This window comes from Vipera ursinii (genome assembly GCF_947247035.1).
Source record: "Vipera ursinii genome assembly, chromosome: 1".
NCBI classification, from domain to species: domain Eukaryota; kingdom Metazoa; phylum Chordata; class Lepidosauria; order Squamata; family Viperidae; genus Vipera; species Vipera ursinii.
This window is the reverse complement of record NC_139512.1, coordinates 84,402,102-85,475,836: the sequence shown is the minus strand read 5'-3', so window position 1 is coordinate 85,475,836 and position 1,073,735 is coordinate 84,402,102. Positions and strand designations below refer to the sequence as shown.

At 39.0% G+C, this 1,073,735-nt stretch overlaps 14 protein-coding genes and 1 long non-coding RNA gene across 34 annotated transcripts in view; 7 read left to right on the top strand and 8 right to left on the bottom strand.

Moving 5' to 3' along the window:
* ANO1 (anoctamin 1) overlaps positions 1 to 116,919 on the top strand; it is a 177,473-nt gene extending 60,554 nt beyond the window's left edge. For 3 of the 5 annotated variants that reach the window (XM_083355209.1, XM_083355212.1, XM_083355210.1), the window contains exons 2-26: positions 30,437 to 30,618; positions 37,505 to 37,831; positions 46,347 to 46,445; positions 49,206 to 49,357; positions 50,915 to 50,969; positions 56,722 to 56,773; positions 61,175 to 61,240; positions 61,742 to 61,797; positions 63,924 to 63,965; positions 70,254 to 70,318; positions 71,328 to 71,462; positions 74,526 to 74,686; positions 85,569 to 85,651; positions 88,988 to 89,059; positions 93,738 to 93,812; positions 95,747 to 95,948; positions 96,863 to 96,974; positions 97,947 to 98,004; positions 98,110 to 98,210; positions 99,276 to 99,421; positions 100,805 to 100,957; positions 102,491 to 102,543; positions 103,998 to 104,182; positions 105,185 to 105,290; positions 111,306 to 116,919. In XM_083355209.1, the coding sequence (XP_083211335.1) occupies positions 30,511 to 30,618; positions 37,505 to 37,831; positions 46,347 to 46,445; positions 49,206 to 49,357; positions 50,915 to 50,969; positions 56,722 to 56,773; positions 61,175 to 61,240; positions 61,742 to 61,797; positions 63,924 to 63,965; positions 70,254 to 70,318; positions 71,328 to 71,462; positions 74,526 to 74,686; positions 85,569 to 85,651; positions 88,988 to 89,059; positions 93,738 to 93,812; positions 95,747 to 95,948; positions 96,863 to 96,974; positions 97,947 to 98,004; positions 98,110 to 98,210; positions 99,276 to 99,421; positions 100,805 to 100,957; positions 102,491 to 102,543; positions 103,998 to 104,182; positions 105,185 to 105,290; positions 111,306 to 111,566 (2,925 nt within the window). In that variant the 5' untranslated portion in view covers positions 30,437 to 30,510 and the 3' untranslated portion in view covers positions 111,567 to 116,919. Of the gene's footprint in view, positions 1 to 30,436; positions 30,619 to 37,504; positions 37,832 to 46,346; positions 46,446 to 49,205; positions 49,358 to 50,914; positions 50,970 to 56,721; positions 56,774 to 61,174; positions 61,241 to 61,741; positions 61,798 to 63,923; positions 63,966 to 70,253; positions 70,319 to 71,327; positions 71,463 to 74,525; positions 74,687 to 85,568; positions 85,652 to 88,987; positions 89,060 to 93,737; positions 93,813 to 95,746; positions 95,949 to 96,862; positions 96,975 to 97,946; positions 98,005 to 98,109; positions 98,211 to 99,275; positions 99,422 to 100,804; positions 100,958 to 102,490; positions 102,544 to 103,997; positions 104,183 to 105,184; positions 105,291 to 105,432; positions 105,488 to 111,305 lie in introns of all 5 variants that reach the window. The other 2 variants (XM_083355213.1, XM_083355211.1) reach the window with 2 other exon arrangements.
* A 14,323-nt stretch (positions 116,920 to 131,242) lies between these two features.
* Positions 131,243 to 223,770, top strand: PPFIA1 (PTPRF interacting protein alpha 1). 5 transcript variants are annotated; one of them, XM_083355161.1, is made up of 33 exons: positions 131,243 to 132,416; positions 153,473 to 153,624; positions 156,822 to 157,085; positions 178,105 to 178,206; positions 180,638 to 180,802; positions 184,063 to 184,137; positions 184,871 to 184,972; positions 186,174 to 186,395; positions 186,636 to 186,782; positions 188,357 to 188,491; positions 188,846 to 188,920; positions 189,308 to 189,391; positions 189,906 to 190,037; positions 190,529 to 190,591; positions 191,117 to 191,196; positions 191,326 to 191,473; positions 194,146 to 194,369; positions 199,163 to 199,397; positions 201,754 to 201,783; positions 202,880 to 203,031; positions 206,780 to 206,952; positions 207,734 to 207,827; positions 208,035 to 208,116; positions 208,211 to 208,411; positions 210,789 to 210,851; positions 211,805 to 211,831; positions 212,390 to 212,565; positions 212,653 to 212,750; positions 214,631 to 214,806; positions 215,441 to 215,509; positions 216,729 to 216,894; positions 220,883 to 220,953; positions 222,345 to 223,770. In XM_083355161.1, exons 3-32 carry the CDS (start codon positions 156,822 to 156,824, stop codon positions 220,939 to 220,941), a joined length of 3,819 nt encoding a protein of 1,272 aa, XP_083211287.1. In that variant the 5' UTR covers positions 131,243 to 132,416; positions 153,473 to 153,624; the 3' UTR covers positions 220,942 to 220,953; positions 222,345 to 223,770. The 5 variants fall into 5 exon arrangements, with proteins under 5 accessions (XP_083211287.1, XP_083211288.1, XP_083211290.1 ...); XM_083355162.1 differs by lacking the exons at positions 131,243 to 132,416; positions 188,846 to 188,920; positions 201,754 to 201,783 and having other exon boundaries at positions 153,391 to 153,624; XM_083355163.1 differs by lacking the exons at positions 131,243 to 132,416; positions 153,473 to 153,624; positions 156,822 to 157,085 and having other exon boundaries at positions 178,134 to 178,222.
* On the top strand, positions 132,352 to 140,643 carry FADD (Fas associated via death domain). Its single transcript, XM_083355434.1, has 3 exons — positions 132,352 to 132,550; positions 134,596 to 134,903; positions 139,671 to 140,643. Exons 2-3 carry the CDS (start codon positions 134,606 to 134,608, stop codon positions 139,949 to 139,951), a joined length of 579 nt encoding a protein of 192 aa, XP_083211560.1. The 5' UTR covers positions 132,352 to 132,550; positions 134,596 to 134,605; the 3' UTR covers positions 139,952 to 140,643.
* A 4,545-nt stretch (positions 223,771 to 228,315) lies between the features above and the next one.
* On the top strand, positions 228,316 to 267,836 carry CTTN (cortactin). 3 transcript variants are annotated; one of them, XM_083352516.1, is made up of 16 exons: positions 228,316 to 228,498; positions 234,298 to 234,381; positions 235,451 to 235,524; positions 237,608 to 237,737; positions 241,394 to 241,504; positions 248,930 to 248,984; positions 249,918 to 250,028; positions 252,112 to 252,222; positions 254,019 to 254,129; positions 256,539 to 256,594; positions 258,180 to 258,249; positions 259,210 to 259,358; positions 262,266 to 262,355; positions 263,337 to 263,520; positions 264,196 to 264,264; positions 265,767 to 267,835. In XM_083352516.1, the coding sequence occupies exons 1-16, from the start codon at positions 228,463 to 228,465 to the stop codon at positions 265,901 to 265,903; spliced, it is 1,578 nt and encodes a 525-aa protein (XP_083208642.1). In that variant the 5' UTR covers positions 228,316 to 228,462; the 3' UTR covers positions 265,904 to 267,835. The 3 variants fall into 3 exon arrangements, with proteins under 3 accessions (XP_083208642.1, XP_083208643.1, XP_083208644.1); XM_083352517.1 differs by lacking the exon at positions 228,316 to 228,498 and adding an exon at positions 228,671 to 229,052; XM_083352518.1 differs by lacking the exons at positions 228,316 to 228,498; positions 234,298 to 234,381; positions 235,451 to 235,524 and adding an exon at positions 236,663 to 236,738 and having other exon boundaries at positions 265,767 to 267,836.
* A 6,231-nt stretch (positions 267,837 to 274,067) lies between these two features.
* Positions 274,068 to 668,256, bottom strand: SHANK2 (SH3 and multiple ankyrin repeat domains 2). Of its 5 annotated transcripts, XM_083374125.1 has the most exons (24): positions 668,071 to 668,256; positions 664,652 to 664,825; positions 634,429 to 634,654; positions 630,764 to 630,967; positions 626,805 to 626,876; positions 621,995 to 622,103; positions 621,702 to 621,853; positions 620,395 to 620,562; positions 615,443 to 615,559; positions 609,201 to 609,278; positions 579,293 to 579,359; positions 523,241 to 523,547; positions 520,697 to 520,866; positions 509,407 to 509,520; positions 464,400 to 464,475; positions 429,885 to 429,967; positions 428,185 to 428,309; positions 329,834 to 329,969; positions 327,832 to 327,912; positions 303,214 to 303,344; positions 298,343 to 298,454; positions 295,204 to 297,613; positions 278,045 to 278,623; positions 274,068 to 276,957 (listed from the first exon to the last, which is right to left on the bottom strand). In XM_083374125.1, the coding sequence occupies exons 3-23, from the start codon at positions 634,639 to 634,641 to the stop codon at positions 278,050 to 278,052; spliced, it is 5,499 nt and encodes a 1,832-aa protein (XP_083230251.1). In that variant the 5' UTR covers positions 634,642 to 634,654; positions 664,652 to 664,825; positions 668,071 to 668,256; the 3' UTR covers positions 274,068 to 276,957; positions 278,045 to 278,049. The 5 variants fall into 5 exon arrangements, with proteins under 5 accessions (XP_083230251.1, XP_083230248.1, XP_083230252.1 ...); XM_083374122.1 differs by having other exon boundaries at positions 274,068 to 278,623; XM_083374126.1 differs by lacking the exon at positions 327,832 to 327,912 and having other exon boundaries at positions 274,068 to 278,623.
* On the bottom strand, positions 636,206 to 637,840 carry LOC310631729 (uncharacterized protein). The gene is made up of 2 exons (XM_083348396.1): positions 636,792 to 637,840; positions 636,206 to 636,481 (listed from the first exon to the last, which is right to left on the bottom strand). Exons 1-2 carry the CDS (start codon positions 637,677 to 637,679, stop codon positions 636,452 to 636,454), a joined length of 918 nt encoding a protein of 305 aa, XP_083204522.1. The 5' UTR covers positions 637,680 to 637,840; the 3' UTR covers positions 636,206 to 636,451.
* A 39,613-nt stretch (positions 668,257 to 707,869) lies between the features above and the next one.
* LOC310632679 (actin, alpha skeletal muscle B-like) lies at positions 707,870 to 730,045 on the bottom strand. Of its 2 annotated transcripts, XM_083350026.1 has the most exons (9): positions 729,790 to 730,045; positions 723,775 to 723,917; positions 721,601 to 721,729; positions 716,548 to 716,658; positions 714,945 to 715,029; positions 714,295 to 714,456; positions 713,798 to 713,989; positions 712,863 to 713,044; positions 707,870 to 711,162 (listed from the first exon to the last, which is right to left on the bottom strand). In XM_083350026.1, the coding sequence occupies exons 2-9, from the start codon at positions 723,901 to 723,903 to the stop codon at positions 711,019 to 711,021; spliced, it is 1,134 nt and encodes a 377-aa protein (XP_083206152.1). In that variant the 5' UTR covers positions 723,904 to 723,917; positions 729,790 to 730,045; the 3' UTR covers positions 707,870 to 711,018. The 2 variants fall into 2 exon arrangements, with proteins under 2 accessions (XP_083206152.1, XP_083206153.1); XM_083350027.1 differs by lacking the exon at positions 729,790 to 730,045 and having other exon boundaries at positions 723,775 to 726,320.
* Positions 730,046 to 730,696: 651 nt separating this feature from the next.
* On the bottom strand, positions 730,697 to 787,436 carry LOC310632680 (uncharacterized protein). Its single transcript, XM_083350028.1, has 30 exons — positions 787,054 to 787,436; positions 782,069 to 782,126; positions 781,112 to 781,255; positions 779,854 to 780,000; positions 777,835 to 777,945; positions 775,180 to 775,347; positions 774,822 to 775,007; positions 774,357 to 774,479; positions 773,702 to 773,815; positions 771,828 to 772,149; positions 770,813 to 770,922; positions 770,364 to 770,481; positions 769,274 to 769,365; positions 767,822 to 767,972; positions 757,870 to 757,979; positions 757,496 to 757,619; positions 756,551 to 756,681; positions 754,706 to 754,753; positions 753,956 to 754,065; positions 753,376 to 753,544; positions 752,459 to 752,563; positions 741,121 to 751,740; positions 740,732 to 740,883; positions 739,983 to 740,139; positions 737,261 to 737,413; positions 736,675 to 736,839; positions 735,207 to 735,304; positions 734,835 to 734,969; positions 732,013 to 732,127; positions 730,697 to 731,218 (listed from the first exon to the last, which is right to left on the bottom strand). Exons 2-30 carry the CDS (start codon positions 782,111 to 782,113, stop codon positions 731,060 to 731,062), a joined length of 14,382 nt encoding a protein of 4,793 aa, XP_083206154.1. The 5' UTR covers positions 782,114 to 782,126; positions 787,054 to 787,436; the 3' UTR covers positions 730,697 to 731,059.
* Positions 787,437 to 816,622: 29,186 nt separating this feature from the next.
* On the bottom strand, positions 816,623 to 844,638 carry LOC310636835 (uncharacterized protein). The gene is made up of 7 exons (XM_083356946.1): positions 844,488 to 844,638; positions 841,455 to 841,541; positions 840,786 to 840,881; positions 838,325 to 838,530; positions 828,508 to 828,835; positions 820,106 to 820,201; positions 816,623 to 816,950 (listed from the first exon to the last, which is right to left on the bottom strand). The coding sequence occupies exons 2-7, from the start codon at positions 841,516 to 841,518 to the stop codon at positions 816,742 to 816,744; spliced, it is 999 nt and encodes a 332-aa protein (XP_083213072.1). The 5' UTR covers positions 841,519 to 841,541; positions 844,488 to 844,638; the 3' UTR covers positions 816,623 to 816,741.
* Positions 844,639 to 855,518: 10,880 nt separating this feature from the next.
* On the bottom strand, positions 855,519 to 871,023 carry CD59 (CD59 molecule (CD59 blood group)). Its single transcript, XM_083367999.1, has 5 exons — positions 870,416 to 871,023; positions 869,840 to 870,010; positions 865,466 to 865,531; positions 863,158 to 863,259; positions 855,519 to 857,433 (listed from the first exon to the last, which is right to left on the bottom strand). The coding sequence occupies exons 1-5, from the start codon at positions 870,429 to 870,431 to the stop codon at positions 857,240 to 857,242; spliced, it is 549 nt and encodes a 182-aa protein (XP_083224125.1). The 5' UTR covers positions 870,432 to 871,023; the 3' UTR covers positions 855,519 to 857,239.
* A 3,810-nt stretch (positions 871,024 to 874,833) lies between these two features.
* On the bottom strand, positions 874,834 to 888,317 carry FBXO3 (F-box protein 3). The gene is made up of 11 exons (XM_083374395.1): positions 888,190 to 888,317; positions 885,037 to 885,126; positions 884,015 to 884,178; positions 883,261 to 883,375; positions 882,940 to 883,144; positions 881,512 to 881,557; positions 880,780 to 880,864; positions 878,934 to 879,056; positions 877,714 to 877,829; positions 877,150 to 877,340; positions 874,834 to 875,371 (listed from the first exon to the last, which is right to left on the bottom strand). The coding sequence occupies exons 1-11, from the start codon at positions 888,294 to 888,296 to the stop codon at positions 875,246 to 875,248; spliced, it is 1,368 nt and encodes a 455-aa protein (XP_083230521.1). The 5' UTR covers positions 888,297 to 888,317; the 3' UTR covers positions 874,834 to 875,245.
* Positions 887,516 to 953,729, top strand: LOC310647290. The gene is made up of 3 exons (XR_014493854.1): positions 887,516 to 887,587; positions 950,234 to 950,281; positions 953,315 to 953,729. It is a non-coding gene; the product is annotated as an uncharacterized lncRNA (long non-coding RNA).
* LMO2 (LIM domain only 2) lies at positions 899,279 to 912,643 on the bottom strand. The gene is made up of 3 exons (XM_083374412.1): positions 912,464 to 912,643; positions 905,748 to 905,963; positions 899,279 to 901,317 (listed from the first exon to the last, which is right to left on the bottom strand). Exons 1-3 carry the CDS (start codon positions 912,505 to 912,507, stop codon positions 901,098 to 901,100), a joined length of 480 nt encoding a protein of 159 aa, XP_083230538.1. The 5' UTR covers positions 912,508 to 912,643; the 3' UTR covers positions 899,279 to 901,097.
* A 28,164-nt stretch (positions 953,730 to 981,893) lies between the features above and the next one.
* Positions 981,894 to 1,031,678, top strand: CAPRIN1 (cell cycle associated protein 1). Of its 5 annotated transcripts, none has more exons than XR_014493015.1 (20): positions 981,894 to 982,116; positions 982,592 to 982,795; positions 998,140 to 998,202; positions 999,699 to 999,785; positions 1,002,037 to 1,002,275; positions 1,002,394 to 1,002,476; positions 1,012,191 to 1,012,328; positions 1,013,300 to 1,013,352; positions 1,013,437 to 1,013,523; positions 1,015,282 to 1,015,437; positions 1,015,642 to 1,015,747; positions 1,016,380 to 1,016,441; positions 1,021,072 to 1,021,182; positions 1,021,670 to 1,021,816; positions 1,022,363 to 1,022,516; positions 1,023,032 to 1,023,079; positions 1,024,021 to 1,024,121; positions 1,024,365 to 1,024,485; positions 1,024,692 to 1,024,755; positions 1,025,375 to 1,031,678. XR_014493015.1 is itself a non-coding variant. In XM_083367205.1 (20 exons), the coding sequence occupies exons 2-20, from the start codon at positions 982,598 to 982,600 to the stop codon at positions 1,030,538 to 1,030,540; spliced, it is 1,968 nt and encodes a 655-aa protein (XP_083223331.1). In that variant the 5' UTR covers positions 981,894 to 982,116; positions 982,592 to 982,597; the 3' UTR covers positions 1,030,541 to 1,031,678. The 5 variants fall into 5 exon arrangements, 3 of the variants coding, with proteins under 3 accessions (XP_083223331.1, XP_083223329.1, XP_083223330.1); XR_014493016.1 differs by having other exon boundaries at positions 1,023,032 to 1,023,226; XM_083367205.1 differs by lacking the exon at positions 1,024,365 to 1,024,485 and having other exon boundaries at positions 1,025,375 to 1,025,430; positions 1,030,526 to 1,031,678.
* Positions 1,031,679 to 1,034,514: 2,836 nt separating this feature from the next.
* Positions 1,034,515 to 1,065,706, top strand: NAT10 (N-acetyltransferase 10). The gene is made up of 29 exons (XM_083361391.1): positions 1,034,515 to 1,034,894; positions 1,035,926 to 1,036,048; positions 1,038,465 to 1,038,556; positions 1,039,984 to 1,040,155; positions 1,040,940 to 1,041,062; positions 1,041,866 to 1,041,927; positions 1,042,786 to 1,042,900; positions 1,043,953 to 1,044,060; positions 1,044,530 to 1,044,663; positions 1,045,477 to 1,045,570; positions 1,048,179 to 1,048,277; positions 1,048,720 to 1,048,856; positions 1,050,288 to 1,050,412; positions 1,051,450 to 1,051,600; positions 1,052,333 to 1,052,429; positions 1,053,603 to 1,053,719; positions 1,054,382 to 1,054,483; positions 1,054,936 to 1,055,010; positions 1,055,874 to 1,055,990; positions 1,056,240 to 1,056,373; positions 1,056,987 to 1,057,035; positions 1,059,027 to 1,059,123; positions 1,059,433 to 1,059,543; positions 1,060,299 to 1,060,471; positions 1,062,195 to 1,062,314; positions 1,062,586 to 1,062,684; positions 1,063,461 to 1,063,534; positions 1,064,286 to 1,064,369; positions 1,065,043 to 1,065,706. Exons 2-29 carry the CDS (start codon positions 1,035,941 to 1,035,943, stop codon positions 1,065,131 to 1,065,133), a joined length of 3,060 nt encoding a protein of 1,019 aa, XP_083217517.1. The 5' UTR covers positions 1,034,515 to 1,034,894; positions 1,035,926 to 1,035,940; the 3' UTR covers positions 1,065,134 to 1,065,706.
* The last annotated feature ends 8,029 nt before the right edge of the window (positions 1,065,707 to 1,073,735 follow it).

The following is a 1,073,735-nucleotide window of genomic DNA, read 5'->3' as shown; positions in this document are numbered from 1 at the left end:
GGACAATTTTGTGATTATAAATTTCAGAAGGAGATCCATAAAAGAATATAGCTCCTAGAACATCCTTTCCAGGACCATAATGTACATGCTAAGAGACCTATTACCACACCATATGTTTCTGTTATATTCATAAGCAGAGACTAATAATGTGGGGAAAATAAATGCTTTGTTTTTCATGGTTCATGATTTACTAAAGAAAACGTGACTCACACAGAAATTGAAATTAGATGCCCCCCCATCCAGATAATCTCTCAATCTCTGTTGACACAGATGAAGTTGCTCTGTAGCATTCTTCTGCTTGTAAAGCTTTCATAAGATAAGATAAGATAAGATGATAAGATAAGATAAGATAAGATAAGGTAGGATAGGATAGCCTTTATTGTCATTTTTTTACTGTGGGCACAACGGCACACATCAAAAATGAAATTTAGTTACTCTCAAAGTGAAACACATACATGGCACACACCTAAAACATACTATATACAACATATGTATAGATCACCGGGGACCTGTCGTGTGTCAGATTCCAAGCTCAAGTCTTTATGATCCAAAATCATCAAGTATAAAAAGGAATAGCCAGAATATATTCTAAGTCAGGGCCCCCAACCCCTGATCTGTGGACTGGCACTGGGATGTGGCATGCCAGAAACCGGGCTGCACAAACAAGCAAAGCACCATCTGTGGGATGCAGGCAGCACATGAAACCACGCCGTCTCTGGTCCGTGGAAAAACTCTCCATGGAACCAGTCCCTGGTGCCCAAAAGGTTGGGGGCCACTGTTCTAAGTTACTACCATGGGCTTCCTTTTACCCTATACCCATGAAGTCCTATCACTGTCAAAGAAGAGAGATAGCAGATGCTATGGAGAAGCTGAAAAGGTTAAAAGATAAATTTAGTAACTACCCCTTCATCACCCCATGAGGTTTTTGAAAAAAATCAATTATTTTTTTAAAAGTAAGGTAACTAATAATAGCCCTGATTCTAATTGGTTATTAGGTGGATGGCTATTGACTAGGGCTGAAATTACCATAACACTTCTTGTGAAAGATTTTTGTATTTAATAGAAATAAAGGGAGTGATTTCTTGAAACTCCAGTAAAGAAGGAATGCCTCTCTTCCCAGCTATGATCCTAAATAAATCTCATCCTTTCATAACTGTAACCTTAAGAAATAAGTTCAGATGGTGCCAATAGGACATTTCTTTTACTATGTCCAAGTATTGTCAAATTGCCACAGAGGATAATTGACTTAAACCCTGCCTCTGTCCACCCCGCAGCCTTATGTTTGCGATTCCATTAAAAATAAAGCTGATCTTGTTTTTAATAGTGTGTTCAGCATCATGTCTACTTTGCTCTTTTTTCATCAGTGAATGTGCTTAATATAGCCATTGGCACAAGAGTTTCTCTTTGACCTAAACAAAGTGAAGGATTTTCTGTAGTCTGTATTTCAGTGTGCAGCCAAAGAAATACAACACTAATTAATGGCAATAAATGTTTATTTTCCATAACTTATGCTCTCCTTATGCCTGAGTTGGACTACAGGCTTTAGAGTTCCCAGCCAGAAGGACCAAGGTATGGGAATGTCAAAAGTTGGAGTTCACAAATGGAGAATGCCAAATTAGGAAACTTTATTTTTTTTTAATTAGGTCAAATAGAATAAGCATACCAGTGCAGTAGACTAGGGGTTCTCAAAATGATAGTTGCAACTTCCTCTAGACAGCTGAGAAGGATGCTCAGCAAACAGCTGAGAAGGATGCTCAAATATTTATGTATTTGCTTGTTGAATTTATATGGCTGGCCATCTCACATGCATGACTCTGAGTAGGTCGCAGCATTAGAAACAAAATCAGTATAAAAATAAACAAAATTGTAACAACAAAAAATAGTAAAACAGTAAAACCTATTTAAAGGCACGTTTAAAAAATCTGCAATCCAACATGCTAACAATATAAGCACTGCACTTCAGGCCTTTCCAGAAGGCCAGTAAGGACAAGGCCGAAGTGGGTACTGTGGCAAAAGCCCTCCTCTTCGGTGCTGTCTGATGACATTCCTTACTGGATGGGACACCTAGCACACCCCTTCTCATTGACCTGATAGGTTTGTCCTGTCTTGGAAATATTCATATAACTTTGAATTCTTGTCACATGATGTATAGTGATATATATCTTACATCTCTGGAGTGTCTGGTACAGGATGTGTGTTAGTGATGTTAGTGAATTTGTTTGATGCTAAACTCATATTTGGCATATTCCAGTTGTATCTGTAACATCCTGATTATGTAATATTAGAGTTGCTGTGGAGAAATGGTACAGATTTGTTCTTTATCTCCCATTCTGTAAATTGAAATAAACATAAAAGCATACATGTATCTCTGCTAATTCCAAGACCAGATCATAGGGCTAGTAAACAAGAATATGGCTTTTTCCACATTCCACGCTTAGATAAATTTTAAAGCGAGGTTCTCACCCACCTTTGACCAGCAGGAAAAATGGAAACTTAATGGCATTCTCTTCTTAGAGTAATACCTGAAATCAAATCATATTAATAATTTTATCTAATAGATGCACAATAGAATGCAAAGGTACACAAAATCAGAGCAATAAGTCAACATAAAATTAGAAATAAATATAATTAATATGGAGTAGAATTTTTATGTGCTTAATGGAAAGATCATTAACACAAATTAATTGTGAAGGATGTATCAAATATTATGACATATCTGTCTGAAACAATACATGCTGTACTTCACTTCTGGGGTAACTAAATAGTAACTATTTCCACAGGAGAAAAGTAAATTATAAATAAAATAATAATGTAGAATAAATGAAAGCCTAAATTAATTGTTTTAGAAGTTATTTTCTTAATGGTATTTCTAAGAAATAACTGTTAAATACTCATATAGCAGTTCAATCTTGTTTTTGTGAGCTATTTCATACAACGAAGAATTCTAAAGTCTAGGTAACCATGCAGGTTTACAACTGCTGTTCCTGTACTTGTTTTATGAAATCCATAAAAAAACATAATTGACTCCAGCTGATCATGCTCGCAGTAAGACTTTTTTTTCAGCTTAAGAAAACTCATGCTTCACAATACATGAAGTATATAATAGGGAACAGGTTTCTCCTTAAATTAATAAAAACTTTTTTCTCATTTTTACTTTTCTCATGTTGCAGTTGCTGCTCTGAAGGAAGGAAGTATCTGAAATTTGCAGTTCTCCAATCAATTTGTAATGATAGGAAAGGAAAAAAAATGATCTTACAATTAGGGAAGTTAGTCATAACTAGTTGGCAGATCTCTGGACCCAAGTATAGCTCTTTCAGATGAAATGTCCATAGCATATTGCCCCCAACAATCTGGGTCCTCATTTTACTGACCTCAGAAGAATGAAAGGCTGAGTCAACCTGGAGTCAGGATCGAACTCCAGACTGTGGTCAAAGTTAGCCTGCTGGAGAACCTCTGATAACCATAAAACTATAGGATAAATGAAAATGGATTACCTTATATATGGTTTCACTTTTAAAGGTACACAGTTTCAAATATTCTTTTGAGTAGAATAGTTTAGACAGAATTACAGAACAAGACACTGATGTAAAATAGTTATTGAATGGTCCAAAGAAATAGCTTCCCATAGCTTTGATTATCATCTTAATATTATAGAGAACTCAGGAATCTCCTGTATACAGTCAGGGTATTAAAGAATTTTCATCCATCTCCCTTAGAAGTATATACAGCCTTCCTGTGCTCCCTCTGACCTTGTGTGTCTTATGAGATAAATAAGATTTTTTATCCTTTCCATCCATGCATTCCTTTATGGACTGTCTGCAATATAGACCCTTCAGGTTATCTGGTACGAATGGCATGCACTGTGTCTGTGTAATTCAGTCTGTTAAAATCTCTGTTTAGGCATCTGTTTCTTATGAAATAACTACATTAACATTTTCTTTGCATAACCATAATGTTGGCCGGGGACCTATAGCTGGGTTATCTCATTTTCCAAAGACAGCTTTTGCAGAGAAACAAATTATTTATTTAAGAATAATTTTGGGGAGTACAGATGAGCTGGAAAAATAACTCATTGAAGAAAATTGAGAAAGTTTCAGTGTGGATTGACTGCTTCAGTGTGGATTGACTATACTGCTTATTCCTTCTTCTGAATTTGGTTTGTTTTCCTACTTTCCCTTTCTGTGACAAGTTCCAGGCCAATGCTTTATTGTTTTTTGTTTTCTTTAGGAGGAATGAGAGCTTGAGGATTATGACTTATTTTTAGTTTATGTTTATTTAAGTCTTTATATTTCAAATCTCTGCCCCACAATATAGAGTAGCTAATGGAGTATAATTTTATTTATATCAAACTTTAAATGAATGCTGTGAAACCAGTGTATAGTATCAAGCTTCACATTGTGTAACAAATAGCAACATTGCTTAGTAAATGAAGAGGATTTTAAACCAATACCTTTGTGTATCTATTTTGCTAGTTTTCCCTTCCATCCTAAAGCCAATATCTTAAATGTTGCTACCCACTCAAGATAATCCTTGTTGCACAGTTGGAATAAGTTTCTGCTCAGCTGCTTCCATAAAGTTTTAGCATATACCATTTTAAGGGTGATGATTGTTGGGTCCCTCAGTAAAAATCCAGACCCATCCAGATGCTATCCAGCATGTGAAAAGCCTCCTTCATTTGTCAGGCACAATTTTCTGATTATACTACAGACTGCATTTTTATTTTTATTTCTAAAAAAGGACTGAGTTTTCTGTAGGTCAATCAATGGAACTTTTTTTAAAAAAAAGTTACTTAAAAGTGTTGGTTGACAAGTCAATTGTTCGACCTACTGGCTTCAGGGTGGCAGCAATGAGTTCAGTTTTTTATTGCTTGGCTGCCATCTGGTGGGTGTCAGGATCTGACTAGCCAAGGTTCAGCCACTGGGGGAGTCCTGTAGAAGAATTGGAAGTTGTGGATTGGTGTGGGACTGAAGACCACCCTAAGAATGTAATATGAGGTTAAGTAGTGATCAAGTAGCTCCTTCCTGGGAACAATAGGAATGGAAAGGAATTCTACCTGGCAGGTTACAAAACTAGAGGAGCTAAGTACTATTATACTTTCAGTTGTACACATTAAATGAGGCATGGGCTGGTCATTTTCAAGGCTTTAATCAGTCAACCAACCCATTCAAAAGGGGGGAAAATGGCTGTGGAGACTGGAATTCTGGTGTCCCAAGCAGCCAAAAGTGGACTAAGAAATGGATGAAGAGATGAGCAATCAGTTTGAAGGTTGAAACCCACAAGAAACCAGCAAAATTAGAATCACAGAATTGCCAGCACAGAGGACATCATATCAGGCTGTCCATCAGTGTGCTTTCTGCTGCCCGCCATATTTTGAGACAGAATATTAGGGTAAACGTCACTTTTTGGGTCTGGCCTTTTTACCCATCCTTGAGTGGTCTCAGCTGTAGAAAGACACTGAGCTATATAGATAGAGATATGCAGACTCGTGTTCAGGAAGCAGAAGCCTGGGTGGGTTTGCTTTTAACTAGTTGTTGAAATATTAACAGAAAGGAAGTAAAATTAGGCTTCTTAAGACCTGCATATGCATTTCTGTCGATTTTAGAATAGCACTTCCCTAGTAGAAATCCTGGTAGAATCAGATGGGATTTAGGGCTTTAAAGCATTTTATGTTTTGCACTTCTTAAAATGTGCTTGAATGAAAATATACTCAAAGCTACGAGTCCACATTTGGTCTTCACAGAGACTCTACGCTCTTCAAGTAACAATCTACTTTCTCTTTTTTTTCTGTGAAAGATTTTTAAAAGTGGGGGGGGACAGTAAATTCCCCAGGCATTCTTAGTTTGTTTGTTTGTTTTAATGTAGAGGAATATTTTCAGCTAACTCCTAGTTATTAATTCTTAACAGGCCACTCTGCGTTAAGAACCAATAGTCTTCCTAATGAAAGCAGGTTAGCACACTTATTTAGCGTTGCACCCAAATTTGAAAAAAAAATGTTTAGGATTCCTTTTTCCTTAGGTTCACAACTTAAAAAAGAGAAATATTTTCTAGAAATTTTCAAGTTTCCATTAACTAAATAACATTACATATGTTAGAGGTATGTAAGTATGGAGGTAAAAGGTATGAACTAATCTTTCAAAATAAGTTCTGTGAACCTTTGAGTTCAGTGCTAAGTAATCAGTATGCAAAAATATACTCTAGGCCTTAACACTTAATAATGTTGCAACCTCCCACAGCATTTTAATGTAAAAAGAGATATGGCTTATTAACAGGCAAGCAGAATGTCTAATCTGTTTTCTAGGGATTTGTGCTGATGTCAGCATGGGAGAAGATTTACGCATTACTTTACTTTACGTTTGTTACCCTTATCAATAATGATATTTGGCAAAGGTTTAGGCCTGAGCTTAATGCATTTTACCATGAGAGGTGAGTCAAAGCACTTCATTTGGAAGATGATGTAAGCTAAAGTCAGTCTCTCTCTCTCTCTCTCTCTCTCTCTCTCTCTCTCTCTCTCTCTCCCTCTCTCCCTCTCTCTCTCCACACCAACTGAAAGACAAGATTACCATTCATCTTTGACAAAAAGATATTTCAAAAAATTGAATCAAAAGTGCAATGTTCTGCAAACCATAATGACAGCTGTCACAGGCCGCATTTACGCGGCCGCACTGACAGCTGTCAAATCTGACACATGCGTTACACCCGCGGCCGTTTGACAGCTGTCAAACGGCGCGCATGCGCACACAGCCGCAAGCTGTCAAAATCGCGGCTTCCCCCACAACGGCAGCCGCAAGCTGTCAAAACTAACGCATGCGCACTCTCGTCTCAACTGTCAAACTCGCGGCAACCCCGGCGGCCGCCGCGAGCTGTCAAAATTGGCGCATGCGCAGTCGCGGCGACGAGCTGTCAAACGCCGGCCGCCCGCCAAAACCAGCTGACAGGATTCCCTGCCTAAACACCTACTAAGCGCTGTCGCTGGGGGTGAATTCTGCCCTACAGCTGTCTGATTGGCCCCCTATTCTTGGAGGGAAATTGCGCCCAGGTGATTTGCTGCCCCTAATTGACGGCCGCCTATATAAGCATGTTGTTCTCTGTTCCCGGCGTTCGGGCTGACTAATAAACCTGTTTCAAGGAAGACGCGTCTCCCTTGTCCTTCCTGCTGATATTTCACTTGGCGACGAGGATGGGATCCCGGTACTAGCTGAAGTCACGGGCCAGGAGTGTTGCTGTCCGGTCAACCGCTGAAGTCACTCGCTAAGTCACCGACCGGACAAGTCAACCTACCAGGCGCCCGAGTACCGCGGACCCAGAATGGCAGCCCTAGGACACATAAGGGAGTTCGACGTCCGGCACCCCGAAGGATGGGAGTCGCATTTGGGCCAGGTCGAGGGGTACCTCCTCGTGAATAAGATCACGGAGGACCGCCACAAGGCCGCCGCGCTCCTATGCCTGAGCGGGCCAGCGGTGTACGACATCGCCGTTGGCCTCTGCAGCCCGGACCCGGTCACCACCATTCCGTTTGCTGAGCTCACGGACCGCCTCAGCAAACACTTCGTGCCAAGGCGGTCCGAACTGTACTGGCGGCTCTCGTTTGCCCGTCGGAAGCAGCAGCCGGGGGAGACCACCACCGCGTTCATCGCGACCGTCAGGCACGCCGCCCGCAAATGCCATTTCCCCGACCTGGAGGACCGGATCCGCGATCAAGTCATCGCCGGTCTCCAGAACCCGCGCCTGCAGAGGAAACTTGTGGCAAAGCCCACAATGGACCTCGCAGAGCTCACGCTAGAAATAATGGCATACGAAGATAGCCACCGCGAAGAGGCCGAGTCTTTTGGCGAAAACCCGGGCAACTCTGTCCATCAGGCCAGAGAACTCGACCAGGGGCCGCCGGAGCCCGAATCCGGGGTCGACGCAATTCTCTCCCGCTTCAACCGGATGACCGCCGGCCGGGAAAGAAGCCGCAACCAAGACCGACAATCGGGCCCCAACTCGAAGAAGCCGCAGACCAACGCCAGGGCAAAGTGTGCCAGTTGCGGCGGAAGCCATGCCCGAGCCACCTGCAGGTTTAGGAACGCGAAGTGCCACGGCTGTGGCAAGACCGGCCACATCCGATCAGCATGTCGCAGCCTAAACCGGGAGACCCTCCACGACCTTGACGAGGTCCCCGCAGGTAGGACAGTCCCACCCCGCCCTCAACCAAGAGTTATAGGGTCCATATGTTCCTTAACAAAAACCCCCGCTAACAACATCCCCAGAGCCAAAGTTAGGACGTGGGTCAAAATACAAGGAATCCCCTGCGAAATGGAGGTCGACTCTGGATCCTCCGTGTCAATCCTGTCAGGAGACACCCTCCAAAAGATAGCCACCAAAACAAATCACCGCATCCCTATCCAGCCCTCCAGGGTCTTGCTGGCAGATTTTCAAGGGGCGCAAATAGATTTAAAGGGACAAGCCGTCCTAAAAGTAGACTTTAAAAAATTCTCTGGCCATTTAACAGCCCAAATAACCAAGCAACCAAGAACTAGTCTGATAGGGTTAGATTGGTTTGAGGCATTAGGCATTCGCCTCGAAGGAACTAACCGCATCCAAACCGACTCTTTAGATAATATCTGCAAAAAATTTGCGGATGTTTTCGACGGCTCACTGGGCAAATATAATGGCCCCCCCATCGACCTCAAGTTTAAACCAGAGGTCGGACCAATTAGAATAAAAGCCAGGAAAGTTCCTTTCGCCCTAAAACCGAAAATAGACAAGGAATTAGACCGGTTGCTCAAGCTAGGAGTCCTAGAACCAACAGACAGCGGAACTTGGGAAACCCCCATAGTGACACCTGTCAAACCCAATGGTGACGTCAGAATCTGCGCAGACTATAAGGCAACCCTCAACCGCGCACTCAACCCGCATGCGTACCCAGTCCCGTCAGTAAGAGACGTTCTAACAGAAATAGGGTCCGGCTCCATTTTCGCCAAACTAGATTTGGCACATGCCTTCCTGCAACTCCCAGTAACCAGGGAAACTGCAGAAGCCCAAACCATAGTGACGCACAGAGGGGCGTTCAAAGTAAACCGCCTCCAATTTGGCATCTCAGTGGCACCTGGAATATTCCAGGAAGTCATGGAGCGCACCCTCAAAGGCATCCCCGGAGTCTGCCCGTATTTCGATGACGTCCTCATCGCGGGCGATTCCACCCAGTCCCTAGCAACCAGGCTGCACGAAGTCCTCTCGAGATTCCGCGCAGCTGGCTTAAAATTAAAACGAGAGAAGTGCTCAATCGGAGTACCCTCCGCAGAATTCCTGGGGTACAAGATAGACAGCAAAGGCATTCACCCCACCAACGCAAAAATCCAGGCAATACAAGCCGCACCCCCCCCCCAAAAATAAAACGGAGCTCCAGGCATTCCTAGGGCTCCTAAATTTCTACCATTCATTTCTACCTGCAAAAGCCACTATAGCAGAACCCCTGCATAGGCTTCTGGACAAGGGGGCCCCCTGGAAGTGGACTCCACTTCACAATGACAGTTTCAAACAACTGAAACAAATACTTTCCAGCGATACAACCATATCGCACTACAACGAGACCAAACCTCTATGCATCGCCTGCGATGCTTCACCTTATGGCATCGGGGCAGTTCTCAGCCATTCCCTTAACGATGGCACGCAAGCCCCAATCGCTTACTATTCAAGGACTCTTTCAAAGGCCGAGCGCAATTACGCGCAAATAGATAAGGAAGCCCTGGCTATCGTAGCTGGAATTAAAAAATTCCACGATTACCTCTACGGCAGACCATTCACAATCTATACAGATCACAAACCCCTCCTAGGCATTTTCACATGGGACCGCCAGACCCCGCAAATTCTATCCCCGCGAATGCTTCGCTGGACGACCTTCCTCTCAGCTTACTCCTATCAGTTAAATTACAAGCCTGGAAAGGAAATGTCCCACGCAGACGGCCTTAGCAGGCTCCCACTGCCCCACATAGACCCCGACCCAGCCCCAGCCGGCCAGGTCCTGGCCATCCAAGAACTAACAGAATGCCCAGTAACAGCCAAGGACATTGCAACCGCCACAGCCAGAGACCCCACCCTCAGCAGGGTACTCTCATGGGTCACATCGGGTTGGCAATCAACCTGCCCCTCTCCCTCCATTCAACCCTATTTCACAAAGAGACAAGAGCTTTCAACTCACTTAGGCTGCATTCTTTGGGGCTGCAGAGTAATAATCCCCTCTTGCCACAGAGCAAGAGTTCTCCAAACACTTCATGAGGGCCACCCTGGCATTTCAAAAATGAAGGCCCTGGCACGCAGCTACATTTGGTGGCCTTCCTTAGACAGGGACATCGAGCAGCATGTAGCCGGCTGCTATCTCTGCCAGCAAACCAGACCCTCCCCTCCGCACGCACCAGTCCACAAATGGGAAACCACTTCCAACCCTTGGTCCCGTATCCACCTCGATTACGCAGGACCATTCCAGGGACAAACATTTTTAATTATTGTAGATAGTTACTCTAAATGGCTGGAGGTTCTCCCGGTTTCAAGCACCACCTCAGAGGCCACTATTCAAGCCTTAAGGGGAGTTTTTGCAACCCACGGTTTACCAGATGTCATAATCACTGACAACGGACCTCAATTTACCTCCCGTGATTTCCAGATCTTCACGAGGAGGAACTGTATTAGACACGCAACATCGGCTCCGTTCCACCCGTCCAGTAATGGCCTCGCAGAGGTCATGGTAAAAACCACCAAAGACTCTCTGCGCAGAATGATCGTCGGAAACTGGCACCGTCGACTCGCCCGCTTCCTCCTCGCCCACCACTCCACCCCTGTATCCACCACCGGTAAATCCCCAGCAGAACTGAGATGGGGTCGCCGACTGGTCACTCGACTTGACAGACTGCACCCAGACAGGCCAGCGGCCGAAAAACCCAACAAATTGCCACACAAAACATTCTCTAAGGGACAAAATGTATGGGCCCGAAATTATGGGGGAAGGGATAAATGGACCCAGGGGGTGGTTCTCGATCAAACCGGCCCCTTGTCATACACCATCAATGCTGGCTCGGGACTCACACTACGGAGACATGCCGACCAACTCCGGCCCAGGTCACCCCCAAACCCCCCCACACCAGAAACAGCGGCAGAAGATCCTGCACCCCCCAGCACCATTCACCCAGAGAACGTTTCCGCTCCAGCCGACCTTCCTCCCGAGGAAGCCCCCGCAACAACGGAGAAACCGTCGCCTCGCAGATCCACGCGACCGAAAAGACCGCCAGCGTATTTACTGGACTTCGAATGGGCCGGGAACGCGCCAACAAGTTCTAACACTGTTAAAAGTTAAAATTAATTTACCTTGTTCAGTTCAAGGGGGGGGGAAAGGGGTGCAATGTTCTGCAAACCATAATGACAGCTGTCACAGGCCGCATTTACGCGGCCGCACTGACAGCTGTCAAATCTGACACATGCGCTACACCCGCGGCCGTTTGACAGCTGTCAAACGGCGCGCATGCGCACACAGCCGCAAGCTGTCAAAATCGCGGCTTCCCCCACAACGGCAGCCGCAAGCTGTCAAAACTAACGCATGCGCACTCTCGTCTCAACTGTCAAACTCGCGGCAACCCCGGCGGCCGCCGCGAGCTGTCAAAATTGGCGCATGCGCAGTCGCGGCGACGAGCTGTCAAACGCCGGCCGCCCGCCAAAACCAGCTGACAGGATTCCCTGCCTAAACACCTACTAAGCGCTGTCGCTGGGGGTGAATTCTGCCCTACAGCTGTCTGATTGGCCCCCTATTCTTGGAGGGAAATTGCGCCCAGGTGATTTGCTGCCCCTAATTGACGGCCGCCTATATAAGCATGTTGTTCTCTGTTCCCGGCGTTCGGGCTGACTAATAAACCTGTTTCAAGGAAGACGCGTCTCCCTTGTCCTTCCTGCTGATATTTCAAAAAGATGTTAGGGATAGTACAATTGCAGAAAAAATATTATATGCATGTTGAGTTATGAGAATACAAAGCAACTTGGAACTCTATGTATTAACCATTAGAAAAAATAAAGTACAAGTGAAAGCATATATCATAAATTTGTGATGATTTAAATCTGTCCACTTTTCAATTTTTTTATTTTTTTAATTTATTTTTTTTATTTATTTGGAAAATACATTTTTTCAGTAATAAATTATAGAGCATTTGACACATATGCATGGTACCATTATTTCCTGTATCTCTCTGCTGCTATCTAGTGTTTATCCAGATTTGTGCAACCTAGGTTTGTCAGATTTATTACTGTAGATATCCTTCTACGAATAGGATATTGATGAAAACAAGCAATTGCTAGATTGCCAGGGAAAAAGCAATGTGCTAGATATTCATAAGAATCAAGATAAAAATTATCACCTGATTTGAAGGCCTGATTCCAACTAATAACTGCTTTAATGACAGACTGTGCTTAATAGGAGATGGCAATACTTTTGAAGTTGTATTTTAAAAGCAATCCCATTTAGCATTCATTATTTCTTACAAAATACGAGGAGTGTCATGGCAAGAAAAATCTCCTTTTTTTAAAGGGAACAGTTTAAATAAAAGAATATGTTGCAGATACTTAGAAAAATGATTTTAAGCCACCCTACCCCCATTTCTCTATTATTGATACCTGCTAATTCAGGAGCAAGCTGGTGTCCAGAAGACCATTGAGTTCTTGATTCTTGATATGATCAAAAAAAGATGTTCCCCCTCCATCTGTCTCAGGAAGCATCATTCCCTATTCATCTTCAGTAGATTTGATTTCAACTCTTTACATTCACTTCAGCTGTGCTTCAGTTCAGGAGTTAAGATGCTAGATGAAACTAGCAGAAGTTTTGGAAGATGGAATCACCTTCTGTATTTTTGAATAGCATCCTTTGCCACTTTTTACCTTGACCAGGTTTTTAATAAGTTAACATGTTTGGTATCTTTCTCTCTTTACGATTAGGTTTTAGCACCTTTGAAGAGGACTATCATCTGAATAATAGAGAAAAGAAAGTACCTAAATATTCTCTGCCATAACCTCACATCTTTGAAATAGTTATTTGTTTCCTTAACTTTGTTTGTTAGTTTCCCTAGCTCTTCATTATTTGTTCATTCCTTCTGTTACTTAATTCCAACAAGGATATATAAGAAGAGGCATCCTTCCATGAAATCCAGGATTCATGAAATCCAGGATTCAGTGTCTCACAGTGGCCAAACAAAGGCGCTTGGAAAGCTGACCAGCCTGGACCAGAGGATAGGAATTCTGCTTTAATGTCTCTTCCCAACAACCAATGTGTTTGGCAAGCTGTCTATGATTCAGGAGGTGGTAAAGAGTGATTGACATTCATAGCCTAATCCCCTTCAACATCTTTAATCTTTTAAAGTCATCCAGTTGGGACACAATTATTAGAAATTCAAACCCTGTGAATGAGGAACTTTCCATTATCAATGCCTTCTGTTATGTCTTCCATTTCCTCCTTCATTTCAAACTAAAAAGTTATAATTGTTGTAGCTATTTTTAATAGAGAAATTGTTCCAAGCACCTAATAATGTTGATTTCATCTTTATTATTTTTTACTGCTGTATAATATGTATAACTTTTTAAAGATGTGGTGACCAGAATTTACGCTATATTCCAAATACGGTCAGACCATAGATTTATATAAGGGTATCATATCAACAGTTATATTTCCAGTTCCTGGTAATACCAAACATGCAAATTGCATTTAAAAAAATAAAATAAAATAAATAGCTACCATATGTACTATATTGGTATTTTCATAAACCTGTCTACCATGACTGCAACAATTTGCATTAATGTATATACTGCCATATACTTACAGCAAAATCAGAGTAGGTACAATTCAACTTGGAGCCCTCTCTTTTTTTAATCTGAAAGGTATAAGGTAAAACTCAGGAAAGGGGGTTGTCTCATTTTTCCAATTGCAGATATTGAAATTCATACTAGTTTTTCAATGGACATCTTCAATTGAGCCTTGATCTTTTAACTCTGCCTTTAACTCTGTTACGTACAACCATCTTGGCAGTACATTGAATATTGTGCATCCTCTTCACTGTTTTCTTCACTGGCTTAGTTTCTTGGCATAACTTAATGATTTATTTTATGGTATTAAAATGCATTTATCCTCTTCCTGTATCTTAAGTCCCACAAAGAGACAAATGGAATTTTTTAAAAATAGACATATTTAAAATAACAAATATAACAGAAAATATTGGCAGCCACCAATAAATGCAAAATGTTAACGAGGTACATCTTGAGCTGCTGCGGGCAGGAGATTCCAAATGTAAGATGTCATCATTGAAATGGCTAAGCTAAATGTTACCAACCAGTATATTTCTGAAGATAATAACCCTTTCATCTGTCACGAGTTTTCAGTTTGTTCACAAGATTCAGTAAAAGCAAAAAGCAAAACAAAAAACCAACAACCCTGAATTTTCTGGTATAGTCTTTCCCAAGCTCGTGTCTCCAGATATGTTGGATTACACTTTGCAGAATTCTCTGATAACATGACTGGATTGCCTGCAGGATATTACTTTGGAGAGATCTGCCCATATCAGACTAATTTTAGTTGAAAACATATTCAGGCTTTTTTCTCCTAAATAACAGGTTTATTAATTAATTGATTGATTCTTTGCTTTAGACATGCATGCTTTTCACTCTTACTTCTTAACTTCATGTAAAAGTACAGCTATTTCCGTGTTTTCTATTCTTTTCCTTACAACTACTTTGGAAGACCTCATATTTTATTTTTAACAGAAATGGAGATAAAACAGTGACATATGCTCAAGAAGGATATGCATGTTTGTATAAACAGGGGACTGGAAGTTTGCAGTCTATCCGGAACATGAATAAGATTTCGAGAAGTTTCATTATTTTAGTGCATCTGCTTCCCTGCTTGGCTGGAATGAACTTTTCTAAAGAAAACTAAAAAGCCAGACATTAAAATGATAGAATACAGTACTATATACAATTTATATGTGTTGATTGTGTGCGCCTGCCATGTAGAGTTAAAGAAAGAAAACATTGTAAAGTAGGCTGCCCTGGCCAAAGGTGCCAGCTAATGTGTTAAGTCAATTTTTAGCCCATGTATTCCATCACTTCTCTTACCCTGATTTTCAGGACTTCTGCTGAAAAATCAATTTATGTAAGGATCAATATTCTGAGAATTCAGAATTTGCTTTTAAAACCAAGTGTAGCTCGATATGCATTAATATTCTGAATAGTGATTCTAGATATGTGAAAATGGTTGTGAATAATGTAGACATGAATATTTGTGAATCTTTTTAGGCAATATAGTAAGCAGAGAAGTATATATTACTAGGTGTACCTAGTATTAGTTGTAGTATGCCTGATTCACAAGAGCTGCACTTGTTTAAAAAGTGCTCAGTTAAATATGGCAATTAGATCAGGCAGTTTTATGGTGATAAGTCGTGGTGGCTTAGAGGTTAGAATGCAGTATTGCAGGGTAATTCTGCCGACTGCCGGAAGTTTGATCCTGATCGGTTCAAGGTGGACTCAGCCTTCTATCCTTCCAAGGTAAGTAAAAGGAGGACCCAGATTTTAGGGGGCAATATGCTGATTCTGTAAACAGAGAGGGCCGTAAAGCACTATGAAGCAGTATATAAGTCTAAGTGCTATTGCTATTGTGCAAATGAATAATGTTTGGGATCAATCATTTCACTGATTTTTATAACAATTATGCATAGTTTTGTTTCATAATGTTGTAAGATGGGCATACTTATTTTAAATATTAATAGACAATGATAATGTAATTCTTGCATTTGAACAGTCAGCTGGTTTTTTTCTGTTCTGCTTTTATGCTGATATACTTTAACCCAAGTTTTAGCTCAAAGCCAAATACTTAGATCTAGCTTAGAACATAATATCAAACTAAGAATTAAGACTATATGAATGAGTCTTAAGAATCCTTTAGGTTGCATTTTACTGTTCACCGCCTTGGTTTCTATCAAACATAATTTATCCATTTATTGATTTGCATTTGCCTTGTGTTGTGTCAGTAGCTTAATTGCAAAAGGTTTCTTTGAAGCGGGAAGTTTGGGTGCATTTATTAGTTAATGTTTTAATGGCGGGAAATTCCGGGCTGCGGATTGGATACAGTTCAAACGGCCCGAGTATATAAGCCGGAATTATTCTGACAGTTGACAGTTGACATATGTGTATTAATAAACCTACTTACTGTTAAAACCTCACTGAGTCATTCGTCTGTCTGAACTTAACACCTTGTGAATCAGGATTGGAAGGCACTGTTCAATAATTTATAATTCAGATTTTAAGGAACTCAGAATTTGTTCATGTAAAATTGTGAACTGTGGTTTGTTTTAGAACTAAAGTGGAGAGAGAAAATAATGAACTACTTGTACAAGAGGAAATGAGTTAAAAAAGGGAAATTACAAATTTAAGAGTGTGTTTACATATCACCAAAATATGATTTTGGTGGGAGATTTAAATTTATTCTCACAGTTTCCTGATCTGTTTATTATAAGAACTGAAATAATAGCTATTTTTTGTCTTTTCTCTTCTTTACTATACCATAACAATGACTTAACCTAGTATCTGAATAGCGTAGCTATAGATGTTAAAAATAAATTTACTTATGTGTTTCTTGAAGTAGTCCTCAATATTGTGAGGAAAGTTTGTTATGTCAGTAGATAGTTGCAAACATGTAAATAGCAGGTTGCAAAGAAGGTTCTTTGAAGCGGGAGATTCTGGTGCAACTATTGGTTAACGTGTAAAGAAGCGGGAAAATAGTGACTGATGATTGGATACAGTTTAAACAGTTCTAGTATAAAAGCCTGAAACATTTGACAGTTGTCAGTTGACTTATGTGCATTGAATAAACTCTTTTTCGTTGTGAACCACTCTGAGTCATTGTCCACCTGAACCAAACAACTGGCGACGAGGGTGGGATAGATGGAGGACCAGAGAAGGTTCGGCAGAACAGCTGCGCATAGGCAGCAAATTTGAAAAGAAGTCACAGTCAACCACAAGCGGCCGCGGCGGAATCAACAATCCTCCGAATGGCGCAAATCGGGTCCTTGAAAGAATTCGACCCAAACTTCCCAGAGGACTGGGAAGAATATGTTGGACAGGTCGAAGGGTTCCTGCTTGTTAACGGGATAACAGATGACCGAAAAAAGGCGGCAGCTTTACTGACCATATGCGGCACACCGGTGTATCGGATCGCTGTAGGACTTTGTCAACCACAGCCGGTCTCAAGCGTTCCATATGCCGATCTGTTAGCCAAATTAAAAGTGCATTTCACGCCCAGGAGATCAGAACTCTTTTGGCGTCGCATTTTCGAAAAAAGGAATCAGAGACCAGGCGAATCGATCCAAAGATTCGTCGCTGCAGTCAGAGAAGCCGCAGTACGATGCAAATATGACAACTTGGAAATAAGAATCAGGGACCGAGTGGTACTAGGCTTGCGAAATGAGCAACTACAAAATAGAATTATCGCCAAGCCCACCGGCGATTTGCAAGAAGTACTGGACGAACTCTTGACTTATGAATCCACCGGGTATCGCGACCCCCCCCCCCGCAATAGCATGGCTGCGTCTGCCGAAATTAATCAAGAAGGCCTTGTGGACTGCGGGAGGTGGACCAGCAATGGGAAGCTGACATCGCCGAAGTCACCAGACGGTTTGGAAAAATGGCGGCAAAACCATCCCGAAGCGACGGCCCTGAACCGAACCGCCGATTCCAAACCACAACACCGCAACGACAAGCAACCGCAATCCAACGACAACTGAGAGACACTGCAACGAGACCGCGCGACAACGACAACCGATGTGGCAGCTGCGGGGGCAATCATCCCCGTGCAACTTGCAGATTCCGTACCGCCAGATGCAGATTGTGTGGGAAGACCGGCCACATTCAAGCCATATGCAGGGGTCGTGCACGCGACAATCGCTTACATGAAGTCGACGTTTGGCCCGAAGGTAAGGTAACCCCTTACTATAGTGGCAAAGAGACCCCTAGACCTAGGGTTAATTTCCCGAACCGCGGGGAGGTGGCGTGAGTCAATCATACTAGGAAGGAAAAAATTAACAATTTTCCGGGTGAAAAACTAAAAATTATAGTCCAATTGCAAGGGATTCCTTGCAAAATGGAAATTGATTCTGGGGCCTCAGTGTCCATAATATCTAGTGAAACCCTTAAAAAAATTGAACAAAAAAGTGGCAGAAAGATTCCACTTAGTTCAACCAAAATCCAATTGACCGACTTCCAAAAAACCCCAATAAAAATTAAAGGGAAAATTACCCTTAGTGTTAAATATAAGGGGTTTAAGGGAGCATTAGATTTAATAGTTACTGAAGGCCATAGGACTAGTTTAATAGGCCTTAACTGGTTCCCTGCCCTGGGAATTTGGATAGGGGGAATAAACACAGTTATTAAAAATAAGACCCTCGAATCAGTCTGCAATGAATTCGCAGACGTATTCGATGGGTCTTTAGGTAAATACAAAGGGCCCCCAATTAAATTTAATTTAGATCCATCGGTTAAACCCATCAGGCTTAAGGCCCGAAGGGTGCCTTTCGCCCTTAAGCAAAAAATCGAGGCCGAGCTCGATAAGCTTGTAGGCCAAGGCGTCCTAGAACCAGTCGAGGGTGGTTTGTGGGAAACGCCGATCGTCACACCCCTTAAACCTAATGGGGATGTGAGGATCTGCACTGACTACAAAGCCACCCTGAACCTTGGAATGAAAAAACACGCTTACCCGGTCCCGACGGTGAAGCAGGTCCTCGCCACGATACAGGACGGCGCCATATTTGCCAAGTTAGACTTGGCGCAGGCGTATTTGCAATTAACTGTTTCTGAAGAGGCTGCTGAAGCTCAGACTATAGTTACCCACAAGGGGGCGTTCCGAGTCCACAGACTGCAATTTGGTATTGCAGCAGCTCCAGGCATCTTCCAAGAGGTGATGGAGAGGACCTTAAAGGGCATACCTGGTGTATGCCCTTATTTTGATGATGTTCTTATAGCTGGAAGAAATGAAGAAATATTAGCTGAGCGTCTGGAACAGGTATTGGAAAGGTTTAGGAGGGCTGGACTAAAATTAAAAAAGGAGAAATGCTGTATTGGGGTTAAATCTACTGAATTTTTAGGATTTAGGATAGACAAGAATGGAATTCATCCTACCCCTGATAAAATCAAGGCAATTAAATTGGCACCAGAACCAAAAAACAAGGCTGAATTACAAGCCTTCCTTGGATTAGTTAATTTTTACCACACATTCATGCCACACAAAGCTGCTATAGCAGAACCTCTACATAGACTTTTAGATAAAAAAACCCCGTGGCAGTGGCTTGACAAACATAGAGTTAGTTTCCAAACATTAAAAAATATTCTTTCTAGCCAATCAACAGTAACCCATTTTATTGAGAATAAACCATTTATTTAGCATGCGATGCTTCACCTTATGGTGTGGGGGCTGTTATCAGCCACTTGGACAGTCATGGTATTCAAAGGCAAATTGCATATTATTCCAGGACGCTTACTAAAGCAGAGCGGAATTATGCACAGATCGATAGGGAAGCATTAGCAATTGTGGCAGGAGTAAAAAAGTTCCATGATTACCTTTATGGTAGGAACTTTACCATACTCACTGACCATAAACCATTATTGGGACTGTTTACCACTGATAAACAGACACCCCAAATAATGTCGCCCAGGATGCTGAGGTGGTAAATTTTCCTCTCAGCATATTCATTTTCCCTTCAACACAGACCTGGCAAGGAAATGGGACATGCAGATGCCCTTAGCAGACTGCCATTAAACAACACTGAGGAAGACCCTGCTCCTGTGGGACAAATCATGTCTTTACAAGACATTCCTGAATGCCCCTTAACTGCTAAAGAGATAGCTGAGGCCACCAATAAAGACAATATCCTAAAAAGAATCATGGCCTGGGTCCTTAGTGGGTGGCCAAGTACTAACCCGGATGCCAAGTACGTTCCATATTTTAGAAGGAAGGATGAACTATCATCCCATTTGGGATGTATTCTCTGGGGCAACCGTGTTGTCATTCCTGAAATCCACAGATCTACAATTTTATTAGAGTTACATGAGGGCCACCCTGGAATAGTACGTATGAAGGCATTGGCTAGAAGTCACTTATGGTGGCCTGGACTTGACAAGGACATAGAAGAATGTGTTTCTGGATGTTATTTGTGTCAGCGTTCTAGACCTGAGCTGCAACACACACATACTCATAAGTGGGAATTGGCCAGGAATCCTTGGTCTAGGATTCATATTGATTTTGCGGGACCCTTCCAAGGGTTAACCTTTCTAGTAGTGGTGGACAGTTTCTCTAGATGGCTAGAGGTAATTCCTGTCAGTTCAATGACTTCGGGTAAAACAATACAAGTCTTAAGGGGCCTCTTTGCCACTCATGGGTTACCTGATGTAATTGTGTCAGATAATGGGCCCCAATTCACCTCTGTTGAATTCCAGGATTTCCTCAGGGCCAAGTCGATTAGGCACGCAACATCAGCACCCTTCCACCCGTCCACCAACGGCTTGGCTGAACGAAACGTGAGAACCACCAAAGATGCATTAAAGAGAATCATCCGTGGCGATTGGCACCAAAGACTGGCAGAATTCTTGCTGACCCAACATACGACCCCTTGCACGGCTACCGGAAAAAGCCCGGCGGAGATGAGGTGGGGAAAAAGGCTAACCACCAAACTGGACAGGTTACATCCTGACAGACTACCATCAAGTGCTGAACCGGACATTCCCATCAGATCATTCAAAATTGGAGATCTAGTCTGGGCCAGGAATTATGCACAGGGGGACAAATGGGTCCCAGGGGTGGTCACTGATATAATGGGGCCTTTGTCTTACACTATTGAGGGGGAAGGGAATAGGGTAAGCAAAAGACATATAGATCAGCTAAGGAAGAGAACTATTGGCAGCATGCCAGTTGAGGGGGATCAAAGTATACACGGGGGAACATTGCATCACGGTTTAATTATAACAACCTGCCAGGTAGTGGGGAAGCAGAAATTCAAACCAGTGCGTCCACAGCTAACCAACAACACAGTCAAATTGACTGGGAGCTGCCCCCTTTAAGCAGGCCCGCATTAGCTGAACTTCAACATCAATCACAACAACAGTCACAACTCGTTAGCAGAGAAGCATCTGAGCCAACAATTCTAGAGTCCAGATCCACCAGTGTAAGCCAGCCAAGCAGACAATCTGACAGCAATGACTTAGGTATTCAAAGCAGTAGATATCCTTCAAGGGTCCACAGGCCACCCAAATACTATGTCAATAAGAGACTGTGTCAATAAATAACAACAACTGGGGGGTAAGGGGTGTTATGTCAGTAGATAGTTGCAAACATGTAAATAGCAGGTTGCAAAGAAGGTTCTTTGAAGCGGGAGATTCTGGTGCAACTATTGGTTAACGTGTAAAGAAGCGGGAAAATAGTGACTGATGATTGGATACAGTTTAAACAGTTCTAGTATAAAAGCCTGAAACATTTGACAGTTGTCAGTTGACTTATGTGCATTGAATAAACTCTTTTTCGTTGTGAACCACTCTGAGTCATTGTCTACCTGAACCAAACAAAGTTAATTTGTGAAAAGAGAAAAAGGAAAAGATTTGCCATTTTCAAATATTTTGCAAATTTTAGTGAAGCCTATTTTTTCAGTTTATTTTCTGCCTCAATGGCATGGATAGCAAAATCCTGTTTATTATTATTATTATCATCCTGTTGATTCACTTGAATTCTTTTGAAGTGGAATAGATATGAATATGCCAAGTTCTCTGCTTATTCTAACAATTCCATTCAGATCTTATTTTTCCTGTCTTTAAAAAATATGGATTCTTAAAAACTTTATGCTTGGTTACCAAATTGTAGGAGCTTTGTAAAAGAATTTTCACAATTGAGGTCAGTCCCATGAGGAATTTGAAAAACATTTCTCCTCCAGTAAACTTTTCATTTGGCACAGTTTTGTTTTTAATTATAGTACAAAACAACTTCATTTCATAGTCTTCCCATGTTCAGATATTTTCTGTTTACCAGATACGTTATATGTTTAGCTTTTTTTTTCTTCTGTTCAATCGTGTCTAGTTCTTGGAGACTGTCTGAACAAGTCCCTGCAGGTTTTTTTGCAAGGTTTTTCAGGAGTAATTTGCCTCATTCCTAAGAGAAAGTGTTTGGACCAAGGTTACCCAATTGGCTTTGTACCTAAGGTGGGACTAGAATTCACCGAATCCTGGTTCCTGGTCTGGTAGCTTAACCACTACACCAAACTGGCTACATCAAATCCTTACGCACAGTTTAGATGAGGATTGTTATTCCCATAAGATGCAAAACTATTAGGACTTTGAGTACATTTCTCTGTCAGTAATTTTAGAGCAAACAAATTGAACTTACAGGGGAGTGTTTATTCACTATGGTAGTTCCAAGGGTTCTTTTTCAAGAGACAACTGGACTTTCTTGATTTTCTTTGAAGATTTTTCACTTCTCATCCAAGAAGCTTCTTCAGCTCTGACTGTATAGTGGGGAATGGAAGGAATCCACCATCCAGTCAGAACTGAAGAAGCTTCTTGAGTGAGAAGCGAAATATCTTCAAAGAAAAACAAGGAAGTCCAGTTGCCTCTTGAAAACGCACCTTTAGGACAACCATCACCTGGATGACTGAGAATCTCCAAAGATATTCACTCTCCATAGATATTCATTCATTTCAAAATCAATCAAATTTTGATTACACAGTTGTGGGTACAATCAAAAGAGCACCTCCATCATTCCTTGCTAGACTATATAGCTAGCTGCTGTTAGAAACAAAATGCTGTGATTTGTCCCTCCTGATTTCCTGGAGATCTGGTGGGTTTCATCTCATATAATTCCCAGCCAATATGAGAGTTGAAGCCAAAACAGCTGACAGGCTATTTAGTTGGCGAAGGTTGATCTAATTAACAAATAGTGTTTCTTATAGATCAGGGGTCTTCAAACCTGGCCCTTTTATGACTTGTGGACTTCAACTCCCAGAATTCCTCAGCCAGGAATTCTGGGAGTTGAAGTCCACAAGTTATAAAAGGACCAAGTTTGAAGAGCCCTGTTGTAGATGGTTCAGTGCCATGGAGGAGGTAAAATACTAGTTTATCCTTTGCAGGATTGGTATTTATATTGGAAAACTTGAGAATTTTTCCTTTACCACCAATATTTTATGGCTGCCTTCACTGTTACATGGGTGCAACTGTTTGATCAGTAGTTTTACTTACCTACTTTAAGAATAACTACTTTAGGCATATCAATCAAACATTTTAATTTTAGATGAAACAATCCTATTTTTGTATATATTGATTTGCAAGGCCTTATTGACTTTAGCTTTTGTGCAAAAGGAAGAAAAATGTAAGGAGACTGGTTTTAGTTTAAGAGCTTACTCTTTTGTAATCTGGATAAACAAAAGACTGTAATCTGCAGGGGCTCGAATTTAGGTACTGGAAAGCCATGTTATTTCCTTCAGCAAATAAATCACTGTTCTGTACAATGCACTAGATTTATACAAATATAAAAGGATGTGTATATTAAGAATAAGCAGACCTATCAACAGAGGGAAATCACTGACAGGCTTTAAATATGTCCTATGTACAAGTGATGTCTTTTTGCAGACAAGTCTGTCATACTTGTTCCTTAATAACTTTTGACAAGAGGCAGGCCTTATTACAGTTTTACTGGTAGTTTATCTTTAGGAGATTGTTTAATTTTTTTTGGCTACTTTATTATTTTTTAAACAAAGAAAAACTTGCATTTGTGGATAAAGTTGCATTTAAATGAGGCAAGTTGCTGGTTACATTAGGAAAGCAAGCAAAGGACAAAGAGGACATCTGGATATGTGTGTGTGTGTATGTATACACACACACATAGACACACACACTTTAACAAATGTTCCTGAAAGTCCATAGTTTTGTGTTTACTGCCATTGAAATGAAGCAATCTACTCTGCACTCCATAACTGTTCATCCTAATTATATATCCTGGATTGTTTATTGTTCTCTTGTATGTGTTTGTATTTACTTGTTGGAAGGTAGAAAAATACACATTTACTTTAATGTTTTAATAGAACATTTTTTCATCCATCCTTTAAATTCAGAATTCTCTTCAGATTTTAAAACAGACCTACATTCCCATACTCAGTTTAAGGCAGTCTTCCAGATGTTTGAAATTATAATTTTTACACTACCCGCCAATACAGTTGATGGCTATTCTGGCATGGATTTCTGGAGAGATGCAAGTTGGGAAAGACTATTCAGTGAAAATGGAACATTTTAAGGACCACAAACTTATATAAGAAGTTAATTAGAGCAACTAAGGACCACAAACTTATATAAGAAGTTAATAAGAGCAACTAACATGAGCTCTATATAATGTGAACTAGAAAAAGCAAATTGGAAAAGGTAGGTGATGGACAGAATAGAAAGACACATGTTCCCTCAAGAAAGAAAAGTTTAGAGCCTAATATTTTAGGCCAGTGGATACAATTGGAATTTTGAGAGCATTGTGTGGGTCATTGTTGCCAGGAACATCAAGAGACAGATGTGTATCGTAGATGATTTGGTGCAAGGAGCACCAAGTTCAGACCATGCTACTGATGCTTTTATGTCTCCCCAGTTTCAGAGGCATTTGTTAAGACTGAAAAGTGTGCATTTGTTGGATTGCAACTCTTAAGAATAATTATTGAAGTGAGCAACTATATAAATTGATTGAATAAACTTTTATAATCCTTTAATCATGTTGTTGTTGTTGTTGTTGTTGTTTGGACAGATATGTTCAAATCTGATGGATATCAGTTTGGCAAACTTCAATTCAGACATTACCATATTGGTGAAGAACTGAAGCAAAATCTTTTGGAAGTCTAAAGAAATTACATGCATAGGTGTAACTTAATAGGAAACAGAAATTATTCTACATCATCTGTGTTTTATTCCCTGATGTTTAAATTCAAGGTGCATCATAGTCTAAGCATCAAAGTTTTTCCAGCATATGCTTGAAGAAAACTTACAATCTCTTACCTGCTTCAGGATAAAGCCTGGAGTTGAAGGGTCCAGTTATTTATTTATAGAATTTAGAGGCCACCTTACTGAAAAGCAACTTTCTTTAAAAGCAAAGAATCATAAAAATTATGGAACACATCATAGGTGTCCAGAAGGGAAAGCTATACATAACAATGAAAACAATCTACAGGAGCTCAACAACCACTTTACCTCAAAGTCTGGAAGACCAGCAAGGTTTTCAAAGATTTTTTGGAACATCATTATGGTGGGTGTACTATAAATCTCTGGAGAGATACTACTCCACTTCCAACTTAATGTAATTTCTCTTGTTTCTTCATAGGATATTTAAAAATGTTTGCAAATATTTATAAATAATGCATTACTTGGTACATTTGTATATTAAACGTAATACAGTTTATATTCAATGGACAATATGATTGGTTTTCTATCAGCTTTCTGCAGTCAAGCTGATTGAGGAGAGCTGTTCTAATCTCTGTTCCTATGTCTTAACGATGAGGACATTTATAAAATGGTAGCCACGCCAGAGTTCATATATCTTTGTTATTTTTCTTTTCATAAGGCCTTCACATGCTTGCTTATGACTTCCTACTTTTTATTATGTAAAAAAAATTAAGATGCTCAATCATGAATTATAATTCAGAAGTTGTTATTATTTCTGAGTGACCTCTGAGCAGGATACTATGCCAACTCATCATTTATATTAGTGGGGAGTCTCTTTTCTCTGTCTTAGGACTCACAGTAGTAATTTCTTGCCGCTGTTTTCCCTACCTAGTGAGCTACACTTATTGAAGTTGCCAAACTAAAGCTAAGGATGGGGAACCTCTAGCCTGTAGGCTTAATCAAGCTCACCAGGTTAGTCATCTTTCTTTCTGGGTCTCAACAAACTTCTTTCTTCTTCTCATCATCAACCATACACTTTGTCCTACTGAAACACTTGTGAGAACCAATTCCTAACAGGAAAATTGAATGACAACTGAATCACTTAATACAGAGCAAGAATGATGTCTCTTCATTTTGTCACATACAGATGATGAATAACAAAAGGATTTTTGTCGAGTATATAAATACCGCTTCTTTTAAGGCCTACTTTCTGAGTAATGTGGCTCAGGCTATTTAAATAAGCATAAGAAAGATCACTTCAATATTACTTGAAACCAAGATTGCCAAACAGAGGCTGTCGTACTTTGGTCATGTCATGTAAGCTGACTCACTCAAAAAGTCGATCATGCTGGGAATGATCAGCAGAAAAAGGAGAAGGGTCCACCTTAGTACCCATTGGCTAGACACTATAAAGGATTTATTTATTTATTTATTTATTTATTTATTTATTTATTTATTTATTTATTTATTTATTTATGACACTGAGATGACCATGGCAGATTTGAAGGTGGCAGTGGGAGACAAAGAGGCACAGAGAGTGCTGATCCATAGATTGGCCAAGGATTGGACATGACTGAATGGCTGACAATGATGAGGAAAGATCAACTATTAGCATCTTTAGTTACTTTTGATGGAGCAAACACATAAGTCCAAACTATACCAATTATTTTACAATATTTATGATATTTATGGAACATAAAGCAAGTGAGAAAAGGGGAAATGATGGATTTAGTGTTCGCGGATTGAGCAAATTCTTGCCTCTAACAAAATTTCCTGTGTGGTTCCAGAAATTCACTTAATCTTATTGTGCTTCAGTTTACAATAATTGAATGAAAGGTTTATAGTTTACTTCCTTGCATCTACTCTTTGTATAATTTTACCTATTAAGAATACTAAAGAATGTTAAGAATCTGTATACAGTGTGTGTGTGTGTGCGCGCGCGCACATTTATAGATAGATAGACAGCAACTACTGGTTGTGATCTCTTTGCCACTGTTGTACTCTAAAAGTAACACTTCAAATGTGTTACTTGATTGAGAAAAATGATTGTGGTAGATATTTTAGAAAGATGTTTTATACATAAGATAATAATTTGCTGGTAAGATTTCTTAAGTCTTCAGTGGTAGATAGGGAAGCAACAATGAAAACACTTCTTACTTTTTTTTGTCTAATGTCTGAACTTTCAGTATAGATGACCTTATTAAAAGATTATTTTTGTTAAATGAAGTGATTAATATTCTAAACGTACCAGTTGGAAGTGATAGCTCTTCAGGTATGTAGAATTCTTGAAACTGTCCTAAACTTTGTTGTCTGCTTGCATACATTTCATTACCTGATTAGGTAGCATCTAATGATGCTATCTAGTTGAGGTAAGGAAACATCTGCAAGCAAATAACAAAGCTAAGAGAACACCAAGGACTCTTTAGTTCAATCCTGAGCTACAGGATTGATATTACAGATATTATAATCTCTTCAAACATAGGTAGGATAGCAGTCAAGCAATTCAATTATATGTTCTTATTCCCAAGTGAACATTTAAGTTTGATAACACCAAACATTTCAATTTGAATTGATGCCATGGGTGCTTGAACCAAAAGATCAGAGCACGAACATCAAAAGCAATGGGTGACCTGTCATGTATACGTAGGGCAGATGGCTATGGCCAATGGAATCTGTCAACAGCATGCTATTGATATATGAAACATAATTTGATATAGAGAGCATGAACAGAGTACAGTTTGTCATGCTGTTAACACATAGGAGTCACCGTGTGAGAGTTGGGCAGCCCTATAAATCTGTTTAATAAATAATAAATAAATATATGCCTGGGCCATCATCCATCATGTTGTTTGCATGTTCATTGGAATGAGGGAGAACTGTAGACCTCTCAGTTTAACCCAACAATAACCCACCAATGTTACACCACATAAAGTTTGGAGGCAAGAATGTGCAAAGGTAGCTGTCTGTTTACATCTTTACATGTTTCCAACGGGAGTCACAGGTCAACTTTTACATTTGTTTTATGGAACCAATCCCCAAAGCATTTGTAACTGAATTTTTTCTGTTGGCGATAAGAACGAGGGAGGGAGGGAGGGGGAGAGAGAGAGAGAGAGAGAGAGAGAGAGAGAGAGAACTGTCACTGTCAGAAATACCTATCTCTTTCAAGCCAAAGTATAATGGATCTAGAAGAAGAAATAGTTTGGTTTCTCTGCCAGAGGCTGAACTTGCTTGGTTCACAGTTTAGTTCCAGAGTTATCTAAGCAAATTACCAGTAGGGAAAATCTATATATTTTATTATCAGTTTATTTAAATAAAGTATTGCTCCAGTGCAAAATAATTATGGATACAAATGTTGAATAGCTTCCTGCACCTACAAAACAGCAAATTATTCAGTTAATTTGTTTTATATATTCATATTACTAAAAGTATGAACTCAAGGAAATAAGCTGATTACTTCTGCAGACCTGGGAATATTTAGAATAAAGTTTCTTCTTTTTTAAGAATTAAACAAACATTCCTTCTTATAAAATTGTCTAAATCTCCAGTATTTAATTCAAAAGGCTAGTGCATAAGAAGGAGCATTTCTTGAGCTATGTTGGCCCCAAGCCACTCAGTTCTTTAAAAACTAGCACTACAATCTTAAATTGGGCCTAGGGGGGAAAAAGTGACAAGGAAGCCAAAGCAGCTGGCAGAGCACTGACTTAATATCATAATATGGATTAGAGCAGCTCCAGTTAATAATATTACAACTCTATTTTAGACTATCTGAAGTTTCCAAAACTTCCAAAATAGCCCCACATATAACACATGGCAGAAATCCAGCCAAGAGGTTACTAGAGCACATAGAACTGATGTCAGGCTATCCCTGCCTAGAAGGTTTTGCAACTAGCCTTGGTACCCAACTTTTAGAGGGTTGGTCCTACCTGCTTTTCAAAGTGGGCTTAGATACAACATGCAGAGAGTTACCTTTTTCAACTGGGAGAGGGGGAAAAACATATCCTTGAACTGATCGTCTATGATTTTATTAATTGTTGAGCCATTATTATCAAGCTTAGCAAGATCTCTTGAGATAGTTGGGAACAGCTCAACTTCAAAAAGTGACTGTGTTTTATGTACGGTAATAGTTTGCTCAAGCAATATTTCCCCCCAGTTTTTTAAAACTATAATAAGTGCTGATTCAACAGTACACATCAGCTCCAGTCAGTCTTAATTTAAGAAAAGTTTCAATTAGTGTTCTAGTCATATTTTTTTTTACTTGTTCAGTTTGTTATGATTTTTTTAATGTTGCATCAATTCAACAGGTGTTATAATGAAGGTTGCCCTCTTCTGCAGAGCATTCTATCGTGTGCCTACAAGAAGGTCCCAAATATAGTTCCTCAGAGCATTTCATATAGCAGAGTTGGAGATATGTTGGCAATAGTTGCATGATAGTTAACTTTGTCTGGCAGTCACCCAAACATTGTGCTTCATGGGGAAAAATAATTTGAGAAGCAAGTTATGCATCTCTAATCTTCTCTGCATCTTTTAAAATTCCATCTTCATCAGACCATCTCATTCTTTATGTAAGATTCAGGATTATAGATTACTTGAGGTGCGAAGAGCCTTGAATCACCCTGTTATCCTCACATAGTGACTAAAGGAGTGATGACAATCTCAAAAAAAAGGCCACTATAGAGTTATTGTTTTAGTGTACCATGCTGACAATAGAGAAAAATGCACTGTATTATAATGCATCCCTATTAGACTTTGGTAAGTAAATCAGCACCTATCTAATGTACTGGTGATAACAAAAGTTGGGATTTAAATTATACTTATCCTGGAATTTACTAGAAGTTCATTTTTACTTTACAGGTTACAGCTTTATATTAGCGGAATCATATTTTTATGATTTCCAGTTCATTATGCGATAGGCTTGTTCTGCCTTACATCTTACATTGTTAACACTTGTATCAGTAGGGGCTCAGATATACACACTGATAGACTGTCATTGTTTAAAATTTCATAATTCTTATAAAATGGACAGAAGCGACTCAATTCATGTTCTGACTATAACATTATTTATACGGTACGGCTGTGTAGGTGAGTTAGCATGCAGCATATTCCGTGTGGGTCTCTGTTTTGTTCTGTTTATGTGCTACTATTATTTGTTTGTGTGTTGAGGACAATGAATTTGTAATGGGCTGTTTGTGAAACAATTAATTAGACATTCAACTCATTCAGCTGCTACTGCAGTCTAAAGAGTCTGGCAGCATCTATATTGTGACACAGAATCTTTTCTACAGTGCTGATTAGCTGAGCCAACGCCAAGAAGGAACCTGGGCAAAGCACACAAGTGTTCAGAGTAGAGCCGGGGAGCATAAAGGAGAGGAGACAGGGGAGGAGGTCCTTTCAAAGAGCAGAAAACAAAAGACAGGAGGAGAGGCAGACCTGGGCATGTTCCAGCTGGAAAGGAGATGCCACGGAAAGCTCTAGGCTAAGCTGTTTCCCTTTTCTTTAGACCCTGACGGTGGTTCGTTTCATGGGGTGGAGTTTCTCCCAGAAAATTTCAGAGATGCTTCTAGTGAAACAACAATGAGGATGAATGAGAAATACTCCACATTGCCTGCCGAGGAGAAGGGAATCCACATCATCAACATCCGAGCTATTGAAGACATCGGCTATGTTCGGACAGAAAGTACGGTAAGTAGAAGAGCCACTTTCTCACCTGGTCTGTGGATTAAGTGGGCATCCAGGTACTACAGGTTAGCTTCCCTAGTGCTGGCATTGCACAGCTCATAGTACTCTCCTTCCTTCGAAATGCAGGGCTATTTCAAGTGTTAGTCACTAAAAACATGGCATAGCTTTTGGGTCTTATAAAAAATTAAGAATGAAAAGTTTCTCTTTGGAACAGCATCATTCTGAAGAATCATGTGGGGAAAAAGATAGACACTCTGTGTGTGTGTCTGTGTCTGTGTACAATTGTTCTGTATACACGCACACATGTATAAACACACAAATATGTAGGTAAGTATTTTGCATCTAATTGCATTACAGAAATAATACGGAGTTTCTGATTTTTTCCACTTGTATCTTTAAGTGCCCATGTCGTATAACTTTTCAAAGTAAGATTAATCTTACTGATTTTTATATTTATATCAATACAATCCTCAAAGGTATGCGACTGTTTATCAGAATTAAAGTGTTAGTGGTATTTAACCTACACACGTGCAAGTCTAATTTTGAATTTTTAAATTAAGCTGTGTTGCTTTAAAGATTGAAAATATCAAAGGCTATGACTTTTATTGGCACATATAGTTTGTGATAGTAATAGTGGCAGAGTTTAACCTGTTCACCTCTGCTTATTTTGCAACTTAAGATCAGAAACAAAGTGACAATCTTAACATAATTTTCAAAGCTCACTGTTTCAACTATTTAAAAGAAAAATCAAATCTATGATTTTAAAATATCAAATAGGACAGCAAAAGCTGTTAAGAAATAGCAATTAAAGTATTGCAGCATGCCAGAGGAACCAAGTGCCAAACCTATGGATAGCTACTTAAATTTGAGGGATGATTTTGAATTGCACAGAATTGTTGTTCTGGAAAAAAGCTGGAGGAAGGTGTCCAGTATAGTTCTGAAAAAAAAATGAAGACATAAATCTAACAAACAAATACAAATAAAAGAATGAAGTTAATAGGCTTAGAAATCCATATATGTAGAGAAGACAAAGTTATAACAGTACAAATGGCATGGTTAAAAAAACCTTACTAATAAATAGGACAAGGTCTTGTGATTGGGTGAACTAATAAAGTTAAGAATAAAAAAGAAAGTAGGTTAAGAAAATTGGAACCCAATGTTTTGTTTCTTGATAGATAATAATAATAATAATAATAATAATAATAATAATAATAATAATAATAATAATAAGTAGTAGTAGTAGTAGTAGTAGTAGTAGTAGTAGTAGTTGGAAGGGACCTTGGTGGTCATCTAGTCCAATCCCCTGCTCAGGCGGAAACCCTATACCATTTCATACAAATGGCTGTCCAGTCTCTTCTTCAAAGCTTCCAGTTTTGGAGCATTCACCACTTCTGGAGGCAGGTTGTTCCACTGGTTAATTGTTCTAACTGTCAGGAAGTTTCTCCTTAGTTCTAAGTTGCTTCTCTCCTTGACAAATTTCCATCCGTTGCTTCTTGTCCTGCCTTCAGGTGCTTTGGAGAATAGCTTGGCTCCCTCTTCTTTGTGGCTGCTCCTGAGATATTGGAACACTGCTATCATGTCACTCCTCACCCTTCTCTTCCTTAAACTACACATACCCAATTCCAGCAACCGTTCCCTATATGTTTTAGCCTCCAGTCCCCCAATCATCTTTGTTGCTCTTCTCTGTGCTCTTTCTAGAGTCTCAACATCTTTTTTTTACATCGTGGTGACCAAAACTGGATGCAGTATTCCAGGTGTGGCCTTACCAAGGCATTGTAAAGTGGTATTAATACTTCACGTGATCTTGATTCTATCCCTCTGTTAATGCAGCCTAGCACTGTGTTACCCCCACTTAGAGAGGAAATTAGAAGAACTATGACTTGAAAAGTTCTAGAACCTGAATTGCCTTTCAGAAATGGTGAAGAGTAAAATATTTGTACCCTTTCCATTAATAATTACTTATTGGTTAGAGAATTTATATGGCATTTGGTAGGAATAACTGAATGCATACACATTTAGGCTTTGTATGTTTCTTATAAAATTTAACTCTGGGGTTGCCAGTGAAAATTTGAAATCAGTATAACAATAACATAATGTAATAGTGTAATGACATGGAAATAGTACTTTTAGATGCACATGTTGCAATTAGGTGTGTAATTGCACACTTCCGTGTATCTCTCCTACTATGTAAATATTAAAGGGGAAAGAATATATTCCTGCATCTGCATGATTTGGTCAGAATGGGAGGTCTATATAAGCAATGGAATTATGGTACCATGGTCATTCATAACTGCGATAGTGTGAGGAGCATTTTGAAAGGGTTGCATTAAGGATTCATTGAGCCAAATATGAAAGCAGCATTTTTATACTGATTCAAAATATCTGGAAGTTCCAATTATACTGTGGTATGCTAGTTAGGGACATAAAAGTTAATAACAATTAATATACTCCATTGTGGGTGGGGTACAATGATTGTTAAATTCTATTTTTATATACCCCTAGACAATTCCGGCAAGTAATGGGGAATTGAATGAAGCAACGTAGCTAAAAAGGAACCCCCTTTGCATTCAATAGAATCTTGTGTCTTTATTTAATTTCTTAAATTGCAAAACTATGAATCAAACACAAGAATGATTGAGTGCTTTGAAAGAATATTAGAGGACTTAAAACAGCCATGTTTTTCCAGTGGAGAAATCTGCTAGGTTTCTTACTGTTATAAATAAATAAGTAAACATGACATGAAAGCAATACAAACACATGTAACAAGAAACTAATTAGACATTGTCAGTGATAATGAATGGAAAAGTAAATTGTGTTTATGTGCGTGTGTGTGTGCGTGTGTGTGCGTGTGTATACAGACAGATAAACAAACACACACCCTGAATAAAAAGATTGAAATTCTTTAAAAACTGCTCTATACCGTATTTTCTGGCGTATAAGACGACTTTTTAACCCATGAAAATCACCTCAAAAGTTGGGGGGTCGTCTTATATGCCCAGTCGTCTTATACGCCGGAAAATCAGCGGTCGGGCGGGAGCTGGCAGGACTGCCCTGCGCACGCGTGCACTCCCCAGCTGTTAAGGAGCACTCCTTAGCAGCTGGGGAGTGCGCGCGTGTGCAGGACTGTCCTGCCGGCTCCCGCCCAATGCTCTTCCCTCATGAGGCAGCATCCCTGAGGACTCCTTAGGAGCCAGGGAGCGAGCGAGCGGGAGAGCCAGCCAGCCAGCGAGCGAGCGCGCGGACAGGCGGGTGAGCAGCACCTGCTTTCGTGCCGCGCTGGAATTTCTCCCATGCTCGCGCGCCAGCCTCCCAGATGCCCCTCGCGCAAGCTCCAGATGCTGCCACCCGCTGCCCGCCTTTCTAGCGCGGCTTCATCTCTTTCGCGCTGTCTTGCGAGCGCCGCTGCCGCCGCCCCTCAACACACGTTCCCCCCACCGCAAGAGGGTGTCATTTGTCACAAAAAAAAAAATTGGAAGGGGAGGAAGCACCCGACGTACGTGTGGACTATAGGTAACCCAACCCTAGACTGTGGTAGCAGGCGACGTTGGGATAGGGGAGGCGAGGCGCGCATTCTTCCTTCCCTCTGAAGAGGCAGCCCCGGCAGTTCTTCCACTGGGCTTACTCCGTTTGCTGAATCTTTGTAGTTACTTAAGTAAGTGCTAGGCATTTTTAATAGGTCGCATCCTTTCTTTTCTCCACGTATTGGCACCTCGCCTTTCTACACTCTTACCTCTCTGGCTTTGTGTTTGAATACACCTACATGCTGCATGCACCGGTAACTTTAACAAGCCAAGATGACATCAAAATGATTGTACCACTGATACAACAAAATCATTGTACCACTGATATGAGGGTTTGGTCATTAGCATGCCTCCACATGCCTCCCTTTCCCCGACCCGTGAATCCTTTGCAAACACACATGATAACCATCAAAATCCCTTTTCAGGGCAAACCATATTATGAATTCTCTTTTTTCCCCCCAGCATTTTCTTACATGAGAGATTATAAATTAGTCCTAAGGAGTGCTCGTTAACAGCTGGGGAGCGCGCACGTGCGCAGGACTGCCCTGCCGGCTCCCGCCAGACGCTCTTCCCTCTTGAGGCAGCATCACTCCCCGGCTCCTAAGGAGTCCTCGGAGATGCTGCCTCAAGAGGGAAGAGCGTCGGGCGGTAGCCGGCAGGACAGTCCTGCACACGCGTGCACTCCCCAGCTGCTAAGGAGTGCTCCTTAACAGCTGGGGAGCGCGTGCATGCGCAGGACTGCCCTGCCGGCTCCCGCCAGACGCCAGCCTGCCCTGTTTCTTCCACAGTGAGAGGGGAGGGCGTGCCTTCCCGGGCTCGCTGATTTTCCGGCGTATAAGATGAAAAATCTTGAAAATCATCTCAAAAGCTGGGGGGTCATCTTATACGCCCAGTCGTCTTATACCCCGGAAAATACGGTATGTCCCCTACTGTAAATGTAGATACTACAAAAAGAAGAAATAAAAATATAGCAAAGAAGCAGAGTTGAAATCTATATTAGACTTAATAGATCAGGGCTTTTCAACCAGTGGTTACAGGTACCACCTGTGGTACATTGGCACCTGGCAGGTGGTACGTGACCATCCTAGAAAAGTGGTAGCGGGGGAGGGGAATGAGCTGAACCAGTGGCAGCACAACACAAGCCTGAGCAAGAGATGGCTGGAGCTGCAGGGCTGTCAGGGCTCAGCAAAAGGTCCAGGATCAGCACTTCTTTGGGGCTGTCAGGGCTCAGTGGAAGCTCCAGGCTCCAGCTGGAGCTCGGCTTTGATCCTGGTGCTTTTGAGCCCAGAAGAAGCACCGATCAGCTGGAATGTTGCAGCATCTCCAGGGTCTTATGATTTACATTCAGATGCTTGGCAACTGATTCATATTTATGATGGTCACAGTGTCCCAGGGTCATATAAAGTGATCAAAACCTGCTGCAACCACCCAGCAGACGGGGGGAATAAAAACCAAACACCCTCCACCCTATCCCCTGCTGCCAATCCTCAACAGAAATGCTCACAACAATGAAAACCTCGGACAGGAGGAAGAGCGCAGGCAGGCAGGTGTCTTGCTCGGCTGTGGCTTGGGGAGGGGACACTTTTTTCAGTGCTATTGTAACTTCAAACAGTCACTAAGCAAACTGTTGTAAGTCGAGGACTACCTGTACTTCATCTTTTTTTTCTTTTTTTTTGGTCATCAAGTTTTTGACACCTTGCTAGGTGACTGGTGGTACTTGGATGTTGCCATATCCTAAAAGTGGTACAATGGGTGAAAAGGTTGAAAAGCCTTGTAATAGATCACTAAAAAATTAAATTGTCTATATGCAATTTTCTATAGTGGACCAGCCAATTCTTAAAAAGCAGTTAATTCTATTACTCCAGATTGTAAAGACATTTAGTCACTTTAGCTAGAATTTATATTCTAAAACTTACTAAACTTCTTAAACAAAAACACTTCACAAATTCAAAAGATCAGGGTATCGTTGTCAAAAAGCACCAAAAATGGATTAAACTTATTTTTCCCTTTAAAAAGGAAGCATCTTTTTTTATGCCTCAGTCCAAGATATAAAAAAATGGTCTCTGGAGAAAGGCCACACATGCAAACTTGGAAGCATGGATAGTTTTCTTTCTTCTTACAGTCCAATAAAGTAATGATTTGAAATACGGTACTTTGTTTAATTAAGGATAAGTAGGTTTATAAGTGGCATTCCCAATCTGAAACATCAGCATGAATTTTCACTGCTCAAAGTAACTCAATCTTTTTAGTCATATGGTGATGCTAAGGTATCAAATTTTCCTAATGCAGTGAGTTGCAAAAGTCTTTACAGGTGCATCTATTTATGTAGCACTTGATAGTCAGCATTTTGAAAGCTAACTTCTGTTTAGAAGTTCTGTCCTATGACCTACATTTTAGTCTGTGAGTTTGAGGGGATAAAATAACAATCCTAAGTGTTGTGATTGTTTTAGGAATTGTAAATCAGATGCACCTCCTTCTATACATCTCTGAGTAAACTTGGTTTATCCACACTAAATGTGCCCTCATATTATATTAAGCCATGGTTTCCTTAATCATGATCTACAAATAAGCAACAAATACTTTTAATGAAAGATAAATTAGGAGTCATAAGCCTTACATTTTTTACTTAGAAACTTATTTTTTAAAATTATGTATCTTTTGGGAAAAAAAGCAACTTTAATTGCAATACTACTTCCAGTTATCACGAAACTGCAGGGGGTAGAATGACAGTTATATTTCCATTTTAATTTTCCATGAGAAAGAATCACAAATGAAGCAAAAACTGAACTGGCTGAAGTCCATGGACCTTTTTTTGGCTGGGCGATATGACCAGCTGGTTTCTTTCAGTCTCTGTTAAAACTGATCTCTTTTTCAGATGATGAAGAAAAATGACAAATATTTGAATATAACATTAATCTATTTGTCAATAGTTAAAAAGACAAATATCCCTTGTAGAGTAAAGCACGTGATCTCAACCCATGTTTAAGACAGTATTAAACAAAAAGAAAAATCTCAAAACACTCAACACGATCTGTATCCTTAGTAGAAAATCAGCTAATGATTTTCAAGATGTAGTAACTTGAGATCTTAACATACAGAGATTTCACAAAGCCAGTGTACTGTGCAAAACAAATGAGCGAAGTCATCTGTTACGTCAGATGGCTTGTTATTTGTTTGTTCTTTGTTTACCATTTCAGACCCCTGACCCATCAACAAAGTTTTAAATATTAAAGTGCAGTGTTTTGTAAGTTTACTGTCTGGCAAGTTTATTCATGATCTTTGCTATGCCTTAAAATAATGATTTAATCCTTAACTATTTTCATTTTTAATGTCAACATTTATTTCAATCTCTTTCATTTCATTTACAGCTATTAAATTCATTCTCACAAGATCCAGATGCCAACTGCAAATATGGACTTTTTTTTAGAGATGGGAAAAGAAAAGTGGATTATATTCTGGTTTACCACTACAAGAAATCCTCATTTAGTAGGACACTCACTCGGCGAATCCATTTCAATGATTTGGCGCCTCGAAGTGTTAAGCAAGATAAACCACTTCCAGGAAAAGGAGGGCAGCTTAGCATGGATGAAAGTGCACCTCACATGGATTATCATGAAGATGACAAGAGATTCCGCAGAGAAGAATATGAAAGCAACCTTATGCAGGCTGGTCTTGAGCTGGAAAGAGATGAAGATGTAATTACCCTTGTTCCTTTTATTTTACTGTGCATATAAAAATAATTACTATATTGATTAGTTGCTGAAAAGTTCTTGAGAATTTCAAACCCTTCATAGATTCCCATGCAATTAAGCATTTTTTTCTAACGTACTTGGAAACTAGTCTTTAATATAATGTATCTTTCATGTGGTCCTGGGCATCCATATTTTATATTTATCAAGATACAAGAAGAAACATTTGCATTGCATGGACGCTCTTTATCATATAGAGATAGTTTTCTATGGGATAATATTTGCTGACAGTGCAGTTTTTTCATCTATCTATCTACATCTACATATATGCATATACATATACATACACATATACATACATACATAATATGAATACTATGTTAAAACTCTGCATATAAATGCGGACGTATAACCTTTATTCACACAAAATATTATACATTATGTTTGGTGCATTTATTGACAACTTTATTTATATAATGGACTTCCTCTTAAAAGTGATTGTACAAAAATGCAAATTGAACACTTTTATTAGAGACATTATATTTTAAAAACCTGAATAAGGGCACCTGAATATGACTTTCTCAAGTGACCTTTTTAAAATGAAAAATGGATGGATTTCCTTAAGGTGAAATTGATGGGCTTTCCTTAAGCTTTTTTCAGGGTCTTCTATCGAAACATGATGGTAGAATATATACTATCCAGTTATTGAATGTTATTAGCATTCAGCCAACAATGGACCAGGTGGCAGCAGCTAGAAAACCTTGACTGATCTGGAAAAGGGTAATAGGGCAAAGTTGGCTAAAGTTTGATGGGAAAATCCCAAGGGAAGCACGAAAAAGTTCCTGACAATTTGTCTTTTATTGTCAAAATATGTACATAGACTGGTACATGTAGTTACCAAGAATTAGTCTCAATATCTTTTATGACACTTAGCTCTGTAGCATTTAGACACACAAATTTTTAAAGCCTGAGCAATGATTTTAGAAATTTTGAAAAATTAAGGGTACCTCCTAAACTCCTTAAAGAAATTAGGCAAAATGTGGTATATCAGTTAACAAGAAGAAAAAAGAGCAAAATAATAGTAATAAAGCAGCATTTTTCTCAAATGGCAGGAATTTCTGGTGGTACAACTAAATTCACGTGTCATGCGAGAGATGAAATTATGATGAACAGGATAGAATAGAGCTGGAAGGGACCTTGGAAGTCTTCTAGCAGGAGAACCTATACCGTCTCAGATAGATTCAGTCTCTTTTTAAAAACCTCCAGTGACGGAGCGCCCACGATTTCTGTGGGTAAGCTGTTCTACTGGTTGATTCTCCTCACTGTCAGGAAGTTTCTTCTTAATTCCAGGTTGTTTCTCTCTTTGATCAGTTCAGGCATAATCTGTGTATATCTGGGACAACTAACGGGCAGATGGTGGTTATAATTTTTTAATAGAATCTTTAATTCAAATAAATATAATGCTTCATAATGTTGAGGAATACTGTACTGCTTTTCAATGGAAACCGATATTAACCCCAATATATAAGAAGACACAATCTAATCTAATTTGCAAGGTCATATTATTCATTTACAATATTTTTATTTTGCCTATCATGTTATGCACATCCCCACATTATATAATATTAACATTTCCTATATAGAATTTAAAATGCAAGTTATGTACTAAAGCAATACAAAAATATATCAAAACATATGCATACAAGTTAGTCTGCCAGAGTGCCATTGCTAAAATAAATAACAATGTTTTCAGCTTGCTTACAAAAGAAGCATTGGGGATAGAAGGAAGCAGAAACAATACATGTGGTCCATATCCAGATGGAACAGTAAAACGTAGTAGTGATAGTGTCTTGTGCATCGTTCATGGTATGTAGTACTACATACCTTTCATAATACATTTAATAAACTTGGGAAAAGAAACAATACTAAATTTACTGAACTTAGATTCTCATATTCCCATTACATTCAGGTTTTGCAACAATTCACTGGGTTATACTGGGTAGAAAATATAAAAGGTTCTAAATAGGCTATAAAATGTATTTAAAATCTTTCTTATATTACATATTCTAAGTTCCGAATTTAAAGAGATAGGAACATAGGAAAGACACACGTAGATCAAATTGTAGACCCAGGTCATCTAATGTCCCAGGCCACACCATAGCCAACTAGATGCATTTGAAAAGCTCAAGGCTGAACTGGAGTATACAGAACCCCATCATTTCTCAACCACCATGGATATAGTAAATTGTCTATAATTCATGAGGTGGTAAAGAGTCAATCAGTGTGAGTAGCCATTCACAGGTTATTCTTCCATCAACCTCTTCTGTCCACTTTTAAAATGGCAGAAATTGGCTACCATTACAACTACTGGTAGCCAATTCCACAGTTTTGTGCTGTGGTATTCTCTTTTGTTGGTCCTGAAACTGATGATATTTAATTTTGGTGGATACCTTAAACTTCTAACTTTGTAAGAATGAGGAAAGTTTCCTCTCTGCCTATTATCTCTGGACATGAATTAATTTATATACAATTATCGTGTTCTTACCTTCTTTTTCCCCCTTCTATTCAATTGTGTCTAATTCTCAGAAACTGCCTGGACAAGTCCCTGTAGTTTTCTTGGCAAGGTTTTTCAGAAGTGGTTTTTGCCATTGCCTCCTTCCTAGGGCTGAAGAAAGTGACTGGCCCAAGGTCACTCAGTTAGCTTTGTACCTAAGCCAGGACTAAAACTCATGGTTTCTAGCCTAGAACCACTATACCAACTAGCTCTTACTTCCAGCTAAGGAGGCTCAGTTAGTGGAGTCTTTCTTCATAGGAGGACAATTTAACACATTCAGAAAAAAAGTATTTTCTTCTGTTGGTCCTGAATACCCGTGCATTTAGTTTCACCGGGAAACTTTGAATTTGGAGACAAAACCACAACTTACAGCGATGTGATGATATAATATTTTAAGATAGATGACCTTTTTTTTAAAATCCCATTTATATCCCGCCCTTCTCCGAAGACTCAGGGTGGCTTACAATCGAAAGCACAAATCAATGTGCTTAGCAATTTTGATGGAATTACTATTCTATCTGTGCAATGATTTTAGTTCTGAAAGAATAATTCACACAAATAAAGGACAGTATTGCAGACGTCTAATGTGTTCAAATGAATTTACCTTAGCTCATAGTCATTTCAGCCCATGTATGAATCTGTACAATAGAGAGATAAATAGGTGGGGAGAATATGCTTTTCTTCAAGGGGCAGAGTTCCAAAACAAACAAGCAGAGAGATTCCCACGGAAGTATATTTTGACTTAACAATATTATTCCCCAAAGGGATGTGTCCCTCTCTGCCAGTGGCCTTTTGCAAGGATAGTTACGCAAGGGTGAAGATGAGTAACTAAAAAACAAGAGTCATATTTACTAAAATAAGATAAAATTAAGGGTTTTGTAAAAATATCCCAGTACACTCTAATCCCAGTAGAATGCCTGTAGAAATACACACTTTTACAAGTTTTCTCTGAAAATCTGCTTAACGTTGCCAGATTTGTTTTCTTTCCTTTAGGACCCCAACTAAGTCAGACTACTATAAATTCTCTTATAATAAACTATGATGCTATTCCTATAGAATTTCCCTATTTTATACAAGCCTTGATATAATCCAAAACAACTAGTCCATTCATGTGGCCATATGCATACAGTGATAATGCTCTGTCAAAAGTTTGGTATGTGTCCAGATGTGACTCTCTCTGTGTGTGTGTGAGAGAGAGAGGGGGGGGGGAGGGAGGGAGGGAAAGAGAATCATTCCATCATTGATAGAAATGCCTTTACATTAAATATGTTTGTTGTCATTTCACGATGAAAGCTGTGTCTTTAAAAGCTGTATTACTGGCAAAAATTCAAACACATATTGATGGTTAAGTCCTATGTTCTTAATCCACGATCTTAAGCTTACTCAAACCATATCCCCGAATTAGTGATGTTGATCATATGATCAGGCCTTATATGGAAGATATAAAATGAACCTCATTATTTTGTCCTGTGCATCATTGAATTAAATCTTATGGGTTGAAAAAAAATTTAGTTTTAAACATGCAGGGCTGAAAATTTGTTTACCTCTAACACTTAAATCGTTCTTAGAAAATGGCATTTAATTAAAATGCTTTCTTTTAAATATAGTTTAAAAAGCTAATGCTGTTGCAGATATAAATCTATCCTACCAGGTTATTTGAGGGATGGTCTCACCCCACTGGGATTGACCTGTCCCACTCGTGGAGGCATGCTGTGGGTCTCATCAGCCTGATTATTTCAGCTGGTGGACTCCAGGAGAAGGGCCTTCTCTGCTGTGGCTGCTGCCCTCTGGGCCTGAAAACGTAGCTCTGCCAGTTGGCTTGGGGCCCCAATGGGGGAACAGCCCAGTAAAGATCGAATAACAACAGATCCCACCTCCTCCCACTCCACCTCCATCCTCCCCACATGTCCTTAGATTTTAATGTTTAATTTTAATTTATTTATATTTCAATGTATATGTATAGACATACTTTAATGTCTGTTAACCTCCCAGAGTTACCTTATGGTAAAATAGGCACCCAATAAATGTTATAAATAAATGTAAAGTATAAATAATCTTAGAAGTATGATAAGAACTCCAAAGGTATTTAGAATCACATCTTAATTTCCACAAATTTAGAAAAAGATTATCCCATGTCAAACTTTATTGAAAGGCAGAGAATGAGGAAATTTAAGTTATATTTTCCAACCCAAACCAATAAGTGATTGGTTTTGTAACATACTGTATCTGTTCAACAGTATAAGTTTTCACAGATGAAAGGTGCTGATGGACATTCTGCATCCTTTAAGCAACATATTTGTATTATGTTACATACAGAAATATGGCAGACAATTTTAAACAAAAAGATTCATCTGTATTTAAAATTTTGTAGTAACACTTTCCTATGTTTAAGGAAAACTGTTCAAAAGGACCAGAGACTACTCATGTCATTGTTTCTAAAGATTATAGGAATTCCAAGTTTCTGTGAAAAAGAAATATTGATGCTACTATTTTAACTTCTAACTTCATTCATGGGAACTTTTTAGCAGTTATTCTAAATTAAATGCTGGGCTCCAAAATGCAATTAGGTTGTGATTAGAAATTGGTAGTACAGTATAGCTGTTAAATAAAACATCTTGAATAATAATTGAGATATAAATGAAATAATGCCAGGATAATTAAAACAGAAAACCTTAGGCATATGCATTTCAACAGGAGTAACTCTAATTAACCTGATATTGGAATAATTATCATGCCAGACCTCCCATGTACTAAGGGAAAAGTGAGTAGTAAAGGAGTTTTCATTTTATATTGGGTGAAAGTTATATGAATCTTTGATTATTCAGTGTGGTATATCCATTTTAGAAAAAAAGTATATTTGGAACACAGTATGTTTGCTGGCCTAATATATCTGCTAGCTAAATTAAAACATCCATCAATAATCAATTATCTATTTTGGTCTAGCTGACTATAAGCATCAAGACTTTCAAATACATTAGCAGGTTGTTGGTGTAACTTAGAGATATCCTCTACCTTAGTTCAATTAACTTGCTCTTGAGTAGCCAAAATCAAGCCTTCAGTTTCTTTTTTTTAATGGTTTAGTTGTTTGCTATTGCCAGGTGTTATCTCAATTCACTTTCCCCTTAATCTTTTGTATTGACCATGTAATACCTTTCCTTGCCAGCATTCTATTTGTGTTTTTATTATATTATTTTGATATTTGTGTTTTGTTTCCTGCACATTCAATGTGTTCCAATTTTTAACTTGCATCATTCTTGGCTGTTTTTTATGTAATTAGTGCATGCATTTCTTCTTTGGAAGTTTATTTGACTTGAAGGAAACCTTGCCTCCATTTCTGCAGGCAGGTGTAATATGTCGATATCACTATGGGGATTTAATGTATAATGAATTGATATCAGTTTTCTTGTTTTTCAGTCCAAACTGTCTAGTTCAACTTGCATCTAGTTAGTAATTCTAGCAGTGTATTGTATCACAGGTACGGACCAGGTATTGGTTACTGTTTGTCAGTAGCTTGACTTGGTGCCAGATTTTTGTTTTTACTGCTTATAATTTAAATAGTTTCAATATGGTTTTTATGTTATTTTAATTCTTGATTGGGAGCTGCCCAGAGTTTGATATAAAATAGGCAGCTATATAAATGTTTTAAATTAATTAATTAATTAAAAGCTTTGAAGGTGTTTCTACCATTTAATTTTGTCTTTAGCAATGTTCTTACTCTTTGGAGGTATGCTTTACTAATCACATTTTTAACTTGTCCATGCTTGATGTTACCTAAGCGTAAATGGCCTAGATACTTGTAGGCTCCATCCTGATGGCTGATGATGATTTAGCCATTCAGTATTTAAATTCCATTACTATTCATGATTTTACCTCCATTTATTGCTACTGCACATTTCTCTAGGCCAAATACCATTGTGCTAAAAATTCTTATAGTGCTTGTTAATAACTGTATTTCATAAAGCTTCAGATCATTTATATAAAGCAAATATGAGATTTTATTAGTTTTTACAATTCGATAACCAAGATTTGTTTGCTTCAAAAATCACTGAAAGTAGGACTATAGCAATCATAAATAATAAGGGAGATAATGGGTCACCATGGAAGATGTTTCTCCTAATATTGACAAGCTTGTCTTTTTCACTTCCAACCATCAATTCTGACTTTCATTGTTTCATTTCTTTTTCTATAAACATTCAAATGTTTTTATTGATATTGGTTGTTTCCAAACATATGATGATTCAATAGTATAACAATGAATCAGTGAATCAAATACCTTTTTATAATCAATCCAGACCTTATGTAAATCACTATCTCAGCCCCAGGAATATGAAAAACCAGTTTTGTAAAACCTTGTTAAGAAAACTGCAGGTATTTCTCCAGGCAGTCACGTGGAATCAAAAGTTGGCTTGAAGGCAATACTAATAATATTTAATAAATAAAGGATTATGACAATGGTTTAAAAAGAAATAACCCACTTCTTTGAATATAATATTAAGAGATTATTTATAATGTTACATTTATTTTATAAATGCTTACATGGAAAGAAGCTTCAGTGAATTCAGTGTGACATATGAGCAGTCATCTTTAATAATGTATTATGACTTTTTAAAATCTCAGTGTATAATTGGAACTGCACAGTCTTAATTGTTAGTTAACTACAATTTATATTTACTGTAACTCATTTTAAATAAATAGTTTGTTTCAAGTCATTTTGATATACCAGTTATACAACTGAATACATATATGCATGTAAGCCCTACTGTATTCTATAGGACCTAATCCCAGGAAAAACTTAGAGCATTAGAGTTCAGTACTGTAATTCTATAATAACTTCAGAGTATAAGTCTGAATCTATAAGACTGAATTGAGTCATTTAATTAAATCATTGAATTCAATGAGATTGTCTTCCAAGTAAGCATGAATCAAATTATATGATAAGACATTACTCAGCAACATGTGACATCAGAAACATAAGCAAATGTCTGGTGATGTTCACAGGAAAATAAAATGACATATGTGGCAAAAGAATTCCTTGCAATTCTGTGGTTGGCTGTCACTGAAACCTTATCGCTGATCTTAAAAGTAAAAGTAAAAGCTTGTTTCAAGGAAAGCATATATTAAATTGATTAAATTCTCCTTCATGAAGTAAGTTAATACCATACATGTTTTTGAAGCTCTGCCACATTGAGATTGGCAGCTACTTATGTCTCTTGGGTAATGTATTTCTAGTAAGCAGGTGTTCAGGGCAGCAGTACAAAAACAAGTTTTTATGCTTGTGTAAACTACCACAGGAGTAATGGCAATCAAATCGAAGACAGAAAAGAGATCTTAGCTCTGGAACATGTCTACTTAGAAGAGTTAACTTGCACAGACTTTGGTTAATTGTCTCAAAAACAAAAATCTGTAGGATTGTCAAAGTGGATTGCCCAAGAAATCCATTAGCACTAATACGTTGGATGATAAAAGAGCCTGGTGTATCTGAAATGATTAATATTAAAACAGTCATCTTGTCAATTAGACAAGGAATTTGAAGATGTTAATTAATTTGAGCATAAAGTGAAATTTTAATTACAGTGAGTGGAACCCCTGAAAAGGGTAAACAAGTAATAAATTGTAGCCAAATGTTTCTGGTGAATTGTCATATTGCAATGTTCAACTGATAGATTTAGGTTAGTAACTTTTTATAGTGGCAATATTTCATTTGAAAAGGGTACCATGTAATGTTAGTGTTGATTTCGAGAGCTTTATTTAAGACATATTATTTAGACTGGGTTTTGCTTATTTCTGCCAAAATGCGTTACCTGGTCCATATATCTACCGTCAGTCTTCCTTTATTTGCCCCATAATCATTATTTTCTCCTTTTAAAGGAAAAAAAACATGCAGCACAATATAAATGAAATTGAACAAATGGTGCTTTTATGTTTATTTGGTTTAAAGGTTTATTTTTTCTGTCTGTTTTTTTAAAGACAAAAATACATGGTCTTGGATTTATAAAAATTCATGCTCCTTGGAATGTTTTGTGCCGTGAAGCAGAGTTTATGAAACTGAAGATGCCCACAAAAAAGGTTAGTTTTAGTATTCTTTAACATCAGGAGGTCTAAACATTTAAATGACATGACATTAACTTCTTTTCATAGTCTCCTCATAAATTAAAATTGTCTGCCTGTAAGAGAACCAGGTTATTTAACTAAACCTCTTGGTACAGTTTGTGACACAATTTATAGAGCAATGTATGAATTGTAATGCTGCAAGATATAAATGTTTATGCATGTTCATTGCACTGCATTGCAGAAATTTGTTCCTTAAAAGATATGTAGACATAGTTGGTGCCATTTTGTAGTTAATCTTATAAATATTTATCACATGCCTTTCCAAAAATCATGCATAAGACAGGCTGCCTGTGTTGCTTTTGATTCAGCTGCAGGTTTTTTTTTCTGTTGCCATCAGCCATCCCACTCAGCCCATCCAAGAGTGCTAATTTCACTGATATTAACAATATGCAAGCTGATGCTCTTCAGTCAGAACTGGAATTCTCTCTGACTATTGACCATATTGGATATGATATATAGAATAATAAGGGACGCGGTGGCTCAGTGGGTTAGGACACTGAGCTTGTCGATCAGAAGGTCGGCAGTTTGGTGGATCAAATCCCGAGTGCTGCGTAACAGAGTGAGCGCCTGTTACTCATCCCAGCTTCTGCCCACCTAGCAGTTCAAAAGCATGTAAAAATGCAAGTAGAAAAATAGGGACCACTACGGTGGGAAGGTAACAGCGTTCTGTGCGCCTTTGGCATCTAGTCATGCTGGCCACATGACCACGGAGACGTCCTTGGACAAGCGCTGGCTCTTCGGCTTTGAAACGGAGATGAGCACCGGCCCCTAGAGTCGGAAACGACTAGCACGCATGTGCGGGGGAACCTTTACCTTTTTACTTTATATAGAATAATAGTCCAGAATATTTGGGAAGTATAAGGTAGCCAGGGGGTCTTCTGCAATTAAGTGTTTGTTATCTTTTTCTGATCTCACACCACAAATAAAACCACTGTTGTCTTCAGTGTGGATGCAAGTTGAGATGTAAAATGTTAGATTTTATGTCGGACCCTCAGCATTCAAGACAGGCTTTAGAATGGCAATTCGACATATGGTACATAAAGAAAGAGCACTTGCTTGAGAAAAATTTCAACATGATAAATAAAGCAGATTTAAAAAATATGACTACACTAAAGCAAACAAGGCCATTAGTTATTCTACAGACATAAATCTGTGTAGCTGGCATGCCTTAACTTTGCTAAATTTCTTCTTTCCTAGACATAGTTTAGGAAACTACAAGTCTAGAGGATCCTGTGAGAGGATGGGATGGATCATCATAGTAAGAATAAATTTACTGAAATCATGACTAACATATCATCACTTAAGTCCTATTGATTTCAGTGAGTTTACTTAATGCCCTAGTTCAGACATGTCAAACTTGCGACGTCACATAACGCCGCGTGATATATCGGAACTTTTTCCCCATTGCCGGCAATGGAGTGGGCATGGTTTACTTGTGACATGTCTGGCCCATGGGCCGGCAGTTTGACACCCCTGCCCTAGTTCAAACATAATAGGTTTGGGGCTTTGTGTAATGAATGAACCTATTTATTATAGCTTTGTGTTACAACTATGACCACTAGGTGCAACAAACTTGTTTAAAACATTCTATTCTATGTCTCTACTGTGGAAATTTTAATGTATATCTATATCAGGGGTGTCAAACTGCCGACCCACGGGCCTGATGAGTCATAGCGAAACCATGCCCACCCCATTGCCGGCAATGGAAAAAAAGTCGTGATACATCACGACACATCGTGTGATGTTGCATGTTTGACACCACTGGTCTATATAAATAAGATTATTTCTGTATTTTCAGTCAAATATTTCTTTCATTACAGAAAGTTTGCAAAGTGAATTATTTTAATGGCTATATTATGGTGAAATTATGATTCTATATATAGACATGGATATGTGAATTACAAGAATAAAAGAATGGTAGAATCTAGCTTTAATTTCTAATGAATATTTGAAGTACAATTCTAAAAGCCCATTGTCACCATAGAATATTATATGATTGAATATTAGGCTTTTGAAAGATGTGTCTGTACCTGTTCAGGGTGCAAAATTGAAAAATGGATCAATATTTAATAACATACTAAGTGCAGAACCCAGACACTGGAGGGAAATATCTCTAATGGAAGAAGAGACAGCCTTAGAGTACAAAGTAATTTATTTTAAGTAAAACTAAAATTAAACATTAGGCTTGAATTTTGTAACAGTTTCTGATCAAGTTCTATTTATCATGTTATTTATTTTAATTATATTTCCAAATTTAAAGTAACCCATCCATCATTTTTAGAAAATTTGAATTAAACAAATCAGAAGGAATTGAGGCTCCTTGGCCAGAAAAATGAAAGTAATATGATCCATACCAGCAAGGACAAGGTGCTGGAAGCAGAACTTTGTATAATGTAATAGGGGCTACATTATAAACAAAAAGATGCTTTGTTTTTGCTCACAGAAAGTTTATATAATATGGAAATTATCCTCCAATTTCTGTTGTTGGAAGCCACTCTGTCATGATTAGAACTGTAATTGCATAAAATTCGTGTACCTATGATTCCACCTTTATATGACTCTTCATTTCAACATTTGGACACCACTACCCATAATAATTGTTTTAATTTTAATTATCCTGTTTAAAAGTTTTACTTCTTTTAAGACTTGGTATGATCTACAAATGATTTAAATTAAGTATGATTTTTTTTTTAAAAACTTCTTTTCAATCCTTAGGTGTATCAAATTCATCAACCTCATGGCCTTTTGAAAAAGATCAATTCTGTAATCCAAAAAATAACAGAACCCATTCAACCTAAAGTAGCAGAACATAAGCATCAGACAGTGAAACGACTTTCCTATCCTTTCTCAAGGGAGAAGCAACACTTGTAAGTCAAAGTTCATTGGTTTTAATTAATGTCATTTACAACCGAATTGGCCCCTGGGAATAGCATTAGGCTCAAATATGTGAATATTAATAGAAATGTGTAGGGTTGTGTTTGAATACAATTTGCACTAAATTTATCATTTTTCCAAATAAACAGGATCTTGTCTAGGTCATGGAAGATTTTTGTCATGATGAATTTCCTTAAGGACTTATGGAATAATCCTATACTCATGTGCAAGTTAAATCCCACTGAGTTCAAGAAACACCCCAAGTAAACAGATACAGGATTCCAATTCCAGGCTGTAGTTCTGTCCAGAATGATTGGGAAATAAGCCAACTGAATCCAATCAGGCTTACTTCTAAAGACATACAAGTAGCTGGATACAAATAGTTGAACTCCCAAAGCTAAGACTAATAAAAGAATGATAGATAGCTTATGTGGCTGCTTTTTCTTTTTTCTTTATTAAAAACACATTAGTATGTATGCCACACTTTCCCAAAAGTGGTTCAAGAAAGAAAACATCCAAGCGGCATCCCATTCTATGGCCAAGTTGTCTTGTAATAATCTTTACCACAAGCAGAATACAATCCAAATCATGAGAAAATCAACCATAAGTTCAAAAAAGTTGTATTACAAGGAAAAACAGCATGCAGTCAATTAAAGGGTATGAACTTCTACTGAGAGACTAGTGGGCTTCTTTGTGCAGATGTCCAGATAGACTACTGGACTAGATGGGCCAAGGATCTGATCAAGCAGGATATTTCTTATGTTCTAATTTGGCCTCCATGTAACAGTATTCAGTTTAGCAATCATTACAGGATATTTCTCATAAAGTCATAAAGAGTGTGACTTTTAGTTTATAGAAATATAGCTATATGTAAAAGGTAAAAGTAAAGGTTCCCCCGCACATGCGTGCTAGTCGTTTCTGACTCTAGGGGCCGGTGCTCATGTCCATTTCAAAGCCGAAGAGCCAGCGCTTGTCCAAGGATGTCTCCGTGGTCATGTGGCCGGCATGACCAGACGCCAAAGGCACATGGAATGCTGTTACCTTCCCACCGTAGTGGTCCCTATTTTTCTACTTGCACTTTTACGTGGTTTTGAACTGCTAGGTTGGCAGAAGCTGGGACGAGTAACAGGCGCTCACTCACCAAACTGCCGACCTTCTGATCGACAAGCTCAGTGTCCTAACCCACTGAGCCACCGCATCCCTTATAGCTATATGTACCCCCTTATGATTCTACTGTGCATTTTTTCTTGCAAAGCAATGTTTTGATATCATCCGAATTGTAGGCTCAAGCAACATATCTATACATTATCTAGAAAGCAGCAAGAATAGTTGAGATTAAACATAATATCCTACGTGCAATGGGTTGGGCATACATTAATAGCTGAAAGCCTTTGAACTCTGAGGCATCAAAAGAAGAGTAGCAACTTTCTGAAGACTTTGTTGAAATAAAGTTTTGAGCAATCAATATGTTTCTGTTGTATATTGCTTTACATTTATTCATTTTTTTCATTTTTTCCATTTTTTCTTTTCCTTCTCTAATATTTTCATAGGTTTGACCTCTCTGATAAAGACTTCTTTTTTGATAGCAAAACTAGGAGTACCATAGTAAGTATGTATTTATAAAATATTAGAGTAATACAATGTTCCTCTTTAGCTGTTTTCATGATTTCTATATAATTCTCTATATGAAAAATCTATATCAGAAGTAAATCTGACTCATGCATCTCTCCATCGTATCTTAATTTTTAATCTGATAGAAGAGGAAACTCATTAAACGTGAGTATAGAGTAGAATACTGTTCAGTGTTAATTAAATGTAAATGAAATAAAATAAAATTGAGTTCTTGTCCCAGCCCACTATTCTTTTTGAATTATGACTCTCAATTCAGAAAAAGTTCTCCATATCTACTAGTCAATCTAAAATATACATTTTATTTTTTTAATCTTAAAAAAAGAAAATAATCAATTGCAAAGATAAATAATAATACAAAAAATAAAACAAACCAAAAAATAACTAGAGGAACAAAAATCCAAACCAAACATAGTGTGTTAGTTAATGGCTTTATATCGTGGCTGAAGACACAGTGACAGCTCTAACTGTGGTTTGTTCCTAGCTTGCCTCTTAACTTTCTACAAGCAGAGTCAAAGGTGAAGCTGCTAGGAAAGGTTAGAAATCATTCCTGCCACTTTTTCTCCCAAGGAGTCCCCTACAGAGTACAAGATTCTAGGGATCTTGTAATCTGCAGACATTTGTGTGGCACTGCAGCAACCCTTCTCCAACCCAAATACACTTGCGGGAGCCTCCTTTGCCTCAGTCTAGTAATCGCCCACCCTCCACCTGCTTGCAAGCTGCCCAGAATTTGCAACTTCCAGCCAGCTTCTTCATTTTATTTTATTGATTTTGTGGGAAGTCAACAAGAAGTAGCAAGTTGAAGTCACACGAGGTTCACACTTAATAAGCCATGATTTTTAGTTAATGATGGCAATGATGACTGCCAGGATTGCCAATGCTGAGCAATGCAAGCATGTGAAGTCGGCTTTACAGCTGTATTGCTTAGCGATGGAATTGTTAAGTCCCAATTACCATTTTGTTAAGTAACCCATAGTTTATACCAAGTAGAAATACACAGAAAGGCTCAAGAGTGAGATTTTAATATCTACTATCAATATCAAATTGAACTGCAAACAATTGCTGATCATGTGAGTCCAGTGCAAGAGATAGAGTCTAAAGCCTCTATCTTGGGTCACAGAATGGCATTGGAGATACTGTTTGGGATTTGAAAGGCTGCTCTTAAAATTTGTGATTAAGGTTCAGTGGGGCAAATTAGAAAATGAATCCAGTTGTAAAGAAACTGTAATTGTCTGACTCTTCAGACAATTTAGGAGCTATGGATATGTATTACTACCTCTTGTCCTAAGTTATTTAGGAATGGCAGATGAGCTCCTCTGTGCACTGTAAGCAATATAATCTCCATGAGTTTCCTATTACTGGTAAAGTGAAAAACTATCTCAAAATAGTTGAAGTATGACACTGCCTTAGGCTTGTGACCATCTGCCTTCTATTAATGGGTCTTGGGGCGCAGCAAAAAGGCCATGATTTTGGTTTTCTGATACTTAAGTTTGAGCAAGTCTTCCTTACAGTCCTGAGTTAGGGCCCTCAGCACTCTTTGAAAGCCAGTAGGAATCCTTGAGGAGTATCGCTGTATCATCTGCATATAACAGGGCAGAAAATTATCCCCCAAAAAGTTTTAGGAATTGAAAAACTGTGTGGTTGAGCTGGCCTACCTTAAAATTAAAATGAACGTTGATTAAGAATGGGTTTAGTATGGAGTCTTGCTTGATCCTCTTCTGTGGTCACTAGTCTTAGTGATAGCCCTGAAAATTAAGCCTTACCTTAAAGGGCATGACTTGAAGGGATCAGAACAGGCAAGATGATGAAAGTGGCACTCTAATCCAATACATGAAGAAGGGATGGTGCTTGGATCATAATGCCTTACCTTGCCTGATTTAATTCCCTCTCTCCTCAGGGTTTTTCACCATCTTTAACAAAGATGTAACCCTTAAGAACTGTAATATAGAGGCTGTACTATTGGAAAGTCTTGCATTCTTAAATTCTGTAAATGCTTCTGAAGTGCCAGGTGTATGATATAGCAGCAACTGCTCTCAGTAAATAAGTAAAAATCTTGCAGAAAGACTAATTTTTTCCTTTATTATCTTTTTAAAACACATTTTGGAAGTTGTGTGTTATGGGTGTTATGTTTACCTTATATGCAGCTCTATCATTCATCTCTATTGTATTTTTCCTGTGTTACTCCACATGAAACATTGTGGAAATTTGATAATGTGCAATGATACTAATAATTCCAGTATTAGTTGTTTACAGAGGGGAACATAGGAAGGGTCTTCAATCTATGGTTGTGCAAATTATTTTAGCCCCTTCCCCTCTTGTTACAAATGTCTCTGCTTTACATCATCACGGTGACTCCCTGAAAACGTTGTGATATCATGGCATACCAGTTCAACTGTAAAATGTTTGCCCAGAATTCCTCTTAATAACTCCTGTCTGAACTACTGCTTAACATTAACATTCCTTAGGGCATTCCTGTGCATGCTTTACAAGGAATAAGCTTCGGTGTATTTCATGAATCTTCTGTAGTAAGTGATTTAGGGATGCAACTAAAGGCTTTTTATTTCTCAGATCCTCACCTGAAAATTAAGTGTACTTTTATATGTTTTATATTCTCTCTCTCTCTCTCTCTCTCTCTCTCTCTCTCTCTCTCTTTCTCTCTCTCTCTCTCTCTTTCTTTCTCTCTCTCTCTCTCTCTCTCTCTAATGCGCTGTCTCGTATATATGAGCTCACAATTCTGGATATATATAATTGCTACAGTTTCATTAGAAATCACTGCAAACATTTGACAGTTCCTGCCCTGACATAGGCCAACACCAACTTTTAAATGCCTTGGAGAACAGCTCTGAAAGGATGCCAGATTTTGTAGCAGTCTGACTCTTTCTCGGCATTTTGGGTATCTCGCTTTAAAGGGGTAGAGTTTATATTTAACTGGAGTTTATATTTAACATATATTTGCATTATGAAGACGTTCCAATACCCAGAGCTAACTACAAGTTGCTGTGGATTAGTATTCAGCTTGTACTAGATTCCTTTTGTCAGTTTTATAGCACCGAGTCTGTATAAATTGCACGAGGAATGTTATTGCCTTTGTGTACTTCCTCCATCTTCCTCCATATTCTAATCTGTCACCAGTAATCCTATACCAAATACCATAATAAATTCTGCTTCCAACTCCCACTTTTCTTATCTGAAGAACATATAATGCCCCAAGACTATTTCATTATTCTGTTGCTGGTTTGTTTTGTCCCCTGTTTTCCTCCCATTTATTTTGACAAAAATAGGCCAGCTAATATTATTAACACATGTATTTTAATAAAATCTATGGTTAAAAAGTTTTTTTAGTTTAGCTATGAAGAGTTTAAATTGTTAATGAATGGCAGTTGCTACCATATAGAATTTATGAGAATTGATTTTTCCATAAATCCCTCCACAATTATTTCTTCATAGATTTTATTTCATTTAACTCAGAAAACCCCCTAAGATATATCAAGGAATAGCATATAAATTTCAGGAAGGGAAGGAAAAGGAAGAAAATGTAAATATGTTATTTTAATTTTTTAAGAAAGAGAAAGTGGAGGATGGACAAAGTGTTGCTACTCAGATATTTTGAATTACAATCACAGGTTGTACAGGAGTACAGTCAATCTACAATTGATAATGACACTCCCAGCCCAGCAGGATATAAGATATCTATCAAAAAAAATATCTATAGACATCAGGTTTCTTCTGCTTCTTTTGTAAAGCAGATAGATAGATAGATGATAGATAGATAGATAGATAGATAGATAGATAGATAGATAGATAGATAGACAGACAGACAGACACGTATGTATAAAGGCATCTATATACACATATACATACATAGCTATGACCCAATAAGAATAAACTTTTGTCACTGTCTAATGCGACATGTTAACATGTTCGTAGTTATACAATTTCATATATTTTTTTACAATTCTGCATTCCAAAAGACCTCTGGGGAATGCAACGCTATCCATTGTTAACTGGGAATTGTTAAAGATACATTAATTGGGTTATGCTATCAATATTGTTTTTGTCCAGAATGCTTTCTCCCCACCCTCCACAAAATAAAAAGGTAAGGAAAGGTGGTAAGTCTTTTTAATTGGTTTCCATGACTTGGGAACACAGCTGTGTAAGAGCTAATTACTAGGTATGGCTACTATTGTCTTATTCACCACCATCCATAAGACCTAATTAAGCAAAACAAAATAGGAAAAAGATATGATTGTTTCTACAGGCGTGCCTAGCCCTGGAGATTGTATACGCCACTTTGGTGACTCATTAGACTGGAAAGGTCTTGAAGTTTTATAATAATTTTAACATTTATTTCAGAAAGGTTGCAATCATAAATATATGAATGAATTACACATGCCATATGGGGCTTGTACCAACTGTATCTTATTAGTCAATACTTTCATTTATATTGAAAGTAGTTATTACAGGCAGTTGTCCAATGTATACTTGATTCAATTTGCTGTGCCTGGCAAACATGACATTTCCTGATTACATTATGTTTATACTGAACAAAAGGTATCGGATATTTCCCATATTAGAATTTTAAAAAATGCCCCCCTTTTAAAGTCATTTTTAAAATCCCACTATTATTCTTGAATGTTTGTTTGGAGATATATGTGTTTATATAAGTTGATTCCTTGATGACTGATTTCCATGTTAAGACCAATGATGTATTTTTCAAAATCTTTACTTGATCTTTATTTGATCTTTACTTGTTGAAAGCATACGTTTACTTACCTGAACTCAAAGGGATTTGCTTTGTTGTAATAATGTATTACAAAGATACTAATAAATGTGGCAGACTTTCTGCAGGACAGAATTCACTGCTGATACAAAAGCTCACCACTTGGATTGTCTTGGAAATCAACTAACTTCCCCCAAAATAATACGACTTATTTCTGAAATTATTTCAATTTTTCTTGGAAATAAATTTTTACTCCACCCAATACTAGCATCTAATCTAATTGATAAATGGGTGATGTTTGCTTTATGTGTTGAGACGAGCACTATCAGCCTCTGAAACCTATAGTCAGAGATAAAAGTCACAACAATGCATAAACTTGTTTTGAATAAGGTTGATAGGATGCTTCCACAATATGAACAAGTAATCAAAGGGATTGGTTTAATAATAAATAATAGCCCATTTAATTATTTTATTTTATTTTTATTTTTATTCCATTTATATCCCGCCCTTCTCCGAAGACTCAGGGCGGCTTACAAGCTTAGCAGTAGCCTTCATTCTATGTATATGCCTGCTTGTTAGGGCTTTCATACACCCCCCAAGCGGCATTATTACAAAGTCAGCTTAATCGCCCCCAACAATCTGGGTCCTCATTTTACCTACCTCGGAAGGATGGAAGGCTGAGTCAACCTTGAGCCTGGTGGGACGCGAACCTGCACTAATTGCAGGCAGCTGGTGTTACTTAAGGAGGCATTAGCCCACTGCTCCACCAATTACTCACTGATACTGTGGAAACATCCTATTTTCTAACCTTGGGAAAAAGCAGTACCTGATAGTAATGGTATTTCTCGATGTTGTGCAAAATAATTGTTTTTCATAGTAGGACTTTCACATTTTTAATATTTTGCATTGCAGTTGTTAGTCTTTGAAGCGGTATACAAAGAAAATACTATTTCCCATTTCCCAAGGAGCTACTTGTTCTCTGATGTTTATGTAACATTTTCCCTATAGGTTTATGAAATACTGAAAAGAACTACGTGCACCAAAGCCAAGTATAGCATGGGTAAGAAAATGTATTTACATTTCAAATTAGTCTATATACCCTAGCTTTCAGAATGTTTTTAGTTTACACTTCAAGAGATTGCAAGTTTTTGCACCTTTCCATAAGATGCTGAATGCAATATATTGTAGATGATGACCTGCTTCAAGACGTTTTGTGCAATGATTTTTAGCTCACAATATATGTGCAAGATTTGGATAACTAAAAGAATTTCTTATAGATATAATCATTGTCTGAATGTGTATGTGTATTTTATTTATAAGAACCATAGCCCAAGACTGTTGGATTTGGCCCTGTTGTACAAATACATGTGTTGTATTCCTTTCCATGTTTACTTAGAAACAAATGTCATTTGTTTTCACTAAACCTAGAAAGTATGGGAAAAGCTTCTAGATCTAACCTGTAAAATTTACCTGATGGAAGCAAAGATTCATTTATTCTAATACAGTGGCTCTGTGGATTTTTGCAACCCAGATTTTGTGACTGTAATTTAGCTCCCGTATGTGACTTTTCTTTTTTAAATTTCAGTATTACATTATTTTAATTTGCACTATGTAAAAGAGCTCTTTATGAGTAAATAATTAAATGAAAACAAGGGAAACTGAATTAATGTGATTTGTATATGAAGGCATGTATAGGCAGAAAAACAGGGATCCACTGTGTTGTTTTTTTTTTGAAAACGAAAGGCAATTCAAGTTGATTGTATTAATTCTGGTGTAAAGTATATCATGTCATCAACCTATATCACTACTGCTTGTATATTTGGATATATATGGACTGATCCTTAAAAGATATTTTGAAACAGTTTATTGTTTAACATAAAAAGAAGAAATATAATAAAAAAAATCTTTTAAACTAAGAGCATAATGAATTAGCAAAGAAAAAACTTAAATCTGATGTCACGCATGCTGAATTTTAATCATATATTTACATCTCATCCAAGAACATTGTGTCAGCTCTATTCCTTGCATTCTGTAGAGTTTATTAATTATGTGGCCCATTAAACAATGTTTTTAATTCAATATATTGTTGTGAGAATAAAGACCATGCAACACTTCAGAGTCAAAGCAAAAGGCATTTAAGAACTTGAGGAACCTGTCTGTAGCTCTTTAAAGCAGATGCAGCTTTTCCAAGGGCTGCGTGACTGCCCTCTTCAGCTTTAGTATGATCCCAGTAGAAGTCATTTCTGCTTTAAACAGAACATTTAAACATTTCCTGACTGGGTTTCGTAACTTCAAGGCATTGTGTTCTGATTTTCTGTATGTACACCAGCTTTTCTTCCATATTAAGTTGCTGTGAACACTTTGCAGGAGATACCTAGAGACATGTCTCTGTATAAATTCATATCGTATTAGATATGTTATTAAGGGAAGCTGTAGAATTGAATTTTTATTTTATTTATTTATTTGTATCCCTCCTTTATTATTTTGACAAATAACTCAAGGCGGCAGACATATCCAGCACAGCTTTCTCTTCCTCTTTTCCCCACAACAATAATCTTGTGAGGTGGGTTGAACTGAGAGAGAATGACTAGACCAAAGTCATCTAACTGGTTTTCATGGCTAAGGTGAGACCAGTGGCGTAGCGTGGGGAGTGCAGGGGGGGGCGGCTGCACCGGGCGCAACATCTGGGGGGGCGCATTAGATGCATTTTACTTTAATTACATCAGTATTTTCATAACAAACAATACATGTGCTTAGGGGGTAAGGGTTTCTTTAACTAATCTAGTGGAAGAGACTCGAGTGCTAAAATCCACGGGTTAGGGGGCGCAAATTACTTGCCCCGGGTGCTGACAACCCATGCTACGCCACTGGGTGAGACTTGAACTCACAATCTCCTCCTTTTTATCCTGGTGCCTTAACACTAGATCAACTTGGCTTTCCATTGTTGTGTTGATCTATTGCAGTAAAAGCTATAAAGATTTTAATGAGTTGAAGGCAAGTGCTGTGCAGCAATTTAGATTCAAAGGACCAAATGTGTGTATTTGTTGAGAGCACTTTAAGCCAAACACAGTTTTTCTACCATGTTCCTCTTTTCCTGATAGGTGTGATGTGTGTCCACATATGCTCCAAATTACATTTTATACGTATCACATCGGATTGCTACAGGCATGTGTTGAAGTAGTTTGGTTCATCTAGGACTAAGATATCATTCCTCAACCTGGTGCTCTCCAGATTTTTTGGATTATACCCAAATACCACACAGACTATGAAATACGGCAATCATAATTTTGAGTTATGTAATAGATCACTTTCTAAAATCATTGTAGTCATTTACTGAACCTGTTGAATATGAGAATCAACCCATACTTTTTTAACCTTGGATGGTATCTTTGAAAAAGGATATTTTCTGCAGCATGAAAAATCAAGATCAAGGAGATCATGCCTTTTTAGCACAGAGCTGTTTCGTAGCATTTACCAAGCAGTTTGTGATTATGATTATAAGCTAAGCTAATAGGTATGGTTACATTAATAAAGGAACTCCTTTCTCCAGATTTGTATACAGGAAAAACTCTAATTTTTTTAAAAAGTAGCTTGCATGTAAATGGATCTTGCATCTCCTGGAATGTATTTGTATCAAAAAGTATGAATGCTTGCAGTCTGTTAACATAAATAGTAATAGTAGTTATTGGTTAAAAGTAATGATAAACTATTTTGAATGTGCCAAGATACAGATGTGAAATGGGGTCTGTAAAGCTTTTTATCTCCAAACTGACTTAAGACACCTCAAGATTTCTGCTTACCCATAATTAGTATTTTGCCCTCAAATGAATGGACTAGCAGCTTCAGTATGGGAGGAGGAAGATTATACATGTTTCCTGCCATTTGTTTGGACTGTTGTTGGTACTTAGACAATCTGTAGGTCAAAATGTAAATGTATGGTTTTAAGACTCAGTGGAAGAATTTAGTTATAGCCTCTGTGTGCTGCAGGTAGGATTATTATGCTCATGATGTTTAACAAATGAGCAAGGTTGGCTTTTCTATTTTTTTATTTTTTTACAACAGGATCTAGACTTCTGAGAATTACCTTGTTTAAAAAGGGAGCAGCTAAGATCCAGTTTTATATTTGCCACTTAGAGTCACAAACGGCAGGATATTCCAGTACGCTTGAGAAAATAAAACTGATTATCTTACGGCTAGATAGTTCTGTATGACTTTGCTATTTTAAATAGTATAAATATATATTGGCAGATGATTTAGAGCAGACATGTCAAACACAAGGCCCGGGGGCCGGATCCGGCCCGCAAAGTGGTTTCATGTGGCCCGCGAAGCCATCCTGGAAACAGTGAGGGAACGGCCCACACTGCCTTGGCCCTTGGCCCAGAGGCCCTCCTTCTGCCAGAGACCCTCAGATCTGTCCCACTCCTGCCCAGGCCCCCATAGGCACCCTTGATGTGAATGATGTAGAGCTGGCCATGGCCACCCAGTAGGCCATACGCACTCTAGCCACGCCCACCCAGTAGACCACACCCACCCTGGCCATACCCACCCAGCCCCCTGAGGGAAACCGCAATGCTGATGCGGCCCTCAATGAAATTGAGTTTGACACCCCTGATTTAGAGAGAGAAATTCACTTAAGGTTGCTGCTAATGTTGATAATAGACTAGTTTGTGCATGGATTAGTGCTCCTTTTTATATTGCAATTCTGTAAATAATTTCAAAATCAGTTGCGCTGATCATTTCAATTTCTTAAAAAAGCAAAGGCAAAGTTTTGGTATTCCTAGTAATTTTTTTGTGGAATGTCACAATTGTCTGATAGATTATCAGGAGAACATAAATGTCTTCTAGAACATTTGGCAACAATAATGAATAGAAAGCTACACAAAATACAACTGGAAATGTTACAATGCTGCATTCAGAATAAATAATTATAGTGAAGTTACTTGTTTGTTAAGACAAATTTTGGGTTTTAAGGAAACTGAAAACATTTTCTCAAAATAGTATTTAACAAACAATAGTATATACCTTTTTGTATTCCTGTCCAGTGCTTTGTTTTATTCTTTTTTATATGGTTTTACTGATTAGATTAAATACAGTGTTCGAAATAGGCTATCAGGAACCTCAAGCATGTATTCCTAGGTAACATAATCCCTTCAAAGTTTGTTAGGATTCCCATATTAGAAAGCTGCTATTTTAATGTTAGCTGCTGTAATGGAAAAAAAAACACATTTAGGAATAAAATAGAGCTTTCAAAAATTTATAGACAGCTGAACTATGATCAGCTTTATCAAGGCACATTCTTCATTCACTACAAAATCTCAGCATCTCCCAGTGTGTCTAATTTTATTTAATTCCAAACTAAAGATGATTCCTCTGAAGGAATAATATACATTTCCCAGAGTCTCCCGTCGCACAAGCCTTGTAATTGCTCAATTATATAACTAATAGACAAATGTGTAAACAGGGAAAGGAGAGGGAAGAAAGAAGGACACTACCCTTTTAAATAAAAGACGAAAATGTGATAAATATGGTAAGTATGATGCCAAGGCCTTTCCAAGGGCTTTCCAAATAGCTTCTCTAATCAAGCTTAAATCTGATTTTAAAACTCTTCTGTGCGAGTGTGTGCCTACGGTTTGCATGAGGATATGAGTGGGGATGTGCTCAATCCAAGCTTTCTCTTTCTTACAATCTCGCCTTTTGCTACTCTTTCAAATCTGTGGGCTTGCTTTTCAAATCCAATTTAAAGATTCAAGGTAGGTAAGTTATTATACTGATTAATTTGAAGTTCATTGGCTTCCTCTCTTGATTTGAAATTCATGATTTCTGATTCTCTCTAGATTTCCTTTTCTAGATATCAACCCCACTTTATAGTCCATAGTTAAAAGATATGGAATCAAATGAGATTCATGCTTTAATAAAAAAAAATTAGTGAAGTTTTGAGAGGCAAATCTCCACAAATGGAAAGTGAGGGAATTACTTGAGAGAATTCAATTGTGAGGATATAAATAGGTATTTCTTCTTGTTTTTTCAGGGATCACCAGTCTACTTGCCAATAGTGTTTACAGTGCTGCATATCCCTTGCATGATGTAAGTAGTCTTGAAATATATTTGGTGTTTCTAGAAGATGATACGAAGAATCCCTAATGCATTAGGTATGAATGACGCTATTCTAAACATCTTCAATATTTCATGAGACCTCATAGCCAGCTGTACACTTAGATTAAAAATTAGCAGTTTGTTTAAGAATCTGCCAACTTGTTATGGATTTAGTCCCAAACTGAATTTCTTTTCATTTTACATGAAACAGAACTTTATAATCGACTCAGCAAATAACCAACTCAGCAAATATTCACTTTGATTTTCTGCCTTCAAGAAGTACCGTGTTTTCCCCAAAATAAGCCCTACCCCCAAAATAAGCCCTAGTTAAGACTCCACCTGTCTCTTCCCTTTCACTCTCCTTTCGAGCCAGACTGCTGGCGCTTTCGGCCCCATGGCCCCCTTTGCAGCTCTGCCCACGGACCCACCACAGCTGCTGAGACGGACCCCTTTCAGCATCTGGCACCCTTGGGGGGTTTGCCTTGCCACCTGCTTTTCAGCTCCATCACATTTCTCTGTCGCTGCGGACTTGGAGAGCTTGCCGCACCACCGCCCAGATGCCCTCGCTTCCCCCAAGCATTTTTCGCTAATTTGATTTTCAGCTCCATCACATTTCTCCATTGTGTTTCTCCTCTGCTGTGTGCAGGGAAACAAAGGAAGTTTGTGGGACAAAAAAAAAAGTTCAATAAGACCTTCCAACTACTCGCAAAAAAAACCTTCATGAAGTTGGAAGGTCTGATTGAACTTTTTTTTTAGTCCCACAAACTTTTGTTTCCCTATATGTGGCAATGGAGAAACACAGTCGTGGAGAAATGTGATGGAGAAGGAGTTGGAAATCAGGTTAGCGAAAAAATGCTTGGGGGAAGCGAGGACATCTGGGCAGTAGTGTGGTAAGCTCTCCAGCTCCACGGCGGCAGAGAAATGTGATGGAGCTGGAAAGCAGGTGGCATGTGGGGCAGATCGGGGGGATCTGCCAAGCCTGACAGCGGCATTGATGTGCGCAATGCGCAACGTGGCATCCTGCCATAAGTGGCCGCAGAACAAGTGGGGTTTTCATGGCAAGCCTGGCTAGAGGAGCCTGCAGCACAGTAAGCAGGGCACGTGGGACAGATCCCCCCTCACCTGCCAAACGTCATGGCAGTGGCACCATGCTGCCATTAGCAGTGGTCGTAGAAGAAGTGGGCGGCATCCATGTGGGACACCACCGTGAGTCGAGACAGGTGTGAGAGGAAAAATATAAGGCATCCCCTGAAAATAAGACCTAGTGCCTCTTTTGGAGGCAAAAAAATAAAATAAAAGACCCGGTCTTATTTTAGGGGAAACAGGATATATATCCTACCTACCTATCTATCTTCTGATTTAAATATATCTGATATCTTTTTATGCTTATAAAGGTGATAGACTAGGAAGATATGTTAACCATTCAATTTATTTTCTATTCTGGCTACATATTAAATGAAGTTTATATTTTTTGCACGCATAGCACTCTTTTGTGACTTTTTATATACAAAATATAATATAAAAATGCAGTTAGTTTTCAATTCTGGCAAATTCTTAGTCATTAATAATATGCATTTATATGGTGGATGTTTTATGATGATAATTTAACACCCAGAGTCACTTTATAGGGGAGATGGGCAGTATTAAAATTTAAATAAATAAATAAGCAAATAAATAAAATGTTTTCTTTAAAAGTGACAGTTTAGTCCAGGGGTAGGCAACCTCGGCTCTTTTATGACTCATGGATTTCAACTCCCAGAATTCCTGAGCCAGCCAAGCTGGCTCAGGAATTCTGGGAGTTGAAGTCCATGAGTCATAAAAGAGCCGAGGTTGCCTACCCCTGGTTTAGTCAATCTCGTGCTTGAAAAATGAATGTCAATGCAAACTTTTAAAAAATAACTGCTATGGTTTAATAACACAAATCTTATGTTCTTCGGGCTACATCTAGTCAATCATAAGATTTAGAATAAAATATTCTGAAGGAGATATATTTTTCACTCCTTTTGGACCTTTGGATTATTATTAGCTTTTTGTGGGAAACACTGCTAGATACAAATAGAATATATTCCACCTTTAGGTACTCCTTGTGAAATAACATCATTTTTCTTTTCTTAAAGGGTGATTATGAAGGTGAATATGTTGAGCCTAATGACAGAAAAGTAAGTTGATGTAGGGAAGTACAAACATGTTCAAGTGTCAACTTTAAGAATCGTGTTGTGATATAGACAATTGCCAATATTTTACAGAAAGGCAGAGATGTTTAGAAGTGCTCTTTTAAACTCTTGTATTAACTATGGCAGGACATCCTCTGTAGATGCAGGCAGACATCAGTTATTGAAGAATTTAAAATCACAGACCAAAAAGAAAAAAAAGGAAAACCAACATGCAGTCTATCCCATATGTAAACTTATTCACAGCAAAAACTAAGTATGCCTCTGTAGTGTTCAGCTCCAACGGGTTCTGACCGCCATTGCTGTGGCAAGAATTTGGTCACTTTCTTAGAGACTTCACATTATTGGGTATTTAATATGAATCACATAGTTGCCTGTTGGGACTGATTTGATCATTTGATAGGTGAGGATAGATTATCTCCATCTCCCAAGGAATGGCTTTTCAAAGGAGTGCATGCAACTGTCTGATTTTAGCCATAAGCATTTTGAAGAGGTGTATTATTGAATCTCCTGGTGAATACTATTGAAGGCAGAGCACTTAAGTGTGACAGTGTGAGTACCCACCTCTATAACGGCACAAGCATATCAAAAAGTATGTGGTGAAAGGTGATACCTGAGCTCATAGTAGTAAAGGTGCAAGGCTTACTGTAAATCTATCCCTTTGTATATCATTTAGAATCATATCATAGGGCCAGAAGGGACCTTGGAGGTCTTTTAATCCAACTCTTGCCCAAAGCAGGATACCTTTATACCAACCCAGACAAATGAGTGTCTAATCTTTTCTTGAAAACCTCCAGTGATGGAGCATTCACAATACCAGAAGGCAAGCTATTCCACTGATTAATTGCTGTCACTGTAAGGAAATTTCTCCTTAGTCCCAGGTTGTATCTGTCTTTAATGAGCTTCCACCTGTTGCTTCTTGTCCTGCCCTCTGGTGCAATCAACCCTGTTGATTACCTTTCAAGTACTGGAAGACAGCTATCATTACATCAATATGTCAAATATTTATCATATATATATATCTCATATATATATTTAAGTCAGATGAATAAACATGACACACAAACTAATAAATGTGATTTAAAATAAGCTTCATGAAATAAATATACAAACACATAGATTAATTTATGGCCTCAGACAGCAATGGGCATGATGTTAAGATTGAACATTCTCTGGTTGATCTTACTCCAGGCTTTGGCTAAGCTCAGCATAGATAAGGATTGTGAGGATAAGCACATAACAGACTACACTAGATGCTACCTACTTCTTCAGTGGGGAATTGTACTAGTACAAGTTGGATTAGAACTTGTTGATAGGTTTGTTTAAGCCAGAACTTTAAATGGGAGAGCCTCAAGTGCATTTGCAACAATAAGAGGAATTCAGAGCAGAGACCTCACGAATTTGGACTAAACTGCTCCTGGCACAACCCTGTTCATAGCAGAACTCCATGTGCTATACAAGCAGAAGAGTTAGCACTTTAGTTTTAAAAGGTTGAAGTGCTGCAGGCACATAATAGTTTCCTTTAGAGCTTGTGTATCTGGTTGTGTTTACTAAGAGGCACAATAATAACTCCCCTAATATTTGGATAATCAGTAATATCCAAGTTGAGTAGTCAAAGCTTTTATGAAAACCGAGATAACTATTTCCAGTTGCACACTTCCTAGAAGCTTCAGTCGTCAAACTTGACATTCTGCACATGCATACTGTCAATCACACAATAAGCGGATGGCAAAAGCAAAAAAGAAACCTGGCCATTTTAATAAAATAGACCTGGAGACTGGTGAATTAAACAAAACTCAAGTAACTTAAGGCCACTTCTCAACAAAACTCAAGTAACTTAAGGCCACTTCTCCTGTCATGGTACTTATCACAACAGTGTCATCCTTACCATTATATGAAATAGTGGTCCCTCATACAAATGATTATTTTTGTTACAAAAGCTAGCAAATTGCTTATTACATTATACACACACACACACACACACACACACACACACACACACACACACACCAAAGGCGCACGGAATGCTGTTACCTTCCCACCGTAGTGGTCCCTATTTTTCTACTTGCATTTTTACGTGCTTTCGAACTGCTAGGTTGGCAGAAGCTGGGACGAGTAACAGGTGCTCACTCTGTTACGCGGCACTCGGAATTCGACCCGCCAAACTGCCGACCTTCTGATCGACAAGCTCAGCGTCTTAGCCCACTGAGCTTCACTAAACTTTCTCCTTTTTGCTACCATTTTTATCAATACTAATGGAAAAGAAATGGATTTATTTTATTTTGGGGGGGTTGCTTTCCAAGGGAAATCCTGATAAATAAAGTATAGAGCACTGTCACTTGATTTAGTTCCGTGTGAATAAGTGGTGCAAACGGGTGTCCTGTTTTGCAACATATAATTATCTCTACAGCAATCTGCTACCTGGTGTTCAATTCCAAAGAAAGGCAGGTACCCAGGGAAATTGCAGGATGGTGGAGAGGTGCAGAACAGAAAAACAACATCAGGAACACCTGCCATCTCATGACAATAAAATAAGCTCAGATTGCAAAGCACTTGAATAAGAAGGCAGAAATCTGGATCTACTCAAAAACATTGGGAAAATCATATTTCAATACAAATTTATCTGTTTTTATTCTAAAAGACAAATGGATTTTTTTTTAAAAAAAAAAAAGCTTGGCCACCCTTACTATTATGGAAATTTATTGGAGAGGGGATCATTTTCTATTCCACCTCAGTCCAGTCTAGAGGGGTTTTGTCTTAAATATGTGACCATGTGTATTCCTGATCTCATGGTTAGCAACTACACCTTCTTTTTTTTTTATTGAAAAGTTTTAAAATACAATTTTCCTTTAAAAAAAAACCCCCTTCCCCCTCCCTCCTCCCCCCCTACCTCCCCTCCTCCCCCCTCCCTCCTCCCCCCCTACCTCCCCCCTCCCCCCCCTACTTCCCAGAGCTGAATACAAGGTATATATATATATAAAAAAAAGCAAACCTAAGCAACCATATACTAACAACTATAAATTCTAAAATCCATCACTCTCTAGCTTATATAGGATAAAACAAACCTTAACAATATTAAATATATGTATAAAAAAAAACCTAGAATAAGAAAAGGACACTCTCTAGCTTATATAGAATGGAACAAACCTTAATAGTATTAAATATATATTAAAGACAAAAAAAAAAGGAAAAAGAAGAAAAAAACCCCTTCTCAACCCTATACTTATCCTAAATAAACTCCATCCATTTTATCCATTCCATGATATAACATTCTTACAAATAATTTTCCAAATTAACCAAGGATCCCAAATCAAAAAACTTTAAAGTCAACTCTTCTGTAATCGGCCGTTCCTCTTCCAGTACCACAATCCAAAAAAGCTCACCCTTTCCACAGAACCACCAAATATAAAAATATATTGCGTCTACACCCAAATCTTTTCCCCCCTCCCCTACTTGACTACTTGACTATATCGTAAAAGTTCCATAGACTTCTGCAATTCCTGCTACTTTCTCTTCTTAGATCGTTTTGCAGCAGCACGCGTCACCCTCTGTTTTATAGATTCATCCGACGAGGTTGTATCTTGATCTCCTCCAACACCGTTGTCTTCTATCTGACCATCTTCGGCCTCTTGATGCACTCCTTCTCCAGATCCCTTTCCAGCTTCCAAAAGTGTTAATGGCGTTGCATTTAAAACATTATTGTAGAAATCACGCGCTTGCATCACAGTAACCAAACGGTACTTTTTACCTTCGTGCGTCACCATCAACCCCACTGGGATCTCCCATCTGAACCTTATATCTCGCTGCTTGAGCTCTTGCACAAGAAATGTAAAATCCTTCCTTCTCCTTAGAATCTTTGGAGGAATTTCTTTTAAAACCAAAACTTTTTGATTAGCAATCATAACTTTAGTATCATAAGCAGCTTGTATAACTTCATCTCTAGTTTCCCTTTTTGCAAAATATACCACCACATCTCTAGGCAACTTTCTCTGTCTGGCAATCCATGAATTCACACGAAACACTTTGTCCATGCCTCCTTTTATTTCAGATGCTGGCTGTTTCAACACTATTTCAAAAGCCTCAGAAACCAGCTGCTTTAGATCTTCCTTAGTATTCTCCTTTAAGCCTCTAATTCTAATGGCAAACTGCATCTGGAAATATTGAGCAAGACACAGTTCCCTTTCCATTTTATTTTCATTCTCCAATAGTTTTGCTTCTAATATAGCATTCTTTTGAGACAAGTCTTCTAGCTTTTCCTCCAATTCTTCCACACACCGAGCCACTTTAAACACTGAAGTCAAGATGTCTACCCTCATCGCTTTGAGCTTCTGTTCCATCCTCTCCTCCATTCTCTCCTCCAATTTCTCCAATTTCTCCTCCATCTGTGCAAATCTAATATTAATTGATTCCAAAATTACCTGGGTATGTTTTTCAAGAGCATCTTGTAAGTCCTTTGATGTCAATACATCAGGAGGATGCAGCGCCTGCAATAATGATTGTTGCACGGGAGAAGTTCCAGCACTCCGAAGAGTTTTAGGGGGTGGTTTAGCCGCCATCTTTTACCAAATATGACGCACTTTCACTTCAGATTTGTAATCCAAAAAAGTCCATCAAGCTGGAGAGTAAAACATAGTAATCCTCTTTACCATTTCCTCTTGTATCGCTCTGCCTGCTCCTTTAAATCATAGTCATTCCTTCAGGCAGGGGTGGTCGCAGACGGCTGGCTCTGCTCCAAGAAGTCAGGAGCAGAGGCGACGGCCAGCTGGGAGCAGCCCAGGCTACGGGGGAGTTCAATCCTTCAGCCGCCCAAGCCATAAGCTCAGGCGGCCCTGGAGAACTCTACCCCTACCTGGGAGCTCGCCCCCTCCTCTTCTCCCGAGGAGGGGGCTTCGGATTCGCCCGAACAGCTGATCGGCGCTGTTTCGGGCGAAAAAACAACAGCTGAGCCGCGGGCAGCCCGGGAAGGCTCCCTCCGTCGCCGCGGAGCCACCGGAAGTCCAGCAACTACACCTTCTTATGGGGGAATGACGCAGACCTGGACCATTTAATGCAGCAGCTTCGTTTGCACATGTTCCAAGTGGCATCAGAACATGTACAGCTACATTAGGTACAAGATTTCATATAATCATAATTGCCTTTTAAGATCCTAATCCCTAGTCACTTTCACACACACCCCTCAGAAAAGTTATCATATTCCTTTTCCTTTCTTGTTTTCCCTGACTATATTCATCATTCAGGGATTTTTCATGTATCAGTTGTTAATTCCATGTTCCATACCGTTTTTCATATTATAGAAAATTCAGTTCAGCTGTCATGAAAGAATGCTGTAAATGAAAATAGAGTTGCTGTTGGATAAATAGTCCAACATGCATATTGTTATCAGTACAAATGTTTAAATGAAACCAGTTCTAAAATTAAAAGGATTTTTTAAAATGTATGAGTTATTGAATCTAGAATTAAGTATGCTGGCCTCAGCTCAGAATTCAAAGGTTATTTGGTGGCATATAAAATTCTGACCATAATCTCTGGAGAAGGACTGGGGTGAGTTATCCATGAAGGAGACTTTGATCTAAGTTCAGAACTGTCGTGCTGGCTCCTCACTTTCTTTAAAAGAGGTACCAATCCTAATGTAAAATTAAGACTTCCTGTAGCCTCTGAAGAATAACATTATCTCAGATGGTTTTACTGGATGTATTTAATCATTAATAGTTAACATAATGTCAGAAACATTCTAACTATATGGCCCAAATTTCTTCTTTTTGTGACAATGCACTGAAGAAAGTAAATAGCAAAGTAGCGCCTTAATCTAACTTAATTTCTTGGCAAGATTTTGGCAAAGTTTTTCAGAAGTGGTTTGTACTTGGCTGTTTCCTAGAGCTGAGAGAATGTGACTGGCCCAAGGTCATCCAGCTGGTTACACCAAAATGAATCTCATACTAGTTTAGTAACTGCATATGTTCTGGCTCATACAGATTCATGAATAAAAGAATGAGCACATCCTCCAGATCTATCAAGAGTTTTTCTGGTATTTGCATTTTTACCCATCCCAGCTGCATCTCACTACCCTCTGTTTATTAGTTCCTCTATAAATGAATACAAAAATATGACAGTGAGCCAAACCGTAGGCATATTCATTTTTTAATGCAAGCTGTATATATTGGTGGACCATAAAACTAAAATATAATAACACCAAAGACACTGAGAACTATGCAGTAGTGTTGAAATAAGAAATTATTTGCTTCCGGTTTTCATTTTCTGTTTAAATTTCTTTTCTAGCTCCTGTGTGAAGAATGGGCAAGTTACGGAGTATTTTATAAATATCAACCAATTGACTTAGTTAGGTAAGAAACAGTGATAACTCCTTACTTGTCCTTTACTCTAAGAGCATATGTGTTTGTATATGTGCATTAATAGTGATAGCCTACGGCTTTTGGGTAACAGTTGTGGCCTGCTACAGTACTCAGAAAGCTGTATCTTTCATAGAGCTAGTCATCAGTTTATGAAAAGTGGCCTTTGAAAAAGAAATCCAAAGAAATAAAGTATTCTTACGTTTAGGATAAAAATTCACATTCCATAGGCCATATTATAGGCCCCTGTTTTTCCCCAGATTTACAAGCAATAATCTTAAAACTAGCTCTCCTGAATTTAATCATCTGTAAATGTATTGGGTCTTCTAGTCGCAAAATTCCAGAATAGTTTTCCCAACACAACTGGAGGGTACCAAGTTCAGGAAGACTAGTATACACTGAACCACAGGAAGTGTCTAAAATTGCAGATAGCTCTTTCCCAATGCCATGAAGAGATTCAATCTGGAATTTTTTGTCTGCAGATCTTTTGCTCTACTAATAAAGAAGTTACAACTGATTTGCAGAAGCTCATGTAATAATGGATACACTAAATTACGCCCTTGTAGCACATGTGGCGCTAACTCCCGATAGGCTTCCAGGTACAATTCAAGGTGATGGCTACCACTTATAAAGCCATTCAAGGCACTAGACCAGAAAGGTTGTTTATGGGATCATAAACCCAATATCCAATTTCTTCCTGTCCCACGTTTCACAAAGTGAGGGTGCTCCTGGTTCCCTTTATGAAACAGTGCCAAATACAACTATAGAAATAAAAAGATAAAGCTACTTAATAAGCAAGAGTGGATTACTTACTTGGTTTTTGAACTGGATCTGTTCCAAATGGCATGTGGACATGAATTCTCCAAGAGGAAATGCATTTTGGCTAATCAACAGGATTTATTTTCCCATTCAAAGTCAGCCCTGCTGTCTAATTCATAAATTTAGCCACGATACATTTGTCATGATACATTATATAGTGTTTTCCTCCTATAATTTATTTCAGGAAGTACTTTGGTGAAAAGATTGGACTATACTTTGCCTGGCTGGGAGTTTATACACAAATGCTCATTCCAGCTTCTATTGTGGGAATTATCGTGTTCCTTTATGGTTGTGCAACTGTTGATGAGAATATACCAAGGTAAAATATACATGCACAATTATCTGTGCTTTGTACAAAGCCATCATTTTCACTTGTGTTCAGTATGCTGAAAAGTATCCTAAATGATTTTGACTAAAGCTAATGATTTAGGTTCTGTAGCCATACTCTTATATATATCACAACTTAACAACATTGATTTCTGAAATCAGGATGTTATTGTTACAACCATGAGTTTTGCTTATAAATAATGAGAAGTTAATTGTCAGCATTTCCTCAGGATTCAGTTTTCTTGGTCACAGGGATTTAATTAAGTTTCTGAGATATAAGGCTGATTAATGCAAATAAGCACAATCAAAAACTAAATGGTTTATAACATTTATGCTCCAATAAATTCCCACTTCTCAGTATACTCAGAGCCACAAAATGACTTGGGGTGGTGGTGGCAAGTGCTTCTTCTTAACTGTATGAAAACATGGGCATTCACTGTATAGTTTACTGTATAGTGGACCTGTATGTACAGCCTCTCCCATTTATGAGATTTTAGTGTATAGAAACAGAGCACAGTCTGCCATTTTTCCCCAGAATTGTATTGATGTTTTTATGATGTAAAATACAAATGAAAATAAAGAAAATAGGAAAATGGGGAAGAGAAAGAAAGGGAAAAAAGAAATATAAGGGAAAGTGGGGAAAAACCATTGCTTTCCAACTCTTTTTAGCACAATAAAGCACAAAATACAATTACAGCTTCAACTTTTTACTTTACCAATTTAACAAGTACTAGCCATTTCTATGATAACAAATTATGTTAATCAGCAAAACTCAAAGTCGAAAGTTCATTTTTTTCAGTCTTGACTATAGAGTCCAAAAGTGGTTTCCAAGTAAAAACAAAACTGAACATATTCTTTTCTATAATTAAAATAATCAATTTTGCCATCTCTGCTAGCTCCATCATATTTTCTATCCATTCTTCTGTTGTCAGGACTGACATATCCCTAGTTGCCCTTTTCATGTATAATTTAGTGTTGTGTCTTCAGTATGCTTAGTTGGCATCTATGGAGCCCAAATGATCAACAATAAAGACCCACATATCGGCGATTTCTCTTTCCAAAAACTATTTGCATGATTATTTGTTGCAGTAAAGCTGCATCATATGAAGTTATCCATTGCTGTTGCTCTGACTACATAAGGAAGCACAAGCCACCAGAATAGTCAAATAGCTTTTATGGGAAGGGACAATGACAGATTAGATAGATAGATAGATAGATAGATAGATAGATAGATAGATAGATAGATAGATAGATAGATAGATAGATAGATTAGAGAGAGAGAGAGATTGCTGTTTCCTTGCAACATTTTCAGAAGTGGTTTGACATTGCTTTCTTCTTCGGGCTAAGAGAGGGTGACTGGCTCAAAGTCAGCTAGCTTTGCCCCTGAGGCAAGCTTGCTGGAAACCATCATGAAACTCTGTGATCAAAAGTTACAAGCAAACTCTAGGCAGAAAGCCTTAAGAATTTTTTTGTGTTTAACCTAGATAGAAAAAGGAGTGGATTAAGTGCTTGCATTCCAAAATTATTGAAAAATATGTGAGGGGAAAGGAATTCTGTTTTCCAATAAACAGAATTCAGGACTACATTATTTTAAATTATTTAATTTTACCAACTCCTACAATCCAGACTTACTCCCAAAGCTCAGAACAATATAAGTGGGGTTGTTCTGTGATGTTCTGCTGTTACATCTTTTGAATTTTGGGAAACCCTTGTAACAACTACCTTAAAAGAAGAATGGCAAGCTGTGGTCACTGATCCCAGTTTTTGCAGCCCCCAGAGACACCTATGACTGCTAATGTTGAAATGTGGTAGTACAATTCCTGATCATTGTGACACATGGAAACTGTGACATATGTCGTGCAATAAGCTTAACATAAATTTAAAAAGTTTCTTCAAGGTCCCCTGCATCCCACCCAAAAACAAGTCCCACCTTGTTTGCGTAACTACCTAAACCATTGTAGCCAAAAATGTTAACAAAGCCATAAAGTATAAAATTCATAAAGTACACAGTCATACAAATGTCCTAAAATAATAATATATTAATGTAATAGTCATATAGATTTGGAGGAAATACATTGATGTGTTCAGTCCTGTTAAAATTTCAGTCTGAGGCCTATATTCAATGTCACAAAAAGTTAAATTCATTAAAATAGAATTACACAACTCTGAAATATATTTAATTAAAGACTCCCTTTGAAACAAATTTTTATTCCTGATTATTAATGGACATGTTCCATGTGGTATTAACCAGATTTGGCCCTGCTAAGTTTTTTTTAATGTTAATCATGATCAGATAAGTACCATCTGATAAGGAAAATGATATATAAATTCATTAAATAAATAAATGGTTGTAACTGGAAGTGATTTCATGGTGAAAACATCAATTGATGGATTGGATAAACAAAGGCAGTGGACCTACCATTCGCATTTGTCTGGATAAATGACAATTTTAACTTACATTTTATTCATATTGTCTAAAACTTGTTACAAACCACGAGAAAGATCAAGGAGAATCCAGGAATGCATGATTCTGCAGCCTGCTTCAAATCACTCTGTCACGGTTGGATAGTGATCCTTTGATACAGTATTAGACCACTATATTTCTGTGATTAGAAGACTGGATTATATTTCAAAAGATCTGAGTAGACAGTCTTAGTGCACTGTACTATTGCAGTCTCGTGGAGTAATAGAAAATAAAAAACATAGCCCAAGTGATTATATCAATATAAAAGTACTCAGAAGGGCCACAGTGTTAAGTGCAGCAGAATTTACCAGAGTAATAAGCCCAAATGTTTAATCTGGTTTTTCCAATTGTCAGGAATCCCTGATGCCAGTTGGCTCCTGTCCTTTCGAATTTAACTTACATTTATAATGTTCATGCCATGCAGCTTACACTGTTAATACAATGCATCTGAAATGGGGGGGAGAGTTAAGATTGGATAAATATGCTTAGCATCAAATCATATTCAGTGCATGTATTTCACAACTCAGGGATTCAGTAGAAAGCAAAGGGACAGATATGTTCACCTTTAATTTACTGCTTGCCTTCCCTTAGCATGGAGATGTGTGACCAGAGAAACAATATCACCATGTGCCCCTTATGTGACAGAACATGTAGCTATTGGAAATTGAGCTCTGCTTGTGCCACTGCTCGGGCTAGCCATCTTTTTGATAATCCAGCCACTGTCTTCTTCTCAGTCTTCATGGCTCTCTGGGGTAAGAATGCTTATATAATTTTGGAGTATGCTTGGAGTTTTCATTTGACTTTGAGTTTAACTTTCCTTACATAGAGAACAAGTAGGACAATATGTCATCAACAGTTAATTATCTGTACTGTCCCTTTTTGGTCCTTCTGTTATAAAACTGTCACATTTACATTTATGTTCTGTACTGAAAGTTAAAATTCAGAAGGTTGCTTGGATGAATACAAAGTGAAGCATTTGGCACAAAACTGCTTAGGGATTATATAGCATGTCAACAATATCTATTTGCGGACCTGGTCTTGATCTGATCAGAAGACTGATCATAGTTAAACTACTTAAGTGCATTAATGTTACCAGTAGGATGCTGTTTATATCACTCAAGGTGCCATTTCAATTTTGAAGGCATCTCATGTTTGTGAAGAACCTACATAATTCACATATTGAGAGGCTATAGCAATAGAAAACCATGCAAAATGATTTATGGAAAACAACAATGTAAGACTTTAGTTTTAAAAAAAATTAATTTTCTTCACTTATGAATTTGGGACCCTTAAATTCTGGTAAAACGTCCTAGTATTTCAGCAGTGGATGCCTGCATATGACTTAGATGTAAGAAGTTCTGGGATGTCGATGTTTGTACATAGTAAAGGCACATTCCAACTCTGCCCATGGCTACTCTGTCATGATGGTTGTTTATTATTTCCAGCATCAAGTCATATGGTTCTGCATACCAATTATGAGGAAGTAGGAGTCGGAAGGTTCTGCAGTACTTTCTGATTTTGTGCTTCTCATATTGGTCTGATTGCTTTCCATGACAGTTCTGCTAGGCCATTGGTGGCGAACCTTTTTGAGACCGAGTGCCCAAACTGCAACCTGAAACCCACTTATGCATCGCTGGGTGCCGGGGGTGTGGCCACTGAGTGGGCAATGCTCCAGCGACCCGATGCGGATTTCGGAGGCCTGCAAAATCGGCCTTGGGGGGGGAGTGAAATCACTCTGCAGCCCTAGATCTGGGCAGCAGAAGCATTTTGCAGGCCTCCGATGCCCGGATCGGGCCTCTGGAGCATCGTAAAATCACCCCACGGCCATGGATGCGAACTCCAGAAGCTTTGAAAATGCTTTTGCTGCCCAGATCAGCTCTGGGGTGGAGCAAAATCACTCTGCAGCCCTAGATCTGGGCAGCAGAAGCATTCTGCAGGCCTCCAATGTCTGGATCAGGCCGCCGGAGCATCATAAAATGATCGGCCGGGAGGCGTGAAATCGCTCCAGAGGCTTACCTGGACTCATGCTGCAGCTGCCTCCACCATCCAGCCCGGATCCGCCCAGCTCTTGCAGCTGCTCCCTGACTCTCAGTGCAAAGAGAAAGAGAGCAAGAGCGTAGGAGCATGTGGAGAGGGGGTGGGGCAGCCTGGTCCCACCTCCCTCTTGGGTGATGGTGCGCGTGCCTACAGGGATGGCTCCGCGTGCTGCCTGTGGCACGCGTGCCATAGGTTTGCCACCCCTGTGCTAGGCCATCCCTACACCATAACATGGAACTCTTCAGCTGTGTGTTGAGATTGAGTATTGGCCATATTTGGAGGGGTTTCTGTGAACTACAATCTCAACATGTCTGGAAGTTGCCAAATTGGAGGAAAAAGAGATAAAACTCTGGAGGACATGTTTAATGTAGTTCCTATGCAGAATACTTTCATATAATTATTTATGAATTTTGGTTTGTATTATATTTGTCCATGATGCTTGAAGACATGTTTGATAGCTGTATAATCTTTGCCTTTATGGTTGTGTTTTAGCCTGGTATCATCATATACATATACAGAAAGTAGTTAATCCTTACAAAGAGAGAGAAGACAGTTCTGGTTGTTTTGAAGGAAGTAGGTTTTTGAAATTATTTCAAATGTTGTCTTTGGATTTTAAGTTTAATATTTCATCTAATATCAGTTGTAGTTAAATGTAGTCTCTCTTTGCTTAAATCAGAAGGAAGAGATTATCTCCAGATACTCTTATGGATCCATTTCTGTCTTATTTTCAACTCTGTTTTGGGTGAAAACTTGCTGGGTTTTTTTAACTCTTAATTTTTGCTCCCCAAACCTTTGTCAGTGTTTTTTTTTTACAGAGGGGCAGTGCAGACTGACTAAAGATAGCAAATGTAATTCTTAAGGGCCAGAAGAGGGAAATATGAGTGATACAATCAGGCAAATGTTCAGATACCAGAAGGTAGCTGGCTAGCAGAAACACTGTAAAACGACTATTTGTCTCTGACCTTGCTCACCAGCAATTATATATACACTGAGCCTAGCTAATTATTGGAAACTGAAATATTTCTTATGATGTTCCTCACCAAAAACCAGTACAGGAGGAAAATCTTTCTTCTGTTCTTATTGTGGGACAAAGTTTTCTCTTCTCCTTTGACAAATAGTTAAAACTGTGGGTGGACACAAGTCATGTCTTTCTCTTGCTGGAAAGTATCAGTCACAGGAAATGATATAAGGTCTACAGAGGAGATTACTGGAAATTATTGTCCTCCCTTTCCTGAGGAGGGACGCCTATTCAAGATCACCCCTTATTTGTTTCTAAGATAAACAAGGAGAGAGGGAGAGAGATTTCTCTTTAGATTCTTCACCTGATTACTGTTTTTATGTTTTATATATTCAACTTTCAGAAAAAGACACTGTAAGATAATTGCTTACAGATGTACGCACCTCAAAATCAAATGTGTCATTCAGGCCTACTTTGGGCATGAGATTTTGTAAAACGTGTATGTAAATCATAGGAGGTAAATTGGGCAAGCTTCTGTTTCACCATATGCACAAAACCAACATCAATGCAGCTCTCTACAATTTTACTTACCTCAGGAATTCTGGTATAAAGTTAGGCCAAGGAAGTAAGTTATAATTTCAGAAAAGGGAATCCACTGCAGAGAATTTCAGCAGAGTGACTCATGCCGGCTCCTACATAGCTCATGGCAGAAATCCATGTCTTCAAATTTGCACTAAGCTGATTGTAAGGAACAGAATCTCTGCATAAAATCATTGTACGAAACACCATTGCCAAATATGGCATATTAAAGCTGAATTTATAAAAATGAAACCAGAAATACTTTTCTATACTATGCACTACAATTTCTACATAGGTGATCTTCACATATTACCTGAAGCACATGTTTTTCCTAAGAAAAGCATCACTGTATGTGAGGCAGCCTTCCTATGCTATTCATGGTCTCCTGTTTCATGTATTTATATACGTTATTAGTCATAGGTATGACTTGGGTTGAAACTTAACATTAAGAAAACCAAGATCATGGCATCCGGCCCTCTCAATTCCTGGCAAATAGATGGGGAAGAAATGGAGGTAGTGACAGATTTTATTTTCCTGGGCTCCAAGATCACTGCAGATGGGGACTGTAGCCAAGAAATTAAAAGACGCTTGCTCCTGGTGAGGAAAGCCATGGCAAATCTAGATAGCACACTAAAAAGCAGAGACATCACCCTGTCAACAAAAGTGCGTATAGTCAAGGCTATGGTCTTCCCAGTTGCAACGTATGGCAGTGAAAGCTGGACCATAAAAAAGGCTGAGCGCCAAAGAATTGAGGCCTTTGAACTATGGTGCTGGAGAAGACTCCTGCGAGTCCCTTGGACTGCAAGGCAATCAAACCGATCAGTCCTAGAGGAGATCAGCCCTGACTGCTCTTTAGAAGGCCAGATCCTGAAGCTAAAACTCAAATACTTTGGCCACCTAATGAGAAGGAAGGACTCACTGGAGAAGAGCCTAATGCTGGGAAAGATTGAGGGCAATAGAAGAAGGGGACGACAGAGAATGAGGTGGCTGGATGGAGTCACTGAAGCAGTAGGCATGAGCTTAAATGGACTCCAGAAGATGGTAGAGGACAGGAAAGCCTGGAGGAATGTTGTCCATAGGGTCACGATGGGTCAGACACGACTTTGCAGCTAACAACAACAAAAATGACTTGAAAAAGGATGTTTCTGTAACATACGGTAGTTATAAGCTCCATTGTGTCCAAATACAATTCAGAAAAAGCTGCTGAAGCCTTGGAAGGCAACTACTACTCATCATAAAGGCAGTGCTGATCCAGTCTGACTCATACCAATTTACCCTGATCTTGTATAGTGGTTTATTATGTCATAAAACCATTGCTGTGGCTAAAAAGACCCTACTGATTACAGATATATTTGCATGTTAATAACTTGATGATACTAAAAGACATTATAATTCTTGTGAAAATGGACTTAATTCTAAATCTGGGAACAAATGTGAACATCATTTTGTGAATTTTTAATGCTGAAATTACCTTAGCACAGACTGTCTCGGCCTTGTACTTTCCATAGTCTTTGGCCTATAATTACCCATTTTGGCCTATAATTATCCATTTTTTTCTATTAGAATTTCAGTACAGAAAGCCTTAGTGACAGTTCAGTAAAAGATTTCATTTTCTATAAAACACCAATTTCCATAAGTTGTAAAGCTAATCAAAGACATATACCCTAGTTGAGAAAATGGTGAGTGGATGTATCTGTAGATTTTTGTAATAATGACAGATGAAAATTCAATGTGATTTAATATCTCTGCTGTAGGGAACGCCAGGGAAGCCCAAAAGGAAAAAAAGATGAGTCTGAAAAAAACAACCTATGCCTCTGATTTAGATGAGTTGTTATCATGTAGAGGAGTTTGTGACATTATGTGTAGTTGAAATATATGATAAGGTAAAAGAGAATATCATGGCTTTAAATAGTCTCATTCCCCAACCCAGCCCAGACAAAGAGCTATTCCATTCCTTTAAACTTCCCCACAAACTTTTTTCCTTCAGTATTTAAGTACGTGATGCAATTAAAAGAATAACCCTGTTGCCAAAATAGCTTAGTTTCTAGTTATTGCCTGAAATGATTTGGTAAGCTCCTTTTTCATAAATATATATCAAAACATTTTCCAAAATACATTATCCCATGGGTCAGGGGAACGCAATCTGCAATCACTACAGTCCCCTGCCTTTAGATACTGTATGTTATCTGGGAATGAAATCCAAGATAGCTGAAGGAAACAAGGTTACCTATTTCTTTTGTTAGTGGTCTCACTTCTTGGCATAGTCTAGTTCCAAGCCTAGAAACGTGTGGCTTCTATGTCTTTCAGAAGTCCTGATCAGAGTAGCCAATGTTGTAAAAATCTAGGAAGTCAGCTTGAGAATTCTGTTGGCTATAGGTTCCCCAATCTTAGTCCCTTTTAGTACAGCTATCAGAAGACCAAGATGGTTGAACAAATTCTGGATAAAACATCAACCAATATAAAACAAGAGGCTCCTGACCTTTAATAAATCCATAAAGGGAGGGGAGGCTCAGAAGGTGCAATTTGTTAATGTAGGCTACGCACATTGAAATTCCCTCATCAACCCAATTATTAAGAATAGAATAAAACCCCTACATTATTCTCTGTTACAGCTGGTCATCCATCATAGATGAAGGATACATTACAAATCTCGTTGCTGGATGAATTCAGATATTATATCAAGTTAATAATGACAAGGTATTATGCCTGGGACTGCTATTGTCTCAACATCATCATGTAAAACTGTAGAAAATATTATTTGTATTCTGTCTGATTTCAGTCCTATGGCTCTGAGCTATTGGACATCATCCATTCAATCATACAGATATTCACTCAGGCATATAGCCTATTTAGTTGAATGAGGCTTACCCTCAGTAAATGGTTGTAAAGTTACAGCTTCAACATCAGCCTAGTGTTTGGATTTACTTCCAAATAATATGTGCCAAGTCTTTTAAAAAATCCTGTCTTTGCTGTGTACAGATGTACATTTGACATAAGTGCCTAAAACAATGAAATGCTGAAGAAACACAGGTTGAGCTCAGCACAAATTGATTGATTATTATTATGTGTCATTAATTATTTTGACTCTTAGAAACTGCATAAATATATATTTTTTGCAGGTTGATTTGTCCCTAACCTAGTTCTTCAGGTACTCATAGCTGCTGTAATTAAATTCATCTCCCTTGCCACTGTCATCCTCTTTTCTCTTTTCTTCTACCTTTCTCAGCATTACAGACTTCTCAAGAGAGCTAGGTCTTCACATAATGTGCTCAAAATATGATAATTTCAATTTGATGATTGGTGAGAATTCTGATTGATTTGTTGTATGATCCATATGTTTGTTTCCTTACAGCACAGATTTTATAAATACAGTGTTAAATGATATGGAGCAAATACATAGTCTATTCCTAGTTTAGTATATAGAACCCAGTTTGATTCTTTTGAAAACATTTTGCTCCAGCAAAATAATGAATGTCTCAGGCTTGTACTGCAAAACCCCTACATTCTGCAGTTTTTAAAAAAATCTCATGTTACGCTTCAATAGAATATTAACGTGAAGTCACATGATTTTAATTGTATTAACTTGATAGGGATGCTGTTTTTTTCCTCATTAGCTTTGGGTAATTTTTTCCCCTTTAAGTGTCGTGACCAGCAGTACCTTTTACATATTATGTGTGTCTGCATAGGTGCTAAGTTACTAGTGTATATTACAGAAGTTGTCATCCTGCTGAACATCATTTTAAAGACTGTTGCCTTTTGATTGTGGAATAAAGTTTGCAAATTTATGAGCACAACACAGAAAATGACTTCACAGAAATCCAGTGGCCAAGAGCAGAGACTAGAATCTCATAGTCCCCTATCAGTCTGGCTGACAACAGGATGGTGTGCAGGGCTTGGTTCCAAAAACTGTGGAAATGTGTGCCTCTGTTTCTGTGTGCATGCACACATGCAAAAAAAAATGCAAAATGGGAGAGGGAAAATGGTGATGGTAGCTATGAGCCAACTTATAGAAAATGAAAATAGAGCACCAGTTCATGTTCAGTTTTGGATAAAATGAATCAACTATTACTTTTCTCTGTTAAAAATATCAGCTAGCTGGGAGAAAGAACTAAATCATTTGAAGCAGTTTGCTTTGTACCTAGAATCTGCTCCTGAAGAGTTCTGTTTTTTTAATAGATCATATCCTTCCCATTTCTTTTTTCCCCCTTTAAATACATTTCCAAAACGTTCCTAATGGACCCACAAACTTTTTGTTTGGCTCTTTTTTCCGGAACAAATTGTGAGCCAAGGCATCTGGGCAATGTCCAAGGAAAATGCAGGCACAAGCTTTGTGTAATCAGAGAAATAATACTTCTAAGCTTATTTTGAACAACTGGTACACATAAAGGCATCTCTGTGCTCTGTGTTTAGTGTTTATCATGATGGTTTGGCTTCATACATGATGTGAAGCCTGTCAAAAGCAAAGTACAAATTCACTGTCTTACTAAACTGTCAAGCCCAAGAACAAAACAGTTCTAATTATTACACAGATACTTATTCCCTTGAGTACAGATAGTCCTCATACAGCAAACACAATTGTGTCCAGCAACTCAGTCATTAAGTTAAGTGGTTTTTCTAAGTAGAACAGCAGTTGTGCTTATGAGCTTGCTTCATCTTTCCTTTGCTTTACAAACATGAGAAGGTCATAAATGTGAGGTTTAATCACAAAGTTAGTCTTTCATCACTATCATAATTGTATATTTTGAGATAAAGTGGAACTATAGGTTGAACTAGACGATTAGGATCAAAACTAGATTAAAAGATAGTGCCACATATCTTGCCATAAACATGCTTGTAAAGTTATTAACATAAGTAAAGGAATGGAACAGGAAATGATACTTCTTACCCCGTCTTCTTTCCTCACTCCCTTCTTTTCAATCTATTGTTTACTAGACCAATTTGTTCCTTTATATTACGGTTAATAAATAAATCATATTACATATTTTATTTTTATTTATTTATTTATTGACTCTTGCTTATTATGGTCACTCATGCCTTGGTCATCTCCCAATTGGATTACTATAATGTGCTGTACATGGGGCAGCCCTTGAAGAGTATCTGGAAATTTCAGCTGATGCAAAATGCAGGGGCACAGGCAGTTATGGGTATGTTTCTAGAACAATGCACATTTCAGCTGTGCTCCATGTGCTGTATCAATATATTTCCAGATTCAGTTCAGAACTGCTGGAAGATGAATTATGACATGCACAATAAGCCCCACAAGTTCTAAAGAAACAGGAGGCCAACAGGAGTACTGTGCAATAAATGGTTAAATGGTCAAGGCTATAGCTAAACACCATTCTGAATGCATACGGTATATTTCCCCAATATTGATTGGCAGAGCTAAGGCAAAAAAAATGCTGACCAGTGGGGGATTACAGTCTGGTCTGAACTGGTCAGTCCATCCAGACTTTCTTTTGTGGTGCAGTTACCAGAATGAGAGATAACCAGACAACAGGGAGCATGGAGTAAACAGAATGGAAAAGGCAGGCAGGAAAATAGAATTGCTAAAGAGGGAGGCCTGGAAGCATATTGTCAAGACATTGACAATATCCTGACATTGCAATGGTAAGCAGACATAGAATACTGTCTTATACACCTCAGGCTGTTCCACCTATCAAATCCAAGCAGGACTCTGTCCGATGGCTTGGAAAGCAAATTTTATATTACTGAGTTATCTAGCAGAAGTTTCAGACTGTGATCTGAAGGTAAGTTGAAGAATGGTCTAAGAAATGTTACAAGATGGTGCACAACTTTTGGCCTCCAATTGTTTCACATCTTAGCCATATTTTCCTGCTGCCTGAGGCGTTCCTGTAAGCATGGGAAATAATGCTGCATTTTTCCTTGTTTTATAAATGGATGGCATTGATAGGAATTTTGATAGACTAGGAGCAGGAAGTGGGGCAGGTAGTTTGTTATTTACAGCATACAATAAGTAGGCATAGAAGAAAAAAATAACTTGCAAACTGTATAGTTACTTCAGAGAAGTTTATACTGTACATCATATTAATATTGTGAAGGAATATTTAAACTTACATACTGGATATATAAAACTGATTAAGAATACTGGATGAGAGCAAAACAGAAATTATTAATACTAAAAAAAACCAAATTGCAAACTCTCATTAAGATATATGGAGTTGCCACACAGTTAAGATACATGGAGACCTTGTCTGATTCCTCTGATTTTCCAAGTCTCTGGTGGTTTGTTGAAGACCACAGTACAGTGTGTTGATCACATCTATTCATAGTTACTTCAGAAGTACTTTCATGAGATTGGTTAGCTTTTTTCCATGTACTTATTTCTTTTACATTCATTTACTGTATAGTGTGGGTTTCTCCCATTATTCACATCCATGCCCCAAAGTCATTCTATAATGTTGGGTAGAGTGTTTATTAAACAAGCTGTGTTTATTGTAATTTGTCACCATTTCCTGTTTTATAATTGTTTTCCTGCTGAAAATTAAAATTAAAATATAGCTGCTTTCTGGACCCCATTCCAGTTACCAGCTTCAACTCCTCATGCCCTGTATCTAATAGCCCTAACTGAACTGAAGTGCAATGATTTGTACTTATAAGTTTGCTGAAGCAGATCTCCTAGCAAGAGTTGGAGAAGAGTTTCAGGTACAAATAACCCAAGGCCCCCAAATAATATTGTAGCTTCTGATTCACTGTATTCTTCTTTCAACTGCTCAGTTCCAAAGGGGATTTTTACCCAAGAAAATAAATTTTAATTGGCTTTTTCAAGGAAACTGGGGGTGGGTGGGTATTCCAAGAATATAAACCATGGTGAGGGTTTTTAGCACGATACTACCTGATTTGTGTAAGATAACTGAATAATCTTCAAAACTGCTGTAAATAAAAAACTTATAGCAGTATTCTACTGAAACACTGCACAGGCTCTTCTCATGTCGTGGCTCAGCAGGAGGTTCACTTAAGCTTCTGATTTTTAGTCCAAATTCTAATATTCACTTTGTTGTTGTTGTTTTTTATCATTAGCTAATTTGTTGGTTGATGGTTTTGGAAAGGCATTTTCCCGCTGGTAATTCCTCATTATAGATATGGAAGGGTATATTGCAGTTACAAGTTGGTAAACACATCAGGAAATTTCAGACAAATCAAAGCCATGCTTTCCTTGAGTATTTAACCAAAAAGATAAAGTAGATGAGGGTCGGACATCTGTGAAACAACCATTCATGTTTCTTTAAGTCAAAAGCATTTGGTAGTGACTGATTCAGATCTAGCTGAAACTCTCCAAAGTTTTATTCTTCAGAGGAATAGTTTCTGAGAGTAGACCCAATGAAAAAGCAATGCAGTACTAAGGGTCTCCTATATAAGGCTCTTTTTGGAATGTCCTCTCCAGAGAAACTCTGGTAACACAACTGTATTGATATTTCAAGTTATACAAGCCAATTTTATTTCTTTTTGTTTTCATTTCTGTGTCCATTTTTTGTATTATGTTTGCTTTATGGTTTTATGTTGGGATATAGACTTTTTTCTTATTTTGTTTTGTTTGTGGTTTAAATTTTTTGTAACCATCTTAAGGATCTTTGAAGGGCAAATTATAAATGGGATGAATAAAAAAATCAATTTCCTCAGTGTCAGGATCTCAATCCTAATGGACTTCTTCTGTTCCAAAATTGCATTTTAATCTTTAAACAAAACAGAGCACTCTAATTATTGATTTCTCATCCTGTCATTTATTTCTGCCCTTATATTAAAGCCAAATAAGCTATAAGCAGCTGTCGTAAAATTGCCTGCAGTGTTTTGGTTTTTTTTTACATTTGTAGATGTGCAAAAATCTGATGCCTGGGTCATTTTTAAAATTTCTAATAACTTACTCAAATCAATTATTAATATTTTGCATTCTCTTAAAATTGGCAGAGTTATAAGTATTTCACTTTGGGTTGTATATTTCACAGTGCAATGCACAGTGCAGATTAAGATCAGTAGTAGCAACTAAATGATGGATAGAGATAATTTCCTTCTTTCTTTTTTTTTCTTTCCTTCCAACTATGCAGCTGCTACCTTTATGGAACACTGGAAGAGAAAACAGATGCGTCTGAATTACAAATGGGATCTTACTGGCTTTGAAGAAGAAGAAGTATGTTAATTCTTTTTATACGCTGTTATATTGGTTGTTACGTTAGCTAAATGATCTTTAATTTTCAGCTAGTGACCCATTGGAATGGAAAATCCTGCACATAATCATTTCTAAATTTGGGAAGGGTGTGTTAGTAACAGTCTTGTTACTATGGAAGCCTGAAGCCTTGGCAGGAGAATGAAGGTTACTCCTAGTAATGTGGGCATTAAAACATACATAGCTCGAGAATTTTTCCCTTGGTGGAGAAACTATAAAATGTGAACATATTCCTAATTCATTCAGTTTTGAAGATACAGTTGCCATGATTACAGAAGTTTGCAATTAGCAAATATGTTTGCTATATGAGTTCAAAATTAAATATTGCTTCTGTGTAGCCTATTGAGTGGAGACTGGAGCTATTAACATATATTTTTTAAAAAGAGACATGTTTGTCTTTACATTTTAAACATGTTTTTTTTCTCAGTTCTATTTGATATTTAAGATTACCAGGAAATAGTTTGTGGATGTTTGTGTTTACAATACCATTTAAATGAAAAGTAGGTTAATGAGCCATTTAGTTCCAATTGTAATATTTTATTTACAAAGTAATGTATTGTCCTGACAAATTTAAAATATCCTATCAGATGTCTAGTTCTGTGTTATCCAATTCAGTATTCAACCAAATAAATGTCTTACTAACTGTAAGTAGAAAACACTGGATATCTTTGAGAGATTAGGTGGATTTTTCTCATATTCAATCTTAGGGCTATACAACTTATTTATTAAACAGGACACTATGAGTAGTACTGTTATAGGAAAAGAAGACTAGATAGAGTCCAATTTTATTTGGAGACAACATAGCCACAAGGAAAAAGGAAATTGCTAACCTCTCAAGCTGTCAACAGAAACTGCTTCTTCTATCAGAAGCTCTAACAGTGATGAATAGGCAATCCTGTTTTGCTTATAAAAACCTGTGGCAAAGATGACCTGTCCATTCAGCCTCTCTTCTTACAATATTATTTATGTATTTGTTTTGTATCGAACTTTTATTACTTTATTAGTAACTTAAGGTGGCGAACATACATAATACTCCTTCCTCTTCCTATTTCCCCCACAACAACAACCCTGTGAGGTGGATTGGGTTGAGAGAGAGTGATTGGCTCAAAGTTACTCTCATGCCTAAGGTGGGACTCGAATTTACAGTCTCACAGTTTTTAGCCTAGCATCTTAACTACTGTGCCAAATTGGCTATAAGTATAAATCATATAAGTCATAGCTAATTATATTGAATTAATATTATTTACTTTTAATGGATTAATAAGTTAATTTTGAATATTTTCATAAAAACATCCCGGAGAAAATTAAGCTGTTCACTTTTTAATGATACACATGTATGTGTCGGTAGAAGAGACCTCCCCCTTTTTCAGTGAGGATTATCATGTGCATTTTTAAAGTCACTTTACAAATATATATAATTAGTTATGAAGAATGTTACTCAATTAATTAAAACATTATTTTTCTCAAGCAGATATATAGTAAATAATACATGTGTCTCATTGCTATATTAAATTTTACAACTGATTTCATAAAAAAGTCTTCACTAGCAATTAATTGGTCTAAGTCTATGGTTTCATTTGATCTTTGACCCAAAGTATTAACACAAATGACATGTTAAAGGTGAAATCTCAGTGCTAGGATGGTATCATAGACACTGTTCTTTTATTTTTGGTAAGTTGTCGTTAGCTGTTGGAAGGATTAACTGTATCCTTGTAGTAGGAAATATCTTTTAGGATTATGTTCAGTGTTCCCTGTAGTAGCAGTGACCTGAGATAACTGCTGATAATGGAATGTATTTTATGCTTCACTTAACATATTTATCTTAATTCAGTCATGTGATCAAAGCATTTGAGTATGCACTCAAATCCTATTAAAGAAATGAATCTCTAATATGTCAAAATACTGCCACACAAGTGTTATTTGAAGTTGTTATTCCAATAAAATTATGTAAGAGGACAATGCGCCCCATGCGTTCAGTTGCTTGATACCATCAGAGTTCTGGGCCATAATACTATTCAGTCTTTCTGTATGTTGAGTAACTGTGTGTTTTCATGCTGACACTTCAACAAAATAAATACAGAGGAAGACCACCCCATGGATGTACCCCTATGTACCCCCTAATTCTTATACAGTGCCTACATTCACACAAATAAAAATAATTGTATCAAGAATTCAGTTTGGAACAGTGAAGTAATTTTAATTTTTATGTTTTTTGTGTTTTTTATGGTTTCCTGAAGGAGGCAGTCAAGGTTTGGCATTTTTGTTTTGTTTTATTTTTTTATAATTTCTTTAACTTTTTCTCTCTCTGGTAGTGAAAGATGCATTTTGATCTCCCCTCATTTTCCCCCAGCATCTATCTGTCTTTAGAATTTCCAGTGCAAATTATACTTTCCTCTTTTATAATAATCTCAAATAGGGCTTTTTCATATCCATCTAGTCTCAGTCCAATGCATTTTAAAAAATAATCTCTAAATCTTTCATCTATTTCATTCTTTTCATTTCTGATTCTTTTCCACACATTTTCTCTGTATGTCTGACTAAACTGAAATTACAAATTATTAATCTTAATTAATGAAACTGAAATTTTTTGTTAAGACAGATCAAATTAATATATAGAGGAGAATCTCTTAATTGCACATTTAAACTCAGAACAACATAGTGTCAACCTTTTGCCCCGTATATGACAGGCTGACTGTTCAAATAAGGCCTTTTTCCAATGCCCAGAAAGAGCTATTCAGGTTTAAAACCAGATTACAAAATAAAACTTCCTTTCAGTTAATAGTTGATAACTTCATGAACATGTCCATGTAGTTTTCTTAGCAACAGTAACTACAGGGTTTGCCTTTGTCTTCTAGAAAGTTTTCTTCAATCTCATGGTCTAGCTCTGTCCAAAAGTTCCCTTGTTACCCATACAAACACTAAACAGGCCTGATCCTGCTTAGCTTCCAAACTTAGACAAGATCAGCCATATGCTGTCACCTGCTAATATTTAAAACATATACGAACAATGCAAACCAACATATTGTGAATCTGAAGTCCTTTGCTGCTATAGAAAATGGGTACAAGGCTATGACACTACCAAAATTACTATGCCTATTGGTGAAAGAACAACTTCAATCTAGCAGCATCTTCACCATTAAAGAGAGCACATAGTATTAAACTATAATATTTTCAGACAGCTAGTGACAAAGGAATACTTTTAAATTAAGTTACAGCAGAACTTTACTCAGATTTGTTGTAATAATTTCAAGTGATATCCAATAGGTCTCATAGTTCGCTGTATGTGTGACTTATTTACAGGATCACCCAAGAGCTGAATATGAAGCAAAAGTATTAGAAAAATCTCTCAAGAAAGAATACAAAAATAAAGAGGTAAGATAGCAAAAAAATATTTTAAAAATTTATGTAATAAAAATTAAGTATATTTTGTTTTAAAAATCATAGCAAGGGGTCTTCATCCTTATACTATCCATTGAAAGCGATTTCTATTTTAATCCTGTTACAGTTGCTGAATACAAGGAAATATCAAGAAAAAAGAAATGCAATTAGCTTCAAAAGTGCTATGGAATAATTCAGAGTACTCAGTCATTTATTCAAAGTCAGTGCAATTGTGAAAATACCAGGGACTAACTTAAAAAAAAATATCAATGTGCATAATTACCCTGACTTTGAATAAATGACTGGAGTCACTGAAGCAGTAGGCATGAGCTTAAATGGACTCCAGAAGATGGTAGAGGACAGGAAGGCCTGGAGGAACGTTGTCCATAGGGTCACGATGGGTTGGACACGACTTCACAGCTAACAACAACAACAAAAAACTCTGTGTTACTCTAATTTTAGAGCCATAATTTAGATTTTTACAGTGAGAATGTAAAAGTATTTAGAATTACCTACCACAAAGAGCCCATCGCTTATGATCCTGGTGAAGGTTCAGGAGCAGCTACCCAATGATACAGTGGGCATCTTCTTTGAACAAGGTGATTATATAACTTTTAGTTATTGAACTGAATTCCTTTTTATAGCACAGGAGCACAAAACACTTGGCAATTATTATTCTGAACCATGTTTCTAAGGTACTAAACTTACCGGTAATCACATCTAGAAACAGGAGAGAATGTTTCATCAGACAGAAACCAACATAGTCCAATATTTGCTCTTTTAGTAGTTTAATAGGTGACTGCAACAACCTTCTTCAGTCTGGCCCCTCTCCAGATAAATGGACTTCAACTCTCAGATTCGTCAGAAATGGCCAGACTAGCTGAGGATTTCTGGAAACCGAAGTTGATATCTCTCCATCTGGATATCTTCAATTTTCTAAAAGCTAAATTAGAGGAAGCTTCTATTCAGAAGCATATCGTCTCTGATTAGGATCATGTGAATTTATCTCTTTCAGTTTTTCAGGCACTAGTTTGTTCGGTCCCATTCCTATATCAATTTGCAAATACTTAAAAAAAACCTCTGAATGAAAATGTATATTCATGGTTGTGAATAAAGTGTAGGCATATTAAAAAAATTGGAAAATTATATGATAATATTCAGAGAATGCAAAATCTGAAGGATTATAGTATAATAATCTGTTCATTCATAGTTTTGGAAAGTGCAAATTAGGTCAAATTTCTCCACCAGTTCTCAATGGTGATAACCATTGTAACTATTAACTGTGGTTGTCCTGAATAGATTTGTCTTGGATTGCTCTGTTGAAATCATCCAAGTTGAGAATCATCATAATTACATTTTCTGATAGGATATGTTATAATTTGGCTCTTTGAGGATAAATGAAATAAAATGTTTTTCAATCTCCCACCAATCTTTCACTCAGCAACCTTGAGTTCTAATTATTTGTTGTTAGTTGCGAAGTCATGTCCAACCCATCGCGACCCTATGGACAATGTTCCTCCAGGCCTTCCTGTCCTCTAATAGGTTGAAGCAAAATAGCCATTTTGTCTCCAATTTTCTGTATAACACATGCTTTTATATATTTCTGTTGTTTTCTCCCTTATTGCTATGTAAGATATATCTAATGTTGAAACTTTTCCTCAGTTGCTCTGAGCTTTTAATTATTTTGTTTGCATTTGTCTGAATCTTTTTCAGTCCATAATATCATTTTTAAAGTGTGCTAAGCAGAATTTCTATAAATTTCTATAAAGCACTGCAGTGTCAGCAATTTTATTTTAGATTCGGCTTCCTAGATAAAAATACACAGAACTAAATTGGCTATCCCATGAAGAGTTAGAGGCTTGAAAGAGCAATCAGTAGGATCTACTACTAAGTAAATATAAGGAAGAACCCAGTACAACCAAGACAGGTCGATATTTTTAGACAAAAATGCTATCCAAATGCTCTAGTGTAAATATAGAAAGTTGTGCTGTGTTGTAAAAGGAAAGTTCTTCCAAATAAATAAGAAGGAAGTAGAAAGTAATAGGAAAGCAGCTGAGTTTGTGGGTTTTCCCAGACTACATAGGATGAAATCCAAAAGGATATTTCCAAACATAGGAATGGGCAACAAACTGGTAAATAAAAATATTTGTGATGTTGAGTAAAAAAAATGTAAATACATTATTGACTGAGGTGGACTGGACTGATGCAAATAATCAGGTAGCAAATAAAAATAAAAACAACAGTGGGCAAAAATGTTAAAATAGTTCAATCAATCTTAAAAATTTATATAGAAAATCCTTTTTAAAAAGCCAGTGTTGTTATTGGTTGGGTTGTTCGATTAGAGTATACTAAATTCAGTGTATCTCAAAAGGAATAGGGGGCAGGAAGAGGAAATAGGCTTGTACTAAATAATTTGTTTCACCTGCAAACAGTCATCCCATTTTTAACCCAGATCACTGCTGAAAAAAATTAAATACTTTCTATTGTTTTTGTGCCATCCAGTCCTTTTTTAACTCTTAGCAATCAGATAGATTTTTTCCCATGACGATCTAGCATCTGTTTTAAATAATCATGTAGATACAAAATGCTTACAGATATGTAACCACTATTGTTTTTAATTTGCCAGTTAGCTGTGGCTATTTTTCTCTGGTTTTACTTTGACATTCCTCTTTTATAGTGACTTATATTGTGTCAGAAAATTTAACATCTGCACATAGGCATCTTTTATTTGTTTTTAAATTCTACCATGTCCATATTCTATTCAGGGATTGATTGATTTACATATGGGTCAGTGCTTTGTAACAGCCATACTGGATTATCCTTTTCTGTTTCCTTTAAATGCCATCAGAAGGGCCAGCAATTGCCAGAAGAGGCAGCTAACAAATGGCGGCAAAGAGTTAAGAGAGTCATGGCTGGGGTGAAATTGGTACATTTCATTACCATTTGTGGAAACTTTCTGAACTCTGAATATCTATAAAACACAATTTTCTCTTGTTTGTTTATTTTGTAATATTCACATATATGGCTTTCCCCTTCTCCTGTCTTTATCACTCTTGTTGAGATGGGTTTTTGCCTTTGTTTGGAATGACACTGCATGGTTCATCTTTCATACTGGTTGATGTGCAGCTTTTACAACACTGCACATGCCTTATGCTTGACGGGGTTTCCTGGCTTCTTTCCTTCTTTTTTTTAAGAGAGAGAGAGAGAGAATGAGAAAGAGAAAAAAAACATGCATGTGATGCGCATGTAACATTAAGTGCTTATTTTCCTTATAGGAGCCTTATGGAATTGTACATGATCATTTCCTAATCCTTAATTTTACATATAAAGTGATCCTGAAGGCAGTATATAAAACTAAATTGATCACCCAATGACCGTGAACATATTTATTTAGCAAATTTAGATAGCCGCCCATCTCATAAAAAGGGTTTTGAGTGGTGTGGAAATATAATAAAAATTAAAAACAGTTGATGATCACATGGAATACTAATACTGTACTCAGAAGTGATTCCTACATATACACAACTACTCGGGTTCCAACTCTTTCCCCTCTTCTCATTGTCATTCATTTAAGTTTACAATAGGATAATGGGATGAAGAAGAGAATCAACAGGGTGCCCGTATTCCCTCCTTTTATAACCCCTTAAAAGTACAGAAGCAAATCTGAATTGAGATCAGACAAAACCATGTGGCAGACAACTCCGGTTTAGAAAGCATGAAATCCACTATACTATTACTTCAGGTTTCATATCATTGGCATCTTTTCTTCTTTGTGACTTTGTAAATACAGTTCCATATGTACATACCCATCATCATATTTTATGTGGTTGCAATCCATGCTCTTTAGCCCATATGTCTTCTGAAAAATACATAATACAATATGTGCCACATTTCATGCTTGCCAGACTCGGGCGTCCCTAAACTTTACTATCCTTGAGAGAACAGCTACTCTGTGTTCACATGGGAAAAGCAGAGGGATGCTGCTAATAATTTGCTTGCATTTACTGTCATTCTGCCATTCCTGTAAGCGATGACTTGGACATAAATTAAGCTTTCAGGAAATATTCTAATAATACTTTATTCTAAATGGAAAATTACATTTTGAAAAACAATTTAAACAATGTCTGAAGGAAAACCGGATCACTTTCCAAAATTAGATTGGGCTAAATATGCTTTGACAGCCTTTCCAGAGAACTGTTTTGAAGGAGCTGCCTAATTTTAAGACTGGGTCTATCCCACGTAAAAAAAATATGTGTTAGCAAATGTTCCCTTATCCCTTTTCCCTCTACTTGCCCTTGCATTTCCCCCCTACACGAAAGAGCTGAGAAAACTCCACAGTCGATGATGGGTCTGCAAAATGAAAAAGAATAAATAAGAATACCATTGCCCAAATTGTTATTAGTACTACATATAGCCTCATACACAATTTCATTCTGTTTGAAATAATTTGCAAACTGTCTGACCTAGCAGTAGCTTGTTGAAAGGCTCTCAATTGACTGATGCTCTTGTGATGTTTCCTCTTTTTAGAATATTTACTTCTGTTTACATGTCTTTGCACTTTAATTGTGGTCTTGCCTGCCTAAATTTAGATAACAAGCAAGAATCAAAAAGGCAACTTATTTAATTGCTATAATGAATTGCTTTGTGTTATGTTTTTTTGTGTGTGTGCTAGACTGAAAAAGAAAAACTGACATGGAAAGATCGTTTCCCAGCATACTTCACAAATTTTGTCAGCATTATTTTCATGGTAAGCGGTATCTTGGAAACATTTACAGTTATTTTCTTGGGCCAATCGTCTTCTCAAAAATAGGGAATATTTTCTTAAAGGAAGGAACAAATCTTTTCTTTATCTATCCAGTTTTTGGGTTATATTTAACTTTTCCTAACTTCCCTAACTTTCCCATCTTCTGTGTTGGAAGTGCAAATTTCAGAATTTCCAGTACATTTGCATTGTGCCAGTTTAGGGAGGGTTCCATTAAATGGTGCAAAAATTAAGTAATTGACTTATGTTTTTCATTTAATGCACTTAAACATTTTAGTTTTATAATAACTAATAATAAAGCTTGCAATGTTCTACTTGTATTTTCTTTCTGATATCTGTGCCCTACAACTATGCTATTTAACACCATATTTTGAACATCATAATCTCTGAAGAAGAGTTTAGAGTCCACAAAAAAGTTATCACATTACTGAACTTTCACAAGAATTTAAAACTAATTAAGGGGAATAACATGACACGTTACATTGCTATGTTGAATTGACATTAAGTTCCTGGGAAAATCATAAGTCAGATCATCAAACAGTGGGTTTGCAAGAAGGTGATTACTGGAGACCATCAAGGGTTTATTAAAATAGGTTATGTCAGACTTTAAAAATTATACTGCTTTTTTAAATTAAAAAAAACACAAAACCACTAGATTAGTAGACCAAGAGAATGATGTGGATGTGGTGTACCTAAACTTCATAAGGCATTCGATAAAATTGACCATAACCTCCTTCCTCGTAAAATGGAATAATGTGGGATGGATGGTACCATCACCATATGAATTTGCAGTTGGTTGCACAACTGTACCCACTGCATGGTCTCTGTTCATTTTTATAAATGAGTTCAGTGAAAGAAGAGATGCTCAGCAAATTTGCAGATGACACAAATCTGGGAGGACTGCTAACATCTCAGAAGACCGGTTGAAAAGACAGGCTCAAGACTTAAACATTTTTCCAACAAATATAGTTCTATATCAAGAAACATAGGATTCTGCATTTAGGTAGGGGGAAAAATGTACGTGTACAAGATAAGCTCAACAGTAGTACTTGGGAGAAAAAGCTGATTTAACATCAGCCAGCAACATGCTGCTGCTACCAAAAAAGCTAATATAATCTTGGGTGCATCAGCAAAAGTATAATGTGAAGATTACAAGAAGTGTAGTGCCATTTTATACTGCATTGGTCATACCACACATAGAATATTTCATTCGGTTTTGATCATCACAATGCAAGAATGATACTGAGGAGCTGGAAGAAGTGTAGTGAAGAGCAAACAAAGATGGTGGGGATCTGCAGTCTTAACCATATGAACATTTAGATATTATTTAGTCTGAAGAAGAAAAGCCTAAAGGATACTTGATAGGAGCCTTCCAATACTTGAAGGACTGTCACAGGAAGATAGTGTGGTTCTAAGAACAAATAGGTGGAAGCATAATCATGGGTACTCTATCACTAAAGTGTTTCAAATAAAGATTGGCAACCAATTGGCTGGAATGGTCTGAAGGTGAAGATCCCTGCCTTAGGTAGAACATTGAATTAGGAGAGCTCCAAGTTTCCTTCCTACTCTATAAGTGTATGAATATAATTGCAGGGTTTTTACTAAATGGATAGTTATGAATGAAAGCATAAGCAGAATTCATAATCATTATTTTATGATATTTTCTTTATTATTCTAATTATATTGTGTTTAACTTCATAGCTGGTATTTTTCTTTGGTAGTATAGCATAACTACTATACTACTATATAGCAATGTTTAGTTTTATCCACATGGAGCTGGAATATAACTGTTTCCCTGTAAACCAGATGGGAGCATGCAGCTTTTGTAGTATTACAATTGGCACAAGTGATTGAAACATTTCCATATGAACTATGTCAGGCACAGTAATATTGTGAACCTAATCTTGTGTCCTTTTCAGATTGGACTGACATTTGCTATTGTTTTTGGGGTTATTATATACCGAATCTCCACTGCAGCAGCTTTAGCCATCAGCTCCTCTCCAGGAGGCAGGTCGAATGTTAGAGTGACTGTCACAGCAACTGCAGTAATTATTAATTTGGTGGTGATAATAATCTTGGATGAAGTATATGGCTGCATAGCTAGATGGCTGACTCAAATTGGTAGGTACATATGTTCCCATTATTTGACTTAGAAATATGACTTCATTAAATGATCTGTCTAATGATTTAACTTTGACTTTGCAAGCAAAATTACATAGGGACAAATCTTGAGATAATAACAAAAGGATTCTTGGCATTAAGGCATTCACATCTTTCAGTAACTAATGTTCAGTTTAACTTTAAGTGTGGAAATTATTTAAATTTGTTTATAGTCTTGTCACCTTGGTGAACCAATTTTTTTTAAAAAACCCAAATAAAACGATTTATCTTCATTTCCAGTCATCACTTACTTCAAGAGGAATATAAATCAAGAAGTAAAAAATAGAGGGGTCCAGACATTTCTCAATTTATTGAAAGCAGGAAAAAAAATCTGAAATACTTTTCTAGTAATCTTGTAATCAAACCAGATTGACATTATAGATACCATATTGTAAGGACAACTGTAATGTATAAGCTTGTACAGCAGTTATCAACTTGCAACTATTTGTTTAGCAACTCTTTGAAGTTACAATGGCACTGAAAAAGTGGCTTATGACCATTTTTTACACTTATGATTGTTGCAGCATCCCCGTGATTACTTGATCAAAATTTAGACACTTGGCAATTAGCATGTGTTTATGATGGTTGCAATGTCCCAGGGTCAGATATTGCGACATTCTGACAAGCAAAGTCAATGGGGAGGTCAGATTCACTTAAAAATTGTGTTACTAACTTAACAACTGCAGTGATTTACTTAACAATTTTGGCATTTTATGTGTTCACATAAAATGGGGCAAAATTCACTTAACAACGATCTTGCTTAGGAACAGAAATTTTGGACTCAATTGTGATCCTAAGTCAAGGACTATCTGTATAATATTTAGTAACTTAGATTAATCTTTCAGTCACATTTACATTAATCTTATTTATCTCAGAGGTACCAAAAACAGACAAAAGTTTTGAAGAACGACTTATCTTCAAGGCCTTCCTTCTGAAATTTGTTAATGCTTACACTCCCATTTTCTACGTTGCTTTCTTCAAGGGCCGGTAAGTTGCATAAATTAAATTATTGCTTCACTAGTATTTTATGCTGTTCCAGAGCCCTTCTTCAAACAAGAACTTTTAGAGGGATTGTCACTTGGGTTTCCCAGGCTACATCTGCCTCCAAGTATTAAGTTCATAAAGACTAATTGAATCAATTACACTAGCATGGTAATTTCCCAATGTATAGCATTGGTTATGTTTCTGTTAGGAGCATTTTTTTCTGCACAACAGAAGCGTGGTTGCCTTATGGGTGTACATTAAGAAGGGATATTGCTAAATTTTGAGGCAAAATACGCTTCCATCAGTTAAAATTTGAGTGTTTACTCAGCAGATAGATATTCGTGCTGTTGTAAGCTGTTACACATAGAAGCATTTACAGAAATAAATGGCAGTCAACAACTTTACTGTTTAAGATTATCAAGTTGAGGAGTATTCTTGAAAATACCACAGTAGAAAGTTTCCACAAGCAAAGAAAAGGCTTGGGAAAACAGTCTTACCGATACAGACCTTTGCATTGCTTCTCTTGAAATTCCAAGGGCTTTTCGGTTAGCTACTAAAGCAGTGTCCAGAACTACAATCAGATACTGGGAATAGCAAATTCAGCCTTTTTTGAACTCCATTCATTGACAGAAAGGATTTCATCCAATAAATTAATTAATTGGATTTTCCTTACCTTATCCGCAAGATGTTTAATATTCTTTCCTTTAATCATGTTTATCATTGATAAACCCAGCTGAAAGGCAAATAACTTCTTTGAAAAATGTCACTGATAACTTTTGTGTTGATGAAAGTGAATATATCTCTAGTAGCTAGGTTTGCTTTTCTGTTATTTTTTTCTCTGAAACTAAACTAATCATTCATTGTATAATGTGTATCTGTGTAGAATGTTTTTAGAGGTACATAAAATATTGCAGGAAGTGTCTGAAAGTTTGTGTCTGTAACACAAAGTCTAACTATTATTTCCAAATTGTGTAGATTTGTTGGACGCCCAGGAGATTATGTCTACATTTTTCATTCTTTTCGAATGGAAGAGGTAACAGTACCTTATTTTGTTCATGGGCCTAGAAAACAGCTATGCACACTCTGTTGGGGTATACTGATGTCTCCAGGTTTCTTTATTTGGTTTTTCCTTTTTTAGTGTGCTCCTGGTGGTTGCCTGATGGAATTGTGTATACAACTTAGCATTATAATGTTGGGCAAACAGCTGATTCAGAATAATCTTTTTGAAATTGGCATCCCGTAAGTAGTTAGAAATAAGAAAATATTAACTATCTTCTCAAACTGCTTGCATAACATCTCTTGATAAATTAAATACGTTTTTTCTCGTTTGACATCAATGCAGTGCAAGGAAATGTTAGACTGAGGATATACCAAAGTTTAAAATAGCGTGCATTTGTTTTGTTACTTTATTATTTGTTTTGTTAGTTCAATACATTTTGTTCTTATCTGAAGGACTATTTTTTCCCTGCAATTTATTTCTAAAACAATTAAGCCTATATTAGATTGATTGAGAATATTATAAAGAGGCAAGTAAGGGAATTTTTTTTTTGCTTTGTTTTATTTGATTTTTCTTGGGGAGAAAGGTGAATTGCCTTAAATTCAATATTCTTTTCCTTATCAGTAAATCTTGCAGTCTGCATGTCAACAGTGGTTTCCCAAAGTATTGTATCACTTAATAAATAAGAATTATGAGCTACAGTGAGGCCAAGTTCAACCAACTTGGTAGATAAATAGAATAGGACAATATACTCAAACTAGTATCAAGTATATAGAATAAAAGTCTTCATGATTACTCAGTGGCCACATTTTTGAACAGTTCTGATCAGGACTGTAGAGGCTGATAGGGATTATAATAGACCAGTAATTAAGACTTCTTGTCTCTTTAGGAGACAGTAAAGAAATTTGTTTAGTCTTTTTCATTTATTTTGCCAGAATCTTTCAGACATTTGGAGCTCTTATTTTCCCAATAAAACTAGAACGCCTACTGGTCCTGTGAACTAACATAATTTGCTTTAAACAGAAAGGACCTTCAGGAAAAACCCTTTCTTATAGTGGAGATGACATAAAAACATAGATGGGGTGCATATGAAATGTTTTGGTCATTTTCTCAGGATTCTTCGGATGCCATTTCAGATCCTAGAGAACTCAAAATAGAAGACTGTCATTCAGCTACAAATAATTTGGGGATTTGCTTTACCTCTCAAAGAACTTGATAAAATATTTAAAATGGAAAAGCAGACCTCAACATGTTTTCACAAAATATATAAGACATCTAAAGCAATTACTTTTCCTCATTCTTCTTAGGAAAATGAAAAAATTTATAAGATACTTGAAGCTGAAAAGACAAAGACCTGTAGATCATGAAGAGTATATGAAGAAAAACCAACGTTATGAAGTAGATTATAATCTGGAACCTTTTGCTGGACTTACTCCAGAATACATGGAAATGAGTAAGTCTTAAACTATTTAAAGTGGGGTTTCCTAGCTGATTACCTGTTCTGCAATGCACCAGAGTTTTATCCATTTCAATATTTTATTATCCATTCAAAATTGGTTTATTTATCAGCCTGACTGTTCCTATGTTTTCCAGTTTTCTAGTTCTTTTTTTGAGTTCTTTTTTAATACAATATATGATTCAATAGCAAAACACATGTTATCCCTTTAAGAAGTTTCTATTATTTGAAGTTTAATACATACAATTTCCAGAGGTATAACCTTGATCAGAAAATTCAGCTCTCACATACTCAATCCAATCCTGAGTGGATTCCAGTAATGCTCTATAAGCAGCCCTTGAAGAGCATCTAGAAGTTTCAAGTGCTGCAAAATGCAGCAGCCTGGGCATTTATTTGTGCCACTAGATTAGTACATGTTACACCTGTGCTCTGAGAGCTACATTGGCTGCCAGTTTGCTTTTGAGTTCAATTCAAAGTACTGGTTATGAACTTTAAAGCCCTACATGGCATGGGGACGGGTTGTTTGAGGGACTGTCTCTTCCCAGTTACATCTACCCATCTCATCAGACCTGGCATAAGGAACATATTATGGGTCCCACTTGCTAAGGAGCTTGACCTGAGCAGAACTAGGAAGAGAACCATGGCACCCACTCTTTGGAACATCTTCTCCCCTGAAGTGAGATTGACCCCAATCCTATTGGCCTTCTGAAAATTGGGTTTTGTCATAGGGCCTGGGGGATTCCATAGGAATATGGATCCCACAAAACAGCTGCATCGTGTGTAAGATTTTGATTGAATCTCCCATGTTTTCTGCTTATGGCTTTTAATTGCTCTAATTGTTTTTAATGGTTTTGTTGTTTTGATAATTTTTATTTTTGCTATTTTAATTGTATGGGCTACCCAGAGTCATGTATGCGAGATGGGCAATTATATGAATTAAACAAAATAAATAAATATATAAATAAATTGAGTTTATTTATTAAAGCAAAGACAACAAAGAGGCTTGTAGATGATTAAAAGTAAAAAATGTACTAGGTTTCACCCTTTCATGGACTTACATCCACTACATGAAATACATTATTTTATCTTGTGTTAGGAATTTATGTAGATTCATAGTTAAGTGGAGGTTTGGGTGGGAGAATTGTAAAAAATGAGAGCAGCATGCAGTTTAAATAAAAAATTGTTGTCCAGAAATGCTCACACAATATGTACAGTTATATAAAACAGCCAGTAGCAAATAGTGTAACAGATCATATATAAGAAATACATATAATTTGTGCATAGTACACATTCACTGATTTGTGGGCAGGTTGTGTTTTGGAAAGCAAATTCTACAGAGTAAAATTTGCAATTGACAGTAGATTCTTTTTAAATTTTCAGTAATCCAGTTTGGATTTGTAACCCTGTTTGTTGCATCCTTCCCATTGGCTCCCTTGTTTGCATTGCTAAACAATATCATCGAGATACGTCTGGATGCAAAGAAATTTGTTACTGAGCTTAGGAGGCCAGTTGCAGTGAGAGCTAAAGATATAGGTAAGTTATTTAATTATTTATACAAGTATCTATCATTTATAAATATTGGTTAGAAAACAGAAAATTGAGTGCCCTGATTTGTGCAAGATAGCCACTTTCTGCTAAAGCAGAACCTCCACTGAATACCAGCTAACGTTCTTTATTTGTAGCAGTCTGACCTCAGTAGCTAGGAAAGCTATGTTATTCTTCTCTTGATTTCTGTCCTGCTTTTATTTTTCACTAAAGGAATGCAAGTAATTATAGCTATTTGAATAATCAATGTAAACGGCATGAAAAATTAAACTTTGTTTCTCCTTAAGGGTTACACTTCATGCCAGGAGGCATAGAGAGAAGGGGCCATCTGGACATCTTTAGAAAAAGCATTCTAAATTTCACTATAACTACCAAGGAATCTCTGTTCCTTGGTTCTACTTCCAGCCCCTTCAATAGGCTAGGGACTTAAATGAAAAGGACAAATATAGGGTTGTATCAAATGCATCATTTACCAGCAGAACTGAATCATCCTTCTATGTATCCACTAACCCAAAAAAGCAGAACTAGAATTCAGAAAAGAGAAGGGGGAAAAATGACAAGAAGTTCCATGTTACCCCATAGAATGGAATGTAGAAATGAGGGAATATAATCTAGAAATAAGGCAACTCACAAACTGAATAGATATTAAAGGAAATATCTTCCACTTCAAACTTTGTACTATGCATTGGTGATGTATGCATTAACAGCCCAGATCCTAGGAAGTAATTATTCCATTCTACTTTGCCCTGGTCAGACCCACTTTTAGAGTATTATATAGTTGTGGGCACCATTGTTCAAAAAAGGCAATGACAAATTGGAGACAGTTCAAAGGAGGCTACAAGATAACGAGTGATTTAGAAACCAAGCCCAATTAGGATTAAATTATTATGCCAATTTAAAAGATATAAATATGTGTATCCTATTAAAGAGACAGCTGAAGAGAGATATGATATCACTTTTCAAATATCTGGGTTGTTACATTGGAGAAGGAGTGGGCATATTACCTACTGTCCAAAAAACAGAAACAGAACCAATGAGCTAAGGCTACAAGAAAGGAGATTCAGGCTAGATATGAAGAGAAAACTCTTGACTATACAAGTTATCAGTCAGTTAAAAAGACTCCAATATGACGTGGTGAATTGTCCTGTTTAAATGGTTTTGAAACAGAAGCGGGACCTTCATCTGTTCAGAGATGCTTTGGTAGAACCTGCACTTAACAGAGGACTGAACTAAATCAGGAGTTTTCAAACTTTTTCAGGCTGTGGGAAAAAATACTGGAACCTCTGATCAAAGGAAAAAGTTATAAGGTTAGAAAACTAGCTGTATTCAAGTATAATTTTATTTTTGCCTCTACTCTCTCACAGAACCCCAAATTCTCTTGCAACTTTAGGGGTTCTGCGAAACAAGGTTTGAAAACCTCTGGCCTAGATATCCTTGAGAGTTCCTTCCAAATCTGTGATTCTATTATCAGTGTTTGTGATAAATACTCTTGAATAGCTTGCTTGGTTTTTTCCCCCCCAGGAATATGGTATAATATCCTCAGAGGGGTAGGAAAATTGGCTGTGATTATAAATGTAAGTATTTTTTTTTCTGTAAATAGTATTTGACGACAAAATTCTCATTTCTATTCAACTATTTTAAAGGTTTGCTCTGATATTGAGTATGCTGCAATGGCTAAAGTAGGAAAGTGTGAATGTGCCTGGAAAAGCAGCCATAAAGATGGGCTGACACTTGGGCTAACCTCAGCTCCATTTCCCAGATGGTTCTACCTCCATCTTTTATTTTTCCTCCCAGATGGCTCCAGCTTCCTCTCTTTTATTAAGAGGCCCATCTTTTCTATCCATTTCCTCCTTTTCCTTTACCCGTTGACTTCATTTCCTATTTCCTGTATGGTCTAGAGCAGCTCTGTGGCAATATGTCTGCAAGATCTGCCGATTCTTCACTATCTGTCCATTGTGTTTCTGGACTGTAGCTTTCTCACTTCTGAATGCCAACATTAATTCTTCTCTTCTTTTGCTCCCAGGCTTGTTAAGCATGGCATTCTTTGTCCTTTTTTCTATTAGGTCAAAAGAGAAAGTTGGAATTGGGTTTTGAGTGTTTATGTCATAAAGACATTCCCTAAAAAGTGAGCAACTAGCAGGAACCTAATCTGTAGCTCTGAGATCACCCCACAGAAAATGACAGAGAAGCAAAATGGCCAAATTTTGGCCGCACAATTTTCAGCTAAAAAAAAAGAAAAAAGAGAAAATGAAACTCCCAAATTACCTTAAGCATCACTGGAAAACCTGCTGCCCGGCAGTCTGGCCCACAGGTTAAGAAAAAGTTGTGTACACTAAAGCCAAAGAAAATAGTGCAATTCTATGGTTCCGTATGGGAAAAAATCCACCATAATTCTAAATATTAAGCTTTCTACTGTCTTCTGAGATGGCACCTGCCCTGCGAACAGCACCTAAACATTTCATGTAAGATTTATTTTAATTGTGAAGGACAAAAATATTAAATTGCTGGATCCAAATCAGTTCCACTGCATCAGGTGTTTGTGCATTTGATAAAACATCTAAATGGAGCATTTGCACAAAAAATTCAAAACAATGAATGCAAAGTGATTCAAAATTGCTCCCAAAGTGCAGGATAACGAAGCAACATCAGTCCCCCTGACAGTATTTGTTTATTGATAGTAGACAAGAAAAGGCATGTGTGAATGGCAACATGGCAAACTTTGTGCTGTTATCTGAAAGAATTTTGCAGTTCAAAAGATGTCAGTGTTGAAATACCTATAACCGGTTTTCCACCTGATGTTAGCTTCCCAGTCAATTGCAGCTACTCATTCTCAATTTGCTGCACTTTTAGAGCTTGAATATCAAACCACCAAGGTGCAAAGAAAGCCATTAGCCTGCAGATCCGATGATATGGTTTGAACCATCCTGATTCATGGTGGTCCTTGCTGGGGGAGGAAACAATTGAGTCTGCTTATGTAATTAAGCAAGTGTGGCCTGAATAGCGCTCATTCTTTACTTTTATGGCTTAGGCATTTGTGATCTCATTCACATCTGACTTCATTCCACGCCTCGTGTACCTGTATATGTACAGTGAGAGTGGCACCATGCATGGCTTCGTGAACCATACACTATCCTATTTTAATGTCAGCGATTTTCAAGAAGCAACTGCTCCAAAAGATGATATGGAGCTTGGCTATCCAGTGAAAATATGCAGGTATATAATGTCATTTCTTTGAAACAGCTTTCCCTAGACCTCGCCTAGGATATTTATTTGTCATGCATCTCATCAAGTCTCTTTTAATTTTCGGTGTGTTTATTCTAGGCAGCATATACTGGAAAGAGCCATGTTTCTGTACATAAGGCTGCCTTTCCCCCTTCTGCTTCTATGCCAACACCATTCCCCCAACCAACTGCCACGTCAAAGGCACAAAATGTAGAACCCTGCTTTTGAAAAGAGAAATTATTCTCCTTGATAGTTTTATGAGCTACTGTAATTGTCTAGACCAGGAGTCTCCAAACTTGGCAACTTTTAAGACTTGAGGACTTCAACTCCCAGAATTCCTCAGCTAGCATGATTGGCTGAGGAATTCTGGAAAGTGAAATCCACAAGTTTTAAAAGTTGCCAGGTTTGGAGACCTCTCATCTAGAACCACAAAAGTACCTCTCTGTAAGGGTCCATTATAATTAGTTTGGATCTATTCTCTGCCAACATATATCTATTTCTCTCACAAACATACACATACATACACAAATTAAAATAAAGCCATCCTAAATCACCTCATTAATGAATCAAGCATATTAGCAGACATGAATATTTAAAAATCCTGTAGCCATATGCTCCTTAGTCTAATATTCTTTTGACCCTTTCTAGACTGAGACAGCTTGCTTAATATAATTTCACATTGTTCTCAAATATGTTATGCAAAACACATAGAGCATCCTATCTCTTTGACAAAATGCATGGAAATACAACAATTCACTAACATGTTATTATGATAAAGCAAAAGAAATGAGGATAACAATATTTTCAAAATATCAGCAGTAACTCAATGTAGCAACTGACACACTGACTTCAGTTAGAGATGAAGATAGATAGATAGATAGATAGATAGATAGATAGATAGATAGATAGATAGATAGATAGATAGTGTTTGATATGAACTCTAATTATTCTCAGAACCTTCTGATTCTCAATTCTAATCTTGTTTTTTTTTAGATACAAAGATTATAGAGAACCTCCATGGTCTGAAAATAAATATGACATTGCAAAAGATTTTTGGGCTGTGCTTGCAGCAAGATTAGCATTCGTAATAGTGTTTCAGGTAAAGTACAATCAAAATTTGTCTTTTTCCCAGAAATAAATAATTTATCCACAATAAAATGAATGCATGAAAAAGTGTTTTTAGGAGAGTATGATATCTAACAGTATTTGAAAAATATCATGTCCATATCACATTTGTTTAGGAGGTGTCAACAACTTTTTCAAATTCCAGATACTCTTACACAAAAAGCATTTTCAGTAAGTAAAAATTATATTGTAAATTTTATGACAATACTGCACTTCAAGATTTGTACTGTGGCAGAAATCGTTGCATTGCACAGAGAGACTCTCAAATGAGTATAACAGAATACCAGCAACTCAGTGAAGAATCAGCTGTTTCCTTTTGTTTTCTCTTGTAACAGTATGTGGGAATGATCTTCCTCAGCCAGTGTGCCTGGCTGAGGAATTCTGGGAGTTGAAGTCCATGAGTCATAAAAGGGCCGAGTTTGAAGACCCCTGATCTCGAATGATGAGAAGAGATGCTGCCCAGGGAATGATCAAATAAAAAGGGGGGAGAAGCTGCCCCTGAATAATGGGCAGAGAAAAGAAACATGGAAGGGATCCACCCTGACACCAGGTGGTAAAAAGAGATGGCGGGAAATTTATGCTTTCAGAGCTGCAAGATTCTGTGAATGTAGCTTTACAATAAAGTAGAATTGTCATGTTTCCTATCTAGTCTATTTGGTGCCCAACCTCTGTTTTTGTTGTTGTCACAAAGGTCATCTAAGTTAAGTAGCTCATTCTCTTGTCTGGCTGAGCAGAAGGTTAACGTTTGTCCTCAGCATCATTGGTTGTGTGGCTGGGCAGCAAGGTGAAGCCAGCACTGCCAAAATTGAGAGCCCCATGGGTAATAAGAAAGGTTATCTGGGGATGCTCACTATGGCATCACTTGCTGTGCAACACAGGCCATTTTTCTATCATCAATATAGTATCTGTTGGATGGCTACCCGGACTTCTCACCTCCTGCTTACAACAGGGTGTTCTTCTCTGCAATGCCACCATTATCCCCGGGCTTTACTGCGTTCCAAATGGCATGTGTCCTTGTACAGCTTAGGCTTAGTTATGCTTCAGCTCCTTCAGTACTTTTTCTTTTTTTTTACAAAAGGAATCATATTATGAAATGTTGCCACTCGTCACTCTAATTTTATATACCTTTCCTATCAATTCAACCCTCTTAGCCTTTTCCTACTAAGTGATGTTATTGATAAATAAAACAAAATTACAGTATAGTTGTTGAGAGATGATTAAAACCATAGAATACAATGGTTAGTATATTTCATTGCCCATAAGTGAGATTAGCAGAAACAAATTGCGTTAGGTTTGAAGTATTCCCACTTTTATTCCATCTGGGAATGAAACTTGCCCACCTGTGTGGTTACTTAATTCAGTTTGATTTCTTGTCCTTGTTTTTAAATTTCCTCCTATTAGTTTTGGAGGAGAGAGAAATCTTTATCTTAGCTCCCTGCCTGATTAATAATAATAATAATAATAATAATAATAATAATAATAATAATAATATAATAACAACAACAACAATAATAACAATAATAAGTTGGAAGGGACCTTGGAGGTCATCTAGTCCAACCCCCTGCTCAGGCAGGAAACCCTATACCATTTCAGGCAAATGGCTGTCCAGTCTCTTCTTAAAAACCTCCAGTGTTGGAGCATTCACAACTTCTGGAGGCAGGTTGTTCCACTGGTTAATTGATCTAACTGTCAGGAAGTTTCTCCTTAGTTCTAGGTTGCTTCTCTCCTTGACTAGTTTCCATCCTTTGCTTCTTGTCCTGCTTTCAGGTGCTTTGGAGAATAGCTTGACTCCCTCTTCTTTGTGGCAGCCCCTGAGATATTGGAACACTGCTGTCATGTCACCCCTCACTCTTCTCTTCGTTAAACTACACATACCCAATTCCAGCAACTGTTCCCTATTTATATGTGTACTATTGAGGAATCATTTACAGAACTTTGCAGAATTTGCAATCCCCTCTTAGGATGCTTCCTCGGGTGGCTAATTTCTGATGGTAAATAAGAATTGGCTTTGGATAATTATATGGCAGATAGGAAGATATTTTAAAGTCAGGTATTTAATTTTTTAATTTTTTAATTTTAATTCCATTTATATCCCGCCCTTCTCCGAAGACTCAGGGCGGCTTACAAGCTTAGCAGTAGCCTTCATTCTATGTATATGCCTGCTTGTTAGGGCTTTCACACACACACACCAGCGGCATTATTACAAAGTCAGCTTATTGCCCCCAACAATCTGGGTCCTCATTTTACCTACCTCGGAAGGATGGAAGGCTGAGTCAACCTTGAGCCTGGTGGGATGCGAACCTGCACTAGTTGCAGGCAGCTGGTGTTACTTAAGGAGGCATTAGCCCACTGCTCCACCAAGGCTCTTTTAGGTATTCCCCATTTTAAAGAAACTTCCCTCCTCTTCTCTCTTGCTGGGATGCATCTAATATAGCTGGAATGCCCTCTCAAGGATTGCATTTCAGAAGTATATTCCTAGATACACAGAATGTTATGGGATTTATTTCTGAGTAGACTTATAGGGTTGCATTCAAGAAGAGCTGCTGTGATACTTTTTTAAATCTTTGAATCTTCCTACACAAAGTGTTTACTTCATTTATCTATAATTGCATTAGCTCTCAGATAAAAAAAAATCATAGTTGACTGTTATGCTTTTCACAAGCTTTTAGTATAACTTTAGTAATATTTTACATTAAAAAGTTGTTTACAGCAAAGCAGATTAATTTTAGAGTTGACCTCAGGCAATTCCATTCACTGTTGCTTTGTCAGTGATTAAGTACATTATGAAGATAAATCATGTATTAATTTCATGAAGCAGTGTATAGTTAATGCTCATTATCTTTCAGTTCTAATCTTGGGATCAGTTCGACTACTGTGGAACATATTTTCAAGCTTCACAGCTATATAGTTTATTTAGATTGGGATTATGTATATATTTGGGACACAATTTCTAGTTAAAGTTAAGTGCGCCTTAAATTCTGTTGAATTTCTATGAGACAAATCCATGTGCATTCATATATACATATTCATTACACTGTCCCATTTCAGGGTAAACTGTTATACAGAGTATAGAAAAAGATGTAAAAAATAGTAGGGTTGAAATAAGAAAAAGGAAAGGAAATATATTTGAAATAACTCACTAGACTTTTCCACCCACTTTAGTTTTGCAAATCATTCTTGTTTCTGCCTTGCTGTACATCACTTCATATATAGTTGTCAAGTATTTCAAGAATGATAGATTCAGGAAACATGGCCCATTTGGACATCTGGAATTATATTTTATTTTAGTAGGTTAATGTAACAGAACCTTGTCCAATGCTGCTACCTTCATCTTTGATATATAAATGTTTGGATCCTCACTGTTTCATACAATCTATCAGATACTCTCTGCCAAGTATATTGGCAAGATATATTGGCAAGCCAACTTATTCTCCTGTATTTTTGTACAATATTTACTGTTTCTTCAGGTTTTTTGCCCAAGAAAACAATTGTGGCATTTTCCCCAGTCATTAGACATAGATATTAAAGAAATTTTATAGCCACTCTATATGCAAACCACATTTGTATATTAATGTTTCTTCCTTTATACAATCTTACACCTACAGCCATACCAATTTTCACCACTCAAAACATTTATGACTTCTTTTTCATTATTTTTCTCTAACACTAACATTTATACCATTTGTTTCAATTGTGTTCTTCAACATGTCACTAGCATTCCCATACAAATCTCTGAAATTCTCCTTGTAGCATTCTATCCATTCAATTCTATCCCAATTCATTTCACTGCTTTTATATTTAGCTCCATTTGCCCTGCTGAAGGTTTTGTTCTTTTTGCCCAAATTTCAAAATGTTTTCATATCCATCAAAATTAATTTGTATTTTCTCATCCTCTTTTAATTTAAACCATTCCTTGCTGCTTTACTACTTTCTTTGCAATTATCATTTTCTCTCTATATATATATATTTATTAGACTGTATGCATTATTTTCTCTTCAGCCTTTTTCACTTTGTTGTTCCATCAAGTATCTTCCTATCAGCTTTCCTCTAGTTACTTTGCGGCACTCGGTAACTTCTAATTCAAGAAGCTTCTATGTCCTCGATCCTTTCATCCACTTTCAATTGGAGCTTGGTCTGTCTTTCAATATTTCTTTTTACACACGTCTTGATTTTTTTTTCCTAGAGTCATTCCACCATCATTCACATTTCTTTCATTTCTTCATCTGTCCTTAACTACCAAAAAAGGATTCATTCTTCATTCTTCTCTACGAAGATGCCACTTTGGGTTTCCCCGCAAGAAGCCTTTTTTTTTTTAAGAAAAGAGATGGTGATGAGGCCAAATTGGTGAACTTATGGTAAAATAACATCTTTCAACCTGGGTGAGCCTACCCTCAAATCCAAGGAGGAGCTAGAATGAGAAGGTCGTGTCTGCCATTGACTTACATATATATGCAACTGAAAGAAAGAATCAAGTTAGATAAAAAGAATCATGGGTTTGATTTTGTTAAAAATGAATTGGAAAGCCTACTGAAAGGTAGTGTTGAACATATTGCTAAAGTTTACAAAATATTATTGAATTTAAATTGGAAAATGAAGAAGTAAAACATTGTATGATTCAGTGGGCAAGGAATTTGGGGTATAATATAATGCTTGAACAATGGGAAAATATGTGGAATAAAGGATTAAAATTTACATTAAATTATAATCTAAAAGAAAACTTTTACAAGATGATGTAAAATTGGTACATAACACCAGATAAGTTATCAAAAAATGTATAAAGGTATTTCAAATGACGGTTGGAAATGTAAAGGCAAGAGGGGATGTTTTACCATTTATGGTGGATGTGTGATAAAGCAAGAAAGTATTGGAGTAGGATTCATATGTTAATACAGAAAATTCATAAATACAGAAACAAGGATTCATCCCACATTCATATAATTTGTCATTGTTTCTTTCACTAAGGCTCACTAAGGTTAGTATTTCCTACTAACACTAAGAACACACGGGTCTCTATTGGCACATTTATTCAGCATACCAGAGTGCAGTCAAAGCCATTTTCCCTCAGATAGAAAATTTTCTGTGAAAACTAGAGATTGTAGCTAGATGCTGTCTTGCAAGCCAACATGTTGTTTACAATGCTCGACTTAATGACGGTTCACTTGGTAATAGTTATGATAGGTACTGAAAAAGCAACTTACAGGATCCAATCTGGGTCAGCCACCGGGACCAGAGGTTTAGTCTTCCAAGCTTTTCGACTTGTGCTGGAGCCCATCCTCAGGGAACTTGTCCAAAAGCTCAAAAGACAAAACCTTTGGTCCTGGTGACTGAGCCCAATTAGATCCTGCAGCATTATCCTTGGACACGTATATTCGCCTTCATTCGTGAGCAACTTACAACCTGTATTCAGTATTCTGACATTTGTGGTGGGGCCCTGCCCTCCCCATGGTTATGTGATCACATTTTGGGTGCTCAGCAACCAACCCACATTTATGGCCATTTGTAGCATCCCAAGCTCATGTGGCTATAATTTACATTTTTTCCAGGAAGAGATGTTTACTTCCAATTTCCAGCAAAAAAACACCTCATAATAAACAATGGTTTGTTTAACAACCATGAAATTTACTTTATGATCCCTGCATTCACTTTACAACCAGCATGTTTGCTTAATAACTGCTGCAAAAAAGGTTGTGAAATTGGCATGGTTGTGTGATCACCGAGTTTATGACTGTCACAACTTATGACCAAAATTTCTGGCTCAGTTATGGTTATAAATTGAGGACTACTGTACAATTATGGTTATACCGGTAAATTGAGGACTACTGATCTCTGGAATTAAGCCTATGTCTATGCATTGTACTGATGCATACTTAGGAATCACAAATATAGATGAATCTTTAATAAGCTACATATAAATTCTGTAAAAAAAACTTTTTAGCCAGGCCATAATTTTGACTTGATTAATATTGTCTCTTTCATTTTTATTTTTCAGAATTTGGTTATGTTTATGAGTGACTTTGTTGACTGGATTATTCCAGACATTCCCAAGGACATTAGTCAGCAGATTCACAAGGAGAAAGTTCTCATGGTAGAAGTTTTCATGAAAGAAGAGCAAGGAAAGCTGCAGCTGCTAGAAAACTGGAGGGACAAGGATCAAAGGAGAGGTGAAAACTGTAACAGTCACAGTCCCAGGTCATCAATGAGCCATAGAGGGAGTGTGTCTTCCTGTCACTCATGCCATGTTGAGGTATAGAAGAAGACATTGTTTTACACTGGGGCATTCCATTCATAAAGCAGCCAATATTTACATGATAGAACTTCATACAACCTGGTGCATGTTTAAGCATATGTGACAGTTTTGCTTTTATCTATGTGAGAAATAATGTTCTTACGAACAGGGAGGACCATATTCTATTTCTGACAAGTTTTCTTTTTTATTTTCTTTCCTTTTTTGCACAAAAATAATGCAGGGATTTTTTTATATATATAAATAGATAGGTAACTTGCATAGTTAGCTTAGAGCTATCACTGTTTTATTTTTTAAAAGGAAATAGGATTCTGTAGACTCTTCTCTCAGAATTTTATATTAGCGTATTTATTAAAATAGGATAAAATGTATGAACCAAACTACAAGTATTGGAATAGTAATAAGTTCCCCATTCCTGAGAAGCTACATCTGGGGTCTTGCAATATGCTAATAATAACAATAATAATAAATATAATGGGGAATGCTTTTTGCAAGGCTGTGGCAACAAAGTTTTGACTTGAATCTGCCGACTTTTTTACAAGCAGAAATCCTGTTGAGTTTCCTTGATGATAGGCTGAATACCCTGCATTTTCTCCCAAGTGAATGCAGGAGCAAAAGTATTTTGTTTTCCATTTGAGATTCTTGCCTCAGTTCATCACCTCCACCTTCATTTCATTTACTCTAGTGAAAAGAATGGTCAGACTCAAATCACTGTAATCTTAGTCTCAACACTAACGAAAGCAAATCACTCTATTGTCTTTCATATCTTCTTCTATGAGAGATGAACTATTTGTGCAAGGACATTTAGTTTAGTAATTCAAAGTGTCTAGTGCACATTCCAGAGGGGACCCCCAGAGAACAAGAAGAATATTAGCATCAACACAATTTCCCCAAACACTGAGGGACCTTTGAAGAAAAAGTGTCCTAAGTCAAGAGCATGCACGCATGCACGCACGCACACACAAAATACTAGCAAATTGCACTGCTCACCACTTACCTAGAATCTTTGTTGCTGAAGGAACGTATTAAATAAATGTGCTCCCAATTATGGTTCTATGTCACCTCTGCTCAGTAATGCCACAATACTATATTTAAGGACATTACATCTTTCTAAAACAATGTGATCCTGTCACTTCACTGATGAGAGGGCTGTTGTAGCTCATAATCTCTTATATATTAAGTAATTTGGCCCAGCAGCTCATTTCTATTATTCCTTTCCATATCTACAACTTCTCTGCCTTTGGCAAGTCTGATTCATTTGTCTTGCTCTCTTTCACATTGAAATGTTCAAAGAATTTATTTGAGCACCATTCCAGTGAAATATGGGCCTTTTTCCTCTCTTAGTAGATATATATTATAGAGGTTATAAGGTTTGAGTATCATGGAGCCAGTATAGAGATGTGCAATTTTGTCCTTTCATAATACTAGACTCGTTTTATGAAAATTGGATCACGATTCTTCAGAACAGAAAAAAGTAAATATGGTGCCATACAATTCACAAGTACCAAGTTATGTCTTTAAAAAGAGATTATATCATCTACTGAGAATAGATTAACAAATGAAAAGTAGAATATTAATTAATTGGTGCAATTGTTCAGAGGCAACACAGGAAATTAATGTAGCAGATATACAACCATGTAAAGTTATTACTTTTATGCAATGCTAGTAAATTGCATGGAAGTATCTTGAAGGTGCTAGGTGTATCTACTAGTGATAACATTAAATTATAGTGACAGTAGATAAGTGGCATTTTATTCTTGTTTCTTTTTACATTATATTTTTTAAAAGATATTCATATAAGATTAAAAATAAGAAAGTGAAAGGGGTTAGCAGAATTAAGAAGCATTTCAGTAAGCTTCAAAGGAAAGTTCTCCTATGCCCATCACTAGTCACTGGGCATCCAAAAATGACCATGAAAAGTTGAATAGTATGGACTTCTAATGGACCCCAGCTTTATTTTTCCTCTTCAAATAGCTAAATATTTTAATTAGCACTAAGCCTGCTTTGGAAGGGTAATGGAGGAGCAGTTTATAATCCTTGCAATCTTAGAAAGCAATAGAACAATTCAAGGAGAAGGAAGGTAGAAATGAATGTTATAGAAAACCAGCAAGCCAAATTGGTGAATAGAAAAAAACAAATACATTACAGATTTTGATATAACAAAGTTTTTCCTGGAAATTCATGGAACCTATGAATAGCAATCCAATTACTGTGTGTCATTGAATCCTAAGACTTGCCACAACATCATATTGTAATGCAGTTCTGTGCATATCAAAGTCCTTAAAGCCAATTTTCACTTTAAAAGTTGCCTTTATATCAGCAAACCAAGGTAGAAGAAGGAATGCACAGGGCCTTACCTGTTGATATGGATGGCAAGTATGAACAAATCTATACATGGCTCTCATCAGGTCTGAAGGTCATGTTTGTACATTTCATAGTTTGTCCTTGTCTCTTTAAAATAGTTCCAACTGGGAACCTGTATGATTTTCATTATGTATAAAAGTATATATCATGGACAAATATATAAAAGATGTTCAACCTTCATTGTCTTCCTGATAAAAATCAGCATGCAGTATTTGCTTCTTTATTCATGTTGAAGACCCAGCAGTATCATTAGACTCTTGACAGCAAGCGTCTGATTTGAGAAATGAAGGAATAGGAAAAATAAATTAATTGTCTCTACGCAATCTTCACATACTTCGGTTCTGCCAAACTTTTGAAGACAAACAGCATTGTTGACAGGGTCTAGGCAGCCAAGGAACACGACAACATTCCTTTCAAGGTAATCCAAGAGACAGATCTGGATTATAAATTCAAAACCTGGAAGACCTTTGCCAAGATTCAGTTACAATTAGTATATCAATCCTTTTACTTAGGATAAAAAGCAGAGCATTCTTGGAGTCACACTCAATGTCTAGTGATGGTTTTGACCCTATGTGGCTTTGTTGCAGCAGTACTGAAGTGGGTTGCCATTGCCATCTTCTGGGATGATTTTTGAATTTGGGCTTTTTCAACATTCAAGTCTAGGTTGTAGCCCTAGTATTTGTGGACACTCTCCCATCAAGGAACTGATTGACCACGTACCTAGAAGCAGGGTAATTAACTGCTGAAAACATATGGTTTAAAGAGAGATAAGCCAATGAAGGTGTGAAATCAAAATCAGAATTATAGGTACCGGCACAATATGTGTGTTCCTTGACAATCCATCTATTCAGTCTTACCTACATTGTCCAAAAGGTAAAACCTGCGCAAGAGTCTAATACTTTAGCCATGCAGATTTCATGAATGCATGATTTTACATAACAGTTTGCCTCATTATAAGGACATCATAAAATATACCAAATTAGTCATGTAGTATAGATGACTAATCTAGTTTGATAATATATTGCAAGTAAGCCTACTGTGTGGTTTATTCAAAAAGCAAATGCCCAAGACTGTTATATTTCAATTTTAAAAATTTGTTGCAAATTTATTTAATGTAAAATCACAATTTTGCCATATTTATTAGTTTTAATATAAATTATAAATGAATTCAGTTCTTTTTAAATATAATTTATCCAAGATTCTCTGTAAGTGAAAATGTATTATGTTAATGAAATTTTGTCCAAACATAATACTCTTGCCAAAGATTATTCTAAATAAAGGGCTTATCTTTTGTTTATAACTGCTTCTTGTAAACTGAACTGCAGGAATGTCATTTATTTTAAAATCATATTAGTCTTTTATTATAAAGGTAATTAGCCTTATCTTTCTTGACATAGAATCCATGGAAGAAAATATTTGATATAATCCAATAAATGTGTTTTAGCTATGCTAAGAGCCTTATACAAAGTAAAACAATTTATGTTTATATACTGACCTATATGCATGAATTTGGATTTAAATATGCAAGCATTCAACGAATTTCAGATGCCAAAGTGTCCTATCCAAAGATACTTTGGATACATTTCTTTTTGTTACTTGATGCAGATGGAGGTTTGTTTCCTCTTGCAATAGTTAAAAAATGTTTTGTATTAGATGTGATGCCACACAGTAGGATTTAAAGCTTAATCTGTTCCAACCTTCAGTAAGTTCATATATTTCCTAATGTAAATAAACATTTATGCATACAGATATAGATCCATAACTTACAGTTTCTGTCACTGCATTTTGAGCGCCTGTTCAATCTCCCCTAGCACCAAACATACTCATAGACTCACTAATCACAATATCAGGATAAGTTTATTTTCAACAAAAGCCAATTTTGCACCAATTATATAATTATGAATTCAATTACCCAACTTTTTTGAAGCAATTTATAAAAAAAAGTACTACTGAGAATTATTAATTACAATAATTAACCCAATTTTTTTTTAGCAGAGCAGACTACTGAATAATAGTAGCACTTAGCATTTGAAAGGGATAGGGTTCATAAGAGCCTGCAAAGCATGCATGTAGCCCTTATCCGCAAAATCTACTTCTCCAATAAATTTTGAATTGCATTGCAATAGTAGTGGGCAACTACACAATCCCAGGAAAGACATAGCTGCTTTAAGAAGTTACAGATGTGGGTACATAAGCATTCACACTTTTTTTTTTCTCCTTCATATCTGAAGCACTGTTGCAGCTCTACTTATGAATGTTCTTTGAACAGGAAAGATGAAAATCAGAACTCGCTCTTATCAGGAATTTTGTCACAAATTCTGTTTGTAAATACAGCTTTATGCAACATTACAGCAGCTAAGAACATTCAGTATTAAGATAGAGGCTGGTTTCATTTTCCTTAATTAGCCAAAACAAAAATTAAAAACATTGAGGAAAACAAGTTACAGTTGTAAACAGATTGTGGTTGTAAATGGGCATGACTATAAGGGAATCAAGAAAATAATAAGGTAGGATGTAATTTACTTCTTTTCAAAATCAACAGTTAATCCTTCTCTAGTTTTTCTATTACTGTTAGTCTTCCTAGCTAATATAAATTCAGGTATAATTTATACTGAACTATTATATCTCAATTAGTTTTACTAGAAATTAGGAAAAATGTACTGTACAAAAAATGTTAAGTTCATTTCATAGGTTATGAACATGAAGTTGACATAGATAGCCCAAATTAGTCAGGGGGAGAGTCTGAAACTAAAAGAAACGTAAAATGTAATCTTAAAATGTTGGCATAATACTGACATTCCTATAAATATAAGAACTATATACTTAGAAATGTTCATTTTTGAGATCATAAAAAATAATGACTGCTTATGATTGTTTTATAGTTTCTTTTGTACTGCATTTTTTGAAAAAGGTTTTGTATATAATGCTGTATCTAGAAAATTATATAATGTTCCTTTTCATGGACTCTTTTTTTTTAAAGAAAAGTAAATGCATACTAAAGCTCTCTAGTTTTTTGTTGAATATTTATTTGTATAACTAATATTCGTTTAAACTTTCTCACAAAATGCCATTCTGTGCCATTCTGCATTCATTTGAAGAAGAGAGAATGGTGTGGAAGATATGTAATATGTCAATTGAAAAAGGTTTTATGTTTCAGTATTTCAATAAGTGTTGAGAACACTTACTTCTGAGACAGCTTGGAAGAGAAAATCTCTGGTCCTGGTGATCGACTCAAATTCGATTTCGCACCATTGTCCTGGGACACACATTCACTGTTACTTCTTTTCATCTGGAAGATCTTCCTATATACAATGATTTTCAAAATTGAGGTTTGGGGTGCTTCCAGATAAGGCTTTCCTTGTCTGATCTTTGCCCAGAATTGAATGGGTGGTCCAAGAAATATTTTCCATATATAATTATTCTATATTTCGTCACTTCTTCCATCTAATTCCTTTTCATAAAAACAATTCAGATTGGAAGTAGTAAGAATCATTAACGGTGGGTGACACTTGTCAGGGGAAAATAGTTTGTGATGAATAAAAGAGAATGAGACATCATCTAATCAAGTAAGCATAATAGAGTTTTATGCAGTAGAAATTGGTGTCGAGTCCCATAATTATTATTATCAAATTTATTTGCCTCCTATCTCACCATGAAGTACTCTAGGCGGCTCACCACTATAAAAAAAACCCAAAGAAATAAAGAGAAAGTTTAAACAAGTGAAAGTAAAATAATAGAACAAGGAAACAAATAAGGAAAAAGAAAACAGAAAATACATCAATATGACTGGTTAAAAAGGGGGGTTATGTGGGGAGCAGACAGGGGGAGTCTGCTGTCAATTTAGCAGCCACTTCCTAAGTTGAATTCACCCATTGGATCCTCAGGTCAATTTGCAGAGCCAATTACAGAGAGATAGGATGTTGGGGTTAGATCTTACCCTGGAGGGCTAAAGGATAGACGCTGCGGCAGAAAACTCAAGTAATTTCCCCATCTAGCAAGATAGAAATGAGCCAATATATCTGGAGAGCCACGTGCTGATAAATTTAACTAACTGTACCACCACCTTACTTGAAATGCTATTGCTATATCCATGACGAACATGAACATGGCAATATATACAGTAGAGTTCCTGGTATTGTCCTAAAAATGCATCACAAGTACCAAACACACACACACACAACAGAAAGGCAGTGTTCAGGCTCTTTCAGATTGCCATGATTTCACAGACAGAGATATTTTTTATTTATTTATTTATTTTAATTCCATTTATATCCCGCCCTTCTCCGAAGACTCAGGGCAGCTTACAAGCTTAGCCCTGAATCCAGTCTTTTGGGTTCATACCCATTCAGAGTTTACTGCTGTGTTTAGCCTTATTTTATAACTTTGCGGAATATACAGAAGCTATTTTTCTTCCATATAACTTTCTTAAGTTAACACAATACGTACAGGGTTCGTCTATATTGTATCATGGTTTTCTTGATCACCAGTTTGCTTTGATTTAGTCGAACATACATACATACATACATAACTGCTCCTTCTACTTTAATGCATTCCTCTAGAAAGCCTGCAGCACCTAACCTCAAGATGTTTTAAGTCTTTGAAAATTTGGCTTTACTCCCAGGCCTGGGTGTAAGGTTGAGTCCCTGTCAGTTTTTCCTTGGCGTGTTCTGTTTGTTGCTTCCAGACGTTCATGATCTTTTTGTCTTGTTTTATTGCTCTTACTTTTTTAAAATTGTAAGGTGCCTAACAGCAGCAGCAGAAAAATATACTGAAATCAGCTCCACTTACATGCAGTGGTTCCAAAAGAAGATCATACTGTCAAGCCGCCCTCTGCTGTGACATAGAATGGTATTATCTCTATTAGAGTATCAAGTGTAGCAAATCCTGAACTCCATGCAGGGACCCCGGAGCCGGTTAACACTGCAAGTAGCTCTTCACCCCACCTAGAAAAATAAGGCATCAAATCTATAGCTTTCTAAATTCAGAACATATAATCTATTTTGCTCTATAGCTATTTTATAGATAAGGGTTAGAAAAACATAGGAAACTGTCTCATACAAAAATCTTCCACTGAGTAGCCAAGCTCCTTGCACAAACCTCCTTGCAAAACCAGACAAACTGGTTTGAACTGAGATTAAAACTGAATTTATTAAACGGGAAAGATGAGAGTTATTGGTTGTTGATAAAGCAATTGTTAAACAGGATTGAAAATAGAATATGGCTGAAAAAATCTTGCTGAAACATTTGATTTAACATCTATTTGCCCCTGCATGTTTATATGTACACACACAAACATAAGATGTAAGAATTCAAATCTCAGATCTGGAAAAATCTAACAATAGATATGCATAAACAAGAAATGTTTGCATATACAATACATGTAATGGACTACATATAGTCCCAATAAAAAGATTTTGCGAGATTTGAATGGCTTCAAATTTTAAACTGTAACTTCATGCTTAACACGGTTTACAAAGGGAACTTAGCACTTGGCCACTTCTATGGAAGGGACAAATGTTTGCACAAACATCTCCAGATTGGTTCAAACCAAAATATACAATTTAGAGCTGATAGTGCAATAATAATGTATTGAATGGCTGGGATAAATAAGGAAAATAAATATATTCAGCATTTTCCCCCATTGCTTTATTATTAAAGGTTTATTTTATGAAGAGGAAAGCATAAAGACATTTGCTCAGTGAAAAGATAATGATTAGATTGCAAGATTTATTATTAATAAAAAAAGAAAATATTTTGAGACTCCTACTTTACAATGACTTAATCTATGTGACTAGTTTCAATATTTTCAATTAAGTACAGAATTAAAAGAATTGGAGAAATAAGGGGGGGACTTAACACGTGACTGAATTTAAAATCATATATGTAACCCAAGTATCTTCTGGGAATCTGGGTCTTATTTATAAATTGCTGAAGAAGTATGATCCAGAAACTGGATAAGTCAAAGATCATATGATTATTAGATACAGAATGTAAATGCAGTAATAATCATGCAACAATGGGAATTTCAGTTGAAGATTAAATTCACACTGAATATTATTATACTAAGAATAAATTGATGTAAGCTGTATGATTTGTTACACCCAAAACATAGTTTTAGCAATAACACGGTTGAACTTACCTGCAACAAGAAAACTTCTCAAATTGCATAACAAAGAAATACTGTTGCTACACTAACTTCATGGCTGACCTTGGATTGGGGTGCTGGCTGGAATGGATGGGATTTTGAAGCCTACTCTGAAGTAATTTACCTCTTTTTATGGCTGACCAGATGCAGTGCTCTTTAAAATAGATAAAAGTTAATGAAGAGAAAAGAAAATCAGCTATACTGATCTAAATGTTACCTGTCATTAGGTAAGGCAGGATGTACAAAATAAAGCTAAGCAATAAAAGTTACTCATTTGGCTTATCTAGTGTTGTAACTTTCACCTAGTAATGCATTCCCATGCCAATGCTTCAAAGTTGTGTGAATAGTCATACTGCACTATTGGTAATATTAGTAGGTGACATGTATATTTTGAGAATTTGGCAAATGGCAATACATGCTTGGCATGCATTTTGTATACAGGATGCTTATATTTGAGCTTCAATATGAAAGATGGAATTGCTAAAACAGCAATAATTTCCATTTTAAAAGGTAGGGAGAATGGGACAGACGTATACTATTAATTTTAATGTATTAACCTGGATAAGTATGAATAATCATGACGTCATATCCTGTACAATGTATTGATAGAACTGAAGATAACACACACTCTGGGAATGGGCAGGGCTTATACACAGAATGTTAACAAAGCAAAATTGTTTGCTCTTCCTGAGACGGGGAGATGACTCATGACAGTGAAAGCATACCAAGTCAGAATAAGAATTTGATCACATAACAGCATACAGCAGAACCAACCATGTATTCAGAATTAGGGTTTTTTTCCAGACTTTTAGTTCAGTAGTAACTGATTTCTTTACATATATTGCTATACCTGGGGAAATACGGGTGCCTGTGGCTTCCTCCTTTGTTGTTTTGCACAAAGGGAAGATTAAAGCAGCAGCCGGTACATAAATCTCAGCATATCTCAATTTATTACTGAGGATTTTATCATTTAAACTTGCATTTGTGTTTGTCTGTCTCATACATGAGCTTGTGTGTGTGTGTGTGTGTGAGAGAGAGAGAGATTCCTGTCATTTCTAACTTGATGAGCTCCCTCTCCTGGATTTCAGCAGATACCACTTTATATAAGGACAGACTACTTTTCTTGCAAACCAAACTTACTTTCACCGTTTAAAATCCCCTTCATTATATCCAGTTTACTTTCTCCAGCAATGCAAGTGCTCTTTAACAAGTACATCTTACATATTCTTGTCAGATGAAGCAGCCTTAGGTGCATTGCTTCTTAAATTATTTATCCTTATATATAGTTTCTGGCTGAGCTGCCCAGCAATGCCAGTGGGAGGAATTCTGTAAATTGCAATTCTTCAACATCTGGAACATGACCAGTTTCCCATTTGGGGGAAGGGTATTCATTTTGCTCTGAGCTGAATTTGGAATCTGGAGTCAAATGTTCTTTCTTCATCCACTGTATTCTAACAATCCTTTAGAGTCAAATTATAATAAATATTTACAAGCTAAGATAAGGGTAGGTAAATACTATGGAGATCAATTTGAATTTAGCCTAAAAGAGACTTAACTGAAATACTGGAAATCTGGTAAATAAGCAGCTAAAGTAGCATCAAAACGATATCGTGGAAATTATATCAGATAATTAGATCATGGCCTATTAGCCCAGAAACTTATCACCATTGGACTGGCACTCACTGTGAAAGTCTGCACCAGTACTTTCCTTCTAGGAGAACAGGAATATAATAGCCACAGCATAATTTGTAGAGATAATTCTTCATGCAGCTGAGAAGATGCCTGCAATAGCCTCATTTTTTTTGTTTTGAAATATGCTTGGGGATCCTGTGTTAATACCTACTACATTTCTAATGTAGAATGAATTAGGATTACACATCTTGGATGGTAACAATTGTTAGTACCTCAAGGTCCCATGATACTATCGCAAATACTGAAATAAATATTGAATAAACAAACAGAATGTACCTAATCTAAAAAAATACCTGGTTTATACTTCAACACCACAAGGTTTTTGAAGTTCCTTGACTGACAAGGGTTCCCTTGTGTTCTTAAGTCCAAGGGGGACGTCAAGGGAGCCCCAGGGCTGCGAGCTAGACCAGTTGTGGTTCAACCTCACCAACTTGAATTTGTATGCTGGCTGCAGAATTCTGAGAGTTGAAGTCCACAAAACTTCAGCTTGCTGGGGTTGACAAGCAGTGTGCTAGACTAGGAAATTCAGAAAACCAGAAAGACTCCAATGGCACCATTACCGTCCTGATGCTGTATACTGCTGATACTGATGGTACATGTGTGGGTCCACAGTCCCCAAGAATTAAGCTCAGCTTAAGAAAACTTCAACCTTTGCCTTGTGTTCTGGCTGAGAATACTAGAAGCTCCCAAAGGGTGGCATTTTGTACCCAATACTACCATCACCATTTCCTCCTCAAAACTCACCTGGAAACGTCTGTCGAGCTCCAGTAAAGGCAGAGCTGAATCTTTAAGTAAAAATCAACGCAAAGTAAGAACTAACTAAGACAAACAGTGAATTCTTTGAAGATTCATTACAGTAACTGATGAATTAATGCGGGCTCTTTAATAAAACAGAAATACTTTTAGATCAGCAGGCAGGTGATATCAGCCCTCTTTAAAACATGCTAATGCTAGGTAAGGTAAAGGTAAAGGTTCCCCCGCACACACGTGCTAGTTGTTTCCAACTCTAGGGGCCAGTGCTCATCTCCGTTTCAATGCTGAAGAGCCAGTCTTGTCCGAGGACATCTCCATGGTCATGTGGCCGTCATGACTAGACACCAAAGGCGCATGAAACGCTGTTACCTTCCCACCGTAGTGGTCCCTATTTTTCTTACGTGCTTTCAAACTACTAGGTTGGCAGAAGCTGGGACGAGTAACAGGCGCTCACTCTGCTATGCGGCACTCGGGATTTGACCCGCCAAACTGCCGACCTTCTGATCAACAAGCTCAGCATCCTAACCCACTGAGCCACCACTATTATATAGCTATTAAAAGCAATCAATTTATCTCCACTCTTCTGTACGCCTGCAACGCCTTCAACACCTACAGAATCAAACAGTGCGCAGATTTAACATGTTGGTGGTAAAAGATGGGCAGCACTGCCACCATCCAGAGAGACCCCTTCAGAAAGTTCCGGAGCAGAGGAGCGTCCTCCGGGCAACCTCTTCCTTTTGTGAAGGCAAAGTCATGGAAGCAGGAAGCAAGTTGCAAGGTTTTGCTTTTTCTTTTTAAAAATCCAGATTTTTAAAAGAGCATATCTCTGGATCGCGCAAAAGCTTAGCTGGAACACTTTAAGAAAAGTCAAAAAATATATCATTAAGGATCGAACCGGATGCATTGTGAAAATAGAAATCTGCAGGCTAGTTGGCTGGAGGGAAAGACGCATTTCGCCTGAAGAAATAGACAGGGAGACGTTTTTCAAGATCTTGTAGTTTTCGTTTTAGGATTCTGCTTTGCCAAGAGTTCTGATAATTAGAAGTTGCGTACTTCGGAAAAGAGGAAATTGGCATTCAAGAGAGAATGTTTGTTTTTTTAACTGTGCCTGAAGTTTGACTCTCAACAAAACCTTCTGAACCTTCCCTGTATTCTTTATAGGTTTCCGGGAATGGATCCCTTTTTGGATTTCTGAATTCATTTTCAAGGGCCTTGTCGCCCACAGAGCTTGAAGATCTTAAATTTCTTTGCCGGAGCTATATTGACAAAAAAACCCTTGAGGATGTGAACAGTGTGAGCTCTTCGTCATTCTCATGGAACAGGAAAAAATTGCATCCAATGATGTAGGGGTTTTAAGACAGCTGCTCAAAACCCTGAAAAGAGAAGATCTACTAACCCAACTGGAGCAGTATGTCAAAACAGAAGATGGTGATCCAGGTCGTCAACCAGATGATGAACAGAAATGTAGGTTGCTTTTTTTCTTTTTGATCTGAAAAAAAAGGTCCTTTGGTCCTTGAGGGGCAGGACTGCAATCCTCCACACACTGGTTTGCAATGCATCCCACTAGTTATGAGGAGATTTACTTTTTGGTAAATATTCAGGCCATTAGGGTTGGTCTATAGGTGCTATAAGACACTTTGGGATTATTTTTGTGAAATAATTAGTTATAGAAATATTCCGTGGAGGTCTAAGGTGTCTTGTTCAAAAGGCAAGTTGCTTCTATCCAGGCAAGCTGCTCCAGATTAACTGTTGGTTCTTGGCATCAAGAAACTCTGGGAGCAATAGATTTCAGCTTTCGAAGGGAGCAACCACCAGTATATGGGCATTCCTTGAAGGAAGGGCGGTATATAAATCCAATAAAATAAATAAATAAAATAAATGTAGCGACCATTGAGAGTTATGATGGATCTCCCTGGGGGCACTTACGACTTGAGTTAGACAGTCCAATGGTCACTGCCCCCCTGCAGTCATGTGATCACACCAGGTGCTCATCAACCAGGCTGCATTGTCCCATGGTCATATTACCACATTTTACGACAGTTTTACTGAAAAACGGCATTTACTTCCAGTTTTTGGCAAAACCTTGCCCATTGCAAACTATTGCTTTCCTTAACAACACATCTGGGCTGCAGAAATGAATGATCATTAGATGGCAGCAAAGTGCAACAAAACATTTAATATTATGCTTTCACATAATAGTTTACAATTTTTTTGTAGCCAAATTTGCAAAGTTCTGCTTCAATTATAAGATTTTCCTAATTTTGCTTGTCTTTACGTTTGCTGTTTCTATAAAGATGTAGACAGTTTCTTCATGAGCTTATTAAGATGAACACAAGGCATGTGCCTGTATGTGATAACCCTATCCATGGATACTGATGTAGCCATGGGTATTTTCCAGTAAATTAGCATACAATGGCCTGTAACAGTTGAAACTTCAATAGTGAAAAGTAATAATAAAAAGAAATAATACTGACTCCTTTCAAACTACAGTAGCATATGCTAATAGTTAACAGTGGGACACGACCTTAAGCTGTTTCCTCATGAAAACATAAGTCATTTAGGTGAGGGACTGTAGAAATCTGATGAATCAATACAAATAAACCTAGGAAGCAACTTTGCTCCACTAAATTGATGTACCAAACTTTGCATAATCCCACATGGGATAGAGTTGCAGGTTCCAAGTAGAGTGAAATGGGTACAATCTTGAAGTGGTTGTATTATTCCTTCAATTATCCGAAGAATCCTGTAAAATATCAAACAAATGGCCAACGTTTTTGGACTTACCCACTTTGGACCACACTGGAGAAACAAAAAGATTCTCTGGGGCTTTGACTCACATTATAACTTCCAACCTGGGACTTTGTGCAGTTATCAAATATTCCAGGACCCTGCTTTATGTCTGTATAGCTTAGATCAAACAGCATACTGTATTTTATCTGCAGCATGCTATATTCGGTATCTCAATGTCTTCATTTTATCCAAAGCAATCTTACCACTGCCTCCTCCCAATTAATAATGTTTTTGAGACAGATTTTTAAAAAAACACAGCTGCGTTATAATTACATTTATGATAACCTGTAATTGGACTTAGGAGTGTCTTTGGAGATGAGCCAAAAAAAGGAAAAAAAGGAAGTCAGCAGCCACAACCATGAAATCAATCTTCTGCTCCTATTTACATGCATTGCACAAAGGTAATAAAAAGGAATGAATTTTTGACCTCATGGTCATGTTGTCTTGACTATTTTGACCTTCTCTCACCAGGGATATCCCTGACTGGACTTGGTAATACAAAACCAGCCCCTTGGAATTGTGCTTCCACAGCCAAATATTTCCACTGAAAATTTTAAAACAAACGAAGTTATGGAGCCTCAGGCAATGTGTGTTTCTTCTGCAAAAGCCACATCCCTCCATGCTAGCACAGACAAGTATAATCCTTGCCAACTGCTTTGTGTTTTTTTAAAAAAGAGCAACACAGAATTTTGGAAATTTAGAAATACAGAATAAGCCAGGTAAGAATTTTTTTTAAAAAAAAACTAATAAAAAACTCCTTGAATATATGATGTAATACCATTGAGAAAACTTTTAAAAAATAAAACAATTCAATATTTTTACCCAAAAGGCACTTGAACGAACAAAAGCAAACTATTAGGATCTACTTAATATCACTAAAGAAATTAAAATATCCTTGTATAAAGAAAGTATGGGCTAGAAGGGTCTACAAGGCTGTTCTATTAATTTTCCATCAGTACGTTCAAGTACTAAAGTCTTAAAAGTTACTTCAGCAAGGTCCCACTCCCCATCTGCAGGAAAAGGGAGCTGTACAGCAACTGTAGATTCTTCCCTTTCATCCACTGTCCCCATCTGTGTAGATTCCTGAAATCTTAGGTGGGGGGATTTCTTTTTCTCCTGATGCTCTCAGGCCCAGTGCTGGGATTCTCTGTGGAAAACAGTTCTTATTTCTTACTGCAAAACTAGAACAATTGAGTGGCTCTTTTTTTTCTTCTAAGTTTCCAGGGCAGAAATGTTAGCCTTTAAGTATATCAAGTATTTAACATCTTGGGAGGCTTCCGGTTGGCACACGCATGGTGCTTCTGGACATGCAGGAAGAGTCCGCTCCCTGCCGTCCGATCTTTCTTTCTTGGAGGACCCTGAAAAGGGTCAAAAAACACCCTGGAGGGGCGACTACTGCGAGGAGGCCCTCCCTGTGATCATGGAAGGGTGACAGCCCTCCACCTGAATCCGGAGCAGCTCCTTTGGCCTGAAGAAGAGACCTGCCATGAAGATGGCCGATCATTAAGCCACTCCCTGCCGAAAGCCAAAAGCACTACCTAGCACTAAGAAGCAATCTGGAGGACCTGGGTGAGACTTTACCTTTCTCATTCCCCTAATCACCTTCCTGTGAAAGTTTTCCGAAAATTGCCGCCCCCTCCTTTGAAAGAAAGGCAATTATATACTTGGGGAACAAATTTTAAAGCCTTAAAGCCTTAAAAGAAAATCAAGTAATTCAGCAAAGAAATTAAGCAATTTTATCTCTACTTACTAAAAAGCTCCTAATTTTGGTGGGGATCTACTACCCTATTTTCTCTTTAAGCTGTGAATTAAGGAAAAAATATGGACTAATGCTATAAAAGTTTTATATTAATTTGGGGGGAAAATTACATTGTATTGACGACATCTTGTGGTGAAACTTGGTACAGCAAGTATTTTTTTTCTACTGTGAAAGCTGACTGAATAACAGAGCTGTCCTTGACATCACTTTTAAAGATAAGTGTGAGAACACCTGGCACTGAAAACAACTCTTTTAGAGGTGGATAACCTTTGACTCTTATTACACTAGCCTCCATGGAAGATTTAGCTGCAAACAACAATGAAATGGATGGATATATCCCACCACTTAACTACAAAGTGATACTAGACATGATTTTGGCAATGACAGAGCAAATTAAAGCCAAACTGCAAGAAAAATCCGACAATTTAAAGCCACCAAATCAAACTATGACCTTAAATGAGGAACTGACAATCCAAAAACAAATAGAAGTGGAAACTAACACTAAAATAGGAGACTTCAAAGAACAACAAATGCAACCTACAGAGAACCTTAATGTCCAAATTTCAATGTTAACTACAAAACTTACAACTCAAAAAGCAATAGCACCTGAAAAAAGCAACATTAGGAGTGAAGACATTAAAGGCCTTCAAATACACTATATTGAGAATTCAGCTAATCAAATGACAACCACAACACCAGCTACTACTTTCTACCTAACCCAAATGGAATTGGAAGAAGAAAAAGACCTGACTGATCTAATGACAACTATATTACATCAATCATCAAAAACTGAACTGTTAAAGCAAAACTTCAATGGTTACAAAGGGGACACTTTCTTTGCAAAACTGACATTTGGATGCTCTGCCTGGATTCAAATAAGGGGTATAGGAAGAAAGGGAGATACATTTGAGAATTTAAAGATGCCAAAAGGGAAGCCTGATTGGCACAAAAGGAAGGCAAGAGTTAGATTTAAAAAACTGAACTTGTTTCTTTTTTGGGATTCCTAAGGATAGAGTTTTAAAATACCTTTTAATGGATTAAGGGGAATCTCTAAACAAAATCTAACTGATTTTATATTTAGATTTTAGATCTGTAAGGGAAAACAAAATTAAGCTTCTAGAATATAATTTGAAACTATATTATAGAATTTGGAATGATATAATGAAAGATAGTATTTTAACAATTGATGAATGGTTAAGATGACATATAGAATATATTAGTTGTAATAATATAGACAGAAACTCATCTTGTATTTAACTTTTAAAGGAAAGTTGGTAATTACAATCAATATATATTATAGAATTTGGAAAGATATAACATATTTTGTTATAAGTGGTGAATTATTAAGATAATAAATAGACGTTATTGGAAAAAATAAGAATGTTTTTAAATGAACAATGTAAGTTTTGTAGACAGGATAATTATTCTTTATTGAAATAGGGAAATGTGGGTTACCCAAAAAGTAAGCTTTCTTCTATTTATTAAAGGCTACTCTAGATTATTTTATTGCAATTAGGTAAAACCTAAGAGCAGGATATGTATTAGTGAAAATATATTGAAAATTCTTTTAATTGACTAGGTCACAATTTAGGTCACAATTAGAAATGTATTAATTTGACTATGTTATAACTAAGGGAAGCGGAGAAGGAATTTTTGTTGATGTAACCTGAGCTATGTACAAATAACTTATTTTATTGTCTACTTTTGATTACCCAACCACCGTATTGTTTCATAAATATATGAATGTAAATAGTATAAAATTAATAAAACTTATAATAATAAAAAAGTATTTAACATCTTGGCACTGTGATCTCAATCCAAGAACTTTCATCTCCTTCAAAGTACTTTTTTTCATATCCCCAATAATTATATACGAAAAATAGAGGGATACATTCATGCCTTTTTTAAAACTACGAGCCTCACTGGTTGCATCATAAAAGCTCATGTTTTATTTAACTGATGCAATTAGGATATTGTTACTCTTTTACTCATATTTCCTCATATAGCCATCTAGTACCAATGGGCCATCTCTCCCATTCAGGAGTCTGACTGCCAATTCCAGTTTTCATGGGGTCTTTGAGCAAGATCCGCTACTCTTCACTCTAGTCTCTCATCACCTCTTTATCAGCATTGGCAGCTTCCGCACATCCTTGCTGCATTTTGAGCTGCAAGGGTAAGATCAGTGTCCAAATAAAAAATACCAAATAAATAATATATAGTATTTCTTGCTAAGAACTAATTTTGGCTGTGACTATTTGCTTGTAGCCCTAAAGAACATACATTCTATGAAGAATTCTTGGGACCCTTTTTGGAGATGCATTCTGATCAGACAAAGCTTTAATTGGGCCTATTATGCATGAACACCTTCATGGTGTGCAACACCATAATCATAGAATCACAGGGCTGGAAGAGGCCTTGGAAGTCTTCCATTCAACCCTCTGCCCTTGGCTGGAGTTCTTATTCACCCTGGATAAATGATTGCCCAATGTTTTCTTGTAAACCACCAGAGATGGAACTGTCACAGCTCCAGGAGGCAAGCTGTTCCACTGATTATTTGTTCTGTCAGGAAATTTCTCCTTAATTCCAGGCTGCATCTCTCTCTGACTAGTCTCCTCCCATTGCTGCAGAAGGAAGCTGCTCCTTTGGCCCTAGAGGTGGACCTGCTGGGTGGGGCTGTCGGCGCTGGAGGTAAGACATCCCCTGAAAATAAGACCTGGTGCCTCTTTTGGAGGAGAAAAATAAAAGACCGTGTCTTATTTTTGGGGAAATACAGTATTAATGTTGGCTAATGTTGAGCTTTAGAGTTATTGATTGTAGTTTAGACAGAATTCCTGACATTTTGCCAGCAACAGCAGCTGGCATTTTCAGAGGCAAGGTTGTCCACTATGTAAATCACAAGCAACTGAATTTGGTTGGGCTCCTGTATTTATAGCTACGTATCTGAAAATTTATTGGTCTTTAGTCAAGCTAGTTTCCAGTTGGTGCAGGTTGGTGAGAGCTGGTCTCTGATTGGTTGGATATGCCTAAACATGATTGAAGCTCAATATCGAGCAGATTCGACTGTAAAAGCTTCTACTGGAAAATTATTATGTTCTTTAACATTGGCATAAAATATAGCTATTATTTTGTACATAAGTAAAAATATGTTTACGATCTTCTTATACATTTACATTAGCATGTATTTGGTTCTATTTAGATTTTATAGTTTTGTCTGAATTGTTTTCATCAGTTTATTATTTTTTATTGTTATTTCCACTCTTCCTAAAGACAAGGATGTCCCCATCTAAAAGAAAAAACTGTCTACCAGACTTTAAAAATGCTGAAGTTGAACGCAATGTTAAAACATAAACTGTATGCAGTTTAATTAATGTGTATCCATTCCTTGGTACTTGGTGCATGAAAGCCATGTGGTAACTGGGAGCTCAAGGGGGGCTAATTTTGCACAAAGCTATGGCCTAAAATACACTGCATCCACTGAGCCATTTTAAGTCACTCAGTTTTCTGTTTCATCACTCATTTCTTATTTTTTTTCTCATCTGAAAGACTTCTGGCTTTCATGTGTTCTCTCATGCTGCTAATGCCTGGGATACCTTCTCTTGGTTTGTTAAATTTTTATTTCTTTAGTAGAAGTACCCACCCTTTCATTTTCTCTTCTAATCCATACCAAAGCCCCCTGGCACGCTAGATAGTACTTAGCATAATACAATCTATATTTGCTACTTAGCAAGCAGTAGCAGCAGGGATTTATACAAATATCCTGTTCGTGGATTCAATAAAAGTTTAGGATGAGGATTAGGATTTATTAAATTTATATGCCGCCCTTCTCCCTCAGGACTCAGGGCGGCTAGTTTATTTTCCCCAAAGAGCAAAGGAAAAAATGTGTTTGTGAATAATAAAACTATTAGTTGAAAGCTAGCTACTACATTTACTCAGAAATATGTCCACTTTGCTTCTCGCATTCCACTTTCCTACAGTGATACATATGAATTGTCAATACTTTTTTTGGAATTCTTTGACACTTGATTGACAAAGTACACCATCCGTGCATTCACCAGGATGAACAAATTCATCGGTAAGGATCCCTTGGGATCGTTGAAGACGGGAAGGGGGGGGGAAATGTGGCCTTCAATTACTACTGCACACGTGTTGATTGGAGGACCTCCGTGTTTGACGGACCTACTCCCAGCTATGCCCTCACGGGGCTGTTCTTTTTCTCTTGTTCCCTCAGAGAGAGACCGCGGCCAGCTTTGTCTTCCAGCTCTCAGGAGGAGACAAAAGCCTTCCCGCCGGTGCCCTGAAACCAACTCCTCGCCCCCCACAAAAAAAACAACCCCACTCGGGCTTCGCTGACGGGGTAACCTCCCCTCCCTCTTCCAGGGCGAGACGAAGGCCCCGCCGCGCTGCATTGTGGTCCACGCCGTTGTAGGTCGGAGGCGCGGAGGCTGCCGGGAATCCCAGGAGGCGGCGGCCCAACTCCGAGCGGCGGCGGCGGCCCGGGGCTCGGCTGGAAGCAGGCAGCGATCGCCTCCCGGAGCTCCTCGCCTTCCCCGCAGCGCTCTCCCGGGCCCGCCTCGCCGCCGCTGCCCCCGCCGCCGGCCGCCGTGGGGAGGCGGAAGAGCCTTCGGGAGCATCTCCGAATCGGCTGCCTCGGATGGGGATGTGGAGGCAGGAGGCGGAGCTACCTGGGCAGAGAAGGCCGAAGTTGCGAGCCAGAAGCGGAGCGCAGAAGTCCGCCCTGGCGCTCCGGCTCCCCTGAGGCCTCCAGAGAAGCAGCCCTCCAGCCTGGAAAGCCGCGCAGGGGAGAAAGCCGGGAGAGCGGATCCCCTCGGGGCTCTCCAGCCCAGTCCTGCAACTTTCCCCCGCTTGCTGCTCCCTTCACTCCCCTCCTGCCTGGCGAAGGTGGCGGTGCGGAGAGCTCCTGCCTCCCCGCGGAAGAGCGGAGGGATAATGGGTGGCAGCCCCATCCCACGGCTGGTCTTTGGAAGAGAGGAAGTATAAATGCCCGGGGAAGACACGGAAACAGAGGCGGAAGAGAGGAGTGTCTGCTTGTGCCTCCGGGGGAACCGCGGCAGCCTCGGCTGCTGTCTGCTTTTTTGTGGTCGAAGTAACGCCGTCCTGACCTAAAGGAAGGTTTCTACATGGTGCCCAATTTGCCGGCCCAAAGACGCTGAGAAAGCATTCGGTCTTTTTGCACATAACCTCTGGCCTTTGAAAAAGACTTGTGGACCGGCCTTTGAATAAAGGCTTAAATACGGAATAAAGGCTTCCGTAACAACGTTGTTTTAACCATTTGCTTACTGCGGAAAACTAGATTAATTGATCCTCCTGTTATTGCCTTGTGTGACTACCCAAGGTGCGGATTATTTAATGAATGAACATTGTAGTCGGGGTGGATGGCTGCTCTACTATTTCAATTGCTATTGGAAATCATTATGCAAACTTGCTGATAAAAGCTGATATCTCTTGACAAATCTCTTATCAAACAAGGTAAGTGGATCAATTGAAGCTTGCACAATAAACACTTTTTATGATCACGAGGTGTGATGGATTACTAGAATACAATAACCAAGGAGTCCATTCTGAGCATGTTAGTTCAGTGCTGTTTACGTGGTTTAATTTAAAATGACTAAACTCATTCTCATTTGATTATGTAGCTTGTAAAATATTAGAACTAAAATTGGAATGGAGAAAATTGTTTTATGTTTAGCTCAATAGTTACAAACTTGTAAAGGGGAAAAAAGTTTGAAACGAATTTGGTGGCCTTTAATAAAGAGGAACTGTTTCCCTTTTTTATGACTCACTTCAAGAAACTTACTAAAGCTTTTTCTAATGCTGAACCAAAGAGTTTAGAACCCTATAGTCTTAATTCAAGCTCTGAAAGTTATAGAATCACAGAAAAGCTTATAATTTATTAATAACATCCAGCATTTACTTGGGATGGAAGAATTCAGTTTCAAAGCTATGTTTATTCAGGTCTTCATGATTTATTTGTGATAATACTTGATAATTACAATACTTGTGATAATTTGTTCTTTTGAACTTTTTAAATATAGTATTTCCTAAGAAGTTCCTTTTTCTTAGTTAATAGCACCCAATTTCAGACAGGCACTTGTACTATTTCTGTATCAATTTATTTCTTAAAAAGAAATTGTGTGACCATGTCCAACCCCAAACCTAGAGAAATGGAAGTAGATAGTAAAAATTTAAAAATTAATTAAAGCAGTTATGTCTTCTAGATACCCATTTTGTTCCAATAGACTATGATGGTTTATTAATAGTCACATGAACAACTAAGTTTGCTTTATTCCTGTTGTGTCTTTTGCTGAATGCATTCATTTCAAATTAGTCTATCTGCAATAATCAATGCTACTAATGCATTTTCTGTACTAGCAATTATTAATGCAAATTAGAATGTTGGTACTTACCCATAAACATATGCTGGAATCAGATAAAGGTCTATCCCTATACTTTTCTTTAGCAACTACTAAGGTAAGTTAGAATTTCAAACGATTACCCATGTCAAGTGAACTTTAGCATGGGCAATTATAGATAAGTTTTATCAAGTCATATGTTGTGCACATGTCTAATACATATCTAATACATGTGTAGCCTTGAGGAGACCAGTCAGATGGAGGTGCACCAAAGAGAAAAGGGCGGAGACGATATATAAAAAGGGAGAGAAGAGAGGATATAAAAGAAGGAGGGGGAGAGAAGAGAGGATATAAAAGGAGGGGTAATAAATTTGTTAAATGAGTTTTGCCCCATTTTATGACATTGCCACATTTGTTAAGTGATTCACTGTAGTTGTTAAATTAGTAACACGGTTGTTAAGTGAATCTGGTTTCCACATTGACTTTGCTTGTCAAAAGGTTGCAAAAGGGGATCACATGACCCTGGGACAATGTGATCATCATAAATATGAATCAGTTGCCAAGCATTCGAATGTAAATCACATGACTCTGGGGATGCTGCAATGGTCATAAGTGTGAAAAATGATCATAAATCACTTTTTCCGGTGCCATTGTAACACCATCCAGAGCAACCCCTTGAGAAAGATGCAGGTCAGAGGAGCTTCCTTTGGGCAGTCTTTTTCTCTTGTGACGCCTGGAGTTGGCAAAATCAGGGAAGCAGGAAGCAAGTCCCAAGGTTTTGCTTTTTCTTTTTAAAAATCCAGATTTTTAAATGAGCATATCTCAGGATCACGCAAAAGCTTAGCTGGAACACTTTAAGAAAAGTAAAAAAAATATTATTAAGGATCAAACCGGATGCATTGTGAAAATAGAAATCTGCAGGCTAGTTGGCTGGAGGGAAAGATGCGTTTCACCTGAAGAATTAGATGTGGAGATGTTTTTCAAGATCTTGTAGTTTTCATTTTAGGATTCTGCTTGGCCAGGAGTTCTGATAACTAGAAGTTGCATATTTCGGAAAAGAGGAAATCAGCATTAAAGAGAGAGAGAATGTTTGGTTTTTTAACTATGCCTGAAGTTTGACTCTCAACAAAACCTTCTGAACCTTCCCTGTATTCTTTATAGGTTTCCAGGAATGGATCCCTTTTTGGATTTGCTGAACTCAATTTCAAGGGCCTTGTCGCCCGCGGAGCTTGAAGATCTTAAATTTCTTTGCCGGAGCCACATTGGTAAAAAAAAACTTGAGGCTGTGAGCCGTGGCAATGAGCTCTTCGCGATTCTCCTGGAACAGGAAAAAATTGCGTCCAATGATGTAGGGTTTTTGAGACAGCTGCTCAAAACCTTGAAAAGAGAAGATCTACTAACCCAACTGGAGCAGTATGTCAAAACAGAAGATGGTGATCCAGGTCGTCAGCCAGATGATGAACAGAAATGTAGGTTGCTCTTTTTTTTCTTTTTGATCTGAAAAAAAAAGTTCCTTTGATCCTTGAAAGACAGGATGGCAATCCTCCACACACTGGTTTGCAATGCATCCCACTAGTTATATGGGGATTTACGTTTTGGTAAATCTTCAAGGCCATTAAGGTTGATCTACAGGTGCTATAAGACACTTTTTGGTTATTTTTGTGAAATAATTAAGAGTTATAGGAATACTCCGTGGAAGTCTAAGGTGTCTTGTTCAAAAGGCAAGTTGCTTCTATCCAGGCAAGATGCTCCAGATTAACTGTTGGTTCTTGGCATCTCATCCCACCTTCCTTTGCCCAGAGATCTTTTTCCCCTCAGACAACTTCAGGGAAGAAGAGAGACATATGAGAAAGATGATTACTAAGTAACTGCAGCCCTTGCATCTTGCCCAGTCCTACCCAGCAGTTTTATATTAAAAAAATGTAACTGAAAACTCTGGGAGCAATAGATTTCAGCTTTCAGAGGGAGCAATTACCGGTATATGAGCATTCCTTGACTTAATGTAGGCTATGTAGCGACCATTGATAGTTATAATGGATCTCCCTGGGGGCACTTACGACTCGAGTTAGAAGTTCCGATGGTCACTGCCGTCCTGCAGTCATGTGATCACACCAGGTGCTCATCAACCAGGTCTTATTACCACATTTTACGACAATTTTACTGAAAAACGGCATTTACTTCCAGTTTTTGGCAAAACCGGGCACATTGCAAACCACTGCTGTCCTTAACAACTGGAGCATTTGCTTAATGGGTGCCACAGAAAAAGTCATAAAATCAGATTAATCACATGGGTGACCCAACTTACGACTGACATTAATTTTGACTACTCATAACTCAAGGACCACCTGTAATAAATTTAAAATTATTATTAATCTGTAGTAGTTCTTTAATGAATCTCACTTGTTTAATTTGGACTACTCTCCCAGGAGGGTGCCAAGTCAGGAAACATAATTGAAGGGTGTTGATTAAGAACAAAATTTCTGAGATTCCCAGAAAGCTTGTAGAAAAGGACATGACTATTGTTGTTAGCTGCGAAGTCGTGTCCGACCCATCGCAACACCATGAACAACATTCCTCCAGGCCTTCCTGTCCTCTACCATCTTCTGGAATCCATTTAAGCTCACACCTCCTGCTTCAGTGACTCCATCCAGCCGCATCATTCTCTGTCGTCCCCTTCTTCTCTTGCCCTCAGTCTTTCCCAGCATTAGGCTCTTCTCCAGTGAGTACTTCCTTCTTATTAGGTGGTCAAAGTATTTGAGTTTCAACTTCAGGATCTGGCCTTCTAAAGAGCAGTCAGGGTTGATCTCTAGGACTGACCGGTTTGATGGCCTTGCAGTCCAAGGGACTCGCAGGAGTCTTCTCTAGCACCATAGTTCAAAGGCCTAGATTCTTTGTCGCTCAGCCTTTCTTATGGTCCAACTTTCACTGCCATACATTGCAACTGAGAAGACCATAGCCTTGAGTATATGCACTTTTGTTGGCAGGGTGATGTCTCTGCTTTTTAGCGTGCTGTCTAGATTTGCCATGGCTTTCCTCCCCAGGAGCAAGCGTCTTTTAATTTCTTGACTGCAGTCCCTGTCTGCGGTGATCTTGGAGCCCAGGAAAATAAAATCTGTTGCTACCTCCATTTCTTTCCATCTATTTGCCAGGAATTGAGAGGGCCGGATGCCATGATCTTGGTTTTCTTAATGTTAAGTTTCAAGCCCACTTTTGCACTCTCCTTCACCCGGAACAAGAGGCTCTTTAGTTCCTCTTCACTTTCTGCCATTAGAGTGGTATCATCTGCATATCTTAGGTTGTTGATATTTCTTCCGGCAATCTTAATTCCAACTTTTGATTCATCTAGCCCTTCCTTTCTCATGATGTGCTCTGCATATAAGTTAAATAGGCAGGGTGACAGTATACAGCCTTGCCGGACTCCTTTCCCAATTTTGAACCAATCAGTGGTTCCGTGTCCAGTTCTCATTGTTGCTTCTTGACCCACATATAAGTTTCTCAAGAGACAAATAAGATGGTGTAGTACTCCCATCTCTTTAAGAACTTGCCAGTTTGTTGTGATCCACACAATCAAATGCTTTAGCATAGTCAGTGAAGCAGAAGTACATGTTTTTCTGGAACTCTCTAGCTTTCTCCATGATCCAGCGTATGTTGGCAATTTGATGTCTAGTTCCTCTGCCTCTTCGAAATCCTGCCTGTACCTCTAGTAGTTCTCGATCCACATACTGCTGGAGTCTAGCTTGTAGGATTTTAAGCATAACTTTACTAGCATGAGAAATGAGTGCAATGGTGCAATAGTTTGAACATTCTTTGGCACTGCCTTTCTTTGGAATTGGAATGTAAACTGATCTTTTCCAACCCTGTGGCCACTGTTGTGGTTTCCAAATTTGCTGGCAAATTGAGTGTAGCATTTTACTGCATTGTCTTTTAAGATTTTGAATAGCTCAGCTGGAATACCGTCACCTCCACTAGCTTTGTGGTTGCTCAGCTTTTCTAAGGCCCACTTCACTTCACATTCTAGGATGTCTGGCTCGAGGTCAGTGACCACCTCATTGTGATTATCAGGGACGTTAAGCACATTCTTGTATAGTTCTTCTGTGTAATTTTGTCACCTCTTCTTAATCTCTTCTGCCTCTGTTAGGTCCCTGCCGTTTTGGTCCTTTATCGTGCCCATTTTTGCATTAAACGTTCCCTTCATCTCTCCAATTTTCTTGAAAAGATCTCTGGTCCTCCCTATTCTAGGTAGTCTCTGGAATTCTGCATAGTTGGGCGTATCTTTTTTTCCTCCTTTCCTCATCTATTTGCAAAGCTTCCTCAGACAGCCATTTTGCTTTCTTGCATTTCTTTTTCTTTGGGATGGTTTTAGTTGCTACCTATTGTACAATGTTGCGAACCTCTGTCCATAGTTCTTCAGGCACTCTGTCTATCAGATCTAATTCCTTAAATCTATTTGTCACCTCTACTGTATATTCAACAGGGATATGATTTAAGTCATACCTGACTGGCCTAGCGCTTTTCCCTACTTTCTTCAGTTTAAGCCTAAACTTTGCAACGAGAAGCTCATGGTCTGAGCCACAGTCAGCTCCTGGTCTTGTTTTTACTGACTGTATAGAGCTTCTCCATCTTTGGCTGCAGAGCACATAGTCAATCTGATTTCTGTGTTGACCATCTGGTGAGGTCCATGTGTAAAGCTGTCTCTTGGGTTGTTGGAAAAGAGTGTTTGCTATGACCATCGTATTCTCTTGACAAAATTCTATCAGCCTGTGCCCTGCTTCATTTTGTACTCCAAGGCCAAACTTGCCTGTTATTCCGGTTATCTTTTGGCTTCCTACTTTAGCATTCCAATCCCCCATGATGATAAGGACATCATTTTTTGGTGTTAGTTCTATAAGGTGCTGTAGGGCTTCATAGAACCGGTCAATTTCATCCTCTTCAGCATCGGTGGGTGGGGCGTAGACTTGGACTACTGTGATATTGAATGGTTTGCCTTGGATTCGAATTGAGATCATTCTGTCATTTTGGGGATTGTATCCCAGTATTGCTTTACCTACTCTTTTATTGACTATGAAGGCTACCCCATTTCTTCTGAGAGATTCTTGCCCACAGTAGTATACGTGATGGTCATCTGAATTAAATTCGCCCATTCCTGTCCATTTTAGTTCGCTGATTCCTAAGATGTCGATGTTCAGTCTTGTCATCTCTTGTTTGACCATATCTAGCTTTCCTTGATTCATGGATCTTACATTCCAGGTTCCTATGGAGAAAAAATCTTTACAGCATCGGACTTTCCTTTCACCACCAGACACATCCACAGCTGAGTGTCCTTTCGGCTTTGGCCCAGTCGCTTCATTCTTTCTGGTGCTACTAGTACTAGCCCTCTGCTCTTCCCCAGTAGCATATTGGACGCCTTCCGACCTGAGGGGCTCATCTTCCAGCGTCATATCGTTTTGCCTTTTGGTACTGTCTATAGGGTTTTCATGGTAAAGATACTGGAGTGGGTTGCCATTTCCTTCTCCAGTGGATCATGTTTTTTCAGAATTCTCTGCTATGACCTGTCCGTCTTAGGTGGCCAAGCACGGCATAGCTCATAGCTTTATTGAATTATGCAAGCCCCTTCGCCACTACAAGGCAGTAATCCATGAAGGGGAGGACATGACTAGCCCCATATTAATGTTTCTGATATCCATGCCCCACTCAAGGGAGCCAGTTTTGTCTTAAAGACATTTATATGGTGATGTGGCCTTCATGACTATAGCCAGATGTACACAAAATGCTGTTATGTTACCAACAAAGTGGTACCTATTTATCTACTTGCATTTCCATGCTTTTGAACTGCAAGGTGGGCAGGAACTGGAGCAAGTAATTTGGGTTATAGTTATTGATATTTACTATATTAGAAATTAAAACTGAGAACTTTAAAAATATGTATTTATTTGAATTCACAGACCCCCTGAAAAGGTGTTGGAGATTCCTAGGGATCCCCAGAACACACTTTAAAAACTGCTGTCTTAGAATACGACACTGAGACTGTCAAAAATTAAGCAGAATTTGTATATCATACTTCATTTGGATGGTAATGGGTAGGATGGACCTTATTCCAATCTGAGTAAATATTGAACCCTAAGCAGCTAATGTTTCAGAGAAAGACAAGGAAGGGATAAAACTGATGCATAATAGATGATGCAGAGGTGTCCCACAGCAATTCATCGATTTGATTTGCATTATGCTTTTCTTTCTAGATAAACTGAAGAGAGCTTTTGAAATCATATGTGAACATGTTGGAAGGAACTGGAAAATGCTCGCTCGAAAACTTGGAATTTCAGATGCCAAGATGGATAAGATTGTGGCTGCTAATCCCTACAATTTGGAAGAACAACTGATGCAGTCCCTTGTAGAATGGCAAAAATCAAAAGGAAAGGAAGCAAAGGTGGAGGATATAATAAAAGCTCTCAGGGACTGTCGAATGAATCTAGCAGCAGATTATGTTGAAGAAGCTGTGAAAGAAACTGAAACTCAGTAGGATCAGTCAGAAGAGACACGACTGGCATTGAACTAAAAATTCACAAGAGAAGATTAGGGGTGCCACATCTGGGCTGCAGAAATGAATGATCATTAAATGGCAGCAAAGTGACATAGAAAATGTTTGACATTTTGTTTTTACATAATAGTTTACAAAATTTTTGTAGCCAAATTTGCAAAGTTCTGCTTCAATCAAAAGATTTTCCTAATTTCGCTTTCCTTTACGTTTGCTGTTTCTATATAGACATAGTTTATTCATGAGCCTATTAAGATGAACACAAGGGATGTGCCTGTATGTGATAATCCTATCCATGGATACTGATGTAGCCATGAGCTGTATTTTCCAGTAACTCAGCATAAAATGGCCTGTAACAGCTTAAATTTCAATTGTGAAAAGTAATAATAAAAAGAAATAATACTGACTCCTTTCAAACTACAGTAGCATATGCTAATAGTTAACAGTGGGACACGACCTTAAGCTGTTTCCTCATGAAAACATAAGTCATTTAGGTGAGGGACTGTAGAAATCTGATGAATCAATACAAATAAACCTAGAAAGCAACTTTGCTCCACTAAATTGATGTACCAAACTTTGCATACCGTAATCCCAAATGGGATAGAGTTGGGGCCTCCCAATAGAGTAAAATGGGTACAAATTTCAAGCGGTTGTGTTATTCCTTCAATTATCCGAAGAATCCTGTAAAATACCAAACAAATGGCCAGCCTTAACCACTTTGGATCACACTGGAGCAGCAAAAAGATTCTCTGGGGCTTTGACTCATGTTATAACTTCCAACCTGGGACTTTCTCTGTGCAGTTATCAAATGTTCCAGGACCCTGCTTTATGTCTGTATATCTTAGATCAAACAGCATACTGTATTTTATGTGCCGCATGCTATATTCGGTATCTCAATGTCTTCATTTTATCCAAAAGCAATCTTACAACTGCATTTTCCCAATTAGTAATGTTCTTTGAGTCAGATTTAAAAAAAACACAGTTACATTATAATTACATATATGATCACCTGTAATTGGACTTAGGACTGTCTTTGGAGGTGAACCAAAAAAAGGAAGATAGCAGCCACAAACATGGAGTTCTGCCCCTATTTACATGCATTGCACATAGGTAATAAAAGGGTGAATTTTTTACCTCATGGTCATGTTGTCTTGACCATTTTGACCTCCTCTCACCAGGGGTATCCCTGATTGTACTTGGTAATACAAAACCAGCCCCTTCGAATTGTGCTTCCACAGCTAAATATTTCCATTGAAAATTTTAAAACAAACTTAAGGAGCCTCAGGAAATGTGTGTTTCTTCTGCCAAAGTCACATCTCTCCATGCTAGCACAGACAAGTATAACCCTTGCCAACTGTTTTGTGTTTTTTTTTAAAGAGCAATACAAAATCTTGGAAATTTAGAAATACAGGATAAGCCAGGTAAGAATTTTTTTTATAAAACTAATAAACTCATTGAATATATCATGTAACCCCATGGAGAAACCTCCTTTAAAAAAATCAATTATATTCAACATTTTTACCCAAAAGGCACTTGAACAGACAAAAGTAAAGTATTAGGATCTACTTAATATCACTAAAGAAATTAAAATATATTTGTATAAAGAAAATTATGGGCTAGAAGGGTCTACAAGGCTGTTCTATTAATTTTCCAGCTGTACTTTCAAGTACTAAAGTCTTAAAAATTACTTCAGCAAGGTCCCACTCCCCATCTGCAGGAAAAGGGAGCTACTTCTACCCTCCTACAAGATTTAGAACTAACCCATTTCCAAACTGCCAAAAGCTGAGAAATGCCCAACAGTAGCTGTAGTGCAACAGATCTGCGGGGAGGGTCCATGTTGGGAAAACTAGGTGCTGGCTTTAGGTCCTAGTCCAAGTAAAAACATAGTAGGAGGTACCTGAAATATAAATCATTTGTATGTGGTTGCCATATCATCATGAGACCAAGTTTGGATATTCTGGTATTGTTTGAGAGCCTGGATGGGGAAATAGTTGAGATGGCAGACTAATAATAGGGTGATCCTAATCTGGAATGACTTTCATCCCAATATCCCAAAGGGACTTTCATCCCTTTGAAGACTGGAGATGGAGGTTGCTCTGTGCCCCTGCTTTGAGCGCCTAGAGAAAAGGTAGCATATAAAATGAACAAATCATCATTATTATAATTTATTCAATTTCTAGGCTGCCTGATCAGTTACAGGAACCACCTCTTCATACAGCTTCTGAGAACTAAACAAGAGATTCAGAATTATTAGACTAAACTAAAATGGCACTAATTAACAACTGAAAACTTCTGTCACCCAGGAGGATGAATGAAGCTTGGATGTCCACACAAAAATGCACTTATTTCCAGTATTGTTGACTGTAGTTCTAAGCCTGCACTGCTCACCTTTCTTAGGGAGAAGCTTGGCAATATTTTCACAGTCATGATATGTTCTTCCAGTAAGAACAGGAAGCAATTTCTCCAGTTATACTATAGCAATTTAAATCACAGAAATTCTACCAAGAGGAAAAAGTCACAGTTCTGAACTGGAAGGCTGGAATCCTTTAAAAAAAACCCTGTCACAACCCACACCTAACTGCAATATCTGCAATAGGAAACTAATTTAAAAATCCCTATATGATGGAACACTACTAATTATTTATTGCCACTGCCACCTTCTATACCTCTCACATTTCAATGGATGGGGTTTTTTTTATATTATGTGTTATGTTACACAAAATTCCTGCTTAAACCAGTTTTTATGTAATTAGACAATTAACATACTTTAGCTCCTCATTGTGCTCCCCTCCTTTTCTTAAGGCAAAGCTTTGATTGCTAATGAAGCACACAGAAATCCAAACATGGCAAAGTATCTTTCCATGTTTTGTGACAGCCCAGATACAAAGAGCTCTAAGTTGTAAACCTTCCCCCACATCCATATATTGAAAAATACATCGTTTATGTATGTCCAAGTATTTTAAATACACTTCAGGTATAGGTTTCTGATTCTATCTGATTGGTGTAGTGGAGCATTAGCAACGACATTTTAAAGGCCTGGGATTATTTATTTTTTCATTGCATTTATGTCTTGTTTTTTCTCTTGAGAAATCAAGTCAGCTTTACATGGGGGGGGTCTCCTCAAATTGTATCCAAACAAGGTACAAAGTGAGGTTGGCTGAGAGAGAATGACTAATAAAAAATCATCCCACTGAGCTCCACAATTTAGTTAGCCTTAAAATTTTACAATGTGTTAACCACTGTACATTATTGTCTCTCCATAGAGCAGGGGTCTTCAAACTTGGCCCTTTTATGACTTGTGGACTACAACTCCCAGAATTCCTCAGCCAGCGTCATAAAAGGGCCAAGTTTGAAGACCCCTGCCATAGAGTAATGGCATTCATTTTGGGTGCAATTCAACAATCCACCTTTCAAATAAGACTACATTTTCTTACAGACCCATCAAAAACTCCACTGTGAATCTGAAATCTCTTTCAGAGCAAATCTGATAAGTACGTGAAGGACTGTAGAGGGAGGACTCACTATCCCATTCCAGTTCCTCTGAGAGAAACAATTTCAGAAGTGAAAAAAAACAATACACTGATAAAAACAATAATACATGTAATACATTTATTAATACTGTCAGAGCATGCACAGTCTTATTGCACTGAGGCCACGGTTGGCATACTGCATCCACAGTTGGTCACCACGAACTAAAAAAAATGTTGAGATTCTAGAAAGAGTAAAGAGAAGAGCAACAAAGATGATTAGGGGACTGGAGGCTAAAACATACAAGGAATGGCTGCTGGAATTGGGCATGTCTAGTTTAATGAAGAGAAGGTCGAGGAGGGACATGATAGCAGTGTTCCAATATCTCAGGGGCTGCCACAAAGAAGAGGGAGTCAAGCTATTCTCCAAAGTGCCCAAAGGCAGGACAAGAAGCAAGGGATGGAAACTAATTAAGGAGAGAAACAACCTAGAACTAAGGAGAAACTTCCTGACAGTTAGAACAATTAACCAGTAGAACAACCTGCTTCCAGAAGCTGTGAATGTTCCAGCACAGGAAGTCTTTAAGGAAAGACTGGACAGCAATTTGTCCGAAATTGTACAGGGTTTCCTGCCTGAGCAGGGGGTTGGACTAGATATCCTCCAAGGTTCCTTCCAACTATTATTATTATTATTATTATTATTATTATTATTATTCAGTAAACAGTGTATTAAATTGTGCTTTATAGTACACTATATCTACAAATATACACTAGAAAAAATACATGCACATGGTAATTCAGCAAACTCTAACATACAGCAATTACAGCAGGAAACAGATAAGAAAGACTCCAGCAATGCCTTCCCTTTTATACTCAGACTCTTAAAGAGATACACACACCTGCTGAGTCTTTCCTATTATTGCGCCATCCACCTTACATTACATTACATTATTACATAAGGTGTTTAGCTATTAAATTATTAAATTATTATCCTGACAAATACATTTATTACATCATCGTAAATATTTATTTAGGTAGCGTGATTAAATTTTGGGGTGCATTGATGTTTGACTTTGCTTCAAGTCTAATTGTCTCAGATCTGTGATATTTAAACCAAATGCTGTGCTTTTATAACAGTTTTCACCGGAAAGGTAATAACATGCCAGTCCTTATTTACTGTGACCGTTGTAGCTCTGAAAAGATGCACTTTGGGATTTTTAAAATGACAAGCAATATGTAAATATTTTAAATAAATAAATAATAGTTATTCAATAATTAAAAGAAATATTAAATATAGAATTCAACAAACATACCACCATTATATCCATAAATTGTGTAGGTTGTAATTAAAGTTATACATATACTATATACTTATAACTGCTGCTTGTAAGTCTCATTGGGGAGGTCCTAGGGGAAAAAGGGTGTCAACTTTAGTGGGGAGGAAGACTATGATCTATTCTGTAAGGAGACAAAGACAATGAATATGGCTCGGATCATGGCTTAGTTTCCCTTCACGTACTGTATGTAAATGAAAATATTGGCAGTGAGGTCAGCTCCTCCTAATGGTGCCACTGGATACTGCCCAGCTGCTAGGGAGGTGCTGAGCTGAACACAGCACAATGCAGCACTATCCTTTACTGCATCCATGCCTGGGTATTCTGAAACAGATCCTACTGGGCTGAAACCAATGGTACTCTTCGGTTTTTGAAAAACACTTAACAAAAACAAATACCACTGCAAATACACCAATTGCAGTGAGGCAAATAGCTTTGCAAGAGCTCACTCATCTTGTCCCTACTTAAAAGGAGCCTTCTAGTTAGTGGTGGGATTCAAATACGTGAACAACTGGTTCTCTGTGTGGATGCCGCTTCCGGAACTCCATTCTGGGTCTGGGCAACAAAAAATTAGCCAACGGTTCTGCCAAAGTGGTGCGAACTGGCTGAATCCCACCACTGCTTCCAGTCATCTATCCTAATATTACAATTAGATTTAAAATAAAATGATTTACTATATACTGAAGAGTGGATCTTTGTTTTTCAACTGTAACTTGTAACTGCACTTGTCAACAATACCTCATTTCAGAACCAGAGATTTAAAAAGAAAATTCCTGCCTCCACGTTATCCTAAAAAAGTAAGAGGAACACTCTGAAATGCTCCATAATTATCCCACAACCTGCTAGAATCTGGTGGCATTAATTTGACTCTCCAAAATATACTGATCAAAATCAAATTAGTGCAGGCTTCTGTCTCTTTTTATGATTTGACATGATTGTTGTTGTTAGCTGCGAAGTCGTGTCCGACCCATCGCGACCCTATGGACAACGTTCCTCCAGGCCTTCCTATCCTTTACCATCTTCTGGAGTCCATTTAAGCTCACACCTACTGCTTCAGTGACTCCATCCAGCCACCTCATTCTCTGTCGTCCCCTTCTTCTATTGCCCTCAATCTTTCCCAGCATTAGGCTCTTCTCCAGTGAGTCCTTCCTTCTCATTAGGTGGCCAAAGTATTTGAGTTTTAGCTTCAGGATCTGGCCTTCTAAAGAGCAGTCAGGGTTGATCTCCTCTAGGACTGACCGGTTTGATCGCCTTGCAGTCCAAGGGACTCGCAGGAGTCTTCTCCAGCACCATAGTTCAAAGGCTGAGATTCTTTGGTGCTCAGCCTTTCTTATGGTCCAACTTTCACTGCCATACATTGCAACTGGGAAGACCATAGCCTTGACTATACGCACTTTTGTTGGCAGGGTGATGTCTCTGCTTTTTAGTGTGCTGTCTAGATTTGCCATGGCTTTCCTCCCCAGGAGCAAGCGTCTTTTAATTTCTTGGCTACAGTCCCCATCTGCAGTGATCTTGGAGCCCAGGAAAATAAAATCTGTCACTACCACCATTTCTTCCCTATCTATTTGCCAGGAATTGAGAGGGCCGTATGCCACGATCTTTGACATGATAGAAGTTAATAAAAGCTGTTTTGTGAGATGGGCAGCTATTTTAATTTAACAAATAAATAAATAAAACACTTACTTGCTATTATAAAATGCTTCTGGATCTGCTTGTACCTATGCACTGTTTCTAGCCAGAGATCCATATTGCTTCCACCTTGTTGACTTTCTGCAAATTATTAATGACCTGGTTGTCCTCCCATATCTTGAGCTAGGTTGACCCTGTTTGGTTTCTGGTTCTGATCAGCTGTATTCTTTCTTAGATATGTAGGTTGATCTCTTTTAAATTCCATTTACATTTTTAAATTGTAAGACGACCAGAGTCCTTACAGAGTCAGGCAGCTTCAAAACTGAAATAATTAATTTCTCCAGTAATGGCATATAGAGAATAAGAAAGATGAACTCTGAATTTTGCAGGAGTCATGAGCGGGTAAAATTTACACAAGTAAAATGTCCAGTAAAATTATTTTAAAAAGCCTTTTGTTATAGACTTTAGTAATCGTATATCCTGCTGTTTCCTGTACACTTCCTTTTTGGTTTTCAGGACATCCGACAGTTCCTTATTCACCCTGCTGGCTTTTTTATGAGCTCTCTTTATCTTGCCTTTGGATCACAATAGCCTGAAGTTGTTCCTTCTGATGTCATCTTGTTCTGAACAGCAACGGTAGATTCATCCCTTTCATCCACTGTCCCCATGTGTGTAGATTCCTGAAATCTCGGGGTGGGGTGTAATTTCTTCTTCTCCTGATGCTCTCAGGCCCATATGTAGGTTGATTTCTTACAATTTTTAAATTCTAAGACACCCAGAGTCGGTATGGAGTCAGTCAGCTTCAAAACTGAAATAACTAATTAATTTTTCCAGTAAATATTGGCATATAAAGGCTAAGAAAGATGAACTCTTTTTCAATTTTGCCGGAGTCGCGAACAAGTAAATGTACACAAGTAAAATTTCAAGTGGAATTATAACAAAAGCCTTTCCTCATAGATTTTGGTAATTGTATCTCTTACTGTTTCCTGTATACTTCCTTATTCACCCTGCTGGCTTTTTTATGAGCTCTCTTTATCTTGCCTTTGGATCACAATAGCCTGAAGTTGTTCTTCTGATAAAATCTTGTTCTGTACAGCAACGGTAGATTCATCCCTTTCATCCACTGTCCCCATGGGTGCAGATTCCTGAAATCTCGGGTGGGGGTGGGGGGTGTAATTTCTTCTTCTCCTGATGCTCTCAGGCCCACTTTCTTTCAGGAGTGCTGTGATTCTCTGTGGGAAAACAGTTCTTATTTCTTACTGCAAAAGTAGAACAACTGAGTGGTTCTTTTTTTCTTCTTCTAAGTTTCCAGTGCAAAAATGTTGGCCTTTCAAGTATATCAAGTATTTAACATCTTGGCACTGTGATCTCAATACAAGAACTTTCACCTGCTTCAAAGCACCTTTTTTTTACATATCCCCACTAATAATATACAAATAATAGAGGGATACTTTCATGCGGTTTTTAAAACTAAGAGCCTCACTGGTTGCATCATAAAAGTTCACTTTTTATTTAACTGATGCAATTAGGATATTGTTACTCTTTTACTCATATTTACTCATATAGGACCAGTGGGCCATCTCTCCCATTCAGGAGTCTGACCGCCAATTCCAGTTTTCATGGTGTCTTTGAGCAAGATCTGCTACTCTTCACTCTAGTCTCTCATTACCTCTTTATCGGCATTGGCAGCTCCCGCACATCCTTGCTGCATTTTGAGCTGCAAGGATAAGATCAGTGTCCAAATAAAAAATACCTGTCAGTAATTGATATGTCTCCATTTAGCTTGTTATTTGATATTGTCTACTTTTGATTACCCAACCACTGTATTGCTTCATACAGTAAATATATGAATGTAAATAGTATAAAATTAAGAAAACTTATAATAAAAAAAGTATTTAACATCTTGGCACTGTGATCTCAATCTCTTTCATCTCCTTCAAAGCACTTTTTTTCATATCCCCAATAATTATATATGAATAATAGAGGGATACATTCATACCTTTTTTAAAACTACGAGCCTCACTGGTTGCATCATAAAAGCTTGTGTTTTATTTAACTGATGCAATTAGGATATTGTTACTCTTTTACTCATATTTACTCATATAGGACCAGTGGGCCATCTCTCCCATTCAGGAGTCTGACTGCCAATTCCAGTTTTCATTGGGTCTTTGAGCAAGATCTGCTACTCTTCACTCTAGTCTCTCATTACCTCTTTATCAGCACTGGCAGCTTCCGCACATCCTTGCTGCATTTTGAGCTGCAAGGATAAGATCAGTGTCCAAATAAAAAATAGCTGTCAGTAATTGATGTCTCCGTTTATCAGTTCCCTTTCACAAAGGAGTGGAAAGCGTGTCTGAGTAAGCAAGCGATGACATCATTACTATAGGCCTGTTGTTGTTTTTCCAGAGCAGTAATGAGAATTGGGTCCTAAGTTCAAACTCCACTATTATCCAGAAGGTGGGAGGCAACAACTGAGCAGTTCATGGCTATTCCTGCTATTAGTTCTTATTGCTATCAGTTCTTGCTTTCTGACATTTTTTAGCAAGGCAGGCCGACCACAGTGAGGAAAAGGAACAGTATTTCTTACTAAGGACTAATTCTGGGCTGTGACTAAATAACTACCTGCTTGTAGCCCTAAAGAACATATACGTTCTATGAAGAATTCTTGGGACCCTTTTTGGAGAAGCACTCTGATCAAACAACGCTGTAATTGGCCCTATTATGCATTAAGAAGTACAGGGTGGGCAATGCCAGAATCATAGAATCACCAGGCTGGAAGAGACCTTGGAAGTCTTCTATTCAACCTTCTGCCCTCGGCTGAAGTTCTTATTCCACCCTGGACAATGATTGCCCATCTTTTCATGTAAACCACCAGAGGTGGAACAGTCACAACTCCAGGAAGCAAGCTGTTCCATTGACTATTTGTTCTGTCCGGAAATTTCTCCTTATTTCCAGGCTGGCTCTCTCTCTGACTAGTCTCCTCCCATTGCTTCTTGTCCTGCCCTCAGGTGCTTTGAATAAACCCTTCAAGTATTGGAAGACAGATCTTACCTCACGCCAAGCCTTCAGTCTGTTAGACTAAACATACCCAATTCCCTTAGCTGTTCATCAAGTGGTTTAGCCCATTCAGACCTGTCATCTAGGTCATTTATGAAGATGTTCAAGAGCACTGGGCCCAAGACAGAATCTTGAGGTACCACGGAGTACCGTGATCTGAGCATGGCTGGTAACGAGCAGCAAATCCACAACACTATTGCAACTGAACTGGCTCTTTTCCATTATCCATGACAGTATTCAAGTAGTAACAGCTATCCAATTTCGCAGTGATTTTTTCCCCTCCTCTGTTCTAGTTTTTGTACATTTTTTATTAATGAGCATCGAATATTTAAGGTACAGTAATTACAAATGCCATTTCCCAAATAGCAAGGTTTAAAAAAATTAATATGGTGTTAAACTATACTCTAGTCATGTAGAATTATCCATTTACAAACAGGGTTAAATACTGGATTATTTTTTCCCTGGATTATTCAAAAAGAGTGATTATGAATTTGTAGGAGATTATGTTCTTTCAATAGGAAGACAGGATAGTAAGTTTCTGTCAGAGTTCAGTTTGTTCTTTAAAAATAATTACCTGGGTTTCCTCAAAAGTAAGGTCTACCCCGAAAATAAGCTCTAGTTTGGGGCGAGGCACACACTTAAAAATCTAGCTGGGGTGTGGATCAGCCCCATCTGCCCCGCACCCACTTACCTTGCAGCCAGGCCTCTCCTCGCCGGCCCACTTCTGTGGCGTCTTCTGCAGCCAGGCCTGCATTTCTCAGTCACAGGTCTTTCCGGAAGGCCTGTGCAGCCAAGAACCGAGCTATGCATTCAATCCATAGCTTTGTTCTGCAAGACCTCTGCAGCTGAGGACCAAGTTATGGATTGAATCCATAGCTCAGTACTCAGCTGCATTGGTTTTCCGGAAAGGCCTGGCTGCTAAATGCAGGCGAGAATGCAGCTGCAAAATGCAGCTGCTCCTTCGGCCCCAGAAGTAGACCTGCTGGGTGATGCTGTCGGCGCTGGAGGTAAGACATCGCCTGAAAATAAGACCTGGTGTCTCTTTTGGAGGGAAAGAAAAGACCCAGTCTTATATTTGGGGAAACACGGTATTAATGTTGACCAATGCTGAGCTTTAGAGTTAGTGACTATAGTCTCTAGACTCTAGAACAGAATTCCTGACATTTTTCCAGCACTAGCAGCTGGCACCTTCAGAGATAAGATTGTCCATATGCAGATCACAAGCAACTGCATAAGGATTGATTTGGCTCCTGTATTTATAGCCAGGTATCTGACAATTTATTGGTTTTTAATCAAGCTAGTTTCCAATTGGTGCAGGTTTGTGAGAGCTGGTCTCTGCTTGGTTGGTTGTGCCTGAACCTGACTGAAGCTTAGTAATATCCATCAGATTCTGGCTGTGAAAGCTTCTACTGGTAAATTATTATGTTCTTTAACATTGGCATAAAATACAGCTATTATTTTGTACAAGTAAAATATTTTTATATCTTCTTATACATTTACATTAGCATGCATTTGGTTCTATTTAGATTTTAGTCTTGTCTGAATTGTATTCATCAGTTTTATATTATTTTTTATTCTTATTTTTATTCTTCCTAATGACATGGGTGGTACCCAATTAAAAGAAAAAACTGTCTACCAGACTTTAAAAATGCTGAAGGTGAACACAATGTTCAAACATATACTGTATGCAGTTTAATTAATGTGTATCCATTCCTTGGTACTTGGTGCGTAAAAGCCATGTGGTAATTGGGAGCTCAAGGGGGGCTAATTTTGCACAAAGCTATGGCCTAAAATACACTGCATCCAATGAGCCATTTTAAGTCACTCAGTTTTCTGTTCCATCACTCATTTCTTTTTTTTCCCTCTTCTGAAAGACTTCTGGCTTTCATGTGTTCTCTCATGCTGCTAATGCCTGGGATACCTTCTCTTAGTTTGTTAAATTTTTATTTCTTTAGTAGAAGTACTATTCTCCCACCCCTTCATTTTCTCATCTTATTGTTAGCTGTGAAGTCGTGTCCGACCCATCGCGACCCTATGGACATTCTTATCTAATACATACCAAAGCCCTCTGGCAGCCTAGTTAGTACCTAGTATATATTCCCTTAATACAATCTATACTTGCTACTTAGAAAGCAGCAGTAGCAGCAGGGATTTCTACAAATATTTTTTGTGGACTCAATAAAAATGTATTTTCCCAAAGGACAAAAAAGTTAAGGAAAAATACTGTGTTTATGAGATAAGACTTATTAGTTAAAAGCTAGCTACATTTACTCAAAAATAGGTGCACTTTGCTTCTCTTTCCACTTTTCTACAGAGATACATATGAATTGTCAGTCCTTCTTTTTGGAATTCTTTGACACTTGATTGATAAAGTACACCATCTGTGCATTCACCAGTGTGAACAAATTCATCCAAAGGTGACTTTTTAAGGCTCCCGATTTAAGGCTATTTGTTAAGTAACTGAAAACAACCTAACCCTTGCTGACTCTGTAACTCATGAACTGGTGGAGTAACCTCTCCTCCTTGCCTTTCCAGAAATTGCGAAACTGCAGAGGTCAGAAAGCGCAGTTCTCTTCGCAGATGCTCCCGAGTTTCTGGTCCCACCCTTCGTTTGCGCTCCCCACTAGCCTTTTTACACGGACAGAAGTATTATTTGGAAGCTATTCCCCTTACAATTGGCAAGAAGCCAAGAGTCAAGCCTCCAGGGGCAGCTTTCGGTGAGGACTCCCTTGGGATCGTTGAAGACAGGGAGGGGTGTGTGTGTGAAATGTGGCCTTCAATTACTACTGCACACGTGTTGATTGGAGGACCTCCGTGTTTGACGGACCTACTCCCAGCTATGCCCTCACGGGGCTGTTCTTTTTCTCTTGTTCCCTCAGAGAGAGACCGCGGCCAGCCTCGTCTTCCAGCTCTCAGGAGGAGACAAAAGCCTTCCCGCCGGTGCCCTGAAACCAACTCCTCGCCCCCCACAAAAAAAACAACCCCACTCGGGCTTCGCTGACGGGGTAACCTCCCCTCCCTCTTCCAGGGCGAGACGAAGGCCCCGCCGCGCTGCATTGTGGTCCACGCCGTTGTAGGTCGGAGGCGCGGAGGCTGCCGGGAATCCCAGGAGGCGGCGGCCCAACTCCGAGCGGCGGCGGCGGCCCGGGGCTCGGCTGGAAGCAGGCAGCGATCGCCTCCCGGAGCTCCTCGCCTTCCCCGCAGCGCTCTCCCGGGCCCGCCTCGCCGCCGCTGCCCCCGCCGCCGGCCGCCGTGGGGAGGCGGAAGAGCCTTCGGGAGCATCTCCGAATCGGCTGCCTCGGATGGGGATGTGGAGGCAGGAGGCGGAGCTACCTGGGCAGAGAAGGCCGAAGTTGCGAGCCAGAAGCGGAGCGCAGAAGTCCGCCCTGGCGCTCCGGCTCCCCTGAGGCCTCCAGAGAAGCAGCCCTCCAGCCTGGAAAGCCGCGCAGGGGAGAAAGCCGGGAGAGCGGATCCCCTCGGGGCTCTCCAGCCCAGTCCTGCAACTTTCCCCCGCTTGCTGCTCCCTTCACTCCCCTCCTGCCTGGCGAAGGTGGCGGTGCGGAGAGCTCCTGCCTCCCCGCGGAAGAGCGGAGGGATAATGGGTGGCAGCCCCATCCCACGGCTGGTCTTTGGAAGAGAGGAAGTATAAATGCCCGGGGAAGACACGGAAACAGAGGCGGAAGAGAGGAGTGTCTGCTTGTGCCTCCGGGGGAACCGCGGCAGCCTCGGCTGCTGTCTGCTTTTTTGTGGTCGAAGTAACGCCGTCGTGACCTAAAGGAAGATTTCTACATGGTGCCCAATTTGCCGGCCCAAAGACGCTGAGAAAGCATTCGGTCTTTTTGCACATAACCTCTGGCCTTTGAAAAAGACTTGTGGACCGGCCTTTGAATAAGGGAGCTTAGTTCCGTAACAACGTTGTTTTAACCGTTTGCTTAGTGCGAGAAACTAGATTAATTGATCCTCCTGTTGGCTTAGCGTTTGTTAGGAAGATTACTTATTGCCTTGTGCGACTACCCAAGGTGCGGATTATTTAATGAATGAACATTGTAGTCGGGGTGGATGGCTGCTCTACTATTTCAAATGCTTTTGGAAATCATTATGCAAACTTGCTGAAAAAAGCTGATATCGTTGGGAAAAATTGGTCTCTGACAAATCTCTTTTATCAAACAAGGTAAGTGGATCAATTGAAGCTTGCACAATAAACACTTGATGATCACGAGGTGTGATGGATTACTAGAATAAAATAACCAAAGAGTCCATTCTGAACATTTTAGTTTAGTGCTGTTTACGTGGTTTAATTTAAAATGATTAAACACGTTCTCATTTGCTTATGTAGCTTTTAAAATACTAGAATTCAAATTGGAATGGAGAAAATTGTTTATGTTTAGCTCAATCGTTAGAAACTTGTAAAGGGTAAAAAAGTTTGAAATGAATTTGGTGGCCTTTAATAAAGAGGAACTGTTTCCCTTTTTATGACTCACTTCAAGAAACTTATTGAAGCTTTTTCTAATGCTGAACCAAAGAGTTTAAATCCCTACACATCTTAATTCAAGCTCTGAAAGTTCTTTTGAACTTTTTAAATATAGTATTTCCTAAGAAGTTTTTTCTTAATAGCATCCGATTGGAAAAAGTTACCTTTACTGTTTCTGTATCAATGTATTTGTTTAAAAAGAAATTGTGTGAGCATCTCCCCCTCCCAAGTTTAGAGAAATGGAAGTTGTTAGTTGTGAAGTTGCAACGTTCCTCCAGGCCTTCCTGTCCTCTACTGTCTTCTGGAGTCCATTTAGGCTCATGCCTACTACTTCAGTGACTCCATCCAGTCACCTCATTCTCTGTCGTCCCCTTCTTCTATTGCCTTCAATCTTTCTCAGCATTAGGCTCTTCTCCAGTGAGTCCTTCCTTCTCATTAGGTGGCCAAAGTATTTCAGTTTCACCTTCAGGATCTGGCCTTCTAAAGAGCAGTCAGGGTTGATCTCCTTTAGGACTGACCAGTTTGATAGCCTTGCAGTCCAAGGGACTCGCAGGAGTCTTCTCCAGTACCATAGGACTCACAGGAGTCTTCTCCAGTACCATAGTTCAAACGCCTCAATTCTTTGCTGCTCAGCCTTTCTTATGGTCCAACTTTCACTGCCATACATTGCAACTTGGAAGACCATAGCCTTGAGTATATGCACTTTTGTTGGCAGGGTGATGTCTCTGCTTTTTAGTGTGCTGTCTAGATTTGCCATGGCTTTCCTCCCCAGGAGCAAGTATCTTTTAATTTCTTGACTGCAGTCCCTGTCTGCGCTGATCTTGGAGCCCAGGAAAATAAAATCTGTTGCTACCTCCATTTCTTCCCATCTATTTGCCAGGAATTGAGAGGGCCGGATGCCATGATCTTGGTTTTCTTAATGTTAAGTTTCAAACCAACCTTTGCACTCTCCTTCACCCGGAATAAGAGGCTCTTTAGTTCCTCTTCACTTTCTGCCTTTAGAGTGGTATCATCTGCATATCTTAGGTTGTTGATATTTCTCCCGGCAATCTTAATTCCAACTTTTGATTCATCTAGCCCTGCCTTTCTCATGATGTGCTCTGCATATAAGTTAAACAGACAGGGCGACAGTATACAGCCTTGCCGGACTCCTTTCCCAATTTTGAACCAATCAGTGGTTCTGTGTCCAGTTCTGAGTGTTGCTTCTTGACCCACATATAAGTTTCTCAAGAGACAAATAAGATGGTGTAGTACTCCCATCTCTTTAAGAACTTGCCAGAGTTTGTTGTGATCCACACAATCAAATGCTTTAGCATAGTCAGTGAAGCAGAAGTAGATGTTTTTCTGGAACTCCCTAGCTTTCTCCATGATCCAGTGTATGTTGGCAATTTGATCTCTAGTTCCTCTGCCTCTTTGAAATCCTGCCTGTACTTCTGGTAGTTCTGGTAGGACATCATTTTTTGGTGTTAGTTCTATAAGGTGGTGTAGGGCTTCGTAGAACGGGTCAATTTCATCCTCTTCAGCACCGGTGGTTGGGGCATAGACTTGGTCTATTGTGATATTGAATGGTTTGCCTTGGATTCGAATTGAGATCATTTTCTCATTTAGGGGATTGTATCCCAGTATTGCTTTTCCTACTCTTTTATTGACTATGAAGGCTACTCCATTTTTTCTGAGAGATTGTTGCCTGCAGTAGTATACCTGATGGTCATCTGAATTAAATTCACCCATTCCTGTCCATTTTAGTTCGCTGATACCTAAGATGTCGATGTTCAGTCTTGTCATCTCTTGTTTGACCACGTCCAGTTTGCCTTGATTCATGGATCTTACATTCCAGGTTCCTATGGAGAAAAAATCTTTACAGCATCAGACTTTCCTTTCACCACCAGACACATCCACAGCTGAGCGTCCTTTTGGCTTTGGCCCAGTCGCTTCATTCTTTCTGGCGCTACTAGTACTAGCCCTTTGCTCTTCCCCAGTAGCATATTGGATGCCTTCCGACCTGAGCGGTTCATCTTCCAGCGTCATACCTTTTTGCCTTTTGGTACTGTTCATAGGGTTTTCATGGCAAAGAAAAGCAGTGGGTTGCCATTTCCTTCTCCAGTGGATCACGTTTTGTCAGAACTCTCTGCTATGACCTTTCCGTCTTAGGTGGCCCTGCACTGCATAGCTCATAGCTTCATTGAATTACGTAAGTCCCTTCACCACGACAAGGCAGTAATCCGTGAAGGGGAAAATGGAAGTAGATTGTAAAAATTTAAAAATTAAAGTAGTTATAAGTGTCTTCTCGATATCCCATTTTGTTCTAGTAGGCAGGGATGTCAAATTGCCATGCCCACCCCAGGTTAGGCAATCGGAAAAAAAGTTGTGATATGTCATGACACATCACGTGACGCGGCAATTTTGACACCCGTGCTGTAGGCTATGATAGTTAATTAATAGTCACATGAGCAAATAAGTTTGCTTTAATCCTGTTATGTCTTTTGCTGAATGCATTTATTTCAAATTAATCTATTTGGAATTATCAGTGCAACTGATGTATTTTCTGTACTAGCAATTATTTATGTAAATTAGGATGTCTCTACTTTCTCTTTACCATATGCTGGAATCAGATAAAGGTCTACCCCTATACTTTTCTTTAGCACCTAGTAAGGTAAGTTAGAATTTTAAACAATTATTCATGTCAAGTGAACTTTTGGACGGGCAATTATTGGTAAGTTTTATCAAGTTATATGTTGCGCACAGATGCCCGATACTGTAAAATTGTAAAGAAAGTGTGACAAATTCAGATAAATATAATTGGATGCTTGTAGCTAGACAACACTGTAGCATCTTACTTTTGCTACTTAACTTGGTCTTTTTATGGTTTTATAACTAATCTTTACATTAATTTTAAGATGATGTGTGAAGTGATGCCGACCATCAACGAGGCAGAGATTCCCTCTGGGGGAAGTGGAAACCGTGGTTCAGGTTCTCCCCTACAGTCGGATGCTGATTCCCATTTTGAGCAATTAATGGTATCCATGTTGGAAGAGCGTGATCGCCTCTTGGACACACTGCGAGAAACTCAAGAGACACTTGCATTGACCCAGGGTAAACTACATGAAGTTGGTCATGAGAGGGATTCTCTACAACGACAACTTAATACTGCACTTCCTCAGGTATTTATTTAAATGAAAACATTTTTAAATTTTAAAATGTTAAAATCAATATTTTAAGCTTAGATTCATTTTCCTAATGGGTTATTGGCAAGAAATAATAAACCTCCAAGGAGATTGTGTTTTTTTCAACAATTAACTTAGTAAAATAAAGCACTGTTCTAGAGATTAGTTCTTAGTTCTAGGAATGATGAAACAAAATATTTAATATGAGTGACAAGAGTTTGAAAGGTTGCTTTATTGTCATTACCCATTTAATTTAAAAATTCTAGATTTTTTTTAAATTCTGAAGTTGTGAGCAACTAAATCGTAAGTGTTATTAAAGTGAAACATTTCTTGGACAATACTGTAGTGAAGATAAAAATGTACTTGCCGTGTAAGAAGATGTAATAAAGATATCTAATGATCTAATGAACCTAACATTAAACCAATGTTTGAAAAGAACTGTAGCTTTTTAAGAACTAGAGTAGAATGACAATTCTGGTTAGAGGAAAAATAAAAGGTATTTACATGATTAGCAGGTCTAGCATCCTGCTGTTCTGACTCCAAGTAATGCTTTGTCATCATAATCTGTCCCTTTATCAGGAAAGACATTAAGTTTCAACTTTAACTTATGGTTGTGGATCTGAAAAATGAAATTATGCAGCATATTGTGACTTAGCCAGCTTTTGTCTCTGAAATTTCATATAAATAGCTTCAATATATTGTTTTGTTAGTCTGGCTGATTAAGAACATACAGTATTTTTTAAGGAAAAGTCTGAGCTTTCTTTAAGAATGACTTGTCCAATGGCATCTATAGAACTTTACATCTGAGTGAAAATTTCATGTTTCCTCCATAGTAATAGCAGCAGCACAACATATTTTTTCAGCAATATAACACTTCCCCAATATTTTGGTTGTCATCATAAATATATTGTGGAAGACGATCTTCACATATTAAAAGATAGGAAAATCAAAGATCATATGAATAGGATCCTTTATATAGATTCGTAATAGCCATAGCTTGATTCCACTGGATAACATATATATGAAGTATTATATTGTAAGCTACTCAGAGTCATTGACTAAGATAGCTGGCCATAGGAATTGAACAAATAAATAAATTATAAAGTTGTTCAGATGAGCATATTTCTGTATGCATACCTGGTATATATTTGTATGTATATATGTATATCTATTTATACAAGCATACATATTTGAATATCATTTAGGAAATCCAAAGCTCTATGCTTCCTGTTAACAATTACTGGAAATTGTAATAAATTGTCACTCATTTTTCTCTCTGCTTCACTAAATTAGATAAACTGTAAATGATTAGAAGTCCCTTATGTGATATGTGGTAAAGATTCCATTTTTTAAAATGGTTTTTATGGTAATTGTATTAAATATTACAATAAGAAAAGACAAGAACTAATACAAACTAAAAAATAGAAAGTACATTGAAGTAAGAAGAAAAGAATATAGTAAAATATATAAACAAATGATTTCCCCCCTTCATTATAACAAGCATAAACAATTTTAGTAAATCATCACTTTCTCTTTAAAATACAATAGATTATTTCTTCTTCCCATATTTTATCTCTTGTCTATAAATAAATCTTTAAAACGTAATTGTTTAGTCTTGCTTAAGTCCATTAAGGGTCCAGAGATAACTGCGTTTTAACCTTGATCAAATAAATCAACTTGTTAATTTAAATGTTTTTAAATTATCTTTTTATCATTTTGTAAGCTGCCCAGAGTTGTTTCAGCAGCAGAGTGGGTGGCATCTTAAGTTAACTAAAGAAAAAAATTATATTACTTTCTTTTTACAGTGTTGATTTTTAATCTCTTCTAAGACTATTTCTTTTCATTTTTTCTTTGGCCCTTGTCACAAAGTCATTTAAGTTTTTAACAAGTCTCTTTTGTAAATCCAATTTAAGAAAATTATCCAGATCATTCTTTTGGTTTGTTATTTGTATACTCTTTTAATTATTAAGACACCAACCGGTTTTATTTGAATATCTGGTTTAGCGTCTTTTTCCATATCAATCTTGTAGCCTCTCATTTTTAAAGTCATTTTCAAATCAGGAATGTCTTCTCTGGTAAAACTTGTTCTTCAGCCATAACATCTTTTAAACATAGTCTATCTCTATTGCCAGACATGTTTAAAATTAAGTTCTGGGTCCATTGTTCACAAGTATCTTTAAATGTGTCCAGTTAATGTATTTTGCTCCATTCTATTAGTGACATTTAAGTATTTTTCTTCTTTAATTGTAATCTTTAGTTTTTTCTAGTTCTCTCTAGTAATCAACTTTCAAAATGCTTTCCTCTCTTTTTTTAAAAGAATTCAAAACATCATTTTCTCACATTCTTATAAGAGCTCTTAAAATTATTTTCAAAATCTTATTTTGAATCATATCTAGACCTTAATCCATTTGTAACTTTCCAAAATCAACATTCTAATCATCTGTTTTCTGTTTATTCCAAAAGAAAAAAATGAGGTCCTTAAACTTGCATTTAAAACTTTTGCTAAAGATTGAAGGAAACTCACCCAGTGGTCTAAAACCTGTCACTGGAACGGTTCCTAATACCTGAAAGCAGTTAAGCAGTTTCCAACAGTGATTAAGAAATGAGACTTGGCAAATCTTAGATCCATATAGGCTGCATTATGTCTGTGAGCTGTTTGAAATGGTTGGCTCCCAGCCCCTCAACTTACAAGATGACCACAAAAACCGCAGTTTCTGCAGTCTGTTCATGAGAAACAGCTGTCTGGAGAACAAGTGGTTGATTTCATGATCTCTGCTTTTCCTGAAGAGACTTTGCAGTCTAGCCACTGATCTCTGATGCAGTTCTGATCCTGCTCCTTCAGGAATTTCTAGTTCACTATGAATCCTCACTAGAAGTCATCCCAGATTTTTTTAAAAAAATAAATTGAAAATTGGTGCCTGTTTTATATTTACTCTGGGTGTGGTCCATTTAACACCCCTCCCCCCCTCTAAATATAACCTTTGTGTTCCTTAGTGATTTTGGAGGAAATTTGCAGACAAAAGTATTTCTTCTGAGATTAATATTAATATTAAATCTTATTAGATAAATAGATTTAGGTTATCTTGTGCTTAAGGGTTCCACCTACCCCCTTCCAAAGAGCATGTTTATATCCCTTTTTGTTTTGTTTTAATGGCAATTAATAGGAAAATGAAGGAATTTGTTTACCCTTCATTCTTTCTGGATTTTTTTTTAAATTTGTAAGAAAATACATCATTCATAAACACTGAGAAATAACATGTAAAATATCTTTAAAGGGTAGATTTAGGGAAGGTGCTAAAAATTAATAAACTGCTCAGTCATAATCATAGAAATGAAGGACTTGAACCTTACAGTTTTTGCCTAATAAGATAGATATAATTTTGTTTTGAAACTGAATCTGTTTTTGAAGTAAATTCATATATTTGGCTAATATTTATATTTAAAGAATTTAAGCTGCAGAGCCACATACTTTTAGAGTAACACTTTTAATAATAGCAGGCCTAATTAAGCATCTTGGTTTGACAATGTATTGCATTTAATTTGTACCGGTATTTGAAACACATCTAGTTAAAAATTGTCTTGTGAAAATTGAAATTAAGAGAAGAATAGAGTACAGACTTAATGAGTCATTTTATTTTGGAGTTAGACTTAGAAGATTTAGAAGAAAGAATGCATTTAATCCTGCTATGTCAAAAGAATATTAAAGATAAATAGCTACTACACCAAAGCAAAGTGCGGAGTAGACTGACTAAATGTAGTCAGAAACTGTTTAAGGGACATATTTGATAATCTAGGTTAAATTTGCAGCATTTGCTTAAAAGGTAGCTACAGCTTTTGAATGCCTAAAAGCATAATGGAGAAGTATATTGGTAACTAAATACATTTATATTATGAAATTTAATATTAACTTTAAGAGAATGAGAAATATAAACCCTAGAGTTGATGATCTGGTGCTTTTTAAAGTTAATGGTAACTTTTTGTATTTAGAGACAATATTTGAAAGGAGGCAATAGATTCTTTCAGAATGGCTGCCATGATGCATATGACCCCTTAAAAATCACTTGTTTTTCAGAAGAAACTAATCTTAAGACAGAATACTTTTTACATTTGCTAGTCAGCTCAGTCATTCGCTAGTCAAGTCAGATGCAACAGATTTCTGATGAGAATTTGAGAAAAATCTTTTGTGTACACCTAATACATAACTAGCTTTTAATTAAACAAGAGCAATATTGTTACATATAGCTTTTGCCTGTAATTTCTTATTGTTTAAGTCTGCTTGAAGTAATATACCGTGGTATATTTGCTCTATATACCTATATATTTGTTCATGGTTTAATCCATATCCAAATAAATTGAATTATTTAAGATTTGGCCATAAAAATGATTTGTAAGTCATTCATGGTAGCTTAAAATGTTGAGCCATAATATGATTTGCTAGGTTTTGATTTAGTCTGTGGCATGTATCTGCCAAATTGTAGTTTTTTCAAACCTATACAAACCTAGTTGAGATCAGAACTTAATGAACCAAATTCACAGTTAACCTACATTGTATATTGGAGTTAAAAAAAGATACAATGAGTATCTTTACTGGGAAAGATGGCCTTGGAAATGGTATGGTTGCATGCTGCAATCTTAAGCAGAGCAGAAATCTACCTACTATCAATATAGAATATTCACGATATCTATTTGGCTTGTTTTATTAGATGTACAGTGAGGGAAAATAATATTTGATCCCCTGCTGATTTTGTACGTTTGCCCACTGACAAAGAAGTGATCAGTCTATAATTTTAACGGTAGGTTTATTTTAACAATGACAGACAGAATAACAACAAATAATCCAGAAAAATGCATTTCAGAAAAGTTATAAATTGATTTGCATTTTAATGAGTGAAACAAGTATTTGACCTCTTCACAAAACATGACTTAGTACTTGCTGGCAAAACCCTTGTTGGCAATCACAGAAGTCAGACATTTCTTGTAGTTGGCCATCATCAGGTTTGCACACATCTCAGGAGGGATTTTGTCCCACTCCTCTTTGCAGATCCTCTCCAAGTCATTAAGGTTTCGAGGTTGATGTTTGGCAGCTCAAACCTTCAGCTCCCTCCACATATGTTCTATGGGACTAAGGTCTGGAGACTGGCTAGGCCATTCTAGGACCTTAATGTGCTTCTTCTTGAGCCACTCCTTTGTTGCCTTGGCCATGTGTTTTGGGTCATTGCCATGCTAGAATACCCATCCATGACCCATTTTCGATGCCCTGGCTGAGGGAAGGAGGTTCTCACTCAAGATTTGACAGTACATGGCCTGTCCATCATCCCTTTGATGTGGTGAAGTTGTCCTGTCCCCTTAGCAGAAAAACATCCCCAAAGCATGTTTCCAACTCCATGTTTGACGATGGAGATGGTGTTCTTGGGGTCATAGGCAGCATTCCTTCTCCTCCAAACACGGCAAGTTGAGTTGATGCCAAAGAGCTCGATTTAGGTCTCATCTGGCCACAACACTTTCACCCAGTTCTCCTCTGAGTCATTCAGATGTTCATTGGCAAACTTGAGACTGGCCTGTACATGTGCTTTCTTGAGCAGGGGGACCTTGCGGGCGCTGCAGGATACTTCGTGGCATAGTGTGTTACCAATTGTTTTCTTGATAACTATGGTCGCTGCTGCCTTGAGATCATTGACAAGATCCACCCTTGTAGTTCTAGGCTGATTCCTCATCGTTCTCATGATCATTGAAACTCCATGGGGTGAGATCTTGCATGGAGCCACAGACTGAGGGAGATTGACAGTTATTTTGTGTTTCTTCCATTTGCGAATAATCGAATTAACTGTTGTTACCTTCTAACCAAGATGCTTGGCAATAATCTTGTAGCCCATTCCAGGCTTGTGTAGGTCTACAATCTTGTCTCTGACACCCTTGGACAGCTCTTTGGTCTTGGCCACGGTGGAGAGTTTGGAATCTGATTGATTGATTGCTTCTGTGAACAGGTGTCTTTAATACAGGTAACAAGCTGAGACTAGAAGCACTGCCTTTAAGAGAGTGTTCCTAATCTTAACTCATTACCTGTATAAAAGACACCTGGGGGCCAGAAATCTTGCTGATTGATAGGAGATCAAATACTTAATTCATTCATTAAAATGCAAACCAATTTATAACTTTTTTGAAAAGCGTCTTTCTGGATTTTTTGTTGTTATTCTGTCTCTCACTATTAAACCTACCATTAAAATTATAGACTGATCATTTCTTTGTCAGTGGGCAAACATACAAAATCAGCAGAGGATCAAATAATTTTCCCCCCTCACTGTAGGAACTCATTGTGTTTAAGCAATTAGCTTAATCCACACATCCTTTTATTTTTAATATTTATTTATTTTTTATTTTATTAATTTAATTTGTATACCGCCCTTCTCCCGAAGGACTCAGGGCGGTGAACAGGGCAATACATAATAAAAAACAAGATACAAAAATTAAAAAATAATTAAACAGCAATGCCCGTAATAAATTAATACAGATTAAAAAGTTAAGATCAATTTATAAAACCCAACCCCATCCCATCAGGCCAGGCCAGCTTGTTCAAAAAAGTAGGTTTTAAGATCGCGCCGGAAGGAGCGGAGATCAGGCGCCATCCGGAGCTCGACCGGAAGATGGTTCCATAAATCCGGCGCGCCCACAGAGAATGCCCTCCCCCTAGGGGCCACCAGTCGGCATTCTTTGACCGGTGGCACCCTGAGGAGGCCCTCTCTGTGGGAGCGTACTAGGCGGAGGGAAGTTGACGCCGGCCACAGGTGCTCCCCAAGGTATTCCGGACCCATGCCATGTAGGGCTTTGTAGGTCATTACTAACACCTTGAATCTCACCCAGAAGACAACTGGTAGCCAATGCAGCTCGCGGAGCAGAGGTGTGACATGGGAGTGTCGGGAAACTCCCAACACAACTCTTGCGGCTGCATTCTGTACCAGTTGGAGCCTCCGAGTGGTCTTCAAGGGTAGCCCCATGTAGAGAGCGTTGCAGTAGTCAAGACGAGAGGTCACGAGCGCGTGAGTGACCGTACGTAGGGCATCCCGGTCTAGATAGGGCCGCAACTGGCGCACCAGGCGAACCTGGGCGAAGGCCCCCCTAGTCACAGCTACTATATGGTCTTCTAGGGAAAGCTGTGAATCTAGGAGGACTCCCAAGTTGCGAGCCCTATCTACGGGGGGGTAAGAACTCACCCCCCATAAAGAGGGGTGGAATATCCTGAATGTCCCGAGATGCCAGTACGCACAGCCACTCAGTCTTGTCAGGGTTGAGTCGAAGCCTGTTCCTCCCCATCCAGACCCGAACCGCCTCCAGGCAACGGGACATCACGTCGAGGGCATCACTGGGGTGGTTTGGGGTCGAAATGAAAAGCTGGGTATCATCAGCATACTGATGATACCCAACTCCAAAACCACGAATTTATTTATTTATTTAGTTATATTTATATACCGCCCTATTCCCTGAGGACTCAGGGCGGTTTACAGGGAATTAAAAATCCAAAATACAAAAATTAAGAACAAATTAAAAAATATTAAATTAACCCTGTAGTCAGTTAAAAAGAACCCCAAAATTAAAAATTCCTCCTCAGTCTGGGCCCGAGAGCTGAAAGAGCCAGGTCTTCAGGCCCCGGCGGAATGATCGGAGGTCGGGGGCAGTCCTCAGCTCCACCGGCAGCTGGTTCCAGAGGGCAGGCGCTCCCACTGAGAAGGCCCTATCCCTGGGTGTCACCCGCCGGCAATCTCTCACCGGCGGAACCCTGAGCAGACCCTCCCTGTGGGAGCGCACTGGGCGAAGGGCGTTTGATGCCGGCAGCAGGTGTTCCCTCAAATATCCCGGACCCAGGCCATGTAGGGCTTTATAGGTGATAACCAGCACCTTGAATTTCACCCGGAGGGCAACCGGAAGCCAATGCAGCTCGCGGAGTAGAGGTGTTACATGGGAGTATCGGGAAACCCCCATTACAACTCGCGCGGCCGCATTCTGCACCAGTTGAAGCCTCCGAGTGGTCTTCAAGGGCAGCCCCATGTAGAGAGCGTTACAGTAGTCCAAACGGGAGGTCACAAGCGCATGAGTGACTGTGCGTAGGGCGTCCCGGTCCAGATAGGGACGCAACTGGCGCACCAGGCGAACCTGTGCAAAAGCCCCCCTGGTCACGGCTCCTATGTGATCTTCAAAATTGAGCCGTGAATCCAGGAGGACGCCCAAGTTGCGAGCCCTATCAACGGGGGGTAACACCTCACCCCCCATCATTAGAGGTGGAATAACATGGTTAACCCGAGACGCCGATATGCACAGCCACTCGGTCTTGGCGGGATTGAGACGAAGCCTGAATGATCTCACCCAGTGGTTTCATGTAGATGTTGAACAGGAGAGGCGAGAGGACCAACCCCTGAGGGACTCCACAAACGAGAGGCCTCGCGGTCGACCTCTGCCCCCCTGCCAACACCGACTGCGAGCGTCCCAGGAGATAGGAGGAGAACCACTGAAGGACCGTGCCTCGGACTCCCAATCCCCTGAGGCGCCGCAGCAGGATACCATGGTCAATGGTATCGAAAGCCGCTGAGAGGTCTAATATGACTAGGACAGAGGAATATCCCCTATCCCGAGCCCTCCAGAGATCATTCACCAGAGCGACCAATGCCGTCTCCGTGCTGTACCCGGGCCTGAAGCCCGATTGGTACGGGTCTAGATAATCCGCTTCATCCAGAACTAGAGGGAGCTGATGCGCCACCACACTCTCAACAACCTTCGCAAGAAAGCGAAGGTTGGAGACCGGACGAAAGTTATTCAACACAGCTGGGTCCAAGGCAGGCTTCTTGAGGAGAGGTCTCACCACCGCCTCTTTCAAGGCGGCGGGGAAACTATCCTCACTCAAAGAGGCAGATATAACCGCCTGGAACCAGCCTCGTGTCCCCCCCGGGCTGCATAAACCAGCCAGGAAGGGCACGGGTCCAATAAACATGTGGTGGAGCTCAGCCTCCTTTATTGATTGCATTTTCATTATGTTTTGTATAAACATAATAAAACTAATAAAACGAGAGGGTATTTTTCAAAACAGAAATACAGATGTGACTGATTCTTGATTAGTTGAGAGCCAGACTAAGAATGGTGAGATTCAGGTTTGAGTCTACCCAGGATGTGATGCTGGGCCAGTCACTTACTCTGAGCTAAACAGGGCTGCTGTTTTGGGAATAGAATGGAAAACCCATGTAAGTGGCTTTGAGCTCTTGAAGAAAAGGTAAAATGTAAGTCTCTCAAATCATACTTATTTCAACCAAATAATAAGTATTTGTTGTTAGCTGCGAAGTCGTGTCCGACCCATCGCGACCCTATGGACAACGTTCCTCCAGGCCTTCCTGTCCTCTACCATCTTCTGGAGTCCATTTAAGCTCACGCCTACTGCTTCAGTGACTCCATCCAGCCACCTCATTCTCTGTCGTCCCCTTCTTCTATTGCCCTCGATCTTTCCCAGCATTAGGCTCTTCTCCAGTGAGTCCTTCCTTCTCATTAGGTGGCCAAAGTATTTGAGTTTTAGCTTCAGGATCTGGCCTTCTAAAGAGCAGTCAGGATTGATCTCCTCTAGGACTGACCGGTTTGATCGCCTTGCAGTCCAAGTGACTCGCAGGAGTCTTCTCCAGCACCATAGTTCAAAGGCCTCAATTCTTTGGCGCTCAGCCTTTCTTATGGTCCAACTTTCACTGCCATATATTGCAACTGGGAAGACCATAGCCTTGACTATACGCACTTTTGTTGACAGGGTGATGTCTCTGCTTTTTAGTGTGCTGTCTAGATTTGCCATGGCTTTTCTCCCCAGGAGCAAGCGTCTTTTAATTTCTTGGCTACAGTCCCCATCTGCAGTGATCTTGGAGCCCAGGAAAATAAAATCTGTCACTACTTCCATTTCTTCCCCATCTATTTGCCAGGAATTGAGAGGGCCAGATGCTATGATCTTGGTTTTCTTAATGTTAAGTTTCAACCCAAGTTTTGCACTCTCCTTCTTCACCCGCAACAAGAGGCTCTTTAGTTCTTCTTCACTTTCTGCCATTAGAGTGGTATCATCTGCGTATCTTAGGTTGTTGATATTTCTTCCGGCAATCTTAATTCCAACTTTTGATTCATCTAGCCCTGCCTTTCTCATGATGTGCTCTGCATATAAGTTAAATAGGCAGGGCGACAGTATACAGCCTTGCCGGACTCCTTTCCCAATTTTGAACCAATCAGTGGTTCCGTGTCCAGTTCTCACTGTTGCTTCTTGACCCGCATATAGGTTTCTCAAGAGACAAATAAGATGGTCTGGTACTCCCATCTCTTTAAGAACTTGCCACAGTTTGTTATGATCCACACAATCAAAGGCTTTAGCATAGTCAATGAAGCAGAAGTAGATGTTTTTCTGGAACTCCCTAGCTTTCTCCATGATCCAGCGTATGTTGGCAATTTGATCTCTAGTTCCTCTGCCTCTTCGAAATCCTGCCTGTACTTCTGGTAGTTCTCGATCCACATACTGCTGGAGTCTAGCTTGTAGGATTTTAAGCATGACTTTACTAGCATGAGAAATGAGTGCAATGGTGCGATAGTTTGAACATTCTTTGGCACTGCCTTTCTTTGGAATTGGAATGTAAACTGATCTTTTCCAATCCTGTGGCCACTGTTGAGTTTTCCAAATTTGCTGGCAAATTGAGTGTAGCACTTTTACTGCACTGTCTTTTAAGATTTTGAATAGCTCAGCTGGAATACTGTCACCTCCACTAGCTTTGTTGTTGCTCAGCTTTTCTAAGGCCCACTTCACTTCACATTCTAGGATGTCTGGCTCGAGGTCAGTGACCACCTCATTGTGATTATCAGGGACGTTAAGCTCATTCTTGTATAGTTCTTCTGTGTAATTTTGCCACCTCTTCTTAATCTCTTCTGCCTCTGTTAGGTCCCTGCCATTTTGGTCCTTTATCATGCCCATTTTTGCATTAAACGTTCCCTTCATCTCTCCAATTTTCTTGAAAAGATCTCTGGTCCTCCCTATTCTATTGTTTTCTTCTATTTCTTTGCACTGTTCATTTAAGAAGGCATTCTTATCTCTTCTAGCTATTCTCTGGAATTCTGCATTCAATTGGGCATATCTATGTTTTTCTCCCTTGCCTTTCGCTTCCCTCCTTTCCTCAGCTATTTGCAAAGCTTCCTCAGACAGCCATTTTGCTTTCTTGCATTTCTTTTTCTTTGGGATGGTTTTGGTTGCTACCTGTTGTACAATGTCACGAACCTCTGTCCATAGTTCTTCAGGCACTCTGTCTATCAGATCTAATTCCTTAAATCTATTTGTCACCTCTACTGTATATTCAACAGGGATATGATTTAATTCATACCTGAGTGGCCTAGTGCTTTTCCCTACTTTCTTCAGTTTGAGCCTAAACTTTGCAAGGAGAAGCTCATGGTCTGAGCCACAGTCAGCTCCTGGTCTTGTTTTTACTGACTGTATAGAGCTTCTCCATCTTTGGCTGCAGAGCATATAGTCAATCTGATTTCTGTGTTGACCGTCTGGTGATGTCCATGTGTAGAGCCGTCTCTTGGGTTGTTGGAAAAGAGTGTTTGCTATGACCATCGTATTCTCTTGACAAAATTCTATCAGCCTGTGCCCTGCTTCATTTTGTACTCCAAGGCCAAACTTGCCTGTTATTCCAGTTATCTTTTGGCTTCCTACTTTAGCATTCCAATCCCCCATGATGATAAGGACATCATTTTTTGGTGTTAGTTCTATAAGGTGCTGTAGGGCTTCGTAGAACCGGTCAATTTCATCCTCTTCAGCACTGGTGGTTGGGGCATAGACTTGAACTACTGTGATATTGAATGGTTTGCCTTGGATTCGAACTGAGATCATTCTGTCATTTTGAGGATTGTATCCCAGTATTGCTTTTCCTACTCTTTTATTGACTATGAAGGCTACTCCATTTCTTCTGAGGGATTCTTGTCCGCAGTAGTATACCTGATGGTCATCTGAATTAAATTCACCCATTCCTGTCCATTTTAGTTCGCTGATACCTAAGATGTCGATGTTCAGTCTTGTCATCTCTTGTTTGACCACGTCCAGCTTTCCTTGATTCATGGATCTTACATTCCAGGTTCCTATGGAGAAAAAATCTTTACAGCATCGGACTTTCCTTTCACCACCAGACACATCCACAGCTGAGCGTCCTTTCGGCTTTGGCCCAGTCGCTTCATTCTTTCTGGCGCTACTAGTACTAGCCCTCTGCTCTTCCCCAGTAGCATATTGGACGCCTTCCGACCTGAGGGGCTCATCTTCCAGCGTCATATCGTTTTGCCTTTTGGTACTGTCCATAGGGTTTTCATGGCAAAGATACTGGAGTGGGTTGCCATTTCCTTCTCCAGTGGATCACGTTTTGTCAGAACTCTCGACTATGACCTGTCCGTCTTGGGTAGCCCTGCACGGCATAGCTCATAGCTTCATTGAATTACGCAAGCCCCTTCGCCACGACAAGGCAGTAATCCATGAAGGGGATAATAAGTATGGCTGAATAAAAAATCATATGAACTTATAAACATAATACCTAATGAGAGTAGAATACTCAGATGTTTAAATTTTAAATAATTTAAGTTATTTTAATTGACAGTTGGAAATGAAACTAGTATTATATATAAATACTTTGATGCCGTCCTGAAATTCTTAAATTAGAGCCTTATGTTTTTAGAATTATGAACTGAATATTTAAAATTCAGTAAAATATGCAGAAAATTTGTTAGTTTCTAAATAACTTGTAACACTTAAAACTCCAACTTGTTAAAAATTTGAATTTAGTACAAATCTAACCTGTGTTTTAAAAAATGCTACATCAGATTTTTCTGACCTTTATATTGGTTGACTGATTTTTTTAATCAGTGTAGAATTATGCAGTCTTAAATTGATTTTGTGTGGTGTAATTCTTGGAGTACATACAGTTTATTAAATCTCATGGCACATGGTAAAATACTTTTTGCTTCAAATGAATGAAAATTTGATATATTAACACAAATCTGGTATATATTTTCATAGCGATAAATCCTGTTTTTCCTCATGGAATGTTGTAGTTGTAGAATAAGACATTATTTCAATATATTTGTGATATATAGTTTGATGTATTCTGATGTATTTGGGGTACACAATAGTTTAATTGTAATATAGTGTCAGTCATATGCTTTCAGTATACAGGTAGTTTTTGCTTAGCAACTGCCTCATTCAGCAACCATTCAGTTTTGATGGGACTGAAAAAAATAATGAATAGTGCCCTCATTTACATCCTTCACAGCATCCCTCAGTCACTTGATTGCCATTACAGTCAGTACACATGTTCTTTGCCTGATCTTTTATTTTTTCCTTTTTCCCCCTGTGCAGAACAGAGAGATCTGATGGGAAGGGATTACAAGAAAATAAGTGGGCACACAGTGCGGAATAGACCAAGCTGTTTGCTGGCTTACTCTCTTGTAATCCCTTCCTCTCCAATGTAAATACAAGCATTAATTCCTTTCCTGCTAATTATAACAGGGGAGGGTGCATTCCAAAGAGTGGGGGAGTAATTAGGAGACAAACAAAACTGGAAGCTGTGAAATTAATTAGTTTTTTTACTTTCAAGTTTGTTATCCCAGTGCCTCAGTTAATTTTCCAAAGGGTGGGAAAGTGGGGAAAAGGGAAACATAGTTGTGGTCATGTGTTTTCTCACTTACTGGCGACTGCACTTAATGATAGTGGTGCTGGTTCCAAGTGTGGTTGCTAAATGAGGACTACTTGTAATTTATACAATCACTTCATTTGCATGCTAGCTAGGGCTGATAGGAATTGAAGTTCAAAACTTGGTGACACTATGCTACTTATATAAAATTTGAATCCTTTTACATATGTAGCAGGATTTATTTGGTTCTTCTCACCCATTCATCTTGATTGTACATACTTCTACTTTCCTCACCAAATGGCAGCGCCTGCTGATCTTGTCTAATTATAGAGGCTAAGCAGGCCTGAACTTATTTGGTTCTTGACTAGAGAACTAGCAAAGGATAACAAGGGTGTATATTAGACTAAGATGTCTGAAAACATTCAGGAATGAAGCAATGGCAAGCTCCTTCTATATTGTTGCCAAGAATATTGTCTTATGGTAGTCACCACAAATCAGGCTTATGTAGGTCTGGAGAATTCCCCCCGATGTGTAGAGCACATTTCAGGAGATGGTTAGAAGGAGGAAGATACAATTGTTCTACTAGTAGATATATCTTAATATTTTAATATTAAAACATTTTGCAATAATAAACTAGCATTTGGATATATAGTATTTGAAATTGTAGCCTTTATGTTGCAACATTTAATTGATCATTGGGAAAAAATATACACCATGAGAAACACATGCAAATACTGATTAAGATATTAAAAGTTGTAGTTGGAATTGCATGGTGAATTATAGTTATTTAGTTTGTGAAATGTAGAAGGCATTTTGCAAGGAAAAACCTTGAAATAATAAAATTGTATTCTCAAAATTCCTTCGTGGTAACATAAGATAGGCAGTAGTTTTGTCTAATTAAATGTTCTGCTTTACAATATATTATGTTGTATAATACTGAAAGCAGAGTGTAATAGAAACAGGCAAAATTAAAAATATAGTATAAACATTTTTAGCAACTGATTTGTTTTCCAGGTTGCTGGATTTAAAATTCTGGATTTTGCTGTGAATTTTAGTTACTAAACAGAAGAAAAGAAAATTAAACATTTAAAATATTAACGTTCATTTTGTATTGATGGCATAAAACACTTAAATGTTTAATTTTCTTTATTTCTAGTTAAACATGTTCTGATGATGTAAGTAACAGAAAGCTCTTCTCACCACATTTACACTTCAGTAAATTCTTAAAGCCTCTTAAGTCAAGTCTACCATTTCTGTCTGCTTGCATTCCAATATGATGACCCAAGTACGCAGAAAAGCTTAGTTGCTTTTGTTGTGAAATATGTTTCTTGATTCTGCTACTGCTAAAAAGCCAAATTAGAAATAGATTTGAAATAGCATTCCATTCTTTTTTATTCAAGAAATAACTCTTGTAGGCTTTTATTCTTTTATGTTCTTTATTTTAATTAGGATATGTAAGAATAGTAAAACGTAAACAGTGGTACCTCACAAAAATTTCTTTCTACCCTTTTCTCTGTGCAAAATCATTTTCAAAGTGACAATATAATAATGTTCATCAGTATGCATACCATTTGTCAAAATAAAAATTTAGTTCTTACGCTTAAGATTCTGATAGTTATCATTGTTCAGTAATATTTTCATTAATTTTTAATATCATTTATCTTTTAATGTGAGCTGTTAGCAAAACTGAAAATTCTAATTTTCTAAGTGTACAATATAAAAATGGTGTAAGACGCAATTAATACTTTTAAGATTTATTGAATAAAGGTTCTTTTTCTCGTGTTACAAACTTGTTGAACTAGAATTACTGGATTATTCAATTATTTTAAAACATATTTTTATCCTTTGCATTATGCATTAAAAAAGAGGTGATTCAGAGAAATGCTTTTCCTCTCTCTCCTCAAATGCTGCAGATAAAAAAGGATAACAGAATATTAAACTACGACTGCCAACTTTAAATGCACAAAGACAATTTTCATATAAAATACTGCTAAATTTTCTTTTTAGGTAAATTAAACATAGGGTTGCATTAGAAAAAAAAAGTTGAGTAGTTATAGTTGCTTAAAATGTAAGCTATTGCCATATACTTCTTTTACACGTTATTGCAGATGGGGACAAAATCCATAAAGGCAATAGGTTCATTATGAAGTTATACAGTACCATAACAAGTTTGATTCTCCAATCCCTGTTTTAAAAAGGGAAAAAAGAACTATTATTTGCTGTAAGCTTTCCCCTAATTTAAAATGGCAGTAATTGGATTTCTAAAAGTTATCCCTGACTGTTAAAAAGATACATGTATCTTTCTGTTGATCAGTTGGTTATTTTTTCCCCATTAGTCAAATAGTCAAGTATTTTAAAGATATTAACATGATAAAAGCAAAACCATCATAATAAATAACTGCTGTCCAGAGCAATCTGTTTTGTTTGTTCAGAATTATTAATCATTGCATAAAACACTTAATAATGAACTTCATTATATTTGTATTCTAAACTGTATTAAAGCAGGTTTTCCTGCCTTTCCCACACATTCTGTAAGTAGATTAGTGTATTTCATTCCCAAATAAGGATTAGAGATTGAATTTCTGGAGGGAGCAGCAACAGAAAGAAGCTAAACAGTTTTAAATCACCTGTTTCCGTATTCTTAGAAAGAGGTGAACATGGAATTGTAATCTATTTTAGTTTCATAGCAATAAAATGTTTTTAAATTTTGCTCTGGTGATTGTGGGGACTTTTCCTCAGGCAATGTGACAGAATTCACGAACTTAATCAAATTCTCAGGTGTTTGGAAGGACTGTCAGTGGAGTAGTAGAAAACTAACCTTTCACATATCCATGAATCTTTTTATTTATTTATTTAATTTATTTTATTGAATTTATATACCGCCCTTTCCCGAAGGACTCAGGGCGGTTTACAGGGTACTTAAAACATTGATACAAAAATTAAAAACAATTAAAAAGATTAAATTTAATCCCTGAAAAAAATATAAAAAACCCCAATTAAAAACTCTCAGCCTGGGCCGGAAAGCTCGAAGAGCCAGGTCTTCAGGTCCCAGTGAAATGAACGAAGGTCGGGGGCGGTCCTAAGCTCTGCGGGCAGCTGGTTCCAGAGGGCAGGCGCACCCACAGAGAAGGCTATTTTGTTTCTTCAATTCTACACTGTGGATAATACCTAGACATGAAAGATTACATGGCATAAGGAAGAAAAATTTACATTGAGTCTTACATGGAGGGATAAGAGTGAGCTTCTTGATCCTCACCATCACCTGCTTTACTCAGGTCATGAAACAAACCAAGCAGTGCCGTGTGGGTGTTTGTGTGCACATGGGTGCATATTCATTATATCATAAGCAAACTAATGAAGTCTTGCTTGTCTATGTTGAAGAAAGGGGAAATGTAGTAGGCAATTTCTGGCCATTCAGGGAGAGGCTTTGGAGAACAACTATAATAGTCCAATGTATTAAGAGGAAAGTAAGAACCTTCAGCAAAATTATCTCTGTCCTATACTGCTTAAGATGTATCAGAAACTTCAATATCAGATTTTCTGGAATTAGGAGATGGGACTGACTGTCTTTATATTAACTGAAATGCAAATAATTGTTATTGTTTAAATCATCATTGTTGGATTTCCCTTAATAGCTTATTATTTTGCTCAGTTCACCTGACTACAGATGGTTCATAAAGTAAAGAACATACAAGCAACTGGTAAAAAATAATACAGTAAAATCAATCCCAGAAGAATTACATTGATGAGTACTTTAAGTGCCAGTGTCTTTAAAAATACTGTAATGAAATATTTTTGGGCATAATACTATGATAGTGTAAGAATGCATGCCAAAAAGCGATATAAACATCGAACATAAACTGTGTGGCTGGAAAATTTTAGAAAGATTGTTTGAATATATAATATTTTCTGGAGTTATCCAAACTATATTTAATAGTCTTATTAATAGCATTACAGTAGTTGCTACCCCTTTCTAAAATACTCAAACATGGATATATAGACATATACAAGTTATATTCCTGTGTTCTGAGAATAGTTTAAGAGATGTGTTTATTTTTGTCTCTAAGGGTAAAGCTAGAAGTTTAACTGAAGAAAAATATGTAAAGCATCTGCAAATTGTAGACTGGTGCATCTGGTGTAAATATAAGTACTCTCAGACAGATTATTGTCTCCAATATGGTGTCACCAGACAGTGGGAAGTTTATTTAAACTCATTCACATAGAAGTAGTATAGTATGCCAATAATTTACCGGTATATCAAGCTTTTGGGATAATATTTGGATCAGATACTTCATTTGAGCGTCATAGTGAACTGATGTCTTGCTGGCATTTGCTGGTTAGCAAGACAGCTTTTGTAAGGGAAATTGTTACTGGATACAGGATCCAAACTGGTGTAATTCTCTGTAGTAAAGGAGAATTCATTGAGATCATCCATGTGTCTCCAGATACCTGGTCCTTGTGAGTAGACCACAGAAACTGCGTTTACAGTCAGCTTATATGTGGAGTGGCTGGAGACAGGTTTACATCAAGCTCATGTTTGCAAAGCAGGCTTTCAGTTCAACCACGTCTTATATTTTTAACAAATGTTTGATTCTTTTTAATTTTTTTGTATATTGGAGAGATTTAAAATCTTTCAAACTGGCAAGATTTTACTACTATGAGTGAGTTTCCACCTCCTTAAAAGATGATGGAGTAAATTTGATTTAAATAGTTTTAAAAGTATATGATTGTTTGGACTATGTAGCAAAATGGTGCCTAGTATGTGGATTTTGGAAAGTTGATAGCAGATTAAGGAGGCAGAGGGATTTGGAATTACAGTTTTGAATTATTTAGAAGATAATTTTCTAATGGGGAAAATTACTTTGATTTTGATGTTGTTTTTATAATGAGACCTTGAAGCTAGAAACTGGAGCCAAAGGATAAAGAAAACAGAGCACAGAATCCTTAATGCAAACTTTTGAATACCTCTCAGCCAAGGTTTTGGATAGAATAGATCAAACGTTTGATAAAAATTGACAAATTTTGTCCTAATAAATTGTAACACAAAAATGAGCTATAATGAATGCCTATGAAATTAATTTGATGGAGAATTTAAATGTAAAACACACGAACCTTATAGATGACCCAAAGGAAGTGAACTGATATATTCAACCCAGAAATTGATTTGGATATTCCCTAACACCCCCCCCCCCCCCCCCCGATGTACAAAAGAGCTGTGCTAAGATTTGGAGCGATACTTAGCAGTGACAAACAAAAGGGCAAATTTTACTCGTTGATAGAAAAGAAATCTGTTAAAGTTCTGAAGGAATTTTGCTTTGAAACAGATGATCATCAAATTACCTCTGGAACTTTTTTTTGAAGTTAATAATAATTTTGGGGTTAAAGAATAATTTTAAAGACTCAGGGAAGTTTTCTAAGATTGGCTTGTTTGACCAGAGTTAAATAAAGAGATCTGGTTGTCCTAATTGGACTTCTGCTGACAATACTGATTCATGCTGGATTTGGATTTTGTTTTCTTTACCTAAGAAATGAGCTGTGAGGTGAAGAGAGATTTAAGTTTTGTATAGAAATAGTGATCACCTACTAAAATAGTTTTTACCTGCTGGTGACAGAGGAAGTTACTTTTTTGCTTTCTTTCTCTTTTTCCTTTCTTTTTCCCACTCCCTCCTTTTTCTTTCTTTTTCTTGCAGTTTTCTTTTGTGGTTTGTATTGATTTTTATTCTTTTCACATATAATTCTGAATACAAATTATTTTAAGAAAAGGAAAATAATTTATCTTGAAGGACTCCTGCTTTTTAGAGGAACTTACTGAAATCCCAGTAATTTGAAATTTATTTGTTAAAACCATCAGTCAATGAAATATGTTTTATGTAGATTTCATAAATGTTAGTTACAGCAATGAGAAACTTAAAAAATATTGGGTTCACTTATTGCTATAATTAACTTTTTTTACACACACACACACACACACACACACACACTCATCATATACATTATTAGCAAATATTTAGAAGAATGTCATTTTACATCATAAATACATTTTATTAGGAAATACTTGTATTTACATATCTCTTCATATTTATTTGCATAGCAATTATATTTCACAGAAAAATCTCTGCAGTCACAGTACTTCAAAGATAAACATCTCAATTTAAACTGAACACAATATGTAAATGGACTTGCATGTATATGTTACAGTACTCTGATGATAACCATGGGAGTAAAATTACATAATAAATGTGAAGTTTATAGATGCCTTTGCTTAAGAATGGACATACATTTTTATTTTTGTTATGAGGATTGTGGTAGCTTGGGTAGATTGAATATGCATTTTGTGTAGAAGAAAAATTGTATGTTATGCAATACTGTTGTACTTTAAGTGGTATTGTGACAATCATATGAATTATGTTTTAGTTAATGTTCTTACTTCCTTAGCTGGTGGAAGTTTATGCAAAACTAGAATTTGTTGAGCCAGATAGATTAATTTCAAAAGTAATTGATAAATTAATTTTACTCCAACCTTGTAGAAAACTATTTAAGAGCCTTGTTTCTCCGAAGCTGTTTTTGTTCTTAAAGTTTAAAAGCATCTAAAAGCATGTAATATTTTATGGAGAATCTCTTATAAGCGATATCAGGCTTAGTTTTGCCAACTATTGCCACAAATGGATTATTAGTTCTGCCTTGGTGCATTTATCATCAAATTTATTTTATCCTGGCTACAATAGGTCATTGTATGAATTGGGGCCAATCGCTGATTTTTTTTTTTAGGAGAAATTTTTCTCATTGACATCCAGTTCCCGTTTCTTCCTGAATTTGTGTGAGAAGATGTTGATACAAACTATGTAATTTCTGGCACTATTTCTTTGTCAGAAGTCATACTCTGTTCTAAACCAGAAAACGTAGCTAAGTCTTATAGAAGAGATAGAACATATAACATATAATTATAATATTTGTGTATGCCAGAATGATCCAACTTCATATAATAGAATCCAGTTTACATACTTAAAATAAGGTGTGGATTTAATATTAGCATTACTATTCTTTAAAAAAAACCATGCCCTTGAGTTGAGATAGTCTCCAGGTAATAACATAAACAGAACTATGCTGTTTTCTTGACATTAATGCAGAACATCCAACATTGGAAATAGAAGGCTTTGGATGAAATAGAATGGCTAGTGTTGAGTATTGCTCTATAAAGAATAATCATGATTGCTAGAAGTGATATTAAGATACCCTGCATGGTATTTGGTTTTAGTATAACTTCAGTCAAAGTTATATATAGCCTATAATTTATGTGCTGTATATAATGCATATCACTGTAAATGTTCATAATGATTTGCTTATATTTTCAGGAGTTTGCAGCACTTACTAAAGAGCTCAATGTATGCAGAGAGCAACTCCTTGAAAGGGAAGAAGAAATTGCAGAATTGAAAGCAGAAAGAAACAATACAAGAGTCAGTTCATCTTCTGGTATCATTTGTTTCTATTTTGTGCTAGGAATTTTTCTTGAAATGGAATCTTCCATGTAATTTTGTGTTTTTTCCCCCATAAGTGAATAAAATTATTAATTTTATTTATCTGCCTTAATTTCAAAAATGACTATTTCCACTGGTAAGAAAAACATTTCATGTATCAAGACTATATTTTATCTTGCATAATAATACTGTAGGATAATTTGTTCTCTTGTTATTAAATATGCTTTTCATACACCAAAACTGTTAACTTTCTGACTGTGGATCATTAACACATAGTCCCTCCGGGATCCTTTAACTGAGTTTTCTGAAGAGACTAAAAGCTAATCCTTTCAGTCATTAGCTTAACCTATTAATCCAGGCTTTTATTACACCATATGTATATCAGAAAGGCAAACTCAACTGGCTGTCATGAACTTACACTTCATTACATGCATCACTATTTAATGAATGCAAAATCATTCAAAGCAAGTATTAGCAATCCATGATTTACATGCACTCTTGTGAAACCTGAAATCTGTCAAGTACAAAATTTGCTGATAAATCTTTTCTGAACAATTTCTACTTCTTTAAAGGGATTAAAGTTAGATATATATTTTTGAAAGAAAAGTGTTCAAGATGGTATAAATAGTTTAGAGTTTATAACATATTTAAATAGCACTCTTTCCTTCTTTTGAAATGGCCTACTTTTAAAAGAGTGTAGGTGAACAAGCTACTTCAAATTAAAACAATGAGAATGTAGAAGTGTGCATGATTATATGTTTCCCTAACAAAGTTTCAGTGTGTTTGTGTAATTAGTTTTGTAGTAATTTAAGCTTTAAAATCTCCCCAATATCATTCACATTAAAGTGATGCAACGAAGTTCTTTTGTAAGGATTATTATGACATGGAGAAATGCCTGCTATATTTATATGTTCTATAGCAGTTGTCTTCAGACTTGGCCCTTTTATGACTTGTGGACTTCAACTCCCAGAATTCCTCAGCCAGTGTGCCTGGCTGAGGAATTCTGGGAGTTGAAGTCCACAAGTCATAAAAGGGCAAGTTTGAAGACCCCTGTTCTATAGAGCATTAAAAAATGTAGATGATATGGACATCTCTAAGTCTATAAAACTAATGCTTATACTATTACACTTATATTGTTCCTAGTTTTAAGGTAACTTACAGGTAGCTCTTGTTTTACATCCATGAGTGCACCCACAATTTCGGTCATAAGTAGTGATGGTCATAAAGTGGGTTGCCCCATGACAGACCCAATTTTATGACCTTTTTGTGATCTTTAAGCAAATGCTGCAGTTATTAAGCAGATGCCACAGTCATTAACTGAATGTCATGATTGTTAAACAGACCTCTTTTGCTATGGGGTGGTTTTTGTCAGAAATCAGAAGTAAACACTGGTTTCTGGCAAAAACATTATAAATCACAGATGTGGGGTGCTACAAATGGCGTAAAGGTAAAGGTTCCCCCGCACATGCGTGCTAGTCGTTTCCGACTCTAGGGGCCGGTGCTCATCTCCGTTTCAAAGCCGAAGAGCCAGCGCTTGTCTGAGGACGTCTCCGTGGTCATGTGGCTGGCATGACTAGACGCCAAAGGCGCACGGAACGCTGTTACCTTCCCACCGTAGTGGTCCCTATTTTTCTACTTGCATTTTTACATGCTTTCGAACTGCTAGGTTGGCAGAAGCTGGGACGAGTAACAGGCGCTCACTCTGCTACGCAGCACTCAGGATTCGACCCGCCAAACTGCCGACCTTCTGATCGACAAGCTCAGCGTCCTAACCCACTGAGCCACCGCATCCCTCCACAAATGGCATAAATACAGGCAGTTGCTGAGAGTCCAAAATGTGATCACATACTGTGTGGGATGGACATCAGAACTTCAAAACTGTCATAAATCCCATGCTTGTGGTCTGTCAGAACTTGGAACAGTTGCTAAGGGACTGGTCATAAGTCATGTACTACCTGATTAAATCAGAAACATTTAACATGTTCTCCATTATATAGCTCAAGAAGATAAACATAGTTATATTGTTATTTTTTTCTTTGCATTACTTTGGTTCAGTGTTAGATGAATATTTTTTGTGTACTTAGTCTTTAGGTACCAATTAATAAGAATTAAGGGCTAGACTAAGATGATATTGTTTTTAAAAAATAGAGGGGAGAAAAGAAAGCTTAGTTTTTCATAGTTTTGAATAATGAGTAGATTGCTGTGTACATTATGGAAGTGCATTTCTGCACGTTATGTTCAGCTTCAAAAATGATAATATATAATACCTGGATATAACTTGCATATCTTTACAGAGAAGCAGAAACAAAATGATACTTCTGTCTCACTGGTAATGAAATATGTTTGAATATCATCTTCTTCAGTTCAATTTATCTTGCTTTTTTCTCATATAATTGCATTTGATTTTCAGTTACTACTAGAACATTTGGAATGCCTCGTCTCCCGGCATGAAAGATCTTTAAGAATGACTGTAGTAAAAAGACAAGCTCAATCACCAGCTGGTGTTTCTAGTGAAGTTGAAGTTCTCAAAGCACTAAAGTCTCTATTTGAACATCACAAAGCCCTTGATGAAAAGGTAAATGTTTACTGATGTTTTTTCTTATTCATTCATTCATTCATTCATTCATTTATTTTATGTGATTCATTAAGGCTGCCCAGTTCCAAGAAAATTCTGGGCAACGTACAATAACTCCCAATATAAATGTTAAAAACATACAGTAACTATTAATTTATTAGTATAAAAATAGTTCTTTCATTTTTTTATTTAAGAGAAATCTGGTTTTTTTTAAAAAAAATTGAGAATATAGACTAAACATCTATTGGTGTTTGTACATCAACAGACCATAGTTCAGAATGACTGTGGTAAGTTGGTCTAAATCAGAGGTTCCCAACATTTTGGGCACCAGGGACCGGTGCCTTGGAGAGAGGTTTTTCCACGGACTGGAGGGTGCATGGTTTTGTGCGCTGCCTGCATCTCGCAGATGGGGCTTTGCTTGTTTGTGTGGACCGGTTGCTGGCATGCCACGGCCCGATACTGGTCCATGGGGACCCCTGGTCTAAATCATAAAGTAAAGCAAAAATAAATATTGCCTTTCCATCTTTATTCAGGCAAAGCTTATTATTACTGTTGCCTCAGCTCTGGTACATGACATAAATCACAACTACTATAGCAGTATTGGCATTAATTTAAATTTCTGCTCCTGACAATTCATTTAACTTATGAAGTTTGGGGGGGGGGGGTAGTCCAGCACCTCCATGGATGGACTACAGTTCGTAATACTTCATAGTCATTTCCATAATTATTGGTCATATGACTAGTCTGAAAGGAAACCCGATTGTCTGCCCCATTCTGCCTTTCTGTTTCAGAAACATTTTGCCTTTCCCGACAAACCTAGCAGACAACTTGTCTCCCAAAAAGTAGAGAAGGGAACTAGCGGATCAGCCATATTGGACTTAATTCTCACTAACAGAGATGAAATGATAGAAGGTGTTGAAACCACAGGAACCTTGGGTGGGAGTGATCATGCAATATTGGAATTCAACATAATGCAAGCACAAAAATGGAACATAGTCAAACTAGAGTCTTGGACTTTAAGACAGCTAATTTCAATAAACTTGGAGAGAGCTTAGGAAGGATTCCATGAATGAGAATCCTCAAGGGGAAAGCAACTCAAGAAGCTTGGGAAATTTTGAAAAGTGAGATTATAAAAGCCCAGTCTAGCCCAATACCAACGAAGAAAAAATAACAGCTGTCAAAAGAAACTAGTGTGGCTGCATCAAGAACTCTGATAAATTGAAAGACAAAAAGGACAAGTATAAAAAGTGGAAAGAGGGGCACATAACTAAGGCAAAATATCAGCAAATAGTCCGAGCCTGCAAAGATGAGGTGAGGAAAGCTAAGGCTCAAAATAAACTAAGGCTTGCAACAACAGTCAAAAATAACAAAAAAGCCGCTTTTAACATGTAAAAAAACAAGAAAAACATTAAAAAAATGATTGGTCCATTAGTGGGAGAAAGTGGCAAGAACGTGACAAGCAACAGAGAGAGAGCAGAACTATTTAACTTGTTTTTTGCATCTGTCTTTACACAAAGGGGAAAAAAACAGTCCAACCTATCTAAAACAGTACTATAAAAACAGATTAGAAACACAAGTTAAGATAGGCAAGAAAATGGTAAGCACCTATCCATCCTAGACGAGTTCAGATCACCAGGACCAGATGGATTACACCCCAAGGTTCTGAAGAAAGATGTGATCTTAGAACCACTGAACTATATCTTTCAAAGATCCTGGAGCACTGGGGAACTGCCAGAGGACTGGAAAAGAGCTGATGTAGTTCCCATCTTCAAAAAAGAAAAAAAAAATGGATCCAGGAAACTACAGACCTATCAGCCTAACCTCAATACCTGGGAAGATTCTGAAAAAGATAACCAGGCAACGCATCAACGAACCCCCAGAGGCAAACAAAGTCATTACCAAAAGCCAACATGGGTTTGTCAAAAACAGATTATGCCAGATAAATCTTATTGCATTCTTTGGCCAGGTGACAAAATTAGGGGACCAGAGGAATGCTGTGGATATAATTTACTTGGACTTCAGAAAGGCATTTGATAAAGTAGACCACAACCTACTTCTTGATAAGATAGAAAAATGTGGGTTAGACAGCATCACCACTAGATGGATTTGTAGCTGGCTGACCGGCCTTACTCAGGGTATGATCCTCAATGGAACTGCATCTACATGGAGGGAAGTGCATAATGGGGTGCCCTAGGGCTCTGTTCTGGCCCCAGAGCTCTTGAACATCTTCATCAATGATTTGGATGAGGGGATAACTGGGGAACTCATCAAATTTGCAGATGACACCAAGCTGGCAGGAATAGCCAAACACTCCAGAAGATAGGCTTAAAATACAGAAGGATCTGGACAGACTTGAACACTGGGCGCTATCTAATAAAATGAAATTCAATGGTGAAAAAAGTAAGGTTCTAACTTTAGGCAAGAAAAACCAAATGCACAGGTACAGTATAGGTCAGGGGTCAGCAACCTGAAACAGTGAAAGAGCCACTCGGAACCGGTTCCCTCACAAAAGGAAAAACTGGCAGCCGCAAAAAATGTGTGCGCATGCACATACATGCCCGCATGAGCAGAACAGGGTTTGACTGAAGAGTGGAGCCAAGGCGAGATATGCACCTACCCTGCATATTTGAATTGATTGGTTGAACTTTTTTAGTCCCACTTTTTTTTTTGGACTGCACATGGCAGAGGACTGGGAGCCGCAGGAGACGGCTGAAAGAGCCGCATGCGGCTCTGGAGCCGTGGGTTGCATACCTGTGTTATAGGTGGTACCTTGCTCAATAATAGTAACAGAGGGATCTCAGAGTCCTAGTGGACAATCACTTACATCTGAGCCAGCAGTGTGCTGCAGCTGCCAAAAAAGTCAACACAGTGTTAGGCTGCATTAATAGAAGGATAGAATCAAGATCACATGAAGTGTTAATACTACTTTGTAATGCCTTTGTAAGGCCACACTTGGAATACTGCATCCAGTTTTGGTCAACAAAGTGTAAAAAAGATGTTGAGACTAGAAAGTACAGAGAAGACTAACAAAGATGATTAGGGACTGGAAGCAAAAGCAATAGGAAATGCATAATGGCATTATTAGATTTGCTTAATCACTTGATGGTTTCAGTCATAGGAATTAATAATTTGTATTTTTAAGATTTATCCCCATTCACCAACATTATTGATACAAGTTTATTATTGTTAGTTACTGAATATTTCAGCATCTAATACTAGCTGAATTGTTTGGTGTTTATATTTTAACTTTAATCTCCTAGGTAAGAGAAAGATTACGAGTAGCACTTGAACGATGTAGCTTGTTGGAGGAAGAACTAGGTACTACACATAAAGAGGTAAGTTATTTCCAAAAAACTAAGTCAGACTACTGGTTCTGAAAAATGTCAGGTTTACATAGGACCTATCAAGAGAAGGAAAATCTTTCTTGTAACCAGGGGCTGTTTGGCAATTTCTTTGGCATTGAGAAATTTGGCTAGTGATATAACGTAGCTGAAATGGGTGGGTCCAAATCTGGGGGTTTTGGGGGAGTGCGTGAGAGAGATTTCATGGGTAAAATTAATACCTTGCTGGAAAATCAAATTTCAAGGTAGATATACCTCAGTCAGGTGACGAGTGAAATAAAACAGATTTAACTTGTTTATGGAATTAAAATTGCAATTGCAGTACAGTTGGAACCACATGTAGTTATCAAGGGAGGATAATGCACAGGAATATCAAGGAATGAGTTTTCACTAGCAGATACCTAAAATGTTGTAGCTTACCTTAAAAATCAGTTGACCAATCTTCTTTACTCGTTAAATATAAAACAATTGCTGATTTATTGTTAGAAATTTTTTTGGTATTATGTTTTAAATGCAGGCTTGTTACTTGATAAATATCTTCTAAATAGATTATAAGAATTGGTCATAATTCTTTAAAATCAAGGGCATTAATATATCTATCACTGTTATCCATACATGAATATATTTTGTGAATATTATCACTGCAAATAATATTTGCTAAATGTTCCTTTTTCTATTTGAAATATAGCAGGTCAATTAATATATTTTATTTTTTTTTTTATTCCAGTTAATGATTTTGAAAGAACAAAACAATCAAAAAAGAACACAAGCTGATGGAATGCCTGATATTAATCATGATCAGGAGAATATACCTAGCACTAATGGGAAGGTATGTTTAAAGCATCTTTTCATTTGCCTTTTCATTCAGTTTCTGAGAGGACAAAATTTGTTTATGATACAGCAATCTCACTTATTTCTCCAAATCATTCCAGTGAAAAAAAGAGCAAGTAAGCTATTTTAATGTGTTATTTTCTTGATCATTTGATCCATATACACTTGACTCAACTTGCCAACTGAGCCTCAAATTTTTGTTGTTAAGTGAAACATTTGTTAAGTGAGTTTTGCCCCATTTTATGACCTTTCTTGCCACAGTTGTTAAGTGAATCACTGCAGCTGATAAATTTGTAACCTGGTTGTTAAGTGAATCTGGCTTCCCCATTGACTTTGCTTGCCACAAGGTTGCAAAAGGTGATCACATGATCTCGGGACACAGTAATAGTCATAAACATGAACCACTTGCCAAGTATCTGCATTTTGATCACATGATCATGGGGATTCTGAAGTTTGTAACTCTGAAAAACAGTCATAAGTCACTTTTTCCAGTGCTGTTGTAGCTTTGCATGGTCACTAAATAAAGTATTGTAAGTCGAGGGCTAACTGTACCATTCTTTTGTAGGGGATGTTCAAGTAATAAGAGAAATAACATTTTCAGGCAAAAAATTGTTTTGAACTGGTTCTTGAATTTCTGAGGACCAGAAGTCCACAGTGAAAAAAATCCTGAAAAGTAGTAAGAACAAGCTATTAGTTCTTTTGTTCTCATTTGAATCAGTGGTTTAGTACAGGGGTCCCTAGCCCCTGGGCTGTGGGTCACTAACAGAAGGCCAGTTTGGAACCGGGCCGTGCAAGCAGTGTAGCTTGCACGGATGCATGCATGTGTAGTTCCACTTGTGTGCACAGCTCCCCTCACACGAGCAGAGCTTCGCAAGTGCCCGTTGCTCACCGGAGCGGATCTACGCACGTGTGTAGCATACGAGTGCGTGGGCACATGCAGCTCTACTCTTGAGTGGAGCTTCACAAGCGCTCACCGCTTGCATGAGTGGAGCTGTGAGTGGCAGGAGCTTGTGTTTGTGCAAATGGAGCTCTGCCACTCGCATAGAATCATCTCCCCTCCCCCCCTTGTGCCAGGCCGCCAAGCCAGAAAGATTGGGGACCTCTGGTTTAGTATAAAAAATTATATGGCACATATTTATGCTTTCATGGTGTTAAAGGTTTTTTTTAACTTAACAGTGGCCTTTTCCTCCTCTGATTAGAGATCTTCCATTGGCTCTTTAAATCATGATGAAGATCTTGCTAAAGTAATAGAACTTCAAGATATCATAGAAAAGCAAACTCAAGAACAGTCACAAATGAAAGAAAGAATTACTGCCCTTTCTAATAGAGTAGCAGAACTGGAAGAAGATCTTGATACTGCTAGAAAAGATCTAATCAAATCTGAGGAAATGAACACTAAGTTGCAAAGAGACGTACGAGAGGTAAGAATAAATCACTTTTTAATATGATTTAAATTAATCAATTATATTCACTTTTCTGTATATTTGTTTTCCCCATGAGTTAAAGCATATCTTGTGGTCTGATGTAAGCACTCGGTTTGGGATCATTCCCTTGGTTTGCTATAATAAAAGCTATTAAATTTTGTTTTAAGACAACCTGTTAAACATAATGGAGGGAGAATATATATCTATTTCCGTAATTTTCTGACAATGTTAATTTAGGCAATGGCTCAGAAGGAAGATATGGAAGAAAGAATTACAACTCTTGAAAAACGCTACCTCGCTGCACAACGTGAAGCTACATCTGTGCACGATCTTAATGATAAACTTGAAAATGAAATTGCTAACAAAGATTCATTGCATCGACAGGTAAACTTATTATTTAAATAATACTTTAAGGTTTCTATAAATTAATACTAAAAGTTTGGGATTGGGACAGGGGTATCTAATAATTCAAGCTAATTTGACATGGATAAAATTTATGCAAATTTGTTAACCATCTTTTTAAAAAAAAATAAAATTATGAATGAAATGCCCTGTGGAAAGGAAAGGGGAAGATTTTAAATCTGAAAACCCAGAAAAAGTGCAGATTGTCTCAGGTTTTGTAGCTATAAGGAGGTTGCATCCTTTCCATAATTTTATATTTTTCCCTCAACAAAAATGCTTCTTTCTGTGGAGATCTTCAGGGAATGGCTATTTCTTGGGTTTTTCAGAATGGAATTTGCAGGCGTCCTAAGCTTGAGAGAGGAAAAAAAAAGTTGGTTGCTTGCATCAGTTGCAGTGCTGTCACAATCGTAGATGGTTTTGGGATGAAGGAGATAAAGCATCATCATTTTCATGAACAGGAATTTAAATATTTTGCAGTGGCATCCATAGCACTTTTGCAAAAGTTCAGTTTTACCCAATAAAATTGAATCCCAGTATTCAATTAGGGCAGACAGGAGGTTTTTTACACAATGTGTAATTCAACTTTGGAATTCACCATGATGAGATGTGCTGGTTACCAGCTTGATTAGCTTTAAAAAAAGGTTTTTTTAAAAAAAATTCCATTTATATCCCGCCCTTGTCCAAAGACTCAGGGCGGCTTACAAGATTAGCAGTTGGACCAATTCATGGAAATCATGGGGATCAGTAGCTATAGCCTGGATGGTAGTGTGACAGCTTCCGAAAGCCATTTGTTAGGAGACAAGTACGGTAAGCTTCTTTGTGCAGTTGTTGGGCGCTGTGACAACAGACTGCTGAATTAGATGGGCCAGGGGTCTGATCCAACAGGGGACTGCTTATTTTCTTAAAATTCCAAACATATTCACTGTGAACCAAAAATATTAGTGAATGAATATGACCTGGGATACCATATCATGTGTTTTGTAAATATTTTAAATTATTTACCTCAGAAGAGTTATAGTCAGTTCAAAAATTCAGTTTATAGCTAATACTGGATATTTAGTGTACACTGTGGCCTACGTGATAACTTTTGTACCCTGAGAATGTATAGTAGAAAGAAATCCCTTCTAAAATAAGCCCTATATCCTTGTTGTGATACCCTCAAATCCATCCAAATTAGTTCCAGAGACTTACCACAAATTTTAATATGTGTATAGGGAGATACCAAAGGAAGTATTTTTGTGCCACATTTTATATGTAACAGTTACTCTTTAAGTTTTTTAGGTAATTAGTAATATATCTGGAAAAAATATATTAAAGGAAACTTTAATTTGTTGTGGAATTTTAGTTTTTATTCCCTACTAAATGAGAAATCAAATATTTTTAATAACAAACCTACCGTACTTTTGAGTGTTGTGTTGCATATAATTTCAGTGATTGCAAAGGACCTGCTCTGTATGATTTCCCACCTCAATTTGCTCACAAGTTTCTTTTGCTAATGAAATGTCACACAGTATGTCTGCAGCTGTTGCTACAAGCAACTTTATTTTTGCTTCTAGAGCGAAGACAAGAATAGGCAGTTACAAGAACGATTGGAACTGGCTGAACAAAAATTGCAGCAAACTCTGAGAAAAGCTGAAACTCTGCCAGAAGTAGAGGCTGAATTGGCTCAGAGAGTTGCTGCACTTACTAAGGTAGGCTAGGGGTTATGATATATATTTAGTAGAAATAGTTGGTTCTTGATCATTTGGATTTTCTTGTATTTACAATTCATTTTTAAATCAGGTAATTAAAATTGCCTGATCCAGTCTCTATGCTTATCTTGCTTTCTAATTCTTTGATATAGCAGTTCATTGTTTTTAATTGCTTTGAAGATGTTAAAATAGCCTTTTGTGCCTGATTTGAATACTGACATAAATTCTTTTTCCAGTTCTTAATAGGATAAATTAAGTACTCCAGCAATTTTGTACCCAATATTTAAAAGTAAATTCTTGATGTCATTTCATTTCATTTTTTTCTTGCTACCATTCTATTCCTTATTTTTGTAGTTTGACTGTTTACCTTCTCGGAATTCTGCAACTAAAGATGTTAATCTGTTCGAATATACTTCCCAGTCTAGGAAGGTAGAATTTACACAAAGGACTTAAGTCCTTATTTCTGCTTGCTACTGCTTGTTTTTGTTTTTGTTTTTGTTTTTAAAAAACTTCACACATTAAAATGAATGTGGGGAAGATAATAGAGATTTTTTTTCTGAGATGCATAATGCAAAGGTATCTCTTTTGTCAAGACTTCCTGTTGCTTCAGTCATCATAGCAAGATGTTATGGGGTGAGAAAATAAATTGCTCATTTGATGCATGAATTCATCCAGCCTTGGCAGTAATATATCTTGAACATCTTGCAGTGTGTGAACAAAAATAGCAGTCTCATACAGCATGATATGCTTGTTTGCTAATATTTTTCTTCTGATGCATTCTTAGATTTTAATTACCAGTATTATTTAAAATGGCAGGCTGAAGAAAGACATGGAAACATTGAAGAACGATTGAGACAAATGGAAACACAGCTAGAAGAGAAAAATCAAGAACTATTAAGGGTATGTCATTACAGTGAGGACATTGTGTCTCTTTTCTCTGGCATAAAAAAAATGATGAATTTCAGGTTGGCAGAGGAAAGCATATTTTACTAATCTACATGAAGTTGAAATAAGATGGGTAAAACTTGTTTAGGAGTATACATGTAATACCGGTAAAAAACAAATTAGGTAGCACTAAAGGGTAAGTTGGAACAGAATTAGCTGCCTATAATTAAATATTAATGTTAAAATCACAAAACTCTTTTCAGTTGAGTCAGGATTGGCATCTAGTGACTATATGAACAAATGCCCATCATTTCCACCAATCTTCATGTGGCTTTTCAAAAGAGTTAATTTAGATGTCATGATATAAAATTTATGAGCTATCATGTTTGGAAAGACAAAGATAAATCCTATTAGTAAATGATAAAAATCCAGGGTTGACAGAGTTTATACATTAAATATGCAAAAGATAGTGGTGCTCATTCTTCTTATTTATTTTTTACCGACCTTTCCTCCTATTCCTCTTATTTAGGCTCGTCAAAGAGAAAAGATGAATGAAGAACATAATAAACGTTTATCTGATACAGTTGATAAACTTTTATCTGAATCTAATGAGAGACTTCAGCTTCACCTTAAAGAAAGAATGGCAGCTCTGGAAGATAAAGTAAGTTTAAATATGAATGAATATTACTTCAAGTGTAGTAGATGCTTGATAAATTGATAAAACATATTTATAAAAACTATAAACATATAAAGTTCTATCTATCTACCTACCTACCTACCTATCTCCCCAGCTTAATAAATATAAGTGATGACAATCTATTATGACAATCTCTCCTTCATTGACAACAAAAAGCAATTATATCTACTTATAGAATGCACTGAATTAATTATTATGCAACCTCCTATCCTGAAACTTAGCATCTGGAGATCAAGAAATAAATATCTATATCACTTTTAAATAAGTATAAAGCATAGGACCGTGTTTAGCAGAATCAGTGCAAAGAGTGTGTATATCAACTAGAATGAGTGGCAGAATTAAGTATGTTATAATCATAAAAGTAAAATAGTAAAAAGGCATTCTTTAAAAAATGCAGACCCAAATCTTATCAGCTCTTTGTAATAACTAACTTTTGTATTAAATTTAATATCCAGAATTCCCTTCTTCGTGAAATTGAAAGTACCAAGAAACAAGTGGAGGAGCTTCAAAATGAAAAGGTATTAGATGAAAATAAAAATGTTGTCTTAAGTTGTAATGAAAAAAATAAAAATGAGACTCTTACTTTTGTGAGGTTTTAAAATATTATGCCTTTTTTGTTGCAGTAATTTCTGCACTAGCAATAATATTTCACTTTCCATAATTTTAAAGGTTTCATGCGAAGTATAATGTAGTAGCCCAAAGATAATAGTCCTTCTGCACAATTTGTGGATTTTTTATTTTTTATTATTGTACGTTTTTTTAAAAAAAATGTTATCAAAACTATAGCTGATTGTGGATCTTAACTGTTTTGCTTCACTAATCTTTTTTCCAAATCCTGTGTTTGATAAACCAGTAGATTATTTACAGCTATACTAGCAATAATGAAAGAATAAAGAGTATTTGGGTGATAACACAATATGTTTTAATTTTTATTCAAAAGACATTCAAATTTAAAATTTAGAATTATCTAAACTATTAGGATATGTTCGGAAAAGTATGCACCTGTAACGTTAAGCTATGTGAATAATCTTTTTTCCCCACAGGATCAGTTGGTAGTAAACGTTGAAGCAATAAGGGCTGAAAATGACCAGTTGAGGATCAGAGGCCCTGCTCTTCATCATAGGTATAATTATTAGTGAAAATAGTTCTGCGTTCAAGATGTGCTAAATTAATCCATTTCATTGTCAACAACTAACTGAAACCTTTACGAGAGTAATTATTAATGCTAAATCTGCCTCTGTTTTAATTTCAGTAGGCCACATTTAGGTAGTGTACCAGATTTTAGATATCCACTGGCACCTTCAGTTATAGCAGACAATCAGACAGATTCCTACAGCACCTCAGTTCTAAGACGTCCACAGAAAGGACGTTTAGCAGCTCTGCGAGATGAGCCTTCAAGGGTAAGTTGGAATTTAAGCAAATAATTTTTAAAATAGCTTAAGCTAGTGCACCATTTTAAAAATGCCTATTTATTAGTTTCCCTTCAAGTCACTCTCGATCCCTATCGACTACATGTTTTCAGAAGTTATTTTTTGCTATTGTTTATCTTCTTAGGGCTGAGAGAAAGTGACTGGCTCAGGATCACCAAGCTGGTTTCTTTGCCTAAAGCAGAACTAGGTTTCCCTGCTCCCAGTCTATTCCATTAACCATTAGACAAAACTGATTCAGTTTATTGATATAAGTCTTCAAAGATTTGCTCGCTTTTTATCTGGTCTAAAACTGTACTAATATCTTAATGTATAGTTGGTTTGGGCTGTGCCATTGTTGCTTTTATTGTTTTATATTGGGGAGGACTTTTTGCCCTAAAACTTCTTTATTTTATTTTATTTTATTTTATTTTATTTTATTTTATTTTATTTTAAAGTAAACAACATTCCATGTAGCTTGTCCTGCTACATGATTAAGTACTATGTATCTCAGGTTCTGCATTTAAAACATGCATTTGAAGCAGCTGTTATGTGCAAGTCTTGATGCATGAGGCAGATAAGAATATGAATTGCAAAATATAACCTTAACAAAGGGAAATTTGTGCCGACTTCAGTGCATGTGTACATTTATATTCATACATCAATAATAAGGCTATTCATTACTGACAATACTTGAATAACTCAAAATGATTTGTACTAAGTATGCAAAATTAATCTTCCCTCAACCCACCTACAGAAGTAAGATTTGGGTGGAATGTTTGCTTGATAATTTATCATAGATTACTGCACCCAGCTCCCAAAGTTGGGCAGCTGGTTTTAAATGTTTGATTGGCACTTTGTAGCATTAAACAGATAAGACAGTTGATTTCAACATTGCTTACTGGGAAACTAGAATCAGAGATATGTTAATGTACGATGGTTCTCCTCCATCTGCTGTTTTGATGCTTTCATTTATATCCTGCCTTTTCTCCAGGAGCTCAAGGCGGCTTACACAGCACTTTCCCCTACTTTTATTCTACAGACATGTCAAACACAAGGCCCGGGGGCCGGATCCGGCCCGCGAAGTGGGTTCATGCGGCCCGCGAAGCCATCCTGGAAAGAGTGAGGGAATGGCCCCTGCTGCCTTGGCCCTGGCCCAGAGACCCTCCTCCTGCCAGAGACCCCCAGATCTGTCCCACTCCTGCCCAGGCCCCCATAGGCACCCTTGATGCGAACGATGTAGGGCTGGCCATGCCCACCCAGTAGACCAGGGGTCTTCAAACTCGGCCCTTTTATGACTCATGGACTTCAACTCCCAGAATTCATCAGCCAGCATGCCTGGCTGAGAAATTCTGGGAGTTGAAGTCCATGAGTCATAAAAGGGCCGAGTTTGAAGACCTCTGCAGTAGACCATATGCACTCTAGCCACGCCCACCCAGTAGGCCACACCCACCCTGGCCACACCCACCCGGCCCTCTGAGGGCAACCGCAATGCTGATGCGGCCCTCAATGAAATTGAGTTTGACACCCCTGATTCTACAAGAACAGCCCATTTGTGTAAGTTGGGCTGAGACACATAGTGATTGGCCCAAAATCACCCAGTGAGCTTCGATGACTCTGGATAGACTTGAATCTGATCTCCTAGGTCGAGGTAGGCAACCTTGGCTCTTTTATGACTCGTGGACTTCAACTCCCAGATTTCCTGAGCCAGCTGGCTCAGGAATTCTGGGAGTTGAAGTCCATGAGTCATAAAAGAGCCAAGGTTGCCTACCCCTGTCCTAGGTACTAATCCAGCAGCTTCACCACTGCATCACAAAGCATTTGCATAGAGGCTGGATCTAGACTTACTATTTCATAACTTAAAACTATTTCCCTTTGTGGAGTCAGATCCAGCCTTGACTCCTGCAGCTAGATGATAGAAAAGGGTTGATACTTGCACATTCCACAGCACCTCCCACATTGTTTTTTGAAGACCAGCCCATTTTCAAGTGTCATAGAAAGCATTGGATGAATTAAAAATGTCCCCTGCTTCTATTGCTCTTAAGTGAAATTTTGATTGGGGAAATCTGGATCCAGCCTGTATGCTGTATATCATATACACTGGGATTCTAATGGATCCTGGTTTATCAAGACCAAGTTGTATGTGTGGTTTATTGAGTAAATTATCTAATCCTGTTTTGTTCCTTCTTTACAAGCCTGGGTTATAAATTAAAGCTTGTGTTTGTCTATGAATTCTGCCTGATAAAGGAGAAAAAAACAGGATTGGGGCAATGGTTGACGCACTAAGTATTTCTTAACGGAACTAACCAAAAGGACAGTTTCCACTGGTACATGATTCATTTTCAGTTAAAGATTCTCTAGAATCCTTCGCTATTAGTCTGTATAGATTGTTTTTCTGTTTTTAAAAACTACATATACAGAAGTTTTTAAATAAGTCTTGTTTATTGTTATTTTGTAATGTTGTATTTATATACTTAATTTCTTAGTTTCTAATCATAAAGTATGTCCTGTGAATATAATCTAATGTTTCTTTTGCTTTTACCGCATTCTAAATACTACTGTTGTGATTGATTTCTGCAGCATGTAAGTGAAGTTATACAGACTTTATATTTTTTTAAATGGAAGAGATATTTAAACTTACAGCTGAAATCATGTATTTTAAATAGGTTCAGACTCTTAATGAGCAAGATTGGGAACGTGCACAACAAGCAAGTGTGTTGGCAAATGTTGCACAAGCCTTTGAGAGTGATGCTGATATCTCAGATGGTGAAGAGGACAGAGAAACTATATTCAGCTCAGTTGATCTCTTGTCACCTAGTGGACAGGCAGATGCCCAGACCTTAGCCATGATGCTTCAGGAGCAATTGGATGCCATCAATAAAGAAATTAGGTACAGGATTAATTTTTGTCATTGTTTTCCAGTATTACATTTGAAGCTCACTAATGTTCTTTTATTCTCGTAACATTAGAAGTCTGGCTTCCTTTCAGTGGCTTGACCTGTAGGCGCAGCTAAGAATATTAGTACTTCATTCTGTGTCAGCCAGAGTTTAGTTACTTTTGTTAGTGTTAAATAGGGAACAAGAAACTTGACATTATTTAAACCTAGCGAATAAGCATGACTAAATATAGACAGAAAGATGAAACAATACAGGAGAATATTTGTAGCTCACGGTTGAAATAAGGGGTCCTTGATGTTCTCTGAGCTTGGTTGTTTTCTTGTAGCAATGTTACCTAGTTTGGTAATAAAACATCTGCAAGAAAACAACTAAACTCAGAGAGCACCAACAATCCTCCATAATGGAATGTGAAAGTGACTCTGGGTAGCGTACAACACTTAGTTAAAAACCAGTAAATAAGTAAAAGTCACAATTAAAAAAAATAACTTAAAAAAGGCACACAAAACAGGAGACGATATTAAATACAGTAAGTGAATCATCATAAAACCTCTCTAGGGAGGGATGGAGTCACTCTGGGTACGAGATGAGTGGCATATAAATATAATAAAATGGAATTAATCACACTCCGGGATGAGGGGTGGGGAGAAGATTCCAGAAGAGAGGTGCTAGGTCAAAGAATTCTTGTCTCTAGGGACTTGCCAAATGTAATTCACTGAAGGACATGATTATAGTGTGCCTTCTTTGCCAGATCTGATGGGGTGAGCAGATGTAATTGAGGATGGTGTGTGTGTGTGTGTGTTTTCCCTCAGATAACCCAGCCCACACCATGAGTTTTATCAGAAATCTACAAAATTAATATTTTATGGGTTGAAATCCATGAGATGAGTTAGTTAGCAATAACTTTTGTTTTTTGCTTTCCAATTCATTGTACCTAGCAGTGGCTCAGTGGGTTAGGACGCTGAGCTTGTCAATCAGAAGGTCGGCAGTTTGGCGGGTCGAATCCCGAGTGCAGCGTAACAGAGTGAGCGCCTGCTACTCGTCTCAGCTTCTGCCAACCTAGCAGTTCGAAAGCACGTAAAAATGCAAGTAGAAAAATAGGGACCACTACGGTGGGAAGGTAACAGCGTTCTGTGCGCCTTTGGCGTCTAGTCATGCCGGCCACATGACCACGGAGACCGGACAAACGCTGGCTCTTCAGCTTTGAAATGGAGATGAGCATAGGCCCCTAGAGTTGGAAACGACTAGCACACATGTGCGGGGGAACCTTTACCTTTACCTTTTAACATATTGGAAAAAAACAGGAAGATCAAAGTTTTTAGCATCTTTTTCATTTCCCCCCAAATAGCACTGCTCTTATTGTAAGAATGAATCTAAATAAGCATTTCTTCAGTGATGTGTTATTAAAAAACAGAATATTAGTTGGTTAGCTTTCATTATGATTTGTAATAGAGCATATACTGTATAAGCAGCTACTACAACTTACTTATCCCAACTAATTGTATTGTCAGTGAATCTTTAAGGAAAGTACTTGTTAAGTTGCAACAATTATAAATTATTTTTGATTGTAATTGATAATTGTATTTATTTATTTAAATGTATTGGCCACGTAACTCCAATGGACTGGAGTTTGTACAGAATGGAATAATTTCAGTGGTCCTTATTTAGGTTTAGGTTTAGGTTTAGGTTTATTTGATTTGTATACCGCCCTTCTCCCTAGGGACTCAGGGCGTTTCACAGGGCATACATAAACAATAATACAAAAGTTAAAAGAAAATTAAGCCAGTGCCCAGTTAAAACAACCATAATAAATACTAAAAAACCAATTTAAAAACCCATATTCCCCCATCAGGCCAGACCAGCTAATTCAAATAAGTGGGTCTTCAACCCGCGGCGGAAGGATCGGAGGTCAGATGCCATCCGGAGCTCAACCGGCAGTTGATTCCATAATGCCGGAGCGCCCACAGAGAAGGCCCTCCCCCTGGGGACCACCAGTCGACATTCCCTGACCGGAGGCACCCTGAGGAGGCCCTCTCTGTGGGCACGCACAGGGCGGAGGGAAGTTGACGCCGGCAGCAGGTGGTCCCCAAGGTAACCCGGACCCATGCCATGTAAGGACTTAAAGATCATAACTAGGACCTTGAACCTCACCCGGAAGACAACTGGTAACCAATGCAGCTCGCGGAGCAAAGGTGTAACATGGGAGTATCGGGAAACTCCCAAGACAACTCTCGCGGCCGCATTCTGTACCAGTTGGAGCCTCCGAGCGGTCTTCAAGGGAAGCCCCATGTAGAGAGCGTTATAGTAGTCTAGGTAAGTCGTGAATCTAGGAGGACTCCCAAGTTGCGAGCCCTATCCACGGGGGGTAACAGCTCACCCCCCATAGAAAGAGATGGAACATTTTGAATGTCCCGGGATGCCGGAATGTACAGCCACTCAGTCTTGTCAGGGTTGAGTTGAAGTCTGTTCCTCCCCATCCAGACCCGAACCGCCTCCAGGCAACGGGACATCACAGCGGTTTGGGGTCGAAATAAAAAGTTGGGTATCATCAGCATATTGATGATACCCAACTCCAAAACCACGAATGATCTCACCCAGCGGTTTCATGTAGATGTTGAACAGGAGAGGCGAGAGAACCGACCCCTGAGGAACTCCACAAACGAGAGACCTAGGGGCCGATCTCTGCCCCCCTGCCAACACCGACTGCGAGCGTCCCAGGAGATAGGAGGAGAACCACTGAAGAACTGTGCCTCCCACTCCCAATCCCCTGAGACGCCACAGCAAGATACCATGGTCGATGGTATCGAAAGCCGCTGAGAGGTCTAATAGGAGTAGGACAGAGGAATGTCCCCTATCCCGAGCCCTCCAGAGATCATTCACCAGAGCGACCAATGCCGTCTCCGTGCTGTACCCGGGCCTGAAACCCGATTGGTAAGTGTCCAGATAATCCGCTTCCTCCAGGACCAGAGGGAGCTGACGCACCACCACACTCTCAACAACCTTCGCAAGAAAGCGAAGGTTGGAGACTGGACGAAAGTTGTTCAATACAGCTGGGTCCAAGGCAGGCTTCTTGAGGAGAGGTCTCACCACCGCCTCCTTCAAGGTGGTGGGGAAATAACCCTCACTCAAAGAAGCAGATATAACCGCCTGGAGCCAGCCTCGTGTCCTCTCCCTAGCTGCATAAACCAGCCAGGAAGGGCACGGATCCAATAAACATGTGGAGCTCAGCTTCCCCATAATCCTGTCCACTTCATCAGGGGTCACAGAATCAAACTCTTCCCAGATAACGTTGACAAGACCGCCCGTGTCCTGATCGCCAGACTCTGCCCAGCTGGAGTCCAAACCGGTCCGAATCCGAGCGATTTTATCCGACAGATGTTGACTAAATTCCTCGGCACGACCCTGCAAGGGATCCTCCCTCACCTCCTGATTAAGAAGGGAGCGAGTCACCCTAAACAGGGCGGCCGGGCGATTATCTGCGGACGCGATGAGGGTGGAGAAGTAATTACACCTCGCCACCCTCATCGCTGCGAGAAAAGACCTAATATAGGTTCTTAACCGCAACCAGTCGGATTCAGTTTGGCTAGACCTCCAGCAGCTCTCTAGGCCCCGTTTCCGACGCTTCATCTCCCGGAGCTCCGCGGAGAACCATGGAACTCGCTGGGATCTGCACCGGGTCAGGGGCCGCAAGGGTACAACCCTGTCAAGTGCCTCAGTGGCTGCCCTTTCCCAGGCTTCCACTAAGGCATCCGCCGAGTTGTGAGCAATGGAGGCAGGTGGGGACCTCAGCGCTGCTTGGAATCTATCAGGATCCATTAAGCGTCTGGGGCGGAACCATCTAATTGGCTCCATACCCCCACGGCTGGGGGTGGCAAAACGGAAGACCATCCGCAGGAGGTGATGATCGGTCCATGACAGGGGCATAATAAATGGAGAGCCCCCACCAAGATCATCCAACCACCGTCCAGATAAAAAAATCAGGTCAAGGGTGTGGCCTCCCTCATGAGTTGGTTCAGAAATTACTTGCGTCAGTTCCATGGCCGTCATGGTAGCCATGAACTCCCGAGCTAGTTCAGATGAACCTCCCAGGGATGGTAGATTGAAGTCTCCCAAAACTATAAGTTTGGGAAACTCAACCACCAACCCCGAGAGGGTATCGAGCAGCTCGGGCAGGGCTGCTGCTGCGTGACTAGGCAAAATGTACACCAGCAGCAAGCCCAACTGCACCCCAGAACCAAATCTCACAAAGAGAGACTCACACCCGACTATCTGAGAAACGGTGGTCTCCCGCGGACATAAGGTCTCCCTAATAATCACCGCCACTCCCCCACCCCTACCATGAGCTCGTGGCCGATGTAGCACCCGGAAGCCTGGTGGGCAGAGGTCAACCAAAGGGACCCCACCCTCTGGGCCCAACCAAGTCTCCGTGATGCAAGCCAGGTCCGCGTGCTCACCCTCAACTAAATCCCTAACGAGGGGAGCTTTATTAACCAAAGTATGGTTCTAATTTATTCCTACAACTGTATCAAGCACTTCTACACTAAGATTAATCCTGTAATTAAATAATTTAATATTACGTGAAAGTATACTTTAAAAGTAATACAAGAGATATTGATAAACAAATTCAGTATGTAGGTTGCAGTTACTTACTTTTGTTCTACCTGGTGTTTAAATGTGTTTCCCAAATTTGCATTGGGCTGTAGATACATTCTATATATGCCATCTGTTGTATTTGTTGGTTGTAGTGTTGCTTTGGTTTTATGAATTGCATCATTTCTTAATTCTTTAGATTGATCCAAGAAGAAAAGGAAAACACTGAGCAAAGAGCAGAGGAGATAGAAAGTCGTGTTGATAGTGGGAGTTTAGACAATCCTGGTCGATTTCGATCAATGAACTCTATCCCACCTCCCTTTCCTAGTGGAAACCTTTCTGGCTCCTCTCCACCAGGAAGTGGGCTTTCTACTCCTCGAAGAATGCCACACAGTCCTGCTCGAGAAGTGGACAGACTAGGAATTATGACATTAGTAAGTATTACCTGTGTCATCTTTTCTCTTTCCTTTCCCCTGTAAGAAAATACATCTCTAATATTTTCCCCATTTTACATGGTGTTCATGGCACTATTTGTGAAGGGAACTCCTTGATTTATGCCTTAGCTATAAATAAAAAAACAGGAATCTCCTAACCATGATTTCCTGTCTTATAAGAAAGTAGTCCTGAAGCTAGTAACCTTATGACTTCTTTAATCATATTTTATGCAAAAGAGCAAAGAAATTATGTCTTGATTATGAAAGTAAAAAAAAATTTTTTCATTATGAGTTATTGATAGGACTTTAACCTTAGATTTAGCTTATGTCTGGAACTTGTAGCGAATTATATCTAATGAAATGTAGTTTATTTTCTTTGACATTATTAGCAGCTTTCCTGCAATATATTTGGGTTGGTTTGGTTTTGTTTTTAAATAATTATTAAATCTTTAAGAATTGAATTCCAACAGGTAGGGAGTGATGGAACTTAGTAACTTAAATGGCCTTATCAAGTTCTGAATTGTAGACTTAGCTGTGTTTTGCAAAATGCAACTTGTCCTAAATTCTTTTTCCCTCTTGACTGGGCATGAAAGCTAAGCAAGGTTGGACCTGTGTAGTACAAGCAGTCCTCGACTTATCACTACAGTTGAGCCTAAGAGTTCAGTTGCTAAGCGAGACAGTTGTTAAGTGAGTGTTGCCCTATTTTACAACCTTTCTGACCACAGTTGTTGAGTGAATCACTGCAGTTGTTACATTAGTAACTCAGTTAAATGAAGTGGCATCCCCATTGACTGCTGTTCAGAAGATCTCAAAAAGTAATCACATGACCCTGAGACATGCAGCCATCATAAATGTAAGTCAGTTGCCAAGCATCTAAATTTTGATCACATGACCTTGGGGATGGTTTAGTTTAGTTTAGTTTAGTTTAGTTTAGTTTTATTATATTTGTATACCGCCCTTCTCCCGAAGGACTCAGGGCGGTGAACAGGGCACATATAAAAAATACAGGATACAAAAATTAAAAAGAATTAAATAGTAGCCCAGCTAAAACAATCGATAACAATATAAAAATCCCCATTAAAACCCCAACATATCCCCATCAGGCCAGGCCAGCTTGTTCAAATAAATGGGTCTTCAGACCGCGTCGGAAGGAGCGAAGGTCGGGTGCCATCCGGAGCTCGACCGGCAGCTGATTCCATAAAGCCGGAGCGCCCACAGGGAAGGCCCTCCCCCTGGGGGCCACCAGCCGACATTCTCTGACTGGAGGCACCCTGAGGAGGCCCTCTCTGCGGGAACGCACAGGGCGGAGGGAAGTTGACGCCAGCAGCAGGTGGTCCCCGAGGTACTCCGGACCCATGCCATGTAGGGCCTTAAAAACCATTACCAAAACCTTGAATCTCACCCGGAAGACATCTGGTAACCAATGCAGCTCGCGGAGCAAAGGTGTAACATGGGAGTACCGGGAGACTCCCAAGACAACTCGCGCGGCTGCATTCTGTACCAGCTGGAGCCTCCGAGTGGTCTTCAAGGGAAGCCCCATGTAGAGAGCATTGCAGTAGTCCAGACGAGAGGTCACGAGCGCATGAGTGACCGTACACAGGGCATCCCGGTCTAGATGGTGCAATGGAAGTGTGAAAAACAGTCATGAGTCACTTTTTTCAGTGCCACTGTAATTTTGAACGGTCACTAAAAAAATTGTTACAACTCGAGGTCTACCTGTACTCATATGGAAGGCCCCCAAAATACCAGGAAAATAGGATAGGGATCTTGGAAAGCAATAGGGGAACACTTCCTCTTTGATTTCAAGAAAGTTACATAAACGTCTCTATGAAGTTACCAAGAGTTAAACTTAATTTGATGGAAACTTTATAACCATTGATTCTGTTGTAAGAGAAATCATAACTCTTCTTTTTTCCCCTGTATATAAGAATTAGAACAATATCTTTGCTTCGGTCTTTATTCTTACAAGATCCCTAAGAATCCTCATAAATATGTATTTTCATTGAAATGTTTAGTTATTAAGGATCCAAGTGTTTTTAGGGTAAAAATATACTTGTGCTCCTTATAGCTAGTTAAAAGATTTATTTCTATTGTTTACTAGCCCTTAAGACTGACCTCCAAGATAGATTATATTTAAACTGGTCTGCAAAGGGGGCAAAAACCCCTACAAATCATAGCCATGCTTTTAGGACAAGGGTATTTTCTGCTTAATATAACGATTTAATCAAAAGGCTTACTTGGCATTTTACTTCACTTTTCCCAAATAATCGTAGAATTATGTTTATTCTTTTAAAATTGAAATATCTACCAATCTGCTTTTTTATTTTATTTTCTTTTCTTTGCATGCATCTGTCAGCCTAGTGATTTAAGGAAACACCATAGAAAGGTAAAGCTTCAAAAGCAGACTTATGTTGAATCTAGTATTATACAATTATTTGTATGCATGTGTGTGTGTCTGTGTTTGTGAAATGCCTTGGTCAACTTGACCTCTCCTAATTATGCAAATTATTTCGATATATCCATCTTTGCTGTTTGCTTATTCTCCAGATACATACATTCCACTAAGCCTTTCTTCATTGAAAAGTAGAGATAGAAACTGAGTAGTTTACTTACATACTTGTTCGTCAAAGAACAAAATAATTTAAAAGGTACAGTGTAGGCTGAAACCCTATATGTAGAGTAAGGGTTTTCGTACATCCAATTTCTCTGCTTTAGATTTCTTTAAAAGAACAATGGCAGCATCATGTTATCTAACTTCTACCCAAATCAGATTTCAGTAAGTATTACTAAAATGAAATGGAAATCACTTTGACCTTTAGATGTAGCTATGTTTAGATTCAATGTAGAGAATGATTGGTAGTTAAAGGTCTGCATTTCTGATTGTAGTACATTTCACCTTAACTCTTCTTTTTCTGATTTCTTTGGGCCAGCTTGCTGTGGAAACATGGGATCTAATTTTGTATCCCTTCTTATTGTATGCTACATTGAAAATGTCTTGTCTTTTGGGCTGCATAAACCTTCAGATCACTTGCATTCCCAAAAGATTAGAAATAAATGTAGTAGTGATGCTTGTCCATGGTTACTGAAAAATTAGTATACATATTACAACATTATTTCCTTAAAAAGACCTTACTTCAAATCTCTACATTTCTGTTTTTTGGAAAGTTATAAGAAAAAAAAAGAAATCTGGTAAAACGCTCTTTTGAATTCTACCTATTAATTTCAGGAAGTCACTTTAGATCTTCCAAAAGCAATTTCAAATTAATATAGTTCAGTTGCAAGATACATTGTTCCTTGTGCATTATCATACCTACTTATGATAAAAAATTATAAACACATCTTATTTGTATAGCTTTATTGAGAGATACTTTATCTATGAAAAGAGCAATTTCTAAGAGAAAAAAATTGTAGTTAAAATTTGTTCTCTGTTTTCATATCTTAATTTAAGATGCAAGAGATACTTAAGTTGCATTCATTCTTAGTCTCCAGTTTCTAGAGAAGAAGTTAGAGATGACAAGGCTACAATAAAATGTGAGACCTCACCACCTTCTTCACCTCGATCACTGCATTTGGATAAATCTTATAAAGGAGCTTTGCATACAATGAGCCAGGAAGATATAAGAGATCTTCGAAAGTAAGTGTTTTGAATAAAGATAGAGCTCTGTATCACAAACAACTTTGTATGGTTATATTATTTGTTCCTTTGGCCTCCAAAGACCAGTTTGCATTGCAGCCTGTTTTCTAAATGTTTTCCCCATTTGTGCAAGCCTTTACTTTTGTTGGCAGTTTGTCTTCTAGACTATTTGAGATAATTCTTGGAGGGGTTATACCCTCTTCCCTTTTCTGTACTAATACAATATTTTGCCCTCACATTCTTTGATAAGGTGGAAAACAGGTGCTTTCTATTTGTGGCAAATTTCATAATTTCCATGACTTTCAGATATCAAACTAGGCTTCCGGTTTGTGTGAGTGGCACTTCCGGACACGCAGGAACAGTCCGCTTCCTGCCGTCTGTTCTTTCTTTTTTGGAGGACTCTGAAAAGGGTCAAAAATTGCCCTGGAAGGGCGACTACCGCGAGGAGGCCTTCCCTGTGATCGTGGAAGGGCGACAGCCCTCCGCTTGAATCCGGGACAGCTCCTTTGACCTGAAGAAGAAGAGACCGGCCATAAAGATGGCCGATCATTAAGCCGCTCCCTGCTAAAAGCCAAAAGCACCACCTAGCACTAAGAAGCAATCTGGAGGACCTGGGTGAGACTTTACCTTTCTTACTCCCCTAACTATTTTCCTGTGGGACTTTCCTGAAAATTTCTTTCCCCACTTTTTGAAAAAACGACGAATATTTACTCTGGGAACAAATCTTAAAGCCTTAAAGAAAATCAAGTAATTCAGCAAAGAAATTAAGTAATTTATCTGTATTTACCAAAAAGCTCCTATTTTTGGTGGGGATCTACTACCCTGTTTCCTCTCTTAGCTGTGAATTAAGGAAAAAAAATTGGACTAATGCTACAAAAGTTTTATATTAATTTGGAAAAAAAGAAAATTTTTACATTGCATTTATGCTATTGGTGACATCTTGTGGCGAAACGTGGTACAGCAAGTAAATTTTTCTCCTGTTGTGAGAGCTGACTGAATAACAGAGCTGTCCTTGACATTACTTTTAAAGCTAAGTGTGGGAACACCTGGCCATGAAAACAACTCTTGGAGGTGGATAATCTTTGACTATTATTAAAATAGCCTCCATGGAAGATTTAGCTGCAAACAACAACAAAATGGATTAATATATCCCACCACTTGATTATAAACTGATACTGGACATGATTTTGGCAATGACAGAGCAAATTAAAGCCAAACTGCAAGAAAAATCTGACAGCTTAAAGCCACCAAATCAAATTCTGACCTTAAATGAGGAAATGGTAGTCCAAGAGCAAATAGAAGAAGTGGAAACTAACACTAAAATAGGAGATTTCAAAGAACAACAAATGCAGCCTACAGAGAACCTTAAAGTCCAAATTTCAATGTTAACTACAAAACTTACAACTCAAAAAGCAATAGCACTGAAGAAAGCAATATTAAGAGTGAAGACACTAAAGGCCTTCAAATATACTATATTGAGAATTCAACTAATCAAATGATAACCATATCACCAGCTTCTACTTTCTACCTAATCCAGATGGAATTGCAAGAAAAAAAGATGTGACTGATTTAATGACAACTATATTACATCAATCATCAAAAACTGAATTATTAAAGCAAACCTTCAATGGTTACAAAGGGGACACTTTCTTTGCAAAACTGACATTTGGATACTCTCCCTGGATTCATATAAGGGGTATAGGAAGAAAGGGAGATACATTTGAGAATTTAAAGATGCCAAAAGGGAAGCCTGATTTGCACAAAAGGAAGGCAAGAGTTAGATTTAAAAAACTGAACTTGTTTCTTTTTTGGGATTCCTAAAGATAGAGTATAAAAATGCCTTTTAATGGATTAAGGGGAATCTCTAAAAATATAACTGATTTTACATTTAGGTTTTAGATCTGTAAGGGAAAACAAAAGTAAACTTTTAGAATATAATTTTGAAATATATTGTAGAATTTGGAATGATATATCAAAAGATAGTATTTTAACGATGTACGGTTAAGAAGACTTATAGAATATATTAGTTGTTACTTTAGAACTATATTATAGAATCTAGAATTTTATATACATGAAGCCACCAGCCTGACGATGACGGATGGGATTCCGTCGAAATGTTGCTCCTACACCTTCAATTCTATGCGGGGGAAAACCCGAAAACACTCCTTTTCCACCTGGCTGACCTGGACTGACAGGGATTTTAATTATGTTTTTAATTTTTAACTCTAATTTTTAATTTATTTTAATTTTAATTTTAATTTATTGTACAGGGGCCTTTAATTTTAATTTTAACTTCTGTATTTATTGTATGTTATTGTTGTTAGCCGCCCTGAGTCCTTCGGGAGATAGGGCGGCATATAAGTCCCAATAATAAATAAATAAAAATAGTATTTTAATAATTGTTGAACGGTTAAGACAAAAAATATCTTTCTAATAATTGGTGATTTGTTAAGATGAAAACTAGATTATGTTTTGTAATGAACAATGTAAGTTTTGTAGACAAGAGAATTATTCTTTATTGAAATAGGGAATTGTGGGTTACCCAAAAATTAAGCTTTCTTTCATATATTATAGGCTATTCTAGAATATTTTATTGCAATTAGATAAAATTTAAAAACAGGATATTGATATGTATTAGTGAAAATATATTGAAAATTTTGTTAACTGACTAGGTTACAACTAGAAATGTATTAACTTGACTATTTTGACTATCTGTTTTGACTAAGGGAATCAGGGAATCCCTGTTGATACAACCTGAATTATTTACAACATGTACCCAACCACCGTATTGCTTCACAAATACATGCATATGTAAATATTAAAAAAATCAATAAAACTTGTATATTAAAAAAAGCTATCAAACTAAAGCTGCAATGGTAAACAGAGTTCTAGGGAAAAAATCCCATTCAATTTCATGCTGACTTGGTGCATTTCTGTTTATTTAAAATTAATCATAAGATCTAAATGGATTTTTAATTAAAATAAATAAATAAATTTATCACCTAAGATTTTAAACAGCTTTTGGACTGAATAGTTGCAACACTGCTTCCTTTTGAATTAATGTCCCATTTTTATGGCTTTACCAGTTCAAAAACAGTAAAAAAATAATTTTAGAACCATTTGCTTAATTCACATATTGAGGTTGATACCTGGCAGCTTCTCTGGGGGTTGTTTTTGTGTTAGTATAATTCTGTTTAATAGTATTCTAGTAAATAGATTGGGTTTGATTATATTATAAATTAATTGGGGTCTTTGTTAACACCAAAACAGTCTAGAAATGTTTCAATAATAGCAGTAGTAAACTACAGTGGAATAACAAAATGTGTCAAATAATTAATTTCCTATAACTATTTAAAATACAATTAACTGAAAGAATCTACAGTAATTATAGTTATTTATATTAACGGATTCTTTATGTATTTCTATTGGATTTTAAAAATGATAAAAATGATAGAAGTTCAGGTGATGTTATAACCGGTTGCTTTCAAATTTACGTGGAAATTTCCTTAAAAAATTTCTGTTTCGATGGTTTTAATAAACATCAAGTCAAAAATTTACTATAAAATCAACTTAAGTAATTAATTAAAAACATATGGTCTTTATTTTGCCCTCAAACCTTTTAGGCTGAATGTGTACTGTGTCATTAAAATATATTTGTATTTATTACTTATTAACTGAATCATCCTGGATCAAAATAGGCATGAGTAATGAATACTTTAGAAATGGCTTAACAATTTCTTTCCTACAGTTCCACAGGCTCTCAAGATGGACAAGTAAGCAATCCCAGTAGCAGTAATAGCAGTCAAGATTCCCTCCACAAAGCTCCTAAAAAGAAGGGGATCAAATCCTCAATTGGTCGCCTATTTGGTAAGAAAGAAAAAGGTCGATCTGGACAGATGAATAAAGAGATCCTGGGACAAGGTTGGTATATTACTAACCCAAAATATAAAAGTTGAATAAATGCTAGGATAACTATTATGCAAAGTACTTATTGGTAATATTTGAAGTAAAAAATCTAGTCAATTTCCGGCAAAAGACAGTTGTCTTATAAAGTCTACATTATTCAAATTAGCAGAACCTAACGTAAATAATACAGTTAACTCTCCTACACATACTGATAATTACAAAGGCCATTTCTCAGGTATGTACCAAAGTCATGGATCACAGGAAGTTAATAACTATATAATTTTGTGTGAAAGTGCTAATTTTTGTATTTTTTGGATATAGATTTTTTTAATGGTCTGGATGTTCATAAACATTTTATACTTGAGCTGCTACAATTCAAGAGTCCTCTCATATAAGCAATACTCCCACCAAAGCTGCCTCCTATATTTGCGTGTATTTGTAAGGATGATTAGGGAAGACCTTCCAAGTGGCCATGCTAGACCTTTAGGAGGATGCAATTACTTTAGTTTCAAGGGCTGCATTTCATTTACTGTTCCTAAAATGAATTATGTCTTTGAATTTAATTACTTCAGTGACACCCCCCCAACAATATACGTAGCATCAGTAGTTAACATATGAATTAAATTCATTAATAATATGAATTTAAAGTCACTAAGTAACTAGGATAGCAGTGCATTGATTGCTGGACAGCAGACATAATGATAGGAGATTTCCCTTCCCCTTTTTAGGCATATCTAATGCTAATTCAGAAACATTGGAGAAGATATTTTATCACTGTAATTACTGTTTCTTACAGTTAGTGTATTAGAAGCAGAAAGTTCAACTCAGGATGGTTTGGGGCTTGGAAAACTTGGAGGACAAGCAGAAAAGAATAGAAAACTGCAAAAAAAGTAAGTTCCAATATATTAAGAAAACTTTTAGGTTAGTAACGTCTCCTTCATGACTTATTTGGCTTTTAGAGGGACAAAAGTTACAGTTCTACTCAACTTGGGGGCAATTTGCAGCTTCCGATAATGTGTAATACAATTAATGGGGGGGAAAGATTATAGAGGGAGGAGTGAAACAAATATATTAATGTACATTGCTGATTTTCTTAGGCATGAACTTCTTGAAGAAGCTCGGAGGCAGAGTCTGCCTTTTGCTCAATGGGATGGCCCCACAGTGGTTGTCTGGCTAGAGGTAAGAAATCTTTTCAATTTCAAATAATAATTCCTTTAATTTGCAACTTTTAAGTATTTATATACCTTTTTTATTTTTTATTTTTATTTTTCAGTTATGGGTTGGGATGCCAGCTTGGTATGTGGCTGCTTGCCGTGCAAATGTGAAAAGTGGTGCTATAATGTCAGCCTTATCTGATACTGAAATACAGCGTGAAATTGGAATCAGTAATCCTTTACATAGGTTAAAACTGAGACTTGCCATACAAGAAATTATGTCACTAACAAGTCCATCGGCTCCTCCTACATCAAGAACGGTAAGAGAACTTGGACAATGACATGAAGAGACTGATGAGAAAATCAGATTTTCTACTCATTCACGTTTGTTATGGGCATAAGCTATTCTCTTCAACAAGATGATGCTCTTGAGAGAAAAAATAGTGTTGTGAGAACATTAAGAAGAAAGTGACAAGAAATAAACTACTTAAATAGGTCTGTAATAGCTTGTTACTTTTTTTTCTTAAGCTACTTATAATTTAAAAGCTGACCTACGATTTCTCTGGTGAGCAAGGCCATTGAAATACTTTGAAAGTGAAGCAGCAGATGGTCCTCCAACTTAGCTCTAAAGAAAGGATTGCAAACTGGTTTGTCTTACTACAATGTTTAGAGTAGGTTGCAGGGAAGAGAGGTTTGTTTTAAAAACATGATAATACAGTGAAGGAAAAAAGCATGGTATGAAGCTTATTTTTGGCTACTGAGACCAACCAGTGTTTACGGACCTTAACTTTAAATTTGTACTGACCTGAATCCAAAAAAGACTGGATTCAATGGAACTGTGTCCATAGTTTTTCTGTCATGTGTTCATCTTCTTTGCCACAAATCTGTTCCTGAGGATCAGTAGGCTTTCTACAATGATGCAGGATGAGATATGCAGGACAGAAAAAAAGTGAGAGAAATTTAGCAGGCTTTCTTAGGAAATTAAAAGTTCCTTTCCTGCTCATGCAAGACATGTGGATTAGCCAAACTCACCTAGATGCCAAATACTTTACATATGGGTACTTCGATAAAGCAAATAGTACTATAGTTCTATCCAAGTAATGTTGTAGTAAGCGAGGGGCCACCATTGGTAAATTTCAATTAGATACATTTCATAGTGCATTTAGTCTAGTATATTTTTTCTGTACCAGCCTGCTACCGGCCTTGCAGAAAAGGCAACCCCTTTATAAACGGCAAGAGGCTGGAATACGTCTGCCAAATTTATTACAAAAACAAACAAAACAAGATACAGGAGCTTTGAAACACTATCGGAGCGGGTGCCTTCAGCAAACCAGCCCTCCCCCAAACATTCCCTTTATAAAGAGTTCAGGGCGTGGCCTCTCTTTGCCTCCTTCTGAGAAGTCCCACAGCCTTCCTCTGCTTGCTCCTACTTGACTGCCTCCTGCGTCGGGCGTCCTTGAACAGGGCCAGCTGTGGGTCATCTTCATCCACACTGTCAGGCTCACACAGCTGGGTCTCCACCAGGTAGGAGGGGCCTGGCTGGGGGCTCTGCGGAGCCTCAAAGCCATCATCAGCAAGTTCTTCAACACCCCCCTCCTCCCCCTCATCTGAGTCATCCGACCCAACTGCTGAACCCACAGGCTGACCCTGAATCACAACAATATTTTGTCCAGTACATTTTAATTTCATTTTATTTGTAGTGATAACTGTGTGATTAGCATCAGCAAATTCAATGGGAACTAGATGAAAACTGTAACATGGCTATGCATCCAGATCTGAATTGAAATTTATTCTGGCTGCGTATGTGCATCTCCCAGCAATTAAGAATTAGCATAGCTTTCCCTAATTTTATTTCTTCCAAAATTGTTGGACTACAATTTCTTCATTTCCCAGTTAACATTGCCAACAGTTAGACTGACTGGATATTTTGTGAACTGCAATTTTAAAACATTTGGATGACAGGATTTAAGATGACTGTTCCTCTTATGAAAATAACTGTGGAAAAAAGACTGATTTAAAAGAAAATTGGGGCAATTAAAGAATAATTGGATCTTAAAAGCCAACCTCTCAGTTCCCTGGGGAGGTGAATGTAAAGTGCCAAATAATGGCTTACTGGTACATAATTAAATCTTGAACTTGCATGTTATACTTACTATCTAATTTGTAATATAAAATATGTTATGCTTGTGTTCTATTAGTAAAATGTAGTTTTCAAATCAGTTTGAAAATGGTTTGCAATCCTAGTCTAGAGAAGTGCAAACCACAATTTTGTTGTTAATTACCATAAGCTAGAAAATGTGGGATGAATGTGCACAAGAGGACCTGATTTGCTAAAGTACTGTATATTATATTTTCGGAACAGAAAATAGATGTTTGGCAAATAACTTAAAAGCAACTGAAGCACTCTCCAAAACATAATTGAAATACTCAGTGTAAATATTATGTCTGGAAACCATAATGTAGCAATTTTATTTATTACACTTTTTAAAAAATAGAGTTTTGCATTTAATAGAGATGAATGTATTTACCTGTGGGGCTTGCTTTTCACATCAGCTTATACTTAATGGTCTTGAAACTTGCTTTCGCCCATGCCTGCTCCTTAAACACATCTGTTGCTTATATATTCTGCAACCTTTCCTCTTTTGTTACTGCTTTCCTTTCATTGGATGTGATTGTTTCACTATGGGGTCATTTTAGACTACAGGAAATGTCTGGGTAACGCACGAAGAAATGGAAAATCTTACATCTACACCACAAACGGTTAGTTGTGGAAGTGCTCCTACTTCTTGATTGCTTGAATCATATACATCTGGAAAAATAAAAATATTAATATAACTAGATTCTTAATTATGATTGATTTTAATGACTAACCCATTTGAAATTTATCAGCCATGCTGTAAAATGTTTTTCCACCAAGATCGTTGTGTAGCTGAGAGGAGAATAGAATATTTGTCTGTGTATATTTCAAAGAAGATCAGTGCATTAATTTTGTTTGAGATGCCACTTCTTAAAATTTTCCTTGAGTTTTTATATAGAGGCTGCTTCTTGTGTGGAAAAATAAAGCAGTATGTGGTCTCTCAGTCTTCCTGAAGATATAAATATATACAGAAAGATGCATATATGCACAATTTCGGATGCATGGTTCTTTTATCTTGAAATAGCATGTTGCTTTTTCACTATTGAAATATGACCACAATCCAGGAGAATAATTTTACGCTCTAAAATATTTACTGTTTGGGGATAGATAAATACAATTGGTAAATCATGCAGCAATAAAATTCAGGGACTTAATTTAATCTCAGTTTTAATTGATTTTAACTTTGTATGTTATGTATTTTAATTTTTCCCTGTAAACCGCCCTGAGTCCTATGGGAATAGGGCGGTATATAAATTTAAATAAAGCCCTAATAAGCAGGCATATACATAGAATGAAGGCTACTGCTAAGTTTGTAAGCCGCCCTGAGTCTTCGGAGAAGGGCGGGATATAAATGGAAATAAATAAATAAATAAATAAATAAATAAATAAATAAATAAATAAATAAATAAATAAATAAATAAATTGTCTATTGAGAAAAACTTAATATGGATTTACAGGGTGATTTATCTCCCTTGCACCCTGGATTGTGGCCATTAGCTTGAATTTACTTAAATTACTAAACTTACAATACTAACATTTGTATGTCCTTTTACTTTTTCTAATTACCTAACGTCAGGAAGATGAGGAAGGAAGCTGGGCTCAGGTTGGAGACTTTTTCTTTTACATGTTTAAACTTTGGCTAAAATTTATTAAATCATAAAATCTAATTTTCAGTGCTTATTTTTATATTTAACAGAAACACATCCATTAATTTTTCCTCAGAATAATTCTTATTTAAATATTCATATTCTGAATAATTTTTGAAATATTAAAAGACTTTAGAAATTGACATTTATTCATTAAATTTGTTTGCCACCCATCTCGCTGCAAGGTGATTCTGGTCGGCTTCCCATATTATTTATTAAAAACAATAAAATTTAAATGTTTAAATATATATTTATATTTTATGGCTTTAGTGTTTAGTGTTGTAAGCCGCCCAGAGTCACCTCGCAGCAAGACAGTCTCCTGATGGTTAACTGACAGGATGCTAGGCGCTATAGGTGATTAAAAACTAGAACAGTTAACATCTTTTATTCTGTCAGAAAAAGAAGACTCTGCTTAGAGCAGTTCCTATCAGTAGAGAAAAATGTTGGATTCAATCCCCGATTTATATGTAAAAGTTCCTTATTTCAAATAATCCCTTGCTGTATTTTTTTTATAGACTTTAGCCTATGGTGATATGAACCACGAATGGATTGGCAATGAATGGCTTCCTAGTTTGGGGCTTCCTCAGTATCGCAGTTATTTCATGGAATGTCTTGTTGATGCGAGAATGTTGGACCATTTAACTAAAAAAGATCTTCGTGGTCAACTTAAAATGGTAGACAGTTTTCACAGGTAAATATATTTAAAACAGTAATTAATAATAAACATTTCAGTTGCAGTGCTTAATCTCTTATTTTCTTTATTAAAACACTTTTAAAGAAATAGCTTCCAGTGTGGCATTATGTGTCTCCGAAGATTGAATTATGACCGAAAAGAACTTGAAAGAAGAAGAGAAGGAAGCCTGAATGAAATTAAAGGTAGACTTTTGCTTCTCTGGCTTTGATACTGTTAATAATTTATTAAATATACAACTTCAGGACCAAGCCAGTTTGGCTTAGCAGTTAAGGCACTGCACTAGAGAACAAGAGACTGAATTCTAATCTTTTCTTAGGCATAGAAACTGGTTGAGTGTCCCTGGACTAGTGCCCAACTCATCTCACAGAATGGTTGTTGTGGGGATAGCAATATGTATGCTGCCCTGAGTCATTTTAAAAAAGGATAGGAAATAAATGTGATAAATATAATAAATAATACCATTATCTTAATTGTTTTCCATTGATTAAAAGACTGCATAGTTGTAAATATTCTCAAAGATGCTTCTTGGGTTTTATGCAGGATTACCATAAAATGCCCAACTTCTTACTGACCCTATGTTCAATTTTTTTAACCAAGCAATAGGTAAAGGTAAAGGTTCCCACGCACATGCGTGCTAGTCGTTTCCAACTCTAGGGGCTGGTGCTCATCTCCGTTTCAAAGCCGAAGAGCCAGCACTTGTCCGAGGACGTCTCCGTGGTCATGTGGCCGGCATGACTAGACGCCAAAGGCGCACGGAACGCTGTTACCTTCCCACCGTAGTGGTCCCTATTTTTCTACTTGCATTTTTATGTGCTTTCGAACTGCTAGGTTGGCAGAAGCTGGGATGAGTAACAGGCGCTCACTCTGTTATGCGGCACTCGGGATTCGACCCGCCAAACTGCCGACCTTCTGATCGACAAGCTCAGCGTCCTAACCCACTGAGCCACCGTGTCCCTTAACCAAGCAATAGCATTATATAATGTCTTTGTTCTTAAGATGTTTATATTAAGCAGATTGAGAGACAATAAACTATAAAGTAAGTAAAACTATTCAGGCTTATTAATTGTGTATAATCATCCTGAACAATGAAACTTGCCTTCCTTAACTCTGCGCCAGCTTTGAGAAAGCTTTTTATGGAGCAATCAGTGCAGCTCAGGTATACAGCCAGAAAGGGGAATTAATAAGTCCATGGAGCTTCTATCTTTTAAATATCCTTCCCTTCCCTTATGCTTTACTTAATGGCTTCATTCATATAGTCTACAAAGCTAGGATTTTATTTATATGCATAATAATAATCCACAAAAGCTGGCTTCACACATTATGCTAAGCCCAAACTAGGCTTAGCATGATTGATAAAACAGGATCTAATGTATGTTAAATGAGCATAAGCTGAATTCTTTTAAAAGATGTAGTCTATGAAAACTGTATTAGCAATACTATACTGCAGTTAATGAAACTTGGAGAATTTATCAGTTATAACTGTTTTTGTCATCTATTGTTAAAATGCAAGTCTATAATAAATACTGGGGAAAAAATAAAATAGCTATAATGTACTAACACCAAAATATGTAACTGACTTCATTCCTTAAGTAATTTCACTCCTATTTGAACTACAAACTGTGGTTAATATGAAAATACTACATCAAATAAATTGCACATCTTGTGAGCACAAAGTAAAAATGTGCAAAAATATTTTTTCTGAACTTTGATGTTCAGTAGGACAATAACCCAACTATCTATTCTATCAGCCCCCCCTCCCCCCCAGTAAATGTTGGGCTTTCATTCAGATTACTGGTGAAACTATTAAGACTGTTCCACTGGAAAAATTAGAACAACAAGTTTTGCTATTTCTTCCTTCTATGTGCTTTTACAGACTTACTTTGGAGGTTGAAGGAAGTTTCTGCAACAGTGTGGGAGGTACTGGAAGGGGAAATCAATGAAGGCAGTTGGAGATTCCACTGAATCTTAGATCATTGAATAGTATAGAAATCATCCTTTAATCTTTGGCAAATACACATTATCAATTATTTTATGACTTAAATATTTATTTTTCCTTATATAGATGTCCTTGTTTGGAGCAATGACAGGATGATTCACTGGGTGGTATCAATTGGCCTTAAAGAATATGCAAATAACCTTATAGAAAGTGGAGTTCATGGTGCACTTCTGGCCTTAGATGAAACTTTTGATCACAATGCGTTAGCTCTGTCTTTACAAATACCCACTCAGAATACACAGGTAATTATAATAACATCACTTGATGGGTATGTTTTTATTCACAAGGTATGTTTGGAACTTTATAAGATTTAACATTGAAGCAATGAGAATTTTTTTGATTAACTATTTCAAGAAGACTTTTCATACTTCAATCTGACATGCCTGAATTTTATTTTTGTTACTGTGTTTAATCTGAGAGCTGTGACAGTCAAAAATCAAAGCAGATTCACTGGTGGTAATAGAATCAGAGTTGCAAGCAGACATTTTGGTTCTCATGGTGAATACCTGCTCAATGCAAAAAACCCAATTCAATAGTCTAGTTAGATGTCTGGCTAGTTTCTTGCCTTGTATTCAGTGAAGGGAAGCTTACTAACTTTTGGCTAATTGGTTGCACTTGTCAAAAGTAATTGTTAGTTATTTTTGCAGTCTGCAATTTAAACCCATTATTCTGAGTTTGGCATTCTGAAAAGAGAAAACTAGTTTTGACTTTTTATATGAGATTCTTTGAAGTATTTGAAGAATGGTATCATAAACCTAGGAAAATACTATTTTGTTTGGACATTATTTAAATTATGTAAATTTTGTAAATCTAAATTCTGAAACTGTAGCTCAAATGTTTGAAATATTTTTAAGTTTTGTAATTATTTTTAATTAGGCTCGTGCTGTCTTGGAAAGGGAATTTAATAATCTTCTTGTGATGGGTACAGACAGAAAGTTTGAAGAGGTAAGTTTAATTTTATGAGTCTATCCAGCCTATTATTATTTATATGGGCAGCCAAAATAATCTGCATCAAATATTTCTTTACAGAAAGATTTTGAAGTATGTGACACCACATTCACTGCAGAAAGATATATTAATAAGGTTTTCATATAACTAATGGCCCATCTTTGTTCTTTCTGCTATTATAGAACCCAGAATTAATAGTACCTACTAATGCAGACAAAATGACTCACTGTGTTCAAAGATAGTTTAGATAACTTGTTTCCTTAATTTTAATGTAATATCCTTTCTCCACTACATGTTCAGTATCACTTTATCTTCAAGATTTTTCATTGTTCTGTTCTTTCTATACATGAGCGAAGAAAACAAGCAGCAGTAGTTCCTGTTGTAAATGGTATCAAGATTTCATATTGTATATCTCATACTGTTTTGACTAAGTGTTACTGATCAAAATCTGGTGTCATGCTTTAGATTCAGCCGTAAGAGTATTATCAGTTCTATAATATTCTAAGAAGGTGAGAGACCACTGAAAAAAATGTCACACAAGTGGCATAAAATAAAAATGAATATGAAGAACCAAGCAAAACTCTTCTTCAAACTTAATCTGTGGTGATTCTGGTAGCAAAATTTACTTTGTTTTTTTAACCACCATAAAATCCACATCTTCCTTAGTTGAGCTATTTACAAATGTTGAGGAACCTATTGAATCTGAGTAGAAATCTCAAACAATTGCAGTAACCAGTTTTGCAGATAAAATGAATCATAACATCAACATCATGATTGTTGATTCCATAATTTTTAAAAGAAGCAGATGCAGAATACTTCATTATCCCTTCTGTGAGAATGTAAGTGCTGGTATACCACCCATAGAGATCAAGTTTGGTAGTAAAAACCAGCAAACTGATTTACCATGTGATCTGGTAATTCTATTTTTGGTAACAGCTTATGAGACTTTATAAGAAAAATGTGTTTACTTTAAGTACTAAGATATAGGGAAGTAAGGTATTATATTTATAAAAAGAAAGAGGGATATTAGGATTTGGGGGGGAAAAATCCTAACCGTAAATTCTTGTAAAAATGCCAGTAAAATGTAAATGTATATTTAAAGGATACAGCTATGGTACCTGTCATAATCTTCTGTAACATATTACAAATATGGAAATTTTGTAGCGTCTTGTTCATTTTCTAGTATGATTTTTCAGCATGCTTGTTAATTTGACAGGATGATGATAAAAGCTTTAGACGTGCACCGTCATGGAGAAAAAAGTTCAGACCAAAGGACATAAGGGGTTTAGCTGCTGGATCAGCAGAGACCCTCCCTGCAAATTTTAGGGTTACCACTTCAATGTCTTCACCTTCTATGCAACCAAAGAAGATGCAGATTGATGGTAAAACATTAATTATTTAAGCATATTTATTTCTGAATTAATTTGTAAGTCAACTGAAAAGCATTTGTTTTGTGTAGAAAACTCACTCTGCATGGACTGCTTTACTGGATTGCTTTAATTTCTAGTGAATGATTGTGGTATTTGTATTTTGTGCTCCTTTAGTATTAATAACTAGCTATCCATGTACTCTGTTTAATGACATCTTCAGTTGTCTATCATTTAAAAATCCCTTTCACAAAAGAAAAAGTAAAAAGAAATGGAAATGTTTTATCAGCTTACTGTTGTATTAAGATAATGTACAAATAAGTATTTTTTTAAAAAAATACTAAGAGACAATAATGATCACAGTAATATTAACAGAAGAAATTTAAGGGACAGAAGCCATGGCCAGCCTGTGGACACTATATCTTCAGTGAGGGAGTAAAAAGCAAGGTCCTTATCTGACATTAAGGGATGTGGTGGCTCAGTGGGTTAGGATGCTGAGCTTGACGATCAGAAGGTCGGCAGTTTGGCGGGTTGAATCCCAAGTGCCGCATAACAGAGTGAGCGCCTGTTACTCGTCCCAGCTTCTGCCCACCTAGCAGTTCGAAAGCATGTAAAAATGCAAGTGGAAAAATAGGGACCACTACGGTGGGAAGGTAACAGCGTTCTGTGCGCCTTTGGCGTCTAGTCATGCCAGCCACACGACCACGGAGACATCCTCGGCCAAGCACTGGCTCTTCGGCTTTGAAACGGAGATGAGCACTGGCCCCTAGAGTTGGAAACGACTAGCACGCATGTGCGGGGGAACCTTTACCTTTATCTGACATTGAAAGATAGATATCAGTGTCTAGGGATGAGTTGTTCAACTGGGAGCCATGACAAAGAAAAACCCTTCTAGCACAACATGCCTCTTCAAAATTTGGACAGGTTCATAATCCTTCAGGTATCAGAGTCTAAACTATGAAGGGCCTTAACATTACAACAACCTTGAACTTCAACCAGCAAAATAAAAGTACTCCGTGCAATTCTTGTAAGACCAGTATTAGATGGCCTCTGAAGGGTCTTCTGGATAACATCCTTGTTACTGCACTCTACACTAACTTCAACATCTGAATGATATGCAAGGACAGGTCAACAGAGAGCAAGCACATTGTAATAATCCAAATGGGAGAATACCAGAGCACAGGCTACATGTTCCTAGCATTTAGCAGCATGTTAAAATGTTATTTTAAAATTCTGATCTGTAGTATTTTCTTGTTGATAGCCCTATTTTGTTGATCTTCATTTTACTTGCTTGTTATCTTGCTTCTTGATTCTGATCTTGATAATTTGCAGTTCTTTTCATTTTGCCCCAGCTACCTGAGGTCATTCAGCCCCAAATAAAAAAAAAGTTTTATCTTTCAAAAGTTAGTCATTAATTTTTAAAGAGTGAAAATTTCAAAATATATTTGATTATTTTCTATATATCCTGATCTCCAGTTTATCAGGGCAAAGCATTAAAGAAAGGTCATAAACATACACATAGATACTGTCCTCAAGTTTTCTAATGCTAAAGAAATCAAAGAATTTTTAAGATCAAAAAGTTTATATGAAATAAAAATGAAAGGAAATGATTTAAAAACTATAGTACATATTACCTTATTCAGTGCATTGTTATCATCCTAGAGACTGCTTTTTGCAGGTAGTGATTAAATGTCTATTGGTTGATGAGGGGCTACAGAATATGCCTGGTAATTTGAATTTTTAAGTACCTGTCTTTTTATAAGGGACGCGGTGGCTCAGTGGGTTAGGACGCTGAGGCGGCAGTTTGGCGGGTCGAATCCCGAGTGCCGCGTAACAGAGTGAGCGCCTGTTACTCATCCCAGCTTCTGCCAACCTAGCAGTTCTAAAGCACGTAAAAATGCAAGTAGAAAAATAGGGACCACTACGGTGGGAAGGTAACAGCGTTCCGTGCGCCTTTGGCGTCTAGTCATGCCAGCCACATGACCATGGAGACGTCCTCAGACAAGCGCTGGCTCTTTGGCTTTGAAACGGAGATGAGCACCGGCCCCTAGAGTTGGAAATGACTAGCATGCATTTGTGGGGGAACCTTCACCTTTACTTATTTATTTATTTTATTTATTTTATTGAATTTATATACCGCCCTTTCCCGAAGGACTCAGGGCGGTTTACAGGGTACTTAAAACATTGATACAAAAAATAAAAACAATTAAAAGAATTAAATTTAATCCCTGAAAAATATATAAAAAACCCCAATTAAAAACTCTCAGCCTGGGCCAGAAAGCTCGAAGAGCCAGGTCTTCAGGTCCTGGCGAAATGAACGAAGGTTAGAGGCGGTCCTAAGCTCCACAGGCAGCTGGTTCCAGAGGGCAGGCGCACCCACAGAGAAGGCCCTCCCCCTGGGTGTTACCTGCCGGCAATCTTTAACCTCCGGCACCCTGAGAAGGCCCTCCCTGTGGGAGCGCACTGGACGAAGGGAACTTGATGCTGGCAGCAGGTGTTCCCTCAGATATCCCAGACCCAAGCCATTAAGGGCTTTATAGGTCATCACCAGCACCTTGAATCTCACCCGGAGGGCAACCGGAAGCCAATGCAGCTCGCAGAGTAGAGGTGTTACATGGGAGTGTTGGGAAACCCCCATCACAACTCGTGCGGCCGCATTCTGCACCAGCTGAAGCCTCTGAGTGGTCCTCAAGGGCAGCCCCATGTAGAGAGCGTTGCAGTAGTCTAAACGGGAGGTCACGAGCGCATGAGTGACTGTGTGTAGAGCATCTCGGTCCAGGTAGGGTCGCAACTGGTGCACCAGGCGAACCTGGGCAAAAGCCCCCCTGGCCACGGCTCCTATGTGATCTTCAAAATTGAGCCGTGAATCCAGGAGGACGCCCAAGTTGCGAACCCTATCAACGGGGGGGTAACACCTCACCCCCCATCATTAAAGATGGAATAGTCTGGTTAACCCGAGATGCCAGTATGCACAGCCACTCAGTCTTGGCAGGATTGAGACAAAGCCTGTTTCTCCCCATCCAGACCCGGACCGCCTCCAGGCAACGGGACATCACGGCGAGGGCATCTCTGGGTTGGTTCGGGATGGAGAAAAAAAGTTGGGTATCATCAGCATACTGATGATACCCCACCCCGAAACCCTGAATGATCTCACCCAGCGGCTTCATATACTTCATATACTTCAGTTTTTGTTTACTAGCATCAGAATTGTAAGCTTTATTTTTTATATATAAATAAAGGTAAAGGTTCCCCCGCACTCAGGATTTGACCCGCCAAACTACCGACCTTCTGATCGACAAGCTCAGCGTCCTAACCCACTGAGCCAGTGCATCCCTTTTTTAATATATAAAAATATATAAAAAATAAATACCATACTATATATTATAGTGTATTAGTATAAATGCATTAGTGGGCAAATTTGGCTGATTCAAAATTATGGTTAATGTTTTAACTACACTCTTCGCCAGAATAATTTTATTAATTATATTTCATGTTATCTTATCTTAGTGAACATATTTAGGGAATACAGATAAAAGATAAAATAATAGAAAGGTTGCTTGTGCCTTAACAGAATGGATGGTTCTTCTCCTTCTCTGAATGTTGTTAAAAAGCTACTGCTTATTATAGGGACTTAATAATTGTCTTCAACTAGAAATACAAGATTTCAAACAGCAGTCTTTCCCAGCCTGGAGAGCTGCCTTTTAGTTGTGGCTTTTTATACTGTGATGAGAAACTAAGTTATTTTTAGCTTGCTTAGATGAATGTGGATGATGTATAGCTCAGTCAGTAAAACCCATTTAATAGTCATGCATTCATGATTATTAAGTATGTTCAAAATCTACCTGCTATATTAAGGAGTGATTTCAAATATATACTGAAGCTTGCAAAAATGAAGATATAACCAGGAATGCTACATTCTGTGTAGCTAACATTTTGTAACTTTCTTGTGTAATACTAACTGCATGCTGTATTCTGCATGTCTTCTTGATTGTTGTTGAAATAGGCAATGTATCAGCAACACAAAGATTGGATTCTGCTACAGTAAGAACTTATTCATGTTAAAGACTTTCATTGGTAAGTAAAAGTGATACACTGATGAACATTATGCATTTATTGTATTCAAGGTTTTACTCTAGTGACTATGGCATATTGAAGATTAGGGCAACTGGAATTCATTGTGTAGTATTCAGAGTTATGAATTTATAAATCAGTTTGCAGGTTACGTGAACTAGTAGTCCTGTCATAGAATCATAAGACTGAAAGGGACCTTGAAGGTCCATCCCACCTAAATGGCTGTTCCAGTCTTTTCTTCAAAACTTCAGTGCCGGTGTTCTCATGACTTAGGAGGCAAGATGTTCCATAACTTAATAGCTCTCACAGTCAGGAATTGCCTCCTTCTTTCAAATTTGGATCTCTCTCTATAAAGCTTCCATCCTCCTTGGCCTTATCTTACCCTGTGGTGCTACGGAGAAGAAATCCAGACCACCTTCCTTGTCACACCCCTTCATGCCCAGCCTAGTCTGGACTATGGAAATTAAAATATTGTGTGCAATGTAACCATTGATATGTTTAATATAAATGCATTTGGCAGAATTTAGCTTTTGAAAGAGACAAGATGAGGTGATGGCTTTCACCAATTTCTTTCTAAAAGTATCCTGGATAACTACTCCGGTGGCAGAAAGAAGGGGGAAGAATAGAAATCTACATAGAAATGACCTCTAGATAGAAAACTTCCCCCACTCCATGAGCTGAAGTGGTTTGTCATTCTGAGAACAAACCCAGTTCAGTCCATTCTAGTTATATGTAAAATACAACAAGTATATATTTGTTGCATATTTTATTGTTAATTGAGCTAATGAGCAAAGGGCTATAAATTGTATTGTTCATTAAAATTTTTGGTTTAGAGAAATACTATCTTAAGTAGATCAAGTTCAGTAAATAAAACGTCTTTTTGGTACAGCTAACTATATTTGCTAGTTCTAAATATATTTTACTAGAGGTAGCAAGTCTAGGAAGGTAGCCACATACACAGTTTATATTGTGTATGCTTTTGTTATTAAGATATTCTAATCCAAGCAATATATTGTCAAACTTCCATGGAATATTCTTCGATCATCCTAAAAGAGGCATTACATCTAATTCTTTCTGTGTCATATTTACAGTTGATTTTGAGAGGTTGAAGCTAGTTATATAATGTGTAGCCCATTCTTGTAGCTTGCAAGTGTTGTCACCCCTAAGTGAAGACTTTCACATTGCTAGCTATCATGGGAATGGGTGTGAGGATTAAATTTGGTCATCTTATTTCCCACTTTCCTTTGGTAAGTAATCAGATTGTGGGAGCGTTTTATTCCTCTCTTGATTGAAATTTGGCAGATAAAGGTTATTATCTTTTTTCATACTTGCTGTTCCTTGTTTCATTGTACTGAGGGCAGTTTCTGAAATTAATATGTTTATTTTACTTTCAGTTTATCCCCACTATTTCTACAGATGAACTGAACCATTTTGAACTCAATGACCATATTTTGGAAACAGCTGAAATCTTTAATCTGTTAATACTTGTTAAATCAACACTTTGAAATATTTTATTACAGAGTTTTTAATTAGGTGAATTTGTGAGTACTATAAAAAGTATTTTAGATTAAATGTTTCTTATACTTATGTGGGTGTATGTGTGTCCCATTACTTAATTTTCTATTAAAATTGTCTGTCAATCAAGTTATTACTTTATGTTAATTTTACTATTTTCATCTGAATGTACTGTAATGCTTGTATGTATCTGTCCCTATAAGTAATATAGGGCTTTATTGTAAATTATGCAGTTATTGTAATTACCAATAATGAATTTAATAAAGTGAAGGTGAAATTTTTTTTACAATCTTTGTAAAGACATCATGACACCAAGCAATATCAATATATATCAATATATATATTGCTGTTTGAAAACTGCTAGCTATCTCTAAAAATTGAAATAATTCCCTTTTTTCAGAGAGGCATATGTTTGTTAACAAAGCAGGCAAGGTACCTGATTCCATTTCCGTTAGAAACTGTACCTTTAAAACTTTTAACACTTGTTTATTTAGTGTGTATTCTTATTTAAGGCTTTTGTTTAGTATAATTTGCTTTACATTCATAAATGTGGGAATTTTTAGAACATTATGAAACATATGAGACCTAATGAGGTCATTTATAACTACTTTTTGTGGCTGTATTTGTACAGTCTATGTTCATTGATTGAGCATAAGCAAGCCATAAGTGGAAATATTTTCTGTTAAGCAAGAATAGCTACTACGTAAGAGTACTTGATAGGCAACATGGAGTGCTCCGTTTCTGGGTTTTGATGTGAAAATGTTTGTGAAAAGATATCAATGCAGTTCTTTTAATGGACCAATCATGATGCACTGCTGCCTCATGACAAAGATGCTAAGAGCATAACATATGGAGGCATGTGGTAGTGCAACTATTAAAAAGGCCTTACTTTTCTTATGTCATCTTTTAGATATATTTATAAGCTTGTTTTTAAATCCAGGCAGACTTTAGTTGTTAATAGTTTGAGTCATTGCAAACAGTATAAGTAGAAAATGCATCATTCATTTTTAAATAGCATCTTATGAAGCCAGCAAGGAGGAGATTCAGATCATGGTGCATTATTTATTATACAATAATATACATGGCATGTCTTTTTTCTGTATTTGGTTTTGGCTCTTTTTAAATTGTACAACTTGAATTCATTGTTACTATTTTTTCTATTAACCTTATGTGTACTTTGAATAATGTAACAAATTATGTACAGTCTAAGTACTTTGAACTATTTTTATCACAGTATTATTTATTGCTTTCTTTCAATAAATTTCTGAAGCATTTTTCCACTGCCAATAAAATGTTATTATCTTGTGATGAGGCTTGAGATGTTTTAAAATAGTAATTGAGATATTAATGCAAATGAAGTATCTTGTGACATATTAATGCTTCCTTTGGCAAAGACAGTTTTATAAGATGTTTCACCTTAGATATCACACTCTGCATATACGTAAGATATACTATTACTATATAAACTTATCAAAATGATTTGTGCAAGAAATTTAAAATCTGAATGTTAATACTGTAGTTGTTCTTCTCTGCTATAATGATAGGTACCAAGGAATGATTGTATGCTTTAAATAAGACATGTCAAACACAAGGCCCGGGGGCCAGATCCGGCCCGCGAAGTGGTTTCATGCGGCCCATGAAGCCATCCTGGAAACAGTGAGGGAACAGCCCCCACTGCCTTGGCCCTGGCCCAGAGACCCTCCTTCTGCCAGAGACCCTCAGATCTGTCTCACTCCTGCCCAGGCCCCCATAGGCACCCTTGATGCGAACGATGTAGAACTGGCCATGCCCACCCAGTAGGCCATACGCACTCTAGCCACGCCCACCCAGTAGGCCACGCCCACCCAGCCCCCTAAGGGTAACTGCAATGCTGATGCGGCCCTCAATGAAATTGAGTTTGACACCCCTGCTTTAAATCTACCAGATCTCGGGTCCACAAATCCAGATAAGACTATCAGATAGCAGCAAAGAAATGTGGAAGACTCAATTTTTTTTTTTACTGCTCAGTACTTGTGGATTATATGCGTGCATATTTTAATCTGAATTTTAGATACTGAGACTAAGGAATTTATGATTATACTGAAGCTATATATAAAATGAACAGATTCACTTTATGGTAACATCTTTTCGTCATCATTGAAGGTGGAATTTTGCTTCTGCCGATCCCTAATCTGTATTTATGGCACAGCAGCAAGTAGAATACTTACTCTGAGCAAAATGGTTTGTGAGCTATATAAAATAATATTTTACTTTTACTGCCTTTCCTCCTGACCCAAAGCAATAAACAGAAGTAAAATAAACAATATTCAATAAAACAATTCAGTAAAATGGCCTACTATATTTATTTATTTATTTATTTATTTTTGGACTTATATGCTGCCCTATCTCCCAAAGGACTCAGGGCGGCTTACAACAATAAAAAAACAACAATACAAAAATTAAAAACGAATTAAATAACAGCCCCAAAATAAATTAACTACAGTTAAAAATGTTTAATGTTAAATTTATTTGATAAATCAATAAAAATAACTGTGCAGCAGTTTAAAATATAGTACATTGTATATGTCAATATAACTATTCACATTTACCCAGACAGGATAAGCCACAATGAGAAGGCTTATATACAAATTTTAGAGAATAGCTTTTAGTTTATTAGTTTCTTTTCTTTTTTTAATATTTTATTTTTTATTCTTTACACACATACGTTAATTTTCCAAACAACGTGCGAAGTAAGTTCATAATTCATTAATACATATACAAATTTCACTCTTTGGTTCTTTTTTTATAAAATAAATTCCAGCTTTCATAATATTCTGTTTCTTCTTTGTCTTTTAGTCTCATAGTTAGTCTGTCCATCTCTGTGCATTTCAGTATCTTCTTTATTAGCTATTCTTCTGATGGTACTTGTTCATTTTTCCAGCATTGTGCATAGCTTATTCTTGCTGCAGTTATGATATGCAGAACCAAGTATGTATTTTGTTTATCAGTCTTTTCTGGTAATATACCTAATAAAAATAATTCGGGATTAAATGCTACATGTTCTCCTAATATATTTTCTAGCCAAGCATGTATTTTTCTCCAATAAGTTTTTACTTTATCACATGTCCACCAAATATGATAATATGTACCTATATTATGTTTACATTTCCAACATTTGCCTGATACATTTTTAAACATTTTTGCTAATCTGGCTGGAGGTAAATGCCATCTATAAAACATTTTATACCAATTTTCTTTATATGCAGTTGACATTGTCAATTTGTAATTTCTCTCCCATAATTTTTGCCATTCTTCTAACTCTATAGTATAACCAAAATTCTCTGCCCCCATCTTGTCATTGTCCCCTTAATTTGTTCACTTTCCATCTCTAAAGTTAACAAAAATTTATACAATTTTTTATTTAATTTCTCATCAGAAGTAATATCTTATCAAACACATTTTGTTCTTTATAAAATCCATACATTTTCATATCTTTTTCATATCTATTTTGTATTTGTAAACGTACCCACCATGACATGTTGATACCCTGATGTTCTAGTTTATTAGTTTCATCTTAACTCTGAAGATTTATGCTAACTGTAAACCTATCTAGCTGTGCAAATCAAGACTTGGGGAATTATTTTTAGTTTCTTTTGATCATCCAATCAGTAAATAAGAAATGGTTGTGCCTGGAACAAATTATTAATAGGCAGGCTGCCTGCCTGCCTGCCTGTGAATTTTGTGAAATTCATCAGAGAACAATTTTGTTCTTCATTTGCATGTCATTTTTCATTACGCTACAAAGGCCTACCCCGACATTTAATTTGTTAACAGGAGAGGCAGACATAAGATCATGAAATCCCTTTATCCCCAGGGTGAAGCCAATTGTAGTTCATGTAATTAGTAATAAACTCATACCAGCTATCAATCTTAAAAATTATTTCTATATCACTTCGCATTGCATAGAATCCATGAGCAATTTACAATTCCTCAAAGTATTTTAAAATAAAAATGAAATCAAATTTAGTGTAAAATCAAAGAATATGTTAAAGAAACATTTATAGCAAAATAAATGGCTGAGAAGTTTATAAAAAATGCTTCAAACTCGTTAGCATTATGTGTAGGGTAATTTTTCTATATGATGGGTCTTTTTCCTGCCCAGAATTATTTCAGCTACTAGCTTTTTCTTCATGGATAGAATTCTAGATTCACACACTATGCTAATCACTACAGTTCATTTGTTCTGGTATGTGGCTATGCAATTTGGCAATGTCTGCTACTTATAATATTGTTGAGACTTCAAGTTAGATTTCTAGCCACAAAATATATGCTGTATCAGTTTAGCTGTAAATCAGTTCCTCCTATTACGAACCTGATGTAGATAGCTGCTAATCTCATTAACTTTCCTTTTTGATGTCTTCGGCAGCAACACTTGAACTACTGTGTTATAAATTGGCAGTTTGGGAGTTAATGGTGCCTTGCCCAGTGGAGACAGGAAGTTCCTAATACCCCATCTAGTCTTTGCACCGCAAGAATACTGGCAATGCTACACAATATGTGACTCATTAAGCAGGCAGCAATGGATGGGGGAGAGGGAAAGGATTAAAAAGTCTTGGAGAACTTCCTACAACACGTAGGACACTTTCCCTTGGAATCCTTATTCTGCTAGCAAACCCTTATATTAATCCATGTAGCTTAGTAGCAAATTGAGGGCAACTAGGAGAGTATGTACACAAGGAGAAAGGTAGTTGGAAATTTCATGTGTGGCCATGACATCACATACTCTTAGAAATTGAATGGTCATAATGAGGAACACACCGTGGCTCATCATCTGAGGGTGGGAACCCCCATGTGCAACATCACAGACCTTTCAAAGACAAGTGTTGATGTCACACCTGACCACCCTCGCTAGGTGGTGGTTCCATCAGCTAATCCAACCCCCTGCTCAGGCAGGAAACCCTATACCATTTCAGACAAATGGCTGTTCAGTCTCTTCTTAAAAACTTCCAGTGTTGGAGAATTCACAGCTTCTGGAGGCAGGTTGTTCCACTTATATAAATGTGATAAATGTACACATTATATTATATATCACTCTTCCTTAGCCCACTTCAACTCACAGGATTGTTGTGGGCAAAATAAGAGAAGGAATGAATACTATGTATGCCACTGCCTTGAGTGATTTATAAAAATGATAAATGCGGGATAAAAATAAATGCCACATGCCAAATCCTATCAATCCTAGAATAAAATCAGATGGCTTTTCTCAAATTTTCTGCATATTTTTTTATTTGCAGAAATCATGTTTCATGAGTCCTAATTGCTTAATATTGTAAATTAAGGCTAAATTAACATTTGGCAAATCTTGCATTTTATTCACGATTTTCTTTAACATCAGTGACTTCTCGTAGGGGAGCACATTATTTCTAATGTTTAAACAAAGTCATTGTCAAGGCGCAATTTCAAACACATTTTAACTTCTTCAACCTTGAGATGAATGCAGGTGACTTAAATAAAAGCGACATTGATCCAAAACGACGCCCCTTCTCCCCCCCTCCCCGAATCGGAAACATTTCTGCGCATGCTCGGCATAATCCACAGCAGCGCTTCACTCTTCCAGAAACTTGGCGCAGAAAGCGGGAGATTCGCAGGAGGGGCATCGACCAAAGTAGTAGCTCTCCCGCTTCGGCCTGATCCTGCTGAAGTTTAACTCTTTGCTTAAGACGGAGTCTTCCGAGCCGCTGCGCCGGCGGATAGCCAGAAATGCGCCGGCAATTAGCACCTATTGACAGGGTCGACCCGGCGACCTCCCTCCCTCCCCCTCTCCTCAGCTCTTGCTTTGCATGCCTCCCCGCTCCGGCAAGCCAACCCGACGTCGAAGGTTGGGAGACGGAGTCGAAGGGCCTTTTTGTCCTTCGTGGGGTTGCGTTCTTTTCGGCTACTTGTTAAAAAAGCGTTGGGACTACAAAACTTCGGGGCATCTGGCAGCATCTGGTTGCTCATTCGCAAAGGTCTCGCTCGATGCGCAGAGACGGGCTGGCAACTCTCCGGCCGGAGGTGCGCCTTGAGGGGGGGCGCGCGGGGGGGGGGGAGAAAGGCAACCCGTGGAAGAGTCGCAAGGGTCATCGGAAGTCAAAGCCAACCACCCCTCCCCCGTGCCATTTATAGTATTAATTGGGGGGGGGGGGAAGGCGCAGGCGCTCTCGCTTCTTTCGAGGCAAAAGGCTTCTTTAAGTCGCGCGGGAGGGCAAAAGCAGACGCTCCGCTGGGCGAGCCGGCAGACAGGCCGCCGTCTTTGCAGACGGGAGCGGGCCCGCCGAAAACCCCCGGGATCTTTTATTTTTTTTCCCCCCAAGGAAACGGACTGATGCGGAAACCGCGTCTTTTCGCCTCCCGCAAGCCCGCAGCGGAGGCCGAGCAACCGATGGGGGCGCCGTGGCCATATCCCACCGGATGACGCGCCGTGCTGAAAAACAGGAAACGGGATCCTGGGAGAGGCGGAAATTGCAGTGCTAAGCAGAGCTCGGAAGGTGCCAGCAGGCTAAAGGAGGAGCGGGCGTTGCGTCGGGAAGGAAGGCGCCTGGGCAGCGGGGAAGTGGGCTGGCCGCAAAGTAAGTAGTGACAGGAACCCGGGTCCTTGCCGGGGGCTCCGCGGTCCCTCCGCAGGGGGAGAGAGAGAGAAAGAGAGCAGCGTGGACCGGCCGGCTCTTTGGTTCCTCTTCGCCGGCGGGATTGAATGGCGCGGCCGAGATCGGAGGGGGGTTGTTTGAAAGGAAAAATAAAAGAATATAGATATAGATATAGATCTTTGGTCATTCGGGTTTTTCCCCACGTAGAATTGAAGGTATAAGAGCAACGTTTCTTATACCTTCAATTCTACGTGGGGAAAAACTCGAATGACCAAAGATCTACATACAAACACCCGCGAAAACCTATATATATTAAAAAAAAGGGGGGAAGGGGAAAAGAATAAGCTCGGCCTGGCGTTATTCTGGTGCGGAGCTCATTCGCCACTCCGCGATCGGAATCTGGGCAGAGGCGGCGCTGATGCGGAGCCCGAGGTGGGGCCGCTCCTGCGATTTTGGCTGGAGGCAGCACAGTCCTCTTGCCAGCGAGCCTGGATGGGGCGGCGGGGGCGCCGCTTGCCATCCTGGTGGGCTGCCTGGCTTCCTTGCTTTGAGGGCTCTTTGTTCTCCAGCAGCGAGGCCGCTGATCAAAGGGGTGGTGGTGGTGGTGGTTTTGTCGAATCTGCCTTCCCTCCCTGCCCGATCGGGAGGATGCGATTTGGCTGATTCCTGGCTCGCTCCCCGCACCTCCCTGCTTCTTTAATGCAGGACGGAGAGGACGGTGGCGGTTCCCTCTTTCGCCCGTCTTGATCAGCACGAGGTAGGGTGGGCATGGTAGGAGAGAAGCCGGGTCGGGTCTGCAGGCTCGTGACTAACGCTTCCCCGGCTGGATCTGCGGGGTAGAGGAATTGGTTGGCTTCCTTCCTAAAAAATCCCTTTGGAAGTACAGTCAGGCAGGACACCCTTTTTAAAAGCTGGAAATTGTGAAAAGTGGGAACCCTTTTCTCCCCCCCCCCCTTGAAAGTAAAAACCAGTTTTAAAAAGGATGCGAGTTCTAGGGTAAGGGCAATAGTTGTATTAGGACAACTCACAAGGTCTCGTGTTTTATCTGCTGCGTGATTTTAGAAGACTAGGAGAGGATCTTAACTGGGAGCCAAGATGCTTTTTGATTATTTGAAGTAGGGCCTCCCTGTCTGTATTCACCAAAAAATGGCAAGAAGTGGGCCGGTAAATCATGGAGCCAGCCATTCAATTAAATGTGATCACTATTGATTAGGATGCATATTTGCATATGTCAAGTCTACATTGAGAGTTGTGGGTTTTTTTGTTGCTTCTGGGGACATAAATGCAGAAGTAGATTTGGTATCAGACCTGATTTTGGGAATGGGATTGGAATGGAATTTTGAGGGTGGAATGTTCATTGCTTGTGATTCAGCAAGTCACACAAAATCTTACTCATGGGCTACTGGCAAGGAGATATTTGATTCATCCAGGCTGAGAACAGTATAACAGTAGGTTAGCCATGCTTTAAATATCTATGGGGTGTTCATTTAATTATCTGTACATTGATTTCTTTTCAAGATCAAAGTAATATTAATCTTAGTGTCTTAGGATTTTAATGCAAACTCTACATTAATTTCATTTCAAGATCAAAGTAATCTTGGTTTCTTAGGGTTTTAGTGCAAAGTATGTATCTGCAAAAATTGAATTCAAATTTCTGTGTTTCATTTAAGATATACTTTAGTGCAAAGTATGTATCTGCAAAAATTGAATTCAAATTTCTGTGTTTCATTTAAGATATACTGCTTAGTATTTTCGGCTGCTTTTAACAGTTTTTTCCTCCAATTGTTCCTTTTTACTCTGATAGCAGTAATTGCACCTAGACTAGAGGGTTGTGACCTTCACATATGTTTTCTTGGTTTGTCATTTGCTTTCTCTACTCTGACCTCATGACCAAACTGAGTTTGCAAAAGCCCTGCAGGAATGTACATTCTTTGTTCTTGCCCTGATGCTCCTCTGTTTTTCAGTTTTGAAGACGATGTTACATTCTTGCTAAAGAATTATGGAAGGCAGAGTACATTTCAAAACTATGATCAGAAAAGAGATTGTGAAATGTACGTTTTTGAAGGAGAAAAGCAGGCTAAGCTAGAAGGCTAGGTTAATAGAAAAACAGAATAACAGAGTTGGAAGGGACCTTGGAAGTCTTCTAGTCCAACACCCTGTGCAAGCAAGAAACCCTATATACCATTTCAGACAAATTATTGTCTAATGTATTTTTAAAAGCTTCCAATTTTGGAGCACCCACAATTTCTGGAGACAGTCATTCCACTTATTAATTGTTCTAACTGTCAGAAAATTTCTCCTTAGTTCTAGATTGGTTCTGTCCTTGATTAGTTTCCATCCATTGCTTCTTGTTCTGCCTTCAGGTGCTCTGGAGGGGCTTTGTGGCAGTCTTAAATGTTGGAATACTGCTATCATGGTCGCTCCCAGTCCTTTTTATTAAACGTGTCATCAGTTTGGAGTCCTTGTGTTGTTGCCACAAGAGACCCAAGTCCAGCCCCCCAATTCCCCACCCAAATTCTGTGGACCCTCATCTAGCGCCAATTTAGCTTTGACTGTTGGTTGATTAAATTCTTCTGCAAAGGTAGCAATAATAATAATCTGTGCTTTGAATTTAACAAATGTGCCTGGTTATTTGCGCTGGACAGTTTGGGTTGTTAGAAATGCTGGCCAAACTGGGAAGGGATTGAGAGAAAGTGTTTGTAAAAGAGGAGGAGGAGGCAGCAAGGTTTTGAGTTTGGGCAATTTTTTGTTCAATTTGTATCTGGCCTTTTGTTTAGGAGCTGCAGCTCACAACAGTGTAGGCTCCTGTCCTTGCCTTCTTTCCTTTCATGATCCCTCTGAGGTGGGTTGGTTAAGAGAGAGTATTAGCTGGTCTAATATTACCCAGTGAACTTCTGCGGCTGAACATAAAACCCCTGGTTTCAGTTCCACGCTGTTAACCGTTACCCGTTAGCACACATTCAGGTTAATTGTAGTTAAGACTGCTTTACTTCTGAAATTTTCACACTGCCTAGATCTGAGGAAATTTTCTTAATAAGTAATTTATGTCAGTATACATTATTTAGTTTTTATCTGCTTCAGTGTGTATGCCAGGCTGCTTTAAAAGCGCAGCTTAGCCATAAAATCATTGCATACCTTAGACTCAAATGATTAACTCAAATGATACCTGTAATACCTGCAGCAACATGTCACGCTGACCATTATCAAGGTGAGTTTACTGAGAAAGATTAAATTTATCTTGGAATCCTTTCCTTAAATATGGGGATTCCTGTACAAAGGCAGTGACTTCTTCTCTTATATTACAGATCTTTTAGGAATTACAACTGCTAGGTAATTTGGATTAATTTGCTTACGCTGTTTATCTATTTCCCCAAATATAACTCTACAAACCACAGTGCTATTCTCCTTTCTTTGTGGGAGTTCTTGGTGCTTTCTGAGCATGATTCAGTCCTCTGCCCTGTCAGTGTTTTGTTCCTCTTGGTAGTTCCTTGATTAGGCTGTTTTTTACTGTTTGATTGTCTGAGTTGATAATTTCTTGATTGGGATATTTATTGCTTGATTGTTGGACTAGTATTAGTCTCTGTGTATAAACAGAGAGCAAACCCCACTCCCTTCTGGCACTGAAGAAATTACCTGGTTGGGTAATGAAATAGCGTAAACCAGGGGTGTCAAACTCAATTTTATTGAGGGCCGCATCAGCATTGCGGTTGCCCTCAGGGGGCCGGGTGGGTGTGGCCAGGGTGGGCGTGGCCTACTGGGTAGGCGTGGCTAGAATGCGTATGGCCTACTGGGTGGGCATGGCTCTACATCGTTCACATCAAGGGTGCCTATGGGGGCCTGGGCAGGAGTGGGACAGATCTGAGGGTCTCTGGCAGGAGGAGGGTCTCTGGGCCAGGGCCAAGGCAGTGGGGGCCGTTCCCTCACTGTTTCTAGGATGGCTTCGCGGGCCACATGAAACCACTTCGTGGGCCGGCTCCGGCTCCCGGGCCTTGTGTTTGACATGTCTGGCGTAAACTAAGAGAGCACTAAGGACTCCATAGTTCAACCCCGACCTACAAATAATCTCTTAATTAAAATTAAATCTTCTATTGGCCGCCTTTCTTTGCTATGGTATGAATAGAATCTAAATTTCTTTGGCTGTTAGCAGTCAGAGTAATACCAGTAGTAGCAGCTCTTGGGTTGTCTGAGCTTTCCATTCTGCCCCCCCTCCCACCTCCCCCAAATTGCTATGTCATTGCTGACTTGAGTGATGTGGACAGGCTCTGTCCAGCCTACGTATAGTAATGGTAAAGAAATTTACAATTTATAATGGAAAAACAAAGGGCACAGTAAAGGAAATGTAAGCCTCTGCACTGCTAACCACATCTGGTGTGGAACATTGGAAATGCTGTTGTTGGAGCAGAACCTTCAGCCTTCCTGAAACCGAAGCCTAGAATGGAAGATAAGCTGAAAATACTTGCTACAGTTCAGCATTTCTGATTTGGCTGAATCTCTGAAGGTTACATTTTAATTTGCTGCAGCTTAATTCAGCGATTTTTTTTCCCTTTGAAATAATCTGCAGAGAATTCACTGGGATTTTCTCTTGGGTAAAATACAGGAAAGGCCACAACCTTATTTTGGTTGATTATACTTGTGAGATGTCATAAATCAACTTTATGGGATTTTGGCTGCATCGTCAGTTATCTTGAGTAGAAAGATTGTATTACTGTACTTGTTAAAGCTTTGCTTAATAGTATGATAGCTTCTGTTGCAGTGGAAGTTCATTAGTATAAAATGTGCACAATATCTGACCTAATCACTTTTTTAGACTTGGAATGGTAGAAATGAAAATTGTCCAGCAGTAAATATTCAGAAATGAATTAGCTAAACAAGAATGCCTATAAAGTGTTTCTTTGGATAAATATCTTTTTATATTCACAATGTGCATTTAAAAAGTGAGTGAATTGCACAGTATTGATGTTCCTTGAAGTGCTGGCAGGAATTATGCTTACAAGTCGAATAATAGCTAAAGAAAATCATTTCCTCTTTCCGAAATTAGTCTGAGAATTTTCTTGCAATAATTTGGCATCAGTTAAATCTATCGGAGCTAACCTTATTGGTTGCATTCAATCAATAAAAAACATTGTGATTCTATGGAACTAAAAGCCATTCTGTATAGTGGTAAATAGGTGATTTTTTAAAAAAGAACCTTTATTAAATATTGTTCATGCATGTTCTGATATTACAGATGTGGAAAGCATCGGCAGGCCACAGCATCACTCTGAGCCAGGATGATGGTGCTGATGATTGGGAGACAGATCCTGACTTTGTGGTACAATTTTGAATTAAATTTAAGAATTATCTTAAAAAGTTTATTTTTACAGTTAAAAGTGGGAAAATCTAATGAACTTATTAATTCCGAATTTTAAGAGCTGTTGGGAGGATGTGTGTGTGTCCCAGACTATGGGAATTCTGCTTTAAGTTTTCTTAAATATGGATGTGGCTACAACATGAAGTACTTAGTCTAATACAGGGCTTTTCAACCTTTTCACCCACTGTACCACTTTTAGGATATGGCAACATCCGAGTACCACCAGTCGCCTAGCAAGGTGTCAAAAACTTGATGACCAAAAAAAAAGGAAAAAAGTGATGAAGTACAGGTAGTCCTCGACTTACAACAGTTTGCTTAGTGACTGTTCGAAGTTACAATGGCACTGAAAAAAGTGCCCCCCAAGCCACAGCCGAGCAAGATGCCTGCTTGCCCACCAGGTGGCACTCTTCCTCCTGTCCAAGGTTTTCATAGTTGTGAGCATTTCTGTTGAGGATTGGCAGCGGGGGTGGGGGGGTGTTTGTTTTTATTTCCCCCGTCTGCTGGGTGGTTGCAACAGGTTTTGGTCACTTCACATGACCCTGGGACACTGACTGTCATAAATATGAATCAGTTGCCAAGCATCTGAATGTAAATCACAAGACCCTGGAGATGCTGCAACATTCCAGCTGATCGGTGCTTCTTCTGGGTTCAGAAGCAACAGGATCAGCGCCAGGCTCCAGCTGGAGCCTGGCTCTGATCCTGGTGCTTCCACTGAGCCCTGACAGCCCCGAAGAAGTGCTGATCCTAGCAGTTTCGCTAAGCACTGACAGCCCTGCAGCTCCAGCCAGGCTTGTGCGGTGCTGCCACCAGTTCAGCTCATTCTTCTCCCCCGCTACCACTTTTCTAGGATGGTCGCGTACCACCTGCCAGGTGCCAATGTACCACAGGTGGTACCCGTACCACTGGTTTGAAAAGCCCTGGTCTAATGAACTGACCAAATTTAGTAATGGCAGGGACATAGAATGATGGAGCTTGCTTAAAGCCTGGGTTCAACTGTTGCAATAAAACCTTTTTCCAATGTACTTTACAGAATGATGTAAGTGAAAAAGAACAGCGCTGGGGTGCTAAAACTGTCCAAGGATCTGGTCACCAGGAACATATCAAGTAAAATATATATTTTTTACTATATTTACTATATTTCGCTGATCTCCAGGGGTAGTTTTAGGTATAATTTCTAGAGCAATTGGTGGGCAAGGATGGCTATGAGTTTGTGAAGTGGCAGTCCCAGTGTATTTCAAAGGTCTGGTTAGGGAATACTATTCCTCTTGAGCTGAGACCTCTGAATTTGGGCTTGATGATGGTCAAGAATTGTTGAGTATAGAGTTAGCAATAACTACAGGAAAAGTCACTACTCTCATGTCTTAGCTTTGAATAAGGCATGACAGAAAACCTGTTTTATCTACCGAAGAAATACATGTCTTGAAACCTATTCATGACGGATGATTCATGACTGAACTTGCCCCTATATTTGCTATAGATATTTCTCAACTGTTATTATAATTATCCTATTTAGTTGTGAGCTCTTTCTTGGATGAGAGAAAAAGCACTTCCATGAGAAGTGTGCAAAATAATCCATTCCAGAAATGAAATTTTGGGGGGAGCTGTAGAACCTTTGGTTCCTCTGAATGATACCACCAGCCCAGCTGTTCCCTGAGTGGTCTTGCAGGTTTTTTTTTGTAGATAAAGCCAGCCCCACAATATTGGTACATCACTTCAGGAATGACTGAACTGCAGTTGTCCAGAGCAGTGTTTCTTAACCTCAGCAATTTAAAGATGTGTGTCTTGGAATTCTGGGAGGGGAAGTCCACACATTTTAAAGATTCTGAGGTTGAGAAACCTGGCCCTTTCAAGATGTGTAGACTTCAAATCCCAGAATACTGCCATCAGCAAACCCATTGATGAAAATTCTGGGAGTTTGAGTCAGCACACCTAGAAGCAGTCAAGCTTAGGAAACAGTTCTAGAGGAAGACCAACATAACTAAGCTGGTAAAATTCAAAGGGGTTTTCAAATAACCACTTTTGAATGTCAGCCTAAGAATTATGAAAGCATTTGTAATTGTTTCTTGAACTTTTAACATAAAGTTCAGGAATGTGACAAGTTAACCTTGTTTTCCACACTGTACTTACTTCAAAACATATGTTGGAAAATTTTGTAGCAGTTACCTGATTCTAACAATATATGAAAAACACAGATTTTTAAATGTTTTAACTGTCATGGTATCTCTGTTCTAGTTAAGAAAAACTCCTTGGAATAATACAGCTGCATTTCATATTCTTGGGAGTTGGGAGAAAACCAAAATGCTTGTGGATTTTTTAAAGTCAGTAGTTTGAAATTCCTTTCTGAGTATCTATGTCCTCATTGTCAAATGTGATGCGTCTGCAAAGAAAGTAATTTATTATTAGATTTATTAGGTATGAATAGTAGAACAGAGGTCTCCTTTACATATTTACATGGAAACTTTTGATAGTAGAAACATTAATAGAAAAGGGCCTAGATATATTAAATCAGTAACTGAATAACTTTTATATGATTGGGAATTGTTTTGAGAAATAAATACAGAAGAGTTGTAGAAAGCGGGAGAGACACTGAACACATCTCTGGAGGGTCTATATCAGATTTTGCCCTATTTCTCTCAATCCTCTTCTTTCTCCTCCTTGTATTAGAGCATTAAGACTCTGATAGGTTATTTTATTTCCCAGCGATAATTGTTCTGCTTTCCCTTTGGAGCTTGCTATTGAATTTTGGGAGAGAGTTATTTTCGGGAGAGGGGGATTCCAAAGGCCAAGTAAAAGAATTCAGGTGTTGGTTGCATATTGCCCACCTTGTACTGTGCCATGCTTCTATGTAACAAGAATAAATATAGCCTCTGCTTCCCACTCAAAACATACAATATATATGGTCCCTTTCCTTCAGGGAAATATCCAAATTTTCCATTTTATTTCTAAAGAACTTTAGCCCAGTGTTTCAACAGTTTGAACTAACTGTGGTAAGACTTCAAATTATGGTAAATTAATATGTGAGGTTGGTTTGTCTTTACTAAAGCTGGTTCACATTCACCACAGTTTAGAGTTTGGGAAGATGTAAAGCTCTAGTAGTTAATTTAGAGATTTTAAAAAAAAAGTTTCTGGAGGTGAGAATTAGGATTATTCTTGTGATGCTCTTTGTTTGTTTGCTTCCTTTCCAAAGCATTCATCAGCTTCGAGAAAACGTGTTCCAAGAGCATCAGTCCCTCAAGGAGAAAGAGCTTGAATCGGGACCCCAAGCTTCCCATGGCTATGGAGGGAAGTTTGGTGTGGAACAGGACCGCATGGACAAAGTAAAATTTCAAGGAATTGGCTTGGTTGCTACTCTTGGGGATAGGATATGTTGATTTCAGTTATTGTCCTACATTTTTGAGACCTACTACCTGTGCTTTCTTTTCATTCAGATTTTGACGGAGAAAGTTGGCCCAACTTAACTTGACCCTAATCTCGCTGTCTCTCAAGATTATCGTTAAATATTAGAAAGGGGGAGCGTATTTGTTTCTTCTCATGCTTATTTTTGCAGATTCCTGGGAGCCTTTTGCAGTACAGAGTTCACTCTGCCTTCTAAAGTTATGACTCATTTAACAAAACAATTATAATCTTGTTTGGATAAAAATGCTGAACTGCAAGAAGTGAATCCACCCTGAATGAAAATGAAACAATTCGCATTGTGGCTTAGTGCCATAGTGTAAACACAGCCTTTGAGTAAATGCTATAATGATTTTTCTCTTGATGTAATGCATTCTCCTCAAACAAGTCTTGAGAAGTGAAGGCTACGGGAATTTATTTTCTTGTATTTCTACTTTTTTAAAATATAGATTTTTATCCCACTGCTTCCTCCTATTTTCCCCACAACAACAGTCTTGTGAGGAGAATTGGGCTGAGAGATAGTGATTGGCCCAAAGTCCCCCAGCTGGTTCTTTGTACCAATTTATACTCTTTTCTATAATGGTTCATAACACGGCTGGGACAATACAATGAGGGGAAAAAAGTTTATCCCCTGCTGATTTTGTATGTTTGCCCACTGACAAAGAAATGCTCAGTCTATAATTTTAATGATAGGTGTATTTTAACAATGAGAGACAGAAAAAAAATCCAGAATTTTTTTTCCAAAAAAAGTTATAAATTGATTTGCGTTTTAATGAGTGAAATAAATATTTGATCCCCTATCAGCAAGATTTCTGGCTGCCGGGTGTTTTTCACATAGGTAATGAGTTAAGAATAGGAGCACTCTCTTAAAGGGGGTGCTCCTAATTTCAGCTTGTTACCTGTATAAAAGACACCTGTCCACAGAAGCAATCAATTAGATTCCAAACTCCACCATGGCCAAGACCAAAGAGCTGTTCAAGGATGTCAGAGACGAGATTGTAGACATACATAAGGCTGGAATGGGCTACAAGACTGTCGCCAAGCAGCTTGTTGAGAAGGTGACAACAATTGGCGTGATTATTTGCAAATGGAAGAAACACAAAATAACTTAATCCCCCTCGGACTGGGGCTCCATTTAAAATCTCACCTCATGGAGTTTCAAAGATCATGAGAATGGTGAGGAAGAGCTACACGGGAGGATCTTGTTAATGATCTCAAGGCAGCTGGGACGATAAGTCACCAAGAAAACAATTGGTAACACACTACGCTGTGAAGGACTGAAATCCTGCAGCACCTGCAAGGTCCCCCTGCTCAAGAAAGCACATCTACAGGCCCACCTGAAGTTTGTCAATGAACATCTGAATGATTCAGAGGAGATCTGGGTGAAAGTGTTGCGATCAGATGAGACCAAAATCGAGCTCTTTGGCATCAACTCAACTTGCTGTGTTAGGAGGAGGTGGAGGAATGCTGCCTGTGACCACATGTCAAACATGAAGGTAGAAACATTATGCTCTGGGAGTTTTCTTCTGCTATGGGGACAGGACAACCTCACTGCATCAAAGGGACGATGGACGGGGCCATGTACCATCAAATCTTGGGTGAGAACCTCCTTCCCTCAGCCAGGGCATTGAAAATGGGTCGTGGATGGGTATTCCAGCATGACGACGACCCAAAACACAAACGGCCAAGGCAACAAAGGAGTGGCTCAAGAAGAAGCACATTAAGATCCTGGAGTGGCCTAGAAAATCTGTGGAGGGAGCTGAAGGTTCGAGCGGCCAAACGTCAGCCTCGAAACCTTAATGACTTGGAGAGGATCTGCAAAGAGGAGTGGGATAAAATCCCTCCTGAGATGTGTGCAAACCTGGTGGCCAACTGCAAGAAACGTCTGAACTCTGTGATTGCCAATAAGGGTTTTGCCAAGAAGTACTAAGTCGTGTTTTGTGAAATACTTAGTCATTAAAACGCAGATCAATTTATAACTTTTTTGAAATGTGTTTTTCTGAATTTTTGTTGTTGTTATTCTGTCTGTCACTGTTAAAATAAACCTACCATTAAAATTATAGACTGATCATTTCTTTCTCGGTGGGCAAATGTACAAAATCAGCAGGGGATAAAATACTTTTTTCCTTCACTGTACATAAACAATAGAATGAAATAGGCTGTGTTTCCTAGCATGAAGTTTGAAAATGCCTGTGTGTTTTTAATCTGATGCGCATATTGATCCCAGCCAGGTGAAATGTAATGTCACTGTGTCTAAGTCAAATTCACTTTTCCCCAGCTGTACTGGGAATATAATTCCAAAAAATGTCCATGGTGGTTGAGAATTCTGTCAGATACTTTTGACATAGCTGAAGGGCACCCATTTACATAGATTATATATTTTGTTTTGAAAAATAAAGATGGGAAATCATAGAACATATGCTTCAGAAGTTGCTGCATCATAAGAATTTAATCTTTGGATTAGTGTGTGGTCAGACCCCTGTAAGAAAGGAGATGGAGTGAATAATGTTTGGATTTGCATATTCTAGGTGACTGCTCTCTCTTTTTTTAATACCGTATTTTTTTTATTGCGAAGTTACTCAGAGTTTTGTGTGGTTGATGTGGCTTAGAAATTTGATAAATGAACAAATGCTCCAACTGCTTTGTTACTGGAGTCAGTTTAAATGCAGCATTGACCCTAAAAGCTGGAGAACATTGTAGCTAAAGGAGACTAATTATTGCTGTCATTTATTACATTAATATGCTGCTTTGCTATAGTTTCTTTCAATTGCATATTTAAAAAGTCAATAAAACTTCCATGGTAAGAAAGTAACATCCATAGCAAAGAAAAAACAAAACTTATAATCAGTAATAATAGAAAATGTACCTTCTTGACAGTGGCTTGCTTGTAGTCATTCCAAATGTGCATATGACTTGTGGGAGAAAGGGGAAGAATTTAAAGTGCTTAGATCAAAGTGCTGGTATGAAGGGCTTAATGAACCCCAAAATGTAGGTACTGAGATAGTTAGCAACAAGAATTCTAATTTGTGTATGGCCAGCATGTGGTCTGGTTGGCAGGCTGTCTGCAGTCCCAATCATCTAGAGTTGAGCATTGCGTGTGAGGACTTTTTTTTTGTAAACAGCTATGCTCAATGTGCAGCTGCCAGATACCTGAAACATGGCATTTGAGTGGAACTGAAAGGAAGGTTTCAGCCTGCTGCAACACATTCACATGTACTAGTAATATGTGGAGTGGTGGGTTTCAAATACCTGAACAACCAGTTCTCTTATTTGATGCAGGCCTGGGCCTCCGAGGCCTAGAACAAACTTCTGGAAGTGGCATCCATGCGCTTCTGGCAGGCCGTTCTAGGCCTGGGAGGCCTCCTCCAGGCCTCCGATGCCTAGAACAGACTTCTTGAAGCAGTGTTCATTCAGCCGGTTCTCCGAAGTCAGCAAAATTTAGCTACCGGCTTTGCTGAACCATTCTGAACCGGCTGAATCCCACCACTGAATATGTGGCTACGGCTAGTTTAGGAAGACTGTTTGAGTCCAGTCATTAGGAATAACATAATAAATGCTGTCTTCTATTTTCCCCTTTCAGTCAGCTGTTGGTCATGAATATCAATCCAAGCTTTCTAAGCATTGTTCCCAGGTGGATTCGGTTAAAGGCTTTGGTGGCAAGTTTGGTGTACAAGTTGACAGGGTTGACCAGGTAACAGATCTTCTCTGCTTTTAGCATTGTGCACAGTGCACTGTGATCTTGTTGGCTGTTATATTTTTATGCTGCATGTTTTCAGCTTTGCTTGGATAACTTTTACAGCCATTCCCTTTCTGAAAAATTTGTCTAATACTTTATTCCAATTGCTTGGGTTTATGTTTGCACAAAATAAAGGAAAGAGAGCAGCGAGAAATTTATTGACTAATCATCTTAAAGCATGATTATAAAATATACTGAATTGTACATGAAAGACTGATTTGTGGCAGTTGTATTGCAAGCTGAACCAAGAATGTGTAAATATTTTGTTTTATTTATTTCTGCATTATAGCTATATCCCACTATGATCAGAATCCACTCTATATAGTATAGTGAAATTTGGGAGTGGGGAGATTTAAATTTGTAACATATGTTATATTTACACAGGGAATCAGATATCCTGACAAAGAGAATTTGGAATGGGGCAGGGCCAGCGCCATGGCGGGACGACACATTCCTTGGGGGCTCCCAAAGGATTGTCGCTTTTCAGCTGTTTGGGGGGTCTGTCTGAGTTCCAGATAGACCAGAGCCATCCTGTAGGGATGGTGAAGAAGGGAAGCACAGTTTGGCAGCACAGGAGGGATCGCAACCTCCTGGAGAGCCGACAGAAGCTTCCTGGACCAGCAGCTGTCAGACAGCCATTGCAAGACGTCACAAGCTGGGGTGGTCACTTGGAAGATTTTGAAAGTAAATTTGGAGGATTGCCTGGGTGAGACGATTGAGAGACCTTAAATGCTGGAAATTGTGTGTGTGGGAGGAAGTAAGAAGAATTTGAAGCCGGGGGGGGGAGCGGACTTTTAAGCTGCTCCTCTTCCGGAATTGTAGCGGCGGAAAACAATGGAAGGCAAAAGAAGGCAATGAATCAAGTATCTCGGCTGAGAATACTTTTGAAGCTGCAGTGCTACTTAGAGGCACCTGGGTGTTAGTAGACTTGGTAGGCTTATTATAAAAAAAAAATAAGGGAGAGTAAGTGACCTTGAATGACATCTGCTGGACTTACTGATAAGAAAGTTACAGAGTCTGTATTTTGGTTTGGTGAATGGTGGATTGTTTTTTTACTTTGGAGACCTTATTTTTGATCTTCTCTTCTTTTGGATTAAGGCACGGAGAGCCTGAAACAAACAAAGAAGTATAACCTGTATGGATTAATTTTTTTCCCTTATTCAGATATAAGTATATTTGGCTTTTTCCTTTTTTTTCCTTCCTCTTTCCTTTGTTCTCCCCTTTTCCTGTCATTGAAATTTTTTGCGGTTTTTTTCTTTCTTTTCCTTTCTTTTTTGGAGCACATTTGGATTATAATATCCCATTGATTGAGCTTAAATGGACTCCAGAAGATGGTAGAAGACAGGAAGGCCTGGAGGAATGTTGTCCATAGGGTCGCGATGGGTCGGACACGACTTCGCAGCTAACAACAACAACAACAACAATCCCATTGACATTTGGATTATAAATTACTGGAGAAGATGAAGACTACAACACACTTAGCAACAGCTGCCCCTATATCACAGAGTCCTGTGGCACAGAAAACACTGGACACTACAACGCAGCAAGATAGATCTAACATGGATTTGAAAAACATGATACTGGCACTACACACAGACTTCAAGGAAGGGATAGGCCAGGAGTCAGCAACCTAAAACAGTGAAAGAGCCACTCGGAACCGGTTCCCTCACAAAAGGAAAAACTGGGAGCCGCAAAAAATGTGTGCGTACATGTGCGCATGCGCAGAACAGGGTTTGACTGAAGAGTGGAGCCAAGGCGAGATATGCACCTACCCTGCATATTTGAATTGATTGGTTGAACCTTTTTTAGTCCCACTTTTTTTTTTTGGACTGCACATGGCAGAGGACTGGGAGCCGCAGGAGACGGCTGAAAGAGCCGCATGCGGCTCCGGAGCCGCGGGTTGCAGACCTGTGGGATAGGCAAACTAGAATAGGACCTAAAAGAGGTCAAATAACTGATGGAGAAAAATGAACAAAGACTGCAACAAGCTGAAGAAAGAATTGAATCAACAGATAAGAGACTAGAGGAGATTGATAACCGACTTACATCAACAGACAGGAACCAGGAAAAAAAATATTTCTTTAGAGATGGATAGAGCTGCTTATTACTTAAGATTCCAGAATGTTGAAGAAGGAAAGGGAGAGAACCTAGCAGATGTAATGGCAGGAATATTAGCAGAAGCATTGGAGGAAAGCAAGGAAAAGATAATTAATGATATAGATGAGATATTTAGAATACATACTAGATATGCAACGAGAAATACTTTCCCCAGAGAGGTGCATATAAGATTTACTAAAAAAGCATTAAGGGCAGATATATTACAGAAGCTGAGAAATGCTACAATAAAATACAAAGGAAGAGAGATAGTGATATTAAAACAGATCCCAAGAAGAGTGAGAGACCTGAGAAAGGAATATCAATTTTTGACGAAATGCTTAATTAAAAAAGGGATAAATTTTAGATGGTCAATACCAGAAGGAGTAATGATAAATTGGCAAGAACAGAGACATAGACTGGACACATTAGAGAAAGCAGAACTTTTCTATGATCAATACTTTGGGCAGCAAGAAGAAGAAAGGCTGAGAGGGGAGAGAGTAATCAGACATCAGGGAGACGAGACAGAGAAGGGACGGAGTAAACATAGCATAGAAGAGGAGGAAAGGGTGTTGAGAGAAGGGACAAGAGCAAAAGGCAAAAGAGCAAAGAGATGAGAATGACGAGAGCAGCTAAAACTTCAAATAAATAATGGAAGAAGAGATAAAAGCAATTTCGATAAATGTAAATGGACTAAATTCAGCTATAAAAAGGAAAAGAACACTAAATAAACTGGGGAAATTAAAAATGGACATAATTTGTTTGCAAGAAGCTCATATTAGGAAATAACATAAAAATCTATTAGAATATCCAAAATTGGGAGAATTATACACTTCACTTGCAGATCAGTGTAAAAGTGGTGTGCCATTATATATTCAGAAAGCAATACAAACTACATTGATATATTCAGACGAAGAAGGGCAAATTTTAATGGTGGAAGTAATTATGAATCGTAAAAAAACATTATTGGTAGTGATTTACGCCCGAAATGAAAACCAAGAAAATTTCTATTCAAAATTACACCAGAAAATAATAGAATTGGAATTTGAAAGCATATGTATGATTGGAGATTTCAGTGCTATTGTAAAGGCCGAGCTGATTTATAATACGACAAAAAAAACCAACAAGACCCTAAGGAGAACACTTCCAAAATCTTTTCATAATATGGTGGACAAATTAAATAGATGTTTGGAGAGAAAAATATCCGGAAAAGAAGCAATATACATTCTACTCTAACAGACACCTGTCCTGGTCGAGAATAGATATGATATGGATGTCAATAGACTTATTCATAAATACACAAAATATAACCATAGAAACAAACACATGGGCGGATCACAACCCTTTCACAATTATATGGAAAGGACAAAAAAAAGAGAACAAGATAGACATTAAACCAAACTATTGAATGAAAAAGACTTTCAGCAATATATGGAGAAAGAAATGACTTTCTTCTTCAAGGAAAACAAAAAAGAAGATACCTCACTTCAAAATGTCTGGGACACAGCGAAAGCGTACATGAGAGGACTTGCTATAAGACTTATTTGGGGAAAAAGAATGAACAGAAAAGACAAAATAGGGAAAAACTAGAGGAAGAATATAAGACACTTGAGAAAGAATTACAGAAAGATACACAAAACAAAAAGATTAAAAATTTAATGGAGTTGAACAAGCATAAAATGAACTTAATAGAAAATGAAGAAGTGGCAATGAAAATAAAGGCAGCTAAACAAACCTTTTTTGAACATGCAAACAAACCAGGGAGATGGTTGACATATAAAATTAAAAAGGAGAAAGAGAAGAGATGGGTTAAACAACTGGAAGATGCTGAGGGGACTTTACAACACCGGAATGAAGAAAAGAAAAAATAGCTTGGGAATATTATGAGAATTTATATAAGCAACAAACAGTTTCAGATGATAGGATAAAACAATTCTTGGAAAAAACAGAGATACCTAAAGTACCAGAGAAATTTAAAAAGCTATTAGAAGGGAAAATAACAATGATGGAATTAACAGAAGCAATTAAAAAACAAAAGAATGGCAAAACACCAGGACCAGATGGGCTACCAGCGGAACTATATAGAACATTACAGGAATTGTTAGGCAATGTAATGCTGGAACTCTGTAATAAACTCCTCTCTGAAGCTAAGATACCAGATTCGTGGTCGGATGCACTTATTACCCTGATACCAAAGGAAGAAATGGAAATACAGAAAATAAAGAACTATAGACCGATTTCCTTGCTGAATGTGGACTACAAAATGTTCACATCAATCATGGCCGAAAGACTTAAAAAGTTCTTAAACGAATTTATACATTTGGATCAAAATAGTTTTATGTCTAAAAGACAGATTAGAGACAATATGTGAATTGTATTAAGCACATTAGAATACTATGAAACACATCCTGAAAAACAGATGGCATTGATGTTTTTGGATGCGCAGAAAGCATTCGATAATGTGAATTGGCAATTCATGATAAGACAACAACAGACTATGGATTTTGGGGAGAAATTTATAAGTGTAATTAAAACAATTTACAATAAGCAAGTAGCCAAAGTAATGATTAATGGAGATATGACTGAAAAGATTAATATTATGAAGAGAACAAGGCAGGGATGTCCTCTATCTCCATTATTGTTTGTCTTGACACTAGAGATACTAAATAGAACTATAAGACAGAAAAAGGATACTGTATAAAGGTATGAAAGTTAAGAGAGAAGAATATAAGCTACAAGCTTTTGCAGATGATCTAGTATTTATCTTGGAGGAGCCACTAGAGACAGGACCTGTATTAATAGAACAAACAGAAAAATATGGTGAGGTAGCAGGTTTTAAGATCAATAAAGATAAAACAAAAATGTTAGTGAAAAATATTACTGAAAAACAAAAAAAAAGAATTGATGTGAAAGATATACAGATTGTAAAGAAGGTAAAATATCTGGGGATTCACCTGACAGCAAGATGCATAACAATTAAAGAAGATAACTATCACAAATTGAAAAGACAAATCGAAGTAGATTTGGATAAATGGGAAAAGGTACAACTATCATTAATGGGTAGGATTGCAATAATCAAAATGAATATACTACCACGATTGTTGTTTTTGTTTTCAACAACACCAATAAGATTGGAAAAGAAATATTTTGAGGGGCTAAATAAAATAATTTTGAAATATATTTGGCAGGGAAAAAAGGCAAGGATTAATTTAAAAATGTTACAGAATGCAAGACTCAGAGGTGGGTTTGGTTTACCTAACTGGGAATTATATTATCAGGCTGCAGCATTATCATGGATGAGAGAATAAATCTTACTGAGGAATAGTAGATTATTGACATTAGAGGGACATGATTTACAGTTGGGATGGCATGCTTTCATATGGTATGGGAAAAATAGAATGCATAGCTATTTCGAGAGACATCATATCAGGAATTCTTTATTGATAGTTTGGGAGAAAATAAGGAGAAAGCATTAGTTGAGGATTCCTGATTGGCTCTCAACTATGGAAGCGTTAATACACCCCAACATGGGAAACATTATAAGATGTAAAGACCTAGTAACAGACACGGGGGAGCTGAAAACCAAACAACAATTAGAGGAACAAGGAATAAAGATGGATTAGTACATGAGAACGCAAATACAATCTAGATATGAAAAAGATGCTAAAATAGATGGTTTTAATTTGGGGAGAAGAGAGTTAGATGAAATACGGGAACTGAAGAAAAATGGATTAAAAAATTTATAGCTACTTACTATATAGGGAATTAGAGAAGGAGCAAGTAAAGGAGTCAATGATAAAATGGACATGAAACTTTGGATATACGATTGAATTAGATAGATGGCAGCAATTATGGGAAAGAAACTATAAACTGATAATGGCGACAGCGTATAAAGAAAATATGTACAAGATGTTCTATAGATGGCGTATGTCTTCAGAAAGACTAGCTAAAATGTTTAAGGACAGATCTATGAAATGTTGGGAATGTCATCAAATACCAGGCTCTTTCTATCATATGTGGTGGACGTGTGCAGAAGCTAAAACCTATTGGAATATAATCAGAACATGGATAGAAAAGATGATACAACAACGTATAGAACTAAGACCAGAAATATTCCTGTTGGGTATTTTACCAGAGAAATATAATATAGAGAAAACATATTTGATTATTCATATAACCACTGCAACTAGGATTGTGTCTGCACAAAACTGGAAGGCACTGAAAGCTCCTCCAGAAGAAGAGGTGGTCGGGAAAATAATGGAATGTGCGGAAATGAATAGATTAACAATGATAATTAAAGATAAGACAGGGTCAGAGTATTATGAAATCTGGGGAAAATTTTATGAGTGGGTGAAAAAGAGAATATGCCTAAAAGATAGCTAACGCTAATTTAGATGGAAGAAAAAGGAGGAGATAAGGAGGGAGACTCAGGCGACACAGTATTGCATAACCGGAAGTAGTATAAAAATTTATAGAAGTGTATACCGAGAAGGCCAGATTTATAGAAATATTGATGTAATAGAAAATTAATGTTATCATACCTAATATAGATATTGAAAATCTAAGGAGAGGAGCTGCTCGGACATTACCCCTGAATTGTATCGGAAGAGGAACGGGAGGGAAGAAAGGAGAGGAGAGAGGGAAGAGAGTAGAGGAGGGGGAAGGAAGTAGGAAGATTGGAGGAAAAGAGGAGGAGAAGTGGGGAGAAACGGGAGGGGAGTGGTGAGGGAAAGAGGAGAGGAAGAAGAGGGAAGTAGGAAAGAAAGGAGAAAGCGAGAAAGAAGGTAGAGAAGAGGAAAGAGAGAAGGAGTGTGGATACAGTGAAAAGGGAAATGGACGAGCAGCACCCAAACTTACGAGTATGTATTTATGTATTGCAGTATATTTGTTGATTTGTTTGTGGGAGAAATGGAAAAATAAAAATAAAAATTTTAAATTAAAAAAAGAAAATTTGTGAAATACATTTTCATAAATCCTTAATGCTTATATATTGATTAGAAACAATAGCTATCACTTTTAAAAAGGTTTGAAGAACTGGAGTTGGCAACAGGGTCTGTAGGTGCCAGGGCATGACTGGGGTCCCAAACAGTGTCCTCCCATCTAAGCTACAATAATATGATGAGGTAAAAATGGCAGAAAAACACATGTGAATGCTGGGCGCATTTGAAAATGGGGAAGGCCTCAACCATTGTGCACGTTTGCCCCAAATTAAAGCTATCTCCTGAAAAGATGCCAGTTCTAGCTTTTATAAATTTGAACTTATTGTTGAATTATTTTTCTCTGCAGTCTGCTGTGGGATTTGAATATCAAGGAAAAACGGAGAAACATGCTTCTCAGAAAGGTAATTCTCACTGAGAAATAATTTGTTCAAAGCATATAAAAGATTTGACAAAATCTGCTCTGAAAATTATTTTATTAACACATGTACATATCCATTCCACATGTAGAATAAAAAATTACAACAACACACTGAATAAGATACTTTATCATTATTTTCTTACCTTAATTAATAAAGCCTAGTAAAACACATCCCAATTTTCAGCAAAATAACCTGGAATTAAGGAGAAACTTCCTGACAGTGAGGACAATTAACCAGTGGAACAGCTTGCCTTCAGAAGTTGCAGGTGCTTCAATGCTGGAGGCTTTTAAGAAAAAGGCTGGAGAGACACCTGTCTGAAATGTTATAGGGTCTCCTGCTTGAGCTGGGGGTTGGACTAGAAGACCTCCAAGGTCCCTGCCAGCTGTATTCTGATTGATAGATGACACTTACATGGATGCTTACAGTAAATGTGTGAGCCTATAGAGTGATAGAGCAACAGCAGTTACATGTCTAAAAAAACTAAGTATTCCTGAATGATATCCTTTTGGAATTAATGTTTGGATTGATCACAGTGATACTTAGAATAATAAATCACTGCTTCCTGCATTTTGAAAAGTAGAGCACTAAGGCAGGAAGTGATAAAATGAGCAGAAATTGTGTTGACTTGTTAAGGAGTTTGTTATTGGCAATGTAGGTCACAATCCAGATTGGTGATACAAATATAAAGACCTTTAATACTGGCAGAAATTCTGAAGGCATCGGGAGAGTCTCCAAATTCTAGGAGAGTTTACGTATAGTACTTAGTGGTGCTATCAAATAACGGGATTCAATGGGGATATGGAGCATTTATCAGTGAACTTGGTCATAACTCACTAATCGGCAGTGATATCCATTCTTTTGTTCTGCTGCTCCTACAGTAATTTCTGATACATGGTGTATTTTGTTCTTTCTCAGACTACTCAAGTGGATTTGGTGGGAAGTATGGTGTGCAGGCTGACAGAGTAGACAAGAGTGCCATGGGATTTGATTACCAAGGAAAAACAGAGAAACATGAATCCCAGAAAGGTTTGTTGCTAAGATGATCTTAGCAAGGTCCTAAATAATTCCTTCTCTTTACAAGACTACAAAGATTCTTCTTGTCTTTATATCTTCTTTATCACTTCATTTCTGATAAGTTAGTTGATGTGGAGATTATTTCTAGCCCCATGTTTTCTGTCTTCGTGGATGCTTATGGAACAGAAGATATTAAAATACAGTGAGTTCAGTGGATACCTGAATTTAATCACCCCAAAGTCCATTTGACTCTTAACAACATATCGTAAGATATAGTCCTGATGTAAACCTAACTTGAGAAATAATCAGCCCATCCTAGTGGGTTTAGGGCAGGGGTAAGCAACCTTGGCTTGTTTATGACTCGTGGACTTCAACTCCCAGAATTCTTGAGCCAGCATGGCTGGCTCAGGAATTCTGGGAGTTGAAATCCACGAGTCATAAACGAGCCAAGGTTGCCTATCCCTGGTTTAGGGATACTCCTTTCTAATGTATTCTGCTCTTGTTTGACAAAAATAATGGTAATTAACACTGTTGTGTGTGCTATCTATAATATTTACTGGAAGAGTCAAATGAGAAAATGCTATGCAGTTAAAAATATCCCTGTTCTGCCTCTGCAGGAAATATATTTCAAATTTCATCTTTATCCTAGAGAGAGCATTGAATTATAAAAATTTCATTGAATCCATTGATATTTGATGTCTAAAGTAAACATTTTCAGATTTGCACTGAAAAAAATCCTCTCTTCTCTAAATGAAGTAAGATTTTCCTAACAGATATGAATCTATACTCTATCAGTTTTCTGCTTCCTTCCTAATTTTGTCTGCATTTCTGTCAAAAAAGTGGGAGTTCCACAAGAATTTGAATCATTTTTGCAATCATCTCTCACTTTCTGTTCTTGTGTGTGGGGAAAGTTGTGATTCTTAGATTGCGGCATATGGTTTACTGCATTCCATTTAGGCAGTTGTCTCCAGAGCATAGACAGTATGCATTTATTGAAGTCGGGTTCTCAATTTTTCTGCCCAACATGATTTTTATTGCTTTATTATTGTTACACTAGTTTTGAATTAAGCTGAATAGGTAGCTCGTATGCATTTGTGTATTTTCTGCATGGTTTTTTCAAAACATTTTTTAAGGCAAACTTCGAAAAAATGCATCTTAAGACCGCTTTTCAAAGACCAAGAATATTGTGTTCCAGCCTTTCTATTTTCCTTTAGTTGTTTGTTAGGTTAAATGTTAAAGGAAGCATAACTTCATTCCTGTGAGGTAGTTTGGGCTGAAAAATAGTGACTTTCCTGAAGTCACTCAAATTTATATGACTGAGGGTAGGCTTAGCACGTATCTCTCCATTTCTACTTAGGCACAATGGTAATTATTTTTTTTTTCCAAATAGCATTTTCCCCACAAAATAAATCCTATAACTTGTTCTGAATTCTGACACTTCTCAAGCCGAATCATTGGAGCTTGGTACCAGAAATGGGTAGTCTTTTTGCAAACTTATTGGAAGGAATGACAAACCTCTCTACTATGGTGAAACAGGTTTCAAATCATAGAATAGGTTCCTTACTTCTTTCTACTCACTACAAAGGTTCACTTGGAACATGTATTGTTGACTTACCTGTGGTATAGAACTGATCCTACGCACATCACCACCCTTCCTTATATGGCAGCCAGTTTACAAGACTGTATTCAGTTTACAAAACCATGTTCATACCCCCTCTTTAGCTGCTCTAGCTTTACTGCATGTATTTCCTTGTTGGACAAGTGCACTTAACTGCTACATTGAAAGCAAAGATAGCTACTGTATAGTTAAGGGGAAACCAAGTTCTGGGTTAATCAGTCTTTAAAATGAGCTTCCTCTATCTTCCTCCATATGATCCTCAGTCTCATCTCTTGGTGACTCACAGCTGAACCTTTTCTCTTTTCCATTAAAAATACAATTGGATAAATGATTCTGAGGTTTTTATGGTAATTTTTTTTATCCATTGCCAAGAGTCAGTAAAAGTGAACTGAATCAAGTAGCTATAAATGGTAAAAAGTCTAGTGTCTTTAGTCTGTACTATTACGAATGACTATATTTTTTTACTCCCATCTCCAGATTATTCTAAAGGCTTTGGTGGTAAATATGGTGTGGACAAAGAGAAAGTGGATAAAAGTGCTGTTGGCTTTGAATACCAGGGCAAAACTGAAAAACACGAATCACAGAAAGGTTTTTACTTTTATTTTATTCTGTGAAATTGTTTATGAGTTGACCTTCTTTAAACCTGAAATTGTAATATATCTGCATAAACCAAGGCTTTCGAGTAGTAAATCTACAAACTATTTTATGAAAATCTTTTCCTTCCTTTTTTCTGTCGTAAAAACGTATTTAAGAGATTGTTTGTTGCTATCTGCCTCTCCATTAAAAAAAGTCTCCGAGATGACTTAGGACAAGAAAGTCCAGTCAGTTTCTTAAGTAGGGATTGTAGGATAATAAAAATAATGCTAAAACCAGAGAACCTTTCAGCTAACTTCATGATGGATCAGAGCCTTCATTTATTGCACATAGTTCAGACTGATATTTTGCTGTCTAGAACAGAGGTCACCAATCCTTTGGGCACCAGGGACCGGTTCCGTGGAGAGAGGTTTTTCCGTGGACCTGAGGGTGCGTGGTTTTATGTGCTGCCTGCATCCTGTGGATGGGGCTTTGCTTGTTTGTGCAGACCAGTTGTTGGCATGCTGCAGCCCGGTACTGGTCCGTGGACCGGGGTTGGGGACCCCTGGTCTAGAACAAGGGTGCGGAACCTTGGCTCTTTTATGACTTGTGGACTTCAACTCCCAGAATTCCCCAGCCAGCATGCCTGGCTCAGGAATTCTGGGAGTGGAAGTCCACGAGTCATAAAAGAGCCAAGGTTCCCCACCCCTGGTCTAAAAGAACATTGAGACTATATGTTTCATAATTCGATGTAGCAAATGCCTGCTGGTCTTTGACATCCAGCATAAAGAGCAGCTACTAACAAGTTTGGTTGCTTTGATTTACAAGAACCTGCCTTTATGGATTACTGATTTAAGTTAAACAATTAACTGTATTTAGACATCATACTAAGCCATAGTTTGTTAAATAAGCCAGAGTCTTGCAAAGTCACCATGGTTTGTTTAGATAATTCTTGGGAGGAGGGGGGTTGTTGGTCTCCCTCCCTTTTTTAGCTGTATCTGCCTTGAGCTTCTGTAATTGGACAGACCTGTACAAGACCCAAAAGCCAACTGAGCCAGGAAATCAAAAGCAAACCAAGTGCCCGGGCTTGCATATTATGTTCAACCTTCATTGAAGTTATTAGGTTATTAATGGACCGTAGTTTCAGGTTATAGTTTTCTTTCTAAAACATCTTGTGGCTTATTCATTGATTCCATTCACTCATCCTATTCATGCCAAGCTACTGTATATATGGTTTAGCTTTATATGTAAACCAAACAATTACTTTGTAAATATGCTCTAATTATACTTTTGTATACTTGGGCTTTTTGTTAATTAACATCTATTAATAACCTTGACCACCATTATTTGGTTGAAAAAACAAATTAGGATTGATTATATGATCTAATTACTCGTAAGCCTTTCAAAGGCAACATTGTAGATTGAAATTGCAAAATTGCTAGGGATGTATATTCAATAGTTAAGTCTGAATCCAGTGAATGCTTAGGATTACAACCTTAGCATATAACTTTTTTTAGTAATTTCTTTCTTTCTCTCTTGTTTCTAGATGTTATCCATATATATTTTTTTACTTTTATCCTGCCTTTATTGCTTTATAAGTAACTGAAGGTGGCAAACATATATAATATTCCTTCCCACAACAACCTTGTGAGGTGGGTTGGGGTGTGATTTAGTGACTGGTCCAACGGCTTTGGATTTCTTGCTATTTTCTTTTAGGTTAAAAGCAACAGCAAAAAAACAACAACACTTAAAATGACTTCTTAGACAAAAATCAGATCCAAATAACATCTTGTAATGTTTTCTTTACATAGACTATACAAAAGGTTTTGGTGGAAAGTTTGGCATACAGACTGACAGACAGGATAAATGTGCGCTTGGCTGGGACCACCAGGAAAAAGTGCAATTGCACGAATCTCAAAAAGGTACATTTATTTATAAGCTTTGCATGCATCATTGGGCTTTAGTCTTCCTGGAATTCTAGAATGGGGGAGTAGGATTGTAAACAGAAAGGGGAAATTTAATCTTAATTTGTTTAAAACAGAAGGGGAGAGCTGTTCAGTTGTTGAATTATCTTTCCCAGCCTTTATTTAAAGATGTGAAAATAGGGCTTCCCTCCTCATTTGGCAATAGAGTAGTATCAACAGTAAGAACTGAGTACGCCTATTTTACACAAAATGTAGCTTGTTCATGAGCAGCTATTAACAGGTAATCCACAACAAAAAGATCATACATTAGGTGCAACTCACTTAATGGCTGCCTCACTTAGCGACAGAATTTCCAGTACCTTTACAGTGCAGACAGTTTAATCTGACAGGGATTGTGTGTATTTTAAATTTGCACCGAACCATGATTAAAAGTGAGTAGTCTGAAATAAACTCTAATTTGTTTGCTGTATCTGGCATATTACATTGATTAAATGTGTTTGTGTCTCTTGTGTTATATTCCACGCCTGAATATAAATGCAGAATTTATATTCAGGTTTGTAACTACCATATATTGTGTGTGAAGGTAACCTTTTCGTGTCAAGACTGCATGATTCTTAACGTTTTGAGGGACTGTTAAACTTCAGATGATGGTAAAGTGGAGTGGGGAGTAATTGCATGTCTGAATGCTTTCCTCTTTCACAATGTGCCTATGGGAAATGAGCATATGAGAGAAAGTTCAGAAAACATCTCCTGCTCTGCTGGATGTGTGAGTGTTATATGTATACTTAATAGCAAGAAACACTTCAATTTGCAATTACTGTAAGCTCCAACATGAAATTATACAATCCAAAAACAGTCTATACTTTAGGATATTTTCAAAATTTTAACATCTAGAGGTAACAACCTCTTTTTTTAGACAAACCTTTCCCTACCTCTTACCACAACTGTTTTTAACAAGTTTTTTAGCTCATGTATTTTGCGTCTAAACCTGTTCCTCTTTTCCCCGTCCCCTTCCTTCCCTTGGCTTCCCCCCCCCTTATCTTTATATACTGAATTTCTCAGATTATAAGAGTGGTTTCGGAGGGAAATTTGGTGTTCAAACCGAAAGGCAGGACCCATCAGCTGTGGGGTTTGACTACAAGGAGAAACTAGCGAAGCACGAGTCACAACAAGGCAGAGTTTCCACTTCTAACTCTTATCCAGTAACTAACCCAGACCTAAGCTGCTCATTGCAAAACCCTATACAATGCATGGCAACTTTAATTTCTTCTTCCTTTGCAAATACAGCAGGGAAATAATTGACCTTCAGTTGCCTTAATCTTGTATGTCCTGAATGACAGTGCATCATCCCATCTAACTGTGCTGCTTGGTGTACATTCTAGCAAACTTTGGGGGTGCTCAACAGCGTGTATATTTTTAATCACAGCACTTACTTCCTTTCCATATCCTGGCCAGTAAATCCTTTGCCTCCTGTTTCTTTAGCACACAATTCCAGATTTCTTTACTAATTAACAGAAAATTATTATAAAAAATGGTTTCAAAATGAAAATACAAAATCCCTTTGCCAAAGTTAGTACTGAAGTTGATGATATAGCTATATATAATATGATAATGATTATAGAATGATTTTAACTTTTTTCCAATAGAAATATACGTGAGGTGCCAGCTAGATAAGAACTTTCTGTTTGAGTAATAACTTGCTTCATGCAGTGTATTCGTTAACACGAACGCATCTGGAATTATGATAACATTAACATTTTAGGTAAATACACTTAATTCCAGTTTTTCACATTTCCCTCACAAAAGCGTTGTATCTATGTAATATATATGTGCATTGCGTCTGTCTGCAAAATTAGCCAAAATAAGCAGGAGATAAAAACTTTTAATACTTGATTCATCCTTGTGTTTTTTCTGTTGTATGTCCAGCACAAACATGTTTGTCCAGCATTTAAATGAATTCTTCTTGGCAGTCTTTAAAAATACAACATGGCCATTATTTTTAAATCCTTAAAACATTCACAATACTTGTTCTTCTTAAAGAAGTAGCATGTAATACCTTGACATAGTGGCCTTCATGAAGATGCAGAATGTCTGACTTAAATCTCTCCTCTAACAATGTGACGATCTGCACTCCAGATATGGCTTGAGGGAGGGAGAGCACCTCTGTCTTTGCTTGGATCTGATGTCATTTGAGCCAGTGGTTGCGGAAGTATGTTTTATCCTGCTGTCACTTGTGTACTAGCCGATGCTTTGGGACCCTCAGAGTATATACGCTTTTTTTTTTTGCATCTACTTATTTTGTATTGTGGCTTGGCTGCAATCACTGTGTCCTTTGTGCATGAACACCTTTTTGATAACCACTGAGAGAGAAGCATTTACAATAAATCATTTTTGTTCTCTTTTTAGATTATTCTAAAGGATTTGGTGGAAAGTACGGTGTGCAGAAAGATCGGATGGACAAGGTATTGAATTAAATGAGTTACGGGATTAGAATTCTTCCAAAAATCACTCTGCTATCATTAAAGCGTACTTTCTCTGAAGACATTCTTGTCTTGTTAAGGAGGACTGTACAGTCTACAGTCTGCTGCCGGCGTCAACTCCCCTCCGCCCTGTGCGTTCCCACAGAGAGGGCCTCCTCAGGGGGCCTCCGGTCAGAGAATGCCGGCTGGTGGCCCCCAGGGGGAGGGCCTTCTCTGTGGGCGCCCCGGCTCTGTGGAATCAACTGCCGGTTGAGCTCCGGATGGCACCGGATCTCCGCTCCTTCCGGCGCGGGTTAAAGACCCACCTATTCGAACAAGCTGGCCTGGCCTGATGGGGAGTTAATTTAGGGTTTTAAATATTTGTATATTTTATTGTTTTATTTTGGGCATTAATTTAATTCTATTTTAACTTTTGTATTTTTGTATTTTTATTATATGCCCTGTTCACCGCCCTGAGTCCTTCGGGAGAAGGGCGGTATAAAAATTTAATAAAACTAAACTAAACTAAACTACAGAAAAGATTGCAAAGAAGTGCTTCAGACCTCACATAGGGCCAGCTCCTCTCTACTGTTCAATAAATCGTGCAAGTTTTTTTTTAAAAAAATTCCTGTGTTCAAAACTAAAAAAAAAGACACAGCTGCTTTAATGAACCAAATGAGTATAGCAGCCTATTTAATATTGACCACAAAGCAGCAAACCCTTTAGGTACATGGGCAAGAATGAAAAAGTCAGGCTGCTTTAATGAGTAGCAGTTAGTTGCTCTGGTTCTGAACCCTGGCATGTCATTTTTGAAGTGTGCACAGCCCTTTTACACGATTTATTAAGATTTTTGTGTCATAGCAGAAACCTGGACAGTTTAGTGCAAGTGTGAAAAGAAAAGGGAATAATTGGCTAGCAGGAATCATAGAATAACAGAGTTGGAATAGGCCATGGAGTCCTGTTCCTGTTCAAAGCACAAATTCAGGTAAAACATTTCCAATAGCATGTGGTATGTAGGTGTGGTTATATGTGTGTATGTATATATGTGTAGGGCAAGAGAATATGTGGATGGAAACTAATGAAGGAGAGAAGCACCCTAGAACTAAGGAGAAATTTCCTGACAGTGATAACAATTAACCAGTGGCAGAGCTTGCCTTTAGAAGTCGTGGTTCCTACTTTATTGGCTTTTAATAAGAGACTGGACAGCCACTTATCTGGAATGGTATAGGCCTGTTATGTGTCTGCATATATACAGTATATACATATTACAGCTTTAGTGCAGCTTTCCCAGTTAAGAGAAAGATTGGAATATGTACCTCTTTCTGTCTTGTATAAATTCATTTCAGAATGTCTGAGAATAACTTACGTATCTGAGTTACCTATGATGTAGAAGTAAATGTGGTTTGTCTAAGGAATTTATTTTTGTTCCTTTATGTCAGTGTTTCTCACACTTAGCAAGTTTAAGATGTGTGAACTTGGAATTCTAAAACTCAGCAACCAGCAAGTTGGAGGTCAATACATCTTAAAGTTGCCAATGTCGAGGAACACTGCTTTATATGAATTGGGTTCCGTTGTCTTGTATTGATAGAATGCATCATCTTTCGAAGATATTGAGAAATTGTCTTCAACATACCAGAAGACCAAACCAGTGGAAGCTGGTAAGATCCCCCCTTTCATGCTTTTTTAAATTATATGATTGAGTTTACTTTAACATTTTAAAAATCTCAGGGTTCTCATATCAGCAAAGAGCTGAAATGTCTAGCTTTTAAAGTTTGGGTGAAAAAAACAGAAGTCAGGTAGCCATCTAATGTAATTGTTTTCTGCCTACAATCCCTAGAGAGAAGGGCTATTTGTTTAAACCAAATGTGCCAGCCTATCTTTAGTCATATATTTGGAGCTATCTGTCATTTTCTAATTTAAATCAGTAACTAGGCAACCCGTGGCCCTTTGGCTCATCATTTCAGAGACACTTCCTTACCTAAACAAAGAAACAAAATGACCATGGGCAAAAAAATCAGTGGGATGGGAGTAACTTTGGCTTCCTGTTGGGATTCCCCATTGAATTTCCTTGTGAGAAACCGGCAGTGAGCATCAGAAATCCCCCCCTCTCCCCTCACCTTCCTAGTAGGCAGGGTAGGGGGGAAGTGAGAGGTTGGGCAAGTGTCCATGAAGCCGTCATTGAAAATGAGGGTCACATGACTGCAAAAGCGCAGTGGCGGCATTGAAGCAGCCTGACCCCTCTGAAGCAAATTATTCTCCAAATTTGAGAATAATAGGTCCCAGCAGTCTGTAAGATAGCCTCTTTGAGTCACCTTTGTGGACAAAGTTTCCCCCAATTGAAGGTTGCAGGATACAAGCGCTTCAGTAATATATAGATGGACTCAGTTTAAGTTCCCAGCTGATCGTATTTTGTGGCAGATGTTTCTGTCAGGAGGTTGAATGAGTTACTTTCCTTAGCAACTTGTGATCTTTTATAAACACAAATAATTTCTAGTCTGACCAGTGCACAAAATAATGAGTCTAGATTTGGAGAGTAAGCGATTGGGAATCGTTTCTGAAGATTTGTGGGGAAAAATGGCTTATCAGATAATCTTTTTTCATATTGTGACCCATTACAGCAAATGCGAAAACAAGCAACATCAGAGCTAACTTTGAAAATCTAGCTAAGGACAAAGAACAAGAAGATAGAAGAAAGGCGGAAATTGAAAGAGCTCAAAGGATGGCCCAGGACAAGGAAGAACAAGAAGAGGCTCGGAGGGCTCTTGAAGTTGGTGAAATTCATACTTTTGTTTTTCTATCTCACCATCTCTTCCTCCCTTCCCCCCTTCATTGGTTGCACCATTGCAAGGGTAGATTCTGAGAGAATAAAATCAAGATAAATACATGTGTATGGTACGTGTCAGCTTTCTCTAAAAGTTCCCTTATGTAACTAAGTAGTAATTATTCTAAGACTCTTCAGTTATGGATTGTAGAAGAGTTACGAGAATGCAGTAGTCCGTGACTTACAAAAGGTTGTTTAGTGACCTTTTGAAGTTACAATGGCATCGGAAAAAGTTATTTATGATCAGTTTTCACTCTTACAATCATTGCAGCATCCCCATGGTCACATTATCAGATTCAGGTGCTAATTAGTCTGGATTTTGAGAGTAAATGATTAGGAATCATTTCTGAAGATTGGTGAAAATCTAATGTATGGCCAGCCCATGTCCAGCTCTCCGAATATGACATTGAGGGTAGATTCAGTCAGAGATGCTATTTCATGTTAGATAAATGAACCTTTATTTTTTGCTTGAGTCTTGTATAAATGCTATAATAATGCTTTGTTAAATTCCACTTTTATACGAGGGAGAATTTTACAGTAACATCTTGAGGAGAGGGAAACCTTTGCAATGCAAGCATTAGATCTGTTCGCTTTCAACAAGTGTCTGCCTTCAACACTGGCCTTCCTGTTATGAACAAAGAAAAGCAGTTTTGCTGCCTATGTGGATAGCATGATCTGTCATAGAGACAGATCTGTAGCCTGCAGGAAAGATGTTCATATTTCTAACTATAGCTCTAGTGGCATTTATTTGCTTATTTGTTTGAATCCTGCCTTTGTTGTTATTATAAATAATTCACGGCAGAAAATGTGTCCAATACACCTTCTATTTTCCCCACAACAACCACCATGTGAGATGAACTGGGTGAGAAAGAGTGACTGGCCCAAAGTAACCCAACTGGCTTTCATGCCTGCAGTGAGATTCGAACTCATGGTCTCTGGTTTCTAATCTGGTATCTTAACCCCCTTAGACCAAACTGGCTATTATATATAATATTATATTCGTTATGGACTTTTATATTATTGTACTCCTGTTGGATTCTGTTAAATTGTTGACCCCAGAAAGTGTCATAAGACTAGTCCTCACAGGTAAAGGTAGCGGAAGAATTAGCTGCACTCCAGTAAAATATGGTGACCTTTGATATTTTGTGTTACATGCCTGGTAATATTCTGAGGTATATTAACTGTAAAATATGTGGAGTCTGCTGGAAAAGATGTACTAAATTTGTTGAAGGGAGATGAATGCTATCTTCTCTGTAGTAATTTTGCTTCTTGAAAAATAACATGGCTTTGTACTTCCCCCAAATTGGCACTTTTATTTATTTATTTACATGCTGAGCAGGAAAAAAGTTGTTTCAATCAAAGAAATAGAAAAGCAACCTGTTAGCTCCATGTATAGTTTTAATTAAGAAATATTTTAAATTATTGCTCCTCAATGGCTACCTCTTTAGAATGTATTTAAGACATCAAAGGCATCCTAAAGATAATCTGAAGGAAATTGCAGGCAGTCTTTTGCAGCATGGACTGTAATGCGCTACCCACACTTGTCTCTTTGAGATATTAAGGTAAAAAGAAATTCCCTGTCTGCTGTATATTATATGCACTCTGTGTAACAATGCACAAGTACTCTAATGGCTTAATTTACCTCACACATTCCCTGATAAAGGTAGAAAATAATAATCCTCAACTCTGATGTCAACAAGACAGGAGGAAGATTTATAGACTTGATTCATAAAATGTTTACATGAGCTTATGTGTTATGTTTATTGTCTGCCTTCTCATCCAAGAGGTTGGGTCCGTGGGCAGTTTATCAGTACTTAAATGTGTGATGTTCCATGGACATATGTTAAATTACAGGTAGTCCTTGACTTATGACCATAACTGTGACTGCAGTTTCAATTGCTAAACAGTATGTTCCTTTGACAAGTGATCAGACCTGATTTTACTACATTTTTACCACATTAAATGAAACACTGCTGTTAAGTAACTGACATGGTCATTAAGCGAATCACATGGCCATTAAGTAAATCCAGCTTCCCCAATTGACTTTGTCAGAAGCCAGCTGGGAAGGTGGCAAATCACAATCACAGCGCAAGACATGCAGTTCTTGTAAATGCGAGCCAGTTGCCAAGTACCTGAATTTCAACCCCATGAGTGTGGCGGTGGTTGTAACTTTGAGGCCATCATAACTTGGAATCGTCACTTAATGAACAGTTGTAAGTTGAGGACTACTTGTATGAGCTTGAAGTTTGATTTTTGATTTCTAGCAAAGCAGTAGAACATCCTTGGTTTCAGAAAAAGGAATAAAAAAGGAGATACTCCCAATACACTTACATGTTATGGAGTCCTCAGAGAAAGGCCGTGGTGGAGGAAGAAATGCATGAGCCATCTCATTCCAAGTGACAGAATTGGGATGGAAAGCCCAATAATGGCATCTCATGAGCAACCTAGGCACCTATAAGAAGCCATGATGATGTCATTGTACAAATAACATAAATTACAATGACCTCTCCCCCTCATTCCCAGCTTGATGATTGTAGCTCTCGAGGTGGTATCCCTGCCTCAGATATTTCTTCTCCCCACTGTAGTCCTATCATGAAGAACTGAAAATCACTTGCAGCAGTAACCTGGGTAATCATAATCCAAGGTAAAATACTTCCTGCACATTGGTTACTTTCAATTTTAGTCTTCTGCACCATGAGCGCGTATCCTCAAATAGCTATGGTGAAGTTGGGCCCTCTGCAGCCAGTTGGTTTTTCATAATCTCTACCTACCTTGTGCATATTGATGTATGTTTAAACTACATAATAGCGTTTGCAAATCATACCTTGGTTTTCCCCCCCTTTTTTTGAAAAGGAGAAAGCCAAATCCAAGAAAGAGAATCCTCCTGAATCTCTAGCTCCGCAACCAGTGGAAGAAAAAGTGCCATCAAGTGTGATCTACGAGGTTGGTTTGGTTATGCCAGTGTCGGAGTCCTTTTTCCAATGCATTTTGTCTAGTATATTGACAGTATTCCCTCCTGCCAGTAAAATAATAAACAAAACGGCTAAATCCATTTTAACAGATTGCCCCTGATACCATTGTGAGTTGGAAAAGCTACAATTGTTAGATAATTTAACCATGTTGTAACAGATATCAGTCAATATGTGTCGGGCTTGACTGGTTATACATAACGATATGGTAAGAGAAGCCCGTAATGCAGATGGGGTAAAGTAGGGTGTGCATTTTGTATGCGGGATATCAGGCGAGAATAGGAAAAAAACTTTCCTGAGCCCTCAAATGTGCTACTAATCAGGTTGGGTACTCCTGCATGAAATGCTCAAACCATCTCCGTTACTTATTTATTTATATCTGTTAGGCAGCCCAGTAAGAGTTTCCCTTCAAGTACTCTGAAGCCCAACCCTGTTTTGAGTACCTTCCTAAAGACTGAAGGCAGACCCAGAGAAGTCGTGTTATTGTTTCTCTCCCCCCCCCCAGCTCCAAACCCATTCACATAGTGTAGGGGCTCTCAGCACATTTTGCTGTATCTGAGAGACCCACTTGGAGACCCCATAAAACTCCCTAAAATCTTTCTGGGTGGGCCTCCAAGATGTGTCCACAGTGGCCAAACAGTAATTTTTTAAAAGTGACAGAAGGGAAAGAACTATGAAAAGCGGTCTTAACGTTTAAAGTGAATAAATGTTACATTCCAGATGAAATCAAATGTAGTTCTTTGCCCCAGCTTACCCAGCTTTGGGGAATAGTGCATGGTGCCCTATTATTGTGTTTTAATAGATCACAGTGGGTCATGTTCCTAATCCAGTGCTTTCAAGAATGGTGAATTGCAAGGTGACATATCATAGAAAGTAGCTCACTTCAGGAGCAGCAGGGAACTTCTTGATGAATTCTTCTTGATGTCTCGCCTAATGCTTGCTTTTATTTGTGTAGGATGCTGCTTCCTTCGAATCTGGTTATAAGAGTTCCAGTGCAAATCCTTCCAATGCACACGAGCCAGAACAGGAGAGCAAAGCTGAAGAATCTGACTATCAAGAAGCAGTTAGTCAGAGAGAGCCAGCCTATGAATCGGGAGCCGTGTATGAAGAGGCTGCAGTAGGAAATCAGTATCAAGCAGGTTAAACAGCTTCTCTTTCACTTCTGAATCTTTAGATAACTCCATTTTGCTCTAGGATGTGATCACATGGGTTTGGCCAGTATAAGGCAAACTCAGCATGCTGGGTTAAACTGCTTGGCGGCTAGGGGCAAGATAGATACGGTAAGAAGCCTGAGGGGGGATTGGTGGGGTTTTTTACTATTTTTATTGGGGTTTTTTACCATGTATCAATTGTATTTTAATCGGGCATGCATTTAATTATCTTTTAGTTTTTGTAAATTTCTGTGTTTTATTCTTGCCCTGTACACCGCCCTGAGTCCTCTGGGAGAAGGGCGGTATAGAAATATTAATAAATTAAATTAAATTAAAATAGGCTGGGGGGAAAACTTACTCTCAATTTTTCACTTGGTTGCTGGCTCAATATAGGTGAATCAATGCTTCTAAAGTCATTAGCAACACAAATAAGTGGTTGGAAGTAAGCCTCTCTAAGGAGCATGGAACTTAACAAAGAGTAAATTGTTGAGGGTGTTGCTTAACTAGCAGTTCCCAATGGGTGCAATAAAAATGCCAATATTATATTGATGACTCCTCAGCATTCAGTCTAATTGTACCACTAAGGAGACCTTCATAAATGCCAGATCATGTACAAAGTAGATGATTTGAAAGTCCTATAGTGAAACATATCTTTTTTTTTAGATGAAACTGCTTATGAATATGAAAATGAGCTTGGAATAACAGCTATAGCCCTTTATGATTATCAGGCTGGTAAGTAACACAATAGCTAGTTTGAGTTCTAGTTCAGAACATAATTAGCCTCTGATTTCTACAGAATTGTCTGAATTTATTCTGTGAGCTAGAAGTCTGCACTCTCCCAAATAACCTTTTCTGGATTTTGGGGGAAAAATTACAATAGTAGCAGCAACACTATTATTGGCACCAGTTGACTTTGGGATGTGCTGCATATATCCTCCTGGGCTACTTGCTAATTGGAATCAAGGAAAGGTCTGTTTAATTGCAGTGTTCATGTCCATTCATCATGCTTTCATTAAGAGCTCCTTCTGTAGCATTTTTAATAGGTAATCCTTGACTTAACAACCATTCATTTAGCAACCATTCAAAGTTAAAACATCACTGGGAAAAGTGACTTGCAACCAGCCCTCGCACTTAGGACTGTTGCAGCATCCCCACGGTCATGTGATCCAAATTTGGGAATTTGGCAACCAGTTTGTATTTATGATGACCACAGCCTCTTGAGGGCCACATGAGCCCCACTTATGACCTTCCCAGCCAGCTTCCCACAAGCAGAGTCAGTGGGGGGGGAGGCTAAGATTTGCCTAATTACTACATAATCTACCTAACTGCAGTGAGTCGCTTAACAATCATGTCAAGAAAGAAAGAAATCAGGCATGATTTAACATTAGTCTTGCTTAGCAACGGAAATTCTGGACCCAATTGTGGTTGTAGGTCGAGGACTACCTAATGTAGAATGAGGTACAGAGTGGGCTCTTCTAGAAGCTGCTATCTAGGTATAAAGTCTCCATCAGGGCTGATGCGTTAAATCAGATGCTCTGCGTGTGCATCTCTGTAGAGAAGGCTACTCCGAGTAAGAAGGCCACTGCTGCAAGTTCCGAGCAACCCTTGTTCTCACTTTTCTGCCTTGTGCGTTTTCTGTTGACCTTGTCAGATCACCTGTGAATGCCAAAAGTGCTTTTTAAACTATAACCTACCTGGAAGAAGGTGGTATAAATTCCGACTTTCAGGTGCTGGAAAAAGTCAGAATGTAAGATGCTTCCAGTCTGTTTCTCAGCACCTGCTATCTGTGAAACACAAATGTATATTTTGCTTGAGACCCTCTGAAAACGTGGTTTCCTCTTTGAGCCACGTCTATGGAGTTTCTTGGCGTGGGCTGCTCTGTATCCACAAGGCAGTGCCCAGAGAAAGGGGTGTAGCCAGTGACTAGTCTCAAACTCTGGAATTCCTTCCTGATAGAGGCAAGACTTGCTCGGTGGGACTTGTTCTACTGACCACAATTGAAAGACATATTTTGTAATTCACAAAGATATAGGCTACCACCCTGTCTCTTGCTAGATTCGTTTTCTGTCTGGTGGAGTTGATTTCCTTTTTTATTCAGGTGTTTATCTCTGGGTTTCAATTGTTGAGCTTTAAAATTATTTTGTCCATGCCTATGATGGTTAGTTTTAGGATGGGGTGGGGGTTGAAATGTCCTTAGTCCTTCTGCTAATCTAACATTTCTGTTTTTTCCACAGCTGGGGATGATGAGATTTCCTTTGATCCAGATGATATCATTACCAATATTGAAATGATAGATGATGGCTGGTGGAGAGGAGTCTGCAAAGGCAGATATGGGCTTTTCCCAGCTAATTATGTTGAGCTGAGACAATAGAAACGAATGTCTACCATTTATGCCTTAATATACCACGATCATTCATCTGACTTATTACACTACAAATCATGTGGGGCTTTGTTTTGGTGCAGGAGAAGAGATTGAAAGGATCTATTCATACCCCTTTTATATTTAAAATACTTTGCTGATGCTTTTATAAATGTTTATGGGTCCAGAAATTGCTAATATATTGTGACTCTATGTTGCCCTGCAGCCTGTTATCATACTTTTTAATGCATTTTGAAAAAGGTTTTCTTGATTCCTTTGCCAAATTGTTGATGTTGATTTTCCCCCCTAGTTTTTTTAGTTCTTTCTGACAGTAGTACATGTTTCATTTGTACCGTACAAATTATATCCAAGTGTTCTTGTACTGAACATGGTCAGTTTTCCAGCTCCCAACTGTTGTATCTAGGTCACATTTCCACTTGCTGGGAACATTGCAGGTATGAACAGAGGAAAATACTAGCTGGCTTTCAGTTAGTGGCAAATATTCATGAGAGGTTATTCTATATTAACCTGAGAAAGGACCCAGTATAGAAACCTATACTTATTTTTCATTCATATTCTTGGGAAGTGCACAGTCCAGTCAAAAGCTCTGTCATGTGACTTTAGTTGAACTTTTCCTGAGGTTCTGATAAGGAACTGATGTAAGCCTCACCTGGCTTTGCAATGTAAGTTTTGTTTATGCTGCTTTTTCTCTCGTGCACCTAGAACACTGTGAAATTTTTGGTCTTGGAGATTAGAAGTTTCCATTACATGCCCCCTCTAGCTCTCTCAGCCTGTCACCCTGATGATAAAACAGGAAGGATATGCAGCACTAATTCCAGTTTGTATGATTTGCAAAGAGGACAATGGGATGAGATGGCTTCCTCCATAGTAAATCTGGGTTTTTTGGGCTATATTTCACTAAAGTAATATTGCTCTTATGAGTATGTTTAAACCCTTGGAGGAAATTGCCATTTTTAATCAATGACTTACTCTACATATTCAGCGTTGACTGCCAGTAACACTCAAATAAACTGTAAAGATCTCTCTGTCTTTTGCCAAATGTAATGCTGAATTTCTTGCCGTAACTTCTATAAAATAGAGAATTACTGATTTTAACCACATAAGCATCCCTACCAAAGACAGCATATATGTGTCTTGTTCATTTCTGTTTGGGAAGAGAAATTCAGGGATCAATCGGTCAAAGAAAGAAGTGAATGAAAAAATTAGCAATTAAGTTCAATAAAATATAAAAAAAATATTTCTATCAAGTGCATTGTATATAAGGAAACATGGAATGTAGAGAGAAGTGATCTTGGATGGGATTGGCTACTTGGACAGTCTCGAAGAAGAATGTATGTAATGTTTATTTTCTATTATCTTCTCTACCAGTTCCTTGCTTTCTCAAAATTACATTGATAATAGTATGTTAAGTGGGCATGTATTTTATATGCAGTTTTAGCTTACCCAGCTTGCATAGGACAGCAGCTAGGATATACGATTCCTGTTTTCTTTCCTTCCTTCCTTCCTTCCTTCCTTCCTTCCTTCCTTCCTTCCTTCCTTCCTTTCTTCTTTCTTTCTTTCTTTCTTTCTTTCTTTCTTTCTTTCTTTCTTTCTTTCTTTCTTTCTTTCTTTCTCTTTCTTTCTCTTTCTTTCTTTCTTTCTTTCTTTCTTTCTTTCTTTCTTTCTTTCTTTCTTTCTTTCTTTCTTTTCTTCTTTTTGTAAATTAAGTATTCAAATAAACTTTTGGAACCACTTCCACAGGATATTTTTGTGTCTAAACTGTTCTAAGATCTGGCACAGTTCCAGCCACCAGCTAAATGTTAACATATTGCATTCTGCTGGGTCAAATGCCTTCCACTTCCTTATCTTCAGCTAGTGAAGCTGAGTCCCAGTAGGAAAAGCATGACACGGATATTCTTACCCTGGTTTTTAAATTATCTGTGACTGAAAGGAGCATTTGTCCCAGTTATTCCAAGAGATAGTTGATTTAATAGTCCTGCGCATTGAGGACAAATGTTCTCCAAATGAACATATCAGCCCCTCTTTTGTAATTTTGGCACAGTCCCAAAGAGAGAAGAGGTGGAAATGTTAGTTGAGGACTGGTCTCTTCAAAATTCCAGTTGTTTTGGTGTTCTGAAAAATAGGAGTTTAGCAGAAGGGGAAAAATTGTTCATTGAATGCAGGTAGTCCTCGTCTTACAACCACTGATTTAATGACTGTTCAAGGTTATAACAGCACTGAAAAAAAGTGACTTACAACCAGTTCTTGCTTATGACAGTTGCAGCATCCACACACACAGTCACATGATCAGGCTTTGAGTGCCTTGCAAGCAGCGTGTATTTGTGATGGCTGCAACATCCCAGGGTCCTGGGAATGTCATTTGCAACCTTCCTAGCGAGCTTCTGACAAGCAAAGCGAATGGGGGGAAGGCAGATTTGCTTAACTGCATGATTTCACTTAACAACCATGGCAAAAAGAAAGTTGTAAAATGGGGCACAACTCCAGCGAGGGCTGGGCAGCACAAGCAAACGACAACTAATTACTTAAAAAACAGCCATCAACACATCCCAATCAATAACTAAAAAGCCACATATAACAGGCACCATAAATACCACACATAAAACAGCGCACACTCCGCTAGAGAGAGATTCCCTGAAGGTGTGCTCCAGCACAAGTCCGAAAGCTTCTGGTCCCAATGACAGATCCAGACTGGATCCTAAATAACTAAATGCCTGGAGCAGAGAAGGTTTACATAAAATAGGAGATGATCCTGTTCCACAGAAGCTGTTGATTGGATAGAATTTCAACCAAGGAAGTATTTTGTGTTCCCACTGTAAAAAAATAGAATTGCAGGGCTTTTCATAGTTCAGCTTCTTTCAGTGGGAGATGCCATCCAAAATGCAATCCAGAATGGAAGTGGTTGTGTTGCTTGTAGTCTCTGTTGTAGTGCAGTGATTTGTTCCATAATTTGAAAGTATCATTGTCTGTTACCTAGACTTGACAGCTCATGTGTGGAATTTAAACAGTTATGTTATGCCTGTCACAGTTCCAATTGGAATTGGAAGCTATTTGAAAATCAGAATTATATACTGTAAAATGCTAGTCACCTTTGAAGCCAGGTGCTGCTTCTGGGCTACTCAGTGAGAATGGCTGGGACAATTTGCAAGAGAGATATGGTAAAAAATGAAGATCCTTGCTAGCTTCTTTCTTGCTAAGGATTCTAAGTAACATGCTTGGTTGAGAATTGTAGGAAGGATGGCTACAATCTCTTGGAGTTATTTCTAAGGGTAAATGCATTCACACTTATCAGAATAATATAATGATGATGATGATAATGATAATGATAATAATAGTTGGAAGGAACCTTGAAGGTCATCTAGCCCAACCGCCTGCTCAGGCAGGAAACCCTATACCATTTTGGACAAACGGCTGGCCAGTCTTTTCTTAAAAACTTCCAGTGTTGGAGCATTCACCACTTCTGGAGGCAGGTTGTTCCACTGGTTAATTGTTCTAACTGTCAGGAAGTTTCTCTTTAGTTCTAGGTTGCTTCTCTCCTTGATTAGTTTCCATCCGTTGCTTCTTGTCCTGCTTTCAGGTGCTTTGGAGAATAGCTTGGCTCCCTCTTCTTTGTGGCAGCCCCTGAGATATTGGAACACTGCTATCATGTCACCCCTCACCCTTCTCTTCATTAAACTAGACATACCCATTTCCAGCAACCGCTCCTTATATGTTTTAGCCTCCAGTAATCATCTTTGTTGCTCTTGTCTGTACTCTTTCTAGAGTCTCAACATCTTTTTTACATTGTGGTGACCAAAACTGGATGCAGTATTCCAGGTGTGGCCTTACCAAGGCATTGTAAAGTGGTATTAATACTTCACGTGATCTTGATTCTATCCCTCTGTTAATGCAGCCTAGCAGTGTGTTGGCTTTTTTTGGAAGCTGCAGCACATTGCTGGCATATATTTTAGTGATTGTCCACTAGGACTCCGAGATCCCTTTCACAGTTACTACTATTCAGCAAGATACCCCCTATACTATACCTGTCCAGTTGGTTTTTCTTGCCTAAATGTAGAACCTTACTTTTTTCACCATTGAATTTCATTTTGTTAGATAGCGCCCAGTGTTCGAGTCTGTCCAGATCCTCCTGTATCTTAAGCCTATCTTCCTGAGTGTTGGCTATTCCTGCCAGCTTGGTGTCATCTGCAAATTTGATGAGTTCCCCATCTATCCCGTCATCCAAATAGTTGATGAAGATGTTGAAGAGCACTGGGCCCAGAACAGAGCCCTGGGGCACCTCACTACACACTTCCCTCCATGTAGATGCGGTTCCATTGAGGATCACATGCTGAGTACGGCTGGTCAGCCAGCTATGAATCCATCTGGTGGTGATGCTGTCTAACCCACATTTTTTAATCTTATCAAGTAGTAGTTTGTGATCTACTTTATCAAATGCCTTACTGAAGTCCAAGTAAAGTATATCCACAGCGTTCCTATGATCCACTAATTTTGTCACTTGATCAAAGAATGCAATAAGATTTGTGTGCCATGATCTGTTTTTGACAAACCCATGTTGGCTTTTAGTAATGACTTTGTTTGCCTCTAGGTGCTGGCTGAATCGTTTATTTTTTCCAGAATCTTCCCAGGTATTGAGGTCAGGCTGATAGGTCTGTAATTTCCTGGATCCATTTTTTTTCCTTTTTTGAAGATGGGAACTACATCAGCTCTTTTCCAGTCCTCTGGTAGTTCCCTAGTTCTCCAGGATCTTTGAAAAATATAGTTCAGTGGTTCTGAGATCACATCTGCCAGTTCCTTGAGAACCTTGAGGTGTAATCCATCTGATCCTGGTGATTTGAACTCGTCTAGGCTGCACAAATGCTCACCATTTTGTTGCCTATCTTGTGTTTCTATTCTGTTTTTTATGGCACTATTTTTGATAGGTTGGTCTGTTTTTTTTTTCCCTTTGTGTAAAGACAGAAGCAAAAAACGAGTTAAATAGTTCTGCTTTCTCCCTGTTGCTTGTCACCTTCTTGCCACTTTCCCCCACTAATGGACCAATGATTTCCTTCAATTTTTTCTTGTTTTTTACATGTTGAAAGAAGCTTTTTTTGTTATTGTTTACTTAGTTCATTTTGAGCCTTAGCTTTCCTCACTTCGTCTTTGCAGGCTCAGGCTATTTGCTGATATTCTGCCTTAATTATGTGCCCCTCTTTCCACTTTTTATACTTGTCCTTTTTGTCTTTCAATTTATCAGAGAGTTCTTTATGAAGCCATGCCACTTAAAACTATGAACTAAGATGCAGAAAACTAACAATTATCAGAAATAACTGCAGCAACTCCCTCTGGTGTTTGAGTTCTGCTACAATCGCTTGTTCATCTGGACAAATACAGTACAAATATAAACATTTCAGTACTCTGAAGATAAACTAGGACGTGTCTTGCTTGCAGTTTTCTGCATCAGGGTACATTGGAATAACCTTTTTTTAAGTGCAATCAATTGAAAAAGATTTCTCTGCTGACTTGGACAAAGCCTTGCTTCATATTCCTAGTTCACTGAAATAGCCAACCTTCTAAACCATACATAGCTGGCTTGCTTCATCTGCCAACACCCTTTTGGATTCATGAAAAATGTTCACTTCATTAATTCTACAAAAACTATGTGCTGCTCTCCTGCTAAGCAAGGATGTGGTTTTAGGTAGAAGGCGAGGCTTGGAATTCCCATTTGTAAATTTTCTACCATCCTGAACAGAACTTCATTGGTAGATTTCAGTGTTCTAGCAAAGAACCAAAGTCCTGTGAAGCTGAAATATGTGGATATTTACATACAACTTATGTCTATTTAATATTTCACAATCCTATTTATTGCTTATTTTGATCATGAAATTACAAATTAAAACTTGTCTAGAGACAGCTCTATTCATTCAGCGATTTAAGCTGGAGATTTACAATAACATGCTCAACTTGCCAATACAGGTAGTCCTCAACATACAAGAGTTTGTTTAGTGACCATTCAAGGTTACAATGGCACTTTTTCACATGACCATTGCAGCATCCTCCTGGTCACGTGATTGAAATTCAGATGCTTGGCAACTAGCTTGTATTTATGGCAGTTGCAGTGTCCTGGGGGCATGTGACCCCCTCTTGTGACCTTCTGACAAGCAAAGTCAATGGGGAAGCCAAATTCACTTAACAACCTTGTTACTAACTTAATTGCAGTGATTCACTTAACAGATGTGGCAAGAAAGGTCGTAAAATGGGGCAAATGTCACTTAACTAATGACTCACTTAACAACAAAAATTTTGGGCTCAATTCTGGTCATAAGCCCCACTGTACATTCTACTTCCCTAACATTAAATAACTTCATTAAGTACATGTTTTAAAAAATAATAAATAAGAAAAATAACTAAATAAAAAAGATTTTTAAAGAAACATACTACCTTTATATACATTCTTCAGTTAATGCAATTAAGAGTGAGTATAATTAAGATCTGTGGCAGCATTTTTCAAACTTGATACTTTTAAAATGTTGGCTTGGAAATTCTGGGAGTTGAAATCATTTCAAAATTACCAAATTTTTTAAAAAAATGATCTATGGCTTGCTACATGTCAGACAAACTATTGCATTTCTGTCATCAAAATACACAAATTAGGCCTTGCACACTGCAAGGTATAAACATTTATTAATGTGAACCCTATGAATTTATTATATCAAAATGCTTTGATGATTCATCAAATCATTGTTTTAATACTGAAAGGGTTGAAAGCTTTTTCCAAACATGAAACAATTTGGACCTTTTTATAAAGATGTTCACTGACAGAATCCATTGATAAAAAAGAACAAGGTGCTATTACTAGGATACACTGATGCTAAATTGGCCCTTTTAATTAAAAAGTACATTTTTGTTACATTATTTCTTACAATTCAGTTCAAAACACCTGAGAGTTACCCTGGGTACTTTGGCTTGTTTTTTCTGTTATAGTTATACAACTTAACCAAATTGCTTTTGAGAACCCTCTTGACGTAACTCTTGTCCTCTTGAAAGAGAAGAACTAGAAGAAACAAATAGTTTAAATCAGGTTTATTTCAGGAAAGTTATTAAATTTGAAGTGCACATAGCCCTGATGGTTTCAGAAGAGGGTAGCTGTGGATATTTATAAAAAAACAACAGTGAAAGTATATCTCTAACTATATAAAGATAATAATACCTCTCCATGGTAAGGGTACCTGAATCAAACATTAACAAGAAAGAAGATATGCAGTTCTCATCTGTTATTCCAGATATTCAAATGCATTGGAAAACTATTTGGAAACTACGCTAAGCTCAAATTAAAGCTCCTCTGTTCACGGAAAGTGATGCAACTAAGAAGGATCTTCTGACAGGATCATTTAGCACATAAACCATTTAGAGCTGGAGAAAGGATTGGATAATGGTAAAAATTAAATATGCTTTTATAGTTCGAAGGAAATTTGAAGCCTTGCTTAAGTATTGAAACAGAACCTAAATTACCTACAAATCAGATGTGTAACTTACTTTCATAAAAAAAAAATCCTAACAGCAAGTACAGCCTTAACAACTCCTTCACATGATAAGTAAGCCCATCTGTCAAAAGATAATGGCAAAGAAGGGGAGCAGGAATTAAGTCCATTCAGTCTTGTAGGAATATATTATGCTTGCATGTGGGGAAGTAACTGATCAAATGGGTCAATTTTGATAGCTTTCAGGCAATGTTTTCTTTCTCAAGCTGGAGACTGACTTATCAGGGAGCCATCTCTGGTGGTGATACATTGGTGGTATCCATTATTATTGGTTAGGCTTATAAATGAAATACATTTTAAATAAAAAAATTCTGGGTCAAGGTCTTTTTTCCCCTCCCTTAACCTGTTCTTTCAATCAATGTTTCACCAGTTCACTGTATTAATGATCACTTGAAATGATAATAATCATTTCAAGTTCAGAATCCTGTTGAATTTTTTTTCTGATAAAACAAAACAAATCAGTCCAAGATATATAAATGTTTTCTATCATGCGCTTTATACTGCATTTCTCATTTTGGAGTAGGAATTCATTCAGGATCAATTTCAGAGAGCTTTAACTCTAAATTCCATGGAAATCACAAACTTTAAAAAAGGAACTTTAAACAGTTTAATGTTAAATGGAAAGTCTGGCAACTCTTTTTAGAAATAAAAAAATTCAGACTGGATTTGCTCTTTGTAATCAGAATCACAACCTTAGTGCAATATGATATTTATTTCTTACAGTAATTTTGGTTGCCATACAAGAGTAGTAAGGATTAGGGAAAGTGCAAGTTACAGGAGCTTGATTTGTTTTAATCAGTTGGAAATTGGAGGAATTAAAGCACAAAAAATTACAGCAACATAGATAACGTGAACATAGTTGTTTCACAAACCATAGCAAAAACATTACTCTCTAAAAAAAGAAAAAGAAAAAGATGTAATGAGAAAATTACCATTATTTTAGGCTCATACATGGAGTCATTGCCAGATCAACTGGATAATGCTTATTTGTAAAGGAACTCAGAAAAATCACTTTTATTAACTTAGGTACCACAAAGAGCTAGCTTCTGTGATATGTAAATTCTGTAAATCAACAGTCACATATAGTCATTTTATAATATATGAATCAAAACTAGACACCTAGGGAAAGGAGTCTGTAGTTATACACAATTTACATCTTGTGTGATTTTGGTATTGTATACACAAATATTACAGAAACTAAGCATGTAAATGCAATTTATTAAATTACAGTATATAAACAAAAGTTGTTCCTAAAACCTGGAATATCATAACAAGATTATTTTTATCACTGTATTTTGCACCATCAAAGTAGCATAACATTAAAAGGGCCAATCTACTCCTGACAGTTCCAGTATTGACCAAAATGCTAGGAGACAATTCTGCATCCTTTGCTATTGCTTTCTATTATAAAGCCATCAAACAAAGCTATTTCAGCTTGCCAAAGGTGTTTTTTCTTCTTGATACAAAGCAATTCCTTGCACGCCCTATTACTCTAAATCATACATTATTTAAAAAATAAATCATTTCATTAGCTCTTTGATGTTTAAAATCTTCTCTAATAATTATATTGTACTCACTATTTAAGTGCCTGAAAAGATACATGGGCAAGAGATCCCTTTTAAGAAAGAGGGTACCATCACATATCATATATTAAACAATAGAATATTATGACAGCTTGAAAGTAATTTCCCCCTTTTTTCCCTTCTTCTATCAATTGTCCTGATGCATTTTCTGGCACATTATAGAGGTAACACCAACTGCACTCAGAGAAATAAAAAGGAGCATGGCATCATGGTTTATTTACCGATTTCTGCATTATCACCAAATGGAAGACAATGATGTCAAAATCATCTTACTTTTACACCCTTCCCTTGCCCCATCAAAATAAAAATTGTGTTGCTATCAAATATGTGAAGATTGTCCTCTAGATTGTCCTCTAGATACAACGTTGTATCAATATTTCAATCTTTTTGCACTGAAACTTGATTTTAATTACAAATCCATTTGAAGTATGCAAGTGTTGAAAGAAATCTGAAAAGGTTCTAAGTGACAATAACGTAAAGGACCAGTTTTGATAGCAGCAGGAGGAGGTGACTATATTTTTTAATAATTACCCATGGTATTGTTGATTGCTACCATGTCTGAGGAGAGACATCATCTGAAGAAGTTTTAGTAAAGATAGAAAATATAACACAGCTCTGCTGGTTCAGATGCATCCAAATGATATTGATTTAAAAAGGTCAAGACTTAATACTTATTCCACAGAAATAGTAGTAAACCACATTTTTTTCAAATTTCTAGCACTGAAGTGGCACAAAGGCTGCCCAGTAGACCAGCCACTTATATTCTTAAAATATTGTGCTTATAAACTATCTGTACAACTATTTAAACTTGCAGTAAAGAAAAGTATTGAAATTGCTGAACTTTATGTACTAATCCCAGGGCTATTGTGGGCCCCTAATTAGACATTCAGTTGTGAAAAAATAAAATTATAATTAGAGATAGGCTGGGACATATTAAAAAATGAACTGAGATGCCTTCCAATTAAATTATTAAGCAACCACACATGTACAGGCTAAATTATTCATGACACTATGAACCAACAACATTGTTAATGTGGATTATTTATGGCGGGAGAGAAAGTACAATATTCTAAATTTCATAGAAGCTACCAAATCAGAAAATATATGTCTGCCAAAGGACTATGCCTTTAAAAATCCACTCAATTTTCTTTTTCATGAACAGTTCTGAATGTGATTTTGTCTCAACCTTCTCTTTTCTTTAATTTGCAAGCTAAGTGGGTTCTAAAACACATCAGTTTGTATGGGAAGGAAGCACAGAACAATCCTGTATTTCAATTTTAAGCAAAACATTATTATTAGGATGAAACTCTTGATCTCCATTTTTAGAAAAATTGTCCCTTGCATATATAATAGGTACCTACTGTTTTCATAAAACTACTTCTGTAACATGTACTTTTGTTAATATTTTCATTTCATATTTCTTATAGACACCAGGCAACATCTTCCTAATACAATCAGAAGTAAAGATTTAAATCCATTTCCATAAAGTAAACAGGCTTGTGCCACGTAGATTCATCAAGAGCTGGTTTTCTTAAGCAGGAAAGAATAAGGAGGTCAAAGATCCAAAGACTCTCTTGAAAGTGAAGAAGCCACCTCTGTGCTGTGACTGTCAACTGCAGCTTGTGCATTGATTTGTGCATCCACATACAAAATTGCAGAAGGAAAATTCAATATTCTTTCTATGATACTATGGGGATCACAATGGTAATAAAATCCACTATCACATGTGATCACTTTGATCCAGCAAAAGTAACCCTTTATGTAAAGCAAAGTTCTTTAAAAAAGTAGAACTTAACTCTCTTTGGGAAGCCAAAGCATCACTCTCCCCCCCCCCAAAAAAAATTCCACACTCGCAGATGCGCTTGTAAAAAGAGAAGACATCTAATCTTGATACCTGTTTCCACCTCAAAGAAAAGGTCTTGTGCAATATTGTCCAAACAACTCAATACTATATAAGAGAAATTAAAACAGGCTTGATGAATGCTTGTTATTTTGAAAATATAACCCTGAAATTACTTACCTATCATCCCAGTCCATCACAAAGAAATGTGGAAAAGATCTTAATTTGAACTACTGTTTTTCTGTGCACAGATATCTTCAATTCCAATTTCTTACAAATATTTTTACTTTTATTTTAGGCAGCTAAGATCTCTTACATATCTTTCACACATTATACTGCATTATAAATGAAAAAAGCATGCCTAATAACTATCTGGCAATTTGGAAAGGCACTAAACATAAATAGGAAAATAAAGCCTTAAAGTCAAATAACAGAATTACACTGGATGACAAAAAAAAAACTAATTTCACTTCCAAAGAAATCAACATCATAATTAGCCAAAAACATCTGACACTTTTTTTAAAAAAAAAATTCTGGCAATGCTGTGAATGTATGGAAGTTTTTTAAAAAATCAGTAAATACATCATGAAAAAAATGAATGTTAGCAGAAAAATTAAGTGGCAGAAATAACCAAGAATCAGTTTAGAAAAACTGAAAGGAGAAACTGTCTGACCACAGCAATGGGACGGAGTCCAACAATCATATGAAAATGTTAGTCATATGAAAGCAGATTGCAAAAAGAGCTGGACACAACATGTTAATAGTACATGGAGAAATATCTGTGGCTTTTAACCAAAAAGAGGTGACACATTATTTTTCAATCAGAAGGGCATTTCTAACAGAAAAACCAATCCATACATTGAAAAAGGAGTGATAGTTTTGTGTGTGTGTGTGTGTGTGTGTGTGTGTGTACCAGCAATTAAAGTATAAACTTTTGAGATAATATCAATAGGGTCGGAGCTTACAAATTTGTTCTTTTTTTTTAGTTCACAATTATTTCCATTCTCTCTTATTTGCCCCATCCGTTTTTAGAATATTTGGTCCCATTAATGTGGATTGACATGGAATTGACATAAGTTTGCAATCTAATGGATGCTTTTTAATTTGGTGCTACTCTTGGGGAGCCAAGGCATTTGGGGTGTTTTGATACCAGCCTATCTCTATTTATAACAAAGGTTTGTGAGGCAAGACCAACCATTCTTATCTGTCCAATAGCTGTTTCAAGGCTCTTTCTATGTTCATTCTGTGACCAACTCTAGTCACTCCAAGGTCTATCAAGTCTTCCTTCTGAAGGTTTGGTAAATGAGTGCCATCTATTTCGTTATCCATAAAGGTCTCTTTATGTTCACCTAAGTTTAAACTTTCTAACCAATCTGCCACGTCTGGTTTAGTCCACAGGTGGACAGGTTTAGTTGTAAAAGGCTTATTTGAGATTGGCTGTTGCAATATTGAGGGAGAAGGAGACCTGCTGCGCCCTGTATTCAAAGCAAAGAGGTCCCCGGAAGGAGGCTGGCTGGGTAGGCTATAAACATCAGAAGGAGTTGGAGAAGGAGATGCAGCCGGAACAGCAGCAGTCAGAGGAGCAGGCAGGATGTCTTTACTTATCTCTGTTGGTGAAACCACTGGGCTTGGAGCATGTCTGGCTCCTGATGTCCTGCTATCATAGTCTGGGACTCTGCTCTGAAGTGTGATGGGCTGGCTAGTTCCTGGCCGAACGGTAAAAGTGATGGTTGAACTCCGAGTACCTGAGACTGTGCTCATGACTTCTGTGCTCCTGAAATGAAAATGAACAAAAAATATTTAGGCTTTTAATTCACACAGATTACTCTCCTTATGCTACTCCATATTAAAAGTAATAACACACACATTATAAGCACGCACAACTTTATAAAAACAACAACAGTATCAATATCATGAACAACTTTTAAACATTTTAAAAACTAAAGGCTGTTATCTTAAATATATTATTAGCTTCCTGATTAAATCAAACAGAAGCCAGGCAATAGTTCGTTTAGAAGTTCTTCAGAAACAATAAGACACAATCACCAGAATTGAATGACACTTTTGTTATTCTAATGTAATTTTTGTTTACTGCGCATGTGTCGTAGGCAGGAACCTGCAATATGTATAAGAGATTACTGCAAGATATAAATTAAAAAGTAATTATAAAATACATGGCGCATGATTTGTAAAAATACAGAATAGCAGCATTGGCATATTAAAGCCTGTTTTTAGAAAGCGAGTACTAATATTTTGTCCCAGTTGAACATACTGGATATGAGACAGAGAAAACAGCGGGGTTTGAAGCCTTAAGGTAGTAAAGCATATGGGTTATTTGAAGGAAATTTAAAAATTGCTTTGGAAGGGGTTGAAAGAGGACTAGATCAAAAGCCTCCAACGGGATAAATGGAACTTTTTTTTAAAAAAAAGGTATAGTGTGAGATGACACCGAAGGGAGGGAATTTTATAAGGACTACTTTCAAAATTTACATGGGAATTCTAGATACTTTGAACAGTAGAATTCAAATGTATCTAGAAATGTTAATGTCCAAGAAAAATGTCAATTAAAAGGAAAACCTAAATATTATAAGAATAGTGGGAAATGGTGAGATTCAGTTGGCATAACCAAAGGAATCTAAAAATATATCATTTCCTTGTGGAAGAGCTATGTGTCTTGTTTAATATTTAACAGAATGCTGTTAGTAAAATTTAAAAGAATGTGGTTAGTGCTTCCCATTTAAAGGGAAAGATAACAAGACTGAATGCAAAAACTACAGTGGGATTAAGTTATTAACTGTCTCTGGGAAGGTGCTTGGCAGAATTCTCACCAAAAGGATACCAAAGGGAAAAATGAGCAAAATCTGATAAGTTCAGGGGAGATTTATGTTGGGCTGCATAGGTATGTGATGTCCAGCTGGCTGCATTTATAAATAACTACTGTATAAAAGATGACTTGTAGTGATGTGTTGCTTGCATTCTGATTATGCCATGTTATTGGTTGAAAGCCTGAATGTTTTACAGTTAATATAAAAATATGATGCAACAAGGAAAAGAGATAAAATAATTACAAATTATTATAAAAAATTAAAAGCTATAGCAAGAAAATGGAAACAAGATAGTCCTCACCTTGTTTAATGACTATCAAAAATTACAATGGTGCTGTAAAAATAACTTGATGACTGGGTCTTTCACTTATGACTATCACAGAATCCCTGTGGTGACATGATCCAATTTTGGGCACTGTAAGGACCCACCTCAATCAGTCCTCCCAAGAAAGCAGAACTCTTGAGACGGCGTCATTTCAAAAGGAAATTTATTGGGAGATGATGTCAGCAGGAATAGAAGGCAGGATCTGAGGGTTTCCCGCACAAATCAAGTAATCAAAAGTGTCCATAGTAACCCCACCCCAACTGTCCATCTGGACGGTTCAAACAGGCCAATCTGCAGGTGTGAAAGCTCTGTGAGATCAGAATTATTAGGCGCCACTTCCAAGGCTGTTAGGTGTCTGTGCCATTTCTTCCATGGCTGGAGATAAGGCAGATGGCTGGAGGCACATTCCATTCTCATCCCGTTAGAGAAACATCAAAGAGGATAGAGCAGAAAACAAAGCAAAGGAAATACACACCAGCACCCCTAGCTTCCCCCTCCCTCCCTGGAGTTTGGCAGAACCCGGAAAAGATAAGAAAACCCATGCCCATAGAAAGAGAGGGTTTTGACATGCCACCGCCCCTTAAAAAAACGAGAGATCCACCTGGAGAAAAACAAAACAACAATAGGGAGAGAAAATTACAAATAGATTAGTCGAGTTTCTCAGGATACTGAGAGTGGAACTTTTTAAAAAAACTTAGGGGCTCTGACATGTCATTTAAGGACCCACTCGTTTGAGAAGAGGGGAGATTCTTCCAAGCTATCAGGTACTGGGTGGACCCATGATGTTTTCTGAAATCTAGGATCTCTCTGATCTAAAAATGCTGTTCTCACTCTACCATAATAGGTGAAGGAGGAACTGCAGCTGGCCTTAGAGGCGAGTTCAACTCATGTTTGAGCAGGCTACAATGAAAGACCAGGTGAACTTGTCTCAATATTTTTAGCAGGTCTAATTCTATGGTCACTGGGTTGATAATTCTTTTTATAGGGAATGGTCCTACAAATTTTGGTAATAATTTCTTTGATGGCTGTAATGATTTTAAGTATTTTGTGGGCAAGTATACTTTCTCTCCCACTTTAAATGGCTTAGGTTCAACCCGCTTCTTATCTGCTTGCACTTTATATGCTTCCCTAGCCTTGTCTAATGCTTTTCTCACTACTGGCCATGTATTCTGAAATTATGTAATCCACTCCTTTACGGAAGGGATGGTGAGTTCATTGACAGGCAGTTCGGGCATTGGGTTGAAACTTTTTTCCATTGCCACTTGGAATGGGGTGTAGCCTGTGCTGGAATGAACCACGTTGTTGTAAGCCACTTCCATGAAAGGAAGTAGATCGGTCCAATTGTCTTGTTGATAATTAATAAAACATCTTAAGTACTGTTCCAATACTGAGTTTGAACGTTCTGTCCCACCATTTCTTTGCGGATGATGACTAGATGACAGGCCCTGGGCAGTCCCCAGGAGGACCAAAACCATCCTCCAGAACTCTGAAGTGAATTACAACCTCCTATCTGAGATTATGTGTTGCGGGGTCCTATGTAGCCGGTAGATATGTTGTACAAACATCTTGGCTAGAGCCTTGGCCATAGGAATCTTGGTGCACAGGATGAAATGCATTTGTTTAGAGAGCAGGTCAGTTACCACCCAAATGACTGTGTTCCCTGCACTCTCTGGCAACTCCACTATAAAGTCCTTGGAAATTTCCCGCCAAGGTGTTGATGGGCTTGCTACCACTTGTAACAGTCCCGGTGTTCTGCCCTGTCTCCATTTTGTCAATGCACAGATGTGGCAGCTAGTCACATAGCTTTAAATGTCTTTCTTTATGGACAACCACCAAAATTGCCTCTTTATTAGATGGAGCATTTTTATGAATCCAAAATGTCCAGCCATCTTTGAGTCATGACATAGTTGCATAAATTTCAGTCTCTGGGCTTTGCACACATATAGTTCCCCCCCCATCCAAGGCAGTCCATCATTCATTGAGCAGAGATTTTTGTAACTCAGGAACCTTTCATCCATTTCCAGACCCTGTCTGAATTCCACTCCTGCTTCACCATCCAGGGGCTTTGGTTTCCTTGCTTGCAAGTGTGTGGTTACTGGGGCCTCTAATTGTTTAGATGGCGTTATGGGGTCTACTACTTCTGTTTTGGTACTGTTATAGTGTGGCAACCTTGATAAAATGTCCACTAAGAAATTCTTTCCCCCAGGTAAGTATTTGATAGTGAAGTTGAATCAGTGGAAATGTTGAGACTACCTCGCTTGTTTTGGTGACAAATTTCTGGGGTTTTTTTAAAGGCTTCAAGGTTCTTGTGGTCAGTCCATATCTGGAAGGGGATTTTACTCTCTTCCAAGAAGTGCCTCCATGTGAGGAGGGCCCAGCGCACTGCTTAGTTTCTTTCTTCCACACTGCCCACCTCTGTTCCATTTCTGTGAGCTTTCTGGATGTGTAAGCACAAGGCTGCAGTTTACCCTCTTGGTTTTCTTGGAGCAGCACTGCGACTACTGCTACATCGCTCCCATCCACTTGTATGACAAAAAGCTTCTCTGTGTCTGGGTGTTTCAGGACCGACTCAGCTGCAAAAAGTCTTTTCAGCTTTTTGAATGCGGCTTGACATTCCATGGTCCATTTTAGTGGTTGGCTAGGTTTTGGTTTTCTCTACCCTCTCATTTTTAGCAAGTTCGTAATAGGAAGCACGATCTGGGCAAAAGAGGGGATGAATTGATGGTAGAAATTAGCGAATCCCAGGAAACTTTGTAATTGTTTCCTTGTGCATGGTGGTGCCCATTCCAGCACTGTCCTGACTTTTCTCTGGATCCATTTCTATCCCATTATGAGATATGCGGTATCCTAGTCAATTTTTTCTTTATGGAATTCACACTTTGACAGCTTGATGTAAAATTGTGTGGCCCGCAATTTATTCAGCACCACCCTGACTAGTTTTACGTGCTCCTCTCTCATGTTGGTGAAAATTAAGATGTCATCCAGGTACACAAGGACCCCCTTGTAGAGGTATTCCTGGAGGACTTCATTAATCAGTTGCATGAAGATTGCTGGCGCTCCCTGTAGTCCAAATGGGAGTACTTTAAATTGGAATTAGCCCATGGGGTAGTTAAATGCCATCTTCCATTTGTCCCCTTCTTTAATTCTAACCCAGTAATATGCCACACTTAGGACTAATTTTGAGAATATTTTCCCCTTTGCTAGGTGGGCCAGCATATCCTTCATTAGTGCTCACTGCGTTTAAGGACCTGTAATCCATTCAGAGGTGAATAGACCCATCTTTCTTTCCCCAGAATAATACTGGAGCCACCATTTTCGGTCTTGCTGGCTGTATGAAACCCTACACTAAATTTTTTTTCTATGAATTTCTGCAACTCTTCTAGTTCCTTGGTTGTCATCGAATACATTTTTGGCTTAGGTAATTTGGCCTCTGGTAGGATTTTGATGGCGCAGTCAGTGGGCCAATGGTGAGGTAATTCGTCAGATCGCTCTTCACTGAACACCTTGGCTAAATCTTGGTATTCCTCGGGTAGTGCTTCCAACCCCCGATCCTTCATTGCTGCTACCACCTCTGGGGTCTTTTCTCTTTGTGTTTCTGCCTCCTCCCCAGGTGGTGGGCTTTTGCTTTGGGAACCTCAACTCTCCGTTCCTCCAGTCCACCCTTGGGCTCCATTTCCTCAACCACGTCATCCCCAAGATTAGGGGCCATTCTATCCCTGGGGTCACAATAAAAGTCAAAGTCTCTGTGTCATCCCCCAGTGTTAGTTGGATGGGCTAGGTAGCAAGGGTGGCTGGGATCTGCCCACCAATGGACCCATCTAACTGGCCAAATGAAATTGGTTTCTTCAGCCTCCTCACAGGGATTCATAAGTTCCCCACCAGGGTTGGGCTTATGAGGCACTGGGTGCAACCCGAGTCCATTAGGACATTCAGGGATACCTTCCTCAGCAACCCTGGACTCAACAATTTTATGGGTCCACTTACCAGGGGTTCATCTTCCAAGTCGCTGTCAGAGGATTCGGATGGTTTTCCAGATGAAGCTGGTTCCCTTGGGATTCTGGGGGGTTGGATCTCAAGACCTCAGTGCTCTTCATGGTGGTCTCCTTGGGTTGCTGCAGAGTCTCCCCAGGCTTCCCTCCACTGGCTCGGTCGGGTTTTCACACAGGAGTCTTCGAGCGGCATACCACAGCTCGGTGCCCCTCCTTGCCGCACTTGAAGCAAGCCATTGAGCGTGGCATTGTGGGGGGTGGCCTTGCTGCATCTTGTTTTCCACCAGAGGGGGAGCATCTCCAGATTTGCCCCAGACATCTCTGCCTTCAGGCTTGGTCAATCTTGACTTCTTTGGCTAGGATACACCAGTCATGGAGTCAGTCTGGATCTCCTTTAGGGATATAGGCATGATACAGATCATCGTTCAGCCCGTCTTTGAAATGGCACAGTAGGACATCCTCTGGCCAGTTGAGTCGACTTGCTAGGTCTCTAAATTCCTCTGTATACTCAGCTACCAGGCGATGACCTTGTCTCACTGTTTTGATGTGTTCCCTAGCCTTCCAGCCAGCTAAAGGATCCTCGAACCTCCTCCGCAAGGCAGCCATGAAGTGGTTGAAGTTCCATAGCTTGGGAGTGTTGGCATTGTGCAGGGGCACCATCCACCAGGTGGCTGCTCCCTCCAGGGCCATGGTTACAAGCCTCACCCATCCATTATCACTGGTGATGTCTCGGCCATATTCCTCCATGTAACTCAAGACATTGGCTAGGAAACCCCCAGTTGTTGAGGCGTCCCACTGTATTTCACTCCCAAGAGTGAGAATTTCTGGCTGGGTCAGTGGGTTCTCCTCCATCTGGCCCAGTGCCAGCTAGGATGGCTCATCTTGGGGTGGCAACTGCTACCATGGCTTCCACAGCCTCCAATGTGCTGGTAGAGGGGCCTGGGTTTGCCAACTCACTCTCCTGACACTCATCTTCTGTGATCCCTGCGGCTATTGAGCCCTGACATGGGTCTTCCTCCTCCTCTTTTAGGGAGTTGAAAGCTTCCACCATCAGGTTGATGGCTTGCTTGAGGAAGCGATCAGATCAGGCCGTTCTCTCATCATCCTTCTCGCTGAGGTTGAATGACCTGTCCATCTCTCACTTCCACACTGCCTGGTGACTGCGTAAGGGTTACCTTCCTGGCTTTTGCCGCCCGGTCTTCTTTCTTTCGAACGCCCATCAAATATCTCGGTTTCTCCCAGGTTTCTCTGGTTACGGTCTCATCAGGTGAACCAGAGGAGTCAGAGCTGCTCTCGCTCAGTCCAGTCTGGGGTGGAGCTTCCCCTCCCAAGATTGCTTTCTACTCTCTCACCACCATGGTTCAACATTTTTTGCACGGTCCCCACAATAGAGGTTTTCCCTCCGGGTTGACCACTTTACAGATCCTGCCTAATGTAAGGACCCGCCTCAATTAGTCCTCCCAAGAAAGCAGAACTCTTGAAATGGCATCATTTCAAAAGGAACTTTTATTGGAAGATGTTGACAGCAGGAATAGAAGGCAGGATCTGAGGGTTTCCCGCGCAAATCAAGTAATCAAAAATTTTCAGAGTAACCCCACCCCAACTGTCCTTCTGTATGGTTCAAACAGGCCAATCTGCAGGTGTGAAAGCGCTGTGGGAACAGAATGATAAGGCGCCGCTTCCAAGGCTGTTAGGTGTCTGTGCCGTTTCTTCCACCACCGGAGATAAGGCAGATTGCCAGAGGCGCATTCCATTCTCATCCCGTTAGAGAAACATCAAAGAAGATAGAGCAGAAAACAAAGCAAAGGAAATATACATCAACACCCCAAGCTTCCCCCTCTCTCCCCGGAGTTTGGCAGAACCTGGAAAGGATAAGAAAACCCATGCCCATAGAAAGGATTCTGACAGGTATTTTGCAATTGACAGTGTTTACAACCATCATAGTAGACTGTGATCATGTGATCACCATTTGGTGTAAGGGAATCTGAATCTTTGGTCATATATTTAATAAAGATGGGGAAATTTATTTGATTTCTATAGCTGCCCATCCCCAGAGGACTTTGGACTGTGTACATCATAAAACATAAAAACAAATTAAAAGTAGTTAAAACAATACAAAATAAATATATGTGGTCATGGAATTAATATAACCAATAACAGTGAGAAGGATCCTGGAATCCTAGTGGACAATCAGTTAAATATGAGCCAGCAGTGTGTGACTGCAGCCAAAAAAGCCAATTCAATCCTAGACTGCATTAACAGGGGGATAGAATCAAGATCATATGAAGTGTTAATACCACTTTATAAAGCCTTAGTAAGACCACACTTGCATCCAGTTTTGGTTACCAGATTATTAAAAAGATGTTGAGACTCTGGAAAGAGTGCAGAAAAAAGCAACAAAGACTGGAGGCTAAAACATACAAAGAACCGTTGCAGGAATTGGGTATGTCTAGTCTGGTGAAAAGAAAGACTAGGGGTGACATGATAGCAATATTCCAATATTTGAGAGGCTGCCATAAAGGAGGGGATCAGCCTATTATCCAAAGCATCAAAAGGCAAGACAAGAAAAAATGGATGGAAACTAATCAAGGACAGAAGCAACCTAGAATTAAGGAGAATTTTCCTAACAGCGAGAACAATTAACCAGTGGAACAGCTTGCCTTCAGAAATTGTAGCTGCCTCATTACTGGAGACTTACCACTGCCACCACGCCCACCCAGCACCCAACGATACATAAGTGGGTTTTGGGTTGCAGTTTGGGCACTCAGTCTCTAAAAGGTTCGCCATCACTGGTATAGAGTCTCCTACTTGAGCAGGAAGTTGGACTAGAAGATCCCTTCCAACTCTGTTATTCTGTTACCTACCTAGATAACTAAAATTTTAAACCATAGAGATTTCTGAGTAGCTTATGAGTCTTATAATCATTAGAGTGAAATGCTGAGTAAATAGAATCTCAACAGCGATACAGAAACAGCATCTGAGTAGCTATATTGATTTGCTATTATTTGTTCCTCTGAGATATGACATTTTTGTCAGCTGCAATAATATTTCATATTAATTACGTGGGCTCATTAACATAGATTCTGCCAGATTTTCCTGTTATTTTTCTCAAGTGCAAAAAGCACATTTGTAAATCGGGAAGGATGTAAACAAGAAGCCATTTTCAGTATCAGACAAAGGCATACATTATGTGATACAGTTTTTTTTTAAAGGGTTGCTGGACCTTTCTTCTACAGCTGCAGAAGCAGATGAACACAGCCCCAAGGATCAGGCAAACAATTCCACTGGCCTACAGCCAGTTTGCACATCAAGGAGGCTGTTCCTCTCAAACGTTCAGTGCTGCTGCTTGGGAGTCTTCCCAAGTCTTTGCTGATCCAGGCACACCAAGCCATGCACAAATGCCGCCCTTGCTGCCTCAAGCACTGGATCTGAAAGATTGCTTTATGAAACCCCCATCATACTCATTCACATCAGAAGCTGTAAGAAGACTGTAAAATTATGAAATGATACATCCCCTATGTCAAAATTCCAAGAATTCTTTCTCAGAAGAATTTAAGAGCAAATTACCTTTCTAGTGGTCACACTAGCTAGGAATTTGAGAAACTATAATCTCAATATATCTGGAGTGTACCAGTTTGGGAAGAGCTCTGTTCCCGTTAACTGCATGGCCTTCAGTTCTCTGTCTGGGATATCTCTGGACTTTTGTCATCCTTAAACAGTTAATTTCCTTGCTGCTAATCTGTATATAGGGACGCACGCAGTGGCTCAGTAGGTTAGGACGCTGAGCTTGTCTATCAGAAGATCAGCAGTTTGGCGGGTCGAATCCTGAGTGCTGTGTAACAGAGTGAGTACCTGTTACTCGTCCCAGCTTCTGCCAACCTAGCAGTTCGAAAGCACGTAAAAATGCAAGTAGAAAAATAGGGACTACTATGGTGGGAAGGTAACAGCGTTCCGTGCACCTTTGGCATCCAGTCATACCGGCCACATGACCACGGAGACGTCCTCGGACAAACACTGGCTCTTTGGCTTTGAAACGGAGATGAGCACCGGCCCCTAGAGTCGGAAATGACTAGCACACATGTGCGGGGGAACCTTTACCTTTACCTTTAATCTGTACATCCCTCCTATTCCTTTGATTCAAATTGCTTTCATTTCTTCACTACTATATATAAAGCATGTATCTATCACTCAATATTTCTTAAAAACCATTTTCACTGCAGGTTCCTATTCATTTACACAGAACGCTATATGTCAAAAGCACTCCATTAATGGCCCTGGGTTGCTTTCAGTAACAGCAAGGCATTTATAAAAACATTAAAACGTAACAGCGATGAAACAGAAACATTAAAGCAGAAATATTTATAGGGAAAAAATATGTTTGAGTCCCTTTCTAAACTCCAGTGGAGAGAGGGCTTGCTTGAACCCTAGTGATATGTATTCTACAATGTGGGTCCTATGCCATCTCATGGGCCTGCTCACTTAATGGTTGATGCCAAATGCAACTAAGGCAGGATAGTCAAAGTAGTGTCCTACCTCTGGTCAAAGATAGTAGAAGACTAGGCAGACTTCTACTTGGTTGTGGCCATGTAAGACTGTACACTATTTAGTTAATTGTTTGTTAGACTTGTGGCTGCAAAATTGGAAAGACTTACCAGAACACAAGCAATATTAAATTATGTTTTGGGAAAGTATATTACAATACTGAAATGGTATAGGGTTTCCTGCCTGAGCAGGGGGTTGGACTAGATGACCTCCAAGGACCCTTCCAACTTTATTATTATTATAAACGTCTTAGCACTGGCAGCAAGCAGCAAGCACTAAAGCTGTTTTATCTTGGAGTAAAGTATTAAAGTAAGTATCTTTGCCACCAATGTTTTAGTGACTGTCCAGCATCACCACTCTACTAGGATGCAAATCTGTTCCTAATAGGTGACTGCAATCCCATTCATGTGTTTTGAATAACTTTTTATTTCCCGGTGAATCAAAGAGCTGTGTCTGAAGATTTTATCAAGTTTTAGATATTTCATTAGCTTGTTCCAGATTGATATAACTTAATCCTTTGCAGCAAACATATACTTTTTTCCCAACTTCATGCTATATTTCTTCCTGATTTGATTATTTTTAGTATATTAATCTTTAGTTGAAGGGATAGATAAAAGCTGTAGTAGCTCTATTGCAATAATTGTTCATCTGGCAGAATTTTTTTCAATTACTATAAGAAAAAGTAATTGTAATTATTCAAGATGGCATTTAGATACGTCATGATTAAAATAACAATTTTTATAAAACAGATGAAGAGAGATATTAAGTCACTTCTCAGTACATATAAAACTATCTACACAATAATTATACAGTGCTTCATGTCAGTTAAACAGGAATCCAAATCCCTTTCTATACTTAGTACTGAAAAACAGAGAATTTAGAATGAGTAGAAGGATCTGGTAAATTATTGGATTCTTGATTGAAACAACAAAACAATGTTATTTCTATTATCAAGGATGCTCAAGATGAAGTATACAATGATTATGATTTAATAAATCCCTATATTTTGATTTTTTTACATTCTACTTCAGATACTAGCAACTAAGAAATTATTATTTTTATACAATATTTCCCATTCTGGCTTAAACATATGAATTTGACCTTGAAATCCAAATCCAAAAGTGGAATATAAATATATAGAAATATAAATATAAAGAATGAAGGATTTACCAAGCATGGGGTTAGGAGAAAATGTTTTATGATGGAAAGAATGCCACCCTGAATTTACAATCCTGAATTGATGAAATGTATCAAGCTGGGCATCAAAGTAATATTATTTCATGTGGTCGCACTGTAATGCTGTGTTTAAGAAACATATTGCTTTCTATGTATTATAGACATTTTCTTGTTTTTTTTAAACATTTTTATTCTTTTAGAGTCTTCTTTCTTTCCTTAAAGCAATTCCTATCATAGCAAAAACAATTCAAGTTTTCTAAAACATGTAAACTCTTATTTTCCTGTTTCAGGTTTTTTGTTTTGTTTTGTTTTTTAAAAATTAGGATGTAACTGTGTAATTATAAGTTGCAGGTTAAATCTGCCACAAGCTGCAGACTATGTTACATAAATATACTGTATATCACAGGAAACACTCTAGAAGAATGCATCCCCTCACTATATTGAAAAGTACAGTGAAGTACAGCTGGAACCAGTGGCGTAGCGTAGGGGGTGCAGGGGGGGGCGGCCGCAGCGGCCGCAACATCTGGGGGGGGCGCGCTCGCACTCGTAGCTCTCTGCCCCTGACTGGCTCACTCACTCTCTCTCACTGCAGTGCTGGCTGTGCGAATCCGATCTGAGCCGCCGGGTTGCCGCTCACTGTGGAGGGGGGGGGTGCCAGGCGTGCGGTGCGGGTTAGGGGGTGCAAATTACTTGCCTTGCCCCGGGTGCTGACAACCCACGCTACGCCACTGGCTGGAACTGATGCCATTAAAAATTGTGACCTCCACCCTACTTCGTAAAGGAACTCTTGCAAAACTTCAGCAATTGCACTTCTAGGCTCCCTTTAGGTTAGGGTATTTCTATAAGATGTACAGGAAACTGGACAAGCATCTGTGCCGCTTCTCTGTCACTTAATGTTTGGCACCATCTGGTAAAAGACTCAGGTGGGACACCATAAATAAGTCACCTTTGGATGCAGAATTTTTGTTTTCATATATTAATTCCTGTGTCTTGGATTATGCATTCTCTACATTTTGATGCTAGTCATCACCAAGTGAATGGGCCCCTCCAAAGTCTCTAGAAATTTTGTAACTTCAGTAAGCTTTGTTATACGAAATAAAAATCCATAAAATAAAATGTTCAGAAATAGAGCTGATTCCAATCTGTCTGACAAGTTCCATCTAGCAAATGTTTACCCTCTTAACAATAGGCCAGTTTATAAAAGCCTCAGTGTCAGATTTCACAGGTAGTCCTATCCAAACAGTTCAAGCCAACTAATTCAACTCCCTTTATATATATTCATGTCTCTGAACTATTGTATATATTATACCAACTGAACTGGATAAACTTATACAATGCCTTAACAAATAAGCAAACAAGCAGCTCTAAATACCATACCCGGTATTTCAAACAAGTTAATTTGTAGTGGGTAGCATAGCTAAAATATAAATGTTCTTTATAAAAAATGGATGAAACCGTCCCAGGTATGATTAGAAAACATTTCTACGTGCTCATGTAGGATTATAATTTCTTTTCCTATTATTTGTTTTACATCACTCCATGCTATGCCAAAGAGCACTTAGATTTTCAGGATCAGGTTCTGGATTGTAGTAGGAATCAGGAAAAAAACACTGATTTATGCATAGAATTAAACCTTAGGATCTCAGCCTCTCCTTTCATATTTTATATCTCTAGCTGTATTTACAGTGGATTCAGAAAGTATTCAGACTCCTTTCACTTTTGTCAATTTTGTTATGCTGCAGGCTGATTCTACAGTTGTTGAAATCCATTCTTTTTCTCATTAATCTACACTCAGTACCCGTAAGGACAAAGTGAAAACAGAATGTTAGAAATATCTGTAAATTTATTAAAAAGAAAAAAAACTGAAATATCATACTGGCATTGAGTATTCAGACCCTTTGCAACAACACTTGAAATTTAGTTCAGCTACCTCCCATTTCTCTCGATCCCTGCTGACATGTTTCTACACCTTGACTGGAGTCAACCTGTTTAAAGTGATTGGACATTAAAGTGATTGGACATGATTTGGAAAGACACACAACTCTCTACGGAAGGCCTCAAAGCTGACAATGCATACTGTAGCAGAGCAAAAGCCATGAGGTCAAAGCTTGTCATATCATACCGCAAAAGACTTGAGGCTGTAATTGCTGCCAAAGGCGCTTCAACAAAGTACTGAGTGAAGGGTCTGAATACTTATGCCAATATATTTCAGTTTTTTTTTCTTTTTAATAGATTTACAGACATTTCTAACATTCTGTTTTCACTTTGTCATTATGGGGTACTGAGTATAGATTAATGAGAAAAAAAAGAATTTCAACAACTGTAGAATCAGGCTGCACCATAACAAAATTGACTGTATCTACATTCATAAGGGAGAAGGTAAGCTTATTATGCATTTAATTTTTCAATAGATTGGAATGGAAAAAGTGAACATATTGGAATTACTATATTTAAATATGATTTAACAGAATTACATCTCTGTGTGCCATAAAAACAAGGTAAGTTCACTTCCGGTAGCGCTGCCGCGCCGAATGGCGGCGTTTTGAAGCCGCCCAATCCTGGGAAGCGTCAAAGCACTCGGAGGCAGCGAAAATCAGCTGTCCCGCGGCGCTGGAGCCTCTCCCTCGGGAGAAGAGGGAGAGGCGAGCTTGCCTGGGTAGAGGTAGAGCTCCCCTGCGATTCTCTCAAGTAGTTTGGGGGATAACAGGGTGAGCCCCCTCGGAGCCCAGGCTCTCTCCGCTCTCAGGACGTTTTCGCTCCAAAAGGAGTGGAACCAGACGCGACAACTGCACCTGCTGCTTAGATGGGACTGTGAGTATTTTGTTTTTTTGAGAAGCAGGCAGAGCAAAGCAGGAAGATCTGAATTTTCAAGTTGGATTTTAACTTTAACTCAGACTCATTATCTTCTTCAAGTTTTAAGTTTGAAATGGAGTAAAAATGGCGCTGGAATATTTCTTTCCTGTGTGAAGTGACTGCGTTGGAAAACTGTTATATTTTGTTACATAGCAAGAGATACAATTTGCAACTGACTTTACCCAGTACCGGATTTTGTTTATTTGAAAGCTTGTTCCCTTTTTTTCTTATTGAACGTTAAGGAACTTTGGGAGAATTTTTATTTTTTCTTTCCTTTCCCTTCTTTCCCCCTTTTTTTTTCTGAACTTTGATTCTGCTGGGTGAAAGAGGAAATTGAAACCTAAGAGATGGCTGCGAGATGTGGGGGAGGGCCTCCAATTTCTAAGAATGTTATTTCTTCACCTTTACCACAAGCTGTAGGGCAGACTTCGATGAAACCTACAGTACAACCACCCTCCCCCCCACCTCTGCATTTACACTGACATTCAGCGAGTTGTGATGCAGTCAACACAAGTTTTGCAGCAAGAAATAAAGGAAACAAGGGAAGAATTTGTTAACCAAAACAACCAGATGAGGGAAGATATACTGCTTGCACTCCAGGGTTTGGCTGCACATATAGAACGCCTGGATGTTCGTGTGGACTCAGTTATGGAGTATGTGGAGAATTTGGAAAATAAAATCATTGATGCTGAACAGAAGATTGATAGAGCAGAGGCTAAGATTGACAGAACAGAGGATGAAGTTATTATATCACAATATAAGAACATGGAGTTTGCATTGCGTATCAGAGGCCTTAAAGAGAATCCTAAAGAAGATTTGGAATGGGAAGTAGCATGAGCAGTGGCTCCTGTTTTGAAATGTGAACCTGAAGAACTACTTAAAGAAATGGGTTTTAGGGTTAACTCCTGGATTGCTAGGCAAAAATTTTTACCTAGAGATGTAGTGATTTATTTTTCCAGGAGATCAACCAGAAATTCTATTATCCAGGCCTTTTATCGGGAAAGATTTCAAATTGCAGGCCAAGACATTATAATCTTAAAGGAGATACCTCCAAAAATTCTTAGAAAAAGGAAAGATTTTGCCTTTCTGTCCAATGAGCTTAAGAAGCGACAAAGCCAGATGGGAAATACCTAATGGAATTGTGGTAAATTATGCAGGGACCAGATACAGATTGGATACAATTTTAAAAGCAAAAGATTTCTACACTAAGGTCCTGAAAGCAGGCTCATCACTGTCTCCTCGAATCAAAAGACAAGAAGATAAACAATTGAGTGAAGGGGCAATGTCATTGCCTCTTGAGGAGATACGGCAGGCGAAGGTTATGGAGCAGAGTTTGGCATTAAAGGAAGACCCAAAAGAACAGAGGATGACAAGAGCTGCATATAAGCGTATGGAAAAAGAGCAAAAACAGAAGCCTGTATCTGGTCCAACTACGCAAGACGCGGCTGTCTCAGAGCCTGTGGGAGGAGCACGTCCGAAGAGAGCAACAGCTGATCTTCAGGCTATGTTCCAAAGGCTCATGGTCACAAGAGATGGTGAAGTTCCTGACATGGAATGTTAATGGCTTAAATTCACCACAGAAAAGAAAGAAAGTATTTTTTTATCTGAAACAACATAAAAATGACATTGTTTGCTTACAAGAGACACATATTGCATTAAAAGACCAAAAGTATCTGATTAATTCCTGATTGGGAACACATTTTGCATCTTCTGCTCCGGACAAGAAGGCTGGAGTGGTCATTTATTTAAGAAAAGATTTTTCGGCAAGATTGATTGAATCGGATAAACAAGGGAGATATGTTAGTATTGAATTAATATTACAAGGAAAGAAAGTTCTTCTTATTGGATTATATGCTCCAAATCAACAACAGCAAAAATTCTTCAAATTTTTACATCAGAGACTAATCGAATTGGATTATAAATCTGTTATCATGATGGAGGACTGGAATGGAGTTTTGGTCCCATCTGAAGACAAGAAGGGATCCTCCAAAAACTTTTTTAATTCGAAATTGCCTAAAGCTTTTTTTGATTTGAAGGAGGATCTGGAATTAAGAGATGTATGGCTGTTGTAGACTGTGATGTTAAAGAAACCAATTTGATGCTGAATATGATAACAGCAGCACGGTTACTGGTGGGACAATATTGGAAGAAGGATAGTTTGCCTACTATAGAAGAATGGGTGTTTAAAGTTTCGAATCTTGTAGAAATGTCTAAGATTTCTGCTTACTTGAAAGATCATTCACAGGAAAGATATATTTCAGTTTGGAGGAGATGGATAGATTATATTCAGAATAAATATGGGACTAAGTTCCATTTAGCTTATGAGTAGATTTTAGAGGGATATTGTTATTGATCTTAGTGTTGGTACTTTGTATGTATTTATGTTAAAGGGGAGTTAAAGCACATTATAAATTTGGTTAATTGTATATTATGTATAATTTTTATTTAGAATATGATTATTATAACTATAATCCTGTATTTAGCTCTGGGAAGTGGGGGGGGGAAGTGGGCGGGTTTGGAGTGGGGGGGATTTGGGGATATATTGTAAAATCTTGTTTTTGTAAAACTCTTTAAATAAAAAAAACAAGGTAAGTTCAAACTGACAAGCAATAGAAACGCTTTAAAAACTTGAAGTTGCATTTACCTTGTACTAAGACTGGCAACTTTTGTCCCTGGAGGGGACTCCAATCCTTCTCCTGGCTTTGAGGATTTTTCTCTGTTCATCTGCTGCAGTATTGAGTTCAGTTCACTAATAACATTTGCCTTTGGGCCTGAGAGAGCTGGGCTTTTAATTTCTGTGACATCGCCCCAGAGCTTAGAGGTCCTTTGCTGTACAACTGTAGCCATACTGGGCTGTGCGCTGATTGGAGGAGGAGGCGGGGCTGGGGGAGGAATAACAAAACTATCCACAGTTTCTTCAATGAGTGCATCTTTATAAAGTGCATTGCTTTTGTGGATTATGGGCTTCATTTTTGGCTTAGGAGGTACTGGGGGTTTGTCCACCAGAAATGTTTGCCCATCTGCATAGACTGTACAAGTATCCAAGTTCTCACCACCTTCAGAGGACAAGGTAGAGATGCTGGACACAGTTGAGATAGTGCTGGTTGTCTCTAGTTGATGGTCACTACTACTACGACTGTCCACCTCTTCAATCCCAGAGTCAGGGACATTGTCAAAATTTTCAGGGGGTGGCAAAATTGAGGGAGGCAAACAGTTTGAAAGACCCCCTGACTTCTTACTGTCTAATGAATCTGAGGGCTGAATAGGATTAAATGAAGCAGGCAGAGTTCCATTTTTTCTCTGTTTGACCAAGTCTGTTAGGGCTGAGACAGAGGCTGGGACTGAGTTGTCATCAGGAATATCAAAACTGTTAGCAAACTCTAAAGGGGGAGGTAATGGCTCAGTAAAGATAAAGTCTTCATCAAGATCAACTGAAGCTAAAGGAGGAGGGGGAATACGAAATGGCAAAATGATCGGATCATCGATGGAACTAACAGCTACAATTGTTTTGCAGGACGGGGACGGTGGCGGAAGCATGCCGGGATCATCCAATCCACTTTCTGCTGCTTCTGTCTCTTCCTGCATCTCCGATGGAGGCTTTTCAACATTCACCTCCATCTCAGCACTTTTCTCTTCTTTCTCGGGTTTATCGCTGGCTTGTGCCGTGTCCACCGTATGAACCATGAGCAAACCAGCTGACTTTTGTTGTGAGGTATCCACAATATTTATTAGCATGTTCTTTTTCTCTTCAGACCTCCTTTCTTTTGCAGCATCCATCTCATATTTATTCTCCGTCTCCTGGCGCCTTAGTGGACCACGTGTATTTTGCCTAGCAATGGTAGCTGTTGCTGGAAATGGAGCTTCAATGATGGGTTTCATCTTTGTGTCGATGTAAAGGGGTTTGTTAAGATCTGCTTTGCTAGAGTCTCCTTTCCCTAGAATCGGCTGGCTTTGCTCTTTCATGGCTCTGTCTCTGGCAGAGAGGGCAAGGGCTAAAGGGGAATTGGGGTCCAGTATTTTCCCTGTCAGGGGATGAACATAATTATCTAAACCAGTATTTTGGGCTGTCAATGCGTTGTTCTCAGAGCTTGCTGTGGTTTGGACTGAAGAGTTTGGTGTCCTTGCGTCATTTTGGTTATTTGATTCGCTGCCATTGAAAATATTTTCGGTCTCTCTAGGTGCTGGGATAGGAGATGGCGATACAAGCTGCCGGAAGCCCTCTTCATTACCAAAGAGCCCTTCATCGCTAAACTTAGACTGTCTCATACGTGGAGTTGGAGGGGTTAGTCCAATATCCTCATCTCCCAAATCTGTGGAAAGGAAAGCTGGAGAATTGCGCCTAGCTTCTAATCTTTTCTCTCTATCCCTCACTGCTCCAGCAATGGCGGCTGCAAAGGGGCTACTGACTGTCAAGCCATCTTCGGGTCGCAGCTGTCCTGGTTGCTCTGAAGACTGGGGGTCAATTTCCATGCTGCTTCCTTGACTGCTTTTCCCACTGCTGCTGGTGGATGGCTCTTTCACGATAATGGTCGGAATGGGAATGGAGCAAGTTTTTTCTGGACTGTCCTCAACATTAGATTGTTTCACTAGCATTCCCTTCCGTCGGGCTGGCTTGGCTGGAACATACATCGCTTTGCTGGCTAATTTTCCAACTTCTGAATAAGGATTCTCTGGCATCTGACCTCTCTTGTTTCTGAAGTTGGCCTGAGTTGCGGCATTTCTGCTGTATAAGTCCTCAGAATCTAGAGAATAACGGTCCATTTCTCTCCGGTAATATATGCCTTTGTCTCTGATCACGGTCCCCATGTTTTCAGGCCTACCTGAAACAACTGTCTTTGAACCTGAATTCTGATTAAAAGCAGGCTTAATTGTGCCATACATTCTAGATACTGGAGATTTGGGAGAGTTGTAAAGAGAAGGAGAAGGAGGTGGGGGTGATGGAGGTAAAGCCTGTGGTGGAGGGGGAATATCTTCTGAAGTATCCGGCATTGATAGACTTCTAGTAAACTTGAGCATGGGAGGAGCCAAAAATTGCCGTTCTTCTTCTGTTACCCCTTAAAAAAAAAAGCTACAATGTTTAAATTGTCATTTCTTTTCAATTCAGCATAATCATATATAAAATAAATGTAATATTATTTACACTGTGCATCATACAGTTTTATAATATGTCTATTGTAGTATTTCCCTGTGTTAGAACTTGATTCAGGGACTTTTCATTTATCTTTTGTGTACTGAACCTTGTAAATTCCTGCAGACAGTTGTTCTTTTTCTAAAGCGTGCATAAAAAGAGATCATGAAAAAATTAAAAAGAAAATGAAGCACTCAAAAAAACATGTATTTATGCACTGCGGCCATTAAGGAACAGGTTGCTATGCATGAAAGAAAATAAAAATTCATAATGCATGGCCAAAAGGATAATTTAGAGGAATTGTGAAATGTTTATCCAAATATTATAAGGACTGATGCATTAAGGCTGCTAAATGTTGAATGAGATTCTAAACTTCATGCTGGAAACTTAGAAGTTAAGTATTAATCAGGAAAAGAGGTTGCATAGCATGTTGTTTAAAATTTTCCAGCAGAACACCAAAAACTAGTTCTTTCATTGTATTAACTAAAGTACTAATCATCACAATCCATTATGACATTTTTAAAAAAATATTAGTTCCAGCTAATAATCAGTCAGGGTTATAGATAAAGATAATAATAAACTGATATTCTCGTGTAATAGCAATTTATTATAAAAGAAGATAGTATCCCTTACTGATATGTATGTAATATCTTACCTATTGATTTTTGTCTTCTTACTGTACCTCGTGGCACACCCAGAAACGGGCCTTGAGAACTTCCGGGTACTGTTGGTGGCATCACAGCAATCCCTTGTCTTTCATACATGGACTAGAAAAATCAAAGAAATAATGTTAAAATATTTAACACATAATATTTAAATTGTGCTTTGACATTTAGCATTTATTTTACATGAAACCATCTATATTTCTTCTCTGCTTTGCTTGGCTGAGTCCAACCTGTCCCATCCTGCTGAGCTATAACAGGAGTGAGGAGCTGAATTCTCCCCAATGGCTAGATCAGGGGTAGGCAACCTTGGCTCTTTTATGACTTGTGGACTTCAACTCCCAGAATTCAACTCCCAGCTGGCTCAGGAATTCTGGGAGTTGAAGTCTATGAGTCATAAAAGAGCCAAGGTTGTCTACCCCTGGGCTAGATAGTTGACTGAACTATGTCAGGGATAAAGTTTCAGAGAAGAAAAGCCCATCATACAAAGCCTTGCTACTTTGGCCCCAAAAGTTTCATCCTTCTGGAATGTTCTACCCTTGCATAAACCTTTATGGTGCATGGAAGGAAGAAGTAAACAATAAATTGTTTCAATCCATGTGTGAAGAACCAAATCACTTTTTTTTAATTCAGAAAAAAGTGAGGAATTCTCTGATTCTTCTTTCATAGTGAAAAAGCACCCTTTAAGTGTCTGAAGAAGGAAAAGCTACTCGAACTGTGAATGATTTACTCTAGTATTCCCATTTTGCAGGGGAGTGGGTAAGGGAAAACACATTGCGCTCTATTGTCAGCTTAATGAGAACCGTCAATGCTATGCCTTCTAAAAAGATCCAGAAACTAGGTTAGAACACAGGAAGATCTTTATAGATGTTTAGCCCTGCTATATGTTAACCTGGTAAGCTTTTTTTGTGGCCGTGAGAGTATTGAAAGGTGTGAGTCATTAACTGCCATAAAAGTTTGGTGCTTTTTAAGCAATTTGAAAAATCTGAGCCACGGTTTCTTTGTGTCTTGCTTTTAGCACTCTGCTACCACTTATAATGGTGGACTTGCAAGATATCTAGAAGAAACTCGTTCCCTATGAGAGGAGGAAGAGAAAAAGTGGTAGAATACAGGATGCAATCTTCTATCTCCCACCCTTAGGTATTTATCATTCTTTCCCTTTTGCAAAGCATTTCATACTCTGTTCGGCTAGCTGAAGCAGAATATTGGAATAACAGAGTTGGAAGGGACCTTGTAGATCTTTTTTTTAAAATTTATTTTATTTTTCACAATTCCTTTAATATACCACAAACTAACCAATGAAATATAAACATTTTTTCAGGTATTTAACATTTGTTATATCAGTAATGCTGTAAGTATTATATATTGCCATACATAAATACATACACGTAAGTTTGGGTGCTGCTCGTCCATTTCCCCTTTCACTGTATCCACCCTCCTTCTCTCTCTTCCCTCTTCTCTACTTTCTTTCTCCCTTTCTCCTTTCTTTCCTACTTCCCTCTTCTTCCTCTCCTCTCCTCTTTCCCTCGCCACTCCCCTCCCATTTCTCCCCACTTCTCCTCCTCTTTCCCTCCAACCTTCCCACTTCCTTCCCCCTCCTCTACTCTCTTCCCTCTCTCCTCTCCTTTCTTCCCTCCCATTCCTCTTCCGACACAATTCAGGGGTGATGTCTGAGCAGCTCCTCTCCTTAGATTTTCAATGTCTATATTAGGTATGATAATATCCTTATCTCCTCATTTTTCTTCCATCTAAATTAGTGTTATTTGTCTTTTAAGCGTATTCTCTTTTTCACCCACTCATAAAATGTTCCCCAAATTTCATAATACTCTGACTCTGTCTTATCTTTAATTATCATTGTTAATCTATTCATTTCTGCACATTCTATTATTTTCCTGATGACCTCTTCTTCTGGAGGAGCTTTCAGTGCCTTCCAGTTTTGTGCAAACACAATCCTAGCTGCAGTGGTTATATGAATAATCAAATATATGTTCTCTTTACTATATTTCTCTGGTAAAATACCCAAGGACCTTGTAGATCTTTCAGTCCAACCTCCTGCTCAAGGAGGAAACCCTATACCATTTCAGACAAATTGTTGTTCAGTCTCTTCTTTAAAAACTCCAGTGTTGGAGCACCTGCAATGTCTGGAGGCAACTCATTCCACTGATTAATTAATTGTCAACCCCAAACTTTAATACTATTTGAAGATAGTATTATCTTCAAATAATACTATTCAGAGAGATTCAGAGGCAGGAATTTAATGCTTTTTGTTTCCTACTATGTTGGAGATGACAGACTTCTCACTGATTCTGAATAATTTTCCATATTTAAATAAGAAATTTCCATTTAAGTAATTTAAAATTCATATATACTCATATTTTAGTAATGCACAACAAGAATCTACTTAGGCACAGTATTATGAATAGTAGAAGAGCAGCAAGGGCACAAAGAATTGGGCACTGTTTTTCTGACCTTTCTCTATACTTTTTTGATTAGCCCTATAATCGTTGTCATACAGCAATATTTTGCTGATAATACTGACAGATATCTTTGGGAGCAATGCTATAAAACAGCACAGCCATAGTTATCCTACCAGTACTTGTATTGTTGAATCTGCACACATTTTCCGTTGGAAGTGCAACTTGTCTCATCAAAGCTACATAAGAAGTCAGCGGGGAAATACGTTTCATGGCTTTCTGACAGGGAAGAACTGTCCTGAAAACAGTTCACTTTTGGGGTTTTAATTTTGAAGGTTTCGTGGCTGTCCTCTTGTCCAGACACAAAACTCATTTTTCCCCTTAAAGGCAATTATCAACATCTGTTCATTTTATGATGTAATACATGTAAAGAAAGTGCAAAGTACTCTGGAGAGAAGAAAAAATAGGCCATATGTACTTGTACATACAACCAAAAGCAAAGGACCCACACTGTGGCTAATAGCAAGTATCATGTCATAAGAAAAAAAAGTCAGTTTCAAAATAAATAGAATTGGTAGTAGAAGAGGAGGAGGAAGAGGAGGAAGAGGAAAAGGGAGAGATGCATCACGTTAACCATCAGTGAGATATTCAAACAAAAATAGGGCACTACCCAGAAGTGACTTGAAAATTACTCAAGAAATCAAAGTCCACCTCCCACCCATCCGTTAATGAAATGTTTCTATTCTATTTCTATTCTAACCCTATTTCTGTTGCTGTGATAGCCAAGGTTTAGTGGTAAAATTGAAGCCAAATAATTCTGCGGAAACTCAAGTTCATTGTAATTATATTATAAAAGACATTCCTAAAGGATGTTATCATACTAATTATTACTGAGATCCAAGAGACTGACAAGTGATAATGAGATGGGATTACCAAAAATAGCAACTTCTATTTTCCTCATGCCAAATCTAAATTCTCTTTTGCTTTATTAATGTATTCCTCTCTAAATGCACTTTGATTCTACATATTTATACTAAAAACAGCAGAGAGAATTCAGGTAATTTTCTGTGGCTTTTTCTAGGTGTCAAATCCTGCCACAATAATCAAACATCGCGTTTAGTAATAGAATCCTTCCCAATCTTAGTATTTATTGAAATGTAGGAATCCAGGGTGGACCCAGAATCCATGTACTTAATTTTAAGGAAAGAGAATGGATATAACTGGATGCTATGCATTGTAAGAGTCCCCCACCCCCCGTTGCTTAGATTTAATTCTCAACAGCAACACAAATCCCTTGTATGTGCTGATGAAGGAAAACTGAAGTGGTCTGACAATCTTGCATCAGCTCTTGGCCCTAAAAATTATTTCATTACAGCCTGAGACTGAGTGCATTATGGGAGTCATACTTTCTAGTCACCCGTAGTTCACATGGATAATTAATCTTTTTGGCAGCATACATAACTAGAAATGTAAAACTCTGACCACAGTAACAGGATGGAACTACATGTCCAAATATGCTTTTTAATTCAGTTCTTAAAAAAGTGTTGGGAAAATTGAAGACAGAAAAGAAAAACTACAAATATACTTTTCTAAAGATAGTACTATATAAATCTTTCTGATCTGTTCTGAAAGAGGACATTGTGTATGATAAATACACATTAATGATCTCTTAGTAGCCTCATTAATGACTTCATAATTAAAACATTTTTATACTCACAAATAAACTAATTGGTATCAACTACTTAGCAAATTGCTTTATACCAGGTCAGACTATGAATCCAACATATTCAATATTTCTAATGCTGATTTCTTGTGATTATCTAGATTTTGAAATAAGGCTATTTCTGGATATGCATGGAGGTACTATGGATTTTTATTACTGATATATAGTACTTCTAGAGTGTTTTGTATTTGTTTTTGCTCCAATTTTTCACTGCACAACAGATTCATATTTTCTAGGGAGATAGCAGTTGAATTCAATCTTAATAACAAGTGGCATAAAATTATTATACACCAATAAATAAATCTCTAAAAAGATGACTTCAATATAGTTTGAGAGGAAATAATATGACATCAATGTATGAAAAAAGATATTTTATGTTATATTATTGTATACTCATGAGTTTATCTCATGCAAATATTAATAAATACCATTGAATTGAAAGTTACACATATAGAAATATTTTTAATATGGAAAGATGAATATGTCCCTTAAAATTATTTCTGCTATTTAGTGCCAGTTATGTTGTTATGTTCTTTATCTTAATATTGTATAAAATACGGTGAATTTATGTGGGATAAGCTTAGGTGTGAGTGCATATTGAGTAGACATTAGAGAACCCCCAGAATAATTAAAATCAGAGCATTTTTTTCTATTAGGAATTTGGAAACATTCTTACTTCATCAAAGCCGCTGTAATTTAAAGGAAACTTAATATAGACACCACTCACATTCATATCTGTAGCTGAGGGAAAACATCTACTAGAAGGTCGTTGTTTAATTGTTGCCACTCTTGAGTCCAAAACTGCATTTTCTGGAATTCTCGATGGCTTGGAAACTGGCACTATTTCATCAGCTTTATCTGTAACACAGAAATGTATGCTAAAATAAATTTAATTTGTCCAAAGACTGAAAAAGTAAATGTTGCAATGTAAAATATAATTTAACTTTTTTAAAGATGCAAAGAAAAAGGGGATTTTGGCATTTTAACAAGGCAATGCTTGAACATTGTAAGTCGTGCAAGCCGAGCAATTTTATTGCTGCTGCGTAACATGCATGCTTTAGTTTTAAGCCTGCATGCATTTAATGTTTACTTAGTGTGACTTGAAAAACAATCCTCTTCTTCAAACCTTCAAAATGTGAAGGGAAAATATCTATACAGAAATGGAAAGAAAACCTTTAGAAATAGTATACCTGCAGAGAGCTGTTCCACACAGTAGTCATGAGAATGTTACTGAATTTTTAAAGAAAAGTAGGCATTTTAAATGCCCTATATATTACTGCTTTATTGTCAACTACGGATGTCAGGCTATTTGGCACTTCTGTAGTGAGCATTAATGATTTTACAGATTTCTGAATATTAAAATGATTTTATTTAGGTCCAATGTGGGGACTTTGAAAGCTTGCATGAGAATTTTCCTATGAGCCTGACAATCTCTTACAATGAATTCTCATATCCATACTGCTATTTATGAACCGTTTTATTTCAGGCTGAATTATAACTGTGCGTTTGTCCATCAGGGAGCAGTCATGCAAGAATGACCATCGAATCAGATTCAATTACTGAATGCAACAAATCTTTAAAGTGTGTGCTGAGTACTGCTATCAAATTATAATTTGAGACCAAGACAGTAGTCACAGTATGAAGACTTCATAATGGACAAAAAGTGGAAAAACTGATCTGGGCTGGAGAAAAGAAAAGAGACTATAATAGACAAATTGTCATGAATGTTAGCCTTCAGTTTTAAATACAAAATAGATCTCAACCACATAAAATTTATCTACCCTTTTTGCAATGTGGTAAATTTGGATCTTGTAGTACTGTCAAGGTATACCTAGTTATATCCATATATCAAAACAAAGAGAACTGCTGTGAGAGTTATTTTTAAAGATACAAGGGAAATGCTTAAATCAAGAGTTAGACTACAGTTGAAATATAGCATTGCAGTTGTGTGCAACCATTCCTTTACACTAATAATAAAACCAGCCTATTTACAGACTAGGATTCAACCTATACTACCATATTTTCCGGCGTATAAGATGACTTTTTAACCCATGAAAATCACCTCAAAAGTTGGGGGGTCGTCTTATACGCCCAGTCGTCTTATACGCCGGAAAATCAGCATCTGGCGGGAGCCGGCAGGGCAGTCCTGCGCACGTGCGCACTCCCCAGCTGCTCCTTAGCAGCTGGGGAGTGCGCGCGTGTGCAGGACTGCCCTGCCAGCTCCCGCCCGACGCTCTTCCCTCTTGAGGCAGCATCGCTCCCAGGCTCCTAAGGAGTCTTCGGGGATGCTGCCTCAAGAGGGAAGAGCGTCGGATGGGAACCGGCAGGGAAGTCCTGCACACGCGTGCGCACGCAGGACTTCCCTGCTGGCTCCCGTCCGACGCTCTTCCCTCTTGAGGCAGCATTGCTCCCAGGCTCCTAAGGAGTCCTCGGGGATGCTGCCTCAAGAGGGAAGAGCGTCGGACGGGAGCCGGGAGGGAAGTCCTGCACACGCGCACGCACACAGGACTTCCCTGCCGGCTCCCGTCCGATGCTCTTCCCTCTTGAGGCAGCATCGCTCCCAGGCTCCTAAGGAGTCCTCGGGGATGCTGCCTCAAGAGGGAAGAGCGTCGGGCGGGAGCCGGCAGGGCAGTCCTGCACACACGCGCACTACCCGGCTGCTAAGGAGTGCTCCTTAACAGCCGGGGAGCGCACGCGTGCGCAGGACTGCCCTGCCGGCTCCCGCCAGACGCCAGCTTGCCCTGCTTCCTCCACAGTGAGAGGGGAGGGCGTGCCTTCCCGGGATCGCTGATTTTCTGGCGTATAAGATGACTTTTAACCCATGAAAATCACCTCAAAAGTTGTGGGGTCGTCTTATACGCCCAGTCATCTTATACGCCGGAAAATACGGTAATAATATTTTTCTTTGCAATATCTTTTATATTAACATTCACAGACAGATTAAATTACAAGCACCATTTATGGACATCCATTTTGAAAAAAATCTAGGAAATGGTAATAAAACTAACACACAACTCTTCTTAACCTAGGATTTGTATACACAAAAAATATGTATACATAAAAAATTCAATAACAGCTAGAAAAAAACTTTATAGCTTATAAAATTTCTTACTTCTACCTCATTAGCAAAATGAATTTAAAATGTAAGTTTTTCTGACCATTCCTCTTTCTTTCAGTGAAAATTAGAATAACTGCACTACAAATTACTTTATGGGAAAGAAAAAATGGCACCTTAATGCTTAAAACAGCTATCTTAATTTTTAATGGCTGTTTCACCCATGCAAAGTACAGGCATTATCATAGTGTTTGCAATGTTTGCATACAAATTCACTCCCTAAACATTTGGATTAGAGTAGGATAAGGAAAATAGATTTTAATGTACCATTTCTAGTTAACTCGAATGGTTGGAGGTGGTCTGTGAACATTTTTTCATATAATACCAACAATATTTAACTATCCCTTAACTACTGAAATAAATAGGGAAGATCTTGTGCTAGTTGAGTTTGGTGTGTGTATTATAGTCCATATGCCCATAGGACTAACTGGATCAAGTCAGGGGTATTTTAATGAAGTTAGTTTTCTTAGCACTGGAAAACTGCTCTGGAAAAGGAGCCTCTTAAGTTGCTGATGGTTCCGGCAATGTTATTATAACATTGATAGAACCGTTAACAAGTATCATGCCAGTATTTACATCTTTGTACGTCTTGTTTACCTCCTTCAAACAAGATTAAAAGATACATTTGCATTCAATTTAGAAATAATCCAGTCTGTGTTTTTCAAACTAGGATAAGCCCTTGGATATGATGTAAACCGTAATATCTAATAACTTCATTTAAACATTTTAAACATTTGGGTATGCCGGCACATCCACCACCAAGAATTTCAAGAAGGAAGATTTCATGTTATGTCTCTCCAGCCCTATCAGTGATCCATAAAATACTTTAGGGATCAAGTTAGAATTATTTTGAAAATTGAAATTATCTGTCACTTAAAGTCTATAAATCATCTGTAAATGTCACAAAACAATTCATTGTTTTTAAAACTAAACAGACAGACATAACCCTATAACTAGTCAGATAATGAGAGCTACAGGAAAATGATGTAGAGGCTTTGAAGACACTTGAAAAAGCATGGATATATCCAGTGCAAAATTATGAGAACCATGCTACTGATTTTGCAAGACTGTACTGAAAGTCTGACCAAAGCAATAGATTTGACTACAATAAAAGTTTGCAAAAATTTTCTAATACATTCATGTATTGCAGCCACACATTATATCATTGGCATCTATCTTTTGTTGATCTTACAGCCTCTGTTCTCAATTTATTTTCCCTTGTCCAACAATTTCTTTCATTCAGTGGATGTATTATGTACCTTTCCAATTGTAGATCAGAATAGCTGGAACTTAAAACTGGAATGGGACAAGTAAATTGGCTTCCAGACAGCATGAAAAAAAATGTCTGGATACTTTGGCTGAGTAGAAACTCCAACAGCAGTTCTGATAGCATTGCTAGGTGATAAATGGCTTACAACTGTGTGCTTCTTTGTTTTTAAAAAAGTCACCACAGTAAAGTAATACAGGTAGTCCTCAACATCTGACCACAATTGAGCCCCAAATTTATGTTGCTAAGTGAGACACTTGTTAAGTGAGTTTTGTCCCATTTTACGACTTTTCTCGTCACAGTTGTTAAGTGAATCTTTGCAGTGGTTAAATTAGTAATACAGCTGTTAAGTGAACCTGGCTTCCTCCATTGACTTTGCTTGTCAGAAGGTCTCGGAAGGTAATCATGTGACTCTGGGACACTGCAACCGTCATAAATATGAGTCAGTTGCTAAACATCTGAATTTTGAACACGTGACCATGGGGATGCTGTAGTGTGAAGTGAAGTATGAGAAATGGTCATAAATCACTTTTTTCAGGGCTGTTGTAACTTTGAACGATCACTAATGAACTGTTGTAAGTCGAGGGCTACCTGTACAACAGGATGAACTAAATCCCTAGAAGAAATGTGTTAAATTCAGAAAGAAGGTCATTCTTTCAAATAAAAATATATATGTTTCATTGAAGAAACTGAAAAATAATTACAATTTGGAACCACACTTCATTGGTACTGTAAAATTTGCATAATTTCCTTTTTTTTACATAATTCTCAGCTTCTATCACACTTTTAAAGTGACATAAGGCAAATTTAAAAAAATGTAACATTGCATAGCTGAAATAGTCTTCCAGGTGTTTCTGAAATTTTATGTCATTTCCCATTAAGATCTGTGTATCTTGTCTCTATGTAAGACTTTGAACACTAAACCTTAAAACACTTGTCAAAGTGGAATTTTTTATCACACTCATTAATATAATGACATTTCTGCAAGAAAGTAGGTTCCTGTATCAGTGAGAATGAGTCTTAACATGCTTCAGTTTAAAAGAGTTTATTTACGAAAGTTTCTGTTAACATGTTAAAGAAACAAAAATAAATAAAAACAGGCACAGATGGGGCGCAAGTCAAACAGGTGTGAAAAGCCACACCTGCTAAGTAAGATGCATTTGAGTACATGGTCAAGACAGAACACACATGGAAGTGTCCTCTTCATCTGAGAGCTACTGGGTCTAGGTTCTCTCAGGACAAGGCTTTGACTGAAAAGTTGCGCCTGCAAAGTGCCTGCAGTCAGAAGGTTAGCTTACACCAGCTGCATTTCATCATTAGCTCAGTCATTTAGCAAAAAGCAGCTACAAGCATTTCTTTCACTTGGGAACACACACGGCTTGTTTGTACTGCAGCAAAATGCTTCTTGACTATTTCCTTTCAGACTCAAAATGAAAGGGAGCAGAGAGGGGATCATTGATATATGCACACAGAACACTGATATATGCACAAACTTGGTTTTAGTTATGGGTTTGACGATATATTCTGGTGACTCTAAGAAAGTCAATTTAAACATTGAGGTCAAAGGTCAACTATTCAGGGCCTGTACACAGTGGTATCACTCAATGTTCAATTTACTCCTGAAAAGGGGACCTTTAAACAATAATATACCACTTTGAGGGCCATCTTGTATTCTTCTTCTATGTAAGAGAAGATTTGGAGTTCCAGCCCAGTCCCAACCACATTAACTGGTTTTCTGCCCCTACTGTATTGCTCATCTGCCTAGAGCTCCCTGGCCTGAAGGGAGAGGAGAGAGATTTTTATTACAATGCATCCACTATGATGCTGAGCTATTTTTCAGACATTGTGGCACAGTACTCAACAGCATGTCATGACTCTTACATTCTGACGAGGTCTGGCTGTAAGGAGAGTGACGATCAATATCTATGATCTTATCAAATATAGTTTCTCCTACAAATACTATCACTGCTGAAAGGGTGTAAGCACATATTATTTTTCCTATTTTTAAATATTCAAACTTAGAGGATAACTATGTTACCCGCAAAAGATGTGGCAAGAAACGTCTGAAAATGTCATTCCTGTGCCTAAAAAGGTTTGCTGGCACATTTTTGTATAAGTCACAAATGCTGTAATTGAGTCCTGGCATGTTGTAGACTGCATAACTAAGCCAAGATAGGCTTGGTTATGGGCTAGAGATCAATCTGGTCAGACCTACAGAGGATAAGAATGATCATGATCCAAAAAGGCACTTACAGGTTAACCTCAGGCCAGCATGCCAGAAACACCAGGCAAGAGACTACTCAAACACAATTTCTAAGGTGGGGATTGTCAATATCCACATACTTACCAAGAACGTCAGTATGCTTGCTCAGAGGGAAGGGGATCATGGAAAAAGAAAACTCAAAAAACAGCTGTGTCCAGAAATGATTTGTATTTGTAAGAAAAGCAATGAATGTCTGGCACAGTGTAAAAAAATGTTCTCGTGTAGCTAAAGTAAAAGAACAGAAGCAAATGTTCTTCAAATACCAGCAGCAAACATTGTTAACAATGCAAATAGAAACTACAAAATGTTAGACTAATCTAGTCAGCCAGAATATAACGTTAGCCAAATGTAGAAATGGTCAAGTTCTGCCATTCATGGCCGTATGGCTAAGAATTAAAAGGACAGGCACATTAAAAAAAAATCTCTTAAAAATACTATCCCTCATGTGATAATTTATTTTTTCTTCCCTCCCTCTTTTGCCTGACGCATGGGCATGGGCAAAGATGCCCTCTCGATTATGGCTCTCTGCATTCGGCCACTGCGACGAGGCACTGTGGCTTGCGGTGTTTCTTGAGAGTCATTAATCCCTTCATCTCTTGGTAAGTACACAGTGGACATTGCCACTGCATCCTCACCAGTCCACGTTGAGGCACTGGTTAACTCAACATGAGGGGTGGCTCTTTGGGAGATACGAGTTTCAAGGACCTGTGTCCTTGGTTGTTTGAGGAAAGCTAAAATCTCAGACAGGTAGTTATGAATGGCTCTTGTGGATGTTGCCACAATGCCTAGCTGCAACTCCATCCGGCCCATGGACTGTGACATGAGACCCATGGACTGTGCATGCTCTCTCTTTATGTTCTCCAGCAGCTGCACAATCCTACTGTTGGTTTCCATCAATAGCTTTTCCCCCTCTGTCAGCTGTGCTTGCCCTCTCCAACCCTGATCCCTAGAGACAGCCTGAACACCATGGCGATCTTCATTCATTTCAATATTCCCCTCCTCAAGAGAGTCACTTTCATATTGAGTTCTACTGAGAGATTGATCGCCAGGAGATTGCATGTCCATTGTACACTGTGGAGTCCGCTCTGGTGTTGGAAATCCCTCAAAATCTTCCCCAACATTGCTGGGTGTTTCAGATGATGACAGTGGCCATGGCCAACTCTCCGTAGTTCTGGCTGGTGAATCTTCATCTGAAGCAGGCACTGAGGACTCTTGTTCTTCTGCAGGTGTAGACGGTGAGCTTCCTCTCTGGTGCCTGGGTTGCCCCGAAGATCCAGGAACCTCCCCATCTTGTTCCCCAGTGACATCTGGCAATCAAATAGAGGAGCAACAACCACTGTATCTGAGGCCAGGAAGATGGAGGAATCTACATACATTGGACAACACACAAAAAGAAGCCAGTTGGGAAACCAGAGTGTTTGTGTTAGGGCTGTGTAAAATGTAGAGACTGAGAAGTGCAGGGAGTGCTGAAATTATTAAAATATCATAAAAAGCACACTGCCTTACACCCATAACACATACAACTAAGCTGGATCCCAAGGCACAACTTTCAATACACTTTTTTTGTGATTGTGACATAAATGTCTGTGAACCTATCAAAAAGCTCACCTATGCACTGTAGTGATGTTCACAGTCAGAAATCTCTGTGATGAACTTTGGGTCAATTGTCCAAGCGACCTGAGCTTCCTGTGGTGTCAGATGTGCTCCACCACCGGATTGTATGGCAGCCTTTGAAGCACTGGTTGCTATCTTCTCTTTTGTCCGTCGTTTCATCTCACCCCTAAATCCCTTGCAGAATTATTGTCACAAAATCACTGTGACTATTAATCAAATTTATCCTGTGAACAATGTCTCTTAGGCTCTCATTGTCTGTATACATTTATTTCCTTTCTGTTGCTTGTAATAAAAGCTAGTTATACCAAGGGCATTGTTCATCAGGATACTTTTTCTTTCTTTGAAGGTATTATTTGACTTGTGCTTCTCCTGATTCCTCACTTGAGTAATTTTGTAAGGAAAATATTAAACATTTTTTCCACGTTTGACAAACTTTATGAAGAAGGTTTAGATACTAAATTAAGGCCATATAAGTGGAACCCTTACACATGATGTCAATTCACATCTGCACTAAATCAAATGTATTCCTTGCAAATAGTTATATAATTCATGCAATTCATAGTTAGACTATTATGGTCTGTACAGTAGTTCTTTAGCATATCCATACTAGCAAAGAATGAGAAAATATCTTGTTTTGGAAAAATAAAGTAAGCCTTCTGCCTCAGGGACAATTCAGCCATTTACAATTTTCTGAGAAGTCCGCTGGAATGATCATAATAATCACTGCTTTAAATTATCACACTTCCCACTTTTAAGAAGAGTTGGGTGTGAATATCGATTTTATTAGCTTCTTCTTCTGATCATTCCTAGTGAACTTTGTAGTTGGTGCAAATACCAATTTGTATGATTTTTCAAACATTTGAATTTTGTTAGGTGTAACTCCTGCTCATTGAAACACACCACATGCTGCTCTTATCAATTTTATTTGGAGTTATGTGTTTGCGCTAGGGGGCATGGGTGTATGTATGTGTCATATTAAAAAGGATGACTTTATATATTATTCCTTAAAATAATCCCTTGTAATTTCAAATAAGGAAAGGATTACTATTATGATTATGGGCAATTTCCAAATGTTATTGTAATTTACCACCCAAGATCTTATATCCATGTATTTTTAAGGAACACTGTGTACTTCATCATGCAAGAAAAATGAAGATTTAATCTCAACAATAAATGTTACTGTAAAAACTAATTATTTCTCCATTTTGAAATTAAAATATTCATATTTGGTTTGTGTTTGGGTAGACTGTCCAGTTGCATGTTTCATGAAAACTGAGGATGAAGTTGTGTTTATATAAGAAGTATGAGAAAACACTGATGAAAATGGAAGGGGTGGGGGTACATACAATCCTTGGAGGTTTGACTGCATGGAAATTTTTTTAAAAGGGCCATTGTGGGTGAATTCGATATAATATCTGCTGCTTTTTCATTTTTATCCCCACCTTTACTTCACTAGTACATCAGCTGTGACCAGTGACTCCAATTTTCCTCAGAGAAATGGGCCACAAAATTCATGCATAAAAAACTAGGATCCTTTTAATCAAATGAGTAAATCGGTTTTTTTTAAAAAAAATGTTTCTGCTCAGACCACATTGGTCTACTATATTTTAATCATTCATAAAGTTTGAAATGCAAAAGAAATGTGTTTTTTAAAAAAATGTATTAGATGACTTCCTTTTTTTTAAATTTTGTGCTTTCAGTCTTGCTTTACCATATGCATACTGTAAATATAAAGTATTGGGTCATGTTGAACATAACATCCTACCAATGATAAACTGTCAAATGAAACATCAAAATATTCTCTGGATGCTTAGAATAGTTTGGAGCCAGAGTTGTCCCTTACAATATGGAAATTGGTAATTGTTGTTCCAAACAAGGCATTTCATTATTAATATCTTTTGTCATATATTGTCAGACATTCTTCATGTTTGAAAATTGTGGGTTTTGGTTTTGTTGTTTAGAGTGAACCTACCCCAAATGGAAAGTGGTAGAACTTACATAATAATCTAAAAGTCTGAATTGTGTGATTAAAATATTCTGATCACATAATTACTGGGGGAAACCTGTTATTTGTGTTTGTGGTTCATCTGCCATGAATCAATTTCATAAAATTGAAACAACTATTTACCACAAATATATGTATTTGTTGCAATATCTGTAAAATATCTATCCTCCTAATCAGAAAGAGAAGACACATTGCTACATGGCATATGTGACCACTCACATAAATAACCACCAGGGTGAACAGAATCTACAAATTCTACATGGATTTAAGTTCTAATGTCACTCTTGAATATTTAAGATCCATGAATACATTCAAGATGATTTGTAAAACTGCCTATTAGCCAGGAAAGGGCTGAATCAAGAGATAACATTAACAATAAATAGTAAAAGCAACTACAATGAACAGGATTGTAGTATTAATTTACTATTAATATGAGATACAAAAAACAAAAATAGTATTGCAAGAATGACTTTAGACTGTTTTTCATTCAGTGATCATGGCAACTTACGATAACTATGAGCAATATTGCACTGAATTCATCAGATTTTTTTGATAGATTTTTTCCCTGCTGTTAACACATTGGTGTGATTAAAATCAGGATTTCAATCTGTTAAAATGATGATACTAGCTGCTTTGTTGGTGGTGTGGAAAAAGTATATTTAACAGAATGGAGGCAATGGAAATTTTGTGTGCCTAATAATTTTGCTGTCCAATGGCAGAAGTGGATGACCGCATGGCTTGCTCCTCTGGGCTTCATGATTAGGAAACCCACTTCCAATATTTATTTATTTGCCTAAGTGAATATGCTTCAGTTTCAAATCTATGACTTGGCTCTTGACCAGAAGCAAGACTCAAACTTTTAAGTGCTGCATTTAATTTTGTGTGTCTCAGAATTGTTAATTACAAGAAATGAACATTAACATGCCAACACATTATGTGGCATGTAGAGAGTATGCTGAAGTGATCATTCATGTTTAGTGCAGATTCAACACTACTGATGCCTTAACTATAGTTAACAAATAAGGAACAATGTATAGGCATATGAGCCTCTTCAACCTCCTCTCTTACTTTGTCAATCTATGCATGGTTTATTGATATATCTGCAAATAGATCACCATGGCTAAAGCTAAAGAACTTCACTGTCAAATAGACTCAACTTCCAAACCCAATTAAAACTAATTTTAATAACCTATTTTACAGCCATGGTTAATAGCACTGCAGATAATCACTGCACATAATCATTATTTTTTAAATTCACATTCCATAGGGAACAGAGTTTAGAACAGTTTACTTTCTATATAAAAAGTACTTTCTATTAAAAAGGTACATAGATACCAACTGCCAACAAAACATAGACCTTTAAAATGAATTAAAATCATAAACATTAGAAAAAAGCAAACAAAACCAAGTGAAATGATAAAACATGCTTAAAGCTGACAAAGGGGTAAAAGAAAATTACCATGCCTGAGACAAAAGGAAAGAGAGGATAGAGTTTATAAGTCCATGATCAATCCCTTTTAACTATAGTTAAAAAATCAGCAGCTGAATATATCTGCACTCTGCCTCAATATATTTTCGCAGTGTTTCTATCTCGAGAGCCTGTTTTAGACATATAATAATGAATCAGCATCTGGATACCCGATTCCTAAAGATCTGATAAACTCATAAACGTTCCTTAGTTTCAGTTTATCTCAACATACATTTCAGAATGCTTAACTATACAGAAGTATATGAAGTAGATTGGGAATAGGTAAAGGGGGGAAAAGGATGGGCCAAAGATCTGACAACTTGGACTCCTTATTCACTATTTTTCATCTGATGTTGTGTTTAATGTAAAAATAAAACAAAACAAAATCTGGAGTGTTCAGATTATATAACAATAAATTACTCTATAAGGGCATGTTAAGACTGTTCCTTCTTCTACCTGATCAGATGCCCTTTTCTTTTCTATAATGACATAAACAATTGGATTTATACTTGGGAATATTGTTCAGAAAGATTGCATCTCAAGATTCTCGGCTTCAAGAGTCATAAGCGTCTGGTAAAAAGAGTGACAACCTTGACATATCTTATGTGCATGTGTTGATTATTCTCCTTCCCTATGAAAGGACTCGGTTTTGGCTAAAATGTCTGTCAAATGCTGCCAGAAGTCAGGACTACACCACCTCCATAGTTGCATGGGTAGAATCATGGGTGTTGGAATACTGCTGGCTCCTTGCATCACAGAAGTCATTATCAGAATAGTCTTTTTTCCCCCTGAGTTTCTAAGTAAATGCAGGACACTGTGTATAATTTATTTATGATTTAAAATTCACACAAAAAATTAGCACAGACAACCTAGCTGTAGAAAGTCTGTAGATACAGTAGACTCCAAAGTACATTTTTACAATAATTAGAGGCTTTAGTTTAAAAGAAAACCTAATAGGTTTCACTGAGAATAGTAGACTCTTATGCCCATCTTGAGTCTTACCTGCCACTTGTATTGGCAGCTGATCCCTCCCCTGAGATGCGCTGCTCTCAGAGTCCCTCCTTTTGAGATCCCACCAGATTTTTCATCTCTATTGGATTGCTTTCTTTTCCTTATATATTCTTCCCTTTCCCCCCATATGAACATCGGGATTGTAGAAGTAGGTTTGATCTTCTTGCTGCGAGATACATGGAAAGTTCTTTGGATACAATAAATACAGCTAGCAATGCAACAGCCGTAGTAGTACACTTGAGGATTGTCTTGAAGACCCAGTTTCTTGCTCTGTATTTGAGCATCATGCCCCTTCTTCTTACACTATTCAAGATGCTCCAGATATGGCAGAAGGTTTTGAAAACCTAAGACAGATACAGATAAAAACTACCAACAAAATAATTAATACAAAATTGGGTGCAATTTACATTGCACCTTTATATGATGACTTCTGGCAGATACAATACACAATTGGGGGTAGTTTTGCAAATATTGTTCCTTCTGCATGTGGTTGCTTTCAAATGCTGTATGATAAGAACCATGTAAACATAAACCTTGGGAGGGGATGTGATTTCACATGCTGGCCTATGAATCTGTACGTGTTAGGATTTATGTTTGCACATATACAGACATTAGAAAACCACCATCAGTAGTGTAAAATATGTCTGCAGTGAGAAATTATATAAGTAATTTCTAGACATGAAGTCTCATGCCATAAAATTCACAGCAATTGTTTCATTAGTATGTGTTTCCTAATTCATTAATGCAAAATAAACATGTCTACTATTATTAAATATGCACCTGTGATAATCTAAATTTAAAGACAGTATATAACTCAAAACTCACATGCTATTAATAATGTAATGAATTACATTTAAAGTAAAACTCATCTTAACATTTTTGCGTATCTGACTCTGAAAACATTGATTTAATTGTCCTTAGACTTTGGAAAACAGTATGTAGGGATAGTTGCATACTTCAAGAGGTTCAGTATGAAAAAGGGGAACAAAGAATGGAAGAAGAAATGAGATCATATATTTACCTGCCTCAGTTAAATCTGAAAAATTTAACCCTCACTTATTTTAGTAATGGCAGCATGTAGCCCAGTGATTCATGATTTCTTGATATAAGTTTCACCAAATTTAAAGTTTTCAAAAAAATTATGATATACTAGTTTAATTATCCTCTTGGTATATTACTTATGTTTTAAATATTTATTAATTTAAAATCACATGTTGCATTTTAGAGATTTATTAATTAAATATACTCAGTTATGTTTAGTCAATAATTATTTGATGTAAATGCAGTGTGTATCTATATGCACATGTGCTGTATAGAGTTTTGGATTTAATTATGAAGCTCTTTGTAGTATCTCAATACAGCCACTCCTTACAACAGCTGCTTTTTTTCCCCTGGTGAACACATGCCTGCTCTCTTAGGAAAAGACATGGCTACTTTAAAAAGTTGCAAACAGATGCTATAACTGTGCCCCTATGATCTGAATGTAAGATGATAAAAAGAGACAATGTTTATTTTTAATTAAATTTTTTAAAAAACCATTCTTTGCATATTTATTTAGTAGGATGTTATGATTCTGAGTGCATCTAACTGTGTGTGAAGAGGGAAATGAACACCAATGACAAGTTGCTTTCTGCCCCCACCCCCATGTTTTCTCCAACTGTTGATTCAATATATTGAGGGTATCTCTAGGACACATTTTAAGGCATAGAGAAAGGCATACATGTGTCCAGGTGCACTTCTGCACATAGGTCCATGCAATTTGAAAGATAGTAAGAGAAATTCGTGAATAAATGAGTCCTTTCTTTGTAAAATATAGTCAATAAATTAAGAATATTTATGAGTAGGTGAATAATCTTGTAGAATCAAAACAAATTTAAAGCTAGAATCAGACATCACACAAAATTAAAATCCACTTAATATATGGCTTGGAATAATATTTGAACTATTATAATAGAAAGTATAGCCGGAGCTTGCACTATAAATAATAGTTTGTGGTATTAAAATTTAGCATGTTGTGTAAATTAGATAAATCATAGTTAGGATTTTGTTCTGCCTACCCAAGCCACAAAGTACTGATCTACTAGCATCTACTTCAAGTAATGATGGCTCAACCATCATTATTCAAAATTCAAGACTAATAAAGTTAATAAATGACTTGGTGTAATGTCTAAATATATTTTGCAGATTATGGCTTGCATTATTATGATTACAGATGATGTGTAAGTTGACAAACCAGCTATATTGTATACATTTCTTACATTTGTAAAAAAAAAGCACCATGCTTTACATTCTAAACTATATTTGGTAAAAATACATTTAGTATGATGAATGGAGATGTATTACAACACTGTTAGCAATACCTTATCAATTATGTGACCACCTAGAACAGCCATCAAAAAGTGAGTCCCAAGGGTCACACATGTTAGCATTTCTTTGGTGGTTTCCAATCGTCCCCTTAAAATGGGTAAAGTCAAAAATGTTGATTCTTTTTTTGTACTTTTTAAGTTTTAAAGAGGGTTCAGGTGTAAATGGATGCCTTAAGAACTGCAAATGCTCAAGGCACAATTTCACAAAGCTCTACTCAGTTTTGATGTGCAGCTAAGCAAATTGTGGAACAGCCCTGAAGTCAAGGAAATTTTTGACATCTTTCAGCTTGTCCAACCCAGGTTGCTGAGAGGATACCATAACATCCAAATTGTACCTTGAGTTTAAAAGAAGAAACTATATATGAATTTTATATCATAGCATAGTATAGAAATATATTGTATATGGAAGCTAAATCCTAATATCAAAATAACATATGTTTTAATCCTGTAGTCTTCCACTAGAATTTCTAGAATATCACATGAATTATTTTGAAGATCTGCATACTAACAGTTATCAGGGTACTTTTTAAATTTAATGTTATGCCAATGTACAAATATCACATATTAGTTAAAAATCTTATCATTAAAAATCTACAATGGATTAGGGGAGGATGTGTATATGAATCTTTTTAATAAACTAGTTCTACATAAGATTTAACAATAATAATGAAACTCAAAACAGTAATTTATCCCTTTTTAGCAGCTCCTTTGATGGCTAAATATAAACTCATCTACTTTTTGGAAATAACTACTAATATTTCCTGTTGCTTCTATTCTGATGAAAAAAAAAGACATTATTCACATACAATCCTCTCAAACCCTTCTTAAATGTCCATTAAGGGGAATAGAAATATTTTTAACAGCATTATTCCTGGAATACAAGAAATATTATTCGAATTGCTTTTTAAATTTAACCATATCCTTTTAGGCTCAAAAGAAAAAAAATGCTTTTCCATTCTGAAATTAAGATTGGCTGAATTTTTGTTGGGAGTTGAAAGAGATGAAATTTAAAAATACAGATCACTTTTCAAAAAAAACACCAGTAAATTTGGCACGATACCATGGGAAATAAAAACAAGCCACAAGTTTCCTAAAAGCATTTATTTTATAAATTCCATCAGAAAAGAACATGGAATAGTTAACAACTGAAGAAAAAAATGAATTCTAATGAAAAATGACTCATAGTGAATTTTACAGCGTGGCAGCAGCTAGACCACAATGTACCATGGAATCTGAAAGACACAAAGAGATTAAAAGCTTTGAAAAGACATTCCATAGAAATCTTTATACCTGGAAAATCTTAATGAATCCATTGCATCAATTGACTTACTCCTTTTTGTGAAGCAGTTCAAGAGTTTTTGCTCAGTAAAGTACCGCTATGTAGAGTAGTCATAGAACTGTGATCCTCATGAGTATTTATGATTCCATTGTTCATTTCCTGCAATGCTTTTTTCACCAGGACTGGAAAATCACCCTCAATTATTTTTCTGTAGTGAAGAAAGACAACTAAGTACTTTATGTATTGGGGTGAATTATATGTTAAAACCATATGAATGTTTTGTTCACACATGGTGTGCATTTATAACTGCTAAGAAACTGAGAAATGTTTCTGAAAATGGCACTGGATGTCGCTGTTTTAATGATACTCAGCATTTGACAATTATTTCTTTGAACAGAACAAGGAATTCTCCCAAAAAGTATCTGGATAGATTTGAAAATCTTACTACCCAGTGAAATCAGAAAGAGAGCTAGATGGGCATTTGGTTTAAAAGAGAGCTTTAACTTTAGACAGTTATTTAATCAATGTTGGGTTTTCATGGTTTAACCTTTATTATGGTCAAGAGCAGCAAAAGCTAGAAATATCACATGCCTCTCTAGGAAGCCCTGGTGATATAACATTTTCTTTTGTTACATTATTTTTCTATATGTTAAAAAGAGTAAAATACATTCACTGCATAACTAATAAATTCACCATTTACCTAGTAAGAAAAACAAAAAAATTAAAAATGAGGTCAGAAGATAGTAGCCTAACTGCTTATCTACAAGAATATTAAATAAATACTATAATTTAATTAAATAATACAATTTTAATTGAAGGTTGATTATTTTGTTTCAACCAATGAACACTTACACAAATATCTTTCAGAAATTCCATGTTAGACTTTTTAGCTTCAAAAATATTTATTGGTATCTTCCATTAGACAATATTATGATGGCTTGAAGACTTCTGTTCAAAATATCTTCCAAAATTATCCATATAATTGAAGATGTCTGGTTTAGCTGGTTGTATTATAGTTGTGTTGTTAACAGTTCCATAATGATGAAATAACAAGGGCTATATTATACAGTTTATTCAGGGCCTCTACAGTGCCACGTCTGAGTCCCAGTTTCATTAAAAATTCAAAGATAGCATTTGTTTTGACTTAATTTTTTTTTTAAAAAAATTCAAACGTTTTCTTGAAGAAAAAGAAAAAGAAATTGACATTGAAAAAGGAATAGGCTATAAACGTTATCTCTTTTGGATGACACATAGCAATTTTTTTCTTTAAAAAAAACCCCACACTCTAGATTGCTGCATCTTTGATTGAATTAATATTTGTAATTTCAAGGGCAAGATCAACAAAAATAGAAATATTTCTAATGTGAAATAGGCTAATAATTCCTACTTCAAGTCTACAAGTGTGTATATATCAATTTAGAACTTCATAAAAGTCAATAAATTAATGACATGTACTTGTGTCACATATCATTTTGAGAAGACTTATGATTTACGAACTTTATTCAATATAGAAGTGACACAGTAAGATTTTTTATTTCCAATATTTAACTGAAGTGTTGAAGTATTATCGAATAAAGTAAATTACCTGGTAGAATAAAGTCTGGTGCTGATGAAGTGACTTCAGAAAACAAAATATAAATAATTAAACTACTTAACTATGCAGAAAATAAACAGTTCTATGGCTAAAATCAGGGATCTATTGAAATAATGTGTGCTCTGGTTTATTTTAGGAATTAATATTTTTAAATCAGTCAGGTGGTTATTTTATTTTATTGTTTTGTGTTTTAAAAATAATATTAATTAATAATATTTTTAAACAATCTATTCACATTAATGTTACTATCAGTAAATAATTAAATTACTTAATTTATTTGGAATTTGTTCATAATTTCACAAATATATAGTTGCTACACTGCTACACTTGTAAGATTATTTACTCGGATATGAGCATAGAATTCCCCATTCATTTCTGTATAGTTACTTTATCCACACGCTCACTTTCATGTATGTCAGTTGGGTCTGTGCACTAGTTTTAACAGTTAGCACACTACGTACCCGTACATGTATACAAAACTTGCAATGGTATTATCATTTCTGAAGCAGGGCACAGCTGTTCACACATTATATACAGTAAACAATAATATGCAATTTATTCTTCTTGAATTACTGGAGATACACAACATACACAAATGTTTTATATCAATTATATCAAAATGTTTTGCTTTATATTTATGTTACATTGCTCCTTTTCCAGCATTTTTAGCATGACCCTGGAGAATCTGACTTACTCATTTCACTTAGTTGTGGCTTGTATAAAAGGTCGCTGCAATACAGAAGTATTGATGATGTGTGAATTCTAAATTATTTTTTCTAAATATTGTTAGACTTATAATAATTATTTTTTTCTAAATATAGTTATTATTCATGAGGAAACTATTTTTAGATAACAGGTACTTATTTCCAAAGCTAATAGTATATTTCTGAGTTCATCAAAGAAAGTATGAACATTGAGAAGTTATTACAGAAGTTGTATAAGGTGCAAAAAAAAGTTAAAAGCAATGCAAAATTGTGTGCTATATTTTAATGTTTTATGGCTTTAATTTTCCAATAAAAATATTATTGACCAAATCATAGTCCTTATCTGGTAGCTCTACTCTATGTAAGGAGCTGCAATTCAGAGGCACAAAGTTCACTGAATGAATTAACCCTCTCAATACCATGGAAATTTCAGTGTGGAGAATGGATGCCAATAAAGCTATGCCTGCTATTGAACTGAATGGAACAGTCTCTACATAAAGTACATGAAAAGCTTCTTTGATATATCATAGGGCACACCTGTTTTTTAAAATACGGTTGCACAAAGAACAGTGAATTTATTCATTCTTAGTATGAGCAATTGATTTTTATATGCATCTTTCAAAGCAGACGTTCTAAGGTTAAACTTCATATATGTAGTGAATGCTACACACGTGAAATAAGTCTGAGCCTATATGGTCAAATATTAACCTTGAATATCAATAGGATCTACGTTTTCTTCAGGAAAAGAAGAATAAGCAGGCGCACATTATACGTACTGGATAATTCAATTCAATTCCAGTACACAGTCAAACTTCTTAGGAGCTCTCAGCTAGTCAAGGGCTTTTGTAGCTACACAGATAGTTTTGGTAGACAAATTGGAATGCCACTATACTAAGGAAATACTGAATTTGGAACTTTTGGCCGAGGATCAACACAGAAGGTGAATGTACTGGCAAAATATTAATGTAAATAATGAAAGCAAAATTAAGCAAATCTTATTTCAGTCATTTCAATTACTGTTGTTAAGACACTAGTATTATAAACAAGTTTGTAATGTATATGCCACTGGTCTGTAATGTATTTCATCTTTATGATACATAAAGGATTAGCAATGTGCTGTGTAATCACATATACCAAACTCAAGTACCCTGCCATGAAGAAAACAGGTGACATAAAAAAGCTAGGGAAGAAACAGGATGCAACTAAATATATGCAAACTTTATGTGCATACATTTAATCTTACTACCAAATGTCCATTAATCCCCATTAGTCCTTTCATTTAGTAATCGGTTATTGCAAGTTGCACAATAAACTAGTATGCTTTGCAGCAGAGGTGGGTCTCAAGGAGATAAAGGAGAGGAGAGTTGTGACCTTATGGATTAGTTAAAGGGACAGCATTCCATGCACACGGGACAGTGTGGAATATGCTACATTAAACCTGAAATTATGCAGAGCAGCAGTACTCCAGGTATAGTCTCAAAGTGTGTGTGAGGTGCCTATTTTTTTGAGACAGAGGCAGTGTGGTTCTGTGAATAATAACTGGCCATTAAGCAGGCAAGTTAAATAAGTGATGCAGGACTACACCAAACTCCTGTTACTTGCCACTGTTTCTCATAGGGCTGCTTCACACATGACATGCCAACATGAAGGGAACCGTAGTGTAGGAAAAAATGATGGAGGTGATCATTTTCCCAGAGTCTGTTTTGACTCTGTTGCACACCTTCTGAAGTGCAGCAGGTTCCAAATACACAGTAGAAGAGACAAACAACACAACACGTGTGTGCATATTTTTCCATGCAAGGAGGCTCCCGTTTCTAAGAAGAATATTATGTATGAAACAGTCCTAATTAGTTGCCAGTTAGCACAGTAACCTTGTGGTAATGACTGGGGAACAACCAGAAACGGTCTCAAACATATAAAGGGAAAGAGAGTTGGGATGAAGGAGGCAAGGCAAAAGAAAAAAAAACATGGGATCATTTATGTCAAACAAGATTTCTCAAGGGATATAATTATTTTATACCTTTGCAAACCATTTTCTAAATGACTAAAACCATACTGATTTATTATTTTGTGACTGATAATTTGAACCACTGACAACTGTGTATTCTGCTTTAGTATAAGATGATGCAGGAAAAAAATTAAAAAAATAAAGAGACAAAAATGCTTCCCCTTACCCTTCTTCTTCCGTACTGAAGCTTGGAAATAGAAAGGGAATGAAAATAAATCAAAATCTGAAGAGAATAGTCTTCTAATAAATGCTAAGGCTTAAGTACCAACATTGAGCATTAGGCACTCCTAGTACTGGATGAACTGTATTTAAGAGGCAGTGTTTGCATTAAAAAGTGACATATGTTGGCTATTTCTAAAATCAATATCTCATTTCAAAAGTTAAACAGCATAGATGGGATGTTTTTTGGGGGGGAAATGCAATTTGAAAAAGACATTCTCAAAATACTTAGAATTTAAAAAGAAATGAACTGTAACCTTCTGATTATCGATTCCTGATTACTTTTCTGCAAATGTTAAAATGATTTATGAATGAAATTGAGGGTGTCTAATAAACATTGAGAATACAAAAACTTAACAGAATAAGAGGCTCCCATATAATCCAGCATTGGGATGCCACACGACAACTGGAGGCAGATATCTACTCTAAAAAACTAGCAACATGACTGATAAAATCTCAGCACATGTTCATGGTTTCACACAGAATTACCTGAAGTTCTTTCATTAATACCTACAAAGTTATTTGTGCTATTATGTCCTATTATTTACACAAGAATAAATTACTCCTCAAACCTGTGGCATATTTGAACCAGTTTTAGATGAAATAAAAAGAGAACGGGAGGGAAAATAATGTTTTAAAAGAAGCATAACAGGAATACATTGGAAATAACATATCATAAGCAAATGCTTTGCACCTAATCTAATTTCTAGCATTTCCACAGGGTAGAAAATGACCAATCTGTGTAGATAATTCATTGACAACAGACAGATATTCTAAGATGGAAAAAGTTAACTTATTTTCTTAAGCATTTTTTTAAAAATAGTAAGATATAAAATATTTATTTACAATAGTTTACTTAAGAAAGCATACTATTTTGATTAAATGATCTTTATTAATTACATTAGGGTGTAGCTATGCTAATTGAAGAAGATAAAAAATAAAAGCCAATCTCTCTGATAAAAGAGCATTTTTCTTCAATTGCAATCATCTTATTTTCATATTATTATTATTATTATTATTATTATTATTATTATTATTATTATTATTATTGTTGTTGTTGTTGTTGTTGTTGTTGTTTTGTTGTTGTTATTCTGAACTTGGGAATTTACTACAGGTAGTTAGCATACATTTCATTGTGTTTTAACATATTCCATTAATTGACATACAAACAGATAAACTTTCAAAGCAACAAAGTCCTGAAAGCTTCTTAGAAAACATATAGATCAGAACATGAACCTTATGCAAAATCAACTCTACAATTAATAGTGCTGTGCTTTAAGGGAAATTAGGAAACATCCATTTGAATGAACAGGATGCAATTTTCAATTCCCTTTGCTATGCAAGGCGAAGGTCTCTTAAGAACAGGAGGTGGTCTACTAAACAGCACCGATTGCTCCTATAGCATTTATTTATTAAACATACACCTACATACACATGTACATTTTCTCAGAAATATACTCAACTTGCTTTAGTGATACATACAAAGTAGCAAGTAAGTGTGCACAGGATTGTATGTTGCATGTATACATTCAAATTCTTTACTGCAGATAAGTAATCCAGACTACATTTTAGTGCTATCAGATCTGGGTTACAAAAATGTACAGAACCATTAAGTAGCAGCAAAGAAATGCGGAAATGTTTAACTCATTCCATTTTTAAAAATATCTGGTAGTTCTAATGTATTTAGCGCTATTGGCAGATGCACATGAACAGTGTACATTTTGTGTATTCTTCTACAGCTCAATAAGAAGTACCTAAATTCCATACTGTAAAGTGCCTACATATCAATAAAACTTTCTCACTTGCAATTAGTTGAATTTGAAGTGGATAAGTAGTTTTAATGATATGTGGGAAACAACTTGGGAGATGAGAACAAAGAAAAGTTGTCTAGAGATGGTCAAATAAGAAACAGCATAGCCTGCAGCTAGATAATGGGTGAGGCAAGAAGTTTAGAAGATACCCTCCTTATTTCTTGGGTTATAAAGAGAATGGAAATTGGTGAGAGAATTGTAAGATTTTAAGACTTGCAAGTTTCTGTTAATGTAGTTTTACAGGAAAGTAGAGTTAGCTTATCAGCTCATATTTCCTGTCTGGTCTACCTGGTAAGGCTGACAGTACCTTTATTCACTTCAAACCTGTGCACTTCTACTGAATTTTGAATAAAACAAAACTAGATTTAAAACTAGAAACAATAAGACAAGATTTTATCACACTGAAGCATCTTTTGTATATAAAGACCGTTCTTTTATATGACAATGGTTATTTTTGTATTGCTTTATCTTAAGAAAAGTATTCAATGCTAGATTTTTCAAAAAATAATATGTAACAAAAAAAATCTTAAAAGTCTTAGTTGACTTTATATAGGAAAAATAAGTTGATTTGAATCAGACTGATCCATTTGAAGTAGCAATAAGTGCAGTGGTTAGAGTTACCTTTATAAATCTTCACATTCTATACTACTTAGTCTTTGAAAAACAATGAACTATTTTCCTCAATCCAGTTTGCATCTTTATATTAAACTCATTTTATCCTCCCAGAAAGCCTCAAAATACTATAGATAGATCATCTACAATGATCCATATTGAAGAATATTGGAAGATTTCAACATATAGCAAAACAGGGAGAGGGGATTGCTATAGATTGTACAAATTTGATGGAAAACAATGTATGAAGAAAGTATAGGGATGGCGAGTGGCATTCACAGAAGGTACAAACAAGCAAGCTGATGGGAGTTACATCACAGTTCAGTCTAGTGTTTAAGGCACCAGGAAAGAAAGGGGGAGATTGTGAGTTCTAATCCTCCCTTAGGCATGAAAGCCGACTGGGTGACTTTGGGTCAGTCACACATTCTCAGCCCAATTCCCCTCACAGGATCGTTGTTGTGGGGAAAATAGGAGGAGGAAGTTGTCTTGGATATGTTCGCCACCTTGAGTTATTTGTAAAAATAATAAAAATGCTGGATGCAAATAAATAATTAAAATAAAATGATCATAATGAATGAAAAGAGGGTATGCTATGTTACCAACTCTTGAGAAGGATAATTAAACAATATTCTCAATAATCAGGAACCTTGATGTTGACAAAATTAAAACACATCAACACTAGCACGTACATAGAGATTCCCTTATTTTCCTCAAATAGGTTAAAAAATCCAGATCCAAAACTAAATTAAAAACCAATAATATTTTTTCCCTTTTGTAGCATAAGAATGGTGCTTCTGTGAAGAAAATGTTAATAAATTTTATAGTAAAGAAAATAAATTCATAGAAAATGTTGTACACCTAGTAGTTTTATATTTGACAAATCCCTGAAATATTTTCAATTGAACTTTTTAGTTTTGTTTGAATATAATTAAATACAAAAAGCTTTTTTTAATACAGAGATTTACATATAACTTCTTTATAATTAATTGTGATGATTAAAAACTGCACCTGTTTTATTTATGTATGTTCATATTAAAAGATTATGTTATTTTTTCCAAGTATTTGGCTGGTAAGAGAGATCAAGACTTTCAAACTGTGAGTTGAGTGGCATATTAATTTAATAAATAAAATAAATAAGATTATGAAGGAGGTTATTAGGAATCAACCAACTTCTCAATAACTTTCATTGTATTTCATAATTAGGATAACTAAATCAATTACCATGCAATTATTAAAAACTGGAAAATACTTTTTCTTGTTAATACAAATTCCTCAAAAGTTTAGCAATAAATAAGCAGTTATGATTGGTTCAGATCCAGAAAAATAATGATAGAAAGTGTGCAGATGCTGCATTTCTGGAAGGATCCTTTCCTTTACTTAATGGATTTTCTTTCTTTGTCAGTTATTAAACGATCAGCAGAGGGGGAAAGGCTACAAAAAAAAAAACCCTCATAAAGCAATTTCCCTTTTTCTACCTTACAAGCAAATAAATGTATCTGTCAGAGATGATAACATTGATAATTTCCTGTTAAATTTGTGCATAAATGGGCTTTGAACTGCTGATAGAGGGGATCTCAGAGCAGAAATCTGTTTCTATCCACTAATTGCAGAGAACCCCAACGGGAGCAAAAGGTACAGGTTTTTTTGGTCAGCTTTTTAAAACAAGCACTAACAGCTTACCTTTATCCACTAATGAGAGGCCACAGAAATTTAAAATAAAACAATATTAGATGAACTGATTAATCAAAAATACAATAAAATAAACTACAGTTTTATTTAATGTTAAATCAATGAAGCACGTAAAGGATAAATACATTCTCTTGCAGAGCTGGAAACAAGGTAGGATTTTTCATGCTCATCATGCAAACATGGAGCCTCCAGAAATGCAACATTCCTATGTAATCATTGCAAACCAATGTTCGGTACAAGGTGCAGTTCACTTTCAAACGGTATAACATTGGCTTTACATCTCCATTATTGCAGCATGCTCTTTAAAAACACTTTCTTACCAAGCTCTTCAAGCTCTGAGGTCATTGACTTAGACCGCAAGGTCAGTGCAGTGGTTGGAGCCCGTTTTGGAGGTGGTGGGGCTTTGCATTAAACAGAAGGATATAGATAATAAGTAAAAACATTTCAGAATACATTGTTCAGATTCAATCCAAAATTACATTACTATTTAAATGATAATTAAATTGCTTGCCCCAGTGCCCAAAAGATAAAGTTGTCTGATCTCTACCAATACTTATGAGATGCATACAGAAATCTTCACAGGTAGAAATATAACACATGGATACTAATTTTGCTCAATGAAAGATCTCTTAGATACAACAGTGTTCGAAACAAGAGTATTACTTTCTGGCTATACAAAAACTGTATGGTACTTGAGTTTTTAAACAATACATTTGCTATGTTGAAGTCACAGTTGTATACTATTCTAGAATCATGAGATAAAAATGCATAAATGAATCATCATAAGCATAGCATGCTGAGGGCAAAATTGGGTTATCATAAGAAGGTTTTGCTATGTTATTGAAGCTCACATATATAAAACTGGAAATTATATGGAAAAATAAAGAGATTTATGAATCATGTACTTTCATTCCTCCATTTAATCCTGCTCCAAAAAGTAGATAGTGAACTATAATTCTGATCAGGTATATTTGTAACATAAATACAGATCAATAAATTATAAACCACATTGAAAAGGGAACAAATAACTAAAAGGCACTAACCAACATTCAATGGCCAAAATGCATGGCAGTTGGCTGCAGGATTTCCTTATACAAATTACTGTCACCACTAACTTTGAGAACTGAAAATGGAAAAGTCTTAGAAAAGCAGGCAAAGTGCCAACACCTAGGCAAAAAATAATATAAATTAATATGGAGATGCTGTTGTTTTTAATACTGCTATCTCCATAATCAATTAATAAACAACATTGGAAGACAGCACTACATAAGAACTCCAACTTTATTCTAGCATGAAACATGTCATTTCCAGTTCATTCTTCATATTATTTTATGATTATCTCTATTACTACATACAATTATATCATACTTTCATTAAATAGAAACTCCCAATAATCAATTTTTGATTTATTACCAGGATTAGTTATTCTTGATAAATGTATGTGCATGATTTAAAACATGTTGAGTTACTGATTGGAGACATAAAACCATAAAAGCAAATGCCATATAAAGATGGTAACATGCATGTGTATTTCACAGCAATGGGACAGTTGCAAGTTAGATGTATTAATAAGAAAAAGACATCAAAAATACATAGTGCCTTTATTTACCATAAAATAATTGTTTTAATATGGTTATTATTGATTAAAAATCTGAATATATAAAAATTAAAAGTATATTTCATGATTGAATCAATCAATCACAATTTTCCAGGTCAGAAACATCTTGAAGGATTGTGATTTATTATTTATAACAAATCAAATAGCTAACAATTATCCCTCTTTCATGATCCCTAGAAAATATGCTACCACATTTTGCCCAACAATAGGAATGGCCATTAACGTAGAGAATCATGTACATGAAAATAGATTAGCACATGCTTTTGACAGATTATAGCAAAACCTAATTGGATTCAGACATAAATGTATAACTCTCCTTTATCTCTCAGAAAGATACTTAGTGCTGGAATTACTTCCTTGTGGAACAATTTCATAGCAACCCTGGCAATGTGTGTAAATTGTTTCATTCATGTAGAATGTAACAGCACATTGCAGGAGGATAATAATCAATTATAAAATTAGTCTCCTCCACCCAATTATTTCACATACGAATACAGAGGCACTTCAGGAGCACCGATAGCACCAGAAGTCCCAGTGTCCATACCATTGGAAACTTATCTTAAAAGAATCCTTGCATTTTTGAATGTGGACATTCATTCTTTTCCTTTAGTTAACAATTACCTGAATATCAGAAAATGGAATGGCATACCAGATTCTTTTATGAAGAAGCACCTGAAACAATTAAAATAATGAAAAGACAGTACCTTTCTTTCTGGCTGTGTCATCTGGATCTAGATTTCTGGTTACTGTGACAACTTTAAGAACTAAGTGATTGCCTCCTTGCCGGATCATGTTCACCACCTGCCTGTGGCCAACCTTGACTACATTTTCACTGTTAACCTGTAGAGAAAAAAGAATGGGATGGAATTAAAGTGAACAAAATAATTCACATCAAATTGATAAGGAAAAAGACTGTTTTGATTTTTTGTGAATTCTCATATAAATTAATCCAATCCTTGACTAATGCAAGAATCAAAACTTATTATGCGACTTGTCCTCTCGTATGGTATTATGGTTTGGTATGCTGGTCTGACAGCCATGGACAGGAAAGTATTACAGAGGGTGGTGAGCACAGCACAAGACATTGTGGGCTGTCCCCTGACACCACTGGATGACATCGCCAGGGCTCGCTGCCTTGGAAGAGTGAGGAAAATTCTCAGGATGACTCACACCCTGGACGGTATCTCTTTACTCTCCTACCATCGGGTAGGAGATATAGGAGTATAGCCAGCCGTACTAACAGGGTGAAGAACAGCTTTTATCCATGGGCTGTTAGGCTTTTGAATGGGAAATAATTTAATATAATATAATATAAACTTAATAATATAAACTTTATGCATAATTGACTTGCGAGGCCGGTACATTGTGCAATTAGCTCACAGGGTGTAATAAGATGGAGAGTTTGTGTCACTGTAAGTTGGGGGTGGGGGCACGAAGGGAGGCTCAGCCAATCTCAATGTATACATGGTTGTACTTTGACAATAAAGGTTCATTCATTCATTCTTGTCAAATTGTCCTATGAAATTATCATTTCAAAATTATTCTGAGAAGAAAGATATGCTAAAATACATCTGTGAGGAATACACTGAATTGAAAAAGTAAAGGACAAGAAAAAGCATACACACAAATGTTTCATCTAAAAGAACTTTTCTTTTTTAAAAATCATATTAATATTCTGTGTTAATCCCGGTTAATTTAATTGTGCAATGAGGAAGCTGACTGGTGGGATGCAGGGAGGGGGTCAACAATTAATGTCCAATCTTATTCCGTTTTATCACAAAAAGAGAGATTCAACTCCTTCTATCGACAATAGCATCCATTTGTCCCACAGGCAATGTGGGCCTGACGCTGAGCTATAATATATCAAATGTTCATAATTACAGGTAACTGTGGAGTAAGGAGCTGGAGTACGAAATAAACAAAAATCAATCAAACATTCTGACATCTGTAAATCACATCATACAATAATTTATGATTATTTTAACAGAATAGTACTTGCTGTATAAGAGACACCTTTGCATATTTTCTGGAATTTACTGACTTTGAATTTGCTGGATTCATTTAATGGTTGGAAATATGGGCCTCAAAATATAACATTAATTTAAATGATGTGGCTTTATGTATAGCAGTTTCCTTCCTAACACAAATTTTATATATTGATTTTGGTCTGGAAGACTCATTGGTTTTTAAAGATATTTAAAGTTCTCTGACTTACATGCCAAGCAAGAAGGAAATTAACTGAAGGCCAACAGAAATATTTTTATGAAAAAAAGATATTATATTATTGGAAGAATACCTATTCTCCATCCCTTACACCGTGGTGTCATTTTATATTTGAATACAGGTAGTCCTTGCTTAACAACTATTTATTCATCAAACTTCAAAGTTGCAGCAGTGCTGAATGAATGATAGTTGCAGCCAGTCCTCAAATTTATGGCCGTTGTACTGCCCTGTGGTCATATGATCAAACTTCTGGTGCTTGGTAGCTTGCAACTACCTTGGCCAGCCGTTCTTCATCAACAGTAGGAGGAAGAAGCTGGTGAAGGTCAGCTGGGGGTGACAAGTATAGGCAACAGAGTACAGGTGGCTAAAAGGGAAGGAATTAGAGGGAGGGATACGTGAGGGAGTTGAAGTGGGGAGCATGATAGGATAGAGAAAGTATGAGGTCTTCACCTAACAACTGCAACTGGGATGACCACAACTGCTGTTGCTAAGTGGTGTGGTCACTGTTGGCTAAGCAATCAGGGCCAGCAGTTGCAGGAGTATTGGAAGAAAAGTTGTGTACCCATTGCAAATTTACAAAGATTGAAAACAAAGAAATAATTATCTGCTATTACAAATCAAATTCAACAAGAAAAGTATATTTGAAAAGAATGAAGCAGTTTTTTGATGGAAAGATCATCATCCAGAATCAGAAGAACAGGTGTTCCCCAACTTACAACCACAACTGGGTCAATAATTTTGGTCATAAGTCATTGCAGTCATTAACAATGGTGGGGGGAGTTGCCTTGCTCAATGATTGCAATCCCAGCCTTCCCACTTGCAGTTGCTAAGTGACCACAGAAGTAGGGAAAGAACTCTGTGCCACTGGAGGGCAAGTGGCTCCTCTCTGTGTACAGAAGGGAATTCTTGTGCTGGGCCAGAGAAACTTCTTCTGTATGGAGGGATACCAGCACATTGGGCTTGAGAATGGAAGTTTGGATTCAGAAGAGTTTGGACTGATTACAAGAAGGCATTCAACTCTGTTCCACATAATCTGGATAATCAAGTGCCTAGAAATTATAGGAGTCACTAGACACATCAGAAACTTTGTGCAAAGATCAATGGCATAACTGAAGACCTAGTCTATCAATGGTGATAGACTGGGAGAGGTTAATATCAAGAGTGAGGATAAGGCTATCAAGTATCAAAATATCTGTCATGCTATCCCACCTCCTTTACCTCTAGACAGTCTGAAGCTGAATGGAAATATACTATATGAAAGAATCATTGCTCAACACTATCCATATATACAGCCAAGATATTGCAATGAAATTTGGACTGGACAAATGTGCTACCATCACCACCAAGGAGAAAAATGGTGAACACCGAAGGAATCAAAATGCCTTAGGGAAATAGCATCAAGAGTCTGGATGAAATCACTACCAATTCCTGGACATCCTTCAAGCTGCCAACATCAAGCACACTGAAGAAAAGGTTAGAATTGAATACTTCATGAGAGTGAAGATGATCTTAAAATCCAAACTCAGTGGTGGAAATACCATCAAGGCAATTAACACCTGGGAAATTTCAATCACTAGATACAGACCTGGAACTGGACTCAAGCAGAACTAAAAATCCCGGATAAGAAGACCAGATAAATGATAATGAATCATGAGGCACACAACAATGCTGATAGACTCCATTTACCAAAGAATATATGTGGGTGTGGCATGTTGGAAGTATACCAGACTGTTAAAAATGAAAAAAGGCATTGGAAGAATATCTAAAGGACAGTGAAAAAGATGCACTAAAGCTAGTATACCATGAAGGTTCACTGAATACCAAAGAAACTCCTTGCCATTAGCCTATAAGAAAGACAGATTGAAGAATAAAAAAGTCATGCCAAGACAAAGTATTATATAATAAATAAATAAATAAATAAATAAATAAATAAATAAATAAATAAATAAATAAATAAGCAAGCAAGCAAGCAAGCAAGCAAGCAGGCAAGCAGGCAAAGCAGATAACAGTAGGACCTGGCAACGACTAATAGCAGAAAAGTTGAAGACTTTTGAGGGACTAATTCTGTCTGTACAAAACCAAGCCTTCAGAACAAATGCATAAAAAGCCAAAATTGAGACAAGGGCAGACAAGTAAATGCCACCTTTGAAAAGAAGCTGAAGAAACAGTGGACCACCTAGTCAGCTTCTGCAAGAAAAACTCACATACTGATTACAAACAACAGCATGGCCAAATAACACAATGGCGCATTGGAATATCTGCAAGAAATACCAATTGCCTACAAGCAAGAACTAGTAGGATCACAAAATAGACAAAGTGATAGAAAATAACAAAGTTAAAGTGCTCTGGGACTGTAGAATTCAAGCAGACAAGCAGTGCCACATGATACCCTAGACTTAACAATTGTTCATAAGAAAGACAAAAAAGTCTTGATATTGAATGTTGCAGTGTCTGGAGATAGCAAAATAGAAGAGAAAGAACTGGAGAAAATCACAAAATATTAAGATCTGCAAAGAAAATGGTAAAAGAAAGCAAATATTGTACTAATAGTAATAGATATTTTGTGTGTAGGCTTAAGCTACAGAAGAATCTTGACAGAATTGAACATTGGGCGCTATCTAACAAAATGAAATTCAGTAGTGAAAAAAGTAAGGTTCTACATTTAGGCAAGAAAAACCTCAAACGCACAGGTAAAATATAGGTGGTACATTGTTCAATAGTAGTAATTGTGAGAGGGATCTCAGAGTCCTACTGGACAATCACCTAAATATGAGCCAGCAGTGTGCTGCAACTGCCCCAAAACCCAACACAGTGCTAGGCTGCATTAACAGAGAGATAGAATCAAGATCATGTGAAGTATTAATACTACTTTATAATGCCTTGATAAGGCCACACTTGGAATACTGCATTCAGTTTTGGTCACCAGATGTAAAAAAGATGTTGAGCCTCTAGAAAGAGTACAGAGAAGCAATGGATGGAAACTAATCAAGGAGAGAAGCAACCTAGAACTAAGGAGAAGCTTCCTGACAATTAGAACAATTAATCAGTGGAACAACCTGCCTCCAGAAGTTGTGAATGCTCCAAAACTAGAAGTTTTAAAGAAGAAACTGGACAACCATTTGTCTGAAATGGTATAGAGTTTGCTGCCTGAGCAAAGGGTTGGACTAGAAGACCTCAAAGGTCCCTTCCAACTCTACTATTATATTATAATTATTATTATAATCCCAGAACAACAGAAGCACCACCTGAATTCCATTAGCACTGACAAAATCATTACCAGTCAATTGCAAAAGACAGCTTTACTTGGAAAAGCTTACAATCTGCAACAATACATTCACCACCATCAAACAACATATACTTATCCCAGGTCCTTGGGAAGGACTTGGTTAAGTGGATATAGGTGGATATGCATAAAAATGCTAAATCCATTATATAAATGTCTTGCTAACTGTGCAATCAACTACAATAACACATTTTTAAATCTTTCCTGGTAGCTTTGCCTTCCCTTCCTGTTGCCTCCTTTCTCTTCCTTTTCCAACAGACAGCAAAATGGCTGTTGCTGGGGAGGGAGTGGGGATTGCGAGACTGGCTGGGAAATTGTCACAGAATGTTGAAAATGAGGATCATGTGATTAAAGCAACAACCCAGCAGGGCAGCAGCAGACAGAACACTAAAACAACCACAATTTTCCCACATTTCATTTCGTTGGGAGTCATGAAATCCTGACTTTGGATGCATTCTGTCCATTTGAGGGACAAATTGTTTTCCTATGATGTACCATTTTATCCAGTTGAAGGTAATGACAACAAGAGTTTTAATAGTATATACTGTACACTAGATAGGTGATCTGATTTTTAGATAGATACACTTAACTATTCATCCTGGTCGAAGATTTTTATTAGACTGAGCTTGATTTGGTTTTTAAGTGCTAAATCAATAAAAGATCATTTTTTTATATACAGTATTATTTGGAAAAAATATTCAATTTAAAAACAAGTTTCTAGCTCTCAGACTCAAACATGCATAGTTATAATGTTAATTAACAGGCATAACAGAAAATGAACAAACTTCCAACTAAAAAAAACATTTTAACTATGTAACATAAAATGAATATAAAAGGAGAGCTTTTTAGACTTAACCCAAATTTAAAGGCAGAATTGCACTTTTTACATTTTCTGAACATGGAATGCAAACACCTAACTTTGAAGCACAACCTGAGTTTCAACAGCATTCTCTATTGCTTCTGCATATAAGATTTGACCAGAAGAAAAAAAGTTATCAAGAATTTATGGTTTCCATGACTTCAGTTTATACCAGCATTTTCCCAAATTTTGGTCTGTTCTCAGTATTATTCTTCATACTTTGGCTCTCTGTATTACCTCAATTATTTTGATTGTTGAACAAGATTTTTTTTAATTAACCTTGCAATCTTCTTACCATGTTAAGAGTCTCTTGAATTTCTTTGTTGGCAGTACACTGTATAACTTTTGTTTCTTTTGACAGTACACTGTATATTTGTATTTTTTTATTTTTTTTTATTTTAATTCTATTTATATCCCGCCCTTCTCCGAAGACTCAGGGCGGCTTACAAGCTTGTTTTATTTAGTCAAGATGGAAGGTATTTACATTCTTAATAAGGTAGCTTGTCTGTCTGTCTGCCCTTCCAGCTGTCCATCCTTGAAAGATCATTCTTTCTTCTTGAGGAAAACATTACAAAATCCACTAATCCTTAAACTGCTGTTTTATTATTTAATCTGCTTGATCAACAAAAAATAGAACCATGGAGGTTAGGTATCTGAAATAAATTATTCTAATTACCACTACTATTCAAGTACCTGATCAAACAATGCAGGTAGTCTATGTTTAGTGACCACAATTGGCATTTCTGTCATTAAATGAAGTAGTCACTAAGTGGGGAATCACATGACTTCCGTTTTCCCATTCCCCTGCCTTTTGGAAAGCTCACTCCAGTGACAGAATAGCTGGCTCAAAACTGTGCCACACCTTCAGTTTTTGTTGGCCTCTTAATGGTTTTACTTTAGCTTCTCTTTCCGTCCACTCCTCTGCCCTTCAGAATGTTCACTAGGATAATTAGCAAGAAGGAAATTAATGATTATTTTTGCATTCATTGGAAAGGAAAGGATTATAAGAGAGTGAGCAGGCATACAATGGAGAATACACATGTAAAAGGAAACATCGGGTGGCACTGTCAGCCTTGAGCATGCTACACAAACAGTCTGGTGTATTTCCCCAAAGGCAAAGATGACTTGTACAACATGGTGTTGAAAGAAATTGCTGACACTATTTCAGGAAAATGATCCAAAACTTTAAAAATGCTTGAAAAATGGAGGAGAAAATGGACTAGAAAATCAGAGCCCAAAAAATGCTGCCGACACCTTTGCACCAATTTTATTGAAGATTATATTATATAGATAAAACTAGTGCAATCTATGAAATATAAAATATATAAAAAAGGAAAAAGTTCCCTCAAAGCCCTAATATCTGCTTTCTTATACTCTGTCTCTTCTCTCTGAATTGTTGGAGTCTTTAAAAATCCCTTTTGTAATTCCACTATAAAATGGAATATTCGTTTTGTAATATCCACATCATGGTTCATATTCTCACTGTCTCTTCTCACAAAATCTTTGACAGCTTCAACAAGTTCCTTTTGTAAATCCATTGAAGAGAAGTTATTCACAACACTTTTCTGAAATATTTCTGCATCTTTTAAAATTATTAAGTAATTACTCATTATTTCATTTGTAGATCATTGAACTATGGTGCTGGAGAAGACTCCTGCGAGTCCCTTGGACTGCAAGGTGATCAAATCAGTCAGTCCTAGAGGAGATCAACCCTGACTGCTCTTTAGAAGGTCAGATCCTGAATTTGAAACTCAAATACTTTGGCCATCTAATGAGAAGGAAGAACTCACTGGAAAGAGCCTAATGCTGGGAAAGGTTGAGGGCAAGAGAAGGGGACAACAGAGAATGAGGTGGCTGGATGGAGTCACTGAAGCAGTAGGTGTGAGCTTAAAGGGAGTTCAAAAGATGGTAGAGGACAGGAAGGCCTGGAGGAACATTGTCCATGGGGTTGCGAGGGGTCGGACACAACTTCGCAACTAACAACAACAAGATCATTATTTCCTATAAAGTATCATTTTTAAATCCACATTCAAATTAATTTCAATTGTATTCAATGGGACTTGTTCCTCTTCAGCAACACCTTCTCATTTTTCCATAATAGTAGGTACCTTTATTATTTCCTGAGCACATTCATCATAGATCTCTCTTAAAGAAACCATTGATGCATTTATTTCTTCTAATGCACTCTAGTGTCTAATCTTCAAGTTGTCTTAATAGTTGTTCCCAAATATAAACATGATTTCCCACAAGAAATATTACTTTAATTAACTTCAAAGTCTCAAATCAAGTTCATTTGACCTTTTAAATCTTTTAAACCTTTCTAAAACCAACATTAATCATCCTTTTGCTATGTTATTCCAAAAATATTTTAAAACAACACTTTAAACTTATAATCAGCATGTCAATAGTCTAGTCTGATCTTGGAACACTTTTAAAAAGTTTCTACAGTAAGTCTTTTAGATAAATGCCTTAGAGCAAGAGTACCTAACCCCAGGTCCATGGACCGGTACCAGTCTGCAGCATGCCAGCAAGCGGGCCACACAAATAAGCAAAGCTCCAACCTCAGGATCCAGGCAGTATTCCAAACCAAACACACCCTGGTTCATGGAAAAATCCTTCTCCATGGCACTGGTCTCTGGTGCTCAAAAGGTTGGGGACCTCTGCCTTAGAGTTATGTTGTAACATGACAAAGTTGCTGTAGTTTTGCTTATTTTCCCATTTGGTTTTATTTGTTATAATAAGAACAGGAAAAATAAAGTAGAAAACAGCCTTCTAGCTACATAGTTTACAATATAGAAATACTGATCTGTACTTAATTCTTTTGTCCTATGAAAAGGACACATATAAACCCAATGTTGTATATTGCCATATAGATATAAAAAAACCCTGAATCCCACTTTAAATCTGTCTGTGGTTATACTACATGATAGCTGTAAGACTGCGTGGTCACACATAAAAGGAACACTCAGGTGGGTGTGAAGGACTCTTTATTGAAGTCAAGACTCGCAAGCTTACAAGGGGTTTACCTGGCGTGCTTTTATACCTGCCCAGGTGAATGCCAACCAATAACTTCAAACCTGGGCTTCCCGCCAGTGCAGGTAGCCAATCGTTTTAAACCCTGGCTTCCCGCCAGGTCTGTCTATAGCCCAGGGCTGTCAAACCTGTTTAAACCAGGCTTTCCCGCCAAATGCGGTTATAGCCTGGAGCTGTCCAGCCCCGCGCCTCCTGCTGTGCTGACAGTTCTTGTATGCTGGAACTGCATACACTACAATAGCAAAGCATTTTTTAAAAAACATGGCAGAGATCATTATAAATGCAGTTAACAACTGAAACTACTGTATGTCAGCTACTTAGACAAGATATTAATTGCTGTGGCATAAAAATAATGGCAGCAGATGGCTGCAACCCCTTGCAGCTTAGGCAATGATACTCTTAGTCAACTAATGAAACAAGGAATTTGGGGAAGCCTGTGAAAAATATTGCAAAACATTGCCATTAAACTTCCACACATTTTTATTTCCAACAGAGTAACTTATTAACAGTGATTTTTTGGATATGGATCATATACAGATTCATAGTCACCAAATGAAGTCCTTTCACTTTACCTACCTCTACATAGAAAAGTAATTTAACACTAATAAAAACTAAAATTAATCACATTTGCTTTACCAAATTGGATTGCTTGATAGAATTCCCCAATTTTTAAATTCTATATGACATACAGCTAAGGATTTCCTAATTAATAAACACTTCTGCAAAACAGTATTTTTGCAGAACCACATGGACAAAATCATTCATTTGGATCCTCTGTTACTCTCAGATATTTTCAAAGTTTCTTCTTCTATGTCACCTGCCACCACAGTTATTATCTTCTCACTTCCAACATTCTCCTTTATTTGATTCTCCATTCCTACTTCTTTCTTTTTCTCTATTTCTATGTTATTTTCCTTTTCTACATTTCATCACTTTCTCATCTGTTACCTACAAATGTCCATTTGATTTCTTTCATTTCTGATTCCATCACAATTCTTCCTTAGCCTATCTTCAAACATTCCTGCATTACTTCATTCATTCAAAACTTTTTTTTGGGGGGGTGGTATTAAAAAAAACTGTAGTGGAGCTGAAGGGATGAAGTTGTTAGGCCAAAGGTCCCCAACCTTTTGGGCACCAGGGACCAGTTTTTCCATGGACTGGAGGGTGCATAGTTTTGTGTGCTACCTTCATCCCCTGGATGGGGCTTTGCTTGTTTGTGCGAACCAGTTGCTGGTATGCTGCGGCCCAGTACTGGTCCATGGACCAGAGGACCCCTGTGTTGGGCAAACAAAAAATTTCTTGGAATAATCTATTTCTTGGAATAATCTATTTTGCTATTCTATACAAACCATACTCAGGAAAACTCAATAGTTCAAATATTATAATTACATAACTGTACAAAATTTTAAAGATCTTATTTAAGCAACTCTTGATATGTGTATTTTTATTATACACTGTCCCTATACAATAAAAATTCTTGAATTTTTTTATTTTTAGTTTAAATTGCATAGGTAAAGGAAGGAAAAGTTACTAAACAGAGGTATTAATTTATTAAACAGATTTATATGGCTACCAAAATCACAAATGGTGACTTCAGGTGGGATACAACATTACAAATTAACAATATAAATTAACATATAATTAACAATATAAAACCCCCAGAAACCCTAGTCCTCATGGTGGCAACAAAGATAATCTCAAAAATCTTATTTCTGAGGTAGTTTTATTTCTTCTATAGGTCAGCAGAATAACAGAAGTAAGTCATTGTGTCTTTTGAAGTGAATTATTTTCATTTTGCCCAACATTTAACATTTTACTCCTGTCTTTAAACAGTGATTTAGTAAAGCCTAGAACTCCCCCCCTTGGCCACCAGTCTCAGAAAAGGAGATACAGTCCATCATTAAAAGCTTAAAGAGCAATAAAGCCCCAGGTGAGGATTTTTTACCAGCAGAATTATTCAAGAAATTTCCCTATTGGTGGGGCCTGTATTAGCAGGTCTTTTTACACACATAAATAACACCTTCTGTATACCAGATGGGTGGAAGATGGCAATAGTTGTCCACATATATAAAAAAGGTAATAAAAAGGATCCTAGTAATTACAGTCCCATCAGCCTGATTGACATTGTAGCAAAAATATGCTGTATGCTAGGTACCTTTTGAACAGACTTGAAATCTGGATAAAGGAAAACAATATCCTCACAGAAGAACAAGCAGGTTTTAGACAAAACAGAACTACTATTGATAACTGCTTGTCTTGAACCATCTAATTGCCAAATAAGAGGAGACCCGTTTGCTGCTTTCATAGACCTTACAGCAGCATTTGATATGGTAAATAGAGAAGTACTATGGAGTAAATTGACATCTCTTAAAATAGAACCCAGACTCCTGGCTTTGATTAAAGCCCTTTACACAAGTAATAATGGGGCTCTGACTAACAGGATTCACACAAATAAAGGGATACGGCAAGGGTGTATCCTGGCCCCATTATTATTTAGTTTATACATCAATGACTTGCCAGGGTTAATGAAGGATACTATGGTACACATGCCGATGATCCTAAATACTTACTGTAACAGCTTGCTTTATGCTGATGATATGATTTTATTATCATACTCACAAGTAGGATTATGTAGGCTATTAAGAAGATTCAGCTCTTATTGCCAGGATAACTCCCTAATCATTAGCAAATCTAAATAAAAAATAATGGTGTTTGGAAGACAACATCAGGGACATAAGTGGCAATTAGATGGTGAACCAATTGAACAGGTTAACACCTTTGTATATTTGGTCATAACTTTTTCCAAGACTGGATCTTGGGCCTGCCATCATCAATGAAGTACATTTAGAGCAAAAGCCCGTTTGAATTTACTGCTCAAACTAAAGAACCATAGTTACCCAGGGTCCCTAGCCCCATTAATTAAGGTTTATAAGGCTAAGGTTACCACAATGCTCTTGTATGGAGCAGAAATTTGGGGTCTTTACTCAACCACAGTCCTAGAACAAACACAGTCCCAGCATTTGAAATGTATTTTGGGTGTAGATCCAAGAACATCTGCTGCAGCAGTTAGAGCTGAATTGGGAATTCATACAATTCATGCATTATGTAAAATTAGAGCTTATAACTACTGGTGCAAAGTTAATGAAATGGAGACTAATAGACTTCCCAAGTTATGCCTACTAGAGCAAATAAAACTACAATCACAAATCTCCTGGATCACCAAACTAACAAATTTTATAAGAAGCTGTGGCCTTCCTGTCTCTTGCATAATAGAAGAACAATCCAAAAAAAGAGTTGCCCAAAAAATTAAGGATATAGAAGCTCAAACTGATATAGCTATCCTTAGTAAGGTGGGTAACTTGAAATGGCTGAGTAAATACAAACATACTTTTCAAGTAGACAGTTATTTGAAGTTACAACTGCCAAAGCATCTTAGGGAGATATTTACGTGAGCAAAATTCGAACAGCTTGACACAATGGTCAGATATGGGAGATTTCATGCTATACCCTACAACGAGCATCTCTGCATTTCTGGAGGGACAGAGGTAGAAGACCTGGCTCACATCCTATTTGACTATTGCCTGAATAAGAGGGTGAGAGACAGGTATCTTGGTCTATATACCAAACAAATGACCCATTGAGATCCCCATATCAAAATAACTTACCTAATGTCCATCCAGAACTTGAAAATAACATTTGGCGCAGCACAGTACTTAAACAAAATGGTTTGGTTGAGATCTGCATAATGTGGGACTGATTGGGGTAGATTGCAAGGGCGACTCCAAAATATAATTTTATCATATTTTATCTATACCTTAAATTATTGTACACTATTACAATTTCACTTTAGATTGTATTTTATTCCCATTTCATTTTAAATCGTATTTTATTCTAATTCCATTTTAAATTGTATTTTATCAAATTCCATTTTAAATTGCTTTTATCAAATTTTAGTAACAATTTGTTGCTGGAACTTTGCACTTTGATATGGCCCAAGGGCTAATCAATAAAGACTTATGATTAACATTTTTACTTGCATGACACAAGTTTTAAAAATAGAACAATTATGCTGCAATATTATGAAATCTGTCCCCTTGGAACTACAAAAACAATTCTTAATTCCACATACAATTTCTATTCTATTGCTGGTATTTCTAAGCTATGGTATATTCTGCTCAAATATAAGGTAGCAGTCTGATTTCAAAAAATAAATTAAAAACACAAGAAAACAAAACCCTCAATGGGCTCAGCATGTATACATGACAAGTTGGAAAAATCTTGCTAAGGCAAATATGGGTTATATCATGAAGTACTATGCCACTTCCAAAATCTTGCCAAGAAAACTGTGGGGACTAATCTAGGCAGTTGCCAGGAATCCCTTGAAGGCACGAAAAACAAAAACAAATCAACCATATAGAATTCTAATATTCTTGTTTTTTTGTCTAGAGACAGGAATCTTACATGTATTGCCCCCTTTTTTTGAGGAAGACTTCCTAGATATATGATCAACTGATTTTTCTAATATATACTGATATTAAATAATAATAATGTGTGTGTGTGTGTGTGTGTGTGTGTGTGTGTGTGTGTGTTAAAAATCATGCAAGAGGAGAGGGAAGTATGGGAGAATCCAAAGAAAGGGTCAGATTATTGATAATTGTATTTAGTTTAGAGGAGGGGTTGGCTGTTTTGAGAATTGATACTAAATTATTTAGCAATTAGGAATCATCTTTTCCCTAAGTAAGGCCAGCATTGGCTTTTAATTAAATGTTTTTCTAGTATATGGATAGTTCTTTAAAAAGTACAAAAAATCATTAAAGAAAACAGATGGTTGCAGTGATATTACATATTACATCAAGATCTTTTGGTTAGCATGTTTTATATTTTCATACAACTTGCTTCCTTATTCTAATCTGTGAGCGTCTGTGTTCCATTGGCAGTCCTATTTTAACTCACAAGTTAGAACCAGAGCTTGTCAAGCAAAGATTACTTCTGCAGCCATAGGAATATGCAACATTGAAGCTTATTTGAGGAGACATACTCAAAACTTAATAATAATAATAATAATAATAATAATAATAATAATAATAATAATAATAATAATAATAATAATAATAATAATAATAATAAATAAGTTGGAAGGGACCTTGGAGGTCATCTAGTCCAACCCCCTGCTAAGGCAGGAAACCCTATACCATTTCAGACAAATGGCTCTCCAGTCTCTTCTTAAAAACTTCCAGTGTTGGAGCATTCACCACTTCTGGAGGCAGGTTGTTCCACTGGTTAGTTGTTCTAACTGTCAGGAAGTTTCTCCTTAGTTCTAGTTTGCTTCTCTCCTTGACTAGTTTCCATCCGTTGCTTCTTGCCCTGCTTTCAGGTGCTTTGGAGAATAGCTTGGCTCCCTCTTCTTTGTGGCAGCCCCTGAGATATTGGAACACTGCTATCATGTCACCCCTCACCCTTCTCTTCATTAAACTACACATACCCAATTCCAGCAACCGTTCCCTATATGTTTTAGCCTCCAGTCCCCCAATCATCTTTGTTGCTCTTCTCTGTACTCTTTCTAGAGTCTCAACATCTTTTTTACATCGTGGTGACCAAAACTGGATGCAGTATTCCAGGTGTGGCCTTACCAAGGCATTGTAAAGTGGCATAAGTACTTCACGTGATCTTGATTCTATTCCTCTGTTAACGCAGCCTAGCACTGTGTTGGCTTTTTTGGCAGCTGCAGCACACTGCTGGCTCATATTTAAATGATTGTCTACTAGGACTCCAAGATCCCTCTCACAGTTATATGTATATGTTATCTATTTTATATGCTCTTTCAACTGCAGCAAATGGGTAACAACAATAATAACAATGCCATGGCCTTTCTCAGTCTTTCTACACTTTAGATTTTGAGCTGCATAGGACCTTTTTTACTGAGATCAGTAAATCTATTGGCTTAATTGAGACTGCAATGTTTTAAAACTTGGATATTTCATAAAATTTGCTCTTTATTAAATATTTTTGAGGTAAAATTTAGTTTTTGCTACAGATAACAAAAAATTGTTGTCAACAGATCCAGCTTATTCCTGCCGTCACTCACTACAAAGCCATTGTATTACATGTTTTTAAATGTAATACGGTGAGGGGGTTGGAGTGCCGCGACCGTCTTGGTACGGTGACTATGGCTGGGTGGAGTATGGACTTTTATGCCTGGACATCTGGAGGCATGGACTATTATGCCTGGACATCTGGAGGCATGGACTATTATAGTTCACTGGACCATATCCTTGAGCCCCACTCCGTGACTTTATGGGTTTTTACCCTAATCCATCTCGCTGACTGGTTTCGCCTATTGTCCTCCCTTTTTCCTTTCCCCCTGGGCTGTGGAAGGTGCCGGGTGTATAACCACTGTGAGAGAGTGGTTAAGAGTTAAGAGCTCCATCTTTTCCGTCTTAGAGGTGAGAGCTCTAGGCGGTATCTCTCTCCCCGGCTGTATATCTCAGGCTGCTCCCCGGTTCTGACCGTTGTGAGAGAACGGGGATTGTCCCGGGGTTACCCTGCTCTAGTGGCAGAAGAGCTGGGTTTGCAGTCTGGATACTCCCCTTCCATTTTTAAGATCCTCCCTTTTTATTTATTCGATCTGGGTCTGTTTTTGCTGTATTACCCAATTTTACCATGGCTTTGAGGTACTCCAGCACGGTTTTACTCGCTCTCAGAGGTGCCCCCCCATCCTGGGAGCGACCCGCCTTACCTTTTAATTTACCTCTTGATGACGGGTCCGACTGTTGGGACCCTGAGAGATGGCCGGGCAGAAACAGGGGCCTAAGATATAAATTTAACAAGAGGCCCCTGATTACTTTTTTATCTAAATTTTTTGTAGGGTTAGGGAGGGGGGAGGGTTGTGGTTGGTTGGAGAGGGGGGGCACTCTGCCAACTGCTGTTCAGACCAGGCCTAGTAGAGATCGCGTTGAGAGGGAGCCGGGGTCGGTCATCTCTGGAGCTCTGGAGCGGGTCGTGGGAATGCCAATTCCCACGACGATAGGGAATGGCTGCAGGTGTAAGATCAGAGGGCCGTATCGACCTCCGGGAGGGCCTCTCCGCTATCTGCAAGCGGTGAGGCGCTCCGACCCTCTGCCTTCGACCCAAGGCTCTGGGAGCGGGGATGCGCAGCCACCTGAGCTCCGACTGGTGTACCTAAATGCCAGGTCCGTTGCTAATAAGGCTCCCCTCGTCCGGGATTTAGTCGAGGGTGAGCAAGCGGACCTGGCTTGCATTACGGAAACCTGGTTGGGCCCAGAGGGTGGTATCCCCCTGGTGGATCTCTGCCCACCAGGCTTCCGGGTGCTACACCGGCCTCGGACTCAGGGTAGGGGTGGGGGAGTGGCTGTAGTTATGAGGGAGACCTTATGTCCGCAGGAGGCCACCGTTCCTCAGATAGTCAGGTGTGAATCTCTCTTATTGAGGTTTGGTCCTAGGGCGCAGTTGGGCTTGCTGCTCGCGTACCTTTCGCCTAGTTGCGTAGCAGCAGCCCTGCCTGAGCTTCTCGATATCCTCTCAGGGCTGGTGATTGAGTTTCCTAAACTAATGGTTTTGGGAGACTTCAATCTACCATCCCTGGGAGGAGTATCTGAGTTAGCTCGGGAGTTCATGGCTTCCATGACGGCCATGGACCTGACGCAGGTAATTCATGGACCAACCCATGAGGGAGGCCACACCCTTGACTTGGTTTTCTTATCTGGTCGGTGGTTAGATGATCTTGGTGGGGGCTCCCCAATTGTTATGCCCCTGTCATGGACCGATCATCATCTCCTGCGGCTGGTCTTCCGTTTTGCCACTCCCCACCGTGGGGTTGTTGAGCCAACTAGATGGTTCCGCCCCAGGCGCTTAATGGACCCTGAGAGGTTTCAGGCAGCGCTGGGGGCCCCACCTGCCTCCCCAGCTCACAGCTCGGCGGATGCCTTAGTGGAGGCCTGGGAAAGGACGGCCACGGAGGCACTTGACCGAGTTGTACCCTTGCGGCCCCTGACCCGGCGCAGATCCCAATGGGCTCCATGGTTTTCCGCGGAGCTCCGGGAGATGAAGCGTCGGAGACGGGGCCTAGAGAGCGTCTGGAGGTCCACCCGATCTGAATCCAACCGATTGCGACTAAGAACCCATATTAGGTCTTATCTCGCTGCGATGAGGGTAGCGAGATCTAACTATTTCGCTGCCCTCATCGCGTCCGCAGATAATCGCCCGGCCGCCCTGTTTAGGGTGACCCGCTCCCTCCTCAACCAGGAGGTTAGTGGGGATCCCTTGCAGGGGCGTGCCGAGGAATTTAGTCAACATCTGTTGGACAAAATCGCTCGGATTCGGACCGGTTTGGACTCCGACTGGGCAGTATCGGACGATCAGGACACGAGTGATCTTGTCGATGTCATCTGGGAGGAGTTCGATCCTGTGACTCCGAAGGAAGTGGACAGGATCATGGGGAGGCTGAGCTCCACCACATGTTTATTGGACCCGTGCCCTTCCTGGCTGGTTTATGCAGCCCGGGAGGGGACACGAGGCTGGTTCCAGGCGGTTATAGCTGCTTCTTTGAGTGAGGGCAGTTTTCCCGCCGCCTTGAAGGAGGCGGTGGTGAGACCTCTCCTCAAGAAGCCTACCTTGGATCCGGCTGTTTTGAATAACTTTCGTCCGGTCTCCAACCTTCGCTTTCTTGCGAAGGTTGTTGAGAGTGTGGTGGCGCACCAGCTCCCTCTGGTCCTGGATGAAGCGGATTATCTAGACCCGTACCAATCGGGCTTCAGGCCTGGGTACAGCACGGAGACGGCATTGGTCGCGCTGGTGAATGATCTCTGGAGGGCTCGGGACAGAGGATACTCCTCTGTTCTAGTCCTATTAGACCTCTCAGCGGCTTTCGATACCATCGACCATGGTATCTTGCTGCGGCGTTTCAGGGGATTGGGAGTGGGAAGCACGGTTCTTCAGTGGTTCTCCTCCTATCTCCTGGGACGTTCGCAGTCGGTGTTGACGGGGGGCAGAGGTCGACCGCGAGGCCTCTCGCTTGTGGAGTCCCTCAGGGGTCGGTCCTCTCGCCCCTTCTGTTCAACATCTACATGAAACCGCTGGGTGAGATCATTCGTGGTTTTGGAGTTGGGTATCATCAGTATGCTGATGATACCCAACTTTTCATTTCGACCCCAAAACATCCCAGTGATGCCCTCGACATGATGTCCCGGTGCCTGGAGGTGGTCCGGGTCTGGATGGGGAGGAACAGGCTTCGTCTCAACCCCGACAAGACGGAGTGGCTGTGCGTACCGGCATCCCGGGATATTCAGGATATCCCACCCCTCATTATGGGGGGTGAGTCATTACCTCCTGTAGATAGGGCTCGCAACTTGGGAGTCCTCCTAGATTCACAGCTCTCTTTAGAAGACCATATTGTAGCTGTAACTAGGGGGGCGTTCGCCCAGGTTCACCTGGTGCGCCAGTTGCGGCCCTATCTAGACCGGGATGCCTTGCGCACGGTCACTCATGCGCTTGTGACCTCTCGTCTTGATTACTGCAACGCTCTGTACATGGGGCTACCCTTGAAGACCACTCGGAGGCTCCAGCTGGCACAGAATGCAGCCGCGAGAGTTGTGTCGGGGGTCTCCCGATACTCCTGTGTTACACCTTTGCTCCGCGAGCTGCATTGGTTGCCAGTTGTCTTCCGGGTGAGGTTCAAGGTGTTGGTAATGACCTACAAAGCCCTCCATGGCATGGGTCCAGAATACCTTGGGGAGCACCTGCAGCCGGCGTCAACTTCCCTCCGCCCAGTACGCTCCCACAGAGAGGGCCTCCTCAGGGTGCCGCCGGTCAAAGAATGCCGACTGGTGGCCCCCAGGGGGAGAGCGTTCTCTGTGGGTGCACCGGACCTATGGAACCATCTTCCGGTAGAGCTCCGGATGGCGCCCGACCTCCGCTCCTTCCGGCGCGACCTTAAAACCCATCTCTTTAAGGAAGCGGGCCTGGCCTGATGGGACGGGGTGGGTTTGTTATTATGACTTTAATTTTAAATTTGTACTATGGGCATTGTTTAATCATGTTTTAATAATTTTAACTTTTGTATCTGTCTTTTACGTATTGCCCTGTTAACCACCCTGAGTCTCTTGAGAGAAGGGCGGTATATAAATTAAATAAATAAATAAATAAATAAATAAATAAATAAATAAATAAATAAATAAATGTACTTGGTATTGTGCAAAATTCATTAATCACATGTATATTCTCAAGGCAGTGTGGTTTTTGGTTTGTTCCTACAAAAATATCCCTATCCTTTTTAATCTATTTTATGTCTAAAAAGAAAGAAAAAGGAAGAAAAGAAAGGAAAAAGAGGAGTAAAAAGAGAAAAAATAGACATATGTAAGAACTCTATGGTCAAGGTCTGTGGAGATTCCCAATCATCCAGGTCATAGTTGTGTCAAAGGTGCTCTTCCCCCCCCAAAAAAAGTGCTTTTTTTTCTTCAAAAGGCAGCTGGACTGTTTTTTTCCTTGAGGAGGAAGAAGAAAACGTTTTGCTTCTCATCCAAGAAGCTTCATCACTTCTGATGGTGGGAGGAGTGGAAGGACAGGTACTGAAAGTTGAGACTGGATAGTGGTGGGGGATAGGAGGATAGGTTCTGAAAGGATAGTGGTAGGAGATGGATACAATGGATACAAAATACAATCCTTTCATCCAATCCCATCCTATCAGAATCTATCCTTCCATTCCCCCCATCCCCCCGCCATCAGAACTGATGAAGCTTCTTGGATGAAAAGCTAAACAACTTCTTCTTCTTCTTCTTCTTCTTCTTCTTCTTCTTCTTCTTCTTCTTCTTCTTCTTCTTCTTCTTCTTCTTCTTCTTCTTCTTCTTCTTCTTCTTCTTCTTCTTCTTCTTCTTCTTCTTCTTCAAGGAAAGAACAGCCCAGTTGCCTTTTGAAGAAAAAAAGCACCTTTGAGAGCATCTATGGTAAAGGAAGAATTTGAACCTGGGTTTCTCTTATCTAAAATAATTAACAATTAACAATAAAGCGGCAGAATAGCTTGCCTTAAGAAGTTGTGGGTGCTCCATCACTGGAGGTTTTTAAGAAAAGACTGGACAGCCATTTGTCTGGAATGGTATAGGGCAGGGGTAGGCAACCTCGGCTCTTTTATGACTCATGGACTTCAACTCCCAGAATTCCTGAGCCAGCCAAGCTTACTTGGGAATTCTGGGAGTTGAAGTCCATGAGTCATAAAATAGTTGAGGTTGCCTACCCCTGGTAGAGTCTCTCCTGCTTGAGCAGGGGTTTGGACTAGAAGAACTTCAAGGTCCCTTCCAGCTCTATTCTGATTGATTGAACATTCTATCCTGGCTTTATACTAAAACTTACCAAATTTCATAAGTGCCTACATTCATGTACTCAACTACTGTTCATAGGAACAGTGAAACCTCATTTTCTTTCACTGGAGAAAGAGTGTCCATATTATTAACAACTATCCATTGAAAGGAAAAATCATCATCATGGAGATATGCCATTTGCAACATCTTACGTTCTTCTTTTGATGACTTCATTATGCAAATTACATAAATTGATGCAAATTAAATTGTTTGCAGCTAAATCCTGAGCACAACTACTATATGGAAATCAACTAGGACCACATAATAACATGGCTGTCTCAGTAAGAGTCCAAACTAAATGCTTAAGAAACATCTTCTACGTCATCCACTGTCAGCCCTTTGAGTAATTTATACAGGAAATCAAAACCAGTAAACTTCTGGGACATTCTGATAATTTCTATTTACATGGTCTGGTAGACAATCAAGATAACTGTATCTTCAAAAGTATCAAAATTCTGTTAGGTCTGTTTAAACTTCACCCACAAATGGCCGATAACAGCAACTGACACAAGTGCTATTTCTATTTTTCTAAACAATATGCCATTTTATACAGTATGTCACACCTATTTGCCACAATTTACACTCTTAGGCATTGGTCCCATCAGGATGATTAAGGCTATGACTATTCAATTTTTAGATTCCCCCTCACCCTGTTTATGCCTGACCTAAATTTTTCCTCCATAATGTTGCAGTCACATCACTAATGCTCAGTTTGAAATACCTGTAGATTTTAGTAATTCAGTGATTCTATATCTTCTCTAGCTATTTGTATTGTCATTTTAGCATTATATATTGTTTTATAAAATAGGATACTTTTTACATAGATTTATATAATTGTATTTATCACTGACTTTGAAATCATATGTCTGTCTGTCTGCCTGCCTGTCTACTGTATCTGTCTATGTATCTCCTTAATGGTATTGGTACTATGTTTATATATTTGTGATAGCATTTTAAATCCTACTTATTCTTTATTGTGGAGGGAGGGAGGGAGGGAGGGAGGGAGGGAAGGAAGGAAGGAAGGAAGGAAGGAAGGAAGGAAGGAAGGAAGGAAGGAAGGAAGGAAGGAAGGAAGGAAGGAATTAAAATATTGGATAATAAAATGGCTTTAATTTTAATACTGAACATAAAGTTTGATGATCAGTGATCAAAACAGGACTACTACAACACAATGAAATTGTATCAAGGTTCAGTACACTGAGGTTTTATTGTCCTTGGAAGCTGCTTACATACATCACAAGATTACTTCAGTTGATTATATTGAATTGATTACATTGACTTGCAGTTCACAGAATTAAACTTTTCATGCATGTCACAGCGAGGCTCACTCACAGGGAAACTCCCCTTATTCTTTATTCCAGATTTTATTTGTAAACCGTTTGAAAATAAAATGCTATCTTAAATGAAATGTCATGAACTATAAAACATGATGAATTGGGATGACATCTGTTGCCTAACTTGCTTGTAATTTTACAAGCAAAACTGAGACATGAAGTAGTCTACATAATGTTCATTTTATGCTTGATCTCCTTGGGGTATATGAATCTATTGCCTCACTTAACAGTACCAAAAAGATATTGCTGTTTGCCCTTGGAAAAATTTGTTCCATAGCAAAGTATTCAAATTCTGCACTCAGTAAAGCTAGTGCATTAAGAAAACCTTCTACCTCCAAAAACCTTCTCCTTACAATAAATTCCTTCTTGCCAATATACCGTCAGAATGCAAGCTGCTGAACTGCTTGTCATACAAAAGACCACGTAATTTCATACAATCCAATATAATATTAACATGCATTGACAACTCACTTTGGATGTAGAAAATCACAGAGAACTCAGATGCATATCATGATTGCTCAGGATGTTGATCCATTTATAGATCAATAAAACAAAACAAAGAAAAGGATGTAATTCAGACCACGGTTGTTCCTAACTGTGATACTTGAGTCATTCTTTTCCCACTTAGTAGGTTCATTTGATTTTCTTTGCTTTTCAGGAAAAAAATACTCATTTTCCTGACCTAGCATGGAAACCAAATGATCTGTTGAGCAGGAGGAGAACACTATTTTTCTCTGGCACCTCAAATGAGTGTGAGAGGAGTGGAGGAGTGACATGAAGGGTAGTTGAAGTTCTTATAGGCAACATCACGCAGCCCAGTGATTTTTCTCTCTCTGATATCATGAACTTCAAACAAGAAAAAAATAAGCACACTTTTGTATTTCTTCTATTTATGTATATAAAATAATAAAGCACATTTTCTAAAATCATAGCTTTTGCTAGTATGATAGGATTTTCTGCTCATCTATCCTCTTTTCAGCCTTTGATTGCTCTCTAAATTGAGTTTGGACAATTCAAAAGCACTTGATAGCATGATTTTGCAGGAAGATTGAAGAGTACTCTAGAGCAGTTTCCATTAGCAGAAATATTTTCTACTAACAAAAGGGTGCCATACATTAAACAATACTAAACAGTCCATTTAATTATAAACAATGTAAGTAATTAAATTATGAATAGAAAGAAATGAAAATCAAGATAGAGTAAAATTATGATCCATCCAGATTACATTTTTATGCACTAGGTTTGATGAAATGTGTCTGTACCTGACACCTAAAACAAAATATTTCCATATATTTATAAATAAATAATTTTATAATAAATTATAAATTAGTTATCTGACAAAGTAGGTTTATCTCTTTCAGCAATATATTATAAAATAAACTTTCAATAAAATTCTTATTGAAAATGTTTTCAAGTTCATATATTATGTTCAAATACAATAAATTATAATAAGTTATAAATGAGATCTAACACTGTAAATTTCTCTTTTCCATCAACATATTATGCAAAAAAAATTCATTTTAAAAAACTTCCTTACTGGAAACATTTTCAATATTTTTATAAAGACATTTTACAGATTAAAAAAATACACTATCTTTCTGAGGCTATTTCTAAAAACCTAAAATATACAAATAACAGTTATAATTTAATTTAAAATATATTTTATACCATCCTAAAGTAATTATTGAGAGAAAATGTAATGTTGAAGGCAATGGGCTAGAACTCAGGAGATTGTGAGTTCTAGTGTTGTCTTGAACACAAATTCACACAGCTAAGTAATTTTTTTGCATGTCTCTCTCTCTCTCAGCCCTTGGAAAAGGGCAATGGCAAACTATAGGCAGTCCTCAACTTATGACCACAATTGAGCTAAGTGTGACCACAATTGTTGCTAAGTGAGAAATTTGTAAAGTGGGTTTTGCCCCATTTTACAACTTTTCTTGCCACATTTGTTAAGTGAATCACTGCAATTGTTAAATTTGTAACAGGGTTGTCAAGTGAATCTGGCTTCCCCCTTGACTTTGCTTGTCAGAAGGTCACAGAAGGTACACACATAATTCTAGGACATTGCAACCATCATAAATATGAACCAGTTGTCCATCATCTGAATGTAAATCACGATAAAAAAACCAGTTCTTTTTTTTATTCTTCCAAAACATTTATCATTTCAAAATGCATGTTCTAAAGTTGAGCTCCACAACCTTTCTGGGTTGGCAGCCCAGAAGGAAAGGGAGGAGCAGGGAAATGTGTGCATGCACATGTGCAAACGAGCACATGCACAGCTAGTGCCCATGTGTGTGTGCAAACGGGCCGCTAGTACCTGCATGATGCAGCGGTGGTATTAGCGCAAGTGGGGAGGTACACGTATATATGCGTGCACTTGCCAGCCATTCCCGTGGCCCAGTGGTCAATAGGCTCAGTACCAAGCCACAGACCACAGGTTGGAGACCCCTGTTTTATAGTGAAGATTTTTTTTCCTAATGAAGACTGTTGACTTCCTTTACATTTTCCATTTGCCTGTACTAGTCTATTTATTTTAGATATACATCTGTTCAAGAGCCAGTTTGGTTTAGCAGTGAAGGCGTCAAGCTAGGAAACCAGGAGTCCATGAATATGTTTTCATAGATTTTCATGGGTATAGGTATGTAGGTCTTGGCGTAATCGGGTCTTTTCCTGTGTAGGATTGAGGGTGTCTTGGCGACATTTCGATGAGGTCTCGGGTTTTAGCATTGTAACACAGGGCCAGACTGCAAACTCGAAGCCAAACCAAAGCCCGGGATGCCTTCTGCTCGGGACATTACATAACAGAATTCAGGAGGTTACAATGCTAAAACCCGGGATATCACAACACAGCAAACCACCCAGGATATTTCAACACAGAACTCAGGAAATCACTACAATAGAGCTCAGGATGTCATCACACAGCCCATTACCCAGGCCGTTACAACACAAAGGACTAACGAGCACATAGCCAGCACCTCAGCCACACAGGATGTTACAAATCATCCAACTAATCCCCTAACAATAACCCCATCAACCAATCATGATGTAACATCACAGCCAACCAATCCGCTTATAGCAACAACGCCAGCACCCCACACATCCCCACCAGTATTTATAGAGAGACGTCAGCTCCGATCACGCTTCGCTCGCACAAGCACGAAACCGAAGACACCAGCATGAAGATGACGCATGGGACCTTGTCGAAACGTCGCCAAGACACCCTCAATCCTACACAAGAAAAGATCCAAATACACCAAGACCTACACACACACAAACACACACACACATGTGTGTGTGTGTGTGTGCGCGCGCACATAGGTATGCTGATGTAAATTAAGCCAGCTGGAATTAATATTCAAATAAAGTAATAAAAAAACAGAATGGATGAATGAAGTTCAAGATGCAGATAGCTTTTCTGTTGCTCAAATGTTAAGAAAACTTTGTTTTGTTTACAGATTAAAATTAATTACTAGTGGTTCCCTACAAAGAAATATCAACAGAATTGTTTAATTCAAGATTTTAAAAATACTAGTTATGTGGAAATAAATCATGTCAATTAGAATATCAATGGATTCGAAAATCAATTAATTATATTCCATTCAGTTAAATGGAAGAGACCAACATGCTTGGTAAAATCAGCATTTATTCAGTACCGATGGCTAAAGCTATCATCATTAATTATAAATCAATATTCAGAAGCTTCCTTTCATTCTTTATTCACGTAGATCTATCCATTATTATCTCTCTAATCATCCAACATTCCAGTTTTTCTACTATTGCTTCCAAATCAGCATATGTTACTGTGCATACAAGTTAGTGATATTTTAGCAGAATTACAAAACTGGTTTCTTCCAATAAAATACTGATACAAAATATGCTTTTACTCAAAATGTGTTCCTTACACTTATCATGAACAGGATTACTGATAATATGAATATTACAACATTACTTGATTGATGTCTTTATTATTTTCATCTCATAAACTAGCAAATTTCCACTGGCACACCAATAAGCCTTTTCCCAAGAAATCACATTTGTTTGTTTACATAATTAACTGCTTATATAATGGCATCAACTCAGAATTCTCTCTCCAAGCACAGAGAGCAGCTTAAACTGTCCTACTTTTGACACTTTATATTCTACAAAAATCTAGCTCTATGGAGAAGGCTGTAATACTGAGAAAAATAGGAGTAAAAAGAGGAAGACAACAACCATCAGCAAGGTGGATGGACTCAGTTACAGTGGTGATGGGTGCACTCTTGGACAATTGAAAGATCAGGTTGGGGACCAATCATCATGAAGAAAAACTATGTGGATGCTAGAGGTTGAAAATGACTTGATGGCACACAATCAATAAAAAAATCATGGAAACTTCTTAGAAAACAATTCTATTTTCTACTACTTAAAAGAGGGATCCCCAACCCCCAACCCCAGTCTGGGTGCACCACAAACCGGGCCACACAAATGAGCGAAGCCCCATCTGCGCACATGCAGGATGCAGGCAGCATGCAAATCCACCCCCTTCTGCTCCATAGAAAAACTTCTCTCCACAGAACCGGTCCCTGGCGCCCAAAACGTTGGGGTTTCTGACTTAAAGCCATTCTGTATTTCCTTTTCACATTAGCATACTATTCACTCACAGTTACTTTTCTTTTGTCTTATATAAAATGTATGTAGTTCTGTTACTGACAAATATTTAGCTTTGTTACCTACACAACATATTCATACTAGAATGAGTATATACATTCACTGACGTTTATTTTCCTATACACCATGCCAAACAAGCAGACGTCATCTACCAACACATTCCAAATGACATATTTTTAAAAATGTTACAAGTCCCCCTCTTAAAAACAAGTTATCTTAAGTTTCAAGGTCACAAGTATTTTTGTTAAATTGTCATTCAGGAAGAATGACTGAGGATATATGCTATTTCAATTTTGGTGGAAAAATTAGAGAACAATAATTAATGAGTCAGAATATAAAAAAGAAATTATTTTAGTTATTGATTGCACAGTTTTTGAAGACATGAGCAGCATTATAAAACTAACTGGAAGATATTTAATTCCCTGCCAACTGTAAAGGTGAAAGTGTGGCAAAAAGGTGTTTGCAATTTACATCCCATAGTATTAACAAAAATCTGTAAGTTCCAACATGGCTGGTGATTTAATGGAGGGCTGGGAAGAATTTATCAACCCAATACTTTCCAGTCTCTTCCCTAAACCTTATTAAGAACCTTCTTTTACTACTTCACTTACAATCAAAAGTTTATAATGACACAGAGAGATGACCTTGAATGCTGAAATGGGAGACAAGGAAAATCCAGTATCCTCATCTGATATTATAACTCTTCATTGGATGTTGGACGGAATATTCTGAATTTGAGTCATTTATGCATTCTGGAATATTTATAAAACAAAGGAAAGCAATGCTAGCTGTTTATTTGAACATCTGAACGGGAAATAACTTTATGTACGATTGACTTGTGAGGCCGGTGTGTTGTGCAATTAGCTCACATGGTGTAACAAGATGGTGGGTTTGTTGTCACTGTGAGTTGGGGTGGGCACAAAGGGAGGCTCAGCCAATCTCAATGTATACATGGTTGTACTTTGACAATAAAGGTTCATTCATTTATTCATTAAGAGTTGCCTCAGAATCTGTAGATAACTTGTACTGCAAAATTTATTCAGTTCACTCAATAGGAAGGGCTGCTGTGAGCTGCTGAGTTGAGGGCAACATAGAAGAGGTATGAAATAAATAAAATACATATTTAAAAGGTCAAATATCATAGCTGAGCTCAACTCCTTTAGATTTCAGAGATACATAGTGTAGTTTCTTCTATAACTCTACAGAAGTGGTCTGCCATTGCCTCTTTTCAATAAAAATCTAGACAACACTTATTTTTCCAGCCAACAAGAAGAAACACTTGTACAATAGTCTTGATATTTTAATATTATATAAATTTAATTATTCAGGTGGAAGAGGGAAAAAAAACTAGTGAAGTTTGATCAAGCCTTTTTCAGAGGTTTTACCAGTGTATAAGGAACAAAATGGAAAAGGCCAGCGTATAGCAGAATTCAATATGTGGCTAAAGGACTGGTGTAAGGGGGAAGGTTTTGGTTATATTAGTCACGAAGTCTGCAGCTGGTCCAATGGAAAACTGTATAAAAGAGATGGTTTTCATCCAGCAAAGAAAGGGACCGAGTTACCTGGCATTAAATGCACAGATTTTCTGGAGAAATATTTAAACTGAACTGAACAGCAGTGAGTTAATTGATATAGAACATTCCTGTCCCCGACAATCTAAAACTAATAGGGTTATCAGTTCATATAACATAGATGTGTGTATGGATAAGAATATCAATCTTGCTGTCAAGCAAAATCAAACTTTTAATAGTGAGTGCCACCCCGTGGACTAATCAAACAGGTGGTAAGGAAATGGGGAACTCAGGCACCACACAACTTATGTAGAAAGTAAACAGTCATAAAGGACTCAAATGTCTATACACAAATGCACAGAGTATGAGCAATAAACAGGGTAGATTAGAAATTAAGATAAATGAGAGCAGATATGATATTGTTACCATTACAGAAACTTGGTGGGATGAAACCCACAAATGGAAGGCTCACGCCTACTGCTTCAGTGACTCCATCCAGCCACTTCTTCACCCACAACAAAAGGCTCTTTAGTTCTTTTCACTTTCTGCCATTAGAGTGGTATCATCTACATATCTTAGGTTGTTGATATTTCTCCCCGGCAATCTTAATTCCAACTTTTGATTCATCTAGCCCTGCCTTTCTCATGATGTGCTCTGCATATAAGTTAAATAGGCAGGGTGACAGTATACAGCCTTGCCAGACTTCTTTCCCAATTTTGAACCAATCAGTGGTTCCGTGTCCAGTTCTCACTGTTGCTTCTTGACCTGCATATAGGTTTCTCAAGATGGTTTGGTACTCCCATCTCTTTAAGAACTTGCCACAGTTTGTTGTGATCCACACAATCAAAGGCTTTAGCATAGTCAATGAAGCAGAAATAGATGTTTTTCTGAAACTCCCTAGCTTCCTCCATGATCCAGCGTATGTTGGCAATTTGATCTCTAGTTCCTCTGCCTCTTCGAAATCCTGCCTGTACCTCTAGTAGTTCTCGATCCACATACTGCTGGAGTCTAGCTTGTAGGATTTTAAGCATAACTTTACTAGCATGTGAAATGAGTACAATGGTGCAATAGTTTGAACATTCTTTGGCACTGCCTTTCTTTGGAATTGGAATGTAAACTGATCTTTTCCAATCCCATGGCTACTGTTGAGTTTTCCAGATTTGCTGGCAAATTGAGTGTAGCACTTTTACTGCATCGTCTTTTAAGATTTTGAATAGCTTGGCTGGAATACTGTCACCTCCACTAGCTTTGTTGTTGCTCAGCTTTTCTAAGGCCAACTTCACTTCACATTCTAGGATGTCTGGCTTGAGGTCAGTGACCACCTCATTGTGATTATCAGGGACGTTAAGCTCATTTTTGTATAGTTCTTCTGTGTAATTTTGCCACCTCTTCTTAATCTCTTCTGCCTCTGTTAGGTCCCTGCCATTTTGGTCTTTTATCATGTCCATTTTTGCATGAAAGGTTCCCTTCATCTCTCCAATTTTCTTGAAAAGATCTCTGGTCCTCCCTATTCTATTGTTTTCTTCTATTTCTTTGCACTGTTCAATTAAGAAGGCATTCTTATCTTTTAGCTATTCTCTGGAATTCTGCATTCAATTGGGCGTATCTTTCTTTTTCTCCCTTGCCATTTGCTTCCCTCCTTTCCTCAGCTATTTGCAAAGCTTCCTCAGACAGCCATTTTGCTTTCTTGCATTTCTTTTTCTTTGGGATGGCTTTAGTTGCTACCTGTTGTACAATGTTGCGAACCTCTGTCCATAGTTCTTCAGGCACTCTGTCTATCAGATCTAATACCTTAAATCTATTTGTCACCTCTACTGTATATTTAACAGGGATATAATTTAATTCATACCTAAGTGGCCTACTGCTTTTCCCTACTTTCTACAGTTTAAGCCTAAACTTTGCAATGAGAAGCTCATGGTCTGAGCCACAGTCAGCTCCTGGTCTTGTTTTTACGGACTGTATAGAGCTTCTCCATCTTTGGCTGCAGAGCATATAGTCAATCTGATTCCTGTGTTGACCGTCTGGTGATGTCCATGTGTAGAGCCATCTCTTGGGTTGTTGGAAAAGAGTGTTTGCTATGACCATCATATTCTCTTGACAAAATTCTATCAGCCTGTGCCCTGTTTCATTTTGTACTCCAAGGCCAAACTTGCCTGTTATTCCGGTTAACTTTTAGCTTCCTACATTAGCATTCCAATCCCCCATGATGATAAGGACATTGTTTTTTGGTGTTAGCTCTATAAATGTTGTAGGGCTTCATAGAACCGGTCAATTTCATCCTCTTCAGCACCAGTGGTTGGGGCATAGACTTGGACTACTGTGATATTGAATGTTTTGCCTTGGATTCGAAGTGAGATCATTCTGTCATTTTGGGGATTGTATCCCAGTATTGCTTTTCCTACTCTTTTATTGACTCTGAAGGCTACTCCATTTCTTCTGAGGGATTCTTGCCCGCAGTAGTATACCTGATGGTCATCTGAACTAAATTCACCCAATCCTGTCCATTTTAGTTTGTGAACTAAAGAAGTGAACTATGACACAGCTAGAGTGATTTAAATTATTTAAAAGAAACAGACCAAATAAAAGAGGAGGTGGAGTTGCTTTCTATATAAGAAATAACTACATCTCTACAGAAATAAAACACAACAAAGATGAAAACTGTCTTGAATGCATTTGGGTCAATATAAAAGGGGGGGAAATGACATTGTCATAGGTGTATACTATAGGCCATCCAGTTAAACAGAGGAAATAGATGAACTTTTTGCTAGTCAGTTAACTAAGGTATGTAGGAAGCACATCACAATAGTAATGGGGGACTTTAATTACCCTGACATTAACTGGGAGACAAACTGCACCAAGTGGAAGATTAAACAGATTCCCGACAAACCTAGCAGACAACTTTGTCTTCCAAAAAGTAGAGAAGGGAACAAGGGGATCAGTCATATTGGACTTAATTCTCACTAACAGTGATGAAAGGATAGAAGGTGTTGAAGTCACAGGAATGTTAGAGGGGAGTGAACATGCAATATCAGAATTTAACATTATGCAAGCACTAGAGTCTCGGATTTTAAGAGAACTAATTTCAATAAACTTAGAGAGAGCTTGGGAAGCATTCCATGGATGAGAATCCTCAAGGGGAAAACAACTCAAAAAGCTTGAGAAATTTTGAAAAGTGAGATTATAAAAGTCCAGTCTAGCCCAATACCAACGCAGAAGAAAAATAACAGCTCTCAAAAGAAACCAGCATGGCTGTATAAAGAACTCTCTGATAAATTGAAAGACAAAAAGGAGAAGTATAAAAAGTGGAAAGAGGGGAACATAACTAAAGCAGAATATCGGTAAATAGCCCAAGCCTGCAAAGATGAAGTGAGGAAAGCTAAGGCTCAAAATGAACTAAGGCTCACGACAAAAGTCAAACTTAAAAAAGCTTCTTTCAACATGTAAAAAACAAGAAAAAAGTTAAGGAAATGATTGGTCCATTAGTGGGAGAAAGTGGCAAGAAGGTGACAAGCAACAGGGAGAAAGCAGAACTACTTAATTTGTTTTTTCCATCCGTCTTTACTATATAAGAGAAAAAAGAGTCCAAACTGGAACCGCATCTACATGGAGGGAAGTGTGTACTGGGTTGCCCTAGGACTGTGTTCTGCGCCCAGTGCTCTTCAACATCTTCATCAATGATTTGGATGAGGGGATAGATAGGGAACTCATCAAATTTGCAGATGACACCAAACTGGCAGGAATAGCCAACACTCCAGAAGATAGGCTTAGATACAGAAGGATCTTGACAAACCTGAACATTGGGCACTATCAAACAAAATGAAATTCAGTGGTGAAAGTTTCTACATTTAGGCAAGAAAAACCAAATGCATATGTGGTACCTTGCTCAACAGTAGTAACTATGAGAGGGATCTTGGAGTCCTAGTGGACAATCATTTAAATATGAGCCAGCAGTGTGCTGCGGTGCCAAAAAAGCCAACAGAGTGCTAGGCTGCATTAACAGAGGGATAGAATCAAGGTCACATGAAGTGTTAATGCCACTTTATAATGCCTTGGTAAGGCTACACTTGGAATACTGCATCCAGTTTTGGTCATCACAATGTAAAAAGATGTTGAGACTGGACAACCATTTGTCCAAAATGGTATAGGGTTACCTGCCTGAGCAGGGGGTAGGACTAGAAGACCTCAAAGTTCCCTTCCAACTCTATTATTGTTATTATTGGTTATACCAGAAACATTGCAGTTTTAACCATCAGTATATTTCATTAAATCCAACGTTACTTCCTAGGGAAGGATTTCTTGCAGAATTGAATCTTATGAGCTACTACATGGAATCTTCCAAAGGAGAGCTGGACACTAAGTTGATGTTGAATTTAATTACGGCAGCAAGACTTTTAGTAGGGCAATATTGGAAGAAGGAAGAACTGCCGACTATAGAAGAATGGACTTTAAAAGTTTCCAACCTGGCAGAAATGGCAAAGATCTCAGCGTACTTGAAAGACCATTCGCAACAGAGATATATTGTGGAGTGGAAAAAATGGATTGATTATATCCAGAATAAATATGGGACTAAAAAGTTTCATCTAGCATTTGAATAAGTATTGATGTGATATTTATATTGCTTGTAGTCATTTTATAAGAGTTAAAGTGCGATAGATTTAATAGTTTATTGTTGTTTGCATAAGGTAGATTATGATTGTTTGTATTTTTATACCCTGTATTTAGCTCTGGAAAGTTGGGGAGGGGGGAGGGGGAAGGGAGGGAGGTGCTGGGGAGGGTTGGGGAGAGGGGAGGGGGTTGGGAGGGGTTTTGTTTTGTTAAAAAAATGTATTGTAAAACTTTTCAATAAAAAAAAAGAAGCCTGCCTTGGACCCGGCCATTTTGAACAACTATCGTCCGGTCTCCAACCTTCACTTTTTAGCGAAGGTTGTTGAGAGTGTGGTGGCACATCAGCTTCCTCTGTTCCTGGAGGTAGCGGATTATCTGGACCCCTACCAATCGGGCTTTAGGCCCGGGTACAGCATGGAGACGGCATTGGTTGCACTGGTGAATGATCTTTGGCGGGCTCGGGACAGGGGTTGCTCCTCTATCCTAGTCTTATTAGACCTCTCAGCAGCTTTTGATACCATCGACCATGGTATCCTACTGTGGCGCCTCAGGGGGTTGGGAGTGGGTGGCACTGTTTTACAGTGGTTCTCCTCCTACCTCCTGGGTCGTTCGCAGTCGGTGTTGGCAGGGGGGCAGAGGTTGGCCTCGAGGCCTCTCGTTTGTGGAGTCCCTCAGGGGTTGGTCCTTTCGCCCCTTCTGTTCAACATCTATATGAAGACGCTGGGTGAGATCATTCATGGTTTTGGGGTGGGGTATCATCAGTACGCTAATGATACCCAGCTTTTTATTTCCACCCCAGATCAACCCGGTGATGCCCTCGATGTGATGTCCCGTTGCCTGGAGGCGGTGAGGGTCTGGATGGGGAGGAACAGGCTTCGTCTAAATCCCAACAAGACCGAGTGGCTGTGCATACCGGCATCTCGGGTTGTCCACTCTATTCCATCTTTATCTATAGGGGGTGAGGTGTTACCCCCTGTAGATAGGGCTCGCAACTTGGGTGTCCTCCTTGACTCACAGCTCAGTTTAGAAGATCATATAGGAACTGTGACCAGGGGGGCTTTTGCCCAGGTTCGCCTGGTGCGCCAGTTGCGGTCCTATTTGGACCGAGATGCCCTACACACAGTCACTCATGCGCTCGTGACCTCTTGGATAGACTACTGCAACGCTCTCTACATGGGGCTGCCCTTGAATACCACTCGGAGGCTCCAGCTGGTGCAGAATGCGGCCATGCAAGTTGTGATGGGGGTCTTCCGATACTCCCATGTAACACCTCTGCTCTGCGAGCTGCATTGGCTTCCAGTTGTCTTCCGGGTGAGATTCAAGGTGCTGGTGATGACCTATAAAGCCCTAAATGGCATGGGTCCGGATTATTTATGGGAGTACCTTTTGCCGGCGTTAACTTCCCATCGTCCTGTGTGCTCCCACAGAGAGGGCCTCCTCAGGGTGCCATTGGTCAGGGAATGTCGACTGGCGGCCCCCGGGGGGAGAGCATTCTCTGTGGGTGCGCTTGCCCTCTGGAATCAGCTCCCTGTTGAGCTCCGGATGGCTCCCGACCTTCGCTCTTTCCGCCACGACCTGAAGACTTGGCTATTTGAACTTGCCGGCCTGGACTGAGATTTTAGATTTTAAATTTTACATTTTAGAACGGGTTTTATTGTTTAGGGCTACTTGGTTTAATTTATTTTAATTTTTGTATATTATGTGTTGTATATAGTGTTTTAATTGCCCTGTACACCGCCCCGAGTCCTTCGGGAGAGGGGCGGTATATAAATCCAAATAATAAATAAATAAATAAAATAAACATTGGCCCATTTCACCTGTTCAGGCAGGGAAGGTGTGCTGCAGATCCTGTCAGTCCAAGAATTCCGACTGGAGGATGTGTGTGTCCAGGAAGAGAGCCTTCTGTGTCACTGGCCCCATTCTATGGCATATTATTCTCCCAGAGGTGAGACAGGCCCCCATTCTCTTGGCCTTCCAAAAAAGACTTAAAACGTGTCTCTGTGACCTTGTGTGGGGAGCCCAGAGGAACATGCAGCCAAGGGGCTGGCTAGTGCCCTGAAAGCTCCCTACACCTTTAAATTAATTTTATCTATGTTTTATCATTCTAGCATCTTTCTATTTTTTTTTCTTTTATATACTATTTTTATGTTCTAACTTTCTTATACACCGCCCAGAGTTCCCCTCTGAGGGAAATAGGCAGTTCAGAAATGTGGAAATTTTGATTCAACAAGAGGATGTCTTCAAACATAGGACTGTCCTCTTAAGTCTTTCAACTAGAGCTCATTCTTTTGCAAAGTGCATTGTATTTGTATCAGTGGCCAGCTGGTGACCAATAAATCCTATGATTTAAAGAGAGTAGATTCATGGTAGGTGAATGCCAGTTTTTATTATGTACAGAGATCAAGAGAGTTGCACAGAAAAAAGAAAGTATACTAGCTAGTCAGAAACCCCCAAAACAATGGCAGATGTATTCTGGATGAATGATGCCTAGCACCTGTCTGAGATTCAAAATTTCTTCCATGGTGCCATCTCACTGTCACTATGAAAAGTCATCTTATAGTTTTTAAGATACATTTAAATTATATCTATTTTTATGTTCTAACTTTCTTATACACCGCCCAGAGTTCCCCTCTGAGGGAAATAGGCAGTTCAGAAATGTGGAAATTTTGATTCAACAAGAGGATGTCTTCAAACATAGGACTGTCCTCTTAAGTCTTTCAACTAGAGCTCATTCTTTTGCAAAGTGCATTGTATTTGTATCAGTGGCCAGCTGGTGACCAATAAATCCTATGATTTAAAGAGAGTAGATTCATGGTAGGTGAATGCCAGTTTTTATTATGTACAGAGATCAAGAGAGTTGCACAGAAAAAACAAAGTATACTAGCTAGTCAGAAACCCCCAAAACAATGGCAGATGTATTCTGGATGAATGATGCCTAGCACCTGTCTGAGATTCAAAATTTCTTCCATGGTGCCATCTCACTGTCACTATGAAAAGTCATCTTATAGTTTTTAAGATACATTTAAATTATATCTACTCTATTATCCATGTCCTCATGCCTTTGACCTGTTTCTGATTATTTCTAGTGCTAAATTATACAGTCAAGTTAAATTGTCTGGAATGACCATTATCACGTTTTAAATAGAGCTTTAGCACTAGGGAGCACAAATGGCTGTTCCTTCAAGCATAAAAGTCTCTCCTGAACTAAGCTCACTTAAATAGGACTTCATACAAACATCAGTACAGGAGTTTTTTGCAACTGTATGGAAATGGCCTAGCATAAGGTATCACAAACAAGTGACATGAAATCTAATCACAGATTAAATTGCGGCATCAATAATAAATAGAAAAGCAAAACAGACCCCATCCTTCAATACCCTGTATAGAACAGAATATAACAAAATGCACCTCAAAAAAAAAACCTAATGAAATAAAGTTATGGAACATTTCTTCTTCTAGAAGCAAAGCAAAGAAATATATAAGGGACAAGTGTTTAGTTTTGGCTGCTATACTGCGTAAATGAATTCTGTAAATAGGATTTTCTTCCATCAAGAGTTTGCAAAATAAAATGACTTTGTGGCAGAGAACATGTGTAGGAGAAAGTGCTAAGGTTTCTTTGTGTGGGATCAGCTAGGTGCTAGCAACATCACAGTAAGTAGAAACGAAATACTGAAAAAATCAGGCATACTGCTGTACTCGTAACATAAAATACAACATACTCATTCATATGATATTTATTGAATGAAGTCACAGAAAGGACAAAGCATTCTTGACAGAGAGGAAGCTAGAAAAAAAGAGATTTCACATCAATATTTTATGAAGAATAGATTTCATATATATTTATAAATAATATGTAATTTATACTTTAAAAATGTGTGTGTGTATGTATGTATGTATGTATATATGTATATGTATATGTATATGTATATGTATATGTATATGTATATGTATATGTATATGTATATGTATACTTTGGTAGCAAGCCAAAAAAAATATTACACAAATATGAGCTGCCACTGCTGTGGCTACTGCCTGTGGATGGTCTTGGGCTAGGCTGAAACAGGAAATAAGATTTGTCCCGTGTCTGGGACTAAGCAAGTGTATTCTGAATGCTTAACAAACATTTAACATTGGCACCCCAGAAATTTTTCCAGAAAATCAAGTATTTCTCACAGAAAAGTATTGCAGGAACACATGTTTTGCTATACACAGGTTTATTCCCTTTGTGTGTATTGGAACACAACAAAAAAGGGAGGAAAAAAAGCAAATTGGACATAATGTCAAACAAAACTCCAAAAATGGGCTGGACAAAATTATTGGCACCCTTTCAAAATTGTGGATAAATAAGATTGTTTCAAGCATGTGATGCTCCTTTAAACTCACCTGGGGCAAGTAAAAGGTGTGGGCAATATAAAAATCACACCTGAAAGCAAATAAAAAGGAGAGAAGTTTACTTAGTCTTTGCATTGTGTGTCTGTGTGTGCCACACGAAGCATGGACAACAGAAAGAGGAGAAGAGAACTGTCTGAGGATTTTGAGAACCAAAATTGTGGACAAATATCAACAATCTCAAGGTTACAAGTCCATCTCCAATGATCTAGATTTGCCTTTGTCCACAGTGCGCAACATTATCAAGAAGTTTGCAACCCATGGCACTGTAGCTAATCTCCCTGGTTGTGGACGGAAGAGAAAAATTGATGAAAGGTTGCAACACAGGATAGTCCGGATGGTGGATAAGCAGCCCCAAACAAGTTCCAAAGGAATGCAAGCTGTCCTAAAGGCTCAGGGAGCATCAGTGTCAGCGCGAACTATCCATCGACATTTAAATGAAATGAAACGCTATGGCAGGAGACTCAGGAGGACCCCACTGCTGACACAGAGACATAAAAAAGCAAGATTACAGTTTGCCAAAATGTACTTTAGTAAGCCAAAATCCTTCTGGGAAAACGTCTTGTGACAGATGAGACCAAGACAGAGCTTTTTGGTAAAGCACATCATTCTACTGTTTACCGAAAACAAAATGAGGCCTACAAAGAAAAGAACACAGTACCTACAGTGAAATATGGTGGAGGTTCAATGATGTTTTGGGGTTGTTTTGCTGCCGCTGGCACTGGGTGCCTTGAATGTGTGCAAGGCATCATGAAATCTGAGGATTACCAAAGGATTTTGGGTCGCACTGTAGAGCCCAGTGTCAGAAAGCTGGGTTTGCATCCAAGATCTTGGGTCTTCCAGCAGGACAATGACCCCAAACATACGTCAAAAAGCACCCAGAAATGGATGACAAGAAAGTGCTGGAGAGTTCTGAAGTGGCCAGCAATGAGTCCAGATCTGAATCCCATTGAACACCTGTGGAGAGATCTTAAAATTGCTGTTGGGAAAAGGCGCCCTTCCAATAAGAGAGACCTGGAGCAGTTTGCAAAGGAAGAGTGGTCCAAAATTCTGGGTGAGAGGTGTAAGAAGCTTATTGATGGTTATAGGAAGCGACTGATTTCAGTTATTTTTTCCAAAGGGTGTGCAACCAAATATTAAGTTAAGGGTGCCAATAATTTTGTCCAGCCCATTTTTGGAGTTTTGTTTGACATTATGTCCAATTTGCTTTTTTTCCTCCCTTTTTTGTTGTGTTCCAATACACACAAAGGGAATAAACCTGTGTATAGCAAAACATGTGTTCCTGCAATACTTTTCTGTGAGAAATACTTGATTTTCTGGAAAAATTTCTGGGGTGCCAACAATTTTGCCCATGACTGTATATATAAACAAAATAACAAACGAACACTGGGATGGAATTAAAAACTAAAACAGTTTTTATTGCTAAAAAATCAAGCTTTCGTTGGCCAACTGTCAACGTCGTCAGGATGTCATACGCCCTAAAGATCCACTCCCCAATGAAGAAAAAGCCTTGGTCGTATACAAGATATCATGCCAGAATTGCAATTGCAATTACATTGGGGAGACAACAAAATGACTGAGGACTAGGGTGCATGAACAAAAGCTTGCTACTAGAAGACAAGAACAACATTCACAGGTGTGGACACACATGGCTATACACAACCATACCTTTAATCTAGCAGGGACTGAGGTAATTGCCAGCGACAACACTAAAGGCGGCCGCTTGTTTAAGGAAGCTTGGTTTTCAAACCACTCTTCCATCAACCAGCATATAGACCTCCCCCCTGCATACCAGGCACTAAAAAATTGGGAAGAGGAACGATGTGCGCGACATGAAGACAAACAGCACAAGCATTCAAAAATTACCTCATTGCATCAAATCCAAGATTGCACCAGCACACAACCACTCTGCAATGTTGAACACAAGGAAGAAGAGCAACAACCATTTAAGACCCCTGGCATGAGAACACGGACAATGACCAGAGTTATGGCTACAACACATGGAGCTATAAACAATTCACTTTTAACAACAGATACCCAGAGACAAATACATCCCCAAAAACGGATGTGCGACAACTCAAAGAAATATGGCTGACTTCAACAAACAGATCTGAGCGCGCTCCATGAGCAGAGTGCAGACACCAACAGTATAAACGGAATCTCCCCACCCCAGCATCTCCATCCTGACGACATTGGCAGTTGGCCAACGAAAGCTTGATTTTTTAGCAATAAAAACTGTTTTAGTTTTTAATTCCATCCCAGTGTTCGTTTGTTTGTTAATCTTAACATGCCTGGGATTCGTATTTATATATATATATATATATATATATATATATATATATATATATATATATATATATATATATATATATATATATATATATATATATATTTCAACGGAAACGTTGCACCTACACCTTTAGTTCTACGTGGGAAGAAACCCGAATGACTGAAGATCCACATATAAACACCCGCGAAAACCTCAGAAAACACACACACACATATATATATATGTATGTAGAGAGAAAGAAACAAAAGTGGATCATATTTCATCATTTATTTAGATCTCTTTCCATATTTCTATTAGCCAAAATTCCTGCCTCACAAACAATACAAATATGTTTTTGGACATAGTCATATTTCCATAGGAACTTTCAGTGAAATATGTCATTATGTTGGACAATTCAATACATTTAGTTTTAGCATGATTTGGAAAGTAAGAGATTTCTTTCACAATTCACTTTATCTTATGTACAAAACAAAGAAATACAGGAGAATAGACCACTGCACATATTAATAAATAAGAGGACTGAATTATGCACCAATAACAGTTTCAGCAGAATTTTGGTGCAGAACAAAAGACTAAATATTTTCCCTCTTGATTCTGTTCCTGATTCCTTCCATTTATACCTTAAATTGGTAAATTAATGTGATATTGTTCCCCAGTAAATAAACAATTGAATTCATGGGTGTTGGGACTGGTGTTCAATATAAAGAATTAAATTTTAATCTATTTATCACAGGAATTTTCAAACCCTGTGGTACCATAACTACCTACTCTGGCCATGTGTCACCAGTGTAGAACAAAACTCACAATGCTTTTTAACAGCACTATAGCGCTATAACATAGGTGTGCTGTTTAAACTCCGTCCCATTTTGGCTAGATAAGTACACAAATAGCTTGTACTGACAAAGAGGGGTAACAAAACCTAAGGCCTTCTTGGAGCTCTTTTTCCTGTGCAAACCTTGCTGTATTTTATTCCAATATTCCCATCCTAATTGCTCATGACCTGCACACCTTTTTTGACTTTGATCACTCCTGCTATAAATGATTTTTAATTATACATCTAGTTTCAAAAGTAGCCTGGTACTTGGCAAAAAAGGCGAAACATAAAAATCCAACCCATGGATTTTGTTTGATAGTATGGATCCTAACCAAGTTGAACTGAATAATGCACTGGACAGAAACAGAAAAAAAAGTTACAACAGATTTCTGTTTTTCCATATTACATAATTTTGTTGTCATATAGCAAAATAGTTAAACAATTGCAGTTACAGAGAGAAAGACTAGACCTATGGATCAATTTCTTTGCCTCACATTCATACATTCCAATAGGTGATGCAAGATCCCTCTTGGACACTAGAAGTGTCACGTGAAGTACTAATACCACTTTACAATGCCTTGGTAAGGCCACACCTGGAATACTGCATCCAGTTTTGGTCACCACAATGTAAAAAAGATGTTGAGACTCTAGAAAGGGTACAGAGAAGAGCAACAAAGATGATTGGGGGACTGGAGGCTAAAACATATAGGGAACGGTTGCTGGAATTGGGTATGTGTAGTTTAATGAAGAGAAGGGTGAGGGGTGACATGATAGCAGTGTTCCAATATCTCAGGGGCTGCCACAAAGAAGAGGGAGCCAAGCTATTCTCCAAAGCACCTGAAAGCAGGACAAGAAGCAACGGATGGAAACTAGTCAAGGAGAGAAGCAACCTAGAACTAAGGAGAAACTTCCTGACAGTTACAACCTGCTTCCAGAAGTGGTGAATGCTCCAACACTGGAAGTTTTTAAGAAGAGACTGGACAGCCATTTGTCTGAAATGGTATAGGGTTTCCTGCCTTAGCAGGGGGTTGGACTAGATGACCTCCAAGGTCCCTTCCAACTTCTTCTTCTTCTTCTTCTTCTTCTTCTTCTTCTTCTTCTTCTTCTTCTTCTTCTTCTTCTTCTTCTTCTTCTTCTACGTCTTCTTCTTCTTCTTCTTCTTCTTCTTCTTCTTCTTCTTCTTCTTCTTCTACGTCTTCTTCTTCTTCTTCTTCTTCTTCTTCTTCTTCTTCTTATTATTATTATTATTATTATTATTATTATTATTAAGTTTTGAGTATGTCTCCTCAAATAAGCTTCAATGTTGCATATTCCTATGGCTGCAGAAGTAATCTTTGCTTGACAAGCTCTGGTTCTAACTTGTGAGTTAAAATAGGACTGCCAATGGAACACAGACGCTCACAGATTAGAATAAGGAAGGAAGTTGTATGAAAATATAAAACATGCTAACCAAAAGATCTTGATGTAATATGTAATATCACTGCAACCATCTGTTTTCTTTAATGATTTTTTGTACTTTTTAAAGAACTATCCATATACCAGAAAAACATTTAATTAAAAGCCAATGCTGGCCTTACTTAGGGAAAAGATGATTCCTGATTGCTAAATAATTTAATATCAATTCTCAAAACAGCCAACCCCTCCTCTAAACTAAATACAATTATCAATAATCTGACCCTTTCTTTGGATTCTCCCATACTTCCCTCTCCTCTTGCATGACTTTTAACACACACACACACACACACACACACACACACAGAGAGAGAGAGAGAGAGAGAGAGAGAGAGAGAGAGAGAGAGAGAGAGAAAGAAACCAAATCTACAAGGTAAGAGGGAAACCATGGTCTTACTATGGAAATAATTTTGCCAGATATATACTGTAATGACAACCCTGAAAGCAGTCTTACATACGGTAGTTAAAAAGTGTTAAAGTAGTTCAATAAAAGTCCTCTTCAAATATTCTCTGCATCCAGAACCCTTGCAGTTTCCCTGGTTCACTGATAACAGTATTCATATTCACTGAATGCAATTGTAGTTTATCTTCAAGAGTTTTATAAAAAGCTACCCCTTTTCTACAATAAACACTTTTGAACACTTCAATAAAATTAAAGTATCAAATATGTATGTAATAACAATATTTGAAATATCTAAAGGGTATGAAAAGGCACCTGTCCTTAAAAGGTATGGTGATGATCAACATGGATTAGAAGGCTTGGGAAAAGGTCATGAAAATACACCATACGATATGCAAATATTTTCAAAAGTGAAATAATATTCTGATCCAATATTTGTTTGCAAATCATCCAATTCTTTAATAACACCCGTTGAGAGCTGAGCTGTTTTAAAAAATTAGCAATGCTCTAATTTATTATCTGGATTCAGATTTCAAGATAATCAGTACTTGTTTTTCTTGTTAATTCTTGTAATTTTCGACTTATAACCATTTGTTTAATAACAGTTACCTAGAACTAAGGAGAAACTTCCTGACAGTTAGAACAACTAACCAGTGGAACAACCTGCCTCCAGAAGTGGTGAATGCCCCAACACTGGAAGTTTTTAAGAAGAGACTGGACAGCCATTTGTCTGAAATGGTATAGGGTTTCCTGCCTTAGCAGGGGGTTGGACTAGATAACCTCCAAGGTTGTTGTTGTTGTTGTTGTTGTTGTTGTTGTTCAAAGTTACAATGGTACTGACCATTTTTCACATACCACCATTGCAACATCCCCACTGTCATGTGATCAAAATTCAGACGTGTATGGCATGTATTTATAATGGTTGGGTGTCCTGGGGTCATGTGATCATCTTTTGCAACCTTCTGACAAGCAAAGTCAACAGGGAAGCCAGACTCATTTAGCAACCATGTTGCTAACTAACAATTGCAGTGATTCACTTAACAATTGTGGCAAGAAAAATTGTAAAATAGGGCACAACTTACTTAACAATTGTCTTGCTTAGCAATGAAATTTGGGGCTCAATTGTGGTTGTAAATTGAGGATTATCTGTACTACATCATTCCTTGACAAAATATCTATACTCAAACAGAAAAACATCCCATACAAAATGTGCACATGCAAATATATGTGTGAGTGATTAGTTAAAACAGAAACTTGCCCACATGTTACTATACGTCACTCATATGAAAAATGGAATTACGCTTAACCTGAGGTAAAGCACCAGTGTCGTAGCAGAAGCATTTCTAGACACTGGCTTTTTTTTTCTAGTCTGGGCAATTTTAATTTTAATATCTTAAATCACTTTATCAAACACTGTTATTCAGGAGTTTCTTCAAATCTTGACGTTATGCCAGTCTCTAATGACAGATCTGTGGTTGAATTTTGTGCACATTTTGATCCTATCAGATTTAATTTTGTTCCATCACAGTAAAATTAAACAACATTTTTACCTGCAATCAAAGGAAATCCGAGGGATTTTGCCTTATGTCTTGACAGATTTTATAAGACAGACGGTTAAAAACAACAACAACAGAATCTCTCTGTAGAAGAATTGCTGCAAGGTGCTTCTGAGAGGTTATCTGATGTTTCAAAATTGAACCCAGCTATGCAGAAAAAGGAAGGAAACCCTTTGCAATTGATTGGACCTCTCCTCTGCTTCAGTTTCTGTGCTTGGTAGCAATGCTTCTGATTTTATTTCAGAAAAGAGGTAAACTTGTTAAGGAAAGGAGTGATAATCTCTTTCCAGTTGTATTGGCACTATCATCTCCAGTTGGAAGCATAATGTTAAATGGATGCCTCTTTTTAAGAATATGACACAAAGCCATACAACACTGTCACTGCAGTATCTGTATTGATAAATTTAACAATGTTACATTGTTCTAAATGTAGTTATTCAATGTTTTGGGAAATGATATGGAAGCCAAGCCACACAGTTGCTTTTTCCACCTAATTCATTCTTATCTTCACAAAAAGAAGGGGAAAAACTTGTTTGTATCTTGGGAGTAAAATCACTCTTTCTCTCTGTCTCTCTGTCTGTCGGTCTGTCCATTTATCATCCCTGACAGACAGGGTTTGTCTTTGGTTAACTAATTGGGACCTGGAACTCCACTGCTAAGCAAGGCATAAATATCACATAAGGAGAAGCATTAGATGGTTGGTTTTTTTAAAAAAAATGTTTTGCAATACCTTAGAAGCCAATTGGTTTAAGTTCTGCAACCTGGGCATTCAATTTTGCTTACTTTTTGCAGATAAGCAAAAAATATCTGTTGACATTTATCATTGTCCAGTGCTGATTTGTTGTTTTAGGACTGTTTAAAATTAGATGTAAGTAGATTTTATTGGTCAGTAAAGGACAACAATTTCAAATATACAAAAGCAAGCATATTTTTTATTATCCCAGTGTAGCATGGAAGAAGTATCTGTCACCGGGAACAACAAACGCCTGCCAGATCCTTATGTAAGATTTACACCAACCTATTCCCTCTTTCTGAATTCTAGGATGCCTTGGTGTAATTAAGATATCATAGGATGCTAATGGACCTAAAACCATATTCCTGAAAGGGGATGTAGAATTTGAATGCTAAAACTAAAAAAAACATATTCCAACTTTCTCACCAGGCCCAAGCAGTTTTTGTAGTACGTGGAACTAGTACAAATCCACTTCTGGAGAAAATTGGAGGCAAAATCTCTTAATATCCAGATCCAGACCATAGCAATTTCTTATTGTCCTGTTGATGATTAAAGAGGGCAGCAGTGTTGATCCAGTGTAAAAAGTAAGTGGATGACTGAGTCTCAGAAAACTGCCCCAGTTAATAAGATGCACCAAATGGAATTAAGGTATGCCCAATCATTTTATCTCAGACAGAGAAAATAAATCCACAGCCTCTTTTTTTTTTGGGGGGGGGCTCATTCCCAAGTTTTGGATTTATATACCACCATTGCCTGCAAAATGATCAGGCAAAGAAGACCAGTGTTACCCTGGATCAATACTTCTGTTTTGTAAACTACTAGCAAGGAAGCTGAATTGCATATAATAAACTTCATTCTTCTATTTGCATGTCATTTTTTCACTTAATGTCAACCTGACCAAGTAGACAAGAAGCATGATCAGATAAGCTAATGCTACATTATTGTAATGCTACATTAGCATAATCTTAAAAGCTTAAAGTACAATTCTCTCCCCATTTCCTTTACAGCCTGAGGGATCGTATCTTCTGAGCTTCTGCTATGTTGTCTCTTATCTAACTATTTACTAGGCAGCATCTCTTCACCCCATCTCCCAAAGTCTTTTCCACATACAATTATACTTAATAACTCTCATCCTCATCTATTGTCTGCATCATAGTCATCTATCTCCAAGGTTTCTAATTTCCTCAGGAATTTCAGAGTTCATTTTACTATTTTACTGAAAGCAACATCTAAACAACCATTAAGTAATCAATGACAACTCAAGTATGGTATTTCTTGGTGAACTCCCATTCAAGTACTAATAAGGTCTTACCCTGCTTAACTTTTTCAAGAATAGCCAAGTTAACCTGATACTGTATTTGTTCTGATAGTCTATTGTGCAACTGCACAAATCTAAGTAAACTAAATGTTTATTGAGCAAATACTAAGCTGAACCTGCTACAAAGGTAGCCCTTGTTTAGCAACTGCTTTATTTAGCAAACATTCATAGGTCTGTAGAGCAGAAGAAAAGTTAAAGATGATCATAAGCAGTCATGGTTTCATTTAGTGACCACTTAACAACAAAGTTGCTGGTCCCAATTGTGATTGCTAAATGAGAAATACTTGTCTTGAATTTTAATAAAGAAGGCATAATTCTTTTTACTCATTAGATAATTTCAATTAACACAAATCTGTATTGTTTTGCACATATAAATGGGCAATTTTCACTCTCCCTCAGCTCAATCTAAATGTTGGAGGGAAAATAGGAGGAAGAAATATTAGGTATGTTGGCCACCTTGAGTTATTTATTAAAATATTTTTTATTTATTAAAAAATTATATGGCTGCCCAATTCACATCCCGGTGACTCTGGGTTGCTTACAACATTAAAAACTACAACATAAAACCATGCCTCACCCATGCTAACAACAACACAGATCAATTACTTTATTGGTTCCATCTCTATTCAGGGTTCCCAGAGCAGCTGACAAAACCATGTCTTCAGGGCCTTTTGAAAAGCAACAAGGTGAAGGGGAATTGTACTTTGGGGAAAATGATGTTCCATAAGGAAGGGGCCACCACTGAGAAGGCCCTTTTTCATGGATGCATAAGGGTGTAACAATAAAGGAGGGGTTAAAAAAATCTTAAAAAATATACAGATTGAATATGAAAAATTAAAAACACCCAATATTTTATGAAAACCCACATTAAAAATGTAGAGCCCACATTGTTTTAAGTTTCCATGCTATTATCAATATACAGGATTACAGTTTTAAGAATCCAATTCAGAAATTAACCAATGAATTCTTGGTTTTAGTACAATGATGGTTTCAGAATATATTCTTAAATTCATTAGATAATGTGCACACTTTTTGTTGTTTCATGCATGTACTGTTATTATATACTAACCTGCCACATGGTGTTCTAATTAAGGCTTGCATTATAATCTTATCAACAGTCTAATAACAAAATAAGGCACAGCAGCACAAATCTCTGTATTTTTTCATTTCCACACAAGGCTTCTGTGTCAATAAAAAGAGCTCTGTATCTCTCTAATCCCACAACATCAATGCCTCTGGAGAGCTGAGTTGATTTATGCCAGGCTTTCCACGGTGCAATTGAAACTTTGGTTTTTGTTTGTGAATATGTTGGATTGGCTCCATTCCCCCATCGAACAGCTTCATGTAATCCCTTTTGCTGGCTTCTATATCATTTTCCATAAGAAGTTGAGGGCTATGCAGTTTTTCCACAATAAGGTAGATAGAATGAAATTGCAGAATGCTAGCAGTGCCCTCTTTTTCTCAAGCGGGGAAAAGCCAGCATACAAATAGGATACATGGCTTACTTTTAATGGCCACAATGGAGCCTGGAACTTTGGTCATAAGTTGTTGTAGTCGCTAAGGGAGTCACCACATGACCTGACTCAATCTACTCATAAAGTGATTCATTGCATGAATCATGTGGTTGTTAAATGAATCCATTCTCCTGAATGTCGCAAATCATGGTCATGTGACTATGAGACGCTGCAACCACTCATAAATGCAAGCTGGTTGTCAAGTGCCTGAAATGTGATTATGTAACTGTAGGGAGACAGTGCAGCAGTTCATGGCTTGTAAATAACATTTTTGGGGTTGTAATTTACAGTTGTTAAGTGACTGGTCATTACAGTAAGTGAAAAGTATGTGTATTCAATTTTTTCACTTTTCTTCCTTTGGGATGAGCTTGAGTGAATAGCAATAGCAATAGCACTTGGACTTATAGACTGCTTCACAGTGCTTCACAGCCTTCTCTAAGCAGCTTACAGAGTCAGCATATTGCCCGCAACAATCTGGGTCCTCATTTTACCAACCTTGGAAGAATGGAAGGCTGAGTCAACCTTGAGCTGCTGAACTGCTGGCAGCTGGCAGAAATCACCTGCAATACTGCATTCTAACCACTGCACTATCGTGGCTCTTTACTGGAATGAATTCTTTTCTTTGCAGCAGGTTAAGGCAGGACAGTGATATTTACTGCTTGTTCTCTGGATTTCAATCAATAGAATTCCCCTTCAAACTGCTCCTGGGGGTAGGCATTATTCAGATCCAAAGTGGACAAGGGTGCTTCAAATCCAATATGGGACCCTCTTTGGACTTGCTGGCACCTCCTTAGGGAAACCTATCTTTGCCTAGCTTGCATGGAAGCCACACAGGCTTAGAAAAATATATATTTGAATTTTATTTATATATTTTTATCAAATTTATACAGCCACAATGTCACCAAAGTGACTCTGGGTGGTGCACAACAATATTTCTAATTGCTAATGAGCCATTAAGGAGGCTGTGTTACAGTGCTACTGTGAAAAGTCCATGTGCATTGAAGCAGGCCATTCGTCTAATAAATAAATGGTTGCAACTTCTATTGCCTGACTAGTTCAAATGCAAATCAAATCAAAGCTTTACTATGCTCAGAGACCAGCATCAGAAGGGTGGAGTAGAGTCAGTTAGAAAGCATAGAAAAAAACATCAGTCTATAAATAATAATTATTATAAAAAACTAAGAAATATAAAACAGAAAGCATATTAAAAACAAAAGTCTAAAAGAAATCTAAATGGAGGGATAAGAGCATTAGATGGATGTAGGGGAGCATAAAGGCTAGTAGGTGACAAACTAAATCTGTCATAGAGCACTCTAATATGAGGAGCTGGATGCTCATTGAGTGTAGTTTATAGCACATTTCATCAACTGAGAGATTTTAAGCGCTGCTATGCAGAACCTGGCAACCTTATTTTTATAGCAGGATTAGTATCTGAACGCAGCAGGGAGATATAGAATTGCCTTGAGCACCCTGGTTGTATAGGCAACAATGCTAAGAGGGAAGCTAATACAAATGTATCTGTAGTACAGGCCATTAAAATGGGTCATCATATTACCTGATTCAATTTTACAACCATTTTTGGAAAATCACATGGTCTGTTGTTCCTGTGTATCCAGAGTCACGGGGGCATTGTCTTTCCAGTTAAGGAAACTTCCTTTATTAGCCTTCAAGGACAGCTAAAAAGAGGACATGACATAGCATAGCACTTAGACTTATATACCGCTTCGCAGTGCTTTATAGCCCTCTCTAAGCGGTTTACAGAGTCAGCCTATTGCCCCCAACAATCTGGTTCCTCATTTTACCCATTTCGGAAGGATGAAAGGCTGAGTCAACCATGAGCTGGTGAGAATCGAACTGCTGGAGTGAGCAGGGAGTTAGCCTGAAATACAATACTGCATTCTAACCACTGCGCCACCACAGCTCTTCATTCCAAAGTAAAGGTTATCCAGTGGTTAGGTTTTTAGACTTCAGTTTAGTATGCCACAGAGAACCCGTTTGATTCCCTGGCAAAAAGGGACCTGGCTAGGTCCAGTTGGCACTCTGTCTGCTACACATTGTTTAATGAATGCTTAGCTCAAATGCATATTTTTTCCAAGCCTGCATGGCTGTCATACATGCACAGGACATAAAAAAGTGGCTTCTAAAGGAGCAACTGGCAGGGCAGTGATGCAACTCTCTCTCTCTCTCTCTCTCTCTCTCTCTCTCTCTCTGTGTGTGTGTGTGTGTGTGTGTGTGTGTGTGAGAGAGAGAGAGAGAGAGAGAGAGAGACTGTGTCCAGCCATAGCATCTTTTGCAGAGAGAATTTTTTAAAATACAGCTGTTAAGGGGATAATTTTCCAGATGTTAAGCAGATACTATCACACTTCCATCCTCTGTTATAAAGATAAATCAGATGGAAAGAATGAAAGAGAACCCACCCAGTTTTGATGATTATATCTTTTTTAATCCAGTCAAGCCATTTGCATCTCATAAACCCTGTTAATCACCCACTTTTCACTGGATTTAAGTCCATCAGAAACGGAGAAATCAAAATTAGAGGCTAGTGTATAACAAAGCTGCTATCGATATCAGGTTTAAGCATGCTGAGAAAAGTCATCTTTTATTCTGTCGATTTTGCTCAAGTGCATGTTACTAGGCTACACAAAAATACCAAGCCAAACAGATACAACACCAAAAGACACAGGTTTCTCCCCCTGTAATCATAATGTGATAAAGAGACAGAAGACGATGCCCACACATTAAGTGCTATAGCACAGTGCCGAACTACAGAGTGTACTTAGAAATGTATTTTTGATGAAGCAGGTGAAGAGCAAGCAGCTCCAAAATGTTATGAAATGGTAGAATTAACATAAATTGACAACAAAGCATCCATGAATGGAGGAAAATTACAAGGCTCTTAAAACATTCGAATGTAAAATTTGCAGCATTTATACTTAGCATGTAAATTTACTTTTTTCAGAAACCAAAGAGCTTTTCTGAATGCATGATATGCCAGACATTTCACTCCCCCAATATTCCTTATCTTTCATGTTTAATAAGCCTGGAAAAATGGCTTTATTATTGAAAAAGCACCTACACCCAATCCTAGTGTATTACTTTAGAATCAGGAAGACCACTTTTGAAATTTACAGTGTCAGGGGATCTAGTAACCTACATATACTGTCTATTTGAAAGAGCTTGCATCAATTCTGCTTGTTTCAGAACTGATCGTCGTTTTAGTTTGTTATTCTTGTATTCGCACTGAAATAGGGTTCCACTGTAGATGTTGATAGTCAGGGCTTCTGATTCTGACACAAGACATGGCCCTATATCTCACTCTGTGATTTTCCTCCTGTCATGAAGCATCCTAGCCTCGCAGAAAGCTGCATGTAGCTATACTGTATTATTCTCTCAGAGATTTCAAGAGTTTTTGCTGATTAGAAATGAAGCATAAATTATTGGAATTGATTGAAGGCAGAACAGAATAAATGACACCAAGCTGGCAGGAATAGCCAACACCCTAGAAGATAGGTTCACGATCCAGAAGCCTTGAAAACTGGGCCCTATCTAACAAAATGAAATTCAGTGGTGAGAACAGTAAGGTTTTTTTATACTTAGGCAAGAAAAACCAAATGTACAGATGTACAGAATAGGTGGAACCTAGTTCAATAGCAGTGTTTACCGGAGGAATCTTGGAGTCCAAGTGGACAATTGCTTAAATATGAGCCTGCAGAGTGCTGCAGCACCCAAAAAAGCCAATGCAATCTTAGGCTGCATTAACAGAGGGATAGAACCAAGATCATGTGAAATGTCAGTACCGCTTTATAATGACTTGGTAAGACCGCAGTTGGAATATTGCATCCAGTTTGGTCGCTACAATAATAAAAAAGCTGTTGAAACTCTGGAAAGAGTGCAGACAAGACCAACAAAGATTATTTAGGGGGATTTGAAAGAACAATCGCAACAGAGATATACTGTGGAATGGAGAAGATGGATTGAATATATTCAGAATAAATATGGGACTAAAAAGTTTCATTTAGCATTTGAATAAGTAGTGGTTTTATATGATGTATTATTAGTTATTTGTTAGTAATATAATTATGACTAAGGAGAGTTAAAGTGCGATAGAATTTAATGTTTCATTTTTGTTGTTAGCATATTTTAGCTTATGTTTGCAAGTCTATACCCTGTATTTAGCTCTGGGAAGTCGGGGAGGGGGAGGGGAGGGTTGGGGAGAGGGGAGGGGGAGGAGGGAGTTTTTTTATTTAAAAAATGTATTGTAAAACTTTTCAATTAAAAAAAAGATTATTTAGGGGGCTGGAGGTTAAACATATGAAGAATGGTTGCAGGAATTGGGTATGTCTAGTCTAGTGAAAAGGAGGACTAAAGGTGACATGATAGCAGGGTTCTAATATTTGAGGGGCTCCCACGAACAAGAGGGGTCTACCTATTTTCCAAAGCACCCGAAAGCAGGACATGAAGCAACGGATGGAAACTAATCAAGGAGAGAAGCAATCTGGAACTAAGGAGAAATTTCCTGACAGTGAGAACAATTAACCAGTGGAATGGATTGCCTTCAGAAGTTGTGGGTGCTCTGTTTTAAGAACAGACTGGGCAGCCATTTGTCTAGAATGATACAGGATCTCCTGCCTGAGCAGGGGGTTGGACTAGAAGACTTCTAAGGTCCCTTTCAACTCTGTTATTCTGGCTCTTTTCTCAACTTAGAGAAGACCTTGCTGATCTTCTGAACAGGTGAACATCTGAACAAAGTGACTTCTCAAATTTTAGTTACAATTATCAACTACACCACTAACCTTTATTCAAATATTTATTTCCCAGAAGGGAATTAAGTTGAAGTCTTATGGGTGAAGAACAGTGTTTTCATGCTTAGTTACGATGATGCCATGTGAATATCCTTCATTGTTTAATATCTCAAAATCAGTCTTTAATCTGTTTCATACCCATATTTGAATTAAATCTCAAGAAGACTATGGAGAATGGATCTGTTTCCATTAACATTTTCTTCATTGGCATATCTAGAGAGACTTCAGGCAGATGAAAAAATGTTTAACTGAAACCACTGGGAGAAATTTTTAAAAAATTCTCAAATATTTGGAGAATATGGCAAAAAAAAGAAGAAGTAGAGACAGAAACAGAGAGAAAGACAGAAACCTCTTTCAACAGAGCACAGTGATAAACTAAGGAAGATTTCAGTACTGCATAAATATTTTTTTCTAGTCTCTTCAGAGAGCCCTGGGCATATATTATTGGAAAACAGTTACCATGTTCCTATCACATGCTGAATTAGCTTTAATATTTTTGGCGACTTAATAAGACAATGGTATATGCTTCAAAAGTGATTGGAAAGAATTGTTTCAGACCAGATGTAATGCTGCATTTCCCTGCATTAAGGCAGACTAGCTTTTTTTTTAAGCATCAGAAAAGTGCCAATGCTTTAAGAGTCACATTAACTTTAGTTATAGTCATAATAGTAAAGTTGGAAGGGACCTTGGAGATCATCTAGTCCAACCCCCTGGTCAGGCATACCATTTCAGACAAATGGCTTTAATGAGCAGATTCCTTAAACAGTGAGAACTTTCTTTCAGGCTCATGTTTGGATTGCTTAATGAATATCAGAGAAATGTTGTATTTGTGCGAGGTCAAAAGCACCAAAATATGCACAGCTCTATTGTTTATTTTTATTCAGATTCAGGAAAATAATATTTGTTATAAGAAACATAAACATGGAAAGGTAGTGTTATATTTTATATGTTAAGCAGATCAATATGGGTTACTTTTAATTTGCCACAAAGGTACAACATACAGTACAAAGCTGATTAATTTAGATTGAAAGGAGAACATGTTGCCATAGCTATATTTTATGCAGTCTCCAAACACCTCCACTCCCTTCTTCCCACTCCTTGAAATGCTCTTATTCTGAACTTCCTGCTCTTTAGAACAAGGCACACTTAGGATGTCACCTGAAAAACTGATTTAAGCAAGGCCAAATGCTTGGTTTATAAGGACAATCCATCTTTCTTTAATTAATAACTCCATTTGGCCTATCTAAAACCTTATTGTTTCAAGAAAGAAATTGCCTACATCACCCGTTTATATTGTAAATAAAATAAACATCCCATTCCTCACATTTAGCAAACATTTATCTTTGCTTTGTGAGAATTCTTCAAAAGTGATTCTTTGAAAGTATTCAAAAATTATGTTAAATCTTGTCTGTGGGTTTACAGTCTCAATAAAAGACATGTTTAAAAAGGTAGTTGTGTGATATGCACAACAGAAATAGTTTTGTATGTTTGTGAGAGAGAGAGAAAAGGAAAAAAGGCCTGTTTTTCAAAATATTGCACACAAAACAAATATTGGTTTAATATTCAACAAATATTTAACCATTTTTGCATTGGATTATATCATATTTTTCTTATAACCTCCTAGTGCTAATTCCAGTATTAACAGGTAGTAAAGTTTTCCTCAGTTAAAATATTTGGACAAAACTATATATTAAAAGAAAGGGCAGAAGATGTTAAAATATTCCCTCACAGAATTTAGCAGGTCTGTGTAACATGTAAGTTACTAATCGTAAGACCACCCATAAAGCTTTCAGTAATCAAATATTTTTCAGAAATATTCTCCTCTATGGTGAATAGGAAATTATGGGAATTGAAATCAAACTCATCTGGAGGGAATCGAATTGGGGAAGGTACATTATGTCTGTTCAACAAGCTAAACTGTTTTGTGCCACTCACAAGCCTGTGTTAATAGGAAGCCTGACAAATCATTATATTTATGGTAATTGGTCATGTAAAGTTATGATTTAGCTTAAGGTATGATTTTAAAAAAATGGTGTGCTATTTCAGATGTCAGTAAACAATTGAATAGGCATTAGAATCAGAAGCATGGATACTACATGTATGAATGGCCAAAGTCATAGCATAACTTTACATGTTACTTTGGAATTAGTAGTAAATATCTGCATGAACACTAAATAAAGCCATTAAAAAAATAGCCAGACATGAAAAGCCCTTGCTTCAAAGAACAGCACTGCTCAAAAATACAAGATTATTAAAATACTGGGTTAACTAATATTTAAATTAAGACATCTATTTAGCATGAATTATATGAGGAACTAAATGTGAAAATACATGTGTAACAAAGTTAAAGCAAGAAATGTTGTAAACCACCCTGCTTCCCTTGGGGAGGGAGTAGAATAAATCTGCATAAATCAGTTTGCTATCCAAGCATGCAATTTTGAATTTTTAAACAGTCTCTACATCTTTTCCTTCTTTGCTATGAGTAATTTCTCCAACTGAGAGCAAATTAAATAAGGTAACATAATTAATTTCTGACTTCTATTTAGACTATTAGGTTCATGTGTGACTCAGAAGCCAGAGACATCTTTACTCAGCTCCATCTTCTCAGAGGTCCTGATGATGGTGAAATATCTAGAGCCATTGTTACTTTCTATTTTTTGTGTGGAATTATTGCATTGTGTGCAGTTCTATATTGTTGTATTTTTATTGTTTTTAATATATCCCGAAGTTTGTACACCACCTAAGGATGCACACTGCATGACAAATTTGAAGTAAAAGCTATGAACAGACAAGGACATAATAACCTGATTAAAAATGCTCTAATTTTGTTTGCGTGTTATACAACGAAATCTTGGTTATAAAATGAAATTAATATAAAATATTGACCAACCAGCCATTTAAACTTTGTTTGGCTTTACCGTTCATAAGCCTTTCCATATACTCAGTGATTCTACGTTCTAATTTCGTCAATAAAACACAGATAAAATTGATCCAGGATATTTTTTACTATTTTCTGATTCTTTTTTTTATAAGACGACAAAAGTGGTACTGCCTCCCTTCTTCAGCTGAAGGACAAAGACAAATTGCCAACAAAGAATCTGCACGGAAAAGCAAGATGAGCTTTTGTCAGTTTCAAAAGTTTCCAATAGTTTTGCAGGATTCTTCTCTCATCTTTACAAGCAGTAAGACAGATGCAGGCAGTCCATAATTTACAATCATTCATTTAGTGAGTGTTCAAAGTTATAATGGTACTACAAAAGTGATTTACAACCATTCCTCACACTCACAACCATCACAGTATCCCGATAATCATGTGATCAAAATTTGGGCTCTTGTACTCACCACAATTGCACCACCCTGGGCCCATGTGATCACCATTTATGACCTTCCCAGCTGGCTTCTGACAAGCAAAGCCAATGGTGGAATGCCAGATCCACTTAATGCCCACATGATTCACTTTAAAACTGTAGTGATTCACTTAACAACATGGCATAAAAGGTCATAAAATTGGACTTGACTCACTTAACAATTGCCTTGCTTGGCAAGCAAAATTCTGGTCTCAGTTGTTAATTTTTCTAGCAAAATTCTAAGCTCCAAGTGGCTGCTTTCTGCGTTTCCTGGTTATTCCAAGAACTATAGGGTTTGGTTTTGGGTTCCAGTTTAGCCCAGTCGGAAATTTGGGCATATGTCTTCTCTTCCAATTAATAATATATAAGAATTGCTCAAGTGAAGCTTTTTTTTTTGGTAAGGAAATGGTGAGGGTTGTCCAATTACAATGATCATCAGTGGGTTCCTGAATTAAAACCAGGACAGGCCAGAAAACCAAATATGGAAATGGTCAGTGCTTCAATCCCAAAAAATTTGCTATACCCCAAAGCCAAGATTGTGATAGATGTTTACATTTTATTTGTACTACGCATTTCATGTGCAGACACACAAACACACACCCCTGTACAGATCATAGCTATATCTGCATAGAATGCTAGTGTTTCTTTTTTTCATGGAATGGAAAAGATGCTTTTCAAATCTGCAAATTTGTTAGGGAAATTTGTTAATGACAAGTCAAAGGGTCCTCAAAAAATCTAAATCGAACAGGAGAATTTTCAGTGGTGACAAGTGTAAGTTCCTACTTCTGAGTAGCAGAAAACCAAACGCAAACATATAAGTCTAAGGAGAGTTCATTTGGAGTTAGCATGTGTCAAGAAGTGGAACCCAAAATGCAAGAAAGCTATTTGATGCATTTTAACCATTTGATGCAAAAGGACAATATAATTTTATTATTTTATCTTTATCTTTATTTATTAAACAAATTTATATAGCTGCCCACCAACTCAGTGACTCAGGCAGCATACAACATTAAAGGACTGCTGCATTCACTTAACAACTACATTTGCTTAACTTCTACCACAAAAAGGTCATAAAATCATATGCAATGACCTGCTTAAAAACCAGCATGACTTACAACTTTAATTTCAAGCTCAATTAAATGGAACAAATGATCTTTTCTTCCAACAGCCCATCACTTAGCTATAAACAAATCCTAAAGCCTCATCACTTTAATCCTAGTCAGCAAAAGTCCATTAAGGGTTAACAAAGATAACAACCTTTCTATTTTAACCTTGATCAAATAAACCCACTTTATAATTCTTCCTTTCATTTTTAACAATCCTGATCATTAGTCCCTTCAAATAAAGTCCTAGAATTTGATTTCTTTTAGCTTTGTTCCTTCTCACAACATTCTTCAAAATTTTAACAAACCTGTTTCGTAAATCCAATATAGGATAATTTCCCAGGACAGTGTCTTGGTTTTTTATTTGTATATGCCTTTTAATTAATAAGCTATCAACTGGTTTAAATTGTATATCCAGTATAACATTCCAGGTTATCCATGTACTGAAGATTTTTTTTAACAGATGGCATGCTGTATTCCTTTATTTTCAAAGGTGGTTTGTAAAGGACAACTGTGGATGGCAACTGTGAATATATATCTTGATTTTCAGAACAAGTTAAGTATTACTTGTATTGCAAAAACTTGCACTTGTTTTCTACCCCAGTTTCTTAGCAACTGAAAAGTCAACCAATGTCAGCTTCTGTTTCTAAAAACAAAAAAGTATCACTGCTTGTATAAACAACCTCATAGTATACTTGTGATTTTTAATACCAATGAACCACTGCACTAAGGCTACACGAAACCTTTGCTTGGAAATATGCAAATCTCTATGTAGTGATTGTTCCATGCATGGAACAGGTAGGTTTGGGTATTCTTTTCTGGTCTAAACATACATTTGTTCTCTCTGGACTTAGAATATTCTGTTTTATTGGACTTGGAACATATTTCTGGCCTAGGAACCGACCGGGAATACTTATATTCTGAGCATAGAGATGTTCCAAGGTGGGAGAGGGTGGGATGAAAAAAACAACAACTAAAGGGAATCTAAAGGGAAGGAAGGAACTAGAAAACTGGAAGGGAAGGACATATGGAGCCCTATAACCCACCCCAGCATTACTCAAATAATAAGTATTAGCTTGATTTCCTCTGAAGCTTTGATTATTATAATTGAAAATTACATTCCCTGGATTATTGACCTTACCTTTGAGAGAAAAAAAACACAGCAAGGGTTTAGACATTAATTAAGATGAATGACAAAATGTCGATTTAGGAAAAAATATTCCATGTAATATTTCATACATACAAAACTTATGGACTCAAAAATAGCTATTCATATATCCAGTAGTATGCACAGTAAGAATCAAAACTGGCAACAAAACATCATAATGTTATTAATTCAATTTGTTATTATTAATTCAACTCAATGCCATCTCATCCAACGACTCTGAGTGGCTCACAAAAGGAAAGAAAAAAAAACAATTCAGTAAAATTAAAATTTAGAAAATCACATAAAACCATCAATAATCTATTTGAAAACAGAAAATTATGACCATAATCCATCCAGCATCAATTCAACCTAGCCACTTTAACAGCTTTCCACTTTTGCCAGACCCACATGCATGGCAGCCGAGCCATGTTTTCCTAAAACCCAGGAGGGTTCTGCCAATCTAAGTTCCAGGAGGAAGACGTCAAAAAAACAACAACAGAAAGATGACACTCTTTCATAGACGGAGCCCATAACACATTTCTCCTGATGATAACAGATGAGATAGGGAGACGTAACGTGGGAGAGGCAGTCCCTCAAATAACAACATATGCTGACATTGCATTGCATGAACCTTCAGAAAGGAATTCTCTGGCTGCTGCTCTTGTCAATGGTGACACACCTACACATCCTCACCCACAAACACCGCTATATCCATCCATCCAACTAATCATGTCTGCTCCTGTACTTCTTGCTTATATTAAAATGACTCAGTGTTCAGTATATCAGGCTAGGCCTGCCAACTGAACTACTAGATGAAAGGCAAGATTAATTATGATATAAACTGCAGGGCACAAACGGAAACTGTTGTAGAAATAAGGAGTTTTGCTGTCCTCAGCATCATTCTATGCTCCTACTAATGAAAGTGAAGCAAAACAAATCATTCTAAACTTCATTCTAAGCTTCTTCTGCAAATAACTAAAACATATACATTCTACTTTGCTAGCTTTGTTTACTATTTGAACAAAGATTAAGTTCCAATGATGTCTTTGTAGAATATTGTTCATTTATGGGGCAGGATTTAGTGTATAGTGTGCAGCTTAAATAATTGCAACCGTATAAATATAAATGTATTCTGCTATTCATATCTAAAGTTTTAATAAACAGTAGGGCATTAGTTGCAACTATGTGGTAGGTATATTATAAAAAAAGGTAAAAAAAGGTAAAGGTTCCCCCGCACATACGTGCTAGTCGTTTCCGACTCTAGGGGCCGGTGCTCATCTCCGTTTCAAAGCCAAAGAGCCAGCACTTGTCCGAGGACATCTCCGTGGTCATGTGGCCGGCATGACTAGACACCAAAGGTGCACGGAATGCTGTTACCTTCCCACCATAGTGGCCCCTATTTTTCTACTTGCATTTTTACGTGCTTTCGAACTGCTAGGTTGGCAGAAGCTGGGACGAGTAACAGGCGCTCACTCTGTTACACGGCACTCGGGATTCGACCCGCCAAACTGCCGACCTTCTGATCAACAAGCTCAGCGTCCTATCCCACTGAGCCACCGCGTCCCCAGGTATATTATAAATAGAACCAAATCCAATTACAAGTGAGACAGTGTTTTGCAAAAGGGAGCAACAATAATGCCAAACAAAATGCAAAAGATTTCAAAAAGATTCTTTGTTTTCCCCCTAATAAAACATAGCAAATATAATTAATAATTTTGGTACCAGGTTTTTATTATCATTTTACATTATTTCCAACAACCAGGAAAGACATTTTCTCTAGCTTCAGATCTAATTCTGTTCCACAGAATGCATTAATTCTAAATAGCACTCCCAAATAAGCAAAAGCTTTGCTTCACTATTAACCTTCAGTTAGTATTTTTGGACATTAGGGCTAGAAAATCATGACATCTAGCCAGTGCATTATGTCTGAACTACATCTCTGAGCACTCTACAATGTGCAGGAATTGGAGGGTAAGTAAAGAAAAAGTTCCCAGCAGAAAAATTGAGGTAGATTCCTACAAAGCATAAAGTCTGGGGGCTCTTCATTGTATATAAAAGTTCATACCTACCCTGTAGGATTTTAAGCAAGAGTGGCCCTAATTTGATGTGGCTGCTGTCTAATTTTAGGAGTCTCTGCAAGAGATTACTTCAAACCTCTGGTAAGAGCTATTAGTCCTATTTCTGCTGACTGAAAGGAACAAGAGGATGTCAGAAAGAAAAAGAAAATGGAGGAGAGCAAGAGTGTTAGAAATTTTAAAAAAATTCATAAGGAGAATAGATGTTAAAGTTGTCCATAACTGCACCACAAATAACTTTGACCTCTAACTTTTAAAAAAGTCTTTTAAATAAGGGAACAGTTTGAAGAGAGTATCTCTGCATGGTGAATTCTCTTCCTCCTTAGCTGTATTTCACCCTGGAAAAGCATCTTCCTACACAATTACAATAATAAAATAAAATCTACGACAGGGGATTTTTGTTTCACCATTTCTAGCCATATGTTGCATGTAATTTTAGGAACATAACCAATCAAAATGTCCATTTGCCCTGCAATTTCTTAAATAATTTCACCCCATTATATACCCCCAGACATATATATGGATGGTTCTAATAACTGAAAGATATTACATAATGCCAACTAACATAATCACAGGTATTTAGAAAAGGCTTTTTTTTCCCCAGACACTTTTGAAAATGTTTTTAGTATGTCATCTAACTTCTGAGGCAAGATTTTTATTTGAAAAAGTCTTCCCTTCTTTTCCACACTAAAACTGTCCGTTAACTATAAATCTATCTTTACTAATTCACCAAGCTCTGAAAACAAAGTGGAGGTCTGTAATTCTCAAATAACCCATTGATCCTTTTAAGGAATAATTACTTTTAATATCTTCTCAAACATCAATGGCCTTTATTGAGAGTTCCAATTCGCATTTTTAGTTCTGTCAAGTGAAGATCCTAGATAGAATTCTACATTTGGAATTGTCAGTTTCTTTCTAATTAAAAAGTTATGACTTAATTGTAATGGAAATGGTACCTAATAAAATATAAAATACAGGGACACGGTGGCTCGGTGGGTTAGGACACTGAGCTTGTCGATCAGAAGGTCGGCAGTTTGGCAGGTCGAATCCTGAGTGCCGCATAACAGAGTGAGTGCCTGTTACTCGTCCCAGCTTCTGCCAACCTAGTAGTTCAAAAGCATGTAAAAATGTAAGTAGAAAAATAGGGACTACTACGGTGGGCGTACTATGTTCCATACTACGTTCCATGCGCCTTTGGCATCTAGTCATGCCGGCCACATGACCACGGAGACGTTCTCACACAAGCGCTGGCTCTTTGGCTTTGAAACGGAGATGAGCACCGGCCCCTAGAGTTGGAAACGACTAGCACGCATATGCGGGGGAATCTTTATCTTTACTAAAATATAAAAAGCAAAATTAACATAAATAAAAATAAGAGAGAACCAAGACTAATACAAGTCATTCCATTGGTTAATTGTTCTCACAGTCAGGAATTTTCTCCTTAGTTTTAGGTTGTTTCTCTCCATGATTAGTTCCTATCCATTGCTTCTTGTCCTGCCTTCAGGTGCTTTGGAAAATAGACATACTTAATTCCTGCAACTGTTCTTCATATGTTTTAGCCTCCAGTCCCATAATCGTCTTTATTACTCTTTTCTGCACTCTTTCTAGAGTCTCAACATCTTTTGTATATTGTGACGACCAAAACTGGATGCAATATTCCAAGTGTGATCTTACCAAAGCATTATAAAGTGATCTTGATTTTAAACTTCTGTTAATGCAGCCTAGGATTGTGTTGACTTTTTTGGCAGATGCAGCACACTTCTGGCTCATATTTAAATGATTGTCACTAGGATTCCAAGATCCCTGTTGCAGGTAACACATATTCTATACCTCTGCATTTGGTTTTTCTTCCCTAAATGTACAACTTTACTTTTCTCACCATTGAATTTCATTTTGTTAGACAGGGCCCAGTGTTCAAATCTGTCAAGATCCTTCTGTATCTTATCTTCTAGAATATTGGCTATTCCTGCCAGCTTGGTGTCATCTGCAAATCTGATGAGTTCCCCTTCTATCCCCTTGTCTAAATCTCTGATGAAGATATTGACGAGTATTGGGCCTAAGACAGAGCCTTGGGGTACCCCACTGCATACTTCCCTCCATCTAGATGCAGTCCCATTAAGGGTTAAACATTGAGTGCAGTTGTCAGCTAATTACAAATTCATCTGGTAGTGATTCTGTCTAACCCACATTTTTCTATCTTGTCAAGTGGTAGGTTGTGTTCTACTTTATCAAATGCCCGATTGAAATCCAAGTAAATTATATGCACAGCAATTTGTGCATATAATTTTGTCACTTTGTCAAAGAATGTAATAAGATTTGTCTGCCATTAGATGGTAGCAGGCAGATATAGAACATTCCATGGATTTTTTTCAAGTTATATTTGGTAGCGTGTTATGAGGATAATCTGTCCAAAAAGACTACTGGGTCAAATCTGATCTGAAGGAATTTTGGCATGGAAAGATTTGTCACAATGCTATCACTGCTTGGCTGAGAGCTGAAAAGGGGAACAAAGAACATGGGTTGTAGAATAAATACTGTTGTATCATAATTCTAATTCTATTTTAATTCTAATCTAATGTAATTCTGTATTATATCTCCAGGAGATGGGCAGTTTCATATGTTAAAGTGAAATAAAATAACTAAAACGAGTATGGTTTTCTGAAAGAAATTCTGGAGGAAACAGATTATTTTGACCCATTTCAAACTGGTTCTGAGTTTAAAGAGTTAAAGTCTGATACCAGTAGTTGGAAATTGACCTCTTGAAGGTTTCCATTGTACTGAACCTCTGGATCAAAAGTACAAATATGAAATACTGGGATTTCCCTTAAGTCTTGCTTGAAATTGGAGAGATGAGAAGTAAATTAAAACCAAAACCAGTCAAGGTGCAGGGACTCATTGTAAGGGATCACAGTTTCAGGGAAATAGAAGAACTTCCTGTTGAAAACAGGAGTTAGTACCCAGTTGATGACTACTTCTCTCTCCTCACCCCTCTCTTCCTTTATTCTTTGTACATAATATGACAATTACTGTATGTGCTTTCTTGAAAAAAAAAGACTTTAAAGTAGTGGTGAGTGCTTTGGTAATTTCCAGACTTGACTCTATAATGTACTTTCCACAAGGCTGCCTGTATATCTAGACCAGAAACATTAATTACTACAGAACTCAGCAACCCATCTCTGGAAGGATCCCAAAAGAATATATCACACCTGTGCCAAAATATTAAACTGAGATAATGCATATCAAAAGATTAAACTGAGAAGATTCATACACACATTGCTTATTAGTGTTTATGCAGCCATTTGATTTGGTTATTTCAAGTACATTTTAAAAGAAACACAAGTAGTTTAGAACATGAATGGAGGACGAAGAGAAAAAATTGCAAGTGGCAAAAAAGGACAATAGTGACTTGCAGGAACCATATGGAGAACTGGAGTCAGATGGAAAGGTTAAAATCAGAAGTGATAAGAAGGCTGCAGCTTCCAAGAAGGAGCCAACAGGAACACTGAATTCTCTAGGAGAAAAGCATGCGGTTTATAAATGGATGAATCCTAGAGACAGCTAAAGTGACCAACACCAAGAGAAGCTTATAAAGCTCTGGATACACCACTGAAATTCTGCTTTACAAAGAAATTCACCATGTGCTGAAATAAGGCCTTTTTTGTTATATGAACATCAATACAGAATATGAAAAAACTATACTGATGAAGAGGCAGATCTCAGGCTTGGTTTATCCAATATCCCTCTCTAATGATACCCTGGGGCAGAACTGATCACTCAGGCTTACAGAGAGAGGTAAGGTTAACCAAACAAAATTTTATCTTAACTTTGTGCATAACAAATGAAACCAAACATTTATATAGTAACGCTGTGCACAATAACACTAGTTGCTAATCCATGTCCAAGCAAAATTTCATAGATCTTGCCTCCTTTTTTAAAAAATTGATAGTTGAAGAACAATTTCCCAGCACAGCACTCTGAACACATTCCAACTGGAGATTGGAACCATCAGATAGCCAAGAAGAATACTACAGTCAATGATACTGAAAGCAACCAAGAAATCCAGAATAATTGTCAAGTGGCATTCCCTGATCTATTTTCTAAGTAATTTTGGTACTAGATCTCAGCTGAAACAAATCTAGACAACTAGTTTTATACAAAGTACCTGGAACTGTAAGATTTTCTCAATCACCTTTCAAAGAATGGAATATTTGTGACAAGTTGCAAGAGATACTTTACAATGCCTTGGTAAGGCCACACCTGGAATACTGCATCCAGTTTTGGTCACCACGATGTAAAAAAGATGTTGAGACTCTAGAAAGGGTACAGAGAAGAGCAACAAAGATGATTAGGGGGCTGGAGGCTAAAACATATAGGGAACAGTTGCTGGAACTGGGTATGTGTAGTTTAATGAAGAGAAGGACGAGGGGTGACATGATAGCAGTGTTCCAATATCTCAGGGGCTACCACAAAGAAGAGGGAGTCAAGCTATTCTCCAAAGCATCTGAAAGCAGGACAAGAAGCAATGGATGGAAACTAGTCAAGGAGAGAAGCAACCTAGAACTAAGGAGAAACTTCCTGACAGAACAATCAATCAGTGGAACAACCTGCCTTCAGAAGTGGTGAATGCTCCAACACTGGAGGTTTTTAAGAAGAGACTGGACAGCCATTTGCCTGAAATGGTATAAGGTTTCTTGCCTGAGCAGGGGGTTGGACTAGATGACCTCCAAGGTTCCTTCCAACAACAACATCATCATCATCATCATCATCATCATCATCATCATCATCATCATCATCATCATCATTATTATTATTATTATTATTATTATTATTATTATTATTATTATTATTATTATTATTATTATATAGCTTTTTTACTGCCTTATTTAAGCAGGCAAGAACACCTCCTATACTCAAGGAAATACTGATCTCTGTTTAAGCATAAATCCAGCCCCAATTTAGCCAATTAAATCAGCCTGGAGGGCAAAGGTTAAGCAGCAAGGTAGCAATAGCTCTGATCTTTCCACATGTCCTATTCATGTCTTCAAGGTACATAAACTGGAAAAAAATGCACATAAACAGAACATTTGGGAGACTGCCAAAGTTATTTCTCTATAATATGTCCATATATTCGACTCCCAATCTTAGGGAATCCAATCAAATTATCTGCAAAGAATGGTGAAAATTGCTCATAAAGACAATCCAGCTATTCTGGCTACACTTCACAAATTCTTGATACAAGAGATACAATGCAACATAGAAAAGCACCAGCAACCTATTCTATATTAATATAATGGAGGCAGAAAACTCTCTTCATTGCATTCATTGCAATTCATCATTTCAGACAGGCCTTAAAACCATTATGGCTTCTAACAATAAGGTTAGTGAAATAGTAAGCTGCTTACCATATAATCAGTGAGCTTATATTGGTTAAATGTTCTACTCCAGCTTATATACATGTCAATAACCCTTAATCATTAATAATAATTTTGGTTATATATAATCCCACAATAAAATAATCAAACACAATTCACTGTAACACACAAGGAAAAATGCATACAGTTATATATTTTTTAATCCAGAGGTTTTCAACCAACTATGTTTAAAATCATCTTGAGTGTTCATAGAATCACCGAATTGGAAAAAACCGTAAGGACAATGCATTGTGCATGAAAACCAATTAAATCATGCATGAGAGATAACTGTTCAGCTTCTTTTAAAAACCTGGAGAACCCAGAACCTCCATTGGTAGACTCTTCCACTGCTGTAATTGTCTTAGTGTCAGGAACTTTTTTCTTACATTTAAATAAAATCTCGGTACCTGCAATTTATACTTGTTATTTCTGGTCCTAGTTTCTGGGGCCATGTAAAATAGTTCTTGGCCATAATCCCAATAGCTTCTCTCTATGTATCTGAGTAGCACCAAAACCAAGAAGAAAATTTATTACAGTATTTATTAGTTGGGAGGGAGAGAGGAGAGAGGAGGACAAAATATAGTATTCTGACTCAGGTGCCAAGGTATTTAGCTGCATTTAGATATAGTATACATAGGCCTGCTGTTCTGCTTTGGCAGTAAAATATGTGGATGGCATCCTTATTGTGTTACAGCAATCACTGAATAATCTTGAATTCTTAATCCTTTTTTCTTCCTTTTTTATAATATGATCCCAAGCCTGTCACATCAATTTACATTCAAATAACAGTTTATGCCCACAGGACCCAAATCGTTCAAGATACTGTGCTATGTTGGGAAGGCAAACATAGCATAAATATTTGTATCCCAGCACATGGAGATCATACATTTCAATGCAGTGTATGAAATATCCTTACTGTATAAATGATGTGTTATCTGCTAGACAGTGTATTCTCCCTTCAGTGGAAGATTTACTGTATATGGTTTGTTCATGTTGAAAATTTTGTAATTCTAACCTAACGATCTGCAATCTTAAACAGAGGCACAGAAATCTATGCTCCTTTTGTGCTCTGATCCCTATAGATCAGGGGTGTCAAAGTGCTGGCCCACGGGCCGGATGTGTCATGCCAAAACTGCACCCACCCCATTGCCAGCAATGGGGAAAATGTCACAATACCTCTCTTAGGTTACTTTTAAGGTCACATTTCTGCATAATTAAGGTTTTGGAAAGATACATTCAGTGAACTACAGTAATTAAGATGCAGAACTATCTATGCCTTTTAGTAGAAATGAAAGAATTTGTAATATGTAGAAAACATTGTAGGGAACCAGTTCAGTGTAGAGATTAAGGAGATAGGGAGTTCTGGCCTGGGTCCGGGATATTTGAGGGAACACCTGCTGCCGGCATCAAACGCCCTTCGCCCAGTGTGCTCCCACAGGGAGGGTCTGCTCAGGGTTCCGCCGGTGAGAGATTGCCGGCGGGTGACACCCAGGGATAGGGCCTTCTCAGTGGGAGCGCCTGCCCTCTGGAACCAGCTGCCGGTGGAGCTGAGGACTGCCCCCGACCTCCGATCATTCCGCCGGGGCCTGAAGACCTGGCTCTTTGAGCTCCCGGGCCCAGGCTGAAGAGAAAATTTTAACTGGGGTTTTTAAGTGTACAGGGTGAATTTAATATTTTTTAACTGGTTTTTAACTTTTGTATGTTTTGATTTTTAATTCCCTGTAAACCGCCCTGAGTCCTCAGGGAAAGGGCGGTATACAAATGTAATAAAATAAAATAAATAAAGTTCTGGTAATAATTTAGCCAAGAAGGTGATTAAAGACCAGTTACTCCCTCCTAGCCCTAGGATAGAGGTAGGCAACCTCGGCTCTTTTATGACTCAGACTATGACGCATAGCTGACTCAGGAATTCTGGGAGTTGAAGTCCATGAGTCATAAAAGAGCCGAAGTTGCCTACCCCTGCCCTAGGAAATGAACTGAAATGTTAATCTATTATAAGATTATAGGTGAGATCTGCATCTACCCTTTTGGTCTCCAAAAGGTCTTGAATCCATGGCTGTGCCAACTAACCTGGGATCCAAATGGGGATGTGGCACTTTGGAATACATAATACTCCATCTTCTTCCTGTGCTCTTTCCCTCTCCATCCTGGTTAGTTTTATTTTAACTGAATTTTAAATTTATGATCGCTAGTTATGCCTTTAATGTTTTGTAGTGCATTTTAATTATCTGTGAGCTGCACAGAGTCACCTCCGGCAAGATAGGCAACATACAATTTTAATAAATAATAGAATGGATGGATGGATGGATGGGTAGATAGATAGATAGATAGATAGATAGATAGATAGATAGATAGATAGATAGATAGATAGATAGATAGATAGTCTATTAATTATTCCAAATTAGAGATCAGGAAATACAAAGTTATAAATTCAATGTTATTAAATATTGAATAATTGTAATGCCTATGGTGCTTTTCAGCCTTTACCATAACATGGTAAATGCAGCATTGTGAGGCTGTTATTGTTGTTAATAAATTCTGGAAGCTGAAGTCCACACATCTTAAAGTTCCTGAGGTTGGGAAATACTGATTTGAGGATGCATACAGCATTTCCAGGCTGTAAGGACTCATTCCTCCTAGAACAGATTTTGTGCAGCAGCACTTCTTATCAGTGATCTGCAGCAATTTGAAATTTAGCAGTGGTGCTTCTTCAAAAAACCTCTTCGAGAGACACCCCCCCTCTCTTCCAAATAGTTTTAATGCCTGGAAATGCTGTATGCATCCTCAAATCAGTATTTCCCAACCTCAGGAACTTTAAGATGTGTGGACTTCAGCTTCCAGAATTTATTAACAACAATAACAGCCTCACAATGCTGCATTTACCATGTTATGGTAAAGGCTGAAAAGCACCATAGGAGGGCCAAAGGATACAAGAATTGGTTCCAGGCCACTCTTTCTTCTTCTTCTAATCAGACCCCCCCCTCTCTTCCAACAAAGATTTAAGTCCATCCTTAGCCATGGGAATTCACTACATGATTTTGAGTCAATCACTTTCTTAAAGATTAACTTTCCTCATAGGTTTGTTGTGGGAAAAAAGTGAAGGAAGAAAGTGTGCATACGAGAGGGGGATAGGAGGTTGTGGAGTATGGTATTAAACGTTAGTATACTTCATAAAATTTTAGTCACATTTTCTTAAACACTACATTACTCAAAGATGTTTTCTTCCTTATTTCACATAAAAACATTTTCTACAGTTAGATTTCTAATACACATGCTTATCATAGCAAATATAAAATGAATCATAGTCCTATAGATTTTATCTTTGTTATGTTGCACACATAGATTTGCCCAAATCAAAAGCTAGTCCCTGAGCTAAGGATCATTCACCTGCTTCAGTGTGATAGAAAAATCTGCCTGTGTTTCCAGTGTTGGAAAGGGTTTTTTTTTCCTTTTGGGTAAACAGTTGGACAAAACGTTAATAACTGTTTTGACCTCCTAGAAATAGTAGTAGCAACTGTGTATATGGGAAGTACATGGGAAACAGGACACACAGATAGAACAACCCCACACTATCTTTATTTATTTGACTAGGATTGCTGTCCATCTTAAAAACACAACTCTGCCTGACTCTCAACAACAATGAAAACAAAAAACACAATGAAACCAAATCTGGCAGCTGATTCATCCAATGAAACCTTTCCCCATCAATATGATGATAAATGTGCAAATGAAGGCAGAAAGACCTTGGGGGAGGGAATGTTCCAATGGTTTCAGTAGAATGAAATCTTGGAATGGTTCCAGATCTTTGGCACAAATTGACTATGCTGGCACAGATCACATATTAGCATTTTTTTACCACATAAAATGAATTCTTACATGACAAAGATCAATTGAGTAATAGCAAATTTGCATGAAGCATAAAGTGAGAAAAACCTATATGTACTGAAGTATGAAACAGACTGTCATTTTTGTATTGCTATCTGGTTCTGTATATCTTTATATGTTACGCCAGGCAAGCATAAAAACACAAAAAGGACACAGAATATACAGATTCCATCATGTACTATACTTAACCTGTCAACCTCAGTATTTGATTCCTCATCATTACATGAGGAAATGCGAAATGTCTTTTATTTGCATTCAAAGAGGAAGGATAGGACAGTTGCAAAGCAATGCTCCCCAAACACATAGAGAATTCGACTTGCCATCATACAGTTCAAAGAATACTCTTCACCCTCATCTGCATCCCACACAGACCAAGTAGGTTTATGTTCCTTAAACTCATGTACTACAAATTAGAAAACTTCAGAGACATAAGGAGCAGAAAAGGGAAGGGAAGGGAACCATTCCCACCCACCCATCCAACCCACCCAAGACTGAGGGATTTTTTCCATATACTCTGAAGAACTTTGCAGAGGCTCAGCATATCGTTAGGAGGAAAAAAAATCAGGTATAACTTTAAATAAACACTATTTAAAGACTAGTACTGCAAATGAAAAAAATGCTATCCATCTGCTGATTATTTAAAAGGAGATAGATTTGTTTACCGGTTGAATCAATTTCTGGATTAAGATATGCAAGCAAATAATTATAAGCTTGCTATTTTCAAAATAAATAGAGTTCTACCTTGTCCCCTTTTCAAAGTATCTTAGATAAAATTTCAGGTTCAATGGTTAGTGTTAAAAGCTGCAACAGCTGTCCTGTTTTTCCCCAATTCTCCTCCGCAAGCTTTACATCTCAGCTAGTGACACAGTGCAATGCTTGTTGCTAGGAGACTGTTACTCTGAGTTACTAAACTAGCAGTACGAAAGAGTGCTGCTAGCAACAATAATTGTTATAGTCTATTACGCTCACATTCTGCTTGTTGTCCAGCCATTTGTCTTCTCACGTATTCATTACAAATGATATATGCATTTACCAATGACTAATTTAAAACATCCTTTGAAAAGGATTATATTACAGGAATAAGATTGGAAATGGCTTTTTATAGTTTATCCAAGTAGTTAAAGTGAAAGATTGATTTGTTTTTAAGAGTCAGCAATTTATCTTGATCAGTATGAGTTAGTAGTCAAAACATAGGCGGTCTATGCCTACATAACACTCTTCTTCCATCTTGAAATTCCCACCCTGAGGTAAAGGCCACATTACAGGATTTCAAATTAATGTGCTTCTTTCATATATACCTGACCTTTCTGGAAGAATATACACAATCACTGGAAACACCATCATATTCCAAAGTTAGCTCTGAATCATATTTAAATATCCCTGTAGAACAGACATTGCCATTTAAAATAGGAGAAAGCAGAAATTGTTAAATATTTCCCTCCAAGAAACTGCAATTTCAACTATATCAAATTTTAACTGATTTAGATTTAAGCATTTATAATAGATGCTCATTTGTGGTTTCCCACAATTTCAATAGCAATTGATTTTTGATAAAATTTATAAAGAAAGAGCTTATATTCTCTCTTACTGGTGCCAGCTGAATTAACTTTACAAAAAGATGTTTTAAATGATGTTTATATTATTTTTTTGTTGATTTTACTTGTGTCTAGTGTTTGCCACCAGCAAAAAGCAACATGCAAATCAAAAATACAACACATCAGGACTGAAAAGATTTTTTTTGTCATTTCTTTCCAGAATTAAGAGCGCACCTATAGTAAGAAGCCTTTTGGTTCATATATTTTGAAAAAATCAATAGTAATTAATTAACAGTCAATAATAATTAATTTTTGTAATTCCATAATTACTATATTAATTAATAGTATATTTTTTGATCTTCCCTTCTACTAATAGTATTCTTCTTCTTCTTCAACCTTAATCAAATATAATTCTTAATATTTTCAGTGCATAAACGGTTAAATATAAACAATTTTTTCATGTTTGTACAAATAACGTCCATGTATGACATTTTTTCTTATCAACTTGTGTTGTTTTTATAAAAATCATCTTATTAGTTCACCATATATCCTATTTTCATAATTCCTAGTTAAGCTTAATTTCCCCTTAATATTCAAACAATTATTATCAGTCATAATTTTCTCAATATTAATCATATAAATATCCAGATTTTCCATTTAGATACACCATCACAATATTTTCATAAAAATACTATACTTCTTATCTATGTAATGATAACTACCTATAACATCTTTTCTAATCAGATTATATTTCACTTATATTTGTAAAAGTTAATTTGTTAAATCACTATATATCCTATTTTCAAAGTTCTTAAGCTTAATTTTACCTCAGTACCGTATTTTCCGGCGTATAAGATGACTGGGCGTATAAGACGACCCCCCCAACTTTTGAGATGATTTTCAAGATTTTTCGTCTTATACGCCGGAAAATCAGCGAGCCAGGGAAGGCACGCCCTCCCCTCTCACTGTGGAGGAAGCAGGGCAGGCTGGTGTCTGGCGGGAGCCGGCAGGGCAGTCCTGCGCATGCACGCGCTCCCCGGCTGTTAAGGAGCACTCCTTAGCAGCCGGGGAGCGTGCGCGTGTGCAGGACTGCCCTGCCGGCTCCCGCCCGACGCTCTTTATTTATTTATTTATTTATTTTATTTATTAAATTTGTATACCGCCCTTCTCCCGAAGGACTCAGGGCGGTGAACAGGGCAATACATATCAAAAACAAGATACAAAAATTAAAAACGATTAAACAAAATGCCCACGAATAAGTTAAAACACAATAAAAGTAGGTTAAAACACATTAATAAAACCCAACCCCATCCCATCAGGCCAGGCCAGCTTGTTCGAAAAGGTAGGTTTTGAGATCGCGCCGGAAGGAGCGGAGGTCAGGCGCCATCCGGAGCTGGACCGGAAGATGGTTCCATAAATCCGGCGCGCCCACAGAGAACGCCCTCCCCCTGGGGGCCACCAGTCAGCATTCTTTGACCGGTGGCACCCTGAGGAGGCCCTCTCTGTGGGAGCGTACTGGGCAGAGGGAAGTTGACGCTGGCTGCAGGTGCTCCCCAAGGTATTCCGGACCCATGCCATGTAGGGCTTTGTAGGTCATTACCAACACCTTGAATCTCACCCGGAAGACAACTGGAAGCCAATGCAGCTCACGGAGCAGAGGTGTAACATGGGAGTGTCGGGAAACTCCCAACACGACTCTCACGGCTCTTCCCTCTTGAGGCAGCATCCCCGAGGACTCCTTAGGAGCTGGGGAGCGATGCTGCCTCAAGAGGGAAGAGCGTCTGGCGGGAGCCGGCAGGGCAGTCCTGCACACGCGCGCACTCCCCGGCTGCTAAGGAGTGCTCCTTAACAGCCAGGGAGCGTGCACGTGCGCAGGACTGCCCTGCCGGCTCCCGCCAGACGCCAGCCTGCCCTGCTTCCTCCACAGTGAGAGGGGAGGGTGTGCCTTCCCGGGCTTGCTGATTTTCCGGCGTATAAGTCGACTGGGCGTATAAGACGACCCCCCAACTTTTGAGATGATTTTCATGGGTTAAAAAGTCGTCTTATACGCCGGAAAATACGGTATTTCAGTCATTCCTTAGTCCTAATTCTCTTCAACTTAATTTACTTTTAAATTTCAAACTTTTCATTTGCATACATCTTCCCAATATTTTTACATTTTATATATTATGAAAAATACTATATTACTTATATCTCTTATCCCTCTTATTGTAAGGCCCCTTTATATCCAAAGTTATCTGTTCTTTTAACCATATTCAAACAAGTGTTTGCTCATGTAATACTCCATCTGGTAGGGCAAATCAAATCTCTTAAATCTGTCTCTGGCCTTCTTCTTTTGCCAAGTAGCTTTCCAAGTTGATATATTCCGCTTGCCAGGAAGTTCTTGTATTTTTGTAAGTATTGTTGGGAGTGGAGAAGACAGGATGCATAGAATATGTTTTTTGTCTCCCGAACTCTAATGGTTCTCCTGGCAGTTCTATAGTTCATTTTGTTAAATCTTCTGTCTTATCCTCAGGTTTATTTTGACATTCTGACATTCTGATGAATAAAGTATCTTTTCCATTTTTATTGTTATTTAAAGGTCTTGTAGGTTTTTTTCCTGTGTGTATAGGATTTCCTGCCTGAGCAGGGGGTTGGACTAGATGACCTCCAAGGTCCCTTCCACCACCATCATCATCATCATCATCATCATCATCATCATCATCATCAAATTATAATTCTCTTCATTTGTAGCTTCACTGATTAAGTAATTTTCTTCAAGTTTATGTTCTGTTATCGATTTGTTTTTTCATTTGTCTTGTCTTGAAATGTTGCTTCTGGAGGTCTTTGATATTCCAGGCTTGGTCCTTTAGGAGTAAGTATTAAATGTGGTTTTATGTCATTTGTTGATAAGTATTCAACATCCATGTTGTCTCCTCCTTTCAAATAGTCCTTCATCAGTGCCATAGTCTCTATAATTAGCCTTATCAAACTAGCCAAACTCAGAATCCAAACAGTCCAATTTTGTATAATTCTTATCTTTATATACAGTTCTTATAATCCACCATATTTCCAATTGTCAAGGTATCAGTAAAATCAGTATTTTATAACAGTTCTTTTATTCAGGGGTCAGTTGTCAACCAGTCAAAATTGCAATTCAGTATATTTAGCCACCATGAGTCCTTCCTATAAATTCCCCCCTAAAAGATTAGCCTAGAGTCAAAGTTTTCTTTTTATGTAAACAATTCTTTAATTTAGACAACAGTCAGAGTATTTCTTTTCCTTCAGACATTTTTTACTGGCCCAGTATGTATTCTTCCTTTGTTCCCACCAGCTATCTTCTGAGGGTTATTAAAGTTCAAGGGAACAGATTTTTATTTGTTTCTGGGAATCTTGCCAATTTCTGAGTCAGTGTTGTTAATGTTCTATGTTCTAGTTCTCCACTTGGTGTCAGTAGGTTTGTTTTCCACCTTTTTCAGACAAAAAGTATTATTTATTATTTTTATAGTTTCATCAAAACCCTTTAAAAGTAGGGGTGTCAAACTGCTGGCCCACGGGCTGGACACGTCATCCCAAAACTGCGCCCACCCCATTGCCGGCAATGGAGAAAAAGCTCTGATACGTTGCGCGACATCACGTGATGTTGCGAGTTTGAAATGTCTGCTTTAAAGTATAATCTTAGCAGTTTTTTAAATTTTTAGTTTTATCCAGTGTGTACTATTTTAACTGTGATTTCTTCTTTCTTTCTTTTCTTTCCCCCTTGAAGGTTAATTTGCCACTTCCGTCTATGAGGGAGTGGCGGTGTAGTTCCCTCCCTTCACTTTCAGAGGTTTTCTTACTTTGAGGATCTTTCCCAAGGATTTAGTTACAGAGTAGAAGAAAGCAGATTGATACTCTCACCAGTTCCAAGCACACTATTCACCGTTGTTCTGGTTTATGCTCTTGGACTTCAGCTGAAAGTAGCTTGGACTAGACGCTGGTGTTCAACTAATCTTTTTCCTGTCAGGTTAGAGGGCTTTCTCCAGATTGAATGATCGCCATCTTTCCATGATCATCGGGACACCCCTCTTTCTTCATCGCCTCTCTGGGGTGACTTCAAACCCATTTAGGGTCCCATGGCAGGGCAAAAATAGCAGTGGGGTGTGGAGCTCCGCAATCCTGTGGCCATGCGCTACAGCGCAAAAACCAGAAGTCTATGAAATACATTCCTTTGCTATTGTAGAAATGGTACATCATCAAGAGTTGGCTATATTTCAGCTCATAAAGATATAGCTTTTCACTCTGGCCTTTTGCAAAGGCAATTACACTCTTCCCCCCCCCCCTTTTCCTTGTTCCTATCCAGGTTTGTTTACTCATTTCCTTTATTTTGTGTTGTTTTTATGTTTCCTGTATTGTTACTTGTTAAATGTTTTTAATCATTTGTAAACCACCCAGAATTGCTGGGGGTCAGGCAGCATATAAATTTAGTTTAGAAGTGCATTGGAATACCTACACAAAGTACCATTTGTCTGTAAACAAAACTGGTGGCACCACAAAACAGGCTAAGTAATAGAAAATAAAGAAGCTAAAATCTCTGGGATTTAGAAATAAAACAGACAAGCATATGCCACATAAAACCCCAGACTTAACATCTGTCGATAAAAAAGGCAAAAAAGTCTGAATAGTGGACATTGCAGCATCTGGAGACAGCAGAATGGAAGAGAAAAAACTTGAAAATAAATTACAAAGACCTGCAAATAAAAGTAGACTGACTGTGGCAAAGAAAACAAAGGTAGTATAAATAATAATAGGTGCCTTGATGCAATCCCAAAACAAATGGAGCACCACTTGAACATCACTGGCATTGACAAAATCACCACCAGTTAATTGCAAAAGGCAGCTTTGTTTGGAACAGCTTACATCCTACAATGGTATCTTTTAATATCATCAAGCAACAATATCTGCCTATGCCTAGTTCCTGGGAATGATTTTATAGGTGGCTAAAAATGCCAAACCCAGTCTAAACCTCTGATTGATTGTGTAATTAACAATAATACAGGTAGTCCTCAGTTTATGACTGAAATTGAGCTTCCGTTGCTAAGCAAAACAGTTAAGTGAGTTTTGCCCATTTTATGACTTTCCTTGCCATAGTTGTTAAGTAAATCACCAGTTGTTAAAAGTTAGTAATATGGTTGTTAAATGGTTTCCCCATTTATTTTGCTTGTCAACAGGTCACAAAGGGTGATCACATGACCCTAGGACATTGCATTAGTCATAAATATAAGCCAGTTGTCAAGCGTCCTAATTTTGATCATGTGACCATGGGGATACTGCAATGGCCAAAATGTGAAAGCCATTTTTTTTCAGTGACATTATATCTTTGAACGGTCAATAAATGAATGGTTGTAAGTTGAGGACTACCTTAATAACAATCACTTCCAGTGAGGCACTACCTTGAATTGGTTATGTGTTCCAAGGAAGATGAAAGCTTTGCCAGAGCTTCAACCATACTAGACAAGTCTCATCAGAGGAGCCAGATGAAGAGTGCCTCTCCCATAAACAATAAGGTGAACTGCAATTTGGAGAAACCCATACCGGATCTGGTCAACAAGAACCATGCTAGATTTTAGAATTCCTAGACATCTACTGACAAATGGGCCACTGGACTCAGGACTATTTGCTGAGCAATCAAGACCACCAACTGTAGGATACTGGAAGAAAAAAATGTTTACCTGTTGCAAATATGCAAAGACTGAACCAATAGTAAATAGGTGCCTTGAATGCAATCTCAAAACATATGGAGCACCAGTTGAAGTCCATTGGCACTGGCAAAATCATCATCAGTCAGTTGCAAAAGGCACCTTTACTTGGAACAGTTTACATGCTGTGACGATACCAACAATATCTGCCTAACCTAGGTCCTGACAGGTGGGTAAAATATAAAATTCAGACTAAATGCCTGGCTGACTGTGCAATAAACCATAACAACTATATTATAAATGTTTTGCCCAAATCAACATAGACAGTATCTTTTCAACTGTGATAGGATATAGATGTAACAAACAATTTATAGCCCATTAAAGAAAGTCACTATGTTGGTCTTCAAAAAAGACCTATGGCATTCTTCTTAGCAAACTAATTAAGTATGGGGTTAATGATATGACAATTAATAAGATAAGCAGGGACAATATTCAGTCCTGGGCCCTACGATTTTGTTAATGACTTACAGAATAAAATTTAACATGCTCCCCAAGACCTGTAAACCTCTGCACTACTATCTTTAAAAAAAACCTCGGAAAACCTGGTTCTTTCCTCAAGCACTGAGCCAGAACATCATCCCAGCTTATTAATGAATTTGAGCAATTTCTATTAATTGTGATAGGTTCTCCCACCATTATGGGAGCATGCTGCTTTCATGTTGTTTTGAATTGTTGTTCTGTTTAACCATTGTAAATCACCCAGGGGCATGTATGAGTGGGCAGCTAGAACAATTGAACAAATAAGCAAACAAAGATCAATGCAAGAACTTTACTTAGAGATAAAAATCAAGGTGCACAGATATAGGATGACGGATAAAGGGGTCCTTGGTGCTTTCTGAGCTTGCTTGTTTTCTTGCAGATGTTTCATTACTCTAACTAGGTAACATCATCAGTGCTAGTAAGGAGTGCAGTTTGCTGTCAGTTTATATGTGTTGCTGGTGAGGGATACATTCCATAATGTTGTTTTCAGTTGTTTTGAATTCTTAGTAATCCAAGTGACATTAGTTCACCAAAATTATTTGTCAGTAACTGTTTCTTTGAACTTCTGTAACTTCAATACTAGTGACATTATGATGTGCTAGCCCAGTGGTGGCAAACCTATGGCACGTGCGCCAGAGGTGGCACTCAGTCCTCTCTGTGGGAACGCGCACCAGAGGTGGCACTCAGAGTCCTCTCTGTGGGCACGCGCACCGTGCCCCGGAGATGGCAACTGTCCCTCTTCAACCAACCACCTGCTAACTCGCTGAGGTCACACGTGGCCAGATGCATCCTGGCATGGCTGGTTTCTCTCCCCCTCGTCCCGTCCCTCCTGGCCTCGCATGCTCTCCTTTTCCCGGGCACGACCTGCTACATCGCTTCCTCAGCTGTCAGCCAGCCATCCAGCTCAGAGGCTGCTTCTTTGAACTGCTGGCGGGCTGCGGAGCCCCAGGTTGAGGGGCCAGCAGGCTGTGGCTACTGACAGACACTGTCGGCCCCCATGAGCTCGCTGGCCTCTGTGGGGGGGTTGATTGCAATGTATGCAAGCTGTTATAAGGTTTGACAGGTTCAGAAGGTAGAGAGCGCTGGACAGTGACGGTGGAGCCTGGCCGGCGGGAAGCAAAGTTCGATGCTATTGGCTGTTGAGACTGGCTCGAGCTGAAGTTTGATTTAAGTGGTTAACAGACTCACAGTTGATGCAGTATAAATAGAGTGAATATAGCCGTTTATTCAGTTCAGTTCTGTTACAGTTACTAGCAATAAAGTACAGTGTTTCAGCACACAGCGTCTGACTAATTCTTTGAACGTGCAACATAATAACTGCTGGCGGGCTGCGGAGCCCCAGGTTGAGGGGCCAGCAGGCTGTGGCTACTGACAGACACTGTTGGCCCCCATGCGTTCGCTGGCCTCTGTGGGGGGGTGATGGTGTCAGACAGCAGCCGCCCTGGTCTTTGCCTTGCCCCATGGCAATGGTACACCTGCCTTGCCTCGCTTCACCCCGCATGATGAGCCTCCTGTCTACTGCCCCACCTGCCAGAGACCTCCTGGATCTCCCCCAACCTTGCCCAGCCCACACAGGCATCCCTCCCCATGAGCAACATTGAGGTGACTACACCCACCTTGGCCACACCCACCCAATCTGCCATGACCACCACAGCCATGCCCACCCAGTGGGCCATGCCCACCTGGCACCCGGCGATAAATAAGTGGGTTTTGGGTTGCACTTTGGGCACTCGGTCTCTAAAAGGTTCACCATCATTGTGCTAGCCTATTCATTTGCCTACTCAGGAACTTATATGATGACCAGGAAGTAACCGTTAGAATGGAGTATGGAACAATTAAATGTTCAGAATAAGAAAACTGGTGTCCCAAAGTTATCAGACTATTTAACATATCAGAAGATTATATCATATGAAAAGGAGGAGGAGGAGGAGGAGGAGGAGGAGGAGGAGGAGGAGGAGAAGAAGAAGAAGAAGAAGAAGAAGAAGAAGAAGAAGAAGAAGAAGAAGAAGAAGAATTGTTATCAGAAACTTCAATAACTTCTGCTAGAAGTGAAAAAGGAATTTCTTACCAAAAATGAAACAAGAGAGAACTAATGTCAATCTGCTGCTCAATATGAAAAACAAACAATAAAAAAGGGAACCCAAGAAGATTTAAAACACAATGCCAATAAATGAAGTAGTTGAAGCATTAACAGGTTTTATCTCCCTGTGCTCAGAAATTCATAGAGATAGTGACTGTGGCCATAAAACAGACATATGTTACTTGAAATCCTAGAGTAAATCTAAATAATATATTAAAATTCAGAGACATCAAATAGACGAAGACATGTATTATTAAGGCCATGTTTTTTGCAGCTGTAAACTGTAAATTTTCACCAGAAAGGCTAAATGAAGAAAAAAACCCATTCCAACAGTCCTGTACATCAGGGGTCCCCAACCCCCGGTCTGTGGACCAGTACTGGGTCATGGCATGCCAGCAACTGGTCCGCACAAACAAGTAAAGTCCCAGCCACGAGATGCAGGCAGCACACAAAAACACGTATCTTCTGGTCTGTAGAAAAACCTCTCTCCACAGAAACAGTCCCTGGTGCCCAAAAGGTTGGGGATCTCTGCTGTATATCACCTCCAACCCTTTAAAAATACAGGACCTTGTAGGAACATCTTTACAGTTTTTCAGTAGGTGCTGGCCACATGATCATGGTAATTGCCTTCACAAAATGCTGGTTCGCCTTTATTTTTTCCCCATTTATAATCATGAATGTATTTCACAGTTTTTTCATATACACATGCATGAAACACTTTGTCATACTTCTACAACAATCACGTAGTCTATTTGACAAAATTTTAAAGAGAATAGATTCTGCTAACAGGCCGAAAACCAACAAGAATGTCATAAAGAAAAGAAAGAATGAAAATGCAATGGGATTTTCTGAACCTAACAATGATATTTGCTTTATAAATCAAGATTTAACAATCTAGATCCAGCTACATTTCTTGTTGTCTGTGATTTGAGTAGTCAAGCCATATGGACATTGACATCAGCAATCTACATGTTTTCACAAGCTTACATCTAAATTAATAATCCCATGTGATTACACCTTGTCAGGTTGCAAGGGAAAGTCAGAGAATGATGACAACAAGGTAGTCTCTTGTCTCAAACTCTATGCAACACAATATGGCTAATTTCAAGCTTGAGGGGGGGGGAATTAAATTTCCATGATGATATAACTTTTAGTACAGGTAATCTTTGAGTTACAAATGTAATGGAGCCTGCCAATTACATTTGTAACCCAAGGATTCATTGGAATGAATCACATTAAATGACTGTGAAAACTTTCTGCCTTCGCCCTTGCATTTGTTAATCGGATGCAAGAAAAAAAGCAAGCTCAGAGAGCACCAAGGACCCCTCCTTTCAACCCTGAGCTACAAATATTCTCTTTCATTGGTACAATGGTAAGTATGGTAGTCCTGCCATCATTATTTATTTAATTTACTACACACACACACACACACACACACACAAACACACACACCAAGCAAAGAGGGTATAAATACATCCAACTCAGTAAACATGTCTCCTGGGGCCCCTGGGCCTGATGGCATAATCAGGTCTTAAGAGATTTCAGCTAAATTAAAGAGATGGGACAAACTGAGCAAATCCCACAACATTATTAAGTGTGATGTGATGCAGTCTCCATTTATGACCTTGTGCTGGCTTTCCCATTGTCTTTGTGTTGGAAGCTGGGAGTGAAGATCACAAAAGGTGAACATGTGACTGTGATGTGCTTCAACCTTGTAATTGCGAGCCAGACACGGAGCATCTAGATTGTTACCACGTGAATGGATGCTGCAATGGTTGAAACTTCAAGGACCAGTCATCAATATTATTTGTTCAACATTATCTTAAATTTGAACAGTCACTAAATGAGTTGTCATTAAGCAATGACCAAATGTAAATGTTTTATTACGGTATTAAACCAGTGTATATACATAAACCCACTCATAATTCATAGATACAACAGTAGGAAACAATCAAAGAAACCACAACAAATCATTTATGTGAAGATATTTTTCTAAAATAGCGTATAGTTTTTAAAAAGGAGCTCAGAAAGTTGGATAGTATTTGCTGTTAATAGGCAAAATGTGGCCACATTGTAAGTAACAATTGCCCTGTAGGCTGCCAAGAAAAAAATAAACAATTGTACAAAACTATCTGTCTGGTAGTTTTGTTTTGTTTAATGCAGAATCTAATTCATGCAGCATGTAAACTCCCATCAAAAGTACAGTATTTTAGGATGTCTCATTCATCAATCACAAGGGCAGACTCTTTTACGGTACGCAGTCTTTTGGCATCTGCCATCAGTGTCTATTTATGGCAGTGCATCAAATTTGGCTAGGACAAATGTCTATAATATTTTAGGGATTTGTCAAGAATAGCTTGCCTGGTACTGAAGCTAAGCCTCCAAAATGTATATTGCTATACATGCTGCCATTCTTTATCTAGAAGTCTCCTTGCTTCCCCTTTTGTGTCTGTCTGTTGTTATATTCCACCCTTTGAAATGTCTCACCAGACAAGCCATATGAAGTCAATTTTTCTCTGATATGTATTTTTCATGAAAACTGAAAGTTATCTTTGTTTATCGGAGGAATCAGCCCTGTTTAGACAAACATTAACTTCAGGAAGCAATATGAAAATCCAAAGCTGGGTCACTGCCTTTGTTATTCCGAGTTCTACTGTAATCTCAATTAACACAGTTCTAAAGCTATGATGGACACACATCTGATTGATTGGGTGGCATCACCTCATTGTTGATTCCTAGTGACTACATAGAAAGACTCTCTCCAGTGATCTCTCCCAACCTGGGCCTCTTAGGTCTTGCAATGCAATACCCATTATTACTGTTACGAAGCCTATCTACCTTGCTATTGACCATCTTCTTTTCCTTCTTTTCTTTTTCTTCATTTTCCCCTGCAGTATAAACTTGGGCATTTCTGTCTCAAAAAAGAACTTTGGATTGGACACAATCTAGTAACTTTCATTATTGTTCTCTTGGCTGCTTATTAGTTATAAGACTCTAATTGTGAATCATGCAGTAACTTTATGATTCCTTTTGCTCAGTTAGTTTCCAGGCAGGTGGAACATAATGCCCATCTTTAAGTCAAATGGCTCTAAATTGGGCAACTATTGTTCTTCATGACCATTATAAGTATTTTTGCCTTTTCTGTAACATTTTGCTTAGCACAGCACTGGAAAAGAGATACTTCCCCTATGATATCAATCTGGAAGACTAAGCTACAAAGCTAAAATTGACTTTGTATATCCACAAAGTGGATATAGTTCTCTTATTTACAGTATGTCACACAGCAATCACAGCTAGAATATAGTTTTTATCATTCAGAAATAATAGCAATTGCTAATGTTTGATGCAGAATTCAAGTATGATCACTGGCAATCCAAATGAAAGAGAAGGGGAGGATGTATCACTAAAAATAATTTTCTTTTCTTTTCTTTTCTTTTCTTTGCAATTATTAAAATTTAAATGTAGCAGGTTGCCCTGAGTTCAGTTACTTGATAATGTTCAATTACTTAACCATTCAAAAGAAATATGTTAAAATAGATTGGTTACTTTTCATTCTCTAGAAAAATCAGAAGTGTTACTGAACTGTACAATAGTTATCACAACTGATTAGAAAACATGCATATTCAACAAATGCTTGTTGCAGTGGATATTACTTGCTTAATTAGGATATAGGTTTATCCTATGAGTCTTTGGATTCTACAGTTCTGAGAGTTCATGAAATTTTTTCCCCATAATTATCAAATGTATGTCACTTTACCTTTTAATCAGCTGAAGGTGCCATTTAATATAATATATGCTACTCCTTCAAGTTACTGCCTCTTAAATAATTCTGTTGGAATTAATGATGTTCATATTAATAAGCTTCAATATCACAACTGATTCACAGTAGGACTACAGAAAATTAATGACTCTCTAGCCTCTTCTCTAAGGCTAAAAGCTATCAGAATTTAAATCAGACTTCCTCATTCCAGTTACCTCCAGATACATCAAACTGGAAAAGACCGGGGCTAATGGATTTATGCACCACAAACTTTTTGGATCATGAAAAGCATAAATCGGAACCAAGGAGAAAGCAAAAGAGATAAACATTATTTATGGGTGGAAAAGATTTTCTTGCCAATTGAAGCTTCTGTTGTATATTTCCCAGTGGCGCTGAAATTATGAGGTTAAATATTTCTTTTTCTTTAGAAAGTAAAATGGGGAGGAAGCATGCCAGGCATACCATGTTGGAGATCCAAGAATAGAGAAATGTTTAAGGAAGTCCTTTATGAACGTGGTATGTCTTAATCCTTGACTTCTTCCAAATCAAAAAAGGTTTTCCAAACTTTTAGAATACTGTAGACCAGACATGTCAAACACAAGGCCTGGGGGCCGGATCCGGCCCGCGAAGTGGTTTCATGCGGCCCGCGAAGCCATCCTGGAAACAGTGAGGGAACGGCCCCCACTGCCTTGGCCCTGGCCCAGAGACCCTCAGATCTGTCCCACTCCTGCCCAGGTCCCCCCATAGGCACCCTTGATGCCAACGATGTAGAGCTGGCCACGCCCACCCCGTAAGCCATGTGCACTCTAGCCACGCCCACCCCGTAGGCCACACCCACCCTGGCCACACCCACCCGGCACCTTGAGGGCAACCGCAATGCTGATGCGGCCCTCAATGAAATTGAGTTTGACACCCCTGCTGTAGACAACCAGCTTCCAACTAATAACTACGTACGTTGATTTAAGTAGAGAAGCAAATGTTTTCTAAAACCTGATTTTTTAAAAAGAAAATCTAGAATAGACTTTTTGCTTCTATCTAGCATACTAGAAGAACAGTATTTTCACAGAGATTTCTACAGAATCCATTTTAAAAGGCATTTTCTGATCTTAATAGAAGCAGGTGCTATACACAATGGCAATAGCAATTTTATTAACTTTTCCTCCAGAAACTATTGTTTTAATTAATTAATTAATTAATTGTTACACTAAGTATAAAAATCATAAGACAAACAAACAAATCAGAAAATGTTTTTAGCACATTTTTAAAAGAATCGAAGTTCCTGCATCATCAGTTCAGGAGGGAAATGCAGCAGCAACACTAGCTATCATGAGTTTTTCTTTCAAGTTCTCTGGGATGCATGGTGGTTTGTGTGCAGCATCTCTTTAAGGCAGCTGCATCTTTTTCAGGTTTCTGCTTGAAACTAAGCATGGAACATTCAAAGTCCTTAAACTGATGATCAATAAAATGCATACCAAAACAAAACCTTGGAAAAGTTGAGGAAATATGCCACAAAAAATAGCTACTTATTGTTAATTGGGTGATAATGTACTGACAGTGTAGCTAAGTGAATATTAAGTGGTACGGCAGGTATGCTGCTGTGCTGAAGTGTAATGGATAAATAAATGCATCCTTAATTAGAGTATCGAAGGAAGTAATCTGGCGTGACTTGATTAAAAGCAAGAAAGTATTGTCTTGTGTTGCCTTTCAAGCATTAAAGAAGAGACTGTTCTCATAGGTGTTAACGTGAGTCATTCTAAAAGTGTTATCAGTTTACATATAGAACCAACTTTAATCATTTAAATTTTTAGTTAAGTTAGGATAGTGATGAACAGTAGAATGAAATTTTATGATAAAGATCGGCTTTGTTCACGCAATATGTTAATGGTTTTTTAATTAGCATTCTAACTATGGTTGATTTATTTATAATTTATTGAAGAAAACTTAACAACAATGTTCCCAAATTCTGCTAAACCATAATCTATAGAAACCACAAGATCTGGGATTGTGTATTATTCAGAAACAAAAAACAAATAACTGCATGGAAGAGCAGACTCCAAGTGCTGCCCATGGGACATATATAACTAGGGATTTAATCCAGTCTATAGTTTCCTTATCTTACTAAAAATATTAAAAACATGAAAGCTTCAATTGATGAAACCCATTAGGGGTGGTGGTGATGAATTTCTATAGGCCCATTTTGTGCTAACCATAACAAATGGAAACTTATTACTTAGAATGTAAGAGAGCAATAGGTAAAGTGTATAAAGTAATGAGGAAAATAAAATAAATTTGTGAAATTAAGACGAGGCAAATGGATATAATGGATTCAGTTGAAAGTAGTTTGATCCTCTGAAGCAGAGAATATAGAAAAGTGAAGATATAAATTTAATTATGAATGCAAAAACTAAAACGAATGTCATAATCTATCATAATTGTTTTTATTTATTTATTTATTATTTATTAATTTAATTTATATACCGCCCTTCTCCCGAAGGACTCAGGGCGGTGTACAGGGCAATAAAATTGCAATAAAAATACAATATACAAAAGTTAAAAGTGAGATTAAAAGCAAGAGATTAATTAAAAGTGAGATTAATTACAATAGATAATTAATTAAAAATTACAAATTAAATACCCCAAACCCATTAGACCAGGTCGGCTTGTTCAAATAGGTGAGTTTTCAGGTCACGGCGGAAAAAGCGAATGTTAGGAGCCATCTGGAGCTCAACCGGTAATTGATTCCAAAGGGCTGGCGCGCCCACAGAGAACACCCTCCCCCTGGGTGCCGCCAGCCGACACTCTCTGACCGACAGCACCCTGAGGAGGCTCTCTCTGTGGGAGCGCACTGGACGAAGGGAAGTTGACGCCGGCAGCAGGTGCTCCCGTAAGTAATCCAGACCCATGCCATTTAGGGCTTTATAGGTCATCACCAGCACCTTGAATCTCACCTAGAGGGCAACTGGAAGCCAATGCAGCTCGTGGAGTAGAGGTGTTACATGGGAGTATCGGGAGACCCCCAACACAACTCACACAGCCGCATTCTGCACCAGCTGGAGCCTCCGAGTGGTCCTCAGGGGCAGCCCCATGTACAGAGCATTGCAGTAGTCTATACGAGAGGTCACGAGTGCATGAGTGACTGTATGCAGGGCATCCCGGTCCAGATAGGGTCGCAACCGGTGCACCAGTCGAACCTGGGCAAAGGCCCCCCTGGTCACAGCTCCTATATGATCTTCCAGGGAGAGCTGTGAATCGAGGAAGACACCCAAGTTGCGAGCCCTATCTACGGGGGGTAACACCTCACCCCCCATAGTTAAAGATGGAATAATCTGAATTTCCTGAGATGCCGGCACGTACAACCACTCAGTCTTGTCGGGATTGAGCCGAAGCCTGTTCCTCCCCATCCAGACCCGAACCGCCTCTAGGCAACGGGACATCACGTCGAGGGCATCACTGGGGTGGTTTGGGGTGGAGATGAAAAGCTGGGTATCATCAGCATACTGATGATACCCGACCCCAAAACCACAAATGATCTCACCCAGTGGCTTCTTATAGATGTTGAACAGGAGAGGCGAGAGGACCGACCCCTGAGGAACTCCACAAACGAGAGGCCTTGAGGCCGACCTCTGCCCTCCTGCCAGCACCGACTGCGAATGTCCCAGGAGTTAGGAGAACCACTGCAGAACAGTGCCTCCCACTCCCAACCCCGAGACGCCGCAGTAAGATACCATGGTTTTCAGTGCATATCAGAATAAAAGCCCATAGGTTGCATATCAAACTAAAAGCCCATAGGTTGATAATAGTTGGCTGTTCAATGAATAGAGATAAGGTACACAGAATGAGCAGATGATACCACTCTAATGGCAGAAAGTGAAGAAGAACTAAAGAGCCTTTTGTTGTGGGTGAAGAAGGAGAGTGCAAAACTTGGGTTGAAACTTAACATTAAGAAAACCAAAATCATGGCATCCGGTCCTCTCAATTCCTGGCAAATAGATGGGGAAGAAATGGAGGTAGTGACAGATTTTATTTTCCTAGGCTCCAAGATCACTGCAGATGGGGACTGTAGCCAAGAAATTAAAAGACGCTTGCTCCTCGGGAGGAAAGCAGTGGCAAATCTAGACAGCACACTAAAAAGCAGAGACATCACCCTGTCAACAAAAGTGCGTATAGTCAAGGCTATGGTCTTCCCAGTTGCAATGTATGGCAGTGAAAGTTGGACCGTAAGAAAGGCTGAGCACCAAAGAATCGAGGCCTTTGAACTATGGTGCTGGAGAAGACTCCTACGAGTCCCTTGGACTGCAAGGCGATCAAACCAGTCAGTCCTAGAGGAGATCAACCCTGACTGCTCTTTAGAAGGCCAGATCCTGAAGCTAAAACTCAAATACTTTGGCCACCTAATGAGAAGGAAGGACTCACTGGAGAAGAGCTTAATGCTGGGAAAGATTGAGGGCAAGAGAAGAAGGGGACAACAGAGAATGAGGTGGCTGGATGGAATCACTGAAGCAGTAGGCGTGAGCTTAAATGGACTCCAGAAGATGGTAGAGGACAGGAAGGCCTGGAGGAACGTTGTTCATTGGGTCGCGATGGGTTGGACACGACTTCGCAGCTAACAACAACACCACAGAATGAGAATAAATAAGCAGAGTCAGAGCTGCCAGTCTCTTCTGTAACCAGGCTGGTGGAGACAGAAATGTTGTAAGTTGCCCTTTCAGGGAACTTTCACAGATTAAGTAATCAACTGAGAGTCGAAAACTACATAAAAAAGAAAAAATGAAATACATATTTGTGAGACTAATAAACAAGATTAAAGGAAGGAATACATATAGTAAAATTACAGGTAAAATGTGTTAAAATAATTTTTTTAAAAAAATATGACAACAATAAGAAGACAGCACTGGATAGCCAACTTCATGGTCCCACAAACAACCAAGAATTCTATGCTTAAATGAGTTGAAACCTGTGGCTTCTAATACCAATTGCAACACAGACTAATTTATTGTCTTAGACTCAGTCCAGCCCATATGTCCAGCAAAAAGAGAATAACTCATCAATAAGCATATATAAAAACATTGCATCTTTATAAAGGCAGTTTTCTGTGCAATGACTATACAGTTCTACCATTGTGAAACATATGTGGAAATATACATGCAACAAAGACTGCACAGCAGATAGGGAAGAAATTAGGAAATAAAACTTTTTTTCAACAGATTCAAAGTATTATGATGAAACTAAGCAGTAAGTTAGAAAAAGCCATTTACGATAAAATAAAATTAACAAGATTTCAAATCCCTAAGAAATGCCCTAAATGCAATGATGTAACTCTTCATCATTAACCTTTTCATCCTTGAAAGGAAGCTTGTTGCTTTTACCAAAGTTGTTTGCAAGTTTTGGATCCAATTTCAGAAGAATTTAGTTATCAATACTTTTCTTCAAGGCAAAAATTAAATTAGCTTTAGACACAAAGGAGGGTCTAATACAGGGGTCCCCAACCTTTCTGGTTGGAGGCCAGGAACAGGGGGGTGGGTGAAGGTGCCTTTATGCATGCAAGCATACGCACGTGTGAATGGGGCTGCGTGTGCATGAGCGGGGCCGTGATTGCACGTGCAATGGAAATGGGGCCATGAGAGCCCGTGCAATACAAACGGGGTCACAAGTGCCCATGTGATGCTCAGGCGACTCTAGTGCCCATGCAATGCTGCGATGCTAGCGCAAGTGGGGATGTTGCGCTTGCAGCGACAATAGCGCCAGCATGACACCACGACACTAGCACAAGTGGAGGGTGAACTCATGGTGATGCTAGCACCCAACCGATGTTCACAGCATTGCTAGTGCCCGTGTAAAGCTGTGACACTAGCGCGAGTGGGGGGCTGAGAGCATGCACATGCACATGCACTGGCCAGCCACTCACGCAGCTCATTGGCCAACAGCCCACAGCCTGGTAGTGGGCTGCAGACCACAGGTTGGTGATTCCTGGTCTAATATATTAGGCTAAAATTTAATGACACTTAAGTGGATCTCAGCATACCTTCCATCAGTGGAAGAGAATCCCTGGATTCCATCCCTAGACCACTTCTAGCTTTCCTCTTTCTGAAGCTTTTTGGTTTCAAAATGAAAACAAAGGAGAGCATGATAATTTGTGATCACCAAGACTCCTGTACAACTTTTTTTGCAATTCTTTAGCATTCACAGAGAATTGACACCAAAACAACAGAGATGACTCAACCAATCTGAGCTAATTTGCTAGCTAGCAAAAATCATTTATATTGACTTCTTGGTTTTGCACTCAAAACAAAAGCTTTTTCTGCTCTGAGAAATATGTCTGTATGTTTGTATACAAAAAGTATTTTTCAAAGTGGCAACTGCTGAGCTAGCTATCTACCCTGTATTTGTAATCTTTAAGATGGTGGCAACATCTAGTCATAATAGCTAGATACTAGGCACTGGGAGGTAGACTAAACTAGAAGCTCCCCCCTGACAGTGTTCCCAGAGCATGACAAAAGTATCGAGTGCTTCATTTCCTTAATGAGATTCGCTTTCTGTAAATAGGGATTCCCATTCTACCAAACCATACAACTACAATAAAAGGAGGCCAGGATCTCACACAATGGAAAATTCAAAGGAACAGAATTGTTTGATCACCAAAAGGCAACTCAAGATGTGATCAAATCTGTACCTTTGTCTAAAAGTCCCTCTAGTCTGCACAATCAAAGTTATATTTATATTAGAAACTGTATGCAGTGGATTTACACTGCATCTATTATTTCAATCCAACTACAGTTCGTAATCAACAGATTTTTAAATGCATTTTGTTTAATTTACGATCAAAATCATGCTTATTCAATAGATACAAAGTCAATAGTTTATAGTTTATAGTTTATTTGATTTATATACCGCCCTTCTCCTTGGTAGGACTCAGGGCGGTTCACAGGGCATATATAAAAAACAAAAAACACTATACAAAAATTAAAAAAGAATTAAACCCTTGCCCAATAAAACAGTAGTACAGATTAAAAACAATTAAAAAACCCATAATCCCCATCAGGCCAGACCAGCTAATTCGAACAGATGGGTCTTCAGGCCCCGACGGAAAGTTCGAAGGTCTGGTGCCAATACATTTTTATTGATACATATTTGATTATATTTGATTTTTTTTATGTGAAATTACAAAATTAAGCTGGGGGCAGGAATGAGACCAGGAGAGAAAGAGAGATCAAATTTACAGTATCTCTTTAAAAAAAACAGCAATGATTCAGGCAGGGGGGAAAATCTGTGATACGTGTTATTAATAATTCTTAATATTTTTCTTAGGAACTACTCTCTCCTGATTTGGTGGTTGATTTGGTTTCTGCCTAAGGTTATAGAACAGGAGGCACAAAAATGCGTGTAAGGACATAAATATGAAAAGATTATCAAGACAACAAAAAGGAACTAGGATGCTTATCTGCTCAATAAAAAAAAACTTCTACATTGCCTTCACTCGGTGTTTAGGAAGGAGCTTAATAGTATTCATTCATTCCCACAGGCAGCTTCCTTGTTTCCGAGTTCAATTCAATTCAATCTAATGTCAAGATATAAAGATGAGAGAGAAAGTATCTCAGTACACATTTATTCTATAATCAGCAGACAGGCCCCCATCCTGATTCATGGTCAAATTGGATGTAGGATTAAATGTGTCTTTGCTTTTCATGTGCATTTAAAAAAAAAAAAAGAAATAGCTGCTGGAGAGGGAAGGCTTATAATTATCAGCATTTCAAGAGAAAGAAGGACACTGAGAGGGATTTCAAGAGCACTTCCTTCCCCTGCTGTAGTCCTAAGAAAAATTGTTCCTCAGAAACCTGCAATTTGCAGCAGGGTGAAATTTCTACCTCCAACAAATTCCAAGCAGTTAATTGCTTGAATGTTTCCAACTACTATATATCTGCATCTATACAGGTGGTCTTTGACTTACAACAATTCATTTAGTGACTGTTCAAAATTACAGTGGCACTGAAAAAAGTGACTTAAGATCGTTTTCCAAACTTACTGTTTGCTGTAGTAAGTTTGAAAAACTGTCGCTGCATCCCTGAGGTCACACGATCCAAATGCAGATGCTAGGTAACTGACTCATATTTATGACGGTTGCAGTGTCCCAGGGTCATGTGATTACTGTTTGCGAACTTCTGACAAACAAAGTCAATGGGGAAGTCAGATTCACAACAACCGTGTTACTAACTTAACAACTGCAATGATTCGCTTAACAACTGTAGCAAGAAAGGTCATAAAATGGGGCAAAGTTCACTTAACAAATGTCTCATTTAGCAACAAAAATTTTGAGCTCAGTTGTGGTCGTAAGTTGAGGACTACCTGTACTGTAAATGCATCTCATATATACAGATACAAAGAGTAATATGGCAGCTGCCAACCTTAAAATATGCTTCAAAGCAATCACTTTAAAAAGTGACTTCTGGAATGACCTTCTTTAGTTTTGGTGAGCTGCAAGGCATGCTATCTGAAAATACAAAACCAAACCTCTGCCAGCTTCTTTTGTAAATTACGAGAGTTTCCTTCATAAGATGGGGGCAGCAAGTTGGCAGAGGCAGTCATTTTTAAAGGACCTCAAGTTTGGAATTTTTATTGATTTATAAATGTACTGTCAAAAGACTGTATTAAAAGGAAAAAAGAAAATACATATTTGCACAGCTAATAAGTAGAATAAAACAAAGGAACAAATGAGATAAAAGTGACAGGTAAACTATGTTAAAATTGAATAAGGTAGAGGGTCTTTTTAATATGATAATTATAATCAGGGCTTTTTTTCTCATGGAAAGCTCAGAACGGAGTTCCGGCACCTTTTTTGGATGGAACCTTGTAGGGTACACAAGGCGGATTGTATGACATGTGTGAGTTCCGGCACCTTTTACAAAAAAAGCACTGATTATAATGATATATTGGGGTGTGTGCAATGTCTCAGTGGTTAAAGACACTGAGCTTCTCGGTGGAAAGCTGACAGCCAGGGTTCAAGACTCAAGAGCCACATGACTGGGTGAGCTCCTGTCCTTGCGCCAGCTCCTGCCCACCTAGCAATTCAAAAGCATACTTATGGTACCATTTTGGTGGGAAGGCAAAAGCGTTCTGTGTGCTGGCCACATGACTACAGCACACCCCCCCCTAGAATCAGACACAACTGGACAGGGGAAACCTTTAATAACATAATTACAGGCAGCACTATTCCCCCAAACAATCAGAGTCTCCTGGGTTAAACACACTGAAATCCCTTGGCTTCTGATACCAATCTCAGTGCTGCAAAATTTATCAACATTTTAGAAACTTCAGTGGAGATGTTTGCTCATAAAAAATGTGCATCTTGGACTCAGACCATATCCCAACAAGAAGATGATACATCAGAACTGACAAATATAAATAAATTATATATTTATTAAAGCAGAACTGCTCACCATAGAAATCAAGTGGGATTATATTAACTTGAGGTGGGTGGGTGGGTGGGTGACTCTTGACATTTTCCTGCACCAAGTTTCTTGGTAAAACTTTCAGAAGTGGTTTGCCATTCCCTTCTTCCTAGAGATGAGAGTGTTCGTCCCAAAGTCATTCAGCTAACTTTGAGCTTAAGATAGGACTAGAACAGTTTCCCAGATCCCTAGCCTGGTGCCTTAATGACTACCTAAACTAGATTTCATATGTAATTTAAGAAACATAAGTATATTTAACTTGTATATTTCCAGATAAATAATAGTTTAAATGGGATTTGCATGAAGACCCAACTGCATCTCATATAATGTAATACTCATTTCTGCTTGTACACAATTCCAGAATCAATCTTGAATCAGGTGGTGCTAAAATCAAATAAATAAATTATTTACAGTATGACTTGGATGTTAAATAATGAATTCAAAAAAGTCCTAGTTTTGCATTTTCTTTGATTTTAGGAAGTTGTTACAGCTTGTAGCATAAGTGTAGCAATTGTTCTAGCACAGGAACAGCAGAGAATAATTTATTGCTGCAAATTCATTATATTTCTGTCCAAAAATAATAAAACTATAGGTAATTAATGGACCACAGCTATAATTTTCTAATTTTTACTGTATTTAGCAAATTTCTCCACCTTTTAATGGTCTAGCTTTCCTGAGAGGCTAAGGGCGAAAAAGGAGAAAAGTTCATCCAAATGAAGTCAATTTTCTATCACTAGAGATATTTCTGCTCTTACTGTCTCAGCCATCATAGTGCTTTTTCCATTCAATTGGCAACAAGCAGACAGAGTTGAGTCAAAGCTGGTTCCTCCCCATCCAAACCCTTACAGCCTTTAGGCACATGACCAACACCCCCACTGTCTGACTAGGGGTGGAGATATATCATTGGGTACCTTCAGTATGCTGATGATACTGGACCTATACCAACAGATGACTCACCCTGCAGTTTGATGTGGATGTTAAAAAGGAGAGGTGAAAAGCTTGAGCCCTGAGGGAGTCCACATTTCAGAGGCTTAGGACTCAACCTCTTCTCTGCTATCAACACTGACTGCAACCAGCCACAGAGGAAGTAGAGCCACTTTGATACAGTGACTACCACCACCAACTGTTGAGTGGATCCAGAAGAATACCACGCTCCATAGTATCAAGAGCTGCTGAGAGGTCTCGGAGGACTAGAATGCAGTTTCAGTGCAGTGTCATAGCCTGAGAAGGGTCTAGATAACCTGCTTTATCCAGGGCTCTTTGTAGCTGTGTGCCAACCACCCTCACGATAACCTTCCCTAAAAAAGTAAGAATGGAGAATGGACAAAAGTTGTCTAATACCATGGGGTCCAAGTAGTGATTAATATGGGAGGAGGTGGTACTGCCTGCTTTGAAGAAGTTGATGGTGCAATCCCTTCTCAGGACACCAAGGATGTCCTCCTGAGAAGGGTGCATCACCACCTCCTTAAGAGCAGGCAGTACCAGAGGTATTAATCACTGTTTGGACTCAACCACATGTCACCTCCTGAAGACCCTGACCAACCAGGAGGATAATGGATCCAGAACACAAGTGGCTAAGCTCACGGCTCTAAGGACCCTGTCTATTTCCTTGAGAACATCTGGCTCAAACTCTTCCCAGATAACAAGGCTCAGAGGATTGTCCAACCAGAGTCCAATGCGAGCAAAGTTGAGCTATTTTATCTGACAGATGGTGTGAATATTCCTCACAGCAACCCTGTGAGGGCTTCTTCGGCTCCTCCTTACCCAGAAAAAATCTTGTTATCCAAAACAGGGAAACTGGTGTCCTACTTGCAGATGCAATGAGATCACAGAAATAATTGCGCTTCACCTCCCTTATTACCACAAGGTTAAGTCTTAGTATAGGTTCTTACCCATGCTCAGTCACCCTCGCTTTTTGTCTTTCTCCAATGACAGTCTTATGTCACTCTATCTCTCTAAGCCACTTAATAAAGCTTAGTGAAGCTTATGAGATCCATGCACAAAGAGTCCACACAGATGTGATATGGTCCATGGTATCTATCATCTGCACATTCCAAGTCGTAACAAGAGCTTCTGCAGAGCTATGTAGTAGTTTCAGGGGGGGAAAACCAAGCTGACTTCGAAACCACACTGGTTTCATCAGGTACATGGGATGGGCTGATCAAATAAGGTCCACCTTCCTGCAGTGATGGGAGAACTCTAGGGCCAAGAAAGCATGGTCACAGCATTCAAGACTGTATATGTCCCATTCAGTGTATTGTATTTTATCCGGTAAGCACAGGTGGAAGAAGGTATTAACTGCTTGTTAGGTAATTTCCCTCTATTACTCTTCATCCTTATTGTTTATTACTTTTCATTCTTCATTTCTGTGTAGTGCAATGAGAAGTGAGGGGACAAAGTGACATTTTAATTGCTTTTTTCTTTTCTTTTTTAAAAAAGCCAAATATTTCTACACAAAAGACAAATGAACAAAACTTCTCATACTTAAAAATATTAAAAACAAATCCAGATATGGTAAGAATAATTTTTAAGGATTTTTTTAAAAAAGTATATATAGCAGTTTGGCTCTCTGCACTAAATAGGCTAGTGTTGCCAGTAAGCTTTTTTTTTTTTTTGAAAAAGCACACAATTCAAATTGCAGAAAAATCTCAAAATCAAAATACTGCAGGCAAACTTTGCCCATAGCCAGGAGTTCGATCCTGACCGGCTCAAGGTTAACTCAGCCTTCCATCCTTCTGAGGCTGGTAAAATGAGAAGCCAGATAATTGGAGGCAATATGCTAACTCTGTAAACCGCTTAGAGAGAGGGCTGTAAACCACTGTGAAGCGGTATAAAAGTCTAAGTGCTATTGCTATTGCTACAAGTGCCAGATATGTGAAACATCCTCCAGAGAGAAGTTTAACTGTAAACTTTGTAAACTTGTAAACTTTGCAATATCAACTGAAAATTCTCTTACTAAAGGTTCACAGGCTGTTGAAGTTTTCGTTATGTTTTTGGTTCTGTTCTAATTTAATGGCTGAACACCAACGTCTGTGATTTATTTTTATACTTCATGCTTTTAACTTCATTTCTGAATCAGCAAATAATTCTTTGGAAGAATACTTTGAAATAAACATTTATAGTGCATTTATAAAATCATATCTGGAAATTATTCTGTTTCTGTTTAAAATGTATTTTCAAAGACCCAGGACAAGCATTAATAACCTGTGTGAAATAACACAGTAATACCTTATTAAAAAGTTCACTTTTCCTTTACAATAACAGAACTTCAGCTATAAGCCTGAGGTTGGGGGCAAGCATATAATATTATAAATACTTGACTCACTGAGGATTTTCTATCACTTGGCAACAAGCATTAAGGCCAGTCACTGCCAACATTATCATAATCCAATTTCACAGCAGTGAAAAGAACATGTGACCCTTCCTTAGTGTTCTTATTGGAGTTAATTGTTTTTCAGATGAAATATGTATGCAATTTAAAAAAAAATCCAAGCAACTTCCTTAAATACATACTAACAGAAAAACTGTGAATTCGGAATATTCCTCATTAACAAATGTATTTAAAATATAATGTTCATGATTCCTATGTTATAATTTAGAATATTGTGTAACATTAATATGGTAATTAAAAGTGCAGGCAATTGATCCATCATCATGGTAAGCATTATTACGTGGGACAGGTTTTGCTTACGAAATAGAGTGCCAGTTGTTGTTGTTGTTGTTGTTGTTTTCCACTGCCAAAGACAGACTGACTCACCAATTTTTTTTGTATATTCTTATTTTTAAAAATGGCTGAAGTGGCTAATCTTTGCAGAGTTCTCTTTTCAGTATAGTGAAAAATTGTAATGTAGAGGCTTATTTTAAAATATGATTATGTTAGCAATTTTTAAAAATAACGGGGCTTAATAGAAAAACTGAATTGTATACTAGAGAAAAGCATTAATATATTGGGCTGCATCCAAAAGTAACCAGCTGGTGAAAGCTATATATCTATCATACTTTGGAACAGATTCTCTTTTTCTCCGGAGATTTGCTGTAAAAGATTAGAGGGTCATCCAGAGCTGATAGGATGCAATGCAGTGGTGATTTGGGGATGGAGAGGAAGAGAACAGAAATAAGAGGTCCTATACATAAATAGAAATATACCTTCACCATGACTCTTAAAGATGGTGTCTAAAATAAAATCTGACAAAATATTAATAGCATTTTTAAAGGAAAAAAGGATTTATTTGATAAAGTGTTACAAAATTATGTAATAGAGTATTCTGTGTTTGAGATCTAGGAACTTGTACTGTAAATCTCCACAGACAATAGTATCTGAGAGAGACTCCCTGATCATGCCTATACTGAATCACAGTGCTCATCTGAGACAGTTTTCATTTCTTTTTCTTCTTTGTTTTTTATCCCGCATTCATTATTTTTAAAAACAACATACCCAGGACTCCTCCTCCTCCCTACAACAACCCTCAACTTTATTGTTTCCAGTTACTTGAACTGCTAAGGGTGTTGTTCAGTTCCCAAATTATAATAATTTATTACTCTGCCAACCATAAAGTGTAGACATTTCTTTAAGTATTCAGAAATCTCTGAAACAAGTTTTCAGGGAATTCAGAGATTTCTGAATACTTAAGAATTCTATTCAAAAATCTTTTAGATGTCATTGTGATTTTAATAAGCTTTACTTCCAAAGAACATGCAAGCATTGCAACCTTGTTCTCCCAGCACATATTTTACTTGTTTACTTTCTACATGTGTACAAACTAAAGTGAAAAAAGTTTATATGCAGTACTGTATCTCGAGACGACTGCTGAAAGAAAAAAGCCATTCCCCCAAAAGATCTAATGTACAGCTGAAAAGACATATGGATCTGCATAAGTAAAAGTTTGAAATAAGTTTATAGAAAATCTCTTATACTAATGCAAAGCCCAATAAGCTTTCCTAAACCTTGTAAATTCTGAGTTTATCATTCCACAGTTTAATGAACACTAACCCTAGATAATTGTTCCTCTCTATTTTTGAGCAACACAAGAGAGGTATCACTGCAATGTTGGCATACCCTTAAAGTTTGTGGCACTGGCCAGCATCCAAAACCACATTTAACAACTTTTACAGTAGAAAGAAGTTTGGGGCTTGTGTTTCTTAAGCAGCAATCTACACATTCTTCATGGTAAACTTATTCTGAAACCTCAGGACACCCAAAAATACTTTAAATATTTGCTCTTCACAGAACAAAGTCTCAAAATCTTACAGTCCATGTTCATGTTTTCAGGTCTGCCTAATCTTGTCTTTAAATTATGATCACCATAGGTGAATCCTTTGCAATATATTCTGTCATACACAGGTGGTTAGTTACTGCATTGTGAACAATGACTAAAGATTAAAATGCCCTTGAAGCTGAAATTTAATTTTTAATATCCATGCAATAATCTCTCAAATAAACTCTCTAAATAACAAATTGACAATTGTATGACAATCAACCTGCAAATCAATACTAAACAAAATGTCTAAAGACAAATATTCAGAGATTATACAAACAGAAAGACCAAACTTCCAATGCATTTTATTCCAATATATACTGCTAAAATCAATCTAAGAAAGAACACAAATCAGCTAAATGCATACATAAATACCAAAAAAACTAATGTTAAGAAATCAGAAAGATATCAGTTTCTATTTCTGAAGTCTGGTTTACCAGAGTATAGGCTAAAATGTACAGGTAGCTTAATCCAGCTGTCACATGCACAAACTTAAGAAAAACAAGTACCTTAAGTCTGGAAATTATATTTGAAAGTAAACATTTGAAATCAGATATCTGACAAAATTCTGCTCCCTTTTTATGAAACATGTTTATACATTTACTGCCTGATGTCTAATAATTTGATTCAGATGATTAAAAACCAATCAAACTCCAGGATATCTGTCATTAAAATGGATACACAAAGTTTTCCAATGATAGCAGGGGGGGAAATATTGGAGTCTGCTGTCATAAAGATGGAATTACTATCTTTACAGCAAAATGGCTCTTATTTGCTGCTATGTATGTAAACTATAAGTCTAATAACTAGAACTCATTTTTAGACACAGTATTATATACAATGCATCATTTCTTCTTTAAATCAAATTTACCCAAAGTAAAGGAAGAAGAATTAATCTAATAGACGCTCTCCTGGAGGCTTCTCGCCTGTAACACAATGTAGTGTCTAGAACAGGGGTGTCCAACCTTGGCGACTTTAAGACTTGTGGACTTCAACTCTCAGAATTCCTCAGCCAGCCAGAGGTCTTAAACTTGTCAGGGTTGCCAAGGTTGGACATATCAAGGTCTAGAATTTCATATATCTATAATGATACAATCTGTGTTACTATTTTAAACAACAGGATTAAAAATAAGACATTTAAGAAAAATATGCAAAAAGTAATGGCAACAAACTGGTAATTGCACGATAGTCCTCAATTTATAACCCCAATGGAGATCAGAATTTCTGTTGTTAAAGCAAAGTAATTGATAAATGAGTTGTGACTAGGTTTATGACCTTTCTTTGCCATAGCTGTTAAGCGAATCACTGCAGCTGTTATGTGGTCATTAAGCAAATCCAGCTTCCCCCTCCCCCCACACTGACCTGGCTTGCTAGAAGCTGGCTGGGAAGGTTGAAAGTGGTGATCCCATGAGCCCAGGACCATGCAACTGTTATAATTACATGCTGGTTGCCAAGCACCCAAATCTTAATCACATGACCACAGGGATGCTGTGTCAGTTGTAAGTGTGAGGATTGGTCATAAGTCACATTTTTCAGTGCACTTTAACTCTGAACAGTCACCAAACAAATGGTAGTAAATTGAGGACTACTCGTAGGCCTTGCTGCCAAAAGACAGAAAGATCACTTTCCCTTAACTGGGGTAGCATTTTCCATCCCCACCAGAATAATTAACCATATTTTCCTACCTCTATCAAAAAGTCTCCTGTTCTCAAGCCAGCTTGCCATGCTACCCCTCCTTCATCAACTGATTCCAGGTACTGCAAAGCAGGGAAGGCCGGCGTTGGAGTGAATTCTTCAATTGGTGTATCAGCTTTGGGAATAATAAATGACATATTTGAATAAACTTTTAAAACATGAAATGTTATTTCATAAAACATTGCCTGTGGCAAGGCCAGAAAGCCTTTAAGTACTCCACTGCTATCTATCATCTATCTATCTATCTATCTATCTATCTATCTATCTATCTATCTATCTATCTATCTATCTATCTATCTAATCTATCTATCCATCCATCTTCCTATTTTCTTGCATATTAATAAACTCTTGGGTTTAATCAGCAAATGAATAAAGCTCTGAATTTAATTGCTAATAAACATGAAGCCATGAATTTGTTAACGTAGAGATTACATCAGAAAATAGTGTTTTAAACAAGTGCATCAAGAATTTCAAGTATTCAAAAGCAGGTAATTACATAGTTAGCACTTGTATGGTGGAAAGCCATTAAATCCAACAGGAAGATCCTATAATTGTGCATCAGACACATATTCTGTATGAGCTTCACACACATGCTTTATGATTGCCATATACAATTTACATAAAAATAAAGCCCTTTTGGGGGGGGGGGAATAGTACAGTTTGAATAAATGTTTTCAGTGGGTATTTGAATATGTAACCTGAACTCACTCCATGTGAAATTAAGATGTATAGCAAAGGAGCTTTGTTTGCTGCATAGATAGCTCAGCGCCAGCTGATCAACACAGTGATGAAGTCACTGGGTTTCCAGACGACCCCACCAAAACGTATGTTTAGCCAGGGAAGTTAATCTATTACATAGCTAGGGGAACCCAATAGGTGCTTGCTACACTCTAGTGAGGAAAGTGGTATTCCTAGATAAGGGTGTGGAGATTCCTCCATAAAGTAGATATGGTATAGCCTTTCCTTGAAGACAGCAATCTAAGGAACAGCCCATCTATTAACTGGGAGGGGGAGGTTAATAGCAGATACTGGAATATACCACCACTTATAAATTTTGCCAAAAGAGTAAAACAGATCACAGATCATTATATTTGCTGTATAAATCTACAGAAACAGATTTTGTACAGGAAAGAAATGGCACATTTAGACACAAGCAGTTTTTAAACAATATACATATTAAAAGGCCATCTGACATGCCTGCAGCTTATGAAAATACAAAAATGACCTGATTTTCTGCAGTAGTTTTTTTTTACTTTGAATAAGCTGCAAAACCATTTTAAGGGGGAAAAAAGTCAACATGCCCCTTCAACTAGCACATTATTTTAGTGGAATAATTCTTCACATGAAGCAATTTGATTATTTTCCCCCAGCAAGGATGGTTTCAGGCATGCAAAATATTTAGGCAACTTCTCCTCTGAATTATTCCACAAATCAATTATTTCTTTCACACACAGAGACACAATGTGAACACACACACACACACACACACACACACACACACACACACATTCTCTCAAAACTGCTTGATCAGAAACCAGTAAATCCATATCAGTACTCTACTGCACAGAGAGAACACTGTTGTCTAGCAACCAAAGGCATAAGGAATAATGCCTGTTTATTTTCAGAAATGCTTGCCATTTTTCACACAAGCACTCCCCCAATCACACAGATACAAAAAAAATCCACATACCTTTGGCCCCTCTGAGCACAAACCCAAATCCTTCATTGTCCTTTTTCTGCAGGACCACTGCCTTTTCTTCTATAATGCAGTCACTGTAGAGAGAATTCCGAGGATAGCGACTGTTATTATATCCCTTCATCACCACCGTAGTAGCTGCTCCTCCAGTGTGCAGGTTCATCATCCTCACAGCCCGTTAATCAAATAATAGTGCAGTAACCAAACATGGGGAAAATATCATAGCAAAACAACCGAAGAAGAAAAGAGACAGAAACAAGGCTTAATAGCAAAGGAGAACATGACAGTGCAACTTAACAGAGGGAACAATGCAGGGAAGGCTGAGGAAGAAACCATGCATGGTGGTGGCTGAACAAATGTGCGATCATGTCACTTGTGTGCTAGCTAGGAGTCTAACAAAAAAGAAAGTGAACTGAACAACAGTAGCATTAATAAACTCCTCAATCGTAGATGTACCAGATGCATCTTCTAGTGAAGCCAAAATGAAACCAACCAGAAGAAAAATGAGGCAGCATTTTAAAATTTAAAGGGAGCTTGGTTTGCTGTAGTAAGGAGCTAAAAGGCACGAATATATTCAAAAGCTATGCCTTGCATCAAAAGCCCTTTTCAATCCTAATGAATGTTGCATACTGCAAGAATCCCACATGATCATCTGACAGCCTACAATGCTAACAACGTGCAGCTGCCTTGGCGTCATCAAGCACAAATTTTCACAGCATCAAGATCTGCATAATTTAAATAGTAACAAGACATGTATGTATCACCTTTTCTATCAATAATTACAGTGCCTTCCTGAACACCAATGCAGTGAAATACTAAAGAGAGTAAAAAGCAAGGCTTAAAAAAAGAAGGGGTTTGTTAAAAATTCACTGACATTTCACGTAGGTGATATTTTAAAAAATTCTTTAAGAAATTGAATTATTCAAAGAATAAATGAGTTATATATTCTAAGCTAAAATATTAAACTATAGTTATTATGCCTTAATGTACCTTAATTATACAGTATATAATTATAATTACATACCTTAATTAAATACATGTTTTAAATTATGCTTCTGTATTCAACTAGGAAACATTTTTGAAACAAAAATGATTTCTGCTTTGTTTTTAGTTTTAGAAAAGCATTTTCATATATTAGGCAATGTCCATTAAAAACAAATAATAAATAATGAACTAATATGGTGGTGAAATGGCATAACTACTGCTCTGAAAATGAGAAATAACATAAAAGGAAATTTTGGAAATGGTCCTGTAGAATCAAAGAACCAATTTCTAAGGATAACACCATATACATATAATGGTTTAATTTGGTTTGTATCTTAAACTAAGGATCCAGGCAACTTGCACAGAAAAATATAATTTTTTTTGCATTTGAAATGCAGAAAAGTATAACAAAGAGTTCCATCAACTTTCTACCAATAGATACAAAACAGGCAGCCTTCTCTGAGGAAACTCCTTCTAGGAAACAAATATGGCAAGTAGCCAGTCAGGTTGGCTTCTTGGCTAATCAACTGGCCAGGTTTCTAAACGATGACAGAAAAATGATGTTGATGTATTTTTAACAAGAGTTACAATTTAATTCTTACATCAAGAAATTCTATCTGTGGGGGCAAAAAAGATATGTAAGAGTTTGATTATTCTTTTCAAACATATCTTTACCAACAACAAGATTCTTTTCAGACTTATCTAAGATACCATGGAATATTGAAAGAGGTCATAGGATTAAGATAGCCAACACGGTACATCAAATTCATCTCATCCCCATAGCTTTTCCTTCATTTCCCCCCATCTACTCTGAGTGTCTTTTTTCAGTGACAATATAACTTTCAACGGTCACAAAACAAACTGTTGAAAGTCGACAACTATCTGTAATTTCTGCCATATTGTGTGAAACTTTTAAGTTTGGAGAATTTGGAGTAAGGGACGTATGACTCAAGGCCCACGTAACTTTATCTAGCTTAAAACACACTGTGGATACTATCAGGTAGGAATTCAAAGAACCTCTGCCAGACAGTTTTCTTCGCACCAACAACATCTCCAAATCTATGTGTTTGTTTGATTGTTGGAACATACTTCAAATCTAAATACTTGCCTTTCAACCATCATCTTAACATTTGAATCCCTGTATTCATGGGTTTAAAAAGCTGGGGGCAAATTATCTCTGACTTTTCATAAAGCAACTTGCCGATGTTTTTTAAAAAAATAGTTACAGGTCTGTTTTTAACAATTTTGTGAAGAGGAAGAGTGCCTGCATTACTCCTTTATTCTTGTTCTGTACCAGCCTGCTACCGGCCCTGCAGAAAAGGCAGGGACAACCCCTTTACAAATGGCAAGAGGCTGGAATTAAGCCTGCCAAATTTATTAACATAAAACAGCAAAACAAGACACCAACCATGAAACAGGAGCTATGAAACAGGAACTAATCAAGCGGTTGCCTTCAGCAAACCAGCCCTCCCACGCATTCCCCTTTTATACAGTTCAGGGCGTGGCTTCTCTCTGCCTCCTTCCGAGGTGCCCCATTGCCTTCCTCTGTTTACTCCTGATTGACTGCCTCCTGCGTTGGGCGTCCTTGAACAGGGCCAGCTGTGGGTCATCTTCATCCACGCTGTCAGGCTCACACAACTGGGTCTCCGTCGTGACCAGGTGGGAGGGGCCTGGCTGAGGGCTCTCATCAGCAAGATCTTCAACCCCCTCAGCAAGCTCTTCAACACCCCCCTCCTCCTCTGAGTCATCCAACCCAACTGCCGAACCCACAGGCTGACCCTGAATCACAACAATTCTTTATTAAGGTCAGTGCCCAGTCAATATAACAATGGCACTGAAAAAAGTGACTTATGACCATTTTTCACATTTACAACCGCTGCAGCATTCCCATGGTGCAAAATTCAGAAGCTTGGCAAATATTTATGATGGTTGCTGTGTCCCGGGGTCACCTTTTGTGACCTTCCAATAAGCAAAGTCAACGGGGAAGCCAAATTCACTTAACAACCATTTGACTAACTTAACAACTGCAATGATTCACTTAAAAATGTGGCAAGAAAGGTCGTAAAATGCAGCAAAACTCGCTTAACAACTGTCTCATTCAGCAAGAGAAATTTTGGGCTCGGTTGTGGTCATAAATCGAGAAGTACCTGTACAAGACACTACCAGCTGAGATTTTCATCTTCCCAAATTGCCTAAGAACATATCCCAACTTATCTTAATGCTGATGAATGGTCATTCTTTCAATGTTTGGTTATAGAACTAAGGAAAGCTCTAAAATCACTTACTGTACATAGTATTGTGAAGACCAGAAACTGTTAACTAATTATTAGAAAAGTCATAACCTATACTTGGCAAACAAAGGAACATAGTTGGTCTATTGATAGGAATAAAATGGATCAAGTCATTTTTTTAATGACTTAGGTATAACCATTCATAAATCTAGGTGTTGAGAAGTCTATCTAGATTCCTTAACCCAAACAACTCAAGAAGCAGTGTGACCTTTCTTTCTGTTTAGTTCTTATGTGCCAGTATATTCCTGCTGCCTTGAAACATGATGAAGCCAAATTAATGGCATAAGTACTTTATGCTGTAGAATCCCAGTGAAGAGGGTGGAATCTAAATTTTTAAGATTAGAATCTGCAGATTCCTAAAAACATCTTCCATGTTGCATAAGATTGGAACTGTGTGTTGGAGTGGAGGCCTAGATCTGGATTGTTAATAGTCCATAAGAGTTTCGGTCAACGTTTTAAATTCTTAAATTTTAAGATAGTAGTGAAATTTCTTAATATTAGTTTATAGGATTTATCTGGACTAAACATTTATCCACAGTATAACAGGACTCTGCACTTTTGTATAAATAATTATCTCTCCAATAGATAAAATATTTTAAAAGTTTGTCCAAAAATTGCAACTACCAATTATTTGCTTGTACAAAGGGCATGTTGTGGGAGAAGCAATATACACAACTTTGAATTTCTTCCAAAATGTTGACAAACTACAGTATGCCAGTAAATTTTCACTGCGGCATGTCCCTAACATAAATATTATAACCAGAAGAACAAATTCTGAGATCTATCTAAATGCCTATTTTAGTGCTTTTCCTTTTCAAAGAGTAGGTGAAGGATCCCAGTAACTAGGAGCTTTAAATTTCATATACATCCTACATTTGATAGATTATCAGTGTGCCAGGAAATGCAATCAATCTATCTGTGAAATATGATTATATAAAGTGTAGCCCTGACATGATTCATGACAGAAATGTTAATTATTTGTTTAACACAAATAATGAATTTAGCACTGCATTCAAATCATTACTATTATCCCAGAAATGCAAGCCCTGTTTCTAAACAGGAAATAGCATTATATTTCTCAAAATGTAATTACAATTAGCAAACTTGCACACTTACATTCTAGCAGGTCTAAATGAGTGCATGCACAGCCATTTCACTTTGTTGGTGATCTCAACTGAAATATGACTGTTCATGCATATGCATGCAGAGTCAGAGCAATCTTCAAAGCAGCCATGCCAAGCTTATGAAAAGACAAGACTATTTTAAAAATTTGAGGAAAAATACCTTCGCAAAAACTGGCAAAGTACCTCCCCCATTTTAAATTGTTAAAACCACCCTCTGTCCTTTTAAAACAGGCAAAGCACCTCTTTTAAAAGTTTGGCACAGTCTATTTCCTATTATATAGTTTTTGAGGAAAAACAATTAGTTTTGGAATGTATTAAAAATCTACAAATTCCTGGATACAAAGATCAGGAAAAACAGAAACCTATCCAGTTTCATTAGCAAACGTTGTGTACAAAGTTTTATCCCCATTTTGATGCAAGTATTTCTATTTAGAATTTAGGGAAAATACTTATTTTTAAATTAAAAAACAGTAAGACCTGAACAACTAAAAAAAAATTTGTACTAAGTAATAAGACACAGACAGACATACTGGTTGGGGGCACTAAGTGACCTCTTTAACCTATTCCTGTTTCATTCCTTGTCAATGAAGATTCTCAATCATCCAGGTAGAAATGTCTGAAGGTCATCTGAAATTGTCTGAAGGTTGAGTCACTGAGGAAGCTGCCTGGACTAACAACAAAACTAACAACAACAACAAAATAGTCCAGTTGCAATGATTCGACCTTCAGACAACCTCCAGACTATTCCTGTTTCCAAAAATATGTTTTTTCTGATCTTCGTATCCAGGAATTTGTAGATTTTTAATACATTCCAAAACTAATTGTTTTTCCTCAAAAACTATATAATAGGAAATAGACTTGGAGGTTTTAGTAATTTAATCTCTGCTACTATCATATCAATACAATCACACTATACAAATGGTGCTAAATAGCAAGGCAGCAGATGCTTCTTATTTTAAACCCAATAGTTTATAAAGAATCAAATATCTTGCCCTTGCTGATAATTCTTAGTTAAGTTTTCCCACAGCATTTGAGTGCAACAGAGACCAAACTAGATAATGCCCTGGAGATTCAGTAACAAATTCTCACTGTAATTTTCTTGTACTAAAAGGAGCTACCCAGGGGAAGGAGGGAAAATTTGGATTAGAGTTTAATTCTCACAAATCCCTTAGACGTGATTTCAGCCACTGATTTCTCAGATAAAATCTAGTTAGGCCTTTTACATCCCATTGTGCTTGAATTAATCACTGTCCCAAGTAGTGCCTGGAAATCAACAACCCGTAGGATTTCTTTCAGGTTTGCCTTTTTCATTCCAATATTGGTAGATATCTTGGCATCCCAATCAGATGGAACATGCACATGCTAATGAGAAGACGGTATTTATAGGTGGATATGCATGTTGCAGAATTCCTTGATCATAAAAGTAGTGTCAAACCTGCAACAAACCTGACTGAAGCCATCTTGTTCATTTTCGGTTGCCACAAGATTGGGGGAAGGAGGTATGTTATCCTAAATAATCCTCCGTCCTGTGGGAACCAAGGTAATTTCTGTTCCCTCAGCTGGGGGGAGGGGGCGAGCCTTCTGTTAGAAAGCTTGCCAAACTATTCTATCCGGAAATGTAATTGATTGCATAGATTTGGAGTAGAAATTTTAACTTTGTAATACTGTTGCTTTTGGAAGGAACTTTAGTCTTGGTTTCACTTTTGGTGGTGCTGTTACTTAGAGGAAAACTCAAGCCTCGGAGTTCTGCTTTAATTGGTCTCATCTGTCAGAACCATGACAAGTAGCTATAAGCTAATAGCTATAAGCTCAGTTTGCTGAAACATCATGGTGAAGGACAGGTAAAAGATCTTCACTTGTTGATCATATTTTGATTAAAATTTTAATGAGCAAAATAATTTTAATAGGGCATATTAACCTATGTGAAGTGAAATATCTCATCCCAAAAAAAAGCTGCTTAAGAAATCGGCTTTAATTCATTATGGAGACCAATTCTATATTCCCTTGCTGTTTAAGAACCTAACTTTGGCCCTATTACTGCTTTTAATAAGAGATTAAGGTGATTTTATATAAGGATTTTCCAGTGAACTCTTTATTGTTTCAATCACCATTTTTCAGTTTTATTTTGACTTTGCAGTAACGGTTTTGTAAATTATAGTTTTTTGCTATAAGCTCCTCTGAGTATGTTTTGGCATAGAAAGGCAAAATAAGATTTAAAAGTGTAATAAATAGATCTGGTTAAATTTTATGTTTTTAAAAAGAAAGGACTTTTGCAATTATTGTCCTATCTTTCTCAGGTATCTTAAATTATTAAGACAATATGTTTACTGCACATGGAAGTATGATTAATGGTGCAAAATTCATGATCTGAACCAATATATACAACTCCCCACAACTATAAATTGTATTCAGGAAACCCAATCTATAATATTTGCAAGAACAAAAGTCCCCCATTTGTTATTTTGCATATTCATCTAGATCAGGGGTGTCAAACTCAATTTCATTGAGGGCCGCATCAGCATTGCGGTTGCCCTCAGGGGGCCAGGTGGGTGTGGCCTACTGGGTGGGCATGGCTAAAGTGAGTATGGCCTACTGGGTGGGCATGGCCAGCTCTACATCGTTCGCATCAAGGGTGCCTATGGGGGCCTGGGCAGGAGTGAGACAGATCTGAGGGTCTCTGGCAGAAGGAGGGTCTCTAGGTCAGGGCCAAGGCAGTGGGGGCCGTTCTCTCACTGTTTCCAGGATGGCTTTGCGGGTCGCATGAAACCACTTCGCGGGCCAGATCTGGCCCCTGGGCCTTGTGTTTGACATGTCTGATCTAGATCCTATTCATAGTTTACTTCTTGTTCAATTAAATATAAACCCGGGATTCAGGAATTCAAGAGATTGCAAGTTTAGTATGTTTGCATCTTCAGAGTGAGGATCCGAATAGCAATCACCTGTGAAAGGCAGCTGAACTAGGTAATAATTTTATCATACTTATGATATTTCATGTCATGAATGAATAAACTTATCTGGAGACTTCATGAAAGATGTGATAATACAGACTAAAATCAATACTGATTCAAGTAATGGGGACAAAATGGAAACGCTTTACTACCTTTACATAGGCAAAATGATTCAAATGAAAAAAAATTCAAAAGAAACAATAGTATGTATCAGCAAGATTTTTCAGATGGTACATAAGGAAAAAAAGTACACAGTCTGGCTGAAGTAAAGCAGAACTAATATAGGAAATATGTCTCACTTAAGAGGAACTAAAACTGTTTCAGAACTTTTGAAGTCCATCAAAAGAATGACTTGGAAACAAATCTCATTTTTTAGAACACTGCTTTCTTGAAATGAGATGCAATCATCTTGTTATTGTAGAAGTCAGCACACCTTTTTCAAAAGGAAGCATGATCTGTGGAGTGGCATACTGCTTTTAGATTTTTTTTGAAGACATACAAAAAATGAACCAGCCAGAACATGTGTCCATGATTCCTGTATAGACTGAAATCAACAACAGTAAAAGTGTTAAGGCCTCTCCTCTTTTAGTAATTCAAGGATTTCACACAGAAGCAAGTATGGGATAACAAGAAAACACCAACATAAAATAAAAACCAAAACAGAATAGAAGATGCAAGTAAAGGTTCCTAAAGAGATGGTAATAGTGTTGAATCCTGCAACAAGTACTTTTGATGCTATGCTTGCCACAAGTTGTACAGCAAAAAAGATGCACAAAAATGAGAAATTGCCTCAATGGGCAGGCAGCAGTTTATGTTTTCAATGGCATGTAATTTACTCAAGAAAGGAAAAAGAATGGAACTGTCTAACAAAATATTGCAGACCAACACTAAAGGAGACATTTGAGAGATTCAAGTTTCATACAAGACTTCAAAAAAGGTATGAATCTTTTGAAGAGTTCCTCGGTGAGTTAAAGCTGCTAAACCTGAATTATAATTCTGGCTAATTCATTGAATCCCTGATAAAAGGGATTTTGTATTTTTTATCCCCAGGTTGTGCAGACCCAAAATTATAAAAATCACTTTTGGAGGATATTGATTTTACTCTGGATAAAGTAATGCAGTTGAAATTGCCACTATAGATCAAATGTACAGCAACCAATATAGTCAGCATGGTGGAATTAAGAAACCAACCAACCAGCCAATTATGAAGTTTGTTTCCATTTTCTCCCTTAGGGTAATCCTAAAGAGCTTAGAGATCTTTAGTTGCACAAAATATGGCATCCTTCATTAGAAAATCTAGTGTCCTGCACTTAGAAAGAAGTGTAATGCTTGCAAACAATTTAATTATTTTGCAACAACCTTCATTCAGCAGCAGCCTGCATTTAAGAGAGAAAACCAATAAATTTTACAAGGTGAAGTAGAGGATGATTGTGCAGAGGGGGAACTGTGAATGTTGTGCGGAAGGAAGACTGAACTATTAGACTAGAAACTAATGGTAGGTAGGATACTTATAAAACAAACCCTGGAGTCCGAACTAATATGTTTCCTAAAGTTACAGATCAGCTGTTACCTCAGTAACCAAACTGTCTCTTGGGTATGTCTGTTTGATTACAAGTTTATAATGGCCAGATAATTCCCATTAAAGGGTTTTGCTACTTCCAAATACTTTCAGAGATCTTCCCGTAGTGCTTACTGTTGCTATAGGGGGGAGCTTGTTGTTCATATTTTAGATTCAGCCACTTCTCTGCCTTATTTAAAAGGTCCCTATGGGTTTAACTTGAGATGATACAGAATTTAAACTGAAATGCAATCCTACAATTAGTTTAACCACTCCATTCACCTCTATGAAGTGAGCTGTAGCTCACGATAGCTTATACCTTTTAGTAAAATATGTAGTTGAAAAAGTGCCACCAGACCTTTCCACTACCGTTTAATACCATGGTTCTCTTCTTACAATGTTAATAATGGTAATTATTTTTCTCATTAGCTGGAATTTGCTTTCTTAGCTGATACAACCCATTGAGATTATCTACTACGTAACAATTCTTTTCTCTGTGAAATTTCCTGTGTTATTACACCTCATAATGACCCTTGGTTCTGTGGTCACAACTTTTTCTTCCTTCCTATGCAGTATGGTTTCTCTCCCATAACATCCACCTTGAAATACCTATGATTTAATAGACTTAGAGTCTATACTGTGTTAAAATTGCAAATCAGTTAGTGAAAAAATCCTCTGCTTTGGAGAGTGACTCCCTAATGGCTGTTCTGTTCAAGAGGCACCCAGTTTCACTTGTGGTTTGTCCCCTGCTAAGAATTTCTTTGGCAAAAAACTGAATTTCCTTTTCCAAGTTGCTAAAGCCCACTGCTAGCCAAAAGTACTGAACTCACCCAATGGCTCCCTAAATAAACATCCTATTAAAATCAATGGTTTTGAATTCTAATGCCCATCTTTACATAGGCGCCACTTGAGCTATGCCAGTGCATATGAATGATGAATAGGTCCCCACTCATTTAAGAGAGCAAGTCTTACAGGTGTTATTTTAAGGGTAACTGAGGGACTGGCAGCTTTGGAGCAGAAAGAATTGAGAAAAGAAAAGGAAACTGTAAATCAGACATGTCAAACTCGTGACATCACGTGACGTCGCGCAACATATCAGAGCCTTTTCGCCATTGCTGGCAATGGGGTGGGCATGGCTTCCGGATGACGCTTCCGGCCCACGGGCCGGCAGTTTGACACCCCTGCTGTAAATGAAGCATCTTCAGAAAGTACTGTAGAGGTCAGTGGGGAATCACAAAATAATCCCAGGGCCATGGAAGAACACCAGCAAAAAGACTCAGCTAATACTAATGAGGAACCCATAAGTCAAATCAATGACTATGCAGAGCTTCACTGAACAAAGTTGTGATACCTTGAAGGATAGACACAGTACTTTTTTATTTTGTTAAAATGAGGAGGAGGAGGAGTATTGTTTTTCAATTACTACAACACATCCCACATAGGGCTTGAAGAGTGTTAAGAAGGTTCAGCTGTGCAAAATGCAGCAGCATGAAAAGTTATGGGGCTGCCATTTAGCATATGTGACACCTCTGGTCTGTAACCTACATTAGCTACCAGTATGCTTCCAGATAAACATCAAGTAGCTAGTGCTTACTTTTCATGGCTTGAGGCCAATTTACTTACAGGACCATCTCTCCCTGGTCATATCTATCCATCCTGTGAGATCCAGCAGAGGAAACATGCTTTGAGTTCCATTTGTGAAGGAGTGCTGAAGGGATCCATAAAGAGAGCATGCCATGGTATCCACCCTCTGGAACATCGTCCCCCTGGAGATCACTTTCGCCCTGACTACTGGCTTTTCACAAGATCCTAAAGACCTGATTTTGGAATTGAGCCTGGGCTCCTTGGTATGGGTGAGCCTGTTTCATGTTGCGTTGATTGGAATGATTGTTAGTGCCGCTATGTGCTTATTTCGTATCATTTATGGTTTGGTTAATTGTTTTATTCTGGTTTTAACTGCTAGCTGCCAAAGAGTCAAGTACTTGAGATGTAATAAGAATTTGTAATAAGAATTCTTTGGATGTCATGTGACAATAGCATCGGCTTGGAATTGGTTTGCAAAAGTGCAGTTAGTCTTAGTAGCTGTGTATGATTGTTCTACAGTCTTAGAAATTAAATCAACAACAATAAAACAATTCTTAGACTCGGGGTCTCTTTCTTTTACCAGGTCAAGAACATGACATAGACAGTGAAGATGGTCAAATCGTATCTATTTTGCCACATCCTCGGGGAATCCAGAGTAACACTGACCTATACAAAAATGAACAGCTGAAATCTTTGACCTTTCCTCTTTTCTTTGCTAATATTCAAAACATGTTGGATAGAAGTTATTTTAATGCTCTGCAAAAATGTCAGATCAAAGTAAGAAATTCTATTTCCCACAATTGCCTTCCTGAACTCAAAGACATAAGTATAAAATAAATACTATCATGAGGTAGGACTTATCATAAAATCTGATCTTGTCTAATATTTCTTAATTGTCTTCAGATACTTAAACTGCCTAATTAATACATGGATAACTGAATATAGTCCTAGAACCTAGTATTCGAGTAGAACTCAAAAAACGAAACCTACCACCACAAATTATACTAATTATAATTGAACTGATGTCTCAGTAAATATGTAAAAATGCAAAATTCCAAACATTCACATAAACATATCAAATCCAGAAAAATATAAGTACATAGTGAGAAAATAAAAACCAAGTCCTACACTTTTCTGGATAATGTCAATTATCTCTAATATTATTTTTAGGTATGTTTTATGAAATACCTTCAGTATTTCACGCACCATTTTATAAAAATGTGGAAGCCAGATAGGCTAAACACAAAATGCCACAACAAAAATTTACCTTCGTACTTTGAAAAAGTATGATAAAAGCAACTCTTAAACATTCAGAAAGCTAGACTATTTATCCTCATACATAATAGTATTTTATAGTAAGAATAAGGGTAAATTTTGATTACAGCTCTTTGAAATTGACAATCCATCTTTCCCTATTTTCCCCTCCATCTCCATCTCCTATCAAATGCTTGAGTTGCCTATCTCCATCTTCAAGCAATCTAGGCACAGACCATTCAAAGCAAAATATTTCATCATTATAGTAGCATGGCTGCTCAAAAAGATCAGCCAACTGGTAATAGAATAACAAAATAACAAAATAGCAGAATAATACGATATGAGAGTTGGAACAGATCTTCGAGGTCTTCTAATCCAACCTCCTCCTCAGGCAGGAAACTCAATATCATTTCAGACAAATGATTGTCCAATCTCTTCTTAAAAACTTTCACTGATGGAACACCCACAACTTCTGGAGGCAAATTGTTTCATTCATTCATTATTCTCAGTTTCAGGAAATTTCTCCTTAGTTTCAGGTTGCTTCTTTCCTTAATTAATTTCCATCTATTGCTTCTCATCTTGTCTTCAGGTGCTTTAGAAAATAGGTTGACCCTTTTCTTTGTCTACATGGGGCTGCCCTTGAGGCATCAAGTTCCCTTCGTCCTGTGCGCTCCCACAGGGAGGGCCTTCTCAGGGTGCCGCTGGTAAAAGACTGCCGGCAGATAACACCCAGGGGGAGGGCCTTCTCTGTGGGTGAGCCTGCCCTTTGGAACCAGCTGCCCGTGGAGCTTAGGACTGCCCCCAACCTTCGCTCATTTCGCCGGGACCTGAAGACCTGGCTCTTTGAGCTTTCCGGCCCAGGCTGAGAGTTTTAATTGGGGTTTTTATATTTTTACTTCAGGGACTGAATTTAATCATTTTTAATTGTTTTTTAATTTTTGTATTGATGTTTAAAACACCTTGTAAACCGCCCTGAGTCTTACGGGAAAAGGGCAGTATATAAATCTAATAAAATCTAAATCTAAATCTAAATCTTTGTGGCAGCATCCTAATTATTGGAACACTGCTATCATGTCATCCCTAGTTCTTCTTTTAATTAAACTAGACACACCCAATTCCTGCAACTGTTCTTCATATGTTTTAGTCTCCAGTCCCCTAATCATCTTTGTTGCTCTTCTCTGTACTCCAGAAAGAATATATTGGAATATTGAACATATGATGTAAATTTAGAAGCTATTACATGCTTGTAAAATACTTTTTGGACAATATCTCTTTCCTCCAAACAAATAATAGTCAAAACGAATTATGTATACATGTCTAGTAAGAGGACTGCCATCTTTACTAGGCTATTTATGGATTCTCCACTGAATTTTTTTTTACTCAACTGCAAAGCAAGATGTGAAACACCCACAATATGAGCACAAAAGAAATATCTACCCTACAAATAAAGGAACACAATGCACAACAAATGGGATTCTTGCAAGCACACATCTATGACATTTGAATGAAACAATCTAAAAGATCTCCGAAATACTTGACTAGCTAAAAAGCACCTACTTAGTCATGTGCAAGCAGCAAAGTAGTACTGCAATGTAGGAATTGTCAAGCAATATTAAACAGGAAAGAGTCCTAATTATACCAGCCATTTCCAGGCTAAATTCTAGGAAAGGGATATACAAACTCTCTAGCTGAGAACTATATTAACAGATGGGAGGGGGGACTGAGGGCTGAAATAACTATAGCTATTATGCAAAATGAGCAGGGGCAGATTTTTCTGGAGGTGGCAGGATTTTGGGGTGGAGTCTCTCTCTCTCTCTTTTAACTTTGATAAGTCTATTTTAAGACTTAAACTACAGTTTTTGTGCATTCCCAGCCACAAAATGACAGGAAAATGAATAGCCTATTTTCAATCTGGCGATTACAAAAAAGAAACAAAAGGGGAGTTTGGAATCCGCATGTGACCATAGAATATGGGTTTCCACCCCTGTTCTAAGAGGAAAATGGCCTGAAGCAAAAAAAAAAGCAGATACTGAAAAATGGCACAATTATTTCCCTAAGGACTGAGGTTCACATAATCTCTTCCTGTTCATATAAATAACTGGGTCATGTAAGTTTTTTTTAAAAAAAAGTTTCCATCCCACTTTGCAGCCAACCATAACCATCACCTCCATGGCTTCCAATTCATTATCAAGATACAGAAAACATTTAGATGCTAACATTATAAATCAGCACCCACAGATCATTAAGTATTGAATTCCTCCAAAAAGAAAGGTTTTAATTTTAAATACCGAAAAAGAGAATTGGCTGGACTACAGTAGGAGAAGTGCTTCCAAGAGTGGGCAAAGCAGGGCAAAAGGTCCTTTTTGATTGGATTTCATGAATCACACAAAAAGAGAATATATTTTTTGATAATCATAGTCACAGTGGCTGGGATTATTCATGAAACATTTGTGAAAATCAAAGAAATTTCTATAAGAGCCTAACTAGAAAGTCAAATTGGGCTTCAATTCCATTTTTAAAAAAACCTCTGAGTTTTGGATTTCTGGTGACTGCCTGGACAAGTCCCTACAGTTTTCCTGGCAAGGTTTTTCAAAGGTGGCTTGCCATTGCCTCCTCCCTGGCTTCATGACTACAGCAGAGCTGGAACTCGTGGTCTCCTAGTTTCTAATCTAGTTAGTACCTTAGCCATTACATTAAACAGACTCTTCCCAGAATCCAATTCAAGATTACAGTAACAGAAGTCTAAATGTACTTCCCTCCTCCATTTATTTTCATGAGAACAAGGGAGGATCTTGTTTGAAATGCCTTCTCAAATTACCCATCTGCCCCAAACTCAGATTTAATTTATCTCACCATTGCATTGGTTGCAACAGTGCCTCTTGTTCCTCAGGTTTATTCCTACTGCCCATTACCATCCTCCATATTCACTTTTCCACCCTTAATTTTAATATGTAAAGAAGTGTTTTTAAAGTTGCACATTTAGGGTGCAAATCAGACTACTGGTTGTCACCTTTAAGGTCCTGCATGGCTCAGGATCTGGGCCTTCTTCCAATTTTCTGTCTATACAATAAGAAGTCCTTTAAAGTACCTTTACTTAGGGAATGTCGCCTTTGGGAACCTTGGAGGTAGTCCTTTTCAACTGCTCTTCCCGCCCCTCCCCTTCCATTTCCTTCCTGAGAATAGCATTTCCTCCTGAGATCCATATGATTCCAACAAGAGTCTCTGGAAGGGCAATTAAAACCCACTGATTCTTCCAATGGACCTTGGAGACAGATATTCTCTCTTGGAATGTGGTGTTCTGTTTGAGTTTTATTGTCTCTGGCAATCAAGAATTGTGAGCTGTTTGGTACTTGCTTGATTTTTATGTATATTTTTAACTTTATTTTATGGAATATGTTGTGTAAGTTAATCAGAGTTAACAGCGCACAAGCTCAAACAAACAAGCAAATGCTATCAACAACTGTGGTCTCTTCTAAGCAGCTGTCTGTGCAATTGAAAATTAAGACACTTCCCTTTTTCAAAGCAGGGGAAGGCTATTAAGAAATCTTTAAACATTTCCTGCATGCATTTTCAATTCTTATTCTAAAGGATAACAGAAGTCACATGTAGTGTATGCAGGTTTTGCATACACGTGTGGGTCAGTGAATTAAGGAGGCGTGGAGCTGGACAGCTCCGCACTGGAACAGCAAGCAGGAACGGCGTTCAGCGGGAAGCCAGAACAAGGAGACAGCATTCAGCGGGAGAGCCAGATTTAAAGGGATTGGCTGACCAGCCAGCAGGACACTTGGATTTTAACCTATTGGCCAGGCAGTTACCTGGCCAGGTATAAATGAGAGCTGAAATCCTTTGTTCCCCCAGTTCGGCCATGTTCCTCAATAAAGCAACTTAGCTCCTGAACCTGTGTCATATCTGATTCTGAAACCCCAACATAATAACTGGCGATGAAGATGGGATTTTGTTCTGAAGGGTGGTAGGAATCCCAACTGACTGGAAAATCACCACCTGCATCGGAACAGAACGGAAGGAACGCACGAGATGTCCCAGGACTGTCAGGCTCAAATGGCTCAGGCAGGTCCAGATCCCATGGTCCAGGTCAGTCAAGCCCCCACGGCGCTGGTCAGTGTAGCCCCCACTTTTAATAGTGCTCGTCCCAAAGAGTGGGAGGCATTCGTGGGGCAGCTAGAATTTCACTTCATCGACAATAATATTACTGAGGACAGGATCAAGGCGGCCACCCTGCTCAGCACATGGGGGAAGGACATTTATCAATTAGCCGTGGGCCTGTGTGCACCCACAGCCATCAGGGCGGTGAAGTATGATGGCCTTATGGACAAATTAAATCAGCATTTTAACCCGCACATCAGAAGTGGCATGGACGTTCGAATTCGAAAAAAGGAACCAGCGGCTGGGGGAGTCAGGGTCTGCATTCATGGCTGCAGGCAGGCAGGCGGCTCGCCTATGCCACTTCAATGACTTAGAGAGGAGATTGTGGGACCGAATCGTTTGCGGGCTCAGAGACCGAAAATTGAGACAAAAGCTGCTGGCCAGACCGGGTCTAACCCTCAAGACGGTACAAGAAGAGGTATTGGCCTGGGAGCTAGCTGAGAAGCCAGAGACGTCCAACGCCAGCCACCGCAGCCAGGGAAACACTATCCATCAGACGCACGGGGCAGAAGGAACCAGCGAGGACGAACTAGCGGCCGAAGTAGACGCGGTTCATCTACGACCCCCCCCATCCATCCGGACGGCGCGGAAGCACAAAAGGACAATGACCAGCATCAACAACACCAGCCGCCAACAGCCAGGACAAGAGATGCTCTGGGTTCAAAGGCTGCATGTCCCGACAGAAATGTGCCAGTTGCGGGGGGAACCATCACCGTTCTACCTGCAAATTATGGGGAACCAAATGCTGAGCGTGCGACAAGACGGGACACATCATGTCCGTCTGCCGGAGCCGGAGCAGAGATGCGCTACACGAGGTGGACGCTGAAACTCACCTGCCAGCAGGTACTGGGGGTCCAAAGCGCAGAGTGCCTATCAGCTATACCAAGAGCAGATGGGCGGTTTGTAACATGGGGGGTTCTCAATCCCTCACCCCCAAAATTAAGCTAGAGGTGCACCTCCAAGGGGTTCCATGTAAAATGGAGCTGGACTCAGGCTCCGCAGTCTCAGTCATTTCACATGAGACTTATAAGCTCATTTGCAGTCGGAGCAGCCAGTAGGTTCCCTTGAGGCCATCTAGCATTACCCTTACTGATTTCCAGAATACCCCGATACAAGTCCAGGGGGAGACCACTTTCTCTGTGAGGTACAGGGGGTTCCAGGGGCCCTTGGACATCCTAGTGGTCAAAGGACAGAGAACCAGCTTGTTAGGGTTAAACTGGTTCAAAGCACTGGGAATCCGCATCGTTGGAATTCACCAGACACAGACTCAGACTCAGACGCCCAGCATCGAATCCGTGTGCAAGGCATTTGCAGACGTATTCGATGGAATGCTAGGAAAATACACAGGCCCACCGATTGCATTCAAATTGAACCCCAACGTTCAACTAATCAGAATTAAGCCCAGGAGAGTACCGTTCACCCTTAAACATAAAATTGAGCGGGAACTCGACAAGCTGGTTGCGCAGGGGGTTCTGCACCCAGTAGAGGGGGCAGAGTGGGAGACCCCAATTGTCACCCCGCTCAAGGCAAATGGTGACGTCAGGATCTGCGCTGATTATAAATGCACAATCAATAAATCGTTGAACCCCCATGCATACCCAGTACCCACAGTTAGCAGCATCCTAGCATCACTCCAGGGAGGGGCCATTTTCGCCAAGCTGGATCTCGCTCAGGCTTATTTACAGCTCCCGGTCAACCCAGAGACTACCGCTGCGCAAACAATAGTCAACCACAAGGGGGCATTCCGGGTAGACCGGTTGCAGTTCAGAGTCAGTGTGGCTCCAGGCATCTTCCAGGAGGTGATGGAGCGAACACTTAAGGGCATACCGGGCGTCTGCCCGTATTTCGATGACGTCCTCATAGCAGGGGACTCAGAGGAGGTTTTGGCAGAACAACTGCAGGCTGTTCTGGGTAGATTTCGTGCTGCTGGCCTTAAGCTTAAGAAAGAGAAGTGCTGCATTGGAGTGCCTGAGGCAGAATTCTTGGGGTTCAGGATTGACGCTGAGGGGGTTCACCCTGCAGCATCTAAGGTGAAAGCAATCAAAGAGGCCCCCACACCAAAAAACAAAGCAGAGCTGCAAGCTTTCCTGGGGTTACTTAATTTCTATCACGCTTTCCTATCCCACAAACCTTCAATTGCTGAACCCTTGCATAGGCTATTAGATAAGAAATCAACATGGAACTGGACCAAAGCACACGACACCAGTTTCCAATCGCTAAAAAACCTGTTGGCAAGCAACGCCACCATCACCCACTTCATAGAAAATAAACCAATTTGCATTGCTTGCGATGCTTCTCCTTATGGAGTGGGGGCTGTGTTGAGCCACCTAGAGGAGGATGACAGACAAATTCCCATTCCATATTACTCCAGGACCTTGTCAGCAGCCGAGCGGAACTATGCACAGATAGACAAGGAAGCCCCGGCAATAGTTGCTGGAGTAAAAAAATTCCATGATTATTTGTATGGGAGGAATTTCACCATTTTTACAGACCATAAACCTTTGCTAGGTCTGTTTACCACAGATAAGCAAACCCCACAGATCTTGTCACCCAGAATGCTCCATTGGTCCATCTTCCTTTTGGCTTACTCTTGTAAACTAGTACACAAGCCGGGCAAGGAAATGGGCCATGCAGACGGGTTAAGCAGACTTCCTCTTAACAACACGGAACCAGATCCAGCACCAGCAGCCCAAATATTAGCTATTCAAGATCTGCCAGAAAGTCCTCTCAGTGCCCGAGACATCGCAGCAGAAACAACAAGGGATAGGATTTTGAGTAGGGTACAGACGTGGGTTAACACAGGGTGGCAAGACAAATCACCAGGGCCCGAATTCACAGCATTTTTCACAAGAAGACACGAGTTATCCTCACAAAGGGTTGCCTATTGTGGGGATGCAGGGTCATCATACCACAAACATTGAGAGATAGAGTCATCCACTCACTACACGAGGTGCATCCAGGGGTCGTACGGATGAAGGCATTGGCAAGGAGCTATCTGTGGTGGCCGGGCCTTGACAAGGATATTGAAGAAAAAGTAGCTGGCTGTTACACGTGCCAAAAAATCTCGGCCACTACAGCCACATGCCCCTGTCCACAAGTGGGAGGAGACACACACACCTTGGTCCTGGATACACATTGACTACGCAGGCCCCCTGCACAACCAATCATTCTTGATAGTAGTAGACAGCCACTCCAAATGGTTGGAGGTGGTGCCAGTCAGTATCTTGACCACATCAGGGACTGTCCAGGCGCTCATGGGACTCTTTGCCACTCCCTGCCTTCCTGATGTATTGGTCTCTGATAACGGTCCACAATTTACCTCCTCGGAATTCCAGGCGTTTTTGAAGACCAATGGGATTAGACACGTCACCTCGGCTCCCTTCCAACCCTCCAGTAATGGCTTGGATGAATGGGCAGTGCGCACCACAAAGGATGCATTGAAGCGCATCATCCATGGAAATTGGAAACAACGTTTGGCTAAATTCCTGTTGCACCAACACACCACTCCCTGCACCACAACCGGGAAGAGCCCAGCTGAACTTTGTTGGGGAAGGCGTCTCATAACCACTCTTGACAGATTACACCCAGACAGAGTGGCAGCAGATGTGAAACACCCAAAGGTTCCCAGAGAATTTACAACAAGGGACCTCATCTGGGCTAGGAACTATAGCTCTGGGAATACATGGGTGCAAGGGGAAGTAGTAGAGCGGACGGGACCAGTATCTTACATCGTTAGGGTGGAGGGGAGTTTACAGTGGAGGAGACATGTTGACCAACTCAGGCGTTGAGCACCTTAGAGGGGCCCAGCCAATAATGGGCAAGAGGCCTCACTCCAACCTGAAGTGACTCTGAGTGACCAAAGAGACACAGTAAACAGGGAAATAGTTCCCAACTCAGAGGGGTTGGAACTGCTCCGACCTCATCAACAGCTGGATCAGAGTGAGGGAATGACAACACCTGGGGCCAGTCAAAGGAGGCCACATAACCCAGGGGCGACCACACCTGAAAACCCATCATCTTTTTCACCAGCACCGGGGGTGCATAACCAAAAAATCATAAACTCAAAAGACAACATCAAGCCTGTGGGGGGGGATCCCCCTAGGCGGTCTGGCTGAGCCCACAGGCCTCCAGCCTACCTCTCAGATTATGTTCGTACTTGAGGGGGGGTAGGGGGTTGTGGGTAAGTTGTGTTGATAGTGTGGGGTCAGGGAAAGAAGTAAATGGGAACAAGGGTGTGTTCCCACCATGGGGGAAGGGGTGTAGTGTATGCAGGTTTTGCATACACGTGTGGGTCAGTGAATTAAGGAGGCGTGGAGCTGGACAGCTCCGTGCAGGAACAGCAAGCAGGAACAGCATTCGGTGGGAAGCCAGAACAAGGAGACAGCATTTGGCGGGAGCCGGATTTAAAGGGATTGGCTGACCAGCTGGCAGGACGCTTGGATTTTATGTTTATGTTTATGTTTATTGGACTTATATACCGCCCTTCTCCCGTAGGACTCAGGGCGGTTCACAAGGAATTTAAAATAACAATACAAATTACATAAGTTAAGAACAATTAAAATAATTAAATTTAGTCCTTGAATAAAATAAAGCCCCTATTAAACTCCAATTAAAACCCAATTAAAATAAAATTACAATTAAAATTCTCAGTCCTGTCCATAAAGCTCAAAGAGCCAGGTCTTGAGGTCCCGGCGGAATGAACGAAGGTCAGGGGCAGTCCTGAGCTCTATGGGCAGCTGGTTCCAAAGGGCAGGCGCACCCACAGAGAAGGTCCTCCCCCTGGGTGTTATCTGCCGGCAATCTTTTGCCGGCAGTACCCTGAGAAGGCCCCCCCTGTGGGAGCGTACAGGATGAAGGGAGCTTGATGCCGGCAGCAGGTGTTCCCTCAAATATCCCAGACCCAAGCCATTTAGGGCTTTATAGGTCATCACCAGCACGTTGAATCTTACCCAGAGGGCAACCGGAAGCCAATGCAGCTCGCGGAGCAGAGGTGTTACATGGGAATATTGAGAAACCCCCATCATAACTCGCGCGGCTGCATTCTGCACCAGCTGAAGCCTCCGAGTGGTCCTCAAGGGCAGCCCCATGTAGAGAGCATTGCAGTAGTCCAACCGGGAGGTCACGAGCGCATGAGTGACTGTGCGTAGGGCATCTCGGTCCAATTACCTGGCCAGGTATAAATGAGAGCTGAAATCCTTTGTTCCCGCAGTTCGGCCATGTTCCTCAATAAAGCAACTTAGCTCCTGAACCTGTGTTATCTCAGATTCCGGAACCCCAACATAATATCACACATAATTGTCAAAATCAGGGGAAGAGGAAGAAGACCAAGAAAAATCTTTGCGAGAATAGTTTCTAAAGTTGTCAAATCTTTGAAACAGATCCCGTAGATAACTGCAAAGATCTTGCTAAACGGTTTAGCTAACGATAGTATAAGTGTCCATAGTACAGTGTTTCTTATACAATGATCTTTAAATGACTTGGACTTGCTTATCTATCCTTATCACGTGATTGTCAGAAGGATAGACAGAGATACAGACAGAGAGGCAAAGTATCATTGTTTAAAGTAGGGAAAAGAAACCTTGATAAATCTGAAATGAATGGCCACAGCCACACAAGATATATTTTGAGAAAAAAGGTTTGAAACATTTACTAGGTAATTAGATTTAATTCCTAGGGATTTATTATCTGAAAGTAAAAAAAATGTATAAACTAGTGTTACTTTATAATCATATGGGCTGATGAAAACGCATTATGTAAAATAAGTCCATTCCCTTTATCATCACTTTAATTTCCACTATTTTAAAAAACAAACAAGAGAAAACCACTGAGAATTTTAGCTAAAATACTTTTAACTAAAATACTTTTCCAGTATCACATTCAGTTTTCAGAAAATCACTTTGCTTATATACAGTAAAGGCTAAAGCACTGTAACGTGGTATATAAATCTAAGTGCTATTGCTATCTTAAGTTGCAATGCCAGCTCAAGGACATATGGCACCCCTAGGCCACTCTGATGAATAGTGCTACCTAGTGGTGGGATTCAAATATGTGAACAACCGATTCTCGGTGTGGATGCTGCTTCCGGAAGTCTGTTTTGGGCCTGCGCCTCTGGACTTCCGGGAGTGGTGTCTATGCACTTCTGGCGGGCCGTTCTGGGTCTTGCTTTGGGCCAGTATCTACTCAGCTTATGCTTACAGCTGAGCTTGTTGGTTCCACAATGATAACATTGCCATTCAGGGTGGCTCCATTATACATTAGGATTATATGAGAGCAAGAGGCATAGAAAATACTGTGCAGATGGAAGACAGAAAGGATTCAGTTAAATATTAACATATCTAAGAACCTAATGTCCCTAGAAATTAAAACTGAAAAGCTGGATCATTCAGCAAAACAACCATCTGAAGCATACTTCCAAATCAATGATGAAGAATTTACAGGTTCACAAGATAAAAGTTTTAAAAGCTTTTCACAGTCCCTATATTTGAATATTATGAAAGATCTGTGTAAAGGCCTCCAACATATTATATATGGAAGAAGATTTAATCATATTTCTAAGCCAGAAGAGTTCACTGCAGAAAAAAAATCCAAAAACAAAACTTGAAAGTCTTAAACAGGCTTATTCTTAGCTGGAAATCCAGCTAATCATGTTTTAGTAGTCAATTCCTACAATGCATAGGAAGTTGGATTAGATGATCTAGTCCACAGGTGTCAAACTCACCACATCACGTGACATGTCCCGACGTATCGCAGTTTGACACCCCTGATCTGTCTGTCTGTCTGTCTGTCTCTCTCTCTCTCTCTCTTTGTGTGTATTTGAAATACCTGAAAGTTGAAGGCTGGTTCTGAAAGTCACAAATGGCAATCACATGACTGCAGGATGCTGCAATTGCCATAAATGTGTGCCAGTTGCCAAGCACCCAAATTGTGATCACATGACTGCGGGAATGCTGCAGTTGCTGAAAAATCTCCTTTTTCAGCAGCTTTGTAACTTTGAATGCAGTCCACAAATGAGGAATACCTGCAACATTTTACTACTACTTGTTTCCTTCTCCCATGCTCTGCCAATAAAGCAAATTAAAAAATTGTATACCTTGATATGTATTAATTTTAAGCAGGTATTTGCTTTGGGATCATCACATATTTCATTTCTGCTGTTAAAAATTATCCCAAAATAAAATATAATGTATTTCATGTATAAAACTTTGAAAAAAAATCCTTGCTAGTAGAGACTAGTAATAACTTAGTGCACCAATCTATGTCACCCAATAGCTAACCAAATGTATTCAGGCAGCCCCCAAGGGGGAAAAGGAGGGTCATTTTGCTTCATATTCAATCCCATGTATTGTAACTAATACGTCTATTCTAGTAACTGCTACAAGTGTGGTGATTGCTGTATGAACAACCATCTGAAATCCAGATTCTATTCATTTGCTCAGTATGATGTTTCTATTATTACAAAACCTTTACAGTGCAGTTTAGACACCTGAAAAGAATGAATGTGACAATTTAGTGAGGATTAGAAAACTGAGGGAGAATTGTAGGTTCAGCTTCACCTTAAACACAGCTAATAGTTTCAGGCAATGGCAAATCAGACTTGGCTCCTAGGAATTATTGGAAAGTGATAAAACTGAAGGTAAATTGGGGTTACTTTATGATATCTAGCTTTTTTAATGCATACATTTTCTTAAATCATTTCATTATTTTTGTTCAACTACCATTATTAAAAGAACTAGAGACAATGCATTGGGGAGTCTTAATAAAATGATTCTCTAAAGAATACATTTAAGTTTTCAGAAAATCTGTTAGCTTAAGATCAAAGAGATGGCTATCTTGGGATGGTTCACACACTACAAAATCAACAAATTGGAAGCTAATGCTAACACCAGCAGATAAGTCCCATGTCAATGATGATGTCTTCACTATAAGCTATACACTTAAGTTGTGGAATTTGTTGCCAGAAATAATAGTAGTAGTTTAGACAACTTTAAACAGAGTACACATATTCCTGAATTATGGAGCTATAAATTGGTTCTAATCATATTATATATATTGTTATATTCTGAGATTGGTGAGGCATTGAAGAGATGGGAGTGAAAGTAACAGCTCGTTTATTTGATCAGCACAGAAGCGGCTCTAACAGCCACTTGAATCCTATTTTTTATGTACTGCTGCTAGGTGGCAGCCAATGAGTTTAAAGCAAATAAAGGTAAAGGTTCCCCCGCACATGCGTGCTAGTCGTTTCTGACTCTAGGGGCCGGTGCTCATCTTTGTTTCAAAGCCGAAGAGCCAGCATTTGTCCGAGGACGTCTCCGTGGTCATGTGGCCGGCATGACTAGAAGCCAAAGGCGCACAGAACGCTGTTACCTTCCCACCGTAGTGGTCCCTATTTTTCTACTTGCATTTTTATGTGCTTTCGAACTGCTAGGTTGGCAGAAGCTGGGACGAGTAACAGGCATTCACTCTGCTATGCGGCACTCGGGATTCGACCTGCCAAACTGCCGACCTTCTGATCGACAAGCTCAGTGTCCTAACCCATTGAGCCCAAAACACAGGTTTGCAATACATATATATATACAGGCACTTAAGGATTTGAATTAACAATAGCAGTTAACCTTTTATAACTGCCTTCTGAAATTATATTAATACACAGTACCCCTTCCCCGTAGATAACTCACACATCAAGGAAATGTACATAGTCTTTTAAATAGGCAGGCAGCTTCTGTGACTGTTCTGATTGCCGCATCACTGCTGGAGGTTCCCGGTCTACCAGCCTCTTTTACAGGCTGGGTAGACCAGGGCTCTTTGACCCGCTTGCTTCAGGTAGACCGGTGTCTTTTTGGCTGATCTGGCCGGGTAGATCAGTGCTCATGTCTGTGAACGGAGCAGTTCCGGAAAGACTGGGGAACAGATCCACAAGCAAGTTCTGTTCTATTGGCACAGTTCCTACATTCTGTGGTGATTCAACCGAGGCTAAGTCATCCTACATGTCTCAGTGAGTCTTGCAAGACCCAGGAGACTCTGGCGCATCACAGTTGTCAGGTAGCTCCCGACTCTCCTGTCGGCAGCCAGGGTTTGATTAGCCTGCCGCTGGCGCAATTGATTGATGTGGTGGCAAACCACCTGACCATCTTCAGGACCACTTCATATGACAGTGGTCCTGACACCTTGCAAACCACTGCTACCACCCATGGTGCCCCTGTCCATAGTTCCTTGCCCAAACTCGGTCACCAACTTGCAAATTCCTCGGGGGCTTGGGTTGCGCTGTTTCTGATGCTACTCGGTCCGGATGGAGACAGTCCAGCTTTGTGGTCAGCCGATGTCCCCATCTCAGTTCCACTGGGTTACGGCCCGTTGATGCGCAGGGGGTTGTATGCTGGCAGAGCAGAAAGTCTGCCAGCCGATGATGCCAATCCCCAGACGCTATTCTTTTTAACAACTCCTTGGTTGTTCTGACCATGCATTCTGTTTGGCCATTTGAGGCCGGGTGAAAAGGGGCTGAGGTAGCATGTCTAATCATGTTAGTCCTTAAGAAGGATTGAAACTCAGCAGCAGTAAATTGTGCCCCATTATCTGACACAATTACATCAGGTAAGCCATGTGTGGCAAAGATTCTGCGCAGTTCCTGGATGTCCTGGCAGTAGTCATAGTAGGGACAGGTGCTACCTCAAACCACTTGGAGTAACTGTCCACTACAATGAGGAACACCTGTCCTTGGAAGGGTCCTGCATAGTCTATGTGAATCCTAGACCAGGGGATTTGTGTGGTTTCCCTGTGATGTACTGGGGCTTGAGGCATTTCAGGTCTGGTCTGCTGGCAAACCTGGCATCCTTTCACTTGAGCCTCTATATCCTTATTCAATCCTGGCCACTACAGGTAGCTTCTCATGAGTGCCTTCATCCTGACTATTCCAGGATGTCCCTCATGCAGAGATTTTAAGACTCTTGCTGTTAATGTGTGTGGGACTCTAAGTCGACTTCCCCATAGAATGCAGCCCTTGTATGGTGATAGTTCATCTTGTCTTCTGATGAAGCTGTGAAATTCTGTCCCAGGACTGGCTTCTGGCCACCCCCATAGCACCCAGTTCAAAACAAGACTGTTTTGTCAGTGGCTGTTTCAGCAGCAACATCCCCTGAGTGAAGGGGAGACTCTGGCATGTCCTGGATTGCCAGGATGTGTGCAGCAGGTGCGGGTTCTGGTTCTGAATTAGGGAGGGGCAACCTGCTGAGTGCGTCAGCATGGCCCATTTCCTTGCCAGGCTTATGGACTAGCCTGTAACTGTAGGCTGCCATAAAGATTGACCACCTCAGCATCCTTGGAGAGAGGATCTGAGGGGTTTGCTTGTCTGCAGTAAACAGACCTGTGGTCTGTAAAGACCGTAAATGGGCAATTATAAAGGAAATCATTATATTTCTTTATTCCTGCCACTATGGCCAATGCCTCTTTATCAATTTGCGTGTAATTTCTTTCCGCAGGAGAAAATGTTCTTGAATAATATGCTATGGGAGCTTGCCTCCCATCAGCCATTAAATGGCTCAAAACTGCTTCTATCCCGTATGATGAAGCATCACATGCAATACTGATAGGCAGTTTTTCATTGAAATGTGTTAACACAGAGTCTGAAGACAGCAATGATTTGACTGCTTTGAAACTATTTTCATGGACGCTACTTCTGTACCATGGTGCCCTTTTATCCAGGAGCCTATGTAGAGGCTCTGCTAATGGAGCCTTATGAGGAAGGAATGTATGGTAGAAATTGAGTAACCCTAAAAATTCCTGCAGCTCCCCCTTTGATTTAGGTCTGGGAGCCTGCTGAATAGCCTTAAGCTTTGAGTCAGCAGGGTGGATTCTGGCAGCGTCTATCCAGAATCCCAGGAACTCTGTGGAATTCACACCTATTTGACATTTGTCTCTTTTGAGTTTCAGCCCCGCTTCATGGAAGTGCTGAAGGACAGCTCTTAGACGTTCTGCTAATATTTCTGCTGACTCCCCAGCAATTAGAACATCATCAAAATAAGGACACACACCTGGAATATTTTTGAGCCTGCGTTTCATCATGCTCTGAAAAAGCCCTGGGTCTACGGTGACCCCAAACTGCAGGAGACAAACCCTGAATATCCCTCTATGGATAACTATTGTTTGAGCCTCTGCAGTGGCATCAGCCACAGGCAGTTGCTGATATGCCTGTGCCAGATCTAACTTTGCAAATAAGCGACCTCCCAGGATGTGGCTAACTACCGGTACTGGGTACGCATGCTGCTGCACTTATAATCAGCACAGATGCGCACTTCACCATTTGCTTTAACTGGTGTGACTATGGGATTTTCCCACAAACTGCTATCTACTGGTTACAGCACACCTTGATGCACTAACTTATCTAGCTCTCCATCAATCTTGGGTTTAAGGGCAAAAGGCACTCTGCGAGGCTTGATCCTGATTGGGGTTACAGTTGGATCAAGGTGGAGGGTGATTGGTGCACCATTATATTTGCCTAAGCTGGGGCTGAATACATCAGCAAATTCCTGGCAGACAGCTGCCAAATCTGCTGTTTGAGTTCTGTTAATGCCAGTCACATGGATGCCCAGGGCATCAAACCAGTCTAGGCCGATCAGGCTTGTGCGCTGGTCTTCAACTACCATGATCTTGAGGGGACCCTCAAACTCTTTGAACTTTACTTTTAAAGTGGCTTCGACTTCAACCGCTACGCGGGAATTTTGAAAATCTGTCAATACTAGATTTGACGGCTTGAGTCTGACTCGTTTCCTGCCATGTCTGCAGATGTAACTGAAAGTTTTGTAGGAGATTATGGACAGGGCTGACTCAGTGTCCAATTCCATTGAGCATGGAACTCCTTGTAGCTTGACTCTTAGTCTAAGGTTTTTTTTTAGGGGGCGATGGGCTCTTGTTCTCAGAATGCTCTTCCTTCCAGAGCAATATCCTACTCTGTTTTGCCCTGGGACCCCTTTACCTCTCCTGGGGAAATCTTCAGATGGAGATTCCCTCTGGCGACCTTTACAGATGATAGCTGTCAAGGTAATGATGGATAGTTTCAGTTCAAAGTGTTCTTTAAGTCTTCTTTTTAAGTCAGTGTAGGTAACTGACTCCAAACTGGCTGGGGTGACTAGATTCTCTGCTATGTCAAAAGTTGGCTGGCCGCATACGCAGAGTAATATTACAGCCTTTAGTCCATCTTCCCTGACCTGGTTTGCTCTCAGGTAATTTTTGACCCGGGAGACATAAGAACTCCATTGCTCTGGGTGCGATACGTCAAATTTGGATAGCTTGCCAACTTTGGCCATAGCTGACTGTTACTTAGTCTCTCAATGCCTTACGCTGCTAAGGGCTTCTGTGCAAATCCTAGGGACAGATCCCTTAGGATAGTGATGCCTACAGCGTGGCTTGCTGGCAGGCAGAAGGGGAGAATGCTGTTCCTACCAGGGCAGTGATGCCTGGTCTTACCCCTTAGTGACTCTTGGCTCTTAAGCCTCCAGCTCTTTCTTCCTTAGCAGTATATTCTGAGATCGGTGAGGCATTGAAGAGACGGGAGTGAAAGTAACAGCTCGTTTATTCAATCAGCACAGAAGCGGCTCTAACAGCCACTTGACTCCTATTTATACGGACCGCACCTAGGCGGCAGCCAATGAGTTTAAAGCAAACATTCCCACCCAAAACACAGGCTTGCAATACATATATATACAGATGGTTAAGGATTTGAATGAACAATAGCAGTTAACCTTTTATAACTGTCCTATGAAACTATATTAATACACAACATATATGTAACTTTTTAGCACTGAAAATGACATGAATGGGAAGGGAAAATGAATTTCACAGTATCACAATCAATCACAGAGTATCATAGTCATTTTATTTTTCTATTTGTGGGCGTCCCATAGAGATTTTAATAGAAAGTATACGAATAAAATGCTGGACTAAAATGTTATTTGGCTGATCCAATTAGTGGTCCTTATGTACCAATATTTGTCTTCCCCTTTTTCTCTCAGGTCCTTGAAAGGATAAGATATCTAGATATCTTGAAAGGATAAGATATCTAGAATTATAAATATACTGCAAATTATCCTAGTTTTTTAATTGTTTTATAAAAATTTGAATCTTACTATGTGGTAGAATTATTTTGACCCTTCATTTCTTCCCCTTTGTATATTACTTTAATATTCCTATGTAGTTTTATTCAATTTTCAAAATTTCACTGCAAAGTTTTTGGAAGGCAGGTTACAACCATGTTAATAGCATGTTTTCATATGAAAGAGAAGAAAAAGAAACGTAGAAAATATGTTATTTGAATATGAGCTTGAAAGAAGTGTGTCTGGAACAATAAAATTGCTAGTTATTTAACCTATAATGTACTTTAAACTCTATTGTGTGTAGCAAAAAGCCAAGTGAGTATCATTTTGGCATGTGTTAAGTGTATTATTTTGTATTCTGTTTTATATAATTGTTGGTGCCCAAGGAACTGTATTCAATCATATTTTGCTTACTCTGTAAAATTATATAAAGTGAATTATGAGCTATTATTATTTAAATACTCCAGAGATAGTTAAAACAGAAACAAAATCAAGAGATTTAAGCATCTTTGAGTGCACTTTATATATTTCATCAGCTCAATAACTCCATCACATTTTATTTATTTATTAAATTTATCATTAATTAAAAAACATAGCTGTTCCCCCTTCCTTTATTAAATATGTTTCCTTTAATTTTTAAACAAAGTTTTTAATGTGGACACATTTTAAGTTCTTTTGTTTTCTTCCATTTAATTGGGTCTGATTCTCAGACATTGCCTGGACAAGTCCTGGAAGTTCTCCTGGGAAAGTTTTTCACAAACTGGTTTGCTATTGCCTCCTTCCTAGGTCCAAGAATGACTGACCCAAGGTCACCCAACTGGCATCATGCCCAAAACAGGACTAGAACTCACAATCTCCCAGTTTCTAGCCAACTGGCTCTCACTTTTAAGCTCTACAGATGTTCTGTTTTCTATTTTATCTCTCCTTTTATTTTTTTCTTGCTTTCTGATATCCCTGACTGTGTAAGTATTTCTTGCTCAGCAACCATAATTGGGACCAGTAATTCCATCACTAAACATTGTAGTCAGTAAGTGAAAAATCAGGTGACCATGACAGATTTATGATGTCACTTCTCATTCAGTTCTTAAGCAAATCATACAAGGCATCATACAAACCATGATTTGTTGATTCTCCATTAACTCTGCTTCTCACAAGCTAGTTGGGAAGCTTGAAATTAATGGATGTGGCACCTCGTCAAAAATACCTGTCAGCTATGAAGGGCCCAAATGGTGATCACATTAATGTGAAATGCTGCCATGGATGTAAATGCAAGTATTGGTTGTAAAACTTTTTTTCACATTGTCATAACTTTGAACTATTACTAAATGAGGTAGTTAGTAACCAAGAACTAACTGTACTAGACCATCCAACTCACCTTTATCCATACTAGTCAACTTCTTCCATTCCTTTCCAAATATTTTTTGCCATTTCAACTCTGTTCCTTTAAAGATAAGATATATCCAAAACTATGTGCATATAGACCAGAGGTGTCAAACTGCCAGCCCAGGGGCCGGATGTATCATAGCGAAACTGCGCCCACCCCATTGCCGGCAATGGCAAAAAAGTCACAATACGTCGCAACCCATCATGTGACGTTGCAAGTTTGAAACCCCTGATATAGACAAATACATAGTGACATCTAATGTCAGCAAGTAGGCTAATGTGCTCCATCATGGTCCATCTTTTGCACCCCTAAAACCGGGTCCAAAGGTTTCCTCCAATACTTTGGGAAAGGGATGAAAAAGCAAGGAACTCAGTCCAACCTTCTATAAGTTAGAGACTGGGAAACTTTACCTTTCAAGATGTAGCTGAACCATAAATCTCAGCAGCTGAGACAGCATGATTGAACAGAAACTGGCAGCTGTAACATTTGAAGGGCCATCAATTATTGACCTTATTCTAATTAAAATGCTGCCAACATATTATCTATGCTCACTATTATTGTCTCCTGTGTATATCATGCTGTACTTAACAAAGAAATACCCTGCCATTCTAGTGTACACCATACTTATTTCAAACTGCTCTAAAATAGTTTCAGAGTAAACAATTTGCTAGGTTTTTTATATTTATATAAAATATGCAAAATGTATTCCTCTTTCCAAGTGTGCATATGGCATTTACATGCTAATATTACTGAAGAAAGAGAATAACACTTCAGATACAATCCACCTGCTTTGAACAAATTATGCCATGGAAGTTACACATTGAAACTGAACTGCACATGCAGTTATAACTTTAGATAAATGGCAGGTTATTAAAACTTCTCCATTAACATGTGTGCAATTCACTGAAATCTATGTATAAATACTTAAGCTAGAAAATTCTATTTTTATAGAGATTTCTAACCTTAAATGAAGCAGTACAGAATGTTGAAAGAAGAAAAGCAAAAGCAATTATAAAAGTTATTACAAAATACTTAATAAAAATAATAAAGGTAGGATATACAATCTTAATTTTACACCAAAAATTGATTATATCCCGTGGAATTGGTATCCACTGCTCACAATCACGTAGGCAGACCTTCTCCAGGATAAGACCATTTAAATAATGATTTCCTAAAAAGAAATGGCTTGAAAGATTGGCAGAATATCAACAGACAGGTGCCAAGTTAGCTCCCTAGATAGGATTTTTTTTTAAAAAAAATCCAACATATTTATTCACCAACACTTTGAATTATGCTCAGAAACAAACTGGCAAATCAGTACATTACAGCAGGGCTTTTCAACCAGTGCTATGTGTACCACTTGTGATACTTTGCCACATGGCAGGTGGTATGCAGTTGTTAGCCAAGTGTAGCAGGGGAGGGGCATGAGCCTAAGTGAGCCAAGCCTGAGGGAGAGGGAGAGGCAGCTGCAGCTGCAGGACTGTCTGGGCTCGGCAGAAGCCACAGGAGCCGGCAGGGCTCCAGCTGCTTGGTGCTTCCGGAAGCAGCTCAGAGCTAGAGGTGAACTGAAGAAAAAAAAGAGGGGGGGAAGAGAGGAGAGGCTATAAAAGAACATGGTTTGGGTGGGGGAAGGGGAAAAAGACAAAAGGAAAGGTTTAATCCCTTTAAACAAATGTAATTAGTTTTATCCACTTTAATTGAGTCTGTAATTTAAAGCTAAAGCTTTTCGCAATTGCTGGAGCCTTTCTGTCTTGGACTGGAACATTGTGACACGTGACACGCCTGAGGCAGCTTAAAGAGAAAAAAAATGGAGTTTGTGTTTCTTTACTTTCTTGCTTTGCACTTGTTTCCTGTCTCTTTAAGGGTACAGGGAAGGGATTGGAGGGGTGCATTCTTACTACACTGTGGAAGAGCTCAGAAGGGCCAACCAGCTAGCTCTGTTGTTGTTAGTTGCGAAGTCATGTCTGACCCATCGTGACCCCATGGACAATGTTCCTCCAGGCCTTCCTGTCCTCTACCATCTTCTGGAGTACATTTAGGCTCACGCCTACTGCTTCAGTGACTCCATCCAGCCACCTCATTCTTTGTCGTCCCCTTCTTCTCTTGCCCTCAACCTTTCCCAGCATTAGGCTCTTCTCCAGTGAGTCCTTCCTTCTCATTAGGTAGCCAAAGTATTTGAGTTTCAACTTCATGATCTGGCCTTCTAAAGAGCAGTCAGGGTTGATCTCCTCTAGGACTGACCGATTTGATCGCCTTGCAGTGCAAGGGACTCGCAGGAGTCTTCTCCAGCACCATAGTTCAAAGGACTCAATTCTTTGGCTCTCAGCCTTTCTTATGGTCCAACTTTCACTGCCATACATTGCAACTGGGAAGACCATAGCCTTGACTATACGCACTTTTGTTGGCAGGGTGACGTCTCTGCTTTTTAGTGTGCTGTCTAGATTTGCCATGGCTTTCCTCCCCAGGAGCAAGCGTCTTTTAATTTCTTGGCGTCAGTCCCCGTCTGCGGTGATCTTGGAGCCCAGGAAAGCTAGTTCAGGAGTCTACAAACTTATCAACTTTAAGACCTGTGGACTTCAACTCCCAGAATTCCTCAACCAGCCATGAGGGCTGAGAAATTCTGGGAGTTGAAGTCCACAAGTCTTAAAAGTGCCAAGTTTGAAGACCCCTGAACTAGCTGGTAGTGGTGCATATTAATAAACATGGATAAATTTATCATACATTTGTCAGTGCAAAGCAAAAGTGATTCAGCAAAGGAACAGCCACCAAAGAAATTAAAAGTGGTACTTTTTTACTTTTTTTTCTACAGTTTGTAATTTTTTATTAGATTATACAATAAAATACAAAATTACAAAAGCAAATAGTAGGACACAATGGAGAGGAAAAAGGGGGGAAAAGTGAGGGGGAGAAGGGAAAAAGAAGAGACTTCCTCTGTTGCAGTAGAAGGAAGCATTAACATTGAAACTCAATTTTTTACTTTTCCATATTACTATAAATTAGCCATTTCTATAACAACAAAGGAATCTAATCAGTAAAACCCAAAATCCCCCCCCTTTTTTTTAGTCATCAAGTTTTTGACACCTTGCTAAGCACTGGTGGTACTCAAATATTGTCATGTGCTAAAAGTGGTACAATCTGTGAAAAGGTTGAAAAGCCCTGCATTACAGGACCTGTGTAATGTGATCCCCACTTGGGAATAGGGGTTGTAGTTTCTGAAGATTCTTCTGAATGAAATTAGATTGGATATTACCAGGAATGAGTAAAAGTATTTCTGGCTGCAACCAATTGCAAATCCACAAGCTTCCTAAAATTGTATACCTCTTTCTTCATGCTATCTCTTCAAAACCAGTTCATATTCTATTCTTGAATATGTCATATAACAGGAGTCCCCGACCCCAGGCCACTGACCTGCAGAAGTGGCAGGAGAGCAAGGAAAGTTTCTCTGTGCACGCATGGGATCTATGTTGTGCATGAAAGCATCTCTCCTAATCCATGGAAAAAACTGTCATTCACAAAACCAGTCCTTGGTGCCAGAAAGATTGGGGACTACTGTCATATAACATTACCGCAACTCAAAGTATCGGAAGTACAAGAAACAGCAAGCCAGCATTTTAGATAAGAATTAACAGAATGCCCCAAACAAGTTTTCCAAAACTGCATTAAAATGTGACATGTTATGTAGCATTAGGATGTAACTCCAGAAACAGGAACTGATGGGAAGGAAAAAAAAGAGGAATAATTTTGGAAGGTGATCTTGATTAGATAAATAATGTTGTAGGTTCTACACTTCAACAATAATGACTATCTATAGGCAATTATTAAATTTCAGTTATAAGAGAGCTCCAGGAACATTGTATCTGTGGATAAATTAGCTGGCCTGCTGAAGTAAGAGAAACTATGGACTATTAAAATGTATTGAAACAGGTTGTGTTGTCATCATCCTTTGCTCACTCTGGGAAGACATTTGGCTATTCTCTATCCTACCAAAAGACGCCATGTAACCAATAAATGGGTTTATAAATGGGGAGTGAAAAACACATACTGCTTTAAGAGTTTTGAAGATCAAGTCTACATATGTTTACTTTTTAAGTATTGAAAAAATATACAATTTACATTATGAAATAAAAGTATCTTACCTTGAAGCATCAATGCTGTCATATGATCCAACAGTATAATGTCTAAACAATTTCTTTGTTCTATCTGCTCGAGTTTCTGTTTAAAATGAAGATACATTATTCTTTTTAAACATATTCTATGTCCAGAAAGATAACCAAATGTTCTTTTAAATTAACCTGAAATGGGTCCATGATTACTATAAATAATCAGGACTTAGTTTCAACATTTACTGATACTAATTTAGGTCATAAATTCTTATTTACAACGTGTGTACACAAAAAACTACAATAAGAATTTTAGCTGTAGATCAGGCCTGCAGAACCTCTGGGCTATGGGCTAATCACCCCATGAAAACTACATATTTATCCCACAAAGATATAATATAATTTCCAAACATATGTTAAAATTAAGCATTGCCAAAAGTGGTATGCTTTAGAAAGGACCATATAATTTTACTAACTTCTCAAACTATCTGGGTAATTTTTTAAAAGCTTGAATTGTAGGTTTGGCTCATAACAGATACAACACTCTTGAAGCTTTAACTATAATCTACATACTGGCAATTTATCTAGCAATAACATTTCAGTATATTCTATCAACTCTGTCAGTGTTTGGGTTGAACATGTTGCTTGTAGGCTTATGTGCAAAAATCTGCTCAATAAAAAAACCCACAGAAGATCCAAGGTAACCCACCCCTCCCACTTTCTAAAGTCATTTTTGTCTGTTTCCAAATATATTTTCAATCCAAATTCTGGACACACTTTATGACCCACAGCATCACAAATAAAAGAGACTAAATTAAAGACTTAATGCTTCTTGTCTCTACACGCTCAAGGAAGGATACATTTTTTTCAGCCTTTATGATTCGTTAAAGAATTTGATGCTTGTTTATAAATTACAAGTATGCAATAGAGATGCATCATCCTTAGCATCATCATTAGCTGAAATCTAATATTATACAGATGAGAGAAACCGAAGGGGATTTTTAAATGTATTTTGTGAAAAATAAAGTAAGTAAAGTACAGGCATTAAAGACTAGTGAAAAATATTCTGGACTTAATGTCTATGGAGATTCTCAGTCACCCAGGTCATTGTTACCCCAAAGGTGCTTTTTCATTAGGAAACTAGGTGCAGACCTGGCATGCATTACTGAAACCTGGTTGGGCCCGGAGGGAGGGGTCCCTTTGATTGAGCTATGCCACCAGATTTCCGTGTGCTTCACCAGCCTCGGGCTCAGGGTAGGGGCGGGGGGGTGGCAGTTGTTATTAAGGAGGCCCTTTGTCCGCGGGAGACCACTGCCCCTCAGATAGGCGGATGTGAGTCCCTTCTCCTGAGGTGGGGTCCTGTGGGTCAGTTGGGTCTGTTGCTCATGGACCTTTCTCCCAGCTGCGTGGCAATGGCCCTGCCCGGGCTACTCGACGCTCTCTTGGGGTTGGCGGTTGAGTTTCCCAGGCTTATGGTTCCGGGAGATTTTAACCTGCCTTCCCTGGGTGGCACGTCGGGGGTGGCCCGAGAGTTCATGGCTTCCATGATAGCCATGGACCTGACCCAGATTATTCAGGGCCCGACTCACAAGGGGGGAAACACGCCTGACCTTATTTTTATTTTTGGGCAGTAGCTTAATGGTCTGGGTGGGGTTACTCCAACATCTCAACCCCTTTCATGGACAGACCAATATCTCCTGCGGTTGGGCCTCCGTCATGCTACTCCCCGCTGCTGGGAGGTGGAACCGATCAGGTGGTTCCGCCCCAGGCGCCTGATGGACCCAGATAGGTTCCAGATGGCGCTTGGATTCCTTCCTCCCTTTCCCACAGCCCGGTCGAGACCTTAGTTGATGCCTGGCAACGGGCTGCTTCGGAGGCTCTCGACCGTGTTGTGCCTTTGCAGCCTCTGACCTGGCGCAGATCCCGGCTTGCTCCTTGGGTCTCCGTGGACCTGCGGGAGATGAAGCGCCGGAGAAGGGGCCTAGAGAGCATTTGGAGATCCAGTCGGTCCGAGTCTGACCGAACACAGTTAAGATCCTTTTCTAGATCTTATCTTGTGACAATGGAGGTGGCGAAGCGTGCTCACTTCGCCACCCTCATTGCATCCGCAGATAACCACCTGGCCGCCCTGTTTAGGGTGACCCATTCCCTTTTAAATCAGGGGACGGAAGAGGACCCCTTGCAGGGACGGGCCGAGGAGTTTAGTGAGTATCTGATGGATAAAATCGCTCAGATTCGGGCTGGCTTGGACTCCGACTGGGCAGTATCTGACGAGGGGGAAGCGATGGGTTTGGCCGATAATATTTGGGAAGAGTTTGATCCTGTGACTCCGGATGAAGTGGACAGGATCATGGGGAAATTAAGTGCCACCACGTGTTTGTTGGACCCGTGTCCCTCCTGGCTGGTTTATGCGGCTTGGGAGGTTACACGAGGCTGGCTCCTGGCAGTTATTAATGCTTCCTTGAGTGAGGGGGGTTTCCTGCCACCTTGAAAGAAACCTGCCTTGGATCCAGCTATTTTAAATAACTTCCTCCTGTCTCCAACCTTCGCTCCCTTGCGAAGGTTGTTGAGAGCGTGGTGGCACGGCAGCTCCCTTTGGTCCTGGAGGAAACTGAGTATCTGGAACCATACCAATCGGGTTTCAGGCCCGGGTACAGCATTGGTCGCGCTGGTGGATGATCTCTGGCGGGCCCGACACAGGGGTTATTCCTCTGTCCTGGTCCTATTAGACCTCTCAGCGGCTTTTGATACCATCGACCATGATATCTTGCTGCGACATCTTCAGGGGTTGGGAGTGGGAGGCACCATTTTACGGTGGTTCTCCTCCTACCTCTCGGGCTGTTTTCAGAGAGTGTTGGCAGGAGGGCAGAGGTCAACCCCTAGGCCCCTTAGTTGTGGGGTGCCTCAGGGGTCGGTACTCTCGCCCCTCCTATTCAACATCTATATGAAGCCACTGGGTGAGATCATCCATGGTTTCGGGGTGAGGTATCATCAATAGGATGATGATACCCAGCTTTTCATCTCCACCCCGAACCAACCCAGTGATGCCCTCAATGTGATGTCCCGTTGCCTGGAAGCGGTACGGATTTGGATGGGGAACAACAGGCTCCAGCTCAATCCGCCAAGACTGAGTGGCTTTATGTACCGGCATTTTGACTTGTCCAAGAAGTTCCATCTTTGGTTATGGGAGGAGAGGTGTTACCTCCCGTTGATAGGGCACGCAATTTAGGCATCCTCCTGGACTCACAACTCAGTTTTGAAGATCATATTGGAGTCGTGGCCAGGGGGGCATTTGTCCAGGTTTGCCTGGTGCGCCAGTTGCGCCCCTATCTGGACCGAGATCCCCTACGTACGGTCACTCATGCACTTGTTACCTCCCGGATAGATTACTGCAATGCTCTCTACATGGGGCTGCCCTTGAAGACCACCCGGAGGCTCCAGCTGGTGCAGAATGCGGCCGCACGGGTAGTGATGGGAGCATCCCGATACTCCCATATTACACCCCTCCTGTGTGAGCTGCATTGGTTACCGGTTGTCTTCCGGGTGAGATTTAAGGTCCTGGTACTTACCTTTAAAGTCCTACATGGCCTAGGCCCGGGATATTTGCAGGACTGTCTGCTGCCGGGAACGACTTCCCATCACCCAGTGGGCTCACACAGAGAGGGGCTCCTCAGGGTGACGTCAGCTAGACAATGTTGGCTGGCGACCCCCAGGGGGAGGGCCTTCTCTGTGGGAGCGCCAGCCCTGTGGAACCAACTCCCCCTTGAGCTCCGGATGGCCCTGGATCTCCGGTCCTTTCGCCGCGGCCTTAAAACTTTCCTTTTTCATCAGGCTGACCTGGACTGACGACAGGGTTTTTTAAAATGTTTTTTAATTTTAATTGTTTAGTTTAACTTATTTATTGGGGCTGTTTATTTAATTTCTTTTAACTTTTGTATTGTTGTTTTTATTGTTGTTAGCCGCCCTGAGTCCTTCGGGAAATAGGGCGGCATATAAGTCCCAAAAATAAAAAAAATAAAATAAATAAACTGTACTTTGTTTTTCTTTGAAGACGTTTTGCTTCTCATCCAAGAAGCTTCTTCAGCTCTGACTGGATGGTAGGGAATCAAGCCATTCCATTCCCTACCATCCACTCAGAGCTGAAGAAGCTTCTTGGATGAGAAGCAAACATCTTCAAAGAAAAACAAGAAAAAGCAGCGGTACATTCAGGGCTAGTGCATCTGAGATTCGTTGTATCTAAGAATGTCTGGCTTAGTTCAGTGCAACACTTGTTTTGCAGCTGTCTTTCGCAGTACCCTTTTCAAACTTGGAAACTGTCCTATCTGTAAACAAATCACTAGTCTACAAGGACAGATTATTTATCTAGGGTCTGTAATCTGTGCTCTTCAGGCAGAAATTAGGTGTCCAGTTCAGCCCTTCTACCCTATTGAGCCTCCGTGCTATCAGCCCCCTCTACCACAAAGATCCTGCAGGAGAAGGGCAGTGTGGACAACCGTGGGATCTGGCAGGGTGAGATCTGTGAACCATAAAGACAAAGCTTTTGCTGTGTCCCTGCACAACAGATACAGTGCCCTTTCTGACCTTAATAGGGACATTAAGGAGACAGGCAAAGGTATCTGTGATAATAACTCAAATAAGCAGGGAATCGTGGTCCAAGATGAAAAACTTGTTTTCAACAGGAAGAAGTGCAAATCTGGTATTACACACCAGTCATGCAAGAACAGAAAGGCATCCAAAAAGAGAAGCCACCTTCTGGTTGGTGATTCAATTATAAGGGATGTAAATTTAGGAAAGGACACAGATGTTTTGAAGGAGGTCAGGTGTCTTCCAGGTGCTACTGCCAGTAGGGACAAGAAGCATATTTCTAAAATAATCAAGAATGCCAGCAAGGACTGTGATGTGGAGGCAATTGTACATCTTGGCACTAACGATCTGTCCCAAAAAGATGTACTCTCTGTGCAGAATGATTTCCACAGCTTGGGGCAGGAACTCAGCAGAATAGGTTGTAGGCTTACTTTTTCAGAGGTTTTACCAGTGTATAAGGAGCAAAATGGAAAAGGCCAGGGTATAGCAGAATTTAATATGTGGCTAATGGAGTGGTGTAAAGGAGAAGGCTTTGGTTATATTAGTCACGATGACTGTAGCTGGTCCACTGAAAAAATGTATAAAAGAAATGGTCTGCATCCATCCAAGAAAGGGACTGAGTTACTTGGCAATAAATTCACAGCTTTTCTGGAGGAACATTTAAACTAAACAATGGGGACAGTGAGTTAATTGATACAGAACATCACTGTCCCTGGCAATCTAAGAAAATAGGGGAAGCCAGGCACCACACAAGTTATGCAGCAAGTAAACACAGGGCCAGTCATAAATGACTCAAATGTCTATACACTAATGCAGAGTATGAACAGTAAGCAGGGTGAACTAGAAATTCAGGTAAATGAGGGCGGATATGATATTGTTGCCATTATGGAAACATGGTGGGACGAAACCTACAAATGGAACACACAGCTAGAGGGATTTAAACTATTAAAAAAACCAGACTAAACAAAAGAGGAGGTGGAGTTGCTCTATATATAAGAAATAACTTTATCTCTACAGAAATAGAGCACAACAATGACAAAAACTGTAAACTTGAATGCATTTGGGTCAATATAAAAGGGGGGGGGGAAAATGACATTGCCATAGGTGTATACTATAGGCCGCCCAACCAAGCAGAGGAAATAGATGAACTTTTTGCTAGTCAGCTAACTAAGGTATGTAAGAAGCACATCACAATAGTAATGGGGGACTTTAATTACCCTGATATCAACTGGGAGACAAACTCTGCTGTCAAGCCACATGGGCTCGACAACTTGAGGGAACCCGGGGAAGCACCACATGTGCCGTCCGCGCAAGGCAGGCGGAAGCCAGACCACGCCCGCACCACCAGCAACGGAGCAGCCAGAAGCAGCCACGGGCAACCGCACGGGACTCACGCAGGACAGCTGCGCAGGACTCACGGCTGCGGCCTCACGGGCTGGCTGCCCCGGAAGTCCGTATGGCGGTCATGCAAATGGAGCCGCCGGAGGCGCGCGTGGGCGTGCGGAAGGACGGCCGCCTCTTTCCCCGGGACGTTTCTGCTGCCTGCACATCAGCGGCGGTGCCGGGCGGTCTACACCCATGCCTGAACGACGGGGGCTGCCAGGGGGCTGCGGCTGCGGCACAGGGTATTAGGATGGTGGAGGGGAGCACGTCTGGGTCCCTAGGGCACGGGATAAGGGGGTGTTGGGCGTATACCTACCTGCGTGCTGTGTGGTCCTCGGTGCCAGGGGGGTGAAGCAAGGTGTGGGGAGACAGGTAAAGGGGTGGGGTTTTACGCGGGCTCAGGTGGATGCTGGTCTGCGCAGGGGAAGGGTGGGGCTAATGGGTGGGGCTAATGGCCCAATTACAAGCAGTGTATAAAGGGCGCGTTGGGGGTGAGTAACTCCCAACGCTGACTTTGTATTCGTATGGAACTCTCGCAGTAAAGAAATTCCTGCAGTCAACCGTGCCACGTCGTCGTTATTCTTGCTGCTGCTTCTAGCGTGGACGGTGTTGACATCTGCACAAAGTGGAAGATCAAACAGATTCCTGACAAACCTAGCAGACAACTCTCTCCCAAAAAGTAGAGAAGGGAACTAGGGGATTAGGCATATTGGATTTAATTCTCACAAACAGAGATGAAATGATAGAAAATGTCAAAGCCACAGGAACCTTGGGGGGAAGTGTTCATGCAATACTGGAATTCAACATTCTGGAGGCACAAGCAATAGAACACAGCCAAACTAGAGTCTTGGACTTTAAAAGAGCTAATTTCAATAAACTTAGAGAGACCATGAGAAGAATTCCATGGAAGAGAATCCTAAAGGGGAAAACAACTCAAGAAGCTTGGGAAATTTTGAAAAGTGAGATAATAAAGGCCCAGTCTAGTACAATACCAACAAAGAAGAAAAATAACAGCTTTCAAAAGAAACCAGCATGGCTGCATAAAGAACTCTCTGATAAATTGAAAGATAAAAAGGACAAGTATAAGAATTGGAAAGGGGCACATAACTAAGTCAGAATATCAGCAAATAGCCCGTGCCTGCAAAGATGAAGTGAGGAAAACTAAGGCTCAAAATGAACCGCCCCCAACCTTCGTTTGTTTCGCCGGGACCTGAAAACCTGGTTCTTTGATCTATCTGGCCTGGACTGAGGGGTTTTAAGTTTTTTAACTTTGTTTTAATTTGTTGGGCTATTAATTAATTTAATTCATTTTAATTCTATTTCAACTTTTATATTATCTTTTAACTTTTGCCCTGTAAACCGCCCTGAGTCCTTCGGGAATAGGGCGGTATATAAAACTAACTAACTAACTAAATAAACTAAGGCTTGTGTCCAAAGTCAAAAATAACAAAAAATGCTTCTTTCAACATATAAAAAACAAGAAAAAAAGTTAAGGAAATGATTGGTCCATTAGTGGGGGAAAGTGGCAAGAAGGTGACAAGCAATAGGGAAAAAGCAGAACTATTTAACTCGTTTTTTGCATCTGTCTTTACACAAAGGGAAAAAACAGTCCAACCTACCAAAACCAGTGCCATAAAAAACAGAATAGAAACGCAAGTTAAGATAGGCAAGAAAATGGTAAGAGAACACCTGTCCAGCCTAGACGAGTTCAAATCACCAGGACCAGATGGATTACACCCCAAAGTTCTCAAGGAACTGGCAGACGTGATCTCAGAACCACTGAACTATATTTTTCAAAGATCCTGGAGCACTGGGGAACTACCAGAGGACTGGAAGAGAGCTGATGTAGTTCCCATCTTCAAAAAAGGGAAAAAAAATAGATCCAGGAAACTACAGACCTATCAGCCTGACCTCAATACCTGGGAAGATTCTGGAAAAGATTATCAAACAACAAATCAGCGAACACCTTGATGAAAACAAAGTCATCACTAAAAGTCAACATGGGTTTGTCAAAAACAGATCATGCCAGACAAATCTTATTACATTCTTTGACCAAGTGACAAAATTAGTGGACCTGAGGAATACTGTAGATATAATTTACTTGGACTTCAGTAAGGCGTTTGATAAACTAGATCACAACCTACTACTTGATAAGATAGAAAAATGTGGGTTAGATAGCATCACCACCAGATGGATTCATAGCTGGCTGACAGGCCGTACTCAGCGTGTGGTCCTCAATGGAACTGCATCTACATGGAAGGAAGTGTGTAGTGGGGTGTCCCAGGACTCTGTTCTGGGCCCAGTGCTCTTCAACATCTTCATTAACGATTTGGATGAGGGGATAGATGGGGAACTCATCAAATTTGCAGACGACACCAAGCTGGCAGGAATAGCCAATACTCCAGAAGACAGGCTTAAAATACAGGAGGATCTGGACAGACTCGAACACTGGGCGCTATCTAACAAAATGAAATTCAATGGTGAAAAAAGTAAGGTTCTAGATTTAGGCAGGAAAAATCAAATGCACAGGTATAGTCTAGGTGGCACCTTGCTCAATATTAATAACTGTGAGAGGGATCTCAGAGTCCTAGTAGACAATCACTTCAATATGAGCCAGCAGTGTGCTGCAGCTGCCAAAAACCCAACACAATGCTAGGCTGCATTAACAGAGGGATAGAATCAAGATCAAGTGAAGTACTAATACCACTTTACAATGCTTTGGTAAGGCCACACCTGGAATACCGCATCCAGTTTTGGTCACCACGATGTAAAAAAGATGTCGAGACTCTAGAAAGGGTACAGAGAAGAGCAACAAAGATGATTGGGGGACTGGAGGCTAAAACATATAGGGAACGGTTGCTGGAATTGGGTATGTGTAGTTTAACGAAGAGAAGGGTGAGGGGTGACATGATAGCAGTGTTCCAATATCTCAGGGGCTGCCACAAAGAAGAGGGAGTCAAGCTATTCTCCAAAGCACCTGAAAGCAGGACAAGAAGCAACAGATGGAAACTAGTCAAGGAGAGAAGCAACCTAGAACTAAGGAGAAACTTTCTGACAGTTAGAACAATTAACCAGTGGAACAACCTGCCTCCAGAAGTGGTGAATGCTCCAACACTGGGCGTTTTAAAGAAGAGACTGGACAGCTATTTGCCTGAAATGGTATAGGGTTTCCTGCCTGAGCAGGGGGTTGGACTAGATGACCTCCAAGGTCCCTTCTAACTGTATTATTATTATTATTATTATTATTATTATTATTATTATTATTATTATTATTATCCAGTTTCCTCGTGAAAAAGCACCTTTGGGATTCTGGACTCAAATACATATATTAATTCAGAGAATTTTTGAAGATCAATATACAATTGAGACTAGAGACATTTTTGTTGGGGCTGATGAAAAAACAATTGGAAAAATTGCATGGAACTCTATTCTTATATACGATAATGGGAAGACTTTTATACCATGGAAAGATTCGATAATGGAAGAATGGTTGGTAAAGTTGGTGGAGTTGACTGGGATGACAAAATTGACAGCCTTGATTAGAGAAAGTACATTGATTAATTTTAATGCTAATTGGAAACCCCTTTTGGACTTTTTCTGCCAAACAGATAAAAATGAAATTATATACATGTAAATTTGATGATTGATAATACTAACAGACTATTTAAAAATGATGTTATGCTGTTACCGTAGAGTAAGAGTTTCATGTACATTTCACGTATAAGTCACTCCTTTTTCGTTTTTCTATTTTTTCTTTATTTTACTGCATTCTGCTCTCTCTCTTTATTCTTTTTTTCTCTTCTCTTTCTTGACTACTAGTTCTTGTTAGCTTTTATCTCTTTTGTTATAAAATTTCATAAAGGTATTTTAAAAAATCGAAATATTTAGAATCAGTTGAAATAAGACATTCTGAAAAACTGCCTCCATGCATAGGTTCTGTGTCATTGTGAGCAAGGAGAAAACTCCCGAAGGCTTTTGGAGTGAAGGCTGGGGAGAGGAGAGAGGGGGAGTTCTTGAAGAAAGCACATGCCAAGGTAATTCTGAATTGATTATAGTGGAGTTTGCCATGAGTTGTTATAATGCAAGGATAACATTAAGTCTAGTTTTTCAGGTGAATATCTTTTTTTAAAAAAACAACAACAACAACACGGTATATTCACTCTGACAGTGCCTGTAAACTCCAAAATTATAGTTTCTTTAGAAAAGTCAGCTGTAGGGATAAATTGGTTTCTATAGGTATGTTCTCAAGAGTTCTATTATTGTACTGAAAGTGGGTGGAAGGAAACACAAAATGTGCAAGTGACAACCTTTATACCATGTCAGCTCTCAAAAAGTTTGCAAAGCAAAATTGTATTAAAATAATTTAAACATCTAAGTGCATTTGCAGGAAATATAAATTATTGGGAGAAGCAAGATAATCTAAAGGGCAAGGTATATATATTGTTTAGGATCATCATAAAGTGGGAGGTGTTTTTTTATTCAATAGAGAGAAAAATATATAATCTCTCCCAATAAAAACAGCACTCAGTGAGAAAAAGGTATAAATATAAATGTACCGTACTTATATCCTGTATACTAATCCATAATCAGTTTTTAGCCAGAGGCCTTAAAGAGACAGAAGAACTAAACACATCTTTAAAAAGAACAAAGCAGAAATATCATACATTTTATTAAGTGAATGTAATCCTGTCCACCACGTTGTAAATCAGATAAATAATAATAGGTTCTCTCTTAAGAGGCTGTAAAAAGAACACAATTTAATACCGCAACTTAATGACTTGGCTTTTATCATGTCAGGTAGTGATTATAGAAGTTGGAGTTCAACCTTTTTGGAAAGCTGGAATGTTCTTATTAAAACAATCTCCAACCAAGACTGAGATGCTGTTTTCTTCAGTATACCTTCCCCTTTCTTAGCAGCAGTTTGGACATTTCTTAAACAACTGTGAGATTCAGAACATAAGACTTCATGCAGAAGATAACAACTTAGTGTCTGTAGAGGATTCACAACATTTTTTAAAAGCTCATTTTTTGTTAATCACACATTGAGGTCAGCAGTGCTTTTTCTGTAAAAGAAAAAGGTGCCGGAACTCACACATGTCATACAACTCGCCTTGCCTACCCTACAAGATTCTATCCAAAAAAGGTGCCAGAACTCCGTTCTGAGCGTTCCATGACAAAAAAAGCCCTGGAGGTCAATTAACAATTCCAGAAAAACGGTGTTTTTAGAAAATCTGCATCAAAAATAGTATAATTTATGACAACATTTAAGAAAACAGGAACACTGGGTTGTTTGCTTTTTTGTTTCTACTCTTCAAGCTGTAGTCTATTTTAGCAGCTATATACTCGTCACCAAGGAAACTATTGTGGGCTATATTTGATTAGATATGTTGCCAGACATATAGGCAAAATTTACTGGTTTGCAAGTATTGAATCTATAAATTACAAAATTACAATAACTACAAAATCAATAGTTGTTGGAATTATATCATGATCTTTATTACTATTTTTGGCTCCATGGGTGTAAGAAATTTTTGGGGGAAAAATGAACAGAACAAATTCAAAGAGTAAAATGAATGTATTTTGGTTCTTAATTATCCAGATAGAACTGTAAGAATATACGTATGTGCGCACGCACACACACACCACACACACAAAAAAAATTGTGAGAGTAACATTTGTTAAGAACATAGAAAAAGTATTAATTAACAACCCACAACAGATGGGCAATAGAATACCAACCTGTGATGGAGATATGGGAATTGTTAATTTTAATTGTTCTTTCTATCTAAAACACTGGCAAATGTTTAAAATTAAGTTTTTTTCCAGGCATGTGTTTTTGTTACACACACACACACACACACACACACACCCCTCTATATATACACATACACATACATACACACACACATACATATATGAAATCATTTACATATTTATATATAAAATTGTATTATGGAAACTACATATATAACAGCTTAATGTTATATATAAAATTATTTGTTTACAATAACACAATGCATTAGCAGAATGTCAGACATGAAATTTCTTAAATCCTCTTTAGATTTCATATGTAAATGATTTCATGTATAAGAATATAGGTATGTAGAGCAAACATATTCATGAGAATATTAATTGGGATTTTAATTGTATTTTAATTGGGGTTTTATTTCAAGGTCAAAATAATCTTTTTAATTGATTTTAAGTTTTGTAATTTGTTGTATTGTTTTTAAAAAACCTTGTGAACCGCCCTGAGTCCTACGGGAGAAGGGCGGTATATAAATCAAATAATAAATAAATAAATAAATAAATAAATTGCTTTATTGTGTCAAAACCTGAAATGTGGTTTATGCTATGAAATGCTGGTTCATATATGAGCAAATCTTTCTATTCTCTGTGTATGTGTATCACTTAACAAAGGAAGCCATACTGGAATCAAGGATGTATATATAATAAATTGTAAGCATATCCATTCGCAAACTATGATTGATAAAACCACTTCTCTCTACTACATATAGTCACTGTATGTCATTTGGGGCAGATATGGCAGATGCATGAGATGAAGAAAAGGAAGGAAAGATAATATCTCCCTGAGTCCTTCGAGAGAAGGGCGGTATATACGTAAATCAAATAAATAAATAATAAATAAATAAATAAATATTGTTCACTACAAGCAAGAAAATTTTATTTTGGTATTATATATTCTAGACCTGTGTATGCTTCAGTGTTTCCAAAAACACAAGAGCACAGTTGTAGAACTTCTTTAAAATAGTTGTGTCTTTTTTCCAGACCACTTCATTTGCCTGAAAACCAACATGTCTTTTCAAGAGGTGCTGCACTCATTCTCCAGAACATTCTTATCTACCTTTTTAAAAAATATTTTCAAAGCATGTAGAAACCATGATATATACACTCAACACAAACAATTTAGAAAAAATTTGTCTTGTAAATATTATGCCAAGAGGACAGAGAAGGGACTTCCTTTGGAAACCACCTATTGGTCCTATTTTTAACCTGAAATTCAAATTGATATATATCAGTATGCAGTTTGATATAGACATATCAGATGTGATTTTGGCACCTATTAGTTGGATATTTATAGAGAAAAGTAATTTGCTAATTTGTAGAAAAATTGTAGAAAATTTGTCTTCTATAAAAATAGTTTCTTAAAGTAACTGATAATCTCAACATTAATTGTATTTTCTTGCAATCCCCATATTAAAACTCCAGAAGCCAAAAAAATAAGGTCCATATTAATTTATTTATTTATTTATTTATTTATTTATTTATTTATTTATTCGGTTTATATACCACCCTATTCCCAAAGGACTCAGGGCGGTTTACAAGGCAAAATTTAAAAACAATCCAATATAAAATTAAAATAAAATTAAGTCTAGCCGCAAAAATTAAATCACAATTTAAAAACATTAAACCCCTCAGTCCAGACCAGATAGCTCAAAGAGCCAGGTTTTTAGGTCCTGGCGAAATGAACGAAGGTCGGGGGCAGTCTGGAGTTCCGTTGGCAGTTGATTCCATAGGGCATTAATATTGTAAATAACTACCATTTCACTATCACTTACTCTTTAATTTTATATTCAGTATATCCAATGGTACTTGAATATGACACTGATATTGATAGTCAAAAGAATAATGCCCTCTGTTGGATATTAAAATGAATGAAGCTTATAAATACAATATTAAGTCTTTATATATTTTCCATATTCATATCATGGTCACTTAGATAAGTAACCAAATGCTTACATATTATCTTCAATTAAGTTTCAAACTGCATGTTTCAATTAATTTATTTATTGTGCTATTAATGTATTATTTATTAATTAATTTCAAGTGAGCTCATCCCAGCATTTACTTTAAGCTGTTTAAACATTGCAAAATGGCACAGTGTGAGCAAGGGCAATAATTAAAATATCAAAGGCAAACAGAATATGGATTAGACGTCTTTATTCATAGCTATTATTATACTCATATTTCCCATTGTTAAGTTTGTAACAATTATAACCGTCTAATTAGGATATCAGGAACTGAAATACGGAAATTTTAACATAGCTCTCAAACTTTACTCTGTCAGCATCCTGGTTTTCAACTTCATAATCCCCAATGAATTGAAGTCAAACATTAATTAGAGTACTTTCAAACCATAATGAATTTAGTTATTACACTTCACTGATTGCACTTAACTAATCTAAAAATGAACTTCTGGTTCGGCTCTTATCACTCCTAATGTCTTAAATTGATTTATTGACCTGTACCAAACGTGGAGCAACTATTGGACAGATAGCTGTTGCCCCTTTTCATGCTATTCTCAAACCAAATAAAGATTCCAAATCTATACACTGCTAAGTACAAGTGCAAAGAGTAATGCAAAGTGACATCAAACTCACCCCATTTTCAGTTTCTAGAACATTATAGGGAGCTACTGCTTGGAGGAAGGGATGAAAAGACTTCCTGAACTTTATAAACTACAATAGTACCTACTGCAACATTTAAAATAAAATGGTTAGTTACTGATTCAAAGCAACAATGAAAAGTAGAAAAATAATAAACTTTTAACAATTAAATATTTAATGAATATTTCAAATAGCTCTTTTTAAATCAAACTAGCATAGCACAGAGTATGTTTACCCTCCACAAATCCACAATTCTAATTAGAATCCAACTAAATAGATATCCTAGTTTTAAAAGGGCTGCATGGCTTTATAGTTACCTCTTCAATAGCAATTATTTGTTTCATTAGAATCACTGAACTTAAACCTAATGCTAATTTATAAATAATCTGACCCATATCTATTTAGAGAGAGGCTGAGATTTTTTATAAGTTAATAGAAGTATCATTGAGCTTATCTCTAGATGAGTGTTTATACGGCTGAAACCTTATTTTTCCAATATTTTAAAGTATATGTTGGATACCTTACAAAAGATTTAAACTTCTGGCTCAGTATCTATTTCCCATACCCTCTATTGTCTAAAAAAGTACTGTAAAGTAAATACTAATAATAATAAAATAGAGAAAGACATAATTCATGGCAAAATTCAGAAACAACTGAAAAATATTTAGAAATAATAACCAGCAAGTTGATGTCATAAATCCAATAGAAATAAAACAAAAGAAAAATCATTACATTCATTCATTAATGGGTATGGACTACATCCTCATTCAAAATTATAATAAATGAATTTATAGGCAATGTACTGAAATTGAGAACAGGGCAAGAATCAACTGCATAAAAATATAAGAAGGCAAATACTCAGGCAGAGTATTAGAAAGAATTTCCTAATTTTTAGAACTATTAAGCAATGGAACAATCTGCCCACTACAGTGGTAGAGTCCCTTTTGTTGGAGTTTTCAAACTGGGACTAGATAGCCACCTGTTCTAAATGGGCTAAAGGGTTCTTGCACTGAGCATGGGTGTTAAAGTAGACCTTTAAATACATATATTCCATGATTATATTGTAATGATTAGCAATCTCCTACAAAACTGAACATAAACAGGAAGACGTCCTCCATTTTAAGCAAGTAAACATATCCTGACAACAAAGAAATTCACCCATTTCCTATTTTCTACAATGGTACTTTATACTGGAAGTGATTAATCCAATCCCATACATCAGTATTTTGAGAACTCTCTGAAACTAATGAGTTTTCCCAATAGACATGTATGTTTGGAAGAGAATTATCATTTAATAATTTAAACATAAGCAGAAGGCCATGGGGCGCTAAAGTATTCTTAAAATTTGTTTTCAGAACACCTCTCACATTTAGCCATTCTTATTCATACTGACAACACTACACATACGCAGGTATACACACTCAAAAGTTTTCAAAGTTACACAATACCTCCAAAATGAACTTTCTTCTTGAATCTTGAATTTTCAGCCATAATTTCTAACTTGGATGTAACCATCTCAGTTGCATTTGTTGTATATTTCCACCATCACAAACATACATAGTCCCCAGTTTTCAAATTGAACTGTTTCTCATTACTACTGTGAAATCTCTCAATAAGAAGCAAAAAAAACCCCAGCCATTCAAATCTTTAAATCCATTATACTGAAGGGTTGTGAGAAGAACTTTTCGAGATCAAAATATCAGTGTAAATCAGGAAATCAGTTATCGTATGCAAGTTAAATGTTCAGTAATATAGTCGGTATCCTTCCATTTCACATTGTACCATCACATTTCCCCGAGTCTTTAGTAAAGGTTTCCATGGAAATGCATCAGTCACTAAAGTAAGTAAGTGCAGGTGAAGCATGCCTGAAAACCTAGAGCAGTTACGAATGCCATTAGAGAGAAAAAAGAATGATTCAACCCAGCTGTACTGTGTTACTAATAGCTATCGTTTCTACATTTTAGTGTTCAGCGCTAAACAAAATCTGCTCTACCAGCAATGAAAACCCACTCGGTTTGCCCTGTCTCTAACACGCCCATAATAAAAATAACCTTGATGAGTGCATGCTAGAAGTTAAAGCATTTCAAATGCAAATTCTCTCTCCTCCCACAAATGCCAAATACGCTTGGTTTGCCATGGCTTTAAAACTGTATGTTAATTTCCTCCTTTAAAGCATGACTATATTGTCTAGCCATTAATACTGTAAGAACCAGGAAAGTATTGGCTTCTTTGATTGATGTTAAAGAGAGCCAAGCCCAAAAATTAAGTGTAAAATCTTAGACCTAAGATTAGCTAGTTCAGCATAATCACTTGTAACCGTATATCAGAATAATTTATTTACGGATGGATTCTTGCCAATCAAATGTTATTTAAAAGGTCTGCCTAGTGGATATCTATTTTTTTTTTACTCTAGAGCAGGGGTGTCAAACTGCTGGCCCACGGGCCGGATGCGTCATCCGGAAGCCGCGCCCACCCAATTGCCGGCAATGGCAAAACCGTCCTGACGTTGCACAATGTCATGTGACATTGCGAGTTTGACATATCTGCTCTAGAGTAAATACAAGAGATCAAGTCCAGATTGGAAGTGGGGTGTGTGGGCTGGGAAGCTTATAACTCTTTCCATCTCTGCTGAAATCCTTTTCTGATTTTTTTTTTACAAAAACACTGAACAATAAATAATTCAGGTCAAGCCAGACAGGTGAAAAAAACAAAGCAAATAATTATAACATTTTTTCTGGAGTATATACAGGTAGTCTTTGACTTACAACCATTCATTCAATGACCGTTCAAAGTTACAATGTCATAATGACCTGTTCTCACACTTATGACCATTGCAGTGTTCCCTATAGTCACATGATCAAACTTTGAGTACTTGGCAACTAGCAGGTTTTTATGATGGTTGCAGCTTTCCTGGGTTTGTCATTTGCAACATTCCTAGGGAGTTTCTGACAAGCAAGGTCAATGGGGGAAGCCAGATTTGCTTAACGCTCACACAGTTCCCTTAAGAACTGTAGTGATTCATTTGACAATCATGGCAAAAGGTTGTAAAATAGGGCATGACTCACTGATCAACTTAGTAATGGGATTTTTGGACTCAACTTTGGTCGTAATTTGAGGACTAGCTGTAGAGCATTTCAAAAAGTATCAATTGCATACCTACACATGTAAAGTCCACTATAATTCAAAAAGAAGCTCAGCTTAAAAGACCAAGAGTTAAATTTAAGATAATGCAAGATGTACATGAAAGAGGTGGTCTTAAAATGCCCAATTTTAAATTATATTATGAGGCTGCTGCTTTATCATCAATTAGTGATTGGTTTAATTTAACACAAGGGAGATTACTGAATATTAAGGGTTATGATTTGTTATTTGGTTGGCATGCATATTTACTGTATGACAAGAAGGTGGATAATGTTTTTAAGACACATATTAAGGTATGCTCTGTTGCGAGTTTGGAAAAAATATCGACATAAGTTAAATTATAAAATACCAATTTGGGCAATACCTAAACATGCAATAGAAAATATAAATGTGGGATTTAAACATGATGTGACTACATATAAAGAAATTCTTAGGATGGAAAGGAATGTATGGCAATTAAAGCCATATAATATTTTAAAAGAAGGGAAAATAGTCCAAACTTGGTTCCAGTATGCGCAGTTACAAGCAAGATGGAAAGAAGATCAGAAAGTTGGTATTTCGATAACTGAAGGAAATTTGGTAAAACAAATTAGAGATCAAGGTCAAGCACATATAAGAAGGATATATAATGTACTGATAGAAATAGACTTAGAAACGGAACTTGTTAAAGATTGTATGATAAAGTGGGCCCAGAATTTTCAGGAGGTTATAACAATGGATACTTGGGAAAAGATCTGGGTCAGAAATGTAAAATTTACACAGGCTCAAAATTTAAGAGAGAATTTTTATAAAATGTTTTATAGATGGCATTTAGATCCTAAAAAATTAGCAAGTATGTATCCGAACTGTCAGCCTAAATGTTGGAGGTGTGGTTGTGAGGATGCAACGTATTATCATATATGGTGGACTTGTAAAAAAGTTAAAGCTTTTTGGATTAAAATTTGGTGGAACATGCAGAAGATATTTAAGAAAAGATAAGGTTTTCTCCACAGTTATTTCTGTTGGGTATTATTACAGACTGTACTGTTATAGATACTAAATTGATGTTGAATTTAACTACGGCAGCAAGACTTTTAATAGTGTAATATTGGAAGAAGGAGGAACTGCCTACTATAGAAGAGTGGACTTTGAAAGTTTCAAACCTGGCGGAAATGGCAAAGATTTCAGCATATTTGAAAGAACAATCGCAACAGAGATATATTGTGGAATGGAGAAGATGGATCGAGTATATTCAGAACAAATATGGGACTAAAAAGTTTCATTTAGCATATGAATAAGTATTAGTTTTATATGATGTATTATTAGGTATTCATTATCAGTTAGTTATTTAGTTATGTTTAAGGGGAGTTAAAGTGTGATAAAATTTAATGTGTTTTTTTTTGTTAGTTAGCATATTCTAGCTTACATTTGTAATAGTTAATACCCTGTATTCAGCTCTTGGAAGTCGGGGGGGAGGGGGAGGGAGAGTAAGTGTGGGGGAGGGGGAGGGAGGGAGTTTATGTTTTTAAAATGTATTTTAAAACTTTTCAATAAAATAATAATAATAATAATAATAATAATAATAACAACAATAACAATAATAATAATGAAGCTCAGCTTTTATGTACTCTTAAAGTGGTTTGTGTGTTTTTTTTTATGGTAGATAGTGTGTCCTAGGGAGCCGTTGGATTTCTTGTAGACTAAGACATCAAGGAAACCGCTATCTGAACGCACTCTCACACCACCACCCAGCACAGATCAACTCCGTAGCCAAGACACTCATCTCCAGAACAAAACACCTAGCTGACGAACAACACCTAAAAACCGAACTACACACTCTCACCAATGTACTAACAGCCAATGGATTCCAAAGAAACACGATTACCAATTTAATCCGAAGAGAGACACCCACAAAAACCCAAGACAGAGAACAAGAAAATGGCAAAGCCCTCCTCCCATACTTAAAAGGGACCACAGACAGAATCAGCAAGGTCCTCCAAAAACACAACATCAAAACAGCATTCTACACAGACAGAAAAATATCCACCATCCTAAGAAACCCCAAGGACATAATTGGGTTAGAAAACCAAGGAGTATACGAAATCCCATGCACCACCTGCCCCACCACATACATCGGACAGACCAACAGAAGAATAAGTGCACGCATTGAAGAGCACAAAAACTCACTCAGAAAGGGAGAACAAACTTCATCCCTGGTCCAACACTTTGAAGCCACGGGACATGAAATTGATTTTAAAAAAACCAAAACTATCGCCAAAATTGAACATTTTAACAACAGAATAATCAGAGAAGCCATTGAGATAGAAAAACGCCCCCACAGCATGAATAAACGAGATGATACCTCTCGTCTACCAGCCATTTGGAAACCCGCCTTGATTGACAGACGAGGCCCAACCACCAAGAATGATACCAGACCCAAACTCATGATAACATCACATGACATCACCACCACACAACCATTCAAAAAGCAAATCCGAACCCACAACGATAAAGACACACAACCACAAAACAGAAACCTAACTACAGCTGCAACATCAGCCACTTTAAACCTCTCCAAACCACACAATAAGCAAACTGACACCCACTATAAAAACATGGCACCACCACAAACACGAAGCCGAACAAAAGCAGCACAACTCACCAGCTCAGGTCTGGAGCTGGCAGCTGAGACCAGCCCATCCACTCAGAACAACCCCCCACCCAATCAGAACACACCCACCATTCAAAACACACTCCCACCCAATCAGAACACACTTGGTCCCCTACCCAATCAGAGCACACCTCCACAGAACACACCCCCTCTGGCAGTTTAAAAAAGAGGAACAAACAGCCACATGCTTCTCCCAGAAGAAGGAAGCTAAAGCCTGATGATGACGGATGGGATTCCGTCGAAACGTTGCACCTACACCTTTAGTTCTACGTGGGGAAAAACCCGAAAAACCAAGGATCCACATACAGGCACCCGCGAAAACCTCAGAAAACAAACAAATATATATATATATATATATATATATATATATATATATATATATATATATATATATATATATATATATATATATATATATATATATATATATATAAATAAAATATCCTGATATCATTTCATTATTCATTACTTCCAACCTAATTATATATGCAATTTTTTTCATACTATTAAAACATCCACATTAAACTGAACCAGAACAAGTAGAGCATGACATGCTATCAAGAAGCCTTTATTCGCCTGAATTAAAAGAAAAACAACTTCAATCACAGCTGAACTCAAGCTGAATATAAGCAAAATTTTGAGTCTTTCCTTTTGAGAGTTGCCTCAAGCTACACACAGATATTATATAATGCAGATGAAAAATATCGAAGCTCAAGATAATTACACAAATTAAGAAACTCATAGAAGTGATTTTAAAACCTTTCTCTGTCATGAGGATCCTGAAACTGAAAGGGAGAAAAGGCAACAATAACACCACTCAATGAAGGAATAATTTCATGTGCAGAAAAGAACTAGTTTAGAAAGAGGCTTCCAAACAAGACCACATTGGATAATAGCCTATAATGGGGTTCAAGTGCAGGTGCTATGATTTCTTAACCAAGCTTATTTTATTCAGTGAGGTCCATCCATTGACCAATACCCTTTCACAAACATCAATCAACCATTGTTCAGCAAAGACGATATCAATTACAAGGATGCTTCAAGCAGTTTCTTGTTATTTTTATTTTCAATAACCACAACAGTTTTATTCTTCTTACTGCCCTGTTTATAAGATGCAATAAAACTGCAAACATTTTAAGTAACAGCAAGATAGCCTTATAAAGTCTCCAAAGGTCTTTCTTCAAACTTAGGCATTTGAGTCTCGGTTCAGACACAACATAAATAGCAATCCAAACTTGGTATCAAATTAGGTGATGAGGGATCCTTTGAAGGGCAACAATGAATGCCTTAGAGCAGGGATGTCAAACTCAATTTCATTGAGGACCGCATCAGCATTGCGGTTGCCCTCAGGGGGCCAGGTGGGTATGGCCTGGGTGGGTGTGGCCTACTGGGTGGGCGTGGCTAGAGTGCGTATGGCCTACTGGGTGGGCGTGGCCAGCTCTACATCGTTCGTATCAAGGGTGCCTATGGGGGCCTGGGCAGGAGTGGGACGATGTGGATTGAGGTGGGTCCTGACAGAGGGTCTCTGGCAGAAGGAGGGTCTCTGGGCCAGGGCCAAAGCAGTGGGGGCCGTTCCCTCACTGTTTCCAGGATGGCTTCGCGGACCACATGAAACCACTTTGCGGGCCGGATCCGGCCCCCGGGCCTTGTGTTTGACATGTCTGCCTTAGAGAATGCTCCTAGAACAATATACATAAGGACAGAAGCTAAAGAGGGCACTGTCTTTAAATAGTGCATGTATCTTCCTGTTGTCATGCAACTCAACCATACAGGAAGAACTACTGGTATAACATCAGAAACTATCTAGGTCAGGGGTGTCAAAATGCACAGGGGCTGGGGATGTGCCTCCATAAACCTGCCAAGGATGCTTGTAGGTTTTTTTTTCTATTTTATTTTTAACTGCAATTTTTAGCATTTGATTCTATCGCGTCTTGTCCAAGCAGTACTCTTAAAATCCAAGGCTAAGTTTTATTATTCCTCGTAAAGAAGTATATTGAAATTGTGGCATAGCAGCACACACATTACTCTTGCTGCAAATGGACTGAAGTCTTCCTTTAAAAATACAACTTTGCAGTGCAAGGAAGGAAGCAGATATACTTAGGGACAGTGGAAATGAAGAAATATTTCATTTTTATCAGTTTGTTTAATTTACATGTTTAGTGACATGATAAGACAATGGTAATGCCAGGAAGACATCTCAACAGAAAGACTGTACTGTGTTATTCTTGAGGAATCCTACTCTGATAGAAGCATCTGGGACACATATGGATTGTACTTTTCTGCTCCTGGGAGAAACAGAGGGTTTAACACTAATTCATGATGCTGTTAGTGGTATATAGAAATAATCTAACTCCCACAAGGACCATTAAATTCAAAGCAGCTGCTCCATGGCACATAGATCATTATATCAATAGAAACATTTAACAGGGCTAGCAAAAACTGCAGAGAGAGACATTCATTCAATATAAAGTGTTCAGTATATACTCAAAGAGTTAATCTTCTTTTTTTGTATCTCGTATTTTTTATGTATGCCCTGTTCACCGCCCTGAGTCCTTCGGGAGAAGGGCGGTATACAAATACAATAAAACTTAAACTTAAAACTTAAACTTAATCTTCTTTTGCTAGACTTTACTGGATAATGAAAACCCATCAAAATTTGACATAAAATGTTATATTACTACTAGATCTGCCACATAAAGAGAGATCCATTACTAATGTAACATTTGAGTATACAGTTCAATACTCTAGTTTACAGTGACTTTACTTTCCTAAAATTTCAGATATAGAAATTATTGTTGCACATAAAAATTATAGTTCTAATCTGGCAAACTCTGTAAACCACTATAAAATATAATTAATATAGGCAATTGGCAACACTGCCCAATATAAAAATCAAAACATGGCAGCTCCGTGCAGACCAATAGAAGCAATGCACTTTCTATGCCAGTTGCTGACTTTGGCCTTTAGCAGCCATAGCAATATCTGTCTTTGACTCTGTATTAACTAAAATATATTAAAAAATAAAATTTGTAATCAAGCTTGGCTTTAGTTTTTTCATCGTCTTAAATGTCAGCAGTAATCTTTTTTGAAAGCTGCTCTATACAGAAGACGGACTCAAACTGCCAGAATGAAAAAAGAAGGGAAACTAGAGACATTTTCTCTTCCTGACATGATAGGAACACTTCATGAACTGTTTTCTTGTCTATCTCAGTGATGCTATGAGATGCATTCCTAAGATCACACACTTGCAAAAAACACCACCCATGACCTGCAGGGGTCATATTATGTACACGTCACTGGAAAAGGAAATGGTAACCCACTCCAGTATTTTGTCAAGAAAACCATATAAATATATACACAAGAAGGGCAGAATTAAGTCCCTATCCCCTTATTGGATCACATCTAATAAGGTACTGGAGAAGAACTGTGAAGGGCATACGGAATGGCTTTAAGAGACAGGTAGGGTTGCTCCCAAGACAACAGATAAGAAAGGTCTGAGTCATTAAACATCTCAGACAAGGCCTTCCTTAGCACTCACAAAAATAAAGGGAGGAAAGGTGGAAGTACATTCAGATTTGCAAAATGCAAGATTTTATTACTATTGTTGTTGTTAGTTGCGAAGTTGTGTCCAACCCATCGCGACCCTATGGACAATATTCCTCCAGGCCTTCCTGTCATCTACCATCTTCTGGAGTCCATTTAGGCTCACGCCTACTCCTTCAGTGACTCCATCCAGCCACCTCATTCTCTGTCGTTCCCTTCTTCTCTTGCCTTCAACCTTTCCCAGCATTAGGCTCTTCTCCAGTGAGTTCTTCCTTCTCATAAGGAAATTGAGTTTCAACTTCAGGATCTGGCCTTCTAAAGAGCAGTCAGGGTTGATCTCCTCTAGGACTGACCGGTTTGATCACCTTGCAGTGCAAGGGACTCGCAGAAGTCTTTTCCAGCACCATAGTTCAAAGGCTACAATTCTTTGGCGCTCAGCCTTTCTTATGGTCCAACTTTCACAGCCATACATTGCAACTGGGAAGACCATAGCCTTGACTATACGTACTTTTGTTGCCAGGGTGATGTCTCTGCTTTTTAGTGTGCTGTCTAGATTTGCCATGGCTTAATTCCAACTTTTGATTCATCTAGCCCTGCCTTTCTCATGATGTGCTCTGCATATAAGTTAAATAGGCAGGGTGACAGTATACAGCCTTGCCGGACTCCTTTCCCAATTTTGAACCAATCAGTGCCCAGTTCTCACTGTTGCTTCTTGACCCGCATATAGGTTTTTCAAGAGACAAATAATATGGTCTGGTACTCCCATATCTTTAAGAACTTGCCACAGTTTGTTGTGATCCACACAATCAAATGCTTTAGCATAGTCAATGAAGCAGAAGTACATGTTTTTCTGGAACTCTTTAGCTTTCTCCATGATCCAGCGTATGTTGGCAATTTGATCTCTAGTTCCTCTGCCTCTTTCAAATCCTGCCTTTACTTCTGGTAGTTCTAGATCCACATCCTGCTGGAGTCTAGCTTGTAGGATTTTAAGCATAACTTTACTAGCATGTGAAATGAGTGCAATGGTGCGATAGTTTGAACATTCTTTGGCACTGCCTTTCTTTGGAATTGGAATGTAAACTGATCTTTTCCAATCCAAATTTGCTGGCAAATTGAGTGAAGCACTTTTACTACATCGTCTTTTAAGATTTTGAATAGTTCAGCTGGAATACTGTCACCTCCACTAGCTTTGTTGTTGCTCAGCTTTCCTAAGGCCCATTTCACTTCACATTCTAGGATGTCTGGCTCGAGGTCAGTGACCACCTCATTGTGGTTATCTGGGACATTAAGCTAGTTCTTGTATAGTTCTTCTGTGTAATTTTGCCACCTTTCCTTAATCTCTTCTGCCTCTGTTAGGTCCCTGCCATTTTGGTCCTTTATCATGCCCATTTTTGCATGAAACGTTACCTTTATCTCTCCAATTTTCTTGAAAAGATCTCTAGTCCTCCCTATTCTATTGTTTTCTTCTATTTCTTTGCACTGTTCATTTAAGAAGGCATTCTTATCTCTTCTAGCTATTCTCTGGAATTCTGAATTCAATTGGGTGTGTCTTATTTTTTCTCCCTTGCCTTTTGCTTCCCTCCTGTCCTCAGCTATTTGCAAAGCTTCCCCAGACAGCCATTTTGCTTTCTTGCATTTCTTTTTCTTTGGGATGGTTTTAGTTGCTATTTCTTGTACAATGTTGCGAACCTCTGTCCAGAGTTCATCAGGTACTCTATCAGATCTAATTCCTTAAATCTATTTGTCACCTCTACTGTATATTCGTCAGGGATATGATTTAGTTCATATTTATTACTATTGTTGTTGTTAGCTGCGAAGTCGTGTCCGACCCATCGCGACCCTATGGACAACATTCCTCCAGGCCTTCCTGTCCTCTACCATCTTCTGGAGTCCATTTAAGCTCACGCCTACTGCTTCAGTGACTCCATCCAGCCACCTCATTCTCTGTCGTCCCCTTCTTCTATTGCCCTCGATCTTCCCCAGCATTAGGCTCTTCTCCAGGGAGTCCTTCCTTCTCATTAGGTGGCCAAAGTACTTGAGTTTTAGCTTCAGGATCTGGCCTTCTAAAGAGCAGTCAGGATTGATCTCCTCTAGGACTGACCGGTTTGATCGCCTTGCAGTCCAAGGGACTCGCAGGAGTCTTCTCCAGCACCACAGTTCAAAGGTCTCAATTCTTTGGCGCTCAGCCTTTCTTATGGTCCAACTTTCACTACCATACATTGCAACTGGAAAGACCATAGCCTTGACTATACGCACTTTTGTTGACAGGGTGATGTCTCTGCTTTTTAGTGTGCTGTCTAGATTTGCCATGGCTTTCCTCCCCAGGAGCAAACGTCTTTTAATTTCTTGGCTACAGTCCCCATCTGCAGTGATCTTGGAGCCCAGGAAAATAAAATCTGTCACTACCTCCATTTCTTCCCCATCTATTTGCCAGGAATTGAGAGGGCCAGATGCCATGATCTTGGTTTTCTTAATGTTAAGTTTCAACCCAAGTTTTGCACTCTCCTTCTTCACCTGCAACAAGAGGCTCTTTAGTTCTTCTTCACTTTCTGCCATTAGAGTGGTATCATCTGCGTATCTTAGGTTGTTGATATTTCTTCCGGCAATCTTAATTCCAACTTTTGATTCATCTAGCCCTGCCTTTCTCATGATGTGCTCTGCATATAAGTTAAATAGGCAGGGCGACAGTATACAGCCTTGCCGGACTCCTTTCCCAATTTTGAACCAATCAGTGGTTCCGTGTCCAGTTCTCACTGTTGCTTCTTGACCCGCATATAGGTTTCTCAAGAGACCAATAAGATGGTCTGGTACTCCCATCTCTTTAAGAACTTGCCACAGTTTGTTATGATCCACACAATCAAAGGCTTTAGCATAGTCAATGAAGCAGAAGTAGATGTTTTTCTGGAACTCCCTAGCTTTCTCCATGATCCAGCGTATGTTGGCAATTTGATCTCTAGTTCCTCTGCCTCTTCGAAATCCTGCCTGCACTTCTGGTAGTTCTCAATCCACATACTGCTGAAGTCTAGCTTGTAGGATTTTAAGCATGACTTTACTAGCATGAGAAATGAGTGCAATGGTGCGATAGTTTGAACATTCTTTGGCACTGCCTTTCTTAGGAATTGGAATGTAAACTGATCTTTTCCAATCCTGTGGCCACTGTTGAGTTTTCCAAATTTGCTGGCAAATTGAGTGTAGCACTTTTACTGCATTGTCTTTTAAGATTTTGAATAGCTCAGCTGGAATACTGTCACCTCCACTAGCTTTGTTGTTGCTCAGCTTTTCTAAGGCCCACTTCACTTCACATTCTAGGATGTCTGGCTCGAGGTCAGTGACCACCTCATTGTGATTATCAGGGACGTTAAGCTCATTCTTGTATAGTTCTTCTGTGTAATTTTGCCACCTCTTCTTAATCTCTTCTGCCTCTGTTAGGTCCCTGCCGTCCTTTATCATGCCCATTTTTGCATTAAACGTTCCCTTCATTTCTCCAATTTTCTTGAAAAGATCTCTGGTCCTCCCTATTCTATTGTTTTCTTCTATTTCTTTGCACTGTTCATTTAAGAAGGCATTCTTATCTCTTCTAGCTATTCTCTGGAATTCTGCATTCAATTGGGTGTATCTTTCTTTTTCTCCCTTGCCTTTCGCTTCCCTCCTTTCCTCAGCTATTTGCAAAGCTTCCTCAGACAGCCATTTTGCTTTCTTGCATTTCTTTTTCTTTGGGATGGTTTTGGTTGCTACCTGTTGTACAATGTCACGAACCTCTGTCCATAGTTCTTCAGGCACTCTGTCTATCAGATCTAATTCCTTAAATCTATTTGTCACCTCTACTGTATATTCAACAGGGATATGATTTAATTCATACCTGACTGGCCTAGTGCTTTTCCCTACTTTCTTCAGTTTAAGCCTAAACTTTGCAAGGAGAAGCTCATGGTCTGAGCCCCAGTCAGCTCCTGGTCTTGTTTTTACTGACTGTATAGAGCTTCTCCATCTTTGGCTGCAGAGCATATAGTCAATCTGATTTCTGTGTTGACCATCTGGTGATGTCCATGTGTAGAGCCGTCTCTTGGGTTGTTGGAAAAGAGTGTTTGCTATGACCATCGTATTCTCTTGACAGAATTCTATCAGCCTGTGCCCTGCTTCATTTTGCACTCCAAGGCCAAACTTGCCTGTTATTCTAGTTATCCTTTGGCTTCCTACTTTAGCATTCCAATCCCCCATGATGATAAGAACATCATTTTTTGGTGTTAGTTCTATAAGGTGCTGTAGTGCTTCATAGAACTGGTCAATTTCATCCTCTTCAGCACTGGTGGTTGGGGCATAGACTTGGACTACTGTGATATTGAATGGTTTGCCTTGGATTCGAACTGAGATCATTCTGTCATTTTGAGGATTGTATCCCAGTATTGCTTTTCCTACTCTTTTATTGACTATGAAGGCTACTCCATTTCTTCTGAAGGATTCTTGCCCGCAGTAGTATACCTGATGGTCATCTGAATTAAATTCACCCATTCCTGTCCATTTTAGTTCGCTGATACCTAAGATGTCAATGTTCAGTCTTATCATCTCTTGTTTGACCACGTCCAGTTTTCCTTGATTCATGGATCTTACATTCCAGGTTCCTATGGAGAAAAAATCTTTACAGCATCGGACTTTCCTTTCACCACCAGACACATCCACAGCTGAGCGTCCTTTCGGCTTTGGCCCAGTCGCTTCATTCTTTCTGGCGCTACTAGTACTAGCCCTCTGCTCTTCCCCAGTAGCATATTGGACGCCTTCCGACCTGAGGGGCTCATCTTCCAGCGTCATATCGTTTTGCCTTTTGGTACTGTCCATAGGGTTTTCATGGCAAAGATACTGGAGTGGGTTGCCATTTCCTTCTCCAGTGGATCACGTTTTGTCAGAACTCTCTGCTATGACCTGTCCGTCTTGGGTGGCCCTGCACGGCATAGCTCATAGCTTCATTGAATTACGCAAGCCCCTTCGCCACGACAAGGCAGTAATCCATGAAGGGGATTTATTACTATAGCTTTACATAAATGTAGTACAGTCCTACATTACATTAATTTCATGGTCTGATCTACCTTTAAGGGTTGACAAGAACAGAGGGCAAGTGTTAGAAACACTGGTGATGATGATATGCCTGGATTAAAACTGAAAGGATGAATATCCATAGGCTGAGCCATTTAGAGAACAAAAAAAATTGATATTCATGCTTTATTTTTGTTTTGGACTATCTAAAATCACCATCATCCCCAAATCTGTACACTTTTGGTACACATTTCTCTACATGCATTTTTTTGCACCATGTACATTTTCAAATATATTGTCCTCACAGATACAACTTTCACACTTTTGAGATATTTAATTTTGGCACTGCAAACAATATCTGAAAATTCATGAAAAATGTGGTTTTCATTTAGAGGTTTATGAGATAAAATCGGGATAAATGTGTTATGTGGCTTATTCTTAATCTTTTTTAGTACATCTAGTGCAGAATATGTCCAGGCATGTTCCATTTTTACACAGTTGAACAAGATAAAAAATTAGGGTCCTAAAGCACACATCAGAGAAGGACATTACTTTCCACTCTCCAAACTTTGTTTTCCATTAGAAAATGAGAAAATTAAGTTTTCATTAAAAGAATTGAAGAAGCTCTCCCTTCCCTGAGGAACTCCAAAGGGTTAGACTTTTCTGAGATTTCAGAGATGGTATCTAAATATTATAATTTTAAAAGCTTTTCCTGTTAATGAAACTATTATAGACTACTGTATAGTGATGGTACAAAATTTGGTGAAGGAATAATAGCACAAATTGATTTCCTGAATATGAATAGAGTGGAGTTTTAAATGGTAGTTTGTATCTCATGAGAAAAGAATGAATTGGTTTCTATGTGTTGATAAACAATTTGCTATGGATGTTGACAGGCTACTAAAAGGATGTTCAAAATGAAATGTCTCGTTTACAGGGCTTAGAACATAGAAATAGTTTCCTGAATATATCCTAATGCTGACTTAAATAATGCTGACTTAAATCAAGTTTTGGTGCTGTATATGGAAAATCTTCAACATCATCATCATCATCACAATAATTTTATCCCTTTTTTATATAAAATTGAAGATGGCAACATACCTAATACTCCTGCTTCCTATTTTCTCTGCAACAAGATGATTTTTTCTCATTACAACCTAGATAAAACTTGAAGATAAAAGCTCCATACCATTCAGGCCTCCACTTTCATTCATCATAGAGACAGTGGTCTATTGAGATATTTTACTAATGTCCAGAAAAATTGATTCTTTGGCATGGAAATATAGATTTTTCTGGATTTGAACCCATAGATAGTTTTAAAATGTACATTTTAATAGGGCACATTTATCAGCAAAACAAAATGATCATAATTTCTCTATATCTATATTCTAAATCCATGTTTTGTTTAACCATGGATTCTGATATGATGAAATTCTCTGACATAAGCTTTAGATAGATTTAGACCAAAAAGATCCCATTTTATTTTCCTCTACAATTTTTACATTAAAAATAGTTAGATTGATAGCTTGGTGTGTCTGTACAATGGTTTCAGCATGTTTTTCTACATATAATCTTTATGTTGATATCAGTAATTTCCGGGCTTTAGATGGTCTTAAAAGAGAGATTTTTAATATCAATTGGGTAGTTTGAAAACATGTTTTCTAAAGCAAGAATCTCAGACTCACAGTAGAAAACATTTTTTTTAAAAAATCTAGGAAACACATAAATGAAATGGCAATTTCAGATTACTTGGGGGAGGGGGAGTAACCCTAATTAATTAGTCTTCTATGAGCAATAAGAAATAAGTGATTCAACGGGATATTCTTCTAATATTAGTAATTAGGGATTGTAATTGTAGGATAGAACATATTAACTACTAAGGTCCAACTAAAGGTCAGCCAGATGTTTTACCCCAATGTTTTGCTTATCTTCCTAGTCAGGCAGTTAGTTGATCAGATAATTATGGGTGGAGTTTTGAATCCTTTAGTTGATCACAATTCAGTTTCATGTCAATTGAGCTCATAATAACCAACAAAGCTATAAGCCTATGATTTAATGTAATACATATATTTCAGTTTCTGAACTCATATCACTATGATCATGAATGTGAACACAGACACACACATGTATTGCCTGGAAATCTTTAACAATTGTATTTGAGGTTGGTTTATCATTTATGCTATGTAGAAAAAGAAAACAAAAAATCAATGAGAACATTTAGGAAATAAAGTTAAGGAATTTTGTAAATAGTTACATGAAATGCTCTTTGCTGCGACTATTTGTGTCTGTTAAAAAGACTTAGTCACACTTCATACTATATATCTGGTCATATAAAGCAAAATTAAGAACAAGGGAAAATAGGAATTCCAGAACATCTCACTGCACTTATGCAAAACTTATAAATAGATCAGGAATCCACAAACTGGACATGTAGAAACAGATTGGTCCAGACTGAAGAAAGCTCTACATCCACTGTATTCAACATATATGCTAAGTACTGAATTGGAAGAAGGATGGGTTTAAAAGAGATAATTTGGTCTTTACTGATGACACTATTCTGATAGATAAATGATTTTAACGTTCTTGTAATGAAAGTGCACTGAAAAAATGGGACTAAAATTAATATAAAGAGGACCAAAGTAATGACAACAGGCACAGCAGCTATCCTTAGAAATGACAGCGAAGATACTGAAATGAATAGCTTTCACTTTTTTTAGATCAATAAACTACCAACAGTAAAGAAACCAGCAATCAAGAAATATGCTGAAAACTAGCACTTGGCAAAATGCAATGAAGGCCTCAGAAAAGATACTCAGATCCCATAACATATCTGTATCTTTAAAGATCAATATTGTGCAGGCAATTTTTTCTGTATGATGCCTTATGAAATGAAACATTTGAAAAAGCAGGATAGCAAGAATACGGATGCATCTGAATTTTGGCATGGGAGAAAACTCCTGTAAATACTATGGATAGTTAAGAAAACAAATAAATGGATCATACACAGAACAAAATCAACCCAGAGTTCTCTCTCAAGGCACAAACCTTAATATTTTGGATATATTATATGAATATATTAAATCCTAGCTCTCTAAAGAAATCTATAACGGTTGCAAAAGTGGAAGGAAAGAGAAAAAGAGGATGGCCAAAAGCAATTTGGATAGGCTCAAAGTTACAAATGATTTGGAACATTTTAAAATATCCTGTTTTAACATATTTATGAACTGAAGTTTTAAGAATGTCAAATTAGTATCCTATCATAATAAGATGCAAATCATGTTCATTAGACACCTCACTGGATGAAAACTCAAATGGGTTTGGCTTGCTTGGCAATTGCACTGTTTTGGTTTAATATTCACAATGTTAATTCAATAAGTAGCTGTGTTGGAAAAATAAAGTTTAAAGATGTGAATGTGCTATTAAATGATATACAAAAACTTGGAATCTATCAGAGTATAAAGAACTACAGATTTACTATGAGTGATTTGAATCTAAAAGAATTTTATTCTGGAGAAAAGACTACTATACTTGATCTAAATTCCACAATGGAAATGTATTTACTTTTACACATGAATTGGCTTTTTATCAACAGTGTGTGGAAAATCTGCTCAAGGTTACTCCATATGGTCAAGATTTAGTTTGCTGTTTATGAATTGCATTTTTAACCACATTATTTCATTATAGTTTTTTTGAGGTAGCAGAGGTGTTCTCCATTTTCCCCATTTTTAACATTTCTGAATTTGGTAATTTTTCTTCTCTTTGTTTTTATGACAAAAACAGTAACACATTAAAGCTTCTTCCAAAAACTGCTCATGAATAGTAATGTTCAACAGGGGGAAATGATTAAATACATTGGAATTATAGAGAATTTAGTTTTGATTATTAAAATTAAATATATTTAAACACAGTCTGAAGCACTTAGATCTGACTATATTTAGAATTAGGTTCTATTATACCATTCAGGTAAAATGTTGCTATTGACAAGAAACTAATTGCATATTCTGCTTTACTCTCAACATCAGGACACAATCTTAATTTATATACATTTCACTTACCAAGATTACTGCTACAAGTTATACCACTGCTGTTGAACCAAAAAAATGGCATTATAAGTGACAAGAATAAATAATTCTAAAATTTATAGCTAGTTACATTTGGTTATTTAAATGTAGCATATACTTCAGTCCTAACTTTCATCATATGTTGAAAATAAACCCAACAAAATCAACTTTGCATGAAAACTATTCTCTAATTTCATGAGCGTATCTAGTCACTGTAGACCTATTCAGTCCCAATGATGTCCTGAAGATTACATTTGTTCTGGGAACAATACACTTGATGAATCATATCCATTCCCCTTGTTAACCTACAATTCACAGGAGAGTACTAATAAGTCGCCATATAGATAACTAATCACTCCTCTCTGAGTTACCAAACAAATTTACTGCATTAACCATTTCCAAGGACATAAAACAGGGAATTAAGATTTCCACTAGGAAACAAAAATTGGCATAGGACCTTAGTGTGGATTAGGAGGCATCTGGCAGTTCCTCCTGCTCTCAAATAATAAAAATAAATGTCCCAAGCAAATTGTGATTACTGAAGTGCATGATTAACATCACATGTGGCTTGGCTCAGAAAACTTGATTTGGGACAAGCAAGGTATGTCTGAAGTAGGTATCACAAGCACTTTCATAATAGTCTCACTGTTCTAAAAATACTGCATCTTCACCAGCAGTTCCATTTTTTCTTGTCAGGGAACATTCATTATCTACTAAAGACATAGCTATTACTACTGAAGTTGAAAACTTTCGCAGCAGTGGGGGATCCTTTAAAATGGGCTGCTCCCAAAGAATTACAAATCCATTTGATTTCAGAATTCTCTGCAGTAATTGCTCCTTGATGTTAACAGCTATGACCGAACTGACCTAACTCCTAGATGGAATTGCTCCTACGTGGCTTTTCCCCTGACAGCATTTACTGAGTGTTAATGACTGGGTTTGTCATTGTTGTGACTGGTTGTTTAAAATGTGTCTTCTCCCTTGTCTAATAAAAGCAGAAAGAAAACAGTTTGCACAACCATTAATTATCCACAAGCTGCTCTTCTCAAAACTTGGTAACTTCAATCTCTGTTCCCAAAACACAGCATGTGTAACATGGTGGAGAAAAGCAGATAAAGCAATTTGTGGCCAACTTAGTTTAATCACATTTACAAATCATAAGGATACATTAGAATTAGGGCATAATTTGTGTTTTTTTCTTCTGCAACTGGAAAAACATAAATTGTAGCAAATAAATAAATGAGTAGAGCATAGACTCTTCCAACTAGCCTAAAAACTAATCAGATATTTTAAAACCTGAGCACGTTATTTTTTTTTTATGGAGTGCTATAAAACAGTAGATAACGTATTTTTTGTTCATGCTGCTTTGTGAAAGGAATTGGAATAGACTCAGTGAATCTACAGTTATTAAATGAATGCCATAATTATTAAGTGAACCCATTGTTTTGGATGGTTTTGCCAAAAAAACAGAAGTAAATGCTGGTTTTCAGCAATAGATCTTGTAAATTGTGGTCACATAACTGTCAGCTGCTGCAAGCAGACATAAATGTGGGCCAGTTGCTGAGCACCTGAAATTCAGTCACATGACTGTGGGAGGAGATTGTCATAATTTGTAACTGAGTCATAAGTACCTTGGGGGGAGAGGTCCATCATAATTTTGAATGGTCACTGAGTGCCTAGTCATAAGACAAGAATACCTGTATTAATCTTTCAAGTGAATTTCTCCTGTAACCCAGGAATATTGTTGCTACATATCCTAAACAGATATATATGGACACATTTCATACTAATTTATTAGCTTCGGTTAAAATAGTATTGTTTCTTTCTGGCCTGATTAGTAACTCCATTTTGCCAAACTATATCAGATTAGCTTTCAAGCTGCTTTGATATTTATGTGGAGAAAGTGAAAAATGTTCTGAAGAAACTGTTTCTAATTTATCTCTTTTGTACTTAAAAAGCGCCATCTAGTGACCATCTATCCAATAGAACAGTTAGAACAAAATTCAATTTGTAAGTATACCTGCTGATAAAGTATTATCTATAAAACACTGTTTTAGAAATCATATCTTAATTTTGAAGAAGCCGTATTTATGTATTTACTTTATACACTATATCAAAGTTGGGTACTGCCCATCTCACTTTACAAAGTGACTCTGGGCGGCCTACAATTAAAACATAAAAGTGTAGAAGCCATGTGAATATTATATCCCAGTAGGAGGCAATTAAAACAAGGATAAAATTAATAAGGTTAAAAAAGCACTAACCAACCCAACAGCTGCATCCTCCTGTGTGAGCCTCAAGTAAGTTGGCAAAACCAGGTCTTCAGACACTTCTGAAAGGCCAGGAGAGTGAGGCCTAACTCACCTCTGGGGGTGAATCTTCCAAAGGTCAGGGTAACGGCAGAGAAGCCATTGAAAAATTTTTGTGTTAAAAATTATGCACAATCTTATAACTGCTAAATTATTAGTCTGCTGAGGAGTAACATACTGATGAACACTTGGAATAAGACTTAAATTCAGCTTAAGGCAAGAGTATAATGTATCCAAGCCTAGAAAACCACAATCTAAAAAACCAATTTCATACGTCATGCTAACTAAACTACAAAAGCTTTCTTCAGTCTTGTATTCTGTGAAGGCTTCACTAATCAGTGATTATGTACCCACAGTTCATCATAATCTATTACATCAATGCTGGGCTGGATTATCAAACTGTATTTACAACAGGGGCTGTTTGCAGCATCGTGCAATTGCCAAATCTTGCCTACTGAATTTTTAAATTTATTTTAATTCCATTTATATCCCGCCCTTCTCCGAAGACTCAGGGCGGCTTACAAGCTTAGCAGTAGCCTTCATTCTATGTATATGCCTGCTTATTAGGGCTTTCATACACCCCCAAGTGGCATTATTACAAAGTCAGCTTAATTGCCCCCAACAATCTGGGTCCTCATCCTTCCTACCTCGGAAGGATGGAAGGCTGAGTCAACCTTGAGCCTGGTGGGATGCGAACCTGCACTAATTGCAGGCAGCTGGTGTTACTTAAGGAGGCATTAGCCCACTGCTCCACCAAGGCTTACTCAATTATTACTCAAGCTAAAATTCTTGGCGCTTCACAAACCTCAATGAGAATAATATTTCAAGTGCAACTGAAAGTCTCATTTGAAGATTATAAGTCACTTGTTTCCCTACACACGCAATCCAATATAGTCCTCATTTAGCGACTGCCACAGACAGTAACTGCTCAGTTATGTCGCTGATGAAAAAGTAACTTTGTGACCAATGTTCACAATTTATGACCTTTGCACCCTCCCCCTCAGTCACATATTCACCATTAGTCAGTTAATCCTATGCTTGACCTGTTTTAGCACCACCATCTTCTCAAAGTGGAAAGATTACCTAAACAAACTGTCTCTTCCTGAGCTGCTTTTCTTGATAATGCAACGAATCCCAAAAAAGTGCTAGCCACAAGTTAACCACCTCAGCTCTGCAACCTTAATTAGTTAATTAGAACTGTTCACTGGTTGGCAGGCATTACTGCCTGACACTGACCAGACCTTCGCCCAAAGGCTTTTTTTTTGGCCTCCTAAACAGCCTATTGGCTGTCAGCTCCAATCATACTAGGCCACGGGTCGGCAACCCGCGGCTCCGGAGCCGCATGCGGCTCTTTGAGCCGCCTCCTGCGGCTCCCAGCCGCCCGGTGCGCGTGCACCTCTTCGAACGGCACCAAGTGGCACCGCCCATTCCGAGAGGTGCGTGCGCACCTTTCCGAAGGGCGGAGGTGCACGCGCACCTCTCCAAGCCACCGCCGTCTCGTCCGGAGACCTGCCGCGTTCACGGCAGCTGTGCAAACGGGATGGCGGCGGTTTGGAGAGTGCGCGCGCACCTCTCCCAAGCCGCCGCCGTCCGGAGACCTGCCGACGTTTGGGGAGGTGCGCGCGCACCTCCCCAAACCTCGGCAGGTCTCCATACCTCCGTGGGAACGGGCAGCGGCCCCGCTTGTTGCGAAAGCTGCCGCGGCCCGTCTGCAAAGCTGCCGAAAGCGGCAGCTTTGCAGACGGGCCGCGGCAGCTTTCGCAACAAGCGGGGCCGCTACCCATTCAGAGAGGTGCGCGCGCACCTCCCCAAACTTCCCCAAACGTCGGCAGGTCTCCGTACCTCCGCGCGAACAGGCAGCGGCCCCGCTTGTTTCGTCCCTGAAGTTATCCATAGCAAAGGTAGACGTTGCCCTAATATTTCATGTCCTCCTGCCAGGCTTCTTTGGAAAGTCATTTATTTCGTCGTCAAAATTCTGTGGCGATCTAAAATCGTGCCTTTTGTGGCGATTTTTCCTTCTTCCCCACCACCGTCTGACTTAAGACAGAAACCTGTGCGGCTTGACATGACCTTGACTTAAGTATTTTTTAAAAAAAAAACCTGGGGCAATCTCTACGAAGCAGAGTGCTTGATATAAGTACCCCTCGGTATGTTGGAAAGCCCGAAAAAGATAACATTTGAGGATTTTAGGCTTAGCGGGATAACGCTAAGACTTCTCCTTTCAACCACCCGGCGACTAACGTGCGCACCACTGAGCTTGCTCAGGCCGGCCCGCGAGGCTCCGTGTATGTGCGCACGCCTTTCTCAAACCGACACACGCCCTGAGTGGCGAATGAATGGTAGGCGGGGAAGGAGAAGGAGGTGCGCGCCTTGAGCTGAGTCTTACGGGGCTCACGGCATGCCGGGGGTCTATTCCGGAAACTTGCACGTTAATTTTTCGGCGCATATGCAGAGTGAGTTTCCTACGGGAGAGGAGAGTGACTCAAGTCGCGGAAAGGGGAGCAAGCCTGGGAAAGCCCCTGTAAAATAAATAAAAGGGCCTTTCAGGAGAGGTTGAGTCTCAGTATCTATTGCTTTAGAGCTGAGGTGCAGTGATTGGGAAAGAAGCGAAGAAAGGAGAGCTCCGATAGACGAATGTTGCTTAGTCGTGGGTATTCGTCGTTGTTTTTTTTCCTTTTCTTTTCTTTTTGGCGTAGCTTATCTTCCCCACCCTCACCCCCCACAGGATGCCGGCGTCTTTTGCTCAAGTGGCAGGGCGCAGAGTTAACGCTCGCTTCCAGCCACTTGACGCGCCTTCAGGTCTGATGCTCCCTTCCTCGAGCAGGCCCGGGCTGCTGCTTTGACGGGTTTTGTTCGAGTATCGGCCTCCACACGATGGATCTAGCAGGGGCCGCTGCCCGGCTCGCTGGAAGGCCGCAGTAACGTGGGGGCTGCATACAGACGCCGGCAGCTGGTCACGGGGCCCGGTGAGTCCCTCCGCGGCCTCACCGGGTGTTGGGCGTGTCGAGCCCAACACCGGGCAGTCTCCCTGGTGGCGTCGGGCGATCGGAGGATGCAGCCGGCATGTGGAGGGCAGGCCCCTAAGACGAGGTGGGCCTGCGCTAGTGGTGTGTGAGGATGGCGGGGGTGGCTCCCGTGGCGAGGGCGCGTCTGTGGGGGGTGAGGGCCTCGTGCCGTGCTGCAAAGAGGGGCCCTGCCGAATGTCGCGCCCATAGGCCGCAACAGCTGCCACAGCCCGCCTGCAGAGCTGCCGCCTTCGGCAGCCTGCAAACGTGCCGCGGCAGCTCCCCCAAAGAGGAGGAAAGCCGCTGCGGCCCGTTTGCAGGCCGCCGCCCTCCTCTCTTTGGGAGAGCTGCGGCGGCACGTTTACAGGCTGCCGAAGGCGGCGGCGCTGCTGCCACTGGGAACCGGTTCCATCACACACACAGGAAGGTGGCAACCACGGGCGTCTGCGCATGCGCAAGAAAAAAAAAACCATTTTGCGCATGCGCAAGACTTTTTTGCGCATGCGCGTGCATGGACACACACATGCGGCTCCCACTTTTTTGTGTGTGTGATGGAACCGGTTCCCAGTGGCTCTTTTCCTTTTTTGGGTTGCCGACCCCTGTACTAGGCAAACAGCTGGTGCTAGCATTTTTTTTTCAATTTATACTTCCTGTTGTACACCTGCTTACTCAGTGGTAGTCCCTACCTCTTCAATGAATGCAAATACAGACATCAGTTCTCTTTTTGATGATAATCCCAGTGCCAGCTAACCATTCCAAAGGGCAGAGGAGTGAGGAAAAAAGAGTTACAAGTCGTATCCTTCCAGCAGTGTTCATCAAAGGAAAGCTGAAGCAAGATAACAAGGTCATGATCATGTAATTTTTCAATTAGTTACTGCTTCAACCAGTCCCAACTGCAGTTGCAAAATAAGGACTTTCTATACGGCGAACAGTAGACCTATACTGTCTTGACTAAAAAGATCACCATATTAATGAAAAAATGGGTCTGGCTAAAAGTGGGTCTAACTAATACTTTCAGGAACACTTCTGTTCTTAGCAACTATCTCAACCATTCACAATTAAAACAGAGATCAAAAAGTAACTTTGCTACCAATCCTCACATTTATAACATTTGCAGGTCTGTAAAGCAAAGGAAAGCTGAAATGACATTCTAAACACAGTTCTGGTTTCACTTAGCTACTGCTTCACTTAACAACCATTTTGTCGGTCCCAATTGTGGTGGCTAGATGAGGATTACAAGTAATCCTCAATTTATGACAGGTTGTGACAGACTTTTGAAAAGCTACCTACGACCTGTCACTGAAGTTATTACTGCTGCCTTGTCCCATGGTCATGTGATCACATTTCATGTTTTTGCAACCTGTTCACACTCACAAGCAGTTGCCACACAATCATGTGACAGCCATTTACAATCTTCTCTGTCAGCTTCCTCAGAAAGTCAGTGGAGAAGGCAGCAGGGAAGGTTGCAAGCAGCTGCTGCCTTCTGAAAGATTTCCCCTCCCTTTGTCCATGGAGGGGAGACTCTTACAGTGGTCTGGAGAAAAGAAGCATGGATCATCATGCTCTGGGTTTCTTCAGCCCTTTGCTGGAGATCCTTTCTGTGCATGTTGAGGAGGAGACTTCCTGCAGTGGGCTGGAGAAAAGACACTCAGATCACAAAGATCTAAACTTTTCTCTGCTGGAGTTTCCTTCTGCTCATGAAGAGAGCTGACTGCCCAATTTCGGCAGACAGCTCTTTCATTCCATCTGCTTAATGATGAACGCGTTTGTTTAACAACCACAACTGTGAGAGCCAGGACTGCTATCATTGAAATGGTATGTGGGTGTCTCTCTTAATGACAACTTCACTCAATGGCTGAAATTCTGGTTGTAAGTTGAGGACCACTTGTACCTGTAATAGAGTGGAGAAAAGAATATAAACTCCCTAAACCAAAAGCAGGCTATAAACGCAATGAAATAAGAAATGCCACTAACAACAGTGACATTTGTTTCTCAATAAGTCCATACAGGTTTGCACTAGAGTCTTTCTCTCTGAAGCTCATTTACAGAATTTGGAAATGTATTCTCTTAAATTTAAAATAGAATTTTATACATACACAGATGTATACTCTCTCATACAGTGGCTCATAGATCCCAGCTGTTCTACTATTAAAGGATTGTTGCTTTCTTCTTTGTGAAATTTACAGAGTGAAAACAGAAACAAACTTCTACCTCCAAACTTAAGTTACTAATGCTGGGTTTGCAAATTAGATCTCCTTATCTGGAAACTGCAATCTGTCTGTTTGGCCAGCTGTAGATGACAGGAGCCAAGAATCCTAAGAGGTGTAGGCAGCATTTATTTTCATCACATGAATCTTCAGCAGTAGGAAAAATGGAAATAGAAAGGCAGCTAGCTGCAAAAAAAGCCCTTTGCATTGACAGGCCAATCTTTTGGAACATGAAATGTCTTCATTTAATGATAAAAAAAATCAATTTAGTTTAGAGCTGTATTTCTTAAAGTGCAGTCCTAGGATCCTGGGAGTACCTCAAGACTCTTTCAGGAGATCTTTTTTAAAGAGTTTTACAAAAACAAAATGTTACAATATATCCCCAAATCCCCCCTACCCCAAACCCGCCCACTTCCCCCCCCACTTCCCAGAGCTAAATACAGGATTATAGTTATAATAATCATATTCTAAATAAAAATTATACATAATATACAATTAACCAAATTCATAATGTGCTTTAACTCCCCTTTAACATAACTATATATGAAGTACCAATAACAATATCCCACTAAAATCTACTCATAAGCTAAATGGAACTTTTTAGTCCCATATTTGTTCTGAATATAATCTATCCATCTCCTCCAAACTGAATTATATCTTTCCTGTGAATGATCTTTCAAGTAAGCAGAAATCTTAGACATTTCTGCAAGATTCGAAACTTTAAGCACCCATTCTTCTATAGTAGGCAAACTATCCTTCTTCCAATATTGTCCCACCGGTAACCGTGATCTTGAAATCAAAATTATTTGCCAGATATTCAAGATATTTGCAAAAATATTAAACAAGGACATTCTTCTCATTATATTTCTTTAAAACAGTTATGAAAAATATTTATGTCATGTTAATTTATGTTATAAATGAATTTATATTGCTATTTTTACAAGATTCAATAAATAAACATTCTATGAATGCATCCATTTTAATTTGTATTATGGTAAACATAGATAAATATATCGTAACTCATACAAATAAACACTTTTTAAGGATGCTCCCTAATTTTTAAAAATTGGAAGGGTTCCTAAGAGCAAAATGTTTAAGAAACACTGGTTTAGAACAATATTCTTCTACAAATACTGTATCATTAGGCTTGTCCAAACAGCCTGTACATTTGTGATTACAATTTTTTTATCTGCCACATAATTAAGAGAAATTTAGATTTTATTAGTTGGGTAACCCAGTCTTCCTCCCTTTCCTCCCAACTACTGCAATATGAAGACAAGGAAAGGAGATGGGTAAGAAAAAGGAGATGGGTAAGAAAAAAAGAGAAACGTGAAAAGCACAGCTATCACATCCCTCAATTTAACAGCAGACAAAAAACGCAATCTCTGGATTGCAATTTAACAATTTACTTCCAGACTTTTCTCTTTCTTCATAGGAAACAATGAGAGAAAGCAATACTGGAAGCATTTTTTCTTTGCACACGCTCTTTCAACACAAAGGCCACAATTTAAGGACATTTCTACCAAATAGATTGTCAGGAAAGTGCTTTATGATTAATCTACATTAAAATACTAACTCATTAATAAGATTATTTTAAAACTAAATGTTTGACTAATATACACATTCTTCAAAACAGAGAAATGGACAAGGGTTTCCTAAAAGATCTAGGGCTAGAACAAGATCTTGTTCATAATTTATCTGTCACCAAGGATGAGCAGGCAAGTAGCCAAGTCTGCTAAGGTAGATTAAGGTAGTTTACCAGGATAGACAACTTCAAATGTTGATCTATAAACTGGAAGAGTAGGCATTAACATTACAAATATAATTTGGTTTATAAAACTTAACACTATCAACGGGTGCCAGTCTTGCAAAGTATTTTTTTTGTTTATTTGTATTCCACTTTTATTATTTATACAAATAGCTCAGGGCAACAAACATATCCAACAGACCTTCCACTTCCTATTTTTCCCACAACAAAAACCTTGTGAGATGAGTTGACTGGCCCAAGGTCTCTCAGCCAGCTTTCATGGCTAAGGTCAGACTTGAATCCAGAGTTTCCCAGTTTCTAGCTATATATTAAGTCAGTATTAGATGTATTATGTCTCCAAACAGCACTTGCTAGTCAGCATAAACAGAAAATGGCACAACAACAACAACAACAACAACAATAAAGTTGGAAGGGACCTTGGAGGTCATCTAGTCCAATTCAGACAAATGGCTGTCCAGTCTCTTCTTAAAGACTTCCTCTGTTGGAGCATTCATAGCTTCTGGAGGCAGGTTGTTTCACTGGTTAATTGTTCTAACTGTCAGGAAGTTTCTCCTTAGTTCTAGGTTGCTTCTCTCCTTGATTAGTTTCCACCCATTGCTTCTTGTCCTAACTTCAGATGCTTGACTCTCTCTTCTTTGTGGCAGCCCCTGAGATATTGGAACACTGCTATCATGTCTCCCCTCCCCCTTCTCTTCATTAAACTTGACATACCCAATTCCAGCAACCATTCCTTATATGTTTTAGCCTCCAGCCCCCTAATCATCTTTGTTGCTCTTCTCTGTCCTCTTTCTAGAATCTCAACATCTTTTTTACATCGTGGTGACCAAAACTGGATGCAGTATTCCAAGTATGGCCTTACCAAGGCATTGTAAAGTGGTATTAATAATTCACGTGATCTTGATTCTATCCCTCTGTTAATAATCTATACTCAGAGATCCCAATTTATTAATTTTAATACAATTAGATTATCATATGGTGTTTTAAATTTACTCCCAACAATACTAGAACTTACTAAGAGTACTTCGCTTCTATGCATTACATTCTCCTGGTCTAACATGTTTCTTTTCAACTGGCCTTAAATAGCAATTGAGGTACACTTCAGATTGCTACATTAAACTTTCCTGATGAATCCAAAGGAATTCACTGTGCTATGGTATTATTTTTGGTACTTATTATACAACCTATTTCCCTTACCTAGCAAGATTTTCAAGGCATAATTAACGCTGCAAGGGTGCAATAATACTAATGAAGACACCTATGTTTAGTTCTGCATGGCCACAGCTATATTCTAGTAACTTGCCAAACCATATCTTTAATATCTTAATTAGGAACTGAATATATCATGAGAGTGTTTGCAGACAGACGGTTCTCCACATGATCAATCAAGAGAAATTTTGGCAGCTATGCCAAAGGTCCTTCTCTCCTTCACAGATAAATAGAAGAATAAGGATTATGAACACTACCACTTGTGAAATCACGGTTACTGAATAACAAAAATCTTATCTTCTATATAGGGTATTTTATCTTATATTTTATAGCCCATCATTCTACCCAACTAGGACACTTATTGCTAGCATTATATCAAATCTTTATTTCAATCATACACCAACAAAGTGAAGATAAATACGGCGAGAATTCTGGCCCTTCCAATAATATTAATAATCAAATCAATGAGATATAAAATATTGTAGATATTTACATAACAAACCTAAAAGTAGGCATTAATAAGACAATGCTAGGACAATATAACATTGAAATATATATACTGGCATTCTAATAAGTATCAATACTAAAACAATAAAAACTATGAACGGAGATGAGCACCGGCCCCTAGAGTCGGAAACGACTAGCACGCATGTGCGGGGAAACCTTTACCTTTACCTTTTTAACCTGAAAAAATAAAACAATATAAGAAAGTAACAAAACAATACTACAAATATGGAAAAACAGAGGTCCTCTCCTCTACTGGTTCTTGCTAATGGTAAATTCTTGATGGATTTTTTCATACTGCATCTTTCAATAGGATGACTTCATATGTGGTGAACAAATTATATTCCAAAAATAACAAATAGACAGGGAATTTATCTATGCAACCTGGCAATCTTCCAAGTACAGTACTGAGGAAATAAGAGCACTTTGAATGTCTCTATCAAATGAACATTAAAGAACAAAGTCATTTAAAATATACAAACTTTCTACAGTTTCTCTGCAAAAACAGCAAAGGGGGAGCATTACAACATGCCTAAAGTAAAAGCTTTTCCATGTTTTGGGAATTCTAGTTGCATAAGATACATCAGAAATATTGCTATATTTTTGCACAGATCACCAAAAGGGTGTAGTAGCCAAACCTAAATCAGCTTTGGATATAGAGTGAAAGGCTGTTTTTTTGCCAAGAACAGAACTTTATTTATTTGTGAAACCGTTAGAATAAGTTTGGGGGGGAAATAGCTGCACCTTGTGGACTATAATTAGGCCTCAACTTCATTCATTGGTTTCAGTCTCATCTTAACAGTGAATATAATGAAAGTGAAGCTTGTTACTGTGAGATTAATCTTGTCTGATTAAAACGAGCTGGGACTAAAATAGGCACTAAATGCATAAGCGAGAATTTGGCAGACTGAAGCCATCCATATATCTCGGCCAATTAATTCTAGAAATTGCCCAAAGCATTTGGAGGTCACCTAATAGCTCATCACAGATTTAAATGCATATTCAATGAAAAATGAATATTTTTTTAAAATCATCCATAATTATTTTAAGTGAAGAATCAAATTGTACATCATTTAAGTCTTTTACTGATTCCACATGCTTCTAGAGAAGAAATATTTGCATAATAACAAAAATATATAGTTTTTAAAAATCTATGCTCTTTTTTGAGAGTAATTTCTAGTTCAGCAAACACTCATGTACTTCCCCATGAAAAATTGTAAGCATAGCTTACTCTTGAATTGCACCATCTCACCTGGTTTACTTTCATTTGGCTTATATTGCACTTCCTCAACGCAATCTGCAGGAAACCATCCCACATGTCCTCGGGTACTGCCTTCCCAGAATCCACCCTCGCCGATGCTCAAAACTAGAAGTAAAATAGGAAAATACCATTCAGTTTTTGTTGTTTAATGTACAAGTTTAAATAATAACTCCCAAACTTAAATAGGTAGGTTGTGATTAATGAAACTTCAAATAGTGCAATATTCTATTTATTGCAAATTATAAATTGATATTTGGTTATGTTTAATATAAGTTCAAATTCTTTATTGCTAGACTGCATTGAATTAGCATATGTGCAGTTGCCCTTGTGGTTTTAGACACTAATTGTCATGTGAGAAAAATGGGGAAAGGAAGGGTCCATTTGAGGTAAGCTCATAAAAGAAGAATCTCATTTTGAAGAATGGTAATAGAATACAGGAGATAGCAGGTACGGTCTGGATGGGGGCTTATCTCCAGCTTGTCCTTTGTTCATTTAATTTACTTATTTTAAATATTTATGTGATCTATAGATTTTATGGCAGGTCATAATCTATTAGAATGCTATAAAAAGGTAAAGGTTCCCCCGCACATGCATGCTAGTCATTTCCAACTCTAGGGGCCGGTGCTCATCTCCATTTCAAAGCCGAAGAGCCAGCGCTTGTCCGAGGACGTCTCCGTGGTCATGTGGCCGGCATGACTAGATGCCAAAGGCACACGGAACGCTGTTACCTTCCCACTGTAGTGGTCCCTATTTTTCTACTTGCATTTTTACGTGCTTTCGAACTGCTAGGTTGGCAGAAGCTGGGATGAGTAACAGGCGCTCACTCTGCTACGCAGCACTCGGGATTCGACCCGCCAAACTGCCGATCTTCTGATCGACAAGCTCAGCGTCCTAACCCACTGAGCCACTGCGTCCCTAGAATGCTATAAAAATCACTAAAATCACATAAAGTTAACTGCAGGATACGGTAGATAGCAATCTTGCTAGCACATCCTGAATTATGTGATAAAGAGTTTTTTGTCAATGTAAGCTTACTTTTAAGAATTATACTTATTTTTTGTTTTTATTTTGCTTTCTATAATTACTCTATGCTTTACGTAAATTTTAAATTTTTTTAAAAATGTTATTGTTATATTTCATTAATAAACATATAAAAATTACGTTTAAATTTTTTCATTGCCTATTTCTGTAGCACTGGAATTAATTACCCTACTTTCCATAGAAACAACACCCTAAACAGCGCAGATTCAAATAATACAACCATTATTTGAATGGTTGTCATCAGCACTAATTGAGATAAACCTATAATAATTTTTGCAAGGACACATCAGGAATTAACTTATAGAAATGATTTTATGCCTAAATATGAATAAAAATGCAATATAATTGTAGCGGAGTTGGGGTGAGAATGGGGCCAGCTGAGGGGCTTTGCAGGAGCCCTGCCAATTAGGCAGGAAGATGAGGAGATCCAGCAGCTGCCATGGGTCTCATGGCAGGGAGTGGCTCAGAGGAGGGAAGAAAAAGGAGGAGGAAGCCGATAGAAGGAAGAGAGAAGGCTTGGTGGAGCTTGCTGTTCTGAGCCAGCTGATCAAACAGAGTAAGAAGCAGGGGTTTCGCATTTGCTTTTTTTTGCTTTGTTACAGGCTTTTTTTGCTTTGTTACAAGCGGGACGAAAGGGGGAGGGATAGAGAGAGTGAGAGTAATTGCTGGAGCTGTTTGCTTGAAGCAGGCCAGGCAGGGAGGGATAGATGGTGAGAGTAGTTGCTGGAGCCGTTTGCTGGGGGAGGAGAGAGAGAAAGAGAGAGAGAGAGAGAGAGAGAGAGAGAGAGAGAGAGAGAGAGAGAGAGAGAGAGAGAGAGAGAGAGAGAGAGAGAGAGAGAGAGAGAGAGAGAGAGAGAGAGAGAGAGAGAGAGAGAGAGAGGTTGGAACTGCTTGCTTGAAGCAGGCCAGGCAGAGAGAGAGAAACACAGAGAGAGTAATGGGTGGGGAAAGGTGAAGTTTTATTGTTTCTTTCTCTTTCGTTGCGGACAGGCCAGACAAAGAGAGGAAGAGAGGGTAGTTTGGAGAGTTTTAATTCCTTTCCCTTGTTGGAGTAAATTAGGCAGAGGGAGAGTTAGAGAAGAGTTTGACATACGCCTTTTAGTGGGAGGTAAGGGGTTTTTTTTCTTTATAGGATCAGCTGGGGAGATAAAAAGGGATTACATGGAGTGAGGTCAGAGAGGGGCGAGGAGAGCGGACAAGGGAGGCCTCTACCAGTGCCAGAGATTGGTTGCCATTGTTCTAGACAAGTTTTTGTCATCAAAGACAAATTAACATTGTCCTGGGCAAGTTTTTGGCACCAGAGACTGGCTGTCATTGTTTTAGGCAAGTTGCTGTCACCAGAGACTAACTGCCATCATTCTGGGCAAGTTGTTGCCACCAGAGACTAGCTACCATTGCTTTAGACAAGTTGTCATCACCAAAGACTGATCGCCATTGTTTTAGGCAAGTTGCTGTCACCAGAGACTGGCCGCCATTGTTTTAGGCAAGTTGCTGTCACCAGAGGCTGGCCGCCATCGTTCTAGGCAAGTTGCTGTCACCAGAAGCTGATTAACATCGTTCTGGGCAAGTTGTTATCATTAGAGATTGACTACCATCTTCCCTTTGAGTTCTTATTGCCTGAGATCAACCACCATCATCCCAAGTGAGTTACCATCGAGAGAGAGCGACCATCACCACCCCATGTGCATGGCTGCCTCTCATGACTGAACACCACAGTGTTACGTGCCCTGTTAGGCAGAAGCACCAACGTGAGAGACCTCTTTGGGCTGGTGGCCACTTGGAAGGGAGGTCGGGAGGGCCCGGATTTAAGTGGTCCCTACGGAGGTAGCGCTACATAATATAAGCATTTGTATACATACTGTATTAATAAAACATGTTTTGACACAGAACTAAGAAAATTAATTTAAAACATACTTAAAAGTAAAGTAAATAATCTAATATAAAAGGTGCCTTGCATTCAAAGCATTTTTCACACAATTAGCAGAAGTTCCTTCAGTGAATCTTAAAATGGGTTATCAGGAATTCCAGAAAATGAATCTTTGAAAATTCAGTGAGGCTTCAAAGATACTGCTTCAAAGTAAGTGTTACATGAATTGCGAGTTAAGCCTTTTATAAAGTGGGTTGGAAATGATACCACTATTTTTATTTAAAGGAAAGGCACTTTTGCCAATGACTAACAGTTTTAGTTGAAAAGCCATGTTCATGCAACACACAATCCATATAGAGTACATTTTTGAATTTTATAAAAATGCTTTCACTGCTAAAGAAAAATGACAATGTTAGCACATGTTCCTAGAAGACTAAATGTGCACAGACATTACTTTTTAAATGTAGGCACTGTAAAACTGAAAGCTACTAAAATATTACTAAGGATTCTTTTTAAAGACATTTGACAGATCTTTGTGATTGTTTCCTTGTCTTGGGTGAATCTGATTGGAATATTATAGAGCTTCTTCCTCATTCTTCCTCAGAAAAGCACATTCCCTTGCACAGAGACCTACACATTATAGTTAAGTATATTTAATTTTAATATATGTTTAATAAATCTTACATTATAATGCTGTGTGTATGTGTGTGTGTATTACACTTAGATACTTCTTACTCTCCAAAATTTCCATTTTATCGTTAATTTGTTCACATCTCCATTTGTTTTACAGAGCTTTTTTTCTTAACTTCCCCTTTCATGTCCTCTTTCATCTTTACATCTTTCATCCATTTCAAAGCATTCAGTATAGTATCCAGTGATTTAGTCAATTTAGTATCAAGTTATTCAGCTAATTTAGTGCTTTTTCTGAAGCAAATCCTGATGGTGTAATTCTTCTCTTTGCAGATTGTTCTAGCAATCTTCTCCTCCCCTCCTGTTTTTGCTGCTCTTCTGATGGTTGCCATTGTAATATTGTTATCCAAAGTGAAAGTGTCTCAATTGCAAGGGAAAGAAAAAAATGTAAAACTTTCATTTTCTTTTTTTATTATGTCTTCCTGTGCCCTTAATATTTCTGTTTCAAATGGCAATCTCTAGTTACATTCAGCATCACTGTCTGACTTATATTACCTATATCTTTTGTTTTGTAAAATGCATCAATTGACTGACTCTTTAATAGTATACAAGAATTATTCCCATAAGTCTGGTTTCTTTGTGTATTTTAATTCTAATTTCCTCCACAGCACTTTCATCACAAAATCACATTTCAAAATAATTATCCCTTTTATCTGTTTTAAACTTTGTTGTTGAGCATTTTCTCAAAAGCTTTGAAGTCTTTAAAACTCTTTCTTCCTTTTTAGTCCAGAAAGAATGTTGACCCATTATGTGGAATTCTCTTATCTTGCCAGTCAGAAAATCTCTATTTAGCTATAAATTAATTACATTTGAAAAAGGTTAAGAAACTGAGCCTTGTGTGAACCTTTTGTCCATATAGATGTCAATTCTCCCTGCTAAACCAGACAGGAAACATGACTAGGTGAACTAAATTTATTGTAATTTATTTATATTTATTGTAAGCCTACACTATATACTAATAGTGTCTTCCAAGTCTGAAGTCTCACTATTACCATCACCACCATGTTTAACCATCAGATCCATTAGGGTGGGTTCTTCCTAAGTTTTTTCTCCAACCATTAAGTTCTTGGGACTTCTCCCTTTCTTGGTTAATTGTTCCTAGGCGGCATATCATTCCCTCATTTCCCAATGTCATCCTCATCTTCCAATACATTAGGCTGCATTACAGGTGTGAACTTGATTAAAAATCTTCAACTCCCAGCAGCTCAATTCATGAGTCAATCATGAAAATCTCATTCCTTGCAGCTGTCTGGAGTACAAGTGGGCAATCTCACAATCTCTCCTTTATCTGGAAAGATGGTGGTGGTCAGAATTCACCATCTGACTTATCTCCACTGCAATTCTGTCTACACTCCTTCAGGGACATCTAGTCTGCCATAGATTCTTATCTGGAAGACCCTAACCTACTTTTCCAAGGTCCCAATTTTTACTTCCATAGGTTGTGATCATTAAAACTAATTGTCTACACAATTCTGACCTTTGTAGGTATAGAAACATCATGGCATCTTTCTCAGGTTTCTTCATTGTCATGCCACCAAGTGCTAGTCTTCAGTGCCTTTCTTGATTACTAATTCATTAATTGTTGCTAATTGTTGCTAAAGGACAACAGTTATCCACCACTTCAATATATTTACTGTCAATTTTAAAGCTGGTTGTGAAGTTTACCTTTAATAATCAAGCCTCAACTATCTGTTTTTTCATCCCTTGAACTTTTCAACTGTTCATCTGAAGGTGTAAAATCTGGGCAATCAAATTATGGGAGAGGAGAGGAAACTGAGGAATATTTTGTAGAAGCCATTTGAGAAGTAGTCCAGTAGCTCACATTTATCTCACAAAATATATTTAAAGTTGTAGATTAAGCATGCAATAGCAATGGCACCTAGGCTTATATACCACTTCATAGTGCTTTACAGCCCTCTCTTAAGAGGTTTACAGAGTCAGCATTTTCCCTCCAACAATCTGGGTCCTCATTTTACTGACCTAGGAAGGATGGAAGGCTGAGTCAACCTTGAGCCAGTGACAATCGAACTGCTGGCAGTCGGCAGAATTAGCATGCAATACTGGATTCTAACCACTGCAGTACCATGGCAGAAGTTGGTTTGTATTGATAATATTGTTAATTTAACATAGCAATGTAGTAAGAAAAAAGCAATAAAAGTTAAGTTGTAGCAATGTCTGAATTAGACATTGTCTAAGACACCACCTTGATCACTGGCATTGCTTTGGTGGAAAAAACACCCCCACCAAATATCAAATTTATTTTTATCGGCTGTGGATTTCTTTGTGTCATGAGTGTTAGACAGAAATGATGTCACTGGGCATGACTAATGGCTCAAAATAACAGATATATTTAACTAGATTACCCAATAGTTTATTAATGCAGTAATTTGTATGTATTTTTAAATCTTTACCCAAACTTGACCCAGTTTCAGCTTTCTTGGAACAATGTTACCCTCCAAATTGTTTGATGCGTGATTTAAGCTTGTCCAGCCTTGTATTTCCAGATATGTTAAACTACAACTGCACAAATTAGAATTCAGGATAATAAATGGATATTAATTAGCACGGTCCTGCTCTGACCTGGTCCCATTAATTTCCAATATGGTATCTTGTAATACCACTGAGAATATGATATATCATATCCATCATCAATTCCTTAATTCATGTTCTATAACTTTTTTTTCAAAGAATGCTTATAGGTTATACAATTGGATGTTTTGCTCAGAAGTTCCTGGCCTCCATGACAACCATCTTTCTCTTCCAGGTAATTTCTGGCCTGACACATCCAAGCAGCAGGCTACATGCTGGGCCTTGTTTTTGCCTAGGAATAGCTGTGTTCTTACTTGGACATGGAAGGTATTACATCCATCCAGCACTTTGTTCTAGTCAGATAAGTTCCTGGCTCCAACAATAACAACAACTGCCAACTGAATGAACTGGCAGATGGTTCCACTGCGTACCTGGTCAAGTCCTAGTTGCAGGGAGATCCCTCTTTGATTGCCTTTGGAGCTCTTCCAGGCAATATTTGGAGAGTAAGCGACAGTGTATGGATTTTTATATATACATTGCTCTATTTTTACTTTGAATTTAATTATTTTGCTGTTTCTTATGGTTAACTGATAAAAGTCCCTGTGAATTAGGACACTATATAAATTTAATAAACAAATTTTAACAATAAACTAAACAAATCTCAAACAGTGCATTATTTATTGAAAATCTCCTAATCCTGACACTTTGCAGGCTTCTTGCCTTGCCTCACCTGTTTATATAAACTGCTGAAATAGATATAAACACATAAACAAATACATGTATAAATGTATACATATTTATACATCCATATTTAGTGGATCCTCTTTTAAATAGGTATTGCTAATATTATGAAATATTATGGTTTCTTAGGTAGACACACAGTATGTTACACATGATTTTAGTCACTATTTCCCACAAAAATGGATTAAATTTCATTTAATTATATCAGGCTTAAAACACTACAGAAGTTTTAGGTGATTTCCAATAACAGCAGGACAATCTGTTTAAATCAAACAATGGTAAAGTGATCTATCTTTTGAATTAATAAACCGGGTTCCAACTCTATGGCAATACAAAACTGCAATTTTCCCTCATTCTGGAGCGTGCTGATGCTTGGACCGCCAAAGATATTCTCTCACGTCCTAGATAGGATTTCAACCTATCTAAGACAGGAAACAGAATTTATGTATATACTATAAACACTTAACAGAAAGTGATAAAAGAATATACGTTTGCATGGAATAAAAGAAGGCAATAGAAAACTAATTCTGCACTGTTGCCAAGAAAACTACATGGAAATGTCAGTGAAGACATCAGAATTCAAACTTGACTTTAAGAAGACTATTTTTAGTCTATTACTATACACAGCTAGGAATATATAATGAAGCAGATTAAGTACATGCTCATACCACAGGGCAAGTGCAGAGGTAGAAGAGGCAAAGGGCAACATTTGCACACCTCAGCATGCAAGGACAAACCAGTTTCACACCTTATACAAGAGCTGCATAACAATTATATTTATAGATTGTATCACTGGATATCATCTCTATTAAAAATTGTAGAATATGTAGAGTTGTGTATTAATCAGCAAAAAAGGCAGCCATGCAGGCAGTCACACCAGCGAAGAGGTACATCATCATATGAAGATATCTAACAGGACTGCATCTAAGGGAGTATAGTGGTTTATGAAGCTATAACAGCAGAGAGATGGATAAGGTCTGAAGACCAGACAAAGGATCTTTAGCTAAGGTTCTTAACTTTAAACTTAAGATTTATCTGAATGATTTTAGTAAAAAAAAATGCAGCATTTACATGGGGACCTCCCACCTCTTTCTTTTCACTGCAGGTTTTTTATATATATAATGGCTGGAAAATCTCTTTAAGATTAATGTACCATTGCTCAGGGAATGGTAGGTGGAGTATGAATTTGCCACTATCAGCTTTCTGATATCAGAGCAAATTATGTGTTGGGTACAACAGGCAGTCACTATGAGTAGTGAAGCGAAAACCCTAGTTAAAGTTTTATCATCATATCCTTGAGAAAAGAATGAAAACCTTGTGTTCACTACGATTGTTTCCCATGTCTTTTTCTTAGTGCCAGGAATTATAAGGGGGGGGGGAGAAAGGGTCGTAGGAGCAACACTGTGCTGTGCTTTTCATTCTTTCCCCATTTTTCCAAATCTGGTGATTTATTAGAATGCAATTCTCATCATACATCCATAATGTTATCCATGATAGTTGTGGACTGACATACTAGTGCAACATACAGTATATGAAGGATGACAGAAGGAGAAGATTATATTAGCTACTACTGGTTCTTTGGGAATCAGTGATGCTTTTCTAGGATTGTGATTACTAAGTGAGAAAGCATATTGTTCAGCTTGCTCTTCCGGCAACAAATGGAAACCATGATGGCCTGAGCACAGTTTTGTGTCATGTTGGTTATAACAGAACATATTAGTTAATCCATCTGTTAGCAAGCAGCTTCAAGCAAATCTTTCTTTATTAATATGGGTCCTGCCCCTCTATCTGCTACTATAATTATTAAAATAAATGCTAATAACTACAGTAATAAATAGATGGGCAAGGTGGTCTATCTTTCCATCTATCTATCTATCTATCTATCTATCTATCTATCTATCTATCTATCCATCTATCTATCTAATTTTTATGGCTGCCCTTCTCACAAGAAATGACTCTGGGCAGCATACCATTATTCAAGTCTATACAGTAAATGTTTACTCAACAATGCTGTTCTTTGTGCCACTTTGAATATCTTCTCCTTTGCAAACACCTCTCTGCCCTCAATATTTCAAGGGCGTTTTCTTATCAAGAAAATATTTGGTTAAAAGAAACCTAGGTCAATGGATAGGTTGATTCAGCATTAAGGACAGCTCTTGAATATTCATACTTAATTAGCAGTTTATATAATTTTCACAAAAATGGAAAATTATGGCCTATTTGTGGACTAGTCTTTTCATCAGCATGACTAAGATCCTTTAATGTAAATATTAACAATCATGAGCAACTATATTATTTTGAAAAGTAAATAACATGGTATATATCATTTATCTCCTAATTCTACACTGTAAACACATGGAAATAGATAAAACTGCTAATATAACACTTATATCCCAAACTGATAGTTGTAATAAGTGTCTGGAGAAGAAAAGTTAGGTGGTTCCAAGTATCTTAAGCCTGAAGATGCAAAGACTGAGGTGAGACACAATATCTGCCTTCATGCATTATTAAAAGCAGAAGGCGGAACAAAATTATTCAGAAATTTAGAAAAAACAGTATGAGAAACAACAGGATGAAATTACAAGGAAACAGATTTTGGTTGAACAGCAACAAAAAAAGTCTTTTTACAACAAGAGCTGTACAATGATGGAACAGACTTCCATCTAGATGATAGCTTCAAAATCCAGATGGATCTCAACAGACTTGAACATTGGGCCCTATCTAACAAAATGAAATTCAATGTAGAGAAAAGTAGTCTTACATTTAGCCAAGAAAAACCAAACGTAGACATACAGATTAGGTGAAAGCTGGTTTAATAGCAGTAACTGTGAGAGGGATCTTGGAGTCCTAATTAAATATGAGCCAGCAATGTGCAGCAGTAGCCAAACAAACAAATGCAATCCTATATTGCATTAAGAGAGGGATTAAATCAAGATCACATGAGCTACTATGGCAGTACCACCTACAATACTTCATCGAGTTTTGGTCACCACACTATAAAAAAGATGTTAAGATGCTAGAAAGAATGCAGAGAAGAGCAACAAAATTGATTAGGGGCCTGGAGGCTAAAACATATGAAGAATGGTTACAAGAACTGGACATGGCTAATCTGGTGAAGAGAAGGACCAGAGTGACACGATAGCAGCGTTCCAATATTTGAGGACTGTCACAGAGAAGAGGGGGACAATCTATTTTTCAAAGCACCTGAAGGCTAGACAAGGAACAATGGATGGAAACTGATCAAGGAGAGATTTAACCGAGAGATAAGGAGGAATTTTCTGACAGTGAAAACAATTAACCAATGGAACAGCTTGCCTTCAGAAGTCGTGGTTGCTTCATCACGGGAGGTTTTCAAGAAGAGACTGGACAGCCACTTGTCAGAAATGGTATAGGGTCTCCTGCTTGAGCAGGGGGTTGGACTAGATGACCTACAAGGTCCCTTCCAACTCTGTTATTATTCTATTCTAAGACTTCTCTAAGACATGTTGGACTATCATTTGATGGAAGCCAGAGGACAGAGACGCTGTAATAGTGGATTATTGCAGTGAGAAAAGGATTGGATCATAAGGACCTGTCCAAACCTTATGTGATTTTTACAGTTTAATGGCTTGAATTATTTATTTAGTCTCACTTGATAAAGCTCTGAAGCTGTCAACCAAGTCTTGATGAAATTAGTCCTTGCTCCAGCAGCAGTTTTTGCAGCAGTTTTTATCTTTAATTGATTGAGCTAATTTTCTACCATTTGTTACCATTTTTACCTCAGGTTTTTCCTTTTGTTTTACAGCCATATTGTATTTCTTCTGCTTGAGTATTGCCTCTTGCAGATGCTGCACATTATTACACCAGAAGGTCATGCAGGCTTTGATCAATTTAACCTTGGCTGCAATGTATTCAGGATCAAGCCAGAAATTTTATTTTTTTACTTCTGGTATTGCTTGTTTTATCCATTAACAGTTCTAGGATGATGCTGATCTTTTGTGGAAAAATAGTATTTCTGTCTTATCCTTTGCAGGTCAAATAGGCTGTTTAAGTGGGAATCTACAGCAAACTAAAAGAATGGGCAGTAATTTGCTCACTCTTGCTGCTGCTTTCCAAGACTATCTCATAATGTATGGATATATTTTGCCTAGATACAAGATAATTTTGCAATAAGAGAGGAGTGATCACTATTAGGATAAAATCAATTTCAACATCAATAATTAAGTGTAGTAATTTTGGAGATCTTATCTTACAATCATGCCTACTCCTTGAAGACAGGACAAGAAAACATCAACTGTCTTTTATCTGCCCATTTACTTAGTAACCGTAAACTAAAAATCCAGAGTTCTGGAATAGCATTCTGTGGGGACTGTTGCCTGCTTCAAAAAATTATACATGACTATCCAAGATTTTTTGAACAGAAAAGAAACTGACCTTTTACCCTGTCGCCTTTGTGCAAATGAATTTCCCCTTCTCCTTGAGGTTGATATGGCTTCACAACAATAAATAGTCTTCCAGGTACAGCACTATACAGTTTGCGTTTTTGACCCTGATAATCCAAAGCAGATATAATGTCCTTGTTGGCACTGGGATTATAATTGGCACTGAAAGACAGCAGAATAGAATGGTTGTATTTCATTCTTTAATTTTCTTATAACATATTTATCTTTTAAACAAATCTTTGTTCCCAACAGAATAGCATAAAATCATGCAGCATTATCTGCTACCTATCTAGCAGCTTAGACAATTTTTTTTAAAACTTCAGATAGATTTTTAAGGAGAAAAGGTTGGTTAATTGCAGTATTTTTTGCACTGAATGCGCCATGGATTTCTGATACATTGGCTTTCTTATGTGACATTTACTGTACTTAAAGCAGCTACACTGATCTGCTTTCCTCCTCTCCTTCAAGTGGAAGGGAAGTATGTTCTTTAAAAATTGCTGCTCCCTGCGGCCAATTTTTTGCCACATTTCAAGAATTACACTGGTAGTATTGCTGCCTGCATAAAAAAACACAATGGGGTGCGGGGAGCTATCAGTTATTTTGGGTGCTCACTGTATGAAAGGATATTTCTTGTTGCTGCTTTCCAGCCCACTTTCTGACTGGATAAAGCAGCAGGCAACGTCATTTCCTGCTACAAGCAGCATGTGCAGAATCTCCACCAATGTCCTTCTTTCTTCCTTTTAATTCAATACTTGCATTGGGAGAGAAAGTTGCCTGTTGCTAACTCAAGTGTCTTTCTCTGCTGACATAATTCTTTTCTTCTTCATTTCCTTTTCTCAATTTACCCATTCCTGTTAAAAGAACTACATCCCCTTTTACAACAAAGCCGCATCCATCATTTTGAAATTTCTTGATTAGCTTAACAAAATTAACAGAGTTGGAAGGGACCTTGGAGGTCTTCTAGTCCAACCCACTGCTCAGGCTTGATACAAGCCATTCTATTTATGGTCAATATTCCACAAAATGGGTAAAGCATAAATAACTCCTCCCCCACCCCCCAAAAAAACCAGGCTGGTCAATGAAACATGCAGCCCTTCTGGCAGCCAAAGCAAAACAGTTCATGGGAGGTCCAGAACCTCCCAATCAAACAAAAGGATGTGGTGCAACAGTTAGCCAATTGGATCCCTGCAGTCCACTCACTTTGAAGGCTCTTCCTTCATGCACGCTAGAATATTCCATTTTCTTTTAATGCTGGGCTATCTTTTTCTGTTTACATACCAGGCTGACACAGAGATGGATGCTGTGCTGTGAGCATATGTCCTCCGAATATGCTAATGGCTATCCTGGAACTGCAGTAATGAGGCTGCATAGATGACTCCTTATAAGCTAGCAACACTGTGGGCCAAAGTCAGTTTCAAAGTTCAGCTATATGCTGTAAAATCATAATTATTTCCCACTTCTAGCAATTATAATGCTTTTGAGAAAAACATACCGTGTTTTCCTGAAAGTAAGATCTATCCTGAAAATAAGCCCTACTTTTGGGGTGAGGCACATGCCTAAAAATCAAGCTAGGGCCTTTCCTCGCTAGCCCATTTCTTCTACGGCATCCCCCATCCACCATTTCGCAGTCAGAAGCCTTTCCAGAAGGCCTCTGTGAAATGCAGGCCGGAGCTCCATTCTCAGCTGCAGAATGAAGTTGCTCCTTCGGCCATAGAAGAAGTGGGCTGACTAGGTGGGGCTGTCAATGCCGCTGCCATGAGGTGAATAGAAAAGACACCCTCCTAAAAGAAGACCTGGTCCCTCTTTTGGAGGCAAAACAAAAATAAGACTAGGCCTTATTTCCGGGGAAACACAGTAGAAACAAACTGCAGATGGGAAATAACTCTAGATAATGAAGTCTCCACTCCTCTTTCATTTTTGAAATTATAACACAAATTGAGACCCACAATAACAGTCTGCGGTTTTCAGAAAGCCTTAAATACACACGTCACCCAAACAGGTCAAGACATATCATCCCTAATAACAGAGTTTATAAGTTGAAGGGCACATGCTACTTACAAGCAGCCTCACTTGTGCAACTTTATTCACTTTGAAAATGAGAAAAGTTCCTTCTGTCTCCTAGGTCTCCACATAAAGCAGTAAAATCAGTGAGGGGAAGAGATCCAAAATCCATAGTTTATGGAGGAAAAGCTAAACCCAAACTCTCTGTATCAGACTATCAGAGTTTCCAGGGGAGCTACTCTAGAAAACTAGTTACAAATTCATCTTTGTTCCTCCTTTACATTAAAAAAAACCCGTTAGCTAGCTCCATAACAGCTTCCCAGAATCTTGAAAGCTATTGGTAATGTCCATAGTCTATGTTCTATTAGAATTCCAACCAATGTACAACAGCAGGAAGAAGCATTTATTTATATCCATTTGGGGAATGAGAAATACTAGTGTGGAAAAAGAAGACATAGAGGAGACAGTATAGCAGGAGACTTGTAGAAATTACAGTAAAATTCTCATATTAAAAAAAGCCAACAGAGACAGTTACCTGATGTGCCGTTGCTGCTGGCGCTTTGCATCCTCTCCTAGCCTGTTTAATGATGGAGAACGGCTCCGAGAGGATGAAGTGTAACTTCCAACAGTTTTCACAGTTCCATTAGGATTATTCTGCATCTGTTGGAATAGGTGAGGCGAAAGGCTACGGTGTGAAGAGGGTAAAGGGGAGGCTGACCAGTCAGGAAGATTGATGTCCAAATTGTTATCGCTATTAGACCGAAGCAAGAGGCGAGGTGTGGCCAAAGTGCTATGAGGTTTCCGTCGTCTGTTTGAGTAGGTGGGAGCCTCTCTGAATGGCACTGCAATCAAAGAGAGAAAAGCATTGACCTTTTAAAAACACTTATCATAGCCTGTAAACATTTCAGTGCCATGTAGTATCCTTTTAACTTTTTCATATAGAATATTAAAAGTTGATAGCCTGTCAAGGTGAACGTTGAAATTGTATTTAAAGAGCCATTCAAATTAAAAAACCATTTCCACAGGAAAACTTTGAAAAAGAACCAGATTTAATAAAATTAGAATAATCTTGTACTCATTACAGGTACTAGTGGACCACAATTAGGACCAGCATTTTCATTCCTAAACAAGGTGGTTGTTAAGTGAGTCATGGCCAATTGTACATCCTTCTTTGCTATGGTTCTTAAGCAAATCACTGCAGTGAAGTGAATCACATGGTCCCTAAGTGAATCTGGCTTTCCCCACTGAATTTGCTTGTTGGAAGTCGGTTGAGAAAGTTATCCTGTGGTAAGATGGGTGGCCAATAAATTTAATAAATAGATACATGATAGATAGACAGACAGACAGACAGATAGAAAGATAGAATAAATGTAATAAATATATAAAGAAATAAACACTGTGATGGTTGCAAATACATGCCAATTGTCATGTGAACTTTGATCACATGACAGTGTGGAGGCTGAGACAAACGTTAAGTATGAGGACCAGTTGTAGATCACTTGTAATTTCAAATGGTCACTAAAACAAATGGTTTTAAGTCAAGAACTACCTGTAAAGATAGAATACTGTAATAATATACCTTTGTTCAAGAATATGGAATTGGAAGTTAAGACTCAGCAATAAAGATAAAATATCTGACCAATGAACAACGAGCAGTATGAATAGTTTCATTATGTTAGAGTATGGCAAGAGTAGAAAGTTTCTCATCCTGCAAAATAACTTATTTATGACAGAAAACAACAGCTGGCTGACAGATTTTTCTCACCCGGTGTGTGGTGTAGTTGGTTCACATAGTGTGGTGGGATGGAGGGTTTGTTGTCACTGTGTGTTGGGGGGAGAGAGCACAGGGGGAGGCTCAGCTAATCTCAATGTACACATGTTGTACTTTGACAATAAAGGTTTATTATTATTATTATTATTATTATTATTATTATTATTATTATTATTATTATTATTATTATTTATTATGATACCCACAACTGGCCCTCAAGCTATGCTAGCTTGCTTTGCAGTTACAAGAGACACAGAATAAAATACGAGATTCCACCCTAGAGATATCTCAGAGAAGGAAGTTAAAAGAAACAAAAAATGCCAGTATCCTCAAGCAGGGGTTTTTCATTTATTTATTTATTTATTTATTTATTTATTTATTTATTTATTTATTTATTTATTTTATTGGATTTGTATACCGCCCTATTCCCGTAGGACTCAGGGCGGTTTACAGGGCAGTTAAAACCATGAATACAAAAATTAAAAACAATTAAAACAATTAAATTAAATTCAAGCCCCAAGAGTAAATCTAAAACCCAGTTAAATTAACAACCCCACAGTCTGGACCAAACAGATCGAAGAGCCAAGTTTTCAGGTCCCGGCGAAATGAGCGAAGGTCGGGGGCAGTCCTAAGTTCTGTGGGTAGTTGGTTCCATAGGGCAGGCGCACCCACAGAGAACGCCCTTCCCCTGGGAATAACCCGCCGGCATTCATTAACCGGCGGTACCCTGAGAAGGCCCTCCCTGTGGGGGCGCACAGGACGATGGGAAGATGATGCTGGCAGCAGGTGTTTCCTTAGATAGTCCGGACCCAAGCCATTTAGGGCTTTATAGGTCATTACCAGCACCTTGAATCTCATCCGGAGGGCAACCGGAAGCCAATGTAGCTCACGGAGAAGAGGTGTTACACGGGAGTATCGGGAAGCTCCCATCAAAACTCGCGCGGCTGAATTCTGCACCAGTTGAAGCCTTCGGGTGGTCCTCAAGGGCAGCCCCATGTAGAGGGCATTGCAGTAGTCTAACTGGGAGGTCACGAGCGCATGAGTGACTGTACGTAGAGCATCTCGGTCCAGATAGGGACGCAACTGGCGCACCAGGCGAATCTGGGCAAAAGCCCCCCTGGTCACGGCTCCTATATGATCTTCCAAACTGAACCGTGAATCCAGGAGGACTCTCAAGTTGCGAGCCCTATCAACGGGGGGTAATACCTCATCCCCTATTGTTAATGATGGAGAAGGCTGGTCAGCCCGAGATGCCGGTATGAACAGCCACTCAGTCTTGTCAGGATTGAGACGAAGCCTGTTTCTCCCCATCCAAACCCGGACCGCCTCCAGGCAATGGGACCAGTGGCGTAGCGTGGGGGGTGCAGGGGGGGCCGGCCGCACCGGGCGCAACATCTGGGGGGGTGCGCTCGCACTGAGCTGCTCAGGGAGCCCCAAGGGCTGAACAGAGTCGGCTTGGCTCCACTCTCGAGCTGCTCTTTCTTGCAAAGCGAAATGAGTCCGGCAGGTGAGATGGGCGGCCACATAAACTGAATAAAATAAATAGAAGCGCCCAACTCTCCACCCAGGCTCAGGCCAACCGCAAGCGCCCCGCAGGCGCCCCGGCAGGCTTGGCCGAGTGAAGACGGACCCGCCGGCCGGCTGGCCTAGCTTCGTGCGCATGCGTGGCTTTATTTAGTGGGGCTCATGTGCGAGCTTGAATGCAGCGGCTCTTGCAGGTCGGAGCCCCGCCCAGCCGCCCTCGAGAGGGACCCGGAAGCATCCCGCATGCGCGCGACTCTTCTTGGAAAGTCTACGCCGCTGCGGGGCGCGTCTTTTCGGCGGTGCCATGACGTCACCGGGTTAGGGGGCGCCAATTGCCCCGGGTGCTGACAACCCACGCTACGCCACTGAATGGGACATCACTGATGTTTCTGCAAATCCAAGACTGTCAATCTCTGCATAATCACCAGCCTTAACCTTATTGCCCAGTACAGCAATTTCATAATGCCAAGTGAGTGTCCTTACTGCTGTTCCCTTGGACTGAGCTGAATAAAGGGAGGACAGAAAGGTAGTTCAGCTGTCCAACAGAGTCCAGTAAAAACATTGGTTCCAAAAACTCACTACCCCCTAATCCCGTTACATGGGTGATGTGGCAAAGCCACCTTTCTGATCGCTCCTAAAATGGGAGAGGGCGATGGAGGAATCTAGAGGGGAGATACCAGAAGGCAGGACAAAATGAAGCTCCCTTGATACTGCAACACTGCTTGCTGTCTCTTCAGGCAAGCTCACCAAAACTGATTAATTATAGCATTTGCTCTGGAGCAGCAGCTGTAGGTAAAGTTAATGACATGGCATCCATTTGGCACCATGAGAAACAACAGCACAGGTGAGATCTCAGCAATCTTGTTTGTGGAAGGAATCTGAGGTTTTTATCCACAGATCAATCATTATAAAATGTACTGGCTTTGCATGTTGGCCTATTTTCAGGAGGCTACCCAGCATGCCAAGTTCTCACCTTTTTCAGAACTACATGTTGGTGATCTGCTAAATCAACAGAAACCATGACCTCTTTTAAACACAACCAAAAATGTATTTCCACCAGTGAATCTGTTATGGCATTTGTTAAAAAATTTTCAGTTAACTTCACTAATTCTCACTGAATCATCTGGGGGGAAAAATCCTTAAATAAATACTCAGCTCGTTATTAAATATTAATAATTACAACATGAAAAAGAATTTTTTTAAAAAAATGGAATCAAATGTTTGTAAGCTAGGCTGAAGCAGCTTTCAAACTTTAGTTCTATTTCTGCCAAATCCACATTTAACAATTCCACTGTCATTATCTTTTACCAAAAAAAGAGAGAGAGAATACACAAATATTAGGACATGAACTAAAACGAATGCAAGCAGCTCAAATGGGGAACTGTTATAAAAGAATATTACACAAAAAAGCCACGCCCTGCAATAACCTTTGAATCTTGTTCCCAGATCCTATAAAGTACTTTGTTAGCATAATATTCCCAAGATCAACTTTCACAGGAACTAATATTTGTAAAAATTGTTGAAGATTATTAAACTTTTAAACAGCCATGAAAAGGGCAATCTAAAGAAATAAGGACCAACACTTCTATAGGAATTATAAAAGTTCTTTTCTCTTTTCAGACATGTCATTACTGCAGGGGTGTCAAACTGCCGGCCCACGGGCCAGACATATGATCCGGAAACCACACCCACCCCATTGCCGGCAATGGCAGAACAGTCCCGATACGTCTCGCAACATCACCTGAAGTCGCGAGTTTGACATGTCTGCTCTACTGTATCTCTTCCTACCCCAGTGTGAAAGTGCTTCAACTATGTGCTATACCAGGGGTCTCCAACCCCCAGTCTGCAGTCTAGTCCTGGGCCATGGCTTGTTGAAAACTCGGCCATGCAAGTGGAGTGGGAGCACACAAAGCTGCATTGTTCCATCCCCTCTCCCCCTTTTGCCACCACCACTCATTCCACAGAGCCAGAAAGGTTGGGGACTGCTGTGCTATACAATAACTCATATGGAGGCTGTCTGTGTCTTAATTCCAATGATTTCCCCAATTGAATGCTAGTAGAGGTTACGAATCAAGTTTTGGTTTATTTATATATTAGAATAGATAGTTTATACAACACTATGCCAAGTTTCTCCTCTAATCAACTCTACAGTTAGACTGAAAGATAGTAACTAGCCCCAAATCACTCAATGAATTTATATAGAGTAAAGAATTTCTCGAAACAACCTAATAATTAAAACATTCTGGTTTTCCTTCCTGTTGATACAAGATTGGGAAACCAAAATTGGAAAATATGCAGAAATGGAAAAACTGACTAAATATATTTGCAGAAGTATTCCTAGACTAACAACCATTTGTTTAGAAACAGATCGAAGCTGAACAGAACTGAAAAAAGTGACTTACTGGACTTCCCACTTACAACCATTACAGCACCCCTGCATTCATGTAATCACAATTTGGGTGCTTGGAAACCAACATGTATTTACTACAGTTGCAGCACCCCTGGATCACACCTTTGCAATTTGTAATCTTCCCAACCGGCTTTCATCAAGCAAGGCCAATGGGGAAAGCCAGATTCATTTAATCACCACCTGATTCACTTAACAACTGCAGTGATTCACTTAACAACTGTGGCAAAACAAAGATCATAAAATTGGGTGTGACACGCTTAACCATCACCTTGCTTAGCAACCAAAGTCAAGCAGGCATGGCTCCATTACATACAATATATTATACAACAAGGCAAACTTAAGACATTTATAATCTGTGTTTTGAAGACAAAATAGAAATAGAATTTTTAAAAACTGAAAAAATAAAGTATAATATCTAAGGAGTAGTTAGTGGTTGGGGAGGAAATGAAAGGAAGAGGGAAAATGCACTATTGAATGCTTCTGTTTACAGTATATTTTGCATTATTTTCACGCAACTCTTTTTTTGATTCCTTACTTTTGTACAATGCTTATGCAATAATAGAACTAATCAAACCTCTAACAAAAAAACCCCTTCACGTTCTTTTTTTAAGATGGCCACACATCTTAAATTCATAACTCTGGATGGAGAAACAATCTATATTAAAAACATATAAAAACCCTGTAACCATTTCAAATAATTCAATCTAAGAACAAAAACAACCTAACTGTTCCACGAAAACAGACAGACATATACTGGGCTTCAAACAACTTTCCATAAGGCTAAGACATTTGGGGCCATCCAAATCTCAGGCAGGAGGCTGTTCTATGGCGCAGGTATTGCGACAGAGAAGACATGCCTCTTCAGTCCAGCAATATAATACTGATTAATAAAAAACACCTAGAACATGTCTGTTGGATGTCTGTTGGATCTGGTAGAACAGACAAAAATCCTCCCTTCTGCCTATATCTCAAGAGGATGATGTGAATTTGTTATCAATATGTCTCTGGCGAGCCTCAGAGATGTCAAAATGTCATGTCTATCATGATGCTGTTATGTAAGTACGTCTTTACATCGACATAAGTATTAAGTCTTGTCTTTTTGTGACATCATGACATATGACATCATTTGCCTCTTTTGCAGAAAACCTTGTGTACCTGTTTTCAGCCTTTTTTAGCAACTAGGTCATGTTGGATTTGCAGATGCCCTGAATTTCTACTTCTTAACTTTTACAGAAGTAACCACTTTTCTATTTCCATCGGTTAATGAGCTAATGTAGTTCAGATATGTTCATAAAGATTGCATATTGATACCCGTAATCATCAATCTTTAAGAAACATCATCATTTTATTCATTAACTGAATTTCTTGAATTATTTCACATATGTTTTGCATATGTAGCAACAAGAAATAATAGCACTTGGCTGCAACTAAGGTAGGATCTGGTTAGCAGCTACATGGAAGATGGCCAAAAACTCACAGGAGGAGAGACTAGACTGAAAAACTTAAAAAACAGCCTGAAAGAAGACAGTGGCAAACCATTATTATATTACTGCCAAGAACACTAGGAATGTCCTTTGTAGTCACTCAAAACTGATTATGCTTTGTGAAAGATTTTACCTTTTTTAATAACTAAAATTATCTACATCACTTCGGAACAAATCATTATACTTTTATTTTTTTCATTTAACACCTTCTGGAGAGCAATTCCACTTCATGAGAGGGACTAGCTTTTCTTGTGCTTTTTGGGTTTGCATTCTTCCAGAATATGTACTAGCTCAAAGACCATCGATGTTTATTCTGCCTTAAATGAAATTTCCTCACATATTCTGGACTGAATTCCAGAACATTTGAAACAAAACACACATGTTGACTTAGGAAACATCCCCATGAAGAGTTTTGTCAGTTTGAGAGTAGCTGTAGATCTCAGTCTATAACGTCAGTAGTCTTGAGAAGTGATTCATTTCTAGCTCAGCAACAGTATAGTTGAAAGTCCCATAATTCAATTTCCTCCGTTAATGAACTTTGCTCTCAGCCCTCTTCCTAGTTCTAGCACCCCAAGTCATGTAAGGGGAACACTAGCCTGAAAGCTTTGATGCTGTTCCCCTTTCAGTAATTCAGAAGATATGAGAAGAGGTAAAATGAGTGACAAATGAGTTTGTCAAATTCCCCCTTTCTTCTGTATGAACCCAGCTTGTAAGGACTAGACTACTGGCATGTTTCTTCTTTCCTATGATCGGGCACTGCTGAAGATGCAAGATCTAAAAGCATTTGCTCCTTGTCTTACCATTTCTGAGTGAAAGCCATCCTATTTCCAAGGGTCTAATAAAAGAAAGCACCGTAAGTGGTGTGGAAGTGCTGAATTCAACAAGTTGGTGAACTCATCTGGATGTCTCTTGGTGCTAAAGGACAAGGGAAGGAAGAGCAATTTTCTCCATTTCCCCTTTCAGCCTGCAGTCTCCATTGTCATCTTCTCTTCTGGAATGACCTTCCAGAACATTGTGAGAAGGGACCTGGAAAGCTGCAGAGGGGAACAGGAAATCAGAGAAAGAGTAACCCTGCCTCCCTTCTCCAGGAAAATGCTTCCACAGTTTCCTATTCTCTCTCTCCCCCCCCCTCCCCTTTCCAAACAAGGATTCAAACCATGTACAGATCTCAGCTTAATTATACAGCAAACAACAACAACAACAAAATAAAACAGATTCAATCTACGGAATCCAATTTAATTTTCTCCTAAATTGCATTGAAAATCCACGTTAAGACTCCTACATTTAAGAAGAAACAACGTACCAAGTAATTTTCTTTGGGAACACATCCCCTCTTTTCTCACAACATGGCACTATTATATAGGTTTTATTAGTTTGTGAATTATTTTCACCTGATGTTGACCAAACCTTCTTTTAAATATTAAGTTTAAAATGGGTACGGTTTTTAAATGACCAACGCACATATCATTAAGTATTACAAGAAAAATTAAGGACAGAACAAGCTTCTCCTGCTCAATTTGTTTTCTTCCCTTTTCCCAATATAGTTCGGACAAAACAACTGGACAGATATTTCCAACGTGCCTTCTACATGTACTATTTTTGTAATAAAATTGCACATAAAAACTTACAGAATAACAGTATACATTCTACAACTCATATAGGATTGGTTTCCACTTTTACATTCCTTTCCCATAATCAGTTGTAATGATTTAGAAGATGATACATAAACAGCATCACTCTAAATAATTATCATGATTATAATATATTAAAAAGATCTCATCATCTTCAAAATGTTCTTCCACAAACGTTTAATAATATATAAATCTAAGGAATCCCTTACACTTACTAAAAGCATACGTTAGGAAATAACAGATTTTCTCACACATGGAATAATTAAAAAACATACAAAAGCGAGCAACTTACAGGCAAGCTCTTATAATGAGTTGTCTAAAAGGAAGCCTAACATAAAGGAATTCTAGAAAAAATACAGAAGGAACTTACTATAATTATAGTAACTAGCAGACCACATTAAGCGTGCAGAAAAAAAAGCAGTTCTTAAGCATCATGTGCTTTGTGTTCAGTGCTTACCTTCTTTCTTTGTTAAGGCATTTAACAAAGACTTCATTTTCCCTTTTACTTAAGCAGCAATTCCTTCATTATATAACCTTCGCTGAAATGAAACAGGAATAAAAGCTACCCAGTTTCTATACTATTTAACTGCCTGAATTCTGGCATAAGCATCAGATTTCTGGGCACTGTATAACTACAAGCATAGCTGGGCATCCAGTTCCCAACATTCTGGTGAAAAAGCCCACCCCACATTCTGTCTGTCAGCTGGGAGCCAACTGTGCGTAGACTGGAGCTGCTCAAAAAACCTTCCTGCATTTCATAGTATTAGTCATGTGAACACCATCGGCAGAGTCTTTCAAATGTTCTCCCGCTTTTGTAAATAACGAGATTTATGAGTAAGAAAATAGGGATGACTGAAACAGAGAGACAGTGCAGAACGAATATAGACAAAATTAACATCTGGAAACAGAAGAAGAACAGTCATTCATTTTTCTTTCAGTGGAGCATTTCGCAAACTACGGAGAAAAAGCTTGAAAGAAAGGGAGATAGGGAACTGATGAAATGCAATCATCATTAAACTCTAAATCCTTCCTGACAAGTTACAAACAAATTTGTCACAATGTGCTCTGCTGCAGGTCCCCAACATTTTGGGCACCAGGGACCGGTTCCATGGAGAGAGGTTTTCCCACGGACCGGAGAGGGCGTGGTTTTGTGTGCTGCCTGCATCCCGTAGATGAGGCTTTGCTGATTTGTGCGGCCCAGTTGCTGGCATACCGCGGCCTGGTACCAGTCCATGGACCAGGGGTTGGGGACCCCTGCTCTACTGTACAGGCAGTCCTCAACTTACAACAGTTCATTTAGTGACCATTCAAAGTTACAATGGCACTGAAAAAAGTGACATATGACCATTTTTCACACTTACACCATTGCAGCATCCCCATGGTCAGGCGATCAAAATTCAGATGCTTGGCAACTGGCTCATGTTTATGACGTTTGCAGAGTCCTGGGGTCATGGAATCACTTTTGCAACCTTTTGACAAGCAAAGTCAATGCGGAAGCCAGATTCACTCAGCATCTTTGTAACTAACTTCACACAACTGCAGTGATTCATTTAACAAAGGTGGCAAGAAGGGTCACAAAAGGGGACAAAATTCACTTATCTGCCTGGCTTAGCAACAGAAATTTTGGGCTCTATTGGGGTCGTAAGTTAAGGACTACCTGTATTCCTATGCCTTAGTGGTCTACAATTAACTTTTTTCAAGTTTCATATTATTCTTGTTGATTCATATTTTTTAAAATGCAGTGTCTTTTTATTCTTCAGTTTCATTAATTATGTACTATCAAGATATCACCTCAGAGAGACTATATACAGTAAATGGACCTCCTCCAGGATAATCACAACAATGCTACATCCATTGTGACTTTAATGAAGTCCTGCTGTTGGCCATCCACTTTGCTTTCTTTGCCAGCATTATAAACTTTTAAACAGAGCAGATCTTTTCATAAGGTGTCCAAAAACATTATAATCTGAGCCTGGCCATTTCTGTTTTGAGTGAGAACTCTGAATTAATTTGTTGTATGACCCATTTGTTACCTTTCTTGACTATCTTTGGTACTCCCAGAAGTTTCCTCCAGCATCAAAGTTCAAAAGCATCAATATTCTTTATATCCAGCTTCCTCAAAGTCCCATGTTTTCTTTCATAGAGATGCATGATTCTGATCTTTGTATATACAGACATCTGAATATTTGGCATCAGAATGTTTTTCTATGGCCTTCACTGCCACCCTACCGTGTTAATCAGTGGCATATTTCTTGACTGCCAGTTTCTCTACTACTGATAGTGTATCCTAAAAGACAGAAGTAATTCACCATTTCCAAAACTTCACATCAGTTCTCTAAGGCTGTTACTGTACCTGCTGTCATTAGTTTGGTCTTTCTTATATTTAATCTTAATTGATTTTTTTTCGGGTGGGGGCATGACTTTCATTATTAAGTTCACAGGTCATTTACATATATTCTTTAGTAGTGTGTGGACAGTTATTTGATTATTCTCTTTTCCTCCAGTGAATTTGAAACATAATCTTTAAAACATAATTAACAAAAATGGGCTTTATTCTGGAATACTGTGGTTTTTCAAAAGTTTCTGCCTTTTAGAATTTATTATCAGTAACTAAAAGTCAACTAATATAACTAGCAATTGGCAAGTAAGCAATGAAGACCTTGGGGAAGATATTCAGAAAAACAACTATCTTTGGATATATATGTTTTTAGAAGACTATAACTTTAAATACTTGTTTGGAAAGCAGTTGATTTTATATAAATTAAATAAATATTTTTCCTTAGATTTACCAGGGATTCAATCTACAACATAATAGAAATAAAAAAATAAATTGGAAGTAGCATTTTCTTTTTTTATGTATGGCACACTGGAAATGATATTATGTACTATATTTCCTTAAGAAAACTGAGATAATTATATAAAAATTTACTTGTACTTTCAACCACAATTTTAATTTTGTACTGTGATAAAGAAATAATTGGCCTAACCATGAATAGATTTATTTCTATATTTATTACCAATTACTAATAATCATTTCACTTCAACATTGTCAGCTTGTTGTTTGCAGAGTATCTACAATTAAATTCTGGATCTTTTAATTGTTAGGATGTTTTCTTCAGGAATTAAAAAAAGGAAAAATATAATTAATAGGAAATTAAATATTTACCCTGTTCTGGTACAATTGCTGCAAAAAAGTGGTTAGTATGTAATGCAAAGAACTTAGGATACACAATATTGCAGTGTTTATTTTTCCCTTAATTTTTAATGAAGCACCGTCTTCTAAATTTTAATAAGCCACCTTTTTACTTTTTAGGTTTGGAATTTAACACCTGATGTATAATTTTGCAAAATTACTCAGAATAAAATTCCCTTAGATAAAAAATGCACTTGAAAATTAGAAACAACAAATTTACATGGGACTCATTTGGGCATTAAGAACAGGAATGTTATTATTTGTTATAAATATGTGCATCCGATGAAAATAATCCTATGCCTTTCAAAATGTTTCCAGAGGAAGCACATCATTCATTTATTGCAGTTTTTAAAAAATAGAAATACTTCTAGTCATCTATTCCATGTATATATTTAACACAGAGAGAGAGGCATTGCACTTCATTTTATCCCAAATTCTCTTTCAATATAAATATAAATTAGACGTTTTTACTATTGATTAGATTTCTCTGCATTTATCTACTTATGTTTCGTAAAAACACAGACAAGGAGATGAAGGATAGAAAATAATCCAGGGTCATACTGGCTGACCTTTAAAGCAAGTTTGTGATTAATGTTTGCAGTGATGGTGTATAAATGAAAGAAAGACTTTTTGCTCAATACGGTTTTTATAACTTTTTTTTAATAAGCTGTATCAGTAAATTTAGTTATACAAAAATAAATAAATCACATACACCCAATCTCAGTAAAAAAGGGACCAATCTCTTCTAAATATTATACATCTCTATGATTTACTTAAATTATATATTTGAAATATTTATGTCCATCAATTCTTATTTTATATTTGTGGTAGATTCGTGTTGTGCTACCACTATATAGCATAGCATAGATTAGGTTGTCAGGCTTTACCGCTTGTGTTCATACACAGACATATTCCTATTTTCATCTGCCAAATAATAATTAAGCCTTTGAAATATGAATCAAAACATTTTTCAAAAATCACCCACACGAAATTTTGTTAGTGACATTCGCATGTCAGCACCCTATGTAAATCAAGAAATTATTCTAGTCACAGTTTTGGCACAGTTGAAAGACGAACATAGATTAAAAAATTTTAATATGAGGAATGAATTCAGAATTTTCTATTTGTATAGTTGAGCATTTTCCCTACCCCTTCCCAATTACTATTTCCTCCAAAGACCTTCTTAAATCACATTAGAAATATTTATATATATGACTAAAAAATATATGGATATATTTGACTGAACTAATTTGAACCCAATTATCTTTTTCCCCCCTCACAGAATAAATCAGCAGTCTTTCAATGGGATTTTTGAACATAAATCCCATTGAGGAACATTTGCTATTGCATATTTTCTGTACATAGCCACAAAAAATGCTGGTAAAAATCCAGTACACTTTTGGAATGGAAGAATCAGCATCGGGATTTGTTTTTGTTTTTTTTTTTAGAAAAATTGCTATTTCTGCTGCCTGAATTACAGGAAAGATTGTGTTCCTATGTACAGGTAGTCCTTCACTTACAGCAGTTTGTTTAGTGACCCTTCACAATTATAACAGCATTGAAAAAAGTGACTTATGACCATTTTTCACATGTATGACCATTGCAGCACATCCATGGTCACGTGATTTATATTTGGATGCTTGACAACTGGTTCATATTTATGATGGTTGCAGTATCATGTATCATCTTTTGCAACCTTCTGACAAGCAAAGTCAATTGGGAAGTCAGATTCACTTAACCATGTTACTAACTTAAACTGCAGTGATTCACTTAACAACGGTGGCAAGAAAAGTAAAATGGGACAAAACTCATCACTTAACAAATTTCTCACTTAGCAACATAAATTCTGCGCTCAATTGTGGTCGTAAATCAAGGGCTACCTGGATACAACCTAGCCAGACCGAAAGTAGAATCTTTGGCTCTCCTTTGATTTTTCTCTGCACTCAAGTAAGCGATTGGGAGACCTAATCCTGACTGACACCAACATATGCCAATGAGGCATCATAGAAATCTCAGGATTTTGGTGGGCTGCATTTTACATTTAACCTTCTGGTTTGGGACTGATGAGACTGATGAATTTCTATGATGTTTGTGGGGGGGGGGTGTTATATTGATGTTCATCTTTCACTAACAAGTATGTGCACAGGTATTAAGAGCATCATCTGAGGCTCTTCTTCCCATATGATTCCATTAATAACTCTCAAAACAGCTTTCTTACCTTAGCTTTAGAATATTTTGAGGGAGGCTTATTGGCACTATCCTTCATAACCTTTAAATGCCAGGAAAACTCTATATTTTACAGATCAATCTACACATTATTGCCTTTCCAAATTAACTTCTATTGAGCTCAATAATATTTACTTCTAGATATGCTGTGCATAGTTAAAACTGGGAATTTGTTGTAAAATTAATTTTTACTTTATTTTAAAGCATTGTTTTATTTTAAGGCATTTTTAACTGACATAATTGAAAGGCGAGAGGGATGTATACATGTTTCAATAAATATGTCCATCAGTAATACAAATTTTTGCTTTGTACATCTAACAATGATATGAAGAACTAAAAAGTATTAAGATACACCTCATGACTTTTAAAATGGAATAAAACTGTCCTCCCAATAAAGTGTTAGTATTTGGAAGAGAACAGAATTCCATCAGGGATATACTTGGCACTGAATGTTTAATAAACTTTGAGGATAAAATCATCTGTCTCCATGGTGATCTGAACACCTATTGAGGTGTCCAATATTCTGCCTTTCTCAACATTGTGAGTTTCTGCTTATGCTGTTTGAAGGTATTGACAAGATTTACACCAAAAGCCGTGGAAGGCTTGACTTCTTGATCATTATCACCTTGATCAACTATCAGGGCAGGGGAGGGGGAGATGCTGGTGACTGCAGGATTGTACAGAGGAGTGCTCCCTGCTGCCTGAAAAAGCTATCATGTAGTAAGTTCTGATAAGCAAACTTTCCTGAATCCAGAGATTTTTTATAACTATTGCCCGGTAACGAGTATCTCCCTTTTGAACAAGGTGCCTGAAAAAAAAATACTGATTATCTGGATTGACTAACTCCAGTCTTGGGTTTAGGCATAATCACCTCAGAAATTATCTTCAGTCATCCTGGGAGTGACATGTCACAGGAGAGAGACAGAGAAAGTGTGGTTCCATGTCACCTTGATCTCTCAGTGGCTCTGAGATATATTTATTTATTTATTTATTTTAATCCCATTTATATCCCGCCCTTCTCCGAAGACTCAGGGCGGCTTACAATTTAAGCACAAAGCAATGTGCTTAGCAATAGCCTTCATTCTATGTATATGCCTGCTTATTAGGGCTTTGGGCCCCCCCCCAAGCGCCATTATTACAAAGTCAGCTTATTGCCCCCAACAATCTGGGTCCTCATTTTACCTACCTCGGAAGGATGGAAGGCTGAGTCAACCTTGAGCCTGGTGGGATGCGAACCTGCACTAATTGCAGGCAACTGGTGTTACTTAAGGAGGCATTAGCCCACTGCGCCACCATATAACCCGCCATTGTGTTCCTCCTGGATTAATTTCATGCAGCTGGAATAGGAATCACTGTTTCGTAGTGCTTCTTTTTCTACCTGAAGAGTTTATTTAGCAATACCAGGAAATTGTTTCGACCCCTTTCAAAACTAAACTGTGGGACATCATTGTAGCCATAATACTATGTAACTGTCACAGGTTTTTTTTAAGCCCCAAGTCAGTGGGCTCCAAAACACAAGTGTGTCAAAATAACACAGGTCCTTAGGCAACAAACAAGCATTCATGTGCTAGTACTCACTGCTCACCCCTACTCCACTCTTCTCCACTGCTACTAAACCTCTTACCATTGCTCTGCCAACTACTATTTTTTTGTGAGTCCTACTACTGGAGAAGGAATATTTTTCTAGCTGCTTCAGGCTGCTTTATTTCCACACAAAAACAAGACACTGCCTTCCTTCACTCCCATAAACCAACACCCCAACTGTTTCTCAGCCCAGCTTTTATAGCCATGTGTTGTGCTGATTTGGGAGAGAGCTTAAAAAGGCAGGATAACATCTGCATAGGTCCTGGGCATTTTCCAAGCAGCCTGTCCTATCACTGTAACATTTACAAGACCACAAGGAATGGTTAATACAGAATTTGGGGAAATGTGTATTCAGAGGATTAATATTGCATAGATCTATATCTTTCCTATTATATCACCATGTAGCCATGTACAACTAAAGTATACAGTAGGTTGGATCACAGCAAGATGACCAAAACTGAATCCCAATGAGACTTTAGTTCTACAGATATATAGTTCCTGATTTTGGGACTTATGTATACAATATATGTAATTGACCTCATTTGCATAGATAAGTACACTTTCTGCAAAGAACTACATAGTCTGAGAGCACTTGTACATTGAGCTTGGATACTGAAAATCCAGGTAGCCTTAGTTGGCAAAAATACACTTTATCAGCTTCAGCTGATACAACTACAGTCTTTCTGGGTTAACTTTATCCAGGCCTATGAATTAGTAACCTCAGGCTGGATCACTAAAGGAAGATCAATGCAAAGTTCTCTTTCAGAGACAAATACTAAGTGCAAAACAACATAGCATTGTTAAAACACATAGTATTTTGAAAAAGAACAAAATAAACATGCAACAAGGCATCAAAAAACATTTAAGCATCAAAAGTACCCTGGGCCAGTTATCACCTTTCCTATATAGAAATGGATATTCATTTATTAATTAAACATCTGTATGCTGCTGCACTTAAAAGAAGTCTTGGAAGTTCATTAAAAATATATTATAAAGCAAACTTCATATAAAGTTAAAGATATAACAACATTATAAAAATAGAAAAAGAATTCATGTAACAACCGTTCAAATTTAGGAAAGGTTGTCTGAAAAAGCTCAGTCTTTAGAAGCTTGTGGAAAGCCAGCAGAGACAGAACCATCCTAATCTCCACAGGGAGGCTATTCCACAATATTGGCATTGCTACGAAACCGCGGTGTCTCTTGCTTCAGCAGCCCAACACACACACACACACACACACACACACACACACACACACAAACACACACACACACAACCTCTCCAAAGTATGGGAGCAGGTTTTCATTACTGGAACTAATCAAATGGGCCAAAGTTGGCTGGAGAATGTGGCCCTCAAGACAGAAGATATGAAGGGTATTATAGTACAAAATCAGCACCTTAAATTCAATCCAAATAATTAACAATAGAGAATAAGGAAGATGACTTTGATGAATACATGTAAAACCCATTGCCAAGCCAACAAAGAGTAAAACATGTTTTAAATCCAGAATATCCTGATGACATTCAGAAGCAGCTTAGAAAGACACCACCCTAATGTATTAAACAGTAAAAAGAAGAGGATGTACAGCACAACCACACTTTGCAAGATGTTTTGGTCTTAGCCCATCAGGCAGACCAAACCCAAAAATCAACTTCAGAAGAAAGCCTGCAGGTATGGGTAACATGAAACGTTACCCATTTTAACATGAAACGTTAAAATACGGATGTGCTTTATTTATTTTGCTGTGCAACTCTTTATCATGTGTGTGAAGATTGTATGTCTGCTTACAACTGGAAGAACGCTATTATTGTTCCCTTACATAAAGGGAGGGAGCAACAATGAATGCAAAAGCTGCATGAGATTTGTTTAATAACTATGCTTTAAAAAATGCTTAGCAGAATTTTGATTAAAGGAGGTGACAATGAGATAAATTTACTGGGTTACTTTATGTTAGACAGGTATGTCAGTCCAAACCAAGAAACAGATGTCAGGTGTGCCTAAAAATACTTTTATTAAGACTGACTTTTTTTTAATGGAAGCTTGCAAGTCTGAATGGGCTTCTTCTCCTCTCCCTCATTTGTCTTTTAAGTACATTTGGGAGGTGTTTGAGATGTTTTCAAGCCCATCTCCCTTCATCTGGTCTCGGCAATGTTTATCTGCTGATTGCCTTGGTAACAGATCTTGTCTTTCTACACCAGGGTCATCTTCTCTACAGTGGGCGTGCAAACTGGACTTTTTTCTCTTTGGAAGCTCACTGGGAAATATATGAATGTGAGAACATTCAATAAAAGCATATGATAGCATGAATGGGTTTCATAATGGAATATTCTACAAAAACAAGAAATTAAAGCTTGGCTGCTGAAAGCAGTAAGAGAGGATTGTATAATGGAAACAAGCATAAACAAGAATAAAAACTTAGTGAATGGTTCACCCTTGGGCGAGAGTAAGACTCAATGAGATCTTGAAAAAAAGAAAGACCGGGTGGGTTTAAAGAACAAATGGCATGTATGAATGTGGTGAGAACAAGGACGCTTTACAAGGACACAAAAATCAAAGAGGTATAATGAACAAGATTATGTGTCACAGACGACTTTGTTGCTCTTTATCTCCAGATGTTTATTTTGCATACTACTTCACACTCTTTCTGTATCCTTTGTCTCACTTCCCTTTATCATGAAAAGAAATAATGTGATGCTTATATGTATGTTAATCTATGGACTTTTAAGAAAATGCATCCAAATGAATTGGTATCTTTTCTTTTAAAAAAATAAATTTGAGAAACAAATGAGTTTCTTAAAAAATTCAGAACATTTAAATTGTATTAGTAGGCTGCATTTCCTCTTTGTAAGAACAACTGTTAATGAATCATACTTGTATAAATAACAGATGATTAAAAAAAGAATCTCACAGCAGCACTCCAGGGTTATCTTTGTACAAATATGTAGGTGTTGGTTGGTAGCATTTGCCATTTTCTATACAGTCAACTCCATTAAGAGAATGAAGATGTGAAAATATGTTTGGAATGGTGAATAGATAATTTAAAGTAAGTCTATTTTTAGCAAGAGACACTGTAATTTACATTTTCATTAAATACAAGAAAAAAATTGTCTCTGTTTTGTTTGGTCCTGCAAATTCTCAGATTCAAGATGCTGCTTTAAAGCTAAAACTAAACACTATTTTATAAGCAGCAGCATCCCATAATGAGTATAAAATCTAAAGAAGTCAATATAAAATTATTTTGAATCTTTTTTTTTTATCTAGGACTCATTTTCACTGCTTAATTTCTTCATTGTGCTCTATGCTATATATATTTAGGATTTATAATGATTTTTCTAATTCCAATTTTTGGATATTATTTTTAACAATGTTTTATAAAATAGTACAGAAAGTATTTGTTCTGAAGGATGATATATAACATTTAATACAAATATAAAATACAATAAAATCAAGGGGACATGCTTCCTCTAAAACATTTTCAAAATAGATGATATATAAAATTTAATATAAATATAAAATACAATAAAATCAAGGGGACATGCTTCCTCTAAAACATTTTCAAAATAGATGATATATAAAATTTAATATAAATATAAAATACAATAAAATCAAGGGGACATGCTTCCTCTAAAACATTTTCAAAATAGAGGAGCATTAGTTTCTGTTTTGAGAGAATGTAATAACTATATTTAATTCACTACTCTGAAAAACAGCACGAAGTATTCTATTCCACATAAAGTGAGCTGTGAAATGCTGTGATGTATTTTGCATTAATATTTTTATTTAGCATCCTCTTATTTTTAAGCACCCTACAAGAACTATTTTATCGCTGTAACAACAGTCCTGTGAGACAAATTGAGCTAAGAGAGAGTGATAGTACCATGTTAATTTTCTTATTGTGAATGTTCTATTGTAATCTTATATTGTTGTATACACTGCAAGTCTACAGGATCCAACAGGATGATGATGATGACGATTATGATGGTGATGATGATGACGATGATTATGATGTTGTTACAATTCCCCAAAGAGATTAAACCAAGCCAAACAAACTTTGAAGTGAGTTTTGTTAAAATCTCTTAAAACATGAACATGGGTAATTTAAAGGTTGCTGAGTGAACAGGATATGCAAAAGGGGAATTTGGTAGTTTTATCAAGGAGAACGAAGAAAACAGAGGAGGGAGAAAAGAGAGGAAGAAGCGGGGAGATAAAAATGCCTCTGATTACAGCTGACTGCACACTTTGTGTGACTTTGTGTGACCGATCCAGATCTAACTGAAAACTTTCAGGGGACACATAAAGGAACCAGCACCCCGAAGAGCAAGTTCATTAAGTAAGCAAATAAAAGTTGCAAGAATGGTCAAGAGGGAGGCACTTATTGTTCAACAGAGGAATGTGTGCACTCATAGCTTGTAAAGGATGTGCCTTCTTTGTTTTCCCCCCTGAAGATAAGTACTGTAAATACTGCAAGTGCAGGGTGATTGCCCTCCTGGAAGAGATACTGAAGAAATTAGAAACAAAGCTGCTCCCACCCTGTCTGATGCAAGTCAAGGAAGGCTGGGAATTCTTAAATTGCACATATGAAGCAGAGGGGAACAATTGCATCAAAAACCCTTCCAGAAGACAGAAGAAAACCCTGTATGGAAAAATAGAAGATATCTATCACAGCCCAAATCTATCCAGAAGGACTCTTATTATCTGGAACCTCAAAATGATTTTCAAGATTTGACCATTGCTTCTGGACACCTGGATGAAAATAAGTTTTCACAAGCCTTGGATTGAGGAAGACGATTGTACTTGATTTGCTAAGAAAAAGTATCCTGCTTCTGGCCCTAAAAGATGAAAGCCACGATGGAAAGATGCACCACCTAGGCAAAGAGGGTGAACCCTTTTTTCAGCTCTGAGAAACAAAATAACATTTGGAACCACTGACAAACATTCTTTTCTACTAATCTACATAGGAATAAATAATGCAACCAGTCCCAGCTCTAAAAACAAAAGACCGTGAGAAGATGAAGGAGCAGATTACTTTCTTCATTCCTTTCTTGTTAAAGAATATGGTCCAGGAGGAGAAAAAATACTGGAAATGAATAACTAGCTGCAAAGATGGTGCCCATGGGAATGTTTCTTGAGAACAGAATGGGTTTCTGAAGTAAAGTGATTCCTGGCAAATGATGGGATGCACCTCACTAGAACTGGGAAGAAATGTGTTTAGAAAGCATTTTCAACCCTGATCCAGACCTTTAACCTGGGCTCTGTAGAGGAGAGATAAGAGAGCTCAGAAAGTGCCAATGACTGAGATTGGGAATGGAAGGGATATTTAGGATATGAAGGGACCCAAGGTTGTTGTTGTTAGTTGCGAAGTCGTGTCCGACCCCATGGACAACGTTCCTCCAGGTCTTCCTGTCCTCTACCATCTTTTGGAGTCCATTTAAGCTCACGCCTAATGCTTCAGTGACTCCATCCAGCCACCTCATTCTCAATAACAATGACCCAATAACAAGCACCAAAACATAAGAAGGAATAGGTCAAGCCATGTGCCTGTATAGGAATGTAGTGTAGAGGTAACAAACAAGAAGAATTAAAATTCTTAAAGGGGAAAGCAGATATGATTTAATAAAGCATTATTGAAAACTGGTTCACCGTCTTTGCCTAGGTGTGTGTTTCCATCAAGGCCACCTTCCTTACACTCTATATATGGCCAGTGCCTGTGGCTTCCATCTTTTAAGACTAGAAGCAGGATTATTTTTCTTTGCAAATCTAGTACAATCCTCTTCCTCAATCCAAATAATGATCATTATTTTGAATAATAATTTATTCAAAAACAGCATTCAAATAGCTGCCTTGGGACAAAATTATTTAGGGTTGTTGCAGAGATAGGGCAAGAAAGAATGGATTCCAATTACAAAGAAGTATATATTGATTAAACATTAAAAAAGCCAGACAATAATAGTTGTTCATCAATGAAAAAGATACCTTGGGAGGTGATAGGCTCACTTTGCTGTATTTAAACAGAGGCTGGATGGCTATTTGTTGGGGACAAAATAGTAGTAGATTCCTGAACTAGGTAAAGAATTGGACTACAAGGTCTCTTTAAAACCATGATCATTCATTCACAGACAAAACATAACATCAAACAGTGGTTAAAATGAAGGAATGTATGCTCTCTTCTGTTAAACTATACATTATAAAGCTGATTAGTTGACAACCACTCATGAATAGCACTCATTCAGCCTGCTTGGAAGAAGCATTTAAGCTCATTTAAACACAATACATAATCACAGAAACAAATGTTTCAAAACAATGGTAGGCAATTTATTTTTCTGTCCTCAACAGGTACCAATTATGTCAAGCTATAAGGATATTTTTTAAAGCATGGAATTTTTAAAAGTACAGAAAAAAGTACACAAAATTTTGAAGCAACAAGATTCAACAAATTAACTATGTAATTATAATATCAAAACAAATAAAAAGAGAAAAAATCATGAAAAAGCTATTTTTTCTACCTATTAAAAATACTTTTTTCCCCTTTGGCATAGATTTCATAATGTTTAACCAGAAGAGATACTTTTAATGCACAACTTGCTACATTATTACTTGATTACATGAATATGGAAATATATTTAGGTGATTTATATTAATGTCTTGATTTTTCTAGGATTCCCCCCCCCCTTTTTTTTTTACTATTTAAGCTGTAAGTCTTTTCAGAACTTTTGGAACATCCAATTCAGGACATAAAAATGTTCATGTACCCAAGATGCCTCATTCAGTTTAGGACTGAGTGCAGATGTATTTTCCCAGGCTATTTACTTTACCGAACTATCAACCACAGAAAAACACTCCATAGGTCTACCAATATGTAACATAAGCAAGGTGTAATTATTTGAGTTTCTTATTTTTCCACTTTCCCATGCCTTGGATATCTGTTACGCAACAACTTGGAAGTCTCCTGCCCCTTATGAATCAAACCCACATTCTATCAAAAGTAGAAAATAAAACAGAACACAAGAAGTGATCTCCATGGTTCATGTGTACCGTCTGCACTTTGTTTGGATGCCATTCATGTGTATTTCTTTCATTACATCCAATAGTGAAATTCATATTGTTTGTTACTTATAGAATCATACAGTTTAACTTCCTACTTGATCCAAGAATACTATTTAAATAGGGAAGAAAATCTACCAATCTGCCTTTCATGAAACCTCTTGGAAAGTTAACTTTTTAAAAAAATCATAGCAATATAAAAACTCTTGTCTTCTTGTTGGGCATTCCCTCCCACTATATGTTCATTTCGGTTTGAACTACAAGAGAGACTAGATCATTGACTTGAACAAAGTAGAACTGTCAGATGAGTTTTGTTTTGTTCTTAGCAGGCCACAATCAATAATAACAACAAAATTCCAAAGGACAAATCAATGGGTGTATTAGAAAGTCACATTAAGTAGGAAAGCCTGCTGGTGATCTGTGTGTGAACTCTATTCTGAATGACAGATTATTTTGTTGTTGTTTTGCCACAAGGCTATTAATCTCCGGAAATTGGTGGTTTTATAGTCCTATGTCAAAGAAAAATACTCGTGTAAGAATGAGACAAAGCATTAGGGAACTCTGTTAATCTCTGTGTGGACTACATCCCTAACCGTGTGCGTGTGTTTGTGTGTCTGTGTCTGTCTGTCTGTCTATGTATGTGTGTCTGTGTCTTCTGTGTGTGTGTGTGTGTGTGTGTGTGTGCATATCCATCCAATCATCAATCCATCTGACTGGTCCACAGAGAATAGAAGGAGTATAGAAGAAGAAATGCTTAGAGTACTGAACTTTGCCTTACACATGTTATGGAAAGTTAGCACAGGTTGTTTTTTTTCCATTGGAAGTAATGCTGGACAGAAAGGGAGCAACCCACCATTACTATCCTAAAATTGTCTCACAGATTTGCAAGAATATCATTTCCTGGCCTCATAGCTGAACTATTGCAAACCTTAGCATGAGGGCAGCACAGTTCAAACGGGAGGAATCCATCTGAATGATTGCCCTTATGAACTGAATGCTTAAGCAACAATGCAATTCAATTACGTAAAACATTTTATATCATTTAAGCTATCATTTAAGCTATTGTCAGACTAAATATTTCCCATCAGAAAATAAGCTTCCAAATTTCTATGGTAGTTGGAAAAGGAATTGCAAAATCAGATCCAATTTTGCAATTCCTTTTCCAACTATCATAGAAATTTTCTGGCCTAGCCTCTAACATTGCTTAGGGGGATGTTTCATGGCTAAAATAAGTGAAGATTCTAAGCCTCATCACCCCCAATCTATCTAATCAAGATTATTTTTAAAAAAATTGAAGCAAGTCTAGAAAGTACAGCAAATTTTTTTTATTCCCATTTATATCCCGCCCTTTTCCGAAGACTCAGGGCGGCTTACAATTTAAAGGCACAAATCAATGTGCTTAGCAATAGCCTTCATTCTATGTATATGCCTGCTTATTAGGGCTTCCCCCCCCCAAGCGGCATTATTACAAAGTCAGCTTATTGCCCCCAACAATCTGGGTCCTCATTTGCCAATTTGCAGCTAACGGATCTCCAGCAACCCAGACTAGCTGTCTCCTGTCCTGCAATTGGCTAGCCCCAGGCTGCAAGAGTGGGTTCAAACCTATTGGCTGCTGCCTAGGGGCTAGACTATATATTGTGGCTGGTTGCAGCCCAAGTTCCAGTACAGTTCTAGCAAGAATAAAGTATGAGTTATCCTGCACTCAGCCTCATGTTGTCCCAAGAGCCCACTACTTAACAAATATCATTCTTTAATTCAAGTTGCCTTACATCCAGGCCTTTTTTTCTCATAGAACGTCCAGAACGGAGTTCCGGCACCTTTTTTGGATAGAACCTCGTAGGGTAGGCAAGGCGGGTTGTATGACATGTGTGAGTTCTGGCACCTTTTTCTTTTACAAAAAAAAAGCACTGCTTACATCACTTACTTTAAAATAAAAAATGTTGAAGTTCTCCAGATATTATTAATTGGACAAGACAGAATAAAGCAATTCTAACCATATTTTCAAAAAAAGAACTGAACTCAGTGCTACTAGATTAAGTAGCACTCAGCTGTACAAAAAAAGTGATGGTGTACTTTACAATCAACAATTTTGCAATGTGAAATTAAAATGTAATATGAGACATTAGAAAAATATGATTTGTGAATTACTTTTATTTTCCTGGATCTTTATTTTTATATAGTTTTGGCTTTTCCTGCAGTAGAAACAAGGAGAGAGGCCTTATTTCTGCCTTCTCTTCTCTCTGTCTTCCCCCACCCTTTATCTCTGCCTTCTTGTTCTTAGAAGGCAGCTGTAGTAGCTTTCTAGGCACCAGGGATCCTGGAACATGTAATTTTCCCAGGGGCACCCAGCAGGTTTCCAAACATCGGGAGGGAAGTGATGTAAGGGAGGTGGAAGAAAGAGGAAGAAAAAAGATGGGGCTCCTATTGTTCCTGTTGACATTTCTAAAACCAGCAGTACAAAGACCCAACAGCTGCAGGTAAAAGGCCTCTGTTGCTTATATGGAGAGACTGCTGATATGAAAATCTGACAGCTAGAGATGCCAATTACAAATAGTGTTAAACTTGTCAGAAGAAAAGAGACTTTTCCAAGAACATTTAAATATTGCTTGTAATTGTCAGTTCCTTTTTGAATTGAGTCTCATCCATCACCAAAAATGTATAATTTTAAGACAGGAAGTATATCTGAAGTGTACACACAGGAAGACACAAGAAAATAAAAATCACTTTCTCCAATAAAACAGTCCAATATGACCCAGATAACTGAGCATCTCCACAATGTTTCTCCAATAAAATAACATTTCTTGTTTTATCTAGCTAGATGGTAGACATCAATATTATATAATAAGCTGTTTTAAAACTTACTTCATTTTTTCAAAAAAGAGAGAGATTTCTCATGTGAGCTGGATTAATCAATGACTAGTAAAGGGAGCCATGGAGATGACATTAGAGAAGTCATCCAGAAGCCATCAAGACATAACAGATGCAGAAACATGCACTAGGCTCTTCCAATTCCCTGTGCCAATAAAATAGTCAATTTAATTTCTGGGTAGTCCATTTAGTAATCATCTCCATGCATATAAGCTTGGTTTTGGTTGTTTGAAGACTATGTTAGAAATGAAGAAATCAATGGATTGGAAAAAATTACATCTCCTGCTTTATTTCTGCTTCCTAGGCCAATTACTATATGTTTTCTTCCTTAATATTTCCAGTTTCTGTTCCCTAAGCCAACTATGTTTTCTTTCTTACTATTTCCGGTGTTGATATTCCAGTCCCCAATCACAGCATGCAGCACATTTTGTGTTCGTGTTCTCTCAATTTCAAATTAAATATGATCATAAAACTCATCAACCTCTTGTTTTACATACAGGTGAAACTTGAATAATTAGAATATCATGCAAAAGTTCATTTATTTCAGTAATTCAACTTAAAATGGGAAACTAATATATGAGATAGACCCATTACATGCAAAGCAAGATAGTTCAAGCCGTGATTTGTCATATTTGTGATGATTATGGCTTACAGCTCATGAAAACCCAAAATCCACAATCTCAGAAAATTAGAATATTGCGAAAAGGTGCAATATTCTAGACTTAAAGTGTCCCACTCTAATCAGCTAATTAAGCCATAACACCTGCAAAGGGTTCCTGAGCCTTTAAATGGTCTCTGAGTCTGGTCCAGTAGGAATCACAATTATGGGGAAGACTGCTGACCTGATAGTTGTGCAGAAAACCATCATTGACACCCTCCATAAGGAGGGAAAGCCTCAAAAGGTAATTGCAAAAGAAGTTGGATGTTCCCAGAGTGCTGTATCAAAGCACATTAATAGAAAGTTATGTGGAAGGGAAAAGTGTGGAAGAAAAAGGTGCACAAGCAGCACGGATGACCGCAGCCTGGAGAGGATTGTCAGGAAAAGGCCATTCAAAAGTGTTGGAGACTTTCACAAGGAGTGGACTGAGGCTGGAGTCAGTGCATCAAGAGCCACCACACAGAGACAGATCCTGGACATGGGCTTCAAATGTCGTATTCCTCTTGTCAAGCTGCTCCTGAACAGCAAACATCAGAAGTGTCTTACCTGGGCTAAAGAAAAACAGACCTGGTCTCTTGCTCAGTGGTCCAAAGTCCTCTTTTCTGATGAGAGCAACTTTTGCATCTCATTTGGAAACCAAGGACCCAGAGTCTGGAGGAAGAATGGAGAGGCATACACTGCAAGATTCTTGAAGTCCAGTGTGAAGTTTCCACAGTCTGTGTTGATTTGGGGAGCCATGTCATCTGCTGGTGTTGGTCCACTGTACTTCATTAAGTCCAGGGTCAACACAGCCATCTACCAGGAGATTTTGGAGCAGTTCATGCTTCCTTCCGCAGACGAGCTTTATGGGGATGCTGACTTCATTTTCCAGCAGGACTTGGCACCTGCCCACACTGCCAAAAGCACCAAAACCTGGTTCAATGACCATGGGATTACTGTGCTTGATTGGCCAGCAAACTCGCCTGACCTGAACCCCATAGAGAATCTATGGGGCATTGCCAAGAGAAAGATGAGAGACATGAGACCGTACAATGCAGAAGAGCTGAAGGCCGCTATTGAAGCATCCTGGTCTTCCATGATACCTCAGCAGTGCCACAGGCTGATAGCTTCCATGCCACGCCACATTGAGGCAGTAATTGCTGCAAAAAGGGCCCAAACCAAGTACTGAGTACATATGCATGCTTATACTTTTCAGAGGTCCAATATTGTTCTATGTACACTCCTTGTTTTATTGATTGCATGTAGTATTCTAATTTTCTGAGATTGTGGATTTGGGGTTTTCATGAGCTGTACGCCATAATAATCACAATTATGACAAATCACGGCTTGAACTATCTTGCTTTGCATGTAATGAGTATCTCATATATTAGTTTCCCCTTTTAAGTTGCATTACTGAAATAAATGAACTTTTGCACGATATTCTAATTTTTCGAGTTTCACCTGTAAATTATGGTAATCATTGTATTGTCCTTGAATTCTGGGTCACACTATCTGATCATTAATGAATTGTACAAAAGTATTGCTCTTGCTATATCCTTCCCAATTCTGACATCAACTGTTCTTTGTTTTTGGGTCCTGCATAGAAAACATGATCTTCTGACTGAACGTGTCAAATTCCAGTCCATTCCTATTTGCCAAAGATGTCAATGTGTATTTGACTCGTTTCATGTTTCACTGCACTGAGCTTTCCCATGTTGATGCTGCTGACTTTCCATGTTCCCACTGTAATTTTGTCTGCATCTTCAGATTTTCTTGAATGCCAACATTTAATCAGACATTTTTTTATCTAGCTGCATCTTAAACACAATTAGTACTCAGACTTTCCCAGTAGAATGTTGAGTGCCATCTGATCTGATCCAGCCCTCTATTGTCAGTCACTTAATAATGTCTATCCATATGGTTTTCTTGGTAAAATGCATTTACTTTCAGCATCTTCCTACATCGCTCCTGTCCAAAATACCTACTTGCTGTAGCTGAGCATCTGGGATGACCTTTATGCCTTGTGTGACCCTGCTGGGAATTGATAGCTTTGTTGTATACTCCTTGCTTTTTCATCATCCTGCCACAAAAAGGTAGCAGAGCAGGACTTGTAGTGGAAAAATTCTATTCCTGATAAAGAATATATACAGAATGGTAGATCCTAATAAAATTAGGCCTTTTAGTTTTTATTTTCAGTTTTATTGTCAATTCCACATATATTTTCTGTGATTGCCTTGAAATTATTTCTCTGTAATACTAAACTCATGATGTCATTATAGTTCATACTTTACTAGATATAAGCCCATTTTTTGTTGAGTCTCAACCTTATCTTGCAATATATGCCACAGCTTGGAAAATTTGTTAGATGTTGAATTGTCAGATGCCCCTTCATGGATTACTGCCTTGTCGTGGCAAAGGGGCTTGCGTAATTCAATGAAGCTATGAGCTATGCCGTGCAGGCCACCCAAGACGGAAAGGTCATAGCAGAGAGTTCTGACTAAACGTGATCCACTGGAGAAGGAAATGGCAACCCACTCCAGTATCTTTGCCATGAAAACCCTATGGACAGTACCAAAAGGCAAAATGATATGACGCTGGAAGATGAGCCCCTCAGGTCGGAAGGCGTCCAATATGCTACTGGGGAAGAGCAGAGGGCTAGTACTAGTAGCGCCAGAAAGAATGAAGCGACTGGGCCAAAGCCGAAAGGATGCTCAGCTGTGGATGTGTCTGGTGGTGAAAGGAAAGTCCGATGCTGTAAAGATTTTTTCTCCATAGGAACCTGGAATGTAAGATCCATGAATCAAGGAAAGCTAGATATGGTCAAACAAGAGATGACAAGACTAAACATCAACATCTTAGGTATCAGCGAACTAAAATGGACAGGAATGGGTGAATTTAATTCAGATGACCATCAGGTATACTACTGCGGGCAAGAATCCCTCAGAAGAAATGGAGTAGCCTTCATAGTCAATAAAAGAGTAGGAAAAGCAATACTGGGATACAATCCTCAAAATGACAGAATGATCTCAGTTCGAATCCAAGGCAAACCATTCAATATCACAGTAGTTCAAGTCTATGCCCCAACCACAGGTGCTGAAGAGGATGAAATTGACCGGTTCTATGAAGCCCTACAGCACCTTATAGAACTAACACCAAAAATGATGTCCTTATCATCATGGGGGATTGGAATGCTAAAGTAGGAAGCCAAAAGATAACTGGAATAACAGGCAAGTTTGGCCTTGGAGTACAAAATGAAGCAGGGCACAGGCTGATAGAATTTTGTCAAGAGAATACGATGGTCATAGCAAACACTCTTTTCCAACAACCCAAGAGACGGCTCTACACATGGACATCACCAGACGGTCAACACAGAAATCAGATTGACTATATGCTCTGCAGCCAAAGATGGAGAAGCTCTATACGGTCAGTAAAAACAAGACCAGGAGCTGACTGTGGCTCAGACCATGAGCTTCTCATTGCAAAGTTTAGGCTTAAACTGAAGAAAGTAGGGAAAAGTGCTAGGCCACTCAGGTATGAATTAAATCATATCCCTGTTGAATATACAGTAGAGGTGACAAATAGATTTAAGGAATTAGATCTGATAGACAGAGTGCCTGAAGAACTATGGACAGAGGTTCACAACATTGTACAACAGGTAGCAACCAAAACCATCCCAAAGAAAAAGAAATGCAAGAAAGCAAAATGGCTGTCTGAGGAAGCTTTGCAAATAGCTGAGGAAAGGAGGGAATAGAATAGAATAGAATAGGGAGGACTAGAGATCTTTTCAAGAAAATTGGAGAGATGAAGGGAACGTTTCATGCAAAAATGGGCATGATAAAAGACCAAAATGGCAGGGACCTAACAGAGGCAGAAAAGATTAAGAAGAGGTGGCAAAATTACACAGAAGAACTATACAAGAATGAGCTCAACGTCCCTGATAATCCCAATGAGGTGGTCACTGACCTCGAGCCAGACCTCCTAGAATGTGAAGTGAAGTGGGCCTTACAAAAGCTGAGCAACAACAAAGCTAGTGGAGGTGACAATATTCCAGCTGAGCTATTCAAAATCATAAAAGACGATGCAGTAAAAGTGCCAATTCCAAAGAAAGGCAGTGCCAAAGAATGTTCAAACTATCGTACCATTGCACTCATTTCTCATGCTAGTAAATTTATGCTTAAAATCCTACAAGCTAGACTTGTAGACCAGCAGTATGTGGATCGAGAACTACCAGAAGTACAAGCAGGATTTCGAAGAGGCAGAGGAACTAGACATCAAATTGCCAACATATGCTGGATCATGGAGAAAGCTAGGGAGTTCCAGAAAAACATCTACTTCTGCTTCATTGACTATGCTAAAGCCTTTTATTGTGTGGATCTTAACAAACTGTGGCAAGTTCTTAAAGAGATGGGCGTACCAGACCATCTTATTTGTCTCTTGAGAAACCTATATGTCGGCCAAGAAGCAACACTGAGAACTGGACACAGAATCACTGATTGGTTCAAAATTGGGAAAGGAGTCCGGCAAGGCTGTATACTGTCGCCCTGCCTATTTAACTTATATGCAGAGCACATCATGAGAAAGGCAGGGCTAGATGAATCAAAAGTTGGAATTAAGATTGCTGGAAGAAATATGAACAACCTAAGATATACATTTCCTGGGCTCCAAGATCACTGCAGATAGGGACTGTAGCCAAGAAATTAAAAGACGCCTGCTCCTCGGGAGGAAAGCCATGGCAAATCTAGACAGCACACTAAAAAGCAGAGACATCACCCTGTCAACAAAAGTGCGTATAGTCAAGGCTATGGTCTTCCCAGTTGCAATGTATGGCAGTGAAAGTTGGACCATAAAAAAGGCTGAGCGCCAAAGAATTGAGGCCTTTGAACTATGGTGCTGGAGAAGACTCCTGCGAGTCCCTTGGACTGCAAGGCAATCAAACCAGTCAGTCCTAGAGGAGATCAAACCTGACTGCTCTTTAGAAGGCCAGATCCTGAAGCTAAAACTCAAATACTTTGGCCACCTAATGAGAAGGAAGGACTCACTGGAGAAGAGCCTAATGCAATCTTGCCTAAGATTGAGGGCAAGAGAAGAAAGGGACGACAGAGAATGAGGTGGCTGTATGGAGTCACTGAAGCAGGAGGTGTGAGCTTAAATGGACTCCAGAAGATGGTAGAGGACAGGAAGGCCTGGAGGAACGTTGTCCATAGGGTCGCGATGGGTCGGACACGACTTCGCAGCTAACAACAACAACAACAATTGTCAGATGAACAGTACCAGCTTTGCAAATCGTAATCTGTCCATAAAATATGGCACGATATCTTGATTCATATTAGCTGCATAGCTAGAGGGAGAGGGTATATAATAATTAATTGAACATATTTCATAACCATTCGTGAACACTATGATATTTACTCTAACCTCTCTGGAAACATTATAATTGTGTAACTTTTCACCCTCTTATCTTAGTTGAAGGGAATAAAGTGTGCAATATTGCTATTTAATATTAAAGTTAATATTTGTATATAGCTGTTGCACTCCAAAAGTGACTCACTATGTGTCATTTTTTAATATTCTATGAACTTTTATCTTTGGCTCAGAGATACCATTATATTAATTGTTCAGAGAAATCATGTTAGTCATAAACAATACTATACTATTGTTATATACTAATATAAATGTTGATTATATGCCATTAACTCATTTTCATCTCCTAGCGATCACATAGATTTTCTCCATGAAATATTTTTATACTATTGATATTGCCCACAGAGGGAAAAAAAAGCTAAATCAACGAGCTTGTCTGGCCCAATTAGAATGCTCTGAAACTTTAGGAATATCCCACTTACATACTCTAAATCAGGCATGTCAAACTCACGACATCTTGTGACATCGCACGACGTATTGAGACTTTTCCCCCATTGCCAGCAATGGGGTGGGCACGGTTTCAGCATGACGCATCCAGCCCACGGGCTGGCAGTTTGACATGCCTGTTCTAAATCCTCCTTACCTTCCCCAGCTAATAAGACATGAATTACCTTTGTAAACACCTAGCCTACTGAGTAGGGCATCAGCTGACATACCAGCCAGACACTCTTTATCACTTGATATAATTTCTAAAGCAACCTCTCTACAATGTAGAATATTTTCAGTGGTTCTTAAAACAGAAGTTTTACATTAGTAGATAAAAAAATAGATGGCAGACTGTTTCACTGACAGCCTCAGGGCTCAAGTGTCATCATAATAAGAAGAGATGGCAGTAGTTCTTTCAAAACCATAAACAAACATGGCATGTAAAGGCTGCTAAAGCGAACAAAGATATGCCTGCACCACAGCACTTTCTAGTCAAAATACTTTGCAATATGGGAATGAATAGTTACACTGCTCCAGCAGATCTAACATGCTAGCATCTGTTAAAAATGAATTAGGGAACTAAACTTTTACTCCAGGTAAACACCTTGCCTATGTCACTTTTAGGCATGGTCTGAAAAAAAAATCCTAGAATGCCATTGTCCTGGGTTTTAATACAGTTGGAATAATTGATCATGAATTTTGCAAAGTCCCTTTTATTGAGAAACTTGAAAGCCTCATATAGTTTTGGTCAGAGGCAAAGGGCAAGGAACATCTATGAGCATTGTTTGGACCATGAGCAGTTTCAGCTTCTAAGATAGAAATAGAACTACTTGTTAAATGCTTTAAAACTAAAAAAAAATCTACTATTAGTTTTTACAGGTATTTTTATCAATAAATCAGTTTGATATGCAATATACTAAGAAATGAATGGAATAAAGAATTAGGGGTTCCTATGCTGCCTAAGCCACTGGAGAATATCTTAAATTCTACAGCAAGAGTGTATCAATGCACTTTATACTTCAATATGTAAAACAAAAAATAATGTGTAGAATTTATTGGAGTCCTTTATATTTGTATATAAAGAACTGTCAAAGAAGTATTTTGTTGGAGATGCATTAAGATTAGGTAAAGGTAAAGGTTCCCCCGCACATGCGTGCTAGTCGTTTTCAACTCTAGGGGCCGGTGCTCATCTCCGTTTCAAAGCTGAAGAGCCACGCTTGCCTGAGGATGTCTCTGTGGTCATGACTAGACATCAAAGGCGCACGGAACGCTGTTACCTTCCCACCGTAGTGGTCCCTATTTTTCTACTTGCATTTTTATGTGCTTTCGAGCTGCTAGGTTGGCAGAAGCTGGGACAAGTAACAGGCACTCACTCTGTTATGCGGCACTCGGGATTCGACCCGCCAAACTGCTGACCATCTGATCGACAAGCTCAGCATCCTAACCCACTGAGCCACCGCGTCCCTGTTGCATTAAGATTAATGCTTCTTTAAAACGCATATTTTTACAATGTCCTCTACGTACTAAGTTTTGGAAGAAAGTAATGGACCATATAAACGTGACTGTGACAAAAGCTAAAATTGTCAGAGAATAATATTCGCTTGAACTGTATACTTAAACATTTACCTAGGGATCTGACAACCAGACAAGACAAATGGATTTTTCCCCCCTTACTATGGCTAAAAAAGTGATATTGCAGCATTGGAATGATAAGCGTATCACCCTATTCACTCAATGGATTGAAGATTTGATCACACTTGCCACCCATAGCAGATAGCCTATAAACATAGATTTTGGAGAAATATAATGAAATATGGGACTTATTTATACAAAATATAGTATGTTAAAAAAGAGTGATAGTTATAAAAGTGTATTAGAATATGCATGTGTGCATGTATATAATATTTATATTATACTGTATAAACATAGAGTATTGTTCCTGTTTACTGTTGTAAAAACATATTACACTTTTTGTTTTTTTTTCTGTTGTACTTTTGTATTTCCGTGGCCTGTTAGTGGGCTGCCACCCTGGGATTGGGTACCCCTGTTCTAAAAGACTGGAAACTGCATATGGACCTTTGCTGAAAATAGGAAAAAATGAAATGGTGATTTATGGGTTTACTGATTAAAAAGGGTTGAATATGGGAAGAAGAGAATCATGTTGTAAATTTAGGAGTAGAAGAGATAATGAATTTGCTTGTAACTGCTGTATAGAGCGGAAGTTGATTCTTTATATATCATTTCTTTTTTCTGCCTGCACTTTGTTTTCTACTTCTTCTTGTATATTTTATCTATTTCTTCATTTGTTTCTATATAATTTCATATTTTACTTATATGAATGATTTAAAACTTCCAGAGTAATATGAAAACTACATTTAAGGTTTAATAGTGTATTAATTTATTTGAATGAGCTTTCCTCCAGCAGTCATTTCCAATCAATATGATATATATCAGCTCAAGTTAAAAGAGGTTGTTCTATTTCAAGAAACTGAATCCACTGATATCAAATTAGTTGTGAATGTCACCCTATAATTTTTATTGTCATGCTACATCTGTTACAGGAATCATATTGAATTCCTTTTTCTGCTAGCTCAGCCAGGATTAATTTGTATGCTCTGATATAATATCTAAGCTTGTCAAAGGTTCTGGCAAAAGAAAGCAGGCCAAAGCTGCCAGCAGACAGATGAGAAATTTGGGATTATAGCTTTATGATTAGACCTGTCCATGCTATGTATCTTTACCTAACCTTTGATATTTTTGTTTCTTTTCCTTCCATTGTACTTTCTAAAGGAAATAACTGTAAAACCTAATTGATGTGATTGCTTATGATAAAGACTCTGATAATTAGTTAATTAATTAATCAGAATAGAGCTGAAAGGGGCCTTGGAGGTCTTCTAGTCTGGCCCCCTACTCAAGTGGCTGTCCAGTCTCTTCTTAAAAAGTGATGAAGCACCCACAGGCAAACTGTTCCACTGCTTAATTGCCCTCACTGTTAGGAAATTTCTCCTTAATTCCAGGTTGTTTCTCTCCTTCATTAGTCTTTATTCATTGTTTCTTGTCTTGCCTTTTGGTGCTTTGGAAAATAAATTGATTCCCTCCTCCTTGTGTCAGCCTCTCAAATACTGGAATACTGTTATCATGTCCCGCCTAGTTCTTCTTTTCTCTAGACTGGCCATTATTCTGCAACCATTCTTCATATGATTTAGTCTCCAGGGCTTTAATCATCTTCGTTTCTCTTCTTTGCACTTTTTCCAAAATCTTAACATCTTTTTTGTAATGTGGTGATCAAAACTGGATGCAGTATTCCAGGTGTGGCCTTACTAAGGCTTTATAAAGCAGTCCTAATACTTCACGTGACTTTGATTCTATGCCAACACTTACACAACCAAGGATTGTATTAGCTTTTTTGGCTGCTGCCGCAAACTGCTGGCTCATGTTTAAGTGATCTAAAGCCTCTCTCACAGTTATTGTTTTTGAGCCAGGTTTTGCCTAATCTGTACTTGTACCTTTGGTTTTTCCTGCCCAGGTGTAAAACCTCGCTTTTCTCCACATTAAATATCATTTTGTTGGATAGGGTCCATTGTTCAAGTCTGTCAAGCTTGTCTTCTGGGGTGTTGGCTATTCTTGCCAGCTTAATGTAATCTGCAAATTTGATGAGATCCCCTTCTATTCCCTCATCTAAGTCATTTATGAAGATATAGTACTGGGCCTAAGACAGAACCTTGTGGTACCCCACTGTTTACTTCCCTCCATGTAGATGTAGTACCATTAAGGACAACTCATTGAGTATAGTTTGTCAGCCAGTTACAAATCCATCTGGTGGTGATGTTGTCTATTCCACCTTTTTCTAGCTTACCAAGGAGTAGGTTGTGGTCTACTTTGTCAAATGCCTTCCTGAAGTCTAAATATACTATGTCCACAGCATTTCACTGGTCTACTAATTTAATCACTTTGTCAAAGAATGAAATAAGATTGGTTTGGCATGATCTGTTTTTAACAAACCCATGCTGGCTACTATTTATAACTTTATTTGTTACTAGATGTTCACAGATCTGTTTTTTTATTATTTTTCCAGTATCTTCCTGGGAATTAATGTTACGTTGATTGGTCTGTAGTTTCTTGGGTCTGTTTTTTTACCTTTTTTGAAAATGGGAACCACATCAGCTCTTTTCCAATCCTCTGGTAGTTCCCCAGTGCTCCAAGATTTTTTAAAGATATGATACAATGGTTCTGAGATAGCACCTGCCAGCTCCTTCAGAACTCTGGGATGTAATCCATTAGGTTCCAGTGATTTTTATTCATCAAGGTCAGACAGGTATTCCCTTACCATTTTTTACTTATTTTATTTTTTATTTCTAGTCTGTCTTTTACAGTTATGTTTTTGGTAGGTTGGACTATAGTTTCTTTTTGTGTGAAGACTGATGCAAGGAATGAGTTAAACAGCTCTTTCTCTCTACTGCCTTTACTTCCTTGCCATCTTCTCTTTTAGTGGACCGACTATTTGCTTGACTTTTTTGTTGTTATTTATATGTTGAAAGAAACTTTATTATCTTTGACTTTTGTTGCAAGTCTTGTTTATTCTGAACCTTTGCTTTCCTGACTTCATCTTTGGAAATTTGGGCTATCTACTGATATTCTGCCTAAGTTATATGTCCCTCTTTCCATTTTTTGTACTTATCCTTTTGTCTTTCAGTTTATCAGAGAGATCTTTGTGCAACCATGCTGGTTTCTTCTTGGATTTGTTTTTCTTTTTTAGTGGCATTGCGCTGGGTGGGCTTTTATGATTATATTTTTCAGTGTTTCCCATGCTTCTTGAGTTGTTTTCCCCTTTAAGATTTTTATCTATGAAATTTTGCTTAGTGTCTCTGAGAGTGTGTTAAAATCAGCTCTTTTAAAGTTTAAGGCACTGGTTGGATTATATTCTATTGGTTGTGTTTGCATTATATTGAATTCCAGTGTGATGTGGTCACTCTCACCCAAGGTTCCAGCAACTTCAATTCCCTCTATCACTTCTCTATTAGTAAGAATTAGGTCCAGTATAGCTTTTCCTCTAGTTTCCTCCTCTATCTTTTGGATGATAAAGTTGTCAGCTAAGTTGATTAGTAATCTGTTTGATCTCTCACTTGCTGCAGAGTTTGTCTCCCAGTTGATATCAGGGTAGTTAAAGTCTCTCATTACTATTGTGATATGTTTCCTACATACATTTATTAATTGATTAGCAGAGTCCATCTATTTATTCTGCTTGGTTGGGTGGCCTGTAGTATACGCTTATAGCAATGTCATTCTTTTTTCCTTTTATATTTACGCATATGGATTCTAGGAGGCTTTCTTCCTTGGTTTTGTGCATTTCTGTAGAGATGTAGTGATCTTTTATATATAATGCAACTGTCCCTCCTCTTTTCTTGGGAGATAGTGAATGTATTGTTTTAGAACCAACTGACATGGAAAAAAATGGGAAAAGTGTAGGAAATAATAGTGAAATAAAATGAGTGCGAGAAGTAGCACACCTGTATAGAAAGGTAGTAAACCACCAAAGAGTGAATGAAAAGTGGACATAAAGAAATGTGAAAACTACTTGAAACAGAGGAATAATGTTGCAGAATGCCACAGAAGTATGTTTGTTGCATTTATTTACTCAGATTGCTATGCTGCTCCAATCCAAAGAATTTGAGTAATTAACAAGTTTTGACCTTCCATCAATCAACAGCATCAATGCCCTCAAGAGTTAAGATTATTCCTCCATTCCATCTTACAAAGCCCTCTAAAACAGCCAGGTCTTGACTATTTTTTGGGAATATAGCAGGGAAGCTTATGCTTCAAGAAAGTTTATTCCAGAAAAAGGGGCATCACTGAAATGGCTCATATACCAGAATGCCCAGGATTCATGATATCACATTCTTTTGGAGGAGTGTCTTTTCTTCTTGATCTACCCAGTTATCTACCCAGAGTAGATTATCTCAGAATTCATGGGCTTTTCGCCATAAAAGGCAAAGGTAAAGGTTCCCCCGCACACGCGTGCTAGTCATTTCCAACTCTAGGGGCCGGTGCTCATCTCTGTTTCAAAGCCGAAGAGCCAGCACTTGTCCGAGGACGTCTCCATGGTCATGTGGCCGGCATGACTAGATGCCAAAGGCGCATGGAATGCTGTTACCTTCCCACCGTAGTGGTCCCTATTTTTCTACTTGCATTTTTTACATGCTTTCAAACTGCTAGGTTGGCAGAAGCTGGGACGAGTAACTGGCGTTCACTCTGCTATGCGGCACTCGGGATTTGACCCGCCAAACTGCTGATCTTCTGATCGACAAGCTCAGCATCCTAACCCACTGAGCCACCGCGTCCCTTTAGCCATACATGACTTTAAAAAGTGGCCCCCTCTCCACAAAACCTCTGGTTGTCCCTTAAAATGTGGCTGTCAGCAGGACTGAATCTCCCAGAGAAAGGGACAACTGATGAGATGGCTACACTACACTACATGAATCCAAGAGTCATATCTACAAGGATTCAAGAATGGTTGGAAGCATACTGAGATTTAGTAAATGATATTGGTTTAAACTAATTTTGGTCAGATTTCTTTTTCTTTTATCGCCTTCCTTTAATTTCTTTTGATTACTGTTTCTTACACTTTCCATACCTTGCATAATGTTGCATATTCCAGTAAGGAACATCAAGATGAATATGCATGTATGTAAGTTCTTTTCGTCTGATTCCTATGTGATGTTCAATGCCCATTTTTCATGCCAGAATTGATATTAGAATGAAAATCACATGAAATTAGGCAAGGGACACCTACAGTTCTAAGACTGCACATTACCTTCCCATGCCTTACAATTTGGAACATTCACTGCAATTAATGAATATTTGCTTTCTTCTTTTTCCCTATTAGTAATACACAATATACGGTTGATTGCTCAAAAGGCTGCAATGTTTGCAGGCCTGATTTCAGCTACCAGTGGAACAACCTGCCTCCAGAGGTGGTGAATGCTCCAACACTGGAGGTTTTTAAGAAGAGACTGGACAGCCATTTGCCTGAAATGGTATAAGGTTTCCTTCCTGAGCAGGTGGTTGGACTAGATGACCTCCAAGGTCCCTTCCAACTTTATTATTACTATTACTATTACTATTACTATTACTATTACTATTATTATTATTATTATCATCATATCCCTTATGAAGGGAGATCAGGTTAGCAAAGTAATACGCCATTCGAAAACTTACATTATATATTATTATTATTATAACACAGCAATGTCAATTTCATGCATTGTAGCTAAAGCTAGAACTCACTGAAATATGAAACCCATTTTTAAATTTTTTTAATGCTTTTGGAGACTAAATTTAAAATAAAAATAATCCATAAATATTGGAAACAGGCAGAGGCTTATATGCATGATATCAAATCTGTGTTCATCAATTATTTATACAAAGTCTGGTCCATGTGTTCAATTGAGAATCTAGAAGGGCATAGTTGGCAGATGATGGCATACATTATTTTAGAAGAAAACCATATGAAGACACCTCTAATTTTGTTTGTGAAATTGTTGGGTCCTGTGATGGTTCAATTGGTGTAAATGTCGGTGAAAGTAAAGATCGGGATTTGTTGCAGGGCATTGGACATCAGGACTCAAAAAAGACAATATCAGAACATTTTAACTTCCCATAGCACTTGATTCTATATTTCAAGACAGCTGTTTTTGAAACAATTGAACTCCATGCCACTGTTGAGTAAGAGGTTGTGGAACTCACCTACATTAAAAGGTTTCAGGCATGGGTTTTGAACACATTGCTACTTGATGAGGTATTTGGAATCTATCTCACATGTAACTTATTCTATATAAACACTCTTTCTCCCCACCCGTAGCTTCATTCCAATTTACATTGCTTAAGCTATTTTATGCTCTAATGAAGAGATATATAGTTCACAAATAATAAAAATTGTTAGTGTGAAAAGGTGTTACCAGACTGCTTCCAATTTGCTGTTAATTGCTATTTCTTGCAAGGCAGTGTAGAACTACTATAAATAAATGCAAATAAGTGCAATCTTAGAAATAATATCCTTCTCCAATATTAAGAAATAAATTGTCTACTATTACAACATATATTTAAAACTACTCCTTTGTTTATATGTTTAGAAAAGCCTCCTATTTCTAGCCTCCAATATTACACATTTCTCCCAGTTCCAAACATATAGTGTGATCCAAACTGGGATTGGTTTGGAGATATTATTATTAATAAAATAATTCAAGATTATCTTCCTTTAGAATTGGTCACATAATCCAACCTGTTCTCAAGTAAGGCAAGTGTAGTCTTCTTAAGTTCATGAAAGTTTGTTAGGGGAGAAAAATCAACAGTATTTGAAAAATGGTATCAAAATAATATCAATTATCCTATATTCCATAAAATATGTATTTCAAATGTTTCATTAAAAACTATGGGAAGAGGACTTAGAATTGAGTCATTATGGAGTTTTGAAATGGTATAAGATTTCCCAATATCCCTGATCATAAAAATAATTCACTTAAACCTTTTAAATATCATTATATAAATGAGATTGTGTTTTGGGGACTGACCCAATCTTACTCAATTACTGGTAGCTTCTTCATGGAGGTGTCTGTATTTTAGTAGGGAGAGGGAAAAGTGCATACATTGCTATTCACCAGCAAATGAGCACTCTCAAAACAGTTCAATCCACCTCTCCACCAATAAGAACAATATGTTTGTTTAACCTGTGTAGCAAGGAGAGTCAATACCACATATTATTAAGTAGGGAAGAAGTTATACTATATAGCTACAAGGGCTGAGGACTGGTAATCAGGAAAGATTCTTAAGATAGATCATTATAATTATTCCTGTACTGAAGATGAGAGGGATCCACTGTTGATCCTAAGACAGTTAGTGAATTGCCCAAGAGCCTTCTAATGAATTAAATAGTAAAATTAGATCTGAATCAGTTGTCACATCTTACATTACTAGGCACAGTGCTATAACCATTTATTTTAAAAAAGTAATAATAAGGTAGAGAAAGCACTAAAATTCTGACTTGCCCTACCAATGATCTTCTGGAAGCAAGTAAAAATAGAGTTTTTCTGGAGGGATTTTTAAACTTAGGTTTAACTCAATTAATATGATACCTTTTGAATTGGCTTCTTGTGTGCTCTTTGTGTCTGTGTGATTTATTTTTTGTACAATGGGCATTTGATTTTCCGCCACAGATGCCAAGAGCACATACCAAGAGTCTCACAACTATGTCATTAAGAAAAACCAAATAAATAGATATAGAATAGATGGCACCAGGCTCAATAGTAGCAATTGGGAGAGGGATTTATGTGTCCTAGTGGAGCACCACTTAAGCATGAGCCAACAGCGTACTGCAGCTGCCAAAAAGGCCAATGAAGTTCTAGGATGCATCAACACAGGGGTAGCATCAAGATCACAAGAAATAATAGTATTACTCTATACTGCACTAGTGAGCCCATACTTGGAATACTGCATCCAATTCTGGTCACTAAGATACAAAAAAAGATGCTGAGGCCTTAGAAAGAATTCAGCAACAAAGATAAGGGTTTGGAAGCTACAATGAACAATGAATTAACAATGGTTAAGGGAATTAGGTATGTCTAGCTTAATGAAAAGAAAGTTTAGGAGTGATATGACACTTTGAGTCTTCGAGTACTTGAGGGCTGTCACAAAGAAGAGGGGGTCAACTTATTTTCCAAAACACCTAAGGGTAGGACAAGAAGCAATGGGCAGAAGCTTGACAAAGAGAGATCTAACCTAGAACTAAGGAAAAATTTCCTGACAATGAGAACAATTAATCAATGAACAGCTTGCCTCCTAGAATTGTGAGTGCTCCATTCCTAGACTTTTTCAAGAATTGATTAGAGAACAATTGTCTGCATGGTACATGTCTCTTACATCAGGCAGGTGGTTGGACTAGAAGACGTCCCAGGTTCTTACTAGCCTTATTATCCTATCCTATCCCATCCTACTCTATTTTTTTTTAAAAAAAAACATGGATTAATATAAGTCAGAATCACCACCTTGGGGTAAGATAAGATGAGATGAGATGAGTTGAGATGACCTTTATTGTCATTTTTTTACTGATCGTGTATGTATATATATACATTCACATTCTTTAAAAGCTTCTTCAGATGGAGAAAAAAAAATCTATAGTTCATTTCATGAATGAGGCTGATTATACACACACACACACACATATATATCAGCCTCATTCATGAAATGAACTATAGATTTTTTTTCTCCATCTGAAGAAGCTTTTAAAAAATGTGAAACCCAATCACATCCATATAGAACTGCTACCTGAAGTAAATTCTGGCACTTATATAGGGGCTGGGGCATAGATAGACTATAGAAGCAACATATGGAATAGGATATAGTCTCCAGTGAATATGAATATCCAGTGAAGCATGTGGATGAAGCCAATCAGCAATGGAGCAGAACATATAGAAAATGCAATGCACTGGATAGCCATCCATCCATGACCATGGGGATACTGCAGCAGTCATAATTGTGAAAACTGGTCATAAGTCACTTTTTCAGTGCCATTGTAACTTCGAACATTCACTAAACAAATGGTTGTAAGTCAAGGACTACCTGTATACATGAGTCTCTGTGACAAATATAAAAAATGCCATCAATTTACTTATCTAATTCTTTTTTTAAAAAGAAAGGATATTTCTCAATTATAAAATTGAGAGGGCAGAACAAAGCACTAATTACTGACCATGAAATATCTTATTGACAGTTGTTTTTCTGCAAGCTTTAGAGTCTTCAAAATAGCAAAACAACCTGTTTCAGCATCTTGGAATCTACAAACAGCCCAAACTATTTATATGAATCCCAGCACATTTTAAAATAGAATCAGAAGAGCTGGAAGACAGAGCCATTTGGCAGTACTATATAGATCAAGCAAATACTGAAAAAGGACAAAAAAAAATTAAAAATGTACATTTTGAGCAAAAGAACCTCTCTACACAGATTATAAAATTGAACAAATTCTTGATACAAGATCCAAAATTCACATAGAGGATATTACTTCAAGAAGTGAGGAACCCAGCCTCAGGATATTATGTGAAAAAATGCACATGGTTAAGAAATCAGGCATCTATAAAACTTTTACATACATACAAGCTAATTTTTATTCCCAAGTACTCATACAGGCACATTTTTTTTCTTTTTCCATACATCCCATGTCCCTACCAATACACAAAAAGCCATTCTGATTTCACATTCATATTCATCAAATGCATGCATATAGAGTACAGGGTCAAAATTCCTTTTGGTCCAGCCTGGTACTCCCCCTACCCAGCCCTGGCCTAGGTGTTCAATTACGCATAGCCATTCAATCACTAATGATTGCAGGTGTTTCCTTCAAACATTTCCATTATACAGAAAACTGACTCCAGATTAATAATTTGATTCCCAATATCACATACTTTGATTTAATCTTGCTCCACCTATCCTTGCCCTCCCCCACAATCTCATAGTTTCCATGCAGTTTTCCATGGTTTGTGGCTAAGACTTTCTATAACATAAATAGCTGTTGAAGATGTAGATTATTCTTATTCTTCAGCACTTTACACTTGCTCTCAAGAAATAGTAGAATATAGGTTAAAAGGGGATTTCATCTGTGTCCTTTCTTTTTTCATTCAGCCTGTTCTATCTATATGAAATTGCTAATCTCAGGATCTTCTTTTTACCTTTGTTCCTAAGCTATGCATGCTGGGAGCTTTTTAATTCCATCTGGAGCTCCAAACAGAATGTAAGCTAAATTGGGTGCTAGCAGCTTGGCCCATCCCTTTCAGGTTTTTATCTGAATTGATCTTCTTACCGTTAAATTTACAAAGCTACATCACTAATTCAGGAACATTCATACATGCATTTACCTTCTCCAGCACTGTTCTTGCCAAGGACAGACTGAGGTCAGCACAATATAGACAATCCAAAACATGCACATTTGTGTAAAAGGAAACAGCAAGCATTTCAAAAATATACTTCTGTACCTCTGCAAGGAGCATGGGAGGGCAAAGAGCTCGTCTAGGAAATGTTTTTGGGGCAAATGACAATAATAAAAGAAAAGGCAGTTAATAGGCCAATTATAGAAACTGCAAAAAAAAGGAGGGGATGAGAAAGAATTAAAAGTGAAAGTGTTGTGTCCGGATCGGCGGCAATAACAGGGAGACGGCTTAGAGGTTACATTGCTTTATTGAGCTGCATGCGGTTGCGGTGGTGCATGTCTTCTGGGGTGGTCGGTGCCTTCTGAACAGTTGGTCCATGCTGGAATTTTTCCGACTCTCCGGGTGATCTCGTCGATGTCCATTTCCCACGGGTAGTCCTCCTCCCCACTGTCCACATGGCTTTCTTGGTTGATTTCACCCGCTGTGCCATTGCTGTTGTGGGGGGTCACGTTTCCCAGTGGATTCATACGTGAGTAGTTCATCCAGAACTTGTTGTAAGTTTCCGGAGGGCTTTGCAATGATTCTGTTTTGCAATTGTTCATCGCGAAGCCCCAGGACTACTCTGTCCCGGATACGCACTTCCAGGTTGTCGTATTTACAACGGAGTGCGGCTTCCCTTACTGCGGCTACAAATTCGGTTATGGATTCACCCGGCTTCTGGTTCCTTTTTTCGAAGATCCTTCTCCAAAAGAGCTCTGACCTCTTGGGGTGAAATGCTCCTTTAATTTGGCCAAAAGATCCGTGTACGACACGCTGGCAATGGCAGCTGGTTGGCACAATCCCATGGCGACTCGGTAGACTGACGTGCCGCTGATCGTAAGGAGGGCTGCAGCCTTCTTCCGGTCATCGGTTATGCCATTCACCAACATGTACCCCTCGACCTGGCCAACGTATTCTTTCCAGTCCTCTGGGTATCTGGGGTTGAATTCCTTCACCGAGCCGACTTGAGCCATGTTTACTGCCTTCCACGATTCGGCGCCGCTGGGCTGGAACTTCGCTGTGCAGTTGACGGTGATTCAAATTTCCCGCTCTGCGCGCTCCTTGCTTACGCGCCTTTCTCCGCTGTTCCGTCGCGATCCCACCTTCGTTGCCACTGTTGTGTCCGGATCGGCGGCAATAACAGGGAGACGGCTTAGAGGTTACATTGCTTTATTGAGCTGCACATGGAAGTCAAGGTGATATCAAGACTTGGGTAGCTTATATGTCCGGCAGCCGCTGGACGCTGACCAACCCCCTGGCTGGAATCTCCCGCCTTGCAGCTGGCACCCAACCCGGTGTCCAGGGATTCCCGCCAGTGGGATTAACCAATCCAAGCTGAGTAACAATGTCCATAACAGAAAGGGCAACAAGTCAAAGGATGTTATATTTCAGAAGAAAAAGAAAGAGGAAATAAGATGGCAGATCCAGAACAGCCAAGCTAGAAAGAAAGAAATGTAAAGCATGTTCATTATTATCTATTTAAAATGTGAGTATCATAGTTAAATAATACCAAAATGGAGATAGAAAACCTTTCTTTGACCTTATTAGGTAAGATTTAGTGGAAGACAAAGTGCAGAGATGGAGAAACAAAGCATATGGCAGGAAAAGTGCTCCTGAAATCACTGTGATTTTGAGGCTATACCACCAGTGGCACTTTTGGAAAACAATACAAAAAATTCAGATGGCTCCAAGCTAGCAATTTTCAGGTGAACAAAAGAAAGATCAAGTAAAACTGCCTGACACTTATGTTTTGGAGCATGAGGAGGAGGAAGAAAAGCATTTTTATTTGGTAGCCACTTGCACTTAAGCAGAATACAAGCAAAACAATAAAAATAATATAAACTAGTCTCAATCTACATCACTATAAAAAAATCAATTTAAAAATATTATGTAACCCAAAACACGACTGTAATTTAAAATGGCATTGCGCACTGCTTGAGCTTCATAAACATCCTGGAAAATAGAAAGGGCTTTTTTAAGCCTCAGGCGACTGACTCCAAACATAATTCAGAGGGTTTTGGTTCTAAAGAGTTGGCGCAAAATGTCGGATGGCCCTTCTGACAAGAGGGAAAGCCAGGTGATCCCGATAGCTCAATGAAACCAAGCATATAGGAATATGAATTGTAAATAATAATAATAATAATAATAATAATAATAATGATGATGATGATGATGATGATGATGATGATGATGATGATGATGTTGGAAGGGACCTTGGAGGTCATCTAGTCCAACCCCCTGCTCAGGCGGAAACCCTATACCAGGGGTGTCAAACTCAATTTCATTGAGGGCTGCATCAGCATTGTGGTTGCCCTCAGGGGGCCGGGTGGGTATGGCCAGGGTGGGCCTGGCCTACTGGGTGGGCGTGGCTAGAGTGCATATGGCCTACTGGGTGGGAATGGCCAGCTCTACATCGTTTGCATCAAGGGTACCTATGGGGGCCTGGGCAGGAGTGGGACAGATCTGAGGGTCTCTGGCAGAAGGAGAGTCTCTGGGCCAGGGCCAAGGCAGTGGGGGCCGTTCCCTCACTGTTTCCAGGATAGCTTCACGGGCCACATGAAACCACTTCGCGGGCCGGATCCGGCCCCCGGGCCTTGTGTTTGACATGTCTGCCCTATACCATTTCAGACAAATGGCTGTCCAGTCTCTTCTTAAAGACTTCCTGTGTTGGAGCATTCACAGCTTCTGGAGGCAGATTGTTCCACTGATTAATTGTTCTGACTGTCAGCAAATTTCTCCTTAGTTCTAGGTTGTTTCTCTCATTGATTAGTTTCCATTTGTTGCTTCTTGTCCTGCCTTCAGGTGCATTGGAGAATAGGTTGACTCCCTCTTCTTTGTGGCAGCCCCTGAGATATTGGAGCACTGCTATCATGTCACCCCTCGTCCTCTTCATTAGACTAGACTAGGGGTAGGCAACCTCGGCTCTTTTATGACTCATGGACTCCAACTCCCAGAATTCCTGAGTCAGCATAGCTGACTCAGGAATTCTGGGAGTTGAAGTCCATGAGTCATAAAAGAGCCGAGGTTGCCTACCCCTGGACTAGACATACCCAATTCCACCAACCATTCCTTATATGTTTTAGCCTCCAGTCCCCTAATCATCTTTGTTGCTCTTCTCTGTACTCTTTCCAGAGTCTCAACATCTTTTTTACATCGTGGTGACCAAAATTGGATGCAGTATTCCAGGTGTGGCCTTACCAAGGCATTGTAAAGTGGTATTAACATTTCACATGATCTTGATTCTATCCCTCTGTTAATGCAGCCTAGCACTGTGTTGGCTTTTTTGGCAGCTGCAGTACACTCCTGGCTCATATTTAAACAATTGTAATCAAGTTATTTAAAAAGTTGGTGCTCCTTGTATGCACAGATCAGAAGAGGACAACAAACCATGTGGTGAGCCATGTGGTGATCAATCCAAACTAGGTTGCAAAAGTAGAGAGATGCAATAAGACTGACACTACAGCAGTTGAAACAGGGGGAAGTGTTCAGCAGGCTAACTAGATGTTTTTAATTACATTGACCCAAACATCTTCATTTTTTTAACCCATAGGTTGTAAAAATAATTTTAATGTAAATACAATAAAGGCGTTCCTTGATTTATGACCAGTCGCTTAGCAACCAAAGATAGGACAGAACCTAAAAAAGCTACTTATGATCTGGATTTGAAGTTCTGATGGGCAGTTGCAAGACTGCATTTTGGGCCATTGGCAACTAGCCCACATTTACAGCAAATTGCAATGTCCTGCAGTCACATGAACACAATTTTTGTTTTTGTCAGAAACAATGGGCTTGCTTAACAATCACAGCATTTGCTTTATGACTGCCACATTCATCTAAAAACCACCACAAAAGTGATAAAATCGGGTGTCGCCATGTGATGACCCACTTAATAACTATCACAACTTAACAATCATAAGTACAAGCTCAGTTACGATCATAAATCAAGGATGACTTTTATTACATATTATGGAGTCAGTCTTCACTATTTTCTTTTGTCTCTATTTAGCAAAATTAAAATTCTGTGCCTAAAAGTCATAGAAAAATATAACATCATCCAAAAAAACTTAAGTCAATGTGCTTTTTTAAAGAATGATCAATAGGTATACTAACAGGTATAGCATCAGAAAAAGATGCTATAACATTCCATCATAAATGAAAATAATACAGCTCATATAATTGTTACTTTTAGCTTACTTTTATCTCATTAGGTTAATTTCTGTACACTTTACAATGTATCCATTCTTTCTTTTATAAAATCTATTTCCTTTCAAAAGTTAGGACAGATATTTATTATTTTATATGGTGTTACCATTCTAATTCCTATTAAAATACAGAATAATTAAAACTTCAAAAAAGCATGAAATTTCTCCTCATACAATGTCCTTAGACAGTCACACCTCAGAACTTCTTTTCTTATTAATCCTTTGCTCTGTCAACCCAGTGGGTCATTGCAAAACAGAAAAACAATTACTGAATGACAGAGCAGTAGAATATTGTTATTTCAAATTCCACTATGGCATTTGACAAGTCTTTTACAATTATGCAGCCAAAAATCCTAACAACTGAACTATTGTATGATGAATGAATTTTATTAAATATTTTCAGAGATGTAGAGTACCTTAAATTGTTTTGATGTGGGGAAGAATGACTGGGCAATTAAAACGTACAAGTAATACGAGATTAAAGGTGAAGGTTTCCCTGTCTAATCGTATCTGACTCTAGGGCATGGTGCACACCTCCATTTCATGGCCAAGGGGAGCCAGCGTTGTCTGAAGACATTTTCCATGATCATGTGGCCACCATGAAATAAATATATATATATATATATATATATATATATATATATATATATATATATATATATATATATATATATATATATATATATATATATATATATATGTTTCAAATGTTAACTATTTAGATTACCTTGCTAGGCCCCAAACATGGGGCAAATCTTTATTTCCTGTTTTCAGCCTATCTTGAAGGCTATCGAACAGGCAGTAGTCACACCGGACAATTCATATATTTGTGTAAATTACTAACAAAGAATTAAAGGGAAACTGGGATGCATTTCTGACTCCTTAGTCGTCCTCAGGTATGGCTGGCTGAGGACGACTAAGGAGTCAGAAATGCATCCCAGTTTCCCTTTAATTCTTTGTTAGTAATTTACACACACACACACACACACACACACACACACACACACACACACACACACATATATATATATATATATATATATATATATATATATATATATATATATATATATATATATACCGTATATACTTGAGTATAAGCCGACTCGAGTATAAGCCGAGACCCCCAATTTCACCCCCAAAAACTGGAAAAAGTTGGTGACTTGAGTATAAGCCGATCCGCCGTTCTGCAAGCCTCCGCTTCGTTCAGGCTGCTTCGTTCCACAGCGGAAAGAAGCAGGCAGGCAGGGGGCGGAGGAACGGAGACCCGGCGACGTTTGGGGAGGTTTGGGCGCCTCTCCAAATATCCCCAAACGTCGCCGGGTCTCCGTTCCTCTGTGCCCTGCCTGCCTGCTTCTTTCCGCTGTGGAAAGAAGCAGGCAGGCAGGGCACAGAGGAACGGAGACCCGGCGACGTTTGGGGATATTTGGAGAGGCGCCCAAACCTCCCCAAACGTCGCCGGGTCTCCGTTCCTCCGCCCCCTTCCTCCCTGCTTCTTTCCGCTGTGGAAAGAAGCAGGCAGGCAGGGCACAGAGGAACGGAGACCCGGCGACGTTTGGGGATATTTGGAGAGGCGCCCAAACCTCCCCAAACGTCGCCGGGTCTCCGTTCCTCCGCCCCCTGCCTCCCTGCTTCTTTCCGCTGTGGAAAGAAGCAGGCAGGCAGGGCACAGAGGAACGGAGACCCGGCGACGTTTGGGGATATTTGGAGAGGCGCCCAAACCTCCCCAAACGTCGCCGGGTCTCCGTTCCTCCGCCCCCTGCCTCCCTGCTTCTTTCTGCTGTGGAAAGAAGCAGGCAGGCAGGGCACAGAGGAACGGAGACCCGGCGACGTTTGGGGATATTTGGAGAGGCGCCCAAACCTCCCCAAACGTCGCCGGGTCTCCGTTCCTCCGCCCCCTGCCTCCCTGCTTCTTTCCGCTGTGGAAAGAAGCAGGCAGGCAGGGCGCAGAGGAACGGAGACCCGGCTTCGTTTGGGGACTTTTGGGGAGGTGCGCGCGCACCTCCCCAAACCTCCCCAAACTTCGGCAGGTCTCCGGACGGCGGTGGCTTGGGAGAGGTGAGCGCGATCCCGGAAGCTCCAAAGCCTCGGCCGCGCACAAGTCCTCAGTAAGTTTTTTTGTTGACTGGAGTATAAGCTGAAGTGGAATTTTTCAGCCCAAAAAGTGGGCTGAAAAATTCGGCTTATACTCAAGTATATACGGTATATATATATTCGCATTTGCATGTTTTATGAGCAGTGGTTAGAATGCAGTATTGCAGGCTAACTCTGCCAACTGCCAGCATTTCGATTCTCATAGTCTCAAAGTTGACTCATCCTTCCAAGGTTGATAAAATGAGGACCCAGATTGTTGGAGGCAACATGCTGACTCTGTAAACTGCTTAGGGAGGACTGTAAAGCACTGTGAAGTGGTATATAAGTCTGCTATTGCTTTTGAACTGCTAGGTGGGCAGGAGATGGGGCAAGGACGGGAGCTCACCTCGTCACTCAGCACTCAAATCTCGAACCTAGGCTGTAAGCTTTTCAGTTGACAAGCTCATCATCTTTAACCGCTGAGCCATCATGCCCCCTTTAATTAGGAGATTAGGAGAACATTATGTTCTATAAGAATGAAAATTTCTGCATTCTATTAAGCAAAATAGGAGAAGTAGCTTATCTATTTTCTAGCAATATGGCTATTTAACGTTCATATTTTACATGTCAGTTAGTGGCCCCATATTTGATATCATCTTGATAATGCATAATTGCGATCACTTTTATTCTTATAAATTAAATGCACCAAATAGATTTAGATAGTGAGGTGTTCTATTCTTTTCTTGGTTCAGAACAAAAGTTTAAAATTTTATGGTTTCCAGATGAACCATGGCTTTAGATTCATGACATCTTTTACTTAAAAAGTAAGCATGTTAAACTGTCAGTATTATTTTTATTTTAGCTTTTAAAATAAAACTGCCATGAGAAATTCATTATAGCATTTGAATGAAGATTAAGATTACTCATAACTACAATGGTGAATGAACATGGCCACAATAAAACTTCCTACCCTTTTTAGTTCTACTAAGAAGGCAAGATAAAAATAGTACAGCTCACACATGCTGCTCACTGTTTTATTTAAGGTTCCTTTTGTATTTCTAATTTCAATTGGTGAAAATCAGGATTTTAAAAATTCTGATACCTATGTTAGTCTGAAAAAAATATATTTTTATAAATCCCATTCTTGAATTCATTTGAAATGCTATAAATAAATGAATAGAATTAAACCAGATGGTAGATAATTCAAATTCTTAGTTAAGAAGCAGTAATATTGACCTCAATCACTCTGGCTTCCAAATAAATGCTTAAGATGCAAATAAGCAGAAATGACAGCTGTTTCTTCAAAATATAAACAAAAACCATTTTCCATTATAAGCAGCATGTGTAGTGCATTGATATCTGGAATACCAATATATTAATTCTAAAGCAAATGCCAAATATAGCACATATAATAAAGAATGGGTTGAATGCATCAGCAGCCATTTGCTATCCACATATATAAAATTAAATTTTAAAAAATGCTTGAAACACCCACAAATCATCACATATACACATTCCTGCATAATTATAGAGGGATACAAGAACTCTGACTTGAAGCCTAGCAACAGTATCTAAGTATTAGTTAGTCTGCTAATCAACTACCAAAACTCACACACCACCACCTCAATGTGTTTCATATTTAAAATAAAATCTCTCTTGTTTCTATCTTCAGAGCAGCCGAAGGAAAAGGAATATGATAAAACAAACCTTGTTCACTTGAAGAGGAACAACCCATGTCATTTAATCCATTGGATAATTCATCTCATTACAAACAGCCAAGGCAATACAAAATAAAAAGAAGATTTAAAAATAGATTATCCAAGTCAAAGGATTCTTGGTTTGCAACATATTTCAAATGTGCAGACCCGTATTTAAAGAGATAGTCCAGATTCCTATATATATTATTGCTAGTTTTTTGCGTCTCCATCCTATAGAGGCCCTAGTAAATGCTGTATGGCAAATGCTTTCTAAAGCTTCAGTGCTCATTTAGTCACAGACAGCTGTAGACTGGATGAAAACAATCAGGGATTAACTTTTTTTATTCATCGTAGCCTTTAATCTATTACTTTCCCTTCAGATAAATAAAAACATAAAATGTGACAACTAACTGCAGTACAGCAAGCAAGGATAACATGTCAATCAAGGATATTTATCTTTTGGACACTAAAGACTTTCCTTCTTAAAAGATGGAACACTGGTTATAAAACATGCAGTAAATGAAATGATGCAGCTCTCAAGAATAATTTAAGGTGCTTATTAAAAATACTCTGATGTATCTGTAATATTTATATAAAAGGCTTATTAACATTGTGAAATTTGAATAACTTAAAATAAATCACATTTAGTGTAATATTTAAAATACAGGCACCTATCAAAGAAATACTTGTGACTCAGCCAAAAAACCTTATTCACTTATTAAATGCCTATATATTAAAGACCAGGATCTTGTTTGTCCTATCAAAAAAATGCTGTAAAATATATTTAAGTATGTGCATCTTTCCAACTAAGAATTTGATTTTTTTAAAGATATGAAACACACATACTGCTCATTTCTGATCAAAAAATAGCTCTACGAGTGTACAGCAAGTGATTTACTACTGAAATGACATCAACCGCAAGCTTATTTAGATGCTATTTTTATGTGGAAACAGGTCCTAGCTTCATAAGTTTTCTTAGCTTCCCTGTCTATAAAGGAAAGTCTAAAAATGTGTGAATATAATGATCAAATGCAATTTTTCTCTTGCCTGCCTTCAGAAGTGTGTGTGTGTGTGTGTGTGTGTCTGTGCCTGTGTCTGTGTCTCTCTGTGTGTGTATGTGTTGACTTCTGGCAACTAACTGCCCTACAGTTTTCATGGCAAGATTCTCAGAAGTGGATTGCCTTTTTATTCCTAGGGCTGAGAGACAGGGACTGGGTATAATCAAAAGTATAACTCTGGCAAAATATGTTTTCTCTGATTAAATCTACTGCTGTAAATAAATTGGAGCTGGTAAATCCCACATATATATAGCCATAATAATACAGGCAATCCCTGAGTTACGAGGGTTTCCTTAGTGAATGTTCGAAGTTACATGATAAATGCCCCCCAGTGTTTATGAGCAAGTCCCAAAATTATGAATGTTGCCACACCATGGCAGTCGTACTGCCTTACAAGTGACCAGAGTGGCACTGCAATATTCACCCTTGTTATTCCCTCCCTCCCCACACTCGCCTCAGGTCTCTCTAGGCACCAGGCCTTCAATACTCCAAGACATGCGGAAGCATCCCCCAGCCTCACTTTCGGGCAGCAGCGACCTGGAAAAAGCCACAGATGCCTGAATCCAGCCTCCGGAGGCAGGCAGAAGCATCCCCCAGCCTCAGATCCGGACAACAGCAGGAAACACAGCAGAGAGGAGACAGATGTTTTAAAGGTGAGTCCAGCGCGGAAGGAAGGGAGGGGGAAGCATGAGGTGTCTTAGTGGGTCAGGGACACCTTGGGAGCTTGTTCCACCAATAGGCCCTCCATGGATTCCCCCCCCCCCCGAGATACCTCATGTTCACTTAACGAGCCACATGCATCTTAACGAGCAGGGAGTGAATCACATTCAAGGTACGAGATTTACTCCCACAAGTTTTCGAGTTATGAATGGAATGGGCAGGCTCCATTCCATTCGTAACTCGAGGACTACATGTAATAATAATAATAGTAATAGTAATAGTAATAGTAATAGTAATAGTAATAGTAATAGTAATAATAGTAATAGTAATAGTAATAGTAATAGTAATAATAGAGTTGGAAGGGACCTTGGAGGTCTTCTAGAGCAGGGCTTTTCAACCTTATCACAGATTGTACCACTTTTAGGACATGACAATATTTGAGCACCACCAGTGCTTAGCAAGGTGTCAAAAACTTTGATGACTAAAAAGGGGGGGGTTTACTGATTAGATTCATTTGTTGTTATAGAAATGGCTAGTTTATAATATTATGGAAAAGTAAAAAGTTGAGGTTCAATGTTAATGCTTCCTTCTACTGCAACAGAGGAAGTCTGTTCTTTTTCTCTTCTCCCCCACACTTTCCCCACCTTTTTCCTCCCCACTGTGTCCTACTATTTGCTTTTGTATTTTTGTACTCCAACCTGCTGCTCAGGCAGGAGAGCCTATACCATTTCAGACATATGGCTGTCTAATCTCTTCTTAAAAACCTCCAGCGTTGGAGCACTCACAACTTCTGGAAGCAGGTTGTTCCACTGATTAATTGTTCTAACTGTCAGGCAATTTCTCCTTAGTTCTATGTAGCTTCTCTCTTTGATTAGTTTCCATCCATTACTTTTTGTCCTGCCTTCAGGTGCTTCAGAGAATAGCTTGATTCCCTCTTCTTTGTGGCAAACCCTGAGATATTGAAACACTGCTATCATGTCACCCCAGTCCTTCTTTTCATTAAACTAGACATACCCAATTCCACCAACCATTCTTTATATGTTTTAGCCTCCAGTCCCCTGATCAACTTTGTTGCTCTTTTCTGTACTCTTTCTAGAGTATCAACATCTTTTTTACATCATGGTGATCAAAACTGGGTGCAGTATTCCAAGTGTGGCCTTACCAAGGCATTGTAAAGTGGTATTAACATTTCACGTGATCTTGATTCTATCCCTCTGTTAATGCAGCCTAGCACTGTGTTGGCTTTTTTGGCAGCTGCAGCACACTGCTGGCTCATATTTAAGTGATTATCTACTAGGACTCCGAGATCCCTCTCACAGTTACTACTATTGAGCAAGGTAACCACCTATACTGTCACTGTGCATTTGGTTTTTCTTGCTTAAATGTAGAGCCTTAATTTTTTCACCATTGAATTTTATTTTGTTAGATAGCGCCCAATGTTGAAGTCTGTCAAGATCCTTCTGTATCTTAAGCCTATCTTCTGGAGTGTTGGCTATTCCTGCCAGCTTGGTATCTGTAAATTTGATGAGTTCCCCATCTATCCCCTCGTCCAAATCACTGATGACAATGTTGAAGAGCACTGGGCCCAGAACAGAGCCCTGGGGCACCCCACTACACACTTCCCTCCATGTAGATGCAGTTCCATTGAGGACCACATGCTGAGTACGGCCGGTCAGCCAGCTATGAATCCATCTGGTGGTGATGCTGTCTAACCCACATTTTTCTATCTTATCAAGTAGTAGGTTCCGATCTACTTTATCAAATGCCTTACTGAAGTCCAAGTAAATTATATTCACAGCATTCCTTTCAATATTCTCTAAGTAAAAAGATCCAAAAGATCCAAAAAAAACCACAGGAAAGATCTTCCCTCTTTATCCAATCACACATTTGACATATCTTCTAGATGAAAAAACTCTTAAAAGACGATGTATAGCATTGCACTGCATTGGTCATTCCCCTGGTTTGTAAAAGTGTATTAGAAGCATTTTTTTCTGATACTCTTCTAACAGAAGTAATATTTTGATAGATATCAATAGAAGAAAATATATGTATCTCAGGGTTGAACTCTGAAAACCTTAATGTCATCTGAGCTTGATTTTTTTTAACTTGCAGACATTTTGTTATCAAACTAATTATTATCTTCAGTGCCAGAAAGCAGTGGATGTTACAATCCTTACATTGTATGTTTTATAAGATTTCTGTTTTTCATCTGGTGCTACAGAGCATTTTGATTTACTTAAGATATTTTAAGGGTTTCAGTGAATGTGCATGCAGTGGTAATGCGATGTGGTTGTAATAATCTGTAGTAAGTAGCAATATAAACATAGAGCAAATCCCCTCCCTTATAGCATTGAAGGTATTACCTGGTCTGGTAACAAAACATCTGCAAGCAAGCAACCAAGCTTAGAGAGCACCAGGACTCCACATTTTGATAAATATTAGAAAATAATTATTAGTTGAAATATCCATTACTCTTTCCTTGTTGACATATTCATGAAGCTTAATGCACAGGACTCTTACCTCTCTTTATATTAATATTTTAAAATATATTTTCCAATATTAAATAATGTTTGGACTTTTTCAAAGTATATTTTTAATCAATTTTATATATCAACAATTATTTAACATATAATACAAAAAATATTTCATTTTATTCTCATTCTATATAATTGACTAGTCAGTGGAATAACTTCCATACAAAACTGAACAGAAATCCCAATGTACATACCAATATCAGTTTCCTTATGGTTCTTGATAAATTCAGCAAGCTCAAAATTTCCAGCAATTATTGCCACCTGAAAAATTATAAAACAGGTTATATCCAATAATTAGTGTATAATTTATTTAGTTATATTTATTTAGTTATATTTATATACCGCCCTATTCCCTGAGGACTCAGGGCGGTTTACAGGGAATTAAAAATCCAAAATACAAAAATTAAGAACAAATTAAAAAGTATTAAATTAACCCTGTAGTCAGTTAAAAAAAACCCAAATTAAAAATTCTTCCTCAGTCTGGGCCCGAGAGCTGAAAAAGCCAGGTCTTCAGGCCCCGGCGGAATGATCGGAGGTCGGGGGCAGTCCTCAGCTCCACCGGCAGCTGGTTCCAGAGGGCAGGCGCTCCCACTGAGAAGGCCCTATCCCTGGGTGTCACCCGCCGGCAATCTCTCACCGGCGGAACCCTGAGCAGACCCTCCCTGTGGGAGCGCACTGGGCGAAGGGCGTTTGATGCCGGCAGCAAGTGTTCCCTCAAATATCCCGGACCCAGGCCATGTAGGGCTTTATAGGTGATAACCAGCACCTTGAATTTCACCCGGAGGGCAACCGGAAGCCAATGCAGCTCGCGGAGTAGAGGTGTTACATGGGAGTATCGGGAAACCCCCATTACAACTCGTGCGGCCGCATTCTGCACCAGTTGAAGCCTCCGAGTGGTCTTCAAGGGCAGCCCCATGTAGAGAGCGTTACAGTAGTCCAAACGGGAGGTCACAAGCGCATGAGTGACTGTGCGTAGGGCGTCCCGGTCCAGATAGGGACGCAACTGGCGCACCAGGCGAACCTGTGCAAAAGCCCCCCTGGTCACGGCTCCTATGTGATCTTCAAAATTGAGCCGTGAATCCAGGAGGACGCCCAAGTTGCGAGCCCTATCAACGGGGGGTAACACCTCACCCCCCATCATTAGAGGTGGAATAACATGGTTAACCCGGGACGCCGATACGCACAGCCACTCGGTCTTGGCGGGATTGAGACGAAGCCTGTTTCTCCCCATCCAGACCTGAACCGCCTCCAGGCACCGGGACATCACGGAGAGGGCATCACTGGGTTGGTTCGGGGTGGAAAGAAAAAGTTGGGTATCATCAGCATACTGGTGATACCCCACCCCAAAACCACGAATGATCTCACCCAGCGGCTTCATGTAGATGTTGAACAGGAGAGGTGAGAGAACCGACCCCTGAGGAACTCCACAAATGAGAGACCTCGGGGCGGATCTCTGCCCTCCTGTCAACACCGACTGCGAGCGGCCCCGGAGGTAGGAGGAGAACCACCGTAAAACGGTGCCTCCCACTCCCAACCCCCTGAGACGCCGCAGCAGGATACCATGGTCGATGGTATCAAAAGCCGCTGAGAGATCTAATAGGACCAGGACAGAGGAGCAACCCCTGTCCCTAGCCCTCCAGAGATCATTCACCAGTGCGACCAATGCCGTCTCCGTGCTGTATCCGGGCCTGAAGCCCGATTGGTACGGGTCCAGATAATCAGTCTCCTCCAGGAACAGAGGGAGCTGATGCGCCACCACACTCTCAACAACCTTCGCCAGAAAGCGAAGGTTGGAGACTGGACGATAGTTGTTTAAAACAGCCGGGTCCAAAGCAGGCTTCTTGAGAAGGGGCCTCACCACCGCCTCCTTCAAGGCGGCAGGGAAGACACCCTCCTTCAAAGAAGCAGTTATTACTGCATGGAACCAGCCTCGTGTTCCCTCCCGAGCTGCATAAGCTAGCCAGGAGGGGCACGGATCCAACAAACAGGTGGTGGTGCTCAGTCTCCCCATGATCCTGTCCACATCATCAGGGGAAACAGGGTCGAACTCAGTCCAGATAACATGCTCAAGACCGCCTGATTCCTCCACGTCGGACTCTGCCCAGTCAGAGTCCAAGCCGGTCCGGATCAGAGCGATTTTGTCCGCCAGATGGTGACTAAACTCCTCGGCTCGTCCCTGCAAGGGATCCTCTCTCACCTCCTGGTTAAGGAGGGAGCGAGTCACCCTAAACAGGGCGGCCGGGCGATTATCTGCGGACGCGACAAGGGCGGCAAAGTAGTTAGACTTCGCCGTCCTTATCGCCACAAGATAAGACCATGTAATGTACAGCATGTTATAAGTTTCAAATTCTAGGAATATATAGATGATGAAAGACCTCCACAGCACAATCTTCTGTATGTTTTCTAACTACTAATGAGTCGTGTACCTAAAAAGATAAAAGTGCCTCTGGGGTTTTACTCTGCTAATTAGAGCCAACTTTGGGAGGCAGTGTTCATCTCTGTTTCTATAAACTACTGAGCCAGTGCTGTCCAACAATTCCACAGTCCTATGGCCAGCATAATGTCACACTGAAGGGCAAAGCATAGGCAAAACATGGAATGCTGTTACCTGCCCACCAAAGTGGTACCTATTTATCTACTTGCATTTACATGCTTTCAAGCTGCTGCAGTGGCACAGGCTGAGGCAAGTGACAGGAGCTTACTTCATCAAATAGAGGTAGTACTCAAACAACCAGTGTCTATTAAGCCACCAAACCACTATACCTCCCCAGTCATATACCATTAAAAAGCGGCTTTAATTTCTATAAACATGGATTTTAAACATAGGACTGGTCAACGGATGATTCACAAAAACATATGTTGGCTACAGAATTAGCAAAAGCACATTTGGCAACAACACTCCATAACAGTGACATGTGACAACATTTTTCCACCAATAGGCAAGCAAGTACCAGAATAAAATGCAAACATAAAAAGCAAATAATAGAAGAACATGTTATTATCAATCCACAAAAGTTGATAAACTTTTTTTTCAGTTTTCAGTTCTTAATTTTGCAGTCCTAAAGACTTACGGCAGAATTTGATTTTTATATATAAAAATTATTAGAAAAAGGAAAATATTATTTGAATGCTATGTTTTTAACTGAAAATATGATCACACAATATTAAAACAAAACGTTGGAAGGGATCATTTTAGCCATTAAATATAACTCTCCATTCACCCTAAGGATCTAAATGAAAACATACCCTGTGAAGCTTATCACTCAGAATAATGATTTGAAATTAATATATAGGCATGGATAATCCACTTAGACCAGAGCCATAAAGACTGGATAAACCTATAAATTTAATAGATAAACATATTTATTTATGCAGGTATTTATTAGTGTTACCATTTATTTTGTGCCTGTTTGACGATGATGATGAAGGAGGAGGAGGAGGAGGTAGTCGTGGTGGTAATAATGATGATAATTTTTCTTTTTATCCCCTGGATTATATCATATGATAATCCACTCAATTTAAGCTTAATAAAGCCCAAGCTGCTTTGGAGCATTAACAGTATTAGTCTGGGAACTACACTACATTTTCAGTTTGCAACTGAAATCTCCATACAAAGAATTGTTTGATAATTTCCATTTTAGAAATGATCTTGTCTCTTAGTCATTTAACTATTCAGTTATCTATAAACATTACTAGATTTTGATAAATATTATTCTGATCATCTTACATTTCTATGAAAAACTGTTCTCCCTTCTATGTTTATGTTTATGTTTATGTTTATTGGACTTATATACCGCCCTTCTCCCGTAGGACTCAGGGTGGTTCACAAGGAATTTAAAATAACAATACAAATTACAAAAGTTAAGAACAATTAAAATAATTAAATTTAGATGTTCAGAATCTGAAACTGCTTATCTTTTTGACTGAATGTTATCAGAATTTCAAGAAGGCGATATTGAAATAAAAAGAGAATGTGAATGAACATATAATGCCAAGGTTTGGTGGATGTTTCCTTTATTTTAAAAGCAAGTCATCCAACATGCAGTATTATCATTCTGGAAAAGCAATTGTCCCTTAAATTAGTAACTGCATTCAGTAACTTGTGGTGTGCCAAGAAGCCCCGGCTTCAGTGCAAGTCAGGGCTTCTTGGAACATCACAACTCCGGGGCTACAAGAAGCATTTGAGGTGCAGTGCAAAGCTGAGCCATATCAGCCCAGCATCCAGATCAACGCACAACCCAAGCAGCACGGTTCAAAGCCACACACACCCCGCAGTCTGAGGCCCTCGCTTCCCTGTGCTCCACTGTCCCAGCTGAACTTTGCCATCCTCTTGCTTGCACTGCTGGCAAGATATGCCCAGTCTGGCCCTTTTCAAGGCAGCTGCTACCATACAAGTCTTCTTCCTGAGCGCTTGGGCAGAAACTGCTATACTCAAATGCTGGAAGGAGGCTTTGTGTGGGTAGCACTTCCTTGTGAAGGGCCAAGCTGGTGTTGCTTGGTCAACAGAAGCAAGAAGGGGGTGAATAGAAAGCTGAGAGTGACAGAGAACAGGGTAGCAGGAGCCTTGGAATGCCTTGGCCAATACATATGAAGGAGACAAGTGGTGGGGAGAGACTGAAGTGCCCATGCAGTCATAAATGTGTGCAGGCTACCAAGCACCCTAATATTAATCATGTGACTGTCGGCGACTGTAACTTAGGGGACTGGACATAAATTCCATTTGTTTAGCACCACTGTAACTTCAAATCATCATAACACAAGAACTACCTAAATTCTCCTGTAGGAATCTCTGATACAAATCAAAAGTCATGTTTCTTTCTCTGATGGCAGCTCATCTTTTCTTAAAGGTATGGGTAAAGTGGAACAAAAGTAGGAAAACAAATGTATATATACCATTCCAACAATTCAACTCAGATTAAATAGTAAGAAAAAAAAATCAGTCGCTAAATAATGTATGTAGACTAATGACTTAGGTTCATTTAAAAACTAAAAACTTAGTCATCAGAAAAAAGAAAACAAAAGAATAAAAAAAGTAAAAAGTAAAAAAAATCACTGTCAACAAAAGTGCGTATAGTCAAGGCTGTGGTCTTCCCAGTTGCAATGTATGGCAGTGAAAGTTGGACCATAAGAAAGGCTGAGCGGCAAAGAATTGAGGCCTTTGAACTATGGTGCTGGAGAAGACTCCTGCGAGTCCCTTGGACTGCAAGGCGATCAAACCGGTCAGTCCTAGAGGAGATCAATCCCGACTGCTCTTTAGAAGGCCAGATCCTGAAGCTAAAACTCAAATACTTTGGCCACCTAATGAGAAGGAAGGACTCACTGGAGAAAAGCCTAATGCTGGGAAAGATCGAGGGCAATAGAAGAAGGGGACGACAGAGAATGAGGTGGCTGGATGGAGTCACTGAAGCAGTAGGCGTGAGCTTAAATGGACTCCAGAAAATGGTAGAGGACAGGAAGGCCTGGAGGAATGTTGTCCATAGGGTCGCGATGGGTCGGACACGACTTCGCAGCTAACAACAACAACAAAAAAAAATCAATAAAATTATATTGCAAAATTCATAGTAATAACTCAGCTAATGCAACTCATCTTTTACATTAAATACAGAACGTAAGAAATTTTATTGCCTCTTTCCTTTCCCCAAAGCCAATTCAAAGATTGAAAATTGACAAAATTTATTAAGTTAAACATTAATCAACACACCCATATTCTTCTAGGAATACATTTTTTCTCTTTTTGACTGCAGCCCAAATTTAACACAGTCCATGTTTGATAAAAAAAAATGCCATCTTTAATCCATAACTTCCCTTCCAAGAATCCAGTTTATCAAACTGCTGATGCTTAAACAAGAAATCCATCAGACATATCTGTAATGTACTGCACAGTATGGAATAAATTACCTCTCCAACAGATGAATTGGAGTCCATTTTAAATATTGATGGATATCAAAATCTATTGTTGAATTAATTTCACATCAGACTTTTTTTTACATCTAACAAAGGCAATAGAACTCATCCATTGTTATCAGAATAAAATGCTAAAATGACTCTCCATAAGTCTAATAGCGTTAAAAGCTTGATTTGGATGAATTACTATAGTTAATACCTTATGAAAAGCAGTTGGCAAAAATTTTGAGTCTCCATTTGATAGGAATGTTGGATAATACAGGCAGTCCTCAACTTACAACCGTTTGTAAGTTGTAAGTAATTCAAAATTACTATAGTACTGAAAAAAACCTGACATTACTATTTTCACATAACAGTTGCAGCAATCCCATAGTCACATGATCAAAACTCATGCACTTAGCAAATGGCATATATTTATGACAGTTGCACTGTCCTGGTGTCAGGTGATCACTATTTGTAACCTTCCCAGCTGTTTCCAACCAGCAAAGTCAATGGGGGAAGACATTCATTTAGTGACCACATGGTTCTCTTAAAAACTGCAGTGATTCACTTAACCACTGTGACAAAAATGGGCCAAAGCTCAGTTAACAACTGCTTTCCATAGCAATGGAAATTTTGAAATGTTGCAAGATGTTGCAAATTTTATTCCATTCACATAGCATGGAATAATTTTAAGTGGGCTGGTACGTCCTTAATGTATTTCATGAATACCCCAAAGCATTACCTCATATTTATACAATGACAATCTATTTTAATCAGCATTCAACATTTACCACTTAAAATTTAAAGAGAGACAAGGTGTAATTATTAAACTGAAATGCTGTTGACAAAAGTCTGATGTAACACAATAAATCTGTCATGAAGTGTGATTTTTCAGAACAGTGTATCATTTATTAATCCAATTTGTCTTTCTGTTGAATCCACAAACATTCTTATCCTCAGAACCTCCTAAATAAGTAATGTGAACATTTTTTTCAAAAAAAAAATTCATTTCCATTTCCTGTCCTCTCTATTTTTATTTACCTTCACCTCCTGTAGCTTTCTCTTTAGCCTGCTAATTGGCAGTAACTAACTGACCCTGGGTGATCTTGCAAACTAAGCAGGATTAGTCTTAGTATCAGTGGGAAAGCATCCATAAATCTCCGTAAGCTAGGCTGGAAAGTTGAACAAACTATCCCCAAGAAAACAACAACAAATCATTTCCAAATCTGTGATGTCATAAAAGGTCAAGTTCAGATTGAACTAGATTTTACCTTCAACTCATTCCAGCATCATCAGTTTCCTGCTTCTCAGTAAAAAGAACCTAGCCACACCTCTCAATACTTGAGAGTTCTTTGATCAGGTCTGGCAGTGGCAAAGATATGCTGTTTTTGACATAGTGTTTTACGTTCATTAATATTAACATAAGTGTATTGGTTGCCAGTTTGCTTCCAGATCTAATTCAAGGGGTTGGTTTTAACCTTTAGGACATTCACAGCAGGCTACCTGAGGGACCCTGTTATGTATTGGGCTTGCTTGTTAACACCACGTGGTAACGGCTGATAGGTTGCGAGAGCAGGGAGCTAGCTAACGGCTCCCAGCATCTCAGACAACCTGTCTCCAGCGCTGCTATTGGTTGCCCCTAGGCAGCAATAGGTTGCTTCAAACCTATTGGCCACTGCCCAGGAGCCAAGGTATAAATTGCTGCAGCTGCAGCCCTGTTCTCTAGTTCAGATCCTGCCAGAAATAAACCATGCTCTTTGCTGATCTCACTCGCCTCGTCTTCATTCCTGCGCAACGAACCCAGTACACAACACTGGCAATGAAGGTGGGATCCTGCTTCTCCATCAGAGCTGAAAGTCACTAGGGAAGAGGCAGCGCACGCCTGGCGGGAAAAGCAATTCCCCCCCCTATGGTTGGCTAGAAAGCCACGCTAGCAACCAAACGCTCAGGACCTGTCCCTGAGCAATGAAGAGGCAGGATTAGAAGAAACAGAAGCCAGCCGCAAAGACCAGCAGAATGCCCAAGGTCAGAAGGCTGCGAGAGTTCGACATCAAGAAACCAGAAGGATGGCTCTTGTACCTGTCCCAGGTCGAGAACTACCTTCGGGCGAACCAGGTTCCAGAGGATGGACTAAAGGCCGCCACGCTGCTGTGTGTGTGCAGCCCAGCGACGTTCGATCTGCCTGAAAACCTGTTTGCGCCCACGCCGTTGGAATCTGTCTCCTATGCTGAACTGAAGAAGAAGCTCGGAGAACACTTCCAACCAAAGATGTTGGTGATTGCATGGCACTACGCCTTCAAACAATGAATACAGCAGCCGGGAGAAACCGCATCTGAATACATCGTGGCCTTGAGGCAGTCCGCACACCTATGCCGATTTTCAGACGTTGAAGAGTGACTTTGAGACCGGCTCATCTGCAGCCTCCGCAATTGAGAGCTGCAGCAAAAACTTTTTGCCAGAGAGGTCCTGTCATTCGCAGGTGCTCAGAACGAGGTCACGGCGGACGAAGCTGCTGGTGGAGCCATCTGAACGATCCGGCCCGCCAAAATGACACAACACAAAGAAGCCTCCACCACGAGTACGCTGAACTCACCGAGGAGTGAGAAGAAGACACCGAAGTCAACAAGCTGCACAGACAGCCCGACCCACAGCACTGCAACAGCAAGCAGCAAGAGACTAATTACAAGGCAAATCCCTTGCCTAGAAGTGCAGGTTGTGGCGGCTGCCACCAACACTCAGACTGCAGGTTCCGGATAGCCATGTGCTGGACCCGTGGGAAAACCGGCCACATCGCAGCAGTTTGCAGAGGTCACCAGAGGGACCAGCCATCACATCACCAGTCGGACGATCCGACCAGGAGAGGTACCGGGGCCCCAGGGCTGTTCAGCATGGGTTTTTGCTCAAGCCGCCGAAGTGTATGTCGCACTGGGGCCCGATGTCCCCTTAAACCCAAGTATAGACTCCAGGTGGAGCTCCCCTGTAAGATGGAGCTGGACACAGGCTCCGCCGTTTCCATTATTTCTCTGGACACATTTAATTCCGTGTGCAGTTGCAGTAGGAGATGGGCTAAGCTGAGGCACCCTGACATACTTTTAACAGATTTCCAGAACGCAAAAGTTGTAGTCAAGGGTGAAGCCACCTTGGCCATTAAATTTAAAGGGTTTTCGGGGCACCTGGATGTTGTTGTAGTAGGGGGCCAGAGAATGAGCCTCATTGGGCTTGATTGGTTTGATGCACTAGGCATCGAAGTAACCAGTATCAACCGGACACAAGTCACGAGTCTAGTGTCACTTTGCGAGGACTTTGCAGACGTATTTGATTCAGCCCTAGGAACTTACACAGGCCCACCAATAGCATTTAAATTAGACCCAAAAGTGGTTCCCATCAGGATTAAGCCTCGTAGGGTCCCCTTTGCCCTCAAGCACAAAATTGACATGGAACTACACAAGCTTGTGAAACAGGGCGTGTTGCAACCAGTAGATGGTTGGGAGTGGGAAACTCCTATTGTAACACAACTTAAAGCCAACGGGGAAGTCAGAATATGCGCAGACTACAAATGTACTCAGACGCCTGGCGGGGACCCTTAAACAGCACGCATACCCAGTCCCAATGGTGAGCCACATCCTGGCATCTTTGCAGGGTGGCACCACTTTTGCAAAATTAGATTTGGTGCAGGCCTATCAGCAACTACCTGTTGATGAGGCCACGGCCGCAGCACAGACAATTGTGACCCACAGGGGGTCTTTCAGAGTAAAGCGCTTGCAATTTGGGGTCAGTGTAGCCCCGGGCATTTTTCAGGGAATCATGGAACACCCACTCAAAGGCATCCCAGGGGTTTGCCCCTATTATGACGACGTGCCTATTGCCGGAGAATCCACAGAAGTGCTAGCAAGGAGGCTCAGAGCCGTCCTGCAGAGGCTGCATGAAGCAGGCCTCAAACTAAAGAAGAGCAAATGCAGAATTGGGGTTCCCTCGACTGAATTTTTGGGTTTTGGCATTGATGCCAATGGCATCCACCCAGCTGAGTCCAAAGTAAAGGCCATTCAGATGGCACCTAGCCCTAAAACAAAAGGAGAGCTGCAAGCATTCTTGGGCCTCCTCAACTTCTACCATGCATTCGTTCCTAACAAGGCTGCAGTGGCAGAGCCACTTCATAGGCTCTTAGATAAAAAAGCTTCTTGGAAATGGACCAGCATTCATGAAAAAATTTTCAGGACCTGAAGGCACTTCTGTCAGTCAGTTCCACTATCACTCATTTCAGAGAGTCTAAACCAGTCTATTTAGCATGTGACGCATCCCCATACAGGGTGGGGGAAGTTTTGAGTCACTTAGAGAAAGATGGAACCCAGGTTCCCATTGCATTTTATTCAAGGATGCTGTCCTCTGCTGAGCGTAATTGACAAAGAGGCATTGGCCATTGTAGCTGGAGTTAAAAAATTCCATGACTACTTATATGGCAGGGATTTCATGGTCTTCACAGACCACAAACCATTATTGTGGTTATTCACCAGACAAACAGACACCCCACATATTATCCCCCAGAATGCTGAGATGGTCTATTTTTTTATCAGCTTACACGTTTAAGCTGATTCACAAACCCGGCAAAGGAATGGGCCATGCAGACGGCCTGAGCAGGCTTCCACTGGCACAAATTGAACCAGACCTGTCCCCAGCAGCCCGTGTATTGTCCATCCAGGACTTGCCAGAATTTCCTCTCCATGCAGGGGACATAGCTGCAGAAACAGCACCTGATAAGACACTAAGTAGAGTACTTTCTTGGGTACACACAGGATGGCTGGATAACAGCCCAGGGCCTGAATTCCAGAGTTATTTTACTAGAAGACACAAGCTATCAGCTCAGAAGGGTTGTATCCTATGGGGGAACAGGGTCATTGTCCCCACCTCACTAAGAGACAGGGTCTTACAATCACTACATGAAGGTCATCCGGGTATTGTCCGTACGAAAGCTTTAGCTAGAAGCTACTTATAGTGGCCAGGTTTAGACAAGGCCATTGAAGCCCAGGTACATGGATGTTACACATGCCAGCAAAGAAGGCCTGAAATGCCGCACGCTCCAATTCACAGGTGGGAGGAGACTCACACTCCCTGGTCTAGAATTCACATAGACATCGCTGGGCCCTTTCAGGGACAGCTCTTTCTTATAGTGGTCGACAGCCACTCTAAATGGCTTGAAGTAATTCCAGTTTCTAACATGACTACTGCTAGGACCATTCAGGTGCTTAGGAAACTCTTTGCCACACATGGGCTGCCAGACATCATAGTATCTGACAATGGAGCCCAATTTACAATGGCAGAATTTCAGGCATTCAGAGCAAACCTCATCAGGCACGCAATGTCAGCCCCATTTCACCCTTCTTCTAATGGTCAAGCCGAACGGATGGTCCGGACCACAAAGGAGTCACTGAAGTGTATAGTGACTGGGGACTGGCATCACAGATTGGCAGATTCTTTACTTTGTCAGCATTCCACGCCCTGCACGGCTACAGGAAAAAGCCCAGCAGAGCTTCACTGGGGGAGGCGACTGATCACGAAACTGGACAGGTTGCATCCAGCTAGGGTGCAGCAGAAGCTTTGTGCCCAAAACCCCCAAGGGGGCTGCAAGTGGGCGACAGGGTGTGGGCCAGGAACTATGGCCATGGGAATTTGTGGGTACCTGGAAAAAATACTAAAACATCAGGCCCCCTCTCTTACGAAGTGGGGCTGGAAGGCAGGCGAGTTGTATGGTGCCACATAGATCAGCTTAGGAAGCATTTTCCTGAATGGCCACAAAAGGAGGACTTTGTCGTAAGTCCTTACTCAGGTCCACAAACTGGCAGCCAAGCCAGCCCATGTATAGACCCTGAAGGCTCACACAGCCCAAGCAACGAGGAGTTGGCCGTAGAAGAGGGCAGCCCAGACGTGCAACATGGGTCCCCTGATGGAGAAAGCCAACCTGATGGCTACAGCCGCTGTGCTAACTCTGCTGAACAAATTGACTCTGGGGTGGGCCAACCTGGAAAGGCCAGCCAGAGAGCACCAAGCCACTCAGAATCACTTGAACTAATAGACACTGGTCTACCCAGCCTCATGGGCAAGCTGGTAGGCCAGGACATGCCTGGGTCCTCCAGGCATTCCACAAAGCCACGCAAACCTCCTGCCTATCTGAAAGATTTTGTTTTGTAATAATAAAGCTATAATGTTGTATGTACCTTGTATTTAATGCTGACCTACAAGATTGTAATGGACAATGGAGCTATAATGTTGTAAGTACTTTATTGTGCTGCTAAGTGGAACCTATTCACACCAGTGTTAAGTCTTTGTAAAGTGTATTGCTGTAATGACTATTGTTGCTATAGTGTTGTTCGTTCTAAGGGGGGAGGGGTGTTATGTATTGGGCTTGCTTGTTAACACCACGTGGTAACGGCTGATAGGTTGCGAGAGCAGGGAGCTAGCTAACGGCTCCCAGCATCTTAGACAACCTGTCTCCAGCGCTGCTATTGGTTGCCCCTAGGCGGCAATAGGTTGCTTCAAACCTATTGGCCACTGCCTAGGGGCCAAGGTATAAATTGCTGCAGCTGCAGCCCTGTTCTCTAGTTCAGATCCTGCCAGAAATAAACCATGCTCTTTGCTGAACTCACTCGCCTCGTCTTCATTCCTGCGCAACAAACCCAGTACACAACAGACCCCATCTCTCCAGTTACATTAGCTCACTCCAATAAATCCAGCAGAGAAGATATCCTGTGGGTACCATCAGCTACACCTTGTGTAACATTCTTCACCTACAGACCTGGTTATATTACCAGGCCTGGGGCTCCCACAAATCAGAGACATACTTAGATGGCTCAATTTCTGAGGTGGCCATTTTTATCCTCTTTGCTTTTGTTGTTTTTAGATGCATTGTTTTATTTGATTGTTGTATGCATAAAAAGAGCCACATTTGGTGAAATGGGTGGCTATACAACTTTAATTAACATTAGTATAAATGAGAAAACATCCTTGCAATCTAACATTTTTATCCTATGCAAATGGGCAACTTTTCCTTACTTTTAAGAAGCTAATTTTTCTGATGGCATCCCAGTTTCCTATGTTTTAGAAGGTATCAGATTTTGTTCCATATACAATCTAATGCAAACAATCTATTTTAATGATATTTTTTACTAACAATATATTTTAAAAAGTAATTGACATTAAAAATATCAAACAATATTTTCAGGGCCTTTTTTATATGTGGGTATGATGAAACTTCCTGGGACCTGACAATTAAAACCATGGAAAAGTTTATTCATAGTGTAGATGAATGTTAGCAAGTGTGGCATTTGCTATAACTGAATATGCTTAATGAATACATCTAGAGTACCTGCTAGTAACGTGTCAGTGTATGTGTTTCAGTGATTACCTCTCTGTAGCTTAATATACATGATACAGTTCCTTTTTCAATTTTAATTGGAGAGATTCAGTGTCTAATATTAGAATTTACAGTAATCCATTTTCCCACATTTCCACCAAAAGATCTCTTCCTGCTAAAGTTTAATCCACTATCCTTTGAATTTCTGGGGATTAAAACAACATCATTAAAAGAACAGTTCTTGTTTAATTTATAGAGTAAAATAAATAGATTTAACAACAAAACCTGCTTTTCATGTTAAATCAAAATTTTCAAACCTGAAGTCTCAGTACTGAAGCAATAGGCCTGGGCAGCACTTTTACATTCAACCTCCCAACAGTGCTGGTACGACCACAGAATCAATGTGCAATATGTTTCAGCTGGGCTGTCCTTCTCAGCTGCTGTGTGATCATCAGGAAACAATGCAGCTGCCTGAAAGATCTTTTTTTTCTTTCTTTTCTTTTTTCTTTTCTTCCTCCCTCCCTCCCTCCCTCTTACTTTTACACCCTGCCCTTCGTATTAGGATGCCAACTCAATCCTGAGAGACATGATGAAAAGAAAAGAGTTTGGAGACCAGTTGTGAAACAGGCCAGAAATGAGGATTACGTAGTTTATGCCAACACCGTCATTAAAAATCAAAATAAAACATAAAATGTTGACATGAAACTTACTAAAAGGCAGAATAGCCACCTTTTTATAGTAGACTGGTTCCTTGGGGCGTGTGTGAAAGCCCTAATAAGCAGGCATATACATAGAATGAAGGCTACTGCTAAGCTTGTAAGCCGCCCTGAGTCTTCGGAGAAGGGCGGGATATAAATGGAATTAAAATAATAAAAAATAAATTATGTTTAGGTACTTTACAAGCTGTCAGATATGTTTTATGTTGGTCACAACAACTAACAAGACTAATTTTAAAATACAGTCATACTGTATAGTTTTTACTGTGACAAAAAGTTTCAAGAAATTATTCAATGTTAGTTTGGTGCTCCATCAAAATAATAATTGTAATAATATCTTCTGAACAGAATAAAATTATTTGTAATTAAGTAAGCCTACATTAAAATCAAGACATATAATGGGGGGTGTAATATAAATGTTAGAAAATAACATTTGAAAAGGCTGTGATGTCAAAATGAAGTCTGATGAAATAATTTCAAAGAAAGATCTCAATTTCAATTCAAAACATTAAACAATAACACTGTCCAACATTAATTTATTCAGAGAGGAAAATCATTGTCCATTAAGCCTTGTAATAAGGTAGCCGTCTCCATCTGCCTTCTTCTGAAATCCAGAATTTGTGGAGGAGGTTTAGATTACTAAACAGATGATGGGAGACTGGAATGATCAGCTAGATGAAAACTTTAAAGTTTTTTGCAATTATTTCTCAAAAGCCTGGATATATTTCAAACTGATTTCTGGTCACAGTTTTATTAGAAACTATCTTAGTCATTCTAATCAATTACTTGAATAGCAGAAATATGACTATGATTCTATTGGATATAACCTCAAAAAACCACCAACATAAGATTATCTTAATACTGATGACTTTCTGTCACTTAGACCTGTCTAGATTTTCACAATTACTGGTGGATTCCATTTGATCTCACAATAAAGTGGCTTTCATGATATTATAAATATTGAAAGAGGGAGACACTAGAGCAGGGGTGTCAAACTCGCAATGTCACATGACCTGTCGCAATGTATCGTGACTTTTTTTACATTGCTGGCAATGTGACGGGTGTGGTTTTGCCATGACGCATTTGGCTCGTGGGCTGGCAGTTTGCACCAGAGTCTAAAAGTTACTTGGCAGTAGGAGAAGGGGAAAAATAGGCTTCCTGAAATTACTTGAATTTGTTTGAAGTGGAAAACAAGAATAAGGACCAATTAAATACAAAAATGTCTCAAACACTTTAGTGTCAATAGTCATCTCTTTTTGTTCCTGATTTTCCTGTTATTTTGAAATCTCTATACCTAACCTCTATTTATGAATCTGATTTTACCCTGGCTTCTGTTTTCCTTCATGATGTGCTCCTTTTTTTAATCTTTGGCTGCTTCTTTTTTGGTTAAAAATTTTGGGGAGAAAATTATCATAGACATAGACATAGAAAAGCAGTTGCTGAAGAATCACCCAAGAAAGTATTTATGAGTATATATTAAAGTGGGATTGTTTAAAAGGCCTTTATCATGTTTACCTGTGAGTCATATAGCAACTTCTGCTCATTTTGCAATGCTGATTTCAGAAAAGTTCATGTTATAGATTCTCTCTACTGTATATAACACTACTATTATATAAGCTACAGATCTTCATTTCATTTCATTGATTTCATAGTGCATAAATAGTGAAACTGCAGCAATTCCTATTGCAAAAAATAAATAAATCTCTATATCCATTCTATAGATTCAACGAAAGGAACAGACACACTAGCATGTTTTAACCAACTCCTTTTAAAACTCATTAGGACTGGAAAAGCCAAATAGAGCTATTGTTATATGAGAACAAACAAGTTTAGAAATAATAATGTCTAAAAAGATAAGGCTATATCTTAATCTTTTAATTCATCACTTATCTGTATGTTTAATGTACACAAGCTTTAATATGCTTACTCAAAATAACAATAAAGGAAAATATTTGTAGCTTAGGGTTGAATGAGGGGGTCCTTAGTGCTCTCTGAGCTTCTTGCAGACGTTTCATTAGTAGCACTGAGTATGGTACCTAGTTTGGGTAATGAAATGTCTGCAAGGAAATGACCAAGATCAAAGAGCACGAAGGACCTCCCTTAATTCAAAAAAGTATCTGGATTTTTTTGAATTTGTTATAACAAAACACTAAAATTTGTTCAACACAGTAAATGATCTGTTTTACAACCTAAGAATTTTTTTTACCATAAATACTTTACACTTATACTTTAAAAGCACAGGTTTACACTATTTTTAAAAGTATAAAGCTAGCATTTATAAAATATTAAACAAATTACTTATACAACAATGCTTATGATTATTTTTAACTATGATATTAACTGCTGTAAATCATCTGCATTCCAATGAAACATCCCAAGATATACAAAGAATATCTGAAAACAATTTGACAACAGACACTCATATTTTTTCTAAATATTTTATACTACCTAGTATGTACAAAGCTGTCCTGCAGGTTTCAAAACAATTAGATTATGTCTTAGTATTTATTTTAATACAGATATTGAAAATATAATGCAATTTTGAGTTTTATATTAATATCCCAGAATATTTCATTTGCAATTTTTAAACTTTGCTAAACTATATCTATACTTTCCAAAGTAATCTGCTAAGTCCATGCTTAGCCATTAAAATTATATCACTCCAAAAATTAAACAAGTTTAAAGTACTTGATTAGAGTAAGACATGCAAACATTTAGAAACAGCAAGGGAAATAACAAAAAAAATAGAAATGTAATTAACACAACCACAATTAATAGAAGCTTAACCCATGCTGTACAAATAACCATACAAACACACACACACCAATTTAACTTTTCATTTTCTACCATACAGTCCTAGTTCCCATTTTTTTCTTGGTGAGCTTTACCTTTCAGATTCTTTCAAGAGTCAATTTTGACTGTATATAAATCTTGTGTCCTTGATAATACCAAGCTTCTTTCTGTTGGTCTTTTTAATCTATTTTCTTTCTACCACAGAATTTTTTTAGCCCTAATGCATACTGATTCTGTCTCAAAATTTAGCATCACATGTTGTGTTTGTGCACAAAAATTCTCCTAGCAACTCTGGTTTAGTATCTAACATTTCCTTTATTCAAGCTATGATTCATGGTACCATCTGTAGTTAAGATATTGACAGGCAGTAGTTTTAGAATAGTGATTATATATTTGTTCAACAACTAGTTTTAGCACTTGCAAATTTAAATCATGGGGGAAATCCAACATTTATCAGACTACATTTGCTAAAACATTGCAATATTTCTTTTTAAGGGGATGCCTTTCCATTGTACAATTTCATAAATATGAAGCTTATTTAAGAGTCAAACAAGAAATTTAAGAAACATACATTGCCAAGACATGACCTACCTTTTATTAGAACAATCATTTGGGGCTGCTTTAGGAAAGAAATTTTCAAAGTGAGGTTCAGTTATAATGTGCGAAAAAGAGACCAGCTTGTCTATCTTTTTTTTTAAAAAAGAAGCTTCTCCAGCAGATAAGTCTGTGCATTTGTTTCCTAAAAATAACCCCAAAACCACCTTCTAAATGAACAAAACATAATTCCATTTAACATATTCTCAGCTACTGCTACCTGGAAGATAAGAACAGGATTGTAGACCGTGAAAGATAAAAGTAAATCATTGCCTCTCATCCTATAGTCCTCACAAGAGCCTCCCAAAACTAGTATTCATACAATCTTAACCACATCTTTCCCTCCATAACCACTACTAAACAGTAAGCAAAAACCCACACACTGTTCATAAATTCATATTTTATTGAATTATACTGTATAACTAGAGCTACAGAGAAATGATTTCTGTTATACTTCAGTCTTGAACATGATATTATAATATAGACAATTATGTTCATAAAATTTTGCATACAACTAGGTATGGCTGGTACAGAAAACCTAGCCATTTTAAAGAATCCTATGACTCAAGTTAGGATTATAGTATTACACACCGAGAAAGGAGATAAAATCTCTCCTGCTTTGCTCCATTTCAGTTTCCAGTACATAATCATTATTATGGGATGGCGGCCTGTCTGCCCGCCGAGCACAAACTCACTGATGTATGAATGGACAGGAGTAAATGGTGTTTGGAAGCAACGGGGCAGTGAGGGAGTGAATGAGCAAATGGCGTTTGGAAGTGACGGGGCAGTAAGTGAGGGAGTGAATGAGAAAATGGCGTTTGGAAGCGATGGGGCAGTAAGTGAGGGAGTGAACGAGCAACCTTGAGGCAAAATCTGGAGCAGGAATCCTGGAGTGAGGAGGAGTGCTGGAGGAGTAATATCTCCTTAAAAAACTTGGTCCAGCTGGCCCGGCTAGTAGCACCTCGTAAGGGTCCCTTTACAGGGTTACAGAAGAAGATGGTCAATGTTTTTGAAGGTGTAAGAGGGCTTTATGCCACAACGGTGGGTAAAACGGCAGAACCATCTTCTAGGAAAAGGGAAACTCTGATTTCAAACCTCCACTGCCTTGTGGCTATATCTACTACTGGAAAAAGCTTCAGGAGTCAACCTCGAGGAAAAATCTGGACCTGGAGTCCTAGAAGTAGTTCGTGACTGTGTACAATCACGTTCTGGTAACTCCTGTGACGCAGCTGGAACTAATCATATTGGCTTCTTTGTTCCATTGGACTATTTCAGCAACGTGGAGAGGGGGGAATCTGCTGCCTGGGTAACAGTCTATCCTCCATATTAATCTACCCAAGCCTCGTGCTCTGGAGAGGACATTCCAGCTTTGCATACAGCATTGAAACAACATGGGAAGTGGCAGTTACTTGTTATAAGTCTTTGCTTGATTGGCATAGAGTGTGATGCCAGGGGCCACTTTCGACGGTGGGAGAGGTCATAGTACCTCATTGGGCAGCTACCGCCCACCTTAAGCTGGGCAGCCCCCACCCAGTAAGGTGCTGCCCTGCCATGGTTTGTTAACCTCACAGGGTGCATAGGGTTTAGGGTCAAAGCCAACAAGCAGATTGATAACTCTGCACCATGCAACAAACATAAAAAAAATTAGCCCTAAAGTTGGGCACTTGGAATGTTTGGACAATGCCCCCCGGCCTTTCTGAAGATTTGCAAGAAATAGATGACGCATGTAAGACAGCTGTCATCGACATGGAGCTGAACAGACTGCAAATGGACATCGTTGCCCTTCAAGAGACAAGGCTGTCAGACTCAGGATCTGTTGAGAGAAACGTCTTGTTCTTCTGGCAGGGAAAACCATCGAATGAGACTAGGGAATACGGGGTTGGCTTTGCGGTCAGATACACCCTACTAGGATTCATTACTCCACCTGCTGCTGGAAGTGAAAGAATTCTGTCCTTGCGGCTCCACTCATCAGCAGAGTTGGTTACACTTATTAGTGCATATGCACCGACACTATCATCTTCAGCTGAATCCAAAGACAAATTCTATGATGATCTGGCTGCTACTATCAAGAAAATCCTTGAGGAAGAACCACTGTTTATCCTTGGCGATTTTAATGCCAGAGTTGGAGCTGATTATAGTTCTTGGCCCACTTGTTTAAGTCAGTCCGGCGTTGGGAAGATGAACGAAAATGGCCAACGCCTGCTGGAGTTTTGCTGCTACCACGGTTTTTGTGTTAGCAATACATTCTTTAAAACAAAGCCTCAACACAGAGCCTCTTGGAGACATCCAAGATTGAAGCATTGGCACCAGCTTGACTTGATTATTACCAGGCACTCCAACCTTCCCAGTATTACAATCACACGCAGCTATCAGGGTGCTGGTTGCGATACAGACCACTCCTTGGTGTGCAGCAAAATAAAACTGAAAACAAAGAGATTGCATCACTCGAAGAAGGAAGGAAGACCATGAATCGACATCAGCAAGACCCACAATCAGGGCAAAGTGGAGGAATTTGCACAAGCACTTAAGGAGACTCTCCCAGGCCCGGCTGAAGCAAATGCATCTGAACGACGGGAATATTTCAAGAATACTGACACCGCCTTGTCAGTATTGGGTAAAGAGATCAGAAAGACAGCAGATTGGTTTGAAGCCCATTGGGAGGAGCTGACACCAGCCATCGAGGAAAAAAAGGAGAGCTCTAATTGCATATAAAGCCTGTTCCAGCGAGTGCAACCTACAGGTTCTGGGAGCTGCTCGTAGCCAAGTCCAACAGACCACCCACAGATGTGCTAACGATTATTGGCTGCAGCTTTGCTCTCAGATCCAGATAGCAGCTGACACAGCCAATATTAAGGGGATGTATGATGGCATCAAGCAGGCCTTAGGTAAAACACAGAAGAAATCTGCCCCTCTGAAATTTGCTACAGGCGAGGTTATCCAGGACCGAGCACAGCAGATGGCATGCTGGGTGCAGCACTACTCTGAGTTATATTCCAGAGAAAATGGGGTAACTGAAGAAGCATTAAATAATATTGAGTGCCTGCCTGTCTTGGAGGAGCTTGACAGTGAACCAACTTTAGAAGAACTAAATTGGGCCCTGGATTCCCTTGCCTCTGGCAAGGCACCCGAGAAAGATAACATCCCTGCCAAAATTCTGAAGTGCTGCAAAGAGAACATCTCCACTGAATTGCATGAAATCTTCTGTCTTTGTTGGAGGGAAGGTGGAGTACCACAGGACATGAAAGATGCAAATATCGTCACACTGTATAAGAACAAAGGTGACAGGGGTGACCGTAACAACTATCACGTCATCTCTCTTCTCAGTGTTGTAGTGAAGCTGTTTGCCCATGTCATACTGAAGAGGCTCCAGGTGCTTGCAGAGAGAGTCTATCCAGAATCACAGTGTGGATTCTGAGCCGACAGGTCCACCACTGACATGGTATTTTTCCCTTATACAGTTGCAGAAGAAATGCAGGGAACAAAGACATCCACTTTTCGTAGCCTTCATAGATCTTACGAAGGCTTTTGACTTGGTTAGTAGGGACGGCCTTTATAAAATTCTCCCCAAGATTGGATGTCCACCTCAGCTCCTCAACATCATCAGGTCTTTTCATGAGGAAATGAAGGGCAGTGTTGTTTTTGATGGCTTAACATCAGATTCCTTTGATATTCGAAGTGGAGTAAAGCAGGGCTGCGTTCTTGCACCAACTTTATTCGGGATCTTTTTTGCTGTCATGCTGAAACACGCTTTTGGAACTGAAACAGAGGGTATCTATCTTCGGACTAGATCAGACGGAAAACTCTTTAATCTCTCTAGACTGAGAGCAAAGTCTAAAGTCCAGCTGAAATGCCTATGGGATTTCCTCTTTGCTGATGATGCTGCTGTTACTGCTCACTCTGCCGAAGACCTTCAACAACTTATGGACTGCTTTACCAAGGCCTGCCAAGACTTTGGACTAACAATCAGCCTGAAAAAAACACAAGTCATGGGTCAGGACATGGATTCACCTCCTTGTATTATAATCTCTGCACAAGAACTGGAGGTCATCCATGACTTTGTGTACCTCGGCTCAACTATCTCCGACACTCTCTCTTTAGATACTGAGCTGAATAAACGTATTGGTAAACCAGCCACCACATTTTCCAGTTTTACAAAGAGTGTTTGGCTTAATAAGAAGCTGACAGAACATACAAAGATCCAGGTCTATAGAACCTGCGTTTTGAGCACACTCTTGTACTGCAGTGAGTCTTGGACCCTTTATATACAGCAGGAGAGAAAGTTGAACACCCTTCATATACGCTGTCTCCGACGTATTCTCGGCATCACCTGGCAAATAGCGCAGTCCTGGAATGTGCTGGAATTTTTAGCATGTATACACTATTGAAACAGCAATGTCTATGCTGGCTTGGGCATGTCGTAAGAATGGCTGATGGTCAGATTCCAAAAGATCTCTGTATGGAGAACTAGTGCAGGGAAAGCGCTCCAGAGCTGCGATATAAGGATATCTGCAAGAGAGATCTAAAGGCCTTGGGAATGGACATTAACAGCTGGGAAACCTTGACTTCTGATCATTTAGCCTGGAGGCTAAAGACGCAGCATGGCCTTTTCCAATTCAAAGAGACACTTGCGCGGCAGGCTGAGGCAAAGAGGCAGTCCTGAAACCAGCGAAATCTGGGGGCTGGACAGGGGACAGATTGATCGGCCCTCGGTGTGGTAGGGACTGCCACTCTCAAATTGGCCTTTTTAGCCACACCAGATGCTGCTTTAGGACCTCTTTCCAGAGTACGATACCATAGTCTCTCGAGACTGAAGGATGCCAATGATCTTGGATCATTACTATCTATCAAACCAGTTTGATTCTACAGGAGACCAAAGGGCATATAATATTCCCAGTCTCACTTTTACTTTAACCACATGGTTGAATTAAACTAAAGTAAAATGGATTTAATGATATGACAATTTCCTTTTATAATACTAATAAAAACTGATTCATTTTGTGTATTTCTAAAATAGCTCCTATGATATCAGAGATTTCCTTGTGCATTAAAAAAACATTTTGACCCTTCATTTGATTAATAATTTTTTGTATAAAACAACCCCTTTATGATTCAAATTCATCAATGCCTCCTAATTTTTGAAAAAAGCAAAAAAGTTAATATTTATGCATTGTTCTTCCATATCATTTTGTTTCATAGTAGCTAGAAGATATAATATACTTTTCTCATAGAGAGCTTTCAGCCATGCTTATTTGGTGAGCCTTGTACTCCCAGATTAATCCTAAATTATAGGTTGTGAGACTAGCCAGAAATACCTATCACAATCTACTTAATGAACACTGGGAGCCATTTTCAAATAGGACTGTAATTTCTACCCAGAACTACTTTGCAATCATAAGCTTTATGTAGGATTGTGCCAATTTGTTCTAACAAGCACAGGGGTAATTATTATATCAATGGTACAATATTAGCATTGGCTTCCTCCAAATCTTGGAAGTATAACACAAGATGGTAGTTTTCATTCATAATACTTTATGTATCACAGAAAATATTTGACTTGTTTTTAATTAGCATGTGAAATAATGAGTAAATATTGCAATGTGTCTCCGATGTCATGCTAGCCACATGATCACGGAAATGTCTTTGAACATTACTGGCTCCTGGCCTCAAAATGGAGATGAGCATTGCACCTTATAGTCAGAAAATGACTAGCAGAACAAAATCTGCAGGGACTCCTCTCCTTTCCTCCTATTGTAATGTGTACAGTATGTATAGTATTTACAACAACATTATTTTTACTGAGAAATCGTTTAAAAAAGGGTTAGATAATATGACTGAGAAATAATTTTTAAAGTAGTATTAATTGAATGAAATTCTGCCTGGTTATAATTAAAGAAATTAATGCACTACTTCTTATCAAAGGTATGATTTTACTTTATACGTCTTTTTCTGTTTTGTAAAATTTATCTTAAGGCAAAGAATGTCATGGGCAAAGAATCAGGACCATGCATTGAGTTACAGGTAAGCTAATTTATTGCTCATGCCTTTACATAAGAATTTAGTCAGCACTAAAATAGCACTAGTTAAAAGTTAATGGAATTCAAGAACTGGACTTTGGTTGTTTGTGAAAACATAAAGACTTCAGGTTGATTCCTCTCCAGGCTCTTCCTCTCATTCTCCTACAGAAAATCAAACATTCAGTTTGTCTCAATTTAATTTCAGAAGAAAATATATGAATTTATAAAAAGAAGCTTCTTTTAAATTCTTTTTATTGCAGGCAATGGATCAGCTAAATCAGACATAAACCTGAATGGATCTGCATGATATGATTATCTGAGAAACAGCTTTTGCTTAGAAATCAAAAATTGCATGGCATTGCACGTGTCAATCACCAATCAGTCCCAACCAATCCACATACAGTACTTTGATGATGATATACAACAAGTCCTTGTTGACTTTTAGCAACTGACAGCCATCCTTTCTTCAATTTCCTTCCACCTTTGCTGATATTAGAGCCTTTTCCAGAGAGCTGGAATATGTCCAAAGGGGCTAGGGGGCTAATTTGAGTCTGTTCACAACATTCTCAAGAAGACTTCTTCAACACCAAATCTCAAAGGCAACAATACTTCCTAAGCATTCCCCTAAACTCCATTGAAGATGTTACCTAGCCTAGTAATGAAACTTTCGGAAACCAACCCATAAGCTCAGAGAACAAACCTTCACCCTCTTCCTATGCTATTTCTTTAAAGTCAAATTTTTGTTTCCACGGTGTGTCAGAGGGCTTGTGTGATTTTGATCTTTATGAGTATAGGGCACAGGTCGGCAACCTGCGGCTCCGGAGCCGCATGCGGCTCTTTGAGCCGTCTCTTGCGGCTCCCAGCCGCCCGGTGCGCGCGCACCTCTTCCAACGGGCAGTGGTGCGCGCGCACCTCTCCAAATGGAGAGTGGCACCGCCCGTTTGGAGAGGTGCACGCGCACCTCCCCGAATGGGCGGAGGTGCGCGCGCACCTCCCCAAACCTTTGGAGAGGTGCGCGCGTACCTCCGCGCGAATGGGCAGCGGTGCCGCTCTTTGAGGAAGCTGCCGCGGCCCGTCTGCGAAGCTGCCGCTTTCGGCAGCTTCGCAGACGGGGCGCGGCAGCTTCCTCAAAGAGCGGCGCCCCTGCCCATTCCGAGAGGTGCGCGCGCACCTCTCCGAACGACCGGAGGTGCGCGCGTACCTCCGCGCGAATGGGCAGCGGTGCCGCTCTTTCAGGAAGCTGCCGCGGCCCGTCTGTGAAGCTGCCGAAAGCGGCAGCTTAGCAGACGGGCCGCGGAAGCTTCCTCAAAGAGCGGCGCCCCTGCCCATTCCGAGAGGTGCGCGCGCACCTCTCCGAACGACCGGAGTTGCGCGCGCACCTCCGCGTGAACGGGCAGCGGTGCCGCTCTTTGAGGAAGCTGCCGCTTTCGGCAGCTTCCTCAAAGAGCGGCGCCGCTGCCCCTTCGCACGGAGGTACGCGCGCACCTCCCCAAAGGTTTGGGGAGGTGCGCGCGCAACTCCGGTCGTTCGGAGAGGTGCGCGCGCACCTCTCGGAATGGGCAGGGGCGCCGCTCTTTTTGAGGAAGCTGCCACGGCCCGTCTGCGAAGCTGCCGAAAGCGGCAGCTTCGCAGACGGGCCGTGGCAGCTTCCTCAAAGAGCGGCACCGCTGCCCATTCGCGCGGAGGTACGTGCGCACCTCCGGTCGTTCGGAGAGGTGCGCGCACACCTCTCGGAATGGGCAGGGGCGCCGCTCTTTTTGAGGAAGCTGCCACGGCCCGTCTGCGAAGCTGCCGAAAGCGGCAGCTTTGCAGACGGGCCGTCGCCGTCGGGCAACCGGGAACCGGTTCCATCTCATTTTTAAAAAAATGGCAGCCGCGTGCGTCCGCGCATGCGCAAAAAAACCTTTTTGCGCATGCGCGTGCATGGACACACGCACGCGGCTCCCTCTTTTTTTAATTTGTGATGGAACCGGTTCCCAGTGGCTCTTTTTCTTTTTTAGGTTGCCGACCCCTGGTATAGGGACATACCAAATACTGCATTTGAATCTTTTCCAAGGCCTTCATGACTGCTGGACCAAGACTGTTACTCTGCGGCATATTACTTGATTGCTGGTTCCTTTACTGTTGATGGTTGACCCTAAAAATCAGAAGCTATCCACAGTTTCAATATCATCATTGCCAATTCTAAGGCTGCTTGTCATTAGTTTGTTTATCTTTAATTTTTCATACTCAAGGAATAATATTTGATCCTCCGTCTCAAGCATTCAGAGCCTGGTGCCTGGAAATATTAATATTCCATCAAATCAAAATCAGTAATAGTTCTTCCTTCATATGTTAAGACATATGTTCATATGTTAAGTTGAAAGCAAATATACACCATTTATTCAAGACTATAAATCTGATGCCACACTGACTGTCCGACACATATATATTCAAATTTCAGGCTTTATCATTTCTCCAAACATTTTTTGTAATATTTCTAGGGTAATTCCTTTTCATACTGGTTGCTCTAATGAACCTCTCACATTGCTATTCAGGTAGTCCTTGACTTACAACAGTATGTTTAGTGACCATTCAAATTTACAACAGCATTGAAAACAGTGATTTGTGACTGTTTTTCACACTTACTGCCATGGTCATGTGATCAAAAGAATAATCAAAAGAATAAATTAATTACAAAGCTGAAGGTAAAACAGCAGACCACCCTCTCTTTCTCCCTCCCTCCACCCGCCCATACACACACACACACACACAGAGAGAGAGAGAGAGAGAGAGAGAGAGAGAGAGAGAGAGAGAGAGAGAGAGAGAGAGAGAGATTCTCTCTTGGTTCACTTTCTTTACACCCTTAAGGCTTTAGTCCCATCTATCTTTCCATAATTTTAATCACACATTCCACCTCCTGTGACAGTTGACTCCTTGTTTTGTAAATTCCACCAGTTATCTTTTTCCCTTTGATGTCAGACAATTAACATTTCAAGGAATGTCAGGTTGGTTTATTTAACTATTCCCATATAAATACTAAAAGCACTTTCTTCAAAAACTTTGTCTTTGAAATTAATACAATCCCCTTTATCTGTTTATTACTTTCTTAGTCAAAGTTTTGATTAAGTTCTTCACTATGGTTTTAAAATATTTTTAAAAGTATTATTTTCCACTGTATTTCACTTTTTGTGATTAAGAAAGGATGATTCACTGAGAAGTTTTCTTTGTCCCGCTGTTTTCAAAGACTTCTTTTCAACTGTTGTCAACCTTCCAAGTAGACCAGGCAAGAAACACAAGAAGAGCTAATTCTACTCTATTATAAGACTACATTAACAGAACCTTGCAAGTCTAAAAGTAGAAATCTCCCCCCATCTCTTTTTAATCACCTAATACAGGGACTCCCAACCCCTCGTCCGTGGACCGGCACCGGGCTGTGGCATGCCAGAAACCGGGCCACACAAACAAGTGAAGCCCCTGTTAAATAGCGGGTTCTTTGGCACAGGAATGAAAACGAGATAGCTGAATACAGGGAAACTCCTATTTTATTTTGTGCAGAATCTGTACTGAGCAAATGGCTGCAACTAGCCGCAATATATAGTCTAGCCCCTAGGCGGCAGCCAATAGGTTTGAAGCAACCATTGCCGCCTAGGGATAGCCAATTGTAGCGCTGGCGACTTGTAGTCTGGGTTGCTGAAGAGCTGTTAGCTGCTCCAGCAACCCACATGGTATTACTATGAGCCCAGTACATAACAGCCCCATTTATGGAATGCAGGCAGCATGTGAAACCACGCCTCCTCTGGTCCATGGAAAAGCCTTTCTCCACAGAACTGGTCCCTGGTGCCCAAAATGTTGGGGTCCTCTGACCCAATAAGGATGGATCCTTTCTAAGATTCTTTCTCAATGCTTTACTAGTTTGCAGTTTCTTCTTCCTTTTATCTGATTGTTTCCAAGGAATCACCTTCCCCACTCCCCTTTGAAGGTTATTCTCACATTCCATTGCATATGTAAATATGATAACATCTCAAGGGGATTAAGAAAGTTAGGATTGGTCATACATAATGTCTTTTAAATGACTGCATTGCTAGTGCAAACCAGCTGTTTCTTCTGTGACACACACACAGTCACTCTACTTCCATCTCACTGTCTCCTCCTGACAAGCAGCTGTCCCAGAAACTATCATTTCTATCCAGAAAGACATTTGTCATCCAGAAATCACTGTGGACCAGTGTTCCCTTTATTGCTCCATCTCTGTTACTTGGAGATGTCAAGTACAGGTCACTCAGAATCATTGATTTCCTAACAGCATGCAAATTTGTTTAACTGCCTTAAACACTGGAAATATATTTACTAGCTACATTCCTAAACTGCCAATTCCAGTCAACTTACAGCAGTTAGAAAAAGCATAAAATGCATGGAAGCAGCAATAAACAGTCCCACAAGTAACAGAGAAACCTTCCAGAATAAAAGAGAGTTCTGGAGACCATAGAACATAGTGAAACACAGAATAGAATTGAAGAAAGAATGTCGGTAGAATGGGAACAAAATTATTGCCAGGATTTCAAAGATGTCAGGTAATAAGCCTGTCCCGATGGTGATTCATATCCCATACATTTCAATAAACAATCAAAGATAAAGTTTTCCCTGTCCAGTCATGTCTGATTCCCGGGGCACGGTGCCAAGGGATCCAGCAAATTATTTGATTACTTTTATTCTCAATTCCACTCATTCTGCTAAAAAGTCCTTGTTTAACCCTCTTTGCCCACTTTTAAAACAGTTTCAGTTTCCATCAAAATCAACTTGCCTTTTCCCTTCTCTTTTAATCTTAATGATTCCTGGCACTCTGAATCCATTCTTTCAGCCTTTTATTTCTATTCTCATTATAAAATACCTTCCTTTCACACTGTCATATATTTCTCTTATCTATAGTCTCTTTTACTTCATTTCACCAAGCATTGTTTTTATATGTCCTATTTGCATATCTCCCCATATTTATTTTTGTAATATAATTCATTCTGTGTCAGGCAACTTTCACATCCCCCCCTTTTTTTGCTCTCTATTCATTCTTTTAGGAAATTCACCTTTCTTCTCATACATTTCCATAACATTTTCTCTTTCCATTCTAATGTTTCCCTCCTCTTTCTCCCAGGTCCATTTGATATTGTCAAGATCTACTCTGGCACCATCAAAAGATGATCAGTCCCACATTCAGTAAGCCTTGTCAATTCCCTTAATGTTTCATCATATACAATCAATCATGTTTCTTTTTTTTCGCCATGCTTTCACAGATAGACATGGGCTTAATCTATCTATCAATATAAGCAAATATTCATCATACAAACCTATACTACTGTTGTGGACACTAAGCTGATGTTGAACTTAATTACGGCAGCGAGACTTTTAGTAGCGCAATATTGGAAGAAGGAAGAACTGCCGACTATAGAAGAATGGACTTTAAAAGTTTCCAACCTGGCGAAAATGGCAAACATCTCAGCGTATTTGAAAGACCAGTCGCAACAGAGATATATTGTGGAGTGGAGAAGATGGATTGATTATATCCAGAATAAATATGGGACTAAAAAGTTTCATTTAGCATTTGAATAAGTATTGATGTGATATTTAAATTGCTTGTAGTTAGTTTATAAGAGTTAAAGTGCGATAGATTTAGTATTTTATTGTTGTTTGCATAAGGTAGACTATGATTGTTTGTATATTTATACCCTGTATTGAGCTCTGGGAAGTTGGGGAAGGGGGAGGGGGAGGGGAGGGAGGGGTTGGGGAGGGTTGGGGAGAGGGGAGGGGGTTGGGAGGGGTTTTGTCTTTTTAAAAAATGTATTGTAAAACTTTTCAATAAAAAAACATTCTTGGATTTTCATATGATGAAGTCTTTTTTTTCTTTACTCTTGTATCATTGCCATCTATTAATTTATGTTACCTAAGAAAGTAATTTTTCCATCTGGATCACGTTGACTCAGGGTGTTCAGTTTTTCTCCAAAATCTCATCCCATCCCATTATTGTATTACCATTCACTGGAAGGTAACATGCAGCTATCACCAGCCTATGGATTCCTACTTCTATTTTCCTACTTTCCTATTTACTTCTGGTAAGGTAGGGAAACATCAACTGGGTCCCTTGCTCTGTTTTTATTCATGCCAGTTTCCAGCCTTCAATGTTAATGGTTTAAGAATAAAATAAAAGTCATTTTTGCATTTTTGGTTAGTATTTATTATTTATAGCATATATGCACTGCTACAAACCTGAATGTAACAAAATGGGACAAACCAAAATTCTACTAAACCAGAATTTCATGTATTTTAGCCTTCTATCTATCACAAAATTACTGTAAGTATAAGAAATACATCCTCTAAAGGACTTTGATCTTTACAAAGAGTAGTATAGACATGTATGAAAATTAGTGTGCAGTACTTTTTTCTTTCTTTTGACAACCCTGCAATCCCTTGCATCAGGGTGGAGTCAAGACCGACTAAATGGAGCTGAGCATTTAGTGGAAGGATGCCCTTCCTGACCCCTATACAGAGTTCATAGCAGACAGTATTGCACCCAGAGAAATAAATATCTGCAGCTACTAATGCTCAAACTCACAGCCTCCTAACTGTGAGGCGAGAGCTCCACTTCTAGGTCACCGCATTGCTCTATACAGTATTTTGATTTCACATTAATACTTTTTACACAATACACTAAATGTAAAGGATATTCATTTGCAATTTAAATTGATATACACCAAAGAAGATTATTTTGTTTAGTTATTCTTACCTGAAATGGTGACTGATTATTATAGTTCTTTAATTCCTTATTTGCGCCCCGTAACAACAATACTCTTGCACAGCTGTCCTGTAAATAAGTAGATTGTTTCAATCTTTGTTTCTAAATGAATAATAGTAAGCAGACCATCTGAAGGCATAGGCTTTTAAAAATTGTTAATAATAATCTTAATTCCTCCTAGGTAGGAACTAGGTTTTCAGAAAAAGGCATTTTATTACTGTGTTTATCAGTTAAGAGCTAACTGAGGCTGAACTGATGTGTCAGGACCCACCTCAATCCACATCTTAGGAAATAAGAACTCTTGGATGCAAGTTTAGTCCAAAAGGAAAATGTTTACTAGGAAGGAATCGATTGTGGGAATACAAGACGGAATCTGAGAAAAGTTACATTTCAATCCTATATAAACCATTCCCATTCCAGTCCCTCCCCTCATCCATTTGGTCAGGCTGTCGTCAGTTGCTAGGTGTCAGGTCCTTCCATGGGAAAGGGAACTCTCCTTGGTTTTATGGTTATTGCTTCCCTTTTTCAGTTGTAAATGAAGACACAAACCAGATCTGTCTGTCCCCCTCCCTTCCCCCGTTAAAACATCCCCTGTTGTTTGAAAATCGCTTTAGTAACCATCCTCTCCCCCCCCCCCTCGGAGAGATGGCAGAATCCCCAGTAATAGCACGTTGTTCTACCTATACAATTATGAAATGTGATATAAATGGATTCTGACATGATGTTTGTCATTGTGAGAACTGTTTCCCCTAAGCCCAATCCAAAATACACATCCAAATAATGAGAAACGTAATCCATACATACACATACATACTCCTAAACCAACATGGATCAAAGTTGGTCCATTTTGGACCATGGGAAATACCCAATTCTTTCGTCTCAGGCTAAGCTGGAGATTGGTAGTGTTACCATCCTTTTCTGGGCTTCTTTCGCAACTCTTTCTCTATGTGGAGAGGAATGATGTGGGCCAAGCTATTCATTCTGGACGTATTTTAAGTTTGAAACAGCTGAACAAGAATATAGTACAGAGTCAGCCTCCTTGCTTATTCACAGAAATGTTGTTTTTCAAAGCCCATCAATTTCAGCCAGTATAGCCAATGAGAGAGGTTTTAGGCTAAAACATCTGGAGAACACTAGGCCGATGGAGGGTTTGTTGATGGTATTTATATAATAGCTTGTTTCAGATTTTCAAAGTGTTCCTTTGACCTTAAGGAATTATTGCAAAACATAAAATCATTGTTCTAGTCCTGCCTGGAGCAAAAGCCATCCAGGTGACTTGGGCCAGTAACTCTCTCAAAACTTGGAAGGAGGCAAAGGAAAATCACTTTGAAAATCTTGCCCAATAAAGCTACACAGTTTAAACTAGATAAACTATCCACATCAACCAAGTTCTCCGCTACCACAGTAATGACCCAACCTCCCACAAGAGAAACTCCATAAGAACACTATTCAGACAAGCAGTGCGGCAACCCTGAACAGCAGAAAAAGAAAACAGATCATTTATATAACATCTTCCAACAAAATGGATATCCACCCAACTTCATCAAAAAGTGTCTGATCACTCATTCCCTATATAGCAGAGGTCTTCAAACTCGGCCCTTTTATGACTCATGGACTTCAACTCCCAGAATTTCTCAGCCAGGCATGCTGGCTGAGGAATTCTGGGAGTTGAAGTCCATGAGTCATAAAAGGGCTGAGTTTGAAGACCCCTGCTATATAGGATAACCAGCACAAGTTATAAAAAGGGTAACACCGCCATATATCAAAACTATCTCAGAAACCACCAAAGACTATTACAACCATATGGCATCAACTAAAACAAACTACATCCTTCCAAAACATTATAGTTAAACCAAAAGACCCAGAAGAAAAAACAGGAATCATCTACAACATACATGTGGGACAAGCAGGCAAAAGACTAGCAGAATACTTCCATTAATACCAATTAGCAGTTAGAAGAACATGATAAAAACTCTTTGATTTTACACTTAATCAAAATTTCAACTGGGAAACTGACCTTCCTAGACCAATCCAAGTCTAAAAACTCTAGAGAATTCCTGGGAACCTGGCACTCTGGGAAATCAGCCAATAGTAGGCACAAAAGAGACAATCAACAGGCCAAAAAGAGAACAAACAACCAAAATACTTCCCCACCAGCATAGATTAACACCAAGGTTAACATCAAACTAACAATCAGACAAACAATCAAGAAGTAATATCCCAATCAAAGAACTGCCAAACACGCTAATAGCTAAACAAGCTAGCAGCCAAGACTACCCTCATCAACACTGACAAGGCAATCCATTAGGAACTCAAAGAAATCATGGAATGGACCAACTTGCTGCAGCCAACTTGCCATGGTCAACTGGCCACAGCCAACTCACAGCGGTTTACTCACCACAACCCACTCATCATGGGACAACTTGCTGCAGGACAATTCAATATAATTATTTAAATTTTTGTGGTTCACATGTCACCTTGTTCCTCCTTTTGCATCCTTTCTTTAATGATTCTATTCCACCATTACTTTGATATTAGTGTAGCTCTTGTTCCATCCCGTGGTGAGTTGGTCATGCCCAGTTGTCCCATGGTGAGTTGGCCATGGCGAGTTGTCCTAGACTCATATTTAAGGATGGATAATGTAGTAAAAATTAAATGAAATATAATTTATCTTCCAACTTCTATCCTCAAACATAGGGCTGAAGCAGAAAATGCTTTGTAGATTATGCTTTTTTACCCATGATATGTGCCCTTTTGCATTTTTTTCTAATCAGACTGATAAATTTATCTCCAACTACTAATCCTTTTTAAAATGAAGAGGCATTTTATTATAGCAAGGAAAAGGAAATATTTGCTTTTACGAGGTTTTCACAATTGAGCAGTAATTAAGAAGCAGATGTTTTAACGGATGTTACAATGGGCCTTATCACTTGTGTATTTCTAACACAGAGAAGCCTTAGAAACCCAACATTGTAATGTTAAAGTTTTGGGGACTGATCAAATAGTAAAACCTTGTTTGTCATAAATGTAAAACCTATTGTTTTACAAACTGATAAAGATAATTTGTGAAATGCTGGGAGATATCATTTATGCATAACATCAGAAACAGCCAGAGATATATAACATAAAAATATGTTCTCAAATTCAGTCTGTATACAAATATGGTTATATATAAACTAATTATAAATTGCTTTCATTTAGTGGGTGAAATGACCAGAGTGAATAATTAACTTCTGCTTCCTCCTGTAAAATCTCCAGCTGTCTGTATGAAAAATATATAGCCAACTTATACCATTAAACTTCTCAGTTATTATTTCATTATTTTCTCCTATCATTTTTAGCACCCAAATCATAGCTTCATCTCTTCATTACTCCCATTATGACATTTCAAGAAGATACAAAATTGTTAACTAGCCATAAAATCATTAACTGCTGCTTTAACTTGATCTAGTTAAATGCAGGAATATCCAAGTACCTGGCACTATTCCAAAGAGTAAAATATATTGAAGACACCCCAAATAAATGCATTATGGCATACATTTTAAAGTTTTTGATAGCTGACTCCCTAAGGTAATTCACCTTTTAAAACTTTGTATCAATCTACTACTACTACTACTACTACTACTACTACTACTACGGAACTGACATCCAAACATGACTACATTAACTGGCCTGCTCAAACATAATTCAAAGCCAGATTTTTTTCAAAATTGTAATTTATACTGACCACATATCAACCTAAGGAAAATCAAGCAAAGGAATCAACATTACATGTTAATCATGTTGTTGCCAGCTGTTACAAGTGTTCAAAAATCCTGCCTAAAATTCCCCCAAAATAGCTGTGTATAAAAATCAGCATTCCAGACATGTAATATTCTGGAAAATATGTGAACCCTCTATTTATTTTCTGATCATACTGATGGTAAGAGATAATATAATACTTTTCTATTGGTAAATTTTCTAAATTTTCTATTGGTAAATTTTACATTAACAGGAGTAACTACAGATAGTCCTTGACTTACAAAGGTTCATTCAGTAACATTACAACAGCACTGAAAAAAGTGATTTATGACTATTTTTCACACAACCGTTCCAGCATCAAAATTCAACTGACTCTTATTTATGACGCTTGCAGTATCCCACGGTCCTGCGATCACCTTTTGTGATCTACTGACAAGCAAAGTCAATGAGGAAGACAGATTCACTTAACAATCCTGTTATTAACTTAACAAGTTAAGCCTTGGTGGAGCAGAGTTAAGTAACACCAGCTGCCTGCAATTAGTGCAGGTTCGCATCCCACCAGGCTCAAGGTTGACTCAGCCTTCCATCCTTCCGAGGTAGGTAAAATGAGGACCCAGATTGTTGGGGGCAATAAGCTGACTTTGTAATAATGCCACTTGGGGGGGGGGCAAAAGCCCTAATAAGCAGGCATATACATAGAATGAAGGCTATTGCTAAGCACATTGATTTGTGCTTTAAATTGTAAGCCGCCCTGAGTCTTCGGAGAAGGGTGGGATATAAATGGGATTTTTTTAAAAAAACTGTGGCAACAAAGATCGTAAAATGGAGAAAAACTCATTTAACCATCTTACTTAGCAAAAGAAATTGTCGCCTAGATTGTGATCATAAGTTCAGGACTATCTGTAATTGCTTCACTGAATAAAAATAAGCATGTATGGAAACAATAACTTAGATATTCATTCCCACATGAATGAAAACCACAGTACCCATGCATAACAGAATTTTTAATTTTTTGTGTATGTTTATATGTATATAGATCATGTGTATGTGTATGTGTATGTATATACTTACCACATATATACACATACATACATACATACATACTCTCTCTCTCTCTCTCTCTCACACACACACACACACACACACACAATCTGATCGCCGAGACTAAAAACTTTATTAGAAACTAAGCTTTCATCAGCAGCTGCTGATGTTGTCAAAGTATAAGCCAGGATCTGGGAATGCTCGGACCGGACTTACAAACTCCAGGAGAGGACATCGAATTTAAAAAAAAGAGGAACCTGCCCCACTTTACATCGGGGAGGACTGTGTAGAGAGAGTTCCCTCCTTTAAATTTCTGGGAGTCTACCTCTGTGAAGATCTGACCTGGAAAGTTAACACAACCCAGGTGGCTAGAAAGGCCCAACAGAGGCTTCACTTTCTTAGGATCTTGCGGAAGAACAGGGTAGAACAACAGCTAATGACCCTCTTTTACCGGTCTACCATAGAGAGCGTCCTCTCATATGGTATTGTGGTTTGGTATGCCGATCTGACAGCCGCGGATAGGAAAGTATTACAGAGGGTAGTAAGCACAGCACAAGACATTGTGGGCTGTTCCCTGACACCACTGGATGACATCGCCAGGGCTCGTTGCCTTGGAAGAGTGAGGAAGATTCTCAGGGATGACTCACACCCTGGACGGTATCTCTTTACTCTCCTACCATCCGGTAGGAGATATAGGAATATAGCCAGCCGTACCAACAGGCTGAAGAATAGCTTTTATCCGTGGGCTGTTAGGCTTTTGAATGGGTTGTAATCTTATGCAGAGTTGACTTGGGAGGCCGGTGTGTGGTGTAGTTGGTTCACATAGTGTGGTGGGATGGAGGGTTTGTTGTCACTGTGTGTTGGGGGGAGAGAGCACAGGGGGAGGCTCAGCTAATCTCAATGTACACATGTTGTACTTTGACAATAAAGGTTTATTATATATATAATACTACCAACGATGCTGGCACAGAGGAGAGATTGCGAGCTGGAACAATGGCACTGCATGTGGGAGATATACCTAGGCATGACAGCGCGGAGAATAGTCAGGCAGCGGCGTTAAATAACCGCACACCACAAGACGAACATTCTCTGTGAGCGGGGCAGGCGGGGAGAGGCAGAGCAGTAAAATTCAAATGGATGTCGGTTAGCACAATAGAAACAGGATTGATGCAGCCAATTGTGGGTGGGCGGGGGATGGACAGACCTATGACATGTTCTTTGTCCAAATTGTTAGCTTCCCAAAGACTATCAAGACAAGCGTTCCCAGATCCTGGCTTATACTTTGACAACATCAGCAGCCGCTGACAAAAGCTTAGTTTCTAATAAAGTTTTTAGTATCGGAGATCAGCGTTTTTAACAGTTTTCTATCATGATATGTATGTATGTATGTATGTATGTATGTATGTATGTATAAAAGAGCATTTATCAATAGCAGAGCTATAATAACTAACCTGATTGTAAAGTGCACAGATATGCAATGCTGTGTTTCCAGATGCATTCTGAGTTCCCATATCTGCTCCATAAAACAGAAAATGTTCTAAATGCTGGACATGCCCGTATCGACAAGCCTATAAAATAAAGTGTTCTTATTTTAATTTTAAAAAATAAGTCAATTGTAATATAAAATGCTATTTATATCCCTGAAATTTTAAAGCTTTGAGTATTATAGAGCATACACAAGTTATAATGGTGAATACTAACACAAGCAACCAAATGACCAGCTTGTTTGTTTTTTAATGGTCAAAGTCTCACAACCGTTCCATGTTTTGTGTGCAGACTTGTGAGATTCAGCCATTTAATATTTTTTTTTAAGATTTTAAATAATTTTAAAACTTTTTTAGATGTTAAAATGTTGGTTTTTGGTGCCTGAAAATTTACATAAAATTATAGTTCTGTAACATACCAGCTGACAAAGTTGCTATATATGCTTGGGACAGATGAAATGGGTATTATTACCAACCATACAATAATAATAATAATAATAATAATAATAATAATAATAATAATAATAATAATAATAATAATAATAATAATAATAATAATAAAGTTGGAAGGGACCTTAGAGGTCATCTAGTCCAACCCCCTGCTCAGGCAGGAAACCCTATACCATTTCGGACAAATGGCTGTCCAGTCTCTTCTTAAAAACTTCCAGTGTTGGAGCATTCACAGCTTCTGGAGGCAGGTTGTTACACTGGTTAATTGTTCTAACTGTCAGGAAGTTTCTCCTTAGTTCTAGGTTGCTTCTCTCCTTGATTAGTTTCCATCCATTGCTTCTTGTCCTGACTTTGGGCACTTTGGAGAATAGCTTGAGTCCCTCCTCTTTGTAGCAGCCCCTGAGATATTGGAACACTACTATCATGTCCCCCCTCGTCCTTCTCTTCATTAAACTACACATATTTATTTATTTATTTAATTAATTAAATTTCTATACCGCCCTATTCCCGAAGGACTCAAATACCCAATTCCAGCAACCATTCCCTATATGTTTTAGTCTCCAGTCCCCTAATCATCTTTGTTGCTCTTCTCTGTATTCTTTCCAGAGTCTCAACATCTGTTTTACATCGTGGTGACCAAAACCGGATGCCGTATTCCAAGTGTGGCCTTACCAAGGCATTGTAAAGTGGCATTAATACTTCACGTGATCTTGATTCTATTCCTCTGTTAACGCAGCCTAGCACTGTGTTGGCTTTTTTGGAAGCTGCAGCACACTGCTGGCTCATATTTAAGTGATTGTCCACTAGGACTCCGAGATCCCTCTCACAGTTACAACTATTCAGCAAGGTACCCCCTATACTATACCTGTACATTTGGTTTTTCTTGCCTAAATGTAGAATCTTACTTTTTTCACCATTGAATTTCATTTTGTTAGATAGTGCCCAGTGTTCAAGTCTGTCCAGATCCTCCTGTACCTTAAGCCTGTCTTCTGGAGTGTTGGCTATTCCTGCCAGCTTGGTGTCGTCTGCAAATTTGATGAGTTCCCCATTTATCCCTTCGTCCAAATCGTTGATGAAGATGTTGAAGAGCACTTGGCCCAGAACAGAGCCCTGGGGCACCCCACTATATACTTCCCTCCATGTAGATGTGGTTCCATTGAGGACCACACGCTAAGTACGGCCGGTCAGCCAGTTACGAATCCATCTGGTGGTGATTCTGTCTAACCCACACTTTTCTATCTTATCAAGTAGAAGGTTGTGATCTACTTTATCAAATGCCTTACTGAAGTTCAAGTAAATATCCACAGCATTCCTGTGATCCACTAATTTTGTCACTTGGTCAAAGAATGCAATAAGATTTGTCTGGCTTGATCTGTTTTTGACAAACCCATGTCGGTTTTTAGTAATGACTTTGTTTGCCTCTAGGTGCTCGCTGATTCATTGTTTGATTATCTTTTCCAGAATCTTCCCAGGTATTGAGGTCAGGCTGATAGGTCTGTAATTTCCTGGATCCATTTTTTTTCCTTTTTTGAAGATGGGAACTACATCAGCTCTTTTCCAATCCTCTGGTAGTTCCCCAGTGCTCCAGGATCTTTGAAAAATATAGTTCAATGGTTCTGAGATCACATCTGCCAGTTCCTTGAGAACCTTGGGGTATAATCCATCTGGTCCTGGTGATTTGAACTCATCTAGACTGGACAGGTGCTCACTTATCATTTTCTTGCCTATCTTAACTTGTCTTTCTATTCTGTTTTTTATGGCACTATTTTTGATAGGTTGGTCTGTTTTTCCCTTTGTGTAAACATAGATGCAAAAAATGAGTTAAATAGTTCTGCTTTCTCCCTGTTGCTTGTCACCTTCTTGCCACTTTCACCCACTAATGGACCAATCATTTCCTTAACTTTCTTGTTTTTTACATGTTGAAAGAAGCTTTTTTTTGTTATTGTTGACTTTGGTCGCAAGCCTTAGTTCATTTTGAGCCTTAGCTTTCCTCACTTCATCTTTGCAGGCTCAGGCTATTTGCTGATTTCTGACTTAGTTATGTGCCCCTCTTTCCACCTTCTGTACTTGTCCTTTTTATCTTTCAATTTGTCAGAGAGTTCTTTATGCAGCCACGCTGGTTTCTTTTGAGAGCTGTTATTTTTCCTCTTTGTTGGTAATTAATTAATATAATATAATTAATAAAGTGACCGTCTGCAACTGTGAGTGATCTAGTGGGCACATTTTCAAAAGTAGTAAAACACTGGATGGTGACATAATTAAGCAATAACTGAACTGGAGATTTATACTCTATCTCTAAACCCTAAACATTTTACAAAAGAGAGAGAAAAAGTTATAAAGACCCTCACTCGACACACCCACACCTGAAGCCCTTATAAACAGAAGAACAATGACACTGTCATGTGATTGACATTTGCAACCTTCGAAGCTGACAAGAAAAGTTAATGGGAAGTCAGATTCACTTAATCGGTGCAGTGATTCACTTACCAACTATGGAAAAAACATTGTAAAATTGGAAGTGATCCACTTGTTTAGCAACCAAAATCTGTTCTCAATTGTGGTTCCAAGTTTAGCATTACATGTATAGCTAAAAAAAAGTACTAGCATTGAATTTTTTATGATTCTTCTTAATACAAACTAGGAAATACCGAATGCACAGAATTGTTTTATTAGAAAATTATAACTAAATATATGACAGTCAACAAAGACTTACTGAAAATGAAAGCAAAATGTTTTATACAAGAAAGACAAGAAATGAGTGAGATACATAAAGGTGTCTGTGAAGTGTAGCACTGCCCTAAAGGGCAAATTACATGTAAATTTGTGATATTTTAATTCAAGATATAAATCTAAAAGAATGTTATCTAGATCTCTTTTGGAAATCTGCTCTTCTTCTTCATATCTAAAGATATTTATCCTGATTTTTCAGTTGGGGAGAAGGTTTATTAATGCCAAAATTTTAATTACTTAGTAACCCTAATCCTAAATGTGCTAACTAAACCATATGAGCACACCTATGGCTTAGCTCCTCAGAAATTTTCAGAATTACTGATGTTGTATGCTAAATGAGAAAGTTCAGCTTTGCCTAATGAAGTTAATTCTATTGATCAGCTCAAGAGGGCGCTCTAAGCACTGAGATGAAATGTAGGATGATTGTTCTAAAAGAAATATCTGCACAAAGCAGATTCATTTCTATTAGTGAAAAAGCCTCTTTTCAGCAACTGGAATTATGGGACCTAGCTGTCACTCTGTGGCAACTTTCATTCAAGGAGAAGTAAACATGTACCTACATCTATTATTATCTTTTCATTATCCTTTTACCAATACAATAAATAACATTTTCATTCTGTTAACAAAATCAACATCTATTATCAAGAATAGCAGTTTAGAGAAACATCAGACACAACTAAAGAAGTTACTAAAACAAAATAAATAAATCATACCCTGATAATAAAATTGAACTGAGCAAAGGACACATAAAGGACCAACATTGTAATCGTGAATATTTTCACTGAGACAGCTAAAAGTCAGCAAAAAGCTCACGCTTTCATGGATATGAATACACAGGTAAATAATTACTGTGCAAGAGTGAACAAGCACTAGAGCAGTATATTAGGATACAAGTTAATATCCAGTATATCATCTGTATTATACTGCATTGCATTCTACCACATTATATTGTACTGTACTGTATTATATTATATTCCACCTTTATTATTTTTATCCAGAAATCATGGTGGTGATCCTGCAGTGTATGCCTCCCAGCATACACAAAGGACAGCACAGCAGGAGGCTGATGGTGCAGATCAGCAGAGGGGTTGGACAGCTCCGGGCAATAACTGCTCACTCAGGATAAGCCTAATGACTTAAGCTGTTGACAGCCCCAGGCATGGCCAGCCTGGTGGGAAGCCAGGATCTACACCCATTGTCACCTGCACTGGCAGGAAGCCCAGGTTTGAACTGATTGGATGCCATCCACCTGGGCAGGTACAAATAGACGCCAGGCTCCCCTGTTTCCCCAGTTCCTTCTGTTCAGAATAAACTCATCTTTACCCCAGCTCTGTGTCCGTCTCTATGTGAAGCACACGACTTTACATATCCCTCCTTCTATTTTGGCTACAACAGCAACCCTGTGAGGTAAGTTGTGCTGAGAAAGAGGTCCAAGGTCACCCAGAGGGCTTTCATGGAAAAGCTAGAACTCATAGTCTCTCTATATATATATTCTATGCAACAATACAAATATGTTTCAAATTGTTGTATGATTTTAGTAAACAACAGTTTTGTTTAAAGCAATTTTTACTGAAGAAATTTTTTTAAGTACAATGGAATTTGGAAGATTCTGTGCAACTGATTTCAGAACCTCTGTTTCATATCTTCTCATTACATAAATTATACAATTAACAAATATTTGAGCAAAAGATAAAAGTGTCTCAGCAAAATTAATAATTATCTTAGGGTATCTTTTCTACCTGGTGGATTTCCTGCCATCCATTTTCATCTCTACAACCAACCGTAGCATGTTCATGTAGTAGCAGTTCACAGCAAGAAGGATCCTCTCCTACTACAGCAGTGTGATACAGTGGTGTCAACCCACAGCTATCTTTGTAGTTTGGAGATGCTCCAAGATCTAAGAGAGTCTGTAAAGTAATTTTAAGTTTTAACAAAATTCTGAAGGTGAATTGGTTGTTATTTTTATATTTTATCCTTTTCAGTATAGTAGTAAACTGATCATGCAGTCCAATGAATTCTTATTTGAGAACAGCCCTTAGAGAATATAGTGAACCATATAACTACATTGTTTGTTTTCTTTTGGTTAAGCAATTATTTGTTGACTAAACAGAATGACAGTTTTATAAATAATACCAATCCAAAAATTATGGTTTGCAAACCATAATTTTCTGGATTCACACATTACACTAGGAAAAGGTAAACAAACCACATTATATGTTTATGTGCTCTGCAAAGCAAGTATGTTTCTGATTGTTAAATACACAAAGGTATGAGTAGTATAGCATGACTATTTATTTGGAAATACATTGTATTAAGCCTGTATAACTTTTGCTAGCTTGTCTTTAGGATAGTAAGTCCCAGTAATGTCTGCAGAATCTTGAAAGCCAACACCATATCTTTCAGAAAGTCAAGAGACATCATGAAGGGCATAGAAAAGGGACAGACTTGAATCATGCCATCAGAACACTGCTTTTATTGGTCCAATTTTCTTTCATTCTCCTCCCCCCATGTGGGGATGCTGCTGGGAAGTACATTTTACTTAGAAAGTCTGATTTCCAAATTTACAATACAGACACAGAAAGGGGATAATTCATGCATTTCTTCTTTTCTCACCTTTTGCATGTTTTTCTCACTACAGTGAAATTTATAGGGTTAATATTGCAATTTCTAATAATTCAGGAGACTGAATTTAGAATCTGTGCTTGTATTAAAAGCATAATCTGTATGCTTTCAAATTTACAAAGCAAAATTAGTGATTAGTAAAGGAAAAGCAGAAGAAACATATTTGATTGAAACCACTTTAATAACCTTTGAACTATTCCATTTTCCTAAAGACAAATATTACACTGTATGACAATTAACAAAGTTTCCACATCCTTTTCCTTTTTACCAAATGAATTCTTCTCTGAAAATAAGTCTTGAAAGCCAAAAGCCAACGATAGAAACCTCTGAGCAAATCTAGATTTAAAAACCCATTAAGCGCACTAGAAATTAGTGCAGAACTTTTGACTTATATTTCTTTTATTAAACAATATGCCTTGTTTACCTTTAGGGTCAGTTGATTCTTGGCTCTAGCTGCTTTATGTAATGCTGTCATTCCATCTTTGGCTCTAAAATCTAAGTGAGCGCCTCCATTTTTCAGTGCTTTGATTACTTCTGCAGTATTGCTAAGTTGAGCTGCCAGAGTTAGTGGGGTTTCTAGAGTAGACAAGAATGAAAACAAACTGTCTAGAAATCAACTAATAGGGTTTTATTAATCATTTTCAAGAGCTTATGCATTTAATATTTTTCATTTTTAATTAAATAAATTTCTTACTAACAGCTTGGTTTACTTCATACCTCCACTTTCTAAGTCATGAAAGTTAGGATCAAGTCCTCGGTCTAGCATCTTTATTAGTTTTTCAACTGAACGGTGATGAATAAGGTCCATACATTTTCGAAAATTAGCCTGAAAATATTAATTTGAAAAATATTTATTGTAGGATAAGCATTTCACTTAGAGGAAAAAATGATAGATTTTCAGATACATAAATATTCACAAAACTGTCCATATTCAACATATCTTCTCACCTACTACTTATTTACCTCTGAAATATGAGTTCAGGGACAAATCGTAAAGGAGTAGATTTCATACATAAAATTTATGCACGCTTGAATATATGTATTATTGAGATGTTGAAAATGCATAGACATAAAATGCTTTCCGGATTTCATTTTACAATAGTGATTAGGTTGTAAATTTGAGGTAGGGTCTTACAGGACATTCTGGAAAGTTGAGAATTACTTCACATGCATGAGTTAATTAACGCTGAGCAAATTATAAGGGATAAAATGATTAATTATTATCAGTCATGATGGCTACATGCTATTTGCAGAATTAGAAGCAAGATCCTTTTGCAGTTGCTAAAACACAAGTCTGTAAAATTTCCATGGCTTGGAGGCCTAATTTGAGATTAGGATAATTTGCAAATAATAAACTAATCAATGCATATTAGGTTGTTTATAAAACATTTTATTTCCCTAGTTTGCATAAATATTCCTTATTGTTACTCTGCTAAATATTTTGTCTAAATTCTAGATCATTTCTGGGTATTTTTTTGTTACAGCAATATTGCATCTAATTGAGATAGTCCATGCCCACAGATTAACATTCATGTATACAAATGTCTGCAGGAAAGTTCACTGACATTGCACAAATGTAGAAAGAGGTGAGGCATGAATCAACTACTATGACTACCATCTTGCCTTTTATGACTCAGTGCAAAGGAACATCACCACCACAGGAAAGCTGCAATTTACATTGTCGTATGTCCTAATGAAAGTTTGTAACAGCAGTGTTTGCGCCAATGATGTCACCATGTGCACACTGCCATTCTGGCATTATTACTCTTTGTTCCAGATGCTACTGTTAACATTATTTTCAATTTATAAGATTAAAAACAGTATTTTAAACAAAGAACTAGCACAGAACCTGCCAGGAGCCTCCTTGCTGTGGGTGCATCTTTTGGGTTTTCAAAATTAAAATGTTACCCATTAACTCTGAAGACCTCAAATAATTTGTTTCTCTTGCTACCATCATAACATTTCAACCCTCATTTCTCTATGTCTTTGAGATATATGTGAAGATGACCAGGTGAAACATGGGGAAAGATGAAGGATTGATCAGTCACTTTATAACCCTAACCTTAACCCTAACTCTCATTTCAATTGAATAATATAAAATGGGTTATAACAACAATATTAATGAATTAAATTTATAAGCTGCCCAACTCCCAGTGGCTTTTAGTTATAAACTGGTTCATTTAGTATTACAGTGTATTTACAGCATGTCAATAATTGCCTTCCCTGATGCTAAATATAATCATACCTTTCTAATAGGTTGAAGGATCTCCAAAAGTAAGCTTCTATGTCTACTTTTTGCTTTCTAAATCCTCCTCTCCTCAGTTCACTCCTCCCACAGCATTTCCCTCCTTTGATTGGCAGTTTTATCACCCCATCATCATGTGTGTCTTGGACTAGCTCCCATAGCCCCTTGACATTGGCAGTGCTAGTTTAAATTATATATCTACATGTGGTAGATGATTATGAGCTTGGCCTTGTATATGTTCCAGTTCTTTTATTGTGAAAACACACTTTACTAATCTGGATTATAGCACATGATTATACATTTGGGAAGGTGTAGATGTGACATGTTGGAATTTCTTTTCTAGCTGACTTGAGTATATGAGACTTATTTCTAATAATAATAATAATAATAATAATAATAATAATAATAATAATAATAATAAGAAGAAGAAGAAGAAGAAGAAGAAGAAGAAGAAGAAGAAGAAGAAGAAGAAGAAGAAGAAGAAGAAGAAGAAGAAGAAGAAGTAGTAGTTGGAAGGGACCTTGGAGATCATCTAGTCCAACCCCCTGCTCAGGCAGGAAACCCTATACCATTTCAGACAAATGGCTGGCCAGTCTCTTCTTAAAAACTTCCAGTGTTGGAGCATTCACCACTTCTGGAGGCAGGTTGTTCCACTGGTTAGTTGTTCTAACTGTCAGGAAGTTTCTCCTTAGTTCTAGGTTGCTTCTCTCCTTGACTAGTTTCCATCCATTGCTTCTTGTCCTGCTTTCAGGTGCTTTGGAGAATAGCTTGGCTCCCTCTTCTTTGTGGCAGCCCCTGAGATATTGGAACACTGCTATCATGTCACCCCTCACCCTTTTCTTCATTAAACTACACATACCCAATTCCAGCAACCGTTCCCTATATGTTTTAGCCTCCAGTCCCCCAATCATCTTCGTTGCTCTTCTCTGTACACTTTCTAGAGTCTCAACATCTTTTTTACATCGTGGTGACCAAAACTGGATGCAGTATTCCAGGTGTGGCCTTACCAAGGCATTGTAAAGTGGTATTAGTACTTCACGTAATCTTTATTCTATCCCTCTGTTAATGCAGCCTAGCACTGTGTTGGCTTTTTTGGCAGCTGCAGCACACTGCTTGCTCATATTTAAGTGATTGTCCACAAGGACTCCAAAATCCCTCTCACAGTTACTACTATTGAGCAAGGTACCACCTATACTATACCTGTGCATTTGATTTTTCCTGCCTAAATCTAGAACCTTACTTTTTTCACCATTGAATTTCATTTTGTTAGATAGTGCCCAGTGTTCGAGTCTGCCCAGATCCTCCTGTATCTTAAGCCTATCTTCTGGAGTATTGGCTATTCCTGCCAGCTTGGTGTCATCTGCAAATTTGATGAGTTCCCCATCTATCCCCTCATCCAAATCATTGATGAAGATGTTCAAGAGCACTGGGCCCAGAACAGAGCCGTGGGGCACCCCACTACACACCTCCTTCCATGTAGATGCAGTTCCATTGAGGACCACACGTTGAGTACGGCCTGTCAGCCAGCTACGAATCCATCTGGTGGTGATGCTACCTAACCCACATTTTTCTATCTTATCAAGAAGTAGGTTGTGATCTACTTTATCAAATGCCTTACTGAAGTCCAAGTAGTTTTGGTCCACTAGTTTTGTCACTTGGTCAAAGAATGCAATAAGGTTTGTCTGGCATGATCTGTTTTTGACAAACCCATGTTGGCTTTTAGAGATAACTTTGTTCGCATCAAGGTGTTCGCTGATTTGTTGTTTGATTATCTTTTCCAGAATCTTCCCAGGTATTGAGGTCAGGCTGATCGGTCTGTAGTTTCCTGGATCTATTTTTTTCCCTTTTTTGAATATGGGAACTACATCAGCTCTCTTCCAGTCCTCTAGTAGTTCCCCAGTGCTCCAGTGGTTCTGAGATCACGTGTGCCAGTTCCTTGAGAACCTTGGGGTGTAATCCATCTGATCCTGGTGATTTGAACTCGTCTAGACTGGACAGGTGCTCACTTATCATTTTCTTGCCTATCTTAACTTGCATTTCTATTCTGTTTTTTATGGCACTGGTTTTGGTAGGTTGGACAGATGCAAAAAACGAGTTAAATAGTTCTGCTTTCTCCCTGTTGCTTGTCACCTTCTTGCCACTTTCCCCCACTAATGGACCAATCATTTCCTTAAGTTTTTTCTTGTTTTTTATATGTTGAAAGAAGCTTTTTTGTTATTTTTGACTTTGGTCGCAAGCCTTAGTTCATTTTGAGCCTTAGCTTTCCTCACTTCATCTTTGCAGGCACGGGCTGTTTGCTGATATTCTGCCTTAGTTATGTGCCCCTCTTTCCCCTTCTTATACTTGTCCTTTTTATCTTTCAGTTTATCAGAGAGTTCTTTATGCAGCCATGCTGGTTTCTTTTGAAAGCTGTTATTTTTCTTCTTTGTTGGTATTGTGCTAGACTGGGCCTTTTATTATCTCACTTTTCAAAATTTCCCAGGCTTCTTGAGTTGTTTTCCCCTTTAGGATTCTCATCCATGGAATTCTTCCCAAGGTCTCTCTAAGTTTATTGAAATTAGCTCTTTTAAAGTCCAAGACTCTAGTTTGGCTGTATTCTATTGCTTGTGCTTCCCTAATGTTGAATTCCAATATTGCATGATCACTTCCCCCCAAGGTTCCTGTGGCTTCGACACTTTCTATCATTTCATCTCTGTTAGTGAAAATTAAATCCAATATGGCTAATCCCCTAGTTCCCTTCTCTACTTTTTGGGAGAGAAAGGTGTCTGCTAGGTTTGTCAGGAATCTGTTTGATCTTCCACTTGGTGCAGAGTTTGTCTCCCAGTTGATATCAGGGTAATTAAAGTCCCCCATTACTATTGTGATGCGCTTCCTACATACCTTAGTTAGCTGACTAGCAAAAAGTCCATCTATTTCCTCTGCTTGGTTGGGCGGCCTATAGTATACACCTATGGCAATGTCATTTTTCCCCCTTTTATATTGACCCAAATACATGTTTCACAGTTTCAGTGAGAAAATTTATAAAAAGTTGTATTCTACTTTCCATCCATATTTTGTCTGCAAAAAGTCAGTCTACACTGTTCTGTTAGAACGTCTAGATTCTTGGAACATATTACATTGTTTTTATCCTTTTCTCTTTAAAATAACTAGAAGTCTACAGTATATCATCAGCATCAAAGATTTTTTTTAAAATATCAATAGCATGTTCAAATAAAAATAAAAAGTCTTTTACTACAATTGTAGATCAGAAAACAAGAGCAGGTTCTCTGAACTTGGACTTACCTTAGTGTGGAATTTGGCTACTTGTTTTTCATCAAGATTTAATTGTCTATATACTCTTTTCTTGTAGCAAAACTGAAAAGTGAACAATATGTTATTATTACTTATATTTTTAGAAATAATTTCCAGGGAAAAATTTATTATGCAAGAAATGAATCAGTTTTTCAACATTTATTTGAATAATTATAAAAGATTTATGAAAAGAATGATAAAATGCCTAAGAAAATATTTGTTTTTTTTTAACCTAGCCTTTGCATTAGCTGTTCAATATAACCATGTATGAGCATCTTTCATGCTTACAGATACTTACAAAGAAGACAGCTTCTCTTCTTGCATTTTTTATTTCATTCTAAATTTTGGGGCATTAGAGGCAAAACATCAGGCTATTTTTGGAATCATAACCAGATTGTGTCTAGAGATGATCAGAGTTAGTATTTAAGCCCACACTTTCCATTAGTAATGTATCAGGTAATCACAATTTGTCAACTCATCTATTCACTGTATCAAAATTAAGCTTTCTTAAGTATATTTTTGGCTTAATATCAAAGGTCCTTTGCCTTGTTTAATTGTGTACAATATTTTTACTGATTATCTGATTGCCAATGCTCCTATCTTTTCACAAATTATAAATTTATTTGTGGAAGACTTTTGTGCTCACCGAGAGGGAGGAAGAGAAAGAGAGGGAGGGAGGGAGGGAGGGAGGGAGGAAGGGAGGAAGGAAGGAAGGAAGGAAGGAAGGAAGGCAATAACATGTAGCATATTGACTCAGCTTGCTTTTGGATTTTAAAATATATCTGCCAAAATTACATCAAAATTAAGGAAATTATATATGAAGGTTTCATCCACCTTCTACTCCTTCATTTTCTCTCCTTCTGTTTACCAATTTATCTAAATAATCTGAAAAAAATATCTAAATAATCCATCTTCAATTGTTTTTCATGTGCTCAACCAGTCAGTTTCCAGCACATATACACTGTGAAAAAAGAATACTAAATGTGTGCCATTCACAGTCACTTGTTTGGTGAGAAGGACGACTATCTAAACAAATAAACAAAAGACTAAAAACCAAAACAAAAAAGTTATTTACTGATGAGGGTTTAACATAACACCTTTTTCTAAAATGTACTTAACTCTGGAGGATGGGGGTAAGGAAATAACTGCTGCAGTTATCATCTGTAATGGTATGCGGGAATTACCTTGGAAGACGGACAAAGAGTTTCTAACTAGGAAATGGTCAGATAAGAGAGGGAGAAACAAATTTGAAGGAAAAGGGCAGAAAAGCAAACTTTGCCCACGGCTGTAGAGAGGGTGGAGCAAGAGGCTCAGAAGAGAAACTCCTCCTCTCCATTCTTAGAGTGCAAAGGTGATAGCAGGAGAATTGTACTTTTGTAGTTGCAAGATTCTGTTAATGTAGTTTTACGTTAAAAGTAGAATTAATTTATCTGGTCATGTTTCCCGCCTGGCCTACCTGGTAAGGCTTACACGATCTTCTTCACTATACAAAATTAATTCGTTCTGCCCCTTTCCATTCCTTACCCAATTTGTGTTTTTTTCCCCCTTTCTTTTTTAAGATTAATTTTTGTGATAGTTTCCAAAGGGCACAGCGTAATGAATTATGGATGATAGTTGAGTGAACAATTCTGTAACATTATCCAGACATTTACCCCAGCCCTATTATAAGTTTTTGCTATAATGGACTACAGCCCCAAATTTTCTCAGTCAGTCTATAAACCTTTCCTACTGAATGCCTATTAAAATGAATATAATTGTGAAGTGGAGCTTGAGAGTCAGACATTCAATTTCACATAGATAACCCTTTAGTCTAAACGTGTTTTTGTTCTCTCCAGCCAAATTAACTAGATTAGATTGTTGAAGTAAATGATCATAAAATACAGCAAAACATTTATTTCATCCTTCCATTCCTCTTCAGATAGTGATTGCGAGGTTCCCCTCTCAGTTTATGGTTACAATAAAGAAAAGGTAGCATTGATAAACAACAAATAGCTCTATAAGAAATAATTCTAAAATCCAATAGACCTATCTGGCCAAAGTATCAAGGTCTATCAAAACATCCAAATCAAACAGGAAAACATGAATTTAGAATTTAAAAAGTTAGAAAAATTAAAACCAGCATACTCTCTATAAGTCACTCTAATTTCCACTTAGTTATGGGAAGCAATTGAGGCACATAATATTACCAACTGTAACTGTGATGAATCTCAGTTCTATACAAATATAATAACTATTCTCATTACTGTATCTTGTTTAATACAATGCATTCAATTATACAATAGTAACATTATCAGAAAGATTTCTCGTGTTCTTGTAGATGAGGATAAAATCACAACATTTGTACAAGATAAATTATAATCTGAATATTATAATATAGTTATAATGCAGTGAAGTATTATCTATGCTTTGCTCTTTCATAAGCAACCATATAAATGGGCTTAATAATTCAGTGTTTTAGAAATTTTATAATAGCTATGTCTACCTACAAAAATTAATTAAAGGTAGCACTTGACTTACAACAGTTTAATAACAGCCCAGAATTACCATGGCCTCAGAAAGGGCGCTTTACAGCCCATAAAGAACTTCTAGCCATTGCAAAATGTTGCACTACCACCACTGTGGACATATAATTATAATTTGGGTGCTTGGCAATCAGTTTGCACTTACAACCCGTGGCCAAGCACCCTGCAATAACGTGATTGCCATTTGCAATCTTCTCTGCTGGCTTCACCAGAAAGTCAATGGGGAAGCCTGAAGTGAAAGTTGCAAGATGCTGCCTGCCAACAGGAATGCCTCTTGTCCTTGAGGACTGGCTGAAAGAGCTGCCTTCTGAAGGGAGATGAACTCTTCAGTGGGGTACAAAAACTGAGATGAAATCCTGAAGATTTCAGATCCATTTCTGCATCCCACCAAAAGAGTGTACAGAAGGGAGCTGAACTTTTACAGCAGAAAGCTCTTTCAGCCAGTTCACAGAGATAAGTGAGAGCCAAAATCCAAGCAAAGAATGGACAGTAAGTGCAGTAACTTAAAGAGTGCCAGAGGCCTCAGGCAATGGGGGAAGTCAGTATAGGCCACACATGAGTATCTCTTTGCTCAAAGGCTGAAAATTCTGCTTCAGTTTCAGCAGAAATAATTTTCAGCTCCTGAGTAGAACCTTTCAGGGTGGCTCCCAACCCTGTGAGGCACCCCCTCACTCGTTATCTGGGACTCCATCTGCTTAACAACCTACCAGGACTGCTGGAATTAAGCAAAGCAATCATGGTACATCTCCCTTAAAACAACCACTTCACTCAATGACCAAGATCCTGGTTCCAATTGTGGTCATAAGTTGAGAACTACCCATATTCCCTTTGAACCAAGGGGTTAATAATCACACAGCACTGAAAATAACTGCGATAAGAGCATTAAACATGTAACTGTGATCTCAGTGATTTCCTAACTGTAGTCTGTGAGGGAGATGGGAGGTTTTCAAATATGATAAATAAAATTAAAATATTTTGGAGGTTTATCAGGAAGAAGAAATTTAATGGAATGAAATGTTAGTGAAACCCAGGACTGGGGTTAGATTAAAATGGTTGTTCTCATCCTTATTTACTATTTTTATTTATTATCCCTTTCAGCAAAGTTTCCACAGTGGCAGGATATTTTGCCCAAGGTTCCCCAACACCTAAACCCGGCCCTTATCGGGAAAGGGCGGTATATAAATGTAATAAAATAAATAAAATAAAAAATAAATAAATATGTAGCTGCCCATCACCTAAGCATCAGTTTTGATGCCTTTTTTCATAGTCATTTTTACTCTGCTGCTGCAGTTTTAGATTTCATCACCTCATAAAGACATTGTACCCTATAAACTATAAACTGCTTCTTTATCTATAGGGACTAGATTGCTAAAATTATGACTGCTCGTTAGTATCTAAACTTGAAATAAAAGTTTTTTTAAAAAATACCTCTAAGGATGGAACACCCTTGTTGACATTTTGTGGATATTCCATAAGAATACGTTCTTCGTCCAAAAATTTCCCATCTCTCCCATTGTTTGCTGGCTGGAATAGGCCATAATTGAGAACATCTTTCAAACTTTGATTCAATGTACAAAGAATTCGTTGTTTTGCAACCCATACTGAAGCCTCAGGATTAAATAGAATACACTTCTGTAAAAAAAACAACATGACAATTTCTATATATCAGCGTTTTTTATCAGATAAACAGTTAATTTTACTATTTAATGCAAATACTATTATGTACAAAAATTTAATTTTGCTTATCTCCACTTTATACTATTAATTCAACTAGATTAGACAGACAAAGAAGTGTAATGGCATATTAATCTTTGCTGAAGAACTCTGAATTTAAATACATCACAAACCTTATCAGATATTATAAGAGTAGCTATTTATTTGATATAATCCTATGCATATCAACAGAAATAAATGCAACTGAATTCAGTTGGACATAGCATCAGGAAGGGGAAAATAAAATTAAAATGTAAACCTCGTTCAATAAACCTAGTTAATTTGAATCAAGGTTTACTCCAGAGTCAAATAAAATTCTGGATCCTTGGAAAAATGGCTTCAAATCCCAGATGAATTTGTGTGCTACTACACAAAAGATATGGTGGATTGAAGTTACTTCTGTTATCCAAAGCCAAAGAGGATCCAACAATTTGGGATTTCAGTACCAAAAGAAGCCAAACTTTTCCATTTTATGTTAATCCCAAAATCTAATTGGTTCATATTTCTAAATAGGTATCCTTTAAAATTTAGCTTAGGGAATAGAGCAGAATACTGCATTTTTTAAAAAAAAAAGCTGTGTAAATTATTATTCTTGACTGAAGAACCATGATAGGAAAATTATGTGACTATTACATTCCCAGTGTGCTTACTGCTCAGTGCATGCTGAATTTTAATATACTGCTTAGAAAACATACCTTCTTTTTAAAGATTAAGTACACCTCATTGAGCAATATTTGATGTATAATGGGAAACAATCAGATATAAAAACAGAGTAGATCAAATGAATTTGGTACTGACTAAACATATTTAAATTGGGGCAAATATGTCTACCAAATAATTCTAATGACCTACATCAGCAAACTGCTTGCTTACATACAGTATTAACCAACAGGCAGCATCAAGTTAAGCATTTTTTCACAAAATACATCAAGCCAAAACCAAAATAAATGACACCATCAAGTTACAGGCAGACACATACAGTATATTATGTTCGGGGGAGGGGGGAGGAAGGCTAACTGCATAAGTGTTCCCAAATTTCTATTTACAAGATTCTATGACCGTGGACCGGTGGGAGGAAGGGAGAGAGAATGATTATTTACAAAGCTAAAATTGAAACATGACTAATAAAGATTTGACAAGAAAGCATACAGGTGAATAATCCTAAAATTATTATTATTTATTTACGATATGATGAGAACATGACAGAAGAGAAGCAAACATATATCAGATGCACACCTCTTGGGCCTTATGGCCATGATAAACAGATGTGTATAAAATTAAATCCTAAAGTAATGTCATGTTTACCAAATACTAATCAGTGAGATGATGATTAATACATTGCACCAATCAATCATTTCAGAACATTGTAAAGCCACAGCATTTAAAGCTGTCATAAACAGAATACAGTACATCAAGCGTTTATAATATCATGAGTTTTGGTAGAATGACACAAATACTAAAGCAGCAGTTTTCTGAGAATGCGCTGCAAAATTTCCACAGGTGTGTCACATCTGTGGAATCAGGATCCCAGCTCCCAAGACATCACCAGTAATGACCTGCCTCCATTTATTCTCCTGTGTCCCAGCAATACAAGTCTACGAGGTACAGTAGGGACTATGAGTTGAAAACATTTGGAAACTTCTGGTCTAAAGTATTAAGCAGAAGTTAACTTGGATTTATAAAAACAAATAATAAAGTCTGGGTCAAGTAAAGATTTATTATTGAGAAAATCTTTTCATGGGATTTTATGTTAGAAATTCATCAACAGATTTGAGGGCTTAGATTTTTTAACAAAAATGTAATATACAATCCAGAGGATTATACATTTATTTATTTGGTAAGTGGGTTAGGACGCTGAGCTTATCGATCGGAAGGTCGGCAGTTTGGCGGGTCGAATCCCGAGTGCCGTGTAGCAGAGTGAGCGCCTGTTACTCGTCCCAGCTTCTGCCAACCTAGCAGTTCGAAAGCACATAAAAATGCAAGTAGAAAAATAGGGACCACTAGGTAACAGCGTTCCGTGCGCCTTTGGCGTCTAGTCATGCCGGCCACATGACCACGGAGACGTCCTCGGACACGCTGGCTCTTCGGCTTTGAAACGGAGATGAGTACCGGCTCCTAGAGTCGGAAACAACTAGCACGCATGTGCGGGGGAACCTTTACCTTTTTAAAACCTACATTAAACCTTTCAAAGACTAACCAGGCGGTATCCCTAAAATCAAAATAAAGAAATATATGACTGGATGCATAGGAAGTACAAACTAAAATTCTGTCAAAGGAAGGAAAATTGTTAACATAATCTTATATCATAAAGCATGAAATTTCTACAGAGGGTTCAGAAAACAGATTATGAATGGTTTGTCCTGCCATCTCAAATCATTTCAATGAGCTCTATGTAATAGGAAAGTGACAACTAAAAAAAATTGGATTACAAAATTATTTTCATCGGTGTATATTTTAGAGGACCCCGATTCATTTTTAGACAGATAAGCTATTTAATAAATAGCCCTATCCAAGATAATGCTCTTAGCTACAAATTGGAAGTATTTGTTTTCTATGCAAAATAAACATACAGGTTTGCAAGCCATGTGGAGGATAAAATTATGTCAATTAGCATTCATGGAAGATGTTCCAGTATCAGTGAACATGCCAATAAAGAAGGGTGAAATTATTTTGAGCATTTTATATATTAACATTCAAAAGGAGAATTTAAAAAAAAGAACTATGCAAATTGTTTCTCTTGCTTGAAGAACAACTGTGACAGAAAAATTATGTGGCTATTAAATTCCCAGAGTGCTCATTGCTCAGTGCATACTGAATTTTAATATACTTGGAAAACATATTATCTTTTTAAAAATTAAGTGCACTTCATTGAGCAATACTCAAATAAATACTTATATAAATAAAATTATTATTATTATTATTATTATTATTATTATTATTATTATTATTATTATTATTATTATTATTATTATTATTTGATGTACAATGTATAATGCTAAATGTATGCCAAAATCTGTGAAAACACAGAAAACACTCATTTTTGGGAGAAGATTCTGAACTTGAAATAGCTTACACCGTCTTAGTTAAATTGTTAGTACTTAACCTCTGCAATAAGAATGCAAAATGCAGATAAAATAAAATGCACTTTGGCTATTTAATTTACTATATAAACGATCAGTTGAGGATGTGAGAGCATAGACGGTCAGTTTTCTCATCTACTCCACTGCTAATCTGACAGCTTCTCCCAACCACAGCTATAGCAAGACAGCCAATCTCCAAAATGAAATAGGTGCATACCAGCAAGTCTATTATAGTTAAACATTCTAATAAAACTGTTGAACTAATTTGTTCAAGAGATGTTTTCATGGTGTTATCCTTACAGTTTGCTGTAGATCTGGTATTACAATCCGTAACATTAATGTATTGTTCTGGGCGTCTTCCATTTTGCTACTTGGCTTTTCTGCTGTCGCCTTGATGGTGTCATAAATGGTTTCTTCTTTGGAGCTGTCTGATTCTGATTCCATTGAATAATCTGAAAAGCTCTGAGCCATCTCATCTTCACTTGATGTTGGACTACGAGGCATGTTCACCATATATTACATTTAGCTAAAAACGCAAAAGATAAGACAACAATCAGTTCCATATATAACATTCTGAACCCAGGAAGAGAAGAGAATGTATTTGTTTAAATTGTTTTTAGTCTGTTCTAACTAACTTTGCAAATGTTGGGGGAGGGGATGGAGGAATCTTGGAAAAATAGAGAGTCCAGTAGATTAAATACAGTAATGCTGTAGATTAAAATGGGAATGCTACTTACTACAATAGAAAATTCAACATTCTTTGGAAGCAAAAGTAATTCCAATGTATATTTCATCCTGATTTATAGAACAGGGACGTCCATATAAATTTATGTTTGACCTTTACAAATGATTAGAGAATACAAACACTATAGGAACAGTATAAGGCCTATACCATATAATAATGTTTCACCTTTAAAAAGGATTTGTGAAAGTCTACTCTCTCTACCTAGTTGCTAATTAGGGTAAATAAATCAAAAGCATATCAGCTATTGAAATATTTGACACTAGTAAAGATTATGCAATTAATACTTAATAGAGGTTCTATGAGTCAAAGTAGCTTAGTAAATGGAAAGCAGATTTTTATCAGGAAGTTCTGTCACTGGACTTACATCCAATATTAAACAAGTACATTTCCACTTGTGAAATTGGAATTCCCCTTGCCATTTGCATTAGGAGCTAATAAAAATCTAACAGAAATGTAAATTAAAACAAATGTATTAAAGTTGTTAGGACTATAGACAAAATAAATTATTCACAATAAGATATTTTTGTTATTATTTTGCTGATACTATAAATAGCCCTAATCATAATAGAAGTTTACATGTTCAATAAATAATTATCTAAATGAAATTATACAGAAAGCATCTCCCACAGAGATCTGGGGAAGGTGATTTTGATTCAGAGGTGCTGCTATTTTTGATGTACTAAACCTTTTTAATGATAAATATTGTAATATAGCTTTGAAATACTATCTTAGAGATGAATGTTTACACTGACTTTCTCTTTTAAGCCAAAAAAATTTCCAAGGATATATTTCATTTTTTTATGCTTCATCGAACTGTGAATTAATGCAGCTTTCTATAATACCTTAAGTCAATAAAAGCATAAACACTAGTACAGGGGTGAAACAAACTTCAAAAGGTTTTAGAGAATATTTAATTAGATTAGCAATATGGTGCTCAAGGATCTATCCTATCTTTGCATCTTTCTAGCTGTCTCACTGTCTGTTCATCCATCCATCCATCCATCCTCCAAAGCCACATGAGATAACCAAATGTCAAAAGCATTTTCTGTTCTCATGTGAAAGCTCAATGGATTACCAGTAGAACAGTCATCATCTCTTAGAGCAGCCTATTTCAGTTGTTGTTATGACACTAGTCCTTATACCGTAGCTTTTTGGCAAGAATTTCAGAAGTAGGTTTCCAATGTCTCCTTCCTAAGAGAAAATGATTGGTCTAAGGCAGTGTTTTTCAACCACTGTTCCGCGGCACACTAGTGTGCCGTGAGATGTTGCCTGCTGTGCCGTGGGAAAAATTGAAAAAACACTGACCTAGGAGACAGCGGTGAGAGGAGGAGGAGGAGGAGGAGGAGGAACAGCCGCGGGTGGAGCAGCGCTGCAAGACTCTCTGGCGGGGAGCGCTGGGCACCGGAGCCTTGGCTAAGCTGACGGCCCTACTTCACTGGAAGCAAAAGCCCGGGAAAAGAAGTGGGCTCGACCTCTCTAGGCACCAGGGCTCCACGGCAGCGTAGCTCCGCCCCCTTCTCTGGCTTCGGAGGGTCTCTTGCTGAAGAGAGAGAAGCTGGGGAGAGGCGACTGGCTCGCTTATCGGAAGAGGACAGACGGGCGGCCAGCCTGGCTCGCCTGAGCTGTCGCGTGGTTGGTTGCCTGCAACGTTCAAAAAAGCTCTTCTTCCCCAGCACACGCCGCTTACTCCTTACTCCCCGCGCGGCTGAGGATGCGAGACTCCCGCCTGGTCGGCTGCCTGGCTCCGCTTTCTTTGCTCGCCGCGACCCCTCGCCCCAGCCCGAAATAGAGGGATCTGACCGCTTCGCTCTTGGAGGCTTCGCTTGCGTCTGAAAAATTACATGGCTGATTTTTTTTTAACCTGTCCTTTTGATACGTTGCATAATAAAATGTCCTTTGGACCAAAGCAATTAAAAACCTTTGGGTCCCCCCCCCTCTGGAGTGAAGTGCTTTTGATGGTAAAGGTGAGAAAGAAAGAAAAAAGGAAGGGAAAAAAGGAGAAAGGGGGAAGGGGAAAAGGGAGGGAGAAAGAAAAAAAGGAGAATAGAAAAGAAAGAGAGAGAGAGAGGAAGGGAGGAAGGAAGGAAGGAAAAAAAGCAGGAAGAAAAATTAAAAAGAAATGCAAGTAGCTTCCAGTTTCCACAACAAGTAGAAAGCAAGAAATTGAGAGAGGGAGGAAAGAAAGTGGGAGAGAGAAAGGCAGGAAAGAAAGGAAGGAAGATAGAAAGAAAGAGAAAAGAAAGAGAAAGAAAGAAAGAGAAAAGAAAGAAAGAAAGAAAGAAAGAAAGAAAGAAAGAAAGAAAGAAAGAAAGAAGGAAGGAATGAAGGAAAGAAAGAAAGAAAGAAAGAAAGAAAGAAAGAAAGAAAGAAAGAAAGAAAGAAAGAAAGAAAGAAAAAAAATGAAGGAGAAAAATGCAGAAAGAAAAATTAAAAAGAAATGCAAGTAGCTTCCAATTTCCACAACAAGTAGAAAGCAAGAAATTGAGAGAGGGAGGGAAAGAAAGTGGGAGAGAGAAAGGAAGGAAGGAAGATAAAGAAAGAAAAGAGAGGGAGGGAAGAGAGGGAAGGAAGGAAGGAAGACAGAAAAGAAGAGAAAAAAGAAAATACAGAAAGATAAATTAAAAAGAAATGCAAGCTTTCCTTTTCCTTCACAGCAAAAACAAACAAAAGCCCCAAAATAAAATAAAATAAAATAAAATAAAGAGGCGAAGAAGAAGAAGAAGAAGAAGAAGAAGAAGAAGAAGAAGAAGAAGAAGAAGAAGAAGAAGAAGAAGAAGAAGTAGTTGGAAGGGACCTTGGAGGTCATCTAGTTCAACCCCTTGAGAACACAGGCCATCCTCGACTTACGACCGTTCGTGTAGCGACCGTGGGGAGGTCCAACGGTGCGGAAAACAATGGAGTGCCTCGTGATTTTTTTCATGAAACAAGTGTGCCTTTGCCCAAAAAAGGTTGAAAAACACTGGTCTAGTGAATGCCAAACCATCTGAACTCTAGAGAAACTCTGTCGTAAGATCTATCAGAACTGGGAAGGAAAAAGTATTTAATAATGAATTTAAGAAAAAACTAGAAATATTTTTAAAAGACAGTATGAGATAGATCTAAATATATTTTACTATTTTGTTATTTACTATTTTTTATACCTGTGGTGTACAGTGAAATTTACTTTTCTTGATATCAAGAGATTTAGAGTGAAATAAAGTATTTTCCAGAAGCAGGATTGTAAGAAGCTTAAAGGTCTACCCATGGCAAAGAAATCAAAGCCTTGACAGAAGTAATTCAGACTATAGAGGCAAATCAGTGGGAGTAAGCAGTAAGAAAGAAAGTCAGCATAGCTATTGAATCGTTTAATTCTCAAACCAAATACCCTCTCCTCTACCTTCTCTTCACAAAGAACAAAGAACTGTTCTTTAGAATCTATCTAAGAAAGAAAAGAATAACTGAGCATCTAGAACAGCACAAAAACAACAAACTAAACTTGCCTGCATTGAAGCTTGTTAAAAAAACCAGCTGGGACAAGTATTAAAAGATGCCAATACTGTAACATCAAATATAACCACCAGTTCAAGTTGCAAGAAACAACCCAGCTAATGTACAACACAGCTGCAGTTATAATTGAATACACAGGATGCAAAAATCAACAAAGAAGGGGGGGAAAAGTCAAATTGCATCACCAATATGGAAGATCAGGCTGGAAAGTAAGATCAGCATACTAAGATCAGGTGCAAGCAAGCTAGAACAGATGAAAGAAAAGAAACTGAAGAACAAGAAGATTAAAGAATACCTGATCAAAAGACATCACCTACAAAGAAGGAAGATTAAGGAAGGACTGAAATAATAAAGCAATAAATAATATAAAATTCAATAGACACAAAATTCAAACTGCACACTATAGGCAGAATCTCCAATTTTAGTCAAATCAGAAACTTTCCTACAAATCCATCAATGGAGAGACTGTAGTGAACCAGTCAACAGGGGTAAAAATAATGAAAACTGAAGGAATCATAATGCCCTATGTGGAAATAACATCAGAAGTCTGGATGAAGATGATAATTACAAATGCCTGGACATCCTTCAAGCTGACAACATCAAGCCCAATGTAGTCAAAAAGAAGGTTAGAAGTAAATACATCATGAAAGTGAAGAATATCCTAAAGTCCAAACTCAATGGAAATACCTTCAAGGCAATTAATACCTGGGCAATTTCAGTCATTAGATACAAAGCAAGAATGGGATTGGATTTAAGAAGAAATAAAAGACCTGGATAGGAACACCACAAAAATCATGACAATGAAATTATGCCCTTCCTCGATGCAGTGATATTGACAGAAAGGTGGGTATGGAATGTTACATCAGACAGTTGAAGAAGAAAAAAAAAGGGCACTGGAAGAATATCTGGGAGACAATAAGATGCTCTGAAGATAGTATACTATGAAGGCTCACTGAGTACTGAAGAGACCAAACTGAGAAAAGAGCCATAAAATGGAAGGTAGAGATTGAAAGTTAGCATCCCTTTTCTTTGATTTATATCATGGATTGATTCGTGTTATTTCTTTGTACATTCAGTCCCATTTTGTCCTACCTTCTTGTTTGAATGTGCGGAAATGCATTCCAGCCTTGAAGATTAGCTGTGATTGAAGGCTTGCAACATTCATGGTATTTTTTCTTTCCCCTATCATTTAGCTCCTTAACCTTAATCTACATAATAAACAGCCTGTACTTTCTGAATTGAATACTTTCATTCTTACAAGGAAATTAGCCTGCTATGTATACCACTCATTCTGTTATTTGCAGAAAAGGCAAGGAAGCCGACAGATATATTTTTTTCCACTGTCTTCTTTCTGAGTAAAGGTATATAGAGGGATGTTCTCAGGAGGGTGCAACACTTAGGGCAGTGAATAGGGCTACCAAACATCTGTTTTCATGTTGTCCATCTAGCAGCCATAGCCTTAAAATCAATCAGTTTTTTGAGTATCTACAAGCTATCTCTTTTTGTCCATAATACGCACTAACCACAACAGAACAGGCTTGTGACTTTCATTGATTAGTACTCCCTGGCTGGCTTGCACTGCAGTCTGAAACTGAAGAAGACTTTTGCCTAACTCAGGGGTCCCCAACCTGCTGGTCACAGCCCACTTCCGGGACACAGCCCATTTAGGACCCGGCCATGGAAGCAGCAGAGAAGCACACATACACGTGCAGCTCCACTCGCGTGAGCAGCTGACAAGTGTGCACACAAAGCTCCATTTGCGCAAATGGCGGGTGTGTGTACAGACCACTCATGCAAATGGACCTGAGCGTGTGCACACACACGCTCACCCAGCATCTGCGTGTAATCATTCCCTCTCGCTTCCTCACACCAGTCCACAAAGCTGGAAAGGTAGAGTATCATTGTCCTAACTGACTGTAGCACATTTTTGTGATTGGAAAAAATATATATTTCTAGTACTGGGAAAAATAATTTCATATACATGCAGATCCAGTCATTAGAATATCGGAATCAAGTCATAAATACCTTTTGAGCGATCTGTCACAACTTGTCAATGACTATCTACATCTAGAACTAAGACAGACCTTGAAAATGCTGACCAACAATTTACAGTAGTCCTTGCTTAATATCACTTTGTTTAGCAACCGCTTGAAGTTACAACAGCACTGAACAAATGACATTACTCAAAGTTATGTCCACTGCAGTGACCTCCTCACAGTCACATGATCAAAATTTGGGCACTTGGCAATTGGCCCACATTTAGGGCTGCAACGTATGCATCAACTTCCCCCATGTACTTATCTCCCTATCTCTACCCTTTCAATTGCCCTGCACTCTGCCTACAGCTGCCATCCCCCACCACCCCCAAATTAATTTCACCATTTTCTTCCTCCTGCTGCTGGCCCAGGATCCAGGCCCAGGCGCAGTCCTGGGACATGTGCAACAAACCCAGCAGGATGCTGGAAGCTCATCTACCAAAGGGAGATTGTGGGCCTGGGTGGGAAGGAAGCTGTGGAATAGAGGAGGCAGAGGGCAGCGGTGCAGGCAGCAACTCACCAGGTGAAAGTGGCATCTGCCAACAATGTGTGAGTTGCAGCTCTTGGCAAGAGAAGAGAGCAAGCTGCCAGCAAACTGTCTTCTAGTGAGAAAAGAATACATTGTTGTAGCTCTAATTATTAGATGCCGCTTGCCACTTCAGACACATAAATACACTCATCCCCTTCCTCAAACCTGTTACCAAACATGATTTCTTAAGCTGACAAGACAAATGCCTGAAAACATATAAGAAAGTATCTTTTCATGCAGAAATAGGTGTCTTTCGTCCAGATCTGTATGTGACCATGCTTCCTCAAGTCACACATTACATTTCCACAAAAAATAAACTATTGAGAAGATAATTTTGCTCTGCTCATAAGGCTTTCAACCAATGAAATAAATAATAAGATGCAAAATGTGACTTGACTGGCAACAGCCTGCTGATATATAAACAAAAAAGGAATGTGCTCCATTCAGTAACTCTGAATTGTTGTCAAGTATTCGAAGGTGCCAAAAAGGGAAAGAGGTAAAACTTTGCCAAAATTAAATAGCCTTTCCATTAAATTTTCAATTCAAGTGCCACTCCATGAGCTGCTTCTGTCATAATATTTCCATCTTCTTAATTCTGCTTAAGCAAATGTGAGGAGGCTAAATAGGACCTTTTCCCATAAGCATCTCTTTTCAACTGAATGAACTGAAACTGCATTTTTCTTCTGGAAGCCTCCAGCATAAATCAAGGCTTAAGCTGACACTGCTATAGTAAAAAAAAATTAAGCACTTTTTGAAACCCTAACACAGACATGTCAAACACAAGGCCCGGGGGCCGGATCCGGCCCGCGAAGTGGTTTCATGTGGCCCACGAAGCCATCCTGGAAACAGTGAGGGAACGGCCCCCACTGCCTTGGCCCTGGCCCAGAGACCCTCCTTCTGCCAGAGACCCTCAGATCTGTCCCACTCCTGCCCAGGCCCCCATAGGCAGCCTTGATGCGAACGATGTAGAGCTGGCCACGCCCACCCAGTAGGCCATATGCACTCTAGCCACACCCACCCAGTAGGCCAAGCCTACCCAGGCCATACCCACCCGGCCCCCTGAGGGCAACCGCAATGCTGATGCGGCCCTCAATGAAATTGAGTTTGACACCCCTGCCCTAACACAACACAGAGCTATTGGTTGTAGGAACTGCTGATTAACTATGGTTAAGCCAGGACTGATTTAGGAAACTTGCTTTTATGGTCAAAAGTTATGGGGAGAAAAAGTTCTAATAACTGTACTCAGAGATGGATTTCTATCATGAAAATTATTCACTGAAACATCTCCAGGAAGGGAAAAAAATGAAATACATTCAGGAACAAAGAAAGGTTGCAATACACGTGTAACTTCTCCAGTTCATGATACAAAAGGTAAAAACCCTTTCTCTCCAACAAGCCAAGGTGGCAGTGTGAATGCATACTACAAGGAAAAAGGATAAAATGCTAGAAAGTCAACAAGATCAGCAAATGAAAATACTATTATAGCATGTACTAATTAAGATTCTTTAAGAAATGCTAATGCAATCAGATAAATTTCTGATTAGCTTGAGAACAAAATAATTCATGCAAATGACATGAAACACATTTCCTTACTATAGCTCATTATTACACAGCACTACAATTAGTTCATACAGTATGTTGAAATAAGGGAAACAATGTGATCATCCTTGCATTTGTTATAATGCAGGAATCAGGCTGACAAATCTCACCTTTAATGAAAGTTGGGGGGTTTTGGCTTTATAAACCTCCCTTCCTTTTATTCCTGAAGCATGCCAGACAAGATCATCCTCCCTGGACTACAGAGTTAATCGGGTAATTTTGGCCAATAAATATTTCACAGCTGAATCTGCTTCACAGGTTTGTTACTAGGAGGATAAAATGAAGGCAGATTTCCAACATCACCTGCCTTGACTTCCTAAGAGGAAATATATAGAACGTAATAATTAAATAAATGCTTCCTTCCCCCACCTTGGAACCCATATATGTGACCACCTAGGCCAGGGGTAGGCAACCTCGGCTCTTTTATGACTCATGGACTTCAACTCCCAGAATTCCTGAGCCAGCCAAGTCATGAGTCATAAAAGAGCCGAGGTTGCCTACCCCTGACCTAGGCACTTGATCAACTACTCCCCATTATGCATATATTGTTGGACTTTTTCATTTCAAAGTGCAATAGAGGAATCAAATCTTTTCATGTCATGAAAAACCTGAATTTCCTCCACATTCAAAACCAACTCAATTACCAACCATATAGTGTAAGCAAAAGCACAAGGAGGCTCCAGGCATACCAGTCAGAAACTTTATTTTCATACTTTTCCATGAAAACAATTTGTAAATAATGTTCAGTGAGTTATCACTGGAGTTCAAGCATCTCGATGAATAAGTACATGATTTCTGATATCATAAACTCGTATCTCACCATATCAATCCTTTTTGCCTCAGGATCAAACAAGTGATCTGAGAAAGAAAGCATTTCAGTAATTCTTAGTTATTTGCACAAACAGGAATTATGTTTATTCCTTTAATGTACAGTTATAGACGTGTCATCAGGGTATCTAAAAAGTATTTATTTGAAAAAAATATAACTGGCTGTTGAAACTAGCTTATCCCTGAATCTTGGATGTATGGCAAAGCAATAGCATTATAAATCCATACAGATTTAGAGAACTCAAGAAATTAGTTCTGAGTTTAATTCCAGACTGATTGCTTCCTGGTTGGTGAATTCAAAGTAGATAAGAGAGAAAAGTGAAAGATGTCCCTGGATATATGCAACTGGAAATTCAAAATGAATATATTTGATCATCATTTTGACATATATTAATACATAATTGATTATAAGTGCAAGACTGTATAGTGATTAATAAAATATATTTGTATTGCTTCACTAAAGTCTACACTGCCAGTTCTCACCCAGTGACTTTCTTGATGAAAAAAATTACATATAAAAAAGCCACTCTCTATAAACCCCACATTCAATTGCACTGATATTACTCAAACAAGCAAACCACCAAGATCAGAAGGCATCAAGGACTCCAACTGGGGAAAAAAAACAACACTCTGGAAGAAGACAAGGGCAAACCACTGTTGTGTTGTTGCAAGAAAAGTGTATGGATTTGCCCTGTAGATACCAAGCGCCAGACACAATTCAAACGAGTTGCTTGTATATACACCATTAGTTTATAGCTTAAACCTCAACTATACTGGTGACTGGATAGCAGAGACTAACATCCAAAAGCAAATTTGCTTGAAAAGCCTGTTCTACAAAATCAAGCATAGGAATGTCAATAAAGAACTGTGGCTTCTGTAAAACAAAGCCTCCTTTGGTTTGCAGTTGTCAGAATGCTATCTGTGATTAGGAAAACAGGAACAAGAGTTTATACTTGTACTTGCTGTTTCTGTCATCCAGAAACCTATGGCTCTATGTCAGATATAAGTAGGTTCTTCTTCATTATAGTAATATAATTAATACATTAATTATACAGTATGCAATATATGTTCTTATGTAATATTGGTTTGTTTAGCAAAGTAGGCAAATAGTAGTGCAGTTTCACATAAGGCATTATAAAGGATAACTCAGGTGTTCATTTTTTCCTTGAGGCAAATAAAGCAAAAAGGTATTTCTCCATGACCTGAAGCAAAACATTTTTTAATTAATTTTTTATTGATTTACATTTATTAAGATTTTTATATGCAATGAGTCAAAGAAAAGAAAAAGAAAAGAAAAGAAAAAAGAAGAAAAAAGGAAAAAGTGCAAGGAAAGGGAAAAAAGGAAAAGAAAAACTTATTATTATTTCCATAGTAGAAGCTACAAACGTTAAACCCAAGTCCTTTCAAGCCACCTAAAGGTCAATGTGTTATTGGGACAACAAAAGAAAGACAAATAGGTGACAAAGTGAGACTTGGATAACGTACAAGTCCCACTAATGTAATATTTTGCAAACAATTACTTGGAGTCAAACGGCAATTTGACCGCTACACACTGCTATACAAAAGTACTAGGCAAAATGAAAGCTGTATAAGATATGCGCATTTTTAAATAATATTTTTTAAATTTTTGTTAAATGAATTTACAATATACATTGTTCTGCTGTTTTTAATAGACCTGCACAGATCAAAGATGAGTATTTGACACTTGAGCCCCCAAAAGTCACCATAGAAATGCTTTCTTTAATTTTACACTGATGAATGACAAATTAAATAGCACATATGCTGATATTAACTAAACTATGTGCCACATTCAAAATTAAACTATTTTTTTTAAAAAAACAGAAGGAGCAAAAACACGCTGAGGTTTTAGAAACCATTTTTTCATACTTTTTCTCTTCAAATAAATAATAGTTAAAGGACAACGTTCTCTGGTTTATTCACTAACAAAGTGAATATTCTGCAATACAATCTTATACTGTATGTGTATGGTAGGAGAGCAAGTGATTAGACCTATGCCAAAGGTGAGAATTATTCAAATCATAATCATGGAAACCATAATTTCCATGCTGGATCAGACCCACAACTAGCAAATACTAGGGGGGGTCCATTTACAGGAGAATTAATAATTCTATGTTTCATGAATTTTCCTTTGTGATAAAAAATCCTAATTCTCTACCATTCTGCAGCTATTTAGCCAAATATGTGTAATGTGGACAACCAAGTTGTATAACCACAAATACATCAAATGTAAGCCTCAGCAGGAATCCATACATAGAATTCAGCTTATGCAGAAAGTGATCATTTTGTGTGGAACTTTACACATGGAGACTATTGTAGCTATTACTGTCTGAAATGAGAGGAATGATACAATAAGCAAGATTTCTGCCTCCTCACTGCACATCTACCTACCTAGCCAAATCATTAAAAGGAGGACTACACATAATCCCAGTACAGGAAAGAGCGCAATTGGCACAGCAAATGAAATCTGTGCAAAGATCCCCTAGCCATGGCTGTGAAAAGGAACTGTGAATCTAGAACAATCCCCAAACTGCATACCATCTCAGCCAGGGACAGTGTCACTCTGTCCAGACTCAGGCATGAAATATCATCTACGCTGGGCAAGGGAGAACCCTAGGACTATGAAAGAGTGGGCTGTCCATTGAAGGGGATTGATGTTAATGTCTCCCAAATTCAAATCATGGCACCACTACTCAGATTAAAAACCAGATTTAATGTACAACATGCTGTGCAAGTAAGGTCGTGAATAAGTTAGACCAGCTCCATGGTGGCCATACATTCCTGTACTAACTCTGACCCTCTAAAGTTAACCTGACTACCTAGAGAAGACAGATTGAAGTCTCCAAAAACCATAAACTCCATTGCTAGCCCAGGCACAGAATCTAGAATAGGCAGGGATGCTGCTACACTGCAAGGAGGAAGGTAAGTGAGCAGCAATCTCCACTGATCCCAATGGTCCAACCACACAAAAAGGGACTAATATCCAGCAATGTCTAAGGCAGAGCCCCTAGTGGCCACTCAAAATCACAAAAAACAAAGCCCACTTCTGCTTTGAAGTTGCACTTGGTGCCATATTCCAAACCTCGGAGGGCACATTTCTAAGAGGTGAACTCTCCCTTCCTTGCCAACACAGTTCAGTGATGCAGGTCACAGCAGCATTACCATCCATGATTAAGCTGTGGACAAGGGAAGTTGTATTACGTACTGACCCCTTACTGAGCGATAGCAGCTGGAATCCAGAGCAAGAAAAAGGCTAAGCAAGATGTGGTTGATATGCCACAATTTTATTGGTTTATCAAAATATAAAATACAAGACATATAAAGAAAAATGAAGATAATGGAAAGATAAGGAAGGAAAAGGGGGAGAGAAAAACATGCAGAGCAAAGGGGAAAAGGAAAAAAAGGTGGACTTCCAATTCCTTTTGGTACAATAGAATAAAGTCATAACATAAAACCTCAACATTTTATAATAATATAATCAGCAAATCCAAAGTTACATTTTTACCACAGCAAGCACAAAGTCCAAAAGCAATTTCCAAGTAGAAATGAAATTATCTGTGTTTTTTTCTTTAATCAAAACAGTCAATTTAGCCATCTCTGCAAACTCCATCAACTTTTGCAGCCATTCATCCACTGTGGGAAACAAGGTATCCTTCCAGGTTGTGGTTGATAAAATTGATGGGGTCCTCAAAACATATGAGAATATGAAGACAATATATGATGCTGCATATGAACTTTGAGGAAGTAAAGATGGTTTGAAAAGACGGGATGTAAACTAGTTTTATGTATGTTTGCACACACACACATTTTTCAGACTTTTAATTTCTTTGGCGCCCGACCTCCACTCCTTCCAACGCGATCTGAAGACCTACTTGTTCGAACAAGCCGGCCTGGCCTGATGGGTGATGGGTTTGAGTTTTATAATTGTTTTAATGTATTTTAACTTACTGTTGTAAGCTTTCGGGCACCCTGTTTAATCTCTTTTAATTTTTGTATTCTTGTACTTTTATATGTTTGCCCTGTTCACCGCCCTGAGTCCTCCGGGAGAAGGGCGGTATACAAATAAAATTATTATTATTATTATTATTATTATTATTATTATTATTATTATTATTATTATTATTATTATTATTATTATTTCCTGTTTTTTCTGCATTCTGCACAATATTGCTTATCCCAAAAGGGAATAACATGATGGGTGTGTATGCATATATTTAATTAAGGTCACTATCTCATATATAGACAGTATCATATGTGGGCTACAAGGATCTACATGATCACTAGATCAGAGCAATAATTAGAATTAAGAAAAAAAAACTAGACATCCACCCCCTCAAAAAAGAAATGTTTTTCATCCCTTTAGAAAAACCATTAACTTCTAATGAACATTAAATTAATTAACAAGTGAATATTAACCAATTATGTTAGTCAATATTTTTAGAAGCATGGATGCTTGAGGCAGGTAAGTGTTAAAAGAACATTCCTCTGCTTCTACACACCTTTTGAGTGATTTTTTTTCCATTTATGAATTGAGTTTTCTAATACTAATCTCTAAGAACCAAAGTCACATTCATTCTTGCAGAAATAACTTGTGCCTTTATGGTGTGATATACTCCCATTCTGAATCGGTCTGTTATTCAGTATGTATCTCAAAACAATTCATATCTGACCAAGATATCGAAGGAGAGAATGCTAAAATCTTTCCTGGCAACATGGTCTATATGATCTACAACTGCTTGTCTTAATCATGGATACAGAGGCCAGCTTGAAAAGCATTTTTTTACTTCTTCCCCACTTCAGCCTTTGGAGTAAAAAACCCAACTTTCTTAATAATTAGGAAGCTACTGAACAGCTTCAACTGAATAACTCATTTAAAAACTTTAGGTGACAGGATTTATCCAGATATATTGAGACAAATACTTTAAGGTATACCCAAAAACCTTTGCTAAATAAATATGCAACATTTTGTCCTTACAACTTATTTTGGGTTCAGATGGTCCAATCAGATTGTGATTTCTAAGAATGACTTGTCTAGAAAAGTATGCACTTCATTAGTTTTATCAGAATGATTTGGGATTTGATTCATCCAGTGCTCCCTAGTGAAACACACCAGAATATTTACACAGCCAATCAGCCAAACAAGTATAAGGCTGAATAACTTTTTCCAACACAATTTAATCGTCTGGAAACTTCAGTATATCCTCAAAGATCACATTTGAATAGGCAATAAAGAGGTTCTCTTAGAAAGTAGAGAAGTTTGAGTAATTTTCACCAACAAACTCTGATGTGAGAGCCAAATGCTAGATTAACCTCTGAAGTTCTTGTTTTAGAAAGTAGTACAGTAATATCTAACTGCCCTACCGTCACTACAATGGGGAGGTTTGTTATCACTCCTAGCCAAATATTAACCTGAATTCTCCAGTTTCCTTTAATCATTAAATTTGCCATTATTCAGGATTTGAAAGGAAACTTCAGTCATACCGTTTATGCCAGAGATACAGATTTTCAGGATTTTGGTTCTACTAGAGAACCAAAAATTGAGCCAAGTGCAAAAGATGTCATTTACAAACCCACCCACTTCCATACTCTGAAAAAGCATAAATTCGGCCTGAACATAGCTAGGATGGAGGTAAAACTGAACAATGATTGGCACAAAGGTGCCTGATTGCAAAATGCATTTATATATGATGCATTAAAGGATTATGAGGCTAGGAATTTAAGTACCAAACTCAGTAGTACTCCAAGCCTTTCCACACATAGAAATAAATCTACTCTGGATGACTCCAGGAGTTCTCATTTTGCAGTACAAATTAAGGCTGAGCTAAAAACTTTCTTTTTGTTACTTCAGAGAATTATCAGTTCATTCAAGTCTCTATCCTACCTGCCTTGAACTGTACCACAGCAAAATTAGAGCAATCTTCATTATTAACTTAACATAGAAGCCATTTCAAGTAGGAGAACTCAGCCGGAAAGGCAAAATCATACTAATTAGCCCGAAGTCCATACTAATTAGTTGTTAACTCATCAAGTGAAATTATTTGTATCTAAAGTAATATTCCATTTTCAAAATAGCCAAGTGTTTTCTTTTTCTAACTACTTTATCGCCCCAGAAAATGCCCCTCCTGCATTAAGCACTAATATATATTATTTCCTTCACATTCACATTTTAATTAAAATTGTTCTCAATGGTCCAATTTCAGCTGAAGTCCTTATTGTAGGTTTCCATACAAACAGACAACTCCTGTGTTCATTTTTATTATGATCATGGCTACTAAGAGTCTGTGTCAGTTAATAAACCAGTGTGAAACTTCTGAATAGTCAGGTGTGCCAATGCACATGGCACTTAACCTAGAAATTATATTTTTCACACATCCCCATACAAGTACCATGAAGGAGAAGGTAGCACCAAGCAAATGTCTTTTAGAATAGATATTAATAATTCAGTATTGGCTAACTCCCTTTTGTTTCTGTATTAAAGATTCAAGGTTTTCTCTTGTCACTGATACCATAATTATTTTACATGATTGCAGACAATATGGTAGTTGAATTGAGGCTACTGTCATTCAATAGTCAACCCACTTTTCTACCTCTGGGAGTCTAATAGAAGAAGACTCATTATCTGACCCAATTTCTCCTATTGTTAAAATGCTTCATTTAACTCTTAGTCATCTTGCTCATTTGTGACTGCTGGGTTTCACAATATGATGGTTCTTTTCAGCAGCCAGATGTTTTGCAGGTTATGCCATAAAGAGTTGGTGAAAATGTCTTAATTTTTATTTTACTGTAGAATGCATAGCAAAATAAATTACTTTCCTGCAAAAGCAATGAAATCTGCAAAACATGAATGCAAAGAAATGGGGCAGTCTTACTGTTTTCCAAGATAAAAATTTAAAATGCTAGAGGGCTTTTTCTGACAGGGTCATGTTTAGCAAATGATTTCTGAAACAGTACATTTTTTCAACCTGTGTTCCATCGAGGGGTTACACCTGCAAGAAGACAGACAAGAGCGGTGTGTATTTCAGCCTTCCAGAAGAGACAAGGTTAGAGATACGAGGGGGAGAGGATCATTTTGAATAAGAAAGAGAAAAAAGATTAAAACAACCTTTCCTTTTGTTGGATTTTCTACTTACGTAATGACTAGGATGCTTTAAAAAAAACCGGTGGGATGGTGGAAGCCACAAAGAAGATGTTTATATATGGAACTACAAGCAAAATGTAGTTTTACTCCAGTTGGTCAGTTTATCCTAAGAAGTCAAAAGCTGACTTCCTAATGTTTTCTTCCATGTGGTTTAAAAACAAGTCCATTAAGTCTACCTGCAAAATCCCCTAGGTGCTTCTGAATCATCATATTATCTTGAATTAGGTTTGTCAGAAGTATTTTGGGACAGAGAACAAACTAAATTCTACTGCATATATTTGAAGTAATAGAAATAAAAACCTTCTGTGACCACTGAGACAAGTTTAAATTGGCTTGAGAATGCCTTATAAAGAATATATTTTAAATGGCAACTTTAATTTATGTATATAATAAGACTCTAGAGTCTATAGTATCTTTTTATATTTATGCATGTCTTAACATATTCATTTCTACTTTCACCTTCTCTTGCACCGATACAATTTTCTGGCCATCCAGCTATAGCTATTCCAATATATTAGTTTAAACATTGTACGCATTTGAAACTTTTAAGTGGCAATCCACACCATAAGAATTTCTGAAGGGCTCTCTGTTATTTGATAAGAATAACACCGTTATTTAGTTAGAATAAAGAAATGATAAAAATTATATAAGCCATTACCTCTCAAGAGCATTCACAGAACCAAAACTATTACTGAAATTGCATATGACTTTTTTTAATGAGTTACCATATAACTCTCTTAGACCTGGTAAAAAATTAAACATAGCGTAAGTCAATAACAACTGAGATCCAAAAAACACAGCTGTGCCCAAGAATTTTGATATGCTGTGGAAACACTTTTTTTCTTTAAAAAAAAAAAAAGATGGTCATGCCATATTGTAAAATGCATTTCAACATTTTTTTCAATCAAAAGTTATTATTGGGTATATGCCATTTTGAGAAGTAATTTTTTTTTATTTTTTTGTGAACATGGAACATAGAATTTCTTACGCTGTCCTTTGGATAAATTAAAATATATTTACATGTTTTCATTATACTGTATAAGCCATATCAATCTTTAATTATTAGCAATATAGAGAACTGGGATGTACATCCTTAAGCACAAAATTAAAGAATGCAGCAATTAACTGTTAAACTATGTAAATTTTAATACTTTTTGATAAAGAGAGTTTGCTTTGAATGTTTTCATAACTGCTTTCTATTTTATAATCTTTCAAGTACAGATAATAGCTGATAGAAAAATATCAAATTTCTGAATGCAATATTAATAAACATTGAAAGTAAAATAATCTTAAAGAGAATTTTTATAAAATGATGTACTGTTGATATAAAATATCAGAAAATTATCTAGAATATAAAAGATACTTTAATCAATAGAAATGTGAACAAAAAGAGACATTTTACTATGCTTTATAGATGTGCAAAAAAAGCTAGATGATTTTGCATTTAAATTTTAAAGATTAATGTATAACTGAAACTAGAACTGGGGACTGATGGATAAATGGAAGAGTCACAGAATTTTATTTTTCAGCATAATAACTACAGCAAAATTATTTGTACATACAAGAGATAGAATTGGTAATATCTACAGTGGAGGAATGCTTGAACCAATATAATGAAGATAATGGAACTTGAGGTGATGTTTGATTAAAGGAAAGCTATTATCTTTGTAACTGGAAACCCTTACTGGACTTTTTGCATAAGACAGAAAAAAAATGAGTTTATGACCTATGACTAAAAAAGTTAGAAAGAAAAGAGCTACGATGTAACCTTACAGATAAATAAATCTGCAGTTCTACTTATAACTGCCATAAAGATCAGAAAAGCTGCTTTATCTTTTTTCTTTCTTTTCTATTTTATTATACTTTTTTTTCTTTCTGCACTTTAACTTTCCTTTGTTTCTTCCTTCCTTAGTTTTTAGTTTATCCTAATTTTTACTCGTTTTCTTAAAACTTTCAATAAAATTATCTTTAAAAAGTAGTAAGTAAAATTATTTAAGTGCACTATTATTCAATTCACTGTAACCTAACATATATTTATTGCCCTTTAATGTACTGGTTCAGATATAGTACAGGTAGTCGTAGTCCTCGATTGAGCCCAAAATTTCTGTTGCTGAGACATTTGTTACGTGGATTTTGCCCCATTTTACGACCTTTGTTGCCACACTTGTTAAGTGAATCACTGCAGTTGTTAAGTTAGTAACACGGTTGTTAAGTGAATCTGGCTTCCCCATTGATTTTGCTTGTCAGAAGGTCACAAAAGATGATCACATGTCCTTGGGGCACCGCAACCATCAAAAGTATGAACCAGTTGCCAAACATCTAAATTTGATCACGTGACCATGGGGATGCTGGAAAGGTCGTGTGAAAAACATTCATAAGTTATTTTTACCAGTGCCATTATAACTTTGAACAGTCACTAAATGAACTGTTATAAGACAAGGAGTACCTGTACTATTTATTTATTTTCCTGGGCTCCAAGATCACCGCAGACGGGGACTGCAGCCAAGAAATTAAAAGACGCTTGCTCCTGGGGAGGAAAGCCATGGCAAATCTAGACAGCACACTAAAAAGCAGAGACATCACCCTGTCAACAAAAGTGCGTATAGTCAAGGCTATGGTCTTCCCAGTTGCAATGTATGGCAGTGAAAGCTGGACCATAAGAAAGGCTGAGCACCAAAGAATTGAGGCCTTTGAACTCTGGTGCTGGAGAAGACTCCTGCGAGTCCCTTGGACTGCAAGGCGATCAAACCGGTCAGTCCTAGAGGAGATCAACCCTGACTGCTCTTAAGAAGGCCAGATCCTGAAGCTAAATCTCAAATACTTTGGGCACCTAATGAGAAAGAAGGACTCATTGGAGAAGAGCCTAATGCTGGGAAAGGTTGAGGGCAATAGAAGAAAGGGATGACAGAGAATGAGGTGGCTGGATGGAGTCACTGAAGCAGTAGGCGTGAGCTTAAATGGACTCCAGAAGATGGTAGAGGACAGGAAGGCCTGGAGGAACGGTGTCCAGAGGGTCACGATGGGTCGGACAAGACTTCGCAGCTAACAACAACCTGTACTATAAGAATACACGTATTCTTCCTTTGGTTTGTTTGCTTATAGAAACATAGTGCAGAAGAGCACACTCAGCAGCAGAAAAAAACAGTGTTGCTCAAAAAAGGAATCCAAATTAAAGCATCCAGGATGAATATTCATCTAGGCCAGGGTTAGGCAACCTTGGCTCTTTTATGACTTGTGGACTTCAACTCCCAGAATTCCTGAGCCAGCTGTGCTCAGGAATTCTGGAAGCTGAAGTCCATGAGTCATAAAAGAGCCAAGGTTGCCTACCCCTGATCTAGGCTCAGCTTGAAATCATTCAGTGAAACAGAACCCACTTCTCTGGGTAATTGGTTTAACTGTCAATTAGCTCTTATTATTAGAAAATATTTCCTAACATTGAACCATAATCTGTTTCTTGTAGCTTATCACACAGGTCCTACACTTTAGGATAATATAGAATAAGCTGAGCCAATTTCCATATAGTATTCCTTCAAATAACTTTATCAATGTTTTCGGAATTTATTTATAAATAAAGACTTGAGTCCTTTGAGTAGAATCCTCTGACTGCTTGCATAGGTCCCTGTAGTTTTCTAGGCAAGGTTTTTTCAGAAGTAGTTTGCCATTGTTTCCTCGTTTCTAAGGCTTTCTTGAGTGACTGGCCCAAGGACACCCAGCTGTCTTTGTGCCTAAGGCTGGACTAGAACTCACAATCTCCCAGTTTCTAGCCTTTTGCCTTAATCACAACACCAAACTAGCTTTTCCTCAGAATACAGTGTATCAAATTCCCTCAACTTCTCTTCTTAGTACTTTGTTCTTTGATCATTTTCATCACTATTTTTTGCAGCTGTTCTGAATTATTGGGAAACCTGGAACCTGAACCCTGGAATTAGATGCAACATTTTCCCCATCTCCTTACATTATTGCCATGAGAGAACATTTTTAAACTTAGATGATTGCTAAGATTTATAACAAGGTGAAACCAGTAATCTGATCAGATACTGAAGTAATTTGAGAGTAGTCAGTAATCAATATACCCTCTTGGCTTTAATGAAGATAAACTCAACAGATACAAGGCAAATGTGTAAATTGAGTCTCAATTTTTCTACATGATTAACTAGTTATATTCATTTTTAACAAAAATCGCCATTTTAACTGATTAGAAATTGACCCTAAATAAAATCAGCTACTACTTCATTGTACTTTATGCACAACTGAAAGTGAGATTAAGCCAATAAAGTTGGAATTTTAAATTAACATGCACCAAATACATATGCATTTGATTTTGAGGGGGGGGGAGGCAAAACCCCTTAGCTTGATTCTGCCTGGTGAATATGGTGAATACAGTATGTATAGGAAGCCAGCAAAGTCAAAATGGGAAAAAGTTCTTTTTTCTTCTACTAAAATACTTGGTAGGAATCTAGCTGCCCTTTATTCTGAAAACAGTCCTATGGTTGTTTTGTTGAAGAATTTTCTTGAAAAGAATTAGGCATTTGTTCAAAACTTTCAAAAGGACTTTTTGATCTGAAAAATGGCTACGGACACATATATTATCTGACATTCCTACACCTTAAAACAAAATTAAAATCTTTTAGCAGAACAGCAGATGAGAAGATCACATTGGTTCTGCTTGTGTAATTCTTTTGACCCTCCCTTAAAAGACACTTGTTGACAGGAAGGAAGGTCTCACTGTTCCTTTATCTTCTTCCTCATTATCCCAACTTTTATGTAAAAACTTACCTGTGGCATGTTTCAAAGAGAAAAGTCCCCAATATACCAGTTCTAAGAAGAAATGACACAAATAAAAGGGAATTGTTTATAAAGAACAAATGTTCCAGGGACAGATCTCCGATTCCCAGCTGTGAATGTGGAATAATGAACCTGAGCCAGGTTATCTGGTAACCCAGCCTCCTCCTTCCCTGCCAATCACTCAAACCCTGAAGCCAACAGAAAAACAGGACTGGAATGAGAAAATGGTGGGGAAGGGTGCAAAATTGCAAAATTCTTCTCAATACAATCGCTGGGGGGGGGAAAGGAACAACACAATAGTGCAGAACAATATGGCACCATCCAGCTGTGTTTCACTATCATTTCCTGGTCATATTGGGCGAATCATGGTCATAGTAATTGAGAATTATGAGATCTGTAGGCTTGTATATCTGCAAAGTGCAAATTGAGGAAACCTAAGTAGGATGTTATCTTTGGCACTAGAATGAAACATACAACAGCAGAGAGGAAACAATTAAATTTAGACTGGATGAAAAGAAAGGAAGATGAGTTTTCTTTAATATGTCCTTTTCTTGACATATGGTGTGTTATGTATATATATGAGTAGATATATACTTTCTTTTAAAATTAGGCAACAGAATTTCATTTTTAATGTGTGCCAGTGCATAAAGGTTACCTTAATCTTAATCTTCTCCTTCAAATCAACTGAATTCATCTTAATTTAAGGGGAGGGGGCGTGCTTGTAATAAATCATAGGCTCAGGTCCTGCTTCAACTAGTTCAAATCCTTTGCAACAGGCAAGGGAAACGTGCCTATGGAATACTGCATGCATATACATATTTAAGTACTGTACAACATTTCAAGTAACCAGAGTGGATGCAAAACTGGTAAACTAAACAAGATGACGGATACATTCAATAATACATGAATAAGATCTCCTAATTTAAATACAACATAGATTATGGGAATCCACTACAAACTGCAGGTATAGTTATCCATTTTGATTGGTTCTTCATGTAATGCAAAACAGTAGAAAATTAGTACTTCCAAAGAAATGTACTACTCCAATCTTTTTATGTTCAATTTCTATATGACATGAAGTAATGGATGAGCTAATTAAACACATAACTTCCTCTAACACAGCCCATGCTGTGCAGCCCATTTTATCATCTCAAACTCTATGACATTTGTGAGAGATATTTTGCACATCTCCAAAGGCTTTGCTTATTAGCAAGTGGAATATTGGGCATCAAGAAATGTACATGATCTTACTTTTTATCTAGTTCCATCAAATCAGTATACACAGGCAACACTGTGTATTACCGATAGGTACATTTTTTAAAGATCAGGCTTATCTTTACTTTGAAGAAAAAGCAACACAGAGATTGAAATGTGGTTGCAAGATCATGGATGCAACATCTCAAAAATCCCAGTTTGGATTCTCCCGTTTGGGGGGATTCAAATTTGAAAACAATAACACAATTCCTATTTTCCAAAACATGGGCAGTATGTGAATTAATTTTCACGGTGTTTTTACACATGTGTCACGACGTCCTCAGCGATGAAACACGAACACAACAAAGGTGCGGGTGACAAGGTTTATTTCTCCAACACACAAAACAAACCATGGAAAAGTCAGCGTTGAGGCATCCAGCCTCAATGCTCTTTTATCATGCAGTTACACCCTAACCCCACCCCTTCAGAGCAAACCGGCATCCACCCACTTCCCCATAAAGGCCCCACCCATCACCCTGCACACCCACCACCCACTGCGCGCGTTGCTGCGGCCCGCCTGGCCCTTCCTCAGGTAAGTCCTGTCCTTCCACCTCCATTCGCCCCCCTGGCCGTCCCGGTACTGCACCCACGTTATCCCCGAGCCCACCCGAATGCCCGGCCGGAAAGAGAGGCAGCGCAGGCATGGCCACCCCCCCCCCCCGTCTGTGGCTGCCTGCGGCAGGTCAGTCCTTCCGGCCGCTTCTCTATCGTTCTTCACTCGTCCCGGCTCTGGCTGCGTTTGAGTGCTCACAGGGTGCTCCGTCGGTGATGTGCCTGCCGGCCAGTAGGTGGACAGCTGGCGCTGTTTCCAGAGGCTGGGCGCAGGCACAGCCCGCGGCTCTGGATCCGGCCGCCTGGGCACCAGGAGTTTGGCCAGTGCAGGCGCGCCCACCAGCTGACTGGCGGGCACCTGGAGCCGCTCTTGCCGGTAGGTTGTGGGTGCGCCCGTTGGCTGCTCGGTTGTGGGCGTGCCCATCAGCTGTGCAGCAAGGACTCGGCGCCGGTCTCATTGAGTGGGTGGGGCCGCGCCCGTCAGCTGCTTGGCGGGGACCTGGCGCCGCTCCTTTTGGTTGGGCAGGGCCGCGCCCGTCAGCTGATCGGCGGGAGCTCGGCGCAGCTTCTTCCGGCTGGACAGATTGTCCCCCACCCTATCCCCGTGCCAGGCCAAGCCATCGCGCATGGTGAGAAGGCCGGGGTGCTCCTTCATCCAGGCGTCCGTAGCCAGAGCATCACTCATGGCATGGGACAGATCGTCCCCCACCCTGCAGACCACCTGGTTCACGGCCGTAGATCCACCTGTCGGGATGAGCTCTTGCACCACTGCTTCCCATTTGGTGTTGAACTGCGGAAGCCATGAGAGCGCGTCGGCAAGAAAGTTCCGTCTCCCCGGCACATATTTCAGAACAAAGTTAAACCGCCGGAAAAAGGGAGCCCACCTGACGTGTTTGGGTGCCAGCTTTCTTGGTGACTGTAGGACCTCTAGGTTTTTATGATCCGTCCAGACCTCGAAGGGGTGGGCGGCCCCCTCCAATAGATGACGCCACATCTCCAGGGCCGTGCGCACGGCGAACGCCTCTTTTTCCCAAATTGCCCATGCATGCTCTGCGGACAGCCTCTTGGACGAGTAGGCACACGGTTGGAGTGCGCCCTCCGCGTTTCGTTGCAATAAGACAGCCCCTAGCGCGACATCGCTGGTGTCGACTTGGACCACGTATGGTAAGTCCGGATTGGGGTGCGCCAACACCGGTTCCTTAGCGAACAAGGCTTTCAGGGACTCGAACGCCTGTTGGCACGTGGTGGTCCACGCCAACTTCAGCCCTGGACATGGCTTCTCCCCGGTCTGCCGCGTACGCAACAGGTCCATCAATGGCAGGGCTATCGCTGCAAAGCCCGGGATAAATTGACGATAGAAGTTCGCAAACCCCAGGAAGCTTTGAAGCTGTCGTCGCATCCGCGGCGCTTGCCACTGCTGCACGGCCTCCACCTTATGGGGGTCCATCTCTATGCCACTCGCCGAAACCCGATACCCCAGGTAATCCAACCTTGTCTTGTGAAACTCACATTTCATGAGTTTCACGTAGAGACGGGCGGCCAGCAGCTTCCGTAGCACCTGGCGTACAAGGGTGACGTGCTCCTCCATGGTCTTAGAATAGATCAGGATGTCATCCAGGTAAACCAGCACCTGGTTTATCAGTTGCATAAAGACTGCTGGGGCTCCCTGGAGCCCGAACGGCATAACCCGGAACTGTAAGCTGCCCAACGGACAGTTCAACGCCGTCTCCCATTCATCCCCAGCTCTGATCCTCACCCGGTAATACGCCTCTCGTAAATCCAATCTCGTGAAGATGCGACCCGTCGACAGGTGTGCCAGGAGGTCCTTCATGAGGGGCAGCGGATACAAGTGTTCCACGCAGACCACGTTGACACCAAGGAAGTCGACACACAGTCGAAGCATGCCATCCTTCTTTTCTCTGAACAGTATCGGCGCCGCTATCTTGGACCGGGCGGGTTGGATGAATCCCCTTGCGAGGTTTTTATCAATGTAACGCCGCAATTCCTGCATCTCACGGGGTGTCAGGGCATACATGCGCGGCTTTGGCAGCTTGACACCCGGCTCAAGCTCGATGGCGCAGTCCGTTGCTCGGTGGGGAGGCAAGGCATCACACTCCCTCTCGTCGAACACCTCAGCCAGGTCGGCGTATGCCTGTGGAAAGTGGGCTCCCACCACCCCTTCTGCCCCTTGGACTTTCTCGCTCCCTGGCTGGCCAGAAGGACCCACATATGCATGCGGTGGCGGTTGTGGCCCTGTCCCCAACTGCAGATGTCGACACCCCCCTTCCCACCATATCGTGGGACCCCACTTGTCGAGCCACGTCAGCCCCAGGATTACCGCCTCTGTCATGGACGGAACGACAAGAAACCGCATCATCTCCCAATGAGTCCCCATCTCCAGACGGATAGGGCTCGTCACATGGGTTACCGGGCCTCCCCCCAGAAGGGACCCATCCACCTGCTGAAAACGGAGAGGGGTTGGTAGTCGCCGCACCTCCAGTCCCAGCCGGGTAACCACCGTCTGACTGAGTAGGCACCGGGTACTGCCTGAGTCAATCAGTGCTGGGTAGGCCTCCCTCCGACCCGTCTGTGGGTTGACGAGCACAATCGGAACCATGAAGGGTACCAACGGGTCACTCACCATGGGGTCCTCCTCCTCCTCCTGGCTTTCTTAGGGTTCTGGGTCGTTAGCCCCGGGTGTCTCCATCCCCGTTGATGGTGTCATCATGAGGGTCGCCAACTGGTGGGCAGCTCTCGAATGCTCCACCGACTTCCGCGCTGTGGCTCCCTTGCCGGAGGGGGTGGCTGCGGCCGCAAGGGGCGCCGGCAAGGGGCAATCGGCCACACGGTGCCCCGGCTGGTCACACCGGAAGCATCTTATGGTTGGCCTTGTGGGTGGCACAGGTGGTTTTGCCGCTGGTGCCACGGTCTTCCGGTCCTCCTCCTTCAGCTTATCAGGGATGCTGCGGGGCCCAACTGCCCCCTCTAGCTTCCCCCTGCACTCACGCAGCCGAACGTCAAGTCCAACAGTGACACAATACCACTCCAGCAGTTGCTCGGGCACACCACGCACGCCCTACGTAGCGCCCCGTCCAACCCTGCCTGGAAGTGGTGCACCAGCAGGCGTTCCGGCCAGGAGCGTAGCTTGTGAGCCACTCGGCGAAACTCACCGACATACTCCGCTGCAGGCCTGCCTTGTTGTCGCAGCCCCACCACCTCCGCCTCAGCCCTATGGGTATGGGCCACGTCCTTGAGCTGCGTACGCAGTGCTTCTAGGAACAGTCCAACGTCGGCCAGCTCCCGGGCGTGCTCCCCGTACAGGTCAGCCGCCCACGCCGCGGCCTCTCCCTGCAGGCTCGCGGTGATGGCCACCACCATGGCCCATTGGGAGGCGTAGGCCGCACCGTACTAGTCTAGATGGTGGATGGTGTGGCTCAGGAACATGGCGAGCCAATCAGGGTGACCATCGTACGTCACCGGCAGGGGCGGAGGGCCCCAGAACAACCCCGGGCCCCAGGACCCCCCTGGGGCCTGGGCCCCCTTGTACCTGGAGCCTGGTACTGCCCGCTCCATGGCCTGGTGGGAGCCCCAGCCGTCATTGTCCACCTGGCAGGCTCTGCCTGGTCCAATGCCTCAGGGGGTGGTCGTTCGGCTCGAGCGGTCCCTGAAGCCGTCGGCTGTGATGGCGGGCCACGGAACCTCGGGCTTGCCAGATGAAAAGCGGACTGGCCCGTCTGGCCAGGCATTGGCCCCTGCAGCGACCACTGCCGCGTCTCACGGCTCGGACCCAAAGGCGACCAAGGCGTGGGTTCCTGACACCCAAACTCCCCAAAACGGTCCCGCAACACGTCCAACGTATAGGCTCCTGGAGCTGTGGAGTAACTCCACTCCTCGCCGTCCTCCTCCACCAGCCGCCGCTCTCTCCAGGCCGCTGCCAAGACCCCTGAGTGGGACTTTCCATGGGCCAAGTCCAAGTGCACCAGTGCAGGACTGTACCACCACTCCCCGCTCCGAGCCCGAGGCCCTTCCTCCCCGCCTCCGCTGCTAACGGCCGTGGACACAACTCCCTTGGTCTTTGGCCACACCACCGGTTGAGGCCCATCTGCCACAACTGAGTCAGGCGGTGCTGCAGCTGTAGCCCCCACAGCCCCTTCCCCGTCGGCCGCCAAAGCAAGCCCCTGTGGTTCCTCTGCCATGCCCAGAGCGTAGGTAACAGCAGAAGGAAACCCAAGTCAACGCTGACTTACTGTCACGATGTCCTCAGCGATGAAACATGAACACAACAAAGGTACCGGTGACAAGGTTTATTTCTCCAACACACAAAACAAACCATGGAAAAGTCAGCGTTGAGGCATCCAGCCTCAACGCTCTTTTATCATGCAGTTACACCCTAACCCCACCCCTTCAGAGCAAACCGGCATCTGCCCACTTTCCCATAAAGGCCCCACCCATCACCCTGCACACCCACCACCCACTGCGTGCATTGCTGCGACCCGCCGGGCCCTTCCTCAGGTAAGTCCTGTCCTTCCGCCTCCATACGCCCCCCTGGCCGTCCCGGTATTGCACCCGTGTTATCCCCCCTGAGCCCACCCGAACGCCCGGCCGGAGAGAGAGGCAGCTCAGGCATGGCTAACCCCCCCCCCGTCTGTGGCTGCCTGCGGCAGGTCAGTCCTTCCAGCCGCTTCTCTATCGTTCTTCACTCGTCCCGGCTCTGGCTGCGTTTGAGTGCTCACAGGGTGCTCCATCGGTGATGTGCCCGCCGGCCGGTAGGTGGACGGCTGGTGGTGTTTCCAGAGGCTGGGCACAGGCGCAGCCCGCGGCTCCGGATCCGGCCGCCTGGGCACCGGGAGTTCGGCCAGTGCAGGCGCGCCCACCAGCTGACTGGCGGGCGCCTGGAGCCGCTCTTGCCGGTAGGTTGTGGGCGCGCCCGTCAGCTGCTTGTTTGTGGGCGCGCCCGTCAGCTGTGCAGCGAGGACTCGGCGCCGCTCTCGTTGAGTGGGTGGGGCCGCGCCCATCATCTGCTTGGTGGGGACCCGGCGCCACTCCCATTGGTTGGGCGGGGCCGTGCCTGTCAGCTGATCAGCGGGAGCTCGGCACCGCTTCTTCCGGCTGGGGGTGGGTGCGGCTGGCAGCCCCAACGCCGGTTGCTCCGGCGCCACGTGGTCACCGAGCCCCGGCACGGCCAGCATGGGCATCTGCTGGCCGGTAGCAGGCTGCTGCGGCCCCGGTAAGTAGGTGAGCACTGGAGACGGCTGGTGGCTGGAGGGGGGTGGAATCGCTCCCCCGTGTCGGTGTGGACAGCGGTGGAAGTGGTGTCGGGGCCCGGGTGGTTGGCAAGCCGGCAGGGCTTGACAACATGCTACAATGATTCCATTTTAGATTTCATGGGGAAATCCTGGTGTCCAGTGAGATTTATTGAATTCAATGGGGGTTTATCATATTATCAAACTTATATGCTGCCTATTTTGCCAAAAGTGACTCTATAGACTTATATGAAATATATAAAAAAAACCTGCACAAACATACAATTGAAATATCTTAAGATTACAATGTTCTCTGTATTTCATAGTATTTCCTTTCTAGGAAAGATACTCTTCTTTTGATTTTTTTTTCTTGGTAATTTTGAAAGTTTTCCCACACTGATTTTCAATATCTCTTTATTAACACCGCTCCTATCATTTGAAAAGCTTAACTTTGTTGTTGCTGCTGACAAATGGAATATACTGTTTCAGTCTGATTTTTATTAGAGCTATACAATCCTTGATGAAATGTATGAGAATCAAATATAAGGACAACATTGGGAAATACCATATGAGATGGATTAAGTTCTCCAAATAACTAAATTTCCTTTCTCACTTGCAGACAAGTGACAGATTTGTGTCGTTACTTGTATTACATAAGACTAATAATGTACAGATTCAATAATGTATTACAAACCTATTCCAAGCAAAACATAATATACACTTGTGTATCAATTTTCCACCCTTAGTAAGCATGTTTTGGTGGAGAAAAGACAATATGTTGCACAAGGGGTGAAACTGTATCTCTTCTCTATCCAGGAAATCAGCCAATATTACCAAAGGCCTTTTCCTCTAGTTTCAAATCTAAACTGATCAAAGGAAATAGGCACAATTTAAATGTGTACGGCTCGATGGCAAAAAAAGAACTAGGAGGCTTTAAACTGTTTAAGGGTTTCTGCATCAAGATTTATCCCATTGTTACACAACTTATTTTAACATATTAGCAACATTCAATATTCACATAGTAGTTCACACCAAAGCTCAAATGATAGCACCAGCACTTAGCTAACCTTGGCTGATCTGAAAAAAGAAAATTATGGATTCACCTGGTTAGTATTTGGATTGAAAGTCATCAAAAAATCTTACGATAAGATAAATAGTTCCTGGAAAAAGGAAGTGGCAAAGCATTCTATGTAGCAGCTCATGTGAATGAGGTTATCAATAAGTCTCTCTCCAAGTCAAAGATTTACTAATTAATTAGGATTCACAATTCTTTTACTGAACCTTGGCAGACTTTTCAGTTCAGCATGAGCCCAACTTTCAATATATACCTAGGAATGCACGATACTGAGAACAGAACTATGAATCATTAATACTCAAATGATCTTCAGTCAAATACATATTAATTTTATGTAATTAAAGAAGTTGCCAATAATCAATATCATGAAAAAGATCATTTCCAATTTTGTTTAATCATGGACAAGCTGCCTATGAGGGAGTGCAGTGGCTCATGGGGTTAGAATGCTGGGGCGACAATCAGCAAGCCTGTGTTCAAGACCCAAGTGCTATGTGCTTAGATTGTAAGCCACCCTGAGTCTTCGGAGAAGGGCAGGATATAAATGGAATAAATGGAATTATGAGATGGGGTGCGCTCCCACCATTCGCCCCAGCTCCTGCCCAACCTAGCAGTTCAAAAGCATTCAAACGTGAGTAGATAAATAGGTACCAATTTGGTGGCCACATTAATAGGGATATGAAAGGAGCTTCTAACTGGCATTCCTCTGGACAATGGATAATCCTTTCAACCCAGAAGCGCCTTGATGCTTCCGACACGAATGTGAAAGAGCTGTCCATGGAATAGATACTATGGAAGATGTACATCATGTTCCTACTAAGTAATCATTGAAACATCCTCACTTGGGCTTAAATGTCTGTTGTCTGAAATATGGATTTAGCTACAGGTTAATGAGAATAATAACAGTATTAATATTTGCAATTAATGGTAAACTGAAAATATCAAGAAGTTTTACTCTTCAGAGAATTGCCTCTGGCCAGGCACTGAAGCAAAAAAAGAACTTGAAGGACTGTGCAAAATTATTCTTGTCTTTTTGTACTATGTATACCTGAATGAAGATGCACACATACAAAGAATACGTATCAATTCCCAAATTATACTTCCATGTGGCAAAACAGCTTGTTTGCCATAGTTTGAACAGGCAAATCCAACATTCACCTGTGACAAATACCGTGCTTGCCCCAAGGCAAGAATTATCTAGAGAAACTGTTTAGGACTTTTTCTTCATGCTTACATACCTCTGAAAAAGTTACCACTTTTCTACAATCTAGTGTAGACAGAACGAGATAGCTTAGCATAGCCTTCTTTTCTTGACAAGGTGCCTCAATGATTGATATGTCACAAAGAGTAATTCATCAGGCGCAATCTTCTTCAACAACATCTGCTCTGTTCCAAAAACTGCTGTTGAATTTCTACATTCAAAATTAAAATTGAAATCAACCATTAGCACACAGATAAACCACATTAACACAGCACTAAGAAAAAGACTATAAAAAAGAAGGAAAAAAACCAGTTTGGTGCAGTGGTTAAAGTGCTGGCCTAGAAACCAGGAGACTGTGAGTTCTAGTCCAGTCACTTTTTCTTAGCCCCACCCACCTCACAGGATTATTGTGGGGAAAACAGGAGGAAGGAGTATTATATATATAATACTGCCTTGATTTAGTTATAATGTAATAAGGAGGAAGGAATATTATATTGATTTACTTATAATGTAATAAGGGGGGGGGAGAGATAAAACTCTTATAAAAAAAACAAAAAGACCAGAACACATCCTCTTCAGAGCCAACACTCAGATAAGCAGGGATTAATACCAAACAAACAGAAAACAATACAGGTAGTCCTCGACTTAAGACCACAATTGAGACCAGAATTTATGTTGCTTGGTGAGAAATTTGTTAAGTGAGTTTTGCCCCATTTTACAACTTTTCTTGAAACATTTGTAAAGTGAATCACTGCAGTTGTTAAGTTAGTAACATGATTGTTAAGTGAATCTGGCTTCCCCACTGACCTTGTTAGAAGTTCGCAAAAGATGATCACATGACCCCGGAACAATGCAACCATCATAAATATGAACCAGTTGCCGAGCATCTGAATGTAGATCATGTGACCATGGGGATACTGCAAAGGTCATGAGTGTAAAAAATGGCCATAAGTCACTTTTTTTAGTGCCACTGTAAATTCAAACAGTCAGTAAATGAACTGTTGTAACTTGAGGACTACCTGTACTCTAATCAAAGAACTACCAAGGAGAAAACTGCACCCCCACTAACAATAGCAGGACAAGTTAAGATAAGAGATAACTAACTTTTATTGTCATTTTTTACTGTGGGCACAATGGCACACATTAAAAATGAAATTTAGTTGCTTGCTCTCAAAGTGTACACATACATAACACACATTTAAACATACTATATACAACATATTTATAGACCTACACCCTATACTGTATATACTACTTACTGACTGACTGACTGACTTACTATATATAAGTAGGGAACAAACTCCACACTCACACTGATGTTTCCTATTTAGGTAATAAAATATTTGCGAGCAAACAAAGCCAGAAAGCACCAAAGATTCCAGGGTTTATTTACTCCTGAATCTCCCTGAGACTGAAGAAGCTAACTTGGATAAGCAGCAAAAACATTTCAAACCCAAAATATAAGAAGTCTAGGTTCCACGACTCAACTTCCAGAGAACTCTACCTGGATGACTGAGAATCTTCATAGACATGCTCCAGAGCTACATATGTTCTGTTCCACTGGAATTTCTACTTGTCACCAAACGTTAACAATGCACAATACTACTATATGGCTAACCAGGGCTTTTTTTCTCATAGAACGCTCAGAACAGAGTTCCGGCACCCTTTTTGGATGGAACCTTGTAGGGTAGGCAAGGCAGGTTGTATGACATGTGTGAGTTCCGCCACCTTTTTCTTATACAAAAAAAAAAGCACTGTGGCTAACAAACTGGTGGAAATCATATTGGGAGTATCCTCCTAGTTTATAAGATTTTAACAGAAATTATGTCCCTTGAACAGCTGATCAAGCAGGAATCACTTCCTCACAACCTAAGAGAAGAATATACCCAGTTCTTTGTTAGTTAAATGTTTTACGCTGAAAAAGCAGATAGCTTTAAAAATGGAATTACAACTCATCTTTCAGAATTGCCACTTACTGTTGAATTTTTTTTTACTATGGACATGCTACCGGTATGTACTTATTAGCCTTTTCTTTTAATATGACCTACCACACTGTTATCTTATTTCAAAATACAGTAAATTACTTGTTTCCAACTACGAGGAAATGACTAAAAACTGGTTTAGGCAGCCAGCAAGAACACCCGAAGGGAGGAGGAGAGTTCTCTCAGTCAAATTTTTCAGCCTTTGTTAATATTCGGGAAAGCTGTATTCATATATTAATAAAATCTATATCTGTCTGAAATTTTCTTTGCCCATTACCTTAAACGCAGTTCAACCCTCTTTACAGGTAAAGTAGAGAAAGGTGTTTAACTTCTGACTTTTGAAGGCAGGCTATTTGTTCAGGTGGGGAAAATTACATAGTTCATATTGCCTTTTCATTATTCTTAGCAGAACGGTCGTACATTAAGGTACTTTATACCAGCGTTTCCCAACCTTGGGAACTTGAAGATGCGTGGACTTCAACTCCCAGAATTCCCCAGCCAGCATAGCTGGCTGGGGAATTCTGGGAGTTGAAGTCCACGCATCTTCAAGTTCCTAAGGTTGGGAAACGCTGCTTTATACATTCCAACTCTTGAAGCCGAAACAATTTTTATTTATTTTGACTTCTATACCGCCCTATTCCCGGTAGGACTCAGGGCAATTAAAACCATACAATACAAAAGTTAAAACAAATTTAAAACAAGTCATTAAATTGAAGCCCCCAAATTAAAACTTTAAAAACCTAACGAAAAACCCCCCTCAGTCTAAGCCAGACAGCTCAAAGAGCCAAGTTTTAAGGTCCCCGGAGGAAGGAACAATAAACACTAATACCCCATCCATCTTGCTGATGGAAATCGACCAGACTTCTCTGGCATCAGACGCATTCGCTCTGCACTCCCAACCCTAAGGCAGGGCACACTCGGAACCGAACCAGGCCAATTTGAACGACACTGCCGACGAAACCGGTGCACGGAGAAGCGCCGCTTTAAGACGGGTAAGCCTCTTTCGCACCGCAGTCCCGAAGTGGTTGTCTTTCGTTTTGGGGAATTCATCCCCCCCACAGCCCCCCGTCCCGGAGGGTCGGCGACCGGGAGAACCAGATACACAGAACGGTAACCAGCCGGTTTCTCCCCCCACACACACCCCCCATGCAATTCCCGAGGCTGGCTCTTCCACCTTGTCCCAGAATCATTGGCCACTTTGGGAAGGCAGAAACAAACACACACACACCGCGCCCCAACGCCGTCCTCAACACACCGCCGGCCCAACCGGCAAGCAAACGCAGTCCGCGCTCGCAGGCTCCGGGTCAAAATCAAGTCGTCTTACCACCACCAACAACAACAACAACCCCCGCCCTCCTCACCACCAAAAAGACAACTTTCAAGCTCGCCGTTCTAGGAAACGAGTCCTCTCCCCCTTTCCCCGCGTCCGCGCAGCCCGTAAACCGAGCGACGCCGAGAAGGAGCCGCCGCTTACCTTTTCGGAGACAGGGTTGGCGGGGCGGCTTTTTTTTTTTTTGGCGCCCTTTACGCCCTGGGAGACGCGCTTCGCCTTCGCCGCTCCCCACGCCTCAGCTCCAGAAGAAGCCCCGACGCGGCTGCTCGCTTCGCCGCGGCGGTTGTAAATCCACCACCACCACCAACCACCATGTTCGGAGAAGCCGACCTTAGGAAAGTTGGGCGGAGAAGGGGGAAGGGGGGGGAAGAAAGGAGCAGGTGCGAGAAGCGGCGGCGCGCCTCCCAACTTGCGGAGTTGGGAAAAGCCGGGCGGGGGGGGGGAGAGAGAGAGAGGAGGAGGGGGGGAAAACTGCTCGAGAGCGAGCGAGCGAGAGAGAGAGAGAGAGAGGAGGAAGGGGGGGAAAACTGCTCGAGAGCGAGCGAGAGAGAGAGAGAGAGAGAGAGGAGGAAGGGGGGGAAAACTGCTCGAGAGCGAGAGAGAGAGAGAGGAGGAAGGGGGGAAAACTGCTCGAGAGCGAGCGAGAGAGAGAGAGAGGAGGAAGGGGGGAAAACTGCTCGAGAGCGAGCGAGAGAGAGAGAGAGGAGGAAGGGGGAAAACTGCTCGAGAGAGAGAGAGAGAGAGAGGAGGAAGGGGGGAAAACTGCTCGAGAGCGAGAGAGAGGAGGAAGGGGGGGAAACTGCTCGAGAGCGAGAGAGAGAGAGAGGAGGAAGGGGGGGGGAAAACTGCTCGAGAGCGAGAGAGAGAGCAAGAGGGAACGAGGGCGCGCGCGTCCCTTCTCCGGCTGGCTGGGCGCTGCGCTCCCGTGCACACGCTGCAAATGGATGTAATGTGACAACGGGCGACCGGTGCCTGGCTGTTGTTGCTGCCTGGCGGGGAGGGAGGGAGGGAAGGGTGGGGGGAAGACTCTTCACGGTTCACTTCCAGCGACTCGGCCCAGGTGAAGGAAGGGAAGCAAGGCGCTCTCCGAGAGGGACGCGGCAACCTAACTCAGCTGTGTGGGCTGCGAGGGGCCAAATTTTCTGAGCTGAACGAAAAAGGCAGCCTTCCTTCATACAGGCATAAGCAGTGCACAACCATGGGTTTTTTGTTTTTTGTTTAAAGGAATCATAGTTAAAAGAGGCAAGGCATAGTTAAAAGAGGCAAGGCTTCTCGTTTGCTTACTCCCTCCTCAATTAGAGGAAGTTGACAAAGAACAGCTGGCCTCGTTGGTTTCCTTCCTAGAGAGCACTCTGAGTTCAGACCTTGGCTTACCTACCTTGGGAAGTAATCATTACACTATCTCCAAATAACGCACGCAAGTACTGTATAAAAGAGATACGGGTGTCTTATAGATTCATTCCTCTTCTTTATATTTGCTCCTAACATCTCCCGTACTACTTATTTTTTAAAAAAAAATAACGATAGGGGAACATTTGGTGGAAGCAGTGCAAGATTGGAAGATGTGGAGAGAATCCCCAAGAGTTGGACACGACTGAATGGATAACATCATCAACAACAACACATTTGGTAGTGGGAATATTTGTCTGAAAAGAGAGCTAGCTAGAAATAAATTTGCATTTCAGTCCATCCAAATTTCAGCATTTCTCTTTTTCAGTCTCCACTCAGTTTTCAAATTGTAAATTTCTTGAGATGGAAACCTGATTTGGGTTTTATTTTGTTTATAATCAAGTAGACGTTGCACTATGCACATAAAGCATTGACTATGAAAAGTAATTATGGTTATTACAACAATGTATTTCAAGAAGCAGAGTGATGTTGAGACCATCAGCTCGGCTCAGCCCCGGCCTATTTCATTGGGCTGTTTGGTGGGGAGGTGGGAATGAAAAAAAAGCTCGGCCTTGAGGTCCTAACTGAAATGCAGGATCCAATAAATAAATTAGTCTAAGTGAGTCGTTAAATAATAAATTCTCCACGAACCAGTTACAATACATTTGGTTTGTAACAAGCCACAGCACTTCTGTTCCTAATGTTGGTTGCCTTCATGTGTTGTCTGGAGTAAATGAAAAGAGAAATTGAACATTGATCCATTCATGCACAAAAAAATAAAAACATTTTTCCATCTGAGTTGGTTAGCAAAGATGTTTAATTTTTAAAGCACCTGATAGCTTCTCCGTTCCTTCTAACGGACAAGAAGGAGCTGACTGACTAAACTCTGTCTCATAAATCTAGGGATGCTAATGAAAATAGAACAGCATGGTTTCCTGTGATGTAATTCAACTTTGAATTCACCTACTTTCTGCACCTATTCACTTATTGACCGCTAGGGGCAAAAGATGTAGAGACAACAGGAAGAACCTGAATTTTACTATACAGGTAGTCCTTGACTCATGACCAGAATTGCAAAAATTTAGCAAAATTTCTGTTGCTAAGTGAGACAGATGTTCAATGAGTTCTGTCCCGTTTTATGACCATTCTTGCTGCAATTGTCACTGCAGTTTAGTTAGTAATACGGTTGTTAAGTGAATCTGGTTTCTCTTTTGACTTTGCTTGTCAGGTCACAAAAGTTGATCACATGACCTCAGGACGCCGTAACCTTCATAAATATGTTCCAGTTGCCAAGCATCTGAATTTTGATCGTAAGGGTGAAAAAGTGTGAAAAAATGTCAGAAACCACTATTTTCAGTGCTGTTGTAACTAAATGGTCACTAAACAAATGTTTGGAAGTTGACAAATCTCAGTATTTCCTTTCCTTGTCTCAAATGCTTTCTCTGCATCTCTGCCCAAGAAGCCTCATGTTCATTAGGTTAATGTTCTCAGCGTGTTCATTTTTTCTGAAGCCAAGTTTTCTTTCTTTTTTGACTCTGACTTGTGTGGTTCAAGTACTTATCTGACTCCTTCTTCACAATGCAGGAGAACACCTATCATCATATTGTTACCTTGGTCTTTATTTTTCTCCCCTGCAAGCAGCAGCCTCAGGCATTCTTAGAAAAAGTTACAACTGTGATCTTATTGTTTCTGTCTCCACCTTTTGCCACTGTTTACTTTAGTCCCATTTTAGGCATGAAAACCAGCTGGTTGACTTTAGGCCAAACTTTCTCATCCCAGCCCACCTCACAGGGTTGTTTTTGTGGTGAAAATAGGAGCAGGAAGGAGTGTTAGGCATGTTTACCACCTTGAATTATTTATAAAAATAATAAAGGTGGATAAAAATAAAAGCAAGAAAATGAACACAATTTTTTCAAACAAATAATTTCTTCCCTTAGCATCCAGATGTTAAGTGAGATTGTATTATGATTTATCTTTTCTTTCAACATTATTTTCCAAGTAGCATATAGGTAAGTTTTCTTTAAAAACCAGATATTCGGAGAAACCTGTCTGATTATACTTGAAGTGGAATACAAAATCATGCCTATTTCATGCTCAGTGATCGTGTTCTGGCCCAACAGCTTTCAAGTTAATATATGAAAAGATCTAAACAATATGAAGTGCATATGATATATGGAGCTTTAGGATACATTTGTCTGCTCAAATGTCTTCAATTGTTCATAGTGTAGATGTTAACAGGCATTACAGTGAAAGCATATTGTAGACAGAAATTGTGAATGTAATGCCACTGCCTCCTTTCCCTAACTTTAGACAACAGGCTAGACTCTTGTTTAGATACAAACCTGATTTTGTTTCATTTATTTCAGGTCTGGCACCAGGAAGTACATCTAATCAGACATCTGCTAGGTCTACACTCCAGCAGAGGCACTGCCGATATCTGGTGATTTGGCTGTGCTGCTGCTCTTGTTACGTCTTTTCAGAGAGGACAAACACTTGACAAAATAGTCTGATTTTTAAATACATGTTATTATTTGCATAGAAATAATGAGGTTATGTGAAGAAAATAAAGCAAAGGTGTAAGAAATAGAAGGTTATATTCAGCAGTAAGTAATAAGGCTTTCTTGCTAAAGAGCCTCATAGCACCTGAAAAGGCAGAACCATATAATTATTTGTTGGAAAAATAATATTTAAATTTCTTTCAAGACTCAGTTTTCTTCACTTTGCACAGAATGCATTGCTTTCTAATTGTTTTCTTGAAAATATAGCTAAGATTTGTTCTTCCATAGTATTGTGCTAATAAGGTACATTGTGTTTCTCTTCTTTGTAAGGGGAGTATTTGAAACCTGTTGCTTTCTAGCTATTCTGCTTTCATGAGAAATATATCTGTTCCCAATTATTATACCATTCCAGATTTTTTAACAGTCTAAAATAAGTTTATCATTTGATAACAAGGACAAGCTGGGGGTGGTTGGTTTAAGTATGGCAGAAGACACATGACGATCCTTTCAGCTCAAAATAAATGTTGCTTGCTGAGAATAATAAAGAATGATAGCATTATAGGTAGATGGTAAGAAAGGCAAGTTTAAAAACTGTTTTTCAGCTGTTCTAATGTCTAAGCAGCAGAGCATTTCGGCATTTGCATCCGAATTTACACAAAGGGAAAAAACAGTCCAACCTATCAAAAACGGTACCGTAAAAAACAGATTAGAAACACAAGTTAAGATAGGCAAGAAAATAGTAGGCAAACACCTGTCCACTTTAGATGAGCACAGATCACCAGGACCAGATGGATTACACCCCAAGGTTCTGAAGGAACTGGCAGATGTGATTTCAGAACCACTGAACTATATCATTCAAAGATCCTGGAGCACTGGGGAACTACCAGAGGACTGGAAAAGAGGTGATGTAGTTCCCATTTTCAAAAAAGGGGAAAAAATAGATCCAGGAAACTACAGACCGATCAGTCTGACCTCAATACCTGGGAAGATCTTGGAAAAGATAATCAAGCAATGAATCAGTGAATGCCTAGAGGCAAACAAAGTCATTACCAAAAGCCAACATGGGTTTATCAAAAACAGATCATGCTAGACAAATCTTATTGCATTATTTGACCAAGTGACAAAATTAGGGGACCAGAGGAATGTTGTGGATACAATTTACTTGGACTTCAGTAAGACATTTGATAAAATACACCACAACCTACTACTTGATAAGATAGAAAAATGTGGGTTAGAGAGAATCACCACCAGATGGATTCATAGCTGGCTGACCTGGTGTACTCAGCATGTGGTCCTCAATGGAACTGCATCTACATGGAGGGAAGTGTGTAGCAGAGTGCCCCAGGGCTCTGTTCTTGGCCCAATGCTCTTCAACATCTTCATCAATGATTTAGATGAGGGGATAGATGGGGAACTCATCAAATTTGCAGATGACACTAAGCTGGCAGGAATAGCCAACACTCCAGAAGATAGGCTTAAGATTTAGAAGGATCTTGACAGACTTGAACATATCTAGCAAAATGAAATTCAGTGGTGAAAAAAGTAAGGTTCTACATTTAGGCAAGAAAAACCAAATGCACAGGTATAATGTAGGTGATACCTTGCTCAATAGTAGCAACTGTGAAAGGGATCTTGGATTCCTAGTGGACAATCACTTAAATATGAGCCAGCAGTGTGCTGCAGCTGCCAAAAAAGCCAACACAGTGCTAGGCTGCATTAACAGAGGGATAGAATCAAGATCACGTGAAGTACTAATACCACTTTACAATGCCTTGGTAAGGCTACACTTGGAATACTGCATCCAGTTTTGATCACCACGATGTAAAAAAGATGTTGATACTCTAGAAAGAGTACAGAGAAGAGCAACAAAGATGATCAGGGGACTGGAGGCTAAAACATATATGGAACAGTTGCTGGAATTGGGTATGTCTAGTCTAATGAAGAGAATGACGGGTGTTCCAATATCTCAGGGGCTGCCACAAAGAAGAGGGAATCAAGCTATTCTCCAAAGCACCTGAAGGCAAGACAAGAAGCAACGGATGGAAAACTAACCAAAGAGAGAAGAAACCTAGAACTAAGGAGAATTTTTCTGACAACAATTAATCAGTGGAACAACCTGCCTCCAGAAGCTGTGAATGCTCCAACACTGGAAGTTTTTAAGAAGAAACTGGACAGCCATTTGTCTGAAATGGTATAGGGTTTCCTGCCTAAGCAGGGGGTCCCTTCCAACATCATCATCATCATCATTATTATAAAACTTTTATTCATTAAACATGAAACTCAGTCAACTGAACACTCAAATTGACTGGCACTAATGGTTGACACGGATTATTATTATTATTATTATTATTATTATTATTATTATTATTATTATTATTATTATTTTATTATTATTATATTGTGAAGGGGATGTTGCAGCTATTAACATCAATAGTGCAATTGAGGCTAAGCATGGTAGAAGAGATTGAAAGTGTTGGTGTGATTTATGCAGGATAACATGGAACATTCATACACACCATTTTATTATTATATGAGAAATTACATTATTGACAGATCTGCATTTTCTGCTTCCTGGTACAAGCCACTCACTATTTTCTGAGGATAGGAACAGATAATGTCATCCTCTTCCCACTCCCCTCCCATTGCAAATGCACACTGTGCCTCTGTTTTCCACTTTGAATTTATTAGGCTAATTAAAAAATAAAAGTAATATGAGTATACAGGTAGTCCTTGACTTACAACAGATAATTTAGTGGCTGTTCAAAGTTACAACAGCACTGAAAAAAGTGACCTATGACCATTTTTTTACTCTTATGACTATTGCAGCATCTTCATGCTCATGTGATCAAAATTCAGACACTTGGCAACTGACTCATATATATGACAGTTGCAGTGTCTTGGAGTCATGTGATCACCTTTTGTGACCTCCTGACAAGAAAAGTCCTTGGGAAATCCAGATTCACTTAACAACCATGTTACTAACTTAACTGCAGTGACTCACTTAAGAACTGTGTGAAGAAAAATCATAAAATGGGGCAAAATGTTAGTCTGAGTTCGGGGGTAGACATGGAGTTAGGTTTCACGCCTGTGCACATAGTGCAGAAACGGGAGCTAGTTTCCTTCTGCCCGGAATACTTACAAATGCTGGTGACGTAGCATATAAGGGAAAAAAAAGCAACACTGAGGTGGAGGTGGGTGCCCGAAGGTTTTAGGGAGAGTTCTCCCTTAGTCTACTTGTACTGAGTTTATCACACAGATACAAACACACCCCTACCTTAGTCGCACAGAACCCATTTGATAAAATTACACCTCAACATTTCACAGATAGTTCTCTTTTCATTTCTACTTTGAACTGGACTCAGAAGCTTACTGGTAACCAGTATAGCTTGTGTATCAGAGGTGTTACACAGACACACAAAATAATTCCTATTGCTGTTCTTGCCACTCTATATTCCAATACTCTACACAGAAGATGACTAAGGGATAGGTGACTTTGAGAATAAACCCACAGTCCAGGAAAGGATCCAACTGGTGGATCACTATTACTAAAGTTTTTCTACCATTACTTTTTGAACAAGAACCATGAATCCAGGGAGATCCCCAAAGTATCCATCAGTTCTGCTTGAGAAAATACAATCCTGTTCAGAAATAATGATAGAAAATCCCCAGTATCAGAAAAACCCTGAACCCATAGCCACTCAGTTCATCAAAATTGAAATTAAGCCTGTTCCTCCCACTCCATACCCTGATAGCCTCTAGATCTTGGAATAAGACTTTGACGCTATCAGTTGGTCAACCAGGGATCAGATATAATAATTGACTATCATTGTCATGGACCTGTGTTGACTGAAGACCTCATCCAATAGCTTCATATGAGGCCTGTGACGTCCACATATCAGGGACTTAAGGTTTGTTTTTTTCCTCCCTGTCAGCATTGACTGGAACCAGCCATGGAGTAAGGAGGAAAACCACCACAACACTACGTTCCCAGTCTCAGTCCCCATAGTCAGTCCTAAAAAATACCATGAACTGGTGGTATCAAAAACCATTGAGAGACCTAGGAAAACCAAAACACTTTCACCAGACCATCCTGGCTCTACCAGAGGTCACCAACAAATGCAATCAATGCTATTTCATCCTGAAACATGATTGAAACAGGCTCAGATAATATGTTTCTTCCAAAACCTACTGAAGCTGCAGCCTGATTAGTTTATTAAAAGTGTTCCCCAGAAAAAGAAGTTTGGATATTGATTAAAAATTATCCAGAACTATTTGACTTTATTAGATTCAGGAAGTCTTATTTGCACAACTACAGAAATAACTTGATTTAAAATGCCTGGGCATCTACATCTAATTTAGGCTATTGATGATTGCTTTGTTGCTACTATTAAATATGCTGGGAAGCAGGAAAAAGAACAAAGCTTATCTTCATTTGTTTACTAAATAAAAAATAAAAATTACAAGCAAAGTCTGGTGTGTTATGTTTTAGATCAAAATCCTGAGAACCCATAAAACTCATATCAAGGGAAAACTCTAAAACAGTCTAATTAGAACGGAATATATCCAGCATGTATGGTTAATCCTGAGTGAAAAGAGAATTAGCAGAGTCTGTTTTTTTAATATTTCCAGGAACTATCTTAATGATATAATACTATAAATACTAGGTTTACAGTGAGAAAAGGGATGCTCCTTTCCTTTGATTGATTCTCAGCCTCTGTCAAAAGAAATGCTGTTTAAAATAATACAATTAAATAGTCAAAACAATTACAATAGCTAAGTGCTATTCTTATTCATTCCTAGGCTTCTCTTGATTCAAGCCACAATAATAGCAATAATTTGCTGGGTAATGTTTAGGGTTTTTTTTAACTAAATAGTTATGAGGACATTTCATAAGACATATTTTGGATGCTCAAATTTTTCCAAGTGCTATACAAATAAAAACCCATTATAATGTACAAACTATAGGCATATGTTCTTTAGGATACACAGCTGCAGGCTTTCCTTCTCCTAATTTAGGCACCAGATGTTATTCTTTCATGCCACTGGGAAAATTGATTGGATGTTTTTTCCTCTATAGGTTTACATATGAAATCTGATTTTTAGAGAGTTTTAGTGATTTAACCATTGCTTGTTAATCCTTTACTACAGGGGTGTCAAACTCAATTTCATTGAGAACCACATCAGCATTGCGGTTGCCCTCAGGGGGCTGGGTGGATGTGGCCAGGGTGGGCATGGCCTACTGGGTGGGCGTGGCTGGAGTCCGTGTGGCCTACTGGGTGGGCATGGCCAGCTCTACATCATTCGTGTCAAGGGTACCTGTGGGGGCCTGGGCAGGAGTGGGATAGATCTGAGGGTCTCTGGCAGAAGGAGATGGGACTGGGGCAAGTGCCAAGGCATGGTCCACTGGAGGAGCCTCACTGTTCCTCTCAGGCCATGTGGTGGGGGGCTGGACAGTGGCACGGAGGTCAAATGCCCAGCCCAACCCTCAAGCACCTGCGGCACTAAGCCCAGCCCCAATTTCCCAAGGGGGCACCCAGCTGCACTTACCTCAAGGCTGCTGCTGCTGTGCTTGCTCTCCTTAGCCAGGTTGCTCATGATGGGTATGAGGGCAAAGTCAAGAGGGAGGCCCACTCCCTCTCCATGTGTGGAGACCTGGCTTTGTATCCAAAACTTCCTTAGCAATAGGATGGGAGACCCCCCAGGATAGGCCAGGAGGAGGGGGCAAGGGGATGGTGAAAGGGCAGCAGGGAAGGACTAAGGCAGGACTTCCCTCAGACCCTCCCTTTCCTTCCTTCCTTCCTTCCTTCCTTCCTTCCTTCCTTCCTTCCTTCCTTCCTTCCTTCCTTCCTTCCTTCGAGTGGTGGGAAAATATTTGAGATGAGGGAAGCAGAAAAACAGGCAAGAAACGCAGCTGGGGAAGTGGCATCTTTTGTGAGGAATGAAGAAATGCACCATTGCCTGGAAGTGGCCAGCACATGGCCCTCGCCTATTTCACATATCCGGCTTGGTGGGCTCTGGGGGAGGGGGATGCCATGAGCAGCATGAGAGTCGATGTTACCTGCACAGTGCTACCCAGCCCCCAGCCTGCCTGGTTTTGGCAGGCAGCGCTCTCCTCACAGTGTGGTGAGGCTGAGCTGGGTGGCACGAATCTGAAGAGAAGCGCAATGCTGTTCGAAGTAGGGAGGGCCATGTGCTGGCCACTTCCAGGCAATGGTGCCTTTCTTCATTCCTCACAAAGGGTGATACCTCCGCAATGTGCACCCAGTGGGCAGGGCCAATGCAGCAGGGGCTGGACTCTCGCTGTTTCCAGATGGCCTTGTGGAGCTAAGACTGAATGCGTTTCAGCATAGATGGCCACCACAAAATTGTACATTGGCTTCTGGCCAGACTGGGCCAGGGCCAAGGCAGTGGGGGCCGTTCCCTCACTGTTTCCAGGATGGGTTCGTGGGCCACATGAAACCACTCCGCAGGCCGCATCCAGCCCCCGGGCCTTGTGTTTGACATGTCTGCTTTACTACAACAGGCAACAACAAAAAAACATCAAATGAGATTAGTCTGAAGTCTGTGTAAAAAAATTAATATTTATTTTATTTATTTATTTTATTAAACTTATATACCGCCCTTCTCCCGTTTCAGACCTAAAAACACAGAATAATCTAATCATAATGACAATTAAAGTGGAAATATTTTCATATATATATATATATATATATATATATATATATATATATATATATATATATATATATATTATTGACGGCTTTCAAGTGCAATGGAATATAGGCCTTCAGTAATTGCACTGGAAAACTTCTCCTTAAGGTAGGGAAGGTCTATTTAATGCTGTACAATGTACCATAAAAATGGAATAAATGGTGGAACAATTTCTGTCTTCCTCCAATAATCAATATCTTGTTGCAGATTTAATCCAAATTAATTAGAATGTGGGAAATTAATTAGAATGTAGCCCATGTTGGGTAGGGTCTTTGTAGGTCAGGCATGTCAAACTGCCAGCTCACACGCTGGTTGCATCATACTGAAACTGTGCCCATCCCATTGCCAGCAATGGGGGGAAAGTCACGGTACATCACATGACATCACGTGACATCATGAGTTTGACATGCCTGTTGTAGGTCTTCTAATCCAACACCTGCTCAAGGCAGGAAACCCTACACATCATCCCAACACATGGTTGTCCAATCTTTTCTTGAAAACCTCCAGCACCCACAATTCAGGAGGTAAGTTGTTCCGCTAATTAATTGTTCTTCACTGTCAGGAATTTCTTCATATTTCCAGGTTGAATCTCCCTCTGATAAGCTTCCACCCATTGCTTCTTGTCCTGCCCACAGGTACTATGGAGAATAAATCAACATCCTTTCCCCTTATCCCAGCCCTTCAGGAATTAAGAAGACTGCTATCATGTCTCCCCTGAGCCTTCTCTTCACTAGTTCCCTTAGACACTCATCATATGATGTAGCCTCCTGATCTCTTATCATCTTTATCGCTCTTCTCTGCACTCTTTCTAAGGCCTCAGCATCTTTTTTGAATTGTGACCAGAACTGGATACAAGTGTGATCTCACAGTGCAGTATAAAACAGTACTATCACTTCCCATGATCTTGATGCTATCTGCCTGTTGATGCGGCCAAGAACTGCTATAGATTTAACTAGTTTTATGTGTTTGTAATTGCTCATTTAATTGCAGAATTATAGCATTTTTACAGCTGTGTCAATGTTCACTCAATTACCCCAGATATCTATGTCTAAGAATTTATGACTTTAGTAAGATGCAGATTTAAGGATGGTTTTGACTGCCTTCACTTCTCTATTCTTTCTGCAGTCAAGTACAAAGTCAGTTTGTTAAAATAGCAGTGTCTTGATGTCTCTTATATATGAAAGGTTTTATATTGCATTTCAAAGAATGCTACATTACATGCAGAATAATATCCATGCCTGCCATCTGTTATCTTGGATCCTTACTAGTTATATATTAGACCTATGTAAACATGGGTGCTTGCTTTTGGTTCCACAGGGTCCAAGAGACCAATGAAGTTCTAACCTGTGTCTTTGGAAAGGATAAAGCAATCATAGGATTTTTTCCAATTGTTGGTATTTTTAGGGTGATTTTTTTTGCCACAAAGTACAACCTGCCCACTTATTACAAGTTGCAAGAGATGTACTTTTGAATACACCTTGTATAAGATATATATTTCAGAGATGTGCAAAAGGACTTCTTTTCTCGGTTCTTCCCAAACTATGGGATGCATTTAATATGTAATATTATTATGTTTTCCTGATTTCAGTATTATTTATTTCCTATTGCTTGAATTTAGAAATAGAACAGAAATTTATTTAGCTACATTTTAAGAGAACTGTCATCAGTACTGACCTTGATTCTCACATATGAATTGTTTTGGCTAACTGAGAACTACACATCCCCCACCCCTCTTCCTTCATCTAATATCTCCAAACTAAAATGTGGTAATGAAGACAAAATGAAAATGGCATCACTTTGGTTTGTCACAGTGTTGACAGAAACATTTGCAATATTGCAACTAATTTTATTAAGCCAAAACTAAACAAATCATATTATAGTAAAGGATATATCCATTTTACCTCTGTTTTTATATCCCAGGTTCTCAAAAAACAATCAAAAGGCGATTCATGGTTTGTTTCATTTCTACACATTGAGACTCTGAACTCAAGGAGCAAAAAAATCACTGCTGTCGTTTGAGTTGCTGTAGTTGTCTTCAAGAAGAAAGGAAAAGAAATCCTGCAGAGCTTGGCTTATTGTGTTGGCCATTGCTGAAGGGAAGAAGAAAGCTGACAAATTGTCAATTCTGAGTCTCATATTTTTATTTGGGTCATTGAGAGGAAAGCCATTAAGCTCTCCAGAAGTTCAAAAATTGACTTGTTATATTGGCGACTAAAAAAGAATGAAAAGGATAAGGAAAAATAATTTCTTGATAGACAGAAGAGCAGCAGGCACAATTGTATCTTTTTTCATCCCTTTCTTCTTTTTTCTTACTTTTCATATTTTTATTTGTTCATTTTTCTTGTATTGAAAAAATCTAATAAAAATAGATTTAAAAAATTACTTGTTACTCGATTCATTAGGAAAAAGATCTACCAGTTTCTTCTATTTTTAAAAAAATTCCAGTACATATTTAGAACTAGCTGTGCCAAAGAAAGTTTCCTCACTAACGATGTCAAATTAGTATTTTCTTTTTAATCACAAATAAACCAAGTGTAAACATTTCACTGAGCTTATAGGGAAAGAGAAATGCAGTTAAGGTAAACATTCTTTAAAACTATTCCTGCCTTTATACTTTAATTTATAGTCAGTAGATGATCAAATATTAAGAATCTTTAATGAAACTATAGTTACCCTATGGATTGCTTAATTTTTCAGGATTTTAGGTCTATCACTAGAGTTTTATTTGGATCTCATTTTTCTTTTGGAATGCTGATGCTCATCAGAAAATCAGTTATGGGCAAAATTACAAAGATATTTTGTGACCTTTTCTTCATGTGGCAGGCTTGGCTCCACTTTTAATCATAGTGCTACAGTGTTATTTTTCCAGCACCAAAGATTGGAAGACACATTTGGCAGATGTTAGGGCAGTGGCATAATGACAAATTTATATTCTGGGATAATCCCAGATTGAAAAATACGTAATAAACCACAGCTGGTAATACTAATGGCATAAATATTTTAAATTAGCTGATTGCAAAATCATACTCTAAGCTATTTGCATTATTACAGGAGGAATTTAAACTACTTAATACCGAAATGGCAACACATTGAATTAAAACATCTTTTGCATATTGCCATTTGGCACAGATGCATTAGTTGCATCTAAAACTCTTGAATTATTATTATTATTGGAATTGTTATAGTTGCAGACTACCTATAGCAAATTCCCATTTGTAACTAAAAGGTATTAATAAAGTAGATATTAACAGTTTTATTTTAATTCCACTCAGGGTTCTGTTATTTTATTTTCTTTTAGTGAATCAATGTCAAAAGGTTTTAAATTCAGTATATTGTATTTCTTATGATCTTAAGATGAGATGTCAAAGTTTTTCCCTCCTTGCTGGCAATTCTCAGATCAAAGGCACAAACATTTCACAGTACAGTGGGTACAGTATTCTTGGTTTGTTCAGCAGCTTGCAGAATATGTGTTTATTTCATTAATTGCTTTCCTTAGGAATAAATTTGTTTTTGGATGACTGCATACTTCTTTAAAGCAGATTACAACAAATGTAACTTCCAAAACAAGTGAAGGAGATAGATTAAACTGCAAATACCCTGCACTGCTTTGGTATTGCTATTAAAATTTGTTAATTAATTAGTCACTCTGATTGTTGAACATCTCAGGCCATAGTATTTATAAATTAAAGTCTGTTCCTTCTACAGATCTATAGCCTGGAGATGTGATTTAATCAAAATTATAGTGTGTATGCATAATTCATTGCTTTTATTTTGAACTTTTGTAAGGGGTGCGAGAATATATCAAAGCTTTCTAGGGGTGCTGGGCATAGAAAAGGTAGGTTTGGTTTTTCACACTCAATATACTTATTGACTTTTTAATGTGAGTGGTTCAATTAAAACAAAAGCTAATAAAAAATCCACAATAAAAGAAGTCTAGAGTGTTGTCTCAATTCCCATCTTTCATGGGTGTCTCCAGGAAGAAAACTTGCTGGGGGCAAATGATAGAACATGCATATCAACATCACCATGCAAATACCATCACCTACATATTGGCACCAATTGTTGGGATGCCACAACCGTATGGTGGCATTTGTACGATAACATCATTGTGTGCATATCATCATGGCTGGATACCAATGTTTTAACTCTTCTGTCTGCATAGTACTCTTAGCATGACTTCAACACAGTGTAAAAAGCTATCCCAAAGTTACACATTTGGAGTTAAACTCCATTTCCAAAGCAGCTGGATTCTGAAAAAAAATCTCTCAATGAAATGACATTTTAATTATGGCTCATGATTGACTATGCACTATGGTTAGCCATCTTGATAATGTTATGATAGAAATAGCACAGAAAGCATTATTTCCATTTTACCTCTCCATTTAAAATTGTATAAAAATACTACCGTATTTTTCGGCGTATAAGATGACTGGGCCTATAAGACGACCCCTAACTTTTGAGAAGATTTTCATGGGTTAAAAAGTCGTCTTATACGCAGGAAAATACGGGTAAGTAGGAAGTCAGGGCTGCTTCTCAATTAGGTGAAGGTTTATCAAGAGCTTTTGGCCTCGAGATCAGCTTTGCTCTGCCTCGCCTAAACCTCGTCTCCTCTCGCCTTGGCGCCCCCTTCTACTTCAGCCACACGCGCTGGCTGTTTCAGCCAGGAGCGACGAGCATTGTGGCCCAACACTTCGGGAAGGCACCAGGTCTGAAAGAAGGCAGTTCTTTCCATAGGTTAGTTAATGAACAGGGTTGCGGAGTGGGGGGGAAAGAAACGGGCTCAGCCCTGCACCGCAAGTTTAAGATTCACACACACCCCTTCCCCAAGGCCGCCTTCTACTTCAGGGCGGAGGGGCGACCCCAGGCTGCTGAAGCCCCAGCGCTAGCTTTCCACTGTGGTCTGCCTGTCGCAATTCCTGAGCTGCACCTTCCCGGGTGGGTGTTGCTGTAGGTCTGCCGCAGCACCACACCCTGAAGTCAAACTCCCAGGGTCAGGTGAAGCTTAGCTCTGCACGAACATGTCACGTCGGCCTTCGCATGGCTTCCTGCGCTCCCTTGAGCTCTCGTGCTCGCGGAACGCCAGCGGCTCAGCGCACGCTTAACTCCCGCTCCCTTCCCCCCCAAAAAAGGGTTGCTGCCCTAGGACGCCGGTAAGCTGCAGCCTCAGCCTCAGTTGGGCTGGTCGGTTTATTTTTTTCTTTTTTTTTTCTTTTTTTTTTATTGAAAAGTTTTAAAAATACAGTTTTCCTTTAAAAAAAACCCCTTCCCCCTCCCTCCTCCCCTCCCTACCTCCCCCCTTCCCCCCCTCCCCCCCTCCCTCCTCCCCCCCACCACCACCCAACCCCCCTCCCCCCCGGACTTCCCAGAGCTAAATACAAGGTATATATATATAAAAAAGCAATCATAAACAACCATATACTAACAACTATAAATTCTAAAATCCATCACTCTCTAACTTATATAGGATCAAACAAAACTTAGCATTATTAAATATATATAGAAGACAAAATTAAAAAAAAAGAAAACGAAAGAAGACTTATTCAAATGCTAGATAAAACTTCTTGACCCTATACTTATTCTGGATAAACTCAATCCATTTTCTCCATTCCATAATATAATGTTCTTGCGAGTAATCTTTCAAATAGGCCGAAATCTTCGCCATCTCTGCCAAGTCGGAAACCTTTAAAATCCACTCTTGTATAGTCGGCAGTTCCTCTTTCTTCCAATATTGACCTATCAAAAGTCTTGCTGCCGTAACTAAATTCAACATCAACTTAGAGTCCACAACTGTAGCGTCAACAATTATTCCCAACAAAAAAAATTGCGGACAAAACTTTATCCTCCGTTTAAAAATCTTCTGCATATTCCACCAGACTTTTATCCAAAAAGCCTTGACCTTTTTACATGTCCACCATATGTGAAAATATGTTGCCTCTTCATCACCACACCTCCAACATTTAGGCTGATAATTCGGATACATACTTGCAAGCTTTTTAGGATCTAGATGCCATCTATAAAACATTTTGTAAAAGTTCTCTCTTAGACTTTGAGCTTGAGTGAATTTTACATTCCTCACCCAGATCTTTTCCCACGTGTCCATTGTAATAACTTCCTGAATGTTTTGGGCCCATTTTATCATACAATCCTTAACAAGCTCTGTTTCTGAATCGATCTCTATCAATGCAAGATATATCCGTTTAATATGTGCTGGTCCTTGATTTCTAATTTGCTTTATCAAATTTTCATCAGTCGTTGCAAATCCATTTTTTTGGTCTTCTTTCCACCTGGCCTGTAACTGAATATATTGAAACCAAGTCTGAACAACCTTCTCTTCTCGCAAGAAACTATATGATTTCAAGCACCAAATATTCCTTTCCAAACTTAAAATTTCCTTGTAAGTAGTCTCATCATGTTTGAAACCAGCATGTATATTTTCTATTGCGTGTTTTGGGATTGCCCACAATGGTATCTTGCTGCTTAACTTATGTCTATACTTCTTCCAAACTCTCAGCAATGCCTGTCTTAAAATATGCATCCTAAACACAGTATCTACCTTCTTATCATACAACAAATATGCATGCCAGCCAAACAACAGATCATGGCCCTCAAGATTTAATAACCTCGATTGTGTCAAATTAATCCAATCACTTATTCCTACTAGTGCAGCAGCTTCATAATATAATTTAAAATTAGGCATTTTAAGGCCACCTCTCTCACGAGTATCCTGCATAATCTTAAGTTTAACTCGTGGCTTTTTCCCTGCCCACACAAATTTATTGATACCACGCTGCCATTCCTCCAAGTTAGAGTCTTTCTTAAGAATCGGTATCATTTGAAATAAGAATAAAAATTTGGGCAGGACATTCATTTTCACTGCTGCAATCCGTCCCAACAAAGACAATTGCAATTTTTCCCAACTCTCCAGTTCTTTTTGAATTTTCCCCCATAACTTTTCATAATTATTTTTATATAGCTTTGTATTAGAGGGCGACAAAATCACCCCCAAATATTTAACCCTTTTAACAATCTCAAATCCAGTTAATCCTTCTAGGAGAGCCTTCTGCGAAACTGTCATATTTCTAGCCAAAATTTTAGTTTTCTGTATATTTACTTTAAATCCAGAAACCTTCCCATATTGTGTTATTATCTCCATCAGGTCCACAACAGAGTTCTCTGGCTGGGTCACTGTAACAACCAGATCATCTGCAAATGCTCTCAATCTATAATCCTGATCTCCAACTTGTATCCCCTTAATTTTTTCCGAATTCCGAATCTTAACCAATAATATCTCTAATGTTAATATAAATAACAAGGGCGATAGCGGACACCCTTGCCTTGTGCCCTTCTCAATATTACATACTGTTGTCAAACTATTGTTAACTATAATTCGGGCAGTTTGTTTTTGGTATAATGCCCTAATCGGTTGTAAAAAATTTTCCCCAAAATCCATTTTGTCTAAAACTTTCAACAAAAATTGCCAGTTCAATTGATCAAAAGCCTTTTCAGCATCTAAAAAGATTAGCGCAGCAGAGATCTGGTTGTGCCTTTCCAAAAACTCTAACACATCAACTATATGTCTCACATTAGTTTTCATTTGTCTTCCACTAATAAACCCCGTTTGGTCCCCATGAATCACCTGTTGCAGAACCCTCATCAGTCTATTAGCCAAAACCTTAGCAAATATCTTATAATCTGTATTTAAAAGCGATATCGGTCTGTAATTTTTAACTAAAGTAGCATCCTGGTCTTCCTTCGGAATCAAAGAGATAAAAGCTGTTCTCCAAGACGGGGGCACCTTTCCCCCCCTCTGGATTGTCTGGAACAGTTCCTTTAACGGTTTTATCATCTCTAATTGTAAGTTTTTATAATAGGCCGCAGTCAAGCCATCAGTGCCTGGTGCTTTATCCACCTTCAGTTCCTTAATAGCTGTAAAAATTTCTTCTTCTGTAATCAGTTGGTTAATCCCCTCTTTTTGTACTTGCGTAAGAACCGGGATGCTAGCCTTCTCCAAATACGTATCAATATCTTTTGCATTAATGTCCTCTTTAGTATATAATTTCGAATAAAAATCCACAAAGGCATCCTTAATAAGATTCTGTTGATACACAACCCTTCCTTTATACTCAATCTTATCTATATTAGATGCCCTTTGTTTTTTCCTCAGTCTATAAGCCAACCATCTGCCTGGCTTATTAGCATTGCAAAAAGTATTATGCCTAGCAAACCGCAGATTGGTCGCCACTTGATCAGCCATTAATTTATCAAATTGTCCTCGTAACAGTCTAATAGCCTCCTTGATCTTCACCTCCTCTGGGTTCAAAATCAAAGCCTTTTCTTTTTCCTTTATTTCATTCTCCAGTTCTTTCCTTCTAGTTTCCACTGCACGTCTATGTCTATTATTCATATATATCAACACCCCTCTCATATAGGCCTTGCTAGCATCCCAAACCATATCCATAGAGGTACCCTTATTCATATTCATCTCAAAAAAATCCTTCATCCGCTGTTTGCATTCTTCCACATTTCTCTGATTTCTAAACAAATTCTCATTTACGCGCCATGAGCGTCTATCTCCTCTTTCCTTATCAATCTCCAACCACACTGGACTGTGATCAGAGATAATTCTTGCGCAGATTTTCACCTTTTTAGTTCTCAAAAGAAGATCATTAGTCAACAAAATAAAATCAATCCTCGAAAAAGATTGGTGTCTATCAGAATAAAATGTATAATCCTTCTCCCGCAAATGTCTCTCACGCCAAATATCTCGCAATTCCAGGTCATCCTTCATTTCAAAAAAAGATTTAGGCAGTCTAGCGTGACTTGGAATGCGTTTAAAGGCTCCAGCCTTATCCAACTGTACATCCATAACTCCATTCCAGTCCCCCATAAAAATAAAGGATTTATAATCCAACTGGGTAAGCTTTGTATGAAGTAAACTAAAAAAGTCAGCTTGTTGTTGATTTGGAGCATATAATCCAACTAAAAGTGTCTTTTTACCTTCAAACAACAGCTCGATCATAACATATCTTCCATGCTTATCTGCTTCAATTAGGTCCGCTGTTAAGGCACTTTTAACATAAACAACCACTCCATTTTTCTTATTCTCTGCAGAAGCAACAAATTGCGTACCCAGCCTCGAGTTCAATAAATACTTTTGATCCAAAACTCTAATATGCGTTTCTTGCAGGCATATAACATCTATCTTAAATTGTTTTAAATATTGAAAAACTTTCTTCCTCTTCTGCGGTGAGTTTAGTCCATTAACATTCCAGGTTAAAAATTTAGTTGCCATGTATATCCCCGAAAAGCTCTTGGACCACAGCTTTGATAGGACTGGTTACTTTAGGCCGTGCTCCTCCCACAGCTTGGCTATGAATGCGTTGTGAAGAATCTGAAGACTTTTGCTGATGGGCTGGTCGGTTTATTTATGAGGAGGCCATCTTTCGCCATTCTCGAGCACTGGATTTGTCCATTTCCACTAACGTCTCTGCTCCCGAGGATTGATTTACTATTTTCCGGCATATAAGGCGACTGTGTGTATAAGACAACCCCTGACTTTTGAGAAGATTTTCATGCATTAAAAAGTCATCTTATATGCCGGAAAATACGTATTTATATTGTCATAGTAGTCGTAGAAATATTATTCATGAACTGCTGAATAACAGTCATCTAGTCTTACAGCATTTCTAGATAAGAAGCATGAAAGGCAGCTAGGCATTTTGGGGGCACTGTCTCTCAGTCCAACTGACCTTCCCATCGTGCCTCATCTGTTCTGTCCAGATCTAGAACATTTTCTCCTGGATTGGAGCCATGATTACTTGCAACAAGTGCTCTGCCATCTTGGAAATTATTCAAAATTTAAAACCTGAAGAACTCCCAACTCCAGTCCTGAAACAAGATCCAGGATCTTTCAAAGGAGCATTACTGGGCAAATAGGCGATTGGTTCTGAATATCAATGTAACCTTAGTCTATCTAATAATAATAATAATAATAATAATAATAATAATAATAATAATAATAATAATAATAATAATAATAATAATAATTTATTTATTTTATTTTTATTTATTTTAATCCCATTTATATCCGCCCTTCTCCGAAGACTCAGGGCGGCTTACAATTTAAGCACAAACCAAAGTGCTTAGCAATAGCCTTCATTCTATGTATATGCCTGCTTATTAGGGCTTTTGGGCCCCCCCAAGCGGCATTATTACAAAGTCAGCTTATTGCCCCCAACAATCTGGGTCCTCATTTTACCTACCTTGGAAGGATGGAAGGCTGAGTCAACCTTGAGCCTGGTGTGACTCGAACCTGCACTAATTGCAGGCAGCTGGTGTTACTTAAGGAGGCATTAGCCAACTGCTCCACTATTTTTTCTTGGTATGATCTTTCTGGAGATCTCTGATGTTCCATAATGAACCAAAGCCCTTTCTCAGACAATCACTTTAAAGTCGCAATTTTAAAAATATTTATAATCCAGGAAGGTCAATTTTTTCTAAGTTTTGTCATTCTCACTTGGTAGATAGTCCAGCTGCTCTTTGTTTAATCAACACCCTGAAGGTCACGACAACAGGCTTCTCTTTCTGGGATGGATATTTAGGGCAATATTTTCATCCACCACTAGATGTCAGTACCAGTACATCTTTCAATTCCCCCCCCCAGTAAACTTAATTCAACACTTCTGTTTAGAGGAGGGTGGAACAAAAGCACCCCACACACACTTTTGGAGGATTTTTACTTCTGGTTTCCCACCAGGAAATCAGTCAGGTAGAAGAGAGAAAATCAATATTCTTACCCAGTTCAGTCACACTGTTTACAATCATGTTTAGTTTTAGTGCCTTTTGGCTTCGGCTGCATGTAGCCTGGGCTAGATTCATGAATGACGCTAGGCTTTCTTCTGTCAGTTTTTGGAGAGCTTTACCAAGACATCCGGATTGACCACCATCTCCCCAGGATTGGCAGGGCTTCCCTCCTTCCTTGCCACCTCTCCGGGGTGGCTTTGGGCCCATTTAGGGTCCCCAAACAGAGAGAAATCAGTCATAGAAATTGGATCGGATCGGTCCCTCTGCTGGTGTGCTAGCTGCGCAGAACCGGAAGCCAGTCCCCAACCTTTAACATACAGTATATAAACTCATCTTTTGTCACAAAGAAATAAAAGTTGTTTATAAATCAGCAGTCATCCTTCTAAGAGTAGTTTGCATTCGTCAAACTAAGTCAAGGAATTCTATAATATTCTATAATCATCCTCAGTTAAAGTGATGCATTCTAACACTAAAGCTTTAACTTAATGATATTGGTGAATTAGCTGGAACCCAACCAAGACGAGCATTCCTAGATTAGGACTTTATTATTCTACAAAGTTTGGACAGTGACATAGTGTGTCAGTGCTCTCATCAGCCAAAATGAGAGACTCCTTCTACAATTGTGTAAATTGCTTCCAATCATAAACATAAGAAGACCTGAACTTAATAGGAGAATAAATTAGCTTAAATGGTATCTATGTCCATTAATGAAGATAAAGCCTAGCCTTCTAGATAAATGCTTAACAATATATACTGCTCAAAAAAATAAAGGGAACACTTAAAAAACACAATGTACTGTATTTAATAGTAGGATGTCTTATCTTGTGTTCCATTTATTTTTTTGAGCAGTATATTTGAAGAAAAACAAAGGTATGTGGCTTAAAAAGCAAATGGTAGAGAAATAATGCAGACTGTAGCTTCTCAAATTCTTTCCAATTCTTTGCCACCTTTTTAACTCTTTATTACCATAAGAGGTATCTGTGTCTTCATCTCTTATATGAAATTATATATATGTATAAATGTGGGCATCAGAGAGCCTTCTTCTTTTTCTGCTTCTTCTTCTCCTCTTCTTCATCCTCCTCCTCCTCTTCCCCCAAATTCTACACTAATTTATTATTTTTTTAAAAATAAACACATTTCTTAAAAATTAGAAATAAACCTCAAATCCTCAAAAGTGGGTGAAGTTAAAAAAAAATCCCTGATGACATCGCCATAATGTCTTTTGTAATACTCAGCTAGGCTTCCAAGTGGCTTAAGCTACAACAGTATTTTAGCTCAGGAGTTCTGGAGAAACATGAAGTTTAGCCTTTCACAAAATTCATTACCTGTCCTCACAGATACATGCTGAACTTGATCAATACAAATATGTAAATTTAACTTACTGGAGATGTAGCAATGTCAACACAAAAATTAGAGAAAGATTACATTGTCACTCTTAAGTGTCAGACAATGTCAACCCTGATTTAATGTTTCCTGCAGGTGATCATCTGTGACACTGAAGAACCTAAGACACACCTGGATGATGATTGTTCGTTAGAGCAAGGGTCCCAACCTGTAGGCCACGGCCCACTACTGGTCCTTGGCCTATTTGCAACTGGGCTGTGTGAGTGGCTGGCTGGGGGGTACGCATGCATCTGCACGCACAGCCCACTCACACAAGCATCACAGGTGTTCAGGGCCCCACTCACGTGAATGTCACTGGCTCGGGGCCCCACTTGTGCAAATTTCACAGGTGTGCTCGTGCATGCGAGCATACACACGCTTGTCCCTCCCACAAAACCATTCCATCTTTCCCCCCTCCCCCACCAAGGCCACCAACCTAAAAAGGTTGGGGAACTCTTAGAGATAACCCGCAGTGCTGAAGAGGAAATGGCATGAGGAAAGTAGGCATTGAGAGAGGCCATTCAAGAACTTTGTCCAAGTTTCTTTTCATTTGAACAAGAATGCTATTAAATGCTGTAACTGTTTGGAAGAGTAAGAAATGTCTTTAAAGGTGCTTTCAAAATTACCCGACTAGGCACTTCCAATGGTCTACAAGTACATCTATTTTTATTTGTATTTCATGGGTGCATTTTAAAAGAAAATTGTCGGAACAAATTTCCTTCAAAGAAAATTTGGTCTTGAGTCTGCTTGCTTCATTGGTAGTTGTCCTGGAAACACAGCTCATGTTCCCCACTTGCATGAGAATGCGGGTAATGAAAGGAATCCCTTTGCATCTCTGGGTCATGTCATGTTAATTCACTCTGAGTGTGAGACCGACTATTGGCTTAGCCCATGATATCCAATTAAACAGCCTTTTCACAAGAGGGGCTGGGGAAAATCAAAAACAAAGAAAAAAGGGAACCAATGCACAAATAGTGTCTGGCAGAGATAAATGGACCATCTGTGTGCACAAATTATTACATCTCAGAACCAGGTGCTTCAAATCTGAAACGTAACACAATCCTTGATTTGACTGGGTCATTGCGAGCCACACAAATTGTCTGAGGGTTGCCACTGAACTGCTTAGCAAGGAAAAGCAGTAATCATACCATGATTCAGGGACTGCTCTAGGGAGGATTCATAGTTAAACAGTAAAAATACACAAATCAGGGGTAACCTCCCCTGTTTTTTTACACATGTGGGACTTCCATCAAGCCCACCATCAAGAAAATTAAATGGAGTTTAAAAACTGATGAATTTCAGTCAGTTTCTAATAATTAAAAATGCACAATATTATACACATGGATCCGTCTTCTGACCAATATATATATTTGTTGTTGTTATCTGCGAAGTCGTGTCCGACCCATCGCGACCCTATGGACAACGTTCCTCCAGGCCTTCCTGTCCTCTACCATCTTGTGGAGTCCATTTAAGCTCACACCTGCTTCAGTGACTCCATCCAGCCACCTCGTTCTCTGTCGTCCCTTTCTTCTATTGCCCTCAATCTTTCCCAGTATTAGGCTCTTCTCCAGTGAGTCCTTCCTTCTCATTAGGTGGCCAAAGTATTTGACTTTTAGCTTCAGGATCTGGCCTTCTAAAGAGCAGTCAGGGTTGATCTCCTCTAGGACTAACCGGTTTGATCACCATGCAGCCCAAGGGACTCATAGGGATCTTCTCCAGCACCATAGTTCAAAGGCCTCAATTCTTTGGTGCTCAGCCTTTCTTATGGTCCAACTTTCACTGCCATACATTGCAACTGGGAAGACCATAGCCTTGACTATACGCACTTTTGTTCGCAGGGTGACGTCTCTGCTTTTTAGTGTGCTGTCTAGATTTGCCATGGCTTTCCTCCCCAGGAGCAAGCGTCTTTTAATTTCTTGGCTACAGTCCCCATCTGCAGTGATCTTGGAGCCCAGGAAAATAAAATCTGTCACTACCTCCATTTCTTCCCCATCTATTTGCCAGGAATTGAGAGGGCCAGATGCCATGATCTTGGTTTTCTTAATGTTAAGTTTCAACCCAACTTTTGCACTCTCCTTCTTCACCCGCAACAAGAGGCTCTTTAGTTCTTCTTCACTTTCTGCCATTAGAGTGGTATCATCTGCATATCTTAGGTTGTTGATATTTCTCCCAGCAATCTTAATTCCAACTTTTGATTCATCTAGCCTTGCCTTTCTCATGATGTGCTCTGCATATAAGTTAAATAGGCAGGGCGACAGTATACAGCCTTGCCGGACTCCTTTCACAATTTTGAACCAATCAGTGGTTCCGTGTCCAGTTCTCACTGTTGCTTCTTGGCCCGCATATAGGTTTCTCAAGAGACAAATAAGATGGTCTGGTACACCCATCTCTTTAAAAACTTGCCACAGTTTGTTATGATCCACACAATCAAAGGCTTTAGCATAGTCAACGAAGCAGAAGTAGATGTTTTTCTGGAACTCTCTAGCTTTCTCCATGATCCAGCGTATATTGGCAATTTTATCTCTAGTTCCTCTGCCTCTTTGAAATCCTGCCTGTACTTCTGGTAGTTCTCGATCCACATACTGCTGGAGTCTAGCTTGTAGGATTTTAAGCATAAATTTACTAGCATGAGAAATGAGTGCAATGGTACGATAGTTTGAACATTCTTTGGCACTGCGTTTCTTTGGAATTGGAATGTAAACTGATCTTTTCCAATCCTGTGGCCACTGTTGAGTTTTCCAAATTTGCTGGCAAATTGAGTGCAGCACTTTTACTGCATTGTCTTTTAAGATTTTGAATAGCTCAGCTGGAATATTGTCACCTCCACTAGCTTTGTTGTTGCTCAGCTTTTCTAAGGCCCACTTCACTTCACATTCTAGGATGTCTGGCTTGAGGTCAGTGACCACCTCATTGTGATTGTTAGGGATGTTAAACTCATTCTTGTATAGTTCTTCTGTGTAATTTTGCCACCTCTCCTTAATCTCTTCTGCCTCTGTTAGGTCCCTGCCATTTTGGTCCTTTACCATGTCCATTTTTGCATGAAACGTTCCCTTCATCTCTCCAATTTTCTTGAAGAGATCTCTAGCCCTCCCTATTCTATTGTTTTCTTCTATTTCTTTGCACTGTTCATTTAAGAAGGCATTCTTATTTCTTCTAGCTATTCTCTGGAATTCTGCATTCAATTGGACGTATCTTTCTTTTTCTCCCTTGCCTTTCACTTCCCTCCTTTCCTCAGCTATTTGCAAAGCTTCCTCAGACAGCCATTTTGCTTTCTTGCATTTCTTCTTCTTTGGGATGGTTTTGGTTGCTACTGTCTATAGTTCTTCAGGCACTCTGTCTATCAGATCTAATTCCTTAAATCTATTTGTCACCTCTACTGTATATTCAACAGGGATATGATTTAATTCATACCTGAGTGGCCTAGCACTTTTCCCTACTTTCTTCAGTTTAAGCCTAAACTTTGCAATGAGAAGCTCATGGTCTGAGCCACAGACAGCTCCTGGTCTTGTTTTTACTGAGTGTATCGAGCTTCTGCATCTTTGGCTGCAGAGCATATAATCAATCTGATTTCTGTGTTGACCGTCTGGTGATGTCCATGTGTAGAGCCGTCTCTTCGGTTGTTGGAAAAGAGTGTTTGCTATGACCATCGTATTCTCTTGACAAAATTCTATCAGCCTGTGCCCTGCTTCATTTTGTACTCCAAGGCCAAACTTGCCTGTTATTCCGGTTATCTTTTGGCTTCCTACTTTAGCATTCCAATCCCCCATGATGATAAGGACATCATTTTTGGGTGTTAGTTCTATAAGGTGCTGTAGGGCTTCATAGAACCGGTCAATTTCATCCTCTTCAGCACCTGTGGTTGGGGCATAGACTTGGACTACTGTGATATTGAATGGTTTGCCTTGGATTCAAACTGAGATCATTCTGTCATTTTGAGGATTGTATCCCAGTATTGCTTTTCCTACTCTTTTATTGACTATGAAGGCTACTCCATTTCTTCTGAGGGATTCTTGCCTGCAGTAGTATACCTGATGGTCATCTGAATTAAATTCACCCATTCCTGTCCATTTTAGTTCACTGATACCTAAGATGTCAATGTTCAGTCTTGTCATCTCTTGTTTGACCACGTCCAGCTTTCCTTGATTCATGGATCTTACATTCCAGGTTCCTATGGAGAAAAAATCTTTACAGCATCTGACTTTCCTTTCACCACCAGACATATCCACAGCTGAGCGTCCTTTCGGCTTTGGCCAAGTCGCTTCATTCTTTCTGGCGCTACTAGCACTAGCCCTCTGCTCTTCCCCAGTAGCATATTGGACGCCTTCCGACCTGAGGGGCTCATCTTCCAGCGTCATATCATTTTGCCTTTTGGTACTGTCCATAGGGTTTTCATGGCAAAGATACTGGAGTGGTTTGCCATTTCCTTCTCCAGTGGATCACGTTTTGTCAGAACTCTCTGCTATGACCTTTCCGTCTTGGGTGGCCCTGCATGGCATAGCTCATAGCTTCACTGAATTATGCAAGCCCCTTCGCCACAAGGTAGTAATCCATGAAGGGGATATGTGTGTGTGTGTGTGTGTGTGTGTGTGTGTGTGTGTGTGTATAAAGGTAAAGGTAAAGGTTCCCTCACACATGCATGCTAGTCGTTTCCAACTCTAGGGGCCGGTGCTCATCTCCTTCAAAGCCGAAGAGCCAGCGCTTGTCCAAAGACGTCTCCATGGTCATGTGGCCGGCATGACTAGACGCCAGAGGCTCACGGAACGCTGTTATCTTCCCACCATAGTGGTCCCTATTCTTCTACTTGCATTTTTACATGCTTTCGAAATGCTAGGTAGGCAGAAGCTGGGACGAGTAACAGGCGCTCACTCTGTTACATGGCACTCGGGATTTGACCTGCCAAACTGCCGACCTTCTGATCAACAAGCTCAGCATCCTAGCCCACTGAGCCACCGTGTCCCTGTATGTATGTCTCTCTCTCTCTCTCTCTCTCTCTCTCTCTCTCTCTCTCTCTCTCTCTCTCTCTCTCTCTCTCTCTCTCTCTCTCTCTCTCTGTGTATGTATGCATATACATACACACACAGACACACTAAAGTATCCTTTAGTTCCTGGTGATTTCATAAACACAACTATGTTCTTTTCTTGGCAACATATAGAACAGCTTTGCTGCTGACTTTCTACAGGATTCTTTTTATTCTTTCCAGTTCAACAAAAGATTGGAAATAAGTCACAGAAAGGGGCTCAGGACTCTGCCTATCAACCGGCTCATTCTGTGACTACTCTGTGCTGCACGGCCATTGTAGAGATATACAAAAATGAAGTGATTTTTTTTCTCTTTTTCAAATAAATGTGTGCAGACATGCCATCCTGGATTGATAGCATAATGGAATGTATGAATGACCTTGGGGAAGGAGAGGGGGAGAAGCTGCCTAGGAACTAATTAAATAAGAATGACAGGAGACCACAGTCACTTAATGATCAGTGAAAGAAACTTAGGAGAGATCCATCATAAGGGATAAATTAGTTAAAAGTGGAAGTGGAAAATTTATGTCTTCAGGCTTGCAATATACTGTTAATGTAGCCTACAATTAAGTAGAATTAGTTCATCTTGTTGTTTTTCCTGTCTGGTTTGCCTGGGAGGGCTGACAGATAGCTTGTTTAGTAGGCAGTATGAATGAAATTTCACTTCCTTTTTTCTCAATATTGTGACATCACTCAATACTATTTCTCCCCCAGACTCTAAGGGAAGGGATGATATCATCCGGATTCTACAATGGGTGGGTGAAAATGAAATCCAATCAGATTTGACAGAAGTGATGCCAAATCAAAAGAGGATCCAGCTTGAGGCAATCCACAGAAACCATACTCTTCTGAAGAATAAAAGTTTGGGATCACACCATTCCTATGAATTGCATGCCAGTTGTTTATGAAGCTGAGGTAAATTGTTTATCTTAATCTTTGAAACTTTAAATAATCTAACAACTGACTAAGTGAGGATCTGTCTGCTTCTGGACATATCTACAATTACAGAAGCTGCTTAATGGATATATGCTTTGACAGTGGCAAAATACTATGTAGAGGTTGTCCAGGAAAATGATCTAGAAACTGTAATTAATCCAGAAGAAAACAACTAACCAATGCAATCAATTACACAAGTGATTTGCTCCTGGTCTTTTTCAGAACCCATCTCCAAATGCTGGTTTTAACCATAAAAACTTTAAATGGCTTAGATAAACATTGATTGTTATATTGATTTACCAAGACTTTAAAGTCTTCCTTTGAAATGTCCCTCACAAAATGAGGCAACATTAATGCCAAAAGAAAGCCTTTTCAGTAGTAACGTCCCATTTGTGGGTACCATCTCTAAGATGCTCAGTGGTGCCTACATTACAATTTTTGTCTTGCAGTCAGTGCTTCTTTGTTGCAATCATAATGTGATTTTTCTGGACTGAATTATGATGGCTATGATTTTTGTGATAAGTATTAATTATTGAGTTGTTTTTTAATGGTTGGCCTTTTGATTTTTAACTGATTTTTAACTGTATATACTGTATTTAACTGATTTTTTTGCAATGATCACTTTGGTTTGGATTTTTTACCCAGTAAAATAATTCTATTAAGGCTATTAGAACACCACTGTAATTTACTGGCTCCTGCTAAAACTCAAAATACACTGCTGAAGAACTTCCGGTGGCTCCGCGGCGCCGGAGACAGCCTTCCCGGGCTGCCCGCGGCTCAGCTGTGTGATTTTTCGCCCGAAACAGCGCCGATCAGCTGTTCGGGTGAATTTGAAGCCCCCTCCTCGGGAGAAGAGGAGGGGGTGAGCCCCCAGGTAGGGGTCGAGTTCTCCGGGGCCGCCTGAGCTTGGAGCTTAGGCGGCTGAAGGATTGAACTCCCCCGTAGCCTGGGCTGCTCCCAGCTGGCTAGCGTCTCTGCTCCGGACTTTATGGAGCAGAGCCAGGCGTCTGCGACCATCCCTGCTTGAAGGAGAGACTATGAAAGGAAAACAGGCAGAGCAGTACAAGAGGGAAAGATGAAGAGATGAAGAGGATTATTTTATTTTACTCTCAAGCTTGATGGACTTTGCTTAAAACTTAAAGTGAAAGTGCGTCACAATTGTAAGTAAAAGATGGCGGCTAAACCTCCCCCTAGAACTTTTCGGAGTGCTGGAAATTCTCCGGTGCAACAACAATCATTACTGCAGGCGTTGCATTCTCCTGATGTATTGACATCAAAGGATCTTGAAAAACATACCCAGTTAATTTTGGAGTCAATGGGTGTTAAATTTGTACAGATGGAGGAGAAATTGGAGAAATTGGAGCAGAGAATGGAAGAAAGGATGGAGCAGAAACTTAGAGAGATGAAGGTAGACATTTTGTCCTCAGTGCATAAAGTAGCTAAATGTGTGGAGGTGCTGGATGACCAAGTGGAAGACTTGACTCAAAAGAATGCTATATTAGAAGCAAAAGTATTGGAAATTGAAGATTTAAAAGACAAAATGGATAGCGAACAGAGTCTGGCTCAATTTTACCAGATGCAGTTTGCTGTTAGAATTAGAGGCCTAAAAGAGAATATTAAAGAAGATTTAAAGCAGCTGGTTTCGGAGGCTTTTGAGGGGGTATTGAATCATCCAGCATCTGAAATAAAACAAGGCATGGACAAAGTGTTTCGTGTGAATTCGTGGATTGCTAAGCAGAGAAAGTTGCCTAGAGATGTGGTGGTTTATTTTGTAAAAAGGGAAATTAGAGATGAAGTTATACAAGCTGCCTATGATACTAAAGTTGTGATTGCTGGTCAAGAAGTTTTGGTTCTAAAAGAAATTCCTCCAAAGATTTTAAAGAGAAGGAAGGACTTTATATTTCTTGTGCAAGAGCTCAAGCAAAGAGATATAAGGTTCAGATGGGAGATCCCAGCTGGGTTGAGCTTCATGTATGATGGCAAAAGGTACTGTTTGGGTACTGTGAAGCAAGCGCATGATTTTTACAACAATGTTTTAAAAGCAACCCCATCAACACTTCTGGAAGCTGCAGAGGGATCTGGAGAAGGAGAACATCAAGAGGATGAAGATGGACAGATAGACGAGAAGGGTACAGGAGGAGATCAAGCTGCAACTCTTTTGGATGATCCTAGAGAACAGAGGGTGACGCGTGCTGCCTTAAAACGCTCAAAAAAGATAAAAAAATAAGACCAGTAGAAATCTATGGAACTTCCACAATATACTTATAGTCAAGTGGTAGTTGTGTTTTTAAGAGTTTTGGGATGATATGTATGGTAACAGAATTTTTAATTTGGAATTAATGGACAATTTACTACAGAGGAAGAGGAAGAAAGCTTTGTGGGTTAATGCAGGTTAATTTGTGTAAGAACTATCTATTATAGCCTATTTTGGCTAGAGAGGTTAATAGGGATAGGTGCTTGTGATGTGTAAGTGAGAATATGTCTAGGTAATAGTGAATTGTGGAAGAACATAGATGGGAATGATGCTAGTTTTCTTTTATTTTAGTTCTTTATACATATTTAGTATTGTTAAGGATTGGTTTACTCTATATAAGCTAGAGAGTGATGGATTTTAGAGTTTATAATTGTTAGTATATGATTGTTTATGATTGCTTTTTAGATATATACCTTGTATTTTGCTCTGGGAAGTCGGGGGGGGAGGGGGGGAGGAGGGGAAGTAGAGGGGGGGAGGCAGGGGAGGGAGGAGGGAGAGGGGGAGGGGGGGAGATAGGGGGGAGGTTGGGAGGGGAGGAGGGAGGGGGAAGGGGGGTTTTTCAAAGGAAAATTGTATTTTAAAACTTTTTAATAAAAAAAAAATACACTGCTGAAGACTTCCTAGGGCTGCAAAAAAGGTGTAACAGGTATTGTAGGATGCAAGATTATTTTACAAAGGTAAAGCTTCAGTTTGTTGCTAAAATTCTTAAGGCATGGAGGGAATCTATGTACAAATGAGAAACATCACAACACTTAATAGGGGCAGAACAAAGGACAAGTTAAATTGGAAATAAATGCTTAGCAGAAAGAGATCTGTCAGATCAGAGTCCTCTGGTTTTCTTCTCCATTTCTTTTGCCCTGCTCTCAGCATAGGTTTAATTCATGTTTATATCTACATCTCTCTCTCTCTCTCTCTCTCTCTCTCTCTCTCTCTATATATATATATATATATATATATATATATATATATATATATATATATATATATATATATATATATATATATATATATGGATCTTTGGTTATTTGGGTTTTTCCCCGCGTAGAACTAAAGGTGTAGGGGCAACGTTTCGACGGAATCCCATCCGTCATCATCAGGCTGGTGGCTTCTGCTTCCTTCTTCTGGGAGAAGCATGTGGCTGTTTGTTCCTCTTTTTTAAACTGCCAGAGGGGGTGTGTTCTGTGGGTGGAGGTGTGCTCTGATTGGGTGGGGGAGTAAGTGTGTTCTGATTGGGTGGGAGTGTGTTTTGAATGGTGGGTGTGTTCTGATTGGGTGGGGTCTTGGAGTAGGTTGGATAATTTGGTATGGTAGTCAGATGAGTTCATTACCACCATGGTGTTGCCTTTGTCTGCTGGCAGAATGATTATGCTGGTGTCATTTTTTAGGTTAAGTAGTGCTGTCTGATCCTCTTTGGGTAAGTGCACCAGCAAACCACCCAAAAGCAACTCATCTGACTACCATACCAAATTATCCAACCTACTCCAAGACTCCACATACAAACTCCTCAAGACAGATCCCACCACCTACCTGGAAAAAAAACCACAAAATCCAAAATAAAAGCCACCCCCATCCGTGAAGAGATCCAGAAAACAATCATTCCCAGAGAAAAATCATCCAGATGTCCTAAGCTCTATGGTCTGCCCAAGATACACAAAGAAGGAACCCCACTCAGACCCATAGTCAGCTCCATAGGCTCACCTCTACAAAATCTAGCCACATTTCTTGCCAAACAACTACAGCCTTACGCAAATTCCATCACCTCACACGTACAAGATTCATTCCAATTCATAGAGATCATAAGTAAACTAAACTTACAGCCATGTGACCTACTTGTGAGCTTCGATGTCGTATCCCTCTTCACCCAAGTGCCAATCAAAGAAGCCTTGACAGCTATCCTAAATAAATACAACCCCCCAAAACACATCCTAGATCTGACCAACCACTGCCTATCTAACACATACTTCATCTACAATGGACAAAGATACAAACAAATGGAAGGAGCACCCATGGGATCACCCCTTTCACCTGTCATCGCAAACCTCTACATGGAACACTTTGAAACCCTCGCTCTAGAAAAATCCAACCACAAACCCAAACTCTGGCTCAGATACGTAGATGACACCTTCGTAATCTGGCCACACGGCAAAGAAAAACTGGATGACTTCCTCACACACCTCAATAGCCTACACCCCAAAATACAATTCACCATGGAAACAGAAGCTAACAACCAACTTCCCTTCCTTGATGTCTTAGTCTACAAGAAATCCAACGGCTCCCTAGGACACACTACAATAAAAAAACACACACAAACCGCTATCTGAACGCACTCTCACACCACCACCCAGCACAGATCAACTCCGTAGCCAAGACACTCATCTCCAGAACAAAACACCTAGCTGATGAACAACACCAAAAAACCGAACTACACACTCTCACTAATGTACTAACAGCGAATGGATTCCAAAGAAACACGATTACCAACTTAATCCGAAGAGAGACACCCACAAAAACCCAAGACAGAGAACAAGAAAATGGCAAAGCCCTCCTCCCATACTTAAAAGGGACCACAGACAGAATCAGCAAGGTCCTCCAAAAACACAACATCAAAACAGCATTCTACGCAGACAGAAAAATATCCACCATCCTAAGAAACCCCAAGGACATAATTGGCTTAGAAAACCAAGGAGTATACGAAATCCCATGCACCACCTGCCCCACCACATACATCGGACAGACCAACAGAAGAATAAGTGCACGCATTGAAGAGCACAAAAACTCACTCAGAAAAGGAGAACAAACTTCATCCCTGGTCCAACACTTTGAAGCCACGGGACATGAAATTGATTTTAAAAAAACCAAAACTATTGCCAAAATTGAACATTTTAACAACAGAATAATCAGAGAAGCCATTGAGATAGAAAAACGCCCCCACAGCATAAACAAACGAGATGATACCTCTCGCCTACCAACCATTTGGAAACCCGCCTTGATTGACAGACGAGTCCCAACCACCAAGAATGATAGACCCAAACTCATGATAACACCACATGACATCACCACCACACAACCATTCAAAAAGCAAATCCGAACCCACAATGATAATGAGGCACAACCACAAAACAGAAACCTAACTACAGCTGCAACATCAGCCACTTTAAACCCCTCCAAACCACACAATAAGCAAACTGACACCCACTATAAAAACATGGCACCACCATAAAAACAAAGCCAAACAAAAGCAGCACAACTCACCAGCTCAGGTCTAAGGCTGGCAGCTGAGACCAGCCCATCCACTCAAAACACACCCCCACCCAATCAGAACACACCCACCATTCAAAACACACTCCCACCCAATCAGAACACACTTACTCCCCCACCCAATCAGAGCACACCTCCACCCACAAAACACACCCCCTCTGGCAGTTTAAAAAAGAGGAACAAACAGCCACATGCTTCTCCCAGAAGAAGGAAGCAGAAGCCACCAGCCTGATGATGACGGATGGGATTCCGTCGAAACGTCGCCCCTACACCTTTAGTTCTACGCAGGGAAAAACCTGAATAACCAAAGATCCACATACGAACCCCCGCAAAAACCTCAGAAAACATATATATATATATATATATATATATATATATGAGGGACGCGGTGGCTCAGTGGGTTAGGACGCTGAGCTTGTCGATCAGAAGGTCGGCAGTTTGGCGGGTCGAATCCCGAGTGCCGCGTAACAGAGTGAGCGCCTGTTATTCATCCCAGCTTCTGCCAACCTAGCAGTTCAAAAGCACGTAAAAATGCAAGTAGAAAAATAGGGACCACTACGGTGGGAAGGTAACAGCGTTCCGTGCGCCTTTGGTGTCTAGTCATGCCGGCCACATGACCACGGAGATGTCCTCGGACAAGCGCTGGCTCTTCGGCTTTGAAACGGAGATGAGCACTGGCCCCTAGAGTCGGAAACGACTAGCACGCATGTGCGGGGGAACCTTTACCTTTACCTTTACTATATATATATATATATATATATATATATATATATATATATATATATATATATATATATGCAAATTATCCAAATTGCTAATAAAGAATTTGGGAGGCTAAGATGATCATTTCGAACTATTTATGTTCTCATCAGTTAGTCATACCCTTTATCTGAGATTCGAACCCGGGCTGATTATATATCAGGCAGTGTTTTAACCTCCTGATAATCAGCCCAGGTTCGAATCTCAGATAAAGGGTATGACTAACTGATGAGAACATAAATAGTTCGAAATGATCATCTTAGCCTCCCAAATTCTTTATTAGCAATTTGGATAATTTGCACAAATAATGAGCTGTCATAAGTTGACTAGTTCCTGTGGATAAGCCCTGAGCCGGGCCAAAACAGGAATGAAAGAGTTAATTAAATATATATAATATAACTTAATATAACTTATAATATAACTTATATATATATATATATATACTGTATACTGTGTGTATATCTCTATCTCTATCTCTATCTATCTATCTATCTATCTATCTATTAAATGTTTGTTAAGCATTCAGAATACACTTGCCTGCTATTTTGTGTAAATTTTTTGGCTTGCTAACAAAGAATAAAGGGAGACTGATATGATCATTTCAAACTTATTTGTTCTCATCAGTCAGCCATACGCTTCTGAGATTCGAACCTGGGCCGACTGTGTCTTAAGCAGTTGTTTTAACCCCTAGGCCACAGGCTCTCTCTCTCTCTCTTTGTTAGCTGAGAAGCAAGGAAGATATGTGTTAAATGTTTGTTAAGCATTCAGAATACACTTGCTTAGTCCCAGACACGGGACAAATATATATCAAATATATATCAGACTGTTAATTTTCAATAGTATTTTGCATGTTGATTTACTTAGGAATATATTCACAGCATAATCAAGCTCCTTCTACAGAGAAAATGAATTCAGCTGCCCAGATGTAGATTTCATATTCTAAGCATTCAAACCTTAGCTCCAGCTGGTCTGATGAATATAGCTACAAAATAAGGAGATCTGAATATAAAAAAGTTGCTTTCCCAGAGAGAGGGCCAAAATGCGTAAGTCTTTCAAACAGACTCATATTCACATTCCTGAATGCTGCTCTTGGAGATTTTTTTTTCTACTTTTCTATACATATATCTAAAAGTCAGGGATAGTTTATTTATTTGCTTCTTGGAAACCTACCTGCCCGTCTCAAACTTATTCAGATCTAGCACCTCCGGAAAAAGCCTATTTTTCTAATTTTAAAATCTAATTTTAAGTATTCCAATATTTAAGGGACCGCCACAATGAACAGGGGGTCAACCTATTCTCCAAAGCACCTGAAGACAGGTCAAGAAGCAATCAACAGAAACTAATCAAGTAGAGAACCGATCTAGAACTAAGAAAAATTTCCTGACAGTTAGAACAATTAAACAGTGGAAGGACTTGACTCCAAAAGTTGTGGATGCTCCAATACCAGTGGTGGGATTCAGCTGGTTCACACCACTTCAGCAGAACCGGTAGCTAATTTTTTGTTGCTCAGGCCCAGAATGGAGCGACATCCACACAGAGAACCGGTTGTTCACATGTTTCAATCCCACCACTGTCTAATACTGAAGGTTTTTAAGAAGAGATTTGACAACGATTTATCTGAAATAGTATAGGGTTTCCTGCCTGAGCAGGGGGTAGGACTAGAAGACTTCCAAGGTCCCTTCCAACTCTGTTGTTCTGTTATTCTCCATACTGCTATACAGTACACCACACCAATTTAGACGTCCATTAAGGGATACACTGTAGTGCAGACAGGTCAAACTCGCGATGTCAGGTGATGTCACGTGATGTATTGGAACTTTTTTCCAATTGCTGGCAATGGGGTGGGTGCGATTTCGTCGTAATGCATCCGGCCCATGGTCCGGCAGTTTGACACCCCTGCGTAGTATATCATTGAAGAATATGATTATCTATCTTGCTCTGTCTGTAATCTCACGCAGGCCAGGAAAATATTTACTGAACTGGGGCTGCACATTTCTCCTCATTTCTGGATCTGGGGAAAATATAGGTTCAGATCCACACATACCTCCAGAACCTCACTAGATGATTGTGAAAACAACCTTTCTTGGAGGAAAGGCAGAATATAAACCTAATAAATGCATAATTAAATAGTACTGTGGTTGGTATTTTACTGGGACAAAACTCTAGCTTGTATTAAGGACCAATTGAACACTGCTCAAATCTGATTGGCATTGGTATCTGTCCCCCAAAACAACCAATTTGCCAAATGATCCTCAAATTCTAATTCACCTCCTGGAAAATACACAAGACTTTATTCTTTAAGGGTGACCCTAACTCTGTTTAGAAATTCAAGAACTTTTCCCATCCTAGTAAATCGAAATCCAGTATAGTAACTTTGCACGATGTACAAAATGGAGATGCTTACTACCACTTGCTTTCCCCGGCCTTCATCTGAAAAATCACTCCACATCCTCTTCTATTCATCCTTAAGCAGAGTATGGGTTGTGAGCAATTATATTATGTATACACAACAGCTGAAAGTCAACTGCCAATGAAATCTAAGCTGAGGAACAATATTTAAATGTCCCACCTTCTCTTGGGCAAAAATCAATTGCAACATTCTTTCCAGGGGGAATTTGGATCAGACATCGAAACCCTTATGAACATTTGCTTCCTGTACTGTTGATTCATTGAAATGTTCTCTTAAACCATGTGGAAGCCAATCACAGATAAGCAGTCTTTTGAAACAGCAGGGATGTTGTTTTTCTGCCTGATGAATAATAATTAAGCTTAACAGCAGCTGGAAACTACAGTAAAATGTGAAGCTCCCCGAAGTAAATTGGGTCATCTTTTCAGCTTGGCCAGTCATTCTTGAAGAGAATGATGGCTAAAGCACAAGGCTAGGAACCTGGAGATTCTACTTCTGCCTTAAGGCTGAAAGCCAACTGCATAATCTTGATCACTCTCGCTGAGACCTAGGAAGGAGGCAAAGGCAAACCACTTTGGAAAGCTTGTCAAGAAAACTGCAGGGATCTGCCCAGGGAGTTGTCAGGAATTACACTGACATGAAGAGATCAAGAAAAGAGAGAGAGAAAGAGAGAGAGAGAGAGAGAGAGAGAGAGAGATATTCCTGAAGATTTTGAGGAAAGGACATCGTATGGCAATAATGAATTAGGTTGATTTCAGCTCATTGGGAAAATAGAGCCTGGAGGCCTAGTTTTTTATTTATTTTTTATTTAAATTTTGTCCTGCCTGTATTATTTTTATAAATAAATAAAGGTGGCGAACATACTTAATGCTCCTTCCTCCATCTATTTTCCCCACAACAACCAGCCAGTAAGATAGGTTGGGTTAAGAGAAAATGTTTTGGCCCAGAATCATCCAGATGGCTTTCCTGCCTGAAGCAGGAATAGAACTTGCAGTTCCTGGTTTCTAGCCTGCTGTTTTCACCACCACATCAAACTGGTTTTTGGTAGTCCTCAACTTACGGCCGGAATGAAGCATTAAGTGAATATTGCAATTGCTAAGTAAGCCCATTTTTTTCTACAAGCTGTTCTGTCCAAAAATTACAAGTAAATGCCATTTTTTGGCAAAAAAAAAACCATAAATCCCAGTCATTTCACCGTGGGGCAATGCAAACAATCATAAATGTTTTGTTGTTTCTAGGTACATTTTCTCTTTTTCTGGGAGTTACATATCAAATGATAGTACTTGGATTGTAGATAATTTGGTGACTCTTCCTTTAGAAAAAAAAATGTTTTAACATTTAAAAGGAAATTACTTATGGAACCGAATCTGTTTCAGAAATAAACTTGTATATGCATACGTATTTCTATGCAACTTTGAAGACCAGTCATATATCTATTTTTCAATACCATCATAATTTTGAATAGTTGCTGAATGAGTGGTTGGTAAGCAAGGACTATTTGTTCTATCCCACACATGTATTATTGATGGAGAAATAATGGTAGTTCTAGTTCAAACATTTTCCAACAGAATGTGGAAAATTGTTGTAATTCACTGTGTATAAACTTTAAAACAACAGCAATACATTTTTTAAAAATAATGAATTATTAACCTGAGTTCTTTAGGTCAGAATGAAGATCGCCCACCCGACAGTTTAGCTGGAAACAAACAGATGTTTCTTCCCCTTGTAGGATCAGACTGTTGAAACTTTTCCATTCTCTGTGTGATGCATGCCACTGTCCATCTAATTATTCCCTTTATGGTGCAAAATGTAGGAGCAATCACATGGAGTCCCACTTTCCCTTTGTGTTATGTCGCTGTTATGTACATAAAAAGGTTAATTATTTTCTTTAGGACTATGCTAATTACTGATATTATTTCCTGTGATCTGGAACATTCTGTGTCTTTTGGTATAATGTGCCTTTTAAAAATCTCTTATATGTTCTTCATGTCTCTTCTCACTGCTTTTATCTGATTTTTGTATATAGCTTCAGATTTAATATTTCCCAATATTTTCAGAATAAACATCAAGGGGTTATGTGTGTGTTTTTTAACTAATGTAACAAAGTGGCATGGATGCTTGCTCTGATCTGGATATAGGACTTGATTATATTGTGCTGGTTAAAAGTTATACTGGAAATTATCAATACTGTAGTAATTTTCCAAAAATAAGAACTGAATGAGATAGCTACATCTGAGGGATAAAAAATTATGCCATGAAAGTTTGTTTTTCTTCTCATTTTCTCATTTCCTTTCAACTTAGTTTGCTACAAATTTCACTTCAAACTGAGGTGAATTCATTAGCATTCCTTGGCTGTATCTAAATGATTTTCATAAACAGATTAAACCAGACTATTCTGGTTGCTTAATTATATCTACTTAATAGGTAAATCAAAGTTGCAATTAATGCAAGCCACATTAGCACTACATATTTAATTATATGCACATTAAAGGCAGAAATAATTATGATAAAATATTTTGAAGTATTATTTTTATTTATAAGTTTTCATTTTTGCCTAACAAAAACAGCACAGAAACCACAATCCTGTATACACTTGCACAGGAATCTCCTGAATTTAATATTTTCGAGTAGGTAGGCACCTGTAGGATTTCACTACAAATTGTTCAGAGTACTAAGGGATTGGAAAGGGCAATAGAATATTTATGACTAAAACTGACTGTATGATTCAGCCCACTTTTTAAGGTTTCAGGGTAACCTTAAACATTGGAATAATGGAACCAGTGTCTTCTGAGAATCTTATTTCTAAAAGCTACTATAACAGCCCCCAAAAGCCCCTCAATCAGCTTGTTTCTAGGTTTCATTATGGTTAAAAATTAAGAATGTAAACTGTGTTACTCTAGAAGACTTTGATACCTTATGCTCATCCAAAGACCCTTAAAAAAACAGGCTAAAAATCAGCTATGACCAGTTTGATGACTCCTCAGCATCACTTCTTGTGGTTCTCCAGTGATCAAAAGATTAAGCTGCAGTCTCAACCCTTCAGATGATGTATATGTTAGATACATTTACTAGGTAGCTCAAAGCAAAGACATAAAGATTCTAATATGTATCCCTGCTGAAAGGAAACCAGAAAGTGAACAGTGTTGTAGCTTGCAAGTCTGGGAAAGTGTATGTCTCCAAACATTACTAAAATACACTTCCCAGAAGCATCATACTATATGGCTAATTATCAAGTTGCTGGGATTTGACCAGAACAAAAATAATAGGATTGGAAGGGACCTTGGAGATCTTCTAATCTAGTCCAACCTCCTGTTCAAGCAGGAGATCCTATACCATTCCAAACAAATGACTGTCCAGTTTCTTCTTGAAAATGGAGCACCCACAATTTCTGGAGGCAAGCCACTGATTAATTGTTCTCACTGTCAGGAATTTCTTGTTAATTCTAGGTTGGTTCTCTCTTTAATGATCCTCCACCCATTATTTCTTGTCCTGCACTCAGGCGCATTGGAGAATAGATCTTCTTCTCTGGGAATGCATGATCCCATTCCAGTTGTATTAGTTATCATGCTAGACTAGGACAAAAGGGAATTTCTGTCCAGCTGTAACATTAGACTTTTTTAGAAGACAGTCCTAGCCTAAGAATCTTCCTTCTTGGGGAAAGAGTAGTATAAAACTTTAATGAAAAAGCATATAATAAGCTGTATTATATGGAAAACAGTTATTCTCAATGGATTCTTTGGGAGTTTGTGCTTTGGGGTGAGGGTGGGGGGGCTAACATTTCGTGAACAGGAACTCTAATTTAACTCTGCAGCCCAAATGAGATTGGAAGTACAAGGAAAAAATAAATTTTGGCCACTGGCTAGTTCTAATTTAAGATATACCTGAACTTACATGAAATACTGTCCTGCAAAATTATTCTGAAAACTTCAGTGAGAAATTCTGTATCCATTGTTTCAAGTCAGAGTTCATATAAATTATAGAAATGCCAATTGCCATCATTAGATCGGAGACCTCAAGACTAAATGTTGTTGCCTAATTCATTGTCAAAATCACAAATTCCGAGAGACGTTTTCTTTCACTGAGCAGAACATAGGACGACAGTGCAATCAGAGCTGTCTCTCTGTAGTGACTTCCCTTAGCCAGCAGATTCATTTTATTACAAAAGTTATTAATTATTAATCATTTTATTGTTCATTTTTCTGACAGTCATATGTTTGCAAGCATTCCATTATGTCATATCAGCTTAACTGCCATAGTCCCTCCTGTTATTCTTGGGCAAGTCATCTGGTCTCAGCCCAGTTCATAGGTTTTTATGAATAATAACCGAGATTCCACTGAAAAGCTATATAAAATTCTTCATGTCAGCAAATGTTGTTGTGCTTATTCCTCCTATTTTTCTTCTTCTGTTCAATCACGTCCAATTCTCAGAGACTGCCTGTATAAGTCCCTGCAGTTTTATTGGCGATGTTTTTTCAGAAATGGCTTGCTGTTGCCCATTCCTGAAAGCAAATGACTGGATCCAGATGGCATTATGTCTAGAGTAAGCCTAGACATTATGTCTAGACTAATCTAGTCTAAGTGTAGATGCTCCAATATCTCAGGGGCTGCCACAAAGAAGAGGGAGTCGAGCTATTCTCCAAAGCGCCTGAAGGCAGGACAAGAAGCAACGGATGAAAACTAATCAAGGAGAGAAACAACCTAGAACTAAGGAGAAATTTACTGAGAGTTAGAACAATTAATCAGTGGAACAACCTGCCTCCAGAAGCTGTGAATGCTCCAACACTGGAAGTCTTTAAGAAGAGACTGGGCAATCATCTGTCTGAAATGGTATAGGGTTTCCTGTCTGAGCAGGGGGTTGGACTAGGAGACCCCCAATGTCCCTTCCAACTCTGTTGTTCTATTCTAGATTAGACTTTGTGCCGAGGACTAGAACTCATAGTCTCCCAGTTTCTAGCCTGATGCCTTAACAGATAGTTCTTGACTTATGACTATAATTGGTCATTGGTCATAACGGATTGCTAAGCAGGCTGGTTGTTAAATGAGTTGGGGTCGATTTTACAACTTTTTCCCATAGTTGTTAAGCAAATCACTGTAGGTGTTAAGTGAATCAGGCAATCATTAAGTGTATCCAGCTTCCCTCATTGACTTTGTTTCTCAAAAGCTGGCTGGGAAGGTTAAAAATGGTGATTACATGATCCTAGGACACTGCAACAATCATAAATATATGCTGGTTGCCAAGTAGCTGAACTTGGATCATGTGGGAATGCAGTGATGGTGGTAAGTGCAAGAACCAGTTATAAGTTAATTTTTTCATGATAACTTTGAATGGTTGCTAAACAAAAGCTTGTAAATCAAGGACTACTTGAACACTTAACTGACTATTCTGTTATCAAGTATAAAATATTCAATTCACTGCCCAGAAGTGGTAGGGAAATTCCTAATACACATTTTGTTCTAGGGAAAAAAAAGAGTTTGAAGAAGTAGCTTTCCAATGATCATAGCTACCCTTTGCTTGTTACTGGAATGAAAAGTCTGGTGCATATTTTAGGCACCAGAAAACAGCACTTAATTAATTGGCAAAACCATTTATTGTATTTTTAGAAGTGTGAAAAGAAAATTAAGAAAATAGTGAGAAAACACAACGGATCCCTTATAGGAAATTGTAAGCATACTCAAAAGCATTTGCGATGGACAATGGAAGGGCCAGCTTCTTCATATTCATCTTTGCTGATCCACATTTGCTGGAAAGTTGACAGAGAAGCTAATATGGAACCTCCAATCCAAACAGAGTATTTACGTTCTGGAGGTGCAATCATCTAGAAAAAGTAAAAAAAAATATAGAAATGAGTGGAAAAATCTGTTGATATCACTCATTATGGTTAAAGAGACCTCTATTTAATTTTATTTATTCTTATTGTAGAAAATGGAGACAATACAGCATGTAGTTATAATATCTATAATAATTATAAGGTTCTATAGAAATTAAGTCAATTGTTTAAAACAAACAATTATTCATCTACTTCATGACAAATTCTGTGGTGGCTTTTTATTTATTTATTTTTTAGCTCAGTTTAAACTGAATGATTCATAGCCTGCTCTATCCTAAAAGCTCAGGGACGTCACATAAAGGCAGCATAAGCAGCACTTGAAAAGCAGCATCTACATACAGTATATATCTGAATCTAACATACTAATCATACTTGTGTTATTCAATAACTCTTTGATGCTTTCTCCTGACTGGTATGGCTGGTTCAAAGTACAGGTTGTCTTCAACTAACAGAATGGAATGGAGCGGAGCGGAGCGGAACGGAACGGAACGGAACAGAACAGAACAGAACAGAACAGAACAGAACAGAATAGAATAGAATAGAATAGAATAGAATTCTTTATTGGCCAAGTGTGGTTGGACACACAAGGAATTTGTTTCCGGTGCATAAGCTCTCAGTGTACATACAAGTAATAGTGATAATCATGATCATAAACAACATGAAAATATATTAATCATAAATCGTGAATTTAGTGACCATTCAAAGTTACAACATGGAAAAAGTGACTTATGACCGTTTTTCACATGTACAACGGTTGCAGCATCCCCGTGGTCACATGATCAAAATTGGCAGTTGGGTCATATTTATGATGGTTGCAGTGTTCTGGAGTTATGTGATCACCTTTTGTGACCTTCTGACAAGCAAAGTCATTGGGGAAGCCAGATTCACTAAACAACCATGTCACTAACTTAACACCTACAGTGATTCACTTAACAATTGTGTCAAGAAAGGTCGTAAAATGGGGCAAATTTCACCTAACCACTGTCTTGGTTAGCAACAGGTATTTGGGGCTCAATTGTGATAGAGCTTACTGTATCATTCAGACATCCCTATAAATAAACCAGAAAACAAGCCATGTTTTCTAATTAAATTGCACCAGCTCCCAGAAAATGACAGAAAGCCATGAACAACCAAGGACCATATCCTGCCACTTCACTCAGCTTGTAGTTTATCTTGTGATCCAAATATATTCCTATATGGCAGGAAGGTAGGGGAAAAAAGTTGTGGAAATTTTATTTTAAGAATCAAAAAGTCACTTTTTTTGAAATATCACTTCTTGCCTGAGCAAAAAGTGGCCTTCTTGGAAAACAGTTTAAAACTAGGCAGAACATTTGCTACTGACATTCCAGTCTCACTAAAAATAAGAGCAGATCATGAAGATGAATAGCGAGGTGTGTAAATAAACTTTTTATTGTATCAAAAATACAATGTCGTATTGAGAATAAAATGGCCCAGGGTTCATAGGTTATGATATGCCCCACCAGAGAATCTGTGCCATTGGTTCTGATTTCTGTATCTTTGATATCTGCATCTTTCTTCATAAAACCTTTTATTTGAGCCACATTTTGTTTCTTTGAACAGAAGTCAGATAATATGTGAAAACAGCATTCTTAAAAAAATGTCCTAGAAAATATTTCAGGAATATATTATTAAATATCTGTTAGACCAATATTAAACATAATATTTACTTTAATTTTCATAGTACTTGGAGCCAGTGCTGTGATTTCTTTCTGCATACGATCACCAATACCGGGGTACATGGTGGTTCCTCCAGAAAGCACATTATTGGCATAAAGATCTTTACGGATATCAATATCACATTTCATTATGCTGTTATAAGTTGTTTCATGGATTCCAGCAGACTCCATTCCTGTAAAGAAATAAAATTAACTGATCAAAGATTTCAGAACAGACCGCTTTTTCAAGTGTGGTGGTGAGTATATGCTAAGAATGCAATAGATGATCGTATATTGTTTGATAATTTATTCTAATTGCTCAGCCAAATGCATGATTTTTAAAATTCATTTTATAAAGACATCCAGATTTTATTTGGATGTCTTTATAAGAAAGGCATTCAAAGAGCATCCACTGACATGATTAAATAGTCACAGAATTTGTATCCCAGCAGTCTACATGTAGATGTGTAAATAAATTTCTCCTGTCTTCTGTCAATTTGAAACTCTACAAACAGTCATGTCAATATAAAAATCAGATCCAAAGGCATTTTTATTTTTTGAAAACTCTTACACTCTTTCTGACTATAAAACAAATCAGCTAGGCAACAGTCACAAGGCAGACACACACACAGGTTCACTAAGGCAGAGTTCCCCAACCTTTCCAGCTTGGCGGACTGGCGGGGGAAGGGGATGGTTCTACATGAGTGGGGATGTGCAAGCACGTGCACGTGCTCACCTGCTGTTTCTGCGGCCCGGTTGCAAACAACTCATGGCTCACTAGTGGGCCATGGCCCAGAGGTTGGGGACCCCTGCACTAAGACATTCATGACTTACTTCAACAAGAGCTCTAGCACACTTAAAGCATAAGTGTAGTTTTGTACCACATAATGTCATCTTTGTTCAGCAGACTCAAGCTACACAAAGAAGAGGAACATGTCCAGACCTACCTATAAAGGATGGCTGGAAGAGAGTTTCAGGGCATCGAAACCTTTCATTGCCAATTGTGATGACTTGGCCATCGGGAAGTTCATAGCTCTTCTCCAAAGAAGATGAAGAAGCAGCAGTAGCCATTTCATTCTCAAAATCCAGAGCCACATAGCATAACTTTTCTTTAATATCTCGCACAATTTCTCGCTCCGCTGAAAATAGCCAAATGGAACATTAAACAAGGAGGACAATTGAAACAAGATGGAATAGAGGGATGAAGGAATTATTGTAATGTTAAGGAAGGACGAGGGTTTTGTAATTGCAATAAAGGAATAAAGTTGGTCATGAACAACTTTGGTTAATCTAAAACATAAACAATGCGTAGGTTCCTCAGTAATATTGTACTAATACAGATTAGTGATAACCTTTTGATGAGAAAAGACAGGTAGCACTTTATGCTGTTTTTATGGGTAATATTGTGGGCAAACAAAGCAGCTTTAAGAAAAGTGCTGATTACCAGTAGTAACAAAAGAATATCCTCTCTCTGTAAGAATTTTCATGAGATAATCAGTTAGATCTCTACCAGCCAGATCTAGCCTCATGATAGCATGTGGCAGGGCATAACCTTCATAGATAGGTACATTATGTGTCACGCCATCTCCAGAGTCCAGAACTATTCCTAGGAAAGCAGAAACAGAGTGTCAATATTTTCCATTGCATCCCTCACTCTTCGCTTTTTAACATTTTTGTCTCTGAAAGGAAAAATTGTAGGCTTTTCCCCACTTGTGTCTAATCGTGGCACAACCATACCTTCAGAAAATCTGTTTTGTTCAAGTACTACAGTATACTTGGCATTGGTTTCATCCATGCTCCAAATTACTTTTAATATTTGAATATCTAAGCTTATTTAATTGTATAATATTGCATGCAAGAATAGAGACAATATGCTATGCTTCAACATTTGTCTAGCTGCCCAATATCACTGATACAAAAGCTTCCTTATATGAAATCAGTAAGGAGTATTTTCTCCAAAAGTTTGGTAGGATAAAATTTAATTATTGTACTATGTATCAGTGCTCAGTGTAAGATAAATTGGAAGGTAATGGATATATTCATAGACATACAATTTTTTTTAAAAAGGGAATATAAACTACAATCCAAATTTACCAGTAGTTCGTCCAGATGCATACAAGGAGAGAACGGCTTGAATGGCCACATACATTGCTGGTACGTTGAATGTTTCAAACATTATCTGTAGATTAAAAGATTTTTAGCAACTCCAAATATGGAGGACAGCAATAGTCCTACGCTAAGACATGGGACAAGAGCATACAACTTGGAACCATGAAATTATGTTAAAGCAGTGATGGCGAACCTTTTAGAGACCGAGTGCCCAAACTGCAACCCAAAACCCACTTATGTATCATCGGGTGTTGGTTGGGCGTGGCCCATTGGGTGGGCATGGCTGCGGTGGTAACAGCAGACTGGGTGGGACTAAAATGTTCAATCAATCAATTCCAACTTTGCGAGATCTTTTTTTTTCCCTGCGAGAAGTTGAAATTGATTGATTGAACTTTTTTTTTTGCACACAGCGGTGGAGGCCTAAAGCAAAAAGGTTTTATAAAAACCAGCTGAAGGCCTAGGACTGGGGCGACAGTGCGTGTGCCCACAGAGAGGGCTCTGCGTGCCACCTGTGGCATGCGTGCCATAGGTTCGCCACCACGGTGTTAAAGGATGTAAATTTCAGATAAATATTAGGGATTTAAAAACATCTATCATTATGAGCAATTTCACAGTACATCTAATTTCAAAGGGGGATGGTGAGAAACCTTGCGCTAGTTGTGCTCTAGTGAAGGCTGGACAGCCACCCACAGGAATGCTTCTATTTGGATTCTTGCACTGAACAGGAGATTGAATCAAGGCCCAGGTGCCTCTTCTAGCATGATGAGGAATCATTTGCCTCCCAAAGTATTCTGAGGCAACAGTGTTTGTCTGCACTGTCATGGATAAAATATCTGACATACTGTAACTGCTGTGTTATTTTATAATTGATGATTTTAATGTTTTTTAATGTTTTTATGTTGCAAGCCACCAATGTCACTGGATATGAGATGGGTGGCAAATAAATTTCATAATAATAAAATATCCACCAGAAGATATCAATCGTCTATATTAGATATGCAGGGGCAAGATTCGTATGCCATAATGTGACTGGGGAGTGGAAACAGGGTTTTGTAAGGTATTCAGACTACCATATAAATTCTTAGTTAGCATTTCTATCGACATAGGCTTGTTTCAACCAGTCTGACAAATCATAACTTATTTTTTAATTTGTTTTTATTTGTTCATTGTTTCCATCTATTCTTCTCTTTCAGAGCTACAGTTCCTTTGTTTAAATTGTTTCCTGCTCTGTGGTTAAAACAATATTTGTTTGATGTCAAGGATAGCACAGTCCATCCTATGTAATAATGCTCACCTGTCAAATTGAAGAAAAAGTCATTCAACTCGGAGAAATAGGATATTAAAAACTTGCCTCAGGCTATGAGGTTATGGCACAAATATGGCAAGATAAGAACTAACACTAAACAAGAAAATAGATTACTAGATCTTTATATCAGGGATAAATATCACTATTGATGGCTTATCGTGAAATTATATTTTTGTGGTTATTACACAACAGCAATACTTCTGTGGTTATTACATGACAAGTTTTTTTGCTCAGAAGAAAGGCAGTTCTTAATTGGAGAAGAAACCATATCCAAATAATTACCTGAGTCATTTTCTCTCGATTAGCCTTGGGATTTAAAGGAGCTTCTGTGAGCAGTACAGGATGCTCTTCAGGGGCAACACGAAGTTCATTGTAGAAAGAATGATGCCATATCTAAAGATGGAGAACAATTTTTATTGAGCATCAGGTATAGAGAATGACAAATCAATGAAAAATGTAAAATGGACTGAAAATGGGAATTCTTATGCAAATTTTTATTTGCACCGAGGGGTTTATGCTCCCTCTTAGGCTGATTTAATTTTACAACATTTCGTATAATTAGAGAGCTGCATGTTTCATTTAGTCCCATACATGAAACATCTAGAGTAGACAGTCACTATCCAAAGCCTTCATCACATGAGCATGACAGACACTCCTGCCACTCTGTAACAACTACAAAAGGAAGTCCTTGTGCAGCACTCTAGGCACAACTCCCTATCAAGAAGGTGTTGTTTAAGTGACACCAGGCGGGTAGGATATAACCAGAACATCCACGAGATTTTCCTTAATATTCCCATAATATGGGCATGTTTTCATATAAGCTCTGGCAGCAAATGCTTCAGACAGCCATGCTTGAAAGCACTGTTACAGAGACCTGAATCTGAGATTTTTGAAATTTTTACTGCATCACAAATTTTCATTACAGCGACTTTCAGAATTGTCCATAATGGAAAAAGTTGCCCAAGGGATTCAAGTGTAATATATTACATACTAAATCAAAGGTTCGTCATTCTATTCATATATATATATGACTAGATGTCCCCTGTTTTGTGTCTAACTTATCGCATTTTATGAGTGCTAAAGGGAAACCACTCGGTTTTCCACCAGCAATGGCATTTCAGATTTTAAAATTAGATGTAAGGAAGAGCTAAGAATGATTTCCCTTCTACGTGCTATGAAAGAACAATGAAGATTAAAAATAATGCCGCGTTCTTGTCCTTTCCCTTCTGTGCACCAGATATGTTGAATGCCTCTCTGAACAGATGAACCCAGATCTAGACTCCATGATTTTGCATTTCATGTCTCAGCACTCAGCACTCATTTAGCACCATGTGACCTCTACTATGAGAGATCTGGCCACAGCACATAAATCTGCGTGCAATGTTACAAAATTGCTCTAACAACAGTTGTTCTGTTCTTGCTGCTTCGTTTAATTCTGTGCATGCTATCATCCAAGTTCAAGTAGCCAACTGGATCATTTGGAGGAGAGTTGCTGCTGTTGAATCATTGGGATCAATGCTGTTGAGGGTCTCAGAAATCAGTTGAGACAGCCAAATACTGCAGCCCTTGTAATTTTACCCCCTCAACATTTTATTTATTTGTTAAATTTATATGCCACCCATCTCCCACTATTGTAGGCTAACTCTGCCCACTGCCAGTTCAATCCTGACCACCTCAAGGTTGACACAGCCTTCCATCCTTCTGAGTCAGTAAAATGAGGACCCAGATGGTTGGATGGCAATACGCTGACTCTGTAAACTGCTTAGATAGTGCTGTAAAGCACTGTGAAGCGGTATATGCTAAGTGCTATTTCTATTGACTCCGAGATCAAATTCTGTGAGAAAGTAGTACCACAGGGGGGGAAAAACAGTAGGGATAAGCTAAGTAGGGAGAGGAGAAAGTAGGTCCAACAAAAAAGTAAATTATTTAGTTTTGGGATGATGATTGGAAGAGAAGCAGGGACCCAGTTGTACCCAAATATGACTTTACCCATTGGCCCCCTCTCGGGTGCAGCTACTCATTTCTCCATGTTTTCTTTCACCATGGTCTCCTACGTAGGTCCACCTCCGGGTAAAAACATGTTGAGATTGCACCTTCCCATTCTGAATTATGCCATCTTGATTTCTGCCTGTTTCCTGTGATCTAACTGTAGCTTCTGTTTGCTCTAATGTAGGGGTGTCAAACTCACAATGTCACGTGACATGTCGCAACATACCGTGACTTTTTTCCCATTGCCATCAATGGGGTTGGCACGGTTTCGGCATGACCCATCCGGCCCATGGGCCGGCAGTTTGACACCTCTGCTCTAATGCATAAGTCAGAAGTAAAATGTTATTTTAGATTGCAAGTGGAAATCAGCAAAAAAAGGATATATAAGTTGGATACTCAAGTAAACAATTTAATTCCTTTTGCCAGTTAAGTCTTTTTTTCTGCCATAAAGGTGATTTCTCTGTATTTCTTGTGAAAGGAAAAATCTCTTTAGGAAAGAGGGTTTCTCCTTGCCTCCTATTTTTTGTAGGTGATGATTACCTGCCCCCAAGTTTCTTGTAACTAAACTATAAGCTTATTTTCTAAGGTTCTGGACTGAGTTGCAGCTGAGGCAGTTTAAGAAAAGGCTCCAAAGGCTCTGCAGATTTATTTATTTATTATTAAAGTTATTATTTAATCAATTTCTACAGTCCATGACTATGGAGGCAAACAATGCAGGTAAGTCCTTAACTTATAACTGTTGTGTACTGGGTTCGTTACGCAGGAATGAAGACGAGGCGAGTGAGTTCAGCAAAGATCATGGTTTATTGCTTGCAGGATCTGAACTAGAGAACAGGGCTGCAGATGCAGCAATTTATACCCTGGCCCCTAGGTGGCAGCCAATAGGTTTGAAGCAACCTATTGCCACCTATGGGCAACCAATGGCAGCGCTGGAGACGGGTTGTCTGAGATGCTGGGAGCCGTTAGCTAGCTCCCTGCTCCAGCAGCCTACCAGCCGTTACCACATGGTGTTAACAAGCAAGCCCAATACATTACAATAACCATTTGTTTAGTGATCGTTCAAAGTTACAATGGCACTGAAAAAAATCAATTACACCCAATCCTCACACTTATGACAGTCACAGTGTTGCCATTATCACTTGAGCAAAATGCAGCAACTGGCATGTATTTACAACAGCTGAAGCCTCCTAGGTCATGTGATCACTTTTTGCAACCTTTCCACTGGGTTCCTACCAGCAAAGTCAACAGAAGATGGTCATTTAATGACCACGTGATTCACTTAAAAACTGAAGTGATTCACTTAATAACCATGGCAAAAAGGTCATAAAATCAAGTGCAATTCTCTTAAGAACTAACTTGCTTAGCAACAGAAATTATGGCCTCAATTGTGGCCGTAAATTGAGGACTACCTGCAATAAAAGTTGGGCACTTAATCCAAACACCTGATGAACGATGAGCTAATTCTGGGTTCATATGTCTTTATGCTCAACTGCCATACAAAAGCAGTCATTAAGTAGCCCAAAGTCTTCAGTTACCTTTTTTTTTTCAAGGAAAGCTCTTCCACTTTTGGAACTTTCATAGGATTATAACTGGGATAGGGTGAGATTGAAGAGATGAATTTGTTGTGGGCTACATGTGAAAGTTTAGCCACATTTTGTTTTAGTTTTTAATATTTTTTTTGTGATTTTAATATTTTTTATGGTACATACATGTTGTTTTATCTTTTGGTTATGAGCTGCCCAGTGTTTGGTACAAGATGGAGGGCCAATGTTTTAAATAAAATAATAAAATAAACCGCTACAGGTTACTGAACGTGGGTGGAAATGATGAAACAAAACTCAGCCCTTGCCAATGAAGGCAGAGAGGTGACTGTTAGAGGACCTGAAGGGCAGGAGAGGAAGTCTAGCTAACTATCCTCCCTGCTTTAATGATTTAGCCTATTTGGATAAACACAGCTGGGAATCCCAGGAGACAAAGCATTGAGCAGCCACAGCAAAGAATGTCTCACAGATGCCGCCTTTTAAAACTTTAGAACTACTTGACAACACAGGAAATAGAAATGAAAGGGGAAAGGGGGAATTACAGAGATGTAGTGGGAATAATTAGGGCTGTGAATGGGATCCATTGAAATGTTATTTATGGAAAAGCTATGCTACCATCTAGAGGATAAAGTATGTCATTCCATTCCTCCACCCTGTTCTCCAAAAAAAAAGCAGAAGTACAGCATGTCTATGGAGATTCTCCATAGAGAGAATCTATGCATAACTGAAGAAGCTTCTTGGATGAGAAGCGAAATGTTTTCAAAGAAAAATAAAAGTCCAAGTGCCTTTTGGAAAAGCACTTTTGGGATAGTAGCACAGCAGTTCTTACAATCAGCTAAAGGGGCAAAGAAAGGATGTGGCAGGTTCCGAAGGCTGTGGGAGAAAAACTAAGAAATTCTCATCCTAACGTATCATTTCCATTGAGTGCTTAGATATGAGCCAGCATGTGAAAACCAAAGTCTTGGTAGAGCCTTGGTGGAGCAGTGGGCTAATGCCTCATTAAGTAACACCAGCTGCCTGCAATAAGTGCAGGTTCGCATCCCACCAGGCTCAAGGTTGACTCAGCCTTCCATCCTTCCGAGGTAGGTAAAATGAGGACCCAGATTGTTGGGGGCAATTAAGCTGACTTTGTAATAATGCCACTTGGGGTGTGTGTGTGTGAAAGCCCTAATAAGCAGGCATATACATAGAATGAAGGCTACTGCTAAGCTTGTAAGCCGCCCTGAGTCTTCGGAGAAGGGCGGGATATAAATGGAATAAAAATAAAAATAAATAAAGTCTCTTAAGTGTCTTCTAAACTTCTGTTAACGCAATCACACAGAAGCAAGCAAGCAAGCAAATAAAAAATTATGCCAGAACAGAGCATACACTCAATCTAGATCTCTATAAAAGTTTCAGCATGGAAGCAACAACTGAGCTATGCTTATGACTATTCCTTGTCATAGATACGTTTTCTCTCTGCTATATGGGATCTTGTTACTTCAGAAAGCAGAAATATAAGCAAACATATATCAGTGTGCACTTCTGCACACTTACGTAGTATTTCCAGCTGTGATGATCTTGCGGCCCAGATGAATGTGTGGGAATAACATAGTCACAAAAAATATGACCTTAAGAGAAGAAAAAAAACAAGGATACCCCCCATTTTTTTGGTGCAGAAAGGGAGACTTTATATTACACTGTACATAAAGAAACCCTCTCATTGGTTCCAGTTCAGAGGAATTAGCTATCTCATTGGTCAGGTACGATGATTACTTGACGTTTTCAAAAGTAGCAAATCATCGGGAGTCACAAAAAGCACTCACCTTTTCCATGTCATCCCAGTTTGTGATAATACCGTGCTCAATGGGATATTTCAGGGTCAGAATTCCTCGTTTACTTTGTGCTTCATCCCCAACATAGCTGTCTTTCTGGCCCATCCCTACCATAACTCCCTGCGAAATTTATCAATCAAAGGAAAACATCGCCATTAACACTGTATCACAAACATTACATAGACTAACTAGTGTCTGGTGTAATTCAGCATCAATATCAACAACAAGAGGGGTAAATTCTTTTATTCTGCTTTAGTCTGTGTCTTTGGCAATCCCACACAATTCCTTTCATTGTTTTCTCTACATAGATAAGTCAACACTCCTCTTCCTAAAGCAGACATCTATAACACCTAGACAATAATATTATAAAATCTCTAATAATGATACATTACATAGGCTATACTATGATAGAATCAGTCATTGTGAATTTTTAGGTAGTCCACATTTAATGTCCACTCATTCAGCAACCATTCAGGATCACGACACTACGGAACTAGGGGTGCTTATAAGATTTCTTATAATTGTGGCTGTCACAGCATTCCCACGCTTGGCGTTCACCTGATCACTATTTGCAACATTCACTGCCATCTTCTAAAAATGTCAGTGAGGAAGCTGGCAGGAGATTGCAAATGGAGATCCTGTGAGTGCAAGATGCTACAACCATACAGGATTCACCTAATGACAGGACTGCCAGAACTGCTGTCATAAGTTAGTATGGTCATGTGACATCACACCATATGTCTATGTTGCTTAGCAAAGGAGTTTATGGTCCCGATTACTGTAAGTTAAGTGAGGACTATTTGTACTACATTGTGTGGGACCAATACAAATTCCATAGGGCATGGCTTTCACACTTTCAATATTTGATTTACTTCAGTGGGGAAAAATCACACATTTATTGGTACTCCTTTCCAAGCAAGGGGACTAAAGCTGAGATTCCATGGAGGATTGTGGATTGCATTGATAAATAAGCATGTAAGATTGTTCTGTGACTCTCCCATTAAAATCAACAAGATTTAATGTTTAATTATGCCCAAATTCTATGCCATACTTTAAATACTCCACAGCAGCACTCATCAAGATGTGATTTACTTTCCAATTATTCTCTTTGCTTTTGATACACATTTAGAATTGCTAAGTCTGTTTTGCTTTCTTTAGCTTTCATTTTAAAATAATGATTTAATGTTGTGACATTCTTTTGAATTTTTTTAAAAAGCTAGGTTTATTACATGGAAAATTTTAAACTATAAGACATAAAAACAATTCTGTAACTATACCATATTTGTAAACTTAGTTATATAACAGAATTTAGTAACTTTTCATTTTAAAATACACATTCCAGGGTTTAACATGCAGGTGTGACACCCTGAAGATCATTCATAGAGACAATCTCATGTTTGGAAAAGTATCTTTAATCTGTAAATTTTATTCCATTTTTTAAAGCTACTTTAATCAGTTGATTTCAAATGACTTACACGGTCATTATTTATCTTACATGATCATTCATCTTGTGAAGAGAAATGATTGTCCTATTCTTTTAAATATTATATTCTAGTCATTGATATGCAACATTAATAACATCAAAGAATTAAACAATATTTTATTCTGAAATATTTTGTACAAAGATCTATACCTATCACTAGGCAGCGCAGCCAATTTGCCTCAACTAGCAGAGGCTGAGTAGGATAGTAATTGCCAGGAGTTACATAGGAAAGGTAAAATAAAGTCAAGAAGGAAGTTGCAGCTGCTTGATTTTCAAACACGCATCGCTCATCACAACACATGTAAAATAAAGAACAAAGCTTCAATCTTGCAGTACATCTTGATCCTCCTCTGGATGGCAACTTCCTTGCTCTTTCTCTGAATCTCCTGCCATTTTCTTCTATTCACAACAAAGTCTGCTCACCGCTTTGCCTGTTTTAGTGCCCTAAATTGGTCTGCTTCCTAAAGAAGTAGTGATCAGCTGAAGGAAAATTCAATTAAGAATCTGCTAATTTCCTGCATATGGAATGGGAGATTATTTTTTTTAAAAGAAGTATTGGAGCAATCCCATTTTATAAAGTGTTGAAAAATGTTTAATGGATTTTGAGGTGTATTCAGATAAAATGCAGTGACTTTTAAAATCATCCATCTTCGGGGGTTTTATTTATATTATTTAAACTGACCTGGTGCCGAGGTCGCCCAACAATAGATGGAAAGACAGCCCGGGGAGCATCGTCTCCTGCAAATCCAGCCTTACAAAGCCCAGAACCATTATCACAGACAAGAGCTGTGGTTTCATCATCATCACCCATGACTCCTCACTATCCTTTCAGCAAAAGTCAAGGAAAAAAAAATAGGTTTGGAGTTTGGGAAATAATTTGAACTATCAAGCATCATTTACAGAAACAGGAAGCAAACCACATACTATAGCTTCTAATGAATTCAGAAAATATATACACAAATCAATTTATATGATAGTGCTGATTTTAATTATATTCAAGCTGAAATAACCTGAGAAGGAACTGATTGTAAGATCTTTAGACCCATTTGTTTGTTTCTTAAATGATCCTCTTTCAGGGCAATAGTAGAACTTTAAGTTTTTCTTAAGATACAAAAAGAATACTTTCAACTACTCATAAGATGTTTATGTATGAGGTGAAAGGAACAAGCTTTTTTCTTCTCGACACACCTTGTGTCCCTGAATATCTGTTCATGAGTTGGAAGCAGCAGTATAGAGATTATAAGGAAAGTCAGTGAAAATGGGATTCCACTTTTCTATCATCAGAAGCTTTTGTTAGAACAAAGATAGCCAGAAATAGATATTAAAAACAAAGAGATAATTCAAAATGATGAGTGAAAAATAAATGTCTCGAGGTACTTATCATACAGACAACTGGTTCAATGGTTCAAGCAGCACAGATGGGCAAGATTAAACAGAATAAATAAAACAAGAATGATTAACAGTGTGAATGACACCAAGAGAAAGCTTTAGGATGCAGAGAAAACAGGAGAAAAACAACTTCTAATAATTTTTCAAAGGTGCATGGATGTGCAGAAATAGCATAACACTATAACAGGAGTCCTATTTCTGGATTTCAAGCACATTGAATTAGTATGTATGGTTTCATGTACACAAATCGTTTTATAACATCCTCTACATTATTAAAATCTTGGAAGGCTTCCATTTATTAAGAAAACCCATTTGAAGCACAGTTGTGCAATCTTACATGCCTTACCTATTTATTGCTAATCTTAGGCTCTACCTATTAGTGCATCCTGAGCACAAAGCAACATTTTTATTTTTTTTTACATTCTACTAGGTAAACAGCTGGGAATAGGAGAAATGGCAATGCCTATGCTCAAATCCAGTTGCTATTTCTAGAGGATTCACAATATTAAAAAGATTCTCATATTATATTCTTGACTGTTCAGTGAAAAAATAATTTGAGCTGAAGAGTCAGCTTCATTTCACATATTACAACAGGGACTAACTCCACTGATATGTCTGTTCAGCTGCATGGCCAAAGACATCTCTTAGAAGTGTATGTATAGAGGTGTAATCTCTTCAGACATGAGAGGCATTTATCAAATTCTCGAAAAATATCAAATTGAGGGTCTCTTGTGCATTCCTCAGTAATGGTAGAAATTTGGGCAAGTTAACATTCATGGAGGGAATTCAGTCTTGCTTTGATTTTGAGTAATTAAGCTAAGTTTTCTGAGATACAGGAATATTTATTAGAACAGTAGGAGAGAAGTAATCTATTTCCAATTAAATTTATCCCTTACTACCTTTTATTCAGTTAGTAGGGGTGGGATGAGATAAGGAGAGATTTGCCTGGAGAGAATACTAAAATTGCCCTCTCTACTTTTTGGGTTAACTGTTGATTGAAAGTGTATCAGAGCCTTGCTACATAACTTACCCATACCTGATACAAGTATATTTAGCATAGACAGGAGAATCCTATTGATGTATCTTGTATAGATGCCTAATATCTCTATCTACAACCTCCTTCTTCAGTAATTAGACTCTGGGAGGTGGGTCTAGGAAGCAGTGCTGCCTGCCTATTTTTCCTCATATGAAGACATCATTATGTAATTAACACAAGAAAGTCTTTTGGCTTAGATTATGTTCAATTTGTACATAAAGCAAGTACATTATTTGAAGCTACTCTACAGCAGCAGCATATTCCTAAACCACCCAAATTATCCCCATAATATAAACAAACTCAGCAGGAAAGATCTAAAAATAGACCCTCTCTGGAAAGCTTTGGATAATTCCTTGAAATGGCAGCTGTTCCCATTAAGTGTTCACTTACAAGAACTATTCTATTTGTGAACTATGAGCCTTTATCAAAAGAACTGTTCTAGAAAGTAGAGTGAGATAGGACTGGGTTTATTACCATAAAAACAAGTACAATAGACCTCTCTTGAAACTCTGAAGTTCAACTCTGAGGCTAGATGCTTTTCCTTCACTTGTGCCAGATATTGGTAATCAACGTGGTGTAGGAAAGAAAAATCCCATTTTTTCCCCTCTGGAAATAGAAATCCATTTCCCAGTGTACCTAAATCACTGCTGAAAACATGTTTTTTCCATTCATCTTGCAATGGAGGCATTGTTCAATGGACTGTCAGAAGTCGTTAGAATCCATATACTTTAGATTTTTACTGCATCTCTCTGTTAGACATATTGAATTGTACAACATGCTCTTGTTCCCAATAATTTTCCCTTTTTTAAAAAAAGAAGTCAGCCATCCAATAGAGTTCAGGAGCTCAAAGAAATCCAAAGGTGATTTTTAGTAAGATTGACAAAGTGAATATTTCATTTTTTTAAAAAAAGTGTAGTGCAGTTAGCTAGAATTGAAAAGAACATTAAAATTTGATGCACTGAACTGTGTTTTTCTGAAATGTATTTGGAATACAGAGCATGCTTCTCTACCAAAAATAAATGGATTTCATAAATGATGTAAAAGAAATTTGAATTTGCAAATAATACGGGGACACGATTGGCATATAAATTGCAAAAAGAAAATGGAAAGGTAATGTATTTACAAGAAGTAAATACTGTAATAGCAGATAATGTGAATATGTTAAAGAATTCTAGCATCATACCTCTTTATACAAAGGTCAAGAAATTTCCTCAGAAAGTGGATGAATACTTGCATAAACAGAATTTGTTCCAACAAACTAACGAAGCCAATTTTAATGGCTGTACTATTCTAGCTATACTATTAAAATGAATTAAAATATCGCATAACATAGCTTGAGTGCATTTGCTAAAATTGTTCAATTAACAAATTTATGCAGACTATTGAAATTTAGTTAACAATGTCATATATTTAATATATTAAAATATACTTTGATAGATCAACAACTTTTTAAAAATGAAATCAAATTTGCTATTGTCAAATGTGAAAAAGGTATCTACTAAATACTTACCCCAAAAAGATACAAGGAAGCAACAAAAATGCAACAGCTCTCTTGGAACCAATGACTCCGTTACCTTCTGCTACATTTATACAGCAGTTTGTGAACCGAGTACATAAGACTACACAGGTCTGCCTTGCCATTTTTGGAAACCTTTTTTTTCCAGTGTTTGCTTATCACTTTGACAGTTTACAGGGCTGGATAAATTGGGGCACAAGTTCTGGTACTTTTGGATACTTTCCCAACTGGCTTCCTCTTTGCTTCCCAGTCCTTTTTCTCAGTTTATGTTTCCTTAATCAGTTTGCTTCATTAAATATTTAGTTAACTGTCAGAAATTCTGTTCACACTCCACTGGCTGTGGTTCCAAAAGAAAAAAAAGTAACCAAGTACAATATTATGGTACGAACCATTCAAGTTGTCATCAGGTTTTGGAAGAAAACAAGACATAAAATAACTACCTTATCTTGGGATGGGATGACTCCATGCCTGAAAACTGTGGCTGACTCATAATCACAGGTCACTTACGTCTATCTCTTCATTTGGTTATACATGCCCTATAGCATTTTTTTTAACCCAGCCTCTCAAATGGCTGTACATACCGGCATCTCAGGAAGTTCGGATTATTCCATCCCTTACTATTGGGGGTGAGTTATTACCCCCCGTAGATAAGGCTCGCAATTTGGGTGTCCTTTTAGATCCACAGCTCTCCTTAGATGATCAAATAGGAGCTTTGACTAGAGGGGCCTTCGCCCAGGTTCGTCTGGTGCGCCAGTTGCGACCTTATCTGGACCTAGATGCCTTGCGTACAGTCACTCATGCACTTGTGACCTCTCGTCTAGACTACTGCAATGCTCTTTACATGGGGCTGCCCTTGAGAACCACTCAGAAGCTTCAGCTGGTACAGAATGCAGCTGCGCGAGTTCTTTTGGGGGTCTCCCGATACTCCCATATTACACCTCTGCTCCGTGAGCCGCATTGGCTTCCAGTTGCCTTCCGGGTGAAATTCAAGGTGCTGGTGATGACATACAAAGCCCTACATGGCATGGGTCCGGATTACCTACGGGAGCACCTACTGCCGGCGTCAACCTCCCTCCGTCCTGTACGTTCCCACAGAGAGGGCCTCCTCAGGGTACCACCGGTCAGAGAATGTCGGCTGGTGACCCCCAGGGGGAGAGCATTCTCGGTGGGTGCACCAATCCTTTGGAACCACTTACCGGCTGAACTCCGGATGGCCCCCAACCTTCGCTCCTTCCGGCGTGATCTAAAAACTTATCTATTCGAACAAGCCGGCCTGCCCTGATGGGTTTGGGTTTTAACATTATTTTAACTAACCTATTACATTGGGCACAATCATTTAACTTTAAATCTTGTATCCTGTATTCTTATTTTTATTGCCCTGTACACCGCCCTGAGTCCTTCGGGAGAAGGGCGGTATATAAATCAAATAAATAAAAATAAATAAATAAATAAAAGAGGCTTAGATATTCTTGGAATAGGCTTACTGAAAATTCATGGGATCTATTTTACGAATAACTAATCTTAATCCAATTCATTATAAAGCACACTAGATGTCCCAAAGGTGCTTTTTCAAGAGGCAACTGGACTTTCTGGTTTTTCTTTGAAGATGTTTCCCTTCTTATCCAAGAAGCTTCTTCAGCTTTGACTGGAGGATGGGAAGTGGAAGGATTTATATTCCGTACAGACAGTTGGTCGTTTGCATTCTTTTAGAAAGTCATTGAGGCCACTAGGAAGTTTATCTGTGTCCTCAAGATCACCTGAGTGGTGCAAATTGGTGTGGAACTTCTAAGTGGCCTCAATGATTCTCTAAAAGAATGCAAAGGACCAGCTGTCTGTAAGGAATACAAATCTTTCCATTCCCCACCATCCACAGTCAGAGCTGAAGCAGCTTCTTGGATAAGAAGCGAAACGTCTTCAAAGAAAAACAAGAAAGCCCAATCGTCTCTTGAAAAAGCACCTTTGGGACAACCACGACCTGGATGACTCGATCAGACAGACATACTAAGTGTCAATAAGCAGTTGTTAAGTTGGGAGATCGAATTATACCCACAATTCTTTTAAAATTACAGCCTGAATCAAGGTGCCTATGGTTATAGTGTTACATGGTACATCTTCCGTTCCCAACGCCAATCCTCCATAAGGCTTTTTCTGACTTAAGAGATCTGAAGTGATTCCAATTCCCAATTCCAGAACTGGCTCAGTATTCGAGTGTGTGTGAGGCTGGAAAAAGCAGCCCTCACATGCTCTGCAAAATACCTATGAATGACTACAGCAAAAGTACTTCTGCTCAGCAGGAAGATGAGATACAGTAGCTTAGCTTGTAGATCGCAGCTTCTCGCATATCGATAAATATTATACACAGGGATTATAATACATACTCCTGATTGTAGAGAGATGGACTTCTGTTCCAGAGAGTAAACTCTAAATTCAAGGCATAATAGTGACCCTCAAGTATTTTATGTGTGTGAAGAGGTGGAGCAGACTTATTTAGTGTGACTTGAGGGCAGGACATTGTAATAAATATCTTTTCTTTTATGATTTCTTCTGAGTGAATCATTCATTTCAATAATTCAGTTACTGTTAAAAGCATGTAACAATTTAACAGGTACGTGTGTTTTTTAAAAAAAATTACTACTTACACCCCTCTTACCAAGGTTACTTTTTCTAGTCAACAACAGAAAATACTTGCAGTTGAAGATTTCAAAATGAACACAAAGCCTGCACGGTTTTTTTCCTCTTTGCATCTGACAACTTACTACTTCAATTCATAATTTTGTTCAAAATTTGGCAGCACTTCATTTAGCTGCAAGTTACTTGCTCGTTGTCAGATCCTTTCAGACAATAGATGGTGCTTTGTATTTCCTTGGCTTTTCCCCATTACATGCTTTTCAGGTGTTAATTTGGCACACCTGGACCTACCATACAAAAAAGGAATTCTATATGTGAGTGTTGATCTTTTTTCAGTGCCAGCTCTGTAATAATATGATTAATTATCCTTGACAAAATTCCCCTTTTTCAGTAGTGAAAATTATTTTTTTTACAAAAAATAAAGAAAAAAAAGGTGTATTTAAAGGTACTTAGAATTATTAGTCAGAACTTAAATTTCTCAAATTGCTACTACCAAGGACAGAACATTGTTATTCTTCCGAGTCTCTCCTCCATCTCTATTGTTGATATTACTAATGACATTTAGATGGTAAAACCTGGAAGGTTATCAACCACACACTTAATATGTTGTGCAATTAGATTATATCTAAAATAATAAATTACTGTGAATTGGAAAACTTCATTTTATCCAACACAACAACTTCCCGTATGTCTCATCAAACAACAAAAATTAAATTGTTAGCTGTTGTTTTGGATCTGATTCCAAGAACTCAGAAGAAGAAATTTAAACACTTTCAAAAACTGTCCCCTTCTCTATTTTTTTATCAGAAAAAAAAAAGATTTAGTTATTGTTAATCTCCTCATGTACAGACTATGGTAAGCATTCAATATATCACAGACAAGTTCAATTCTTGAGATTTTATTTAAAGTTGAGAAACTCATAATATTCCAGCTTTCCCTCCCTATATTGCACTCGGTGAGCTCCTTGTTATAATCAAGAAGCAAAGAAACCCAATAGTTGAGAATAGTTTTCCCCAAATGTATAGTTCAACTGTATAGTTAAAATAAATTTATATAGAAAAGATAGCATTTACAACTCATTGGACAGTGTTCAGCTATTCCATATTCCTCAAATATATTAAACATCCCAACTGCAGCAGCTTCTAATAGTGTTTTGATAATGTTTTTTCTTAGCAAATATAATATTCCATTGTTACAGAGCTACTCAAATCAACTTTGGAACAACTGCAATGTACATCTAAAACTTCTTGTTAACGAAGTTGAAACCCACACCTTATGCTGAAAATATATAAACTGTATCCAGTGCATAGCTTTACAGTAACTTTTGAGAAGTCCGTTATCTCAAATTGGCACACATTATTTTAGAAGAAAATAATTCACACAGCAAATTCAGTGCGCTTATAAGACACCTATTAGACATAAGACAACTAGAAGATGTAGCATCACCAAATAACCAAGAAAAAGATAGCGAGATTTTGCCCGTGAGGTCAGCAACTTGGAGCAGAAAATACTTCGTCCCCGAATCCATCTCCTAAAAGTAAGTGCTCCTCCTTTTACCTGTGCAAAATCAAAGAATACACCTTGTTGAAAAGTAAAGTCTGGAAACTCTTTATTTGATCTGTTCAGTAAATACACACATAGTTGATAACTGTGATGCAAAAATGTTCATAGGCACATAGATTTATGTGATAATGCAATAATTGATCTGATTGTCAGGACAGCTTGCACAAATATTTTCATGCAATCAAGTGCAAACTCAGTAAAACTAAACAATGAAAGAATTTATTCAATTTTAAGGGTCATATATCGTTTGAAGTGATTATACCCTTAGAAGTTCTAGTTATTTTATCTATTTCACTGACATATTTCTTTCTCCAAGAACTAAACTTGCTTTATTTTTTTATTATTATAGCTTTAGGAGATATAGTTATTGCTTCAAGGACACCTGTTGACTTTTATGATCAACTGAGCTTCCAGTCTTAATCAAACTTGACTGTTACTTGCATATTTGCAGAGGATCGCACTTGAATATACAGTATACATCTTAGTAATTCAATGGCATTTCAAAAGGTAGCACTTCAGTAGTTATGTTGTTTTTTAAAGTGATTTTAAAAAAAGTGATTCACATATTGCAAGTGTTGAAAGATGAGGTCAAATGGCATTTGAGAATTTTGCTAAAGTTCTGGAATTACTTCATCCTGGATATAAAGCAAAGAACTACAATAGAATCTAGTGGCACAAAGTCTAATGGGAAATTATTTTCATTATATGATCTCTGCCTTTTTTTGTGTATCATGTGAGTTATTTTCACATCAGCGAGGGAGATTTCATCTTAAGACTTACGAGCTTACCTTTTGCACTACAATGTGTTCATTTGGGTTGATGACCAGAGCCTCTCTTTCCTCATCAGACTCCATCTGAACAGCATAATCCCTAGGTGATGATCTGTAAGTAGTCATCTCAAGCCTTGAAAGAAAAGTTAATAAGAGTTCAAGATCCCAGAAATTTCTATGCAACAACCAGCTATGTATATAGGTACACTTTTCTTTGAATCATAATTCTTAATATCAATGTTTTTTTCAAATTATGTCAGATGTTCTTATTCTTCAAACATTTTTTTATATATAGAAATATAAGGTAAAGGTAAAGGTTCCCCCGCACATGCGTGCTAGTCGTTTCCGACTCTAGGGGCCGGTGCTCATCTCCGTTTCAAAGCCGAAGAGCCAGCGCTTGTCCGAGGACATCTCCGTAGTCATGTGGCCGGCATGACTAGACACCAAAGGCACATGGAACGCTGTTACCTTCCCACCATAGTGGTCCCTATTTTTCTACGTGCATTTTTACATGCTTTCGAACTGCTAGGTTGGCAGAAGCTGGGACGAGTAACAGACGCTCACTCTGCTACACGGCACTCGGGATTCAACCCGCCAAACTGCCGACCTTCGGATCGACAAGCTCAGCGTCCTAACCCACTGAGCCACTGCGTCCCCTATATAGAAACATAGCTAGTTATTAAAGTCCGATTTATTTTCTTTACTTATTAAATGTATATGCTGCCAAATAATTCCAACTTCTGCTGGCTTACAACAAAAACAACCCCCCCCCAAAAATATAACAATTTAATGTCTATGGAGATTTTCAATCATCCAGGTCATGGTTGTCTCAAAGATGCTTTTTTCAAGAGGCAACTGAAGTTTCTTGTTTTTCTTTGAAGACATTTTGCTTCTCATCCAAGAAGCTTCTTCAGCTCTGAATCGATGGTGGGGAATGGAAGAATTTATATTCCTTGCATTCTTTTAGAGAGTCATTCAGGCCACTTGGAAGTTTATCTGTGTCCTCAAGATCACCTGAATGGTGGAAATGGCTGTGGAGCCTTCTGAATATCTGAAAAGCTCAAGAGCATCTTCAATTCAATACAACATACGTGCACATTTTAAACCCAAGACTACCCTAAGGCAGAAGCTTCCCCATCCCAAGGATAAAATATCCAGACACAAACTAAGCAATGCGGTATATGCAGCACAATGCAGTGAGACATGTGCAGATCTGTACATTGGGGAAACAAAACAACCACTTCATAAACATATGGCACAACACAGAAGAACAAACCCATCAGGACAAGAGTCAGCAGTCTATCTGCATTTAAAAGACAAAGGCCACTCTTTCGAAGGCAACAAAGTCCACATTTTGGACAGAGAGGACCGCTGGTTTGAAAGAGGGGTCAAAGAGGCCGTCTATGTCAAAACTGAGTAGCCCTCTCTCAAGAGAGGGGGAGGGATGCAACATCATCTATGTCCAGTCTACAATACAGTCCTTTCAGCAGTTCCAAGAAGGCTCCACAGCCATTTGCACCACTCAAGTGACCTTGAGGACCCAGATAAACCTCCAGGTGGCCTCGACGACTCTCTAAAAGAATGCAAATGACCAACTGTCTGCAAGAATATAAATCTTTCCATTCCCCACCATCCAGTCAGAGCTGAAGGTTTCTGGATGAGAAGCAAAATGTCTTCAAAGGAAAACAAGAAAGTTAAGTTGCCTCTTGAAAAAGCACCTTTGAGATAACAATATAATGAAGCCTCTATGATAAAAAAGAACATTAACAGACAAATAACACATTTCTCTACAGTATAATCCTCCTAAACATCAGAGCCCAAAATAACTAAAAAAACCCTAGCAAAGCAAAAGTAGCAGGAAGAATAGAAAGAAGAAAAAAAAGAAGGAATGGTAATAAGGGACCATATTACATGTGACTTCTAAAAGAGTTCAGCTTTCACTGGCTTATATAGTATAAGAATATTACCAAAGGGACCAGCCTAATTTCTAGAGGAAGACTATTCCAAAGAGTAGGCGAAAAAGCATGTTTTCTAGCTCATCTCTCCTCACCAAATGAAAATGGGCTACAACAGCAGCATCTCCCAGAAGAATTACCTCAGGCACATTAATGAGTTGACAGAAAAGGTCCTGCAAGAACCTGGGTGCCAAGTCAAACAGGGCTTCACATGTCAAAATTAACACACTGAGTTGCACGAAAGCTAATCATATGCATTTATGTTACATGCATTATTAGTGAAGTACCTGAGTTAACGTGTGTAATTTTAATAAATCACAATTTTCATCATAAAAAGAGCACATATTTATTTGTTAAAATAACTGAAACTGAGATATGGAATAGCTTGTGAGCCAACACTACCTCCATCAATAAAATTAGCACATACAGAGGTTAGATAGATTAGTATCAGAAAATATAACTGCAGTTGCAAAAGTGATAACTACAAATAATATTATTTATAGAGATATAATAACATTTCAAGTTTCATCACTTCAGTAGTAGTAGTAAAATAATATATTTGGATCAATGTTCTGAAGTTTTATCTAGTAATTGCTTCCTGAAACATGACTCCTCAGGGCAATGTTGGATTTTATAGGATTCTTATCCATCAAAGCTGTATGGCTATGTTGTATTTGTAAGACTGAATTTTGTTTCCAAATGTTTACAATGCACAAAAATCCCATAGTCAATAACTCAAGAAGGCATTTTTAAATGCTTGGTTGTACATCAAATCTAAAGAAATGGCTACGTCCATCATGAAGGGTTAAATATGTCAATTCATTCCAGGCCTTGTAGCAACATGTTTTTCATATATGTGACATAAATCTCTCTACGTATTTCTACCTTTTAATCTGTTCCTCAGATAGTCCCAAAGCCTCTTCTGCAACTTGTCTTCTATTCCTTTCTTCCGAGAGCCTTTCAGTCAGTTGTGTTATAGTCTCTTGCTCTGAATTACGTTGTCCCTCCAGCTCTGCAAGTCTAGTGCAAACCCACACATGAAGTTACACATTAAAAAAAATATCTCACTTTTATTTTTATTTATTTTTGCTTTTCTTCAATTACTATACTAAAATTACTCAATTTAAGCATTATTTTAAATAGTTAAAGTTAAACCAATGCTCTTTCCTTAAATTGTATCATAGTGTGATTTACGTCTTAAACAACAAAATGTATTTTACTACAACAAGTATTACTACCACATAAGTAAATAGCAACCTTTTCTTGAGTTGACTGAGTTCCATATCATCTATTTTAACAGTAACTGCAGCCCTTTCTTGAGGAGCTCCTGGAGGAACTTCAGCTGGAGGATCATTCTAAAACAGTAACACGATATGCTATTTCAATATTGATGTTAATGTACAATACTGTTACGCCATTGATGAGAAAACTGTTCATAAAAAACAAAAGTTAAACACATACCACATTGATTAAAATAATTAACATTCACTTCTTTATAGTTAATTCCAAAATAAAGGGTAATAATCCAAGAGGCTTACTTGCATTTACCGTAAAATTTTCTGGTTGTGGATTACAAAACAAATTTATAAAAGGACAGTGAAATAGATCAAGGAGCAGGGGGGAAAACGGAGGCTGTGATTAAACGCAATGGATATCCTCAAAAAAGAAATAAAACGAAAACTTTAAAAAACAAAAAGACAATGCAGGAAGGATGATTTGTCTTCAAGGTCAGAAAACAAGACAGAGGCATAGTGAATAGTATATGGGGAGGAATACTAAATGGCAAGCTAGATTTTAGTTGTACTTTCTTTTCCTTATCTCATACCTTTACTTTTTTTTTTTTTTGCCTTACAGATATTTCTCTTCTTACTACAATTGGAGCCAAAATTTCCGTCGCTAAGCAAGGAGGTTGTGATGTGAATTGTGCCCAACTGGCCAACTTTTTTTGCCAGTTGTTAAGTGAATCATTGCAGATATTAAGTGACTCACGTGGTCGTTGAGCGAATCCAGCTGCCCTTGACTGACTCTGTTGGAAGCAGGCTGGGATGGTTGCAAATGGTGGTGTTCACATGACCCTGGGCCGCTGTCGCCATCATAAACACACGCCAGTTGCCAAATGTCCACATTTTGGTCATGTAACTTTGGGGATGCTATATAAGTCGTATGTCTGATGACTGGTCGTAAGTCACCTTTTTTTTAAAGTGCTGTTGTAATTTCAAACAGTTGCTAAACAAATGGTTGTTAAGTCAAAGGTCTACCTGTATATAAAATATTCTCTTTCTGTATTTTGCATAATGTTCTTGCCCAAAAGAAGAGCAGCAAGATTATGTATTCATGTAAGAAAGACACTGCATACCTAGAGCAAGCTTGCAAACAAGACTTTGTTGATGAAGGCTGGTACAAAGACCGAAGCTTTCTGACTTGAGTAGGCTGTTTCCATAGCTATAAACTACCTCCCAGGTTTTTTAAAGTATGAGCTAGAGAGAGATTGTTTGAAGAAAGCGGGGAAAAGTTTATTTCTTGATCTCTTCATCATCCTGCAACTATTTATTCTATTTCGAAAAACTGGAACCAAAGTCTTAGCCTTTGTGATTTGCTTCTACTTGTAGAGAGATAACTCCTAGATCTTCTGAAATTAATTCACCCTTAACTACGTGCATGAGACTATTTTCTATGCAGGCTACTCCTTGGTGTCTATTTATACAAAATTGTCAATCTTTCTTACCTGGGTGTTATCTTGAACAGAAACAACTTGTACCTGATAATCCCTTTCAAGCTGCAAGTAACGATTCTGGAGGTCAGTACAACGAAGTTGATTATCTTGCAATGTTTGGGACATCATTTTTAGCTGAGCAGACAATACAGCATTTTCTTGTGCTGACTGCATTGCCTGCAATAATTTAGTTGGGACAAATGATTGAATTCATGAATGTGCAGAGACATACCAAAAGAATCGAAATATTATCATTATATTCAATCAAAATGGTGTAACTATTTGAAAGAATACAAATAATGTAATTTCACCTTATTTTTATATTGAGCTTCACACAATTTACTAAACTCTGCAGAGAGATGCTTAAGAGCTTAGGTTTGTGCTAAGACATAAGCAGGAAGGAAATTAAAATTCTGAACATTTTTATCACATTTATGCAACAGTGGAATCCAGCTGATTTTTTTTCATTGTAGTAGAATAAATAGAAATGTATTACTAAGACAATTTCCATGGACAGATGCAAGTTTACAGGAAAAAGCCATGTACAGGTAACAAGTACCGTATCTGCTGAACAATTTTGCTGCATCTTCTTAGTTACCTTTGAGTTTATTTGTTGGAATTTCAATTCTCTCTGGTGCAGCTCCTGAAAGCAGCGCTGGAGTTCATTCTGTAAATGAGTTCTTTCAGCTAGCAGATGCTTCACTTGATCAGAGACATCAGTGCTTCCAGCAAGAGCAACAGATTCTAATCCCTTGCACAATGTATAAAAACATGACAATGTGACTTAGGCTGACCATACATAGTCTACAACGTGACTGCCTACAATGTCAATTCAGAATGCACCCTGTGGGACCTCTCACTGTTCTTGCCACAATTTTATCACACTATTTCCAAGAAGACGAATATGAAAATTCATAACTACTACAACTTTCTGTAGTAAGATTCCAGGATAGAATGTGCCCAAGATATACATGCCATCAAGCTTCTTGACTAACCTGGGATTGAATAAGGACTGCATTGTATTGTGTTATAAGCATTGTACCATGCTGCATTATTCATATTCTTTTATATGTACTAATATGTTTATTTTAGTTGATAACTAACGCATGAGAGCTTGAACCTAAGCTTATTGGGTTTGGCTATATTAAGTATTTCCAATTGGAGAAATTATCCAATCTTTTTTTTAGGAACTGGCAAATGGGAATTACTGTAAAAATACTATCAGGCCATTGAACGGAACAGGAATACAAGACACATAAAAACTGCCCCTACACTAATCTCTCCCCCTTGAAAAAAAGTACCAAAAGGTAGCAGAAACTCAGGACACTTTGAACTTTGATATATTCCCAAATCCCAAGAAGAATCATCCCTGGTTCCAGGGAGCCTATCCATTCCTGGGATTCCTAACCTGCTAAACTTTCAAATCCTGAACCAACCTGTCAAAATATCTCCCTTCTCAGAGGAAGGAATGACTTAACATGATGTTCAGAGTGAGCCAATACAGTGTGCTCTCAGGATTTTGGTGTGGCAGTACGATTAAGAGTTATGTGTCTTTTCTTTATTAAAAAGTTTTACAGATACATTTTAAACATAAAACCCATCCCTCCCCCACCCAGTTTCCCCTCCCTCCCCCTCCCCCCCGACTTCCCAGAGCATAATACAGGGTATTGACCCTAACAATCTTAAACTATAATATGCTAACTAGCTATAATAACACTTTAAATCCTATCACACTTTAATTCTCCTTAAAAATAACTAAATAATAACAAATCTTATAAATCTAATACTTATTCAAATGCTAAATGAAACTTTTTAGTCCCATATTTATTCTGAATATAATCAATCCATCTTCTCCATTCCAAGATATATTCCAAGAATGATCTTTCAAATATGCTGAAATTTTTGCCATTTCTGCCAGGTTCGATTATGTGTCTTTTTTAAACCCCTAGTTCAGGGGTAGGCAAACCTTGGCTCTTTTATGACTCGTGGACTTCAACTGGATAGGGCTCGCAACTTGGGAGTCCTCCTAGATTCACGGCTTACTCTGGAAGACCATATAGTGGCCGTGACTAGGGGGGCTTTCGCCCAGGTTCGCCTGGTGCGCCAGTTGCGGCCCTATCTGGATCGGGATGCTCTGTGTACGGTCACTCATGCGCTCGTGACCTCTCGCCTTGACTACTGTAACGCTCTCTACATGGGGCTTCCCTTGAAGACCACTCGGAGGCTCCAACTGGTACAGAATGCGGCCACGAGAGTTGTCCTGGGAGTTTCCCGGTACTCCCATGTTACACCTTTGCTCCGCGAGCTGCATTGGCTACCAGTTGTCTTCCGGGTGAGGTTCAAGGTCCTAGTCATGATCTTTAAGTCCTTACATGGCATGGGTCCGGGTTACCTCGGGGACCACCTGCTGCTGGCGTCAACTTCCCTCCGCCCAGTACGTGCCCACAGAGAGGGCCTCCTCAGGGTGCCTCCAGTCAGGGAATGTCGACTGGTGGCCCCCAGGGGGAGGGCCTTCTCTGTGGGCGCTCCGGCATTATGGAACCAACTGCCGGTTGAGCTCCGGATGGCATCAGACCTCCGATCCTTCCGTCGCGGGTTGAAGACCCACTTATTTGAATTAGCTGGTCTGGCCTGATGGGGGAATATGGGTTTTTAAATTGATTTTTAGTATTTATTATTGTTGTTTTTAATCGGGCACTGGTTTAATTTCCTTTTAACTTTTGTATTGTTATTTATATATGCCCTGTGAACCGCCCTGAGTCCCTAGGGAGAAGGGCGGTATAGAAATCAAATAAAACTAAACTAAACTAAACTAACTCCCAGAATTCTGAGAGTCGAAGTCCACGAGTCATAAAAGAGCCAAGGTTGCCTTCTCCTGCCCTAGTTCCAAATCTTGTCTGCAATACTAATATTATTGGCCACTAGTGCCATCTGGTGGTATAAGAATACAGTTGTTCCACAACAGAAAACACAACGCTTTGGCTGAAAAGACGAAGCTGGAGTCTCAAGAGGCCTAGCTACAGATTATGGCATTTACGCAGAGATTCCAGGTTTTATTGACTAATGGTATCTTGGTCAGGCAACTCCAATATGTGACTTTCCTAGGCTATTCCTTTCTAATTTCAGTTAATTTTATTCTCTTCAAATGACTTATTCCCTAGAAGTGCATTTAAGATTGATGCATGATTTTTTTATTCCAAAGTTTTTATTACCGTACTTGGAAATCGATGTGGATATAAATTCAAAATTTAATATAAAATGCAAACAAGACACATTTGGGGCATTTTGTTTGATGTGGTTTGCATAGTTGTTTTTTTTACCTTTACTGAGTAACTGCTACCAAGAGATCCAGCTCTTTGAGTCACTTCATGATGCACTTTTTTTAGTTCTGCAATCTGCTTTTCCTTTTCTACTAGACATGCCTGGAAGTGATTTTGAAGTGCTTGAAATTCTGCCAATAGACGGTGGTTTTCTTTCCTAGAGCAACAACATTAAGATAATGATAAAGAGTTAGACAACTACATGAACGTAATCTTAACACCAATTGTCCTTGTTACAATTTCATAAGGCTGGTTTGAAGAAAAGCATACACAATAAAGTGAAATTAATTAAAAATACAAATCCAATCTGAAAAGCAAGGGCAGCTGTCTGATGCAAGTCTCAATGGAGAAAAAAACTTCTCAACTAGAATATTTATATCTGATCTCTCCCAGAAATTTAGGACAGCTTATATGAACCCATGCAGGCAGTCATTAATTGGCCTAATGTGACCAGTAAGGTGTCCTGGGACTTCAATATACTATTAATTATATCACATTTTCTCACATTACTGTGAAATCTTCCCTCCTGTTTAGGTAGCTTTTTCTGATCTTTTAAGTCTGGTATCTTAAGTTTTCAAACCATTACACACACGCACAGAGACACAGTCACACACGAATATACGCCACTGATACACTACTGTATAATAACTCATGTAAATATAATGCACAAGATCTATTCCCTTTTGCACATTAAGGAAAAAGAAATAATCATAAGGCTTTTATAAAAAAACATTTAAAATATATTTTACCTCAGAGCAACTACTTCATTCTGGTATGAGGCTCTTTCTTTCTCAGCTTCTTCTTGAAAAGCTTTTGTCTGGTTCAAGTCTCTCTCAAGTTCATCCACTTTGCCTTTCAGTTTCAATATGTCAGTTGTTGCAGAATTAGTTCCTTCTTTAGCCTGTAGAAGAGAAACACAGTTAATTAACTTATGTTTTGAATATTTTGCTATAATTACAGTTTTTTCCAACCAGTAAATTCAAATGCATGGAAAGAAAAGAAATACTACAATATGATCTTACACATATCTACTCTGAGGAAGTAAGTCCCGCTATATTCAATGTTACCTACTCTTGGGTGAGCATAATATTGCAGCCTTAGCCTCTATTTGGTATAATATTGTAAGGCATCAACTTACCAGTCTGTCCCTATCCATTTGAAGACTCTTCAAATTATGTTTAAGTGAACTAATCTCGCTGTTGCAGTCATACGGTATGGAAACCGAGTCTGTGCCCTGTTTAGCTTCGTGAGCTACTCTCAGTTTGGAAAGTTCCTGCAGAAGTCTGTCTCGATCATCCTGAAGGCTGGCCATAGCCTTAGAAAAAGCACTCATCTGTTGGACGTAACTCTCGCACTCAGATGAAAGTCTACTAATTTCAAGATTTTGGGTATTCAATTTTTTGCACAGATTTTCAAATTCATCAATCAGCTGAGGAAAGGTGAAGTTGCCTTCGGTTTTTAATAGCGTCTGACTTAAAAATGTATTTTTTCCCATCACATCAAGAATATTTGACTTAAACTCTTTGAGTTCAACTTCAAATTTATCAGTTCGTTTTTTTTCAGATGCAAGTTCAGAAGTAGATTTGCTTTGAAAAATCTTGAAATCTTCTATTAATCTGTCTCTATCACTCTGCAGAGCTGTCATGGCTTTTCTAAAAGATTCAAGTTCAGATCTTAGTTCTTTATTCTGCAGTTGGACTTCTAACAATCTTTGTGGCAATCCAATGGCTTCATTGTCCAGTAATCTAGCATCACTGTCTCTTTTTATTTTCTCTTTGATAAACTGGTGTGCAGGTAATTGCTCTAAATTTTCTTCAGGCCCTGAATCAATATGAGATTCTTTTTTCTGATCAAGTCTATTTCCTTCCAAATGCATTTTATTTATGGAAGCAATCAGCATCTCTAGGTCACACACTTTTGATGTTAATTTTCCATTTTCCAGTCTTAGAGATTCAATTATCTCCTCCTGTATCTTCACAGACAGTTGCAGTTCTTTCATTTTTTTCAGAACTTCAAATTTTTCCTGTTGAAGACTCTTAATGTTGTCCATTTTTTCTGTCAGTAATTCTTTTAACTGGTTATCTTTTAGTGACAACACTTGATTCAAATCTTCCCTGTACTTTAAGAGTTGCGCAGTGAGCATTGCATTTTCAGAATGAAGATCATCTATCTGATTCAAGAGCTTCCTTATTTCTTGTTTCAATGTCCTAGTCTCATTAGCATTGTCAGTTATTAATCTCTCTTTCTCAGATAAAGCAACTCTGTGCTCACACTCTAGATACTTGTGTTTAGAAAGAAGGGAATCTCTGTCATTCTGAAGTGATGACATTGCCTTTTTTAAAGTGTCTATTTCACTGGCAATCTCAGCCCTGTCTTGAGACACTTTCTCAACTTTCATCTGTACATTTTTAAATTCATTTTGCATCTTCTGACAAGTTTCATCTGACTGCTCTTTGGCTATCTGTAGACATTTTATCTGCTGCTCATATTCTGAAATTTGCTGTGGATGCAGTGTTTGTATCTGAGTGTGATAGCCAGAAGTGTCTGTGTCTTTTGCTGAAATCAGAACAGAAATTTCTGTGTCTTTCTTATTCAGCATTATCTTCATTGGATCAGAAATGGCCAGCTGCTTTTCCAACTCAGCTTCAATTTCACTTTTTTCTAACAGAAGTTGTTGCGTTTCCTGTTCTTTTCTTGTCAAATTTTTCTTCAGTGCATCCATCTCTTTTTCAACAGTATTATTTTTTACAAGGTGGCTAAGGGATCTGTTTTCTTTAATTAATGCATGCAAAGCATCTTCTTTGGATGCCAGAGCATTTGTCAACATTTGCAGTTTATTCCACAAAGTGATATTCTCTGCCTTTATTTGGGAAAGCTCATTGAAATTGTGTAAATCCACGGAAGCCTGCATTACACTTTTGCCTTCTTCTGACACAGAACGTTTAAGTTCCGATTCTTGAATCTGAGACATTTTTACTTCTGTTTCTTCTTGTAAGGATGCTATCAATCTATCACAGGTCTCTGCCTGTTGCTGTTTATTCTCAATGACTCTGTCCATGTCTCTTGGAAGAGAGTAGGGAAAAGCTGCCAATCTAGCTAGGTCATCATTCAACTCGCTTTGAGCATCCTTATTTTGAGAGTCCCAAATGTCAATTTTTTTCTGCACATGATGTTCACCACGGATTTCCTCTTTCTCTTGATGAAGAATATGGATTATTTCTTCTAAATTTGGCCATTCTTTTGGACAAATTGTTTTTAGCTTCTGAAGGCCATATTCAAGTTGATTCTCATATTGTCTCTTCTGAACTAGTATCTGATTCTCTTTCTTTTTAAGTTCTTTTTTACTGTTTACGTTTTCAATTGCTAGTTTCTCTATTTCAGCCTTAGCTTCATCCAACAAGGTCTTCAGTAAAGAGAATTTTTCAGCTAGATTTCGCAACTCCTCTTTTGACTTAGTAAGTTTTTCTTCTACATTGCTTAAATCTTTCTCAGTTTTTTCATTTCTTGCTTGTGACAATTTCAGTGACTTTTCCAAATCTAAAATCAATACCTGGTATTTAATAGAATCCTTTTGCAATTGGTTAATTTCTTGTTGTTTTTCCTTCAGCAGCTCTTGTAATTCCTTTGTTTTGTTCTTTGTCCCACTATTGTCTCTCTGAGCAGATTTTATTTTTTCTTCAAATACTCTGATAACATTCTGCCGCTCTTCTTTTTCTCTAATTGTGCTAGATTTCTCCGATACTATATCTTCTAGTTGCTGTGTGAGTAAATTTATTTGCAGTTCCTTGGCATTCAATCTATCTGTCATTTCATCCAATTTTTTAATGTGATTGAGCAACTCAGTCTCCAAAAATTCTTTTTCATTTTTCACTTTATAGGATATTTCTTGAACATTTTCTAATTCTTCTTGTAACAGAGATTTGTCATCTTCTAATATTTTAATTTTCTCATCCAGGCTTACTATTTCTTGATTAAAACTTTTAGAATAATTTTCTAAGTTAAATAAATAGTCTGTATCTTGATCATCTTTTAATCTTTCTGATATAATTTCGTTTTCTTGTTTTAAAATATGCACACTTTCCTCTTTTTTTCCTAAGATCTCTTCAGTTAACAAATGAATGTACTTTGCTAAGGACTCTCTTTCACTCGTCTCAGATGATACATCAAATTTGCTCAATCCCAATTGGATTTGGAGATCTTTCAGAGCAGATTTTATTAGATTAAAATCCTCCCAGAGTGATACATTTTCTTTCTTATTTTTCTCTAGATCTTGTTTTAATGTCTCACAGATTTCTTTTAAATGTTCATTTTCTTCTATTAGCTTATTGTTTTGAAGAGCAGAATCATCAATCGTTTTTTTATGTTCTTCCAAACTTAATTTGTGCTTAGAAGCCTGCTCTTCTGCTTTAGTATATAGTTCAGTGATTTCCTTGCTTTTTGATTCAATCAGTTGTTCTAGCTGGTTTTTCACAATGGCATTTTCATCTCTTGCTTCTTGAAGCAACTTTTGAAGTTCTTGTTTATCAGACTCTTTCAAACTTATTTTATAAAGAGCTTCCTGTTTTTCTCTTCTTGTGACATCAATAACCTGCCTCATTTCTGCTATTTTACTACTAACATTTTCATAGGCCTGAAGTAATGATTCATACTCTTCCTTTAATTCATTATGTTTAGCTTTCCAACCTGTCAATTCAACTGTCTGAGAATCCTTTAAGGAATTTAATTGAAAAGAAAAGGCTTCTTTCTCCTGGGCTATAGTTTCCATTGTAGACTTCAGACTTTCACACGCAGCAGTTAGATTTTCATTTTCAATTAATAAACTAGCACTTTCTGTGGCAAGCATCTCCTTTTTACACAAAATTTCATTCAAATCTTGTTTTTCTCTGCTCAGCTCAGACACTAGAAGTTCAAGGGCATCAGTCTTATTAACTAATTCTTTGTTTTCTAATATTAGCACCTCCATTTGATCTTTCAGAACTTTGTTTTCTTTCCGAGCTTCCTTCCGTGATATTAAAGCAGCCTGGAGCTTTCTTTGGAGATGGTCCCCAATTTTTTCTTCACACTTCTGTTGCTGGAGTTGACAGTTCTCTACATTTACATTTTGTCCCATGGTTATTTCTAATGACAGATGATCTTGATTTTTTGGTCTTTCTGATGTCATTCCTGTTATGCAAGTAAAGTCTAGTGAATCTTTCTCTACATAAGAAACATCCAGCAATGGATTAGAGATGACTGCAGTTCCAGAATTCTTTCTTCTTCTTTCATGTACCGTGTTCTCACTGATATTAGAAACTGGTAAACCCTTTTCATGAAGCATGTTTAATTCTATCAATAGTTTTTTATTTTCTTCACGGACATCTCTTAACTCCTCTTTCATTTTAAATAATTGTTCGTTTGATTTTTCTGGGCTGCTTGTGAAATCCTCCATTTTTTGCCTCAAATCTTCAAATGCTAATTTAAAATGTTTTGCTTCTTTTTGATTTTTCAATAAATTTTGTTGTACTTGGGAAATTTCTTTCATTATTTCCTTTCCGTGGCCAATTTTTCCTGTGAAATCCTTAAGAGAATCACTTAATTTTTTTATCTCTTCAACCTTCTCTGAAATTTTTATGTTGGCTTGTTGAACATCATGCTTCAACTTTTCAGTCTGTTCCAGATCATCTCCATCACCTGTATAATGGAAAGTAGCTGTTTCATTTATTGTTTCAATAATAGCTCTAACATCTGTCAATTCATCTTTATAAGTTTCCAACTGTTGTCGAAGATGATCGCTCTGATTCAACATACTATCATTGTCTTGCTTATACTGCTGTTCCAATTGTTGAACACTGAACTTCAGTTTCATAATCTCATGTTCCTTTCTATCAAGTTCATATGACTTCTGTCTTAATTCCTTCTTAAATGTTTCTTTTTCTTTCATAAGAGGATAGTTCTCATCTTCTTTTATTGCCACCTTGCTCAAGCTTTCTGGTTTTTCTACCATAACAGGACTTTTCTCCTTCATCTCTTCTGATTCAAATGTTTTCTGTATGGCACTTTCACCATGGTGTAGAGTGGTAGCATTTTCTATATTTTCATGCACAGAGTATAATGGCGACATAGTAGATTCAAATTCTTCACACTTTCTTTGATGAATTATCTGGAGGGCTTTATAGTCTTCCTTTATGCAGACAAAGCTTTTTGTTAGTTCATCGAAATTTGCTAGTAATTTAGCATACTCTTCTTTTTGTTTCTGAATTGTTTTAGTACTTTCTTTACGGGCTGCAAGTAATACCTGCATTTTCTTATGTAAAAGTTCCTTTTCTTTCTGCAGCTGATTAATTTCACTAGGGAAATGTGCACCATCACTGAAAGGTTCTTCGGTGTTTACACCAGCTTCTGATCTGTTCATTTCCTTGCATGTTTCTTCTCTCTTTGATGCTTCAATTTTGAGGTTTTCTATGGTTAAGAAAAGCTGGGAGTATTTCTCAGTATAAGTTTTCTCTTTTTCAGATAGCATAGATTGCATTTGTGCAAGCAAGGAATCTTTCTCCTTTAGACATGTTAAATTTTGATCAGACATGCTTTTTTGTTCAACAATAGTATCCTTCAATCGTATAACTTCTTTCTGCAGCATCTCCAAAGAATCTGTTTTAGAAGATAACATTTTGTTCATGTCATCTATCCTCGTATCTTTTTCTAATAATTGTTCCTTCAATTCATTAAGTTGAGATTCGAGATTTTTAGACTGCTTTGTCAATTGATCAATTTGCTCCAACAAATGTTGTGTTTTATTATATTCTCTTTCTGAATATTCCTGATCACTCTGTTCAAATTTCTTAATTTTCTGAGTTAAATCTTTCCTTATTATCAAAGCTGCCTGAAGCTTCTTTTTCAGAGCTTCCTTTTCCTGACTTAATTTTTCCAAAGCAGCATTTGTCTGTTCCTTCTCATTCAACAAATCTTTAATTTTAGCTTCTTTGTTGGTCAACACAATTTGATTGAGTTCAAGTTTTTTCTTATGTTCTTCTACTTGCTGCAATAATACACTTGCTTCTTCTGTCATACTATTCTGCGTGCCTTGTAGTTGTTGCAATTTGAGAGATAGTTCATTTTTTTCTTCTGAAAATTTAACCATTTCATTTGACATGGATTCCATTATCTGAGTAACTGAACAATCTTTTTCTTTTAATTGCTGGCTTAGAGTGGTAATTAAATCTTTTTGCTGAGTAGTTTCTGAAATTAAGTTTTCTATCATCTGATTTTTGCATTCAAGGTCTTCTAAAAGTTTTTCAACTGTTTCACATTTGTTGTTTAGGACTTTACAACTGTCTTGAAGTTCTTCTTCTATTTTTTCTATCTTTTCCTGGAGAAAAATGTCCCGTTTCTTCATTTCTGTTAACACAAATTCATTTTCTTCACAAACACTCAGTTGCTTACCTAAAGCTTCTTCAGCAGTGCTCAATCTACTTGATAAGAGTTCAATCTCAGATTGCTGAGCATCTCTTATATTTTGAAAGTCATTATTCTGCACAATCATTTTTTCTTCCCACAGAGATTGCATGCTTTTCAACTGATTATTCAAGTGACTTATTTCTTCCTCTTTCTCCAAAAACGTCTGCTGCAATTCTACTGCTTCAGCTTCTTTACTAAGAATACTATTTATTAGAATAAAGATTTTTTCTAACACAACCTTAGTTTCAGTTGGTTGCTGACCAGCTTCATTATCATTGTTACTGGTGAAGTACCTACTGTTTAATAATGCAGACAGGCATTTGAATAACTCCTTGTTAATGATCTCGTGTTCTTGCTGCAAAGACTGAATTTCAGTATCTTTTGATTTCACGTTATCTTTCAAACTGCTTACTTGCTCATGACTAATTTTGATTTGTTGAGTTGCCCTATCAAGTTCTACCACCCGCCTGTTTTCTAACCCAAGGAGATTTTGTTCTAGCTTTTCAATTTTCAGTTTTAATTCAGAGATCTCTTCATTCTTTACACTAACCTGCATCAGTAACTGTTCTCTCTCATTTTCCAACTGCATAGAGATGGCATGCACGTGCATTTGTGACTCATTCTCACTGCTTTCTATTTTTTTGTGAAGTTCCTCTACTTCTCTTGATTTCTGCTGTAATTGGTTCTGGCATTTAACCAGTTCTTTATTTTCTTCACTCAACTTAATAAAGTTATCTTGTAAAACAGTTTTATCATTTGATAAAGAATCTACCTGTTGTTGCAATTTTTCTATGGAAAGTATATAATTGTGACATTCTTGAGTGGTTTTAGAACTTACAATGTTAAGTTCAGAATTTAAGTATTCAATATGCTTTATCTGCTCAGTGCATTTCTCCTGTACAACTTGTAGATCCACTTCTCTCTGTTCAAATTTTTGCTTCCACTGATCACCTTTTTCCAATGCTTCCCGGTGCTCTAATTTTGCAGATTCCAATTCAACTGACAAAGAATTAATTTTCTTGTGGCTAATGATGGTGCTTTCATCTTTTTCTTCCAAAAGTTTCTTTAGTGACACAGCACTTTTTTCTAGCTCTTCTCTAAGGAGTTCAACCTCATTATTAAGAGCCTGAACATTATTCTCTGCTAGTTGCACACTAACACATTTCTCATTTAAAGAATTGCGTAAATCATCAATAAGTTGTTCTTTTTCAGTCAAAACAGCACTGAGTTCACTTCTTTGCTCACACTGAGCAGCAAATTTGTCCTGCAAAGATAAGAAAGCATTGTCTTTCTCTTGGGCTTTGTCTTGTAATTTTTGAATTTCTTCGGTTAGTTTATTAATTTGATCACGAAGTTGTGAAATTAACTGATTTTTTTCTTCATTCATTTTTAATTCTTCTCTTACTTGTTTCACAAGACTAGTGTTGCCCAAAGCAGAACCTTTTTTCTCTGATAGGATCTGACTAATGTCATTTATTAATTCCTCCTGGATAAACATTTCCTTTTTGAGACTCAAATTTAACTCTTCTACATTTGCAGCTTGCTTCTTCAGGGTCTCATATTTGTTGTCTTTGTCCCTAAGTTCAGTGTTCAAGGTATTATTAAGCGAAGAAATATTATTTACCAGCAGTTCCTTTTCAAGTATACTTGCTTTTAACTGCGCTGCTTCACTCATCAATGATTCTATAGTTTTCTGCTGCATACAGGAAGTTTCAGAATTATGTGCTTGTAAATTAACATATTCCTCCTCTTTTTGTTTTAAAAGTATATCCTTTTCTGTCATTAATTTGTTTAACTCTTCTGTCTTTTCTATCATATTTTTCAGCTGACAATGGAGGTCAGAAATTATTTTCATATTCTCAGACAGTTGAACTCTAAGTAACTCAGATTCTTCAGATTTATCTTTAAATAATTTTAAGTCTTGAACTTGCTTCTGCAAATTTTCGTTCTTTTCTTGTATTTCTAACTTAAGCCTGTCACCTTCACAATCTAAAGTCTGAACTTTGTTTTGCAGATTTGAAATTGTTTGCAAATACTGTTTTTCCTCCAAATCTTTCTTTTCTTTAATCTGCTGAACCAAAGCTTCTGTCTGGGAAAGGAGAGATTCTTTATCATGGCAATTACTTTTTAATGTTTCTATTTCAGTTAGTACACTATCAACATAATCTACAAAAGCTAAAATATTATAATCATTCTGCTCATTTAAAAGAGCTATTCCTCCACATTTTTTAATTAATGCCAAATTAATTGTGTCAATATTTCTTTTGAATTTTTCATTTTCTAATTTCAATATATGAGCTTCATGCTTAATGGATACTGCTTCACTCTGATGTTGGATTAACTGATGCTGAAAAGTTTCACATTCACTTGACTTAGTACTGCACAAGGCCAAAGCTTTCTCATTTTCAGATTTCAAAGTATCTACTTCTTTGGCTAATAATGCTAATTTATCATTCAACGCTGCACATTCTTCAGTTTTCTTAACAATTTGCCTACGAAGCTCCTCCACCTCCAGCCCCCGAGATAATAAAGCAGCGTTTTTTTCTTCAACCTGATGTGATAATTGCTGATCAATACCTTGAAGCTTTTCTAATTCTCTCTCCAATGCTACCATATCAGCTTGCTTTTCTCTTCTTTGTTTTAACAAGGTTTCATACTCCCTATCTTTTTCTTCCAGACATCTTGATTTTTCGTTAAGATCCATTTCTAAGTCTTGAACCTGTTTTTGCAACGACAGTATTTTTTCTCCCTCGCAACTAAGCTGTTGGACCATTTTACTGTGTTCTGACTCTTCCTTTTTTAACATTTCTTCTTTTGCCAGGTCTCTGTCTTTAGCAACCTTCAGCTGAGTGTTCAAGGACAGTATTTCTTGATGTAATTGTTGTGACAACTCAGTTTTTTCTGAGAGCTGTTCACCCAACACTTCACACTTCTTTTCTTTCTCTGCGATCAAATCTTCTTTTTCTTTCACAACAACTGAGAGTTCTTCAACTTTATTTCTTAGTTTTTTCCTATCCTGATTGATCTCTAAAATCAACTGTTCATGTTCCTTAGCCCTACCAATTATTTTACTTTCCATTTCTTCTATACACTGAATACCCTTCAACAGTTCACATTCTTTTACATCCAATAATTTGGACAAACCCTCATTGTCACTGATCAGTCGTTGCTTTTCTTTCTCCATTACATGCATCTCATTTCTAAGATCTTCAGTCACTTTAATCTGACTTGCTAAATCTTTTTCTTTCTGTTCCACAGCTGCTACTAACTGCTTACTAGTCAGGATGCTAGCTTGTTTTTCCATTTCAAACTTATTTATTATTTCATGATTCTCTTGTAATTCATCTTTTATTTTTTTCCATTCCATTTCTTTGTTATCCAGTTCATCAAGAAATTTCAGTTTTTCTTCTTCTTTTTGCTGCTCTATAGCTTTAAGCTCATCTTTTAATGACATTATGACCTCTGTTTTTTCCTGTACAGACTTTTTGGCAATTTCTAGATGTTCAGTATGTTCAGCAAGCTGCCGGGATACATTTGATAATTCTTCGTCTTTTTTAGCACTTTCCACTATTAGTTGATTATATAATTCTTTTACCAATTTCAATTCATTTACAAAACTTTGTTCTTTGTTTTCTCTCTCTTGCAACAAATTGTTTAATTTCTCCTTTGCAGAGATATGTTCGTCAAGCTGGATTCTAAGTTGCTCTATTTCCTCTCTACGTTTTATCTCTGTTTCTTGCACTTTTTCAGCTGATTTACTTATTTGTTCTTTAAGCAATTTAATTTGTGACTCAGACTCCAAAAGTTGGTTACTGTATGCAATATCATGGTTCTTCATTTCAGAATGAAGTTCTTTAATTGATTTGCTTGCTTCTTTTACTTGCTTAGTAAGATCCAGATTTTCTTTGGTTTTAGATTCATTTTCAACTTTTACTATTGCCAGCTCTGATTCTATTGTTCTTAACTTCTCGTTAAGTTCTGAAAATTTTACGCTTGCATCTTTCATATCAGTTGTTTGTACATCTTTCAACAATTGGACTTCCTTTTCCGCCTTGGACAGTGCTTTTTCCATCTCCCGTATTTCATCTTCTTTGCATCTGATCTGTTCAGAATACTCAGACATATTCAAAGAAAGATCAGAAATTTCTTTGTCCTTTTCAATCAACATTTCCCTGAGGCTGTCAATTTCTCTTTCCCGTCTCTGCAGATCTTGAATAAGTTGAGATCTTTCCTCTAAATGACTTGTGTTCAGCCTGTCAAGTTCTTCGTTTGTCTGTTCCAAGTCCTGTTGCATCAATTGCATATCTGCATCTTGTTTCACAGTCTGAAACAAAAAATGTTGAATTTAAGTATTTACTTCACTGTTGGCCAAGACGTAACCCAACCAATATAATAGTAAGACCGTTTCCCTTTACTCTCTTCTCTTTCTGATCGCAATGTCTTTCTACAATTATTTCAGGCAATTTAGAATACAGAATAAGAAGTTGGAAGGGGCCTTGGAGTTCTTCTATCTATTCCAAACCCCTGCTCAAGCAGGAAATATTCTGGACAAATTGCTGTCAAATCTCTTCTTAAAATCCTCCAGTGAGATTGAGCAACCACAACTTCTGGAGGCAAGCCACTCCACTAATTAATTGTTCTCACTCTCAGGAAATTTGTCCTTAATTCCAGCTTGGATCTCCCTTGATAAGCTTCGAAAACTAGACACAGCATTTCAAATGTGGTCTCACCAAGACATTATAAAGAGATACTAACATTTCATGTGATCTGTTTATGCAGCCTAGGAGTGCACTGGCTTTTTTTGGCAGCTACAGCACACTGCTGGCTCATGCTTAAGTGGTTGTAGCATGAGACAGGGAATTAAGAAAAATACAGTTAAAATTTCCTGGATTAAGGAAGTAACCATAGTTCCTTCACCAACTGTATTTTTAGTTAAGAAAGATTTTTTAGTATGTATATATAACATATATGGCTACATTATTAGACTGGAACACACATAAATAATATTTTTACATAAAGAATAATGCTTTCGTTTTTTTTACCTTTTCTTTAAAGACAGACACTTTCTCTGTTAATTCATTGATAACAATTTTCTGTTCTGAACATTCCACTCCGTAAGAACTGCATTTCTTCAAAACATCTTCTAGCTAGGTTCACAAAAATATGTTTTTAATTTGATATAATTAATTATAATTAACCAAATAAATTATTTCATTATTAGCAATGTGGAGATAATTACAGGTGCATGCAATTTAATAATATATAATAATCTTGCAAAGGTGACTTTTCTTTAAAAAAAGCAAAGTACAACTATAATTAAACGATAATTAACATTAAAAAGAAGTAAAATGATTAAATTTTCCCAAGGTAATACAATTACAGAAAGCTGCTTATTCCTAGAACTAAATTGTTATAGAGTTAAAATACTCTTCATTTGGACTACAAGCAACTGAAAGCCTGTTTTAACAATCTACTGTTCATATTTATTACTCTATTGTATGACAATGAGGTACTACCCTTTTATTGATGGTAATTGGGATTGAGAGTTGCACCACTAAGGGAGCCCTAAAATGCAACATCACATGACTAAATAAACTTACAACAGACGTTGTGGCAGTCACAAGTGAATCTTACACAGTGGCAACATCCCATGGTAACATGATTGCCATTTGTGATTTTCTACTGACTTCCCCATTAACTCTGCTTGCCAGAGGACAGCAATAAAGGTTACAAATGGTGATTATCACATTATAGGGATGCTACTACAGTTACAATTATGTGGGCTGGTAATAAATCCCTCTCATTCAGCGTCATCATAATTTCAAGTGATCACTGAACAAGAAATCTTTAAATGGACTTGCAGGTGATTTTAAAGTATTTGGGGGGCAGTGAATATAGTGCTGTATGACTGACTGTTTAATGAAGATTTTTTCTATTTATTTGACTCAGTCCAACTTACCTTCTGTTCATTTTGCAAAAGTCTTTCACTTAATTCTTTATTCAGAAGCTCTTTTTCCTGAAGTGATTTTCTTATATCTTCTATTTGTTCCAATCTTTCCACTGCACTTGAAAGCTTCTGCTCCTTCTCCGCAAGCAAAGTGTCAAGTAGACTATTTCTTTCATTTAATCTGTCACAAAATAATTTTAGTTTTAGCTACAGTAGACATTATTTATATACACATACGTCAAATACAGCATGCAACACCCAATGTAGAATAGGACTTTCTTTTATACTTTTTGCCTAGGTCAGTTTTCAATTCTGATCCCTAGTATCTCATAACCATGTACAACAGATTTGAGTAAATCTACACATAAAAAGTGTAGATGCTCTTAGGGAGATGAAAATGTTGGTAGGGGATGAGATTACCAGTGGAGATCATGTTTTCTGACTGTCTGTAGAAGGCTCAAGCATTTTTAAATATCCAGAAACCAATCACTATAGCAATAATCTGAGAGAAGAGTTTGTTTTTCTTAATTATTATACGCAGACATAGGTAGGTAAGTAGACACAAATCAAATTGTGCAATGTTTTTTTTTACCCTTTAAGTTTTTCATTCAAGTTAGAAAAAACAAGTTGGTGTTTTTCTGCATCACGTGTTTGCTGGTTGCGAAGCTGTGCAAGTTGGGACCGCAAACGATCATTTTCATTCTGCAAAAAATATTTACATGAATATAAGACCATAATTAACTTTACACTACATAAGTTAAAATTCTGTAATTATAGCTAATGAACTATTTTTTACAGAAAGACTTGTATTACTTTTAGTATACTCAAAATTCCTTTTGAAAGGGTTCTCCAAGTAATTTTACTATGAGACGATCAAAATGGAGAGACCCTGATAAGTTCATATAAAACACACCATGCTCATGTATGCTGTGTAGGAGCAGCTTGCTTCAAATTAGGAGTCATGAAAAGCAAAACCTATTTTAAAAAGCCCAGGAATTTATATTGTACTCAAAAAGGCTTTATTTTTAAACTTGTTAATTTAGAATACATTTCTTTTACTTGCACTGGTTTTTGCATGTGTTTTTCAACATTTAAGCAGTGAAGTAATTATGGAATTAAAACCAAGGCAAGAAAGCAAGCTCCACTGACATACAGAACTGGGTATGTTATCCAACTGGTTAGTCTACCCAACTTCACAGCACTACTACACAAAGTTAAACTGCAAACAAACATCAGCAATAAACAGAAAAAGGCTCACATAAATCGAAATCCATGAAAAAGTGGATAGATATAAAATATCACTTCTAAAATAAGATAGAACTTAAGAATGGGCATGACACACCTGTACAGCCCTCAATAGCTGCCCTTCTTCCTCTACATCAAATGTCACCTGTATTGAAATGCTTTGTTACAATCCAAATTTACACTGAGATGTTCATGTTTGATAAATCTTGTATTATACTTGTGCGTTTAGTATGTTAACAGAATTAGCAGTAACACACACAATTCAATATTTTATCTGTTCACATGAAGCTTAGAAAGACAAGCATGCTGCACAGATGTTATATGCAAATGAAATAGACAATTAATATTTCAGATTTAGTTTTACAGATCCTACAAGCACAAAGTTTCTTTTTATTACAAAAGTACTGCTTCTTCATTTCTCTGTGTCTATTCCATATATCTATCTATCCACGTACATATATATAACAGACACCCTCCAGACTTTATACAGCAATTCATCAGTTCAGTAATAAGCGGTAATTATATGACATTACAGCTCAACCAGTGTCTATGAAGACTTTATCTGAATGACGTGAAATCAGTGCACTTGTAAAAATTAGCCAATGAAGAGAACAAAGAACAAAACTATTTTTTTATAATTTGCAATTAAAGATCCAAAAACACGTTTCAGTTTGCAAATTCTTTTTTTTTCAGGTGGAATGTAGTTATTTTTATTGCAAATAAATCTTATGTCCATCCTTGTGTATTGTGTGACTATTTCCTTGCCTATACTGAAACTTGTATTTGATGCCATTTAAAATATTTCACTAGACTTTATTCAGAAGATTCTGAGGAAGTATATCTCAGCACACCTGAGGCAAAATATAACTGAAGCTATTTATTAATACATAAGCTAATATTGATACATCAATATTATATATTAAGAACAGAACATGACAATTAAAACAATAAAGATTTTTTTCTCTAAGATGCCAAGTGAATAAGGAATCCCTATCCTATGTTAAAAAGATGAAGTAAGAATTATTAAGAATTCTGGAATTGAAGTATTGTTGTAGAAACAGTGTCTCAATGAAAGTAGAATATGTTTTTGCTAAAGAGAGTATTTGGAGATGACTCCATAACTAAAGGCTTGTTCATTTTCACCCAACCCAAGTTAATGCATACTAAATGGCATGCATGCCTATCTTATGGATAGCCCTTAGGTTAGATCTGCAATTGGAATTTCTGTCACTACGTCGTGCAAAGGTAAAGTACATTATGTGACTGCATTATTTAGTGATGGCACTCCCAACAGTCCCTTTGTCATCGTAATTCTAGGGTTGTATGGATCATTAAGTGTGGACCTCATATGACTGTGTAATGGGAAGATGAAGGAATACCAGGCAAGCAAGCCAGTCAGTAAAACTGTGGGTGAAAATACTGGGTGGGCAAGTGCCACGGACAGGTGCTGCGGGCAGATATTATGGTGTGCGTGGGTGGGTGCTGCAGTAAAAAAGTGAGAGCAGGAGTGACTTGTGACCCTTTCTCGGCTTTCCCACTGACTGTTGTAAATGGTGATTTCATTTCTAGAGGACATTATAATGGCCACAGTTTACATAAACTAAGTCCCCCTCATTCAGTGTTGTTGTAACTTTGAAAAGATCACTGAACAAGTGTTCATAACCTGAGGAACAAAGCCTATTAAAAAAAGGTCAGCCACAAATATTACACCTACTTCTAGCTGACATACAATTTTATGGTGGAGAGGGCATGCATTACTTAGCTAAGAAAAAGCTTGCAGGGAATGGAATTAAATTATTACCCTGTCTCCATCTTACCCTTTTGCACTGCGTTGAGGCAATCAAACTTATTTGGGTCCAGTTCATTTTTAACACAGAATTCAGGTTGGGACAAATTGCTTAAAAGCAGTGGTGGAATGTGGCACCAGAGTTCTAACACATACCTGCAGAGCTTCCATTCTACCTTGGAGCTGCAATTTGTCTTCCAAGTCTCCACATCTTTCCTCCAAAAAGAGAATCTGTTCTTGCAAGTTATTTCTTTCCAATTCTAACTCTTCCACCACAGTCCGTAAACCTTTGTAATTCAAGGAATAGTTTCTTATTATTGTCGCCCAAATACACAAACTATCCAATAAAAGTATCATACATATTTAATGTAACAGAATGGGAGAATAATGCCTTCTTTTAAGTACTTATATTAAAATCATTTTAAAGGTCTGCATGATTAACCTCTGTAACCTTCTTAAATTAGAAAAGCTTCAACAAATTAATATCACCGATGAAGTGCTGCACCCTCAGTTTTACTGATTTCTAATTAAAAAAGCATTCTAAGTTTTTCTTACTGTTATGTCTATTACATCATAAAATATTTAAAAAGTTTTATTTGAAGAGCAACAGACATATTCTCTTCAGAATTTGTAGTTTTAGCACTATAAAGGAAAAATTATTATGTGGAATATGTTAGCCATTAACTGAACTCTAGGAGAGCCAGACAAAACAAATAAGATGCTTCATTACAACAACCTAAATCACAGTTTATAAAATAAATGTCTCTGCATGCAACTGCAGCCTTTTCTATCTTAAATGGGACCTCTATCCCTGGAACTGAAAACAGTAACACAACTCTGTCTTACCATGAATGAAAATAATCTTTACTCACAAAGGTGTATCCGTGTTTGAATCACCACTGAATTCTAGTTCTGAACCAAAACTAGACAGTTCATCCAGCACGCACATGCTTCAAAATGAAATAAAAAGGCAAACCAAAAAAAAATTCAACATAGATACAAACACAACATAAAATGGTTTGTTGGTTGAATTTGAAAAAAGAAAAATAAGACGGACAGACATTGTGCATGCTTTAATAAACTGCCTAGTGTTTGCCACACCTGTACTAGGAGAAGTGTATTCTGGCCACCAACCTCCCATGTTCTCTCCTTCGGTTGAATCAGCGCTATCTAAAGTGATGTTCAACTCTTCATAGCACTGTTTTCCATCAAAGCCGTAATCTTCCTAAAGAAAAAGACATATACACTAAAATTAGCCTATGTAAAACCCCACATCTTACTATGTAATACCCACTTCCACTGAAACCTTCCGTAAATTAATAAGGCAATAGTATATTTCAAAAGCACTGAAATTAAATTATGTTTACCTTTAGTGTCTCACTACAGGTGTTAATGCAACACATACACTCCAGAGTGCATCCAGGGGGAAAAAAATCTCATACCTATTAGGATACCAATATATATTGTCAACATACCTGGAGTTTCCTGCTGGACTGAGTAGTCTTCTTTCTCTCCAGTGGCATCCTGCCAATCCCCTGGCCTGTGGCCAATTCCTCCTCCAGCTCCTGTTGCCCTGAGACTATGGCTGGATCAGAGCAGCCAGGAAAGAACCAGTCATCCTCAATCAGTTTTGTGCCACAGGAAAGCAATCACATTATCAGACCAAAAAAACCAAAAACCTATATACATTCAAAGGGGATTACTTCACACAGAGAGAAGTTTTTGAAGTTATAGGGTAGATGCACTCTAGAACTTCATTTCCTTGTGATTTCCCCCACTGCAGAACACCAATACATAATCAGCTTTTTATTATTCCCAAAGAAGCCGCAGAGGGCACTGATCTCATGAGCATCATTTTTAGGTTTCAAAAAAATGTATATGAATACTGACAAAAAGGGCAGCCACTTTCATAATCAAATTAAGTTTAAATTAAGTCTGCCATACAGATTATGCGTGTGACAAATGCATAATCACAGACAATTGATCTGTGCATACAATTTCATAAAACTAAACAAGCTTTGCTTAGTTACTACCAAAAAGAGCTCGTTTCAAATAATATGAGGAAGTCACAAGCCTGTACCACACACTGCAAACTGGCATTAAGCCATAACATTGAGTGTTAAAATAATAGAATCATTTGTCAATAACACACAATAATTTCAAAATACAGTAACTTAAACAAATGCATTTTTTGTGAGAGAGTAATTCTTTAAGCACATTCCCATCTGTTTTGTGTGATTAGCGAAGAACAAACATTTGAAAGTTTAATATAATAAAGCAGACAAAAATCAGCAAGAAGAAATTAAGATAAAAGTTGGCTCCATACTTTGCTCATTCTTTACAGACTCTGACTCGGTTTTTCTAAAAATGAACAACTGTTATCATTTTTAACAACAAAAATATATGTGATAAAAATTCAAGTTTAGACTTCATAAAGTTCGTGAAGTTTGGAAACCCAAGAGTCAGCGATTTTTTTTATAATTGTAGTAAAAGATTTTGCATTTCTTCACAGATTATTTTATGGATAAAATCCAACACTATGAAAGAGGAAGTCCTATCTTTGGCAGCACTTTTTATCTCTCCTCACCTCTGCAATTCCAAAGGCTTTCCTAATTTGCTGAAATCACTTGTTCTCCAGAAAATATTTTAAAAGTGCACTGGTGGCTGTAAGAAATAAAGGGAACTATACTTTCCCTATTCTGTTGATGGAAGCGGTACCAGGTACCTATCTTAAAAAATCCAAGGAAATGAACCTGATATTTTCCATTTCTACAAACGGAGCACACAAGAGCTTGCCTAAGCACACAACCTGCCCACTAAATTAAATAGCAATGTCAGGTTTACTCCTTGTAATCTATTTCTAAATAATTTTATAAAAGAACCAATAGTTTCATCCATCATGTTAAATTTGCTCAAATTGCTCAAACATCTGTACATTTTGATTATTCATGTCCATCACTGATGATGCATTTTTATTTAAGATGTTTATATACTGCATTTTCAAAATTCAAGATATGAGAGAGAGAGAGAGAGAGAGAGAGAGAGAGAGAGAGAGAGAATGTACGAGATTGTACATGGTACCGAAGGAAGTGTGTTATCTTCCAGATGCGAAGATTTAGGCTGAGGCTGATTCAAGTAATCAAAACTACTGACACTAATAGAAAGTAATGGGAAACTTTAGATATTAAAGTCAATAACAGAAAGAAATGGGAAAGAATACAGAAAGACTATGAAGAACTAGGGGAAAAGGCAAAAGAATTCACAGAATAGGAAAAGGAAAAGAATAATTTTGGAGATGTTCTACCACAACAATCCCCAACCTTTTCGGGTCCACGGACCCACCGGCAGCAGCAGCACTGACATGGGGGAGGGGATGTTGCATGCATGCAACCTAATCCTGCACATGGGCAAATAAAGTTCTGCATGCTCGCCAGCCACTTGCGTGTACCCAACAGGCTGCGGACTGCGGATTGTGGTCCCGTTATACAAAAATGAGAAGATGGTGACACTGGGAAAGCTTTGGATTCCTGGACTACGGTCTTATGTTACCTAAAAGAAGGGTTTGTAGCAAGAAATGGTCTGCACTTCACAAAAAACTGGGAAGAATAGAGTAGGAAGATGTGTAGTTGAGGTCAAATGTCAGCTATTTAGTTCAGTTTAACTGGAGGGGAAGGAAGAGCAGTATCCAGAACCATAATCAAAACATAAGCTTAAAGGCAGTAAATCTTACAACAAGAAAGGTCAGAATGAAGGGATGCTCAGGAATACAACAGCACAGGCAGCAGGCAAACCTAAAAAATGTAGCATGAAAGAGCTCATAAACCAAAGTGAAGAGTATGGGAACAAATAGGGAGAGTCCTAGTATGAATGAGAAAAATATGACATTATGATTTTTTGAACCTGATGAGATGGAACTATGATGATTAGAATACAGACAGTCTTCATTTATCAACTGTCTCATGAGGTGACATTTCACAACAGTAATAAACAGTAGTCAAAAAATAATTTTGCGATTGATGTCCATACATACACCCAAATTTCTGCAACTGACCAAAATGCATGCTGGAGTGAGAGTAGAACTGGCATCACTGCACAAAAGAACTTTATCTAAATGAGGCAGTAGAAGGCAGCAATCTGCAATCTTCAGTGCTTCTCTTTGTTACGTGGTTTGCTTAGCGATCGTACCATCTATTTTGTTGGAACCAATTGTGGTTGCTAAACAAGGAATCCCTGTATAGCAGCAGTCACCAACCTTTTTGGTCCCAGGGACTGGTCTTGTGGAAGACCAGTTTTCCATGGACCAGAGGGGGGGGGGAGGATGGTTTTGGTTTTGCTTGCTCACCTGCCACTCACTTCCAGCTGTGCAACCCAATTCCAGTGGGTTGGGGACCTGTGCTATATAGTTATTAAAGAATATAATTTGTTCCAAAAAATCCAACAAAAGGGCTCATTAAAATGATTACCTCTATGGAAATTCATGATTCCAACCCACACCTAAAGCACCTGGGCAAAAATTAAGGGGGGAGGTGAGTGACACTGCTCTAGCTATGTTGAGGAAATGGAAGTGGAAGAAATTAGCATGGTTGCATGAAGAGTGCTCTGATAAGCTAAAAGCTATATATAAATATAAGGGAACAACCTAAATATGTAAGGATGGGCTCAACAAGCCTAAAGTTCTGAATGAACTGAAAAAGAAGATACCTGGGGGGGAGGGGGGGAGAGATCAAAATAAGTAAGGAGCTGGGTAAGAAAATACCTAGCTGCTTTGAAATAAGTATGTGGAATTGCATGGGTTATTTCTTAGGGTACTTAAATAAGAATGGCAGATGTGATCTCAAAATCACTGATTATAATCTTAAGAGATCTCCAGGAGTACCTAGGAAATGCCAGAGAGAGATTCAAACTCAAACTAAGGAGAAATTTCCCGACCATGAAAACTGTGAAGCAACAACAGAACAGATTATGTGGGTCTTTCATTGCTGGAGGTTTGCAAGGAAGCCATTTTTTCTGGGATGATATAAGGATTCTTGCCCTTGGCTTGGACCACGCCATATAAGTCTCTTCCGACCCTAGCAGTCTACAATTCTATGATAAAATCAGGCACACCAATAACACAAAAAATATCAGGAAAAATAATAATAAATTTATTGGAATGTAATATTTAATACTCAGCACTGTGGCCACAGAAATTTAAAGGTAACTCAATTCACATAGTGCTGTTTTCTCTTTTTTTCCTGTAGCCCCGGCTCTCCCTGGGCACAACCACATGATGAAAGTTTTATCCCTTTTTTAGATAACCCCATGCGTGTAAACAGATGCTTAAATCACACGGTTATGGCCACTATCTTGAAATGGTACAGATTATGGAGTAGGCAGCAAGATATATAATTCTAAAGAGATGGAAGTATTTTCGTCCTCTTCAAGTGTTAAGTGAAATCTTATGATAGTTTCATAGTTTCATAATAGTAAAGTTGGAAGGGACCTTGGAGGTCATCCAGTCCAACCCCCTGCTCAGGCAGGAAACCCTATACCATTTCAGACAAATGGCTGTCTAGTCTCTTCTTAAAAACTTCCAGTGTTGGAGCATTCACAGCTTCTGGAGGCAGGTTGTTCCACTGGTTAATTGTTCTAACTGTCAGGAAGTTTCTCCTTAGTTCTAGGTTGCTTCTCTCCTTGACTAGTTTCCACTTATTGCTTCTTGTCCTGCCTTCAGGTGCTTTGGAGAACAGCTTGACTCCCTCTTCTTTGTGGCAGCCCCTGAGATATTGGAACACTGCTATGTCACCCCTAGTCCTTCTCTTCATTAAACTAGACATACCCAATTCCAGCAACCGTTCCCTATGTTTTAGCCTGCAGTCCCCCAATCATCTTTGTTGCTCTTCTCTGTACTCTTTCTAGAGTCTTGACATCTTTTTTACATCGTGGTGACCAAAACTGGATGCAGTATTCAAAGTGTGGCCTTACCAAGGCATTATAAAGCGGTATTAACATTCACATGATCTTGATTCTATCCCTCTGTTAATGCAGCCTAGCACTAGCTTTTTTTTTTGAGCACTTCTGACTCATATTTAAGTGATTGTCCACTAGGACTCCAAGATGCCTCTCACAGTTACAGTTATGATCACTGATATGTCACTCAAATATGTATTAGTATCAATTCAATAGCATGCTAGTGCATAATGCTATGGTTGTATCCACTGATATATACTACTCTGGTTCCATCAGCTGGTTCTTTCCACAGGGAACACCAGCTAACAAATAATAGATGTTATGTATTAGTATCGCTGCCCACTGGTGGAGTAGACTGAGTTACACAGATTCTGGTAGGAAGTTTTTCAATAATCCAAACAAAGGCTTTTGAATGTAAATGGAAAATTAGCTAAAATAATCCTACATCTGTTTATAGAATCATCCAGTTTACAATACTCTTAGCATATGCAACTTTGGATCCAATCTCATAACAACATATTTGTTTACTTCAGTGATTTTGTACCAATAAACACTTCATGCCATATCTAATATAATAATTAGAATAATTAGAATCAAATAGCAGAAACTAAAGAAAAGTTGAGTGGCATTATTACCTAAATTGTAGTACTTAGAAACAATGTACTTTCCCAATTTATGAATATTTTCATCTTTCCAATTTTCAGATGAAAAATGTATTTACCGTATTTTCCGGTGTATAAGACGACTTTTTAACCCATGAAAATCATTTCAAAAGTTGGGGGGTCGTCTTATACGCCGGAAAAGCAGGCTGGCGTCTGGCGGGAGCCGGCAGGGCAGTCCTGCGCACGCGCGCGCTCCCCGGCCGCGCCAACAATCGCCTTCGGCGTCCTCCTCCCACCCCTTGTGCAAAGCGGCGCGGGCGGAAATGGTGTCCCGGCATCCAGCGAAAACGGCGGCGTCTCCCAAAGGCATCTGACGGCCTTTGCAAGTTTGTTCGCCAGCCGGGCTCAGCTCTTGATCCATCCAGCCATCCGGGCAGGTGGAAAGAGAGAAGCAAGCGAGCTCCGCTCCTTCTGTAGTCTGACACTCTCTCTCTCTCCCGCGCTCGCTTGCTCGCTCGCTCTCTCATGCCTCGCTAACCAACACCCCTCCTTGTTTTGTTTTGCCTCAGACAACAGCAGCAAAGCCTCTTGTCAGCGCTCGGTCTGGGCTCCTCTTTGCCTCAGGCTCTCCATTCAGTGGCAACGCGGCTATTCCCAATGCAGCACAGCAACAGAATGAGGAGGAGGAGGAGGAGGAGGAGGAGAAGGGAGCTGGCTGTTGCACAGAAGCATGGCAGGCGCTGTCTGTCAATGTTTGCAAGGCAACGGCCGCTGCCGTCGCCGCCGCCGCTCCCTGCTCAGCCCAGTTTGAAGCACGCGGGGCGGTGGGGAGGGAGGATGGAGGGCGAGAAAGGAAAGGTGGGGGATAGAGGGAAGACCTCTCAAATCCCCTTTTATGACCTTAGCTCTTCGGGAACATCTTCCTTCGCACCCGGCCACTCGCCTCTGCTGCCCTCTTAGGCTTTTTTTTTCCTTTTCTTAAATGGCACCTCGGTGTCGCGTCCACCCCCACCTGCGTCGCGGCGGAAACCGCGAAGTTGAGACTGTTGCGGTACTTTTGAGCGGGATTGCGCACAAGAACCTCGAGGGAGGGAAAGACATGTGTGTGTGTGTGAGAGAGAAAGAGGGAGTCGCCCCGGGAGAGTGGCTGCTTTGGCTGGGCTGCTGCTTTCTGCTACTTCAACAGCCGTCAGAGGGAAATGAGGGGCGGTCTCGGTTGGCAGAAGGACGGGTCACTGGGCGCCGCCACCTGCCTACTCTCCGGAGGCACGTCAGGGAGCTTGCTGGCTCCGCTTCTGCTACCTTCCTCCCCAACTAAGGAAGCGGCGTTGGCTGTCTCTGGAAGTGGACGCCGGCTTAGGCGAGCCCCGCGGCGCGGCGCTCTCTACTGCCGGCTGCTGGGCCTTTGTTGCAGAAGCAAGCTCAGGTAGAGGAAAGCAGGCAGGCGTGCCCAGCACCGAATCAGGCTCCCTTCTTGATTAGCGGCCACCTCGGCCGGAGAAACAGCAAAAGAGAGAAGAGGTTGCCAGTGTGGCTGCTTGCTCTTTTATATTGCGCTTCCCATCCACCCCGGCTGCGCGTGTGCAGGACTGCCCTGCCGGCTCCTGCCCGACGCTCTTCCCTCTTGAGGCAGCATCCAGTCCTGCACACACGCGCGCACTCCCCAGCTGCTAAGGAGTGCTTCTTAACAGTTGGGGAGCGCGCGCGTGCGCAGGACTGCCCTGCCGGCTCCCGCCAGACGCCAGCCTGCCCTGCTTCCTCCACAGTGAGAGGGGAGGGCGTGCCTTCCCGGGCTCGCTGATTTTCTCGTGTATAAGACGAAAAATCTTGAAAATCATCTCAAAAGTTGGGGGGGTCGTCTTATACGCCGGGTCGTCTTATACGCCGGAAAATACGGTAGATGAGTGACAGATAAAAAATTGAATATCATAATTTACATCTAATGGTGACATGCTGTTACAAACGTTGGATAAGATAAGAATTAAGTGCTACAGCACAAAGTCAAAAATAAGCTAGAGATTCAAAACAGTTCAAAAACTTGAATATGGTTTAAAAAAAGGTTTCGGTTCCTTCTTCCCCAAATGGCCATCGATTCAGTAACTCATTTTAAAGAAAAGTAAAAAAAGAAAAAGAAAAAAGGGGAAAAAAAAGAATCTGTAAAGAAAGCATAAGGGCGTTCTTTGATATTAAAACTATGATTTATTATAAATCGTGGCTTCTCAAGATAAATATGGAGCCAGCTATTAGTACAAACATGAGGTGATTGTGTTAACATAAGTGAGGCAGAGGCATTGCAAAGGGAAAGAAAGCATGTTAAAAAAAAACAGCTTTTGTAACTTATGCTAATAAAAAAAACAGCACCACAAACAACTAGTATAGCACACTACTGAAAATTTCCCCCAAAATGCACTACAGAGGAAAACTACCAGCAGTATGCGATAGGCCAGGGGTCGGCAACCTCGGCTCTTTTATGACTCGTGGACTTCAACTCCCAGAATTCCTGAGCCAGCATAGCTGGCTCAGGAATTCTGGGAGTTGAAGTCCACGAGTCATAAAAGAGCCGAGGTTGCCTACCCCTGCGATAGGCTGTTGTGGTGGCAGAATCCTGCATGCACAAAACTGATGGGAAACTATGTTCTCAGTGGCTGACCAAATCGCAGTGGAGGTTAGGAGTGGAGGGGGAAGGGACACCAAGCGCTCATCAGGTTTAACCACATGGGGATGACGGTGGGGAACAAAACAGAAAAGTCATGCTTAACCCAATAGAAAATGCAAAATTAACTTAACAGCCAAACACATAGGAAGATAAATAATTCGTCATATTAATGCAATATAAACACAACTTTAAAATGTGCTCTCTCGTCTGCCTTTAAACTGATGTGGCCAACGTACAAGCGCATTTGTGAAGGCTAGCTAGCACCACCGAATGCATGGCATGTAATTTGCCAGCCTACAAAACACCGTATCCATTTGAGGGTTTATTTTTTATCTATTTCCTTCTCCTATTGACAGAATGCCAAGACTTCAGTTCTATTTAATGGGAAAGAAAGCAAGTACACAACGAATGGGATTTAGGGCTGTACAACCCTTCAGGTTTGAGTCTAGAGATATTTACAGCGGGCAGTCAAACAAACATTGTACTCGTCTGTTACCCTTTATAGTAGCTGTGTCATTTCCTAGTGTTTCCTGGTTGCCCTTCACAGACTTTAAAGAGAAGCAGACAAATGTTATATCTGCCCCTCTGGGCATACTGAAGCACTTTTTCGGAATTGAAACTGAAGTATTCCACAGGTCTGTCAATAGTTAAGAAAGGGTGTTCAACATGTGGTAACAACCATTTTTGTTTATATTAGTACTGTGGAGTCACTTTAAATATTAATCCATTTTTTTAAAAAAACTAACCTATAGCAAAGTAACATGCCATATTGATCAACTCATGTAAAACGAGTTAACTTGCTGAATTAACATATGTAAATAATGGGAGATTTTAGAAAAAAATACAAATGTTGATGGACATCTCTGTCACAATACCAATGTTTGTTCAGTGTGGCCTAAAATAATTTTAATATATGCAAACAAAGCAATATTCCAACAAAATTAAATTCTGTAAATTCTGAGCACCTTTGAGTGATAAATCAGCTGCCTACATAAAGCCTTCAAAGGTACCTTAAATAATTCAAATGTTTAATCAATGTGTGCAGAAAGTACAAAGCACATTAAAGAAAGAAAATTGAAAGAAAAATCCTTTTTGTGTTCCTAGCACACAAGAATAAAACAGAACATAGTATTAGATTAAAACTATTGTTATTTTAGTGTTTATTATACAGTAGTGGCCAAAATTGTGGAAACCTTTTGGGAAAAGTGTATTTTTGAGGTTTGATGGCTAACAACACCACTTACTTTTTGGAGTAGTACCATAAAATTATATATCAATGGAAATATAATCAAGAATGTCATGCAACAAAGTTTGTTTAATTATCTGTACTGTATTCTATGAAATGTTATAGTCAAATAACCAGAAAAAGGAAGCACAATCTGCTCAGATTGATATCAGGTAGCTTTCCTTCACCTGATTGTAGCCATTGAGCATGAGTGTTTAGAGAGCCAATCAGGTGTCATCTTGTTTTGGCAATGAGCCAATTGGATCACTGTAGGATTCAGTTACTGATGTCATGTATTGAAGCTGAGAGGAGGACATTTATCAGTGTGTTATGTGATTGCTATCAAGTTGGTTGGGTTTTTTGTGTTCTTTCATTTAGTGAGCTTGTAAAACGTAATAAAATTAAAGTAATGGTGCAAAAAGTTGACTGGTTGCCCAGAAAGTGGTGTAAAACAGTATTATTAAGTGAACAAGGCTACCGTTACAAAGAAATTAGAAGAAAAATTGGTGAAAACTTAATCAAAGGTGGCATTTCTATCATACACTTTTCCCAAAAGGTTTCCACATATTTTGGCCACTACTGTACTTTATCTGCACAATGCCAAGGACGTCTTATGAGTTCAGCTGTCCCAAAAAGACAGTACAAAAATTCTTTGCATTTAAATCTTTTCAATTTGTATGGTATTTAGCATTCTTATATTGATGCAGGTTTATCAAATAGTTCTGTTCCACGTGCTACAGTATATGTAGTAATTACAGGTAATTGTAACTCTTTAAATCAGGTTGCAAGATAAACTAGGCAAAGGAAGATAGATGCTGCTAAAATGTCTCACTAAATGATTTTCACTAGATTGCTACAGTAAATCAAACACATACGCATGCATATATTTTTATACATTTACACATACTATACATTGACTAAAAACTGCCACTGAGCTTTCAATATTTGACAATCCATCCAAGTGATGTAGTAACATTTCAAGCAATATAACTCACCTTCTCTCTCCTCCTCAATCTGTGCCATTCTTAGAGCCATAGCAGATTTCTCCTCTCTGATTTCATGGTGCAGATCCTCAGATTCAGATACAGCTTCTTGCCATTCCAAAAGCGGACTCTGTAATTCATCCGCACTGCCTGATTCACTAGCCTGAACCAAGTTAAGTTAGGACATGAGAATAATTAATCAGTTCAATAAAACCAATAAACAGAATAACTGGGCAAACAGTAACTTGTGGATCGGATTAAAACTTATTTTGTTCTAACGCTGACTTAGAAGCCAATGTTCAGTACAGAAGCAGAACCTCAGTGCAAGAAGGACCTTTTCTAGCCTTGTGGCACTGGGAAACATACTGCTTGAGACATCACAATAATGTATTATTGAAATAATTAGCAACCATTATTATCCATATTCTATACAAATGTGTCTTTTTAGTGCCATGGTTGATTATTTTATTGGACAAATATGGAGTAAAGTTCTTTTTAACTACTCTGAATCTCCTTATCGTTTAGTTTCATTCAGTACTTCTGAATTCTAGTTTTGTGACGCAGGAATTTGTTTTACTGCCAATCCAGTTTCTCTACACACGCATAACTGTATAAACATTTATAATGCTTTCTGTATAAACATTTATAATGCTTTCACTTTCTCTAAAGTGCCCCAAAAGTAACTTTTCATTATAGGACAACTAATCCTGACCCTAGAACTCTATGGATATGCTTTTTTACAGTTCAACAAAATCCTTAGGAAGTTGCATAATATTCCATATATATACAGTAATACATATCTCACTTATATTTAGAGCACTAGCAAACCAAAGTATACCCAATTTAAGAAGAAGATAATATGTTATCCTGAAACATATTACTGTAAATTTGTTCTCCTCATCCCTGGAGAAAGAGGTCTTTTGTATCCTTTTTGTGTCTTTGTTTGGTTTCCTATTGTTAAAGCTTTGCTGTTTTAATACAAAATCCTTTCTTTAGGGAACTGGCAGATCTTGGAAACAAGCTTGTTCAGCCAGAGGAAAAACCAAAAGCAAACCAGATAAACGATCAAGAAAGATTCAAAAAACAAACAAAACCATTTTCTGAAAACAAGTGTCATGAAGCCACTTTTTGAGAACCCTTTTTTCAAAGGGTTCAAATATTTGCAGAATGGTATAGAACGGGGTAGGCAACCTTGGCTCTTTTATGACTCGTGGACTTCAACTCCCAGAATTCATGAGCCAGCCAGTTGAAGTCCACGAGTCATAAAAGAGCCAAGGTTGCCTACCCCTAGTATAGAATATTATGTCTACAGGCAGCAGTGATTCACAATTTATCACAAATATTCCTATTATAGCAAATTTAAACTGCTTTCAATTTCTTCATTGTTATTTAACTACATAAAGACATTCAATATATTAATTAATAATTAATACTAATGTTAAAGATATTCCCAACAAGGTAGACCTGTGAAGCTGCCCTCTTTGTAACTTGTTCAAGATCTGCCTGAAGCTTTCGCTGCTGTTCTTCATAGACTTCCAGTTTAGCCAAAAGTGCTTCTGTAATGGAAATTGTTTACATTATTCTATTCTTGTAATACGTCAAGGCAAGAAAATGTTAAGTTCAAATTTTCGGTGTATAAGAAGACATTTACATTAAAAACTTTTTGAGCTTAAAAAAATCTCCCTTTGAGTCAAAAAGAACTACCGGTATTCCAATATCTTTGAGAATGGGTCAATGTTGTTATAACCATTCTGGAAGTGTTATTTCAAGCTCAAATTATTTCCGGAATAGTTGGTACAGCTTCAGAACACTATTAGTAAGGACAATGCATCTTGAAATAGGTGTTTTCAAGCTGAACACTTTTTGAATCTAAGACATTATGCACAGGTCTAAGTTCAAACTATAAGTACAGAAACATGGAAGCACAAGCTAAAATATCATCCGTATCTCTCTACTCGTGAGACCGCAAAGAAAAATGGAGAGTATTTTGATAGATCCTATATATCCCTTCTTGGAACAAATGAGCATCAGGACCAACTATAGCTAATGTAAGAATGAGGGAGAATAAGTTAAGCACACAATCAATGATTAACTGCCCTGGCTATTTAAAAAAAAACCTCTATTGTTTTCTTTTTAATTAGGTTTATTGCTGATTTTAAATTATTTGCTAAGGGCAAAATAGGAATTTGTAATATAATGATATTCTCCCTCAGGTAACTTATGTCAGATGCCATAGCATGATATATATTTATGTTATTTATTTGCATTCCAGGCAAACTACTCACTAAGGCAAATCATATGCAAAAGCTCAAGTGCTTTTTTGAGCTTAAAGGCAGGATCAAATGTGGAAATGTAGGACTCAGAAAAAGGTGGTTATTTTTGTTGTTGCAATAAAGATTTCTGCGTCAATTTTATCTACAAATTTTACTCATTATACTTTGCAATTCATAAATAGAAAAATGAACAATTAAACAGAGACTATAACCATTTTTTTCTTACATCATTTTAACGTAGATATCTTTCAAAATGACAGTAACAGTTTATCATTATTTACCATTTTGAGTTTTATGTTCCAAATATTTGTGCAGTGTTGACTGCAGCTCTTCTTTTTCATTCTTTAATTCAGAAATCTGATCTTGTAAGGCAGTTATGCTGCTATTCATTGGTGTAACCTAGAATAAAATATCAATTTCTGGCAATTAAGAATATATGTAAAAAAAGAAAAGAAATTGAGGCTAAATCTGGTAACATCTCTGATACATTTATGTAATTTTGGAGATAATATAAACGGTTCCCTTAAGTTGCAGCAAAATTATACTATCAGTTCCATAGTTAAATTATTATTTTTACTACTCAACTTTTCAACTATAGTATTTTTTGAAGAAGCAACTTTTAATCAAGAAAAACACTTTATATACGGTATTATCATTTAAACAGAACTTTGGCATCTACATCACTAAAGCAGGCAAGTAAAATTAAATTATATATAAACATTCAACATACATTTTTAAGTTCATCTTCAAGTTGCCTGATTCTGGACTTGGACCATGCTTTCATCTTAAGGAATTTAGCTTCTGATTTGCTAGCCTCTTCTGTTTTCAGCTTTACTTGTACTTAAAACAAACAGGCATCTCTATCATTATTCAGAATTACAGCAACACTATTAATATAACATATTACTTGGTCTGTTTGCATAGGAGTGACATGTGCTTAGGAGAGAATTTTTTAAGACTTGCCCAAATGTGAAATACTAGTTTTTTATTGTTACTTAGGAACAAAATCTTGCCATATTAAACTATTCACATAACTATGAACATACTCTGGGGACAGCTAGGGAGGAGCCATTTAAACCTCTTCCTGCTAAACCAGGGGTAGGCAACCTTGGCTCTTTTATGACTCGTGGACTTCAATTCCCAGAATTCCTGAGCCAGCTGGCTCAGGAATTCTGTGAGTTGAAGTCCACGAGTCATAAAAGAGCCAAGGTTGCCTACCCCTGTGCTAAACAAACTTTCCAAGCTCCACTGACTCTCTGCTCCTTCCTCCTGGAAATCCAGACTACATTCCACCATAAGCTATATGCACTGCCAAAACTCCGCTTTGGTAGCCCCAAGAGGTCTCCCCCAAGATCACACTATTAAATTTGTCAGTAAACTTTGGATTATGGAAAAAAAAGTCTACTTTATAAAATAAACAGTAAAATATTAATTCTCTATTAAAGGTAACACATTAATCATTAAAGGGATCATTGCTCCACTATCATGCCCATTAGGAAATTCAGAAACTGAAAGATTTGTTTGAAGAGATCTAAACCATCTACTCTACACAGGATGGAGAAGAAATAGCTGCACTTTATCTTTAGTGCTACTGCACTGAAAAACCTGTGTAAAAACTGTCCACAACAGTGGCTCTCAGCACAATTTTTCATCCTCAAAAGATAACTGTAATGCTAATAAAAAGCGGGATCAACTATTCAGTGTAGTAAGCAAGAGGTTTTAAGGGTTGTTTCCCATTATGTTACCTTCTAAATGTTCCAACTTTTGCTTAATAATAGCATCCAAATCAACGGCTTGATCCAAATTACTTTCATGTCTGGAAATTAATTCATCCATTTTTTTCTGTAGCTGAAGCAGTGTTTGATCTTTTTCCTGAAGCTCTGTTTCATGTGTTTCTTGTATCTCCTGAAGATCAACATTATACTTCTCTCTGGTTTTCCTCACTTCATTCTCATGCTTCTCCATCATATCTCTCAGCTGGGCTCGCATTATATGCTTTTCTGCATCCAGTTTGGACTGAAGATTGTCTTTCTCTGACTCAAGGCGGTTCAGTTGTTCCTTCATTTCCTGAATTAAAAGAAGTTCAGACAATAAAACTGCAAGCTTCTTTAATTATATGCACAATGGTTCCCTTAACATGTGCAAGCACAGAGAGATGTGTCCTGCCTCACCCTCTGTGAAAGGGGAAAAAAAAGAGTTCCCCAAACCCATGGAAGATCTTTCATTCCGTTGAGGATTCTCACGGGTAGAAGATAAGAAATGCTGAGCTCCTGAGAAAGAAATCTATTTCTCCCTTGTATTGTAAAAGGTTATAGGCACAGTGCTCAATTAACTTTGAAAGATGGGTGGCTAAAACAAATTGGAATAAATAAAAATACTTTCCTACAATGTTGCAGGGGAAGGTGAAAGACTCAATGAGCAGCATATGCAAAACACATGTAAGATACACAAAATTATAAATGGGTATTGTTGCTTCTTTTTGATGTATTGTTACTGTTTTGTATAAAGTTTGCAAATATCAGGATGAAGAACACGCTATGTCATTTTGAACAATACGGTAAGCACCGTGGTAAGATTCCTTCCTCACCAAAGTAAGCCTCTGTTTTACTAAAGCAGCAGTATATGGGAAGAGATAAGTGTCCAAATTATAGCAAAAAAAATAATCAGAAGTTTAAGAAATAGTTAAAACAAACATTATCTAAAATGCTCCCCATTTGCATATTTTTCATCACTGTTCAGTTCATTTTATGATCTGCACCCATAAACTAGCAATGTAAGAATGTTAACTACCGCTGTTCAAAAAAGGAAATTATTTAAAAACTCATAAGTTAAGGTTCCCGTAGTAGCTCTTCAGGTTCTGACTATCACTATATGCTTGTTATTCTTGTCATGGTTTAATCATTTTGTTTAATCAAAATCAAGTGAGTTTTCCTTTTCTTTTAGCACTACCTCAACATTTACCCACTGTGGATAAAAAGTACAACATAAGAATACAAAATACATGTGATTAATCAATGCAACAAACTGCATTCTAATTTACAACTGCTATATTTTTTTTATAATGGGCAGTGCGGTGACTCAGCGGTTAAGACTCGGGGCTTGTTGGTTGGAAAGTGACAGCCCAGGTTTGAGACTCGAGCACCACCCAACAGGATGAGCTCTCATCCTCATCCCAGCTCCTGCCAACAAAGCAGTTTGAAAGCATGCAAATGTGAGTAGACAAACAGGTGCAGAGGGAAGGTAACAGCGTTCTGTGACATCATGCTGGCCACGCGGCTAAATGTCTTCTTCAGACAGCGCTGGCTCAATGACCTTGATGAGCACTGCCCCCTATAGTAGGCAACGACCAGTGGAATAAAATCTTCAGGGACTCCTTTACATACATACATACATATATAAATAAAACTGTTGTTGTGGGATAAGATGTATGTATGTATGTATGTATGTATGTATGTATGTATGTGTGTGTGTGTATCAACTTATCCCACAAGTTTTAACTATGTAATCTACTTCTTACTTTACCTTTACTTTACATTTACACACAAACACACACACATATATATATATAACACAACTTATCCCACAACAACATTTTTAACTATGTAATTCTACTTCTTACTTTCAGTTGTTGGTCCTTGCCATCCAGTTCTTGTTGCAACATGACTATCACCTGTGTCCTTCCAAGCATGACTTCTTCCTTTTCATGTAGCTTCTGCTTTAAGGCTTTCAGTAACTATTACAAAAACATACATATATTCATTGCTAAGTAATGGAAAATAGCAACTTCATTCTGGAAATGATAACACTCACCATCCTGAAGTGTTTTCTTGTATTGCCACTTATTCTACAGGAACAAAATCTCATATTTGTAGGACATCACAGGAATCAGACATGTGCTCAATATCTATGCAAAGTAATCTAGAACCAGTAACTATTGAAGTCAGAAATAATTGAATATAATTATTTCTACTAGGCTGTCTTTTAAATACTATACAAGTTTGCCTAGACTGCAAAATTGGAAAAAAAAGCAGAAGCAAGCACAACCAAACCTTTTTTTAACCCTGAAAAAACCTGCAGGGCTATAGTCACAAGGTGAGCTCAATTTAAGAACATGTATACCTTTAGATAAATTTAACCTTTTTTCAGATGTAACCCGTTTGTAAAATTAAATTGGCAATGTGACCACAAAAACAAACAAACAAACAATTAAAGATACCAAAAATCAACTTGGGATTCCATTCGCAATACTGCTAAATAAAATACATTTTCTCTACCTGTTCTAGATCAGCGCTAGCATCAGATTTTGCAGCCACTTTAAAAAGTTCTTGTTCATGTTTCTGGGCCAGTCTCATCAACTCTTTTTCCTTTTCCTGGATAATATTTTGAAACATACGGATCTAAAAAATAACAAGACCAAATATTTCCATCAAGCTGAGTCACACATAATCATATAAATTAACATTCAGTTCTTACTAATTCATAATACTTCAGTGGAAATGGAGCATGGTTGAAACAGATCCTTAAATAACTCTTGAGTAACACCCATCTAATTTATTAATCACATCCACTTTACACCTGATAATATCTAAGAAAAAGGGTAAAATCTACATACTCTTATTGCCACGGTCAGGCAAATCTTAAATTGTATATTTTGTAAATTTATTATTAAATTTATTTGCCGGCCCCCCCCCATCTCACCGTAAGGCAAATACATTATTTTGTACTGAAGACCTACTTACATTTTGAGTATACATGGCTTCTCTTTCCTGAAAATGCTCCTTCTCTTTATTTTGAAAGCTTTTAAGATTTGCAATTTGTTCTCGGAGGAGGCTACATCTTTCTTCACTGTCCCCAACTTTCCTGGTAAGGTTCTGAACTAGAATTTGCATGCTCTGCAATGAAGCCTCTTTTGTGGAAATCTGCTTCTTTGAAGTTCATGGGGGGAAAAATATAACGAGACAAACAAGAGATTGGTATTCCCAGCTATTTCTCAGGTTTATTGTGAAAGCAACAGTGCAGTCAATTCAGAATGTTAATCAAACTGTCCAACTTGATGGGAAATAGAACAACACATACATGTTCCCAGTTTAGTTATACCTTTAATTCATTGTTATGTATTAGCATTTCTTTGGCATCATTAGTTGATCCACAGGCTAGCTGCAAATCAATTATGTAGGCTTCTTTTTCGGCTAGTTTCTTTTGCTTCTCAGCAAGCATGGCATCTAGTTCAGCACCCCGTTGGTGTGCAGCATCCAATTCAGCAATCTGCAAGCAAAGCCACTATTCCATCAGAAATATTTTATTAGCATCAACAGTTTTTTGTACCCTTCCATCCTTTAAAAGCAAGCCTTTTCATAGTAATCAACAGATATGAAAGGAATAACCACCAGTTTCACAGCCTCCACCCCACCAGCTTTTAAACATGTCCAATAGATATTCTTATTCCCATTAAGTGTGCCCTGGATTCCAGCCAGACCTATAATAATTCAATTATACATATCTCAGGATTTTATTAACATATTTTGGTATAATGATTTCATTACTGTAAAGCCATCCTATGAGGGTTTGTTTTGCCCTAAAAATATGGCCTAGAATACTTAATTAATTAGATATCTATCATACTAAAATTACATTCTATTATTTTCTCTCATTAAACCTCTTTTTTTTCCACCCAAACGTTGGGTTGACCTACATACGTATAAAAAAGGCACTTGTGTAAGGTATCTGATTCTTACTAAGAAGATACCATTTATTTGTCTTACAGGTAGACCATGCTTACTGCCTGTCTTGCAGCAAATTTGAAGTTACAACAGTACTGAAAAACAACTGTACGAACAATAGCCACATTTATTAGTTTTGTAGCATCCCTCACTGACATGATCGCCATTATAGTCAGTAATATATCTGTTTGCTATCCTCTGCCTATTTGTTCCCCACTTCCAGAAAGAAGAATGGAGAAGAATGGATTGCAAAAAAAAAAGCAGGCAGACAATTGAGATTACACATAGAAAGAAATGTGTAGTGTTGGCATGTCCAAACACTACCCTCTGCAGAACAGAAAAACGTCTTACACAAGCAGGGGAAGGGAGGGGAAAAAACCCCAAATAATCTCGATAGACAATCTCTTCTGACCCTTTTTTTTCTCCCTGCCCCACAGCCCAGAATGGAGATACTAGAGAGAAAGGAATTCCAAGATTTGGCTGCATGTGTAGCACACGTGTGCCTCCCATCCCCAAGCAAGTTCAGGACTGCCAATACCACCATATTCCTGTTCATGTGTAGTCCGCATTGTGTGTCTGTAATCCCTTCCTCTCCAATGAATGTAAATACAAACATTAATTCCTAATTTGTCAATTACTCCATGGCCAGTCCAAAGGGTAGGAGAGTGGGACAAAAGAAAGCAGAGTCACATGAATTCCCACTTACTGACCACTTTGCTTAATACTAGAGCTCCTGGTCCCAGTTCTAGATGCTAAAATAGGGCTATCTGTATTTCATTCTCCATATTACTACCTAGGAGAGTATCTGGCTTTGAATGTCTGTTCTATTAGCATATCACTTCTATCAATTATGCAAATGATGTAAATTGACACAAATGGTGTAATTTACATCAGATGAGTAATGACTTCACTATGCAAATGACACATTGCTGTGGTTATCCTAAAACTAAGATCAATTTAACTGCCGCATGCAGATAGCTTTGAATGTAACAGATTTGTCCATTACTTCAGGATATACTCAGAAATTTTGTCTGTGACATCCAAACACTGCAAAATGGCAGTCACTGAAATAAAGGTTTTACAGGTTTTTCAGGCAACAGAGTAGAAAAGGATATTCTATAACCAATTAAAGTATTTAATTTAAAAATAGAATTCTCCTTCACAATAACTAAGTGTCTAATATTTTAATATTTCAATCCTATACATTATTATTCCGATGGAATGGGATTTACCTATAATAATAATAAAGTTGGAAGGGACCTTGGAGGTCATCTAGTCCAACCCCCTGCTCAGGCAGGAAACCCTATACCATTTCAGACAAATGGCTGTCTAGTCTCTTCTTAAAATCTTCCAGTGTTGGAGCATTCACCGCTTCTGGAGGCAGGTTGTTCCACTGGTTAATTGTTCTAACTGCCAGGAAGTTTCTCCTTAGTTCTAGGTTGCTTCTCTCCTTGAATAGTTTCCATCCGTTGCTTCTTGTCCTGCTTTCAGGCGCTTTGGAGAATAGCTTGACTCCCTCTTCTTTGTGGCAGCCCCTGAGATACTGGAACACTGCTATCATGTCATCCCTCGTCCTTCTCTTCATTAGACTAGACATACCCAATTCCAACAACCGTTCCTTATATGTTTTAGCTTCCAGTCCCCTGAAATATATAATGTAAAGCACGGGTCTCCAACCCCTGGTCCACGGACCGGTACCGGGCCGCGGCATGCCAGCAACTGGTCTGCACAAACAAGCAAAGCCCCATCTGTCGGATGCAGGCAGCACACAAAACCACGCACCCTCCAGAACCGGTCACTGGTGCCCAAAAGGTTGGGGACCTCTGATGTAAAGCATACTTTTTCTGTTTTATAGGTTGCAAGAGACCTAGGTCAAAATACAGAGAAATTATAGTAACATTCTTTTTTCATCAATAAAAAACAAGAATGATTCAGCTCTACGATCAGCAACTTTAGACAAATTTCAGAAAATACATCCTTTACATAGTAGCACCAACACTCAAGATAAAGAAATAAACTCGTACAAATTTACCTTTTGTTGGAGCTGTTCATTTTTTTGGGCATTCAGTGTTTCTAGTTCTTCCACCTTCTTCCTGAGCACCAATATTTTTCCACGACTTGCAGCAGCACTATCTTGATCACTCTGAAAACATACATTTAAAAAGTTATCTTCAGATAAAACAAAAAATAAAAGGTTTAGAATAGTCACATTTCTGGCAGGCAGTACTATAGCAGAAATACTTTTTTCAATTAAAAAATAATAAAACATGCTTCAGAGTTCTTTTTTAAATTTTAACCTGGCTAGGGCATTTTTTTTAAATGCAGAGCAGAATTTGAGGTGTGAATAAAAAGTATTCCAAATAGGATACTTTTGTTTGTGCCCTAAAACAGAATTTTATTAGTTTATCAAAGTATCATATAAAATACAAAAATGCGAAACAAAATAATAGGAAAATAAGAGATGGAAAAGGGAAGGGCAGAAGGGAAAAGAAAAAGCATTGATTTCTGACTCTTTTTGGTGCAGCAGAATAAGGTAATAGCATAAAACCTCCTAATTCAAATATAAAATGTTCTATCCCTCCTCGTATTTTGAGATAGAAAGAAATGGAAGATTTATTTAAAATTTTCTTGAATTTTAAAGATTTGGACAAGATAGGCACATTCCAGATTCCTTAAATGCTGCCATCTTATTACAGGGCCTTTACCACTGCAGAATGATTTCTAACAAACTAATTCTAAAACATAGCTACTGAATTAGATCTGAAACTAATGCCAGTTGCAAGTGGTGCTAGTTTCAGACTTACTTCAGTAGCTATGTTTTGGAATGCATCCGCTGTTCTCCTGGTTGCAATGAAGTAAGAGAGTTGAGGGTGGGTGCAAAAGAAAATATTATATTCACATGTCAAACTAAACTTAGTAAGATTTACAAATAGCTCATTTAAAAGGAGAGCACACAAACAGGGTGGCACTTATTTTTAAAACACATTTCTAGAATTGTGTTGCACTGATTCGAAGTATACATACACCTAAATACACCTGGAAAATCAGATATAAAATTAACCCTGATCAGTTTTCAATCACAAGGTTGCCACCGTGCAATTCAACAAGCAATCTATCCTTTCAGTTGCAGTTAACTACAGGTAGTCCTGGATATACGACTGTAATAATAATAATAATAATAATAATAATAATAATAATAATAATAATAATAACAACAACAACAACAACAACAACAATAATAATAAAAGAAGAAGAAGAAGAAGAAAAAGAAGAAGTAGTAGTAGTAGTAGTAGTAGTTGGAAGGGACCTTGGAGGTCATCTAGTCCAACCCCCTGCTCAGGCAGGAAACCCTATACCATTTCAGACAAATGGCTGTCTAGTCTCTTCTTAAAAACTTCCAGTGTTGGAGCATTCACCACTTCTGGAGGCAGGTTGTTCCACTGGTTAGTTGTTCTAACTGTCAGGAAGTTTCTCCTTAGTTCTAGGTTGCTTCTCTCCTTGACTAGTTTCCATCCGTTGCTTCTTGTCCTGCTTTCAGGTGCTTTGGAGAATAGCTTGACTCCCTCTTCTTTGTGGCAGCCCCTGAGATATTGGAACACTGCTATCATGTCACCCCTCACCCTTCTCTTCGTTAAACTACACATAGCCAATCATATGTCATGACAGCCATTAAATGAGAGGGCCTAACTGAACGAACCCCCACCCCCTTGCTCTCCCTGTTAAACAAATCCATCAGTTGTTAAACAGAGCACGAGGTGCACCAGGGATGGGTGAGGCAAAGAGGTCTAGCACAGGCCGAAGCCCAACTGCCTGGGCATTCCAAGGCCTCCCTCACTCCAAGACACCCCATGTTGCGTTTCCCTCCCTTTGGCTACCTGCTGGTCTTTTCCTTTCCCCATCGGGTCCCCTTAGGCCTTCCCTCCCCCCACTGAGTCTCCACAGGCCTTTTCTCCTAATAACCACGCTGGACAAGATTAATACACCAACTGTAGAAGAACTTGTTAGGGAAAGCTGCCTTGTAATCTAAATTATTTTTAAGGATAGAACTCACTCTCTTTTGACTAGATTTTCCATCTTGTACTGCATTTCCTGGTATTTGCTTCTTAAGTTCTTCTAATTGTGAAGTTAATGATGCTACTTTGGCTTTGTTCTGAAGTTTTAATTTGGAGATCTTGGTGTCAGAAGCTTCTTTTTCTTCCTGTAGAGTATATACATTATTTTAAAACAAAATACAATTTGCAGACATAATTTTAATTACAACCATGCATATCAATATCTAAATAGATGAAATATAAAAGTATACATTCCTTTGAAATAACTTTCAGGACAGGTGAAATCATATACTATAGCTACCTATTTAGAGAGGATAATTTTAACCATAGCAAAACAAAGATAATGACAACAACTGCAGAGGGACACAAGATGTTTAAAATCAACGAAGAGTGAATTGAATTAGTTCAAGAATTTTTCTTCCTTGGATCAAAAATAGTTCACAATCACAATTCTACACCAGAAATCAAACGGAGGATAACCTTAGGCATTGCTTAATATGAATAAGATCTGGAAAAGCAGAGATACTGATATAAATACAAAAGTCGGGCTTTTTTAGAGCAATAGTCTTCCTTATAATGATGTATGGGCGTGAGCTGGACACTAAGAATGGCTGATAAGAAGAACTGACACCTTTGATCTATGGTGCTGGCGTAAATTATTTTTGTATACTATGAACAGCCAGAACAACCAACAGTGAGGTGCTGAATCATATAAAACCAAAAACATTTTTAAAACTTTTCAATAAAAAAAAAAAACCAAAAACATCACTAGAAGCCAAAATTACAAGATTACGTCTGATTTACTTTGGCCATGTCATGTGTGCAAATTCATTGGAGAAGTCAATGACGCTAGGAATGGTTAGTGGAACGAGAGGAAGGAGCAAGCAAAGAACTCACTGTCTTGATGCCACCAAGGCTGATATACAAATTAACATCTCACAACTATAAAAGCTGTCCTTGATGGTAGCAGCATGGAGAGCACTTGCCTATAGTCACCAAGAGTCAGATACGACTGAATGGTTAAAACTACTACTAATTTTAACCACATCGACAGCATCTGTTCATACATAAGAAATTGTGCATTTTGAGTGACAACCAAATGTGGCAGCTTATGCAAACCTAAAATAGATTAGAAGGAAACTGCACCTAGTTATAATCACAATTTCAAATACCAATCTAAAATACTTTAGACCGTATTTCAGAAAAAGCAGTTTGCCTCAAAAACAACTGGAAGCTCTCCCCATACATAAACAATACCTTTAATTGTTTATCTTTCTTGTTTAAGTCATCATCTTTTTCTTTGACAAGTTCTTTGAGTTGTGCTACCAATTGTTTAGTTTGAGCCAGCTGTTCAGTTAAATCTGCCAAAGACATGCTTGCTACTTGAGAAGGCCCATGAACCTAGTGACAAAGAAAATAGTTTTGCAGTATCAAACTTGTACTTATGACTGTAATACATTATTTATACCATTTCTATCCCACTTTGTCATTATTCAAAACAAACCCAAAACAGGATTTAAATACAGAAATATTTTTATTTTTTTTTAATTAATATTTCTATACCGCCCTTCTCCCGAAGGACTCAGGGCAGTTCACAGGGCAAGAATAAAATACAAAGTTACAAATATTAAAAGGAGATTAAATAGTTGCCCGATTTTAAAACAATTAATATACTACATTTATAAAACCCCAAAAATACAACAATAAAAATACAAGAATAAAAACCCCACCAATCCCCCATCAGGCCAGGCCGGCTTGTGCAAACAAAAACGTCTTCAGATCGCGGCGAAAGGAGCGAAAATCGGGCGCCATCCGGAGCTCTACCGGTAACTGATTCCATAGTTCCGGAGCGCCCACAGAGAAGGATCTCCCCCTGGGGGCCACCAATCGACATTCTCTGATCGGTGGCACCCTGAGGAGACCCTCTCTGTGGGAACGCACAGGGCGCAGGGAAGTTGATTCCATGAATTCTTAAAGATAGGTGTTACAATGAATGCTATAATTGAAATTTCTTATCTATAATAGTGATAAAATAAACTAAAACTAAAAACACACGGTCACCACTGCTTTATCTATTTTACATTTCACTCATGAATAAATAGCCACACGGAGGACTCAGAAATCTCCCATACATCAGACATTTGAGATATAGAAACTTTGAGTTAATAAAATCAAATAGATTTTAAGTACATAGGATTTTAAATAAATACTTACTTCAGATTTAGGGACTGAATCATCTCCACTGCCCCATCTCCACATAATTTTAAGATGGCTACAAAAGCAATAGTATTGGTTTATTTAAGCAACATTTTCTGTCCAAACTGAATTCTAAATGCCATATAATTTAATAATAATTTAATAATCAAGAGAACCAAAAACAGTATTATATAAAAATAATTCCTGAATCTAAACAAGAAAATTTTACTGTGGAACAAACAGAAAACTTTTAGAAGAACTGCTAAAATGATAGGGGGGGAGGGACATTTACCAAGGACGTATATTCCACAATTATCATCAATTATGCAGCCCTAAGCAACCTCATTTTGCTCTTCACAGTACTATGCAATATGCATTGGGGGAAAAAAATACAGCCACCACAGCTTGAAAATCAAGTAATGAGACAAGCTTTAAAAGACTGTAAACCTGTTTTTAAGGAGGAATAAAAGATGCAGGTACATAAAAAATATACATGTTGCAGTACAAAATTGAACAATTGTTTCTGCCATAATTCAGTATAATAAATTAGCATTCATATCAATCTAAAAAAGAATTATTTTTGAAAACTAAGTAGTACAACTGATAACTAATTTCATAATAAACCCAATATCAAAGATGCCCTGTGTTCCCAAAAATATTTAGGATCATGGTATGAGAAATGTACATGTTGTAATTTTCCAATTCTGTTAAAAGAATAGGCATATAGAGGCACTTATCTAAGATACATTTGGGAAAGGACATATAATAAGATGAAGAAATAGAGAAATATATATACTGACTTAAAGGATACTTTTAGAATAGTGCACACTATTGTAGAATAACATATAGCTTATGAATTCATTTTATATAAGGCTTATTCTTTATAAAAACTGCTTAGAGTTAGTATTTTAAAGTATAATTAAGAACCAAAGTGCAGCCAGGTTTAACCAAAGCATAAACTCTGTTACACACATAGCTTCTAGATACAAAGCAGGCATTCTTATAGAAAAACAAGGGAAGACATAAATCTTTTATAATTGCAATTATCCAGCTTGGGTAACAGTTCACCTTGTAGATAAGGCAGAATGTTACAGAAAAGGGAGTGAAGGTAAGATAGAAGCAAAAGGGCATTTGATCTAATAATTGGAGGGTTTGGTAATTGTAATGGTTGCTAGGCGGTGGGAAAGTATGTGCCCAGGTGGGCCTATCAACTGGACTCACTTTGGAAGGATGTGGTGTGATGTACGGGACAGGGTATAAAAACCTATGCAAAAATTGCTTCAGGTGTGGACTCTGGGATTTGCCATTACAAGAGTTCCACCGCTTTTGCAAAAGCTTTAATAAAACTTGTTTTGTTTTCCAACATCCTTGGAGTTGAATTTTTTTTATTCCTCACAATGGTTAGAAAAAAAATGCTTGTTTCTCATATTTTAATTTAAATTAAATTAGGGAAATTAAATGCCTAGCTACTAGGTATAAAATGTCAAAAGTAATTGTTAAATACTACATGCATAAAGCCGCTTGGGGGGGGGGCGAAAGCCCTAATAAGCAGCCATATACATAGAATGAAGGCTATTGCTAAGCACATTTGATTTGTGCTTAGATTGTAAGCCGCCCTGAGTCTTCGGAGAAGGGCGGGATATAAATGGGATTAAAATAAAATAAATAAAATAAAATAAATGAGTTGGGCTACAGCAGCAATCATCATCAACAAGATAAATTGCCCACAGGGGCTGTGGATGAAATGAGCTGTTGTTCAACATATCTGCAGAACATTAGGCTGGAGAAGGTTATTTTATATCATGAAGGAGCTGTGTAGAACAAGGCATGGTTTGGGGGGGGGAGTGATCTCTGCTAGAGCCCTTCACGTTGCTAAATGGAAAGAAGAGGCATAATATGTGATCTCCATATTTTATACTAATTTTTCATAGCACAAAACTGTGGTATGGTGTAACAATCAACACTGAAACTTTACAAATTAAAACACTCAGATCTGAATAACAGAAAAAATGCATTACTTTCATTTAATGAATCTTGACTAAGTTTTCCTTTCATGCAACAAACTATCTCCCCCACACCCCAAACAATCCCTGGAAGAATCATCCAAGCTCAGGGGCCATGAAGGAAAACAATGTTCACCTTAGCAGTTGGATACAGGCCTGTTTCTTAAATGAGAAATTAACACAATGAATATCTTAAAAAGAAAAAGGGCACACTCACTTCTGTTTGTATATGTACAAATTAAATGTAACCACATGAAAGTAAATCTTTCAGTAAAATGGCTGAATGGCCCTCTATTTAATGAGTGAAGCTTATTAAATCCCATTATAGTTGTACAGATACACAGTAAGATACTATTATTTTGCAGACAACTCTTTTATATCTCATGGAATGCTGCTTCCAATATTTTCTATTTTATTCTACAATTTAGTAAGTTATGATTTAAAGTTAAAAGCTCCACTGGAGATATAGTGCTCATTACACTTTAGAGTAGGAAAGGTTTAAATACTTGCAAATATCAAGAATCATAAGATCATAATCATAAGAATATCATAGTGATAAGTGCCACATGTTACTAAAACAATCTAAAATCTCACCCAGCATAACTGACATTTTTGAGATAAGCAGCTTTACTGATAACTTATTTAATTAACTAACCAAAGGTTTCCAAGTAAGCAATTTCTTTTTTCAAAGCTAGGGTAGAATCAGTTACCATCAATCATTCACAGATGTCACAGAGAAGGGCAAACAGCATGAGTGGCATGAATGTAACATCACTGTGACTATCTAAGGACACATAGGCAATTATTATTTCATATTATATTGAAATTATAATACTTTACTGTAAAAAAGAAAAGTACAGTAGGCCAACATAAGGTTTTTTGAAACACTGATGCATCTATTCTTGAAACACTCATGATGCTGGAATATTTTTCTTCCAGCACATGAGTATTACCGCAAAGATAAAACTCTTCAAGGGTATTATCATACCAACTGCAATATATGCTTATGAGACATAGAACTGTATAACCAAGATGGTGAAATGGTTAAATGTTTTCTAACAATGCTGCTTGAGAAGAATCCTCTGCATCTCATATTGTGGCCTCGCTAGTGAAGAGGTACTACAAAGATCAGATTTAGAACACCTATCAAGAACTGTGAATGAGTGTCGAATGTACCTTGTTGGCCATATCTTATATATGCCTAAAGACTGGCATCCAAAAATTGCACTACATTGAATACCTCCGGGAGGAAAGGGGAAACAACGCCAGTCTCAGAAAACTTGACGCCAAATACTTAAGGAAGAATATCAATGTCCCTTGGGACAAGGCCAAGAATACTGCAAATGATCAAAACCACTGGAAAACACTTGCTGTCTAATGTGCTCGGCACAGGACCTGATGATGATGATGATGATTTTAATGTTTTAAACTGTAAACCCTTGTGAGTTCTCTAGGGCAGAGTCCCTGGTCCGGCACCAGGCCACAGCATGCAGAAACCGGGCCACACAAACAAGCAAAGCCCCATCTATGGGATGCAGGCAGCATGCCAAACCACACCCCCTCAGGTCCACAGAAAAACTTCTCTCCACAGGTCCCTCCTGGGGCCCAAAAGGTTGGGGGGCATCGCTCTAACAGAATAAAAACAAATTAAACAATGCATGGCCAGATTTCAGCTATTGGCTCAAAAAAAAAGCTCTAACAAAGAAGTTTAATGAAGAGAAGGGTGAGGGGTGACATGATAGCAGTGTTCCAATATCTCAGGGGCTACCACAAAGAAGAGGGAGCCAAGCTATTCTCCAAAGCACTGAAAGCAGGACAAGAAGCAACGGATGGAAACTAGTCAAGGAGAGAAGCAACCTAGAACTAAGGAGAAACTTCCTGACAGTTAGAACAATTAACCAGTGGAACAACCTGCCTCCAGAAGTGGTGAATGCTCTAACACTGGAGGTTTTTAAGAAGAGACTGGACAGCCATTTGCCTGAAATGGTATAGGGTTTCCTGCCTGAGCAGGGGGTTGGACTAGATGACCTCCAAGGTCCCTTCCAACTTTACATATTATTATAAAGATGATTTTTTTCTTTTAATCCAGCTGTTTCATAGACTCACGGACAATGCACACTTAAGCCATTTTCAGGGAATGTTCTGTCTGCTCACAAAAATAGTTGGCAAACCTAAGTATGACAGATGATCCGGCTTGTCCAGGAAGTACTCTTGAAGACCCTGGCTAAGCAATGCACTCTACTTAGCTCAGTGGCTTGAGCAAACATGTCGGTGGTCAAATTGCAAGGGAGCTCCATTTCTTTTCATTCATTTAGCCTACTACGGACAGAGGAGGCGGAGTACGACACGGCTTTTGCACAGCGTCTTGGGCAGGGGTGGGCAACCTCGGCTCTTTTATGACTCGTGGACTTCAACTCCCAGAATTCCTGAGTCAGCAGCAGAGCTGACTCAGGAATTCTGGGAGTTGAAGTCCACGAGTCATAAAAGAGCCGAGGTTGCCTAACCCCTGGTCTTGGGGCTTACCAGCGAGTCCCACCCGATTCAACCGAACCTCCCCACGCGTCCTTTCCGAAGTCAGCCTCTCTCCCACCGGAGAGGCATGGCTTGGAGAAACCAACTTATTTCCCTACCTCGAGGAAGCTCCGTTTTACGGCAAGGGCGAACAGTCGCACAACGGAGTCCTGTCACATCAGGTGCTAATTAGGGGCAGGGATCGAGCAGAGAAGCCAGCCGTCCTTTAGGGCAGGGGTAGGCAACCTCGGCTCTTTTAGGACTCATGGACTTCAACTCCCAGAATTCCTGAGCCAGCTTGGCTGGCTCAGGAATTCTGGGAGTTGAAGTCCATGAGTCCTAAAAGAGCCGAGGTTGCCTAGCCCTGCTTTAGGGGGCGGGGCTTGACGCAGGGAAAATACTTCCGGTTGGGACGTTAGAGACCCCTCCCCCTCTACTCTGGGGGCGGGGGGAGGAGGAACGGGAACGGGAGGAGGTTGACCGACTTACCTGGCAGGAGGCAGCGAACCCGGGGCACGGTCCCCCCCACCGCACTGTCCGGAAAAGTGAAACGGAACGTCCCTAGTGCTGAGGTTGCTTTTCAGAGGCCGCAACGCCAGCCCCACCTCGGCCCGGTCCGGTCCAGGCAGACCTTAAACCGACCAGGACCATGGTGCCGAGAACCGTGCGCGAGACGAGCGCCGAAGCGCAGGCTTCGTCGCGGCTACGGCAGCAGCGCACGAACGTCGGGCCCTTCCTCGCGTCAGGACGTAAAGCCAGTTCTCAGCCAATCGGCAAAGAGGCAGCGAGCCGGGGACTCGTCGCTCTTTGCCGTCTGCTACGGACCAGCTCCCCCTGGCGGTAGCCGAGGCTCGCAGAAATAGGCGGTTGTGATGGGGACGGGTAAATAGCGTTGACAATGCGATCTCCCCAATATTAATTGGAATCGCCAGCTGGGATCTCAGAAGAGCGACTTCTAATAGTAATAGATAAAAGTACATACAAAGCCCTGATGAATGCAATAATTTGTTAAAACGTTTTTAATTACTACTTAAGATGTACAGTGAAAAATGTCAAATGCTTGTTAACTATTTAGATTACCTTGCTAGGCCCCAAATGCCTAATATATAATCAGCTCAGGTTCGAATCTCAGATAAAGGGTATGACTGACTGATGAGAACATAAAGAGTTCGAAATGATCATATCAGCCTCCCAAAATTCTTTATTAGCAATTTGAATAATTTACACACACATATATATATATATATAAGGCTGGCAGCTGAGACCAGCCCATCCACTCAAAACACACCCCCACCCAATCAGAACACACCCACCATTCAAAACACACTCCCACCCAATCAGAACACACTTAATCCCCCACCCAATCAAAGCACACCTCCACCCACAGAACACACCCCCTCTGGCAGTTTAAAAAAGAGGAACAAACAGCCACATGCTTCTCCCAGAAGAAAGAAGCAGAAGCCACCAGCCTGATGATGACGGATGGGATTCCGTCGAAACGTCGCTCCTACACCTTTAGTTCTACGTGGGGAAAAACCCGAATAACCAAAGATCCACATATATATTGCAACGCTGTTTACATGGGGCTGCCCTTGAGAACCACTCGGAAGCTTCAGCTGGTGCAGAGTGCAGCTGCACGAGTGCTTTTGGGGGTCTCCCGATACTCCCATATTACACCTCTGCTCCGTGAGCTGCACTGGCTTCCAGTTGCCTTCCGGGTGAAATTCAAGGTGCTAGTGATGACATACAAAGCCCTACATGGCATGGGTCCGGATTACCTACGGGAGCACCTACTGCCAGCGTCAACATCCCTCCGTCCTGTGCGCTCCCACAGAGAGGGCCTCCTCAGGGTGCCACCGGTCAGAGGATGTCGGCTGGTGACCCCCAGGGGGAGAGCATTCTCGGTGGGTGCGCCAATCCTTTGAAACCGCTTACCAGCTGAAATCCGGATGGCCCCCGACCTTCGCTCCTTCCGGCGTGATCTAAAAACTTATCTATTCCAACAAGCCGGCCTGGCCTGATGGATTTGGGCTTTAAAATTTTCTCACTTTATTGCTTTATTGTATTCTTACTTTATTGCTCTGTAAACCACCCTGAGTCCTCCAGGAGAATATATATATATGCTTGTTAACTCTTAGATTACCTTGCTAGGCCCCAAACATGGGACAAATCTTTATCTCCTGTGTCAGCCTATCTTGAAGGCCATCGACAGGCATTAGTCACACTGGTGACAGCTCATATTTGTGTAAATTTTTTTAAATTTGTTTGGTTCGAATTGACGAGGACTCAGAGTGGTTAACACTGAACGAGTTTATTGAATACACAAAGTCAACTGTCAAATGTCAAATGTTGCAACCCTTTTATAGAGAAAGCGTTTGAACTGTAACCAATACAAACTGTCTGTTTTCCCGCTCCTTGGTTGTGGCGTCCAATGATTGCACCTTATTTTCCCGCTTTAAACCTTGCAAAGCTGCACAGTGTTTGCAATATCTTCTATGGCTTATTGCTAACTATTTACATACACAACACCCCTTACCCCCCAGTTGGTGTCATTTCTTTACAAAGTCCTTTAGGTATTTTGGTGGCCTATGTATTCTAGAAGGGTATCTGTTACTTTGGCTGCTAGGGGCCCCTTTTCCTGGTTGACTGCTTGGCTGCTGGTTACTATGCTGGTTACTACTGGACCTGGGCTCAGGGTTACTGGCTTCAGATGTACTGCCTTGTGTATTAGGTTGTGTTTGGGATTCAGTTGTCACTGGCCTACTTCGCAGGGGTATTTCCCAATCAATTGGACTGAATTGTTGTTGATGGGCATCTGGAAATATGTCATCTTGCCCCACCACTACACCACTTTCAGGCCTAATGTTATCTGTACTGTTTGCCCTAACTGAGCTTTGGTCCCCCTCAGCTGGCACACACCCACTAGATCTTTTCCTCAGCTGGTCTATGTGTCTTTTACAGACCCTATTCCCTTCCCCCTCAATGATGTATGATAAGGGACCTAAGATTTCAGTTACCACCCCAGGAATCCACTTATCCCCTTGGGCGTAGTTCCTGGCCCAAATCAAGTCCCCCACTTCAAATGTTCTGTTAGGAATGTCAAATTCAATGTTTGGTTGGAGTCGGTCGGGGTGTAGTCTGTCCAACTTGGTCAAGATTTTTCTTCCCCACCTCATTTCAGCTGGACTTTTCCTTGTAGCCGAACAAGGGGTTGTGTGTTGGGCCAACAAGAACTCAGCTAGTCTCTGATGCCAGTCACCTCGAATAATTCTTTTAAGCGCGTCCTTCGTGGTCCTCACGTTCCTTTCAGCCAATCCGTTGGTGGAGGGGTGGAAGGGTGCAGAAGTCTTATGCTTAATCGAGTTGGCCTTGAGGAAATCCTGAAATTCAATAGATGTGAATTGTGGCCCGTTATCAGACACTATTAAATCCGGCAACCCATGAGTGGCAAAGAGGCCCCTTAATGCCTGTATTGTTCTGCCTGCCGTTACTGAACTGACCGGTACTACTTCTAGCCATCTAGAGTAGCTGTCGACCACTACAAGGAACGTTAACCCCTGGAAAGGTCCAGCGAAGTCAATATGAATCCTGGACCAAGGATTCCTAGCTAACTCCCATTTATGTGTGCGGATGTGTTGTTGTTCAGGCCTGGAACGTTGGCACAGATGGCAATTGGCAACGCATTCCTCAATGTCTTGGTCCAATCCTGGCCACCACAAGTGACTCCTAGCTAAGGCCTTCATCCTTACTATTCCAGGGTGTCCTTCATGCAATTCAAATAGAATAGCTGATTTGTGGATTCCTGGGATTACTACACGAGTTCCCCAAAGTAAGCAACCCATATGAACTGATAGTTCATCCTTCCTTCGGAAAAATGGACTGTATTTTACGTCTGGGTTGGCGTTGGGCCAACCGCTCATGACCCAGGCCATTACTCTCCTTAAGATGGGGTCCTTATTGGTTGCCTCCGCTATGTCTTTAGCAGTTAGGGGCAGATCAGGAATATCTTGTAGGGACATTACTTGTCCCACTGGGGCAGGGTCCTCCTCTGTTGTGCTAAGGGGCAATCTGCTAAGAGCGTCTGCATGACCCATGTCTTTACCTGGTCGGTATTGGAGGGAAAATGAATATGCTGAGAGGAAAATGGACCATCTCAGCATCCTGGGAGACATAATTTGGGGAGTCTGTTTATCTGTGGTAAACAGTCCCAGCAGGGGTTTGTGGTCTGTCAGGATTGTAAAGTTCCTGCCATACAGGTAGTCGTGGAACTTTTTAACTCCTGCCACTATGGCTAAAGCTTCCCGGTCAATTTGAGCATAGTTCCGCTCTGCCTTGGTTAGTGTGCGGGAGTAGTAAGCAATGGGTCTTTGCATTCCCTGGGTGTCTAAATGGCTGATTACTGCCCCGACGCCATAAGGCGAAGCATCGCACGCCAGGAAGATTGGTCTATTTTCTATAAAGTGGGTTACAGTTGAGCTACTGGAAAGGATATCTTTTAAGGTCTGGAAACTCACTTTGTGCTTGTCTTGCCAATGCCAAGGGGTCTTCTTATCTAAAAGCCTGTGCAGTGGTTCTGCAATGGCAGCCTTATGTGGCACAAAAGTGTGATAAAAATTTACCAAGCCTAGGAAGGCCTGTAGCTCAGCCTTGTTCCTTGGTTCAGGAGCCCCTTTTATTGCTTTAATTTTTTCAGGGGTAGGGTGGACCCCGCTTTTGTCAATCCTGAACCCCAAAAAATCAGTGGATTTAACCCCTATGCTACATTTTTCCTTTTTTAATTTTAATCCAGCCTTTCTAAATCTACCCAGTACCTGTTCCAGCCGCTCTACTAACATTCCTTCATCTTTTCCAGCTATTAGGACATCATCAAAGTAAGGGCATACTCCAGGTATGCCCTTTAAGGTCCTCTCCATCACTTCTTGGAAGATGCCTGGAGCAGCTGCAATCCCAAATTGCAGTCTGTGGACTCGGAACGCCCCCTTGTGGGTAACAATTGTTTGCGCCTCTGCAGCCTCTTTGGAAACAGTCAACTGTAAGTACGCATGCGCCAAGTCGAGCTTGGCGAAGATGGCGGCGTCCTGGATCGTGGCGAGGACCTGCTTCACCGTCGGGACCGGGTAAGCATGCTTTTTCATTCCAATGTTGAGGGTCGCTTTATAGTCGGCGCAGATCCTCACATCCCCATTGGGTTTGAGGGGTGTGACGATCGGCGTCTCCCATAAACCGCCCTCAACGGGTTCTAAAACTCCGAGGCCTACAAGCCGGTCGAGCTCGGCCTCGATTTTTTCTTTTAAGGCAAAAGGTACCCTCCGGGCCTTTAGCCTGATTGGATTTACTGAGGGGTCTAGGTTAAAATTAATGGGGGGCCCTTTGTACTTGCCTAGAGATCCATCGAATACGTCTGCAAATTCTTTGCAGACGGATTCGAGGGTCTTATTTTTAATCACAGAATTTATTCCCCCTATCCAAATTCCCAGGGCAGGAAACCAATTAAGCCCTATTAAGCTAGTCCTATTCCCCTCCGTAACTACCACATCTAAGACCCCCTTAAATCCCTTAAAATTAACTCTAAGGCTGGTCTTTCCCTTTACGATTATTGGACTTTTTTGGAAGTCCGTTAATTGAATATTTGTTGGGCTAAGTGGAATTCTTTTTCCACTTAGTTGTTCAATTTTTTTCAGGGTTTCAGTGGAAATTATCGACACTGAAGCCCCAGAGTCGATTTCCATTCTGCAAGGAACCCCTTGCAGAAGGACTGTGATTTTTAATTTTCCGTCCGGAAAATTGTGCCCCCTTCCCTGCCTTTTCCGATTGACTCGGGCCACCTCCCCTGGGTTTGAAAATTTCGCCCGGGATCTAGGGGTCTCCTTGCCACTAGCATTGGGGGTTACCTTACCCTCTGGCCACACATCGACTTCATTCAGACGGGAGTCCCGGACGCGGTTTCTGCAGATGGCCTGGATGTGGCCGGTCTTGCCACAAGCCCTGCACTTGGCGGTGCGGAATCGGCAGGAAGCGCGGGGATGGTTGCCGCCACAGCTGCCGCATCGGTTCTGGGTGTCGTTGTCGCGCGGTCTGGTTGCGGTGTCCCGCCACGGTCGTTGTGCCCCGGTCGGTGGTCTCTGCGGTGTTGCGGGTTGTTGCCGGCGGCCGGGTTCGGGCCCTTCGCTTCTAAGTTGTCTGGGTGCCATCTTCCCAAATCGCCTGGAGACTTCGGCGATCTCTTCCTCCCACTGCTGATCCACCTCCCCGCAGTCCACATAGCCCTCTTGGTTAATTTCAGGTGCTGTCGCCATGCTACTGCGGGGGGGGTCGCGATACCCGGTAGACTCATACGTTAGGAGTTCGTCGAGCACTTCCTGTAAATCGCCAGTAGGTTTGGCGATTATTCTGTTTTGTAATTGTTCATCGCGTAAGCCTAGCACAACTCTGTCCCGAATCCTAATTTCTAAATTATCGTATTTGCAACGAACTGCGGCTTCCCTAACGGCAGCGACGAATTTCTGTATGGATTCCCCCGGTCTCTGATTTCTCTTCTCGAAGATGCGCCGCCAAAAAAGTTCGGACCTTCGGGGAGTAAAGTGCACCTTTAGTTTTGCAAGGAGGTCGGCATAGGGCACGCTGGAGACTGGTTGTGGCTGGCACAGCCCGACAGCGACTCTGTAGACCGGTGTGCCGCAAATTGTCAAAAGTGCCGCCGCTTTTTTTCGGTCGTCGGTGATTCCGTTCACTAACAGGAATCCTTCGACCTGACCAATATATTCTTCCCAATCTTCGGGGAAGTTAGGGTCAAATTCCTTCAATGACCCGATTTGCGCCATTCGGAGAATTTTTTTCCTATTCTGCCGCGGCCGCTCGGTTGACTGTGACTCGCTCAGACTTTGCCGCCTTTACGACAATTCTTCCTAATCTCTGGTCTTCTGTCGATCCCACCCTCGTCGCCAGTTGTTTGGTTCGAATTGACGAGGACTCAGAGTGGTTAACACTGAACGAGTTTATTGAATACACAAAGTCAACTGTCAAATGTCAAATGTTGCAACCCTTTTATAGAGAAAGCGTTTGAACTGTAACCAATACAAACTGTCTGTTTTCCCGCTCCTTGGTTGTGGCGTCCAATGATTGCACCTTATTTTCCCGCTTTAAACCTTGCAAAGCTGCACAGTGTTTGCAATATCTTCTATGGCTTATTGCTAACTATTTACATACACAACAAAATTGCTAACAAAGAATTAAGGGAGACTAATATGCATTTCAAACGTATTAGTTTTCATCAGTCAGCCATACCCTTCTGAGATTCGAACCTGGGCTGATTGCACATTAGGCAGTTGTTTTTACCTTGAGCCACAGGATCTCTCTCACTTTGCTAGCAGAGAAGCAAGGGGAGATATATGACAAATGCTTGTTAACTCTTAGATTACCTTGCTAGGCCCCAAACATGGGACAAATCTTTATCTCCTGTGTCAGCCTATCTTGAAGGCCATCAACAGGCATTAGTCACACCAGTGACAGCTCATATTTGTGTAAATTTTATATATATACATACACATACACACACAGACACACACACACACACTCTTCCGGATTAATGTTAATTCCTAATTATCGGGTATTTGGGGAGAAGGTAATATTAATCTGATTAGGGTGGTGTGACAGATTTTAACATGGCTAGGTACTTTGAACTTTTTCAAGAACGGAGGAAACAGTATTTTTTGGATAGAAAATTACGGTGCAAGAGAACAAAGGAGCTTCTACAGCCTTATGCACAAAGATTTGAATGACTACTATTATTAAAACAATTTTTTAAAAAAAAATATGTACTCAAAAAATAACATTTAATTTTATGCTTGCCAGATGGGGGACATGAGGAGGATGTGTACTCCTTTTGCCAGATGTCTCTGGTAAGCCTACATTAATCTGATCCTTTACATTTTTTTAATAGAAGACTAAAAATATGGTAGATAACATATGGCACTGAAACAGAATACTATAACAGAGAATAAAAGTACACACAAAAATTCTTCAGTTAAATATATAACAAATTCTGTCAAAACAGAGTAAAATACTTCTAATTGCCTGATTTAAAATCCTATTCCCTATTTGCAAAATGCTGCATATGTTTAATATTTGGTGATAATGTACTGAATATGTTAAATAGTTGAGTGAACAAGAGCATCCTTGACTAATTTCATACAACATCCTCGACTAAAGTACAGTATGGTAGGCTTATCGTTCGTTTGTGGTGTTATGTATATTCAGCCTGGGTGGTTAATTACAGTATAGTTCAATGATGGTGTGCCTTTTAGAGACCGAGTGCCCAAAAGGAGCCCCCACTCTGCCCCCTGCCCCACCCGCTCCACTCCACCAGCCACCCACCCACAGGGCCACCCGCTTCCATGGCCGGCTGCAGCAGATCACCCAGGCAGCCCAGCAGCACCATGATGGCGACGCCCTCTACCCGCAGCAGCATCTGCGCATGATGGGGCGCGAGGGCAGAGTCTTGTCCCTTCAGCCCAGCTGCCATGTCCTTGACTGTGCTTCTCGCAGGGGGGGGGCTGCTGGGGAGAGACGGGGCTGGGATGATGGCTCGCGTGCCCACAGAGAGGGCTCTGAGTGCCCCCTCTGGCATGCATGCCGAAGGTTCACCACCACTGGTATAGTTCATTCTATTGTACCAGAAAGGTTCTTTTAATTATAGAGGAATATGTTATGTGAATATAGCTTGTTGCTTTACAGATGTTAAAGCAAGCATCTATTTAAGAAAAATGCTCCATACTCAAGAGGCAGTTAGCCAAGCCTTGGGAGGTCAACCTTTTATTGCTACCTCAGCAACTTTAAGATGTGTGGATTTCAACTCCCAGAATTTCCTAACCAGCCTGGAAGTTTACACATATTAAAGAAACTGAGGTTGAGAAACACTAATATGGAATTAAAATAACAAATTTTGATTGATTTAACATGGGTTGATAAATAAAGGGGAAAATCTCTTGTGAGCAAATGTTGGATTGATTTAATTACTATACAAATATAGTAAATTATGCATATACAGATATGCTACTATCTAATGTAGCATTTTTGTGAAATATAGATGGGAAAGTTTATAATTATTTGTAGACTCATTACGTAAGGGAGGAGAACATATTATTTTGGGATGTATTTGGAGGTTTTTTTAAATTTATTTTTGTACACAAGATGCTGTTTTGTTATTAGTGTTGCATATTTGTTAATCTTGTTTTTCTGTTTTGTATTTTATCTTTGCTGATAAAAGAAAAAAAAGTTAAAAAGAGTGGGGCAGGAATCTCATGAAAACACAGAGCTACAAAGGGCTTTGTAAGTCTACTGTCATGGTTCTGACAGACAGAGACAAATAAAGCAGAACTCCGAGGCTTGGAAATTCCTCAAAGAACATGTTTATTAGTTACAAAGTAAGAGTACAAAAAAAGTTTATACAACGCCCAGTCCCTGATTGCGGGAACAGTAGATGTCCTTGTTTCCCACGGGACAGAAGATTATTTTGACTAGTGAAGTACCTGGGCAAGCCTCACTCCCTCCGTTCTATGTGGCAAACTAGAATGAAGAAAAAAATGGCTGCAACCATGCTCATTGTAGAGTCAAGAGTTCTGTTTTCTTGACAGACCTAGTTGAGGCAGGTCCTTACATACCTTCATAGTACATCCTCTTATTACGAACCATTCCAAAGTTGTGTGGATGTTGTGTGACTTTGGGCCAATGTTTAGTTTCTTGCTCAATATGTTGTGCAAATCGAGACATTTTGATTAACTAAGCCATTGCACCATAAGAAAGGCTGAGCGCCAAAGAATTGAAGCCTTTGAACTGTGGTGCTGGAGAAGACTCCTGCGAGTCCCTTGGACTGCAAGGCGATCAAACCAGTCAGTCCTAGAGGAGATCAACCCTGACTGCTCTTTAGAAGGCCAGATCCTGAAGCTAAAACTCAAATACTTTGGCCATCTAATGAGAAGGAAGGACTCACTGGAGAAGAGCCTAATGCTGGGAAAGATTGAGGGCAATAGAAGAAGGGGACGACAGAGAATGATGTGGCTGGATGGAGTCACTGAAGCAGTAGGCGTGAGCTTAAATGGACTCCAGAAGATGGTAGAGGACAGGAAGGCCTGGAGGAACGTTGTCCATAGGGTTGCGATGGGTCGGACACGACTTTGCAACTAACAACAACAAGAAGCCATGATTAATTTAGTCATAGATAAGCAAGGTCTGTACAAAACCTTTGGAATAGTTCCAGAATTAAAAAAAGAACAAAGATGAAAATACTGTCTCAATATATTCACAATTCTTGGTCTCCCTTAACATTTTTGCTGTCATATTCAAGCTCTCTTTCCAGGCAGTGACATGTATAGTGGATTCCAAAACAGTATGTGAAACAGGTTTCTTGGAACATGGATTGCTAAAACCAGTTAATCCACTTCTTGATTAGATCATAAAGTATCCCTGACACCACTCTCTCTCTCTTTCTCTCTCGGGATGATTCTGAAAATCTTCTGAAAATTTTGTCATCAAAAAATAATATCAAAGAGCATAGTCCAAAAATGCTAACATAAACATTGCTTCATCTCTTCTTTCCTCATCCACATAGTTTTCCAATGATGTGTAATCGTTAGATCTCTTTCTGTATCACTTGTTTACTATCTGCAATTGAGGAACTGGCAAAGTAGAAAATGATTTCAGAAAATTGTTTATTTTTGACATTAGATTAAAAATTTCAGACTAAGACTTCATTTAAAATTACAACTTTAGAAGCCCCTTTTTCTTACAGCCTTCATGTATATGCCAGTGATTAGAGAAATAAAGGCATCTCAATCCTGATATGCTGCAAATTCTTAAGACCTTACAGATTAATCTGTTAATGCATTTATAGCCCGTAATGGCCAAAATGCATGTTGGTTTTATACATTATTTTGCCTATGGTTGTGTATGTGTGTAATTTTATTGAAACTTTTGAATAAAGATATAAAAGCTAACACAAAATAAATTAGAATGAAAATTCAGAAGGTGCAAAAAAACAGAGAAGAAAGTACAAAAGAAAAAGACAACAACAGTAATAAAATAGTGGCTTCCAACCTTCATCACACCAACCACAAGCTAATATAATCAATCCCTATCCTAGTCCAATGCTTGAAGGAAGAGCAAGGTCTTCATGGCCTTCCAGAAGCTAAGATGGTAGAAGTCCCTTGGATCCTAGATGGAAGGCTATTTTTAAAGGTTCGGGCATGCCTCCAAAGTCCCATCAGGTGACAACACTTAAGGGATGGGATGTGGAAGACACCTATCCTATCTAATCTAGTAGGGTGGCCAGAAACTCTCAGGGAAAGGCGATCCCACATGTAATCTGGTCCTGTGCCATGCAGGGCTTCAAAGGTGATAACCATCCCCTTGAAATGCACCCAGAAAGGCAGTATGCTGACACACCAGTGTTACTTGGACAAACCATTGGGATCCAAAATTGTATGCATTGCTGCATTCTGGACCGGTTGCAGTTTCTGGGTGGTCTTCAAGGGTAGCCCCATGTAGAGTACAATGCAGTAATACAAATGGGAGTTGACTAAGGCATGAATGACCAGGAGAGGCCCTCCTAGTCCAGGGATGGTTGCAATTGGCATACAAGGTGAATTTGAGCTAAGGTCCTTCTGGCTACATCTGCCACCTGCTCTTTTCAGCCAACTTGAGCACCAACTATCTGGGAAAGTGCCACCTCATCAGATATGTCGAATCTATTGACCTCAAGGGGACCAAAGACCAACAACTATCTTGTTAAGCTGGTGTTGCAACTGGTTTCTCCCCACATCCAAACTTTAGGCCCGAAGCCAGCACCTGAACAGCATCACGTGGTCAGTGTAGGGCAGATTACTTCCATCTATGAGAAATGGCTTCCAGGGAAGGAAAACAATGCATCTTCTCCCCAGTTTTCTCAGGTGATGTCTCCTTTCCTGTTGCTTCTCGTCCTCTGGACAGTCTATCTTTTATTTGCCTCTTTATTTGACATTCAAAAGGAGAAGGAAAAGGATGAGTTGCATAAGATGATACAAGTATAATGAAAAATAATGTCTGCAAAGTAATACATCACCAACAGATGGCAGTACTGATGTGCTAAGCTCCAGTATGTTTGCGTGCATTTGTTCTTTCACTTCAGTTGGCAGAGTTATTGGGAATTGAGGTAGAGGCAATATAATCTCAAAGCTTCACCAACAAAAGGAAAAAAAATCAAATTCTAGACTTCGCAGAAAAACATGGTGATGGTCCCTTTTTATGGGACATTATTCTCCCAATCACAAGTACATTTGTCTCCCATCCTGTTGCTTTTCCAAAAAGACCTAAAACTATGGTTTTGTCAGCAGGCCTGCAGACAAAACCTGATCTGATTGTGTTGCTGTTACCATTGGGGGAGGGAGGTGCTTTTGGTTTTTCTATTATATGGATTTGTATATATGGTGGATTTTTAAAAATATTGTAAGCTTCCCAGAGTCATCTATTTGTGAATTCAGTGGCTATATTATTTTTTTATTATAATAAATAAATAAAACTGGTTATAGTTGTTGGGGCTGCAGATGATATTTTTCAATGGATTTCCTTGAGCCTGACAAATTATCAGCTCAGAGCACTATACTGCAGCTCTCAAAACTTTGAAACAATAGTTAAGCAGAGTTTCAAAGTTCAAGAAGAAAATTTTGCTGTAACCATGACAACCTTGGGCTTCATACCTCACGAGCCATCCAAGATACAGCTATAAAGTGTGATCACATGCTCTTACCCCAACTGGCATTGCATTCAGAGGTGATAGAATGGAGCATTTGCCTTTTCTCAGAATTGAAGGAATATCTTCAAGGACATCTGTTTGACACAAGAAAATGAAAGGAATGTCAAGTTGAACAAAATGAGGAGTTCCTTCATGATGGCTTTAAGAAAAAAGTGACATGACCGTTTTTCACACTTACAACTGTTGCCGCATCCCTGTGGTCACATGATCAAAACTTGAATGCTTGGCAACTGGCATGTATTTATGATGGCTGCAGTGTCCCGGAGTCATGTGATCCCCTTTTGCCACCTTTTGACAAGCAAAGTCAATGGGGATGCCAGATTCACTTAGCTGTGTTACTAACGTAAGTGTTGTTATTCCATGTCAGCCTGTGCTCTCAGCAGCTGAGTCCGAGGGATCTGAGGAGGAGGGGTTTGGAGAGCCTTTGGTGTCAGAGGGAGGCTCTGATGCATCACAGGACCCTCAGTCAGAGGAACAGCTGGGCCCCTCCAATCGTGTTCATTATGAGACTCAGCTGTGTGAGGAGGAGGGTTCAAACTCAGAGGAGTCACATCTGAATCTGTTTAGAGACACTAGATAGAAGCAGAAGGCAGTCGAGCAGAGCAGACCAGAGGAAGTCTATGAAGCAATTCAGCAAAAGGAGGAGAAGGCATTGAGAAGCCACACCTTGGGGCTGTTAATAAAAGGGGAAGGTGTGGGCGGTGCTGGTTGCTGAAGGTCATAGAAATCCAAAGGAAATCCTGGTCTGTTCTACCTAATCTTCCTGTTTGAATCTTGTTTGATGTTTGAGTCATTTATTTTTGTTAAGGAAAATATTCTGCTGCTTTTTTGTTTGAAGGACTTTATTATTTGGAACTGTAAATAAATTTAGATTGGGTTTTTCAAGCCTATTGATTTTAAAAAAGGGGGTTGTCCTTGAAGCAAACTGCAACAGTCATAGGCTGGAACAGAACACTTGTAGTGATTCACTTAACAACTGTGGCAAGAAAGGTTGTAAAATGGGCAAAACTCACTTAACAACTCACTTAGCAACAGGAATTTTGGACACAATTGTGGTTGTAAATTGAAGACTACCTGTAACAGCAAAGGTTTAGCCAACAAGAAGTTCTGGCTTCATTAGAAAACTTAGTGGAAAAGGCCACTTACAATCCAAGATTTTCTGCTAAACTTTCTGCTTCCATGCTGTTAAATCGGGTTCGCGGATCAATGAGACGCAGGCGTAGGTGTGAGCACAATCTTTATTGGTGTAAGCTGGTCTGAACTGGGGGCAACGGTTACCTGGGCATGCTTTATACCTGGCCAGGTGAATGCCTGACCAATAGGTTTGAACCCTGGTTTCCCGCTGGCCAGGCATCCAATCCTTTTAAATCCGGCTTTGCCGCCGAACTCAGTTCCTGCACAGAGCTGTCCAGCTCCACGCCTCCTGCTGCGGCTGCTACACGTGTATGCCAGCCCAGCATACACTGCACCCCTCCCCCCATAAGAATAGACAACGCCCACATGAGTTCACAATTTCCAAATTCTTCCCCCCCAACATAACTATATACAATTTGGCCCCCCCAAACCCCCATGCTCCCCCTCAAGTCCGTACATAGTCTGAGAGGTATGCAGGAGGCCTATGGGACCGGCTAGATCGCCTCACGGGTTCCCCCCCTTCCGGCGAGGTGTTGCAAAATGAGTTGTTAGGCCTGAGGTTGTGGTGAGCCCCAGGTATCAGTGATGATGTTTCAGGTGTGGCGTGGTGACTGACCTCCTTGGACCCGGAGTTATGAGGGCTCCCTGGTACTGTGGAATGTGTCATGGCCCCGTTATGATTGTTCCACTGTGGAAAGGGTAGGAATTGTCCCCACGACCACGGTTGGGCAGCCACTCCCCTTTCCTCAGTGCCCCCTTTGTCCTTTTGAGTGAGTTCAGGTCCGGGAAGCTCCTCCTGGTTGTTACTGGCTGGAACTTTTTCAGGGTCCCGTCGCCTGAGCTGGTCAACATGTCTCCTCCATTGGAGGCCCCCCTCCACCCTTACAATGTATGACAATGGGCCTGTTCTCTCAACCACTTCCCCCTGCACCCATACATGACCTGAGCCATAGTTCCTTGCCCATATGGTGTCCCCCTTAGAGAATTCTCTGGGGGTCTTTGGGTATTCAGCGTCCGCTGCCACTCTGTCCTGGTATAATCTGTCAAGAGTGGTTATAAGATGCCTATCCCACCTTCGTCACCACTGTTAAATCAGGTTCGCGGATCAATGAGACGCAGGCATAGGTGTGAGCACAATCTTTATTGGTGTAAGCGTGGTCTGAACTGGGGGCAACAGTTACCTGGGCCAATCCTTTTAAATCCGAACTCAGTTCCTGCACGGAGCTGTCCAGCTCCGCGCCTCCTGCTGCGGCTGCTACACGTGTATGCCAGCCCAGCATACACTGCACATGCTAACATCAGTGCTAACTTAGAAACAAATTCTAGTTTACAATTATTATTGTTTATGTTCTGAACTAAAAATGACACTTCCTTTTTTCCCCAATCATGCATCTCCTTCAAGTTCAAAGTCTACCTGGCCAGCTAGGAATAATGTTCCCCCCCCCCAAAAAAAAAAATCCAGGAGAGGCATTTACGCTGCACAATACCTCAGTCTCTGTGTGATGGCTCAGAAGTATTACACTTGTCGTTTTATAGCTTCCTGTTAGGCTTGGCTGGTCCCAGCCAAATAATATTTGCATGTATTCCTGGTATTTTTCCAGCTGAGTGACATTGTCTACTCTATTTCATATGGGAATTATTTCTTCTTTTGAGGAACTTTTCAGAATCACTTTATATTTTTAGAATCACCTCTTGTTTTGTCTTCTTAGAAATCTTCATTCTAGTGTTTTTTCACAAGCTATATGCTGAAAATCTTGGGTTTTTGTTTGTTTGCTTGCTTGCTTGCTTTGATTGGGTCTCATATACTCACTTTTTCAAATATTTCCATTCCTACTTCCACATAAATATATGAGATAAGGTGGATACAGGAAGCAAACAGGTACAAATCGACTCATATGATAACTTAGGCATCCAGTAAAAACAATGAGGATATTAATTAATATTATGTGCATTATGCTTATAACACAAACACCATAAATTATGCACTTCCATTGTTTTGATTAATTGTCCAAATAACACAAATACGGAAGTGACATCATTTGTATTATAACAAAGGCAGTGTCCATTTAAAAGTAAAGGTAAAGTTTCCCCCGCACATGCGTGCTAGTCGTTTCCAACTCTAGGGGCCGGTGCTCATCTCCGTTTCAAAGCCGAAGAGCCAGCGTTTGTCCGACGATGTCTCCGTGGTCACGTGGCCAGCACGACTAGATGCCAAAGGCGCACGGAACGCTGTTACCTTCCCTCCGTAGTGGTCCCTATTTTTCTACTTGCATTTTTACGTGCTTTCGAACTGCTAGGTTGGCAGAAGCTGGGACGAGTAACAGGCGCTCACTCTGTTACGCGGCACTCGGGATTCGACCCGCCAAACTGCCAACCTTCTAATCGACAAGCTCAGAGTCCTAACCCACTGAGCCACCGCGTCCCTTAGTGTCCATTTACCTCACCCCAAATGTCCATTTAGGATAACTATATAATGGTCACAATATGGTGATATGCATAACACTAAAGGAAATAAACAAGTTTTTATACAATGTGATGTCCTAATTACAATATAGCTATTTTCTAGTGCATCAAACAGTACAAGAGGGATTTGTTATTTTTTTCTGCAAGGCTGGAAAGTTAGTGGAAGTTTGTTAATATAGTATATTCTCTCTTAAAAGTAGAGCCAAAATTTAAAAATTAGGAGATGGAGAATATAATACATAAAGACCCCTTTTCTAGTTACTAGAGATTTTGTGCTTGTACTTGTTTCAGGAATGTTCAAAGGCCCAGCCTTACTTGATGATGAACTTTCTTTGGTCTCAATGGTCAACATTGTTGCTGTTGATAGGACTCAGCAAAATCTAATATTTGGGTTTTTAAATCTTATGTAAAATGTTACAATGGAGCCTATTGACTGAAATGTTTTATAATCTCTGCTGTAGAATGTTAGTCTCCCACTCTGTTAATGTAATTTATGAAAGCCCTCCAATAAAGTGTCTTTTGTTTGTGAAGTGTTTTGCTACCATCTGAGAACAGTTTGATTCTGTTGGATCTGATGAAGTGGACAGGGCCCTTGACACTGTCAGTGCAACTGCCTGTCAATTAGATCCTTGTCTCTTCTAGTTGGTAAAAGCCTCCAGGATGGTGACTGTCAGATGGTGACTGTCAGATGGGTTCAAGCAGTGATACGTTCTTTATTACAGGAACAGACCCCATCCCCAGGTCTTTTAAGGAGGCCCTGATATACTCCCTGCTCAAGAAACTATTACTTGATTCCACCTGCCTGAACAATTTATGTCCAGTTTTCCTAAAAAAATTAGAAAGGCTGGATAATTTATGTCCAGCCTTTCTAGGAAGGTGGTAAAAAAAGGTGTTGCTGGGTGAGACTTCCAGTCCTGTGTACAGCGCAGCAGTTGAGGGGTTCGGGACTCCGTGCCCTCTGGCTGAGTTTATTCCTGTTAGGGGACCCTAAAAGGGCCAGAAGCCACCCCAAAGAGGTGGCAATGAAGGAACTCCTGGGAACCTCAGAGAGATGGCGGTCGACCTGATTGGTCCAGGAGAAGCCTTCCAGAAACGAACAGGAGAAAGGCTAGCCTAACTTCAGAGTCTATCCCAAGCTGTAAGCAACCGAAGTCAAAAGTACTATTTTAAGCTGATCATAAACAGCGTGCTTGAATCTGGGTAAGAACCTGAATTTTCTCTATCCTATCTATCAACTTTCCTGAAGGGGAAAAAAATTCCCAAGAAGCAAAAAACCTCCAAAAATGAAGGGGGGGATTTTTGCCCCACCCTTTTGCTAACGGAAGCAAAATTTGAAAAATAAACCAGTGCTGACATCTACTGGTGGATGAAGACTATAACAGCTATGGCTTTCATGCAGGACTTGGTGAAATCTGGAAAAAACTAATCTCTACTTGTGACCTTCAAAGCTTTAACAATAGAGAACAGCTGTGACAAAAATACGGTAATAATAATCTGGGCTGTAGATAAAGTGAGACTTACAAACTTTAGGAGGAAAAAAACTGTTTTGAACTCTCTGGATTATAAGTATCTATTTAACTCTGACCTCAAAGCTATTTCCAGAGAAAATAAAATTTGGATTCTTGGTCATCATGGAAAATCAGAGATTTATAGAAATAACTTATCAAGAAAAAATAAATACTTTTCAAGAGGAGATATATGATATGTTGCAACTGATTCAGATAACAATGATTTCAAATCACAAAGAAATCCAAAATAATTGAAAATATAAACCAACTCATCTCCAATTCAACTTTACAACAACAAAAAATTTCAGGAAAATATAACAGAGAAGGAACAGATAAAACAGATAATTGAAAACAAATTCAAGGATAGAGACTGAAAGATGGAATCTCATAAAACAAAGAAGTATGATTTAATCCAAGTGGAAAAAAACTTACAAGAAATACTGGATTTGGAAAAGACAACCTATATTTCAACACCACAAAATAAACCTGAGGATAAGAAAAAGACTGGACAAAATGGACTACAGAGATGCCAGGAAAAACACTAGAACTGGAGAGACAAAAAAATGACAAGAGAAGTAGGGAGAAAAAGAAGGAAAAAGATGTTCAACAAAAATGAGTGTGCAAATGCCTCTAACAGATACTGTACTTGACTTACTTTTTATATCTACAGTAACACCTATAAAAATATGGAAAGATTCTTTGACCCAGCACAACATATTGATTAAGAAAGATATTGGGCAAAAGAAAAAGGCTAAAGTGAAAATTTAAAAAATAGATAGGGCCTATCAGAGAGAATATTTAAAAAAGAAACACCTATTTGAGAATGGTTAAAGAAATAGAAAAAATTTGGATGTGAATTTGACTTTAAGAGGGAAGAGCCCCTCAACTAACATAGTATTTTTTTTCTTTCTCCTTTTTCTTTTATTTTTATATGAGTAATATAAAAGAGTTGGAATGGCCTATATAAAGGAAATGTTTTAGATATCTAGATTGACTTTAAGAAAATTATAAAAGGATTTAAAAAGTGTTTTGACTAAGAGCTAAATGGATTAGATTTATTAAATGGAATATTTAAAGACTAAATACATTTTCAATTATGGTAAAAAAGAATGAAAAATTTTGGAAATAAATATATAGGAAATAGGGATTTTAAGTAGCATACTATCTTTTCATTTTATTCTTTTTTTATTCTCACTCTTTTTTCTCTTTTTATCCTTATTTATTTCTTAAGAAAGGTAAAAGTATTGGGTTGGTTTTCATGAGAAAAAACAGATCTAAATATGTAAATGTAACTAACTGTGAAAAAATCTTAACCAGTAAAAATGTTTAGAACATTGTGGGAAAAACAAATGTAAACAAGAACTGTAAACAGGATATATGATGAAATAACCAGAACAATTAGATAGAAAAGGAATATTATATTGATGTGAATATTATTTGTAGAGATATTAGGAAACTTTTATACTTAATTATCATTCATTAAAACAATAAGAATTGTATTAACTTAAGGTTAGTAAAAGAGAACAATATGGGGAAAAGAGAAAATCAAGTAAAGTTATTATGTGGATTATATATTATAGAAATTAACTGTTAGTGAATGTTTGTTAAATGTGAACCCAGACAACGCACTGTTTACCGAATATTAAGGTGATTATGTTTTAAAAAATAATAAAAAATACTTTTTAAAAAAGGGTTCCTTGGCAGCTTCATAAGATCCTGGATGAAATGGATTATCTACACCTCTCGAATCTGGCCTGACAGAAACAGCATTGTTGCACCTGTCGATGATCTCTGGTGAGTGGGATGGGCGTAGTGTAACCATCCTTGCTCTCCTTGACCTCTCAGTGGCTTTCAGTGCCATCAATTATGGTATCCTTTTGAGCTAGCTATGGGGTTTGGAGCTTGGCAGCAGAGTCTAGTGCTGGTTTGGCACCTTTCTCCAAGGCCAGTCCCAATTGGTGTTGATAGGGAGTGAGAGGTCCAACCGACAGCCACTCCTTTGTGGTGTGCCACAGGGCCTGGTATTCTCTCCACTTGTTTTTAAAATCTATATGAAGCCACTGAGTGAGAATATTCATCACCACAGGTTGAAATATAAGTATGATACCCAACTTTATATTTCCACCTCTGGTGATCCAAGTGATGCTGTCACTGCCCTCTCGCAGAGCCTGGAAGCAATGAGGCCTGAATGGGGAGACAACAGGCTTTGGCTGGAAAGATTGAGTGGCTTTGGGTGCATGGAGCTTTAAGATCCGGGACTTTAACAACTTTAGTTCCAGATATGGTTGCACTACTCCAGACAGACCAAGTCCACAACTTTGGAGTTCTCCTGTATTTGTGACTCCTGCTTTAAGAGTTGTTAGCAGCTGTGGCTGGGACACCCTTTCGACAACTTCATGTTGTGCAGCAGTTGAACCCTTTCTTGGACTGGAAGTCCTTGCACTCAGTCACTCTAGCCCCAAACGTCTCATGTTTGGATTACTGCAATACACTGCATGGGACTACCCTTGAAGAGCATTTGGAGGCCACAACCCGTGCACAGTGTAGCAGCATAGGCAATTCTTGGGGCCCTTAGGGTGATTCATGTTACACCATTGCTCCACAACATCTTGGAACATCTTAACCCTTGAGCTGAAATTGGTTCACACCCTTCTTGCCTTGTTTAAGGGCTAAAGACTTGGCTCTGCCAATTGGCCTGGAACCCCAATGAGGAAGTGTCACAGTGGAAATGGTTGATAAATTAATAGAAAATCCCTTCCCCCCCCCAAAAAAATACATCTTGTTCCTTCTCTTCACATCTTTTAAATGTAACATTACTTCGGATTGCAATTCTAGTTTTATTGCTTTTTGGAATATTTATCTTCAATAGTTTTATTGCTTTCATGATGCGCACACCATGCAGAGTTCCTTCAAAGCAAAATGGGCAGCAAACAAAATGAACAAATGAATGAATGGATGGATGGATGAACGAATGAACAAACAAAGAAACAAACAAATAAATAAATAATATTTACCACTCAGTTGTGACATATGTAATGGTGCCTCTACTTATTTTCCTCATCTGTGGAACAGATGAATTATCCAGTACTATTGTAGTTTCATTACAACTAACTATTTTGGGGTTCAGGAAAGGAGTTAAAGTGTCAGTGCAGTTTCTCCCAAAAATGCTGAGGGGGAAAAAAATACCAGCGTAAAGACCAGCTCTGTCTGAGACTCTGTTTGGAAGCTCTTCTTGACCTCACTAGCTGAAATAACTTGATTACGGTAACAGGATCTGCACCATGCTGCCTCTCCCAGCAAGGTTGGGGTAGGCCAGTCCCCTTGGGGTGAAACGGTACCTCAATTAACCTGGGCCCATGTCACGCAGAGTTTTAAAGGAGCCTTCAAATAGAGCATTGCTCCCGATGGAACTGGGATGGATTCTTCCATTCTTCCAAGCCTACAGCATGCATTATATAATCACCATATAAACTGAATAAGTATAGCAAACTAATGTAGCCCCATCTGTCTTCTTTTCTCATCATAAATCATCCAGAGTGATCAAATCCATTCTCACCTTGGTTTCTGGTTATTGTAAAAAAATTATCAAAAGAATCAAATGCTTGGATATACCCATTAATTTAAGAGACTTCCAGAGTTTTAAACCGTCAGTGCAATCCAGAACAGAAATAGAATTATTTTGAAAATTCTCTTAATGTTTCCATTATTCATCTAGTATTTGCTCAAATTTGATTTCTATCCTGAGATACACTGACTCTGTTTGTTCTCTTTTTATCTTTGACACATGCCAAATTAATGATCAGTCTTTATTCTTGATATACCAATTTAATGATCATAAAAATGTTTAGTAAGTTGTTGCTTTGGTTGGAAACATGCAGAAGAGGCCTATCAGGGCCCCCTCAGATGCCAGTGAGGAGGAGGAGGAGGAGCAGGAGGAGGAGGAGGAGCTGGAGCTGGGACCATCTGAAAGAGAAGACATGCCAGGAGCTGAGGACGGTGCTGTCCCGTGCCCCACAGGCATTGGGGAAGGTGGTCAACCAGACGGAAAGCTGCCTGCCTGCACAGACACAGGAGGATCGGCTGCTGACCGGCAGTGGTGCTGATAGGCAGCTGATCTCCTCTGATGGGGAACAGCTGCCTCCATTCAATCCAAGGGCAAGGACAGTGGGGCATAGGCAAGCCCAGAGAAGGGCTGCAAGGCTACTCAGGAGGAGATCACCTCACCCCTCCTCACAAGGAACACCTGGAGGGGAGAAAGTTGAGGAGAATCTGTGGGGAGTTAGTCTTTGCCAGGAACAATTGTTTGCATTGGTTTACACTCCCGTCATTTTTCTACACGCTCAGCTAGTTTTGTTTATGCCCATATCAACCTTTAGCATGTTTTTTATTATTATATGTGGCTCTAATTCTTATATTCCTGTTAATATAACCAAACTTTTATGCACTTGGGAATCAAGTAAAAGACTCAGTTTGGCTTTGTATTAAACAAGGTTTTGCACTCTTGGATAAGTCATGCAATGCAGTTGTAAAATTATTGAATAAGTCTAAATATTTATCTTTAGCAGTTTCACATGAAAATGCATGTCCAGCTGCATTGTCCCGTTCTCTAAGTCATAAATTCCTGTGGATCAGTGTACTTCAAGAAAGCAAAATCTTCTTTTGAGAAGCCACTAGAAGAATCCAGGTTCCTATGAGGATGTTGTGATTCATCGCCAGCCAGTGGATCCTGCAGCTGAGTCTGAGGAATCAGATGAGGAGGAGGGGCCTGGAGTGACATTAGACTCAGAAGAAGGCTCTGAGGAGCTCCAAGACTTACAATCAGATGAGGAGCCTGGCCCCTCTACTCGCGCTCAGGCTGAGACAAAACTGTGCTGGGACCCTAGGTTGGACAGTGATGAAGAAAGGTTGGGAGAAATCCAGGATGCACGAAAGCGTAAGCAAGAGAAGTGAATAGCACAGAGTAATGCAATGGGATGGCTCCAAAGGCAAAGGAGAAGGCATCAGGAAGCCATACCTTGGCTGAATTATAAAAGGGAAAGTGTGGGAGGTGCTGGTTGCTGAAGGCAACCGTTTGTGTTGAGGATCAGGTTTCTGTGGACTGTGTTTGTTTGCCTTGGACATTGACTCAAGTCTGTGAGAATAAAAGGACTTGGTTTTATCTTGCAGTTCCTGCCTGTTTCTTGGAAGAGGGGTTTCTCCTTGTGACCATAACAAGGACTCAGTAGGCTGGGACAGAACAGAGGACAAGTCACCAAGCCAAAATACAAAGAATGAGGAAACAAGCCCAGATGGATGCATAGTCAGTGTGAAAAACAAGATAAAACCACTGAGCAAATAAATTATCAATCACTGATCTTTTTCCACTTCCCTTCCCCCCTTTTTTCCCTTCAATGGAAGATAAAAGTTCTTTATGAGCAGGATTCTTAGTATGAGAGAACCTTGGTGCTCTTTGGAGTTATTTTGTTTGTTTTCTTCCAGATGTTTCACTGGGTAATGAAAGATCTGCAAGAAAACAACCAAGCTCAGAGAGCACCTAGATCCTCTCATGCTAAGAGTCCTGCTCATAAAGACTTTTTTGTCCATCACTTTATCTTTCATTGAAAAGGAAAAAAAGGAGAAGGGAAGGGACTCAAATGAAGTTCAGCCATGAACAAGTCAACATTAGTCCATGGAGCAATAGTCCAGAAAGCAATTGAAAATTGCTCAAACAAAATAACTCCACCAAACAAACTTAAATCCACACACAAGAGAGCTCACAAGCCAAGAGAAATCCAGAGTCTACAAGGCACGAATCAATTCCAAACACTGTGCCAATTGAGAGTGAAGCAGGAAACACGACCAAAACCACACAACTAGAAAATAAACACGTTCCCAGCAATGCTTCCATCTGTCTCCTGTGATAAATAGCCAGCTTTCTAGTGCAGCCCATCAAAACAGACTTTCTCAGACTTCTGGATAGGAGAGTGTTCTCCTCTTGAGTAGTCTGCGTAGTTCAGAGCCATCAATCGATTCAGCTCCTGACCTGCCAGGAATGGGCTCATCCTCCACTGAGCTGACATCTGAGAAGGACTCAGGGCAGTGGTGGGATTCAAATATGTGAACAACTGGTCCTCTGTGTGGATGCCGCTTCTGGAAGTCCATTCTGGGCCTGGGCAACACAAAATTAGCTACTGGTCATGCCAAAGTGGTGCAAACCAGCTGAATCCCACCACTGAGTCTGAGGAGTCATCCAAGGGAGTCATCAGAAGAAGATACAATGCCACTAACACAACCCAATAGAACGTACGGCATATGAACCTCTGGGGCAGAACTTAAGGTATATGTACCTCTGTGTCACCTTATTAAAAACAATGCAAACATGTCACATTTAAATAATTTAAATACAGTAGTGAGAACTGCACACATCTCAGCATCTATAAGTCTGTGCCCCCTGTAATATAAGAATCCCATTAATGTAGTTTATTTTGTTAAATAGTATGTCTAGTATGCATAATATATATGCACATTTAGAAATTGTTATATTTTAAGTAAAAATACATCACAGCACACTAGGAAAGAAACTAATCAGAAGGCATGAAGTTTTACTCCTAAAAGGAGTGACTGGTAATGAAGGATAAAAAAACAGAACACAAGCGACGTATGACCAAGGCAGAGTAGTGGGAAAATCACTACCTTTGAACTGGACTCTGTGTTCTTCTTGATGCTCATGATGTCCATGGCTTTCTTTGCAGCTTCATGACACAGTTGGGACATGTTGAGTTTATGATCCCGCTAGTACATCCGAGCCCTTCCCACATGTCCTACTCTTAAATCAGTTTTCCCCCATCCCGCATGTGTTTAATTTTTCTTACATTTGTATTTCTCCCTTTTAAATATCTATTTGCCTAAGTCCTTTTGAATGTTTATCCCATTTTTCCCAAGTATGAGCCATCTCTTCTTTGAAGGGTTTTTGAATCTTTCAATCTCATCCCCAAGACAGGGCACAATACAGGAAAAAGCATTTCACTTTCTTCAACGTTGCAAGCATTCAGTGCTGGATTGTCCTCTTTCCAATGCTTTGCAATGCTGAAGAGGTTGTAAAGAAAGATGTGGAAACTCTCTCTCCCCCAATTTTACATCAGTGGTGTTTCAATCCAGTGGCCTGTATTCAAAGGTGTAAGAGGTGAACTCTATAGTGTTGGTCTTGAGGAAAAAAAAACAATTATAGCACAACTCCAAGAGTCTTAAATTGTGTAGGGTCTTAAATTTGTTGTTGTTAGTTGCAAAGTTGTGTCCGACCCATCGCAACCCCATGGTCTTCCTATCATCTACCATCTTCTGGAGTATATTTAGGCTTATGCCTACTGCTTCAGTGACTCCATCCAGCTACCTCATTCTCTATCGTCCCCTTCTTTTCTTGCCCTCAACCTTTCCCAGCATTAGGCTCTTCTCCAGTGAGTCCTTCCTTCTCATTAGGTGGCCAAAGTATTTGAGTTTCAACTTCAGGATCTGGCCTTCTAAAGAGCAGTCAGGGTTGATCTCCTCTAGGACTGACCAGTTTGATCGCCTTGCAATCCAAGGGACTCATAGGGATCTTCTCCAGCACCATAGTTCAAATGCTTCAATTCTTTGGCGCTCAGCCTTTCTTATGGTCCAACTTTCACAGCCATACATTGCAACTGGGAAGAACATAGCCTTGACTATACACACTTTTGTTGACAGGGTGATGTCTCTGCTTTTTAGTGTGCTGTCTAGATTTGCCATGGGTTTCCTCCCCAGGAGCAAGCGTCTTTTAATTTCTTGGCTGCAGTCCCCGTCTGCGGTGATTTTGGAGCCCAGGAAAATAAAATCTGTCACTACCTCCATTTCTTCCCCATCTATTTGCCAGGAATTGAGAGGGCCATATGCCATGATCTTGGTTTTCTTAATGTTTAGTTTCAACCCAATTTTTGCACTCTCCTTCTTCACTCGCAACAAGAGGCTCTTTAGTTCCTCTTCACTTTCTGCCATTAGAGTGGTATCATCTGCATATCTTAGGTTGTTGATGTTTCTTCCGGCAATCTTAATTCCAACTTATGATTCATCTAGCCCTGCTTTTCTCATGATGTGCTCTGCATATAAGTTAAACAGGGAGGGTGACAGTATACAGCCTTGCCAGACTCCTTTCCCAATGTTGAACCAATCAGTGGTTCTGTGTCCAGTTATCACTGTTGCTTCTTGACCCGCATATAGGTTTCTCAAGAGACAAATAAGATGGTCTGGTACTCCCATCTCTTTAAGAACTTGCCACAGTTTGTTGTGATCCACACAATCAAAGGCTTTAGCATAGTCAATGAAGCAGAAGTAGATGTTTTTGTGGAACTCCCTAGCTTTCTCTAAGATCCAGCATATGTTGGCAATTTGATCTCTAGTTCCTCTGCCTTTTCGAAATCCTGCCTATACTTCTGGTAGTTCTCAATCCACATACTGCTGGAGTCTAGCTTGTAGGATTTTAAGCATAAATTTACTAGCATGTGAAAATGGTGCGATAGTTTGAACATTCTTTGGCACTGCCTTTCTTTGGAATTGGAATGTAAACTGATCTTTTCCAATCCTGTGACCTCTGTTGAGTTTTCCAAATTTGCTGGCAAATTGAATTAAATTAAATTAAATTTGCAGGCATCCATTATCTGAAGTTTTAAACAAGCCAGGGATTAAAAGATTCCCAGGAGACACTGTTTCATGTATTCTAATAGAAGCTTCTGCTGCTCAACATCAAAAGGTTTGTTAAAAGACTTTAAAATTATTTCTGGTGAAATAATTGTATTTTACAAAAAATATATGAATTTCTTAAATAAGCTTGTCCTGGAATTTAATCCACTTCTTCTGAGCTCTTAATTTTAGTTACATAGACAATAAATGAGCATCCATACAATGACCTGGGAGAGGCCATTATCTTAGTTTTGTTCCAAAACTACAAATCACCTTCACAGCCTGTGCAAGAAGATAGCACATTCACATAATTGCACAAATAACTTCTTCCACTATCATTTACACAACTGGTGAAAAAAATTTAAGAGACCGGGGAAACCCAATGATATGTCTACTAGTCAAAAAGTGTAAAAGTAAATCCTTTTAGCTTAGGGTATGTCATACAAACAGAATAAAAAAACATGTGTATGTGTCTAAACCACTGGATGAGAAAATTTGTCAGGATGGGTGGAGTATCATCAATATATTAATTATGTCCAATTATACATCTTTACTCCTGGTCAGGTAGGTGATGCCGTCATGGTGCCAACTGAGTGCCTGGGGGCTATGAGGGCCTGGATGGGAAAGAACCAACTTTGACTCAACCCTGGGTCCCTATCCTTTTAATCTCTGGAGACCACTCAAGAACTGGCTCTTCCCCGACATGCTGAGATAGAGTGAGGTCAGTGCAGGAGGAGTATATGGTGGGTTGCATCAGTGAAATGTGATTGCAGGGCCCCGTTTTTCTATTTTAGCCTTTATTGCCTTTTGTTTATAGATATTGGAGTCTTAAGCCTCTCCCCCCCCACCCCAGCTTGGTTTTAAGATGGGAACTTGTACAAATGTCTTAAATAAATTAAAATACAAATATAATCAGAAGCTTAAACGTGTCTTGGACTTTAGATACAGCCTGTAGAGGGACTTATTTGAATGTTTCTCTTTGAAGAACCAAGCATTTCAGATTAGCACATGAATGAGTAAAGCAGGAGTCTTATGCTTTTAAGTTAACAAATCAATAAACCAAGCCAGCTTTCAGTTTTGTACTTTTTCTTACCAAACTTACTTTGGTAAGAGTTTTTCATATTATGCACAATCAATGATACTGTTGCAAAAATCTTACCTGATGCAATCATCTGTTAAGATATCTGAATGTGTAGATTTCAACTCATTTCTTCTTTTGAAAATGAAACATTTCTCCCTTTAGCTCGAGTTCCCAATTGCTTTTAAACAACATGAAAGGGCAGGGGTCCTTAACCTCCAGGTTACATACTAGTACCGGTCTGTGGTCTGTTAGGATACAGGTTGCAGAATTGGAGGTGAACAGCGGGTTGAGTGAAAGTGTACATGTGAGAGATATAGGTTGCACACTCCTCCTCCCCTACTCAGTCTGTGGAAAAATGGTCTTCCACGAAAATGGCTCTGGTGCCAAAAAGGTTGGGGAACTGCTGTGATAGAGTAATGAATAATTCATGTAGTACATCTGTATTCTTCTTGTAAAGAAAAATCTAACACACCAAACGTACAGAAACTATGTGCCATGCAGTGGTCAGAAATGGCCCATTGAACTGATGAATAGACATACACTGGAAGAAGGAGGACATCAGTCAAAACAGATATTTGATATCTTTACTTCTTCTTGTTCATTTGTACCAATATCAGGTCCAACAACATGTGTCAAGTACTCGGTTTCTCTAATCTGCCTTCCAAACTAAATTATGCAGATACATTGGCTTGGATCCTATGACAGATTAATTTAAATGTTATAGAACATTTCCAGGGCTACAAAATTTGGATGATCAGTAAATGGCAGCAGAGAGATACAAAAAAACTCCAAGATTACTGGTGATAATTATACAGCTGTTCTAATAATGCCTTCTTCTCCATTCCATATGCGGGAATTTTCAAAAACATCTACATAGCTATGTAGCCCAGTTAGGACAAAAGATGGATGCATTTGGTGATAATCATGACAGACTTTCGCTCGCTCGCTCACTCTCACTCTTGCTCTCTCTTGCTCTACATCCATCCATCCATCCATCCATCCATCTATCCAGGGCTTTTTTTCTCATAGAATGCTCAGAACGGAGTTCCGGCACCTTTTTTGGATGGAACCTTGTAGGGTAGGCAAGGCGGGTTGTATGACGTGTGAGTTCCGGTACCTTTTTCTTTTACAAAAAAGCACTGCATCTATCTATCTATCTATCTATCTATCTATCTATCTATCTATCTATCTATCTATCTATCTATCTAATCTATCTATCTATCTAATTAATATGCCACCCATCTCACTATCCAGAGTGACTCTGGATGGCTTAAAGTGGCATAAAAGCATGAATAGCAGACCCTGCCAGTTGAAGAATTCCGACTGGTGGGGTCCAGGAAGAAAGCCTCTCTGCCATTACCCCACCCTGTGGAATATCCTCCACGCTGACAACTGAAGTAGACCCCCACTCTCCTGGCCTTACAGAAAGGAATGAAAACATGGTTTTGTGGCCTTTGTGGGGAGCCCATAGGATCATGGAGCCATGGGGCTGGTTAGCACTCTGAAAGCCTTCCCTTTGCCTGTCAATTAATTTTTAATAATTTTAATCACATGCTTTCATGTTTAATATTTTACTGTACAGTCCCAGAGTCCCTGGTGAGGGATATGGATGATTCTAAAATGTAATAAATAATTACACAAGCATAATAATTAAATGAAGGTGAAAAACCAAGAGCACAGAGGTATTCTCTGTCTCTTACTCGATCAACCAACTCCAGCATGGTGCACCCCGACTGGGGCCCCCAGCCAACCAACAAATTAACACATTTTCTCACTGCTTCCTTCCTATTCTCACTGTGTTTAAGCATGTTATCCAAACAAAAAATATCATTTCCCACTAGCAATGACAGTACTGTCTAATAAGTGCTAAATGAATAAGCTTAAGGAACGGTAGCCAGTCTGAATTTGGACAGTTCATTTAATCACAGACAAGCCACTAATTGTTGATAAGGAACCACCCATGAAAGCGGCAAGGAGATGTTCTGTCATTCACTGTTACAACCAGAATGGTCTAGCATACTGGAGAAGCTTCAGCTGTGGCATCAAAAAGAGCCTGAAGGTAAACAGAAAACCCAATCCAGATTTAAATATACAATAGCACTTTTATTGCAACAACTGCTTACAAGTTAAAATATGATTGGCAATTTTATGAGACTGAAAAGTTGTTCTCAACACAAGCATGTATAAGTTCACATTTGGCTATATGAATGTCTTACAGATTAAATCTAGTTTTCCAATAAAAATTGAGTAATGTAAGCAGGGATTTTTTTCTCATAGAATGCTCAGAACGGAGTTCCGGCACCTTTTTTGGATGGAACCTTGTAGGGTAGGCAAGGCAGGTTGTAAGACATGTGTGAGTTCCGGCACCTTTTTCTTTTACAAAAAAAGCACTAAATGTAAGAAAAAATATGAAAAGTGCAACACAGCAAACAAATTTTATCTACTGAATATGCTAATAATTTTTTTTCAGCAGGAACACTTTCTCAAAAGACACCACTGTTATGTATCTTTTTAGACTGGAAAAAAATTGCTCCGTTTCAATTCCAGACTAAAAACCTTAAGATGTGACCAACAGTCAGCAAGAAAGCCCCACTGAGGGCTATCTTGCTAGCTGCTACATTTGGAGCATTGTTACACAAATTCCATTTGCAGCACCTGTATTTGAAGGTATTTATTGAGAAATAATGTGAAATAAAGTTCACATTACAGTCAGAAAACTTCCAGCACTGAGATGTAGTTTGTGCACCTTAAAAAGAAAAGGAAAAAAAAATGAAGATTATAAGGTTAGGTTCTATCCTACTTAATTAAAAAAAAAGTTTTCTGTGTGTATAGATAGAAAAGGTAGTCTGTTCAGTAATTTCAGTCTTTTTATCTACTGAATTAAAACAATACCTTAAATGATATTGTAAGACTATTTGTACCCCACTTTTCTATATAAAATCCCAAAACGGAGTTTTAAAAAGTTACTTTAAAGATTTTGAAATGGCCCAAATTCTTAATTTTAAAAAAATCAATCAGAAAATGACATAATCCCATATTGTGGGGGAGAGAGAAACTGCTTGAGCAGGGGATAGGATTAGGCTCTCCCAACTCTGTTATTCTGCTATAGACTAACTAAACGCCTCTAAGACAGACAGGTCAAACTTGCGACGTCACGTGACGTCACACAACGTATCGGAGCTTTTCCCCCATTGCCAGCAATGGGGTGGGCGCAGTTTCGTTGTGATGCGTCCGGTGGGCAGGCCATCAGTTTGACACCCCTGCTGTAAGACGTCATTCAAAAATGAGCATCTGCATTATTCAAAACACAGGCCAGTTTGCTCACTTTTGAAATTTCAATTTGAAATTCAAGCCCCTAAAATTTCACATAAGCCTGTCTGCTTGACTCTTTTAGGGATTTGCGGAGCTGCTGGTTCCTCCTTGAAAAACGGCTTTTCCAAGGAAAGCACGTGGGAGTACAACTCTGTTTAGTCCACTATTAACTTTGCAAAACTATTCACTGTTCTTCCAAGACCTAAGGATGCTCAGCATCAGTTCTCCTCCACTTCCCTGCTTGCCTGGGTATTTATTTGGTCCTTGACAATCTTTTTTTTTTCAATTTTCTTTTCAACATTTGCTCATCAGCTACCCTCTTAATCACAATCCATCCCTGTCATCAAAAGGCATTCTCCTTCAAAATCGCACAGGTAGCATGCCAGGTTATCCTAAGACACTATATAAAACATACAGAGGGAAGCCATATAAAAGCTAAATATAGTGTGTCTGAAGTAAATCAATACACCATTTTAATGTTCACTCAAGATGAAGCCTGCTACATTTTTAGCTGTGTGAGATAAAGGGCGTGTATAAGTAAGGAATTTGGTTGTGGGGAAGACATTTGGTGTGTGATAATACCTTCACTGCAGCCTTAACTGACCAGACGGAGCACTTTGGCAGAACCAGCTGAGGGAGAACTTGTGTAACAGAAAACAACACTGATGTGCAGAAAAACAGTTCCTGTGGTCTACAGGGCTGGAGCTGAGATGCTGGAGAATGGAACAATTGAGGGCCCAATGCATGCTGGAAATCACACATTTGATTTTTGTCCCAGGGCAGGATATTCTCTGCCCTTCGTTATGGACAGACTGCTGTTTGGCTTGCTGGTGCTACCGACTAGCTTGTAAATTCTGACGAGATGGGCAGAATCAGTACTACTAGCCTAGCCACCTGAGCATCAATTTGTTTAGAGCCACCTGGGAAGAGACTTTCAAGATGCTGATTGTCATGTGTAAAAGCCCTATATGGCATATAGGCTAGTTATCTGTGGGACCGTCTCTTTCCTGTGGTTTCTGTTGTGATTCCTTGCCAGCCAATGGATCCTGCAGCTGAGTCTGAGGAATCAGATGAGGAGGAGGGGCCTGGAATGACATTAGAGTCAGAGGAAGGCTCTGAGGAGCTCCAAGACTTACAGTTGGACAATGTACCTGGTCCATCTCCTGGTGCTCAGGCTGAGTCACAGCTGTTCTGGGAGCCTGAGTTGGACAGTGATGAACAGTTGGGAAAACTCCAGGATGCACAAAAGCGCAGGCAAGAGAAGCGAGTCGGACAGAGTAATGCAATGGGGCGGCTCCAGAGGCAAAGGAGAAGGCATTAGGAAGCCACGCCTTGGCTGAATTATAAAAGGGAAGGTGTGGGAGATGCTGGTTGCCAAAGGCAACCATTGGTGTTGAAGATCGAGTTTCTGTGGACTATGTTTGTTTGCCTTGGACATTGACTCAAGTCTGTGAGAATAAAAAGGTAAAGGTAAAGGTTCCCCCGCACATGCATGCTAGTCGTTTCCGACTCTAGGGGCCGGTGCTCATCTCCGTTTCAAAGCCGAAGAGCCAGCGCTTGTCCGAGGACGTCTCCGTGGTCATGTGGCCGGCATGACTAGACGCCAAGGGCGCACGGAACGCTGTTACCTTCCCGCCGTAGTGGTCCCTATTTTTCTACTTGCATTTTTACGTGCTTTCGAACTGCTAGGTTGGCAGAAGCTGGGACGAGTAACAGGCGCTCACTCTGTTACGCGGCACTCGGGATTCGACCCGCCAAACTGCCGACCTTCCGATCGACAAGCTCAGCGTCCTAACCCACTGAGCCACCGCGTCCCTTGTGAGAATAAAAGGGGTTGGTTTTTTGTTGCGGTTCCTGCCTGTTTCTTGGAAGAGGGCGTTCTCCTTGTGAGCATAGCAAGGACTCATGTAGGCTGGGACAGAACAGTTTCTGCCCATCCTGTAAGAACTGACAGAGTTGGCTTGGTGCAAACCTCATTGATTAAGCAATGCAATCAATCTTGAGAATTCTCTGTGGCACTTTCCTTCTGTAACATCCTGCCTGGAGATCTGTTTGATCTGCCATCTCACAGAGTTGCCAGTACTTTTTAAAAGAGTGCTAAAAACATACTGTAGATCTTCCCCCATCCTATGGGTAATGTGGTGGTGGTGGGAGATGTCTTTGTTTTTATCTCTGCAAGTGGGGGAGAGAGCCAGCTTAATCTAGTGATTAAGGCTTCAGGCTAGAAACAGGAGACTGTGAGTTCTAGTCCTACCTCAGGCACAAAGCCAGCTGTGTAATTTGGGGCCAATCATTCTTTTTCAGCCCTACAAAGGAGGCAATGGCAAACTACTTCCAAAAATCTTTGCCAGGAAACTGCAGGGATTTGTCTAGGCAGTCACCAGAAAAAACACAAAACCTCAGAGGCACACATGCAAGCAGTTTGATTGCTATTCCTTCCAGGTGACACTCTATATTTTAATTTTATCCTGACTTCACTTGTGCATATTAAGCTGCTCAGAATAATTAAAATCAGTCTAAATATCATGTTAATAAATTTGTATATTTCTTCAGAAATTAAATATAAATTAGATAAAGTTATATACTCACCGTAATGTACTGTTATGCAACTATCTTGGTCAAATCCACAGTTCACAGGTATCATACACATAGCAGAGTCACAATTGTAGCATGTTATAGCACTTCCTAAATAAACAAGGAAGAAAAGAAACTAAACACAATATTCCCTTCTGAAACAGAATCCCTGTTAGAAAACAAATTATAAGTAGTCTTTTCTTACTGTTTTGTTTAGTCATTGTTCAAAATTTTAACCATGTTTAAAAACAGCTTTGTGACCAATCTATGTATTTACAACTATTGCATCATCATTCACAGCTTCACAAGGGGCACAACTGAACAAGCAAGAGTTCAAGTTTCAAAAAATCTTGCCAAGGAAACTGCATGGAATTGTTCATATAGTTGCCAGGAGTCCAAACTGACTCAAAGACAAGACACAAAAAGAAAAACAACAAGAGTTCCCTTGAAACTGGATGCCTAGGATTGCTCCAACAATTTGCCTCTTTATAAAAGACAGTTTCATACAATTCCAGTCAGGAATCTCTCATTCAAAGGGATAAAATTTGTTCTATCATAAATTATATCATCCATATAATTCCAAAGCATCAAGCTAAAACTCAGTCAGCCCTTGGAATGATGAGCCACCTTCAGCTCCCTATTCTATTCTTCTGGCCCCTGCACTGTTATCATTCGGTTTCCATTTACCGTTGGGTTCACTTACCTGAATGGAGGAACAAAGTCAGAACAAAGGCAGTAATGACAGGGGTGACCAAAAGGGATTTCATCTTCTTTGTGTCTCCTATTCAACCTACATAATAAAAAAAAAAAGTTGTCCTATCAGATGTTCCAAAATAAACGCAATAATCTAAACCGAGCAACAGTATTTGTCTGCCAAGCCTCAACTGTCTATATCCATGTCATTATATAAAACCAGCCTTATATAAAACTTTTATGAGTGCTAAATAGGAATATAATTTTGGGGGGGCATGACAGAACATTCCTGCAAAGCAACAGAATGGAGACTGAAGGTAAGGCCTGTTGAATTATTAGTCTCTAAAATGAAACCATTAAAATGAAACATTATTTCTATTAAATTTGAACGTATTTTTATGTTGTATATCAAAAAATTGGAATTTACCATAATACAAAGGAAAATGCTTATGTACTCCATTTCCCTGTTTCCTAAAGGCACTCTTGCTGGAGAGCTCTCATTAGCTGTATAATTTAATTGATTTTTCTGCACAATCACATGGGACATTTGTCTCATAACACATCAGAATCCCAAATGAGTACAAGCATTTTGTGAGCCCAACAGTACAAATGTCAATTAAATTGCAGAAATAGTCACATCGTTCCTATTGGCAGTATATAGCATAATGCAAAGTGCAAAAAAAGAGTAAGAAAAAAAAATAAACGAGAGAAAACAGCTAAAACTAGTTATCATCAACACTATCAACTACCGGTATACATTTCTATATACAGTATTTCCATCTTTTTTGCTACTACACCCATATGTTGCTTCATACACTGCTTTTTCTCAAAACTTCTCACCTCTGTTTTGGTAGAAGTATTAATTCCTTCCAGCCACAATATTTTCAATCCTCTTTATGCACATCCTTAATGTATTAACAGTAAGTGTTCCGTGTAGCAAGGCTATTAAGCTGGCAGTCTAGATGCCAACTGCTCTACTTTATTAAAAAGTCATAGGAAGGTTGTTAAAAGTACACTATGTTTATGCTGCAGCACCAAAGTTAGATTTAAGAATAAGCTAAACAAACAACAGTTTAGCCCACACAATCCATGCTCTGGTTTTTAATAATTTTTAAAATGGCAATAAGATGGATAGCGTATCATTGGAGCAAATAATTCATTTTTTGAAGATTCCCCAAAGGCCTTAAAACCTTGCTCTATCCAGTCTCTTCCAGTGATAGAGTACCCACAACTTCTGAAGGCAAGTCATTCCACTGGTTAATTGTTCTCACTGTTAGGAAATTTCTCCTTAGTTCTAGCTTGCTTCTCTCCTTGATTAGTTTCCATCCGTTGCTTCTTGTCTTACCTTTGGGTGCTTTGGAAAATAGGTTGACCTCTTCTTCTTTGTGGCAGCCCCTTTAATATTAGAACACTCATATCACCTTCTTTTCACTAGACTAGGCATAGCCAATTCCAGCAACCTTTGCTCTTTATATGTTTTAGTCTCCAGTCCCCTTATCATCTTTGTTGCTCTTTTCTGCACTATTCCCAGGGTCTCTTTTTTACATCATGGTGACCAAAACTGGATGCAGTATTCCAAGTGTGTCCTTACTAAGGCGTTATCAACTGGTATTAACACTTCATGTGATCTTGATTCTATCCTTCTGTTAATGCAGCCTAGAACTGTGTTGGCTTTTTTGGCAGCTGCAGCACTGCTGTCTCTTATTAAAGTGATTGCCCACTAGGACTTCGAGATCCCTCTGGCAGTTACTGCTATTAAGCTGTACCTGTACATTTGGTTTTTCTTGCCTAAGTGTAAAACCTTACTTTTCTCCACATTGAATTTCATATTTTTAGATCGGGCCCAGTGTTCAAGTCTTTCAAGATCTACCTGGATCTTGAGCCTATCTTCTGGGGTGTTGGCTATTCCTGCCCATTTAGTGTCATCTGCAAATTTGATGAGTTCCCCTTCCATCCCCTCAACTAAATCGAGGAAGCGTGTCGTATTGGAAGTGGTGAAAGGATTGAGAAAAGATTCTACCTCCACTTTGTCTGTATCTTTCCCCCCTTCCTTAACCATTCTTGTTATGCTTTAATGGCAATATTTATTGTCTTAAGAATTTAAATCTAAAGTCATCTGATGAAGAGATTAAATAAATACACATTTGACTTTTGAGAAATCAGGGAAGAAAAATTTATAAGCTGAGTCTAATATCAGTTTTCAGATTTTGCCCATAATTCATTCAATTTAGATTTTCCATTTTAAATATATGCTATTAATTGAAAAGCATATTTATTTGCATCCTGCCTTTATTATTTTTAAAGAATAACACAAGGTTGAGAACGTACCTAAGACACCTTCCTCCTGTTTTCCACTCAACAACAACCCTATGAGGCAAATTGGGCTGAGAGTGAGTAGCCTAAAGTCATCCAGAGAATGTTACTTCTAATTTAGTTTTGAGCATGAAAGCAGCCAGCTTTCATGCTCAAAACTAAACTAGAAGTAACCTTCTCTGGGTTATTAGCCTGTTGCCTTAACCACTGGACCAAACTGGCTAAACGTATACAGTATTTGTGCGCTCTCTCTCTCTCTCTCTCTCTCTCTCTCTCTCTCTCTCTCTCTCTCTCTCTCTCTCTCTCTGATGATGATGGTGATGATGATGGTGATGGTGATCCGAATCCAAGATCCTGTTTTGGCACCATCTTTGTGTGGTGTAAATTAGGAGCCTTCGATTTTTATGTATCCTAAGGCTCCACCAAGTCTAAATCTGACACAGAGGGGCTATCTTTGTTCGTGTGAACTTGCGCGCTCGTGCACCTTCGAGGGGAGAAACGCTCCGGACGACAAGGCGTCGCTGTCAGGTTGGCGCGTCCATTAATATATCCTTTTTAAAATCGAGTCCAAAATGCTTGTCCGCTCCTACCTTTCCGCGTAGCTTGAAGGCGGCCACCCGCTCCCTTAACCGAAGGAAACGAGCTGGAATGAAAGAATGCGATGAAGACTTTTCTGTTGAAGGAAAAATCTTCATCCAATGCTTACTCCGAGGAGAAAGGAGGTTAAATTTGGACTTCTGATCAAAATGAAGCAACAAAACAACCCTAATCCTACGAAAGCCGCTATATTTTATTTCGTTTTATATTTTATGTTTTATCTGCCTCCGCCCTCCTTTGGCATTTCTGTTGTGCCTTCTGCTACCCAGTCCGCCCTAAATCCAAGCTAAAACCGGAGAATCGCTGCCTTGACGCGACCTGCATGTCGCTGACTCTAGCTAGCATCCAACTGGCGGATTGAAAGGGAAAATCTGAGAAACCTAATAAAAAGCAAACGCCGTGCTAGGGGCTTCATTTGCACATAACAGGAAACAGCGAATACTTACAATGGAACCTTTAAACAGCACAGATACTACCAGCTAAGACGATTCACCACCGCGTCAAAGGGAAGGAGGGAAAAAGACACAACTTCTCCGAAGTTCTCAGAGCGCGCCTGGCGCTTTCAATTCGGGGAAATTAATGTATATGCCTGGGGAGAAGCGGGGGGCCAACCTGTACAGTTTTTCATTGGCCAGTTACAGGTTTACCGATCCCTAATTGGCTGATAATGAGGAGGAGGAGGAGGAGGCGGAGAAGAAGAAGAAGAAGAAGAAGAAGAAGAAGAAGAAGAAGAAGAAGAAGAAGAAGAAGAAGAAGAAGAAGAAGAAGAAGAAGAAGAAGAAGAAGAAGAAGAAGAAGAAGAAGAAGAAGAAGAAGAAGAAGAAGAAGAAGAAGAGGAGGAGGAGGAGGAGGAGGAGGAGGAGGAGGAGGAGGAGGAGGAGGAGGAGGAGGAGGAGGAAGGAAGGGACCTTGGAGGTTATCCAGTCCAACCCCCTGCTCAGGCAAAAAACCCTATACCATTTCAGACAAATGGCTGTCCAGTCTCTTCTTAAAAACTTCCAGTGTTGGAGCATTCACAACTTCTGGAGGCAGGTTGTTCCACTGGTTAATTATTCTAACTGTCAGGAAGTTTCTCCTTAGTTCTAGGTTGCTTCTCTCCTTGATTAGTTTCCATCCATTGCTTCTTGTCCTGTTTTCAGGTGCTTTGGAAAATAGCTTGACTCCCTCTTCTTTGTGGCAGCCCCTGAGATATTGGAACACTGCTATCATGTCACCCCTAGTCCTTCTCTTCATTAAACTAGACATACCCAATTCCAGCAGACGTTCTTATATGTTTTAGTCTCCAGTCCCCTGATCATCTTTGTTGCTTTTCTCTGTACTCTTTCTAGAGTCTCAACATCTTTTTTACATTGTGGTGACCAAAACTGGATGCAGTATTCCAGGTGTGGCCTTACCAAGGTATTGTAAAGTGGTATTAATACTTCACGTGATCTTGATTCTGTCTTGATGTTGATCCCAAAGGCCGTTAAACTAGCTATTTAAGAGTAGCAGACTCGGGCTACATTCTGAAGGAGGCTTATCTATAGGTGCTTCAGACTCTGATCCGGACCAGCATTAGAAAAACTAAAGAGAGGTGTGCCAATACACGACCATTTTTTCCCCCCAAGATACTTTATTCTGCTTACAAGATATGAGAATTAGACATTAAAAATGTGAATTTCTAATGCTGCTTTAAGTAGGAACATTTTTATAGAACAGTAAATAAATATAAACAATAAATAAATATAAACAATATAAATGGAAATAAATGGAACATATGCTGCATTACCTCCCAAGTATCCAACGGAATTGGTTCCTGTATGTTTTGTGCCCACTTTATCATACAATCTTTGACTAATTCCGTTTCCGAGTCCAATTCAATTAAAACATTATATATCCTCTTTATATGCACACGATTTAAATCTCTAATTTGTTTTACTAAGTTTTCATCTGTAATTGTGATGCCAACCTTCTGATCCAGCTTCCACCTAGCTTTCAGATGGGTGTATTGGAACCAAGAGTAATTTATGTTTTCTTGTTTTAACTCATCTAATAATTTAAGTTGGGTTTGGCTCCTTTCTCAGTGTTGTCAATCAGTGTTGATAGGGAGTGAGAGGTCCAACCGTCGACCGCTCCATTGTGGTGTGCCACAGGGCCTGGTGTTCTCTCCACTTGTTTTTAACATCTACATGAAGCCACTGGGTAAGAATATTCATCACCACAGGTTGAAATATCACCCAACTTTATATTTCCACCTCTGGTGATCCAAGTGATGCTGTCACTGCCCTCTTGCACAGCCTGGAGGCTGTGAAGTCTGAACGGGGAGGCAACAGGCTTTGGCTGGAAAGATTGAGTGGCTTTGGGTGCATGGAGCTTTAAGATCTTTAGTTCCAGATAGGGTTTAGTTTAACAACTTTAGTTCCAGATAGGGTTGCACTACCCCAGACAGACCGAGTCTATAACTTTGGAGTTCTCCTGGATTTTTGACTCCTGCTTTAAGAGTAGTTAGCAGCTGCATCTAGGACACCCTTTCCACAACTTCATGTTGTGCAGCAGTTGGACCCTTTCCTGGACTGGAAGTCCTTGCACTCAGTCATGGTTGAAGTATCATCAACTTTATATTTCCACCCCTGGTGATCCAAGTGATGCCGTCACTGCCCTCTCACAGAGCCTGGAGGCTGTAAGGCCTGGATGGGGAGGCAAAAGGCTTTGGCTGAACCCTGGAAAGACCAATTGGCTTTGGGTGCATGGAGCTTCAAGATTCAGGACTTTAACAACTTTAGTTCTAAATGGGATTGCACTACTATAGACAGACCGAGTCCACAACTTGGGGTTTCTGCTGGATTTGTGACTCCTGCTTGAAGAGTAGTTAGCAGTTGCAGCTTTTTACAACTTTACATTGTGCACCAGTTGCACCCTTTCCTGGACTGGAAGTCCCTGCGCTCAGTCACTCAAGCCCCAATCATCTCATGTTTTGTAGGGTGATTCATGTTACACCACTGCTCCATGAGCTCCACTGGCTGCCAGTTTGCTTCCAGGTGCAATAGAAGGTGCTGGTAATTACCTTTAAATCCCTCCATGCCATGGCCCCAGGTTCCCTGAGGTAACTGGCCTACCTCACCCATGCCGGCAGAGGGATCATACTGTGGCCCCCGTCAGACAGAGAATTTCAGGCGTTGAGGTCCATGGAAAAGCCTTCTCAGGCTCTGTACCTTTAGACTTGGCTTTGCCAACTAGCTTGGGACCTCAATGGGGTGTATCACAGTGGAGACGGTTGATGTATTAAGAGAAAATCTCACCTCTTCCCCCCACAACCATGCATCCTGCTCTTTCCATTCCCAACTTTTAACTGTAAGATTACTTCAGATTGCAATTCTATTTATATTGCTTTTGAAATATTTATCTTCCGTGGTTTTATTGCTTTTATTGATGTAAGCCATGCAGAGTTGCTTCAAAGCAAGATGGGCAGAAAACAAAATGAATGAATGAATGAATGAATGAATGAATGAATGAATATTTTACCACTCAAATGCTGCATACATTATGGTCCCTCTACTTATTTTCCTCACCTGTTGAATAGATGAATTCTGCAGTACTGTTGTAGTTTCATTACGACTAACTATTTGGGGGTTCAGGAAAAGAGTTAAGTTTCAGTGCAGTTGCTCCCAAAAATGCCAAAGGGGGAAAAAATCCAGCATAAGGACCGGCTCTGTTTGAGGCTCTGTTTGGAAGCTCTTCTGGACCTCACTAGCTGAAATTCCTTGACTGATAGGATCCTCACCATGCCCCCTCTGCCAGCAAGGCTGGGGTGGGCCAATCCCCTTGGGGTGAAACGGTACCTCAATTAACCTGGGCCCATGCCATGCACAGTTTTAAAGGAGCCTCCAAACAGAGCCTCTTCATTGCTCCCGATGGAACTGGGATGGATTCTTCAGTTCTTCCAAGCCTATAGCATGCATTATATAGTCAACATATAAACTGAATAGGTATGGCAAAATAATGCAGCCCCATCTGTCTCCTTTTGTCATGATAAATCATCCAGAGTGATCAAATCCATTCTCATCTTTTTTTTCTGGTTATCATAAAATTTTTATCAAAAGAATCAAATGCTTGGGTATACCCATTACTTTAAGAGACTTCCAGTTTTAAATGATCAATGCAATCCAGAACAAAAATAGAATTATTTTGAAAATTCTCTTAATGTTTCCATTATTCATCTAGTATTTGCTCAAATTTGATTTCTATCCTGAGATACACTGACTCTGTTTGTTCTCTTTTTATCTTTGACACGTGCCAAATTAACGATCAGTCTTTATCCTTGATGTACCAATTTAATGATCATAAAAATGTTTAGCAAGTTGTTCCTTTGGTTGGAAACATGCAGAAGAGGCCTATCATGACCCCCTCAGAGGCTAGTTCGGAGGAGGAGGAGGAAGAGTTGGAGCTTGGACCGTTCAACAGAGAAGGCACGTCAGGGGCTGAGGATGGTGCTGTCCTGGGCCTCTCAGGGATTGGGAGAGGTGGTCAACCAGACGGAAAGCTGCCTGCCTGCACAGACACAGGAGGATCGGCTGCTGACCGGCAGTGGTGCTGATAGGCAGCTGATCTCCTCTGATGAGGAACTGCTGCCTCCTCCACTCAATCCAAGGGCAAGGAGAGTGGAGTGTAGGCAAACCCAGAGAAGGCCTGGCAGGCTACTCAGGAGGAGATCGCCTCACCCCCTCCTCACAAGGAAGACCTGGAGGGAAGTAACTTTAGGAGAAGCTATGGGGAGTTAGTCTTTGCCAGGAACAATTGTTTGCATTGGTTTACACTCCCCTGGCTACGACTCATACCTGTTGCGGTTTGCCTTGCCTCACTTGGAAAATTGCTCCTTTGTCTTTTGTTTTGGACCTCGCCCTTCTCTTGTGGACTGCTTTTGGCCTTTGCTTCCCTGGGGCTTTGGAACTGCTTCTTTTCTAGAACCTGTTTCTTGTCCTGAGGAGTGCCCTTGTCTTGTGCCTGGGCCCTGCCTGGTGGATTGGACTTGGAAGCTTGGACTTTGCCCTGTGAGTGTGCTCCTATTCTGTGGGCTCTCTTTGTACTATAGGGGCTGATGTTTGAGGTGGCTGCCTTCAGGGTAGTGTGAGGATGGACCCTTACTGGTTGTTGGAGGGCCATTGGCTGGAACATTTGTTAAGAGAAATAAAGAAATCTCTAACGGCCTGCCTTGCCTTGACCACCTGGGTCATAACACGGCCTTCATCCTGGCTCAAAAACAGTAACTGTGAGAGGGAGCTTAGTGAAGAGCAACTAAGATGATCAAAGGCCTGGAGACTAAAACATATCAAGAACGGCTGCAGGAATTGGGTTTGGCTAGTCTAAAGAAAAGAAAAAATAGGGGTGACAGGATAGCAGTATTCCAGTATTTGAGGGGCTACCACAAAGAAGAGGGAGTCAAATTGTTCTCCAAGGCACCAGAGGGCATGACGGGAAACTGATCAAAGAGAGAAGCAACCTGGAATTAAGAAGAAACTTCCTAACAGTGAGGACAATTAACCAGTGGAACAGCTTGCCTTCAGAAATCGTGGGCTCTCCATCACTGGAGATTTTTAAGAAGAGGCTAGACAGTCACTTGTCTGAAATGGTATAGGTCCTCCTGCTTGAGCAGGGGGCTGGACTAGAACACCTCCAGGGTCCCTTCCAGCTCTATTCTATTCTGAATTCTGCAGTGGATAGACAATGGCTGAGATGAGGAGGAGGAGGAGGAGGAGGAGGAGGAGGACGACGACGACGACGACGACGACAACGACAATTGTTTGGATTTATTTGGCTGACAAAGTATTAACTCTTCTAATTTTTGTTTGGCAAGAGGAGTTTTGATATTTGATGTTAGCTATCAACAGATTTACATTTGGGACCTGTTTTTTGAGAAAAAGATCAAACTATGTTTTATTTAGATCAGAATTGTGACTCCTGCTAAATAGTGTGTGACTTTTACTGGTTGTAAGAATTGTTTTAATTTAACAAATTTTCAGACAAATAATTTGGTACCTCTGTACTTGGTTCTGGGAGGCATGATGAATATCAAACATTTGTTTCCCATAAGGAATAATGTAGTGTGTCACAAGGCAGCCAACACTGACAAGTTTTAGCTTGTGCGTTGAGTATCAAACAAACATGTCAAAATTTGTTGAGTACCCAAAGCAGTTGAATACCAAGTTACCACTGTGTGAATTGTTTTTCTACACACTCAACTACTTTTGTGTATGCCCATATCAACCTTTAGCATGTTTCTTTTTATTATTATTTGTGGCTCTAATTCTTATATTCCTGTTAATATAACCAAACATTTATGCACTTGGGAATCAAGTAACAGACTCGGTTTGGCTTTGTACCAAACAGAGTTTTGCACTCTTGGATAATTCATGCAACGCAGATGTAAAATTATTGAATAAGTCTAAATATTTATCTTTAGCAATATCACATGAAAATGCATGTCCAGTTGCATTGTCCCATTCTCTGAGTCACAAATTCTCATGGATCAGTGTACCTCAAGAAAGCAAAATCTTCTTTTGAGAAGCCACCAGAAGAATCCAGGTTCCTATGAGGACAAGTCACCAAGCCAAAATACAAGGAATGAGGAAACAAGCCCACACGGATGCATAGTCAGTGTGAAAAACAAGACAAAACCACTGAGCAAATAAATTATCAATCACTGATCTTTTCCCCTTTCCCTTCCGCCTTTTTTCTCCTTCAATGGAAGATAAAAAATTTTTATGAGCAGGATTCTTTTTTTATGTATGACGTGTGAGTTCCGGCACCTTTTTCTTTTACAAAAAAAGCACTGCTAACAGTTATCTATTTTCTTAACCATATTCAAACATCTGTTTAATATATAATATCCCATCTAACAGGTCCAAACCTCTATTTTCTTCAGTCTTTTCATTTGTCTGTATCCATCTGTTAATTCCTTACTCTAGCTTTCTTATTTTGCAAAATACCTTTCCAAGTCAGTACATTTGAATCATCAAGTAATTCTTTCTGTTTTTTGTATATATTGTTTGGAATGAGGAAGAGAATTTGATTGAAGTATTTTTGGAAGAATGCTCAACCCATTAATATTCATTAAACAGCTTCCATCTTTCTCCTTCAGTTTTTCTTTTCATTTCTTGTTTGTCAATATTAAGCATTTCTCCTAACAGCTTTATCATCCATTCAATCAGCTTTTCTTCCTTATCCTCAAATGTGTTCTGAGATCTTGATAAGTATGATGTCTTGTTCATTTCTTGTTCATTTCCGGTGTTAACACCGCATCTTCTAATTTTTCATTTGTCTGTATCCATCTGTTAATTCCTTACTTTAGGTCCTCTGTCTTTGGATCTGTTTCTTTTAATTTTTCTTCTGTTTTCTGGATTATTAGTTTCTTCTTTGTAGTCATTGTCTGGATTTGTAAGTTTAGATTACAAAATAGTTCTTTTATCTCATTTGCATTATTTTTAGTCTCATCATGAAATAAAACAATTGTCTGTTGTATTGATTTCAACATAGAAATAATTTCTTTCTGAGATCAACATTTTCTTGCTAGTATATCAAGCTAGGAGCTTTGGAGACAGGTATTAAAGATGATTTTTTACCATTTAAGGCTAAGTATGGAACACTCATTTTGTTTTTGTATCTAGTCTTTATAGCCCAATAGGGTCCCCAACACAGATAAGCAGCCCAAGAGGTTTTTTTCCCTTTTCCCAGCTGCAGTCTGCAAAAATGAAAGTTTCCAAGGACAATCAAGGTCTTATCCGAGTCTGGCCTTCAAGCCAAGTTCCTTTAATAATAAATTGTACTGCCGTGGTTCTCCACTAGATGTCATTAACACTGTCTTCCAGCTTTTTAAATCCAAACTTATATTACAAACTTTTCTAAAAAAAAGTCTGAAAAATACTTTTACTCCCTAAATTTCAAAGCTATATACCAATATTGGTTCCAAATTAATCTTGTAATTTTCTCTGTTTTCCCCCAAGCAATTAGTTCGCCCCTTTTCTTTTCCTGAGGGAATGGATTCTTTTCTCATCAGGGAGGATTCTTTGTTTTGGGTGGTTTTTTCCAGGAAAAGTCTTAAAATAATAGAGAATATAGTCTGGCCCAGTTCCATTCAGGTTGCTCAAGAGTTGCTTTTTAGTGCTTATTTTCTTTGGTTGACAGCAGCTTTTGACTAGCCGCAGAAGTGTAGCCAGTCTTTCCCCTGCCAGTTTGGAGGGCTTCCTCGGATCAAACAGAGGGGCCACTGCCACTCCACAATCAATGAGGGTCCCCTCTTTCTTTGTCACCTCTCTGTGGTGACCTTCAACCCTTTTTGGGTCCCCAGTGGGATGAAATCAAATGTGGAAGACGAAACTCCGTCTTCCTGTGCCCATACGCCACGACGTGTAATAGGAAAGTTCTTTATGAGCAGGACTCTTAGTATGAGGGGTCTTTGGTGCTCTCTGACCTTAGTTGTTTCCTTGCAGAAACTAAGTAATTACCCAAACTAGGTAACATTCTCAGTGCTAGTAAGGAGTGGGGTTTGCGTTCAGTTAATATTATAGTGGCTTGCCCTCTCAGTGTTGGTGTTACCTAGTTTGGGTAATGAAACATCTGCAAGAAAACAACCAAGCTCAGAGAGCACGAAACACCCCTCATACTAAGAGTCCTGCTCATAAAGACTTTTTTTGTCCAGCAATTTATCTTTCATTGAAGAGGAAAAGAGGAGAAGGAAAGGGTCCCAAATGAAGTTCAACCATGAACAGGTCAACATTAGTCCATGGAGCAATAGCCTAATAGACCACAAAGCAACTGAAAGTTGCTCAAACAAAATAACTCCACCAGTCAAACTTAAATCCACACACAAGAGAGCTCACAAGCCAAGAGAAATCCAGAGTCTACAAGGCACGAATCAATTCCAAACACTGTGCCAATTGAGAGTGAAGCAGGAAACACGACCAAAACCACACAATTAGAAAACAAACACATTGTTCCCAGCAATGCTTCCATCTGTCTGCTGTGATAAATGCCAGATTTCCAGTGCATCCCATCAAGACAGACGGGGCTTTTTCCTCTTGAGTAGTCTAAGTAATTCAGAGCCATCAATCAAGTCAGCTCCTGACCTGCCAGGAATGGGCTCATCCTCCACTCAGCTGACATCTGAGAAGGAGTCTGGGGAGTCATCCAAGGGAGACATCAGAAGAAGATACAATGCCACTGAGACAACCCAATGGAACGTACAGCATGTGAACCTCTGGGGAAGAACTTAAGGTATATGTACCTCTGTGTCACCTTATTAAAAAGAATGCAAACATGTCACGTTTAAATAATTTAAATACAGTAGGGAGAACTGCACACATCTCAGCATCTATAAGTCTGTGCCTCCTGTAATATAAGCTTCCCAATAATGTAATTTATTTTGTTAAATAGTATGTCTAGTATGCATAATATATATGCACATTTAGAAATTGTTATTATATTTTAAGTAAAAATACATCACAGCACACTAGGAAAGAAACTAATCAGAAGGCATGATCTTTTACTCCTAAAAGGAGTGACTGATAATGAAGGATAAAAAAACAATGCAAGCGAGGTATGACCAAGGCAGAGTAGTGGGAAAATCACTTCCTTTGATCTGGACTCCGTGTTCTTTTTGATGCTCATGATGTCTATGGCTTTCTTTGCAGCTTCATGACACTGTTGGGACATGTTGAGTTTATGATCCCGCTAATACATCCGAGCCCTTCCCCCATGTCCTGCTCTTAAGTCAGTTTTCCCCCATCCTGCATGTGTTTAATTTTTCTTACATTTGTATTTCTCCCTGTTAAATACCAATCTATTTGCTTCCTCTGTTCTAGCCTAAGTCCTTTTGAATGTTTTCCCCATTTCTCCCAAGTATGAGCCACCTCTTCTTTGAAGGGTTTTTGAATCTTTCAATCTCATCCCCAAGACAGGACACAATACAAGAAAAACTTTCTAGAGTCTCAACATCTTTTTTACAGTATATTGTGGTGACTAAAACTGAATACAGTATTCCAAGTGTGGCCTTACCAAGGCATTGTGAAGTGGTATTAACACTTCACGTGATCTTGACTCTATTCCTCTGTTAATGCAGCCTAGCACTGTGTTGGCTTTTTTGGCTGCTACAGCACACTGCTGGCTCATATTTAAGTGATTGTCCACTAGGACTCCAAGATCCCTCAAACAGTTTCTACTGTTGTACCTCCTGTGCATTTGGTTTTTCTTGCCTAACTTTTTTCACAATTGAATTTCATTTTGTTAGATAGTGCCCAATGTTCAAGTCTGTCAAGATCCTTCTGTATCTTAAGCCTGTTTTTTGGAGTGTTTGCTGTTCCTGCCAGCTTGGTGTTGTCTGCAAATTTGAGGAGTTCCCCATCTATCCCCTCATCCAAATCATTGATGAAGATGTTGAAGACCACTGGGCCGAGAACAGAGCCCTGGGGCACCCCACTACTTACTTCGCTCCATATAGATACAAATCCATTGAGGACTACATGCTGAGTACTGTTGGTCAGCTAGTTACGAATCCATCTGGTGGTGATGCTGTCTAAGCCACATTTTTCTATCTTATCAAGTAGTAGGTTGTGATCTACTTTATCAAATGCCTTACTGAAGTCCAAATAAATTATATCCACAGCACTCCTCAGGTCCCCTAATTTTGCCACTTGGTCAAAGAATGCAATAAGATTTGTCTAACATGATCTGTTTTTGACAAGCCCATTTTGGCTTTTGGTAATGACTTTGTTTGCCTCTAGGTGTTTGCTGATTCATTGTTTGATTATCTTTTCCAGAATCTTCCCAGGTATTGAGGTCAGGCTGATAGGTCTGTAATTTCCTTGGTCCATTTCCCCCCCCCCCTTTTTTTTGGAAATGGATCAGCTTTTTTCCAGGCCTCTGGTAGTCTCCCAGTGCTCCAGGATCTTTGAAAGATATAGTTCAGTGGTTCTGAGATCACATCTGACAGTTCCTTGAGAACCTTGGGGGTATAATCCATCTGGTCCTGGTGATTTGAACTCGTCTAGGCTGGACAGGTGCTCACTTATCATTTTCTTGCCTATCTTAACTTATGTTTCTAATCTGTTTTTTGCTGTATTGTTTTAATAGGTTGGGCTGTTTTTTCCCTTTGTGGAAAGACAGTTGCAAAAAATGAGTTAAATAGTTCTGATTTTTCCCTGTTGCTTGTCACCTTCTTGCCTTTCTCCTACTAATGAGCCAATCATTTCCTTGACTTTTTTCTTGGTTTTTACATGTTGAAAGAAGCTTTGTTAATTTTGACTTTTGTTGCAAGCCTTAGTTCAGTTAGCTTGCCTCACTTCATCTTTGTAAGCTGGGGCTATTTGCTGATATTGTGCCTTAAGTTATGTGCCCATCTTTCCACTTGTCTTTAAATTTATCAGAGAGTTCTTTATGCAGCCATGCTGGTTTCTTTTGAGAGCTGTTATTTTTTTTCTTCATTGGTATTGTGCTAGACTGGGCTTTTATCTCACTTTTCAAAATTTCCCAAGCTTCTCGAGTTGTTTTCCCCTTGAGGATTCTCATCCATGGAATCCTTCCCAAGCTGTAAGTTTATTAGAAATTAGCTCTCTTGAAGTCCAAGACTCTAGTTTTACTGTATTCTATTGCTTGTGCTTGCATAATGTTGAATTCCAATATTGCATGATCACTCCCCCACTCCCCAAGGTTCCTGTGGCTTCTACCTTCTATCATATCATCTCTGTTAGTGAGAATTAGGTCCAATATGGCTAACCCTCTAGTTGCCTTCTCTTTCCAAAGCTTTGCAATGCTGAAGAGGTTGTAAAGAAAGATGTGGAAACTCCCTCCCCCCCCCCCCGCATTTTACATCTGTGGTGTTTCAATCCAATGGCCTGTATTCAAAGGTGTAAGAGGTGAACCCTCTAGTGCTAGTCTTGAGAAATGTAACAATTATAGGTAACAATTATAGGAGCACAACTCCAAGTGTCTTAAATTTTGTAAGGTCTTAAATTTGTAGGCATCCATTATCTGAAGTTTTAAACAAGCCAGGGATTAAAAGATTCCCAGGAGGCATTGTTTCATGTATTCTAATAGAAGCTTCTGCTGCTCAACATCAAAGGTTTTGTTAAAACACTTTAAAATTATTTATGGTGAAATAATTGCATTTTACAGAAATATCATCTGAATTACTTAAACAAGCTTGTCCTGGAATTTGATCCACTTCTTCTGATCTCTTAATTCCAGTTATATGGACAATATATGAGCATCTATACAGCGACCTGAGAGAGGAGCCATTATCTTAGTTTTGTTCCAAAACTACAAATCACCTTCATGGCCTGTGCAAGAAGATAGCACTTTCACATAATTACACAAATAACTTCTTCCACTATTATTTTCACAACTGTTGAAAAAAATTCAGAGACCGGGGAAACCAATGATAAGTCTACCAGCCAAAAATTGTAAAAGTAAATCCTTTTAGCTTAGGGTATGTTATACAAACAGGATAAAAAAAGATGTCTATGTATCTAAACCACTGGATGAGAAAATTTGTCAGGATGGGTGCAGTATCATCAATATACTAATTATGCCCAATTATACATCTCTACTCCTAGCCATGTAGGTGATGCCGTCATGGTGCCAACTGAGTGCCTGGGGGCTATGAGGGCCTGGATGGGAAAGAACCAACTTTGACTCAACCCTGGGTCCCTACCTTTTTAATCTCTGGAGACCACTCAAGAACTGGCTCTTCCCCCACATGCTGAGACAGTGTGAGGTCAGTGCAGGAGTAGTATATGGTGGGTTGCATCAGTGAAATGTGATTGCAGGGCGTTTTTCTGTTTTAGCGTTTATTGCCTTTTGTTTATAGATATGACTTTTAAGCCTCTCCCCCACCCCCAGCTTGGCTTTAAGATGGGAAGCTGTACAAATGTCTTAAATAAATTTAAATACAAATATAATCAGAAGCTTAAACGTGTCTTGGACCTTCAATATAGCCTGTGTAGAGGGACTTATTTGAATGTTTCTCTTTGAAGAACCAAGCATTTCAGATTAGCACATGAATGAGTAAAGCAGGAGTCTTATGCCTTTAAGTTAACAAATCAATAAACTAACCCAGCTTTGTTTTGTACGTTTTCTTACCAAACTTACTTTGGTAAGAGTGAGCAACAGAAGTTTCTCAAATTATGCACAATCAATGAAACTGTTGCAAAAATCTTACCTGATGCAATCATCTGTTAAGATATCTGAATGTGTAGAATGTGTACAAAATTTGCATGACCAGTAAACGGCAGCAGAGAGATACAAAAATACCAAGATTACTAGTGATTATCGGCTGCTGAAATAATGGCTTCTTGTCCATTCCATATGTGGGCATCTTCAAGAACACCCACGTAATTATGTAGCCAAGTTAGGACAAAAGAAGAATGCATTTGATGAAAAATCAGGACACACTATTTTTTTATTCAATATATACGCCACCCATCTCACTATCCAAAATGGCTCTAGATGGCTTACAATGGCATAAAAGCAGAGATAGATATGTCGCAGTCCCTGCCAGTTAAAATAAATCCGACTGGTGGGGTCCAGGAAGAGAGCCATTGCATTCCCCTCCCACCAAAAATACCTGAAACAGGCCCCCACTCTCCTGGCCTTCCAGAAAGGAATGAAAACATGGCTTTGTGGCCTTCATGGAGAGCCCATAGGAGCATACAGCTGTGGAACTGGGGTTAGTACTCTGAAGGTTCCCCCCCCACCTTGCCTTTCAATTATTTTTTAACAGTTTTTAATCACCCTTGCCTCTTCGTTAAATTTTTAACTTTATACTGTTTTTATATTTTAATATTTTACTATACACCGCCTAGAGTCCCTGTGTGAGGTATATGGATGATTCTAAAATGTGATAACTATAAAAGCAAAATAATTAAATGAAGGTAAAAAAACCAAGAGCACAGAGGTAATCTCTGTCTTTCAACCAACCCACCCCAGCACAGTGCACACAGACGCCCATGTTTTTTCATTGCTTCCTATTTTCAGTTTTTAATACCAAGCTGTGGCTTTTCTAAGTTTAAACATGTTGTCCAAGCAAAAAGTCTTTCCTGTTAGTAGTAACATTATTCTAATAAGTACTAAATAAATAGGCCTCAAAGTGCTACTTCGGAATGGTAGCCAGTCTGAATTTGGACAGTTCATTTAATCAAAGATAAGCCACTCAATGTTGATAAGGAACCACCAATGAATGTTGCAAGGAGATGTTGGGTCATTCACTGTTACAACTAGAATGGTTTAGCATACTGGAAAAGCTTCAGTTGTGGCATCAAAAAGAGCCTGAAGGTAAACAAAACGACAACAAAAAATCAATCCAGGCTTAAATACACAATAGCACTTTTATTGCAACAATTGCTTACAAGTTAAAATGTAGTTGTGAGATTCAAAAGTTGTTCCCAACACAAGCAAGTCCACATTTGGCTAATATGAATGCCTTACACATTAAACGTAAGTTTCCAATAGAAATTGAGTAATGTAAGAAAAAATACGAAAAGTGCAGTAGAGCAAACAAATTGTATCTACTGAATACTGTATCTTAATAATTTAATCTTCTCCAATATAGGAATACTTTCTCGAAAGACGTTAGCTTTTTAAACTTGAAAAAATTGCCCCGTTTCAGTTCGAGACTAAAAACCTTAACATATGAGCAAAAGTCAGCAAGAAAACCCCACTGAGGGCTATCTTGCTAACTACTACATTTGGAGCATCGTTACACAAATTCCATTGGCAGCATCTGTATGTGAATTTTTTTGTTGAGAAATGTTTTGAAATAACGTTTACATCACAGTCAGAATACTTCCAGCACTGAGATATATTTTTTGGACCTAAAAAAGGGGGGAAAAAATGAAGATTATAAGGTTAGGTTCTATGCCACTTAATTAGAAAAACGTTTTCTGTGTTTATAGGTAGAAAAGGTAATCTCTTCAGTACTTTGACTTTTTATCAGTTGTTAAATTAAAGCAACACCTTAAATGATATTGTAGGACTATTTCTACCCCACTTTTCTATATAAAATCCCAAAACGGAGTTTTAAAAAGTTGCTTTAAAGATTTTGAAATGGCCCAAATTCTTAATTTAAAAAAAATCAATCAGAAAATGACATAATCTCATATTGTGGGGGAGAGAGAAACTGCTTGAGCAGGGGATAGGATTAGGCTCTCCCGGCTCTGTTATTCTGCTATAGACTAACTAAAAGCCTCTAAGACAGACAGGTCAAACTTGCGACATCACGTGACGTCACACAACGTATCGGAGCTTTTTCCCCATTGCCGGCAATGAGGTGGGCACAGTTTCGTTGTGATGCGTCCGGTGGGCAGGCCAGCAGTTTGACACCCCTGCTGTAAGACGTCATTCAAAAATGAGCATCTGCATTATTCAAAACACAGGCCAGTTTGCTCACTTTTGAAATTTCAATTTGAAGTTCAAGCCCCTAAAATTTCACATAAGCCTGCCTGCTTGACTCTTTTAGGGGTTTGCGGAGCTGCTGGTTTCTACTAGAAAAACGGCTTTTCCAAGGAAAGCACGTGGGAGCACAACTCAGTTTAGTCCACTATTAACTTTGCAAAACTATTCACTGTTCTTCCAAGACCTGAGGATTCTCAGCATCATCCACTTCTCTGCTCGCCTGGGTATTTATTTGGTCCTTGACAAAAAAATTTTTTAGTTACATTTTCTTTTCAACATTTGCTCTAGTGTAAAATCTTGTGTATGCATATGTATCTCTTTTCCTTTTTTGCTTGTTTTGCTTTTTTATCTAATTAACAATAAAAACAGGAAAAATAGTTTTATTTTGCCTCCAATGCAAGACTTCTTCTAAAGTATGCTATACACCAAATTATGCTATGCACCATGTTTCTTAATTTGTTTTTTTATAACGTAACAGCTGAAAGATCAAAGTGGGGCCTCTTTACCACAACCCATCCTTATCACCAAAAAGCATTCTGCTTTAAGACTGCACAGGTAGCATATGCCAGGTTATCCTAAGGCAGGCATGTAAAACTGCCGGCCCACGGGCCAGATGTGTCACTCTGAAACTGCGCCTACCCCGTTGCTGGCAATGGGGAAAAAGTCGCTATATGCCGTGCGACGTCACATGACATTGCGAGTTTGACATGCCTGTCCTAAGGCATTAAATAGAACATATAGAGGGAAGCCATACAAAAGCCAAATCTAAAATACATTTTACATTTTAGTTTTTAGTCAAAGTGGGGCCTGCTTGTAGAGGAGGATATTTACCTGTCTGAGATGAAAGGGACTGCATAAGTATAGAATTAGGTTTACATTTGGTATGTGATAATACCTTCACTGCAGCCTTAACTGACCAGACTGAGCACTTTGGCAGAACCAGCTGAGGGAGAACTTTTGTAACAGAAAACAGCACTGATGTGTGGAAGAACAGTTCCTGTGGTCTACAGGGCTGGAGTTGGGATGGTGGAGAATGGAACAATTGAGGGCTCAATGGATGCTGGAAATTACACATTTGATTTTTGTCCCAGGGCAGGATATTCTCTGTCCTTCGTTATGGACAGACTGCTGTTTGGCTTGCTGGTGCTACCAACTAGCTTGTAAATTCTGACAAGATGGGCAAGCCCTATAAGGCATATAGGCTAGTTATCTATGGGACTGTCTCTTTCCTGTGGTTTCTGCCCATCCTGTAACAACTGACAGATTTGGCTTGCTACAGATCCCATTGATTAAGCAATGCTCTCTTCTAGGATCCAGTCAGAATTCTCTGTAGCATAAAGCCAGCTGGGTGATTTAGGGCCAGTCATGCTCTCTCAGCTCTACAAAGGAGGCAATGGCAAACTATTTCCAAAAAACCTTGCCCAGAAAACTGCAGGGATTTGTCCAGGCAGTCACCAGAAGTCAAAAACAACTCAAAGGCATACATGCAAACAGTATGTGTGTTGGGCGGGGCATTGTTGTTCCCTCTAGGTGACACTATATATTGAAATTTTATTGCTGACTTCATTTGTGCATATTAAGCTGCTCAGAATAATTAAAATCAGTATAAAATCATATTAATAAATTTATATATTTCTTCAGAAATTAAACATAAAAAATAAAGTAATATACCTACCATCATATACTATAAGGCAAGTATCTTCTTCGCCTTTGCAGGTTATGTTTCTGTCACAGTTAGCAAATGGACAATTGTAGCACACTAAAGCACTTCCTAAATAAACAAGGAAAAAAGAAGCTGAACACAATGTTCCCTTTTGTTTTCCTGATAGAAAACAAATTATAAGTAATTCTTTTGTTTAGCGATTGTTCAAAGTTTTAACCATGTTAAAAAAACAGCTTTGTGACCAAACCATGTATTTACAATTATTGCATTATCATTCACAGCTTCACAAGGGGCACAACTGAACAAGCAAGAGTCCAGGTTTCAAAAAATCTTGCCAAGGAAACTGCATGGAATTGTTCATATAGTTGCCAGGAGTCCAAACTGACTCAAAGACAGACACAAAAACAACAAGAGTTCCCTTGAAACTGGATGCCTAGGATTGCTCCAACAATTTGCCTCTTTATAAAAGACAGTTTCATAAAATTCCAGTCAGGAATCTCTCATTCAAAGGGATAAAATTTGTTCTATCATAAATTATATCATCCATATAATTCCAAAGCATCAAGCTAAAACTCAGTCAGCCCTTGGAATGATGAGCCACCTTCAGCTCCCTATTCTATTCTTCTGGCCCCTGCACTGTTATCATTCGGTTTCCATTTACCGTTGGGTTCACTTACTTACCTGAATGAAGGAACAAAGCCAGAACAAAGGCAGTAATGACAGGGGTGACCAAAAGGGATTTCATCTTCTTTGTGTCTCCTATTCAACCTACATAATAAAAAAATGTCCTATCAGATGTTCCAAAATAAATGCAATAATCTAAACTGAGCAACAGTATTTGTCTGCCAAGCCTCAACTGTCTATATCCATGTCATTATTCCAGCCTTATATAAAACTTTTATGAGTGCTAAATAGGAATATAATTTGGGGGGGGGCATGACAGAACATTCCTGAAAAGCATCAAGACTGAAGGTAAGGCCTGTTGAATTATTAGTCTCTAAAATGAAACCACTAAAATGAAATATTATTTCTATTAAATTTGAAAGTTATGTTGTATATCAAAAAATTGGAATTTATCACAATATGAAAAAAATGTTTATGTACTTAACACATTTCATATCACTGTTTCGTAAAAAGACTGTTGCTGGAGATCTCTCATTAGCTGTATCATTTAAATTGATTTTTTCTGCATAATCACATGGGATTTTGTCTCATAACAATCAGAATCCCAAATGAGTACAAGCATTTTGTGAGCCCAACAGTACAAATGCCAATTAAATTGCACAGCCACATCATTCTTATTGGTGGTAAACAGCATGATGCAAAGTGCAAAAAAGAAAAAAAAACCGAGAGAAAACAGCTAAAATTAGTTATCAACACTATTAATGATAGATTTCCATACAGTCCCATCCTTTTTGCTACCACACCCATATATTGCTTCACACTTTTTCTTAAAACTTCTCACCTATTTTCTATTAATTCCTTCTAGCCATATTTTCAATTCTTTCTATGCACATCCTTAACACATTAACAGTAAGTGCTCCATGTGACAAGAGTATGAAGCTGGCAATCTAGTTGCCAAATGCTATACTTTATTTAAAAAGTCATACGAAGATAGTTAAAAGAACAGTATGTCTATGCTGCAGCACCGAAGTTAGATTTAAATATAAGCTAGGGACTCACAATTTTTTAATGCATGCTTTACTTGTTAAAGGCCTTAAAACAGACATGTCAAACACAAGGCCCGGGGGCCAGATCCGGCCCGCAAAGTGGTTTCATGCGGCCCGCGAAGCCATCCTGGAAACAGTGAGGGAACAGCCCCCACTGCCTTGGCCCTGGCCCAGAGACCCTCCTTCTGCCAGAGACCCTCAGATCTGTCCCACTCCTGCCCAGGCCCCCATAGGCACCCTTCATGCCAATGATGTACAGCTGGCCACGCCCACCCAGTAGGCCATACACACTCTAGCCACACCCACCCAGTAGGCCACGCCCACCCAGGCCATACCCACCCAGCCCCCTGAGGGCAACTGCAATGCTGATGTGGCCCTCAATGAAATTGAGTTTGACACCCCTGCCTTAAAACCTGTCTCTGTTAATTGGCCTGGAGCCAGGATAGGGTGTGTCATGCCAGAAGTGGTTAATGGATTGAGAAAAGATTCTGCCCCCACACCTTGTTTGTATCTTTCCCCTTTCCTCAGCCATGTTTGTCCCTTTTTAATGGCAATATTTATTATCTTAAGATTTTAAATATAAACTCATCCGATGGTGAGATAGCCGGCATATAAATTTAATAAATAAATAAATGTCACTTCTGAGACATCAAGGAAGAAAAATGTGTTAAAATTGTATACGGGATGGGTTTTCCAATTTTGCTAATGAGTTCATTCAAGTCGGATTTTTCACTTTAAATGCTTGCTATTAATTTAAAAAGCATATTTTATCCTGCCTTTCCCCCCCCCCCAATAACTCAAGGCTGCGTTTGTGTGTAGGTGTGTGTGTGTAAGTGTAGGTGTAGAGGGGTGTGTGTGTGTGTGTGTAGATGTTATTCGAAGATCCAGTTTTGGCACGCACCTTTGAGAGACCTCGTGGTGTAATCTAGGAGCTTTCAAGCTTTACGTAGCTTAGGGCTCCACCAAGTTAGGCGTGCTATCTTTTGTTCGTGTGGACGTGCGCCCGCGCCTTTTGAGTGGAGCAAAGCTTTGGGACGCTCCGGGCGACTAGGCGTCGTCCCGAAAAAAGACGCGCTGCTCGAAAGAGCTGGATGCAGCTGTCAGGTTGGCGCGTCCATTAATAAACCTTTTTGGAACCGAGTCCAAAACGCTTGTCCGCTTCCACCTTTCAGCGTCGGCTTGAAGGCGGCCACCCGCTCCCCTAACTTTCTACGCTAAGCAAAGGAAACCAGCTGGAAAGAAGGAGGAGGAGGAGGAGGAGGAGGAGGAGAAGGAGGAGGAGGAGAAGAAGAAGAAGGAGAAGGAGAAGGAGGAGAAGAAGAAGAAGAGAAGAAGAAGAGAAGAAGAAGAAGAGAAGAAGAGGAAGAGGAAGAGGAAGAAGAGGAAGAGGAAGAGGAAGAGGAAGAGGAGGAAGAAGAGGAGGAAGAGGAGGAAGAAGAGGAGGAAGAAGAGGAGGAAGAAGAGGAGGAAGAAGAGGAGGAAGAGGAGGAAGAGGAAGAGGAAGAGGAAGAGGAAGAAATAATACACCCGAGGCGGGGAGGTGGTGAAATTTGGATTGCCGAGCAAAACAAAAGCAACTCGACACGCCAATGCAACGCAAGCCGCTAATTTTTTTCCCCTTTTTCTTTTGGCCTCCTCGCTCGTTCTTTTGGGCCTCCTGCTATCCAATCCCGCCCTAACCCCAAGCTAAAACCCGAGACTAGCTAGCGGGGAGGTCATTCTCCACGTTACGCCACCCACCAAAGGGGACCTGCGTGCGGCGGAGTCAAGCTAACAGTTAGTATCCGGCTAGCGCAGGGGTAGGCAACCTCGGCTCTTTTATGACTCACGGACTTCAACTCCCAGAAATCCTGAGCCAGCTACGCTGGCTCAGGAATTCTGGGAGTTGAAGTCCGTGAGTCATAAAAGAGCCGAGGTTGCCTACCCCTGCGCTAGCGGGTTTCAAAAGGAGAATTTGAGAAAGCTAACTAAAAAACGCACACGCCCCCGCTCTAGAGGCCTCGTTTTCAAACGGAGCGGGAGAAAAAAAAGAGCAAATACTTACGAGAGAAGGCTTAAACAACGCGGAGACTCCCAGACGAGAAGGTAAATCACCACCAGGACGGTCACGGGAAATTGAGACCGACTTCGCCGCCGCTGTCAGACTACGCCCGGCGCTCTCTATTCGGGAAACTCATGTATCTGACTCGGGCGAGGCGGGGCCAGCCCATGTTAAATTTTCATTGGCCAGTTAACAAGGTTTAGCATCCCTGATTGGCCCGTACGTCGTGAAGCTCGTTAGCTAGGTGAAATGCTTTCTTGGCTTTCAGCTACCGTGCTGAGACCTGTTGGGGGATATTTGTGAGATTAATCACAAAGACCGAGGAGAGTTAGTACGTAATAATAGGAATATCAGTACATTTCAATACATTTTAAGCATTTTATTCCAGAGCGCGTATGTACGACAGTTACAGTATAGCTTAACGGGAGCCTAAGATCCTTGCTCGTTTGCGCGACCCTCTCCTTTAGGGACTTCGCAATCGCCAATTCATGATGACGAAAGCCATCACATGCTATGCAATATCTCCCCCCCCCCCACGGGCCGCGCCCAGATACTTAAACTATGATTAAGCTGACTATTTAGAAGGCAATCAGAATATGTAGTAAACGGCATTCCCAAGGCGGCTTATCTAGATGCGCTTCAGAGTCTGATTCGGAGCAGTATGAAAAGACCTAAACAGATGAGCCAATATACACCACCATATATATATATATTTTCCAAGATACTTTACTCTGCGTACAAGTAATGTGAACTGCACATTGAAAAATGTGAATTTCTACTGCTGCTTTTTATTTCAAATGTCACAACGTATGTATGCTGCATAACCAAGAATGAACCTTTTATTGTCAAAGTGCAAAGTACATTGAGATTGGCTGAGCCTCCCTTCGTGCCCCCACCCCCCCCAACTTACAGTGACACAAACCCTCCCATCTTATTACACCATGTGAACTAATTGCACAACACACCAGCCTCGCAAGTCAATTATGCATAAAGTTTATAAAAATTATTTCCGTTCAAAAGCCTAACAGCCCACGAATGAAAGCTGTTTTTCAGCCTGTTGGTACGGCTGACTATACTCCTATATCTCCTACCCAATGGTAGGAGAGTAATAATTATTATTATTATTATTATTATTAATAATAATAATAATAATAATAATAATAATAATAATAATAATAATAATAATAATTAATAAAAAGAAGAAGAAGAAGAAGAAGAAGAAGTAGGAAGGGACCTTGGAGGTCATCTAGTCCAACCCCCTGCTAAGGCAGGAAACCCTATACCATTTCAGACAAATGGCTGTCCAGTCTCTTCTTAAAAACTTCCAGTGTTGGAGCATTCACCACTTCTGGAGGCAGGTTGTTCCACTGGTTAGTTTATTTTTTTATTTTTGTTGTTCTAACTGTCAGGAAGATTCTCCTTAGTTCTAGATTGCTTCTCTCCTTGACTAGTTTCCATCCATTGCTTCTTGTCCTGCTTTCAGGTGCTTTGGAGAATAGCTTGACTCCCTCTTCTTTGTGGCGGCCCCTGAGATATTGGAACTCTGCTATCATGTCACCTCTCACCCTTCTCTTCATTAAACTACACATACCCAATTCCAGCAACCGTTCCCTATATGTTTTAGCCTCCAGCCCCCCAATCATCTTTCTTGCTCTTCTCTGTACTCTTTCTAGAGTCTCGACATCTTTTTTACATCGTGGTGACCAAAACTGGATGCAGTATTCCAGGTGTGGCCTTACCAAGGCATTGTAAAGTGGTATTAGTACTTCACGTGATCTTGATTCTATCCCTCTGTAATGCAGCCTAGCACTGTTGGCTTTTTTGGCAGCTGCAGCACACTGCTGGCTCATATTTAAGTGATTGTCCACTAGGACTCCGAGATCTCTCTCTCAGTTACTACTATCGAGCAAGGTACCACCTATACTATACCTGTGCATTTGATTTTCCTGCCTAAATGTAGAACCTTACTTTTTTCACAATTGAATTTCATTTTGTTAGATAGTGCCCAGTGTTCGAGTCTTCCAGATCCTCCTGTATCTTAAGCCTATCTTCTGGAGTATTGGCTATTCCTGCCAGCTTAGTGTCATCTGCAAATTTGATGAGTTCCCCATCTATCCCCTCATCCAAATCGTTGATGAAGATGTTGAAGAGCACTGGTCCCAGAACAGAGTCCTGGGGCACCCCACTACACACTTCCTTCCATGTAGATGTAGTTCTATTGAGGACCACATGCTGAGTACGGCCTATCAGCCAGCTACGAATCCATCTGGTGGTGATGCTATCTAACCCACATTTTTCTATCTTATCAAGTAGTAGGTTGTGATCTACTTTATCAAATGCCTTACTGAAGTCCAAGTAAATTATATCTACAGCATTCCTCTGGTCCACTAGTTTTGTCACTTGGTCAAAGAATGCAATAAGGTTTGTCTGGCATGATCTGTTTTTGACAAGCCCATGTTGGCTTTTAGTGATAACTTTGTTCGCATCAAGGTGTTTGCTGATTTGTTGTTTTGATTATCTTTTCCAGAATCCAGAGTAAAGAGATACGGTCCAGGGTGTGAGTCATCCTGAGAATTTCCTCACTCTTCCAAGGCAGCGAGCCCTGGCGATGTCATCCAGTGGTGTCAGGAGACAGCCCACAATGTCTTGTGCTGTGCTCACCACTCTCTGTAATACTTTCCTATCCGCGGCTGTCAGACCAGCATACCAAACCACAATATCATACGAGAGGACACTCTCTATAGTAGACCGGTAAAAGAGGGTCATAAGCCGTTGTTCTACCCTCTTCTTCCACAAGACCCTGAGAAAGTGAAGCCTCTGTTGGGCCTTTCTGGCCACCTGGGTTGTATTAACTTTCCAGGTCAGATCTTCGCAGAGGTAGACTCCCAGTAATTTAAAGGAGGAAACTCTCTCCACACAGTCCTCCCTGATGTAAAGTGGGGCAGGTTCCTCCTTTTTCCTCCGGAAGTCTAGCACCATCTCTTTCGTCTTGCCGATGTTCAGGTGCAAGTTGTTACAACACCATATGGATAGTTTTTGTACCTCTGCCCTGTGTGCTATCTCATCCCCACCTGTAATAAGACCCACCATGGTCGTATCATCTGCAAACTTAATTATTGCAGTGGATGGGTCAGATAATACACAGTCATATGTGTACAAAGAGTACAGGTAGGAGCTAAGCATGCAGCCCTGTGGCGAGCCGGTGCAAAGCTTCAGGGGGGTGGACAAAGCAGACCCGACCCTCACTGTTTGTAACGGGTCCCTAAGAAAGTCTTGAATCCAATCGCAGATGGCGGGGGAGAATTTCAAGTCAGTCAGCTTCTCGATGAGAATGCTCGGCAAAATTATTGTGTAGTGGGTTCTGGAACACAGGGAAGACGCCAGGCAGAGGAGTACAGCATGCAGCTCTTTATTGGTGGTAGAACTGTACTGCCGAATCAGGGTTACCTGTGCCCCTTATATACCTGGCCAGGTACGCATTCAACCAATCATTTCAAACCTCAGATTTCCCGCCGAAAGCTGATCCCTGTCACAGCAGTTTTGGTACGGTGCCACCTGGTGGTATCAGCTGCGTAGCTGCTGCAACTGTTCTCATTTAACCCAATACATAACAAAAATGGTGTTGAAAGCCGAGTTAATAATCAACAAAAGCATCCTGACATAACTTCCAGATTTCTCAAGATGACTTGCTACAGAGTGTAAAGCAGTAACTATGGCATTGTCTGTCGACCTGTTCCCCCTATAGGCAAATTGATGTTTATCAAAATCCAGTGGGAGGCATGTCCTGAGATGTTGGAGAACCAATCTTTCGAAGCATTTCATGACTACAGACGTTAATGCAACAGATCTGTAGTCATTCAGGCACTCAACTGCAGTTTTCTTGGGGACTGGGACAATGGTAGCTGCTTTCAAGCATGATGGTACACATGCCATTTGCAAGGAGATGTTAAAAATCCTTGTCAGTACCCCTGCTAATTGGTTGGCACAATTCCTAACCACTACCCCCAGCACCCCATCTGGGCCTGCGGCTTTGCTGGGATTCACAGCCTTCAATACAGTTCTCACTTGTTCTTCAGATAGGGTGAGTTGCTGAAAATCAGAAGGCTGGCCAGCAGAGGCTACGGGGTCTGGTCTTTTTACCTTGTAGCGAGCGAAGAAGATATTCAGCTCCTCAGCCAACGAGGCATCGGTGTTAACCATGCTCCTCGTACTGCCCTTGTAGTTGGTTAAGTGCTGCAGTCCCTGCCATACTTGCCTCAGATTGTTGTCTGCTAGATGGTTCTCCACCTTGTGTTTATATTGCTGTTTCGCCATCCTAATGCCTCTTCTAAGATTTGCCCTGGCCTCTCTGTATGTGTCCCTGTCCCCTACCTTAAAGGCAGAATCCCGGGCTCTCAGGAGTGTTCGTATCTCTGCAGTCATCCAGGGTTTACAGTTCCCGTAAACTCTAATGCACTTTTCTGTTGTTACACTATCAGTGCATGTTCTAATATAAGAGAGTACGGCATCTGTGTATGCATTCAGGTCTTGGTCTTGAAATACACTCCAGTCAGTGGTTTCAAAGCAGTCCTGCAACTTGCTGAGAGCACCCACTGGCCAGGTTTTGACCCTTTTCATGACTGCCTAAGTTCTTTTCCTGAGAAGGACATACTTTGGGCACAACAAGAGTGAAAGATGGTCGGATGTACCCAGGTGGGGGAGAGGGAAAGCTCTGTATACCTGTTTCAGATTAGAATACACGTGGTCTAAAGTGTTCTTCCCTCTGGTGGGAACTTGCACATACTGTACAAACTTGGGGAGAACTGTCTTCAGACAAGCTTGATTGAAGCCCCCAGCCATGACAAGAGCGCCCTCTGGGTGAGTTTGCTGCTGCCTGGTGATGACGTCATACAGCTTGGAAAGTGCTGTGCTGACATTGGCATCAGGTGGAACATAAACAGCTGTAATAATTACCACAGTAATTTCTCTAGGCAGATAAAAAGGCCTACATATAACACTCATCAGTTCCACATCTGGGGAGCAATACATGTACACTAATCTGCTGTTGGCACACCAGTCACAATGTATATACACACAGAGTCCTCCTCCTTTGCCCTTACTGGAGGCTTTATCTCTGTCAGAGCGGTGAATAACTCGGCTTGTCAGCTCCACTGCTGCATTCGGTACCTCTGGTTTTAAAAGTATAAAAAATTCGTTAGATGAGTGTTTTTAAGTAGCAAAAATATGTTTAGCGTACTGTATTTCTATTTCCTATCTTGGATTCACTTAATGCCAGAAATCTGAAACATTTTAAAGGACCATACAAGCTGGGGAAAGAAGTGTAAACTTAATTGAACTTGACAAATAGCATATTGTGATATGAAAGAATAGGTTCTATTATGCAAAACTAAGCAATTAGATCTATATTATTTTTCCCTTGGTAATTTGTAATCGTTAGCTTTCTACTGCCAATAAGCAAACTGCATTTCAATTCTCTTGAATTGTGCCTGCTTTTCATGGCACAATACTCCGTGATATAACCAGTGTTTTCCAAATTAATCCACTGGCAGTGATGACACAGTGCATATGCAATCTTACTGAACACGGCCATGTGTTCTTGACTTGGTTTTGCAAACCTGTCATAATGTTTTTGCTGACTGAAGTCCTTGCTTGAATAGACAAAATGTACCTCAATTAAGGAGGTTGAGAAAAAAAATGTAAGTCTCAGATAACATGGGACAGGGGTTCCTTCTTATAGATTTTTCTCCAACAGTTTTAATATCTCTTTTTTATGGATTCCCCTCCCCAGTTCAGATATCTCTAATTTGGTCTCCTTTCTAATTAACTTTTGTTCTTAAAAACATTTTGGTATTTCCCATGAAAATCTTGAATTCCCATTCATGTTTACAACTCCATGCTTTCAGTACCATTAAAAGAGCGATCTTATACATCAGGTCCCACTGGATTTGTATAAACATATTTTCCCCTCCCATGTGGCCATTAGCTCTGTGCCTCTGATGATTTCTCCCTTAGTGGCTGGGAAAAGCAGAATGTAATCCAGGAAGGCTTTTGTTTTGTTCTGATTTGTTTGTTTGATGAGGTGAATACTGACCTGATGAAAGACTGCAAATCTTTTATGAAACTGACATTGCAATTAATAAGTAGTAATTTGGACTTTTTTAAATCCAGAGTGGGGAGAAGTATCTGCAGAACATATCTTTCTTTCTCTTTTATTGTCCCACATTTTAACAAGTACTCATGTACTTTAATATTTTGTCTGATCCTCTTCTCGGTATAATGAGATGGACAACTCTGTATGTATACATTATCAGAAATAGCGAACAAAATATTTAAGTTCGTTTTTGTCTCCTTGCTGTTTCAAATATAAAGCTGCAAGAAGCAAGAAGGAAGCTGGATGAAGGCAAAGTGTTTTTTGCTAGCCTTTGGAACTACTGTACTTTCCTCTCTAGTAGCAGAATATACGTTAAAATAGATGGAGGGCCTCAAGAAATTGGAAATTAGTCTTTTATTTTCCTTTTTTCCATCCTTATCTCACTTCCCTACTTCTGTCAACTATCTTTGTTCAGCTCATCCATCCCTACAGCCCTCCTGCTTTCTCCCAATCATTACTCAAAAAGTAACTCAGCTACATTCTATGAGCCTATCCCTTCTAAGCTAAGATTCATTTGTACTCAAAATTTTATTTCTTTAACCATATTCAAACAAGTGCTTAGTCTTTAAGTATTCCATCAAACGCGTCCCATCATCTGATTTGTTAATTCTGGCTTTAGCCCTTTTTTGCCAAACATTTTTCCTAATCAGTATGTTCCATTGAACCCCAAGATCTTCCTATGGTTTTGTAGATGTTGTTGTCAGTATAAAAGATAAGTCAATTAGAGTGTTTTTGTGGGAATATTCCTCAGAGATCTTTTTCTTTCTTTCTCTCTTAGTTTCTCCCATCACCTTTTTTCTCTCAAGTTCTTGGAATCTTGACGTATAGATTATCTTTTCCGTGTCCAGTATTTCCTGGAAGCTTTTCTCCATCTGGATTAAATCACAGTTCCTTCCATTGTTAAATTCCATCTAAGTTTCTTTCCACTAGTTTATGTTCAGTTATCTGCTTTATTTGATCTTTCTCTTTTTTTGTTTTCTGATCATTTGTTTGTTGTGACGTTGAATTGAGAATGTATTCATTTAGGTTTTCAAATTTATTTTTAATTTCCTTGTGGTTTGAAATTAATGTCATTTGTATTTGTTGTAACATAACATACATTTCCTCCCGGAAAGTATTTTATTTTTTCTTGATATGTTCTTTCTGCAGACCTCTGATGCTCCATAATGACCAAAAATCTGAGTTTTCTTTTCTCTGCCAATCTCTTTAAAGTCAGTTTAAAAAGTATTTATAATCCAGGAATGTGCAACATTCTGAAGAAATGTTATCCTTTAGAATAGTACTCTGCTAAGTCATATGATTGGATGAGTAAGCACAAAATGATTGATTAGGCCAGACAATTAAGAATAAATTAGAATGGTGAATAGTCATGTTCTCCTTAGTTTCACATATGTGGCTTATTTATATGTATTTATGGTATTAATGATATGGAGTTGAAATGAATGTTATAATGTATGTGTATGTCAGTGTAGGTTTATGCACGATAAGTATGTGTAACCCAGATTTTTCCTCTTCAGCAGGTTATTGAGAAAGTATGAATACAAAAAATAAAAGATAAAGTATATTTGCTGATTTAGAGAAAATATGGGATGAAGTGAATAGACTTGAAATATGGAACACTTGCACGGTTTTACAAAAAGCTTAAGTCAAGAAGGTCAGTTTGTATACCTTGCTAGAAAGTTTACTAAAGATGGAAAAACAAATGGAGACATTTTAAGTTGCACAAATGTTGGTAGAATGCTGCTAAGCTTGTAAGCCGCCCTGAGTCTTCGGAGAAGGGCGGTATATAAATGGAATTTTAAAAAAAAGTATTTGGTTTGTTACAAAAAAAAAAAAGAATGAAATATGGAAAAAAGTGAAAATGGCTACATATGCTTCTGTCCACATCATTATAATGAATTGAGTGATGAATATATCAGGAAAAAGGTGAAAATAATTTGAATAAATTTAAAATAATCCTTGATTATTTAAGGATTTATGGCAAAACAAGATATGACAAAAGCCAGAATAATTGGGTTCTGAATTGAAGACAAAAGTGAGTAATTATTTGAAAGTAGTAGATTGAGATTCACACAAAGACAATGAATGAGGATCTATCTGCAGAACAAATACATAAAGTACATGGGTGAAAAATAAGTGGAAAAATTAGAAAAATGTAATTCAATAAAGGTGAAAACTTTTTAAAAAGACAAGAATGTAGAATGTATCTACTAGAAATCCTAACTATATGACCATTTTAAGAATATTACATCCTTAAAGCTGTAAATGATAAACTCATTTTATGTGTAACAATTGGGAAAGCTTAAATTTACACTGAAAATTATATGTTAGTTTTGTGTCTTAAAATCAGGCTATAAATAAGGGTGGAAAGAGATTCCTATATGGCTATGAAATAAATAATTTCAAAATGAGTTTTAGTGGATAATTTTCACAATATCCAGAATCCAGATATTGAAGCACCCAGTTTGGCAGGGAGGAGGGATCAAGCATGGTTCTAGCCTGGGGAAACTGAGCAACTACAAAAAGTCTAGGGCCAATGTCCCCTAAGTTCCCTGGGGCCATATGTAATTATTTACAAGAGTAGGCTACCGTACTGGGAGATTTACAGTATGTGTTTTATATGCAAAACATAATAAAGTAATTAGCTCGAACTCTGTAGGCCTGGTTGTTCCTGCCTGACAGATATAAAGGAAACCGTTTTTAAAGTAATAATATTGGCCTGATATAGGTTCCATAATTAATCAGGACACTGATAGAAGTCACATCCATTTCCAGTTAGTCGTAGCTTTCTCCTCAGGGAAAGGACACTGAAATTAGAACTCTTTCTACCATTTAAAAAAACCACTACTGGCTCCTTAAAGGATTTTTCCTCTTTTACATGTTTAATATTATAAAATGTGCATAACAATACAGGATATAAATCCTAGAAATTGTAAAATAAGGTGCTGTTCATCTTGGTACCTCTTGGTTGGGGTTTTAACATGGTTTTTAATTACTGTTTATATCGTGCATAATATTTAATTGTTTTTTAACTTTTGTACTTCGTTTTTAATATTTATTGCCCTGTACACCGCCCTTTCAGGAGAAGGGCGGTATAAAAATTTAATAAATATAAATATAATATAATATATTACTGAGAATTGAAAGAGTATGTGGAGATTTAAGGTCCACAACTATATTATGCATATAATGTAAAATATTTATAAACACAAAATCATTTCAAGTTTGTCAGTATAATACAGGGGTCAGCAACCCGAAACAGCAAAAGAGCCACTCGGAACCGGTTCCGTCATACACACAAAAAAGTGGGAGCCGCAAAATGTGCACGCGCATGTGGGCACACATGCGCAAAACAAGCAAAAAATACACCACCACCTACGCCCGCATGGCATTCTGAGCTGCACGCACCTGTCGCTTCCCAGTGCCGCCAGCTTACGCGGGGGGGGAGAGACAGACTCGCAGGTGACGGGCACTGGGTTGCGGTGGTGCCTTCAGCCCGGGCACCGCCGGAGCCACCCGAGCGCCCTCCCCCTCTCCCGGGACCTCCAAACCTCTGCGTTTGATGAATGCAGCAGCTCTTCAAATGTGGAGGCGGAGGTTTGGGGAGCTGCGCAGCTCTCTAAACCGCCGCCGCCCCGTTTACAGAGCTGCTGCATTCCTCCTTGTTTGAAAGAAACACGAACGAACGCAACAGCTGTGCAAAGAGGATGGTAGCAGTTTGGAGAGTGCGTGTGCACCTCTCCAAACCGCCACCGTCCCATTTGGAGACCTGCCGCGTTCGTTCATGTTTGACGAGCGCGGCAGACCTCCGAACGGGACGGTGGCGGTTTGGAGAGGTGCGCATGCACCTCTCCAAACTGCTGCCGTCCCGTTCGGAGACCTGCCGCGCTCATCAAACATGGACGAACGCGGCAGCTGTGCAAACGGGATGGCGGTGGTTTGGAGAGGTCCGTGCGCACTCTCCAAACCGCCGCCGCTCGTTGGGAGACCTGCCACACTCGCCAAACATGGACGAATGCGGCAGCTGTGCAAACGGGCCACGGCAGCTTTCCCAACGAGTGGTGCCACTGCCCGTTCGGGCGGAGGTGCGCGCGTGCACCACTGCCCATTTGAAGAGGTGCGTGTGCACCGGGCGACTGGGAGTCACAGGAGATGGCTCAAAGAGCCGCATGCGGCTCCGGAGCCGCGAGTTGCCGACCCGTGGTATAATATAATGATTAGATACATATGATACATAGTATTAGATACTATGAAATTTACTCACCATATTTTCAGCCTTGTGAATCTGACAGATTCTGCCCATGCAGTTAGTTTACAATATAGTGAATTATGCCACCTATGTTAACCATTATTACTATTTTTTAATCAGCAGAGTAGTGTAATCACTGAAAAACAGAATGAAAAATAGTGTAATTCTGCAGGGTTATCATAAGGTAAGGTGAAGGTAAAGGTTCCCCCGCACATGCGTGCTAGTCGTTTCCAACTCTAGGGGCCGGTGCTCATCTCCGTTTCAAAGCCAAAGAGCCAGCGCTTGTCCAAGGACGTCTCGGTGGTCATGTGGCCGGCATGACTAGACGCCAAAGGCGCACGGAATGCTGTTACCTTCCCACCGGAGTGGTCCCTATTTTTCTACTTGCATTTTTTACGTGCTTTCGAACTGCTAGGTTGGCAGAAGCTGGGACGAGTAACAGGCGCTCACTCTGTTACACGGCACTCAGGATTCAACCCGCCAAACTGCCGACCTTCTGATCAACAAGCTCAGCATCCTAACCCACTGAGCCACCGCATCCCTTAGGGTTATCATAGCTGTCTGCAAACCATCTAGGTTATCAGTATATGACAATACAAGGTTAATTCTATGTATCTATAATCAGATGAAAGTCTGAAGTTTAATAAAGTTTATTTTAAAGTGTTAGATAAGAGGATTATCTCCCCTCATAGTATTTACTTTGATATCTTTATTAAATATGTGTTAGCATACATTAAACATGTATTGTACAAACAGGTGATAATTTTTTTCTTGCTGAATGAAATTTGACCTGTTGTATTCCATTTCAAGTATTAAAAAAACAATAGATGGCTTGCTCACTGCAACAGGGTAAAATGTGATTGCTTACTTTGTTGCTGAAGTGATGGTATGAATTCAGCCAGGATAGTTGTGTAATTCTAAGCAACTTGATTAAATAAGTATAGACAGAGGGACAATACTTTTCTTTTTGGTTTCTCAGCAAGTTTCTCTATTTCCCAAAAGTTCAGGTTCATTGCATTCACATATGGTGCTAATCCCCAATAGTTGGCAGAATTCTGTCTTATTTTGGGTTTCTTTCTCATTTCTAACTGAGTCCTTATACAGACCTTACCAGGGCTTTTTTCCTCATAGAACGCTCAGAACGGAGTTCCGGCACCTTTTTTGGATGGAACCTTGTAGGGTAGGCAAGGTGGGTTGTATGACATGTGTGAGTTCCGGCACCTTTTTCTTTTACAAAAAAGCACTGGACCTATTGCCTTCATTTAATTAGTGGGGAAAAGTGAATGATGTTTGCCCATCAACTTTGCTTCCTTGGGCCATATTAGTTCCCACTGAAATAAGTTACAATGTTATAAGCTACTAATCTTAAAATACCAAACCATAGGATTTATACATACCAAAGCAAAGCTAGGGTTCTCTCAGGAATACATATAGCGTAAGTAGAACGTATTGCACATAGTTGTTTCAATATTTTTTAAGATACCAACAGTCCTACATATGTGAGAAAGTCTGCAAAAGAATGTTAACAATTGTCCATACACAATATACTTTTAAAAGTGGCATACTGTGCCTAACATAGGAAGAACTCTGTTAAGTAATACTTTTCAGTTTCTCTATTGAATAAAGTCTTACAGAAAACAATGCAATGAAAAAGAGAGAATACACTTTTAAATTAAGCTCCATCAATATTAGATTCTGTGACTAAATGTGCTAAGGAATAGGAAATACGTTTTGAAGCAGCAGTTACTGAGTATACTGCATAAAGTGCCACACATATATGAGTTCTCTACAGAGTAGCTATCTTAACACCTGTATAATAGGTAATGATTGGCATAGCACGTTAAAACAGATAGAAGGTCAAATCTGTCAATGTAGGACTATAAACAGTGAGATCTTACAACCAATTCTCTTGGTAACCTCTTAAACTTGTTTATCATGAGCTTGCCTTAAAAGTGAGTTGTGAAATACAGTATTCATGTTTACTGAAAAACATGCAGCTGATTAGAGTGATAAAGCAAAACTATATGAATCAACTTCCTTACAAAAGATAAAAATACGATAAATAAGCATTTTCGCTGCCATGGATTAACCAGAAATTAAATATTAAGGAGAAGGCTCAATTGTCAAAGACAATCAACATGCACTGAGTGAGAGTACTTTTTTACAAAATTGATTTTCCATTTTTATATTTTTATATTTCCCCCCCACACACACTGCTTTCCTGGCTTAGCTTTAACACTCTTGTAGTTAAAAAGACATTGCTTCTTCAAATAGCTTTAGTTGTTCCAGTAAAAGTGCTTGTGTATCTGGTTAGAACTGGGATATGTAGTGAACATATTACTTTGAATCTCCTTATTACCGGGACATCATCCAAACCACAACTGCTGCTGAAATACCAAAGGGAGTGGTAGTGACGAGGAGACTTGGACTCTTATTGCAGAAATCTCTTTGGCAGCAAAGGTGTCTAAAACTGTCAACACTAAACTCCTCGGCTATAACATCTTTGCTGCATCTTGACATTTTCCAGCACCTGTATGTTCTCAAATTCACTGTAAACAAAATCAAAATATAAATTGAGATCTATTTTGCTTCTTATGAAATACAAGCAAGAGAGGCAAAGAAAAATCAGCTGTTTTGCCACTAAAAATGTAACACAGGACATTGTTTAAAATAACAATTTTAAACATGTCACATTCCTTGATTTGGATTATCTTCCTTTTTCAATATTTGCTGTACCATATGAATATTCAGAGACTAGCACCTTTCTCCTCAGAGAAGTCCATAAATGTTTTTCGGAAGGACTGTAATCCAGTAGAGGTTGCTGTAGGAGCAAGAGGTCACAGGCAATTTTCATTGCCACTTACACCATTTTCCTTACTGTACTGGAAGGTTTCAAAACGCTCAGCGCAGATGTTTCGGGGAAAAGAAAAGGAGTCAGTAATAACTTTTTCTTTCCTTCAACCTTTCTCCAGTAGAGGCATCTTACAAAGATCTCTGCTGCACTGGAACCATCCAAAATAACTTAATGGTTAGTTTACATAATATCTTTTGGTTTTAAAGCCCAAGTATAAAAGTTATTGTCTCTGCTGCTCAAGATTAGAAACTGCAAAGCATTGACTAGTTGCAAGAATGGTGTTTTAATTTTGTTATCCATAGGTTTATTTTATTTTTTATTTAGTTATATTTATATACCGCCCTATTCCCTGAGGACTCAGGGCGGTTTACAGGGAATTAAAAATCCAAAATACAAAAATTAAAAACCCAATTAAAAAATATTAAATTAACCCTGTAGTCAGTTAAAAAACCCCAAATTAAAATTTCCTCCTCAGTCTGGGCCCGAGAGCTCGAAGAGCCAGGTCTTCAGGCCCCGGCGGAATGATCGGAGGTCGGGGGCAGTCCTCAGCTCCACCGGCAGCTGGTTCCAGAGGGCAGGCGCTCCCACCGAGAAGGCCCTATCCCTGGGTGTCACCCGCCGGCAATCTCTCACCGGCGGAACCCTGAGCAGACCCTCCCTGTGGGAGCGCACTGGGCGAAGGGCGTTTGATGCCGGCAGCAGGTGTTCCCTCAAATAACCCGGACCCAGGCCATGTAGGGCTTTATAGGTGATAACCAGCACCTTGAATTTCACCCGGAGGGCAACCGGAAGCCAATGCAGCTCGCGGAGTAGAGGTGTTACATGGGAGTATCGGGAAACCCCCATTACAACTCGCGCGGCCGCATTCTGCACCAGTTGAAGCCTCCGAGTGGTCTTCAAGGGCAGCCCCATGTAGAGAGCGTTACAGTAGTCCAAACGGGAGGTCACAAGCGCATGAGTGACTGTGCGTAGGGCGTCTCGGTCCAAATAGGGACGCAACTGGCGCACCAGGCGAACCTGTGCAAAAGCCCCCCTGGTCACGGCTCCTATATGATCTTCAAAATTGAGCCGTGAATCCAGGAGGACGCCCAAGTTGCGAGCCCTATCAACGGGGGGCAACACCTCACCCCCCATCGTTAGAGGTGGAATAACATGGTTAACCCGAGACGCCGATATGCACAGCCACTCAGTCTTGGAGGGATTGAGACGAAGCCTGTTTCTCCCCATCCAGACCTGAACCGCCTCCAGGCACCGGGACATCACGGAGAGGGCATCACTGGGTTGGTTCGGGGTGGAAAGAAAAAGTTGGGTATCATCAGCGTACTGGTGATACCCCACCCCAAAACCACGAATGATCTCGCCCAGCGGCTTCATGTAGATGTTGAACAGGAGAGGCGAGAGAACCGACCCCTGAGGAACTCCACAAATGAGAGACCTCGGGGCGGATCTCTGCCCTCCTGTCAACACCGACTGCGAGCGGCCCTGGAGGTAGGAGGAGAACCACCGTAGAACGGTGCCTCCCACTCCCAACCCCCTGAGACGCCGCAGCAGGATACCATGGTCGATGGTATCGAAAGCCGCTGAGAGATCTAATAGGACCAGGACAGAGGAGCAACCCCTGTCCCTAGCCCTCCAGAGATCATTCACCAGCGCGACCAATGCCGTCTCCGTGCTGTGTCCGGGCCTGAAACCCGATTGGTACGGGTCCAGATAATCAGTTTCCTCCAGGAACAGAGGGAGCTGATGCGCCACCACACTCTCAACAACCTTCGCCAGAAAGCGAAGGTTGGAGACTGGACGATAGTTGTTTAAAACAGCCGGGTCCAAAGCAGGCTTCTTGAGGAGGGGTCTCACCACCGCCTCCTTCAGGGCGGCAGGGAAGACACCCTCCTTCAAAGAAGCAGTTATTACTGCATGGAACCAGCCTCGTGTTCCCTCCCGAGCCGCATAAGCTAGCCAGGAGGGGCACGGATCCAACAAACAGGTGGTGGAGCTCAGTCTCCCCATGATCCTGTCCACATCATCAGGGGAAACAGGGTCGAACTCAGTCCAGATAACATGCTCAAGACCGCCTGATTCCTCCACATCAGACTCTGCCCAGTCAGAGTCCAGGCCGGTCCGGATCCGAGCGATTTTGTCCGCCAGATGATGACTAAACTCCTCGGCTCGTCCCTGCAAGGGATCCTCTCTCACCTCCTGGTTAAGGAGGGAGCGAGTCACCCTAAACAGGGCAGCCGGGCGATTATCTGCGGATGCGACAAGAGCGGCAAAGTAGTTAGACTTCGCCGTTCTTATCGCCGCAAGATAAGACCTTATAAAGGTTCTTAACTGCAATCGGTCGGATTCGGATCGGCTGGATCTCCAACCACTCTCTAGACCTCGTCTCCGACGCTTCATCTCCCGGAGCTCCACAGAGAACCATGGGGCCCAACGGGATCTGCGCCGAATCAGAGGTCGCATGGGTACAACGCAGTCGAGTGCCCTGGTGGCAGCCGTTTCCCAGGCCTCCACCAGAGCATCGACTGGGCTGTGGGTAAGGGTGATAGGTATCGGCCCAAGCGCCCTCTGGAACCGGTCCGGGTCCATTAGGCGCCTGGGGCGGAACCACCTGGTCGGTTCCGCCGCCCAGCGGCGGGGGATGGCATGACGGAAAACCAGCCTCAGGAGGTAATGATCTGACCATGACAGAGGGGTGATGGATGGGGAACCCCCTCCCAGATCATCCAACCACTGTCCAGACAGGAACACCAGGTCGAGAGTATGATCCCCCTCGTGAGTAGGGCCCTCAATAACCTGGGTCAGGCCCATGGCCGTCATGGAAGCCATGAACTCCCGAGCTAACTCCGACGACCCCCCCAGTGATGGCAGGTTGAAGTCACCCAGGACTATAAGCCTGGGGAACTCCACCGCCAACCCCGAGAGGGTGTCGAGCAGCCCAGGCAGGGCTGTTGCCACACAGCTGGGCGCCAGGTATGTGAGCAACAAGCCCAACTGAACCCGAGGACCACATCTCAAGAGGAGGGATTCACTCCCGGCCATCTGGACAATGGTGGCCTCCCGGGGACACAAGGTCTCCCGAATAACCACTGCCACCCCACCACCCCTGCCCTGAGCCCGTGGCTGGTGCAGCACCCGGAAACCTGGCGGGCATAACTCGGTGAGAGGCACCCCTCCCTCCGAACCCAACCAAGTTTCCGTGATGCACGCTAGATCCGCACATTCCTCCTCGATCAGATCACGGATGAGGGGAGCTTTGTTAACTACGGATCTAGCGTTAAAATAGACCAACCTGAGCTCAGGGGCCTGATCACCCTCATCCCCGGGTAAGAGGGTGCTAACCGGAGGGTCGGAGCGCGCCACCGCTCGGAGATAGCGGGGGCGTGATCCCAGATGTTGATATGGCCCTCCGCGCAAACACCTGCTGCCATTCCCTATCGCCATGGGGATTTGAAGTCCCACCCCCACGTTCCCAGAACCAGCAGCCACCTCCCCAGACCCCGTCCCGTCAGGACCTCTAACAGGACCAGACTGAGTGCCGGTTAAAGATTCCCTCCCTACCCCCCCCTCCCTCCCCCTCCCTAACTTCTTAAAATAACCGGCTAAAAATTTTATCAGGTTGAGAGATTCATGAAGAAGATGCTGAATGGACCATTGGCATATAGAAACCATGCATTATAGGGCTGAGGAAGCATGGCTCAAAGAGGATTCAGACAGACTTCAGACCTCAAATGGGCATAAGGCTTCTGTGATATTCATTCAAGCAGCCTGTCTTCTGTGCAAGTTCGAAAACAAGTTGCAGCTCCTTTAAGAATTATATTGTGGATCAACTATGGTTTTTTCCCCCCAAATCTTCCAAGAGGAGTTTTTCTCCTCTTGTTCTTTGTTCCCTGATTGACAAGGAAGCTTTGATTACTGCCACTATGATCCAGTTGAAATAAAAGCTGTGTCATCAGTCTGTGTATTAGTGATTGTTTTCAGGTATCTCTCCCAATGGAAAAAAGTGACTATGACACCTATGTCATGCACAGTGATTTTACATAATTTGTTCTTTTTCTGTATTTCATGGCTGCTTGCAGGTGTCCTTTCTATAGAACTGCACTCTTTTATTAAGTTCATATGTACTTTTGTGCCACCTAATGAGAAGGAAGGACTCACTGGAGAAGAGCCTAATGCTGGGAAAGATTGAAGGCAAGAGAAGAAGGGGATGACAGAGAATGAGGTGGCTGGATGGAGTTACTGAAGCAGTAGGTGTGAGCTTAAATGGACTCCAGAAGATGGTAGAGGACATGAAGGCCTGGAGGAACGTTGTCCATAGGGTCGCAATGGGTCAGAAATGACTTCGCAACTAACAACAACAATGTACTTTTATAATAGTAACAATTGTACGTATTACATTTCTTTAAAGACTCAAGCTGTCACATCCACATCTTAGAAAGCAGTTTTCTGGAGATAAAAGCAAAATTGGGGTCTAAGGAATGATACCGATGAAGAAGTCAGTTGTACTCATAATCCAAAACTCTGTACAGCCCTTTTTAATTTCTGAGCCCACCCTGGTTGAAAAAGTCAAGGAGTGAGGTTCAGATTTGGGAGATGGATGACTTCAGAAATAGAAAATTCAGATAAAAGAAGACTGTAATTTTCAGGAAACCAAGATGGAGATCCAAGAATCAGAGCATTGTTATCAAATCAGGTTAGGTTTCCAAGTGCTTCTTTATTACCTTTTTGTAGGTGTCTGACTGATCTAGCTAACAATAATTTTATTGTTATTGGAGGACAAACATTAATCTATGGTAGAAAAAAAATCAGGAGTCTAGTAGCACTTTTTCCAGCTAATAGATTTTACTAAAAGGCATAAGCTGTCATTAACTGCTTGCAGCTTACAAAAACCTTTTATGAATGCCTTTTAATAAATATGTGTTAAGTCAGAAAAAGTGCTGCCAGATTCCAGTAATTTTGATAAAAATCTTAATGAGACAATAAGCTTGATAGGGCACAAGGGAAGTGTCCAGATGTTGATTATCTCCAGCAATCATGAGTGTTAACAATTTATTATCATTCTTGAAAAAGCATTGTATTATAATCCTTTAGTTTTAGAATTTCCCCATTAGCAATCGTTTCAAACAGACCTCCAAGTATCATATTCCCTTTTTTCCAGTGTGACATACCAAGATTTGATAATGAATTCTTTTCCTAATTGGTCAAAATATCATTTCATTACCCAACTATTTTTTTTAGTTTAAAAGCTTAAAAATAATGGTTGGAATCTGACAGGAAACTTTTACAGCAGCAACTTGATACCCACTAATGTGGGAAGAAATCATAACTAACTCAGTGGAGCTTAAATTCTCAGAAGATATACATACTTGCACCAGAACATACTTGTTCCAAAGTTCAGTTTATTCATGCAAAGTATACATACCCATTCTAATTTGCAAGCAAGCATCATCTTCCTCAGAACAGGTGAGGTTGGTTCTACAGAGAAAAGGACTTTGTTCACAGAAATAACATCGAAGTGCATAGCCTGAAACGTAAACAGTATTTTTTTTATCTGCCAGATTTATGTAATACACCATTCACCATTATCTCGCATCTATTTTATTTCAGTAACTTAACAGCCTTGTTTAGCAGACTATTATCTAATCAATATTCTTTATGTAAATATATGCATATGAGGACTAGCAGAATATTTGCTTAAAGCTGCTGAATATTTGTATCTAAACTGAGATTTGTCTGAAGAAATTTTCAGCTTAGTTTCGTAGGCACAATTATCTCAAGATTTAGTTACAAGGTTTTAGCAAGAGACAGATTGTGAAATAAAAATAATAATATACAGAGCTTGGGCCCATCTAACTCTCTTGACATTTCTACATTGTAAAATATACATTTGATTAAAATGTTTATACATGAAAAGCCAAATATGGGAAGGAACTTGAACTTGAACTGCTTTCCTGGCTATCCAGAACTTGACATGCCATACTAAGGCAGGATCTAGAACAACTCAGCATGGCCAGCTTGGTGCCACCAGCTCACCATCGCCAGCTCACCTTCACCAAGTCATCACAGGACAACTCAACATGGCCAACTTGCCATGGGGACAACTTGCCACAGGTAGCTGGAGGGAGAACTGGGCAAGCAGGCAGGTGAGCAGAATGTAGAGCAGCATTGGTGGCCAGGGGTTCCCACCAGAGTGGGAACAGGCCAGGCAGGTGAGTGAGTGGGTGGCAGAGCTCAGAGTGACAGCAGCAGTGTCCAGGGACTTCCCATTTTCATGCCACTGCTGCTGCCGCTGCACCAACCTCCAAGCCATTCAGCGTATGGGCCATTTGGTGGCGGCAGTGGGTAGGGCTGGCGGTATGGAGGTGGCAGAGGCTGGTCATGTCCCATTTTAATACCCACTGCCACAGGCCATTCAGCGGCAGCAGTGTTTGGGCTGTTTTATGACGGCGATGGGGTATGTGAAAATAGGACACAATAGCCTCTGCCACATCCCTATTGCCCGTCCCACCCTCCGCTGCCAAATGGCCCATGACAGCTGTGGTGTGTGTGCAAAAATGGGAAACACCTGGCTCTCCCTCTGGCTGTTTGCAGCAAGTTGTCCCAACAGTGACTTGGCCATGTTGAGTTGTCCTGCAGCGACTGGTGAAGAGACATCTTGGCAATGGTGAGCTGGCTGTGCTAAGTTGTCCCATTCTGACTGAGGTATGCCTATCACATCCTACTTATGGCAAAATGACGAATCAACATTTTCTATCTGCCTAGCATGCGTGAAGACATTATTCATGGTGGAATCAATAGCAATAGCATTTAGACTTATATACCACTTCACAGTACTTTACAGCTCTCTCTAAGCAGTTTACAGAGTCAACCTATTGCCTCCAACAATCTGGGTCCTCATTTTACTGACCTCGGAAGGATTTGAAAGGCTGAGTCAACCCTGAGCCAGTGAGAATCGAACTGCCGAACTGCTGGCAATTGGCAGTCAAGCAGAATTAGCCTGCAACACTGCATTCTAACCACTGCACCACCCTGACTCTTAATATTCGTTAGCTAGCATTTCTATAGCCTCTCATTTCAATCCTGTTTAGCTAAATGCATATATATATATGGTAAAGGTAAAGGTTCCCCCGCACATGCGTGCTAGTCGTTTCCGACTCTAGGGGCCGGTGCTCATCTCCGTTTCAAAGCCAAAGAGCCAGCGCTTGTCCGAGGACGTCTCCGTGGTCATGTGGCCGGCATGACTAGACACCAAAGGCGCACGGAACGCTGTTACCTTCCCACCGGAGTGGTCCCTATTTTTCTACTTGCATTTTTACGTGCTTTCGAACTGCTAGGTTGGCAGAAGCTGGGACGAGTAACAGGCGCTCACTCTGTTACGCGGCACTCGGGATTCGACCCGCCAAACTGCCGACCTTTTGATCAACAAGCTCAGCGTCCTAACCCACTGAGCCACCACGCCCCCTGATATATATATATATATATATATATATATATATATATATATATATATATATATATATATATATATATATTAGAAGACATAGTATAGCACTTACATACCGTAACAAAATCTCTATAGACTTTTATCCAGAAAGCATGTTAATGGACTGCAATGGGGAAAATGATCTGATTCTGTTGACAGGGAGTACTGTTGTCTACTGCTTTACTACATCCCAACGTGGCTTAGTCCAGTCTCTTTACTAAAAATGCAGAAATATCACAATACTTACCAGAAGTGCAGGATAGGGTTAGAATAATGAATGCTGTTAGGAGAATGCAGTTCATTTTGTCCATGTCTAGAAGAAGAATCATACATGAGATCAAGAATAGAGAAGGTAGCTCAAAAAAGTAAAAAGAAAATCTGAATCTGTCTATCCAAGTAAATGAAGCCTATGAAAATCAAAATCTTAAAAGCCAGTAACAAGAAGGAAGATTCACACACACACACACACACACACACACACACACACAACCCCCAGATGAGTTTTTTAAAAAGGCAGCTCCTTTTTGGCTTTGTTCTTACCAGAACTGGTGGAAAATCAAGAAAGATAGAAGCCTAGTTGATAAAATCTGGGTTGCAGATCAGGGAAATAATACAGTAAATTAGGGACAGACAGAGCTAGATGCAGGATAGATTTGATTTTATTGAATAGTGACCTAAAGCTGATGGGATTTTTCTTTTGTCTCTGTGTACGCGTGTCATTGGAATGTGATTTCAGCCTGAGCTTCAAAATAAACTATTGACTTCTTTTTTTCTTGGTCCTTTTGTTTCTGTCTCCTCCCTTTCTAGTTCTTTAAGCAAGATTTTCATAGTAAAATGTTTTTCTTGCCCAGCTAATGCTGATGGAGGACAGATTGCCAGTTGACTGGAGAGGCATTTTCCTTGAATAAAGTGGGCCGCTGCAGCGTGTCCATGACTAGGCATTTCCCAAGAATGCATTAAGATTGCGCCTGAAAGGTTTAGAAAGCCTTCACAGGAGCCAGAGGAACTAAGACACTGCACCCCCATGCATTATTTATTTATTTATTTGTTTATTTTAATCCCATTTATATCCCGCCCTTCTCCGAAGACTCAGGGCGGCTTACAATTTTAAAGCACAAATCAATGTGCTTAGCAATAATTATATAGCAAAGCAACGTGCTTTATGAAAGGAATTTCTCCATGCACCGTTTTTGCCCATGAAAATCTATCCCCAGAAACCAGACAACTAAAGTTGTCTCTCTGGTATTTTTCCACAGTTCTCAGTCAGCATGGCCAACAGATATCCTTTACTTTGCATGACGTTGCATAACTGGTTTTTACTCTTAGGATTCAGACTGCAATATTATTTAGCTGTCTATAAGACCCATTTGGTTCAATGGGATCTATTTGGATTAGAAAGTCATTGGATTGCAAGTTGTTTTGGCTTCAGCCTAGGTTAGGAGCTGCAGTATATTCAAGAAAACTCTGAATTTGCAGAAAGACAAGAATGAATGAATGATCAAACACAGAGAGATATCCATACACCACAATTAAACATAAATGGAAGAAACAGCCCAACAAATATTCTGCATGAATGGAAAGAGATGTAGTTTAGGGGGAAACTAAGAAAAAGGGATGTTGAAAATTTTTATTTTTTTAAAATCCCATTTATATCCCGCCCTTCTCTGAAGACTCAGGGCGGCTTACAATCTAAAGCACAAACCAATTTGCCCTACTGTAGCTCCCACTTCTGTGTTTCAGAGCCAATGCCAAGGGTTGCAATAACCTAGCATCCTGATTGTGTGGAAGATGGGATATAAACAACAATATATTACACTATGAGGTAATATCAACGATAGAAATCTACTTTGCACAGAGTAGCACAAACATGCTAAAACTGATTGGTGAAGTTATTATTAGTATTACGAAATCCTATCTGTGGCATGGGTATACCTAGTCTTCTCCAATCAAACTAATCTAATTAATCAACTTCTTCTCTTTCACATTGATCTGCTTGCACATACAGGGGAAAAATATTGTACCTTGCAACAAAATGTGCTTGTGCATGAGATTTAAATAGTTAATTGCTGACAACTTTGGTAATATATTTAGGAAATATTTAGGAAACAATTTAAACTGGGTAGAATAAGCTAAGGGGTCTCTGAATGCAGGAGTGCACCTCTTCTGCTGGAAAGAAAGATTTGCTACGGAGACACTGTTTACATTATCACAGGTATTCCAAGTTTATTTGTGAAAACTCCGCAAATGGAGATTTCCCACCAGCAATGTTCTGAATGGGAGAAAAGAATACACTGACTGCTGTTGAGAGTTTTCATGGCCTTAAGCCAATCTGTTTCCTCTTGTTAATTGTAAGGGGAGGAGTTGGATAGGAAGTTGTTTTGCATTGCCCATATTAAGTGCATCATCTCTGAATGGTATAAAAGTTATGGCTCCACCATAGAACTTTCATACATTGCCAGAAAAATAGAGGTGTTTCTATTAAAAAGTAGAGGTGTCTCTATTAAAATTCTACCCGTTAATATATGGTTATAAATGAAGAAATGTTTAGAAATAATGGTTATAAACTAAGGCAAACAGTGGTGTAGATCTTATTCTGGTAAAAAGACTAAGGAAACACTGACCTCACCTGGTCACAAACATCTGATACCGATGTTTATACATTCCTTCTGCACTATTATTTAGCTATTTAATCACGAGGGATTCCTTTCTCACCTTTTATCAGTCAAATAGCAGAAAACTTTGATAGTAGAGCTGTACGTGCATATAATACATGTCAAAATAAATTGAAATCCTTTTATTACTTTTAACTGGCCATATTCCGGTTTGTCAATAGCTTTCCAAAAGAGCTGTATGCAAAATTTCATTCTGTTAGGGATGATGGTAGTTGGGACTTCATTACTCTGCTAACAAGTAAGGAAAAATAAAACAGAACAAGTAGGAATATAAAGGTTTTTTAAAGTATGTTGAGTTAAGTGACTGATTACAGGATAGAGCATCCTCTATCTAGCAGTGAAGTTCTGAAGAGAGAACATATTCATTTTTGTATTCCTGGCTAGAAATAATTTCAGGCCATAATACAAAAATTATTCAAACTATAATCAGTACCACTGAGGAAGGCAGACCAATGCCAAGAGGCAAGACCTCCTTCAGAAGAGGACTCTGTGAAAGCCTACTGTCCTTCAGTAGTACATAGAGGGCAAAAATTCAGTGCTACTCTAGGCCAAAACAAGAGGAGAGTCCCTTTGAGATGTTGGTCTAGATATAATAATATACAAAAGGACAGAATTTGCTCTATATTGTGTTATTATTCCTCACTGGGTCCTGTAATATGGATCTTATTTTTTCACTTTTCTTATGATGATGAAAATGGTTTAACTGTAGGATCGTTGCATTTTTGTCTTTTAATTTAATTAAGTCACAAACATTTTACATGCCTTTGGAAGGGTCTCCAAATGCAGTGAGACTGCACATTACATTCAAAGCCTGCTGCCCCAAAACCAGTCCCAAAATAAAGAGCTTCTGGTCAAACAGAATACTAAATGCCTCTGAAGGGCATCATCGGAGAACCGTGAGGATCAGCATCTAAAATGTCCTAACCAAATGCTCTCACCTTCCACGAAGAGACAAAGACTGAAGACCAAAAAAATACAAAGAAAGGAAGGAAGGAAGAAAGAAAGAAAGAAAGAAAGAAAGAAAGAAAGAAAGAAAGAAAGAAAGAAAGAAAGAAAGAAAGAAAGAAAGAAAGAAAGAAAGAAAGAAACTAAGGAAGGAAGGAAGGAAGGGAAAGAAAGGAAGAAAGGAAGGAAGGAAGGAAGAGAAAGAAAGGAAGGAAGGAAGGAAGGAAGGAAGGAAGGAAGCAAGGAAGGAAGAAAAAGAAAGGAAGGAAGGAAGGAAGAAAAAGGAAGGAAGGAAGGAAGGAAAAGAAAGAAAGAAAGAAAGAAAAGGAAGGAAGGAAGGAAGGAAGGAAGGAAGGAACAGAAAGAAAGGAAGAAAGGAAGGAAGGAAGGAAGGAAGGAAGGAAGGAAGGAAGGAAGAAAGGAAGAGAAAGAAAGGAAGGAAGGAAGGAAGGAAGAGAAAGGAAGGAAGGAAGGAAGGAAGGAAGGAAGGAAGGAAGGAAGGAAGGAAGGAAAAGAAAGGAAGGAAGGAAGGAAGGAAGGAAGGAAGGAAGGAAGGAAGGAAGGAAAAGAAAGGAAGGAAGGAAGGAAGGAAAAGGAAGGAAGGAAGGAAGGAAGGAAGAAAGAAAGAAAGAGGGAGAGGGAGAGGGGCAGGGCATTACTACCGTAACGACGCAGATAAACCCGCAGCTAAAGACAAAAGATCCCCGTTTTTACTAACGTAAAAAGCCCCTATGGACCGGGCCTTGCCCGTGAGCTTTGAGCCCGCCAAATGCAGCCCCGAAGCTTCACAACCGGCCCGGGACCTCTAAAATTGGCCAGCTTCCCCCTCTTGAATAATTTCCTTCCATTTCCACCTGCAGCAGCAAGCGCCTCTCTCGAGACCGCTCTGCGGAAGCCCTTCCCACACGCCACCGGGCTTCGAAAGAGGCTGCCGGGCAGCTCCTTTCCAGCCCGAACGAATCGAGGGCTCGCCAGAGCCTGGACCCTGCTGGGCCTTCGCTCACCCGGACTGCGGCTTCGAAGGCGCGCCGAGCTGCTGCTGAGCCGCAGTCCTCCCCCTCCGACCGCCGCTAAATCCTTACGTCCGAGCGGCTCCCTTCCCTTCTGGGGCATCAGCAGGCTCCGCCTTCGGCTCCCTGCTGCCGGTCTGCGGCAAAGCAAGCCGTCAGCCTCACCTCAGCGGCCAAAAAAGAGAAGTTACTTTTTTTTGTCAGTAAGCAAGCAAGCAAGCAAGCAAATAGGGGGAGGAGGGGAGCCATCTGGCATTGGCCTTCCGTCGGCAGAGAGTTAGGGAAGTTCCTTGTCAGTCTCAGCATTATCTTCCGGCAATGTTTTCATTAAGAAGGGAGACTCCACATTTATCAGTGGTTGGACTGATTCTGCAACCAGCCAAACAATATTCCACCCACTTCTAATGTACTCCAAACACTGTCACCGTTGATAATTGGGGAACATCAGCACCCTGAAAATTACATAGGATGGAGGAATGCGTTTCTGAATTCAGTGAGATCTCTGGTGTTTGTACCCCGTCTCCTTTGGGACATTTCTCTTACCTACTTACGGTACTTAACTTAGCTTACTTAGAAGCTGTGCCATCTAAATAGGGCAAGGCAGCAAAGGACACAACCGCTCTTCACATGTGAATCCGTAATATAAGCTCTAAAGAAAAAGAAAGCAAGATATACAAGAGGCACCAGGAGGAACGAGGATCTGAACCATGAGGTGAGAGGGAGCTATCCTCTCTCCCCAGAGTGAGAGTGTCATAAAGTTGAGTTCAAGCCACACAAAATAGAATTTTCCAGTAGTTCTTTTATTCTTGTGTTATTCAGGGGAAAAGCAAGGCAAATGTGCAATTAAGCTTAATTAATTCACTTATATTTGCACATATACTTGTTTAATTTCAAAGTTACCTTACTATAATAAGCTATGCCGACTAGGCTGTCGAGAAACTACGCCCAGCAAGGCTACTCAGATAACTATGCCCAATAAGGCTATTTAAATAACTACGCCCAATAAGGCTACTCAAGTTGTACTGTAAGGTAAAGGTTCCCCCCGCACATGCGTGCTAGTCGTTTCCAACTCTAGGTGCCAGTGCTCATCTCCGTTTCAAAGCCGAAGAGCCAGCGCTTGTCCGAGGACATCTCCATGGTCATGTGGCCGGCATGACTAGACACCAAAGGCGCACGGAACGCTGTTACCTTCCCACCGTAGTGGTCCCTATTTTTCTACTTGCATTTTACGTGCTTTCGAACTGCTAGGTTGGCAGAAGCTGGGACGAGTAACAGGTGCTCACTCTGTTACGTGGCACTCGGGATTCGACCCGCCGAACTGCTGACCTTCTGATCGACAAGCTCAGCATCTTAACCCACTGAGCCACCGCATCCCTTGTACTGTAAGTACTGTTGACCAACTAGGCTACACAACTAGGCTGGGAAGCAGACTTCTGCTCCAGCCTTCAGGGTCTGGTTCATTCCACTCTTCTCTTTATACCCAACTTCTTTACTTAGATTTCATATATATGGTACATCTTCCCCCTCCTGGTCAGGTCAGGAACTTCACATTCTTACTCCCTGTTCCATGATTCCAGGAGAAATGCATTCCTTACGTCCACTAATATTCCACCTGGAATCATCATCAATAAAACATTCATACACACACTCAGAACCTTTCTTAACACATATTCCAGCAACATGTGTTTCCTAGTGAATTCATGAAAAAGCTAACTTGGTTTTATTACAGGACCTCTATATTCATAATTAATATCATATTTGTGATATATTCATAACATATAAAATATGTAACAAGGAGGAGCAGGGACTTCTTTACCTCTTGTAACCTTTCTTTTGCTCACTTCTTTCCTTGTGTTGCTTTCTAGGGATGAAAATAGACAATTGCTACACTTTTGTTTCGATTGATGCCATGAGAAATGTCCCATTTTTCAGCATCTTAGTTGTGTGTTTAGGATTAGCTTTAAAAACCTCCAGTAGCCTTGAACTTCAGTTTGCAGCAGGAGTCAGCTAGATTCCTTCGAGAGGGTCTTAAAAGATAGAGACTCTGAAGTCAAGCTCAGTGCCTAGTGACCATGCACTCTGTATAACTTACTTGGCAACAATATACAAGTGATTTGCCACTGCTGACTTTTGGATTTCCCCTCCTCCCAACTTTGTCTAGACTACAGCCCTGCCAACTATATCCAAATATTAACTAGCCTGAGCTTATGTTACATTTTTGGAAACAGCCAAGACTACTGAGATAGGACCAACTGCAGGGGCTTCGAAGATCTAGCCACGCATAATATCAATATTGTTCCACCCTTAATCTTTGTTCAGGGAGTCCCAAGGAGGTCCATTTACACCAGGTGTGTCAAACTGCTGGCCTGCAGGCTGGTTGCATCATGCGGAGGCTGTGCCCACCCCAGCTCCAGCAATGCAAAATAAGTCGTGATACGTTGCAACACGTCACACGATGCGGTTTCGACACCTGTGACTGACACTCTTGCACAGTGAATCCATTACCATATGTCAGGAAACGTCAAGGATTTTATGTTGTCTGAGGTGAAGGATAATATGGCACTCCCCCAGTCTCATGCCTGGCAGTTAACTGCATTATACATCTAACGGGATGAAGCTAATTGGAGAGCCTGGGAAGGCTATATAACAATGTAAGGCAACACTGTGTTGTCACATCATACCCTCGAAGTCATACCTTTTGCTTGGGGCAGTTGTTTAGTCCAATGGGGCAAGCTTGACATCCATATATAAATGAAGTATCACATTGTGTGTTAAGTGTGTGCCTTCCAGTCAGTATTGACTCCTGGAGACTGCCTGGACAAGTCCCTGCATTTTTCTTGTTAAGGTTTTTCAGAAGTGCTTTGCTGTATTGCTGTAATTTGTATCCTATAATCATAGCAACAGTTGCAAATTTATTTGTAGGTCCAGTTCAGAGTTCTGGCTGTTGCCCTTATATAACCCTGCGTGGCTTGGTTTCCAACTATCTCTCATCGAGATTTCTCTACCTGTACATTCCTGCAGGAAACTTTTCATCCCACGGGAGATTTAAGGAATACCACAGGCCTTTTCTGCAGTTGTCCCCGTGCTGTAAGATACCATGTATACCCTGAAATAGGGAATGTCCAAATCTCATTTTTCACACATCATTTAAGATCTAGTGTTCTGTTGAGGATTTGGGGCCTAGTCATAGGCAGGCTGCCTTTTAAATAGTTTGTTTTCATTATACAGATATTCTCATTTTTTGTAACTCCTCGAGCTGCCTAGAAATGGACAGTGGAAAAAAACCCTCATGTAATAAATTAATCAAGCAATGTCAAGCATAAAGCTCCAATGTAAGAAGCACATCATCAAATAAAATGTAGTATATTTAATAATGCTATTTTGCATCAGAAGAGGTTGGGTGCAATACAATGGCACCTTGTAAGGCATGACTTTTAAGTATTCCTAACTCATAGTCTTAATATTTTTACGTATACTAGCAATAATAGTACAAGCCCAGTAAGACTAAAAGCGTCTTGTACACAAATGAAGCATTAGACTAGAAGTTATGGGACAGCATCATAGGAAAATATCCTGCTGTAATAACCCCAAACCCTGTACATATAAACCAATTTTTTTTGTATTCTCTGATTTCATTTTTCAGTGCAAAAAATTGTAGTACAAGTCTTAAAACAGGCTTAACAGAGTTTTTAAAAACCATAAAGTATAAAATTGCATGTTATATGTAATTTTAAGGGGAAAAAACCCAAATCTTGGCTCTATAACCATGCATGACATAGTCCTATTCATTTTACATAGTTACTACTGTACAAAAACATTAAGTCTTTGGCTATTTAAATGTTTGTTTCAACCCTCCTGAAAAAAAATGTATCAGAAGCTTAGGGTACAAACAATTTTTTCCTCCAATTTCCCCAACACATTTTACATTAAACTTTTAGATTCGTTGTCTTGAAATTTAATTTTCGCCTCAGTAAATAAAAGAATGATTAACTCAGCTGATACAAAAAAATATGAAGAAATTACTGTAATTACTGTATGATTTTTATCTCATACATTATTATTTAATTATTCTTTTAACCCTTATCTTTTTATGCTATATTTCTTTTCCAATTTATTAGAGAAGCCAATTTTTTCCTATTCCCAATTAAAAATAGGCAGTGTTCATACAGTAATTCTTGTAATTCCATGGTATGGCAATTTGCTACTTTCATCTACAGCAACTCTGAAACTGGGATCTGTACAGATTTCCCAGTATTAAGGGTTTAAGCTGACTTTGTAATAATGCCGCTTGGAGGTGTATGAAAGCCCTAATAAGCAGGCATATACATAGAATGAAGGCTACTGCTAACCTTGTAAGCCGCCCTGAGTCTTCGGAGAAGGGCGGGATATAAATGGAATTAAAATTAAAATTAATTAAATTAAAATTTAACATTCCGTCCTATTATATGTTTGTGCAAAAGCTTTACTGAAATCAATGGGACTAAGGTCCAGGTAAATATAAGTATTTGTTTCAACTATTTCACTTTTCCAAAATCTTTACAATAGCTCATGATGCAGATTCTTAGCTATGACTATTTTTCAAATGGTTTGTTTTTAGAAATTATAAAAATCCATATATCATTCAGAAAACACAAACGTTTTATCTTTAAATCAAAGTTCTAATCATTTATCACTAGATAAATGGTGTATTAAGGGTGGATGCTATTTATATATTTGTATTACATAGTAAGTGAGAAAATGCAATAGGCAATTTGCATTTCATAATCTAGTGCAGCTCAACCGAAGTGAAGGGCTGTAGAAGATTTATTATATTATCAGACAAAGAATGCAGGATTAAAAACCTGACAAGTTTTTTTTAAAATTAATTTAGTTTCCTGTTGTATTTAACAATACAACGATACCCAATTCAACCTAAAGATCATAAACACTTTAAATATTTCATTCACTTACGTCAGAGATAACAAAACAAAACTGTTGCAAAAAGGACATGCCTATTACTACTATTTTATTTGCCATTAGTTTTATATATATATATATATATAAAAGAAAACCAAGCACCATTCAACATTTAAATAACTTTTATATATACAATTTTAAAGTACTCCCAAAGGTAAAGTTTTTCGAAATAATAAAGGTTCCCATGCTACTGCATTTCCATCTTTACCTCATCTTCAAAACAAATGAAAAATAAAGGAAAATCTTGTTTGTATACCTGATCAGGTACAATGCCAGAAGCAGTATCAGCATTCATATCAGTTACTCCAGAGTTATGTATTTAATATATACATAGAGACATACACACGTTTGTATATTTATATATGCATATGTGTGTGTATACATACACATATGCACATATACTCATCTATCCGCAGAACCCCAAACATCGTTTTGAAAGTCTGATCAGGTCTGACGTGGACAACGCCCAGAAGGAATCGGAATGCCTAAAATTCTATGTCTATCTTCATATTCGTCAGTATCTGTTGAGTCTTCCTCCTCATCCATGGTACAATCATTGTGATTGGTTTCCTAAACACAGGAAAGGCAACATAATTTAAAATTTCAGTTTCTTCAGTTTAAACCACCACCCTAGGATTGATAATAATAATTATTAGTTTTGGTGCCTTCCAGTCAGCGTTGACTCCTGGCAACTACCTGTAACTAGTTCCTTCAGTTTTCTTGGCAAGATATTTCAGAGGTTGCTTGCTATTGCTTCTTTCTTAGGGCTGAGAGCAAGTAACTGGCTCAAGATTCCCCAGCTGGCTTGGTGCCTAAGGCGAAATTAGAACTTACAGTCTCCCAGCTTCTAACCTGGTGCCTTCAACCATTACACCGAACTGGCTCTCTAATGTTTACATTACCATCTCAATAAAACACAATAATGGAAAAATAAAGAAGTTTTATTTATTTATTTTTTTATTTTAATTCCATTTATATCCCGCCCTTCTCCGAAGACTCAGGGCGGCTTACAAGCTTAGCAGTAGCCTTCATTCTATGTATATGCCTGCTTATTAGGGCTTTCGCCCCCCCCCCAGCGGCATTATTACAAAGTCAGCTTAATTGCCCCCAACAATCTGGGTCCTCATTTTACCTACCTCGGAAGGATGGAAGGCTGAGTCAACCTTGAGCCTGGTGGGACTCGAACCTGCACTAATTGCAGGCAGCTGGTCTAACTTAAGGAGGCATTAGCCCACTGCTCCACCAAGGCTCCTTAATATATTAACATCTCATTTTTGCTTTTTGTGACATCCATATACTCTTATCTTGTTTTCCCAAAGGGCAGGCTAAATATTTGACTAAATTCTCGCTACTGCAATATTCTATTTATCAAATAATAATCTAAACAGAACATTTTAAGAGATACCCCGAACAAACTGTAATTTACAAAACTGTTGAATATACTGAAAAATCACTACTGTTAATTTAATTGTCAATTCAGTAAAGTTCTTAAATAATTGGGACTGAACATTCTGTTAAGTAGGCCATGCAGGTAAACAGAAAGCAAAAATGAATTCTTGACAAAATAGTATATGAATCTGAATCAAAATTTAATATTCTGTTTCTTAATCAGCTAATTCAATGTTTATAGAAGGTCCAATGAGTAAAATATTCATCCACATAATTTTTTATTAAAATAGTGTCTAGGATCTTTTATTGTTTGTTGGAATGCTTTTAAATGTTTTATGAACTCTACCAATAATTTGCAGAGAATAATCTTAATCAGTTTTTTAACAAAGCACATCAGGACAAAATCTGCTTCTTTTTTATTTCCACCATTATTAAGAGTATCTAAATTAATACAATATAAATTTCCGTCACTAGAAATGCTGTCCAAAACAATTGTCAAAAAACATTTCATTTTCATCTACTAATGTAAGTATCATTGAAATTATATATTAATCCTTTATCTAAAATTCATCTTGCTGGATTATAAATACTTTTAAATGAAATTACACAGCCCTGATGGATTTTTGCAATAATTGTTAATAGATCCTCCATTCTGCATGTTTAGCACATATTTACTATCAGAAAGCAAATTAGATTGTTGAACATCCAATTTAAAGTAGACTAGAATATGACTAATTGATTCGGAAAGCTATGAATTGAACCCAACTATGACCATTCTATGATGGAACAGGAAAGCTGGAGGTAAGTTTGATGAAAACAGCAAGAAATCTGTTCGTATAAGATGTTGCCTTGTTTGGTCATTTTTATGCAAAAAGAATACTGTTTTAAAAATACAAGTTGACTAGTATTTAGGGACTAGATATAAAAATTATTGCCTAAGCCAAGTTGCCTCAACTTACCATACGTGCTATGGATACTTTGAATGTTGGGCAAACCATGTGAAATCTAGGAATGGTAACATTAAAAAATCTATCCTTGTAGTATAGACAATGGAATGTATAATATCCTTCCATGTATCCTGATGTAGTAGCAAACGTAGTACAACTCGTATACTCGTAGACTCGACCAGGACTAATTATTGGAAATTCTCCTGCATAAATAAAACGATTAGAGAACTTTAGAATCAAGGATACATAAATTAAGGCGAAATTATATATTAGGAGTAAATAATTATTTAAAAATGTGATTCAATAGCTTATAACAAATAGTGGCTTGAAACAAATGTCATGCATTTCTTACGGATCTCCTGGCTGATATATGACAATCAGAATACAGAAATTTAAATGTAATCTGAACATGGACATACAGGTCTTGGGAAATAAATTCTAGACTGAGATACCACAGCAGCTTGTGTTTTTTTTCTTTAAACTAAACAGCCGATTTAATCAAACATCTTTATTATTTTGAGCAAATCAACCAATCATTTTTTCATTTAGTCAACATTTTGAAACAATATCCCTTACCTACTACTCCAGGACCCTGAACCTCCTCCACATCACCTTTGGCATTTGTTATTCTCCAATACCGGCTATCTAACTGACAAGCCTTCTCTGGAAGCGCATCTTTGGACATCTCAATTCTAATAAATTAGACAATACACTTCTTTTAGAAATGTGTCATTTACACAGCATAGCAGCATTGTCCAGAAATATTAATTTTTGACTCTTGTGAAAATATTTTTGTAAAGGAAGCAGAAAGTATGCTATCTACATATAAGCTTATGAATGCAATGTAATGTGAGAAACATAGGCATTTTAAAAATAACAATTTTTTAAAAAGAGAAAGCAAACAGCAGACATTCTGCTTTTCATACACAGTATAAGCATCACATATTCCTCAGTGATACAATAAAAACAGCTGAGCATCTTTTTTTAAAAAAAGCATCATCTAAGAAAAATATATTTAAAAAATAGCCGGAAGGTATGTATTCTATCATGAGTATTCTGTGATAAAATGGCTATATGTAGAACTGTATTATATAACCACATATTATATTTTTTATTTTAATCCCATTTATATCCCGCCCTTCTCCGAAGACTCAGGGCGGCTTACAATTTAAGCACAAACCAATGTGCTTAGCAATAGCCTTCATTCTATGTATATCCCTGCTTATTAGGGCTTTCGCCCCCCCCAAGCGGCATTATTACAAAGTCAGCTTATTGCCCCCAACAATCTGGGTCCTCATTTTACCTACCTCAGAAGGATGGAAGGCTGAGTCAACCTTGAGCCTGGTGGGATGAGAACCTGCACTAATTGCAGGCAGCTGGGGTTACTTAAGGAGGCATTAGCCCACTGCGCCACCAAGGCAATAATATATAATATATGAGGCAATAAGAAGCATTTTCCTATGGAGATACAATATTTTGACTGTATTGGAAATGCAAGTAAAGTTTAAGAAAAAGTACACTAAGGAAACCAACCTGGCACTTGTGGACACAACATGTGATTACTGCAGGAAAAAAATACTGAACCAGAATGGTTTTCAGACAAACCTCTGTATTCTACACTGCAAAACAATCCAAAAACTTAAGTTTTGGGTCCTCAAGCGGTTCTTTTAGAAATCAACATTTGCACATTTTTCCAATTATTCTTAAAAACATTTTAAATATATAAAAATGTTTTTAGTAATTAAACATGTAGTAACACACTGATCCATCCAGTAACATGACTGTACTAATTTTACCTGATTCTGTAAGTGAAGAAGTAATGAGGTGGATGCACAGAGCTGAGTTCAGGTAGGAAAGATGTGGAAACTGAAACAGTAATATCTCCTGTTTTGGCTACACAATCTTTTTCATGAACATATCTAGCAAATGAAAAAGTAAAATTTCCTTATCCGACGTGTAAAGGGATAAATACTGAAAGATTAAAGCCAACACTACTCGTTATAAATAGTGCATTTTATACTTTATTCAAACCTGCATTAATGCATCTGCTATTTCTACTGTGTCCACATCTAAATGTTGTAATGGGTATTTCCTCACATCTACTTTCCATTGTTACAAATACTTATCAATATCATGAAGTTATTAGTTAAAATTAGAACTGGAAATCCACGTTTCCAAAAGCAGCTACATCTGCCATTCAGAGAGCTGAAACGATAGCTACTCTAAAAAGGTAAAGGTAAAGTTTCCTCCGCACATGCGTGCTAGTCGTTTCCAACTCTAGGAGCCGGTGCTCATCTCCGTTTCAAAGCCGAAGAGCCAGCGTTTGTCCGAGGATGTCTCTGTGGTCATGTGGCCGGCATGACTAGATGCCAAAGGCGCACGGAACGCTGTTACCTTCCCACCGTAGTGGTCCCTATTTTTCTACTTGCATTTTTATGTGCTTTCGAACTGCTAGGTTGGCAGAAGCTGGGATGAGTAACAGGCGCTCACTCTGCTAAACGGCACTCGGGATTTGACCCACCAAGCTGCCAACCTTCTGATCGACAAAGCATGCTACTTTGTCTGTACAATTTTGAAAACCCTGCATAATCAGTGTGGCTCCCAAGTTAAGGAGGAACAGCAGTGACTTATAACAAAAATGGTAAAACAAGTAATTGCCAACATTGCATTCTCCCATTTCTAATGCTGATAATTCACTCTCCTTCTAGAAAGCCACGTTTTAACAAATATCCAGGAAGTGATGATAGTAGAGCCATTCCCATCCTATTCTTGCTGGGATGGGAGGGTAAGTAAGGACAAGTTACTTCAGAGAAAAGGAGCTTCCACCAAGAGTGACTGCCTGTAAGAACCTTAGCATGACTTTTGTTTAGCACAAAACAATACAAGTAGTCCTCAACAGTTCATTTAGTGTCCGTTCAAAGTTACAACGGCACTGGAAAAAGTGACTTATGATCACTTTTCAGAGTTATGACCATTGCAGCATCCTGATGGGTCATGTGATTTATATTCAGATGCTTGACAACTGACTTACACTTATGATGGCTGCAGTGTCTCAGGGTCACGTGAGATCCCCTTTTGCGACCTTCTGACAAGCAAAGTCAATGGGGAAACCAGATTCACTTTAAGAACCGTGTCACTAATATAAAAACTGCAGTGGTTCAATTAACAAATGTGACAAAAAAAGTCATAAAATGGGGCAAAACTTAATTAGCACATTTCTCACTGAGCAACATAAATGTTGGGCTCAATTGGGGTTGGTAAGTCGAGGACTACATATACAACAGGAAAACGTTTTTCTTAACAGAAAAATTTCCTGCCTTTTTTTTATTATGGATAAATGATAAATGGGGTTTTCATTAAAAAAATATATTACTTAAAGAACGTTAGAATCATTTTCTATACTGTAGTAAAACAAATTTCTCTCAATAGTTTTGCATATATTAACACTTTAGAAAACTATGAAGCTTTGTTTCTGTAATCTCTAGTACAAAAACTTTGCTTTCTCATTTATATATATTATACCTACATACTACCAATATTTACATTTATACAAGTTTCAGTTATTTTTTCTGAATTACAATAAAATATAATATTGAATACTGTATTGTAACAGTGTTTTACTGTAAACTAATACTATAATACCTGAAAATCTGGTCTCGGATGATTGGATAGCCACCTGTTATTACATTGTTAACATAGGAAGTGAACCACTCCAAATAGGAATTTCCTAAATGTTGGAGAACGAAAAACAAGTTTACAAGGGGAAAAAAAGGATCAATAGACTAGATCTTCAATAGACTCTACAAAACTCAGATCTACTTTGGAATAAATATATTGTCTCATTTGATGAACAACAAGCCAACTATAAATAAGCTAGGTATCTGATTAAGCAATACAATATTAATAATTTATGAACGTAAACATCAGAATGACACAGTAAAGAGGGAATAGCTCACTCTTCACGTAAAACTAGAATCTCACAGTAAAAGACATCACTGGGGCAGAAAGATGGATTGGAAATTAGTTTTCAGACTTGTAATGACCAGGACAAAGTTTTAGACTAGGGAATATATGCTGAGAACAGTGGATCCATATAGGTAATTTATTTCCTGATACCGTGCTTAAATAGCTGCCAATCAACTTTCTCCAATCAGATGAGTTTCAGTTATGTTAGAATATAATCTCATCTGTAGCTGATCCGATAGTTGACTCACTTTATTTACTAGGAGGAAAGCTGCTGTAACGACACATAGTAATAAATCAGACATGTTGAGCATCTGTTGAGAATAAGCATGTTGCTCATCATCCTAATTAGTGTCTTCCCATTATTCCTCTTGAAAATGTTTCTCCATTAGAGTTCCAAAATATATTTACCTGTGATAAACATATCAATTGCAGATGGATTACGGGCCATTTGATCCTTCAAATAAAATGAAAAAGGTTATTTGGATCCTAAAAAAAATATTTTTAAAAGGCAAGACTTATACTACATAAACAGCAATAAGATTTCTGTCAAGTTTTTATAGAGTTTTAGTTCTGTACTCTCTCTTTTTTAAAAAAGTGTGTTGTGAAAATACTGTTTGCTACTAGCATTTGTAATAACTTAGCAAACTAAATTGGAAAATTTAATTTTGTTATATTATCAAGAAATAGTTTGAATAATAAAATACGCGAATTAAACCCTTGAAATTCATAACTTTTAAAATATCGTTATTCTAATTTAAAGCAAATTAAGATATCCTGCTAGGATGCAGCCTATTACACTGATATTTCAATCCTAAAACAAGCAAAGAATAGTCATATTTTAATTTAAAATATGCTACTGAGTTGTACTATTACTGTATATGTAACTTTACATCCAAGATTTATAGTTTAAAATACTGATGCAAAATTCAATTAATTACAAAGGAGAAAAAATTAAGACCTTAGTATTTTATAGATGGAAAAGTTTTATTATAATATATTGGGGAAATGAAAGTTTTGGTTTCAGGAATTCTGAAACAGGGATTTCTCCTTTTGGGGGAACTAAAAACAGGATGTACTGGCACGCAGACCAGATGTGATTTTCACAATGTAAAAAGAAGTTACTGGAAATTTATCTTGAATAAATTCAAAATGTAAGAACATGATAAATGAATATTCTTCTACCATTAAGCAAAATCCTGTGTTATCAGGTATATACGAATAATCCAATGCAAAAATGACAAAACTGATTATTATATCTTAGCATAATAAAGAGGTGCTACTTCGATTTTTATTGTACTGCCAAGCAATATATTACTATAGATAAATCTTTGCCGGTTTATAAAATCAGCAGAGAATTATCTACAAATTTTTCAAGTTATTCATATATATTTCCAAAAGTGTAAATGTTCTTAATAATATACTAAATAAAAACTATAGCTATACCATTACAATTTGTCAGTCTATTCCTAATTGCCATGCAATACTTTATTTCTCATCATTTTCTACTCACAGTTCTCATTTAGTAGCACCTCTGTCTGTTGATCTTGATACAAAAGATTTTTCTCAACAGCCTAATTAATTTTCACTTTTCTGACAGCCGTTAGAGCCTTTGCTACCCTCTCAAACCTGTTTCCTCTCCAGTAGTTACAACTTCTAAACATTCATGTGACCTTTTGCCACTGATGGAAAGGGGGGGGGGGGAATCAGATGAAAAAGCAGCTGACTTTAAATATTCTACACAAACAGTCAAATTACGCCCATAGTTATGTATCAATTTCATGAAGCATGTGAGCAGCATTATTGCTGTCTAAAAATCTATTTACAAATCTTTCTTACTGGACATTGGTAGAAGATTTCATACTTATTGCGACCCTCCACGCTTTCCAGAGCCATATATTGACTCAATCCAGTGTGAATGCAAAAGGTTAAAGGAAGGCATTGCTTCAGTCCTAGTCGCTGCTGAAAACCCCCAGCTGCCGTGTCAATGTCCAATAAATCTTCAGAGCGATAGTGATTGGAGAGTGCCATGCTTCCCATCAACCTTTGTATTAAAAAAAAGTTTTAGAATACGCCTATAAGAACATTAACATATTTTTTTTAATTATTGTGCATAAAATTAATCCCAAAGAACAACTACAGTGAATCTTAATCTCTTACCCTGGGACAACCAGCTTCTGTCCATTATGGATTCGAAATGAACATCGATAATCATCAGGTAACTGGCAACCAATCTGTGCCTCCACTGCATCCAAATCATCTTCCTGAACACTGTCTGTCATATTAAGAAGTTACAAGTTTTCATTCATGACTTCACACAATATAAACAAGCAACAATTTAATACCCAATACTAAAGGGCCAGCAAGTCCCATGGAAGTCAGCAACTCGATAATAGCGTTAGGTTCATCTTCAGAATGTAAAAGGGGCCTTGTAAAGCACTTTGTCAGCTGTGGAGGTACAAATGGAAGTTTCTAAGTCTATCTCTGTGTTCATGTGCGTGCAGCACTGCAACTTCCCTTCACACTGAAAGACTTGCATTAATGATTTGAGGAGAAGCGCTTCATTTGTGTTCCTGAACTCTGCAGAGCATCTCTTTGGGATGCTTTGCACATTCCTATAAACCAGAAGTGATTAATTTTTTTTGTTTGCAAAATAATTACAGGTGGTTCTTGGGCTATGATGGCAATCATGACTGGGATTTCTATCACTATGTGATGTAATAAATACAATGTCACATGACCACATAGCTTAACAGCAGCAATTTTAGCAGTCCTGGCTCCTGTTGTAATTTATATAATTATGACACTCAGTATAATTGTTATTGAGTTTCTTATGTATAAAATGGCAAAGTTAAGTTCAAAATTTGGAAAGAAAAATCATAGCTTTCCAAAATGTCAAGTACATTAACAATACCTTTCAAAGAACTAATCATCCGAGGACAGTGTTGCAATAAATATTTTTCCAAATCATCCCAGGCTTTTTTAATTGCAGCATAATATTGAATATATCTTCCCAAATCAGCATATAGATCTATGAAAATTGCTTTCCAGCTCTTAGTTCTTCGAGATTTCTCAGCACTAAAAAAATCATATACATACATTTTAAAAGCAGCAAATGGTAATACAAATATCACATTTATACATTATGTACATTGACACCGTAGATTAGAAAAGCTATTTCAAAATTGACATTTCATTAATCTGAGCCTGAAATAGTTATTTCTTGCTAAATGTGTTGAACTCAAAACTTTCTATACTCCATTAATTAAAGCAAGATAATTTACAACAGAAATGCAAACCCACGACGCATTGGAACTTTTTCCCCATTGCCGGCAATGGGGTGGGCGCGGTTTTGTTGTGACGCGTCTGGCCCACGGGCCTGCAGTTTGAAGACCCTGGTTTACAAAGATAGTAAGATCAGCCCAGATCTATTGACCACAGAAACACCTGGTCTACTCTAGCAAATTTAAGCTATTCTAGTACACCTGCAGAAGAACCAATTAATGTTTTAAAAATTATTCCTGAAGAATACATTTGATCATGTCAAATTGATATTTAGAAGCATTTCAAGTTAACTGAACTGAAAATGAACAAAACCTCAACTCTTAATTCAGTATTTTAAAATCTCACATTCTCTCCACATACATATTTATCTTCTTATAACTCATACTGAGCTTAAGGAATTAACATATTAAGATATCAAATAGAACCAAAACTATGCAATCTACAAATGACTACTTAGTACCTAAGTATATAAATGTATAAAGATATTTATAAACACTCATGTTTAAAATAATAATAGCAAATAACTCAGATGGTTATACCTAGAGGCAATTTCAAAGCCTTGTTTTTCCATATTATAATTATTAACTTGGATTAGATGAAAATTATAAGCCATTTTTATTTTATGAAAAATCAAACATTATTCACACTTACTCAGACAGAAGCCAGTATTTCTTACAATGCCTCTTCCATAATGGATCGTGGACTGAAAGTTGATTTAATCTACGACTTACAAAACAGCAACTGCAACACAGAGTTACCAGATTAAATTTAATACTAATGGTAAGGTAGTTTTTATTACACAGAAGAGAATGAAACTGAAAACCTCCCAGATTAGAAATTAAAATTAACATTTTATGCAGATCTTTAATACTAAGTTTTTAAAAGATCACATGTAAAATTATTTAGAAGCAGAAATTCTAGATATATATTTGATTAGTTTCTTTTTCTGAAACTTTCAGGAATCAATATTTAAAGAAATTGCCAGCATTGATTGGAATGACAAGGAAACATGAAAATCATTTAAAAAAAGAAAATATAGATATATAGAATATATAGAAAATATATATAGAATATATTACTTCCTTTTCAATATTGCCCTTATTGAATTTTCGTTTATAATTTGGAATCTAAAGATGTCAAACTCAACATTTTATATAAAATTTTGTCAGCACATTGAATGCTGCACCCTCAAGGAACAATCTGTTTAGTGATGCCATTAATAGTTAGAAATAATGAACCACCATTGCAGATCTTAGGCTGTGACTCTGCTGGTTTTTTTTTGGAAAACCATTAAGCGCTAACTATTTTCTGGCATGTGAGATTGGGAGAATTGGAGAATCTATGGTGTTCTTATTGACTGGTTTCCTCAGTTGCCACTTTTATAGTCTTTTATTTTGTTCTTATTTTACCTTGTTATGGTTTTGTATTTCTAAAGTTCGATGGTCATCCAGAGTCATATTTTATAGTTCTTCCATTCACAAGTGTTTCAAAACATGTTACTTTCTCTTACAGTTTTATTTTATTTATTTATTTATTTTAATTCCATTTATATCCCGCCCTTCTCCGAAGACTCAGGGCGGCTTACAAGCTTAGCAGTAGCCTTCATTCTATGTATATGCCTGCTTATTAGGGCTTTCACACACCCCCCCCCAAGCGGCATTATTACAAAGTCAGCTTATTGCCCCCAACAATCTGGGTCCTGGGAATAAGATCTGGGAATAAGATTATGTATTATAGCTAAGTGTGATCACAGGACTGCAATGTATAGTTAAATTATAACAGGTATTGCTACCAGATTAGCTCACAGCAACTAATCAAAACAAAATCTGCTGAAATGAAATGTCAAAACATTTATCCTATAACTTTAATCAGATTTTCATTATACAATTCACTATTAAGTTATTTAGTGGCCAAGCTCACCACTGAGGGACCCCACTTTCAATTTTGCTTGATGTTGCTTTCCCTACATAAACTACTAGTTACTAACTGAAAGTTAACCAATTTGTATTTTCTTTTTTATTCACTATTTTAGCTGTCTTAATATGGTCAGAATATGATAGGAATGTAGCAGAAAATGCCTAGTTAAATTGTTGTTTTTGGGGGGGGGCATTTCATCTCTTTTGATGGGGGGGAGGTATTGCCCCCCTCTGAAAGGGCTCGCAACTTGGGTGTTCTCCTGGATTCACGGCTTAACTTGGAGGATCATCTAGCTGCTGTGACCAGGAGGGCCTTCGCACAGGTTTGCCTGGTGCGCCAGTTGCGCCCCTTTTTGGACCGAGATGCCCTATGCATGGTCACCCACGCCCTTGTCACTTCTCGCCTGGATTACTGCAAGGCTCTCTACATGGGGCTGCCCTTGAAGTGCACCCGGAGGCTTCAGCTGGTGCAAAATGTGGCCGCGCGGGTGCTTATGGGAGTTTCTTGATACTCCCATGTTACACCACTCCTGCGCGAGCTGCACTGGCTTCCGGTTGTCCTCCGGGTGTGATTCAAGGTGCTGGTAATCACTTTTAAAGCCCTACATGGCTTAGGCCCGGGGTACTTGTGAGACCACCTGCTGCCATTGTCAACCTCCCATCGCCGGGTTCGCTCCCACAGAGTCAGCCTCCTCAGGGTGCCGTCAGCCAGGCAATGACAGCTGGCGACCCCCAGGGGGAGAGCCTTCTCTGTGGGCACGCTGACCATCTGGAATGAGTTGCCTCCAGAGCTGCGGACAGTCCCTGACCTTCGGTCCTTCCGTCGTGACCTGAAGACATGGATGTTTCAACAATTGGGCCTGGACTGACTGTAGTTTTAAATTTGGTTTTATTGGGTCTATTGTTATGTATTTACTTCATTGTTTAATTCTTTTTTAAAATTTTGTATTTTATGTTTTTAACTTTTATTGTGGTGAGCCGCCCTGAGTCCTTTGGGAGAAGGGCGGCATATAAATTTAATAAATTCAAATTCAATAGAAGTTCTTTCCTTAATATTTTGGAGGAGGGGAGCAATCTCACAGAAGAAAAGAATATTTGAAAGGTTAGCTCCTTCTTTCTCCAGGCTACTGTGGGATCTGATAAGCTTTCATTTAAAAAAAAAGGTGATTTATTTTAAATCATCAACAGAAAATTACATCAGGGCACTGGCCTTAAACCCGTTCCGAATCAAGCGCAGCAATTTCAACTACCTCCTACAGTGGAACGATCTGTCTCCCCACACGCTAGTAAGTCTACTAATTGTGTTTCTCTTTTCTCAGCAGCGCCTGAAATACCGTATGGCAAGGGCAGGCCCGTTTTAACGCAGTGAATAATGCAAGCACCTGTTGATACATGCCAGCTTGATGAAAGAAACCTGTCCATCAGCAAAGGGAGGTGGCTTTGGGAGGTTCTCTGATGCCCTGGCCAGGAAAGCCTTAAGCTCTGCAAGGCAGAACAGCCCGCATATCGCATCGGAAAGAAATGCTTCCCCCCCCCCCCCAAACATCCGAGGCCCCTGCCCAGCTTCCTGCCCCACGGAAAAGCCATTTGCCCCAGTTCGCTTGACCTCAAGGAAACATCCCCCTTCTTTCACCACCAATCCCCATTTTCCAGCCTGCCCGGAGACCCTCGAGGCACCCTCCCCTCCATAAGCCAAGCCTTTCAATTCTCCTCCATTGGGGTGGGTGGGTGAGAAGAGACGAAGCCACCGAGCTCGCTTCTTCCCCACCACCGCCCTTCGCCTCCCTTCTTTTTCCAATGGCTGGCGCTGCAGGGGAAAGAAAGTAAAGGGCGGGTCAGCCGTGCCACGGGCTTTGCCTTAGCTCCCCGTTCCCGGCAGGTGCCCCACCTCATGAGGTCCTTATAATCCAGAAAGCTTAGGATGAGTAAGAGCGGGTCAGTGGGCAACTGCTCCAGGCTGAGGGTCGTCAAGTCCTGCTCGGCGACAGCCGCCATCTTGCCGCCTGCCCTGCTGGCTCTTTGCTCCCGGCCGGAGGCTCCGCCTTTACTTCGCTCGGATTGGAGCCGAGGCTGAAGGAAGCCCGCCCACCGCCTATTACCTGCCCGCGGGAGGCGCGTGCTTCTTTCCCTCCCCACGCGGGTTTGTTATCAAAACAAGCGAAGGGGGGAAGGAGGGAGCTGCGCACTGGAAGGGCTTAAAACAGGGGTCTTCAAACTTGGCCCTTTTATGACTTGTGGACTTCAACTCCCAGAATTCCTCAGCCAGCAAAGCTGGCTGAGGAATTCTGGGAGTTGAAGTCCACAAGTCATAAAAGGGCCAAGTTTGAAGACCCCTGGCTTAAAAGGTCTGAGAGGAGGGAGGCTGCAACCCGCCGGGTCGGGTTTACGTGCGGTGCCGAGAGACTCTGGCTTGTCTGATAGAGCGCCTCGGTGCCCCTCGGTACCTTATCATGGAGGAGCAGTTTGCGTGCCATTTTTATCTTAACTAAGCCTTGTGTCCCTTTTTTTTTTATGGGCGGCGCCCAGACGGAAATTGAGGCTGAGTTTGTCCTTCGCGTTAACCTCTGCTTGGTGTGACCTCTACAAAAGCTTTCCATTTTTCTATAATTCGACACTAAGCCCTAAGTAGGGGTAGGTCTTGATGTCGTCCTAAAAGCATAAACTGTATAGTTTAGAGAAGAAGCACAGTGGTCCGATTCGCACGCTGGAATGAAATGTACGAGCTGAATCCTGAAACCGGTTTTTAGCTGGCAACATTTGTGGCACAGCTTTTGATTGCTTAACCCACAGGTCTGCAACCCGTGGCTTTGGAGTCGCGTGCGGCTCTTTCAGCCGTCTCCTGCAGCTCCCAGTCCTCTGCCATGTGCAGTCCAAAAAAAAAAAAAAAGTGGGACTAAAAAAGTTCAACCAATCAATTCAAATATGCAGGGTAGGTGCATATCTCGCCTTGGTTCCACTCTTCAGTCAAATCCCGTTCTGCGTATGCATGCATGTATGTGCATGTGCACACATTTTTTGCGGCTCCCAGTTTTTCCTTTTGTGAGGGAACCGGTTCCGAGTGGCTCTTTCACTGTTTCAGGTTGCTGACCCCTGGCTTAACCGCTTGCCCAAGATGGCAATTCGTATCTTTTAATAGAAATTCAAGTAGGTTAGCAAGGACTGTGTAATTACATAGCGAGGTGACCATTTGGTTTATTGCATAGGTCTGTACTTGGGTAACATAAAATACAGAACTGAAACTGGACTTAAAGGGAACTGAATTATTAAGATTTAGTTTTGGTACAGGTAGTCCTGGACTTACAACCATTCATTTAGTGACCGAAATTACAACAGCCCTGGAAAAAAGTGATTTATGACTGTTTTTCACACTTACGCTCATTGCAGCATCCCCATGGTCACATGATCAAAATTCAGATGCTTGGCAACTGGTTCATATTTATGACAAATGCAGTGTCTCAGGGACATGTGATCATCTTTTGTGACCTTCTGACAAGCAGAGTCAATGGGGAAGCCAGATTCACTAAACAGCCATGTGCCTTAACAACTGCAGTGATTCACTTAACTGTGGCAAGAAAGGTCATAAAATGGGGCAAAACTCACTTAACAACTGTCTTGCTTAGCAACAGGAATTTTGGGCTTAATTGTGCTTATAAGCCAAGGACTATCTGCACTTGCCTATTTTATCTGGGATCAGAGTTAGCACTGATAAAATAAGAATGTACCTTTCATATACAGGGAGTGCAGAATTATTAGGCAAATGAGTATTTTGACCACATCATCCTCTTTATGCATGTTGTCTTACTCCAAGCTGTATAGGCTCGAAAGCCTACTACCAATTAAGCATATTAGGTGATGTGCATCTCTGTAATGAGAAGGGGTGTGGTCTAATGACATCAACACCCTGTATCAGGTGTGCATAATTATTAGGCAACTTCCTTTCCTTTGGCAAAATGGGTCAAAAGAAGGACTTGACAGGCTCAGAAAAGTCAAAAATAGTGAGATATCTTGCAGAGGGATGCAGCACTCTTACAATTGCAAAGCTTCTGAAGCGTGATCATCGAACAATCAAGCGTTTCATTCAAAATAGTCAACAGGGTCGCAAGAAGCGTGTGGAGAAACCAAGGTGCAAAATAACTGCCCATGAACTGAGAAAAGTCAAGCGTGCAGCTGCCAAGATGCCACTTGCCACCAGTTTGGCCATATTTCAGAGCTGCAACATCACTGGAGTGCCCAAAAGCACAAGGTGTGCAATACTCAGAGACATGGCCAAGTTAAGAAAGGCTGAAAGACGACCACCACTGAACAAGACACACAAGCTGAAACGTCAAGACTGGGCCAAGAAATATCTCAAGACTGATTTTTCTAAGGTTTTATGGACTGATGAAATGAGAGTGAGTCTTGATGGGCCAGATGGATGGGCCCGTGGCTGGATTGGTAAAGGGCAGAGAGCTCCAGTCCGACTCAGACGCCAGCAAGGTGGAGGTGGAGTACTGGTTTGGGCTGGTATCATCAAAGATGAGCTTGTGGGGCCTTTTCGGGTTGAGGATGGAGTCAAGCTCAACTCCCAGTCCTACTGCCAGTTTCTGGAAGACACCTTCTTCAAGCAGTGGTACAGGAAGAAGTCTGCATCCTTCAAGAAAAACATGATTTTCATGCAGGACAATGCTCCATCACACGCGTCCAAGTACTCCACAGCGTGGCTGGCAAGAAAGGGTATAAAAGCAGGAAATCTAATGACATGGCCTCCTTGTTCACCTGATCTGAACCCCATTGAGAACCTGTGGTCCATCATCAAATGTGAGATTTACAAGGAGGGAAAACAGTACACCTCTCTGAACAGTGTCTGGGAGGCTGTGGTTGCTGCTGCACGCAATGTTGATGGTGAACAGATCAAAACACTGACAGAATCCATGGATGGCAGGCTTTTGAGTGTCCTTGCAAAGAAAGGTGGCTATATTGGTCACTGATTTGTTTTTGTTATGTTTTTGAATGTCAGAAATGTATATTTGTGAATGTTGAGATGTTATATTGGTTTCACTGGTAAAAATAAATAATTGAAATGGGTATATATTTGTTTTTTGTTAAGTTGCCTAATAATTATGCACAGTAATAGTCACCTGCACACACAGATATCCCCCTAAAATAGCTATAACTAAAAACAAACTAAAAACTACTTCCAAAAATATTCAGCTTTGATATTAATGAGTTTTTTGGGTTCATTGAGAACATGGTTGTTGTTCAGTAATAAAATTAATCCTCACAAATACAACTTGCCTAATAATTCTGCACTCCCTGTATATCATTGTACACATTCTCCTTACAGATATTTCAACCATTCTAGTATTTTTTTTAAAGTCCTTATTCAAGATCTTGTCTTGTGAGTGAGATTTCAGTATCACAAAGTTTAAGAGCCTTTGCTGTAATATAGTCACTATATAAGTTTAAAGATAACCATCCTTTCCTTATTTCTTGTTTGATTCCAAATGACTGTTTTTTCAAATTCAACTCTTATAACACCTCCTTTTTCATGGTAAGGTTCCTGACCTGCGCTGAGCAAAAATTAGCAATAAATGGTTTTTTGGTATAACATTGTTTTAAGCTATCTCTTTATTGAATTCAGCCAGCCCAGATCTTCACCAACAGTTGGATATCAAGCATTCTTTTGATGTTGCATATAATAGAGTTCCCCAACCTTTCTGGCTTTGTAAATTGGTGGAGAGGGGGTGGGGAAAGGGGTTGTTCTGTGTGCACAGCTCCATTTGTGCAAGTGGCATGCACACGCGCCCACTGCTCACGGAAATGGAGCACACGTGCACCTGCTTGCCTGCTTCTCGCGCAAATGGAAATGCATGTGTGTGCACACTCACCCACTGTTTCCACAGTCGTTGCAAACAGCTCAGAGCTGTGACCCAGAGGTTGAGGACCCTGGCATATAACTTATCTTGCACTTTACCATAGAATTCCTCAATATCTTCTTCCATTAATTCTTATTGTGTGGCATACAAGATCTCCAGTCCTTTCGCCGCGGCCTAAAAACACTCCTTTTCCACCTGGCTGACCTGGACTAACAGGGATTTTAATTATGTCTACAATTTTTAACTCTAATTTTAATTTATTTTAATTTTTAATTTTAATTTATTGTACAGAGGCCTTTAATTTTATCTTAATTTCTGTATTTATTATATGTTTTGTTGTTAGCCGCCCTGAGTCCTTCGGGAGATAGGGCGTGATATAAGTCCCATTAATAAATAAATAATACAATTATACAGTAGATCTTGATTAGCAGGGTTAATGAATCCCATGAAATGGTCTCATTATATGCATGCATTATTGAAAGTGATTTCTATGAAAATAGGGTAATTGGCTCCAGCTCAACGGAAATAGGCAATTAAAATTTTTAAATATAAAGTTTATTTAGGTTTATTAATGAAATATTCTATAACAGCAAAAGAGAGGAAACCGTCCTGTTTTTTTTCTTTTTTTCTTTTTCTTTTTTGGTGTACTTAAGATGTTCCAGAGGACTTTAGTTGATTCATATGGTACGGTAGCGTCATGTGATTACAATAGGCTGTTGGTTGTTTCTGCAATGTTTTGATTTATAGTCTTATTATTTTCATAGCTTTTGTTGATTGTGGTATTGTGGTTTGAATGGTCAGACATTTTTTGATAAAGTTGCGTAAGTATCCGTTTTGTTGGAGGCTGTGGTATAGGCGGCATGTTTCCTTTTTCTGGTATTCTGGGTTGTTGCAGTGCAGTTGTTCTCATTCGAATAATGTTCTCACTCCGCTCCACTTCTAGGAGGCTGGGTTGTTACTTTGGTAGTGGAATACTTGGTTAGTCTGTTGGGTTGTTTTCTAACAGACTTGCATTTCTAATTTGCTGTCATTTTCCCTGAGGATGATGGTATATCCAGGAAGGTTAATGTGTTGTTGTTTTTTACATGTCTTCTCTAGTTCCTTCTTTATTATTATGAAGGTGTCATGTACACACCAGAGACATACTTTTGTTTGTATGTGTGGGAGGATTAGATGTTAGACGTACATAAAACAGATTAATATTTGGTCATCTATATGTGTCAGACTGCAATCACCTGAAACAAGCTTTTGGTTGTCATTGTGGTCATAAATTTATTATTTTTTATTTTATATTTTAATTCCATTTATATCCCACCCTTCTCCGAAGACTCAGGGCGGCTTACAAGCTTAGCAGTAGCCTTTATTCTATGTACCGGTATATGCCTGCTTATTAGGGCTTTCACACACACACCCAAGTGGCATTATTACAAAGTCAGCTTAATTGCCCCCAACAATCTGGGTCCTCATTTTACCTACCTCGGAAGGATGGAAGGCTGAGTCAACCTTGAGCCTGGTGGGACTCGAACTTGCACTAATTGCAGGCAGCTGGTGTTACTTAAGGAGGCATTAGCCCACTGCTCCACCAAGGAGCATGAGAAATTCTGCCTTTTCCAGAAAGACAAAGTTGAAATCCCTCAGAACTAAAATCTGTCCAATACCAACCCTGTAACAAAGTCAAGCAACTCAGGAAGAAATGATGCTGTGCAAATCTTTTAAAGACTTGAAATAAAATGAAGTTATTTGTTAGCAATGTGCGTGCAGTTCTGGGAAAAGGCACTGCTATTTTTAATGCAAAATTTTGGTTAATATAAGGTACAGGTATTAGATGAAGCGTATTATGGTTGCCAGTTGTATGCAGGATACAATTTAAGACCTTGGTGTTTATTTCTTCTTATATGAAAAAGAAGCTGTAGATACCCTTTTTACAATCCCTCTATTAATGGAAACTCATGTATTTGTTATTGGGGAGAAGGACGTATTCCCTAAGTTATGGAATTCCCTTCCGAGGAAGTATGCTTGGTTTTCACTGTTAAAAAAATGGAAAAAAGTAATGTTTCTCAAAATTTTTAATGGTTGAATTGATATATTCAATTATATATAAAAATAATTTTGTCTTGGTTCTAGTTATATTGTTTTAATTTTCATGTTTTATCATTTTTTCCTTTTATTGCCATAAGCCAATAAGTTTCATATAGCTGGAAAAATGGGATATAAATTTAATAATAAATAGGAGAACTCATTGAAATGTTTTATTGATGGTCTCAAAGACAGAAAATGAGTGAGTGACAGAAACTTGCTTACATATCTCCTTTGACTCTCACCATTCATGGCATTCAGATGCAAGAAAATCCATAATTTCAGGGACTAAGGCTGTCAAAGGGACAAACTATGGAGTAATTTTTAATTTGCATCTTTCTAAGGCTCTTCATCATGGCCACATTAATGAGCTTTTTGTGCAATTTGTGAAACATATACCAATGGTTTGTGCTGTCCTTTGCTTAAATTTTCAAAAGCAAGATTTCATAGGATAAATTCATATCTGCTGCTAATATATTTGAACACATGCATGGAACACAAAGCTACGAGAAGTTACTCTATTGTTATATAACACAATAAATCTTACCTAACATTTATGGTGGACTTTTTCAAATGGATTATTAGATGAGAACTAGAAGAAGCCATCGTTGTTTGTGGGCTCTCCCCCCTGCGAAACCCTTCTGAAACTTGTTGCCATTTTATGAATTTAATTTGCTGGAAAGGAAAACTATTATACCCAAAGAGAGTTCCATATTATTCAGATTAATAATGAAGATGCCATAAATTAAACAAATTAATAAAGACTTCAGTGCTTGCTGAGAAAAAAGAGCTCTAGTGGGAAATTCTGGAGAATGACAGCTATAGAGTTACAAGTAAAGCTCAATTGTTAAATCATATCTATTATATCATTTCCTCTCGGTTATTTTTCAACTTTTGTGATTTATGTCAGGCACTGCTAAAGCACTTCTATTTTATCTCTAGAATCATAACTACAAACTTGTTTTGGAGGTTGAGGAGAATTGGAGACTTTCACAATGTTGATTTTTGAATTGGAATCACAAGTTGGAGGCTATCCAGTGTGGAGAGACTTTTAAATTCAGGTGCAGTTTTTGCTATGAGACCTCGTTTTCTCTTGGCCCAATCTACTTTACAGGATTACTAGTGTGAGGGTGTTCCAAATGTAAACAGTCGAGCAATTGGGGGAAATTGGGTTCAAATATGATTGTGGTTCTTCTCTCAAAGTCAGTAAAAGGGATCAAATTATTCTTTACTGTAGGGGCATGTACCCATTAAGGCAGATATCCCCAGCCTAATGTCCCGCAGATGAATCCTAGATCCATCAACCCTAGCAAAGCAAACTCTATGTTTCAGTAGTTGGTCTGGATTGAATGTATGGAACTCATTTGGGCAGAAAAACTGAAAGCTAAAGGTCTCAGATTATTTTCTAACATTAAAAGGCAGTAACATTCAGCAAGAAGTTATAGTAACTTTATTTAAAATCGAATCAGTTTTATCTAATTAAAATCAAATGGAATTTTATATGCTTTGAAACGTCTGAAATTATAAAGTGCTGAGCCTTAAGGGTCCTTTCAAAATGACAGAAGAACAACATAACTTAAAGAAAGAAAATTTATTTATAGGTCTTTTAGATACAGAAAATAATGGTGTATAGGACAAAAATTGGTTTTATCATGTGCTAGCCTAATTTATGTAAGCCTATCTTTAATTTAAATTATTCCATAATAAAAATTCATAGTCCTATAGTAAACCTCTTCCTAAAATAATTTTCACTGATTATTGCATAAATTGTTTTTGTTACAGAGCAGGTATGAAGTATTTCATTTTATTACAGAGTAAACAGAATGAATTGCCCATTTGATTTTATTTGCCTGCACTGCAGCCAGCATTCACTAAAAAGATAAAATATTAAACTAATATAATGTATATGATTGTTATACTGTACCATGCTAGCACTTTTGTAGATTACTATTTAAATGCATACGTTTTGAAGTGACTAATTATTGTGGATTATAAATCAATGTAATCAATTAACAGGATTAATGAATTGTTTTCTTTTTAGACTTAGATCATAGGCAATCTATGTGTACTAAACCTAAAATTTAGGATCAAATCTTGTATATTAATGAAAACTTATTCAGGAACAGGAAGATAACATACATAACATCCAAAGTATTTTTAATTTGTGATCTATATTACTTGAATGCAATTATACAAATTAATGTTTACAGTATTCTTTTTTAACCACCGTATGCTATGAATTTGGCAGCTTGTATTAAGTTTTGTGCTGCCGTATGCAGAATTCAAATTATGTGATCTTAGGCTACAATAATTTTGAGAACTGAGTGTTACCTTGAGAAACCTTGAGAAAGCCTTATGTTAATAACTGCTCTACATTTATGCTGTCTATTTAAAAGTTCCATTACGTTTCGATATGGTACATTTTCTCCAATCAACGAGACAGAGGAGAAAGTAATGCTGCAGGTAATGCTCTTATCTTCAAAGCATGACATTGAATAATGGGGACAATAAAAAAGGATAGGCTTTTAAAACTTGTATTGCATTCAGACAAAATATAATGTAATCCAATTGTCTGTTTTGCTATTAACTGATTTCATTTAGCATGGCTTAATAAGCAGTTTAATGAATTTTTTGAAAATGGAATTTCTCCAAAATAACTTTGTTCTGCTAGTACTTCTTTTATAAATATTTTTTCATACAGATCTATGGAAATAATTGATTTATCATGACTTTGCAATAACTAGTGTATAGAGGAATGCAATTCATGTTAATTTTAATAAGTTCAATAATCTCCTCAGAGACATATGAGGATAGCTAAACCTGTGAGAAAATCATATTTTTCCCTAGAAAACTTGCTTACTATATTCACACAAAATGAAAACAACCCCCTGCCAAGAAAGAAGAGAGAGACAGGAGAGAGGGAGGGAGGGAGGGAGGGGGAGAGAGAGAGAGAGACAGAGACAGCCAGCTTCCATTTCTTGCCAACTTAGGCTTACTAACTCTGGCTGAAACCAATCCACTATAATTCATAAACTGTGCAGGTGACATCCTTATCTGTTTATCAATCCACAATTCAAAACGGATAGGCCCAGAACAAAAAAGAAATAGAATAACAGAATTAAAATTAGTTGACTATGAAATTCCCATCAATATATCCCAAATATTGTCCCTCTGATGCACAAGCCTTTCTTTTGATCTCTGTCTCTGTCTCTGTCTCTGTCTCTGTCTCTCTCTCTCTCTCTCTCTCTCTCTCTCTCTCTCTCTCTCTCTCTCTCTCTCTCACACACACACACACACACACAGAGAGAGAGAGAGAGAGAGAGAGAAATAATAAATTAATAAAAATATAATAAATAAAAACACTAGCCAAAAATAATAGCTTTGAGGGCATACTTAAAAGGGACAGAAATTGGAATGGAATGGAATGGATAGAGTATGTATGTAGTAACTGAACAAGAAAAGAGAAAACAGAGAGAAGCCCTATTATGGAATTACAAAAGGATTAAAATTAAATTAAAATTCACAATGGAAGCATCTTCTCTGAACCAATGTATAATTTTCAGGCACTTTACTCTTGCTGGCAAAATTGCTTGGCTATACTTGGTTTTAGTACAGATGTAAATGGTGACAGATTGGTTAGTAACAACTAGACCAAATAAAATATTAGTGGTCTAGCAAATTTTACAAATTTAAGTACAGTGCCCAAGACATTTTAGATTGATATTTGAATCTATTCAATTTCAATTCCACTTTCTCTACATGGGGCTGCCCTTGAGGACCACTCGGAGGCTCCAACTGGTATAGAATGCAGCCGTGAGAGTTGTGTTGGGAGTCTCCCGATACTCCCATGTTACACCTCTGCTCCGTGAGCTGCATTGGCTCCCAGTTATCTTCCGGGTGAGATTCAAGGTACTGGTAATGGTGTTCAAGGCCCTACATGGCATGGGTCCGGAGTACCTCAGGGATCACCTGCTGCTGGCATCAACTTCCCTCCGCCCTGTGCGTTCCCACAGAGAGGGCCTCCTCAGGGTGCCACCGGTCAGAGAATGTCGTCTGGTGGCCCCCAGGGGGAGGTCCTTCTCTGTGGGCGCTCCGGATTTATGGAATCGGTTGCCGGTCGAGCTCCGATGGCGCCCGACCTTCACTCCTTCTGACGCAATCTGAAGACTGACTTATTCGAACAAGCTGGCCTGGCCTGATGGGGGATGGGTTGGGATTTTACTGTTGTTTTTTAATATATCTATTTATTGTTTTAGCTTGGGCATTGTGTTTAATTCTTTTTTAACTTTTGTATTTTTGTATTTTTATGTTTGCCCTGTTCACTGCCCTGAGTCCTTCGGGAGAAGGGCGGTATATAAATAAAATTATTATTATTATTATTATTATTATTATTATTATTATTATTATTATTATTATTATTATTATTATTATTATTATTTCTTGTTCAATTATGTTTGTTTCACTGAAAACTCCCATCGTACCCCATCAAGACATTGTTTCTCTAAACAATGGGTAGAGCTTCCACTCCATAGTAAATATATCAGATTTGTTGGAAATTCATATTTTTAGCATGACTTATTAATCATCATGAATTCTGCTATAACTGAACTTTTCTCCTTATATAAAATTAATGGCAAGATTACACCAGAGTTTCTTTAGTTCTTATTTGGGAGATTGTACTAAATGAGTGACTGAACTGCACACAGCCTTTGGGCAAAAAGACACTTGAGTTTCAGTTTCAAGAAAAACAGCAAGCTATCTACTCTTCATGGATGAATTAAGAGGTGGTTATTAAAGCTGCATTAGCTCTTCATAATTCTGAAAGTAATGGTTAAAGAATGAATAAAGAAAATAATAATTACAATCCTAAGTATACTTTGTAGGAAATATAGTCTCACTGAATACTGAAAAACCTAATTCCTTATCAGCATGCATAATAAGGCTGCTCTGGAAAGATGTGAAAGCTAATGTCCATTGCTACATGTCAGGGATCGCTTTGCAAATGTTTCTGTTCTCAAAATGCAAGAATAATATCAGAATCACACCTAAAGCATCATCTCATTTTAATAATCTAAACAATCTCAGGCAGCATATATATGGAGCATAGAGAAATCAAAGAATTCATGACTAGTCACATCATAAATTAATTAGGCACCTACAACATTTATTGCAATGCATATAGCAATCAGGATAAATAATGGCTGCACCCCCCAAAGATTGGGGAAATTAACCTCTTCTATTATTAGGAAGACTTAAAATTTCTCCTTTGAATCTATTTAATACAGTGAGATTAACAGTGTTAAATCTGTCAAAACAAAATCTGAGCTCAAAGGAAGATATTCTGTGTACAAATAAATGAGCCATACAACAGCTATATATTTATTGCACTAAAATGATATTCAAAAAAGCTGCCAGTGTATTGAATGAAAAATATCACAACTCTTAGATCAAGTCTATTTAATTAAGTCTGCAGTATCTTACTACGTACAACGATATATTTACATTTTCTAATAAAATAGTTGAACTTAAAAAAATTATTGTATAGAAAGGAATAGTGGAATTCCTCACCTTCCAACAATATTAACAAAAGATAGCTATCCATCTTTATTATTTGAAATAATTATCATTTAAGGCTGCAGTCTTTCCTCCCTTCCCAGTTAAATCTCAAGGATTTCACAAAGATTTAATTATATCTGATGAGGTATCATCTTTTGCACTGGAACAAAAATTGTACTTTCATTTTCAAAAAGAAAAGTATCATTGAAGCGGGGGGGGGGAGGGCTACACTTATTTGGAAACCCTTCCTTTTCAGACATACAACTCTCCTGATGCTCTTACATGTAATAGTGCTGGGATTATAATCTAGATCAGTGATGGCAAACCTTTTAGAGACCGAGTGCCCAAACCACAACACCAAACCCACTTATTTATTGCAAAGTGCCAGAGGCGCATCAGCATTATGGTGCCCTCGGGGGGGGGCAGGGAGGTGCTTCTGAGTGCCGCCTCTGGCATGCAAAAACCAGGGGCGCAGAAATGGGCCACCGTGCTACAAGGCACGGGTACAAGGCGCTGCACCACGCAAGAACAGGGCAGGGCTAGTGAGTATCATGCAGGCACTAGCCCCGCCCCATTTGCAGCGTGCACATGCTTGCGGCCCTGTGCACGCACACATGCAAAATGCTTCCCCCTCCCTTTTCTTCTAGTCCACCAATCGACAATGGTTGGTGACCTTTGCTCTACCACCTCTACTTGAGCTTGCTAGTTGGCCGCTTCACCTCCTTTGTGCTGGGTGGGGCTCCTGCTCTGGGCGGCGGTGGTGGCCTGATGTACCTGCTGCTGTCAGCACTGGTGCGCGTGCCAACAGAGAGGGCTCTGAGTGCCACCTCTGGCACGCGTGCCATAGGTTCGCCACCACTGATCTAGATAGATACAAAATAAGCAAAATTTAATTGAACAATTTTGTCTGCGAGTGTTAAGGCCACCCTTCTGCCAGAAGTCTTAGGACAACAAATGCTAGATTTCTAGGGACTTGTAGACTCCATTTATCTGAAAAGTACCAGGTTAGAGAAGAAAAATCCACAAAGTTACCTATCACACTTCAGTTTAAAAGTATCCATTGCTGCTTTATATTGGTTCTCTAGTTTCAATCATTACCTCTAATGTCAGTTTGTCATCACAGCATATTTGCTAAAAGAAATAATTTTGTCTTTTATTCAATCATCACTTATTTTGTTGGATGCAATGCCTATGTATTCTGTTCCATTTCCCCCTTAGAGAAAGCATATAGATGTGAGCAATAACCTCACCATAGCTAAATATATATGTCACTCATGAAATGTATTTGAGACTATGAGGCACAAGTGAGTTATATCATCCCATTGATCTTAGTCCACTCGTAGATGTCTTGCTCACATACTATATCTGAGTTTATGAGAAGGTATCTGTCACCAACGCAAAAATGTTTCTGGCAAGCAGCACACTTGAAGCATTCCAGATGGTACACTTTGTCCTTTACTCTCATGGTCATCTCATAGGCTCGGATTCTCTTCTCACAGGAGGCACAGAGACCATCTTGGCCAAAAAGCCTTTTTTGGATGGAAAAAAAGTGTCCAAGGTTAATATTCCAAAATCCATTTTAACAAAGTTTTGACACAAAGCTAAGTGTATCTATTTAATCTTATTTTATTAGATCTTTAAGTAATAGTCTGGATAGTCTGAAGTTCTGGGGAGAGGGAACAAATTATATAGGTAGTCCTAATTTATCGACTGTCCTGATTAATTCAACTTAGTTCAAGTCCTGCCTTAGCCATGAAAGCCAGCTGGGAGTCTGGGCCTATCCCTCTCTCAGCCCAATTCACTTTATAGGATTGTTGTGGGGAAAATAAGAAGAGACAGGAGGATTAGGTATGTTCACCCCCTTGAACTATTTGTAAAAAAAGTAAGGGCGGGATGTAAATAAATAAATATTGTTTGCAGTTAATGAGAGTGATAAAAAACTAACTTTTCGATCAATCCTTGTGTTTATGCTCTTTGCAGGTCTTTAAAGGACTCCTAAAGTAATATTGTGAGGACATTTGCGATTTGGTTTGCCTAACAACTGAGTTGCTGGTTCCAGTTGTGGTCACCTGATAAGGACTACATAACCAACCCTGATGGGACGGGGTTGGATTTTATAAATGGATCTTAACTTTTAATTTGTATTAATTTATTACGGGCACTGTTGTTTAATTACTTTTTAATAATTTTTAATTTTTGTATCTTGTTTTTATGTATTGCCCTGTTCACCGCCCTGAGTCCTTCGGGAGAAGGGCGGTATACAAATTAAATTTAATAATAATAATAATAATAATAATAATAATAATAATAATAATAATAATAATAATAACTCTATGGACATGTCATAGTCCACAGGAGCATAGCATCCATTGGAGAAATATAGTCATAACATCTTTACAAAGCAAGCAAGCAAAAAGCTCTACAATATTTTCAACTGCACCACAGCTGACTGTGTCAGCTCAGCTTTCTAATATTAAAGTAGGATCTCAAATGAGTTTGGAAATAGTTTCTGTTCTTAATTTGCCTTCTTTCTGCTTATTGACCCTTAAAAATCTTCTGTAGATTGATTGATCGCTGAGTAATCCAAATTAAAATAGTCCAATTGTTATAGGAGTGCAAATTTGAATTTGATTTTAAATCAAACATTTATGGAAGAATTAAGTAGAATAATAATGAGTTTGGTGTACAGATTGCTTAGGATTGCTCTTCACATCAGTATCACATGAACTGTGGTCATTATGATAGATCTTAAAGTATTTTTACAAATAATGCTTAGCATAATGTACTTTGTTCCTGTGCACATTACAGAATAGAGAAAGAGGAATTGCAAAATTCTTCATACTTTTTATAATTCCTGGTTATACGTTAATACAAGCAGATACAAGTAGTCCTTTACTTATGTCCACTATTTAGTCTGGAATTTTGGTTGTACGTCATTGCAGTTGTAAGACAAGTCACCATATCAATGTACTTGACTTTACAACCATTTTTAAGTGAGTCATTGTCGTTGTTAAGCAAATTGTGGTTGTAAGTCTTAATCCATCTTATAAAATGGTTTTTTGCTGGAAAACGGCAAAAAATATTGCAAAATGCAGTCGTGACAGTGGGATGCTGCAACTGGATGTAAATGCAAGCCAGTTGCCAAGCATCTGAACACAACTACATCACTGTGTGTGTGTGTATGATGTGGCAGTCATAACTTTTGAGGACAGGGCCTAACTTTTTTTCAAGTTCAGTCACTTTCCCATTACTTAGACTTGTATTCGAAGACCACACACACACACACACACACACACACACACACACCTATCTCATGTTCATGTGATTATATTTTGGGTGCTTGGCAACCGGTCCACTTTTATCATTGTTTGCAGAGTCCTGCAGCTTTGTGATCACAATTTTTTTGCCAGAAATTATCATTTGTTTCTGGTTTCCAGCAAAAAGCACCCATTGTAGACAATGGATCCACTTAAAGACGTTCATTTTACAACCACAGAGTTCATTACAGTCGAGCCATGGTTGTGCAATGGTTAGAATGCATATTGCAGGCTAACTCTGCCCATTGCCAGGAGTTTGATCTTGACTGGCTCAAGGTTGACTCAATCTTTCATCCTTCCGAGGTTGGTAAAATGAGGAGCCAGTTGTTGGGGACAATAGACTGACTCTGTAAACCGCTTAGAGAGGGTTGTAAAAGCACTGTGAACTGATATATAAATCTAAGTGCTATTGCTATTGCTAATATAACTGCCATATCCACTTAATGACTGCAACAAAAAAGGTTGTAAAATTAGTCATGGTCATGCAGCGATCTGCCTGATGCCCAGCAAAATTTACGGTCATAGTTACTGGCTCAATTATGGTTGAAAGTTGAGGACTAATTTTATATTTTTGTGTTATACTGTATTCTTTTAGGCATATTTTATTTAGTAAGATATTCTGTATGTTAACAATATTAATTTTGGAACAAGCTTTTTAATTTCAAATATTCTTGTAAACTAAATATGGAGCCAGGGACAATAATCCTGAGGATGAAAATGATACATGTTTCTCCCTTGTCTTCCAAGAGATGTCACTGTTTACTTGAATAAGGCAACAGTACAATACCTGTTAAGATATCCGTGTTTTTCTAAATGTCACTTTTTAGTTTGCAATATAACACATAAAGAAATTGCTAATGTTGTCTTAAAAAGTGGGAGATGGAGCCTATGTTATGCTATACTAATACTGTACTATACTATTACTATTTGAATTACAAATTTTTAAAAAAACATGGTTGAGCAGTCTATTTCTATGAAACACTTCATTAAGCAGATGGAAATAATTAACACACACTATAGTGTGAAAAGTCAGAACATATTCAATTACAAGTTATGGAAACTTAACAGTCCAGATTTTCTGCCATCTCAGAAAATATTCGGCCAGTAGAAATAGGACAAAATCCTCTGAGGGTACTGAATTATTCTGGAAATTTGCTGCAATTTATGTTATGTAAAGCTAGTTCCTTTAGTCAAACAAGACAGTTGCTGGAAAAAAGTTTTAAATGGAGCAATTTGTATACTGCTTTGAGATTTTTTAATAATAAACAGTGGTACACAAATATAAAAATAAGCCAGTTAGCAGTTTTATTCCTATCCCTCCACTCTGAATTAGTTATTAAGAGAGAATAAAATTTCTTGATACAGTAATGCAATTTTAACATTGTAATTCAATATTAATTTTTTGAAATGTATTAATGTTGTGAATATTGTTTTGTTCATTCAGTCTTGGTTTTCAACTATTCAGTTCAGAAAAAAAATATGGGGCCTTTTAAAGGCTTAGTGGCATAATGTTCATTGAAAGCACAATACGCATACTAGTAGTCCTTGACTTATGACCACAATTGAGCCCAACATTTCCATTGCTAGGCAAGATAGTTGTTAAGACAATTTTACCCCGTTTACAACCTTTCTTGCTGCAGTTGTTAAGTGAATGATTGCAATTGTTAATTTAGTAACACAATTGTTAAGCTTCCCATTGACTTTGCTTGTCAGAAGGTGGCAAAAGGTGATCGTATGATCCCGGGACACTGTAGCCGTCATAAATATATGCCAGTTGCCAAACATCTGAATTTTTATCATGTGACCACAGGGATACTACAACAGTTGTAAGTATGAAAAACGGTCACGTAACCTTTTTCAGTGCTGTTATAACTCCGAACAGTCACTAAACGAATGGTTGTAAGTTGAGGATTACCTGTGCTTAGAATTTATTCACACCATACTCTTGTCCTAGGGTATATTTTTTCTAATGAAATCAGTGGTCCATTAAATAAGACTGCATGGGGAGTACTAAATTCATGGAAATAATTGAGATTGTATAAAGGCAACTGATTCGTTGTTCTGCATTGAATTAGTATTATTGAGTCATTTTATCAATTTGAGCCATATTTTTTGGCAACACTGTTGTCCCTCTGCCCTCATGTCTTGAATGTACATTTTGCTATTCAGTCAGTCTTAGACTCCTAAGCCTTCTGTCATGCTTCTGCCCCCTTTCCTCTTTCTGACTGTAATACTGTCGTTCTAGAATCACTTTCAAGGATTGGATCTTTTTTCAGCCTCACTTTCTACCACATAAGACTTTGCTGAAAGAGTCCCTCTTCTCAGGCTAATCCGGCAAAAGGCTTTCCCAAGTTGGGTTTTGAGACTAGATCCTTTCAAACAACCATATATGTTCTTTTAGCCCAAGCTGAACCCAACCCGGAGCTGATGTGCTCAAATTTTGTAGGTGATCCTAGCTTTGTTCTAAAGCAAAGTTTCTCAACCTCAGTAACTTTAAGATGCATGGACTTTAACTCTAGGTGGGAATTCTGGGAGTTGAGGTCCATGCATCTTAAAACTGCAGAGGTTGAGACACCTTGTTCTAAAGAATTGCGAGAGAAAACGTATCAGCAAGGCAAAGGGATGAGGGGCGGGTGGCTTACCTGAGATAGTCTCTTCGACAGAGCTTTCTGCCGAGTTTATAATATAGTCTTCTTCCCACTTCTCCAAGTCGGCACCCACATAAGTCACAGCTGAGACAATCTTCATGCCAGTACTGGTCAATGGCTTTAAGGAAGTATCGATCCCCAATGTTTTGCTGACAACCTCCACATGTTAACAAGGAAGGAGGGATTTGGAGCACCTCATCCACTGGCTCCCTGGTCAAAACAAACCAAAGCAATCATTCCAAGCTGCAGAGAGTCTAATTAGAATCGAGATTCTATCCTGATCAAGCGAGAACCAGGTCTAGAAGACTTGGACACGTTCCACAATAGCAGAAGCGAATGTAGCTTTGGGTATAGAATTCGGAACTGTGGCCCTCTCAGCTTGCCTTTTTGTAAAAGTGGGATTGTGTTCCTTCAGGCGGACACATTCAGAAATTTACAGTGGTGGTGTTGGTGGTGGGAGTTCTTAGAAAAAGACTTGAGAGGAAAAGCGAAATAAACTTTTCAATGGTGGTGGGATTAAAATGGCTGGCGTGATCTTTAGCCACTCCTCAGTACTGCAAAAGCAGTATAAATTAAGTGTTTTTTTTAAAGCTAACCTTACTGTATATAGCCATGTACAATTAATAAAACCCAATGTTTACAATATTCTTTTCTAACCACTGTATGCTACGAATTTCATTCCCTACAAATCAATTTTACTAAAACTACAAATAGTTTAGTACTTCAGTGCAGGATATAAATTGATTATAATGTAAAAAGGTAAAGGTTAATTAATTCACTTATATTTGCACATATACTTGTTTAATTTCAAAGTTACCTTACTACAATAAGCTATGCTGACTAGGCTGTCGAGAAACTATGCCCAGCAAGGCTACTCAGATAACTATGCCCAATAAGGCTATTCAAATAACTATGCCCAATAAGGCTACTCAAGTTGTACTGTAAGTAAGGTAAACGTTGCCCCCGCACATGCGTGCTAGTCGTTTCCGACTCTAGGGGCCGGTGCTCATCTCCGTTTCATAGCCGAAGAGCCAGCGCTTGTCCGAGGACGTCTCCGTGGTCATGTGGCCGGCATGACTAGACGCCAAAGGCGCACGGAACGCTGTTACCTTCCCACCGTAGTGGTCCCTATTTTTCTACTTGCGTTTTTACGTGCTTTCGAACTGCTAGGTTGGCAGAAGCTGGGACGAGTAACAGGCGCTCACTCTGCTACGCGGCACTCGGGATTCGACCCGCCAAACTGCCGACCTTCCAATCGACAAGTTCAGCGTCCTAACCCACTGAGCCACCGCGTCCCTTGATTATAATGTACTTCATAATAAAAAGGTGAACATGCAATTTGTTGACAAAGGTATTTTTGCTGAATTGGTTTAATATCAGGAACACATTTATTTTTGTATTTAATAAAATGCAGATGTTTTAATCAACTACTTATAAAAAAACAAAATCTTATTGAATAGAAACTATGTCATAGTTCTGAGCTGAGTGAAAGTAGGTATCTAATGGTTTCCCTATATGATCTTGTTCTGTAATAATTAAGTGTGGATTGCATAAAAAATACTCTTGGAATTAAAGACAACGCTATTTCTAAAGTCTTTTTCTATTTGCTTTCCTTTTCTACTTTGCCAAGTATGCAGTAGAACTGGATATTTTAATGAATTATTTAATAAGAAATGGAGGTAAGCAATGGCATCTTGATCATGTCTTTATTACTCTAATTTAATATGGAAACTTATTTACAGTCAGTTATTTGTCCTTAAAGTAATCATGTAAATTGTTAAATTTTATATTTATTTTACTAACTAGTAAGCATAACAGAATGATTTTATAAAGTACAAATAGTGCATTTAAGACGAGTTTTATTTAGTAAGATTGTTGTTTTATCCCACAGCTGATTTATTTGTAAAAAGCCTGTAAACATATAAACAAAAGAGAATGTGAATGGGCATGCATTTTGACATTCATAGATGGCCCATTCTATAATAGAGACCTGCAAATCCTTTTTCTTTGGTACTTTTATGTTACAGACAATAATCTGCTTAAATAAATAAAAAGAAAATTAAACAACTTTATAGCCCTTGTTGATATTGTGGAATTACATTAATAACTGCTCCTCACAGCAAATTCAGGAAATAAACAACAGGACCGAGAATTGGATCACTAAGAAAGGAGGGGAAGAGTTTGTGTTTAATAAAAATTTAAAACTTGAATCATTAAAATAATAGTGAAAGGCAAATCTAAAGGGCTGTCTCTCCTAAAGTTCAGTGAAGCAACTCTGGAATACTGAATATTTGATAATGAAATATAGAAATATAGAAAAATGATTTGTGAAAAAGGATGGGATATTCCTTTTTGGTCTCATAAACACTTACAGTATTCTGAGCAACAATATAGTATACAGTATTCTGCATTACCCAAAATGAAAGTTATCAACAATATGCTATTTATATAATTATTTAAATACTGGCCATTTCAACAAAAATTCAGTGTTGTTTAAAGTCAAATTAAATAATTGAAAATTACATTTAGCTAACAGTTCTTACTCAGTCAACACCCATGTGCTCTGTGAAATCATAATTTTTCTAAGCCTTTGTAAAGCCTGGGAGGTTGAGGGCATTTCTGATCTCACATACTTTCCCTCCGCGACAGCACAGGGCAGAGTAGGCCGAGTCTGGCTAAAGTACTGTAAAGTACTGTAAATAGTAAATACTGTGATTCCATATATTTATGGGATCAACCGCAGTAGCTTCTTATGTATTAGCTTACTTTGAACCCTGTGTAGCATTTTCATCATAAGAAAATCTTGTCACGTGTAAACGTCCTTTCCCCAAAAAGTTTCTTTGTTATCCCGAGACCTTCGCTCCTTCCGTCACGATCTGAAGACACTCTTATTTGAACAAGCCGGCCTGGCCTGATGGGGGATGGGTTGGGTTTTTATTGTCATTTTTAATATATGTATTTACTGTTTTTAGTTGGGCATATGTTTAATTTTCTTTTAACATTTGTATTTTTGTATTTTTTATATATCTGCCCTGTTCACCGCCCTGAGTCCTTCGGGAGAAGGGCAGTATATAAATAAAATTAATAAATAAATAATAAATAAATAAATATTTCTTTAAAGGTTGTTCTAATATTGAAGGGTACCATTGGTACTTATCTTTCCTCTCCTTTTCTTTTCTGCACCTTCAAATCAGTGTAGACTCCCAGGTGACTGTGTGGACAAGTCCCTGCATTTTCCTTGGCAAGAATTTCAGAAGTGGTTTGACATTGCCTTCTTTCTAGGGCAGAGGGTGAGCTTGGCCTAAGGCAGGGGTAGGCAACCTTGGCTTTTTTATGACTTGTGGACTTCAACTCCCAGAATTCCTGAGCCAGCCATGCTGGCTCCACGAGTCATAAAAGAGCCAAGGTTGCCTAGACCTGGCCTAAGGTCACCCAAATGGCTCTGTGCCCAAGGTGGGACTAGAACTCACACTCTTCCCAATTTCTAGCATGGTGCCTTAACCACTACACCACACTGGCTCTCGCTACTGGTACTACTACTGTTGTTATTCTTCTGTTCCTCCCAAATGAGCAGAAAGCGGTGTACAAAGGAGCAATAGAAGAGTATTCAGTAAAAACAATTTGGTAGAACAATTATAGAAGCCTACTGTATTAGTAAGCAGCAGTTCCTTCCTCAGTTAAGCTGAATCGAGCTAAAGTCATGATTAAATAAGAGAGAAGAGAAATGTTACTCTATTATCATCTTGTTACCTGCTTTGCTCCCTTGATATTCTATTGTATAGCTACTGTTGAGAATTAATTCCCAAGTGAAACACTGGCAGCCTGCACAGTCAGCAGCTCAAAGTAAGATATTTTAACACATACTTAACCTTTAGCTCATAAACCTTGAAAAGAAAGACTCAGATTTTTAAAATTAATGACAAGTCATAATTTACATTCTAGTCAAACTGTTAATAACATTTCCCCCATGCTTTGGCTTTACTGCTAAATATAGTTTTTATACTAAATAAGCTCATTCTGAGATTCTTTCTCTTACGCACCATTTTTATCGCATATAAATGGAAAAATTAATTGGGAGGTGGTTTGCTGGATGTCTTGAAGAGAGGCTGGATAGATAATTGTCAGGGTTGCTTTAATTTAAATCAAAATTAATTTGTGCAGTGAGTAGGGAATTGATTTCAATGTACTGAATAGAAAAGTGGCCAAATAAAACCCTTCCAGTTACAATTTTTTGGCTCTATGAAAAACTAACACACCTTTTCAAAACCTTTCTAAAAAGAATTTCCAGTTTAATCAGAAAATAAATGACTAAGTATTGACAGATACTCAAGTTTTCAAATACTTCACATTAAAATACTAATTGGTATTATAAAGACAAATACCCTATTTAATTCCAAACCTATAAGCAACTCTTTCTATATTATGTGGTTTATTATTATTAGCCTTGGTGGAGCAGTGGGCTAATGCCTCCTTAAGTAACACCAGCTGCCTGCAATTAGTGCAGGTTCGCATCCCACCAGGCTCAAGGTTGACTCAGCCTTCCATCCTTCCGAGGTAGGTAAAATGAGGACCCAGATTGTTGGGGGCAATTAAGCTGACTTTGTAATAATGCCGCTTGGGGTGTGTGTCAAAGCCCTAATAAGCAGGTATATACATAGAATGAAGGCTACTGCTAAGCTTGTAAGCCGCCCTGAGTCTTCGGAGAAGGGCGGGATATAAATGGAATTAAAATAATAATTAAAAAAAAATAAATCCTAGTTCTTGCAGAGAAAACTGTCCATATATAACTCAGTAGTTTTTCTTTCTGAATGAATCAAAGAAAATTGTAATATTGAACTTCATCTGTTTATCTAATATTATGCACATTTTTAAAAAAAAAAACACCTGTCCCATTAGGATAGTATCCATGAACTTTAAAAAATGGTAGGAAGCAAATCACTTATTCAGTTCAATGAAATTGGTAACAGAAGCTACCAATATTTCTTGTAGAGCCATATAAATAGCAGAAAATAAAGAAGTGAAGCACTTTTAACATTTTTAGTATAATTTTTATCTTAAGCTGATACCTGTTTGTTCCCTAAGTGCTTTAAAAGCACTTTCATCCCATGATTTTGAATTCTGAATGAAATTCTTATATTTTGCAGTGTTTTGGAATATAGGAGATCTCTTGTTTTGGTTATTTACAACTGTTAGAAAACTAGCTCTTCTCCTTAATAATAAAATCTCATTCAGTTTTATGGGCTCAAGTCTGAGTATAGGATTGCAGCCTAAAGTTTAACTCAGAACCCTGAAGTACAGGGGAAGATAGGAAACAGGAATAATTAACAAAAAGTTTTGTTAATTTGTATAATGCATATATTTATATAAAGTATTGTATCCAATTGAAGTAAAACTATTGATCTAACCAAAGTGCTTTCAGGATAAATCCTGTTGAAAGCAACAGAGCCTGTTTCTCTAACGAGTTGGTGTCTAAGGTTTTCCTACCTCCTACCTCTTCCATCCAATGTTCTCCCTCCCCCCCTATCACGTTACCAAATGCAATACCATTATTTCTCCATCTCCATGAAACAGTGATCATTTCTTTAAAAAGTATATTCAACTAAAGCAATTTTCCTTCCCAGAAATAAAATGGCTGTTATCTGGTAAGAATAGCCATACAATTATGCATGCATATATACTTCGAAGTGATTCTCAAATAAGCATGAAAAGCATTGCTGCTTTAAAACTCAAGTTCAGCGCCAGTGATTTAGTAACCAACAATCGTAATTGCAGCTACGATATCAGCATTCCTTTGGAAATCCTTGCGACAGGGTCCTTGTAAGAAATTCACCAGAAAACCTTACTTAATTTTGTTAACACTTTGAGCATTTTATAACTTTTACGTTAATCGGGAGAGGGACGCGGACTAAGAATGTGGCAAGAAGCCGGCGCCTGGCCATTTCTGAGAAAACCACAACGTGTTGTAGGTTCAAACTGGTTTGCATTACGGCAACCGAGACGCTGAGCCCTCATCTGATAATAGCCTCGACCATTCTAGTCTAATCAGATCATTAAACAGGGCAGGCAGCGAGGAGAGAGAAAGAAACCACGCAGCCCCCCCCCCCCCACTAAGTATTCGCTTCCCCATCTTGCTCTCGCTCTCTCTAAAATCGCTTTCAGATGCCGCCAGCCTCCTTTAAACCTCCAGGTCACATAAGAAACGGCATCCATCACCCTACCGACCGCCGTTGCCCTCCCAACTCTCACTCTCCATAGGAGCTTGCTAGCGAGTCTGAGGTCTCGGGCAATTTATCTCCCGAGTCCAAATGGGGAACTTGGGCTCATCTCGGGGGTTCTGCCTGCCCTGCCAAGGGGCGCAGCGCAACCCCCGAAGAAGGCATCGCTAAGCAGGAGCCGACGAGGTCTTAGCAAAGCCAAGGGCCACCCTGCCCACTCCGTCGCAAGAGGGGGAGCGGCGGCGGCGGCGGCGGCAGGAGGGGCAGGCGCGTCTTTGAAAGCCAAGGCAAAGAGCCAGCGGCAGCCCCATTGTGCTGCCCTCCGATGCCCTCCCCTCCCCTCCAGCCCCAGCACTAACGCTGCGCTTCCAGGGCTTTCCTCCCTCCAGCCCTACTCTCACCCCCCCCCCCTCCGCTCAACGCGAGCGCGTCTCCCTCCGGGAAAGTTGGCGCTGAGTAAGGGAGCCCCGAAGAGCGGCGGCGGGCACGACTTACTCGGAGGGCTCGAGGCTCTTCCTTTCGATGGCCGAGGATGACATTGGCGGGGGGGGGGGGTCGCTCCTTTGTAGCGGCGACGGCCGTCGGGACTCTCGGCTTGTCCGAGACGAGGTCTGCCCCTCCAAAGGCTGCCAGCTCGGGGCGGCGGCGGCGGCGAGCAGTGAGGCACCTCCAGCCTCAGTGACATCCACAGGGTGGCCGCCTGTAAGGCCGAGGGAGGGAGGGAGGGAGGGAGGGAGGGGGCGGGGAGGGGGCTGGCGACGCGCGGGCAACGGGGGGGGGGGGAGACGGACCGCGGCCACCTAGCCGCACGCGCTCCGGAGCTGTCTGGGCAGGCGAGGCGGCAGTCCCTTCGGAGCTACGCGCCCATCCTCGGGACGCTCCTCCCGCCCTCGCTTGCGCGACTGGCCGCTAAAGCAGAGCCCGCCGCTCTTGCTGGCTGGCGCTGGCGGCCGGCGTTCAGCTGTCACCGCTCTGCTTATCCCGGAGTCTCTGGATTAGGTCGTCTGCCTGGAGAGGGTTTCCTGCACTGCGGAGGTAGCGCGAGGCATCCCTGGCTCCTCCGCCTTCATGACGAGCCGGGTCGGAGCCGCCGTAGCTGCTCTTATTGCTAATTATATGATTGTTGAAGCCAAAAAACCCCTGATGGTCTCTCCTCCGAGCCTCTCTGGTTTCACATCCTCTTTCCTGATCACGATTCAAATACAATGGGAGGAAATGGCATTTAAAGAGACAGCTGTCTATTTCTTAACTGGACACTTGGGAATTTTAAGCCAGCCTGAGCAGCAGGCAGTATTTCTCACGACTCAGTTGGTTTCTTAAAGGGCCGGACTTCTCCTGGCACGCAGCCGTAGCTTGGGGAAGCTATCTCATGAGTACGTGTTAGCGCTTTTTAATTTAATTCCGCAGTCATTTGTGGATGACAAGTGGCTCAGCGGCAAAGTACCGACATAGGAGGTTGCTTTATACAGATTTGCATGTCTAGGATTTCTTTAATGGCAAAATATAAAAACAGACGTTAATCCAATTCTAAATGTACTATATTTTGGTAACTACTAAGGCACCCACCCACCTCCCTGTCTGTATTTTCAACATGGATAACCACTGAACAAATTCATTATTTTGCAAATGACTAAAACAATGCAATGGGAAAAATTCTTAAAGAGAAATAAATAATGCAAATCTGTAGCTTATTCCATCATTTGTCCCACTGCCTTGCTCTAGCCCTCCTCACCTACAACCAACTACCAAGATAGGATTAGGTTTGTTGCTAAAATGATGCTGCTGTTTAGAAGTGCAGTGTGAAAATTGAATTTAAAAGGGGCTCTTCTTAATTAAAGGGGCCATACTCTAATTTCTATAGACTTCAGCTAAATAAACATCCAAGCCATAAAGTATTTGAGATATATTGGGTGGACTCACTGCCTACTGTATATGTATTCTTTTAATGAAAACCAAATCTTCATTAACAACGTGTGTGGTCCTCCCAGAAGAGGCTGGTGGTGCTAGATAGGTGAAGTTCTGCTGTGGGCTTCGATGGGCCTTCAGCCTGGCTGCTAGTACCTTTTTTTCAAAACAGATCATGAGGAAACAGCAACATTGTATGAACTGGATGTTCTTATCTGTAACTCCCAGACATTTGATGCCCATGGTGCAAACTCAGCACTCAGGGAAAGAGCGCTGACATGCTTTAACTTGCTATTATCCACTTCATTTACTAAGTCCATCCAAAAGTCATTTATAATTTCAACTTTTTTGCACTGTGGCTGAAAAACAATTACTAAACTGCTGGGGAATGAGACAGAGGGGAGAGGTATGTTTATGCGTTCATAACTAATCACCAGGGTGCTTTGCCAGTTTTTCCATAATGTGCTTAAAATATTTAAACCTTTTAAGTATTTTATTAAGAAAAAAGTAGACTTTTTGGAATCAGCCACAAAGCAATGGACTATTCTTAAAATGGGCTTGCTTTCACATCAGAGCTTGCAAATACAATCATATCTGTATTTCAGGGATAAACATATATGATATTCCTTGAAACAGTTACAGGAAATAGAGCAGTAAAAGTCATCCTGAGCTAAGGAGAAATTTGTTTGATCTAGTCTGAAGACAAAGGATTACCAAAAGTTACTTTTGTTTATATTATGCCACTATATTGTATCTATAACCTCTAATATAAATGGAGAACTATACCTAGGAAATTGGCTTCTTCAGGTGACCAGACCCAAGTAAAAATAGGCTACTCAGCACAGCACAGCCATATATAAACAAGAAACCTACAATAGGACCAAACAGGTACAATCCCAAAACAACTGGAAAATCACTTGAACATCATCGGCACTGACACATGCACCATTAGTCAGTTGCAAACAGTAGCTTTATTCAGAACCAGTAACAATACTTCTAACACAAAAAATCATCAACATCTGCCTATCTCAGGTCCTTGGAAAGGACCCATTAACTGGATAAGAATGCCTTATACACTCTGAATACCTGCTTGAGTGTGCAATGAAACAGAAGAAGAAGAAGAAGAAGAAGAAGAAGAAGAAGAAGAAGAAGAAGAAGAAGAAGAAGAAGAAGAAGAAGAAGAAGAAGAAGAAAGGCTTAAGATACAGGAGGATCTGGACAGACTCGAACACTGGGCGCTATCTAACAAAATGAAATACAATGGTGAAAAAGTAAGGTTCTACATTTAGGCGGAAAAATCAAATGCACAGGTATAGTATAGGTGGTACCTTGCTCAATAGTAGTAACTGTGAGAGGGATCTTGGAGTCCTAGTAGACAATCACTTAAATATGAGCCAGCAGTGTGCTGCAGCTACCAAAAAAGCCAACACAGTGCTAGGCTGCATTAACAGAGGGATAGAATCAAGATCACGTGAAGTACTAATACCAGTTTACAATGCCTTGGTAAGGCCACACCTGGAATACTGCATCCAGTTTTGGTCACCACGATGTAAAAAAGATGTTGAGACTCTAGAAAGAGTACAGAGAAGAGCAACAAAGATGATTGAGGGACTGGAGGCTAAAACAACTTATTGTTATTATTATTATCTAACCACCCCAGGAAAGTATGGCTCAGAGATTAATTTTTAAATGATTGTTTAATAAAACTTGAATTTTTATAGTCAATAAAGGCCAAGGAATTTATACTCTTTTGTTTTGTTTTTTTTGGAGATTTCCAAATTCTTAGAACATATTCAGTATTGTAAAATCAGATACAGATTTTCTCAAATTTGCTTAATTTTGTGATTAAATGGAAATATTGGTGTCTGTAACTTCTTACTGCCAGTCTATAGAGAAGATTTAGGAAGATGGTTGGGAAATTTTTGCCTCTACTCTTCATTTTGCAACTTGTCATAAACTGGAAAGAAAGAGAAAAAAGAGAGTGGTAGAAGAAATTTGTAATTGGGTGACTGGCCTAAGAATCAGTATGTCACATGGCTAAGTTTAGTATCTGCCTTAAATTTAGTTAAGCAAATAGGTAGGAAACATTGAATCAAGATAAATCTTATCATTACATCTTAAATAATCTGTGTCACTAAAAGACAAAGCATTTTCCTGTGCTTTTAAACCACATACCAGAAGGACTTTTTGAAGAAGCGTCTAAATTACTAAAACAATAAGTCTGTCTTGGACATATTTCAAACTGTAATTAACATGTACGGTATTTTTCTAAGGTGGATTCACATTCATATCTAAAACAAGATATTTCTTTATTCCCCCAAATTAAAATAGTAGGAAACAAAAGAAGGATTTTATCATGATTCCAATATTAACATAGAGTAAATGACTATTCTTTTGCAGTAGTGAGCAACTTTAATAGGCCTCAAATAAAATTTATCTTATAACTGCTTATAGATACTAACTTCATACTGTAGATGCATATCCCTTTGGCTAAAACTAAACTTCTTTGGTTATTGAATGATATAGTGTTTGACAATGCATTCTTTCCAGTCATGTGAAATAAATGTCATGTTTACTTTGTTCTGTACAATGTAGACCGTTTCTTTGGTCTGGCTAGTAGTCACCATTTCTGCTGCCATAACTGATAGTATGGTATGTTTTGTTAAAACACAAGTTTATACTGGTAATATAAAAGCATTTGTAAAGATACCTTGAAACAACAATAATAAATTCAGTTTCCTGCCTCAAACCTCCTATTTAATATATTGGATGGGGAAATTAAGCCATAGTTTTTTATTTATTGGGAATTAAGCAATATAGTACAGTGTGCAGTCTAATTAATATTAGTTAAGATGGATGACACTGTCTATTCTTTTTTCAAAGCAATAGTCCATCCTTGTGTGATCGATTACCTTGTGTGTCTATGTGCACATGGATGCATAAAAGCTGTTTGGAAGCAGGAAAAAAAAAGACTTGCTCAATTATCAGAGAGCAAGGCATAAATTGTGTGTTCTGCAGAGACCCATTCTTTCATATAATAGATAATAACTGGAGGGATTCAATTAGTGTTGATCACATTATTATAGACAGAGGAGGAAAAAGTAGGTGCTGAATCTCCAATAGCTGAACAGGTAATCAGAAATGACTAAGAGATGTCTTGGTATAAGAAGAATTAAAGGATCTTTACATATAATTGACAAATAACTGCCATGGAAATTGTATTTCAGTTGTAGGATTGCAAAAATCTGGGTGTAACACTCAGGGCTTTTTTTTTCTCATAGAACGCTCAGAACGGAGTTCCGGCACCTTTTTTGGATGGAACCTTGTAGGGTAGGCAAGGCGGGTTGTATGACACGTGTGAGTTCCGGCACCTTTTTCTTTTACAAAAAAGCACTGGTAACACTATATGGAAAATTCAGATTATAAGAGATAGAGTGTAGGATCCAAGGGTTCCTGGTGTCAGTAGAGAAGTACTGATCTACAGGAAAATAATATGATAGAAGAAAAGCCTCTTTTCTTTGAGCCTGTTCAGTGGATTTACTCCTGGGCAACTAACTATATGCAGGTAACCTTATATCAATCCTATGCAAGCACAAAGAAGATAAGTAGATGATCCTTTATATTCCTTGGGTTCCTCTAATTATATGATTGCTTATATACTAGGTGTGGCAAGCCATTTCCCCACATTTTATGATCCTATAATCTTGCTATATACTGTTGTATACTGGGCAGATGTTATATACTCAGAATGATGGGATCTCTCACATGTGGAAAAACATATTTAAAAAAAATCTCTCCTTTTAACCGTATTATTATTTTTCAAGGTTCCTCTAAGCTTTTTTATCTGGTTACTTCATGCACTATATCATTCCAAGTGCTCCTCCTGTCAGGTGTGAGAATCAATACATTTTTGCCTAAAGCTTTACTATGAAAATGTATAATTCTTCATAAGCATAGCAAAAAAGGGCAATGAGTAATGGAATCTTGACAGTAATGGAACCTTGACAGTAGGATGTGACACTTAATTGCTTTGGCAAATTTGTGAGGAATCGTACTGAGAGGTTTTGAGAATTTCAGGATATTAATTTAATTTTAATTTTTAATTTATTAATATTTCTATACCGCCCTTCTCCCGGAGGACTCAGGGCGGTGTACAGGGCAAGAATAAAACACAGAAATTTACAAAAACTAAAAGATAATTAAATACATGCCCGATTAAAATACAATTGATACATAGTAAAAACCCCAATAAAAATGATAAAAAACCCCACCAATCCCCCCTCAGGCCAGGCCTATTAGAATTATAATTAATTTAAGCATAGTGCCTATAATGGAGATGGGCACTCAGATTCAAATTCCTGCTTCTGTACTTATGCTTCTTAGACTCCTGATGAGATAATACTGCAACAGACATGTATCACTGACACAAGGCAAGAATAGGACAGGAATTTAATCTAAATAAATAGAATAATATAGAACAATAACGGAGTCAGAAGGGAGCTTGTAGGTCATCTAGTCCAACCCTCTGCTCAAGCAAGAGACCTTATACCATTTCTGACAAGTGGCTGTCCAGTCTTTTTTTTTTAAAGCCTCCAGTGATGAAGCACCCACAAATTCTGAAGGCAAGCTGTTCCATTGGTTGACTGTTCTCACTGTCAGAAAATTTCTCCTTATTTCTACCGTAGGTTAAATCTCTCCTTGATCAGTTTCTATCCATTGTTCCTTGTCTAGAACAGGGGTGTCAAACTCAATTTCATTGAGGGCCGCATCAGCATTGCGGTTGCCCTCAGGGGGCCAGGTGGGTATGGCCAGGGTGGGCGTGGCCTACTGGGTGGGCGTGGCTAGAGTGCATATGGCCTACTGGGTGGGCGTGGCCAGCTCTACATCGTTCACATCAAGGGTGCCTATGGGGGCCCGGGCAGGAGTGGGACAGATCTGAGGGTCTCTGGCAGAAGGAGGGTCTCTGGGCCAGGGCCAAGGCAGTGGAGGCCGTTCCCTCACTGTTTCCAGGATGACTTCGCGGGCCACATGAAACCACTTCGCAGGCCGAATCCGGCCCCCGGGCCTTGTGTTTGACATGTCTGGTCTAGAACGTGTCAAAAATGTATCAAAACAATCCTAAAGGTAATAAAGCTATTAGTGTATAAATAGGAGATGAGCTGTGGAAGAGAGAATGGTTCCAATATAAAGTAACATTTTAAAGCAGAGCTATGATCAGAATGATTAAACTTGATCCATACTGACTCCAATTAACATGCTAACCAAGATATTTTTTAAAAAAGAGTAATGGTATTTTCAGCAATTGAAATATGCCATGATAATAAAGTTTGGTTGGTAAATTATTCTTAATGTTGGAGAGCACAGCTCTTCATTTAACATAGCATAGCTTAAGATCTAGCAAATTACATATAGCTCCTCAGAGACCTGACAAATTGGGACATTCTATACATTTCATAAATAAATAAGTAGATTGTATGATGGTTTAGTATATTGGTTCATTCAATAATTTTCTGTTTTTAATTGATTAAATCACAGCCCACTGACTTAAGGTTAGAACTTCTCTGCAAAAGTCCCTATGGTTCTTTGTCAAAGGCACAATCATTTCAAAGTCTAAATATAACAATTATTTGCATATTTGTGGTTTAAATGCCTTGGACTCCTACAGATTTACCTAATTTGGGGCAATAGTACTTTAAATGCCTATAAGAGAGATCCAGCAACTTGCAGTAATTAGTAGAAAGTTCTTGCACAAAATGCTGTGTGTGTTGTTTTTGTAATTTTCCTAAAATAAAATCAGAAATGTCTCTGTCTAGAAAAAGGTTTTTTTGCCTAATTTGTTTTTTAATAGCCAATAAAGCTTAGACCCATTTCTGCCATTAGTAAATATAAGGGCAAGTTAAAAGAGACAAGAAACTGTAATGATTTTTATTGGTTCCAAATAGGCTCAATGCCCCTGTCCTCATCCTGCCTTTATCTTGTTGCATTGATTTCCCTTGCCCCCTCAAGACCTTTTTGCTTTGTACACAAGTGGGATCCAATTATCGCAGACTATCTTCTTCCAGGAGGCTTGCACATTAGCGCCAGTTTTCTAAGTGATTTCCACTTTCTTTGTACCAATACTGTTTATTCTTTCTCCATTGCCTTGTCTACTGTATCAGTGCATTCAGGTCAAACTGCCAGGTATACTTATCATACCAATGTCTGAATACAGTAGGATGTCAAAGCAAAAGAAACTTTCTGTTTTAGAATGACCTGTAACTGTAAATACAGACAGAGGGATTTACTCTAGGGGACATACAAATGGGAATTATCAAGCAATTAGAGCCTCAGCAGAACTTTCTTGTCCCTAGGGGAGAATTCTCCACCTCAATCATTCATAGAACTTATAAAACAGGTTTCTGTTTTCCAACTGGTTAATATCAGTCGTATATTTATTTAATATCAATGCAAATAATATTATGAGTGAAGACTATTTGCACTAATAGTAACCAGTTGGAAAATACAAAACCCTAAGGAATGAAATGCAAATGTGCAATATGAACTACTGTATGTGTGTTTCTTATATGGCCCTTATGGTTTACTTTGAGCCACTTAAATGAACATGGACTTGAGTATTTCAACATTCAGCAGATATGCTGCCGTGTCTTTTCAAAAATGCATTGCCAGTACACTTCCCATGGACTCTCTGTTATACTGAAGGCATATTTATTAAGACATACAGTTCTGCTTTTTAACTCTGATTTCAAACGGGCAGGTAGAGAAAGGGAGTCGAAGAAAGGGAAACCAAAAGAAATCATAAACCAGAGAAAAATGGTCATGTTGCCTAGTTTTTGGTCTAGCCCAGGGGCAGGCAACCTCGGCTCTTTTATGACTCATGGACTTCAACTCCCAGAATTCTGGGAGTTGAAGTCCATGAGTCATAAAAGAGCCGAGGTTGCCTACCCCTGCTCTAGCCCAACTCATAACTGTCTTCAGTCCTAGATATTGACAATATAGGACCGCCAAGGGGATACAGCTCTTGAGAAAGATTTTCTTGTTCAGATCCTGGGGCATAGGATTGCAGATTTAATATCTTCACTCATCAACTGACAGTATGAAGAAAAGTGTAATCTTGTTGTATTGGACTTCACGACTGAAGCTTCATCTGATCCATAATTCTGTCCACAGCTTTTGGGAACTTCACTAGTGAAATATCTAAATCCAAATCCAAATTATAGCTCTATTACTTTGGCTAATTATTGCCTTTTTGAGACACCTAAGCTAAGGGTAGTCCACCATTTCTTGGCCCTATGAAGGTCTTGATTGCATGGATATTAGATAAAAGAAGGGTGAGAGATCTTAGTGTTTACTAGTGTTCAAGCATCCTGTTCTATATTTATGAATTTATTTCTGAAATTCTTCTATCCAAATAAACTTTGATCATTTATTTTATCTAAGCATATTTAATCGTCAAATCTGCATTTTTTTAAATGGGCTTTTAGACAGCTTTTTAGTAAAAAGTTTTTAAAACCAAAAAAATTAAAAGAAATGTGTACCCTGGCCTGAGGAATATGTCAATCTACAAATGAATATGAAAGGCAAAGTACAGATCTGTTTATGGTGGGTTTCCCAAAAATCTAATTCCCATAATCTGAAATAAATGACTTTTGAGTCATTTAGTCATATTCTCTTAGGACAAGCTATTCCGGGATTATTGCTGTACAAAAGAAATACTGATTTTGTTGTTTTAAACTCCTGAAGGCAGGCATGTTATATGTGCAAACAAAATAAAATATAAAATAATAAAATAAAATAAACCATACAGTTCCTTTTCCTGTCATCTGTAAACTCCTTCCTGAGTTCTAATTCTTGGGCATCCTGCAGTGTAACAAACAGACAGAAATCAATAACTGGCAAGCAAATCAGCTGTTTTATTTCTATCTTATCACTGGACAAGGTTGTTGGTTCCTGGATGATGTTCTCTGCATATTATCCCCCAATGTTCCCCTCCCCAACTCCATCTGAGTGATCTTTGAGCCCTTCTTAACAAGACAGAGATCTCCTCCACGGGGAATTGGCAGGGAACTGTGGGTGCGTTATTGCACTTATTTTTTTATACATAACAAGGTTGTGTTGCAGGCATTCCAATCCCTTAATTATTAGCCTTGACCTTGGGAAAAATAACTGAAAATAACAGCCCCGGTGAGATGAAGCAGCTTTGCAATTACATTGCATAATGTTGTCACACGAAGGGGGTTGTCAGGGAGATAATGGTAAACACCAGCCTGGATTCTGTCTGAAAAATAATTGGCGTCAGCTCCCTTTGTGGCTGGTGGAGAGGAGCAAAATGGAGGAGTAAATTAGCAGTTACTGGAGATATTAGCGACTACACTATACTTACCAGTGACCATAACACTGCCTGCCTTTAACTATTGTGGCATGAAATTGCCTGCCTGCCTGCCTGCCTTTTTTAATGACAGCCAAATTTTCAAGTGGGCAGCCTTTTAGTTTTCGCAAGCCAAACAGCTGGCTGCAGGATGACCTTTGTCTCTCTCGTGCTGGTCTTGATCGTTTGGCAATGATTCCATCACTAGCCAGATAGAATAGGATATTAAAATTAGATGAGAAATACAATAAGGGCAACACTTGCAGTTCCAAGATGCATCACGAATGCAGTTACAGACAGGTTTGGCTTTTATGAATATCAGAGCCTGGTTCTCTCTTCTTACTTTCTATTTGAAATTGATTTTTTTTTCCTCCTGTGGCTCTGGATCCTCTGGTTCTCAGAGACCATTTTAAATCAACCTGGTAAACAAAAATGTCCTTAGGGAATTTCTTGGGAAAGTTTCTGTTGATCAGGGCTTGAAAATGCCAGGAATCAATGTACCTGGGATGGTGATTTCAAACCAGTCTAAACCTAGCATCTAGCACCCACAGTTCATAGATGCTTCTGAAATGGGCATGCGTGCCATCCTCTTATTTCTTTTCAGTTCTAAATTTTGTTTCACCTTGGCCAGGTTGGATATACTACCCCCTGCAGTTCTATGGGAATGGTATAAAACATCCCATTTTGGCAGTGCTTATGTTCACATGGAGATGACTCTGTGGAATCCCTAAGCTGTACACCCCTTTGTTGCTCTATCAGTAATCAAGGAAGATATACAGTATATTTATCCCATTTTAAAGGACTACCCTGGTAGAGAGCACGATCTCTATCTGTCACTGCTTCTATCTGATCCGGACCTTGACATAGCTTTCCAGATTGCTCGATTTTGTGCTATCATTTGTCACATCTGTCTTACCTACGGTTGATGTTAAGCACAAATTTTGGGATTGCCAGTACAATTTGTATTGCAGTTAACTAGAATAGTGCATTTCATGTAACTTTATTGCATTTCTTACAAGTTTTATTAATAAGTGCAGGTCTATCTATTTTATTGTTGTGCTTCCTGGCCCAATTGCTGCAATAAAAGGTTTGATTTGATTTGATTTGATTTGATTTGATTTGATTTGATTTGATGATGGAGACAGCTAGAACGCAGTATTGACTTTTTTTCCCCCCTCATCCCTCCTACATACTGTATCTCGTGGACTTTCTTGAGATCAGAGCTGTTCTGAAGAATTTAGCTCCTGGCAATTCCCTGTTACTTCCTCTCTTTGTATTCTCCCTCATTACAGCTCTGAAGCACCTGTTTCATCTCAAGAGACCCTCTCCAGCCAGTGTCAGTGCCATCACTCTGCTGCACCAGCAAAAAAGAAATGCTCCATGCATACCAAAGGTCATTCCCAGAGCTCACAGGTCTTGGTGGGGCAACACCAGGTATCAGTCATACTAGATATACATATATTATACATACGGAATCCCCAGACCATTTTTTTCCAGTCTAACAAAATGTTGGAAAGAAATTTTGTAAAAGGACTCAGGACTTTGTTTGCGTGCTGCAGTCCTTCTATCAGTGAGGTCACTCTCCAGAAACAAAATTAAACATCATCAAATGAAGTGTGATAGGAGAAGTTGTCTAAAGAAAATGAAGTGAAGAAATGGTTGGATCTGGCCAAGATAGGGATGCATTCCAAAATGAAACCCCACAATGCATCTTGATGGGAGTGGCAGCTGGGCAGTCGATTGGAATCTGCTTTGATTGCTTGACAGCTTAGATTAGCTGTTTCATTCTAAGCCTCCCTCCCTCGGCCCAACTGGTCACATGACTTAGAATGGACAAACTCACCCACCCCCTGCTTCTCAGTGCACACATGCAAAAATACACAGTTGCAATATCAGCAGAGAGCGGAAACACACAGAGATATAATGCAGCACATTCCTTCATTCCACGGAAGGAGTGGACATACTGTAATTTCAAAAGTCACTCTATGGCATGCTTCTTTGCCTGGTTATTCTTTTGAACCCAAAAGAGTATGCGTTTTTGCCAAATTCAGGAAAAATCACATGTAAGAGTACAACTAAAGAAGAACACAACTCTACCAACCCATAGCAAGATACTTTAATAGTATTTCTTGACAGAAATCCAGATAAGACTGAGGAAGAAAAAGGCAGTTATATTGGTATTCCAAATCTATTTCTCATACTCCTGCATACAATATTAATCCAGAATCATTGTATATCTTCAATAATTTTGAAGTTGGGCAGCACAAGTATATGACAAGAAAAGTTATATACAGTACTGCTAAAGGTGTATGAGTGTTTGGTTTAAATTACTATCAGGTGCTTGATGTATTGGAGTAGTCACAAAGAAAGACCGCACATAGTAATTAAGATTATTTTTAAAGCTCTGTCTTTTAGTAAAATTTTCCAGGATGACACAGAAGTTCTTTTGCTATTCAATTACATAGAGAGATTTGAAACACATTCTGAATGTAAATCTTGTATTTGGAGAACAGGGATATAAAGTTTATGCAGTGACCATCTCTTGTCAGTTGAATGCTGAGAAAATACGATAGTGACAAGTAACAGAGTTTCATTATTGTGATGAACTAGTTTTCCTCAAACTGGTGTCCTCCAGATGTATTGAATTATAACAGCATTAAAAGCCTTGAGTATTGGAAAGGTCTTTTTCATTAGCAGCTTTCCTTGATAGCATTTTGGATTTTTTCCCTAGATGATTAGTTCAAAACTTAATTGTGAAAGAACCAATCACTTCTGTTTTCCCAACATACTCTCTCCAAACTCTCATACTTTCTTTCTTTCCTGCTCTTGGCAGAAATATATCTTCAATAACTGTACTCTGATCTTCTTTACAACTCTCCAATTAGAAGTCTGTCAGCAAAAATGTCATAAATCATCCAGTATCTCCTGACAAGACTAAGCACAATTGTTCTGCTTTAAAAGATTAAGGGACTTTTTCTGCTGGTATCACCTACCAGTGTAGCACTAGGTAAAATTTCACTTTTGTTACCAATGATTGATCATATGTCACAATAAACATAAGAGGATATGAAGGATATGTATGTACTTGGACTTCCAGCAAATCTTCTTTTTTACTAAAGGCTTTTTGATATCTATGCAGTTCTTATCAGTCATCAAGTTGTACGGGAAATTACATCTTATACAATATTACCGGAGCAGCTTCTGTGTGCAGGGAAGGGGAATTAACTCATCAAAATGATTAACATGCATGAAAATATAAATAAATGCCTATATTAGTCACGCTTCAATATGTAGCTTTTCAGATATATCCAATTAAAAACATAGCAGGCAGTAATTCATATTGATTCTTAAAGCATTTTGGCTCCCAGAGACCAAAATACATTGAAAGCTGCCCCTTTCAGCTTGGTTTCGTTTCTGCATAGCTGGATCCTTATACGTGGGTTCCGTTTCTGAATCCCCAAGGGGATAACATATGAATTATGCCAGCTCATCTCTAACAGCCTTCTCCAACTGGTACCTCACAAGATGCATTAAACATTCTGAAGTAGCTATTCCAATACTTCTGGCAGCTCCTCACAGTAAGGTAAAGGTAAAGGTTCCCCCGCACGTGTGTGCTAGTCATTTCCGACTCTAGGGGCCGGTGCTCATCTCCGTTTCAAAGCCGAAGAGCCAGCGCTTGTCCGAGGATGTCTCTGTGGTCATGTGGCCGGCATGACTAGATGCCAAAGGCGCACGGAACGCTGTTACCTTCCCACCGTAGTGGTCCCTATTTTTCTACTTGCATTTTGACGTGCTTTCGAACTGCTAGGTTGGCAGAAGCTGGGACGAGTAACAGGCGCTCACTCTGCTACGCGGCACTCGGGATTCAACCCGCCAAACTGCCGACCTTCTGATCGACAAGCTCAGTGTCCTAACCCACTGAGCCACCGCGTCCCTTTCCTCACAGTAGACACAAGCAATTACTGTTGAAGGTCCACATTCAAAAATATCACTGAGACTGATTTCATCTGAATACTATGGCTTTTATGGGCTTAGGGTATTTATTTACTGAAAGACTTGTCTGGCAAAAGTTGAGGCAGACCAAAGCCCAAGAACACAGGAACATGTAGCAAAACCTTTCCTTTGAGATACATCAACCACAGAAAATAGAACTAAAACAAAATCATCCTTTAATATATGCATGCTCTTTTGGTTGGTTTGTGCTGTAGGAACAAAAGAAGACAAGACTAATGTAAGTTACCAATAGTTGGGCTTTATTCAGAGAAAATGCGGAATAGCTTTGCATAAATAAAACAGAATGACAGGGCATAAAAATTGCAGGCCAGTGCAAAAATAAATAAATAAATAAAACTAAAACACCAACAAATGCTGCTTTACTCTGAGGGTGCAAGAAAGAAGCCTCAGGCTTTGTCAGGTGCACCGAGAGCATTAGTAATCTGCCCAGAAGCACAGAATAGTGTTAGAGAAAGAAACTGCAACTGGGGAGTATTTAAACACTGAATCTCTCTGATGAAATAGATTTGGATCAACAAAAGCCTTTGAGATGGCATCAGTCTCACTATCCTGGCTGATTCATTGCTTGATTATGTCCATCAAGTCATTGTTAACTTTTAGCAGCCACATCGATAGATTTTCTCCATGAGGTTCTATCCCTAACCTGGACTTTCAGATCTTTCAACAATTACATCACCACTATAACTGAGTCAATCCACTTTGCTGCTGGTTCTCCTCTTCAATTTCCTTCCGTCTTTCCCAGCATTAGAGTCTTTTTCAGAAAGCTAGGTCTTTGCATAATCTATCCGAAGTAGGGTAATTTGAATCTGGTCATTTGTGCCTCAAGTGGAAATTCTGAACTGATGTTCTTGATGATTCATTTGTTTCTTTTCTTGGCTGCTCAAAGTCTTCTCAAGAAGCCTTCCCCAACACCAAAGTTCAAAATGTCAGCTATCCTGCTTCTTTAATATCCAGTATTTGTCATTCTAAACAGAAATCTAAATAGAATCATAGGACACACTGCTACCTTAGGCCACATTTAGAGATGGAGGAAACGGAGTCAACGTTTTTTATCCTCTTGTGTTTTGTGATTTTGGCAGAGGAACTTTGGGAGACGGGGACAACTTCTCTATGCTGAGCCTGAGCATTAAGACAGAGTTGTTCTGTTCTGTTTTGTTTTTTTCATATTGAAAATGAGTAGGAAATTGGGTTGCCTTTGTCAAGTGGTTTGCCACCAAATTTTGAGGGCACAAAATTTGGGGGAGCTCTAGGGACATATGAAAGGAAGCTTTGAGGAACACAGTTTTCCAATGCTGGTTTTATGGTTTTTGTTAAAACTGTGTTGATTTGATAAAGGAGAATATTGATCTGCATATTTATCAGCCTTGTCCAGACATGTCAAACACAAGGCCCAGGGGCCGGATCCGTGAAGTGGTTTCATGTGGCCCGTGAAGCCATCCTGGAAACAGTGAGGGAACAGCCCCCACTGCCTTGGCCCTGGCCCAGAGACCCTCCTTCTGCCAGAGACCCTCAGATCTCTCCCACTCCTGCCCAGGCCCCCATAGGCACCCTTGATGCGAACGATGTAGAGCTGGCCACGCCCACCCAGTAGGCCATACGCACTCTAGCCATGCCCACCCAGTAGGCCACACCCACCCAGGCCATACCCACCTGGCCCCCTGAGGGCAACCGCAATGCTGATGCGGCCCTCAATGAAATTGAGTTTGACACCCCTGGCCTAGTCCTACAAGCATCTGTTAAGTTAGATTATTGTAATTAACATTCTTTCTTGAAATGTCTGGAAGAAGACATTATTTTTTCATTTGACTATCCTGCAGATTTGGTTAACCATCACTGTACAATAAATGCTCTGTATTATTTTTTTTTAAAGAAAAGATTTTGAACTGCCAACTGCCATACCTTTTGTTGATTGGATGCCTAGTAATCAGTTGGACTCTTAATAACATACAAGTAACACTGTTTGATGATTTCACAGCATTGGCGTTTTAAAATATATGCTGAAAGTGGTAAAGATTCTCTGGTTGTATGAGCCCAATAGTATAAATACCGCTGTAGATTAACTTCAGTGTAGTTTCAAAAAGAACATCTGTTATGAATTTATTAAATCTGTTAGAATTCCATCAGAGGCTAGAATGTGTAAGAAAAATTACCTTGTTCTTGCAGAAATGTGGCTGAGAATAGAATTTGGCTCAGGGGGACTTTATGGGGGAGCATACATAAACTATTTTGATATTTTAGAATAAATTAATTATGTGCCATAAAGTTGGTGTTGACCTTTAGCAACCACATAGATAGACTCTTTCCAGGAAGATCTGGCTCCAGCCTGATTCTTCAGATCTCAATACATGGCATCTATTGACCTTATAACTGAGTCCATTCACCTTGCTTCTCTTTTTTCTCTCCTTTCCCAGCATTATGGACTTCTCAAAGTATAATGCGTCCAAAATATGCATAATTTGAGCCTAGTAATTTGGGCCTTGTGTGAAATCTCTGGCTTGATTTGTTTGATGGTATTGTTGATGATGGTGAAGATGATGGTTTTTATCTCGCCTTTCTTTTTATATATAAATTCAGGTAGCAAAAATACCTAACACTGCCTCTTGGTTTTCCCATAATTTTTATTATTATTATTTTTATTTATTAAATTTATATGCCGCCCTTCTCCCTAAGGACTCAGGGCGGCTCACAACAATAAAAAATTAAGAAACATAAAGTACAGGCTGACGGCACCCTGAGGAGGCCGACTCTGTGGGAGCGAACCGGGCGATGGGAGGTTGACAATGGCAGCAGGTGGTCTCGCAAGTACCCCGGGCCTAAGCCATGTAGGCCTTTAAAGGTTATTACCAGCACCTTGAATCGTACCCGGAGGGTAACTGGAAGCCAATGCAGCTTGCGCAGGAGTGGTGTAACATAAGCACCCGTGTGGCTGCATTTTGCACCAGTTGAAGCCTCCGGGTGCACTTCAAGGGCAGCCCCATGTAGAGAGCATTGCAGTAATCCAGGTGAGAAGTGACGAGGGCATGGGTAACCGTGCATAGGGCATCTCGGTCGAAAAAGGGGCGCAACTGGCACACTAGGAGAACCTGTGCAAAGGCCCCCCTGGTCACGGCCATTAGATGATCTTCCAAATTAAGCTGTGAATCCAGGAGGACACCCAAGTTGTGGGCCCTTTCTGAGGGGGGCAGTACCTCCCCCCCATCAAAAGAGATGGAACTTGTTGGACAATACGAGATGCTGGTATCCACAGCCACTCGGTCTTGGAGGGGTTAAGCCTGAGCCTGTTCCTTCCCATCCAGACCCGCACCGACTCCAGGCACCGGACATCATGTCAAGGGCATCACTGGGTTGGCTCGGGGTAGAGATGAAGAGCTGGGTATCATCTGCATATTGGTGATACCTCACCCCAAAGCCACGAATGATCTCACCCAGCGGCTTCATATAGATGTTAAACAGGAGGGAGGAGAGAACTGACCCCTGAGGCACCCCACAAGAAAGGGGCCTCGGGGTAGATCTCTGCCCCCCTGCAAATACAAACTGCGAACGGCCCAAGAGGTAGGACGAGAACCACCATAAAACAGTGCCTCCCACTCCCAACCCCTCGAGCCATCGCAGCAAGATACCATGGTCAATGGTATCAAAAGCCACTGAGAGGTCAAGTAGGACCAGGACAGAGGAGCAACCCCTGTCCCGGGCCCACCAGAGATCATCTACCAGTGTGACCAGTGCTGTTTCTGTGTTGTAGCCAGGCCTGAACCGGACTGGTACAGGTCCAGATAGTCCGCTCTGTGTGGTGGATTGGTGATCCATTTGTTTGATTGGCTTGGCTACTCATAGAATTCTCAGGTGTCTTTTCCAATATCAAAGTTCAGCGGTGTTGATATTGTTCCTCTCCTACTTCTTCAAAGTCAAAGTTTTACATCCACAGTGTATCCTAGAGAAAACATTGTCTGCATGATTCTGATCTTTACCAAGGCATTTGTGCTAGTTTGTTGTGTATTTCTTGATTGATGGCTCTTTTACTGTTGATAGTCTATCCTAATGGATGTGTCATGATTAGAACAGAATTTTGATCATTCTTTTTCTGTTGTATTTAAGAAAGCCTTGGATTTTAATCAGTTCTGGTTTTTAGCCTTAATATCAAGAAAATACACTTAAAAATAAAAATATTTATCATGTTGTTCCTTATTTCTATATTGGCTTAATTTATTTAACAATTTTTGCTACTCCCATTTTTTACAAAATTATATTGATGAGTCTTTTCCTGTCCAGATCCTTGGTAGAGGCTATTTTTGTTTGTTTTTGCTGTTAACCTGGTTTCAGATGGCCAAATGTTGGCATATTTGTCCTTAGATTATATGCTTTTTATATTTCTTCACATACAAACTATGTTGCAGCTGGTGAAGAATCTTGGATTGTTATGTCAGATAAGGCCATTTTGTAAGCAAGGGACAGATGGCACAAATGTTCAAGGCCAGGAAATGAGTAATTTTACAGCTGTTGACTTGAAAAAGCAGGAGGAAAAAGACCAGAATGCAAACCTTGGGACTAACATATATAAAAGGTAGTATTCTTCGGTTTACATATTTTTTTTAGGCAAACCTTTCAAATTCTCAGCAGTACATCTTTTATCAAACTGTCCTGAACCTGCTTGAAGAATGCAGAATGAGAAGAAGATATAATATTTGTACCTAATATGATGTCTTGAAATAGACTTTAATGTACTTTGGAGTGCACAATTTTTTCTGTACTAAAAGACACAGCCAGAACTGTAATACTGAACTTATAGCCCACTTCTAGCGGGTAGCTTCTGGTGAGACAGGCAGCTACGTAAATTTCATTAAATGAATAAATAGCCAGAATCTAAAGTTAGTTTTTTTAATATCTGAAGACTAACAGAATAGTTTATTTTCTCTTCCATATTTCATGAAACAACTGTAGTTGGACAAAAAAAGTTTCCTCCTTTAGCCTACGTATATTGTATGCAGAACTAAAATATTTTTTCTAGTTTCCCCCCCCCCCTTTTCAATCTCTAGGGGCATAAGCCAGCTTGGTGGTAACCTGATGATACGGAGGTACCCTCCTAGCCCTTTGAAGCAGGAGCTGTTCTGTACCAGCCTACTACCGGCCCTGCAGATAAGGCAGGGACAACCCCTTTACAAGAGGCTGGAACTAAGCCTGCCAAATTTATGGACACAAAAGCAAACAGAGCAAAACAAGACACGAACCATGAAACAGAAGCTATTCAAGCGCTTGCCTTCAGCAAACCAGCCCTCCCACGCATTCTCCTTTTAAACAGTTCAGGGCGTGGCTTCTCTCTGCCTCCTTCCGAGGTGCCCCATTGCCTTCCTCTGTTTACTCCTGATTGACTGCCTCCTGCGTCGGGCGTCCTTGAACAGGGCCAGCTGTGGGTCATCTTCATCCACGCTCTCAGGCTCACACAGCTGGGTCTGTGTCATAACCAGGTGGGAGGGGCCTGGCTGAGGGCTCTCATCAGCAAGCTCTCCAACACCCTCAGCAACCTCTCCCACACCCCCCTCCTCCTCCTCTGAATCGTCCGACCCAACTGCCGAACACACAGGCTGACCCTGAATCACAACAGGAGCCTTTAAAGCAGTGAAATATATGAACAACTGGTTCTCTGTGTGGATGCCACTTCCATAAATCCGTTCTGGGCCCGGGCAACAAAAAATTAACTACCGGTTATGCTGAACTGGTGTGAACCAGCTGAATCCCACCACTGCTTTAAAGGGTGGGGTAACTGGTTAAGCTCTACGCAGAAAATGCTTCCAGGTTGCCCTTATTTTGCTTCCTCAAACTCTCACAAAAGTCTGCTTAAAATTAGTGGCTTTACCAATTAATTTTCATGGCACAATCTGGGATGTTCTTGTAGGTAAACAAATAGACTCTGAGAAACCAATACCTATGTGAGTTATTACAGCATTAAACTAGCTTTTAATTTTAAAATTTAAAATTGTGTTCCAGGAACACTTTTGTATTCCTCAGCCTTATTTCTTTTTCTTTGTCCAACACAGTCCTGAATATATTAACCACCAACTTCCATAAAACCTCTGGCTCCAGCGACTCTCTCCCATCTTAATGGTTCTGGGCTGAGAGGCTATTGTTTGTGGTGGGTTCATTGTCCAAAGGAGCCACACTGTGCTTCACTTCAACTGAACATGGGTGGGTCACTCTCTCTTGTTTGGATTTTCAGTCCACAACCTCAAAACAGAATAGAAAGAAGCAATCTGCAAATTGGTGGTCAGAAATGAAAACTAGCACCTGGACTGAAACAGTTGAACAGAGATTCTGCTTACCTCATTCCTTCCCTTTCCAGATAAATAAGTGATTTTTTTTTCAGTTTAGAAGTCAGATAACTGTAGGCATTGATTTATATTTAGGTAATATGCATATTGTAACACTTCCTTTTTTGTGAGTGCAAAATTCTCTTTGATTTATGATCAATGTAAGATGGAGAAAGTTTACCTTGTTTATAATACAATAAAAAGTACATCACATATTTAATAACTTTAACTAAAGAAAGATAAATATGCACCCGTACACATACAGCCCACCCTCATACTATGCTTAATATACTTCATCCATATACTGTAAGGTAAAGGTAAAGGTTCCCCCGCACATGCGTGCTAGTCGTTTCCGATTCTAGGGGCCGGTGCTCATCTCCGTTTCAAAGCCGAAGAGCCAGCGCTTGTCCGAGGATGTCTCCGTGGTCATGTGGCCGGCATGACTAGACGCCAAAGGCGCACGGAACGCTGTTACCTTCCCACCGTAGTGGTCCCTATTTTTCTACTTGCATTTTTTATGTGCTTTCGAACTGCTAGGTTGGCAGAAGCTGGGACGAGTAACAGGTGCTCACTCTGTTACATGGCACTCGGGATTCGACCCACCAAACTGCCGACCTTCTGATCGACAAGCTCAGCGTCCTAACCCACTGAGCCACCGCGTCCCCTTCCATATACTGTACTATGTAGCAATTATCCCTTTTTTTGGTGAAACATGGGAAAAATCATAAAGAACATAAATGGGTATAAACCAAAATGCAAAATGAAAGAAGCACAGCTTATCTTCTCATATTTGCTACCATAAAAACTGCATTGTCAAAAATAATTACCACCAGAATCTATTTGGTTAGAAGATGATAACAATGTCATTAGTATAAGTTTTAAAACATCTATAATTTATTATCTGCCACTTCAGTTATATACCAGATATTTCAATTTTGGAATGTTGGCCTATTGATGGCAATTTATTCTAATATCTAAGAGGAAATTCCATGGTCCAAAGCCATGTGTATTTGTTTCTGTGTATTAATCAGTGAAAATAATACATAATGCTTAGGAGCGAAAGTTTCAGTTGCAGTATTCCTTGACCCTGCATGCTGTTAATACATCCAAAAAAAACCCGTAAGAAGCTGAATATTAGTCATGAAAGTATTAGGTGGTGTTTTGGGTTGCTCTGGTAATCTGGTCATATTGATTCAAATTGTTGCCTCACTTTTTGTAGACCTACAATTTTCCTTCTTTTTCTGAGCATTCATCCCCCTCTGCTCAGAATTCACTCGTTTATATTTGATATAATTTATTCCTGATGGCCTTCTAACAGCTGAAATTTTTCATCTCAGATAAAGTGCACGGCAGCATTTTAAAGAAAATATTGGCGTTCCAGATGCATATCCTGAAACCACACCCTAAGGAAAATAAACCCAAATTTGTCATTCATCAGTCTGTCTGCTCACATACTTTGCATTCCACAAAAAATAATGAAGGTTGATTTCCAAAAGAAAGCACATTTCTTTTTCCCCTTAAGGGACAAACAGACAAGGTTAAGGGCATAACAGGAATACAAAGTTGTTTGACAATGCAATTGGCTAGGCATCAATCACCTCTACTTGACTTCCTGTGTGCCTGACTTCCTGTATGCCCCATAGACAGGCTACTGATAGGCGGGCCTTTCACAGATGTCTTCCTGTGATACTCTTCCTGGTCACCACAGCCAGCAAAAGAGATGCATGTGTTTTGCTTTGCTTTCTGTCCTTTTTTAATTAATAGCCACCTGCACATTTATCCCCCAAAAACCACGGCAAGTCCGTTGCAATTGCTTCTCCCAAAACCTTAAATGAAAATGTACCCAATAACACTTAGGATAAAGGGCCCTGAAAATGTTACTGTGAGTGTATAGTATTAAGTTATGTGGTTTGTGTTTATTTCAGTGTAGCATCTTTTCTATGGTTCTTTTGTTTTGTTTAACCTACTATGTTTTTCATTACAGGAGGTCAGCACTGAGAATATATTTGACATATTAATGTGAGACTTACTTTACAAAATACGTCACTATCGAATAAGTTCCCTGTATGTTAGATCAAAGTATCTCAAATAGATATTTCGAGGAAGATAGTTCAAGCTGCATTTACCTTGCCTTCAGATCAACAAATCATTATTCTTGTCCTAATTGGCACTCTCTGGTCTAAATTGGCAAAATGTTCTTTCAGTGCAAAGCTGTGATGCTACAAAGTGGTTTCTGTTGATGTGGACAGAATAGGGATTTCCTTCAAATTTACCATCCACTTTGTATAAACCGTTACAAATCATTAACTGCAGAAAAGGATGAGTAATCTTTTTTTCTATCCAAAAAACACACTTTGCATTTGAGTGGCATCCTAGATGTACACTCAAATTTTAAGTTTACAATAATTAAATTAGTTAGTCAATTTAGTAGGTTAAAGTAGTAAGATTAGTGGGACCGGGAAAAATATAAAAGAACACAGAAAAAAGCAAAAATCTTCCTAAAACGTTCATTCACATTCCAGCTGCCTGCAATTAGTGCAGGTTCGCATCCCACCAGGCTCAAGGTTGACTCAGCCTTCCATCCTTCCGAGGTAGGTAAAATGAGGACCCAGATTGTTGGGGGCAATAAGCTGACTTTGTAATAATGCCACTTGGGTGTGTGTGAAAGCCCTAATAAGCAGGCATATACATAGAATGAAGGCTACTGCTAAGCTTGTAAGCCGCCCTGAGTCTTCGGAGAAGGGTGGGATATAAATGGAATAAAAATAAAATAAAAAATTAAATAAATATGTACAATATAGTTTTCCATTTTATTTTCATCAAAATAGAGTGATAAAAAAGTTAGTTCTTGTCACACAAAGACACTGTGTAGGTCAGAGGTCCCCAACCTTCTGGGTACCAGGGACCGGTTCCATGGAGAGGTTTTTCCGCAGACCAGAGGGCGCGTGGTTTTGTGTGTTGTCTGCATCCTGCAGATGGGGCTTTGCTTGTTTGTGTGGACAGGTTGCTGGCATGCTGTGGCCTGGTACTGGTCCATGGACCGGGGATTCGGGACCCCTGGTGTAGGCCACGCATCATTCACAAAATATAGTAGCTGCTTCTCCATCACTGTTATAAGAATAAAAGAGATGCAGATGTTGCATTTTTCATTCAGAAGTATTTTATAGTTCTGAAGAATGAATGAAAGCACTTTTTAAAAATTTACTGACTAGATGATGACACTTCTGAATTGTTCCTTTGGTGAGAATGTCTGAAGTTTTGCTTTTTGGATGTTGGTAAAATTAAGCTTCCTACAGCAGGTGGCAGCACCCAGCTGGCTTTGGATGATCCAGAAAATGTGTGCAGGATTGGACCTGTTAGTACTTGGTCCAAGTATCAAAGTCCCAGAGCTGTGGGGCAATTTTTAAAATGTCCCATAAGAAGACAATGCCTAATCATTCCATATTTTGTTGCCAAGGGCATCATGAATGTGTCCATACATTTTCCAGGAAACAAACTTGATTTAAAGTAGTCTTTACTATTCCTCTACTGTTCTAGTTTTCTCGGAGTGTCCTTCAATTTTGCATCCTGTGACTTGTTTTGAAGTTATATTAAACATGTGAAAAATACACAGTGTTGCTATTCCTTTTGCTACACTGGTGATAAAAAAAATCCAGGTAACATAAGATAAATCCTTGCTAGAATCATTTACAATATAATTTTTATTCCAGTATCCAAGAAAGGACTGTTTTGTCAAGGAAATAAAGTTCAGCAAAGTTCTCATGAGTGTGGCCTAGAAACTTCTTTCCTCATCCAAGTGAGGTGGAGCTGCGCTGCTATTCCTTTGCTGTAAACACAATGCATAAAATGATCAATCATGTCTGTAGGGGGACTTTTTTTTAGTACACCTGATCTTTCATAACCCTATGGGTTTAAACTGAGACTGTACATCTGCAGAACCAGACAGCAAGACTATTCAAGTGCCTCAAGATACATTGTTGGGATAGAAGTTATGTCATGCTGAATAAAGTGTTCTTCAGCATGAGGTAATTTTTTAATTTGGTGCTATAACATTAGTTTGTGAACAGGGCATTGTCCTGGCTAAATGTCTGTGGAGATTCTCAATCATCCAAGACATGTTTGTCCTAGAGCACAGGTCGGCAACCCACGGCTCTGGAGCTGCATGCGGCTTTTTCAGCCTTCTCCTGCAGCTCCCAGTCGTCCTCTGCCATCTGCAGAGATAGAGACAGAGAGAGGCACTTGCGCTTCCCTTCTCTCTCTCTCTCTCTCTCTCTCTGTGTGTGTGTGTGTGTAAAAAAAAAGAGAGTGGCCTCACGCTGTTCTCCGACAAGCTGACAAGCTTATTGGGCGGGGTTCCTGCCTTTGCTGTGTCTCAGCAGGAAGCAGGAAGCAGCAGAAAGGAGCAGCTCTCTCTCTCTCTCTCTCTCTCTCTCTCTCACACACACACACACACACAAACACACACACACTGAGTGTTGGAAGAGGACTGGCAGACCAAAGGCAGGAGAGCCAGCCCAATAAGAATGTGTGTCACTCAGCTTGTTGGAGAACAGCGTGAAGCAAGCTTGCCAGGTGAGCAGAAGATTAGAGAGAGGGAGGGAGGGAGGGAGAGAGAGAGAGAGAGAGAGAAAGAGAGAGAGAGAGAGAGAACTCATGCACAGCAGCCTCTATTTCTTTTTAATTAAACTCTTCAATCAAGCTCCCCCACTCGCGTGTGCATGCGGGTTTTGTGGCTTCCAGTGTCCAAGTGGCTCTTTGAGTGTTTAAGGTTGCCGACCCCTGTCCTAGAGCTACTTTTCAAAAGGCAACCTGACTTTGTTGGGTTTTTGTTTCCTTGAAAAGTTTTCACTTCTCATCCAAGAAGCTTCTTTAGAACTGAAGAAGCTTCTTGGATGGGAAGGAAAATGTGTTCAGTAAAAAAAAAACCCAAGAAAATCTAGTTGTCTTTTGAAAAGCACATTTGGGACACCGCATGATTCCGTCTTATTAAATATTTGGAACAATGAGAGAGATTTTTTCCTAAAAAGTCTAACATCTTTATTAGCATATTAAAAAATATAAGATCAAATTGGATTACAATGGGCAATACATAACATACTTCTGATAAAAGAAAAGTTTTCCAAGCCAAAAACTTAGAAGAATTCTACATTTAATTTCCAGCATTGCTCCAAAGCCCTGGAGCTATACTGCCAGAAAGAACAGAAAATGGTGAGCTAGATCAAGCAGTGGCATATAATGGTTTCCAGAGTTTTTAAAATAAAAAAGACTGTTTTAGAATGTTAGATTCATATGTTCAGCATAAGAAAGATGATGTTAGGTTTAGTGATAGGATATATCTTTTATACAAGAGATAACAAAAAAGATTACAGATTGATGCCACCGTGCAGTAACACTGCATAATGAATTTGCCACCTCCCAAGAAATATTCTTTTATTATTACAAAACTTAGCAAGAATAGGCAGTTTTCTCAGATATGATTGCTACACAATGAGAAAAAACATCTTCATGGACATCACATTGATATCAGCATTTACTTACTCTACTCATATTTAATAAGTTTTGGGAAATCTGAAATGTTATACCAGTAGACTTAAATTTTAGGTTTTTAAATTGTGTATTCACATGTTTAGATTAGGTCACTTAATATGTTGTGATATTCCTTAAACAATCCTAATAGCTGAGCAGTGATGCAGAATTTAAGTAAAACAAACAGTTCATTGCCTTCCGTCAACAACCTTTTGTAAAATAAACCTGTTAATCAACCAATTTCACACTTTGATTTAGAACTACTGTACTTCAGTTTTGTAACCTTCAAATAAATATATCTTTTTACAATTTAAAATACAGACTGAATGGACATACATTTCTGCTTTTTAAGAGGGAGAATATTGTTTGCCTTTTAAGGGTTTAAGAAGGTAATATGGGAGTGATCTATTTTATTTTATTTTATTGCTTGTTTTATTTACTGGATATATATCTTGTCTTTTCCAGAAATGACACTCAAATTGGCTGATTAGAAAAAAAAATTAAACTCAATTTAAAACCTAGAAATCATATTTTAAGCATAAACATTACTAAAACAATGAATTTCTCCACCATTCAGGGCTCAATGAGCTTTATAGTTGGAATAGCAATACTTGGAACAACCACTGGAAACAAGATTTGAATCTGTATTTCTAGCTGGTTTCATAGATCATAAGCAGTGCCCTAGATTGGATCCCTGATCCATCTAACCCATTAGCTTGTTCTCACAGTGGTCAATAAACTGCACAAGGAAGCCCAATAGTCTCCCAGCAGATGGCTTTCAGAGGCAGTAACGTTGCCATCATGGCTAATGACCTTCATTCTTTTCAAAAAAATTGGTCCCACCCTATATTGAAGACAGCCAAGCTGGTAGCTAGCACCACATCTCATGATAAAACATACTCCATTATTTTAGGCATCCATCACAAAAATCCTTAAAAGCATTAGTTATCTTTTCCACAACTTTTTAGCCAATAGCTTTGTATAAGAAATTGGCAGTATCCAAAAATCAGAGAAAGAATATCCAGACTTGTATTTGGAAAATCACTAGTCCCAAAGAAACCATGTTTGAAGAAATGAATATAAAAAGTCAATGTTATTGTGCACTTATTAGGATTTATTAGAAGATTTATCACAATTTTTCATAGAGTAAACAGACTAGGATTTCCTAGCAAACCCCAAATTCTGTTTTTAGCAACTCCATGCCTTATTCCTACTCAATTATTTCCCATTCTTCATTAAATGAAACCAGTGAGGAAATTAAATTTCACTTCATTGATTTATTACTTTCTAATTCAAATCTTCTCAAATTTAGAACTAAAACCACTCATTCAACATAATTTACTTACTTCTACTCTTGTTTGACTTTCCTTTAAAAAGGGCCCATTTTAACACATGTCGCTCTCTATACCATTCATTTGCAAATATTGTGATACAAGAAAGGAAGTTTCTGATTTCTAGCCTCTTCAGTAAGACTAAATAAACCTCTAATTAGGTATATACAATATACATTCTAAGTTGGCAGCTTCAACTGGATAGTCTCTGATGTTAATTTAGGACCAGATATGACAATTATGGGGAAGAACATATACAATACAGCTGGTTCATACTAATCATAATTGGTGCCATATAAAGAAATTTTTAGGTGACAAGCCACTTTTGCCCCTTGCATACTCCAATCTGCATATTTACGATCTTGTTTATAGTAGCCTGAGTTTCCTAGCTGAGATAAATATAGTTTACCTTGTCACCTAGGCTATTATTTTACCATTGCATGAATAATGACATGTTTTGATTGGCCAGAAAAGATTACAGATTGGAAGCGATGAGGAAAGAAAATAATATTAATATTCCCACCCTTTGGGAAAAAATACTGCTGGGATTAGGGGCTTTTTATGGATGCATCTTTCAGGAAAAAACAGGTAACTGTTCAAATAAAACTGCTGAAATTTCTCATGGCATTTCTAAATACTTCACAGGACAAGCTTTGTAAATAAGAACTTGCTTCTTTATGCTGGAATACTGTATTATTATTTCAAGTTTCATAAGTAATTATTTCTGAGATAGGATTGTGACAGGTCATTCTCCTTCATATGTTAGTTTTCTATGTGCAAAGATCTGCCGGTCTTTCTAATAGGATTGGATTGCCTTATGTTGACATTCTAATTTAAGAATCATAATAAATAAAATACAAAAGTCTTATCTTGAAAGGAGGCTGTTTATTTGACAATTACATAAACATATGCACCATCCAATTCCCAAGACTCTGAGAAGTTAAAAATACAGAACTAAAACCATAAATCACATACATCCAATGTAAGTATAACCAAATAGCACATTGAAAAACAGTAACATCATCATTGTATCACATAAAAAATGGCATGAAAAGTCAAGAACAATCTGTACAAACAAAAGAGTCTTCACAGCTTTGCAGAAAGCAGTCCCCAATAGAAGATGAACCAGTTGTAATGCCAGACATCAAATTGCTTTTTGATGCACACAGGTTGATGTATTATTATGGGAACACCAAATGGGGTCAAGGAAAAGCCAAAACACACATTTACTGGGTTAAATGAACTTCAGTCATGCTGAAGGAATAACTAAAGCCATTCAATTAAACCATTTTGTCAACTAAAACCTCCAAAAAAGAAGAGGGGAGAGGTTAAAAAAGCAACTCTCCATTACAGAGTTTACTGGCTGGCAGCAGCAAATAATCTCCATCTCGAGGCTCTCTTATTGCCGCCAATGATGAAGGAGTATTAGGAATTTTGTGGACAGAGTGGATGAGGAGTCTGTATTCCAAAATGATGAATTTTGACACAGTTCATGTGATGTCATCAGGCCAGAAACATTGGTAAGATGATTTGATTGGCTGTGGTCAACTGGGTTAAATATGCTGTGAGAATAGGTTTGTGGGTAGTCCACTCCTGGGGTTCCTTCCTTGAAGAGTTAGGGATGGTCTCATGTCCCCAAGAGATCTTAGCCTAATCAATTAGTTCACGTGTTTATTATTAAATTATCCTGGTGCAATATGCTTCAGGCTATTTGTCAGCAAAGTGAGTTTGCAAGGTTAACAACAGCATTTTTTTTAAACTGCTTAGGAATAAAAACAGCAGTAAAAGCAATATAATAGATGTTCAAGGTGATGCTATATTCTATTTTGTAACTATACGCAATTGTTAACATGACCATACAAACAAAGGAGAATAATAATGAAGATAATGAAGAGAAGGCATAGGGGTGACATGATAGCAGTGTTCCAATATCTCAGGGGCTACCACAAAGAGGAGGGAGTCAAGCTATTCTCCAAAGCGCCTGAAGGTAGGACAAGAAGCAATGGATGGAAACTAATCAAGGAGAGAAGCAACCTAGAACTAAGGAGAAACTTCCTGACAGTTAGAACAACTAACCAGTGGAACAACCTGCTTCCAGAAGCGGTGAATGCTCCAACACTGGAAGTTTTTAAGAAGAGACTGGACAGCCACTTGTCTGAAATGGTATAGGGTTTCCTGCCTTAGAAGGGGGTTGGACTAGATGACCTCCAAGATCCCTTCCAACTTTTTATTATTATTATTGTTGTTGTTGTTATATCTCAATATGTGAATATCTGTGGATATACAAATACAATAAAAGAATAATAATCGAACCCAGATTTGTTTGTGGCTGTTACAGAAGAGATGTGTTTGGTCATGTACATATTGATGCCTAATATTTTCCCAGACAACAGTGACTAAAAGTTTTCACTTTATTTTGGAGAAGGCAGGCAAACTAGGAGCTTGTAGAAAAAAAATGCTGTGATTGTTATTCATGATTAAATTATATTAACTGCTGCAGTCGCTGATTGTCTGCACTCAGATTTGTGACCAGTCTGTTTTGTCCACCTCCCGCCAGGCCAAATGAAATATGCCAGATTTTTCAGCCAGTACACCTTTGGATGAGTTTTGCTTTTTGCCATTTAGAACTGTTAATTTATCCTAGGTAAAGAAAGACTCTTATCTAAAGATGACTAATACAATATACATATCTAGTTATCATTATGATCTGTAATTAAAAATAGAGCAATTATTTGAAGTGAGGAGTGAAATATAATGCAAATAGGTATATTAAGAATGCTATGTGTGTTATAAAGAGGCAAACTCTGGGCAACGTCAAAGATTAAAAGCAATGAAAATAGAACAACAACAACAACCTTGGTGGAGCAGTGGGCTAATGCCTCCTTAAGTAACACCAGCTGCCTGCAATTAGTGCAGGTTCGCATCCCACCAGGCTCAAGGTTGACTCAGCCTTCCATCCTTCCGAGGTAGGTAAAATGAGGACCCAGATTGTTGGGGGCAAATAAGCTGACTTTGTAATAATGCCGCTTGGGGTGTGTGTGAAAGCCCTAATAAGCAGGGATATACATAGAATGAAGGCTACTGCTAAGTTTGTAAGCCGCCCTGAGTCTTCGGAGAAGGGCGGGATATAAATGGAATTAAAATAAAATAAAAATAAAATAAACGAAACTCAGGGTATCCAGAACACACCCCCTCCACACACACACACACACACACACACACACACACACACACACACACAATATAAATTGATAAGAGTTCTAAATGGGCTCAATCCCACCCTAATTCAAAACCTGGGGGAACAGCCTATTTCCAAAGATTTCTTGAACATCATCAGTGTGCAGTCATACCAATATCTGAAGGATGCTGCTTCAGAGAGCAAGAGCCACGACAGAGAAAGCACACCTCCTATGTCTGGTTAGAGAATGTGGATAAGATTTAATTGATGGGACCTGAAATGCGCCTAGTCTGCACAATCTAGCAGAGATAGGTGGTACCTCACATAGCCAGTCTTCTTCCTTGAACTAGTAACCAGTACCTTGAATTGGACTGAAAAGCCACTGGCAACCGGTGCAATTCATGGAGCATGGTATCATGTGGGGTGTACTATAAAGCGCCCATTACTACCCATGCTGTGGCACTCTCAATAGACCTCAAGGTACCTGCATGTACAGTGCAATGCAACTGTCCACACATAAGACGACTAAGGTCTCAGTTAACATGAGAAGAACTGTGCGTGTTCAATATAAAGTCTTCAGGATAAGCACAGACTTATTTTGGATGTGCATAGATTCCACTTTAGATTCATACTGTGCCGTCATCATTTGAAACTTCCACTATATAGCTGACAAGATTCTGATTTCTGGCTCCAATTTAATTCTATGGCCTTCCTGCCTACTGTATTATCCTATGCTCCTTTTCTCCAGAACTCCTAATGCAGGTAGTCCTCGATTTATAGCAGTTCCTTTAGTGACCATTCAAGTTATAACAGCACTGAAAAAGTGGCTTATGGCCATTTTTCACCTTTATGACTCTTGGATCATCCCCATGGTCATGTGATTTATATTCGAATATTTGACCACTGGTTCATATTTATGATGGCTGCAGTGTCCTGTGGACATGTGATCCCCTTTTGCAAACATGCAAAGTCAATCAGGAACCCTGATTCACTTACAAACCATGTCACTAACTTAACAGCTGCAGTGATTTACTTAAAATGTGGGAAGAAAATTTGTAAAATGGAGCAAAACTCACTTAACAAATTTCTGACTTAGCAACATAAATTTTGGGCTCAATTGTGGTCATCAGTTGAGGACTACTTGTAGATGTATTATTGGCAAAAGTAGTGAGAGAAGGAAGAAAATAATACATGGAGGAGCCAGGCTATTCTACTGTTATGCACGTTTTTGTGTGTATACGTATGCACAGGTGTCACGTATGTATAGTCACATTTACAATCTAGGTCATGACAATTCCAGATTCTAATTGTTACTGCAATAACAGTATAAGAAAAATGGCAGAGAAAATATTTCCTTGTCCCTATACAATGGTGGATTATTATAAAAAAAAATTGTGTACATCTTATGTACAACAAAGATAAAACTCTAAAGAACTATTTTCAGATGCTAGTTACAGCCTTAGCCAATATACCTCTGCAGTTACATTTTAGCCTGTGGGGAACAGCAGCTTCAGGCATACTTTCATTTTGGGTATCTACACATTGGCACGCCCTTACATTTTAAGTGTGGAAGAAATTTTATCATTCCTTGAAAAAGTAGACATCTGAAAAGCTGTGTGTTTTATTTATGTCCATTATGTATTTATGTCCATTATACTACATGTATTATTTCCAAACACTTGAAGTTTTGCAATTTAAAAATATGTGTGATTTATTAATTTTTAAGACTGAAACATAAATTAATAAATGGTCAATCTCTCTCTCTGTATGTGTGTGTGTTTGTGTGTCTTTGTATGTGTATATTTAAAGGGCAGGTTTTCTAATCAGCATTCCTCAGTCCAATGGTTCAGAAATATGGTTTGCTTTGTGGTATTTGTAGTCTACAGATTTGAACTCAAGACAGGCTTGTTTGATGATTGCATTTTTTTTGCAAAGTTCAATCAATTTGTTCTGGGAGCCCTTTATTTCCTTTGTGATTGTTTCTTCTTGTTTGTGGTTGAAGCACAGGTACCAACTATGTATAAACCAGTTGATCTTCCTATTGTTCTGCTTGATAGCTGGGTCCCTGTAGTTCTTAAAGTAAGACATTGATCCAAGATGTAACAAGCTGTTTTATTTTTCAGCTGGCTGTCACAGAGTCTGAGACTGATTTGAGTGGTGAAAGATTGGCCCAAAGATTGGATTCCATGTCTAAAGGAAGACTAAAACCTGGGTTCTTAACGACCACACCCACCAGTTCTTACTAATTAATGCAGCTTTTAAAAATATAATTTAGATATAGAGTCAAAAAACCCCAAGAACATTGAAACAGTTGTGCTGGATTCTACAATGACATGCTAGAACTATTGTGCAATATTCTCCTCTGCAAAGGTCAGATCAGCTGCTCAAAGTCATCCAGAGCTTGCTGTGTCATTCTCTCCTTGCAGCCATCTACAATTTGCTCCAGGAGAGGAGATCTGTCTAAATTCCTCAGGGCTCCATACATTTCCAAGAGGCCACAGCTGTTTTCTTTCTTGCTTCCTTCCTGTTCTAAGCTCTCACTTCAAAAGCAAAGACTTCCCTTGAGAACAATTGTTCGATAATATCTGTGTAAAGCAGTTGATAATCTTCTCCTTTGCTGTTAGATAAAGTGGAGCAAAAAAATTTTTTGGGGGGGGGAGGCATTATTTTGAGAAAAACCGATGCACATAGTGACCATTTGTTGAGAAGGAAAGAGTTTATCCCTTAATGATACTGACTGGTGGTCCCAGTGGGCAATTTTACATGTTGTCTTGCCCAGAGGGTGAAATGAGTCCTGTGCTTATTTATTAAAAAGGAGGTAGGCAGCAGGAACAAAACGGAGAGATAATGACTTCTGTGGCATGGATGCCCGCCTGATGTGCAGCAAAACTCTTTAGTGTGTTTCTAGAATTGCAAGCACTGCAGTCTACTAATGGGTAGCATAAACTGTGGCAGGGGTCTTGCAAAATGGGGGCAACTAGTGTTTTTCTTTTTTAAAAAAATATGTTTAGCTCTTAACTGAGCTTGAGAGTAGGAAATTACACAATGGATGTTGAAATGCAGGCTGGGTGAAAAGTTGTCATTTGAGTAATGGATGCTTTATTTCCTGTTTTTGCTTAAAAGCCGGAGCTCAGCATAATTAGTGAGTGAGAAAGCAGCCTTGGCAGCCAAACAAAAAAGCACATTTTAGGCTCCTGAGCCAATTAAAATTGTTTATGCAGTGTCTGAGCAATATTTTTCACTGAACAATTAGACTCCGAGTATACATCATAATGAGGGAGGAGCTGTGATTATAAAGAACCTGAAGAATATATGGTAAAGTGTAACTATTTCCTTCAATATGTTCAGTGAAACAGTAAATTGTAGAAAATATATTTACTGACAACATTTCAAACACTAAACCCAAATACTCAGTAATTAAGGGAAGATGAGTTATGTGTTGCACATGCATGTAAGAACCAGGCTGGAATTCTGGTACATCACAAGAATTCAGGATGGAAACACCCAGTACCTTCTTCAGGCTTCAGGTGGTATCCCTATGTTCTTTCCATTGTCAACTAGAATGCAGCCTATAAACAACTGCAGTGTTGCACTAAAGAAAGTATGTGTGGACAACATCTAAATTATTATTTGGAGCTGGATCATATATTTGCTGTACAGTACGTGATAGATCCCTGCTATCTTTCAAACGGTACTCAGAGAACGTACTATGTGACCTGGGCTAGTGCAATGATAAATGCTGCAGTCATCCTCATGGTGGCAAATTTTCAATTGCTTCAGTAATGAATCTGTCTTAAGATGCTAATTGAAGCATAAGACCACTACGCTTTAGAATCAAAGATAAGGAATCATTTTAGGCCTTTGAATCCAACTGCCTCCTCAGTATAGGAATAGAGATGAAAGCATCCCCCATTGGATGGTTGTCCAATCTCTATTTGAATACATCCAGTGAAGGAGTTTGCATTACTTCCTTTAGTCACTGGTCCAACTATTAAATTGCTCTTATTTTAGTAAATATCTCTTACATTCAATTGTCTGTGCCTGAAGACCATTTTCCACGTCCTTCATTTTTCTTCAGAGATTCTTCAGATACTTGAAAAGCGCTATCATCCCCATCCCCAGTCATCTGTGTAACATCATTTCAGCTATGTAAAGAGTTGCCAATATATTTATGCCTGCTCTTTTCAAGACTGAGCATACACTATTTCTTCAATCTTTCTCCAGACAGTAGGACTTAGTTTCAAATCTGTGAATTATCTTTACTGTATCTCTCCACACCTGTTTTAATTTCAACTTTCTTAAATATGTAGGACTCAAAATTCTACACAAGATTCAACATGTGGTCTAATGAATGCATAACTTCTGTGATTACTTTCTGTAATTTATGTACAAACTGTATTTCTGTCAATGCAGCCTAAAATTGCATGACTCATATTTAGCTACAAGTATTCACACATGCTATAGTATTACCAAGTCAAACATTCCCCATACTATACATGCACACACACACACTAGTGTGTGCATTTCTTTTTTTTTATAAATGAAGGCAATTGCATGTCTTATTATTTTTTTATCTGTGTTTTTAGCCAATTTTTCTAACCTCAAGATAATTTTTTGCTTTGTTTCTGTACTTTAGAATAGAAGCCATTTCATGTAAATTTGTGTCATGAGCATTTTTATAAGCATCTCTCATTTCTTCAGACATTAATGAACTATAATGATGACCTTATGAAGACCTCATTTTAGCTTGATCAGGAACCAATTGTTTTCAAGGCAGGGGTGGACCCGCTGTATACTGATTATATTCATGACTTTCCATGATCTACAAAGGAAGTTATCCCATTAAAAATGAAAGATTAGTCTGACAAGTTTTGTTCTTAGAAAGTTCACCCTCGTTCCTAGTAACCATAACTTTTTATGAGAAATCAGTTGCTTGATATGTCTAGAATTTTTCCATGATATGAAACTGGTAGAATACATTGTATTTTTCCCCCCTTTTTAAAAGATAATGGACATATGCCCTTCTCCCATTAACCGATATTTACCTATACTCTAGGATTTCACAAATGTATTGAATAGAGGGTCAAAGGTCAGACTATCATTATCAAGTTTCTTCAGTACTCTAAAGGTAAAGTAAAGGTAAAGGTTCCCCCGCACATGCATGCTAGTCGTTTCTGACTCTAGGGGCTGGTGCCCATCTCCGTTTCAAGGAAGCAAATATGTCTGTGCCTAGTGGATATATATATATTTATATATACTGTAATTTATATATTTCAAGGTCAGTACAATAGGTGTTCTCTGTGTATATTTTTATTAAGCTCTATTTAAAATTCCATGGATTCAGTCACTACACTATTTTACACACTTTACAGTAGTAGAATGAATTACCTCTAAGACAAGACTGAGACAAAACTGGAACAGTTTTGCTGAAGCCCTTTGAGTTCTTCTTAGCATCTTTAAGTAAGTCTAAGTTTTAGATTCCTGTTTTCTTTCTCCTTTGTGTATCCTTTCTGATTTGTGATTTGTGTTGGCATGACTAATGACGGTAAACAATATTTCTCCAAAAACTAACAATTATCTACAATAGCAGTTTGGTAATATTAAATGTATTGTATGAATATTTTATTTTGAAAAGATTTATACAGCTGTCCATCTCAGACAAATGACTCTGAGCATCTTACAAGATTGAAACAAACAAATCCACCAAATATAACCCTCTGGTGCCCAAGAATAAACTTTTAGCTCACCATCAGTAGCAGCAAAGCTCATTCACCCCATGACCTACATACCTGGGGAAACAGCCAGATTGTCAGTGCCCTGCAAATTTATAATCTAATCTGTATAATTAGGGAGCCATCAAGTGAAAGCCCGAATGGGGGAAGCTGAAGCAAAAATCAAGCCATAGTCTGAACTAAGTCATGCAGGCAACCATCAGCACTGTGTGAATCCAAAGATTCTATATTGTGGCCTCTGAATGTAGTTTTCTAAAATTAAGCACTGGAAAATATGAATTTATTAGAAAACCATTGAATAACAGTGGTGCAATTTTCTGTTTCAAGAGGGTAAATGAAATAGTGTTAAACATCCGATAGCCCTCCTGTTTTACTTAAAAATAACTCTCTTGAAATATTGGAAAAAAACTCTGGGAGAAAAAATGTAGTTCCAACTCCTATGATATCTGGATGCTTAATAAAAGAAATTTCATAGTAAATATAGCTCCCATATTTAAAAGCTTGTGCTGTTGTGGTTGTAACATGGTATGACTATAAGGATGTTTTTAATTTGTTTATTGAATTTATAGGGCTGCCCTTCTCATACTAATGACTCTAGCTAGGTGGCTAACAATACATAAAAACATAAAATAAAGCAAAATAAAAAAATGTAACAAAATTACCATTGCAAACAATATATTGTAACAAAGAAATTATGACCAGACAATTCCCACCCAGAACTTCATGGCTCAGTGGATGTTGTCAGAATCTCAATGGGAAATCTAGTGGCGTCATTTTTCTCTCTTGATGAGTATTTCTCTGCCTTTGTAATAAAGGCTGTAAAAATATTAGGGAACCTTAATAAACTTCAGCCATATGAATTACATTGTTTTTGCTATAATCAGGCACGAATAGTGTTTTTTCCCCTTCTTTTCTAATTATTGTTTTCCCCTCACTCAATACCGGTAGTAAGGTAAATGTATCTGCTTGTAAAACCATGAAACGACATACTGCATTCTTGCTTAATGAACACAGACCTGAACATCATCAGTTGATTATGACATTTTTTTTCACCATAAAAGTTCTTTCACATGTCTATAGATTTTTTTTGTATAACGCTGACATTTACATCTGAAAGAATTGTGCCATTTTCATTAAATAAGGAGGAAATATGAAGGTCAGAATAACAGAATGACAGAGTAGGAAGGGACTGTGGAGGTCATCTAGTCCAACTCCCTGCTCAAGCAGGGAACCCTGTATCATTTCAGACAAATGGCTGTCTGGCTTTTTCTTACAAAATCTCCACTGATGGAGCTCCCCAGCTTCTGGAGGCTTCATCTCTGAATCAACTTTATCTACAGTTTTCCCTTTCACCACAGTAAGCTTCCTGGGATCATGAGAAAAGGACATGGTACCCACTGTGGGATCCAACAGCAGTTCTCTAATGATGCACAAGGCCTGCTGGCTATGAGTTGCTGGCCTTTGATCCTTACACTAATACGTGTTGCTCACAGAGGCAACTCAGCATCTCAAGATGCCTGCACGAATTTAACCCTCACCTTTGTTTCTCTTATGTTTCTTTGAACAATAGCTTATGTTCCCTTCACTTATTTTGAAGAAAAATTATGTTGTTGCATAGAATTTAATAGGGTATTTTGTGGATACAATTGGTATCAGTCAACCAACTTAAATTAACTGGTATGGTATGATTTATTGCAATCTGAGCCTTAGCAGAGGGAGGTATGAAAATACGTTTTTAAAAAAGTAATAAATGCATGTAACTCTCCAAAGCTTTGTGATGGAGAATCTGCATGATATAAGATTGCTTCTATGCTGACCTTTTCATTTACAGTATTTGGTAGTTTGTCTTTAGTTTTTTTTAAATGTGATACTGTTTTTTTGTGACTGCATTGCATATTTAATTTTCCAACAGGGCTGTGATTTAGATTGCAGACAAAATTGTTAAACATAAGAACATTAGGTGGGTATGGGTTTGTTTTGACATATTACATGCCTGGGAGCTTTTCTGTGGAGGGAAAGGAAAAATTATGATTTTGCAATGTCTTTCTTATGCCTGTTTTCTAAGATAGGAGTTTTCAATTGGTTGCCCTTTAAATTCCACTGGGAAAAGTACATTTATGATCTTTCTGAAAGCCAAATTCAGAAGATAATATCACTGCAAACAGTCCTGCTCTAACTTGACAGGAACTTAATTAGGAATTATCCATATTACAAAGTTCCTAGTTTATTTATGAAAAGTTGTGTTTACAATGACACATCATCTCACTTGAAACCATGAATAAACCCCATAATAATAATACTTATGAACCTTGGAGAGTAGTCAGATTGAAAAGCTGTACTGGTAGGGTTTTAAAAAGTTTAAATTGCTGTAAAATTATAAGGACAAAAATATTGCCCTGAAGTAGAATGGGTTAAAGCTAGAAATGATATTAGGAAAAAATATATAAAATATTTGAGCTACAAAAAGGTGGATGAAGACATTATTTCAGCAGGAATGAAAAAAAGGAAATTGAGTTATTGTGTGTATAATTTCTCCAACTATATCCGAAGACTACTGTATACTGACTGATCATTATGGCAGATATATTGGGGTGGAAATTAATCTACAGGGACTAAGACTTAGATGTTGGGATTTATGCCCTAAATGAAGATAAAACTGTATTTTATAAAGGATTTTTTATAAACTATTGAACTTTCTAAATGAAAATTGGCATTTTCTGGGAGATTGCGATATTTTCCTCACAAAAAGAAAAAACCTCCGTGAAAAATATTAAGAGGCAAATTACCAAGGTTTTCTGTGATTTAATGGACAATTTGAAGCTTGTTGATGCATGGAGCTACAAAAAGTGGTGATTCAAAGGAATATACTTATTTTCTGAAAAACAGATCTTTTTCAAGAAGAGACTTTCTCAGACCATAACTCAATGACTTCACCTTTTAAAGGAAAAAATGATTCTTTCAGATGTAGATTGAATGAGATTTGTTTCAAAAGAAAATGGTAGGAGAGCACTGCAAAAAGAAACTAAAAGCATTTTTTGAAAATAATCTTAATAAAGACACAAAAAGATGAACAGTTTTGGCTGCAAGCGAAGCTTTTATAAGAAGTTGTAAATGATTTCAAAAAGATAAAGCAAGAGAAAATACAAAAGATTTTGGGTGAGATTTTTAAACATATTATTTATTGTTTTATCATAAAAAGTAAAATACAAAACAGAAAAACAAAGAAAGAAAAGGAAACAAAACCAAAACATACATTCAACCCTAACAACAACAAAAAAAATGGTGTACAAAAAAAGAGAGGAAAAAGTGATCACATAATTTTAACATTTAACATGCAGGATCCACTCTGGCTGGTGCTGAAAAAAAAGAAAAAGCAATACTACTACTACTACTACTACTACTACTACTACTACTACTACTACTACTAATAATAATAATAATAATAATAATGATGATGATGATGATGATGATGATGATGATGATTAGTTGGAAGGGACCTTGGAGGTCATCTAGTCCAACCCCATGCTCAGGCAGGAAACGATTTCAGGCAAATGGCTGTCCAGTCTCCTCTTAAAAACTTCCAATGTTGGAGCATTCACCACTTCTGGAGGCAGGTTGTTCCACTGGTTAATTATTCTAACTGTCAAACTGTACATTCTCCTCCCCTCCCCTTTTACATATATATGTATATATGTGTATATATATGTGTGTGTGTGTGTGTGTGTGTGTATGTATATGTATATATGTGTATGTGTATGTATATATATCAGTCAATAGATTGAGCTAAAATTACACTAATCTTCAAATCTTTCTGTTAACCATTTGTTATTTTATTTAGCACATAGAAAGTCCACAAACGATTTCCAGTCTCTTATAAAGTTGTCCAGTACATTATCTCTAATCAAAACAGTTAATTTCACCATCTCTGCTAATTCAGTCAATTTCAAAATTCATTCTTCAACAGTCGGCATCCCTTTTTCTTTCCAGTGTTTGGCAAGTACAATCCTCGCAGCCATTACCATGTGAAGGAATAGTGCCCCAAATTGTTTTACAATTGGTTTGTCCCTCATATCTAAAAGAAAAGCTTCAGGTTTCATTAATATTTGTATCTTAAATATTTTTGCATTGTCATTGTTTTGTTTATCCAGTATATTTTCACATATTTGCAAGACCACCACGCTGATAAAATGAACCTGGATTTTGACTACATTTCTAGCACTTATTAGAAATCCCTTTATACATTTTGGCTAGTCTATCTGGGGTCAAATACCAAAGATACATTTTATAAAAATGTTACTTCAAGCAATAATTTAATGTAAATTTTCATCCATTTCGTCCATACATTCATTTATCTAGCGTTATATCATACCCAATTTTTCCCCCCATTTTACCATACATTCTTTAACATATTCATTTTCTAGGTTCATTTTGAGTAACATTTTAAATCAAGTGGTCATGTCCAATTCAAACAAAACTTTTAAAATCAAATTTAAATCTTTCAAAAATTCTATAATTAAACCAATCACAAATAAATTCTTCTGTTACTAACTGCTCTCTTGTCTTTATCTCTTTTTCAAATATCAATAAGTCTCAATATGTCATCCATTTACATTCCAATATCATCTCTGTTTTATGTAATGCTTCATGAGGTGATAGCCAAAGTGGCAGTTTATCAGTTAAACTTTTGTACAAAAGGATGAGATTTTTTTTAAAAAGGAAGAGTTAAATAAGCCCCAAAGAGGACAACTACCCAGCAAATTAAGCTTTTACAGAGGCAATTATTTATGTTAACAGTGAGAAAGATGGAAGTAAAGATGAATTATGCAAAACAAATACATCTTGAATTTGCAAATAAACTGGGGAAATTTTGGCATATAAATTGCAGAAAGAAAAAGAAAAGAAAGTGGCCCTAAAATGACAGGAAGGAAATACTGTAATAACAGATAATGAAAATATGTAACAAGTGTTCCACCAATATTATTCTATTTTACAGAAAGGTCAAGAAATTTCCTTGGAAAAAGTGGATGAATATTTATATAAACAGAATTTACTGAAGATTACAGAGAATTAGAGACAAATTTTGCAAGGATCTGTAACAGTAAGGGAAGTTTCTATAGCTATTAAAAGGATTAAAACAGGAAAGACAACTAACCAGATGGTCTGCTGGCCTGTTATTATAAATGTTTTGAGGATGAACGTTTATAACCTTTAAAACCATTAAAATATATGATGAATGTTACAGAATGGAAAGATTCCTGAAAGCTGGATATATATAGCATTAATACTTAAAGAGATCCAGGAGCTGACTTTAATGAGAAATTATTGACCAATATTGAATAATGACTATATGTTGTTTAAAATTATTTTCGCTGAAAGATTGAAAATAATTTTACAGGACTTTATCCATAAAGTTGAATTTGAGTTCTTACCTAAAAGACAATCATGAGATAATATTCAAAATGTGTTGGATAGATCAATTTATTTATGCAAAAAATAATTCTTAACGGAGAATTAACAAAACCTTGTGAGGTTCAAAAAAGGACAAGACAAGAATGTCTGCTAACTCCAGTCTTATTTATTTTAGTTTTGGAGGCACTGAATGGAGGCATAAGACAAAAACTGTGGGAGTAAAGATTAAAAAAGAAACTTATGTTAATGTCATTTGCTGATGACCTAGAGGTTATTTTGGAAGATCTGTTAGATGTCATAGAAACATCAATGGGGAAATCAAAGACTTTGGCATGCTAGCAAGTTTTAAAATTAATGATCAGAAGACAAAGATGTTAAAATATGAACGAGAACATTAAAAATGGAGAAAACTGGTTTTAAGATTGAGGAAAAAATAAAATACTTAGGCCGATAAAATGAGCACCCGGATAGTTGGAAGTAATATGCTGACATTTGTAAATCGCTCAGAGTGCTGTAAAGCACTATAGAGCGGTATATAAGGCTAAGTGCTATTGCTATTATTATCGCAAATACAAATTGTATGTTGCTTCAAAATAATTATGTTAAGATAGAGAACAAAATTAAGAAGGACATATTAAAATGGGAAAAATCATAACTGTTGGGGAGAATTTCTGTACAGTAATAAAAATAAATACTTTACCTAGAATGGTATTTTTGTTTTGACAAGGGATGTACCATTCATGCAATGGCAAAAGGATACACCTAAATCTGTGTGGCAATGGAAAAAAAACCACAAGTTAAATACAAAGAGTTACAAAATGCAAGGAAAAGAGGATTGGGTTATTGAATTTGAAATTGTATTTTACAATTTGTTTTGGATGAAAGTTGCTGATAAACGAAAGACTTTTAGAATTTAAATCATGACCTGAGGTTTGGATAGCATGGATATTTCTGGTATGATAAAGTTAAATTTAATGTGGATTTTTTTAAAAAATGTATTTTTAGATGTACCTTATTGAGAATAATGTGTCTATGCCTGAAAAAACCAAGCACTTTACAGAAGAGAAACAACATCAAAGACAATTGGTAAACATACTAGGAACTATTGGAGACTCACTAAGGGGAAAATAAAATCAAAAGAGAAACTAATGAAAGAAGGATATAGTTGTCAATGATTTTCCCATTTAAAGTTATCAGATGATTTAAAATGAATAAAAAGACTTATGGTATGGAGCAAAGTAAGCTATAATTTGAAATGCAATTTAGCAGTATGTAGTTGTTAAAATGTATAATTTTGTTGAAATTTGAAATGAAAGAACAGGTTAAGGAATGTATGATAAAGAGGGCTAAGAATTGCTGTTATAATATAAGGATAGATTAATCAGAAAATATATGGTCAAAAAGCTTGAAATTTACATTATATTTTCTGAAACCAAAGAAATTATCTAGAATTTATAAAGGAATTTCAAATATACATTGGCGTACATTTATCAGGTGAACCAGATAGAAAACACAGTGAGATAATTCTAAGTTTCCATTAATAGAATCTGGCAAGTCTGAAAGTGCAATTCTGCCCATTTCCTTTACTCCTTAATATCTCTTTTACATTTTTCAAATGGTCATATTCAGAAATGTGGTAATTATTTGGGTGCAATTCATAATGTTTGTATGATTTTTGTACCTCCCCCTCATATTCCATGGTAATGATAGTCATATGATTTTCCCTAAACACCAAATCTTTCACATGAGGAGTCCCATAGCCAATTGGATTAAAGCATAGTTGCTTACTCACGATAGCCTTCCTGTGAGGACAAGCCCTTGATGTGTTGTCTTTTGATAACACTGGCTCCTTATAGAGCAATAATGCTGATACAGCTTCCTGTCTAATCGTAAAGCAATTTACTGCACCTCTTGAGGGAAAGCACTTTACAACATTTGGGTTTAGTTTAGACATGATAGCTTTTCCTTGCTAGCCTCAAACATCATTTTAAAAGTCCCCTTTTAGAAAAATGTGTGAAAACTATGAAGCAATGGGTAATGGGCATAGTATTTACAGCACTTGGATAAAATAAGCCCTTCTGAAAAAGATGTAAGATAAAACTGATCCAATTTATGGTAATTTTAATTTGGTCACATACAGCAAGCTGAATTCTATTTCACAACCTGCTGGAGTAGAATCAGCTTCTACAGATGTTCATACTATGGAATAGACTCAGGATAATCAGTATGTGTTGTAGAGGGAATCTCTTTTATAGAGAATGATCTGTTCAAATGCTGAAATAACAAGTGAAGTTAAGCTTGACTTATTACTCAGGTGCCTCTTATTTATAGTGAAAACTGGAAACTACATAGAAGACTGTCAAATTTAGTATTTTTACAGATAACAAATAATTTCCCTTTTATTTATTCTAACTCTGTGCTGTGGTCTTTTGGTTTTGCTTTTGAGCATTGTGAATTTTTTTCAGTAAAACTAACAAGGGTAAAATAATTTGATAAATGTTTTCCCTTGGTCAGTTTTATATCAGAGTAGTCCCATTCAACTCTGTTATTCTATTCTATTCTATTCTATTCTATTCTATTCTATTCTATTCTATTCTATTCTATTCTATTCTATTCTATTCTATTCTATTCTATTATTCTATTCTATTCTATTCTATTCTATTCTATTCTATTCTATTCTATTCTATTCTATTCTATTCTAACATGTATTTCTCTAAACAGCAAGTTCTAACAATGCATTAATTAAAAGCAACATAAAAAAGTCCACAAAAGGGAAAATGCTCAAGTTCTTCTAAAAATATATTAAAATAAGTTAGCCGGACATGTCTAAAACAGAAAGAAAAAACAATGAAAAAAATCTAAAATATTTTCTGTTATTCGTGTAAATTGTATGTAGAAGAATGTAATAGAAATAATTGTTTATTGCATTTATCAATGTTTTTTTAATAATATGTAGATTGCAAAAAAAAGATGGAGCTATACAAAGAGTCTAAAGCACAATCCTATGGTCCTTGGGAAACTCCCTACATAATGATCACATTTTGTTGCTCTCACCATGGGTGGGGGTTCTAGAACTAGAAAGAAGCTATATTAGCCCTTATATCTGCTTCTATGAAAAGGAAAGAAAGCCAGTTTGTGGCAGTGGTTGAAGGCATTGGACCAGAAAGTGGGAAACTTAAATTCTAGTCCTGCATTAGACACAAAGCCATCTGGATGGCTTTGGATTAGTTATTTTCTCTGAGCCATAGGAAGACTATGGCAAACCACTTCCAAAAATCTTGCCAAGAAAACTGCAGGGATTTGTTCTAGAAGTTACCAGGAGTCAAGGACCACAGGGAAAGGGAGGGGAGGGGATTCAAGATGCTTCTTCATCATCTTTTATTCTGGCTGGCATAACTCCAAGAAGCGCTTAGAACTGGATATGGTGGTTCTTCCATCAGGTCCTCAATCTCTTTAAAATTGCTCTGAATTTTTGTCTTAGACAGTTTTTATGATGTTCTTTTGAAATTTATTGTAATCTTATGAATATAGCTTTCATACAACACACACACACACACACACGTTATATGTTATCTATTAATTTTTTTAAAAAGTCACAATTTACTGAAGCAGAAGTTCAGAAGTAAAATCAAATAATATATATTTCCAGGCTTTACAATGTAGGTTTCCACATATTTTTTTCCTCTCTTTCACTGAAGATTAAAAAGTTATTTCTTATTTCTGTAATCAGATCCATTAGCAGAACTGCCAGAGTTAACTTGCTATATTTTAATATGAGGGACAGAGAATAACTCTATGTGATAGCAGTAATAATTGCACAAGACACTTTTGCCAATGGATCAGTCATTTATTTATCAAATGTATATGGCTTCCCATCTCACAAAAAGTGACCGTGAGTGATGTACAATAATTAAGTAAAACAATAGATATATAAAAACAATCATGATTAAAATGCTTGTTAAAAAAGCCCTGAATACTTCAGATGGTGAACAAATCTGCATTTAGAAAGAGTGGGGAACATCTGCTCCAGAATCATAAGTCCAATTGCTGCAACTAAGGTATCAAGTTCTAAACTGCTTATTAGAGAAGGAGAGAATATCTGTATCATGATACAATGAGCAGCACTGTACTACTGAAGCAGAACAGAGAAGGGAAATGACTCAGTCATCAAAAGGTCCTCCTTCCTCAGGGAACTGTCTCTAATCAGTATTAGCCCGTTACAATAATACTATTTCAGAAGCTGTGCAAACCAGAGCACTGCGTAGCCATGTAAACTGCTTCCTGGATTTGCCAAACAAAACAACATTTAGCAATTAATAGAATTTCACTATTAGCTGTTCTACGATAAAGCAAAATAAACTTTGCATGTTAATCATAGAGTCAATCTTAGAGAAAGGCAGGGTTTACCTTTCCTATCTCTTATATATGTGCCTCTCTCTCTCTCTCATTTGTCCTGCAAGCCTATAAAAAACAGAGTTGCTTACATTTTGCTTGGCAAAATATAGCTCTGGAAATTGCCCTTGTTACCCTTGTAAAAGCTATTACAGTTTCCTCATGAGAGTTCTCTGATTAATCAATGCTTTAGTTTCAAACTAGGATAGTTTAGGGCATGCCAAAGATCTAGAAAAACTCTACATTTTTATACTGAATCATAAAACTAGGCAATGCCAAAAGCTGGCAGAAGACTGCAGAATAAGGCAACAAGCATGCCACAGCACTGGGACCGGGAATATCATTGAAAAGTGGTCCTTCATAATTAATGGTGATTAGCCACAGAAACAGATGTGCAGCACCTTTGAAACAAATGAGCTGTTTGTTCTTTAACCCAGAAGGAAATTACAGCTTTATAAAAAGAACGGATGCAGTTTTCCCTCCATATTTTTCTTTCTTTTCTTTTCTGTTAATTGGTAAATGTCCCTACTGAGAAAGATGAACCATGTCTGCTCTGAAAGTATTTAGTTTTTTGCTGTGAATACAAAGCTCTGTTCAAATAATTGCTGTTCTGCTTGGAGATTTATCTACATTAGCAAGTTTTATTAACACTGTTATGGAACTACAGTTTACCTAGTAGAGAGAAGATCCAAAGGCAATGCTGTTGTAACTTATTTGAGGAGTGTCACTGAAGTCATCTGGAGCTTCTGTGACATATACTGTATTTAGCAAATACACGACTCAAAGCAGCAGCAGCAAACTATATATCATAGCTAGGAAATAAAACTTTCTCTGCCCAACTTAAAATTTCTTATGATGCTTGCATCAAGCATAGGTGCTACCCCCAGCCTTCTAGTCCACCCTCAGCCATGCAATTTGACTTTGTCTTTGGTCCAATCATCTTCCTCAGTCCACCTCACAGATTTGCTGTGGGTGGAGAAAAACTGAAGGAGAAAATGTTTTGCTTTAGAGAGTGAATATAAAAGGGTGAATATAATAATATATAAACCTTGAAAGCTCACGTAAACTCTGTATGTCTCATTCTCCACAAATCCCCCTCCCATTTTTGCATTTATTTAAAACAGGGGAGTTTAGGATGCTGTACCATTTTTTCAAATTCTATTCCACAATTATGGAAAAAACTGAAGACAAATTATTTTATTTTCAGGAATATATCTGTCACAAGAACCACAACCCCTCCCTAAAAGAAAAAAATAATAATAATGAGGTTTTAGTGTGTGGTGGTTTATCTTCTGTGCAACAGTCATGGGAGAACGGCTATCCATCCTCCCATACCTTCAAAATGCTGGATAAGAAAACAGCAAAAAAAAAAGAGGAAAGGTAGTTATGCTGGAGTGGTAATTCTATAAATTGTCCACCCGCTATCAATCTTAACACACAAAGAAACATTTGCAATAAAAATAAAGGTTTTCACAAATGATAACAACTGCAGTAGATATAAAGTAACCATGTCATGCTTTGTGTGTGTGTGTGTGTGTGTGTGTGTGTGTGTGTGTGTGTGTGTGTAACATAGTATATCATACCACTACAAAATGGATGGTTGACAAACTTACTTCTGCAAAGATTTTGGACACTTAGGTCTCTCCCCATGGCCTCTTTCCCACTGTAAACTGTTTTAGATCTTTAGCCAAGCATTAGAATGCTCAATAATCAAAATCAAAAGTCTGCTCATTAAAAATCAGTGTTAAGATTCATATTACCTCAATGGATACTTGGGAAAAGATCTGGGTTAGAAATGTAAAATTTACACAGGCCCAAAACTTAAGGGAGAATTTTTATAAAATGTTTTATAGGTGGCACTTAGACCCTAAAAAATTAGCAAGCATGTATCCGAACTGCCAGCCCAAATGTTGGAGGTGTGGTTGTGAGGATGCAACATATTTTCATATATGGTGGACTTGTAAAACGGTTAAAGCCTTTTGGATTAAAATTTGGTGGAATATGCAAAAGATATTTAAGAAAAGGATAAAGTTTTCTCCGCAATTGTTTTTATTGGGTATTATTACAGATATTACTGTTATAGACACTAAGTTGATGTTGCATCTAATCACGGCGGCAAGACTTTTGGTCGCGCAATATTGGAAGAAGGAGGAATTGCCGACTATAGAAGAGTGGACTTTGAAAGTTTCCAACTTGGCGGAAATGGCAAAGATTTCAGCATATTTGAAAGACCAATTGCAACAGAGATATATTGTGGAATGGAGAAAATGGATTGAATATATTCAGAATAAATATGGGACTAAAAAGTTTCATTTAGCATTTGAATAAGTAGTGGATTTTTATGATGTATGATTAGTTATTTGTTACTTTATTAATATTATGACTATAGAGAGTTAAAGTCCGATAGAACTTAATGTTTTATTTTTGTTGTTAGCATATTTTAGTTTATGTTTGTATTATTATACCCTGTATTCAGCTCTGGGAAGTTGGGGAGGGGGGAGGGGAGGGGAGGGTTGGGGTGAGGGGAGGGGGAGGAGGGAGTTCATTGTATTTAAAAATTGTAAAACTTTTCAATAAAAAAAAAGATTCATATTACCTCAAGGGCCAAACAGCCAAGATAGTCAATTTTAAAACTTCATAAACTGGAGAAAATAACAGAAGGAAATTTAACACGTTCTTTCTTAGAAAACAAAAATCAAGTTTCCCATCTACAGGATGAGGAATACCTGACTTGATAACAATGTTTACAAAAGAGAGCATGGAACATGAACATGGTACAAGTTCCAGAAGGAAAAAAGTGGCATCTTCAAAGAAACATCAACAGGTGGAGCTAGTGCGCCAACATCTTCTTTGAAGCCTTCTCTTCAAACCCAAATAGCCGGAGATATTAGATTTAAGTTACAGAAGGCAGATTCGAACTGAATATTAGAAAATAATTCCTAAGAGGAAAAGCAGTTTGATGGTAGAAACAATTACTCAGAGATATGGTGGGCTCCCATTCACAGGAGGTATTCAAACAAACAGCTAATAATCTGGGATGCTTTAATTTGAATGCTTGTGAGGAAGTCGTACCTGATGAACAACATGGTCTCTATCATTGTATGGTTTGAAGATTCTGTATTGGACATGCTGCATGATCAGCAATGATGTTATCCAATAGTCTAAAGCAGTGGTGGCGAACCTATGGCACGGGTGCCAGAGGCAGCACTCAGAGCCCTCTCTGTGGGCATGCGCATCATGCCCCGGAGGTGGCCACTGTCCCTCTTCAACCAGCTGCCTGCTAATTCGCCGAGGTCCCACGTGGCTGAATGCATCCCGGCATGGCTGGTTTCCCTCCCCCCCATCCCGTCCCTCCTGGCCTCGCATGCTCTCCTTTTCCCAGGCACGACCCACTGCATCACCTCCTCAGCTGTCGGCCGACCATCCATCTCGGAGGCGGCTTCTTTGAACTGCTGGTGACGGGCTGCGGAGCCCCAGAGTGCAGACTGTGGCAACTGAAAGACACCGTTGGCCCCCATGCGCTCACTGGCCTCTGTGTACGGGGGCCGATGGTGTCAGGCAGCAGCTGCCCCTGCCCTTGCCTTGCCCCATGACAATGGTACCCCCACACTGCCTTGCCTCACCCCACAGGATGAGTCTCCTGCCTACCGTCCCACCTGCCAGAGACCTCCTGGAGCTCCCCCAACCCTGCCCACTCCCCACAGGTGTCCTTCCCCATGAGCAACATTGAGGTGACTACACCCACCTTGGCCACACCCATCCAATCTTCCATGACCACCACAGCCACGCCCACCCAGTGGGCCATGCCCACCTGACACCCAGTGATAAATAAGTGGGTTTTGGGTTGCAGTTTTGGGCACTCGGTCTCTAAAAGGTTCGCCACCACTGGTCTAAAGGTTTCATGTCCAATTATAATGTAATAATAAGAACAGGAATAATAGGAACCTTAGGTGCAATCCCAAAACAACTGAAGCACCATTGGCATTGACAAAATCACCATCAGACAATTAGAAAAGGCAGCTTGGAAGAACTTACATCCTGTAATGATACTGTTGACACCATCAAATATCTGCCTGGCCTGGGTTCTTGAGGACTCGATATTTTGATAAGAATGTGAAATCTAAACTAAACATCTGGCTGACTGCAATCAACCAGAATAATAAAACATCCCAGAAAAAATGGGTTATTTTTGTAATCTCAGGAATTCCATTTTCCCTATATGGATCTGGATCTGAACAAGAAAGTGTATATGTTTAGGGCAAACATTATTGATAGGGGGTGCATTAAGACATTATCTTACCTTCCAGTTTCCTGGTTTTAAAGTGACATAATTTCTGTTTTTTAAAAAAAATCACATTTTTTCTTAGTTTCTGAAAAGAAGTTAATTACTACTGTGATACTACAGTATTTTCTCCTTAATGAATTTGAATCTGCTTTATTGATAGTGACCCTATTTTTCAAATGAGATTAATAATGGTAAATGTGATAAATAATCATGGTTCTATTTTAAAATGTAGACTTTTTAAGGATTTACAACTGAAGCAAATCAGGGGGCAGCTGTGGCTAGGAAGCCTTTTGTACAGTTTTTTATGCCAGTCATGACTATTCCTTGTCTAGAAATCTTACACATATTCACTCTTCCCTAGTCACCTGCTCCTTGGACTACTGTGTTCAATATGTGGCTGCACTTGAGAAACATCTAAAAGTAATGGCTGTACCAAATGTGACAGCCCAGGCAGTGATGGGTGTGTCCTAATATATTTAATGGTTCTGCTTTGTGAGCTGCATCAGATGCATCTTAAGCTGCCATATGAATGTATGTATGTATGTATGTATGTATGTATGTACATGGTTAGTTATTTGACTTACATGTCACCTATCTTACCTGGAGGCAATTCTAGGTGGCTTACAATAATTAAAAACCAGTAAAAACACTGAAACATTAAAACAATAAATAGTATTATTTTAAAATTAACAAGATAGGAAGAGAACAAAATGCTAAATGTTTTATCTTCTAGTACATTAACCTCCTTCAATGGTGCACTCCCATTGGGGCCCCAGGTCAATCGGCAGAGCCAGATAATCAGGCCCTTTCGGAAAGCCAAAAGGGTATGGATCTCATCTTAAGAGACACAATGTTCCAAAGGAGCCATAACAGAAAAAGTTCATCTCCTGAAGCCCACCAGTTGGAATTCCTTGTCCAATGGGGTACACAGCGCACCTCTCCTGCCAGCACTGCTGGGGTGGCCTAATCCTATTGAGGTGAGACCATTCCTCAGGTAACCTGGACCCATGCCATGAAGGGCTTTAAATGTCATAACCAACATTGTAAATTGAACCTGGAAGCAAATTGGCCACCAATGCAGCTCATGGAACAGTGGTGTAACATGGGATACCTAAGGGCCCCAAAAAGTATCCTCACAATGTGTTCTTCACCAGCTGTGCCTTCTGGATATTCTTCAAGGGTAGTCTCATGTAAAGTGCATTGCGGTAATCCAAGCAAGAGATGACCAGGACTTGAGTGATTGAGAGCAAGGACTGTAAGGTTTAAGATTCCATCTGGCTCAAGATCTGTTTATCTGAGGGACTGCTCCTCCTATGCTCATCTGCCCATCCATTCAAACCAAATGGAATCCAGGTCCCATCCCTATGACATCCTTGCCTGATGGGACCTCAGAATCAGGGGTTTTCAGATGCCATCTCAACTGTCTGGAACTCCTTCCCAGCGGAGTTTTGATCAACTTCATTCTCTTAGACTTTAGGAATATTATGAAGATATACTTTGCATCTCTTGGACAGGAAGAGGGTGTAACTGAAGGTTGTTGACTGAAGGTGGGGTTTGTGGATGGATGTCATTTTTGGTTATATTTTGGCTTCTTTTATTTTTATATTGTTTGGCGTTTGGAGATCATTTTATATTTTGATCACCCAGGGTCTTCAGAAATGGGTGGCATTCAGTGAAAGTAAATAAATAAAAGTGCACATATCACAGAAAGGTCAAGTTACTGTGCCAGATGAAAACTATTATTTTTAGAAACAAATGAGCCTCTTAACTAAACCCAGATAGGATTCTCTCCACCCGCTTACCCTCCAAGTGAGCTTGGTAAGTTTCCATCTTGATATAACAGCTATTAAAAAACATGCAAATACCCAGAAGAATAAGGAAACAGCTCCACCCTTAAAGCTTTCCTGCTGTTCAACAAAGCTACTTTTAATATACTAGTTAGACTTTGAGGCTATATATAGTTACAATATATAAAAATGCAAAAGAAAGATGTCACATTTTTTAAGATCATGAATTGATTTTATCATTTAAACAATGGTGCCACCCAGAGGACACACAAAAATCGTTTTGATGAAGAACAAAAAAAATCAAGTTCCTTTCTCTTTCGATTAGTAAGATAGAACAGTATCCTTAGAATTATAAATTGATCATAGAACTCTATTTAACAATACATGCATACATACATACATTTCTTACCTTTATTATTTTTATAAATAACTCATGGCGGCGAATATATCCAACACACCTCCCCTCTTATTTTCCCCACAACAGCAACCCTGTAAAGTGGGTTGGGTTGACAGTGAGTATCCTGCCTGTGAATTAATACTGGTCAAGATTGCTTTCAGTAAAATTATATTGTGAGCTGCCCAGATTGTGGTACAGGATAGGGGCTACAGAAATGTTTAACACAAACAAATAAAAACAACTACAAAGTCAGGAGATAAAGATGAAACAATTTAATCCAATTGTCCAATAAGCAATCAACAATCTAGCACCATTGTTCGGACTCTGGAAAAGGTCGACAAAACAAAATAAAGGGAAACTGAATGATTTCCAAGCAACTGAAATAGAAGAAGTATTCATTAACTGGGAAATGTGTTATAATATTCATAAAAATTGTGAGACAGTAAATACAGCCAACATAGTTGGATTTGCTTTCCATTAGGTTAAACTTGTTTTTGGAACTCTTTTCTCTTATATTTCTTTTTCTTAAAAAAATTCTTGAAAATAGTCACATCAGAAAATAGTGAAATAAGAGCTGAAGATAGCAATCAGCATAACAATTAGATTTGACGAATTGCTGACAGATCTGTCAATCTTTGGATTAATGATAAAACTGGTTGATATAAAATGAGTCAGAGGACACAGTTCAGTGGAAGACAGATGTATAAATCAGCAGATCCTTGTCAATGTACATTGAGAAGGAAAAGCTCAATATTACACTGAAGTTTTTTCCTGGGAGGATAATTCAATATAAAAAAGAGAATTAATACTAACCAGCCTAGTTTTTATGATTAAGATTGCAAATATATTCTTATCCTTTCTCTTAAATCTTGCATATTGTACTTGTAATATCATGGTATATGGTATGGTATGGTATAACCATATTTTTATTTGTAACTTGCAAATGACCCAGCATATAAATTACTGTTCTGTACAGTAATAAAAAGACTGTGCCATTATAACTGTGCAACTGTATCCTTGCAGAGGTTAATCACCCTCTAGTGGAAAAAAGGCATAATGTATTTTACTACCTTTCTCCAATAATCAAATTCAACAAGATACAGGCAATTAAGTTGTGTATTTAAAATTTGCTTTTAATTCCTTCTAGTTTCTAGGCATCTAATTAATACTATTAGAAGATATATGCTGTGTGTGAACCTGGATTGTTTCAGAAGAAAGTGTGAGCTTAAGAGTTCGAGGGATCATTACTTATTTAAGCCATCTAATGACCCTTTTGATTTTGGTTTATATTCATACCTGGTCCAATCACTAATTATATAGGCCACTGTTAGAAATCTATTAATTTGTTTATGCCCTTTTTCTCAAACAGTTTTTTGAGGAGTGAGTTCCTTTAAAAAATCTGGCTGATCTCCATTATTGTAACAGAAAGTGGTTAATTTAATTTCTCAGCAGAGAAAGTCTGGGAAAAAATAGCCCACTTCTATAAATCTGACAGTTTCAAACCAAAAAGACAGATTAAAGCTGAGAACAAGTGTAGATAGTAATAACAAAATCCTTTATTGTTTTAGGGATGATTAATTGTAGGCACATCTCCATTATTTTCTAGGGGCTTTATCCAAATTTTCTAAAAAGTTAAGCAAAACAATTTCAATGCTACACATTCTGCAAATTATTATTTTTCCTGAAGGCAGAAACCTTTCATTTTCTGAAAGACAAATTCATTCTGGCATATTTCTAATAGGCTCACAGAACTAATTATATATCTAAAGCATTGATAAGGTCAGTAAAGCCCATTTTACATTACTTACTGTATAAATGCATATTTATAAATTAGGATAAAATATGGGTTCAAGTCACAGTACAGATTTATAAAAGGCTCCACATAAGATTAATGTTCATGTTCAGCAACTTCTGAAGAAAATGGTCTCTTCTGAAGAAGTAACTGACGTCATCTAAAATAAGGTTGCATCAGCACTGAAATAATGAGACAAAATAAATAATTGGTGGACTCTAGGAAAATGAATCCAGTTTGGGAGAGTCTTGGGCAAAAATATGAATTATTATCCATGGGATATAGTTATGTAATCCAATTGCAAATGGTGTGATATATTAGAAAGTTTAAAAATTAAGGCAAATTTGGATTATTTTTTAAAATGACTGTTTTATAAATATGTGTTTATATTTTTTTAATTAGCTGGTCTGGACATGGGAAGAGGCAACAAACATAAAATTGTAAATGAATAGTTTTTCCCCACTGTTGAGTTGAAGTGCTTACCGACAATCCTTAAGTCAGCCAAAAACTATACCAGCATGAAATTTGCTGTCCCTTATTCTCTTTGTATTGTTCCTGTTCCAGTCATCTGAGTTCCCTCCAGGTTAATGAATGACAAAAACTAACAGATTTTTGTACACCTGGTACATGCCCTTGGATAGATTTGTTGAATAAGAAAAAAACTACTAGACAACCTGTGCCCTATTGGGTCATAATTTCAGAGGTATTTCCTTACCTAAACAGAGAACAGAATGAACAAGGGCAGGCCAAAACAATGGGAGCAGGAACAACTTCTGACTTCCTGCTGGCTTCCCTACTGAGTTTCTGGCAGGAAGCATTGAAAAGCTCCCTCTCTCCCTTCCTCTATCTTTTCCAACAGGCGGGTAAGTGGCTGCTGTCAAGTGCGGGAGCGAGGGATTGTGAGACTGACTGGGAAACAGTCACGGAGTATGAAATATGATCATGTAATCACAGCAGCCGCCACCAGTAGCACTGAAGCAGCCACAACTTCTCCAAATGTCAATGCCTTGGGAGCCACAGGTCCCAGATTTTTGAAACATTCCATTTGAGGTATGTTGCTTCAAAAACTGTTGCCCGATGATGCACCCTTTCATCCAGCTAAAGCTCATACTAACAAGAATTCTAGCAGTATACAGTAATATATATTACTTTAACAGCTGCTAAGAATAAGCTAAGCATGATCTCTTTCAAGGATTGGGGACCTCTCATTAAGAGTTTGTGGAGATTTGGTTAGGGTCTTTTTAGGTTCATGTACAATGCCATAATCAATCACACTGGTATTTTAATCTATTCAAATAATACTGGTATTCATGCAAGGCTAAGTTGTACTGGTCTCTATCACATGATAGTTCAGAAAGATGTAGCGAGATACTGTTCTTTTTCCTGGAAGAATGTATGAGATTAAACTTTAACTATGTCATTTAACTGTTTTTGCTGAAAATGATATCTGCCTCAGCTACTTAACAGAAATGACTTTTTATTTTTTTCTGTCATATGGAAAAGTTTACAATTGGTTGACAAATGTAAATTATGAATTTGCTTTGTGTGTACCACTATAGGTAGTCCTCAATTTATGACAACTGAGCCCCAAATTTATATTGCTAAGTGAGACATTTGTTAAATGAGTTTTGCCCCATTTTAAGATCTTTCTTACCACAGTTGTTAAGTTAATCACTGCAGTGGTTAAGTTAATAACATGGTTGAATGAATCTGGCTTTCTCATTGACTTTGCTTGTCAGAGGTTCTCAAAAGGTGATCGTGTGTTTTTGGGACAATGCAACGGTCATAAATAAGAGTCAGTTGCCAAATCTCTGAATTTTGATCACTTAACTGTGGGGATGCTGCACAGCCATAAATATGAAAAATGTTTTTTTTTTCAGCCAACGGATGCTAAAACTTCATATATTAAATGGATTTTAAGATTAGATTTTAAGAATAGATTTTAAAGACTATTTTGTCGCTTCTTGAAAAATTAGAATTTTGACTATACTATTCCCTAGAGCTGAATAATAATAATAATAATAATAATAATAATAATAATAATAATAATAATAATAATAATTGTTCATGTTTGCTTTGGTTTAGTGAATTTAATTATTTCAATGCATTTACTTATTACATAGAACATGTAAGCCATGTAACTTAATTGAAAAGCAGAAAATCTGATTGTGGGCCCGAGCTGGGACAGTAGTTACCCATCAGACATGATCTTTTTGTCAGAGCAATGGCAGCATTTGATCTGGTGGGGGATTTAACTTCATCCCCATTATGGTCAGATCATGCCCTTGAAACTCTGTTATGCCACCCCTCGGAGACCAGATCCATTCAAGTAGTCTGTCCTTGAGACTGATGAACCCAACTGGGTTCCAGAGAGAACTGGAGGATACTCTAATTTACACCATTTCTTCATAACTTGTCATAAATGTTTTACCCATCAAACATAGCTATCTGGGTCTTCAATGGGTAAATTTTCAACTCCATACTCTTTGTTGGATCATACAATCTAGCTAACATTTGGCGCAAGTTAGTTTTTAGCCAACAATTTGGCATCATCTGTATACAAAGTTACAGATCATGCATGTTCGTATCCTCACTGACACTTCTGTGTCACAAGCATTCCTTTTACATTTATCTATAAACAACTAAAAAAAATCACACAACCTTGTTTTATTACTTGATCAATGATGAATAATTTGCTAAATATTTCATTTATTCGCCCACATGCTTTATTTCTATGACTCTTATTCAGCAACCAAATTGGACCTCTGTATTAGCACAAACAGTAATTCAAGTGTATTCACTTTATGATACATTTTTTTCTAAATTAATAAACATATAATAAAACATTTTTTCACATTCATACATTATTTAATGAGTTGGTTGACACAATGGTTTCATGAATTCATGGGAATTGATCCAGCAGCAAATACACAATACTTTGGAATCCTTGGTGCTCTCTGAGCTTTCTCCTTCTCTAAGCAAACCCCACTCTCTTCTAGCGCTGAAGACGTTAACTATCAGGTAATGAAATGTCTGCAAGCAAACAACCCAACTCAGAGAACACCAAGGACCCTTAGTAAGTTCAAGCCAATATTCTCTTCTATTGATAACACAGTACTTTCCTGTGAATACCCCTTTTTATTATTAAGTTACTGGTTTCATTTTCAAGCGTGTAAAGTAATTATGGTAGTATTTAATTATTGCAGCTAAAAGAGCTGAATTCTTTTTCCCCCACCTCCCTTCTGCCCTTCTGATAAGCAGTAATGACGCGGCAATAAAACAATAAACCAATTTATTTATTTGCATCTGTCTAAACATAAAGTTAACTTTCTCTTCTGGAGGTATGTGCAGCTTAGAGTCTCAAAGTGTGCACACCTATATCCAGATTCTGGCCCACCCTCACTCCCTTTGCAGTTAAATAATTACATGGCTGCTAGTCTCGTCTCTTGGCAGGACATGGGTTTTCCTCTTTTCAGCCTCTCTCTTCAGTTTCTACAAATGCTCTCTTTGTCAGGATGTACTGTTCTATGTCCAGTTGCATTTTCCTTTCTTTTCTGTGTATTATAGCAATCAAAATACATAATAAAAAAATTGATGCCTGTGGCAACTTGCAATGTAATTATTTCATACTGTTCTAAGCAGCTTCCGTATCACTGGCCTAAAACTTATTTTATTTATTTATTTTTATTTATTTTAATTCCATTTATATCCCGCCCTTCTCCGAAGACTTAGGGTGGCTTACAAGCTTAGCAGTAGCCTTCATTCTATGCATATGCCTGCTTATTAGGGCTTTCACACACATCCCAGTGGCATTATTACAAAGTCAGCTTATTGCCCCCAACAATCTGGGTCCTCATTTTACCTACCTCGAAAGGATGGAAGGCTGAGTCAACCTTGAGCCTTATTAGAATTAATATATATATATATATATATATATATATATATATATATATATATATATATATATATATATATATATATATATATATATATATATATTTATTATTGGGACTTATATGCCACCCTATCTCCCGAAGGACTCAGGTCGGCTAACAACAATAACGTACAATAAATACAGAAGTTAAAATAAAAATTAAAATTAAAGGCCCCTGTAGAATAAATTAAAATTAAAAATTAGAGTTAAAAATTAAAAACATAATTAAAATCCCTGTCAGTCTATGTCAGCCAGGTGGAAAAGGAGTGTTTTGAGGCTGCGGCGAAAGGACTGGAGATCTGGGGCCATCTGAAGCTCAGGGGGGAGCTGGTTCCATAGGGCTGGCGCTCCCACAGAGAAGGAATTACTATAATAGAATGTTGCAAGTCTGAAAGTGCTTCCTTCTTCCCTCTTTTATCTTCATGTGAATTGGGGGGGGATGCCTGTCTTACACTATTTCATAAATATCTACCTTAATATGGGTTTAAACCACATTTACTGTGAATTGCCTTTGTACGGGGTCTTCCCTGCCTGTCATGGCCACCCTCTAAATTCACTATAGTACAGTACTTCAGGAGCATACTGTCATGTGCTCCTGGGGACTTTCCTTCGCAGCCAATGGCAAACCTGCCTGACCAATAATCAGCCACAACACAGTGAAAACCTTTTGTTTCATTTATTGCAATAAGTGGGGAGAAGCTATCAAAGTTTGGTTCTCTCCAAAGTTCAACATCCCAAATCAACATCTTTATACATTCCCTACACTGGCTGCCCATCCCTCCTTGTTCCCCATTGGCCGAGTAGTAATAAGCTTACATTCTCTCCCACAGCCTTCTACATATTTCTTGCTCCCCTACTCAAACACACTAAATCATGCATTGCATGTGCATTTAAATGAGTAGACAAGGTATGCAAGGTATGTCAGACAATATTCAATAGTCTATTGAGCATGGTATTTTAGCTTGATTTTTTTTGTTCCTGGTTATTTTATGGATCCTTAGAAAAATAGGTTCTTTTCAGTTGGTTTTTAGTTTTCCTGTTATTCAGTTCATTTTAGTTTTGTCTTTCCTGTTTTTTTCAATTTGTTTTATTTTAACTTTAAGCTAGCTATTTCCTCTTACAGCTAATTCCTCTTACATTTTTAAATTTTGAAAATCTTTCGTTTACTCCTATCAATACCATGGCTGATTATATTAAAAGCATTAGAGATCTACCAGTATGAAGAAAACTGAATGCCCATCATACAAGTCCCAGAGAAGTTCACCCACAAGAGGTCACTGCTGTCTCTTTCCCAGAACTTTTGCTACTCAAGGTCCAACCATCTTCTCCAAGATTTTTCTTAAAACTGCAGAGTTGGAAACTGAGGGCAAGATGTGGGGTCAAAAAAACACCTTTTTAAAGAGAATGACTCTCTGATTTTAGGCAGCAGGACAATTTGCTTCCTTCAAGAACGCACTTAACCACCTCAAAATCCACTCCTTCACCCCTGCCTTAATCACTCAGAGAAGCCAAGGAAGGACAGGGATCGAGTCCCCAGGTAGGAGAGAACTCAAAACATCAAGAACTCTGTATCAGGGGTCTTCAAACTTGGCCCTTTTATGACTTGTGGACTTCAACTCCCAGAATTCCACAAGTCATAAAAGGGCCAAGTTTGAAGACCCCTACTCTATATCCTTAGAGACAAGAAGATGGGAAGTTTTTAGAATTAAAATGAATTCAAACTAGATATAAGGATAAGATGTATTAGTATTCCTTTTGTGTTCTGGAAAGTCTGCCATTGAGACCTACAGTATAATGCTGCAATATCTGATGCTGAAAAACATACCTAATAGGGAGATATAACATGCATTGAATTGTAGCCTTTGACTATCTGTTCTCATGAAATAAGTTGCCTCACAAGAATGTGTAGTTAAAGCCCAAATCATTTTATGTTGTAATGCTTTCATATTCTGAGTGACATTTTAAAAAAGGTACTGAAATCAAATGCTACCAAGCCCTTCCCCATCCTCAATTAAATGGAATATAAAAAGAATCTACTGTATTGAAGCTTGTACTTTGGAGAATGCCTTGGGATTCTTAGAAATTAAGTCTCACAGAAGTTTATTTATGGAGCAACTGTAAGCAATTGTTTATGTTGTTTATGAGTGGGGTCTCTATTTGCTACTTTTTATTAAATTTTATTCCCACCATCTACATTCCTCCTTGCCTTATCTTTATAGTCAGCATGGCTCTTTCTTCTTTGTTTAATACAAGTTTTATTGCTTTTTTAATATTTACATATACATGTATTTGTGAAACAATATGGTGGTTGGGTAGTTAAAATAAGAAATGACCAGTTGTAAATAGTTCAGGTTACATCAACAGAGATGACCTCTGTAATTCCCTTAGTTATTACATAGTCAAAATAAGCAAGTTAGTACACTTCTAGTCATAACCTAGTCAATTAATAAAATTCAAATTATATTTTCACTAATACATATTTATTTTATTTATTTATTTAGTTATATTTATATACCGCCCTATTCCCTGAGGACTCAGGGCGGTTTACAGGGAATTAAAAATCCAAAATACAAAAATTAAGAACCAAATTAAAAAATATTAAATTGACCCTGTACTCAATTAAAAGAACCCCAAATTAAAAATTTCTCCTGTCTGGGCCCGAGAGCTCGAAGAGCCAGGTCTTCAGGCCCCGGCGGAATGATCGGAGGTCGGGGGCAGTTCTCAGCTCCACCGGCAGCTGGTTCCAGAGGGCAGGCGCTCCCACCGAGAAGGCCCTATCCCTGGGTGTCAATATCCTGTTTTTAAAATTTATCTAATTGCAATAGGATATTCTAGAATAACCTATAGTATATAGGAAAAAGCTTAATTTTGGGGTAACCCACAATTCCCTATTTCAATAAAGAATAATTATTCTTTATTTTGTCTACAAAACTTACATTGTTCATTACAAAACATTCTGTTTTACCATTAAAGTCTAGTTTTCATCTTAACAAATCACCAGTTATTAGAAATATATTTTTGTCTTAACCGTTCAACAATTATTAAAATACTATCTTTTATATATAAAATTCTAGGTTCCATACTATAGTTCAAAAGTAACCATTGAATATTCTATAAATCATCTTGATCAATTATTAAAATGCTATCTTTTGATATGTCATTCCAAGTTCTATAAGCTCCTTCTTCTATGCAATGAAAGATGGCGGACGTGCTGGGGAGAGCTCCGTGAGCCCCAATGGTAAGGCGTCCCCCAGGAGCCCCCCAGGGATGTCGTCGGACCCCTGGGGTGGGGTCAGAAGTTTGGGCAACTGAGTTGGGCAATGTGCCGCCCGCTGCCTCCCCGAATCAGCCGTAGGGGCGCCGGGACATCTCCGCTCCCCCCCTGCCTCGGCCACCTTGATCTACTCCTGGGCGGCGTCGGCGTCTCCGAGGGATCAAAGGAGGCGCCGCGAATCAGCTGTGCGGCGGAGGCGGCGGCAACAAGGACGACGGCGGCGGTGACAGCTCTCCAGGCCCCAGTCGATCGTCTTCCCAGGGGCCTTGACAGCGGCGGTGGCGGCATGGCGTCTCCGGCCCGCCCCCTAAGCTGCTGCAGCCGTTGCAGCTGTCTTGAGTGGGGCCGGCATCTCTGCTCTGCCTCGGCCCCCTGATCTGCTCCCGGGCGGCGTCGGCGTCTCTGAGGGATCAAGGGAGGCGCCGTGGATCAGCTGTGCGGCGGAGGCGGTGGCAACGAGGACGACGGCGGCGGTGACAGCTCTCCAGGCCCCAGTCGATCGTCTTCCCAGGGGCCTTGACAGTGGCGGTGGCGGCGTCTCCGGCCCGCCCCCTGAGCTGCTGCAGCTGTTGCACCCGTCTGGAGTGGGGCCGGCGTCTCTGCTCTGCCTCGGTCCCCTGATCTGCTCCCAGGCGGCGTCGTCGTCTCCGAGGGATCAAGGGAGGCGCCGCGGATCAGCTGTGCAGCGGAAGCGGCGGCAACAAAAATGACGGCGGCAGTGACAGCTTCTCCGGGCCCCAGTCGATCGTCTTCCCAGGGGCCTTGACAGCGGCAGTAGCGGTGGCGGCGTGGCGTCTCCGGCCCGCCCCCTGAGCCGCTGCTGCCATTGCAGCCGTCCTGAGTGGGGCCGGCGTCTCTGCTCTGCCTTGGCCTCCTGATCTGCTCCTGGGCGGCGTCGGCATCTCCGAGGGATCAAAGGAAGCGCCGCAGACCAGCTGTGTGGCAGAAGCGGCGGCAACGAAGACGCGGGCGGCGAGACAGCTTCTCCGGGCCCCGGTCAACCGTCTTCCCAGGGGCCTTTGACAGCGGCGGTAGCAGCGGCGGCCTGGTGTCTCCGGCCCACCCCCTGAACCGCTGCAGCCGTCTTGAGTGGGGCTGGCGTCTTCGCTCTCCCTCGACCACCTTGGTCTGCTCCTAGGTGGTGGCGCCTCCGAAGGATCTACATCAAAGGAGACGCCGCGGATCAGCGGAACAGCTGTGCAATGGAGGTGACGGTGGTGAGGGCCGCGGCAGCGGCGAAAGCTTCTCCAGGCCCCGGTCGACCATTTTTACCAGGAACCTTCGACGGCGGCGATAGCGGAGGCGGCGTGGCGTCTCCGGCCCGCACCCTGAGCCGTTTGCAGTGGGTGCCGACGACTCCTCTATGCCCTGGCCCCCTCAACCTTTTTCCTGGGCGGCGGCGGTGTCTCCGTGCCGATCTTCACCAAAGGAGACGCCGCGGTCCAGCTGATCAGTGGAGACAGCGGCGACTGGACCATCGAAGCCGACGGCAGTTGATGAACCTCACCACCTTGCCTCTGCCAACTCTCAACCTTCCTTGCCCACCCTCTCCCCACAGGACATGATGGGCCTGGGTGCAAGCCACGGTGGCAGAGTGGCTTGGCCTTACACCTGCAGCCCCATAGAGGTGGGAGCTCTATGGGGTATGCTTCACCCAGAGTGCGTTCTGGACCACCCCCGGAAACAGAGTCACAACCCATCGTGAGAGGATGGGGAGTGGCCTGCTTCTGGGGTTCACCCGGCCAAGTGGCAGTGGCTGGGTGACGGTCCAGATACCCACCTACCCGACTCGACCCTCCTGCTAATTCTCCATCCAGGGGACTGCCTTCCCGAAACCCTTGTGACTCTATGCTCCTTCAATACTCCAGCACAGAACTGCACGCCCTCAGGGGTTCCCCCCTCTCCTGGGTGCGACCCGCCTACGCTACACCCAATCTCGATGACGGGCCCGACCATTGGGCCTCTGAGAGATGGCCGGCCAGGGTCAGGGGCCTCCAGCATAAGTCCAACAAGAGGCCCCTGGTTAAGTTCTTAGTTAAGGTCTTTGTTGGGTTAGGGAGGGGGTGGGAGAGGACTATGGTTGTTTGGCGAAGGGGGGCTTTCCAACAACCATAGCGCAGGCCAGGCCTACGATCGTTCGTGAAGGTGAGGAGCGGGGTTCAGTCGCCGACAAAGCCCAGTGGCGAGCTGACGGACAACCAATTCCCAGGACGGTGGGGAACGGCAGAAGGTGCACAAGCAGAGGGCCGTATCGACTCCGGGAGGGTCATCTCCGCTTTCTACAAGCGGTGAGACGCTCCGACCCTCTGTACTTTCCCCGAGGAACCGGGAGCAAAGATGTGCAGCCTCCTGAGCTCAGGCTGGTCTACCTAAATGCCAGGTCCGTTGCTAATAAGGCTCCCCTTGTTCGAGACCTAGTGGACAGTGAGCACGCAGACCTGGCTTGCATCACGGAAACCTGGCTGGGCCCAGAGGGTGGTGTCCCTCTGGTTGACCTCTGCCCGCCTGGTTTCCGGGTGCTGCACCAGCCTCGGGCCCATGGTAGGGGGGAGGAGTGGCAGTAATCATCAGGGAGACCCTTAGCCCGCGGGAGACCACCGTCCCTCAGATAGTCGGGTGTGAGTCTCTCTTTCTGAGATACGGTCCTGGGGCGCAGTTGGGCCTGCTGCTGGCGTACCTTCCACCTAATCGCGCAGCGGCAGCCCTGCCTAAGCTACTCGATGTCCTCTCGGGGTTGGTGGTTGAATTCCCCAAACTCATGGTTTTGGGCGACTTCAACCTACCGTCCCTAGGAGGATCGTCCGAACTAGCTCGGGAGTTCATGGCTTCCATGACGGCCATGGACCTGTCGCAAATAATTTCAGGACCGATTCATGAGGGAGGCCACACCCCCGACGGTGTTCTTATCTGGACGGTGGCGTGATATTGGTGGGGGCTCCCCAACCGTTATGCCCCTGTCATGGACCGATCATCACCTCCTACGGCTAGACTTCCGCTTTGCCACCCCCCGCCGTGGGTGCGTGGAGCCAACCAGATGGTACCGCCCCAGGCGCCTAATGGACCCTGATAGGTTCCAGGCAGCGCTTGGGAACCCACCTGCACTCCCTGCTCACAGCTCGGCGGATGCCTTAGTGGAAGCCTGGGAAAGGGCAGCCACAGTGGCACTTGACCGAGTTGTACCCCTGCGGCCCCTGACCCAGCGCAGATCCCAGCGAGCCCCATGGTTCACTGCGGAGCTCCGGGAGATGAAGCGTCGGAGACGGGGCCTAGAGAGCCGTTGGAGATCCAGTCGATCCGAATCCGACCGGTTGCGACTAAGAATCCACACCAGGTCTTATCTCGCAGCGATAAGGGTGGCAAGATCCAATTACTTTTCCACCCTCATCGCGTCCGCAGATAATCGCCCGGCTGCCCTGTTCAGAGTGACTCGCTCCCTTCTGAACCAAGAGGTGAGGGAGGAACCCTTACAGGGTCGAGCCGAGGAATTCGGTCAATATATGTTGGATAAAATCGCTCGGATTCGAACCGGCCTGGACTCCAACTGGGCAGAGTCTGAGGAACAGGACATGGGCAGTCTTGTCGACGTCATCTGGGAGGAATTTGATCCTGTGACTCCTAAGGAAGTGGACAGGATTATGAGGAGGTTGAGCTCCTCCACATGCTTACTGGACCCATGCCCTTCCTGGCTGGCTTATGCAGCTCGAGAGGGGACACGAGGCTGGTTTCAGGTGGTCATCTCTGCTTCTCTGAGTGAGGGTCACTTCCCCGCCTCCTTGAAGGAGGCGGTGGTGAGACCTCTCCTCAAGAAGCCCACCTTGGACCCAGCTTCATTGAATAACTTTCGTCCAGTCTCCAACCTTCGCTTCCTTGCAAAGGTTGTTGAGTGTGGTGGCGCATCAGCTTCCTCAGGTCCTGGATGAAGCGGATTATCTAGACCCGTGCCAATCGGGCTTCAGGCCGGGCTACAGCACGGAGACAGTGGTTCTCCTCCTTTCTCCTGGGACGCTCGCAGTCGGTGTTGGCAGGAGGACAGAGGTCGACTCCGAGGCCTCTCTTTTGTGGAGTCCCTCAGGGGTCGGTTCTCTCGCCTCTCCTGTTCAACATCTACATGAAACCGCTAGGTGAGATCATTCGTGGTTTTGGAGTAGGGTACCATCAGTATGCTGATGACACCCAGCTTTTCATCTCAACTCCAAACAGCATCAGTGATGCCCTCGACGTGATGTCCCATTGCCTGGAAGCGGTTCGGGAATGGATGGGAACAGGCTTCAACTCAACCCAGACAAGACTGAATGGCTGTACATACCGACATGCCAGGATACTCAGAGCATTCCATCCCTTAACATCGGGGGTGAGTTATTACCCCCTGTTGATAGGGCCCGCAACCTGGGTGTCCTCCTAGACTCACAGCTATCCTTGAAAGATCACATAGGAGCTGTGACCAGGGGGGGGCTTCACTCGGGTTCGACTGGTGCGCCAACTACGACCTTATCTGGACCTGGATGCCTTACGTACAGTCAGACATGCACTTGTGACCTCTCGCCTTGACTACTGCAATGCTCTCTACATGGGGCTGCCCTTGAGAGCCACTCGGAAGCTTCAGCTGGTGCAGAGTGCAGCTGCACGAACACTTTTGGGGGCCTCCCGATACTCCCATATCACACCTCTCCTCCGTGAGCTGCACTGGCTTCCGGTTGCCTTCTGAGTGAAATTCAAGGTGCTAATGATGACATACAAAGCCCTACATGGCATGGGTCCGGATTACCTACGGGAGCACCTACTGCCAACGTCAACACCCCTCTGTCCTGTGCGCTCCCACAGAGAGGGCCTCCTCAGGGTGCCACCGGTCAAAGAATGCCGGCTGGTGGCCCCCAGGGGGAGGGCATTCTCAGTGGGTGCGCCAACCCTCTGAAACTGCTTGCCTACCGAAATCCGGATGGCCCCCGACCTTCCGGCACGACTTAAAAACTTACCTGTTCCAGCAGTCCGGCCTGGCCTGATAGCTCTTGGGGTTTCATTTGTTTTTTACTATTGTTTAACTGTATACCTACCTTGCTCTGTACACCGCCCCGAGTCCCTCGGGAGAAGGGCGGTATATAAAAACAAACAAACAAACAAACAAATAAATAATATAGTTCAGAGTTATATTCTAAAAGCTTATTTTTGTTTTCCTTTACAAATCTAAAAGCTAAATGTAAAATCAGTTATATTTTTTAGAGATTCCCCTTCATCCATAGAAAGATATTTGTATAGTCTATCTTTAGGAATCCCAAAGGAGAAACAAGTTCAGTTTTTAAAATCTAACTCTTGCCTTCCTTTTGTGCCAATCATGCTTCCCTCTTGGCATCTTTAAGTTTTCAAATGTATCTTCCTTTCTTCCTATACCGCTTATTTGAATCCAGGGAGCGTATCCAAATGTCAGTTTTGCAAGGAAGATGTCCCCTTTGTAACCATTGTATTTTTGCTTTGATAATTCAGTTTTTGATGTTTGATATAATATAGTTGTCATTAAATCAGTCAAATCTTTTTGTTCTTCCAATTCTATCTGGGTTAGGTAGAAAGTAGTAGCTGGTATTATGGTTGTCATTTGATTAATTGAATTCCCAATATAGTGTATTTGAAGGCTTTTAGTGTCTTCACTCTTGGTGTTGCTTTCTTCAGGTGCTGTTGCTTTTTGGCTTGTAAGTTTTGTAGTTGCCATTAAAGTTTGGACTTTAAGGTTTTCTGTAGGTTGCTTTTGTTGTTCTTTGAAATCTCTTATTTTAGTGTTAGTTTTCACTTCTTCTATTTGGTTTTGAATTATCTTTTGCTCATTTAAAGTCAAAATTTGATTTGGTGGCTTTACGTTGTCATATTTTTCTTGCAGTTCAGCTTTAATTTGCTCTGTCATTGCCAAAATCATGTCCAGTATCAGTTTACAATCAAGTGGTGGGATGTATTCATCCATTTCGTTGTTGTTCGCAGTTAAATCTTCCATGGAGGCTATTTTAATAATAGTCAAAGATTTTCCACCTCCTGAAGAGTTGTATTCAGTGCCAGGTGTTCCTACACTTATCTTTAAGCATAGTGTCAAGGACAGCTCTGTTATTCAGTCAGCTCTCACAACAGAAAACAGAAATTTACTTGTTGTACCAGGTTTTGCCACAAGATGTCATCAATAACATATAACATACAATGTAAGAATTTTCTTTCTTTTTTCCCCAAATTAATATAGAACTTTTGTAGGATTAGTCCAAATTTTTCCCTTAATTCATAGCTTAGAGAGAAGATAGGATAGTGGATCCCCAGCAACAAATAGAAGCTTTTAAGTAAATACAGATGAAATTGCTTAATTTTTTTGCTGAATTAATTGAGTTTCTTTGTAGTTTTCAGGCTTTAAGATTTGTTCCCAAAGTAGATATACACTGTTTTCTCAAAAAAATGGGGATGGAGATTTTCAGGAAAGTCCCACAGGAAAATGGTTGAGGGAATAGGAAAGGTAAAAGCTCACCCAGATCCTCCAGATTGCTTCTTAGTGCTAGGTAGTGCTTTTGGCTTTCGACAGGGAGCAGCTTAGTGATTGGCCATCTTTATGGCCGGTCTCTTCTTTGGGCCAAAGGAGATGATCCCGGATTCCAGTGCAGGGCTACCGCCCTTCCGCGATCGCAGGGTACTCCTCTCGGTAATCGCCCCTCCAGGGCGATTTAACTTCAGTACAAAACCATTGCACAGATGCGGGTGATATACTTTTGTTAAAAGTTATTACACATTATAATATCTTTTTACCCTTGCAACACCCTCAGATTTCAAGTAATTAATTCTTGAAGACACTTGCTATCATGGTTTCAACACAGAAGAGATTTTAAAGCTGATGCAGGCCTGGAAAACAAAGCACTTATTCAAGAGTTTTTTCACTAATATAACAAAATTGTTTATTGTCTCTTTCCAAAGCTATCATTTTAAGGGGTGGATAGATTCAGTTACTATGGTGATGACTGCACCATTAGGAAACCTGAAACAACAGGTTAGGTGTTACAGTATGTGGTGGGCTCTAGTGAGTCGGAATGAAGACACACAGTTGTTCAGAGAGTAATACATCCTTTATTAGTTATGACAGAGCTTAACCCGGGCTGTGCCCAGCCACTATCTATCTATCTATCTATCTATCTATCTATCTATCTATCTATCTATCTATCTATCTATCTATCTATCTATCTAGTGTATGTATATGTGTGTATACACACACACACACACACACACAGTCCAACCCTCTAGCAGCAGCCAATGGAATGGAACCCATGCTTCCCAAGGTAGACCAATTGAAAGGCTGGAGACGGTCTGTCTAGGTTTCAAGGGAGCCGTTGTGGTGTGGTACCACAAGCTCAGTACATAACATTAGGGATAAATTGTGATAGGAGAAAATCTATGTATGCCTTTGCTAAGGTAGGACTTGAAAATGATTATGTTGGCACACAATGATTTTCACCGACCCAGGAACAAATAAAAATAAAACAATTACCCCAAACTCATCACTTTGAACCATACTTTGTTACAATAATTTAAAATTCAGATTTCATCCTTTTCTGGAATAAGCATACCTACGGCCAAATTATCTATCACTTTGAATTGCGTTTGTAACTTTATGCTAAAGTGCTCCGAATGTTCAAATAATGTGTGTTACATTTTTATGCTACCAACTACCAACGCCAAAGCAAATAGTCTTGGTTGACTAAATCTTTTTTTTTTTGGTCTCAAGTCCTTCTACAAGAACCACATGAAGTTGACTAAGTTTTCAAAGCCTGGGAATTACTACGAAGAAAAAAAAAACTTGCCCTGACCTCGAACTCGGCCTCGTTCCTGCTCCTCCACCGCCAGGAGTCACCAAGTAACCATTAGGAAAGCAGGATCTGCTTAACGGACTTTAGATACTTGATATGAAGATTTCTCAAGTCCAGGGGAATAATGAAACTTCCGAGCTCTCCCACCTTATTATCAAGGCCAGCCAGCCAACCAACCACCCTTCTCACCACAACCGAGTCACCGGCTCCCCAGCCAAAAGAGCAATTTCGGCTTGGCTCAGAACAGTCCCACCTCCCGGAATCTCGGACGCCGCCTTAAGCCACTCCTTCTTAACCACGGCGCTGAAGGTGTAGGTGGCCTCGGCGCCTGAAAAATCGGCGCCCTTAAGACTGAGGCTCTTACGAAGGCACGCTCAGAAAGCTTTGCACGAGGTTAGCTTGATGAAGCGCCCCCTGCGATTCCGGCATTCGTTAACGCCAGCTCTATCAAATGAGGACCCCCCCCCCCCTCCACCGCTCGCGCCCTGCCGGTCCCGCCCTCGCGCGCGCGCGCCCTCGCGGCCTTCTCTTGGTCTTTTCCTTTCCCTCCCGTAACTCGGTGCAGAGGGAGCGGTACAAGGGACCGGATTCGCGCGGACGGAGGCACCCCCCCCCCGTTCCCCTGCCTAGAGTTCACCGAGTCTTTTCCTGGTGCCTTCCCATCTTCCATTTCTTCACACTCGCACGCGGGCGCGCGCATCTCTCACGGTGAGGGGGGGGAGGGAAAGAAGTAAAAGAAGAGCGGTTCTGGGAAGACCGTTGATCGCGGCGGCGGCGAGTGGGGGGGGAAATTGAAGCGTGGGATGTCCGCGCGTTGTCAATCACGTGGGTGCCGAGCACGCGCCCGTGCTGTTGGCGCTCGGACCTTTAAAGATCAATCGGGTTGCCTAGGATCGTTGGGCGCGCGCTGACAGGTGCGGTCTGGATCGGAACTGGGCGCGCGCGGGCGGGGAGAGAGAATGCAGGCGGGAGGGAGGGGGGTGGGGTGGCACGTGAGAAAAAGGAGGTATTGGAAGACTGAAAGGCGTTCCGGTGGGACGCGTTTTCCGTCTCTCCCTCCCCCCCCCGCAGTCTGTCCCCTCTGCCGTCCCGTCGGCTCGTCTGCGCGGCTTCCTTTTTCTCGCTTCCTCCCTCCCTCCCTCCCTCCCTCCGAATCCCGTAACGCGTTTTTTTTTCTCTTCAGTAAGCGATGCCCTCGGCCACCAGCAGCGCGATGGCGAGCAGCGGCAGTAGTAAAGCGGGCAACGAGGCGACGGTAGCGGCGGCTTCTTCTTCTTCTCAGGCAGCGGTTTCTGGTGGCGGCAGTACGAGTTCGGTGCAGACGGAGGCCATGAAGCAGATTTTGGGTGTCATCGATAAGAAGCTGCGCAATTTGGAGAAGAAAAAGGTACGGAAGGCAGGGTATCTCTCGCCCCCTCCCTCCCTCTCTCCTTCTCGGGAGTTGCGAGGGTGGGAATTCAGGCTGATTGGGGCGAAGTGGCGGCAGCTGAGGTGATTCTTAGAACACTTTCCCTTTCCTTGCGCTTCCCCGCCTGCTCTTTTGTCTCTAGGCGGAGGGGCGGAGAGGCGGCTTTTCGTCAGGTTTCGTTTTCCCCTTGTCCCTTTGGCCTCCAGGGCTGCCTTTTCTTCCCGTCGCCCTCCCTTCCCGATTCCACCCGGAGGCTACCCGGAGACTTGAGCTCTCGCCCTTATTGCTTCGTGCCCTTCCCTCTCTCTCTCTCTCTCTCTCTCTCTCTCTCTCTCTCTCTCTCTCTCTCTCTCTCTCTCTCTCTCTCTCTCTCTCTCTCTTCTTGCACATGGAGCCGGCCCGGACCCAACATGGCGGCGGCGAGAGGCAGCGAGGCTTCCCGGGGAGGGAGCCTCATTGTGTGAAGAAAAAAAAAAAAGGCTGCTGCACAAAGGCCCGGCTGTTTGTTTGCCCGCCTGCCCGCCCGACTCGCGCAGCCCTCGCTGTCCGTGTGGGTGCACGCGCGCCCCCCCCCCCCCCGTTCCTTCTCCCCCATTTTACTTGGTCCTTCCTCCCGTGTGGAGAAGCGGACGTGGGGTGAAAACATGGTCTCTCTTCTCTCGGCCCAAGGGAGATTTGCGGGGAGGTGGTGGTGAAGAAGAAGAAACGCTCCTGTAAAAGGAAGTGTTGAAACTTTCGGCACGTTTATTAAACGCTTTTTTTAAAAAAAAAAAAGTTATCGCCGAACAGCGGTGGGCCACATCTGGACTTAGCGAAAAGAAGAACATAGGTGATATCTTAAAAGAGCAGCGATATATGTTATCTTAGGTTTAGCGGTGTGACGTGCCCTGCGTTCTTTGTCAACACTAAGGCCCTACGTTTCCACCAATACTAGAGGATGAGATTTGCTCTTAAATGTCAGTATTTATTGGAGCAAACTTTTTATAAATAACCCATGCTCTATGAATCTTTGCTTTAAATTTGACATATTGACTACTCTTAGAAGAACTGGTAACAGTGAAAATGTGTTCTCACTGTATATCCCAACTTGCCGCAATCCTGATGTAATAATGTACTAACTACACCGATTATCCCCCCAATCTCTATGGACATTACTCTGAAGGGGATGGGGGCAAGGTCAGTATACATAAAGAGAAGGAAATACCTGTCTTGATTCTCTTCCTTTATTCCAAAGAATAAAGATCCCATGGAGCAGGGAATGAAGTGGTATTGACAATGGTGAGAGGAGGGGAAGGAACAAAATTCAACTTCCACAGTTTCTGCTGGTTGAAATATTTTGAATAGGAGCTGTTTGCTAAATGCTTCTACCTCTATATAGAAAAACAACAGTCTGTGCAAATGTGCATTAAACTGTTAGCGATCACAATCAAAAGAACAGTGTACAATTAGTTTAACTATCTTGCCAGCTGTTTCTGAATGATAGGAAATGTGAAAAGATAGCTGGAAGAGAAGCAGCAGGGTGCTTCTTAGCTTGCTGTATTATGGGGAGTGTAATGAATCAACTTCTTTAAACATTCAACTCATTGAAAAAACATATATCTTTTATGTTTATGTATTAAATACTTGTTTGAGCAAGGCTTGCTTTCATCTAAAGTGCATGGGAACACATTATTAAATAACCCTTAGATTTTTATATTGAACGTTGCCTGTAAGTCCAGTAAATGTGAAAATGTTTAATTCACTGATGTAATTCACTAATTTTTTGAATTAGCGAATAAGATATTCATATGTTAGGAAGTTATTTAGACTCAGTTTATGCAGGTCCTCAATTTTCTAAAACTCACTTTTCTAATCTTTGTATCGATTCTGCCATTTTCCAAGATCATAACTTTGGTGCTGTTTTTTCCTACTTTTGCAATTTATTTATTTATTTATTGATGGGATTTATATCCCGCCCTATCTCCCGAAGGACTCGGGGCGGCTAACAACAAAACATATAATAAGTACAGAAATCAAGATAAAAATAAAATTGAGAACATCTGTGCAATAAATTAAAATTAGAGAATTTAAAAAATAAATTAAAAATACTAAATATAAATTAATTAAAATGCCTGTCAGTCCAGGTCAGCCTGGTGGAACAGGAGTGTTTTGAGGCCGCGGCGAAAGGATTGGAGGTTTTGGGCCTTCCGAAGCTCAGGGGGGAGCTGATTCCATAGGGCTGGCGCTCCCACAGAGAAGGCCCTCCCCCTGGGGGTCGCCAGCCGACATTGCCTAGCTGACGGTACCCTGAGGAGGCCTTCTCTGTGTGAGCGTACTGGACGATGGGAATTTGTTCCCGGCAGCAGATGGTCCTGCAAGTATCCCGGACCTAAGCCATGTAGGGCTTTAAAGGTAAGTACCAGCACCTTAAATCTCACCCGGAGGGCAACTGGTAGCCAATGCAGCTCACGCAGGAGGGGTGTAATATGGGAGTATCGGGGAGCTCCCATCACAACCCGTGCAGCTGCATTCTGCACCAGCTGAAGCCTCCGGGTGGTCTTCAAGGGCAGCCCCATGTAGAGAGCATTACAGTAATCAATACGGGAGGTAACGAGTGCGTGGGTGACTGTACGTAGGGCATCTCGGTCCAAAAAGGGGCACAATTGGTATATAAGACGAATCTGTGCAAATGCCCCCCTAGCCACGGCTCCAATATGATCTTCAAAACTGAGTCGTGAATCTAGGAGGATGCCCAGATTGCGTGCAATAAGATTAAAGTTTAGTACACTATGGAAGACTGCTGCTGTACTTTAAACTTCTTAATAAATTTATCAGGGCTGTACATGGCCTTGAATTCATTTCAATAAAATTGCTTTGAAGCACAAATGTGGCCCATGTTAGTAACTCATTGAAGCAGGTGGATCTTCCTTGGATCACACAGCTACTAATGTTGCTTTTATGTTGAGGTATCCTTTTCAGAATCAAGCCCAAAGTGTTATAAAATTCTAATGCTTCTCTACTTGATTTAAGAAATTTAGTTTGTGATTTAGCATTTGTAAAGGAAATTTTGTTGCAATATGTAAAACATACTATAACTGCTAGGGTATTAAAATTTTAGATTGCAATATTCTGGTTGATACCATAGTTAAGCAGTTTGTAAAAATACTGCTGATTTTGAAATTAAGGTATCTATGCTCCTTATGCTTAATACTGAATGAAAGATTTTTAAGCATTCCAGCAAACATCGCAATTACGAAAGCACAGGTTTGAATGTAATGTTAAATTATACTAAGACAAACATAGCATCTAATCTGTGCGGTGATCCAGATTTTGCTTCTATTTTTGATTAATCACAATTTACTGGGTCATTTGAACCAAGGCAGATTTCAAAATCACAATTGTAATAAAAATAAGCCAAATTCAAATCATATTTTATATCTCATGTATGTTCTTATAACAATAGTAGTGAAGCAGAAATTTGCAGTCCACAAATGGTTTTTTTGTTTGAGGAATGGAGTCTACCAAGAGCATGGCAAGTTATAAAAAGTTTGTTCTTACAATGCTAAGTATAATTGTGTAGGCTATCTGGTGTCCTTCAGATTATATCTTTGAACATAACACGTGGGTCTAATGTTAGTAATCCAGAACATGTTGAATAGCCTTCTCTAGGGCTTCAAAAAGGCTGGAATGTCATCTAGGTGGGGGATTTTGCAAATTATATTACCAGGTTAATGAAGGCTTAACTAAAGTGTGTCAGATTGCCTGTATTTAGCTTAAACTGTGGCTCATTTACATTTGGGCAGAACCAAAGGGATCTGACATTGCTATATGTAGTAGTCATTAGAATTTTTAATCTCCACAGTAATCCATTTTCAAGAATATCCTGTCTCAGCATACAGTATGATGTAATGATAAAATATGAGTCCTGAAATGATACCAAAAATATTTTTTAAAAAGTTTTAAATGGTAAGACCACATGACTGCACTCATAATGTCATTAAATAGATTGTGCATTAACTTTGATCTGGAAATGCCAGTGATGAAACTGAACAAAAGATAGATTTGTTCTATCAGTTTCTGTTCAATAACTTCCTCAAATTAAACTTGCCAGCAGTAGAGCAGAATTTATCTGTAGAGGTCTGTTAAAAAACTCTAGGAATACATTTCTGCGTGTATGTTGAGATCTCTGGATAGGGTATCCCCAGTATAACCTTGCATAGATTAAAAAAAATGAATCTATTTAACCCCAAAGTAAAATGTCCTTATAAAAATCTAGTTGTTGAGATTTTAGTTCTGAGCTTCTGGTTTTTACAAAGCAATGCATCCAGTACTCAGTGGCCCACAAAGTTCTCCTGCGTGGGTAAATTCTTATCCCTGGTTGAGATTTGGTATATGTAAACCTTCCTTCCACTGGGTAAGAAGTACTATTTTAAAGAAACAGAAAATAGTAAAGTTATAATCTTAAGTATTTTCTGGAAAATGAGATGATAAATACAAAACTTGGATAAAATAATTTTGCACATAATTTCCTTGTGCAGTCAAATCAATACCTATAAAATTAATATTGCATTATAGTTATACTTGTCTTAAAGCCACAGTTAATGTTTTTATTGGAGATGTTTCTTCAAGTATATACATTGTAGCCAGTTTACTTGGATAACTCTTCAGTATTCCTAGGGTTGTGTTAGGTAAATGCAAATTATCATGCAGAAATTAGTTAGATTCTTTGTATGTGATATAATATGGAAAGCCCTGGAAAATTATCTCCCTAAATTTATGGGTCTTTCATTATTAAAAATAGTGTGCTTCGTAACATAATTTTGTAGAATGAATCATGTCTCAATCAAAAGACATTTCTGCATATCTTAAGAGTTGTTGAGGCGTGTGCGGCTGGTCAGCATTGTCTGAAATGTACAAATCATTCTTTCCAGTAATAGTTCAAATTTTCCCAATAATAACGTGTATGGTTGCCCAGTAGGTCACAGAGAACACAAGGAGACCATAAACAATCTGCAGGCCATTCTTGTCATTTCAGCATAAATAAGGAAAATTTTGAACAAGAATAGCATGCATGGAAAGATACCAAAAATAAAACCTTTGTGTTCAGGAAAGCTCTTTGCTGTCCATCTCAGATTCACCAAGGACCGCCTGGATGATTCAGTAGACTACTGGATAAAGGTTGATCTTTCTGGCAGTTAAAAAGAAATAATTTATTCCACTGAAAGAAACTAATTCCATTATGAAACGTGACATGGAATATCATGACTGGACAAATTGCAGTCATTAAGGCAATAATGGATTCTGGATTTACCAAATTCTACAGAAAAAAGTCTTAGTCTCTGTCTATGAGCTAAAGCTTAAACAACATGCATAATGCAACTTAAAAAAAGCCCTAATCACACAAGTAAATCTACAACATACGTGCTGGAGTAAAACAAGCATTTTGGGATGCTTAAGTCAAAGCCATGGCCCAGGTGAAATATGCCATGATCTGAAGTGAGCAATTTATATGAAAAACAGTCCTAACATAGCAGGAGGTTTAAGCCATTTTGTACAGGGGACATGGGCCAAAATATCTACAGGAAACATGAAGTGATAACTGCTAAAGGAGGGTCCTCAATTATTAAATCTAAAGTTTCATATACTGAACTTCACATTGTTAATATTTGCTCAGTAGGTTTAGTGAAGACAGGTCACAGTGCGTTGCTTGGGTGGTGTTTGTTAAACCCTAACCTGTGTTTTGATAGAACTTGGATGAAGTTCAAATCACACTATAGGCTACAGTTCTGTAATATTATAGAGTAGGGAGAAGAGGAAGAAATGTTTGTTTCTCAGTAGTAGTGCTAACTAGAGATCTAGATGGCATTCTCACCCCTAAACTTCAGAAAAGCTATCAAAATCTTGTTCAGAAGGATATTTGGAGATTGATATGCAGTCTTTGGGTTCTTAAAACTATTAATTTTAATAGCAGTGTTAGCTTTGCAGTTAATTTTTTTCTGTCTTTTTCATACTGTATTTTATGAATTTGTATTTTGTTTTCTGATTTTAATTATATACCATCATGTGTCCTTATGATATGAAAGTATAAAGTAGAATAAATTAATAAAACACCTCTTTTCAGTTGCAGTCATCCATTGCAATCTATTAAACATGGGTTGGGAAATATATTTATTCTAATAAGTCTTAAGGAACAATTATTTCAAGAGTGGTACAAAAGTTTCCACATTTGAAATGTTTGAGTACTCAAAATACTCTCATATGGGTTGTTTTCAATTTAAAACAACCTGTTCTGATGTGTCGGGAAACAATGTCATTCAAACTTTACTGGTGCTCTGATTTTTAATTATACAAAACAACATGGGAACATTGTCAGTTTAGATCCGGGGTGTTAATCTGCCGGCCCGCAGGCCGGACACTTCCCGAGGAAACCATGCCCACCCCATTGCCTGCAATGGGGAAAAGTTCCAATACGTTGCATGACGTCACGTGACATCGCGAGTTTGACATGTCTGGTTTAGATTGTTTCACACACTTCTAGTAATAGTCTTAAAATACATGAATAAAAAATTCCAAGCATCTTAGAATTTTTCATCTAGATGTTAGCATTTGATATTTTTATTGGGAAATTCCTACATTTTGGGGATGGATGGGTACATAATTTGAAGGCTTTTAACTTTTTGAAATTAAATTCTGTGAAAAATTAATTGCTGTTACATTTATCTAAATGCATACAATTATATAAATTAATAAACATAGAAATGAGGGAAAATAAGTTTTGGAGTAATTATGGATGACAGAATATTCATATATTTTATCCAATAGTTGACCTTGGGCCAGTCCATCTCTCTCAACTCAATTCACTTTACAGGGTTGTTGTGGAGAAAATAGGAGGAAGAAGGTGTATTGGATATATTTAACTAAGATGGCGGACGTGTTGAGCTGTGCTCCGTGTGGTTTGGTGGTCTTGGGGGCGCCCTTGGAGTGCATAATGCCTCCATGTTAGGGCTGGATGATCAGACTGCCTTGTCATCCCTGTTTTTTGGGGTGTCGGTGCCCTCCATATCGGCGAGAGGCAGCTGGAGGTCTGGCCGGGAGATCGTGGCCGTTTTGAAACGCCGCGTCTTGAAACGCCCGATCAGCTGATTTTCGGGCGGAAAGAGCCGCGGCTTGAACCTGCTTGCATCTGTCTGAATTAGACCGAAACGGCCTGAATTTGACCAGAACTGTCTTGTAATGACTGGAGGAACTGCGGAGGAGGTCTTGCCGGGAGATTGTGGCCGTTTTGAAATGCCGCGGCTTGAAACGCCCGATCAGCTGATTTTCGGGGCAGAAAGAGCCGTGGCTTGAATTGCTTGTATTTGTTTGAACTTAACCAGAAACGGCTTGTAATGGCTGGAGGAACCAGATGAACTGTAGCTTAAGTGAATGTTGCCGGAGGAGTCATGGCTTGAAACGCCCCAGTTTTGGGGCAGATAGAACCACGGCTCCTAATGGCTAGATTAACCGGAGAAACCGCGGCATGGGTGAATGCTGCTGGAGGAGCTGGGATATTTCTATCGACTCCTCGCTTGCTCCTATTTGCTACCTGCTGCTATCTACCCCCCGCTGGTTAAAGCAGGCACTGGAGATCACCGAGAAGATCAGGACGGTGTTGGTCTCCTATGTTGATTAAGATCTGCTGCCTTAAGAGATCTGAGGCAGCTTTCAATCATGGCCTGGAGTTACGGCTTCCAAGTTGGGCTGGGCTTGCCTATCACCCATATGGAGTTGGACTCTTGCATGCTGTTTCTCCTGTCCCCCATAGACTCAGGAGGACCCGGGGTGAAGAGTCGCTGTGAGAGGGCGGCTCATTTTCTTTTCATCTACAATCTCTGTGAGAAATCCGTGAGGGTATGTTCTTTCTCCCTGGATGGGGTTTCCATCTGCCTCCCAGATCAGCCTCGAGGTTGGGGTGAGAGATCGACTGCTGACTGTTTCTGGGGTACCTAGCACAAGTGAGAGTTGTGCTGGACTGGCGGTTTTAGACTCATATACTCCTCCTGATATGACATCATCTTTCAACATCTGACTGCCACTTCCCGAACTCACATGGCCAGTCATGGCACGCTTACGTTATTCTGGCACGGACTTATACGCCCTCAGGGGTACTCCCCCCTCCTGGGTGCGTCCCACCTTCTTTTTTACCTTTCCTCTTGATGACGGGCCCAATTGTTGGGACCCTGAGAGATGGTCAGGTATGGATTGGGGTCTCCGGTTTATTGTTAGGAAGAGACCCCTGATCTGTTTTTTAGCAAAAAATTTTAAGGGGTTAAGGGGGAGGGCCAGGTCCGGAATTGATCGCGTAGGGGAGGAGCGGGGGTCGGTTGCCTCCGGAGCTCTGGAGTGGGTCGTGGGACTACCTATTCCCACGACGTTAGGGAATGGCAGCAGGTGTACGAACAGAGGGCCGTATCGACATCCAGGAGGGCATCTCCGCTATTTATAAGCGGTGAGGTGCTCCGACCCTCTGCTTTCGCCCTGAGGTTCCGGGAGCGAGGATGTGCAGCCACCTGAGCTCCGGCTGGTGTACTTGAACGCCAGGTCCGTTGTTAATAAGGCTCCTCTCGTCCGGGATCTGGTTGAGGGTGAGCATGCGGACCTGGCTTGCATCATGGAGACTTGGTTGGGCCCAGAGGGTGGTATCCCTCTGGTTGGTCTTTGCCCACCAGGTTTCCGGGTGCTACACCAGCCTCGGGCTCAGGGTAGGGGCGGGGGAGTGGCGGTAGTTATGAGGGAGACCTTGTGTCCGCGGGAGGCCACCGTTCTCCAGATAGTCGGGTGTGAGTCTCTCCTCCTGAGATGTGGTCCTAGGGCACGTGGCAGCAGCCTAGACACGTGGCAGCAGCCCTGCCTGAGCTTCTCGATATCCTCTCGGGGTTGGTGATTGAGTTCCCCAAACTTATGGTTTTGGGTGACTTCAATCTACCATCCCTTGGAGGATCATCTAAGTTAGCTCGGGAGTTCATGGCTTCCATGACGGCCATGGACCTGACGCAAATAATTCATGGACCGACTCATGTGGGAGGCCACACCCTTGACTTGGTTTTTGTATCTGGATGGTGGTTAGATGATCTTGGTGGGGGCTCCCCAATTGTTATGCCTCTGTCATGGACCGATCATCATTTCTGCGGCTGGTCTTCTGTTTTGCCACTCCCCGTCGTGGGTGTGCGGAACCAACTAGATGGTTCCGCCCCAGGCGTTTAATGAACCCTGAGAAGTTCCAGGCAGCGCTGGGGTCCCCACCTGCCTCCTTTGCTCACAACTCGGTGGATGCCTTAGTGGAAGCCTGGGAAAGGGCAGCCACGGAGGCACTTGACCGAGTTGTACCCTTGCGGCCCCTGACCTGGTGCAGATCCCAGCGGGCTCCATGGTTTTCCGCGGAGCTCTGGGAGATGAAGCGTCAGAGACGGGGCCTAGAGAGCTGTTGGAGATCCAGCCGATCTGAATCCGACCGATTGCGACTAAGAACTTGTATTAGGTCTTATCTCGCAGCGATAAGGGTGGCGAGGTCTAATCACTTCACTACCCTTATCGCGTCTGCAGATAACCGCCCGGCCGCCCTGTTTAGGGTGACCCGCTCCCTCCTTAATCAGGAGGTGAGGGAAGAACCCTTGCAGGGTCATGCCGATGAGTTTAGTCAACATCTGTCGGACAAAATTGCTCGGATTCGGACCAGTTTGGAATCCGACTGGGCAGTCTGACGATCAGGACACGGGTGGTCTTGTCGATGTTATCTGGGAGGAGTTTGATCCTGTGACTCCGGAGGAAGTGGACAGGATTATGGGGAGGTTGAGCTCTACCACATGTTTATTGGACCCGTGCCCTTCCTGGCTGGTTTATGCGGCTCGGGAGGGGACACGAGGCTGGCTCCAGGCGGTTATATCTGCATCTTTGAGTGAGGGTAGTTTCCCCGCCGTCTTGAAGGAGGCGGTGGTGAGACCTCAAGAAGCCTGCCTTGGACCCAGCTGTGTTAAATAACTTTCGTCCGGTCTCCGACCTTCGCTTTCTTGCGAAGGTTGTTGAGAGTGTGGTGGCGCATCAGCTCCCTCTGGTTCTGGATGAAGCGGATTATCTAGACCCGTACCAATCGGGTTTCAGACCCGGGTACAGCACGGAGATGGCATTGGTCGCTCTGGTGAATGATCTCTGGAGGCCCCGGGACAGGGGATATTCCTCTGTCCCCAGCGGGTTTCGATACCATCGACCATGGTATCCTGCTGCGGCGTCTCAGGGGATTGGGAGTGGGAGGCACGGTTCTTCAGTGGTTCTCCTCCTATCTCCTGGGACGTTCGCAGTCGGTGTTGGCAGGGGGGCAGAGGTCGACCTCGAGGCCTCTCGCTTGTGGAGTTCCTCAGGGGTCGGTCCTCTCGCCTCTCCTGTTCAACATCTACATGAAACCGCTGGGTGAGATCATTTGTGGTTTTGGAGTTGGGTATCATCAGTATGCTGATGATACCCAGCTTTTTATTTCGACCCCAAACCTCCCCAGTGATGCCCTCGATGTGATGTCCCGTTGCCTGGAAGCGGTTCGGGTCTGGATGGGGAGGAACAGGCTTCAACTCAACCCTGACAAGACTGAGTGGCTGTGCGTACTGGCATCTCGGGATATTCAGAACATTCCATCTCTTTCTATGGGGGGTGAGTTATTACCCCCCGTAGATAGGGCTCGCAACTTGGGAGTCCTCCTAGATTCACAGCTTTGTTTGGAAGACCACATAATAGCTGTGACTAGGGGGGCCTTCGCCCAGGTTCGCCTGGTGCGCCAGTTGCGGCCCTATCTAGACCGGGATGCCCTGCGTACGGTCACTCATGTGCTCGTGACCTCTCGTTTAGACTACTGCAATGCTCTCTACATGGGGCTGCCCTTGAGGACCACTCGGAGGCTCCAGCTGGTGCAGAATGCAGCTGCGAGAGTTGTGTTGGGAGTCTCCCGATACTCCCATGTTACACCTCTGCTCCGTGAGCTGCATTGGCTACCAGTTGTCTTCCGAGTGAGATTCAAGGTTTTGGTAATGGTTTTCAAGGCCCTACATGGCATGGGTCCGGAGTACCTTAGGGATCACTTGCTGCCGGCGTCAACTCCCTCCGCCCTGTGCGCTCCCACAGAGAGGGCCTCCTCAGGGTGCCACCGGTCAGAGAATGTCGTCTGGTGGCCCCCAGGGGGAGGGCCTTCTCTGTGGGCGCCCCGGATTTATGGAATCATTTGCCGGTTGAGCTCCGGATGGCGCCCGGCCTTCGCTCCTTCTGACGCGATCTGACGACTTATTTGTTCGAACAAGCCGGCCTGTCCTGATGGGGGATGGGTTTAGGTTTTATTGCTATTTTAAATGTATTTTAATCTACTGTTGTAACTTGGGCATCTTGTTTAATTGTTTTTTAGTTTTTGTATTCCTGTACTTTTATATGTTTGCCCTGTTCACCGCCCTGAGTCCTTCGGGAGAAGGGCAGTATACAAATGAAATTATGATGATGATGATGATGATGATGATGATGTTTGAATTATTTGCATAAATATTAAAGGCAGGATAAAAAAATAACTAAAAGTTTGTTGCAGCTTTAAAATATTCTACCATTATAAAATTATTTAAGTAGCAGTTAACAATAAAATACAGAATAATATAAAGGTAGTCCTTGATTTATAACCGTAATGGAGCCTGCCCCTGATTGACATAAGTTTTGATGGTCATAAAACAGGTTGGTTGTGTGACTGATCCAATTTTATGATATTCTTTTCAGTAGTTGTCAAGCAAATATCTGCTCATTAATATTTGCTCATACTTGCTATGTATGCAATTCTGCTGTAAATTGGAAGTAATTGATGGTTTTTAGCAAAATTTGTCATAAAATGTGATCATGTGAACATAGGACATTAAAAGCGGTAGTAAATATGGACCAGTTGCCTACCTCCTGAAGTTTGATTGTGTGACAAGCGGGTAGGGCAACTGTCAAAACTTCATAAGTAGCTCTCACATAAGTCCATCGTAAATTTGAATACTCGCTAAGCCACGATCTGTAGGTTAAGAACTGGCAATTGTGTTGAATGCTGCAATGCATGTAGACTAGTTAAGCAGATGTGTTGCTATCTGTTACTTCAGTTTTATGATGCGAGAGCAACAGTTTGATTTAAAGAATGGAAGGAGAAAATATATTGGTGCTGTACAGTGAAACATTTGCCACAATCTAGTGCTATAATGTATCTGATTACAGTATTGCTTAGGTCAACAAAGAAGAAAAAGTAATCTACAATGTGCTAATTCTAAGCCTATGAAAAATTCTTGAGAATACACTTGTGCAGAAAGGATGAAAATCCCCTTAGGTTAGCAAAATTTTCTTTTTTTCCTTTTTAATTTTTTATTAAGTTTGTCAAAGGATACAATACAAAAAATGGGGTTTGGGGGGAAAAAGGTTAAAGAAAAAACAAAATCAGGACTGCAAAAAGAAAAAGTAAAAAGGGGGAAAAGAGTAACTTTCAGTTTTCTTCCATACAGATATAAAATAGATCAACCTCTTACTCTAAAATCAACAATAATACACAGTAAACAGTTGTAATTATCAAGTCCCAAAATTAAAAATTCATTTCTTTTAGGTTCTAGCAAGAAGTCCAACAGTAGTTTCAAAGTTGGACAAGGCCTATTATTTAATCACAGTATATCCTGGAGTTAATAACCATTTGTTTAGTGGCCTTTCGAAGTTACAATGGCACTAAAAAAAAGTGGTTTATGACTTTTTCACCCTTACAACCATTGCAGCATTCCAGTATTTATATCAGACATGTCAAACTCGTGACATCATGCAATGTATCGGAGCCTTTTTGCCATTGCTGGCATTGGGGTGGGTGCGGCTTCCGAATGATGCGTCTGGCCTGTGGGCCGGCAGTTTTGACACCCCTGATTTATATGATCAAAATTTTAATACAACTGGCATGTATTTATAATGATTGCAGTGTCTCAGGGTGGTGTGATCAACTTTTGTGATCTCTGACAAGCAAAGTCAATGGGGAAGCCAGATTCACTTAGCAGCAGTGTTACTAACTTAACAGCTGCAATGATTCACCTAACAACCGTGGCAAGAAAGATCATAAAATGGAGCTAAACTCATTTAACTGCCTTGCTTAGCAATTGAAGGTTTGAGCTCAAGACTACCTGTAGTCAGTTTTTCTTTTTTTTTTTTTGCTAATTGTTTAGCTTCACAATACATTTTTCCGTTGTAGAAATTTGTAAATCCTTTCCTCACTGTGCATACAGAAGTCTTGCTGCTGTTTTTCATAAAGTTTTGGGTTTTTTCAACCTGTTTATCTATCAAACGAAAATGGAAAACCTTTGGCTTTAGTTATCAGGTATTATGTCACAGGTACATCATTTTATAAATGTTCTGTTTCAAATTATAATTCAATGTAATTCAAATTATTGTTCAAGGTACATTTCAGTCCTTTACTCCACATATTCTTCCATTGATCACAATTATATACATATTTTTGCTCACTTGATCATACAGTCTTTGACATACTCATCTTCAGTTCTCATTTTCAGTGAAAACGTATACATCTTAGCAATATGTTCATTATTAGTACACAAATTCAACTCAAAGTCAGTTTATTCATTTGTAAAATCAGAACTCTCATCCAATTTAAATCTTTCTGTCACCTGAACATAAGCAAACCATTGACAAATATGGCCTTTAGTTTCCAATCATCCTGTTTTTAAGTTTAGGTTCTCCTTTGAAAAAAGTCAATAAATCAGCATAGGGTCAACCAAGATTATGTAGAATTTCCTTTGACATGTACAGTGTTCGAAACCTCTTACAAAAACCTCTCAGTTAAACTTATATAGCATCTGCATCTAGGATTATATTTTACTTGCAGGTCAAAAATATGTTAATATCATAATGTATTACAACCTGAAAAATCCTTCTGTAAGATGCCAGTATATCTGAAATCTAGCTAATGTCCATATAGTAAGGATTTGACAGAATAAGATTAGCTGATACCTCTGTAACATGGAAAATTCTACACAAAGAATACTTATTTCTTGGAGTTTGGCTTTAGTTCAAAAGATTGAGGAAGATGAATCTGAAAATTGGACAGAAAAATCTTTGAAGAAATATAAATGAGACAGCAGCCCGCATCTATTCATTCATTTATTCATCTTATATCTCACATGGTGATTCTAGATGGCTCATATTAATCTTTCCTCCTACCAAATCATAATAAAAGAACAACTACAAGGTGTCAGACCAGCCTGCTGTCAACCTCCTGGCTCATCCCCCATTGTCAGTCTTCCAATATAGACCAAACTTGGAAACAAAAGATGCAAATTAATACTACTTTTATTACCAGTTTATGGCAACAGAATGTTGCAAGTCTAAATGCATTTCTTCCCTCCCCTTATTTTCTTTATTTTCATAGAACTAGGGAGGGACATGTCTGATACACTTTTGCAAATGACTGCTCCGACTATTATCTTAATCATGGCTCTTCCTTCTTTTTTCAAGGTTATTTTTCTTCCCTTTGGGCGAAGAGTCATATCTTTGCAACCACCCAGACCTTCCAATCTTTTATTTATTTATCACATTTAGGAACTGCCCATCTCCCTTACAGAAGGATTTTGAGCATTGTACAAGTAAAATGTTAAAAACAAAATACAAAATGTAAAGAATCCACTAAAAATAATTAAAAGGCAGGGGAAGGGCTGTTGTGCTCCTCTGTGAGTCCCAAATGAGGTGACAGAGCCAAGTCTTCAGATATTTTCAAAAGGAAAAGAGAGCGAGGGCCTGCCTTTTCTCTAGGGGGAGAATGTTCCTAAGGGTGGGGGCAACAACAGAGAAGGCTTTCTTCCTGGACACTGCCAGGTGGAATGCTTTAATTGAACGGGTCCACAACATGCCTTCCCTACTTGACTGGGTGAGAGGAGCTAATGTGAAAGGTTAAAGGATCCCAAATTTCAATTGGTCTATTCCACAGGGCTGGGGGAGCCACCTCTGAAATCCCATTGCAAATGTCCATCTAAATAAATTAGCATGATTTATTTTTACTATTTTTCTTGTTTTTTTCCTCCTTTTTAGAGATTAAACAGTCCATATGTAATGGAAATAATGTAAATGCGTAGCAATGTTCACTTAAGAAAGGTAGGGTAATACTTGACTAATTTTGCCTTTCTTCTAAGTTTTTACATAATTTCTTGTGCTTTCTCCTTTTAAATAGAAAGATATGGAAAACTACTCTTTATTTTCTGATGTAAGACATTTTCATCTAATTCTGTTAAACTTGCTTACAATTTTTAATTGTAAAAGTTTTCTCTTGTTTGCAGAGCAAACTTGATGATTATCAAGATCGAATGAACAGAGGAGAACGCCTTAACCAAGATCAGCTGGTAAATATTTTGATAATTTCTTGTAATTTTGTAAAGATTTTTAAAACTTTAGATCATATTCTCTCATTTTATTTTAGCTGCTGCAGTCTTGTGAATAACTGGCCTTTACAATTGTGCTTCTCCATTGTGTTCAGCATCATATACATGCTTTTCATTGTATTTCTGTTACTTGAATGGCAAAAAATGTTGCAAATTAAGGGGAAGAAACTGCATGATTGAATGTGTTCAAGAAATAGGAATCTTGAAGGCTCTTCCTAATATTGCGACAAATGCCAGTGTGTATTTAAAAAAACAGGTGAAAGACTAGTACTGCATCAGGATTTTGGATAACAAATGATGTTTGGCAATATAAAAGTGGTCCAGTGCATCAGTTGAAAGTTTCCATCAATCACCTTTGGTTGCTGGAGATTTATTTTTGGACACACTTCATCTATTTGAAGATTTAAGGAATATGATAACTTTGGGGGTTGGTGAAAGTTGAATAAATTTTGAATTCTGGGCTGCTAGGAACTTTTCCAGTTTAGAAATTGCTTTCCTTTCAAAACTTTATATTTTGACTATTTTCTGTAAAAAAGTGTATTTTGCTACATTTATAGAAAATGAAATATTTGTCAGATCTAACCAAACCTTAATAGAAACATACCATAATTTTCGGACCATAAGACGCACCGGACCATAAGACGCACCCAGTTTTTAGAGCAGGAAAACAAGAAAAAAAATTCTTTCTCCTTCTCTCTCTCTCCCTCTCTTTCTCTCTCTCTTTCTCTCCCTCCCTCTCCCATTGTCCCTCCCTCCCTCCCTCCCTTCCTTCCTTCCTTCCTTCCTTCCTTCCTTCCTTCCTTCCTTCCCTCTTTGTCCTTCCCTCTCTGCATTAGAGCAGTACCCGCGGAAGCGGCCCTGCAGCCCGGCTTTCTCTTGCAGAAAGCAAGCTGAAACGGAGTGAGGGAGATTGCCAGAAATGCGAATTGGCCGATCTCGCACTCCTGCAAACTCCCTCGCTTGGTTTCAGCTTCCCTTGCTACAAGAGAAAGCAAGCTGAAACGGAGTGAGTGAGATTGCCAGAAATGCGAATCGGCCGATCTCGCGCTCCTGCAAATTCCCTCGCTCGGTTTCATCTTCCCTTGCTACAAGAGAAAGCAGGCTGAAACAAGGCAGATTGCAGCAGCGCGAGATCAGCCGATTCGCATTCCTGGCAATCTCCCTCACTCCGTTTCAGCCTGCTTTCTCTTGTAGCAAGGGAAGCTGAAACTGAGCGAGGGAGAGTGCAGGAGCGTCAGATCGGTGTTTCTCAGCACGTGCTGATTCATGCTCCACTTGCAGAGGTTGGGGCTGGCCATACGGATCACCTTCAGACCATAAGACGCACCGTCCTTTTCCCCCCCACTTTTGGGGGGAAAAAGTGCGTCTTATGGCCCGAAAAATACGGTATGTGAAATGCAGCTTCAAGTTTTTATACTTTTTTAAAGAGAGCGAATCAATTTTCTTTTCTGCCTTAGGATGCTGTGTCAAAGTACCAGGAAGTCAGTAATAATCTGGAATTTGCCAAGGAACTGCAGAGGAGTTTCATGGCTCTAAGTCAAGATGTAAGTAAAGAGTAGATGGTTCAGAATAGATTAGGTGTGGAAAAATTAAGATGTATGTTAGTAGATGTTTGTATGTATGTGTGTAATTTTATTATGTGAGTTTTCTTGTGTTTATGAAATCTGAATACATCTTGTCCCACATTCTTATGTATTATTAAATGTGCAAAATAGTTTTTGATGATGTGCAGGTTTCTACTTCAATTTGGAGTGGTCTGTTCCTAACTGAAACTGAGCTGAGCTCTGACAGCCCTGCAGCTCCAGCCATCTCTCGCTCAGGCTTGTGCAGTGCTGCCACCAGTTCATTCCCCTCCCCCACGACCACTTTTCTAGGATGGTTGCGTTCCACCTGCCAGGTGCCAATGTACTACAGGTGGTACCTTTACCACTGGTTGAAAAGCCCTGATCTAGAGAAATGGTGAACTCTCTTTTGTGTGCATATGTTCAACTAAGGGCAAAAACTTAACTAATAGGGATGCTTTAGGTTTAAGTTATATGGCATTAAGGTTTGTTGTTGACCTCTTTCAGTTTTTGACATTGAAATTTTCAAAAAACTGATAGTACATTAACTGTGGAAAGATCCCATTCCATATCATTTCCTCCACCTAGCAATTCCCTATTGTGCCTTGTTCAGTGATCTAACCATAGAGAGAAATTTCTCAGAAACTGAAGATAGCTGTAGGAGGACAAAGTACATTATGTGTAATTTCACGAGTGCAGTAGAAAATATAAAATCAAGAATTCTAATTTTATTTATGATGTGTGATACTGAAATGTTCCATAAAAAAGGAAGGTGAAAAAAAGTAGGTGCTGGTGGAGTAGTGGAGAAAACTGCTACCGTGTTTTCCCGAAAGTAAGACATACCTCTAGCTTGATTTTGAGGGGTGGGCCTAATATAAGCCCTACCCCCAAAATAAGCCCTAGTTTGGGGGCAAGGTGCAGACCTAAAAATCAGTGTAGGGTGGGGTAGGGGGGTGGAGGTGCCCCATGCGCCCTGTACCCACTTACTGTTGCAACCAGGCCTCCCAGCAATCAGCACCTGCCTCACCTCACCGACCCACTTTGGCACCCCCAGGCCTGCATTTCACCATCAGAGGCCTTCTGGAAAGGTCTTTGCAGCCAAGAACTGAGTTATAGATTCAATCCGTAGCTTGGTTCTCGGCTGCAGATGTCTTTCCGGAAGGCCTCGGATGACGAAATGCAGGCTGGAGCTCCATTTTCAGCTGCAGAGGCATTTCCTTCAGCCACAGAAGAAGTGGGCCAGTTGGGCAGGGCTGTTGGTGCCGCCGCTGTGAGATGAGACTGTGGAAAAGATGCTCCCCCCCAAAATAAAACCTGGTGCCTCTTTTGGAGGCAAAAAAAAAAGACCGGGCCTTATTTGCGGGTAAACACAATAGTATGGAGAAGACTGCAGTTAGTTATGTCTTTAAAAGGGGAATCTTGATTTTCACTTTTAAAACTCCTTGAACCAGTTTATTTATGGGACTTCCTATTCCCAGTGATTTCTGCCCATTCCTCTAGATCAGGCATGTCAAACTGCCGGGCGGTGAGTCAGATGCATCATCCTGAAACCGCGCCCACCCCATTGCCAGCAATGAGGAAAAAGTCGCAATATGTCACACAACGTCATTTGACATGCCTGCTCTAGATGTGGTAGAGTGGGCATGCTCGGACTCCCGGTGATGAAGAATTGTCACCGGGTGGATTCCAGGAAATGGGCCTTCTCTACCTTGAGGCCTATCCTGTGGAACAGCCTCCTTCCCATTCCCCCACCCCAGATTTAAACAATCCTGATTCTATTAGCTTTTCAGAAGATTGAAAATCTGGCTCTTCGCCCTAGCAGTGGGCCCAGGATATTGATGGATCTCTAGTGTGAGTGTGGTTTGATACATTGATGTAATTTTTAGGCTCCTTGGTTCAGTTTCTTTTGAAATGATTAGTTTGTGTTGAAATTGTGTAGTTTATGTTTTATTTTTGCTTGTTTACTAGAATTCCTTTTTTATAATGAGTGGTTAAATATATTTGTTAAACAAATAAATGTAGTTAAATAGTGTGGGGAGCAGGAAAATCTTATGAAGCTTTTAACTATTCATTATCTCCTCAGAAACTCTTCAGGAAACACTGAAAATAATTGAAATAATTTTTAAGTATTGGATTTCTCTCCTGTTAAGAAGCTTAGAATTTTTAGTATGTAGAATCTGTTAAACTTGTTTAGTACTTCAAACACTTGTTAAGCAAACATATTTTTTACCAGATTCAAAAAACAATAAAGAAGACAGCCCGACGGGAACAGCTAATGAGAGAAGAAGCTGAACAAAAACGTTTAAAGACAGTACTTGAATTGCAGTATATTTTGGACAAATTGGGTGATGATGAAGTGCGCAGTGACCTAAAACAAGGAACAAATGGGGTATCTATATTAACAGAAGCAGAACTATCCACACTTGACGAGTTTTACAAGCTGGTTGAACCTGAACGTGATATGAACATAAGGTATATGATTGAGTATAAAGCCAAGATAATTCAGAATCGTAATTGTGATCTAATTACTTTTTTTGCAACATGAAACTTTTGAGGTAACATTATATTTCTGTTAATTTTTTTGTTGAAGGTTGAATGAACAATATGAACAGGCATCCATTCATTTGTGGGATCTATTGGAAGGGAAGGAAAAACCTGTATGCGGGACAACATGCAAGTATTTTTATTCTTATAATTTTTAAATGATAACATTTAGAATATTTAGGTTGATTCTTTATAATTTGCAGTACCTGTGGTTTTATGGTAATACCAAAAAAGGAGACATAACAGACTGCAAATTTTCATACAATATCTTTACTTTTATATTCTACCAAAACAGTGCTTAGGATCACCCAAAAGAAGAAGAGATGCCAGATGTTCAAGCTGCTTTAGAAAAGGCCAAGGAACTTGAGATATTATTGCTGATGCATGGTGGATAAGTGAGAAAACCAAAGAATATCAAAAAGAAGTCATTGTATGCTGTTTTGATTATAGAAAGTCTTCCGTTTGTGTTAATCACGTCAAGCTCTGGAATGTGGTCAGAAGAATAGGAATCCCAAGGCACGCTATTGCCCTCATGAGAAACTTATACATAGGTCAGAAAGCCATTGTATAGACAGAATATGGTGAAACAAACTGGCTCCAGGATGGCAACTCTGCATGACGAGGCTTTGCTTTCCCCTTATTAATTCAATATATATATGCCAAATAAATTTTAAGGGCAGCTGGATTGGAAGAATATGAGCATGATTTAAAAATGGGAGGAAGAAACATTAGTTTTATGCTTGTTTTATGCTGATGACAACATGGTGATAGCTAAAATTGCAAAGGATCTATGAGCTCTAGTAATAAAGGTCAAGGAGCACAGTGAAAAAAATGGGACTAAAATTAGATACAAAGTCCAAACTAATGACAGGTAGAACAACCAACCTTAGAATTTATAGTGAAGATATTGAAATGGTGGATAGCCTTTTAAGAACAACCATCAACAGTATAGAAACAAGCAGTCAGGAAATACAGATTAAAACTTAGTAGAACAAAAGCCTTAGCTAAGATATTAAAATGTTTTAATGTTTCTGTATCTACAAAGAATTGTGCAAGCCACGGTATTCGCTGGGATTGTCTATGGCAGGGGTGTCAAACTAAGTTTCATTGAGGGCCACATCAGCATTGCAGTTGCCCTCGGGGCTGGGTGGGTATGTCCAGGGTGGGCGTGGCTAGAGTGCGTATGGCCTACTGGGTGGGCGTGGCCAGCTCAACATCGTTCGTATCAAGGGTGCCTATGGGGGCCTGGGCAGGAGTGGGACAGATCTGAGGGTCTCTGGCAGAAGGACGGTCTCTGGGCCAGGGCCAAGGCAGTGGGGGCCGTTCCCTCACTGTTTCCAGGATGGCTTCACGGGCCACATGAAACCACTTTGTGGGCCGGATCTGGCCCCCGGGCCTTGTGTTTGACATGTCTGGTCTATGGAATCCAAAGTTGGAATTTGAAGAAACATGATAGGAAGAGTATTGATACTTTTGGAGCTTTGGTGCTGGAGAAGGTTCCTGAGAATACCATGGACAGTCAAGAAATAAAAGGACCGTCAAACCAATAAGAGTTCTCTATCAAGACACAAAAGACTCAAATTATCCTAGTCTGGCCACATTGTGCAAACATATAATTTCTTTGGAAAACCCTCTGATGCTGAGAAAGATGGAAGGATAGAGTTAAAGAGATGACTAGCAGCAAGGTGGATGGACTCTGTTATAGTAGTAATAAGTTCACTGTTAGAAGACCCGAAAGACCAGGTTAGGGACGGATTGTTACGAAGAAAATCTACCTATGTGGCCAGAGTCAGAAACAATTTGATGGCCCATAATCAATGTATTAAATGGTGTATTTACTAGGTTGTTATTGCAACATTTTTTATTTGTGTTAATGGACTAATTGGGAAGAAAGTTGGTCATTTAGAAACGTCCATTAAATCACATCATGGGGATTTATATAATTTACCCTAATTTATATCATTTCTGTAATGACATAACAATACGAGTGACATAAACCACATCACAAATTTAGTATGCTACGTGTGAGGTCAATTGCATTGACATCTGGAAAAATGGTTTCCCTGTATTGCTGGTAGTGATTACCAAATATTTCTTTGCAAAAACTGGATTTGCAAAAGGGCTTTTCAAACAAAATTGTGCATTATGCAGAAAAATATTACAAATTTCATGTCTCCAACTGAAAAAGAATGAATTGATAGCCAGGTCAATTTTACAATACAGATAATTCTTCTTTAATGACTGTTCAGTGACTTTGAAATTATGATGGTGCTAAATGACAAGTTATGATGTGGGCCCTAAGTTATGGCCATTGCAGTGCTCTTCTAGACATGTGATAAAAAGCAATACCCTTAAAACTCTGGGGGTGCTGCAACTTTTCCTCTTGTCTGTCTCCTGCCCAGTGGACTTAGCAGTGCAAATCTGGACCTGAGGTAAAGTCCTGAGGCCTTTAGCAGAATTGACTAAGCTGGCACTGCCCCAGGCCTGGCTGCATTCTTCAAGTCACATGAGCCTTGGGAAATAGCACAATTGCTCTTGCCACTTAGTGCTCTAGATCTCTGCATTTTGTTTGCCTTTGGGCTTCAGTTTGCCTACCGACCAAATCGCTCTATGGAGGATGCTATTTCTTCCGTTCTCCATCTGAGCTTGAAGCACATAGAGGAAAGAAATACTCACGTGCGTTTGTTGTTTGTTGACTTCAGTTCGGCGTTTAACACAATCATTCCCCATCATCTAGTAGACAAACTGGGCCTTCTAGGCTTAAACACCTTTGTGCAACTGGATTCTTGATTTTCTTACCAACAGGCCCCAATATGTGTGAGTTGGAACAAATACCTCTAATACCATTTTCTTGAGCACAGGTTCTCCTCAGGGCTGCGTCCTAACTCCGCTGCTGTTCACCCTGTTGACCCATGAGTGTTGTGCTAGGTTTGCCACCAGCCATATTGTGAAGTTTGCAGATGATACAACAGTAGTGTGTCTTATTCATGATGACAAGTTTGAAGCTTACTGCAAGGAAATTGAGGGGTTGGTGAACTGGTGTAAGGAAAACAGTCTAGTTTTAAATACTGGAAAAACCAAAGAGATCATTGTCAATTTCAGAAAAGACAGGCACAGCCACACTTTTCTGTGCATAAATGATTCACCTGTGGAGATGGTTACCAGCATCAAATTCCTTGGTGTGCAGCTAACAAGTAGGCTGGCTTGGTCGCTCAACAGTTAGAAACTGGTGAAGCAGACACAGCAGCGCCTGCATTTTCTGCATCGCATGAGAAAATCTCATCTTCCTTCCCCTGTCCTGACCACTTTCTACAGGGGAATGATCGAGAGCATCCTGTCATACAGCATCACAGTCTGGTTTGGAAGCATCACTGCTTCAGACAGGAAGGCAGTGCAGAGTGTGGTGAGGATGGTCGAAAAGATCATTGGCAGTTCCCTCCATCCAGGACATAGCACAGAAGCGTTGCTTGAGCAGGGTGCATAAGATTATCTGGGACACTACACATCCTCTTCACAACCTGTTTTCCTTGTTACCTTCTGGGAGGAGGCTTCGTGGTATCCGCTGCAGAACATCCAGATTCAGCCATACTTTCATTCCATACAGCATTAACCTTGTGAACTCTCAAGCTTCCTCCTTCCGTTATGTATTTAAGATGGACAGTATTTAATATTTAATACTTGTTTATGTATATGTAGTGGGGTGGGTCTATACATACTGTATATGTGTATAATATGGTTAGGTGTGTGTCATGTATGTGTTCCACTTTGAGAGCGGGCAACTAAATTTCATTTTTGATGTGTGCCATTGTGCCCACAGTAAAAAAATGACAAAGTTTATCTTATCTGTTGAGAAACCCGTGCAGTCTACCCAAGGCACCTCCAGATAACACCAGGCCTTCTTTCCCAAAGCCTATTCATGTGCAACTTTGGAAACTTCCAGAAACCCTTTGCAACTTCAGAAGTCCTGAGCTAATAGGCTTCATTCTTTAGAGTTTTCCTGAAGCCCCACATGACCTCGGAAGACTTTGGGAACCCCACGCAAACATATTCCATTCTCATGGGACTTCTGGGCCTGGTGTGATGAGGAGCAGGCCTGGGTCTCCCTGGCTGCAGCAGTTTTGCTTCCCACTGCAACATCCCTCCAACTTGTATGCGACCTGTACCAGGCCTCTCGGGGGCTCTCCTACTGGCCTGAGGCATTCTGACATTTTAAAACCTGGATTCCGTCTCCTTAATGACCTGCACAATCACTTTAATGACTGCAACTGAATTGAATTTAATTAATATGGTAGCAATTCTTAAGATAGGTCTTGATTTGAAAAGACCCAAATGACATGCTAACTTGATCATTTCTGATCATTGGATTCTGGAAGACATACTAGACAACATTAGCTGTTAAGATGGCGGACTTGCGGGCGGCCGTGTGAGGTTGAGCTCTGCAGGTCCGAGAAGATAGGCGTCTTAGGAGCCCCTCAGGGCTTTTTTCTTTATGCCCTGGGCTGGGGGAAGGGTGGCAGTGATGAATTTTGCAACTGTCTAGGTCTTTTTACCAGCTTGACCGGCGTTTTCGCTGGGCTGCCGGTTTGCTTTCTGCTCAGCTGCTCAGCTGGTCGTCGGGAGTTTCCGGCTATGTCGGGCGGTCTTGGCTTCTTCGGCGGCGTTTGGAGTTCCCGGCGGCTGGCGGCGGCGGTGCTGCGGCGGCGGCGACGGAGCTGTTTGCGATCTGCGTGGCCTGCCTTTTCTACCGTTTTCCTTTCGACCGGCCTGCCTCTGCTTTCTGCCTGCTTTCTGCCTGCATCAGCCTAATGGCGACGACGACGGCGGCGGCGGCGTTGTTCCCGGGCCGTTTTCGGGCCACTTTACCATCGACTATTGTGGTCTGGCCTGCTTTTACCGAACCGTTTGTCCCTCTGCCTCCTGGGCCTTTTTGGCCCGTTTCTCATCGGCGGTGGCGGTGGCTCTCCCCGGATTGTTTGCGGCCTTGGCGGCGTTCTGATGGCTACGGTGGCTACGGTGATGGCGGCGGCTGTGTCCATAGCGGCTCAGCGGCAGCGGCTTCGATGACTCAGCGATGGCGTTATGCCCGGTTTGCCGGCCCCCCGGTTGGTTTTGCATATCCCAGATGGGTTGGCACCCCCACTGCTTCTGATGGCCCTGAAGGTTCCTGGGCTAGCCGGTTGATCCCGGTGGAGCCCAGTGGGGCCTTGTGGACTTGGGCCATTTTGAAGGACTTTGGAAGATCGGCGGGGAATTTAATGGACCTAGGGGAGCCAATCTTTGTTGACCACAGTCTGGAAGGCCCCAATAATTATCGAACTGAGGGCCTATGGACTGGTGGTCAGTTACAACCTCTGGGAATGACGAGACAACGGGGGACTTGGCTGTTATCAGAATTGACTATGATGGCTTGTTTTTGCTTTTACAATCGACTGCGCATTGCCCCTTATACCCCAAAGGACAGAGAATTCTGGGTATTGGCCATTGTGAGAGGATGGCCGAATTTACATCTCCTGCCCCTAGAGGTGAGAGCTCTATGGGGCAGGCCATACCCAGTGGGGTTGCTCCAGACTTCCATCCCCCCCCCGAGAATTGGCTCTGTAGCCGTAGTGAGAGGACGGTGGTAGGCCTGCCCGGGGGGCTTATCCAGCTGAGTGGCAGCGGCTGGACGGAGGCCTGGGACTCCCTCTCCGAATAGATCCTCCTCATGGACTATCATCTATGGACTGCCTGCGATTCGGACTGCTATTTATGCCTTCCTTTAAATATTCGTCCACGGACTTGTGCGCCCTCAGGGGTGCTCCCCCCTCCTGGATGCGACCCGCCTTGCCAGCCGATTATAACCTCGAGGAAGGGCCCATTTATTGGGACCCTGAGAGTTGGCTGGGCACGGGTAGGGGCCTTCGACGTAGACCTAATAAGAGGCCCCTGATTATTTTTCTTTCAAAATTTTTTAGGGGGTTAGGGAGGCGGGAGGGTTCTTTTGGTTGTTTGGATAAGGGGGGCTATCCAACTACCGCTGTTCTGGCTAGGGCCGATGGAGATCGCAGGGGGGAGGAGCGGGGGTCGGTCACCTCCGGGGCTCCAGGGCTGGTCGTGGGGCTACCTATTCCCACGACATCAGGGAATGGCAGCAGATGGAGGAGCAGAGGGCCGTATCGATCTCAGGGAAGGCCTCTCCGCTACTTACAAGCGGTGAAGCACTCCGACCCTCTGGCTCTACCCCAAGGTCCCGGGAGTGAGGGTGTGCAGCCCCCTGAGCTCCGGCTGGTGTATTTGAACGCCAGGTCCGTCTCTAATAAGGCTCCTCTCGTTCGTGATCTGGTCGAGGGTGAGCAGGCGGACCTGGCTTGCATCACAGAGACTTGGTTGGGCCCAGAGGGCGGGATTCCTCTGGTTGATCTTTGCCCACCAGGTTTCCGGGTGCTGCACCGGCCTCGGGCTCAGGGTAGGGGTGGGGGTGTGGCTGTTGTTATGAGGGAGACCTTGTGTCCGCGGGAGGCCACTGTTCCTCAGATAGTCGGGTGTGAGTCTCTCTTTTTGAGATGCGGCCCTGGTGCGCAGTTGGGCTTGCTGCTGGTGTACCTTTCGCCTAGTCACGCAGCAGCAGCCCTGCCTGAGCTGCTCGATGCCCTCTCTGGGCTGGTGGTTGAGTTCCCGAAACTTATAGTTTTGGGGGACTTCAACCTACCATCACTGGGAGGATCATCTGAGTTGGCCCGGGAGTTCATGGCTTCCATGACGGCCATGGACCTGACGCAGGTAATTTCGGGACCGACTCATGAGGGAGGCCACACCCTTGACCTAGTTTTCTTATCTGGACGGTGGTTAGATGATCTTGGTGGGGGCTCTCCAATTATTATGCCCCTGTCATGGACCGATCATCATCTCCTGCGGCTGGTCTTCCGTTTTGCCACCCCCCGCCGTGGGTGTTTGGAACCAATTAAATGGTACCGCCCCAGACGCTTAATGGATCCCCAGAGGTTCCAGCCAGCTCTGGGGTCCCCACCTGCCTCCCTTGCTCACAGCTCGGCAGATGCCTTAGTGGAAGCCTGGGAAAGGACGGCCACTGAGGCTCTTGACCGAGTTGTACCCCTGCGGCCCCTGACCCGGTGCAGATCCCGTCGAGCTCCATGGTTCTCTGCGGAGCTTCGGGAGATGAAGCGTCGGAGACGGGGCCTAGAGAGCGGTTGGAGGTCCAGCCGATCCGAATCCGACCGATTGCGACTAAGAGCCTACATTAGGTCTTATCTCGCTGCGATAAGGGAGGCGAGGTCTAACCACTTCGCCACCCTTATCGCGTCCGCAGATAATCGCCCGGCCGCCCTGTTTAGGGTGACTCGCTCCCTCCTAAATCAGGAGGTGAGGGAGGATCCCTTGCAGGGCCGTGCCGAGGAGTTTAACCAACATCTGTCGGACAAAATCGCTCGGATTCGGACCGGTCTGGACTCTGACTGGGCAGAGTCTGACGATCAGGACACGGGTGGTCTTGTCGATATTACCTGGGAGGAGTTTGATTCTGTGACTCCGGAGGAAGTGGACAGGATCATGGGGAGGCTGAGCACCACCACATGTTTATTGGACCCGTGCCCTTCCTGGCTGGTCTATGCAGCCCGGGAGAGGACACGCAGCTGGTTCCAGGCAGTTATATCGGCTTCTTTGAGTGAGGGTATCTTCCCCGCCGTCTTGAAGGAGGCGGTGGTGAGGCCTCTCCTCAAGAAGCCTGCCCTGGACCCAGCTGTATTGAACAACTTTCGTCCTGTCTCCAACCTCCGCTTTCTTGCGAAGGTTGTTGAGAGTGTGGTGGCGCATCAGCTCCCTCTGGTCCTGGATGAAGCGGATTATCTAGACCCTTACCAATCGGGTTTCAGGCCCGGGCACAGCACGGAGACGGCATTGGTTGCGCTGGTGAATGATCTCTGGAGGGCTCGGGACAGAGGGCATTCCTCTGTTCTAGTCCTATTAGACCTCTCGGCGGCTTTCGATACCATCGACCATGGTATCTTGCTGCGGCGTCTCAGGGGATTGGGAGTGGGAGGCACAGTTTTACAGTGGTTCTCCTCCTATCTCTTGGGACGTTCGCAGTCGGTGTTGGCAGGGGGGCAGAGGTCGACCGCGAGGTCTCTCATTTGTGGAGTTCCTCAGGGGTCGGTCCTCTCGCCTCTCCTGTTCAACATCTACATGAAGCCGCTGGGTGAGATCATTCGTGGCTTTGGAGTTGGGTATCATCAGTACGCTGATGATACCCAACTTTTCTTTTCGACCCCAAACCACCCCAGTGATGCCCTCAACGTGATGTCCCGTTGCCTGGAGGCGGTTCGGGTCTGGATGGGGAGGAACAGACTTCAACTCAACCCCGACAAGACTGAGTGGCTTTGCATACCTTCATCCCGGGTTTATTCGGACATTCCACCTCTGGCTATGGGGGGTGAACTATTACCCCCCGTAGATAGGGCTCGCAACTTGGGAGTCCTCCTAGATTCACGGCTCACCTTAGAAGACCACATAGGAGCTGTGACTAGGGGGGCCTTCGCCCAGGTTCGCCTGGTGCGCCAGTTGCGGCCCTATCTTAGCCGGGATGATTTGCGCACGGTCACTCATGCGCTCGTGTCCTCTCGTCTGGACTAGTGCAACGCTCTCTACATGGGGCTGCCCTTGAGGACCACCCGGAAGCTCCAACTGGTACAGAATGCAGCCGCGAGAGTGGTGTTGGGAGTCTCCCGATACTCCCACGTTACACCTCTGCTCCGTGAGCTGCATTGGTTGCCAGTTGTCTTCCGGGTGAGATTCAAGGTACTGGTAACGGTGTTTAAAGCCCTCCATGGCATGGGGCCGGAGTACCTTAGGGAACATCTGCTGCCGGCATCAAGCTCCCTGCGCCCTGTGCGTTCCCACAGAGAGGGCCTCCTCAGGGTGCCACCGATCAGAGAATGTCGATTGGTGGCCCCCAGGGGGAGATCCTTCTCTGTGGGCGCTCCGGAGCTGTGGAATCAGCTACCGGTAGAGCTCCGGATGGCGCCCGATCTTCGCTCCTTTCGTCGCGATCTCAAGACATTTTTGTTTGTACAAGCTGGCCTAGCCTGATGGGGATCGGTGGGGTTGTTTTATTTTTGCTCTTTTAATTTTATCTCGGGGTTTTTTTAGAACTGTACTTCTATTGTTTTTAATTAGGGCAATTGTTTAATCACTTTTTAATGTTTGTATTGGCTATTTTATTCTGCCCTGTGAACCGCCCTGAGTCCTCAGGGAGAAGGGCGGTATATAAATGTTATTAAATTAAATTAAAATTAAAATTAAATTATTGTGTAATATTAGAATTCTAAGCAATGTTGGGCAGTTGAATCTGGGTTATAGTTAATTTGGTTCAATTAATTTTTTAAGGAAGTAAGATTTCTTGTTGCTCATTAATATTAAGATGGCTACTTAATGTAGACGTAGGAAGAATGTTGTACACTTGTATACTCTAGAGTAAGCCTGCCCAGTAAAATGATTTTTTGTTTTTCTTTTTCCTTGTTAAAAGTATCAGGTCAAAATATTTGTTCCTGTTAATAATTGTACAGAAATATTAAAAGCAAATATTTATGATGCTGTGTATTTTCTATTTATATAATATTATATGTATATTATAGAATCTTGAGGAAAAATCAGTCAAAATGCATTTCTGTTTATATTACAACAAATATACATGTATTTTAATATACTTCTGTAAATAGAAACAATTTTTAAAATTGAGGTACTTTTTAAAATATGGAATAATCGAAACATAATGATAGTTTCTCTCATGTAGTTAATGTAAAGATATTTGGCAAGTGACACAATAAAAAAGTGCTGTTTTCATGGTTACAGATAAAGCCCTAAAAGAAATTGTTGAACGCATTCTTCAAACAAGTTATTTTGACAGTGCTCACAACCATCAAAATGGACTTTGTGAAGAAGAAGAAACAGCATCTGCACCCACAGTTGAAGATTCTGTGACAGAAGCTGGTAACTAAAAGAAATAACTGATTCTGATCCTAGTCATGTTAATTGAAGAATACCACTTTGCTCAATGGGAGTTATTTCTGAGAGATTTGTAGAATTTTTGTAACCTTGTGTGTACTTATTTGTTGAGTGTAGTTTACTTACTATACTATGTCATATATAAGAGGCTATACTCACACTACACGCTTAGAAGTTGATTTTTAAATTGTTCTCACATTTATTTTCATACAAAGTAAATTGGTCACATGTAGGTCACACTGGCCAGCCTTTAAAAACTAGGCTAGCAAGGCGTCTATTAAATCAAACCACAGAAACCTGTAGCTTTTTTGAACTCAGGAATTGTATCTTTTTAAAAAATAAATAAATAAATGGTGGTGTTAGCTTCTGGATTTACAAGAATATATGTTTAGTGAAATAGTCACAAGAAGAAGCCAGAATTTTTAGACTTTGTTTATTCAAAGGCTTAATATATAAAATGGGAGCAGAATCAGGTATAAGTTACCCATTTTGCCCTTTCTTCCAAACAAGAAGTAGGTTTGAGAGATGTTAATGGGTGGGATGGATCCCTTAACTCAAGGCATTATTTTACTTGTTAAAATTTCCACAACCCCAAAAATGAGCTGAAATGTTTTGCCTGCCAGTTCCTGGGATACTCGGATGGGGTGGGGAATAGGGGCGCACAATATTTATTAAACATACAGTTCAAGAGAACTATTAAATAATGAAATATCTTCAGATTTTCAGACCTGTACTTTGTGGATTGAAATAATCCGGGGTTATAATTTTACTTCACAGCTAAAAATATAGATGAATTGAGTGTTTTTACTATTTTTTTATTTTATTTTAATTTATTTGATTGTTGGAGCCATCCACAATTGCTGAAAATCAGGCATAGAAGTTTAATAATTAAATATTATTAATATAAATATTCATTTTAATAAAAGCTTTATGTAAAGAGTGTATTTTCCTCACAGAGCCAGAACCAACAGAAGAATACACTGAGCCGAGTGAAGTTGAATCAACAGAGGTACTCTTTAGTAGAAATACTGTAGTCGCCTTTCTAGAATGAATGTTGTTGGTTTATTGTTGTATTGTTTCACTTTTATTTCAGTATGTAAACAGACAGTTCATGGCAGAGGCTCAGTTCAGCAATAATGAAAAGGAACAAGTAGATGAATGGACAGTTGAAACTGTTGAGGTAAATTGTTACATATGTTTTATAAAATTTCAGTAAGTTATAATTCCTTCATAACTTATAACTACAATTAAAATAGCATAATTAATCTTGAACCAGTTCTCAAAAAAAAACCTCCTTTGACAGGAATGAATATTTTCTCCAAATATAGGAGTCCTCGGGTTACAACAACTTGTTCAGCGACTATTGAAAGTTGCAACATTGCTGAACAAGTGGTACTTATAATGGGGCCCTTGAAGTTCTGGCTGGGTGCTTGGCAACTAACTCGCACTTGGAATAGTTGTCTTCCACTTACATGATCACAATTTTGTGACATTCTTTTGGGTTTTCCAGTAAGCAAAGTCAATGGGGAAATGGCAAGGAAAGTTGCAAGTTGCTTTGGTAAGTGTCTTAACCATGCACCCTTTCTCCCCCCCCCCCCGCCATCCTTCTGCACTTGCGCCATGCTGATCAACTGCACACCCTCAAGTTGCTGTACTTGTATAATGCCTACTGGCTATTCATGCAGTCTCCCTGGCCACATACGCCCCCTTGCTCCCCACTGGCATTGGTTATTGGAAGCTGGCAGGAAGTTGCAAAGAGGTGCTTGCTTAATGATGGGGACTGAAAGGATTGCCAAGATTAAGTGATACGGTCATGTGACATTGTGCTTTACAACTGCATTGCTTAGCGACCAAAATTCCAGTCTTAATTGCTGTTGTAAGTCAAGGACTACCTGTATTTATTAGTATTGTATTATTTTATATACTATGTTAGTTTATCTAGAAATCCTTACAGATATAGTTTGAGCCTTTATCAGTATAAAACACAAATGGATCAGAACTGATGAAAATGGAAAATTTTAGCAGCTGAATGGTTGTGCATACAGTATCGACAGTAATAGCAAGCACTGAATATTAGTGATAATTTCATTGATATAAAGAGCATTTGAGCACTAATATAAAATAAAAATAAACAATCATACAGTTAGCATTTTCTTATAAATTCATACCAACTCTGTTGTTGAAATTGTGTAATCTCATTAAGTTAAATATGTGTTTAATTAGATTCTAACATTTAAGGTTGCTATCTTTCCCCCTTTATAAAGATGTATCTACAGGCTGTCCTCAAATATACAACCACAGTTAGGACTGGAATTTGGGGCACTAAGTAATGCAGTCATTAAGTGAGCCATCACATGAGCAGACCTCATTTTGCTACCATTTTTATCATGGTCATTAAGTGAATATGGCTTCCCAAATGGAATTTACTTGTCAGAGGCTGACTGGCAATATCTCAAATCGCTATCATGTTTTGCAAGAGGCTGCAACAATAGTAAATATGAACCTGTTGCCAAGCACCCGAATTGTGATCACATGACTGCAAGCATGGTACAAAGTTTGTAACTTTGAGGACGGGTTGTAAGTCACTATTTCCCTATTTCCAAGGCCATTGTAACTGAATTGTTGTTAAATGAATGGTCGTAAGTCGAGGACTATCTGTATAAAATCACTTGATTACTGTCATATTATTAAAATCCCAAGCATGCTATTATTTACAGAGATCTAGCATATAGTGCTAGCTTCGTTCAAATCATCCTTCCCATTTTTGTACATTTTAAAGGAAATAATGACCCAGATCTTAACTATTTAAAACTGAAAAACATTTATATTCTTTTTCCTGGAGTACAAATATACTATTGTCACAAGGTTGCTAGTAGATAATATTGTCAATTTGCCATTTAATTGTGGACTGACTGAAATTGTATTATTTTTAATGTAGGTGGTAAATTCACTCCAGCAGCAACCACAAGCTACATCTCCCCCACTTCCAGATGCACATACACTTACAGCTGTAGCTCAAGCCGATCCACTTATTAGAAGACAACGAGTGCAGGATCTTATGGCACAAATGCAAGGCCCATATAACTTTATGCAGGTAATTAATAATTTAATTAATACAAGATTACAGTATTTTTAAATATGTGTAGTGGAGAACTGTTTAATTGAACTGAAACAGAATTTGGCACTGACTGATTTGCATTGATTTTGTCTGTGGTGAAGCTGTCTTAAATCTAGTCTTAATAATGTAAGAATTTATATCTTTAGTGAAGCTGGCTTAAATTTTGACTTAATTATCTAGGACTCTATGCTGGAATTTGAGAACCAAGCACTTGACCCTGCTATTGTTTCAGCTCAGCCTATGAATCCACAAACTTTGCAGATACCACAGATGGTTTGCCCTCCAGGTCTGTAATATAATATTGTTTGTATGTAGCAAACATATGTAGCAACGAAACTCAAGTAATTAAGTAATTTTACATTTCACTCCATTTTATATTCCATCTTTCCATTTGTAGAATGTTCAACTTTACAAGGAAAAAGTGAAGCTTAATAAAAATATTAAAAGGTTATTATAATATTTAAAAGTCTGGCTGAAAAGACACATTTTAAGTGTAATTTTTAAAGTGGAAAGAAAGGGACTTAACACACATTCTAAGGAAATAAGTCCCTTTGAAATGTTTCTCCAAGTCAGTCTATTTTTGAAATTGGGGGAATCCTCAAAAGAAATTTCTCCTGCAAGGTTTAATATGTGGACAGGTTTATAATGGAAGAGACAGTCCTTTGTTTACATCTTTAGAGGTTACAGTGACTGCTTATAAGCAATAGAAAATAGTTCTTCCAATACTGAATTACATATTTCAGTTTGTATGATTAGAAACTTACCTGATCCGTTTTGCACCAGCTGATATTTCTGGATATTTTTAAGGATAGTCCCATGGAGAAATTATAATAATCAACTGCAGCATAATGGGGCATTATGCTTAAAGAAACTGCCACTGTATTAATTTCAGTGTTGGTTGTATTATTCTATTTCTAGTTCATGCTGAATCTAGACTAGCACAAACAACCCAGGTTCCTGTACAACCTGAAGCCACACAGGTAAGAACCCTTGATAACTAATGGCTGAATATTTCTTTCCTCTTCCCCCCCTTTTTTAGGAATTGTTGAGCTAGGTTCTACAATACTTCATTAGCATGTAGTTAGAAGTGGATGAACTTTTCATATTGTACTTCCAGATTACCAAAACTGGAGCAATCTGTTTTCCTTTAAAAATCCAAGCTTGTATCTTTCACACTATTTTGACATGTCATCTGGAACTATTGAAGGTGTGCTTTGGAAAGGAAATATAGAAAAAAAAGTTTCCTCAGGCCTATGTAAAAACCCTGCTCTGGTTATATGAGAATCCACAAGCAATTAAAAATATTTATAAAACTTATTTTTCAAAAAAATTGAACCCCATCGTACTCAAAATAAGATACAGGTAGTAACTTAGCATACTGCTTAAAGGTAAAGGTTCCCCCGCACACGTGTGCTAGTCGTTTCCAACTCTAGGGGCCGGTGCTCATCTCCGTTTCAAAGCCGAAGAGCCAGCGCTTGTCCGAGGATGTCTCCGTGGTCATGTGGCCGGCATGAGTAGACGCCAAAGGCGCACGGAATGCTGTTACCTTCCCACTGTAGTGGTCCCTATTTTTCTACTTGCATTTTTACGTGCTTTCAAACTGCTAGGTTGGCAGAAGCTGGGACGAGTAACAGGCGCTCACTCTTGTTATGCTTAGTTTAGCATTAACTCCATTGGGGAAGTTACATAGGAAAAAAAAATCTGTAAACGCTTCTATGGTGTTTACATTTATATGTCTCCCATATGGAGACATCATAATGAGAAGGCAGGAAAAGTCTCTTAAAACTAAGGTTATATAAAACATTGGGTGGTCAGTTTCATGTGCTCTATGCTTGGATCGAAATATGTTTCACTTGGGTTACGTATTCCAAAAACAGAAGTAGAGGTGTTTAGGATGAGAGACATAGGGAAAATGACCAAGTGATGTGTAAAAACAGGTAAACAGAGGAGAAGAAAGGTTAGGGCTAGGTGCTAGGAAAGATAGATGGGCTGTTTTTTTCTAACACTTTCAAGCAGGGCAGACGAAAAATTGTTTCATGCATGAAACAAAATATATTTCATGTACTCAAAATTCTAAAGTAGCAATCACCGTGGGAAATTGTGGAAGTTGGCTTTATTTTAGTATTGGAATTAGCATGTTATTGTGACTTTTGTTTGTAATATTCTTTCCAAATTAGAACCATCCCTGTAAAGTATTTGGGGTGAATTGAATCATCACCATTAATTAATTTCATTATAGCGTCTTTCAAAATACTGTTCTCTTGCCCAAGCGTTTCTAGATAGTTGCTTACAGCCAGTGAGCATTGTCTGTGTAGAATGTATAATTTTTGTCCATTCATATGTCATCATCAGCTCCATCGGTTTTTACTGAGTCTAAATATGGTAGATTAGTTTAAATACCAATTAATTGTAGTTTTTAAAACATTTCTTTCTAGGACCAGTAAGTGGTTCATTGGACATTAAATAAATTTCTATTAAAATTAAGGATTATGATTAAAGATGAAGCCATGATTAAAACCACAAATGAAAATCAGAATAGAGTAAGCATTTCTTCTAACTAAAAATCTTGCTAATTTTTACTAGGAGTTTTAGAATGGCTAGTAAATAAATAAATGATCACAAATGGAGAGACTTTTGGAAAAATAATAAAAAACGTTAAATCTGTAATGCTTATAGAAATATGCAGAATGCAAAAAATCTGATTGTAATCCTCTTCAAATGCATGAATTATATTACTTAATTCTGATAAATGACAGTTTTAAGAACACACACTACTTGGAAACAAACTGTTTAAGTAACAGTTTAAGCAACATTTTATAATGGATATTAATACTTCCTTATTTCTAGCACATTTAAACAAAGCTATTTATAATTTTAATTTGTGCCAGCTTTTATGTTTCTATGTGACTGTCCACTTGCAATGTAATTGTATGCATAGAATGCCACATAGTAGGGCAAGCCAATGTTAATGGTATATTCAGGATGGCTGCTGAATACTTTATTCCAGTTTTTAGTTTATTCTTGGTTCTGTGATGAATATCTTCATCACTTTAGAGGTAGTTTTTTCTGTCCCTTAAAAAATCATAGAGGAGTATTTTTGAACTGTTAGCCAGTTTCTTGTATAAGTAGTCCTCTATTTATGAACATAATTTGGAGTTGAATTTCATTTGTTAAGCAATGTGGTCCTTATGGAAGTCATTAATGACCAGACCCAGTTTTATACTATTTTTATATCATAATTGTAAAGAGAATCCTGCTTCCCCAATTAATGTTGCTTGTTGGGAAGGTTGCAAATTATGATCACAGGATGCTGCAGCTGGTCATACATATGAGCTGGTTGCCAAGCAACCTAATTGCAATCATGTGATCACCAGGGTGGTAATGATTGTAAGTGCGAGTAGCAGGTTGTAAGTCACTTTTTCTGAGGCCATTGTAAGTTTGAATTAATTTCATTTAATTCAATTCAAATTTGAATCCAATGAACAGTTGTAAGTTGGGGAGTACCTGTAGCATTCATTCCAGTTATTTTTGAGATTTCATATCATGAATTCTCTTCTATTTACTGTTCATTTTTTATTTATGTCCTAATTTTCTGTTCAGTTGAATACTTAAGCTAAAATACAGTACAAATAGGAAATAAGTAGGAAATATAGATTTAAAATCAGTGCTAAAATCATTGAGTATTAATAATTAAAGCAGGTTTGGTACTAGCTGATGCTTCTGGTTACTTTTCAGGAGTAATGGTAAGCTATATTAGTCATGTCAAGATAGGTGGCAAGGAGCAGTGGACTTGGGAGTCACTCGAATATTATTGGTGCTTTATTCTGCAGCTATGGATAATTTCCCCTGCAGTTTAATAAATACATAAGAGCATAGGCAACAACATGGAGCCCTATGGGATACCACTGGCCAGTAATCTAGATGGTAGTAGTCAGTAGTCTCACAGTACTGCCTTCTGTGCACAGTCCAGAAAAATACACTGAGACCATTGCAAGGCCCATTCTCATCAGATTGTTCAGAATGACGCCATGTTGAATAGTATCAAAGCTTCCCACAACTCCAGGACAACTATTTACATTTGCATCATTTAGTTTCCAGCAAAGGTTGTTTGTTAGGCTTCTAATCTAATGCCTGATCTGTTCTATAGAGTCTATAATTCTATAGATTCCGTAGACTGCTTTATTTCTTCCATAGACTGCTTTATTTCTCCATAGACTGCTTTATTTCTTATTTGCTATTCAGTGGTGAAATAAAATGGTTACAGATTAGACAAGTTCAGAAGCCTTTCCCTTCCTAGCACGTGAAGAGAACTAAACAAACAAACAAATAAATAAAAATAAGTAGTCCTTGATTTAATACTACGACAGGGACCGGAAAATTAATAATTAAGCAATGTGGTTATTGTGATGTCTTCTGACTGCACCCAGTTTGATGAACTTTTCTCCTGTGGTCAATAAATCAATCACCATGGTTGTTCAGCGAGACATGTGACCATGACTTGTGACCTTCTCTGCTGGCTTCCCCATTGACTTCGCTTGTTGGAAGTTGGCTGAGAATGTCGCAAATTGTGATTGCATGACAGTGGGACACTGACTGTTGTAAATACACAATAGTTGCCAAGTGCCGGAGTCACAGTCACATGACTGCAGGGAGACTGCAATGGCCATGAGTCGTTTTTTGCAGTACCATCATTCCTAAATGAATGCTCATAAGTAGGAATTGTCATTAGCAAATGGCTTTGATAGGTGACAGATTTAATTATCTCTCAAAATTTGCTCAGGGCTTTCCTCCTGCTTTGCAAATCAGTGCAGGTTACCCAGGCAAAATGCGGATGAGATGAATGTGCTCCTACTTTGCTGGTGCAAGGTTTGCCCAGGCAGAACAGCAGCAAATTTGACAGCATTCCTGCCTTGCAAATAACAGGCTTAATCAACTTTTAAGAAATTTTTCAACCCCTCCCATTTACGTTGCTTATCACCCGCTTGGGATTCATGACCCAGTGTGAAAAATCCTGGATTAGGCAGCAATTAGAAAATCTGTTTAAGTAATCTTTGAAAAAAAAGATAACATTTCTTTATCTTTGGTAATAGGCACACTTACTTATTACATCAGTCATTGTTACTTAATTTGCCTTGGTTCAGAGACTGGGCTTTATATTAAACTTGTGTAAAGATTCTATGAGCTGAGTATCCTATCCAAATTACTCCTTTCGAAGAAGTAGAAAGGATCACTGGAAAATTTGGCACAGCTAGTATAATTACTAGGCATTCTTAAAAGATTATGAAAAAAAACTATGGTCATAATCCTTAGTATATCCATCTCACAGAGCAATGCTGTAATATAAAAAGAAATGCTATGAAAGCCTGCTAATATTAGAATTTGCAGAAGTTTCAAACATTTTTTAACATTTTGGCCTATCTAGAAACTCGGGGAAAATGTCAGAATAGTACTTTATGAACTAGAAGAAATAAAAGCCTTCTAGATTTTCTAAATGTGAATAAATATCCAGAAGAATGTTGCTAACATAGAGAGCTGTAAAACTCATGAAATTCAAAGGATTTACCAAGAGGCCCTAGATGGAGTTTCTGTTAAATTTTAAAACTTTGACAGGTCCCCTTGGTTTCTTCCACAAGTGAGGGATATACAGCATCCCAGCCCACGTATCAGCCTTCTCATTCAACAGAACAGCGACCTCAGAAAGAAGCAGTTGACCAGATTCAGGCAAGTTATGAGACTTCATTATGCTTGGGAGGGGAAAGAGTTTTGCATATATAGATGAGTGTCCCTCTTAAAAAGTCTTGGAAGCCATTTATTTTAGGGGGGAGGTTGATAATTTTTTAACTTGAATGTCTTTTTAAGTTTGTTTGTTCTGATCCTGAACATTTTAGAAGCAATTTTTTAAATTTAAATTTGGGTAGACTGTTCATCTAATCAAAAGGTGATCAGATATAATTGGTATTTGATTGACAAGGAAATGCCTCTGTAGGTTCACTGTACCTGCACAGGAAATTATTTTCTGTAATCCTTTCACGTTCAATTAATTCAGAGTAGAACACTAGGATCTTTCTATTCTTAATAAAATGAGGATACTGTGTAAGAGGGATTTTACACTTTTCTTAGGCACACTTCATCAGCAACAACCTATTTCATAATTAAAAATGGTATTGATGTCTCGCTTGCTAATGTTAAGTTGAATTTTATTTCTCAGGCTTCAATAACCTTAACAGATCAGACACCAACATCATCACCACTTCCAGCTGCATCCCAGCCTCAGGTATTTCAGGCTGCCTCTAGCAAACCCTTGCATAGCAGCGGAATCAATGTTAATGCAGCTCCATTCCAGTCCATGCAAACGGTAAGCATTAAATGTATTAAAAATGTAGATAAGAATTTTGGGTGTCATGTCATGATAATGGCCATTTTTTCTCTAAATACCATTAGTAGTTTTATTTTATTTTATTTTATTATTATTTTATTTTATTTTATTTTATTTTATTTTATTTTATTTTATTTTATTTTATTATTATTTTATTTTATTTTATTTTATTTTATTTTATTTTATTTTATTTTATTATTTTATTTTATTATTTTATTTTATTTTATTTGTGTCCCACTTTTGTTGTTTTATAAATGACTCAAGATGATGAACATGTCCAACACACCTTCCTCCTGTTTTCCCCACAACAACAATCCTGTGAGGTGAGTTGGGCTGAGAGAGAATGACAGCCCAAGGTCACCCAGCTGGCTTTCATGGCTAAGGCATGACTAGAATTCATATCTGGTGTCTTTCTCGCCTGGTATCTTAACCACTAGACTAAACCATGTTTTTGAAATGTTTATGGAATATAACTTGAGTCTTTAGTTTAAAAATTCAACTGATTTTTACTTACCTTCCATCTAGGTATTTAACATGAATGCACCTGTTCCTCCTGTCAATGAGCCAGAAACTCTAAAGCAACAAAATCAGTACCAGACCAGTTACAGCCAGACATTCTCCAATCAGCCTCATCAAGTAGAACAATCAGAACTTCAGCAAGAACAGCAGCTTCAGACAGGTAAAATTGTGAAAAACTGCTTTACTCTCAAAAATGTTTTAAAGAGAAATAGCCAAAATAATTCTTTACTGATGGCATTTATACTAATATATTGTGTGTATTGCTAAAAAAGAAGTTCTGCAATATTTGTATGGTTTTACAAAGGGGGAAATACTGTGGGATAAATATCAATGTTAATGCTTTTATATACCAAATTGAACAAAACCCATATCCTAGCTGGTAAAAGGGAGCCCCTCCCCCAAAATACTTTAGGAAACTAAATTGATGAATTTATAGAATGAATTCTCTAAATCATGTGAAATGTAGGGACTATTCTACATGTTTAGGGAATTCAGACTGCCATGTTGGATTTAATTCTGCAAACAATCTTTCTTTAGATAGGTAAACATTTACTGTCCTACTTGGTGGCTCTTAAGCAGAGTACATTGGTGAGTTAGCTTGATATTATTTGAGTCTTTAGGAAACTGGAGTATACATTCAAACTTCTTGTACTGTCTTGGTTTTTTTCATTTTAGTGGTTGGCACTTACCATGGTTCCCCGGACCAGTCCCATCAAGTGGCAGGTAACCACCAGCAGCCTCCACAACAGAATACTGGGTTCCCACGTAACGGTCAGCCTTATTATAACAGCAGGGGAGTGTCTCGTGGTGGATCACGCGGCACTCGAGGCTTAATGAATGGATACAGGGGACCAGCCAATGGGTTTAGAGGTAAAAACTTAAAAACCTTTTAAGATTAATTCTGAATGTTTTTCAGAAATGCAGACTATCAAAAAGTTTAAACATTAGAATAGCATGCTTTAATTTTTTAATAACAAAAGAGTGCAGCATTACATAAACTTTGTAGTAATTGCTCTAGTGTAATATTAGTGAATAAAGAACAAAGCAGATCACACAAGGAGAAAGTATGAGAAGGAACTAATTAGAAATGATTTGATAAAAGTTTAATGTATATGAAACTGAAACTGACTTTCCATCTGTAACCTGCTAAATAGCTGCATCTTTTTCGGGGCTTATTCCTTGGCTTACAAAAGCAAGTCTTTCACTTATACAAACTATGGCTCTTGGTGGTGTTCTTTATTTTGGTGCCTGAATTTATTAATGCACTTAAAATAATTTATAATAAATCTTGCATATAATAGGAAATCTTGAAGACACTGAATGGTGCACAGGAGCCCAGGTGCAGTTTAAACACTTATCTGGTAATTTTATGTTAAAAGGTTAAGTATGGTATAGATAGAAGAAGAATTTATTTTCAATGTAATATTGAATTGTGAAGTTCTAGTGTATTCCGTTTGTAAGGAAATTTTCCATGATCATATTTATATAATTTACAAGCAGGAATCAACATACTCATTCCTCCTTCCTTGTGGTGCTTTCTCAGGGTTCAATAAAATAAGGATTGTTCTTTGTGCACAGGATGCTATTTCTGGATATATCATAAATATATTCATGTATATTTCATAAGATAATCCTATCTAGTAATCATCTTACCTGATTTTTAGGAGGATATGATGGCTACCGTCCTTCATTTTCTAACAGTCCAAATAGTGGTTACACCCAGGCACAGTTTAATGCTCCAAGAGACTATCCCAACTACCAGCGGGTAAGTGTACTCTATAAATGACCTTTTGAATGTAGACTATATGGGAGATAAAATGTGTTTTATAACTACTTGTAAAGATATATTGGATCTAAAACTAATTCAGTAAAAATTAATTTTGGATCACATTTTAACTTTTAAAGTTGAAAGTACTCTGGGGTTCTTAGGTTTACTCTTGTTTTGAACAATTAAACCTCATTTCATCCCTGAACTACACATATTCTCCTTTATTTTTACCCTGTTTAGATCATAGATGTACATTACTTCCTGTAAAAAGACTTTCATAGCCAACTGCTTATCCAAAAAACAAAACCATCCAAAATAAATGAATTCTTGGCTGACTTTCTAAATACATTGAAATATCAGAGTATGTAAATATGTATTTTAATCTCCCTCATTCCCAATTGCTTGACAAATATCTTTTGAGTAGCAAAAATAAAAGGGTCATGAAATGAAATTCAGTAGGAAGCCTTTCTAGGTCTTTGAATTTTTTTGTTGTTGTTTCATTTTTGCCATTGCTTAAACAATTTCTTCTAAAACACAGGAATATTGAATTTTAGTTTTTTATTTCAGGATGGATATCAACAGAATTTCAAACGTGGCTCTGGACAAAGTGGCCCTCGGGGTGCTCCTCGAGGTAATATTAATAATTGAATTGTGATTTGAATATTTATAGAGATTCTGAAGTTGAATATTTTCAGGTATTTCAATTCAAGTTTCTTTAATACTTGTAGTTTATAATTATGGTTGTTAATTTATTTTTCCAACTGTATATTTCCCTTTCATGCTATTATTTGTTCAGAATTATTGTTTCTTAATTGCCATTAGTGTGGAAATCAGTAAATTTTTTGTTAGGTGGCTGACTATTCTGAAAAAAAAAATTCCAGTCCTCTCTCAGGGCAGTAATTTGCATTTTGTTGCTGGACTACACAGAACCAAAAACAAGCCAATTAGAATTGTATACCATGTTATTGACTGTAATATTTTATCATTCCATTCAAATATCTGAAAAGAAGTTTACTCCATAGTAAGGAACTTATAGGACATGTTTAAGATTTTGGTATGAAATCATGCATTATTTCTGTACATTCAGGGGCATTGCTTCTGTACATCTGAAGTCTATTTCTTTATTGAGAAGGTAAATAGTGGATAATATTTTCAAACATTAAATAAACGTAAGAGTTTATGTAGAAATAAATGTTCATCCTGAAAATCAAGTCTCAGTCCCAAAATAAATTATTATTTTTATTTTCTAGGTCGTGGAGGGCCCCCAAGACCCAACAGGGGAATGCCTCAAATGAACGCTCAGCAAGTGAATTAACCTAATACTGAAGATTACTTTTAAAACGCCAAAAACACTGGCCAGTGTACTATATACATGTTACCAGAAGAGTTATCTCTGTTTTCCTTTATAGGAAGTTCATAGTAAAGGGATTATTTTCATTGCCCATAAAGACAAGACTACAGTTTTCAGCTTTATATTACCTGGATATGGAAAGAAATGCCGTTTGCGCTGCATGTTCTGTCCTAAATGTCACCTTGAGCCTTGCACATGAGATCCAGACCCTTGCTTTGATTTAAAACAAAAATGGCAGTTTCAGAGTAAAGAAAATGTCTATAGCTAATTGAACAGGCAGAAATAATCCAACTGACTTCATTGATGTCATATAGTTCTGCAGGAAATTTGGATAAGAATCTGTAAACCCATAAACGTTTTACTCAGACAGTTGATATATTTAAACTTTTACATTAAAAAGATGGACGAAGTGAAGTGTGGCTTAATAGAACAACAACTACATTTCAGCCTTTTCTGTTTCATTAAAGCGCCTGAATATTTACATGCATAATAAAGAGCCCTGACTAGATATTAAACTGGTGAACAGCTTAGGCACACCCTTAGCTACAGCACTTTTTTATTAGTCTGACTTGCTGTGGTAAAGGGATGCATTAATTGTTTTGTGTATCTGTTATAATTGTGTAAACCCCAAATTAAGCTTTGATTGGCACTTTAAAATGTTGTGTAAGAAATAGAAGATATAATCTGGACAGCCACTTGTGTTTTCAAATGTGAAGTATTCAAAGAGATCTCTCCTGAACACATTTCCTGGATAGCAATGCCGTTTGTAAGGATTGGTATTCCTTATCATTCCTTATGATTTGCACATTGTCTGTCATTAATACTTAATCTTGCTGTATTACCACCTTAATAACTGATGCTGGTACTGATGGAAATTAATGGGTATGCATACTACATGTCACATGTCTTTTTTTCCCCTGCAGCTTAAAGATTTTGAGAAATCTCAAATCCTTGCTGGTGTCCTTTAAATTGCTCTCTTTTGAAAAGCACCAGTAAATGTTTTGATCCATTTCCCCTTTTAAGGGAAATTACAGCCAGCAGTTCCAAGTGAGATAAATAAACATGTTTATATTAAAAAAAAACCTGTATTCCTTAACATATCTTCAATGATTGATGAAAGCTCCACAAGCACGTTATTTGAACAGTTTTTTTTTCCATTCTCAACACTTAAAAGATGATTCCCAGTTCAGAAGTTTGTAAGATATTTATCCAGTAAGGACATGCATTTATTTGATTTTACAATCATCAGGCTCAATGTTGTCAATTTATATGGGTGTTGTAAAACTTTTGAACCAGCAGTAAGAATTGCATGCATGGTACTTAATGCATCTTTTGAAGCCTCCTGCACAAGAAATCGTGAATTAGTTCAGAGCATAGTTACAAGAGTGCTTCTGTGGACTGAGCCAACCTGTATAAAAGTACAGGTTAATTAATCACATTGGGATTATAGAGTTACTAGGGTTTTTTTTAGGTTAGCAAGTACTGTTCTTTGTGTTTAGTTGACAACTTTTCCTGATACTATATATGGTAACAAAAAATAAGACTTCAGTTACGATAATTATGTTAATTCTTTGAGAATATTCTATATTATTAGTATTTGTAGGTACTATTAGTGAGAAAAATACTAATGGAAAATAATTTCAAATACATTATAAGAAGCCAAAGATAATTTGGAAACCAAACAAGCAGATCATGTAATGTGATGCATTTTTTTTAAAATCAAGATTACCCAATGTGATTTAAACAAGCTGCTATACATACAAATTTGTCAATAACTATAAGCAACTCTTGCTAGCTTTATATTGGGAAATGAGGCATATAACAAAATTAATTTTATTCTTGGAACATTACTTTCAAGGCAGATTTAAAGCCAGAAATATCCTTCCTTAAACTAAAACAAAGTATTTAGAATTGCAGGATCTTTTAATGGCACAGAACGTGATGTCAGAATCAAGTAATTCATAAACAAAATTGACTTTTTAAAGGACTAGTTTATCTGTTGACTTTCATGACAAGCTATATTGAATACAGTGTTTGAATTTAAACTAAATATAATTTTTAAAAAACTAGAATTAATTCCCTAAATATTAGAAGATACATTGTGTTGAGCATGAGTTTTGCTTGGTTCTGTTCTCAGTCTAGCTGTAGTCTACTTTATGTTCCTCAGTTATTAGGTAATAAATTGAAACACAGAAATAGTCATTCCACTGTTACAACTTGGAGAAAATCCAAATATTAAATAAAACCGCCCTGTTTCTGGTTGAAAAGCTATAGGTCCAAGCCATTTATGAGCAGTTCAGAAGATTTGCCAGGGATAGGCTTCATGATCTTTTATCTCCTCTTTTCATTGGTGACAAAGAAGCCTTATTTTGTGTCAGTTATTTATCTTCATCCAGGAATTTGCAGAGTTCCATCTTAAGCTTGTAACAATCTGAATCTTTTTTTGGGGGGGGGATGGGGAATGGGGGGAACCTTCCATTCATGGAAAATGCCTAGATTAGTCCCTGCAGCTTTCTTGGTAAGGTTTTTCAGAAGTGGTTTATCATTACTTTCTTCTTAGGGCTGAGAAAAAGTAATTGGCCCAAGGCACCCAGCTGGCTATGTGCCCAAAACAGGACACACTCACCTCTCAGTTTTTAGCCTGATGCCTTAACCACTGCACCAAACTGGCTCTCAAAATCTTTATTACAAGAAGGCAAATAGTGCAGTTTGTGGTATTAAGTTGTACAGCAAGGGGATTATGGGGGGTTATGTTTCTAAGTGTGTGACTAGTGTTACTCATTCACCTACCTGCCATTGCTTGTCTCTCCTATAGTGGAGGGGAGGTAGTGGTGAGGAGAAAGAAGTAGCAAGAAAAGAACGGCCTCTCCACTGTGCTTCATACTGCTACTCTTCCCTTTTTAGCTTTCTTACCAGTAGTGCCACCTTCACCGTTATCTCCTACCATTTGTCTATTTTTTTCTCATTTTCATTGGGTGTCCTGATGCTGCCACTGGATTCTCCAATTATAATTTACATGTTAGAAAACTGGTATGGAAAAACAAACCTGAATGTATGTTTTGAATGTAGCTAAGCTGCTTCAACAATTTTCTCCATCCTGGTCTCAAGTGGAAATGAAAGATGTAGGACATTTCAAGATACTGCTTCAAATCCATTTTGGCTGACCGGTTGGAAACATTGCCATTGGGCCAAGTTCTAATTTCCTCCTACACTAATGATAAGATTCATATAAATTAGAAGTTGCCTGTTTGTACAAAATTTCACAAGAGATCAACAGAGGCTAAATTCATGTGTAAATTTGAAGTCTCATCTAGTAATGCATGTAACTTAACCAGATGGCAATCAGTGGAGGAAAACCTGTCGGAACATACATTTTAAATTGGGTAGCAAAGTGTTTTTGTATTACTTTTTCACTACTTTATATAATAATTCAAATCTCTGTGTTCAGTATTAATTATCAGTTTATTATCCTTTTAGTCTTTTTCATAAGTAAGCCAAACAGCACATTTTGAAATTGTGGGCTTTTACTGTATCTGAATAGTGTTAAGTCAAGCATACCATTATAGACATTGAAGCTAATGTATTTGTATGTTAGAGGTTGTTAGAAAAATGAATTTAAAACATGTTAAATCTTCAATATATACATCAAGTATGAATAGAACAAATTTGGCTTGATGTGAAATTACATCAAATATGAGTTTTTTTCACTTCAGGCTGTAGGATGTTTGAGTTGATGCCCAATGGGTTGCATCTGAGTGTGCATTTTAAAAAATAGTGCTGATATTGTTCTACTGAAGTATTGATGGTGGCAAATAGCCTTCAGACACACTGATAACTGACAGCTGATTTTTTATAAAACTGCTTCCAATAATTCAATTGTTGGTTTGCATTTGTTTTTCATATATAATTTATAGTTCTACATGAATAACTATAACTATTTTCCTTGTTCTAAACCAGGGGTGTCAAACTGCTGGCCCACGGGCCGGATGCGTCATGCCGAAACCGCGCCCACCCCAGCTGCAGCAATGGGGAAAAAGTCGCGATACAGCATGACACGTCACATGAAGTTGCAAGTTTGACACCCCTGTTCTAAACATTGCTTTTTCAGTTTTCACATAATGTACCTGGTTTAGAACTGTTAAACTCATGTATTAACTACATTTAAAATATGAAAGGCTTTTTAATTATGTGAGAATGTAGTGTTCAAAACCAAATTCATAACACAGACCTATGCAAATATTGTGAGTTTTAAAACTTACAAATTTGAAATTGGTGATTGAGGTAGATATTACGGTCTAAAACTGGAATTAGTGCCTATATAGTTCTACTCTTGATTGTAGATCTAAATGGAAAACAATTGCCTTTTATTATTCCAATGAAATATGACATTTGTTTCTATTTTTTATTGCAAAATGTGGTTTCCCCCCCAAATTTGAGTAACATTAAGATCATTATGTTTTATTTTTATATGGACATCACTAGCACTGGTAATTTTACATTAGGATGTTGTCCAAATACATTCTGCTTAGCATGTGTAATTTAGCGTCCAAGGTAACAGAATGAATTGTGGCTGGCTTTAAATATGGTATAAAAATTTATATGTATAAAATCAAACATGCAGATTTCTACCTGCTTAACATAGTTAAACTGGGTTGCAATTATGTCTACATTTTAACTGCAGAAATCTGGACTGTGAGTATGCTTTTAAATAACATGTAAAATGGGCATCTTAAAAATGATGCTGAGATAAAATTGCACAATGTGAAGATTTTAAACTGCATCTGAAAAGGAATGGTTTTAACTCTCTTTATAACTGTTTTAAGGGATTTTTTTTATCAAGCAATAGCTACTGTCTTGAATATTACAAAATGCAGTTAATGCAGTGAACTCAGAAATTGAAGGACATTTAGCCTAAATGGGCCACAATAATTTTGCAGGTGAAAGATGTTGATAAAGGGTGTGAATTAACTGCTTCTCCTACAGTTTTGGATCAGCATCAGATTTTCTCCAGATGGCTTAAAAGTAGATATACATTTTTTTATTGTTTCAGGGTATTTCTATCTGAAGAGAGAAGCCATGTTGTCTCCTGAGAGAAGTGGTCAATTTACACCTTACATGAGGAAGACTCTTTAGATTCACTGTGTTCAAATACGTTAACACTTATAGCAATGCCTTAATTAGTACCTTAAGAGTAAAATTTACTCTCATATCGAGATAATCTGACTTGAAAAATCAGGCTATTATTGCTAAATTTTGGCAAAATACTGGAAACTCAATATGATTTGTTTGCTCATTTATGGATTGATCTCTGCCTCCTCAAATCAGAATCTTATCCACTTATCACTATTACACACTTGTAACATTGATAATTACTGTGTTTCTAATGTGTTTTGATGTTAATTGTTGGCCTTGAAATGACAGATGACCCACATAATAAACAGTTGCTGTAAAAGTTGCAGCATCAATTAACAATGCCAGCTCCATCACTTAACTGTTTCAATGCATAATGCAAACATACAGCTTTCAGATCATGTATTTATTTTTGGTTGTCTTAAAGATCTGATTGTGATAAATTTTACAAGACATCTCATTTCTCATTAAGTTGGAAATCTTAAGTGGATTTTAAAAAAAAGTTCAAATGCAACAAGCATGGATTTTATAATCCATACCAAAATGATATAAGCTAAGAGAACTTCATATAAAACAAAATTTTATTAATTTATTGTCCACAGTCCAAAGTATATAGAGCAACTAACATATCTGATTGGTAGTTTTTTCAGGTATAGGTAGAAATTGTACCTACCTTGCTGACATGTCTCTCCATGAAAAGCCAAAGAAGGAATTGCAGACCCCCATGCTGGGATAAGGTACAAGGAGGCATTTGTATAGGGAGACAACCATCAAAGATTGGCTTAGGGAAAAGATCTGGGTTCTGATCAACTGCCCATCCAGTTAAAGAACATACTCTACAATAACAAGTTTTAGGGTGTTGATTCTTTGTTAATACAGTGGCAAGTTAATGGCCTTGGAAATCCAGTTAAAAGGAAGGTCCCAGATTAAGTACTGGAGGTGGTAGCCTATAAATGCTATCCTTGCACCACTAAATTTTCACTAATACTACAAAATAATTCAGTATCCTTATAGAACTTGAAGGACTATTGCCTATCAAGTTTTTCTTGCAATAAAATTATGTGAGACTTGTAGCCCATTACAAAATATTGCTTGCTTTTTCCTGTTACTTTGTCTACTACTCTGTTGAAACAATCGCTGCTGCTGTTTAGCTTTGTTCATTTTCTTGCAGGTGGTCACACTTTCAAATCTCGGGGGTTCAATCTTATTTTTTCTTTTGAAGAATGTTTCTCTGCACAGTTGCTCTTCTGAAAGCTAAAATTATATCCATTCGAGCCATTGGCTTCCATGCTTCTCATCTTGGTAGCCATGCTCCGAACTTGCTCGTTTTTCATTATCTTTGTGGTAATTGTGGTGCCCACATTGAAAACAGTATTCCAAATAGGATCTCATTAGGGCAGGTAGAGTAGAACATTTGCTTCCTGTTATATGGATTAAATACTCCTGTTAACGTAGATAACATTTACTTTTATTGGTTGCAGACACTGCAGCATCATGTTTTAATCTGACAACATTCAGATCCATGTGTATTACTGCTAAACAAGTCCTCCACTCGTTCTATACTTGAGGCTTCCATTTGTTCATCTCAGTTGCAGAATGTTTAACTTTTTTAAAAAATGGCAAAATTAAAAATTAACTTCAGTAAGACATAATTTATACAGAGAAAACTAAAACAAAAAATTCATATATAACGTGAAACAACTATATTTAGTCCTTAAGCTTATAATTAAATCTAGACTGTTATTTTTAGAAAAAAAGACTGCAAAAATATCCTGAACCTAGCCCTTATAATTAAGAGAATACGTTTTTCCCTTATTACGTAGCATCATCTTTGTGATGCTAGTTTTGATAGAGCCAAAACATCCTGAGATGACAAATGTTATATTTTAGGAAAACAATTAGACATCATATTAAGATACTTAACTATATTATTTCTTCCCAAAGTTATATAGATTTATATAATAATTGAGTCCAAACACGGCAGACAAGACCAGATACGACTTTGCAAAAAAATTACTTCATATACCACCAACATAAAAATATTTGACGTCTGGCCTTTTTAAAAAATTGAGGGGTCCAATATATATGAAATAATATTTTTAATAAAATTCTAATGTCATATTTAAACATTAAGTATATTGCATATTTTTAAACATCTGGGCCCATTTATTCTCCCAAAACTGCACATTCCAGTTCATCATTCCACAATTCAGATATATAACTTTCATTTTGTTTTTTAACTCTTTAAAAATTGGTTTTCATTCAAGTGCTGCATCTCTTAAGTATCTCTAAATTGCAGGTATCTTGAAAGCTCCTACCTACAGCATCTTGACTATACCATTTAGTTAACTTATTTCCACTGTATATACCAAGTGAATATTATATATAGATAAGTTTATCAAACTTATATAGTCCGTTGCACTTGCCTCATTCTTATAAACAAAGGAAATGTAGAAATATTATTGACATTCCTCCAGCAATACAGATTCAATAATATTGTTATCCGATCTCAATTCCAATCTCAATTGGAAGACCATTAAATTGGAAGTCCATCTGGACCAGGGACCTTTTTTTTTGGTTTCTTAGGTTGCAGTGTCTCTTGTGATTTCTGGTAATGCCAGTGGTTGTGCTAATTTCTTATCTTTCTGAGAAATTTCTTCTATTCCAATATTTCCCAGGGCTTCTGTATCACATTTCATATTACCACATGTAGCCCATTGCTGAAGCCTGAATAAATCATTGTTCATTTTTTTTTAAAAAATTAGCTACATGCTTGTGACGTTTACAAAAAAATAGCTACATGCTTATGTCATTTACAAACTCCCCTCAAATGTTTCCTAGTGGCATAGAATTTAGCAAAATAACAGAATAACAGCTGGAAGGCACCTTGGAGGTCTAGTCTAGAGGTCCCCAACCTTTTGGGCATGCACCAGGGACTGGTTCTATGGAGAGAGGTTTTTCCACGGACCGGAGGATGCGTGGTTTTATGTGCTGCCTGCATCCCACGGAAGGGGCTTTGCTTGTTTGTGCAGACCAGTTGCTGGCATGTCATGGACCGGTATTGGTCCACGGACCAGGGGTTGGGTACCCCTTTTCTAGTCCACCTCCCTGAGCTCAGGCAGGAAACCCTATACCATTTCAGACAAATGGCTGTCCAGTCTCTTCTTAAAAACTTCCAGTGTTGGAGCATTCACCACTTCTGGAGGCAGGTTGTTCCACTGGTTAATTGTTCTAACTGTCAGGAAAATTTCTCCTTAGTTCTAGGTTGCTTCTCTCCTTGACTAGTTTCCGTCCATTGCTTCTTGTCTTGCCTTCAGGTGCTTTGGAGAATAGGTTGACCTCCCTCTTCTTTGTGGCAACCCTTTAGATCAGAGGTCTTCAAACTTGGCCCTTTTATGGCTTGTGGACTTCAACTCCCAGAATTCCTCAGCCAGGCACACTGGCTGAGGAATTCTGGGAGTTGAAGTCCACAAGTCATAAAAGGGCCAAGTTTGAAGACCCCCTGTTTTAGATCTTAATTAAAATAACATGTACGGGGAAGTGGCTGAAACATGCGTGCAATACACGTTTGAGGGAATCGTCATCCTCAAATCACAGTTAGTGCGCACAGCAAGATGAAGTGCCACGGTACAGCAAAAAGCTGCTTTATGCAAATAAATTCCGCGCATGAGACCGACGCAGCCTTAAACGCCCGTCTCTGCAAAGAAGCCTTGCTTAGAATCAATAGTCCAGCTCGGGGTCAGCACTTGGGATGCATTTGGGAAAAGCCACAGGAGACCGGAGCCTTTGGCCTCTTGAGTAGCAGACAGCCACGAAGAACCTGCCAAAAGAAAGCAACGGTTCGTTATCGTTGGCATCAATCGGGCTTATTACTGTACGTATCACCGACTTCCCGAAGCCGTAACTTCACAACTCGACCCTACCGTCGCCCCGGTAGACTGCAGTTGAGCAAAGCTCCTCCCTTTCCGGCGCCTAAGCATCTGGCGGAAGGCAAACGTCCGGGCGGAAAAGCTTTCCCCAGGCTTGGAGAGAGACCCTCGTTTGGTTTTTCTGCAGCCCGCCTCCAAAGGCAGGCTAAGCTCTCCTTTGGTACCGTCGCCCTCCTGCTCTCCCACCGCTTCGTCCGTAGCGAGCGCTGCTTTTTCTCTTGAGCGGGCCATTCTTCAGGATCCTTCCGCTGGGTTGCACAGCCCCGCATGGTTTTGCACGTGGGAAGAGAGTTTCCATAGCCAACCGGATCCCCCTTCCTTCGCGCGTAGACTGGAGCGAGAAAGGGAAAATTCGGAACGGTGAGAAAACGGATAAATGGGTCTGCGTCTGGATCTGGGGAGTATTCATATTAGTTGAGAAAGAGATTACCGCTCGATCCTGTGTTTTTCCCACCCCGGTGTCCCGAGTGTCTTCTCTAGCCAGCAGTTACAGCGTATCTATTCGGAAATAAGTTCGATTGTTTTCACTACTGATTTCTACATTGCTTTATGTATCAACATATGTAATCTTTGCTGTGGAGATCTTCCACCTCAGTTCTAAGCTAGAGTTTTAAGCTACTCCAAACTTTTCCCCAGCGTTTTTACCCTATTTTATTTTCACCCCAGTATTTACCACTGATTCCCGCCCCCCCTATCGAGTAATTATGGTGCTCTCCAGATTTGCCGGGCTGCACATCTGTACATCTAGGAACTGGGATTACTAGGAATTGCAACCCAACCTATCTAAAAAACAAGTTTGGTTGAGAAAGGTTGGAGTATAAGATTGCAGCCATAAACATGACATCTGTGACATTAAGACATTTAACTTGGATGTTTGTGGCTTATTACAGTCGGATTTCTAATTGCAGTCATTTGTTGCCTCCATTCATGAATCAATGAATGGAAAGGTAAGTTTCACTGAAAAATTAGTAAGAACAAGATTGTAATTTTTTTGTCATCTGTTTACAGATCCCCTGAAATCTGTTAAATTATTATTTGTTAAATCTCTAAACCCCTTGTTAGAGCCTCATGCTTTTTTTGTTCCCAAATATTTTCTTGATAAATGCAACAGCAGAATGTTGCATCTAAATACATTTCCTAGGGAAAAAAACTCCATTAGAAATGAGAACTTACTTGGATGGAAACATGCATAGGGAGCAAATTACCCTTGCCTTAATGAGTCCAAAAAGAAGCCACACTAGAATGCCTTTGAATTGGTTGGACAAGTAGAAATGTGCACAGCAACACTGAAAAATAAACTCTTTGAGAAACATTTTATCAACATCTGTTGCCTCTGTCTCAACTGAGATAGTACGCAGACTAATTTGTTATAACTTCTACAAACTTCACAGGAGCTGTCACTCAAAATGCAGCGCAAGAAAGTGGATAATCGTATTCGGATCCAAATAGAGAATGGAGTGGCTGAGCGACACAGGACGCTCTTTGTTATAGTAGGGGACCGTGGCAAAGATCAGGTAATGTATAGCCATGAACTAGATGTACATTGTGCGTGCTTATATCAAAGGAAGATGAGCCTGAATCAAAGACTAACTTCCCCCAGCAAGAAAGAAAAAAGTCAGAAAAAGATGTAGGAACACAGAAAAATAAATCCTTTAAAACGACCAGGTTCATCGTCTTCTTCTTTTACATATTACCAGTTTCAGCTGAAATCAGTTTTAAAGATCCCTATATATACCTGGGACACGGTGGCTCAGTGGGTTAGGACGCTGAGCTTGTCGATCAGAAGGTCGGCAGTTTGGCGGGTCGAATCCCGAGTGCCGTGTAGTAGAGTGAGCGCCTGTTACTCGTCCCAGCTTCTGGCAACCTAGCAGTTCGAAAGCACGGAAAAATGCAAGTAGAAAAATAGGGACCACTACGGTGGGAAGGTAACAGCGTTCCGTGCGCCTTTGGTGTCTAGTCATGCCGGCCACATGACCACGGAGTCGTCCTCGGACAAACGCTGGCTCTTCGGCTTTGAAACGGAGATGAGCATCGGCCCCTAGAGTCGGAAACGACTAGCACGCATGTGCGGGGGAACCTTTACCTTTACTATATATATGTTTGTCATCATGCATGCACGTGTGGGTGCATATTTGTAAAAGAAAGGGAACAAATTACTAATTTCTCAATCAACTGTAAAACAATTATCCTGTTTATACAATTGATCTATTCTTATCAGCACCTACAAACACTGCTCCTTGGCATATAGACACCCACAAGAACAGAATAGAATAGATAACTTTATTGTCACTGTGAATGTACACTATGGCATACATTAAAATTAAATTTTGTTGCATATAGCTCTCAAAGGGTCACCACCTCTGATTATACACTACATAAATATGACATAAATAAATGCAGAATTATGCATATACCCATATGTATTATATGACACACAGAAACAACACAGTCTAGTTTGGGTTATGTATACATGTGCGTGTCGAGAAAAACGAATCTTGCGAGTTTACCACACAGCATAGGGAACAAAGTTGTTATAGAATCTGGTAGTCCTGCTAGAAATACTTCAAAACCTCCTCCTAGAGGGGAGCAACAGAAACAGACTATACGGTGGGTGTGTGGGGTCTCTAACATTGCTTTGAGCTCTAAGCACATAGCGCTTATAAGCAGCATCCTGAATGCCATTCCTTTCCCTTGTTCTGTGGAGAGAAGGAAGAAGGAGAGAAGCTGATGGCCAGAAGGGAAAAGAAGTTGCTGTGTGGAGAGGAGATAACAAAAAGAGATGACAGGGCAGAAAAGGGGGCAAAGAGAAAGATGGCACCTAATATCTCCTGTTTAGGTATTCTAAAAAAAATATTGACATTCACAAACAGCAGAAGTCTTTTCTGTTTCTCCGATTCACCTATTTCCTGTATTTCAGTAGCATCTTCCGTTTTCAGTGAATGTAAAATGTCCCCCATTAATTAAGTAATTTTTTCTCAGTTGTTGGTGGGAATCCTTATTCCTATTGGGATTGGGTAACAAACTTGATGTGCATATAGGGCACATGGAGTTGTCCTTGCTTTCCATCACACTAAAACAAGGCATGGAATTAAGCTTGCAAAGATTACTAGCCATTATTCTTTCCCCTACTAGCTTTTTGCAAGCTGACACAAAAGAGATAGGGAGGCTGCATTTTGACATGGGCTCCTAATAGCAGCATTTCTATGTTTGGTGCAAAACCTTTTGTAGTGGCTTTTTTGATTGCTGGGCTGAGTAAAAAAAACAACAACACAGTCTCCCCTCCTGCCCAGCTGCCCTTCCAATCCTGGTCACCAAGCTACATTTAAATGTAGGGATCATTTCCTAGGACTGTTTTCCATCCATCACCTTTTTATGGATTTCTTCATGTATAGGAAGTATTTGCAGTGAGTTGCATCTTTGTTTATCTGTAGAAGGTTTAAAAGCATTGCGAATATTGAGATCTGTCTGCAATCTGCTAATTCGCTTGCTTGAGGAAGTTTTAGTGGCAGAAATGATTTTGAGTTGTATTATTTTAAATTACATGTATATCCTTAATTTCCTGTAGTGAGTACAAGGCAGTATATACAGGGATAACTTACTGTTTATCCTGAAGCAGCCACCACATGGAAGTAGATTGGGCCGAGAGATGGCATGCTGCATCATGATTTTCTCAAACCAGTTGTTATTGAGGCTGGCTTGTGAATAATTGGGTTATGCAGAAGATAAAAATGTGCTTCAGAATGAATGAAGGCCTGAATTGATCCACAGTTCTTTAAACCAGATGTGTCTTATCCTGAGATTGCCACATGGAGGTTAATTGCCAAATGAAAAGTTAATTCAAATCTGTGAGGTTTTCCGATTCAGTTCACAAATGCTGTACATATTCCTGCAGAAGCAATAAGCATCGTTCTTGGTTTTGTTACCTGGCAGGTGGTCATACTTCATCATATGTTGTCTAAAGCTGCTGTAAAGGCTAGACCCACCGTGCTGTGGTGTTACAAGAAAGAGCTGGGCTTTAGCAGGTAAAGTTGTTTGTATTTCCTTCTTGCACTTTATAATAGGTGGTAGTTTTAATTTATAAATCTCTGGAAAGATGCACAGTGTTTCTTCATGCTCAAAGGCATTACAGTCCCATGTTTAATTTGCTTCGCAATAGCATCACTGCTTTTACTGCTTGTTTAAATTATCTTGCCCTTGGCTACAGGGTCTGCATAAGGCCCTAATAGACCTTTTCAGTCCGCAGTTTTACAGGTATATTAATTTCTCTTGGTGCTTACCACTTGATTTACCACTATAATTTAAAAATTACATTTGTAAGTTGTGCTGGTTGTTGAATGGGCCACCATATGACCATACCCAGTTTTAACAATCTTTTTTTGCAGCGGTCGTTAAGGGCATGGTGTGGTCATTGAATGCCATGGTCATTAAGTGAACACTAGTCATGAAGCAAATGCTGTGGCCATGGCACAAGCACCATGGTTGTTAAATGAATGCTGTGGCTGTTAAGCAAGGCCATTGTACCCAATGGATGTTTTTCCTGAAAACCAGAAGTAAACGGTGATTTCCATTTAAAAAAAAGTAAATTGGGTTGGTCTGAATAGCGAGATGAGCGGCATATAAATTTAATAAATAACAAATTGTGGTCATGTGACATAGGGACACTGCAGATAGCCATAAATGTTATAGACATAAATGAGTCTTAATGCTAAATTCCAAAATGCATTCACATGACCCCAGGAGTGGGGTAGGGAAACTTGTCAAAACTTTGAAACTGGGTTGTAAGTAGTTCTAGGTTGGTTCGCCATAACTCTGGATGGTTGTCAAGCTGAAAGATACCTGTATCCATTTATCTTGAGTGTTTTTTCAGATAGCAAAATTCAATATTTGTCAGTCTGATGCATTTATCAAATGTAATGAAGGATCCAATACTTCCAGTATGTCATAGGCCTCCAAAGATGATTTGTCTTCTTTTTCTTCTATTGAGAATAAGAATGTGCATAAAACATAATTTGATCTTATTGCTGAGTTTGCAATTAAAAACAATTTCATGTCCTTGCAGCATGTATTAATTTATGTTGCTTTTTCTCATATATTAATTATATATGAGAAAAATAATGTTAATTTTAATCACTGGTTTAGTTTTTGTAGGACCCAAGTAAAGTACCTAATGTGCACATTGGATAATGTGGCCTAATTGATTTTGTTTTGCTTGTAACTCCTAATATATCCTACGGCTTTTTCGTTTTTTTAAAATGCTCTTTTAAGTGCCTGTTAACTTTGCTTTCCTCCTGAACCACAGTAACATTGTCATCTGTCATGCATCATGAGACTAAAACTTAGTTGAGATCATTTTAGATTCTTTAATGCTGCATTTTAAATATGCATAGGGTTATGCTTTGAATCTAATCATTCTAAGAACTTTTACTTTAATGTCTTTTCTCACTTTCAGCCACCGTAAAAAAAGAATGAGACAGTTGCAGAAGAAAATTAAATCTGGAATGTTAGATCTAAAGCAAGATGACCCTTTTGAATTGTTCATAGCAGCCACAAACATTCGGTATTGTTACTACAATGAGACACACAAAATTCTTGGGAACACTTTTGGAATGTGTATACTCCAGGTAAGAAGAGTGTCCTTGCTACAAATCATTTGGCCTGATTGCCAGTTTCCTGCATCACTTTATTCAAGATGTCCCAAATACTCCTACAGTATATCAGGTATATTTGAAAAGTATTTGAAAAGTTTTATTAAAATTTCCAATTAAGAGCAATTTGAAATATCTTTGAAATACAGTCAGCATAAATTGATTAATTGAAGGTTTAGTGAAGATATTTAGATAATATAGGATAGTTTTCCTTTTGTCTGAATTTGGCTTCACTTACAGCTACCAATCCTTTTTGTAGTTCCCTAAGCACAAACTGAATGATGAGGCCAAAGACTTGCAAACTCTAAAAAGTTTGAGGCCTCCATTTCACTCTTTAAAGAGAGTCTGGTCCTTGGTCATAAGGAAGTTGTCCATTCTTAATTTGAAGTGGCTTCTAAGATCCTGGACTGTTGTGAACTTTGGTAGGCAAAATAGAGTACGGTAGTTCACTGGGGTGTTTACACTGTAGTCAGCCATGCTGCTAAGGGAAGAGCAAAGAAAGAGAACGAGCAAGTATATATTTTTCAGAGAAAAGATGATGGTTTGTAAAGATAATAAGGAAACACAAGAAAAAAGGGTGCTTGGTTATATAGGAATTCTTCAAGAAGGGCGAAAATTCAAGTCCCCATAAATTCCAAGTGCTTGAGTTTCTGGTTAATTCTGCTCTAGACTAGATTGCTAGTTGCAAAAGTGATGGGTAGAAGCCTTATCCTCACCGCAGCACACCTGGAAACTAAATTTTCTCCATCTTCTTCTTTAGGACTTTGAAGCCTTGACTCCAAATCTCCTAGCTCGAACGATTGAAACTGTGGAAGGGGGAGGTATCATTGCAATTCTTCTGAGGACAATGAATTCCCTGAAGCAGCTTTATACGATGACCATGGTACATTTTTGATTTATAAACTGGTGTGTCATTCTGTTAAACTCTTTTAATGTAGCTATACAGAAAGGGAAATATATGAACTGCTGCACAGACCTTAATTTGCTTTTATTAAAAGCTTTATTCCTCAACTAATTCTTACTTCTGTTCTTTATAAAATCTCCTGGCTGTAATAAGCATTGGATGCCTTGTTCACATTTCACAACAGAGGGAAACTTTTCCAGTACAGAGTTGGTTGGTGGTGAACCAACCGGGCTGGGGAATTCTGGGAGTTGAAGTCCAAACATCAGAAAATTGCCAAGGTTGAGAAATGCTGGATTATAATTATAATGTCCAGCTAAAGAGATACATTCTCTTGGTAATAGCAGTTTTATGGCATTTACACAAAATCCTTGGCAGTCCTTGTTTCAGGAACAGCTCAGTTCTTCATCAGGGAAGTAAGCTGTTTCAAGGCCAGGCGTCTTTGAAGGACGGAGGTGTATTCTCTTCCCACAGGATATTTGAGAAGCCAGGGTTTTTTTTGGGAAAGCTCCCCTTCCGCCAGGGTATTTGGAAGCACCAGAGTGGATTACACATATATGCTTGTGAATAAGGCATATAAATTAAATCAATTCTTTTCTTGATTTATTGTTTTCCCCAAAGTCTTGGAAAGGGCTAAACTTAAAATGTTAGGAATGTAGCTGTTAGAGAGATGGAAGGTAGTGCAAGCAATCAGAGGCTACACGGTATTTGACAACTGTATCAAATTGTATGGATAGTACATGGCTATTCAGGTTTCACATAAGGATTCTCTTTTTTTTCCCCAGGATGTTCACTCCCGCTATAGAACAGAGGCACATCAAGACGTGGTTGGCAGATTTAATGAAAGGTAAGTTGAGCACTTAAACAAGTTAGGAAATCTGCAATTTAGGAAATTTAATCTACTTGTTTTATGTGTTGTTTGAACTGAACAGTTTTCTCATACAAGAAATGGTTTCACTTCAAAATGTTTGCTACCCTCTAGCGGTAACATTCAGAATGTATGTATTAAATTCTACTTGATTGGTTGATTGATTGGGCTTGTTTCCCCTGCCCCCCTTCCCCTCCAAGGTCACTATGGTCAAGAGACTTGGTGATTCGGAATACAACCTTACAATAAAACATCCACAGAATGAAATTAACATTGTTCTAATAAAAACAACAAAAGAAATCCCATCCATAGTGAGAAAAAAACCCAATGGCACCATTTCACCCTTCAAGGTCTCTCCAAAATAATTCAGGATTAGAAATGTATAGATGGTAGCAACATGAGCACCAATTGAATTTCCAATGAGAGGTTACTCTGTAGCACAAAGGCCTTATGGAAAAGCAAGCTTGTGAATCTTGAGTCATTTTGCCCTGTGAAAACAGGGATCCATTATCAGTTTCGTTTACACTATGAAAAATGGGCAGCTTATAGAAGACAGTTCTGCAGGCATCCCGGTGCCAGTCCATATAAGGCCTTACAAGTTACAACCAATCTTTGCCACTATCGTGTCACAGAACGCGAATGAAATGTTCATGTTGAAAGGAACTATCTCTGCAGGCTTTCTTGGCGTCAGATGTGCTCTGTTGAAACACAGTTCTTGAGGCACTTTGCCCTCAGGATGATGTACAGAGATGCTGCAAGAGGAGAGGTTTTTTTTGTGCATTGAGGAAAAGCCAGATTCTGTTGTAATATTGCTATTTTCTCACTTGTCTCCCGCAGATTCATTCTCTCTCTGGCCTCTTGTAAGACCTGTGTAGTTGTTGATGATCAGCTGAATATCCTCCCAATCTCGAGTCATGCTGCAAACATTTCAGCTCTGCCACCCCGGTCACAGGTGCGTTTATTTATCTGATAATGACCAGTGCTTCAGGCTCTCATATGAAATATGTAATTATTTGTATTTGTATTTAATTGGGATATTTAATATGCAATAGAAATGGACTTTAAAAGGAATAGAGGTGCTTCTTTTAGCTTTCTCTCATTCTGTGTCAGGATAAGGCATTGCTGTTCTTTATTCTAAACACTGGGCTTAGAAGCTGCTTTTTCAGTAGAAGTTGAATTCCAAGTGGTGTCTGGAAAAAATTTACGAAAAATTATAGCAAATAAACTAGAAATGCCTATGCCTATCCTTACCATGACTTAATTTGGAAGAAAACTATGTATTATACTCCTCACAAAAGACAACTCTCATTCTAAAAATCTGAATAAACATTCAATTTAATTCTAGAACTGCTTTTCAAATTTTTGTGGAAACTGATTTCTTGTCTATTTGTAAAAATACTCCTTTGTTTTTGCTCTAATTTAACTTCCTGTCACCTTACCATTTATTTCTGTACCAAAGATGCTTTTCAAAAGGCAACTGGATTTTCTTGATTTCTTTCTTTAAAAATGTTTCACTTCTCATCCACGAAGCTTCTTCATGAGAAGTAAAAAGTTTTCAAGGGAAACTCTCCCAAGAAAGTCCAGTGGCCTTTTGAAAAGTATCTTAGGGACAACCATGACCTGGATGATTGAGAATCTCCATAGGCTTTTATTCCTGTAGTTCCTATATAACTGTTCTGTTTCAAGGAATAGTCTTGTGAGCATTACAACCACTTGGTTACCATCTAGTCATCCTTACATCCTGCTCTGCAGGATTGGCTGGGGGCAAACAAACTTACCATCAAGAAACCACAGTCACAGTATAGTTTGATGAATGTTGTCATCCTCTTTTGAAATAACAACATTCCAAAATTGAAATTGAAAATTGTTGAAAGCATTTGCAATAAGGTCAGTTTTCCGTTTTGACTCAGCTCGTGTTTAACATAACTGGGATTTCCATATATTCTCTTCATTTTTCTCTTAAAGATGCTAATTTGGATTCAGACAGCTGTTTTCCTCTTTTAGGAAGAGAGCCAAAGTCCTCGTGATGTGGAATTGAAGGAGCTAAAGGAGAGCTTACAGGACACACAACCGGTTGGCTCATTGGTTGATGTTTGTAAAACATTGGATCAGGTAAGCTTACATTCAGATTTGGATATTATCACTATTAGATTTTTATCCCACCTTTTAAAATATAGTTTGGTTAATTCAAGGTAGCGACATCCCGAATATCTTGCCTCCTGTTTTTCTCACAACAATAGGTTTGTGAGGTGGATTGGGCTGAAAAAGAATAACTGGCCCAAGGTCATCCAGCCAGTTTTCATGACTAAGGAAGGCCCAGATTCACAGTCTCCTCAGCTACTACACCAAATGGGCTCTTCTTATCTGTATTACAAAATACATGATATACTGCAGATATAATAATGTCCTCTTTAGATTGTTGAGAATCCAGATTGTTGAGAAAAGCCAAAATACATTGGGATTAAATTAATGTTGTATAATTCCTATTAATGCTTTCTCTTTATGTCTTTTTGTCTATCCTCATTGATGATCTTCTCCATCCATGATCTCCTGCTTTGGTGGCTTCTTTTCTCCCTGACAGGCAAAAGGAGTCCTCAAATTCATTGAAGCCATTTCTGAGAAGACCCTGAGAAGCACTGTGGCTTTAACAGCTGCCAGAGGGCGTGGGAAATCAGCTGCTTTGGGATTGGCAATAGCTGGAGCAGTGGCTTTTGGGTAAATTTTTCCTAGATACTATATTCCAAGAGGGGTTTTGCATGAAGTGGTCAGATTTAAAGAAAACGATAGGCAAACTTTTTGAGTTGGGTACGTTTTGAAAATTTGAAAGCATGTTGTGAGTATGGTCACACAGTAAGTGCTGAGAGAGGACTTGCCTATTCATAATATATAGTTATAAAGGTCAAAGCAGAAGTTATGTTAAGTAATTATTTTTTGTTCCTTTCAAATAAAAAAATCCAGCCTCCAGCTTGCACAAGCTAAGATACCCCCCAAAAAACCCCATGACAATCAATAGACATAAATGTGCTATAAGACAATTATTGTTACAATAACTGACAGACTATATTGTCACTAAGTTGTGTACAACTCTTCACAATCCCATGGACCATAGCATGCCAGACCCCCCCCCCCCTTACCTGTCTTCCACTGTCTCCCTGAGTCTGCCTAAACTCATGCCCATTATCTCACCATCTCATCCTCTGCTGTCCCCTCCTCTCCTTTTGCCTTCAATCTTTCCTGACACAGGGCAAAGCAGGAAAGCATTTGGTGTCCAAAGTGTTTGAGCTTCAGCTTCAATATTTGTCCTTCCAAAGAAAAGTCAGGGTTGACTTTCTTTAGGAGACAAACTGTATGTCCTTTTCAAAACTTACTGTTCTATAGTCTCTTAAGAACTGGAGGATTGTATTATAAACTATATTTTTAATTGACTTGATGTTTCAAAGGTGGAATGCTAAAGTTTGCTTCTGGCATTTTAGTAGAGGAAAAAAGGTGTAGCATCTGTTCTTTTTTTTTATATATGTATATATACAGCTATTCCAACATTTTCGTCACATCTCCAAGTCCTGATAATCTCCACACCCTGTTTGAATTTGTATTTAAAGGCTTTGATGCTCTACAGTACCAGGTAAGATGAAGCAATATTGGGGAGTCCTTGGTGCTTTCTGAGCTTGCGGATGTTTCATTATATGGTAACAAAATGTCTGCAAATAAAACAACCAAGCTCAGAGAGCACCAAGGATTCCACAGTTCAATCCTGAGCTACAGATAATTATCTTCTTTTGAGGTGATAATAAAACACATAGAGTATCTCAGCTTGCCAAGAGTTTTTCCTGCCATATGTTAGTGCCAAATTTCTCTCTTCCCCTGTCTTTGTTTTGTTTTGTTTTGTTTGTTTTGGGGGGGGAAGTGTGCCTTCGAGTCAGTTTTTGACTCTTGGCAACTGCCTGGACTAGTCCCTGCAGTTTTCTTGGCAAGCTTTATCAGAATAGGCTTGCCATTGCCTTCTTTTTCCAAGGGTTAAGAGAGAGTGACTATCCCAAGCTCAGTCACCCAGTTTCGTATCCTGGCTTTAGCAAAAGGAGAAAATGTTCGTGCAGTAGGCAAGCAAAATTTGGGCAGGCTGTGGGAGCTTGTGGGTGTGGCTTGTCAAGCTTCTGGGTGGGAATACATACACTGCATTTCAGAGTAACATATTTTTAAAAAACTTGGAAAGAAAGAAAGAAAAGTTGGTTAATTTTTAACATGTGGAAACTACAAATGAGAAACAAGAATATTATATTGTCTTCCCTTTTTCTTTTTCTTTTTTTTCCTCCTCCTTGAGATTGGTATTTTAATGACTACTATTTTAAATATTGTATAATTGATATGGATATGGAAATGAGATAAATAAGAACTGGATTACATTACTAGGTAGTGAAGAGAATTGTATAAAGGGAAAGGAAGTTATTTAGTAATATGAAAATGAGAAATCTTAAACATTTTAATTTCAATATCAATGTAACATTAAAGCTAGAAAAATAGATAAGGTGTTTGATGTTTTAAAGATGGAATGTTAAAGTATGAAATATACTAAAAGATTGATAAATATATATTAAAAAAACTATTAAATGACTGATGGGTAGCAATAAGAAATATGTTAATTTAGATAAGAGATAGTATATATCAAAGGAAAAAAGAGAGGAAGTATTGGTTTAATAACTTGGAGATTTGTAATAATATGTATTTGTCTGAAATGGAACTATTGTAACCTGGACACCACGTTGCTTTTTAAAGATATTGTAATATTGGAAAACTAATAAAAATATAAAAAAAAGAAAAAAAGAAAAGTTGACTTGTAAAAATGTCAGGAAGACTTGTTCGGAGAGATGGGAGCAGATAAGCAGAGGGAGGCAAGAGAGCACAGACAGCTGAGGAGAAAGTGTAATTTGAGTAATCCAATACCACTCAACAGCTTGAAAAGTACCAAGGGATGACTCAGAGACTTGGTCAGAAACATGCAGAAGTCAACATGAGGCAGAAGTCAAGAACAAGATTTTACTAATTACAGAGCCAGATGCCAGAGTTGCTTCTAGCAATGGAAGGCAGTTCTAGCACAGATAAAATCTTCTCCCTACTGAGCATGCACAGCTGAAGATTTCCCTGCTCAGCAGTTGCCAATGAGAAGGCATGATAATCTTTCCACTTTCTCACAAGGCACTTACTTTGCCATGGTGTAGAATTCCAAGACCAGCAAAGTTTGCCCAGCTGAAGAAGGATCAGTGTTGGCTGAGGAGGTATTTGTCATGGTTCCGGTAGATGAGATCAATTAAAGCAGAACTCCGAGGCTTGAATATTCCTCTAAGAACATGTTTATTGCTTACAAAGTATCCGCACGGTCAAAAGTGAAACCAAGACTAAAGTTCCCTCTAAAAGCAACAATATTACAAAGTCACAATTCCCACCCTATAACATATGCAAGCAACTGCATTTCTCAATAGAATAGTTTGGCAGGCTTTCTGACACTAGGTTCAACCCCCCCAATTGAGGGAACAGAAATGACCTTGGTTCCCATGGGACAGAGAATTGTTTAGGCTAGCATAAAACATCTCATTCCTCCAGCCCCCTCCCCCCCAAAAAAAATCTTGTGGCAACCGAAAACAAGCAAGATGGCTTCAGTCAGATTCTTTGCAGGTTTGATAGTATTTGTATTGGATTCAGTGATGTTGAATCAATAGGTGCAGCATCTAGTGGGACCTGATCTGCCTGCATCTTGGATCTGGCACTGAGGCCCAGACACCCAGATTGCTTTGTGCATAAGGTGGGACTAGAGTTTACAGTTGCCCAGTGCCTTTAACCACTACACCAACCGGGCTGTCTTTTCTATCTTGGCCTGTATATGTCATTGATCTTTTCTGATCTTTTCAAGCCCAGCAACTGCCAGATGTGTTGCAGTCTCCAACTCAGTCAGCATAATTAGGCTGCTTGTGATTTGTCAATTTTTCAAGTTGTGAAATTCTGTTCTACACCACTTTGCTGTTTACTCCAAACAGCTTACATCCTATGACAGTACCTTTTAACACGATCCAACAGCAGCATCTGCCTTTCCTAGGTCATTGGGGAAGATTCAGTAGGTAGATAAAAATGCCAAATCCAGTCTAAACATCTGGCTAGCTGTGCAGCCAACCATATGTCAAGTAGTGGTATGGATAATATTTTAATTCATTTTTCATATTGCCCATTATGTTTATTTTCAGGAACATTTGGATTATGAGATCATTCAGTCTCTCAATCCTGAATTCAGCAAAGCTGTTGTCAGAGTCAATGTGTTTCGAGAACATAGACAGACAATCCAGGTATTTCCCAATATTCGGGGCCTAAAGAATTGGGCATTCGGATGTTTTCTTCTAATGTTGCTGCTCTTCTTTGATCCAACAATTAAAGAAGCCAGAATTCAGCACTTTAGCAGTTTCAAGCGATGTGTGAAGGGCTTCTAAACAGGTCAGGATTGGAAACCACTTTATAAGTAAGGGTTCATCAGCCTGAATGAAAAGTAATGCTTCTATTCATTTGTTTTAAACCTGGTTTTCTACTACATGCTAACATGGGCAGTATAGTCTTTTTAGCTAATCCATTTTGATTTGCAGGTATAGCTCATTTATTATTACTTTGGATAAAGGGAACTAAGCAAAATGGGAAATTTAAGGGGCTCTAAAAGAGTGTATTTGTTTTTGTTGCCGAGATACCCTCAGAAATACCCTTAGGATTTCTACCCTTTTCATTTCCCTTTCCCCTCAGTATATCCATCCTGCTGATGCTGTGAAATTGGGGCAGGCTGAACTTGTGGTAATTGATGAAGCTGCTGCCATCCCCCTTCCTTTGGTGAAGAACTTGTTGGGTCCTTATCTGGTCTTCATGGCTTCTACAATCAATGGGTAAGCTATACTGGCCAAAGTGATGTCCAAAGGCTGCTGATCCACAGTACAGGTTTCTGAAGATTATGAAGAATATTTATTTATTTATTTATTTATTTATTTTATTTAGTTGCATTTATATACCGCCCTATTCCCTGAGGACTCAGGGCGGTTTACAGGGAATTAAAAAGCCGACATACAAAAGTTAAAAACCAGATTAAAAAACATTAAATTGACCCTGTAAGCTTAAAAACCCCAATTAAAAATTTCTCCTGAGCCTGGGCCCGAGAGCTCAAAGAGCCAGGTCTTCAGGCCCCGGCGGAATGATCGGAGGTCAGGGGCAGTTCTCAGCTCCACCGGCAGCTGGTTCCAGAGGGCAGGCGCCCCCACTGAGAAGGCCCTATCCCTGGGTGTCACCCGCCGGCAATCTCTCACCGGCGGCACCCTGAGAAGACCCTCCCTGTGGGAACGCACTGGGCGAAGGGCGTTTGATGCCGGCAGCAGGTGTTCCCTCAAATAACCCGGACCCAGGCCACTTGTTGTTGTTGTTTTTGAATCTCAGATGAATATACTATGTTTCATCTATTAAGTTAGTGAACTCCTTCCTCTAAATATTTTGCACTGGAATTAACAACCAGTGATATAAAACACCTGTCTCTGATGGCAGTCAGTTATGGCTGAGTCACACATGCAGTTGCCATTGGATAACAGAATCAACAAATAATAACCATTCATGAATGTCTGGCCCATTAGTAATAAGTAATTATTTTATCTATTTGGCAGGGTTATTTTCACATTATTTCCTAGTATTGTTCAAAACACCCCACCCCACTCTGCTTTTGTAAGTAGTTGCAGTTTTGATGGTAAGAAAAAAATACTAAATATTTGAGTTAAAATAAAAGTTTAGAAGTGCTATTTCAACACTGATTTATTTCAGAATTGGTAATAGCAAAACAGGAGGTGAAATATGAAATGTTTGACAGGTGGCCTAGAATAGAAGTAAACAAAAGCAAAGAATTGACCAGTTGGTATTGCAATCTGGGAACTTTCTAGAGTTTCTTAATTGATTAATTTATTATTGTATCCCAAGTTAAGTGTTGTCTGCTATTATTCCTTCAAGGGCCACCATTTTCTTTGGAAACAGATTAACACAATTGTTGTGCAAATTTATGAACAATGCATTTTATTCTTTTCTATGTGGTAACATAAACTGACATTTGACTGAAATGTTGCATGCATTCCAATGCTTTTAAGAATTTTTGTTTTTCCTCAGTCTTAAAAACAGAATAATAACATACCTGGCATTTTGTCCCTATGACTTCAACATTTCCAGAAATATTACATCTTTAAGGCAGAATTTGGATTAATCTGCTGGTATCATAAGTTAAACAGCTGCTGTGCTTGTTCTTTTGTCTGTTCCCATCTGACCGTTCTGTCTGTTGTTTTGAATAGATATGAGGGCACCGGCCGTTCCTTGTCTTTGAAACTGATCCAGCAATTACGACAGGAGAGTGCACAGGCCCAAGCCAGTGTAACTGCAGAGAACAAAACAACAACTACAGCTAAACTGTCCTCAGGTATTTCTCTGAAACTAAAACCTCCAGTACCTAAGATTGTGGCTGTATTGCTTAACTGAGAATATGCAGAAGAAAGTCACTGTAAGAGACTTTTTAAGAACATGCGGAAGAAAGTCACTGTAGAGAATTACAGGAAACCATCACTTTTCTGTCAGCTGTCTTTGATCTTAGGATAAGCGTCCAGGGAATTGAACAGGTGGTGTGTCTGCTTTCTTTGATAGGTGATGGGTTTGTTTGTTCTTCAAATCCATCAGCTATTGAGGTTAGGGTTCCACACATTTACTGATGTAATGTAGATGAGTTAGACTTTTGGCTTGTCAGATTGTGCATGTCCAGGCCGTGTGGTTTGTAACCCATAGGGTTTATGGTTTAGCAGGTTGTATCAAACCAATCAGTTGTGGATTAATTATCTCTTAAAAACTGTGACTTAACACAGTTTATGTGCCCAGTCATTAGGTTAGAATATGAAAAGTTATAATGTGCCACTTAAGACTAAGACTAAGAATAAGGCTAGGAATAATTCTGGACAATACAGGTAGTCCTCGACTTATGACTACAATTGAGCCTAAAATTTCTGTTGCCAAGCGAAATATTTGTTAAGTGAATTTTGCCCTATTTTATGACCTTTCTTGCCACAGTTATTAAGTGAATCACTGCAGTTGTTAAGTTAGTAACACGGTGGTTAGGTGAATCTGGCTTTCCCATTAGCTTTGCTTGTCAGAAGGACGCAAAAGGCAGTCCCGTGACCCTGGGGGACATGGCTGCCGTCATAAATATGAGCCAGTTGTCAAGCATCCGAATTTCATTCACGTGACCATGGAGATGCTGTAATGGTTGTAAGTGTGAAAAATGGTCATAAGTCACTTTTTTCATTGCAGTTTTAACTTTGAACGGACACTAAATGAACTGTTACAAGTCGAGGACTACCTGTCCCAGCTACAGGCCTTGGTTTCTGACCGCCTTTTCTTTTTATTTTCTGACAGAAGAGATTTTTAGATCTTTTGGTATGTGACCTTTTGTATATCCTCTCCCCCCAGCCCGTACATTGCATGAAGTTTCGCTTCAGGAATCCATTCGATATGCTCCAGGAGACCCAGTTGAAAAGTGGCTGAATGATTTGCTATGTTTGGATTGTCTCAACATCACGAGAATTATATCTGGTTGTCCATTGCCTGAAACCTGTGATTTGTATCCTTGTGCTAATTATCAGACTAAGTGCAGCTCTTGTGGTTGTATCTATATTCCCATCACACTGTTTTCTTTTCAGCGTGGAAAGGGTGGAATGGGAGCAAGAAGTAATGAGAAAAAAAGGAAATGTAGCTATAACTAGTTTTAAGCCGATACCATTCACTGTAACTCTTCCTACTTCATGGGGTTTCTTTGTTCTTGCAGACCATCCATGGTTCCACATCATGCAGATGTAGATTCATTTGTTACCTTTTCCTCTTTAAACTTCTCACTTCTTTTGAAGAAAGTGCCCTTATTGTGCTGGTCACTCACTTTTGCATTCAGCTCATATTTGTTCAGCACTCATTCGTTCTTGACTCTGCCTCTTGTTTTATCACACACATTACTTAGATGTCCCACAGCCATTGCATTCAACTCTTATGTTTCTCCTGACATACCCAACTCTCACTTCCGTGCAACAAAGGAAACACTCTTATCTCATTCATTTTTTTCGCAACAAAGCTCATAGTACCTGCTACCTTTCTGCCAACATTTGAGACCTTAAAATTTACGCAGACTTAGACATACAATTGATAACGATAGCTATTTACTTCCTCTGCTTTTCACTGCCTACAAAGTGTGTTGGATGTTAGTAAATGTGTTTGGACAATGGCAGTCATTCAGCATTGACTTCCTTCCTAGCTTTCAAAGACAAATCAGGAATTCATCACTTAACTCACGGATGACACTCAGATACTATGTGAACAGAGACACTCTTTTCTGTTATCACAGAGCGTCGGAAACTTTTCTTCAGAGATTAATGGCCCTGTATGTGGCTTCTCACTACAAGGTTGGTGATAATGTGTTATTTTCAGCTTGGGCTTAGCAGAAAAATGGTGGGGTCACTCCCTCCTCCTCCTCGGACTGAAATCACTGTCCCCTAGTTTCTAGCATGATGCCTTAGCCAGTCCTTGCATTTATGACCATCACAGTGTCCCAAGAGTCAAATGATCAGAATTTGAGCATTTGTCAACCAGCATGTATTTATGATGGTTGCAGCATCCTGTGGTCATGTGATCGCCATTTGCAACCTTCACAGGGAGCTTCTGACAAGCAGAGTCAATGGGAGAAGCCAGATTTCCTTTAAGCTACATGATTCATTTGATCAGTTAGCAACGGAAGTTCCAACCCCAATTGTGGTCATAAGGACTACCCGTATATGATTCTACAAAATAAAGTTTGCTAAGGTTTGAAAGAAGGATGCAAAATAAAGATAACGTTAAATCTGGAGGCCACATTGGGTCTTTCAGAAACATGCAGCATTCTGACCCAGGATATATTTTTTTTGTCAGCTTCCAGTGTATGGGAATGAATTGGGAATAATACAGAGTGTTTCATAGGTGTGGGGCTTTGAATAAAGAAAATATCATTTCTCGCAATAACCGATAGCCTGAATTATATTATATATATATTTATATTTATATTTATTAAATTTTTATACCGCCCTTCTCCCGAAGGACTCAGGGCGGTGTACAGGGCAATAAATATCAAAATACAAAATACAAAAGTTAAAAAGAATTAAATAATTATGCCCAATATAATACAATAATTAAAACTATGCTAAAACCCAAACCCCAAACCCATCAGACCAGGCCGGATTGTTCAAATAAATAGGTTTTTAGATCGCGTCGGAAGGAGCGAAGGTCGGGGGCCATCCGGAGCTCAACCGGCAAGCGGTTCCATAGGTCTGGCGCGCCCACAGAGAACACCCTCCCCCTGGGGGCCACCAATTGACATTCTCTGATCGGAGGCACCCTGAGGAGGCCCACTCTGTGGGAGCGCACTGGACAGAGGGAAGTTGACGCCGGCAGCAGGTGCTACCGTAGGTAGTCCGGACCCATGCCATGTAGGGCTTTATAGGTCATTACCAGCACCTTGAATCTCACCCGGAGATCGAATCGAATTAACGAAGTGGGCTTGAATTATTGAGATCTAATTCTCTAACATGGTTGTAACCTTCCAGAATTCTCCTAATGACCTCCAGATGCTTTCAGATGCTCCAGCCCATCATCTCTTTTGCCTTTTGCCGCCAGTCCCACCTACTCAAAATTCTTTGCCAGAAGTCCTTGCTGTGGTCCAGGTAAGAAAGAGCTCTTCAAGTAACTGAAGTAATAAATTTGATCAGACAAGAAGAAACAGAACTAGAGAAATCGATAGGTAAGGGCTCCGAATCTTCTTTCCTAGGAAATTTGCATCTTTTCCTCATTGGTTCCAGGGAAAAAATTGTCATGTTATCCATCATGTGAGCAAAGAATTGGGAGTCTCTGTTTTTGCTGCAGTGTTTGGGAGTTAGCAAAACCCAAAGCATATGCATTACTGATTTCTCAGTTAACGTAGACTTTCATCAATCCTTTTGGTATTGTAAAATGTGTCAGGATCAAAACTCTTTTACCAGCAAATTCTACCTCATTTACATTACTCTTTTGGGGGAGCAGAATAGATCAGGAGTTTGGATTAACTAGTCCAGGGGTAGGCAACCTTGGCTCTTTTATGACTCGTGGACTTCAACTCCCAGAATTCCTGAGTCAACATAGCTGATTCAGGAATTCTGGGAGTTGAAGTCCACGAGTCATAAAAGAGCCAAGGTTGCCTACCCCTGAACTAGTCTTTCTAGTTACTATTAGAAAACAATAGTGCTTTCTGTACTATTTTAAGGAATACCTGATACGCAATATTGCTTAAAAAAAATGCTACATCATGGCCTCTGAAGAACTGAAACTTATATCCCCTTTATTCCTGCAGGTATGTTTGGAGGGTGAGATATCACGACAATCTATTTTGAACAGCCTGTCTAGAGGGAAAAAAGCCTCAGGAGATCTCATTCCGTGGAATATCTCAGAGCAGGTAATGGATTTTGTACTTAAGTAAGCTTGATTTTTTATTTTTTTTTACATATTGAATATTACATAGTTTGTCTCGTTTCCTCCTAACGTATACATTGTAAGCAGAAGTGCTAAGTTTATAATTGAGGCTATTGAGCTAAGAACCCGAAACATTGAACATATCGGGCTTCCTTGCAAGGGCGATGCATTTATCGGATTGCTGACTCTGCATTGCCACATACATACATACATACATACATACATACATACATACATACATACATATATATATATATATATATATATATATATATATATATATATATATATATATATATATTGTCTTGGAATCTGAACTTGTATTTTCTTTTAGTGATGTGGTCATAAGACTAATCAATTAAGAAACTATTACTTCTTGAATACTATTCCATTAAAAATCATTTATTTCTTACTTCCTCCCATTTTTATTGATAGTTCCAAGATCCTGATTTTGGGAGCCTTTCCGGTGGAAGAATTGTACGCATTGCAGTCCATCCTGACTACCAAGCGGTAAGTTTATTTTAGATTTCACCAAAATACATCTCAGTGATAATTGATGAAACATCAGCCTGGTTAAAATAATTGCAAAGTATATATAAACAACTGATTTGCAAGATTTGGTGAAACAGTCTTAGAGCTGACGTTCCTACTTAAATTTTAATTGATTTGTTTTTATTTTTACATTATGAGTACCATTCAGTTAATGTCAGCTTCCTTTTTTATTTTCTCCAGTTTGAGCATGATTTGCCACTCTGTTTATATCTTCGGTTAACGTACCTTTGAATGCTAAGTCTTGGCTTAAATTCTCCGCTGAACTACAAGATATGATTTGTTTCGACAAAATAACAACTCAACTCATTAATTGGAGAGACCCAGGTTTATTAAAGTTACTATGTATTACTGCAAAGATTGAAAAGTTTTTTATTTTAAAAAGGAAAAGAGAAAAAGATAATATGAAAGGATTTTGATTAATTGAGTATGTGTCATCAAGTCAGTTTCATCTCCTGGTGACCAGATAGATTGATTTTTCTCCACAACAATTTGTCCCTAACTTGGACCTTCAGTTTGCAAGTCCAATTGTGCTGTTCTTCCTCTTCCTTTTTATAATTCAGTGAATTAGGGAAGGTATCAATCTGAGCTGCTTTGGAAATTATCTTGACGTTCTGGGCTTAAAAATGCTTTTGCCTCGGGATATCTCTATCAAGGCCATCTTCCTTGCTTCCTACAACCATGCATACTCATGAAAGTCTGTCTTAAATAATGTCACAACAATTACCACCCTGTGCAATAACTGGTAAAATGGGAACGAGTCAGATCCTTTTAAGCACCTTCTTCTAATGTGCTTTCTTCTAATTCTTTCTTGATTTTGGTAGATGGGTTACGGTAGCCGAGCTTTGCGTTTGCTCCAGATGTATTATGAAGGCAAATTTCCCTGTTTGGAAGAAAAGGTTATTCAGAAGCCTAGAGAAATTGCTACTGTGAGCAGTGAGGTATGAAGTTTTCTATATGGGTGGTGGTATCAAGTTGGCACAGAGCTGTATCGGAGTTCTTTAATGCCTATCTGAGCAGCAGCAAATAAGTGCATTTTAAGCTATCATTTACTGATAGAAGAGAATATTTGAGCTGTGGGGTCCTTGGTGTTCTCTGAGCTTGGGTGTTGCTCAAAGACCACCAAGGACCCCACAAGCTATTATTTGGCCCATCTTCCTCTTTTGTTAAGCTGCTCTCCATTGTTTCAGGCTGTCAGCTTACTAGAAGAAGCTCTGATGCCTCGGAAGGATTTGCCACCATTGCTTCTCAAGATGAGTGAGAGGCAAGCTGAGAATCTGGACTACCTTGGCGTCTCTTATGGCTTGACGCCAAGGCTTCTCAAGTAAGCGTTCTGCTGTAAATGTGCATTACAGTGGTAAAGCTTCATTTTAGTTATTGTTGTATCAGTGTATTTTTGCCAGACATGATTTTAACAATGGATCCAACCAAGAGGATTGTTTTTTGGGACACTTGCTACTTATGGAATCTGTGGAATGTGTGCACTTTCTGTTCTGCGGTTTTTGTTGCAAACATGGTATTGCATCGATTTCCTGTTGCAATCATTTTATTTATTCAGTTTTTCCAATCAAAACAATCTTTTTATTTCAGCCGACAAACATTTTAAATTTTTTCTCATCCATTTTGGTGACGTTGTCCTAATGAGCAGCTTTCCCATATCCAAAGGTGGTGGCATTTCTACTTGAGAGAAGAGAAATAAAGAGAATCAAATATTTATGTTTCTGAATGTCTTGCTTGAGAAAGGCACTATTTTGGAGTCTTGATTGAAAATGTTCAGTTTTTAAAGCAGGAGAGACATATCCCACAATTGATTTATATTTTACCATATTGCTTGAGGAGATATTTCTAATACAGAATCCAGTATTTAAATGGGAAAAATAAGGAATGAACTTTCTACTGTTCATGGATTAATTTTTATTATTCTCCTTTCCTACTAGATTTTGGAAACGGGGTGGATTCGTGCCGGTCTATTTGAGGCAAACTCCAGTAAGTTTTGTTTCATAGTCCAAGACCATAACAGGACTTCTGTGGTTATTTCTTGGACATCTGGGAGGAGGAGAAATTCTGTTGACAAACAATTTGTTTTTTCTTCTTCAGAAAAGGGCAGAGTGACTTTTCTTTTTTAGAAGGAATAAGAGCTAATGAGAGCAACAAATATGGACATAATTTTGTCACTTCTAAATAAAATCATACACTTGAGTGGTAGGATTACTGCTTGTGTAGATCCATCATGTTCAAGATGTTCCAAAGCTCTCCTGTTTATTTTATAGTTCAGAATCTCAGAGTGCAGTTGTTATTATTAAGCATTATTTAGGCTTATTTATGTAGTTGTAGTAGCAGTAAAATCTCACAGTTGTACTGATTCAGAGTCTTACATAGGCACAAGAAGCATGCACTCAAGGTTTTATAAGCCAGATTACCAGGGTTTGTTTTTCTTTTTTACTTTGAAATATCATCCAGCAGTATTTTAAGAAAAGAAATACAGGGGCTTTATTAGTTATTTGATACAAGTGTTTTTTAGTTTGCTATTGATCATTCTTTAGTCCCATTCTTTAGCCAAAGAACTGTAAATTCTTTTCCACCCACTCATTTATTGACTGGTGAGATGTAGCCAAGAGGAAGCACGTTATTCTTGTGCTTTTGGGGGCAAATCTCCTACTGCAGAAAAAGTGATTCATTTATTTAATTAGGGTTTTAAGTGGTGGTGGGGATATAAGACAGAGGCTGGGTAGTCATCTGTCAGAGACACTATATGGAGTTGGATGGAATGATTTCTGAGGGCGCTTAATTTAGTTCATTTAATCAAAATGCTTGGTTTAATTCGGGCCAGTGATGACTCAGTTCTCATGGCAAGGAAATATTTTTTTATTTTTTTATTTTAATTCCATTTATATCCCGCCCTTCTCCGAAGACTCAGGGCGGCTTACAAGCTTAGCAGTAGCCTTCATTCTATGTATATGCCTTCTTATTAGGGCTTTCACACCCCCCCCAAGCGGCATTGTTACAAAGTCAACTTAATTGCCCCCAACAATCTGGGTCCTCATTTTACCTACCTCGGAAGGATGGAAGGCTGAGTCAACCTTGAGCCTGGTGGGATGCGAACCTGCACTAATTGCAGGCAGCTGGTGTTACTTAAGGAGGCATTAGCCCACTGCTCCACCAAGGCTCTTGTGAATATACTTTCATCCATGCTTGCCCCTGCCAACTACATTTCTGTTGATAAAAAAAAATACTTTAATTTATTTATTTATTTATTTTATTGGATTTATATACTGCCCTTTCCCGAAGGACTCAGGGCGGTTTACAGGGTTTTTAAAACAAAGATCGATACAAAAGTTAAAAACAATTAAAAAAGATTAAATCAATCCCTGGAAAAAAATAAAAAACCCCAATTAAAATTAAAATTCTCAGCCTGGGCCAGAGAGCTCAAAGAGCCAGGTCTTCAGGTCCCGGCGGAATGAACAAAGGTCTGGGGCAGTCCTAAGCTCCACGGGCAGCTGGTTCCAGAGGGCAGGCGCACCCACTGAGAAGGCCCTCCCCTGGGTGTTATCCGCCGTTAATCTTTTACCGGCGGCACCCTGAGAAGACCCTCCCTGTGGGAGCGCACTGGACGAAGGGAACTTGATGCCGGCAGCAGGTGTTCCCTCAGATATCCCGGACCCAAGCCATTTAGGGCTTTATAGGTCATCACCAGCACCTTGAATCTCACCCGGAGGGCAACCGGGAGCCAAGGCAGCTCGCGGAGTAGAGGTGTTACATGGGAGTATCGGGAAACCCCCATCACAACTCGCGCGGCTGCATTCTGCACCAGCTGAAGCCTCCAAGTGGTCCTCAAGGGCAGCCCCATGTAGAGAGCGTTGCAGTAGTCTAAACGGGAGGTCGCGAGCGCAAGAGTGACTGTGCGTAGGGCATCTCGGTCCAGGTTGCTGTTTGTTGAAAGCATAGCGTGCTAATAGTGCCAGTGGCTTTGTGTCTAGAACGATCTGACTGGGGAACACTCGTGCATTATGCTGAAGATGCTGAACGAAGAAGAAGAGAAGATGGAGGAGCGCTGGCTGACTGCTTTCTGGAAAGGTGAGTTTTGGGATTGATTCTGTCAGCCCTTACACGCTTGGGAAACCTTAAAAAAAATGACACCCTCTCAGTGGTGCTACTTTGAAAGTTTCAGCGTAAGGGGGAAAGCCATTGACCATCTTTGACAATCCCGGTTTTCACAGTTGATCCGGGAACAGAAGTTGCAAGTTATTTTTTGATACGTCCCATGTTTCTCAACACTGCTGGCTGTGCAATTCTGGTAGTTCATTCACACATCTTAAAATGGCTACGGTTGAGAAACACTGTGCTACATGATAGCCCCTTGTTTTTTTCCTCTTTGCTCTACAGATTTCAGGAGGAGATTCTTGTCTCTCCTGTCTTACCAGTTTAGCACTTTCTCCCCACCGTTGGCTTTGAATATATTACAAAACAGGAATGTCAAGCAACCGACACAATCCTGTAAGTATATGCAAGTTCCTGACAGGGTACTTCATAAAACGACTTAAACAAAATTCAGGAAAAAGGGGGGGATGTTGACTGAAGAATTTTCATAGATCTTTATTCTATTTCTAAAAGGCTAAACAGTTAAGCCCCACTCTTTTTGTTTTTTTACTGAGATCCACTTTTCCTTTTCTTCCTTCTTCTGTTTTAAATGTACTCTTATATCCTATCTCTTTTAAAATGGATGAAACACGGTAATACACTTTAGTAATACTGATTTTGACAATTTGATTGCGTGCAAATATTTTTCAAAATAGTTCATGCTCCTTAGGCATATCACACTAGTATTTTTATGTCATACTAAAGTGACTCTTTGAAATCTGTTTCAAATTAGAAGTAACCGTTAGTGGTTTTCTACTTAGTTGCATGCATGGTACATTATCTTGTGTTTCCCCCTCGCTAATCTAACACACAACTCAATAATAAAAAGTGTATTTAGATTAGCCTTCTTTAGGTGTTTCACTTTATCTCCGATAATTTCTAGATGGCATAATAATCTACTGTGCTCTGAGAATGGGTGCAAATGCCTAAATTCAGCCCAAAGGATGGAGGCAGGCTGGTTGGGGGTTATGAGAGACGAGGATTAAGGCATGTAAAGAGCTGCAGATTGATTAAAATTAGTGTACGCAATGAGCTACTGATGATAAACGACTTCAGATCCTATTTTTGCATTACTGTTAACTTTTTCTTCTATTTACTACCAATTCGCTCAGCTCTCAGCCGTAATGAACTAGAAGCTGTCTTCATCCCTTATGACTTGAAGAGGCTAGAGATGTACTCAAGAAACATGGTGGACTATCACTTGATCATGGACATGATCCCAACTATTTCTAGAATGTACTTTCTCAACAAATTTGGAGATATGTCTCTTTCTGCTACTCAGGCTGTACGTACTACGTATCTAACTACTGTTGTATTAATTGAATTCACGTCATTTGACGACCTGCCAAAGGGCCTTCAGTTGATTTTTCACCAGCATCTTTTTGCCCACGAGATAAATGTTCTAAATTGTGTGTTTCAATAAGCCCCAAACCTTTATTACACATGTCAGTTGATATCCTCTGGAGCCCAGTGGTAGATTTTTGATGGTTTCATAATCAGAAACTTAAGATGAAGTCTGATTGGCTTTGAAATCATAGGCACAGCCAGAGATTATTTGGAATCATGAATGCTTCCAAATTTTATTTAGGCCCAGTCTCTAAACCAAGTAGTGAAATCTCTGAGAAATCTCTGAGCTTAACTATTGGTCAATTCGCTTGGACGGTAAATTATTGTGAATAGTGATTCCTCTTGGCAGAGAGTTGGGGAAATGACTCATAATTGCTGGAGCCCCAAAAGCAAACACTAGCAAACACCACATAATTGGGGAGTTTGATTAAATTTATTCACGCCTTACCTTCAGATCTTTGGGGGCTGAGGCTTAAAACAACAACAACCTCTTTTGAAACTTAAGACAATCAAACTATCAACTCAAGGTGAAAAACTAAGGAAATGAGATGCCATGCAGTAGCAGTTAATATCCTTTTACTCGTTCTCTTCCCAAGGGACAAGATTGGTTTGCCAGCCTCAGCTGAGGAATTGTAGGCAGTGCTTCTCCTTTTATTCCCCCCTGCCGTGAATGGATCAGTTCTCTTCTAAAAAGTGAACTGGTTCAAGGCCAGGCCTTGATGAAAGGGGGAGGGAGAGCTTTACTCCAGCAGCAGCTTCTTTTTGCCCCTATAAGCTTCCTCTCTGCCATCAGAATGAATCCACCTTCAAACTGCCATTTCTCCTTCTTCCCTCATCAGTGTAGCCTTTAAGATCGACAAGCACTGACTGAGTCAGAAAATATTCAGCCCCTTGGAAAAGGCAGCTGTTGTCCCTTCACCACATTGCCTGCTACTCAGGCCTTGGAGAGTTCTCTTTGCTGGGGCTTCAGTTGTACAAAGAGGTGGGGGCATCAACTATACAGTACATATTTGTAGCCTCACGGAAGAGTGAAATCTCTACAGCTGTGACCAAAAACAAAATGGTAGAAACACGCAAGATATAGAATGTAGATACTGCAGTTGTTAGCTATCATTAAGTATTGGAACTGCTTCAGTTTAGATCCAAATTATCACCATGCCTGGCTTATCTGGTGTTTTAAGGATGAATAGATGAGCTCTGGGGCTCAAACGGAGCAAGAAGAAAACGAGGAACTGACCTGGCTTGATATGAAAAGGAAATAGCAAATATGGAACCATAGGGGAAAAAAATGGGGCTGACGGGGAAGACAGAGAGCTGGAGAAAACTGTACCTGCTGTGTATTGTAATATATGTGTTGTGGGCCTTTGCAATTGGCCTTCCGAGTTATGTTCACCTATCTCAGGGGTAGGCAACCTCGGCTCTTTTATGACTCATGGACTTCAACTCCCAGAATTCCTGAGCCAGCTATAGCTGGCTCAGGAATTCTGGGAGTTGAAGTCCATGAGTCATAAAAGAGCCGAGGTTGCCTACCCCTGACCTATCTTATCAGTTTTGCCAATACAGAAATTGGCTAGATGTGATACCAGTGTAATAACATACTTGCCTAAGATGAAACTTGTCATTCTGCTGCATCAAAGCAAAGGAACCTCTTCTTTTGTCAGGCTCTTCTTCTTGGAATTGGTCTCCAGCACAAATCTATGGACCAGTTGGAGAAAGAGATAGGACTGCCTTGCAGCCAGTTAATGGGCCTCTTCAACAGGACCATCCGCAAAGTTGTTCAGGTAAATGCCCTTTGGGGGCAGCATTTAACAGGATTAACCATATGCCGAAATGCAATACTGTAAGGTTGTATTACAGATTCTCTGTAGGAAAATGCCTTCAGTCTACGTTGTAGTGTGTAGTAGGCTTTTTATATCAGTAGTGATTCTTAGAATTTCAGTGGAGGGAAATTAGGAAATAAACAGGATAAATCATATACTGGGGATAGCAGTATCTTCATGGAAATATACTTGGGCAGAAAGGCAATCCGTTCCACCCTTTTTTGTTCCTTAGTTATTCAACAGTGTCCAGGAGAAGGCTGTAGAAGAGCAAATGGCAGTAATGAAAGAAGTTGTAATGGAACCAACCCTGAAATCTTTAAATGAAGATTTGGTAATTATATTTATATAAGCTTTTCAGTTGGTGCTAAGTATTTACAGTTCCCTCCCTTTGTGGGTTTTGGGTTTTTTTTGGCTATATCTAATGGTATATCCAATATACAATATTGTATATACTATTTGTATATTGTTTATTGTATATACAATATACAAATATATCTAATTGTATATACAATAATATACAAATACATATTCATTCACTCATTCATTCATTCATTCACCAATCAATACTGGAAGTTCAGCAAATAAATCTGATGCCTTTAAATTTAACTTTTGAGCACTCAGGAGTGTCCAGCAGGTCACTTCCGAAGACAGATTCATTATCTTCCACTTTCAATAATTTGGATAATTTCTGTAATACTTATATATGTTCAGTTGTCCCAGTGTGTAATTGTATGATATTGTGTGTTTAAAAGCCCGTTTTCCTGGGAATTCTACTTCCCACTCAGAATGAATCAGTATGCTATCTCACGTGAGATACATTAAGAAACACCAGGCTTTTTAGAATTAACATAGATCAGACATGTAAAACTTGCGATATCACGTGACGTTGCGAAATGTATCAGGACGATTTTGGCATTGACGGCAATGGGGTGGGCGCGGCTTCCGCATGTCACATCCGTCCTGCAGGCCAGCAGTTTGACACCCCTGACATAGATCATTGATTAGCTTTTGTTCTTTGTTCTGAGAGTTGTACTACATGTATTCATTTAAATTACCACGTACACTTGTACAGAGCCTATTATTTATAATGTGGATTTTCTGATGCAGGAAGAAGCAGCCAAAGAATTTCAAGAAAAACATAAGGATGAGATTGGGAAGCTAAAAGACCTGGACCTTTCACAGTAAAATCTTTTGTTCTTTCTCCCTCTCCAAGTAAACAAACTATTTTCAGGAAAATTAAATGATTTAAGCTATTTGGCCAAAGCATTGGCATTAAAATCCCATCCCCCCCCCCGGTAAATTGTTCTGTAGTGAAACAGGGAATTATTATTTTCTCTCAGGAAAGAGAAAGACAAAATCTACTTTTGTGTGGCCTTCCAAAACACCAGGCCTCTCCTGAGGCCCCAGGAAGGTTAAAATTCAGTTTGGTTTGCTTTGATTTCAGTGAGCCAGAGAATCTCTCTGAAGTGTTTGGGGTTTGGCCAAATCAGATGCATATTATTGCTTTATAACATAAAAAGTAGGTCCCTTGGGTACTAATTGTAAGGGACAAAGAGCACACTCTGGATTTATGCATTCTCTTCCTTTTCCTTTTGATGCCTGACCTTCTGCTCTCCCTTCTTTTAATAATGATTATGTGTTGAGTATGGCCGCCTTTCTGTAATTTGGGGGACTTGGTGTAGGATTGATGAGCCAATTTCATTTTTACTGACATCAGTATTTCAACCAAAGCTGAATAGATCACGCTCCTTTAAAGCGCAGGTGCAGTTTTGCACCTAGGAATCTCATTTTTTTCAGCTGAGTCGATCAGATCGTGCTTTTGGGTGCCCGATAACGATGCTGGCACAGAATTCTGATTTGTTAGTATGGCAGAAGTTACAGTTTTGTGACCAGGTTGCCCTTAATGTTCAAAGTGCTTTTCTTTTCACTTAGATATGTTATCCGAGGGGAAGATGAAGAATGGAATGAAGTGCTGAGTAAAGCGGGACAGAATGCATCTGTGGTCACCCTGAAGAGGTTAGTGCTGGGGCGCTCACATCTTGGAGGCTGATCATCTGCTACAAGTAGTCCTTGACTTATGGCTATTCGTTTTAACAACCATTTGAAATTTTGATGGGTGTTGAAAAACATGATTTCTGTCTGGTTCCTGTACTTACAGCTGTTGTAGGATCCCCATGATTACATGATCAAAATTCGGGCACTTGGCAACCAGCATGGATTCATGATAATTGCTGCATCCTGGGGTCATAGGATCACAAATTAAAAACCTTCCTTGGGAGGCTTCCAACAAGCATATTCAATGTGGGAAGCCAGATTCATTTAATGACCGGGGTGAAAAAGGTGGTAAAATTGGATGTGATTCACTTAGCAACGGCATTGCTTAACAACAGCAGTGTTAGTCCCAGTTGAGGTCATAAATCGAGGACTACTTGTAGTATTATTTCCACTAGCAGGAAAGTAAGAAATTAGCAAAACAGTCTTACTGTTTATCAGCTCCTGGCTGTTGGGAGAGTTGCAGATGCTACCTCACTAGCAGAGAGAAGCTCTTGGCATAGATTTTTTTTTAGACTGGGAATCTTGGACATTTAAACTACCATCTTTACCTTAAAAAAAAGTTAGCTTCAGGGACACTTTGCCCCCAGAGGTCTGTATATTTACCTTATGACCTGTCTATTATATTCTACCTCAGTGACAAGAAGAGAAAATCAGACGTCACCCTAGGACCAAGACAGGAGAAGAAATTTAAGAAAAAAAATCCAAAGCTGAAGTTGAAGAAATGATTAAAAGGAGGGAAAAGCCACCATCATACGGACTTTTTGTGTTGTGAGATCCTGATGTCGTTTGCCAAGCAAATGATTTGAAACTATGAGGAAACTTTACCTTAGGAGTGGAAAAGCCACAAGGATTTTTTTTATTGTTGTTGTTGCTTAATATAAAAGCAGCCTTCAAGCAACACCATTTGGAAGTTATTTTTATTGCTGCCAGCTCAGCATTTGTGTTCCATTAAAAGAGACTGCAGAGCAGCAAACTGGATTATTACCAGGAATTGTGACTTCAATATTGCCCTACAAAATCTGGTGCGCTCTCTCTCTCCCTCTCCCTCTCCCTCCCTCCCTCTCTCTTTCTCTCTCTCTACTCTCCCCGCATATGTGCCTATGAAGATCTTCCCTTTGAGTTCATATTGAAGATTTGAAGAGAGGCCGGAATTCAATATTAAGGTGTTTTGTGTTTTTAAATCAGTGGTATTTTAAGATACGGTGGGATTATAAAGCTTTCCATGTGTTTTTAAACTGCTGAAACTAGATGCCTGTCATTCATTATTGTTTATTGATGATAAACTTACTGGTCTGAGAGGTTTTTCCTACTGTTTTAATGCTTGGAATCAGTTCTTTTATACCATAAATACTTACTGATGTGGGCAGGTGAGTGGAGAGTTGCCAGTTAAATTGACTTTGGGATTACATCAGGACTCAGTTCTTCCACTTGTAAGAGAACAGCTAGGATTAGGTGATTGCCTGAGATTTGATTTTTCACACACTGTATGTTGCACAGAGAGTGTAAGTGCAAACCAAGCGCTGCTTCAGAATGTTGTGCAATGTAAACTTCCAGTACAGTCTTTTCATCATTATGACTCGATGTTAGGTGGAAAGTATTTCAGTGCCATTTGGTGAAATTTCAAAAGTTCAAATTGAGAATATTTAATAGCGTGTAAGTGGGACACACTCGATTTCCATGGCTCCGTTCCTTCTCCATGGTTGTTGTTCTCCCCTCTTCTGCAGCCTCCTTTCTCAGTAAATTTACAATCCTATATTAAACAGACTTAAATCTATGTGATTTTCCTTACTAAGCTTATGGAGATTCATCTTATGGGTCATGAGCTCTCTCTCCCTCCCTCCCTCCCTCCCTCTCTCTCTCTCTCTCTCTCTCTCTCTTTTTTTTTTTTTTTTTTTTGTTGTTGGCCAGCTCAGTAGGAACATTGCCTTATTCCCTTACACATTTAAAGCTTGGATTGAACTACTTTCGCGTGGCCTTGATCATTTCGGGTTTGATATCTGCCTTGCCAACAGTGAACAGTTGATTTGTCAAAGATTAGGGATGACGGCAGCCCTCAGGAGTTCCAACTTCCAATCCCAACCCTGAGTTGGCATTCCAACTATGCTGGAACTCCAGCACAAAGTTGGACTAGAAAGATTATGTTGCAGCTCCTTGTGGAACTCCAGGCAGCTTGACAGAGAGATTTTTTTCTTCCTGCTGGGTTGCTGGGGGGAGTATTTTGAGAATGGGGAGGAAATTAAGTACTTTTAGGGTTTCTGGGACTGCCAGCAAAGGGGTTAAGATGTTGCACTTTGCACCCATTCTGCATAGAACCAGCCATGCCTTCTTCCAGATGCTCTGTTCTGTTCTCCTTGCCTAATTTTTTTTTTACTAAATATCATCCAAAACTCATGGGCCGTTTGGAGGATTTTACCCAAACAGATTTAAAAACAAAGTTGTCTTTGGTCAAAGTCCAAGGCTTTATGGAACATGCTGATCCCTCGCTCTTCTTTCTTGTTGGCTTGTTTTGGCTCCGTCTTGTCAGGGTTCACCTGGTGAGTTTGTTGTTAAAGGGAATGAAGGCAGCACTGAACGTGGCTCAGATTCCTACTGGTTGGAAAGGCTGCAGCCAGGGAGCAAGTAGGGCAGAGAAAGATGCCTGAGTGGAATTTTCAGAGCAGCTGTCAGTCACCGCAGATACAGAGAGATGCCTTGGTTGATCTAATTCTGCCTTCCATAAGGAGCTTCATTCATTCACGTCTGTCGGATCGAATCTGTGTGGTGATGGAAAAGCAGCGGGAGGTAAAGGAGCTGGTGCTGGCAGCGAGTGACTGAGGCTGCCTTAATGCAATTTGAGTCCGAGGTAGCAAGAGTTTTAAATTGCTTCCAAATGCATCCATTAGCCTGTACAGAGCATAAGGATAGACGTCCACAGATGTTCTTGTTTTAGGGACTGCCTAACTGACTACCTGTTCAGATCGGTAGGAGGTCTCTCTCTGGGTACGTCCTGCGTATAAATGGCAGGCTAGAAACGTTCACTGTTAGATTTGTTTAATGGGAGAGGAAATGGTAAAATAATGAAGCACTTGCAGTTCTAAGAACAGCTAGTATAAAATAGTTACTACTGGTTCATAATCATTATTGGTTAAAGTAGTATGCAGGTGAAGAAATGCGATAGAAGTAGTACGACCACAATTGAGCCCCAAATTTATGTCACTAAAGTGAGACAGTTAAGTGAATTTTGCCCCATTTTATGACCTTTCTTGCCACAGATGTTAAGCAAATCACTGCAGTTGTTAAGTTCGTCGCACCATTGTTAAGTGAATTTGGCTTCCCCATTGACGTTGCTTGTCAGAAGGTCCCAAAAGGGAATCACAACACACACACACACACACACACACACACACGACATTGCATCCGTCAGAAATATGAGTCGGTTGCCAAGGCATTTGAGCTTTGATCACATGACCATGGGGATGCTGCAACGGTTGTAAGTCTGAAAAATGGTCCCAAGTCACTTTTTTTCGGTGCCGTTTTAACTCCGGTCAATAAACAGTTGTAAGTCGAGGACTACCTGTACTTGTAAGATTTCCAAGTCATTTCTGTTCGAGTTTATTGTGGGTTGTCTTCTGCTTCCACCATTGCCACCTCTGGGGATGCTTTAATTCTATACTGTTGCATGACAGCTACAAAGTGAGTGAGTGAAATACAGAAAGTATGAATAGAAAAGGATTGGTAACTGGTAGTTTTCAGCTTGGATATGACCACTTAATTTACCTATTTTTAAATATTTATAACCCATTTTTTTTCTCTAGAAGCTTAAGATAACTTACATGGGGAAATCCTGTGACTTAGATGGGCTAAGACACTGATTGGCCCAAAGTCACCCTTAGAGCATCCATGGCTGCAGGTAAGACTTGAACTGCCATAGTCTTCGCATAGTAGCTATTCTGACATACTGACTCTTTCATTGCTACATAATGAGCGTCTTCCACATTTTAAGAAATAAGGCTAGTCTTGAAGCACACATTGTAACAACTGATCAGCTTTCCTTTGGGCAAGGGAAAATTAGCTCTGTTCAAAGAATGGAAGAAAAGAAAGGATTGTGTAGACTTTGTTTTCATTAAAAAGCACTTTTCAGAATCCTGATACAGTAGAAATAGTCTACAGTCAAACTTAATTGGCTCTATATGCTTTAGATATTACCGTATATACTTGAGTATAAGCCGACTCGAGTATAAGCAGAGACCCCTAATTTTACCCCCAAAAACTGAAAAAAGTTCTTGACTCAAGTATAAGCCGAGGCTGGGATCCGCCCGAGTGGCTTTCAGCACTGGATAAAATGCAAAATCGCTCGAGACCAAACTCGAAGGAATCAGCTGCCGGTGGGAGCGAGGCGATCCGTGCGGTCCCGTGACAGCCAGTCGGGCAAGCAACGCGAAGAGCGGCAGGGCTTTATTTTTGCACCGTGGAGCTCCCCCTCCTCCCAAACTCCCCCTCTCTCCCCCTTCCCCCCACTTCCCAGAGCTGAATACAGGGTATTAACCGGCGGCGGAGGCTTGCAGAACGGCGGATCGAGCCTCTGTCGCCGGCGGCTGGATCCGCGCTCTGCAAGCCTCTGCCGCCGGCGGAGGCTGGATCCGTGCTCCACAAGCCTCTGCCGCCGGCTGGATCCGCGTTCCGCAAGCCTCTGCCGCCGGCGGAGGCTGGATCCGCGCTCCGCAAGCCTCTGCCGCCGGTGGAGGCTGGATCCGTGCTCCACAAGCCTCTGCCGCCGGCTGGATCCGCGCCCTGCCACCGGCAGAGGCTTGCGGAGCGCGGATCCAGCCTCCGCCGGCGGCAGAGGCTTGCGGAGCGTGGATCCAGTGGGGGGGAAAAGCCCTTTAGCAGGATTTGCCTGCATGCCGGCGGAGGCTGGATCCGCGCTCCGCAAGCCTCTGCCGCTGGCGGAGGCTGGATCCGTGCTCCACAAGCCTCTGCCGCCGGCTGGATCCGCGCCCTGCCACCGGCAGAGGCTTGTGGAGATCGGATCCAGTGGGGGGGAAAAGCCCTTTAGCAGGATTTGCCTGCATGTCGGCGGAGGCTGGATCCGCGCTCCGCAAGCCTCTGCCGCCGGCGGAGGCGGGAACCGTGCTCCACAAGCCTCTGCCGCCGGCTGGATCCGCGCCCTGCCACCGGCAGAGGCTTGCGGAGCGCGGATCCAGTGGGGGGGAAAAGCCCTTTAGCAGGATTTGCCTGCATGCCGGCGGAGGCTGGATCCGCGCTCCGCAAGCCTCTGCCGCCGGCGGAGGTCTAGGGGTAGTGGGGGGGGCTCGCGGACATAGATGGGCTCAAGTGGAAGCCAAGCAGCCCTCCCGAATCTGGGCTTCTGGACGGAGCAGCCGGTGGTGCGTTTCAAAAAGCAGAAAAGTTGGATTTTGAACATTTCAGAGGCCGTGGGTCAAGCAGGCTACGCTTCCCCGGGCGCTGCAACGGCACCCGTTTTCCCCGGCGAGTTTTCCCTACCTGGCCCCTGCAGAATCGCGGCGGTGCCCCCGGAGAAGCCTACCCCGAGGCTGCGGCCGATTTTTCCTTCTCCAGGCCTCTGCCGCCCGTTTCTGTCTGACACACACACACACACGCACGCACGCACGAGGGGGAGAAACAACACTCTGGGCGGCAGAGGCCTGGAGAAGGAAAAATCAGATTACCCCTTCCACACGTAAAACTTCCAGTTTAATTACAAAGGAAGAAGAGAGAAACTTAGATCAACAGCTCACCTTCCTTTTCCTCTAGGTTGCAAGGGGAAAAATAAAAATCAAAGATCCTTGGAAGTAATGGTTGGAAAAGTTTGCAAGTCTTTGGGAAAGTTCAAGAAGTGAAAGGAATACCCTCCTCTTGAAAGACCAGATAAGGCAGACAGGGAGATGAAGAGTTCAACCGAGTTTCCTCTTTTGTTCAGGCTCCCCGATCAGACAAAGAACTAGCCAGCGGCAGGTTTCTCCCCTTTTCCCTCCCATCTCTCTTCCCCCAACCCTTGGGTCCCACAGCAACTCACGAACTCCAGCCACCCCTTTTCCTTCGAAAGGTCTAGATCCCGAGATAAGATATATACAGAAATATACATAAAGGGAGAGACGGACGCAGGCTGTTGGTTTCTCGCCTCATCCCTGGCTTCCAGTTCAAAACTTCCCTTTAAGTGAGCCTCCCAGAAAAACAAATCTTCATGGAGGCGGAGGAGGCAAGGAGAATCCCTCCGATCGTTGTTTCCGGCAAATGCACCTCTTTGTTTGGGTCCCCTTTGACAGGCGCGGAGAACAATCTCCTCCCCCTCCCCCCTTTTCCCTTTCTCCCTCCTCCCAGCGCGGCACTTTGGGTAGTAGCTACTACTACGATCTCGGGGTAGGCTTCTCCGGGGGCGCCGCCGCGATTCTGCAGGGGCCAAATAGGGAAAACTCGCCGGGGAAAACGGGTGCCGTTGCAGCGCCCGGCGAGTTTAAAAGCAGCGGGTGCAGATGCCTGAACAAAAGAGGAAACTCGGTTGAACTCTTCATCTCCCTGTCTGCCTTATCTGGTCTTTCAAGAGGAGGGTATTCCTTTCACTTCTTGAACTTTCCCAAAGACTTGCAAACTTTTCCAACCATTACTTCCAAGGATCTTTGATTTTTATTTTTCCCCTTGCAACCTAGAGGAAAAGGAAGGTGAGCTGTTGATCTAAGTTTCTCTCTTCTTCCTTTGTAATTAAACTGGAAGTTTTACGTGTGGACGGGGTAATCTGATTTTTCCTTCTCCAGGCCTCTGCCGCCCAGAGCGTTGTTTCTCCCCCTCGTGCGTGCGTGTGTGTGTGTGTGTCAGACAGAAACGGGTGGCAGAGGCCTGGAGAAGGAAAAATCGGCCACAGCCTCAGGGTAGGCTTCTCCGGGGGCGCCGCCGCGATTCTGCAGGGGCCAGGTAGGGAAAACTCGCCGGGGAAAACGGGTGCCGTTGCAGCGCCCGGGGAAGCGTAGCCTGCTTGACCCATGGCCTCTGAAATGTTCAAAATCCAACTTTTCTGCTTTTTGAAACGCACCACTGGCTGCTCCGTCCAGAAGCCCAGATTCGGGAGGGCTGCTTGGCTTCCACTTGAGCCCATCTATGTCCACGAGCCCCCCCCCACTACCCCTAGACCTCAGCCTCGGTCCCCTGTCCGACCCAGAGGAGTATTTTTTTTAAAAAAAACTTCCATCGGGATTTGTTCCTGGAGTTTAAATCCTTGCAGTCCGAAGCAAGAGAGAAAGCCGCGACCTCCTCCTGCGGGAGATTCTCTGCCGGCTCCAAAGAGCTCGACCACCAATGCCGGGGCGGCAGAGGCTTGCAGGGCTGGCAGAGGTGGCGGCAGTCCAGCGTTGTTGCTCCCCCTCGTGCTCCCCCTCGTGCGTGTGTGTGTGTGTGTGTGTGTGTGTGTCAGACCCGCAGGAATGGCTAGTAAAGGTGGCGGCAGTCCGGCATTTGCGTTTCTCTGTGTGTCGAGCCCCGTGGGCTCGACACACAGGAAGGGGGGGAATGCCGGAATGCCGCTTCCCAACAGCCATTCCCGTGGGTCTGACACACACACGCACGCACGAGGGGGAGAAACAACGCTGGACTGCCGCCAGCTCTGCAAGGCTCTGCCGCTCCCTTCTCTCAGCAGCCTGTTCCGAACGAAGGGACAGTTCTTTTTTTTTTTTGTTCACTGGAGTATAAGCCGAAGAGGGTTTTTCAGCCCGAAAAGTGGGCTGAAAAATTCGGCTTATACTCAAGTATATACTCAAGTATATACTCAAGTATATATTCTCAGTAGATCTCTTTTGCCTCTTGAGCAGAAAGTGTATGAAACAAATTATTATTAAAGGAGACTATCATCTTGATATCAAAAAGACCTAGCAAGATGACCCAGAATTAATTGATCTCAGAATAGTGTTGGAAAACAGTGTATTAGAAATAAAAAAGGAACACTGGGAGACCCTATGAATGAGGGATTTCAAATCTGAGTACATAGTAGAGGCAACCTTTTCAAAAAATGTCCATAATTGATATGTGGTTCCAGTTAAATAGGGAAACCAGCTTGTGTTCTTTCAAGAGCTGGAAAATTAGTCTGTAGCTAGACCCTCATTTATACTTTGCTTTTGTCCTGTAGTTCCTCTAGAGTGGAATCAAATATTTGAAGAGGTAACTTAAAACTTTAGGGCAAAACCATTTAAGAAGAAAATTCTGGCGAAGTACAGAGACCTCTGCGAGCAGAGAAGCAGAAACAATATCGTATTTGTTTTAGCCAACAATTTTATCAATGTTGATTAGAGGGTAATGTATCATGACATGCCTTTGCCAAATTATGCATATAAGTCTATAAGCAGTGGAGCCATGGCTACTTAGTGGGTCTCTTAGTAGCGTGAGTTCAATAATTCAACATCAGGTTGCAAATACATAAGAATGGAAGACATCACTTTCTTTCTGACGTAAATTTGGTTTGCAGCGATGCTTGATTTTCGAGCACACTTAGGAGTTAGCGCTATTGCCTTTTTGTGACCCTATTGTGTCTGTTGGGAAAAAAAGAAGAAATGCATAGAATTTTCATGCATAATATTTGAAATCTGCCTGAAAAGAAATCTTGTCTTTCTCTCAAATTATTGCTGGAACCATAGGATTTCATGGATTTATTTGGCAAGCCTCTGCCAGCAGAGGGAACTCCGATGTCCTAAAAAGTTCCATGCTTAAGAAACCTTTCCGGACTCGAGTCCTCCCATGGCATTTCTCTTTCTGCAATTATCATTTCTTGGAAAAGATTGGCTTTTGAATATTAAAGATTGTCTGCCCAGGTGAGATCACCATCTGCATCTAATGTGTCTTTGAAGGAAAGACCAAGGAACCAGCCCGTTCCCCTTGTGGGTTGAGCATGCTGTGATTTGGAGGATGACAAACCTATGTAGCGCTGCCACAGTTCCCCTAGTTTGACCTAGTTGTCAGGTGTGATTGTGCCTCTGTTTCAGAAATAAATGGTTCTGACAGCTGGCAGCACCTGTCTTGCTGGCCTGGAAAAGTCTGTCAGAAAGAGTGTGCTGCAGAATGGATGCCCTTAAGTTGAAGGCTGCATGGTTTGAGAAAGTCTGCTCTGCAGCTGGAGGAATGCATCTGGTAAAACTTCTGAAAATACACTTGTTCAGTCTTTCCCTCTGTGATGCAAAGCTCAGGTATTTGAAGTGGAGACTGGGGAGAAGGATGCTTTTCATACCAGCTTTACATCTGGGACTTACTTCTGCTAAATTGCCCCATCCATTGGTGGACGCCCAACTATCCTTTACCCATAGAAAATGAGTAAGATACTGGATCTCATCCAACGAAACCTGCACAAAT

Coding starts and splice junctions, on each gene's coding strand:
- FADD (XM_083355434.1), top strand. CDS start 134,606: ATGGATCCCTTTTTGGATTTGCTGAACTCAATTTCAAGGGCCTTGTCG. Junction 134,904..139,670: donor GCCAGATGATGAACAGAAAT/GTAGGTTGCTCT, acceptor TTTTCTTTCTAG/ATAAACTGAAGAGAGCTTTT.
- PPFIA1 (XM_083355161.1), top strand. CDS start 156,822: ATGATGTGTGAAGTGATGCCGACCATCAACGAGGCAGAGATTCCCTCT. Junction 178,207..180,637: donor CAGAAAGAAACAATACAAGA/GTCAGTTCATCT, acceptor TTTGATTTTCAG/TTACTACTAGAACATTTGGA. Junction 190,592..191,116: donor AGGAGCTTCAAAATGAAAAG/GTATTAGATGAA, acceptor TTTTCCCCACAG/GATCAGTTGGTAGTAAACGT.
- CTTN (XM_083352516.1), top strand. CDS start 228,463: ATGCGCAGAGACGGGCTGGCAACTCTCCGGCCGGAG. Junction 234,382..235,450: donor AGACAGATCCTGACTTTGTG/GTACAATTTTGA, acceptor TGTACTTTACAG/AATGATGTAAGTGAAAAAGA. Junction 241,505..248,929: donor AAGTTGACAGGGTTGACCAG/GTAACAGATCTT, acceptor TTTTCTCTGCAG/TCTGCTGTGGGATTTGAATA.
- SHANK2 (XM_083374122.1), bottom strand. CDS start 634,641: ATGGTGAACATGCCTCGTAGTCCAACATCAAGTGAAGATGAGATGGCT. Junction 303,345..327,831: donor CTCAGAGCTTGAAGAGCTTG/GTAAGAAAGTGT, acceptor TCTGTGTTACAG/ATAAAGCTGATGAAATAGTG. Junction 297,614..298,342: donor AAGAAGACAAAAATCAATAG/GTAAGATATTAC, acceptor TTTTTTTTTAAG/GGGTAACAGAAGAAGAACGG.
- LOC310631729 (XM_083348396.1), bottom strand. CDS start 637,679: ATGACCTCCAAGGTCCCTTCCAACTACTTCTTCTTCTTCTTCTTCTTC. Junction 636,482..636,791: donor AGAGGGGGGGGGACCCAAAG/GTTTTTAATTGC, acceptor CAGGCGAGCCAG/GCTGGCCGCCCGTCTGTCCT.
- LOC310632679 (XM_083350026.1), bottom strand. CDS start 723,903: ATGGGTGATGATGATGAAACCACAGCTCTTGTCTGTGATAATGGTTCT. Junction 715,030..716,547: donor ATCGAGAGAAAATGACTCAG/GTAATTATTTGG, acceptor TTTAATCTACAG/ATAATGTTTGAAACATTCAA. Junction 713,045..713,797: donor CTTCCAGCCATCCTTTATAG/GTAGGTCTGGAC, acceptor ATTTCTTTACAG/GAATGGAGTCTGCTGGAATC.
- LOC310632680 (XM_083350028.1), bottom strand. CDS start 782,113: ATGTGGAGATGGGGCAGTGGAGATGATTCAGTCCCTAAATCTGAA. Junction 780,001..781,111: donor AGAAAGATAAACAATTAAAG/GTATTGTTTATG, acceptor TATACTCTACAG/GAAGAAAAAGAAGCTTCTGA. Junction 774,480..774,821: donor AAGCCATGTATACTCAAAAT/GTAAGTAGGTCT, acceptor GTTATTTTTTAG/ATCCGTATGTTTCAAAATAT.
- LOC310636835 (XM_083356946.1), bottom strand. CDS start 841,518: ATGAAATCCCTTTTGGTCACCCCTGTCATTACTGCCTTTGTTCTGGCT. Junction 840,882..841,454: donor GGCTTTGTTCCTTCATTCAG/GTAAGTAAGTGA, acceptor TTGTTTATTTAG/GAAGTGCTTTAGTGTGCTAC. Junction 816,951..820,105: donor TTGCATAACAGTACATTACG/GTGAGTATATAA, acceptor TTTCTTTTTAAG/GTGCACAAACTACATCTCAG.
- CD59 (XM_083367999.1), bottom strand. Junction 865,532..869,839: donor CCTTCGAAGCCGCAGTCCGG/GTGAGCGAAGGC, acceptor TTCTTCTTCTAG/ACATGGACAAAATGAACTGC. Junction 863,260..865,465: donor AACCCTATCCTGCACTTCTG/GTAAGTATTGTG, acceptor TTTACGTTTCAG/GCTATGCACTTCGATGTTAT.
- FBXO3 (XM_083374395.1), bottom strand. CDS start 888,296: ATGGCGGCTGTCGCCGAGCAGGACTTGACGACCCTCAGCCTGGAGCAG. Junction 885,127..888,189: donor GATTATAAGGACCTCATGAG/GTGGGGCACCTG, acceptor TCTGTGTTGCAG/TTGCTGTTTTGTAAGTCGTA. Junction 884,179..885,036: donor AAATACTGGCTTCTGTCTGA/GTAAGTGTGAAT, acceptor TGATTTTTTTAG/TGCTGAGAAATCTCGAAGAA.
- LMO2 (XM_083374412.1), bottom strand. CDS start 912,507: ATGTCATCCTCGGCCATCGAAAGGAAGAGCCTCGAGCCCTCCGA. Junction 905,964..912,463: donor AAGAGCCTCGAGCCCTCCGA/GTAAGTCGTGCC, acceptor TGTTTTGACCAG/GGAGCCAGTGGATGAGGTGC. Junction 901,318..905,747: donor TGTCGAAGAGACTATCTCAG/GTAAGCCACCCG, acceptor CATCCAAAAAAG/GCTTTTTGGCCAAGATGGTC.
- CAPRIN1 (XM_083367203.1), top strand. CDS start 982,598: ATGCCCTCGGCCACCAGCAGCGCGATGGCGAGCAGCGGCAGTAGTAAA. Junction 1,021,183..1,021,669: donor AAGCAGTTGACCAGATTCAG/GCAAGTTATGAG, acceptor TTTATTTCTCAG/GCTTCAATAACCTTAACAGA. Junction 1,021,817..1,022,362: donor CATTCCAGTCCATGCAAACG/GTAAGCATTAAA, acceptor CCTTCCATCTAG/GTATTTAACATGAATGCACC.
- NAT10 (XM_083361391.1), top strand. CDS start 1,035,941: ATGCAGCGCAAGAAAGTGGATAATCGTATTCGGATCCAAATAGAGAAT. Junction 1,041,063..1,041,865: donor AGCTTTATACGATGACCATG/GTACATTTTTGA, acceptor TTTTTTCCCCAG/GATGTTCACTCCCGCTATAG. Junction 1,059,544..1,060,298: donor CAAGCAACCGACACAATCCT/GTAAGTATATGC, acceptor CAATTCGCTCAG/CTCTCAGCCGTAATGAACTA.